The sequence below is a fragment of the Sus scrofa genome, chromosome 5 (genome assembly GCF_000003025.6).
Source record: "Sus scrofa isolate TJ Tabasco breed Duroc chromosome 5, Sscrofa11.1, whole genome shotgun sequence".
Classification (NCBI taxonomy): domain Eukaryota; kingdom Metazoa; phylum Chordata; class Mammalia; order Artiodactyla; family Suidae; genus Sus; species Sus scrofa.
In genome coordinates, this window is record NC_010447.5 from 99,689,184 (window position 1) to 100,842,616 (window position 1,153,433).

At 38.0% G+C, this 1,153,433-nt stretch overlaps 7 protein-coding genes and 1 long non-coding RNA gene across 49 annotated transcripts in view; 4 read left to right on the plus strand and 4 right to left on the minus strand.

Annotated features, from left to right (window-relative positions):
* Nucleotides 129,408-589,846, plus strand: PPFIA2 (PTPRF interacting protein alpha 2). Of its 25 annotated transcripts, XM_021093032.1 has the most exons (34): nt 129,408-130,362; nt 131,067-131,173; nt 135,343-135,593; nt 207,155-207,208; nt 396,221-396,322; nt 410,324-410,488; nt 417,211-417,285; nt 449,529-449,645; nt 474,785-475,006; nt 483,547-483,693; nt 484,676-484,810; nt 489,835-489,921; nt 490,349-490,432; nt 490,699-490,830; nt 492,489-492,551; nt 496,501-496,592; nt 501,900-502,035; nt 504,269-504,489; nt 511,546-511,783; nt 513,844-513,873; nt 518,040-518,170; nt 520,431-520,585; nt 530,324-530,417; nt 556,667-556,748; nt 560,806-561,006; nt 568,193-568,255; nt 569,509-569,538; nt 571,150-571,343; nt 575,334-575,431; nt 581,725-581,900; nt 582,742-582,810; nt 584,965-585,124; nt 586,321-586,412; nt 588,426-589,176. In XM_021093032.1, the coding sequence occupies exons 3-33, from the start codon at nt 135,345-135,347 to the stop codon at nt 586,377-586,379; spliced, it is 3,861 nt and encodes a 1,286-aa protein (XP_020948691.1). In that variant the 5' UTR covers nt 129,408-130,362; nt 131,067-131,173; nt 135,343-135,344; the 3' UTR covers nt 586,380-586,412; nt 588,426-589,176. The 25 variants fall into 25 exon arrangements, with proteins under 25 accessions (XP_020948691.1, XP_020948701.1, XP_020948698.1 ...); XM_013998107.2 differs by lacking the exon at nt 129,408-130,362 and having other exon boundaries at nt 130,472-131,173; nt 571,168-571,343; nt 588,426-589,845; XM_021093033.1 differs by lacking the exon at nt 129,408-130,362 and having other exon boundaries at nt 130,473-131,173; nt 588,426-589,846.
* On the minus strand, nt 583,072-740,046 carry ACSS3 (acyl-CoA synthetase short-chain family member 3). 3 transcript variants are annotated; one of them, XM_003481763.4, is made up of 16 exons: nt 739,485-740,046; nt 703,863-704,007; nt 684,423-684,611; nt 681,066-681,200; nt 677,582-677,722; nt 668,371-668,451; nt 668,194-668,289; nt 648,417-648,568; nt 636,643-636,746; nt 621,943-622,038; nt 618,861-618,924; nt 608,095-608,176; nt 605,235-605,357; nt 594,046-594,145; nt 593,785-593,960; nt 583,072-592,928 (listed from the first exon to the last, which is right to left on the minus strand). In XM_003481763.4, exons 1-16 carry the CDS (start codon nt 739,790-739,792, stop codon nt 592,860-592,862), a joined length of 2,061 nt encoding a protein of 686 aa, XP_003481811.2. In that variant the 5' UTR covers nt 739,793-740,046; the 3' UTR covers nt 583,072-592,859. The 3 variants fall into 3 exon arrangements, with proteins under 3 accessions (XP_003481811.2, XP_020948715.1, XP_020948716.1); XM_021093056.1 differs by having other exon boundaries at nt 590,530-592,928; nt 739,987-740,040; XM_021093057.1 differs by lacking the exons at nt 583,072-592,928; nt 593,785-593,960; nt 594,046-594,145 and adding an exon at nt 599,089-599,316 and having other exon boundaries at nt 739,485-740,009.
* Nucleotides 740,269-771,847, plus strand: LOC102165555. 6 transcript variants are annotated; one of them, XR_002344351.1, is made up of 10 exons: nt 740,269-740,401; nt 741,458-741,559; nt 742,180-742,303; nt 743,842-743,958; nt 751,636-751,872; nt 752,898-752,997; nt 755,277-755,425; nt 757,653-757,765; nt 762,981-763,188; nt 768,121-769,524. It is a non-coding gene; the product is annotated as an uncharacterized LOC102165555 (long non-coding RNA). The 6 variants fall into 6 exon arrangements; XR_001308922.2 differs by lacking the exons at nt 741,458-741,559; nt 742,180-742,303; nt 768,121-769,524 and adding an exon at nt 771,593-771,847; XR_002344349.1 differs by lacking the exons at nt 741,458-741,559; nt 742,180-742,303; nt 751,636-751,872 and adding an exon at nt 750,086-750,192.
* LIN7A (lin-7 homolog A, crumbs cell polarity complex component) lies at nt 844,447-997,526 on the plus strand. 6 transcript variants are annotated; one of them, XR_002344352.1, is made up of 7 exons: nt 849,015-849,128; nt 890,109-890,227; nt 936,109-936,180; nt 936,256-936,332; nt 938,524-938,733; nt 983,288-983,506; nt 992,107-997,526. XR_002344352.1 is itself a non-coding variant. In XM_021093058.1 (6 exons), the coding sequence occupies exons 1-5, from the start codon at nt 849,047-849,049 to the stop codon at nt 983,504-983,506; spliced, it is 702 nt and encodes a 233-aa protein (XP_020948717.1). In that variant the 5' UTR covers nt 844,447-849,046; the 3' UTR covers nt 992,107-997,526. The 6 variants fall into 6 exon arrangements, 5 of the variants coding, with proteins under 5 accessions (XP_020948717.1, XP_020948719.1, XP_020948722.1 ...); XM_021093058.1 differs by lacking the exon at nt 936,256-936,332 and having other exon boundaries at nt 844,447-849,128; XM_021093060.1 differs by lacking the exons at nt 936,256-936,332; nt 992,107-997,526 and adding an exon at nt 984,841-987,001 and having other exon boundaries at nt 844,447-849,128.
* On the plus strand, nt 1,003,630-1,143,220 carry LOC110260827. Of its 6 annotated transcripts, XM_021093070.1 has the most exons (5): nt 1,075,737-1,076,116; nt 1,076,926-1,077,018; nt 1,081,859-1,081,909; nt 1,137,367-1,137,411; nt 1,137,865-1,138,353. In XM_021093070.1, the coding sequence occupies exons 1-5, from the start codon at nt 1,075,938-1,075,940 to the stop codon at nt 1,137,929-1,137,931; spliced, it is 435 nt and encodes a 144-aa protein (XP_020948729.1). In that variant the 5' UTR covers nt 1,075,737-1,075,937; the 3' UTR covers nt 1,137,932-1,138,353. The 6 variants fall into 6 exon arrangements, 3 of the variants coding, with proteins under 3 accessions (XP_020948729.1, XP_020948730.1, XP_020948731.1); XM_021093071.1 differs by lacking the exon at nt 1,137,367-1,137,411; XM_021093072.1 differs by lacking the exon at nt 1,081,859-1,081,909.
* Nucleotides 1,064,257-1,066,375, minus strand: MYF5 (myogenic factor 5). Its single transcript, NM_001278775.1, is given in 5 exon segments — nt 1,064,257-1,064,508; nt 1,064,932-1,064,943; nt 1,064,946-1,065,006; nt 1,065,812-1,066,191; nt 1,066,194-1,066,375. Coding segments are annotated over 5 exon segments (762 nt in total). The 5' UTR covers nt 1,066,312-1,066,375; the 3' UTR covers nt 1,064,257-1,064,317.
* On the minus strand, nt 1,073,735-1,075,588 carry MYF6 (myogenic factor 6 (herculin)). The gene is given in 3 exon segments (NM_001244672.1): nt 1,073,735-1,074,369; nt 1,074,616-1,074,706; nt 1,074,984-1,075,588. Coding segments are annotated over 3 exon segments (729 nt in total). The 5' UTR covers nt 1,075,503-1,075,588; the 3' UTR covers nt 1,073,735-1,074,250.
* The window catches only part of PTPRQ (protein tyrosine phosphatase, receptor type Q), a 294,121-nt gene continuing 238,529 nt past the window's right edge, over nt 1,097,842-1,153,433 (minus strand). The window contains exons 33-45 of the mRNA XM_021093069.1: nt 1,152,220-1,152,293; nt 1,142,757-1,142,856; nt 1,140,285-1,140,413; nt 1,120,810-1,120,836; nt 1,120,075-1,120,156; nt 1,116,846-1,116,936; nt 1,113,216-1,113,292; nt 1,108,820-1,108,954; nt 1,108,463-1,108,588; nt 1,107,514-1,107,662; nt 1,104,135-1,104,270; nt 1,098,973-1,099,096; nt 1,097,842-1,098,739 (exon numbers count right to left, since the gene is read on the minus strand). Of these exons, the coding sequence (XP_020948728.1) occupies nt 1,098,702-1,098,739; nt 1,098,973-1,099,096; nt 1,104,135-1,104,270; nt 1,107,514-1,107,662; nt 1,108,463-1,108,588; nt 1,108,820-1,108,954; nt 1,113,216-1,113,292; nt 1,116,846-1,116,936; nt 1,120,075-1,120,156; nt 1,120,810-1,120,836; nt 1,140,285-1,140,413; nt 1,142,757-1,142,856; nt 1,152,220-1,152,293 (1,288 nt within the window). The 3' untranslated portion in view covers nt 1,097,842-1,098,701. The remainder of the gene's footprint in view (nt 1,098,740-1,098,972; nt 1,099,097-1,104,134; nt 1,104,271-1,107,513; nt 1,107,663-1,108,462; nt 1,108,589-1,108,819; nt 1,108,955-1,113,215; nt 1,113,293-1,116,845; nt 1,116,937-1,120,074; nt 1,120,157-1,120,809; nt 1,120,837-1,140,284; nt 1,140,414-1,142,756; nt 1,142,857-1,152,219; nt 1,152,294-1,153,433) is intronic.

Sequence of the window (1,153,433 nt, forward strand, 5' to 3'; positions counted from 1 at the left end):
AAACATGACTGATTTCAATCTGGCTCAGGAAATACACAAGAGGAGTCAGGCAGAAAGTAAGTTATCACAAATGAGGTGATGTCAAAATTTACAGGAAGCATCATTGACCCAAGATGGGACAGGGTGAATCTCGAAACAACAACATCAACAAAGACGGACTTTGTTTAAAACTCAGTGAGTATTAAATGTCAGGAGTTTATCACGGTATTTAAAAGAAAGGATAGAGAAACAAATTCACTCCACACCAAAAAACATAGGCAGCATGACAATTATTCTACCTTTCAAACACGAACTGTAATTCAATGTAACAAAAAGACGCTAGAAGGTAGAAAAAACTGTATTTTATAGAGGAAGATTCCACGTTATAAATGTAAGAAAATGACATGATTTGAAAAACCATTTTTGCTATCACTAATGAACTGATTTTAGCAATGGCCAATAGTGAATCCTAAAACCATTAGGTGAAACTTGATGGAGAATTATGTGAAAAGGAATCAGGCTGCAATGATTTGAAACTTTATATCAGTCAGTATCACTCCAGACTATGGATCCCCTGTAAGATAACCGATCTCATTTCCTCAAAGCAACTACAAGAAAAAAGAGTGGGAGGAAGGGAAACTTGTCTGTATTAAACAAATAGAGAGACAGAAAGAGAATGATTTAGGAAATATAATTCCAAATACAACGAATGGACCATTCAGACAGGGCCCTAGTTTTAAAAAAGAAAATGTAAAAGATATTTTTGAGACACTTTAGATGATAATAAGAAATTGCTAATTTTGTTAATTATTCACAGTGGGAGTTCCCGCCGTGGCTCAGTGGTTAACGAACCCGACTAGCATCCATGAGGACGTGGGTTCGATCCCTGGCCTCACTCAGTGGGTTAAGGATCCGGCGTTGCCATGAGCTGTGGTGTAGGTCACAGACACTGCTCAGATCTGGCGTTGCTGTGGCTCTGGCGTAGGCCAGTGGCTGCAGCTCCAAATGGACCCCTAGCTTGGGAACCTCCATATGACACGGGTGTGGCCCTAAAAGACAAAAATAAAAAAAAATTATTCACAGAAATAATAAAATTAAGAAGTTGTAAGAAAATTACTTTCTTTGCTTTGATGTATACTGAAGTAGGGTGAAATGATATGCTATCTGGGAAGAGTTTTAAAATACTTCAGCCCTATCCCCACCCTTATCACTTACCAATCTTCAAGATAGATTGAAACTAGTATAGCAAAATACACAGGATTTTTGAAACTGGGTGGTGGGAGTTAAAAGAGCTTACTTTACTATTGTGTATGTTTAGAAATTTTATTAATGCAAATTTACAAAGAGTTGATAAAGATACCTGTGAATTTATATTTTACTGCCTTTGAGGAGATAGGTTTAAAACAGCTCGTATTTTTAAATGTGATGTTCATTTCCTCCATTGTCCTAGACAGGAACTTGAACTCACTTCAAATATAGCATCAAAATGATACATACTATATCCAGCAGGAAACTAGTGGCACCCTCAAACAAGTTACCTGACAAAATTTATTGGCTGAATTACTCACAGAGATGAGTTCAGAGTGAAGGAAATCAAGGGATAGTGAAGCCTGAGGGATTTATGGCAGCCAGAATTACCCTGGGCCTGCAGAAGCAAGGGCAGTGAACGAAAGTCCGTTACTGGAATCTATGAGAGCTGGAGCCCTGGGAATGGGCCACTGGAGGAGCTAGAGCTGTGGAGACAAGGTATGTGCCAGAAAAGCCTCATCTTCTCATCCCCTCTGTGGCCTTCATTCTGGTAGTCCAACTGTAAGCAGAGGCGACCGTCCAGACAGGGCAGGCTGCAGGAGCACAGAGCAGCAGGGTGGAGGAGGGCAGAGAATGGCTGATGGGCGGGGAAGCAAGGAAAAGCAGAATGGAGAGCAGTATCAAGCTACGTGTTTATTCCACTAAACATCTCTTTCTGATTTGAAATGGGCTTGGGGAAAGTAAGGTGAAGTTTTATAAGGTTTTTCAGAGGTTGCATAGTATGAATGATATCTGTCAAACTTGTGGTTTAGTAATATCATAAGTTGCCCACTGCTTCCATATCTTGTCTCTTGTAAATAATGAGACAAATGGATGGAACTTAAGGGTATTTTGCTGAGTGAAATAAATCAGACAGAGAAAGACAAATACTGTATGGTACCACTTACATGTGGAGTTGAAATAAAAAATCAAACTCAGAAACAGAAGGTAGAAAAGCTGCTGTCAGGGACTAAAAGCTTGGAGAAATAGGGAGAGTTTGGTAAAAGGCACGAATATTAAGCTAAAAGACGAACAAGGTCTTTTGAGTTTTACTGAATAACATGGAGATTATAATTGATAACACAGTTCTGTATAATTTAAATTTCTAAGATAACAGAATTTAAATGTTCTCACCAAAAATAAAAGACAAATATGTTAGATGATACATATGTCAATTAGGTGAAAGGAATTATCTCACATGTATATGTATATCTAACCTACATGATGTACACTTTCAATACCTTACAATTTTGTCGATTATGTATCAATAAAGCTGAAAAAAATCATTCATTGTTTTAAGTGGAATTACTGACATGTTGCCTTTTAATAATATTTGATCACTATATTTTTATCTTAGAGTATACTACAATGTCTTTTTCCCAACAATTTTACTTCTTCTTTTATTTGCCAAGTTTTTATATAACATTTTTACTTCAGTTTTTGTCTCTCTCTCTTTTTTTTTTTTTTTGTCTTTTCAGGGCCACACCCGCGGCATGTGGAGGTTCCCAGGCTAGGGGTCTAATTGGAGCTGTTGCTACTGGCCTACACCACAGCTACAGCAATGCCAGATCCTTAACCCACTGACCTAGGCCAGGGATCGAACCCAGAACCTCATGGTTTCTAGTCAGATTTTTTTCCACTGCACCATGATGGAAAGTCCTACTTCAGTTTTTAATAGTTATGGTCACCTGAAAGACACACAACCTGAATTTAAAATTACTATTGCTCTTTAATTCAAATGATAATTTATGTAATTCTATAATGATGACATCCATACAAAATGGAATCTAGTAATTTTAAAAACTGTCATGGATGTGGCAAGCATTTAAAACACAATAATTTAAATAAAACACATGGGTTTAAAACTATATTTGGAAAAGCTCCATAGACCAAGATCATGTTATTTCTCTTGATTTCAAAACTATACTGAATTGGCAAGAGAAAGACAAATTTGGTCAACAGATTTTGAGCATCACAGTCTCATTCAATTTTTTAATATGCACTGTACACCTAAGTGAACAAAAGCTATTTTACAAGTCAGGATTGAATCTCTGTTCATTTGACCGACATACTCACACAGTTTTCGCTAAAAGAGTTAAACAGGCAATGAAGACTTCATTCAAGACTACCACAATAGAAAAGAGAGACTACCACAACAGGACAGAAATACTGAACTCAACTCCACTGAAGTGAGCAGCGGGAAAGTACTGATGGACATGGAGGGTGGGGGTGTGGATAGGGAGGTTCAATCAGTGTGATCAAGCCATCCTTGTCTGCCAGCTGGTGCTCGTAGAAGTTAGGTTCTTACCCTCCTACAGAAAATGGGAGACAGGGGTGATTTCTTTCTTGATGATTACATTTCAAAAATAAATGAATCCCAGGTCCTTGAGAAAGATATTACTGGGTGTTAGAAGATTTACATTTTCAAAGGTCAGAGGAATAATTTACTTGGCTGAAGTTTAAAAAGAGGGAACATTAAGGAAAGTCCATCTTAGCCACATCAAAATTCTAATTACTAGATTGAAATGAAAATTTCATAAAACAATGTATTTTGTATTCGATATTTTCAAGGCATTTAGGGGTCTATTACCATTTCAAGGTTAATCTTATGTTTAATCTTCAGAGAATTTGGTTAATTGTACATTTTGCTTTGCTTCAAAGAGTTATGCTCCCATAAAACTAAGGCTTCCATATAACAGGCAAAAGGTATGAGGACTTTTTATCCCAGGATGAATAAGCAGCCAATTTGCTGTCATAGATAAAGAGGGGCGAGCAGCAGCCCAACTGCTGATAAAAGTAATAAACCTGCTTATTAAGTAGAAAGGAACTCTATAAACCAAGGCTCCTTAGTGGGAGGGTTGGCGTAACCATAATTGTAAATCAAAGCATAAACAGCCCCTGCATGACCAAAAAAATTTTTTTCAGGCAATTCAGTGAAGAAAATCTACCAAAAAATTGTTCTCTTCTCTTTTCTGATTGATGTGCAATTTATGTTCCCAAAGGCTCTCGTCTCTTTTGGCTTAAAACTATACCTGTTGCTTCTCGAGCTGTCTTATTTTTTTAAGCTGGGTGAAAGTACACAGGGGGATATGTTGGCAGCATATTTAAGGCAGAATAATTCTATAAAATCCCTTGGAAAATATAAACAAAGAAAAATAAGTGGTATTTTTGAACAAAGAAAGGATAAATCTAAGGTTATCTTCTCTTAGATATGACCAAAATGGTGGAATTGAAGACATTTGGAATAAATACACTTTTATAAAATAAAAGAATGACTATTTAGGTACAGAAAGAATATATGAAAATGTTTGAAGATAACAAGAAAGAAAAAATCAAAGGATTATGATGAAAAATTGTATAAGTGGGGAAAAGAAACCATTTTCTGAAAATATTGAAGTTCAGCCTACATCTCAATGAGAAACTAAATATAAGTAGTTTAATAGCTACTTATGCTTAAGTTAACCATTAGAATTTAAATTATAGTTCATTTTAGTGTCACACATTATATAAATATACATACATATATGTGCCTGTGTTTTCTTTTCGAGCTCATTCCTCTATCTGCTACTAAGTTTGAAGCTATTCTGAGCAAAGCTCATCAAAACTCTCTCAAACAATTACATCCATGCTGTGTTTTTTTGTTGTTCATTTGTTTGTTTAATCATGAAAAAAGATGGCTAGATGAGTCAGGCCTGTTCTCTAAGCTCCAAAGCAAATACCAACAGTTTACCTGGCATCTTCCCCTGGGTACGTGAAAAACACCTCAACATATCTGAAGCTGAATTAAACCAACCACAATCCTTTGCCATTGAACTCTATGCTGTGAAATGCAGCACCCTGCTCACTTCTCTTTCCCTCATCACCTTGCATTTCCAGGGCCTACCCACAATCTGTGACTTTCATGTCTTCAGTATCTTTTGAACCTTTTTGCTTCTCTCCATCTGTACCGCCTCGACCTTCATCCAAACCAGCCTGCTTTGACATCTGCGTGACGGCCCCAGCCTGCACCATCTACACCTTTCTTCCTTCCTTTTCTCACCTCTTGCACCAACACATTCCTGTCACTTCTCACTATGGCCAGAGGGAGCTTTCTGGAATGTAAATCTAACAAGCATGTTGACCTCCTCTTTTGACTTTTTAATGGATTCCCGTTGATTTTAAAATAAAACAGAATTCTCTTATGACTTTTCCAGAGCCCTATCTTGCCAGCCTTATCCACTCCATGCTAGCTCTTGCTGTTTCTCAGCAACCACACTAGTTTTATTTCGCTCCTTCACCATTTCACCAACACATTAAATATAGCCATACCTTAGAGATATTGCAAGTTTTGATCCAAACGACTGCAGCGAATTGAATATTGAAATAAAGTGAGTCACATGGGTTTTTTGTTTCCCAATGCATATGAAAGTCATGTCTACACTATATTATAGTTGCAATAATATCATGTCTAAGCAAAAAAATGTACATAGTTTACTCAAGAAAACTCTATTGATGAAAAACGCTAACCATCACCATAGACTTCAATGAGTCATAATCTTTTGGCTGGTAGAGGCCTTGCCTCCAAGTTGATGACTGCTGAGTGATCGGGTTGGTGACTGCTGAAGTTGGGGGTGGCTGTGGCAATTTCTCAAGACAACAACGAAGTTTTCTGCATCAAGAGACTTTTCTTTTCATGAATGATTTCTCCGTAGCATACAATGCTGTTTGATAGCATTTTACCCACAGTAGAACTTGTTTCAAAATTGGAGTCAATTTCTAAAACCCTGCTTCTGCTGTATTAACCAAATTTACATCAGATTCTAAACCCTTTGGTGTTATTTCAACAATCTGCACAGCATCTTTGCCATGAGAAGTTTCCATCTCAAGAAAGCAATTCTCTGCTCATCCCTAAGAAGCAATTCTTTATCAATCCCACAGCTACAGCCACGTGGGATCCAAGCCATGTTTGCAACCTACACTACAGCTCAGAGCAATGCCAGATACCTGACTCACTGAGTGAGGCCAGGGATTGAACCTGTGTCCTCATGGATACTAGTTGGATTCATTTCTGCTGCACCACAATGAGAACTCCAGTTCAACTTTTATTAAGAAACTGCAGCAATTCAGTTACATCTTCAGGTTCCATTCTAATTCTAGTTTTCTTGCTATATTCTGCATATCTGCAGTGACTTCCTCCAGTGAAGTCTTGAACCCTTCAAAATCATTCATAAGCCTCAGTATAAACTTCTTCCAAACCTGATAACATTGACGTTTTTCCTTTTCCCATGAATCATTAAAGCTTTTAATAGTATCTAGAATAGTGAATCCTTTCCAGAGGTTTTCAATTTACTTCGCCCAAATCCATCAGAAGAATCAACATCTATGGCAGCTATAGCCTTAGGAAATGTATTTTTTAAATAAGACTTGAAAGTTGAAGTTACTCCCTGATCCATGGGCTACAGAATGGGTGCTGTGTTAACGGCATGAAAGCAACATTAATCTCACAGTACATCTACATCCGAGCTCTGGGGTGACCAGGCACATTGTCAGTAAACAATAATATTTTAAAAAGAATCTTTCTCTGAGAAATAGGTCTCAACAGTGGGCTGAAAGTATTTAGTAAACCATGTTGCAAACATATGCTGTCACACAGGATTCATCGTTCCATTTAGAGAGCATAGGCACTGTAGATACAGTATAATTTTTAGGGCCTTATTTGGGAATAGTAAATGAGCACAGGCTTCAACATAAAGTCATCAGCCACATTAGCTCCTAAGCAGAGAGTCATTTAGCCTGTCCCTTGAAGCTTTAAACTTCTCCTCTCTAGCTACAAAAGTGCTAGATGGCGTCTTCTTTCAACATGAGGCTGTTTAATCTACACTGAAAATCTGTTTAGTGTAGCTTCTACATCAGTATTTGCTGCTTCACCTTTTGCACTTTGATACACTGGATATGAATCCACCTCTGCCAGCTTCAAATGTTTCTTCCAAAACTTATCTCTCTTAGCCTTCAAAGAATTGAAGAGAATTTGGGCATTGCTCTAATTGGGCTTTGGCTTAAGGAAACGTTGTGTGTGGTTGGTTTTATCTTTCTTTCTTTCTTTTTTGTTTGTTTGTTTGTTTATTTGTTTGTTTTGCCTTTTAGGGCCATAACTGCAACATATGGAGGTTCCCAAGCAAGGAATTGAAATGGAATTGCAGCTGCTGGCCTATACCCAAGCCACAGCAACTTGGGATCTGAGCTGTGTCTGTGACCTACACCATAGCTCACAGCAACACCGGATCCTTAACCCACTGAGCTAGGCCAGGCATTGAACCTACATCCACTTGGATACTAGTCAGGTTCATTACCACTGAACCACAATGGGAGCAGCTGGTTTGATCTTCTATGCAGACCACTACAACTTTCTCAGTATCAGCAATATGGCTGTTTCAGTTTCTCATTTGTGTGTTCACTGGAGTAGAACTTTTAATTTCCTTCAAGAACTTTTCCTTTGCATCCGCAACCTGCCTAATTGTTCAGTGCAAGAGGCCTAGCTTTCAGCCTGTCTTAGCTTTTGACACGCCTTCCTCAATAAGCTTCATCGTTTCTAGCTTTTGATTTAAAGTGAGAGAATGTGATTCTTCCTTTCACTTAAACATTTAGGAGCCACTGTAGGGTTATTAATTGGCCTAGTTTCAAAGTAGTTCTGTCTCAGGGAATAGGGAGACTCAGGAGAGAGAGAAGTGAAAGAACTGCTAGCTGATCGATGGAGCAGTTAGAACACACACAGCATTTATCAATTAAGTTGGCCATCTTTTATAGGTATGGTTTATGTTTCTCCCAAACAGTTACAATAGTAATATCAAAGATCAATGATCACAGATCACCATAACAAATATAATATTAATGACAAATTTTGAAATATTACAAGAATTACTAAAATATGACACAAAGACACAAAGTGAGCACATGTTAGAAAAATGGTGCCAATAGATTTGCTCAATGCGAGATTGCCATAAAATTTCAACTTGTAAAAATGCAATATCTGTGACGTGCAGGAAAATGGAGTATGTCTATATCTTTTCTCACCTAGAGACTTACACTTGCTACTCCCTGTTCTGGAAACGTCTTCTCTTAAATGTCCCTAGAGCTTCTTCTTTAAGGTCTTTGCTCAAATATCACTTCTCAGTGAGACCTTCCCTGACCACCTTATTTAAAATCCAAAACCTTTATCCCAACTTTTGTACTGCTATTGCCTACTCTATTTTTCACTGCCTTATTTTTTTCTCCAGAGCCATAACTGTATATTTTAGCTACTTTGTTTATTTTATGTGCGGTCCCATTATAATGTTATTTCCCTGCCTGAAGACATTTTTCTCAGTGTGTACTGATAATACCAAATAGCCTAACAGAGAACCCCTGGCACAGTGCTGCAGAGTCCCCCTTGGCTGTACTAGACCTGCTCCAGGTTCTCTTCCTGAGTGTTTCTGTGCTGGGGGAAGCTGGCTTCCACAAATTGCCAGCCTGAACTTCCTTGTGCTCTAACTTTATACTTGTAGAAGTTTGCCAGTGGGAAACACTTTCAGAGACTCAGAGGAGAAAGGAAATTTAGGAAGGATATTTATTCCTCTTGAAGCACTCCAGTAGTGGCTGTGTTTGTCTATTTAAGGCCACAGCTGCCCCATAACACCTTTCCAAAAGTTGCATGATCCCCAAGTCTGAAAACTGCTAACTGTCCTTGCCCCTCAGAGGACAAGTCTTCTGTTTTAACTGTAGGCTTTTGTCCTCTTCCTTTGGTTCCTTCGAGCCTTCCTACTTCCTTGTAATTTATCTTTCATCGAATCTCAGTTACCCGCTTGAGTGTGCCACCTACTTACTGCAGGTATGCTGACGGAAAATGCAAGCATTCAACCAAAAGTTCCAAAAATGGTGCTAATAAAACTATGTCTAGGAAACATGGTGCATTTCTAAGCACACTGTAAATGCTCAAGTAGTGGTACTAATTGTTCTTATTCAGCCAAGATTTATTCTCCATATTGACATCCAATAGAACTCTGTATAACATTTTATATACAGTATAGTATAGTAGCATTTACTATAGCACATAATGCAGCATTTTACTAAATCCGTATGCCCTTTCCCAGGTAAAATATTTCATCATAACTAGAAAGCAATATAGTAATGACTTCATGAAGACATGGATTTTCGTGATTAATTTACTGTCATTTTATAAAAATTCAAGTGCATTCTTCAAAACTGCTGGAGTAGCAGAAATACATTTACTTTGTCTTATGTCAACAGAGTGACTCCTCTGTGTAAAATAATGTATTTCAAATACACCTCAAGCAAGAAGATAAATCACAAAACAAGGATTCTAAAAATAGTCAGTGATTACCTCTCAGCAATCTGAGTTTCAGACTGCTACAGCCAAGTGACTCACTTCTACTCAATTCAAACAACAGCCACAAAATCCAAATGACACATATAAAGCTGTAGGAATTCAACAATTAATTTAAAGGTAGGTTTCAAATCCTGTGTTCTTCTACTTAATATTTGTGCATAATTTTTTGAAGGCAAACCTACGTGATGCTATTTATGACTTTTAAAAATTCCACCTTGTGAAGAAACCAACATTTTAGCATTCTGTATGAAATTCCTCTTAAGCTCACACCTGAGGGAAAAGTAATCCCTAAAATACTGCATGGGATCCCAGGAGATCTTTAAGGAGCTGAGACAGAGCTACCAGGAAAAGAATTACTTTGATGTCTACAGGGAGTCCTGCAGGCTGTTTGTCTCCAAGAAGATAAAATTCAGGAGAGGGAGGACCAGAGCCTTTGGTGAAGATATAAACTTAAAAGGAAAATTACACAATTTTACTTCTATAGCCACATTATATAATTTATACTATACCTGTAGTTTTTAAACTACATAATTAATTTTAGTTTTATTTAGTCGTTTACTTTTATCAACAGTACAGAATACATGATTCCAAATCAATCTGATGTATAAGGTCAAATATCCTTTGAGACATTTCAGCTAAATCCATGTGGAATCTACGTTTCTGTCATTCATATCCACTGTAACTACAAAAGACAAAAAATCTTCCTCTTCTCCTACTTTCCATAAATTCCTTTAATTCCAATTCTTTTGTGTCAAATACCTATGATATTTGTCTTCCAGGTTTACAGGTAAGCAATTTGTCAGACATCTCCACTCCTGGCACAGAGAACCCAACCAGCTGTTTTCAATTTTTATCCCTTCCAAGCTATTTGGCTCAGTGACAATATCTCACCTCAAAAAACATCACTGATGTCTTGGAATGAGATGATGAATCAGAGACTTCTTTGGAAATTTCAATAATCTCTATATACAGAAATTGTTGAAAATCATATTTCAGTCATCTAATCTTCCAGATTGATTTGCATCTTCCCCAGCAACATATCCCACCCTGCTTAGAAAATTTGCTATCTTCTTATATCTCATAGCTACTAATGCCATTCTTTTTAATTGTCACTGATTCTCAGCTCTGGAATATATAGTGTCCTTGATCAATCTCCACCCAATGCCTCACTTCTGCCTATGGTGTTTGAGGATGTGGGCAGACCCCTAGTCACATTTCACAATTGAGGGCCTGCTTTGGGTTCCCCTGGAGTTGTGCAGTGTGGGAGGTAGGAGTTCCCTGTGGATAGGCAAGAGAAACAAGCTTATAATCCTACAAAAACATTTGCTAAATACACCTCTAATGTCATTAGAGAACTAATGTATCTGACTGCAACCACAAATATAGATACCCCTCATATCACACCGCACACACACACAAAATGTTTCTAAGAATGAAAGGCTATTCCAGTTCTCCGGTTCCATATGAATGGCCAAAAGTACTATCTGTTCAGAGATCACTTAAGATAAGGAAATGCCTCATCATGCACTTGAGAGTCCAATTCTGAACATTTTCCACTCTAGAGTAAAATAAAGACTGCTAACTGTTATGAGTGTTCATCTTAATTTGTCAAAGCGGGCTACATTTTTAAAGATCTAAAAAATCTAAGTTCAACGAAAATCTAGATTTTTAAATAAAGCTAATTTAAATTTGTTGATAATAAAATAGCTTAAAGTGTAGCCAGTAAGTAAATCAGTAACTTTGAAATTCAATAATGTCATTAATTCATTAACTTTGTTAATAGTTTATTAATCAGATCATATGACATTTAAGATTCCCTCCTTTGGCTACTCCCACGTGACTGATTTTAGGCTATTCAGAGATGCAGCAGCTGTGGCACATCCCTTTGCTGTGCTGTAACATCATCAAGCTTATGCCTCTTTGTGATAGTGAGGGAAATGGACATGGACTGGAAAGAAGAATGAGAAATATACAGATGACCTCTAAAGCGGCTTTGGCTCGAAGAATCTTGGGGCCTGAAGCTCCACATCTGCCTAGACAGTATTCTCTCTATATATATTCAGCAATTATAATAAAAATAAGTTTTTAGATAGTCGCTGCATCAGGCATGTTAAGACATTTCCTTCCAGGACTTTTTACTGAATTCATTGACTATTGAATTTTTCACTCCATGATGACACCTTTCTCCATTTCCGCCTTCATGTAAAAATATTTATCAAAGTAACTTGGACATACAATTTAAAAATCACACTCTCTACTGCTAATCTCCCACGGTAATCATCTCTCATTCATTCAGTTGTCTCGTGTGATATTTACCTACATATTTCTAGGTAATATGCTAACATTATTTCTTACTCTGTGTCTTCGTATAACATATGTTTACTTCCTTTTGTGGCAGATAAAGATTTCGTTTCCTTGTGTTCTTGCTCTTCCCTTTCTTCCACTCAATATGGAAATCATAATTCTTAGTTAAACCAGTAATCAATGCTTATATGATCATGGCCACATGAATGTTAAATGTTATTCATTGTTGAGCATATTGTGAGGTTTAGTTCCCTTCTTGAATAACTTTTCCTAAAATTAATAACTTTTTTCTTTTTTCATAAATTTGTGATTGTTGCTATTGAATTCTCTGGTGAAAGCCTGTAGTCACAAAGATGAAAAATATGAAAGGACAATAGTGAAGAAGACACACTAGTGGGATATTTAAAATGCTAAAAGTCCATAATATTAGTTAAAGTTTTGCAGAGAAACAGAACCAATATAATGTGTGGTATATATGTAAATATATATATTATCTATCTATCATCTGTATCTTTATATTGAGAGGTTATAAGGAGTTGGCTTATACACTTGTAGAGCATGGCAAGTTCAAATCTAGAGTGTAGACCAGCTAGCTCAAGAGCTGATGGTGCAATTCCAGTCTGAGGGCCAATAGGTGAAGACTCAGGAAGGCCAATGGTACAGATAAACTCCAAAAACTGCCTCCTAGAGAATTTGCTCCTGCCCAGGGAGGCCATTCTTTTTGTTCTACTTAGGCCTTCAACTGGTTAAATGAGGCTCACTCATACTAGGGAGGGTAATCTGATTATTAGAGTTTACAGATTTAAACGCTGGCCTCACCCAAACCATTCTTCAGGTTGATACATAAAACTAATCATCACATCTATGATTTTATAAAGTACAAGAACTATATTTAAGGAGTTCCTGTTGTGGCTCAGCAGTTAATGAACCCAGCTACTGTCCATGAGGATGCAGGTTCTATCCCTGGCCTCATGCAGTGGGTTAAGGATCTGGTGTTGCCGTGAGCTGTGGTATAGGTTGTAGATGTGGCTCAGATCCCGCATTACTGTGGCAGTGGTATACGCTGGCAGCTGTATCTCTGATTTGACCCCTAGTCTGGGAACTTCTATATTCTGTGGGTGTAGCCCTAAAAAGCCAAAAGGAAAAAACCAAAGAACAAAAAAACTATATTTAAATTACATCCCAACGTAACCAGGTTTTCCCTCAATATGCATATCTTAGGAGAACTTTGAGAAAATATATGGTCTCCTTTCTACATGATTATTTTTTTGAAATAGTAATAACTTTATTATATCTTCTGGGAATAAAAAAATGTCCAATAAAGAGAGTACACGAGCTTTCAGTGACTAGAATTGAAGCAGAGGGAAAGAAACAAACCGTAATTTTTTATACTTAGGCTATAACCTCTCTGTTCTTTTATTTTAATAGTCTACCTCATACTTCTCTAGACCTGTATCTCAATGTGGGAGCCACTAGCTACAGGGCTCTTTATGTTTAAATTAATTACAATTAAGTATAATTAAGAATTCACGTCCTTGGTCACACTTGATATACTTGGGGTGTCCAGCAGCCACGTGTGGTCACTCTACTGCACGGTGCAGACATAGGACATTCACACCATCATGAAATGGTCTATTAAACAACTCCGCCTTAACAATCACGAACAAATAGATGGTTCCCATCTCACGAGAAGACTGAAGCACAAGTTAGACTTACGAAGGCGGTTTGACTCTGTTTTTCACTAACAAAAGATGTTTGAAATCCCAAACTAATGTAACAGAAGAAATATTATTTTTAAAACCCTCTGCTAGGATTTCTTGGTTTTTATAACTCAGCCTATGATCCAATTAATAATAAAGGCCAAGCCATGAGAAAGAACATGACCTATTAGAGGGAAAACCATAGGCTTCATGTTTGGTAATAAGGCACAAGAAGGGAGTGTGCTAGCCTGCTCGAGACAGGTTAAGGGCTAGGTTCTGAATGTGTATGTTAAGACATGTTAAGAAGTTTAGCTTTAGTCCCAAGGACAGGAGAGAGGACATTCAAATTTTTAAAACATGGAGATAACATAAGCAGATTATTTCCTCTAGAAGCAACCCCAGTTTTATAAAGAAAGTGACTTAGAAAGAGGATAGGATTTAGAGTCAATCTTATTTAGATTCATATTACTTTTTCATCTGTCACGATCTAAATTGTGGTAAAAGCCCCTTAAGTTATGTCTATCCCAGTTTCTCATTTGCAAAATGGAGCTGGTAATACTTCACAAGTTATTAGGTAAACAAATGGAATAAGATAGGTAAAGTGCCTATGGAATACTTGACATGTAATAGGAGTTTTGTAATCTGCCAGTGCACAGTCCTTTTCTTATTTACACATATTTATATTGAAACTATAAAAAATATGAAACAAAATTATACAAGTTTATACGATATTTGTTCCCATAGTTCAAGATGATTTATATGTGGTTTAGTTGCTGGAAGTATAAGACGTTTGACATCAGGTAATAGCTTGCCAACCACCAACTCTTGAGTACAGCAATTGATGAGAAGAGAAATGAACACTAGTAATCAGGTGGAAGCAGACATCTTGCAGATATACTGACCACCTAACTCATCAGCTGCTTTGAGACCCATCAATATAACATTGGGCATGGTCACAACACACACAAAGGAGAATGGTTTTTATCATATCACTGTTTTCCAGTTAGTGTCGTGGTTCACTGGGTACCACAAACCCACAGAAGTGCTGTTGGTCTTCAAGAGATGAGCATAATTTTTATTTTCTACAACCAAGAATACATATTATGAATATACTTATTTGAGCAACTCAGATGGCTGCAAGACTTTCCTTCTCTAGCTTCACTCTTCCAAGGGCACTTCCCTGACTGTGCCGTCCAAAGTAGAAGTTCTTCACACTAATTTGAAAAGATACATGCACCCCAATGTTCACGGCAACACTATTTACAATGGGAAAGACATGGAAGCAACTTAAATGTCCATCAATAGATGAATGGATAAAGAATACATATATATACGATATTACTCAGCAATAAAAAAAGAATGAAATTTTTCCATTTGCTATATCTATATATATATGACATTACTCAGCAATAAAAAAGAATGAAATTTTTCCATTTGCAATATATATATATATGATATTACTCAGCAATAAAAAAAGAATGAAATTTTTCCATTTGCAATATTGTGAATCGACTTGAAGGACATTACACTTAATAAAATGTCATATAGAGAAAGGCAAATATTGTATCTTATCACTTACATGTGGAATCTGAAATATAACACAAATTAGTGACTTTTCATTAGAAAAAGAAATAGACACAGATATGGAGAACAAACCAGTGTTTACTTTTGGCAGGAGGAAGTGGGGAGGGGAAGTAGAAGGGTGGGTGATGAAGAGGTAGGTATAAAATAAAAAAGCTACAAGGGTGTATTGTACAACACAGGGAATACAGCCAAAATTTCATTATAACTACAATAAGGCATAACCTTTAAATATTGTGAATCCCTGTGTCGTACAGCTGGAAATGTATAAAATATTTTAATTCTGCTATACCCAAATAAACCTCAAACAAGTGTTTTAAAAAATTAAGTTCACAGAAATAATAATAAAAATAGAAACATTCAACTAGTGAATATATTAATAGTGATGATAAGATTTGGTCCTTTAATCTTACATTTATTTATCTTGGATTGTTTTGAAACTTAGTCACATGTGAACTCTCATTGAATGTCTCGAAAAATACTTCCAAAAAGATCACTTGAAGAAAAACAACTCCTCGTTATCTTTTCCTCACATCGACCTCTAGCACATGACAAGGAGTGGACGGAAATTATGTTTGTACCAAATATTTTCGTCTTTGTGTTGGGAACCTGGAAAGGTTGAGGCTAGTTATTTCAAATAGTCTGGATATAATGGTCAAGAAAGGAGAAATCAAATGCTGAAGTAGTCATCTTAAACATGAAGAAAAATTTATAGGACTTAGAAACCTACTCCACACTTTCCAGGAAGCCATTGTCTGTGATTGGCTGTTTTGTCTGGATTGTTTCATTATCTGTAAAGCAACGTTGGTTTATGCAATGATTTGAATAATTTATTTGAAACTATTTTATAAAAATGAGTGTAAAGCATAAAAATAAAGTGCTAAAATTTGTGATTATTCAAGTAAGGCAAAGATGGAAGTAATTACGTATGTTAAAAGCAGCAAGTATTTGGCTTCGATTAATTTTTTTTTTTTTTTTTTTTTTGCTTTTGCTTTTTAGGGCCGCACTCACAGCATATGGAGATTCCCAGGCTAGGGGTCTAATCCAAGCTACAGGTGCCGGCCTACACCACAGCCACAGCAACGCCAGATCCTAGCCACATCTGCAACCTACACCACAGCTCACAGCAACACCAGATCCTTAACCCACTGAGCGAGGCCAAGGATGGAACCCACAACCTCATGGTTCCAAGTTGGATTCCTATCTACTGCACCACATGGAGACCCCTGGTTTCAATTAATTCTTAAAATAATAGCAGTTTTGCAAAGTTTTAAGTTTTCCTAAACCTAATCTTTAGTAACTAATGCTATTAGCTGTTTTCTTGAAGTAACAGGCTTACTCCATTCATTTTCATTTAAATGTCTGCCAATTACCCAAGTGTGAATAAGCATCGTTTATCTTCCAGTTGTTCTTTCAAATAAAACTGTTGTTTCATAAAAACGGCACCTCATTTCAGCTTTTAATGTAAACAGTTTGTACGAGTTCCTTTCCTTGCGACTTCCATGGCAGTCAGCAAAAGTGCTTTATGCTTACTTCCCACTTCATCACACAGAATATTAAAAGGATGGGCAAGTTTTAATAAAATTAATAATTTTACTCTTTCACTAAAGACATTCTTAAGGGAAACTGTCATTCTACAAGTATATGACAGTGAAGAATGCATTGATTAGGAGTATATTTTCGAGGCACAGCCTTGGTTCATGCTAAGGTGCTGATAATTTTACCTACTATTACCTGTGCACTATCTAAACTGCCCATAACAATTAATTACCATACATAATAATGTTAAAATCAATAATTTTATTCATAATTTTTAAATAAATTATCCAGGATTTAAATATACTCAGAATATTTAATGAAGAATTTATTAAAGAGGTAAAACACAGATGCACAAAATTTGGAATCAGAATGAAATATAATCACATAAGGTAGTTTTAAATTATAAGAGATTACTATGTTCAATAGCATTTTCATGAATTTGAAATGAATTTGAATTCATTTTCATGAATTTGTCTGTAATGGACCATTTTCTAGAGAAATGTAAGTTACCACAGTGTGCCCACTAGAAGACATGTGAGGAATGCCTGAGGGAATCATTAGCTATGTAATTTTATATAATGATACTTAATTTCTTCTGAACAAATAAAAGGATAAGGAAATAAACCCTGCATCTGTGGTCAATTAATCTATGACAAAGGAGGTAAGAATATATAATGGAGGAAAGATAATCTGTTCAATAAATGATGCTGGGAAAAGTGGACAACTCCACCTAGAAGAATTCTTTAAACCATACACAAAAATAAACTCAAAATGATTTAAAGACCTAGACATAAGATTGGATGCTATAAAGCTCCTATCAGAAAACATAGGCAGAACACACTTTGACAACAATCACAGAGGTAGCTTTTTAGAACCACCTCATGGAGTAATGAAAATTAAAAACAAAAATAAACAAACGGGACCTAATTAAATTTAAAATCTTTACCACAGAAAAGGAAACCCTAAACAAAACAACAAAAGACAACCCACAGAATGGAAGAAAATCTTTGCCAAGGAAGGGACAGACAAGGTAATGATCTCCAAAACATACAAACATTTCACGGAGCTTCATGTAAAAGAAAAAAAAAATACAACCCAATTAAAATATAGTCAGATCTAAGACATTTCTCCAAAGAAGACAGACATATGGCCAAAAAAACACAGGAAAACATGCTCCACATCACTTATTATTAGAGAAATGCATATCGAAACTACTCTGGGGTACGAGCTCACACCAGTCAGAAGGGCCATCACCAAAAACTCTACAAACAGTAAATGCTGGAGAGGGTGTGGGGGAAAGGGACCCTCCTACACTGTTGGCAGGAACATAAATTGGTGCAACCACAGTGGAGAACAGTGTGGATGTTCCTTGAAAAAGAAAAAAAGCGGGGGTAAGATAAACAAATATAGGATGGTAGCAATAGCAGTGGTGCACTCCAGTTGTCATACTTCGCAATGCACATGAAGAGGAAGTTTAATAGAAGAGAATAGAAAGTGAAGAAATGGACACATCACTTTCATCACCATCGTCACCACGGCTAGGATTTATTGAATACTTACCATAGGACAAGTACTGGCTTACGCCCGTCACACGCCTTAACTCAGAATCCTTGTAATGCTTCCGTGAAAAGTTCGGCAGGTAAAGAATCCAGCCACGCAGTCACACAACTTGGATATAGTTTGATGACTGCTGAAGAGTACTTTTTTAGTAGAGTATTTTAAAACAGTAGGAAGTGGATAAATTCATCCATAATGTTGATGTGAAAAGTGGTTAAATGTTTAAAAAGCGTTTCAATTCCAGTTTAATGAAACAATGAAATTTAAAATTAAATAAAATTCTTAGAAAAAAAATAAATGAAAATTATGGTAACTGGCTAAAAGTTTGCAAAAATATAGAGTTATACCTTTAACAACTTCAAAAAAGTTAATTACAGTTAATCTCAGTTAATTACAGAGATATGAAGGATGTAACTGTAAAAACAAAGAAAATTATACAAATAATTATAGAAATACAGCCAAATATTTTTGTGTTTTGGGGAATGGATAAATCTTTTCTGATAATCCTGCAAAGACAAATAATATCTGTAATTAAAAGGAGCTTAGCAACTTAAATTACATGCACAAAGGGGATACTATGGTTAAAAACAGACCTCAGGAAAATACTTGCATCATATATGGTATGCATAAGATGAATACACATTTTAACCCAAGGAAAATGGCTGCATCATGTATGGTATGCACAAGATGAATAATCTAAATATATAAAGAACTTTTATAAATCAATATTTGATTTAATATTTGATGACTCAGGTCTAAGAAGAAAAGATTTAGAAAAGGAAAAAAATAACGACCAATAGATACCACAAGAAGTCTTGTAACAAAATCAGAGATGTAAGCAATAAAGTAACATTAAGATCCTATTTTTCACAAGTTGCAGAGACGATTAAAAGACGAATGCAAGCACAGGGAAATAGGCCCTCCTAATGCAGGTGCACTCTTGTTGGGAATTTAAATTCAGAGAATTTTCTGGAGAAAATTATATTTTCAGTTTGATGTCTAGTGTTAGGAATATGTAAAATTTCTAGTATTTTGTATCGTGTGATGTAGGTACTGATAGATGATTCATCTTGAAAGCAGAGAATGTAAAGTTACGGTATGGATACACAGACTGTAAATGTGTATCTGTGCCTTGTGACTTTCTCATAGCATTTTTTTTCTCTTACTTTAAGAATATAGCATAACTACACAAGATGTGTTCATTGACTGTTTATATTATCAACAAGGCTTCTGGTCAACAGTAATCTATTTGTAGTTCAGCTTTGGAGGAGTCAAGTTACATGCAAATTTTCAACTGCTTGGGGTGTTGGTGTCCTTAACCCCCTCATTATTCAAGGGTCAACTGTGTATCCATATCTATTGACCTAAAACAATGTCCATGGTTGTACGTGTATGCTGACAATCAACAAGGAAATTCCTATACTTAAAGTATGTATACACACTTTTAAACTTTATTAATTTTTTATTTCCATATTTTCTATAGCAAGGTTTTATTCACTATTATAACAGAAGAAAATTAAATCTAATGAAAGAGAAAGAGAATTTGTAGGATGATATTTATTAGCATTAAGAAATAATGCCACTTATGGAGTTCCCGTCGTGGCGCAGTGGTGAACGAATCCGACTAGGAACCATGAGGTTGCGGGTTCGGTCCCTGCCCTTGCTCAGTGGGTTAACGATCCGGCGTTGCCGTGAGCTGTGGTGTAGGTTGCAGACGCGGCTCGGATCCTCTGTTGCTGTGGCTCTGGCGTAGGCCGGTGGCTACAGCTCCGATTCAACCCCTAGCCTGGGAACCTCCATATGCCGCGGGAGCGGCCCAAGAAATAGCAACAACAACAACAAAAGACAAAAAAAAAAAAAAAAAAAAAAAAAAAAAAAAGAAATAATGCCACTTATGATTAAACTGGTATGAACTCAAGAATATTACACAACATTTATTAAGTTCCTTTTATTTCCAATTAAAATGGAGCCATATAATTTGGGAAAGATGAAAGTTATCTATTAACGATTTAAACTGGGGCTAGGAGAATTGAAAACATAGGTCACGCTAAATGTGCCTCACTGATTTTTTGGAAAGATATTTCTTAATTACTACTCGAAAATTCCATAGCAAAAGCCTATTTTTCTTAGGTTTTTCCACTTAAAACCAACTTTGAACATTTCTAAAAGATTTGAACTTCCTATTTATGGAGAGCTATAAATAATCTGATCTGGAGCTATAGTGGGTTCCTAACTTGGATGCTTCATTTGGAACTTTTCTGAATCCCAAAGGCACGTTAGTTTAGGAATTAGAGGCTCTAGTCCCAAAGGAAGAATATTTTTTGAACACAATTTATGTCACAGAGGTTGCAAACTGGATGCCCATTTGTCACATCCTGCCTAAAGTCATGTTCTCCTTGGCTCAAATGATGTTTCAAAAATATTGAATTATTTAACAATTTAAAAATCTTCATAGCAATCTGAAATTTGGGATTCTGCACTCCATTCTCATTATCCCGTGTGACAAAAATCTTCTGGAATGGAGCAGCTGTGGGGCTCCCTAGATGGAGTTTTCACACTCGAGTTTGCCCCACAATATCTGCATTGCTTATGTGTATTACTTGCCTGACCACTTTATAGAATTTGAACTTATGATCACTTCTTTAGGCTATGCCCAAGGTTTTGCATGACAGAAAATGATTTCCCAAAATGCTTGCTGTGTCATCAAATTCCCAAAAATAAAGACATTTTTGGCTTATGAAACTCTACAAAATTTCCAGGCAGAGAGCGGATGTGTATCATGGGAGAAATAAATAATTCTATTCTCATGTTAACAAAGATTGGAGTAGGGAGTAGAGTTCTGAGTGAAGGTGATATATTGGATATAGAAGTGTTCATGCACTTCGAAGCAATGGGTACCAAAGGTCTATCAAAGTTTGCATTATGAGGCTGTATAGAGGAGCGTTTAAAAAGAGAGTTCATGTTGCAACAGAAGAAAGGGTGGGGGAAAAATGTAATTGTAATGTATACATGTAAGGATAACCTGACCCCCTTGCTGTACAGTGGGGAAATAAAAAAAAATTATAAAAAAACCAAAAAAACAACTATTTGCATCATAATTTTAAAATGCAAAAATTAAATTAAAATGAAGAGCTGATGACATGTTTATAAAAAGAATAATGCACACATTATGCCACATATGGATAAAAGAACATCATGTTGCTACATTCAGCAACAAGCATTGTATTTTAAACCACAGAATCTAAAAGACCTGGAAAAATATTTTAGTAATCAAAGTGTAAATGAAAAAAAAAATAAATAAATAAATAAAAAGAGAGTTCACTGAAAGCAAGAGAGCTAATTTACTTTTGGAGTTAATGGGCAAAAATTCCCTGACCTGTGATGAATATAAAGAGTGGCAGGTTAAGAGCTGCTCACATTGGATTTTGAACAATTTTAAGTCAGTAGCAGACTTGTGAAATATGTGTTTAAACATACATCTTTTTTTTAAAGAATGAGACTGACATATAATATGCTTAATATTCTATGGTCCTTTGATCTCAGAAATGCTTGGTAATTTTTATAATTTTTTCTTGCTTTTCATGAAAAAAAAATTTGAAATCTGTTATTTTCTCTCCAAGATGCAAGCAATTAATTTTTTGACATTGCTCTAAGAGAAAATATGATTAAAATTATAATGAAACCATTAATACAGCCGTCAATAAAATGTGAATTAAATCCATATTTAAAATTCCCACATAGTTCTTTCTGTAAATCCATTCAACTTTTAAAATTTTATCTCATGAAATTTTGGAATTGAGATTTACCACAGTCAGCCACCTTCAGAAAGGCTTATTGCCATAAGGGGTGATTAAAAACTGGGACAAAGAATATACATCTAATTTGGGGAAGTAGAACATATGCTCTTTTTACTCTTTCAGAAACATTTGCCAAAATCTGATTATAGGTTACTTAACACCAGCTCTTGCTGAGGTGTATACACACACACACACACACACACACACACACACATATTCTCACACACACACACACACACACACACACACACACATTCACACACACACACATATATTTTTTTTCTTTCTTGATTCTTGTTTATAAGGCGCTAGCTACTTAGCCAGGCAGCTAATTAGTACAATGTAGTAACAGTTGTAATGGTCTGAGGCAATGACAGAGGGAGCACAAGGGGAGAATTGATTAATATTGCTATATATTGCTATGAGAATCAGAAAGGCCCTCTGACCAAAGCAATAACTGTGAATTGGACTTAGAAGGCTATGATATTATCACACAGCAAAAGGGTATAGAAAAAGCACATGGTAGGCTCAGGGAGCAACAAGTAAACATGGCTGGAAACTAGCCTTGATGAGAGAGAAGACTGTGAAAGGGGATTGAGACTAGATGACCGTGTGCCATACTGAGACTTCATCAAGGAAAACTGAGGACAACTGCAAAACGTATGCCAAAAACCTTGGAAGTTCTATATACTTGGAAAAATTTTGTGTCTAGGAGTTTATTCTAAGAAAATATCACTGAATAGCCAATGATATAGCAGCAAAGATGCTCTTTGCAGCACTATCTAGAATACAAAAAATTGGAAGCATCATATGTGAGAAAAAAGAGTGGCCTGAAATAGGAGGAGAGCCTTAGGATAGACCTTTACCAGGATCTAATTTTGACATTTAAGGATGAGATTTTATAAAGCAAACTGAGCTATACAGAGATCAACTTCCAGCATCTCTAATTCTTTCAAAATCTGTACTATTTTTTCACAACCCCATCTGCAATAATCCCACTGACTTTAATGATTTGTGAGGAAGTAAGGAGATTCCGAGGAGGCTTGGGGAGCTGGCTGGCAAGTGAGTATTCTGGTGAGAGAATTTCTAGCCATTTCCTTACCCTTATCCTTCAGTACATGTTGTTCACATGCATTATTGATACTTTCTAAGGACAAATTCATCATTTTTCCCTAAAATGTAATTCTTAGCATGTCCAATATACCCTGAGTAAAACAACGTCCTATCAGAAGCGTACGAAGCCACGCAGCTTGATCACAAATTTTGCCTCCACCATTTTTCACTTGGGTAAACTTTGACAATAAACTTAGCCCTTCTCTTCCTCAGTTTAATTACCTGTAAGAATTTGGAGTAAGTACATAAAATTCCCTGTTATGGCTTTAATTATGTCCCTCAAATATTTATATGTTGAAGTCATATCTCCTAATACTTCAGAATATCAACCTATTTGGAAGTAGGGCCACTGAACATGTAACTGCTTAAATGACGTCATATGGGAGGAGAGGGGGCGACAATCCAATGTGACTGGTGCCCTTAACAAAAGGGGAAATATGGACACAGACATGGACAAAGGAAGAATGCTACAGGAAGGTGGAGCAGAGAGCTACAAGACAAGGGATGCCCAATATTGCCAATAAACACCAGAATCCAGGAGAGAGGCATGGAACAGTTTCTCTCTCATAGCCATCAGAAGAAACCAAACCTGAGATATTCTGACTAGACTTCCGCTCTCCAGAACTGTGAAATGGTACATTTCTGTTTAAACCACCCAGTTTGTGGTGCCTTGTTAAGGCAGCCCTGCCAAGCTGATACACCACTTCATAGTACATTAGGGAAAATCAGATGTAAAGCTTACAGAATGATTCATCTCACACAATAAGCTTACACTTTTAGTCACCAGCTAAAAGGAATTATGGTCTGGGTACAATTGTTCTTTGTGGCACTCTTGAATTATGATAGATACCTAGATCTATTCTGCACCCTGTAAGTCAGGTAATTAAAATTTAACACTTATAGGACCAACTCATCATTAAACAAAATTCCAGTGTGAACCCTTCAGCTAGACTGTGCCCTGTCCAGGGAGTGCTGCCATCTTTTTTTCAACCCCTCCATTTGATGCAACAGCTTAAATTCATTGTTCGCTTTTCTATTTCCTTCATGATTAGTCACAAATCTTTTTTGTATGGATATGTTCAGATTTTCAGAACATAACATTTAGACTATCTTAATGGTTTCCATATTGCTTTTCCTGTATGTTGTAAACGCTGCTGCTTAGTGAATTATCCTGAAATGCTTTTTTGAGCATGGCATCTCCTTGTTAGCAAATGTACATTGTTTTCAGAAACTAATTTAAACCTTTCACCTGGCCTTCAAGACCCTTCATGATTAAACCCTTCGTAAGTTAATTTCCCAAACTCATATCCCACTTTAATGAAGTTGATTTCCAGTTATTTTCACCGCAGAGAACACAACAAAAAAACCTTCTGCTTTTGCATTTCATCTTCTGCCAAACAAACATTATGGATCAATTTTTAAAAAATAAAATGTCCTCTTTGTTCCCAGAATTCTTCATTGATATTATTTTTTTATTTTTAATAATTGTTAGACTTATGAAAAAGTTTTTAATACAATATGATGAATATTCATGCACTCATCACCCAGAATAAAATATAAAGCATTAAAACAATCCTCAGAGGTTCATTATATGTTTCTTCCCAATCTAACTTTCCTTCTTAAACTTCAGAGAAAATCAGCTTAATAAATGTCTTTATACGTACTATATTTCTACCTTTAAACAATATACAGTATCATTTTTACACTTAGTATTTTATATTTATGCTATATGTATCTTTCCACAACTTATTTTTTACTCAATATTGTGCACTGGGGACTCGTAGTAGAACATGTAGCTCTGGTTCATTTATTTTTCCTTTTGTGTGGATTTTTTTATGTGTGATGATACCAAAATGAATCCACTGTCCTGTTGGTGGACATTTATTTGGTATCTGACTTTACTTCATTCTTTTATCATTCATTAAAGTAATATTTATCAAGCATCAAACATACAAGAAGAAAATGAATTCCCCATCCTTCTGAAGCTTATGTTCTCTTTTACAAACAAGCATGAGTTTATCTAGAGTAAGTTTCCAGTGATGAGATTGCTGGGGCATTGGTTATACATATATTTAATATTAGTAGGTAGTGTCGAATTTTTCTCCACAGAGATTGTTTCAGAATACTAGAATTTATTTGCTCTACATCCTTATTAATACTTGCCATTGTCACAGGTATGGTCATAAAAAGAAAAAAAAAAGAATTACAGGGAATATATAGTATTGTCTCAGGGTTAGGGGACAAAGTATGTTCTTGAGTGGTCAGCAGTCTTGTTTTAGTTCCTGTGAGGACAAGGCTACAATTCTGATGCCATGAGAACTGAAAGTGGCCAAGAGAGTTTCACATCTAGATGGAAATGAGTAAAAGACCTTGCCATAATGTCTTTGGAAACATATAAAATACACATTGGTGACCTTCATAAATAATTACAGATTGGGGAAATGATGAAATGGGGGCTGTGGTGCTGAAGTTACTCTCTTAAAACTAGAAGGTGGCAAAATAGGGTAATAAAAATAACCTAGTATACATAAGTATCAATTACACAGATAAGAATGGTTGGTGTCTCATGATTCAATCTTTTTTTTAATTGTTATTTCCCCAATACAATTTTTTTCCTACTGTACAGCACAGTGACCCAGTTACACATACATGTATACATTCTTTTTTCTCCCATTATCATGCTCCATCATAACTGACTAGACATAGTTCCCAGTGCTATACATTGCTAATCCATTCTAAAAGAAATAGTTTGTATCTATTAACGCTAGCTCCTAATCCATCCCACTCCCTCCCCCTACCCCTTGGCAGCCATAAATCTATTCTCCAGGTCCATGAATTTCTTTGCTGTGGAAAGTTTCATTTGTGCCATATGCTAGATTCCAGATATGTGATATTGTATGGTATTTGTCCTTCTCTTTCTTACTTCACTCAGTATGAGAGTCTCTAATTCCATCCATGTTGCTGCAAATGGCATTATTTTGTTCTTTTTTATGGCTGAGTAGTATTCCATTGTGTATATATACCACATCATCCTAATCCAATAGTCTGTCGATGGACATTTGGGTTGTTTCCATGTCTTGGCTACCGTGAATAGAGCTGCAACGAACATGAGGGTGCATGTGTTTTTTTAAGGAAAGTTTTGTTCAGATATATGCCCAAGAGTGAGATTCCTGGGTCATATGGTAGTTCTATGTATGGTTTTCTAAGGTACCTCTATACTGTTCTCCACAGTGGTTGTAGCAACTCACATTCCCATCAACAGTGCAGGTTCCCTTTTCTCAACACCCCTTTCAGTATTTATTATTTGTAAAATTTTTATTATTACTCAATGAATTTATTACATTTATAGCTGTACAATTATCATCACAATCCAATTTAATAGGATTTTGTGGACTTACTAATGATGGCCATTCTGACTTGTGTGAGGTGGTATCTCATGGTAGTTTTGATTTACATTTCTCTAATAATCAGGGATGTTGAGCATTTTTTCATGTGCTTTTTGGCCATCTGTTTATCTTCCTTGGAGAAATGTCTATTCAGGTCCTTTGCCCATTTTTCCACTGGGTTGTTGGCTTTTTTGCTGTCGAATTGTGTAAGTTGCTTGTATATTCTAGAGATTAAGCCCTTGTCAGTTGCATCATTTGAAACTATTTTCTCCCATTCTGTAAGTTGTCTTTCTGTTTTCTTTTTGGTTTCCTTTGCTGTGCAGAAGCTTGTCAGTTTGATTAGGTTCCATTGGTTTATTTTTGCTTTTATTTCTGTTTTGGGAGACTGACCTAAGAAAACATTTGTAAGGTTGGTGTCAGAGAATGTTTTGCTTATATTCTCTTCCAGAAGTTTGATGGTGTTTGAAAAAGTTTAAGGAGGAACTTATACCCATCCTCCTTAAACTTTTTCAAAAGGTTGAAGAAGAAGGAATACTCCCAAAGCCATTCTATGATGCCACCATTACTCTAATTCCAAAACCAGACAAAGATACCACCAAAAAAGAAAACTGTAGGACAAAACCTTTGATGAATATAGACAAAAAAATTCTCAAGAAAATTTTAGCCAACTGAATCCAACAACATGTCAAAAAGATCATACACCATGACCAGGTAGGATTCATCCCAGGTGCACAAAGATGGTTCAACATACGCAAATCAATCAGCATCATACACCACATTAACAAAATAAAAGTGAAAACCACATGATCATCTCAATAGATGCAGAGAAAGCATTTGACAATGTCCAACATCCATTCATGATAAAAACTCTTACCAAAGTGGGTAGAGAGGGAACATACCATTTACGTCACACCCATAGCAAATATAATACTCAATGGAGAAAAGCTGAAAGCCTTTCCACTAAAATCTGGAACAAGACAAGGATGCCCACTCTCACCACTGTTATTCAACATAGTACTGGAAGTCCTAGACACAGCAATCAGACAAACAAGAGAAATAAAAGGCATCCAAATTGGAAGAGAAGAGGTAAAACTGTCACTACATGCAGATGACATGATACTATATATAGAAAACCCTAAGGACTCAACCCAAAAACTACTCAAACTGATTAACAAATTCAGCAAAGTAGCAGGATATAAGATTAACACTCAGAAATCAGTCACATTTCTGTATACTAACAATGAAATATTAGAAAAGGAATACAGAAATACCTTTTAAAATTGCACCCCCAAAAATTCAAATACCTGGGAATACACCTGACCAAGGAGGTAAAGGACTTTTACATCAAAAACTATAAAACATTAATCAAGGAAATTAAAGAAGATGTAAGGAAATGGAAAGATATTCCATTTCTCCTGGGTTGGAAAAATTAATATTGTTAAAATGGCCATACTACCCAAAGTAATCTACAGATTCAATGCAATCCCTATCAAATTACCTATGACATTTTCACAGAACTAGAATGATTTGATCTTAATAGCCAGTGATATAGAGGTAGACAGCATTTTTATGGATTGCATCAGGTTAAGGAATTATCTCATCTTTATATATTGAGTACTAAAACAAAAACAAAATTACACTTGTGGCACTTAGTCTCTTACTGTTTTAAATTTTGCTTTATGTGTAGTCATCTCAACTTTATATTTTTTAAGGTAGGATTGCTATATATATATTTTATGTTGAAAATGATTTTCTCTGTATACTTTGAAAATTTCATTTCTCTGCCTTATGCCTTGCATTTTTTTAATCTTGTCTAGAAAACTGTTTTGATTTGAATTGCTGTTCTTTGGTAAGTAATATCTCTTGCTTAGGATAAAATTGATCCCTGGATATGTATATTGTTATTTTGTGTCAGTTCGTAAAACTCTCAATCAATATCTTTTCAAATATTTTGATTATTATGTATTGGACATATCCTTTGGATTTTTCACTTCCACATTTTCAAATTCTATATTCTCCCAACTAGATCTCTCATTCTGCCTTTAATATTTTTAAAACATATTCATCACTTTATCTCTGTAATGCATTTTAGTCATTTCTTGGGACATGCATTCGAGTTTATTCATTCTCTTTCTGGTTCTTTTTAATCCAATCTTTAACCTAACCAATGGTTCTTTTTCAAATTACATTTGATTATTTCTAAAAGTTAATTTCTAATTGTTATGTTTGTTTGATATATGATGCAGACTATTTAGAAAATATTTCATACAGAGCTGTTCTAAAACCTGCAATTCAATATCTTCGTATTTGAACATCTAAATCTTTAGTTCACTGCTTCATCTGATTTTGATTTTTAGCAACCTAACTCCTTACATATTTGGTGACACTTTGATAGACTTTATAGCTTCGTCTTAAGCATTGAGAATCTATCACAACACAAATTGGGAAATCTTTTTTCCTAAGATGATTTATTTCTACACTTACTTATATCCAAACTGAGATATTTAAGCCTCCTGATGATCATGGTCAGGGGGAGATCACAGACTTTGCATCCCATTAAGATGAATAACCTCACAGCAGTGTTATTGTTGGAAAATGTCCTTGAAACCACCCATATTTTAGGGTCATGTACCGTTCCAGCACCAGACCATATATATATATATATATATATATATTTTTTTTTTTTTTTTTTTTTTTTTTTTGCTATGAAGAGAATAATTAAAGACCTCCTTATTTCTTGTGAAACTGACTATGCCTTATGGGAAGTGTTTTATTTAGGATATAGTTGGAGTGTTATGACATTAGTCTATCAATACAATTAGTCACTTGTAAACATAATGTGCGAAGCAGAAGTATCAACTATATTCAGACATTTATCATCACTATTTCCCGGAGTCTTTAATTGTGAGAATCTACAAGAAAATCTGAAATACGGGTATGCTACGCTTCCTCTTCTGACATTACTCTTTGCCCTTTGTAAAAATCTTGGAAGGGATTTCAAACATAGTAAGCTACTTTTTTTCTGGGATTTTTGTTGTTGCTAATTTCAAAGCTTAGAGTTTTCTCATTTTGAAAAAATATTATGCTTGAATAATTATTTGGAAAAATATATTTTAAAAAGGGGGAAAGTGACAATTGTTAATTCCTTAATGCAGGAAAATTCCATTATCATCTTGAATTACTCAATTCCAGTATATATATGCATTTTTACTAATATATTTTCATTTAATATGAATAATTGCTAACATTTTCGTTTAGGGTATAGGTTTTTAAAATAACTTAAAATCCAAATAACTTAAAAAATTGAAACTAAAATGCATAAAATTTTAACACCGTATGTAACCACTCTAATACTTTAATAAACCCTTTCAAGACTCTAAGCACACATACAGTTTCCATATATAGCATATTATATAATGTTATATACATGCTGTGCCATAGCTGCCTTTTTCTCTTAACAGCATGTACTAAGTATACTGGCAAACTTTTAAGAAAAATTATTTATAAAAAAAGAAAAATTGCAATGAGGAGACAGCTCCGGAGAATAGTTTAGTTGAGACACAGTGAAAGCTTAGATATATAACATTTATTCTCATCGTTTCATGACATCTTTCACATATGTGCCTTTATAAATCACTGCCATCTATGACTTGGTTCATTCTCATTCATTCTTGCATGTGTTCATTAGGCACTATTTCTACTAGTGAGAGTCCATTATTTTGAGTGCTAGAACTAGCACTGTGCCCTTGAGGCATGGCAACTCAGTGAAAAGGAAACAGAATTAAATGTATATAAAACATATTAGTGACCTATATTGAAAACACTATGAGTACTTAGAGTGGGCGATTGTTCCTAAGAGGGAAAATGCTTTAAAAACCTTAAAGAAAAATTTCTCAGTTGAGTTTTGAAGGTAAAAGATGTTTGTTTACCTTGTGGACTTCTAAGACAGGGTGAAGGAGAAGAAATATGAAATATGAAATAATATCTTGTATTTAAGTAACAACAAGTTCAAGAGATTCAATAATTTGCTAGTGTAAGACTGTTATATTATAGTTAGTAGTGGTAGAACTAAAAAAACCTAATTAATGAGAAAGTTGAGCAGGTAGAAAGACAGTTTTCCAAATTCAATTCATTTTCAGTGTATGTACTTCTTATATTATCAGACACAGCTATATTGTATGCCCTCCTGCTATGATGGTGAGATTAAATACTCATTTCAGTAAACACTGGAGGATGTTTTAATTAAAATGACTTCTGAGAAAATGGAATGTCACATTTTAAACAGAATTTCAGGTTGCTATAGTAACTAATAAAATTGCCGCTATTTATTCTAAATAATATAAAAAGCATCTTTAAAGATGGTAAATCATTTTCAAAATATCCTGATGGTTAGTTACTGATTTTAAATTGAACTGTATTATCAATTAGTTAAATTTTTCATGTGTGAGAAACTGCAGAATATATATAGGAAAAACAGGAAAAATAGATATATCTTTTAAAAGCCTACGTATTAGACTGAAATGGATGTTTAATTCACCATCCACAAAAGAGACCATTTCTTCTCACTGATAAGATCATCTGTTAAGTTCAAATCATCTAGTAAACTTATTTTTTGTTTTTATGCCCATGAAAGTGTGCAAGCCACTGAAGCATAAGAATAGCTAAGTGAGTGAAACTCTGAGTGACATGGGGGGGAATGCATCCTGGAAGTATGTGGCTCTTGTGAAATTCCTGCAGGGGTACTTGTCTCTTTGGGGGCGGGGGGCTTCTGACATTAGAAACTTTGGTCAGCTGTAAAATGGTTTAAATATTTTAAAAATGTTTTGCACAACATAATGAATGCAGTTTGAATCTGAGACTTCCTGATATATTTTGAAAGGTAGTATAGTCAAAATAATACATAATCATGTCTCTATTCATCTAATAACGGCAGAGACCCTAGAGTATTGAAAAAAATTAAGTCAGGAGGCTGAGGTCAAAAAACCAAGTTTAAAAGTTAATAAGGATGCTAGCCAGCCAAAGACTTCAGGACACATTCAAGGCTTGGAGCAATTCCAAAAAGTACACGAGTATGTGCTACTCATGGATACCCTGAGGCTTTTTCTTCATTTGGAGGAAGCGGCATAGTTACTATGAGTTGGTCTTTCCGTGGCCTTAGTCTCATCTGCAGAATGGGGAAAATAATGCCTAGTCCTAATGAAGAAACGACTTTAGGGATTTCTAGCGCAGGGCCAATAATCCTTTACTCTTTTGCCCACTCTCTCCACGTTTGATACGATTTCATAAATCCTACCCTGCCACAGAAATGTGAGGAAAAACACTTTTGTTAAAGGTATAATTTTGAAATTAAGGAAGAATTTAAAAGTCCTTTTCCTTTTTTTTAAATGAGAAGACCTCGCATGGCAAAGCAATGTAATTGGTTTCATCGATAAAAAGAGGCAAAGATTCTGAGATCATTTGTCTTATTAGTGCTGACATAATTCATTACTTACATTACAGAATTCACATGCAGTTGTTTTGCTTTTATCTCTGTTATTTTCTAGAATAGAAAAGGAAAAATGTGCAATCTTCTTACTTTATAATATTTTATGTTTAAAGTATTTTTATTTTATTTTTTTGTCTTTTGTCCTTTTAAGGCCGCACTAGCAGCATATGGAGGTTACCAGGCTGGGGTTTAATCCTAGCTGTTTCTGCTGGCCTACACCATAGACACAGCAACACCAGATCTGAGCTGCATCTGCGACCCACACCACAGCTCATGGCAATGCCAGACCCTTAACCCACTGAGTGAGGCCAGGGATCAAACCCGCAACCTCAGGGTTCCTAGTCAGATTCATTTCCGCTGCGCCAGGATGGGAACTCCTAAAGTATTTTTAAACTTTAGCTGAAATCTTCCTCACATTTTAATGTCTTTCAGGGTTAGTCATTTATCTGTGAAAGTATCAGTAATTTTTTAGGGAGTGATGGAACAGACATTAACATTTCTTATTAAATGCCTCCCTACATTTTTTATGATAATTTGGAATAAAAACTTTTTATTTTTATTTATTTTTATATAATGATTTTTATTTTTTTCCATTATAGCTGGTTAACAGTGTTCTTTTACTTTTCCACTGTACAGCATGGTGACCCAGTCACACATACATTCATACATTCTTTTTTCTCCCATTATCATGCTCCATCATAAGTGACTAGACATAGTTCCTAGTGCTACACAGCAGGATCCCATTGCTAATCCATTCCAAAGGCAATAGTTTGCATCTATTAATCCCAAATTCCCAATCCATCCCAATCCTTCCCCTTCCCTCTTGGCAATCACAAGTCTATTCTCCAAGTCCATGAGTTTCTTTTCTGTGGAAAGGTTCACTTGTGTCATATATTAGATTCCAGGTATAAGTGATATCATATGATATTTGCCTTTCTCCTTCTGACTTACTTCACTCAGTATGAGAGTCTCTAGTTCCATCCATATTGCTGCAAATGGCATTATTTTGTTCTTTTTAAGGGCTGAGTAGTATTCCAGTGTGTATATATACCATATCTTCCCAATCCAATCTTCTGTTGATGGACATTTGGGTTGTTTCCATGTCTTGGTTATTGTGAATAATGCTGCAGTGAACATGAGGGTGCATGTGTCTTTTTTAAGGACAGCTTTGTTCGGATATAGGCCCAGGAGTGGGATTGCTGAGTCACATGGTAGTTCAATGTATAGTTTCCTAAGGTACCTCCATACTGTTCACCATAGTGGTTGTAGCAGCTTACATTCCCAAGAACAGTGCAGGAGGTTCCCTTTCCTGCACACCCTCTCCAGCGTTTGTTATTTGTGGACTTATGAATGATGGCCCTTCTGACTGGTGAGAGGTGGTATCTCATGGTAGTTTTGATTTTCATTATATAATTTTATTGAATTAAGTATTTTCCTCATTTGTTTTAGCTATACTTGATGGATAGCATATGTTTTCTCTGAGAATATAGAGTTAGAAGGTATGATCAGAAGAAAAACTTAAATCTTGCCAGAGAAAAGAACTGCTATGCGTTCATATGAAAATAATATTTTTAAACCAGGGCTGGGTTTTATTATTATTTTTAAAACATTAAAATGAAGTAAGATGATGTCTATTAGCCAAAAATTATCCAAGAAACAGATGGCAAGGAAAAAAAAATGTTTTGTGTATCATCAATTAGTTCATTTAGTCCTAGCATTTTAAGGAAAGAAAAACTCTTCTTAAAATTTTTTTTGGCAACATTAAAGATAATTACCCTCATATTATGAGGTGGTGAAATCAAAGCATAAAAATTAGGTGCTAGAATGAGAACATTTTAAGTTTTCATCCGATATCCATAGTATATATATGGAGTATATATGGAGTATATTACTTAACTTCTGTAAACCCTAGTTTCCTCAACTGCAAAATGTAGAAAATAGTTAGCAAACATAGGTAAGATGTGATTATATATGTATTATCTTTAGCAATCGCTGCATGTTTCCGATGGTAAACAATCAATCAGTGTTATCACTACACTTATATTTATTTTTCTCGCTGCATCCAATGTTGTACTTGACATAATTCATATAAATTTTCTTCATGCGTCCACTGCCCTTGCAGGTTAACTCATTGTTGATCAAGGTAAGGCTAGTGGTGAAGCTCCAGGAAAAATAGTTTTCAACTCCATTTCCGTAGGTCCCTCACATTTTCATAAGTATCAGGAAAAGATAAAAATACGCATTCATACTTTTCCCTAGGGATACTATAATATATCCAAGAACTAGCTTTTTTGTCCCAGTAACCATTTAGGAAACTTCTGGAGAGACAGCGGAGGGAATGAAATGACCACCATTTTCCCGAGTCCCTCAGGGCTGAAAACATTTGCACATCTTGAATGCATGTATAGTTAAGGCGTAGTACTGTACTTCTATGCCCTAAAATGCCCCGAAGAACATAGTAACAGATATTTACAGCTTAAAATATCAAAGGCAATTTTACCACACTATAGCGTATTTCTGAATTCCACCTAATTTTCAATTAAATACTTGTACCAAGTAATATGAAAAATTACATGCTCCTTTAAATTTCTTCAATAACCATTTTCATATCGGATGACTTTAACATATCAGATGAAGTGTTTAGAAAATGCAGAGTGTTTTAATCCGTGTTTTATAAATTATTTGGAGAAAAGCTTGGCAAGAAATCAGAGAAAAAACAGTTTAGAAAGGGTTTACCACACATTGTGTTCGGCATGTTCCCTGCCTGCACACAACAATCACAGTAGTTTTCTGTGAATAGTATTTTATATTTAAAATTTGTAGACGTCTCAGAATGGGTTTCTGGATTATGTTGTCAAATTTGTGGATTTCTTTTCTCAAACCAGGATAGAACTCCTTATCACCTAATTTTGAATGAACATCAATCAGTACCTGGTACACACATGGTTGCTTGATTGGATTAAATTGAATTGCAAGGAAGACTTCTGGAGACTTAAATTCACATTCTAGCTCTACTATAAATAATCTGTGAGATATTGAACTTGTTGCAAATACTCTGAGTCTCTGATTCCTCAGCTGTGAAATACGTACCATTACATGCTCTGCATTGCTGACCTCAAGGGTCTGTTTAGTGCAATAATATGAATGAAAGCATGTTGGTTTACCACAAAGGCATTGCTGCCTTTCTAATCTCCCCTTTGGTCAGGAGAAATCCTTTATCAGTTGCTATTAAATTTTTTTTTTTTTTTTTTTTTGTCTTTTTGCCTTTTCCAGGGCCGCTCCTGCGGCATATGGAGGTTCCCAGGCTAGGGGTCGAATTGGAGCTGTAGCCACCGGCCTACGCCAGAGCCACACCAAGGCGGGATCCGAGCCGCGTCTGCAACCTACACCACAGCTCACGGCAACGCCGGATCCTTTAACTCACTGAGCAAGGCCAGGGACCGAACCCACAACCTCAAGGTTCCTAGTCGGATTCATTAACCACTGCACCACGACGGGAACTCCTGATATTAAATTACAGGGCAAAGATTTTACAAGGCCAATTTCAGGTGGCAAAATAAATAGTCCATTTCCCACTTTTTTCCCTTAAAAACAAAACAATGTCCCCAAATATTAATTGATACCATTTTCTATAGAACCAATTATCCAGTAAAATTATGGAGGAAAAAGTTTGCCAAGGACAAGAGTATGGCTATGTCTATTAAGGTTTTGAGCATAATTTATAGATGTGAACAATTCATTCATTCTATTATTTAACTTTGGCCATGCCCAAGGCAAATGGAAGTTCCTGGGCCAGGGATTGGACCCAAACTGATGCGGTGACAATGCCAGATCCTTAACCCACTGTGCTACAAAGTAACGTTCATCTTCAATTTGATTTGTGCTTCGTTGAATATGATTGTGTGCATTTGAACTGGATATTTATGCCTTGCTCTGAACTGGATTTGTGTCTTAATTGGGCAGATTTCTTTTAAACACAAGAAACTTTATAAACCATCTATGAACTTTTATCAGTGTTTTTATGATGCTATTTCTGGCAATTATTCCACGGAATTGTTTTCACTTTGATACCCAGCATGTATTTGACACTTTTATTAAACTCCCTGTAATTACCCTTATGAGTGTACTGTTTTTTGATGGACGCTAGCTGATACAGAATATAAAAGATAGTAACTAAAAAGAAAAGAGAGCTACTATATGTGAAGGATTTTCATTTTGCTAAAGGAGTAATGACAATCTCCTATAGTCGGGATCTTAAACAGACAGTGGCATTTTCAAATTTCCGTGACTGTCCCTGTAGTAATAACCCAAGGTCATGGCAACCCAATATATCAAGAGATTCTGAAATTTCAGTGCTGAGTACATTTAGATCCAGTGGTTTAATAAAAAACAAACAAAGAGCTTGCCTACTTCTTGCCTACTGTTTTTAACGTATAGTTAACCTCGATGCAACTAGATACTTCAGGAAGGCTTGTCATCATCTTCTCTCAAAAATACTTCACATTCTTCACACAAACATTCATGAGCCTCCATTCTTGGACCACATCATTTATCATTATCTTGTATTTGTTCTACTATCTCAAAATTAGTCATTGCCTTCCCCCTAACAACTTATCTTCAATTTGTATATTGTTCTCATTTCTAAGAAGTCTTAGAAATTTTACTATCCTATATAACATGTTATGCAATTTTTCTCATTCCCTTTGGTCGAAGTCAGAAACTTCCACAACTTATTGCTAGAAATGTTCTTGTTATTCCTTTCAAAGCTTTGGATAATTTTCCCCCAAATTTAAAGTTTCTCAACCTTAAGTAAATTGAATGGGGGGGAGTAAAGATCTCTATTTAAAATTGTGTGACTGTGGTATGTAGGTGGCTGAAGAATCTATAAAGTGTCAGATTTGTTTTAGAAAAAGCACAGTAATTGTGTGGAGGTTGGGTGAGGGTAGGAAAACCACAGGGGATGCTGTTTCAATAGCATAAATAATACAAGTCAAGTGAATAAGGATAGAATGTAGGGAAGGAATTTAAAGTCAGTCACCAAATAGAGAAGATGATATTAACAGAAAAGCTGCTGACTAAATGCAGAGGATAATATAAACAGAAAAGCTGAGGATAGTTATAACTTGAGTGAGGGCTGGAAAATGACATGGTTATTTCTATCATTCTGCACAGGATCTCATGTATTGTTGAAGAGGTTATAAACTGGCACTTCCTTTTTTCTCCCATTTTCTCTTGTATCATTTTAATTAGGCACTCACTTCCACTACCCCAGTGAAAGTGCTCTTGGGAAGAACAAGGATGACTTGTGTGTTGCTAAATCCGGAGGGTCAATTTTGTTCTCTCTTAGCAGCATTTGACAGTTGACCACTAGGTATTGCATTACACACTTTCATTGATTGGTTTTCTGGACACTACACTCTTGAGTTTTTTTCCTTTCCTCTCTAATCACTCAATTTTTTAACAATCCCTCTTCTTCTTGAACTTTAAATGTTTGAATGTTGCAAACATTGGTTCTATTTTTTTTTCCTCCTCCTCCAATCACTTCCTTGTAGTTTTATACAGGATGCTTTAACTTTTCCCAGATTTATATCTCCTGTTTGAGAACTCACTCTCAAACTTCAAACTCCTCTGTCTCAAACACAGTATAAAGTTGTATATTTGACACCTTTACTTGGATGCCAAATAGATATTTTAAACTTGTATAAACACAGCCCAAACTATGCTCCCGATCTTTTTTCTTTTAACAAACTGTTCTCTTGCTAGACTTGTCAAGTGATGGCAACTCAAACTTCTGGTTGCTGAGGCTAAAAGTTTTGGGTTATCTTGACTTCTATACATCTTTACACACCACATACATTGTCTTAGGAAATCCTTTTCTTACTCAACGTTTAAGTGCAGGTATCCTCCACTTTCTGAAGTCATATCTTAGGCCATTTTGCTTTTATGTACATTAGTACATATCCGCATTTTTTGTAAAAGCAAAATTCCTCTTCGGATTTCTTTTGGTTAGTGAAAATAAGTACTAAATTCTTGTTCTAATGAATTTTCAATGGAATTAAATTCCTCCCTGTCTCTGCTCAACAGTCCTTCCAATCAATACTCTTAAACATGTTATACTTCTCTCCTCATCACACGTATCACATTCTAGCATACTCTGTAATTTACTTGGTATAGGTATCATCTGTATTCTACACTTAAATGTAAACTTTATGAAGGCAAAATTCTTTTTTTTTATTCACTAATATATTTTATAGGTACAAAGTGATGCTTGTCACATTATTTTTTCAATAAATACTTGCAGAATAAACAAAACCATTTTAAAAACCATTTTTACATGGTATTATGATATGGGACATTCATATACTCTCCAGTAATTCCACTTCAAATTACATACACCCCAAAGAAACTTTAGCATATTTGCACTAGAAGATGTATACAATCCAAAATATGTAGGGACAACTCTATAGCAAAAAAAGTGAATACCTCAATTTTTAAAATGGGCAAAGGAATTGAAGAGCCATTTCCCCAAAGAATCATCCAAATGGCCAATAGGTCACTAATTGATCAGGAACATGCAAATAAAACCACAATGAGATATCACCTCATACCTTTTAAGATGGCTATTATATTAAAAAAAATTACAAGTGTTTGGTAGATTGTAGAGAAATTGGAACATTTGTGCCTTATTAGTGGGGTTATAAAATGGTACAGCCACCACAGAAAACAAAATGGAGCTTCTTCAAAAAGTTGCAAATAGAACTACCGTAAGATCCAGCAATATCATTTCTGAGTATGTATCCAAAAAACTTAAAAGCAGAATCTCAAAGACTTATCTGCCTTTCCATGTTAAATGCAGCACTATTTACAACAGCTGAGATATGGAAACTACTCAAATACTCATCAATAGATGAGTGAATAAAGAAAATATGGTATATACACACAATGGAATATTATTCAATCTTGAAAATAAGGAAACTTGCAACAACATGGGTGAAACTGGAGGACATAATATTACGTGAAATAAGCCAGTCACAGAAGAAAAAATATGGCATGATTCAACTTACATGATGTATCCAAAAAGTCAAGAAATAGAAACAGTAGGAAATAATGAAACATATGAAAATATGCGATAAATCCTAGTAACAATATTGAGTGAAAAAAATGCAGGTTCAAACAGACTACATATGGTGGTGATAAATGTAAAACTCAGAATAAAGATTAGACTAAGGAAGGAATGCACAGAAAATATAAATTAGGATTAAAATTAGAGTTTTTTCTTGGTGTTGGATTTATAGAATTATTTGTTCTATAAAGGAAGAAAATAAGACAGAAAGAAGACTATACATTGAAGAATGTTAACTGTGTATCATGAACTATATGATATTTTATAAGAGGCTGTTACCTAATTCTCTGTACATAAGTTCCGAACAGAAAAAAGGAATAGTATTATTTGGAAGTTTGGAATAAATTGTCTATATTTGCCTTGGTTTTGTTTCAACTATTTTTTTATTTTTCAATTATTTTTATTTTTTCTATTATACCTGGTTTACAGTCAACTGTTCTTTCTTTTTTTAATTTTAATTTATTTTTTATTGTTATTTCCCCCAACACACTTTTTCCCCCCACTGTACAGCATGGGGACCCAGTTTCACATACGTGTATACATAATTTTTTTTCCCTTTGTTGTCCTGCATTGTAGATATCTAGACATAGTTCTCAGTGCTACACATCAGGATCTCATTGATAATCCATTCCAAAGGCAATAGTTTGCATCTATTAATCCCAAATTCCCAATTCATCCCACTTCCTCCTCCTCCCCCTCCCTTTTGGAAACCACAAGTCTATTCTCCAAGTCCATGAGTTTCTTTTCTGTGGAAAGGTTCACTTGTGCCATATATTAGATTCCAGGTATAAGTGATATCATATGATATTTGCCTTTCTCCTTCTGACTTACTTCACTCAGTATGAGATTCTCTATACCATCCATATTGCTGCAAATGGCATTATTTTGTTCTTTTTTATGGCTGAGTAGTATTCCATTGTGTATATATACCACATCTTCCCAATCCAATCTTCTGTTGATGGACATTTGGGTTGTTTCCATGTCTTGGTTATTGTGAATAATGCTGCAGTGAACATGAGGGTGCATGTGTCTTTTTTAAGGACAGCTTTGTTCGGATATAGGCCCAGGAGTGGGATTGCTGAGTCACATGGTAGTTCAATGTATAGTTTCCTAAGGTACCTCCATACTGTTCTCCATAGTGGTTGTAGCAGCTTACATTCCCAAGAACAGTGCAGGAGGTTCCCTTTCCTGCACACCCTCTCCAGCGTTTGTTATTTGTGGACTTATGAATGATGGCCCTTCTGACTGGTGAGAGGTGGTATCTCATGGTAGTTTCGATTTGCATTTCTCTAATAATCAGGGATGTTGAGCATTTTTTCATGTGCTTGTTGGCCATCTGTATATCCTCCTTGGAGAAATGTCAGGTCCTTTGTCCATTTTTCCATTGGGTTGTTGGCTTTTTTGCTGTTGAGCTGTATAAGTTGCTTGTATATTCTAGAGATTAGGCCCTTGTCAGTTGCATCATTTGAAACTATTTTCTCCCATTATGTAAGTTGTCTTTCTGTTTTCTTTTTGGTTTCTTTTTCTGTGCAAAAGCTTGTCAGTTTGATTAGGTCCCATTGGTTTATCTTTGCTTTTATTCAGAAATCAGTCACATTTCTGTATACTAATAATGAAATATTAGAAAAGGAATACAGAAATACAATACCCTTTAAAATTGCACCATAAAAAATCAAATACCTGGGAATATACCTGACCAAGGAGGTAAAGGACTTATATGCTAAGAACTATAAAACATTAATCAAGGAAATTAAAGAAGATGTAAATAAATGGAAAGATATTCCATGCTCCTGGGTTGAAAAAATTAATACTGTAAAAATGGCCATACTACCCAAAGCAATCTACAGATTCAATGCAATCCCTATCAAATTACCCAGGACATTTTTCATGGAACTAGAACAAACAATCCCAAAATTTATATGGAACCACAAAATACCCAGAATTGCCAAAGCAATCCCGAGAAACAAAAACCAAGCAGGAGGCATAACTCTCCCAGACTCCAAGCAATATTACAAAGCCACATTCATCATGACAGTGTGGTACTGGTACCAAAGCAGACATACAGACTGATGGAGCAGAACAGAGAATGCAGAAATAAACCCTGACACCTATAGTCAATTAATCTTTGATAAAGGAGGCAAGAACAAAAAATGAGAAAAAGACAGTTTATTCAGCAAAAAATGCTGGGAAACCTGGAAAGCTGCATGCATATCAATGAAACTAGAACACACCCTCACACCATGCACAAAAATAAACTCAAAATGGCTGAAAGACTTAAACATAAGACAAGACACCATCAAACGCCTGGAAGGGAACACAGGCAAAACATTCTCTGACATCAACCTTACAAATGTTTTCTCAAGTCAGTCTCCCAAAGCAAGAGAAATAAAAGCAGTCAACTGTTCTTTCATTCTCTTCTAATTGGAAGGCTCAGAAATGTTCAGGGTAATTATCTTTTAGTTCCCTGTCCTGGATATCTCAGTTCTGATAAGAGAGTGTTCAATAAGTTATTTGAATAAACTTGAATCTGTGTATAGAATTAACAAATCTTCAAGTGTGATCCAGAATGTAAAAAATTCAAAATTCATGTAATTTCAAAAAGTAGAAATTTATTCTCAGCATGTAGATAACATAGTAGGAGAATTTGCTTTAGCAATGTAGTCTCTTTAAAAGTAGTTAAAAGCTAAACAAGTTCAATTTTAATGATACCAGATACTCTAGTTTTTGAATTAATTTAGAAAAAAATAGAAATATGAGTAATTAAATACAGGAGTGAATTAAAAAGAAAATAGCTAATAACACAATGTAATAATATTTTGAAAGCAATTTCTTTTGAAATACTGTCAAATTTAATTTGGGATATTTTGGCCACCAAAAACTCTCATTTGGCTTTCCAAATGGAAAAGTTCGTTTTATTGCTTTTAAAATATTCATGTGTATTTTAAAATTCAGAAGCATCTTGGTTTATGAATTGTACTGTGCCTTATAGACACAACACAGTAAATGTGCTAATGATAGTGAAGATAACACTGTTTAGCTATGACACTTTCTGAAAATAAAAGTTAAAAATGTTATAATGAGTGCATGCCTTAGAAACCAATGAAAATTAAAATCCAGATCAAATAATTGGCATAATTTAGAAAAGAGCCTAGAGTTTTGGTTTTTAATATTAGTCATATTGTTCTTACTGGAAGAGACTTATGAAATATACATCTAATATTCATAATAGTCCTGGGAGAATAGTAGAAGTTCTGCATTTCCAAACATGCTCAGCAATACCGAAAAATATTATGCTACGAACTGTATAAAAACAATTATAATTATTTTGTAATCAAAGGGTAGATGATAAATAGGAAAAGGCAAGTTTGTTGGTTAGGAAGTGTTTTATTCTTTCCATAATAGGATAGAAAGTTTCTATCGGAGTTCCCATCGTGGCGCAGTGGTTAACAAATACGACTAAGAACCATGAGGTTGCGGGTTCGGTCCCTGCCCTTGCTCAGTGGGTTGACGATCCAGCGTTGTTGTGAGCTGTGGTGTAGGTCGCAGATGCGGCTCGGATCCCGCGTTGCTGTGGCTCTGGCGTAGGCAGGCGGCTACAGCTCCGATTCAACCCCTAGCCTGGGAACCTCCATACGCCATGGGAGCGGCCCAAGACATGGCAAAAAAAAAAAAAAAAAAAAAAGAAAAAAAGAAAGTTTACTCTATCACTTTGCTGATACTTTACACTGTAACAGGAGTAGATAAAATGAACATGAAAATTTGTCTTTAGTGATAACAATATAAACGCCATCACTAAAACCTTAGTAAAAATCTCTGAATGAGGAAATGGTTATGATTTTATTAAATGTTATTGTTATGTAAAAATTGATTGATTTTAGGCCACTAGTTAAATTTAAGTGGGTTTATATTTTAAAATGTAAAAAAAAAAAAAAGTGTGACATTTCACATGGAGCCAATGCCCAAAAAATAAAAGTTTACTCATTTTTTCTTAGAGATGTCAGCCAAAATTAGCTTTGAACATTATTATGGTATAATTAATTCAGATAACAGTGGTAAGCAAAGCAGCATTAAAATCATTTATCATACTAAAAGTATATTTTCTCACATTTAAATTATATATATGATACTCAAGTTCTTGATATATACTAGGAGTTCTTATTTTATCAGCACAAAACTCTACCTTCCAAGTGCATAAACCATTTGATATTGATAAACAACCTGCTGATTATTTCTTGCATTAAATATAAATCCATTTTGGACAAATAAAGAACCTGTATTCCACTTGAAAAGAGAGAGGGAAAAAAATCAGAGTGGGTTAGCTGATTTACATGCTCTGAGATGTTACCAGCTGCTGCTCTTAATAATAAATGAAGTCATCACTTTCATCAATCTGGAAAATAAACGGAAATAATCATGTTTTCAAATTTGGTCTAACGGGAAAATAGTTAATAGGAAGGGAACAAACGTTCTCCCAAGTGAAAAAAAGCTGTAACTCACTGACAACCAGGTCAAGTGTGTATTTTTCACAATGGCCTAATTTATTGGTATGCATATCCACTGAAGCGAAGAAGATCTCAGAGGGCCTCATGCAGAGAACCGAGAACAAAATTCAAAAAACTCCATATTGACAGTTGCCAGATATCGCTTAAAGATACTAATTTGTTTCTGTCTTTTTTGGGCCACACCAACACACAGAATATGGAAGTCCCCAGGTGAGGCGTCAAATCAGAGGTACAGCTGCTGGCTTACACCACAGCCACAGCAACGCCAGATTCAAGCCACATCTGCTACCTAAACCACAGATGATGGCAATGCCGGATCCTTAAACTCATAGAGTGAGGCAAGGGATCAAACCTGTACCCTCATGGATATATTATCAATCATTTTACTTGCTTTTCTAGTATATTAAATATCACATTTAACCACCAAAATATATCTGAAAGAAGGTTGATGCTATCCTTTAACTGCAAGGAAACAGAAATTTATTCACTTGACCAAGATCACATAGTTAGTGAGCAACAGAATGAAGAATGTCTAGTCTTTCTGATTCAAAACCTGAGATTTTTCACTCCTGCGATACTGACTTCCTACGTGTTCATTACTAAGACACTATTTATGCTAAGGAATTAATATGTAGATCACATATTTGGTTTAAGAAATGTTTTCAAGAGCATCATACGGTTTTTATTCTTCAGTTTGTTAATGTGGTGTATCACACTGATTTGTGGATATTGAAGAATCGTTGCATCTCTGGGATAAATCCCACTTGATCATGAAGTGAAATCCTTTCAATGTATAAAAGCCTTTGACAAAATCCAACACCCATTTCTGACAAAAACCCTTCAGAAAGTGGGCATAGAGAGAACCTACCTCAGCATAATACAGGCCATATATGACAAACCCAGGCTAACATCATTCTTTCTCAGAGGTGAAAAGCTGAAAGAATTCCCGCTGAGATCAGGAACAAGACAAAAACATCTGCTCTTGCTACAAAAATAAACTCAAAATGGATTAAAAATCTAAATATAAGACCAGATACTATAAAACTCTTCAAAGAAAACATAGGCCAAACACTCTCTGACTTAAACCACAGCAACATCTTCTAAGATCCACCTCCTAGAGTAATAACAATAAAAACATAAATAAACAACTGGGACCTAATTAAACTTAAAAGTTTCTGCACAGCAAAGGAAACCCTAAACAAAACAAAAAGACAACCCACAGAATGGGAGAAAATATTTGTAAATGAAGCGACTGACAAGGGGTTAATCTCCAAAATTCATAAACACCTCCTACCTCTCAATGTCAAAAAAACAAACAACCCCATCAAAAAATGGGCAGAAGATCTAAGCAGACAATTCTCCAAAGAAGACATACAGATGGACAAAAAAACACATGAAAAAATGCTCAACATCACTAATCATTAGAGAAATGTAAATCAAAACCACTCCGAGGTACCACCTTACACTGGCCAGAATGGCCATCATTAAAAAGTCTACAACAACAATTGTTGGAGAGGATGTGGAGAAAAGGGACCCCTGGGGCACTGTTGGTGGGAATGTAAATTGGTGCAACCACTGTGGAATTATCATTTGATCCAGCAACCCCACTCCTGGGTATCTACCTAGAGAAAACCATGACTCGAAAAGATACATGCACCCCAGTGTTCACTGCAGCACTCTTGCAATAGCCAAGACATGGAAACAACCTAAATGTCCATCGACAGAGGAGTGGATCAAGAAGATGTGGTACATACACACAATGGAATCTTACTCAGCCATTAAAACAAAAGAAATAATGGCATTTGCAGCAACATGGGTGGACCTAGAAATTATCATGCTAAGTGAAGTCAGTCAGACAGTGAGACACCAACATCAAATGCTATCACTTACATGTGGAATCTAAAAAAAAGGACACAATGAACTTCTTTGCAGAACAGATGTTGACCCACAGACTTTGAAAAACTAATGGTTTCCAAATGAGACAAACTGGAGTGTGGGGGGATGCTTTGGGGATTTGTGATGGAAATGCTATAAAATTTGGTTGTGATGATTATTGTACACCTATAAATGTAATAAAATTTATTGAGCAATTTGAAAAAAAGAAATGTTTTCAAGAGTAACAAAACAACTCTTTATATCTTCATATAGCATAATAGACACAATTTAGTACCATGGATATTTAAAAACCCAATATTCTAGCAGACAGTACTAAAAGTGCTTTGTAGATAAGTTAAACATATTAATTTTATCTGATCTTTTTAGTTAGCTCTTGGATATCAAAATATAGTATCTCAGGATTACAGTGTTTGATTGTGGTGGTGTACACACTCAAGTCTGGTGGGCACTATTCCTGCTGCAGACTCTGCAGCTCAGATGATGCACTGTTAAGTTAGTATCCAGCTTCTCTACACATTCTTCCAAAACTTTTTAGATTTCAAAGCACGAACACTGGAACACATTCTTTTTCTATGTACTTCACTAAGCAGAAAATAACTAGGAATTAGAATTTACCCTCTACTAATCAAGGAACTGAAATACAAATTAAGAACAGGAGAGATAGGGTATGTTCAGAGTGGTCTGGCTGTGCGAAATACAAGTCAAAACTACAATAAGGTACCACCTCACACTAGTCAGAATGGCCATCATTAATAAGTCTACAAAAAGCAAATGCTGGAGAGGGTGTGGAGGAAAGGGAGCCCTACTACGGTGTTGGTGGGAATGTAAATTGGTACAACCACTATGGAAAACAGTATGCAGGTTCCTCAGAAAACTAAATATAGAACTATCATTATCATCCAGCAATTTTACTCCTGGGCATCTATCTGGACAAAACTATAATTCAAAAAGATAATGCACCTTTATGTTCATAGCAGCACTATTCACAATAGCCAGGACATGGAAGCAACCTAAATGTCCATCTGTTACATTTAGAATGGATAAGCAACGAAATACTACTGTATAGCACAGGGAACTCTATCCAGTCTCTTGGGATAGAACATGATGGAAGATAATATGAGAAAATGAACATGTGTGTATGAATGGGTATAACTGGGTCGCTTTGCTCTACATCAGAAATTGGCACATCGTAAATCAACCATACTTCAATAAAAATTAAAAGGAAACAAATTAAGAACAACATAACCTTACATAGAGCCTTAAATATGTTCAAAGACAGACCAAAAGTAATATGTCAATTATAGCAGGTTATATTTTTCTAGAGAAGTAGTAAGAGTTATGGAGTCTGTTTTAACCTGGATTTTGGTTTTCCTTACTACAAGTCACTTAACTATTTTATTCACATGCCTATTTATAAAAGGAGAGTAGTAATAGCACCTATGTCATAATTAGATTTGAGAATTTAATAACCTAATGTACGTAAACCCCTTGGCACAGTGTTTGTGACATAGATGTGTTAAATTGGTGTTCGATAAGTGTTAACTAGTTTTAAAACAAAATTGTAAATATGGCAGAAATAATTACTTGTTTTATAAATAATGACAAATTAATGGGAAAATAAAACAAATTATTACTAAAATAAGAGTAATCAAAAGAGGAAATATAATTAGTACCTAAATGTTTATTTTAAAAAAACTCAACCATAACCATTATCAAACTAATGCAAAATAAGGCAAAATGAAAAAGCATTTCTAATGTACCCATTAAACAAAATATAATAAATAATATTTACACTGGAGAATGTAATATAAAGCAGTTTTCGCATTCACTGATGGTTACATTGTAGTTATATAATTGCATTAGAAATATACTAGGCAATACATATTAAAAAGTCATCTTTATGTTAATAATCTTTGAGCCAGTAATACTTGCATTGTGGATCTTATGAAATAACCCTGATATAAAACCAAATATATAAATATATTCTAATAAGGGAATTTTAACACAAATAATAGTTTATTTACATAAAAACATTACATAATATGAAAAATAAACACTAGAAAGAATTTGTTGTAAAAAGGATAATCCTTAGACTTTTAAGTTAAAAGAGGGGTAGAAATTATAAGTATGTAAAAAAAGACCAAAAAAAATCATATGCTGAGGTGCAACAACACATTACAGTTGTTATATTAAATTGGTAACATTTTGAGTGACTTGTTTCTTGCCTTTTTAAGGTGTTTATAATACTTCTATAATTTAAGAATATGTTACAATAAAAATAATATAAAATAAATGTGTGAGTATTTTCATTGTCTACATTGGAAAGTTATATTGAGAAACCTTGGTGGCAGCCCAAAGAGGAAATATATCAAAACTGTCTGAGAACTAATTTTTAAAGCCTCAAAACAACCACAAATTAAAAGCACATTTTCTTTGCCTATACTTAGTAAAAACAATTTATAAATTAAAAGCATTAAGAAGAAATGCAGGGCCTCCACATGAGCTAAAAATAGAAAGACTAGATAAGAACAGCAGGTCATATATTAAGTATTTCATATATATGAACAGTAAACAGTGTAAAATAAGATTTTACTCTTTGGGAACTCTTTAAATTAAAAAAAAATACTACCGATATTCCTTTAGTGTCTATCACAAGTCAGGCATTACGCTCCACACAGGGGATAAAAATTTTAAAGATATAAAACAGAATGTCCTTTCAATAGGGTTGGGGGATACATAGAGTGGAGGAGTTTATTTCTTAGCCCTATTGAAAGATGAGGAAAGTCTGATAAACCAAAAATGCTAAGAGACAGAGAATATAACAGGAGCATAATATTGTAGAAAAATCATAGAAGAGCTAGTCTGGTGTTACTGTACTGTAAATTACTAGACATGATTAAAAGAGATGAAGACAGGGAGATGGCCAGGTGATGAGAAAGCATATATGAAATATTTAGGAAAATAAGCTCAGTTGTTCCTCTCTTGCTTTGGGTCATGGACCTCTGATTACCCAACAAAAGTAAATAACTGACTTCCATTCAAAATTATACGTACAAACACAAATGATTATTTTGCATACAGTTTTAGAGAGTACACCAAGCACCTGAAATCTATTAATTGACTCCTGAATCTTGTGACAAGAGAAAAACAAAAGGAAGTAGCAAAAACTGATCTCATTAAATAAGCAAAAAGTTATGGCAGGAAAAAAAGCTGTAATTTCTTTACTAGAAAGTCTATCAGTAAATCTTGCTTGTTTTAATTCTGCAATTCATTCTAAATTGGTCTTCCTTTTCCAACTTCCAAAGCCCACTCCCAGACCTAAACCACTCTGGGGGTACCTAGAGGACCTCTTAGTTGGTATCATAGTTTCCATTCAGCCTTTCCGTAATCTATTTTCTGCAGAAGGCATACCAATTCATGTGACTACTGATTAAAGCTTTAAAACTGTGTCCTTTGGAATGGATAAGCAATGAGATCCTGCTGTGTGGCACTGGGAGCTATAACTAGTCACTTACAATGGAGCATGATGGAGGATAATGTGAGAAAAAGAATGTATATGTGCATGTGTGACTGGGTCACTTTGCAGTGCAGTAGAAAATTGACAGAACACTGTAAACCAGCTATGATGGAAAAAATAAAAATATCATTAAAAAAAAGCATTTTATTGCACTTGGATTAAACCAACAGCAAATACCAGGGTCCCCAGGACTGGTGCCCTGGCCAGGGCTGACTTCCCTAACTTCACCTGAGACCCTGCTCTCCTGCTGTGCCTAAGATCTAGCCACTGGCTGCTTCATCCTCTCCACCTACTAAATTTGTTTTTATCTCAGGCCTTTGAATCTGCTCTTTCCTCTGCAGCATACTTCCCCTAACCTTCTCAAAACGGACTTTTTTTCCTAGCATAAAAATCTCAGCTCAGGGAGTTCCCGTCACGGCGCAGTGGTTAACGAATCCGACTAGGAACCATGAGGTTGCGGGTTCGATCCCTGCCCTTCCTTAGTGGGTTAAGGACCTGGCATTGCCTTGAGCTGTGTGTAGGTTGCAGACGTGGCTCGGATCCCGCGTTGCTGTGGCTCCGGCGTAGGCTGGTGGCTACAGCTCCGATTGGACACCTAGTCTGGGAACCTCTACATGCCGCAGGAGCAGCCCTAGAAAAGGTAAAAAAAAAAAAAAAATCTCAGCTCAAATGTTTACTTCTATGAAAGGATTTCCTTAATAACCCAATCAAAAGTACCCTGCTGTCCACCAGTCACTATTTCAATAATGTATCTTCATAACTATTATTAATATATTATATACTGTTATTTATGATTATTTAAATTATTAATCTTCTCACTCCCCTGACACACTCCTCTGAGTAGAAGTGGACTGTTTTCTTCTCACCATCCCTAGCTGCCTGGTACACAGTAGGTAGTCAATTAATGTAGATTAAATCAGTTTCTCTAAATAATTGAGACTATGTATGGTGCAGAATTTAGACAAAATCTAAAATATTAGCTTCCATGTGTGTCCTGAACAACTGTGTTAAAGGAATGGATGATATTTTGTACTACTGTTTCATGTTGACATTTCTGAGATGAACAATTAACCTTTGCAAATGGATTTAGTTTTACCTACAATACTCTAATTTTTTTCAATCATCCCTTTTAAAGATGTGGCTTAAGCAACTTTACTTAAAAGTTTGAAATTTCTAAATCTATAGGGACACAAAATTCCCTGTATTTTTTCTATGTAGCTCCTCTGCCAAGTTGTTTTCCAGCTTATCTGAAGTATAAAACAAACACTGCTGAAAACTGTTTCTCACCCTTGCTACTTAGTAGGTGCCATTTAATTAGTCCCAAGTATTTGGAACTAGTGAAATAAAAATTTAGAATTGTAGGTTTGTTAACTGCCAGAAAAAACAGTGATTAACATGTAGTATAACTTCTATTTTTAAAATTTATTATGAGATATGGGTGAGACGACCATGTGTTTTGGTTTGCCTGGGATACTCCTAATTTATATCTGCTACCTTATACTCGTTATTTATATTTCTATTCTTAAAATGTCCCCAAAATGACAGCAAATTATGTACTAACTATATCTATGGGCAATATTTAGTAGCATTATTTGTCAAATGGTAAGAAAAGACAGTCACAGGACCTACCTTTACAGGCTGCGGTATGGATTAAAGAATTCAGTGTATGTACTGTGGTTAGAAAAGTGCTTGGCATATGATGCCTTTGAAATAAATGTTAGCCATTGTTATCTAGTTTTGATGGAAAGAAACAGAAGCTGTGTAATGAGGTAAAATGACAGCATTTAGTAGATCCAGAAACACTGGCCCACCACAGATATCTCTTCCCATTTAGTTGTGTTCACCTGATTTTTCTAGCTAAATGGGAACCCATATAACCACTCAGACTACCTGCAGTCCTTTAAAATGACTGCTGCTCTTGTAGGTGGATTTTTCTACAGGTCATACTAAACAAAAGATTTTGAAAAGTTATAATGTACAGATATTGTTTGGTAAAGAATAAGGTAATACAATTTTTTCATATAAGGAAGGAATTGGATTTTGAATGTTATAAGAACTGGAAGACAGGCAATCTATTTGATTGGGGTATAGTGCTTTAACTAATACAGTTCTTCTAGGCCTCTTGTTTTTGAGAAGAGCATTCATTTATTTATCTTAGGTAAATCTGTATCAGGTGTAATTAACTCTCAACTGAAATAAAAGTGTACATATTATATTCCCAACTAATACCAAAGAGCTATACTATTCATGTGTTCAGGAGCTTTGTCTTGTGTTTTATAATAAAAAAGGATTTAGGAATTCCTTTTTGTAGTCATCAAGATGCTAAGCAAAATTTAAGAAATATAACTTGTGTTTTTCTTTAAGGAATATACAGTTTTATGTCTTTCATTTATGCATGGAGATTTCAATCATGTTAAATATGAAGCAGTTTACTTAAATTTCTCTGGAAACATCCATAGTAGTGGAAACATAATTGTTCAGGAGAGCTTCACTCTTGAATATGTCAGTATGAACATTCATTATTTATTTCAGAATGCTAAATTACCATGATAGTCTTCATTTACAAATTAATAACATCATTGATAAGTCCACAAATAACAAGTGCTGGAGAGGCTGTGGAGAAAAGGGAACCCTCCTGCACTGTTGGTGGGAATGTAAACTGGTACAGCCACTATGGAGAACAGTTTGGAGATACCTTAGAAATCTATACATAGAACTTCCATATAACCCCACAGTCCCACTCTTGGGCATATATCCGGACAAAACTCTACTTAAAAGAGACACATGCACCCACATGTTCATTGTAGCACTATTCGCAATAGCCAGGACATGGAAACAACCCAAATGTCCATCAACAGATGATTGGATTAGTAAGATGTGGTATATATAGACAATGGAATACTACTCAGCCATAAAAAAGAATGGCATAATGCCATTTGCAGAAACATGGATGGAACTAGAGAATCTCATACTGAGTGAAATGAGCCAGAAGGACAAAGACAAATACCATATGATATCACTTATAACTGGAATTTAATATCCAGCACAAATGAACATCTCCACAGAAAAGAAAATCATGGACTTGGAAAATAGACTTGTGGCTGCCTGATGGGAGAGGGAGGGAGTGGGAGGGATCGGGAGCTTGGGGTTATCAGACACAACTCAGAATAGATTTACAAGGAGATCCTGCTGAGCAGCATTGAGAACTATGTCTAGATACTCATGTTGCAACAGAACAAAAGGTGGGGAAAAAACAAAAGTATTCATGTAAGGATAACTTGATCCCCTTGCTGTACAGTGGGAGAATAAAATAAAATAAAATATAAATTAATAACAAAAGGAGTTTGGAAAAATTGCTGACTTGTATTTGTCTTTCCATATCCATTGTTCTTTACATTGCTATCCAGTTCTAAATATGTTCTTCTGTAAGATCTTTTGGGAAATTTATAGATGAAACCATTTTGATCTTTGACAGAGAATACAGATTCTTCCACTCCCAAATATTGTCCCAGGACAAAGAAATTTCAAGGCTTATTTTTAGCCCTCATTTCCTCAGACGATTGCCTTCTATGAGTGTATTTGTGGGCAATGTTTTAATTTAATTTTTTTAATAAAAATTATCTGTCAAATATGTTGTGCTTAAATTGTTCCTTGCCATGCAAAAATAGGTCCTTAATTTGAATGTACAGTCAGTGTCACTGGCTTGGATATATAATACTTCCTATAGCATAAAATAGAAAGTAAAGGTCATTTGCCAATTAATTGATTGTGAAACACTCTGAACCAGTAGAAAATATTTGGTTTGTAGACGAAGAAATCCTATATGATTGTAAGGAACTGGAGGATGATGGTGTGTCATAAAAGTGTGCTACTTGAAAAACAGGAAACTGACGACAGATATTCTGAAAGTGACTGAGGAAATGACAGCCAAGGCAAAGAGACCTCCTAAGAAATAGCATGTCTGATACAAGCTGTCAAATAGTAACTTCTGCATGAGACTGGATTTATTCATCTGACAAAACTGATAGATTGTTGATTATGAAATGAATTGCTGATGATTTGGTTAGACTCCATTGAAAGGGCAACCAGAAAAATGGAGCACTACCACTTTGTCAAATTAATCATTGGGTTATTTTAGATATTGACTCTCTTCCACATATATCAAGGATGGAAAACAATTTATGATCTCCTATCCAGTCATTTTTAGTGCATTATCTGAGGCTAATACAGTTGCTCCATGCTGGTTTGGGAAATGATTATCAGTTTGGATAATTCACTTGCTCATTTATCAAATAATTATAATAATAAGTGTAAAAGAAGCAGGCATTTATTGTGCAAATAAATGGAGATTCACTATAAACAGGATAACTTGTTTTCTTCTGATAATACAAAATATTTCTTGGATAACATGGCATGCTGATAACATGGCCTTAAAAAGTCAGGTGTGTTGTTTAAATTCTCTCAAGTTAGAGTTGACTAACATTTTTCCCAACTATCTTACAGAAAGAGCTGATCAATAAGGCAACTAAGCAAATATCAAGAAATATTTCACAAAAAAGCATTACTGATAACATTTACTTATCTTTTACTACAGGTGAGGCTGTATATTAAATCATTCCTCACAACGACCTGAAGTCAGATGCATTAGTTAGAATAGGATAAACTACTACAACACATGGCTCATCCCAAAGGCTCACGTAAGTGTCAAAGGGAGTAATTCCTGGTAGGTGGGCAGCAGTTCTCCATTCATCTGCCACTAGCTAGTGAAATGAGAAAGGCAGCATAAAGGAAAAACACTCTCCCCTTAATAATCTTGGTTTAGAAGAGACGAACACAACTTCTGATCAGATTCCGTCAGTAAGAAGTAGTAATATGACCACACCTGGCTACAGTGGGAGCTGATAAATGGAGGCTATAGATGAGCAGATCTTGACCAGAAAAAAATTCAGCTAACGTAAGCAGAGAGAGTTGAGAGTTAAGTGTTAACCTATCTGCCTAATATCTGTCCATGTCATCCACATTTTACTGAGGAGGAAACTGAGTTACAGGATTGTTAAGGAACTTGCTCAAGATTACACAGCTAATAAGTAGCATTTAAGGGAGGTTCACTGAGAATGATTTTCATTTCCTGTCTTTTAATTCTCAACTACTATTTTAATTAATTTATGAAATTACGAGTTGCTTTTTAAATTTCCTTAGTTTTCTCATTGTATTCTATATTCCTCTAACCAGCATTTACACTTAATATCAGACTCTGCTTTTTTTTCTTTTTTTGTAACACTAATATTTTTGCGGCTCTGAGATTACTGCAAATCGTAATTAATGCTCAATAAATCTTATCTAGATATTCCACCTCCTCTAGAAATACAGGGCGTGATGCAGGAATTGATGTAAGAAAGGAATGGAAATAATGTCTGAGTTCAGTCTCTTGGCAAATTTTCAGAAATAAATTACAATGTAGCAAGTTTAACTATTAGCACAAACCCCGATCTAACCAAGGAAACAATGCATGTGAGGTAAAACATAACCAAACATTTTTATATCATTTGTAAAGTTCCTTTCTATATAAACTGTTAATATTGTATGATAAATAGGGAAGGGTTGCGCAGAATGGTTAAGCTTATTTTTAAATGCACCGAGGTCTGAGGAAATGAATAAAGCTATACATTTATGTCAATCTTTAAAAAGACAATAGATATATTTTTCTAATCCAAAAGAACAAAATTTAATGTATAGGTAGTAATATAAACACACCATAGTTTAACAAATGATACAAATGAACTTATGTACAAAACAGAAATAGACACACAGACACAGAAAACAAACTCATGATTATCAAAGGGGAAAAGAGAGGAGGGAAAAATTAGGAGTTTGGGACTAATATATACACACTACTATATCTAAAATATATATAGCCAATAAGGACCAACTGTATGGCACAGGGAACCATACTTAATATTTTGGAATAACATATAAGGCAAAAGAATCTAAAAAAGAATGTGTGTCTGTGTACAAGTGAATCACTTTGCTGTACACCTGAAACACAATATTGTAAATCAACTATGTGTCAATAAAACCTTTTTTAAAATTAATAAATTTGTATACCTTCTCTCATATTTAAGAAAAAGCACTCTGCTGGCCAGATATAGTTGTTAACTTACTGAATATCCTCTAAAACATTTTATAAATATTCCCCCTCAAATTTCTGGAGAACGTTTAAAATCTAGACTTAAACAGTCAAATGTGTTGAATACGTTCTCTTGGAAGAAAGAGGTTGGATGCCAGACATGATCATTTCATAAATGTAGAATTCATGGGAAAAATTATATGAACCCCTCTAAAATTTTCCACATTGACTACATGTTGAAAAGATACAGAGATAAACCTTGGAATTAAATTAATATTGAATTTTATATAGGGCAGCAGGAAAAGTAATTTATTTGTAAAAGACAAATTTAAGCAGTCCTTATTTTGACACATCAAAGTACCTGGTAGTGGTTAGTAAAATTAGAATTTTTACAAATTTTTATTTATTTATTTATTTATTTTGCCACATCCACAGCATGCAGAAGTTCCCAGGCCAGGGATCAAACATGCACCTTAGCAGTGACCCAAGCCACAGCCATGACAATGCCAGATCCTTCATATGCTGTGCCACCAGAGAATTCCAGAATTTTCTTCATAGATTTATTTTTTTGAGGTATCTGAAGCAAGTTCTGTGCATTCATTTATTTCTCACTAAAGCAACAAGGATCTTGAATGTACTATTTCCCCCAATTTAGGTCCTTACATATGACCTTTGAAATTTTGACCATTTTGCAAACTGCATTAAGTATTATTTACTAAATATTGTATTTAAATAGGCTTTTCTTTTCTTCCCTTAAAGAGATTTATCTTAAAACTTTATATCATGCCTTAAATTAAAAAGCACCAATTTCTACAAAGTATAAAAGTTAATAAAAAATTAAACAAATTAAATAAAATTTATTAAATTTTAATTTAAAAATATTAATTTTTCCAGATAAGTATCATTTGGAAAATATATATATATTATAAAATATGGAAAGATATTCAATACAAATAGGCAATAAAGTGAGATTTTCCTTTTGAAATAATTAGTTTGAAGAGAACACCTATCTCACTATTTGATTTAATTTTTTAACGTTATATTCACATAAATAAAATCATCTTTTACCACCAGTTGAATGATCCACAAATTGGGATGTATCAGAAAAATGTACTGAAGGTTTTATAGGCATGCAAACATTAGTGTTTCTTAGGAGACTTGACTACATCGTGAGCTTTTGTGGTACTGCCACAGAGAACAAGAAAATTTACTTATTGACAGTAAAATAGGCTGTGAATTTTTGCAACAGCCATTCTCTCTGCCTTATCTTCACTCCCATATCTGCTTGTTAAACACTTTGGGTTTTAAATCCCAAATTTAGTGCCACCTCTGCTAAAGATTCTTTTATGATCATAGTCAGTAAAACATTTCTTCTTGATTTTTGCCTGTTCTGAGGTCCCTGGTTAGAGAGTATGGAGACCCTGAATGTTCTTGCTTTGATGGTTTGGCCATTTATTGTGTGATATAAATACACAGGGTTAAATATGCACTTATTTTATGTTTGTTAATATTTTGAAATTGTTTGCTTACATTTAACATCTGCCACGTGTCTCCTGACTATATCAATCAATGGCCCATGAAAGTAGAAAGTCATAAAATCTGCTTATGAGGCATCAGTATTTAGTTCAAATGTAAATTTTCATCTTAGGAAGATGGTGCCCCCGGAGATGAATGATTAACTCATGTAAGAATATGTGCTTATGGATTTCTCCCAGAACCATGACTTTTTACTTAGAGCAGAGAGCTATCGTATAAATTAATTTCACATTTTCCTTTAAATTTTCTTTTACATGTAAAAAGGTGGAAAAGTCACTCTTTACATCGTTGGTCCATTAGCGGAACTTTGGATATAGGCAAAGGATAATTGTTTCACACCAATGATGACTTTTTTCCTCAGTGTTATCTGGTGCTTCAGAGAGAAAATCAGTTGAGTTAATCTACTCTTTTCATTTTATGAAATCAAAGTAAAGCATTGAGAAGTTCACTTTGAACGCGATGAAATATCCCACATTGTTGTGAATACTACTATAAATTCAGTTTAAAAATGAGAGATTCTGTGGCGAAAATTCAAACACAATTTTTTATGGAGCTCCCTGTCACGGAAAACCTATCTTCTTATCAAATTCAGACCCCTCAGAGGAGTAACACAATTTCATTTTGATTGCAGTACACACAAAAATGTATAACTGCATACAAACAAGCTATGATATTCTGCCAATCAAAATAAAGTTGTTAATATTTACAAGCTTTTTTATGACACACTGTTACCTAATTAAACTATTTTACAGTGAAGCTGCTGTTAAAAAAAACACTTCAGCATAGCATTATGCGTTTTCTTTAGTGTCCATCACTATTCTGATTTTAAAAATATTGTGCCTTAGGTGAAATTACCTTGTAAACTAAGTGCTTTAGAAAAATATTGAGCTTATTTTATGAATTGGTGTTCTAAATTAGTTGCATTGTTCTAAATTAGTTGCATTGGTCAAACCTGGAAGCTTATAACTAATAAATGATGTAATAACAATCTACAGCTTTTGGAGCTTTTAGTAAGTAATAATTACTGAAAATGACACTTGAAAATAGCATTTCATTTGTTTCCTACCAAAGCGAGGGAGGAAGTAAACAAATTAGATGATGGGAATGCAAGTACAGGAGATGCAGTTTTGAAAGAGGGTAATTATTATTATATGTTGATTTGTCTTAAGACTCCTTGAAGGAATCAGTGTACTTAATTCTATGTCAGAACTGAATTAACTTGAGAAACCAAATGATTTTGCAGCATCCATCTAAATTTTGTGAAATTTAAAAAAGTATATACAGAGTTAATTTATTGTTTAGTTTGGTGTACACTGTAAGAAAAATTTCTCTGAGTGAAGGCAAAAAGATAAGTACATTTGAAAAGATGTGGGTTGAAATAATTACCTATTTCAATATGAAAAATTATAAGTAAGAATCTCCTCAATTTACCAGGATCTTCTCGGAGTTTCCTTTACCTCAGTGTCGACAGGGAGAAGATTACGGTCTCTAGCAGAGGTGCAATTAAACATGTCAACCACTTCAAATGCACTAACCATAAATGCAGTTTTGAAGAAAGTTGAAGACAATTTCATGAAAAAAAATACACCATTTTTTCTTCAGAAAAATAGGAGACTTGACATAGATAATGATACATTTATGGAATTGATTAAAGTTTATGCAAGCCTACCCAGAATAATTTTGCTTATGGAGTTTACTAGTGATTTTTAAAAAATATTCATTGAAGTATGTGTATACAAGTTCACAAATAATGTGTACATCTCCATAGAGTTTCACTAACTGAACTCAGTGATGCAACCAGGACACAGATCAAGAAACAGAACATTACCGAGAATACATAAGCTCTCTTTATGTCCCTTCTATGTGCTATCAAGCTATAGATTGTTTCGCTAGTTTTTGAATTTTATATAAATGGACTCATACACTTTGCAGCCCTTATCTGGCTTCCTATATTATGTTTTCAGAATTATTTACATTATAGTTGTGGTTATCATTGTCAGTGCTTTGTAGATTTCCATTATGTGGCTATACCAAATGTACTTACACATTCTAATTTTAACGGCCATTCTTGGTAATTTCCAGTTTGAACTATTGGAAGTAGTGTCTTATGAATTTTTTGATGTATGTTTTTGAAAACAACATGTATGCATTTTTTGTTGAGAATGTAAATAGAAGTCATAAGGTCATAGATATTAACTATATTTCTTTTATACATCTACCACAAACAATAAAACTATTTGTATGTCAATAAGCAAATATTTTAAATTATATGATTTGATTTTAGGTAGCCTTACTCTCTCAAAAAATGAACAATAAAATAAGTTATCACACTAATAATAACATATTCTACTTTATTTTATCAGTCTGCAAACAAGGAAGCTATTTCTTTGGGTGTGCTTTTTGTTTCCCAAATACCAGTATACAATTGTTTACTGTGAATAAAATGTAGATCTAATTTGAAATTTGCTCTGAATGTTATTCAAATTGAATGCAGTTCAAGATGAAGTATTAACAGAAAATAGTGCATTCTTGCCACTACTAAATTTTTTTCAAATGGTGACCAAATCCAACTTCAAGTAATTAGTACAAAAATAAAAATAATTTTAAAACAAAAATGATTTTTTAATCTATCTTATTTGATGTGCAAATGACAATATTGAAAAAAGAAATAATATCATAGTTCATTATTTCAAACTCTAAAATTTTCCATATTTGAAATGATATCTTAAAATATGATTGTGGCAAATATAATTTAACATTGTTATGCCTTTACATAGCTTTCAAAATGCTTTTCATAAAATTATTGTAGAATGAAAGAATCCTATTTGAGGCTTTTGCTAACTATTATTATAAACCTTTTAAATTAATTGTATATTTAAAAGCTTTCCCCCTCTTAATAAATAAATAAATGATCATTTGAGATAATCATTATCACTAAGTATATTGGAACTATCCAAGTTCCAAGCTTTGGGGAAGCGCTTTGGGGTTGTATATTGTAAATACGTATTCTAAATTTTGATTGTCAAGTGTTTCCAAAAATGGCAAATTCAGCATTCTCCAGTAAGTTCATAACTTTGAGTGTTGATTGGCTTCAAAGGAAATGGTGAACAGCTCAGTGGAGAGTGAATTATCCCATACAGGAACATCAGGTTCACACACAACCTGCTAGGGTTGCTACAGATTGATTTTTCTGCAGCAGGACACATCTTTTGATGCTATGCCTATTGGCTTGATGTTTTTCACTAAAATATTGGTACAATTTAACAAAATGAATTGATATTAAATGGCACATGGCCTTTAATCCTAATTTAGACTGCTTTTATGTATATGACTATTTTGTTTAAATTTCTACAAGCCATAAAGGCTTAATGAATTCACTCATTTATTTAACAAAGATTAATTGAGAACATACTCTGTGCCAACCCATGCCTAAGTATTGGGACTATAGCAATGAAAGAGGCAACAATTCTGGTGGGAGGAAGCAGATGGAAGGATACATCTGTTAGAGGAAATTCAAATGGTGATGTGAGAGAGGACAGACTATGTAGTTACTGTGCGGTGAAAGAAAGACTTACAGAAGAAACAATGTTTAAGAAGAGACCTTCCAAAATGCAGCAGGTGAAGCAAAAAAAAATGGCTTCAATTTCTCAAGTTACTTCAATGGGAAGAGAAAAAAACGTTATATGATCATTCTATTCAGACACTAAATAAACCATTAGTAGGAGAAACAATATTTATTTATTTTAGTTATGAACGTTAGAATTCAACAAGCAAATTATCTCTCAAGGTATGCTTCTCTTAGCTCTTTCAAAGTTTCATGAAGTAGTGCTCTCTTTATTTCAGTAGGCATTTGATTAAGTAATTTTGGGAATTGCATCATACTTTATTTTGCTATTACTGAATCTCAATGTTTATTAGACTATCAAAGTATCTAAGAAATCCTGCAGTAAAGTAACCTATTTAATTTTATTTAACCCAGAATTTTCCTAGTATAGTATTTAATATTTGATCTTTTTTTTCATAAACACCTATTAAAACCCAAAGAAAACTTTTGGTGTATGAAATATATTTTGAGACATGTTGGAAAATAGGTCTATATCACCAAACGCTAAAAATTGTGAAAATTTTAGTCACAAGAGAATAAAAGTACACTTTATATCTGGAAAGAAAAAACACAACTGATTGCTTAATCTTAAGTGAATTCTGAAGGATTTAAGTTATTGATACTTACTGATAGGTGACCTGAACAAATATCATTGAGACGTCATTTAGTTCTATGGTTAGCTCTTATGTCTTGAATACGTCTATGAACACCAGCAGAGAAAGGTGGTCACAGAGACAATTCTTTAAACATATATATAATAAATACCATATATTAAATATATGCATATAGTCATATGCATTTTCTTAACCTTTTATTCAAATAAATTATTCATTAAAAATGGAATATCTTATGACAATGTGATGGACTTATTTATTTAAATGTATTTTGTTTTAAAATAGTTTTAAAGAATTTTCTTTTTTGATTAGTATCCACTTATGAAAAGATTTCCATAGCTGTTAACACCCTTTCTATGCTAAATAAATTTTAATTACAGAAACTCAGCAATATTAGGCATAGTTAAAGCTTACATGAAAAGGAGAGGGTTGGTCAGGCTCGTATCCCACTTCAAAACACTTTATTTAGTATTGTTTGGATATGGAAGCATCTGGCAATTTATTCCAATTAGTTTGCCTCACTCAAGTAATTAGCAGAATCTACCTTTCTGAAAAAATTATACAGCCTTTGTAGAACCCTGGCTTTGTTGGCCATGGGCCCTTTGTAGAACCCTGGCTTTGTTGGCCATGGGCCCTTTGTAGAACCCTGGCTTTGTTGGCCATGGGCCCTTTGTAGAACCCTGGCTTTGTTGGCCATGGGCCCTTTGTAGAACCCTGGCTTTGTTGGCCATGGGCCCTTTGTAGAACCCTGGCTTTGTTGGCCATGGGCCCTTTGTAGAACCCTGGCTTTGTTGGCCATGGGCCTTTGTAGAACCCTGGCTTTGTTGGCCATGGGCCCTTTGTAGAACCCTGGCTTTGTTGGCCATGGGCCCTTTGTAGAACCCTGGCTTTGTTGGCCATGGGCCCTTTGTAGAACCCTGGCTTTGTTGGCCATGGGCCCTTTGTAGAACCCTGGCTTTGTTGGCCATGGCCCTTTGTAGAACCCTGGCTTTGTTGGCCATGGGCCACATGATGCAGGTTATGTTGAGGATTTTGAACTCAATTCTGGAATCAAAGGAAAGACACTGAAGACCTTTTAAATGACAATCATATTTTCACTTAAGAATTATTTGGGGGGAATAGATTGGGTTGAGGGAAAAATAGTGATCTGAAGGTCATTTTAAAGATTCAGCCTACTATTTTCCCCTCATTTTAATGATCAAACTCCTTCCTTAGCTGTTCTCTCATCTCAAGCAGAGACTCCTGAATCACTCCACTTCTTATCAAAGTGACACACATCAAGACTAAGGATAAAAGAACATCACAGGAGGAAGAATCAAGAAGCAAATTCTCAGTATAGGAAAACAGGAATGACTTATAGGCAGGGGCCATAAGCAAAGGAAGCAGGGCAAATAAATGCAATAGTGGTGGACAGTGAATGTTTCAGAGCTCAGAGCCTTAAAACTCACTGATCAAAAATTCCACTTAACTTCTACTGCTTGGCAAGATCTTTGGCTTAGTAACAGAAAAGTATGATAAATGTTAGGAACTAATACTGTACTAATATCATATTTTAAACTTCTGACTGAAAGAAAACAGTCTGAATAGGTAAGGCAACAAAAAGGACGAATAGTAAGAAAAATTATTTTAAAATGGTAATACTTAATCCTCAATGATATTTTTGATGTGTGAATTTTTGTGCTGGCTCACAAAGCTGAAGATAAATCATATTCTAGTTGACTATTTTTGCTAACCTCAAGCAGACTATATTTGGTATTCAAAAGGAATTTATCACTTTTGATGTAACTTACAAATTAAAACTTACTTTTTGACACATCACACACACTGTGACCAAATAGAAGTAATGTTTTAAGAGAAAAGAATAATTATCCTTTAAATTATATTTATAGTTTTAGTTATTTTCTTACAATTGTTTATTATACAAAGCCTTTTGCTTTGACTTTGTCAAAGACAAAAATTATTAAGCCATTCATTTTATAGAGATAGAAGAACATATAGCTCTTCATATATCTAATCAAGTCAACGTATTTCACCTGATAATTGAATTTGACTATTAATTATTCTAAAATTTTTCTTACACAGCTCAGAAAAATACATATAAGATTATTCAGGTTAATAAATTATCTTTTTTATTTCCACTTTTGTACATAGATTTGCTCGAATTTTAATATCAAGTATTATGTGAAATATGTTCAGGAGTTCCTGTCGTGGTATAGCCGAAACGAACCTGACTAGGAACCAATCTGACTAGGAACCACGAGGTTGCAGGTTTGATCCTTGGCCTCGCTCAATGGGTTGAGGATCTGGTGTTGCCATGAGCTGTGGTGTAGTTCACAGATGTGGCTAGGATCTGGCATTGCTGTGGCTGTGGTGTAGGCAGGCAGCTACAGCTCCAATTTGACCCCTGGCCTGGAACTTCCACATGGCGTGGGTGCAGCCCTAAGAAGACAAATGACAAAAAAAAAAAAAAAAGCGTTCGATTCATTCTTTTGTATCATTTTATTAGGAGACTATTAGTACCACAAAATTAAGTATGCAATAAAATAAAATAAGCTTTTTTTAAGAGATGTCAAAAATATGAAGAGACACTACATTTCTATTCGAAAACCACATCCAGATTAACAATGGACCTCATATTTTGAAGGAAAAAGGAAGTAAAAACTTAAGAAAATTAGTGTTGTAGGATAAAATTATTAATCATTGTAAAGAAAAACTCATTTTCCTAAAAAATTCTTCCATCTTCAAGAGTGATTTATCACGTCTGCGAAGTCTCTCAGAACATGGATAAAAATGAAGGGAGTCATTATGTATCAGCATAAAAACATTTAGACTAAGTGTTTTTCAGACTTGCTTATGCTCAGTGTTGGGTGTAAAGCACATGCTAGGATGGCTGGGCACCTCTTCGGCTGAAACTATCACAGGTGAAAGCAATGCCTTTACATTTTCAAAGCATTTGATCACGCCTATTCTCTTTCTTTGGAAAAAACCTTTATCTTTATTTTGAAAATAATATCAAATGAGGAGTGGGCAAGAAAACTGTAAATGACAAAGCAGGAGAGATGATCGAAGCTTAAAGGGATATATTGCTCAGATTTCCGTGCAAGTGATGACACCTACTCTTGTTTGAGTGTGTGTGCATGTGCGTATTTACTTAAAAATTAAATTCTACATCCACATAGTTAATGGCACTAATTTTAAGTGTATGGCTGGAGAAATTTTGACATGATTTTTCAACATGAATACACTCATCTAATCATTACTCAGATCAAGATACTGAACTTCAGAAGATTCCCTCATTCTGTGCTCTATCCTCAAGTCCTTTTTTGACAAAACCAGTATTTTGGTATCTACCACGTAGATTTTTTTCAGTTATCCCAGAAGCTAATAAAAATTGAGTTGCACATTATACCTGAGTCCTTTCAATCAACATTTTGTTTGTGAGGTCCATTTATGCATGGGAATCACTGATTAATTCTTTTTTAATGCTGTGTAGTAGTCCTCTATATGCAAAATACATAATCAAACCATTTTATTGTTTAGAACCATTTAAGTATTTTTTGAGTACTTGGGAATTGTAAATAAAGTTGCTATTATTAAATCATTTGCAACAAATATGCATTCAGGAATATCAGAGTAGAAATAATGGGTCTAAGGAAAATGTAGTTTTAATTTTCTTTTATACAACCTAAAATTTGCCAAAGTGGTTTTACAAATTTGCGTTACCACCAACAATGTATGAGGGTTTTCCTTATTCCCTCTCTAACACTTGAAATGTTCTCTCTTTAATTTTAGCCTCTGTGTTGGTATTCTGTGGTTTTAATTTGGATTTCTTTGCTTCATGATGTGAAACTTTTCGTATACTTATTAACTACTTGAATATCCTCTTTTGTTAAGTGTTTGGTCAGTATTTTGGCCAACTTTTTTGAAATAGAGATTTTTTTTTTTGAAATTGAGACTTTAAAAACATTTGCTTGGTAGGGTTCTTTATATTCTTGATATGAGTGTTTTGTCCAGTGTATTGATTGTGAATTTCTTCAAGTATATCTTACTTATTAAATCTCTTAATAATTTTGATGAACATATAATTTTAATTTATTGTGATAGAAATTTCTTAGTGAATTTTTTGTATGTCTTACTTGAGAAAGTTTTGCTTACTCTATGGTGAGGATAAAATTTTGTTCCCTTCTGTAAATATTATTGTTTTACCTTTCTCATTTGTATTGATAGTCAAAATTGAATTTCTTTATTTTAGTAAATATAAATAATAAGTACCATTTAATAAAAATATCACCAATTCTCCACTGACTGACTTTGGCATGTTTATAAATAAAATGACTCTTTAGGTATAAATACGCTTCTTGACTCTCTATTTTAGTCACTGGTTTATTTGAATAGTGTTATGCCAACATCATACTACTTTTGTTATAGCTTTATAGTAATCCTTGTAATCTGATGGTATAAGTCCTATAAAATTTCTTTTTTAAAAGTAATATTTGTATTTTCAATAAATTTTGTTTGAGAACTCTAATTAGGTTAAAGAAAGACCATTTCATATTTTAGTCAGTAAATCTATGTTATAGTAAGCAAGGCTTTATTATTTTATTATAATATTACTTTATTGCTGTTTCATTAGCAAAAATTCTACCATATTAAAACTGGAGGAAGTGCCAGTGAGATGTAATTTTTATTATGGGAAATTACAGATTTTTTAATGTGCTGCTGGAAATGTTCAAAATATCTAGACTCATCAAAGAATAGGACATTTACAATATATCTGACTTCATATTAAAACAAATGTCATTGACTTAAAATTCCAAAGAATTATCCAGGAAATTTATAGCTCAGAAGTTGAAACTTTTAGAAAAATAAGGTTGTGATTTTTTTTTCTTTTAAGGCAATGTTAAAAGATCCTTTATTTAGTTTTTAAGATTCAATTTTTTTTTTTAATTTTAAAACTTCTCCATGTCTTACTAGCAAAAGCAGGAAGGACAGAGTTTGTTAGCTGGAGAAGGTTATTTGATTTAGGAGCATTTTGTGCTTGTTGTTTGTTGGATTATAGACTTGATCATGTTTTAATGCAAATACTTGAGGGGAAAATTGAGCACAAATGAAAGAGAAATAATCACCAGTCGTGTGACTTGAGGGTCCGGGAGGGCAGGAAGGTGTAGGATAGAAAGCCTGGATGCAATGAGGGACACCACCACAGAAAGGGGAAGAACACAAAAGGGTTGGTATATGGTTTGCAATACTGGTGGAAGGAAGCTGAATGACTTATTCTTTCTTGTATGAACTAGCAAGGGAGATCATTTGCTGACAGAGAGGGGCCCAGAGGACAGAAGGGAGAAGTCTGCAAATAGTTTATAGAATAAGAAAGCAGTTTGACCAGAGAAACTTAGCAGGTCAGCTGTTGGGTGGGACTGAAGATTAATGTTAGTTTTGTTACCATAAATTTGCTTATTGTAGAACTCTTTCCAGAAGTAAGTATAAAATTGTGCTCTTGTGTCACCACAAACTTTGTATTTAAAAATTTTTTCAAAATATGTTATCTCACAGATGTTTAATACAAGTCTAGATATTCTGACTTCATAGGGAAACATCCTTCGATGTAGAATATTACTGTGCTTGGAAGTTTTCCGAGATGTCTTCAATTTCCCCAGATTACAAAATCTCTGCTACGTAAGGAGGAAAACAGCTGTTAACCATAACCTGTATGATTGATCATCAGCTACTTAGAAATAATTATAAAGTCAGTTCAGGCTTTGAATCACCAAATTAGAGTTGGAATCCACATATATCTGTTATATAGATATAGACAGATAGATCCCCCCCCCCACTTTTAGGTGAGCTTCTCTGCTATCATCTGTTCTTTATATTCCTTTTTTTTTAAATTTATTTTTATTTATTTATTTATTTATTTATTTTGTCTTTTTTTTTTTGCCATTTCTTGGGCCGCTCCTGTGGCATATGGAGGTTCCCAGGCTAGGGGTCGAATCAGAGCTGTAGCTGCCAGCCTACACCACAGCCACAGCAATGCAGGATCTGAGCCGTGTCTACAACCTACACCACAGCTCACGGCAATGCCGGATCCTTACCCAATGAGCAAGGGCAGGGATCGAACCCTCAACCTCATGGTTCCTAGTCGGATTCGTTAACCACTGCGCCATGACGGGAACTCCTATATTCCTTTTGTCAGGTTTAGAACTATTAATACTTTACATTTGCATAAAACTTCAAAGTTTACCCAATATTTTATCCTCCCTTGCCCAAGTTCATGCAGCCATTATGCTACATATCTAGCCAACAAACACAATTCTGATTAGAATTTTAGTAGTTTCTACTATACCAAAGGAGGAATACACTTTTATCGATATTGATTTAATTATACTGGAAGTCTTGATTTACACTTATTTCTATATGTGTTTTTATTTGAACATGGCTATACAGATACCTGATTGTCCCCTTTATGTTTTGTAAGTATCCTGTACAAATTCAATATTAATTTTTTAAATTTATTACTCTGAATTTTATGACATTTATAGTTGTACAATGATCATCACAACCAAATTTTATAGCATTTCCATCCCAAACTCTCAGTGCACCCCGCCACACCCAACCTCTCTCATTTGGCAACCATGAGTATTTCAAAGTCTGTGAGTCTGTATCTGTTCTGCACAGAAGTTCATGTGTACTTTTTTTTAGATTCCACATGTCAGTGATAGCATTTGATATTGGTGTCTCACCATCTGACTTACTTCACTTAACATGATAATTTCTGGGTCCACCCATGTTGCTAAAAATGCCATTATTTCTTTTGTTTTAATGGCTGAGTAAGATTCCATCATGTGTATGTACCACATCTTCTTTATCAACTCCTCTCTTGATGGAAATTTAGGTTGCTTCCATGTCTTCGCTACTATATAGTGTTAAATGAACATTGGGGTACATGTATCTTTTCAAGTCATGGTTTTCTCTGGGGACATGTCCAGGAGTGGGGTTGCTGGATCGAATGGTAGTTCTATTTTTAGTTTTCTGAGGAATCTCCAAACTATTTTCCACAATGGTTGCACCAATTTACATTCTCACCAACAGTGTCACAGGGGTCCCTTTTCTCTACAACCTCTCCAGCATTTTTTGTTTGTAAACTTTTTGATGATGGCAATTCTGGCTGGGGTAAGGTGATACCTCAGAGTGGTTTTGATTTGAATTTCTCTAATAATGAGTGATGTTCATCATCTCTTCATGTGTTTTTCAACCAACTGCCTGCCTTCTTTGGAGAAGTGTCTGTTTAGATCTTCTGCCCATTTTTTTGATGGGATTGTTTGTGTTTTTTTTTGGTATTGAGAGGTAGGAGGTGTTTATGAATTTTGGAGATTAATCCCTTGTCAGTCCCTTCGTTTTCAAATATTTTTTCCCATTCTGTAGGGTATCTTTTCATTTTGTTTAGTGTTTCCTTTGCTGTGCAGAAACTTTTAATTTTAATTAAGCCCCACTTGTTTATTTACATTTTAATTGTCATTACCCTAGGAGGTGGATCTAGAAGATGTTGTTGTGGTTTATGTTGGAGAGTGTTTGGCCTGTGGTTTCCTCTAAGATTTTTATAGGATCTGGTCTTATATTTAGATCTTTAATCCATTTTGAGTTTCTTTTTGTGTATGGTTAGGAAGTATTCTCATTTCATTCTTTTCCATGTGGCTGTCCAGGTTTCCCAGCACCACTTGTTAAAGCAGCTGTCTTTTCCCCATTGTTTTCTTGCCTCCTTTGTCATAGATTAGTTGACTGTGGGTGTGTAGGTTTAATTCTGGGCTTTCTGTGCTGTTCCACTGATCTATATTTCTGTCTCTGTGCCAGTACCATATGGTTTTGATGACTGTTGCTTTGTAGTATAGTCTGAAGCCAGGAAGCTGATTCCTCCAGCTTCATTTTTCCTTCTCAGGGTATCTTTGGCTATTCTGGGTCTTTTGTGCTTCCAAACAAACTTTAAAATATTTTGTTCCAGTTCTATGAAAAATGTCCTTGGTAATTTGATAGGGATTGCACTGAATCTGTAGATTGCTTGAGCAGTATAGTCATTTTGATAATATTGACTCTTCCAATCCAAGAGCACGGTATGCCTTTCCATCTGTTTGTGTCACCTTGGATTTCTTTCTCCAGCATCTCATACTTTTCAGAGGACAGGTCTTTTGTCTCTTTAGGTAGGTTTATTCCTAAGTATTTTATTCTTTTGGATGCAATGGAAAATGGGATTGTTTCCCTCATTTATCTTGCCAATCTTTAATTGTTATATATAGAAATGCAGTTGATTTCTGTGAATTAATTTTGGATTTTGGATCCTGTGACTTTGCCAAATTCATTGAAAAGCTCTAACCATTTTCTGGTAGCATCTTTAGGATTCTCTGGGTATAGTATCATGTCGTCTGCAAATGGTGATAGATTTGCTTCTTCCTTTCTGATTTGGATTGCTTTTATTTCTTTTACTTTTCTGATTGCCATGGCTAGGACTTCCAAAACTATGTTGAATAGTAATGTCAAGAGTGCACATCCTTGTCTTGTTCCTGATCTCAAAGGGAATTCTTTCAGTTTTCACCATTGAGAATGATGTTAGATCTGGGTTTGTCATATATGGCCTTATTTATGTTGAAGTAGGTTCTCTCTATGCCCACTTTCTGAAGGGTTTTTATCAAAAGTGGGTGTTGGATTTTTTCAAAGGCTTTTTCTGCTTATATGGAGAGGATCATAGGGTTTTTATTCTTCAGTTAGTTAATGTGATCCATCACATTGACTGATTTGCAGATATTAAGGAACCCTTGCATCCCTGGGATAAATCCCACTGGATCATGATGTAAAATCCTTTTAATGGATCATTGGATTCAGTTTGCTAGTATTTTGTTGAGGATTTTTGCATCTATGTTCATCAGTGAAATTTGCCTGTAATTTTCTTTTTTTGTGGCATCTTTGTCTGGTTTTGGTATCAGGGTGATGGTGGCCTCACAGAATGAGTTTGGGGGTGTTCCTTCCTCTGCAATTTTTTGGAATAGTTTCAGAAGCATAGGTATTAGCTCTTCTCTAAATGTTTGATAGAATTCACCTGTGAAGCCATCTGGTATTGGACTTTTGTTTGTTGGAAGTTTTTTTAATGACAATTTCAGTACTGATTGGGCCATTCATCTTTTATATTTTATCTTGGTTTAGTCTTGGAAATTTGTACTTTTGCATTTCTTCTAGTTGCATGTAGTAGTCTCTTATGATCCTCTGTATTTCAGAGATGTCTGTTGTAACTTCTCATTTTTGTTTCTAATTTTCTTGATTTAACTCCTTTTTTTTTTTCTAGATAAGTCTGGCTAAGGGTTTATCAATTTTGTGGATCTTTTCAAAGAAACAGCTTTTAGTCTCATTGATCTTTTCTATGGTTTTCTTCATTTCTATTTCATTAATTTTTGCTTTGATCTTCATGAATTCTCTCCTTCTGCTAACTTTAGGTCTTGACTGTTCTCTCTCTGGCTGCTTTAGATGTAAAGTTAGGTTGTTTATTTGAGCTTTTTCTTGTTTCCTGAGGTAGTCTTCTTAGAACTGCACTTGCTCCATCCCAAAGGTTTCTGAGTGTCTTATCTTCTTGTTATTTGCTTCTAGGTATTTTTTAAATTTCTTCTTTGATTTCTTCAGTGATCCATTGGTTGTTTAGTAACATGTTTAGTCTCCACGTGTTTGTGTTTTTTGCAGGTTTTTTTTAATTGTTTTTGATTTCCAGTCATATGGTGGTGTGGTCACAAAAGATGCTTGCTATGATTTCAGTTTTCTTAAAGATACTGAGGGTTGATGGTGGCCTAGAATGTGATCAATCCTAGAGAATGTTCTGTGTGCACTTGAGCAGAATGTGTATTCTGCTGCTTTTGGATGGAGTGTCCTATAAATATCCATCTGGCCTAATGCTGCATTTAGGGCCTATGTTTCCTTGTTGATTTTCCATCTCTATGATCTGTCCATTGCTGTAAGTGGGCTGTTAGTAAAGTCCCCTACTTTTATTGTGTTATTGTCAATTTCTCCTTTTAAGGGTGTTAGGAGTTGCCTTATATAGTGTGGTGATCCTATGTTGGGTGCATATATATTTATAATTGTTATATCTTTTTCTTGGATTGAGCCTTTGATCCTTATGTAATGTCCTTCCTTGTCTCTTAAAATATTCTTTATTTTAAGGTCTATTTTGTCTGATATGAGTATTGCTACTCCAGCTTTCTTTAGATTCCATTTGCATGGGATATTTTCTTTCATCATCTTACTTTGTTTGTATGTGTCCCTAGAAGTGAAATGGGTCTCTTGAATGCAGCATATGTATGGGACTTGTTTTTGTATCCATTCAGCCAGCCTCTGTCTTTTGGTTGGGGCATTTAGTCCATTTACATTTAAGGTAATTTTGGGTATGTCTGTTGTTATTGCCATTTTATTAACTGTTTTGGATTCTGTTGCTTTTTTTTTTTCCCTTCTTCTTGTGTTCTCTGGTCTTGGGGTTTGATGACTATCTTTAGCGTTGTATTTGAGTTAATTTTTCCTATTTGTTGTGTATAAACTGCAGATTTTTTGTTTGCAGTTGCCCTGAAGTTTTGATAAAGGAGTCTATATATATACCAGATTGTTTTAATTTCTTGGTCTCTTAATTTGTAAGTGAATCTCTCAGGTCCTTCATTTGTATTCTCCTCATGATTTCTGATTTTGGTAGCATAATTGTGCATGGATGACTTCCTACCTTTACTGTATATGTGCCTTTACTGGTCAGCCTTGTCATTTGCGGTATTTTTGTTTCTAGTTGTGGCCTTTGCTCTTCTGCCAAGAGAAGTTCCTTTAGTATTTGTTGTAAAGCTTGTTTAGTGTTGCTGAATTCTCTTAGTTTTTGCTTATCTGTAAAGCGTTTGATTTCTCCTTCAAATCTGAATGAGAGCCTTGTTGGGTAAAGTAATCTTGGTTGGAGGTTTTTTCCTTTCATATATTTAAGTATATAGTTTCACTCCCTTCTGTCCTGCAGAGTTTCTGCTGAAAAATCTGTGGATAACCTTAACAGGGTTCCATTGTATGTTATTTGTTTCTTTTTCCTAGATGCTTTCAATATTTTCTCTTTGTCTTTAATTTTGGTCGTTTGATTAATATGTGTCTGGGGTGTTCCTCCTTGGGTTTATTTTATATGGAGCTCTTTGTGCTTCCTGGATTTGAATGAGTGATTCCTTTCCCATGTTAGGGAAGTTTTTGTCTATTATTTCTTTGAATATTTTTTATGTCCCTCTCTCTCTGTCTTCTCCTTCTGGCACCCTTATAATACAGATGTTGGTGCATTTAACATTGTCCCAGAATTCCCTGAGACTGTCTTCATTTCTTTTCAATCTTTTTTCTCTTTTCTGTTCCACCTCAGTGATTTCCACTAGTCTGTTCTCCACCTCACTTTTTTGTTCTTCTGCATCCTGTATTCTACACTTGGTTGCTTCTAATGAATTTTTTTATTTCAGTTACTGTATTTTACATCTCTGCTTGCTTAAGTTTTAAATCTTGTATTTCTTTGCTCAGTGTTTGCTATAAATTATCCATCTTTGCCTCCAGTTTATTTCCAGTGTCTTGCATCATCTTTAGCATCATCAGTCTAAAGCCTTTTTCCTGGAGGCTGATAATCTCCAGATCACTTAGTTGTTTTTCTGGGTTTTTTTCTTGCTCCTTTATCTCAGTTATACTTCTCTGCCATTTCATTTTTGTAGGTTTTTGGTATGGTCTCCTTTTATCCAGACAATAGAGTTGGGGCCTATCTACTTCTTTTTTTTTTTTTTTTTTTTTTTTTCCTATCTACTTCTGATGTCTGCTCCCTTTGTGGCTGAAGTTGGTATGGGGGTTTGCTGTAGGCTTCCTGATGGGATGGACTGGTGTTTGCCCACTGGTAGCTGGGGTTGATTCCTCTCCCTCTGGTGGGTGAGACTTTGTCTCTTGGTTATATTAGAGATGGCTGTGTGCCTGGGGACATCTTTAGGCAGCCTATTTCCTGATGGGTGGGGCTGTGATCCCACCTGGACTATTGTTTGGCCTGGGGCTTCTCAGCCTGATGAGTTGGGCCATATTTTCCCAAAATGGCCACCTCAGGAGAAACTCGAACTGATGAATATTCCCAAAAGCCTTGCCTCCAATGTCTTTCCCCCACAATAAGCCACAATTACGCCCCTGTTTTCCCAGGAGATCCTCCATAAACTGCAGTCAGGTCTGACTTAGATTCCTGTGGAGCCTTTGCTTTGCCCTTGGACCCAGTGCAAATGAAAGCCTGTGTGCGCCTTTCAAGTTGAGGTCTCTGTTTCCCCCAGTCCCATGGAGCTCCTGCATACAAGCCCCAATGGCCTTCAATGCCAAATGTTCCCGGGGCTCTTTTTCCAAGTGCCAGATCCCCAGGTGTGATGACTTGACATGGGGCTGAGAACTCTCACTCCTGTAGATAAGTCTCTGTGGTAGTTACTTTCCAGTCTGTGGGGCTTCCCACCTGGGAGATATGGGTTGCCTATATCATGTAATCACCTCTCCTACCTCTTGATGTGGCCTCCTCTTTGACTTCTGGAGTAGGATATCTTTTTGAAAGTTTCTAGTCCATTTGGCTGAAGGTTGTTCCGCATTTGGTTGTAATTTTGTGTTTTTACGAGAGAAGTTGAGCTCCAATCCTTCCATTCTGCCATCTTAATCTTGTCTTGCCATGTTATAATTTTTAAATTTATCTCTGCAGCCAGGAAGGCTGGCATCTCACAGGGCAATGCCAGCAGGCAGCCATCTAATGCTGGGGCTTCGTGTGGTAGCCAAATTCACTATTAATTAGTCAGATGGTGATTAAATCCAGTGGATAAATGTCTTACAAGGATGTTGTAATCCTTTCTTTCTTACTTTCCTTGGCAATAGAAAAGAACATTTTATAAGGTGTATATAACTTCACCCTAAATTTATAAATGTACAGTTTTGTATTTTTGCTTGTTTGTTTATTTGTGTTTTTACAGCTGCACATGCTGCATATGGAAGTTTCCAGGCTAGGGGTCGAGTCAGAGCTGCATCTGCTAGCCTACACCACAGCAACAGCAACATGGGATCCAGGCTATATATGCAATGTACAGTGAGAGAGGCCAGGGATTGAATACACATCCTCATGGATACTAGTCAGGTTCGTAACCTGCTGAGCCATAAGGAGAACTCCCAATGTAGAGTATTTTATTCCAATTTTTTTTTTTTGGAGTGAGACATACTTGAAATTATAAGAAGAAACATTAAATAACATTCAATAACCACGAACTTGAATATCTACTTTTCAACTCTATATTTTAGGGGAAAAGTTGAAGCTTTGAAGGCATGGCTTAATGTCTTATATACATCAACACTGACTGAGATCCAAAAATAAATAACATGACTAATAAAGAAAAAAGTTTCCATTTACTTATTAGGCACATGATTTTTTGTTATTTGCTAAATATGTAACAGCACAAAAATGACATTGGAAATGTCCTTTTGAAAATCTTCTCAACTTGAAAAATTAAGACAATATCATTTTAAATTTAGATTTGTGTGAAGGATTTGAATAGATACTTCTTCACAGATGACAAACACATTAAAAGATGCTCAATTTTATTAGTCATTAGGGAATACAAATGAAAACCACTATGAAATATCATTTTACCACCACTATATTTGCTGTAATAAAATAGATAATAACAAGTGTTGACAAGGATAAGGTGAAATTTGAACATTCATACATTGGTGGTGGGAAGGAAAAATGGGGCAGTCCCTTTGGGAAACATTTTGGCAGTTTCTCTAAATATTATACAAGAACCCTGTCCAGAGAGTTACTGGCAGAGGGAACACAGAATGTTTTGTGGATGAAGGTAGTTATGATCATCCACCTAGATCTTCTGACAGGCTAACAAGTGGGGACTTAATAGCCGTATTTAACATTACTTCAGTCTTCGTTTTCTCCCTCCTTTCTTATGTGAACACCGGTTTTAGTTAATATTTTAGGTGTCAGATAGGAGCATGATTGAAGGAAGGTGCTGTGGTCTCTGTTTGTCTCCTGTATTTGGAACATTCTTAGGCCAAAGACAATTGTGTATTCTGAGCAACAAAAGGATATACAATGACATAGATTGTCTATTTGTCTTTTTAGATTCACTTCCTACTCTATTCTCCTTCCTGGAAAGTACACTTGTACTGACCATCTCACCAGGTTCTCTTGACCTCTTCCAGTTGGATGTGGCCAATAAAGAATGCCCAGCAGATGATCAGAGGGAGGGAAGACCGACACACTGGGAATTGAGTGCATTAGCTCTTTCCCTACAGAGTTCTTTAAACAGAGGTTGTCACACTACTAACTTTTTAAGCAATCTCTTTAATAAAACTGCCTCAGTTTATCCTAAATATGCTATCTTAATCCTGCAACCTCTTTAATAAAACTGCCTCAATTTATCCTAAATATGCTATCTTAATCCTGCTGAGGCTTTGACTTATACATTAACTATGATATATTTTTGTTTATATGAGCCTCATTCTAAGATTATATACTTATGTTAGTCATAGTACCTATAACATGATATTCAAAATGAAACTAACTAGAGGAATATTTTTGGCCAAGGAAAGTAATCTGAATCTTGAAAGTTTTATAATTAATTGCTAGCATGGGAAAAAAAAAAAAAAAAAAAAAAAACAGAGTACAATCTGACCTGGTAAGTTCGGCTTTAACAGAATGTAATGTCATTCCAGTGACAAACAAGTTTGTTTTCAGAAGACTGTATGGTAACTCATATGATATTCTACTTATGGACAAGAACCTGATTGAATTCTCCCCTATATTTGCATTTTTTTCTGCTCATATTCAGGTAAAAATCATGTATTCACTTAATATGTCTTAACTGTATTTAGCTTGGTATGTGATTATTTATAAAACTAACAATTCTATTTATAAATTTAGCAACTCAAATATAAAACTAGGTACCAATTGAAATATTTAAAAAATTTAAATATAATGATGTTCCCTTCTGATTAAATATATCATTGTTACTATTTTGTCCCCAGAGTACAGCACAGTGAATGACCTACTATTCATGAATTACAAAAAAAAGCTGTCTATATTTATTGAATGAATGAAACCTAGTTTTTAAAAAACTACCAAAAATATTCCATAAGGAATCCAAGAGTTCGTATTACAATCTTATGCAAAAATCCAAGCTGAATTCAAAGTAATGGGAAAATGAATTTAATTTGAAATGGTTGACAATTCTTGAATTTCTTTTATGTATTCTTTCACAGATACAAAACAGAAAAAAAGTTAGCATTGTTTTTAACAACAAAAATACTGACTATATTCTAGTCAACTGTATTAATTAAAATGATAAATGATCCAGATATTAAAATTAATAATCAAAATTTATCGACTGGAGAATGAATGAACTGCTTCTGTTTTGCTCCCCTTAGTCTAATAAGTTTTATGTCTTGGTATCATAAGGAAACAAAAGTCAAATCTCCACTCCCTGTGCTTCAAAAAGCTTCATTCAAATAAAGGAGATAATAACCATCCTTCCCAGTTTCCTCAGGACAGTCTGACTTTATACCTGTATTTTTTAATTAATAAAATCCCTCTTTCATTCTCAAAGGTGGCCTAAGTCAAAATAAATCATATGGTCACCTTAGGGACGATGGATATGAATCAATAACTAAAATATTAAGTGTAAATGATTAGTATTAAGAAATAAGATCAATGGAGTTCCCGTCATGGCGCAGTGGAAACAAATCCGACTAGGAACCATGAGGTTGCGGGTTTGATCCCTGGCCTTGCTCAGTGGGTTAATGATCTGGCGTTGCCATGAGCTGTGGTGTAGGTCACAGATGCATCTTGGATCCCACATTGCTGTGGCTGTGGCGTAGGCTGGCAGCTACTGCTCTGATTAGACCCCTAGCCTGGGAACCTCCATATGCCGCAGGAGAGGCCCTCAAAAGACAAAAAAAAAAAAAAAAAGACAAAAGAAATAAGACACATACAAAGCAGGCACCGTTAGAATTGAAAATTGGGTGAATTCAGTTCTCCCTAGTGACCAGGGAAGGCTTCAAAGCATAGGTGGCAGTTACAGCAGGTTTAAAGAAAGAGGAATATGTCAGAGAACTAAAATGCAGGGCAGGCATTTTATTCAAAATGTATATATATTTAATGTAAATATTGTTCACAATAAATTTTGAAGGTAGATTAAATTTTGAATTTAGCTTTTTTTTTTTCCCATAACAAATCTGTGTTTTTTACTGACCCTGCACCTACTGTCCAGTAGGAGAAATTTTACATTTTAGTTCCATTCATTTTTAACCCTTTCCCATTAAGATTATTTAATCAAGAGAAAATAAAACAAAATGCTTAGTCTCTCATCCAGAAGAGTATTTACTGTGAAGTATTTGCAATGTTTTAACATGGTTGATTTTCTACAGGTATTTTAAGAGTAGTGCTATATTTAATTCTAGTTAGTTAAAGACTGCTGTGTTTTCCTTTCCAACAATACTTCCATTATACTTTTCCTTATCTTGAGTGAAAGAGGAGTGACTGCTGGTCTTTGGGGGTTCCAGTGAAAGAAAGAGAATTTGATCCAGGACTATGCTGAGTTTGGGTTAAGTGTCATTTATCTTTGAAGGCCACCCTTCCTGCCAGATAGAGTTCTGTTGTTCTAGCTATATCTTGTAGCAGTGGTTTCCCAGAGCGACTCCTGCTGTAGTCTACTGTGCTAACTCTACTTCATGACATGAGGATGCAGGGCAAGAGGATTCAACATCATCTGAACATGCTTTATGGCATCACAGACCAAAGCATGTAGGTAGTGGTGGAGAAAAAAAGTCTAAAATATATGAAATGTACAGAGCCAGAAACTAATCTGTAAGAAATTCTTCCACTTATCAAATTGTACAATTCTCCAGGAAGTGTATGTTTCTCAGCCCGTCTCTCGCTCTAGCTCTCTGTTTCCGTTTCTGTCTTGTTCCCTGTTTTATTTCTCTCACTCCATCCTTGCACCCATCTCTCTGTGTCTGACTTTTTGTCTTTGTCTCTGTCTCTCTCTCAATATGAATGATGGGCATTGCTTGACAGATCCAGTTTTGTAGGACACAGACCTGTAGCAATATTACCAGAAGTTAGGTCTGAAATCTGGGGCAACATTCATAATCTATTTCCTTTCAGTTTGGTTAAAGCATGATGGTATTTCCATGACAGACAGTTTAATCTCAGCACACTCTGAGACTCCCTACATGGGTGGTTTACTTGCCTAAGTGACCTCGAAACCTCTCTTGGAAGCTTGGAAGCCAGTACCACGACTATCTTCTAAGTACCACCTCAATTTACGCAAGAACCTTGGGGAGTCAAATCCTACCATTACTGCCTAACTGTGTCATGTGACCACTTACTCTGGGGACCCCAAGATTGACTCAGGAGAAGATAGCACCTGACAGTTTTTATTCCATAATCCAAAAATGGACTGGGATATTCTCTCTCTCATTTCTTTCATCTTCCTTCTATGTCAAAGAACAGAAAAGAAAAAACAGCAGAGGAATTTCACTAATTTCATTTTCTTCTCTCTCCCTGCCTCCACAATCCCATGGGACAGAGAAGGACTGGTTTATCCCATCGTCTATATTCTAATTTGTTCTACTAAGAACAGAAAGCCTTAAAGCCTGGCTGTCACAGGAAGAAGGACATATTCTCTCTGATGTGACTGTCCTTTAATACTACGCCGCAACACATTAAATGGGAACTAAACCAGTTTGGTAATTTTTTTCTCCATAGAGCCTGTTCTTCATGTTTAATGTCTTGCTAAAGAGACCAGGGTCCTATCCTTTCCTTCTCAGGAGCTATTCAACTCCCTGGATGCTTCTGGAGCTAAGAGGTGGGTGACACAAACACGATTTACAAGGGAAATTAAAACGCTCTGGCTCATCATTTGCAAAATATTAATCATTGTGTGCAAGCGTGTGTCTTTCAGGAGCTGTTCTTTTTCCCTGATCTTGTTCATAACCCTTCTTTTCAGAATGGAATACTGAAAAATGATGAAAACTAACCATGAGTCTCCTTAAAAGTGTAGAAAATACATATTTTTAACTTAAAAAAGAAAAGTTCTGCCCTACCCATTATTGGTACCCTTGAAACTATGACTTTTATTTTCCTCAGACAAAAGAACTTTCAAGACCAAAGTTCAAAAAGCAATACCTACATAAGAGTACTGAAACTTTCATGCACATGAATAAAAATAACAGAAGGTCACATTTTTATCATCACTTTGTCCTAACTTACAGTCCAACTGTCAAATCACAGTTCTGTTTTATTTTAAATACATGTTTAACAAAAATAAAATAAATTTATTGGTTATATTGCCAAATGATAACACAGAGTCCAAATTTATTGCACAGAAAATTCTGTGCCTAAAAGAAATATAATGAAAACATGATTCAGTTTGTCATAGTTTCTGTGTTAGGAAGAAGGGGCAGAATTTCATCTTTTAAAGGTTTTCAGTGAATTGTGAGTCAACTGCCAGCACCTGCCACACTGACATAAGGCTACCTTTTGGTATGAGGCCAACTTAAATGAACTTTGAAAATTCCCTTCCCCATTTACATTCAAGATTATTAATTACATTTTTTAAATGTATGTATGTATGTATGTATTTTGCTTTTTAGGGCCACACCCATGGCACATGGAGGCTAGGGGTCAAATCAGAGCTACAACTGCTGGCCTACACCACAGCCACAGCAACGCAGGATCTGAGCTGCATGTGCAACCTACAACACAGCTCACAGCTACACAGGATCCTTAACCCACTGAACGAGTCCAGGGATCGAACCCGCAACCTCATGGTTCATAGTTGGATTCATTTCCGCTGCACCATGATGGGAACTCCTATAAATTACATTTCTATGATGACGCTTTATTTACTGTAAGTATTTATGACCTTGGGTAATAAGTACATTAACTAGTGACATGTTATGTAGCATCTAGTATAATTAAAAACTAATCATGATCTATCATGGCAAATATTTCTTCATGACTGGGACAACAACACTTAGTCAAAACCATAGTGAACTGACAGTATTTTCAGTTATAGTTATAATACAATTTCAAGGTGTTCAATATAATTTTTTTTCCCTAGGGGAAAGAAAAGCAATTGATTTTCAAGCCTCAATTCTACTTGAGGCTTGGTGAAAAAATCCTTTGGTCAGCACATCGAAAGGAATAAAAAATAAAAAGGAAAAGGCAAAACTCATGAATGAGGATGAACTTATTCAGGAGAACACAGTTAGCTATTTTATTTTCTTTAAGTCAAGTTCTTTATCATAGCTAGAGATTAATGTATAACATCTGATTACACACTGTAACTATAGCAGGATAAGTTTGAGGAGAAGGGCCAGCTGGCATCTTGCGTTCTTCTTAAATAATTTACTGTCCAATGATAGACACTTGGTATATATTTAATAAATGAGAAATGGAATTCATGTAAGTGGAGGAATATATGTTACTCATATAATTTCTATGGCAGAGAAAGCCTAAAACCAATTTCTGAAACCAATGTATTATAAGAAATATCCTAAAATGACTCATGATGGACAGTTTTGCGAACTTTTAGATAAATATGAAGACATTATCCATTCAGGAAGTAGTTATAGAGTACCAGTACTATGCTAAGGCACAGTTCTAGGTGGTTAGAATATGATAGCAAGTGAGAGATGTAAAGATGTTTGAACCATGCTTTAAACGGTTCTGCCTACAAAACAGGATATTACTATGCAAATTTAGTTTAAAGGCCAATAATTAGGGGCCTTCACCTGCTGTAATCAAGAATCATTGTCTTGGGTGGTCAGTCTCCATCGTTTTAGAGAATCAACTTGTTAGTGGTGGCTGCAATAATGGTTTCAGATATCAATATGTTGAAAAACTCGTGGCTTTACAGTTGGTGTTCTGGACTTCAGAAGTGGATTTATTTTAGTGAAAAGAGAGGCTCTTGGCTATTATGATGACTACTAAATTTGGGCATTGGTGGAGAACCTAAAAATATTCAATAAATATCCATTGGTTAAAATGTTTTAGAATCACTCCCTTCTTCGGCACAATAGAGCAAAAAATCTAGCAAATCGTGTATCTTGTACCCTACAGTCAGCCTCAAGTAGGGTGATGGTTTGCTTCCTGGAGATGACCATAAAAGTATGACAGAGCATTGTTTTATCTGCTCTTTGTGCAAAGTGTGGTTGGAATTCCTAAAAGACAGAGAGCTGGGAGAAGAAAATGAAGGTTGAGGAGGAGGACCAGGTTACCTCGGACCTCTTTGCCAACTTCTATAATATATAAATATCAAAATAAAAGAATAAAAACTTAACCATTGTCCATGATCACACCAACTGAGGTTGGAAGACAACAAAAATATTCTACCCTATGGAGCTTATATTCTGGTAAGAGAAATTAACAATACACAAATAAATATACCAAAACAGAGCAAGACCCAGTGAGACTTTCCCAGGGCAGACCTCCTTCCCCCAGTGTTCTCAGCCTACCTTTTGTCTGTAGAGAAACTTTACTCAAAAGGCAAATTTAATCGGAGAAGTGAGGAAATACAGAAACAAAAGGAATTCAGTCAAACAGGATAAAAGAATAATAGTCATTAAGCAAAATCAAGGACCTTTAGCTCATCATCAAGGGCTATGGATAATATTCTGATCTATATCCTTTGGGCTGTTTTGTTGATACTGAAACCTCCACCAAGTGGAAGAAGTTAACTATGTGGTGACCAAACTGTAGCCATGACATATGCTGCCACAATTCTGAGAACTGGCCTCAAAGAAATGGGAACAAACAGACTCCTGGAACTGAAGATTAACTGTACTTATAATCAAGATGCCACTAATCTGACCACCACATGAATAATTCAAGATGATTGTCATCCACTGTGCTATTCTGCAGGTAGCCTCTCCCTCTCTATACAGCTCTGAAACTCCTTTTAAAAGCTGTTGCCCCCTGACTGATAGAGGGCACTGGCCTTTGGACATGAGTCTGCCTTCTTCACAGGTTGCCAGCATCCTGAATAAAGCAACTTTTCCTTTCTTCCAACACTTGTCTCTTGAGTTTGGCTTTCGATCAGCAAACAGCCAGTCCCGAGTTTGCTAACAATAGTAAATATTAAGCTACTTTATTGATTATTCACATGCCTTTGAGTATATGATAGTTAAGCCAAGATCTGACTGCAATGGATTAAAACGAAGATTGAAAAAAAAATCACCTCAGACAGATTTTTTTCAGCTCTCATCAGGATTTGGAGCTCTTCTTCTTAACATGTACATAAAGAAGATGGTTGGAACTAAGTGTCTGCTAACCATATAGAATCAGTGGGCAGGAGAAAATAATTCTTGATTCTAAAGAATGGTTTGAATATCTAGATACATCACGTGGGGAGAGACAGTGCCTATTTTGTCCTTTATGATAAATAAACTGAGAATCAAATACAAAATAGCTCACATCTTTTTCAACTCTAAAATTTAAGTAATTTTAATTTTTTTTGACTTTATTTTTGGGGGTATTTATTTATTTATTACTCAATGAACATATCATATCTGTAGTTGTATAATGATGCATCACAATCCAATTTCACAGGATTTTCATCCCACAACCCAAGCACATTCCCCACCCCTCCAAACTGTCTCCTCCAGAGACCATACGTTTTTCAAAGTCTGTGAGTCAGCATCTGTTGTGCAAAGAAGTTCAGTCTGTCCTTTTTTCAGATTCCACATGTCAGTGAAAGCATTTGATGTTGGTGTCTCATTGTATGGCTGACTTCACTTAGCATGATAATTTCTAGGTCCATCCATGTAGGCTTTGATATAAATGAAATTTAAGGCATGTGTTTTTTAATAAGAGCTTCGTTGTGATATAATTCACATAACTTACAATTCATGCATTTATAGTTGTACAACTAAATCATTTTTAGTTCAATCATCACCACAATTTTTATCTATGGCCCAAAGAAACCTTGTACCTATTAATAGGCTCTTGCTACTTTCCCCCAGACTGTGCCCCTTCCAGTCTGAGGCAATGTTAATTAAGTTTTTATCTCTTTGGATTTGCATACTCTGAATATACGAGAGATGGAATCACACCTATGTGATGTTTGTGACTGGTTTCTTAGACTTAGCATAATGCTTTCAAGGTTCACTCAGGTTATAGCATTTTATAACCTGATTTTTTTCACTCATTGCCGTATAACGCTCACTGTGGAGATATACCACATTTATTTATCCATTCATCAGCTGATATACAGTTTACATGTTTTCATACTTGCCTGCTATAAATCAAATGCTGTCATGAGCATTTATGTTCATGTTTTTGTGTAGACTTATGTTTTATTTTTTTCCTGGGCATGTATCTAGGAGTGGAATTACTGGGTTGTATGCTAACTCTATGTTTATCCTTCTGAAGGACTACAGGCTATAAGTTGATGTAGCATTTTACATTCTATATGTTGTGTATGAGTAGTGTTTTCCACAGGGTAAACATTTAAGGGAAAGCTTTTCAAATTCCAAAGGTAATCTTAGGGATAGAATAGCAGTTCATAACTTGGCAAGTTTGTACTTGGTAACCTCAAACCCTCATGATATTGTGACACTCTGAATGGTTTTTATTGTGAAACTCTTATTTTATTGTGACACTCTGAGCAGTTTTATCACCTATTGTAACCACTAAGTAGCATGCTTTTATTTTGCCTCTCATTCTTTTAGGCTCTTATTTCATTATCTGCTACTTACTGGAAGTTGTGAGCATTTCTCAGGTGTAGCAGGCTGAACAATGAATCCAAAAGATAACTAAGTATTAATCCCTAGGAACTTTGTAATATTGTGGAGCAGAATGGACTTCGCAGATGTGATTAAATTACGATTTTGAGATGGAGAAATTATCCTAGGTTGTCCCAAGTGAGTTCTAAATGAAACCCCAAATTGGGAGGCAAAGGGAGATTTGAGACAGAAGAAAGCAACATCACATTTCTTTTGGTGTTGCCTGGACCCCATAAACCAGGGGCAAAAATCCCCTATTAGGTGGCCCCTTTACCCAACCCATTTAAGAAGCCTGGTGATAAAGAGGCTTTTGCAATTCTGAAAGCTTTCCTGGGAGCATCATCCTCAGGCCTGCCACTTGTGTGCAAATTTGTTTCTACTTTTGGGAAAGAAGCCTTGCCATGACAACTCCCAGGCAAATAAGTAATGGAGCTCAGTTTATGAAATCTAGGCTCCATAAACCAGGGGCAAAAATCCCCTATTAGGTGGCCCCTTTACCCAACCCATTTAAGAAGCCTGGTGATAAAGAGGCTTTTGCAATTCTGAAAGCTTTCCTGGGAGCATCATCCTCAGGCCTGCCACTTGTGTGCAAATTTGTTTCTACTTTTGGGAAAGAAGCCTTGCCATGACAACTCCCAGGCAAATAAGTAATGGAGCTCAGTTTATGAAATCTAGGCTCCAAATTCAGGTTAGGTACTGGGGAGAGGCGAAGCACCCTGCACGAGCATACCAGAATCAAAGCAGGGAAAGAACAGACGAAATCATATCCTGAATTTTATGGACGAATTTTCCTCAGAAATATGCAGACCAGTTCATATAATTTGATTCCCTCAAACACCATTTGGATAATTTTTCTTAAATACAACATTCTAGTGCCCCATCCTACAGGGGCTTTGATGCGCTGTCACATTTAATCTTGTCCAAAATACCCTGGGATAGATAGTTCTTACCTCCACTTTGCGTCTGAAGAAACCAAGGTTAAGATAAATTGGCCAACCCAGAAGAAGACACAGATAGAGGAGAGAATCAGTTTTTAAATCTGTGTCTACCTAATCTTCCAACAGCAGATGATGTGCCAATGTGTTTTTAATCATTTTCCAGATGTTAAATATGCAGGTTGCTTCTAATATCTTGCTATTAAAAGTCATGCTGCAATGAATATATATGTACATTACTCTTTGTCAAGATTTTTACTGCATCTAGGTGGAATAACAGGAAGGAACACACTAGGTCAAAGGGTATGTAATATTTTTTACAGATTATTTATTTATTTCTGACTGTACACATGGCATGTGGAAGTACCCAGGCCAGAGGCTGGAGCTACGCTATAGCAGAGACCCAAACCACTACAGCGACAATGCCAGAACCTGAACCCCCTGCGCAAAAGAGCATTCCTCGAGACTACTTTCTCAGAAAAGCTGTCCTGGGCCTTACTCTTAGCAGGTCAGAGTGCTTAATTTGTACACTTCCACCCACAGTATTGTTCTTCATTCTTTGTAAATGTGATAGGTAATATAAAATATGAGTAATTCATGACAAGGATGAAAATTTTTGTATGTTCATTAGCCATTCGTCGTTGGTCTGTGAATTCTCTACTTACATCTATTTTATATGTATATGCATATATATAGTTCCCTGTGATATACAGTAAGTCCTTGTTGCTTATCTCTTTTAAGTTAGTCGCTGTGTCAACACCGATACTCCTAATTTGCCCCCTCCTTCTCTTCCTTTGGTAAACATAAGTGTGCTTTCTATGTCGACTAGTCTATTTCTTTTTAAAATAAATTTTATACCATTTTGAAAAGCTGCACTCCATTCACCGTCATCACAGATCACTTGCTGTATCCCCCATGGTGAACACTGCATCCTTGAATCCTATTTTACACCCCAAATCTGTTTATTGATCGATTCACCTGGATTTTTCCTAGACTCCACATATAAATGACACCATAAAGTTTGTCTCTAACTTATTTCAGTAAACATTCTCTATGCCCCTCTGTATTGCTGCAAATAGGCATATCTTTTAAAAACCTGGCATATTACTGGTATTATAAAATACCATTTTATACTAGTGATTTGTGATAAACATCTTTCTGGCTCTTACATGTTATACCATTCCCCTTAACTGTTCCTTTTAATTTTGTTTATGGCAGTATTGTTGTTTTAATAGGTAATTATATCTACTAATAGCATATTAAAATTTTTCCTTTATGATTTATTTCATGATTTTGTACGTAGAAAACTTTTACTACATCTCTCCCCCAGATCACACACGCAGATGTTTCTGCTATATTTCCATCTTATTCCTTTGCAGTTGTATATATATTTCACATACAATTCTTCAAACTGCTTGGCATTATCATGTTACATGCTGTGAGATTAGAATATGAGTTTTTCTCGAATAGCTAAAAGTTTGCATCAATGCCATGTATTGATTTATTCTTGGTAGTTCTTATTAAAGTTTTTAATTAAGCCTGTACTAAAGACAATTTCCTGTACTTTTTGCATTTGTTGGTACTATCTTTGTAAATTTTTGCATCATGTTAGTTTTCCTTTCTTATTGACTAGGAGGCTTGTGATTCTATAAAGCTAAGTAAGAACTAAAATCACAGGGTTGATAAGTGATGTGGCCTAGCCTGGATTTTTTGTTTGTTGGTTTGTTTTACAGCTGCACTCACAGCATACGGAAGTTCCTGGGCCAGGAAGTGAATCTAATCTATGCACAGCTGTGGCATCACTGGATCCTTTAACCCATTGCGCCAGGCCAGGAATCAAACCCACCCACACCTCAGCCCCAGCTGGATTCTTAACCCTCTGTGCCATAGCGGGAACTCCCAAGCCTGGCTGTGAATGCACAATGTTAAGCTCAAATGCCATATAGCTATCATCACAGGGATAGCTGTCTCCCACTTCATTTTTCCTCCTTTTTTCCTTCTTATTTCAGACAGCATCTGTTTTTCTTATATTTGGTGATATCACATAATAAATGCAACCTAGCATTTTCTTACATTTCTTGTGGTACTACATTTCAAGAGTTGACTTTCTGCTACACTTTTAAGACAACTCCCTGTTATGCCTTTCGGGGGTCTTTTCATTAGCCTAAGGCCACTTTCTCAATGGGCCTCAACACTTTCTCTAGTTTCCTTTTTCTTGAATAATGAGCACAATATCTTAGTAGTTTGCTGTTCAGCACAGATAAGATGTGCATTTTTCCCTAGGAATCTCCAGGTCCACCTGGATGCTGCTAGAACATTCCTCTCAGATTTTCGGCTTGAGCACAGTTCAATGAACAAATTTCCCATCTGGCAGGCTTTAGCCAGTGTGGTTCTGCAAGATTAAGGAATTATCTTGTCCTTCTCACTTTGCCTATTCTTCTGACTCCGAAAGATGAGATTCCCCTCCCACCCCCCAGATATTTTGAAATAAAGGATAGTTTTTTTGCCAGTCTCAGAGTAACTCCCCCAACGTGCAGTGCTGTTCAAATCCCAGGACCGACATGCCAGTCTGAGGTTTGAAAATTTTCTTACTTGGCGAAGCTACATCATGGCTGCTTAGGCTCCAGTGCAAATGCTTACAGAGAGGGCTGGCAGTGACCTGAAACTGAAGAATGCAGGTTCAGAGTTTTGATGCAGAACTTGCAGTTCCAAGGGCACCATCCAGATCATTGTACCTGAATCTCAAACTCATGACGTCTCTGTGTGGTGGCCTTTGTTTCACTCACCAACATATAGCTCAGTTCTGAGTACTTGCAAAATCTGCCCCATCTGCTGTAGCAGAGGAAATACCTCCCAGAATGGGGCAAATTAGAATCACTATTCTCTCCTCTAGGGCCATGGAGACGTGGACATTAGTGATTTCATGGGTAATTTGGGGCAAAAGCAGAGGAGGTAGATGAGTCAACCACTGAGAAGTGTTGGTCGCCAACATAAGACAAAAAGCCATACTTGTGTGAATTCTAATATTACACAAAATACGGAGATTTACAAACTTGTGACACCTCCTTTCAACCCATATCCCTGAGAGCTGTTCTTGCAGTTCATGACTTCAGGAAGCTGTTTCTTCCCCATGCTTTGTACTTTCTCCTATTGCTTCCTCTTCGTGAAACCCTGTGCAGTGAAGTCATCGTGAAACACATAATAAGTGGTTGTGAGGTGACGCTGATGGGTTTCCTTCTTGCCACTTTGCTCCATGGTTTCCATCCACGCCTACTTAGTTGCTATGCTTTTCTTCACGAAAATCAAGCTACAAGTTACACTGGCTCTGGAAACATCTGGATCATTTTCCACTCCTTTTTCTGCTTCACTTGTCTCTAAGAGGTGCACAGAGGGAAGTCCTCTTCCTGTTCTCTTGGGTCAACAGTTTTTGGTTCTAGAGGATCTCTATTTGTTTCTTCCTCCTTACTCAGTTATCATTTTGTACTTACTTGAAACAATTTTTTTTTTTTAATTTATAAGGCAAATTGTTAGGGGTAGTTTCAGTGGCTCGCCCAAAGCTATATACCTGATAAATCGGTGGGAGAGCCTCGAGGGAATGTAAGGCTGTTAATCTTAAGGATTTACAGTTTAAAATTCTTTCTAATATACTCATTACCTCATCGGAGATTATTATTCATATTGTAGGTAATAATTACAAACTAATATGAAATACAGCTTTGATGAAATATTGTATAATACAAATCCTTCATAAGGCTAATAAAATATTGCCTTGACCATATTCAACTTTGTGATATTTGATTAAAGGGAGTAAATGAGCAGATAAATATTAAGTGGTTAGCAGAGGGTCTGGCACATCATGAGTACTCAATAAGTTGTTGCTATCATTATTTATTAAGTGGCTAATAGATGCCAAGTTTACTATTTGTTCTATCGCTAAGGAAGCCTTTAAAGCAAATTATTTAATTATCTGGATTTCTTTTTAGGTTATGGTATTTTCCTTGGGCTTATTATATCTGTCCACTATCATTTCCATATAATTTACATCTAAGTGTATCATTAAATGATTCAGAATTTAACTCAGAGAGAGGTATGCATTCTTCATGTCTTGAAGTTCCTAAAGGAACCAAAAGGTGTTATGTTGGAGGGAACCAGCCAGGTCCAGAATTGTGTTTGCTGGAATAAAACATACGCTCCTAAGTTTAGTTACGACTGTTTGTCATAGTTTCTGTTTGAAAAAAAAAGTTAAAAACCTTCAGAAAAATGTTATGCTCTAATATTTGTTATATAATGAATGTATAAAAGGAAACCCTGTAATCGAAAAGAAGCAATTCCAATGTAATAATAGGGTTTCCGTTAGCATCAGATACACAATAAGGCCCTAGATGGGTAAGGGTAGCATCTAAGTCCCCTAGTGCTTAAAATAAAAGAGTATAATGATTCATTCTATAAAAACACAAAGACATTTTTTTTTATTAAGGATGCCTAGCAATTTCTCTGTGGGAAACGGTATCGGGCTGTATTGCCATTAGCAACCTCCGGTGAAAATGACCATCACAGCCAATACTGTCTATTCACAGAAGTCATATTTGTGATTATGATGAGAATTCCAAGACGCGATCCTTCTCTTTCTGCAGTGTTCACAAGCAAGGTGTTTTTATCCACTGTTTCCTGCTTACAGGATGGCAGCAAAAGCTCACCCTTTCGACTGTCCGAAGTTAGCCTTCTGTTGTTCCCTTCTGCCGGTTGTGTCACACTGACCCCCATCCTTCCTCTGGTCTGTGTGGATGATTTAGAAACAAGGAGAAATGGAACATATGGGTATTGCTTGCCATCAGTCAGGGCTTTCTGCCTATTCATTATCCTCTTTTGCTCCAACAGAAAATAAACCCCACATCAGCCGAGGTACTGAATACGAAGTGAGATAAATCAGAGCAGCATAACATGTAGGATGTGACATCCCTTGAGGGGAAGCAGAGCCCCAGTTTTCTTTGAGACGGAGTGGCTGAACCTGCCAGGAACACACATCCTTTTGCACTGTTTGGTTGCCTGCACCGAGAAATGCAGATGAAGAAGCTTGATTACATTCGGGAAGAGGCGCATCTCCCCCGAGTACTGGAGCTTGCCTGTAGTCAGTCAGTCTCTTTTCAGTATTCCACCTTTCCACTTTCTGCTCTACCCTGTGTCCCACTATAAAGAAATTCTCAGTTATCTGTAGCTCATTACCACTAAGGTGTTGATCGGAGGGGTGATTTAAGAGAAGGGTTTTCAGACTAGATGTGTGTATGTGCCAAGAGGTAAAAGACACAGTTGGAAGCTCCAGAACATACTTTATTTAGTTGGGCATGCAGTCAGTTGCATGTTAAAGAAACTTGCCTAAATACTTAACTAAATAAAAAAATAGTCTAGCTGTGCTATCCAATAGAGGGGTTCCTAGCCACATGTGGCTCTTTAAATTTTAAAATTCATCACATTAAAAATTCATTCTTCAGCCTCCCTCGCTGCATTTCAGATGTTCTATAACTCCATGAGGATAGAGGCTACTGTACTGGGCAGAACACAGCACTCTAGAAATTTCCATTGGGCAGAGTTCCCATCATGGCACAGCAGAAACAAATCCGACTAGGAACCAGGAGGTTGCAGGTTCAATCCCTGGCCTTGCTCAGTGGGTTAAGGATCCAACATTACAGTGAGCTATAGGTTGCAGACGTGGCTCAGATCTGGCATTGCTGTGGCTCTGGCATAGGCCGGCGGCTACAGCTCTGATTAGATCCCTAGCCTGAGAACCTCCATATGCCGTGGGTATGGCTCTAAAAAGAGAAAAGACAAAAAAAGGAAAGAAAGAAATTTCCATTGGACAGCAATGGAAAAGTGGGCATTCCCAGTGCTAGTGACACTCTAGCTCCTCCTAGAGTCTTACTAGGTTATTTGTTGTGATTACCCATCCACTGAGACCACAGTTCAAAGACACTGTCCCCCCTCCAGGTCCCATGTCAATGATTCAGGCAGGAAAAAGGGAAAGAGTAAGAGTCAAGAAGCTGATTACAGCTGATTCTCTTCCTACTTTTTATTCCAAAAAAATAATAGCTTTTCAAGAATCCCCAACTACTAGATTCTTTATAGCACCTGAAACTGAAATAGGCCACATGACCTCTCCTGAATGGGAGAAAGTGGTGAATATTTCTAATGGACACATGGCTACTACAAACAGAATCAGAGTTTTCTGTAAGGCAGAAGGAAAGAATCAAAATTAGGCAGCATCAGAGTCTCATGGGATGCCACTTTTACGGCATCAACTATATTCAATTTTAAGCAATTTTAACATTTCCTTTATATTTTTGATAAGCAAAGTCTGGATATTAAAGTAAACAGTAAAAGAAGCACATGGATACAATGTATTGTACAGTAGAATATAAAAATATCATGACTGTTCAAATAGAGCATACAAAGAAATCTCTCACAACCACTTTAATATATACCTTCACATTCTTTGGGGGTCTTTCTTTATACGTCTGCTATTCTGCTATTAAGGGAATTTTAATTAATAATATATAATATACATGTAGTGCTTCCTTTACTAGTAGAATTTCCTTTTCATCAGAAGCTGTAAAAACTGATAAATCTTCAGTGTGTCAAGAAATAAGAAGCTCTTCACCATGGGGAAAGTTGGAAAGATTTTGGTTGTTTGAGATCGTGTGGGAACCAAAGCTTTCTGCAGTCTCTCAGATAAGCTTCAATGACAATTAAGCATGCTCGTGATATTAATCATCTCCCTTAAGAGGTCCTTTAAACTTTATATCTTAAAATTAGAAATTAGGTTTTGAATTTCCAAACGACATGATGATGGAGAGAAAGCATCAAGTTAATTCTTCTGCCATCAAATGATTACTCTCAGGATGTAAATATTCATTTATAAGCGAGTGAGTTTTGAAAGTCCTGTAGTATATATTTTCTAGGGCACCATTTGTGGGTGTGTGTTGGGGGAGTGACACTATATTCCTTTCTTTCAAAATAAGTGGTTTTATTTATTTTTTATTTTTTGGCCACCATGGTGGCATGTGGAAGTTCCTGGGCCAGGATTCAAAACCAAGCCACAGCAGTGACAACAGCGGATCCTTAACCCACAGAGCAACTGGAGAACTCCTAAAATAAGTGATTTTAGGAATGGCTTGTCTTTCTTTAGTCCAGTCAAATTAACTTTTAAAAAATGAAGTGCAATTTTATGAACATTGTAGGTCTTCCAGGATTTGAGCCCAATCTGCTTCCTTGAACTTGATCTTAGGGCACCTTGTGTTTTTGCTAAGCCTCTATTTTGAACAAACCTGAAAACTCACATGTCCTGAACTGTGTCTTTCCTCTCAGAGTCTTAATAATGCTGCTCTCTTCACCAGCACAGTCACAGGTTTAATGTAACACGTGGGTGGCCCCACCAAAGGCAGGTCTAACTAAAGGCAGGTCTTAAGTAAAGAAGCACTATGATTGATTTTGTAGAATAAGTGACCAGCAGGGGGTCAATTTTCCTGAACCCCCCCAGTCCACTTTCTAATATTTTCAATTAAAAATGAGATTTTTAAGCATCCTCATTTATTGATGCCTTCATTCTAAAGGTTGCATATTAGTCAAATATTAAGGACAGAAATAGTCTTTCAGTTTGTCTTGTGGGTGTATGTTTTCAAATTGAATGTAAAGATATAAAATATTTTCTATTTAATATCCATTAAGTTGCAGCATCTGTTTCCACTGTGGTGCAGTGGGTTAAGAACTGCAGCAGCTCGAGTGGCTGCAAAGGCCAAGATTCGATCCCCTGCCCAGTGCATAAGATTAAAGGATCTGGCGTTGCTGCAGCTGTGGCATAGTCTTTGCTGTGGTTCGGATTCGATTCCTGGCCTGGAACATCTATATGCCATGGGTGCAGTCATAAAATTTAAAAAATTATAATTAAAAAAAAATGTACAGCACCTTACTCTGTAACTTGGACAAACTTGTATATACTGTACCTGGCACTCTTCTAGGAAAGAAAAGAAGGAAACAATTAAAGGTGGCGGGGGGGGACTTTGCTCTCTCCCTTATAAGAACTTGCGATTTCAAATGGATACTAGAGGATAGATAACCACAGCCAAGGGTAACAAGTGAAAAAGCTGAAGCATGCATGTCTTGAACATAGGAACACCGAAGCCGGAGACACTTTACATTTGCTTTTGTTGGAATGACAAGACTGGAAAGAAATTCAAAAGGTCACTGAATACATTTTTTTAAGTTTTAAAACCACACTCTGTGGTACATACGTAAGAGTACACAAATCATAACTGTGTTGCTCAAATACTAAAATAAGTACCCCTATGTAAGGACCGCTTATATCGACACGGAAGAGAGACCCCGCACCCTGAAATGCCTCCCTCAGACCCTCCTCCAGTGCTGGCGCCACAGAAAACCACTCTCTCGACTTTGAAGTCAAACACCAAAGACTGTTTCAGCTGCTTTTTCGTTTCTTTGTTTGTTTGTTTTTGTTTTTGCGTTTTACAGGAGAGGAATCATACAGGTATGTTCCTGTTTGTCTGTATTTTTTCTTCAGTGTAATACGTCTGAGCTTTATCCATGTTGTGTACAGCAGTGATTCTTTTTCCCTTGCTGTACAACACCCCACTTTAAGAGTGTAGCACCACCCACTTCATCTCCTGCTGATGGTCATTGCTATTGTCTCCAGTTCGGGGTTATTATGAAGAGTGCTGCTATGAATAGGCAGCCTTCTGTCCTAGTAATACTACATATTCTTGTTCACATTTCTACTGTATATTGTATGTACCTGGGGGTGGAATGAAGAGATGACTACTGTTTGCTTTGTTAGAAACTAAAAGCAATTTTCCAAGGGGATTGTGCCAATTTATATCCCGTTGCAGTATATGAATTAAAACTCTTCCTCATCCGCATTGCCAGCTACTTTTTAAGGCCTTCTCTGGGTGTAGATTGGTTTTCACTTTAATTTTCCTTGATGATTGAGAAGATGATTTTCCCTTCATATACCTAAAGGCCATTTAGATTTCATCTTTTGTGAAGCGCTTGATCAAGTCATTTGTCTATCTTTTTTAATTTTTTTAATTTTTTTGTCTTTTTTGCCTTTTCTAGGGCTGCTCACGCGGCATATGGAGGTTCTCAGGCTAGGGGTCTAATCAGAGCTGTAGCTGCCAAGCCTATGCCAGAGCCACAGCAATTTGGGATCTGAGCCGCGTCTGCAACCTACACCACAGCTCACGGCAACGCCAGATCCTTAACCCACTGAGCAAGGCCAGGGATCGAACCTGCAGCCTCATGCTTCCTAGTCGCATTCGTTAACCACTGCGCCACAACGGGAACTGCTCTATCTTTTTTTTAAAAGGATCATCTATCTTTTTCTTATTGGATTGTTTTAATTTGAAATATTCTGAATGAGTTTTCTTTGGACCTAAGTATTACAAATATCATCTCTCTGAAGCTTGACGATACGTAGTCTTTTGAGAAACAAGTTTTAATAAAAATGTTATTGCACCGAAGAGACAGTTACCATACAGAACTTAATAAAAATTTTTATCAGACCTTTTCTGACTCATTCATCAGTATTTCTCCCCCCCCTTTTTTTGATGGTCTGTTTAACCAACTTCTGCCTATAAGTTCCTATAAATCCATGCTATAAATTCCTTTTACTCTTTTGTTCAATCCTTAAATATCTTTTATTTTTCAGATATCTATTTTACTTGCAAATAAAAACACATTAGTGACAGGCAAGTATTAAATATTTTAACCCCCCAAAGCTTTATAAGGAACATGGTTGCTTGCTGAGCTGGGTGATAAGAATGGGGAAATTTGCAAGACTCGGAAGCTGAGAGATAAGTGACTTTGGCTGAAGAAGGACTGTGAAGTAAGGAGACCCCGAGGAAAGATTCCAAAGGTTGAAAAGCTGGAGCCCTGGAGGATAGAAAGGCCAGGGAGGAAAGACAGAGCTAGCTAGAGGAGGACGGTGGAAAAAAGCTGCTTAGAAAGATGTTTTCTGAAATTCTGCTATGAGGTTGCAATAAATCATTTTCTGTAAAAATTTACATTGCAAGTTGTTGCATTCTAAAATTATATCTACTTTGGGGGAGGGGGTGCGAAAAGTTCTTACTCAGGATGGGCACAAATAAATGAGATGCTGATCATGGGAACCCCATCACACCTGGGTTACCTGCTGTTCAAACTTAATATCTGCACAGTGTAAATATGATATTTTTGGATGCACTTTCAATTAACAACAAGGAAATGATTTACAGAAATGTCTTTATTACAACAAATCAAATTATATCATATTTCCAATCCGCTATGGTTCTCTAAAATGCAGACACATGAGAATCATACTAAGGAAAGCCCAAGTATGTTTGATTTGGGCTTACTTCTGAAAAATCAGTCTCTTTTTTCTACGTCATATTCATAGCTTTAGCTAAATTACATCTGCAGTATAGATGGTCACTTGCCATTTTGTATTTACCAAGTAGGTATTGTCTTATTTGACATATTTTAGCCATGCCCTTGCTTTTTTCTCTAGTTACATAATTCAAGAGAAATTGTAGTTTTACTGTGAGCATCAAAAAGAATATTGAGAGGAATGAACATCAGTAATAATTGCCTATTTTTGACATTTATTTTTGGAAAAAATGAATGCTGCAGCTTTAGAGGGTACTATCAGTACTATGGTTAAAAACCACCTTTTACGATGGCGTACCACTAATCTTTTCCCTTTTACTTGATTCTCTAATGTTTTCTCTTCTACAGAATTAGAAATTGATAAAATTCACTAAACTACTCTCCTTGACTGATCACTCTTGCCCTCCTTCCCACAAAAGAAAGATTTTCACCTAAAATTCCTATCAAAAGAATTTCAAGACATCTACAATTTTGTGTGCACGTAAAATTCTTGTAACATGTACATTCACAGACACCTTCTGTACTGCTAAAATTATTCTTGCTGAAAACTGATCTAATGAGGATAGGCACCATTGCCCTGGCAGGTGAAAAAGGGAGATGATTTCTACAGAGAACCTGAGTGTCAAAACTGGAGTCTTGATGGAATGCTTTGTGTAGACTTTCAACAGATATTTTCAAAGTCATGGACTTTAAATGTTGCTAATTCCAACATTACATCTGTTATAAAATGACAGATAATTCATTTTGCGTGATATTTTCTACCAAGAAAAAAATTAATTTTTGTCTTTGTCTGGTTGTCAAGGGCTGATTAGGTAGCAGAGAAACTGAATAGTACAAGATTTCTTTTTTAAATTAAGAAATTCATGTCTACAAACTTCCAGGATGAGAAAGATTTCTACTCTGCTGCCAGTGGGATGAAGAGATTTTTTTTTTTCTAATGCAGTGCACATGAAATCAGGCAAAACGTTCAAAAGACACAAAGGAAGTATTTGTTGAAGTGCCTCCTTTGTAGAGCATAACCCTAGACTCAGGAAAAGCCCTGTATCTGTAGAAACTGCCTTTCACACGTCTATGAGCATGACCTTCAAAAATTCCTAGTGGAACCTCTTAGAAAAGTTGCTCTGCATGCGTTTCAGCACTCAAGGAAGGTGCCTTAAAGGTTCTTTTACTTCTTTCATTCGTCTGGAGAGACCATTAGTGGCAGGTGCCAATTATCTTGGTGGTTTTTTTCTCCTCAATTACCTTATGAACTTGTGTCTAAATAAGGCAGGCATATTACTAGTTCTGTACATTTTTCTGAATCAGGGAAATATGTCACACAAGAGCCATGTGCAGTGTCCCCAGGGCTGCATGTTTTCCCAGCCATCTGTTTCATGGTTCTTCAGTTTGTTTCTACTACCTGGTTCTAATAGTCAAGTAAACAGAGAAAGTACCAGCAATCTCAGTCATTTTTCTTTTATCCACAATGTATCACTGTGTTGATAATTTTGTTTTCGTGAGGCAAAATATCATTAAAAACAAACATAAATTACTAGGAGGTAGTATGTTGGGTGTGAAGATAGAGGGTTTTGGAGCCAAGAGTCTTCAGTTTGAATATGGCTTTGTCATTTACTCAGGAGCATGGACTTAATCAAGTCACACATTTTCTTTGACTTAGATTCCCTAATAGAAGATGGTGATAACAATAGCTAACAAGGGGTGAGGTTTCATTAGAGATATGAGATATGTAACATTTTTTCAAGATATCAGGCATGATTTAATTGATAGTTAGAAGTCAAAAGTAAAATTCAAAGTCTCTGTCCTTAAGCAGTTTGGAATACAGTTGGAGATACATCACACACAGACACACAGAGACACACACACACATGCACATGTGGCACAATCAGTACTACAATGCAGTATATAATTTTGCCAAATGATTGATCAGATTGAAAGTTACCAGGGAGTTTTAAAAGCCCAAGTAAAAGATTCTGTGACATTCATAAGCTAGTGACCTTTTCTGAGCTGAAACCACCACAGTGAGATTCATTGTCTTAGGCAGGTTCTCCGACAGCAGCTGCCCCAAGACACCAGAAGTGGCTATGGAAAGTTAGAAAGCTATGGCAAAAATTTAACAATGTGTTAAAGGCTGGAATTTTACAGACAGATAATTCTGTTTACATTAGAATTAAAAAGCATTTAAGCACTGAGGGGAGCAAGCAGCACAAGTAGGTAATTTGCTCACCAAATGCTAAACAGAGATAAGCCTAATTTTCTTCCATAGATAGATTGGTAGCATCATTGATTTGAAATGAATTAAATTACACTGAGCTACTTATTAATCCAGAGAAAACCAACTGGGGCTATGAATAAGTATCTTTCCAAAATTTTTCCCTAGCAACTTCACACCCTGGTGCTAGTGTTGAGTTTAATAAAACAGGGCCAAAGAAGATGTGGCAATTGAACCATGAAGCTTAGCTGCTGAGCTGAGGGAGGCCACACAGGGCTTTACTGAGACCGTTTCACAAGGATATGTAATATCCTCAGAGTGCACCTCAGGATTTGATCTCCTCAAAATCCTTAGTCCTCTCTTCACTCTTGACCGCCTACATACAAATGCAGAAAAGATACACATTCTAGTGCCGAACAGAGCAATAATAATAATTGCATTATTCTCCATTTGCTGGGTATTTTACAGTTATCAAAGTATAATCAAATATATTTTCAATATTTTTATTTTTTTAGGGCTGCACTTGCAGCATATGGAAGTTCCTAGGCTAGGGGTCGAATCAGAGCAGCAGCTGCCAGCCTGCACCACAGCAATGGCAGTACTGGATCTGAGCTGCGTCTGTGACCTTTCCCACAGCTCACAGTAATGCCGGGTCCTTACCCACTGAACAAGGCCAGGAATTAAACCTGCATCCTCATGGATACTAGTCATGTTCTTAACCCACTGAGCCACAGGAGGAACTCCCCCAGTCGTTTTTATTGGTAGTCTCTCCCAAATTTCTAAAGATGTTTTAAAGAATATATTTTATTTTTTCAAAAGTTGCATAATATCTACATATTATTGGAGGATTTTTGTGAATTAAAGTTTAAAAAATATTTAAAATATCCCTATTTTCAAATCACCTTAGAAATATTAGATGACTAGAAATACAATGTTTAGTCAAAATAATTATGTCTCTTGGTAGGAAAGGAAATTGAAGTGTGAAGAATCTAGATTTTTATTAAAGAAACCAAAATGAAGTGTTTGCCATAGGGCCATGAAGCTACTAGACAACAGAGAAAACAGTAACATTTTCCCCTGTATCTCTATCCAGCTTCTGGAATGCATCAGTGTAGCATTAAGTCTTCAGAGAAAGAGATTAGAGTTTCCAGGACTCTAAACTCAGACACTGAGAATAACAAGTATTTTCTGAGTACACAGTGTGCTCAAGGACAAATGCCCAAGTCAAGAAACATATCTTGCTCATCACCAACTCTAATAAAGACGATCTGTGCAAGTCTCAACGTATCTACTAGCATCCCTGAAAAGGAAATGAATATTTTTAAGAAGTATTTCCATAAGTGAATGATTCAGCTCTTCAACTACAGGAAATCAGTGAAAAAGCATAATAAGCCAAAACCAAGTCAAATAGAGAGCTTTTTACTCAGTGGTGTGTGTGTGTGTGTGTGTGTGTGTGTGTGTGTGTGTGTGTGTGTGTGTGTTGGTATAGATAAAAAGTTCAGGTCAAAAAAACATAGGAAATGATATTTTCAAATACTGAAAACCATTAGTGTATTTCAAAGCAATGATTCTGAGGTTTCAGTTAACACTATATTTTCTAAGAGTTTAAGTATCCTATTTGGGGAGGTTGCAGAAATATAGACTTAATCATGTCTCTTTGGTCTATTCAAATATGTTCTAAATATAAATTCAATTGACACTGTATATGAGACTATGTCCAGAGATACATTAATATGACAATATGATGATGATAATGTGTAAAGTATTATTAAAATGAGAAGTCTATGCATTGCCCATGTTTTTCACATGCTAGGCAAGATCAAAACAGAAGCTGGAGGTTTTCAAATATATCTTGACATACTTAATGGGAGCATTAAGAGTTATATTTATTAAAAAATGACAAATTTTTGGACCAAAAAAACTGGATATGACACCACCACAACAAGCATAATTCAGGTCTCTCTTGAGAAAACCAAGAAATATCAACATTTTGGTTAGACTGTTAATTGCCTATTTGGTTTAGCAGTGTGATGCCCAAAGTTGATCTTAGCCAGAGAATATTTGTGGAATGAGTAGGAGTTAATGAAATACGATTACAGATGAATGTATCAAGGAGACTGGGTATAAATGGGTAGAGAGCTAGAATAGTAATTGGTAGAGCAGATGGATTCTAGGAGGGATTTAAAAGATGGATGAGACTTGAGCAGGTTTGTATGTTTGCAATAATAAAGAGTCAAAAGAAACCAAGAGATTGATAACCAAGAGAGAGAGAGAGAGAGAGAGAGAGAGAGAGAGAGAGAGAAGATCAATAGAACAAGCATGGAGAGCACTCTAGAGCACAGGCATGTAACTGAAACCAATTTAATTAAATTTGAACATTTTATAATAAGTTCACTTGTACTGATCTGAGGCAAAACTAAAGTGAATGGAAAAAAAACAGAAATAATAGAAAATATTACTTTTAGTAAGAAGGGATAAAATGAAAAGTAATGAAGACAACACAAGACTTCAGTAGTTTGAAATGACTTTCCTTATAAAATACATTAAGTAAATGAGAAAATATTAAGGAGGTTGATCATGACAGTAATGAGTTTTAAGTTTTATGAAATGCTTTGATAATTAGGTCAGAATTTTCAAGTGGAAATTGAGTGATCATACATAGAGATGCAAAATGTTCCTGGAACTTATAACAAGGATGTTATTAAAGTGCTCAGATAAATATAATTCTGGATCAAAATAATAACTCTTCATTTATCATCCTGAATCTCAATAAAATTTGGTTCCAAATGTTTTTATTGAAACTAAAATATTATATAATACTTTTTACAGTTTCCAGGTAAGAACTTCTGAAACTCTTCTAGGATTGAAAAGAATTTTTAAAGAGTTGAAAACCAGTGCGATAGGATTAAGATGGCAGAACAGAAGGACTGGAGATCAATTTTCCCCATAAAAACAACAAAATTACAACCAATGCTGAACAACTTTCAACCAAATGGACTGGAAACTTTTAAAAAAGATATCCTACTCCAGAAGTCAAAGAGGAGGTCACATCAAGATGGTAGGAGGGGTGATTACACAATATAAGCAACCCCATACTTGCCAAGTGCACAGCCCACAGACATGAAAGTAAGTGTATCGCAGAGAATCACCTACAGGAGTGAGAGTTCTGATCCCCACACCAGGTCCCCACACCTGGGGATCTGGCATTGGGAAAAAGACTTCAGTAGTTTGGAGCCTGTGTGCAGGAACTCCACAGGACTGGGGGAAACAGAGACAACATTCTTGAAAGGCACACAAAGTCTTTCAATGTGAACTGGGTCCCACGGCAAAGCAGAGTCTCCACAGGAATCTCCTGGGAAAACTGGGTGATTTTGGCTTCTTGTGGAGGAAGGACATTGGAGGCAAAGGTCTCTGGAATATTCATCGGTGTGTGTTCCTCAAGAGGTGGCCATTTTGGGAAAATATGGCCCCTTGCATCAGAGCTGAGACCCCTGGGCAAAACAATTATCCAGGTGGGATCACAGTCCCACCCATCAGGAAACAGGCTGCCTAAAGATGTCCCCATGCACACAGCCATCTCTAATATAACCAAGAGACAAAGTCCCACCCACCAGAGGGAGAGGAAACAACCCCAGCTACCAGTGGGAAAACACCAGTCCATCCCATCAGGAAGCCTACAGTAACCCCCCCCCCACAACCAACATCAGCCACAAGGGGAGCAGACATCAGAAGTAGAAAGGCTCCAACTCTAACTGTCTGCAAAAAGGAGACCGTACCAAAAACCTACAAAAATGAAAAGGCAGAGAAGTATAACTCAGATAAAGGAGAAATAAAAAACAACTAAGTGATCTGGAGATTATCAGCCTCCAGGAAAAAGGCTTTAGACTGATAATGCTAAAGATGATGCAAGACACTGGAAATAAACTGGAGGCAAAGATTGATAATTTATAGCAAACACTGAGCAAAGAAATGCAAGATTTAAAACTTAAGCAAGGAAAGATGTAAAATACAACAACTGAAATAAAAAAATTCATTAGCAGTAACCAACAAGAGAATACAGGAGGCAGAAGAATGAAAAAGTGAGGTAGAGAACAGACTAGTGGAAATCACTGATGTGGAATAGAAAAGAGAAAAAAGATTGGAAAGAAATGAAGACAGTCCCAGAGAATTGTGGGACAACCTTAAAGGCACCAATATCCATATAATAGGGGTGCCAGAAGGAGAAGAGAGAGAAAGGGACAGAAAAAAATATTTGAAGAGATGATAGCCAAAACCTTCCCTAACATGGGAAAGGAACCACTCACTCAAATCCAGGAAGCACAAACAGTACTATATAAAATAAATGCAAGAAGGATCACCCCAAGACACACTTAATCAAACTGACAAAAATTAAATACAAAGAGAAAATATTGAAAGCATCTAGAGAAAAGAAACAAATAACATACAAAGGAACCCCAATAAGGTTATCTGCAGATTGTTAAGCAGAAACTCTGCAGGCCAGAAGGGAGTGGCATGATTTACTTAACGTGATGAAAGGAAAAAACCTCCAACCAAGATTACTTTACCTAGCAAAGGTCTCATTCAGATTTGAAGGAGAAATCAAAAGCTTTACAGATAAGGATAAGCTAAGAGAATTCAGCAACACTGAATTAAAACCAGCTTTATAATACTAAAGGAATTTCTCAAGGCAGAAAAGAAAAGGCCACAACTAGAAACAAAAAGACCACAAATGACAGGGCTCACCACCAAGGCGTATATACAGTAAAGGTAGGAAGTCATCCACGTACCAGTACACCACCAAAATCAGAAATCATGAGAAGACATTTGAGATGCACTTACAATTAAGAGACCAAGAAATTAAAACAATCTGGTATATATAATACACTCCTATATCAAAGCTACTACCTTTTCAGGGTAACTGCAAGCCACAAATATATAATAGATACATACATGAACAAGAAAAATCAACTCAAATACAACCCTAAAGATAGTCATCAAACCCCAAGACGAGAGAACATGAGAAGAAGGGAAGAAAAAGAGCAAGAGAAACAAATCCAAAACAGTTAATAAAATGGCAATAACAACAGACATACCCAAAATTACCTTAAATGTAAATGCCCCAACCAAATGACAGAGACTGGCTGAATGGATACAAAAATAAGACTCATACATATGCTGCGTTCAAGAGACCCACTTCACTTCTAGGGACACATACAAACTGAAAGTAAGAGGATGGAAGAAAATATCCCATGCAAATGGAATCTAAAGAAAGCTGGAGTAGCAATACTCATATCAGACAAAATAGACCTTAAAATAAAGAATATTTTAAGAGACAAGGAAGGACATTACATAAGGATCAAAGGCTCAATCCAAGAAGAAGATATAACAATTGTAAATATATATGCACCCAACATAGGATCACCACACTATATAAGGCAACTCCTAACACCCTTAAAAGGAGAAATTGACAATAACACAATAAAAGGAGGGGACTTTACTAACAGCCCACTTACAGCAATGGACAGATCATAGAGACAGAAAATCAACAAGAAAACATAGGCCCTAAATGCAGCATTAGGCCAGATGGATATTTATAGCACATTCCATCCAAAAGCAGCAGAATACACATTCTGCTCAAGTGCACACGGAACATTCTCTAGGATTGATCACATTCTAGGCCACCATCAACCCTCAGTATCTTTAAGAAAACTGAAATCATATCAAGCATCTTTTGTGACCACACCACCATATGACTAGAAATCAAAAAACAAGAAAAAAACTTCAAAAAACACAAATACGTGGAGACTAAACAACATGCTACTAAACAACCAATGGATCACTGAAGAAATCAAAGAGAAAATTTAAAAATACCTAGAAACAAATGACAACAAATAAACAACACTCTAAAACCTATGAGATGTAGCAAAAGCAGTTCTAAGAGGGAAGTTAAAAACTGAGTTTAAGCTCATCAATTAATTTGGTAAAGTCACAGGACAAAAATTAATGCAAAAAAATCAACTGCATTTCTATATACTAACAATGAAAATATTGGCAAGAGAAATGAGGGAAACAATCTCATTTTCCATCACATCAAAAATAATAAAATACTTAGGAATAAACCTACCTAAAGAGACAAAAGACCTGTCCTCTGAAAACTATAAGATGTTGGAGAAAGAAATCAAATGTGACACAAACAGATGGAAAGGCATACCATACTCTTGGATTGGAAGAGTCAATATTTTTGATAATTTTTGATGAATGACTATATTACCCAAGGCAATCTACAGATTCAATGCAATCCCTATCAAATTACCAAGGACATTTTTCACAGAATGAGAGAAAAATATCTTAAAGTTTGTTTGGAAGCAAAGAAGACCCAGAACAGCCAAAGACATCCTAAGAAAGAAAAATGGAACTAGAGGAATCAGGCTCCCTGACTTCAGACTATAGTACAAAATAACAGTCATCAAAACCATATGGTACTGGCACAAAGACAGAAATATAGATCAGTGGAACAGCACAGAAAGCCCAGAATTAAACCCACATACCTACAGTCAGCTAATCTATGACAAAGGAGGCAAGAAAATACAATGGAGAAAAGACAGCCCCTTCAACAAGTGGTGCTGGGAAACCTGGACAGCCACATGGAAAAGAATGAAATTAGAACACTTCCTAACCATACACAAAAATAAACTCAAAATGGATTAAAGACCTAGATATAAGACAAGACACTATAAAACTCTTAGAGTAAAACATAGGCCAAACACTCTCCAACATAAACCACAACATCTCAGATCTACCTCCTAGAACAATGATGATAAAAACAAAAATAAACAAATGGGACTTAATTAAACTTAAAAGTTTCTGCACAGCAAAGGAAACCCTAAACAAAATGAAAGACAACATACAGAATGGGAAAAAATATTTGCAAATGAAGGGACTGACAAGGGATTAATCTCCATAATTCATAAACACCTCATACCTCTCAATATCAAAAAAACAAACAACCCAATCAAAAAATGGGCAGAAGATCTAAGCAGACAATTCTCCAAAGAAGACATACAAATGGACAAAAAAACATGAAAAAATGTTCAACATCACTTATTAGAGAAATGTCAATCAAAACCACTATGAGGTACCACCTTACATTGGCCAGAATGGCCATCATTAAAAAGTCTACAAACAACAATTGCTGGAGAGGATGTGGAGAAAAGGGACCCCTGGGACATTGTTGGTGGGAATGTAAATTGGTGCAACTATCGTGGAAAACAGTATGGAGATTCCTCAGAAAACTAAAAATAGAATGATCATTTGATCCAGCAACCCCACTCCTGGGTATCTACCCAGAGAAAACCATGACTTGAAAAGATACATGTACCCCAGTGTTCATTGCAGTGCTATATAATAGCCAAGACATGGAAACAACCTAAATGTCCATCGACAGAGGAGTGGATAAAGAAAACGTGGTACATATACACAATGGAATATCACTAAGCCATTAAAACGAAAGAAATAATGTCATTTGCAGCAATATAGATGGACCTAGAAATTATCATGCTAAGTGAAATCAGTCAGATGGTGAGACACCAACATCAAATGCTATCACTTACATGTGGAACCTAAAAAAAAGGACACAATGAACTTCTTTGCAGAACAGATGTTGAACCACAGACTTTGAAAAACTAATGGTTTCCAAATGAGACAGGTTGGGGTGTGGGGGAATGCGCTGTGGGTTTGGGATGGAAATGCTATAAAGATGGGTTGGGATGATCATTGTATAACTGTAAATGTAATAAAATCCATGGAGTAATAAAAAAAAACTAGTGAAACAGCTGCTCTAAGATATAATTAAAGAATTCATCCGTTTAAAAACTTTGGTTCAATTCAGACATTATTTCACTGTTCACATAACAATGTAACTTGATAAAGGTTTAGGTTATTGCCCACTGTGGCTGTGTCATTCCATCCTTTCATTATTTATGCTCCTCCTGGAAAGAAATCAATATCTGTTGATGTGCTATAGCTGATAAAAATAACTTTACTTCATTATTAAGGTACCTGATAAAGTGACTCTAGTAAAAATCTAATAATAAGAAACCCTATATTGTATTACAAGAATGTGCCTTTCTCATTGGGTAACAATATAAACATCAGTTTTTTTTTTTTTCATATTTTACTGCTGCAAGTGAAAGTGAATGAGATAACAATTTTCTACAAAGACACAGCCATCCTATCCTCTGCAGCATTTTAACAATACTATAATAACTAATTATATGTTTTATTACCATTACCATTTATTTTATCCAATGGCTTCAAATTTTTTAATGAAATAGTTTTCACATACCATTAGAAGGCATCAGCGTAATTTAACTGATTTTTATTTCTATTTGTGAAAAACTTATAATGTGAGTTACAAACTAATATTTTTCTCATGCAGTGAAAGAATGTACTTGAAAGACACCATATTTGCATACACTTAAAAAAAGATGGATTTCAAAATTAAACATGTCTTTTAATAGAAGTTATAACAAATTTTTAATGTGTAACCAGTTTAATTAGCGAAACAATTCTGTGATAAGGCAGAATAATGTAAACTAAAGAAATGTAAGTTTTGTGACAGGATCATTTTTGTTATGATTATCCATATGTGAATGCTCTTTGTAAACTGTACAGCCATATACAAAAATCTTATTAGTATATTCCTATTCTGGTAACTAGATTGAGTCTTTTTTAATGAAAACTTATGCTATCAAGAGAGTAAACATTCAGGATGGGCTTTATGACTGTGTGAAATTTTATTTCCACTTGCCATAAAGCTTGATATTTATATACCCATGCACACTGGCCCCAAACCCTTTTGAAGTAGCATATTCTACATATTCATTATTTAATCAATAAATTATTAATTAACTAATTTGATATTTTAATATAGACTAGGTACTACATAAAGTATAAATTGTAGCTTATCATTTCTTACCTCAAATAAATTTTAATGTTTTGAAATCCTAATTAGAAGATGATTCTTGCAGTGACCTGGCATAAAATCAAATTTTTCTTGTATTACTGAAACAAGCATCATTTTGTCCTTCACTGTAGAGTTTAGCCACACTATGCAATGGTAAAGAGAAAAAAATAACTTGAAAGATAACTCAGTATGGCAGGTGGGTGAAGTAATTAGTGATTCCACCTACACCGTATTAAGGGAGATGTCCTCTTTCACGTGAATTTGGGAGTGAGTAATGTGGGGAAATTAATTTATGTCGAGGAGGGCATTTTTCCAAAAGTGAGGATGAGGAATGAAGGCTGGTTGTGAATAAGAAGTAACTGGGAATGATGATGATGTCCAAAGGACTTGTCAGCAGGAACTCCTAGCCCACTGCAATGCTTCAGGCCATGCAGGGTCATGTTCAGGTTCCCAGAGGTCATCTAGTTCCCTCGACCCCATGAAGAGAAATGGGTATTAGACAGCAGGAGCCACTCTCAGGAGGGTGGAAATTAGAAGTATCAGGCAGAGCTTCACCAGTTATGTGGACAGAGATTCAAGGGTGGACTCCAACTCTATGAAGGGAATTGGAGAGATGCAGGGAATCCTCAGACTGTGCAAATACGACAGGGGCAGGGGGAAGATGCAGCGCAGAGGGCCTCGAGGTGCTTGGGAGTGTCTTCTAAAGTGTAGCTCCAAAGCAGGTCTTGAGGTTGATTCCAGTATCACACTGCTGACTTCCGCATATTTCAATGGAATAAGTAAAATATAATGGAGGCATCAGTGACTGTAGCTGAACCATGAAAAATTCTCAATAACTTCAAAACACTAGAAGTTATATGAAGAACAGCCTCTGCCCAGACTCTGTGTATGTGTATTAAAAACATATCAGAAAACAAAATACATACACATATAATCATATAAAGTGAGTTATACAAAATAATCAACAGGGTAATTAGTTGAAATGTTGGTTCAGAATGGAAATTAAGTTCAAAATTTCTGAATCTCTAGTAAATAATAATAAAAGTCAAAAACCTATGGGTGGACTTCAGCTTTTGGCCACGATGAAGTGACAGAGTCTCTATTTACTCTACCGCCTAAAAACAGTAACCAAAAAAAAAAAAAAAAAAAACAACAAAAAAATAGACAAAAATCTAAATCAAAGGTGGCCAAAACACTGGATATAAAGCAAGGAAGGAGACTGATCCCTAAGAGACATGAAAAAATGAAGTGAGCCTTTCCCAAGCATTTTGCCTGGAGAGAGCTATAATGATGTGTGGCACAGGAAGAAGAGGTAGAGGCTGCCTGCCATACTCCCTGAACTAAGTAAGGAGTTGGAGCTGAAGTCTGGAAAAACCAATACAAAAGGAATTCTGCAAATCAAAACACCTGAAAAGAGAGAGATGCCCAGAGATCTATAGTGGATTCTCCTCTGGTGTGGAAAAGAATACTGATCAGTGCATGACTGAAAACTATCCAAGGCCTGGCAAAGAACTGCCCAAAGGATGGGGACGCTGCTTATAACCATCAAATAAAACATGGGAATGGTAAAGTAATAGATTAGTGAATTTTTTTACATAATAGCTGAGACTGCTCTATGTCAAAAAAGTCAAAAGACAAACAATAACAGATTTTAAAAATGTATGCAATATGTGGAACAGATAAAGACCGGTTTCCACAATATGCAAAACAACTCATAATTAGTTAACTCAAAGAATAATAGCACAATGGAAAATGAAAAACACTGCAAAGTTGCAGAGCATGTGTAAGGGTGATTATGGCGGGGTCATTTATAGTTAAAAATTTTTTCTTCTATATTCTATCCAGGAAAATGTGATTATGTATATTTTGGTACATTCTCAAAATGAAATATTAGAAAGAACAAGGGAATTCTCTATATCCTGATATGAACAAGAAAATAAAAAAATTGTTATGGAAATAAAACAAAATTACAGGATATTAATAAACAATCTTGTAATACAAAAATAAAATGGAAAAAACCTATGAAATGAAAACTCAATAATGATATAAGAAAATCACATACCAAAGATGGACAAATGTATGAATATGAATATATTAATAATAATACTATCAGATTTCTAAAAATGCCAACAGTTGATAAACAGCAGTGTTCCCATCTGCTGTGTAAAACAGAAATTATCAGTTGGCATTAACATAACTGGATTTAACATTTTTGTTAATGAATGTTGAAGTTATTTTTTTTAAAAAAACAGAAATTCCACTTGTAGATATTTATTGTATTTCTCTAAATGTGGAATACTATATGTATAAAGATAGTCATTGTTTACAATAGGCAAAATCTGAAAACAACTTAATAAGCATGTATCAATTGTATAAATAAAGACTTTAAAATACAAGTAATATTCTGAAAGATTTTAAAAGAATGTGGTATGATGTTCTGGATACTGTTACTTTGCCCTTCCAGGCCCTAAAAAGAAGTTCTAGCCTATCCATCTCTGTTTTGGGTAATATTTGAGGACTGGGAAGGTGAGGTGTCATCCTGTTCCTTACGAGTCCTTGCAATTACTGACTTCAGGATTCAGTACTATTTTGTGGTTTTCCTTCACCTTAACCATAACTTTATGAGGATTCCCTTTATTAATCTCTGCTAGAATTATTCTATGTAGCCGGCTAGAACCCTAGGCAATATATACCATTTGGTATAAAAAGAGTGAGCTGCCAAACGCTAAGCTGAGTATTGGAGGCAGTAAATCATGCAGTTGAACTTTCAGATAGCCTAGTCTAAGCATGAGTCCCAGCTATACTATTGACAAAAATGGCTATGAGGAAACTGCTTAATTTCTTTAAGCCTTAATTCCTCATCTCTAAATAAACAGATATTATTTGCTCCATTGGGCTAGCATGAGAATTAAATGAGAGGACGAATGTAATATTCCAACCAACCAAAAAGACTTGGGTTACTAGTAATAAAAAGAAACAAGTATTTTTTGCCCACCACAGTGTGACATTCTAGGAACTCTATATGAACTATTTTAGACTTTTCAATAGCTCTATCAAATGGAGACTATTATAAGTTGATATGGATATATTTATATTTCACGTAGTGTCCAAAACACGAAAAAATGTTATATAGATATTTGTATCATTGTCATTGTAATCCCAATTTCCTAAATTTAAAAATGAGTGAGCGGAGAGTTTAAATATTGAATGCTGGTTTATCTAGCAAGGAATTTACCTTGGATTTGAATTTAGAACAAATCCAAGCTTTAGAACACAACCTTTATTTAATATACACTTACTAGGTGAATCATATTGATGATTATTTATTCTGTCATGTAAGTGAATATTTGTATGTTCAAAGATTATGTCAACAATATGCATGGAGCCATCATTTAAGAGATGAGGAATTTCCATTGTGGTTCGGTGGTAAAGAACCCAGCTCGTATCCATGAGGACACAGATTGGTCCCTGGCCTTGTTCAGTGGGTCAGGGATCCTGCGTTGCCGTGAGCTGTGGTGTAGGTACAGACGCAGCTTGGATCTGGCATTGCTGTGGCTGTGGTGTAGGCTGACAGCTGCAGCTCTGATTCAGTCCCTCAACTGTGAACTTCCGTATGCCGCAAGGAAAAAAAAAATTTTTTTAAATACAGTTATATGAATTCAAAGTAAATTATATATCCATATTAATTATGTGTATATCTGTATTCTGTGTACCTCTATACGTATGAATATAAGTAACTATAAATGTGTACATATATATCACATTAAGATATAAAGAATATTAATTTATGTACAACAAAAATAAGCATGTGCATTGGATTATTTTTGAATGTGGTTCCTAATATAAGGGAAATAATTTTATCTTTTGGCTAATGAGCAATAGTCAAAAATTTAAAACTTGTTTCACTGAATAAAATCACTAAATAAACATTATGTGTTAATATATAGTTGTAATATTTTAAAGAAAATAGTGTTATTGGTATGAAAAAGAATATCTCTAGCTATGTGAGAGGTGTTTTTGCTTTTGTGCTATCACCAACCTTATATGATGATAATTTCTATTTCACATATTAAGTGAAAGCCTATACTTTGATCATTTCTGTTTTTATTTAGAAGCTTCTGATATTATTTAATATCAGTTGATCTTTTTAAACCCTATCTCTTATTGTATTTACCTAATGAATAGAGGCAGTTTTGAAATACTGAAATATGCCTCAAATGATGGACATAACACAAATTAATAGAATCTCTGACTAATACAGAACTTCTAATGTAACCATGGTTTCATCATTGAACATTTCTATTGTTAGCTCCCTATTCTAGTGAAGAAAGGCAAAACAGCAGGACTTTTTGATATCAGGATAATTTGAATGTAAAATGACAGAATAGAATACAAACGGAAGATAGCTGAGCTTTATGTGAGTATGGATTTAAATACATGTCAATTTCCAAAGGTAATATGGATTCCTATGTTAAAGCATAGGAATGCCTCTAATTTAAACTAAGATTTACTGTGAAGAATGAAGTGCATGATGAAACATTAGGGCAAACTGTCAGTGCTGATGCTTAAATGTTGTGATTACGGTTGCTGTTTGAAGGCAGAGATCATTTTGCTTGAATTCCTTGCTGGTAGATTTATTATCCTAACAATACAGTCTCTAAAACATGGTATAAAGCAGATATCTGCAGTCAGTAGATTTGTGATTTATATTTGTTATAGATAATGTAATTATTAACTTTCTTTGTATAAAGAAAATAAAGAGAGCAAACCAGTAGGGAGAATGTTGAAGATGCAAATTAACAGATTACACTATTAATTCACTCAGTGGTAGGGAAATTTCCAGACATACACCAGGTTGATATGTTAATTGGAAGAGAGCAAGTGTTACAAAAAAGGTGTAAAATAAGAAATATTTGGCTCATTTGGTAAATAATATTGAACAATACTATGTGATAGTGAAGTTAAATTACACATCATTTATATTGATAAATAGATCTGTGGCATAATTAACTTAATATTATAATGGGAAGTTTAAATTTAAAAGCTCTCAGAGCAAAATCTTCAAAGATAATAAATTAACTTTCCTTTGACCTGTCAACCAAGTACTGATGGACATACTGAAAAAGATACTCCTTTTTTGATAATTTTGCCCTTATCCTCATCAAATTATATTCAAATAAACAAAACCCTCCCATCTCATCCTTTTAAACACTATATCAGAGTTCCAATTAGGTTTTGGCAGATTTTTAAAAACACATGTACATTCTTTGAACTGAGATATTATAATGATCTAATGATCGAGTCAGTTAAACAACTTCTTGAAAAATATCTCAGCATGACATTCTAAAATTTCCATGACATTTTGAGTTACTACAGAATTTCCATATCCATTTTTTATTGTCTACTATTGGAAAACATCTCCTAACTAATCAGGGATGCAGATTATTCAAGAGCAAATATTATTTTTAGTTCTAGCTTTGATTTTAAAGCATTGCACAAGATGAAAAAAAAAAGTAAGAATACTTATGGCCTGATTACCTTATAGTACAGGTTTTATTACTAGTTGTTTTAGCATTACTATCAAATATTGGTCTTCTTTTTAGTTCACCATGGGATCATGAGATGTATCTTACGTCCTGATAGGTATAGAATTGGTCTTACAATGGAAACTATGTATTTTTCTTAAGTTTATTACATGTGAATAAACTATCTGTACAATGAAGGAGTCAGAAAATTACCAAAGTCGAGACCCACCCACTATATCTATCCTCGACCATTTTATATAATCATACTTGAAGTTCTTTGAATAAATGCAGTATAGTTTTATTGTATTCTATATATATGAAATATATATATGTGTGTATATGTACATATGTGAGCATATATACACATAAATATAGTACATATAAATATTACCTAGATAAACTTTTTCAATCTATGATACAAAGATAAGGAATTTATTGTATTCTGTGTCTTGTGCATTTTTAAAGTTTTAAGGTAACTTTACTCTTATTTTCCAGGATCTAAACGAAAGTGTAGTAGTAGCAGTAAAGGCGTCATATAATATGACTACATTTTAATGTGTTTTCCTTTTACAGTAATTAAATTGTGAATACATGGCCAGAATAGCTCCTGACGTGAAAAATCTGCACCACAAGTGATGTCATTTAAGAATTGATTTATCTTAGAAAACTGACAGTGTAATGAATATAACATCATTAACCTTGAAACTAAGACCTATAATTAGCCAGAGTTGAAAGGAACAAAGGTCGTTATCTGAAGGTTAGCCTCAATATCTTGATCTAATTTCTAAAGGACAAACTACTCCATCTAACACCCACTGTCTAAGTGACCACAAAATAATCATTGCAAATTAGTCTAAACTAAATCTCCTTGTCCATCTGTAGAGTTTCTTTGTCTGATAATAGGTAAAAGACCAAAGAAGAGGATATTGGGTTACTCTTATTGATGTCCGATGGTAACTGCCCCAGAAACATATATGCAGCCTACTAAACTAGTGGTGGTGCATTAATCTTAGCCAGATTGGCCAGTCAGGTTAGTCTTTTCTGAAATGTGTCCTTCCTTCATCAAGTACAGGTTTTTCTAAATTTTTTCAAGAAGATGACATCATTCCAACTCTGGAGTCTTGAATAGTTTTCCCACTTGAGTAAGTTAAACATATCTTGAGGTTACAAAGAAGCAATTAATCCAGACTTTTAGGCAGAAATGCAGCATTCGGTTTACACGGTATATGCATTATTTCAGTAAAAGACAAGAAACTTTTCCAGTATGTAATGTGAGTTTGCAGGATAATAGAAAGCAAGATTTAAATTTAAATGCCTAATATAAGTGTGCATATAGGAAGTAATATCTCATTAATGTAAATAATAGAGATACAGAAGGACAGAAACATATTGTGTTTAAACAGCAGCTGCCTCCATATTGAGACAGTGGGTATAAAACAATTCCTGGAAATATTAATTGATAAATGAAAGATACCATCCTTTAGTTGTAGGCTCATTTTACAATGATATGACAGTACCTATTTTATTAATCATAGCTCCAGTTATTTAGCCAAATTCAAATGTGCATAATGCCTTATGGACAGTTTGAATTTACATTTACAGTACATTCTTATGGAATATTATAATTTACTCATTAAAATTGGATCTTCTGAAGTAAGTATGTAATGCCTTTCCTAAAATGAACCAAAACACATTTAAATTCTTAAAATGTAATGTTTATGGCAATAAACATAATAGGAAATAAGATATTCTTAAACACTGACTGACAGAAATATTGAGCTTATTCCTGCAGTAAAATAGAGAAATTAAATTATATTTTCCCACATTAGAAAAACAAACTCCCAGCTTTAATCGCAATATAATTTTAATATTCAGTTTGTGACAACATGAATCCAAATATTTAAATTATCTTTGCGCACTTAAGAGATCGTTCCTATAATATGCCTTCTGTTTGGAAATTTCATAATATTTACCATAAAAAGTAGTATCTCTGAGGTATTTTTAGTAGCCCACATTTTATTTAAAATTTGAAAAATAGTTTCTTCTAAGGAAATTCAAAATCCCAATATTGGAGATGAAAATATTCTCTGTAATTGTTATCTTTGATGATATCAGAGATTAGTCCAAGACTATTACCATACTCCATCAAATAAATGACATCTTAAGTAGGATAAATATATACAGTTATGAAATGTTAGTCAAGTGAAAAATTTATTTTTGCATATTTCAGTTTAAAATTTTTAAATCATTTTTTTTCCTTTTCTTGAGTATGTTCAGTTTGTAAGCCACTTTATCCATTACTGTTACTATATAAGCACATACAATTTTTGCCTTTTTAAAGCAAAAACAAAACAAAACAAAACAAAAAACCTTAGAATAATTTAGGTATATATTGCTTGCTTTTTTAAAATTGAAGTATAGTTGATTTATGTTATGTTAATTCCAGATTTATAGTACAGTGATTCACTTTTATATATATGTGTGTGTGTGTGTATATGTATAATTTTCAGATTCTTTCCCATTATAGATTATTATTACAAGAATTGAATGTAGTTCCCTCTATATCAATAGGTCCTTATTTTTATCTATTTTTATATATAGTAGTGTGTATCTGTTATTCCAAACTCCTAATTTATCCTTCCCCTGCCCTTTCCCCTTGGTAACTATAAATTTGTTTTCTATGTAGTGAGTCTATTTCTGTTTTGAAAATGTTTCTTAGTATCATTTTCCTAGATTTCACATATAAGTGATATCATATATTAGCCTATTCTGACTTACTTGATTTAGGATGGTAATCTCTAGGTCCATCCATGTTGTACAAATGGCATTATTTCATTCTTTATGGCTGAATAATATTCCATTCTTTATATGTATGATATCTTCATCCATTCCTTGGTAAATGGACATTAGATTGCTTCCATATCTTGAGTATTGTAAACAGGGCCACTATTAACATTGGCACGTGTATCTTTTCAACTTAGATTTTTTTTTTTTTTTTGTCATTTCTGGATATACGCCATGAGTGAGATTGCTGGATCATAAGATAACTCTATTTCTAGTTTTTTAAGGAAACTCTATACTGTTCTCCATATTGACCACACCAATTTACATTTCCACTAACATGTAGAAGGGTCCTTTTCTCTACACCCTCTTTAGCATTAGTGTTTGTAGACTTTTTGATGATGGTCATTCTGGATGGTGTAAGGTGGTACCTCATAGTAATTTTGATTTAAATTTCTCTAATAATTAGTGATGTTGAGGATATTTTCATGTAACTGTTAGCCACATGTATGTTTTCTTTGTAGAAATATCTCTTTAGGTCTTCTGTCCATTTTTGATTTGGTTGTTTTCATTTTTAGGTATTGAGCTGTGTGAGCGGTTTGTGTATTTTGGAAATTAAGCCCTTGTCAATCTCATCATTTACAAATATTTTTTTCCCATTCTGTAGGTTGTCTTTTCATTTTGTTCATAGTTCTCTTTTAAGTTTAATTATGCTTCATTTGCTTATTTTTGCTTTTATTTCCTTTATTCTAGGAGATAGTTTTAAAATATTGCTGTGATTTACATCAAAAAGTATTCTGTCTGTTTTCCTCTAAGAGTTTTACAGTATCTAGTTTTACACTTAGGCCTTTAATCCATTTTGGCTTTATTTTTGTATATGTGGTTGGGGAATGTTTAATTTCATTCTTTTATAGGTAGCTGTCCATTTATCCTAGCACTACTTATTGGAGACTGTCTTTTCTCCATTGTATCTTCTCATCTGCTTTGTCATGGATTAATTGGTCAAAAGTATGTGGGTTTATTTCTGGGTTTTCTGTCCTGTTCCAGCTATCTGCTTATTGGTTTTATGCTAATACCATACTGTTTCGATTACTGTAGTTTCGAGGTATAGCCTTAAATCAAGGAGCATGATTCCTCTAGCTATATTCTTCTTTCTCAAGATTGTTTTGACCATTTGAGGCCTTTTGTATTTCCACATAAATTTTAAAATTATTTGTTCTAGTTCTGTAATAAATGCTGTTGGTAATTTGATAGGGCTTACATTGAATCTGTAGATTACCTTGGATACTATGGTAATTTTAATCACATTTATTCTTCAAATCCATAACACACAGTATATCTTTCCATCTGTATGTTTATTTTTCATCGTCAATTTCTTTCATCAGTGTCTTGTAGTTTTTGGAGTACATATCTTTTGCATTCTTAGGTAGGTTTATTCCTGGGTATTTTACTTTTTTGAGGTGATATTAAGCGGAATTGTTTCCTTAGTTTCTCTTTCTGGTATTTCATTATGAGTATATAGAAATGCCATAGATCTCTATATATTAATTTTGTATTCTGCAACTTTACCAAAATCATTGATGAGCTCTAACAGTCTTCTAGTGCCGTCTTTAGAATTTTCTATGTGCAGGATCATGTCATCTGCAGACAGTGACTATTTTACTTCCTTTTTTTCTAATTTGCATTCCACTTACTTCATTTTCTTCTGTGATTACTGTGGCTAGGATTTCCAAAACTATGTTGAGTATAAGTGGTGAGACTGGGCATCCTTGTCTTGTTCCTGATCTTAGCAGGAGTTCTTTCAGCTTTTCACTGTTGAGTATGACGTTTGCTGTGTGTTTGCCGTATATGACCTTTATTATGTTGATGGAGGTTCCCTCTATGCCCACTGTCTGGAGAGTTTTTATCATAAATGGCTATGGAACTTTATCAAATTTTTTTTATCTATCAAGATGATCACATGTTTTTTATTCAATTTGTTAACATGGTGTATCATATCGGTTGCTTTGCAGATATGAAAAATCCTTTCATCCCTGCGATAAATCCTATTTGATCATAAGATATGATGCTTTTAATGTATTGTTGGATTCAATTTTCTAGTGTTTTGTTGAGGATTTTTGCATCTATGTTCTTCAGTGATATCGGCCTATAATTTTCTATTTTGTGATATCTTTGGTTTTGGTATCAGGGTGATGGTGTCTTCATAGAATGAGCTCAGAAGTATTCCTTCTTCTACAATTTTTGAGAATAGTTTCAGAAGGGCAGATGTTAACTCTTCTCTAAATGTTTTATAGAAGTCACCTATGGAGCCAGCTATTGCTTGCTTTTGGTAAGTTGTTCATCTGAATTTAACAATTATTGTGGTAATTGTTCATATATCATATTCATTGTTGGATCTACTCTGGTACAATAATTATTTGTTGGCTTAATTAATAATCTGTTTTAAACATGGGTATATTAGCTATAGGTCTAAAACATATATAACCATAAAATAATTATATTAATATTTTACCATGTATATGTATGTATGTACATATATATTTATTTCTTCAACAAACATTTAGTTTCCATCTATCACTGTATAGTTGACCTCCTATATTCCTATCTCCTTACTTTTCCCCATTCTCCTTCCCCTTTGGTAGCCACTAATGTGTTATCCATACCTGTGTGGGGTTTTCTGGTTTTATTTTATTATTTTTTGTATTTTATATGTGAGTTAAATTACATTGCTTAGTCTTTCTCCATCTGACTTATTTCACTTAGCATAACACCCTCCAGGTCTATTCATGTCGGCACAAGGTTGCATTCCCTTTTTATACCTGAGTAGTATTCTATTGCACGTGTGTGTGTGCATGTGTGTGTGTGTGTGTAAAACACAGCTATTTTATCCATTCATCCATTTGTGGGTACTTAGGTTGTTTCCATATCTTAGCTATTGCTAAGAGATATGTCAGAGAATATTATCTGAGGAAAGTATTTCTAGTGCCACCTTATAGGTTATATTAGCTTCATACTATGGGGTTTACAAAAACTTTAAACCACAAATAGGGTAATTTCAATGCATTTCTCTCCAAAAGTGAACATTCAAAGGATTTTCATACTTATTTTAATAATCTAACCTAATCAAGTGCTCATATTCCAATAAAAAGGCAATGATGATAACTATATTAAAAAGCATTATATAAATTCATTAATAAACTAAATGGTATATTGATGGCTTAAATGTTAACATACATTCTATAAAATTTAGTTATGTATTTTCTAGGCATGTTTATCAAGACCATACCTGACTTTATCTGCTTATATGAATTTGCTCTACAATGTGTGACCTCTAATTTTTATGTCAGCTGTAAATATTAAGTTTTGCCTGATTTCTCAGGTCTAGAATTACTGATGCTAATAATAGCTGGCATTTATTTAGCCCTGTATATAAATGATCTCCTTTCTCCTGTGGCGTAGATAGCATTTTATCCCAATTTTATACATAATGAAATGGGAAATACAAAAAAAAATGTTTAAATAATCTGCCTAAGGACAGCTGGCATATACAAGGTTTGAAACAAGGCAGTCTGCTTTGATGATGCTTTTAGTAGTATATTTTATTTCCTTACTTAGTTCAGATGTCCTCCCGTGCTCTTTCAACCTCTCATGGTCTAAAATTCTGCTTCTATGTCTGAGTAAAGCCCACATACTGCTAGGCATTCTACTTGTCCCTCTCTGACTACTGGATTGTGATCTCTTATGTGTGGATGTGATGATTCAGTTGCTCTGCCTGCTGAAATATCTGTCTATAATTTATTATTACACCTCAGTGGTATATCTTCCTGCCTTTTTACTTTTGTCTCAAGATTCTCTTTATATCCTGACTTTCTCCTACACTTGCTGAACTCCTTCAAGATTATTATTATTATTATTATTATTATTTTGTTTTGTCTTTTTGCTATTTCTTGGGCCGCTCCTGCGGCATATGGAGGTTCCCAGGCCAGGAGTCAAATGGGAGCCGTGGCCACCGGCCTACGCCAGAGCCATAGCAACGCGGGATCCGAGCCGCGTCTGCAACCTACACCACAGCTCATGGCAACACCGGATCGTTAACCCACTGAGCAAGGGCAGGGATCGAACCTGCAACCTCACGGTTCCTAGTCGGATTCGTTAACCACTGCGCCACGACGGGAACTCCTCCTTCAAGATTATTAAAGCTCAGTAAAATGACTTCTATAGTAAATGTGACATGGGATGTTGAGTCACAAGGGTAAAAAGGAAAGAGAAAAACTGAGAAATGTTTTGTAGTTAAAACACAACAAATCTTAGTATCATGTTAGATACAGCATGACAATTTGGAATTAATTAAATGGAAATTCCAAGATTATGAACCTTAGTTACTGCAATGATGGATGTGTCACACAGAACACAGGGACACTGAAAGGAGTTAGGGCTAAAAAAGAAAAGAAAGAAATTTGGTTTTGGCTACATTAATTTTGAAGTAAAAGCAAAACATACGAAGACTAACTTGATATCACCATGCCCACGTGTTTATTTGATCACTTTACCTGATATCATGATTATTTTTTTTACTTTTAAAATATCTCATCATGAGATATAGTAGGATTTCAGTAAGTTGCATTTAGATGTACATAAAAGGTTTTCAGGAACTTAACTGTAACTTCAATTGTAATTATTAGACAAAGGCAGAGATTGATATCTAATTTTGCCAGTTTCAAGGCCAATACATTTCCAATTGAACGTGCTACATTCAATTGATAATAAATTTTAAAATATACCAAATGCTCTAAGGCAGAATCTGCTTTACAGATATATTCAATTAATCTTAAAAACTTTCAGTATTAAATTTCAAAATATTCCTAATTTTTATTTGTGACCTTAATAACATTAAAGTGAAATTAAAAAATCAGTCTAAAAGTTGCTGTCCAATTATGCCTACTTTAATTGCAAATAATTATTTTTGTCTTTTTGGGGGGGTCTGCACCTGCGGCATATGGAATTTCCCAGGCTGGCGGTCAAATTGGAGCTGCAGCTGCCAGCCTACGCCACAGCCACAGCAACAGAGGATCCAAGCTGCATCTGTAAACTACACCGCAGCTCACAGCAACGTCAGATCCTTAACCCACTGAGCGAGGCCTGGGATCGAACCTGTGTCCTCATGGATACTAATTGGGTTCATTTCTGCTGAGCCACAATGGGAAATCCTAATTGCAAATAATTTTAAGGAGTTTTAATAGTATCTTATTACATAATTCTATTTTATAAAAAAACAGAGGCTTGAAGTAAACGATTAGGAAATTGATTTCTGATAGTTTGCTCAGGCAAATTTAGAAAGTCATTACTTACGATATTTAAAATATGTAATGGGTTAATGCATTTATATTCAGAAGAATATTTTTCTCTTTATTTCCTTTCACTTCTTTTTTGTCTCTTTTTTTGAGTTATTTATTAGAACAATGAAACTCAATTCGACAGAAATTACTTTGAAGGAAAATAATATTCTTTGCTCTACCTTTAAAACCAATTGCCCTTAGGTTCTGAAGAGGTTTAAAAATCACTAATACAATGTTGTGCTTTTGTCAAATTTTCTAGTATCATTCCAAATTATTTTCTTGTCAGATGTATAAGGTGGACACATCTTAATAGTCATAAAAGCCACACACGATAATAAACACATGCAATGAGGAAATATAGAACAGTTCTATCGAGAGGTGCATTTTGTACGTAAGCTTCTCTACAACTTAGCAGGAACAAATAGAGAAGTGAAATGTATTTTTAACTGAAATGTGGTTTATTTGCACTATTATACTAGTTGCACTTGAGCAATATAGTGATTTAGTATGTAGTATACGCCACATGACGTGGTAAAATATTGGCCATACTCCTGTGCTTCACTCTGCCTCCTTGCCTTTTATTTCTCTTATACACGGTGGTATCTGCTAACCCCCACCCCTAACCTGCCCCTTCCCCACTTCGCCCTCTCCACGTGAACCACGGACTTGTGCTCGGTGTCTCTGAGTCTGTTTCTGTTTTGCTATTTTTGTTTATTTTTTGCATCCCACATGTAAATGAAAATATACAACATTTGGCTTTCTCTGTCTACATTATTTCACCAAGCATAATACCCTCCAGGCCCATCTGTGTTACTGCAAATGGCAAAATTTCATTCTTTTATTTTTGGTTGAGTAGTATTTCACTGTATGTATGTACACTGCTTCTTCTTTATCCTTTCATCTCTTGATGGACACTTTGGTTGCTCTGCTTCCATATCTTGGTTACTATAAATAATGCTGTCATGAGCACTGGGATTCATATGCCTTTTTGAATTAGCATTTTGGCTTTTTTCAGATACACACCCATGAGAAGAATTGCTGGATTATCTAGTAGTTCTATTTTTAATTTTTTGAGGAACATTTAGACTGTTTTCTAGTGGCTGCATCAATTTACAGTCCCACCAACAGTGCACTAGTGTTCCCTTTTCTCCACATTCTCACCAACACTTGCTATTTCTTGTATTTTGAATGACAGCCATTCAGACAGATGTCTCATTGTGGTTTTGCTATGCGTTTCCCTGGTGATTAGTGATGCTGACCATCTTTCCATGTGCCTATTGGCCATCTATGCAGCCTCTTTGGGAAAATGCCAATATAGATCTTTTGCATTTTAAAAGTAAGATAGGTGTGACATGAATTAAAACTTTTTCTTGGAGTTCCTGTGGTGGCGCAGTGGTTAACGAATCTGACTAGGAACCATGAGGTAGCGGGTTCGATCCCTGGCTTTGCTCAGTGGGTTAAGGATCCAGCATTGTCGTGAGCTGTGGTGTAGGTCGCAGATGCGGCTCGGATCCCACATTGCTGTGGCTGTGGTGTAGGCCGGCAGCTATAGCTCCAAATGGACCCCTAGCCTGGGAACCTCCATATGTCGCGGGTGCACCCCTAGAAAAGGCAAAAAAAAAAGACCAAAAAAAAAGTTTTTCTCTCTTTCTCTCTCTATACACACACACACACACATACACACTATGGGTCCGTGGTTTGAAAAACACCGTGTGATAACTGATATTTCTAACTAGTGTCCCATAATCCTGATGCAGTGTCTGATGAAAGGAAGATCTCTAATAAATATGTTGGAACGAACGAATGAATGAATGGATACTAGAGTGTAAACCCCATGAACACAGGTTTTGTTCTGTTTACTCACTGCTACATTCTATTTTCTGGCATATCATAGATGCTTAATAAAGTACATATAGGATGAAAGAAAATAAATTTATAAATAAAAATTAATAAAAGCAGGGAAAAATTATCTGAGCAAAACAAATACATTTGCAGCTTCTTGGATTAACACTGCCTTCCCGAGCCCTATGTTCTCAACTTCCAACCAGGCATCCCGTTGGGTTTCTAATTTAACTTCTGGTTCTTCCTCTCCATGTTGTTTATTTACATATAAAATTCACACAGTGCTGCTTTTGATATTTCTCCAAACGGCCTTCGCCCGGGTCATCACTGAAATTTTAGCCACCTACTCGAGCAGTCTAATAATGCCATGCTTGAGAGTGTGGATGCCTTCCGGAGGCAGGCTGTCTCTCCGTCAGATGATCCTGCTCATCATCCCGGTTAACCCTTTCTCTGCTTCTCGCATGCCCCAAATAAATTATGTACATTGGTTCAAGCCATCTCTTGTACTTTTTCCTCCTAATGTAATTCATAAAGAACATTTAAAGCCAAATTAATATTTATGTAATTTGAGATATTACTGGTTTGATCTGCACAAAATTTCACTGGCTTATAATTTTACGTATAATTTTTTATAAATTTTATAATTTGTTCACGCTGACATCCATTGTGATTTTTTCTTATTTCTCCCTTAGGGGCCCATGGAGTGAGGACTCAGTTTTCTTTTTGCATAATTTGTATTAAGTAATCTAATTAAGCAAGTACAAATATTAAGTAAGGATTAGGTAACATTATTCAATAACATTTGTTTTGTGAAAAATAAAATAAAATTCTTGATGCAATCCTTCCCTTTTATGGCTCAAATAGAAAGGAAAAGGGGAATACACTTGAAAATGGCAACAATAGCAAAGAATAGTGGGATGTGAAAATATCAGTTTTTTTTTTTTTTTTTTTTTTTTGTCTTTTGTCTTTTCAGGGCTGCACCACGGCACATGGAGGTTCCCAGGCTAGGGGTCTAATTGGAGCTACAGCTGCTGGCCTAATCCAGAGCCACAGCAATGCCAGATCCAAGCCACATCTGTGACCTACACCACAGCTCACGGCAATGCCGGATCCTTAACCCACTGAGCGAGGCCAAGGATCGAACCCGCAACCTCATGGTTCCTAGTCGGATTTGTTTTTGCTGTGCCACGACAGACACTCAAAAGTATGGTTTTTCAGATGTGTGGTTGTTTTTGGCCAAAACCATGACAGGCGGAAGTTCTTGGTCCAGTGATTGTACCTGTACCACAGCAGGGACAATGCCAACTCCTTAACCACTAGGCCACCAGGAAACTCTCTGAAGAGTATTTTTATATACTAGTCTGGCTGAAGGAATAGCAACTTTTCGCATCGGTGGCAGAGGGCAAAGAGTCATAACACATTGTGATGATTCTTCACATTTCTGTTAGGTCTTGGCATGGCGACTTCTGCTCACAGTCCGTGAACAGAGAAAAGTTAACATGACCCTGTCTGTGTCAATATGGCAGCTACCTATACTTCTTCCAGAAAGGGCAGTAAAACGAGCATTGCAACAAACAAATTCAGACCCATTCAACTGTAAAGATTATGCCAATAATGTATAAGACTAGTGAGTATTTAATATATACAGTACATAAAACTCTGATTACTAATAGTTTGATCTCTGATTGCCTTAAGTCTCTCATACTATAAATATTCATCTCAATGAAACACACTTATACAAATACATACAAGTCTTGTGTACAATTTTAGGGGGATTCTGGAACTTTCTAAGGCCCACCTAATGACCACCTAGAGCTCTACTGACTCCCAAGAGAAGAACTCTCATATCTTTTCAGCTTGCTTCCATCTCTTTTACACCATTAACTGCCACATTTCTTGAACAACCATTATTTCAACCGGTAATCTTAAGCCATTGGGATTTGTTTTCTGCCATTTTCACTTCAGCGAAAATTCCCTTGCAAAAGTCACCAGTCACCCCTTCCTGCAATGCTTGTTCTCTTTGCCTGGAATGCATAAGAAATACCTCCCAATTTCCTTGCCTTTTGTCTGCCTATTTCTTATTAGAATTATTTCCTAAATATGTGTTCCATTGAGGTTCTGTGACTCTACCTTCATCCTGACTAATTCCATGCTCTTTTCATTGTCAATATTGTTCACTTCCATCATTTCAAATGTCAGTAATGGTTTCCAAACATTTATCACTGGTCCAGATTTCTAATGTGATAGATTAGCATTTCCACTTCCTTTCAAACATCTCTAACCAGACAGCTCACGGTCAGATAACAAAATTCAATATTCTGTTTTAACTGCCTATTTAATATCTAATCGAAGGATGGTTCAATCTTCCCATCTTACCTACATTTTTTCCTTACCTCCCATTTTTTATCCTGTCCCTTCTTTAGAATATGTTCTTTTATTGATTTAAAACTTTCCTAATGATCATTATACAACTACAGATGTGATAAATTCATTTGAGTAATAAAAAAAAAGGAAAAGAAAAACTTCCTCGTTTTCCTATTCCCCGTAATACATCTTCAGCTCTTTAATAATATCTACATGTCCTCTCACATATGATGCCAGCTTAGATTTTCTTTCTCTTCCTTCGGTGTAAGTCTCTTTTATCTCTACATAGTAACCAAATCGGCACCTTCTCCTGTTTCTTATGCACAGTATAAAACATTTGCTTCAAGTTACTCCCTTTGCTGTTACATTTTCACAGCACTCATCCACAGGTGCATTTAGTAAAAACCTTCCCATCTTCAGTTCTGATCATCCGTAAGAGAATTAGATGATTCTTTTCTGTGCTCCCGTATCACCTGTAATGTATCTCTTGTCACATCGTGTAAGTCCTGATTACCTACACAGCTAGTTCCTAGATGATGCCTGTACATCTAAAATTATGAACAAAAACATTATTTACAAATATATAATAATGGCAAAAATAACTTTTAATACCCAAAAACTTATTTTATAACACCCAAACTCTAAAGTTAACTGGGAAAGTAAATGAAAATAAAGCACCAATGTATATATGTTGCAACAGATATTTACTAACCATGGTAAAATGATTACTAAAATAAAGTTAATTACATAATATGCCAATATGAATAATTTCAAGATGACTCAAAGTATCCTAATGAGACTTTGTCATCTGCTTGCTAGGAATCCAGGTTTTGCTTTCCTTATACAAATCCAAACCGGACCCAGTTATAGTTCAGCATTGTTTGATGATGGTTGTCTGCCACAACGAACATTTGTGTGAGATGATTTTGGATTCTGTGGCTCAATGGGATTTCAGAGAAGGTAGTAGGCTTGCATTCAGTTAATTTCGTGTTTTTTGTTGTTGTTGCAGGGTTTTGGTTTTTTTGTTTGTTTGTTTTTTTGGGGGGGTTATTTTTGTTATGATCACAATTCAAGGAGATATAACTGGAAAAACCTGGGGGTTATGAAGAACCCAGAATTTGCCTTCCCACTTCTCAAGATAAAGTGTTATGTGGGACATCACCTTGATGCAAAGGTAGTCTCCAAGTACATTACCAGCAAGGTTATTTCAGAGGTCATGGAATAGAAAAATTCACAAAACAAGTGAAAATATTCAAATCGCTCATGTTATCAAATCTATTAAAAACCCACAGAAGCAAGGGGAAAGATACAAGACAGACTAACCCACATAGGATAAAGCGCAGTGGGGAAGGATCACACTGCATCATCCTGGGATGAGCAATATTTAAATGTCCTGTTCCTCTCTTGCCGCATCAACCTTCCTCACTAGTGTTATGCTTACAAAGCCCAGAGCTGAAGCTCGAGCCGGGGGTAAAAAGGCGGAAGGTGCTCTGGGTAGATGATACACACTTGTTCTACTAGAGAGAGGCAGGGAAAAATACACCTGGCCAGTAGCTCTAGCTCTCCAATTAGCCTAATGAACAGCTATGGATTTTAATTGTGTTACTCGGGCAGAGGACACATAGGGTCACAACCAAAGCCACTAATGGGTGGCTAAATAAAGACTTCATAAATGACAAGTTTTCACATTATCTTGTGCATTCCTCAATACTTACAGGCTCATGTATATTTTTCTTATAAATATCTGCATATTATATGTTATAATGCCTTAATGTTTCATGAATATTAAGTATCTCTGATCTTTCCATCCCCTTCTGCCTATGTTTAACATACATAAACTCTGCTTTCTTACTTAGGCTCGGCAATTTCCATGAAATCTGCCCGTGTCTAACAAATATTTTATTTACCAGCCACTGATCCATTCCTAAAATATTTTAAATGTAAAACATTTGTCTATGCTTTGCAAATTGCAAATTGAACAGCATCAGAAATAATTGAATATTTTTAATAGCAACTGTGCATTTCACAAAGGTAGTTGGCATGATAGTCTTCTTACCATGTGACTTTTATGCTTTTCCCATTAAGAGGGGCAGGGGAGGGTCTATGTTTCTTGTCCACGAAACCAAGTGGGCTTGTGACTGTTACCCATAACAGAGTTATGTTGGATCTGACACTACATACATTCAATGCTAGGTCATAAAAAGTGAAGGAGCTTCTGCCTTGTTCACTATCTCTTTTGACTTTGGCTGTGATGCCTGATCACACTTAGGCTACCATGCTGTGAGGAAGCCCACACCATTCTATTTAGCAGTCTCACAAAGAGAAGCCACATAAGATGAGAGGGGGGGAGTGGTGGGGGGAATCCCCCATGTCAACCCAGTCACTTTAGCTGCCTCCACCTCCCCTCTCCCAGGTCTAGTCACTGTCCACTACAACCACATGAGGAATTCCCAGCCAGAACTACCTCGGTGAGCCCTTCCCAAATTCCTGATCAAGTGATATCACAATAAATAAGAAGATAATTGTCCTTTGAAGTTATTAAGTGTTGGGATGACTTTTCACTCAGTAGTAGATAATCAGAACACATGTCATTTCCCCACCTGGTCTTAAACTCTCTTCCAAATCTCACCCCTCCATATTCATGAGATATGAATTTGCGTCCACCCCATTTAACCCTGAGCAGAAGATGAGACTCAACTGCAGAAGACATGCTATATAATTGTCATCGACTTCAACTTTATAGGACTTATTATTAAATTGTTCTCATTTAGTATTGAAGACGCTGTCTTCTATTCAGTCTTTCTAAAATGTACATTTATAGTCTTCATTGCTGTGTATCTTTAAACTATAATCAAAAATAAAGATTACCCACATCAGATGTTTTCATGTTTAGTTTACTATCTGTGATGGCTTACATATGACTTTAGATGGTGAACACTGAGGAAAATTCATTTTCACGTTGACAATTATTTTTTTTTCCCAATGATTTCTCTTCCAAAGAACAGCAGTGATCACTGATCTCAACTTCATCCATTTTATTTGTGTTACCAATTGACTCAAAATAATGTTGGATTAGCACCAGTGATACCAATGATCAAAGTAACTAGATAATCCTAAATAAGTTTGAGTCAAGTTCTGGAAGATTTTATATTTAGAGGAGAAGTCAAAATATAGACATAAAAAATCAAGGAGTACCTGCCTAGTTTCCTCTGGTACTTGAGGCAGTATTTAAATTAAAATGTCTGTTAGAAGGACAAACATTTGCCTTGTTTTGCATCAAAATTATATTTGTGCTTAAAAGACAAGTGTAAATATACTTGCTGCCATTTACTAAATCTTGGGTATTGTCATGGCCCACACTTAATGACTCATATTCTTTGGTGCCTGATCATAGCATTTTTTATCTTGACATACAGAAAGATTCTGAATTTAAGGAGAAGTGCTTTTTTAGTATTGTGACTATCATTATACTACTAATATATCCTATAATATTCAGAATATCTAAAAAGGTGGAAGACTGGGCACCTCGGTGCAAACAAGAGTAGAGCTGTTTATGACATGCTCCTCTTAAAAGAGCCTATAGACAAAAAAGATCATATTTGAAATTAAATGTATAAAAGAAGGATTAGCGTGTGTGGCAGTGATACCCTATGCCTCTATGGATTAAATGTTTTCGCTGATGTGAAGCACTCAGACTAATCAGAGAGGTGGCTTCCACTCCGACTGAACCTAGCTGGCAATTGAGGAGATAAAGCATATTTCATCTTAATCATTGATCCTTGACTATCAAAAAAGCATTAGAAGATAACCTCAGCATAATTATTGGTTTCATATTCATTTGGGAGATGTTTTGTCTTGACTGCTAAATACTTGTTGTTCTTCCTGTTCTATATTTATACTGTTCTCAGATTTCTTCCAACTTATTTAATGTGTGTTCTCACGTGGGGCTCCTGACCTAAGAGTATTCTACTACCCGGGAATGTACCAGAAATGCAAATTCTCCGGCCATACCGCAGATCTACTGACTCTGAAACTCTGGGGATGGGGCCCAGAAATCTGTGGTGCAGCCCTCTAGAGAGTCTCTTGCGTGCTAAACTTGGGGTCCACTAAACTGTAAGAAGTGGTGTAGGGGGTGAATTGGTTGACCCAATGCCTTCTGCGAAATTCCTTCTTAAAAACGCCTCTCGGTTTTGATGGGAAGTATTACTCACGCTCTTGGCAGTGGTGTTAAGGGTGAGGACATGAGAACACAGGGTTCTAAGCTGAGGATGACCATGAAGTCGACTTCTTCTTGCTAAAATATTCTTTCCGTTGTGACCTCTGCTGCCATCCGCTATCAAAGTGTTCCTCTCTGCAATGTCACCTCTTCAGTAGCCTTTAATTCTGTTTCATCCACTGCACGTGGACAGTACATTTAGAATAAATACTTTTCTTTGCTGTGTGGATAAGAGTCAGGCAAAGCAAGACTTTTCTTAGAAATTCTAACAACATTTGAAGCTGTACTTGGCAAATTCATCAAGGTTTAGTAAGGAAAGGATTCCTGTGTAAAGAGATAATATTAACTGTTTTTTTAAAATATGAAGGTTTCTGAGGTACAAAGAATGTTGTATCTCTTCGGGGGAATTCCAGGGAGTGAACGTTATAAGCACAAATATCTGATTAGTATGATAAGGCTACTCCTAAATTACAACTGAAAATGGACTGAGCTCCCGCCGTGACTTAATGAGTTTTTCCGTGGTTAAGAGCATTTAAGCCAACATCAAATGGTAGGTTGATTGGGTGGTCTAGATCCTTGTGTTAAAAGCATGGTTTCATCTGGAGTTGTTACACGTGCAGAATCTCAGGGTCCACCCAGTCTTGGTGAATCAGAGTCTGCAAATGAACAAGATCCAAGAGTGATCTGTAGGCACACTATGTTTGAGAAATAAGGCTCCAGATGACACCTAAGGCATCTTTCTATCACCAATATTTAATTCTTACAGGATTAGGTCGTGATGCAGAATTTGAACAACAGTCTACAAGAGAAGGGGGAGGTAAATACAGGAGCTTGGCTTCACATTCTATTGTGAGGTCATCAACTGAATTAAATGCTCCCCCCCCAAAGGAAATAGCCTCTTTCTTCAGCACTGTATGTAATGTGAGGGAGCTCCTATCTGAATGCTATTTCTGTGGTTAGCTTTGGACTCCTTGCTTTACACAAAAGTAAAACACATCTTCTGGATTTATTGCACTACATTACCAGGGTATTTGCACCAACTTCCAAATTATACCCAAAGTTGAGCCCTTCTCCTAATTTCCTCCTGCATGCCCTCTCATTTTCTCTAAAACTAGGCTCTCTTAATTTCTCTCAGTGAAACCTTTCCTTTTTTGCTTAGAGTAAGAACTGGTTTTGTCTTCGGCCTTCTCCTATTCCTGATGGGTCTAAACGAATGGCCAGCAGAGGCAGAAGGAAGAATTTGTAAAGGGATGTGTAGGTATGGGGGAACTGGAGAAGATCAAGGGACCAGAGTTTGCTCAAAGCAGAAATTTACTCTGGCAGAGAGTATTTAACAAATAATTCCCATCGACAATGCAATGAATGGAAAAGAGCTGGAGAGGTAATGAGAAGTGACAGATGCCGCCACACCCTAGATGGACTCAGGTCTCTCTAATCACGACTACCATGTTCTGGTCCTGGGCAAAGGAAGTCGCTTTAAGAAATGACAAGCACAGAGGCCAGAGAGCCAGAAGATACCCAAGCCTGTTCCAACACACGCCTTTCTGTAGAGACCATTGTGCGTCGGAAGCTCAGGCAAGGAAGAGTTTACCCCCTTCCCACACCTGCCCATCTCCAGCCCTTGCCTTCACCGGGGGCACTGGGACCAGCTCGAGCCTCAGCAGCCCGGGAGCGGCTTTGGGGGAGTCGTGTGTATCAGCCAGCGCGTGTGCGTGAGGAGGAGAGCAAAGACGTGATTACTTCAGAATTTATTTAAGGGCCGGTGGAAACCACTGCAGCAGCTTCCAGGGGAAGCCCTTGTTTCAGAGGAAGAGGAGGTGGCGGCTGCCAAGGAGGAGGAGGGGGGAGAGACGGAGGAGGAGGAGCAGCAGCGGCAGCGGCGAGAGGCAAGTGAGGAGATAAGATGCTATAGCACAGGCACCAGCGCCGAGCAGGTTGGTTCTCCCAGCCAACTGATGCCAGCGAAGGGGCTTACAGAGAGGCTAAGAGGGGAAACCGGGTGTGGAGGGCTGACTGCTTGCCTTTTTGGAGATGAAGCACCTCTTTTAAGTAAAAGGAGACCCCCTATCCTGGAAGTAGTCAGGGAGCCAGAAGGGGACCTGTCCTGTGTCTGGCATCCCCGGGGACCGCTTCCCTTTAGCTCTCCAACTCCCGGCGGTAGCCGTCAACTCCAGAGGGGCTCCGGGTGGCGGTCTGGGTGGAGAAATTCCCTTCCAGATACTTCGCATATATTTTCCCAAAGCTTACATTTGAGGGGCCCCGCTCCGGGTGGCCTGGACGCAGAGGGAGAGCAGCGCCGATTGGTTAAGTTTCTACGAGTCAAACCCAGTTCCCACTTCCCGGCTCCCAGCATCGGGTCTCCAGCTGCACGCGGGTGCCGTTGCTGCTCCGGCAATCGGGCGCTGCTGCTTTAAGAGCCGCCTCCCCCCTCCTCCTTTTGACAATGGTCTGAACCGAGCTCTGCTTCCCAAAGCAAAATTTGTAATATGCCATTTTTCCGATGGACGCTTCTCCTTTTGGCTGCTGATGGAGCCGCGGGAAGATGCCGAGTTGCTGCCACGCCACCCAGCAGGGGCACGTTCCGGGAGGACGCCGGGGCACGCGGGTGTCTAAGCTGCCTTTCTCCTCCCGTTGCTAGGGAGATGGTCCAGGAGCGCTGGGGGTGAGCCTCCCCTCCCGTCAAGCCGGAGACTGCGGTTGTCATTGATCCATTGAAGAAGCAGACCCCGCAATTACAGACATTAGGTACAGAAACAGCGTTTGAGTTACACGGTTTCCGATGGGCTTTATTTTTAACCCCCCTCCCCCGCCCCGGCCCCACCCCGCCCCCAGGGAAGATGAGATGCAAATTCCCTCCCTGTCAATTACGGTTCCATGCCTTTTGCTTTCTACCCCCATCCGCTCCCCTCTCCTCTGTCTCTACCTTCTCTCTCCTTGGCTTTCTCCTGTTGGGCAGGATGAATTATTTTGGTGTGGAAATTATGAAGTCAACTTCTTGACGGTGGTGGTGGGGGTGTGGCTGAGAGAGAACTGTCCAGCCCTGTGGGGTGAGGTGGCTCTTCCGCCATAAATGCACTGGGGTGAAGAAAGTGCAAAATGCTTCCCTTAGAGATGATGATAATATGTCCCGAAGACCAGGGCCTTCGAAGAGTTAAATAGGAGGAGGAATATTCATGTAATGTAATCAGACAATGGCTAGGATTTCTCTCACCAAATTACTCCTTGTGGGTTAACTGAGGTGGAAATAGGTCAGTTCTTAAGACTAAATCTTTGTAGAAGAAACTAACTACAGAGAATACATCTTTTCTTTAGCAGGATCTAAATTCTACTGATCTGTTTGAATAAAGTGATTCATTGACAAAAAAAAAAAAAAAAAAAAAGCCTTATATAGCACTGTCATATCTGGGCAGGTTCTGTTTGAACAGCACGTATTGCTAAGAAACACACTGGATCTTGACAGCCTTAGGGTAATGACTCCAAGTGGGCATTCAAAACTTTTATTTTGAAATCTGAGAGATTTAGAAGACAGTCAAGGTTATGTGCTAAGAATAAGGGAGTTGGTTCTCCCTTATTCTTCCAACTGGGTTTATTTATTTTTTTTTTCTTTTCCCAATAAAATAAACAAGGTCTCTAACTAGACCTTAAAACCTTCAGTAATTTAATGAACAGGGCATCAAAATCTAGAGGAGTGTAACATAATTCGTATGTCAATTGACTTTGGGGAAGGGATGACAGAAGGCAAATTATCAAAGCAAACTGTTAGCATGTCCTTTCTGATTTTTCAGGAATTATTTGATGCAATGCAGTTTTTAATATCAAAAGTGATTCTAAAAGTTAAAAGTGGTATATGAGGATGAAGTAGACTAGAGGTTGAAGGACCATAGCCTTCTGTACTGTGTAAGTTCCTTTAGAGGTATGTCATCCATTCTCTAAGAGGGTGGTTAACTCTCACACTGCATACAGATACTTAGTTGATTTTAATACCCAAAATGTACATTTGAAATAAGTTATACATATTTTAAGGAATATACAACTATTTTGTAATTTGTATTAGAATCTCAGTTCTATTGCAAGAAACTAAGCTAGCTCATGAAAGTGGCCTTATTTTTTGTGGACAAATTTTCCCATTCTAATTACGGTGAGAAGACTTTAGAGTTACTCATTTGAGTTGACTATGAGGAAAAGAAGCATGTATTCATCTTATTTCCTAAGTAACTTTTGCATAGTTTGATTTCTTCTTTTCAATTGGATTTCAAAAGTTTAGAGCACCCACTGGATTAAGCCTTTAGGCATGGAAGCAGAATGAATTACAAAAGTAAAATATTCTTTCAGCAAATCTGAATGTTGGTTTTTCCTAATAAAGGTAAATAATGAATTTGTAATAGCCCTTTATAATTTTACTACATATTCTCAGCCAGGTATCCTATTAGATAGAGCCTTACAGTTAGCCTGTTTGAAGAAAAAAAAAAATGCTTGCATTATTGTTCCTACTTTACAGAAGAGAACACTGAAGTTTGGAGGCATGAAGTGACTTGTTCTGGTTCACATGCCTCAGGAGTAGAACTGAATCAAGTTCTTTTGAGTGTAGATTTAATAGACTTTGCAAATCCCATAGCTGCTTCTCATCACAGCATCTTTCAGCTCAGTCAAAGACTAGCTCTTATACTGACCTAAGAGCCTAAAGTCTGTGAATGTCTAACGTCCCACGGTGGCAATAAACATTTTTTAGAATAAGGGTAGTATATTTAGAAGAAAACTGTAGCTGAGGTAATCACTGAAGCTATGTTTTTCCTTGGCATTTATAGTTATTATAAGTAATTCAGAGCAGAAATGGGCTAATAGCTTTCTTTTCAGGAAGGATATGATTTCAAATACAGTTTTAAAATGTTTAACCTCAAATTCAAACCTTGCAAGTATTTTGGCTCAGATTGTTACTATGCTACCATTTCCTCTCCCAGTATTTTGTTTTAACCTTAAATGTCAAAATGAAACACACTGGCTCCTAATAATGATTTCTCAGAATGACATAGCTGTTCAGTGTGTGGATTTCATGCATGGCATGTGAACTAATTGCTTTAAATATTCAAATGTGTTGGAACTTTTTTGTTGTTGTTTTCCAATTTCTTTTTAATTAATGTAAAGAAAATTTGTACCAGTTAGAAGAGTCTCCTTTTTTTTTCTATCTGCGTTTGAATAAATTAAATAATTTTATCTGAGAAAAATACAAAAGTATATTTTTGTACATGAAGTGGTTAAAATTAGCAAATACAAGAGTGAGTGAGTGTGTGTGTGTGTGTGTGTGTGTGTGTGTGTGTGGTATGTGTAAATACAGCCTGTAAACATGGTATGCTATTTATTTTAGGGTGAATAAGACATTGAACAAGTCTTGCCTTTGGGTAGCCCAGTGTTGTGAATGATGAGCAATAACTCAAAGCATCATCTTGAATTGTCCTAAAATTTACCTCGTCTTAATTTTTTTGTAGAGCCCATCAGTAACAAAATAACTTTCCTTTATCTTTTTAAAAGTTTCTCCTAGTTTTCAGTGGGTCCTGCCAAATCATTCACAGATAATTGAATTTCTTCAATACCCCGATTTATATGAAGAATAACATAAAAAGTAATTAACTATTGAACTGTTAAGTCTTGACATTTTATTTGAAAATATCACCAGAAATAGTTTTCCCAAGGACAGGAACATGTAGGCAGAAAAATGAATTGACCTTGCCTTATAAAACCATAGAATGCTCCAGGATGAACAGCCAAACCAGCCTTTCTCCACATCAGACTTCTGACAAACCAAGCCCTCTAATTAATAGCTCCTGGCCTTAGTACAACTGAAACTGAGATGGATTTGATTTTTTTTTAATCATAAGATAAAAAAGAGAAAATGAGATAATTTCTGATTTTTAAAATGCCACACAATAGGTCAATGTTATATCTTAATGTCTGTTGTCTATTTTAAATAATAAACCATTAAAAATATTCTGAACAGTTCATTTATTTTATGACTGGCTGATTCTGATTAGCAGCTAGCATGTGAAGTTTCTACATTAGCTAATGTAATTTATGGCATCTGTTTTGTGGAATATTTGAAAGAGTGTTAGTCTGTATTGTTTGGATGGAAACCAGACAAAGCAGCTCACAGGAAACAAAGGAATATTAAGTGTAATTAGTAGTATAATAACCTAAATAAATTTATGCATCTCAGTCTATTTCATAAAGCATATGTCTAATTCAGTCAGATCATTTATCTACTCCATGTGGACTACTGCAGGAATTCAGGAAGAGACTATATACGAGGATTGAAAGTTGTAAAGTCAAGAGGCTTTAAATTAGTATGAAAAAATGTGTTGATAAAATAGAAAAGAGATGATTACTATATATAATGATACTCTATTATTTATGGATTTTCTAAATGAAAGAATGAACATTAATTCATTCAGTTATTTAAGTAATACAGCATCACTCACTTCCTACCTGTTAAATGCCAGACATTGTGCTTACTGCTAACCAAATAACAATGAATATGGTTAAGATGGCAGTATTAGCTATAAGAGATTTGCAAACTTGCAGGGAAAGAAAGGGGATCAATTAATAAGTGTGGAACATGTTACTGTATCAATTGAATTAGGTAGATCATGAAAAAAAGCTTTTGAAAAGTAGGTGGATTCAAGCTCTATTTTGTAGGTCAGTAGAAGTCTAGACTGTAATGAAAAAAGAAAGCATGTTAGTTGAAGGAAGTCAGCGAATCATATTTTATAGAGGTCAAAATTTTGAGTGTATTCGGAGTTGGGACAGTGGGTAGTGGAGAAAAAGATAACTGGGCTGATGAAGTGCAAGGGTCTGGTGAACTGAGGGTCATTACTGGAAAGCATTTCTTGACGGAGACTTCCCTCCCCTTGACTTTCTTTAAGCAATGATGTGTGAAGTGATGCCAACGATTAACGAGGACACCCCCATGAGCCAGAGGGGGTCCCAGAGCAGCGGCTCGGACTCGGACTCCCACTTTGAGCAGCTGATGGTGAATATGCTCGATGAACGGGATCGTCTTCTAGACACCCTTCGGGAGACGCAAGAAAGCCTCTCACTCGCCCAGCAGAGGCTGCAGGATGTCATCTACGACAGAGATTCACTCCAGAGACAGCTCAATTCCGCCTTGCCACAGGTATGCCTCCTGGGAGCTTCTGTCCTCCTTTTTGCAACTGAAAATGGGATGACTTAAATAAGCTTTGCTTTATTGTCCTTCTAATCATGGCTTTTTGCTCTGAGCATATATTATATACATATTTTGGTAAGAAAACTTCAAGAAGAGTTAATTAGTTCACTTGAAAACTGCCCTCCGACAAAATTGTGCTACTCTGCTGGTGGGGGATGTGAAGCAGGACTTCCTATCTTGTCTTTCTCTTGAAAATTTTATCTGCTTTTTGGCGGAGGTAGAAAATCACCTGTTGATCAGGTTTGAATCAGCAGAATCTGGGACTAGATAGTGTTCTCTTTCTTACTTTTTAAACACTATTATGACATGTGAAGATATGTATTTTACATTTGCAGTTTTGTGGTCATTGGAAATGACAGTACTTTGGAAGTTCGCTGTCCAATAGTTTTTGTCTTTCTTTAAAAATGCTTAACACTTGCTCAAATTCTCAAACTCTCAAACTTATAGATGTATCACCCTCTCTCCGGAAAAAAAAAAAGTTTCTACCAGTTTCTTTAAAAAAATATTTTGGAAGTCAGAAAAAAGGCAAAAGTTCAGCTTTATTCTCACAAATGTTAGATAAATTGTATATACCCAAACTTAAAAATTTTAAATTTTATATAGTATTTAATTTTTTTATTTTTATATGTACCGTGTAATAACGTTATATGCATTATGTATATATTATTTATATAGTAATGTTACTATAAAAATAACTGTTATTTTTAATCGTTTTTTAAAACATCTTACAGAAGAAAAAACACTTAAGGGTCTTTAGCTAATTTATATACAAGCTTAATAATGAGAGTGAATTATCTTATTTAAGAATATATTATTGTCTTTATTTTAGCCATATAAAAAAGCATGGACTGTGAATGAGATTTTTAATAATCACCCCCCCAGTAAACTGTATTTTTCTTTTAAATGCAAATTTGATTGGCCCTCTACTTAAAATTCAATACAGCAAATGTTGAAGATTTGACTCCTCCTCCTGAAGTTATGTCTTGTAGGATGTATCTTTTCATAAATATCAAAAATTATATCATCAAATTGATAGACTTCTAAACCCAGCCGTACGCTTAACTTGTAGTATAATGTGGAGATCTTTATGACTCTCAGAATGGGAAGGATTACCTGGAATGCCTTGTCACATTCCCATTAGGTAGTTCCAGACCGTATGTGGGTAACTCTTGTCGCTGTTCTTTTCACTTTCAGTCTGTTTTGTGTCAAGATGCAGTAATATTTCCAATGACCCTAACTCGGTGCCCTGATTCGTTTAATCACCCAAAATGTGTGGATTCATTTCAAAAGATAACTATCATATCAAGCTAGACATCGCGTTCTCTGCAATTGTTCTTTATTAGGTGATTTCTAGAATGATTAACGTCATGCTTACCGTCTTCTAGGATGACTTGAGTTGGTTCATGCTGTTTTTACAGTGCATTCTTAGAACCAATCACTCTATTGATTATCTTCTGTGATGAGCAGAGAATGGGGCAGGCATTTCTCTTTCCGGACAGAGTGTTACATTAAGAAACCGAGGATTGTATTACATTTGGCGGCAAGTTCAACATACTTTTATTATGCATTAGAAGCGCAGTCAACTGAAGTTTATAACTGATTTTCATAAATGCTGTGTTTTCCCAAATTTCTCCACACTCTTCTTGGAAGTTGACTCTTTGGTCTTAAGTGTAGGACTATACATGTATACTTCCTATAGTTATTTTCTTATATTTTACTCAAGGCTGATGCTATCAATTTGGGATTCTAACACTATCAAAGTGGTTCTAAGAATGATTTTAATTTTTTCTGTACCTGTAAAAAAAAATGGATGACTATTCTATAAGGACATTGTCAAAATAATACACTAGAACAAGATATTTGGTAGAAAAATGAGAAAACTGGAAATGTTTTCATATATAACTATAATGTGTAGATAACTCTCTTCTTACAAGTACAGGAAGAAAAATATTTTAAATCTAACATTAAGGAATTTTGAAAATCTAGATTATAATACCATCAAAATTTTAAAATTTTGAATTTTAATTGCACTGGTGCACAATCTCTTATCCAACCTCTTGTGTTTTAAAGTTCAGAGTTACCCCCAATTTTCTGTATGTACACAATGTATACTATGGAACACTCTTCTCGCCAGACTCTGGGCAGCACCCTGGAATTATATACTTTCATATATCTGAGAATAATTCTGTGAATATTCCTACTACATAGAAACTTATAAAGACTGTAAACAGTCTTATGTCAGTTCAGGTCTGAGTACAGATCTGATTTTTGTGCCAATCAAATTTGTAACAAACTTACAAATTCAAGTGTCAGTTTTCAAAGTGTTTGAGTTTTGGAATTAGAGATTAGACACTATGAGCCTCTACATTTAGATGGATGTAGTTCCAATCTCTTTTATAAACACTTTGACACATTTTTCAATATATATTTGTATTTCACTATTGGAAATATTTAATGACCCTGGCAATTGACATGTCCGTAAAGATAGTGATGGTTCAGCAGTAATGAACCTGACTAGTATACATGAAGATGCAGGTTCAATCCCTGGCCAGCTCAGTGGGTTAAGGATTTGGCATTGCAGTGAGCTGAGGGGTAGGTTCTATGGCGTATCTGTGAATATGCTGTTTCTGTGGTGTAGGCTGGCAGCTGCAGCTCTGCTTCAACCCCTAGCCTGGGGACTTCGTATGCCACCCGTGCAGCCCTAAAATGAAAAAGTAAATAAATAAATAAAATAAAAGCAAGAATATAATAACCTAATCTATAACTTCAGGTCTATAAATTTTATGCAAGTAATATAGGAATGAATATTCTTCTTTAATTGGCATCTTTGAATCATTTAGAATGTTTTGTGAGCAATGTACCTACACTATTTGGTGGAATTATGTTTGACATTTACCTGGAAGGAGAGAATGACTACCATAAATGTGAGTTTTGAGGCAGAAATAACACATGTAAAATTGAAACTGCTACAATAACACAAGAATGAAATTTGTTTTAGCAAACATGGGATAGGATTCAAAACCCAGTCAGACTTTCTGACATACCAGGTGATTAGTTGCCCATGTAAGATTTTTTTAGTTGTTGATGATTTAGTGCTTTGCTTCAGTGACTTTCTCAGCTATCATGTTTATGAACAAATATGGCAGGGATTTTAAGTTTTAACTGTGAAAAGTATTTTGTAGCCGTATTGTCTACTTTTCTATTACATGGTCAAGTGTCACTGTTAGTAATGAGTACCGATAATTGCACATCATCTCATATCTCTAGGCTGGATGTGTCTAAGCTGCACACTCAAGTGTTCTACGTTTCTAAAGTCTGAGTCCATGTTCCTGTTCCACAGAGCCTCAGCGTCCTAAACTCAGGCTTCCTCTGCTTCCTACTCCCGCCCAAAGCTCCCTAACTCCTTACCCAGAGACCCAGAGTCCTCATGGCTGTTGCTTCCTTCCTCGTCTCTCAATTCAGTCGCTTTGTGCCATACTGTTGTAATCTCAAATGATTTTCACATATCTCTATTATTTTCTGTCCTTTGGCACCTGGCTCTCAATTTCTTTTTTGCTCTATGTCCTAACATTTCCATTTTTATAAACGTATCACATTGTGTGCTTGAATAATAGTGCCCTGCTTGCAGTTGCCTGACAAAAACATGCATTATGTTGAGTAATTCCTGGGAAGTAAATTGACTTCTCCGAAACTCTATTTCCTTAATTGGAAGGAGGGCATGATAACTACCCTAGGAGTGACTGAAAGAAGGAAGGTGTATGTGCTTCAGAAATCCGGAACTTTGTAAAACGTCAGCTCATCTTTTTCATGAACAGAGAGTAACATAAGTCACTTTTATTCTAGAGGCATTCTACCTTGGTGTCTTTTTGGCTTGCTACTGGCTTAATAACCTTGGTCAAAGTAGTTAGTTCAAATAATGATAGAACCTGCCTCACAGGATCATTTTGAGAAATAAATGAGCTAGAACATGTCAAATGATCAATTCAGTGCCTCACGGATAGTACATGCTCAGTAAATGTTTAATGCAACTATTGATGATGTTATCATTACTATGGATATTATCATCATCATCCTTAGCCAACCTTAACTGCACAATTTTACTGGGCAATAATGAAAACTAACACAAATTGAAAGCACTAAAAATCCTTACTCTCTACAATCTTCATCAAATTTTGGAATTCCTTTGATTGATCTTTAGAAAAAAAAATTTTAACTACACTCTCTTAAAAGGTTTTCCCAAATTCTCCACTTCCTCAATGGCCAGTCTCACATGTCCTTTGATTATTAGAATAACATCCTTCCCGTTGTGCTGAGAAGGTAACATCTGGATTGAGCTTCTTCCTTTTCAGTGAAACCTAGTGCCACTACACCACACACACAACCAGGGTTTTATCCCTTGCTCTTGTCAAAGCAAAAGATGCTGCCTCTTTTGCTATCTCTTATTATAGCTATTCTTTTCTTAATGTGTTTTTCTTTCTTCCCATTATTTTCCCCCAGTCTAATGAAATGGTATTCACCTATAGCCTTTACTGCCTCTTATTTACATCCCTCTGTTCGTCTTTATATGTCTTTTCTTTTTTAACCTTAAAGTTGGGCTTCTATCATCACTGTTCTCCTGTGGATACATGTTTTGAAAATCTAGTGATTCTCTTTCATTCTTCACGCTCTTGGGCATCTCTGCGTCAAGATATGATATTAGTTATTTTATCTTGAAATTCCCATCTCCTTAATTCTCCATAACCAGTCCCTCCAATACTCATTCTCTCCCCAGACATCCCCATATACTTATTTAATATGTACTTATCTTTATTTACCCCTATTCTCCAATCCTAAGCATTGCATTTCTTATCTAAGACTAATACTTCCCTCCAGATCCTTGATCCCTCCCCCATCCTGTTCGTCTTCCTCCTTTGACTATTTGTTTTTCTGTCTCTTGTATCTTCAGTTACTCTCTCTTTCTCCCTCTCAACCGGCTTTTTGGTAACATATTCAAATTTATTCCTTAAAAGTGACGGCAATGATAGCATGTACTGTACCAACAAAAGAGTCGCTTAACATTGCGTTTCCACTTACCTACCAATTTTTTATCATTTCTTTTCCCTTATTTCCCAACTTGTCTGTTTGCACTGTCTCAATTTCTTCATCTTCTATTCAGTTTTTGAGCAACTGCAATTGGGCTCTTCCTTTAACACCTTGTTAAAAGTTACATCACAAGTAACCAACTGATGAATGCAGTAGGTCTGTTTTACTAAAACTGACTGTAAAATTTGACACTGATTAACTCCAGTCTCAAAGAAACCTTCCAAAACAAAAACAAGACATTTTACTCCTTAAATTTTATGACCACGCTGTCTTCATTTCTACATATTTTTGACTTTTTTCTCCCATTTTTTTCCTGTGAGTGATTCATCTAGCCACATTTTAAAAATAATAAATATGAAATGAATGATATTCATAGCTAATATTTATGAACGTTATGGTTTCTGGGAATAAGAATATAATGCCTATAATCCACTGAATATTATACTTATGTGTAAGTTGTTTGGAACTAGTATTTCTAATTATTTCTTTGCCTTTTATCCTCTACTGCGATGAACTATCCATTTTGCTGGAATAGGCCAGTCCCTCTTGTATTCTAGGTCTCAGCTCTTCGAAGACAAAACGCTTTCCCTCTTTTCCCAGATCAGCAATGTTTCCGTCTCTAATGTATCATAACCAGCAGCATTAAACGCTCTTATATTTCTCCCAATGAAAAAGGCACTAACAACCTTGCCCTACCAAGCTACCATCCCATTTCTCTCTCTGTTTGCAGCCAAAGTTTAAAAATGTTTTTCCTACACTTGTTCTAAAGTCTCTCCTCTCATTTCTCTTGAAGCCACAACTACTCAGGCATGCACCGCATCAGCTTCATTTAAGCTGCTCTTGCGAACATGATCAAAAGCCTCCGTGTTGCTAAAAGCCATGGTCCATTCTCAGTCTCCATTCCTGTTCATTGTTAGATACAGGCATCTTTCCTTTCCTGTACCTTTTTCACTTGTCTCTAGAACAGCTCACTTGCCAGGTTTGCCTCCTACCTCCTGACTTACTAATACTTGATTACTCCAGGGCTCCATACCTGTGTCTTTCCTCTTTCTATCACTACTGACTCCGCCACTAATGATCTCCATGAGCTGGCTTTAAGGACCATCTAAATGTTGATGACACTGGAATTTGCATTTCTAATCTAGACCTTTCATCTGACCTTCAGAATCATATTGTCAAATGCAGAAATTTAACATGTCAAAACTGAGCTCAAGGTCTTCATTTACCTTCCTGCATCTCAATTAATAGCAGTGTCAATCTTATGCTGGCTTAGGAGGAAAACCTCGGTGTCTTATTTCTTTCACATTCTGTGTGCAATTTAGCAGTTAAACCTCTCAGTACTATCTTCAAAGTTGATCTATAATCACCTCTGCAAGTGCATCTTAAGAATAAGAATTACCATCTTTTCCAACGAGATCAGGATTTTCCTAACTGGCTTCCTGGCTTGCGTTCTTGTACCTTATTAGTCTATTACAAAAAAACAGCAAGCGAGATGCTGATTATGAAAGAAACGGTAAGCCAGATTTTGTTTCACATTAGCTCAAATCTCTGAGATGGCTTCTCCACCTCAAAGGAAAAGCCCAGATCTTTAAACTGATTCAGAGGCCTAACGTCTGCCCCCTCCACTCTCTCTCTGATACCTCCTGATATCTTGATTTCCTGCTATTTTCCAGCTCACTCACTCTATTCCTACCACCCTGATGTCCTCCTGTTCAACATGGCAGACATTCAGCTGCCTTGGGGACGTTGCCTTAGCTATTCCCGAGGTCTGGGAACGCTGTCCCCCATAACACCACGTGGCTTGTGCTCTCATTTCGAGCATACTCAGATATCACCTTCCCAGGAAGGCCCTGCCTGAGCACCTTATTTAAAATGATAATAGGCCTCCTTAATACTCCCAGTCTTTCTTTTCCGCTTTTACTCCAGAGCCCTTATAACCAACCATCCAATACCCTGCATATTTTATTTCTTTGTCTTGTTTATTATCTCCTTCTCTCTCTGCTAGATTCCATTCTATGAAGCCAGGCAATTCTTTTTTAATGGTTCACAGCTGTGTTTTCTGCCTACAACAGTATCTGGCATTGAGTTCTTCAAAAATACTAAATAATAAAATAAAGTCAAAAATTATTCCTTTGCTTTCTTTCTTTTTTTTTTTTTTTTGTCTTTTTGCCTTTTCTAGATCTGCTCCCGCAGCATATTGAGGCTCCCAGGCTAGGGGTCAAGTCGGAGCTACAGCTGCCGGCCTACACCACAGCCAGAGCCACGTGGAATCTGAGCCGTGTCTGTGACCTTCACCACAGCTCAGGGCAATGCCAGATCCTTAACCCACTGAGCAAGGCCAGGGGATCGAACCCTCAACCTCATAGTTCCTAGTCAGATTCATGATGGGAACTCCCCCAAAATTATTTCTTTGTATTCTGAACACATTCTCTATATACTGTGCTTATTTGGCAGGTCATATATAGTCATAAACATATTAGACAGCAAATACTTTTTTGTTTTTTTCTGCACCCGCAGTATGTGGAAGTTCCTGGGCCAGGGATTGAAACTGAGCTGCTGCTGCAACAGGCTGTGGCAATGCCAGATTTTTAATCCCACTGTGCTGGGCCAGGGATTGAACCCATGCCTCAGCGGTGACCTGAACAGCTGCAGAGACAATGCCAGATCCTTAACCTGCTGTATCACAGTGGGAACTCTGACAACAAATACCTTGATAAGAGGACTAATACAATTTGTAAAGCGTTATGGCTAAAGTTTTTAATAATATTAAAATCATAGTATGTACATGTGGCTGGTATACCTTAAAGCCCCTTCCAGAATGAAGGGTTTAATATCCAGGAGTGGTGGCATTTTGAATATTTTAAAAATGAGAGCACTGAAGATCAGAATGTAAATGACTTGCTTTGAAAATATGAATAAGGGATATTAATCCAAGGTCTTTTGACTTCAGATTCCATTTATTTTCACATTTTTCATGTTCTTTTACTAAAGAGTTCATTTCCGAAATTAAGCCAGCTTTCATAAAAGAAATGGTATAAACACTTTCGTGATGTTATACTGTTACTATCACTATTTGCTGTCCATATCTGACTTTCATTTTATGGGAAATCAAAAGCAAAGTAGAAGCTTTTGGCTAATTTTTATTTTTGAAGCACTTTGTTTGTTTCTTTGTTTCTTTTTGCTCTCTCTCATTCTCTCAAAAAGGATATGAAGAAAGAAATAGTCCCAGAGTTCCCATTGTGGCTCAGTGGGTTACAAACCCAAATAGTATCCATGATGATGTGGGTTCAATCCCTGGTGCCACTTAGTGGGTTAAGGATCGCAGTGTTGCCATGAGCTATGGTGTAGGTTGCAGATGCGGCTCAGATCCCATGGGGCTGTGGCTGTGGTTTAGGCCAGCAGCTGCTGCTCCAATTGGACCCCTAGCCTGGGAATTTCCATATGGCACAGGTGTGACCCTAAAAAATTTTTTTTTTAATTTTAAAAAGCCCAATATTCTCAAGATCAATTTCTAACCTCAATTTTCTACTAAATTTATAGTCTACTTTGGTATAATTAATATTAGCATGAACAAGATTCATTTGTTTTTGTTAATTTCTGAAGAGGTCATCTAGAGTCAATAGATGCAGTAAAGAAAAGAAACAAAGAAATTCACTATTTACTTTTCCTGGATATTTCCTTTTAGAACCTTATGGCTCACAGCTAAGTAGCAACCATAAAAACATTCTAGTTTGAGAGAAGAGATAAGTTTAGAACTACAGATGTGGAATTCTTTTAAAACATTACTATCACACCTTTGCTAATTATATCATGCATCTTCGTATTGATCTCTGCAATTTAATTACTTTACAAAAATAGTAGCTCTGTATTAGCTTATGCTGCATGGCCCTTAGCAAGCTTTTAGTATTTCCTTGTCTGAGGATTTAACAGTCATAAAGATTACGTGATTTAATCTTAATGAAGATTAGCAGGCCAAAGGTACATAGGACTTGAATTTTAAATTATTCTTTGCATTGTAATCCAAGTTTTATTTGTGGTTCTAATGATTTTTTTACACAAAAGTCTACTAATTTCCCCCAAACATGACAGAAGTTATTGAGTGAGGTTCTGAATGATAGCTATTTCTTTCTTGGTCCTTGAATTAGGACACATTTCTCCCCTTGCCAAATTTTAAAATCTTTTTTTGCCTCTCATAAAGTGAGGTCTCTTACACTGGAACTTGGAAGGGGTGCTATGGAGACAAAGTAAATCTCTCTCTTGGTCTTTATCCCTCCTCCCATCAAAAGATCTCAGGTTGCTTTCAAAAGCAGGTACATGAATTGAAAGTTATTCATCGTGTATTTGGCAAAAAAGAACATCTGCTTTGAAGTGTGCCTTTGCTTGCAAGTCCCTGTTAATTGTGATGGTAGGGGAAATTGTTCAAAAATGGATAGTAGAAATTGACATGACATTGCTTTACAGTAAACTAATTTCTCTAGATTACATTTACCTAAGATTCTTTTTATGTCTACTTTTAGGGTAATCTGCTTTATTTAAGATATGTAATATTTTGGCTCAAAATTTTATCTATTCCTGTAAGAGTTTAGAAAGTACACATGTTCTGGTGACTTAGAGCAGATTTTTAATTGACTACATTAAAAAAAATACTGGTTATTAATTTGAAAGCTTTTCATTATGATCTTATCTAATGATCAATGAATTCTGAGTTAATAGCGAGGTTATTTTCTATGTTAATTTTGTATATGGGAAACATTATTTAATAATTCTTATTAAAAATGTCATTTAAAATGTTTTATCGTCTGATATACTGTCATCAGAATGTGGTCCTATGAAATATATTCAGTCTCTACAAAATACTCCATTTTTACACTGCAGTTTACATTGCTAGAGTTAAAAGAAACTTTTTCATTACTATGTTTTTAGTAGAAATGTTCTGACCCCTCAACTCACGTTCTTTAAGTAACATTGTTAAGTAAATTTAACTTTACTTCTAACAATGTAACTTCATTTTACAGTTCCAAGTCTACAGTTCTGTGTTAGTATAATCACAAGTTTTAATGAGTCCATTATGATTATAAATTTCTGATTTCTGTTTACAATTCTATTTTTTTTTGCATATGTTTTGAGTCTGTTATTAGTTTCATTCAGCTGTATCACTGTTATCTCTTCATAGCCAGTTCCACCTTATGTCAACACGAGGTGTCCTAGACAGGCATTTTCTCATAAATTCTACTGTCTCTGATCTTGGGAGTATGATACAGAAGATTTCTTTTTGTTAGTGTTTGCACTGTGTACCTTTTCCTATCCTTTTGCTTTCAGTGTGTCTATGTCTGTATATGTGCCACTCATGAATAGCAAATAGTTTCTAGATTTTATTTTTATGCAGTCTGTAAGTCTTTCTCTTAATTATTTGGTCTCTTTATATGTACTGTAACTTCTTGTGTATTTGTAGTTAATCTACTATCTTACTAAGGGACTTTTATTTTCTCTGTATGTTTTGCATTCCTGTTATTAATATTTCATATCTCTTTTTGCATTGATTGAATATGTTTTTAGTAAGTTCCCCCTCTATTAGTCTGGCAGTTTTATACTCTTTTGCTACCCTCTTATAGTTAATCTACAAAATTGCAATGTCCACCTTTGCATACTGAAGTGTAACGTTAACATGTACTTTTCCTGCCTTATATTTCCACATGTATGATGTGAAGATAATATTTTGTAGTTGTATACAAGCAATATTCCTTTGGATTTATTTGTACAATTACCATTTGTGTTACTTTTCTGGATCTCAGTCTCTCTTTTGAGGTCATTTCTATTCCACCTGATGAAGAGCCTTCAATATTTCCTTTAGTGTAGATCTAAAGATAAGTAATTTCTCAGCTTAGGACTTTCTGAAAATGAGTTTATTTCACCTCTATTCCTAAGGGATGTTTCCACTCGATATGGAATTTTAGGTTAGTGGTATTTTCTTTTGGCACGCTTAAACTATCCTTTCATTGTGAACTTCATTGTGGCTATTGCAAAGGTAGTCACCAATTTAATTGGTGTCTCATGGGGGGTCAATTTTACCTTTTCATTCTTCCTTTTTGGCTGCTTCGAAGAATTTTCTTGAGAAGTTTTACTGTGATGTGCTTCAAATGTATTTCTTTTTATTTTTCCTGTTTTGTGTTCATGGGATTTTGACATTATAACAATGCCTTTTATTACTTTGGGAAATTTTTATTCACTACAAAAATATTGCTACTGTCACATTCTGGTTTTCTTTTCATTCTGGAATTCTACTTCTCCTATGCTTATTCTCAACACTTTATATTATATGGCTCATATACCCTTTCTGCATTTTCAATGCCTTTATCTCTTTATGATTCATTAGAAATCTTATTTATGCCTCCTTTTGATTCACTGTTTTTCTCTGCGGTATCTAGTTTGTTGTTCAGCTCATTTACTTGGCTCGTTGTAGTATTTATTGTTCTTTCCAATTCTACAATTTCCCTTTGTTTTGTTTTTTAATTTCTGATTTCCTTTTAAAACTTACAGTCTTATTCATCACCTCAACACTGGAGGCAGAGTTAGCTTATATTTTGACAATGTCAGTATCTGCAACTTCTAGGTCTATTTCTGCTGTTTTCTATTTCTGTTATCGTTCATGCTTACTGTCCTATCATCTCAGGTACGTGGTTATTTTTGACTATATGTCCATCATTTTAGTTGTAAAATTGTCAGTGGAAGTTGTTTTAGTCCTAGGATTATATTATCTTGCTCTAAATGGTCACCTCCATGCAAATAATTTCAAGGAAGATCCATCATCCAGGGGTTATTCCTTCTGGAGTACAGTCCTTCAGAGTCTCAACTTGGGTTCACCAGGGCCATTCCACTTTGTCAGGAATTGACTCCAATCCCTGTCCCTCTAGTCCCATGAAGCTGCCAAATGTGCTGAGCCAGACCCTCGAAAATTAGGGAAAAAGCAAATCTAAAAGCCTAAGACCTGAATTTCCCCTGATCCCAAACTCAATTTTTATTTTTATTTTTTGCTTTTTGCTTTATTTTAGGGCTGCACCTGCAGCATATGGAGGTTCTCAGGCTAGGGGTTGAATTAGAGCTGCAGCTGCTTGCCTACACCACAGCCACAGCTACGCCATATCTTCAACCCACTGAGCAAGGCCAGGGATCAAACCTGCATCCTCATGGATACCAGCTGGGTTCATAACCCACTGAGCCACAATGAGAACTCCTCAATTCTTTACTGTCTTTCTTGTTGTATTAGGTCATAAGTGATACAATTTTTTTTTTTTAAATTATGGCACATTTGTAGTTTTTCTTATCATAAAAGCTGATCCAGTTTGCACTCTTCCATTACTGGAAGCAGAAGTCTATGAGATTTAATGAGCTCAATAAATGCAATTAATTGAAAAGATAGCTTATAGCAACTTTCTTAAAATAAACATTTCTAGTTATATGAAAAAATAAGCAATTATCTTTCTTGATTCATTTTCTGATGTACCCCTCACCTTGTTACATATTCCTACTAGGATTCTGGATGTCAGTAACTGTTCCAACAGTGTTGAAAAATAATCTTTTTTTCAGCATTTCCTCCTTCAAATATGTCCTTATCACAGCTGCAAAATCATCTATTTAAAATGCAAATATGACTATGCTATTCCCTTTTGAAATGCACACATGTCCACAAAAAAGAAAGAAAAAATGAACAAAATTCTAAAACTACTAGAATCAATAAACTAGTTTGACAAGGTCACTAAGAAAGATGTATATATAAACAGTGATTGTGTTTCTATATAGTATCAAAAAGTAGTAAAAAGTAAACAATTATATCCACAATACCATCAACAGTAATAAAATCATTGAGAATATGTTTACCAAAATACATGGATTTTTATCTGTTGAAACTGAAAAAGTATACTGAAAATTTATAAAATGTTGCTAAGAAAAATTAAAGAGGATCTAAACAGATGGAGAGACATTCCACGTTCATGTTTTGGAAGACTCAAAATTAAGATAACACATACACACAAATGGATTTTGTGCTAAAAGTGCTGTCATCTAGATCGCTTAAGGATAAACACATCCTCAAGATGAAGTGTAGACATAAGGACAGAACAATGGGAGACAAGTGATAGTACAAAAACAAACTCTTATACTTATGATCAGTTGACTTTTAACAAATATACCAAGACATTTTAATAGGGAAAATATATCTTTCCAACAAAAGAGGATGAGATAGTTGAATAGTCCCATAAAATAGTTATTTTGCATCCTGACCTCATGCCATACACAACAATTAACTCAAAATGGCCCAGAGACTTAAATGTAAGAACAAAATAGTACACATTTTAGAAGCTGAAAAATAGGAGAAAATCTTCGAGACCTTGAATTAGGCAAAGATACACAGTACTAAAAATATAATCCATAAAAATTGACAAATTGGACTTCATCAAAACATTCATATGTATACTTTATAAGGCACCATTAAGAAAATGAAAAGACAAATAGGAGAAAATATTCCCAAATAATTTTTCTGTGTTCAGAGCATAATAAGAACTCTAGTAGTTCAATAAGAATATCACTAAAATATTTCTACATGGAGAGTGCCCATTGTGGCTCAGCAGTTATGAACCTGACTAGTATCAATGAGGATGCAAGTTCGATCCCTGGCCTTGCTCAGTGGGTTAAGGATCCCATGTTTCCAAGATCTGTGCTGTAGGTCACAGATGTGGCTCGGATCCTGCATTGCTGTGGCTGTGGTGTGGGCTGGCAGATTCAGCTCCATTTCAACTCCTAGCCTGGGAACCTCTATATGTCACAGGTGCAGCCCTAAAAAGCTATATGCATATACATATACAGAAAGTGATATCAATGACATGGCCTAACAATAGTCCTTGACACCTAAAAACAACAATCTGGCATCCATTCATGGATTATAGTGCCTTTGTGGAAGCTGTGGGATGCAGCACCATACGCCAAGAGACCTGGGAGGAGTCTCACCCACTGAGCATGGGGAAAAAGACATATAGATCCTGGTTCCCACTGTGGACCCGGCAGTCGCCCATAAACTGTCTCCAGCCCCTCTTAGATGTGGTCCAGGTGCCCCTGGAGAACACTGTCTTAGACAATCACCAACAACTGAGACAGCCTCTGTGGAAGTCCAGTTTTTCAGTGGACAAGTTGCAGCATTAACAAAATTGGTACAGTCACTATGGAAAAGAGTATGACAGGTCCTCAAAAAAGTAAAAATAGAACTACCATATATATATAATCCAATAATCCACTTCTGGGTATATATCCAAAGGAGATAAAATAAGGATCTTAGATATCCTTACTCTCATGTTCATTGCAGCATTATTTACAATAGCCAAGACATAGAAATAACCTAAGTGTCTGTAAGCAGATGAATGGATAAAGAAGATGTGACAGGAATTCCCCGGTGGCTCAGCAGGTTAAGGATCTGGCATCGTTACTGCTGTGGTTTGGGTTGCTGTTGTGGTACAGATTCAATCTCTGGTCTGGGAACTTTGCATGCTGTGGGTGCAGCCAAAAAAAAAAAAAAAAAGTGTGATATGTAGATATAGATATCTATATCTCTCTCTTTCTATTTGTCTATCTATCTAAAAGAACATTATCAATTATGAAAAATAAGGAAATCCTGTCATTTGCAACAATGTGGATGGACCTTGAGGGCACTATGGTAAGTGAAATAAGATAGAGAAAGACAAGTAAGTGTGATATCACTTATACGTGGAATATAAAAAAGCTGAAATCATAGAAACAGATTGTAGAATGGTAGTTTCCAGGGACTAGGTGGGATGGGGAGGTAGGATGTATGTGGAGGGAGAATGGGGAGATGCTGGTCAAATGGTATGAACTCTAAGTTACAAGACAAATAATTTCCAGGGATCTAACGTACAAGATGGTGACTATCGTTTATAGTACTGTATGACATATCTGAAAATTGCTGAGAGAATAGAACGTCTGTAAACGTTCTCAGCACAAGGAAGAAATGGTAATTATTTTAGATGACGAGGTATTAACTAATCCTACCAAGGTAATCATTTTGAGATGTTTAAGTGTATCAAGTCATCATGCTGTATACCTTAAACCTATGCAATGTTATGTTCATTATATCTCGATAAATTTTGAAAAAATTAGGATGTTAGAACATGAAAAAAGTGAGCAATTGAATAGATGCTTTGCCAGTGTTGATAATTGGATATTAATAAGAACATGTAAATATACTCAATACCTTTAATCATTAAGAATTCCAAACTGAAACCAGAATGAGATTACACTTCACACCTGTGAGACTATTATAATAAAAAAGAGAGCCAATACTAAATGTCAGCGGTGTTGTAGAGAACCTAGAACTCCCATCAATTGCCAAAGGGCATCTTACATGGTACGACTGCTGTCTAAAACATTTTTGAAGCTTCCTAAAAAAGCTCAACATAAATTCCACTCTTAGAAAGTTACCCAAGAGAAATGAAAACATATGTTCACATACAGCCTGTTTACAAATGTTCACAACAGCAATATTCATAAGAGTCAAAGAAGGAAGTGGCAAAAGTGTCCCTCAACTGGCAAATATATGAACAAAATATTATATATCCATGTAATGAAATGCTATTCAGCAATACTAGTAACACGCTACTGATACTACAGCATACATGAAACTAAGAAGCATCACACTAAGGGAAACCAGCCAGTCACGAATGATCACCTAGAGTACGACTCCATGTACATCATCTAGAAAAGGCTACGTTATAGGTACTAATGGTTTCCTGGGATGGATGTGAAAGCATGACGTGACTGCAAGTGAGCTCTAGGGCATCTTACTGGGGTAACAGAAATATTCCAAAATTGCGTTGTGGTTGTGATCATGTAACTCCACCCGGTTTATTCAAATCATGGCACTGTACCCTTGAAGTGGATGAATTCCACGGTGTTTAAATTACTTCTCCATGAAGAGATCAGAAAAATGCCTTTCCGTGGCACTCGGTCGTGGAGGGGAGTTTTCACAAACTTGGTGGGAAAATAAGAATCACAGGGCTTGTTGACAACGCCATCACCGCCTCTAGATACTCCAATTTCATATTTTTAATAATCACCTCAGATAATCAGATAATTACATTCGGAAAACACTAACCTGGAAAATAAATGATTGATCTTACTGTATCTCAAAATCTACTCTCAAGACTGCCTCTCAGAGTATTTCACTGCCTGCCTCATAACTTAAAATACTGGTCTGAACTTATCCATGCTGTCTTGTTCAGTGTTATTTCTTGTGTGTTTTTTTTCCTTCCAAATGCAACATAATCTCTGAGAATATAGAGATTTTTACCTTATATCTCCGTATCTTCCCAAACTACTAGCACAGTGCTGAGCTTGGTTTTACCTGTGGTTAACAATTGTTAGCTGTTTGAAGAGGTTCACCTGGGCTTCAAGAGACTCTCAAACTGGGAGGGTCTACCATTTTCACCACAGATGTATCCTCAGATTTGAGTGCTGTATGCACCCTCAAACAAACAAACAAACAAAAAAACACTGGTAACATGAGATCATGATTTTTCTAGGGCAAGTCTTGCTCTTGATTTTACATACTATCAGAAGACACCAAATCCCTACTCAAAATGTTGTAATAAAATGTGTATGTTATAAAAAGGCAGGTGACTAGTATTAAGGAAACACAAAGGATGGAGGTTTATTTTACTTTACTTATTTCTTTGCTTTACTCTGCGGTGTGAATTATTTGTAAATTATTACAAATTATTTGTAATTAAACTAGTTGATCCTGTTTTTCTTTGAAAAAAAATCACCTATTTCTTTATTTAGCAAAATTAGGAGAGTAATTATATCATTTTTCTCACAGCCTATGAAAAGGAAGGATTGAACGTCTATTCTTGTTCTTTTCTCACACTCCAATTCCCCATTTATGTTAACATAAATTCATACTTATTATTTGAAACTTTTATGCAATACTTTACTCCAACACATATTGTCCATACTTGCATGCAGAGTTGTGCAATTTTGTGTTCAGCAGCTATTTAAATGCCACTAGGTTTAATATACTTGAATGTTTGTATCGTTTCTGTATATGTCATTGATCAATTTTATATTTTTAACCTTTTATTTCATCTTTTGGCCAGATAGAATGTAACCGTAAGTAAACTTTCCAGGAAAGGTATTTGAGTGGTGGACTATTTTCCAAATTCTTACATATACAGTAGTTTCTATTGACTGGTTATATGATCAAATTCCATGTTATTTTTACTTATATTCCTCATGTCAGGTTGTGACATAGTCTCTGTAATTAACTTTCACTTTTCACCATATTTTCTAAAATATTCTAGAATTTGCTCTTCATGCATTCCTGCACCCTAACTCCTCAGAGTAGTGACTAGAACAAGAAACAGAAATGATAGCTCCTGTTGGAGAGCTTGTGATTCCAACCCAGTTCTAAGGACTTTACATGTGTAACAATCAATGTGAACCACTCTTCTGTGGACTATAGGTACTATTATTATTCCTCTTCCCAAGTGAGGAAACTGACATGGAAGAGAATGAATAAAACTTCCTCAGGTTGCAAAGGTAGTTTATGGCAGAGTTCCAATTCTACCTAAGAAGGTCTCATTTCTGAACTCACACTGACCATCTGTCTACCTTGGTATACTCATATACTGATATACTACTTTTGGTAGTATTTCAAACTTATGTATCTTTTAGTTAACCGACCGACATGTCTTAAAAGGAAAGATAAAGGTTTTTTTTGTTTGTTTGTTTTTTTCTGTAAGATACTAGCAAAATAAAGCCTTTTTGTGAAGCTTCAAATAGCAGGCTCTACAGAGTCTAGACCTTGATATACAAAGGAAACACACTGCCTGTGAAATCTGAAGTTTAGATTTCAAGTTATACCAACATATCCAACCTCTCTGCGCTGCAGATTCTCCATTTGAAGAGTTAATGAGATTCACGTCCATAGCCAAGAAAAATCAGCAAAAAGGACTGAGCTTTCATGTTTAAGTATTTCACACTGTAACACAGAGAAACACAGACATACTGAAAAGTTCTAGTTCCAGTCTTAGTTCTCCCAGACAGACCAGAGATTGTGTTCTTTTAACTGCAGGGTTCAAATAACAGGAGAATGAAAGAGAAGACACCATGTTTTGGGCTGCCAGCCTTGGGCCATCAAGTATCCAGAGCAGGACTTCTGAAGGCAAAGACTGAATTTCAACTCAGTTTTGTATCAGTGGTGGCAGTGACGTTAGACAGTGGAAGTGGTAGCAGTTGCAGTCAGAGTTAGCAGTACCAGGATGTCAGATGCTACAGAGATTGTTGACTCTTTTAGGGTTGTTAAAGAGTACCGTATGAGTGTGTAACAATTTCACTTTTTTTTTCCCACATCCTCAGGATGCAGAAGTTTCTGTACTAGGGATTGACCCTAAGACACAGCTCTAACTAGAACCATAGCACTGACAATGCCAGATCCTTCATCCACTGAGCCACCAGGGAACTCTACTCTGCTTTTTTTTTTTTTTTTTTCTTTAATTTTTTAGTTGATGGTGTCTATTTTTTATCTTGATTGTTTATAAGTGTAATTAATGATTGTTTTACGTTGGAATCTTCTCAGAAGCAAAGCCTTATTTAATTCAACTTTGGGTATTCCCAACCATACATTCTCTATCATATTATAACCTTCCTACAGGTTTCTGATGAATCAGGGTGGGCAGAAGCCAGTTGTAGTGAATTTAAGAGAAAATGAATTGAGTAGAATTAGAGATTTCAAGTACAAATGTATGTTTCAAGAAATTTTGCTATAAATAGGAAGAGAGCAAGAGGTGGTAGCTGATGGGTAAAGGAGAATCAAGAGAAATGTTTTTTCTTCCAGATAGAAAAACAGGGTGCTTTTATATTGTTGGTACGGATGGGAATGACCTCTATAAATTTGTGATGTATGAAGGGTCGAGGTGGGGGGTTCCTGGAGTTCCATCTTTTGAGGAGGTTGAGAAGGAAGATAGAGACAAAGGGAGAATACATGATTTATTTCCTGTGATAGTAAATGAGATACTCAAGCATGCCAGCAGAGGCGCTAGTAGGCGGGCAGACATGGCCAGAGAGTCTGTGAAAGTTCTCTGCTGGTTGCTTCGATTTTCTCAGTGCAATAGGGAGCAAGAGCATCAGTTGAGACTAAATATGGGGGACATGTTTGGGATAGAAGAAAAGATGTGAAATAGTTTTCTAAGAATCTGAAGGAAAAATGAATTAGGATGTTGGGTATACTGCTAAAAAGATTAAGAATTCTCTTAAGGTTTGTTCTAGTACACATTATTTGTGCGTGATTGATTTTTTTTTTCACTTTGTGCATTTATGCATTCTCCTCTCCCTTTTTCGATTACTCAAATGATTATCTTTTTTGACCTTACTGTTACTTGGCTTATCAGCTCTATAGTATTTATGCTTTTTTGTCATCACTTTATTATTTTTTACCACTTTCTTATCTCTTCTGTAAGCTTATCAACTTGCCCTTTTTCTAACTTACTAAGTTAGTGTTTAATTCACTTATTCACAGTTTTTCTTCTTCAGTAATATGGATATTAAGGATTTTTTTTTTAGAATTTTACTTTCTTATCAATAGGTCTGATATGTAGTGCTTAAAATATTCTGTGGTTTTAAAAAATTAAATAATTGAATAGTTTTGAACTTTTCAGATGAAGAAGTATTTTTGGTTATGTTCTAATTTCATTATTTCAATTTTTAATACATTTTGATTAGAAAATGTGGTCTCTACCAGGGCCAACTTTCAAATTATTTTTTGATATTTTAATGGGCTAAAATTTGTGAACTTTTTAAGGCAATTCGAGAAAAACTTTATTATGTTTTGGGGTTTGTTTGTTTTTGTTTTTTGCTTTTTAGGGCCACACCTGTGGCGTACGGAAGTTCCCAGCCTAGAGGTCAAAACAGGGCTGCAGCTGCTGGCCATGGTCACAGCAACATCAGATCTGAGCTGCATCTGAGAACTACACCATAGCTCTTGGCAATGTCGGATCCTTAGCCCGCTGAGTGAGGTGGGGGACTGAACTTGCATCCTCATGGATACTAGTTGGGTTACCACTGAGATGCAATGGGAACTCTTGTTTTTAAGATAGAATTTAATGCATGTATCATAAGACTTTTCTTATGCAGTTTTTGTAAATTGGTATTTAATTTTGTTACAGTTTTCTCATATAAACTGAGAAAAAGATGACTTCAGTATATAGGAAAGTAAATAACATTTCATCATTTCTTATAACTATAGAGCTTTCAAGTTATCTGCTAGGTATAACACAATGTCATTTTGAAACACAGTAAGCACACTTAACCATTACTATTAATAATGTCAAACACAGTCTTTTAAAAGAAGATATTCTATAAATTTTAGTGTTTTTTTAAGATTATTCTAATTTAAACAGTTGTGGCCACATCAAAAGATAATAGAAGCTCTCTCATAAGAAACAATGATATCTTTGTTCCTAATTTATAGATAGCTCAATTATTTAAAATAAGCAAAGTAATATTAGTTTGAAATTCTCTCAAATGTGCTTCAATCTTAGACATTTTAGTTAATGATTTGGGTAAAATTAACCAAAAACAACATTTATAATTTATCTCATTGAGAAATGTCTCAATTTTTATCCTCTAATTTGTACTTTCAGATATAAAGCACGTTAAGTGGGGGGAATTATCCCATTGTAATATGCAGAATTTTCTCAACGAGCTTGCTTTACAGACAGAAATTTTAGATATTTTTATATTTCATGATTTGCATTACAATTGTTTTTTTGTAAGAACTTAATGCACTCAACTGGAAGCTTTGCAGTGTGTATAGGGAATTTTATTCTATTAAGTGATGACATGATTATTTTTATGAAGAAGAGTAATTATTTCCTTGGACACTTGGAGAATGTTTTAGAATTAAAATACCAGGGACATTATAGGTGACTGTATTAATAAATAAGCTTGAATTTTATTTCATCAATTCTCCTAAGCACCCCAATATAGATAGTTTTCTACTGAGTGATACCCTTTTTTCATTGTTTTCATGAAATTTTGAAAAAAAAATGACTAACTTTATTAGTATTATTTTAAGTTTATATATTTAAAAAAATTGCAGGTATGCTAAATATCACTTCAATTAATCATCACCATAAACTGAGACTGCTTGTGCTACCTTGGATTGTATTTTCGGTAGACTGACAATCCACGCCCTTCTTAAGTGTTGAGACTAGTCAGTATTTTGAGGTATTAATTACAGATTTTTAAGAGTTGCATGGAGTTAGTGGAGCAGTGAAACATGAGGCAGCAAAGGAGAGGCACAGCATATTCATAATCTTTATATTCCTGAACGTGTTTACCTGTATACTTTAAGTTGTACATATATGCAACTAAATTTTTAATTGAGGCTAGGTACCAATGATAGAAGGTTATATCCTCAGGTAAGATTCGTTGTTTGGTGTTATATAATGCCAATGGATGTGTAATTCATATATTTCAGAAACCTGACAAGTTAAAGAGGTAACTAGTATCATTTACACTTGGCATAAAGCACCTTGTGAACTATCAGAAGAGAAATTTGGAAATAAATTATGTCATGGCAAAGCAGCAAGACCAGTTTAGATAAGTATCCAGTGGGCAGGTTTTATTTTATTTTTTTTATAATTTTTTTTTATTTTCCCACTGTACAGCAAGGGGGTCAGGTTATCCTTACATGTATACATTGCAATTACATTTTTTCCCCCACCATTTCTTCTGTTGCAACATGAGTATCTAGACAAAGTTCTCAATGCTATTCAGCAGGATCTCCTTGTAAATCTATTCTAGGTTGTGTCTGATAAGCCCAAGCTCCCGATCCCTCCCACTCCCTCCCCCTCCCATCAGGCAGCCACAAGTCTCTTCTCCAAGTCCATGATTTTCTTTTCTGAGGAGATGTTCATTTGTGCTGGATATTAGATTCCAGTTATAAGTGATATCCTACGGTATTTGTCTTTGTCTTTCTGGCTCATTTCACTCAGTATGAGATTCTCTAGTTCCATCCATGTTGCTGCAAATGGCATTATGTCATTCTTTTTTATGGCTGAGTAGTATTCCATTGTGTATATATACCACCTCTTCCGAATCCAATCCTCTGTTGATGGACATTTGGGTTGTTTCCATGTCCTGGCTATTGTGAATAGTGCTGCAATGAACATGTGGGTGCACGTGTCTCTTTTAAGTAGAGTTTTGTCCAGATAGATGCCCAAGAGTGGGATTGTGGGGTCATATGGAAGTTCTATGTATAGATTTCTAAGGTATCTCCAAACTGTTCTCCACAGTGGCTGTACCAGTTTACATTCCCACCAGCAGTGCAGGAGGGTTCCCTTTTCTCCACAGCCCCTCCAGCACTTGTTATTTGTGGATTTATTAATGATGGCCATTCTGACTGGTGTGAGGTGGTATCTCATGGTAGTTTTGATTTGCATTTCTCTTATAATCAGCGATGTTGAGTGGGCAGGTTTTAAATCTTCCTTAGGCAAATTGGAATGAGGTGGTCTATAAAATCAATATCAAGACCTAAATTTTTAATAATAAAAACTTCCTCTGTAGAACCAGAGATTGCCTGAGGTGGAGTACTGATTTGTCTTTGGGAAGTCAGGGAGAAGAAAATAAAATAACTATGCCTCTAGGGATTTTGCTCTGGCAAGCTGACGTTTCATAAAGGGAGTGAAATAGGTGCTCTTTCTGTAATGTTAGACAGTCCTTTGTTGATAAATGACAAATTAAAAAAAAATTGAAGGAAACTGTACGGAAGCACTGTTACCTTATATCTTAAAATATATCAGAAAGTGTAATCACAGGTCTGGCAAGTTTAGATTTGGGAATTAGATATATGTTGTGCTCATTATGAGAATTCTCATAAATATATGACTTGATGGGCAGTGAATATTGTGTAGACAAAAATCTGTATCAGAAGTGGGCTGATATACATGAAATCAAGTTCTCGTTGATTTTTGTATAGTGTATTCTAATATAATTGCAAAGTTCATGATATCACTTGATTTTGGGGTCAGATTGAAATTTGCTGGAAAGTGAGAGAGAGGGAGAGAGGGGAGATGTGTCCTATCATAGAACTGTCTGGGTTATACATATTCTACATAGTGTATCATCCATCTGCATTAAAAACATCATTTTAGAGATAACTTTTTCTATAGGATTTTTCTCTTAAAAAAATGTTTTCCCTTCTTGACAGTAGGAACGATTATAAGTCGCAGGTCTTAACTAGTGACCTACATCTATTACTGCAGAAACATTTTTGTTTTACTACATAGTGTTTTATATACTAAAAAGAGCTACTATGTATTAAGTTCTTATAATGTATCAGACACTCTATTATCTCACTGAGATCCTTACAGAACCTCTATGAAGCTGCTCTTATTATTGTTTTTCTGGATGAGCTGTATAGAGAGGGACTGTCATGTCCATGGAAAAACAACAGTAAATTGTGAAACCAAGGCAGAAGCTCAAGCAGTCGAATCTTAGAGCTCTTTGTTTTTATCTACCAACTATGGATTAATTTCTAAGCTTCAAATTAGGGAGATTTCATATAAAATCTGAAATTCTAGTTTCTCCTAAAACTTGGGTAATCTGGTGACTAGCATTTGCTTTTCTTCATGGAACCAGCAAGTGTGAGATGAGCATCAATTGGCCCTTAGGACACTTTCAGCAGGGCTCTCACAACTGCTTACACTCACAGGAGCTGAGACCCCGAATGGTAAGAGTGGTCATATTCCCCTCTTTGTTTTGATCATCAGGATATTGAAAATGAGATTTGTGGCTAATAATTTTTTTCCTCTGGTATTGAGGTTTAACCTTCATAGTTCACTAATTTTGTGTATTAATTTTTAGGCATGTCACCGTCTTTGTGGGATGCTTTATTTGACTACTGTGCTAAAATCTCATCTGTAATTATGTAAAGACCTTGGATTTTAAAAGGTTTTGGTATAAAGAATAGATTGGCATTGAAAAGTATTAGATCTTCTATAGTTCTACTGTGCTGTCTTTCAGGATATGAAGTTTATGTAGCTAAAAAAAAAATTCATGTGGATGGTACAGTACCAGTGCCATATCATCAGAGTAGGAAGAAAGGGGTAGAATTGTTTTTAGACAACACCTGTAATAAAATAATATTTTCTAATGGTAAGATTGGGTAGAGTATGCTTTGTGAGACTCTCAATTCTTTTGAAATTATGTCTCAATAGCAGCTACCTAACTGTTGAGGGCAATCTTAGAGATCAAATTGCCACTAAATGTGTGTGTGTGCGTGTGTGCACACACTTATTAGGAATGAAGTCAACGTGTGGTAACAATGAAAATTCTACAGGATTCACTCTGTCAGGTATAGAAGACATAGTAATCACAAGTTCTGCAAAATTCCAGCTAAAAACTGCATTAAAGAATACAAAAAAGGCTTAGAACACATGCAAAACAAAATATATAGTTTTAGGGGCCAGCAAGATTGATCAGGGGAATTTTTCTAGGAATATCTCTAGGATCAATGTGAAAGAATATCCAAACTTGGCCTCATCTACACCTGCTTCCCCATTTCATGCTCTTCTTTATTGAAGAGCTAATATAATTTCTAGTAGCTGCAGCTAGGCAATAAAAACTGTCAATTTTTTTTTCTTGCTAGGGTATCACAGTTTATTTGTTATTCATCTGCCTGTCTGTCACACTTTCCAACTTAAGATTTATGGTACATTCTATGTGCCAATTCTAATTTATTTAGAATTACTTCCACACAAAAATATTTCATTTTTCTCGGAACATATAATATTTCACCATTTTCGTGAGCTTTCACTGGCCAAATATTTTTGCTCATGAGTAACAGAAGTTGATTCTGCCTAACTATAGCCAAACAAGAATTCATTAGAGGCATGCAAGGCAGAGTCTCAGGAGGGAAACCCAACAATTAGGTCTCAGAAAGAACAGGGACTAAGGAAACAGGAACAAAGAACAAAAGAACAGTCAATGAGGGGTCTGCATACGAGTTGTATCACCTTCAATTCTTTTTCACTGTATATGGCACTCTGTTCAAATTTCACATACCCTGGTAACAGAACTGAAGCAGCACAAGTTGAGTCACAAGCTCCTATCTTGGCTCCAAGGGGTCAAGTCTAAGTGATGGAGAGACATAGTATTCCAAAATAGGTTGAAATCTTATTAACAGAAAAAGGGAATAAATGCTGTGCTGGGAAGCCATAGATGACCCTTCTGCTGGACTCTTAAATTTTGTGCATTTTAGTTCCATTTATTTATAGGCAGCTCTTAGCCATGCAAGAATGAAGTCTGGATATGCATCTGACATGCAGATCCAAATGTCCTTAGTGTCAGTAATTTCATCTAATTTCCCCCCAAAAAGGCATTTTATAATCACTTAGAGCTTTTTCCAGAACCATTTCTTTTCCTAATTAAAGCCTCCTGTTGAGAGCAACTGTCTTCACAGAAGAGAGCAACAATTAGGGATTTGATTCTACTTGAAATTTAAGGCGTGGGCATATGTAGGCCAAGATTTCCCACCAATTATATCACAGGTTAGTTCACAGAATCAGACTTGACTTCTTAAAGAATGCCAGACTGTATTTAAATTCCAATAAATTTTTTGAAGCTTGCTAGCTTTAAATACATCTAGGATGGTTACAATTGGTTAGTAAAACAAAATCACTATTTAACTGTAAGGAAATAAAATAAATGCTCCTTCACACTCAACTATTTTATATATTTAAAATAAGAACATTTATTTTATTTTATTTTTTACTTTCTGCCTTTACTAGCCCCCTCCCCCCCCCCGGCATGTGGAGGTTCCCAGGCTAGGGGTCTAATCAGAGCTGTAGCTGCCGACCTATGCCACAGCCACAGAAATTTGGGATCCAAGCCATGTCTGCCACCTACAGCACAGCTCACGGCAATGCTGGATCCTTAACCCACTGAGCGAGGCCAGGGATTGAACCTGCAACCTCATGGTTCCTAGTTGGATTTGTTAACCTCTGAGCCATGACAGGAACTCCCTAAAACAAGAACATTTAAATAAGTTAAGCTAAGAATGTCATGATGTTATTTAACAGAATATTTTACAAGTCAGTAGAAATATACACTATTTTGAAATGACTTTGTCTCCCCAAGATATTAAAATATATATAAATGTAGGAAAGTATGAGTTTTTATTTAATGCTCCTTTTAAGATCTATGGCTGAATGGTGTTTTAAATGTTGATTTAATTACACTTAGATAAGATGCAAGTAAAAACTGTAACTCCTCCAAATGCATCAATTTGACTTAAATTTCTCTTTGCTATCTCAACATGTTTTATAAAAAGGAAGTAGGAGAGGTGTGACACAGAGATGAAAATTAGGCTTCTATTTCCAGCCCAGCTCCTCAGTAAGGGGTAATCACACACTGAGAAAGAAGTTGTTAATGGGTAGATAATCAGGAATCACTACTAGAATCAGAAATTTGTATATGGGAGAATCGACAGAGGAGAATCAGAAATTGTATATGGGAGAATCAACAGAGGAGTAAGATATGGGCTGTTCAAAGTAAAGCCAGAAACTTAAGAAAGAGTGTTTCAAGAAAACAAACAAGGTCGGCTTTGCTTTGGGGCATTTAAAGTATTTTGATTTAATAGAGGTATTGGATATAGTTACTCCACATTAAACTAAAACAACATCAGAAGTCTGAGCCACCAGTAAACATTTCTCTGAAGGACAATACTAATAGGGAACAGAATGTTTCTCTCAAACTAATAGAAGCAACAGGATATCATTAGTGTTGCAGGGGATACATGTGCAGTGTTATTTTCAAATTGCTTTATAACTACTTGCTGATTATCTTTCAAGGATGGTCTGCTGTTCTTCACTCATCAACTCGAACATTAAAAAAAATAATAATAAAACCTTTGCATTGGACCTGGTGGAACTGACAATTTATGGAACTAAAGTCATCCTAGCAGTAGCTAACGGTTGCATGTAAAGAAAACATGGCTTACTGCTTGGAACCATGCTCACTGATTCTCTTTCCCAAGTGATGAAATTATAGCTACAATAAATGCCAAGCTAATGTCAGACTGTGAGCATGCATCTCTGTACATCAGCCAGTTGCTCTCACCCTATCACAGTTTTGCCATTGATGGGATGACATTAAGATTCAGGACTTAAACAAATGGAACCTAATATATAAAAATTGTTCAAACATTTATAGTAGCATTTCTTTCAAATGCATTAAAGGGGAAGTTTTCATATATTTTAGAACTCTACCCTTGTCTTTTTAGCTTCTTTGAGATTTTTCCACTGTAGAAATTCTCTAAAATTTAAGAGTTAGACCAGATGGCTTCTGAGAGCCCTTCTGGCTCTAAAAGTAGGAAGCAGCTATCTTGTGGATCTTGGTGTGCAAGTTCTGTGCAAGAACACAACACCCTTCCATGATCTACAAGGCTCTATATGATCTGTCACCACTACTGTGATCTGCAAGGCTCTATATGATCTGTCACCACTTGTTCCTCTCCAGTCTCAGCCCCTATCTCTCTACCCTTCCTTAACCATTTCAGCCACGTCCACCTTCTCACTCTAAGACTAGCTCTATCTTATTTTAAAGTCTTTCTTCTCTCAGATGACGGCATGACCATGACTTTTTGCATCCTCGTATCTCCTCACATTTCACGTTGTCATCGAGGCCTTCCTTGACCATCCTATTTAAAAGCAGTCTTTTCACCCATGTCACTCTCTGTCCTCCTCCACCCACACAGCCATGCACGACTGGACATATTAGATGTTTGTGTGTTTCGTGTTTGTTTCCCCCCTGTAAAGCATAATGTTATTTCCCTGGTTACTGGATCCCGCTAGTAACCTCACCCAGCTGCTCCTGTCTTCCAGTCCTTGGAGCATGCCCTCAGGCTCAACAGGAGCTGTCCCTCCAGTGGGCCATACCCACTTAAGACAGGCATACCTTCCCTCGAGATATAGCCATTTGTGTGCATTCCTATTTCAAATTTTCTCCATGGAATCAATTTGAAACCAGTCTTCGGCCAGACTACATTCTTGCTTAATCTTTACCTTCCTACCAAATCTTTCTTCCTCCATCCCCCTCTTCTTTAGGCTCTCCTTCTAAAGAACTTGCCTCAAGACACCACTCTGGAATGTAAGCTCCCCCTGAGGTCACACAGTTTGTTTCCTTCATTCACTGCCACATTCTCAGCATCCAGCCTGACAATCAGTGTAAGTGCTTAAGAGATTCTGAATGATTTTCTTGGTCTTGAAGATCCTAATTATTTGACATAGAGCAACCCCTAGGTGACTTGAGTACTCACTCTGTGTGGAGTCAAGACAAGCAAACAAATAAATAACAAACAACAATGAAAATGTCCATGTAGCATCTTGCAAGCATCTTAAAATTTAATTAAAAAGTTTTATTAACGTAAATCTTTACCATTATTATAAATCAATATTAGATTTTCTGAAGTTCTATGATGATTCAGGCCCAACTATGACTTCTTAGTCAAATCCATCCCTGTTTTGTCCACAAAAGTATTTTTTACACTTTTAAGTGGTTCAAAAAAATCAAAGGAAGAATACTGTTTTGTGATACATGGAAACCCATATGTAATTCAAATTTCAGTGGCCATAAATAAAGTTGCACCAAAATACAATCAGGATCATTTATTTATTTATAGTCTATTTCTACTTTGTGATATAAAGCCAAAGTTTTTAGTAATTGCAACAGAGGCTACATGGCCTACAAAGCCTAAAATTTTACTATCTGGCTCACTGCAGGAAAAGTCTGCTGATCTTTTTCTTCTTCAGACCTAGACTCTCATAATGCCCCACTATTTTGGAGTCTTCTAAGCATCACTTCGGATCATGAAATGTCTTTAGTCCAAGAAGACGTGTGACATACTTTGTCATATCATCCTTATATGACTTTTTAATTTAAGATAAACATTCCTTCCTAGCAGGAACTTCATTCTTTTCCTGGTTACCAGCCGCTATTTGTTTAGCTAGTATTCTTTCCTAGTTATACAAAGCTTTCACGATTCTGAGTACATTTGCTGTCTTACCCAGGAAAACATCCCCAGCACAAAGTCTTCCTAGCAGAAACAAGAAAAAATAGAACATAAGAAACACACAGACTCCCACTTGTGGCAGTTTTCTTCTAAGAAGCCTTTATTATTTGTCAGGCACATGTCCCAGAGTCCTTCATTCCAAATAAAACTAATTTCATCTGCATCTCCTCTAGCTTGTATTGCTTAGATGAGAGGTCTTTTTTTTTTTCTTTCTTTCTTTCTATAAATAGTATAGAGAGAAGAGAAATTGTGTGTGTGTGTGTATGTGTGTGTGTGGGTGTTTGTGGGTGTTCAGGCTTTCTAACTAAGCTGTAGTTTATTATCTAACTGAAAAACTGTCAGAAATAGAATTGAGAAATAGAATCTCAAACACTAACAATGGATATACTTAATATTAAAAATAAATGTTTTGGCAGTTTTAGCAACTGCTTTATGATTTAACTATCTCAAGTAGTTAAACCATAGCTCTAATAAATTGAAAAGGATGAGCTAATTTTCTTTGGCCACAAAACCTGAATTCAGTGAAGTGCTTTGCTGGTCCATTTCTTTACCAGTATAGGGAATGTCTGTTGAAAAATAAAAGCACAATGTAAGAGCAGTGAGTTTCAGTGGTACAGGGACCTTACTGAGGGCTGTTACTTGGGCTAGTCTCTCAGGTAACCATGAGAAACTGCTCTGAGGAGGTGAGAGAGAAGCCAGTATATATATGATTTTTTAAGGGGGGGGTGCTGGGAAATACATGTAGTCAAGCTTAAAAATGATTACTGCTAATCATAAAGAACAGATATCTCAAGTTAATGATTTTAGTGCTTCTTCATGTATGGGAAGATGCAAGAATCTGGGGTCATTGAAATTCTCCCTTCCGTAAGCATCTTAACCATCTAGGAGGCTCTATACCCCAAAGCAAAGAGTGATTCTTGTCTTTCCATCCTGAATTCCCCTCAGAGCCCACGGTCTGTGTGTCACAACAGTGGGTTATGACTTAAACCTGTATAGTAGGGGATGATGAGGGATACTCTGTTGTTTATAAAAATCAGGTAGCAGAGTGGATGTAATTGGTAGAGCCGAATTATAAGCCTGTAATCATATTCGAGAAGAAATATTTTATACATTTAGATTAAATTGTAATATTTACAAAACTTTTTATTCTAGATGACATATAGATAAACTCAAAGGTACGAGTGAAAATCAGCCATTATTACTAATTATTAAGGCCATGATAAGCAACACTAAAACAGAATGTTTTTGGAAATACTATATCAATGTTAAATCAATGTTGACGCAATAAAGCTTCATTAAAGAAAATCTGTGAAAGATGTTTACTGTGATTCTACCTAAAGTTTTTAACTGAACTGTGAGGTGAGTTAAAATTTAAAACTTGTGATTCCATACAAATTTAAGATTTTTTTTTTCTATTTCTGTGGAAAACACCTTTGGAATTTTGATAGAGATTGCACTGAATCTGCAGATCACTTTAGCAAGTGTGAGCATTTTAACAGTACTAATTCTTCTGATGCACGGGCACAAGCTATTTTTCTATTTCTTTGTGTTTTCTTCTTTATTTCATCAATGTTTAACAGTTTTTAGTGTAGAGCTCTTTCCCCATCCTGGTTAAATTTGCCCTTAAGTATTGTATTGTTATCAATGCTACTCTAAGTAGGATTATTTATTTTCAGATCCTTGTTAGTATATAGAAATGCAGTGATTTCTGTATGTTGATTTTTGTGTACTGAGACTTACTGGATTTATTTAAAATGTTCAAATAGTTTTTACTGTCTTTAGGGTTTTCCATGTACAAACTTCCAGTTATAAGATGATGAGTAAGTTCTGGGGATCTAATGTACAGAACAGTGACTATAGTTACTAATGCTGTTTTGTAAACTTAAACTTGGCTAAGAGAGTAGATCTTAATGTTCTCACCAAACAGCAATAACAAAAAGCCACTATGGGAGGTGATATAATCTAACCTCATTGTGTTCATCGTTTCACAATATATATAATTATCAATTATCACATTGTACACCTTAGGCTTACACAATGCTATTTGTTAATTATATCTCAATAAAGCTGGAAAAATGTTTTTTTTTGTTGTTGTTGTTGTTGCTATTTCTTGGGCCGCTCCCGCGGCATATGGAGGTTCCCAGGCTAGGGGTTGAATCAGAGCTGTAGCCACCGGCCTACGCCAGAGCCACAGCAACGCGGGATCCGAGCGGCGTCTGCAACCTACACCACAGCTCACGGCAACGCCGGATCCTTAACCCACTGAGCAAGAGCAGGGACCGAACCCGCAACCTCATGGTTCCTAGTCGGATTCGTTAACCACTGCGCCACGACGGGAACTCTGGAAAAATGTTTTCTATATCAAAGTCAGTCATATGTATTGAGCTATAATTATGTCGGTGATAATATGCTCAATTTTGTCTTAAATTATTTTTATAAAGACATTATTGACATGTAACTTTGTGTTAATTCCAGCTCTACAACAAAATGATTCGGTATTTGCATATATTACATTGGGAAATGATCACCACAAAGTCCAGTTAACACCCATCACTACATATACTTATAATTTTTTTCTTTTGATGAGAACTTTAAGAGCCACTCTCTTAGCAACTTTCAAATGTAAAATACAGTATTTTTAACTAATTCCCCATGTTGAACATTATATGCCCATGACTTATTTATTTTATAACTGTAAGTCTGTACTCTTCAAATTATTTTTAAATGGTAAAATATACACGGGAAAATCAGATTGAGTGTATAAGCCATTAGCTTTTATTAAACTCATGTGAACTACATACTTTTGCCAGTAGTTGTTCATTTGTTTTATGTAATGTAGATTTCTTTGCCTAAATTTTGCAGTCGAGTTTGCAAAACATCATATTTAAATTACAAATGTGTTTTCATTATTCACCCTAGCATGGAAGTTTATGTTCAAAAAATCTGAGAGCAAATGATACATCCCTCTCATTAATGTTAGGGCCCTCACCTTAATGTTACTAAAAAAAAAAAGCTGAGAAAAAGAACACACTTGATCATTACCTAACCTGCCCATCACCAACAGTTTTTTTTTTCACCTGAGCATGTAATATGGAATCCTCTGAGAAAATGTGTACTTATTTATTTTCCCCTATTTTTTAAAAATTTAAGTGTTCTTTATTTAGAACTTAAGGCACAAACATGAATTTATCAGATTCAACACCATGTATCAGATTCAACTATTAGCATGTAGCTATTAACATGTAATAAATTCAGCTTTAATATAAATTCCGTTAATATTAGTAAAAGGGGAATAGAGGACTGAAGATAAATGAGCAGAGAAAGTATTCCCATGATTAGAGCTCTGTGTGCAACCACATTATTTCTATGGTCTGGTGTGTATTTTAGGAAAATATTCATTATAGGTACCAGGGTTCTGTGTCACTTGTAATACGAGGGCCAAGGGGCACTTCCATTTCTTCGACAACTTGACCTCCTCTTGCCTGCCAGATTAATAAGAAAAAGAATGACTCAGGGAAATTTGTAAACAGACTTTGGTTTTCATTAACATCCATTGTCCATTTTAAGATATTTATAATAAGTTCTTGAGCAGTACCTGTTGGGAATGATAAGTCTAAGCATGTGCTCCTGGCCCAGTTCCACCCAGGAATTAATAAATGTATTCTTGTTCATTGCCTTTATTTTCTTAAAATAATATCAACTTTATGTTCTTCCTAGTTCATTGGTAAAGCCAAAAGCTCTTCTCTTAGTCAAGTACCCTATTTCCATGAATTCTACTGTGTATCTTTTATGAAAGTGTAGTTGCAAAACTTAGTATTATCCTAGAATCTTGTCTGAAGACTATTTAGATGTTCTAGTCTTTCCAGATTTTATATTCTAATTCATTTTCTTGATTCAAACAATCTAATTTCTCTTTCATATCCCCCAGCCTCTAGTTGTCAGCAGAAAACAAAGTTGGTCCTGTTTTCTTTCACATGGACTCTTAGGGTGAGCTCATCCAGTCTCATGGCGTTAAGTACAATTCAGAATGTGCAAACTCCCAAATTTCATCTTCGGCTAATAACACTTCCTCAAGGAGGACTCACAACTGCAACTGGTTATTCAATAGCTTCAATTTGACACTGCACAGGAATCTCAAATTTAACATATCTATACTTTGACATCGAATTCCACCACGAACCACCCCAAAATTTGCTCACCCAATTGCCTTCAGCATCTTTGTAGTCGATTGCATTCCTTTAGTTGCTTAGGCCAAACCTCCAAATCGTAATTTTCTTTCTCTCATATACACATGAAACCCAGCACTAAAGAGATAGAAATGTGTGCATGTCCGTATATATGCATGTACACACACACACACACACACACACACTCTTTTCCACGTCATCTGTTCCTCCGCCTCTTTCGCCATACCTCTGTCCTTTCCTCCAACCACAGGATACTCTAGTCTTCAGAACTCTTCCTGGAGTGGTCTTCTCCCAGCAATGTACAGAGTGCTTCTTCTTGTTTTTTTTTTTTATTATTACTCAACACGGAGTACTTCTTTACTTCATTCCGGTCTTTAATTAAATGTCAGCTTATCGTTGAGGCCTATCCTCATCCTCTTATGTAAAATGACTCATCCCATATTTGAATTTTCCATTCACAGCACTTACTGCTAACAGAAAAATTATTTACCACAAATCACTGTTTAATCTGGAATACAGGCTTCATAAGAGCAAGGCTTTTGTTTTATTCTCTGCTATTTTCCCAGCAGCTAAAATAGTAACAAATATACATAGTAAGGTCCTAATCTCCAAAATATACAAATGGCTCCTACAACTCAACAGAAGTAACAAGCGACCCAATCGAAAAATGGGCAGTAGACTTAAATTTCTCCAAAGATGACATTCGGTTAGCCAGTAGGCCCATGAAAAAATGCTCATCATCACTATTTATTAGAGAGAAGGAAATCAAAACTACAATCCAGTACCACCTCACACCGGTCAGAATGGCCATCATTAAGTCAACAAATAACAGCGCTGGAGTAGTGTGGAGAAAAGGGAATCCTCCTACATTGCTGGTAGGAATATAAATTGGTACAACCACTATGGAAAAGAGTATGAAGATACCTCAGAAGACTAAATATAGAGCTACCATATGATCCAGCGATCCCACTCCTGGACATATATCCAGACAAAACATTCATGCAAAAAGATCCATCCACCCCTGTGTTCATCATGGCCCTGTTCACAATAGCCAAGACATGGAAACAACTTAAATGTCTATTGACAGATGAATGTATTAAGAAGATGTGGTCCATATATACAATGGAATACTACTCAGCCATAAAAAAGACAAAATAATGCCATTTGCAGCAACATGGATGCAAATAGAGATACTCATACTAAGTGAAGTAAGTCAGAAAGAGAAAGAAACATACCACATGATATAACATATACAGAATCTAAAATATGACACAGGAGTTCCTATTGTGTCAGCAGGTTGAGAAACCTACTAGTATCCATTAGGATGGGGGTTCAATCCCTGACCTCGTTCAGTGGGTTAAGGATCCGGCTTTGCTCCAAGTTGCAGCATAGGTCGCAGACACAGCTTGGATCTGATGTTGCTGTGGCTGTGGTGTAGGCTGGCACCTTCAGCTCTGTTTGGACCCCTTGCCTGGAAACTTACATATGCTGCTGGTGTGACCCTAAAATATGACACAAGTAATCCTATCTGTAAAACATACATAGTAAGTGTTCAATAAATTTTCATGACCAAATGAATTAGGCTGACCTGGGAGTTAAATTAGACAGCAGGAAACTTCATGGCAATGCCATGGGAAATATGTTATAGACGAATTACACTGGCAAGCCCATTATACACCCCTAACGCATTAGGATTTTCAGAACCTGTTAGCAGTAACTGAAATGGGGGGCGGGGGATGTAACTGTAGAAATTGGCCCTGCTGAATTAGGAAAATGTTGTCTATTTTATTTTAACCTTGTTATAACTTCAGATTATGGAAGCTGGAGCAAAGCTTAAGCTATATGATACAATAGAGAATATACTCTCTGAGAGGGGCTACACAGGCAGTTTGCTTGACTTTGTGCTTAGCTCTGCTACTCCTAGCCGTGTGACCTTAGGCAAATATCTTAATTTTCTGGTAGGTCAATTTTCTTGCCTGTCAAATAGGAATACAAATAGTACTACCTCATAAATTTGTTATGAAGATTAAATGAATATACTTAAATCTCTTAGTGTACAGTCCTCACAACAGCTTGGTTATTATTATTTATGATATTTTCTAGTAAATCTGCACTGAAATATTAAAAGGAACCATAGAAATGCTAATCGTGGCCATGTATCCCTTGTGTAGAAATGTGTCTTATTTTTAATTTCTATTTTGTACAAAAAGAGCAAGAAAATGAAAAAAGTTAATCAAGAGAATGAAAAATTTAGTATTTCAGGCTTCCAGAAATAGGCTTTAGCCCCTGCCTTGAGAAATAATGAGTTTATGATAAAAGCAAACTTTACTTACTCAGTGGGATGCTAGCCATACCATCACGTCTCTTGGAGATGTGGTTGAAAATAACAGAACATTTAAGGAAGTCTCAGGCGCGGGCAGGTGGGAGCCTCATTATCCCAGTTAAAGACAGCACAATTGGAAGTATAACCCCGTATTTTTGCGTGTGCGGCTGATGTCCTACTGAAAAAAAATCTCTCTATGTATTGTTAGAGCCAGAGAATAGGGCTGAGTCACCCAGTAAACCACTTGTTAAATCACGATGTTTCAAACTGTAGCTACCTTTAGCATATAGTAGGCTGTTCATTAGTCATAACTAAAAACATTGCATGGTACTGAAATGCAACCTAGAGACAGGTAATCTCTATAACTGATACTTATTACTAAACTCTTACGCTAAGTATCTAACTCTGTTTAGAAGTTTAGGCAGCACCTTTTAAGGCAAATCCTTAGAACCCAAATTAAAGTCAGTGGGGAAAGACACCCTTGTAATTACAGATTTTAACATACGGTGTTCCTATTCTGGCTCAGTGGCTCAGAACCTGACATAGTATCTAGAGAATGCAGGCTATGCAGGATCAATGCCTGGCCTTGCTCAGTGGGTTAAGGATCTGGCATTGCTGCAATATACAGAGTAGGTTGTAGATGTGGCTTGTTGCTGTGGCTATGGCGTAGGCCAGAACAGTGGACTCCCAGCCCAGGGAACTTCAAGCCTCAGGCATGGCCATAAAAAGAAAAAAAAAAGACAGATTTTAGCATTTTTAGCATTTTTGTCCTATTCAGGAACAGTATTATTTGTGGGGTTCTCATCAAGATCAATAGAAAATATTAAACACTTTGTATCAAACTTTTGTAATGGTTCCTTGTTATAAGCCTCAGTATCTCCAAACCTGCGAAGTGATTTCTCTGATGTTACTTGTAGATTTTTGTTGAATGTTATAGATGAAAGTGAGAGAAGTATATAGTATAAACATATTTGATATATTTTATAATGTATGTACACTGGGTGTATGTGTGTGTAATTTTCGTAGTCTTCAGATAAAGTGGGACCTTTTAAAATTTGATACTAAAAATTAAAATCCTGAAGGAACATCAGATTTGACTATAAAACAGCTAGAGGTAAACATACAAAAAAGATAAAATATATATAAAATTGGAAAAAATGAAACAGTTATTTGACTACATATATTAAAAACTCTTAACATGTGAATAGAACTCAGAAATTATTGAAAAAGACTTTCAAATGTTCCAAAGGCCATGAACAATTAAGTCAAAAAAATTGGATAGCCTTCCTATTAATTGGCAAGTATTGATAGTTTCCCTATTTCCAAGACTACAGAGAAATAGTCACTTTTACACAATGCCGATGTGAATAGAAGCTTGTAAAATAATTTTGGGAGGTAGTAATATGTATCAAACTTTAAATGTGTTTCTTTTTTTTTTTTTTTTTCCCCGCTTTTTAGGTCCACACCCATGGCATATGGAAATTCCCAGGCTAGGGGTCAAATGGGAGGTACAGCTACCAGGCTATGCCACAGCCACAGCAATGTGGGATCCGAGCCACATCTGCAACCTACACACAGCTCATGGCAACACCAGATCCTTAACCCACTGAGCGAGGCCAGGGATCGAACCCACATCCTCATGAATCCTACTCAGGTTTGTTAACCACTGAGCCATGAAGGGAACTCCAAATATATGTTTTACTTAGCAATTTAACTTAGAATTTATCTGGGGGAAATAATCAGGCAAGTGTTCAAATATCTATGAGGATGTGAATCAAAATATTGTTTATAATAGTGGAAAAAATAGTAGGACTTAAGTATCCAACAATAGGGGATTTGATAACAAAGTCTAGTATATTCAAATGCTGAAACACCCTATAATCATTAAAACATGTGCCACAGAGATACTGCTTATGGACTTTAAAAGCTGTTATAATAAGATTTTCACAGAAAAAAAAAAAACACTGGCTACCAAGTATCATGAGCAATATGACAATAAGTACATATTATATATTTATAAATATATATGAGTCTGTGGGGGGCGGGTATTATGAGTACATATGTGTACCGTCACTGTGTTAATCAGTTTGTTAGGGAGGTTTTATGAGCCAAACAGTGTTTCTGCTCTCATGTGGTGAATGCTGTACAGAGGAAAGTCCAACAGCCAAGTGTGCACAGCAATTTACTAGATTCAAATTCGATGGCTGTTCTCAAGGCAAGGAAGGAATAATTCAAAGAAAAGAAATGATAAGCACTTAAAACGGGAATTCTGGAAAGATGCCTTTGAAGCAGTAATGTTTGAACTGAGACCTCAATAAAAAGGAGCCGGTTAGGAGAGGACTGAGGAGCAGTGCTTCCTAGATAGCCTTCTAGGAAGAGGTAACAGCAAGGCCTGTTCTCAGATCAGGATAGGCTTGCAGGGCTGGAGCAGAAGGAAGGCCTGTGTGATGGGAGTACCTGCCTAGCAAGAAGCGTGAGAGACAAAGTCTGAGGTGCGGTAGTCGGAGGGCCCTGGTGGGTCATGAGTATTTAAAAGAAAAAGTATATTTTAATCTTGGTGCAATGTATAAGTTTTTGATAGTTACAAACATAATGCAAAATTTTATTTTTAAAATAAAATTACCTTGCCTTGGAAAATAAAAATTCACATAGAATCTTCAGCATTGCCTTCCTAAAACAACAGTGTTTCACCTTCCCTAACAGTTTAATTTAACAGGGATTCAAGTTCACTGAATCAGAGCTAATTGTAAAGCTTTCGAAATTAGCAGAAATCTCCCATTAAGGGCCAGAGATTATGTTTATTAGTATTTCTGGCCTGATTTGTTATTAGGTAAAAGATGCTATTACAGTGTAACCTCATGCATTTTAATGGTTGTGTTATTCCCCATCATTCGGAGAAGGCTGTACACTGAGTCTCTTACATTAGCAGAGATTCGCTAAACACAGTAGACAGTAACAATCCACTCTGTTTTAAGGCATTTCACAGAAATTAGTGCATCTGTGTAATTAGTTTAATGTTATTCAATGTCACTACCGCTTCATGTTAACTCAGCTAAATAAACATGAGTTTAATTTCTGTACAAGTAATAATTTTATCAAAATAACCTCAGAAAACTTTTATATGATGAGGTTTATTGACTTACAAGTAATTTCTAAATGGATTTTCCAGTCATTGGTAGATGGGTCTCTAAATCTCTAGTTTTGACCAATAAATATTAAACATTTTAGGCTATTTTTGTTTTGATTCTAATTTATGTTGACATCCTCTATACTTTTATAGGTCTCAAAATTAAAAACATTATCTCAATAAATATAATCACTATACATTTCTACCCAATTTTTACTTTTATTTGATCTTTAGCTTTAGCACATACAAAATGCTATTAAAAATCAAGATTAAAAGGAGTGTATTACATATGCATCAGAAAAGTATTTTTTAATTTTATTTTTATTAAAGTATAGCTGATTTACAGTTTCGTGTCAATTTCTGCTATATAGCTTAGTGACCCATCCATTCATATATATATACATCTTTTCCTCATACTATTCTTCCATCATGTTCTATCCCAAGAGACTGGATATGGTTTCCTGTGGTATACAGTAAGACCTCACTGCTTACCTATTCTAAATGTTTGTATCTACCGAATCCAGTCTCCCTGTCCATCCCACGTCTTCCTCCTGCCCCTTTGGCAACCATAAATACTTCTCAGACATAAAAAAGAAGAAAATGCCACTTGTTGCAACAATGGATGCAACTAGAGAGTCTCATACTAAGTGAAGACAGAAAGAGAACAAGAAATACCATATGTATCACTCATATGTGGAATCTGAAAGATGGCACCAAAGAACCTAGCTATAAAACAGAAACAAAAGTATTTTTATACATTAATTTTCTCAGGTTGTGGAATAACAAAAGGAACACAATAAATAGCCTCATTTAAAAAATAAAGTGGTTGTGCAATTCTCCACTGAAGCAGCAGAATACTGCAGAAGTGTTCAGGTTTAATTAAAATTATAAGATACAGCTTCTCTGTGAAGCCACATTTTAAAAAAATGCTCAGTGCTCCCCACATGTATAAGAGAATACTTCCCTGTCATAGAATGCTAAACTTTTATGGCTTTCATTTAAAGCACATAAATTTTAGAGAGGATTTTATGGGTTCACTGTTGAATAATTTGTAATCTTCTAAATTGGTGGTGTCCATTCCTAGAGGGTAGTTATTCACTTTTTTATAAACCTTTTAGAACAGCAATCTTTAATAGAAATAGCTGCACATGTAGTTTAAAATTTTCTAGAAGTCACTTTAAAACAGGAAAAATAAATACGGGCATACCTCATTTTACTGTGCTTTGCAGATACTGTTTTTTATAAATTGAAGGTTTGTGGTGACCCTGCCTGGAGCAAGTCTACTGATGCCATTTTTCCAGCGGCATTTACTCACTTTGTGACCTTGTGTCACATTTTGGTAATTTCACAGTATTTCAAACTTTTTCATTATAATTATGTTTGTTTGTAGTTCTGTGATCAGTGATCTTTGACATTACCATTGCAAAAAGGACTAAGACTGCCTGAGGTCTCCCATGATGGTTCGTGTTTTTTAGCAACAAAGTATTTTTAAATTAAGGTATGCACTTTTTTAGATACAATGCTATCCTATACCTAATAGACTACAGTTTAGTGTAAATGTAACTTTTACATGTGCTCAGAAACCAAAATACTTGCTTTATTGTGATATTTGCTTGATTGCAGTAGTCTGGAACCAAACCAGCAATATTTCCACAGTATGCCTGTAGGCAAAATAATATTGATAATGTGTTTCATTTAAAATATTATCTTTGCAACATGAGGTAAGAGCCATGTTTCTAGTGCTCTGAGGCCACCTGCGGCTTGAGGCTCCACATTGGGCTTTGAAGCTTTAGAATATGCATTGATCTATGTTTTAAAAGAATTCCTGTAGACTATGGTTTCTCCAAAAGGTAAACTAGATTTCATTTTTAAAAAAATGGTGAACACAGTGGAAAGAAGTTAAATGACTGATTAGATGGTTTTTAATCAGGGAAAAATACCCAGCTGTATCACCTTATTTGGTCTGGATTTTTGCATTATCTTTACGTAGGATGTTTTGGCACTGGGTAGACAAAGTCTTGTTTGCTGCAAGAATCTACTGTATTAATTCACTGAAACAGCTTTGCATTCCATATTCCACAGATACCCCATTTTCTCTCAGGCCTATGACTCTGAACAAATCATTCTGTCTATCTAGAATAAGCTTTGCTCATTTTATGGGTAGGCAAAACTCTACTTCTCCTCAAGCTCTGGCTCAAATGACACACCCTGTGTATATCCACCTTAGACTCCAACAAGCAAATTAGTTGACTCCTCAGTAGTGGGGCTTCCATAGCATCTTTGCATATATGTCTTTTCTACACCACCTGTTGAATTGTGTATTGATTTGCCATCTATATGATTATTTTACTTCCCTCTCCCTGCACTGGCCTAGGGACACACTGTGAGTAGGGACTTTACATTATTCTTTTTTGCCAGTCTGACATCAGCCAGAAGATAGTTACAAGGTAGATTACTAATAAATGTTTATATATTTTGCTACCCTGAAGTATTATACATTTTAATTGTTTTAGATAACTTATAAGAAATATTCAGAATTACAGTTATTCATGGATAGTAAAAATTCCCAAAGCACATGAACTGTGCATGTACACACACATATGTAATATGATTCTGAAACTTTAGTGAGACCTGCTATTGTTATTTATTTGATCTCATCTCATAGGCTCTCACTTTTTGGAGGGCTGTGGCTATTCAAAGAAACCCATTCTTCATCATTAATTTTCATTAAATATTTTACAGCTATTTTTCATTAAATCATGAAATCATTTTATATATCCATTTCATGTTGTTTATTTAAACATTAGCTGTTTTATATTATAAACCATTTTAACAGTAGCAATTATCTTTATTTTTATTCAACTTTCTCATAACACCATGCATAGTAGCATAACATAGGTACTGGGTTCAATAAAAATTTGTTGATGAACTCAAAATATTTCTGCATAACACTTGTGTGTGATATTTAATGGTTACTAAATAGCAATAAATATTTTATATTGTGTAGCTTATAATAAACCCTACCTATTTAAGTGCACCTCGAATGCCTATTTCATACTTGAATTCATTCATTCAGGATATTGACTGCTACAAGTCCAGCAAAGGTGCGGAATACTGAGCATGCATTAATGATATAAGGAATAAGATCCTGCCCTTTTGTTTTTACAGTGTAATGAGAAATACAGATAGAAAGTAAATAAGCAACCCATACATAGGAAATTTCTTAATTCAATGAGGCGCAAATGGATGAGAAAGAGAGAATAACAAGGAGAATCCACATAGATGAGGTGGGTAGAGCCTCCAGTAGGGATATTTAAACTGGGATTTGATGATTAATAAAGAATTGCTGCATGAAGATTGGGGAAAAAAGAGCCTTCCCGGAGAGTGAACAATGTAAATTAGAGCGTGGCGCATGCTGGGATTTAAGAGATGGCCACTGTAGCTAGAACCCAGTGGCGTGAAATGAAGGTGGCTGAGTAGTCAAAGCACAGGATGAGGCTGAGATTTGCAGGCCATAATAGGATTTGAGTTTACTTAAAATACTTGTGAATAATGAAGGACATCATTTAAATGTACAGGTGAATCTGCACCAGCATGTGGAGGAGGGCAAGGGGCAGGTGGAATAAGAATATGGGGCACATTGTAGCAGTTCCTTGGATAGGAGATGGTGTTTCGTGCCAGAGCTGTAGCAGTGGTGATGAAGAGAAGAGAAGACGACATATTTGGAGTGGCTTGGAGAAACGTTTTAGCATGGGAGGATTAAGGAAGGGTGCGAATCAAGAAAGACCAACAGTTTTCCTGTGTTGCAGTTTATGGGTGTTAATTTTTTTTTTTTTAATTTAGGATGGGCAGGACTAAAAGAGAAACACAATTCAAAAGAAGGCTCTAAAAACAATTTTTAAACTTAATTTTGAAGCGTCTGTTAGATGCCCAATAAAATATAGGATAAACATATTGTTATAAAAATCTGGAGCTTAGAGGAAAATGAGGGGGAGTACATATGTGAAATTCACTGACACATGTAGATAGTGTTTAAAAGTTATGGAACTGGATGAAGACTCCTGGAGAAAAAGTGTAAAGAAAGAGGGGGGTCTCCAAACTGAACCCTGTGTCTGAGCTCAGGCTGCCATAGTATATACAATAGACTGGGTGACTTATTTCTTATAGTTCTGGAGTCTGGGAAGCCCAAGATCAAGGTGCCAGTAGATTTGGTTCTTGTCAAGGGCCCTTTCCCTGGCTTGCAGGCATTCCCCCTTTTCTCTGTGTTCTCAAATCGAGGAGATAGAGCTCTGGTGTTCCTCCTTGTCTAAGGGCACTAATCCCATCATAAGAGCTTCACCCTCCTGCCCTCATCTAAATCTAATACCATCACTATAGGAATGAAGGTTCAACAAGTGAATTTTGAGGAGACACCAACTGTCTGATCATAACAACTGGCATCCTTTTGTTTGAAGAGGATACACCAGAGAAGTAGAATTAAAACTGAGAGAATGTGGCTCTTTTTTCCCCAATCTTCATGCAGTTATTGGAACCTTCCCTTCCCAAGAACTTTTCTGGGGTTTTCTAGGCACTTTTAATCAAAACACACAAATCCTCAGTGTGAGCTATAAATCTCAGTACTTTGAAAAAGCATGTAAACAGCTCTAGGAAATGCTCATGACAAACAGAAAAATGGACTTAAATCATTTGGTGACATCAACAAGACTGATTTCCCTGGAGGGGTGGTATTTGAAAGCGAGACTGGAATGGACTGAGCAATACTTACAGTGGAGGGAACTAGTGGAGACAGTGTTATAATTTTGGCTGTCTGGATCGAGAGAGAAACATAGCCAGGGGAAGAAAACGGACTGAGGAAAGACACCGTTCGGCAAGGACAGGACACAGCACGTTTGTGTATGGAAGGGGTGTGTATGCAGAACCACATCAGCTTGGCTCTCATGTGGCACCAGATACGACTAATCATGGTGCCATGTGCAGTGGGGGTGGGTCTCAGAAAGAGAAGCTATAGCCGAGGATGCTTGCCAGCTGCCCTATTTTTCTTGTTCCTACCCAGCAACCAGCTGCTAGGAGCAAGTGATAGGAAATCCCAGCTTAGAGCTCATGTTTTCTCTCACTTTCTCCAGTTACCAGTCTGCTGTTCTTTCTCTTTCCTTTCCTTACTTGCCCAGCTCTTGTAAATCTAAACTTTCAGCCACTTTCTTTTGGATTCTTTTTACCTTCCCATAATATATACGGCTTACTCTTAACGAGGTTAATTGATACCAGGAAAAGAGTTCAGTTCAGGGTTTATCAGAACAGGTAAGTGGTGACATGAGGCACAAGTAATGAGCCTCTATTTAGGTAACTTTAATGGACAACCCCTCCACTATTTTACAACACCCTGAATGAGAAATGGTAGATTAGGCAGTGATTGATGCTTATTTATTGAGTGCTGACTATATTTTATATGCTGTTGTAACTGCTTTATGTGAAGTGTGTCATTTAACTTTGACCGTAACCCATTTAGTCTTCTATTATTTTCATCCTCGTTTTATAGATAAAGAGGTTAAGTGACTTAATTAAGATCATGCATGGCAGAAGGCTTGGCGCCAGGACTTCACTCAGGCAGTCTGACACAAAGCCTAGGCTCTAGCCATTGAATTCTACTGCCTGAGGCACCAGAAAATGGTATGGATGGATGTTTGAGTAGCATTCTAGTATCAGGTGGTTCCTCAAGAGACTGTGCCCTCTGAATGCATGGATCAGTTTGAACCAAACCGCAAAAGGAGGGAACCATGTCTCTTTCTCACACTTAGAAGCAGTAGTAAGAGCAGCAGCTACTGCAGCCACACTTGGTAAGAGCTGACCTTTGCTGAAGAGTGACAAAGTGCCAGGCACTGTCCCAACCACCTCCCTTAGGGCATTTTCATTTAATCTTCCCAACAAAGCTGAGCAGGTGCCCCACGATGGTCTTCTCTCACAGATGAGGGGAATGAGATTCACAGGGGCTGAGCCATTTGCAGCTTAGCTGCTAAGTGCAGGATGAGATGATGATACTCCAAAAGTCTAAACTGTCAATCTCAACATCTTAGATACTTTTACTTGTTCAGATTCCTTCTTGAGGTTAGCCATTTCTCCACAGTCTGTCTGTTTTATCATCTAAACTATTTTATCTCAAGTTGGGAGCAATTTAAGTGATATTTTATCGACTTTTAAAGTATATAAAACATAGGAAGCCCATACTTTGGGCATTCTCAGTGACGTTTATTCCATTCGAAATGCTCCCTTTTAACTCAAGTTTTATATTCAACTTATCTAATTGGATTTTATGTTTGTTTGTTTCTTCCCTGTTGCCTTTATTGTTAATTGTCCTCTGAAATATTTCTATAAGTTTTAGTCACCTCTTTACTTTTTATATCATTTTTAATACTGTGTGCATTTGATATATAATGTCAAACATAATGAACAATGCCAAATGTGGAACGAGTAATCCTTTATACAGTATATAAAATTGTTTTGAAACACTTATTTTAGAACCATATGCTTTGTAATGTGGGAAAAAAAAACTTTGGACAGAGAAAAATTTCAGGTTTCTTATTTTATTCTTATAAAGAATACAAATCTTATTCAAGAATAAACTCATCATTTTTTTCACAACCTATGAAAAATTTTATATTTGGCAGAAGAAAACATCTTTTAAAAGCCTAAGAACATATTAGAGACATGCAAATCAAAACTACAATGATGTATCACCTCACACCAGTCAGAAGGGCCATCAAAAGTCTACAAACAACAAATGCTAGAGATGGCATGCAGAAAAGGGAACCCTCCCACACTGTTGGTGGGAATGTAAGCTGCTGCAACCACTATGGAGAACAATATGGAAGTTCCTTACAAAACTAAATATAGAACTACTGTATGATCCAGCAACCCCACTCCTCGGCATATATTCAAAGAAAACGATAATTCGAAAAGATGCATACACCCCAATGTTCATTGTGGTACTGTTTACAACTGCCAGTGCACAGAGGCAACCTAAACGTCCATTAACAGAGGAATGGATAAAGAAAATGTGGCGTATATGTACAATGAAATATTACTCAGCCATAAAAAAGAACAGAATAATGCCATTTGCAGCAACATGGATGGACCGAGAAATTATTATACTAAGTGAAGCCAGACAAATACAAATATCATGTGAGATCACTAATCTGTAGAATCTCATAAACAGGATACAAAAGAACTTACAGAACAAAAGCAGACTCAAATACTTCAAAACGAAACTTACAGTCACCAAAGGGGAAACATAGGGGTAGGGGTGGCATAAATTAGCAGGTTGGGATTAACATATACACACAACTATGTATAAAATAGGGAAGTAACAAGGACTTACTTAGAGCACAGGGGCGTCTACTCAGTACTGTGTGTACTACTCTATGTGGGAAAAGAATCTGAAAAGGAATGGGTATATCTGTGTGTGTGTGTGTGTAACTGACTTACTTGTCTGTACAACTGAACATAACACAACTTTGTAAATCAGCTATACTCCAATATAACTTAAAATATTAAATACAGAATCATAAAGAATTTTTTGAGATTAGCTTTTTACACTCGCATAATTCTCTTGAGATTCGTCATTTTCTTTCAATTGCTGAGTGGTATTCCTTGGTATGGCTGTACCCGGTTTATTTAATGGTCCACCCTTTGAGGGATATGTGAGAAGTTTTCCAATTTTTGACTGGTCCTAATAAAGCTCTATGAACATTCACGAAATAAAAAATAAAAAGCCTAAAACAGGGATGGTAACTTTTAAAAAAATTGAAAGTAGTAGACAGTAGAATTTGCCTTTGAACTGTAATTTTTGGAACCATTTTCACTTACATATCCTAGGATCTTTGTTGTTACAATTATATAGGCTTACCTTTGCTTTGTGTGTGTGTGTCTTTTTAGGCCACACCTGCAGCACATGGAGGTTCCTAGGCTAGGGGTGGAGTGGGAGCTGTAGCTGCTGGCCTATACCACAGCTCACAGCAACACCAGATCCTTAACCCACTGAGCAAGGCCAGAGATCGAACTTGCATTCTCATGGATGCCAGCCAGATTCATTTCCACTGAGCCATTATAGGAACTCCTATCTTTGCTTTTCACATGAGCTAACTGTGGTCCTCAGAAGCTGGCTTCAGAGTCATAAGATTTTACGTAGCAAGCCCAGAATTAGCTAGATGGCAAAGACAGAAAATCCATTTTTTTTTTTTTTTTGTCACTGTGGTCATTACTCAGGAACTTCACTGGCACCACTGAACAACCCACGGACACAGGGGGTGTCCCCAAAGAGAGTGCAAAGGATCCTACCCTCCCAAGACACAATGCCACTCCCACAGACAACCAAAAGAAAGACCCACCAGTTCAGACACTTCCTCCGAGAGCGCTGCCATCAGTGGGGCCCTAGCAGCAAATGGAGCGCCACCCACATTTCTGCCCAGTCGTATTTTTGCACCCCCCACCCCCTCCACCCTCACCTGACTGCTGCCAAGCCAAGATTATAGCACACAAACCGAGACCATCAAGAAGGAAAGAGCTGTCTCTGGGAAAGAATCAACAACAAATAGATATCCAAAAGCAAGTTTGATCAAAGCTCTAATCCTTACAAGTGGTTTTTTGCCCGCTCATCTGAGTTTGGGGAAAAGGGACAGCCTGAAATGGCACGTTCCTCTCTCCACCAGGCCCCCCAGGTAGAAATCGGAAAGCAGACTTTGATAAGAATTCTTACCTTTCGCCGTCTTCTGCCAGGTTTCCTCCGGGTTTGGCAGGCTCTGGAAGGAGGAGGGTGTCCCAGCAGGTCTCATCACGGTCACGAGAAACTCAGGAAGAGAAGGAAAAATCGTTTTCCTCTACTCTTGCGCGAATGCTTGGCCGAGAACTCCTTGCCTCGAGGGCGGGCGCCTCGCAAATGGAGAAGCTTGGCCGGGGTCGAACTTCTCAGCTGTGGCCACTGTCTTCTAGATTCTTTTGAGCGAGGTTAACCTGTTTTTCAGCCTCAACACAAAATTTTATTCACCTGATGCCTCACGCCAGCCACGCCTAGCTTCAGTCAGGAGCAGCCCCACTCGGAACCCGTCCTGTTTCTAACTCGCCCGTGCTCGGACCCCACACCCGGTCCCACTTCTACCAGAAGACCCAGTCTGACCCTCAACTCATCCTTGAGTCGGTCGTGTGTCAAAGTTGGACCCGGTCTGACTTTGGCAGGTTGCCAGCCTGCGTCTGGAAAAAGACACGTTCCCGTCTGTCTGCAAAAGCTCCCAAGGCCAAAGCCACGGAGAACCCCAGAGGGAAGACGCAGCATCTCTGGAGGCGGTGAGAGGCGGCGGCTCAGGCTCCGCAGGTACCATAGCTGCTGCTCTGTGCTCCTGGGGCTGTCGGGGTCCCCTTCCCTTCTCCCTTCCCGCACTGAGAGCTGTTAAAAGATAAACTGAGGCATATTATCAAATTTGAGTTTTTATGAGCACAAGTCAATTAGAATAGCAAATCGAGTCCAGTCTAGCAAATAGAAAGAGCTCCGAGGAGCTATTCAAGATGACTTTTATAGGCAGAAGGCACAAGGAAAATAAACTTGGAGAAAAAGCACGTTGGTTACAGCAAAGTGACTTTCCTTTAAGGGCTGGCAAGGTCTATTCCGCGGATGACTGAACTAAGCTGATCTGGCCACTCCTGACCAGGTTAAGGCCTCTTCTGGGAAAGCCACCACTGTAAGTTAACTTTCGGGCTTAGCATAAGCAACTCTCTTTTGGGCTTCTTGTCTTGTTTAAAACAGTGTGTTTTTTTCCTACGGAAGTATGAAATGAAATAATAAAACTTGAAAAAAATCAGAAAAGTACATCTTACTGACTTATGCAGCCAAGAAAAGACTACTTAGGGTGAAAACAAGACCTTTACCGCTATACACGCCCCAGCCTGACCCGACGTTCCAGGTGCTGTGCCTTAGCAAACGCTACAGGACTGGTTTCACAGCACGGGGCGCGACTCCCATGCCTCACATTATGATGTTCCTCTTTCCTCCCTGGCGACTCCTTATCCACAGCCTCATGCAGCCTATAAACATGCTCAGATCTTGCCCGTCCTAAAAACCAATCCTCCTGTGCTAGAAATGCAGATTTTCATGCCCAGGCCCTCTGAATCAGAAACTTTTGGGTAAGATGTGGGAATCTGACTTTTAATCAGCTTTGCATTTTATGTGTGCTGAAGTTTGAGACTCACCGATGAGGTAAAATAGCAGGCCTGTGTGATTGATGAGATGGGGTCAGAGAAAGGAGTCAGCCAGGGTTTCCTCAAAGTTCGATCTGGGTGATGACGCATGGTATTACTGATTGAAAGGTGAAGTACCATTGAGAATATGAAGACTTCAGTTCGGATACATTATATTGGAGATTTCTCAGTGACTGGGAGGGCCGGACAGGTGTTGATGTAGGAAGCATCAGTATCTATTATGGCTGGTGGTTATGGCTCTATGAATGAAGGAGAATTGTCCAGGGGAAAATCACAGAGAAGGAACACAGGTGGGTCAGGGGTTGGTTCTGGGGAATACCCGTGTTAGTGGAGCTCAGATGAAGAGGCATCTGTGAAGCCATCTGAGGAGCAGTGGTCATGAGGGGAGGCGTGGAACTAGAAGAAAGTCCAATATTTTTATGGAAGACACGTTTCATGGATTCATACTTTGAGGAGTGAAGTTTCACCCAGGTTATAGTAGTGTTGACATCTGACAAGAATTTTATTTAGCAATATACTGAGATTATTATACCATTGACAAAATAAGATTCAGTGGAATTGTGGAAGCAGAAAAGGTTTAGGATCCTAAGATATGGAGAAAGACAAATGTACACCAGGAGGTGGACTGAAAAAAGAGGGGACAGGGAGACAACTAGGGAATGACTCAGGGCTAAAAAGTGTATATTCAGAGACAATGGTTCATATTACTTAATGCCATAAGACTGAGAATCAGCATGGTGACGAAACAAAAGCAAACTTTTATGTTTATAAAACCATTTAGTATCCAAAAATTTGTTTTTCTCTTTCTTTTTCTGACTTCAGTCAGTATGAGAGTCTCTAGTTCCATCCATGTTGCTGCAAACGGCATTATTTTCTTTTTTATGGCTGAGTAGTATTCCATGGTGTATATATACCACATCTTCTTAATCCATTCATCTGTCAATGGAAAAATTAAAAATCATTTAAAAAAGGAAAATAATAAACTAAAAACCTCTATCTCAAAAAAATTGTCCTTTCATTTTGATTGTACTTAACTACATCTAACTCTTGATTATTAATCGAGGAAGAGAGTTTTAGGGTGTATTGCACAATTTTTAATTTACGTATTCTTGACCAAAGCTTATATTAATATGAATGAACTAATTTAACCACTATACAATTTTTGTTACATATAATATTCATGATAAATATTGAAAAACTTTAAATCAAAAATAAAATATCTATAAATGTCATGTTCACCCAATTTTAAAATCCTAAAAATTTTAAAATCATTTTATATACTATTTTTTTTTTTAGCTATTTCTTGGGCCACTCCCACGGCATATGGAGGTTCCCAGGCCAGGGGTCTAATCGGAGCTGTAGCCACCGGCCTACGCCAGAGCCACAGCAACGCGGGATCCGAGCGGCGTCTGCAACCTACACCACAGCTCACGGCAACGCCGGATCCTTAACCCACTGAGTGAGGGCAGGGACCGAACCAACAACCTCATGGTTCCTAGTCAGATTCGTTAACCACTGCGCCACGACGGGAACTCCCTACTATTATATTTATTTAAGAAAATAGATAACAGAGTAGGGTCTGCTCATCCCTTTCACAGTTTTAAACTGCTATTGAAACAAATCTGATTCACATCAGTAGTTAGTTCCATTTTATCTTTGAGGATAAATTTGACCATTAAAAAGTTTATATACTATATACCACCTTTAATGATAATAATATAATCTTATAATTTCTTGAAGCCTACAATGCTTTACTTCTGTGGTTTTGATTTTGCGTATTCTTTGATAGTAGAATATCTGATCCAAAGGCTTTTCCGAGTTAGAAGAAATAACGCAGCTTCTCAAAGCCACTCAAGGATAGCAAATACCTTAGGTCTACCAATATTTATAAGGAAGTCTTCTGTACTAAATGTAGCTTATTACAAGATATAGCGATTGTCATGAAGCATGCCAAAGATAACTTACATTCAGTCTACTCAAAGCCACTACTTTATTTTGTTGTCTTTTGTCTTTTAGGGCTGCACCACAGCATATGGAGGTTCCCAGACTAGGGGTCTAACCGGAGCTCCAGCTGCTGCCTCCACCACAGCCCCAGCAATGCCAGATCCTAGCTGTGTATGCAACCTACACTCCAGCTCATGGCAACTGTGGGTTCTTAACCCACTGAGTGAGGCCAGGGATCCAACCTGCAACCTCATGGTTCCTAGTCGGATTTGCCACCACGGGAACGCCCAAAGCCACTACCTTAAAGAAGAAAAGGCATGAATCTGTTTTTAGTAACAGGGTGTGTGTTAAGTGTGTGCACAGAGATAAATATGAAAGGACTAGGTAGATTTAGATTAATAACACCTCTAAACCACACATTCCACACACCACCCCTCCACAGGCACAGGAAATGGGAGAAGTTATTCAAATAATTTTCAGCAAAGGTTTTGCCTTAAATTATAAAGAAAATGTTTTTTTTCATCAGAGTCCCATATCTTCATATTCCTTCTTCTGACTTTTTATCCACAACAGTCCTACTTAAATCTGTTTTCTTAAAAACAAATATTTTCAACCCAGCCTGCTAAATAAGAATTCCTTAGAGTAGGACAAGGAATCTTTATTTTTGTCATCCTTATGTTTCTCTCCTAGAGTAGTGATATCCTTCCTAACATTCATGTAAATCTATTTTATGTGGCTTATTTTATTTATTTAAAGCCATTTTATTTAGTTATTTGTTTATTTAGTCTTTTCAGGGCTGCACCCTCAGCAATGGATGTTCCCAGGTTAGGGGTCAAATCAGAGCTGTAGCCGGCCTACACCACAGCCACAGCAAGACCGGATTCAAGCCGCATCTGTGATCAATAATACCACAGCTCACGGCAACGCCAGATCCTTAACTCACTGAGCGAGGTCAGGGATTGAACTTGCATCCTCATGGATACTAGTCAGATTCACTTCTGCTGAGCCATGACAGGAACTCCTTACATGGCTTATTTTAAAATATCCCTCATCAAATTTATCTGAATAGGATTATTCTTAGTCACATTGGCTATAGCATTCTGCATTGCAGAGTCCAATCACCTTATATAAATCTGTTAAAAAATTAATATCAGATACTTCCTTGATTGATTACTCTAGACTGATCTGAACTGAAATAGTATATTCATCCAGTCACTTAATCGTATTTATTGAGTGCCCATCATATGCAGTCATTGATCCAGGTGCTGGAATTCAGTGCTGAATAAAACAGAGTCTTGGCCTTGAGGAAACATGCCAGATAGTGAAGGGAGAGGCAACATGAGAACATTTGTAACATTTTGGAAATTTTTATTGATTAATTTTCATTTTATTAAAGACAACCCATGTTCTTTTGCAGTTTCTAGGTTAATCTTATTACTAAAAATGTAAATTGCCCTCTTCTGAATAACATAAACCCAATTCCAATAATGTGATGTAATTATGTATAGATTTTTCAGCTAAAGTGGCCTAGGAAAGTTCATAATTATAAACATAGCTTACTTAATTTCACTGTTTTTCCTTTCCCTTTCTTTCCCAAACTAATTGGATATATCTCCTTGAGTCTGAGCTGAGAGTTGTTGCAAAGGAAGAGAATTGTAACTAGAATAAATAATTATATTTCATAAATCAGTTTTAAATAATTTATCACATAGCATAGCAGTTAGTGAATCAGAATAGCCTTAAGGTCTTAAGAATTATTTACTGAGAAATAATAACTTGCCAGTAAGACTGCTCAATTGAGAGGGAGGGAAAAGACATCTTCCTTTTCATGTTTAATTAGTTACACAATTAAAATGTTCATTAAATAAAATTTAGAAATTCTGAGGAGAATCTGCATTTTCTGTGTAAGCCTGCTACTACTCTTATTAGTTGGTGTCTGCCTATGATTTATTTCCACAACAGAGAGTGATTCTCGGTCATAATAAACCCAGATTTAAGGTGACAGTCATAACTTTCACATCCAATAAAATCTTGCTTCCTGAGAGAAAAAAAAAAATCAAGGTCAAAAGATAGAGGAGTTCCCGTCGTGGCCCAGTGGTTAACGAATCCGACTAGAACATGAGGTGCGGTTCGTTCCTGCTCAGTGGGTTAACGATCGCGTGCGTGAGCTGTGGTAGGTGCAGACGCGGCTCGATCCGTGTTGCTGTGGCTCTGGTGTAGGCAGTGGTACAGCTCGATTTGACCCTAGCTGGAACTCCATATGCGAGGAGCGGCCAAAAATAGCAAAAAAGACAAAAAAAAAAAAAAAAAAAAAAAGATAGAACTCTGTTGCCTTTTAAGTGGGTGATGTTTAGGAATAAAAGAGCATGTTTTAATCTAGTGGAGAAAAATATAGCATGAGATCAATAGGTCAGCACTAACCCGTTTTAATAGGTTAACTTTTTTATTGGGTATTTAAAAAAAATACTTGTCTAAAAATCTTTAATTTCCTTTTCTGAGAGAAGAATTCATGGTAGGACCTGAGAATTCCTTGATCAATAGTGGATTCTGAAGAAATGAAAATACATAATGCATATTGTAAACAAAAAGTTTTGCTGAAGCCGTTATATACAAGACTTCAAGAGACTCTACTTAATTATAGGTCCCAGTTAAACCTGCAAAAATATTGAGATATTTTTTCACCTTGGTTTATGTCTCTGCTTAATAAGAGAAGACTCATTGCTTCATGGTTTTATAAGTCAAATATACAAGGTTTAAATGTGCAAATATGCATTTTGAAAGTCTTTCCTTCCTTTTCACTCAGTGACAATGTCTCCTGATGAAGTTATGCTGCCATATTCTTTGTGATTAGATGATGAGAGCATAGAGGCTAGAGGCCACATCCCTGGGGGAGAGTTGAAAAGGCAGCTTCTTCCCCTCCCCAACCAATAAATAATTTGAAATGAAATGAAACACATCAAAACAATACTGCAGTGACTGCTATTGTTGCTGCTATTGATGCTTATGGCTACTATCACCTAACTTTATTTGCACTCACTATGTGTAGTCATTTATTCTCCCACAATCGTGTGAGACAGGTACTATTACAGAATAAGTTTCATATGTGAGACCCTAAAATATAGAAATGTTAAGTAACTGACCTAAGTTTACATATCTAATCAGTGGCAAAGTCAAGATTCAAACCTAGGCATCCTCTAAATAAGCTATACGGCCCCATGTATGAATGCTAACATGAAACTACATGACAAAAACCCACAATATGTTGAAATTGTATTAGCGTCTTTGATGATTTTCTGCTTGCCAAATTCTGGATATTTTTTTCCTCATTTTGGGGGGATATACTTGTTCAGAAGATTATATAAAAACACTGGGAATTAGGAATGAGGTCAGGGAGATGCCTGAGGAAATTACAGTTGAGAAATATAAAATGTGAAACCATTTAGAAGCAGCAGAAATCAATTGATGTGTAATGGTGATCATCTGAGCAGAAAGATAGGTTTTCTAAGGAAACCTTATTTTTATTTTTTGGAGAGTGTGTGTGTGTGTGTGTGTGTGTGCATTTGTGTGGGCAGAGTGAGGCTGGAGCATTCGTAAATGCTCCTATAGGAGGGATTCTTTACATGGAGTTTTAAGAATATCATATACTTTCTATGCCTCCTCAAAAATATGCTTTCAAATTGCTCTATATATTACTAAAGCACTAGATAGAAATAAATCGAATGCGTATGTTCATAGTTTTATTGTGTGGTCAGACATTGAATAAGGAGTATTTTTAATCTATGTTGTAAAATATCTCAGGTTAAAAATAAAGTATGAGTCATCTTCTATGATGGTCTATTCAGCAGCTAAAAATCGCCATGCTTTTTAAACATTATTTTGTGTCAGTATGACCGAGTCATTCATACATAATTGAAAAGAAATTGCTTTTTTCTTTACAGGATTCCATATCAGAACTGATAGTTACATGGCTTGGAGGTATTAAAACTCAACCTAGTAGTCATCTTGAAAATAAAGTTTTTCTTAGAAATTTAAGAATTCTTAAATTTTCAGAAATGGCCAAGATAACAGAAAGGTGTGTAGCAGACATATTGTGAATTTTGTGTACTTTTTATGATTCATACTGATAATTGTTAACAATGCAGACAGTCAGTTGATCACTTAGTGTTTTTTCCCCAGCAGTCCTTTGCTTTAAAATATATAATTAGAATTGTGCAAATACCTAAAAACCAGAATAAGGAAAATGCTTAATTTCCTTTATGGATTCATTGGTCTAAATATTAAATTCTGTGCAGTATTTTTATTTTATAATGAACCCTTACATGGCATATATTACTGGAAGAGTATGAATGTTTAGTTGCTATATTCTCTCTTAGTGTCTAGTGGCTGTATTAATTATCTCTTCCTGTGTAAAAAATTTCACTTTTGTAAAACTCAAAACCAACTGACTTAGAACAATAGCGTTGATTATCTTACAGTCTCTGTGGGTAGGGACTTGTGGTGGTTTAACTGGGTCCTAAGATTTGAGGTCTCTCACAGGTTGCAGTCAGCATATCAGCCAGGGCTTTAGTCACCTCAATCTCAAGCAGGGGAGGAGTGACTTGTCAGTTCACTCTAATGAGCTCACAAGCTTTATTTCCTGGCTGATTGTCGGCATGAGACATTAGTTTCTTGGCACATGGACTTCCCCACAAGGGTACTTGTAATATGGCAGCTTCCCCAGAGTATTGGGGGGGGGTCACAATTTTTGTCAACAGTTCTCAGAAGTGACATCCCATTACTTTTACCACATTTTCACTAACTCCAGCTCAGACTTAAAGGGAGAATATGACACAAAGTCATGAAATTGAGGAGATGAGATCATAGCCATTTTAGAGTATTCCTACCAGTCTTAATATTGCAAAATCAGTAAAATGCATCTTTTCTTCTCTTTCCCATTTTGATTATTTTCTTCTTTATGGAATTCTCTCCCTGCGTGTTACAACTCTGGTCTGAAAGGATTCATCTTCTTCCCATGACTGATTAAAATTTGCTGTGAGCTATTATCAATAATAGGTACTGGTTGAAGTAATCTTATCTGATATGCAAGGCATTTGGCTCATGCATTGTGGACAATGAAAGAGTGAGTAAACTTATTATACTTCTTCCCATTGAGTTTGAAGATTGGGTAGAATCTGTGGAAGTGATTCACTTAGTGTCAGTGACTAATTCCAATAATGTGTTATCTTTTAATGATGCCTTAGGTTTCAATGCCTTAGAAGAGAAGAATAATGTATAATAGCACCTGAAATGGGTTAGTTTTTGGCAGAGGCTTTAGGGAGGCCTTGCTTCTGCCATATAGGCACCTGTCTACTCTGAGCCTCCTTCCATGGCTTTGGAGGTTTTTTACATCAATATATTTATTGCGAACACATGGAACAGAGAGGGGTAGCTATATCTCTGCTAGGGAAGTTAGAATTTATATGGAAAGAAAACAAATGGAATGATGATATAAGGTGATGTATTTCATATATATGAAAATATATATAATGAAAATACAGAGATGGAATTTTTTAAATTATGTTTGACATTTTTGTTTTAGAGCATAAAAACAAGCAAACAAGTTCCTGGCTTGACTGATCAAAAGAGAGTTGTTTGTTTTGAAATTGAGGTATCGTTATACATCCTGTGATGTAGGCCAAGCCTACTCCATCCTGCATTTTTGATATTCCTTGTGGTAGGTTGAATAATAGTCCTCTAAAAGTGTCCATGTCTTTATTCCTGGAACTTGCAAATATATCACCTAACATGGTAAATGGGGCTTTGTAGAGATGTCTGAAGAACTTGAGATGGGTGATTGTTCTGAGTTACTGGGGTGGGTCCAGTGTTTTGTAAGGATCCTTCTAGGAAGGAGGCAAGAGGGTTAGAGTCGGAAACAAAAAGGACATGTGAAAGTGGAACCAGAAATTAGAGTGAAGCTCTTTGAAGATGGAGTGGAACTGTGACTCAAGGAATGTAGGTGGCCTCTAGAAGCTGGAAAAGGTGAGAAAACAGATTCTCCACTGAAGTCTCTGGGCTCCAAAACTGTGAGATAATCTGTGTAGTGTTAGGTCACTAAGTTTGTAGTAATCTATTAAAGTAGCAATAGGAAATTAATACACTCCTTGTGTTAGGATTCCACTCATCCACCCCCAGTCTAGTGTGTTTAACCCTACCAGGTAGTCCTCTTGGATCAACTACATTTCAGGATGCATTCCTTCCTGTGTAGCCCACATCTGGTCCTCAGAAGTGTGTGTGTGTGTGTGTGCGCGTGTGTGTATGTTGGAGTTAGAAAGTGAGAAACAAGGACAGGCTTTGGTGCCCATGTCTGAAAATACTAAGCATCCTAAAAACAAAGATACTGTGCTATACACAAAAAGACAACAAATGTTGACTATGTAGAGAAATTGGAACCCTTGTGCACTGTTGGTGGGAATGCAAAATGGTGCAGCCAGTGTGAACAACAGTATAGAGAGTCTTCAAAAATTAAAAATAGAAGTACCATATGATCCAGAAATCCCACCTCTGAGTATTTATCTACAAGAATTTAAATCAGGATCTCAAAAAGATTTTTTTTTTCCTCTTTTGGCCACCCAATAGCATATGGAGTTTCCAGGCTGGGAATTAGTCCTGAGCTGCAGTTGCATCCAATGCCACATCAGTGGCAATGCTGAATCCTTAACCCACTCTGCCAGGCTGGGGATTGAATCTGCACCCCAGGGCCATGGAGACATTACCAATCCCCATGCACCACAGCAGGAACCACTCAAAGATTCTTCACTGCAACACTACTCACAGCAGCTCAGATGTGGGAAAGATCTAAATGGAGGATTGGATAAAAAATATGGTGTGTATATACATACATACATACACAGATGCATATACACACTATGATTCAGTTTTAGTAAAAAGGAAATCCTGCCAAAGGCAATGGCATGGATGAACCTTGAGTTTATTATGCTAAGAAAAATAATCCAGTCACAGGACACATTCTGTCTGATTCCACTTAGATGAAGTGTCTAAAAGAGTCAGAGTTATAGAAGCAGAGAGTTTCCAGGGGCTGCGGACAGAGGGAAATGAGTAGCTAACCAACAGGAATAAAGTGTCAGTTATGCAAAGTGAGTAAGTTCTAGAAACTTGCTGTACAATATTGCATCTACATTTAATAGTACTGGGTTGTGCACTTGAAATTTTAAGAGGCTTGATCCCACATTAAATGTGCTTATCTATCTATCTATCGATATGTGTATGTATATTTTCCTACACAACATGTCATCAATGCACCATTAAGAGAAGATGCTTTTCAATTCTGGCAGAACATTCCTTTACAGTATTTTAGCAAGACCTGGTACAGTTCCCTGCTTGAGGATGTGGGCATGCTTGTCGTCATGGCATTGTTCTTGGCCTTTGGGCAGAGCTAAAATTGAGTAGGATTCCAATGTTAATATTGGGTTTTATATATACCTATTGCATTATGTATTCAGGATTCACAGTCTAGTTTGGGGAATGCTGGAGGCAAAGGAATAAAGACTAATCTACCATGAAAAAGTAACTGCAGGCGGTTCTTACTTTGCATGCTACTGCGTTAACTGAAACCAGTGCATATCAGAACCAGGGGAGCTGTGCCCTTGCTTTACACAGCAACTGAATTTCCACAGAGTCAAGTAAGACCAGGTTATGGTTCTTATATCCACCAGATTTGGTTAAATTATGTCGTACAAAGTGAGGACTGTCTGCATTTTCTGTCTGGGTGGCTTCATTTTAGAGAAACTGTCAAATGTCTTGGCTCTAATCTCAAGAAACTTGTATTTCTCTGAACATAGCATTTCTGCCTGGATGTGTGGCTCAGTGGAACACTCTCATTTGCACCTGGGAGGAATAATAAATAAGGAAAATTATGTTCCAGAATCATTAAAGGAGAGATCTTAATATAAAATATTCCATTTTTATTATTATACACACACATATATATATATACACTTTGATTTACTGTATCATAAATCAAAGCATATTATTAAACTTTAACTTAATTTTGGTGGTTGTTTTTTCAGAACTTGTTCAAATGAGTTAGAAAAACAAGACTCTAGAACACATGCTGCCTATAGAACATTCTGTCATTGACTCTAAATATCTAGGTTGTAAGACTCTCACAGTTATGCTATAAACTCAGTTGGTTTAGTTGCATAATAGCAGTGCATTTTATGCTCTGATTTCAGTCAGTTTTATTTCCTTTACTTAATAGTATTTTGAGACTGTGATAGTGATATTGCAAACAGTGATTCTTATCAGAATCCTGGTAATATCTTTTGGAATGGAGCTGCCTGGAAGAAAAACAGGGAAATTATATGTCCTCTCGCTATTTCTACTTGCCATTACATTCATCATTCTTTCTTTCAAAAACAGAAATAGGAACAGATTTTAAAATTTTCTTGTTAAGACTAGAACTTGATAAAATTTTTCTTAAAAGAAAATAGCAATATTGTGGGAAGTTGTCTGCATATCCCCTAGATTCAAATTAGACTCTTGCTGAAAATTTGCCTGGTTTTAGATAACACTACTAATGGCTATTTTATCTAGCTCACATCTCTCTACCTGATTCCTGTTATTTCCAAAATTAAGGAGTTATCATGAAATATCTAATATTTAGCTGAAAATCTCATGCCAGACTTCTCTGAAGTGTGAACTTAATGAATTTGAAACATTCCATCTTGTTTTTTTGCCAATTTCTTATGATTACCTTGAAAATATATTAATTGGCCCAGTACATGAGAGATAAGTTAGGGATTTATTAGAAATATCTATTTTATATGCATGTGTATTTTAAAATAAACCACTTGCCTGCTTGTTTTCAGTTCACAAACAATTCTTCTCTGCAGTTATTTAGAAATCAAAGTGGTCCATGGCTTTAAGGTACTCTAGTCAGTGGATTTGCAGATAATAGTTGGAAAAGACCAATTTTTTGAAAATTATTTCCCTTAAAAAAACACCTCAGGATAATCTCCAATTTTTTTAACCCAGTAAAAGTTTTAGGCTATTATTTCTGAGTTAAAGATAAAACCGATTTTTGAAAAGGGTAGGGTATTGTATTTTTTCCGGGTTACTTACTTGTGTTTTGTGTCAGGGAAAGATCAAGCATCATAAGATTAGAGGTTAATTATAAATTAAGATCACAGTCATTGGGTCTCTGACTCTCAACAAATAAAGGCTGATAAATTCTACAGAGTATGTGTATCTAAGGTCATAACATTGATAGCCTCTTTTAAATGTTGGATCCTTCCCCTCAAGTGCTATAGTAGACTGCAGACATTCGTAAAGCCGCCCCTGCGGTACGTAAATACGTGATGCCAGATAACACAGCACTGAAAGAGGAATACATTGTGAATACATTCATGAATTTTATCCCCCGATAATTCTTACTCTGCAGCGACTTGCCCCAGTACATAAAATTTAGTAAGAGATATAGTTAGGAATTTATTAGAAATGTCTGTTGATTGATATTTAAAGATTGATCACACTTAAGTAGTGAGAATACAAATAATGTATTTAAAAAATGAAGTTGGTGAAAGTTTATGACAACCCAAGCCATGGAAATTCATGGATATTATAGGGATGATTGAGGAGGTAAAATATAAATCTCTTGCCTTTCAGGAAAAATACCTTCTTGAAATTTAATGGAGATTCATACCTAAAATTAATATATATCTGGGTCTTATCTACATGTATGCTAATGCTTATCTGTTTTAATGTATATCATTATATAATCTATGTCCATCGTCTATCTTTATTTTATACAGGCATATCTATTACTCTATGAATAATGATAGTTACTTTTAACTGATAATTTACCATAGGTTATCAATATAACTTTTAATGAACTATTATAATTAATAGTCCAATGTCCTTCTAACATAGGTAGTAAGCCATAAGTTGACTTATTTTACATGAGGCATATAAAGCAATTTGCCCAAGGTCATGCAGCTAATAAGCAGTGAGAAGCTAGGCTTGACCTGTTTTCTTGATCACTAAGATATTTCTCTTGTACATGTGTTATATTTTGTAGACTTAAGGTAAAATTAAAGGACTACTGGCTATTCCTCAGCTAGGGTCTCTTGGGTTGGTACCTCTGCTGTGTGGACAAAAATATCTGATCATCATTCTTGCCATCCAGAGATTGCAATTCTACAGTAAACTCAAAGATAATCAGCTTCCCAATGGCTGATATACACTAATATATATACACATATATGTCCAGAATGAAAGTTTTTCAGTATAGAATGAGGCATATTTCAAAGTGGTCCCCAAATACTACTGTCAGTCAATCAGCTTGTCCTCTCCTTACAAAAGTTCCTGGGAGGCTAAATTCAACATAAATATATCAAATCCTTTTCACATGTATTGGTCATGCTTTGTGATAACGACTGAAGATGCAGAGATAGCCACGTGCTTCAATGAGCTTGTTTAGCACTCACAGGAGTAAAATGACAATTATACAATGGTGTGGTAGAGTTGAGAGTTACGTGCAAGATGCTGCGGAAGTAACAGTAGAACCATTACTCCGAGAAGTCTCCTGAGAGGAGGTGATGCCTGGGCTGGGTCTCAAAGGGTAAGACTAATTCAGAGGAGGCAGAAGTGGCTTTCTAGGCAGAAGGATCTGTGGTGCAGGAGTGCAAAAACAGAACAAAAACTAAAAGCTTGACACAAAAGGGGAGTGCAGTGTTCATTATAATAGAAGTTGAAGGTTTTTTTTGAGGAAGGGGTGAAAATTGAAGTAAGGTAGTCCAGAACTATGTAATGGAAGATGTTTGATATGTTTTTCCTTCTAAGAAGAATGAGGCTTTCTTAAGAATTTTGAGTACAGGAGTAACATATGCATGTTTGCATTTGAACTCATTCTAAGGTAGTGGTTCTTAAGCGTCAGCCTGCATCAGACTCATACGGAAGGCTCGTTAAACACAGTGTTTCTGATTCATCAGGACTGGAATAAAGCCCAAGAAAATGCATTTCTAAGTTCTTGGATGACACTCATACTACTGGTCTCCAGGTTACATTTTGAGAGCCACTTCTCTGGATAAGAGATTGTATGAAGGTAACAGTAGGAAAAACCACTTACGAAAGACACTATTTTGGAGAAAGCCAGGAATAGGTGAAAATAAAATGAGACTTTGACCTAAGATGGTAAGTGCAGTAGATAGACATTGAAAGGAGGTAGGAGATGGAGCGAAGCCGGTTATTTAGAAGGAAAAATTGAATGGCTTGGTATTTGAATACCAGAGTGGGGGAAGACTGGGGCCTCCAGAAGTCTCGACTGGGTGATGGCCTGTTTATCAGAATTACCAACAGAGATAAATACTGGGGGAAGAAATTGGATGGAGGCCCTTGGCCAGAGTAATGGCAGAGGAGGAAAGGAGATGATGTGGGGATTTGGTCATACTGAGTTTAAGATGACAAGAAGCCGTCAATGTGCAAAAGCTGGCAAAGAGGAGCTGAGTCTGAGTCAGGCTTCAGCAAGAGCTTCCCTTTATCACCGCAGCCATATGGAAGGGAATAGACAAGAAAACAGCCCAAAAACCATCATAGAAGAGAGTGCTTCAAAGAGGGCACTCCACAGAAAAGGCAGAACTTTCCGTCTTCTTGCTACTTTCTTCAGAAAACCCTTTCTAAGCACCACGGACACAATTGTTTTTGATACGTATTAGATTTCCTTTCTAGGTTTGCGTTTGAGGAGGATACTTTGAAATCAGAAATATACAACAAAAATCTTTAGAATTTTATGTTTTTGCTAAATCTAGTGGCATTAATTTTTATTTATGTTGGTCAAAGAAGGATATCCTTTTTTCCATCAGAGCATATCCACTCACTTTAGAAAAACTCTGCTTGTAGTTGTATTCATTCCTTCTGCAGATATTGACTAAGTATGCTTTCTCCCAAGTCGCTACGTGGCGTGCCACTTTTCTCTTCCATATCTCCACTTGCTTAAGAAATCACAGTTGTTAAAAACCATTGCCTCTGAAGTTAGCCTGTCTAGATTTGAATACTTATTAGTTATGTAACTTTTGTCATGTCATTTGAACCCTTGAAGATTCAGTTTCATCATCTTAAAAATGGTAAAAATAATAACAGCTGAAAGACCTGGGATGATTTCTAAGACGACAATGGAGCCCTTAGCATGGCATCTGGTACAGTAAATGCTCAATAAATGCTCATTATTAGGTCTTAGGGCCTATTTATCCAGTATTCATTCAAAAACCAAATACAGTTCTTACAACGTGAAATACTCAGATTTATTGCCATCATATAAAATTTACTCCTACACCTCCTATATGTTGTAAATTTAGCACCTTATTTCTCTGAATTCTTTCTCATGCTCTTCTTTGAATTGGCCTACTTTTATACTGAAAGATCCTTGGCGACAGAGAGCATGTTATAGCCTCTGGATTCCTTACACCAGATTTACTGTGGTGCCCTGTGCTTATTTTGTGTGCAGTATACATTTGTGGACTAAATTGTCTTTGTCATTTAATGCCTTACTAAACTCTTGACTCTTTGAAAGCTGAGACATTGCCTTATTTCTCATCATGTTCTCTGTGCCCAGCACAGTGCCTCCATCATAACAGATGCTCAGTCATTTTCATTGGAAGGAATTAATTGTGTGGCTCAAGGAAAATTCAGAGTTGGCTCAAAGTGAAAGTGTAGATGTTTTTCTTTTTAAAAACAAATTTAAAGAATTTTTATATTGTGAGCCACACGGGAAGTCCATAAATTTAAATATTTTTTAACAGGCTTTTTTAGATTCCAAAAGAAAGACAATTTATAGAATTGGTTGTATGTTTCTTGCTTCATCTCTGCCTCCCAGGAAATTTACCCTGTACAGTTGCCAAGGAAACACTAACAGCTTAAGTCTGGTAAAGGAGAAAGATGCCTCATTAATAAACTCAGCTTCATTATTTTGATGCTTGCCTCAAGCAGCTGGTATTCAGTGATGAAGGATTGTTTCCATTAAGCGTTAAGTAAAAAAAAAACTGAATGATTTTTTTTAAAAGAAATTTTGCTTTCTGATTGTTAGTCCCAGTGCAAGGTACCTGCACGCTATGAGATGTTATGTAAAAATAAACATGATTGATTTTTAGTTTCATGTATTTGAACTGTTTATTAATGCTCAGAATATATGTTAGATATAAGTTTTCAAGCACTGATTTATTTTCTGCTCAATGATTCGGGTACGAAGTCTTTAATTTGAAGTATTGGCAGTATTCCATCAGAAGATAAATTTAATGTATTGTTTGTTGTCTATTAAATTATTGTATATATTTTCCTTCCTATGAACTAGAAATCCTGGGATATATATAAATGTGTTGCTTCAAGATAGGATAACATACAGTTGAGTGGATTTTTAAAGCAGGATATCTCATTAGTGATTTATAATGGAAAAAATGTACACGGTGCTTGGGGTTCTAACACCTGGGATTTCAAAGCTTCTTTCAAGCACTTACCAGCTGTGTGATCTTAGGCAAGTCATTCATTAATTGGTTCATTCAGGCATTCTAAGAAAATATAGTGTGCAAACACTCTTGCCTTGAGCCATGCTTTCAAAGTGATGTATCGGTACAACAATGAGCAGTACTTGAGTTATATACTATGAACCTTAGCATTTATATGAATACAATAATATTGCCTACTTTACTCATTCGTTCAGTCATCCATTCAAAAAGTACCCATTGTGCTCTCACCTTGTGGCAATCTGCTCTAGAGGCTGATGAGGGGTGTTCACCCCTTACTGGATCTTGACGACTCTGTTCTTTTACCTTCCTCCTTTGGGCTGGGGTGGTTGTGACGTCTCACTGCTGCTGGTGTCCATGCTTCATCATTCTCCTCAAGCCATTAAACCAACAATACCTCTGTAAAATAGCCTCCAATTCAGTGCTCTTTTATGTTGTTTTTGAGTTTAGCTTTTGTTTCCTGGATGGAACCTTCATTGATTTAAAGAGTTAGTTATATCTGGCTTGTTTTTGGAACAGTAATGGAATCAGAATGGCTGGATGACATTAGAGAAAAGGATAATGGCAAATGGCCAGAACAGTGAGATGGCCAAAGCCAGATCATCACGTGGCATTGCAAGCCCTGGTAACAAGTTTGCGTTTTATTCTAACATTAATGGTAAACCTTTGAGGGGTTTGGGTCAGTGGAGTAATCTGATCTAACCTGCATTATACACGGGTAGTTCTGCCTGCTGTGTGAGGAGTATATGGAAGAGGGGGGGACAAGGACAGATGCAGGGACAACCTAAAAGATAAGTCTTTAGTCCAAGGAAGAATATTGTTCGTGTGATCCAAGCATTTAGGAGGGTAGTAATGAAGGTGGTAAGAAAGAGTCCCATTCAAGCCATAGTGTAGAGATAGAGTTGGAAGGATTCGCTGATGAAGTGGATCTGAGTAACTGGGTAAATCGTGATGTCAAAATGGACCGTACTATGATAGACACCCAGTGTGGGGGAGGGTTGAGGTGAAAATCAAGCTTAACTTTGCATTATTAAGTTTGGGAGGCTATAAAACATCCGCGTGGAGATTAGAGTAGGCATTGTGAATCTCAGAGGATAAGAGGACTTCACTAGCATACCTGGTACTTAAAACCATGGTCCTAAGTAAAATCATAAAGAAGGTGAAACTCAACGTAATCTAAGAGAGAAAATATTTTAAAAGGATGGAGTGGCTAAATGTGTCAAACTGTGTCAAATGTGCCTTAGAGACCAAAAAAATGATGAGGGAACATTGGCAATTGATTCCGCCAATTGGATGTCATTGGCAACCTTAACAAGAGTGGGTAGCAATAATGGAGTGGGGACAAAAGTCTGCATCAAGAAAGAATTGAACCTGAGGGACATTTGGGAAGAACTTTTCTACAAAAGGGATGAGGGAAACTTAATTTTGATATTTGAAATGTTTGGATTTTTTCTATAAACATAAACAACCTCATCATATACTTTTAAAGACCTTGAAACATTTTAAATGTAATCATTCAATAAAAATGGTTGATTTTTGCTGTTTTATATTGATTTCACTAAACTTATATATTTTTGATAAATTGTTTACCACATGAAAATGCACCACATATTGAAATATAATCACTTTACTCCAAAGAATTTCTTTTTTTGTATTGAAGTATAGTTGATTTACACAACGCAGAATACTAACCACTATGCAATCATGGTGCACTGTCTGTGATTCTGTGTAGATACTAGCAGCCCTTATAAAGGAGGCTTTGTATTGCTGACATTAAGCATCAAGCCATCCCTGGGCAGCAGCATGGGGGCAGGGACCAGTTTGGCTTGCCACACTTGTATAGATTTGGTTAGGAAGGAGACAATAAGTCGAAATGGACTGAAAGAGTACATTATAAATACAACTTCAACAATGTCACCATGTTGTCAGCTTTCTACATGCCCAGAAAAGCCATGTCTAGGGTGAGACAAGTAGAGTGCTTAGGGCGATGGAGGTACCTTAGAAAACTAAATATAGAACTAAATATAGAACATATGACCCAGCAATCCCACTCTTGGGCTTATATCTAGCCAAAACTTTTCTAAAAAATACATGCACACGTATGTTCATTGCAGTACTATTCACAATAGCCAAGACATGGAAGCAACCTAAATGTCCAACGAAAGATGAATGGATAGAGAAGATGTGGTATATGTACACAATGGAATACTACTCAGCCATAAAAAGGAACAAAATAATGCCATTTGCAGCGACATGGATAGAACTAGAGACTCTCATACTAAATTAAGTCAGAAAGAGAAAGACAAATGCCATATGATAACACTTACATCTGAAATCTAATATATGGCACAAATAAATGTTTTCACAGAAAAGAAACTCATGGATTTGAAGAACAGACTTGTGGTTGCCGAGGGGGAGGAGGAGGGGAGGGAGGGGGATGGACTGGGAATCTGGGGTAAATAGATGCAAACTGTTGGATTTGGAGTGGATAAAGCAATGGATCCTGCTGTAGAGCACTGGGAACTGTATCTAATCACTTGTTATGGAGCATGACGGAGGATAATGTGAGAAGAAGAATGTATGTGTGACTGGGTCACTTTGCTATAGAGTAGAAAGTTGACAGAGCACTGTAAACCAACTATAATGGAAAAAATAAAAATAATTTAAAAAAAAAGAAAGAAAAAAAATGCTTAGGGCACACAAGGAGTCACTCACTTTTAGGATTATACAAGTGCCAGCCTTGTTTTTGTAGGTGTGTAAGAATGCGGTGCCTAGGGCATAAAATTTGAGGAGGCCCTGGCTCTTGGGATCCTGCAAAAGCAAGATGAGCACTTGTATGACCTTCAAAATGAATGCCTATTTAAATTTTGTACCTTAGTTACATCTCTTGTCTTAGTTTCATTCTGGCCCTGGTCCCTAGTCCCACAGGACAACACTGAATTGGATGAGCCAGATGATAGACAAGGTGGACCTTCCATACTGCACCTTAGCATTTTTATAGCCTGCAGATGGATCTGGGGGTAAGGGGAGAAATGAAGTAGAAATTTCACTGATGCCGGGGGGGAGAAAGAGGAAACAACTGTGCAGAAACTCTGCATAAGACTTGTTTACTTTGTCATGTTCCTGGGAGGCTCACAGGACATTGTGCCAAGACCTGGGCCAGCCCAAGGTTTAGCCTTGCTTGCATGGCCCATGTGGATATGTGCCAGGTCACCAGGATGCCGGGGTGAAGCTGTTCCCCTACAATTAGTATTAAAAACACAGGTTTGGAGTCATACAAATACATTTTTGAAGTCCACTTGCTAATTAATAGCTCCATGATATTAGGTAAGTTACATAAACCTTTTTACATGTCAAGTGAGAAAAGAAATAACTTATGAGGCACTTATGAGACTGTTTATACTATGTACAAAGCATTTAAAGAATGCCTGCATGTAGCAAATATTCAGTAAGTACTAATTATTTTATCAACTATTGTCCAAATACGTTGTACAGCATAGTTGAAAGAATTCCCTAACCTAGGTAAAAAATCAAAGTTCATTTTGAACAAATAATAATACAATAGTAAGTTTAAAAACTTCATAGAAAATCAATGTTCTTACTTTCTAGTGCCTTCCCTCTTTGGTTATCTACATAAAAAGGTATTTAAAGAACAAGAGAGACGTATTTGTCAAATATTTCAGTTATAATTTGTGGATAAAATATTCCAAAACCATAAAAAATTGACTCACTTTTAACTATTTTCAGTTTCTCAAGGGATTTGTTTCATCTATTAATTTTACCACATAAATACATTCGTGCCTACCTATGCTCATTCACACCTGAAAATTTTGCTTTTGCAAAAGTGATAGATAATCCATGTTTGACTTGGGTGTCTGCCCAAGTAGGACACTCTCAACTTACACTCAAAATAGAACATAAGCTCAGAAGTTGTTTTTTTTTTTTAAATTAAAAGCATAAACTGAATAAAATAACATATCTGTATTTCTTTAGAGCCGTGTGTTGATAATTTGCTTTAATTCAGCACGTTAAAGAGAATAAATAGCAATGTTGGAGTTCCCATCGTGGCGCAGCAGAAATGAATCCAACTAGGAACCATGAGGTTGCGGGTTTGATCCCTGGCCTCGCTCAGTGGGTTAAGGATCTGGTATTGCTGTGAGCTGTGGTGTGGTTTGCAAATGTGGCTCGGATCCCACGTTGCTGTGGCTGTGGTGTAGGCCAGCAGCTGTAGCTCTGATTAGACCCTAGCCTGGGAACCTCCATATGCTGCGAGTGTGGCCCTAAAAGGAAAATAAATAAATAACGAATAAATAAATAGCAATGTCTTTTCCATTCATCTTCCAAAGTCTACTGCTGCTGTGTTTTTCTCAAGAGTGTGACTCTCAGGAAAAGCTTAAAATTTTAGAAATTTAAGTATTGGGCCAACTTTTCTACCATGGCAAGAAATTGTCATGGTAGAACTTTCTACAAGGTGATAAAATGTGTCACCTAGATTGCTAAAATGTTTTCATCTAAATTAATTTCTCCATTATCTCTCTGAAAATGCCATCAAAAAGTCTATCGTTAATATAACATATATGCGTTTCTATGTATAATGGAAAGTACAACCCAAAATATAATTAACACATTTTTTTTTCATTTAAAACGTATTTGGAAGAAAGCTTTCATATGACTAGAACTTTGTTTTTTGTCAGATAATAACAGAAATATTATCAAATAGTGCAATGAGCAGTGTGTTTTATTTTCTGTTAATCTAATACTTTAGCCATTTCACTACAAAATCTTGTTAATTTATACTGTGACATTCTAAAATAATTTTTTAAACTAGGAAGTTCCTGTTGTGGCTCAGTGGGAATAGTCCCAATTTGTATCCATGAGGATGTGGGCTCTATCCTTGTCTTCACTCAGTGGTTTAAGGATCAGCATTGCAGTGAGCTGTGGTGTGGGTTGCAGATGTGGCTTGGATCTGGCATTGCTGTGGCTGTGGTGTAGGCCATCAGCTGCAGCTCCAATTCGACCCCTAGCCTGGGAACCTCCGCATGCCACAGATGCAGCCCTAAAAAGCAAAAAATAAGTAATTTAAAAAATATATTTTATCTTTGGATTGAAAAAGAATGTTAATTTTGTTTGCCAATTTATATAAATATTTCATGCTTAATTTTATTATATACAGACACAATTTATATAGATAACTTAGTAGAAATGTTAAAGAACATGTAAGATCAAATAATTTAGGTAATTTGATTTTTTATAGCATGCATGGTATTGAAATAAAGAATTTCAATGGGATGGAGAGGGAGTGCCTTTTAAAAATAGACTTAAAATGGCAGATGTATTAATTAGGACCTGTTCGTGTTTGAGAGCCAGAAACTTAAATTTGTAGGCAGGGAGAACATCTAATTTCAAACATTGCTCAAATGATAGTACCAAGAGCTTAAAATCTACCATTATATATTACAGAAGCTCTCTTGCCTTAGCTCTTTCGCAGGCTCCCACAACACTGAAGCAATTTTTATGAGCCTCTTTGGAACTAGAATGGGGGAGAGAAGAACCTCCTCAAAGAGTTGCTGGATAAGGAAAAATATTATTTATAACATGTGCATTACAGAGAAGAACACGTAGTAATTTCCTTGGCAAGCTTTCCTTGTGGCTACCTTATCATTTACGACCTTAATAAAAACGCATGTAGAAATTCATCACCATTGAGTTCCTGCCCAAAGTCACCTCCTTCAGATGGAAACTTTCACAACACCATCCCCTCTCTCTTCCTGGCCCTGCCTTTAATATTCCCTTCGCTTATTTCAGCTCCATATTTATTGTTAAGATATCCATTTTGAGACATCAGTGAGATAATGGTGTAATTAAATTTCAAGTGGATTTGTAGCATGTCTTCTTAATGCTATCCAGGTGTTGGCTGATGCTCTGATCATAGGTATTGAACTTTCTTTTCCTTCTGTCTTTCACCTTTCGTACTGTAATTGTATTTTCCCAGGTTCCTCAACCCCATCCTTTCAACTAGATGCAAACAGATAAGTGACCGGGGTCACAAGAAGGAAACTTTGTAGCAGAAAGTGTAACTTTTCAGTACAGCCCCAGACTCCTATTCAGCTCCCCATGACCTGACAGTTTTGGTTTTTCTTTTTTCATTTATGGGGAGTAGTAGGGGGATGGTTTAAAAATTAAAACAGCTGTAAGCATTAAAATCCTGAAAGATTTTACTTAAAAAATTTGAAATTCTAGCTACTTCTGACCAAGTCCTATGAATTAGTATCCTGGAAACAGAGTGCAATTCCTGGAACCTTATCAGTACAGCTGATAAGGCTGAGTGGCAGCAGTCCCTAAAACAGGGCACTTGCTCTCTAGTTTATCACAGTCTCACCTGTTTCTCCATTCATGATACCTTTGTCAGTTGTGGTCCTTACTCAGGCGTGGTCTACTGTGGTTACTTATTCAAGATTAGAAATCCGTTCTTGTACAAGCATAGCTCATCTAACCATATCTGTTTATTTGTTCATTTTCTGTGTATAATAACAGAGTGAACGATAGATAATTAGAATTTTTGTAGGTTAAGCATTTTCAGTGGGTTCAATATGCTTGCAAATAATATGCTAAATTGACGTTTCATCATTTTTTCTTTTTTTTCTGTTCTGCTCTTACTTTAGATCTTTAGAGAACAAAATATCTACTTTCCTACCTGAAGCCATTTTCTTTGCAGATTTCAAGAATAATTAGTCTGTTTGTTTGTTGTTTCTATTGAAAGATGGTACAGAGTTGGAGAAAATATCTAGACTGATACAGCTACGTAACATTACAGTGTGCAAGATTGTCTGAAATCCCAACCAAACCAAACCAATGTAGCTGAGTGCCCTAACTTTCTAGCTAAAGAAAATATTACTCTGTGGGACTGGGAAATGCTCCATGCTGTTGCGTAGCATTTTACAATCAACACCTCTCCCCTTTTCAGGATATCGAATCCCTAACAGGAGGGCTGGCTGGTTCTAAGGGGGCTGATCCACCGGTAAGTTAGATTCTTCATTAAATTTAACTATTGACAAATTGAATGATGCACATACCAGATCATCAGTTACTTGTATACAGTTTGTCCATACAGGTAGCTTTTTGGAATAGTTTCTTTCAAAACTTTATAGCTGTGTCAGTAACTAATACAAAAATGTGACCTTGCTTTGAGGTGTCATTTGGTATGTTAAAAAGTTTTCATAACTCAAAAACTTCATATCCATATATTACCTCTAAAAATAAGAAAGCCTTAATTAGAGTGTGTAAACACTTTATGTCCTACTAATGGACTGTACCAAAGGTTAAAACTTTTTGGAACGTGAGAGTTTACAGTTTTAAATGTGTGTGATTGTGATTGCAATGTACTTTCTAGTTATGGAGAAAAAATTATTTTATCAGCCCATTTTTTTCACAGTGTTCAGTCTTGATATTGCTGTGCCAGGAAGATTCTAGAAAATTAGAGAAAATACTCAAAAGGCTTAAAGGCTTGTCGTTCTTAGGCAGTAACAAGAGATTGATAGTGTAGTATTGGAACATCATAGTCCTGTGATGTGATTTCAGAAAACATGGAATAAAATAACATTCCCATAATTTCCCGCTTGAGGCACAAACATGAGTTCGTGGTGTATATATAAAGTAATAAGATTCAGTTTATTTCAATGAATAATCATTGCATACATTTTATCATTGTTTGCTTTTCACTCTGTGTAGTTTCAGCACACACAGAATCCTGTGTTATCAATTTTTGGCTATACTTTATTGAGGCATTTTGCCAAAGTAAATAATTATATTTTTGGTGTTTTTTTAACACTTCAGACAGCACTGATGTGTTAAAAAGATAACTTTCAATTGTAGCTCTTTTCTGTGTCCTTGATGTGTCTAATGATATCTACTTTTGATCAAATTGTGCCTAAAGCAGGCTAAACAACATATTTTAGTCTTTCCTTTTATTTTTATTGTCTGAATTTGTGCAAGAAAAAAAAAAGTATCATCTTCAGGTAACTGCTTATATTTATACCCTGAACCTGTTACACTGGAGCATAAAACAAGATGAAATGTAAGTCAGTCCAGCAAGTATATTGCGACGGGATTTATTGCAGCCCTATATATATAATTAGTGTAGATGACTGCTGATGTATTGTAATTTCACCCTTGCACCATGTTTGTGCACGGCATTCAACTTCCACTAAAGCAACAAATCCGTTTCCTTTAAAATACCCCTCACTCTTCACTATTCCCAGAAAAATTCTATGGTAAGAAATAAGTTTTAGGAGGACATGCCCCTCGTTCAAAACAAAACTAAATGCCTCTCTTCTGCATGTGGTGATAATACTCTCAACCTGCTATTTACATGTTAAAATAAATTAGTTTATCGTATCCTCTCAAGAAGGCAAGTTTCTAAACATGGAAGATGGAATCAGCCTAAAGCCTACTTATTGAAAGAAGCCAATTTAATAAGGAGAAAAGGGTTACAGAAAGGAAAGATGGTTTCCTGAAGGAAAACTTAATCAAATTCATTCCCAACAGTTAAAAATGAAGTATGTTTGTCTGTATTTTTATACTTTGCATATGTATTTTTTCTTCAGACACACTTTACAATTTTGTGAAACTAGAGATTCTCTTTTGGCCATCCCCTTCCATGATGATGGGTGTTTTATAGTGCTGCCTACATTTTCTGAAATTCAGTGATTGTGCTTATTTTTATAACTTCTTGTAGAGTAGAAAACATTGCACAAATGTCAGAGTACACAAGAGCTTAAACAATGTTAACAGTACATAAATTTAGTGTCTACCATTGTTAAGGAGTATCATGAGCATATTACCAGAAACTATGTAATAAAATCATTTTTAAATCCTCTATAAAGCTTACATAAAGTAGTCTAAGCATACAGATGAAATGGTAATAGTATCTAGAGTTGCTTCAGTCATTTAAGAATAAGACTTTAAACTATTGTTTTTGTTTCCGAATTAGAAAACTGAATTATATGTAACCTAAGACCATTTGAAGTTTTGTATTGCTCTTCCTTTCCTGAAAAAAAGGACTATATAATAGATTATCTTAATACTATTACTTGTTATCTATTTCTAAAGTTATGCCTTTTGTATAACTGTTTACAGTGTATTACTAAACCCATTTTATGATGAAATTTTCATTGGTGGGAAATTCAATGTCCTATAATTTTTGCTCATTGAACAGTATATAAAGTACTGAAAGAATGGTCTCTCAAGGAGTTCCTGTCGTGGCTCAGTGGGTAACAAATCTGCCTAGGAACCATGAAGTTGTAGGTTTGATCCCTGGCTTTGCTTAGTGAATTGAGGATCCAGTGTTGCTGTGAGCTGTGGTGTAGGTTGCAGACATGGCTGGGATCCCGTGTTGCTGTGGCTGTGGTGTAGGCTGGCGGCTACAGCTCCGATTAGACCCCTAGCCTGGGAACCTCCATATGCCTCAGGTGTGGCCCTAAAAAGACAAAAAAAAAAAAAAAAAAAAAAAAAAATCTCTCAAAAGGATGTGTAGCCGTGGGGTGGGGTAATTTCTTTACTATATCTTTAACTATAAATGAATTATTTAAATTTTGAAATTTTTTCTGTGGGTACACATAAACATTATTTCTGAAGCATTAGAAAAAAGTAAATTTTGCATTTTTCCAAACAGCCAGCATTTATAAAATGTTGTGTAGGATTTGCAAATGCTATTACAAATAAATTTATATATCTGGTAAGGGTAAATTTGAGTAACTCTGGGAATATAGTTTTCATTTTTTAACAATAAATATTAAGTAGGTTTTTTTTTTTGAAAATTCAAGTAGTTTCAGCTTTAATGCTAATAATGAAAGAGAGAGTCATTTTTTTTTTTTCAGGGGCAATTCAAGAAGCTTTAAGGTAGCTTTCCTCTGAAAAGAATTTCAAAAAGGATGTTTTTAAATCCATAAACGGGAAATCAGTTGCTGCTGCAAATAGAAGTTGTGGATTTTTCTAAAAAAGTAGTTGTCTTAGAAATAAACTCTCTATCATTGAGAAAATATTGCCTGTTATTTTAAAATTGTCTTTGAGGAGTTCCTGTCGTGGCGCAGTGGAAATGAATCTGACTAGGAATCTTGAGGTTATGGGTTCGATCTCTGGCCTCGATCAGCGGGTTAAGGATGATCCAGTGTTGGCTGTGAGCTGTGGTGTAGGTCATAGAGCGGCTCGGATCTGGCATTGCTATGGCTGTGGTGTAGACTAGCAGCCACAGCTCCGATTAGACTCCTAGCCTGGGAACCTCCATATGCCTCCAGTGTGGCCCCCCAAAAAAGTCAATAAATAAACACATAAATTAAATTGTCTTTGAAAAATTGAACCAAAGATATTCTACATTCTGCATATATATATATATATATATATTTTTTTTAATTTTCCCACTGTACAGCAAGGGGGTCAGGTTATCCTTACATGTATACATTGCAATTACAGTTTTTACCCCTGCATATATTTTTATCACAAAAATTGGATCACAGATTATCCTCTACTGCAAAAACATGGCACATATTTCCATATAAAAATACATAGGTAAAATCTAAAGAGCACAAAGTCCTTAAGTTGAATAGTCCTTTTTTAAATATACCATTTTGCTGTAGTATTTAAAAATTTAAATATATTAACATTATTAAAATATGAAAAACTCGTGAAGTGTAAGGTGTCAGGAGTGTCCCACATTATCAAATCGTTAGGCCCCCAGGCCAACCTTCAAGGAGAGCAGGGCATAAAGCCTTCCTAAGAAGGGTAAGGGCTGCATAACTCAGCTGCTGATAGCCAAGTAGATTTGAATCCTGAAAAGTAAGTACAAAGTATGAACAATTACACTGCTCTAGCAGCTGAAGCGGGTGTCTGGAGGGCTGGCATGTGTAGGCCCATGTGGAACCAGGAGTGTGACAGATCACTGGCCTGGCTTGTGCCTCTGAGCTTTGCTTCCCACGCTGCTTTGCACTTTAGTTGCTGTGTGTCCTCTTTTCAAATGCTAATGTTCTCTGAATTTCTGGAGTGTGGGGAGTACGTGAATATCCATCTAATCCATATCCTTGGGCCTCATGTGCACGATGTTCTGAACATTCTCCAGCTCTATTAATTTTTTCCCCACCGAGGAGCCAGAATTGTACATTCCACATTTTCGTACTTTCTGTTCTCATTTTAACGGTCTTGCTGATGGTTCTTAGCAATCTGAGTAAACACGCCACAGAATCTGAAACCAATTCAATTTCCTGAGGGTGCCGTTTAGACCAGATTATACATTTCTCAAATTGTAAATAGCATGAAAATTTTAAAGTCTCCAAAACTGACTTGAATTTGATTAATCGGAAAATGCCCACTCAGTCGCTCGTTTCAAAAGACAAGGGAACAAGAATGTGGTTCTAAATTGTGATCTAATTTAATCTTTCAACCTGAACCTTGTATCACTACAGTAGTTACTTTTATTCTCCTATTTGTTTAGTCAGAATTCATTGTGTATTTGAGTGTATGCTATGTGCTGTACTTTGATTAGGTGTTGTTAATAAAGTGACAAACAATTCACAGCTTCTTATTTAAGAATCTTACAATATAGTGGAGAAGGCAGGTTGGTAAAAACTAATTAAAATGCAATGTGAGCATTAGATGGGATGAAAGTAAGAGGATTTATAATCCATTCAATGGGAATGAAAGGGGGCTGGCGAATCAAGGAAGGGAAATTCAAGAAAATCATTTTTAGTTAGAGGATGGGTTGACATCTACCAACTTGGAAAGGTGGGGCATGGTATCTTGAATGAGGAAATACTATATGCTTAAGTTAAAAAAATTAGAAAATAACTTAGAGTGGCTAGAGTATGAGGTAAACTGGAGAATGGGAGGCAGTGGTGAGATAAAAGGTAAAAGTTGAGCCAGGGCAAAAAATGAGAAATTTCATGAGAAAAAATCGTCCTCTATACTGAAGACCCTAAGAACCTACTGAAGTCTTTAAACGGGAGAGTCACTTAATCAACTCTGTCCTTTAGAAATATTTCCCTGGCTCTGCTGGAGAGTGATTTTGAGAAAGGGCTAAACAGGCAAACCTGTGAAAAAGGCTCTTGCAGTCATCTAAAGGGAGAGATGATGAAAATGATAATGGCAGCTTTGTTTGTTTGTTTGTTTGTTTGCCCACTGCATTATAAAACTAATTGAGGCAATATCTCAGGAGAAAGCAAACATTTTATTTTGTTTAAAACACTAATTTTTAGTATGAGCCTATCAATTGACAGTGAGAATGTCAAGAAGAATGAACTGATTCATGAACTTTTAAAGACTTAGTAAATACATGAGACTAGGTGGTTGTTTAGAGAAAGGAGAATGAAACTTTATTAAAACGTCAGTACTGACTTTTGAACTTTCCTAATTTGGCACTTGAGTGTATAAGAGTACCATACATGGAGACAAGAATTCCATGAGTTAAGAGTGTTTCTGGAGGGGGAATAATGAGTTTGGTTTTGGAGACCTTAAATTGAGGTGACACATATGGGAATACATGAATGACTTTGGAATTTAAAGTCAGATATCATTTATAACCATTGATTTGAACATGTGGAATAGTTAATACACTGTGTTGGAGTTGATGATTTCCAAAAAAATGTATGCTGAATGAGAAGATAGATTTCAGAATAAAGCCCTGATGAAGAAAAGCATTTAAATAATGGTCCGAGGAGGAGTTCCCCTCGTGGCTCGGTGGTTAATGAATCCGACTAGGAACAATGACGTTGCAGGTTCGGTCCCTGCCCTTGTTCAGTGGGTTAAGAATCCGGCGTTGCCCCGTGGGCTGTGGTGTAGGTTGCAGGCGTGGCTCCGATCCCGCGTTGCTGTGGCTCTGGCGGACCCCTAGCCTGGGAACCTCCATATGCTGAGGGAGCAGCCCTAACAGTGGCAAAAAGACAAAAAAAAAAATAATAATAATAAAAAAATAAATAATGGTCAGAGGAAAAAAAAAAAAGGTAAGAGAAAGGGTACTCCTCAAAAAAGATAAAACCTAGATGGGTACAAGGAAAGAATACCAGGAAAGTGTGCCATCATGACGCCAAGGTCAAGAGAGGGTGGTGGGAATGGTTATTAGCAATTTCATGATGTCGTGAGTTCAAGAACAGGGCAGCCATTGAATTTTAGCTATAAAAAGATAAAAGGCTAAGTGAGAGTAACTTTATTTTATTTATTTATTTATTTTTTTATTTTTTTGTCTTTTTTTAGCTATTTCTTGGGCCGCTCCCGCGGCATATGGAGATTCCCAGGCTAGGGGTCGAATCGGAGCTGCAGCCACCGGCCTACACCAGAGCCACAGCAACGCGGGATCCAAGCCACACCTGCAACCTACACCACAGCTCACGGCAACGCCGGATCGTTAACCCACTGAGCAAGGGCAGGGACCGAACCCTCAACCTCATGGTTCCTAGTCGGATTTGTTAACCACTGCGCCACAACAGGAACTCCAAGAGTAACTTTAGTGGAGTAATTCCGATAGAATCAGGTTTCCAACAGACTAAAAAAAATAAATGGAAGAGAAGAACTGGATTCAATAGCTAAAGAAACAATTTGAGAGAGTTTAATTATGAAGGAAATGAAAAGAAATCATAGCCAATATAAGGGATACAATTGGGAGGCTGTTTTTTTTTTTTTTTTGCATTTTTCCTATTATAGTTGATTTACAATGTTGTACCAATCTGCTATACAAAGTGCCCTAGTATATATATATATATATATATATTTTTTTTTGTTCTTAAAATACTATTTTCCATCATGGTCTATCCCAGGAGGCTGAATATAGTTCCCTATGCTATATGTAGGACCTCATTGTCTATCCGTTCTATCCATTCTAAATGTAATAGTTTGCATCTTTTAACCCAAAACTCCCAGTCCATCTCTCTCCCTCCTCCCTCCTCCTTGGCAACCACAAGTCTGTGCTCCAATGGAGAGACAGTTATTTTAAGGAGAGAAAATCTGAGTGTGTTGAAACATGTGGAAAGCACGTAGAGAGGGAAAAGAATCTCCTGGAGAAAGAGGAGTTGATTAATAGGTCATGGGTGAAGCAGAAAAGGATGGACTCCAAGCCATGTCACATAGAAAGAACAACACCCTTCAGATGTGAAGTGAGGGTAGAAAATAAGAATGGAAACTGATGCAAACAGTTTTGTCAGTGGGGTCTTGTGAAGTTGAGGGAGTTTTCATTTAATGGCTTCTACTTTGCCCACAAAGTAAAAAAAAAAAAAAAAAAAAAAAAAAAAAAAAAAAAAAGCTGACTGGTGGGAGATTATGGGTTAAGATATTTCAGGAACATAGAGAAGATTTATCTAACTATTATGGATGTCAGAGAGCTGTGTACAATGTAGATGGATTAGAGGAAATGTTGGGGTCCATTTGTCATAGGCAATGATTTTTGATGGTTATAAATAACTCGAAAGTTTGTTTTATTTTCTTCCAATAGGGCTCTGTAGCTGAGGGTGTGTGTATGTGGCGGGGGGATGCTTACAGCCATTTTGATTTCAGATTGTTTTCAGACAATTCCAATGGAACGCCAATGGGGCAATAAATTTAGAATATTCGCAAGAATGTCAAAAGGTCTAAGCTGAGTAAGAATTGTGGTGAATATAGGAAGGAGTTGATAAAGCAGAGGATTCAGGAGTCTCAATACATTCGAAGAACAGGTGCAGTGGGTGTAGGAAGAGGGATTCAAAATTGTGGTGAGGGAGTAGGATTCTTGATTTAAGCATTTTAGGACCAAAACATTTCCAGGTGCTGATCAGATCCAGGTTGCGGTCATGGAGATGGGTTAAGGACAGAAGGAATGAAGCTCACTGGAACTGACAACATCAAGGAACTGAGAGGCCAGTTGGGTGGATGATTTATGTGGACCCTGCAACCTTTTCTACTATATTTACTCCTTCATACTCCTAACTTGTTTTACAGCTTAAGTGTCATCCAGACAGTGATAGCTGAATAATTTACATCTCTTGATTAAATCACTCCCCTGAACTTCAGACGGGTGTATCCAACTAAATATTTGACGTATCTACTTATATATCCAACAGGAATTTAAAGCATACCAAGTTAAACACTGAGCTTCTGGTCTTCTTTTTCACTCTCCACAAATCTGCAGTTTTCCCCCATTAGTTAATGGCAATTCATGCTACTGTTTCCAAAAGTCAAAACCTAAGAGTCCTCCTGTAGGTTCTGTCTCCATAATTTATTCATAATCTAATGCTTTTTCACCACTCATACAAAATTACTACCCTGGTCAGAGCCACCATCCCTTCCCATGTGCCCTTTCTCAGTTAACCGAGCAGGGTAAATTTCTTAAAATGTAAGTCAAATCCTGTCACATCAAGGCTTGGATCATTGCTGGTTTCCCATCAGAATAAAATCCCCAAAGCTCATGGAGTGATTTCTAAGACCCTTCATGACTTCTCTCTTATAGTGCCTCTCACTGTAACTCATCTCATGCTTTTCTTTCCATTGTTCAATCAATTTTCATTGTACTAGCAATTAGTTACCCCTCTCCCCAGGCAAGCTGTTGCTGTTGTTACTGCTGCTTACCATACTGTCTCCACAGATAACACAAAAGCTTTGCCTCACCTTCTTTAGATCTCTGTTCAAATGCTACTTTATTGGAGAGGAGCAGTATTCTTTCCCCTGCCCTTATGTGTTAATTGTTTGTTTTCTTCTAGAATATAAAGTCCGTATATTTAGAGGCTTTGTCTCTTTTGTTCATGATTATGTTCCAAAAGTCAAGAATGAGTTCCTCAATATATATTTGCTGAATGAATGAATAAGAGCAAATACTCTCAAGCACATGACTTATATAATCATATCCGTGTGCTTAATGTAACACTGCATGGAGAAAGAGATTGTGGCTGTTGTAGTAATTCTGGAATGAGATTACCTGGGTGTATTCCATTGTGTGTAATGGTAGAAAGAATTAAGAGGCAGAGAATAAAAACCTTACAAAGGCAGTATTAATAGAATCTTATGGTGGAAAAAGAAGTAAGACGAAAGGATAATTTCAAGTATTGGCCACTGAGAAAAATAACAGCAATGCAAAATCATAAGGATATATTTGGATATTGAGTATCTTATTTATTTATCTTGTTTGATATCACTTGGGTGTAATCCCTTTGAAAGCAGAAATTTCTGTCTGGTTTATAGCTATGCTCCAATGAACAAATGAATGAAGAAGAATTTAATAGGTCTTCAGATGGAATGAATGTGAACCAGATATTGAAAAATTTAGTAAATAAGGGAGTAAAATAGGTGAAGTGGAACTTACCTGTTGACTTAAAATTTTATGGATAGCCTCAAAACATAGTGCCATTATTGATAAGCATTTCCACATTCTAGGGAGACACGCTAGACATACCACCACAGATTTATTAATCAGTAATTACTGTAGTATCAGTACCACTGTGACTTAGCACCTTTAGCCTAAGAGAAGGTCCGAAAGGACTCATTAGCGGAATTTCAGCTGATAGGAAGTGGTACAGGGTTTTTACTCTCATGAAGGGTGAGAGTAAAGAAAAGAAAAGAAGGGTGTGCTTTCTCCTAAGCCAAATGAAGGTGGACGCAAAGCAGTGACTCCTAGAAGGCAGTGTTATTTCCATGTTTGGATATTTATTCAGCAGCTACATCTGTAGGCAGTTCTATGAAATATATGTAAGGCAAAGGGGGAAAAAAATTTGTGTATACCCCTTAGAGTTTGGAGATGTACATAACTGAATTAGGTGTTTACTTCCAATATGCCAGTGTGGATAGGCAATAGGGAAAAAGGCATAAATAACTTCATTTTCATTAATTATTAATATTTTAACTAGTCAGAATAGGTACTTAAAATGTTGGTGCCATGAATATGTAGCCGAAATAATGAAAAAGAGTGCATATGCAGGGATTTTATCATAAGATAAATGAAATGCATAGCATATATAATACCAAAAGATTTCCATATTAGGTCATTTTCTGTATTACTGATTAGAAATATTTAAGCATCTATATTTTAACATAAGTTACTTAGCACATTCAAATATGATTTCCCATATTCAAAAATTTAAATCATGGTAAATTTGAAAGTCAGCAAAAAGATATGAATTATGCACTAACAACTTAAAGTTAGGTTAGAATAACACTGAATGTGGAAGCATTTTTAAGATCTCTCAGCATATTATTTCACTGATGAGTGATGTGATAGGAAACATTTTAGAAATGATTTCTTTTTCCAGTATAGGTGAAGGTATTTGGGAAGCTAAGAGGAATAAAATAATTCCTTGTTAGAAAAAAGAATCTTGTTACTTACTGGTAATCTTTAAACAATCTATCAGAATAAAGGTACTTTAAAATTTGTTTTGGAAAAGTAATATGTTAATGAAAAAAGGACATAGTAAGTAAAATAAATTAGAAACTTGCATTATTGCAAAGATACATTGTTTTTGTTAAAAATAAAACATTGAATATATATATTATTATATACTCATTTGTCTGCTCATATAAAGTTTAATATGAATTATTTTAATTTACCTTTCTTTGCTTCTCAAATCCCTATTATAATTCTGTCCAAAATAGTAATATAATTTTAATTACATACATTATACATACTTGTATTTTGTTCTTTTCCATTTCTATGTATTTTTCTTATACATGAATTTATTTGTATATGTGTATACATTTATACATAGCATATATAAACACATTTAAGTATATGTAAAATATGTAATATATATACATACCTACTTTTATATATTTATTTTATATATTTTACGTATATTTCATCATACAAAAAACAACACAGATTTGTTTAGCTTCTTAACTAAAAAAGAGGCTCGTTTCTAATTAGACTGTTCTTATCCAACATAATAAATGGAACTATTTTTATTCTTGATCAAAGATGCTTAAAATTTAGGATGTTTATCTGAAAAGACAGATGGATGAATACAGCTTTATACATATAATTGCTCATTAAAATGTAAAAAATATGAAGTAAGAAAAGTTTATTTGGCAAACATTTATAAGGCCTATTGTGTATTCTGGGCACTTTAGAAAAAAAGAAAGATAGCATCTTGGTGCTGTAGTTTTTTCATTGGTTACAATTTTTCCTTTCAAAAACATGATGATTAATGTAAAAATGGTATGAGGATAAATAATTACTTTTGTGCTGTGTGGAAATAATCATGGTAAATGTGTTTGGTGGGATTTTATTTTTGTCTTTTTTGGAAGACTTGTTTTGAGTGGTGAATGTTGAACCAGATCTTGCAGATCTGACTTGCATTGAGTTAAAACCTTTATTTTGGATGGAAGGAATTAAGGGTCTGTCTTTGCCTTGTATCCAAAAGTAGTTCAATTCTGTAGACTTTAGCAACTCATCAAACTGGCTGCTGCAACTTATTTATAGTACACCAGTTTCAATGAAAGTTTCAATTTAATTGCCGAAGTTACTTAGAGTAAAAAATTAAACTTAGTCCTGGGGTATATATATTTTTTAAGGTATATATGGGTTGTCTTTTTCTAGGAAGCCCCAGATACCTCCGTGCACAGTTAAATAGCTTCCTACCTGTTCGGCCTCAATGAGATGAGGCCACATCTTACCCTTCAGGAAGGGGTCATCATCCCCTGGTTGACCCTGTAAGAAGGAGGGTCGATGGGCATTCCTGCAAAGCCTGAGGCATGGGACTTGCGCGAGAGATTCAAGGCTGCAGCTGATGCTGCTTTTCCAGGGATGCCGGTGGTGGTGATGCTCTACTTCCTTTGGCAGAATGAGAAAGGAGCTCATTTTCTGATGATTTGCTCCTGTTTAGCACTGGTTCTCCTCCCAGCTTGGCTGGTTAAGAAAGTGCTAACTTCCGTGGCTCTCCTTTTACCTCATTGGGCTTCCAGAGGAGGCAGCATTAAGACTTAATTGTCCTCTAGCCCTTACTAGGAACTTGTGTCTCTGTGTGAAGGAACACTTATCTGGAAGGAGAACACCTTACTCTAGCTTCCCCTCACTAGACTGGACTGTCTTTTCCAAATGCATACCCAGGGAGAGAGGAGCAAAATGTAAATGCTGGAATTATATGCATTTTTTTCACTTAATGTTAATTACAACCACTACAGGCATTTAAAAAAAAAAAAGAACCTGATCATATATTCATAATAAAGTTGAGATTATGTACAATTCTTACTTTCAATTAAAATCTATGTTCTTTAAAGAATATCATATAATAAAGATGTTATAATAGGCTATTATTTTTTAAACCATATTTGAAGCTATTCAGTATATTTATAAAATTGTAAGTATTAAAAGCAGAAGAATGATAATATTAAAAATTTAGTATTTGCCAAAAAATGTTCATCAGATTCCAGGAAATTAACTAAAATTTTACATTACAACCAATATCATATTCTAACTTAAATAAATGCATATAAGTAATTATATTAAATATAAGTGGAAAAAATAGTCAATTTGAACTAAGATTATCCGAATGAGCTTTTTAAAACTATATATAGTTTATGAAAGAAATATAAAATATGGAAATAAAAATTGAAACCAAAATGATAGAAAAGATATACCATATAATCCTAGGTAGAAAAAGAAACATATGTAGCTATATTCTATCAGAAAGTGTAGTCTTTCAGAAAAAATACCAAATATAAGAAGAGAAACACTTGAATATAAAAAGTGGTATGTCAGGAAGGTAGAAATTTTAAATTCTATGCACCTAATAATAGACACTTAAAATACAGAAAACAAAATTTAACGGAAATAAAAGGAGAATAAAAATGCCCTGGTTATGGTGGAACATTTTAATACTCCTTTAAATAGCTGACTGAACAAGAAGATAAAATCTGTAAAGATAATGAAATTTGAGCAATGTGATAAATAAACTTGTCCTAGTCTTGCATTTTATTTCCCCAAGTTGACCTAATGTGGGTCATAAGGAAGACTCAGCAAATTTCAAAAAATTGAAATTATATGGAAAACGTTCTCTTAGAACAGCAGAATTCAGCTAGAAATTAATACAAAAAATAAAATAAAAAATAATAAATAGAAAGTACTGGAGTTTTTGAACAATATGCCATATATCTCTAATAAATTCAAAGGTCAGATAATTCAAAATAAAAATAAGAAAAATGTTAGATTCAGTGATATTGGAATATTACATATTGAAACATATTGGTGGTAGTTAAAGCCCCAGTGAGAAATTTATAGTATTTATTAGAAAATATATATTGGAAAAATAGAGGCTAAAAATCAGTTATCTAAGCATTGTCTCACAAATCTAGGAAATAAAAGAGCAAATTAAAAAATAGAAAGAAGGCAAATACGAAGCTAGTAGCAAAAATTAATAAAGTAGAATTTAATGCAGATTATAAAGAAAGCTAAAAGTTGGTTTTAAAAATTTAACTGCTAATTCTCTGGTGGATTGGCAAAATAAAAAATAATGAGAATATTTTGAACACAATGTATGCTGATAAATTTAAAACGATAGATAGAATGAGAAAATTCCTAGGAAAACACATCTTAATCCTATTAACACAAGAAATAAAAAGTGCAAATAATACTTTACATGGCATAAGTGAATCTTCAATTAAAAATCTCACAAAGAAAAATCCTGGACCAGATGGCTTCACCAGTGAATTCTACAGTCATTTAAGGAAGGAATTATATCAACTAACACTTAGTTCTAAAAGACAATTAAAAAGAAACACTTCTCAGGTTGTTCGATGAGGTATATTCTGAGGTATATTCGTTTTCTATACTGTGTAGCAAATTACCACAATCCTTGGGGCTTAAAGCAATTCATTTATTATCTCAGTTTCTGTGGGTCAGGAGTCTGAGAATAGCTTACATGAGTCCTCTGGTCAGGATTTGACCCGGCTGTAATCAAGGTGTGGGCTAGGCAGCACTTTGAACTGGAGCTTGGGGGTCCCCTGCCAAGATCACGTGGTTATTGGCACACATGTCTATTTACACGTGTGTGTGTGTGTGTGTGTACACGTATACAAGTACATCCCTAGTGATGGTTGTGACCTCCACTACCTTTGCCATACTCTGTTTAGTTAGAAGCAAATCTCAGACCCTGCCTTTGCTCAAGGGGCGGGTTTCTAGAAGTGATGACCGTTGAGGCCACACTTGGGTCTGTCTGCCACATGAGGCAAAAAAATCTTGAGGCAAAGCCTGAAATATCAACCTAAAATCCTAGCTAATTAAATGAAGCAGTGCATAAGGATATGACATCAGGACCTAGGTGGGATCCAGAAATACAGGTGGTTTTATTTTTTATTTTTGGGGGGGTGAAGGAGGAAAAAAATAGCTTTATTGCCTTGCCAGGCAAAGGAGGGTCACAACAGGGTAATAATGCCTTAAAGACTGTGCCCCTCCAAGACCATTTTAACGTTCGCAATTCCGTGAATGTAATTTTCCATGTTAATTTAATAGAGAAAAAAATTCCTATCATCATCCACATAGATACAAACTAAATGTAGATTTAAAATTCAGCATTTTTATAATAATTATATATCATATAATGATGACATAATTTAATGTCATATAATGATTTAATATCATTATATGTTATTGATATAATGATTACCTACAATGGTAAAATTTCAAAATTCTAGGGATAGAAGTAAACTTTCTTATTAATTGTTTAGTCAATGTCATTATTTTATTCAAATTTTTATTGAGCAACTAATATTTGCCCAGAGCTCAACTGTTTTCCCTGTTCACACACACTCATGACAATGTCTTCCTTGAAAATACTGCCCAGAGAAGAATACATCACTGTGCAGAGATGGTACTTACCAAAGTACTTACACATCAAAAGTACACACAAAGTACTCTATATTCATCATAATGTATAGCTGGATTTACTTCTACTTAGTAATAAATATTTTCCCCAACCCTTCTATCTTTATTTTCTTCCTTTTTATTTAACCATAGTAGATCTTTCAGATTTTTCTATATTTAATAGCTGGAGATGTGTCTAACTTTCAAAATTCATTTAATGTAATTACTCCCTTTTAATGGCTAGAGCACACAGACTTACTTCTTGGCCAACAATACTAAATTAATGAAATAAAAGTCTTAAACGAAATGTGACTTTCACCTCAGTTTGATTTTTTTTAAAGTATAGAGAAGATAGATTATAAAATTAACTTGCATAACATATACTTCCTAGACAATTTGAAACATGGAAATTTTGTAAACGTAGATGTATTTATATGTAAAGTTGTTATGGAAAAATTATTAAAAAAATAGCATTACACTCATATAGAAAGATAACCAGCACCAAAATAAAGATTTTAAAAGTGATATTTTTTGTTTTACCACTCTGTGCAGCACTTTAATTCTACAAACAAATCACTGAAATACATACATTGTAAATGATAATTAACTAGAGGTTTGTATTAGTATTCTTTTAAAATATTGATAAATGTTTGGAATTATGTTTTCTTTATTTTATGTTTATTAATTTTGAGACTTAATGTCTCGCAGCCTAAAAAATTTCTGGTGTAAAATAGACTTTACCTGGTATTGTTTTTAGAGGATGTAGCTAGTATTAAGCTAAAGAGTACAGTTGATACCTTGGTTCATATGGTGAGTCTACCTGCCTTCCTGCCTTCTTTCTTTCCCTCTTTAAAATTTTTGCTTAAGGATCTATTTCTTCTGAAGCAATAATCAACTGTCTCCATTGGATTATATGGCAGTCAGTCTTGATTGGCTTATCTAAACCAAATGATATTGGATGGCATACCAAACGCAGGAAGAATACTGTGTCCTAGCCCTTAAGAAATGTGATTCAAGGAGTTCCCATTGCGGCTCAATGGTAATGAACCCAGCTAGTATCCATGAGGATCCAGGTTTGATCCCTGGCCTTTCTTAATGGGTTAAGGATCTGGCCTTACCATGAGTTGTGGCGTAGGTCACAGATGTGGCTCGGAGGCTGGCAGCTGCAACTCACATTCGAGCCCTAGCCTGGGAACTTCCATATGCTGCAGATGTGGCCCCATAAAGTAAAAAAAAAGAAAAAAGGAAAAGGAAAGAAAAGAAATGTAATTCTAAAGTCTTCACGGCATTAACTTAAGTTCACATCTCTAATACTATCCAAACAATTTTAAATATTTATTTGGACATAAAGGAATTCCATTTTCAAGATAATTATAGTAAGAAAGATTGCTATGGATACTCAAAATGAAGTTTCATTTACATTGATATTGAAGATGTGCCAAGAATTCAAACGTATTGCCAGAGTGTAACTATAAAATGCAGGTTTTGCTGAAGTGTATGAAGATTTTATTTAGAGATCGCGTCAGCCAGAGTTCCCATAGCTCCTCATCTAACTGTCTTACTCTTTGCTGTCAAGGTTGGATTTGGTAGGCATGACTGGGAAGGCCACTTTCTTTTAAGATACAGTTGCCTTTGGCGAGTTGGTTTTCATCAAAACCAAAAAAAAAAAAAAAAAGTTCTGTTTTGCTGATTCATCATCATTACATAATCCTTACCCTCCAATTAACAGACTGAAAGTTTTATACTTAGATTTTTTGAACTTTAGATTTTTTTTCTCAACAGCGCATATAATACAAAGTGTTGTTGCCGTATTTTTCCCTTTTCCTTTTCGTTGTTTTCTCATTTTGTCATTAACACCCATTTAGATTCACAGGTGTTTCTGTTCATTTTCTTCTTCACCTGTACTCTTCATTCATCTGGTAACTCTGTCATTCCTCTCCATTCCTTAAATACTCCAGTTGTTTCTTACTAGCTTCCTTTGGGTACATGCCATGATGAAGTTAAATTAAAAAATACTCCCCTCAGAAAAGAGAACTATTCCATGCTCTTAACTGAGCCAACAGAGCATGTGCACATACACACAGAGATGCATTTTACTATGTTTATGTTTTATTTTATGTTTAGTATACATTTATGTTTAGTATGTATATATGTATACATATATGTATTTTATATGCTACATTTAAATACACCACTGAAATTATACATGTTTGTCTGATGTTGTGAAAGAAACAACAGGGAGTTATTATTAAGAATGGAATAACAGGTCAAGGAAGTTCCCTCCTAGGAAGTGACTTTAAAAAGATGAATTACCTGGAGTAGTAATGGATGATTTGGGAAGGTGTAATAACATGAGGAGTGTAGGGGGTTAAAAAGTATTCCCCCAAATTCATGTTTACGCAGAACCTTGGAATGGGACCTTATCTGAAAGTGCAGTCTTTATAGACGTAATTAGTTTAGGGTCTTGAGATGAAATCATCCCAGATTGAGGGTAGGCTCTAAGTTCAATGCCTAGTGCCCTAATAAGGAGAGGACACAGAATGTCATGGAAAAATGGAGCCAGGTATTGGAATCATGCGCCTTTGTACCAAAGAGTGCCAAGGACTGCTCGCAAGCACCAGAAGTCAGGAGAAAGGCAGGGAGTACATCATCCCTCAGGGTTTCCAGAAAGAACAAAACCTGCCCAACAACTTGATTTCAGACTTCTGGCACCCAAAACTATGCGTGAATACGTTTGTGTTGTTTTAAGCTACCAAGTTTCTGGTAACTTATGATAGCACCGTAGAAAATGAAGGTAGGGATTAAAGGTGACCGAATTTGTTAAGCTAAAGGCAAAGCACATTTGCTTGGAGTATTTGATTGGAGTTAAGAGGCAATAGCCAGTTCATGTTGGCTCTTACAAGAGTTTGGATTTTATCTCAAGCACTATAGAAAATCATAGGGTTTATGTGAGAAAGTTACATAAGATGAATGTGTTGAAATAATATGCTGGATGCTCTTAACAAATGAGTGCAATAAGATAAGAATTGAAGCGAGAAGAACCTGGCAAGGGGGGGCTCCCACAGATGGCAAGAGGTGGGAAATGGTGGCGGTTTGGTGTAGAGTCACGGCAACAGAGAAGTAAAGCAGGTGGAGATGTCGTTTGAAATTAGAATGGATGATTTACTGATGGGTTGAAAGTAAGTACATATTGAAGAAAAATTTAAAATGTCTTCGTAAAGTTTGAGCTGAGCTGCTGGGTAGATGTGCATGAAGTTTATCAAAACAGAGAACACGGGAAGGGAAAAATTAGGAGGAGTTCCCATTGTGTCTCAGCAGGTTAAGAACCCAAATAGCATCCATGAAGATGCGGGTTCAATTCCTGGTCTGGCTCAGTGGACTGGGGATCACAGCACTGTGGCAGGGTGCAGTGTATGTCGCAGATAACGGCTCTGATGGGTGTTGCTGTAGCTGTGGGGTAGGCTGGCAGCTGCTGCTCAGATTCAACCCCTAGCCTGGGAACTTCCATTTGCCACAGATAAGGCCCTAAAAAGAAAAAAAAAAAAATGGGAGGAGTGAGTAAAGAGAATGTTATTTAGCTTGACATGTGCGTTTTTTACATGGACTGTGATTTAAATTTCAGGAATCTGGAATGTAAATATTATGTAAAGTCATGGGAATAGTTAAGATCCTCTAGTGAGAGAGTGTAGAAAGAGAAAAGTCCAAGCCAATTAGAGGAAAATATGCATCATATGACATTAAATAAGAAGCTTTCCATATTGTATGAATGTGATGTTTTAGAAAGAAACAGACGTAAGTGGGGGAACCAGGTTCTATTGCCCCATGGACATGGAAATAACAGATTTATTTGTGTACAAACAAGGGGTTCCCGAGGCAAATGAGTCAGAGTTCAAGATGTTTGTCTATCGTCTTGAGAAATTTTCCTCAGCGATGCATTCAGAGTAAGTCTGTGGCCTTTCTGAGTCTCGATTCCCTTATTTGTGAGGTAAATGTATGCAGCCATACAGTAAATAAGGTCAGTTCCAGTTCTACGGTTCTGTGGATGTGAAAATGGACTGGCTCGGAAAGATGAACTGACGAAATGATGATGAAAGCTGAAAGATGGTTGTATATGTTTACTTTACGAATAAGGGAATCAAGATGCAGAAAGGCAGATAACCTGCCCATGGTCATATTTTGTTGGTGGCAGAAGTGGAGTTAAGTTCACTTGTCCTCTGTTGGCTATTCAGAACTGCAACTGGAAACTTCTCTTTGGAATTAATCACAAGGAGATTCTACTTTCCAAAGGCAATAATAGACTCTAGTTTCATTGAGGGGATGAACAAAATGACAATATTTATTAACGATTGTGATTATAAGAGATGGAAAAGTCTTGATAAATGACCCTAGGTTTTAATACCAATTTTATCACTTTAATAAAGTGCTTTGATTTTACACAAGCTACATGTTCTCACAGACTATCAGTTTTCTCATCTGCAAAATTAAATGTGTATTTCACTGTTATGTGAGGATTTGTGATAATCCTCTAGTAACTATAATTAAGATGCTGAGCTTCTTATAGCCTTCAGACAAATACAATTGAAATAACACAATTTTGAATCATTGCCTTGGAATCTGGCCTTGAGAGGAAGGATCAAGTAGAGGGAAGTGAGAGAAACTAATAAGAAATGGCAGAAAAGATGTGAGCATTTTTAAGTTCCTGTCATGTACACACAATATTGATATATTGACCAACTATTTACTCAGGCATTTTTGAAAAAAAAAGTTTTAAATTTCCCCTGAGATATAAGAAATAAGTCATATTAGGAAGGAATAAATCTTTTCAACTTTCAATCTTAATAAACTACTTTTTTCCATCCCCCTTGTTTTCTACCTGTTTTGTTGTTCTCCTGTCTCTCTTAGCTCCTTTCACCTTTAATGGCAGAGACATTTAACCTTTGGATATATATATATTTTTTCCTACAACAAACTCTTCCTTTCCTTGGCTCCCTTTTTCTCTGCTTTCAAATACCACCTCCCTCCCCCATGCTTAAAACCTTTCATTTTTTCCCCTGTATCCTTGGCATGTGGAAGTTCCTGGGCCCAGAGGTTGCACCCGTGCCACAGTCATGACCCAAGCCAATACAATGACAGTGCTGGATATTTAAGCCACACAGAAACTTGTAAAACCCTTTTTAAAGGCTATAGTATCTTTTCTAGGTTGGTTCTATAGTGTTTCCATACAACCATAGAATCAAGTGCTTTATACCTCCTGCTACCATTTCTCAGCTCCAATTCTTTCCTTCATTCTTCATGAAATTATTTCTACTCCCCAAGTATAACAGAATATTTGGAAATTATATATGGAGTTGTGATAATTGAATCCAATGACATAATTTCACTCTCCATTTCCCTTGCTCTCTCTGTTGCATTTGATTCTGCTCTGTCCTTGCCTCAAAAGACTCCTTTCTCCCACTGTATCCAAGTGAGCATGCCCTAAAATTCAGTCCTTGGCCATATGTTTCTCTCTACATACATTTTTACAATGGTCAAGAACTACCATAGCTTCCACTGCATGTAACTAAATAAAAAACCTCTGGTTCCAGACCTCAAGTCACTTTTGATCTCCAACCTTCCACTTGAAGTTAAAGAAAAACACTTACTTAAGGAATATTGCAGACAGATCTTAGTGTATGCCTTGTACTTCCCCTTATCAGTCATTCCTGATTACAAAATCTAGTCGTTTTCTCTGTAGATGGTCATACTGTGTGAAAATAGACTTTATCTAGTTTTGTCTTCACAAAAAAATGTTGAAAGGAAATAGTAAGGCCAGCCATTCTTTTCTTGTTCCTGTTGTTAGGGGGAGTCAGATTCACAGTTCTACTAGTTCTGTTCCTCCAGCCTCGGTGTTAAGCTGGCTTTGGGCATCAAGCCTCGGGACTGAGTGCTCTTGCCACTTTCCTGCCCCTTCCCAAGTGGGTCTAGAGTTTTCCAAAAACCTTCACAGCACCTGACTTCTGTCGTGAATCACTGTTTCTGCAGGTTAGTTGCTTGCCCTTCCACCATGGCCACAGACCTCTTTTTTGCATCATTGCAAAGTCCCGGAATTGGGGAGGTTCCTTCCTCCTCTACAGGTGGCAGATTTTTTTTTTCTTCCTACTGGACATGATGCTTAGAGGAGGTGGATTTCTGTTCTACTCCCAGAGGCAGCTGACCTTGTCCCAGGAACAAGGAGCGAGAGGATTTTCCATACCCTCCCTACTGGCAGCCAACATTTGCCTGGGACTTAAGGCAAGATTTCTTTCCTCCTCTTGCAGACAGATGACTTTTCTTCACAAAGCAGGACAAGATGTTAGGTGCTAGAAGGGCTCTTGCGCTTTCCTCACTGGCAAACATCTTTTTCTCTGTTTATGCTCTCCAGAAGCAGCAGCTAAGCCCATAATATAAAAGGGCTGGTGGTGGAGCTGATGCAGACTACCCTTGGACATGGGGCTCCCAGGAATTCTGATCTCTCACGACAGGCCCCCTGAGGCCTTTAAAACCTGTCACAATATGAATTTATTTCTGCTCACCTACTTTTATGATTGCTTTCACTTACCTCCCATATTCTGCTGATAATTAAATAGTTTGAGTATCCTGTCTTTCCTCACAGGAGCTTGTCAACTTTGGGAATTGGTTCATCTGGGTGCCTTGCATCCTCCTCTTTCTGACTGTTGAAGAAAAAGAATATGATTTTTTGTTTTTTTTTTTTTTTTTTCATTGTTAGCATGGGAGCAATGTTCTCTTAACCCTTTCTATTATCCCAAGTGGAAGTAGAATTTCTCACCCAATTAGTTTTTATTCACTATTGCGATCTGTTGTTATTCTTTTGGTTGGTTACTAAATAAACCCTGGCTTGTACTGATGAGTGACGTGAACAAATAATATAAAAATTTGAACACTTCAACACTTAGGAAGGTTGGACGTAACACTCTGAGAGGTTGAGAGAACTTAGCAGATGAAGAAATAGCAGATACAGACTTTGTACCTCATACTCAGGAAATGAAATTTTTGAAAGAAATGGTAGATAAAATCACTATCATTATTAAACTTCTTCATTTTAGTTCTTCCCTCCTTTATTTTTCTACCTACTTCTTTCTTCCTGTCTGTTTGCTTTCCTCTCTCTTTCTCCAATAGCTAGATTCTAATTCATAAAATATGTGTTTAATATGTGGCTCTTTTGTACTTAGCTTAATAATAAAGATATTCTAGGTCGTGTTTCTGTGCATATTCTAGCTTCCCTCTGTTTCCAGAGAAGAACTTCAGCACCAGATAAACGTGCATTCTTACTATAGTTCCCTCCTTGATTTTGCTTATGAGTAGAATGCATTTTCCAATTCATAACTTAACTCTTAATTTTTGAAACCTCTAATTTTCAGTAGTTAAACTGCTGTAAGCACTTATTTGTGCACTTAACATTTTTAAAGTACAAATCTGACTTTAATCCAATAAATGATCAATAAAAACAAGTCTGATTACAAATACATTTTCACGGCTCATCTGAGCATTTACAACATGCTGAAGCTTGTGTCATGTCTTTGAGCACTCTGCAAATATAGAACAAAACTGCTTTCTGTTGCAATTTTAAAATAAAGAGCACCACCTTGTGGGAATATATGCTTATTTGAAGTGGAAGTCAGGAATATTGAAAGAATAATAAGTTTTTTTAAAATACAGTGCTTATAATTTGCACTACACTAAATCATTAGCATGGGAATAAAACATCATCCTTTTTCCTAAGGAAATTAAAAGATGGAAAGGTAAAATTAGAAAAATTTTATTATGCAATCCTACATCAATTTTTTGTATGTAATGAATCAATAAAAATCATCTGTACAATTATAATCGCTAATGATTCCTTTGATATGAACAACTTTTAGAACTAATTTTTAGCATAAGATAATAAATAGTATTGTAGAGAACTATTAAGTGACCTCACTCTCAGAAGTTACTTTAAAAATCAGGAGCTGAAATGGAGGGCGTGAGGTTAGTGTGTCCACAACTTCTGGATAACCAGTGGAAGGTGGGGTATAGTCATGAAAACATCCTTCCTGTTTGCCTGACTGGTCTTTGATTAATTCCCAGACTTTAGATACAACAATACTGCATTGACCTGTACTGGGTTATAAATTATTTAACAAAAGTGAATTTTGTTATCATAGTAAAGCAATGCGTAACATACAATGCACGATTGTCTACCTAAAATCATTTTTCCAGAATCATTCTATGGTACATTATCTTTACTTTTTTACAGCAGATAAATAATGCATTTAGTATTTTATGAAACTTAACTCTAAAACATTTGCATTGTTACGGATTACATTATTGCTGTTTCTTTAAAGTTCCACATTTGACATTTATTTCATTGCTACTTACTTCAGAGGTTGAAGTCAAAGTTTGGTGACATTCCCTCTTAGAATGGGGATTCCAGAGCTGGAAAGTAGCCCTCCTCCAAATATGAAAAGAACAGGTTTCATCATCTTGCAAAATCAAATACTACTCGTGCCTTGGGATTCTAAGTTACCTTACTACTTTTCGATATATTACTATATTACTGTCTCTGTTGAAATTGCAGAAGAATAAAATCCATTCTGGCTTTTTGAATGGTTTATTGTTTAAACACAGGATTTTATTAAGCTGGGTTTTCCCCACCCTGTCCTAACATATTTGAATTGGGCAGTTGTTTTTAATGAGTTTAAGCAAACTGGCTTTCATTCTTCCAGTTTGTTAGAATCTTTATGCATAATGATTCTGTTCTTTGCGCCTCTTTCTGTAAGTGATAAACATAATTTGTAAATGTACCTTTTTGTCTTCATATACAACAACAAATTACAAAGTATCAGTTACCACAACTTGAGTCTTCTGATAACCTGTATTCAAGTGAGTCCCAATGTAGTTATTCATTCTGATAAGGAGCCATCTCACCATCACATCCTCCAGCCTGAATGCCCTTATCTTTTTTCTAAGAGCCTCAACTCAGATAATCAGACCCACCAGATTACTGGGCGGTATATATATATATATATTTAGGGCCACACCCTCAGCATTTGGAACTTCGCAGACTAGGGGTTGAGTGGAGCTGCCGTTGCCAGCCTATGCCATGGTCACAACAAGGCAGGATCTGAGCTGCATCCGAGACCTTCACTACAGCTCACAGTAATGCCAGATCTTTTAACCCATTGAACAGGGCCAGGGATCAAACCCACATCCTCATGGATCCTATTCAGGTTCATTACCACTGAACCAGAATGGAAACTCCTGGCAATATTTATTCTCTATTCTTATATCCAATTGTAATTTAAATAAATATTTTACATGTAGCTACTTTCATTCATAATTATGTATAATAAAAATATGACTCCAAAGAACTAGTAATCACAGATTTATTGGACTTTGCTTCATTTCAGACATCATCATACAGAGTAATTCATAGTAGCTTTAGATTAGGAGTCTGTGAAGATACTTTAGTGGTTCAAAGTTCTTTGATGTTCTTCTTTCACCTTTTAGCCTGATGTCTTTTCTATGCTATATTTATTAGAAACCCATCCTTCAAAGAGATGACATGTGACAATAGATTATTTAAATACATTTCAAATCATAATTCCTTTATTTAGCTAATGTGAATAGCATGTTGAATGATAGTATATTGTATTTTTATAATGTCATTTTAAATAATTTGATAGGTACATTGTAATAATCAAATGAATAAGTGAATATAAAGCAGTATAGCCACATAAAAGGACCTAAACATGTTTGCATTTTTTGTTAGCATTTTCCTTATCAGATCCCTAGGAAAGTTTTGTAGCAAATGGAAGGATGAGAGGGTTATAGTATTGAACAGATGTAAAAACTAAGGCCAGAAAGATAAAATAATCTATATGAATTCTACATAATTCTACAGCTAATCTATTTTTCTACCTGCTTTTTGCTATATCTCTTTAACTCTTAGTTATATAAGCAATTTTCAAGTTAGTCTTATAATAAGATTTGCAATTATATGTATATGTGTATATATATATGCATATATATATTTATATAAATTATTTCCAATATTTGAAATAACAAGTATAGGCTAATTGCAATAATGTCCTATCAGAAGGTAAAATATATCAATGAATTTAATCAATAAGACATTATTACAAGAAAATGTTATGAAAATATGAAATACATTATGCAAGTATTAAAAGGGGAGGGTGGTAAGTAGGCCAGTTTGACTAGAACAGAGTTTTCATAAAGGAATAAGCTTACATTTAATGCATAACAAAACATCTGACATTTAATGGTTTAAAACATCAACTATTTAGCCCATGATTTTATGGGGTGGCAATTTGTGGTGAGCTGTATAGGGCAGTTCTGCTGATGTGGTCTCTGCTCAGGTGAGCTTGGATAGGTTATTCACATGACTGTGGTTTGGTGTCAGGTCAAGGGATCTGGCTGGTTTTAGATGGTGCACTTGGAATGGCATATCTTGCACGGTCTCATCATGCAACATGCTGGGCCATGTGTGTTCAGTAGGCAGACGTGACAGAGGTCTCATGATGGACAGCAAGCATGAGAAGCCTCGTGAGACTTTGATTCAGAACTCATGCAGCCTCATTTCTGGAGCATTCTGTGGTCCTCAGTAATTACATTCCAGCCCTGGACCAAATCCCAATGTGTGATTGTATATGTGTGTCCAGGGGTGGGGGTGGGGGCATTCTGTGAATTTAACTCAGTTATGACACTATCTACCCAGAGTACTATCAGATTCCACAAGTTGAGGGCTCAGTCCCATAAGATTTCCTCCATACCCGGAGTCCCTTTGTGACTCAGCATTAATGAACCTGACTAGAATCCATGAGGATGTGGGTTCAGTCCCTGGCCTTGCTCGGTGGGTTAAGGATCCAGCGTTGCCATGAGCTGTGGTGTAGGCTGCAGATAAGACTCAGATCTGGTGTTGCTGTGGCTGTGGTGTAGGCTGGCAGCTACAGCTCCAATTTGACCTGTAGACTGGGAACTTCCACATACTGCAGGTGTGGCCCTAAAAAGAGACCAAAAAAAAAAAAAAGACCTCCTCCACATGACATACCCCCCCCCACACACATATACACACATACACATTCAGACACTAGTCATTTGTAAGCCCAAGCCGTTGTTACCTGTGCTTCTGACCAATCGCTACATATTGGAGGTCCCAACAAGCCCCTCTTTGAGTTTGGTTAATTTGTGAGAGTGGCTCATTTACTCACTAGATTACCATTTATCATAAAGAGCTCTGACTCAGGGACAACCACACAGAAGAGATGCATAGAACGAGGCAAGGAAAGAAGGGTGCAGAGACTCCATGCCCTCTGCGGGTTCACCATTCTTCTTGAGTCTCCACGTGTTTACCAGCTGGGAAGCTCTCCAAACTGTGTCATCTGGGCTTTTCATAGAGGATTTACTACATAGTCCTGATTGATTAACTCATTGCTATTGGTGACCAGACTCTATCTCCAGCCTCTCACAAAATTCCTGATGTCAGTGATGGAATTGAAAGTTCAAAACCTCTAATTACCTGGTTGCATCCACTGGCAACTAGCCCTGTTTCTTAGGAGCTATCCAAAAGCCTTCTTGTTAACATAACAAAAGACACATTTATTGTTCTCCTACTTAGGGAATGACAAGGGTTTTGGGAGCTGTGATCTACGAGCACACAAAGACCAAATGTGTAGGAGAAAAATATTTTGGCCGTATGAATGACCAAATGCATAAATATATTTCACAGTATTGAACTACATACTGTGAGGCAATAATCAATGGGACCTGTAATCAGAGAAATAGTTGAAGAAGAGTGAAAAGTCAAGTTAAATCATTTGACCTAAGGGACTTAGTTAATGAAAAGCAGCCTAGTTTACATGGTTAATGATTTACAGTAAAGTTGACCTGGATTAAAAATCCATTCAATTTTATCACCAGTTCCCTTCCCTAAAAACTGACCTTAGGACTTCCTGTCCCAGCACAGTGGAAATGAATCCAAGTAGGAACCATGAGGTTGAGGGTTCAATCCTTGGCCTCACTCAGTGGGTTAAGGATCTGGTGTTGCCATGGGCTGCGGTGTAGGTCGCAGACCCAGCTCGTATCTTGCATTGCTGGGACTGCAGCGTAGGCTGGCAGCTGTAGCTCTCATTGGACCCCTAGCCTGGGAATCTCCATCTGCCAAGTGCAGCCCTAAAAAGCAAAAACGAAACAAAACAACAACAACAAAACTGACCTTAGACATGCTGTTTATTTTCTGTGAGTTCTCATTTGTTTATTTGCAAAATACTGGAAGTGATAATAGCTACCTCATTAGGTGATTGGTTGTATTAAATGAAATTATGGAAGTAAAATGCATAACTTGATACAGTTATATCAAGCTATGTGCTTGATACAGTAAAGGCTTGGAAATGTCATCAGTATGTTATTTGTAGAATTGATATTTTCTTAGTAGTATTATGAATAGTATCCTGATTACAGCAAAAATATATATAAAACATAAAATTCATTTGCAAGTAAGTCTGTTTTGGACAAAGTTTGATTGCACTGCCAGTGGAAATAGTTACTGGGGCACTGAAAACTTGAAACCAGAATTTTAGATAGAAATCATGATAGAAATGCCCAGATAGAGATGACAGTTGAAACCTGGGGAATGAAGGAAATTTGGAGCAAAAATCTGTACAAGAAAAAGAGCAGCAGCCAAAACTAAATATAGAGGAATTTAGAAGTTTAGATTATGATTACTTCAGCAAGTTTGAGCAAATACGTAGGATACGATGGTATTTCTTATTGTCGTTTGCTTTTCTGGCACTTGGCTCATCATGTTGCTTATCATTGGCATCGTCACCAACTGTTAGAAGTCTATTCCTCTGTAAAGACTTATTTCATACATCCCCAGCTTTCTATGCTTAATGATCTCAGCCTGAAGCATGGTGGAGGTGAATAATAATAACCCCCCAAATATTTTAATTTAATAAAAGAGATGACCCAAGTTTCATAATATAAGATTCCAAAATTTTATAATAATCTTTCATATTGCATAAACATTATATTGAAACATTCTAAGCTGCATATTTATACACATAATCATGTTCATATTTGAAGATTATCATAGCTAAGCTTCTCTTCAAATTAAAACTCAAATATTTAAAAAAAGATGAGGAGTTCCCTTGCGACCCAGTGGATTAAGGATCTGGTGTTGTCCCTGCACCAGTTGGGGTCACTGCCATGACACAGGTTCAATAGTTGGCCTGAGAACTTCTACATGCTCCAGCCACAGCCAAAAAACAATCAGACAAACAAGTATTATTCCTGGTAGCTGAGTGTGAAATTAGCACTACCAGGTACATATGGTAATAGCTAATTGCGGTTGGTCCTGGAGACCATGGAATCATCTGGTTCTTGCAAAAACAACCTCATATTCATTTCATTAATGGTTCAGCACAGGGCGGAGCCGTCGTCTAGATTATGAACATTTTACGTATACAATCTTAGTGTGACTTTTTATTGAAGTACAGTTGATTTACAACATTGTGTTACTTTCTGGTGTACACCAACGAGATGCAGATACAGATATATGTGTATGTTTGTTTCCGATTCTTTTCCATTATAGCTTATTACAAGTGTGAACTCTTTAGTGAAATACTGTGTCATTTTCAGTCCTATTGAATAGATGTTTACTGAGCATATATTCAGTGAAAGAGATTCTTGTTGATCAATTAAGAACACATTTATCACTTTGAAACATACTTCCTTTAACTTTCTTAGTCTAAATTCAAAAATACTTTCTAGCACTTGTAAAATCTGTTGTGACTGCATAATGTGTTTTATTGCTGACTTTGGGAAAACTAAGTTTTTTGACTGAATGCACATTCTTGGTAAGTGTGGTTCAGGGAAATTGTGTGTTTGAGTCATGCTTGACGTGGGAGGGGATGTAGGTGGTTGTATTTTCTTTTTCTAGGCTGTAGGCAGTATGTTGATACGTTGGGGATATTTCAAGACTCAGGAGTGAACATTTTATTGTAGTTTTTATTTTGTTTTGTCAGAGATGTGCTGAATGCTGTTTTTTGTGCAGGTGGTATTTAGAAATTTGATCCAGAGAAACATGTTTTAGGAGAAAAAAATGGGAAAAAATTGATACCAGTCAAACCTACTCCTACACGACTCATCTGGTAGTTGTTATTTCTTTTGTAGTTTTATTTTGTTTCCTCATGAGACAGATACTGAGTGATGAACAAGATTGTTGGCTTTCCTGTTTTATACACTAAGGGCTTTGACAATTCCCTTGCTAACATGTCCTTCCTTCAAAGGAGAAAAAAGCCACAGGAAACGGGAGAAGAAATATGGGAAGGAGGCTCCAAAATATATTGAAGTGGGCAAGAAAATGTAAGACAAAAAAAAGAAAAACTGGAATTGCGATTTTCACCTTACTGTATTAAGGATGGAGTTTTAAGAAATCCTTGCACAGAGACTCCAGATAAATAAAACGATTAGCATCCTGCCTAGACAATATCTGGATGAAATCAGTTAGACAAGCATTGCTCCAAGATCCATCCCCAGCTCGCTACTTAGCTCTCCCCATAAAATCATCCAAACTTTTGACTCTAAGTATAGCTATAAAAATTATCTATCACTATAAACATAAATTTATCTCTTCACATATGCTATGTATTACTAATTAAACTTATGTTTTTCCTGAGTTCAAGATCCGCTTTATAACTTGGATGTCACATAAAGAGCTTAAGTACAAATCCAGTATTTTCCTCATTTTTTTTTCTCCTGTATTTTGTATTTCAGTAAATGGTTCTACTACCAAGTTACATGCTCCAGTTCAACACTTGAATATCATTATTGAATCTTTCTCTTTCCTGAGCTACTCTTTCGTCGCCAGCTTCGGTAAATGTAATCTCCAATTTGCATCAATTAAATCTTCAAAATACATCTACAACCCAAGCATTCCCTTTTCTTTTCACTGTTAGACCACCCTGGTCCCAATCACTGCTGTCTCTCAACTGGTCCCCTGTAACAGCCTCCTCGTTAGATTGCTTAAACACAGCTCAGACCTCAAATTATTCCCTAACTTCTATGCTAAGTGGCCCTGTGACATGTGAGTGTGATCACAGTATAGCTGCAGTGGAATAGGAGAGGAATGGAGTTGGAGCACAGGAGATGATAGTCAGTTTCCTAAAGCTGGGCTTTAGAAGATCATGTGGTTACCAGATCAAGCATTGCCATGTGATCATGGGTTTTGGAGACAAACTCATGGAGGTGAGGAGACTGAAGCACCTAAAAAAGTAGGTTGTGGAATGAATTTCTTGCTATTTTTCAAGACATTAAGAATGGCGATAGGAATAGGAAGAGAACCTAGACTTACGCCACTACCTGGAAGTACTGAGGCAGCAACCACTTCACTCACTGGAGTAGTCAATGGAGGCTTGCTAAAACACAATTTAAATAGGATACAGGATTTGTAAAATAATACCCCGAATGTCCAGGTTTCAATAGGAAATTACTAGCATGTCAAGAACCAGAGAGCTCAAACCCAATGGAAAATGACAGTCAATAGACAGCAATCCTGAGATGGTACAACTGACAGAATTATCTGTAAAGATTTTAAAGCAACCATCATTAAATGGTTCATTTGGGAGTTCCTGTTGTGCCTCCTGTTAAGCATCCAAAGTTGTCTCTATGAGGATGCAGGTTTGATCCTGGCCTCTCTCACTGGGTTAAGGATTCAGCATTGCCACAAGCCGTGGTGTGGATTGCAGATGCAGTTTGGATTCAGTACTGCCATGGCTGTAGCAAAAGCCTGCAGCTGCAGCTCTGATTTGACCCCAAGCCCAGGAACTTACATATGCCACAGATGCAGGTGTATAAAGGAAAATATATATTTTTAAGTGTATTATATATAATACTTCAATGAACAACAGTAAACATGCTTGAAACAAAAAAGTCACAGAGTTCCTGTCATGGCTCAGTGGTTAACAAGCCCTACTCGTATCCATGAGGATGTGGTTCCATCCCTGGCCTCACTCAGTGGGTTAAGGATCTGGCGTTGCTGTGAGCTGTGATGTAAGTCGAAGACACAGCTCGGATCCTATGTTGCTGTGTCTGTGGCATAGGCCACCAGCCACAGCTCCGATTCGAACGCTAGCTTGGGAACCTCCATATGCCGTGGGTCCTAAAAAGACAAAAGACAGAAGACAAAATAATATCTCAGCAAAGAAATAGAAATATAAAGTGTCAGCAAAGTAATGGAAAATATAAATGGAACCAAATGGAAATTTTAGAGCTCAAATATACAGTAACAAAGATTTAAAAAATGGCTGGACTCAACAGCAGAATGGAGAAGGCAGAGCAAAGAATCACTGAATCTGGAGATTAAAAAAAAAAAGTAGATATCACCTAATCTGAAATTAAAAAAAGATTAAATAAACAAAAACAAAATAAATATTTTCCCACACCTATGGAACTGAAACCAAATCTCTATCATTCATGTCAAAGCAGTCCAAAAAAAGGAAGTAGAAAGAGGGTGGGTTGAAAAATCGAAGAAATTATAGCTGAAATTTCTCATTTCCATTCTATCCAATTTCCTGAAAACACAAAGAAAAAATGTCTTGAAAGCAATCAGAGAAATGACATATCTACAGGAGAAAACCAATTGAAATGACAGTGGAATTTCATTGAAACCCTTAGATGTTGGAAGAAAGTGGTGTAGGAAAGAAAAAAGAGCTGTCAATAGAAAATCTTATGTCCAGTGAAAATATCCCTTAAAAATGCAGAGGATAATCGAGACATTCTCAGATGAGAGCAAAGTAGGAGAATCTGACACCCTTAGACCTACTCTGAAAGAAAGTCTGAGCAGAAAGGAAGTGATAAAGAAGGAAACTCAGAACATTGGGAAGAAAGAAAAAAAACATGGAAAGGGCATAAATATAGACTTTCCTTCTCCTCTTGAGCTTTCATATTTGTGGTTGATGGTTGGTATACAGCTTATTACATTGTCTCATGTTCTCAAAACTAATTATGATGGCAGGTAATGTCTATGAAAATTGTGTTATGTTCCTTAAAGGAAAAAGATTCCACTTTTCTCCACAAGAGGGCAATGCGAGATCCTCTGGGGGAAGGAACTTGTTTCAGCCGTGGAGAATTAATGTGTAAGACCTGAAATTGACTCAATTTCAGAAAGTTATTAACAGCCTTCCTTGCTCTGGGGAACAGCAAAGTTACCACTGGACTGGACTGCTTCATCAAGTCACATGAGGAACAGCTATATGGCCTTTGCTCCAAGAATACAAAATGAAAAGCTTAAACATGTTTTCATTTCATGAAGTAAGCTTACAGAAATCATTCTGACTATGAAAAATTTGGATTAGATAGTTGCAGCAGGGACATTTGAAGGAAAGAATTATCCACAATTTTAAACTCTTAGCTGTAAAATTCATATGGCAAGCATCAAAAGGATGCCAGCCTTCAAACCAACAATTTATGTAGGGCAGCTCGTGAGAACAGAACTCACTGTTGAAAAGATTACAGACATTTCTAGAAAGGAAAGGAGCTCCAATTTTTATTTGCATTCATACTTGGTGTAGCAGGGCACAAAGACTGCTTTTCTGGGAGGGTGGGGCGGAGCAGGGAGGAAGTAACATGTTACTTATATTCCAAGCCATTTCAAAGCGAAGTCCAGCTAAGACAGAAAGGACTTATAAATAGACTTTTTACTTCCAAGCTTTGCCAAAGAGTTCAGCAGAGTTTTAAGTACCTGGTTCTCACACTTGGGGCATATATTTTCCTGCAATCGTAATAAAAATAGAAACAATCCCTCTGCTACCCTCCCCAGCACGCAATCCAGCGAAACAAAAATAAAATTATCTTAGCATCCTAATAAGGGATTATGGCTAAATTTATACTTTCCTATCTTGTTTAATAGTTTCCATTTACTTACATTATCTTTTTGTATTTATACAGTGTTCATATGTATAAATATATGATCTTTAGTTTATTAAGATTTCTCTCCTTTAATTATAAAAAACCTCCTGCCTGGAATCCTATATTTCTATGCCTATGTCATCCTTATCTCTGTTGGAGAGCTTCTTTTTAGCTTTTAAGAATCAATTTAAAACTTACCTCCTTGGGGAACTCTCTGTAGGTATTTTCTTGCTGTCCTGCAGATAAAAAAAAAGACAAAACAAAGAAAAAGGAAAAAAGGCCACCCTAACCTAACCAAAACTACAGCACTAGTTCTCTTAGCTGAATTCCTAGGTCGCTTTATATCACTTTCTATCAGAACTATTTGCATAGCTTCTTCTCCACAAGGTTGTCAGAAACGGAGAGGTGGCAGCGAGAAGAAATGTATCACCAGGTCTCCTTTACCTAATCCAGTCCCTAGCACATAACTCCAGTATCAGGTTTAGTAAATATTTTCTATATTGTCTGTTAATCCATACTTCCAAGAGTTGTATTTTGGTCAGAAGTCTGCTTTAGCACCATGTGAAAACACATGTAAAAAAGATGACTCTAAGAATGCTATTCATGTATGTGAATAAGGACAGTGTCGCATCAGTGACAATAATGTGCTTATCACACGGTGGAGCGTGGAGTAAGTTACATAATGACACCTGTGCTTTTTAGGGCCACGAGTGTGGCACTTGGAATGTCCCAGGCTAGGAGTCAAATTGGAGCAGCAGCTGCTGGCCTACACTGTAGACACAGCAATAAGGGACCTGAGCCGTGTCTGCAGCCCGCACCACAGCTCACAGCAGACCCTCAACCCACTGAGCAAGGACAAGGATTGAACCCACATCCTTGTGGGTACTAGTCAGGTTCATTCGTGCTGAGCCACAGTGGGAACTCCTAAAATATATTTCTAAGAGGAAAAATATATATGTATTTTAAACTAGCTACTGTTTGTACATTTTAATGGTTCACACATTGGAAACATATGGACTAAATGAACATAGTGTGTCCCTGATAATGGACAGAACTATTGTTCACTCCATATGTGTTTGACTCATCCTGAGTTATAGTCTCAGTATTTATAGTTGACTAACATGTATTCAGTGGTTATCCTGTACCTGTAATATGCCCAATCACTGAGTCACTGTGTCATGTCACTAAGTTGTGTAACTAATGATGATTCCTACCACTTTTCTTTACATGGGAAGAGGGTTGTTCAGAAATCAGAGCAGGTCAGAGCCAGAACTGGAGAGCAGGTCTGTCGGGGTGAAGTCTTTGCCGTGGAACACAATTTTACACTGAATGTTGAGGAACCATCGTGATGTAGTTTTGGGATGAAAGTGTTTACAGAAGCATCAACAGAAGAGTAGACATTGTGGTTATTATATTGTAACTTGGCTGAGATTACATCTTCCAAATTAAAATTCAACTATTCATGATGTAGATCTCCTATATTTATCACCAGAAAAAAAATGTTGACAAGGAATGAAAAACTTAATTTCGAATTTTGCCTTTTGCTTCTGTATTTTTATGTAACAATTTTATGATTTCGTATAAGACTGTCATTTGTTTTCCCATCATTTTACCATCAGACCTCTGGTCGGTGACATTAGCCAAAGTAACTACACTAGGAAAGAATCATTTTCACAAGGCCATTCATTCAGTAAAAATGGTATTGTAAATATAAGGTCTAGAATTATCCTGACCCTTAAGTCAGCATGTTTTTATTTTTCACGAGATGACACTGACAAATTCAATTATATAATCTAAATTTTATATTCAATGCAAAAACTAAAAATTTGTAAGTATTGCCAGTGGCATTGAAATCAACATCTAATCATATGAATCAGGTTTAAAATTTTTTACAGCCTTTACATAGCAATGTTTATATCAGAATGTCATAGAGCCTGGCAGCGTGATTTTTTCAAAAGCATGGTGCAATCATGTAGCCAATATTAATTTTTCCATGTCGTATGTCTGAAATCCTGTAGTTTTAGCTACAGTAGGAATTTGTTTTTTCTCTGATGGCTGAAATAGAAGGATTAGTTTTTGAAGTTTTATGATTTTGCTTTCAGCTAGTGAAGATGGTATCGTAGAAAAGAATAGAGATGATTGATCAGAAGGTTGTCAGGTCTAGAACACTGGGCTTCCAAAAGCAATTTGATGATGCCAGAGTCTAAATAATAATAGCAATATTTAAATATGATAATAGAATATTCTTGCCCTTTCTTTGGGCTTCCCTGTACCTGAGAATCTGCCATTGAACCCTTAGGTGGTTTCTATGTCTTGGCTGTTGTGAATACGCTCAGTGAACACTGGGGATGCAGATAATCTTTTTGAGATAGTGCCTTCATTTCTGTCAGATATATACCCAGAAGTAGAATTGCTGAATTGTACGTTCTTTTTTTTTTATTTTTAAGGCATTTCCGTGCTTTTCACCATAGTGATGCCCCAATTTCCATTCCCACCAGCAGTTCACAAGGCTTCCCTTTTCTCCACTTTCTCACCATAATTGTTTCTTGTCTTCTTAGTAACAGTCATACTAACAGGTGTGAGTTGATATCTTGTGATTTTGTCTTGCATTTCCCTGATGATTAGTGATGGGAGGTACCTTTTCACATACCTGTTGGCCATTTGAATATCTCCTTTGAAAACATGTCTATTCAAGTCATTTGTCCACTTTTTAAATTAGGTTGTTTGGATTTTTTGCTATTAAGTTGTAAGAGTTTCTTATATGTTTTGGATATTAACCTATTATCAGATAGGTCACTTGCAAATATGTTTCCCGTTCCATAGGTCTCCTCTTCATTTTGTTAGCTGTTTCACTTGCTGTATAGAAGCTTTCAGTTTGATGTTGTCCCACTTGCTTATTTTTGTTTTTGATGCTTGTCTCACTGTATGTCTCAGGGGAAAGTGAAGCCATGAGCCCTTAGAAGCCACAAAAATATTGGCCTTTTAGACTCTTGTGTGGTTGGACAGTAGCTGCGTTATCTGAACCTGACAAGTCTCATGTATCCAAGCAGGATTGGAATTGAGAGGTATAGATCAAAAAAGCATCTGCTTTGGGGAATTGCATTTGTTTCTTCCTACTGCTGCAATAATTCCTGCAAAGTTAATAGGTGAAAATAACACAAATTTATTGTCTTTTCTAGACGTCAGAAGTTGAAACTGATTTTACTGAGCTAAAATCAAGACATTAACCAGACCATTCTTTCTAGAGGCTCTGAGAACCTCTTCCTGATCGTTTCCAGTTTCTAGAATCCATGTACGTTCCTTGGCTCGTGGTCTCTTCCTTCATCTCCAAGCCAGCAATGTATCATGTTCAAACCACTTTCTCACCCTTGCACGCTGCCTCCCTCTTTGAAGGACTGTGATGACTACATGTGGGGCTACTGAGTGATCCAGGATGAGCCTTCCATCTAAAGATTCCTAGGTTAATTGCACTCGCAAAGTCATTTTGCCATGAAAAGCAACATAATCACAAATTTCAGAGATTAGGATGTGACATCATTGGGGAGCCATTATTCTGCTTCCCACAAGACTTCTTGGTGGCTGACCAGAAGCAGCAATATTTATTTCCTAGGAGTGGCGGTGAGCTAGATCCTAGTGGAGATAGCTGTAGCCCAGTAGAAGCTTTAATGTCAGTGGCAGTCAGTGTTTTGTGACGTCAGTGTTTTCATTTGATGGGAGTTGGGTTGGAAGTTTAATGTTTCATGTGGTTCCTGTTACTCTCAGCCTCTGGTCATTCTTTGGGTTTTCCCAGCCAGATGGTTTGTTTTTATTTGTTTGGTTTGTTGGTTTTTATGGTGGTTCTACAAGCTATCAAGTACCATTTCCATACATTTTTTTTTTTTCTGCTTAAGATAATTAGAACCCTGACTGTATGGGAGAAAAGACAGAATGAAGACCATACAGGGGGGATAGAAGAGGTTTTAAGATACAAGGTCCAAGCAAACCCTCCACCCCCAAAAAACAAACAAACAAAAAATAATTAGAAGAGTTTCCAGCTGTCAAAAAGGCTACTCATTGATTTATTGAACGAATGCATTATTTAGAGTTTTTAAATTGAAGTATGGTTGATTTACAATACTATATTAGTTTCAGATATAAATCGTAGTGATTCACTGTTTTTATAGATGATACTTCACTTAAAGCTATTACAAAATAATGGCTATATTTCTCTGCGGCATACAATATATCCTTGTTGCTTATTTATTTTATGCGTAAGAGTTTGTATTTCTTAATCCCCTACCCCTGTCTTGCCCCTTCTTCCCAACCTCTCCCCCCACTGATAACCACTAGTTTATTCTCTATATATGTGAATCTGTCTCTTTTTGGTTATATTCACTATTTTGTTGTATTTTTTAGATTCCACATATAAGTGATAGCATAGTGGCTATGCTATCACTAAGCATAATACTTATTTCACCAAGTATAATACTCTCTAGGTTTATCCAAGCTGTTGTAAAAGTCAGCTAAAATCCAATTAAAAAAAAAAAAAAAAAAGAGCCTCTATCAACCTGAGTCCCTGAGTGGACCCCTGAGAAGAACCCTCTGCTGACACATTCTTAGACATGTAACATTGCTAAGAAATAAACTCTGTATTAAACCTCTCAAGGCGGGGGGCAGAATTTCACTCTTTTAATTGCTGCATAATATTCTATTGTGTGCACACACACACACGCACACCTTCTTATCCATTTATCTGTTGATGGGTTAGGTTGCTTCTGTATCTGTTTTGATGTTTAACAGTGTGAGATATTTATATATTTTGGATATTAACCCATTATGGTCATATTATCTGCCAATCTTTTCTCCCATTCAGTAGATTATCTTTTTGTATTGTTGTGGTTTCCTTTGCTATGCAAAAGTTTTAAATTTATATTAGGTCCTATTTGTTTATTTTTGCTTTTATTTCTTTTGCTTTAAGAGACAGATCCAAAAAAACTATTGCAAAATTTACATCAAAGATTATTCTGCCTATGTTCTCTTCTAGGTTTTTTTAATGTACTAGAGATCAATCAGTTTTTTTACTTTTAAAGGGTTTTCCTCTAAAAAATTTTTTTAGTGATACATAGGTTTTTACGTTGCTGTCTAAATCATGCTGTCAAAGCTCATTCAATGAATACAAATTATATTGATGTAATTGATAAATTGTCAAATCACATATTTGTACTTATATATACCTCTCTTGAGATCTATGATGTGTAAACATTTACAAAGCTTATATGATCTGACTTATGTCCATTTCTTATTGTGATGTTACTCACTGAGGTTGTTTTACCATTTCTTCTTGGCATATATCCCTTCTGAAAGAGGTAGAAAGTTCAACTAATTGAGTTTACGCAGGGGAGCCTGCTTGGCCTCTCTCTGCCTGCGGTCCCTTCCCTCCATTCTGTTGGCCCTGGGCCATGCCTTGCTATTGTAGCCTCGAAAACAGCAGGAGACTGTAAACATTATATGTCTTTGAATCTCTTTGCTCTGAAAAGAACTATCTCTGAAGCCTGAAAATGTGATCAGGAGGCAACCACTTCAAAAAGCGAAAAATCAACATATATTTTGACTTGCATTCTAGAAATCAAGGGGAATGAGTGAAAAACAAGAACAGAGCTGTGGCTTGCTAGTTAGTTCTTGGTGATGGGATGTAGATGCTTCTAAAATAGATGCAAGTCAAGATCACAGGGTTCAGACTTCTCACTTGACAAATGAGGAAACAGGCTGAGAAAGCTTAAATCATTAGTTCAGGATCATAAACTTTTAACAGCTTGAGTGCCTGATTCTATTGGTATTATTTCTTAAGCCGTCTTTTGAGGAAAAAAGTGCTTTACTAAGGGTGTTAGATAAACAAGAATAAATTCATTGCTAATACCAATATTAGTATTTTTCTAATACTATCTTGGATATTAGTATTACATTCTAAAATTTCTTTTTCCTAAAAATTATATTAAAGATACCACTAAAACTTCATTTTATGAAGTTAAACCGTTATATTAGTTTTATGGGTCAATGAATGTTCATGTTTTAAAAGTAATAAATAACCACAACAAGGCTTCATTTACTCACTGATTATATCTCTTGAATAATTTAATTGAAACCAATACTGAATTTTTCAGAAATCAAGGTTTTGCTTATAATTCAAATTGAATAATATCAATGGGCATTTAATCATTAAATATTAGAAAGTGAATTTTCAGATATTACTAAAACTTCAAAACAAACATGCAATAGTGTCCTTTTGTTATTGGTAACATCAGATATGGCCACAAGAGGGCAATCTATGAAAATAATTGAAATTCAAGGAATGCCTACATAGCATTTATATGGATGTTGTCAGTTACCTTTGATCATGAATTTAGATCATTATCAGAATATATAAAAGGGGACCATTTTAACTACTATGGTATTTATTGTTTTTCAAACTTTGAAATGAAGACAAAATATATACCTTCCTTTAGGTTGTGGTGTTAGCAGCTATTCAATGGATACATCCCATGTGCGACGCCAGAGTAAGATCACATCCTTCTGGTCATGACGTATTGGAAAGAACAGTTGTGATGAACAGTCAGTCTGTCCTAGGAGGGTGACAATCTTTGAATGATCGAAATGACTTTGATATTTAAAGACCGTCATGGATTTCAGTGACCTTTGCCTAATCACTGATGATGTATATAGTTTCCTGCTTTCAAGCATGTCATGTAAGACATAAGGCAAAGTAAGATTTATAGATTAAGATCTGTTTTGATAGTTAAAATCAGATTGATGATTAATTTTGTCTGTAGCCCTGTGACTCAAGGTAAGGTAGCATAAAATGATTACTTTTTATAGGATCAAAGAAGAAAATGTGCTTAGAGGACAAAGAATGGGTTGGTATACTGAGTACTTCAAAAATCTCTGCCCATGCTCACCTCCCACTCTAACAAGCTGCCAAATAACATGCACCCTCCAAAATGTACGTTTGCTTTTTTTCTCAGGGAAATAATGCAATAGAGTTTTCCAATTGAATTTCTGGAAGCAGGTGTCCTGTGTGATAGCATCACCTTAATTCCTGCCAAGAACATAATGTTCAGCACACAGTTCTCATTTTATTAATTTCATTATTGCTTGCAGTACTCTGCCCATTCTGCCAGACATACTGCAGCGTGACTCAGACAGCTCAAGAGAGAATTTCTATTTATATCCAACATTTGTGTCTATTTGATTACATGCCTTAGGTTTTAAGATTATACAGTATTTGTATTTAATAAGGGTGTAATAATCATCTCAATTAAATGTTTTATGAAATTATATTTTTGATGATCTCTCATATCATGTAACATAGCCTTAAATTTGAGATTTTATAAGTTGAAATAGGTTACATTAGTAGAAAACATCCATCTGAGGTGCAATGGAAAAAGCGTGAAAATAGCTTCTTTTTCAATTTACAGAGAACTTTTCAAGATGCTTTAAAGTCCTTTTTGACCTAGGATAAATCCTCTCCACTGTCTTTAATGTTTCTGTAATTGGCAGAATGTATAAATTACATTTACAAACTTGCTGTAGATGATACCGGCATGAGTTGATAAACTTAGAAAAGGAATAACAAAAATTAGCTTAAGTATTCTGCTATGGGAACTGGATATTTCTGGCAATTAAGCTAGGCCCTATGTTTGGGTTTTTAAATGAAATCTGAGCATAATTGCTATTGAGAATTGGTCTTCCTACTTTCTGTGATATATGCATCATATTTCTGTCACAAATATCTAAGACAGAGCATAAAGGAATTTGGGGGAAGTAAAAATAGAAAAAATTCAGGAAATAGCAATAATGCTTAGAAAATGCTGGAAAACAATAGGAATAACATAAATGAAATCAACACATCTTTTGTTTTACTACCTATAATGCTAGTTATTTTCAAGTTAGATGTTCAAATGCAGTCTACTCAAAAACTCCGTCTTGTATGTGCTATTATAGCTTGTTTAAAGCCTTAGAATGATGACTTTAAGCCAGGAGTCATGCCCAGAGATACAAAATAGCCGCTATACAAAGTAGCAGAGCCAGGATTCAACGCATGCCATCTGAGTCCAAGCTAGGTGTTTGTGTGTGTGTTTTGTTTTTGTTGTTGTTCTTGTGAAAGCTTCTACTGACAACCACTAAATTATCAGAGTACTAGAAATTAGCAAGTCTCCCAGCCTAATATAAAGAAGAAAAGAGAGAGAGAGGGTGTTAAAGGAGGAAAAACAGAGTGAAAGCAAAGACGAGGAAGGTTCGCCCCATTGCAAATGGAGAAATGTGGGCTCTGTGTCTGAGAGGCATGAGAAGATTAACGGAGAGACAGAAGTCACTTCTCTACGCATGTGCTCTTACTCACCTGCATCCTATCCGAACCCTGATCTACACAAGTGCTGTTAGCTCTTGTGGTCTGCACACCCACTTGGCAAAGGTGATGAAGCTGCCTCTCAGGTAGTACGGTAATGTCCGTCAGCTTTGGCTGAATTTCAAAAGCTCTTTTGGGCTTTTTTTTCAGGCTCTTCTTCTTTCTTTTTTCTTTTCTTTTTTTCTTTAACTGAGAGATTTTTGCTAAGTCTGACCAAGGAACCAAAGAAGATCACGTCGTGACATTACTGAATTGATGACATGAGCCACACAGCTTTCAACTCTTTCCATCATACAGTATTCATGCTTCTTGGCATGCCATCTATAGACAGTTCAAATTTCAATAGTGAATCAGGGCTGTGTATCTGAGGGTATGCATGATTTTTCCTGCTAAATTTCTTGTTTCAGGACATAAATAAAGGCTTTGGTTTCCTCATTCGTAGCTCTTTCCGTGCTTAGGACAGGTCCATGCAAGTTGGACATATTACACACAACCTTGATGTATCACAGTTATAGAGATTGATAAGGTTCAGTTCCAACTATACCCTAGTTAAAATGTGTAACTACACGGCAGTGGCATGTCCCATGTGGTCATATATTTTTATTTAAATGGCCATGGTTTTAGCTGGGTTTCTCTATGGGACAGGTAACTCTTTGCAAGACAGTGGTGAGCATGGAGTAAATTCACGTGACCCTTAAGAGAGTAAAAATGATTAACTTATTCCAGCAACATCATAGCATCATTACCTCTATGCTTTAGCAAACTCAGTTAATGTCATTCTACATGAAATTTGCCTAGTTATTCACATTTTAACTAAGTGATACTGAAACATTTGTAATAACATCGTTCATTGCAGGATGACTTACCCTTCACTTTTGCAAGTTGATATCATATTTAACACATGAAAAGATTGTTAAATATCTATAACGTGTGTTACTTCTATCAAAGTAGATGCTACTAGTTACTAGTAGAAGTAGTAGTTACTTCTATGAAAATTTTGCAGAAGGCTAAAACCAGTAAAGGATATGTCATTGTCTTAATTCTTGTTGCTGCGTCTCTGGTAGCATTTGAGGTGCAAATCTTTTTTTTTTTTTTTCTCTGTATCCTCACCAGCACTTGCTATTTTCTCTCTTTTTTTTTTTGACTTTGATTTTTTTTTTTTAATTTTCCCACTGTACAGCAAGGGGGTCAATTAACATAGCTCATAATCATCCTTATCATGATTAGATATCGTATTAAAATTGCGACCTGGGACAATAACTAAGCAAATATACAGATTTTAGGATTGGCCTGCTTCTGAACTTAATAAATTAGTAATTAAGAAATGAGGTATAGGAGTTCCCTGATGGCTCACTGGGTTAAGGATCTGGCATCATCCTCACTGCTGTAGCTCTGGTTACGGCTGTGGCATGAGTCTGATCCCTGCCCTGGGAACTTCAGAATACCATAGGTATGCCCCCCCCCCCAAAAAAAAGGAATAGGGTATAAAGTAATGATCATATATCTAAACTATACTATTTGGATTTATAATTTGGCGTACGATTGTCAGAAGAATGTGTTTTGACCTTTAGTGCTTATAGACATGAAGATCCATTTTTCAACCTCCCTGTCTCTTCTGTTGCACCTGCTCCTTCCTGTTCACGGCTTCACACGGAATCTTTTCCCTTGATGAGAAGAAGATCTATTAACCACAATAATCATAGTACACAATAATATGACAGGTGACTCACTGTAAAATATTACTGACAATGTTCTGATTAAGAAAATAGTGAATGTTGTTTTTTGTTGTATGTCTGTATTTATTTATTTTGTTTGTTTGTTTTTATGCAGGTATATGAGTAGTGCCCAAAATTTAGATGATTTGTTTACAGGAACTAAAAGAGTACTAAGTAAAATTTGCCTTTTCTAACCCCGATATCACAGTCTTACTTTCATCACATCTTAGGTGGAAAATGATGTGGTTAACACTTCTCTATTCAAAATAGACTCCAGATTCAAAAACATGGTATCTTTAGCTAGCACGTAATTTCATTTCCACAAAAAATTTCTTAGTGTCCTTATTTATCTAACTTGAATTATACTTAAGTATTCTCGTTTAAGTTCTTTTAACTAACATGTAGCACAATATCACAGGCTATTTATTCTGATATTCATGGTTCTTCATAACAATATAAAAATTAGAAATCTTTATAATTAATCATTCAATAAATATTGTTTTTAACATCTAAGCATAGAAAATGCAGGGATGAATAAGGATCTTTACTCTCATGAGGCTTATAGTTTCAATTTAAAGATGAAGATAAAAAAATACAGATTTGAATGTCATATTTTATGATTCAACAATCCACATATTAGTACTAAAACTTGATAAGCCATTATGCATATTGTTTAAGCGAACTGACAGTGAATTAAGAGAGGTGAATATACAAGTAAGTCTAATGGAAGAAATACAGTTAGTATTTCTAGTAAAAAGTTTAAACAGAATTGTGTGGAAGTATATGAAAGCGACAAATATGCTGTTATGGCAGGAGGTTTGTATATAAGAATGAATAATTATTATATGAACACATATTTTATATCAAATGAATAAATATAATGTAGTAATTTCACAGGGCTGATTGCAGCTGTGATAAACTGATAAACTTCATTATACTGTGTGTGTATGTATGTATAAATATACACACACACAGACACACAGGTCCTACTCATTTCTCTTTTGTATCACTTGCAAGCTGAATTTTAGCTACATTGTAGTTCTTTTTGCTTGTATCCTCTTTGGCTTTGTTTGGCTTTAACTGTGGCCCACTTTTAATCTGAGTGGAAAAACCTTATGCCACCCAAGCATGAAGACTTTCCTCCTTCCCTCATCACCCCTGATGATGATTGGATAAGGTTAAAATTAGAAAAATCAGTTCTTTTACCCCTATGCTTTGTTTCGATGACCCAATATTTCCATGTTTACCAAAAACGTAGTGTATTATTTATAAATTGAGAATAACTGATTTTTTTTTTCCTAAAGAGTGAACGTATGTTTCAGGGCCTCCTCCCTTTGCACGTCTCCAGTTCTACCACACAAAGCAGTTTGTTTCAGGTGTACATCTGACGGACTGCCAGGGAATGGGGTTGTCCCTTTGGTTTGTGTCTGTTAACTTGTCTTCATTTATTCAATAACTCAATTCAACTCAATTTCATTGAGATGTTACATTATGTGAGGCACTGTCCTAAGCCTTAAGGTTATAGCAGTAGCACAACAAAATTTCCTCCCAGTTTATAATTCAGTAGGAGGAGAAAATGAGTTAATTTCATTCTTTGTCAGGTGTTTTTGGTATCAAATACATGTAAGGAAAAGTCCAGATACATAGCTCGATCATCAGGAGATTCATTCTTTTTTCAAATGTCTGGTTGTAGGAACTGTGCCCACACACCCACAGGGTACACGTGTGGATATACTACATATACAGTCTGAAAACAGGTTGTGGTGAGAGTCTTACACTGATATCTTATACAGTTATTCTGATATCTTTGGCAGATCATTTCACTGCTCACATTTGTAAACTAGTGATCTTTCAACCTTAGACAAAAAAAAAATGTCCCAGTTTTATATAGTAGATGGATGAAGTTAATGCTGTGTAGTTTTAGGTCATAAAGTTGCCTGAGTTCCTCACCATTCTAATGAGCATTTATAAATACCAGTTTGTATTTCTCATGACCCTCCTTTTTATCTACTCTTTTAAATGAGTTCATGCCTTTTTGAACATCTCAATTTTCAGGGTTTTGAATACCTCTTGAAAGTCTCACATCTCTAAATAACTGGGAAAATTCCTCTTGAGGGACTCCACGCGATTCCTTTCCTATTCACACTTCCACTTAGTGCTGGCAGGAAAGCTAATCTCCCATTCGATTAAAATAGGTTGATACTGGATGCAATTGCAGGTTCATTATCAAGCGTGCTCTTCATTGCAACCTCTGTCTTTCCCAAGCCAGTTGTGGAAGAACGAATTCAAGGTCTTGTTTTTCTTCTGTTTGTAAAAACTTTCACATGTATTTTTTTACCCCCTTATGGTGGAGCGAATATATTCCTGAAATGGATAAACCTCACTGTGTATGTGTATGCTTATTCACATCAGGTTAATTTTTGTCTGGTCCATAAATTTTCTCTCTTCAAATTATAACTTATTGAACATTACTGCTACAAGACTCTGGTTATCCCAATATATTTTCTGTAGTTCTGGAGGTTTTGCCACTGAGAGGTCATGATTCTGGGGTGGGAGGGGGGAAACAAAGCATTGACCGACCTGAGCTCAATCTATTCTATCTGACTCATGTTCCTCAGACTTTCCATGACTGCTTCACATGTAATTATTTTCATCTCTGACCTGCTCTCCTTTCATTTTTGAAGTTTCTGCTGGTATGTTTAAGCCATGCTTACCGTGGTTCTAGGACTATGGCAAGATACCTCAAGGGCATCTAACAAGGACGCTTAACAGGCAGGTCTCTGATTCTGTTACCTCTGCCTCAAAGAACTCCCATTTTTGTATATCTTATATTGTGGGCTTATGCATATAATTTTATTTAATATATACTCTTCTGCTTAACAAAAAGTTTAAATTACCAGTTACTGGATCATATCAATATTTTACTCAGTTTCTCTTGTACTCCTTAGCACTGATATTTAGCCCTCCAGAAGATCATTATTGATGTTGAGCCCTGTATCAAATTGCAAGCACATGTTGTTTACTCTTACATTTCCATCCTGACCTTCAATTAAAGTCAGACTAAGATGATAATCATGTGACACTTTGTCACTTCATTGGTCACCGAGGTGGATTCGGGTGACCTGGAGGGCCAGGAAAAGGCCACTTCCTTTTTGAATCCACCTGGATTGTTGTCCAATTTATCAGCTTGGACCAAAGGGCTGCCTGTTCTAGATAGGAGGCTCTTGCTTCAGGCAGGAGCCTAGGAGTGGGCTCCTCCAGGTGAGACATCAATTTTAGTGCAATGTTTGCTAGAACCTCTTTTTAGCTTCTTTTGCTGGTCTTTCCTCATTTCATGGGATTCTGCAATATTGAGAACTCTCCTCTTTTGTCCATGCATTTACTCCCTAAAGGCCGTACACTGAAGGCTTCCAAATATATAGTTCTTGCCAGAACTCTCCTTTGAAATCCAAGTTCAAATGTCCAAATTACTACTTGAAAACTCTGTGTAAATGTCTGCTAGGTAATCCAAAACTCAGGGTGTTGGAAACGTGACTCTCTATCTTCCTTCCAAAACTGATCCCACCAATAGTCTTCCCATTTCAGTTTATGCCAACTCCGTCCTTCCATTTGTATAGGTAAAGTTCTTTGAGTTTTGCTTGCCTCCTATTTCCTGCACATCCAAATCTACCTTCAAAATATTTTTAGAGTCCAACTAGGTCTCCCCAACTTACCCTCTACCACCTTGCTCTGAGCCACCATCAGCTTTCACCTGCTCAGGCTCCTAGCTCATTTCCTTGTTCCACTCTAACCCCACTCCCGATGCTTTGTACTCAACTCACCATTTCTGAAGGGTCACTTACCTCCAAAGAAGCAGTGTGGTGATGTTCACAAGCAAAGTTTGTGTTTTAATTTTTACAAGTGTGTATATAATATTTATAGAGAGAGTTCTTAATAAAGATGCCTTTTAAAATATAATTATATCCATCTTTTTATTTTTTTAATTAAAAAAATTTTATTGGAGTATAGTTGACTTAAAAAGTTGTGTTTGTTTCAGGTGCACAGCAAAGAAATCCATTACACATATACATATTTCCATTCCTTTTCAGATTCTTTTCCCATGTGGGTTCTTGCACAGTATTGAGTAGATGTCCCTGTGATACCCAGTAGGTCCTTGTTACTTATCTATTTTATCTGTAGTATAGTTAACCCCAACATTCTCATTTATGTCTTCCCCCCAACATTTCCCCATTGGTGACCTCAAGTTTGGTTTTGAAATCTTTGCATCTGTTTCTGTTTTGTAAATTCTATTGTGTCATTTCTATTAGATTCACCAAATTAGTGATTTCTTATGATATCCCTCATCTGAATTGTTGTATCGCTAGGCCTTAGGACAAAGGTTAGAATGTCATAAGCATCCAATGAACAATTGTTGAATTAATGAATGGGAGATCTCCTTTAGAGAAGTTTAGTGGGTGATTGTTACCATGGATGTAAAAAGCAGAATTTTTAAATATAAAATGTTTCCCCAATTATTGAGAAATAATGTACTGTTGATTAATTTTCAGTTTTTTTGGCTCTACTTTTTACATTTAATAAGCATTAGCAGAAACCAGTTATTACCTGAATTCATTTATTTAATAAATATTTATTGCAATGTTATGGTGAAACAAAAAATGCTTTAAGTCATAAAATGAATAAATATATAATGCAGTGAATAAAATAAAGCTGATTAAGGGAATAGAGAACAGCAGTGTGGGAACAGGAGCATTCTTTTTACACTCTCTTCAGATGAGAACTTCTGGAAGTGTTGACATTTGGGCAAATACTTAAATATCTGATGAAGGGAAGCATGTGAATATTGGGTCGGCTGTGGGAGAGCCAGGGAAATGGAATCGCAGTTGCAAATAGGGAAGAACATGATAAATATGGGATTTAAAATCCGAACCAACTAACCCCTTGTTCTGGTTCCTGTCCCCTCCCCCCTGCTCCTCTTCTTTCCAGTGTACTTATCCCCTATTGACATACGCTATCATTTATTTATTATGTTGGTGGTTTCTGAACTTCTTCCTACCAGAAGAGTGACAGGGAAGGGTATTTGTCTATTGTGTTCACAGTGTACCCTAAAGGCCTGGAATAGCATCTACTCAATGTATCTTCACTGGGTCAATTGATATTATATTCTGGAGCCTGCAAGGCGTCCGAGTGGCCAGTGGAGAGTGTGTAGAGGCGTAGTGGTGTGAAGTGTACAGAGAAGGCCAGGATCAAATACTCTATGGCTTAGTTGGTGTGGAAAGGACTTTGGATTTTCTCTGAAATGTGATAGCAAAGTGTTAAAGAGTTGAGAATAGAGGGTTGACGTGCCTGACCTACCTATTTAGAGATCTTTTAGGCTGCTTTATAAACACAGTTTGCATTTTCTAGGACTTCCCATTGGGGGGACAGGTACACCAATATGCTGATAGCTCACCTAGTGCAGACCTAAGTAAGGGCTACAAGTGACGAACAGACTAGTGGTGTGAAAGCAAAAAAAGATTGTAGGATGGTAAGACTTCATAGCAGATGGGGCATCAGAGATGGATCTTGAATTTGAGTAAAAAGAGAATGCTGAGCAACAGAAAATAATTAAAGAGATAAAGGAAACAATCTGTTGGTGAAAAAAAATTTAGAAAGTAGATTTTGATTCTCAGTGACTAACAGTGTAATGATAACGGTAAGTGCTTTACATATATTATCTTACTTAATTTTCACAACACCATCAAGGAGTTAAAACCTATTTTAGTCACCACTTCTCAGAAGGAGAAAACTAAGGCTCTGAGAAGCTAAGTCAGTATTTTATTGGTCAAAAAAGAAGCATGGGGATTTGCACTTGGGTCTGTTTGACAGAACCCATGTACTGAGTTGATTATTTAATGATAATTTAGTAATAATCCAAAGAAATATACAATATCTTGCCTCTAATCAATTCGGTAAAATTAACGTTTTCTGCATGATTGGGACTGCCACTGTATATAGTGCCATCCAAGGCGTTGCAGTCATGTCACCGATTATGTGCCCTTTTGATATTACAGCAAGACATTTATCATAAGAATCTCTGCTTCTGTTATGAAATGTTAATATTTATGTTCCTTTCATTTATTTATGTGTGCTGAATGCCAAGTACAAGGCAGATAAATTGAAGATATTAATGCATGCCCACAATTTATCATGATGTAATAAAATCTTAATTCTGTGTCCACGTGGCCTGCTAATCAACAAGGTGAAAAATTGTGACATGGTCATTGAGGTATCCATCTACATTTCCAATTAAGAGGTTGTAATTCAAGAAATTTTTAAATATTCACCATCCGAATGTTCAAAATGAAATTTTGCTGAGGTCATTCCCTAAGTGCTATTTAACTTTTCATTCCTTATTTAGCTGTTGGTCTAAAGAATGTACTGATTAACCCAAAACTGGTACTATGACCTGGATTTAAGAGAGGATCAAGACAAAAAGTGGAATTTAATTTGGACAAGATGAAAAGATAAAACTTCTCAGAGAGGAAATATTAGCCAGTAAATTTTGAGGATAATGGTACACTAGATCAGTGTTTCTCAGCCTTATTCATGTAATGGCCCAAGGAGAAATTCCTGGTATTTCTGCATCACACAAATGTGGGCAGAGGAGGATGCTCAAGCCTAGAATTGAGAACCTCAGGAGCTCTGGAAGTCTCAGGCTTTGAGGAGTTACCCTGAAGCTGAGAGACTAGGGTTGCAGCACACTAGTTGAGAAGCTTTGCTCTAGTTAGTTAGGAGTGATTCATGGTATGACGAAGAAAAGCAGGACATTTTTATCTCTTTTTTATTTAGCTTGACTATAAAATAAAAGAATTGCACAATGTCAGTCAGCCCTTAATCTTCTTTGCACATTGAAAACAACAGGAGGAGACCAAGAAAAATACTAATTTGGCATCCTTAAACTAACTAAACTAAGATCACTAGAATTGAAGCCTAAACATTGTTACTTTAAAATCACATTAGAGAAGTTTATTGTTGGAAGATTCTGCTGTGCTGGATGATTGCTAGGGTCTTTTGTGTCTCTAACCAGCTGAGATTTTAAACAGTGTTTGGAGATAGTCTGTAGCAACCTAAGTTTGGAGAGGGCAGTGAATATGTGCATGCTTCAAAGGGACAATCAAGGAAAATGCATAGAAGTGACAGTCCCAGGAAAGAGACTGCCAGCCGTTGCCAATGATACTTAAGAAGATGCCCTTGTAGACTTGAAATTTCCAGGAAGCTTCTCTTTTTCTTCGTGACAAAATCAAGTGAAAGTACCAGATTCCGACTTTGAGATGAGAGAAAAAGTTAAGCAATGGTGCAAATACATGTAAGAGTATAAAGAAAGGGATTTCACTCTAAAACTTCTGTTAATCTGTGGAGAGCGAGTGAGCGAGCCCTGGAAAGAAGACTTAAGCAGACTGGAGGAAAGTGGATGGTGCCTCTGTGAGAGGAGGAAGTGGGAGATGGTGAGGGCAGCAGGGAGCACTGTCCAGTCTGAGGCTGACAAGCCTGCAGGTGCATTGGTGTGGTGTGCTCCACCAGCACATGTGCCCTCAGGTGACAGCAGAGAAGATGGGCCGTGGGATTAAAACAATTCTTTACTAAGTGGATCAAATAAAATCATATTAGGAAAATAGGATGAAGACGTAAGCAAGAGAATGGAAGACATAATAAATGGTGGATTCTTGGTTAGATATGGAGAGAGTGGAATTAGGAATTGGCTGAGAAATTAGGAGAAGACTGGGTCAGATGGTGTGTATTTTCATTCATGTCCAAGAAAAAATATGGTAGAAATATAATACCAGGACAATGAGAGAATAAAGAGCGACTGTTCTGGAAAATACATTTCCCCCTACTCCATGTGGCAGGGACTCCATTAAAGTTCTCACCTAACTTGTACTCTTCCAAGAAGAAATGTTTTCCTGGGTAAGTCAGTCTAAGAGAATGAACTGGGATGCCTGGCTCATTTTTTTCATTCCTCCTTTTCTCGGTCTGTGGAACTGCCTGCCTCTAGAGAGCATGCATTGCAAACTGATTTTTGCAATGCTGTAGACTTTGTAGCTGCTCTCAACCCACTCAGCTGTAACCAAAGCCTTCATTTAAGGAGGTAAAATCAACTGATTTACTCACATATCTAAGCTGTGTTCTTTAATATGGATATGTTTTAATTTTCTCTCTCTCTCTCCTCCATGGTTAATTCATACCATTCTCTTACTTCTCCAACATTCAAAACACCCTTTCCCAACCTACCCTCAGCTGATGGCCTTGCTTCTTATGCTCCCAAAGACTTGCACAAACTCCTACTCTCAGAGTTACCAGCATAGCGATTCACATACTCTGCCCTCCACCTGTTATGAGTCCCCTTCCTCTCTAAAGCCACTCTCTTTTTGCATAGATTCTGTCCTCTCCTATCAACTCAAGGAAATTGCTCCATAAATTTGCTTCTTTCCTTTCTACATCATCAGTTTTTCACCTTGTACTAGAGCCTTTCCCTCAGCTCGTGTTCTTGTTTTTCTCTCCTTTCTTTGCCAGCCACTGTCCCATTCCTTTAATTCCCTTTGTAGCATATTCCTTCAGTTGTTGTGTAAGTAGTTCCCAATATTTCTCCTCTCATTTTATCTTAAAATTACTTTAATCAGCTTTTTTCCCCAACATTCCACTGAAGCCAAACTCCACATTGTTAAATCCAATCTCTTATTCCTGATGCAGTAATTCCAGTGCAGAGTATCTGAGAACATATATGGAACGTGGACAGTAAGTACAGAAGGCAGATTTTTCCAGAGTGGAAGCACTCTGTTTGGTCACAAATGGTTAAGAATTTTACCAATTTGTAAGGAAAAGTGAAAGTTAATGTGAAAACTGTACTGTATATAGTAGAGCATGTAGAGCATATCCAAGTTCAAGTTCAACATATAATACTGTGTACAGAGTTCTCATTCTGTAGGCTGGACCCACTACTTCTCAAGCAACTCATTTTACGTGTATAAAGTTAGAGCTCTGAAACCTTTCCACGTATTATAATAAAAACCTGGAGTTCCCGTCATGGCTCAGTGGTTAACGAATCCGACTAGGAACCATGAGGTTGCGGGTTCGATCCCTGGCCTCAATAATTGGGTTAAGAATCTAGCATTGCTGTGAGCTGTGGCATGGGTTGCAGATGTGGCTCGGATCCCGCATTGCTGTGGCTCTGGTGTAGGCCGGCAGCTACAGCACCAATATGACCCCTAGCCTGGGAACCTCCATATGCCGCGGGCGTGGCCCTAGAAAAGGCAAAAAGGCAAAAAACAAACAAAACAAACAAACAAAGAAAACGGAGTTTTGTGGAATCTGGTACCCGGAGGTGCAGATGAGGAAATAACATCCTGTCATAAAACTTGAATGAATGTGATTTCTGTAAAAGCAGACTGATGACATGTATTTCAGAACATAAAATAAATGTAACATAATACAAGGAAATTATTGACTTGGAGAATTAAGAGTTCTAATCAGCTAACATTTCGTTCTGCTAAAGGGCTAAACAGAACAAACCCAAACCCAATCCTGAATATGCTACAATTAATGTCTGTAATTTAAGCATTAAATAGTAATAATTCATCTGCTGTCATCATAATCCATGTATTTGTGAAAAAATGTAGTTCAAGCAAAGAGAAAACCAAAGTGAAAGAAAAAAAATGAAGAGAAAACGCCATTTAAAATTTTCTTTTTTGAACACATTATATATATAGGTATGTACATGTATGTATATACTTTTGTATTCATACACATATGTATATGAATATATGTCATATAATTCACATAATACATGCATATACATTCATATATATATAAAACTTTAAAGTAATGTAAAAAATACAGTCTGTTATTATTAAGATATAGGTTGTTGTTTTGTTATGAATGGAAGCTTGTACATTTCAGTTTCAACATGCTTGATTTTTCTCTTGGTCTACATGGTCACAAATCTTGAGAGATACCAAGGATTGTCTCGATTTATTTGGGACACCCTCAATGAACAGTTAATTAACTAAAAAGTATTTTGAACCTGGCAAAAAAGAATTTTTTTTTTTTAGATTGAAATATTTTCATGCAAGATCTCATTGGTAGATATGATGACACCTGTTGGATTGGACCTCTCCTTGGCTTGCTACAAAATTCAGGGTGCTTCACCTCAATTCACCCGTCCCTCATTTCCATTCTAACTTTAATGAGTGTCTGACACATCATCTCTTTTTACTAAAGATTGTTTGAATAAATGAGTGAGTGAATGAATGAATGAACAAACCTTACAAACTTGTGCGCAGCCACCTATGAGTGTCAGAACGTAGGGAACTCAGGAAAAGGCTGTGAAAGTAACGTTAGAGTTTTGACTGTCTGTACATGGTCATCTTGGCTGATCCTGAAGAACTCACGATGTAAAGATGAGGATACAGATATAGATAGAGGTGCATAAATGTGAATATGTATTTGGACAGATAGGTGATTGATAGGTGTAAGATGGATAGAGATAGGTTAGATAGCTGGCGATATATACTTATCTATTTTTCATGTGTCATCCATATGGATTCACTAGGATGCATTTCCCATCTGGACTGCAAATTTCACTCCATCTGGCACGACTTCTAACTGAATGCTTGGCTGGAAAACTCTTTATTATCTTATAATGCTATGATGTAAATTGTATAGACATCTCTTCCCTCCCCTTTCCTCCTCTTCATTCTTCCTCTCTCCTTTTCTTCATCCAGTATGGCATTCCCCCTAAGCATTTATTGGAAACTTAACAGTAAATGGACAGTCTTTTTCAGTATAGTCCTTTAATTTCCCAAATTCCTATTCTAGCAAAATTTCGAGCTTATTATCAATACCCGTAAATGAATGAAAGAAAAGCTATATTGAATTGCTTGTCTTGAAACAGATTTTCACCAGTTATTTGTTGAAATTACATTGAAGGAATATAAAAATGTTTGTGCTTAATCTTCCTAAGAGGATATGAAATAGTAGCTCTAAAGCATTTTTTAACTTTTTATAAAACCAAACTAATAATATACATTTTAGAAGGCTTACGAGTAATTATTTCCAGAGGCAGAATGGTGCATTATTTGACTTCTGGAATCTTCTCTGTAAGTCTACTAAAGACAAGCGTCTGGCTTCAGGACTTATTTTACCCATGTTTTTAAAAAAATGTAACTTAGTTATCCTTTTACGTTTTCAATTTTTTTCTGTAAAAATCAGGTGATTGAGATAGCTGGCATTAAACCTTCTAGAGTTATTATGGCTAATTTACTTCTTTTGGTAAAAGATACATCTTGAGAGATTTGGGGGCGTGGTCTGTGTGTAGCAGTTCAAGTCGACATATTATTTGCCTATCATGTGATAAACATTGCCTGGAAACCCATGATAGCTACCATCAGCATATTAAATTTGGCTTTACATAGTACTATTGAACTTTTTTTTCTTTTAGTACCTTAAATAGCCTTATTATAAATCAAAAACAATCAAAATAAGCCTCAGATTTCTTGACAAGCCATAATAATCCTTGGAAAGCTATTTGGAAAACTAACCAAGAGTATGAGACTATGACTCTACGTTTCATATATTTCTAAATGATTAGTATGTTCTAATTTTACTTAATTTCATAGGAATAGGGTGTTGACCAAATTAAGTCTACTAATTTCACTTGAGCAAATGTTTATACATTGAAAAAAATGCACCTCAGGCAGTTCTCTCTCAGGCTCTGAAATGTTTTCTGCCATATTTTCCTGACTGTTCTATTTCTTCACCTACTCCTCTCTTTGCTCCCATGGATCTTTCTCTTTGGAAAGTCTTTAACCTCCTGCTTTGGCAAGGGTCGCGCTGATATATCCCTTGAATTAGGTGTTTTTCAGATGAACTAACTTAGTCTCCTTTAGGTTAAATCAGTCATCAGTGTGTATTAAGCTACATTTCAGTCGTCTCGTTAGTTAACTACCCTTAACTAGTTGATGTTTCTCCCACCAAATTTAAAATTTCTTGAGGACAGATTGTGTCTTTTATAATTATGCCTCTAACACCTGAAAACAGTACCAGGCCTCTATAAGCTAAATGGACAAGGCAGCAATTTCCAGACCTTGGTACCACCTTCTGCATGCTACCAGGTAGAGAGAGAAAGCTGAGCTGTCTCCAAATAGACCCTCAAAACAATGAAATAGTGTCATTATCATAAATGGCCTGCATAGAAAAAAAGAGGTTGGGGAAGTATGTATACTTTGGCAATTTCAGCAAAGTTTAGGCTAAAAAAATTACTTAAAATGATTATGTATTAATACTGTTTCTACTTCCTCCTTCTTTCAACATTAATTCATATTTCTTTCCTCCCCTTTCCACAAAAGAAATATGAAAAAGAAAGAACATGTATTCTTACTGACTAAAAAGCTCCAGATTTCCCAGCTTATATAGTTTGCTGTGTGAGCCAAAATCAGTCAATATGTGAGATTATGCCAGGACTATGTGATTTTATATAAGAAATATTGGATTTATTGGCTCCTCTACAATAATAGTAAGAAATCTAGTGAGTCATTTAGTCTAAATAATATCAGAACCAGTTTACAAATAAGCATAAAATACATGGAAGTTATACCTGCACCATAATTAATTTATTTGGCAAATTTTTCCCTTTAAATCCTGTGTTCCCAAGAAGGTTCAGGTTTTTGGGGGACCTTTTTTTTCCAATCACAACTCCCAGGGAGCATGAGTTACATGGCCCTATCAACCACAAGAGGAAGTATTTATCTTCAAGGGGGAACAGCTAAAAATGTATATATGCATCAGTAATTACCATAGTTAGTATGTATATATAGTTATTTTATTTGAGAACCAATGGGATGAATCCCATGTGGGCTAAGACCTCAGAAAGGGTTTTATCAGATTAATTTGAAAAATGAAGTAATATGGCTACCTAATAATGGAAAGGGAGTGTATGATTTTTCAAGTAAACCTGCAGTGATAATTAGAGGTATAATTAAGGAGGATAATTATCTTACAAATGATACGTGCATCATACAAGTAAAAAACATTTTTAAAAAATAGCAATTTGTGCTCAAAAAAAGAGAGGATTGAATCACAGTAAAGAGAAACAGGATCCAACCTGAAGGATCTCCCAGTGGCCAATGCTTGGACAATGTAAGCATCAAATAAACGGAATCGTTTCATAACCCAAAGTATAAAATAAATATATCTGAGTCCATACCGATATAAATAATCGATTGAAAAAATACTCAGAGGAGAGATTTTTTTATAGAAGAATTCCATGTAATATATGTAGATACCCCCTCCAAGAGGTAAAGCTTAATCTCCCCCCCATCAGTTCTTTGAGAGTGCTAGACTTAGTAACTAACTTCCAAAAAATAGAGTATGGGAAGGGAAAAGATAGGAACTTCACAAGTGAAAGGCCCGACAAATACTACTTTAACCCTGAAGGTTAACCAAACTGGGAATATGTGGACATCATGTAGACCCAATATGATGTGATGAGGTCACTTTGCTAGTATGATGTGATGAGAAAGGCACTTCACCTCTGTGGTACTCCCCAGCACCCATCACTTTCATCTAATCTTGAGGCAAACATCAGACAAAATAATACAAATATAAAATTGAGAGATACCCCTGCAGGATATTTGACCAGAAGTTCTTGATTGTCTTCTAAAAACTAGAGACTCTCAAGATGATGAAAACCAAGGAAAAGCTGAGAAGCTGTCACAGACCAGAGACACCTAGGAAGACGTAGAAACTGACCACATGTGGTAGCCTGGATGGGTACCTAGAGCAAAAAGGAACATTACTGAAAAAACGGCTGAAATCCAAGCAAAGTCTAAATTTTAGGTAATAGTACTGTAACATATCCGTTTCTTAGATTTAACAAAGGTATCCTAATAATGCAAGATGTTAACAAGGAGAGAAATTGGCCGAGGGAACTATGGGAACTCTTTGTGCTCTTTTTACAACTTTTCTCTAAATCTAAAATTATCCCCCAATTAAATTTAACAGTGTATCTTCTATCTTATTTAGCTGGTTGCTAAGTATATAATTACCTACTTACATAATTTACTAGAGTATAGGAATCCCCTCTAAGGAATTGCAAATCTTTTTTTCTACTTCCTTCCCATTGATATTAGAAATCTAAATCATAAGTAGAAAGTCAAAAGTAAAAATGAACAATAATTTAGGTCGCCAGAGCTCATCACTATCATATTACTTGTATAGTATTCAGGCTCAAAGCAAGTGATTCCTGGTTCTTGATTGTGGATAACTATGTCATCTTAGACATATTCACAAAGACACCACTTTGGATTCATTCTAGTCTGAGCCCTTCTGCAGTCTCTGCCTTTTGAACTGTGTGTAAATGGAACACTTATTTTTACCTCTAAAAAGTGTAAAGTCATCTGAATATAATCTTTTATACAGACTAAATAATTTTTGTTAAAAGACATAGAAAAATGTACATGCTTTGCAACACAGCCTAAATATTTGTAATGAATATTTTTAGATACTGAGTCAAAAAGTTCCATGTATCTAAAATGTATTTTATTAATTTTTTTTTCTATACAGGAGATAAAGTTATAATTATTTAAGACAGATGTATGGTATGCTTTAAAGCACCGATCGTGAAACAATATTCTTGAGTTAAGGTGGGGGAAAGAAGAAAATAATGATTACATCCAATATATTCCATATATTACATACATTCTTTAAGAGTGCAGAAAAGTAAAAATTTTCGATGCATTTTATTTGATAATATGCCTAGTATATAGCATTACTGAATTATATGCCTTCCCCTGAATATCCTAGCCAGCCATAATATGATTTGAACAATGCATTAAAAAAGGAACTGTTTGCTTAACAAAAAAGGGCTTTGAAAAAATGTTCACTCTGAAAAGACAGGAAGTAACAAAGAGATTTAGCAACATGCAGAAATAACAGTGACGGAACAGTAAATTGTTACTAAATACAGCTTTAAACAGCAGAGGAAGCAGCTTCAGGTTAGACAGAAGAGGTCCTCTGAATTACACTGTGCATGCTTCCCTGAAATGAAACTGTATGTTATTGGTTAACCAGGATATTTAGCATAATCACTCTGCTAGACTCTGGTGGAGGGAGGTGATTATCACTGAGAACAGATGGGCAGGTCCACAGCACTGCCAGATTCTGCTCAAGCTCCATTTATTGTTGGTTCTTGCTTTTTCCCTTTGGTGTTTTAATTTTTTTAAAAAACATTGTACGTGTTAAAGAACTAGCTGCGGAAAAGGTCAACAGCTGATGACCTTTCCGCTTAGATTTCAAACGTAGGAGAAAGATTCAACATGCTATCACTGTGTATCTAAGAAGGATGGGGCAGATTTCATTTTACCCTCTAGACTTCCTCAGTGCATGCACGGATTTGTCTGTACGCTAAGCTCTCTGCTCTGCATCTGTAGCTCCTTGTGGATTATATTGTCTCTCTGATCAGAAATGATTTTTTCGGATATGAACACCGTTTCTGGCTCCCCTAAAGTGCATCCTCCTAATGGGACCCGGTTTTACACTTTTCAAGTAAGTGTGCTTTAAATGGCTTCACTACCTAGGAAGTTAATATATAGTCAAACTTTTAATAAAGAGGAAAATAAGGCAGGAAAAACTGCACAGTGTGAAAGTATTAAAGCGAATGTAAGATATAGACAATGTACATGTTAGTTTAATCTGTTTTTTTTTAATGTGAAAAATTAGGATTCTCTGTGAATTCAAGCAAAATAGTAGCAAACCCTTCATTTTCACAAGGATTTTTACAGTATCTTTTGAGGGTTTATGAGATGTCCTGACAGTGTTATTTATGTATATAATATAGTGAAAATTAGAGAGTTGCTTCCCTCATATATCATGGAAAGAGAAGAATTAAAAGACATTTTATGGAACTTTGCAAACTATGTTCCCTGAGCTTAAAAAAATGTTTTGTGTTTCATATACGTAGCTTAACATGAGCCTGTTATTTAATTTTCTTATATGTGCAATATACAAGCAATCAATAATATAGGCACTTAAGTACCATGCTTAGTATGCTTTTCAATTTGTGGTAAAGCAGAAACTCATTAAGATGGAAGATTTTCTGTGTTATCAAAAAGTCAAAATGATTTACAATATAAATGTAAACGTGAGTTACAAAGCTGTTAGCTACTAAATGTATTTCAATTGCCTGTGAATAAATCAGTCATCAATCTAGAGAATGGTTAAGTCTAAAGTAAATCATACTCTACCTCATTTTTATCCTCAAATTGCATTTTTCAGTACTAAGATTTACTTTGATTTACTTTGTAGTGCAGGCATCTCATCACTAGATTAAAAGTGAAAATGAACCTCTCTTTCCTTTGTGTATTTTACATTACGGGAATCTAAACAGGCTAGCGTTTAATTACTTTAACTGTATAGTTGTAATAGACTGAAAAGATAAATGTAAAGATCTAGATAGATTAATGGAGGAGAGACAGTATGAATTCTTTTAAAAGAGGGCTCTGAATAAATGCACATCTGACTTATTAAAGGCTCTTGCCTTTGCACACTATGGCGAGAGATATAATTACTCTCTCTCTCCTTCTTATACTTCTATTTTTAATCCTGTCGCCTCTTCTGCTTTACACTGATGTCTCCTGATAGTGCAAGTCTGTGCTGTTACCAAATATATTTGCTTTCCAGTGGCGATCTGCTTATTGTGGCAGTGATTCAAAATGCAACTGCCCTGGGGCTATTCTACAGAATTATTACTTTTTTTTCTTCTCAGTACACTGAGTTATAAACACTCTTTACAATATCCTGTAGCTGCCTCTTAGGGGCAGCTTTTGACATTGGGTATTCTGCTTCAGTCTCTTAAAGTGTAAGGGTCAGTAAATTCCATATGCTCAGTCATAGCACAGGCTTTTCACAATTCTTTCTGTGGATCTTGCTGACACATTTCTTGGCAGGTGATTTTCTTTGAAAAAACACTGGAATGATTTTCAACCACTCATTTTATTGTTGATGCTAGAACAATTGCTGTAAACATGCTAGGATTTTAGATAAAATAGAAATCTTGGCAAATATGAACCCTATTATCCTATGTTTTCAATCTCACAAAAATATTTGGTCCTGAAATTTATGATATAACAGGCAATGTGTGTTTAACTTTTTGTTGCTATTTTTGTATTTGCTTTTGGTGGAAGAAAAGAAATAAAGAAGGATGGCTTTGAAAGCATGAAAGTAAAGGTTTATAAAAGTCTACTCTTTGCTTTTATTTTCAAAGGACTGAATTAAACATGATTATTTTTGTTATGTTTTTGTATATATATATTTGTATATATATATACATATATATAAACATTAACTTATTTCAAGGCAGTGTACTTTCTTCGGTTAAAATACTGTCATGAGAACTGAGATGCTATAAATGTAACAGGCCATTTGTTTAAAAATGTATCTTGTGGAAATGATTAGTTAAATTTTCAAAAGTGGTTCTCATTATGGGATGGCATAAATGCATTTCTGAAATGATTCTGCATCAAGGAATTGAGATTTTAATGCTTACTCCCTTAAAATTATTCTGGCACAAGAGTTAACATATGCAAAAACATTTAAGATAGCTTAGCATGAGCTATACTGGGTTTCAGTTCCATTTTCTCATCAAATGTTCAAACTCTCTTGTCATTTTGGCTGAAATTGTACAATACCAAATTTTAAACATATTTGACCTGAAGAGTTCAAAGGTAAAAAGACAAATAAGAAGCTGAGGGATATTTTGATTACATGCCTTTCTTTTCATTGCATTTTAATTTAGCCAAATACATTTATAATTCTACACACACTTGCAAATACAATTTTGTATAGACTATCTAACACTTAGTGTAAATTAATTTCCTTAGGAGTGAGGTATCACGTCTATGTACTATGAATACACTTATATCTGCATTTTTCTATTCAAAGTTTCCTGGACCCTGCATGATGCCAATACCCAATTTACACTATATATTTAGTGACTAACTTATTATCAAGAATCATGTTCTAGAGTATAGTTGCTTGGAATGATTTTTGATTAAACTGAAATTAATTATAATATACATATGCATTAAAATTATCAATTTATAGGGCACAAATATGTACAAATGGGAAACTTACTTTAAAACAAAATGAAATTATATATTATATATGGGATATATATATATATATATATATATATATATACACATACACAAATATATATCCTGTATATGAATGCACCAAATTCTTTTTAATTTTATACCATAAATATGATGTCTGAACATTATTTCACATTTAGTTCTATTTTATAAATAAAACTACGTAATATGCTTTGCTAAATCTCTGGCTTAGCTAACCGTGGCTTGGTGTGTTCATCCACACACAAGTGTTGATGGCCAGCGTGTTACCCCCTCATTTCCTAGGGATTCAGTATCTTCACCTAGTGGTTTTCAAACTGTCTGCAGAATCCTAAGGTTTCATGGGAGCTTGTCTGTAATGTCTAGAGGCAGTAGGGAAGAGGAATACACTCTTTTAAGTTTCTTAATGTTTCCTTAGTCTGCATCTCTCTTTTTCAGTCTTTGGAGCTCTATGCAAGTTTTCATGAACAGCAATAACAAATAATGTGCTACTATCAAAAACAAAGCAAAAGTTGGTTGCAAACCACTTCCTCAAACCAAAGGAATCTATTGCTGGTGGGAGCAGTTTTGATCTGTTGAGCCCAAAGAGCAATTTCTGCTTAGAATACATCTCTTTGCCATTTAATCTTAGCATTAATAAAATTAACTGCCAAGAATATGTGTAAAAGTCTTTGACTCTGTGGCCTCCTGGGACCCACTGGTAACAAGAGAAGGATACTTTGCCATGAAGTAAGATACATATTAATCTGCTATTTCCATGTTTAAAATACTTTATGCATTCCTTGTCCTTAAAAGATAATTTTTTTTCCCTTAGCTTGTCATAAAAAAGCTCCTTCTGGTCTGGAGTTCATGCAACATACTGCTTTGCCTACTTTCCAGAAGTTTTTCTGTGTGCTTCTGTTGTCTTTGCCTTTTCACTGAACCTGCCCATTGGAAAATTATTTTTTACTTAACAACTTATCTCAAATGCCACCGCCCCCATGAAGCCTTCACTCATTCACTTGATTCATGCATGTTGTGTTAAGTCCATTTCCTTAGATCATTTGCCTGTTGATATCACTACTGAAGCACTTACTATCTTTGTTTTAATCGCAGAGAATATTTTATTAATCTGTGTTCCTAGAATATGGATACTGCCAGTATCTCTGTATAATAAACTGGGAGCATATGTTTTTATATGAAAATATGAAAATTCAACACAGCAAACTACAAGTTATTTTTGTTTTAGTATATAAGCAGTTGGTGAGAAGCATATATTATCAGAGAAATATCTAGAGATATATAAAGGTAAATGTGTTTAATACTAAGCCTTTGTATACCACAGTTGGATTCTTCAAAATAGTTAACAGTTACCTGAGTGATCTCAGAAAAGCTTTCATTTTATTATTTTTAAAATAGATTTCTGTTACAGCTAGACAAAATATTTTTGAGATATTTTTCTTTATACCTCTTTAATATTCCTTATTAATTGTTTTCACATTTTATCGAGAGAATGTTAAAATTGATTAATATATCAATTTTCATTTAGTGGATACTATTACTTGAAATATGTGGAAGACTAATAAGCAAGTTGGAAATCTCACTTACATGAAGAATTTAACTCATAAGACATTACTGATAATTAAGATGGGACACCATATCTTTGTGATCATAGGATGTTTCACGGAAAAAAAAAAGCAGGTTTTTATATTCTATTATTTTGGTATTACCTGGGAATCTATCATTATTTTTCTATTATTTGGAGCGTATTATAACTTCTTACTATTGATATATTTAAATGCACTAGAAATATTTATCACAGTGCTTGATGTATATTATATATTTAAGAAAGAAAGGAAGAAAGCAAAGTAGCCTGAAAGAGGTAAGACAGACAGACACCTTGGCTCCAGGGTTACATAGTAATAGAGGCAGACTCCCCAAGCTCAGTGAGAGAACTGAGGCTTTTCTCTGCAGCCCAATTGTATACAGTCCTGATCATGATTATGAGCAGGAGAGATACAAGAGGTGTTTCAAGCAGCGAACTGGTGTGTTTAAAGGTACTTACTGGTGTGTAAGAAAGGCAGTGTTTGATGCAATTGGAACATAAGCTGGAGTTGGGAAATGGCTAAAAGTCATTGTGCAGCATCCAGAAAACAAAGAGAGGTTTGAATGTCAAGTCCAGATCCTCAGGAACTTGAACTTTGGATTCAAGGATTTTGACAGAGGAGTGACAGGTGTTGATCAGCTGTTTAGTTCAAATACTGGGTTGTGTTTAGCTGGTTGATAGGAAAGTGAGAATTATTCCTTAGCTTTATAAAAAAAATCTAGTTGAATTTTCATGATTTCCCTGCTTTGCAGATGGAAGTAACTGGTTCTCAAAAAATATACTCAAATAGTTGCTGGTAATGCCTTGTGTACATTATGTCGTTTCTATCTTAATCCAGGACTGTGGAAACCCAAATTCCACACTCTTTCCCCTTAGATTCTCCTGCCTAAAATATTGATGGTTAAATACAGCAGCAAAAGTGTTCCAAACTATATAATTTCTAATCCTCTTGATCTATTAATCCAGAACTTTGTAGAAATAAAACATTGTACTACATTCTCAGTAGTTTTTTTTAACTTGAGGCTCTCATTTTGTTACATCTCCTCATTTTATCCAATAAGGACACAGTTTTTTAAAATTTTTTATTTTTTGTTATTTCCCCAATACATTATTTTTCTCCCACTGTACAGCCTGGTGACCCATGATACACGTATAGATTCTTTTTTCCCACAGTATCATCTCCATCATAGTTCCCAGTGCTACATAGCAGGATCTCATTGCCAATCCATTCCAAAGGCAATAGTCTGCTTGTGGTTGCCAAGGGGGAGGAGGATGGAGTGGGATGGACTGGGATCTTGGGTTCAACAGATGAGGACACAGTTTTATAGAAATCAAATTTCCAATCAATTTATATCCCAGAAATGCACTGAAAGACAAAAAGGGAAATTGAGGGGAAAACGAATCTTTCCTAAACATACTATTTCTTAATCACTTCAGTGAGATCAACCACAGAAATCAGTGAATAACCTGGGCTTCCCATAGGAAATCATAACTCTTCCATCTGCAGAGGTTTCCACTTTCTAAAAGTTGACTAGCCTCTAGATTCTGTGAGGATAGGCACTGTTTCCTTTTTTTTTCCGTGTTAGATCACTAGCCCCAAGCAGACTGTCCAGAACACAGCCTACATTAGTCAACAGGGGTTGAATTAAATTACAGACTGGAAAGGAGAGTGTATCCTGATCTAGAATGACCTCTGCATAGGAATACACACATGGTTGTAAGATTCTTAGGATGGAGTCCACAAATACATTTCGCTTTTACTTAGCTAAAATAGCTTTCTATTTCAGGTGTTGCCTGTAGGGGGAGGAAGTTGAGAAATTAATTAGGAGGCTCTTGCGATAAAGCATTTCATGCCCAGGGCACAGTGCCTGGTGGTTAGTAAGAGCTCAGTGGGCAGCAGTCCTAACAGCCCAGCAGGCAAAGGTGGGGTCTAGAACGTACTGGTGGTGGTAAGGATGCGAGCTAAGAGACGTTAAGGACAAGGGAAGGGTCATTAAGAGACAGATTTAAAAATTCATTACCTTACTGAATGGAGGAGATGAGAGAGGAAAAGGCAAGCTTACCTCCAAGGTTTCTAATGAGGAAGAAAGAAATATGGAGGAGGAGAAGAAGCTTTGAAAAACAATACATTGAGTTTAGTTTGGACAGATTGGATAGACAGTTGGAAAGAAGGGTTTGGCTCTCAAGAGAGAGCTCTGCTGAATAGTAGATATAAATGTGAGAAGCATCTGTAGGTAGGGAAAACTATGGAAGTAGATGAAATGACCTTGGCAAAAAATGAGGAGAATGGGGGAGGGGTGGGACTGGGCATGAAATGCTTGGACACATTGCCTTACCCAGAATTGTTACCATTTGGGCTGTGTGTGTGTGTGTGTGTGTGTGTGTGTGTGTGCACGCGCTTGGTTTATTTTACAAACACACTTTGGAAGCTTTTTCCTAATCCCCTTTCTGTGAATATCACCTCGGAACCTAGTTCCGTTTAGACGCTCCTGCCTCTTTGTGTGTGTCTTTGCTTTACTTTCCAAAGTGTAAGTGCACTCTGGAAACTAATTTTTTTCTTTTAACCCCTTCCTTGAATATAACCCCTGAACTTCGGTTCAAGTGAAATCCTCCTGTCTTTGCACGCTCACAAAGTAATTAACGTAAGTCTGTCATACTATTTATTAAACCATATTTAGATTTTTACCTGTCCCTCTTCACCACTAGTTTGTGAACTCCCAAAAAGCATTAAGATTTATTTTACTTAGCTATTCACATTTGTTTATGGACACCCAGCCTAATGCTTGTCATTTTGGTGGTGTCTGTGTTTTCTGAGTGAATTAATTCATGCATAAATTGAAGACGACCTAAAACTGATTCTCTTACACGAATTTGTGAAATCATTTGACACCTTGCTGAGTATCCCGACTATGCCAGACTTCAACACCAGATTTCTGTGCTCAGAAGTCCTAGAGTTGCCTCCTGAAAAATTATCCAAAAGTCGTAATAGCACATGCTTTGGTTTTCCGGAAATGCTTTGATGTAAATGTTCATATAGGTATTACTTTTACAATTTGTGTAATTCCAATGAAATCTAATTCCAAATATATTTTTAAATCAAGTTCAACATTAACTTTTCCACTATTGGATTTCTCGTTTCCATTTTCAAAATATTTTACAAATAATAAGAATTATTCTCAAAAAATAAAATTGCATTATAGTTTAGAGCATGCACTATTGAATTAAACACATGTTTCAAAACAGGTTTCCGCCATTTACTAGAGTCTGACTGTAAGTGTGTGAAATTATTTCTCTTTTCGCTGTCCTTGTTGGTTGGAAAACAGTAGAGCATATCACGAGGATACTATGAGTGCTAAATGGATTATTTATTGAATCATATATAAAGTATTTACTTCCAATAAAGATGGCACTCCAGGAGTTCCTGTTGTGGCTCAGTGGTAACAACCTGACCAGTATGCATGAGGATGTGGGTTTGATCCCTGGCCTCATTCAATGGGTAAAGGATCCCGCGTTGCCATGAGCTGTGGTGTAGGTCACAGGTGTGGCTCGGATCCCATGGTGCTGTGGCTGTGGCATAAGCCTCCAATGCAGCTCAGATTTGACCCCTAGCCTGTAAACTTTCATATGCCACACTGGCATCCCTTAAAAAAAAAAAAAGGGAAAAAGAAAAAAAAAAGATGTCACTTCATCAAGATTAGCAAGTGTTGTTTTAATGATTAATGTGCCTTTTGGAAATATTGTAATTTATTCCACAAATGATTTTTTTCTTATTTTAAATATAGAAAAAAATTAATGCTAAGAAAGCATATTCACCACTTTAAATGTTTTGTATATAAGTTAAGGGATCTTATTAAAATGTATTTAATTAACTTTTTAAGATTTTTTTATACAGAATATTTTTGTGATTATAGATGTTTTTGGAGCATGGATTTAAGTATGGTCTAGAAAATACTTGGATTCCTGTTATAAATACATTTTTAAATAATAATTTTTATTTTTTCCATTATAGATGGTTTACAGTGTTCTGTCAATTTTATACTGTATAGCAAGGTGACCCAGTCACACATACATGTATACATTCTATTTTCTCACATTATTTATCATGCTCCATCATAAGTGAGTGACTAAATATTTTAAAATTATATTTTGTAAATTCATTTTGAATATCTTTATAATGACTTTTATTATCATCTCAAGTTTTACACAGATACAGATGCAAATTTAAAATCACCAGTTTGAGAAACTGGCTAACTTAGTACATAATTAGAAATATTTACAAATTAAAAGAGAATGGTTCTCTTTATATGCTTGGTGCTTCATACAAAATGTAAAGATTTAGAGTAATTATTAAATTTATTTAGAGTCAGTAAGATTTCATTCCATTGTTGGCAACAGAACTGTCAAAAAAATTGCTGAGCATCTCAAAAATAATTAGGCATTTTAACAATGCTAAGGAGTATATAACATTTTTAAAAAATACTAAAAAGTTATATTTTGCTATATCACAAAGCAGAAGTTGGCAAAGTTCCATGGAAAACTGAGCAATATCACCAGGAAGAAATGAATATAATCTAGCTCTTACAGTTTAACTATTCTTATATTTGATTATGTTGGTGAAAAATTACAGAAGATACATAAAAACGGCATACTTATTAGTTGTTTCCTATTGAATAAAACCAGTGCAGAAGTGACAGTTGTGAACTACAATGTCATGCTACACTGTTATATAGCATATGGTTTCCTTCTTTTATTTTTTATTTTTTTGGCTTTTCTCCTTTTAGGGCCACACCCGCAGCATATGGAGGCTCCCAGGCTAGGGGTCCAATCAGAGCTGTGGCTGCTGGCCTATAAGATGCTAAAAAGGAAACATTCTTTGAAATACTAAAAGAAAGAAACTATTATGAATGACGTATTATAAATTATGTTTGAAAAATTGTACTTTATCATTGTTAAACTATATTATATGTTGTATCATTTTTTTAGATGTTAAAATATTTAATGCATAAAGAACCAAATGTTCTACAGTAGTATAAGGCAGTTCAAATATTTGCATACACATTTCTTTCATTTAGGGAACAGTATTAAATAAGATGTTTTTGATGTGGTCTATATTTTCAAGGAGCAATTGTTGCAATATATGGTAAGTCAAATAAATATTGGAATAGAGAATCATGCAAAATAAAGTGATATGCTAAAAGAATCAATTCCAAGTGTGTCACTGAGAAAGAGTTTTAAGAACATTACTCGAAAAGATAGGAATTTCAAAATGAATATAACACAGAAATGAAAGTGAAAAAGATTTTTTTCCACCAGTATATACCAGCCATATTCTATGACTGGCCACGGGGCCATGGTCTGTGGCACCATCCTAGACAGAGTTCTGCCACTGCAAACTTTGCTCAGAGAGTCAGTGTCCTGTATCTTCTTGTAATTCCAAAACATAATTCCAGGCCCCTCTTCAGTCGTGTTTTCCCTGTGCCCATGTTGTATCATGCAGGTGTAGACACACCCACTCAATGCACCCTCCTGATGCTGGTCACCTGAAGAGGAGGTACTTCTTCTAAGAGTCTTTCACGAACAGACTCGTTCCTGACCTGGCACGGTATTTTGAAAACAGCCCTGAGTGATTTGTTTTACTAAATCTTAAACATTCAATATTTACTCTTTTTAAAAGCAAAAGACCATTTTGCCTAACAAGAAGCCATGTGTTTCCTTTCGCCAGACATATTTCTTGCTAGAGGGCAGAGAAATCTAGAGAAATCAAGAAGGGCGAGGCTAAAGGAATAGCTGCAAAATTGACCTTGGAATGAGGAGTGCTTTATCTTCTAAGAAAAAAAAGATAGCATGAAGATGGATCAAGAGATGGAAAGATGGCTGAGTTGAGCAATAGATAATCAAGTAGGAATGGGACTTAAGGTAGAATTGGAAGCAGACTTTTAGATTAGACTTAATGAGTGAGTTTCTGTGTTAATCTCCCCAAATGGAAATTGGAATGAGAATAAATATTGGCAAATGTGGCAAAAAATCAAAAAAGCAAGCAATCAGGGTGCTATCACGATTAAGGTTGGACTGTCTGAACATGGGTTCATCTTCAGTGCTAACGAACATAGTAAGTTTTTTTTTTTCTTTTTGTGGCCACTCCTATGGCATATGGAAGTTCCTGGGCCAGGAGCTGAATCACAGTTGCACCTGCTGACCTACTCCACAACCACAGAAGCACTGAATCTGAGATGCATCTATGACCTATGCTTCAACTTGTGGCAATGCTGGATCCTTGGCCCACCAAGCAAGGCCAGGGATCTAACCTGCATCTTTAAGGATGCTATGTTGGGTTCTTAACCCACTGAGCCAAAACAGGAACTATAGGATGTGATATTTTTGACTGAAATTACATTTTGATTTTTTTAAAAGGGAAATAAAGAGAAACTGAAAAATTAAGCTTTGCTCAATGCTTCTATATGGTATTATAAACATAAATTCCAAAAAAGTGGATTTTATGCTTGACACATAGGAAGCTCTCAAAAACTATGTGTAGAATGAACAGATGTTCTTTAATAGTATAGATAAAATATTATTTTACCTCATGAAATATGATAACTGAAGTAAAGTTAATATCATTTGCACTGTTAGTTAATTATCAAGACTATTTTTGTATTTGCCTATATGTAATACTAAAAATTAAATGGCAAGGTAAAACATTTATTTAGGGGAATATAAGCAAATAGAACATTGTAAGTAATGATAAGGGTACAGTCATTACTTGTTATAAGCTAAACGAAATGTAGGAGAATTTGTGCCTTTGTCGGGAGAGGTCAACATACAATCATACATATAGAATGTTGCAGGATAGTTTATCTGGATAATTGTCCATACTTTTTTTTTAAAGTATGGCTGATGTATAATGCTTCTTCAATTTCTGTTGTATAGCAAAGTGACCCAGGCATACATAGTTCCCTGTGCTGTACAGCAGGACACCATTGCCTATCCATGCCAAATATAATAGTTTGCATCCACCAACCCCAAACTCCCCATCCATCCCACTCCCACCCCCCTACCTCTGACAACCACAAGTATACTCTCCATGGCCATGATCTGTCTCTGTTTTATAAATAGGATCACTTTTGCCATATTTTAGATTCCACATATAAATGACATCATGTGGTATTTGTGTTTCTCTTTCTGACTTACTTCACTTGTATGAGAATCTCTAGTTGCATCCATGTGCTGAAAATGGCATGATTTTGTCCTTTTTATGGCTGAGTAGTATTCCATTGTATATATGTACCACATCTTAATACATTCCTCTGTCAAAGGACATTTAAGTAGTTTCCATGTCTGGGCTATTGTGAATAGTGCTGTAATGAACAGAGGGGTGCATGTATCTTTTTGAATGAATGTTTTGTCCAGATATATGCTTAGGAGTGGGATAGCTGGGTTATATGGTAGTTACATAATTTTGTTTTCTGAGGTACCACTATTCTGTTTGCTATCGTGGTTATAGCAATTTATATTCCCACCAACAGCATAGGAGGGTTCCCTTTTCTCCACACCCTCTCTAGCATTTATTTGTTGACGTGTTAATGATGGCTATTATGACCAGTGTGAGCTGGTACCTGATTGTAGGTTTGATTGCATTATCTAATCATTAGTGATGGTTAGCATTTTTTCATGTGCCTGTTGGCCATCTCTCTGTCTTACTTTTCACATGACGTCAATATAATTTCATTTAATATAGCCTGTTAGGGTACCACATTTTTAAAAAAAATAGAGAGATAAATCTTTAATATAGATTGCTGCCAACATAATTTATTAAATGAAAAGTAGATCTTCTGAAGAAAAAAATGTGGAAAAACATCATGGACATTTGTAGCCCAGGAAAAAGAATGTGAAAGAAAGACAATCTCTCCCACTCAAAAGAAATGTTCTTTTGATTTGAATACACTTGAGTCTTTTTCAGTTGTATACAGAAAATGAGCCTCTGGGTATTGCTGTGATAAAACACTGAGGTGGGTAGTTGTTAAAGACATCTCAATGGAATCTTTATGCTGGGAAATTTCACGAGGAGGCAGAGTATACAGTGCAAGGTGCAGGTGAGATTTGAGTCTCATGTCTATAAATTGAAACGTGCATATGCAAAGATTACCAGACTTCATTCACTGAGGTTCTATTTCTTCATTTTTGAGTAATAAGAATAATAAATACATTTCTCAAGGTTGATATGAGAAAATACACTTGAAAGCATTTTATACATTTAAAAACACAATTCAGTTAAGGCTCTTTTATAAGCAACAGAAACTGATCACAGATATGTTAGTGAGAAGAAAAAATATATTTGATATGGGAAACACTGAAGGAAAACCAAAATAATCATGATTTTATAGACTCTAGCAGTCAACTCTACGCCTGGTTTTATGCTATGCTTTAGATAATTAATGAGCAAGTAAATCATAGAGTTAGTATTCTGATGAGACAAAACAGGTAATAAATGAAACAAATAGGATAATTATTTATTAGTAAGAAAGTAAAACATGAAGCTTGTATTCTCACTGAAACAGATAATAAAGTAAGTAGGACAATGTGTAGTATGTTAGGTGGCGGTAAGTGCTAAGGAGAGATACAGAGCATAGAAAGTGGACAGGGAGTATTGGAGTGTGCGGTTTGTAAATTGTGGGTGGTGAAGGCTTTATGAAGAGGCCTGGGAGGCCTCTGAACAGCTTTGGATCTCTGTACTAGAATGAATTGAAGGGTAGTCTCTTCATGGTGTTCTCACCAGGTAGGTTAACTCTGCCCATGTTTCTCTATTTAAGATTTAAATTCAAGAGAGAGAAAGTCTGGTTGGTCCAACCTGAACCTCATCTAATCATAAATGTGCCATCATCTACTTGCTTCTACCTGGATTGCTCAACCCTTGTCCCAACACTTTCCCACTTGCTATAATGAGGTATAGTACAGACAGACCATGGTGCTCAAACATATTTTAGCCTTCCTTTTAGACAAGAAAGTATTTATTACATCTCTGTAGTCTTTGCTGCCACTGGTATTTCCATTTCCCATAGTCTACTTGATTGCCACAAATTCTCATTCATTCTTCAGCCCCAGTGCAATATGTAACTTTCATGACGGTATCATAATTCCACCCTCCTTGTTGCGTTTCCATAAAACGTTGTGCTTACCTCTGTCATAATAACTAACACTGATGCCATTTAAGTAGGCATGTCTTTTCCCCATAATACTATGAGTTCCTTAAGGACAAATATATATTTGTGAGGTGAGTGAATTATGAGTGCTCGATAAATGTCTGAATATATAAAGGATACATGTAATTATCCCCGAAGTCACAAGGTGCCTTTTATACTGAGCTTTATGTTGAGACTGTGTCAACTAAACTTGACATTGTGACTGCAAAATATGAAGTATCCAACAGAAGATGGTTGATTAACCCAGTCATCTCGCCTGTGTGTGTGTGTGTGTGTGTGTGTGTGTGCACTCACAAGTGAGTTATTGTTTTGTTTACTTGGTGGAAAGAAGATACAATTAACAATTTTTGTATAAATGTTGAAAGAAAAAATTTAAAACATTCCTAAACTTTAAATAAATACATCCAATCTTATTTAAGGTCCACTAAGTGATACCAGGATATACGGATTTCACTCGAATTCCATATAAGACTGAGATGTTGTATTTCCATCTGTTTGATGTTCTGTATCCTGTGTACAAATCAGCATCAATTTCCTTTCAATATCTAATATTTTCCTAAAATCATCAGTATTGAATATTAAATTCTCATTAATCTATGGTGATATGATATAGCAGTTAGACAAACCTGAGTATTAATTATTCTCTGCCACCTACTGGACAGGTGACCTAAGGTAACTTCAGTTTTTCATCTGTAAATGGATAGATAGGAATATAGTCTTCGATGGATTGTCATTAAGGTCTAGAGAGGTGTTTACCATGGGGCTTAACAGCACAAATGCAAAACAGAAATACCTAAAGCATACATTTTACTTATGTTATTTTTAAAATATTTGAACAGAATACTTTGTTTTTCAAGATGATAATACTTTCAATTATAAAATAATTGAATTAACTATCAATGCAAATTCTCTCTGGGAATTGAAGTCGGGCTTTCAGATTTTATGTTATTTTATGTTTATTTTATGTTCATTTTATCCTTCCTCTCTTGTGCATCAGAATAAAAGAGCCTTAGAACTGTTACATGGGTGGTCAGACTTTTTACATAATTATCCGGAAATAATTCTGGATAATTATGTAAAGCTACCATATACCACCCCAGAGATGAAACAGAAAATCTGGTAAAGATAATCATGAAATCTTCATTTTAAAGTAGAATTCCAGGTGATGCCCATGCAGGAGTGTCACACATTGTGGGCAGGAGATGGAGTTTTTTTTGTTTTGTTTTGTTTTGTTTTAGCACAAAAAAAGGTGCTTTCTATTTGAAGGATAAATGGTGGCTAGAAGGTTAAATATCCAACAGGCCTTTTTCTGTTTATAAATAATTATTCTGTTTTAGAAAGACATGATTTTGATTTGTTCTTATTAAAGCATTTAGTTATTTCTTTCATAGGCCAATTTTTAACTCCACTTGATATATGAAATGCAAGGATTCCAAACCATTTGCTTGCATTAAAATAAGCTAATTAAATCAAGAACCAGCCCTCAGGAATGACGACCTTTCACGTGTCTCTCCTTTAGGGCGTGTTTGTCATGGAATTTCCAAATTCAGACTTAATGTATTGCTGTGTCAAGAATGATCCTCATCCATTGTTAATTAATGACTTATCTGTCACCCAGAAGCTGTGTAAAAGGAAATAAAACATGTGAATTATCTACTGTAGTGAATGCGACCAGTTCTCTTTTAAAAATTTTGATTTTTTAACTAGAGTTTGATTAAAGTAATAAGTGTTCGTTAGAAAAATGGCATTTTGTGGCTACTATTCCTGCACTGCACAAGTCTGGAACATCAAGAATAATCCCTCTTGTGTGTTTGATCATTAAATTTGTGCCTTCAGCTAAATTTCAATAATAAGGCCTATGGAGTGTCACTTAGTTTTCATAAGATACCTGCCCTTATGTTAAGCTATATTTACAAGTTCAAAATAATAAGTTCATAGGAAAACTATGATGTTAATACAGTCATGAAAAAAGCACTAGTTTTTGAAGTATTGTAAGTTCACAAATAGCTTGTCTCAAGATTTTTTAATTTAGTTTGAACGAGAAGATAGTCTTGTTCTGTATTTCAAAAGAAGCATCAGAATTATATTTTACTATTACAGAAAAAATGCTTTAGAAACTCCTGAATTGTTAGTGTGGATTAGTGTTTCTCTTTCCTGCACTTTGTGCTGTGGTTAGGGAGAGCCAACAGCCATTATGCAGACATTTTAACGTCCAGCAGGATCTTCCCAGAACAGACAGAATTTTGTGAGACATCATGGCAGAGGTGAAGGGGTGTATGTGATTGAAGGCCATGTCTCTTTGCCAAGACCGTGCACAAGAAAGGAGCTTTTCAGGCAGAGGGTGTCCAAGTCCAAAGGGAAAATGTGGAAGGAAAATGAGCAACCCCTTATAGGATTTTTTAAGTGGAGTATTTTGCTGTAATTTACAGTTTTCTTCTAAGCAGAGGAATGTTATTTTTAGTAATCTGGATAGTTGCAATAATTACTTTTATTTATTTATTTATTTATTTTTGTCTTTTAGGACCGTACCTGTGGCATATGGAGGTTCCCAGGCTAGGGGCCAAATCAGAGTTAAAGCTGCTAGCCTACACCACAGCCACAGCAACATCAGATCTGAGCTGCATCTGCGACCTACACCACAGCTCAAGGCAACAGTTAAGTCCAGATCCTTAACTCATGGAGCCAGGCCAGGGATTGAACCCACATTCTCATGGATGCTAGCTGGGTTTGTTAACTGCTGAGCTACAATGAGAACTCCTACAATAATTATTTTACAAAATATAAGATATACTGATGTTTATCTTCCATGAATCAAGTAAATGGGCAGGGATATTTTTAGCATATCAGAGGAAAGCATAAGCAATTAAGTTGATTCTGTAAAAATTATGTTCACAGAGAAATATTTCCTAAGATTTGAGATTTTATTATCTAAACATTTTCAAGATTTTTTGGTTTATCTCAAGTTGCTCTTATAAAATGTATATATATTCTAATGATATTTTTTCATTTTTAAAAATTTTATTGAAGTATAGCTGATTTACAATGTTGTGTTAATTTATGCTCTACAGCAAAATAATTCAGTTATACTTGTACACATACCCATTTTTGTATATCCTAGTGATATTTATGTGATATGTATGTAATCTTGATAGGAGAGATTTATTTACTTGTGTGTCTGTGATAAATCAGAAGCTTACATCAGCTCATAAGAGTACACCTGGTATCATTAACAAACAAAATAAAAATTCATCATGTTCCAGGCTCAATAATAATAGTAATATAAAGAAGCAAGACCTTATCTAAGGGGTTAGCATAGGCTGCTATGTTAGAAAAGATTAGTTAGTATTCAGTTGCATTGTATATATAAAGTTCTCAAAATAGCATTGACTGCGACAAGAGAGAAGTTCTTTTCTCTCCTACATAAAAGAATACTGCGCACAAGCAGTCCATGTCCAGCTGCACTGGAGGCTGGTGCAGTCATGTGGATTGTGCTTCTGCTTGGGATTCCCTTCAGTCTTCCCCTCATCCAACCATTTAGTTAACATTTATTCTTCCTTCAAACCTCAGATCTAAAGCCATTTTCTCAGGCAAGCAATGGTAGATACTTTTCATTGCTTCCAATTATCTGCTATTTTCTTCTTCTCTATTGAAATTATCTCAGTTGTTAATTAAGCACATTTGATAAGGCTACACCATCTTCCCTCACAACTAGGCATGGCTATATGACGAAGCTCTTATCCACTAAGTAACAGGACTGGTTGTGTAATACTTCTAGGAAGCTCTTTCAAAGAGATGGAAGACATCATACCTCATTTTACTCCTTTAAAGTTGGAATGCAAAACCGATGGTTGGCGCTTAAGCAGCCATCTTTGATAATGAGGTAGAAGTGCATGCTCAGTTTGACAGAAACAAAAGAGAAGGATTTTGGACATCTGCCAAATTGGAACTTCCATAAATAGCCTTGGACTACATACATCTAGCAGCCTTTTGGATGAGACGGCAGTGAATTTCTCTCTTGTTTCTGTCACTTTTATTTTGTGATTTTCATATGCAACTGAACCTCATCCTAGCTAATATAACAGCTATGGCTGACCCATTAGTTAAGTGCTTCAGTTTTATAGGTTTATAGCACCATACTCTTTTCTCTCATCCTAGTTATCTCAGTATATAATTATACATTTATCTATATTGTGGAGTTTTTTGTCCTGTTATGTTTTCTGTTTGCTTTTTTTTTAGTGGAAACTCCAGATAGTAGGGCATATGTATATTCTTGCTCACTTTTACTCACTTCTATGCAGTTTTATAGCACAGCCTATCCTGGTCCAGACCACAGAGTCAATATTTCATAAATATCTCTTCTGTAAGTAATGATTACAAGGTCATATGTATGAACTGAAATTTATAAGCTTAAACTTTGTTTCTTATAAAGTACTGAGGCCCGTATGTGTACTAGTTGTCCAGCAGTAGTAGTGGATTTGTAAGTGTCTGCTTTGTCATAATTCTGAGCTGGTGAAAGGAGTGGTGTAAGAAACACTCTCTGTTTTGGTGGGATGATGAAATTCACTGTCCTCATCACTCTGTGATGAAATTCAGAGTTTCCAGATTTCTTAATTACATTTATCTTTCAATAACTATTTCTAGTGTGGAAATGTAAATATAGAAAAGTAATCATTAAGTGTATGTTAACAAATCTACAGTAAAATAGAAATTTAAAAGCTCTTAAGGTGATTTTAAAACCCGTTCTCTAACAAATATTAGAGGATATACTTTTAAAGTAATTATTCTTCACCATCCTACATACTTTGAAAAAATTTAAATATATATATTTTTTGTTTCATTGCAGCATATTCTGCTAGTCTTCAGAATAAAAAAAAAAACCCAGATTTTTGTTTTGATTTATTTAGCATTCAAATTAGTTTTGATACAATGCCATGAAAATAGGAGAAAATATCAAAATAATTTGGGTTGCGTGTCATCTAACCTCAGGTAGCACAAAGCAAACAGTTAAACTGGTAAATGTAAGGGCAGTGTGAGGCACAAAAGGCTCAGTTAAATTAGGATTTTGTTTCCATAAATGGACAGTAATGCAAGTCTTCTTAGGAGAATGGAGGGTTTTTCCCAAGAAAAACAGAAAGTCTATAGGGGCACCGTGTTAACTAAGGCATGTAGTTTTAGTCTGAGATATAGTCTATTCTTCTTTTAAAACTTAGTTGCTATTAAATAGAACCTTATATTGTCTAGAATTCTCCATTAATTCCCTGATTAAAACAAAACTATATTAACAAGCAATACATCAACAGATGGGAAGGAGTGGCGTGCAACCTTCTGGCTGCACAGAAGTAGATGATAAAAGAGGAAATGTGAAAGTTATTTTTCCTGGGTGTCTACAGAAAATTGATATGCAGCCCATGATAACTATTTTCATATTACGATATTAGAAAATGTAACATTAAATGTGCAATTGAATACCATCTGTCTAGTTGCAAGCCAAAATCATTATCACAGACCAGACATATTAAGAAAAGCTCTAATGAGAGGGTGAAAGTCAGAGGTACACCTCCTACTGAGGCTGTTTCCAGCCCAGAACTGTGTACAGATTGGATTTATTTTTTCTTTCAGTTGAGATACTGGTGTGCTTTTAAGTTATAAAGAAATATTGATTGCTCTAGGACCTTGGAGTCAACTACAGCGCTTTTAATAGAAAAAGATATTTCAAAAATAATGTAATGTATTTGAGGGATATGGTTAATTGCTATTGCTAGAATAGCAGTTTTGAAGCTTCTAGCATCAGTGATTGAAACCATGCTGCTCTCTTTCTGTCTTTTGTAAGAGGTTTATAAATTCTTAGCTGAAAAAGTAAATAAAGATTTGTGAGTGTGGTTGCCCAACCCAACCAAGGATCAGAATCACCAGATGAGTGCTCTGAAATCATAGGCTGAGAATAGGATGTGAGGATTCAATTTATCAGAAAGAATCTGGAGACAGAGACAGTTTATCAAACCTAGGTATTGACTCTACTGTTTCCCCTTGGAGGATGCTAAAGCCAAGTGTGGGTCAAGAATCAGAAGAAAGGATGTGTAAACATCTTTAAATGGATACACGTGATAGTTGGCACCCCAGATTTATGATATAAGCTCTAAGTATAAAACTCTGCTATGTTGTTATCAGAAAGAAATTGACCATTTTCTCACTACTACAGAGACTGTGATAGCAGCTGTGCACATGCCCTTTAGGGTGTCATTAGACAAGAAAAAGAGAGGCCAAGATATGCTACCGCTTTGACTGGTACCCATTCTTTTCTTAAGGCCTGTGACCAAGAGCATTTTTTTAATTGGGAACTAGCACCTATTTCTCCCCACAAATGTGAAACACAACCTGATAATCTGAAGATTCTCATATCTGACATTTGGAACGTGACATTTAAACTTATTATTAATTAAAATTAACATATCAAACAAATCACACTTCTTATTACCTTCTTATGATATCAGCCAAGCTATACTAGTTCCTATTATATATTGTATAACCACTTTTGAATTTATGTTATGAATTTTTATTAATTTTCCTTAAGAATTTTCTTTACTGGATAGGTTAATAACTCACCCTTATAATTAAGCAACAAAGAAAAGACTTTTCTAGAAAATGAACTTTATCAAGCACTGACTTTTTTATGTGACTGTACTTAGAATTCTAAGAAAATCCTTACGTTATTGTTTTATGTATTAACAATAAAACTGACTTTTTTTACACAGTTCTGTGAATTTTAACACATACATAGATTTATGTAGCGGCTGCCACTGTTCAGACATGGACTGTTCCATCACCACAGAAAGTTCCCTCCTGCTGTGATTATGTCATCATGCTATTCCCTGTCTCTGTCCCCAGGCAATTTGGTCTATTCTCCATCATTATAGTTTTACCTTTGTCTTTCAGTGTTGTCATATAAGTGGAATCATACATGATTTAACCTGCTTTCACTCAACCTAATACCTTTAGAGACAATAATCCAAGTTGTTGTATTTATTAATAACTTGATGCTTTTAAAAGCTTCTTGTACACAGATTCCGGTGGTAATTTTTGTTCCAAAATTCATATATCTTTTCCTTGTAAATATGCCATGGACCAAGTTGTAATTTTAATATATCTGACTAGAAACAGCAAGCCTTAAAACACAAGGTCAAGAAAATTTTATCTGATCTCTATTCACAATAATTGGAAAAAGACAAGATTTTATTTTAAAACTTTGCTAGAGGCTTTATCATAAAGGAACTTTAAAATTACATATTTAAAAATATTCTGTTTTACATTTCAACCATTTTTTATCCCCAAGTATTAGAATAGACACAATACTTTGAGTGTATTTAATGGGAAGAGTTGTATTTTAGTAAGTGTAGGTTATATTAATGATGAATTATTTTTTTATTTTGAAATAGCTGACAGTGATCAATTTGGGGGAATGGCCAAAACAAAACAAAAACAAAATGAAAAAACAAACAAACAAAAACCCTGTAAAGCAGTGCTCCTCCATCGTAAGTTTGCTCCCCAAAGGGACCTATAATGTTTGTACACATTTTGGAGGGTTTTGGGGGGGCGGCAGGAAGGACAATACTCTTAGCACCTATTGGGTATAAACTGGAATATTATCAAAAATTCTACAATATGCAGGACCGTCCTTCACAATGAGTAATTATCCAAAGTGTCACCAGTGCCAAGGTTCAGAAACCTCAAAGGTGGTGTGGTAGTCAAAAAGTGTTAGCAGTTAATTTTCATCAACAGTTTCTGATTCATATACAAAGATTATAGTATTTATTATCATTATGCCAATTTCACAGCATCCAAGTTTTGCCACTTATATTTCAACTTTTTATTATGATAAATTTCAAAATGCAGTAAAATGAAAGAATTGAATGAAGGTTTGAATCACGATACTTCGATTCACAACTGTTAGTATTTGGCAATATTTGGTTATATTCTGGCTATTTTTTATTTTTTTGAACAGTATCAAGGAAAGTTTCATGTATACATCATTGCAATTCAGATGGACTCCCAAGAATGAAACATTCTCTTCTATACCTACAGTCACATCACATGTAAGAATGTTAACAGTAATATCCCAGTACCTATCATCTAATGCACAGTCCATGTTCAGATTTTCCCAGTCGCTGAAGATACATTTTATGGCTTTATTTTTCTTTTGAATAAGAATCAAATCCTAGATCACTCATGGCACTTGTTTTTCGTCTCCTCAGTCTCTTTATTCTAGAATAGTTACCCAACATGTTCAGCACCCAGGGATCCATGATCCTTGCCTATTATATTTTTCTTTGGGAGACGCAAAACAGAAGGTTTATCCCTCTACTCATTAGCTGGGATACTACTGTAAAGAAGAATTCTCTCTTAACAGCTGTGGATGTGCTACAATTAAATCTAAGGTAATAGAACTACCTAAATTACCAAGAGTGTAAAGAATTTATGCTATAGAAAGTTTCTTATTTTGTTTGTGTGATGCATAGAGATTTTATAGGAGAAATTTCTCACATGTAAAATAGCACAAGAGTGATTTCAGACACAGTACAATCAATACAATAGGTAGTTGCTCTATTGTAATTGATAACATTGAATTGTCTCACAAATCTGTGCCTACATGGTTTATCAATTGTGTCATCATTAGGGTTTGCACCTGAGCATGTTTCACAATCTAATATTATTTCTCTTACCCATTGGGTCTCTACCATACCTGGGATTTTTTCATGGCTGTTAACTAATGACATCTTTAAATTCATGGATCAGCTATCACCATTTCTGTTACTACAGTATTTCATCATCCTGTGTTCTTTATTCAGGCCTATGAAGATATCAAATGTGGAAATATATCTTTCATAATAATCCATAAGTTATAACGGTAAATACAGATTCCCCCCCTCCAAAAAATAAAGGGAAAGAAAAAAATGTTCCATTTTACCTCTCCTGACTGAAAATCATATAAATCCATTTCTTGATATCAAATATTTTCTAAGGTATATTTTCCTCCTTCTTTAAATGAATACTGATATCATTCAACACTTGCTAAAGTGGGTCAGGAGCATTTTATTATTAATTGTTGTTATTAATATGTTTCCGGTGAACCGCATTATAATTAGATATCTGGGTACACTGCGGAGTCATCACCACAAGTCTAGTTACCATCCATCACCGTGCGTTGACCCCCTTCGCTCATTTTGCCCATCCTCCAAGCTCCCTCTCCACTAATAACCATTAACCTGATCTCCTCATCTTTGTGCTTTTTTGTATTTTTTTTTTTTTTTGTGTGTGTGTGTGGCTATTCCATCCACATGTGAGTGAAATCGCATGGTATTTGTTTTTCACTTAGCATAACACTGTCAAGGTCCATTTATGTTGTCACAGATGGTGGCAGATTTCACTCTTTTTATGGTTGGGTAGTATTCCATTGTGTGTGTGAGTGTGTGTGTATCACATCTTCCTACCCTTTCATCCATCAACAAACACTTAGATTGGATCCATATCTTGGTTATTGTAAATGATGCTGCAATGAACATAAGAGTGCATATATCTTTTCAAAGTAGTGTTTTTGTCTTCTTTGGATAAATACCCATGGGTTAAATAGCTTGGTTATCATGATTATATCTTTAATTTTTTGAGAAATGACCATGCTCTTTACCATATTGGACACCTTAATTTATATTTCCACCAACAGTGTAGAAGTGTTCCTCCTTCTCCATATCTTCTCCAACATTTGTTATTTTCTGTCTTTTTGATAGGAGCCATTCTAATGTATGTGAAGTGATATCACTGTGGTTTTGTTTTGCATATCCCTAATAATTAGTGATGTTGAACATCTTTTCATGTGCAGATTGGCCATCAGTATGTCTTCTTTGGAAAGGTCCATTCAGATACTCTTCTCATTTTTTAATCAGATTGTTTTATTGTTGTTGAGTTGTATAGTTTTTTTATACATTTTAGATATTAATACCTATTGGATATATGATTTATAAATATATTTTCCATTCAGTAAGTTTCCATTTTGTTTTGATGATAGTTTTATTTTATGTGCAGAAGATTTTTAGTTTGTTGTCATCCCATGTATTTACTTTTGAATGTGTTTTCCTTGAGGGTCAGGTCCACTAAAACGTCAAGTCCAATGTCAATGAGGTCCTGTATGTTTTCTTGTAAGAAGCTTAAGTTTTAGGATTACAAGTTTATGGATTACATTCAGATCTTAAATACATATTTGTGTGTGTGTGTGTGTGTGTGTGGTCTAGTGTCATTCTTTTGCATGTAGCTGTCTAATTTTTCCAACACCATTTATTGAAAAGACTAGCCTTTCTTCATTGTAGCCATTGTATATTCTTTGCTTCTTTGTCATAGATTAACTGTCCATATACTATATGCATTTATTTTGGGGGCTTCAGTTCTGTTCCACTGACCTGTGAGGGTTTTTGTGCCAGTACCATATTGTTCCGCCTTCTATAGCTTTATAGCTCAGTTCGAAATCAGGGAGTGTGATACCTCCAACTTTGGTCTTCTTTTTCAGGATTGCTTTGGCTACTTGAGAGCTTCGTGTTCTCAGATTCAAATTTTAGAATTATTTTTTCTCATTCTGTGAGATATGACACTGGAATTTTTATAGGGATTGCATTGAATCTGTAGATTGCTTGGATTTTAACCCTATTCCTTCAATCCATGAGCAAGGAATATCTTTCCTTTACCTGTATCTTCTTCAGTTTCTTATATCAATGTCTTATAGATTCCAATGTTCAGGCCTTTCAGCTCCTTGGTTAAATGTATTCCTAGGTACTTTATTATTCTTTTTTATTTAATTACAAGTGGGATTTTTTTCTTAATTTTTCTTCATGGTAGTTTGTCATTAAACTACATAGATGCCACCAAAGGTCTTTAGAATCCAAGATACAAGCACCATTATATCTCATTAGTGATTTTTAATGCTTACCGGACACAATTCCAGGTTATTGTATGATGTATTTAGATTGTACTCAGGAAAACAAAGAGCCGAAGATGAATTCAAAATAAAAAAGTAACTACATTTATTTCTCTATTCATTTAATGTTTGAGCATATGCCATGTGGTGTCATTGTTCTGGAGCAAACAAATTGTATCCCCAACATAGTTACTGTCATTGACGGTACAAATAAAGCGACTGTTTTGGTGGAGCTTACACTGTATGGAAAGGAGATTGAAAATAATACATAAGCAAATACACATTTAGTATGTCATATAATGATGAGACATGGGGGAAACCAAACAGAACAAGTTCGGGGGCAGAGTAAAGGAGGCATAGTGAAGGTGTGGTGGCTCTTTTATAAGGGGATCCAAGAGGAGCTTGCTGAGATTGTGATTTTTGAGCAGAGAAGTGAAGGAGTTGAGTGTGTGAGCTGGGCAGGTCGTATGCTGTGGGGTGGGAGGAATGGCAGGGTTTGGAGGAAGGAGAGCGCTCTAAACAGAAGGAGCAGCAAATATAAATCTGAAGTGGAAGATAGCTTGAGGTGTCCTAGGAAAGCAAGGGAATCAATGTGGCTGGAGCCAGAATGATCCGCCATGATCAGACAGAGCTTTGTATCTGGCATCTTCTGAGGGATACCTAAAACGGCATCTCTCTTTAGTTTCCCCAGCTAGCAAGGTTCACAAGCCAGTATTGAATTTACCGATTCATCTCATGAACAGAATTAGGGAATATTTTACCTGGAACACCAGTACTACATCTGAAACCAGAATGAACACATTAGATTTCTCTTCTATTAAGTCCTTACTACTTAAAATGTGTCAAGACATATTGTTTCTTGTCATCTTGGACAGAAGTGGTCTATGCCTAGAAAAGGAAAGAGAAACATTCCAGTATTCTTTAAATATTTTTGGAATCAGTGAATTGAGATTATTAAATAGCTATAGTTATCATAACATTGTCAAGTACAGGGAACAGGTTATTTTATTTTACCAATATGTAGAGTATACACTACATGCTCTGTCCTAAGCATTTTACTCACATTTTAACTAGTTTAACTTTATAATAATTCAGCATAGTAGGTAGTGCTGTTATCCCATTTCCAGAAGAATGAACTTGTTCAAGTTCACGCAACTAGTAAGTGACAGAGCTGGGATCTCAACGCAAGCAGTCTGCTTCAGAGTCTTTGAACCAGTGTACTTGAGTTCCTCTAAATAATCTGTGCTTCCATGTTGCTATTAAAAGATAAAACAGGGAGAAGGAGAGATGGTAGCATATATGAATTTTTTTCTCCTAAAATTCTGCTTTTATGTCTCTACTAAGTTACTAGAACATTCTTCCCTTCATTTTCTCTACCCCCAATGGCCACTCCATTGCTCAGAATAAAGTTCAGAGATGTTAATAGCAGTGACTGATCATTACATGGAACTCTGGATCTGAGATGATATGGGAAAATACAGTTCTTTTCCCAAGGAATTTTCGACCCTAGCATCATCCTCGACATAGATTCTAACTAGGTTCTGCAGTTGCAGATATCGTGACTGGTTTGTGTAATCAGAGCATAGTAGCAAAGTGGCAAAAAAATCCTCAATGTGAAAATGTGTTAGTTCTCTGTGAAATACAAAACATATTTTAGAAGAATTTTTTTATTATAGGATGCAATTAAATTAGGCCATGTCAATTAAAAACAAATCTAAAAACACTATGAATCTAGATTTGTAGACCAGTCAAAAACAGCAGGACAAATTTATCTTCAGTGAGTTTCAAATTGGCTTTCTATGATGGAATATATTCTTACAGACATTGTGGAACTATTTTTATCATCTGTATTATAGTTTAATATATTGCAATTAACATAAAATTGCAACTTTAAGTTATAGCAATAGATACAGACTTTTTTAAATGAATGGGACAAAATTTCTTCCCCTTTTTACATATGAATGTTAATGAATGCATCAGTTTTTTAAAATAAAACAAGATGGCATAAAAGATACACAACAGATTATTTTAAGTGAGTCATGCATTCTGTATTTCCTGTCAAAAATAGCAGTGTCCCTTATTGCTCATAATTCAACTCCCATCACCCCGCCTAAACACATTTCACGATTTGACAACAGAGCAGTTGTCTTCCTCTAAATTTAAGTTGGCAAGAGTGAGGGGGAAAAAAATACCAAGCAACTTTAGTATGAACTTTGTAGAGAATCAGGGGGGCCTATGAGTTTTGAAAGTCTTATTTTAAAATTTTATCAACATTTAGAGAAAGTATACAAACTAATATTAAATGCAATTGTAACGTTAAAATAGAGCATCCCTTGTCCCACTTTTACTGGATTTAGTCACAATAGTCTCATTCTTTGATAGGTTATTTTTGACTCTTGATGTTAACCATGCAGTAAGTTACCATATATTTGAGAAACAAAAAGTAGTAGCTATGGGCATAGGTTAGGAACAAAGAGATGGGGAAAGAGAATGAATATTTGCTTTGCTAAATTTTGAGATAAGTGGGGATTAGCTGACTAACTTGTGATTTAGGGACTTGGAGAAAGAGCTGGTAGATATGGCTCATTCCCTCAGGATTATTTTGCAGTAGGGGATGCAATTTAAACTGCAACTTTAGGAGTTCCTGTCGTGGCTCAGTGGTAACAAACCCAACTAGTATCCATGAGGATACAAGGTTTGATCCCTGGTCTTGCTCAGTAGGTTAAGTATCTGGCGTTGCCGTGAGCTATCGTTTAGGTTGCAGTTATGACTTAAAAATCCCATGTTGCTATGGCTGTGGTATAGGCTGGCAGCAGCAGCTCAGGTTATACCCCTAGCCTGGGAACTTCCATAAGCCATGTGTGTGGGCCTAAAAAGACAAAAATAATAAATAATAAGTAAATAAACTATAACTTTATACTTGCAGTTGCAGATAGATTTGACTTCAGACACCTCCACAACTTATTTCCAACTCTGTAATCTTGAGTAGTTGACTTAACCACTTCTAAGCTATTTAAAAAAATCAATAAGAGGAACGCTAGTGTTCATTTTATAGGTTTTGCATATTAAATAGAATGTATAGTTTTTGTACAATTCGTTTTTTCATTAGGGAAGGTGGAAACTATTGATTGATGTTATTATTTAATTACTCCATGATTCCACAGTGACAATATTCTGAACTTTTTTAATAGTCTAATTTTATTTCATTCTTTTAGGTTAAATTAAAAATATAGGGCACAATGTTCCATGTACAGTGTGATCCTGTTGTTATTAGTGTTTTTGAGTGAATGTATGTTTAAAAAGCTGTGAATATATCTTGAAAGATATTACAACCAGTTTTTTCTTTCCAGAACAATACAATTTTCAGTGATTTTACGTATTTCAAAATATTAACGGGTTTTTTTTTTGTCAGAGTTGCAAGATTTTAAGTTATTTTTTGTTTTTGCTTATTTGTAGATTCAAATTGTTTTAGAATAAATGTACTTTATTGTTTTGCTGGGAGAGATAAAAGTTACACAATGCTTATCTTAAAATACCATTTTCATTTTTTCCCTTGTACAACAGAACTGATGTATAAGGTATAAAGTTCTTCCAAATAATGAAAAGCCTTCTAGGTATTTGTCATATCTTTTATTTGTTGAAGATAAAAGATTATAACAACTCTATTATCACACCAGTGCATACTTTTGGTCTAAACAGAATTACTCTGAGCTTCTCTATTATTTGTCTCTGACCTGGATAAAACTGAAGAACTGAAGCATACAAAGATGTCATGATTTATACAAATCATGATACCATATAGGTAAATTTTCAGCAATATTACTGAAAAAGTATGACTCAAGATAAATGCTTGCTGATGAGTAAATTCTATTGCTTTGTTTTCAGCAATTCTATTGGAAAATCGTTATGAAGAAAAGTAGAAAAATAGCTAATTTAGGTTTATTTTTAAAAAGTTTTTCTTTTTTTTTTTTTTTTTTTTTTTTGTCTCTTTTGCTATTTCTTTGGCCGCTCCTGTGGCATATGGAGGTTCCCAGGCTAGGGGTCGAATCGGAGCTGCAGCCACTGGCCTACACCAGAGCCACAGCAACGCGGGATCCGAGCCACAGCTACAACCTACACCACAGCTCACAGCAACGCCGGATCGTTAACCCACTGAGCAAGGGCAGGGACTGAACCCGCAACCTCATGGTTCCTAGTCGGATTTGTTAACCACTGCGCCATGATGGGAACTCCTCTTCACAGCACTCTTGAACACACACTTCACTAGGTTTGAACTCCCTAAAAAAGTTTTTCTGTTTTAACCACATATACATACTTTATTATTTTCAATAAATAATAATTCTGTATCCTTAACAAAGAGTAATGCTTGGAAAAAAGATAAACGGATTTAATTTCTCCATCACCCAGTTTCATTTGTAGCTTCTAACATCTGACTATGCATAACGATGTAGAGACTGGAGTAAACCCTGACCCTCTATATCAAGAAAGGAAATACAGGGTAGACAGGACAGGAGTTGAGTAAAGATGGAGTAAGCAAAAGAGAAGCATATAAGGCGAGGGATGATTTGACATAATGGACCTCTCGTTAGGTACGCTAAGCTGAGATTCCCTCAGCAAGGGGCAGAAAGGAACTTGGTTTCCTTGGCATGCCTATTTCCCCTGTAGGATGTATCTACCTATACATTCCCAGATCAGATCTCCTTGAAAGGACACACTGGAAGGAGCTGATTTGAGAATAGGTGGGCTTGCAACTGGGGTAGCCATGGGAAAAAGCAATTTAACCCAGCAGTAAAGGTGAGTGTGGGGTGGGGAGATGGACCACGCATCCAAGGAAGATCAATGGCTCTTGGGGCTTAGGTAAGGATAAAGTGGCTGGCAGTGGCGACGTGCTCCCAGACTACTGACTGACAAGGAACAGAGGAGGTACAGATGGCATGTGTTGAGTCCCCGTGACTGTTGTCCTTTTTTTGTGAGATTGTAGAAGCTTTACCAACTAGAACTGTCATCTCAAAGACTAGAAAAACAGTTCACTCTGGACCTGCAAACTAGTGCAAGTCATATACTGCCACAACAAAGATGGAGACAACCATTTACATGCTACGGAAGGTTCCGTGAAATGAGTACATACCCACGTGAATGCGATGCGAGAATCCTCGATCCTTTCTGAAGTAGCGCCTGTGCTTCTCGTGGTGTGAGCACCTTGTGATGCTGAATGCAACCCCTGTGTTTAAAGATACTTCTTATCCATTAAAACATACACATTGCATTTTTCATGCAACAGAGCCCTGCAGCAGGAGGGTCATCCAGCTGGTGCTCTTCCCCAGCGGGAGTGATGTGTCCTAACTTGGGAGGAAAACTGCCTGGAGTGGACTTGGTGCCATGTAGTGTGTTGATCTCCAGTGTGATGCCTCCTCAGGGATTGTCTAGAGTGGTTTTGAATAAACTAGTTTCTGCCTTTTGAGCTGACTTTAAAACCTAACCCTCTCCACAGAAAAGAGGCAGTTTCCCTGTAAACATGTACATGTGACAGGTTTGAGGATGCCCTATTCAGGTGAGCCTTTGGTAACCGCTATTTTCAAACGAAAATGAATAGTTGTATGTTTGCCCTAAAATAAAGTGATCAGATGACAGGTAAAGGAAATATTTGTTGCTTTATCTATTTTTTGAGGCGTAACTTGGAATTTTTTATATGAAAGACATTTTTAGGAATCCAGTTTTATCATTCTTATTTCTCAAGGCAACGCAGCCTCAGCTATGTTTAGTAACATCCATTTGAACATTCCTGGGAGTTTAATACTGTGTTTAGAATGTCTATCATTTGATAATTGGAGTAGATGAAGGGACAGGAAAACATACGTAATACTTCTTAAAATATTTTTCTTTAGATTGTTATAAATACTTTCAGAAAGAGGTATGTGTATTTCACTATGTAGACTTACTATTGGGTTCAGTTTTTCCTGTTTGCAGAAACATCATTTGGAACAGAGCATCCTGGGTCTAATTTAATTATGCCCCTATAAATCTCTGTGATTTGGAGCAAGCATCTTCCAGAGAGTCAGTTCTTTCTTTATAAAACAATAGGTTTGGACTAAGTGGTTGTTAAGACCCTTTCAGCTTTAAAAGACAATATTTTGTTAATTTTTTTTCAGTTGAAATACACTGCCTCTCTGGTACCATTTGAGTAATGATTAATTTCATAAGCATTCAATGGAGATGAATGTTTTCTGTTTACAACGTTAAACAAAACTGATATCATTCAAAATAATTGTTTTCCATACTTAAGTCTATTTTACAAAATGAATGAGTAATTTTTATGTCATTTACATGGAACTCTTTAGAAGCCATTTTTATTTCCTTTTAAAGAAAGATATTTCTAAAGAGTAATTTCTGTTGCTTTTATATACTTGAAAGTGATTTGTATTATTTTTTAAATGACCCCTCTTCTATGATACCATGTGAAATGTAAATATCTCTATTACATTTTATAATAGTTATTTGCAAGGACCACATCTTACTGAGGTTTATTCTTTAGCATCTACATTGACGTCTGCCAAATGATAATGGTTTGATATCTGTTAGTGAACAAATTAATGAATAGTGACTGAAGAATGTATCATTATAGAAGCCAAGAGTGGAGACAGTTTTAAAGAAAGGAGCAATAAATTGTGTCAAACAGATTATTAGAAGTGGACAAAAAGGATCATTCGATTCAGTTCATTAGAAAGGAAGCCAGATTGCAGTGAACAAATTAAACCAAATGGAAGCGTCAAGTTAGACCCCTTAAGAAGCATAGTTATGAAAAGGAGACATCTAAGAGAGTAGAGAAGAGGTTGTAAATATATTAAAGACATTGTTTTAACATCTTTAAATATATCAGTGGTATAAAACATTCGAAGGCTGAAGGATCCAGTAGAGATGCTGGGAGAGGAAGATCCCAGGGATAAGTGGTGGAATGACACAGGAGGTAAAAGAAGATCAAAGTAATGTCATAGGCAAATTGATATCTTTGGAAAGGAATGGTTGACTGCGTTCTTTGTAAAACATACTTCAAAAAGAGCATGAATACATGTAGAGAAAAGCAAGCAAGATAAAGGATTCACTCCTAAATAAGACAGACTCAAAATGGAAACCCTGGTTCCTCTGTGTAGACAATGTTCACTATCCGTTGTGATGAATAGTGACTTGGAAGAATATTCTTATTTGCCTGATACTCTGAAGGAATACTCATGTTACCATATTGGAGTTCTCCAGAGTTAGTGGTTATTGTACAGTCTACATAAACTCTCTTATAAAATGATCGCACACTTCGAAAGATTCCTCGGTGAACCTTTTTCAGGTATTACCTTAGTCCTAACTACACAAGAGTCTTCAATGTTTTTCCTAATGGTATTGTTCTGAAATTATCTGTAGAATGAAAACAACTTCTCAATGAGCAATAAAACAGTGCATTACATTCTCTGAATTATTTTCATTTTCTATGCTGGCTTAGTTATAATTTTAAGTCAGAGAATATCTGCAATTAACTGTCGGTTTAGATTAAGTTTATTTTCTTACTAACTTCCTACACTTAGGTTCATTCAGTTTTTGTTTCTTCTATTGGGCTTTCACAATTTTCTCCTCCTGTCTTCCACCTTATATTTATTTTTAAGCAACGCTTGGCAACAGATAACTGCTGTTAAACCAGGTCAGAAAAACATGTAGAACCATCCTCTCTATGAGATGAGAAAACTTTAGACTTAAAGACGTTCTGTCAGTATTAACTTACTAAATGATTTTTGTCTTTATCGATAATCTATTTCCTGTCACTAGAAAAATATGTGAACACAGAATAACTGTTAAGTTAAAAGGCAGTCTGGCCAGAATTCACTGGGCATAAAGGGCTGGCACTGGACACTGAATATCACTGTCTTCATTTTGTGGGAAGGAACTGGCTCTGGTCATGTTGCTGTCTGTCACATGTCTCAGGGTATAAACCTCAGATAGCAGAATCCAAAGGTTGAACTGGTGTTCTGCTCCTCAGGGGTCAGGGTAAGCACTTGGCCTTCGGCAGTGAAATGTGGGTCTTTCCTACCATCAAGACACACCCATTCATCTCTCTGCTATTCACTCCCCCAGGTTAGTTACAGCTGGGCCCTCCGTATCCCCAGGTTCTGCAAGTGCAGATCCAAATATTTTGGACAGGGAAGCTGCAGAGAGTGAAGGGTGACTGTGCCGGGTCATTTTATATAGGGAGCTTGAGCCTTACCAGATTTTTGTGTCCATTTGTGGTCCTGGAACTAATCTGTTGCAGGTACCAAAGGATTGTATTTAGTTCCAGTGATGACCACCTTATGTAAACGGTCAGTGAGATATTTCTAGGGAATTGTAAGAGAAATTAGAAAAAAAAGGAAGTTTTGTACTTATACACACAAAGTTTGGGAACAGTTTGAAGTCCCATCTCTTTTTCCTAGGGGACCTAAAGAGGGAAAGCAGAATTTCAAAACGTGGAAAAGAAAAGGAAAGGAAGTTTAAAGAGAGGAGTGCAGGTAAAAAGGGTGATTCTGTTGATATTCAAGTACTGTCTTTTCTTGATTCCTGACACTCAGTTCTGTTTCTATCCCTGAATTTTATGAGATACCCATTATCCTTATAATAATGCATCTTTCTTACTTTCATTTGAATTATTTATCTGTTAACTATGGTTGCTATAAATACATTCTTTATATGTAGGTCAATTAAAATGTGATAAAACATGGTGAGATTTGATGTGGATGAGACCGTCAAATACTTATGTTAGTTTGGTTTATAAATTTTAAAAATTATGAACTAAGTTCTATATAAATAATGCCATGTATGTTAAGTTTAATATAAAAATCCTATTTTAAAAAAGGACACGAGTTCCCGTCGTGGCTCAGTGGTTAACAAATCCGACTAGGAATCATGAGGTTGCAGGTTCGATCCCTGGCCTTGCTCAGTGGGTTAAGGATCCGGCGTTGCCGTGAGCTGTGCTGTAGGTTGCAGATGTGGCTTGGATCCCGTGTTGCTGTGGCTGTGGTGTAGGCTGGCAGCTACAGCTCTGATTGGACCCCTGGCCTGGGAACCTCCATATGCCGTGGGAGCAGCCCTAGAAATGGCAAAAAGAAAAAAAAAAAAAAAAAAAAAAAAGGACAGAAAACAAAGAAATTATACTGTTGCAAAAGCCTAATTTTTTTGCTTAGAGACTGAATTAGTAATTTGGATGTTTTAACTTACAAACAATAGGTTATTTCCATTTCACAAAATTACTAGCTTACATGAGTGCATTTCTTTTGAAAATACTTTTAGCTTAATGCATCTGTATTCACAGTACAGAGGATCCATAATTCTTCTAGGATTTAAGTAGTAAGGTTTTCTGAGTAACACATTAAAATTTCTAATTTACCTTGGCACTGTAACATTCACTGCATTTTAGGAGTATCTTCTTGAAAAGATTTTCAAGGCATTTGTCACAACTTGTAAGTATTTACTTAAGAAAAAGTTACTGATAACAGAGTTTTAAGTGGGATTTTTTTGATATTAAAATATGTCCATGTTTTTCATATCTTTTGGTTATACATATGTAACAACTAGTTTTTGAAAAAGATGCTGAATTATCTTCACAACTCCTAAATTATTATCACAACTTTTTTTATCAGTCATCATTTTTTAATGTATATATGTGATTGGAAGAAGAATATCTATTTTTTACATTTTTTTCTTTGTGCTATAATGTATGCCCAAATTTATTCACTTTTAATCATCAAAAAGTAGCCACCTGGAGCTTTATTTCTTTCACATCGGTGACTTCGCACTGAACAAAACGAATGCCTCTTCCCACCTCTACGGGTTACTTCTCTCTCCCCGTCTCTCAGGTCCCTCTTACATCCTCCCACCTCCCTGAACTCCACCTCTTCCTCTCGCCTCCCTCATGACTCATCCCTGATGCTCTGCCCACCCCTGCCCTCCTTTCCCTGAACTCCATGTGTAGTCTTCTCATATCTACCTCAAGAGAGTTGAAGCAAACATGAAATTAGATGGCATCTGAGCAAAGACTGATATGTGTCAGTTGCTCAATACATTCGAACTCTCTTTCAGATCAAGTATATGAGACAGAAGTACATATGTATCTAGAGACAGACATTTTGACCTGACATCAACCAAACGATGCACCAAAGGGGTGATGTTTCATAGTAAATACTTTTTTGGAAAAGACAGTAGAGAAGTTTGTAAAGGGATGGCTTTTCCCTAGAAAACAAAAGTTAATGGCTTGCATTTCATTAGAACTCTGTGTTGTGAATGGGACAAAGTGGTTTGTGAAACTTTCTCAATAAATGATCCAGAGAATATAGCAGTTATTCATCAGGAGAAGACAAACCTTTTATCCACATAGGTTTCAGAACTCCTGGAGTGCCTGTAGCAGTGTCTGTACACACTGCGGTTTTCTCCTGAACCACATTCCTGAAGCCACATCTTTCCTACAAATGTCCTCATACTATGGGAAAACCTCCTATCTGGGTTTTAATTAAGTAGGAGTTTAGTTGTACATTTGTAAAGCATAATTAGAAATCAGCAACTGGTTTTTCATTTTAACGTCAAATCTCATTTATTATAATTTGTGCAGCATGTCTTTTGCATGAAAGGTGGTTTGTTCATGTTTTTCCTTCCTGATCAGGACTCTCAATGGATTAAATTTATCAGCTGTTTTCAGATAGATATATTTTGTCACATTTTCTAAATTTAAACCTCTATAGTCTCCAAGAAATCATTCCTATAATGATAGAATCTGAGGTACCTGTACTAGAGCTAAAACTTAACTTCGTCTCTGTGATTGCAAACATGGCCTCTTTCTCCTGTCTTATGGTTTCTCTTGCTTACAGATATGTTTATATGATGTTGAACACTAGTAAGTGCAAATTGTTGGCACATTTAAGATAAAATATTTAGAACTATAAATTTAAGAGCTGAAAAAGTCTTCAATCAGAGTCTAGTTCTCTCTGACAACTAGACATTTTTGGATATTTATTAAATGTCAGTTTAGTTTTTATTTGAAACAAATAAGACACCCTGACAAATCTACTTCTTTTAATAATACATATGATTCTTCACTAATATTTTATAAAGAATCAAATTGTGAGGTCATGTCAATATTTATAACTGTTATGAATATATATTACTTTTTACATGTGATTTTATATCCAAAGCTAAAGGATTTTCTTTTTTTCTCTTTCTCTCTTTCATACATATTTGCATAGTTATTTTTTTAAAATAGATACCAGTATTTTTGACAATATTTTAAACACTTTACCCACTCTAACTCTATTTCTGTACTATTTCAACCATATTTTACATTTTCTTGCGTTTCAGCCTCTGGTGCCTGTATTCCTCAGGAGCACAGATATAGCCCAATAAATATCATTTAAAAAAGACAAAGACAAGAAAGAAGGCACACAGGTCTTCTGCCTCTCTTAGCATGAAGCATCATAAGGTATTATATTTGGTTGGAGGAGGCTACATAGGTCAGCCTGCAAATTAGCATTTGAAGTTTTTATTCAAGCTAAATGAGTCTACTGAGATAGGATGTTAATTAATTTGAGCAGATGTGTGTCAGCATCACTCTGGGGAAATAAATCAGCCAGAAGACTGCAGCAGAAAGTAACATCATGAGAGAAAAAAATAAAATGAAAAAACATTTAATAAACATTTTTCCTTTGTAATTTTAGAGAAGTTTATAATATCCCTCTTAAATAGGATACTATTTTCTTTTGCTATTTCTGTGAATTTTTTGATACTCATTTTTAAGTCTAGAATTACTAAACCCTAAGGAAAAGGGTCTCTTAATGGCATTTTGGTTATATTTCATATACTTGTAAAATTTCTTTAACTTCAAGTCATAACTTTGGTCATCCAACAGGAAAACACTAATTTAACTTTGGGATAAAAGTTGTTTTCCTTTCAAATGAATAAAACTGTGGATATCCATAACATATTACAGCATGAAATCACAATCTTGCATCATTTTTTCTTGCCTTTTAATTGTATTACTACCTAAAACACACACGCAAATGTACATACACATACTGCTGTCACCACATTCCTTGTATAAAAGGAAAAAAAAGGTTCTTTAACATTTTTTTGGAAATATGGCCAGCTGTTATTATGTGAGTTTTGTAACAGAGTATCCTAAAGCCATTCTCCACTCCTTCAGAGAAATGAAGGATGACATTTTTCTCCCTGTGATTTAAAATTGTTTCAATTGTTCCATGAAGTATAGCATTTTTTAAAAGGTTCAAAGTTTCTTAATTTTCAGGGCTATTAACTCTGGAATGAATTTAAGAAAAGGGATTAAGCTAGCCAAATAGCCCCAAATTGTAATTCAAAAATGTGGGGAAGCAAGGTCTGTGCTTTTCTAGTGCAGAAGGCCGAAATTGCAGCCTTTTCAATACCCAACACACTCATCTAGAAATGGCACTAATAACTCCATTGTGTGAAATAGAATGGAAGCACGCGTATGTTCATAGCAGGCGCTGCAGTGTCTGTTTCCCCAGGTAAATCCAGCCAGAGTGTAAGTTGGCCGGTAATAACCCCATATGTCACAAGCTGTGCAGCTGTGCCCTCATTGCCATGGCAGAATTCTAAATATTTAGCACAGAGCTAGCGACATCTTCAAGTATATTTTAAAAGGTCTCCAGAGATACCTGAGGAGTCCTCCTAAACAAATTCTTTGAGCTACTGCTCACTTAATTGGCTGACTCTCCCGGACTCTGATATGCATTGATCTACAGTTCTAAGTGGTCACACTCAGATGGGCTTGTCTCCATATGACCAATATGCCAGGGCCATCCGTGTTCCATAAGGGGCATGGGAATACTCCCTCTGGGTTGTTCCGGCATTGGCGATTTATATGTTTTTCTATTTATCTGGACTTCTTGATTATTCTTGGTGAGATTATCTCCAATTACAAGTGATTAGAAAATATATTTGGATTATGGTAAAAACATACAGATTGTGTTAACTATGTATCAGTCCTTCATTTGTTCTAAATACTGGTTTAAGTCCAACTCCACAAATTGAGATGTGTAGACAACATTTGGAAAACGACAGATAATGTCTCCATTTATTTCAATTTAGTTGTGAGAAGAATCGGGCCTGATACAATAGTATTTCTTACTTGTAAGGCTGAGTGAATCATCTGTATCTCCTTTGAGAAATTAGCCATACTTGATAAACCTGGTAAAACATCATCTTTTTAGGTGATTTTGTAGAAATGGTATATATTTAGAATAATGACTCAGAAACTTTAAAAATACTATTATTATTCCTACTATAATGACAGATTTCGGATAAGACTACCTAGTTCCAGGGAAAACCCTGTGATTGTGCTGTCCCAAGGCTCTGATTCAAGAAGTTCTTCAGCTTACCAAAATGTATGCAGTTCTCCTCAGTGAGAGTAAATTAGCTTCTACAACTTTTTTCCTCCATTCTACAGTATATGTCTATGACATATATATATACATATGAAGACTCACATATTATATTTCTACACTTACAACATTATGTTCTGTTTCCAGAATGCAATAAAAATGGATTTGTATTAAAATATTGTTTATTTGCACTCTGTATCAGATAGCATCAAAGTCTGGTCACTTGTGATGGAACATAATGTAAGAAAAAGAATGTATATCATGCGTGTGTATATCTATGTGTGTGTATATATATATATATATGACAGTCCCTTTGCTGTGCAGCAGAAATTGACAGAACAATGTAAATAAACTATAATAGAAAAACAAAAACCTAAAAAAATAAAACATGCAACATGATTTTATTGCAATACCAATATTTGCAAATCCAGATACATTTAGATGTCAGCTAATTAAATAACTATATTTTCTTGCTCCAGTAAAGATCATTTATTGTGTTGTTCAAAAATCAAAGTGTTGTGGTGTTATATGTCTACAATATCAACACATGAATTATAAACACACTAAAGTAACAAATTATTCAATTAAGGGTGAGCTAAGTTAATGGCTGTTATAAAATTTGACCTAAGTACAATTCCCTATTTCTATCTTTCAGATTTTAGAAATTAGAGTCAGAAAATTTCTATGGCTAATAAAATAGAAAAGCAAAATATACATGATATTTTGTTTTTATTAGTTATGTAAAATTCTAAGAGATATACATGAAACATTTGAATGTAATTTTAAACAGTATCATTAAGATATTTCATCTCTGATAAAGTAAAAAAAATACTATATTTCACACCTGATCATATTCTAGGACCAAATAAGTCAAATTAGGAAGCAGTTATGGTACCACTGTAAAATTATGATCCAGGGCCACTGATTCCTAGCACAGTTCTTATAACTGGAAACCCATTATTCTTTGAAGAGCTTGTTGATCTCTTTGTCCATAATAATTCCTCTGGCTCTTGAGAAACATAAGATGTTTATCAAATCTCAATATATGAGACTGGGTGCATTTAGAAATTATTCATATAAATGAGACCATGGCTTTTCTATAGACACCTTTCCTGAGCCTGTGATAAAATTTGAGACATAATTTATGGCCAGGAACTTTGTAAGTGCATTTTTAGCATAAGTATTCATTCTCTTAAACCATTCATATTTTAAGTAAATTATCCATTTAGTGAACTAAATGCTATTTAATTTGAGAAGGCTCAGTCATGATCTGAAATTATTTAACTCTGAGTAATGGCCTAGATTTTCTGTATTTTCAGGAATTAGCTTAAATAATAGAGAAAGGAAATTACTGTAGCTGTTCATCTATACAAAACTAACTTTAATGATAGCTGGTGGAAATTGCTGAAATGCTGCTGCTTCCCAGAATAATTGATGTCCTTTGTGATAAAGTCTCTGCATAAGAAAGCATTGACTATAGCAATTATATAAGTTTTTAAAGTTGATCAATTTTAAAGATCCTTCTCTACTCTAGTATGCTGAAAAGAAAATATGCAAAAATTCTAACTATAATGAGTTTGATACTGTATACCTTTAGCAGAAAAGATTTTAAATATGCTTTTAAAGTTTGGGGATTTGGGGATGTTTCTATAAATATTCTGTCATTTCTCAATTTTACTTTGTTGTGTGATATTTATTTATTTAGTTTGCCTTTTAGGGCCGCACCCACGCATATGGAGTTTCCCAGGCTAGGGGTCCAATTGCAGCTACAACTGCTGGCCTACAGCACAGCAACTGTCAGATCTGAGCCGCATCTGCAACCTACACCACAGCTCGCAGCAAAGCCGGATCCTTAACCCACTGAGCGAGGCCAGGGATCAAACCCACAACCTCAGGTTCCTAGTCGGTTTTGTTTCTGCTGTGCCACAATGGGAACTCCAGGGATTTGGGGATTTTGAAAGTCTATCCTGAGTGAAAAGAAAAAAAAATAAAAAGCGCTGATACAGGAATATCCTGAGGAATGAAAGCAGGCCTAGTAGCTCCACTCTTGGAGCTTTCTTTCAGTCCATTTGGCAGATAGTAATCACTGATAACTCACACATAGCTGTAGATCAAAGAATGTACAGTTCCATAAGAAAGACGTAAGAATGTCTCTCCCTTTGATTTGGAGAGGGAACCTAATTGTATGCCTTTTGACCTCAGATCTAGTATCTCATAATTTTCTGGCAGTCTCTGTCATCACAATTTAGCGGTAAATTGAGTTGATCTCCACAGTGACTCAAATCTAAATGTGACTAGACATGGGGACGTTATCAGTCAGAAGAACCCAGGTTGCAAGAACACTTGGCAGGATTTACACGGGAATGGTCAGATAATCTTAACTTCGTTTTGTGAAGAAGACTTAGGGGTGTGTGTGTGAGTTTCAGAATCAAAGAGACCTGATAAACCCCTTCTCATTTAATACCTTCTTTGTATTTGAAAAAGTAGGAACCATCAAGATAACTTAGGTCATTTATATAAATATAAAAATATTTCAGCAGTTTAAGAAATTGAGATCTGCTAGTTCAAAATTTATTGAATACAAAAATTAGATAAGCATTCTTGCTAATAAATAAAAAATCCAAATATGCAAGAATTGCAAGATGTACACCTAATGTACACCTTGCATTTTAGCTTCTCTTAGATCTGTCATGAATTCCAGTAATAAGGACCCCAACAGTGGGTGATTCCCAGGTTTCAGGCTGTAGGTGGAATTTCTCTTAAATGGATTGATTATCATTGATAAGGTTTTTGCTTGATGTCTTACCAGCTACAAAAGGTAGTATGGGGGTAAGTTGAATCAAAACAACCTAACAAACATTTGTTAAACACTGGCTCAAATTTCCCCACTTCTGTTTGATGACAAACCCCACTTCACCACCTACCTAATCTCACCTTAAGCAACAAGCTTTCACTCGAGAATAGCCTATTAAGTCCAGTCAGCACCTTTTGAATTTAATTGGTGAAAAACAGTTCAGAATTTTGCATCTTTAAAAACCCATGGAAAATTACAAGAAATATTCTGTAAATAATCACAAATCCAAAGTCAATTAAATTTGACAAGGAGCTGGATTAAAATGTTAGAATGTCAGTAAACCCATCCTGTTATTCATAATATGATGAGTTATTCATTTGATACCCCTAGATTCTTGTTGATTCATTGGAATGATTTTGGTAAAATAACTGTCACACATTTATCAATGAGTAATGATTGGACTATCTCACCACAAAGTTTGTGGTCTAATCATTGTTTTCATCGTGATGAATAAGCAGTGATAACTAGAGAGCATAAAAATGTAATGTGCATCGTTTGGCAATGTAGTTGGCATGTTACTGAGGAGCCCAGAGTCCAGTGATTCCCCATATCATGGCTCGTCATAGACCAGTGGTGCCAGAATCACCAGGGTTCTTTCTGAACATAAACATTTCTTAGTTCTATGCCAATAACTTCTTTTTCAGTTTATTTACGGTTAAACCCTGGGGGTCTCTGTTTCTAAAAACTCTTGAAGTATCCTGATGGGCAGCAAGGTTCAGGATCTGCTGGATTTGACTGGGTCCTCTTGTATTTTATTGAGAACAGCATGAAACATCCAGAAGAAGTGTGACTATAGTGTGTACAACTCGGAGCCTCAAGCTCAGACATGGACTGAGATTCTGGATATATTTTTTCTCATTTTACAATTAAAGTGATATTATTTATTTTGAAAAATAGCTCATTATCAAGTTACTGATTTGCTGATGTGTGCTCTTTGTTCTTGTCCTTTATGAAATTAATTGTAATGTTTTATATTTTGTTGAAGTCTCAGTGAAGAGATCAAATAACAGAAACCCATGACTGTAGAACTATTTTCTCCTAATGAAAGTCTGTTACTCTTTGAAAAATGTACCTGTTAAGATTTATAGATTATCAGCTCAAAGAATCTCAGATTAATGAGGTATAATCCCTTTGGAGAGAAACAGGAAAAGAATTAATGCTTGTGTTATTCCTTAGCTATAGTTTTGATATTTAATAAGATTTCATTAACTAATAACATGTCATTAATAATTTTATACACATTATTGTCATTATAAATACTGTATTATATACCATATACTTCAGATTGGAATTATAGTACCTTTAGTTTGAATTCATGGAAATAGATTTTAAATTAACATTACCTCATATGCATTTCTCAGAACAGGTACAGAATATTAGAAAGGGTATTAATATGTATGGGTGTGTATATCTACTGCTGCTGAACAAAAACTACAAACATACTGGCTTGAAACAACAATTTATCACTATTTTTCGTTATCTGGGAGGTGACTGGATGATTCTCCCTTGTAGTCTCTCATGGAGTTACAGTCGGAAAGCAGTTGGGGCTGGAGTCTGTGAAGTCTCACCTAGGCTGAAGATCAGAGATGCTTTTTCCTCCCCTGTCTAGCAGCTCAGTGCTGCTCTGCATCCTCCCTCTCAGCACTGCCAGAACGTCTTGCATGAAGTCTGAGTTCAGGGCCACAAGAAGCAGCAGGCCGAACTTGTCAGGTCCCTTAAGGGCTATGCTTGGGGCTGGCACACTCTCACTGCCACGGTGCTGTGGGTCAGAGAATTCACAGGCCCTTTCCAGATTCAAGGGGGCAGAGAAACGAAACCCCATTCACCTTTTGATGCTGGGAGGTGAGATGACATTGCAGAAGAGCATTCAGGAACAGGATACACCCTATAATATGTGAAGCGTTTACTTGATCAGAGGGTTATCGTCCCCACCCCCTTTCCCCAGTGTGGAGTTTCATGTGTGTACATATTAAACTGTCCACTCTTCCATCTATAATTTTTGAGATACTGACTAATCTTATTGAGCAACTTACTGTTTAATTATTTTAAAGTTCAATACTAATTTTAGTTACATAGTATTATTTATATTATTATAGTAATGATAAAAACAGGTGTTTGGGTTCTTTAAAATAAAATTGGCTCTACGGGAATTATTTCTTATAATTTTTGTCTTCAGCATGTTCATCCAGACCTCAGGGTGGTCATATAGAAAAGGGCATGCGGAATAAGAGGATTAAATTAAATCATCAGGTTATTTTTATTTTAAAAATAGTTTCAAGTCCATGATTCTCTTCTCTGTGGAAAGATTCATTTGTGCCACATGTTAGATTCCAGATGGAAAAAAGAATATACACAGGTATGTGTAACTGGGTCACCATGCCATACAGTAGAAAATTGACGGAACACTGCAAATCAGCTATAATGGAAAAAAATAAAAATCACTATATAATTTAAAAAAATGGTTTCAGAGTATGATCTTATTCTTCCTGAGGAAGGTTTTGGGGAGATAAAACTGAGACGAATTAAGGATGTGGCAAAAAATACATGAGTACACTTATTTGCAAAGTTATTTATGTATATGATTAAGAAAATTATTTGTAAACTAAGAATTTCATAAAGTAAAAATTTATGTTTAGAAGTAAATTTTTACAATACCAAAATAAGTAACTATAAAAACATAACCTTCCAAAAATCAATTACTTTTTTTTGACAGTATCTTCCTCTGAATATTATCATATTATAATGTAATGAAGTTTACTAAATTTAGCAATGCAGCGCCTGCTATTTATATTTTAGGAATTTAATTTTGGATATGGATAAATCCAGCATTTTGTTTGTCGTTCATCTCTTCATTCAGTTATCCCCACAAGCTTTTGTTGACCATCTGCTAAATGCTAAATCTTGTTGTTTTGGCCTTGATATGTTGACATCAAATTCTGAGTGTATATTTCTAGTTTGGTCATATTCTACTCACTGTAATCTGTGCTCACCCTAATCATGCAAACTAATTTCCTTCACCGTGTTCTTTGTCCTTCTTCTTGCCAAGTTCAGTGAAGATTTTTCACTGATTTCAATGCATCATTTATCTCTGTGGATAAGTCCTGCTTTCTTGAATTCTCTCATTGGTGTTCTGAGACATCTCAATTTTCTGGCGCTATCCATTTCCTTCTCAAACTTTTTCCTAGCTCAGGCTCTTCCTTTCTTTAGCCATTACGTGTTGATTTTATTCAGAGCTCACTTTTTGTCCACTGATCTTTTCATTTACATGTTCTTTCTTCATGTTTTTACCCACACATTTTCCTTCACTCCCTCTTATGTACTAGTGGCATAGCAAAGTCATCTGTATTTCTGACTTACAGTTGTACTAAAAAAAATCTGATGTGCATATCAAGATTAGCTCAACTCAAATGCCGAGTTAAAAACCACCGTTCAATAGTACTCTTCCTCTGCTCTGAGGAGCGACCTCACCCAGCATCCTCAGAGTCCGCTGACACCAGGTTCTGAACAGGAAGCTTGTTTCTGTCCAAATCCTCTTAAACGCCTTTACTTCTATCTGCTTTACTTAGATCCTCAGAGTATATCACTTTAATCCCCTACTTTCTGGTGGATTGTACCCCATCCCTTGGCACATACCCCATCAAAAATATCCCATTACTCCTTTTCCAAACGAACTACTTCCATGATTTTACAAATGATCTTCCCTGGGTCTGAAATGCCTTAACATCCAAAATGCCTAGCAAATTGTTATCCACCCCTGAAGAGTTAGCTCAGAGCAGGAGTTTCCTGTGTGTGAATCTTCCCTTAGGCCATGAGCTGTAATCTCTGGATTTCCCTGCGTCTTAACCACCCCATACATCTCTATTACAGCACTTTGTGCATTGTAGGTAAGCTATTTCACTTGTCTATCTTCCTGCATTTTGAAAGGGCAAAAAATTGTCACTTAGTCTTTATCTCCTGGGTCTAGTGCTAATTAATTGGCCTAGTTACTTGAGATGAAAGATTAGAAATGTTTTTTTATAAGTATTTGTTTTACCAAGAAGTTCACAAACTTGTCTCAGGAAGAAAACTGTCTTTGCTTCAGAATGTATCTTAATGGCTCAGATTTTTATTAAGATAAAATGGTCAGAGGCTGCTTTGGGATAGATAGAAACAAGTAAATTGCTTTTTATAATTAGTTATTTGAGATCTGTGGGTGTGGAGAACAGGAAAATGGTCGACTGGACAGCAACAAATTCACAGTGATGTGGGGGAGTAGTGACTAAATAACATTTCAGAATAAAACTGCCTATATTCGGGTTACTATTATTTATTCTGCTGTTACTATGCATTGCAGTTATTTATTCTGAGATTTCTCTTGTTTATTATCTATTAAACATGCAAATGCATAATGCAAATGATGTGTTGAGACTACTTAGGAAAAGGGCCATATTCAAGAATTCAATGAGACTACTAAAAGTTTGAAGTGAAGAGGTTATTGTGAGAAGGAACAATCCTGTGTTTTTAGAAACATCAAGGGGAACACGCTGAACTTCCCACAGAGCATGGTATGGTGAGAATCGTCAATATTATTGAAATCTCAGAACGAAAAAGACCTCCCTTGACATCTGGGTCATGTTTTTATAGAAGGTAACACGCCTGTCAATTTCTCTAGTGTGTAGTGTCTATCATTAAATATCTTAAAAGTAGATTTTTTTTCTTAGAAAACATAAATTCTTCACTTGTCAATTCAAATGCTACCTCCGATTATGAATGGTAGTGACTGGAATCTTTCCAATAAAGCTTACTCAGCACATCACTAAAGGACAGAAGGTTCTAGGAAGATGGAGGCAAAGCTAGAACTGGTAAATGAAAGCAGTAATAAATGTATGTGGCAATGTTCTTTCCAGAGAGGCATGTGTTTTGAAAGGATGCATTTGGGTTGGGACAGATGGAAGAGTATGATTCACTACTTAATGTGGAGGCAAGCTATGGTCCACAGACATTGATTTCTGCTCTTTATTTATCTTGTGGGAAACTAAGCTTCCTTATACTTTTGCTAATAAAAAGCTTACCAACTAAAGCTTAGGAATGACAAGTATTTTCTTTGCAAATGTAATATTATAGCTCTATAATAAACACATGCAAGTCTTTTTGTGTAAAAATCATAGTTATCTATTTTAACATTAGTTTAATGACTGCCCTTATAATTCCTAACTGAGGCTACAGGAGTCATTAATTAATACTGTCATTGTTTAAAGGAAAATAAATACTCTAATTCTCATTTTTTTAATTTTTTAGTCCTTAGCCAGAAAAACAGAATTGGCTGTTCTGTTTATTTCCTTGTTAGATTTTCCCTAGGTACTTGTTACTGTTCCTAAAATTAGAGATCTGTTATTATTCCTGTTTTCCTTATTAAAATATTAGTCACATAGAATTTTAATAGTTTGTAAAAGAACATTATAACAAGCCATGGTGGAATATAGCTCAAATGTGTAATTCTCTCTGATCTTTCCCTAATTTTGTTACCTCTTCAATTAAATATATAGCTGATCCATTTACAAGTTAATCAATAAGTTAACAGTTACCAAAAAGTGAAGAGTATAAAATTTTGCTTTAGGCTGAGGCTCAGAAATAGACTTTTGGCGCCTGGATTTGATACATTCAAAACATATGATCGATCAGTATATTTTTGGTAAAAAAACAAAATGCAATTGAAACTTATTCAATATGTTAGGTTTATAGTTAATTTAAAGTGAACATAATTCCATAAAGTGAGCACAATCCCCATAAAAGATAAATGCACTTTGTCATGGACAAATAATTTTATTGCCAACACCAAAATCTAGGTACTGGAAGATATTTTTTTCTTTTCCCTTCCAGCACACCCACCCCCAGCATCTGCCACACTTCTCACTGCCAGGCTTAGGGCATGATTAGGAACCAAGGAGTCACAACCTGCTAACTCTTTCCATCATGCAGAAGAAAACAATCACAGGAGCAGAATCTCCTGGACCAGTGTTGTTCAAACTTTCTAGACCCTACAACCCTGACGTGTATAAATCCAGTGCTTTCCAATGTGATGCTCTATTTTACTTTCTAAGGTGAAATTCCTACAAAATATAATTCATGTAAATATTTTTAATGTCAATATAAATTCTAACTGAAATATGGAAGAAATATAAAAGAAAGTAATGCATCATAAATGGCCTGTACTTAAATATGTAAATGTCTGAACATGTCTGGATATGACAACTGTGTTAGATGCCTTTCCTTATATACAGGATTTCTGTGAGTGTGACTAATGAGGTAAGTTATACTGAGTCATTGGTAGTTAGACTTTTCAATGTTTTCAAATAAAATAGGGTCTAGTCAGCATTCCCTTTGCTACTGGGTGTCATTCCTTCTAGGTCCTCTCAACTGAAAGAGCAATTACATATGTGCATATGAATCTATCTATCCACAAAGATATATATCAAGATACCTATTTAGACCAAAGATGATGGGTAGATGGGTAGATACATCTGTAGTAGTTTCCTATGGCTCCATAAAAAATTACCACAGACTGAAGGGCACTAAAAAACAGAAATGTATTCTCTCAAATTCTGGAAGCTAGAAGCCCGAAATGGAAACACAATCCAAAATTGAGGGAGAGCCTCACTTTGTTCCATGGTTCTAGATAATTCCCTTCTTGCCTCTTCAAGCTTTTGGTTGGTCTAGGCATTCATTGGTCACCCATTGGTTTGGGTCATATCACTCCAATCTCTGTTTCTGTATTTTCATTGCCTCCTCTTGTCTCAAACCTTCCTCTGCTGTCTCTTACATGTCTAATACGTGTGATTGTGGTTAGGGCCACAGGATGAGCTAGAATAAGCACCTCTCAAGCTCCTCTTAATCACTTCTTTTGCAAAATAAGGTAATATTCACAGGCTCTAGGAAATAGGACAGACACATCTTTTTAAAGCTCGTGAATTATCCCACTACAATATTGATCTATATCTCTCTTATGCTAAGCATGAATTCATACTGGTGTCTCCAACCCTGATGCAAATTATTCTGGTCTTATTTCTTGCTTCTCTATAGCCTCTCACTCCAAGAGAGAGACCTGGTTGTCACCATCAGCCATTCATTTACTTAATTGTTCAGTACCATTATATATGTATAGCAGTTTCAAAATTATAAGTTGTAGCCTGGAGCAAGTCAACTCAAGAAAAGGTGTCTTTATCCCAGAGGTCCAATCACATATATCCTGAATATTCAAGACAGTATTAGTCTTTTTTTTTTTTTACTGATCATTTTAAAGACATAGTCAATCTGATTAATACTGAAAATGGGAACTTTTTGTTCAGCAATAACAATTTTTTCAAAAGTCCTTTTTTTTTTTTTTAACTCCCTGTGAAAGAAAATCAAGCCTTTTTCAGATTGTCACAGATACTGTCAAGATCACATGGGGAGCCACAAAACCAAATTTATTGTGTTGTGTATTTCTTCTTGGAGTTTATGATTTTTCCTTTGGCACTGGAGTCCCTGCCACAAAAGACAACTCCTTTCAAGGGAAGTTCTTATAGAAATGTTAATTTTTACATAAAATTATGTTGCATTAGTGTGGACAGCTGTTGAGGAGGGGCTCAGGGACAGGACTGTCAGATTTGACGGTGCCATGGACAATTTCCTACAGCTGAATTCATTTGAATAGTACTCATTAAAAAAAATGCTTGCCAATGAACTGATTGTAATGCAAGAAGAAAAAAAAAGTGGAAATGACCTGATTTCTCTGTAACAGAATGTAGAAACTGTTTTGTTCTTATAATAGAAGACTACTTAACAATGAAAACAAATGAACTACAACTATATGTATCTAGACTGATACATTTCAAAAACTTAATGTTAGGTAAAAAAGTTACTTATGCACATTTTAAACCCAGAATGATACTATATGTTGTTTTTGAATCCCTACATATGTGTATGATGTGCAAGAATCCTTATGAGAATAACATACTCCAACGTCAGGATACTGTGTATCCTTGGAGAAGGAGATGAAGGAGGACTAGTGAGGAGGTACAGGCTTTAATTGTATCTGTGACATGTAAATTTTTATTTCCAAAAGGGAGATCTAAAATTGATATGGAAATATGAGACATCTCGAAAACCTTGATTGGTTCAGGCCATCTGTCCTATTATTTCTCTACTTTTCTGTGTGTTATTCTCATTGAAATGCACCAAAATATCTTAGAATTCTAAAATGCTATATTTTTTTAATACAAGTATTTGTTGGAGTATAAAATTTTTGTTTTGAATACTCTGTTTTGAACAATAATAACACAAAGGAATGCAGAGATATATGCATTATGACCTTAAAAATATTTTTAAAGCCCCAATTAAAGAGCTCTCCTTATTTAATAGTATGGTTGATAAAAATCCCCATTTCAAAGTTTCTTTCTTTAACAAGAAATAATTTCTTCCATCTGTTTTAATAGCAACTTAATCTTCACTTAGTTCTTATTTGACAAAGCATTGTTTCATACCCATCTCACCCTTCAAGGTGAGTTTGCAGGGAAGGTTTTCTAGTTGTATACATATTTATTGCTGAACGTGGAGAGGTCACTTTCCCCAAATTGGTTATTGAGCTAATATCAAACAGTTCTTTCCATTTCTAATTGCTAACTCTCATAATAAATCTCTCTTCCTTCTTTAAATATTAAAAAGAACGTCAAAGTATCTGTCAGGTGTTTGTGTTTTATTCTCATGCTGTTTGTCATATTGTTTCGTTATGTGTTTTGGGAAGGCAGGAGAAGTAGTTGATGAGGAATATAGAATCTGCTTAAGGCTGGGAATTTACGCAAACTTCTACTAGCTTGCCCTTCCTCTCTCTCCACTCTCCCCCTGACTGTGGGAACTCTTTTGGGTAAGCAAGCTTCTCTTTTCGAATGCTAATTATCCCTGGCTGAGTAAAACTCTGGTTAAGTTTTAGCGGCTTACAACAGATTTCATAAAAGACATTGAAGTTGGTGAAATCAACTTGGGAAAATAAAACTTGCTCCAAGCAATCAAACCGAAAAGAAATGGAACTTGAGAAAAAAGGAATATGAAAGCAAGTAAAAGCATTCATCTAAGAGCAGCATCTTGGAGCATTAGAGTGTAAGTAACTATTTAGTACTGTATTTGGTGAACTGTTGAGTTCTTCACAGAGGCTCAGTGATAGTTTTTCAGCCTATAAGGAGTCAATGTGGCTTCCTCCATTTTTATCCCAAATCTGGCTGTCCTTTATAGAGTTGTCTTAAACCTAAGCATGTGTGAGAATCATCTAAAAGAGTTATTAAAGTACACATTGCTAGGCAGCACCTGAAGTTACTGATTGCTTATGGTGTGAGTAGAGTCACAGAATTGCATTTCTAGCAAATTCTCTTGTGATGCCATCAATGTTCATTGAGGGAAAACCACACTAAGTTTTTCTCTTACTTCATTGATTCTTCCTTCTCAATTTCCTTTCCTGGCATGTCCCCTTCTCCACACCTCCTGATACTTAAATACTAAAGAGCCCAGTTCCAGGTCACATGATGATCTCATCAGGTGTGATCCTATCTCATGGCTCTAAATGCTGTTTGTAAGCCAAGTGTTCTCAAATATGTATTTCTCTCCTGCACTTCAGACACATATATCAAAAGGCATACCTAAGCTCTTCACTTCTATTTCTAATAGGCATCTCATGCTTGACATGGCCAAAAACAGAACTTGTGAACTTTGCCTCCAAACCGCGCCCCTGGAGACTTCCCCATCTTAGGTGATGATTATGCAATTCTAATATATTACTGTAGAAAACTTTAAATCATTCTTAATTTCTTTCTTTTACACAATGCAGTTCATCCAGAAATCTGATTTTCTATATCTTTCATTCCCTCCCGCTCCCTCTTTGAGAGAGCATCTCTCATCTGGATTATGCCAGTAAATCTTCTAACTATACACTCCACACCTGCCTCTGCTCTTGTCCTGCTACAATCTATTCTATTTTTAAAAATGATTTTTATATTTTTTTTCCATTATAGTTGGTTTACAGTGTTCTATTAAGTTTTTTGTTTTGTTTTGTTTTTTTGTCTTTTCAGGGCCGCACCCGCAGCATATGGAGGTTCCCAGGCTAGAGGTCCAATTGGAGCTGCAGCTGCCGGCCTACACCACAGCCACTGCCACACCAGATCCAAGTCACATCTGCCGACCTACACCACAGCTCACAGCAATGCCAGATCCTTAACCCACTGAGCAAGGCCAGGGATCGAACCCTCAGCCTCACAGTGTTGAGGATTTGTGTCCACTGCACCAGGACGGGAACTGCAGTGTTCCATTAATTTTCTTCTGTACAACAAAGTGATCCAGTCACACATACATATATACATTATTTTTCTCATGTTATCCTCCATCATGGTCCATCCCAAGTGACTAGATACAGTTCTCAGTGCTATACAGCAGGATCTCATTGCTTGTCATTCCAAAGGCAATAGTTTGCATCTATTAACCCCAGATTCCCTGTCTATCCCTCTCTCCCCCTCCCCCTTGGCAAACACAGCCTTTCTCCAAGTTCATGAGTTTCTTTGTGGTAAATAGTATTTACCACAAAGGTTTCAAACAAACCTTTGTGGTAAATACTATTCTTTTCTGTGGAAATGTTCATTTGTGCTGTTATATTCCAGATATAAGTGATATCATATGGTATTGGTCTTTCTCTTTCTGACTTATTTCACTCAGTATGAGAGTCTATAGTTCTATTCATGTTGCTGCAAATGGCATTATTTTGTTCTTTTTTATGGCTAAGCAGTATTCCATTGTGTATATATACCACATCTTCTTAATCCATTCTCCAAAGAAGATATGCAGATGGCTAATAAGCACATGAAGAAAAAAGCCCATTATCAATAATTATTAGAGAAATGCAAATCAAAATGTATATGAGGTACCACCTCACACCAGTCAGAATGACCATCATTAACAAGTCAACAAATAACAAATGCTGGAGAGCATGTGGAGAAAAGGGAACCCTCCTGCACTGTTGGTGGGAATGTAAATTGGTACAACCACTCTGGAGAACAGTATGGAGGTACCTCAGAAAACTAAATAATACAACAACCTTGTGGCCCAGCATTCCCACTCTTGGGCATATGTCTGGGCAAAACGTTCCTTGAAAAAGATACTCGCCAAATGGAAACAACCTAAATGCCCATCGACAGATGAATACAATCTATTCTTAACGTGGAAGTCAGAGGGATGTTAAAACTGTCAGTTGTCACAATTTTTGCATTCTAAACTTTACAAAACCTCCCTATCTCACTCCAGATAAAACTCAGAATCTTGAAAAACTTGTAAAACCCAACTTATCCTTTGACTTCACCTCAGACTATCTTCTGCTTCGCTTACTCCACTCTGGCAAAACGGGCCTCCATCCGCTTCACGAAAACGGCAGGACTTTATACCTTAGGACCTTTTCATGTGCTGTTTCCTATGCTTTGCATTTGCAGGTGCTGTTTCCTGTAATTTTCTAGAATGTTTTTTATGCCTGACATGCACATGCTCACCTCCTTCAAATCTTCATTCAAATTCCATCTTCGTAATGAGACCTCCTGGGATTTCCCAACTTAAAATTGAAACCCTTTCCCCTCCTCATCCTCAGCATTTCCAATCGCACTGTACTTCCTGTTATTTTTTCCCAAAGCACCTATCCGCTTTTCTCTTGTCATGTAAAATAAACATTTAATAAATTTTAAAACTTATCTCTCTCTCCACCATAACATAAACCCCATAATGTTTTGTACATGGATATAGCCAAACCTTTAGAATAATTCCTGGCACTGAATATATTTAATGAAGGAATTAAATAGTCATTAAAATCCACAGCTTCATCTTCTTTGTTTGCCTTGTTATTGTCCTGATAATAGCAACATTTCCTGCTTACTGTGACCATGCAATGTTTTGCTATATTTTTTCCTTATTTTTTCCTTAATATTCAAACAAACCTTTGTGGTAAATACTATTGTGCTTATTTTACAAATGAGGAAACAGGCTCCTTGGGCTAAAGGAAGTTTCCAACACTAGCAGCTAGTGGGCATGAAAACAATTGACTCAATAAAAACCTGATCCAAGGGTTCGAACCTTCGTCACACGCTGTGATGCCTGCTATACACTCCTTGGCACTTAGGCTTATCGTCACATTATGAGTATGGATGATGCAAGTCTAAGTTTCAGATGTGGGTCCACTCTCAGCATGCTGTCCAAAATCAGACTTTTAATCCTACAAGACGGTGGGGGAGGTGTTGATCTAGGGATGATTTAGTAAGGAAATGTCACATCTTGAGATCCTTCATAGCCAGTCAGCTAGCTCTCTTTCTCCTCAGAGCTCCAGTCATTTGTTCAGAGTGAGTATCTGCACAGGCCAAGCACTGTGTCGGAACCTGGAAATCACTGGTGAAACAAAGATCTCACTATCGAAGAAGAAGGGATTCTAAAATAGTTTGTGGTCTGTGCGCTAGAAGGTACGTTGATAGTAGAATAAATTGTCTATCAAGACCATCTGCATTTTCCAGGTGGTATAGGCACATATTTCAGACATTGAGGTTATAGGAGTAAATGATCTACAAAATGTTAGCAGGAGAGAGTCTAATTACTGGGTCCTGCTCGGGCAAAGCACAGGTTGAGAAAGAGCGAGTGTATTCTTGTGTGTCTTCAGTGGTAGGTGCACTTGGTACTTTTCTCTCTTCTCCCTTACCTCCTTTACTTCCTTTTCTCTCTCTTTTTTTCTTAAAAGTTAGGGAGTTAAAGATTTGGAGACAGTGTCTGGATGGGCAATGGGGAGGATTCGTGAAAAAAAATTGGATGTGTAAGTCAAATGTGTAGATGCTGAATTTCCTCTATTACATAATTGTCCCAGCAGAGATTTTTTTAAAAACCTTAATGCATATCAGATAATCATCTCTATTGCTGTTTTATCTGTGACCGTTTAAGATTAAACCCTTTGTTTCATCTATAAAATACATATGTGCTTATTTGAATGCTTTACTGGGAGCTACTTACTTTTAATTCTTTCTCCTACTTTCCACTTACGTTTTTTGGCTATATTGTACAAACAGTATGTTCTTGATAAATTAATATTTGCTGATCTAAAAACCATAAATTTGCCAGGCACTGGCGGGGAACCATTCATGGCTTTTTAAAAATGTTTCTGTGTTTTATTTAATCTAATAAAGTTATTGGGGGAAACATAAGAAGTCTTTAGCTGGTAGCTAAAAAAAAAAGGTTGCTAGTACTTTTTAGTATAGTACTCAAATAGTTTAGAATATACAATTAAATACTATTTATAGAGCATAATAAGAGTCTTAGATCAAAGTTATAAAGTGTATGGAATATTAAATGTCCGTGAGTATGTAAGTGTAAAATTTGGAAATTATACTAAGCCAGTTAGGATTGCTGTGTTGATAGTTCAGAACGGATAATACTTTTATCTTATTTCATGTTTACCTTCAGCTAAGCTGATATGGAATTAAATAATAGCTGTCAACTTTGTTGTGATTCTTGATGAATTTTAAGTGCTTCGATAATTAATTCCAATAGAGGATCCTACACACCCTGAGATGCTGACTATATTTCTAGTTCTCATATTTTCACTGAAGACTTAGCTTTGGTGATGTGTGCAAATGAATTTAAGGAGCAAATTTGAAAATCTGCCTTTGCTCATTTTTTTATGACTTGCCTAAGTTAGTGAAGTGACTAAAAGCGCTCTTTGCTGATGCTTTTTTCCTAGTTGTTACCTTGTATTTTATTTCTTTTCTACATAAACTATAGATTTATTCTGGGCTACAACAAAGGCCACATGAGTGAATTTTTCAAGTTGGAAGTCTTGTAATAGAACTTAATTTTTTGTACAATTCCTAAATATAAAAGTCCTATAAATGCCCTTATTTCCTAATAATGGATGTCTTTTGTTCTTGAGCCTTTCTTTCCTCATGTGTAGAAATGGGTGATAGTATCATAGAAAAAGAACAAAGTGAATAACTTGTACATAATTATTCAGTGCTAATGACTCTAGACCTGGCCTTTGCCTCTTGTCAAAAGGTCCCCAAATCTGGAATGCTCTTGTCTTTAGCCCAGGCCTCTTGACATCCACCAGCATTCCCAGAACTTCTAGATGTCCACTGATTTCCATTGCCTTGAAGATTTCAATTACACAGCCCCTACTTTAGGCTGGCGTGTGCCAGATGTGCTGTTCTTGCTGTCATGTTTATTCATGTAGGTGATTTCTCCTGTCATTACCTTGTTGTATCGTGGGACCATAGCACCTGGTAAAACTGAGGCTTCTCTGAGGGCCTTGTGGCTTGCCAAGACTGCGCAAGGAGAAGCAGGAAATTTCCCTAAGATGGTCAGTTTCTCTGGCCAACCTGAATTGATTCACGCCACTTAGATCTGTTGGTATTTATATGCTCTTTCTTCTAACGTCATGGTCTCTCATCTCAGCTCTGGTTTTTGACAGATGTAAACTCTCTTTGGTGGTTCCTAGAAAACGCTGTGCTCTCCCTTGTGAAAGTCTACTGTGAATTTCTTAGTTAAGTTTCAAACTCAAAGTTCACTTACGAATTTTTAGTCCTTGGGGTCCCCTCATGGATTTCTCTTAAATAATTCTAAAATAATGAAAAGTAACAAGGAAGCAATTTAATTTCCAAAAACGGAAATACATTGAAAATATTTCAAAAGTTTGGCCTCCTTAATTGTATTCCTTCTTTTATTTGATTAAAAAAGTCCAGCAAGTAAGTTATGATTGAAAGATAAATAGGATATGATTCAAGGTCACTAGGAAATAAGATAGGACAATTGGATAGGACAGTGACCTGAAAGAAGACATGAATTTCAGAACCATTATAACTGAGGAGGATTGTTGTTATAACATTGATAATTTATAATTTTTACTTCACACATAGTACACTTTTATAGGACTCTTCTAATTCAGTGCATTTTTTCATGTAATTTCATTGCCATTCAACCTTTACAAGTTTTGATAGTTCATAAGTAGTAGAAAATCACTATGGAAAGTCTACAACTGAATATAATATACATGCACTTACATGCTATAGATTTTGAAGTCTTCCTAGTTGCACTTTTGGGTTTGTTTGTTTTTTAATAACCTGAGCGTAAAGAATAGTATTGGCGATATACACCATTTAAGGAATATGTGTATAAATTTTATAGACCTAGAATCATAAATGATCTTTGGAGAAATATCCTTTTATATTAAACTGTTGCTGAGTTTTTTATAACAGTGCCATACTGAATATCTATAGGCATAAGAACTTTGAACATTTAACCAGTGTCCTTTTCATCATACTTATACACTGTACTTTATTCATCTCTTCTTTCGGCCAAGTAGTTGGTGACATTGAATATGAAACTGAGCCCTATTTTGTTCAGAAGGCTAAGTGCCCCTTCACAGAATTTCATATCAATGTTATGATACAAAGTTGGAATGTCAGCTAAATTTTGGCTAATAACCAGGTACATGAGAAGCATACTATTAATGGAAAACTCTTAAAGGATATTTGATAAATGGATACAGTGCCTTGGTTGAGATAAAGGGGCTTTTGCTTATATCAGGAAAAAGCTGCTTTGGTTAATATGTTGAGAGAGGGGAAGATGCATATAGAAAACTTAAAAGCATTCCAGGGTATGACACTAAAGAGTAGGTGGTTATGTAGGGATGGGGGGGAAACAAACAACAGGCATAATTCATGCTTTGATAATTTCATCATAATATCAGGAACATGCTAATATGCATAGCTAAAATTCTGAAAATGGAATAGACAGTATATGAAGGAGGTGTGCTTCAGTTAACCAGATATTCATGAAATTGGGATTTCTTTTGTATATAGAATAGAATAAAATTCTAACTTCATAGTATATTATGTGCTTGATTATTGATTTATTGCATTTCTCTCCGAGTGATTGCATGCACCTGATACATGTGAACTAAATCAAGAATAGGAGTGTGATTTGTAAAATTTAAAGGATATCATGAAATCCAAAGGTGGGTGTGAAAGGATTACCTGACTTTATGAGAACTGGCAGCTCATAAAGAGACCTGGGAGCTGAGCTGCATGAACAGTCTCTTAGGGATTGCATGATTGTTATCTCACTTTCTGTTTTTATGTCTGTTCTATCCTCCTTTTTCTTCAAATTGGCTTAGTCATCAGTTTGCACAGCCTGAAAATATCCAAGCCAGAAGCTCAGGGTACATAACCTTCCACCTGTAAAGTCTACAGCTCACTAGTAACAATCTCTAAATCTCTAATTTGATTGGATTAACTCACCTGTTAAAGCCAGACCACCAAAGTTATAAGTTTCTATCCAGCAAATGTCATGGCTGCTTTTACTTCAGAAGATTATTTTTACCCAACTGTGGCCAAAGGTTGTGGTTGGGAGCCAAGAGTGATTTAAAGATAATGCCGACCTTTTAGGAAACTGAGCAACATAGTTCCCAGGATATGTGTCCCTTACGTTTATTACCTTAATTATGCATATTTAATTAATTCTCAGTTAATTCCAGAAGTGATATAGTAAACCTAGGAGCTGATCTCTGAGTTTCTTTCTATTTTTCAGATTCTGTTTTTCTCTTTATTTCTTTTTTTAAATGATTTTTATTTTTTCCATTATAGTTGGTTTACAGTGTTCTGTCAGTTTTCTACTGTACAGCAAAGTAAACCAGTCACACACACACACACACACACACACACACACACACGCACTCACGCATATATATACACATTCTTTTTCTCACATTATCCTCCATCATGTTCCATCACAAGTGACTATAATTCCCTATGCTATACAGCAGGATCTCATTGTCTATCCACTCCAGATGCAATAGTTTGCATCTACTAAACCCAAATTCCCAATCCATCCCACTCCCCTCCTCCACCTTGGCAACCACAAGTCTATTCTCCATGTCTATGCATTTCTTTTCTGTGGAAAGGTTCATTTGTACCATATATTACATTCCAGATATAAGTGATATCATGTGATATTGGTCTTTCTCTTTCTGACTCACTTCAATTTGTGTGAGAGTCTCTAGTTCCATCCATGTTGCTGCAAATGGCATTATTTTATTCTTTTTTATGGCTGAGTAGTATTCCATTGTGTATATATACATCTTCTGTTCATCTGTCAATGGGCATTGAGATTGTTTCCATGTCTTGGCTATTGTGAATAGTGCTGCTCTGAACATGCAGGTACATGTATCTTTTTCAAGCAAAGTTTTGTTAGGATATATGCCCAAGAGTGGGATTGCTGGTCATATGATAGTTATAGATTTAATTTTCTGAGGTACCTCAATACTGTTTTCCATACTGATTGTACCAATTTATATTCACACCAACAATGTAGGAGGGTTCCCTTTTCTCCACACCCCCTTCAGCATTTGTTATTTGTGGACTTATGAATGATGGCCATTCTGACTGGTGTGAGATGGTACCTCATAGCAGTTTTGATTTGCAGTTTTCTAATAATTACTGATATTGAGCATTTTTTTCATGTGCTAATTGGTCATCTGTATGTATTCTTTGGAAAAATGTCTGTTCAGGTCTTCTGTCCATTTTTTGATTTTTTTTGTTTGTTTGTTTTTGCTGTTGAATTGTATAAGTTTTTTGTATAGACAGAGATTAAGCCCTCGTCATTTGCATCATTTGAAACTATTTTCTCCCATTCTGCAGGTTGACTTTTTGTTTGTTTTTTTTTTTAGGTTTCCTTTGCTGTGCAAAAGCTTGTCAGTTAGGTCCATTGGTTTATTTTTGCCTTTATTTCTGTTTTCTTGGAGGACTGATCTAAGAAAACATTTGTAAGGTTGATGTCAGAGAATGTTTTGCTTATTCCTCTACTCTTCTAGGAGTTCGATGGTGTCTTATTTTATTTTATTTTTTTTGCTTTTTAGGGCCACACCCACAACATATGGAGGTTCCTAGGCTAGGGGTCCAATCAGAGCTATAGCTGCCACCCCACATCAGAGCCACAGCAACATTAGATCCAAACCACATCTGCAAACTACACCACAGCTCACGGCCACAATGGATCCTTAACCCACTGAGCAACATCAGGATTGAACCTGAAACCTCATGGTTCCTAATCAGATTTATTTCTGCTGCACCATATAGGAACTCTTTAGTTCCCATATAGTCTTTAAGCTATTTTGAGTTTATTTTTCTGCGTAGTACAAGACTGTGTTCCAGTTTCATTGATTTACATGTGACTTTCAAGTTTTCCCAGTACCAACTGCTGAAAAGACTGTCTTTTTCCCATTTTATATTTTTGCCTCCTTTGTCAAAGATTAATTGACCATAGGTGTCTAGGTTTATTTCTTGGTTCTCTATTCTTTCCCATTGGTCTGTATGTCTGTTTTGGTACCAGTACCACAATGTGTTGTTGACTGTAGCTTTGTAACATTGCCTCAAGGCTGGGAGAGTTATGTCTCTTGCTTGGTTTTTCTTCCTCAGGATTGCATTGGCAATTCTGGGTCTTTTATGGTTCCATATAAATTTTTGGATTGGTTTTTCTAGTTCTGTGAAAAACGTCATGGGTAATTTGATAGGGATTGCATTAAATCTATAGATTACTTCAGGTAGTATGGCCATTTTTACAGTGTTAATTTTTCCAACTCAGGAGCATGGAATATCTTTCCATTTCTTTGAATCCGCTTTAATTTCCTTGATTAATGTTTTATAGTTATCAGCATAGATGTCTTTCACCTTCTTGGTCAGGTTTATTCCTAGGTATTTAATTTTTGTGGTGTGATTTTAAAAGCTATCTCAAATCGACAATTTAATCACCACCTAAATGAATTAGAAAAAGTAGAACAAATGAAACCTACAGCCAGCAGAAGGAAGGAAATCATAAAGATCAGAGAGGAAATCAAAAAAATAGAGATTTAAAAAACAGTAGGAAAAAAGTCAATAAACCAAGAGCTCATTCTTTGAAAAGGTAAACAAAATTGACAAACTTCTGGCCAGACTCACCAGGAAGAGGAGAGAAAAAACCCAAATAAACAAAATAGGATTTGTAAAAGGGGAAATCTCAATGGATACTGCAGAAATACAAAAAATAAAATAAGAAAATACTATGAACAATTATATGCCAACAAATTTGACAACCTAGAAAAAATGGACAACTTTCTAGAGACTTATAGCCTGTCAAAAATGAATCAAGAATAATAGATCAACTGAACAGACCAATCACTAAAAATGAAATTGAATATATAATAAAAACATTCCTACAATCAAAAGTCCAGGACCAGATGGCTTCACAGGCAAGTTCTACCAAACATACAAAGAGGAACTTACACCCATACACTCCCAAAGACATTCTATGAAGCCACCATCACCCTAATACCAAAACCAAAGATACTACCAAAAAAGAAAATTATAGGCCAGTATCTTTGATGAATATAGATGCAGAAATTCTCAATAAAATTCTAGCCAACCAAGTCCAACAACATATAAAAAAGATCGTCCACCATGACCAGGTGGGATTCATCCCACGTTCACAGGATGGGTCAATATATGCAGATCGGTCAGCGTCATACACCACGTTAACAAAAGTCAAACACTACATGATCACCTCAACAGACGCAGAAAAAGCATTTGCTAAAGTCCAACATCCATTCATGATGGAAACTCTTACCAAAGTGGGTATAGAGGGAACATACCTTAACATAATAAAAGCCGTTTATGCACACCCACAGCCGATATAATACTCAGTGGAGAAAAGCTGAAAGCCTTCCTGCTCAAATCTGCAACAAGACAAAGATACCCACTCTCACCACTTTTATTCAATATAGTATTGGAAGTCCTATCCACAGTAATGAGGCAAACAAAAGAAATAAAAGGTATACACATTGGAAGAGTTAAAACAGTCACTGTATGCAGATGATATGATACTATATAGGGAAAACCCTTAAGACTCTATACAAAAACTACATGAACTGATCAATGAATTCAGCAAAGTAGCAGGATATGAGATTAACATTCAGAAATCGGTTGCATCTCTGTTTTTCTCATTCTTCCCTTGCCAATTTTGTTATTATTGTAGACCTTAAATTCACCCCCTTGCCTCTAGTCTTCCTACGTGGTACTTTCTTGTGTCATTCTTCTTTAAAATAAATCTTCGAAACCTCCCCAGTACCCTCGGGAGAAAATCTTTCCTTCCGTGTCCTCCGAGTTCTGTGGGAATGACCTTTCTATCTCATATCTTGCCATATCCTCACATGCTAATATGCCAATATCTGATCACTTGCTGTTTGCCAATTATTGTTATCCTCTCCCTTATCATTTGTGCTTTTTTAAAAACATTTTTCTGCAGTTTGACCAAAACTAATCCATTTGTAGCCTAAGAATTCAATGTTCCATCCAAACCTTAACTCATCCTGAAAGTCTCTGCTCCTTTGATATTGCATTTTTTTCCCTTTTCTGTGATTTCATGTATACTCTATTTAAAAAATCATTGTATTTCTTCTCTAGTGGTGTTAACTATTTATCTCTTGTTTTACTAAGGTTTTTGAAGGTCAGAGGAATTATCTTTTAGCGCTTTGTTGAATCCCAGGCACATTGTAGCTAATTACTCAAAAGACATTAAAAAAATTTTTTTTTTAATTTTATTTGAACATAGTTGATTGATAAAGCCATGTTAATTTCAGGCATACAGCAGAGTAAGTCACCTATACATACCCGTATATCCCTTCCTTTTCAGATTCTTTTCCAATATAGATTATTACGCAGGATTGAGTAAACTTCCCTGTGCTATACAGTAGGTCTATTTCATATATGATACAGTGTATATATCAGTCCCAACCCCCCTAATTTATCCTCCCTCCCCCTGACATTTTCCCCTTGATAAACATAAATTTGGTTCTGAAATCTTTGAATCAGTTTCTGTTTTGTAAATTCTATTGTTATCACTTCTATTAGAATCTACATAGTAGTGATTTCATATGATATTTGTCTTTGGCTTACTTCACTTCAAGCATTTTTTAATGAATAAATACTATATACTCTTCATGCCAATTTCATTTGCTGGCCTGGCTTACATTTCCTAAATAAAAGAAAACTGAAAAATTTCCCTTGAGAAAGGTGAGTGATATGGTTGGAAAATAATTCAAGCTATTTCTTTGAAATTAAGTTTTTATTATATCTTTGATGAAAGTATTATAACTTTTTATGCCTTAGATTTTTCACCCATAAAATGAAGAACAAGGAATAAATTACCTCTAATGAGTCCTCAATTTATTAGAGTATTAGTATTATAGAAGAATATTGACTTTTTAGTGTTTAGTACTAATGTCAGTTTATTTTTATCACAAACATTGCTGTGGTAAATCAAAAACATGTAGTGATACTTAGACTCTAGGCGTGTTATGAAACTGATATAAATGAATTTGAAGATTCAGACAAAACAACCAGTTAGACAGTCACAAGTCGCAAATGTATTTCTGCCGCCCCGATTTCCACAGACTTGTATATCCAGCTGCGTACTTCACATCTCCACTGGAATGTCTAATAGCTGTCTCAGACATCCTCAAAAGGGTGTTTTCCACACTCGGAATTTATTTCTCTCTATCCTTCTTAATCTCAATAAGTAAATCACCATCTCCAGATTCCCTCAAAACTCTAGGTTTCATTCTTGATCTCTCCCTTTTCCTTATATCCCCCAATTCTCAATGGAAATCAGCAAATTCTCTCAATTTATATGTCATACATGCAAATATCCTGATTTCCTTCCAGTATAACACCCTGCCAACTCTTACTGAAATATAACAATAGCCTTTTCACTGGCCCCCATGCTTCCATTTTTGTCACCCCATCATAGCAGACAAAATGATCTTTTAAAATACATATCAGATCCATGTCTTCTATACTTAAACCCTCTAAGGGCTTCCAATGTACTTGGAAAAAAAGTTTTCCTTCAAATCTTCACTCTGGCCTTCATAACCTTACCCTACTATGCCCTCACTTGCCTGGAGTGCTGTAACACCAAATCTTTGACTCAAGTCTCAAGTATCAGCTCCTTAGGAATTAATGTTAAGTGGTTTAAAGTTATAAGTCCTAAACTTTCTCTCATTTATAAGCCTTAAATCATATTTCTACTCATAATTCTAGCGAATTTTAGCATTTACCTTTACAAGGTTTTGTTAAATTTGTATGCTGTCATTTATAAACTTAACTAATACCTTTTATATCTTGGTATCCATTCATACAGTTAAAAACTTGATTTCCCTTTAATGGTTTAAATTGATAAAGATTTTAAATTGCTTAAATTACACTTTAACAAATATTTATTCAAATTTAAATTTCCTTAATATTTTATGTTGCAAACTTAGTAAGATTGTTACTAAGATTGTAACTGACCCAGAGCAAGAAATAGCCTTGGTCACTATTGTACCTAAGACAATCTTGATACATGGATTTTTATTTTTATTTTATTTTTTTATTTTATTTTCCCACTGTACAGCAAGGGGATCAAGTTATCCTTACATGTATACATTTTTCCCCACCCTTTTTTCTGTTGCAATATGAGTATCTAGACATAGTTCTCAATGCTACTCAGCAGGATCTCCTTGTAAATCTATTCTAAGTTGTATCTGATAGCCCCAAGCTCCCAATCCCTCCCACTCCCTCCCTCTCCCATCGGGCAGCCATAAGTCTATTTTCCAAGTCCATGATTTTCTTTTCTGTGGAGATGTTCATTTGTGCTGGATATTAGATTCCAGTTATAAGTAATATCATATTGTGTTTGTCTTGATACATGGATTTTTAAAATTATTTTGATTTTTCACATTATAGTTGGTGTGCAGTGTTCTGTCAATTTTCTACTGTACAGCAAAGTAAACGAGTCACACGTACATGTGTACATTGTTTTTCTCACGTTATCCTCCATCATGCTCCATTGCAAGTGACTAGATACAGTTCCCAGTGCTATACAGCTGCATCTCATTGCTTATTCATTCCAAAGGCAGTAGTTTGCATCTATTAACCCCAGATTCCCTGTCTATCCCCTCCCCCTGTCCCATGGCAAGCACAAGTCTTTCTCCAAGTCCATGAGTTTCTTTTCTGTAGAAAAGTTCATTTGTGCTGTATATTAGATACCAGATGTAAGTGATAGCATATGGTATTGGTCTTTCTCTTTCTGACTTATTTTACTCAGTATGAGTCTCTAGTTCCATCCTTGTTGCTACAAATGGCATTATTTTGTTCTTTTTTATGGCTAAGTAGTATTCCATGGTGTATATATACCACATCTTCTTAATCCATTTATCTGTCAATGGACATTTAGATTGTTTCCATACCTTGGCTATTGTGAATAGCAGTCTCCTAATGCAACAGACATAAAAGCAAAAATAAACCAATGAGATGTAATCAAACTGCACAGCAAAGGAAACCATAAAAAACCCAAAAGACAACCTACAGAATGGAAGAAAATAGTTTCAAATGTTGCAACTGACAAGGGCTTAATCTCTAAAATATGCAAACAATTTATACAGTTCAACAGCAAAAACCCAACAATCCAATTGCAAAATGGGCAGAAGACCTGAATAGACATTTTTTCCAAAGACATACAGGTGGCCAACAATCACATGAAAAAATGCCCAATATCAATAATTATTAGAGAAATGCAACTCAAAACTGCTATGAGGTACCACCTCACACCAGTCAGAATGGCCATCATTGACAAGTCCACAAATAACAAATGCTGGAGAGCATGGGGAGAAAAGGAAACTCTCCTTTGGGAATGTAAATTGGTGGGGATGTAAGCTGGTAAAAGCACTATGGAAAACAGTATTGAGGTACCTCAGAAAACTAAATATGGAACTACCATATGACCCAACAATCCCACTCCTAGGCATATATCCTGACAGAACTTGCCTTGAAAATGATACATGCACCTGTATGTTCATTGATACATAGATTTTTAACTCTGTCTTCCTCTCTTATCTCCATTTATATATCTATAATTGAAATAAATATACAGCTTATATTCTCCCTGGAAGTTATTCCTTCATGGTGGACTATTGGATTCAGCTTTTGTTGTCTCATTTGACCTCCCATTTTTTTTTCTCTCCCTTTTCCTGCTATTTTGTTTTGTTTTGCTTTGTTTTTATGGCATCACTCATGATTTTACAATAGTGCAATATAAAATAAAATGTTAATATTAGTACATCGAAAATAGGAAAACAATTGTGAGAAAATTAAGATATTGCTTCACCATTTGTTGGACACGAAGATGAAATATTAGCGTTAGGTTCAGAAGTCTTCTTTGATTCACTAGAGAAATCTAAGATGACTTCCTTTTTACATTTTGTTCTTCAGTCTTCAATATAGAGAAATGTTTCTTTCTTGGTGAACTCCATTAATATAGAAGTAATTCTCATTTTGGCTGCCAGTTTTTATTCCTCTGACATATTGACTCTGTTAGTCAATGACTTCCTAGATTTTGGATGAGTTATTTTCTGTGTTGAGAAGAAAATAGTTTCACTAATGAGGTATAAATGAAGATGTTTAATTTCTTGCATTTTCTCTTCTAACAGTGGAACTCTTGCTGCAGTGTGTTAATTTTAGAAAAATAATCCAAATTAGAATATTATATATTTTACTGATTTTGAAAATTATCAAAATTCTTTCTTTTCATAGCTGTTATTATAAAATGCATTTTTGTATTCATTGGTTTATGTATAAGTATAGCATGCGCAATGACTGTTCCATGTGTAAAATATAATTTTCTATTCATGCTGCCGATTTTGTTGTGTGGGTGAGCACTTCAGTCATATGATTCTGAGAAAAATAAAACTTGGCTTTAGCACATCTTCTCTGCTGTTGACTCCAGAGAAAATTATTCTGACGTTGCTATGGAAATACTTTTAAAGATGCTTTTTATAGGCTCTATTGCTGGTGTAATATTTCTGCTTATTTACTTATTTACAAATGTATGAACTTAAATTATATTTTGTAGGCATAGACAGTTATAAGTCACTACTGCTGAGATCTGAATACCTAAGCACCGAGTAATTTGAATGGAATGTAGATCCCCTCTCCTTGTCAAGTACTCATTTTATTTCCCCTCATACCTGGAAGTTATATTTCTCTACTTCCACTTATATATCAGCTCTATTCAAAACAAGTTCTATCTCTAGAATATATGATGTATGGATTTTTTAGTAGAAAGATAATTCATTTGTAGTTCCATTTTGAAAAGTGAAGTCCTATGCCTTTTATCTACTCTTTTGTTGAATTTGAATTCCTGTTACCTGTGTATTTTCTGAGTTCTTGATCTTTTTCAATCCACCTGTATTCTTTAAGACTGTACTCTGAGATCCTCTATAGACTGATGGTGGCTGCCTTAATTTTTGCTAACTTAATGAACAGCCTTTTCTCATTCATTCAGCAAAAATTGCTAGTGGTCTGGCATAATTCTAAGAATCAGGATACTGAAGTGAAAAAAAAAAAAAGACTCTCCCTTGTAGAGCCTACATTCTAGTGCATTCTAGTGGGAGTAACTAGTGATGATGATGATAGATAAATGAAATATATAGTATATCAAATGATCCTGAAGCACTGAAGAGAAAAGTAAAGCAGGGGACACCGGAGTTATTAGCAAAGGCTAATCTGAGAGTGCTACATTGGACAAAAACTCTACGGAGGTGAGGAAGAAGTCGTGCAGAGATTTGAGGGAGTGAGTGTGTGTGTGGGGGGGAGGAATTACTGTGCACCTTGTCAAAGTAAGTTTTAGTCAGGAGGAGTCGAGAGAGAATAGGTCAATACCACTAACTTTTTAAAAGACAGCTTTTTAAAGGAATTTATTAAATGAAATCAGAAAATGGGATGATAGTAAATAGGAAATGGAGGAATTAATAATACTTTTTTTAGGGTAGTTGAAACTGCAGCATGTTTGTATGCTGATGGGAAGGTCTCATGAAAAGAGAAAAGTGATGATGTATCAGAGGTCAAATTTTGATTTCTTGGTCTGTTTTCATGTCTTGTTTATGAAGTACTGACAACTTTTAAATTAGATGCTTATTAGTCCACTTCCTACAGTCAAATAAAATGCTAGGTTCAAAAAATTAGATCAAGATACAAATATTTTGATTATTTAATTGGCATGGATTTTCCAAAATTAATCATTCTTGACATCACTGTTTTACAGAATTAACTGAATTTCCTATCAATTTTTCTATTATGTCACAACCTTGGTTCTGATTAAAGGCTAATTTAAATTCCTATGGGAGAAATTTTTATTTTAACTGTTAGGTCATACTCCCATCTAGACACCTTAGTTTGGTTCTGTTATGGGAGTTCCAAAGTGTGGATAACTATATCAATTAAAACATATGTAATATCATATGTAGACTAAAGCTACATAGAATCATTTGGATATGAGGAGCTAGAAATAAATATTACTAAAAAAATCAACCATGTTCAGTATTTTAAAATATCTAATATTTGTTACTTATAGCTTTGTAGCTTAACATTAAGCTAAAATGCATTATTTTCTGTTTATCAAATGGGGAATGTGTTTACAACATATCAAAATAATCAATTCAGTTATTTGATATTCCATAAATAGCTAGTTGAATGACTAATTGTTTACTTTATATCAAGTCCTAGTAATGCCTTAAGAACAGCTTTAGTAACTCTATCAGTTTTACACACTGTATTTATGTTAAAGGAAAAAAACTCTTAGTTTTAAAATCCAATTAGTTTTAAACCAAGAGGAGATTTGCTAATAATTCAGAATTGAAAAATAAATTAAGATTTGGCACTAGGTGATAGGCTTTCTGTTATGGCACAGCAAACATGAATCCAACTAGTATCTGTGACGATGTGGGTTCAATCCCTGGCCTTGTTCAGTAGGTCAGGGATTCTGAGCTGTTGGTGAGCTGTGGTGTAGGCCACAGACGTGGCTTGGATCTGGCATTGCTGTGGCTATACCAGCAGCTATAGCTCCGATTTGACCCCTAGCCTGGGAACTTACATATGCTGCAGGTGAGGCCCCAGAAGGAAAAAAAAAAAAAGATTCAGCACTAGGTGTTATAGCACTTCAACAGTGTCATCAAGAATGCAGTTTCTTCTGTTTCTCTGCTCTGCCCCCTGGAAATGATGTCTCAGTCTCCAAATAGGCAAAACTCACAGTCACGAATAGCTTCCATTAGCAACCAGAACACCACGCATCCTTATTCACGTCTAGTAGAAGACAGAACACTTTCTGTTTCCAGGATTGCAAATAAGAGATTCACAGAGGGTGCATTCCTAGCACAGTGTCTGATGGAATGGCAAATTAATAAAAATGTTGATTATTTCAAGTCAGAAAGAACTCTGAATTGAGGAGGTTAATTAGCTTTTCCAAGACTACCCGGGCTATGTGTAAGAAGGGTAAATAACAGTTCTAAAATCTGGATATTTAGAAAGGAGAAAATGAGTCAACAATGTCTATACTGAGATCTAGATTTTATTAGAATTTCTTAATTTTAAAAATTTACCACTTTTATTAATGACTATATTTACTAGTTTAGTGGAGAAATTTCTAGGTATTTTATTGTGTAAGTATATTATTCCTTTCATAAATAAAATATTTACTGATTTATTAAATTTTATAGATGAGATGTGCTTCCTGCCTTCAAGGAACTCAAAGTCTCAGCAGGAATAAAGATGTGAATGAGATGCAGTGATGCATTTTAATTGCTGTAACCAAGTTAGTACACAGCAGTAGGAAAATTTATCTGAAAAATCTGTATTAGTTTCCTAGTGCTGAATAATATATTACTATAGTCATAGCAACTTAAAACTGGATATGGATAGAGCACCACTAGGGCCATGGTTTAGCAGTATTGGTGGGTCATTGTGAGTTGAGCAAGGCAAGAGGTTTGGGTGGAAAAATTCAGACTAAGGTCTTGCTTAATCTGAATTTATGAGTCAGCATAGCTTATCAAGGCAAGAGTTTTCAACTCTTCCTAATGTTTGTGGGAGATTTTCATGTTTCAGTATCCTTCAGATTATAGAGGTAAACTCTAGCTTCTTGGACACCACCAAGTATAGACACCACCCCCAGACTTGAAGGAAAGGCCAAGTAAATGGAACTTAGCCAAGACAAATGGCATTTGCAGGAGGCACACAGATGAGAAAAAAGGATGAAATTTTACGAATTGCAATAGTTCAAATGTTCAAATGACAAGAATGTGTAAAGCAGTGAACACAAGTATCCATGAATATGGGTAATAAGATATGAACAGTAAAGAATATTTATTTATGTTGAAGTAAATTTGAAAACCAAAGAAAAACTGGAAGCTAGGTTTTGGAAAATGTCAACCACATGAAGACTAAAATTTCTCACATCATTGTGAATATAGAAGGTGGTCAGTTCTAAGAAGGTGTGATTTCCATATGGAATAAAGAGCTTGTTACTAGCTAGAAAAAACACCAACAACTTTGTGCTGGTTATATATGTAGTATGGGAAACTAGGAGAGACTGGTTAATGCAAAATGGGTTTCCTTTCCTCCAAGGCACTTGGCTACAGTGTGTGTCTCTTCTTCCCTTGCTCTTAAGAGCAGCCATCTGACAGATTTATGGCCAATGAATTCGTGGCCACGAAAGCAACAGCTAGTTTCTGGCCTATAGCTTTCCATTTACTCTTCTGACAAGTGGGTGTTGATCCCCCAAGCAAATTAGAAGCAAGATGTTCAGATTATCCCAGACTTCAGGCAATATTACAAAGCCATAGTCATCAAGACAGTGTGGTACTGGTACCAAAACAGACAGACCAATGGAACAGAATAGAGAACCCAGAAATAAACCGAGATACCTGCGGTCAATTAATCTTTGAAAAAGGAGGCAAGAATATAAAATGGGAAAAAGACAGTCTTTTCAGCAAGTATTGCTGCGAAAACTGGACAGCTGCATGAAAAATCAATGAAACTAGAACACACCCTCACACCATGCACAAAAATAAACTCAAAATGGCTTAAAAACTTAAATATAAGACAAGACACCATCAAATCCTGGAAGAGAACATAGGCAAAACATTCTCTGACATCCACCTTACAAATGTTTTCTCAGGTCAGTCTCCCAAAGCAACAGAAATAAAAGCAAAAATAGACCAATGGGACATAATCAAACTGACAAGATTTGCACAGCAAAAGAAACCGAAAAAAAAAAAAAAAAAAAAAAAAACAGCTTACAGAATGGGATAAAACAGTTTCAAATGATGCAACTGACAGGGGCCTAATCTCTAAAATATACAAACAACTTAAACAACTCAACAGCAAAAAAGCCAACAACCAACTGAAAAATGGGCAAAGGACCTGAAGAGACAAATCCCAAGGAAGATACACAGATGGCCAACAAACACTTGAACAATGCTCAGTATCCTTGATTATTAGAGAAATGCAAATTAAAACAACCACGAGATACCACCTCGTACCAGTCAGAATGGCCATCATTAAAAAGTCCACAAATAACAAGTGCTGGAGGGGTTGTGGAGAAAAGGGAACCCTCTTGCACTGTTGGTGGGAGTGTAAGCTAGTACAACCACTATGGAGAACAGTATGGAGGTATCTTAGAAATCTATACATAGAACTACTATATGACCAACAATCCCATTCTTGGGCATATATCCAGACAAAACTCTCCTTAAAAAAGACATATGCACCTGCACATTCATTGGAGAACTATTCGCAATAGCAAGACATGGAATCAGCCCAAATATCCACTGATAGATGATTGGACTGGGGAGATGTGGTATATATACACAATGGAATACTACTCAGCCATGAAAAAAACAAATAATGCCATTTGCAGCAACGTGGATGGAAGTAGAGATTCTCATAGTGAGATAGAAATACCATATGATATCACTTATATCTGTAATCTAATATATGGCACAAAAGAAAATCATGGACTTGGAAAATAGACTTGTGGTTGACAAGGGGAGGGGGAGGGAGTGGGAGGGACTGGGATGTATTAGCAATGGAATCCTACTGTGTAGCACTGGGAACTCTGTCTTGTCACTTACGATGGAACACTTAATGAGAGAAAAAAGAATGTATGCATGTATGTGTAACTGGAGCAAAGTTCCCAGCCCACTAATCAAAAAACCTTCTATTGAGATATAAAAGTTCCTCCATTATAGAAGCTAATTTTACTGTAATTAATACAGAATATTATCCCTATGAGTAAGGGCATAGGAGAGTGACACATCCTAAATAAATCTTCATTTCAGTCAAAGCAGGCAGATGGAAAGGCATTCTGTGAAGAATTAAGGTAAATGAGAGAGTTATTTATCATGGAGAAGGGCTTCTGAGGAAAAATTGAAAGGTGGGAAGCAAAGTAGAATGAAATGAAAAAGTGATATAAGTTTTGCAATAATACGTAGGATGGACTATAATACTGAACTAGTAGGAGCCTGGAAGCAGAAAGCTTGTGTGATTTCCTACAAGGAAAAATTTCTATTGTGTACGTAGAGAGATGTAGACTGATTGATTCAAATTTTTATACATGAAGTATTCTATATAAGAACTTTTAAAACATTTTCAGAAGCAAATTCAGATAGGAATAATAGTCTATTTTAATGTATCCTATCTTTTGAACATAAAGGCACATATTTACATCAAATTTTGCCTATATTTTATTGCAAGTGTAGAATCCACACTTGAGAGTCAATGCATATTCATAAAAAAGAAGGTATATGTTTGAGAATTACTTTTATTTTGTGCGGAGGTGTAGGATGTAAAAGCAAAGGAAAAATATAACCTGCAACAGATTATTTTGAAGAAATTAAATAGCTAATTTTTTGGAGTTCCTGTTGTGGCTCAGTTGTTAACGAATCAGATATCATCCATGAGGACGCAGGTTTGATCCCTGGCCTTGCTCAGGTGGTTAAGGATCTAGTATTGCCATGAGCTGTGGTGTAGGTTGCAGATGTTGCTCAGATCCTGCATTGCTGTGGCTGTGGTATAGGCCTGCAGCTACAGCTCTGATTTGACTCCTAGCCTGGAAACCTCCATGTGTCGCAAGTGAAGGCCTAAAAACCAAAAAAAGCAAAAAAAAAAAGCTAATTTCAAATGTCTTGAATAATGAGTGTTTGCAGACCAGTTCACATCTATTACATAGTCAAATTACAGAGTTAATGTTTTGAAAGTCATTATGGATCAAATATATGTATAGGAAGTATTGCAAAAGTCAGTTCTTGCTCTTACCATTACATAGCAACCTATGGTATAAATTTTACAATACAAAATCAGCCATCGTGGATGTAATTTAACCTCTTCATCAGATGAAAAAGATTGATTTGTACATAAAAATGTGCAATAGTTTTAACAAAAGTCTGTTAACATTTCAAAATACCTATATTTGAGTGCCCTATCTCTACTCAAAATTATATGTCAGTTAAGAAAATAGCCATATTGAGCTCTTACTGATATATAAACTGCTCTTGTTATTGTGGATAATATGTAGCAGAAGTTTGTAAAATATTGTCTCTTTTCCAAAGAATTCATGATTAGTAAAGAGTAGACTAAATCTTCATCCACTCAATAAGATGATTAATATGTCAAATTACCACTTGCCAGAGTTACCACATTAAGGAGTATTTACTAAGGACTGTTATCTAGGGTATGCAGCAGGCTCAAAACTCACTTTGATCTTTTGTTAGTGATCATCAGACCGTACTTTCTTTCTCATGACTCCTTAAGTTTGTGTCAAGAATATGTTGTTTTCTGTGAATGCTAACCATTTAATTGTACTCCAGGAATCCTTCCATGAATATTTAGTACCACTCTTTTAAATACGCACCATGGTTTTTGGATTTATGTTATGCTCTAACATTAGACATAAAATAAGACAGCATATAATAAATTTCTACTATATCTTTTATCTTTGTAATTTGACACTCCCCATCTTTCCTCCCTCCTAAAGGGCACTGTAATGTCTTCCCATTGTGCTTACAATAGAATGCAGACTCCCTCGCTGGGCTACCAATTGCTGCAAGATATGAACCCTGCACACCTACTCTCTCTCTTCCTTTCACACACTTACTATCCTGCATTCGCTTCCTGACACACTGGATCTTAGAATATACTATGCTTTTTCCACCAGAAAAGTTGTGTAGATGCTCTCAGGAAAGCATCCTTATCCCTCCTTCCCAGCTATTCTCTTGACTGTCTGCTTTTATCCTTCAGATCTCAACGCTGTACCTGTTTTTTTAATTTGTTATTTGGCAAACATGTCAAAGTACATAATAGATGACCTAAAAATATTTGTTGACAGAAGGAAAGAAAGGAGGCAAAAAGGAAAAAGGGAAAAAGTAGCAATTATCTTTTGCACTGTTTACTGTGTACTGTGAGAGATTATAAATACATAAATCTATATAATTCATTTTAAAAATACATCGTAAATAGTATTACGATAAGCTCTAACAGCATTTTGTGTGAGATGCTTCTACAGCTAAAGATTGTGCAGGTTTTAGGACATGTAATTACATAGGACTTGAAACATTTCTTTAAATAGACTATTTCATGCAATTTGACATACTGTAGATCTCTGGGTGGTTCATTATAGTAATGAAACAACGTCAGTGTAAGCAATCAAGTTACATGCAACTGTACAGATATAGGCTCTCCTACTGCATGCTTATGTAATGTGGGTCTCTCTATAATTAGCTAATCAGTTTAAATACTTTTTACTAATTTAATTTTCTTCTCCATTTCCTATTAATAGACTGTCATGGTTGACTTACCTGATGTAATTAATAGCTTGGGAACTACATTATGACTGTTGAAAGGCATCATTAAAATGAGCCTTTAAATATTTTCAAGCTATTTAATTTCCTTTCTTAAAGACAAATTGAAGAGAGTAGAATCAGCTTGAAGAGAATAAAAGTTTCAGTACAGCATTAATATAACCTTTAGTTATTTTAATTGACCAATTTAAGAATTTATTCAATTAGTTATCTCATAACTGTATCTTAGGCAATAAATCTTAGGCAATTATATTGCTTCCTTAATTGAAGTAATTTTATAAGGGAAATTAAAAAAGAAAAATTTCAAATATTTGTATTCAAATTTCATGATGTATAGTAAAAAGAACAGGATACTTTTGTATTTTTTGTGCATCATTAACTTCACAAAATGAACTTTTGCCGAATGGGGGTGTTTGAGGGAATAGTTAGATATACAGAAGATTATATATAGAAATGCATTTAGAATTAAGATGATGGTAGTTGGGGTATAGCTGTTGATACCAGCAGGATATTGCATGATCTTAAAAATGAGTGGCTAAGATATGACATCAAATCACTGAAAAAGAGAAGGTCAAGATTCTTTTGCATGAATAGGAATAATCAAGAATTCCGGCTGGAAAAACAAAGTGATTTTGAACCAGATGTTAAATATTTAACGTATGATGGAAAATGTACATTACATCTTCAAATTATCACAACAAAGAAAGGTACAGGCATTATAGCCTGATTTTGTGTTTCAAAAGTGAAAGTTTTCAGAAAGGCAATAGTCTGAAAGTAGCAATGAAGAGTAGGAACTATACTAGAAATTTCACCGGGCACCTAAGGTACTTACATAACAAACCAGCATTGCTAGTTTATCTGCTGGTGTGGTAGGTTGGAGCTCCACACCATCCCACCCCCCTTCTAGCAGGCTGATGGACGCAGAACATGGAAAGCTACACTATTCATTTTCAAGGTTCTCTGCAACCAGAGCTCCTGATGAATACTTGTATAATTCAGGTTCAGTAAATCCCATGACATCTCAGGAAACTCGCTTTCTGTGGTTTGTGCTCTACCTGCTGAAAACACAACAGAGGGGTATGTAGTGCTTCTGTGGCAGGGTTAGCAGAGGTCTCGGCATCTTGTTGGCTGCTTGGAGGAGGCTGAGAAGCAGGGCATGTGGCACAGATCTCACTGGTGCAGGCTATAGCAGGTGTGCTGGAGGTGCCATTGCTGTGGTTTTCCTGAATGTGGACTATTGGGTGGTGCCTCTAAGAGAATCCTCTGTAATAGAAAAATTTCTAATAATTAGAAAGAGCTACAAAGAATTCCATGTGGTAGTGGTCCAGAGAGGAATTAAGGAAAAATGAATGATTTTATTTAGCTTCTCTTCTGATCATGAAGCCTCCCCTTTGGCTCTGTAGAATATAAGAGTAACTATTTTAGCATGCTTTCCTCTGAGTTTGATAGAATTTCATATCTAGCATTATAAATATCTTTAGTCACCTGTGTACATTATAAGTGATTTGACCAGTGATCAACATATTTCAGATACATCAGATACATCTCTTTTCTTAACCTTCTAAACAGTTAAAACAAGAATGGACACATTTATATCAAACAGTATAATAGATGCATTGCTTAGCTGAGGCTTCTTTAGCAAAATATTACAAACTGGGTGGCTTAAACAAGAGAAACTTACTATCTTACAATTCTGGATATTCAAAGTCTGAAGTCAAGCTATTGGCACGTTTGATTCCTTCTGAGGGATGGAGGGGAGAATCTAGTCCAGGCTTCATCCACTGCCTCTGGGATTCTCTGGCTTTAGATGGTGTTCTTGGATCTCCACACTGTTAGCCCTTTGTAAGCGTCTGCTCTCTACCCAAATTTCCCCTTATTAAAAGGACACAATCCTTTTGGGTTAGGACCCACCAAGTGACCTTATCTTAGTGTAATCATCATCTGCAAAGATGTTACTTTCAAATAAAGTCACGTTCATGGGTACTGAGGGTTAGGACTTTAACATATTATGAGGGAACACCATTCAACTCAGGACAAAAACCAAATTAAAACATGTCTGGTAACTGAATGGTAAGCATAGAGGAGTTGATAAAGAGGCAAGAGATTTTTATATCATATCTAATTCACTAATTTAATCTCTGTAAGAACTCTTATTAGGATATGTCTTCATTTTGTTAATGACTAGGCTGTTTCTGGATATTTGTATTTGGCCAAGTTTAAACAAACATAAAAATAGTATTTGAACTCTGTAAGTTTCTAAAACTAATCTATTTGTAACAAATTCATTACACTCTTCTACTCTTCTACACTAATTTCCCCAAATGGAAAACTACATAAGAATTATAAATCTAGAAACCAACCTTTCCTTGATTTTCACAGCTTGCACGGGAAAATAGAATATCTTAAGAACTAGTTCCAATATGAGGAATAGAAAATTTTGTGTGCTGGACATTTAAGTTCCTTCCAGGTACATGATGCAGTGGGGGAAACTTTAGTAAGAGTTTGGTGGAAGGTGATGAAAACTGCAGGGAAGGAGAGAGGAATAAGATCCCAGAGATGTATTTGGAATAGAATTTATGAGTCTTGATGATTTATTGGATAGGTAGCAATGAGAAAAAAAGGCATTTAGAATGACTCCTAGATTTCAGATTTGAAAAAAAGGAGGTCAGCCCTAAAAGGGTCCACATGTATATAGAAATGTATTCAAAAAGAGAAGATATAGGGAAGGTCGGTTTTGAAAACATTGAGTGTGGGGTGACTTTGAAACATTCAGATGATTTTAACCAAATTCAAATATGAGAGTCTGAGCCAATGAGAGAAGCCAAGATAGTCTTTAGAGGCCTGGACAGAACACCAGGATAAATATTGAACAGCAGCCAATTCTAAATATGAGTCAGAAATTAGAGAAATAGATGATGAAGTGGGAATAATTATGGCCAATATTTAGAATTTTTGCTATTTACATTTTTAGTAATTTAATTGCATAAGCATATTACATCGATCAATATAATAATATGCACTTGGATTTGTATATATTATTTGCATTAATTAGAGTGTGTTTATATACATGGTAGTTAATCCTCAAGATTTCTGAGAAACAGCAGGTTTGGTCCCACAAGTCATGTTCCTTTTTCCCTGCCCTTTGCCAGTGGCCCAGTACCTCAGGCTGGTAGGAAGGAGGGGTGTAACCTTATTGGAGATTACATTACTGTTGAGTTAGCATTGTCTGCTGTTTTTCAAGTGCCCAATACTGCTCGTTACAAACAAAGTGTAACTTTAATTATCAGTCCATTTTGTATAGTCATTTAAAAATACTTAAAAAGCAAACAAGTATTATAAAATTCATGGAGATATCAGTAATAGAAAGGTGTTATACTTTCTCTCTCGTTAAATTCCTTTTAGTTTTCATGTATATGCTCTCACAGATTAAAGTTAATAGCAGGAAAGAACAATGAAGGAATGCCAAAAAATGCATAAGAAGAAAAACACTGGGGAGCCACAAGTGATTCTTTTTTATAATGAAAGCATAAGTGACAGTTTAAATGGTAAAATGCCATAGAATAACAAGTGAGTTAATTTATATCTACAATCTGTTTTCAAGGGAAGGACACTCGATTACAGAAAGGAAAAGGCTAAACCTTGCAGGATAGTTTAGTATATTTATTATAAGAAATAGAAATGAATTTATTATTATGTAAAGGTTATTATTTTGAATTTCCAACTTTGTCGATAATGTAGCATTTAGTTGTATCAGAATACCATGGCCCCTCCTTAAAGTTTTCTTTTTCCTGATTTCATTATCTTCATATGGTGTTTACTTATATGGAAGGAAATAAGTCGAGAGAATACATCCCTCCAAAAAGATTCTAACTTTGTGTGGATGCTCATTTAGAAAATTACACCAAAAACTGTTAAAATAAGGTATCCTCACTTACAATTAATTTGTTTCCTCAGATGATTGCAAAAGAGAAGTTAGAGGCATTTGTCATTAAGCCATTCAGTATGTGAATACTATCATAGAATGTAAAAGTCAACGCCTTTATTTTGCTTGTTGCATATTAAATTAGTCTGCTCCCAGGTTTAACGTACTATAAATGATAGCATCAGTAAGACGGTACATGTGGGCAGGGCTTACAGGAAAGAAGACATTTTCCGAGGAGGTCTGCTTATTGCATTGACTCTGTGTCCTGAGGATGTGTGGAAGGCTTCAGAGAAGGAGTCTGGGCTGGGGTGGAAAAGGGCAGGAGCAATTAATAAATAAAATTTTTCCTGAGAGTCTTCTAGGAGTTCTAGCAAAACACTTAAAAAGATTTTCCAACTTTCACTACAATTCCAGTTCAGTCGGCTCATGTAGTACTGACTCAGATGTCTTCAAGAAATAATCATATAAATAAATGAGAAAATGAAACACAAATCCTTGTGTATCACTTTTGTTTTAATTGTTTCACTCATTTGTTTTTTAGAGCAGTGGAGTTTATTGTGGCAGTGAGGGGAAAAATCATATGTAAGATAGGCTGCTAATTTATTGCTATTTAAATGTCACAGAAGTAAATCTAGATTCATTTGATAAACTGCTATTGGTGAACTGATCTTGAGAGGTCATCTACCTATCTGCTTGGTTATTCTACATTGTGTGCTATTTATCTATTTCAAATGACATAATTTTTAAAAAAATACATAGAATAATTTTTAAAATAAAAATAACTGTTAATTACTTAGTTTAATAATTACAAAGACTATGTAATAATGTCGATACTAAGAAAATCAGGATTAAGGGTATATGGGAACCATGTCTTTATTACTCTTTGAATAGAAAATAAAACTGTTTTTGTTCAGAGATGACATAATAGTCTCTAGAAAATCCAAAAGAATCATCCAAACAAACAAACCCAGAAAACTCTTAAAACTAATAAGTAAGGTGATAGGCTACAAAGCTGACAACGTGAAATTAAAAACACAATACCATTCACATTAGCACCCCCACCAATGAAGTGTTTAGGTGTTACTCACAATATATGTCTAATATACATATGAGGAAAAGTACAAAAGTGAATGAAATCAAATCAAGGGGGAAATACATCACTGATGGAAAGAAACCTTCTCTAAATCTAAGTATTTTATAATAAACAGCTATGAAAGTAAACATTTTTGAAAAAAGCTAAAATTACAAAAGAAAATTCAATAAAAACTAAAACATACACATAATCTATTTCTTTTCATGACTGTGTAGTACTCCATTTGTGTGGATGTATAGTAACGTGTGTAATCATTCATTAACTAAAGGGTGTAAGTTGTTTCTGGTTTTTTGCTGGCACAAAATGTGGTGCAGTGAACATACATTTATTTACCTTTTAAGTAACTTTAACGGTATACAGTAGGATAAATTCTTAGAAGCAGAATTAAGTCAGAGTACCTGCACCTTCAATTTTGATAAATATTACCAAGTTGCTTTTCAAAGAAATATGTGACTTTACATGTCCCTAATTGAATGTGAGCTTACTCTGCCTAAATCACCTTTTAAATAGCATCTGTGACATTTATGATCTTATGTATGACAACTGTGATACTATGAGGAAATACTGGTTTCTTTTCACAAGTAGAAAAATGTATTTCTAGTCACTTAGGATTTTTTTAATGTTTATTGCCCTATTGTATAACTTAGTAGACCTTTTTCTGCCTTTTACTTAGTTTTACAAAACAAATTTGCTTTAGTTTTTAAAAATACAGTGCATTCATTTTAAAAATTTACTTGCAAATTTTCATTGTTTTGAGTTAATCTTATGAAGACTTTATTTTTCATAGATAGACTCACTGTTTGCCAATAACTATAATATAGATCTGACGTAGCCATTTAAATGTTAACAGTATTCATATACCTCAACAAAAAATGAACCAGATTATTGACTTTTTGGGTTCTGTAATTTACCTTTTCTGAGTCTTCTCTTTGACGACGTTAAGGAGTTAAGTTGCATATACTCTCAGATATTATTTTCTGTTTTGTTAGAAAAATTAAGGCCTTCCCATTAGCTGTTAGATTATTTTAGGAAAAGAGTCTTAGTGATATTTGAAATGAGATAAACACCTTTATCACATAAAGTTATGTTTATGCTAGTGATGATAAAAAGATGATCAAAGCCTGTTTCAGTAAAGTACTGTATTTAAGCAATGAGATCCTGCTGTGTAGCACTGGGAACTATATGTAGTCACTTACGATGGAACACGATAATGTGAGAAAAAAGAATGTACACATGTATGTGAAACTGGGTCACTTTGCTATACAGTAGAAAATTGACAGAACACTGTATACCAGCTATCATGGAAAAAATAAAAATCATTATAAAAAGAAAAATAGGCATGCTCATGAGATGCCTTTGAACATAAAGTGGTTCGTTTCTAATTTGCATTGTACCTGAGTAAGCTAGGGCCACCTTACATGTGCTTTTATGTTTAATTGACCTCTTTAGTAAACCTGCCTTAAATAATAAAAATGTTCTCTGAAAAGTTAAGGCCTCAATAAAATGATTTCCTAAGCTCTGCCACTGTGTCCATAGGAAGCCAACTGAAAACACAGTGATAGGCAATTTACTCCTCCCGTAATTATGTATTGAGCCTCTGTCTTGGCCTAAGCTTTGTGCTGGGCCCTGGAAAAGATGAGTAGATGCAGTACTTGACCTTGATCATGTGCCAGTCTAGGGGGAAGTCAGTCAAGGAAAGCTGCTGTGGCATCAGAGTCCGCTGAGTCCCTTGTGGAAGACTTTTCCCAGGCCCAGCTGGAAGCTGGAGGTGACAATTGTGGTAAACTTTGAACGACAATTAGAAGTTAGATCAAAAGAAAGTTGTATTCCAAGCTGAGGTACAGCATTGCTAAATCCACAAAGTAGAGAATGCAGGGAGTTTAAGTAATGTGGTTTGGTTAAAGGCACATACTCCTGGGAGATGAGGCAGGAGAGGTGAGCTGTGCCAAACCATCTGCTGTCTCTTGTGTCAGCATGAGGAGTTAAGATTTTCTGGGGAAGCGTTGCAGGACTGTTAGTGAGGGAAGATAAGGCAGCATCTACCAAGTATTAGACACACTGTTAGCTAACATGCTGACATTGATGGGCACTACAGAAAGTAGAACTTAAAGCAGGAAGAAAACAAAATATCACATTGTGCATCTCAATAGGTCCTAAGGGATTCAATTTATAGTCAGCCCTTCATACTCCTAGGTTCTGCTTCTGAGGATTCAACTAAGGGCAGAACAAAAATCTTTGCAAAAAACACCCCAGAAAGTTCCAAAAAGCAAAACTTGAATTTGCCACAGGCTGGCAGTGAGTTACATAGCATTTACATCATGTTTATAAGGACTTACATAGTATTTACATTTTATTAGGTATTATAAATGATCTAGTATGCTGTACAATATACAGGAGAATGTGCCTAGGTTGTATGCAAATAATATTCCATTTCATATAAAAGACCTCAGATTTTGGTGTATATGGGGGTCGTGGAATCAATCCCTCTCAGATACCAAGGGAAAACTGTTCTACCATCATTGTAGCTTTTATTGCTTTAGTGTTACAAGTTTATATCTTAAATGCTTTCCATGCCCTTTGTCATTTAAGCTGCAAAAGAATCCTATGAATTATAACTAGGCTATTACCTTTCTTTATCCATGAACAAATAAAACAGTCCACTGCTTAATTTTGCAATGCTAAAAAAGAATGCAAGTGACCCTTCTTTTGAATAGAGACTGCTTGTGTTGAAGTGCTTGGTCTATCAAGATCATCAGCTCAGGCATCTTTAAAGGACTCCTCACCTGGTATCCAACTATAAATATTCATTTGTTAACTTTAATTTTTGCATTGAGCATTAATTTTGTTCCTGATATTAAATCAGGTGCTGGAAACATGAACATGAACGACAGAATGTTTTTGCTCATAGACCCTGCAGTCTAGAGAGAGCTTTATGCAACTTGCCGTGTATTTTCATGAATTTGAGATCACTTTTTTTACTGACACACACATACACATTCTTGTCCCGTGCTTTATAAAACAATATTATTTAGTAATGTTTTTCTTGCTATTTAAATTTGAATGATTATAAATTATATTTTAGTCTAGTTTTATAGATATCATTGTATATAAATTTTGATCTGCATTTCTGGTTATTTATTTCCTTATGATGATTTTCTAAAGGATGTGTTATTTGTTTCACAAATAACTTTGCAGAAGGTTATACCAGTTAGCACTCCCCCCAGCAAATCCTTCAATTGCAGAGGTTTGTTTTTTTTCTAAAATGCTTTTTCAAATGTAAATGTTATCTCTTGACATATTGCTTAGAAAGTGTTCAAAGATGGGTCACAAGGTTGAAGCAAAATTTTTCAGAATCCTCTTTGTATGTCAAGGCGTTTTCAGCTTTCACTGTTTTGCTTGAAAAAATTTCAGAAGTTTCTACTGCTAACAATGTCTACTTTCAGAAAATCTGTCGTTCAGCTTTTCGTTTACCCAGTAAATTGTTGTGGATTTAACAACTACACATCTATCTCACTTCCATTTGAAGATTATGGAAGAGGTGAAGATGGAAAACAAGGAAAAATAAAAGACAGCTAATAGGATATTTTAATAGGTATATGAACCTCCCTAGCTGATGCTGGGTTAGTTTTGTGCTGGGTGGATATGTGTGCAGACTCAGATTTCTTTTTATTCTTTCTAGTCATGAATATTTTGTTTGCAGTAGCAATTTGTTTGAAGGCTTTTCTTTTATGATGATGATACAAAATTAGTACATCATAAAAATGATTAAAAAAAACAGAAATAGTTATGAGTAAGGACTTTGGGTTATATCCTGTGTTTAAATCCTTGCGATGCCACAAATATTTGTGACTTTCTGTACCTCTTTCGTTTTTGCTAAAATTGGTATAATCATGAAATTTATTTTATGGTGGTGTTTTAAGAATTAAACACATTAAAATATGTAAAGAGCTTGGAAGAGTATCTTGAACTCAGTTGGTGATTAATGAATGTTAGATATAGGATTATATATTTTTTCTTTTAAAATTCTGTGTTTGGTAATCAACAATTTTACTGTTGCTATGCTAATACATGAAAGTTGCACAAGTATCAAATTCCAACTTGAAAACAAATGTGAATTCATATATTAAAATTGGAAAATATAACATGTGGATAAGTTCAAGCTTCAAATTACCTGGAGCTCAGTGCATATTTCTGAATGAAATTATTACATATATAATGCAAACACATACATACATATGCATCTACCTTACATATTTGTATATCTATTAAGGAAATATATATATATATAAATATAATAACTGCTTGAAAAAATACTCAATTCTTGAAGATTCATTTGAGGTTTGGAATGTGTGTGAAGATAATTTGGAATCTGCCAAGTGAAGAAGCCAAAATATAAGGCACTGGCAATTAGACGGTTGGATAGTCAGATTGCTCTTTATCTGTGGAATATATGCCTTTCTCTTTCCTCTTCTCATCTTTAACATCTAACAGATAGAATATAATGGCTCTGAGCTTTTAAAAATGTTCACATTACTTCTGATGAAGAAAGACAAGGTGAAGTTCTCACAGAAACGATCTTGAGTCCTTTGTTGTCAAGGAAAATGGAGACTATTTTCTTTAAAGGTGGTGTCTGGCTTCCTCTTTTGTTCAAGCTGTTTTCAGAACTCTGACCTGTCCTGGATCCACAGAAGCCACTTTTGATTATGGGAGTGAGTAGAGGTGACCTGGAGCTTTGAGCTTTGGGCAGAGAGAAACCAAAGACTGAATTTCACACATGAAGACTTTACACAGTTTCAAGTTTAAAGAGAACGTCAGGAATCAAGAGCTAAAATGGAAATGAAGGGTCCACAAATGGGGTTGGGCAGAGTGAGTAGGTTCAGAAAGTAAGGTCTGCAAGTCTTCCCCGAAGCAAGAAGACATGGGTCAGGGGCGCTATCAAGGACACAGAGATCCTTGGGGCAGGGATGACTGTAATTAAAACTTACTCATTTCAGCTTTATACCTGGGACTGATCCCTGATATATGCTCTTTAACCAAAGGTAGGAGAAGAGGTTGATGGAATAGGCACTCTTGGTAATATAATTGAAGATCTTCTCTCATCAACAGGAGGATAGTGTTGAAAACCTTCTTTCCCTTACCATTTTCCAATTCCTGTGTAATGTCTGAAGTCTATGGACCACTGTGCAGGGACATGCCCCAAATTTCTACCATCATCAAAACACTTCAATGAGAAATAATGGGCTGATAGATTTACTTTTGTTTGGACCCCAATGAAGTGGTCTTATTTCTATTCTTTAAAATGCCTTATTTATTTATTTATTTTGCATAATCATGGATGAAAAAGACTGGTTTAGATGAGAGCCCCACCTGTCCTGTTAAATATTTTTGTAGATAAATTTTTATTGGAACTCAGTTAACACCCATTCATTTACGACTCACCTATGCTACTTTTGTGTTGCAATGATAGAGTAGTGGGAAAGACATTATATGGTCTGCATATCCAAAAATATTTTCTATCCAGCCCTTTACTATCCAACTGATACTACAGACCAATGAAGGTAATATACAGTAGTTCTTCCTGATTATATAATATTTTAATAATATGTCACATCTTCCACAAAAGACATTGATCAACTTAGTTTCAAGATGAACAGCACAGTATAGGAATAGAAAACCTTATATATGTGTTTAATTGAATTCATTAAAATATAGTATCCTTAACGTATTTCGATAGTATTTGGTTTGGAGTAAAGGGTGAGTGTTAATCTGTGTGCTCAACAGACTGACATTCTAACAGAGAAAATATACGTAAACATAAAGCTATGTAGCAATGTTGAAGTAGTCATATACAAAGTGTTATCTGAACATAAACTATTTCTGCTGAGGGTGAATTGGGGAAAGTTCTGTCAGAATAGGTGTTTGACCTGGCCTTTAAAACAAAATTGAAAATTTGATAGACAGACCTGACAGAAAAAAGTATTCTAAGAGAGGGGCGTCCGTGAGCAAAGAATAAAAATTATAAAAACATATGTGATCTGTCAGGCTTTGGGGGCTGCTAAGAGCTGCAGATTGGGTGACTTATAAACACAAGACATTTATTTGTCATCGTTTTGGAGACCCAGAAATCCAAGACCAAGAACCAGCAGATTCAGGGTCTGATAATGAGAACCACAGTCTGCTTCCTGGTGTACAGAGGATTGTCTTCCCTCAGGGTCCTTACGTGATGGAAGGGGCGAGGTGGCACTTCTTTTATAAAAGTACTAATCCAACCCACAAGGACTTCACCCTCATGACCTGATCATCTCCCAAAGACCCCACCTCCAAACACCATCACATTAGAGGTGCTTTCAACTGAAGAATTTGGGGGGAACACAAACATGCAGTGCTTATCAGGGTCTCTGATAAAATGAAGTACAGGAAATATCTTATAAGCCCAGTTTAATGGACCATATAACCTCCAGTTTCCTCAATCTGGTTCCTTACACCTGCAGAGAATTCTCACGACATTAGCAACTGCTGAAAGACTGAGCGGTACTCCATCCTTACTCTTCATCATCAAAGTCAAGGGCCTTAGTGAGTTCTGTTCTGGTCCTCTTTTGATCTCATGTATCCTGCCAGAACAAATGAACTTCAAGCCAAGAGGATATACTCAACTGGATTCTCTATCACCACTTTTTAGTTCATCTCTCTGCACCAATAACCCTAAAATGTCTTAGCGCAATAACCCGAGCCAGCTCCCAAAGCCTGAATGGACCTCTCCCTTTGCCTACAGACCTCATCTCTGGCAGGTGCTCCTGCAGGACCATTGAACCAAAGGGAGCCTGCTTATTGTGGAAGAGCATGAATCCATGTGCACACATGTGTTTGAGTCCATTCATTGTGTTGGACAGAGCTGGTGTTGTTGGAAAAGAAAGGGATGGCACTGAGCCTCCATTTGCACTCTTGTCACAAGCCATGCAGATGTTATGGGCAAGCCTGTATCCAGATGCCAGAAAAAAAGTAGTTACTGCTGACCATCACTATAACTCTGGATACAGATCAGGCATGCCTGCCATCACTGCAGTTCTAGATACAGATCAGACCCATTAGCATAGCAAGCAAGAGCTCAACAAAAAAACCAAATAGACTATCATGGGGAAAACACCTGCCTGGAGGGAATAGAAAGCCAGATCCTGGTATTTTGATTAATTAATTAAGTCTTTACAAATTTGCCTCATAATAGCTACTCTCATTACTCTCACATATTCAGATGCACCTTCTTTAAAGCACTTTGTTTGTCTCTCCTCTTTCCTTTCCATAGTCAACCTGCTTCTGCTTATGAGAAAGATCCTATCTTTACTAAGACTTTTAAATACTTGGAAAATACCTAATTTACATGCAGTTAGTTTATAATTAAATGATTTATTATGAAACTTCAGACAAACCTCTCACAATAAATAATAGTCATTTGCCTCCAGAATATCACTATCTTTAATCATCTTACTTTAAATATAATATTATTTTGCTCAAATTGCCTTCTTTGTATCTTTTTCTTAAACTACAATCCAAAAGATTTCCGTTTTAGTGAGTTTTAAACCAAGCATTACTTAGCAGTCTGCCTCAGTTTTCGATACATTATAGATTCTGCTTAAAATAACTTTTTTTGTGTGTTTATACATAAGAATTTGCAGGACTATTTAGACTTTGAGGTCAGTTTGAAAAATGTAATAAATAGGGGGAAATGAACAGTCTATTCAACTTACCAGGGAAATCAAATTCTGTACAAAGATTATAGATTTCAGTTCATGTTTTACCAAAAAGTTATAAAAAACTGCATGAATAACAAAAAAAAAAACCCTGTATGCAACTTTTTTGTTTTATTTTTTCAATTAGTGAAGGTTATTATTTTTGCAAAACAGCAAGAGTGAATACACCTACATGTCTAGACTTGGCTAGCTAGTGTTGTACCAGAAAATTCAATGAGAGGCAAGTTATGGGAAATTGTATGGTTTGCTGAATCACGTGATCGTTGATCTTTATCATGTGGACAATGGGAATTTGTTGGGCTTCTTAAAAAAAAAAAAAAAGTATGATAAACACACTTGAGTTCCAGGTTTTTGGTTTTGGTTTTTGTATTTTAATTCTGAAGGGTTGTCTGGAATATAAAGATTCTAGAAAGGAAACCAGTTAGAAGGCTCTTACTGTAGACCTTGCCAGAAGAACGGGATCTGGACCAGACCAGGGCTGTGGCAGTGGGAGGGAAAGAATAAGAGAAAAGGAATCATTAGAAAGTGGTTATGGAAGATGTGAATGTTTAGTCTGGGGAACCAAAACCACATGGAGGGTTTCAAAATAATTGAAGAGTTCTTGTCTAGTCTCAAAGTGAAATTAAATGTTATCTCTCCTCCTTTGTCTCTCTGTCTCTGTCTCGCTCCCTTTATTTCCTCTTTTAAAATTTCTGTAGGCAGATGGCTTTTGATGGAGGCTGTACTTTCTCCTAGAGGAGATGTTCCAAGCAAAGGGAAAAGTATAAGCTGTATTAGGTAATGGACGGTGGCCTAGTTTTACTAGATCTTAGATGTTATATAGATAAATGATGAAAAATACATTTATATTAATTGGAATTCAGATTCTCTAAGGCTGAGGCTAAGAAAGAAAGATTGAAAGGTTTGCTTATAATGAGAGAAAGTCATTTGATCTGTTTTCTTAAAATGATAAATTAGGCCAAGGCATGGCTTCTGTGAAAATACGGTATTCTACTGGGAAAGCGAAATGCCCCAAAAATGCACATACGTTTTTCCAAGAGGAAAGGTTCCTTGTTATGTATCTTCCTCTTGATGCCAGGTCTCAGGTCTTCTCCTCTTCAAAGCCACACTAATGTCTCTAGCTCTGGGCATCCCTGGCTTTCTGTTTCTTATTCTTTGATCTGCCTTAGCAACGAATTAACAACGGGAGTGTGAGAAGCACTAAATATACCTAAGAGCCAATCTTCATCATATTACTTGGAAATAACATTTCCTTTAGCATATATTTTAAAAAAACTTCATTGAGAATAAAAATAGTAATGACTCGTGTGATGATTTAGAAAAAAAGAAGACCATATATTAGCTCCTATAAACTGGCTAGGATTATTTAGTAATAATAATCCATGCCTCACGCATTTGTAAAATCTGATAATGGCATGTCCATTTATTTTCTCTGTAATTTGATAAATATGTTTTGAGAATCTGTTCTGTGTCAAGTGTTTCTCTAGACTCCCTAATATCACAATGCTCAAGATAGAGAAAAGTGGAGTTCCTGTTGTGGGGCAATGGAAATGAATCCAACTAGGAACCATGAGGTTACGGGTTTGATCCCTGGCCTTGCTCAGTGGGTTAATGATCCGATGTGGCTGTGAGCTGTGGTGTAGATCACAGACACGGCTCAGATCTGGCATTGCTGTGGTTGTGGTGTAGGTCTCAGATGTAGCTCGGATCTGATGTTGCTGTGGCTGTGGTGGAGGCCGGCGGCTGTAGCTCCGATTCGAACCCTAGCCTGGGAACCTTCATGTGCCACAGGTGCAGCCCTAAAAAGACAAAAAAAAAAAAAAAAAAAGAAAGAAATGTGCCCGTATCTTGGAGCTTATGTATTGTTCGGGAGATTACACAACAGATAACAATTTAAGCAACTGTGTAGTGTATTAGATAGTAGTGAATATCCCGGCTGGAAAGAAAGCAAAGGAAGTTTGCAGGTTTATGTACAGTGGTAGAGGGTGCCTTGACGGCACGAGGGAGACCCTCTCTGGGAAAAGGCAAAAAGGGACTAGCAAGTGCAAAGTCCATGAAGTGAAAGTGCTGCTGACATGTTTGAGCAAAAAGCACAATTCTGCTGTAGGAGAATGGACCAGGGAAAGAACTAATCAGTGACAAAATTTGCAGAGAGGCATGCAGGTAGTGCAGGGCGCTGTGGGCAATAGCGGTGAGTCTGGCTGTTGCTGTGAGTGAGGGAAGAGGCCTGGAGGATTGCGAGCAGGGGGCGGTGGTGCTTCTCCGACTTTGGTGTGAAGAGGATCTCCCGGCTACTGTGTTGAAAATAGACTGAAGTAGGGCAGCTACTATTATTGGCAATGGTTTTGACCTCTTCGCTGAAGCAGCTTTATCAGAATTAAGCTGATTATGAGGAGCAGAAGTCAGGAGGACAGGAGTTAAGTCCACGGGCACATCGAAGTAGCAGTTGAGAAATCAGGCTCCAATTAACAGATAAAATTCAGAAAAGCCCGCAGTTCAAAGATATGGGTCATATAGCAGGTTGGGATTTGAACATCATTAGCACAAGTGAATGAATGACCATGTGACACCTTAAGTGCTTTTTTGTATAAATAGCATCTTAAATACTATTTCATATATTATCCAAATAAGACAAAAATGGGATTGTGTTCATTTAAGCTATATTTTAACAACAAATAATTTACTGTATTTTTTAAAAATAGAAATTGAACAGCTTCTATTCTGTATCAGTGGAGGCACGTTATTAGATTGAAAGCCGTTGGATGCTGTTTGCCAAAATAGTGTTGTGTGTGGATTGTGCTCAGTGATCTGGAAGCTTTCCAATCAGAAATGGCTAAACTTTTGTGTAAAATGTGTAAATGAATTCAAAACAAATAAATGCTTATGGAAGTTATTTAATTCAATGAAACTTATGGAATTCTCATTTGTTCCAGACACTTTACTACAAGCAGGTTTGGGGCAGGGGTGTTATTGGGGTGCATAGGATAGAGGGTGTATACTGCAGTGGTTATGAGGTCAGGCTTTGGGCTGAAGAGACTAGAATTCCAGCACTGGGACTTGGGAGTTTAGTGAAACTGAGTAAGAAGCAGTCTTTCTGAACCTCCGTTTCCGCAAGTGTAAGTGGTGGTGGCAATATCTGCTGTGTATTTTAGGGCTGATGGAAGATGAAATAATTATGTAAACTAGCAGTATCGAGCATATAAAAATGACTCAGTTAATGGTGCTGCTTGCTCTCTTGGTGCATGTTGTCTGAGTTTGAGTGTTTACAGGTTACAACAGCAAATGCAACATTTCACAATATTACGTGTTATTATAAAATAGATCACTGTAGGACGTAGAGGGCTTAATGTTATTGCAAGAAATAAAGTACCAAGGGTATCTGGGGGCATTGAGAAAATGTCATACAGGTAGGTGAGGGAGCCGTTAAGCAAAATTTTGAAGAATGCATTCACGTTTCCAGGTGGAGGCCATCATTCATTCATTCATTGTCAGTCATTAGTCTGCATTTATTGCGAGGGTGCTATACGCAGGAACTGTGCTAGAACTGCAAATGCAAACCTTTATAAGAATAACTTTTGCCATCCTTTTCCACTATGGTGAGAAAGAACAATATGTAAAAATCAATTGTTAAACTCTGTGACTCTGTGTTCCCTCAAGCTGCCTTTAAGTTTTACCCCCTCAGAGTGGAGTGGAAAGAAGGTAAAAGTTGATTCTGTTTGCTATAATGAGAAAAGGCAAATGAAAAGAAATCCTACCGGTCTCCATTGTAGGTGACTTACAGACTCACTTAACCCTTACAACCGCCCTCTGGATTACATATGTGTCCCTCACGTCGCAGATGAAACTGAGGTTCAAGGATGTTAACTGTCCTACCCGGGTCACTGAAGTAGCAAAAGGAAGACCTAGGGCATGAACGCGACCACAGCAAACTTCAGAGGGAGACGGGAAACGCCTGTTGCTGGAAGAAAAGAGGACCTGGAATAATTGTGAGCATCTCTAGTGAAAATCATAGGCGGCCCCTGCTTTGAGGGCGCTGGTCAGAGTTGTGTTGGTTGCAATAAGGCGGAGCAGGAGGATCAGGGCCGTACGTGGACAGGTTCCTGGTAAGGGCTGGAAGTAGCAACGCACGATGTTGGACGAGCAGTGTTCTGGAGAGATGATCAGTAGACACGGGGAAGCATCAGGGACCCAAACACAGAATCTCACAAGAAATGAAAAGTTTCCAGGAAGTGCTTGCACTGCCCATTAGGTCATTAGCTGGACTTCTCATTCTTGGTAGGGAGGCCAAAGGTCTTGGGCAAGAAGACATTTATTCTGTGAATTCAAGATCTTTACTAATGAATGATGTTAATGGAAGGAGGAAAGGTCAGAGTCTGTGTATTCAGTTTCTCATTTTGCAACATTCCTGCAAGGAGTTCTTAGGTAGAGTTGACTGTGACCCAGAGAGCCATCAGAAACAGAGACCACTATTAAAGTACATGTTTGTACTTCAGGTTCTATGATCTATCATGACGTGTTTGTATTAGAATAGAAGTAGCCATGTGAAAGGGGAGACACTAAACTCTTTACAGGAGATGAAGAACTTCCTAGGACCTCTGACAGGGTCCCATCTACATGTGACCAAGCAGAACTGAATAGGAACTTTGTGAAGCCCTTGCGAGCCATGGATGCATTTTTCACATCATCTCTGCCTCTCGAAAGACATTAGAGCCACAGACATAGCCGTTCCCGTGATCTCAGGGTGATTATCAGGGCACTCTCCGCCAGGAGAATGGCATCAGGATTGTATTTGATTCATGACATCATGAAGATATATCTCTTTTAACCAAGGCCTCAGAGAGCCTGCAAGACTGAATATCCCCAGGTGAGAAAGGGGAAGACCTTTGATTTTTACCTCTCACTGCCTTTGAAGAATTTTTTTTTTTTCTTTTTAGAGCTGCACTTGTGGCATACGGAAGTTCCCAGGCTAGAGGTCAAATCAGAGCTACAGCTGCCGTTCTGCACAGCCATAGCAATGCAGGATCCAAGCCTTTTCTGCAACCTACACTGCAGCTCACAGTCATGCTGGATGCCTGACCCACTGAGCGAGGCCAGGGATTGAACCTGCATCCTCTTGAACACTAGTCAGATTCATTTCCACTGAGCCACAATGGGAACTCAAGAATTTTTTAAAATCCCGCTGAACTCCACCGTCCTCATCTGTAAAATAGGGAAAATAATATTCACCTCATAGGTTTTTTCAGATTTAAATGGAATCTGATGGAGCAAGGTACACACACGATGATTCATTCCCCTTCTTCCCCTTTCCCTGTTCCTCAGCAATGTAATTTTTATTAGCTGAGCTACTGTCTCTAAAATGAGAGTTAATTCAGGGAAATGTGTGGACTTCTGTAGGGTATTGTTTTTGACTGTGCCTCTCTGGTCTGATGTAGATTAAAAGAGAGGAGAGAGAGAATGAAAGTTAATAGCCCTGTTTTTTGATCTATCAGCAATTTTTAGTTGGAACAACAGCAAAAAGTAACAGTCATGGACTCCCGTTCATTGTTACAGTTGTTGACAATAAAAGTTGGAGAGCAGATGTGAATGGCTTGCCCTTGGGAGAGGCATTGCAGAGGCATTGTACAGAGACAGGATATGTGTGCTGGGAGGGGAGAATATTCCACGAATTCACTGCAGGGCTGGGAGGGCTGCAAAGATGAGCATGGTAGAAGTACTGGAGTCCTTGCAGCACCCTCCCTGGTAACTTAGAGTGTTGGCTTATGGGCAGCAGGCCAACAATGCCAGCAGATAAAGAATATCATAGTATTTTTTTCTTCTATTGCTTGGTGCACGATGCTTTTCTTTTTCAAAGGGAAACATGCAATTTCCAAAAAAAGGTTTTATTGAAGTATAGTTAATCCACAATGTTGTGATAGTTTCTGCTATACAACAAAATTATTCAGTTTGCATATACACATATCCAGTCTTTTTCAAATTATTTTCTCATATAGATTGTCATAGGATATTGAGTAGAGTTCCTTGTGCTGTATATGCATCAGGTCCCAGCTGGCCGACCATTCCATATACCATAGTGTACATATGCCACATTGTCAACACATGCATGTTTAAATCCTATAACTGTATGCCCTGAGAGGATGGAACAATAAGGACACATCACCTGGTATTTTTTTTTAAAGCATAATCTCGTGGAATCATGAGAAAAATATCAGATAAACCCAAACCGAGGGTCATTCTACTAGTGTGTGGCCAGTCCTTTTCAAAAACATCAAGATCATTGAAGACTGGAATGAGAGACTGTCACATATTAGAGGAGGCTAAGAAAACCTAAGGACTAAATAAACATTGTATCTTGGATCTGATTCTGGGACAGAATATTAACTATAAAAAACTCGGAAATCTGAATTGTTTAGTTTTGTACCAATGTTAATTTCCGAGCTTTGTTAAATATTCCATAGTTATGTGAGATATTAACAGTAGGTGAAGTTGGGTGAAGGATATATGGGGACTCTGTACTATCTTTATAGCTCTTTTGTAAATTTAAATTTATTTCAAACTACATTTACAAAAAAAAAAAATCCTCTATGGTACATACTACAGTGTGCTTTCTTTAGCTAAGCCAGCTTTATGTAAATTTGTAAGGAAAGCTTCTTTGTTTATATTATCAGTATTTGGGACACTGTGCCTCCTTCTTGAAAGCAATTTTATTGAAGAGCCTAGGAAAGGAAAAATTATGGAAAAAGAAATTGAGCACTTCCCATGAAATGTGAAGGAAACTTGAGAACTAGAACATGAGGTCATGTGTAAGAGGTTCAGTGAAGTTGCTGCCTGTGAGTTACGGGGATTTATTTAGACCCAGACCATCATGACCCCCATGAAGGTACAGAGGAGACCCCTTTATAATCTATCCCTGTTGGGAATCTTCTCATATGCCAAAAAAACATAGGGACCCTTGTGTTCTAATAAAAAGAAAATTAATATAAAGAAGATTACTTTATAAGTAGTCTTGGAAAGAAAAGATGTTATCTGTCTCATCTAAGAATTCAAAGGCATTCATTTTTTTTAATCCTTAATTTTCAATATTGTTGATCCAAAAACAATCATGAAATGACCTAAAAATATGGCCTTGTACAATGGCTTTTGTTTTCATTTTTATTAACCACAGAGAACAATCTCTAAGGGGATTATTTCTGTGGTCACAACTGTCATTCGTGAATACAGCATTTGGTTGTCTCTAGGGAAGTGGGATTGCTGCCAAACAGCTCATATGCATGAGGAACCAAGCCTGGGTTAGTATATATATCTTGACCTTTATGATTTCGGACTGTTCATTATGACATATTTTTTTGTTACTGACTACTAAATTTTTAAAAACAAACATACTTTCCAGGAAGATGGTGCTTCAATACAGATAAAGCCATTTTAAAATCTATTAAGTCAGCTCTCTTTGCTCTGAAGCATGTTTTAGTCTAGAAGAGCAAGCTGTGGTACATTGCATAACATACCACCTTCTCAGGTTTATTTTTATGCCTCAAAGCTGTCTCCTCTTCTATTGTACTAAACCATCCTTCTAGTCTTACTCATTTAAACATAACATCATCAACATCCCACGACACACATATCCTCGGCATGCTCCTTCTGTTTCATTTCTGTATATTGAATTATCCCGTATGGGCAGGGTCGAATGTTAGAAACATCAAACTCTGATCATGCGTATTAAAGCGGACAAAGTGTGTACAGCAAAAGTTTATTGTGATCAGTTTTCCCATTCGCCTAAATTTATGATTATTTTTCACGTTTGTTTCATCTGTTTCTTTCTCTGACTTTCAGTTGAAAAACTAGAAAGTAGGTGACAGATAACATGGTGCCTCACCCTGGAAGACTTAGCACGTCTTTCTCCTATTATAACTGCAATGCTGTTATCACACCAAAGGAATTTCATGTGATTCAATGGTTATCAAACAAGTAATCCATATTCAGTTGTTTCCACTTTCCCCCAAATATTCTTCTTTTTAATTCAGCCCAGAATTGAATCGAGGACCACACATTGATCCGTGAACTCCCTTTCCATGGTTCTCCCTTTCCTAAAATTGATTTGCCTATTGGAGAATCAAGCCACTTCTCCTTTCTCACATACCGTTTCACAGATGTCTGTTTCCCTCTACATGTAAGACAGAAAGACGAAATGGAAGGAGTCAAAAAAGAAGGCAGGGCGGAAGGGAGGGAGGGAAGGAGAGGAGGAGGGAGGGGAAAGGTGAGAAAGGCAATGCATCACTTTATCCATCCCAAATTTTCCATGGTACTTTGCTCTATGTTCTAAAAACTCCTAGGACATTAAACAACAAGACAGAATATGCATTGGCATCTGTGAACTCTTCCTTAATTAAGCTATGATATTCCTTCCTTTTTTATTATGCTATGCATTGCAAATAAAATTTACTCCCTGAATTTTATACCTAAACATTGTATTATATGTACACTGCTTTTCTTTGAATAGTAATTTGAATAATAATAACTAGCAATTTCACTAAAAATAATCTAATAATTTTGACTAACAATTTATGAGAACTCAAATTTGGAGGAAGATTTAAAACTTGGAGCCTTTATGATGATACGTATTTTTAATGAATTTATTTAAATATATTTATTGCAGAAAATTATGTTCAGTGATCAATAGGTGACTTTAAGCTTAAAAATATATTCCATGTGGTGAAACATAATGGAAATACAATTTAGGAGAAAGAAAAATGCAGTACTTTTGTCTTAGGGAAGAATTGGTGCTTTGTGTTGTGTAATAATGGGGACATAAAATTGCAAAGGTGTTGTGATTCAGTTTGATACATTTAAAAGAATGATGTAACAATTTTATTTTAATAATCCAAACTTTGCACTATATCAAAAACTGCACACTTTGTTTCCAGTTTAACATAGAGTAACAGATTTTATATGTCACTCTAAAGATGTCTAAATGTCTTGTAGGGGATAATTGAACAAATACGCTTGAAGACTTGTGTCCTAAACGGCAATTTCTCACCTTTACTTTCTCTCAGATTTGCAACACCACCTTCCCAGTCTCATTCTCAGTTGTTGACTGCTTCTTACTCTGAGAAAACAGAAGTTCCCATCACCACATCTCCACACTGCTCACATCTCATGCCCTGCTGTTACTGTGGAAAAGCCTGCCCTGTTCTTGGCAAAGGCTCATCCCTTCCTCTGCTCCCTCTTGCTTACTTAGAGTTTCTACAATCCCCCTTTCTCTCCTCTCCTCTCCTCTCTGTTTTTCCTTCAATGTTCACAGTTCTGTTATTTGCAGTATTAACTACAATATTTTTACACGACTCTTTATTTCACTTGTGGTTTTAATCACAACCCTCCCCCCATTTCTCTCATTTCCTTTACAGCAAAATGACTCCAAAATTTGTGAATACTCATCATCTCCAGTTTTTTCTCATTCTCTCAGACTCTTGCCCTCATCTCTCCAGGGACACTGATAATATCAGGGACATCAGTGATCTCTGGGTGACCAAATCCAGAGATTAAATTTTAGACTTTAGGGGTTTTTGGTAGAATTGAGTATTCTGTCCTTGCAGTATCTCCAGCCTTCCAATAATAACATTTCTGGTTTTCTCTCCTCCCTCTCAGACTACTTTCTTAGTTTCTTTTACTAGCTTCCTTCTTATCTCCCCAACATCCAAACTTTGAGGAGTGCACCACTCTGTCTTTGAACCTCTTCACTTTTTCTTCATTCTATCTCATACCTTTGGTAATCCCTGTCTGAACTGTAGGTTTAAGAATCATTTTATAAGTAATAACATCCACATTAATGTCTCCGACTTGAACTCTGCTCAACCCCAGACTTAAAAAAAAAAAAATACATCTTAGGTTTCTAAATGGTGTCTCAATTTAACATGTCAAAAATTCCCGTTGTGGCTCAGTGATAACAAATCCAGCTAGTATCCATGAGGACTCAGGTTCAAGTACTCAGGTTTGATCCCTGGCCCCACTCACTGGGTTAAGGATCCGGCATTGCCATGAGCCATGGTGTAGATTATAGACACAGCTTGGATCTGGCGTTGCTGTGCCTGTGGCCTAAACCAGCAGCTGCAGCTCTGATTCAATCTCTAGCCTGGGAACTTCTATATGCTGAGGGTGTGGCCCTAAAACAAAAAGAAAAATGTAATTCTAACATCCTGCCCCTTGTACCAAGCTTGCTCTTCTTACAATTTTCAAGATCTCTATTTCGTTTTCCAGGTGCTTTGGCCAAAATTCTCTAAATCATCAGTAACCATCGTTCCTCTTTATCTCACACCAATATTTATGTTGATATAAATTTTCGACATGTCCCGTAGCTTTATCTTCAAAGTATATTCTTTAGACACTGGCTCCTTCAGTCTAGTCGAGGTCACCATTGCCTCTCTCCAGATTCTTGCAGTAGCCCTCTTGTCAGTCTCTCTGCTTCCTCTCTTGATGCTCTTCAGTCTGTCTCTCAATTAGCTACCCATCACCATCTAGTATTCTCTATATTTGCCTGTTCATCCTCTTTATTCTCTGTCTCCCAGCCCCCACCAAAGGATTGCATTAATACAGAAATTAGATCATGTTCTTCCCTGCTCAAAGTCTTCCGACTGCTTCCCCAAAGCCAAGTCCTCACAATGGCCAATAAAGTCCTACATACGTGCGTCCCAAGTTACATCTGGGACCTGGTCTCCTTCTCGTCTTTGTTCACTCTGCTCAGAATACTTTATACTTACCCTTCTGGCATACCAGAAACAGTACATCCACCCCTTAGATACTCACATGTCTTACTCCTCATGATCTCCGGCCTTGATCAATGTCAAACTCTCCCCGAAGGCCTTCTGCCCTCCTTATTTGTTTTGTTTTACTCCTTAGCACCCGTCACCATCTAGTATTCTCTGTATTTGCCTATTCATCCTCTTTATTATCTGTCTCCCAGCCCCAACCACCATCCCTACAAGGATATAAGCTCCCGAAAGGCAAGGATTTTTGTCTGCTTTGATAGAATACAGTTTGCTACTGTATTTCCATCTCTGACGAGTGCCGGATCCTCTAGTTGAAAGCATGCATGAATGGATGTGACAAATTTTTTTTAAATAATGATAAATTAGAGGTTTTTCTGGATTTTTATTTTGCAACTATCATAGCAACCATAAACATGATAGTAGTTACATGATACGTTTTTCCTAAAACAATTTGTAAAGTCATTTTAAATTGTCTTCATAGTCAGGTATGCAAAACTCTTTCTGCTTGGATCTGGGTAAGTATGAAGTAAAATAAATGATCATTCAAGTCTGAGACAGTTGGAGAAATGATCATTGAAGTGTTAGAACTTGGTCTGCACCTTAAAGAGCAAAGGATTTTGAAATGTAGAAGAGTGAATGAGAGAATGATACAAGCCAGAGAAATGATTTGAAACTGAACAGGCGGGAATGTATGCAAACATGATTTTTTTTCCTTGAGGCATAGCATTTCTTTCAAAGGAGTGGTAGGAATTATGGTAGAGGCCTGTAGGTAGAGGCTTCACATGGTAATCTTGAATAAAGTGCTAAGTATTTTTTTAAATTTATTTTTTATTGTTATTCCCCCCAACACACTTTTTTCCCCCACTGTACAGCATGGGAACCCAGTTACACATACATGTATACATAATTTTTTCTCCCATTGTCGCGCTGCGTTGTAAGTATCTAGACATAGTTCTCAGGGCTACACAGCAGGATCTCATTGCTAGTCCATTCTGAAAGCAATAGTTTGCATCTGCTCATCTTCTAGGCATGGGGTATTTATCAAATATTGATAGGAGAATGGGGGAATGAAATGGCCAAACAAGGTGTTGGGATGAGTGGCATTCTAGCTGTCAGACAAATTAAACATAAGAAAGATTGAAGGCGGAGAACCCAGATTGGTAACTATCTTAGTAGAGTGAGGATGAAGGAAAAAAAAAATGCTGAATTCAGAGAAACTAATCAAAAACAATTTTCCTGAAGCATAATAGAATATGGAACAATAGTAAGAAGGTGTTACAGAAACCTAACTCGGAGTGGTTACAAGGGAGCTGTCTCTCAGAAGATGACATTGAAGGGAGGAGAGTCTCCCAGGCCTAAAGAAAGGCAAAGGTAAAGTCCATTCTTCAGGCAAGAGTTTGATGTAACAGAGGAATGAGTAAAAGTAGCGTTATGCTCAAGTGGGCAATGGCCGAAGATAAGGCCAGAAACTGTCAAAGGCCCCGAAGAAGTGAGGTCTGACGGTGGCTTACAGTTGACAAGTTAGGCTCTGTCCTTTCCTGGAAAGGTTCTTAGTATGGGAGGGTGTTAAACGTGAGTAAAATCAGTGGACATGTTTAAGCAAATGTCTAAGGGCCAAAAGCAGCAGCATAAAATGAGACAAAGCAAGAAACAGCTGATGAGACGGAAGGAAAAGTCACAGCGGAAAAGTAGAGGGAGTTCTGTGACAAGGAACCTAAGGGTGTGGAAGTCTGTCTGAAGAAATTGTTGTTGCTTTTCCCTGCACAGAACTATTTAACGTTTACTTCCATCTGATGAATGTAAGTCTGACACTTGGAATTCCTATAGGATCTAAATACACAAACTGAGCAAATCTCCAGGTGCACTTAGTACTCTTAACTTTTGTATTTTCTTAAACATAAACATCTAATTTAGAAGAAATAGTACGTTGGTTATTTAGAAACACTAGAATGCTGAAACAGTGATAGAGCCATGGAAAAGAATGATACTGATCATCTGGATGCATTTCACTCTATAAAGCAATTATGAGCTACCACTGAGGCAGGTGTTTATGTCTATGCTGAGTTTCTAATGTTTGCATTTGCTGAGTTTTTGCATTTGCAGTTTTTAGTGGCTGCACTTCTGGAAATATCCTGCTAGCAATATGTCTTGGAAAGAATATTTCTTAACAAAAGAAACAAAAAAAAAATCAAAATTTTGTAAGAGGTGACCTTATAGCTCCTAAAATTCCCTGGATGGACCCATCTGTGAATCAGCATATGTTATAAATTTGAGTTGTATATTTCCAAAATAATCAATTAGTTTAATTCAATATGAAGTTATTAAGCATCTACCATGTATTCAACACTTGTAAGGTATTTGTTCATAATATCAAGATGAGTGTTAGGTCTTAAAATGAGGACAATCTTATACTGGGTGACCTGGACATGTATACAAAAGAAAGACTAATAACCAAGAAAGGCTAAAGAATAATAACCAAGAACAAGTGATGTAATAAGATAGATTAGATAGATAGATAAGAGAGAAAGATAAGGACCATTTATTTTTAACTAGGGGACTATCTGGCCTTTTCTATAGTAGAAGACAAATGGATCTTGAAAGATGGGTAGTGTATCAATAAGAAATTATGCATAAATCCATGTTTGATTAACGAAAAGGAGGCAAAGATGTACAGTCTTGAGAAAAGACAGTCTCTTCAGTAAGTGGTCGTAGGAAAACTGGACAGCTACAGGTAAAACAGTGATACTAGAATACTCCCTCACACCATAAACAAAAATCAAATAAAAATAGATTAAATACTTGAATATAAGACCTGAAACCATAAGAATACTAAGAGAACATAGGCAGAACACTCTATGACATAAGGAATGGCAGTATTGTTTTGGGTCTGTCTCCTAAGGAAAAAGAAGTTATAGCAAAAATAAACAAATGGGGAGTTCCTGTTGTGGCTCAGCAGGTTAAGAACCTAACATAGTGTCCATGAGAATTCGGATTCAATCCCTGGCCTCGCTCAATGGGTTAAAGATTCTGCTTCACTACAAGCTATGGTGTAGGTAGCAGATGCAGCTCAGACCCACTGTTGCTGAGGACTTCCATATGCCTTCGGTGCAGCCATACAAAAAAATAAATAACATAAGTAGAACTAATTAAACTTAAAAGCTTTTACACAGTAGAGAAAATTATGGATAAAACAAAAAGATAACCTGCTGAATGACAGAGAACATTTGCAAATCCCAATAAGGGATTAATATCCAAATTTTGTAAATAGTTTATAAAACTCATATTTAAAAAAACCCGATTTTTAAAAATAAACAAAAGACCTAAATAGATATTTTTCCAAAGAAAAAATATATATGGCCAATAGGCACATGAAAAAATACTCAGCATTGCTACTTATTAGAAAAATGCAAAAAACCATTATGAGGCATCACCTACCTCCTACCAAAATGACTATCATCAAAAAATCACAGATAACAAGTGTTGGTGAAAATGTGGAGAAAAGGGAATGATTGTACACTGTTGATGGAATTGCAATTTAGCACAGCCACTATTGGAAAACATTTTGGAGTTTATGCAAAAAACTAAAACTAGAACTACCATGTAATCCAGAAATCCACTGATGGGTATAAATATGAAGAAAACAAAAATAGTAATTTAAAAAAATGCACATATCCCACTGTTCATAGCAGCACTATTTACAGTTGCCAAGATAAGGAAGCAACCTCAGTGTGCATAAACAGATGAATGGATAAAGAAAATATGGTGTGTATCTATACAATGGAATGTTACTCAGCCGTAAAAAGGAATGAAACTTTTGCAACAACGTGGATGGACCTATAGAGTATTATGCTTAGTAAAATAAGTCAGAAAAGAGAGACAAATATACTGTGTGATCACTTATATGTGGAATACCACACAAAATACAACAAACTAGTGAATATAACAAAAAAGAAACAAATTTACAGATACAGAGAACAGAGTAATGGTTACTAGCAGGGAATGGGAAGGGGAGAGATAAGGGTATCAGATGAGGCGATGCAAACTACTATGTATAAAAATAGCCAACAAGGATATATTATACACCACAAAGAAAAATAACCATTATTTTGTAACAACGTTAAACAGAGTATAATCAATAGAAATATTGAGTTATTATCTTGGACACCTGAAACTAATATAATATTGTAAAACAACTATACCTCAATTAAAAATTTAACAAGTACAAGACAGTAGTAGTGGAGAAAGAGAGGATGGATAGATACATGAGATATAAAAAATGCATATTGGCAAAATGTAAAAATAAGTTGAATGTTATAACAAACAGAAATCTTTGTTATTTGTCTCTGTCTCTTTCGTGTGTATGTGTGTGTGTGTCTGCACGCACACTCATGGTAACTTCAGTCAAATCCCCAGTTGTGAAGGAGCAGGGGGCTGTAGCACATGATCTTTAAGAACCAGACCTGCAAAACGACACGTGCTCCCGTGTTCACTGCAGCGTTATGTACACCAGTCAAGATATGGGAACAACCTAAGTGTCCATTCATGAATGATGGATAAAGAAAATGTAGTTCACAAATACCTTGGGCTCTTATTCAGCCATGAGAGGGAAGAAAACCTTGCCATTTGTAACAATATAGATGAAACTTGAAAGGGATCTTCATCATGATGGAAGATAATATGAGAAAATGAATGTATGTGTATGAATGACTGACTCTGCTGTGCAGCAGAAATGGACACAACACTAAATCAACTACACTCTAATTAGAACAATTAAAAATAACAAAGAAAGAAAGTGCTCTTTACTATGCTAGGTAAAGTGAGTCAGACAAAGAAAGGCAAATGCTGTATGATCTCACTTATAAATGGAATCTTTAAAAAAAAAAAAAGAGCTGTCAGATATAGAGAACGATTGGTGGTTGCCAGAGAGCCAGGTGAAAGAGGTAAAGGGATAAAAAAGCACACACCTCTACTTTTATCAAAGAACTAAGTCATGGAGCTGTAATGTACAGCATGGTGATAATAGGTAACCATCCTGTATTGCGTTTTTGAAAGTTGCTGAGACAGTAGACGAGACTTACTGTGGTGATGATTTCACAGTATATACAAATATTACATCATTGTTTAGTACACCTAAAACTAATACATGTTAATTATACCTTAATTGAAAAACAAACCATCCCGAAATGTCAGAATGGCAGGTGATGAATTAATAGTGCTGGCAGGAGGAAACAGATGACAAAGTAGTACATTTTACTCATTTTGCTAGTAAAATTGGAGTTAGATTCTGGCTTCAACAGGGCCATACTCTCTGTATGTGACAAATGTTTAACATTTGTCTGATCTTTTTCTCCAAATGCAAATATTTTTAAAACATAGAAAAATAACAGGAAAAGACAATGAAAGATAAACCATTGAAGTGCTCTAATTTATTTTGTAAGGTATTGTTATACAAGACAGAACTTTTTTATTATTTTTAATAGTTATTTCCCCAATACAATATTTTCTACTGTACAGCATGGTGACCCAGTTACACATACATGTACACATTCTATTTTTGCACATTATCATGCTCCATCATAAGTGACTAGACATAGTTCCAGGTGCTACACAGCAGGATCTCATTGCTAATCCATTCCAAAAGCAATAGTTTGTATCTATTAACCCCAAGCTACCAATCCATCCCACTCCCTCCCCTCCCCTTTGGCAACCACAAGTCTATTCTCCAAGTCTATGATTTTCTTTTCTGTGGAAAGGTTCACTTGTGCCTTAGATTCCAGATATGTTATATTATACGGTATTTGTCTTTCTCTTTCTGACTTACTTCAATCAATATGAGGGTCTCTATTTCCATCCATGTTGCTGCAAATGGCATTATTTTGTTCTTTTTCATGGCCAAGTAGTATTCCATTGTGTATATATACCACATCTTCCTAATCCAATCATCTGTCAATGGACATTTGGGTTGATTCCATATCTTGGCTATTGTGAATAGAGCTGCAATAAACATGCAGGTGCATGTGTCTTTTTTAAGGAAAGTTTTGTCTGCATATATGCCCAACAGTGGGATTCTGGGTCATATGGTAGTTCTATGTATAGATTTCTAAGGTATTTCCATACTGATCTCCATAGTGGTTGTACCAGCTTACATTCTGACCAGCAGTGCGGGAAGGTTCCCTTTTCTCCACACCCTCCTCAGCATTTGTTATTTGTGGACTTATTAATGATGGCCATTCTGACTGGTGTGAGGTGGTATCTCATGGTTGTTTTGAGTTGCATTTCTCTAATAACCAGGGATGTTGAGCATTGTTTCAAGTGTTTGTTGGCCATCTGTACATCTTCCTTGGGAAATGTCTATTCAAGTCCTTTGCCCATTTTTCAGTTGGGTTGTTGGCTTTTTGCTGTTGAGTTGTATAAGTTGCTTGTATATTCTAGAGATTAAGCCCTTGTCATTTGCGTCATATGAAACTATTTTCTCCTATTCTGTAAGTCGTCTTTTTGTTTATGAAGGTTCCCAGGTAGGGGTCTAATCAGAGCTGTAGCCGCTGGCCTATGCCAGAGCCACAGCAAGGCCAGATCTGAGCCGCATCTGCGACCTACATACACCACAGCTCACGGCAACCAGGTACTTAACCCACTGAGCAAGGTCAGGGATTGAACCCGCAACCTTATGGTTCATAGTCGATTCATTAACCACTGCGCCATGATGGGAGCTCCAAAACAGAACTTTTAAGTGCTGGAATTCTCAGCAATGATGAGCAATGTGAAAATGAATAAAAATATATTTATTTACTTATTTATTTATTTTGCTTTTTAGGACTGCACCCACAGCATATTGAAGTTCCTAGGCTTGGGGTCAAATTGGAGCTACAGCCTATGCCACAGCCACAGCAGTAAGGGATCTGAGCAAAAATTTTAATTAAAATACAATGTTAAAGAATGATAGAGCTCATTCCTCTCACACATATTCCACATTTTTTGTATAATATATTTTTTATCTTTATCGTCTATGACCATTTATATTAATTGCTATTTCTGTTTAGTTACATCCAGATCCTTTGAATGTCAGTCTGGCTGTCAAACAGCTGTCGTTATTATGATATGAGGCCCAAATACCGCTGTTTTTTCTCTCTCTAACAAAAATAACTGGACTTGACTCTCATAGAATTGTAAGGGTAGACCTGAGAGCAAGGATGTGAAATATCAGCCATGGAAGCTGATAATTAATGTGACAATGCCAATCGCTCTTGATAAGTGGAGCCTGGGGTATACAGCTTATCCCTAGAATCACCTGTGACATGAGCTCCCTATTCTTAAAGATATAATCTATGAGTTTGTTCCAAACTACTAATGTTAATACTCAGTAGGTACTTATACTTGCTAAGCCCTTTGCATGAAAAACAGTAAAGTCTCACAGAAACCTAAATAGGCCATATGATTGGTTCTCTGATTTATCCTATTTTACAGATAAATAATGTGAGATACGAACAGGTAAGGTAAATTTCCCTAGGATACACAGCTGCTAAAGGATACAGTTGGGATTCTAATAGAAGCAGTTACCTCCAGAGCTGGACATTTTAACCACTTCCCTAATTTACCTTCTCCCTCATGTAAATAGACCAATGGCAGACTCACCCCCAGCAGACTTTCTAGATCAGCCCAGACACTGCCGGTAGAGCATTAAGATGCTTCAAGCTTAACACACTGTGCTGTGCATGTGCATATGTTTTTCATCCGAAGGGAATCTCCCTAAGGTCAGCAATCACATTATGTGTTACAGAATACCAATATCCACTGAGTAAAGGAATTGAAATACACAATTTTTAAAAGAAATATAGCCCCAGGGTTTTACATGATTCATTATTTGACCATAAGGACATGAAGTTGACTGGCATAAGTTTTCAAGTTTATTTAAAAAGAAAAATTAATATTTAGCTAAAAGATGACATATTTCTCTCATAGTTTCACTGGCATTTTCTCATCCAAAAGATCAGAATTGACAACTATGTAAAAATAATACATTTTGAAAGATTAAAAATGGCATCTACTATTGCGATGATGATTATTTGCCAAGAGTGAGTATGAGTGCACGTCTTCCAAAGATGTATGGTCTCCTGTTGTTATTCAAAAGAACTGTGTGAATTAAGCACAGCGTACTTATATTAGTTTTGATGTAAGTTGTTTGCTGATTTAAGGATTAAGCAACCAAGTTTGAAAATATTTGCGTGCATTTATTGAATATACTTATCATTAGGAATTTGCAATTTGAAATACTGCTCTGTGTTTATAATAGAATAGTTCTGAAGTAGTTTGTGCCTGAAAAATGCGTTGGCAGTATCATTTCTAGAAATACTGTGGTTGTATATCCTTTCTCTGAGCTTGTGTCCTGAAGTTCTCTGCGTCGTACTGTACAATAGATCGTGTTACACCATTCGTGTAGTCATGAATGAGAGTGGCAGTGCAGTACAGGGCTTAAAAATAGGACCTTGACACCAGGTGACTGGCTTCAAGTCCTGATCTTTTCATTCAAAACATTAAGACACATATGACGTGGGAGAACGACTTAGATTCTCTGGGCCTCCATACTCCCTCATGTAAAATGAGGTACTCATAGTAGCAACATCACATGGTTATGATGAATATTAAATAAGTCAACACATAGAAAGTGTCCAGAACAGTGCTTGAAACATAGGAACATTATCGCTGGGTGTTATTATTATTTATCCTGTGAATTGTACTGTGTGTAAAAACTAATTTCTGACCCTGAAAATGTATGATAATGTAACAGAGATTATGAACAATGCACTAACTGAAATGTGAGGTGTAAAGAAGAAATGTTCCTTCAGAATGTTCATTTTTATTCAGTATAATCTTTGTATTGAAAGGTAACTATTTTCCCCAGGAAACCATGATATTGAAAGATAACTAATTCATTTGTTTCAATTTGCATAGTTATAATGGATACAATTTGAATTAGTTTAATATATTTACTACTTTCTGAAAACAAAATGTGTGATCATATTGAAACCCTTTGGTGGATGTCACAGCTCTAATCTATTACAAGTTTTGCACAAGCAAACCCATACTCAAAAACATTTGTGACCCACTGAAAAGGTGATATTTTAAATAGAATTTTCAACTATTAGGTAGTTATTAAAACTTACTCCCTTAAAACAAATTTAGCACAAAAATTATCAATGCATTTTATATTTTAATAGAATATATTTAATAGAGAAAAATATTAAATCCTGCCTAAATGGAGATTTAAACCTGCAAAGATTAAATGTGGTCATATGCTTTTTTTATTACTCAATGAATTTTATTACATTTATAGATGTACAATGATCATCACAACCAAGTCTTAAAGCATTTCCATCCCAAATCCCCAGCGCACCCCCCCCACTCCCCACCCTGTCTCATTTAGAAACCATAAGTTTTTCAAAGTCTGAGAGTCAGTATTCTGCAAAGATGTTTATTGTGTCAATTTTTTAGATTCCACATGTCAGTGATAGCATTTGATGTTGGTGTCTCATTGTCTGACTGACTTCACTTGGCATGGTAATTTCTGTGTCCACCCATGTTGCTGCAAATGCCGTTATTTCTTTCCTTTTAATGGCTGAGTAATATGCCATTGTATATATGTACCACATCTTGATCCACTCCTCTGTCAATGACATTTAGGTTGTTTCCATGTCTTAGCTATTGTATATGGTGCTGCAATGAACATTGGAATACATGTGTCTTTTTGAGTCATGGTTTTCTCTGGATAGATGCCCAGGAGTGGGACTGCTGGATCAAATGCTAATTCTATTTTTAGTTTTTTGAAAAATCTCCATACTGTTTTCCACAGTGGTTGCACCAGTGTACATTCCTACCAATAGTGTACTAGGGTTCCTTTTTCTCCACATCCTCTCCAGCACTTATTGTTTGTAGACTTTTTGATGATGGCTGTTCTGGCTGGTGTAAGGTGGTACCTCCTAGTGGTTTTAATTTGCATTTCTCTAATGATGAGTGATGTTGAACATCTTTTCATGTGTTTTTTGGCCATCTGTATGTCTTTGGAGAATTGTATGTTTAGATCTTCTACCCATTTTTTGATGTGATTTTTTTTTTTGGTATTGAGTTGCAGAAGGTGTTTATAAATTTTGGAGATTAATCCCTTGTCAGTCGCATTATTTGCAAGTATTTTCTTCCATTCTGTGGGTTGCCTTTTCATTTTGTTTAGAGTTTCCTTTGCTGTGCAAAAACTTTGAAGTTTAATTAAGTCCCATTTGTTTATATTTGTTTTTATTGTCATTACTCTAGGAGGTGGATCTGAGAAGATGTTACTGTGGTTTATGTCAAAGAGTGTTTGGCCTATGTTGTCCTCTAAGAGTTTTATAGTATCTGGCCTTATATTTAGGTATTTAATCCATTTTGAGTTTATTTTTGCGTATGGTGTTAGGGAGTGTTCTAGTTTCATTCTTTTATATATGGCTGTTCAATTTTCCCAGCACCATTTCTTGAAAGAACTAAATATGGTCATATGCTTTTCCTGCTAAAATAAGGTCCTAGCCTACTATGAAACGTGTATTCCCAATTCTTACATTTTTTTCAATGTAACGTGTATTCCCAATTCTAACATTTTTTTCAATGTACCATAGAATATTGCTATTATTTTAATATATATTCCACAAAAATTAATACTTTTGAAAGCCTTCCTTGGCCCCCATACTCACCATCAACCCTACTCCTCTGGAGTGTTCCTTATAGGACTTTGCATATTTTTTATCATAAGGTCCTGTACCACTGTATGAAACTCTCTGCTTTGGTTTCCCCACCATATACCCAGCGACAATGTGGTTGAAACTATATCTCATGCACAGGTGTCTAGCAGAGAACTGGGCTTAAAACAGTGTGAACTGATTTTTTTTAATTTATGCAGTAAACCTACCTCAAGAGCTCTTGACTTTTACCCTGGTGGCATGGCATGTTAGCCCATGTATTTGGTCTTACGTAGGGTAGTGAAATGAAAGCAAAATTATGAGAATGTAATGGATTATTAATAAGGAAATGACCTTTGCCCAGGCAATCTGACATTTAAGTTTTTTTTCAGCATCCTTTAAGAATATCAAGGGAGGGGGAGGAAGGGGGATGGACTGGGAGTCTGGGGTTAATAGATGCAACCTATTGCATTTGGTGTGGATAAGCAATGAGATCCTTGTGTACAGCACAGGGAGCTATACTTAGTTATTTATGATAGAACATGATGGAGGATAATGGTGAGAAAAGAATGTATATATCTGTGTGACTGGGTTTCTTTGCTGTACAGTAGAAATCGATGGAACACTATAAATCAACTACAATGGAAAAAATAAAAATCACTAAAAAAAGAATATATTATGCAGATGATGCAGTAAGGCATTTTAAAATTCCTACCCCAAAGACCTTTCAAGTTTCTGCACAAAGACAAGAACTAATTTATTTTTATATGTTCACTAAACCTAAAAAGGAGGGGTGTGATTCTGTCAAGTACTTTAAAATTATTATATTTATAATATTACAAATTCCCAAGTGTGCAACAAGGTATTTAATTAAACTTGAAATCTATATCCTATAGGATTAAAAATATTAGATTTCAAGAATGTTTAAATATTGGATTTCAAAAATGACATCTATGAAAGTCATTTTCCATTTTGATTTTTAAATACTTTTTATAACTTTCCCTCATAGCATTGAATGAAGTATAGCTGATTTACAATGTTGCATTAATTTCTGCTGTATAGCAAAGTGATTCAGTGTGTGTGTGTGTACACACACACATACACTCTTTTTTATATTCTTTTCCATTGCAGTTTATCATAGGACATTGAATATAGTCTCTGTGCTGTACAGTAGGACCTTATTTTTTATTCCCCTTATAGTTTTCATAAAGGCTTTGTTAAGATACAATTTATAAACCATAAAATTCACTTTTAACATGTACACCTCAGTGATTTTTTAGCGTATTCACAGAGTCATGCAACCATCACCACATCTAATTTTAGAACATGTTTATCATACCTGCAAGAAAAAAAAAAAAATTCTTGTACCAGTTAGCAATCACTCTCCATTCCCCCTCTCCTCTAAGCTCCTGGCAGCTACCACACTGCTTTTCTTGGTCTATGGATTTGTGTATTCTGGGCATTCATAACTGGAATCACACAAACTGTGGTCTTTTGAAGCCGACTTCTTTCAATGCGCACATTTTCAAGATTCATCCATGTCACTGTATGTATTGGTATACTTCATTTCCTTTTATGCTGAACGATAATCCACTGTATGGCTCAGCCATCCAAAGGAAAAACTTTTATATCCTTTCCTTAACCGATGGGCATTTGGTTTCCATTTTTTGGCTATTAGGAACAACACTGCTGTGAGCACTCACATACAAGTTTTTGTGTAGAGGTGCATTTTCATTTCTCTTGGGCACATAACTGGAAATGGAATTTCTGGGTTATGTGGTGACTCTGCGTTTAACATTTTGAGGCAGTGACAAACTGTCTTCCGAAGTGACTGCACCATTTTGCAATCCCACTAGCAATGATGAATGTTCTACACAACTTTTTATGATGCACAGTTAGGTTGCAGAAATACTGTCTCCACTTTTTAGAATAAATTTCAATTTTTATCACAATATAATATATATCATAGTATATCTGGAACATATCTGTCACCTCCTTCAATTATAAGCATAACTTTTAGAGCTGAAACTTATTTCATCCATCCTTGTGATGCCAAACAATTCAGACGTGTGACAATCACTGTAAAATTGTTGAGTGAATAAATGGTGACGCGAATTTACAATTTAATAAAAAATGTTTTTCTGACTTCCTTTTAATCATTCTGCCTGTGAAATAATACTTCCAAGTGATGGTGTTTCAAATAACTGAAAGTTGCCTCTTCTTCTCTTAATTCTGAGATTTTGTTTTTCTTTTTCAGATCAAAATATTTTAACCGGAAGTATTTTCACTGATGAAATGCAAATGTTTTAGTTGACTGAGTTATTTAAAATATAGTTCATATTTTATGTGATATAAAACTAGATTCCTTGTGGTTTTTTTTATGAACTCATTAATTTTTTATGTCACATTCAATCATGTGTCTCACAAACTAGCTAAGTGGCAGAGAAAAGAAAAAATTCCCAAGGATAATTCCCTGATGGCTTGAATCATGTTACATGTTAATTCAATATAGAAAATCAACATATATAAATATTTTATATATGTTCAACTTCCATTCTCTTCCAGTGTGGCTAATATGAAAGTCTGAAATACCGTCACAGTACAGAAGCCTTAATGAAATGCAGCACATAGGCTGTTGAAAAATCAGTACAGTGTTTTCTGAAGACTTGAGCATCCTGATGACATTTGCTGACCTCAGGAACTAAAAACTTGGTGTTTAATGTCAATGGGGTAAGCTGGCCTTAAAAATACAGGGAGAAAGGAAATAACTAAAATCACTTAAAAATCCAGAACCACTGAAGAAGAGCTATCCCTTCAGAGAGGGCTCGCCTAGAAGAAATCTACCATCAGCAAAAAGAGATCAGAATATCCATGTAAACATGAGTTAACATTTAGGGGGAAAAGTGATTATCACACTGCTGCCCTGAAAAGGATGGGAGTTCAAATTTTTATTAATTACCAGACCATGCTTTATAGTGCCTAGCAGAAGGAAAAAAGAAGAATTCTCTCTGAAGGAAGTTCTTTCAGCCAGACCTCACAGAACTCCCACAGTTAAGATAGCCAAACATGAGTTTGCAATCATTGTTTTGTTTTTTTTAATTTTTACTATAGTTGACTTACAATGTTCTGTCAATTCCTGCTGTACAGCAAAGTGACCCAGTCATACATATACACACATTATCCTTCTCATATCAAGTGATCACTATATTAAATCATAAGAACTAAGTTGGGACTTGTGCTAGAAATAGAAGAAAGAATAAGTAGAAAATTCTGTTCTCAAGGATATCAAATATTAGATTTATATGTAAGCCATGTGGTTTAAAGTGTTTAAAAGAATAGCACTTTTAAAAGAAAGACTCTGGTGTGGCATGTTTTAAATTCATACTTCAACAGCTTTATTAGGAACAATGTTTTAGTTGTGCTTTTTTCTTAAAAATGCTAATCCGTTTGCATTAACCTTTTCTTTACTAAATGTGAACAGTTTAACATGGGTTTATTTAACAAATATAATCTCCGTGACAGGCCTAGAGTGAGGAGCTGGCAATGTAATAGAGGCAAGAAAGTCTTAGTTCTGGCCCTCACAGAATTTACCATCTAGATGTAGAGATACTTATATTGGATAAGAATGAAAGCTTCTAGTCTTCTGTCTTACTGGGATCTGAAGATTTACTACCCTTGATTAACAAAAATCAAAGGAAGAGTGACATGGGTAATTTAAAATTAGAGATAACTCACCTAAAATATCATTAATTTAAAGGAACATTTTATTTTAATGTTTTATGTATCCCTGTGTTCTAAACAATTAATTTCTCAACATCTGTCAAGATTCTTCAACTAACCAGGGTCCTCCTTTTGTCTGTACCAGTGACTTCAACATTCAAATGATTCTAAGACTGATTTTTTTTCAATGCAATACGGCAAAATTAGAAAATCCATTGCTAACTAGAAGACCAAACCTTTAATGCATGAAAAGCCGAGATTTAGAAAAGCTAATTTGATTTTTACTTGTGAAGTTTAGATACAGGGTTTTTAAAGAACACGATTAAACAAAAGTAATTTATTTCAGGAATTCCTGTTGTGGCTTAGTGGTAACAAACCCAACTAATATCCATGACAATGCAGGGTCATCCCTGGCCTTGCCTGGTGGTTAGGGATCTGGCATTGCCATGAGCTGTGATGTAGGTCGCAGACTCAACTCAGATCTGGCATTGCTGTGGCTGTGGCATAGGCTGGCAGCTGCAGCTCCAATTTGACCTCTAGCCTGGGAACTTCCATATACCATGGTGTGGCCCTAAGAAGGAAAAAAAAATCATTTCAGAGTAGTTTTTACACAGTGAGACTGGGTGCTAGTAGGTATTTAAAAGTGTAGGGCTGTTAAAAGAAAAAGGAAAAGCTTAGTATGAAAGAAGTGTTAAATATTTTATTCCCTGAACAATGACCTCTTTTCACTTTTTCCTGTATAAAATTATTGCTCAAAAAATATGTTCTTCCTCTTAATGTGTATTTTTCAACAGTTTCAATACTGAAAGATAAAATTGGGAAGAAAGAACGTTTGAATATATGCTTTGACTCTTAACTATTTTCCATTTTCCCAAACAACACTAGCTTCAGTAAGGAGTGCAGTGGACTCTCAGTCAAATAAAGTGGCTTTCCTGTGTTGGTTTCTCTGCATAATATGAACAAGAGTCAGTCATTATAATGCAATTTATGCATGTAACTAAAGATAATAACCTAAGTCATGGTTCTGAATTTCGAAAAACTTTCTACGGAAGTTTATAACTTGGACTCTTCGCCATGTCTTGTTTTTTGAAGAAGGCTGTGAAAGAAATGTACAGTTTCAGAACAGGATGCCAAATAGGGTTCATGTCAGGTGCCAGGTTGTGTTACTAAGCAGTTGCTGCTTAAAGTATAGCACTGAGGAATTAATGAGGCTGCTCCAAGAACAAAGTGATTACTTTATGTTGTCTCAAACAAGAGTGCCAAGACACATGTGACTTACATGATGAAGCTGTAGAAACACAATATAAGATAGTAAAAATCAAGGTATCATGTACCTGGTTATATACCTGGTTTACTCTCTGTATGTAATTTTTGCCCATGTATGTTAGTGGAGCAATTCAGTATTGAGAATAGTTGTTTTATAAATGAATAAATATCTATACTATAGAGGGAAATCAAGAGTTTTTCCTAACTTTGGCTAAGTCTTTTTTTTATGGACCGATTTTTATATTTTATTTTAAAATGCATGTCAGGTATAAATTATATCAAGAATATTAGGATAGCAATCTGCATTTGTTTTTTTTAATTATTGAATTTTATTACATTTATAGGTGTACAACAATCATCACAACCAAATTTTATAGCATTTCCTTCACAAACCCTCAGTGCATCCCCCCACCCCCCAGCCTGTCTCAATTGGAAACCATGTCTTTCAAAGTCTGTGAGTCCGTATCTGTCCGTATCTGTTCTGGAAGTTCATTGTGTCCTTTTTTAAGATTCCACATGTAAGTGATAGCATTTGATGTTGGTGTCTCATTGTCTCACTGACTTCACTTAGCATGATAATTTCTGGGTCCATCCATGTTGCTGCAAATGCTGTTAATTCTTTCCTTTTAATGGCTGAGTAATATTTCATTGTGTTTTCAGACATTTTATGAGCAGCTGAAAAGATTAAGAATATGTGTGAGGAGTGATTTTCCAGATATTCTCTTCCTTAAAAAATTATCTTAAAAAGTGCTTCCCAAAAAAGTCGTCTTCTGAGATTGTTCCTGATTCTACTGACCAGAAAGAGTCTCAGATGTTAGGGGAAGTTTCTTGGAAAGAGAAGGGAAAATGGAATATTACTTATATGAAGTGGTGTTTTAACATCTTTTGTTGCTAGAGAGGGGCTATCAAGACTGTCATAACGGTGGGAATGGAAAAATTTATAATGGCAACAATAAATGAATGCTATTGAAGTAAAAAAAAAAAAAAACTGGGTGTCGAGAAGAAGACTAATGGTCATAAAAGGAGTAGGTCAGGGTGTTATTACCCTGACAAATTTAATAAGGCCCAGAATCCTACCCTTACCTTGGCAAATCCAGAATTTCGGTGTTTTCAATGTCACTGGGTGGTTGCTAAACTCATAAGAAGGAAGATAAAAATCAAAGGTGTCATTCGCCTGCTTAAATCCTTTCCTTGGCTCCCACTGCCTTTTATCAAAGATCAAAATAATTAACAGTGCACACTCCACTGAATCCACACCGAACTGCCTTTTAAAAACAGCTTTATTGGAACATCACTCACAAACCATTTAATGCACCATTTAAAACACAGTTCATTGGCTTCTCAGTAGATGCACAGAACTATGCGTCCATCACTACAACCAACTTTAGAGCATTTTATCATCCCCAAAGAAATCCTGCGCTCCTTAGCCCCCACTTCCTCCAACCTCTCCACCTTCCCTAGCACTAGCAACTACTACTTTCTGTTTCTATATATTTGTCTCTTCTGGACAGTTGATATGAATGGAATTATACAAGCCATGGTCCTTTGGACTGGCTTCTTTAAATTACCATAACATCTTCAAGCTTTATCCATGGTATAGCAAATACCAGAACTTTGTTTCTTTTATTTTGTATAAAATTCCTTTCTATGTATATACTGGATTTTTTCATCCATTCTTCAATTGTTGGACATTTGTGTTATTTCCCTTTTTAGCTGTAAGAATAACACTGCTATGAACATTCATGTTCAAGTTTCTTTGTGGACATGTATTCCATATTCTTGGATATATTCCTAGTAGTGGAATTGCTGGGTCGTATGATAACTCTGTGTTACTGTTTGAGACACAGCCAGACTTTTTCAGGACAGTTGTGCCACTTCAGATTTCCATCAGTAGTGTGTGAAGTTGCTCCACATCCCACTAACACTTACAATGTATCTTTTGATTGTAGCCATCCTAGGGAATGTGAAGTGGTGTCTCCTGGTTTTGACTTGCATTTCTCTGATGTTGGACATCTTTTCTTTTACTTATTGACTAGGTGCACATCTTTGGAAAACGGTCTATTCAGAATCTTTGCTTATTTCATAATTGAGTTATTTGTCTTTTTATTATTGAGCTGTAATAATTCATATATTCTAGAACTAAGCACTTATAATAAGATACATGATTTTCGTAAATGTTTTCTCATTCTCTTGGTCGCCTTTTCACCTTCTGGATGATTTTATTTGAAGTGCAAAATTTATTAGTTCTCGTAGTGTATGAGTCAGCTTGGGATGCCATAACAAAATCCCATAGACTTGCTGGCTTAAACGTTTCTTTCCTCTGAGTTCTGGAAGTTGAAAATCTGAGTTCAGGGAGCCAGCACGTTCATGTCCTCTTCCTCCCTCACATTACTCCTTCTGGCTTTTCCTCAGAGCAGAGAGAGAGAAAGCTCTGCCGTCTCTCTTGTTTTCTTATAAAGGACAATAATGACAGTGCCATGCCCTCATCTAAATTTAATTATCTTCCCAAAGTCCCCATCTCCAAAATCCATCACAGTGGGGGTCAGGGCTGTAACAAAAATTTGGGTGGACACAGTTCTGGCCATAGCAGAGGGTGTCCAGTATATCTATTTTGTCTTGGTTCCTTGAGCTTTTCTTGTCATATCCAAGAACCCAATGCCTGATTCAAGATTATGGATTTATCCCCATGGCTTTTTCTACGAGCCTTCTAATTTTAAGGTATTTTGGCTTTTTTGGACTTTAGGAAGTTGTTCATGCTGTTCCTTTTCCCTGGAAATGTTTTAACTTAATGACTATTTTGCCTGGCTAACTCCTACTCATTTTTCACACGTTGTCTTAGATGCTCCCTGCGTATACACACCCTCTTCAAGGGTCCGAGGAGCTATGCCTGTACATGCTGAATACCTTGGTTACAGCTCCATTTCCCACATTGTATCGAAATGGCTTCAGTTACCCTTGTTTACTGTATCCTTTCCACCATTGCACACATTGTAATATCTGAAAAAAAATTACAGGATCTCTTACATACTAGACATTGGATAATGTTTTATGGAGTCAATAAGGGAATTACCAAAATGTCAGTTTATTAATTTAAAGTGAAAAACAGAATGGTCAAGTAGCCTGGCATTCGAACTAAGCTGACAACGGCAAATCTCTTCACTGCAGGAAACCACACAGAAAATTCAATTATTCTAAGAATGTCTGGGAGATAATTAAGAACATTATTGACCATTTAATGGTCCTGTGTCATGCCAGTGTATCCTGACAACTCCAGAACATACATATCTTTGCCCCCCCCTTCTCTGGATGACTCTAGTCCTCAAGCCTTGACTCCTTTTAGAGAGAGTACTTAGAAGAGCCCTGCCAGCTTTTTTTTTTTTTTTCCCTATGGCTTTTTTTCTCTGTTATTCAGTGCCACCATTGTTCCTTCTCACTGACAATTTCTGTTTTAATTATATATTAATACAACATAATAGGATGCAATGTGTTATTCTCTGAAGTCTGTTCCTCTTCTAAATACTGCACACAGAAAAACTCACCAAGCCTGGACAGTGTGTTTCAATACACTTTATAACTTCTATAGCATCCACTAAAGCATTTGAACTCAGAGAACAGCAAACAATGTCATAGCCTGAATATTTAGGGTTATATAATTAAAACTCTGTTGAATGCTAGAAAGACATGATTTAGCTTTGTTTTATTTAGAGTTAGAGCTTTGTTGGGCTATGTTGGGAGATTTAAATATTCAGCTTGAATGCTATTTTGTGTGCCTGGGAGTGTTTGCCACAGCAGGTGTTACCTAACCAGATGCTAAAGCCTTTTAAATTAATACGCGGCATCTTGTCAAACATGCCTCCTGCTTTACACTGTCAGAGCTGTTGAAAATTGGCTTTTCCTGCCAACAGGGTTTTCGGTTGGCAATGACTCAACCCTGACATGCTTTAGCTACAGTGCTTACTGGGCCAGGTGATTTTACTAATGTATTTAGACTGTTGAGTTTTAATAAATTTCCAAATTTTTCAAGCATCAAATAAGCCTGTATCTTTTGGACACGGGTAGAGATAAAAAGATTCTTTCTGTGTCAAGATCAAGGACACATCATTAATGGGTTATAGAACTAGAAGGCCTGATTCCCCTCGTAGGACTGACTCCCCTCTGGTGGCCTTCCTCTCTTTTTCCACATATCTGATACACTAAGACCAGGCCTAAGGGCTTTTGCTGTTTGGCTACAAGTGCACAGGGAGCTGGAGGAGATTAAATGGAAAGGATACTTAAGGTGGTAACTTCAGCCTTGGTTCTAGGCCATTTCGTTTGTCTTATTACCGTAACAGCAGGCGGAGGGCAGGGCCTGGGAATTGAGAAGCTACTCACACTTAGTCTCAGCATCCAGTGGGCAAGGGCCTTCCTTCCACATGGTCCATTCTAATCACCTGGGTGGAGAAATCAATAAAAGGCTTTCGACTGTAACCTGGGTTCCTGGCCAGACGTCTTAGAGGTGGCTGGGCTCCTCTCAAACGCATCTCATAGCCGCCAACACAAGGATTCCCTGAAAGCTCCTCAAAAATATTTTATCCTGTCATTGCATTTCAGATGCCAGACAACATCTTGAGAGCTGTGTGAGCCTGAGGGTAGCGGTAACAGGTGCAGTCAGAGGTGTGTGGAGGGAATGATAGGCGAGAAGGTCAGAGGGTGTGTCCTAGGGAACTTTAAACAGTTGTATCACGCCCAGAAAATGTCCTCATGGTTTCTGTCTTTATAGACATTACTGTGATGGCTTATTTTAATAAAGCAACACAGAGTGTTATTGGATGTGTTTTAGGTAAAAACAACCCAATTATTTGATCAGCAAGACTTTACTAAGTGCAGAGGCACAAAGAGGTGCCACAAGCCCTTTTCTCATAAACATGTGCTGCATTTACTCTATTACATTCCTTCCCATGATTCTTTATCGTTCCAGTCTGCTAGTGATATAGCGGGACGCTCTCCTTTATTGCTACTCAAGAGCCTTCCTGCTGTCCCTGATTTATTATTGGAAGTGATATTACGGGCTTCCCAAAAAGGAGGAGATGGATAATTAGCAATGAGCGTAGCAATGAACTATATGTAGCCCAAAAATTACTGAGTGAATATCATTTATGGACAAGTATTATAACTAGTACTTAGGCTAGTCACATTTTTACTAATGTCTGAATATTTTGATTTTTTTATTCTAAAACTTTGCTCTTTTAGAGCAGTTTTAAAACCACAGAGAAACTGAGAAGAGGTACACAGGTTTTCCATAGAGCCCCTGCAGTCCACACATGCATTATCCCCCCATTAAGAAGATAGCCCCCATCAGATGGTACAGTTGCTGCAGTTGGTGAGCCTACATGGACACGTTATCACTTAGAAGTCCAGAGAAGACTTGGAAGTTTACATTACAGTTTACTCTTGATAGTGTACATTCTATGGGAATGTTGGAGAATGTGTATAATGACATGTATCTGTCATTATACATCTTAACAGACCATTTTACTGCCCTAAAAATACTCTGTAATTTGTCTGTTCATTCCAGTGTCCCCTCCAACTAAACCCCTGGCGAGAACTGGCAGTAAAAACTACTGTCTCCATACTGTTTAACTTTTTCAGAACGTCATATAGCTGGAACCATACAGTATATAATCATGCAGTATATAACTTTTTCAGATGTCTTTTTACAGCTTGATAACTCACTTTTTTATCGCTGAGTAATATTCCATTGTATGGTTGTACCACAGTTTATCCTTTTATCTACTGAGGGATGTTATGGTTCTATCCAAGTCTTGGCAATTGTGAATGAAGCTGCTTTGAACATCTGTGTTCAGTGATTTCTGTGGATACAACTTTTCAGTTCCTTTGGGTGAATACCAAGGAACCTGATTATAATTAACCTGGATAATATGAAGTCATGATCTAATTTTTACCCACACTAATCCGAAAAGAAGGCATTGCCACCTACATTTCCCAGATAGACAACTGGGGCTTAAAAAGTTCACTGCCATTGGCCTAGATATTAAGGTATCTCTGTTTCTCTCTAAAATTGGTATTATTTGCTCCAAGCCATTAATGATTCCCATGTAAGCAGAGTATAGGGCCATCCTATCCATTAGGCATATTTGAAAGTACTGCTTAGACCTCACAATACTTTTACTCACACATGAAAATGTTTCAATTACTTTTATAATTAAAATAAAAATGAATAGGGGAATTCCCGTCGTGGCGCAGTGGTTAACGAATCCGACTAGGAACCATGAGGTTGCGGGTTCGATCCCTGCCTTTGCTCAGTGGGTTAACGGTCCGGCGTTGCCGTGAGCTGTGGTGTAGGTTGCAGACACGGCTCGGACCCTGCGTTGCTGTGGCTCTGGCGTAGGCTGGCGGCCACAGCTCCAATTAGACCCCTAGCCTGGGAACCTCCATATGCCGCAGGAGCGGCCCAAGAAATAGCAAAAAAAAAAAAAAAAAAAAAAAAAAAAAAAAAAAGACAAAAAAAATAAAAATAAAAATGAATATAATTCAGCCTGGATTAATCTTTCTATCAGCACAGCCATAAAATACATATTATTTTTAATGAACAAAGAGGCCCTCAAAGGCAAGATAACTTAGGGCCTGCAGAAGTCATATTGCAGTGATATCAGAGTAATCAGTTTGGGAGTTCTGACAAGTTAAGTGCCTCTAAATATGTTCCCTACCCGTCTATGATAATCTCACCTGCTCTCCAGAATTCAACAGTAAAGCTGAATCATGTCCAAGAGCTGCTGTTAAAGAGCACCTGATACCTGGGGCAGCTCTATACCCACATTGACAAATTGATGTAGGATAAGATATAAGACAGGCACATTTCAGTGGGAGTATAGAGGCAAGGCGTGATGGGAACACAACTTGATGGTCAGATAGCCTCAGGCTGCCTAACAGCACCTATGTTTGAGTCAACAAAGATCTACGTTTCAGATGATGTCAGTTACCTTGATTGGAAAATTTTTGAAAACAAAGTTACCCATTACCTCTGTTCACCTCTACTGTGAAATGTCACTTGTAGCACGTTTGGTTTTAAATAGACTTGCGTCTCTTAGGCCACCATTAATGCATTAATAAAATATTCTACTATACAATTTTAGCAAAAAGACAAAACCATTCTCATATGGGAATAAGGAAATATAAAAATTCAAGGGGACACAAAATATTGTTTGCATGGAGTTGGAATCTCATTTTCTTTTAAATTGGGCAGCCACATTCAACAATTTCTGTGGAGACTCTAAAAGTCCAGTTGTGCCTGTCGAATTGTATTAGTTATGCAGGCGACTCTACCTTCGAGCTGTCTAGCCCAGGGCTGACTATGAGACAGGGCTGTTTCACACAGTAATTTTAGATGACAGCTTTTCCTGAGCTCCTGCAAGTCTAGGAGGCAGTTATAAGACCAGAGGTCATTAACACTGCATTTGATTACATAATAAAATAAAATAGGAAAAAAAATATATGTAGGGAGGGAGTTATAGGGTATTGATTTCTATGAAACAAAAATTTTTTGTTTCCAAATTAAGTTTATAAAGACTGGTGAATTTACAACTAATATTCTGACATACGTACAGATATAAAATTTAAAGAATAGAATATATTAAGCCTTTTAGCTGCTTTGTTTATATCTGTCCAATGTAATACTTCTGTTAATTAATTCTAGAAAGTATGTCCTATGAGGTAGGGAAGGAGATGCATATCTTTATACATGTAAATTTATGACCAGTTACATCCAAATAAAGATAAATTTAAAATCCAAAGCTTTCTACCAAGTATGACAAATGCAAGAATTATTGCTAGAAGAATTTTTAATTTTCAATTTTCAAAAGAGGAGACACCAAAATATAGTAAATTAAGAGCACAGCCCAAGGAAGTCATTATAAAAACACGTTGAAGTAGTTAATTTTGTCTAATTTAAATGCTAGATGGTCAAGTCAGCATGCTTTCATGCCATATGCTTTCCTCAGAGCTATTTTGAATTGCACAAATGTTAGATGGTTGGAGAATAAACTTAAAAGATGCTTTTTCGTGGTTGGTGAGGGTGTTGGTGGTGCTTAGGAAAGCTGAGTTCCAGCTCTTCCTTTATTTTTTCCCTTCTCTTTTTGACTATTTGCACTCATGATTCCTCAGCCAGTGCTTACTCAGATACATGGTTGTGGAAATAAGGCCATTGTCAGCTCATTAATTAAGAGGCCCACAGAATGCAGGTTTAATTGAAAAATAAAGACTGTTAAAATTGTAATGATGATGAATGGATTGTCATAGATTACTCTGGAGACTGCTGCCTGGTGTCAATGACTTGAATTAAAAGGTTGACTTCCCCTCCTGTCATGCAGCATCTCCTGACCTGCTTTAATGAGGTGAGGATTCATCTATTAAGTCAAAGCCTTTCAAACATTGAGTCAATGGAGAAAATACATCATTTTTCTTCATGTTAACCTCCTCAAATAAGCATACCATTCTGAGATCAGGCAAGGAAGTGAGCCGTCTCTCCCAGTCCTTCTTTGTTTAGCATTAAATACCAAGAAATGCATTTTAAAGGTGAACATATGTAAAAATAGAACGTTCTGTGTCTGTGTGAAGATGGGCAGGCTGGTAGGCTGTGGTGATTTGCAAAGTGGAAAGAGGCATGAGGAGAAGACAAGAGGAAGGATGGCCTGAGGAAACGCTGCATCTATACCCTCCTCACCTGAGCAGGTTTTCTCGATAGACTGTCAGGAGGCACAGGAACTGAGTCAGTCTGAACTTTGCCCATGTATCTCTCACTTGGAAATACACCCAGAGACCAAAACAAGAGACGTTTCTTTGCACAAAACCAATTAAGAATAATCCAGTAACCTAAGGGCTATTATTTGAATATTAAAAGGTCACACACTTGAATTACTCAAGTTTGCCATTATCCCACCTGCAAGCATACATGAGTGAAGCACTGTTAAGATACAAAGGCGGGTTACCCATGTCTTGGGATCTGATAGGCCTGAGTGTTGTTGGTACCAGCACTCATCTGTTGTATACTAACTACCAAGGGCCTTGCTAGAGTCACGTAAGCTCTTTAATCGAAGTTTTCTTATTTGGTGGTATAAGGTTATCATAATGAATAAATTATATATCAAATGGAAAGGTCATAAACATGACACTAACCTATAAAAAGTACTCAAGAAATGACAGTTTAAGAAGAAGATAAGGTGAGCAGGAGAAGAGAGGTGACACCAAGAACTTAGTGTGAAAAACTGACAATAGAGAAACCTTAAATTTTATGCAATTTATGAGACTTGTAACTTGGGCACAAATTAAATGAATGGGTTGGTTTGTAAGAAATGATTCAATTTTTTGAAGACACTAATAGGAAGAAATTTATTTTGTTCTTTTTTTTTCTTCTTTTTTTGTCTTTTTGCTTTTCTTGGGCCGCTCCCAAGATATGGAGGTTCCCAGGCTAGGGGTCCAATCGGAGCTGTAGCCACCGGCCTACACCACAGCCACAGCAATGCAGGATCCAAGCTGCACCTGCAACCTACACCACAGCTTATGGCAACACTGGATCCCCAACCCACTAGGCAAGGCCAGGAACCTGCAACCTCATGGTTCCTAGTCGGATTCATTAACCACTGAGCCATGATGGGAACTCCTGCTCTCTTTAAAGGAACAAAAACATCCTATATCATGAGTTGAATTAGTTGAGGGGGATTTATTAGTTAGAAATGATTCAATCTATGTAAAAGTACTTTGAGCAGTTAATGCCTAAATGTATATAAACATGTTGAGGTTAGGACTTTAAGTTGCTTCTCTTTCACTGTCATCTCCCTGGGATGTAAAGAGTGCTCACATGAACAGGTGAGGGGTGTGTGTCTGTGTGTGTCTTGTGAGATGTACATGAGTATATGCTAAGAAAGAACAGGATAATCCCCTGTCTGAAGGTATTCTATGGCACTGTGTGTCCTGACCGCTGTTTAAAATTCCAAGAAAAAAATACAGAGTGGGAAAGTCATTTTGGTTCTTGTGGAAAGTAAGAATTTTGGCGACTGTGTTTGGGGAACAAAATGACTGGTCTGAAAAGTTGTCGAATACCATGTGTGATTGTCTGCTGATCTAGTAATTCTGTCTCGGTGATTCAAAGCAGACTCAGCTCTTACAGACTCCTTTGAATTCAGACATGGGGAAGCATGAATGAAGGTTTTCTCTAACATTAAATTTTCAGCTTCTGACAATATTCTGTGTTAAACATTATGTTCTGTTTCTCACATTTTTCATTAAAAAATACATTTTTGAAGTCTTTCCATACTGCGATTGAAGATCTAGCCAGTTTAGTCTTCCTTTTACACAATAGTCCATCACATGCATTTACTTTATTTAATTCATCCATTTTCCTGTAGAGGGAAATCTAAGTTGTTTCCAATTCTTGGCCATAAAACCAGCTTTCACCAGAGTTTCTTACATTCTGATGTCTGTAGTATATTTCCAAGAGCAAAATACATACCATGCATCATTTTACAAATCCATTTGGTTACAATTATTTTTTTCTGAGAGACTTGTAGAAATACTGTTCTACAGAATGTAGTTTGAAAAACTCTAGATTAGAGAAGTAACATATGGGTCAAATTTGCATTTTTACTTTGAGAATGAATAAGACCAAAGTAATATGTCCAATAAACCAATGGTAAAGCTGAATCCATGAATTATGAGAAATAATAGTATTACTTCAAATACATACAACAAAATATAGCAGGCAGTAGTGCCATTGATATGTAGAATACAATATAATGTAATTTAAGATATAGGCAAAAACAGCAGCCCCAAAGCAAAAAAATTCTAGACCTGTTACATATTGAGCAAATTATAGTAATTCACTGAGAAAAAGAAATAGCTCTAATTATACCTTTTAAAAATTGTTTTTGGTACTAAAAGTTTAGGGAGAATGAGCCATTTACTTAGAGTTACAACAAGGATTCATTGAGTATCTATAATTTGTTAGAAACTCTGCTGATTCCTGAGGACATCAAAATAAACAAGGTAACACTGTCTCAAAGGATCTTGCTGTTTATTTGGAGGAGCTGAGCACATGATTCAGTTATTAGGAGACAAACGAAATAAGTGCATTGACTTGAACACGGTATTATAGATCATTACCAAGGCAAGCTGGTCCTTTGAAAATAAGTAAGAGAGCTTAGGGAAGAGTACTCCTGGTATAGGAAATAGTGTGTTAAAGAAATAGAAAATAGGAGAGATGAGAAAATGGAAAGGCAGAGTTAGAAACAGGAAGAAGCAATCTATGGTTAGATGACAAGATAGCCTACTTACTAAGAGGTGTTAGAAAGTAAAAGTTACCTGTAAGTCAGCAGTGCCTCTAAGCAAATAAACTAGTATTACTTTGTGAGTAGCAGTTTGGTGATGAGTTTTGAGTGCTTATTAGTGATGAAGATCCCTGATGTAAATTCTGAAAAATCTACAAGGTCAAGTACAACAACATTTAAATTTGGAGTCTTTTTAAAAAGTAGGAAGCTCTGACGGTTTTGTGAGCTGGAGGAAAATATAACTTTTCAAAGATGGATAAAGGACAAATTAGAAGGGGGACAACTGTGGTCAGGAAAGGAAAAAAACTGTTATCGTCATCCAGTATGAAACGTTGTTTGGCTTCAAACCCCAGCTATACCACGGACCACTTGTCTAACTTGGGGCTATTTCTTAACTTCTCTAGGCTTCAGTGAGGGTTTCTTTTAAGATTTTGTATTCATAGAGCAGTTTTAAGTTCATAGCAAAATATCAGGGGGAGGTGCAGAGATTTCCCATATACCCTCTGCCCCCTCATGTGCATAATCTCCGCTATTATCTACATGCCCCTTCAGAGTGGTACGTCTGCTAAAACTGATGAACATACACTGATACAATGTTATCATGAAAAGGCCACAGTTTACATTATGGTTCACTCTGGGTGGTGTTGGACAAATGTTTAATTATGTGTATCTGTCACTATAATAGCATATACAGCATTTTCACTGCCCTAAAAATCCTGTTTTCTGTCTGTTCATCTTCTACCCTTCCAACACGCCTGGCAACCACCATTCATCTTATTGCTGTCCTGATAATTTTTATTTTTCAAGTGTGATCATCATTGTACAACTATAAATGTAATGAATTCATTGAGTTAAAAAAAAGAATATCTTATGGTTGGAATCATTCAATATGTACAGTTGATCATATTGGCTTCTTTCACTTAGTCATATGCATTTAAGTTCTCTCCATGATTTTTAAAAAATTATTTAGTGAATTTTACTACATTTATAGGTGTACAACAATCATCACAACCAAATTTTACAGCATTTCCATCCCAAACCCTTAGTGCATCCCCCCCCCAACCTGTCTCATTTGGAAACCATATGTTTTTCAAATTCTGTGAGTCAGTATCTGTTCTGCAAAGTTCATTGTGTCCTTTTTTTTAGATTCCACATGTAAGTAACAGCATTTGATGTTGGTGTCTCATTGTCTGACTGACTTCTCTTAGCATGGTAATTTCTAGGTCCGTCCATGTTGCTAAAAATGCTGTTATTCCTTTCCCTTTAATGGCTGAGTAATATTCCATTGTGTATATGTACCACATCTTCTTGATCCACTCCTCTATAGATAGACATTTGGGTGGTTTGCATGTCTTGGCTATTGTATAAAGTGCCACAATGAACATCGGAGTACATGTGTCTTTGTGAGTCATGGATTTCTCTGGAGAGATGCCCAGGAGTGGGACTACTGGATCAAATGGGAGTTCTAGTTTTAGTTTTCTAAGGAATCTCCATATTTTTTTCCACAGTGGTTGCACCAATTTACAATCTCACCAACAGTGTAATAGGGTTCCTTTTTCTCCACACCCTCTCCAGCACTTATTGCTTGTAGACTTTTTTATGATGGCTGTTCTGGCTGGTGTAGGGTGGTGTCTCATAGTGGTTTTGATTTGCATTTCTCAATGATGAGTGATGTTGAACTCTTTTCATGTGTTTTTTGGCCATCTGTATGTCTTCTTTGGAGAATCGTCTGTTTAGATCTTCTACCCATTTTTTGATGTGGTTGTTTGTTCTTTCGGTACTGAGGTGTTATAAATTTTGGAGATTAATCCCTTGTCAGTCGATTCATTTGCTGTTATTTTCTTCCATTCTGTGGGTTGTCTTTTCATTTTATCTAGGGTTTCCTTTGCTGTGCAAAAACTTTTAAGATTAATTAAGTCCCATTTGTTTATTTTTGTTTTTATTGTCATTACTCTAAGAGGTGGATCTGGGAAGATGTTGCTGTTGTTTATGTCAGAGAGTGTTTGGCCTATGTTTTCCTCTAAGAGTTTTATAGTATCTGGCCTTATATTTAGGTATTTAATCCATTTTGAGTTTATTTTTGCGTATGATGTTAGGGAGTGTTCTAGTTTCATTCTTTTCCATGTGGCTGTCCAGTTTTCCCAGTACTGCTTATTGAAGGGGCTGTCTTTTCTCCATTGTATATTCTTGCCTCCTTTGTCATAGATTAGTTGACTGTAGGTGCATGGATTTAATTCTGGGCTTTCTATCCGTTCCACTGGTCTATATTTCTGTCTTTGTGCCAGTACCATACAGTTTTGATGACTGAAGTCAGGGGTCCTGATTCCTCTAGCTCCATTCTTCCTTTTTAAGCTTTTCTTTGGCTATTCTGGGTCTTTTATGCTTCCAAACAAACTTTCAAATATTTTGTTCGAGTTGTGTGAAAAGTGTCCTTGGTAATTTGATAGGGATTGCACTGAATCTGTAGGTTGCCTTGGGTAGTATAGTCAAACACGTGGAGACTAAACAACATGCTGCCAAAGAACCAATGGATCTCTGAAGAAATCAAAGAGGAAATTAAAAAAATACCTAGAAACTAATGACAACAAAAATATGACACTCCAAACCCATGGGCTGTAGCAAAAGCAGTCCTAAGGGAAAAGTTAAAAGCCATACAAGCCTACATCAGGAAACAAGAAAAAGCTCAAATCAACAACCTAACTTTACATCCAAAGCAGCTAGAAAGAGAAGAACAGACAATACTAAGGTTAGCAGAAAGAAATAAATCATAAAGATCAGAGCAGAAATCCATGAAATAGAAACGAAGAAAACCATAGAAAAGATCAATGAAATGAAAAGCTGGTTCTTTGAAAAGATCAACAAAATTGATAAACCCTTAGCCAGACTTATCAAGAAAATAAGATAGAGGACTCAACAAAATTAGAAATGAAAAAGGAGAAGTAACAATGGACATCCCAGAAATACAAAGGATCATAAGAGACTGCTACATGCAACTATACGCCAATAAAACAGAAAACCTAGAAGAAATGGGAAAAGTCTTAGAAAAGTACAATCTTCCAAGACTAAACCAAGGTGAAATAGAAAAGACAAATGGACCAATCACAAGTATTGAAATTGAAACTGTAATTAAAAAACTTCCAACAAACAAAAGTCCAATACCAGATGGCTTCACAGGTGAATTCTATCAAACATTTAGAGAAGAGCTAACACCTATCCTTTCCTCTGCAATTTTCTGAAACTATTCCAGAAAATTGCAGAGGAAAGGACACTTCCAACCTCATTCTGAGGCCACCATCACCCTGATACCAAAACCAGACAAAGATACCACAAATAAAAGAAAATTACAGGCCAATTTCACTGATGAACATAGATGCAAAAATCCTCAACAAAATACTAGCAAAATGAATCCAACAATACATTAAAAGGACTGTATGTCATGATCCAGTGGGATTTATCCCAGGGATGCAAGGATTCTTCAATATCCACAAATCCATCCGTGTGATACACCACATTAACCAACTGAAGAATCAGAACCCTATGATCCTCTCAGTAGATGCAGAAAAAGCCTTTGACAAAATCCAACACCCATTTCTGATAAAAACCCTTCAGAAAGTGGGCATAGAGGGAACCTACTTCAACATATTAAAGACCATATATGACAAACTCAGAGCTAACATCATTCTCAATGGTGAAAAGCTGAAAGAATTCCCTCTGAGAACAGGAACAAGACAAGGATGCCTGCTCTCGCCACTACTATTCAACATAGTTTTGGAAGTCCTAGCCACAGCAATCAGAGAAGCAAAAAGCAGGAATCTAAATTGGAAAGGAAGAAGTAAAGTTATCACTATTTGCAGATGACATGATTCTATACCTAGAGAATCCTAAAGACTCTACAAGAAAATGGTTAGAGCTCATCCATGAATTTGGCAAAGTCACAGGATATAAAATTAATACAGAGAAATCAACAGCATTTCTATATACTAACAATGAAAGCTCCGAAAGAGAAATTTCCGTTTACCATTGCATCAAAAAGAATAAAACACTTATGAATAAACCTACCTAAAGAGACAAAAGAGTTGTGCTCTGAACACTGTAAGACAGGAGTTCCTGGCGTGGAGCAGTGGTTAACGAATCTGACTAGGAACCATGAGGTTGCGGGTTCGGTCCCTGCCCTTGCTCAGTGGGTTAAGGATCCAGCGTTGCTGTGAGCTGTGGTGTAGGTTGCAGACGTGGCTTGGATCCCGAGTTGCTGTGGCTCTGACATAGGCTGGTGGCTACAGCTCTGATTCAACCCCTAGCCTGGGAACCTCCATATGCTGCGGGAGCGGCCGAAAGAAATAGCAAAAAGACAAAAAAAGAAAGAAAACTATAAGACAATGGTGAAAGAAATCAAAGATGACACAAACAGATGGAAAGACATACCATGCTCTTGCACTGGAAGAGTCAATATTATCAAAATGACGGTACTACCCAAGGCCATCTACAGATTCTCCATGATTTATTCCTGGCATGATAGCTTGTTGCTTTTTAGCACTAGATGATATTCCCTTGTCTGCATATGCTGCAGCTTACTTATTCCTTACTTATTCCTCATAGATTTTTCTCAGTGCCCTCATAGATTTACATTTTTTATGTGCTAAGCATAAAAGGATATTTCGCTATCATAGAGAGGTTTGGTGATCCATATACAGCGGAAAGCCTAAAAACAAAATTCACTCATCATTTTACCACCTGAAGATACGTAATGTTAAAATTCTAAAATTTTTCTTTCTGATCTTTTTTCTGTCTATAGATAGCAAGCTGAATCTGTAGAAAGACAAATCAGAGATATGTTTTGTTTAAAAATGGTATGATGTGAAATATATATATTTGATTTTACTTTGTCTTACAATATTCCTGAGTATGGGATTACTTTAAATACCCATATGTCAATAATATACAATGCAGAATCTTTGTTACTTTCTTTTCTCCTTCAAAACTATATAGTTTATATGAAGAAAAATTTCATTTTTTTTACAGAAGTGTTTACTGTCTTCTAGTTGTTGCTTATTTCCACTCTCCATTTACATAACATACCCAGAGAATATCAACATTTAAACAGGCGGCGATCAGAGGAGAAAACATTCATCTCTAATGCCAGCCAAACATAACAACGAACTCTTTGATCTGTTTCTAAACTCCAAGTCTACTGTGAGGTCTTTGAAGTACCCACTTGGTTTGAAGCCACGCGGAGCAAGTTAGCAAAATAACTGGTTTGAAGCAAACAAAAATGTAAACCCTAAACCTTCCCAGCTTTGCATAATCATCACATTCATTTACTTCTTGCTAAATTTGCCTTTGTGAGGATTAGGTTAACCAAACCTGTCCTCCCATTTTTGTTTTTCTTTTTGATCTTCTGACAGTGCTTTCTCAGCCTGGTACCAAGTTTTCCTAAGTACTTACATATTTGACAAACAGTTTCATTCCTGAGACTCACTCTGAAGAAATTAATGATGCTACATGTCTGTTTACTATTTTTCAAAATAATTTTAAAATATATGTTTGTGGAGTTCCTTTCGTGGCACAGCGGAAACAAGTCTGACTAGCATCCATCAGGACTCACTCAGTGGGTTAAGGATCCAGTGTTGCCATGAACTGTGGTGTAAATTGCAGACACGGCTCAGATCTGATGTTGCTGTGCTGTGGTGTAGACCGGCAGCTACAGCTCCAATTCGATCCCTAGCCCAGGTACCTCCATATGCCGTGGGTGTGGCCCTAAAAAGCAAATATGTATAAACATACATGTATATATATATATATATATATAGAGAGAGAGAGAGAGAGTAAATTAGAATAACAGAATAGCTGAATTAAGTGTCTTGTCCATCTTTTTATGCAACTTTTACTGTGTCTAAACAGTGCCTATTGGTAAAAATACCTACATTACATAATCTCTGATCCCTTTGAAGGAAGAAGTTATTTAAGATTATTCCAAAGCACTCTTTGTCACATGGAAAAAGGACTACTTCAAAACACATTACCCATATTCATTTACTGAACAGAAATACTAATTTGAACACCCCCAATGTCTTAGACACCATGAGTATAGGAGTGAGGTCAGATAAAGTCCAGATCACATGGAATTTACATTTCAGAAGGAAAACCTGAGAAATGTATAAGTTAATAAGAGAATCTTAGATAATGCCAACAAATCCTAGATACAGTTATTGTTTTGCAAGATACAGGTGCATTCTTTCTTCATTCTATTAAACAAGTAAACTTCTTAATCTCTGAATAGCATATTTAAGGGTATTTTTTAGTTACTGTTGGTGGTGTTTTTTTCCTTAGAATCTGAATACTCAATCTAAACACTGCTATGTAAAAATGAAAGCGTAAGATCTTTGGAGTTGTTCACAAAATTAGCCAAATTTAAATTATTCTGTATTATCAATATGTTATCATACTGAGTTTGGTATAATATATAATGTATCTGATACATCTTGAAATATATTTTATACACCTATCTAGGCAGCATATTATAATAACCTGTATATATTAAGCATCATGGACTAGCATTTTCTGATCAATTGAATCAAGTTAATTTAATAAAAGCAATGTATATGTAAATAAAAACAGTGTATAGTCAACTAAGCCTTTTTCCGTTGTTTACACTCAAAGGTTGATAATTTGAATTTTTTCTTCCTGATGGAATACATTTTTTATGTCTGGAATATGTCTTGAAATATTTTTATTCCCTTTTCAGGAATTTGCTGCACTGACGAAAGAGTTAAATGCCTGCAGGGAACAACTTCTAGAAAAGGAAGAAGAAATTTCTGAACTTAAAGCTGAAAGAAACAATACAAGAGTAAGTATAAAACCGCCTCTGCTTGGAATTAATTCCATATATAGCTTGGTGCCTTATCTCCATTATACTCAAAAATATAATCCTTTAAAACCTCAGGAAGACTTTAAGCAGACACCAACTCATACTCTTATTACTTAAAGTAATGGAGAATATACTACAAAATTCAAAACAGGAAGACAGGAAACCTAAATTACAGTCTCAGCTACTAAATCACTGTGTTGCCTTACAAAAATGTTAGTCTTCCTTCTGGCTTTTGCTTTACTTGACTTTACAAAGATGAGCTAGATTTCAATACTGAGTTTCAAACTATTGCCATTGGAGTAGGTGGGCAATATTTTGGAGTCAGGGGGTATGAGAAGGGAGCGTGAGTTTTGACGATGGGGCTGTGAGTTCAGATCCTGACATTCATCCTCACCTCATCCTAGAAAAATAATTGTTTGTGTAAAGTGTTAAAAACTTAAAACCACTGGAATGGGGCTCTCCTAATTAAAGGGGGCATATCTTTTCTATTTTAGAAAATCACCAAGGAGACTTTCAATTTAATATTCTGATTTCATGAACCTGATGGAATTTACAATGTTTTGCTCTTGGAAACCCATGCATTTTTTTGTTCAGTCTCATGGCATGCCATACAACAATAAAGTTTAAAATTTTTCAAAGATGCTTTATTTTATAGCTCAGAGGAAGAGTCACTCCATTTCATAAGATATATAACTTGTCCTATGGCCTATAAATGAGAGAAGTTTCTCTATTGAAAGAATATAGAGGAACAACCACTTTGGTATGTCTGTAGTTCAACTTCAGTAGAAATTAGGTAAAATATTTTAAGTGTTAGAGTTCTGGCAGGTTAATGCTGAGAAAATAAGGTACAGTTAACGGTGTATTCATTTTATGCTTGATCTTACAGACTGATATAAAAATGACAGCTTCACAAACAGTGATTAAATAGCAGGAAGAGATTTGAAAGCTGAGGACCCCAAGCCCCAGAGCCTGTGCCCTTAGCCATGAGGCCAACAGCACAATTACTCAAGTTAGACCCATGAAGAAACTCAAAGTTTTATTACAGTTAAGGGAAGTTGCCTACCAGACCCTGTGGTTGCAGTGTGTTATTCCTTCTTGACTATGACTAATTTCAGAGACTGGGGCATTTGTTGACAGCCTCCACACAATTTTTATCATATTATATCCTATGAAGCCCGGAAGACCTGTGGCTATTGCATCTGCAAAGGAGTTTTGGGTAATAAAGCAAGCAAAGCATGTTGTACTTGTAATATACATTCAGGAGTCAAAGTGAGAAAAGTACAAACATTAAGCTCTTTTAGGTTAATAGGAATTGAAGCCATTGATTTGAATCATAATTACTTGAAAACATGAATAAAGCTGGGAAGCATTTTTCAATCTTTCTTAAAGCAATGATGTGGAGGATTTTTGTCATTGATTGCATCAAGGAAAATAGATTTATGAAACCTTCCTTGTGCAAAATATTGATTATACAACAACTGTATAAGTTACAAAACCTCCCCCACCCCACAAAAAATATCTAGGCTGGAAACCAGACAAACTTGTCTTTTCCCCCATAATACTCTCTTAGATGTTGCTAAAGAGAACAGCTTTTTTAAAAAAAAATAGATTTATGCAATAGTTTCTCCTTCTACACATTAGCATTTCTTATTGTTATTGCACCCACTTATTGGTCATGGAGAGAGAGCTAGACGTTCCTTCTCACACCAAAGAAAATTTGATTGGTGTTAGATTGTAGGAAAGTTTAATAGAATGAGTGTCTCAATTTACAAGGTTCTGACAAACTCATGACTCTTTACACATTGAATAATTAACATATGCTCATGAATTGAAATAAATAAGAAACAGAAACTATAGTCCACGAAGAGAACTCATGAGTGGGTAGTTACTTGTGTTAATTTTGCGTGTCATCAGAAACAATAGATCATAAAGGTATTTGAGTAAATATATCTACTGTCAAATAGAAAAGAGAATTTTCAGAGGGAGATAAGTGAAGTTGCTGTAGTGTGTCAAGCAATGATAATGACAATCATGTAGTAACTTACATTAATTAGATGTGACATGTCTTTCAAATGTTTTACATGTGTAACGCCAATTGTCCTTACCGCAGTCTCATTGTCCCCATTTAACTGATGGAAAACTAACATAGTAACTTCCCCTCAGCCACATGATTTATGGGTGACACACCCAAGGAATTTACTCCTAGGCGTAATCACAGGCTATGAGTTTTAACATATTCCTATGTCACTCACAAGTCGTATGTGGTATAAAGGATTGGGTAAGAGAGGAGTTTGTTTTCTCTTATTTAGATAAGAGGAGAGTTTGTTCAATTTCTTATAATTCAGTGCCAGTCTATTCAGTAATCTTACAGCAGTTATGTGGAAAATAATGATTATTCATTCTTATGTCCCAGGTAAAAGTTGTGGACATTTATCACTTTGTCACTACAGCTAAACCTGATCTTCACCCCCCCCCAAAAAAAAGTGAGGAAAAATCAACATAGTCCCCAGAGTTGCTCTTAAATCCAATTACCACTAGTAATTAAATTGAGGACATTCAAATAAAATCATGTTATTTTATTCATGATTATACAAAAAATAAAAATTTAAAAATTGTGGTAGGTATTTACAGAAATATTCAAACAAGCTTTATTGTTTAATGTTTCTGCACTAAGGCAAACATAGAAAAATTATGAAAGAAAATGTTATTCCTAAAACTTCTGACTATACCTAAGCAAGTTATATTTACAGAAAATAGCGTACTCGCCATTATTTCAACATACTCAAATTGATTACTGAAACATGTTTTGGCAGAATTATCTGAATTAATAAAAAGGTAAAAAAAAAACTAGAAATATTAGTATAGTTATTATTTCCTAATATCAGGGTGGAAAAGTTTTGTTGTTTTGTTGTATCGACTTTTTTTGTGCCTAAAGATCTCAAAGGATGGTTTGTGTCATTAGCAGTGTTTTAGAATGCAACTATTATATGGCTTTGAAAAAGAAGTTATGGTTTTAAGAGCTAGTCTTAAAGTCAGTTATGAATAATAACACCGTAATTTCATCTCACGGGTCATGAATTTTAAAAAGAGTTAATTATCTTCAGTTCAGAGACTAAATTTGAAACACTCCTTACTATATCCTTACTTCTGTCTTGAGCCAAAAGAATTATGCTAAATAAATGTTCAGACATAGACACCTGACATTGCTAAAGAAAACCTTCCCATTCTTGACAAACCTCCAATAACAATATCCCTCCAAACTTACTTCCTCAATGAGTAGAAAGTACAATGCAGTTGAGAAAAGGAAGACCTTAATAGCTGAAAGCAGGCCAAGATATTTGTGTGCACGTATGGGTTCATGTGTACATATATATGAAAGTGCTACACTAGGATATGATAGATTACAAAAGTGAATAAGGACATATGCCCTCTCAACAGCTATTTACATACAGCTCTCTAAGATGTACATGATACACACAGGGGATCGAAGCAATATTTGAGAGTGAAGACTGTTGAGTGGATTGATCGTGAAAGCAATCAGCTGGAAGGTTTTCATTTTAAGATGTTAGTATTATGTGACCACATTACAGCATCCAAATTAGTTTACAGGATAGAATGCAATTCTACTTGAATGCCTTGTGATTGAAAATAATTGCATACAAGGTTATGCTGAATTTATATCCAGTAGAAAGATGTGTATTTTAGAAACTTAGTTTAAAATTTCTAATTAGGCAATATATGTATATGCATATATGCTATGATATATGTGTGTGTATATATGCATGTATGTATGTGTAGACTGTGGTCATTTAAAGTGAATTCCAACATAGATTAAAGGTTATTCAGTCCTTGCAATCCTTTGAATATACCAAAGAGAGTACCTTCTGCAAGATTTATTAAACATTAGCCTAAAGTTTGGCTTCCAGCAAAGATGTACAAATTAGTTGATTATTAGTGGCATCTTAGATAAGTTCTTCTTCATTTTCATTTGAAGCTTGAAATTCATAGGTCCATGTTAGATTAGAACATTTTAGCATTCTCCGAGAAAGATAATGTACATTCACTATTACTTCAATTCAAAAAGTAAGTAGTAAGCATATATTGTATGGAATATTTTCCTAGGCATTGAGGAATATTCAGAGTAAGTTAAAATTTTAAGTCCTTAATGAGTCTGCTTTAAATAAATAAAAACAACTGATTGTGTTGTTATACGTTTGAGAGTTCTTAATTGCACAAAACAGTACAGTTTGCAGTTTTAATCAAGAAGGCATTAATTGGAGTTCCCGTCGTGGTGTAGTGGTTAATGAATCTGACTAGGAACCATGAGGTTGTGGGTTCGATCCCTGGCCTTGCTCAGTGGGTTAAGTATCCGGTGTTGTCGTGAGCTGTGGTGTGGGTTGCAGACACGGCTCGGATCCCTTGTTGCTGTGGCTCTGGTGTAGGCCAGTGGCTACAGCTCCGATTAGACCCCTAGCCTGGGAATCTCCATATGCCTCAGAAGTGGCCCTAGAAAAGGCAAAAAGAGAAAAAAAAAAAAAAAAAAAGAAGGCATTAATTAAGACATATGAGAAATCTCTAAACTGAATTTCCAGGCACAACTTCTAGCACTACATTTCCTAGTCCCAGGTCTGCTAAGACCTGTGCCATCAAAGTGGATGCCCCATACCTAGAACGTTTGCACATCAGGCTCCCCTCAGAATCTTTCCTGGACAGGGTGCTCTGGTTGGCTAACTCTTAAATCTCATGTCTGCCACCTAGTGGTAAACATGCATGAGAAATGTTTCTTGGATTCTGCATCCAGAAGGAGGCATTCAGGATGTGAGGACCTACCAGTCGTGGAAGGTGTACTCAAAAGATTTGGGGCGACCTGAAATGGCAGTCTGAACTACCGCCCAGATTCGATCATACCTTTTTTGTATTAAAACTCTAAACAGGAGCAATACCGCTATGTATCTACCCAACAATACAAATAGAGTTCTCATACAAAAGTAAAATCACATTTTCTCAAAAAAGAAGGTTCATAATCTCTAGTTACTGCATCCAGCTACATGTATAGAGTTCTTCAGTGTGGACGGTCTTGTTCTCATTAAATCTGAATTGTGTCTTCATATTCTGTAACGTCTGGGCTACTTCAAATGTTCATCAGAATCAACATACCCAAATAAAACATAGTAACAGGGTAAAACTATAACAAGAAAATGGGGAAATAATTTAATATGTACTGTGTATTGATAAAATAAAATAGAAAGATTCATTTACCTCCACCTTGTCACAAAATCCTACTGGCAATTGTAAATCCAATTATAAACCTTGATTCCTGGACCTCAGTATACAGACCCATTTATATTCTGAGAGAAACTGAACCATGCTTCCATTACTCACTCTGAGTGTATACTCATTCCAGGTGATAGTACCCAACATGGAAATGTGCAATCTCTCAACTTGAGTTAAAACAGATTCCTCTTTGGATTACTTTACAGTTCATAGGATCACCTGCTTCTGAATTATGTGATAACATGGTGAAATCATGGCTGGAAGTGTCACTCAATTGCATTACTCCTTTTACTTAAGATGAGTTTTTGGGCAGAAGCAATATTTTGTATGATAACAAGACTAAGCAAAAATCTAATAAGATGATATTGCTAGTAGAAGCATAACCATTAGTGAAGGCAAATCCATATCCTGTAAACGTGTTTATTACAGTAAAAAAAAAAAAAAAAAAAAAAAAAAAAGCACCTGCCTCCTCCTTGATGGAAGGAATTTCATGTACTATGCTTGCTTCAAGATGAATAGTTGGTTTCAGGTGTACTGTGTCGTGTCAGGGGTTCAAGGCTGATGGCTGCACTAACTTGGCCGTTTGGCCGTGGTGGTAATCATATCAGCCTTAATAATGAAAAGTCCATTTTGTTAGGTCAATAAATAATTCCTATCCTTGAAAGCATGGTCACTAATTTATGCCCACTGAGCAAATATTATGGTGGCCAAAGAAATACCCCAGTATCCAAAAAATGAATCATTTTTTCCACCAGATTATTGAAAGCCTTCACACCAGTGGGTACCAAAGATTTAGTCCTAGTTTAGAGTTAATATCCAAGAAATGTTGGTATTCTCTTTTACTTAGCTATTACTGTGGTCAATGGTTGCAGGTCCCTTTAGGGAAGATTTTCTGGTTATCTGTTGCTGCATAACAAACCACCATAAAATGTAAGGTCACAAACATTAGACAGTCCTATGGGTCAGGAACTCAAAAACTGCACAGTGGTGACAGCCTTTCTCTGCTGCATAAGGTTTGGGCTCTCAGCTGGGGTGACTTGATAGCTAGTGACGATTATGCCAGAAAGTGATTTCTTTTTACCAGAAAAAGCAAAAAGCACTGACATACAGTGTTTGCCAATTTCCGTGGTGTAAATATCCCCAGTGTAGTTGATTTCAAGCTACCAACATAATGTTACTGAATGTGGAATTAGGAAAAAGTGCACAGTGGTGAATCATTATTTAGTATTTCTGCCATTCATGTACATTTGAGGTAAGTGACCCCACAGGCATAGATAATAGTAAAATATAGTAAAATAATTAGGAAGTGATACATTTTGACTGTTTACTATATTTTTAAAATATTTCGTTGTTAGAAGTTTATATAATTTAAACTTTAACAATGACTTATTTTACCATCAGCTCATAAGATTTCTGAAAATTAATAATTCTTCCACAAGATGGTATGGCCAGCTTTAGCATATCATTTCCAGGTAGCGATTCAGATATCTAGAGTCCGAAAGGTCTATTTCTTTACTCTCATGTCTGGCACCTGGGCTGGAGTGGCAGAAGGACAGGTGGGTTCAGTTGGGTCTTTGTATCTGAGAACTTCCATATGACATCTATGGCACAGACGTCTCAGACGAGTGAGTTTTGATGTGGTGGCCCAGGGATCCGAGAGCAAGTGTTTCAGCCAACTAGACGGAGAGTGCATTGTCTTTTTGGACTGACTCAAAAGTCACAAATTGTTACTTCCAACCTACTATGCTGGTCAAAACACTCACAGGCCCACCCAGATTCAAGAAGAGGGAACAGAGACACCCCACCACCCCCCGCCACCCAAACACACACACACTCCTCAATAGAAGAACTACCAAAGAAACTGGACTTTAAAAAAAATCACCACGGTTGGAATATAATAAAGAGTTATGTTTGTGTGGTTTGCTTTTAAAGAATATTTAACCTCCCCTAAATTTAAAGAAAATTCTTACTGTAAAATGACTCTGGGTGTGAGATTTGGAGAAGGCCAAGACACTGTCAGGTGAGACAAGCCAGGATTCAGTCCTCCCGATACAGAACTAATAATTTACTATTATTATTATTATTATTTTATTACTACAACCTGGTCCTCACTGCCTGTCAGGGACTCTGTGATCAGTTGCCATCACCAAAGATCCCAGTGGATCCAACCATTCTGCCTGGTAGTAACCACACTCACATTATCCAAGGTGATTATGTATTTTACTTAGTCTCTGCCACTGAGTAAGTCTGTCATCTGCAGGGGAATCAAAGAGTCCGTTTTAGGACCAGCATTTCTAGTGTTTCATCCCATGTTTATAAAGATTTACTCTTGCAGAGATTTCATAGGTCCTGGGTTCTCTTCCTATTAATGTATTTCTCAGTGACTGGATGAAATTAGTGTCACTCTCATCTCAATGGAAATAGTTAAGTGGTAGGCAGAATTCTCCATTTTTAACTCTATAAAACTTCAGTTACTTTCTTCTACCTTATACCCAAGTAATTTTGGATTCTCATCTTCACTGATTCTAATGTGGCCACCTCTGAGTTTCTATTATAGTTATATTATAATAGAAATATAACGTCTATTCTATTATAGTTATATTAGTTATAGTTATAATAGTTTATGTATATATTTAAAAACTATAAATAAAAATAAGCTATATAATGATATATATTTATATACTTATGCTATATATAAATTACATATACATTTATATATTATTATAGTGTTATTAGAGTTACCCAATGGAGCAAACAGTTATAGCCACTCCTAGTTGGTCGATAACTAAGTTCTTCCAGATTCTCTAATAAAAATAGTTTTATTGAAGTATAGTTGACTCACAAGGTTGTGATAATTTCTGCCGTACAACTGACTTAATCATGCATATACACATATCTCTTCTCTTTCCGATTCTTTTCCAATGTGGATGATCACAGAATATTGGGTGCAGTTCTCTGTGCCACACAGCAGGTCCCTGTTGGCCAGTCATTCCATGTACCACAGTGTGCATGTGCCAATCCCAAACCCTCAGTCTGTCCCTCCCTGCCACCTGTCCCCTTCTGTAATGATAGGTTTTTCAAAGTCTGTGAGTCTGTTTCATTTCTGCAAATTAGTTCATTTGTATCCTTTTTTAGAGTCCACATATAAGTGATATTGTATCTACTATTTTAATGAAGTCAAAAATTTTGGTTTTCCCTTCTTGTTCCAGGAATATTATGGTAGCGCGTATTTCTATACATATTCCCAGATTTCAGAGATTACAGATTTGCAAAATTATATATATCTTTTGATTTGGAAGGCTTTTTTCCTCTTAGTTTAAACTTTGTAATTTATCCCTTCATATTCTAGGTAGAAATCTAGAGGCAAGAAGTGGTATTTGGATGGAATATGATGAGCAAAGTCTTTGGTTTGCAAGATAACTTTTAAATGCAATCATTCTATGGCCACCAAGCAAATAAGGTGAAGCTTATCAGTGAAGCAGGGAGACTCACTGGGATTTGGTGGATTAGGGTAAATCACACTCATCTGAATCATTCTAGATGTCCTTTTTCTAGTTCTTAGAGTACCTATTTATTTCCAGAATAGTGCCAAGATTTCCAAATATGACACCTGCTAAGGCTTTGTTTACCTTTACCATTTTCTGTTATGCCTTTGGGCCTCAATTATGAACAGTCACAGCAACTCTTGGTTCTCTGATCTTGACCTAAATTTTAAACCTTACGTTGTCATATTCTTTCTTTAAACTCTTCAATGCAGTTCAAAGCATCCATCTCACCTCCTTGTCCTTAGATTCTTGCTGCCCTTCAAGATGGTCTACTGTGCCTATGACTCAGTTCATCAAAGTCCTACTTTCAGAAGCACCCCATTTCAGGAGAGCTTAGGTGGTCATTTAAGTAACTCATCTTCATGAATCATGTAAGACAGTGCTCCTTCTTTTGATAGTAATCTAATTATTACTTTGTCAAATCTGTCTGGGTCAGATATACCAGATTCCCATTTGTCTGAGGAGTTGTTACTTAAAGACATAGTTGTTATAAACTGCTATTTTAATCGGGGTTCGTTTATTCATTCAACAAAAATTTATGAGAATCTACTATGCACCAATCTTCAAGGCACTGAAAAATACAGCGGTGGACAAAATAGGGGAAAAAAATAAAAACACACTTTTCCTTCTAGGAGTTACTGGGTGGATCAGCAGCTTAAGGATCCAGTGTCTTCACTGCTGTTGTGTGGCTTCTATCCCTGGCCCAGGAATTTCCACATAGTGTAGCCACAGCCAAAAAGATTAAAAAAAAAAAAATACAAAAGCAAGCAAACAAACAAAAGTACTTCTTTCCTCATGAGCCTTACATTCTTTGTGGGGGGGATTGTAAACAAGATAAAGATATTAAGAGTGAATTACCTATGGATAAATACAAGGAGGAAAAACAAACTGGAATGGAGATATTTAGTGCAGGAGGTGATGAGGGAAAGCCGTGTTGAAAGTTGAGATTTGAGGAAAGTCATGAAAGAGATGGTCATGCAAATATCTGAAAGAGAATGTTTAAGGCAGAAAAGTACAGAGCACAAAAATCCTGATGTGAGAGCATGGGTGTCTGATAATGTTTAAACAAACAAACAAACAAACAAACTGCAAGGAAACTAAATCAGCTAGACTTGGAGTAAGCAAGAGGAAGAGGCGATGAGTTTGGAGAATTTAGGTCTCTTTGGTACTTTTAAGGACTTTGGCTTTCTTTTATTTGAGCCAGAGGACAAGACCTTGATGATTTGAGCAGAGGTATGAATGGCCCAGCTTAGTGTTTTGAGAATTACCTGATGGAAAGCAGGGGAACCAATTAAGAAGCCATTGTAATGATTTGTGGGAAATAATGGGTGTTGGTCCCCGGTGGTAGCTGTAGATGTAGTGGCACGTGGTCAGATTCTGGAAGTTGTAGGAATGTGGAAAGGATTGATTTTAAAGACTAAAGATTTCAAGATACCTAGGAAGAATGTGAGGGCATGAGTATGATTAGAAGCAATAATAAATTCCTATGAGAAGGAAATTGAAGATGCAAGTATTTTTAGGGTTTGAGCATCTAAAGTAAATGATTCAAATTGTAATGATTTGAGTTATATGATAAAAGTTTAAATTATAGAAGGGTTGCATTTATTGATAACAGTAGAGCCTATAGTAAAACTGTAATCGTGAGTTATGAAAGTAAATTAGAAATTGTGACCATTGGAGTACACAAGTCTATATATTTAGACACCAGTATGCTGGAGAAATAATCTAAATGAGAGATAAAAATCACCAAGGATTATGCTTGGGGTATCACTGGAAAAAGTGATATCAGTCTGGTTGCTGATACATTCGGGGATGTCAGGACACGGCAGATGACTAGTACAAGGAAGCGAAGGGTAACAGTTGGCATCATCTGCTGCACTGAGTGTTACAGCATTCTTAGTTGCAGATAATGGAATTCAGTCTCTTGCTAGCTTAAGCAGAGTAATTTTTAAGAGATATTAAGAAATTCTTACCCAAAAACAGTCTATAGCCTAACCTTTCAGGACAAAATTTTAGAACTCCATTGCGGTAAGAAGATTGTTTCTCATCTTTTGTATAAAATCACAATTCCTTTGCTACTTTCCACTGAACAAAATAGATGCTTCACCAACCACTTTTGGTGGCTTAGAACTTATTTATACGGCTCATTTCTTGCATGTGTGTAATTAAGAGAAGCTCTGTGGCACCAAACACTGCGAATTGTAGTTTTTTTATAATCTATATTGAGAAGGTGGGATTGACATTGTGAGAAAATGCCAAATATAAAGAATGTGATGGAAAGATTTAGGGAATCTCTAATAACAGATGACCTTTATAGCTTTAATATAATTATCACATTATATCTCTTTCCTAGAGAGTGCAAATTATATCTTATAAGATTTTGTATGCTACCCAGTGCCATGCAAAATTAGATGCTCAAATAGTTATTAAATTACTTAGAGATCGGAGTTCCTGTTGTGGCGCAGTCATTAACGAATCGACTAGGAACCATGAGGTTGCGGGTTCCATCCCTGGCTCGCTCAGTGGGTTAAGGATCTGGCGTTGCTGTGAGCTGTGGTGTTGGTCACGGACACAGCTCAGATCCCATGTTGCTGTGGCTCTGGCGTAGGACAGTGGCTATAGCTCTGATTAGACCCCTAGCCTGGGAACCTCCCTATGCTGTGGGAAGGGGCCCTAGAAGAGGCAAAAAGCCAAAAAAAAAAATTACTTAGAGCTCAAGATACCTCTAATTTACAGTTAGGGAAACCAGTTTTCATTGTATTATAAGTCTTGTTTCTCTGTAAGTGTATCATCTACATAAAACATACATACATACATATATGAAGGATACATATATACAATATATACAATGTATACAATATAAAACCATGTTGATTAGTTTAAGCTTTTAGGAAATAATGCCAGTTAACCATGTCTGCAGATTTAGCTCTGATGTAGGCTAAAACGTACACTGGAAAATTTCCTTCATTTGTCATCTTTTCTATTCATTCAACAAATAGTTTTACATATGTAGAATCTACATATATTTACATATGTAGATGCCAGGAACTGCGCCAACACCCAAGATAGAGAGAAGATAAAGATAGATATGGTGCCTATCGTCACATTTCCTCATATTTCAGTGAGGAAATAGAATAACATTTAGTAAAAATATTTTTAAGAAATTGCACATCATAATATGAAAATGAACCAAGAGAATGAAATGGAGGATTATGAGGACTTGGACGAGAAGGACCTACTCTACATGGAGGAGTGAGCAAATGCTTTACTGAGAGGGAGATATTTACTGAGACCAAAGAACCAGAAAGACCGCCCAACGAAGCAGCCAAAGGACTGGTGTGGTTAAAGCAGAGTTTGCCTGAGAAACTGAACCTACGCTGGTGTAGTTAATAGCAGATAATGTTGGAGAAATAGTCAAACTCTGTAACCTATGTCAAATAGCTTAAATTTAACCAATGCGCACATAATATCTATAGAACTCAGGAGAGTAGAATGCTGTAAATATAATCAGAAATTAGTAAGTAAAAGAAAAGCTCTTTGAAAATATGAATTGTATGATCTTCATACTATAGATTAATATTATTTTGATCCTTAAATATGACGCCTACTGACTGATCTATATTCCTTTAGGAGCTCAGATATATGTGGAGTTGTTGTGTTTAAAAAGCACGGCAAAGACTTCTAACACTTTGAACCGTAATTATTGATGAAAGAATGTAGAAAAATTAACTTAGGCGCTAAGAAAGGCGATATTAATATGACACTGAAATTAACAGTAGCACTGTGAACACCAAATTTTTTCATTAGAGTACACGCTTTAGAAAAGATTTTGGAAGAAAGAAAACTTTTTTTTTTTTTTACTTTTCCTACTTCAGCATCTTACATCTGCTTTTTTCTGTTTTGTTTCAATAACTTCTGCTTATTTTGCCTAGGCATTATTTTTTAGCCTATGCTTTTCACTAACCTTCTGAAAATCTCTTATATAAAACGTACTAGCCATGTATTATTCTTAGTAAAATTTCAATAACTGATAAGTTTTTTAAATTTTCTTTTCATATATATTTTCTTTTAGTTGCAGAACTGCTTTATAAAATAAAACAAAGATCCAATTCACTTTTTAAAAACATTTGAAAGCAAAATTTATCTGGGAAAAATCAGAGCACAGAGTCTGGAACAGAATAAAACTGTTCACTAGACTTTCCCCTAATCTCTGTCATGGCACCAGAGGCAACTCTGGGTGAATGTAGGTTCCAGAGTAGACAGTTTAAAAATTATGTCGGAGGTCCCATGGTGGCGCAGCGGAAATGAATCCGACTAGGAACCATGAGGTTGCGGGTTTGATCCCTGGCCTCACTCAGTGGGTTGGGGATCCAGCGTTGCCGTGAACTGTGGTGTAGGTCACAGACACAGCTCAGATCTGGCATTGCTGTGGCTGTGGTGTAGGCTGGCAGCTACGACTCCAATTAGACCCCTAGCCTGGGAACCTCGATATGCCGTGGGTACGGCCCTAAAAAACAAAAGACAAAAAAATTATGTCGTTTAAGCCTCTTTTCCCAAAATGACTATTGCTAGTCACAGGTTCTCTGCTGCACTTGGTTGCCTATACTTTTATATCTTCTAAGAATTTAATTGGGAATAAAATTGCTAGTGTTACCAGTACTATAATTATTATTGAGGCATGTGATTATCACTGCAACCACATTTAAAGCCGCATAATGATTATGCTCATGTCCTTCCATTAAAAACAGTTAAATGATCAGATATAAATGAAATTAATTTTGACGTTCAATTCTATTCCCTTAACAAAATCATGCTTTATCTGAAGTTCTTCAATAATTATCCTCTTGGATCCTACATACTATGGTGTGTTCTAGTTCTCCTCAATTTAAAATGAAATTATTAAATCTAAAAGAATGCATATGATTTACATTATATTTTAAATTAAATAAATTGTTTTATCAGAGAAATGCAGTTTACTTCTAATATATTTTATATACCCTAGTTTGTGAACTCAGGTTTGTACTTCACTGATGCTACGTATATAATCTGAGGTTATCATTAGTTATTATGTAAACCTGTAATCAACAAAAAATAGAAGTCATCTGCATGTATTAGTCACTTGCATCCATAAAATAATTACATTTTCTGTTAAACCCAACAGCTGTTACTGGAGCATTTGGAGTGCCTTGTGTCACGCCATGAAAGGTCACTAAGAATGACGGTGGTGAAACGACAAGCCCAGTCCCCCTCGGGAGTGTCCAGCGAAGTTGAGGTTCTCAAGGCACTGAAATCTTTATTTGAGCACCACAAGGCCTTGGATGAAAAGGTATAGTATTGGGAAAGGCTTGTTACATCTTCATATGTTCATTGCTCTTCAATAAAGCAGAAAAAAAAAATCCGGAAAGGGACTAGTATTGACAAAAGACTTCAAGCTTAGCTGTGCTTTTGTCATCCGCAAGTTCTTTCTCTTCATCCATGACTCAACTGACTGCTGAAGTCAGTCCAGAGGAATATTTTAAGTTACCAGAAAAATCATTAAAAAATACAGCTGGATTGTTGCATTTTCATGTATGTTGGTAATATGCATAAACATCGTCTTTTGTTTTAATACCACTGAATCTAGGGCTTCTCGAGACTTCTGTTATGGCACATTATATATATGGCCCAAACCTAGGTGGCCATTTGAAATTTAATATTGTCGTTTAGCCTTTCTCTCTTTCTCCTCCTCTGTCTCATCCTCTCACTGTGCCACAGTTTTCCTCTTCCCTACCTCTCTGAAGCACATGGCTATAGATGCCACCATAATAGACTACTCACTGACAATAAAACGTATCTTTAAGTGTAAATAAGTGTGTTTAACCTTTAGAGATTTATATTAGAATCATAGAATTTTATTTTGGGGGTTTCTAATATCAGTTCTGAACACCCATGTTTAAGTCTATGCATGTAACAGTGTAAGGTTTAGTAGAAAAATCTGGTTTAGGTCTTTTTAAAAGAAACTGTAATTTTCTCTTAGCTGTTACTCAAATAAGTGCCATGGACATAAATAAACTAATATGATGATAATATTCCTTGGAGATTAGTAAGGCTTATGACATGATTTCAATTTTGTGAAATTTCAAAGAATGAGTTTTTTAAAATTAATAAGGCTTTAGGATTTTGTAGAGTGAGAATTGGGACACTTTATTGTAAAGTATCTGACAAGTTCTGAGCATTTATAACCAACTAAGGATTATTATTCAGTTATATATAGGTTTTGAGCATGAAGACACTTTTGCTCTCTTTAGTATTTATACATATATATATTTTATCACCAGTTGTTCAGATGTTCTTAGGGAATGGGATTATGTGGAGTGTGTGCATAAGAATAGCTGTAATTCTGTCTTCTAGATTATTAAGAAATTGTGTCATTTTTTATTTTAATATGAGAGGCAACAAGTTTATGAGCACTTTTCTTTTTCTAATGGCTGTACCCACAGCATGTAGAAGTTCCTGGGCCAGGGACTGAATCGAGCCACAGCTGTGACCTACACCACAGCCACAGCAATGCTGGAACTTTTAGCCCACAGCACCAGACCAGGGACTGAACCCTCTGCAGTGACCTGAGCACTGCAGTCAGATTCTTCTTCACAGCAGGAACTCCAGTTTATGAATAATTGTAAATAAAACAGAAATAGGTATTGAATAAAAATTCCCAGGGAGTTCCCGTCATGATTCAGCAGTTAACAAACCTGACTAGTATCAGTGAGGATGCAGGTTCAATCCCTGGCCTTGCTCAGTGGGTTAAGGATCCAGCATTGCTGTGAACTATGGTGTAGGTCACAGACAGCACTCGGGTCCTGTGTTCCTGTGGTTGTGGTGTAGGCTGGTGGCTACAGCTCCAGTTGGACCCCTAGCCTGGGAACCTCCATATGCCATGGATGTGGCCCTCAAAAGACAAAAAGACAATAACAACAACCAATAATTCCCAATGAATATATCAGTTAATATCAAATATCATATAACTTAATATATTTAATGTTTATTTTCCTATTATATTCCATTTCTTATCACCATAGTGCATTATTAAGAATTTACAAGACTACATGTATAGAATATATATTATGTGTCAGACTCCTCAGGAGATATTTGGCACATAAAGATAAATTAGACATCCTCCTTAACAAATGAAGAGTTTATAGTTAGTGTTGGAGTCCATAGGTCAATAGCAGGCAGTCTTAAGAAGAGACATATACAATGATGAGAGTTCCCGTCGTGGCACAGTGGTTAACAAATCCAACTAGGAACCTTGAGGTTGTGGGTTCAATCCCCGCCCTTGCTCAGTGGGTTAACGATCCGGTGTTGCCTTGAGCTGTGGTGTAGGTTGCAGATGTGGCTCAGATCCTACGTTGCTGTGGCTCTGGCATAGGCCGGTAGCTACAGCTCCGATTAGACTCCAAGCCTGGGAACCTCCATATGCTGCAGGAGCGGCCCAAAAAATGGCAAAAAGACAAAAAAAAAAAAAAAAAAAAAAAAAAAAAAGGCATATACAATGAGACATGGAATCACAGAAAAAGTTGTTTTTTTGCTTAAAGAAGTGATTTGAAAGTCAAGAATGTCTTCACAGAGTGGGTGATACTTCATCTGGGTATAAAAACGTGTAAGGATTTTTTTTAAGCAGAGAAATAAATATGTTGTAAGCAGGATAATGAATATTTGAACTAACCCAGAGCTATGAAAATAGTATGGCATGTTCAGAGACAATTGATTAGTTTTGAATAACTTGAATGAGGGACTTGAGAATGGGTGATTTGGGATGTTCTCCAGATGCATTCCCACATCGCTTAAGTGAGGGTTGCTTTTATTAAAAAAAAAAAAAAAAAAAAAAAAGAAGGCAATAAAGAACATTCAGGACAAGTAACCTGATGATGTGAGTATATTTAAGAAGAAAATGGTTGTAGTGCAATTTAGAATCTAAAAGTAATTTACTATTTAGATGTTCAGTGAGCTTAGCAATACTAAATGAAATATTTCATATTGTGACTCTAGGAACTGTAATAGGGCTTAGTAACACACCAGAAGTGCCCTGTGCATTGGTGAGTTCAGGGGCAACTGAACTGATTATCTACTGAGTAATACTGCAGGAAAACTATTATGAACTTGGGCTCTGGAATTAGACAGATCCAGACAAGTACCTTAATTTCTCTGTTTCCTCTTCTTTTGAATGAGGAGAATAGTAATACCTACCTTATAAAGTTGTCTGATGTGCAAAGCTCCTAGCCAGTCCTTACCATATGGCAAATGCTTAGTAAAAATTAATGAATGTTATTATTAGTATCAATAAATTTTAGCACTTGACAAAAATTTCAAAACTAAAGCTGTTGGTATCACTCGTGATCCACATGCTTATTTAAATTAGCATTTCATTCAGTTATTGAGGAGTTAATTTGTGTCTAAGAGCTTCATAAACAAGTCCCTTAACTAAGAATAGCTCACAGCTTCTTGTAGAGATCAGGAGAGTGAGGAGACAGACATATAAACAAGTAATTACAATATTCTACTTTAAGTACCATGAATATTATGTTAAAACGTATATGGAAAATCAGAAGAAGATGGAATTAATCATATTGAGAATAAGAAACTACCAACCTTACCCCAGAAGGTTTAGAACACATGAGGATCTAAATAAAATACAAAAGACCGAGCATAGCTGGGAACAATTACAATGACTAGCAGTCTTCATTATGGATGTCATTACTTACATAGCCACTGAATAAGGTGGAATTTACACAATTAGCTAAGACTAGCAATTATTTTTGACATGCTTCTCCTGTATGTTTATCAATTCTGTGAGCTGGAGGAGATTAGAAGTATACATGTGTTTTGCAATCATTTAGATATCACTGAGTATTTTTTTTAAAGATTTATTGTATATGCATGGGAAATGTAACCAAAAACTTTGTTACAGATATGTACACTTCACATATATTTCTGTGATCTAATGTCACCACACCAAAATTGGATTGGAATGTGTCATCTTAGATTGCTTCACGATATTTTCTGTCATAGGATTGATAAATGCAAAATAAAACCCCACAAATCATTAATTTTAATTTGAAATGTGTGCATCTTCCACCAAAATCCCTCTTTATCCTGCAACATATTTGGCATTCTTAGGGACTTCTTTTGATCCTTGTAACATTATTTGTTGGGGGAAAAAAACTTCTCTTTATTTTTTCATGCCACTATGAAGAGAATAAATGTAACATATGAAATTAGAAATCAAAAATTTTACATGTGCCTAAATATACTTGTGGAGTTATATCACTATAAATAAGCATCAGTATATCTTAGCTTAAAGACTATGTGGACAGCAGATTAATTGAATGTAATTAAATAGTAAAAATTTTGAAAAATAATGTCTAGAGCTAAAGCTATCAACTCTGTACTTATATTTAAGGGAAAATTAAAACTATAATTTTTATGGCATATTAATCATGTCTAGACAGCTTTAAAGAACACCAAATTCAACAATAACAAAAAAATGAGGGTGTTAGGGCATTCTGCTGGTGCTATGCTCAGAGTAGAGCAAAACTCTACAAGTCTGATCAGAAATATTACTTTTTTCCTACCAATGGAATTCCACCTATGTCGACAAGGTAGAATGTTAGGATATTTTAATAGCCTAGTAAGGTTACTCCTTTGGATCCTCTCTTTTTTCCTTATCAAGTTTAGCAGAGATTAATGCAAAGTGAAGCAAATATGTTTCGTTCATCTAAGTCCTAACCAAGAATTAAATACAAAGAGAATACTTCATTCTCATATAAATGTGAATAAAACATTGGTATCATAAATGAATTGATATTTGCAGCCTCAGTTTTTATATTTATAACATGAAATCAAAATATACTCCAGAATTGTTTTTATTTTCTTATGAAGAGTGTTTCAGGTTCATTACTTTGTGCGTAAAACAATTTCAAGTTGTAAATGCTATTATAAATTTATTGAGGGATAATTTTTCATATTTGAAAAGCATGCTAGGAAAAACTTGAAGGATTAATTTAACAAGAATATACACTCGTGTTAAATACATAACAATTTGAACAGTTTCTGTGATTTTCGGTTTGGCAAAGAAAGGAAGACATTCAGCCTACAATATAGCCTAGTTTTAACTATTCTGTACATTGCTCGAATGACTCTTTCAGAAACATTCCAGTATATCAGTATGTCTTTTAAATATACCTTGACCTCTTCACTGCAGTAGGAATGTGATCTGATTAGAGTTGTGTATACTGGGATTGATTTCTCTTTAGATTGTTTAATATTGCTTTTCTCATCAACTATCATTCTAAGATTTTTATCAGAAGACCCATATTTTATAGCTGGCATTATAGGAAGTGGGCATAAAACTTTACAATAATTCCTGTTAAATATTAAGCATATCTACTGAGATCTTTGTTGATACCTGCATTCCATATATCAGCAATCTTCCTCATTTTCGTGCCTTTGGGATGTTCGCTTTGTTTGCATCTGTCCAAGCACTCATAAAAAAGTATTCCCCAAGTCACACCAGCAAGGATTTCCTCCTAAGCAGTTCTTGTTCAGCTATTAATCAGCATTAATTTATGCATTTGTAATGAACAATTGGATTTTTGTCTAACAGCACTGGTACCTGGCAGCCTATCTGGGGTACTTAAATATCAAGAAGAATCGTGTGTGATTATCTTTGATATCAAATGTCATGTATGTAAATTATGAAAATTATGTCATTAATTTTCAGAGAATTTGAGCAGAACTAAATACAAGTAAATTAAAACTCTACTCTGGAGTTTATTTTTTCTTATTCAAGATGTATTTCAGGAGTCAAGTGCACCAGCTCACCTAAATATATTTTTTACCATTATGCTGTACTAAAGAAATTGAAATTTTTAAAAATTTTTAATTAAAGATTGATTCATAGGCACTACTTTGTTTGTCCTAGAAAATAATGTCATAACTTCAACTTTAAAATTATTATGGATCTAGGTTTTTAGCTATTTTGTGTAAACTCATATTCCCAGTTAAATTTTACTAAAAAACAAGAAGTCCATTAATTAAAATATACCATTAATGAATTAATACAAGGTTCACTCTAACAACTTATATGATTATATATTAAAATGCATATTATAAAAATATTCCCATGAAAATCCATATTAATTCATAAATAAAACACACCATGAATTCCATCTTAAATTGAAGCTATAAATTTTGTGATTTTTTGAGAAAAGTTCAACTGCTGTAGTCTATTATTTTAATTTACCCCAATTTTTTTCTCTGAGCTTTTCTACTTTTGACAAATTTAATATGGAGCATATCTATTGATCTGAACATATAACTAAGACAATTTTGGAGGTTCTAAGAAAGGAAGGATCAAAGTAACACTTCTCTCATTTTGGTTTGTACATGACACGTTTGGCAGTCATGAACTGAATGTGCAGTCTTTGGCTCTATAAAATATAGCGGTTTAACCTTTGGTATCTAAAAAGGACTTGGGAATTCGGGAGTGATTATATACTTTCCGATCCCTCAGTTACAGCGTAGACCTCTAGCTAACACACTGGTGCGCAAGGGACAACATTTTTCAGATTCTAAGAATCCTTTGCTTTGAGACAAATCATTTTTGAAATGAGGTATTAATGATCAAAGGAAAACTTATTATTTTAAAGAATTAGAACGTTTTTGCCTATCTTTTATGCTTAAGCAGTAAGTATTTTTCAGATGAATTCCTAAGACATTTTTGAACTTTGCCTCCACTTACTCTAAATCAGAATTCAGAACAAGAAGGATTGAGAATCAGCCCACTGGAACCTCTGCATTAAAAACCTAGAAGGATTTGCTTACGAGAAAATCCCCTGATACATTCATACTGTGAGGTGACAATGTAGTCATAGCATTCCTACCCACTTAAGTCTGCAAATACTTTCGTAATTTGCCAAATGCAACTGTCTCTGATAATGTTAATGGATTCAGCACAGTTTAATATGTATGGGATGTACATTACTGCACGTATTTTGGTTTTTCTTCTAGGTAAGGGAGCGACTGAGGGTTTCTTTAGAAAGAGTCTCTGCCCTGGAAGAAGAACTAGCTGCTGCTAATCAGGAGGTAACACACCAAACTTTCTCCTCTTTTGAGGTGCAATCTCGCTAACATATCCCTTGTGTTTCATGTCACTTTTATTAAAACTGTCACCAAAAATAACCTACATTCTGTCTATGCCATTGAACAAGGCCTATGAAAACCAATTGCCAGAGTCCTGTTTTCTGACTTCTGGTGATGCAGATCTGTCACTAAGAGATAAAAGGAAAATCATCAAGAGCTAGTGAGATGAGAGTAGTGAGATGGGGATTTAGAGACTGAAATCAGAATGCCAGTCCTTTTGAGGAGTAAAACACCACTCCAAAACTGGAAACTATATCAGATATCTGTTCAATTTAGAAAATGTCACAAATGAAGCGTCATGCCCATGTTTAGTGGCAGCATTGAATCCACTTTTTGCTCTTATTCATGACTCTCAGACAGCATTTTATAATCATCAAAAAAGATTTAAAGAATTGTTTCTTCTTTAGAAGCTTTGCTAAGGTTTTATTTATCTACAAATGAACTTGGTCATTAGACAAGATATAGATAATAGACAGATAGGTACTTACATACATACATACATCTCAAATAATGTGTGTAGGCCACTAAAATAGCCCCATCTCTCTCTGTCTCTCTCTCTCCCCCACTCTCTGACAATTATTTACAGAGTTACCTTTTTTTGCAGAAGTTTATTTCAGGAATGTAAATACAGATATTATTAGTGGAGGATGTACTGAAACTACTTGGCAAAATTTTCCTACTTTTAAATAATTAAGGATGTGGGAGGCTAATTTCAGTATTTATAGGTCTTAAGGAATTCTTAACAAAATCATATTCACATTTACATTTTACACAAACAAATAGACATTTTCAACCCTGCTGAAAGTCTTATTTTCAAAATAAGTTAGGCAATGGAATGAATTTATATAGGCTTTTGTTTGTTCCAGGTTTAACAACTTAAGCTTCAGAAACAATGGACTTTTAAATAGAGGAATGATGAGTTCCATATGAATTAAAGGCTAGCAGTGGTAAAAATATAAATGGTGGCATAACAGTTTTTAAAAAAAGGAGGAGAGGGAGTTCCTTTCGTGGCTCAGTGGTTAACGACCTGACTAGCATCCATGAGGACGCAGTTTGATCCTTGGCCTTGCTTAGTGGGTTAAGGATCTGGCATTGCTCTGAGCTGTGATGTAGGCTGCTGACCTGCCTCGGATCCTGCGTTATGTGGCTGTGGTGTAGGCCAGCGACTACAACTCCAACTTGACCCCTAGCTTGGGAACCTCCATATGCCGCAGGCACGACCCTCAAAGCAAAAAAAAAAAAAAAGAAAAAAGAAATAAAGCCCTTTGGTAGCCAGTAGCCAGGTCAGTTTAGCAAACTGGATGGTTTAAATTCAGAAAGAAAGAACTCAAAAAACAAATTAAAAAAGGAGATAAGGAATCAAGACATCTCAGTCATCGAGAAGAAAAGAACCTGTGAGATAACGGGTAATGACAAAAAGGACTCAGTCCTTTTTTGAAAGAGAATATTTAAATTACACAGTAGATGTACTTATTCCTGGAGTTTTCAGGAAGAAAACTTTCAACACTTATTCATTTTATGTTTTATGACAGTTAATTTTGATGTTCATGTATGTTTACATTTATTTTGGGGGCCTCCTTCAAAAACATTTCATTCGTAGGGTAAATAATCAAAAGGTTTGGTGACCACTGGTATGAAAACCTTGTTTAATACACAGTTTCTGTTGGTCAAGAACAAAGGTGTCGGTGAGACTCATTGGCTGAAGTGTTGAAATAAAAATATTCCATAAATTCTAGTGAGGCTCTGAACATTGGCTCCAGAAATGGCAACCAAATGCTTTAATTACACGTAAAATGGAAAAAAAAGCTTGAGAACAAAAGTGAAGATTTTTGACTTTAATATAGTTTAGCCTCAAATACTCTTGTAGTCTCTTGTAATCAGTATGACATGTTTGATTGCTTGTATAAATAGTAAATAAATTTTAAATCATTAACATGACTACAACTACTGCAGCCTTCCTGATGCTTTTATTTGACATCATTACATAAGAGAAAAGTGATTGCATATTAACTTTATTTTATTGCTGTTGATTATAATTAATTTCCGTGTGGCTTAATCTGAATTCCTATTGATAAAGTCAAAATACAGCAAAAAATTTAAGACAAAATTACCTTAGTTTTTAATCATAAATTATTTCTATATAATCAGTAATATTTTTAAAGAGAGTACAGAGGCAACTTTTACTTCATAATGAAATATATATTTCAAATGAATACTGAAAAAAGTTCAGAAGAGACTGCAATTTGAGTTCTTGAGTCTGTGTAATAATAGCAATTGTTACAAGAAATCTCTTTAAGCATCATGTATTGGTGATAACAATACATAATTTAGAAACCTGACAAAATAAGTTTAGAAAACTTCATAGTATTGGCAGCTTTAGAAAGGGGAACCAAAGTGTGGATATTAGAAGTAAATAAAGAAAATGTTTTAGATAACAAGTTTTTAGAGGAAAAAAATGAGAACTATTTAAGAGCATATTCTTAAGAGAACCCCCCCAAAAATATATAGAGAGAGACATAGACAAAACAATCAGGTCCAGAACAAAAGTCCTGCCTATAGGTACATGAAAATGGGGTTGGGGGAAATAACATTTCATGCTTCAGATTTTAAATTAAAATTAAAATATATTTATAAGTATCCCTTATAATTCAAATCTGTTTCCTGAAATCATATGGTGAGCTTGGAGAGTGAGAATACCGCATTATCAGAATCTGTTAAATTCTTGAATTTCCAGTGGTGATATGCAGTTAAAGAGAGCAAGAAATCTATTGAAACATTTTTCTGAATTATTTCAGTTCTGAAACTCAGAAAGGAATAATCAGAAAGCAGGGGTTCAGACTGCAAGTAATACCTTATGTATTCATATGTACATGCAGATTTACACACACACGCACGCATATATAGAGTGAAAAGATCCAGCAGAGTTAATTCTATCACCACTGTATTATTTGATAGCGTTCATTCTATCATCTGTGTCATGTTTTCTTTTTGTCTCCCTCTTTTTCTCTCTCTCCCTCTCCCCTCGTTCTAGTCTCAGAGAAAGTTTTAGAGTTTTCACTCTTTAACACTTTTCTTTTTAAAATCTTTCTCCTGGAGACTTGTCCATATCTCATCATCCAAAGGTTCAACCATGACTTCTGTGAAAAAGAAACTACAGCTGTAGCTCAAGGTTCATGCTCTTTTCTGAGCGTCACAAAAGATTTTAAACCTTGGTTCGGCACGTCCACAGGGCTTTGCCAATGACTATATAGACTGCTCTCTGCCACGGGTGTCCAGCAGGGGTTAATCGAGGACTAAATTTCAGCTTAGGGTTTGATAATGAAGATTGGGACCACCTATCGGGACGATTTTTCTAGTTTGCACAAAGGCACCGTATGTGTTGATGGGCTTGGATTGCTGCCGAGTTTTCCCGAGTGTCCACTTAGGTTCTCTACAGTACATTCGTGCCCTGAAATAAGCAGTCTTGTTAAAAAGAATATAAGATAACTCTCTCTTCTGTTCTGAAAATAGTCTAATATGTTGTACTGTACAAAAAGGAAGTTGCATAGAATGCTCCTAGTTTTGCACAAATATAATTAATAATACATTATTATGGGACTAGGAAAAAAATTTTAGATGTAAATAAAACTGTTTTTATTAGTTTTCTTTGGTATTACAAGTATATGTACTATATATTTCTATAGTGTTTGATTTTTAATGCATTTAATGCATCTTATAAAGAAATCAAAGATATTTTAGAATCAGATGACATTTTTCATATTAGATTATTCTATTGGTAAATTAATAATAACAATAGCTCATATTTACTGAGTGCTTTAAATCTCTAGGCTAAATACACATGTATAAGCAGAATAATGCTGGAAGTTAGTTAATACTGTTATTTCAGAAGTGAGCCCAGAGAGGTTATTTCTCCTAATGAATGTACGCTATTCTCTCCTACTTGAAACTATGGTTATCTTTTAACTCAGCTTAACCCTATGCATTCCTATGGTTCCAATCTATACATTTAGCTATGTCCATAGGCTACCCTACATCCGTTTACTCTCATCTTTTTCTACATACCGTAATACCACCATAGTTCTGATCTTTATTATTCTCAACTGGATATTGTGGTAGGCTTCAGCTGTATAATTCTTCAAGGTTACCTGCTAAGCAAAGCTCCAATCCTACAGATTATTTTCATGATATTTTCTGATATGTATATTATATACTATATTAATATACTACTAACATTATGATATAATTTATATATATTAATAATATAATGGTGTCTATTGTAATATACTATTGAGCGGTCCTAATCTAAAAATCACCTTTAACTCCCATTACCACTACTGCTCTGAGTAGTCGTTCTAAGGTCTTGTTAAATTATAGTATTCATTGTTTTTGAAAGCAGCCAGCATTTCTCCTGACTCTAAACCTTGCTTATGCTAATGTCTCTCTTGGAATGCCTCCACACCCATTAAACGTCATACTTCCCCATTTAAATTCAAGTTCATATATCACCTTTTTAATGAAATCGTTTATGGTTTCTTGCCAGTAGTCACTGCTTCTTAGTTTAAGTTGCTTAATCTCATTGCTTCAGCATTTATTTTGACTGCTCAACAAGTGTTAGAATTAATTATATACCTGTGTAAGCCTAGGTAGTAGATTCCTGAGAAAGTGGGCTATGTCTTGTTCAATTGTATTTATTTCACTCAGTACAGTGATAGGAAACTTGTGATCAATACATAGTTGTCAGGTTGCATCATGTAGCGTTCACTCTACCCAGTGTTTTCACATTGTTGGCTATTCCCTTAATAGATAGTTTGAAAAACAGGCATGCTCAATAAACAGCAATACATATGTATTAAATTAAGAGGTTTGATCTTTCAAAATATAGTTATTGAGCAGCTACTACGTGCAGAAAATTGTGTAAGTCTCTGACAGGAAGAAATAGGAAAAAATAAAAGATAAATGAAATATAATGCAAATGTTTATATAATTTGCCCTCCAGTGACAGAGACAAACATATAAACATGTAAGTCATATGTAATTTAATATAAAACTAAATAGAGACCTAAACAAAGTGTGAAAGAGCTGAGAGGAGAAGGGTTATCCATTCTGAACCAAAGGATCAGAGAAGGGTTTTAGCGTTGAAGAAAAACTACGATTTGGCTTCCAAACTGTGGAGAAACATTTCAGGCTGAGCAAACGGTATGGTTAGGAAAACCTGAAATTGCCTGTTTTGAGAATAATGAATGAGGTCGTGTTGGTAAAAATCAGGGTGTGAAAAGATGTGGAAGAGGAGGGTAGAGAGGTTGATAGGACTCAGAAGCCAAAGCACCCTGAATGTCATGCTCAGAATTTGGAATTTACACTTTCTGAAATGAGAACACACTGAAGGTACGGTTTTATGTTACTTTTGTTTTATAGTGTTTTGCTTTTTTGTTCTGGTAAAGTGAAAACCTCGGAAATGATGTTCTTTTTTTTGTTTTGTTTTGTTTTTTGTTTTTGTAAACTGTATGGTTAGGCTGAAATAGAGCTGGAAAGCTGACAATCTGATCTAGCTAACTGACATAACAACTGGATAGGTGATTTTGGTCATGATACATCAATTCAACCAAGAGTTATTGAGCATTTTCTCTTTGCCAGTCATTGTGTTAAGTACTAGATGTGAAAATACCGATTAACTCGGATATTAATAAAGCAACGATTCTTCTCACAAGTCTGTTATGGGAGATAGACGTAGCAAAAAGTAACTATAGGAGGAGTTATTATTTAATGGATCATGAGTTTCAGTTTAGGAAGGTGAAAACTTCCTGAAGCTCAGTGGTGGTGATGGTTGCATAACCACGTGAGGTACTCATTGCCACTTAACTGTACACTTTAAAATGGTGAGAATGGTAAATTTTATGTTATATCCATTTTACCACAATAAAAATGTAATTATAATACAAGAAGACAAAAGTGAAAATGAAAGTCCAAGCTTTAGTAGTGTCACAGCAGAGTAATCAGTCATGTGGATGTGACTGGGGAAAAGCAGGTGGTATGACACAAAGTTTCCTAGAGAAATCCTGCCCTAACAGCACGGATGACAATGGACCTTGAAGGCATCATGCCAAGTGATGCCTTCAAGGTCCATTAGACGGAGAAAGACAAATGCTGCCAGATCTCATTTACACACAGAATCTAAAAATGTCTGTACACGGCAACAGAGTAGATTTTGGTGGTATCCAGAGCCGGGGGATTGGAGAACATGGGAGATGACAGTCAAAGGATGTAACCTCTCCGCTATAAAATGATTAAGACTAGGGGTCCGATGTACAGTATGGAGACTATAGTCAAACTGCATGGTGTTCTTTTGTCTTTTTTTTTTTTGCCTTTTCTTGGGCCATTTCCCACAGCATATGGAGGTTCCCAGGCTAGGGGTGGAATCGGAGCTGTAGCCGCCAGCCTACACCACAGCCACAGCAACGCGGGATCCGAGCCGCGTCTGCAACCTACACCACAGCTCAGGGCAACGCCAGATCCTTAACCCACTGAGCAAGGGCAGGGATCGAACCCGCAACCTCATGGTTCCTAGTCGGATTCATTAACCACTGCACCACGAAGGGAACTCCAACACTATATGGTATTCTGGAAATTTACTGAGGGAGCAGGTCACAAATGTTCGCATCACACACACACACACACACACACACACACACGGTGACTATGGGAGGGAATAGATAATGTTAGCCAACCATATTGTGGTAATCATTTCATGATATATACATATATGTAATATTCACATTAGATACCTTAAACTTACACGTTATTTGTCAATTATATCTGATTAAATCTGGAAAAAGTTTTAAATCTTCCTGGAGAAAAAAATTACCGAGAATTTGAGGGGTGATTACAGAGAGCTTATCAGATGAATTTGGAGGAAGAAAAGGGAAGCAGGCAGTAGCAGAGATTAGAATAAGTCTGCAGAGAAAGAGCTGAGTTAGGGATGGCCAGGGCCTGGGCTTCGTCCTGTACACAATTGAGTCAGCAGAGCTTTGAAAAGGGAAAGATATAATCAGTGTTTTAATTTTGCAGACCAGTGTACAAAAGTTAAAGGTAAAAAAATATGTATCATAGTCAAGGTACTGTGTTTGCAGTTCAGACTTGTAAAAATAACTACTGTTTCTTGAAAGAAACAAGTGTTGAAAACTACAGAACTATGTAGAACTGAGGTATTACTCAGCCTGGCATTTCTTATATTCTTTTAGTGATGGAAAATATAGATATAAATGACAGACTCAAAACAATATTATAAATAAATATATATACATAATGCAAATTTGCTGTCATTTTATGCCTCTTTGAATAACACTGCAAGGACAGATTGTATTATTAACATTGAATACATTTTCCAGGCCATTTGTCCAGAAAAGTGAGTTCAGATTGTTTGGAGAGAGAAAATACAATCAAGTCTTTATTTCTTGCAGAGTATTTTTGTTACTGCTTAAAATTGGAAGGCTAAAAAAAAGTACAATAAAAGGAAGTGCAAAAAGAAATAGATTACATTTTAATAATGTGTTCTCCTTTAGCTGAAGCCCGTATACTTTTAAAATAATTTAATTAAACCAGAATGAATGGATTATTCAGTAACTACAGTAAAAATTCAATCCACAGACTAATTTTCAATGAATACACAGGTGTGCTTATTTTTAAATCTTTTCTACATGATTGTATTATATATAAAAGGAACTGGCACATTTAGTTATAGACAGAACTATATTTTTTATGTTGCTTTCATTCTACTTCTTTTTTTATTCCATCCACTGAATTTATCAGCTTTCAATTGGAATTTTCTTAAGGAAAATCTATAACTGGCCTTATCCTGAAGTCCAGTTTCCTAAGGAAAATGAAAGAACTTTATGGGCAAACTAGGTATCATTCACATTCAGAAGAATATTGGATCAGGATGATGAGTGGAGCTAGAGGCAGCGGATGCACATTTGCAAGGTTTATAGGGCATGGAACATGGCCATTGACTTAAATACATTATGCGTTTAAGTATCTTTATAATCCTTTGAGTTAAGTTAAGAACCAGCACCCTGTTGAATCCATGGAAATGACTGGAAAGTGGAAAGGTAAATAAATATAGGAACCCACACCTGAAAAATCAAATCAAGAGGCTGGGAAGGAGCAAGGAGAGATGCGATGTGAGACTCGAGTGAGTCAAAAACTGTGAGACAGTCAAATTCGTTTGGAAAGTTCAGCAGTGAAGGAGAGAGGAGGGTAATAGCTAAGTAAATAGGCGATGTTGAGAATCAGCTTACGGAAAATGCTTACAGGCAATGCAAAGAAAGAAGAAACAAAGGAGAAGCGGTTATTATTTTTTAGATAAATTTTATTGGAATATAATTGACTTAGAAAGTCATGTTAGTTTTAGGTGTACAGCAAAGTAAATCAATTATATATATACTATTATAATAAATATATATATTTTTTTCTTTTCGAGGTTCCTTTCCCATATAAGGTATTACACAGTATTGAGTAGTTTATCCTGTGCTATACAGTACTTCCTTGTTACCTGTCTTTTTTATATACAGTAGTATGTGTATTCCACACACTGATTTATCCCTCCCACCCCACGTTTCCCCTTTGGTAACCATAAATTTGGTTTCAAACTATTTGAGTTTGTTTCTGTTTTGTAAATTCTTTTGTATCATTTTTTGTTATATTCCACGTATTCTCATATATTTGTCTTCTCTGTCTGGCTTATTTCACTTAGTATGATAATTTCTAGCTCCATCCAAGTTGCTGCAAATGGTACTATTTTGTTATTTTTTATGGCTGACTAGAATTCCATTGTACATATGTAACACATCTTCTTTATCCAGTCCTCTGTTGATGTACAGTAAGGTTTCTTCCAGGTCTTGGCTATTGTAACTGGTGCTGTGATGTTCATTGGGGTGCATGTTTCTTTTTGAATCATGGTTTTCTCTGAATAGATGCCCGGGAGTGGAATTGCTGGATCTTATGGCAATTGTATATTTAGTGTTTTAATGTACCTGCATACGGTTTTCCGTAGTGGTTATACTAGCTTACATTCCCACCAACAGTGCAGGAGGGTTCCCTTGGAGAAAGAATCCTTTCTATTGATGGGCAACACAGAAGTGGATAAGCGTGGTTTGATGATCAACCAAACTTCAATAGTAAGAGAAGTTCTTCCTCTGAGAAATGCAGGGAGGAGAAGAGAATGTGTAGAGATGAATGCAGATTTTGATTTGGAGAGAAAAGAAGACATAGGAATTTTATCAGAGAGTCTTCCCAAGGAAACAAGGGTTATCTGAGAAGGGAGGTAGAAACTGAGTTGCTTTTTATGAGTTTAAGGAGACTGAGCATATGATAATGTAGAATATGCCAAAGAGCCAATAAGACTAGTAAGGACATTTTATTGTGGGATGGTAAACCCAGAGAAAGTTCTCATCAGTTTATCCTGGCAAAGTAAATAAAGCTAGTCTCCACAGTACTTATGAACTAAAACAACATGGATTCGCCGAGGTATTTCCTATCTAAATCTATGAAGTTGTGTTATTCATCATAATTTGAAAGGAAGAGATACGAATACGAAACTAAAGTTGTTTCAGATGACTTTGGTCCAGAGGTAAAATGTTTCCCTAAAACCTGACAGGAGTAAAAATCAGGAAGCTTTTGAAATCCATGAGCAACTTGGTTATATTTAAATAGTTAGAAAGAAATTTAATATTAAAAATGATCCAGAAAAAACATGTGGAAGGTGGAAAAGTTGTTGAGCCTACTTATTAGAAAAATTTGCCTTGGGGGAACTTATAACAATACTCATCTAAATTTATAGGATCACTTATTTGAAGAATTAATGAAATGACCAAGTAATTTTTCTCTTCAAATTAAAACTGCCATATCTGTGAGTGGAAAACTCCAGATGCAGAAAAAGACAACACAGAAAAAGTTCCTGAATTAAATTATTTCACAATCCTAAAACTGATAATTACTTGTCTTGGTAGACTCCTTGTCCGTAATTCAGTATTTGGTCCTTTTAACTCTGTCTCTTTCCTAGTTCTGAGATAAAAGCAGATGTAGTATGTCTCTCACTGCCTTTATAAAAATAATTAATCTTACAACGTCTTTCCAATTTCCTATGTTTATGTATAGCATATACCTAATTCAACTGATCAGTTTATTTGCAGAATTAGTAAATCCATGAAACTATTTTCGCTATTAGTACATTTTATGACTGACTTTGAATTACCATTCTAACATAAAGTCAAATATAAGCTTTGTGTTTTATTAGCATTTTAAGCAAGTCACTATGGCTAAATTTACCAGAAAATAGTATTGTTAGCATGACAAGTGTTTACATAAGATAATGCATCCTTGCACCTCCGAATCTGTATCCCCTGAAGACAATGAAAAATTCTGACATGATGTTTTTAGCTTGCTTGCAAACTGTTACAAGTTTCCAATAAAGCTGCATATTGGAAACCAGTTCTTCCTGTTGGAATTACACTGTTTTCAGCTAGAAAATTGTGGAGTTCTTAATTGATTTTATTTAATGGAAGAGTTTATTTGTAGTTGAAGAATGTGCTCTTTTGCTTTATATTGATAAACTCAACGTTTCAACATTGTCAAAGCCATAGTTGTTCACAAAGGCCTACGATTCCTTATTATGCCTCTCGATGTTCTTTTATGACACTGCATTATGAAGATAAGTGTAGAAAATGTAAATTACCCAAGTTATTATCATCAATAGGAAATGGCATCTTTGGTTCTGATAATTGTACTGTTCCAGTAAAAAAAGAATCATTCTCAAATAGAAAGAAATCAAGATGTCTACATTATGTTAAAATCCAACAATAAGAGAGCTAAAGAAATTGCTATTTGCTACCTCCGCTGTTTTTAGTATTTCCAAGACCTGCGTGAAACAACTGTATAAAATATAGTTTAAAATTTTCTCCTGTGGTGTATGAAACATTTGAAGTCTGCTTGCAAATTTTTTCAGACTCTCTTTCCTGTTTTGGTTACAATCTTTTCTTTGACAAAAGTATGAGATTTATTTTTTTTTGTTATAGCAAACTTGGTTGTTTTATCTTTGCACACGGCAACTATGAACTGTTTTATCTCTTCCTGTTCATAGCAAATCATGTTTGGTATTAATACTTTGATCATAAACATCATAAATTGACTCATAATTTATCCATGTGTTTACTAGAGTGTTCTTATTAATTTTAAAGCTAAAAATTTGAGAAAGATTGCTTATCTTTTAAAAAATGAAAGCGGAAAACTGAAATTTAGTGAGAGTTAAGTACAAAGTAAAAAATAAAAAATGGATGTTCAATTCAAGCCAAAGGATTTCAGTTGAGTTGATTTTATCAGTTACTGATTTGATAACCCCGGGCAATTTATTTAACCTCTTTACACCTCAGCTTTATCATCTGTGAAATGGAATATTAATAAATTTTGGACCAGCCTGTCTTTCAAAGTCATTATACTTAAAAAAATAATATATAAGCAAGCATTTGCAAACTGAAAGTACTGAAGTTGTAGTGCTATGATTATATTCAAAAGGCGAATATCAGCTACTTCTTTGTTAAGTGGATGAAGACTCTCTTTGTTGACAATTTGAACTTGGTGATAAAACAAAGTAACAGTAATTTATTTTACACTCAGAACAAAAATCTCCCTTTATCAGATAGACAAACACCTTGTTTATTCATGGGATGATTCTATAGCATGACATGCATCTTATTTTTTATTTATTTATTTATTTTTTTGCTTAATAAGGCCGCACCTGCAGCATATGGAGATTCCCAGGCTAGGGGTCCAATTGGAGTTGTAGCTGCCAGCCTATGCCACAGCAACGCAGGATCCGAGCCGCGTCTGCAACCAACAGCACAGCTCCTGCCAGATCCTTAACCCACTGAGCAAGGCCAGGAATTGAACCCGCAACCTCATGGTTCCTAGTTGGATTTGTTAACCACTGAGCCATGATGGGAACTCCATGACATGCATTTTATAACAGACTTTGCAATTCACTCATTTATGCAGTTTGTAAAAATAATAGCATCTATAATTTAGAGGGAGGTTATTGTGTGCCTGGCACTATGCTAAGCATTATGCATACAGCCCAACACACACACAACTTTTCAGTCAGTCATCACAATTAACCTGTGAGAATAGTGTAATTATTACTAGCATTTTGCAAATGAGGAAACTGAGGCCTTAAGAACTCAGTGAACTGTTTTGCATGTTCTTACTAGTTGGCAGAAATCCAAAGCCAAGATATCAGACTCCAATTTTGATTATTTAACAGTAGCCACAAGGCGGCCTGGCCTTTCTCTTAATAACAGAATTTCTTTATGTACAAAAACTGTTTCTAACTCAACAGTTTACCTTTTATCTGTCATATGAATTCATCATGACATCTTTATATTTGTTATATTTCTATGATTTACTGCAAGGATCACGACTTCATTGTATTGACAGAAATAAAACAGGCATTAATTACTGACATGCATCAAATCAATTTGTTAAATTAGCCTGTCTTTGAACTGCCAAATATTGGATTGAAATTGAATATTTAACTCTATAGAAAAGATACAGAAAAATATGTAGGTGCCATTTGCAGCTGTTTGGATAAAATTGATTATTGGATTTTAAATCGTGTATCTAAACGTTTTCCCTTGATGCAGATTTTGTATCCATGACTCTGCCTAAAGTCCCAAAGTCAATAGCATGCAAACATTGTATTGGTCCCTATGTTTTCAGTGTAGGAAATGGGAGACCTCAAGTTTTACTAAAAAAAGACCAGAGAATTTCTGCATCACTCCTCTATTTCTCATTTCATTTTGGCAGGGAAGAAAAATGGATCTCAAATGTTGAGGAATTTGGAAGTTCAAATAGGTGAACTTTGGGGATATTATAAGGAAGTGTATGGACCAAAAGGATGCACAAATCGCTTTAATGTTTTGTGTGTGTGTGTGTGTGTGTGTGTGTGTGTGATTACTAATTTGGCTGCTCATGAATTTACTTTTTAAAAATTTGGTAGCAGAAAAATCACAAAATTATCAGCTGTTATTTAGCATATACTATTTATTTGTCCTAGTCTTTTGGGGGGCTGCTATAACAAAATACTATAGATTGGGTGGCTCAAAAAACCAACATTTATCTCTCATAGTTCTGGAGGTTGGGTAGTCAGAGATCAAGGAACTGGCAAATTTAGTGTCTGATGAGAACTTTCTTCTTGGTTCATGGATGGTGTCTTCTCCTTGTATCTTCACATGGCAGAATGAGTGAGAGAGACCTTTGGCCTCTCTTTTATAAGGGCGCCAAATCCCACTAATGTGGACTCCACCCTCATGACCTAATCATCTCCCAAAGGCCTCACCTCCTACAACCATCACGTTGTGGGTTAGAATTCAAGAGAGGAATTCGGGGAGATGTGAATGCTCACTCCATAACACCACTGCCAGCGTTTAGTCAAACTGCAAAGTCCAGGGACACAGGCCTTCACAAGACTGGCATTGCTTCTGACACCAACTCCAAGTTTGCGGGGTTCCCAAATTCTCATTTTCTATTTTTTTTTCTCTCTCTCTGTTTTTTGTTGTTGTTTTTTGTTTGGTTTTGTTTTGCTTTTTAGGGCTGCACCTGAGGCAGATGGATCCAGGCTAGGGGTCGAATCAGAGCTGCAGCTGTCAGCTACATCACAGCCACAGCAATGCCCGATCTGAGCCGCATCTGTGACCTACACCACAGCTCGTGACAACACTGATCCTTAACCCACTGAGCAGGGCCAGGGATTGAACCCGCATCCTCATGGACACTAGTCAGGTTTGTAACCCACTGAGCCACAACAGGAATTCCCCATTCTCATTTCAATGATTCCCTAGAAAGACTCACAGAACTCACTGAAAGCTATTAAATTCAGCGTTACGGCTGATGACGGGGAAGCGATACAGATCAAAATTAGCCAAGGCCAGAACCACATAGGGCAGAGGCCTTGAGTTCCAAATGCTAAACTTCCATTGTCATCAGGATGTATTTCTTACCTTCCCAGAACTGATGTGTGATATTTCTCCTCTGGGAAGCTCACTCAAGCTTTGGGAATTCTTATACAATTTTATTACATAAGCGTAATTGACTGACTGATTGTGCATGTGGTTGATCTCTGCATCCAGGTTGAGACACATCCTGAATCAGATGGTTGGTCTTTCTGGCATAACCAGTCCCCAGTTTAAGACTGTTAGGCGTGACCAGCCCCCTCCCAAGATCCACTGTAGTCAGACCTCATCCTAAACAAACTTTCCCATCGGGTATGACACAGACTGCCTCCTAAAAGCCTAAGGCAAGTGGCTGACCTCTCTTCAGGCCAAGACAAATTCTTTCCTGAATAGCTACAGCTCCTCTTAACTATTCTAATTGAAGTTGTTTTTTTTTTTAATAAACCCTTACTGTTGATAATATCTCCTCATTTAATAACATGTTGATAATGTCAGTACATTATTTTCCACTCAGAAAATAATGTATTTGGAAGTTAAGAAAGAAAAAAACCCTTTAAGTGACATCAGGATATGTTTTGAGGAAGTTTCATAAAATCAGATAATAAGTGTGAGAGCAAGAGTGAGAGAGCGAGTGAGAATGAGAGAAAGAGAGAAGAGCATGAGTGGAAAAAAAGGGAGAAAACAGAGTTTTCTAAAAAAGAAAAGTTGCAATACAGTTAGATTATGGTGTCAGAAGTATTTGGGGGGGCACCTACTGTTTCGAGGCAGTGGGCTGGGCCAGGCACTGGGTAGAGACTGAGAGGGTTCCAAATGCTAAACTTCCATTGTTTTCAGGAGGCATTACCCTCCTAGAATGGACTGTGACAATTCTCCAGCCTGTGAACCTCATTCATTCTTTGAGAGTTTTTCCTGAGCTCTTCACACACTTGCAGGCAGCTTCAGTCCTTTACCACTCTTCGCCTTCAGGTTTATGAAACCCTGTAGTGTGAGATCCTTGCTCTTATTAACAGTGAGAATTCATTGAGATCCTGCTACTGCCCTTGTAAGGCAGGAAGTACAGTCACTATTTTAAAGATACAGAAAACATGGTTTTAAGCCTAACGTAACTTGCCTGAAATACACAGCTAGTAAATAATTGAGCAGCTGCTCTCTTGCTGAGTCTGTTCATGTGTACATATCCATCGTTCTAAAACCTCTTCTTAGGGTCTTGGTTGTTTCCCACCGGTTATACTCCCAGAGGCATATACTATTTTCTTCCCAAGGTTTTGAATGGATTTCTATCCTCACCGACATTTCTGCTATATCGAAAGCAAAAGGACTGAGAGAGGAAAATAAGTTAGCATTTCCATATTAGGAAGAGTCCACTGATGTCCTCTTTAAAGAATTATTCTTTCTGATACACAGAAGCCTCTCACAGAGAGGAGAAGTAGAGACGTGGTCCAGCACAGGGCACTGGTTCTCAGCCCTGGCTGTACATCAGCATCGCCTGTAGAGCATTTGAAATCTACAGACATATCTGGAAATTCTGATTCATGGTTAGCATGAGGCCTGGCTATTTACACTTTAAAAATTTATATATTTTGATTGATTTGAGCCAATAGTTGAGAACTAGAGTGTGGCTATAGTAGAGAAAAATCATGGGCTTTGAAGCAGACAGGCATAAGTTTGACTCTTTAATCTGCTATTTATAAACTACATGACTTTTACAGACACTCTTTTTTTATAGAAATGAAAACTAAGGTGCAAAGAAGGTAAATAACTTGTCTAAGTTCACCTTGTGGAAAGGGGTAGAGCCAGAATTCATCGTAATTTATGTTCTTAATTAGTACTCTCTTTAATCTACTGGACAGCCATGAAGCAATGTTTTGGGACTTGAGGACATACCTCTGACCAAAAGTAACTCCCTGACGTCAAAGAGTTCGTGTTAAATTTATGAATTTAAAAATAATTCTGGAAGTTTCCATTGTGGCTCAGTGGATGCTGGTTTGATCCCTGACCTTGTTCACTGTGTCAGGGATCTGGCATTGCTGTAAGCTATTATGTAGGTCGCAGACACAGCTTAGATCCTGCGTTGCTGCGGCTGTGGCTTAGGCTGACCGCTGCAGCTCCGATTCAACCTCTAGCCTGGGAACTTCCATATGCTGCAGGCAGTGCCCTAAAAAGCAAATACATAAATAACTATTAAAAATTAAAAAAAAAAATAAAAAATAATTTTAGGTGGTGAAAAAATTCTACAAAACATAAAAAATAATTTTAGGTGGTGAAAAAATTCTACAAAACATGGTACACAGAGGTATGGATGAAAAGCATTTCAAATAAAAGCCCCACATATTTTTAGGTTTTTTTTCTGTGTTCTCTTTTTCTTACTTTTGTAATATTAACCAGTGTCATCCAGTACATTCCTGCTTAGACATGAAGACAACAACAAAGAGTACGTAAATATCATATCCACTTCATCAAGTCATTGCATTTCAGGGGTAATTTATCCTACATTTCTGTTGGTGTAAATGAAATTAGGAGTAATATGTGAAAGTGAATAGAGAGCATGGATCCAAATATCATGGAGTTACAATTCTGACTCTGCATCCATTTGAAGAGTTTTTAAATAAAGAGACAGCATGAGTCGCTCCTCCAGGGCTTAGCAGACTTTTCTTTAAAGAGCCACAAGTAAATATTTTAGGCTTTATGGGCTAGAAATCCTTTATCACAACTGCTCTACCGTTATAGAGCAAAAGCAGTCAGACAATACAAACAAGCTTGGTCCTGTTCCAGTAGAAATGTGTTTATGGACTCTAGACATTGAATTTCTTATAATTTTTATGTACCACAAATATTATCCATCTTTTGAGGTTTTTTTCCAACCATTTAAGAATGTGAAAACCATTTTTGGTTCTCAGGCTAGACAAAAATAGGCATCATGAAGGCTATCATTGGTGACCCCTGGGCTGCATCATCACTTATAGGTCATGTCCTATAGGTTTACCCTGTCACAAGCCTTCAGCAGCTTTTTACTTGGCTGCTGCCTCTACCTGCAACAGAACAATAAAAAAGGAAAAGCAAAAAACAAAAAACTCTGTACTTGAAGATTTCACATGCATCCGTCCTCAAAGTAAAGCATATATAACAGTTACTTTGAAGACTATATGAAAATACAGATTCATTAAAATGAATCTGCATTTTTAAGAAGCATCGTGGATGAGGGATCATGAACCGCTGATAAAGACCTCGATCTAAATAGAAGAGAAATATAGGACCTAGACCCCATCAACTTCAGATTACCACACAATAGAAAGAAAGAGACAGAAAATATAAAATGTTCTATGAAAAGTGGGTCATAAGGGACCGTTAGAAGTGAGTCAAGAGGAAAGAATGTGGCAAGTACAAAACCCTTATCCTATGTAGACTATTCAGTTGGGTGCTGGGAATATATTCTTCCCTGGCTGATGGCGCAAGAAGGGTGAGAAAAAGAGTAAGACTCCAAATAGGAGCTGTTAGCTCCACCCCAGGGAATTTAGTTTCCCCCTAAGTGGTTCTGCCCTTTGCTAGTTCTGTGACTACAGGCAATTTCCCCCTGACCCCTTTGCTCAGTTACCTCCGCTCTAGTGGAACTTACCTTGTCGGTTTGTGGTGAGGTTTAAATGAGTTAATACCTGCAGAGTGCTTAAACCTGTGCTTGGCACAAAGAACCTTCCAGTAAACAGTATTGTCACTGATGCTGGCGTTGGTCTTTTAGCCATTTTACTGTTCGGCTCCTTTGGAAGATGACTGACCTGGGATCTGGAGAGATGCGGCTTGTGTCCCACAGGGGACTGATGAGGAAGCAATTTACTGAAGCTGGGAAGACGTTTATCATTCATTCTCTGTAACTTCATTTTCTTCACCTAAAAAAGAATGTGTCAAGACCACATAAGATCTGGTCCCTTCCCATTCTGGCATTTTATAAACATCACATATAAATAAAATTGGGATGTGTGCAAACGAATGTAACGCAAGATTATTGCCATTAGAACCCAAGCAAACTGATTACTTTAAAAGGAATTGTTCAGAATAATGGGTTCGTGTGCTTCTTTTGTGATTTCTAAGGAAGAAACTAAGTGGATAAATCCTTTTTATTGCCCACACTTGCTTTTTTATATGCAAGAATGACTAATAGACATTGCTTCTGCCTTCCATATTTTCTCAGGCACTTTGGAAATGCTTTTCTTTTCCTTAAGACTCTTTTCTGTAGCATAACAGAGCTAAAAGGAATTGTTCCAAATACAGCCTATAATTTTGTTACTTCTGTCTTGACAGGAGGCAAAAAAAAAAAAAAAAAAAAAAAAAACCCAAAACCTCAACTATGTACTTACAGTCCTGCTTGACTGAGGAAGTCACATCTCACGGTGCTGATGGATAGTTAATCCATCTCGAAAGAGATTAATTTTTTTCGTATGCTTGTTGGCCATTTTGATTTTTTTAAGGTATTATTGAGGTATAATTGATATGCAAAAAAAATGCACTTATTAAAAGTGTACATTTTGGTGAGTTTGGACATATGCGTATGCTCATATTATCACCGCAATCAAAGTAATAACCTACCTCCAAAAATGTCCTTGTATTCGTTTATTGGTTTGTTATTGTTTTTATTTTTGTTTTGTCTTAAGAACACTTAGATGAGATCTATTATCGCTGAGAAATTATTAAAGAGAACAACTTAGCTGATACAAGTCAACTTTTTAAACGCTTCATGAAGTGGGCAGTCTTTTCAGAGAACTGCAAAATGAGGTGGAAGGCAGGGAGGTTTCATAAGATAAAGAATGAAGAAAAGGAAAAGAAAAAGAGAAAATATCTAATTGGCTGGAGCCACATTGTTCACCGTGTTTGAAGTGACAAGGCTCAGAGTTGGCTTGGCGTTTGGAGTTGGCTGACTGGACGTACTGCTTTACTGGTCAAGCAGAGCATTTGTAGGGACACAGAAGTTCCTTAAGTTCTGGTTTGCTGATATGGCTCCATCTTGGGTCTAGAAAGTTATTTCTTTCCCGAAGGTTAGGTTCTTGTTGCAGAAGAAATTCAGAAACGAGATGGAAATTGAGAAAGAAAAGTGAGGATTTATTTAAGTGAAAAATATATACCCCTTAAAGACAGGTGGGCAGAGAGGCAAGCAGCTGCCCAGCGTTTCTCTGGAACCCCCATTTTAAGGGGCATCCAATTGCGTGGGTGTAATATCCACTGAAAGGTGGGATTTGAGGGTTGCCTTCCTTAATTTTCATTCCGTCTCTACCATCCCAAAGGGAGAAGGGATTTTTTTGGTCCTAATTTAACTTTGATTGAAAGGGTTATGACATCAGTGCATGATGGGTACTTCTTATCTGCATAGCTAATTTTATTATAATTTTATTATATGATGGCATAATGAGCAACATGTTACATTCTGACACTGGAGATTTGTGCCCTTTTCCTCCTTTCTTTATCAACACAAAATATGTGGCTTCCTGACAGTCTGGAGGTTCCTGCTTTTCTTTGTACCCTGCTGTTTGCATGATGCATGGTTTTCTGCCACCTGGCCCCATGCTCCCCTTCTCTGCTCACACCTAACTGTCTGCCTGCCGTAACAATTTCAACACCTCCTAACATATTTTAAAGTGCATAATACATATCGTTAACTGCAGGCACTATGTCGCATAGCAAATTTCTAAAATTTATTCATCTCACATAACAAGCTTTATATCCACCAAGCAACAATTCCCCAGTCTCCCCTTCCCCAACCCCCAGAATGTATTGATACCGTGTTTGATCGCAGAAACTAAGCAGGGTCCAAGACTGGTTAGTATGCAGATCACAAAGATGAATTTTAATGTGGTATTTTAAAAGATTCAAATATTTGTTGATCTAAATATAACATGTTTGGATTACTAAAACAGAATGTTCATTCTAAAACATCCCAAATTTCCTAAGAGCAGATGGGCAACACTTGAATAAACACACGACAGAGATGTGATTAATTTTATGTAGACTCACCTTTATTAATTTAATAATCAGTATTTGCTTGATGAATTTTAATGCTACTTAGTATATATAAAGTACCTAAAGAAGAAACATTTTTCATGTCTTAGCATAATTCATAAAAAATAAATATTGAGACTTTTGAAGATAGAGGCTCATAGTCACAGAGCTTACTTGCTACTCTGTAAACTGACCATGTATGGACCCATTGGACAGGTTGCTGTGACCCTCTTCTCAACATAATGTGGTCTCTTCATTTTGCTTTGCTTTTTAATTTATTTGGAGGAGGAGGGGTAAGTACTGCATTCAGTGGTCCCTCTGCCTTTAGCTGAAGCCAAGCCAAATTGACATATTTTGATGCTTCTGATTTTAGAGAATAAGTGGCAGTGATTGTGGGGACCGTGAAGAAGGAAGCCTTTCTTCTATGCAAGAAATACTTCATCATAATCAATACCTTTAGTGAGCCCCTTGGCTCCTCTCATGTGAGATAAGTGTTAAAAGATGAAATGAGGCATGTTAAAAATTTTGAGTTTATTTGAAAATAAAATCCACTCAAAATGAGCGATGCCAAGCCATAAGTGCTCAGGAGTATAGGAGCCAGGAGAAGGCCTTAGACACAGCACAGACATTAAGCAAAGAATTTATTTGATTGGCTATAGCGTAAAACCTGGTTGTCTGTCTGTGACTGGTTTTCCATGGCATTTTGGGTTCGTAACCTTGAGCCATCACAGGCTTAGGTTTTGGTTTGCCTCTGAGGTCGCCATGGCATTAGAGCCACCTTAATCTAATGGCCTTTTGTTTTAGTTAAACAGACACCTCGTTTGTTTTTTTTTTAAATAGGATTCTGCTGGCTTCTTCGGGAAGGGAGAAGTTATTAGGAATGGCATCTTCCTGGGTGATGGAGATTATAATGTATTTTTTCCATGCATTTAAAACCTTTAACTGATTTGCTGCCACCATCCTCAGCACTCAGCACTGAGTCATTACAGTTTTTTACACGTGGTGGTGTGGCACTGCTCAGTGTTATTTGTTTACCTCAATGAATATTTTCTATCTCTCATTTATTTACTTGCGTGTTTATATTTTCAACTGAGGCTTGCTTTCTTGCAGTGACAGATAAAATTTGTTCAGTATTTCCTATAACTGATACTTTTGGAAACCTCTTTAGGACTTTGTTTTTGCTTTTGCGCACTGGACTAATTCTACTTTATCACACTGACAGCGTCCTTAGCGATTTTTATTACTGTTCCTTCATCTTCTGCTATTCTTGGCTTCTAATCTATGACAATAGCAGTACTGTGCCATAACAATATCCGCTAATTCTGTCCCATTTAATGTGTTTTGTATTTTCTAAAGTCATTTATATGCTTCTAAGGAAAATGCCAGGTGTATTTGACTTTATTGTCATTTAAATATTAAAGAACTATTTGAATAGTGGAAATATATGAAAACAAGGAGTGACCAAGTAGCGAAAGAGGTAATGATTGAAATACCAATTAGATCAACAGAATAGAGATAGTTTGGTAACATTGTTACTTGTATTAGAATTACTTATCAATAACTGTATTAAAAATATAGCTGTTGTTGAAATTATTATTGTTGAATCCTGTAGTTAATGTCAGAACCATAACCATCCACTGTAAAAATCAGTCTGTTTAAGCAAACATTTGAAATTTTCTTACTCCTGCTACCATCATCTTACACCTAAAAATCGTATGAGTTCCCATTGTAGCAGAAACGAATCAGGCTAGTCTCCATGAGGATGCAGGTTCAATCCCTGTCCTTGCTCAGTGGGTTAACGATCTGGCGTTGCCATGAGCTGTGGTGTAGGTCGCACACACAACTCAGATCCCGTGTGGCTGTGGTGTAGGCTGGCAGCTGTAGCTCCAGTTCGACCCCTAGCCTGGGAAAGTCCATATGCCATGGGTGCGGCCCTGAAAAAAAAAAAAAGACCAACAAAAAAAACCCTTTAATATTATTTACAAATCATTTTTTATTCCACCAAGACATTTTTTTTTATACTGTACAGCATGGTAACCCAGGTACACATACATGTATACATTCTTTTTTCTCACATTATCATGTGCCATCATAAGTGACTAGACATAGTTCCCAGTGTTACACAGCAGCATCTCATTGCTCATCCATTCCAAAGACAATAGTCTGCATCTATTTTTTCACCATTAAAAACTAAATAAATTTAGAGTCCTTGTCAAATAAGATATTTTTATGTTTTTAGGTATAGGCAAAATCAGTTCAAATGTAAAATTTGGAAATAGCCAAAATTCATGTACTGTTCACATATAATTTTAACCAAGTGTCCCCAGAAACAACTGGTGATGTTCATTTAAATTGTATCACCCAATCAATTCATCTAATGGGAACTGGAAGGCTGGTCAGCCCAAGCACAGGAGGTTAAAAATAAAGGTATGGAGCATGTTCTCATTCGTTGAATAAACATTATTGACTGAATCGAGATAGCCAAGTTGTAAAAATTGTGAACAATCATCAAGTGAACCTGTACTTCTCACCCTCAAGCTATTTGTTCCTTCATTAGGATAAATAGATTCATTCATTAAACCATTAATTAAATAACTATTTTTTGAACTTGATAAGAGCTGAATCCTCAAAATGCAAACCTCTGATTCCCATCTCACGACATTTGATCATTCTTTGAATCAGCTCAACTTCACAAGTTTTCAAAATCTATCCATTCTCACTGAAAAAAAATGTTGAAAAAGGAATGTTACATGTGAGCTGATCAAACTGCATTACACCACATGAAGTTGCTTTACACTTGTTTTAATATGCTTCACTGATGCTTATAAATCTTACATCCAAAAGCCAGAGCTGAAAAGTGAAATTGCTGTTGGCCTAGTGTCCTTAGTTCTATTTAAATAAGTGTCTCAATCTTTTGGGTTCCTGAATTAATATATAATAACACAGATCCAAACTATTGTGTCTGGAGAGTTGCTTAAGTGTAAATTGTAAATCCCTACTAGTTGCTTGTCTTTGTTTCTTCGTGTTGCAACCTCAGTGTAATCTAAGTATGGAATTCAGCTAAATTAGAATAAGTATCCGTGTAGAAGCAAATTATGTGTTAGCGTAGTGAGACTTCTGTAAGTCGCACTCTTGGAATTGTTAATTGAGTTTGGGGTAAAAATAGATGAAAAGAATCTTTGTTAATTAGATGTGGGCACTGTCTGGAAGGGGTTGTTAAATAGGTAGAGGCAAATATGAATTTAAAAACATCAGAGTGAAGAACTCTGGAGAATTAGTATGAGGAGAGTACACATGATTTATTTTGAAAAGTAGCTGGGGAAATTTTCAAGGTAAATTGAAATGCCTAGGCCACAAAAGCGTTATAAATAAAAATGATAAATAATGTAAACACCATGGTTTTTATTCCTAAAAATAATTGAAGACATCTTCTGTGTTTAGATTGTTTGGCCAAATCAGGCCAGGTAAATTCCCCTGCCATCAGCCTACAGAAAGTCCTGACCTAGATAAACAGTTCGATTTTGCAGTGAATCATTTCATTAATTTTCAAAAGGCACTATAGCACAGTGCTTAAAAACCATGCATTTTGAAGGTATCAGACCTGGACTGGAAACCTGTTTCTGTCTTATCTTTTTCTGTATGACCTCAAGTATATTGATTATCCCCTATGCTAGTTTCCTCATTTGTAAAATAAAAATAATATACCCCACTTATAAGATTACTGGGAAGATTAAATGAGATAATGTGTGTAAATTTCTTCACATGTATGTGGCATATAATTGGTGTTCAGTGTATAGCAGCTAATACTATTGATAGCAGTTCTTAATGGGAAATTTAACTCCTAAACTCTTATTTCTTATTTGTCTTCCTTCTTTTGGTAACTTCATGGAATCATCCTGAACATTAACATTTCTGAAATGATGCAGGAGTTCCCGTCGTGGCGCAGTGGTTAACGAATCCGACTAGGAACCATGAGGTTGCAGGTTCAATCCCTGGCCTTTCTCAGTGGGTTGGGGATCTGGTGTTGCCTGAGCTGTGGTGTGGGTTGAAGACACGGCTCGGATCCCATGTTGCAGTGGCTGTGGTGTAGGCCTTCAGCTACAGCTCTGATTGGACCCTTGGCCTGGGAATCTCCATGTGCCATGGGTGCGGCCCTAGAAAAGACAAAAAGATGATGAAAAGCAAAGAAGGTGAAAATTAAATTAATATACATTGCTTTTATGTTTCCATCTTAAGAATTGTATCGGCAAAAATAAATTTCTAGATACCCTTGCGATTCCACTTTCCATCTGATGTCTACGTCTATAGCACATAAACACAGTGTACACTTTGGTTTACCAGAATCACGTCACCTAGACTGTGGCATACTTGTAATATCGTGCCACCTAGGCTGTAATACACTTTTAAGTATTTTTTAATATTTTAAGATGCAATGAGACTGCCAAATGTGTTATATTTACACAGTATCTCTTGGAGATTTTCACCCCCCTGCCCTCCCATGATCCTCCTCCTAGCCTTCTTCACCGTTGCCTGTGCCTCCTACTTCATCTGCCTCTCACACTGAGAGCTGCGAATATCCTACAAGCCTATGTCAGTACTTCTTGTTCTTTTTCTTTATTTCACCCGTGGGCTCTTCCATGCCCAAGGCTCCTTTTAGCCTGGAATCATGGAATATGAATGTTGGGGGGGACGTCCAGTTCATGTGGTCGCTCATGTGGATAACTCATTTTCTTCTCCGTGCATACTCAAGTACTTTTCCATCCATTTTTTTCAACACTCCCTATAGGTCTTTTCCATCATACAGTCTGCTGTCCTTCAGCACTCCGTAAACATTTCTGCTACTTGTCAGTGAGTGTACGAAGAACTGGGGATAAGTAATCATATGTAGTTTCTGGTTTCAAGACACTGTCAAAATGGTCAGTCAGAGCACTAACAGCCGGTTGTCCCAAAGAGTGATACTTTGCATGGCCTGCGTTATTGGCGAATGCTAAGGATTATGTAACTTGCATCACTGGGAGAAGAATGGTCCCAGATACATCCCAGAGTGAGTGGCATGTAAGTGAAAACCCAAAAGATGGCTGAGAAGCCGTCACGAAGGAGGAAGGGTGTGTAGGGAAAACTCTAGTCCATCTTCCGTGATTATCCTTTACTCTCACCCTATTATCACACTCAAAACACGTCCAACAAAAGACGTGTGGAGATTTTTCCCCTACCAAGCAGTCCACTGCAACACCAGCAGGGTGTCGTATGGTTTAATTCTGAATTCTGACACCATCCACCTGGCGAGAGCATCAGATCCTACACTTGAAGGGTTCAGTTCCACAGAACCAGTCCTACCCTACTGCAGATGCCCATTGCAAGTACAAGTTTTCGTCTGTGCTTCTGATTGAATGGGTATAAATCAGACACTCTTACTACCCCTTCCCTGCGTTTGATTCATTTCTTAGAGCAGCTCATAGAACTCAGGAAAACATGTACCCACATTTATCAGTTTATTAAAGGCTATGATAAAGGATACAGATGAACAACCAGATGAAAAGATGCCTAGAATAAAGTCTGGAAGGGTCTTGAGCTCAGGACCTTCTGTTTCTGTGGAGCTGGGATGTATTAACCTCCTGGTATGTGGATACATTCATTAACCTAGAAGCTCCCCAACCCCTGTACTTTTGAGAATTTTGTAAAGGCTTTATTACATAAGCATGATTAATCATTAACTTCATTTCTAGCCCCAGTCCTCCTTCTGGAGAATGGTGGATGGGGGGAGCAAAAATTCCAAGTTTGTTATCATGGCTTGCTCCTTCTAGTAAGGAGCTGCAGTCCAGGAGTCCACCCAGAGCCCTGCATTAGAACAAAAGATACTATGAGTGCTCTTATCACTTAGGAATTTACAATGATTTTAGGATCTTTCTTCCAGAAACTGGGGGCATAGAGAAATACATATTTTTTCAATTATCTCATAAAGAGCATCCCAAATGAATATAAAAACTCACAGCCAAGATGGCATTTTGGGTGCATGTGACTGCGACTCCTTCAGTAAGCTGGAACATGAAGTGTGAATAAGACAATAAGGCTGATCTTTGTTATTGTCATTACACAATAAATGTGTAATGTATTTCATGTTTGACTAAGTACTTTATAGTACAAACAAAAAAAAAATAGGTGTACTTATCCCTCATTTGATAAGAGAAGAACATGAACTTGAGGTTAAGAAACGTGGACAACATCATAAAACCAGTAACACTTAAATGGACCAGGACTCATACTTGCCTTTTGAGACTTTTTAAGAATGCTATGCTTCTGGGAATCACTTCCCAAATATACTATTGTCTACAGTTACTTGTCTCAGAGTCTGTTCTCAAGAAATCTTGAACTTGGGAAGAAATGGTAGTATAGATGAAAATATGATATAAAAAAAGCAAATTAATGTAATGTGCTAAGCACAGTTTTTGGCACATTGTAAGGCTCACTAAATGATTATTACCCTGTGTTGTGTTACTGCCTTTTTCTGTGTTTACTTCCTTTACTAAAATGTAAGCTCCTTGAAAGAAGGACTTTATTGCATTTTTCCAGTAGTGTCTCATACTTAGAACAGCTAACAATGAATATTTATTGAATAAATGGATTCATACACTTAAACACTTGAGAAAGCCCCAAATGTGGGAATATAGAGAGATGAAATAGATTCTATTATTTTTTCCTAAATTGCTTTTCTCTTAAGATCATGTTTCTGGCACTTCTCTGACATCTGGAGTCCCCAAAGCATCAACTTTCACTGATGTTTTAGCTGTCTTTTGAAGAAGACACCTTACATTATATGAATAACTCACTGAAAGATTCTTATTAATCTCAAATTTTGTTTTCAATAATGATGAATCCTCTGCCTGGAAAGTTTTTCTCCCAGAAACTGCTTTTTTCCCCTCTTATCTTCAGGTCTGTACTCAGAAATCACTTAATTCCTCATTAAATTGCACCTCATAGCATCTTTCCCTTGCTTTAATTATGCCTTTGCAATTATCACCATTAAAAATGTATTCCATTTATTTCTTCTGATAGTTTCTCTCCCCGACAAAATGAAAGTTGCATAGTTTCTCTTCCTCAACAAGAAGGAATTAAAGAATTTCTGCCTTTTCCCCCTGTTATATTTTCTAGTACCTAAAATATCCTCAGTGAAATAGGAATGAATATGTATAAACTGAATAAATCTCTCCAGACCTCCAAGGGAAACTCTTGCTCAAAGGAAAGATGATAGAAGACCGTCTCTTGGTAGACATGTTAGGATTCCTGAAATAGTCTGGTAGAAAAAAGGAATGGAGGCTGGGGAATTTTTCTAACTGGAAGACTGGCCACCAAGACCACCAGTCGCTGTGTGGGGTCAGAGCTTGTCAGAGATTGATAAGAACCGGAAACAACCTGAAAGAGGCAACGGTTCACATAACGAGCTTGGTAAACTGCCTTGGAAGTGTAATGGGTTTGGGAGTGCCTAGGAGCCCTGAGTCAGGCTGTTAGAAGTTTAGCGACCTCTCAGGAAACCCCAAGGGTCAAGGCAAAGCAGTAAACCAGGGGGCAGGGGTCACACAGATGCCAGGGTTTTAGCTGAAGTTCTTTAGCTGTTTAAATCACCTGGCATTCTTTCATCTTCTTCCGGATGCCTTTTGCCAATGAAATATTAAACGTGAAGAGCTCATGATCTTCTCTCTACCTGAAAAGATGTCTGGTCCCCCTCATGAATTCTGCATCATTTTCCAAATCCCCCCTTAGATATTTCCTGTATTGTGTTGCTTTCCAGGTTCCCTGAGATATTTGCAAAGCCACTTGGTGCCAAGTGACAGAAAACCAATCCAAACAAGTCGAGCACAAAAAGGAAATTTGGGGCTTATTTTAGCAAAATACCAAGGATAGAGTTGATTTACGGATGGCTAAAATCAGGAGCAGGAGTGATTCACTAGACTCCAGCTTTTCTACCTGCTTTTTCCATTCAAGGAACTGGTAGCACCAACACCCTGACCACATCCCACCAGCTTACCTTCCACAGTAGAAGAATCTTCCCCCATACCTCTGCTGGACACATCTCTCGAGGAATGCTCTGACTGACCTGGCTTGGATCAGTTGCCCGCCCCCCCCATTTGCCACCACTCCAGACACCTGACTGACGTCTCTAGGATGAGAGTAGGAAAGGAAAATTCTCCAGTGAAAATGTAAGATGTCATCAAAAGGAATATGAATAAACACAGGGCACTTAAAAAACAAAGGTCAAAAACACTTGACAAACCGTGGTTGATCAGTTAAAATGATTGTGGAAAATTTCCCTTGATCAGAGGTCCAGTGGACTGATGTGTGTGAGCATGCATGTAAAATTCTGCCTGCCAGTGAAGCTCTCTAGTGAAGAGACAAAGGAATTCAGAGCGAGAGGGTCGCAGTACTTGGGAAGGAAGTGCTTCCCACACCCCCGTACCCACCCACCATTGATTTCCCCTGACTTAATAGAGCCCAAGTGCAAAGTTGCCTGAGACAATGTCGCAGATAAAATGTATGAAGATAAGGACTTTTATTTGATGCCTTACTTCCATTAAATTCTCTTCACCTCAGTTTAATCATTTATAAAATGTGGGCCATAAGACCTAATTTGCAAATTACAATAGTTTAACACAGTGTTTGGCCTATAGTGGGTTTCCAGTACATTCCTGCAGTTATATAACAACTAGATAAGCAGCAGCGATTCCCAGAAGTGATTCCTCCTACCCGCCGGGGCATCCCTTTTGTAACAGGTCACATTGTCTAACAGTGAGAGATCTAGTCCTACTTTGATATTCTCAACAAGTCCCTTGAGCCCTGCTTTTGACAGCCTTCTCTGTCAGCCCAGAGGATACTTTAAGGCTATCAGCCACTTTTCATTCCACTTGCTGTTTGCAAGCTACTTCTCAAGCTACTTATTGCATTCACTTCTCAAGCTGGCTAGGAGAATTTCCTCAACAGGTCTGTGCTACCTTCACTCCAGATGTCTTTGCGACCTTCCTGTCCCTTTGAACACGCTGCAGGGAGGGCCCAACCCCCAAAGCTGCATTCCCAGGAGAGAACCTCTCACTTTCCCCTGTGCGAAAGGAAGAATCAAGCTTATTAACACCTACAATTAAATCAGATGTGGAAGCTTTGCTTTCATAACTACCCAGGCTAATTTGTTATTGGGCAAAAATAGAACAGAATAAAATCATATTAGGATGATAGGAAGTATACACATCAATTCTCCTGTTTTGATTTTTTTTTTTTCCTGAAAGAATGTAGTTTACATGTTAGTGGTTGAAAATGTGTCTTTCTGGGAATTAATTGTCATGCATATATATTGTGAAAAACTTAGAGTCTAGTTTTTTTAACATAGTGGCACAACCATATTTGCATAAGGTGTTTTCCATATGAATTTGGTGTTTTGACTTTTTTTATTAAGGTCATTAATTCATCCTTTCACTGAATCATTCATTAAACCTTTATAGATAGCCTGCTTTATTTTGGGCACTAGGGTGTTTTCAATATTTACATGAATTCCTAAACAAATGGTAGTTATTCTGTAAGCTGAGAGTTAAATTTGATGTTTAAATATTTTTTAAAATGGTCTGTCTGTACTTCTAAGGTAAATTAAATGATGGAAGAAAATGCAGAGAATTTTTAAATTTATTTTTACCTTTGTCTTAACATATTTGTTAAGTCATGGGTATTTTCTTAGTGGAATGTCAGCATATAAAACTTGAATTTTTAAAAATTCATAATAAAATTTTATAATGTATTGATAATAATATAGTAGTATTGCTTTATGCAAGAGACAAGATGTTAAGAATGTAATATAAAAATGATATATAAATATAAAAATGATATATCCAGGGATGATATGAGAGGGGTGTCTCTGAAGATTCTCTAAATCTTTATCTTTCGTTATTGTTGAATGAATTAGGTTTATATTATCTTTGTTTTTCCACATCCGTTTATTATTTAATGCAACATTTATGGTGAATCCTTGCCCATAATAATGTGAGGTGCTTCCCATGAAAATGATGTTTTCAATAAGGTAGTCCTTTGAAAATTATTTTCCCATGAGATATCATTAGGATTTCTGCTCACTAAAGAAACAAGGACAGTGAGTAAGTAAGTAAAGGAATCACATATTAGATTTGAATGCATAAGATACACACTAAAATAAAAACAGATACATTGTAAGAAGTGCAATGGCAGGGTACCTTCTCCCTGAGGACTGCATTTCTCACCTGAGTGTTGAAAGCTGAGGTGGTCCTATCTGTAGTCTGAGCTTCAGGCAGGAAGATAAGCAAGATCCTCAATTCTGGGTGAGAAACAGCCAGGTCTGCCTGTGGGACCCAAGGAGGCCATGTGGCAGAAGGGATCACGCAGGGTGTTATAGACCTTGTTAAGAAGTTTAAAATTCTGCTAAATAAGCTGAGAAAACAGACAGGTCCTTTAGAAAGGTAAGGAGCGACACGATATCACTTAAGCTTAAAAGATGAATCTGGATGTTGTGTGGGTGATAGATTGTAGCTGGGCGAGAATGGGAGTAACCAAAACAAGTATTTGGTGATTACGGTACTGCAAGGGAGAAGAGCGTTTACCGTTGTTCTTCATTACCTAATGATGTGCCCTTAAGAAATGATAAGTTATTAGCATATGCAAACGGTGGTATGTGGACTGCCTGCACAGCACAGGGAACTCTGCCCCCTAGTCTGTGATAATCTATGCGGGAAAAGCTCCTGAAAAAGAATGGATGTGTGTCCGTGCGCAACCGCATCACTTTGTTGTGGAGCAGAAATGACCACAACACTGTAAATCAGCTACACCTCAATAACGCTTTAAAAAATAAAAAAAGACGTGATAAGTTATAGAGTCAACTGCTGGAGGTCATATCAAAAGATCACCTTTTCTCATGAGTATGGCCTTGATAACTGGACAGCAGTGGCAGCCAGCAGGACAAATACCCAGTTCCTTGATGTCTTTTGTTTATTTGATAATTATTTGTCTATGTGACATATTGCTCTTATAATTTCAACATACAAATTTTATAATTCAATATTTCTTCTGTACTAAATACTATGGACATTGAACCTATATTGACACATTATCCGAGTTGATAATATAAGAAAGCTTGCCAAGAAACAAGAAACTTATGATATTAATATAAAGTATTTTTAAAATATTATTTATAAATAGCAAATATATTTATTTGTTCATTTTGCCTTTTTGTTTGTTTAGGGCTGCACCTGCGGCATATGGAGTTTCCAGGCCCTACGGGTCCAGTTGGAGCTGTTGCTGCTGGCCTATGCCAGAGCCACAACAAAGGCAGATCCAAGCCGCATCTACACCGCAGCTCATGGCAATGCTGGATCCTTAACCCACTGAGCAAGGCCAAGGATAGAACCCACAACCTTCTGGTTCCTAGTCGAATTTGTTTCCGCTGCGCCAAGACGAGGATGGCTTTTCTTCTTTTTTTTTGCAAATATATTTTAAAACACGATTTTAAAATGCCAGACTGGTGTTTTTGAGTCTGTATATTATTAGCTTATTTAACCTACAACTATCTGAGAATTTGTTGGTTCAAATTATCATGTCTATAAAATTGAGCTAAATATTTGCAAGAATTAATTGCCTTCTGAGAATTTTTCAACTATATTTGGACTAGAAATGCTAAGATTATGGCTGTTGAAATAATGACAGTGAGACCAGTTTAGTCCGAAGTGCTCATGATGGCACAAAATTCAGTCCAGTTTACACATTGGCTTGTTTAAAAATTGCAGAGGTGCTGTCTCTTAGGGAAAATTAATGCTCATGATTAGCCTTCAGTCTTCAATCTTTTCATTTATGTTTCTTTTATACTTTAAGAATTCAGACTAATGAAAATTTTATTACATTTCATAAATTGAAAAGTCATTCTGAATTAATAACACATGAATCATGCCATTGATTTAGATACATTTCAAACTAGATAGATACATTTTCTACCAAGAAGATATTTTTAAGTACATTTCACATTGCTCTAAATACTATTCAAAATGCTAACCTAAATTTTTAAATTATTTTTAAAATAATGAGTAAAATTTAATGTTTATTTGCTGATTATTTGTCGTATTTATTAGTTTGTAGCCACGTTCAAGTAAATTATTTTTATACTTCACGCACTATTTTAGATTTTAAAGACACAGTGCTTTTATTTTGCAGATTGTTGCCTTGCGTGAACAAAATGTTCATATACAAAGAAAAATGGCATCAAGTGAGGGATCCACAGAGTCGGAACATCTTGAAGGGATGGAGCCTGGCCAGAAAGTCCATGAAAAGGTAACGCCACATACAACTTGCCCTTACACAGAAATGTTTTATTCGCTCTATCATGTGACAGGAGTGTGAACTATGAAATTCATCGAATGAACTCCCTTCATTATGTTTTGATTTGTTGGTTGAAAGTACATTATAATTCCCCTTATCATTAATTGTTCCTAATTTGATTCTCTTGGAAATGATACATGTGGGTTTATGCACATGTATATGTGTGTGAATTTCTCATTGCTTGCTGTGAATGCGAGTCTCTTAAAATAATGTAAGTATATATCTGATTGAACTGATATGTAACTAATATATAACTGAATATCTATATTAGCATGTTAATAATGTATATCCAGAACTGTTTAAAGTACAACAAGAATAATTTTGATTTATAATCGATGTTATGTCCAACAGGTGACTAATCTGTAGCCAATCACTCCAAAAATATTTTGATAATCTCTTATTTGACGTAGTATTTTCCATGTGTTGGAGAAGACCCTCGCGGTATTCCTGTCCGTGAGAAATTTCATAAAATCGTGGGACTTTTACTGTCTTTTGGAAGGAACTGATTTTCCATTTGGGTAGGGTTAGACCCAGGTCAAGGGCATTACCAGTCTGTCTGGCACTTTTCTGTGCTGAACCCCTTGTTCCCAACACAAGAGAACGAAGGTCATTCGCTGGTAGATGTGGAATCAGATGAAGATTACAAAGGCATTTGCACATCACGTGCATGGGGTCTAGACAGTCACCTGGCTATTCGGTCTTTAGTATGTTATATCTTGGGATGATCGAGCTTCATAATGATCAAGACCTCATAAATCGGGGGGCTAAATTGTTGTCATTGTAAATATCAACAGCTTTTAAAACAGAGAGATTAAGAAGCAAGTGACAGGACCACAAATCAAATAGCACTAGACTTCTTACCAGAAAATAAATTGAGCCCCCCTCATTTATCCAGCTGAAACAAATGGAGGGGCTTCTTATGTTTCCTTCCTTGAATGTAGAAGCAAAAGAAGCCCAGCAAACCAGACTCATTTCCTGAGACGGTCCTCAGTTGTGGTGGCTGAGAAGCAGACAACTCTCGTTACAAGCTTTATTATTTTAGCCTTGACCCATGTATTTTATAGAAATCTTAAAGTAGGTATTAAAAATAAACTACGCAGCGTTCCCATTGTGGTGCAGCAGAAAGGAATCCAACTAGTGACCATGAGGTTGCAGATAACCTGGCCTCACGCAGTGGGTTACGGATCCAGCATTGCTATGAGCCAGGGGGTAGGCTGGCAGCTGTAGCTCCAATTCGACCCCTAGCCTGGGAATCTCCAAATGCCACGGGTGCAGGCCTAAAAAAGCAAAAACAAAACAAAATGTACAGTCTGACGGATTTCATGAGCTCTATTTAAAATTTGAATAAAATCTAATTCCCTTTTCTTCAGATAAGTAAGCTGACACTGGCTCAGTAAATAAACCACCAAGCTCTTTAGAATAAGCTCTCTGCACACAATACTCAGTTTAGGAAACCAACTTGTAATTTTTCTATTACTGTTTCATTTTAATTATGTCATCAGTAATACCTTTCCTCAAAGAATTACAGAATCACACTGGTTTGAGTATGGCTTTATGGTCATCTAGTCTTTTTCTTAGAAGTCTTCAAAATATAATGATATATTTTATTTATCACATTATTCTAACACAAACTGAAATTAAAGAGATATGCTTTTCAAAGGCCAAAAGAACTTAGCATCTTGCCTCTCCTCTAACAAGCTATTTGGTGCATCTAGTGCTCCTGGGGGTTGGGGAGTACTCATGTATTTTTTTCAAATATTTTTTCTTTAAGATATAAGCCGTAAATATTCAGGCATTGTAAAATACAAGACAATTGCTGTCAGATTAACTTTCAGAAACTGGTTACAGAATTAGAATGAAGACCTGTAATTGATGTTTATTTCTATTGGACTATGGAGGGTTCCAAGTAATTGAGACCTAAAATACTTGTCTTTAACTTTCTTTGCCTTTCAATTCTGCGTGAAGGCATTTTAGCTAATGTAGAAGAGAAATTCTGTGTCATTGCTAACGCACTCTCTTTTTTTTTTTTTTTTTTTTTTTTTTTTTTGTCTTTTTGCTACTTCTTCGGCCGCTCCTGTGGCATATGGAGGTTCCCAGGCTAGGGGTTGAATCGGAGCTGTAGCTGCGGGTCTATGCCAGAGCCACAGCAACGTGGGATCCGAGCCGCGTCTGCAACCTACACCACAGCTCACAGCAACGCCAGATCGTTAACCCACTGAGCAAGGGCAGGGATCGAACCTGCAACCTCATGGTTCCTAGTCGGATTCGTTAACCACTGCGCCACGACGGGAACTCCCCGCACTCTTTTTTATTTTTGTTTGGATGAAACTAAAGACTTTTACATGTAATTATCAATGCTATTAGTATTGCTTAAAATATCAGGCCCCTGTCCTGCCATGTAATCCTAAAATATATGTCATATATTTTTTTAATTTTACAAACAAGTAAATTGTGCTTTAATTCCTATTATTCCTGATATAATTCAAGAATGTACTTTAAAAGTTTTGTATCACATCTCTTTGCCTGACATTTCTTTTGTTTCCAGCTTCGCTGCGATATAATTGACATAAGATGATGTAAGTTTTAGGTATGCAGTGTGATGACTTGGTATACTGATCATGTAAGCTTAAGGTATGCAACGTGATGATATATATATAATACATATATGATATATATGTATATATTATAAAATGATTACTCTGATAAAAATAGTTAATGCATTCATCACAGTGTGTTGAGGGGTGGTAAAAATGTTTAAGATTTACTCTCTTAGCAACTTTCGAGTATGCAACATTAGCTATAGTCACAATGCTATACAGTAGATCCCCAGAACTTACTCATCTTCCGCCTGCTGACATTTTTGATAAAAGATGAATTAGTATCCTGATTGTTATTTTATCACACTTATGTATATACTACTAAATTATGCACATGAGCATTCTAAAGCATCTTTCCAAAATTACCCCCTCTATGATGATGATTTAACGCATATCAATACCATTGAATAACAAGTCTATAGGATTGTAATTTAAATCCCAACACTTAATTTTTTATTACAAACTATTTAAAAGATGCATTCAAACAAAGTAAAAGAGAATAGGATATGGGGAAGCGTCTGTGTAATGAAGGTTAGCAGGGTAAGAGAACAGTAGTATTCGTGTATAAATTGCAAAGTGGTTGTTGGGGAAAAAAACCCAAAACTATTGTTAAGCACGATGGAACCGTCAGAAAGTGACTTGTAAATCCCAGTCACAAGGATTACCCTTTTTTTAGGGCAGGAACGTTACTTAAATTACATAGTCAGGGTGGGTTATTAGCCAACAGGAGCTGTTTAACGTCAGCGGCATGAAAATTCTGTGGACAAATAGTCGATAAAAATAGTCTCACACAGCACACTCTGAAACGGGCCTATTACTCATAGAAAAGTTGTGTAATTATTACCAACATTTTAAAAACAAAAATGTGAAGAAAAAATACACTTAACCAAAACAGGTTTGATTCGGTGTGCCATAGAGTTCATTGGTAGCTCTAGAAGAACATAAAAATTCACAGGATGATAAAAATCTTCAGAACTCTACATTTTCCCTCATTGAAAATTCAGATCTAGGATCAGTAACTTCCTTCCCACAGCTTCCTAGAGGGGAGTTAACTTGCGAAAATAAATTTCATAAACGTTGCTGCTCTCGTGCAAGAGATGATAACACTTCTGACTCACATATGCTGGACTTCCAACTGGTTTTTCTAGCTGCACATCTTTGCTAAGTGATGTGAATAAGTAGAATGCGAAACAGTGGCTGAGGTTCAGAATCAGAAGACATAGTTCCTGCAACAAATGTGCCAAGAAACTGGAGTGAAAATAATCTGCCCAATTGAATATTGCAAAACATGCTGAATAAAGTGGTGTCAGAAATGATACTAGATTTTTTTTGTTTGTTTCTTTTGGGTGGTTTTTGTTTTTTGTTTTTTGTTTTTTTTTTTTTTTTTTTTTTTTTTTTTTTTGGCTTTTCTAGGGCTGTACTCGTGGCATATGGAGGTTCCCAGGTTAGGGACCTACACCACTGCTCACAGCAACACCAAATCCTTAGCCCACTGAACAAGACCCGCAACCTCAAGGTTCCTAGACGGATTTGTTAACCACTGTGCCACGACGGGAACTCCTGATACTAGAGTTTAAAGAAAAGTTTCCTTAATTGTGGTAGGAGCTGTCAGAGAGGCAGTATGGATTAGTGACTTGTTTGAAGTCAGTGGAGATGGATTCAAATCCCATCTCTACCAATTACTAGCTGTGTGTCCTTATGCTGTAAACTCCCCGAGCAACATTTATAGATAAATAGTCACGCCTAACTTAAGAGTTTCATTGAAAAGCATAAAAACACTGACTCTGAATGACAAAATTCTTGACACATGGATTGCAAGCAATAAATAATGTGGTTAAAATATTTACTAATACTGCGTTTTCACCACCATTCATTTTTTCAAAAAACGTTTGATGGTGACATTGTTGAAACTGGTACTCTTCTAGGTGGCTAGGATGCTAATGAGTAAGGCGAAGAGGACACAGGCACTGAGCACAGACATGTAAATGGCAGTGAACGTGATCCAGGGGCCAGTGAAAGGTGGGTGGGGGGAGCATTAAGTTGACAGCTTAGCGGGTTGGCGTCCAGCATTGTCACTGCTGTGGCTCTGGTTACTGCGGTGGCGCAGGTTTGATTCCTGGCCCAGAAACTTCCACATGCCATAGGGCATGGTCAAAAAAAAAAAAAAAGTGTGTATAATTAGACATAGCCCTGAAGGGCTATTCAGGAGGTGGGGTTTGAACTGGGACCTGAAAGAATACAAGGAGTCAGTGGAAAAGCTGAAGGAGTTTATGAAATGAAGGAGAGACTGCACAAGGGGTGGGAGAGAGCTTCGGGGCACGTTCTTGGTAACTGAGCCTCGTTGTCAAGAGAGAGAAGCAGGAGAGAATCGATGAGGGCAGTGAGCAGAGGCGACATTGTATAAGTTCTTGTTGGCTGTGGCAGGGAAACTTCCGCAAGCAATGGGAAAAACACAAGTGCTTTAAACATGGAAGCATCTTTTTTATTTAGGGCCACACCTGCTAGGAAGTTGCTGGGCTAGGGTTTGTTTTGGAGCTGCAGCTGCCAGCTCACGGCAGCTCAGGGCAATGCCAGATCCTTTAACCCACTGAGCAAGGCCAGGGATTGAACCCACGTTCTCACAGATTCTAGTCAGTTTCTTAACCTGATGAGCCACAACAGGAACTCCTAAACATAGAAGCATCTTGATTAGATACTTTTAAAGCAGCATTTGCAGTACGATTTTATGTCCATTTTTCACATTAGACTTCTGAAGCAGGTGGAGATACTGCCTTTTCTTAATGTTATGGTTAATGAAACCGAGGCTTAGTGAGAAGAAGTGTCCAGAGTGGGAACCGTGGGACCCTGGTCTTCTCACCTCCTTTCTGCTCTCACATTCCTTCAAGCCAGGATGTTTTTTCTGGGTGTTATTATCGATTTTTTAAAAAGTCATTCTAACCTATTCCTTTTTTTTTTTTTTTTTGGTCTTTCATAACTGTGCATGTTTGTTTTCTAGAGTAGATTATTTTATTTAAGATTGTGCTCTTTTTTTTTTTTTTGTCTTTTTGTCTTTTTGCCATTTCTGGGGCCGCTCCCAAGGCACATGGAGGTTCCCAGGCTAGAGGTGAAATCGGAGCTGTTGCCACCAGCCCACACCACAGCCACAGCAACGCAGATCCGAGTTGTGTCTGCGACCTACACCACAACTCACGGCAACGCCGGATCCTTAACCCACTGAGCAAGGCCAGGGATCAAACCCGCAACCTCATGGTTCTGAGTCGGATTCATTAACCACTGATCCCAAGATTATGCTCTTTAAAAGATTCTTTAATTTTTTCTCACAAAGTCTCCCAGTTTTTTTGTTTGTTTATTTGTTTGTTTAACTCTGAACAGATGGTCAAAGACAATGGCATTTTAAAAATTCGACTACCAAGCGTATGACTTTTAAATCGGGGTGAGAGGGGCCCACAGTTTCGCAGGTCTTCCTCTGGCCCTCTGTGCTTCTCCCTGCTGAATAAAGAGTCCGTGTGCCCAGGGGAACTTCACAGTGAGCCACACCACCCCTTCCTGACCACCTGCCAAGTTCCTGGAAGCCCAGACTTACTGACTGCACAGAGCTTAGCCTCCGGGGCCTTTATGAGCTTCTTTCTAGGAGCAACGTCTATGGCCTGCCCACACTCCAGTCCCCCATTTCTGGATCTAAGTGGAAGCCAAGGGACACCTGTTTTCTGGGTCACATGTAGTGTGAAAGTGCTGGCATAGGTGTCCACCTATATACAGGTCAAACAGACCAGTATTCAGGAAGGAACTGAGACTTGGAAGAGGAGGAGAACAGGTTACAGGCGAGAGCCACACCTAGGTAATAAGGTGTGATGCGGAACTTCAAGGGATCTGAGAATTATTCATTAGCATCTGGTCTAAAAGCCAGGGTGAGGGCGTCATTTCAAGGAAGATAACAGGATATATTTTTATTTGACCGTTTGTTAGCTGATTTATAACTGTTACTTATTTGGATTTAGGGTACTTAGGTCTCTTTGTCTTTTGCCTTGGGCTTCACAAACAGTAAGGACCCACCTGTATGCCACCCACTGTAAGAAATTACCGTTTAGGAGTTCCCGTCATGGCGCAGAGGCTAACGAATCCGACTAGGAACCATGAGGATGCGGGTACGATCCCTGGCCTCGCTCAGTGGGTTAAGGATCTGGCATTGCCGTGAGCTGTGGTGTAGGTCGCAGACGCGGCTTGGGTCCAGCATTGCTGTGGCTCTGGCACAGGCTGGCAGCTACAGCTCTGATTGGACCCCTAGCGTGGGAACCTCCATGTGCCTTGGGAGCAGCCCCAGAAATGGCAAAAAGACAAAAAAAAAGAAAGAAATTACCGTTTAGTTTCACATTTTTCTATGCATGTATATGTACATATATATGTATACATCTATGTGCCTGTTTGTGTGGAAAACCGAAACGGAAGTCTTACAAAACAATGGTTACACTTTACTGTATGCAGCACATTTTGATCTTTTTCACTCCTCAAGGATGGAGGAATTACTGTAGGTCTTCCCAGAGCTAAGGGTAAAGTGAGTGGCTGAGCTTTCCAAAGACCACATGAGAAATGCCTCCTTGGCACCTCATGGGAGGTCCTTTCCAAACCGGTCAGCCTCCTCTCCTGTTGCAAGCTTCTTTGCTTGTCACCCCACTTTGAACGTGGGTACTCTGAAAGAACCAACCGATGCTTCCCTTTTCCCAAGTGTTGCCCTTATTATTCTCTCCTCTTCGAATTAAACATCGATTTGTGACTGTTCTTTAAATTAAAATGCACCATAATAATCAGGCAACAGTAATATATAAATGTGCAAGCTGAATAAATACAACAGTGTCAATACATTTTTGTTTTTACTTTTTTGTTTCTTCAATTCCTGCTGGATAGGCAGAAAGCTTATGGCCAAAACACGTAACACAACATGAAGAATTGACGGCAAAAATAATTCTCAGATAAGAAGATCTAATTATTAAGTGTCCATTGGTTGCATTCTGTGCATGAAGGACATTGAGATGAAGTGTTATAAAAAATGAAATACGAGTTGTGCTTTTACCAAAATTAAGGCTTTGTGGATTTTTATCAATACAACAGTATGTTTTAGACTGAACTGCCAATGACAAAAATGGGCACTGAGGAAAAGTTACCATAGTTACGTGAGCAGTATGATTATCATGGATGAAAAAACATCTTGATTCCCTAATGCTGTTGTTCTGTATTAAGAAATGTGATAATATGCAGATTGTGCATAATCTCACATAAACCTGTTGGAGGTACGTTGACTTATTTGCCTTATGAATACATCGCACGTCTATTTAACATTATCTGTAAAACATCATTTATCACAAACAGCACTCTTTTACAGAACTCTACTATGTTCTAGCTGAAAGCCTCCGTCCACAGGGATGTCTCCAGTTATTAACTATATTTTGCCCATCTTTATATCCCCTCTTCACTCCATGGCACCTACACCCAGCAACTGTTCATCCAAAAATTCAGGCTTTATTCATTGTGGCTTATTTCATGCATTATCCATTAAGCCCCAATTTCTTCTCTGTATGAAATATAATTATCATTTGAATTTATTTACATCTCAGTAGTCCTACCAGAATATTTTCTGGGTCTTGACCTCATATAGAGCGATCTAACTCCTCATAATAACGGGATGATACAGTATATACTTCTCTTCTATTCATTGATTCAGTTTTAAAGCGATGAACCCAAACAGGAGGGTGAAGTTTATGAATTTGCCATCTTGGGTTGGCACATCTCGCAGGAAAGAGAAGATCCAAGTATAGCCCTCAATATATGAGGCTGGAGTGGCCCAAGGTCTGCTGTTGGCTAGAAGAGGGCCCAGAAGAGGCGAGGTTAGACCGTTTCATGACTCATTCACCCATAGGTACATGGAGTTAGCCTTTATCAGTTTTATAGGAGTTGAGCTGGAGATTATGACCAAAAGGCATCTTCTATATATATGTATAATAGCAAAAATAAGAAATAAAATTATTCTAATGTTACATGGGAACTTCTTAAGTTCAAAACAAGTCTCTCTCTGAATGTGGTGACTGGATAATTTTAATGGATGGACATGAAAGTGGAAATGACTCCTCTATCTTTAATAACAGATGTAGTATCACTTATATCATTAGCCCAGATCTGAGGGAAGCAGAATAAACACATCTTTGCTGACATAGGATAGTTTCATACTTTAAAAGGCTGACTGATTCACAAGAGTTTGACAGAAAGTTTGTTTGTTTATCTCTGACCTGTTGTCATACTTTGAGTGTCTGTTTTGTACTAAGGATTCTGCTTTCTTATAGGGATATAGAGAAGAACAAGTAATTTTTCTCCCCTATTGTTTTGTCTGATCTTTAAGCCAATCCAGGAGGATTTTTAAGTCTATCATTCAGATGTTCTGCAAATGAGCTAATTTCACTTTGGTAGAGTTTGTCCATCTTAGCATTTCTCATAAAGCACTAGTTCCTCAGAAATTTAGCGGGTGTTTGACAGAACCTACTGCCCCCCCAAAAGAGATTTTCCAGGAAAATAATATTATGCTTTACAATTTTGAACTGTCCCATTTACTGTATTATTTATTAAAATGTATTAAAATCCTCAAGGGTAAACATAGCATGCGGTTTCCAAAAATGATATGACCAGAAATCCCCTTTATCTGCAGGGAATTGCCTGTGCCAGGATGTGTATTCTGAAGAATATCCCTTAGTGCTGGCTCCAGCCTTTTAAAGATAGGCAGATTGTTCTTCAAAGCTGTCCATAAACCTCATCAGTCAAAGGGCTACACACCAAGAAGAATAAGATAAATAACTTATTTAAATCCCTTGACTGTTTCCCAAAGAACTCTTACCTAGTTGTTTTATTTAACCCCCATAATAACCCGGCGAGGTTTGTAGAGCGAAGGTCACTGGCTCAAAGTCATCTAGCTTGTGAGCAGGAGGAGCCAAGATAAATAGCGTAACACGTATACAAATATTAAAAATGAACAGGGGTGAAAAATAGCATGTGAACTACCTGATTTCATGGATTTCAAAATATAAGAGTATTTGCTGTCTAAAACCATGAAAGACCTAATTAGACTGAGCATCAGTCTTTTAACAATTCAAAAATAAACCTTGGACCAAGCAAGCCTTCTTACCCCTGCGTTGATGTCTCGGCAATCATCTAGTCAAATCCTTCTCCGGCAATTCTTGCAGTCCTTTCCTTTGTCATCAGTTTTATTTGTTCTTCTATCCCTTTCCTATAATATACAGAGTTCTTCTGATTTAAAGTAAATTCTCTTTTGGTCCTACTTTTCCTTCAGTTACTGCTCTATTTTCTACTCCCCTTTGCAGGAAAGCTCTTCAAAAAAGTCATCTCATGCCTCTCCCCAGTTGCTTTCTTTGTAAACCTATTCCAGTAAGGTCTTGGCTCCACCACTCCGCAGAAACCTCGGCTGTTACCAGCATCACTAAGTCTCCATTGTTTAATACAGCGGCCAGTTCTCAGCCTTTCTTGAGTTGAGGTCACGTTGTTTCCTCTTTCCTCCTTGATTCACCTTTTCGTTTTGCTCTCATTACAGGCAGTAGCACTCGGTTTGCTCTGGGCTGACCAGTGGCTCAGTCTTAGCCTCCTTTCTTGGATTATACTCTTCTGCCTAACGACTTTTTGAAAGCATCAAGATATTTATGTCCAATGAGATTGTTTTATCCTGAGATTACATTAAATTTGTTCCCATCCAGTGGAAATTCTAGTGTACTTTCTAAGATTTCTTTGAATTCTAGCAAGTTTACATTCTCATGGTTAGACCTTGCTCTATTATTTATTTATTTATATCTATTTACATATTTATTTATTCATTTATTATTTGTCATTTGTTCAAGTATAGTTGATTTACAACATTATATATTAGTTTTAGGTATACAACATAGTGATTCTGTATTGTCATAGAAGATACTCTCTTTAGAGTTATTATAAAATATTGGCTATATTCTGTTTTCATCCTGATGTCTTAATGTCACAGTGACCAAGGGCTCAGTCCTTCATTTTTTCTCTCAGTGATTTCAAACAAACTCATAACTTTAAATACTATCCATGAGCTAATGACGCACAAATTTTAACTTCTAGCTCAGAGGTTACAGCCAAGCTTGTATATCTACATGCCTACTGAACGTCTATCTCCATTTGTTTGTCTAAAAGACATTAAACCTGAAAATGTCAAAAACCTTACCTTCGGATGTCCCTCTCCAAAACTCTCTGCACTATTCTCCGTCTCAGCTGATGGAAATCTCATCTGTCCAGATGCTCAGTCTAAAGAATTTGGAGTTATCTGCAAGTTCTCCCCATGTCTCATACCTCACATCAAACTGTAAATAAATTCTATTTGCTCCACCTTCAAAATATATCCAGAATCTGACAGTCTCCCACCACCTCAGCTAAGCACTCTGGCCTAACCCACTACCACCTCCCACGGAGATCAGTGTAATCATTGTCTAACAGTCTCTCTTCTTCTCTCACGGGGCCCTCACTGTCTCTTTTTAACCTGACATGGATCGGAGTGATGTGTTAAAACATAAATCTGAACATGTCAATCATATGCTCAAAACTTTGCATCCATTTCCCATTTCCACAAGGCTGTACAGGATTTGGCTTTCCGTATCTCCTGACTCCATCTCCACCTGCATCCTAGCCACACTGGCCTCCCATTGACTTCTGACTTGCTCTTCCCTCTGCCTGGAATGCTCGTCTTCCAGATATCTGCATGGCTTCCTCACTCACTTCCAGCATGTCCTTGTTCAAATGGCATTAACATATTCTGACATAAAGTATCATTCATTTATTTATAATGTCTAATTTATTGTCTATCACCCTAGCTAAGAATAAACTCCGTGAGGGTTAGCATCTCTGTTTTATTCCTAATGAGGCTTAGGTGCCTAAAACAGCTCCAGGCATGTGGTAAGCTTTTAATATGTTAAATAAATAAACAAATAAATACCGCATTGTTTTAACTATTATAACTTTAAATCTTGGTTCTTAGAGCTGAATTATAATTTCAGCTTTTGAAATCCCACTTTAAAACCCTACTGATATTTTCATTGGAATTACTTAAGCAAATTAATTAATTTAGTGAGAATCGTCCCCTGTATGATACGGTGTCTTGCCATCTGCAATGTGGTTTGAGTCTCCACTTATTTGTGTACTGTTTTATGTCCTTCAATAAAATTGTGTAGTTTTTCACATAGAGGTCTTACAGACTGCTAGATTTATTTCTAGGCACTTACATTTTTGGTGCTATTAAGATTATTTCCTCTTCATCTTTTCTAGTACATTAATAATGGCACATAAAGGTATAACTGATTTTTAAGTACCAGTATGGCATCCAGCAAACTTGCTAACTTATGGGTAGTTCCAAGAGTTCCTGAACTTTTCTAAATATTTAAGCAAATAAGGAGTTTTATTCTCTTACCTTCTCCTCCTCCTCAATTTTAGTTTCTTTCTTTTATAGTCAATACAGTGCTAAAAAGCAAAGGTCAGAGTGGCATTTTTGAATTTATAGTCTTCACAGTATCACTTCTGAAAATAGGGGGCCCCTCAAAATCAAATGCCATCCATGCACCGTAATAATAACCCACCGACATGAAGCCTAAATGAAACCATTCCATGCCGATCACTGGCCTGGTGTTGAAGTTCCACCAACAGTAGTGTCATTCCCTAACAGAGTGGTTCTTCAGAGAGGTTTCTCCAAGTTATTCCAGATTATGGGTTAGTTTCACACTTAAATTCCCAAATGCATCAAGGTGATTGATCCAAAAATGTTTTTCCAGACTCCACACACCAGGCTAGAACTACTGCTGACACTGGCTAGCAGATTCAGGTTTCAGTTCACACCCTTACTTCCCTCTGGGTAAGTTCTCCTTATGAATTTTTTCTGAAACCATCAATCATCTTTGTCTGTAGGAGAATTTAGAATAATTTTGAACTTCACGATTAAATGGAGAGCAATTGAATGTCTCATACGTCCTCTCCCTCCTGAGGTTTCGTGGTTCTTATGCAACAACCCCCACCCACGACTTTACATCAAGACACAGTGGAAGAGATCATTTTCCAAGGCTCCGTTAAATATTCTTCCTCTGGGTCAGGGATAGATCCTTTTCTTTTATTTACATATCTAAAAGAATAGCTCAGTCTTCTTCCGGCTGGAAAGATCCTCTTCAGTGTTGATGCTTTATTCCATAGCTGAAGAAAGAGACGTTTGAAGACCTTCAACTGAAAACAAAAATAATAAACAAAAACAAACAAAACCCCTTATACAAACTTCATCTCCTTATATCTTCTAACTACGCAGATCATTTAAGAATTTTACAGATGAATGTTTTGCCACATTAATAATTCAGTATCTTTATTTCATGTCGTAATATGGGAAATGGCTACTTTTTACTGAGTCGTCTTAACATGTCAGTGGAAACACGGACTAGAAATTTCTCATGTTTCATTTAGATTTAAGACACCATAAAATGAAGTCTTTTTCTTTGAAGTCACATACATCAGATGTAGAGAATGAATTGTATTCTAGTTTAAACATTATGAGAACATTAGAACTTTAGAGTAACAGAGATTCCTCAGATGAAAAGATTCTTATTTTTTTAAATATACTTGATATAAAATGTGCCAGTTTCTGCTGTACAACAAAGTGACTCAGTCTTTCAATCTGAGTTTCTATTTTTATGTTATTTTCCATAATGATCTATCCCAGGAGATTGGATATAATTCCCTGCACTCTGCAGCAGGCCCTGTTGTTTATCCATGCTAAATGTAATAGTTGGTATCTTCTAACGGTAAATTTCCAATCCATCCCACTCCTTCCTCTCTCCCCCTTGGCAACCACAAGTCTGTTCTCTGTGGAAGTGAGTCTGTTTCTCTTTTATTTATAGGTTCATTGTGCCATATGTTAGATTCCACATGTAAGCTTTATCATAGGGTATTTGTCTTTCTATTTCTGACTTACTTCCCTTAGTATGAGAGTCTCTAGTTCCATCCATGTTGCTGCAAAATGGCATTATTTCATTCTCTTTATGGCTGAGTAGTATTCCATTGTATATATGTACCACGTTGTCTTAATCCATTCATCTGCCGATGGACATTTGCATCGTTTCCATGTCTCTCCTCTCATGAATAGTGCTGCATTGAACATAGGGGTGCATGTATCTTTTTGAATGAAAGTTTTGTCCAGATATATGCCCCGGACTGGGACTGCTGAATTATAGGGTAGTTCTATGTTTAGTTTTCTGAGGTACCTCCATTCTGTTTTCCATAGTGGTTGTACCAGTTGGCATTCCTACCAACAGCGTGGGAGGGTTCCCTTTTCTCCACACCCTCTCCAGTATCTGCAGACCTATTAATGTTGGCCATTCTGACTTGTACGAGGTGGTACCTGATGGTAGTTTTGATTTTTATTTCTCTAATAATTAGTGGTGCTGAGCATCTTTCCATGTGTCTGCTGACCATCCACATGTCTTCTTGAGAGAAATGTTTATTTAGGTCTTCTGCCTAGTTTTCAGTTGAGTTGGTTTTTGCTGTTGTTGTTGTTGATTTGTGTGAGTTATCTGTATGATTTGGAGACTAAGCCCTTGTCAGCTGCATCCTTTGCAAATATTTTCTCCCATTCTGAAAGCTGTCATTTTACTTTGTTTACAGCATCTTTTGCTGTGCAAAATTTCCAAGTTCAATTAGGTCCTATTTATTTGTTTTTGTTTTTATTTCTATTGCCTTGGGAGACTGATACAATGAAACATTTGTACAATTTATATCAGAGAATATTTTGCCTGTGTTCTTTTTAGGAGCTTTATGGTGTCATGTTTAAGTCTTTAATCCATTCTGAGTTTATTTTTGTACATGGTTTGGGAATGTGTTCTCATTTGTTTGATTTCCATGCAATTGTCCCATTTCTACATTTCTTCAGCATTTCATTTCTCTTTATCTCACAGAATGAAATACATTTTATGACTCCTCTTTTATAGATATTTCCCAGTACTTCGAAGAATTATTGGTGCTGGACACTTATGTTAATGGTTCCAAATCTTAGTATAACTTCTTTGACCAGATAGTAATTGATTCATCTCTAACTGCAATATTTCGTAGAACTATTTTCAAAAATGGAATGGAACTGCTCATTGTTTACTCCTTGTATGATGATTAATTTTAAATATATCTGTGCCTCTAATATCTGAATTTAACTAATAGTAAGGTGAATTCCTAATTTCTACTATTTGGCACCTTTTTGCATTTTCTCTAGAAAGATTACTAAACCATGAGAAGTAAAATGTATAAAAGGAAAAAGATCTTTCTGAAATGCTTTAGGAGAAAATCAAGGTCTTACAGTTTAGTCTTGAATAATGAGATCAGGGAGGTGTCAAAATATACAAGTCGAGTTTAGAAATATATTCACCATAAAGTTTAAATTATCAACTGCTAGTGACTATAATTAACAGTATTATATTGTGTATTTGAAAGTTGCTAAGAAAGGACATTTCAAATGTTCTCACTACAAAATGAAAATGATAGCCAGATGAGAGATGAGGTGATGGATTGTTAACTAGTCTTATTGTGGTAATCATTTCACCATATATATGAAATATATATACCATCATGTTATATACTTTGAACTTACACAATGTTATGTCAGTTATATCTCAGCAAATATAGGGAAAAATTATCAGCTGCCAAGTATGATAGCTCCTGGGGAAAAAGAAAAAGTACAACTAAATATTCATTCCACAAGAGCAGCATCCACCTACCTCTAAAAATTTTAATTAGCGTAGTTCCTAAATACTCTTGACTGGTATAAAGTGGTACCTCATTGTAGTTCTGATTTACATTTCTCTAATAATTAGTGAAGTTGAGCATTTTTTTCATGTGCCAACTGGCTGTCTGTATGTCTTCTTTGGAAAAATGTGTATTTAGTCCTTCTTCCCATTTTTTTATTGTGTTAGGTTTTTTTATATTGAGCTGTTGTACCACTGTTTTTTTAAACAATACAGTATTCTTTAATATATGCTAAACTAGAAGAAGAATAAAAATATTAATGGTTAGTTCATTTTGCCAAAGATTATCAAATATAAAGAGAGCTATGTTTCCATTTTTTTACCTGGTAAAATACGGAAGAGCACGTCTAAATTCCTGGCTTCATTTCATGAGAAGTCCCTGTGATTATGACATGGTGAGTCTTCTGGGACCTCATTCAGTCCATTTGTTCTTACATGCAGGCTATATATTATGACCATGTTATTCATTTTAGTGTGCACTTATAACAATGGTTTCTTAAGTTCACTTTAAATTTTTCTACTGTAAAGATAATTCATCTACATAGTGCTTTTCAAACAGGAGGAAAAAAAGACAATTTTCTTTCATATTTGCTTTTCTCAAAAATATTTTTTCATAGACTTTATGCAATGACAGCTAAATATATTGTCTCTATATTTTCTTTTTGAATCCTTACTACTTTTCCTAAAATCCATCTCATTTATTAACAGAAATATTTATTCACTCATCCACAAATATATCTTAGTGGAAGATGCTGTTCTAGTCACTACAGACATAAGAGTAATCAAAATATTTATTTAGTCACCAAAAGTCTATTGCACCACATGCCACACATCTTTCTAGGTACACCAAAGAGTAAATATGTAAAGGTTCTTTACCTCCTGAAGCTTACACCCTAACAAGTTGGGAGAGGTTAGCAGACAATCAACAAGAAATACAAATAAGTAAATTATCTAGTATGTTAGAAGATGATAAATTCTATTGAAGAAAAGAAAAACTGGAGAAACATGGAGGGGTTGGGAGTCCTGCGGAGATGTAGGGGTGGGGACAGTGTGCACTTTTAAATAGGTGGTCAGAATTGGCATCATTGAAACTGTTGAGGTTTTTAGTCATCTTCGAGGAGCAGTGAGTTTGCCAGTGTGGCTGAAGCAAGAGAGCAACTGGGAGAATAGAATGCGAGAGTTCAGAGAGGTGAGGACTTGGGGAGAAGGGGAGGGAGTAGGGAAGGGAAGAGTGTAGGGGTCAGTGGTATCATGCTTGTAATTTCACTTTTGTACTGAGTAGAATGAAAAAACCCTTGCAATGTTTTGAGCAGAGGAATGACTTGATCTGGCTACCATGTAATAAGATCACCATAGAGCACTCTGGATGTTTCAAGAGTGAAGATAAGAGGACAAAATTAGAAAGACAGAGACCAGTTAAAAAGTTGTTACAGTAATTCTAGTGAGCATAGATAAAACAGACACAGGCTGGTGTTGAGCAGGAAGTCCCCCAGCTACCAATCCCAGGTGAGGATTTGCCTGGAGGATTATAAAGAGCATAACAACTACTGTCAACCACCAGAAGTTGGAGCCCAGAGATCTTGGCCTACTGCATCTTCTGGGGGTTCAGAGTCAGCAAAGAGGACTGACAACACAAGGGATTCCTTGATATACAGGAGGCTGTATACATGGGTAAGATTCAGATATGTCAAAATCATAGGGCAACATGACGTTCTAATAGATTACCACTGCTCTGTTCGTAGAATATTCCTTTGATTCCTATCTTACCCAGAATAAAAGTCCAAGTTCAACAATAATCTCAAGAACCCACATCATCTGCCCATCTATTTCCACTCCCATCCTCTTGGTATAGTTCATTCCATTAGAACCACACTAGGTCCCCTTGAAAACCCTTAACCAACTGTGTCTCCCAATCTTTGATCTTTCTGACTAGAACAACACTTTACTCACAGAAAGGAGAAGAGAGGCAGCAGCATCAGCTTCTGCAGCATGTTCAAGTCTCTCATGGGCAGAAAATTGGTCCTTCCTGATAGCTGAGGCAGGATAATGAACTGCATGCACCCCTTTCATGCTGCAGGGGAAGCCCCATTCCCTTCCCGTGAGGGGAAGATATACTGATGTTGCTGGCCAAGTGACATATGGCACATGCAATACAAGGAAGTTCACTGCATACCTAAAACAGGAGAACATTTCTCCTAATAAGGAAGAAGAATTGGGGGCTAAGTTATACCTTGACACCTAGCTTCCAGGTAGGGAAATATTCCAGACTCTGGGCATTGGCTAGGCAATCCTGGAGAGGGTTGGTGATTTGCATGAAGACCACTGTCCAACAGGGGACAACCGTAGAGGGAGTGAAAATGGGTCATATTTAGACCTGCTACAAAGGTAAGGCAAACTCGTTTTTCTAATAGACTTAATAGGAAATGGGAGAAAACAGGAGGGCTTGATGATGACACCAAAGTTTTCAACCCACAGAAGCACATGGAATGATGGAGTTGTCAACCAACTGAGCTGGTGAAGGTTGAAGGTGAAACAGAGTTGGGGGAGGGACCCAGGAATTTTTTTTTGAACAATAATGAGTTTAGGTGGAATGTCTATTTGATGTTCAAGTTGCAAAACTGAATAGTAGTTGAATATACAAGAATATACAGGTTAGGACTTAAGCCTGGGATAGAGAGAAAGTTTTAGGAGTATATATTTTAGTGGGTGAGATAGACAACAAACATATATTACATAGTAGAAGTAAAAGACCGTTCTGCTGAAGTGACATTCGAAGGGATCCTTAAAGAGACATTCTTAGTCATGTTTGATGCTGCTCCCTCTCTGTCCATAGGTGATCTCTTCCCGGGTTATGATTTTTCACTGTAGACATCCATGCTTTGACTGCTACTGCCCGCAGACTCATGGAGCAGCCTGCAAGACATTTGACAAATTACCTCAAACTTTGATCCCAAAACCCAATTCTTGAGTTTACCCCCATCCTAATCTCAAATCTGTTTCTCCTGAAGATTCCTACATTTCAATAAATAGCAACACCATTCTTCAAATTAAAGTCCAAAATTCCTGAAGTCATCCTTGAATCCATGATTTTGGTCACATATCACATCTAATTCATTGAAAGAATATGACCAGTTCTCACAACCTTGACTGCTGACACTCTGGTCCAAGCCAGCATTATCATCCACTAGGTTATTAACAAGGCTCTACAGTTAGTTTCTTTGATTTCATTCTTTCACCCCTACAAGTCTGGTTTCTTACTGAAAATGTAAGGTCATGACACTTCTCTGCTTAGCACTTTCATAAGGCCCCCATGTCACTCAGAGTAAGAGCCGAAGTCCTACCAGGATCTTAAAACTCATAAGGTCCCCATGTCACTAAGAGTAAGAGCCGAAGTCCTACCAGGATCTTAAAACTCATAAGGTCCCCATGTCACTAAGAGTAAGAGCCGAAGTCCTACCAGGATCTTAAAACTCACATCATCTCAAGAACCATATCATGTTCCCATCTACACCTCCTCCCATCTTCTTGCTGTAGCCCATTCACGTCTAACTACATGGATCCCTTTAAAAATCCTATACTCAGTTGGGTCTCCCAGCCTTTAATTCTTCCGTTCCCTCTGTCAGATAAAAACATAATTTATGCTCTCATTCTGGGTGTTGGCTCAGTGTTTTCTTTGCATAATTAATTCCCTCAATGCTCGACCCAGATACTACATGTGACATATCATACTGAACAATTTTTCGTTGTCTATCTGAAATTTAAATTTAAGTGGGCATCCTCTATCCATCTGGCACCTCCGTGGGGAAATGGGAAGGAAAAAATGGATGTTGAGCTGGCAAGTAAAAATTGTCCACTGCAAGTAGTCAAAGACGTTACAAAGACCCCCAGGATCCTGAGAGGAACAATTTCCCACGGAATGCTTAGGTGACTTCCCTGTTCAGAAACCTTTGATGACGCTCTGCCATTCTGTTTAGTGCACAAAGTTCATGCTGTTTCACATGAAGTGCTAAGGATATTTTAATGTATGCCGGCCCTCCCTGTCATGTTTCATATCCTGCCATCTCCCCACTGCACATGTCTTTTGCTCTGAACACCGGGTGACTCGTAATTCCCCTGCAGAGACTGCCTCCCTGCCCTGGCTCATATTGTTTCCCCTTTCTGAATAACTATCCCCTCCCTTATTTCACTTGAAGTATAATTACTTTTCTCTAAAGACTCAACCCAAAGAGTATCACAAAAGATAGCTTCTCTCTGCTCACATAACGCAAATATATAGGCAGAACGTAATTCCGTGATGATGTTTCATTGCAGTGCTTAATAATTGCTTATTTCTGTGTCACTTCTCTGCTTGATAGAAATTTCCTTAATGTCAGGAATATATCATCATATTTTAAAAATCCTAAAAACTAATACCTACCATGTGGCACAGAGTAGTGCTCAATAAATAATTATTAACTGAATCAAAAGATATATTTAAAATGTTTAACATCTGACCCTTTATTACATTTGAAAGTGTATATTCTACAGTTTAAAAAAAATCAAATACTTTATATAATTGTGTTGAGAAATAATTCCTTGGTACAACACCAAAAGCACATGAAGGAAAAAATTGATAAATTGGACATCATTGAAGTTATTTTTTTATTTTATTTTTTTTTTGTCTTTGTCTTTTTTTAGGACCACACCCATGGCATATGGAGGTTCCCAGGCTAGGAGTCTAATTGGTGCCATAGCTGCCAGTCTACACCACAGCCACAGCAACGCCAGATCTGACCTACACCACAGCTTACAGCAGTGCAGGATCCTCAACCCACTGACCGAGGCCAGGGATTGAACTCGCAACCTCATGGTTCCTAGGCAGATTCGTTTCTACTGCACCACAATGGGAACTCCAGGACATCATTAAAGTTAAAACACTTGCATTTCAACAGCAACATCCAAAAGGTAAAAGGGAACATTGATAGACCGGAAAGAACTCTTTGCCAGTTATACATGTAATAAAGGAACTGTATCCTATGTATATAATGAATTCTTATAACTCAACAATAGACAACCCGGTAGTAAACAGGCATGTACTTTGAATGGACATTTCCCTAAAGGAAGTGCACAAAAGGCCAAGAAGCACATGAAAAACACTCCATATCAGTCGTCATTAAGAATCACAGATGAAATTCGCAAGGAGATATCATTCATACCCATAAGAATAACTCTAATGAAAGGACAGTAACAAGTTTTGGGAGGGTGGGGGACATTGGAACTCTGACGATGGCTGGTGAGTATGTAAAATGCCACAACCACTTTGGGAAATATTTCTTCAAAATTTTAAACACGGAATTATCATATGATCCAGCAGTTCTGCTTCTGGGAATCTACTCACAAGAATTGAAAACATATTGTCCAAACACTTGTACATAAACGTTCATAGACATATTATGTATACTAGTCAAAAGGTGAAAACAATTGAATTTCTATTACCTGATGAATATATAAATTACATATAAAATATTCACATGATAAAAGTACTATTCAGCAACAAAAGATATGAAATACGAATAACATGCTACAGCATAAATGACACTCAAAAACATTATGTGCAGTGAATAAAAGACTATTCTGTGATTCCATTTATATGACAGGTACGTACTAAGCAAATCTATATTGAAAGAAATATTCGTGGTTGCCTAGGGCTGGAGGTGGGCGTCTGCTGTTAGTGACCATCAATGAGTATGAGGTTTTTATTAGGATGATGAGAATTTTCTCAAATTAGATTATGTTCATAGTTGCACAACTCTTCAGTGTACTAAGTAAACACCATAGACAATTATACTTTAAATGGGTGAACTTTATCATATGTAAATTAGGCCTTGATAAAGCTATTTAAAATAAGCATTGAGTTTTCCTGTAATTTACTCATTTACCATTCAGGTTGAAGTGCCAAAATTTATTTTAAAGGTAGACCAAGGAAATAATTATTTGAAACAAAAGTTATATATTCTTTTTTAAAGATAAAAATCACAGGTCTAATATGACCTTTACACTTCAAAATTATGAAAACATACATTAAGCTCTTCACAAAATATATTTAAGATGATTTGAACAGATGTTGTACTGAACAAATATTTGTGGAATTTACATGTGTGTGTACAAGCATATTTGTGTCTACTGTTGCATGCGTACTTCAGAAAAATATTTTGAGAGAGTTCAGAAATTTTCCCTGACTAGCCCTATATTCAAAAATAAGCAGAAAGACTATCTATTACTTGAAAAGGTTAACCTCTTGAAAGTGTTTTATTTTAGTTGTTTGATTACTGTTGATATTTATTTAAATTTCTCTTACCTTGAGCCCATTAAAAATTATGCAATTTTTAGAGAAGATTTTAATGGACTTCAGGTGCACAAAATTGGAATAATCACTTTTCCAATTAGAAAATTAACATCATTCAGTTGTACTGAACAAACATTTGTAGAATTTATGTGTGTGTACAAGCATGTGTGTGTGTACTGTTGTATGTATATTCATATATCTACACACACACACACATACACACACACACTGCTTTCTTGGAACTTGGCAATATCGTCCAGCATATGCTATTTTATTCGGTTGATTTATACGTTTGGATTAAATGTAATATAGTAAAGGGTAGATGAACTGAACTGAAAATTCAAAGTTCTTCAGTTTATTTCAAATCTACCTTGTATAATTACCTATGTCTCAGTTTCTCCATTTCTTAAGCATTCAGTGTTTTTTATTGTTTGTTTGGTTTTCTTTGTAGAGCTACACCTATGGCATATAAAAGTGCCCAGGCAAGGGGTCTGATTGGAGCTGCCAGTGTATGCCTCAGACATAGCAGTGGGGCATCCAAGCTGTGTCTACGACCTACACCACAGCTCACGGCAACGCCAGATCCTTAACCCACTGAGTGAGGCCAGGGTTCAAACCCGCATCCTCATGGATACCAGACCAGTTTGTCTCTGCTGAGTCACAACAGGAACTCCCAGAACTCAAATCTTAAATGTAATTTTTTAACTACTTAAAATATTTTTCAAAGCAAAACTTTATTTTCTGATAGTTTTTGTAGTTTCTAAAAAATTGCCAGTTTTTCAGTTGACTAGAGGAAATTCTCAATGTGAGAACGTAAAAGTTCTATTAAAGCTTAAGCCGCCTCATTGCTCGTAAGTGGTGCACCGAGTTAAAGATGTTTGCTATTATTACAGACACCCTGTTAAATCATACCTCAGTTATCCCAAATCTGGGTGTAATTGACGGGCAGTTGGCTCTATAAACCATTTCTCCATAAACCATTTCTTAGCTGCTGCCTAGTGAGTATAAACTGGCTTTTTTCAGTTCCGTTTACAGAGACTTTGTCCCATATACAGATAACCATCAGTGTTTTCGAGTTTTGTGTCCGTAAAACTGTCTAAAATGCTGTTCTTTTTTATTAGCACCACAATAATAATCCTTTGCACGGTGTGTGGTATTGCACGCCCCAGGGGAAGGCCATCACTTTGGAAAAGCAGTTCTATTTCTCTAAGAGGCATGTTCTCAGCTCTGATCCCTCAGCAAGCAGCAGTCTCAGCAGACGGGAGAATCAAGACTCAAGGACAGTCTGGGAGACCAGTCTCTGGATCCTCGCCAGCATTCCTATGTGTTTGTCATATCTCTTCCCCGATTTACTAGATAATTAGAAGTTTTGGCACCTGCAATACGAAAGTTCAGTAGGATCCTAAAAGTATTTGGTCTGCAGAGCCAACTCATGTCTTAAGATACTATCTGAAGGCCAACTCAATCTTTCTCTGCCCTTTTAATTTTGACTTGCCTACCTGTTCCTTTCTGTATCAGGCAGCTAGACTTACCACCACTTCCTGCCATTTGTTTGCTTTCCCATTCTCTCTGTTTTATCTTCCTCACTGCTTTCATGATGCTTTCTCTTCTCCCCCTTTTCTCCTGTAGTCAGCTTTGTCCATATGACATTTGCATGTCTAAAAATTGTGAGTTATGCAAAACTGAAAATTACAGAACCCAGCGCTTATGGGGGAAAGGGATTTGCAGCTGAACCCTGAAAGCTTTATCGGTGATTTTAAGCAGAGATAGAAAACTTTTAATTACAATGGTAGCACAGTTTTACACATGCCCAATGTTTATGAATTGCATAAATGCTATGATAAATTTAACTCTTTACCTTGAAAATGACCTGAAGCTTGCCTATGCATGTGGGTGTCAGAAGGGTTAGAGCTATGAGTTGTGAAGTGGTGGAAGAAGGGATATCTGAAATCGGACAGAAGAGTGTAACACATGAATGGATGGGTTGACTCAAAGTACTCGAGGAAGGGTGAGGTTGGGGTTAGATGTTTGAGGAATGAGCATAGGTGCATTTTGTATATTCCTACACTGCTCTTTTCAGCGAGGTCTGGTTTTGGTGTTCAGCTAGTGATTCTCAGGAATAAAACTCTACATAAGAAAACACAAAAGTTATGTCTGGTTGAAGTTGTTTCTTAATGTATCTATCATGCTAGAACAAATTCACATTTTCTAAACAAGCATTCTAGCAGAATTGGCTGTATGGTTTTTTTTAACCTTTCCTTTATATTTTCCTATATCCACTTAATTGTGAACTTTTTCTCTTAACACTTATTTCTCACCAGTTCCTGCACTTTTGCTGCAAAAGTTCTTCAATGCATCTAAGCTATAGGACATCCTACTAAAACTTTGGTTTCTAGGCAACCCCATCAAAAAAAAAGGAAACATCATTCTCAAAGTATTTAAACTTTTGTAGCCTCCTTCCTGTGGATTCTGTGCAGTTGTGACTTTTATGTTGATAATAATATAGAAACCAAGACTTTTCTATGCTATCCCTTGTTCCAGCTAGGTCAGATCCACAGCAGGAATAACCTTTTTTAAAAGAAAAATGTTGTATAAGTTCTTTGACGGTCTTTGAAAATAAAACTCAAAGGATCTTGAATAAAAATTGAAAATGTTACATAATTTCTCTGTCCTCACTTATTATTTTACCTATGCTATGCTATATAAATATTATTTATTAACTTTATATATAATTTCTAAAATAGCTGCCACTTATTGAATATTTAAATACACAAATGTTTTATGCTAAGCTGTGTATAATGTATATGTAATATCTTCCAATCCAAATGTATCTATTAGCCTATTGAAAATTACTGATCTTGGGAGCTCCCGTCGTGGTGCACCGGAAATGAATCCAACTAGGAACCATGAGGTTGCAGGTTCAATCCCTGGCCTCGCTCGGTGGGTTAAGGATCCAGTGTTGTCCTGAGCTGTGGTGTAAGTTGTAGACGAGGTTCAGATCTGGCATTGCTATGGCTGTGGCGTAGGCCGGCAGCTACAGCTCCAATTAGACCCCTAGTCTAGGAACCTCCATATGCCACAAGTGCAGCCCTAAAAAAAAAAAAAAAAAAAAAAAAAAAAAGAGAGAGAGAGAGAAAAGACAAAGAGAAAATCACTGATATTCCTTTATATTTTGATGTCAATTAAGAGTTTTCTCAGAAACTTGGTTTTCCTCCCAAGCTAGCTCTCTTTCAGTCCATATCTCTCAATGTGTATCTTCCTCAATCTCGTTTCTTTAAGTTCGTACATTTTAAATTAAAGATGAAGAAAATTCTAAGTGCCATTGCTTTTTCTCTTCTGCAGCGTTTGTCCAATGGTTCTATAGACTCAACTGATGACACAAGTCAAATAGTTGAACTACAAGAACTGCTTGAAAAACAAAACTATGAAATGGCCCAAATGAAAGAACGTTTAGCAGCTCTTTCTTCCCGGGTGGGAGAGGTGGAACAGGAAGCAGAGACAGCAAGAAAGGATCTCATTAAAACAGAAGAAATGAACACCAAATATCAAAGGGACATTAGGGAGGTAAGTGATTCATAACACTTTCAGGCTTTGCTTCCTGAGTGCTACCTCTGAGATGCTTTTTCCGTAATTTCTCCTAATGGCATATTCTTTACATTATCTCAGAAGACTGTAATTTGGGAGGCATTATATTAGTTATGAAACTCTTTCACTAAGGCAAAAATAGTTTACTTCATCAGCTTTTACATATGTATGAAAAGAAAATCAACATTCCGTGTCTCAGATATAATAAAAACCACAGTTTTTAATGAATTTTTAAATGTTTTTAAGCTGTTAATTTTACATAACCCTAGATTCGGGTATGAATAATGAATTACTAAACTTAGCATATGGGAATACCCAAAGATCTTACTTTAAATTTTTCCCTCTTATTTTAGTTGTGTCTATGCATGTTAAAATGTATGCGTGGAAGTGGGGACCTTTCTTTCTCTATATATTCAGTTCTTGCTAAACTTAAAAATCACTTTATCTTTTTGAAAAAGAGAGTTCTTTAAACTACAAAAGTTACAAGATTTTTTTTTTAACCTTGCTGACTCATCTTATCAGCTAAGATGAACGGTTTGTAATCTTTTCACTTTATAAATCATTCTAGGTTAATTTAAAAGAAAATTATTTATGAAATTTTTCTTTTGTGAATTTTTTGTCTTTGCTATTTTATATCTTCTTTTAAATCATATTTTTTCATCTCTCGTATGTAATTAAACTATCTAGTCTTGGAATTAACCCTCTGCATCCATTTCTTTCCTTCCCATTCTCCTTTGAGTCCATGTTGTCGTGCTTCTGCCTCCACGGTTCCCTTCAGACTGTTCTCAACCAAATCATTATCGACCTCCATGTTGCTGAAGCCAGGAGTCACTTGGGTCCTTTGAAATATTTGATCTAATTCCCACTCCCTGGAATGCCTCTTCCCTGGGCCAGTAGCACAGTACACGCTGCCTGGCTTTCCTCCGTTTTTGCTTGCTACCCCCATGTCAGGCTTGTTTACTGGCTCTGCCTCTTTTCTCCAACCACGGAAGACCTTCCCTCCTCAATCTGCCTTACCTCCCCTGGTAAATTCATGCTTTTCCATGGCTCTAAAAACTACCTGTGACCTTATGATTTCCAATTTATATCTCCTGCTTATTCTTCTCTCCTTATTTCCAAATGCCTGTATCTAAATCTCAAAAATAACATCCTCAAGACTCTTTTCATCATAGTCCCCCAAGAAGCCAGACTCCCTCGCAGTCTTCCATACCTCAGGTGTCGACAACTCCTTTATCGGTGCTCAGACCAAAAACCTTGGAACTGTCCCTGGTACCGCTCTTTCACTCGTGCACTGCATTCGATTCAGCCACCAAACCCAACTTGAAAATGTATTTGTCATATGACATCTTCTCACAGCCCTCCCTGCTCTTCCTTATTCCACGCAACCGTCGTGTCCCATTGGGTTGTTATAACAGTCTGTACTCAACACAGCAGCCTGACTCAACTGTTACAATGTAAGTCAGCTCAAGCCACTTTCTCAAAGCTCTTGGATGGCTACCTACCCTGTTTGCAGTACAGCATGAGTACTTGCAGGGATCTACAAACATGTACAACCCCCACTACCACCCTCCGACCTCTTAAACTCATGTACTACGCTTTAATTTTAGCTCACACTATTCAGTTATTGTGGCCTCTTAAACAAGCCATGCTTATTCTCTTGCAGTTTCCTTTCCTTCTGCCTTTTGCTCAAACGTTATCTTCACAGTATTCCCTAATCATGGTATTTACACATATGCCTTGTCCTTCTTTTTCCAGTCTTTTTTTAATCTCACAGCAATGACTGCCATCTGACACAAGGTGTACTTTACTGATTGACTTTTTGGCATATACTTCCCTCTTCACTGTACGTATTCATTCGGGCCAGGATATTTTGTTTTGTCTTCTTTTGTTCATTGCTCTATTTAAATCACCTACGCAACTATTGAGCATAAAATAGGCACTCAAAAACTCTTTGTTGAAAGAACAGATATTTGTGGCATGGAGGAAATCAGAATACGTACCCACACAGTACACTCTATCTCCGAGGAAAATAGGTGATCCACAGAGAGTGTAGAAGTGGCCACTCTGCTACCACACGGATAATGAAAGTGCTGTCTACACCAATCTAAGCATTAATAGTTCACAGATACACCTCCTATTTCACTCCTCTCACACCCCAAACTCAGAGAATTTTTAAAGTAGATTGAGTTTAATCTCTCTTCTATATCACTATTAAGGTATGTGAGGATTCTTGGCTAGTAAACTATCAGGGCCATTTCTTGAGCTTTGACTGATTTTGTATTTCTTCATCCTCTTACTTCAGAGATTTCGCTGTGTCTCCAGCTCCCCTTTTCCTATTGCCGATTTAAAAATAACCCTTTGATTCTAATAGTCTTCAGATGTAGGTGACAAAAAGCTAAGTCAGATGGAAAATATCAATTATCTGATGCCAGTGGTTCTTTTGTTAGGAGTCCCTTCTATTAGGTAAGGTGTTCTGCTTTCCCAAGGAGTCCTTTTAAAACATAACTATTCTTATTAGTGCTACAATTTCTATGTAGTTATATTTTAGAAGTGTTTACTGAGAAAGGAATAATTTTCATCATTCACCTTTGAAGGGAGGTTGCACATAGAAATACTTTCAGAGCCAGGCAGGCAGTATAAATGTGTGAAATGCCAGGTGCACCAGTAGGAAGTGATAGGATTAATGAGACCTGGAGAAAGAGCCCATACTCTGCCTGCCTTCCTCGATACATTGTGTGTGTGCGTGTGTGTATGTGTGTGTGTGTGTGTGTGTGTGTGTGTGTTAAAGACACTGTGAAAGCCAAATAAAATATTTCCTAAAAGATTTAGGACAAAGGGCACAGGACATTGATTTGATGCTTGAACTGTCTTGAGGACCAATCATGGAAACTATTATAGGTTCATTACATTTAGTTTCCCTTATTTCTGCTGTTCTGTAGGAAAGGTACTTGTAATTATCCCATTTTTCTCAGGTAAAGTGATTTGTCTAAGGTCTATACACTACCATGCCTAACATACCACTTCCCCCGCCCCTGGCACCAGGAAGAATACAGGATCACCCCAGCTTCAAAATCTATGCTTCTTCCACCATGAGGAGCTTCCAAAATTAACAAGATGCAATAATGTATTCATTGGTAGCAACTATCATTTTTAAAAATGCAGCCATACTATAACTGCTTCCTAAAAAATCAATCTTGTGATCTTTCTTTCTAGTAACCAAGAAAATGTGAAAAATCACATACCTTAAAAAGGTATCACATAACACTCAAAACTGCAGACTGTACTTTTTCTGAATAATAATGTATTTTGGGCTCTGGTCACAAAAAGTCTACTAAATTACAGGTTTTTGAGTAGAAAAAATATATAGTGCTTCTTTTTGCTTCACCTATAGCATTGCTAGCATAGTATGATTTATATCTCATGTTAAGCAATAAATATTTGTTGAATTAATTAAGAAAAAATTAGAGTTTAGGAAAAACTGACTAAATAATTAAAAACAAGTGAATTTTGCTGTGCATGTGCATAGTCTAACATATCTAAAACAAATTATGTAAGTATGTTTCATTAATTGTTTCAAAATATATTTTGCTCTTATTATTTTTAAGAAATAAATTCTTCAAAATTTACTTTTGTTTGAAATTTTTTCATAAGTGCTTTTTAAATTGACTATGACCTGTTAGAGGGCTGGATTAAAGCTTCGCATAGTACCTATACTAAAAAATACAATCGATCTCATAACTGAGGCTTAGTCTAGCTCTTCATCCTTCAATTAAAAAGGCTGCTGATTGGGTACTAGATAATAATATCTCATTAAATGTATAGATGTGTAAAGGGTTAAAATTTTCCATGAACTATTTCAGTTATATTTTGTTTTGTGAGGAAAACTAGCTTGTCTTTCCAACTTCATTTTATGAGTTCTTTGAATTTTCACTAAGTAATTAAATGAATGAATACATATCAGTTTTGTTTTCTCTATTAACTGAAACATGGAATTATATTTTTCACTTTCCTAGCTGAAAGTTACCATATAATTATCTTTATTTCAAATGAATCCTACTAGGAACCATGAGGTTGAGGGTTCGATCCCTGGCCTCGTTCAGTGGGTTAAGGCTCTGGCATTGCCCTGAGCTGTGGTGTAGGTCCCAGATGCAGCTTGGATCATGCATTGCTGTGGCTGTGGCATAGGCCGGCAGCTGTAGCTCCGATTGGACCCCTACCCTGGGAACCTCTATATGCCATGGGCGTGGCCCTAAAAGAGCAAAAAATAAATAAGTAAATAAAATCTGGTTTTTACATAAACTTCATATCAAGAGAAAATTAAATCTTCATGCAGTTTTCTCCCTTTTTTAGGCATCTGTTTTCAGGAACTAGAAAAATGCTTGTTTTTTAGAATTTCTAAGTGATATACAAGGAAAAGATATTTTTCCAACTTGTAAATTCAAAATTTATTTTTGGCAACACAGCATGCAGTCAAAAATTGAATCTCCCATATGAATAATTGAATTAAAAATGCATTGCTAAATTCACATCCAGTGACTCCTACATTTAATGTATGCCATAGAGTCAGATCAGCTTATCATAGGCACAATAGTAAGTATAATGAAATAGAAGTTATTTATTTACTGTGCGTTATACATGAGACACCATGCGAAGCACTTAAAATATTAGGTATTAACACCCCAACCAAAAACCAGAAAAAAAAAAGGAAAAAAGTTTGTGTGGAAAAGTTAAAGTGTTTACCCATAACAGATTTAATAAGTATCAAAAACTAGGGTTAAAGCAGGGACGTTCTTCATGCTAATCTTCTGAAGAAGCATATATGTATGCCTTTAACTGAATCTATTGCTATTATAATTTTGCAAAAATTTTATGTACGTAGGCTACATTTAGAATTTTTCTGGGCTACAAAATTGACATAACGTCTCCACAGTTCTGTGTGAAAATGAAATTAATGTTATAATATTAACAGTTGTAAGCACGCTGAAGGAATTCTCTAAGATTAAAACTACTCTGCTTACTTACAATGGAGCATGATAATATGAGAAAAAAGAATGTATACATGTATGGGTAACTGGGTCACCATTCTATACAGTAGAAAATTTACAGAACACTGTAAACCAGCTATAATGGAAAAAAATAAAAATCATTATATATAAAAAAAAACTATCCTTGGACTGAAAAATATATAAAACAGAAAAAGTCAAAATTTAACATAAACTCTTTTTAAATAACAGCTTTTGTTATTGGCTAAAATCTATAGATGCGTATGTAATGTTGAGAAAAAAAATAGTCTGAGTAATTTTTGCCACATTGATGTATTATTGTATTTCATACATTTGAACATTAATATTATTAACCAAGCTTTAGTCTTTAATTCGGCATTAAAATTCAGCAGGATTAAGGTAATCAAAGCAGGCGACAAAATCTCCTTCCAGGTAGAGATGCCACAGAGTATCAGTTCCCTAGGGCTGCCGTATCAAATTACTGCAAACTGGGTGGCTTAAAACAAGAGTATTTTATTCTGTCATAGTTCTGGAGGCTCTAAATCAGAAATCAAGTTGTCAGCAGGGCCACGTTCCCTGTGAAGCCTCTGGTGAAGGATTCCACGTTGCCTCTTGCAGCTTCTGGTCGTTGCCAGCAATCCCTGGTGGTCTTGGCTTGTGGCAGAATAAGGCAATCTCTGTCTCTCTCTTCACATTGCATTTTTCTCTGCATCTCTCCCCACATCTTCTTCTGGTAAGAACACCAGTCACTGAAATTAAGGCCCATCCTATCCTGCATTATCTCATCTGTGAAACCGTATTTACAAGGAAAGCCTCATTCCTAAGTCCTAGGTGAACTGCAGGTTTTTCAGGGTCACACAATTCATCCCATCACATAAAGACAGGGAAGTGTCAGTCCATGAAGCTACTTGTTTTCAAGGCTTGGTAACTCAAATTTTATATTGAAGATGGAAGGAAACATGCACAAGTATTTAAGCCAAGAAGCAGGTTGGGAATAAGTAAGCAGGAAAAAAGACTATTAGCAAGGTGATAGATTAGGCCATTATGCGAGAATTAGGGTGAAGGCCTTTTCAAGGATCACCCTAAATTTCTTTGCAGAGTGGTGTCATTCCCTAGTCAAGTCACACAAGGCAAGGGCAGGCAGAGACTAAGGTCAACATGAAGAGTTTCAATGTAGAATATAACTTTAATTAATCTTAGTTTTTGTATACACATAATTTTTCAAAATCAAATGACATCAAGAGAGCACAAATCTAAACACATATGTGCACAACACACACACACATACCCAAAGCCATCACCCACCTCCCATCTCATTTCCCTGAGAGTCTCAATTTCAACCGTTTTAGCCATTGCTTCCTGTATTTTCTCTCTTATTTAAACTTAATCTATGTCTTACTATTACATTTTATGAGGACTTTATCTTTCTTATTTTTCTTGCACCTATCTTTCCAGTATAATTATTCCCAAATCACATTCAGTGTTATTGTTATTATTCTAGATAGTTTCCACAAATAATCCAAGTAGTGGCTCTCAGTGGTAGTATTTCCTTTTGTACAGCTTTCTGTTTTTCCGGGATTGTATTACTTACCTGATAAATTAATTTGCTTACTTATTTTTGAATCTATGGTAAATCTTCCCACCTACTCCAACAGTTGGATAAAATTTCTGAACTTCAGTTCAGGGTAATGGTCAGGCGCATGGATTATCATTCTCATTTTCATTTACTTTGAATCATCTATTCTTCCTCTACCCTCCACCTCTGACCTTAGCAAAACTTTCATTAGCCTGTTTCATTTTTCCAGCTGTTGTTAGGGAATTTACCACTACTAACACCTTGAAAATCTAGGAGGACAAGTGAACAAGACCCCTAAAGTAGAAAAAGCTTAAAATGGAGAATACACATGATGACTAAAATTTGAGAAAAGATAAAACACCTGTTCTAAACTGAAAGATAGAATTTAATAATTTGTGTGCATGCGGTGACATTTCCAGATGATTGTAAGGGAAGATCAGGAAACTGAAGGATTCTCCATTTAAAGGCTTCTATTTTATTTGGAAAAGTGGAAGAGAATTTATCTGCCCTGTGGGTGTGACAGGATTGGCTCAGAATGGAGAATAACAAAGAGACTCATTAGGAACAAGTGGTCAAAGAAACCTGGGTGGTAATAGATGGCAGCCACCACCATCTCCTCAGTTTCAGGCTTCGTATGCAAAGGAGCAGCCCACACTGTCAGGAAGCCACACCAGGCTCAAGATGTTCACCTCTGCATCTGAGTTTTCCCAACACCTTAAAAAAGTAGGTTCTCTGCCTGCTAATAATTTCCCATATATGCTATTAGGAAGTTAAAACTCATCTCCAAGTTGTCTATGAATTATATGGTTTAAAATTTTTGCTTAATATGTTATTAACGCCATTGTTTTACTCCATTTGCACCAGTAGTTGATTTTCCCTTAGAGATTTGTGTTCATTGAGCTTTCTCAGTTATTTTTAAATTGGAATAGAAAGAAAGATAGGCAGACAGCCAGATAGACAGACATATAGCTAGATATAAAACAAGGGAAAGGATTGCATTCCAAAGTAAATTGGTCAATTTATTTATGAGCAGGTTTCAGTTTTTTTTCATTTTTACTTTTTTTTTAATTTTTATATAAATTTTGTTGGCGTATAGGTGACTTACAATGTTAGTTTCAGGTATACAGCAAAGTGAGTCTGCCATACACATACATACATACATATCCATTCTTTTTCAAATTTCTTCCCCATATAGAGTATCACAGATTATTGAATAGATTTTCCCGAGCTATATCATAGATCCTTGTTACTGACCAGCTTTGTATATGATAGTGTGTATATATGCCTTTCTCTTTTAACCATTGAGTTGCTCCTACTTATCCATGAAGATAAGGATACTGATGATATGCGTTGTCCTTATTTGCAGATTGCTTCAAAATTTAGACCTACAGCCACCATTTTATCAATTTTATGGTTTACAACTCTACCCGTAATTGTATTTATCTATACTGTGTAAGGAGCTAATTTATCTGCCATTTATTTTCTAATACCAGTTCTACTCAAGCATTTTTAAAAGGCACTCCATTGTATTCTCAGAGAAAGAAAGCTTTTGCCTAATCCAAAATGTAGAAGAATTCTGACAGATAAGTTGAGAAAACTCACATGAAATCTTGCATCCCTTCCATGAAAAGAAAAGAATGGATATTTACCTCAAGAAAGCAATAGTTTTGTTTTGTTTCATTTTGTTTTGTTTGTCCAAACCTACCAGATGCAGGAGTTCAGGGCCAGGGATCAAGCTGTCTATCTGTCTATCTATCTGTCTGTCTTTCTTTCCATACCACATCAGTGACCAAGCCACAGCAGTGACAACTCCGGATCCTTAACCCGCTGAGCCACCAGGGAACTCCAGCAATAGCTTTTTATATCTTACTATTTCCTTTAAATAACAAGCCAATACATAAACTATCTGAGAATTTGATTTTTTTTTATTTTAATTGTAGGCCATGGCACAGAAGGAAGATATGGAAGAAAGAATTACGACCCTTGAGAAGCGTTACCTCAGTGCTCAGAGAGAATCTACCTCCATACATGACATGAATGACAAACTAGAAAATGAGTTGGCAAATAAAGAGGCCATCCTACGGCAGGTTCAGTATCTTCATCTTGGTTTTTTCTGGTCCACGTCTGTTCTCACCATTCTCACAGAACATTAAATAAACAAAATATGGTATTTTTTGGCAATCTACCATTCTCTAAAATTTAGAATTGATCTAACTAAACAGATGTGATTTCCAGCATGCAATCTAGAAATCTGTCTTGAGAACAATAAAAATAATGACTAATATTTACTTTGGATCTAGACATGAACCAGAAACTGTGCCCAACAGTTTACATATACCACTTAAATCCAACAACCGCCTGTGAAGTAAGTACAGTTATCTACTGAGGGAACGAAGGCCCAGAGACATGAACACTTTCCCAGTCACACATTAATAATATCCGGAGTCAGTAATGGAAGCCTTGGTCTGTTCAGCTCTAGAGAAGGAGTTGGGCAAAGTATGGCCTGTGTGCCAAAACTATGGCTCTGCTTTATAAATAAAGTTTTATTGAAACATAGCCATACCCATTCATTAAATCATTGTCTGTGACTTCCATTTGTGTTGCCACAGTAGAATTGCATAGTTGGTGCTTTGTGATACACAAAGCCTAACATATTTACTATCTGGCCCTTTGCAGAAAAAGTTTGCCAACTTCATCTCTAGAGCCTGCACTCTCAACCCTCACGCGACAGCCCTTCTCCCACTCCAGCCAATACTCTATTTTCAATATATTGCTATTATGATTCATCTGGTCTTAGTACTAAGTAGTATTCCATTTGTCCAAGTTAATGCTCAGTATTATCTTTTTGCAGCCTTCAGTAGAAGGTTTTCTTTTTTTAATGTGCTGAATTTTATTAAGGAATATGGATAACTCATATATTAAAATATGAGCACAGTCATCTGTTTGCACAGTAGGTGTGGTAGTAATAGTTGATTTTAAATCTAGAATAATGGCTAAAGCCCAAAGCTCCTACTCATTGTGTTTGCTATCCTGTAACAATTCCAGTGTCTCTTTCCATCCCTCTTTCAGATGGAAGAGAAGAACAGACAGTTACAAGAGCGTCTTGAGCTGGCTGAACAAAAGTTGCAGCAGACCATGAGAAAAGCTGAGACTTTACCTGAAGTAGAGGCTGAACTGGCTCAGAGAATTGCAGCCCTGACAAAGGTATTGCAATAAAACAATTGGTCAACCCAGATATACTTAAGAAATGACTAGAAATTAAAATGAATATATAAAGATTTCCTTAGCTTTATGAAAATTAAGTTTATTTTATCTCTATTATATTGGTCTGTTATTTAGATGATTTTTTATATTGCACATGTATGTTGAAATGAATGATTGATATATGAATCGATGGTCCCTTTGCCTATTTAAATATTAACAAAAACAAACAAAATTTCATTTCCTTTTAGTTAATTTTCCATGATGATATTTGCACATAAGAATAATCACCAAATATAAACACATAATGATGATATTTAATATATATGAGACATAATAATTTAGTAAGCTTAATATAAATTGTTCTGTATTAAAAATATAGGAAATATAAGCAGTTGAGTTAGTTATACTATAATCTGAAAAAATTGTTTATAAATTGGAAGTTAGATTTGTAGAAGTCTAAAGTCTAAAGCCATTAAATTGTCAGAAAGTGGTTTTAATAGTTGCATTTCTTCTTAACCAATTAAAAGCAATAATAATCTGAAGACTGTTTAAAATTATCTGCTATGTTATGGCCATTAGCTTCTGAAATTCTGTGCATGTTTTAGAACTTTGCAACCATTATGTTAAAAATGACTTTTCTTACCTTTTACCGTCAAACAGAAATGACATTGCTTCAAAATGTATATCATGTCACTAGAATAAAAGTCCAGATATTGTCACTAAAAGCATGTTTGACTTTCAATGTCAGTGCAAATATGTACAAACATTTTAGATATTCACAAGTCTTTACTATATGCTGCTTTCCATGCCACTGTAGGAAGATATTGGGTACTGCAAGTTATAAATTCTAGCACTAGAAATTATCCAGAATAATCGATGCAGCAAAAGAAAAGTAGGTACACATAAAGAGTTTTTTGAAAAAAGTAAATAAAAAGGAAAGGTAAGCCGATGCCTGTTGGTTAAAATAGGGTAATCAGGTAGTGAAAAAACGAACATTTGAGAAAGTAGAAAATATTAGAATTGGAGTTCCCACTGTGGCACAGTGGGTTAAGAATCCAACTGCAGTAGCTTGAGTTGTTGCAGAGGTATGGGTTAGACTTCAGCATAACTCAGCGGGTTAAAGGATCCAACGTTGCTGCAGCTGAGGGGTAGGTCACTGCTGTGGCTCAGATTCAACCCCTGGCCCAAGAACTTCCATGTGCTGCAGGTACAGCCATTAAAAAAAAGAAAGAAAGAAATAGAAAAAGAAAAGGTGATTAGATAATTGGTTGTCTGTAGAGTATTGGAGTAGCTAGTCTGATTAGGGTAATATTACATACGGGATCCTTCTATAGTCACAGATCATCCCATAAACCACTCTGGCAATTTCAGGAGTGTGTGACTTCTATCATAAAAATAAACTTACTTGATTTGAGAAATATTATTGGAATTATATTAAAAGTAGAAGTGTTTTGCTCACTAACACATTTGAAATTACTGTCATTTGGGGTAAGACATTTACCCTGAAGCTTTTCATCTGAGGAAAATAAAGAACTTTTACAAAGAGTAATCTCATTGAATTGAACTATTTTAGTGGGAGTGAAGTGGCTAAATAATAAAAGTAACTTTTTTTGCAATATTCTGGGGTAAAATAATTACCAGTATTGTCATGAGTAAAATACAAGAAAGTTTGAAACTCTCCCTCAAAAACACAAAATTTAGAAAAAAATTGCCCCAAATTAACTTCTGATGGATTGAGAATAAAAACATAATTTAAAATATAATACTTAACTCTGAGTCTTTAAAGTAAACATTCCTAAGACTCCTTAATTTAGAATGTAAAACAAACAAACAAAACTCAAAATAGGTATTTCATTTTTTTGCTCTCCGTTTTCTTCTTTTGTCATCTTATTTTGATGTATATATTCACTTATGCACCCAAAACAATTTCTTCAATATACTCCTAATTGCTAAAATTTCACTACATCTAAAGCCTTTTGATTTCCTCATTTTTCACTATTTTTTTCACTATTTTTTTTTTAAATGTTTAAAATGCTAGAATTCACTCTGTTGTCCTTTTGACTGCTTCCTCTCCTGACTGGCCATGTATGAGCAACATTATTTCAGATACACAGTTTTTAGAGTATTGCTGTCTTTAATTTGTTATACACACTCCCTGATCCTGAGATTTTGTTTTCAGTGTACTCCCTCTGCTTATAACATTTTTATAACACTTGGAGATCAGTCTTTGATTTGCGCTCCCAAATTTTATGGCTAAAACGATTTTTGACCATTTTTTTCTCTTTTTAAGACCTTTAGGGACTGTCTCTAGAACCTTCTTTAGTTATTTACTGTTTCAATTTCAACTTGTTTTCAATATCTCACTATTATTAATCATCATAGTCTTTTTTTATTTGTTAATATTTTTGACTAACTAGTTTATGATTTATGCTCAGTTTAAACCTAGATTCTATTCCCCTCTCCTGTATTTTGAATGGTATCGTTAACAACCCATCATCTATTTTATTTAAGCTGTATGTATTTTTCCTACTTTTATTACCTGCTATTTTTTGGCCCTCTTCTCTTTAATTTTAATTCCTTTTTCACGTTCAAATATATTTGCATCTTTTCAAAGACATTTCTGCCTGTAATTTCTTCTAAAACTTTAGCTCATTTGCAAATTGCCTTGTCACATTAAAGAGTGTTCAACCAAGATAAGCCCTATATTCCATCAAGGAGTTAAAAAAATAGCTGATTGTTCTTGTAAGTCTCCTGTATTTATAACAATTGCTTAAACTGCACACTTCATAAAGTTGAGATGAACATAAATCAATAGTGGCTGCAAATTGAACCCCATGTTTGTTTAGAGATGATGTCTGAATTTATTGTTAGGCTGCTAAGATTGGTCTATTTTTCTACCAGGAGTGAGTGAGTGAGTGAGTGGTGTGTGTGTGTGTGTGTGTGTGTGTGTGTGTGTGTGTGTAGACAGGTAGCTAAAACTCACCTGAGGCTTTTAGAAAGGCAGAAATATTAAATAATGACTAGGGATAAAACTAAAAGTTTGGCTTGATGATTGTATACACAATTAACTAAAAAAGTGTTGGGCTCCCAATGTTATGATTTATGATGTTTACTTCTTTAATTAAAATGCATATTCCATCAACAAGGACATAATTCATCTTGAATTCCATAAGGTATTTCATTCATTTTTAGTACCAATAAAAAGTATCAAACAAGTTAGTGATTTAAACATAAAAATTTTTGTTAAATCACTGAAGTGAATTTTCACAATGTTTAGTGTGTTGTCAATAGTTAAGATAGAAACAGCCAGAAGTTTTAAGGTCTTTTGAAAGATCTACTGACTTTACTTGAATGTTTGAAAAAAAGTTCTGGAAATGCCTTGACTCCCTGTCACCTGATTAGTTTTCATAACATTAACTCTTGTTAAAATGTACTTTTAATAAATTACAAATACATTTTATAAATTTAAAATATAAAATTTCAGCAATATTTTGACCCATTTCCTGAATTATTAATTGAATCCTAAGTTTTAAATAATAACATAAAATGATTGTGTGGCATTTTGGAGACTATGGTAGCATTCTGTGTTGCTTCTGCTTAGAAATTTGGGGAGAGAAATTGGTTATTTGTTATTTCTTCATTATTTTCCCAATTTATGAAATAAGTATTTCAGAAAGAAAATCTTACAAACTGTAAATGTTGAGTTATAATTTGCATAAGCATACCAATTAAGTGTTAAGTGTTTATGTTATAAATTAAATGGAAATTTGTTGCACAAAACAGTGCATATGCATATGAACCAATGCATGAATGGGTTACTATTTCTTTTCAGATACTGCATGACATATTTTTATATAGTCCTATATTTGCATAAAGTAAGTTTCGCTATTTTAGAATAAACTTATAAGATGTAATAGAATACTCTGGAGTTAAATGTAGTTATTCTGACATAGGGTACTTTGGCTGTTCTAATTGTTTAACTTGTAATTATAATTAAAAATGTTGATGTAACTTTACATGTGATCTGTGCATAACATACTAATACAATTCAGCTATCAGCAATGTCACATGTGTTGAACACTCTGCATCTGTGGTAACCTGACATTCACCTCCAAGACATGTAACTAACCTTGGCACTGGGCAAACATTAGCTCACAAAGGCACTGGGCTGCCTATTCACTTTAGGGCACTATTTTGTTTCCATAGCAACAAATTAATGCAGAAACCGTTTTGGAGTGGTCCCTAGTGTTCTTCAGGAGAATTCACAAATACATTGTTTTGTCCTCACAGATTACTTGTCACTTTGATAATCTGAGGACTGTTAAGCATTTTCATTTAAAGTTCCAAATTAAGGCTCTGTCTAAGAAGAGATGCTGAGGTTCTAAACTTATAGCCTGAGTGTCTGTTCAGAGACCAGAAGTCATTTTGTAAGTTTGCCACTGTTGCTGAGGAAACTCAGTCCTGCTTGAATTGGAGAACACTCATAGTAATTAACCCCATGGCTTAGTGTTTTCTCTGATTTCTACATGGTTGGGTTTATAATAAATTTTGTTCCAAATTTATTCACTTGAGTTGTTACCTTAGCCTAGTCCTCAACATGGAGGTACATTGTTTCCATTATTTTTAAGTAAGTTGTTAAACAAACAGAATCCAAAACTTTTAACTGTCTATCAGAGACATATTCTAGTGTTTGGTTTCCCATAATCCCAATTATTACATGACTCTCTCAGAGTTGCTTGAATTCATTCTGTAGTAGTCTTTCATTGCCAGCCATCACTAACCTTCCATACCTTAGGTTGGTAGCTTTTTATTTGAGCATATCATCGTTTTCACTTACAACCATCAACTGCATCATGTTCACCAGATATCAGTATAGTTCTCTCCATATAAAATTCTGTCTATTAAAGTATTAAATTTGCTGTCACACTTTTCTTTTAAGCATTCTGTGCTATGTTCTGTTCAGTGTCAGTGTCTTTAGTTCTGATTTTTCAATTTTGTCCCTCTCCTTTTCCTTGACTTGTTAGTCTGATCCAACCTCTTCTACCTCATCTGATGATTATCAATATGTTATGGAAGCTAAACTACAAGAAATGATCTCCATACGTAGGAAGGTAGTCCTACTGGACTTTACTTTCTATTGCTAAATAGAATTCATCTAAGTTTTTCTTTTTGTTTCTAAAAATTATGTTACTTTTATTTATTGATAATCGACCATCTGTGCAGTTCAGTGCTTCAGGAGCTTAAGATTGGACAATGGCAGGTTTGTGTTCAAACCATGCACAGTCTGCATGTTACATTTGGCTGATTTCATTGCTCATAAATAACTCCAATGTTTTGCTGATGCTTGGATGTAACAGGCCTTTGTAGCTGACACATTTCAAGCAATGCTGTTCAGCTGCCTGTTTAAAGAAAATTTATTTTTTGAAAAATACATTTGCAGTTGGTAGTAGCTTGCTTTACATTTTATTTCAGTTTATTTGGAGGAAAAGTGTTAACCACATATTACATGTCAGGTGCATTCTTCATATTTCTTAACAGGCTGAAGAAAGGCATGGAAACATTGAAGAGCGTATGAGACATCTAGAAGGTCAACTTGAAGAGAAAAATCAAGAACTTCAGAGAGTACGTATATGTACATGAACCGTCCCTCTCAAGCATCAACGTACAGAGTTATATTCTGCATATAAGGAATTCTTGTCTTTCTTGATGAGTGGTTATATTTTAAATCATATAGACATGCCATGTGCGTTTCAAAAAAAGTTTCTACCAATTTAATAAAAACAGAGATAAAATTAAGTCTAATTTTTAAAGCTATAAAAATATAAAACCAAAGCCAAATATTTTAGTCATATTTATGTTAAATTTATTTATTTATTTTTTAATGCAAGGCTAGGCAAAGAGAGAAAATGAATGAGGAGCACAACAAAAGATTATCTGATACTGTGGACAGACTTCTGACTGAGTCCAACGAACGCTTACAGCTACACCTGAAGGAACGAATGGCTGCTCTAGAAGAGAAGGTAAAATGACTAAAAAGCAGAAAAACACAATTAGCTGTGTTCTTAGGATCATGTTTGTTTTATACTCTGCTGCCCTCACAGTTTAGGTCAGGCGACTTTACTTTCCTTAATTAAAAAAAAACAGCCTGACATATTCTTAAAAGTGAACACATATTGTCTGTAAAATATGTAAAATCAATTTTTAAGTGAATAAAAAAGTTACATAGCATACAGATCTTGCTTATTAGCATGATTATAGAAGACAAATGTGTTGCATGCGATGCACTTTTATGATGAAAATATTTCATTTCTCTCTTCTATGCAAAAAGAAGAATAAGTAAAGAAAAAAAATAGTGTTTTGAGGTATGTGGGGAAGCTTTCTTTGAACCATTCAAATGTTTCAAGTAACTGAATTTACTTCTAGTCTAAAAGCCAAAATGTGCGTTTATATCACCAGAAGAATTAGTATCAATCCCGACAGAGAGTTTATAAATGCAGTAACTTTCAGATGCACTGATACCAAAACAGCGCTTCTGTATAATCTGAAGTTTCATTCACAGTTATATATGTCTCATTGATCACTGGCGGCTGCCAGACCAGCCAGAGTTATATGAGCTGGTTGCCAATTCCAGATTACAAAAAAAAAAAAAAAAAAAAAAAAAAAGTCAGAGAAAGAGAGAGGAACTAAAACCCAGGTGGCCAAATCTTTTTGGAAATTTAGATTGAGTGCTAATCACTACTTAAGCTAGATATTTCCCCCTGCTCCATATAATAAACCAAAATAGGAAAAATATTTCCATGAAATGTTAAAGTAGTTTGTTTAATTTACCCATTAAGAAGTCATAAGGCATTCCCTCTTCCAATTCAACTCCAAATGCATGCCAACTATCACACTCTGTTTAATTTTATTCTAAAAGTTTGAAAAGAATGAATTATTTAAAATCATACTTCGTAGTACCATGAGAAAAGTATAAAGCTTTTACAAAAGTAAAGATTTTAAAAAATATCTATGATGCAAATTATTTCCATATCATGACATGTAACATTAGTTTTTTTAAACAGCAAAAATTTTATTTTTATTTGTCTAATAATTTAACATTAGAAATTGTTAATTCTCTATTTGAAATGGAAGTCCAGAAATTAAACTTAAAAATATGATTTTATAATTTCATCTGATAGCTTTGAATAATATTTTGCTTTTTACTTGCTTTTTCCCATTTAAAAAGTAACCTAATTATTTCAAATTTTAAAAACATTGAAAAGAGGAGTTTCCTAACGTGATGCAGTGGGTTAAGGATCCACTGTTGCTGCACCTGTGCTGTAGGTTGCAGCTGTGCCTGAGATTAGATCCCTGACCCAGGAACTTCCATATGGTGCAAACACAGCCCAAATATAAATTTTTTTAAAAAATTTAAAAAGGGACTAAGAAGAGGCATACCATGTAGCTTAAAAGTTCATGTTTAGTTTATTTGTCAATCCAAGTGTTACATTTACATTATGTATTTCTCAAATGTTAAAGTATCTTGTTTAAAAATTCCATCGAAATTTGGTTTCCACGGAAAGCCAAAAAATAGGTGCACCAAGGAAGGAATCAAAAAAAATTTTTGAGTGATAAAAAATTAATCTACACATTTAATTATTTTCTATTTAATTTATTAATTATGTATTTTTTTCTTCAGAATGTTCTAATTCAAGAATCAGAAACATTCAGAAAGAATCTGGAAGAATCTTTACATGATAAGGTATATGGAGGTTTACATTTTGCCATGTTTCTATTTCACGCTGATGAATGTTTTGTTGTAAAATAAACGTAATATACAATTTTAGGATGCTATCTTTTAAAATATCTTTAATTTTCATATTATACATGCAGAAAAATGAACATATATAGGGAGAGCTTGATAAATTTTTACAAACCAAACACACAATATCAACACCCCGGAAGCCCCATTTTGTTAGCATATAATCACTGTTATCCTAAAGGATAACCACTCTCTTGATTTTTAACAAAAAAAAAAAATTGTTTTGACTTCTTTTGTGCTTTATATAAATGGGATAAAAATGTATTTGCTGATCTGTGTCTATTTAGAGATTTTATATTATTTTAGCCAAATGTATTAAATACCTATTGTGTATGATAATTGGGCTAAGTTGGGAGTTCCCTTATGATGCAGCAGGTTAAGAATCCAGTGTTGTCACTGCAGCAGCTCAAATCTCTGCTGTGGCACGGGTTTGATCCCTAGCCCAGGAGCTTCCACATGCCATGGGCATGGCAAAAAAAAAAAAAAAAAGTTCTAAGTTATATATTTGCAAACATGATCTTAGTTTTAAAGTATCTGAAAGTCTAGTTGAGGAAAGAAAACACAAAACAATGAGTTGTTGAGTAGCAGATGCCAAGTGTCACATGAATGAAACAGATGGTTAAGAACTACAGGTAGAAGAGCTCACCATACATCGCAGCTGTAAAGAGGCTTCAGAAGGATTTAAGGAAAGGTAGGTGGTGCTGCAAGCCTTTCAGATGCAGTGCATGTGCCCTGATTGCAGGTGCTTAGTGTGGAGATGGGGTGCATAGTAAGTTTGATATCTTAAATAATAATGGGCATAAAGATAAGTAGGAACAATAAATGGAATCATTTATTCTTATTGGAGGATTTGTGAAAGACTAGACAGATAAAGGCCAGATGATGAAATGTTAGAAACTGATTGCTAATGATGTTCCTCCTTCCTTAGCGTGTAAAATTCTTGTTAGCAGTTTTGTCTTATTTCCTTTGGTTCAGCGTAGCTCACTAACTTAAGAAGTGACTTAGAAATGTGTACTGAACGAAGATGGCAGGAATGGAAATAGAGGAGGAGGAAGGAAGGGAGGGAAGAAAAGAGGGAGGGAAGGGAGATCTAGCAACAGTATGGCAAATGGAAGGTATTGGAAAAGATGAGACAATAAAGTAGAAACAATTAGAGTTTTATCCTTATTGAATGCTACATATTATGATGTTAATTTAAAAAGCCTATTCAGTCCCACAGTCAGGAGGTACACACCCTTACCCCTAAAAGATAGATTAGAGCCATACGACATGGTGCCTAGAAGATAGCATCCAGTTCTTTCGGAAGTAGTCCATAAAGTCTACATAAAGATGACATTTCATCAGGCTCTTAAAGGCACATACAATCTTAACAAGTAGCAAAGAGTAGGGAAGAAGATGAAACCCATGCAGTAGCATAGAAAAAAAAAAAAAAAACTAACATGGTTGATTTGCTGAATCACCAGAAGTTTTCTCTGACTGGTATGTATTTAAAGAACTAGTATGTGACCAGATGGTGAATTTTGGACTTGATCCTGCTGTGGAATGTTATGTTATTCAAAGTTCTGTGTGCTTCTGGCAAGATCCCCAGAACCCACTCCCCAACCACCTACCTAAGCCTTGTAGCTCCAGCAATCTGCCTAAGCAACCAGCAGACCTAGTCATTCCATGCCTTGCATCAACGTTCATGTCAACCCCCAGAGAAAGCAAGTATCAGGTCATACCTCATTTCTGAATATCATTCCATACAGATGAGCACATTTCCTAACCTAATCACATAGAACTCCTATAACTCCTCAAATTTCCACATCATTATCTGTAACTCACAGTCCATTATTAGCAAGATCCTCAGTATAAGCAAGCTCTTCTTTCCATGCTTTTCTTCATTAGCTTGATCTCTAAAATTTAAAGTTCCTAGGATGATCCTGAGATTTCTTCCCTATGTTCAGTCCCCGGTAATCTCATGGATTTAAATACCATCTATAAATTGAGCACTTGCAAATTTAAATCCCCTACTGGGTCCTCTTCCCTAAGGGGGTTCATGTATTCAAGAGGCAACTCCATATCTGTGTGGACACATGATCACCTCAAATTTAACAAGTCAATCCTCCCAAACCCCTAAACACTACCAATACCTAACTTAATCCCTCCCACTAGCAGTCCTGCCAGTAAATCGTAACTTTCTCTTAGTTCCTCAGGTTAAAAACCTTGGAGTTATTCATGAACCCTTTGTTTATCTCATACCCCAGTCCCAGTGCCACAGCAACTGCCAGTCTCTTTCCAATGCCATTGTTATCAAAGCCATAATTCTCTTGCCTATATTTTTGGAAGAACATAATAATTGTATTTTTCCCCAATGCCTCCCAATCCTATTCATCAATCCATTCACAACCTTTAGGATGATCAGGTCTGACCACGTCTCTGATGAAAAATTCCCAAGTATTTCCTATCTCCCTCATAACAAAAGCCAAAAAATTTAAAATGGTCTACATGGATTTCAGGCATACAATGACCAAACCCTGTAAGCATGATTTTCTAAATCCAGTCCCTTTTGTCTTTCTCCTTAACCTTTCCAATCTAGCCACAACAGCCTCCTTGCCCTCTCCCTCTCCAAATATATTTTCACTAAGAGGCATTTGTCCCCACCCTTCTTTCTACTTGATATTCCTTTTCTTAAGGTACTTTTTAACTCCCTTTCTCTACCTCTTTGCTCAAATATCACCTTGTTGGAGAACTCTTCCATTACTCTGTTTGCTCCTTCTTAACAACACACGGTGGACCCAAATTTTTATTAGCTTTTCTACTAGATTGTGAATTATACGAGGGCAGGAAATTTGATAGTTCAATACCATACCTTGGGACCTAGCACACAAGAGGTGCTCAATGTACATTTGTGGAAATAATGAATAAATGAATTAATAAGCACAATAAGAAAATAGAAAATTTAAGCAAAGATTTTATTTGATCATGGATGGCTTTTGAAAATGATACATCTAGCAGAAGAATGTGTGGGGAGGAGACTGAGGGAGCAATGCCTTTGTAGAAGCTGGTAAAATAATTCAGGAAAAGGGTAAAATGTGTGTATTGTAGGATGGTGGTAAAACAATTTAAAAAGCAGATAAGAGAAACATTGCAAAGGTCACACTAACAAAAAGTTGTGGTGAGAAAAAAAATATGCATCCAGTAAAATGTCCAGTATTGGCCATTGGGAAAAATAACAGCAATAGAAAATCCAGAAAGATACTTTAAAACAGTTATCATATCATAAAATTTATGATCACAAAAAGAAAATTAAGTGCTTGAATGAGCATTTATTAAGGGCTATATAATCATCTTTATCTTCATAAATCTGCAGACTGAAACTGATAATGCCAATCTGAGAAAATTACTAGATGCATAAATTATTGTATCAATATCAAGCTAATAACTTTAATTCATATCAGGTGATGATTTTTCTTCATCCTTTTAATCCCCTCGTCCTTCTCTTTCACTCATGGTTCCTTCAACCCTTGTAGGTTGGTAGAAACCCTTCACTTATTGTGGAAATAGTGTCTTTTCTTTATTTTTCAAATTGCTTGACTTTCTCCTCTGATTTTGAAGTGATGTATCTGTGAACATTCATGGCTTCATTCTCATATGCTCAGAAGAGTTTAGGATTAGTGAGTGTTGGGAGAGGTAGATAAATTGTTACTGATTTCTCTTGTCACATTTTCATTACAAAGAGAAATCAGGCATTTTTTACTGGCATGTCTAACAATGTTTAATAAAATATACTATTAATCAGTTTTCCATTTTTAAAAATTCATTCAGCTTGGTGGTTTGTTTCATCATAATTGAGTGTGGTACTATTGGCATATGCATATCATCTGAGTAATTCTTCTTTGATTTTTAGGAAAGATTAGCAGATGAAATTGAAAAACTGAGATCTGAACTTGACCAGCTGAAAATGAGAACTGGCTCTTTAATCGAACCCACAATATCAAGGTAATATTACATTAAAAGCTGATCTGTAGTTCACCAAAAATCAGCGTGAATTTCCTTATGGTTTCATGCCTCTCAAAAATCATAAGAAGGCATTTCCTGCTGCTCAGCAGACTCTGCACTATTTTGACTCCTTGTTGATTTACAGCTTCTATGCACAAAATATCTAATTTGGTAATTCTTCAAATATGCAATAAAATATAAAGTAATACATACGTTTTGTAGTCTGCATTTAATACATAGCTAGAAATATATAAGAAGAGTCTTAAATGAAAAAAATGGAACTGTATATACAGAAATTACATCTCTTTCCAAGAAGAGGCATCATTTTCTTCACATGCAGAAATGTTTTCAAGGTTTAACGTCACTGAAGAAATATCATTGGTTATGATCACTTAGTATCTACTTTGTTAAAGTAATCACAGTGAACAGTAAAGGAGAAGTTACATGTTAAAAAAAATTCAGTAGGGGTTCCTATCGTGGCTCAGTGGTTAATGAGTCAGACTAGGAACCATGAGGTCGCCAGTTCCATCCCTGGCCTCGCTCTGTGGGTTAAGGATCAGGCATTGCTGGCAGCTGTGGTGTAGGTTGCAGATCCTGCTTGGATCCCGCATTGCTGTGGCTCTGGGGTAGGCCGGCGGCTAGAGTTCTGATGCGACCCTTAGCCTGGGAACCTCCATATGCCACCGGTGTGGCCCTAGAAAAGACAAAAAGACAAAAAAAAAAAAAAAAAGAAAAAATCAAGTAAATTTATTTGTACTCATCTGCTATTACTTAATACCCCATCTGAAGAGAAAAAAAGCAATTAGCTGCTCATTTACTCTCCCAATAGACAGATCAAACTCGGTAATTCACATATAATTTTCTTTATGCTTAGGGCCTTCTATTTAAGTTGATAAGTAACCACAGAAGGATCTCCTCATTATAGCATTTATTTATTAGACAACGCAATATCAGCTATTTGAAACAGACTGTTCCTATATAAAAAAGTTCATTTTTCTTGGTCTTATGCTTATCCTAAGGATGTTAGCTCCACAAGGGCTGGAATATTTACCTGTTTCCAGTAATGTAATCTCAGTACTTAAAAAAGAAATCTGCTGTACAATTTTTTTTCTACTGTACAGCATGATGACCCAGTTACACATACATGTACACATTCTGAAAAATAACAATAATAAACTGATTAGGTTATCTCTCAAAAAAAAGGAAATCTGAAATATAAAATACTCTCAATAGATATTCTTGAATAAATGCATATCTACTAAAGTGTTTATTTAGGTGAGCAATCCAAATTAAAAAAAAAAAATCCTAGAAGAGCTTATATTCTAGTCAATGTAAGTATTAATAAAAACAAAACAGTATTTTGAATTCAATTTAGTATAAGAAACACAATTCTGCAGGTATAAATACACCCAATGAACTTTTAAATATACAGGTCCTTAATTTTGAAAACAATGTTTATTTTCTAAACATTGTATTATGATTTATACGTCATAAATCTGAACTGAAACTGTTGATTCAGTGACATACACAGTGATGGCAATGATGGTGGGGTAAAGGAGAAAGGAAAAAGCGGTAAAAAACCAACAGATTATTTTATAAAACTGGCATTATCCACTTAATAAATTAAATATATTTTAATGGGACCAAATGGCCGCTTCATTGTCTTTTTGACCTTCATTTTGAGAAATACAGAGTTATAAAGATGTCGTCTAAAATTTCATCACTAGGGAGTTCCCGTTGTGGTGCAGTGGTTAACGAATCCCACTAGGAACCATGAGGTTGTGAGTTCGATCCCTGGCCTTGCTCAGTGGGTTAAGGATCCGGCCTTGCCCTGAGCTGTGGTGTAGGTTGCAGACGCGGCTCAGATCCCGTGTTGCTGTGGCTCTGGTGTAGGCCAGTTACTACAGCTCCGATTCGACCCTTAGCCTGGGAACCTCCATATGCCACGGAAGCGGTCCAAGAAAATGGCAAAAAGACAAAATAAAATTAAAATGAAATGAAATGAAATGAAATAAAATAAAATTTCATCACTGGAGTTCCCTGGTGGCTCAGCAGGTTAAGGATTTGGTGTTGTCACTGCTATGGCTTGGGTGGCTCCTGTGGCTCAGGGTTGATCCCTGGCCCTGGAGCTTTCACGTCCCTTGGGCATGGACAAACAAAAATAAAATCGTATCACTATAGTAAGTTATCATGGCCTAACAATATGACATTTCTCCCTAATGAAGGATTATCAGGGCAGCTTGTGATCTGCATGTAGAACGGTTATTCTTTGATACAACAGATTGTAGCCGAAACAACACTAGACTAAAAATAAGAGAACTAACGTTCCTAGGTCTTTTTTGGTAAGCAGGAAATCCCATCACACACATCAAGTATTATAGGAATTATTAAGATAGATAATTTACATAAGTTACAGGATAACTGAGTATTTATCAAATAGCAGTTATTTCTTGAACATTTATATTTCTCAATACGCACAAATGAAAAAGAAACAATAAAAAACGATGTGCATGAAAACTTCATCTTCTAGCGTTTGATCTTATAGGTGGCAAGGCAGGAAGCGATGAGATAAAGTGAGTGAATGCCAGTAACGAATATCCTCCACCAAGATCTCATCTGAGAGGAAAGTAAAATGAGGTGCATGGTGGCAGAAGGCCTGCTTGGCTCAGCTCTGGGGAAAGGCAGGATCTGGATACTTGGAAAGAACAGTGGAGGATATCCCAGAAAGCGAAAGAGTGAATAACAGGTTTTCTCTAAACTTATACTTGATTTATCTATGCAAGTTCCTTTGTGATATCATATGCAAGAGCGACAGAAAATTCAGGAGGAGAAACTACATGGTTCTTTGTTTAAAGGAACCATTGACTGTATTGTACCTTACGTCTGCAAGTACCTTTCAAAATAATGTACAGAGGAATAGTTTTTAAATCGAAATATATGGAAACAGTGCCTCTGACAGATCACAGAGCTGAATAAAAGGAGAGAGGTGAGGAGTAACTGCTTTAGAAGGAGCATGGGCGTTCCCATCGTGGCACAGCGGGAGCGAATCCAACTAGGAACCATGAGGTTGGAGGTTCAATCTCTGGCCTCGCTCAGTGGATTAGGAATCCAGAGTTGCCCTGAGCTGTGGTGTAGGTCACAGACGTCGCTCAGATCTGGCATTGTTGTGACTGTGGTGTAGGCCGGCAGCTGCAGCTCCAATTTGACCCCTAGCCTGGGATCCTCCATATGCCACAGGTGCGGCCCTGAAAAGACAAAAAAAAAAAATAAATTAAAAAGAAGGAGCATAAGCAATGAGCTCTTCCACAGTTGGTGCTGGTTCAGGTCTTTTGTTTTTTTCAAAACCAACTAGTACTTTCTACTTTGAGACCGTGACATTGGTACTACAGTGGTGATAGTAGGGAAGAATACGTGTTCCAGGTAGAAAATGCAGGAATACGAATTTGAGGACTTTTATAATTGAGAGAATACCAGGAGCTGGAACAGTATATGATGATGGGACTTTTGAGCTGAGACTTTAAGAATGTTAACCACACAAATGTATGAAGAGACTATTTCAGGCAGAAAGAAGAGCATGTTCAAAGGCTCAAAGCAGAAGAAATAGGAGTTTGAAGAAAATGAAAAACATTTAGCACAGCTAGACAACGACAGAAGGCAGAGAGTAACTAGAAGTGAAACTAGGAAGTAGGAGGGGCCCAGGTGGAGGGCTTTGTAAGGACACTGAAGAGTTTTGAGCACAGTGTTGGTGGGACCAGAGCTGTGTTTTGTTTTCATGTTTTTATAAGTGACCTGGAGTCGAGAGACACAACAGAAAACAGTACTCCTAGGATGATGAGTTATAATTTTAGAAATTCAACCCTGATGCCCACAGAGACATTACCCTAAGCAGCCATGACCTAAAGTAGAATGTTCTGGAATGTTCTGAAATAAACAGCTCAGACTGTATTATAAGCAAATGTATTCATTCATTGTCTTACCGGATATTTATCAAGTCCTTATTACTTGCTAGGAATACCTCCTTGAGCATACAGTGGGACTAAAATCTGACCTTTGTCTTCTCAAAGCTCATACTCTCCACTGTAAATAAAGACTGAGAGGTGTGCCATTTAATGAGTATGGCCCGGTTGGTTAGTTTTTAATATATGACTAATTCATAATAAAGCCATTTTACTTGATTAAGTCTCAGGTTCATTGCTATAAAAACAATAGCTTTCACCTGTTAGGGCGATAATTCCTTAGTTCGTTTGCTTTGATGATCAGTTTGGCAAAACACCAATTAGGTCGGTGTCCCCTACTTTTTCAAAACCCCACACTTCACCTAACCTTTTATGATCTTGCCAAATATTTGGGAATGTGTGTCTCTGTTCACAAAGATAACTACAGGTGAGAGCAGGAACCCCAAGTTCAAGAGAAAACACAGCTCTAAGCACATTTCCTACTGGTGATGGATCAATCCATAGGACAGGATGCTGCAGCTGATATTATCATCATTATTATAGCAGTAAACTGAATGTGCTATAAAGCTAGGTATAAATAATGTTCCTGGAGAAAGCTTTACTGCTCTTGGATTATAATGTACTTAATCATCACGTTTATTGAAAACCAGTATGATGTATTTTCCAGTTGGAATTTTCAACTGTTTTGTCTCAGAGTAGATTTCAGAATTAAACGTGCTTATCAAAAGGTTTTTTTTCTACCTTTTTGGAACAATGTCTTATCAAAAGCTGAAAAACTCTTCTGGTGATGCATCTTATTTAAAAAAATAAGATTATTAACCTTGGGTCAATCTAATTTTAAGCATTTTGTTGATTTCCTAAACTGAAAAATAGAGTGTTAGAAAATAGATAATTCTGGGACCCAAGAAGTCTACACTTCTTTATTTTGGGTTAATGAGGAATATTTAAAACAAATGCAGTGATAAATAGCATGGTTTGGGATCTCCACTAGATAGCTTAAACTAAATGGAGCTGTCAGAATGTAAGTCAATGGATTTTGGTTGCCAATCTTAACATGTTTCATTCGTTGGACTACTGCATTTGAAAATTATAAATAATAAACAGAAAGGCTTTTATGTTCTAAAAAGAGAAAATGAACTTGACCTTTGGAATGAAACCAGTACTGGAATTTCTGATAGAAGCCTCTGAAGAAACCTCTAAGAGTCCTGACTCTTCGTCAGTTTTCTTCCTTGAAGTTTTTTCTTTTGCTCTTGAGGGTTTGGGTTTTCTTCTTAGTTAAGCAGTGGATAGTGATTTGCCAGTGAATTTAATTTTTGAGATTGAGCATATTTCACACTTTCCTTTTTTCCAGAACTCATCTAGACACCTCCACTGAGCTTCGGTATTCTGTTGGGTCCCTAGTGGACAGCCAGTCTGATTACAGAACAACGAAAGTGATAAGAAGACCAAGGAGAGGCCGCATGGGAGTGAGGAGAGACGAGCCAAAGGTTACATTTTTTTTTTTCCCCAAAGGTTAAACTTTTGATTTCAGGTCTTTGATGGTTTTAAGTAACACACTCTTCCAATTTGTTTAGTATTTTAATACTGAGAGAATTTGTTTTTATTAGGTGTGATATATGACATTTTAAAAATTATAACTAACATAAAACCTCTGCTATGTGCCAAAAGTTTAACTACGCATGTCTCAAGTATTTACCTACCTAACCTTATAAATTGAATATTACTTTTTAAAAATTTATTTATTTGTTTATTTATTTATTACTTTTTAGGGCTGCACCTGTGGCATATGGAGGTTCCCAGCCTAGGGTCGAATTGGAGCTGTAGCTGCTGGCCTACACCACAGCCACAGCAGCACAGATCCAAGCCGTGTCTGTGACCTACACCACAGCTCACCGCAATGCCAGATCCTTTACCCACTGAGGGAGGCCGGGAATGCAACCTCATGGTTCCTAGTCCGATTTGTTTCCACTGCGCTGTGACGGCAACTCCTGAATATTACTTTTTGTACTAATTTCAGATATGAAAAGATTGAAGCTCAGAAATAATGTGTTCAACATTACCAACATTACACTACCAGCAAAGTTGTGGAGTCAAAACTTGAGCCTGTATTTGTGTGATTTCAAATTCCACGCTTTTATCAATTATACCATACCATATTGTTACATAAATGGACTTTTGGTTTGCCTGGATATATAAGCAATAGCATTCATATTGTTAATTGAAATTACTTACATATTTTAATAATAATTAGCACTTTAACAACACTTTGAGGGTATGTACATAGATTATTGAAAGTATTTATAGAGAACTGTTCATGATAAACTGTAGTGCATTCCCAGCCTCTCATCTAGCCAATAACTTAAAATCGTATGCTGCGTATGTTAAGAATACAGGTTTTTGTTTGTTGTTTTTATGGCTGCACCAGCAGCATATAGAAGTTCCCAGGCCAGGAACTGAATCTGAGCTGCAGCTTCAGCAGTGCCAGATCTTTTAACCCACCGCACTGACTGGGGATTGGACCTGTACCTTCACAAGCAACCCAAGCTGCTGCAGTCTGATTCTTAAACCACCGTGCCACAGCAGGAACTCCTACGGTTATATTTTATGGAGAAGCTATACAGTTCCTTTGTGCCCTAAGTACAGGTTGTTTTCCTCAAGCTCTCATTTATGTATCCAAAATATGACCTACTTGTCCTGATGAGCACATAGGCTCTTGACATCCTTTGATTTTTAGTTGGCACCTATGTGTCGTGTATGTTAACCCCTTGTCGTAGGCACTTGATATAACTTGAATGGATAAATAAACAAGTGAACAAATGAAGAGTAAATTAAGTCCATCTCAATCCTTTTCTCATTTTTATGGGACAAATAAATTAGTGCTCCTTGGAACCCAAACAATTTGTAACACAGTTACTTACTCAGTTCCTCAAATCTTAAGTCAATACTCAGGTCAATATCATGTGGTCCCCCCAAAAGTCATTTTACTTCATCACAAAAATGAAAATCAATTTTTTTAAAAGCAGAAAACTCTAGGACCTCTCTTTCGACTATCTCCTACCTTCAGGTCACAGCTTGAAAAGCACCAGTCTATTGGTTACTCAAGACTTTCATTCTTATGGAGGATTTATTATATCACTTTTAAAAAGCCATGTAAATTAGTATACCTTGGGCTTGAAAAAAAAAATCATTGAGGCATTTAAGGGACCAAATTAGTGGAGATGAAATGAAATCACTTTGCAATATTTTTATTAATACTTTGTTAAAATATTGGGGAGAAAATTCTAGTGTAATTTATTGCATGATAATATTTGTACTCTCAGCCTATAATAAACAATAGGTAAAACTAACTCATATAAGAGATGGAAATGCTTAAGTACAAGTGAACAGAGATTGTCATATTGGAAACAAGTAAAAATGTTGCAAGCAGAGATGCTTTAAACTCCTTGCTACCTTGAATTTGGGTTGAACTCAAAAATCATGCCAAAGTTTGTCATCTTTATTCCTATTAAAATATTGATAATTGTGCTGAAAATTAGTACCTGCCATTACTTAAGTATCAAGGAAGTATTTTATTGAAATGATAAATTAAGATTTTAATAACTGGTTCTATTCTGGCAAAGTAAGCTATAAAATCATATGTGCTTTTAGCTCTTATTTTCAGAATAGTGCTTTGAAAATGAGCAATATGATAAATACTGTAATTGTTCATTTACCGTCCAGGTGAAATCTCTTGGGGATCATGAGTGGAACAGAACTCAACAAATTGGAGTGCTAAGCAGCCATCCTTTTGAAAGTGACACAGAAATGTCTGACATTGATGATGACGACAGAGAAACGATTTTTAGCTCAATGGATCTTCTTTCTCCAAGTGGTCATTCTGATGCCCAGACTCTAGCCATGATGCTTCAGGAGCAGTTGGATGCCATCAACAAAGAAATCAGGTGAGTCAATTATTCTGCAACACTGTAAATCAACTATATTTTAATAAAAAATAAAAGATTTCTAAAAATTAATATAAAAGGAATATATATGCATGAGTAGCTCACTCTGAGAAACTGGTAAAAAACATGAATCAACTATACTGTCAAAAATTTTTTTAATTATTTATGACACTCTCAAGAGATTAGAAGACCTAGATTCTCAAAGGGTGATCATTAGATCAGAAGCATTGTCATCACCAATAAAGTCAGAATCTCAGACTTTACCTTGCACCTGCTAAATAAGAATGTGCATTTCCTCAGATTACCAGGATAAAATTAGGACACGTTTTGTAAGAAGCATACATGAAAAATATATAGATTAATGATACTGCAGCAATATAAAATAATGGGGTAAAGATAAAATCTCTGATGAACTTTAAAACACTTTTCAACAAAAATTTACTATTTAAAAGATATCTGTGGTAATAAAGTACATTTTTTTTGTCTTTTTAGGGTCATACCTACAGCATATGGAGGTTCCCAGGCTAGGGGTGGTATCGGAGCTATAGCTGCTGGCCTATACCACAGCCAGAGTAATGCAGGATCCGAGCCACGCCTGCAACCTACACCATACCTCTCGGCAATGCCAGATCCTTTAACCCACTGAGCGAGGCCAGGAATTGAACCTGTGTCCTCATGAATACTAGTCAGATTCGTTTCCACCACACCACGACAGGAACTCCCAGGTACAGTCTTAAGGTACATTTAACACTGCAATAAGATAATAAATATTATGCAGAGTAATGTGCAGCCAGCTCCTTAAAAGTATTTAGACCTCAGAGTGAAATTAACTCTGACTGAATTATTTCATTGTAGATATCAAAAAAATGTGCTATCATCACACAGTGAATAATAGATATTATCCAAGAGTAGGTGACGTTATGGAGTTGAAACTGTACAAGTTAACGTTTCACGCATTGAGCAATGTGTCTCTATGTCACTGATGGTTTCACTAGGAACGTAGTATATACCTTCCTGAATCCCAATGGAATTCATAGTCCTTTTCTATCATTAACTTCCATAATCCCAGTGAAAAACCCACTGTGGCAAGTAAGTTTACTTTCTTTCAAACTTCAAGAAACCATTTTCTTTTTAAAGGCTGCACTTAACAGCATATGGAGGTTCCCAGGCGAGGGGTTGCATCAGAGCTGTAGCTGCTGGCCTACACCACAGCCACAACATGGGATCCAAGCCATGTCTGCAACCTACACAACAATTCATGGCAATCCCAGATCCTTAACCCACTGAGCGAGGCCAGGGATTGAACCCGCGTCCTCATGGATACTAGTTAGGTTCGTAATATGCTGAACCACAACAGGAACTCCAAGAAACTATTCTTAACTGAGCTTTTAAAAAATGATAATTTTTTTTTAATTTTAACTATGCTTTTATTGTTTCTCTGGCTTTTGCTGAAACTGTTGGCCTCCAAATATGATTCAGATTACCTAGTTCCCTGCTATCACCATGTAGTTTCTCATTTGGATGACAGTCATAGTTTCTGTCTGGTTTCTTTGACATCTGTGGTTTCTCCATCTAATCCACACTACCACTGCAGTCAGTGAAGTGCAGACTTCTCAAATCCCAAGTGTGCTTGTGTAACTTCCCTTTTTCAAAGACTTCAATTGCCCTTAAGACAAAGAGCAAAATCCTTCCTACGGTCTACAGAGCCCCACCTGCCTCAACATTGTCGTCTCTCTCACACGACTTGAGTCCCATGATACTGGCTTCAAGTCCTTCAAATATTCCAGACTCTTTCCTTTCTTCTGGAACATTCTCCATAGCCCACACATTTTGCTCTAACACCCACTTTACTCTCACTCACCATGAACAGCTCCACCGTAACTTCTTTCGTCCTTAGTTCATTTTGCTGTTCTTTGGCCCTTCAGTTCTTTCGCTTCATGAGGTTGTGAGGGCACGAAATCTATCAGGTTTTGCTTACAGTTTTATTTCCAGATCCTAACACTTTGCTTGATAAATTGAAAGGGCTTTATACATATTTGACTGCTATAAATAGGAAAAATAGTATCAAACAATTTGAAACTAAGTAACTTTTTTTTTTTTTTGTCTTTTCAGGGCCACACCCATGGCATATGGAAGTTCCCAAGCTAGGGGTCAAATCGGAGCTGCAGCTGCCAGCCTGCGCCACAGCCACAGCAATGCCAGATCTGAGTGATGTCTGTGACCTACACCACAGCTCATGGCAACACCAGATCCTTAACCTACTGAACGAGGCCAGGGATTGAACCTACGTCTTCAAGGACACTGGTTGGATTCATTTCTGCTGAGCCATGGAGGGATCTCATAAATAACACTTTCTAACTGTGCAGCTAATGCTTAAACTCATTAAATACATTTTAAATCAAGTTTGTATTTCGTTTTCACCGAAAATACATACACACCCTCAATAACAACCTCACTCTCTCCAGGGGCTCTTGGTTTTATTATATTAGAGTGGTAATTCCTAGTCACAACCTTGGCCTAGACTAATTACCTAAATAATAGGTTCAAACTAATGCTCTTCAGTGTTTTTCCCTATCCCTTGTACAGTATTTGTATGATATTAAAAATACATGAAATTCAACTACATAGTAACACTCAAAACAAAACAAAACAAAAAAAATAGGCACCTTGTTAAAAGCTATGGTGATCTGCTAACACCAACTGGAATTTAAATCTGGCCAAGATTTTTTCCATGAATTAATTTGTCCATTAAAAAAATAATCTCTTCACTGTCTTCTTCAATGTTCACTCATCTTAAAGGAGAGATCAAATTACTTCAGACTCATTTGCCACTGCAGTGTTTATTTATGTGGTCATCCGTGGTTAGCTACCATTTACCCTGCCTTATGTCTGTAGTCTTATTTATCCTTTCATCCTTCTGTATGATTCCTAAGGAAATTTCTCCTCAACCCAGTGGAACATTCTGAAAGAAATGTATTTTGATGTTATTTACTTTGCTTTCCATACATAGGTCAAGATGCTAAAGATCAATGAATTAGTTATTTTTCCAAATACAATGAACATCTAGGGAGCACTGGATTTTTGTTCGATTAAACTTCAGTCTATTTCTTACCTAACTAGTTCCACTAGGTTTAACTCTCACTGTAGTTAAGAGAATACCTAGAGCTAATGACTACAGGGGGTTTTTGTTCAGCAGAACCGTATTTCCTCTCACCAGATGGTTCTTCTGAAGGAGTCCTTTACCACCAATCATTTTAAAGTACAAACTTCCTTTTCCATTGAGATGCGTTTAAAATATTAATGATGTTGTACTACATTCCTTGATTAAACCTCCCTTTGGGATTCTGATCTTTTAGGTGAAATTAAAATGGCCCCATGAAAATAAACTTCAAAGTAACAGAATTCGTATACTGCGTAGGTGTAAAAAATTATAAGTGAGGAGTTCCCGTCGTGGCGCAGTGGTTAACGAATCCAACTAGGAACCATGAGGTTGCGGGTTCGGTCCCTGCCCTTGCTCAGTGGGTTAACGATCCGGCGTTGCCGTGAGCGGTGGTGTAGGTGGCAGACGCGGCTCGGATCCCGCGTTGCTGGGGCTCTGGCGCAGGCCGGTGGCTACAGCTCCGATTGGACCCCTAGCCTGGGAACCTCCATATGCCAAGGGAGCGGCCCAAGAAATAGCAACAACAACAAAAAAAAAGAAAAAAAAATTATAAGTGAGACTAAATATACCTTCGTGCATTTTAATGACTATTTTTTATAGCAGTTTAAGATTGATAACAAAATTGAGGAAAAAGTACAGGATTTCCCATATACACCCTGGCCCTGAACATGCATAGCCTCCCCCATTATGAACATCCTTAACCGGAGTCGTGCATTTGTTACAATTGATGAACTTAAATTGACACTATGTATCACTCAAATCTATGGTTTACCTTAAGGTTCACTCTTGGTATTGAACATTCTATGTGTTAAGAAAATGTATGGTGATGTATAGCCGTCATTATGATATTATACAGAGTATTTTCACTGCTGTCAACATTCTCTGTGCTCTGCCTATTCATCCTTCTCCCCTTCCCAACCCCTGGCAATCACTGATCTTTTTACTGTCTCCGTAGTTGCCTTTTCCGGAGAGTCGTATAGTTGGAATCATGCAATATGTAGCCTCCTGTGGTTGACTTATTTCATTTGGTTATATGAATTTCTTATCCCTCCATGTCTTTTCATGGCTTGATAATTCACTTCTCTTTGGCATTGAATATTATTCCACTGTATAAATGCACGAGTGTATTTATCTTTTAAACTACTGAAGGATATCTTAGTTGTTTCCAAGTTTGGGCAATTATGGATAAAGTTGCTCTAAGTATCTGTGTGCAGGTTTTGTGTGGACATGGACTTTCAGGTCCTTTGGGTGAATACTAAGGAACACAATTACTGGATTATATGATTTGTTTTATATAGTATTTGTCGTTCTTCCTGGATTTGAATGAGTGATTCCTTTTCCATGTTAGGGAATTTTTTGGCTGTTATCTCTTCAACTATTTTCTCCAGCCCTTTCTCTCTCACTTCTCCTTCTGGCTCCCCCACAATGTGACTGTTGGTGTGTTTAAAGTTGTCCCAGAGTTCTCTTACACGGTCCTCATTTCCTTTCACTCTTTGTTCTTTATTCTGTTCTGCACCAGTCACGTCCACCAGTCTGTCTCCTGCCTCACTTATTCATTCATTCTAGTGAATTTTTTATTTCAGTTATTGTATTTTGCATCTCTCCTTATTTAATCTTTGTTTTCTATTTCTTCAATGTTTCTTGTAATTTATTGATCTCTGCCTCCAGTTTGTTTTTGTTTTGTTTTGTTTTTTCTTTTCTTTCCTTTTTTTTTTTGGTCTTTTTGCCATTTCTTGGGCCACTCCCATGGCATATGGAGGTTCCCAGGCTAGGGGTCTAATTGGAGCTGTAGCTGCCAGCCTATGCCAGAGCCACAGCAACATGGGATCTGAGCCGTGTCTGCGACCTACACCACAGCTCACAGCAACACCGGATCCTTAACCCACTGAGAAAGGGCAGGGATCGAACATGCAACCTCATGATTCCTAGTGGGATTCGTTAACCACTGTGCCACGATGGGAACTCCTTGTTTTGTTCTTTCTTTTCTGAGATCTTGGATTATCTTTACTATCATTACTCTAAAGTCTTTTTCATGCAGGTTGCTTATCTCCAGTTCACTTAGCTGTTTTTCTGGGGTTTTGTCTTGCTCCTTCATTGGGTTCATATTTCTCTGTCTTTTCATTTTGTATGGCTTTTTGTGTAGTCCTCTTTTTAAAGGCTATAGGATTATAACCTCTCCTGCTTCTGGTGTCTGCCCCCTTGTAACTAAAATGAATACAGGGGCTTGCGGCAGGTTTCCTGATGGGAGGGGCTGGTGGGACTGGTTCCTGCTCACTGGTAGGTGGAGCTGAGTCTTGTCCCTCTGGTGAATGGGGCTTTGTCTTTGGGTGTGAATAGAGACCCCCTGTGTGCCTGGGAGGAATTAAGGCAGCCTGTATACTGATGAGTGGGGCTGTGTCCCTTTGCTCTTCAGGAGACCTCCAAGACCCACAGGCAGACCTGACCCAGATTCTCCCAGAGTTCATGCATTGCCCTGGGACCCAGTGCACATGAAGCCCTATGTGTACCCTTCAAGAGTGGAGTCTCTGTTTCCCCAAGTCCTGTGGAGCTCCTGCACTGAAGCCCTACTGGCCTTCAATGCCAGATGTTTCAGGGCTCCTCCTCCCAATGCCAGACTCCCAGGCAGGGGAACCTGATGTAGTGTTTCTAATTCTCATTCCTGAGAGAGAATCTCTGTGATATAGTTATTTTCTAGTCACTGGGTCATCCACTGGTTGGGTATATTATTGCTTATATCACAGAAAGCACCCCTCCTGCCATCTCACTGTGGCTTCTTCTTTGTCTTTCAGTGTAGGATATCTTTTTGGTACCTCCCAGTCTATTTTGAAGATGGTTTTTCAGTAGCTAGTTGTAAGTTTGCTGTTCTCATGAGAGGAGCTGTGCTCGAGCCCTTCTCCCCCACAGTCTTGTCTCTTCCCCAGGCTGAAACACTTATAATTGTGTATGTTTAATTTGGTAAGAAACCAACAAGCTTTTCCAAAATAAATATGTTAAAAAAACTTTGCAGTGATCACAGCCTTAAAGTTAAGGGTTATGTCATAGGAAATCCCAATAAGCCACTGGTAGTTAAGAAAAGATATCTCAACAGAGGTGGTTTGTAACCCACACTTTTCAAACAAACTATGGTTACACAGTTTTATTATAGCAATATCCAAAATATTTATAGATTCAACTTAAATTCTTGAAGTAATCCAGTTAAAGCTCTTTATTCTTTGTGTTTTTATAATAAACAATTTATGCATACTCTTAAAATGTCTCCCTATTTAAGTAAAAATAGTGATAGTTCTTTGTCTTTTCAGAAGCATTTATAGCAATAATAATTAAACTAGTTTTAAACTATCTATAGATAGCTAGCCTGATGCTTATTTAAAGTTAATCTGGTTCAATTGGTATTAATGTTAAAAAATACTCAGGATTTTATTTGAATGAATGGTTGTTATGAATGGCCATTTATTGAGGATTCTATCCATTACACTTTTTCCTTGCGTAGAAGGTAAGATTCAATGGCTTTATTGAGATTTGAATTTCTAAAAGTCTCATTTATTGCTTCTTGAGTTAAAATTAAGATTAGGATTCATGACAGAAATTAATTAGACAGTCAAGCTTTTAAAAGAGCTTTAACAGGTCATAGTAGAAAAGGGGGTTACATTCAAAGTAGGGAGGAATTATGTGTACACACACACACACACACACACACACACACACACATCATTTGAAAAGAGAATCGTTTAACTTTTGGCTGGGAAGTCTCTGGAATTTACTGAAAGTTAATATTGCCTAGAGAAAAAAAATGAATATATTATATTTGATATAAAATGTACACAAAGTATTTATTTAATGAATTTCAAATAACATTATAACAGCATAAAATGCATCAAAATTAAACTATCTTTCAGGCTAATTCAGGAGGAAAAGGAATCTACAGAGTTACGTGCTGAAGAAATTGAGAACAGAGTGGCCAGCGTGAGTCTGGAAGGCCTGAATTTGGCGAGGGTCCACCCGGGTACCTCCATCACTGCTTCAGTTACAGCGTCTTCACTGGCCAGTTCATCTCCCCCCAGTGGACACTCAACGCCAAAGCTCACCCCTCGAAGTCCTGCCAGGGAAATGGATCGGATGGGAGTCATGACACTGGTATGATTTGTCCAGAGAACCTTTGCCCCCGTTAGGAATAATGATGCATTAGCTGAAATACTGGAGTTGAGTCTAAAGGCTTTCTGTGTGTCTTATTCTTTTTCTTTTTTTCCCAACGATGCTACGTGGTAGGTACAAAAATGAATCTTATTATGAAGTGAGGAAATGTAGCCTATGTAAGTGTAACTATCCCCAAATCACATAATAAGTAAATAAAAGAGCAGAAATCTAAATATCACATCAGAAATCTGAATGACTTAAACCATTAAATATATTTTTTATTGATATCATGATGAAGTCAATTGAGACCGGGTTTTTTTTTAATACAATAAATTATTAAAAATATTTATTATAATTGCTTCAGTATACCAATGTCAAATATTATAATTTTATAATAAACAAAATATGGTTTTTAAAGAAAAGTTATCAATAATAGTTCAGTAGAGAGCAGAGGTACCTGAAATGTTGAAATATGAGACAATTGTCCATGTTCAACACAGCAAGTAAAAAGGAGTTGAATTTTCTTCAAATTTGCCAACTCAGAAGCATGTACTATTCTTTTTTTTCTGTGGTTACCTGGGAATATGTTGAAATAACATCAATAATGAAGATTTAAATACTCTGAACTGTTTATGGAGGTAAAAATTCTATATTTTTGTAATGAATATTAAAAATATACTATTAAAACAAGAAAACTTCCAATTAAAAATAAAAGTTTGGGGATGGAGATTAATTAAAATGCAAATAGGTCAAATAATATTTTATATTTTGCCAAATCTAGCACAAATATAACAAATGGAGGAGAAATTAATGACTGCAGAATAATATCAAGTGTATGTAGGATTTCTGACACTTTACAGAAGTGTCACAACCTGCGTCTTCATGTGTGTGTAATATTTGAACAAAAAAGTTAAGCTCGTTTTCTAAATGGCATCTTTAAATAAATACATTGCAATAATGTGTATTTTGGCTAAAAAACTGTAAAATTTATTTTCATTAGAATTAATTTACGGAAGTTCCCATCGTGGCACAGTGGTTAACAAATCTGACTAGGAACCAAGAGGTTGCAGGTTCGATCCTTAGCCTTGCTCAGTGGGTTAAGGATCCAGCGTTGTCATGAGCTGTGGTGTAGGTCTCAGATGCAGCTCAGATCCTGCGTTGCTGTGGCTGTGGTGTAGGCCGGCAGCTACAGCTCTGATTAGACCCCTAGCTTGGGAATCTCCATATGCCACGGGAGTGGCCCTAGAAAAGGCACAAAGACCAAAAAAAAAAAAAAAAAAATATGTAAATGCACACATTTGTACATATAAATTTATAAGGAAGGTATTTTTCTGCTTGGGGTTAGTTTATCTCATATATACCTGTGTATGTGTGTATATATATGGGTGTATATATATAAAATTAAAAGATATATGTATATATCTTTTAATTTTATCTTTATAAACTTTCTGTTATGTATATCAGTATAGAAATGTTTTTCTTTATTTTGCAATTGAGAAGTGAAACAGAAAACTGTTTATATGGTATTATGCTCTACAGTTTTTGGTAGTTTGGGATGAGGCATCTGTTAGGATGCTGGGAAGCTTGAGATCACACAGAAACAGTATACATCTCCCCAAAGGAGGCCCAAGTGCCTGCATAGATGAGACGAAAGGGAGTGTTTCTGACTACAGACATGTGCATTGGATCTTCATTTATGCATAGTCTTCTTTACCCCCCTCTGTATTTCATGGGATGATGTAGCCCCATATTTATTTCTGACTAGCTCACTCCGCATGTGCTTTGTATTCCCTAAGGCCCACTGTCTCATATCTCACGCATGAACACATGACCCCATCATGAAGTCCTGCCCCCCCCACACCACCTAGGAAATTTCCTCTCTAAAATAACTCCCTGGATGGGTAGTTTTAAATGGTAAAAAGACATTTATCTGTAAAAGAACGGAATGAAAACAACAAAGAAAGAGTTAAATTACAGACACTGTTTAAACCTGTAACACAGACAAATGATGATCATTAATTAGTTCTCTTTTATGTTGTTTTTATTACTGCCACTCACAGCCGAGTGATCTAAGGAAACATCGGAGAAAGGTACTGTACGTTGCTTTTATGTGATTACTAGTTGAATATTGCTGTTTTTTCTATGAAAGCTTTAAAATTATATTTCTTCTAATTGAAACATTTTATTAACATAGAAATAATATTGAAAGTATTTAAGTGTCTTTGAATTGTTTAAATATGATCATAAGAGCAAATAACTCAAAATAAAATTTGGTTTCTAGGGTAATGATTGGACTATGGGGACTAAAATACCTGATTTTCCACAGAATTTTTAGACCTCTGATGGTAGAATTAAATAGTTTACTGTCAGTACTAGAACAGTGTTGCTTGTTTTCAAATGTAGGTTTTAGCATTTTTCAGATGTTGAGACCAACCAATCAAGAAACAGTCGCCAGTAAACAAAGCTTGTTACTCACACTTCCCCAGAGCAGGAGGCGTGCCATGCTCTGCCCAGCCAAGGGGAAACACTAGGTCAGGGCAGGAATTTTTATTGTGGTTTTCATTGGAAAGGAAAGACAGGGTAAGCAGGCCTAGGATTGGCTAGTTTGAATAATTTCACTGGGTCTAAGTTATCTCTTGTTGTCTGATACCTGGCCTGGGATGGTAAAGGCAGAGTGTAATAGCCAGAGGGAAAAGATGACTTGAGGTACAGTCTAGGCTGGTTGGTTTGCATACGGAGGACACACTCCAGGAAAGTAGTTTGTGTCTCTAGGAATTAGCTAGCCCTGTTAGGAGCATTCTCTCCTGGGTCTGCATGGCCCCAGATGTTAATGCATCAAAAATACAAAAACACAATTAATATACTTCTTTCCTGTTTGGAATGAAGTCAAGAGAATACATATTGGATATGAGAAACAAAATGGACTCTAGTTCTGATTGACAAAATGACATCTTTTTAGGTAATTGAGAATAATAGCAGAGCTCAGAGATATCAGTGGGAAAGGTTTCAAAGATTCAATCTATTATCCAGTGTATTAATATGTTTTTCAGCATCTTCAAGATGTGGTAGTCAGCCTATGGAAGCAGATACTTCTGGAACCACAGAATTTTTTTTTTTTTGTCTTTTTGCCATTTCTAGGGCTGCTCCCTTGGCATATGGAGGTTCCCAGGCTAGGGGTCGAATTGGAGCTGTAGCTGCCGGCGTATGCCACAGCCACAGCAACGCAGGATCCGAGTGGTGTCTGTAACCTACACCACAACTCCTGGCAATGCCAGATCCTTAACCCACTGAGCAAGGCCAGGGATCGAACCTTCAACCTCATGGTTCCTAGTCGGATTCGTTAACCACTGAGCCATGACGAGAACTCCGGGAGAACTTTTTTTTTAACTAAGGGAGTCCTTGTTATACTTATATGGCCTAGATTGATTGAATTTGCTTATTTTCTGTCATCTGTCTTCTTTTGCATCTTCTCCCTGGCACTGCGAGTTAGTTCTCACCTGTCATATTTACCATGTATAATGTTATTTTCTTTGACTTCCTCCATGACTTAAAAGGTTATGCTGGAAATATAGAAAGAAATCTGAGTAGGTAGTGTAAAAAAATTCAGTGAATAGAAGAAAAAAAAATTATAAAGGACGATCCTGTGCAGAAATACAGCCTCAGGAAAGTCAGGGAGTAAAGAGAGGTTTGGTGAGAAAGGTAGGTCATGGTAAGAAGATCACAAACTAAATGTATTGAGCTATATGCATGATTTAATTTGCACTTCAAAAGAGCATACTAAGTACTATCACTTGCATTTTATTGACAAGGACATTTAATCTTAGAGCAGGTAAGTAATTAGCACATATCATTCAACAAATAAGAGAAATCAGGAATGAAATCTGTCTCTGAATATGACCCCTTTCTTTTCCTCTTTGCTTACATCATGTGAGCTCTAAATATTACTCAGAGTGCGTGTTGTCTTTAAGAGCTGATATTTTGAAAACTGACCTAGTTTGACTGGCCATGTGGAGAGAGGAGGGCATTTCATTAGTGAGTGTCTCAGGGAAAAAAAAAAATCTGGACCCAGGAAGTAATCAGGCTCAGCAGAAGCAATTGTGGGAAACAGTCATGGTCATATCATGCAAATGTGAAAAAATAAGTGCAAATTAGGAGGAGTTTGAAAACCTGCTTTCTGAGTTCAGATGAGAAGTGAGTTTAAAAAGACCTTTCCGCAGTATGGACATCATGCTGAAAGCAGCTCTTGAAAGAGTCTTCTGGTGGCTCTGTGCTCGTTGAAATGGAAAGAGGAAATCCTATTAAGATGACTACCTAACTTGTTAAAAAGTAGTCTAAACTCAAATGACAAGATCCCAGACAAGCAAATTCATTAATTTCCTCCAATACATGCAGTCTTTATCATACATAAATGCTTTTTATGCATAATGGCTTAATGTAGAAATAAGCAAGACATTGTATAGACATAAGATAGAAACATAGCTTTAATTTTTTTTTTTTTTTTTTGCTATAGCCATGTTGAGAACTTATTTCATCGGATCTTCTAGAATCATATATCTTTTAGCTACACGTTCCACAGTCTCTCTCTCTCTCTTCTTCTTCCTCTCTCTCTCTCTCTCTCCCTCCTCTCCTCACTCTCTCTTCTTGATCTCAGAGAGACTGCAGTGAGTGATGGCTTGAAGTGACATTTTAATTCTCTGCTCAGGAATTGAACCTGGGTGGCCTGGATGAAAACCAGGAATCCTAGCCACTAGACTAGCTAGAGGCTAGGAGCAGAATTACCCTGATTCTGGCCCCCTGTTGAAAGCAAGAATGTTTCCAGGAGGCAAAGACTGTAAAGAGTTTATTGTTAGAGTCGCAGGACAGCATATGGGCGAGCACACGGAGAAGTGGTTTATTTATGTAAGTCAGAAACAAAGTAACACACACCCTAAAGAGGGGTGGGGTGCAGGTGTTGCCCTGAGTAAGGAGCGCACCAGAGTGGTGATTTAAATCTGTATAGGACAGTTCTTCTGGGTCTTTGTTTGCTTTTGGCCATTTAGTTTATTTCTCTCACATGACTGGACACAGGACCCTCCCCAATATTCATGCACATCTTTTGGTCAAGGAGGATTCCAGAGCGGAGGGTTTGGGGATGGTATCAGGACTTACTACTGTCTGGCACCCCCTCACTTTCTGACCCCTAGGCGTCTTACTGAACATGTGTCATTGGAGAAATCTCCTTGACCCCGGAGTGATTGAAGTGGCCGTCTTCTCTTTCTCTTCCAGCAGAGCTTAGCTCCTGCCATTAAATTTCTTCTTGAAGTGTCAGAGAGGAAGGAGGCCCAGGGTGTTCAGCCTAAAGGTCTCAGCTGTTAGGCTCATCTACCTCCTACCTCATTCTCTCTCTCTCTCACTGTCCATTGTTTTAATGGACAGTGGTGCTATGAGAAAATGCATTCTTGTTTTTAAAAATATCTTTATTGTACAATTAAGTTGATTGAGTAAAAGCCTTATTTTCATGCAGTCCTATATGTCCTTGTCTGACAAAATTTATGGTATCCTGGATTGTTCTGCACCCTGAACTAAACACTTTGAAGGAATTCCTCTCACCTTTTTGTATTCTGTATGCCTTTGTCAATTTTCCCATGAGAGGTCGTGAAATGAAATAATTTGAAAGACTTCTGTTCTTACCTTTTATTATTCCCACTCTAAACAGAAAGTTTTTTTCTTATAAACCGCAACTTTTTAAAACATCCTGGAACACGTTTAATTAGCCTGATTTAAAACACTATCTCATAAAGTTATATTTTGCCAACCTCTCACTTTAAAAATCTCCCACTTAGAAGATGCCTGTGTTATGATAACCTGACTATGCATATTTTAGTGAATTAGCTCAAATATAAGTTAAACAACTTTTTATAAAGTGCTTTTTTTTTGATGTGTTCAAATGGATCTCAAGATAGCTTTTCAGTAGTCCCTGAATATTGATCTATGGTGTTGACTCTTAAATGCTTTTTCTTCAGTGAGCCTGTGTGTGTTATATATGTGTTTGTGCTGTGCGTGTTTTAACAGGAGTGTCCTAACTTTTAAATAGTTATGAAATTCACACTCTTTAATAATGTGAACTTATGTATGTAGGAGCTATGTGCCCCAAGTTTCTTGTTTTGTTTTTATATTAAAATTACTCAACTAGCCTTGCTTTGATGATGCTCTGCTTTCATCAGTTTCAGTTGAAATTTAAAAAGAGTTCATCTGATGTTATTGTTTTTGCTTCTAGATTGCAGTGGTAGAAGAAGACGGTCGGGAGGATAAGGCAACAATTAAATGTGAAACTTCTCCTCCCCCTACCCCTAGAGCCATCAGGATGACTCACACCCTCCCTTCTTCGTACCACAATGATGCCCGGAGGTAGGACCTTGCACATTGTGCCGTCTCTTGCCACAAACACTCTTCTTCCTTTGGTGTTATCAAACTCCTGAACAAGGTCTATAAAACCTCTGATTTGAGCTATAGGTCTCCTGCTCCCTCTACACAGTGTCACTTGTGAAAAAGCCAAATTTTCATTCTGAGATCACATTTTTACTTTTAAAATTAACTGTATTTTAAGATCTTGTTACTGACCGATACTTATGAGAATAACTTCTATTTTTAGTGGATAGTTCCTGTTAAAATGGACTCAGGCTACAGGCTACAAGGACTTATCAGGAATAATTACAAATAATTAAAGGGATTCTAAGACAGGATTATAAAAATATCCTTCTCATGGAAGGATAATTAAGGCCTGAAAAGTCCATGACTGTGCCCCACTACCTTTCACAGACAGGCATGGAAATCTCCCTTTGGGAGCTGCTGCTGCCAGCTATAACAGCTCCTCCTGAGAAAAGAAAAAAAACACATTTGCTGAAATATTAGAAGAAAAGTTTACATGGGAAATTATCCCATTTGTCATAGTAACTCTTCATACCGTCCTTTCCATCCACTAAAAATTTAAAACAGATCTCTATAGTAATTTATGTCATAAATAAATCAAAGCATGCAATTTGTCTTTTTTTTTTTTTCCCTACGGCCGCACCAGCGGCAAATGGAGGTTCCCAGGCTAGGGGTCTAGTGGAAACTGTAGCTGCCTACCTAGGCTAGAGCCACAGCAACACAGGATCCGAGCCACTTCTACAACCTACACCACAGCTCATGGCAAAGCCGGATCCTTATCCCACTGAGCAAGGCAAGAGATGGAACCTACAACCTCATGGTTCCTAGTTGCATTTGTTAACCACTAAGCCACGACAGGAACTCCACAATTTAAGTCTTAAATATATGTTCTTTAACTGTCATCAATTACAGCATCTCTGAGGACATAACTTATGTAACTGAATGTAATAACTTAATGATTAATACTTTATTTAAGTAAGAAGTTTCCAAATAGAATGTTTTACTATAAACATTTTTGAAAACGAGCTTCCTGTGCCAGCAGACATTTTTTTCTTTCTGTTTTGTTTATTTTTGATTCTAATTAAATGTTAGAAAAAAACGTGAAAAAAAAGTTACTCCAGCTTTAAAATACATACTTCATTCTCAAAAAAAATAAAAGAGTGAATTATATTGTAACATATGAAAAGTAGTAGTTTTTGGAGTTTAGAGAATGTGAACTCAGATTCATTAGGATAACTAAATAAAGTTAAATAATTCATCATGATATAGTCAAATTTAAGAGCTGTAAAAATAATAAAAATTGAATGTACTCTATTAATACAATGTCAGATACATTGACCAGGAGCAGAACCAAGATCAACTGCTTGGGAATCCTTTCAGCTTATCATGAACCTAAAATAATACCTGAGAACTGTAAGAAAAAATATATAGTAATCTCTAGGGTATATGATTGTTACTTCAAAAACCTTACTGAGGTGATTTAAAATTCAGTGAATTAGACTCTAAAACTGAGAGAGAGAGAGAAATGACTAGAGGAAAATCCAGTAAAACCATGGGCTAGAATAAGAGCATAACTTTATTAGTTAAATTTAAATTTCTTGTCACAAGTCATTATGTTTAAAATTTAAAAAACAAACTCTGCAAGAAATGAATAGGTAAAGGGTGAAGGGCTAAATTATAGAAGGTCTTTTAGTATGCACTTAATAATCCAACCTAGGGAGTTCCCCCTGTGGCTCAGCAGTAACAAACCTGACTAGTATCCATGAGGATGCAGGATCCATCCTGGGCCCTGATCGGCGGGTTAAGGGTTTGGCATTTTCGTGGGCTGTGGTGTGGGGCACAGATGCAGCTCAGATCCTGAGTTGCTGTGGCTGTGGCATAGGCCGGCAGCTGCAGCTCCAATTCAACCCCTAGCCTGGGAACTTCCATATGCTTTGGGTGTAGCCCTAAAAAGACAAAAAAAAAATGATAATAATAATAATCCAATCTTTGTTCATTGATTAGGTTGATAGTGTCTGAAAAATAAGGAAAAAATTATTGGAAAAGAATAAAATTTTCTAGAGAAAATTTGGAGGCCCATGTCCCTAAGGCTGAGGAAAGAAACATGGGAAGAAAAAGAGAAAATAACATTCAAAGTCTACTCATTCCTCCTTTTGTACTTTCATCAAGAAATTAAGTATTGCGCGCCTTCTAAATGGTGCATTAAAGCAAGCAGTTTGCCCTCTTTTGTGTTTTGCAGCAGTTTATCTGCCTCCCTAGAGCCCGAAAGCCTTGGGCTTGGCAGTGCCAACAGCAGCCAAGATTCCCTTCACAAAGCCCCCAAGAAGAAAGGAATCAAGTCTTCAATAGGACGTTTGTTTGGTAAAAAAGAAAAAGCTCGACTCGGGCAGCTCCGTAAGTATGCATGTGTTTCCTGTTCCACTGCCATGTCTTTTCCTCACTTCTGAGTATCTGTCTATCTTTCATGTTATTTCTCATCGTTTTATTTCCCTGCCTGACAAACTTTCTATTCATCAGCTTTGTAAATCCACTTTGGCTGAAGAGTGTTTGAGCCCTTTTGATTTCTGCAAGAACAATAGCTGGAATTTATGTAATATGAACAAGGACCTCTTCCCCCCAACCCCCACCCTTTCTCCTACTTTTCAGTTTAGAGCTGGAGTTAAATTGCAGGGAAAAGGATGTAGCTCCTACCTCTAACGGTAAGTGATGAACAAAATGATGCACATTTCTTAGCACTACTTTTGGATTCTCAAATAAAGAATTCACAAGTAACACCCCCATCCCCAGACTTAGTTTACTGCCCTGACACCACAAGAATTTCTGAGAATAATATCCATATTTGTAGGTTTACAACTAGAAGTGTTATTCCAAAATATCCTTCCCAACCTCCACATTGTGAAGCCCACACAGAACATCAGAAGTCACAGGAAACCGATGTTTAGAACACGTGGGCAGCCCGTGTGTGGTCGAGTGTTAATCAGCGAGAGAATTAAATCCTCTTCGATTTCCCATTCCCAGGAGAGGAACCCCTTAGTGTTACTGCATAAGGACAGAAGAGAGAAGGTGATTATTTGGGTGATGTAAGATGTGCATGCCGAGATTTTTTTTAAATTTGATTTATTTGGAGTTCCCATTGTGGCTCCGTGGGTGAAGGACCCAGCGTTGTCTTTGTGAGGATGTAGGTTCCAGCCCTGGCCTCGCTCAGTGAGTGAGGTATCTGGGATTGCCACAAGCTGTGATGTAGGTCACAGATGCAGCTCAGATACTGCATTGCCACAGAGCTGCAGCTCTGATTCCACCCCAAGCCTGGGGACATCCATATGCTGCAGGTGCAGCCTTTAAAAGGAAAAAGAAAAGCTGTACATGCCAAGACATTGTTTTAAAATTTGTTTTATTTGATAGCTATTCATAGTCATCATCAGGGTATTCAGGATATACTTTAAAGTCTAGAAAAATATGGAGCCTTCTAGAAACATAGCCTTTTATCCATTCTCAGTGGCTGTGTGTCTCTATGTCAGAACAGACGAGAAGGAAATTGATTATTACATTCTTATCAATCCATCCAGGTCAGAAAATAGCAATAGTTATTCAAGACTGCGCTATGGAAGATTTATGAGCTTTGAGAACCTTTGTTTTATTCCAAGAACAGCAGAGGTAGAGTATAACCAGTGCCAGTGTTGGAAGCACAGCCAGGCCTCCAGTGCTAATGAGGAAGACAAGGACAAAAGCTATACCTCAGGTGCTATAAAGAAGCTATATTGAGGGTGAATCAAAGCCCCAGGAGACACCAAGAATAAAAGTATTTATTGGAAACAGTACTTGAGGAGTTCCCATGGTGGCTCAGCGGTGATGAAGCAAACTAGTATGCATGAGGATGCAGGTTCTATCCCTGGCCCTGCCCAGTGGGTTAGGGATCTGGCATTGTCTTGAGCTGTGGTGTAGGTCACAGATGTTGCTGTGTCTGTGGTGGAGGCCAGCAGCTGCAGCTCCGATTGGACTCCTATCCTGGGAACTTCCATACACCGTGGGTGCGGCCCTAAAAAAAAAAAAAAAAAAAGCAAAAAAAATTAAAAAAAGAAATAACACTTGAGAAAATAAGAAGAAGGTACAGGCACAAGTAGGCTTTTGCCCTGAAACATGTACATCAAGGTCGTGAAGGGAAGACCCTGAAAACTTATCAAACCCAGGGGCTTCCACGTCGGAGTCACTCATCAGAAGGAATGAGGGAAACATCTCGCGTGGTGATGACGTGAGTATCTTGATCTGGAGAATTAGACGTAGAAGCAATACCAACGTTCCTTCTTCTGTCGGTGAAAATAGAAGAGAAGACGGGAAACGATGGCGTAGAAAGTAACACAGTCGAAGGATGATACTGTCCAAGAACCAGGTGTGAAACTTGGGACCATGTCCTAAGGTTTAAAACTTATCGCTCATAAAAGCAGAGCAAAGATAATCTGCGAATAGCTATGCTAGATGCCTTCGAATGAAATGAGGTGTGAAGGAAGAAAACTTTCTAAATAAAACTATGAAAATGTTCACGCGAATCTATCAGGAATACAAACAGCCAGGGAGGAATTCTTAGTTATTCATAGGAAAGAATATTTCTAAACAGGGTATTATTTGCCTTATATAACGATCTGAAAGCTAGGTAATAAAGTGAACTTCAGATATGACGGATCAGTCAATGTGACTGCACAGATAACCCATAATCATGGAAAATCAAACTCAGTATACATAGAATCTATTTTTACAAATGTGTTACTAGCAGAGTCAGTATAAATGTGGAAACCCCAAAACTCAAAGGAAGCAACACAGTGAAAAGCATTTGAATAAAGCTAAAATACTTTAAAGGGAAAGTATTTTAAAAGATAAAATAAATGTGAGCCTCCTTGAAGGTCACAACTGATTAGGGAGAGTTTCCTGGCAGAGGAAATATTCCTTCTAGCAGATTTGGGGATCTGGTTTTAGTTTCTTTTTCTTTTTACTTTAAATTTTCTTTTACTTTCTTTCTATATTAGCCCCAATGTGAAAAGATGCCAAAACAAGTTTAATAATCTAGTTGGAGAGCAGGGAGATAGAGGGCCCATAAATACTCCCAGTTATTTCCTGGAGTATAGGACAGAGTCAGGATGTATTAAGGTCCCTTAAAGACTCAGCAGCCCAGGAGTTCCCGTCACAGTTCAGTGGTTAACGAACTCAACTAGCATCCATGAGGGCATGGATTCCATCCCTGGCCTCGCTCAGTGGGTTAAGGATCCAGTGTTGCCCTGAGCTGCGGTGTAGGTCGCAGACATGGCTTGGATCCCAAGTTGCTGTGGCTCTGGGGTAGATTGGCGGCTACAGCTCCGACTTGACCCCTAGCCTGGGAACCTCCATATGGCATGGGTGCGGCCCTAGAAAGACACCAAAAAAAAAAAAAAGACTTAGCAGCCCAGTGACCACAACTTTTCTTCCCTGATTTATGCATCAAGATGCATCTTTGATGTCTCCACTCATGTTTAAATGTGCTCATACCTAATCTCTATTTTTAAAGTCATTCCTTAATCCTGCCGTCTTCCCTAGATATTGACTTATCTTTTCCCTACCTTATAATCCAAGCTTAAGCAAGTCGTCCACAACTGCTATTTTTACTTCCTCATCTGTCAATGACTTTATAACCTTCTACATCCTGACTTGCACACATAAGATTCTAGAAGCAAGTTTAGTCTTAAGATGGAAGATTGGTTAAGACATCAAAGGCTGGATTATTATTAAAGCAATTTGAGGATGGTAACACACTCACAATTATATTTATGATGATTGTAAACTTAAGCAGTATATCTGAACTAAATGACCTATTCCTCAAAACAGGTCTTTTTTTTTTTTTTTGTCTTTTTGCCTTTTCTAGGGCCGTACCCACAGCATATGGAGGTTCCCAGGCTAGGGGTCTAATCGGAGCAGTAGCCACCGGCCTACGCCACAGGCACAGCAATGCAAGATCCTTAACCCACTATGCGAGGCCAGGGATCAAACCTGAAACCTCAGCATTCCTAGTCAGATTCATTAACCACTGAGCTATGACGGGAACTCCAAAAACAGATTTTTAAAATGTTGGTAGGTATACAATAAGATCTTACTGTACGGCACAGTAAGATCCAGTCTCCTGAGATGGACCATGTTGGAAAATAATGTTTTAAAAAAAATGTATAGGAGCTCCCATTGTGGCTCAGTGGAAACAAATCCAACTAGGATCCATAAGGATGCAAGTTCAATCTCTGGCCTTGCTCAGTGGGTTAGGGATCTCGGGTTGCCGTGATCTGTGGTGTAGATCGCACACTCAGCTCTGATCTGGTGTTGCTGTGGCTATGGCTGTGGCATAGGCCAGCAGCTGTAGCTCTAATTCAACTCCTAGCCCAAGAATCTCCATAAGCCGTGTTGCAGCCCTAAAAAGACAATCAATCAATCAATCAATAAAAAGAATGTATATATATGTATGACTGAGTCATTTGCTATACAGCAGAAACTGGCACAACATTGTAAATCAACTACTCTTTAATTTTTAAAATTAAAAAAAAGATTTTGGTACCAAAGCCGTGTCTGTAACAAATGTAGATATAAGTGAATGCATGGACAAGTAAGAACAATCAAAAAGCCACCAACCAAAATAAACTGATAATTGGAAAAACTGCCCAGACCCAAACAGGAATTAAAAGTTCTCATTTTTATTATTTTATTTAGTAATTTTAAAATTTTAAAAAAAGGAATAAAATGACGGTTTATCTTATGTGAACAAAATATGCAAATAAGTGGAACTCTTCCAAAACTTTCAATCTGACCCCATCTGCAAAACACTATCCAGACAAGAGGCATTAACAAGAGGACACTGAAGCTTCAGAGAGCTGATATTTTGAGGGACAGGGCAGGGAACTCTGATAATCCAGATCATTTCTTTGATCCTACTTTGAGTGAATAGCATGTGTTGAACCATGATGAAGTCCAGAGTACCAACTGTGGACTTTAGAAAAATGGTGTTGGCGTCCGAGAACATTCAGCTTTGTAAGATGGACCGTACATTAAACACAGACAACCTTTCACTTAAAACAAGAACTTCAGTATGTTTCTGGCCCATAAAAGTTTTACCTGATACATCGTCTGTTGTGTCACGACAACTAGGAACAGGGATTCTGAACCCCAAGATCCATACTTAGGCATCAGTAAGTGGAATTCTGACTGGTTTGACTTCTAATTTTATCTGAAGCATCAACCTGTTTTGAAATAAAGCAAATTGTGTTTAAAATAGCCATGTCCAATGAAGCTTGTTTGTTTCTTCTAGAAAGTTACTCAGAAACAGAACAGGAAAGGCATTTGGGCAAGCTGTGACCCTTGACAATCCTGAAGACAAGATGCCAAAATGAGGCCTGGGTGGTGAAAAAATTAGGTAGAATTTACAGCTGGTTGAATGATCCTCTTTTAATAACGATGATGAAGGGAGTGATGCTACCTCAGATCAAGGTTTTTGATGGCATGATTAGGACTCATTCTGTTCTTGATCAACTCATTGGCCAACCACTTGGACATGAACCAAGCACAATAGCACGATGATCTGATTTATGGATCATTGATAAGAATAAAAATCACAAACAAACAAAAAAAAACGACAGTCTTCTTCCTTAAAGACTACTTCAAAAGTCTGAGATATGGAAGATCCAAAATATCCCACTTGAAGATTATAACTCTTGGAAGCATTTTTTTTTACAAGAAAAATCTAGAAGTTTCACATAACTCTAAAATCAGTATATTAGTTAATGAATTTAGGCCACATTAATAGACAAACAATATTGAGATGAAAGAAGACATTTCCATTCTGTTCCACTACAGTAAAACAGCAGCCAACGGGTAGTATCCATTTCTGGTTACTGTGCTCTCAGAGACATGTTATAAACTTGGAGGGAGTTTGGAGGGGAGGATTAAGCTGATGGGGAGGCTTGAAATTACGTGAGGATTAGGTAAATACATGGGTGTGTCTATTCTCCTTATCGACCTGTCTAGGCAGCTGATTATGAATATTTGAAAGGCTGTTATGTGGCAGACGCATTGGCCTTTTCATTGTTGAGTGAGATACGAAACTTAAACCCAAGCATTAAAGTCGTAGAAGGATTAACTTCATCTTATTGTAAGAAAGAACACTAGGGAGTCAGAATTATACACACAAACTTTATTGTAAAGTAATGAGTTCTTATCACTGGAGACTGTCAAGCAGAAGCGAGGTAAATTCTAGGAAGAACTGCTGTGGAAGGGATCCAGGCATCGGAAGGGAAGCTGGACTGGCTGATCTGTAAGATCTCTTTCAGCCCTAATAATGCCGAATCTATGCAGCTCTAACATTTAAGCCTTATAGCCAGCAACACTTCTTTCTACAAAATATATATCTTGAGTTATTTACTATGGAAATGGGGTTTTATTTTTAAAATTATAGACTTTCAGAGTTGAAAATATCTAAAGATTACATAACGACCCACATTCTATACTATACAGAAATTGAGATGATTTTAATCATCGAGGCAAAGCAGCTGCCTGGTACAAGAGTTTGCAGTGGTTCCCAGCTCTCCCTTCCTGGTCTCCTGCTCCAGACACTGTCCTCCTCCTTGAGCTTCTAGTCCTGTGGAACATATTTGGGAATGTGATGAAATTAAAATCATTATTTATTTCAGAAGGTGTATAACTTCTTGGCATTCCCTCTGTGGCTCAGCAGGTTAAGAACCTAATTCGTATCCATGAGGATGCGTGTTAGATCCCTGGCCTTGCTCAGGATCTGGCATTGCCATGAACTTCAGTGCAGGTCACAGATGAGGGCTAGATCCAGTGGTGCTGCAGCCCTGATTCGACCACTAGTCTGGAAACTTCTATATGCTACAGGTGTGGCCCTAAAAAAAAAAAAAAAGAAGAAGAAGAAGGAGAAAGAAAAAGAAAAAAAAAATCTGTATATAAATTCTTGAGAATATTACACATAAATGCATAAAAAAGTAAAGAAGGCAATAGTAAAAAAGACATCACATAATGCATTACATATTGTCTTATAAAATATATAGACATGTTAGTAAAGAGTTTGGATAATGTTTTTCTCTCTGGATATGTTTGATTCTACTGGAACATCTAAGTGCAGTTTTCCTACAAAATTGGAAAGGTATAAAGCTTGAGTTCAAAATAGGACTTGTTTCTGAACAACGGGTACTGAAGCCACCGAAGAGAACAGACTCCAAGGGAAACATAATGGAAAAGGACCTGGGTCTTCTTTATAGTTAGTTGGGAAGTGGGTATAGACAGGGGTCAGGAGTGTGAAACCAAATTATCAGACAAAAGACATGATGAAGCTTGAGGGTCACGTTACCTAGCTGTGGAGAGATTGGAAATGCAGAGATTAGGAGGCAGCAGTTTGAAGCAGAAGAAACACACAAATGAAATGATCCAGGTTCCAGGGACAGGTATCCAAGCAGAAGTAAGAATGAGGAGTAAGAGCAATCAAGTATCATGTCTGGAGGCAGTTTACCTGTTCAGGAAAATGGTAATCGCATGTGAAGAGGTAGTGATGTTAAAACTTTCACTGCTTCTGAGGGAGTCATCTGCTCCATCGGACTTTTAACACATTTACTACCTGGGAAACACCAGCTCTCCCGTGTCTTCAGAAAGCCCTAATAATAATTACTGTAAAGGAAAAAGAATAGGACACACGTAACCACCCTAGCAGATGTTAACAGTGAATGGTAACGTAAAGAAAAGAGGCATTGCAAAGGGGAGACACCACAGCTCATGGCAACACCAGATCCTTAACCCACTGAGCGAGGCCAGGGATTGAACCCGCGTGCTCATGGATGCTAGTCAGATTCATTTCTGCTGAGCCACGACAGGAACTCCCACAATTCTTTATTAAATACTTTTCAAAGTGTATTAGATTCTTTTTATTTTTTTGTCTTTTTGCTATTTCTTTGGGCCGCTCCCATGGCGTATGGAGGTTCCCAGGCTAGGGGTCGAATCGGAGCTGTAGCCACCGGCCGACATCAGAGCCACAGCAACACAGGATCTGAGCCGCATCTGCAACCTACACTACAGCTCATGGCAACGCCGGATCGTTAACTCACTGAGCAAGGGCACGGACCAAACCCGCGACCTCATGGTTCCTAGTCGGATTCGTTAACCACTGCGTCACGACGGGAACTCCAAAGTGTATTAGATTCTGAAGTAATCAAGAGTATATCTAAGTTCCTGATTCTTTTATTTTATTTATGAGAAGAAAAGTCTAATATTATTTTTTCTGAGTCTACTGTTGACTCACAAAATTCTTCTAGAGCTTTCTTTGTTTCCTTTCCAGAGCTTTCACTTTTTTAAAATGTTCTCTAATTAAAATGTTGGGTTCCTGGGGAAAAAAATGAGTCATAATTTATACGTTCTTGGCTCTGAAGAGTAAAATGCCTGATTCATTCAACCACGTGGTGGTTGAAAATGTCTCATTGATTATGGAATGGATCTACTTAACCCATCTCCATGTCTCTATCTGGACTGATCAAGAATTTTGTAACTTTTAAGTGAATCATTTTCATTTTCATTTATATTTCAAGAGAAAAATTTTATTGTTAATTTCAGATTGTGAATAATAATTCATGGATGTACAGTAGGTCAAGTATACCAATGAGAGAAATAAAATGAAAATATATACTCACTGTGCGTAATTGAAAAATCCTACATTTAAAAATCTTCCCCAAGAGAACTTCAGTTCAGCCAGTGGATGACTTTCCTAATATCGACAGTGAAAATCATTCACAATAAAAAGTTCTTTAAGTATTAATTGCATATGTACATAATTGAATATAATAAATTTCAGTCCTCAAACTGTGAATCCCTGAATAAGATCTAGACAGCAGTCAATATATTTGCAAATAAGAGGCCTTTCCTATAATTATCCAGTTCAGTAACAGAGTTACTAGACTGTGAGATTAACTCATATATGTCAGTACTCCAGAATTAATAGTATTTAGTATTTAAATTATTTGCTAAAATAAATTATGAAAAACAATTACAACAAAATCATCTTTAAGAGTACTTATTTATTGACATATTGCTGAATGTTTTTGTGTTGTCTCTTTAAGAGCATTAACTTAAATCTTTCTATTTAATCTTGGGCTTAAATGGAATTTAAATCTCTTCCAGTAAAAATATACATATTTTTATATACCTCATATACCTTAACTCACTTAAAAATAGTGAGCAATTTTCATTTAGTTTGACTTCGTTTTTTTCACATTGCAAAGGGAAAATAGAGCCCAGAAAAAAAGTTCCCATTTTTCAATTACAACAGATAAGTTATGAAACAATGGTATATTAGAGATACTGAATGAAATAACTGCCTTTTAAAAATTATTTGACGCCCAGCATACTTTGATTCTTTCTCTTTTTATCCCAAGATTATATATATTGCATATATCTCAAGGTCAATAAAACTGAACATTAAATCAAATAATTTGTGACCTACTAGGTAAAAACAATTCTTTCCAGGGTCTTTTGAAGAAAGATTTAAATTTTTTTCCCGATATTATTATAGAAATTACAAAATAAAACAAAGTCTGCCAGAGCATAAGAAAGTCTAGAAGTCAGATTTGTAGTAAGGGACATAGGAGTCAGCCAGGTGAGCAGAAAGAGTTACAGATCAGGATACAAAAAGTTTTTGTAACTCAGCAGACGCTTCTCCATTCTCTCCACTTGGAATTGAAGACCTATATCCATGAAAAAATTCTGAATGCTTCAAGTGTTGAGAAAACTCACACTCGCCTTCATTTTTCATGAGAAAAGTAGAAAAATAGACTTCAAGGCTTGCAGACTACATATTCTGGCGTTTGTAATATAATGTGCTGGCCACGTGTAATATGTTGCTACGAGGTGCAGGTGAATGGTAACCAATAGGTAACTTTTTTCCCCCCATTTTCCCAGTGTATGTTTATATGTCCTTGTCATTCATTGTATGTACATTCTGTTGGAAATGCAAAGACAGTCCAAAAAAGAAAAAAAAAAGATACTAAACAGTTGCTCAAAAAACTTTTAAGAATTTAATTTCAAAACTGTCACCAGGTATCCAACCTAATTTGAATAGTTACTTCTTCACAGGAGGCTTTATGGAGACGGAAGCTGCAGCTCAGGAGTCCTTGGGGTTAGGCAAACTTGGAACTCAAGCTGAGAAGGATAGAAGACTGAAGAAAAAGTAGGTTTGGAGATTTTTTCCTTCTTTTTCTTTTACTTCTTTTTATCATTGCAGGGAATTAAAAAGAGAATGATTGGTGAGTTCCCTGGTGGCTCAGTAGATCAAGGATCCAGTGTTGCCATTGCTATGGCTCAGGTACTGCAGTGGCTTGGGTTCCATCCCTGACCCAGGATCTTCCACATGCTAGCAGTGTGGTCCAAAGAAAGAGAGAGAGAGAGAGAGAATAATTGGAAACAAAACAATAGACAGAAGCTAATATTGTCCTGGTGTTCCCTAAAACTTCAGTGTTTCAGTTTCATGGTTATAATTTTATTAAAATAAAAACTCTTGGTCTATAGTAGAAATAAACAGTTTTTTATAAGAGATCAAAGTGTGTCTTTCAAAACTCATGCGTATTTAGAATATTTAAATGCAGGCTTACAGCTAATGTAATATTCCATTTGATGTTAAATTCAGTATTAATTTGGTATAATGAAATGAGAGATCATACCATCCAACTTCATGTTTTCTCTCACAACAATTAAAGGACCTTCCCTTAAAATGGAGTATTTAAAAAGGAGAATGTTTCTCTGACTGGGGGAATATACACTTATTTTAGACGCACAGCAGATTGTTTTGCATCTGTCAGGAAACTGATAGTGTATTTTTTCATTCACATGTAATATGAAACATTTAAATGACTTGCAGAACTGGCAGTTTGGGAAAGCTGTAGAAAGCAAGTCCATAAATAACATATTTTTTTAAAGTCAGAGTAACATTTTCAGTGATGAAATAGCACCTTTAGGCTGTGTTCTTTAAAAGACAAAGAATTTCTCCTGATTCCAGAACCTATTGGTGGGTTACTCCTCATCCTCCCTCTCAGATCTTTCTTGCAGGGTTCATAGTTTTCATGTTTACCTTCCTTCCTATGCAACAGTGTTCATTGCTATAGTTATCATTACTGTGACAAACGTGCATGTGATTATATGAGTCAGGCTAATTAATTTACCTCATATTTTGCCTTCTCACGTGCTGTGCAGGTATTTACTAATAATGAAGAAATATGTACTTACAAGTTAAGCGTTCACTAGTCTAATTGTGTCATTAATGTTCTACTTACTAAAGTTAGATTTATATCCAAATTTAGTAGCGACATGCTGTGCAGAAAAAAGAAGTGACCTTGGGAGCATTATTTCTTGAATACAATTAAATGCTCACATTCCATATTAATAAATATTTTCTCTTTCATTACTGATCACTCAAAAATATATTTAAATATTATCACCATCTGTCTCAGAAGATGTTTATCAATGTTTTATATTTTACAGTTATTTATTAAGAAAAAAATCTTCTAAAGATATCCTTTGATATTAAAATTTGAAGTCTAAAGAACTTTCACTTTATTTGAAATTACTTGAAATCTAAAGGAATAAGATTAATCAAAACTCAGCCTGGCTAATGTACTTAGTTTATTTCCCTTAAAAGTTAATTTTCATTTTTTCCAAAATGAAATATTTACAAATAATGACAATCTGACCAGTTTTCATATTTCTTATAAGGTAATATTGAGACAATGCCTCACATAGTTCCTTTTAAACAACTACTAAATATCCTTTTTAACAGCTACTAAAGTTAAAAATTCCAATTATACAATGATTTAACGTAATCATATATTTAGAATTAATGTTTAGCAATTGTTACGTTTATACACTGTTGGCTTGATTTGATATTAATCTTATTAATTAAATATTAATTATATTTCTATATCCTAAGTATCCCCATAGTCAGAAAGTGATTTGAGTTCTGGACTCGGTTTGAAGATCTTACTATGCTTGACTTTATTGTTTTATTTTGCAATATGTTTTGGCAAAATATAATTTTTAAACATAGTAAATAGAATACTTGTTTTGAATATTAAGAACATATATCTATAAGATAACAAAGGCTAACATTTCTTAGCACAACTATTTCCTATAGAGTAATAGGATTTGGGTTAAAATGGATCCAACAAGGCAAGATATTGTTAATTAATGATGTAAAGGCCCAAGTGTATCTCATATTATTGACTGTCTTGCACCAAAGCTCTATGAGCATAAACATGCAACCTATATTTATAAGATATATATATAAATAAGTGCTAACACTTATTTAGGACTTCCATGGTACCATGGCTTGCTTTCTGGGTTATCAGAGAATGAAGTGTCCCCATGTAATTGATTTTATATGATAAGCAAGACAAATTATTTTTAAATGATATAGTTTCAAAATTTATTTCTATCAAAGTTATTACCTATGATTAAACATTGACCACATGTTCTCAAATTTTCTAAAGTATTTAAAATTCTGTTTAAGCGATTCCAATTTTCTTTTTTAAAAGGTAGTACCTCCTCTTTAGCATGCTTCAAGTAATCATACTCTTTTCTGTGTTTACACTTCGTGTTTACTGGTCTGCTTTTAAGATGGAGAAAAATTCAAGTAAATTCCATTGAAAAATATATAAAAATGGAACAAACTATTTCAAAATGTTGAACCCTATGGCTTTTTCATGCATAGTCTCAGTGATTTGGTTTCCTATTAATTGTTTTTCTCTATGCTATCCTTTGACCAAGCAGAATGACGTGACCAATGATGGCTGTCCCCAAAGTTCCTATCAGAGATTCATTCGTCTCTGTGGGAACAGCAGAACCGGAGAGAAATCTTGTTTTAAACTAGGACACTATTTTACTAGGATACCAGGTATCTACCATTGACAATCTGTGGATGTAAATTTAATTAGGAGAAATCTTCTTTAAATAAGTTACTTATGACACATTTTAAAAAGCCATATGGGGAAGACACTTTCAGAGAGCAGCATTCAAGACATTCCAAATTCTTGCAAAGTTCAAAAATTTGCAGCTTTGGCAGCACCAAACAAAGGTCTAATTTGAGGTACATTTACCACCCAGCTAATTAAACATGCACAGATTAGAACATCTTACTAGAACTGTGTTCCTACTTTGTTCTGCTTTTACTTTGCTGTCTGATGCAGACATTTGTTTTTCTTACATTTCTGGCTGCTGTCTTGTGATAAGAAGTAGAAAATCATCACTATCGCATCTGCTAAAGCAACCACTGTTCTAAAAATTCTTGAGTATTATCTGCCGGAGTTGTGCGTTATCATGCAGGTGCAATTCTTTCCTCAGAACGACACCTGATTTTAAGGCCTAAAGTCAATCTGCTGTTCTGCCTACCTCGTTTTTTCTACAACTTATCTTGGCTGTACTTTCCCTTAAACTTCAATTCTATAAATTTCTTCAGCAGGCTTATATAGAGTATGATGAATGCCTACAATAATTGTGTCAAACTGAAACATCTTGTAATTCTTTGAATACTTCGCATGAATTTGTCTGGCCTTCCCCTTTAAAATTTGACTAGTTTTTCTTAGCCTATGGCGTAGTTCTCCTAATCTCCTATCTCCTAAGGATAGAATCGCTTATTTGTCTCAATATATGTCTCTATATTAAAATTGTGATTCTCCAGGGTTTTCTCAATGTGTCTGAAATCTGAAATCTTTTCCGTCATACTTTGTTTGATTTCATTGGAAGGCAGATATCTTTTCTGTTTTAAACAAACTGAACATCTTTCCCATTTCTGAGACATGACCTGAGAACTTCGCCACTTCCTTTTTATACCTGTCATCCTGATCTTCAAGAACTATTTCCTTTCTTAGCTCTCCAAAAAATGTTTTAGGCTAAAACCTAAAGCTACTTGCTCAGGATGGCCAATTAAAGTCATCCACCCAACTCCAAAAACTAACTGCACAGCAGAATAGAAGCTACTGCAGTGTCAAAATCTTGTATCATCCAACCTACCAAAAACCTCAATTTCTGAATGTGCTTTAATTGCGCTACTTTCCAAAGTTCACTTAGAATCTAGAAGACCCAGTAAATAGAAATTCTGTTCTTTGCCAAAAGTTTAGAATTTATTTGATGATAGACCAAAGAGTTAGACAATAAGAGATGAAAATTTCAGCTTTATTACTGATAAAACTGTTAGGACATGGGAGTTCCCATTGTGGCACAGCAGAAATGAATCCGACTAGGAACCATGAGGTTGTGGGTTTGATCCGTGGTCTTGTTTAGTGGGTTAAGGATCCAGCGCTGCCCTGAGCTGTGGTGTAGTTTGCAGACGTGGCTTGGATCTGGTGTTGCTGTGACTGTGGTGTAGGCCAGACCCCTGGCCTGGGAAACTCCATATGTCGTGGATGTGGCCCTGAAAAAAAAAAAAAAGAAAAAAAAAACCTGTTAGCACGTGATTTAAGTATATGGAAAAAGGGGGGATCCTAAAACGGAACCCTCAAATTAAATAAAGTTACCTGACACAGAAGAGCTGAATAGTCACAGATTCCCAAGATATACAAGTATAAGCCCTGCCTCTCCTTAAAAATATCATCTACAATATTTTGATTCCATAAATATGTTACTCTAGCATGAAGAACTATGAACTCACAAGGAAGGAATGGAAATTTTATGTCATTAGAATCTTTGCCTAAAAGAGAACTTTACAAATATCAGAGTGTTTATAGTAATATCTCTCTAGATTTCATAACTTTTTTTCTCCTGGAATATATTTAGGAGCCAGTTTCCCATTTTACCATATCTAGAAATGTGTTGATAAAGTTTATGACTAACTTCCTAAATCCTCAGAAATCTGTAAATGTATTGTATACCTAAAATTAATTGAAAATTTTAAAACTGTTGTTTTAAGATAGTTTTCCCTCAAAACTTTAAGATACTGATCTCCTGGCTTCCAGTTACATCTGATGTCAATTGATTGTTGTTCTTTTGTGTATTACATGTAGGATTTCTTTTTCCTCTCTCTCTCTCTCTCTCTCTCTGTCTCCCTCCCTGAAAGTTTAAGAGTTTCTCTTTCTCTTGGAAATTCAGAAATGTCATAAGTACATTTATATTCAAATGACTTTTTTTTTTTTTTTTTTTTTTTGGTACCATACCCTGTGGCATATGGAAGATCTCAGCCCAGAGATCAAATCTGAGTCACAGCTGTGACCTACACCACAGCTGTGGCAGTGCAGGATCCTTAACCCACTGCACGAGGCTGGGGATCAAACTGTACCTCCATAGCGACCTGAGCCACTGCAGTCAGATACTTAACCTACTGCACCACAAGGAGAACTCCTATTAAGTCTTTAGATTGAAAGTATAAAGTAGAAGAATGAAACATAAAAAATCATTTGCGGAATTCCCATTGTGGCTCAGCAGGTTAAGAACCTTACATTGTCTCCGTGAAGATATGGATTCAATCCCTGGCCTCACTCAATAGGTTAAGGATCTGACATTGCCACAAGCTTCCGCATAGGTTGCAGATGAGGCTCGGATCCAGTGTTGCTGTAGCAGTGGCCTAGGTCTCAGCTGCAACTCTGATTCAATCCCAGGCCTGGGAATTCCATATGCCACAGGTACAGCCATAAAAAGGAAAAAAAAAAAAAAAAAAAAAAAGGTCATCTGGGAGTTCCTGCTGTGGCACAGTGGGTTAAGGATCCTGCATTTGCCACAGCTATGGCATAGGTCCCAGATGCAGCTGGGATTCGACCCTTGGCCTGGAAACATCCATATGCTATCAGGGCAGCCGGAAAGAAAGAAAGAGAGAAAGAGAGAGAAAGAGAGTGAGAGAGAGAAGGAAGGAAGGAAGGAAGGAAGGAAGGGAGGGAGGGAGGGAGGGGGAGAGAGAGAGAGAGAGAGAGAGAGAAAGAAAGAAAGAAAGAAAGAAAGAAAGAAAGAAAGAAAGAAAGAAAGAAAGAAAGAAAGAAAGAAAGAAAGAAAGAAAGAAAGAAAGAAAGAAAGAAAAAGAAAAGAAAGAGTGAGAGAGAAAAGAAAGGAAGGAAGGAAGGAAAAGAGAAAGAAAAGAAAGAAGAAAAGAGAGAAAAAGAAAAGAAAGAGAGTCAAACTTTATTGACCTAAAATATTTTTATCTCCAAACTTTTGATTCTAAGAAGCTTATTTTTACAGAGGCTTATGAGAATACTGTTGCCAATTTCAGTAGTAATACACCTCTCATGACAGTTCTTGATAGACAGTGAACATGTTCAAAGTTGACAGAATACCCATGAATGTTACTTAGCTCCAGAAATATTAATCCTGAAATATTTGCATCCATTTTTATTTGCTAATGTTTTCCTCCTATATTTAACACTGTGTAATTTTTTATTAAAATATATATGTGAGTTGAAATCTTCTGCATCTTGAGACTAAATTGAAAGATACCATATGAATATTAATATACTGACTAATTTATCATTTCCAATCTTTAGTTGTAATATAGGTAATATATTATTATATGTTGGATTTGCTGTGTTCTACTGAATGGATATCACTGCTAAATGAATATGGATTTCATATTTGAAATCAATTTTTCAACATCATTAAAATGAAATTAGCATTCCAACTCAGCTATCAGCAGCATCCTCCAGAGTAGCAGTTTTATCCTTGGAGCATAACAGTCACAGTTAATCACTACCAATGAATCTTTATGTTAGAACTTCAAAGACATAAAAGTGAAGCTCTATAGATTTAGTTAATTTATTTCCATTGCGATCCTAAGGGTCTCCTTCAGAGCATAAACTTTAATGTGTTTTGAGACTTGGCACTTTTAATCTTTGGCATTTGAAAGAGTTTGCATGTCTCTAAGCCAAATAAATGTCACTGAAAATATTCATAATTAAAAGTATTACAGAAATTTTACAACATTCTTTCATTTAGTAAATATTTATTGTCTCTGTGCCAAGTTAAGCTTATAACGAGTTGTATTCCAGAGGTTAATTTTATGACATGTATTAGAAGCGTTGGATACATTTTCCCATCTAAATAATGTCAGATGTATGGAAGGTAACTATCTTTACTTCCCCCACCAAAAAAAAAAAATATTTTTAAGCATGTTACAGGAAGTACATTTGACTGGACAAAGCAAGAAAGGGGGATTTACTGGTAGATAGAAAATCTCAGAAATAGCAGAGCCAGAGCAATTCTAAAATCTCCAACTAAAACAGATTATGTAATGTTTCTGTAGAGTGTTGTCAAGAACTTATATTTTCTATTTGACATTTTAAAATTCCAAGGTGAAAGAATCTGATTGGTCTAATGTGGAAGAGATATTTGTACTTGGATGAGTTCTAGTCAAGGGTTCCTTTAGCACAGACATGGTTAGAGAGGAACCCTCCTGGGCCACCAACTCCAAAAGATCTAATAAAGTAGACTATTTCAGACCCGAAACCCAGGGCTCTCAATATTTATCTGGTAAAATATGTTTCACTTTCCCACTTGGAACTCCAGAAGTTTGTCTTTTCTGCCTGTGCCAGGACTGTCATTGCCTTCCCATTTGACCATAGATAGGCCTGCCAAGACGCAGGCAGAGACAACTCTAAGAATGCCTCGAACCTAAAAATTAAGAAGATCCAAAGGCTAAAGGCCAAAATCCTTGAAATTTGTTGGGAAAAAATGAAATCTAATGAAAACCAAAGTACTCCATATATACAGGAATGGAAAGAGCATGGAGCCTGCGGTACAATGCTAATAGATTACAGAGTAGAACCAGAAGCCTTGTATGGTCTCAGTATTTTCTGCCCATGAAAAATGAAAAGAATAAAATAAGGATTAGTAATAGTAAATGAAAACTCAAAGTAGTTATATCTACTGGAAAAATGACCTCCTTTTCTAAATAAACCCATATTAGTCATTATAAGAAAATTAGTCATTATAATATTATAATATTATAATATTAGTCATTATAAGAAAATCCTGGATGAATGGAAGATGCAAGTGAAATTTTTCAGTCACTTACTCAGTGCCTTTTACGTCCCAAGAATTGTGTTAGAAACTGCTGCTCTTTGACCTATGCAGTTCCATTCTTCAAAGAGCCTGTAGAGAGACGGTAATAAAAACAAATTATTTCATTTAAGTGTTTCAGTGACCATGATCCTTCCTCTAAGTCTCTGGCCTTTGAGCACAATGAGAAAAGTGTCGTGAGCCTAAAGCCACCTAATATTCTTATTTAAAGGATATTCTTCAAACCAAAAATGGTCACCTTACCATTAGTCCCCCTTTTAATTGTAAAACATCTATTAGATTATTTTTGAACAATAAGAAAGGGGATTATTGATCACCAAGAGTAAATGGAGTTCCTTAAGAATAAGCTGTGTCCTTGAACTTATCAAACATTTTCTAGACAGGTAGATGAGGAAAAATGCTATAGAAATGCCATACATTGAGTTTAGAGAGGTATTTCAATTACTTTCTAAATGAAAGTGAGATTAGAATTACACTAACATGGAAATATAACTGATGGGGCTGTTGTAATCAAAGGAGCCGAGCAAGCAACTTGATGACTGGTGAAATGGAAGCACTTTTTGTATTTGATTTAAATAAGGATATCAGATTTGTAAAGGCATGAAGCTAGAAGACATAGTTAAGTTTTAGATAAATGATTTTAAGGAAGACCTTACAAAGAGAAGCAAATCTTACAAGATGAAATTTAATAGTTGTTTATATAAACCTGCATCCAACTTCATAATCGTACATATTGATTACTTGTGTATAAAGAGATGCGTAAAGTTTGACTGAAGCTCCTCAGAAAAAAAAGTTCCTGCAAAAAAAAGACAAGTTAGCAATGCCTGTTAAACATCATTGATTTTCAGTATCCAAAAAGCAACTGATAAGGCCAAAATTCTATTCACTGACCAGATCCTAGCTGGATATTGTGTTCTTTCTAAGAAATATGCTTGAAGCAGATGTACGCAAAGCAGCATATTTGCAGAGGAAGATACCAAACTGTACCTTTCTTTGGAAATAATTGGGAATGTGTGGAGTGTGGAAGACAAAGATTCAGAAAAAAAAAAAAAAAGGCAATAAGATGTCTTCTTTATGGCTACACAGTAAGATCTTGGGCCAAAAGGGAGAGGTTGTTACAGGTAAATTTGCCTGAGTCTAGGCGAGAACTGCTAACAGCCACATATCTGGGAAGAAAGAATTGACCCCTTGAGAGCGTTGCTCCTCAAGACTGTGTCCAACACAGACCTGCCGAACGTGTGTGTGTGCAAGATTATCATACGAGGGATTCAAATTCCAGTTGAGAGAGTGGATTACATACTCCTTAAATTATCCCTGCCCAGGAGTCTATGACTCTCTGCATAATTCAGGGAACCGAATTCAGAGAACTGGACTCAGAGAACCTCTGCTTTTTTAAACATTTGCAATGTCTGGCATAGTGAACATACACAAAACAAATGTTCTGAATAGTTGAAGGGAAACTGAGTGGACAGAGAACTCTCGTGTGCAGAAAAAGACCCGGGAGTATTGAAGAGGACCTAGGGCAGTGACTTCCCCCTGAAGACAAACCAGATACCCGGGCTTCATCTTCGCCCCTCTTCTGCCTTGCCCTTACTTTTCCACTCTGCACCTCTGTACACAATTATTGTCACCTAACCCTAACCCTAACCAGTCTGGACAAGAGCGTCTATAAATCTCTCAAGTGTGCTGATTTTCTTCTTTTATTTCTCAAGCCATTATTCTAAAATAATCTCTGTACTTTGTCTTGCCTTCTTTACTCCATTCTTCACAGGTCAGCTGAAGAGATCCATCTAAATCCTATCTCTAAACTTGCCAAAAATCTCCCAATCATTCCCTGCCATCCCTAGAATAAGGTCCAAATGCCTCTATATAGCCCCCAAATCCCTATATGATCTGGTCTCTCTTTATCTCACCAACTTAATCTCTCTCTACTTCCCATCTTGCACGTTATGTTCTTAACATACTTAATATCGGTTTCTGGTTTATGATTTCTTTTTTTTTTTTTTTTTTTTTTTTTTTTTTTTGTCTTTTTGCCATTTCTTGGGCCGCTCCCGCGGCATATGGAGGTTCCCAGGCTAGGGGTCGAATCGGAGCTGTAGCCACCAGCCTACGCCAGAGCCACAGCAACGAGGGATCCGAGCCGCGTCTGCAACCTACACCACAGCTCACGGCAACGCCGGATCCTTAACCCACTGAGCAAGGGCAGGGACCGAACCCGCAACCTCATGGTTCCTAGTCGGATTCATTAACCACTGCGCCATGATGGGAACTCCTGGTTTCTATCTCCTTTTGTGCATAAATTCTGATCCATTTTCCTCCTTATCGTTTGAGTGATAATGATAATAGCGACCTGCTTTGCATGTAATGTGTATTTAAAAATCACAATGAGACGTTGCAGTATGCTCTGCACTGTTCTACACATCTTACTTATATTTTCACTTTTAATTTTCGCAAAGCCTCTGAGGTAGAAACTATTTCCTTCTACTCATGAAGAAACTTAGCTTTCCAAGTAGTGTGCTATGCAGAAGTGCAAATCTCCTGAGCCCCATCTTCTCTGAATTATTTAGGATCTCAGGATAAGGCCACAATTTAGAGAGTATATAGTCCAGTGTTTTGGCTGGACCTTGAGAACCCTATCTCATTTTAAAGAGTCTACATAGGGAGTCCAAAAGAATCTTTCATTTTCCTTGTATCCTGAAAAAAAGTAGCATTTTTTTTTTGCACAGAGAATACTTACTTTCTTATCCAAACTCATCCCATCCTTCAAAATGAGCAAAAAATATATTCAAATTGAACACCTTTTTTTTTTTTTTAAAGAATGGGAAGGGGAGGTAATTTCAAAGCAGTGTAGCTGTTTTATAAAGTTGCTTTTTTCTGATATAATTAGCCACACATAATATCCCAAAGTTGATGTAAGAAAGAATAGTAACGATAACTAATCAATAAGCTGTGTAAGAAATTTAAGTGTGTGCTTGAATCAATCTAACATTATTTGTCCCAGGAAAACGTTCAAAGTTAGAATCTAACAGCAGGGATAATTAAGTTCCTTTATTAAAAGAAAGTCACTAATTAAGATACATTTATACGTAGTGATGACTGACCTCTTAATCTGGAAAGTATTCTCCACATTTATTTCCGCAAATATAGGATCTTATGTGAGCTCTGTGTGATATTTGTACAAGGTTTTTGAAGATGTGCTTTTTTCCCATAGTTATTTAAAATTAGCCTTTCAGGAAGCATGCTTCTCTACCTCCTTTTTACATTTCTAAGGGCAATGAATGTCTATATCCTATTGCCAGTGTTTGTAAAAAAAAATTTCCGTATCAGAAGACTTTTTAATTCAAGCCTATATGTGTATGTATGTTACATTTTATGTACATATATACAAACATACAATTAAATGTCTTTAAAGATTCTACATAATTGAAATTTTAATTGGGGTCTGAACTGTGATATATTTGCTAAGCAAATGAATAAGAGAATTCTTGGAAGAATAAGGATTTCTTAACCTCTTTTAAAGTCTTAAATACTTTAGCAATTTGAATTCAATATTAACTTTAAAGAAACATTACCTCTGAAAAAGTGTGATGATGAACCATACTTGAAACTTCTGAACCATTTTCTTTCATTTGTAAGAATCACTAGATGTGTGCTTGGCTATTTTTATCTGTAGTGCCTCATCTGCCTTTATATATAAAGCAGTTTCTACCATCACCCCTGAGTGCTTTTATATCCACATAGATCAACCATTCACAACTTAAACTCATGGCTTTATTCCTTCCAGTGTCCTTCTCCGTCCAAGTCGGACACCTGTCATATTGTATATATCTTGTCATCACCTTAAATCATTCCTATTAAAAAAGTCCTAATTTTAGCATATCTTTCCTTCCTATCGCCTCCTTTTGGCTGGCTTTATCAACTTCTACTGTCCTCTTTTTAAAACTTCTATCCTTTCCCAGGGCATCAGCCTCCTTCTGTCCTCTTCTTTCTTGGATTCTGTGTCCATAATTTCACCACACTCAAAAAATACCATCTCTTCTCTTTCATTTGGTCACATCCACATCATAACTCCAGCTACCAGTGACTTTTCTTTCTCCACGTCTACATTTGGGCCCCTCTGTGCTGCTGGAGAAAGTTAACATAGAGGAATTTGGACCAGCTTCATTTGGAAACTCAGCACTGCCAAGTAACCCCCAAATTTTTCTCTCACCAAACTTCTTTCTACTCTGCAGCTTTTGCCAGAGACCTCCACTGTCCTCAGACCTGCATCTTCTGCGGATGCGTTCACATTCTACTTTGGAGGGAGGAAAAAAAAGACTCTATGAGTCCTCTGAATTATTTGCTTCCAAATTCACACTAACATTTGCCCCCACCCTGCTTTGTTACAAAAAACTAGGTTAATCTCTTTTTACCCAAGACTGTCTCTGCCCATTTTCCCAGTCATGTTGTGTCAATTTCCCACGTGTACTTAGAGCTTCAAATTCTGCTCTCTTCTCTCTTGTGGCCAGCAGCATTTAAACATTCTCAAGTTTCACCTATTAAAAGAAATCCTTTCTTCTTCCACTTTTCTGCTTCAATTACTACCCACTCACTCCTCAAGCTGATGTTAATAATTGATTTTAAAAATTTCTGAGTCATCAACTTGAACCTTAAGAGGCAACTATATTCTACCTATGAAGTTTGCCTAGTAAAGTGTTTCTCATATGAAGTTTCACATTCAGAGTTGACTAGTTTATAAACAGGAGAAGGCCCATTCATTTAGTAGGAGATCTAGAAGGTTAGTGATTCTTAAGCATTTAAGAATCCTATTTTGGAATGTAAGACATATGTTAGTTGATAATGTCTTCATGTGTCTGGATGTATGCCGATGTTCCCAAGGAAAATATTGGGCCACTAATTGGATTGATCTTATTCATTAGAGGGCAACTTAAAACCAGTTTTTTTCTATGTTAATGAAAAATTGTTACTTGCCTATTATTTACAGTGAGCTTTAACTGAAGAACATTAACTCTTGACAAAATATCTCTTTATATTATCATAACCTTGACAATCTAGAGTAGAAAGAAAAGATGTTATGTATTCCTATAAATAACTGCATGCAGAAAAGAATATCAATTCTTATAAGAAGAAAAATCAGATGCTTTATCCAGACCAAAAAAATTCTCCAAATATAAATCACCTATGACGTGAACATATAATATATTATCACAAAATCTCTTAGAGTCACTTAGGACCATAGCTTTTGGTTCTTTGTAGAATATACTTTTTGAAAGTTATGTGCTAAAATACTTAATATTCTAAAGTTAAATAGCTGCCCAATATTCCTCTTAGATTAAGTGATATGAAGGAGAAGAAAGTTCACAAAAACTATGAAAAGTCAGATAATGTATACACATTGATAGATATATTAGAACTCTAAGAAATACCTTTTGAATAATACCTTTATATTTGTGTTTGCTGTTTATTTTCATAATTTCTCTTGTTTTAAGTTTCCTATTTTAAAAATGATAAATATGTGAGAAACATTAAATATTCCACTGTGTACAGATTTAATCCACTTGTTTTACTGGAGAGCAATTCCTAGGTAGCTGATAGGCTGAGGAAGATTATTTTGTCCAATAACTGGTCCCAAATTCTTCTGGAAATTTTCATGAAGAGCTCAGGAATTGCCCTTTTTCATAACTCATCAAAGAGTTCACAGGTATGTCGACAGGAAAGCCATTTTAACCACCTAGAATTTATCTCTTTTGGATTCTAATTGTCTTTCTGTTTCATGTATGATGTAAGAAATCTGCCTTAAATTTCTTAGGATACTGTGATGCCGACTTGTATGGACAATTATGTTTTTGTTTATTTGAAAATTTAAAGAGCTTGCCACAGCTGTTCTGTAGCTAAGGTCAAAGAACATGCATTTCTTCAAAATGCCCGTTTGATAAAAGAATACACAGTTTCTCTGAATGAATGCGTTTGGAGGAGGCACGTGCAGGGTGTTCCATTGCACGTCCAGCTTTTCTTTATAATGATTGTGCAATAAAAAAGGGAACTCTCTAACTTGCCTAATTTCTTTTTTGTTATACTGAATATAGTTTATGAGCTGTAGTGAGAATTTTATTTTTCTAAGAATTGGTCTATTATGCTTGTAAAGAATATTTTAAATAATATTCTCATGGATTTTTTTTGAATTATTTAAATTCCATATTTTCCCAGTGCCTCTACTCTATCCAGGGAACAAGTGGGCGCCTTCAAACACAACATTTAAATCAATGTTTCTGTGATGATTTTCAGTAACATTCGTGAACCAATCTAGTTCATTTTCTCCCTCAGAGCAACATTTGTAAACATCCGTCCAAATAAACAAATGTTTTTATTGAAAGACACCCTGTTGGTACAAGCTCAGCATTCATTTTGCCAATTCCGATAGAGGAGGGAGAATTAGTGTGTCAAGGGGAGAAGATAGAATTTATTACACCTCTCATGATCTGATTACCGGCATGGAATTATTATTGTTACAGCACTTGTTAGAATAATAAAATTATGGATGTGGAATGTGCAAACTTTGCCTGAAATTAAGTTCAGGAAATTGAACACCAAAACCGGCTAGTGATTTTTTTTTTTTCCCCTTTTTAGGGCCACGCAGTGGCATATGGAGCTTCCCAGGCTAGAGGTCAAATCAGAGCTACAGCTGCCAGCCTACACCACAGCCACAGCAATGCCAGATCCAAGCCACGTCTGTGACCTACACCACAGCTCATGCCAAGCCAGATTTTTAACCCACTGAGCGAGGCTGGGGATCAAACCCACAACCTCATGGTTCCTAGTCGGATTCATTTCTGCTGCGCCACAACGGGAACTCCCCTGCTAGTAATTTTGACCAAACCATATATGTGAATTAGAATCCAGATATTTTGACCCTCGAACCAGTGCTTTCTTCAAGTTGCTGCCTCTCCAGGAGTCAGCTATATTTTTCTTGAGCTGTAACAGTAAGCTTATAAATCCGTATGAGAATCTGAGCCCCGCTTAGTTGAGCTCCTGCTTCTATTTGTAAATTAACCCAAGTGGCCTGAGGTAAGGAATGTTTTTAACAAGCTGCCTGACTTCCTCCTGGGATATACTAGAGGCTGGGAAAACACAGTCATGCGTGTTTCAGAGTGGCTCATTTTCAAGAGACAGACTTACTGGTCAACTATTAGAACTGCCCTCAGACTTGATGCTTTTGGACGCAGTGAGTATGTGTGTCGTGGTGAAATTCAAAAAAAAAAAAAAAAGAAAAAAAAAGACGCCATGTCTTCCTCGTATCTGAGCTTCCACACATCTGAAATGACGCTCGTGTTTTGGTCCATGGCTTTCTCTGGATGGAAATGTATATCCATTAACGTTTGTGTGCTTTTTTTTTCCATCCATCCTTCTCCATCTCATGAAAAGCACATCGGGGTAAGTTGACTCACAGTGGCTGCTGAATGTGTTTATTTTCAGCACCATCCTCTTTTCTTTTATCTTTAGTATGTTTCTTTTCGGTTGTAACACAAGCTGCACTGCCTCTGACCTAAAATGAAAATGGTGAAGTGTATTCATTTCCTTACCATAAAAGGAATCATTGGTTCAGAGAACTGTTCATATTCAAATTAATCACGTTGGCTTTTCAGGCGTTTCCATGCTGTTCAAGTTCAACCCTTATCAAAAGGCCATCCAGATGTCATTCCCCTGAGTTCCCCAGGGACTCTCTGGGTGTGAGTGTGACATTCAGTGAGGCTTAAGTAATAGTTTGCAGGTCACTGAGTTACTTTTGACGGTGCCGCCTGGCTGCGACTGCCTGTGTATTTCCTAGTGCTCTGTGGTCTCCACCATCATTACACTTAAGAGACAAACTTCTTCGACAATTACTAGAACTGCACTTAGACGAAGAGGGCTAAAAGCTAGGTCTTTCCCAGTAGAATTGCTACTCTTAGGTACCCAAGTAATCCTTGATATTGCCTGAACCCTGTGGTTTTATGTGTTCTTGTCATTGTTTCCTGTATTACTAGTTAATTTTTAAGGCTTTAAAAAGATACATTACTCAGATTACTGTTTCAAATTTCAAATCCTGCTTTTCGAATGAAACTTAGAATATGTTATTTATTTCTAAATCCAGTGCGGCTTCAAAATACAATGAGGTATGCATAATATTATAAAATATTACCTTGATGTAAATGCTTCCATTGGTAACATGGTGAGTTATATAGCACTTTAGATGGGGAGAGGTACTGATTTTACATTTAAAGCAAAACATTTTGAGGGATAAATAAAGTGACTCCAATGAGATGCATGATTCAGGAAGCTATGGAGAGGGTCACCAATTGTCTATATGGATATTTTATATACTAACACAAGGTCATGTGCTTTGTTCATTAGTATGTTTCTTTTATATTTTATAATGTAACTTTAAGTTATAATTATTTAACTACTACTAATTATTTAACAATGCAATATTTACTTCAGTTGGGATAACTTATGATACTAAGGAAAGTTCTAGTAAGGGTTACTGAAAATGCAAGGCGAGCTGTGGCTGGAATACTGTGCAACTCTGCTGACCAAATACAAGTTGGAAGATCTTAACTTTTTAAAAATAACCAATATTGAGACATTGGATTTTTAAGGCATTATTTTCATGTCATCATGTCATATTGGCCTCCTGCTTTCTAACAATTTTTCAGTTTCATGAGGAAAATAATGCCAAGAAATAAAACTTCATGCCCCTATCCCTTTTGAATGAAATACTGAAAAGTAATCATTTCATAATACATCAGTACTTATGAACTTTAAGAAACTGATATAATTACCTTAATTCTAAAATTCACTTTCTTGTCTTGCACATGCACATGCTCCTGGAATTTAAACATCTTAAAACCTCAAAATCTTAATGGCAAAAAAAGGAAGCTTAGGAGGTTAAAATGTCAGGAGAATTAGTACAAACATAGTAAAGATATGCGAAGATTTGGTGGAAAGAATATTGGATTAGGAATCAGCAGACACAACATTTAAGCCCAACTTTCCTAGGAGTTTGCCACATATTGTTGCTTGACAGGCTTATATTCTCTGTACTTTGTCATCTTAATACTCACGAGAGTATGAGAAAATACAGCATGAGAGGCACAGAAACTGTAAACTTTCTCAAACCTGAGTTAAAGAGGACTTAATATTACATGAAGCCCTTAAAGCAATCTAGTCTAAATGACATCCAAATAAACCTGAAAAATTACCATTGTTCCTCCATTAAGTCCCCACTTTACTATCAGGTGGGGACAGTGTCTTGCAAGAGTGAAGTTGCTTATTGGAAAGTTATACAAGCCCCTCTAGTTTTCAGTAATAGCATGACTAATTGTATTGTGTTGCTCCATCACATTTGTGTGTGCATGTGTATGTTTACACCTTTTTAATGGCTTTGAAACTGATTAAATTCAAAATAAAGTGAGGAGTGAAATTACATAAATCCCAATTCAAATTCACAAATAAATTAAATTGCTTTCCTGAGTCTGTGCAGTCCATTTCAAGTAGCTTGTGGGGGGGAAAAAAAAAAAAAGTTTTCAACATGAACCACCTTTGGGTTTATGTAATCAAATAATTTCAATTCTAAGCAACCTAGTGTATGTTCTGATAATCTAAGTAAAACACTACTTAAATGCTCAGTGGACATTTATATGCACTGCATGTGAAAATGTGCCATAACAAGATACATAGACACACACAACCAAACACACACACTTGTAATTGCACACATGCAGACTCACAGTATGCTATGCTTTCAAAATCCAGTTGATTTTGTTAATGTCAGATTTGAAACTCTTAATTTTATGGAGCTAAAGGAGCTAAATATGTATATTAGGTAATCAATGTCTGAAGCAGTTGATTGGGACTTGTAATATATTTCTGTTTTGAATAATTATGTTAATTAAGACATACATTTTCAGCTTACAGATGTTTAAAAAAATTGATGTGGCACTATATTTTGTTCACATTTGCTGACCAGAAATTCAGTTGCTTGAATATGCAATTTTGATTTTCATAGAATTGGTCAACAGATAGGGACTTCCAAATGATGGCATTATAGCCCATTGTCTGGTTGAAATTTGAGGAAATCATGTACTTTTTACCCTCCTGACATTGACGTTTATTGGTACCAGATACACTTTATAATTAATAATAGCGTGAAATCTAGTAAATTTACCATTAGTATTATGTAGGGAATATTTATTCTTAGAGCTATATCGTTCAAAAGTAGATTCAGTTGTCAAATTATTTTGACATATTTCACTCTTGGTTCTTACACAGCCGTATATTTATTTCTTCTGGTTATGTCAGTAAGTACTTGTATGTCATGGTACATAAATTAGCCCTAAGTATAAATTTTTCCACCAGAGCATTTCTTTCTTTTCTTTTCTTTTTTTTTTTTTTTTTTTTTTTTTTTTTTTTTGTCTTTTTGCCATTCTTGGGCCACTCCCGCCACTCCCACTTTGGCATATGGAGGTTCCCAGACTAGGGGTCGAATCAGAGCTATAGCCATCGACCTACACCAGAGCCACAGCAACGCAGGATCCAAGGCACATCTACAACCTACACCACAGCTCACTTAACCCACTGAGCAAGGCCAGGGATCGAACCTGCCACCTCATGGTTTCTAATCGGATTCATTAACCACTGAGCCACAGTGGGAACTCCGAGAATCAATTGAACTGAAGCAAATTACAACCAATTCAGTTTTTCCATTCTGATTATATAAATGGGGCTAACCCCCTTCCTCTGTTCAAGATGCAGAACCTCTGTTAAGTAGGGAATAGCAAGACAAGAACACTCATACCTCCTTTTTTTCCTCTTAAAAACTCATAGCTCCTTTTTTTCAACAAGACCTCTTGTTGAGGTCTGAAATGTGTGATAGTGAGAGGGTAGAGACTCTATCAGCCAGGAAGTCAAGTACCTGTATGCCGTAATATAAATGACCAACAAGAAGAGAAATAAAGGTGAGAGACTATCGATGCATTTACTTCTCACAAAGATGTGATTACTACTCTTCTCCTTTTACAGTTAGGAAAAGTTCAAAGAGGTTAACTATAGGATCATTAAAGGGGAGTATGGGGCTTAAGAGAGCTGACTCTGTGACTAGGTTGTTGGAGCTCAAATTCTGGCTCTGCACTACTGACTCTGTGCTCCAAGTGGCCCCTTTGTTCCCCAGTGTCCTCATCTGCAAATATGTATCAAAATGTATCTTATGGGGTTTTTGTGAAGATTAAATGAATCATACATATAAAGCCTTAAGGATACTGTGTCACACATAGCAAGTGATGAATTCATGCCACCTATTATTATCTGGGATCCAGACCTTAATTTGCCTATAGAAACTTTGATCTTTCAAACCATGATATTATATCTCAGAAGAATATGAAGTAGCTCAGATGTATAAGACAGCACATTAGATAAAGTTCTACTATAATACTCACTGTATTCGAGTGTAATAATTGTTTAATTATATTTAAATACAATTTTAAATTTTAAATGGTAAATATAGTTAGTCCTATAACTAGAGTATGAAGTAGTTATATATTTGCATGAAGAGAAAATTAATTCTGCCTGTGAAACTTCTTGGCATCTTAACAGGAAGGTTAAAGCATGACCTGTGTCAGAAAGATAAGTGTGAGTTTACCACAATTACGATGCAAGAAGGATGATCCAGGCAGAAGAAAAAGGCATATACAAAGTAGTGGAAGGTAGAATAGAATGAGGTATTTGGAAAATGCCAAGTATTTCAGTCCTGATTGAGCAGAAGAAGCTTGGAGATAGCCAGGGGCCAGATCACTAGGGTCTTTTTAGTTATCAAAGTTGATGTTTGTTTTCAGGGCAAGGGGGAGATTTTTAAGCAGGCAGCTCTTACAAAAACATCACTTGTGATGGAACAAGATGGAAGATAATACAAGAAAAAATGTGTGTGTGTGTGTGTGTGTATAATATATATGATCTGTGCCACTTTGTTGTATCGCAGAAATTGACAGGACAGTGGAAATCAGCTATAATTGTGTGTGTGTGTGTTTAGAAAGATCTTTCTGTAAGTTGGAACAAGAATGGGAGGTGAAGAATACCAAAGGAGAGGCAGACTCTGGGAGAACATTGCCATAATTTACAAACGGAGGTTTGAGGAAAAGCTTTGGTAATAGTTGAACAATTTACAAAATATTTTGTTAAAGAGGGCACTTTTATCCCTTTCTGTAGCCAATCTGTGAAGCTGCTAAAAACAAAACTCTTGCTTCTTTTTAAGATGCAATAAGTATTTGGATCTTAACAAAAACATAGACTACTTAAAAGTTGCCCTTGGATCAAGGATCCTGGATGGTTGTCAACGCTGAGAGTTTCATGGGTTACAAGATAGCAGTCTTTCAAAAGATATTCTTGGCTAGATAATGCAAAGAAAAATGCATGGTGCAGTAGAAGAGCAAACTCTCATCTCCAGGACTTTGAAGTCTTGGGTGGAAGATGAGGCCCATTCATTTGGTGTTCATCAGCCGTTTTTATGAGTGATGCTGACCTTATGATTTTCCAGAATTTGAATAATAAGTCATTGTGGACTTATTATCCCAGATAATCCCAGATAATCACAAAATGAAAGGAAGTGTTATGATTTAAGCAAACAGAAAATTTTCGATAGGAAGAAGAGAAAGAACTTATCAACTCTGGAAAATGATCCTTTCAAAGATGAATTACTTAGGTTCACATTATTTGCCAAAGTTAGTTTTCAGTTCTAGTTAGAAGTAAGGGAAGATGATTAGAAAGGATAACCACCACTAAACTGAGTTTAGTCTTTGTAATCCAGGTTGAGAAGTATGCTTTAAGCATTCGAGGAAACACTGGAGTGTTTTCAGAGGACAGTGCAATGATAAATAGCTCACGTTTATTGGTTGTTTCCTTTGTGCAAGTCATTGTTATAGTCACATTTCTTACTCACCTCTTAAACCAATCCTCTGAGGTAGGTACCATTATCGACTTCGTATTACAGATGAGGAAACTAAGGCACAAAAAAATAAAGTGGCTTGTCTATGGATGCACAGCTAAGAAGGGAGGGCACCGGGAATCCAGCCCAAGCATTCCGACCTCAGAGCCCAGTGTATTACCTGCTCTGCAGGTTTTTTGGTTTTTTTTTTTTTTCTTGGAAGTGTATTAAAAGGGTAAGAAAGTTGGACAGTGGGTTCAATTAAAAGACTGAGGAAAAAGAATGGTGGCGGTGAACATAGAAAGTAAAAGAAGATAAAATAGAAAATGTGAGTGGGAAATTGACAGGCATTAAGAGGAAAGTGACTGAAATAACCATCCTGAGTGACAGAGGAAATGGTACCATATGGTATTTAAACAGTCAAATCACAAACGTGCAGTTCCAGAATAGCATCCTAGGCTAAGTGGTCTGAGAATAACGTCTCTTTTTATTGCCAGCAGTGAATCATCCACATTGGGAGAAATATGGAAAAGGAGACTTTATAACCCCAATTGTTTGTGAATTTTTGAGTTATGAATGAATTTCACCTCCCAGAGTTTTACATCTTATTGAATTTTTAACTCACAAGTTGTTGTCCCAAACTATAAAGGCACCAGCATAGGAACTTTGTATACCCTGAGACAAAGCAGTCATTAATTGGATTTTTTATAGACCACCTGTATGTCAGATTTTTGTCCTTATAATAAAAATAAAGCTGACCAAATCTCTGACTCAATAAAATGTTAAATGTATTCTAGCGAAAATTGCTTAGGACTAAGAGGCTTATAAAAATAAGTAGTAAATATTGCCCCTGGGGCCAGATTAGGATGGCTTCAGAGAAGACTTATTTTTGTTGTTTCTTGAAAATCAAGATAAAATGAATGGGATGACAAGACAGGAAGTCATGTGGATGTTGTTTAGTGTCTGTCCGTAGGTTAGAAGTGTGAACACACTCCATTGATGAGGTCAAACTGAAATAGTTGAAGAAAGACATAAAACCTGAAAATGAGGAGCCAGACCTATCCATCCAGATTGAATCTTTTAAGCAAAGTCAGACTTAATTAAATTAGTTTAGATTGGGACTTAGAAACTATAAGCCTGGCATATGCTCTTGATTTATTTATATTTTTTACGTACGCTCCATCTTTTATCTATAAGTCCTTGGGTCTGGACATTACTAGGGTTCCACAGTTTGTCCCTGTCTTCAGATCAGGCTCAGTAAATGCCAGCTGCCCTCCGCACATGTCTCTTTGAACTTAGAAATTACTCATATCTGAGTGTTCCTGTGTGTTGGGCTTTCTTAATGTGTCACGTTACATGGGGAGTAACCCAGTAACACCCCTATCAAGGGAGCCTAAAGCCTTGGGGGAAATCTAATGGCATTCCTTCCTGCAGACAGGAATGTGTTTGCTGAAAATATTCAATGACATGAACGATTTTTTTTTCTGATTCAATACGACCTTCCCTTGCCATTAGTATTTTTCTTTCTCCTTCTCTCTCTCTCTCTTTTTCTTTCTTTTTCTTTTTCTTTTTTTTTTTTTTTTTTTTTTGAGTTTCCACAGAGGTAATGATAATCCTGTAGCTGAAACTTCTTCAAGAAGGAAGTGCAACTGAGGCCCTCTAAAAGCTGGTCTAAACCTTGAAATCAAAACAGGTGCCCATAACTATAAAAATGTGTGAATGAGTTTAACCATAAGGATGGTGAAGGAAGGAAGGAAGGAAGGAAGGGAGGGAGGGAGGAAGGAAAGAAAGAGAAGAAAGAAAGAAACAGAAAAAGAAAAAAGAAAAAAAGTATTTCTTCAGGTCTGAATAGAAAAACAGTAATTTAAGACTAAAGTTTGTACTGGGGAGAGTGATCACAGGATTTCTCTGTCACTTAAGCTTTGAAAAGTTTGAATCTAGGGTACAGAGAGAATGCATAAATTTCCACATATGCACTGGACAAACAGATAACACCAGTATATCCAAAACACGTGTTTGTGCCAAATCAGTATTTTATTTAGTATTTCCTAAATAGTTCAGGTCACTGTATCTCTGACAGTGACTTCAAACTATCTGATGAGAACAAGTATGCTTCCGTACAATCAGTGCTATACTTACTGTTAATAGTCTGTTCGGAAGTCATCATGTATTAAACTTAGGGACTTCCAGCAACCATTGCATTACACCTATTGCTCTGTTTTACTAACACTGTCTCTCTCCCAAGCCACTATGTCAGATATATGTCTCATAAGTTGTGTGATGCAGCTTTTTTAGTAATTGAGAAGAATTAAGTGTAATATTGCTTTGAATATTTCAGGACATTTGATACCGCCCTGGGGTTAAGGAGAAGCGGGTCTGGCATTAACATCATATAGCACGCAGGTGTAGCGTAAAATCCAGCCATTACTCCTAATCTGGCCTGTTTTTTCACCATTTCAAGCCTGTCAACTCAAAGCCTGGCCAGCTGAGGACTGAAAGGGTAGAATCCACTGGTCTTGAGCTGTCTTGTCTTACTGTCTTTGCACACTCTCCCTCAAATGATTGTGCTCTGAATGTTTGTGATTTAAACATAACAAAGAAAGCAAAAACAAAACATTTCCAGGGGCCAAATTGTCCAGTGATTTCCCAAACCATTGCATGATAAATTTCTGTTCTGAAAAGGAATAGAACTATTTGAGCACACTAGATCACCTCTCAACCAGATTCTCAGCAGGAATCCCAAACCATATCAGACTCTTGGCATCATCTGGAATGGGGGCTCTTCTGACAAAGTGACTTTTTAAAAAAGACTAAAAAATACATTATAGGATGTATTCACTGAAATAGGAAGCAGTTAAAAAAGACTGAAAAATACATGATAGGATGTATTCACTGAAATAGGAAGCAGCTAAAAAACACTAAAAAATACATTATAGGATGTACTTCCTGAAATAAGCTGCAGCTAAATGTACATGTTCCACTTTCATGACTATTTACTGAGCTCCTCTTCCACGCCTGATCTTGTTCTAGATGCTCCAAGTGCACCTCTGAACAGAGCATGTATATAAAACAGTGGTCCTCCTCGGGCTTACTTCCCATTGTGAGATGACAGACTGAGGAATAAATGACACCATGTGTTAGAAGATAAGGGCCATTGAAGAAATAAGGCAAGGAGTGGGAATAAGGATTGTCTGCCTGGGGTTATAGGGAGAAGGGAAAGAGATCGTCAGAGAGAAGGTGGCATTTGAGTAAATATTTAAGATAGGTGACGGAGTAAGGCATGTGAAGACAGAGAGGACAAGCATTCAAATAGGAGGAACAGCAGATGCAAAGTTTTATGACAGAAAAGGCCTGGGCTGTTTCCGGGTAACAGCAAGGAAACTAGTGTTGCTGGTTGAGGTGGGAGTTGAGTCAGAGAGATGAGGAGGTCGGGTGGACCCCGACAGCTGCTTTAGTTTTTATTTTCAGGGGGACAGGGATTAGTTGGAAATTGATGAGCAGAAAAGTTATATTCCCTGACTTAAGTTTTAACAGGATCACTCCAGCTTATATGGCACATTTTTTTTTTTAAATTTGGAAACTAATCAGAATTTTCACAATTAAAATATTTCAACAACAGCTTCTGTACAACTCATGTAATTCACTTGTAAAAATTTTATGTGCTTCCTAGATGTTAATGCATCTTGACCTGCCTTTCTGCCAAATGTAGCAAAAACCCCTTATGACTGTGTATTTGTTTCTTCCCCTGTAATGCTGTTCACCTGTCACCTGCGGAACCCTCCTTTCCCTACCAGATATAAAGTTAGAACTCTGAATGATGCTGCTCCTTTGGCTCTGTGGGGGCCAGCTCTACACTTTCTTGCACATATTCTGTGTTCGGCCTGCTGCTACCCCTGCACCCTTAGTGTGTATCCTGCTTGGAATGTCATCCTTGTCTCCTTCCCACCAGCCGTTCAAGCCCCGTTGCTACAAAGGCTTCACTGATGTTTCCATTGCACTGCCCCTTTCAAAATCCTCACACTCAGAATCTGCATCATTGTGTTTTAGTATCTATTTGCGCATTGTACGATGTTTTTAGACAGTCTCATATGTTTGCTTTTCCTAACCAGAGATCTCCTAGAAAATTGGGTGCATGTCTATATTTTCACAGGTCTCGGCTCATAATAGGTGCTCAATAAGTGCCTGATACTTGGTTGTTTAACCCTTCAGTCCACGTCTGTCAAGATATCTGTCACAATGAGAGTAGGCTATTTGAATCTGGTTTTCAGTGAAAGAATGTCATTGGGAAGCCTGAGGGAATGGGTGAGAGTAGAGCAAGCCCAGATGAGGGAGCCTCCTCTAGTTTTCAATTCAGATTCCAGTGTCACTGTTCACTTTTCCAGGTGCTTAATAGCTTACATGTGGAATTTACAAATGCTTTCTTACTATCCCGTTAAATGAAACAGCAGTTGATTTTTGTGTCTCTTTAGCTGCTATAACTTTAAGTTTTATTTTGCCTCCCTGTTTCTTTTTCACACTGCATTTTTTGGTAGCCATTGCAAATACTGACTTTTGTGTTAAAAGACATTTTTATTATATGTTTTAATGTAATAATGCATCACAGTAAGAAATTAATAGTGGAAGATAAATGCTTCATTTTGAAGTTCATATATAATGTTAATTATGGATTCCTAAGCATTAATATAGATAGATAGATAGATAGATAGATAGATAGATAGATAGAATGTGTGTAAGATCAGTGCATCTGAGAAATAGAATATACTTTCCAGTATATTCCTAACCAGATATATATCAATTTGAGTTTCAAAGAAAACACATACTTGTTATTTCAATAATGAATGATCTGAAATGGGTTTTGTAAATGGATGTCAAAGGTCAAAGGACAATGACTAAAGATGGATTTGTCCAGGCTCTTTATTTACGTCTTCCTTTTATCAGAAACAACCATTTGTTGCCATTGAGATGTTCTGCTTTCATTAAAACCAGTCATGACTATAAATGGAAATGTGTACAGCACCTGAATGGGGCTAAAATGACCAGCTTGATCTTCTGCTTCTATATACAGGCATTTTATCTGCTATTGAAATAACAAGGGAAAGCAGGCAAGGCAGATGGAAGAAACCTCATTTAGATCCTATAATACGTGCTTGAATATGCATATGTGGGCTATTCTCTTGTTTAAGGGAGGCGACATTTGCTGATAATAAAATTCAGTTTCTTAGTCCATTAACATTTAATGTTTGAATTTTAGTGAGTAAGTGTTGGGGAAAATTATTTTTAGATGTCAATGTTTCATTTCTAATGAAAATCAATGAATGATTTGCATGTATTATTCAAAGGAAGAAGGAATTCTGTTATTTTGTGTTAACTCATAGAAAAGCTTATAAAGGATTATTGGGTTTTTAAAAAACATTGTTATTGAAAGTAATCACAGCCATCTTTTCCTGTATTACCTGACGAGTAATCTTTGCTATATACTTCAGGCATGAACTTCTAGAAGAAGCTCGGAGAAAGGGATTACCTTTCGCCCAGTGGGATGGGCCCACTGTGGTCGCATGGCTAGAGGTAAGAGAATGAAACCAGAAGGCTCTTAACACACTAACTGCTAATTTGATAGTATTTTTAGAGACAGGTAAAGACAGGTTCCTGACATTCTGGTTTTCCAATAGTCTGGAACAGCTCATGTAAGGATTATTTAGGGGCCCATGGGCGTGTTGTAATTTTACTCTGATGCTTTCATGCGATTGTGGTAGAAGGAAACAGGCAATAGGATAAAAGGAACTTTCAGTCAATTCCATCCTCTTCATGTCTAGAGTAAATCAGAAGAAACAATTTTTGAGTGACACTTCCACTGTTGCCAGAAAGTGTCTGTCCCAGTCCATCAGTCCAGGGACCTTCCTTATCAACAGGTTAACAGAGAAGAGCCATCTCCGTATGTTTAATATGTCTGTGTTATTTAAGATGCCACAGCCATCTAATTGTAAGAGAACAATTCCTCTTCTCGTAGGATAATTCCTGACCTTAAACCTCTAAAGACCAGGGGCCAGTTAGAGTTAGACATTTGGGGTAATGCAGGAGACTGAATCCCTTGCTCCTTTCTGTGTTTAGACAGAATGTTTTAATGACACAAGAACTATATTCAGCATTTCCCGTACAACACAAGGGTCTGGAAAAGTGAAATAGTCCCTGAGCAGCGCAGAGGGCAGCAGGAGCAGACCGGGAGAGTGACGGAAAGACAGAGCTGACCACAAAGGCTCCTTCACACCACTTATCAGTAGTTTTCACTGCCCCTTCCACTCACTTCTCTAATGTGGGCTGTTGGCAGCTGCTGCAATACGCTGACGTCAAGGCAAAGAACAGTGCAGTTGCGCTCCGTATCCATGAGCGCCCACTCGTGGATGCAGCCACATTCGGTCTGAGAAGAGACGGAATCTGAGGCTGAGGAGCTTACTGATACTGAGGCCAAGTGGAAGGGCCTTGCGCATCGGCAGCTTTGGGTATCAGGGCATTATGGAACCGATGCCCCAAAGATACCAAGGCACTGATTTATGGACTTTTCTAATTACCTGGCAGAGGCACTTAGACCCTACTGTTTTAAAAGGTTTAGGATTATAAAATAATCCATCTTCATTATCAATCATATCTCATCCAGAGCTGATGAATTAATGAAAGAGGAAAATCAAAACCCATTTAAGTTTAAAAAAAATAGTCTTCTACAGATAAATATATAAATATGGTTTGAATGTTTTCTTGGACTGAGTGAAAGAAACCCCTGTCTTGCTTTATGTATTTTCTCATATCAGTCAGGGAATTTTTAGCTTATTAGTGATCAGAGCTGCTGCTTCCAAATAGGTCTTTACAATTACTATATTTTAAAAATCAATTATAAGTCAAAATGCTTAAGAAAATCCACCTCAAAATAGAGAGCAATTCTTTGTCCAGTTTGACACTAATAAAATGAGCTGCAGCTTGACAGAAAAGTTCGCTACTCTTTCGGCAAGTGATGAACAAATCCCTAATATAAAAATACAGATTTACTGTCATTAAGGTGCTAGAAAATGACAGGCAGTGGACTTCATGCTGATTAAAACTATCCTGAGCACACAGAAATTGCTCATCATGTGCTCCCTAAAGTGACTCAAATTAGAAGATGGGATAAACCAGACGGATGAGCTGGGTGATCCAGTGACTGAGGGCTCCTCGCTCTCACCTCCTCGCATGCACCACCCACAAAGGCTGCTAGGTGGAAATGTCTGACGCTTCACATACCATCTATCAACCCCAAAGTCTTTTAAAAAGTCTTATCACAAGGTAATGGCGGCAAGAATTTGGGGACCATTAACCCATGGGGAAATCCAAATATCTTAGCAGAGAGGAAGGGAGAACAGGTGAAACTCATGAGGAGCCAGTGAAGGTATGTTGAGATGTTTCGTGTCTGTGAACAACTTGAGTTTATAACCTGTGAAGCCAAGTCCCACCTGCTGTCATATCGAGTCCTATCTGTCCGCAAGGCCACTTCCTCGTGCCTGACCTATGGAAGACACCATATGCAGTCATTCACTCTGCCTACCCTCTCTCCTTTCTCTTAGTCACAGACCAGGCCCCATCCATTAAAAGGTGTGACTTTTGGTTTGCTTCCTCTGCCTAGCCAAGCGGCTTTTAAATGTGGCAGAATTTTTTAAATTACAAAAAAAACTTGGGAGTTCCTGCTGTGGCATAGTGGCTTAAGAATATGACTGCAGGGGCTCAGGTTGCTGTGGGGGCACGTGTTTGATCCCTGGCCTGGCACAGTGTTCAAGACTCCGGCTCTGCTGCAGCTGCAGCTCCAATTGGATCCCTGGCCCAGGAACTTTCATACGCCATGAGTGTGGCTATTAAAAAAAAAAAAAAAAAAAAAATCGGTGTTAGCTATCTATTATCATGTGATAAAGTATCCCCAATCTTGATTTTCCTCATGGTTTCTGTGGGTCAGGAATCCAGACATGACTTAACTCCTCCCTCTGTCCAGAGTCTCCCATGAGACTTCAAACAAGGCATCAGCCAGGGAAGCAGTCAACCCCAGGCTTGACTTGGGGAAAATCCAATTTCAGGCTGACTCCGTTGCTTCCTAGATGTGGTCCAGAGACATCTGTTCCCTTCCACGTGGGCATCTCACAGGACGACTCCCAACATGCTGCTGGCTTTCCCCACAGCAAGAGCTCAGAGGAGACAGAGGGGAAGCAGACTAGCAGGAAGGGAGCCCCTGTCTTTTTGTAACCTACTCTGGGCAGTCATACCCCATCCCTTTGACCAAAGTCTTTCCATTAAAATAAGCCGCTGGGTCCAGCCCAAGCCCAGAGGAAGAGGCTGAACAAGGGCAGGAATATCAGGAAGTGAGGTCCTTGGGAGCCACCTTCCAGGCAGCCTAAAGCCGTAGAAATAGAGATGCTGAGTCCTTTTCCATTTTTACAAATGAGGAAGCGGAGGCTGAGGTTGACGTGCTTGTGTGACTCACCAGCGACTGCGAGGGAGTTAGAGCCCAGGCCTTGTGATCCTTGGTCCAAAGCTCTTGGCCCTGCGTGCTGCGGATTACAGTTCTTCTTTCTCTTACTCTCCCTTTTCATGCTCTCTTTCCTTTTGTTCAGTCTGCTCATATCAATACATGACATAACCAAAAGAAATAAAAATCGGTAGTTTGGACATTTCAAGACCAAGATTTAAACTGCTCACTTGCACGTGCCCTGCTTCTTACTCATAGCTAATGATAGGGCAGGTCGGGGGGAAAGGAAAGAATATTCCTCACTTTCGTGTTTGTGATTGAGGTGCTACAACCCGGTGCGTGTGAGTTGGCATTCACCCACTGCTCCAGATGTGTGGCGGGCTTTATCTTAGGCTCACTGCACTGCTAATTCAATGGTGTTTCCAGAGCCTCACAGCAAAGTTGAAAAATCAGAATCCCTAGTTGCTAATGCATTATTCACTTTGTTACTCTCTTTAGCTAACATTTTCCAGACATGTTAGTCTCTCCCATTAGCCCATCATTTCATTCTCCAAAAAGTATTTTCCTATTTGGTACCTCATTGAGCTCGTGCACCTCTCACATAGTACAGGTAGGTAGATCGGAAGTCGGGATTCACCACGCTACAGCCTCTGCTCAAAATCGCAAAATCTTTCTGCGCCAGAATTTCTCTCTGCCCTCAGAAGTCCAAAGGAGAGTTGCACATGGAAGTCCTTCACTAAGCAGATATTGATTGAGGCTTTACCAGGGTAAATCTCTTCTTCTTACCCTTAAATTCAAGAAAGGATTTGGTGTGGTACAGCTGTGATTTTAATCCCTAATCGTATAAACTAGTTGTTAAATTGCAGACCCTGAAGACTGAGTGTGCAATCTTTATTTCCACTACTGCCTAACGGATATTTGTAAATAAATGATTTAACGTCACTGTGCATCGGGCTCCTCTGGGGGAGAGAGTAATAGCATCTCTTGCGTGGGGTCGTGGTTAATAAATGAGTCCATGCAAGGAAGGTACTGGGAGTCACGGCTCGTAGGGAAGAGACACCGCATCATTTCATTCTCCTAAAAGTATTTTCCTGTTTGTTAACTCTTGGTGTCATCTGCCTGTGTCTTTCCCCCCTTCCTCAGCTCTGGCTGGGGATGCCTGCTTGGTACGTGGCAGCCTGCCGCGCCAACGTGAAGAGCGGTGCCATTATGTCTGCTTTGTCAGATACTGAGATCCAGAGAGAGATCGGCATCAGCAATCCGCTGCATCGCTTAAAGCTCCGGCTCGCCATCCAGGAGATGGTCTCCCTCACCAGCCCTTCCGCGCCTCCCACCTCCCGAACGGTGAGTCTGCGCTCCTTGCCTCTCCCAGTGCTGCGCGGGCCGCCCCGTCTCCGAGGCCGCAGAGCGGACCTGTGGCGGCGCACGCTTCAGTGTCAGCATCAGTTATTCTGAGATCTGGCTTGCTCGTCATTCACCTTGCTGCTCCCTTCAATAGATGTGCAGTTGAGGAGCTGTCCTATCAGCCTTGAAGGCAGCAACAAAGACAGACGTTCGAGCTCGCCTTTAGACTAAAGCTGAGTTCAAGCCACAGGACCATGAGTTTTCTTTTCAGGATATTTTTTTCTTTTTAACACAGTCCAGTATCTCAGCTGAGCTGCAGGCGTTAGTGTTTTCCGAAGATGTAATGCTAAACGCACCACTTCTTAAGCAGTTTTCCTAATTATGCAAGTTCCCCAATTTTTAATGTTTGCCAAATACCAAGTTGCAATATTTTCCTTCAAAACCTGTTTGCCTCATATGTACACCCCTATTCCTCTCATAATTTTGTCCCTATCTTAATATTAGGAAAGAAAAAATGTCTAAAAAAGGCAAGCTAGATGACAAATTTAGACACTGAGGAAAAACTCCCAAATAATATTCATTCTTTCTTCAGTCCTTTCCAAAATTATATCTTTTTATAATTATATATAATTATGTACATAATTATATTTTTATCTTTGCTGATAATGGTATGGTTTCTGATATTAACTGGACTTTTCTGGTCTCATGTCTTATACAAAATAATAAAATATGGAAGGAGGCAAATTTGAATAGGGGGTAGAAGATAGAAAAGTGAGTGATATTACTTTACTGTAGTTTTCAGGCACAAAACAAAGTTGAATTTTTAATATATAGTCTTAAACATAGACCATAAATTAGAAGATTTGCTTCATTTTTATCACATATATCCTTGTATTCTTTCACAATTTACCAGATTCTAATGCTAGATATGCAAGTTCAAATTTCTGTATATTTCCATTTTGACTTCTTTCTAAGTAACATGTAAGGGACAAAAATTTAACAAATTCTTATGTATAACTTGTTGTGTAACATTTTTAAATGAATATAAATGTTGTATATGATAGCCGAATAATTATCGAAGCTAAGAAATAATTCAGAATACATTTAAAATAAAAACTGAGCAGGTCATTAAAATAGTTACTAGATATTGAATTCAGATCTGATGATGAGTTTCAGGAACAGCTTCCAACTGAGAGAGAAGTATGATGGCTGGTTTATATCAACACTCTCCTCCCAAAACCAAACTCGAACAAAAATAATTAAAATTCCTAATCTTTGAAAAGTAAGAGGAACAGAAGTCCCAACTCAAGATGAAAAATTGAATACAATTTATTTCTATTTAGCATCCTAACCTATTTCTTAATGGAAAATAGAACAATTAAGCACTATTTTTTTGAAACTACCTAAAGAAACTAAAGGAACTTACATCCCAAACTATTAAGGGGAAAAGAGTGCACTCAGTTGTTGAACAGTCAGATGTGAAGAGAGCTTCCGAGACGCTGCCTGATCTCATCTCAGTTCACCTCTGAGGCTTTATTTCCTCCAGTCAGGATCCCAGCCGTTCAGAACTACTTTCAGTTTTCTAAACTTCTGTGATGTCGGCTGTATGAGCTTTTTCGATTACCTCTCCCTCTGCCGGGAACGTTCTTTCCACTCCAAGATGCCCATCGTCCTTCATCTAGTGATGCCTGAATGTCCTTCCTCTAAAAAGTTCACTAAAGCCCCACAGTCTGGGTTTGCTTCCTTTCCTGAGAGACCCCTCTGCATATTTTTAAAAGCTACTTTATAGTTTTCTGTTCTTGATTCATCCCGCACTCGGCCAAGCACGTATAGGATCAGGTCTTCCCTGTCCCTAGGCCTTAGCTGGGTGCGCAGCAAGTTGTAGATAACTAGTAAACACGCATCATTAAGTGATGGCTGTACAAATTGCTCTGTACCCACCATGACAGAGGGCATGAAGGATGTACAGCCCTGACCCCAGAGAGGGCAGCCACACTAAGAAAAGGAAGACAAGGTCACCAGTAGGCTGAGCAGAAGATGACATAGGTTAACTCCTCAGGGTGAGATAGGAGCAGAGGGCTGTGGAGTCCCAAAGAAGGAAGGAGAAACCACTCTGGCTGAATAAGGCTTCAAAGAGGAATTAGCATTTGAAAGACCGGTAATATATTGTTAATTAATTATTAAAATGATTAATATTTTCACTAGTAACTTTTGATAGCGACTTTTCCATTCTATCTTTTTTGTTATGTTATAAAGATGAATTCTTTTCACATATTATTTTATACTTTCCTTTTAAAATTTGGTAATATAGCATGAACGTTTTCCTCATTTATTAAATATGCAATTCTAGTATCATTTTTATCTCCTTAATAGAAATACCATAATGTATTTAATCAAGTCCTTAATATTGGAGAGTTTGCATATTTAACAATTTCATCATATTTACAACAGCATAGTGGATATACATGTAGTTATACTGTTGCATTAACTGAGATTATTTCCATAGAAATATCTATATAGAGGGCAATTGTAATTTATTACCTTTTTTTTTTTTTTTTAAATCTGGCCGTACCACGGCATATGGAGGTTCCCAGGCTAGGGGTTGAATTGGAGCTGTAGCTGCTGGCCTACACCACAGCCACAGCAACTCAGGATCCAAGCCGTGTCTGAGACCTACACCACAGCTCACGGCAACGCTGGATCCTTAACTCGCTGAGCGAGGGCAGGGATCCAACCCACATCCTCATAGATGCTGGTAGGGTTGGTTAACCACTGAGCCACGACAGGAACTCCTGTATTCTTATTATTTTAACCCTTAATTGCCAAATTGTATTGTATAGTCTTTTTTCCTCCCTTTGTCAATGTTAATGAAAATAATGCTTACATTTACATTTTTAAAATTACTGGTAAAAAGTTTTTCATGTGCTTATTTATTTTAGCATTTAAATGAAATACCTTTTCCATTTTTCTATAGGATTATAGGAATATGCAACTTCTTACTAATGTGTAAAAGCTCTTTATTCACAGAAGACATATGCCCTTTGCCAAATACTGATGCAAGTTACATAAGAGATAAGTTGTCTCTGTTTGCTTTAAAAATACTCTACTGAGTGCTTTTTGTTTCTTTTACTCCATGTACATGGAGGTATTTCCTTATTTCCAATATATTTAAAATATGATTTGCTTTGCAAAAAAATGCATATGAAACTTCTAGTAATTAATACACCGTGTAAGGTGAAGACTAAAACATTTTTAAGTCATCACCTAAAATTATATATTTGGATTCACACTTTTTTTTTAAACACGTGGCGCACCTATGGTGCATGGAAGTTTCCTGCTCAGGGATCAAACCAGAGCCACTGCAGAGACACCACCAAGTAGTTATGATGTGAGCCACAGGCAAGTCCAAGATTCACACTTTGAAAATACAAGTGGAGTTTTGTTTTTTAAGAAATGTTATTTTGTCTCCTAGAGCCCTGCAAATAGTTCTGATCATAGAAGATTTTCTCTATGTGTAGGTTTGGGTTTGTGTTTGGTGTCCTAGGCCAGGTGTGTCTGGTTCATTCATTCAAGTTTTAAAAAGAAAAAAGAAAAAAAAAAAAAAAACTTGAAACCTTTTTTGAAAAAAATAACTAAAACCTTAGCAGAACTCTGATTCTGCCCCCTTTTCATCCTGTCTAGATGAAATGGGTTGGACCAGGGAAAAAGCTGGAGTTTACCTTTATGTTTCTTTGGGCCTATAGCCCTAATCTTCCAGGCTACTGTTACTGCAGAAGGCCTCTTGCATAATAGCACAGAGATGGGAATTTCAGGTAATTGAAATATTGGGTTAAAGAGGCATGTCATAAACATAAATATATTCTTTAAATACTTAGAGGAAAATGTGTAAGTGTTTTAGATGAAATAACCACAACTTGGAGTTCCCACCGTGGCGCAGTGGTTAACGAATCCGACTAGGAACCATGAGGTTGCGGGTTCGATCCCTGGCCTCACTCAGTGGGTTAACTATCCGGCGTTGCCGTGAGCTGTGGTGTAGGTTGCAGACGCGGCTCGGATCCCGCGTTGCTGTGGCTGTGGTGTAGGCCGGCGGCTACAGCTCTGATTCGACCCCTAGCCTGGGAACCTCCATATGCCGTGGGAGCGGCCCAAGAAATGGCAAAAAGACAAAAAAAAAAAAAAAAAAAAAAAGAAAAAGAAATACTACATCATCATTTTCAATTATCAGTATGTGTTCTAGTAGGAGTATGGTGTTCTTGCCTATTTAACAGACATATAATCTGAAATTTCGAGAGGTTTAGGAAATGCCCTGAGGAGTTGCAAGAAGTGGCGCTACTGGAACTCAAGCCTCTGGGTTATAATTTGGTAGATTTCCAGATAATTGAAAGTTTAGACATCATCTGCTGGGCTCAGGTGATATTAGCCACAACACCCATGAGCACTGATGTGCACTCTCCAGCTCAAATACCGAGGGTTGCAGCATGCACCCCCAAAGGCAGTGAGTAAATGACCTTCAGTGACTGACTCCCAGAGAACCAAGCCAAATCATATGATACTTGTCCTTTATGCTTTTCCAGTCTACTTTTTGAACTCTGTATTCTTGGACCCAAGGCATCAGTGTCCTCTGTCCTTTTGTTGCTCAAAGTCTCCCACTGAGCTAGTCTCTGGGATGTGCTCTTTGCTGAAACACCCATGCTCTAAAGCACCCCTGTTGACTTACCCAGATGAAAGTTCCAGCCTTTAAACTGAAGGTGAAAGGCAAGAAATCTGAATATTGACTTATTACACATGGGCTTCTTTATGAAATAAACTTACTAAATCAAACCTCAACTCAGGCCTAATTGATTGGATGGTGTAGAAGTTATTTTATGGGCTACTTTACTAGGCTCTAGAGCCAGCATGCTCCTCATAAGTAAAACTGCAAAGCAAAAAGAACAATTTCCAACCTCAGAAAGTTTGCCAACTGTACTTTAGAAGATTGCCCTGAAAATATACTAATGTGGAATGTAAAGATACAGAGAAGAACACAGCTTCCAGCTTCCTGCCCACCCCCGAATATCATGATGGATGGGCAAACAGAGACTTTAAAACAACCTGTGTAAGAGGGATGCATGTGTGGTTCCCGTCTTGGATAATACCGGTCACGTTTCTCAGGGAAGTTCATTATTTGGATTCACAAACAAGATCGAATCCACAGAAATCATTGTAAAATAAGTGGCTTAAATGAATCTCCTCTCGGGTAGCTGTCACTGAAGCTCACTTTCAACAAACAGTACAGCGTCTCAGGCAAAACAGGGTTGTCACTGGGTGTAAAGGAACTGTGACAGATGAGCATGAAGTTCTTTTTAGCATAGTACCCGCCTCACCAAGTCAGTGAAGGCGATTGCTGCCAAATAATTTAATGATTCATATATTCATATGCAACCTTCTATTCATAATGAGCCCCATTTCCAGAATCTAGGAATAGAAGGCAGGAGAGTCTAATGACATGGTGGCTGCTGTATCCTAAATGTATTTTACAGGTGTGCACAGTTTTGTCTTATCTATATTCAAATTTCCAAAATGGCAGGAGCGGGTGAACCCGTACGTACATATGATGCTAACCTTTGAGGTTTTCATGCCTCTACGGTTTATTTATAATCATGACTGTTCCCTGCTCAATTCCCTTTTGTTTCTCCACTATATACCTAGGTAATTCTCTTATACATGAGATTTACCTTATATCAAATCATACTATTCAGTTTACATGTGGTTATCTGTCTATTAAATCACATCGTGTACGATAGAATAGAAGTCAGTGTGAACTATGCATTGGTCGCAAAGGCCGGATAGATTTATAGTGGTGACTTATGTTAGGGCATCCGCTTTGCTCCTTCCAAATCTCTTAAAACTAGACCCCTTATAAAATAAGTGTCAAGACATAAATAGGATATAAATTCCACCATAACTACACAATTGATGTACGTGGACCACATTGCCGTGTGTATCAAGACTTCCCAAGACACGGGGGGATTTGATGGGAAGTGGTTCCGAGTGGTCTCGGTGCTACTAAGTGGACCTTGGTTTAGAAATTGCATGTGACTCCATGTGTAAAGCAAATAGCTTGGGTCATTTTATTTAGAAAGCAAACAGTAACAGAATAGTGCCTGCTAGAGGGAAAATTTCCCTTTACCTTGTATTCTTCTCTGTAACGGTGTAGGTGCTGCTGAAAAATTAGGAAACCTAGATTTTGTGATTTCTGACAATATTGAGTGGAAAATATATTGTATTAAATCAAAAATAACATTTCCCTCCTTTTTTCTCTGTAAAAATAGAGGAGAACAACATACTTAGTGAACTGTCCAGGGAAGAGGTCATTTGGGAAAGGCTGATACTGGCCTCCAGACAGGGTATGAGAGCTTTTAGCTTCGTACTGAAGACCAGTTTTCTCTTTCTAAGGACATGGAAGCATCAAAACTTTGTAAATGAAATAGTGGCAATAACACAACAAGATCCATGTGCCTTTGTTTACTGAAGAAAAAATAAATACTCTTCTGTAGACCAAATTTATTCATTTCTCCATGATTACAAAAAGTTGGATCCAATAGCCACACACCTTTGAAATGAAAATTTTGATTAAGCCTTTTTCCTGATTAATATTACAAAGTATCATTTTAAATCTATCCCACATGAGCTTCACAGCATGCCTTTTTTTTTTTTTTTTTTTTTTTTTTGGTCTTATTGCCTTTTCTAGGGCCACACCTGCAGTATACAGAGGTTCCCAGGCTAGGGGTCCAATCGGAGCTGTAGCTGCGGGCCTACACCAGAGCCACAGCAATGCGGGATCTGAGTCCTGTCGAGACCTACACCACAGCTCACAGCAACGCTGGATCCTTAACCCACTGAGTGAGGGCGGGGATGGCTCACGGCTGGGGAGGGATCGAACCCACCACCTCGTGGTTCCTAGTTGGATTCGTTAACCACTGAGCCAGGACGGGAACGCCTTTTTTTGGCCTCTTTCAATTTAACCTCTTTACGTAGATAAAGAAAGGGAGCTCTGAGAAACCAGCAATGCTGTCTCTTGTGCGTGCTGTAGAGCAAAAGCTCTAGCCCGTTCCGTGGTACCATTCGCTTACCGTGCTGCTGCCTTTCTTCTTTACCTCTGCTTCCCTTCCGTGGACCCACGGCTTCCCCTCGGCCTCCTCACTAGCCTTCCGGCAACGTTTGGGTGACCCATGAAGAAATGGAGAATCTTGCAGCTCCAGCAAAAACGGTTAGTTTTGATGACTTTGTTGAACATGAAGAAAAGTTATTTTGCTGCTATTTGGACGGAAAAGCAATTTTGTTTGTGATAGAGCAGAGTAATGGAGTATGTTGACCCTGCGATTGGCAATGATAACTAACACTTTTCATCGTGGTTTTATTTCACTCCACTGAGACATTTTTAAATGAGGCAATACCAGGTTGTCATATGTGGTTAAGGTAAGAGTAATATGCAAACAATAGCCAAGAATTTAATAACATTTATTGATCCATTTTGCAACACTGGAAATTTTTGATAACACATATCACTTAACATTGAGGATATTCACAAATAATGCATGTTACCAAAGCCAACTGAACTTGTTTCTCATACTTGACAATCTCAGATACAGAGCTTCCTCCCCATACCCCAAGGCAAAGTGTTCTGTTTATATTTTATTCAAAGCCCAGGCTTAAAGAAATTCACGGTGACTCTGTAATTGTCAGCTTTTAAAAATGACATATTAAAAAATATAATATTACATTCATATTTATAGTCATTTCTCATTTAAAGTAGCAAATATAATATTACATTTATATTTAGAGTCATTTCTCATTTAAAGTAGCAAAGTTGGGCATGCCATGTATTTTATTCTTAGCAACTTCTCTTTAATTTAATATCCTTTCAATTTTGTCCCTGTTTGAAAGATTATCTAGTTTATGATGAATAAAAATGCCAGTGTCATGTACTGAGTACATTTCTAGTTAGTTTGTTGTGCTTTGTCTTTTCTTGTTTAGTTTTGTTGTTAGAAGGATGCAGTTACTTTGTCCACCTCATTAATTTATGTTATGTAAGGTTTCTCCACCATAGGTATATATACCCACTGGCATATTGTCTATGTGTATGAATATAATCAGAAATTTTTACTGTAACATTACATTTGGAAAATTTCACACTTTTAAGGCTTAAAAAAGGTTTAGAATGACCAGGTCAAGTGTATCATGAAAATTCCATGAGTCATATGTGTGTCTTCGATGACAATCAGTTAGAGACTGTGTGGGTGTCCTCCTAGTCATCCTTGAATTGCTAAAATGTAGACCTGAATTGTCCCTGAATTGCTCCAATGCAGATCTGAATAAGGATCCATATACTTATTTGCCTATGTCTTACTTAACGTTTTTAATAACAATTTTACTTCTACTAGAAAAGACTGACTGACCGTATTCATTTGAGATTAATTTATATTTATCTGCTTTATTAATCATTTCCTGCTGCTAACACAGAAAGAATCTGAGGAAGGAAGCTGGGCCCAGGTAGGAATTTCTTATGCTTTAAACCAATATCATGTTGTAGGCTATGGGGATATAAAGCAAGAAGATAGTATGTCATAATATTATAAATCTTCGCTTAGGTTAAGATTAGGCTAATTGTATGTTTGACTTTATTATGTTTAATACAATGTAGGTCTTTTAAAATCACCACGTTTTGCCAAGATAATTATCATTTCATACCTGGCCTCTTTTGAAAGGAAAATTTCCTTTCTCTTTTAGAAGGATGAACTGTAACTTAAATTTCTTGGAAATCACCCCTGAATATAGTTAATCAGGAGTCATTTATGTTGGATGTAAGTAGGGGTCAGGGGAGATTTTAAAAAAAGACTTATTTGAAATCACATATGTTCTAAAGTATAATGGAGAGTGTGTGAGAAATGAAGTTGGAGGGACATGAGATAGGCTGCAACTGCAGTTCCATAGCCACTCCCAGTTATTGAGATGGCATTATGAGCCGAGCATTTGTACCGTGAACACACATGTATGTTTGCAAGGAAGCTGCTCCTTTTTCAACATTTCTACATGTTGTATAACTAAAAGAATTAACGGGTTCAAGGTAATATGATTCAAACTTTATAGGAAAATTTTTGACAGTTATTACTAGGACTTACACCTAAACATTTAATAAATTAAATGAGGATTTCATTTTTTTGAGAACGTACAAAACATGAGGTTGCATGAGGTTTTTACATTGCATGAGGTTTTTACGTTGGTAAGGATTTCATTTTTTGAGAACGTACAAAACAAGGGAAACACCTAGGTTTTCATTAGAAATATATTAGTTATAATTGTGAAATTTTTTGCTAAGGAGCTAGATAGAAAACATTGTCAAATTAAGAGAGTGGTATTCCTTTTAAAAAATTGCTTTAGAGGTGATGATGGATTTGGGGTTTTCCATTTGGTTTGTATGAACCGTGTTTGGTAAGATCAGTTCATACTATTATATTAAAGAATTAGATTATGTCTTACCTTTTGATTATGCCCTGCTTCAAGTACAGAGCATATTCTGATTGATTCCTAAGAAAGAATGCTTACATCGACTTTTATGGCATACTGGCTGCATGTGTGCCTACAAAAATTGCCCACAGAAAGCTTCAGCATTCTGCCTCTCTAGCCTCGTGGCTCCTTTCTCTATTCGCTTACTGCGGTTTCTATGTTCATATCAAGATTTGCCATCACATCATAGCAACGGCACTAGGAGCACCAAAGAGAAGGAACTGATGAAGTACTGGCTGACAGATAAAAATAAAACAAATTAAATGAATCTCTCCATACAAAGGAAGGATCTTGAAGCTCAGTATTTGTATTTTACCATTCACTTTAACTTTATGATGAAAAGTGCATAGTTGAACACCATGCAGTTCCTTTTGAGAAAACAAAGTGAAAACAATTCTCTTTAGGCCAGTACCTTGACGCACGTGCAGAGCTCCATTTTGCACCAAAGTACACCACATAGGCAGAGGCGAGATAGTGTTTCCACTTTGTTTCAATATATGGTAGCAGTTAAATATGGGTTGCAATGGCAGACAGTATCCTCCAATTACCATCTCATTTTATTGGCTAAGAACCTTGACTGCTATAAAACAATTCTAGTGTCCTGTCTTTCTGCAGACCCTGGCGTATGGAGATATGAACCACGAGTGGATTGGAAACGAATGGCTTCCCAGCCTGGGGTTACCGCAGTACAGGAGTTACTTTATGGAATGCCTGGTAGATGCAAGAATGTTAGATCACCTCACAAAAAAAGATCTCCGCGTCCATTTAAAAATGGTGGATAGTTTCCATCGGTAGGTTTTTCCAAAGCGTGATTAAAGTGACGCGATAAATAACGTATGTATTACTAGAACATAAAGAGTTATTTAAGAAATACAGAATACGTGCTCTTTGAAACATCTGTGTACATCTACCTGGCAAAATATTTGTATGCAGCAAATTGCCAGAGTGGTCTTATGTAGAGCTGGATGCATGTTCTAGGCCCAAAGTTCATGGAACTCTTCAGGACAAATTTTTCATACAGCATAAATCATTTCCCCCCTACATCTTTAGGAAATTTCATGTTTATGATTTGTATTTCTGTGTTTTGTATTAGAAAATTATTTATTAAGCATAAAATTAATTTCAACTCTATAGGTAGATGTGATTATAAATTATATAATTTAGGGATATACTATAACAAATTTTGAAAAGGGATTCTTCTCTGAATAACATTCTTTTTTTGTATAAACCTTTTACTGATATTGCTTATTTGTATACTAGTTTTCAGGAAAAAAAAATACTGCATGGTCTATGAGACAGTAGGAAAAACAGATAATTAAAAAGCAAATAAAAATTCTTTTTTTCAAATTATTTACTTGGGGGTAAAAAAAGACTTGTTATAACACCATGTCTTAAATGTTATGTTGTAGCCTGATATCTTTGTAGCTTATATGCAGAATTGACAGTTGGAGTATAATTATTTCACATGTAGTTAGTTATAATAAAGTCATAAATATAAATATAGACAAATTTGGCTTAGCAAACTATTTGCACACATCCCGCCCAACATTTAATTAGGGACTGAAGTGAAAATAGTATAAAAATCATGACAAAGTTAAGATAAAGAGACAATAATTGAGAGTTTTCAGTCAAATTTATCAAAATGTTTTGAACCTTAATACAGTTGTTGGCTCTGCTGGATTAAATTTAGGAGAGATACATACAAAAAATCATGTTTAGAAACCATGAAAATGCTGAATAGAGAATCCATGCTTTAAAAGCAGTTCAAGTGAAAAATATGTGTGTTATAGTTGAAACAAACATCTCAGTTCTGGTTAATGGCTTGACAGGGCATATTTAGATTATGTTATGGGCAGGCACAATAAACATCCCACCATATAGTGAGATGACAGTAAGAAACTATTAAATTTATGGACATTAACTTATTATTGATGAAGTTATGAAAGTCTGGGGAAAGGAAGGAATTAAAGGTAGCGTGGATAAGGGAAGACGAGGTAAGTTTTCTTATGTTTTAATATCATGTGATAGAAGAAGAATATTTACTCTCTTGAACATGTACTTTTTCTATAGGTTTAGAGAAAAGGCTGAGGGTTTTATGTTCAGTACACAAAGCGACTTTGTATTGCTCTTAATTGCTCTGTGGCACACACATGGTGAGGCAGCGAATTCCCTGTCACTGACCATTTAGGCCCTCGAATTTGGTGTGGTTGCAGGAGATTTTTCAATGCTAAAATTAAAAAAGAAAATGTATTATAGTTCTTTTACAACGTTCTGTCAATTTCTGCTGTACCGCAAAGTGGCATTATCCTCTGTCAGGCTCCATCGTAAGTGACTAGATAGAGTTCCCAGGGCTACACAGCAGGATCTCATTGCTGGTCCACTCCAAAGGCAATAGTTGGCATCTACGAACTCCAAACTCCCCGTCCCTTCCCCTCCCTCCCCCTCGACAACTACAAGTCTGCTCTCCAAGTCCATGAGTTGCTTTCTTTTCTGTAGATGGGTTCATGTGTGCTGCATATTAGAGTCCGGATAAAAGTGATTTGAATACTAAAATTTTTGGTAACACTTGTGCCTATGTTTCTTCATCACTATAAGAAGCACAACCTTTCACTGCTTTTTCAGTATAGTACAGACGGTTAAGCCAGTGACCAAGTGTTCTTTTAAAAACAAAAAAGTTACTCACCTGGCAGAGTTCTTGTTTGTTCTGGGAAATACACAGCCTTCATCTTTATAGACTGCTTAGCTCGGACGTGAAGCAGGTAATACCTTACTGCATGCTATACATCCCATTGCCTTCACGGCCCAGTGTTCCCTCTGACCAGACATCGCTCAAACAAAATAGATCCTCTTTGTAGCACAATTTTACCTTACTTACAAAAACTCAACAGAAATTAAGCAAGAGCCAGTGTCTAAATGCAACCTGGCTCGTCTGTGATGGTGAGGCCATCAGAACTATCTGGTGTGCCACTGAATTAGTTTGCTCAGGCTAGCGTAAAAAATCTCACAGATGGCTTAAACCACAGAAACTTATTTTCTCACAGATTGGCAATCTAGAAAACAGAGGTTACAGGGCCATGTTTTTGGTTTCTGCTCCTTGGCTTGCAGACGGCTGCCTGCTCACCGTGTCCACACATTCTTTCCTGTGTGTGCCCTTCCCAGGTTTCTCTGCGCGTCCAAATTTCCTCTTCTTAGAAGGACACCGTCCTACTGGATGAAGGCCTACCCTGATGACCTTATTTTAACCTAATTACCTCTTTTAAGACCCAATCTCCAATTAAAGTCACATTCTGGAAGGCTGAGGGCGGAGGGCTGCGACATAAAAATAGTAGGGAACACAGTTCATCCAGTAACATCAATTAATGTAAATTTCACTGCCTTTTCCTTTGTCTCCGAAATGTCTGGGCTCTGCATTGTTCTTACTAAAATACAGAGCTGGAGTTCCCTGGCAGGCAGTCGGAGGTTAAGGATTTAGTGTTGTCACTGCTGTGGCACAGGTTCTATCCCTGGCCTGGGAACTTCTGTGTGCTGTGGGCATGGAAAAAAAATAAATTGATCAATGAAATAAAATGCAGGGCTTAGAAATGCATGCAGCACTTAAGAATAGCCGGAGCAGTGTGTATGTCTAAATTTGACTGTAATTCTAAACATTAATGATATCTATAAAAATCAATACTCTTTAATTCTTGAGGCTTAGAGATTATATATAAAAGATGTGGCATGCTAGGCCTAGTATTCCGCATCTTTTATATATTTATATCACTAAGTCTTCTTCTTTCTTCTCTCTGAACATCTCTGGTTGCTTTTCCCCCACACTTTCCATGTCCTTATTTTGACATTTATTTGAACAGGACTGCTTCCTTAACTCATTTCCTTGCCCCCAGAATTATCTCTTTTCCCCCACCTCCTGTTTTGCTACCCGATTACACCTTCTTAAACCAAAACCTCTTATTGCTATTTTTTTCTCCTGTGAAAACCAGCCCATCCGTAAATTTCTGTCACGTTGACGTGTTCCACATGTCCTCTGAAGGCAAAGGTTTCTGAAGGTGACCCCGTTTTCCTGGTGAAATCATCTTCCCCCTTACGTCCCAGCCTGGGTTTTCAACTCTGGACCGCGCATCGCACCATCACCACACACCTGACGTTGCCTCAACAATCCGAAGTTCATGGTGCTTCACACCCTTTAATAACCCTTCCTCTGTCTTATCCCTTACGGATCAGTCAATTTCCTGCCCTTCCACAATATCCTTTCAACACGGACTTTCAGTGTCTACTGACCTGCTGCTCCCTTCACGTCACTTGGAATCACATAGAGTTGGCGGCTCTTCATTTTGGTATTTGGTTCTATGTGTTATTACTTAACGGATTCATGTTTTTATATTATTTTTTCTCTTCAGCTTAAAAGGAGAGTATCTGTTTCTTATAAATTCCTTCTTGTCTCCATAACAGTGATTCTTTCAATTCTTTTCAAATGAGCAAAATGTTCATTTATTTTCAATAATGTTGAAATAGCCTGATGTGAAACAAAGGTATATGGATGGACCAGCATAATCCAAGATTGTTTTTAAGACTATGGTTTTCTTATTTAAAAAAAACCAAAAAGTTTTTACTCTTTAGAAACACTCTGTGCTTAAAATAATTTTATTTCCTTCCCATTCTAAAGTATCTAACTACAAATGGAATTTACTAACCTGTTGCCCAAAGAAGTAGTGCATGGTGTTGACTGTGCTTAATCATCTACCGAGTAAACTCAATGTGTTCTCTTCTTTTTTAAATAAAAACAGAACAAGTTTACAGTATGGAATTATGTGCTTAAAAAGGCTGAATTATGACAGAAAAGAACTAGAAAGAAGACGAGAAGCAAGCCAACATGAAATAAAAGGTAAATTTCTTCATATCTAATGCCTTTTTATTTCTGGGGTTTTAAGGTTTCACTTTTATGAACCTAAAATTCTGATGTGTCGCAGTTGTCATTAAGTAACATAAGTATTCAGCTAGAAGAGTGTTGTAATTATTTTTTTGTATAACTTTTCTGATTAAAATTCAGAAAAGGACAGTATCACTTTATGAGATGGATATCCCATTTGGGGAATATTCCTGGTTTTCTGAATTGAGATTTATTCCTCTGAACCTATTAATTATACATTCTGTTGCTTCTAAAGATGTCTCCATGTAGATATTTTTTGGTCAAACTTTAATAGAACATTCTCATTATGATTCAGAGAAATATGGTATATAATTTATTTATAGCAGTTCATTTTGATTTATTCCATTTGAATTTTATTCTGGTGCCTAGAAATTTTATTTTTATAATATAGTTATTGAAATTAAATAGGGATCTTTGTGCAGAAGTTACTCAGGGACTTTTTTTCCTATATAAGTGAGACTAGTCAATAAATTCAGCTAGGAATGATTTTAGAAACACTACTAACTGCTGCAACCATTGTCTGATTTGAATTACAGGAAAAGACATTCCCTCTTTTCTAATAACAGGTTTATTAGGAAGTACTTCACTTAACAATTAACCCTTTAAATGTTGAAGGGTACATGAGTATACAAGGGAAAGAACTGTTTGAAAATAACATGCTAGATCCTCTACTTTTTAGAGACCACTTTTTAGAGACCAAGTACTTTCTAGAGACAAACATTTTCATTCTGTTGTTGCTGAAGGAAATTTTAATGGTTCAGTATAAAATATAAGTATCTACAGGACTTTTTTGGTAAAAAAAAATCACAAGTCCTTTTATGTCCATTTATACTTTTTAAAGGAAAAAAGTCTCAAATTTTTTGAAAAAAATTCTGGGTACCAGAAAAAATTACTCCTTATAAGCTATATTTCTGTTTACCATTACCTAGGAGTTGATACATGGAAGCATTTTATCAAATTCAATTAGTATTTGTACATTAATTATTCAAAGTAAAGCATGGCTCTCTTTTCATTTTTACTGCCTTTAGGGCTTTCTTTAGATAAGAAGTATAGAACATATTACATTTTACTCTTCCTTCCCATATTAAAGTTGAACATTGTTTTATTCTTTAAATCATATGTTTTAGACTTCCGTAATTGTCCTTTGTGATAAACAATGTCAGAAATTTTACCTTTGGCAGTTCTTGGACAGCCCATTAGTTACAGGGGAATGGGTCTGAATGCCTGTGAAGGGATTGATTACAAATATTTTTCTGTATGCGGCTCATGGGGGAGGACACAGACAGACAATGGACTTCTGATAACACTTCATCTGAGTCATTACTTGGAGCAAGAACGTGTTTTTCCATTATCAAAACTGAGTTGTTAGATTTTGGAGAGTTGTTTACAGAACACTGCTGTCCAGCTGAAGTGAAATTTTCGAATGACTTTGCCAAAGAAAGGGCCCAAGAGGAAGTCTGTGCTTGAGCTAAGATAAGATGTTTCAGCACACAAATGGTTTTTATCTGTGGGTTACCCTTTATGGGTTTTCCTTTTGAGTCCGTTTTTCCAATTAGATTGTATTATGCTTGGTCTCACTACATGGAATGCTTCCTCTATAGACAGATGAGACAGAGAGGAACCACCCATTTGGCACCACATCAGGTATTACATCATTATGTCACAATTGCTAGTTAGAGCACAGCTCTGAGAAAAACGGCAGTGATTCACCACGGTGATACACAGACAAATCCAAGTGTTTCAGAGCTGTGAGTGAGCATCTCATAAACAGCCTGTTTCCTATAACTGATCTGATGCATTTACAGGAATAACTCTTAACTGTGACGAGGGGTCTCTGTTATTATCTGAAGTGTTAATTAACCTTGACCTTAATAAACAGCTTTCTGAAGTGAGGAGACCATGTGAGTATCAAGAATCTACAGGCATTTAATTTGCTGCTAGGAAACAGTCAACACTGATCTCCAGCCATTTGCTGTTTAGGTCAAGAGGAACCTTACAAAGCTTTAATGTCAGAGCATACATTTTGCTTGGAAATAGACTGAGAGAAAGGGATCTTGTTTATAAAGTGATCAAACACTACTGTTCTGAAGACTAAAATTTGGGATTAGTATCTTATTCACCTTCATCCTGTAAATAAATTATATTTGTTATTTCATAAATAACTACAGGTATGGCAATGGAATATGTGATAGAAATAGATTTACGAAATATGGTGACTACAGAATAATGTCATAGACTATACAAATATATACCCAGCTCTAGAAAAGAACTGCACCTCCTTTTACAAATTCATTTAGCTAAGAAAAATCAGCATTTTTGTTGAACTACCGTCCCATTAGTTCTTTTACAATGTTGCATTTAGTAAAAATTGAAAAACTGTTACTGTCAGCCATACATACCTGCCCCACTTTTGAAGTTCACGTGTGGTATATAACCAGTCCTTAGAACTAATCAGTTGCTATCAATAGCAGCTGCTTATCCTAACCAAGATGTGACACCAACCAACTTACATCCTGTTTTCTGAGGTCTAACACCCCAGTGGCACAAGCTAATGAAAACTCAGAGGGAAACATATTTTAGGACTGACCCAGGGAGACCCAGTGAATATATATGTAATTTAAAATTTCCGTAGATAGTAAAGATTATTACCAAAGTCATTGTTCTCTGCCTTCATCTTCTCACGGTGCTCTCCCTGTGCACATAACTTTCCAAATTTCCCTTTTAAGAAGAAAACCACTCATGCAGAATTAGGACTTGTCCTAATAACCTCATTTTAACTCGAGAGCTTCTGTAGAAACCGTAAGTCCAATTAAGGTTACTTTCTGAGGTACCAGGGATTAGGACTTCAACATATGAATTGGAGGGTTGGGGGGAGGGCAATTCAAGTCATAACAACATAAGATTACCATAATGGCTATAAACGAGCAAATAAAAACACCGAACAAATGAAAAATACGAAATTGTTGGTGAAAATGCAGATTTCCATGCATGCTACTGGGGGTTTTAAATGGTGAAAGTGGAATTTATTTAGCAATATCTACTAACATTAAATGTATTATACAACATGACTCACCAGTTCTATTCCTTGCTATTTACTCAACAGCAGACACACACATATGTAGCAAAATACACAAATAAGAATGTTCAAAGCAGCACTATTCTTAGTAACTCACAATGGAACTGACCCAAATTTCCAGCAGCAGAAGAATAGATAAATTGTGGCATCATCAGACAATGGAATACTAAATAGCACTGAAAATAAACAAGCTACTGCCATTTGCCATAGCATGGATAAGCCCTATAATGAGTGAAAGATATAAACACCAAAGTATATATTGTATGAATTCAAATGTAAAAAGCTTAAAAATCAAGCAGAACTGGAGTTTCCATCGTGGTACAGTGGAAACGAATCCAACTAGGAACCATGAGGTTGCGGGTTCGATCCCTGGCCTCGCTCAGTGGGTTAAGGATCCGGCGTTGGCGTGAGCTGTGGTGTACACTGCAGACGCGGCTCGGATCTGGCACTGCTGTAGCTGTGGGCAGGCTGGCAGCTGCAGCTCCAACTCGATGCTAGCCTGGAACCTCCATATGCCATGGGTGCAGACCTAAAAAGCAAAAAAAAAAAAAAAAAAACAGAACTAATCTGTGGTGGGACTGTTCAGAATACTGGTTACTGGTGGGGTTAGGAGAGTGACTGAAAAGGGATGTGAGGGGACTAGGTGGTGCTGAGATATCACTCTATTGCTTTACACACAAGAAAACCTACAGTGGTTACAAATTAATGCAGTAGGGCAAATTAGGAATGCTTTTGAAAATTATATGCATACTCTGCTCCCCCCCAAACGCACACACAATGAAATACTCAAGATTTTTGCATATAATTTAACTGGGGGAAATAAACAGTTAAAGTTGAAGACTATTTCCCACAGCATTTTTTATACTTTTTCTGGAAAAGGTATAAATGTCATTCTGAGAGAAAAATAACAAGAAAGCTTACTTTTCCTGTACTAGTGAATTATGAGTTTCACTTTCCTTTCTATAGAATTAGAAAAAAGTTTGTTTTTTTTTTTTTTCCCTCACTTCCCAAGTTCCTTAAAATTCTTTCTTTTCAATGGAACACTTTAGTCCTTCTGGCTATTTTGCTGGTGTTTATGTAGTAGTCTGTTGACTCATAATGGGAAGAAATGGGGAAAAAGATAAAATATATTTTTGTTTTGGTCTAAAAAAATGTGTTTACAGTATTTTTCTCTAAAGGTTTTAGTTTCAGAAAATAAAATTCCAAGTGCTTTTGTACCTCCATAAAATGCTGCTTTTCAACCTAATAGGGTAAAGCACCTTATAACTTGAGCATGGTTGATTTTTTTTTTTTTAATTTTTTTATTTTCCCACTGTACAGCAAGGGGGTCAGGTTATCCTTACATGTATACATTACATTTTTTCCCCCACCCTTTCTTCTGTTGCAACATGAGTATCTGGACAAAGTTCTCAATGCTATTCAGCAGGATCTCCTTGTAAATCTATTCTAGGTTGTGTCTGATAAGCCCAAGCTCCCGATCCCTCCCACTCCCTCCCCCTCCCATCAGGCAGCCACAAGTCTCTTCTCCAAGTCCATGATTTTCTTTTCTGAGGAGATGTTCACTTGTGCTGGATATTAGATTCCAGTTATAAGTGATATCATATGGTATTTGTCTTTGTCTTTCTGGCTCATTTCACTCAGGATGAGAGTCTCTAGTTCCATCCATGTTGCTGCAAATGGCATTATGTCATTCTTTTTTATGGCTGAGTAGTATTCCATTGTGTATATATACCACCTCTTCCGAATCCAATCATCTGTCGATGGACATTTGGGTTGTTTCCATGTCCTGGCTATTGTGAATAGTGCTGCAATGAACATGCGGGTGCATGTGTCTCTTTTAAGTAGAGTTTTGTCCGGATAGATGCCCAAGAGTGGGATTGCGGGGTCATATGGAAGTTCTATGTATAGATTTCTCAGGTATCTCCAAACTGTTCTCCATAGTGGCTGTACCAGTTTACATTCCCACCAGCAGTGCAGGAGGGTTCCCTTTTCTCCACAGCCCCTCCAGCACTTGTTATTTGTGGATTTATTAATGATGGCCATTCTGACTGGTGTGAGGTGATATCTCATGGTAGTTTTGATTTGCATTTCTCTTATAATCAGCGATGTTGAGCATTTTTTCAAGTGTTTGCTGGCCATCTGTGTATCTTCTTTGGAGAAATGTCTATTCAGGTCTTTTGCCCATTTTTCCATTGATTGGTTTTTTTGCTGTTGAGTTGTATAAGTTGCTTATATATTCTAGAGATTAAGCCCTTGTCAGTTGCATCATTTGAAACTATTTTCTCCCATTCTGTAAGTTGTCTTTTTGTTTTCTTTTGGGTTTCCTTTGCTGTGCAAAAGCTTTTCAGTTTGATGAGGTCCCATGGGTTTATTTTTGCTCTTATTTCTATTGCTTTGGGAGACTGACCTGAGAAAATATTCTTGATGTTGATGTCAGAGAGTGTTTTGCCTGTGTTTTCTTCTAGGAGTTTGATGGTGTCCTGTCGTATATTTAAGTCTTTCAGCCATTTGGAGTTTATTGTGTGCATGGTGTGAGGGTGTGTTCTAGTTTCATTGCTTTGCATGCAGCTGTCCAGGTTTCCCAGCAATGCTTGCTGAATAGACTTTCAAATTAGTATGTGATTGAGAAATAATGGCTTGAAAAGATATCAGGGTAGGTATCAAACTGTAGGGTGTCATCTGTCTTAATGTTCTGTTCTCTGACTTATTGCTTCAGATGAAAAAAGTTTCTTCGAGTCTGTAAGCAATATTTAGGTAGCAGTTTTAAAAACCATGTTCCTTGCTCACCTTGCTCTCTTAACTGAAGAACTGTGTATGGACACAAGAGGAAATGTCCCCACCTGGTGGTAAAAACACTGAACTTCAGGCAGACTCCTAGAGTTCCAGAATGAAAACAAGAAACGCTTTGACTCATCATGTTCCAGGTGATGGAAACGTTCTCTTTTCAGGGATAATAAACAATCTTAAAATGACAACATTTTCCTGGGTTAAAAGTAGAAAAGGTTAGTTATTAGAACAGTAATCACGCGTGACACAAGGGGGCCAGGTGCCTTAGGAAGTGGATAAAGAAGTCAGCATCTATCTGGTCAGACATCTATGGCTGCTTCCAGCCAGTAGTATTGTTTATTATGCCAAATAACCACAGCCTAGAATGACGTGACTCTTTTCCTAGATGTGCTGGTGTGGAGCAACGATCGAGTCATCCGCTGGACACAAGCAATTGGACTTCGAGAGTACGCAAACAACATTCTCGAAAGTGGTGTGCATGGTTCTCTCATAGCCCTGGATGAAAACTTCGACTACAGCAGCCTAGCTTTATTGCTACAGATTCCAACGCAGAATACCCAGGCAAGCCTCTTTGTGTCGTAGTTGTGTCATGTCCTAGTTTATGTAAGGACACAGTAAACTTTTAGGAAAAAAAAAAAGTTGGCTGTGTGTTCATGTTACCTAATGGGAGTTAGCTCAACCTTTGAAATATGTCACTGGGGCTTTAATTTTAAGCTACTGGATTTATAGCCAAAACAACATCATAAAGTTAAGTAGGAAGACATTTAGAAGTTAGGTGGTCCACCCTTCCACCTGAATGCCAGACACTGTCCCTGCCAGATGGCTTTTAGTCTCTGCCTCTCTCAGGGGCAGTCATTTCTATTTACATGTTTGAATTATACAGACACAGTTTGGGGAATGCCATTGATTCCCCAGGCTGGATAATTATCTGAATACTGAAGTTCCCTAAAATTTTGAAATAAAACCTGCAACCTACATCCCAGGACTAAGCAGGTAGATATTCAGTTAATAAGAAATAGGGCACAGGAATCCTAATTCTCTAATGTTTCCCCAAATGATAATCATTGGCCAAGTTTGAGAACTGCTTGCAGAGACTTGATATAAACGTGAGTCCAGCTTTACTTTTATACATTGTAAAGTTTATATAAACTATTTAATTAAAATGAGTTCTTGGCCTCAGATGTTTATGTAAGGCTATCTCTCTAGGGTACACAGACAAAAAGTTGCCCTGCTTTGTATCTATAGCTAAAATTTACAATGGCTTAGAGATGCGGGAAACTAAACATATAAGACCCCTCTAAACGAAACAAGGTATGGGAATGTGTTCTCAGGGAAATATAATCTCTGCGATTTTTTAAATGAGATGTGACGAGTGACGGTAACTGCAATTTGATGTCAACAGGCAAGGCAGATTCTTGAAAGGGAATACAATAACCTCCTGGCTCTGGGGACTGAACGGAGACTGGATGAAGTAAGTCCTTATCTGTCACCCACAGGGTCCCCGTCCTGGTAAAACGGCTTGCAAGGAATAGTGCACAAACATTACTCAGACGCTTGTTCTATGGATAAGATCTAGAATTTTCCCCAGCATTGTTCTTAAATATTTATTACTTCTTTGATTTGGGAAAGTTTATGAATTCATAAATATTACCATATCCGCGGTTATAAACACTAAGAAGTAATTTAAAATCAGACTTTTTCATGAGCTGTGACAGCAAAATGTTAAGCAACATTTTTTTTAATTATAGGCCATGATAACAGTAGTCCTGACAAAGTTAGCTCTTTAATAAGGAATGCGCTTATTTCTTACATATCAGTGTATCTTCACAGGAAATTGTAATATATTAAAATGAAGAGAAAACTAGCTTTCAGTAAATGTGAAGATTTTCATTACTTTAGATATCGATATGAGTTTTCCTTAAAAACATATTAATAACATTTTAGCAGCCATAGGATTTGAAAGCTATATTGAGTTAAGAATATCTAAACATAACAGATGCATGTTTAAATGATTCGGAAGATAGTAAACATGTAAGTAGCCTCCTGAGATGAAGCAATACAAGGGGCAGTGATACACAGCGTGGATTTGCATAGTCCTTCTGAGGTATTCGAGGGTCTTTCTGGAAGAAATGGGACAAAAACCTGAGTATGAAGTGAAAATACAGAGATGCATAGTTTTGTGTTGCAAAATGCAGGTGTTTCCTGGTTATAAAGAAAAGCTGATTAACATAGTTTTGTGAATGACTCTGGCAAATGGTAAAATGATTCGGTCCTAAAAATCCTAAAATAATTCCACATTCAAATGGGGAGGACAGGTGATCTTGGTTTTCTGAAAGCCAAGCTGTCCTTTGTGGAGAGGGTGGTAGACAGATAAGCTGTACAGTCTGGACCTCAGGTAACTGCCTATAAATTCAAACTCCTCTCCAATCAGGATAATGATTAACATTTTCAAATATATTGATAATAAGGATTCTAAAAGAACACTGGATAAATGCAATAACATAAATGATCTTATTTTTCCCAGGCTGACCTTGCATGTTACCTAATTAAATACCGTATTTGTAACAATGATAATTCAGGCTGAGTATCTATCTATATACTATATGCCCGAATGAAGTCACCTGAGCTAGTAGGGTCCGCCACACACACACACACACACACACACACGCACACACACTCACACACGCTGTAACTTCAGAGAGCACACAGTCCTTCCCTAGATGAGAAACTTAGTGATATAAGAAGATAGAACTTGGTAAAATTACTATCTTCCTTAGATTAGATAAAAAGAATAATGTCAGTGAAATGCTACATTACACAGTGTTGCTCACTGATTCAGAGGAAATAACTGTCTGTGTGCAGGTATTTTATGCACAGAGAGAAAAGAGCTTGTGTCATGAAGACAGGATCAGCAACCAGAACTACACTGTAAACCAGCAACTAGTTACATGATGCTTTTAGTGGCATCTAATGAGCACATGTATTTACTAAAAGGAAGATGTCCAGCTACACTGGTTTCTTCAACAAATTACATGTTAATTCTGTATCAGCTGAAATCTAACAAATGACAGATTTAGTTTCTCACATAGAAAATAAATTATAATATCTCAAATGAGCCAGGCTGTATCAAATATAGATTTCCCATAAGATGTATCTTTTGTATATATACATAAAGGCGAAAAGCATGAAACAGTTATTCAAGTGTGTGGATCAAACAGAATTTACCCAACACTAAGTCAACGAAGAGTCTCATCTCACTCATACCATAAAACCTTCGGCATAAAGTGCCACACAGTATGTCCAATGTTCTTTTTGGAAAAACTTGGTGGTTTTATTTTAGATTTTCAAAGATTTTACTTTGATTTTAGATTTTCAAAGATTTTACTTTTTATATATGTCTTAGATTGAAATCATATGAATTTTTAATAAAAGTATTACTATTTCACATCTCCTGCATTCTCCTTTTGGAATCAACAGAACTCTCAACATAAAGCATACTATTCCATATGTATACTTTACAGACAGTATAAATAATCAGAGTTACGTATTTCTAAGCACACAGTTTTAAGCACCTGGACTAGTTTACCTGCTTTCATTACATCAAATTATAACTCTGTACTGGCAGAGTGATGACAAGAATTTCAGGCGTGGGTCAACCTGGAGAAGGCAGTTTCCTCCGCGAGAAGTACACGGAATCAGCATGATGCCTGGGTCCTCAGAAACATTACCGGCTGGATTTAGGTTAACCACAACATCTGGGCAGTCGAGGAAAATGACAACGGATGGTACAGTAGTTTTGCATTTCTGCTTCTAAAGTCGAAAGCTTGTTTAGCCAATGCTATCATTCTCTGATCTTGCACAGCTTTCTGGAAGCGGTTCTTTCCTTGAGTTGGTTTGCTCTGCTTGAAGTTTACTTTGCTTTCATCAGACCATGCTCTTTTGTACAACGCTAATGCATGAACTCATGGCACTTTACTCACATTTTTAAAATAGTTGACAGTATCCTAAAAAGGCCAATTTTGGCTAATGTCCACATCTAGGAAGAAAACCAAACATCTGCATGATTTGTGTTTCTTTACTCTTCGATTTGTCAAGTACACGAATTTTTTAGAGGTTGGATTTGGACCAAAGGTCCTTAGTAAATGGAAAATAACTCCACTGTCACCTACATGTTTGACTATTACAAGTTTTATATTTCATCATAGAAACTCAGACTCATCAGATAAATGTTCACCTCTGACCAAGGCAGAAGGCCTTAAATAAACAAGCACAACTGTGAGAAGAGAGCTAAACAAACACAAAAAACAACAGTAATTTCCCCATTAGTATTTCCTTCTGTGGACATTAGACTTGTGTTGTACACTTCACAAAGAAAAACAGACACTGTGGAGGAGAGACAACTTTGGAATGGTAGTCACAAAGTTATGTCTGTCTGGTAGGCCTTCGACAAAAAGTCCCTCTGTCTCTCTTGAGACAATCATCTAGAATCTTTCTTTCTTTTCAAGATGGCAGTTGTCAGGCCCTTAAAATTAGTTCCAACATCAACCATAATCTTTGATCTACCTACATTTCCTCTAACTTGTGACTCTTATGGAACACATTCGCAAAATTCATGAGGAATTTAACATGATTCAAAGGAGTGTAGAAACTTTTCAATATTGGAGGGGAAAAAAAAATCCATCACACTGATGTTTCTAAGAGCAACCTTTGCTTCAAAAACAGGAGCACCCAGGGGAGCTGTTCTTGTTGCAGACTCATCTAAGGAGGAATACACAACTTGAAAGCTCCGTTGAATCACACTGGAATAAACTTTCATTAGTTACTTGACCTAGAGAAAAGGAATGTGAGTGGCTTCGATCGGAGAGAAAGAAGGTCTATTCGTAGGCTCAGACCCCTTTATGCAGGGGAAAGAAATCTTTCTCGTCTGGGATTTTGCATTCAATCATCACAATCCCTCTAAAGCCCTTTTCTCCATTTGCAGTTGCTTCATCAAGACTGCAGAGGTTAGACAGCTCCTCTGTTCGCACATACTCATGTTGACAAGCCACTCAAAGGAGGCAGCACTGACTTGCTGTGAGTAGTCTTCCTTGGCTGACAAAAATCAAACCGCCAAAAAAAAAAAAAAAAAAAAAATGGAACCTCCATAGGCTAGTAAAACTACATGATATGCTCTGGTACGGCCTGGCAGTACAGAAGTGAGATCACCCCTGTGACGTTCTAGAGGGTGGAAAGGAATCTTTACTTGTAACTCTCAACCCAGGATTTCCTATCACCGTCCGTCTGCTATGGTTTAAGGCCCATGTGTGGAGGCCTGTCACTAACAACATGTCAATGGGTGGTTACACACTGGCTTCCACTTTGCAGTAGCATTTTATATCCATGCACATAGCATTTTATTGAGGAGAGTTTGGTGCTTACAGAATAATATAGTTTTACGTGAGTATTTTATATAGAGGAAGCTGAAATAGGCAAATAATATTCGAGGAGGTACACAGAAGCAAATGGTGACAGAGACAGGAAAATGATTTGGATTAACTTCCCATTAAAAAGAAAAGTATAACTGAAACAAATCTGAACTTTTGGCATGTTGTTTTTCATCAATGGGATTTATAGTTGTTGAAAACAAATAGGAATTTAAAGTATCTGAGGCTTACAGCATAGGACAGAGTGAAATTACTTCTAAGACTGGCAGACAACACTAACAGAACACCTCGCTATATGATCATAAGATAGAAGGCATTTTTATGTAGAGAAATCCTAGTTGATGGAATCTATTTCCAGATGCATATGAAAATGGAGTTTTGCTGAAAAATAGTCTCAGTAAAACTATTTTCCTCTATTAGAAATGTCAAGAACTCATAATTTTTTTAACCTAAAACTCTCCCATTGGTAAATATTCTACCATTTATGATGAATTCGTATTTTGGAAAAACGTTTTTTAGGGCAGTATTTGGAGTCAAATCTGTGTGCAGGGGGAGAGGCACAGCTCATCTTGTGCTGTTTATTCATTGCCTTGAACTAAAAGCTCCACGCAATTTACTGATGGTCTTTGGGGCCTAATATAGGAGCTGATACGCTGCCTTATTTGGGTCACTATTTGAAGCTGCTACTGATAAAACAAAAAGCTTTCAGATAAGAGACTTAATTTCAGAATGTAAAACCCTAACATTAAAATTTTAATTACAGTATACAATTTGGCATCTCATTAGGCATGATCTAAAGTATGTAATAATTTGGCTAAATAAGAGGCTTTCCAAAATACTGTCTGTAATAGCTTCAACACATAACATGATAATTTCCCAGGAACTGAATACTTCACTAATTTACAAATGACTATTTAATATATTGAGTAATGCTTGCTTCTTAGCTCTTGACTGATGGGTAGAACTACACTTTAACTCTTTGCAATCTGTATTTTGTGCACGGCATTCTAGTTAATATTTCCTAGTTTTTAACCATTAAATGGGACAAAGGTATTTATTTCCAGTAAGTTAATCTGGGACAACCCATTTCTATTCTGAGGATTCACTGGCACTTTTGTTATTAAAATAACTCAGAACAGATTATTATTTCTCTGGTGTTAGGATAGTAACTGTGATCTTTTTCTAAGTATATTATGACCAGACAGAATCAGTGATGCTACATCCCTGACCAGATTCTTTACGTTAATGAGTATCATTTTGTTTTTGTCAAAATTGAACAAAAGTGCATCTTTTGAAGAGCTCTAAAAAAAATGAGTTAGAAGACAAACCTATTCCATGAGAGTAGATCAACTCAATTGATTAATGAGCATGCAGTACATTTTTCAAAAGGACTGCTCACATTTTCTGTGAATACCTTTGTTTGCATTGCTGCCACACTTTCCACAAAGGTGAGCCCGTCTTATTTCTGAAGCTTGCCTGCACAAAATGAGAGCGGAGCAACGCTCACATACAGCTGTCGGTTAGACTGGAAACACGATGCTACTCATTACCTGTTAGGAGAGAAATTAAGCAGGATGCATGAAGGTGCACCGAGAGCAGCAGAGGGAGATATTTCCAGTCTGGGACTTTTCAGTAAACTAATGCTCTGCATTAACTATTTTAGATGTCGTCTTTTCAGTCTACTCTACCTAAAGTGCACTACCATCCAAGAAGACAAGCAGCGAAAACCTTTGTCAAGACTCAAGTCTACAGAAATAACCACAACTAACGGTTTAGTAAGCCGACAATGTGATTTGGGGTGGGGGGGGAATGGATATTAAGTTTGATGAGTTTACTACAATTGTAAGAAAATGCTTCAGTCATTTGAATAATAAGCATCATCCACATCATAAATTCTGTACAACAGATGCTTTTATGAAATGGAGCCACTTGTTTTTTCATGTTTTACTGTAATATACTAGGCATTTATGTATTACTGTGTATGTATTTCTTTTTAAATGTGTAAGTCTTATGTAAATGGATATAAATATGATTTTTTAAAAAAATAAAATATATGGTTCATGGAGTCCTGAGTGCAAACACTTGACAATTCCAAGTACTGTTTGTATTTTACCATGCCACCATTTTTACAGTTTTTGAATTGTAACAGTCAAATGGATATGTTTCCTGGAAGCATGCTTCATGCTTCCATGTGTTTCTCCTTCAAGTCTGTCGATCCTTAAAGCTGAAAACCTGCCTCTGATCATGTAAAAAGGGATGATTTAACCTGGAACTGGAGCCAAAAACAGACCTGTAAAGGCAATCAGGGATGTCCTCTATCTTTAGAAATAGCACTGTGATGGCTCGATCTCCTTTTCAAGACAAAACAAAGCCAAACTGTTTACAAGAGTCAAAAGCAATTCTTTAAAAAAAAATTTATAAAGAAAAAAGCATTGTCTTCTCTTATTATTACCTATGGGCCAAGGGAAAAAAAAAAAAAGAAAAAAAAAAAAAAACTTCTTTACCGAGCACCCCATGTTCATCCGAATACCTTGAACCGCCCGCCAGCGCTGTTCAGTGCACGTCAACCACGGCAGAGTCTGAGGTCATTTCCACTGGAAAAAAAAACACAAAACCCCAGAAACCCTTCCCTTTGATCAACATAACAGGGCATTAGCCAGACTCATGTCTAATCTTGTATGCTTTTAGCCGAGTGGGCCTTGATGCGACTTCCCTGAAGTCAGTCTTATCAGAGGAAATAAATGAAAGACAGAAAGATAAACATACATAGTGTATAAAAGTATAGAAGAGTGATCTCTTCCCTGTGGCTTTACTTGGTGGTGTGACTGGTGTTTCTTTGTTTATATGGGAGATTTCAAAGTACAATCTGTTAACAATACCATTTATCGAACTGCTGATTTCCTGCTGCTTGATCTTATTAAGCGCAAGACCTGTCATGAGTAATTTACTTTTTGTATTTAATTTGCTATGTTTGCACGTACATTCCATTTGTTTTGATGTCCATTTTTGTTTAACAGATTCAGTCAACAGGTAATGGTTACAGAAACCCTCTCCATTGTCAATAAAAAAAAAAAATACTTCCAGGTCTCTGTTTAAGCGTTGTTTTCTAGTCACGTTGAGTTTAAACTTGTACTTCAACTCTAACGAAAATCATTCTTAGTGATGCTCAAGCTGTTACTCATTGTCAAAGGTGAGTCTGCCACAAGAGGGAGCACTAAACTTGCTTATGAGCGTGATTTTGTTTTCTAGAAAAAAACGTCGCCTGACTAGGAACATTGGGGAAGAGCTTTTTAAGTCCATCTGAATGTGGGGATCTTGCCTTACAAAAATAAAATATAGCACAGAGGTAACGGTATCATACTAATATAACCTAGATTTATATCTACCATTCATGATTTAAACAATTTTTCTCTTTAGAGATAACCTATTAAGAGATTTTAATCATTTATAGTAGACTCTAATCTATAGGGAATTAAAATATCCAGTTATTTGTCTCAAAAACCATAAAATATTCTTCAATGTATCAGTTCATTCCTGCCAGAGTCTAAAACCCATTTAATGGATTAAGCTTCGAACCTTGGTTTTCTTCCCTCTGACCATCTATTATGAATTTTCACATTTTTAATAAAGCCTCTACACATATCATTTTCTATAGATAAAACAGCTTTTAAATGTAAGTATCTCACCTGTACGTATTTAATACACTTTCACAAGCAAAATAACTCATTGGCAAACACTGCTACAGATTTTAAAAGAAGATATTTACATTTTAATTTTTCAAGAATTTATTTTAGTAAGTGACATTTTTAGTAACATTGTTATTTTTGAAGACATTTAATTCAAAATGTACTACTGAGTACTTTACTACTGAGTGAAAATACTTAATGGTTAAGTATTAATAGAAAATTTGTTTTTCCTTCAAAAATTTAAGCCATCTGGTAACTTGACTGTATCTCTACTGCCCCATATTTAGACAGTACTTTGTCTGACCGTGCAAAGGAGATTAACTTCCTCAACCAGATAAAAGAAAACGTCCCTTCCACAGTCTTACGCACTGTTTCCCAATCCCACTTAACAGGAAAATAACTCAAGCCGGCTTGCCAAAGTGTCCCTTCAGATTTGATTACCAGGAAAAATGTGCAAGAGACTCAAAGATGTCACCTTTTCACAATTCTTGGATCTGCCTGAGTTTATACTTAACAAACCATCATACACATTCAGCTAAAGAATTTGCCATTTCAAATTAACTGAATTTTATACAAAAAATAGGGTAACATATTTTAATGCTAAAACACAGAAAAGAGGTATGATTTGTTAAGATTGCAGTTGTGATAATGGATACAATGTACCTAAGAGAAGAGACAGTTTAAGGAACCCGAGAGCTTCAAATTATACGTTGAATGTCTAACGGGCTTAACTTGGGCTACTACAATAATTAACAGGAACCATGAAGGGGATATATTTTTCAGATCTAACAATCTAAAAGTCACCTTTAGCAAATAACCATTCACTTTGAGGAGCCATACATTTTACAGTCTAAAGTCCAACCAAAAAAACTAACGTTTTCAGAATGTCTTTATACAAGCTGTAAGCAATTTTAGGAAAAAACAGTAAGCTCTTTTATCTCTCGGATATATTTCATATTCAGATTAGTATGATAAGACAATTGCTTTTAAAAATGACATTCCCAATGGACTGAAAGATTGAAGGATAATTTGAGAATTATCAAAGACTCAAATGGATATGGTATATTTTGGGGTTTAAATGTAGTCTTTGATAATTGATCTCATGTGGAACCCTAAGCAAACCAATATTTAATAATCTATCTCTATCTACTCTCTGGTTAATTGACATATTATCCTAAGCTTAATAACAAAGACTCATCGTCAGTTATTTTTTTTAAACGCTCAACAGTTTACCTAAGTTTAAATAGAAAGATGTGCTTTGGACATGATATTTTTGGGTTTTTTTTTTTTTTTGGGTCTTAGGGCCGCACTCACAGCACATGGAGGTTCCCAGGCTAGGGGTGAATTAGAACTACAGTCACCAGCCTACACCACAGCCACAGCAATGCCAGATCCGAGCCGCGTCTGCAACCTACCCCACAGCTCCAGGCAACACCATATCCTCAACCGACTGAGCAAGGCCAGGGATGGAACCCGCATCCTCATGGGTACCAGTCGGGTTTGTTAACCACTGAGCCATGACGGGAACTCCTTTACTTTACTTTCTTTTTCTTTTTGGATGTGAGTTTTTTAGTGAGTTATTTAAAAATTAGAGACCTCACATAACATGGATTTTGCGTTTCCCTTAAAACTCCTCCTGGTCGTGAACATAATGTAAAAAATGTTTACATTTCTTCCTAAGAGCTTTCCCTGCCAGTTTACCCATTGCTACATCATTGCCTTTTCTCCAAAAGAAGCTGAATCACTCAGAAATACACAGACAGCTAAGAACCCGATAGGAGGAGGGGCTCCAAAGAGCCTTCATCTCCAGGACGAAGAAAGAGGATGAACCCGCCTCTGGGTCTATTTCCCTTGACTGAGCACCAGGCACGATACCCGCTACCCAGCCCTCCCCTCAGGAAGGGGACTGATAACCAGACAGATTCTCCTACCAAAAGCATGTCTAGATGACAACCTAAAACTTTGTATCACAGCTCTTTCATTTAAAATAACCAAGCATGTGGGCATCTCAAGAATATTAGAAAATACTCAGAATTTCTCCAAGAAAGGGGTAACTATTTTCTGACGTCAACTTGGGTTTTAGGTTTGGGTCAAAGCTGCAGAGCCCCCCTTTAAGGAAGTGGCTTGATATTAGTGTCACTTTCAGTCAAAGTGGTTTTGTTTTTTCTTTTTTAGTGGGTACCAGTTTGAAAAATCATGCCTTAGATATATTTTTCTTAAACTGAAGTGCTGGCAAACCCATAATGAGATACCCTAGCAGCAACGGGTAAGAGTGCTAATTGGGCTGATCAAACAGAAGGCACAGGTCTTTATGATTCACATTTCAGTCTGCATGTAAATTATCTCTGGGAAAGAATTCCAAAACTTGGCTCCAATTAGAAACGGGATTCAAAAAAAGGAGAAACAAAAGGTCACAATGCCTGTTTCAGCACTTCTTCTATGTGCCCAAAAATGCTGGGGTCTTCGATCGTAGGAGTCACCTGGAAAGAAAATTTGAGTTAGACCAAAGCTCTCCCTTGAAACGCTTCCACCCGACATACACTGAACAGTTATATGCCATCCGGTATTTCCCATTCTCTTGTATTCACATGGAAACATTCAAAAATAAGGAGCTTTGAACTTAATATTTTAAAATGTAGCCAATAGTAAAATAAACGATTCCATTAGGAAAACCATGGGTCCCCGCTGGTGCTTTCTCCTATGGGCCTTTCAATGAGTCTCTATAAAGAAAAAAAAAAAAAATTCTTTTTTTTCCTTCAGCCATACAACCACGCTACAGCTGCATCACTGTTTATTAGCTCTTGATGACTAAAAATATGAATACCTATGTATATTTAATGTGCACAAAAATTTAAAAATGCACATGCTTGAATCAGCCTCTATTTGCAAAAATAATTTTCACAAGAGGAAAAATGACAAGCGTATAAATCAATCATGACTTTTAAAATATCTATAGCCAGACTCAACTGTTTGCTTTCTCACTCACTCACAGTCAGGTGTAACTTCGGTGAAAGAAAGTTTTCCCTTAATTTAACAAGATGGAGTTTCCGTAAGTTTGTTTGAATTTCAACTTGCACATTCACTCACAGTAGAATACTTCTACACACAGGTTCTTATAATCAAAGCACATGGTCTTAATTAATTGGTGTCTCTGCAAAATCCTCATTCCTACAGAGAGAATGGCTATGCAAGTCTCCCTTATCATTACAAAAAGGGACTACTAGGTGTTTTTTAGGGATGTCTTCATGCCTGAGAACCCTTTAAAGAGCTCTGTGGAGGCCACAGAATGGAGGCAAATATTTGAGGACGGAGCCCTCAGCATCCTGGGTGATGTACCTTGTACGGCTTGCCGTTGACGAGGGCGGACAGGGCGGCGCGGGGAATTTTGCCAGATCGGGTTTTGGGCAACTGTTGAACAAACACAGCTTTCCGAAAAGCAGCCACGGGGCCAATGCTCTGTCTGACATGTTGCACAATTTCTTCTAAAACTTGTCCCTCTGTTATGTTTATGTCTGGGGAGAAAGTTCAGGTGGTGAGCTCGGAGGGCACCCCCATCACGCGTGGCCCCAACAGTCGGGGGGACAAAGATCGGCTCACCTTTTCTCAACACGCAGAGGGCTAGTGGCACATGGCCTTTCAAAGGATCCTCCTTGCCCACGACAGCACAGTCCGCCACGGTGCCATGGGAAAGGAGAGACTGCAATTTTAAAAGAGCATTCTTTGAGAATATCTATACACACACACACACACACACACGATATATGCATTTTCAACTGGGAACCAAGCACACGTCAGAAAACTCCGAAACCCACTGCTGCCTCTGTGCAGTTACTGCCAAGTCGTCGTGCACACCACTGGACCCGCGGGGAACGGTCAGAATCCCCGTGGTAGTCACTGGCTAAAGGCTGACAGTAATTAAGACAAATTGCTGCGCTTACCTGGAAAGTAAGGCAATTATTTCGTCATCTCAATGGTTTATTAATGAAGCCAGGGAAACTGCCGTGGAGACCACTTGGGAACAAACGGCAACAGGCCTCAGAAGCAGATGGCCTCAGGGTGGCTTGGCTTCAGTGCTGGCTGCCATAAGGACACCTTCCAGAGAACTCAAGGCAGCCCCATCCATAAACAGTGATTTTATTTCTGCCTCTGTCACCGAGCAATAAACAGCACACCTCTTTTTTTTTTGTTTGTTTTTTTGAGTGACCACCCATCACAGACGATTTTCCAAACTGGAGAAGCAGCTAGACGTAGAGTGAAGACCTGACATCAGACAATCACCACTGTTGAGAAACTATTTTCATACTGTTCACTCTAAGCTCTAAATGCCTCAAAGGAGAAACAGATATAGAATCACAAGAACCCACAGAATGGAGTGACCACATGAAATACGGAAGCTTAGGGTTAATTTTTTTTTTTTTTTTTTTTTTGTCCTGTGATGGGACTTTTAAAAATGGTGAGGGAGTTCCTGCTGTGGCTTAGCTGGCTAAGAACCTGACTAGTTTCCATGATGATGTGGGTTCAATCCCCAGCCTCTCTCAGTGGTCTCAGTGGGTAAGCATCCAGTGTTGCCGCAAGCTGCAGCTCACGTCAAAGATGCAGCTCGGATCTGGCGTGGCTGTGGCTGTGGCTGTGGCTGTGGTGTAGACCAGCAGCTGTAGTTCTGATTTGACTCCTAGCCTGGGAACTTCCACATGCCACAGGTGCAGCCTCTCCCCAGCCCCCCCAAAAAAAGGTCAAAGTCCTTTTCTGAGAGATTAATGTATATTTTGGTGGCTGGAGAAGAGAGTGAACGCATGTCACAATCAGCTCGTCTGCCAATCCTTCTTTCTCCTCCCATTCACTAATCCAGCAAACGTTTCCTAAATATCTCTGATTTTCCAACCTCCAGAGTTAATGCTAGGCTGCGTGGTGAGCAAAGACAGGCTGAGTCCTGTCTTGTGGTGCTTACAGCCGGGGAGGGGAGGGGGGTATTAATAAATAACCATGAATAATTATTCTAAATATCTCAATATAACAGTGGTAGAGGCTCTGGGGAAATAACTTGGGTTTTTAACACGAGAGCAAAAGCCATCAACTTGGCAGAAGAACGTGATTCTCAGGGCAGCCTTCCCGGACGAACTGACAACGCGCTCGGGTCTAAAGGGTCTGGAGACAGGGGTGAGGCACGGAGGAGGGCGCAGGCCCCTTGGCAAGACCGGGCCTGTAGTGTTCACATTTAAATGAGAGCAGCAGAGAGCCAGAGAGCCAAGGGGGCAAGAGGAAATGAAGCGGCAGAGGTGGAGAAGGACTATGCCAAGGTGGCACTGGGGAGCTCATAAAGCCCTTTCGAGAGGAAAGGAGGGGATGCGAGATTAGAACGGATGTTTTTAGAGTCGTTTTAGAGTCACAGAAAAACTGAGCAGCAAGGAAGGGGTTCCCATGTATCTCTCTCCCCCACTTACCCACAGCCTCCCCCAACGAGAACCCTCGCCTTAGAGGTACAGTCATGACAACGATGGCCACTGGGACACATCATTATCACCCATCATCCATAGGTGACATGAGACGTCCCTCTCGGTGTTGCATTCTCTCTGGGTCTCATGCCACGTGTCCATGAAGACAGAATTTCACAGAATAGTTGCCCTGCCCTAAAAATCCCCTGTGCTCTGCCTATTCACCCCTGACCTCCTGGGAACTTCTGGCAACCACTGAGTTTTTCTACTATCTCCAAAGTCCTCTGCTGTTACTCTAGCTGGAGTCACACAGTCTGTGGTCGTCACAGATGGCCTCTCTCACTTCAGAATGGACGCGAAACACACAGACGGACTTCGGTTTCACGGTGAAGAATAAACAGAGGGTCAGCGAGGGTGAGTGTCACGGTTTTTGCAGGGAAACCGCTGCCGAGGCTGCCCACAGGGCACTGAGGTTACGGTCGCGGGTATAAAAAGATCACAGTGTTTCTTTAGAGACACACTGAGGAAAACTGGTTAAGCTGGATATGAAGCAAGAAGTCAGAGGGGTTACATGTGACTCTGTGGTTTTTGGCTTGAGCAGCTGGTTGGATGGTGGTATCATTTTCTAAGCCAGAGACCGAGAGTGAGGGCGAGGCTTGCGAGAAACGAGCCTGTATTGAGTTGGAGATACTCCAGGGACGTCTCTCTCAGACATCCAGGTCGAGGCAACTGGATGTGAGAAGAGCCTTAATCTGGAGATCGGAATGCCATTAATGAGGAGAGTAATGGACCTATAGCACGGATGAAATTGTCTGAGGAGAAAGTTGTGAAAAGAAAAGATCAAAGTCAAAGACGACCACATGCAATGACGATATAAGAAAAGAAACGCTAACAGACTCAACTGAAAAGGCACAGTCCTCAGAGAGGGAGGAGAAAAACCAACACAATCAGGGACCTGCTATCAAAAAGCCCAAACTTTCCATCCCAGATGAAAAACTTATTATTATTTTTTTTTAGATGAAGCCAAGCTGAAAATGAGCTTTCTTTTCTCTGACCTCCTAGAAGACTCAGTGACCTGCCAGACATTGGGGTCAAACCCAGTGTCCTACCCCCCAATGCCCCTAACTCAGCATCGCCCCTAATCCTCTAGTCAGCATCAGCCGCAAAGCAATCATTCAGAGCTGCCCTCCGTGCAGCTTTTGGCTCCTACCGTGCTAGGGATAGTGCATGGCCAATAAATGGATACTCTGGTCCTGTATGTGCCACCGGCTTCATTGCCGAGGAGAGGTGTCCAGGCCCTCTTCGCTGAAATTGGGCCTGACTCAAAACCTACGAAACGCATCCTACGCAGACCATAAACCACCACCTTCTCTCCCTGCTTCGGGTCAGCTCTCGGAACGGCGTCCACAGCTCTCCCCTTTTTAAGGTCTTGTTTACGTCTCAGCCCATGTGTGCAGGATGGAGACACACTTTCTTGCCAGAGCTGGGCTTCTGGCAGGGAGGGCTGTCTGTCCATCACGAGCCCACGGCAGAGAACCTGGTCTGCGGCAGGGAGGTCCCAGACTCGGTCAGTCCAATCTTTTAATCCCAACTCAGTCTCCCCTTAGAGTAGGGTAAAAAGCACGTCTCGGTCAGTCCAATCTTTTAATCCCAACTCAGTCCCCTTAGAGTAGGGTAAAAAGCACGTCTCGGTCAGTCCAATCTTTTAATCCCAACTCAGTCTCCCCTTAGAGTAGGGTAAAAAGCACGTGTACACAGCTAACCAGAGGATTAACGGTCAAAGCCCACTCACTAAAGCGTTGTTCACTCGTGCTGTGAGCCGCTATACCTCAATTTTTAAACTGCCAAGGTAGGCGTTCAATATTTACATATCAGAATATTGTGTGACCTATCCAGTGTGACCATAATTTTAACTAACGAAACTGAACATCAGAACTTCTGGTGTGCCATTCTTTCACCTTGCTATTTCAATTTCACCATGTTTGCATCCTGAGCCTTAGTGTTTTTAGAATTTGGTGGGAAAATGCTGGCTGGTTTTCCCTAAGGGCAGAGAGGATTTTAAATCACAAGTAAAATACACAACACAATTCCTTATGATGTCAAAGTTTCAGGAGTTCCCATCGTGGCACAGCGGTTAACGAATCCAACTAGGAACCATGAGGTTGCGGGTTCGATCCCTGGCCTTGCTCAGTGGGTTAAGGATCCGGCGTTGCCGTGAGCTGTGGTGTAGGTCACAGATGCGGCTCAGATCCCGTGTTGCTGTGGCTCTGGTGTAGGCAGGGGCTGCAGCTCCAATTTGATCCCTAGCCTGGGAACCTCCATGTGCTACAGGTGCAGCTAGAAAAGACAAAAAAAAAAAATATCAAAGTTTCCCATTTTTTGCCAAGTGAAAATAAATTCTTAAAAAACTTTGAGACACATCAGTTTTCAGAATGTGCCATCTGTAAATTAGGTTCATTATTATAATGGATAAAACATCATATTAATCTATCAGTGTTAAAAAGATGCCATAAAGGAAGGGAGGCAGTTTTCCATGTTGGCTCCACAACCAATATTTGCATGCCAAGTAATGATTTCAACAACGGAATCGTCGAAAGGAAAGCATCAAAATATGTCTTGGCAACGTAAGAGGGGCAGAAGCCAAGTGAATGTCCTACGAGGGGGAAAAAAAATCAAAAGCCACATTCGTATGTCCCCTCCATATGCCATCCATGAAGCATCTGTGGCTAACTGCCATTCAAGCACCCCAAAAAGTGATACACATAAGACGTAACTGTGTCACCAGAAGTGAGCATATAAACTTTAGGGAAACAGGCCTGGCAAATATCTGTCATTCATTGTTGCTGCCATTTTTGTGTAAACTGTAGTGCATTTAAAAGGTTTCATGGTTTGTGTGGGCTAAATTACACAGGTTTCTTAGTTACATTTTAAGTATTTTAATTTTAGAAAAATTAGTACAGGGAGTTCCCATCGTGGCCCAATGGAAGCGAATCCAACTAGGAACCATGACACTGCAGGTTCAAGCCCTGGCCTTGCTCAGTGGGTGAAGGATCTGGCGTGGCTGTGGCTGTGGTGTAGGCTGACGGCTACAGCTCTGATGCGACCCCTAGCCTGGGACCCTCCATATGCTGTGGGTGCAGCCCTAAAAAGCAAAAAAAAAAAAGTATAAATCAAGCCCCTCATAAGACGCAAGGAGCTACACTCGCAATGGAAAGAGGAGGAATAGCGTTTTATTTCCTCTGACCTTGGCGTCATCTAGGCAACTGTCAGATCACACATCTTCATTACTATTCATATCAGGGCCCAGAAAAATATTGAGCAATTTTACAACCATTTAAATCCAGTAGTTGTTAATGCTGGGTAGAAATGAAATTGCATGGCGACTTTGTGGAATGTGCACTTTATGGAAAAATATCCCATCTTGAAGAAATCATTCCTAAAATAGAAAACAAAATAGCTAACTTGGAAAACAAACAGTGACGCTTTGGTCAAAAGAGGCTTCGAAAGGGCAAATTGTACATGAACACTGCCCTAGGCTTTAAACCCAGTATTTTAACACCAGATCTCCAAGTTCCCAAGGATACCAGGAGGATCATTGAACAAACTAAACCTTAAGCTACAAGGGAAAGAATGAAATCAGGAGCCCAATTTGTTCCCTGGAGACCTTTGTGAGAAAATATCTGCCAACCACAGTCAAAGAGAACTAAGCAAAGGCTCACATGGACGCCAAGGAATTTTGGCTCAAGACCAAAAGTAGCCGATGTGGGACACGATTTTCTTAAGAATATCTTGAACTTCCACCAAAGTTTTGCAAGTAGCCTAACCAGATGCTGGGCTTTCAAATATTAATCGACTGTTCAAAAAGGTTTGCTTGTTCCTTAGTCTTTACAGAACACCTCATGATGTATGTTGGAATCTGCAAGGATAAGGTTCTCTGAATTTATATAAGCGATTCTAGGATTCTGTTTTCTTAGGTCAAGAACAGAAAAGAACAGAGTTTCCTGAAATGTTTTTGATGTAGTAATTTTAATAGAATTTCTGCTTGATTTCGTCTTATGTGAGGTAATAAACTGTCAAATCTTACTCTGGGAAATTGCATATGCCCAGATATTTTCACCATTTATAAAAACAACAGTCTATTTCCATTTTCTACAAATAAAAACTCTCTATGGATCAAGGCCCTCAGGTCCTACTTCAGAAAGTCAGAGGGGAATCCAGCACTCATTATTAAGAATCCTGGGAATCTGAGGTTAACAGATGCAAACTATTGCCTTTGGAATGGATAAGCAGTGGCATCCTGCTGGACAGCACTGGGAACTAGGTCTAGTCACTTAGGATGGAAGTGATGGGGGATAATGAGAGAAAAAGAATGTATGTGTGTGTGTGTGACTGGGTCACTTTGCTGAACAGTAGAAAATTGACAGAACACTGTCAACCAGCTATAAAGGAAAAAATGAAAATCATTAAAAAAAAAAAAAATCCTGGAAAAGCATTTAACTACAAAATGAGGTCTGGTCACTTGAGTAAAGTTAGTCATATCGTCAATATAAACATTTCATGTACATATTAATTACCCATTTGTGAAGCCATTTGTTAGGAGTTAGGAAAGAGCCAGTAAAAACGTTGGCTCACAACCCTCTAGTATATTCCAAAATAGAAAACACAAACTTGATATGAATTAAGATATTCATTTTCTTATTAGACATAATCGTACAATCAAAAGTTAATTATTTAATTTATATAAAGGGAGACATTCGTTTCAAGAAGGCTTGAAGTCTGAGACAAAATTCCTATTAGATGCCAGGAATTCTGGCCCATTTTTTTCAGTGTTGACGTTTTAACTGCCTATCTCCTGCCTGCCTCAGTCTGCTGCTACACAGAGTGAGAGAGATGTCAGTGGGACCATAGCCAAGGACCATGTACCTCTGACCAGGCTGTCACGTTCACTTCTAAAAACAAAAGAGAGCCCTAAGAATTCTGACTGATAGTGAGAGCTGTGCATGTGTAACCTCTGCATTTTGATTAGCTGAGTCTGCCAGAAATGCAGCGGAATATTGGAGGTAATCTCCTACAAGCAAGAAATTAGAAGTTTATGCACTCGGAACCATCTTTTGTCAACACACCAAAACTCACGAAGCATCAATTTCAATTTCGGGTTCTCGCAAGATGCACAGTCAGTTAAAAACAATATTATAAAAGCATGTGAAAGTCACATGTTCCAAAACATTTTATTTATAAAATCCTTTCCTTTTACTCAAATAATAGCATCCTGACTGTCACTAAGAAAAAAAAAAAAAAAGCCTACATGACAAAAAATGTTAAGTCATGAAGTTAGGGCTGACGATAAGGACAACCTTTAGAGAAAGTGACCATTTTTAATTAGAAAAAAACGGAACTAAACCAAGATTCTGCATATTCCAATCCCACTGCATTGTCAATCATGCTACTTAAAGCATTTTCTTTCATTTAAACTGCAGTCTGCCTCATTCTGTTTGAAAACGATTTGGGGTTTGGTTCTGGAAAAGAGGGAATATATACATTCCACCTCATCACTTGCATTAATTGCAAAGAAAACTCCAGCTAAAATATATGCCCACCAGACACTGTCAGCACTTGAGAGGCAAGCTGATGGCAAGTCCCCTGGTTTTTGTTTGTTTGCTTGTTTGGAGGTTTTTGGCTTTGGTTGTTGTTATCGTTTGTTGTCGGTTTCTTTTGCCTCCTCTATATTCTGGCCTGGGTTTTAGAGCAGTCCACAATGTGGAAGCGGCAATAAAAGAAGACAGAAAAAGCCTCAAGAAATGCCTACTGCTTCTACTAAGGTCCAAGAAAAGGAGCAGGGGCGCTGATGAACACAATCATTTTGATGTAATCCTCCCTCCCTCCAGATGAGCCCCAACAACGAAGCTGCGCCCCCTTCTTTTCTGCTGAGCCGTAGTGACCTTCCCGACTGTCCACACCACACACCAGGTGAAGGCCAGCTGAAAAGCTGTGTCCTCTCCCTCTCCACCATCACCAGCAGCAGGGTCCTGGGGGTGGCGCCCTGGAGCTACCCGACATCTAGAGAACATGGAAAGATTCGCTGCCACTTGCCCTCCCCATCAGCAGCCATCCAGTCCCTATACTGACGACTTGCTCTGCCCTATACCAGGCAAACACTAGCAAAGCGACACTACGCAGGTAGACCTTGCAGGAATGGACCCCAGCAGGAGTAGGGAAGGCTAAAGCCCTATTTTATACCAAGAAGAGCAGTAAGGGGGAGCCCCGGGAATCAAAAAGTGAAGGGTAGATGGTGAGTAAGGAGCTGGAGAAAGCGATTTATTTATTTATTTATTTATTTATTTTACGGCCGCATCCATGGCATATGGAGGTTCCCAGGCTAGGGGTCTAATTGGAGCTGTAGCTGCCGGCCTACACCACAGCTCACGGCAACGCCAGATCCTTAACCCACTGAGCGAGCCAGGGATCGAACCCACAACCTCATGGTTCCTAGTCAGATTCGTTTCTGCTGCGCCACAATGGGAACTCCTGAAAGCAATACTTTAAATCTGAGTATGAAGTCCTGAGCCTACCCCGCAAGTTGTGCATCCATGAATCCAAACAGAATCAGCACAGCACAGATTTCGAGCACTTAACCTGAGTTTCAGATGGGCCTCTGGCAAAGAAACAAGTGAGATGCCCCAGAAAAGCACTGTAAAGGCTTTGAAAGTGAAACTGACGTTGGAACGTAGTCCACACAAAACTGGTAAGGATGGGCCATCATCCAAAAGTGTACAAACAATAAGTGCTGGAGAGGGTGTGGAGAAAAAGGAACCCTAGTACACTGTTGGGGGGATTGTAAATTGGTGCAACCCCTGTGGAAAGCAGTACGGAGATTCCTCAGAAAACTAAACAAAGAACTCCCATTTGATCCAGCAGTCCCACTCCTGGGCATTTACCCAGAGAAAACAACGACTCCCAAAGACACATGTACTCCAATGTTCACTGCAGCACTATTTACAATAGCCAAGACATGGAAACAACCTAAATGTACATCGACAGAGGAGTGGATCAAGAAGATGTGGTCCATATACACAATGGAATATTACTCAGCCATTAAAAAGAATGAAATACCGCCATTTTTTGCAACATGGATGGACTTAGAAACTATCATGCTAAGTGAAGTCAGCCATACAATGAGACACCAACATCAAATGCTTTCACTGACATGTGGAATCTGAAAAAAGGACAGACTGAACTTCTTTGCTGACTCACAGACAGTGAAAAACTTATGGTCTCCAGAGGAGACAGTTTGGGGGGTGGGGGGATGTGCTTGGGCTGTGGGATGGAAATCCTGTGAAATCAGATTGTTATGACCATTATACAACCACAGATGTGATAAATTCATTTGAGTAATAAAAAAAATTAAAAAAAAAAAACTGGTAAGGATTTGTGATCTGATCTTAACTGAGCTGACCACCTGCTAAAACAAACAATCATAAGAACATAACCCCAGATGATTTTAAAAGGATCCAGAAACTGCTAACGTAACAGTTAAAATATCCAGGAGAAAATGTAAGACTGCTGGACATAAAAACAATCAGGAAAACCTAAATACCTCTTAAGAAAAAGCTAATCAGCAGATGCCAAATCCAAGATGATCCAATATTACAACTATCAGACAAAGATTTTAATGTAGCTATTCTATCTGCAGGGGAATAAAACTTTTCTCATTGCTCCTGTACAAACCCTAGCCTCCTGACACTCTTCAAACACCGTGAGAACTTGATCTATAGCTATTTGTTTAGTTAATTGCTCTGATAGGAGACGATATAAAAAGGTCTAATTTCCCTGAGAGGTCAAATGAGTACAACCTAAACTAGACTCCTAGATTAAACTCTCCAGGTTTTGAGGAGACTGGCTCACTGTCTTCCTAAGTACTTACACGTCAGAAAAGACGAAGCCTTAGAACTTGGAAACATTTCTAGGTTGTCCAAGTTGAGACACACAGGGCTATCTGCCTCCTGGAGAGATGTTATGTACACATCAAAGAGCTGGAGTTTGGATTCAGGTCATTATGTTCCCAAGATAGCTGCCCCCTTCCTCCTTACAAGCAGAGAAAAATAATTTTCCCTCTCTCTCATCTATGGCATGTCTGTCGACTCATGTAGGAAAATTTCCAACATCATCAGTCACTACAGCTAGCAGACTATAAGCACAATGAGATACCATTACACATCTCTCAGAATGGTTTAAATAAAGAACTACTACACAGCCGAGTGCTGATGAGGGTGAGAATAGCAACCTTCAGACACTGCTGGTGGGAATGCAAAATGGCACAGCCACTCTAGAAAACAGTTTGGCAGTTTTTTATAAATGGAGATGTATATTTGCCATGGAACCAGGCAAACTCACTATACGTATTTATTCTAGAGAAATGAAAACTATTCTTTTGCACAAAACCTTGTACTTGAATGCATATAACAGCATTAGATGCAACTGCTTCAAACTAGAAGCAACCCAAATATCCTTGCATGGGTGAAAGAAACATACATGGCTTAGTACATTCGCACCATGAACTGCTGCACAGCAATATAAAATTATTGATACACATGACAACTTGAATGGACTGCAAATACATTTTCCTAAATGAAATAACTCAATCTCTAGAAGTTACATACTGTATTATTCCTTTTCTATGACATTCTAGAGGAGACAAAACCATAGAAACAGAAAAAAAATTAATGCTTCCCAGGGATGAGGGATGGGAGAGTCAGAATAAAAAGGGGACATTATGAAGAAATGTTTTGGCAATGCTGACATTTTTCTGTATCCTATCTGTTGGTGATGGTTACAAGAATCTACACTACAAGTAAAAATCTCATAGCATTATACAATAAAAATCGATTTTATTCTGTTTTAAGGTAAACAACCGAAAACATTTTAAACACTCTTCTGGGGACTTGGTGCAACTTCTATTGGTAGAAAAGTCTCAGGACTTAAGAATACAATGAAATGTTTCCATCTCACACCAAGTAAAGACTATATGCAAATAGGAGCAAATCAAGAAGCTGGGAGCAATTATGTAGCAAGGATCAAGAAGCAAATGTATGCAGACTCTCCCAAAAATTACAAGTAGATGGAAGTACTCGAAACACCACACCTCCATGCAGGCAGGAATGGGAGAATGTGAGGAACAGGGAACAGGACAACCCACACGAGGGAAAGTGAGGTGACAAAGACACCAGAGGAACCCACCAAGCCTAGGCTTCAGGAAGGATCCAGTCATTTTCCAGGTGGGATGACTTAACCACAATATCAACTTTAGCTCCGATCCATCCCTAAACACTAGAATAAAAGACCAGTATTCAGCCATACCTCTTCAATGGCACCTGCAGAAATCCTGTGACCTGCAACATTTATCACGTCGTCAACACGAGACATAACATACACATAGCCTTCTTCATCCATGTAACCAGCATCCATGGTGTCATAGTAGCCCTGAAAACCAGAATAAACAATGTCTGACTAGCATGCGGCATTAGGTGATGTAATCAGCTTTAAGTTTGGTAAAACAAAATGTGACACGAACAGATTTACTGTATGATTTTATTTTTTTTTCCCATAACCAGCCTATAGAATTAAACTACTTCTGATTTTGAAGGCTTTACTAGAATCTCTGCTCCCCTAACACCAAAATAAATTAAAGGGTTGATATATATGTTCAAGCTAAGTTGTGTTTGAACTTAGAGTTGTAAAGTTTATGAACCCAATTTCTTCCTTTTAATGCAGAAGTAAAAGTTCAATATTTCCAATATACTTTGATAGATTTCTTCTTTAATTGTGTTAATATTTAAAAGCTTTAAAACTCTGAGTAACACAAAATAGACCACTAGTTTGTTAATGTGGATTTGGATTGGACTTGAACTTCTGTGAAATATAAATAGTAAGTATAATATTTAATTTTTAATCATCTCAGAGTAGCAGCATATTGTCATTGACCCAGATGTCACAAGAGAATGAAGAATCAAGCATAACAGAAATACAGAGTTCCTGTTGTGGCTTGGCAGGTTAGAACCCAACTAGTATCCATGAGGACACAGGTTCAATCCCTGGCCTTACTCAGTGAGTTGAGGATCTGGCAATGCCAAAAGCTGTGGTCACAGATGTGGCTCAGATATGGTGTTGCTGTGTCTGTAGGGTAGGCTGGCAGCTGTGGCTCCAATTCATCCCCTAGCCCAGGAACTCCCATATGCTGCAGGTGCAGCCTTAAAAAGAGAGCGAGAAAAAAAAAGAAGTACTACCTCCCCTAATTCTTCTAAGTTACATTAATACCTATATCATGACCATGGGCTTCAGGACAAATTCAAGGGAGTCACTATTTGTATTTCTTCATCTCCCCCTAAGACTCCCTATGCTCATCTATTAAATGGGGTAATGCCTACATAAAAGGCAGTGAGAAGCTTCAACGAGATGGAGCATGTGAAAAAGGGCAGACCCTAGCACATCATAAGCCCTCAAGAACTGGCAGCTCTTACGGCAATTACTGTCAGAGAGACCACCTAAGGTTGAGAACAAGGGTCTGGAGCCCATCTCTAGGAGTCCACATGTCAGCTCTGTTATTTCTAAGCTCTGCGCAGGTTACTCAATCCTTCTGTGCTGCAATGAAGCCTTCGGATGAGAGGCCTGAGGTCAGGGTAACGAGACAGAGTAAAGAATCACGACATTCAGTTTCATCATAAACTGTGGCTTATGAGGCTTTGAAGGAGCCTGCAGGTCAGGGGTGGCCGTGCTGGACACCACACGCACATCCTGTTTGCGCCAGCAGGTTGTAATTCACCCTATCAGTGCTGTCTGGATTTGACGGTGGCCCATAGACAGATTCAGCTGATTGGAAGTTTCCTTGCCACAGTCCCTGGGGGCGTGTTTAATCTCGGTTACCAAGGCCATTGCACCCTGAGATCTCTTTCTACAAGAAGCTATTTTAATTCTCGTCATTTGTCCAGTTGGTTAGGTTAGCTGTCCTTCACTCACAAATAAGAAAGACAGAAGGCTAAACACTCAGGCTCCCTTTTTTCAACACAGTTCTAATCATCCATTCCTTTTTACCTAGTGCATAATGTGGACCAGGCCTCTCTCTCAGGGAAAGAAAGAGAGGTAGAAAGCCAGCAGAAAGATTAACATGCTGTTACAAACACAAACCACATGACCGTGGCTTGGAGGAACAGGTAAGTGACCAAACAGAGCACAGGAAGATGCCCTTTGTCACCCAGAGCCCTGGAGGCTGGACGCCGACCACACTGCCTCTCTCCTGTATAGGTAACTTAAAATGGGACTTTAAAATCAAGAGCTTGGGAGTTCCCGTCTTGGCTCAGCAGTAATGAGCCCGACTAGGATCCATGAGGACATGGGTTCAATCCCTGGCCTCGTTCAGTAGATTAAGGATCCGGCGTTGCCATGAGCTGAGGTGTAGGTCACAGACATGGCTGGGATCTGGCTTTGCTGTGGCAGTGGGGTAGGCCAGAGGCTACAGCTCCAACTGGACCCCTAGCCTGTGAAGCTCCATAATGCCGCAAGTGCAGCCCTAAAAAAAATTAAATTAAAAAAATTTAAAAAAAATAATAAATACAGAGAACACTTAGGAAAGAAAGATGAAAACAGATAAAGGGATTTTAAAAGTACAAAGACAAAAACAGATAAAGGGATTTAAAAAGTACAGCTTTGTCTAGATACTCATGTTGCAACAGAAGAAAGGGTGGGTGAAAAACTGTAATTGTAATGTATACATGTAAGGATAACCTGGCCCCCTTGCTGTACAGTGGGAAAATAAAAAAAAAAAAAAAAGGATAAAAAAAAAAAAACAACTATACCCTTACACTAAAAAAAATAAAAAAATAAAAAGTACAGCCGAGGAGGTGAAGCGGTTCCAACGACAGTGTCCAGCCCTCATCAGGGTCCTCCGTATGCGAAGGGGAAGCCAATGCAAGAAATCACATAAAAAGTCTCCCAAAGTTTTAACTTAACAAAACCTTTCCTGATGGGACAGGTTGTTCAACTTCTCTCAGCAAAGCTGAGAATGTGGGCCTTCTTATCCCTGCGATCTGGAAACTGCTCCAGGTAACCTTTAAAAGTTGCTTTGTGACGTATGATTCTAAGAGCAAGCTGTTCAGTTTCATAGGCAAGAACTGCAGAGGAGTGCAAGAGATGATTTTTCAAAAAAATACCACGAAGTGCTTACAGGAAATTTTTCAAAGTATAAATGCTTGAATGCTTCCTGATTCTTCCAGAGTCCTGAAAACGCTCCAGGTGGTAATGGCAACCTTATATAAAAACAGAACAGTGAGAACCGTGATGAAAGTATCAATAAAGACAGATTGATTAGAGCTAATAACTTTCCACCGCTATAGATAATTACAGTTCAAAGCACACATTGAGTTGTAACCCCTGAATCTGCTGGACAGCTCATGTCTAATGAAGCTGAGTGGCTGACCATGACACAGCCAATCACAGAGGGATGACTTAGTTTCTGGGTAGGGCACAAAAGACACCCAAATTTGGCATTCCAATTTGGCAGCAATTATTGTTTTGGTAAGAAGCAAGACATGTGCAAAAAGGAACCAAAAATGCATCCCTGAATTACTTTTTAAGGGAAATATCCTTTCATCGTCGGCAAATATATTCATTTTCATCGGAAGGATCAAGGGACCCACTGCCAGCTTTGCCAGTCTGTGTCATGTTCCAATTAACCATCGCATGCACAATCTAATTAACGAGGCTCCCATTCTGGCGAGTCCCTCGCTGTGCCTTCTGTTCTTCGTTTTCATAATCATCCAGACCATGTGACTTCTCCCCATGAACACGTGATGAGACACGAGCGTATTAAAGAGAAGGTAACATGTGTCTCTTTTAGCAATGCATTTCCTCTTGCATTTCCTCTTTCCTCTCTACTATGAAACAGGGGGTACATACATGACAAAGGCTTAGTCATTACCTACCTCTCTCTCCCCGCAGGAAGTGCCACATGACAAAAACAACCACTCAGTGTATGTTCTGGACACAGAAACTTTTTAGGTGCTTTATCGTTTGGAAATTTAGCTATTGTAGAACTTGAGAATTTTCAGGAGTTTCCACTGGGGCCCAGATGGTTAAGGACCCAGATTGTCTCTGTGAGGATGTGGATTCAATCCCTGGCTTTGCTCAGTGGGTTAAGGATACAGCATGGCCACAAGCTGTGGCGTAAGGTGCAGGTGCAGTTTGGATCCAGCGTTGCTGTGGCTGTGGGGTAGGCCTGCACCTGCAACTCCAATTCAACCCCGAGCCTGGGAACTTCCAGGTGCGGCCGTAAAAAGAAAAAAAAAAAAATTTTTTTTTCAAAACCTTACCTTCCCATACTCACAAAAAAAAAAAAAAAGCGAGATGAAGTAATGACTTCGCAGTGCTGCTGTGAGAAAATGGAAAATGAAGTAGACATGGTTACTGCCAACATGAGGCAGCATCACACACCTTCCATCCAAGGATTAGACTCTGAGGCACGGAAGAGTATTCTCACATTCTCTCCGCAGAAAATGCTGTTCCCAGTGGGATCAGACACCCAGCTGGGATTGCCTGTTTGCACAACATCTAGCCTGCCCATAGGTCCTCCTTCGCTGGACTTTCTTTTTGCAATATTTTAACATAGAAGAGTAAGGCTACATCACCATTTGTGGACCTTGTGTAATGACCTAAGTGCATGGAAAAGCATTCTATAAGCGGAAAGAAAGAAAAAAAAAGACCAGAGATGCTGCTACACTGTTGTTCCCGCTGTTGTTACTGTTACTATTCATCACTAAACCTAAGCAAGCTGAAGCAGATATTCCATCACACTGTTTTGGTTTTTTTATTTTTGTTTTTGTTTTATTTTGTCTTTTCTGTCCTTTTAGGGCTGCACCCACGGCATATGGAGGTTCCCAGGCTAGGGGTTGAATCAGAGCTGTGGCCGCCAGCCTACACCACAGCCACAGCAACGCCAGGTCTGAGCTGAGTCTGCGACCTACACCACAGCTCACGGCAACACGGATCCTTAACCCACTGAGGGAGGCCAGGCATCGAAGCCGCCTTTTATGTTACTTTAAACCAACTTTTCTGCGTTAAAGTTTTGAAATAATCATGAATATAATTTCACCTTATCTGTTTGTTTTGTTAATATTTTAAAAGCAGGTGTAAAAATCATTATTAAACATTGAAATCTGACAGGAATACGGCAACCACTAAAAATCATTTACTTAGCAGCATTTTCAGGATGCTGAGGATAAACCAGCAAAGAGAACTCTAAGAAGAAATGACACATCGAAAGCCTCCAAGGGCCAGAAGAGAAAATACTAATGAGTGAAACCAACTGGACTTAAAATCTACACTAGAACAATAAGCCCGACAGAGATGCATTGTGCGTGCATGTTATATAAGAAAGAAATTTCGGTTGTTCCCAAGAAATATATCAGATCATATAGCCTTTCTGTCCTTCACGACTACATGAACAGACACTTGGACATATAAAAATCTCTCTACAATAAGAAAAGAAAAAGGAAACTGGCAATTACCATTCAGGCTGTGTTGGGGACAACAGAGAGTAGAGGGGTCTGAGGTCAAGCTGAATGTACACATCAGGTCAAATGGGAGCCGCTGTTTATGTCTGCCCGATGTACAGGTACACAGAAATGCTGACCCAAAGCCTTAAACACACAGCACTGCCCATACAAGGCACTATGCATACAGACGGGCATATGGGTAGAGAAGGGTCTCTCCCATTTCAGCTACCTCAAATCTAAGACTCTAGGTCACCAGCAACCAGACACTGCTTCTTCCCAGCACATGGAGACGCCTGAGCATCTGTAACAATCATCCAAATGCATCAGTACTCGGTGTTTAAGAATGTGGGCTGAGTCTCCTGGTGGCCCACAAGGTACCCAACGTGTACAATTCAATGTGTGCACATGGGGTCCGGCGTTTAGCATTTTCTGGTAAGAGGGATACTGGAGAGAAATGAAAAATCTTACACTTCCCAGAAGTTCGTTAAATTTGCAATCTCTACTCTTAAAGGATAATCTGTGTTTTCTCTTACTTCCTGAAAAGCATATGGTACTAGCCATTAGTAATACATAGATTATATTCTCATAATTAAAGCCTAGAAGATTACAAGTATAAGTAGCTATCCTCCAGAAAGAAATAAGCTTTAAGGATACCAGTTTTCTCAGTGGTTGCATCAAACTTTATATACCTGCATACATTTTCTAAAGAACAGGAAGAGTGCAGATTTTTATATCATCTTTCATCCCTGTGAGAAAAGTCTACATAAGTTTGGATATACCTAGAGATCTCTAGAATTAAGAATAGCATAGCAAGAGTATGATCCAGGGAGAAATAAAGAATAGGAAAGAAAAATCCAAGGCCAAACACCAGTATTACAGAGGAGCCAAAGAAAAAATAGACCATGTACAAAAATAAGAAGACAATCAGAGCTTTAAGAGAACTAGGAGAAAGCAGAAGCCTCCATGGAAGAGTTGTAATGCTGACTGGGTATCCAGCAAGGTCGAGTGAAGTAAGGGCACGTTGTGTTTGAAACTGGATGCAACAGAGAGCATGGAACTTCGTGATTAAGATATTGTGAGAACCCCCAGCATCACCACTGCCGCAGCGCGGAGCCTCTAACTAACGGCAGTGATCAAGGAGTAAGCAGGAAAGGAGGGGGCGGCAGGAAGGTTAGACCATTCTTGTCAAAAGTCTGTGGGTGACTAGAAGGAGAGGTAGAAGCTGGGGTTTCATGCAGAGAGGCAGGCTGATTTAAGACGGGGAAGACTGGAGCAGAAGTAGCCAGTGGAGACAGAATCAAGATTTGACAGAGAAGAAAACACCAGAAGAATGATTTGCTTGTTTTATTTACTTATTCATGCATGCATGTATACATTAACTCATATATTTATCTTCCTCATTCAGTTGGTATTGGTTGGGCATGGTGTGCCTCAGTTACTGTAGTGAAAGACATAAACTACTGTGTGAAATGCATGGAGATTCTGGCATATGTGCACTACAAGAAATGCGGTATTTTTAGGAGCTCCCTTGGGGTGCAGCAGGTTAACAATCTGGGTTGTCACTGGAGTGGCTCAGGTGGCTGCTATAGTGCTGGCTAGATCCCTGGCCTGGGAAGGTCCACATGTGGCAGGCACAGCCGAAAAAATAAATAAATAAACTTGTTTATTTTTTTTCTTTTTAGGGCCGTACCCGTAGCACATGGAAGTTTCCAGGCTAGAAGCTGAATCGGAGCTACAGCTGCCGGCCTACACCACATCCACAGCAACACAGGATCTGAGCCACATCTGCAACCTACACTACAGCTCACGGCAACTGCGGATCCTAAACCCACTGAGCGAGGCCAGGGGTTGAACTCGCATCCTCATGGATACGAGTCGGGTTCATTAACCGCTGAGCCACAAAGGGAACTCCAAAACTTGCTATTTTAAAAAAATATAGATAAGGAGAAAGGCATAACAAACGGTGTCTATTTCATCAAATTAATGACATATTGTCAAAATGCAAATATCTAAGATGTTTGTCAGACAAGTTTTACGGCAGGTAGTTAAACCCTTTACTGCCGGGAATGCTTGGAAGAGATGTTTTTATCACCAGCCAAGGTATAATGGACCTGCTGCAAATGGCATCCTTGTCTGGTTCCACCTTTTTTGAGGTGCCTCCAGAAAACTACTTCATTATCCCCAAGTCTAACTGAGGAACAGGTTGGAACGCAAGATACAAAAGTGCAATTACAATTCGTAGGATAAAATAAGAGAATGCTATCTGTTCTTCACTAATAAAGTCTAGTATCTAAAATTCAGACGTCCTTTGAACACTGAAAAGGGATGCTCCATAAGAAACCTTGGAACATGCAATGCAATGGTCTGAAAGAAAAGCAGATGAGAAGACAGGGTTCCAGAACTGGAAGAAGCTGTGAATTCGTGAGTGTGTATAAAGTGTGTGAGAAGAGAAGCAATCATTTCCATCTCCAGCCAGAAGGTAGGTGTGCAGGAGCAAGAGCAGGACTTTTTTTTTTTTTTTTTTTTTGACAGTATTCCAAATGAACATTTTTCTTGTTGCGCTTCTAATGATTATTCTCTATTAAATGAAGGTGTTCGTTCTGGAACAGTAACTGCACTGGGCCTCTTTTTCTGAAGTTATAGAAGAAGAATACCTTTTTTTCAGTTGCAATAATATAAAAATTGATTGGACTGGCAGAAGGAAGGACATTTGCTAAAAATACTAAAAGATACGCTGGCTAACGTTTATCCTCATCCTTCATACACAAGATCAAATGTTACCACCCAAGGTTCCGTCCCCAAGTCTTCCCAAAGTGAGAAGGGGAGTTTTGTTACCATCCATCCACCTCTGAATGAGGAGTTCCTCAGAGAATAAGCTTCTCGAAGGAACATTCTTCGGGGGAAGAGGAATACCTGAGGCAGCAGGTGGGTGTGTGGTGGGGGGGGGGGCGTTGAGGGAGAAGCATCATAGCGCTGAGAAATCCTTAAACAACTCATGAAGGAAGAGAATGCCCAGCACTGTTGAGGGTAAACACTCCTGACCAGTCTGGAATAGTAAGACCCCTAGACACCTCCAGTCCCGGATATAGGACAGCCTGTATTCACTGCTCCATCAAGAATCCTCACAGGAAACACAAATATATTGAAGGCATAACTCCTGTTCCCCAGGGAATTCTGAGGTCAGATCCCAACTTTGCACTCGCAGTACTTCCTGTGAGGTCTTTAGGCTTTATTTGAGATTTTCACATGAAGCCGTGTTTAATCTCCCCAGAAGAAACTGATTAGGCCGTAATTTCTTTCTCTCTGGGCAGACAAAAGACTGGGTAAGAAATGTGAGTTCTAGCTGTGGCACTTCTAACAAGGTTAAGATTCCCATGTCGAAAGGTTCATTTGTGCCATATCTTAGATTCCAGATATAAGTGATATCATATGGTATTTGTCTTTCTCTTTCTGACTTACATCACTCAGTGTAAGAGTCTCTAATAGAGAAGTTCCCATCGCGGCGCAGTGGTTAACGAATACGACTGGGAACCATGGGGTTGCGGGTTCGATCCCTGGCCTTGCTCAGTGGGTTGAGTAGCCGGCGTTGCTGTGAGCTGTGGTGTAGGTGCAGACGTGGCTCGGATCCCGAGTGGCTGTGGCTCTGGCGTAGACCAGCGGATATGGCTCTGATTCAACCCCTAGCCTGGGAACCTCCATACACCGCGGGAGCGGCCCTAGAAAAAGGCAAAAAGGCAAAAAGCCAAAAAAAAAAAAAAAAAAAAAGAGAGAGAGAGAGTCTCTAATAGATACAAACTATTGCATGCCTTTGGAATGGATTAGCAATGAGATCCTGCGTGTAGCACTAAGAACTAGTCTAGTCACTTATGATGGAGCCTGATCATGTGTGAAAATAGAATGTGTGTATGTATGTGTAACTGGGTCACCATGCTGGACAGTGGGAAAAAAATGCATTGGGGAAATAAGTATTAAAAATAATAATAATAATATATAATAGTTGGAAGAAGAAAAAGGAAAAAAAAAAAGATTCCCGTGTCGAAAATGAGATCGTATCTGTCCCACTGCTTACGTCACAGTGCTGATGGGACATCAACAGAGAACATACTGAAATCTGTACGAGGGATTCAGAAAGGAATGGGATTGCAATTATACGACATCCTCGGCTTATTCAAAGAACACACTGGTGGAGGAAGGCGGTTCTGCTCCTCACCCAAGATGGCACAATGAGGGACTAAATCTCCCTGCAAAACTATGAAGATGGGAACAAACATGCTTAAGGACCAAGTGTTCAATTTCTGATTGAAGAGCCAGAGACCTATGGCTTTAATAGCAGGGAGTCCTGTGGTGTAGTTGCAGTTAAACTTTTTCTTATGCCTGGCACAGTGTTGCCTCAAAATTACTGACTCATCATTTTATTTCTCCAGGCTGCAGCTCGGATGACACAATTACCTTCCTAAATTCACAATCATTTTGTATTCAGAGTAATTCAAACACCATAACTTGCCTGCAACATTAACTGCCTGGAGTAAGTTTCAAAATCAAAAGAATTTTCTACTGCCATGCAGGCAGGTAGTTTCTCTTCTACCAGAAAGATACATCCTTTGAAAGCAAGAAATCTATGTGAACTGCAGGATTCATGTTTCTTACATCCTAGAGTCTATCGTAGCTGAAGAATCACCAAAATGTCTACTTTCTAGTTATGGGACCTCCAGAAGAGCAAAGCGGAGGTTTCTAGAAAAACTTACTAAAGGAGTGAAAAGAGCCAAAGTGACTCAAGATGTTCTTTTCAAAACCACCACACATCACTACTTCTGATCTGGGGCTGAGTCATCTTAATATTATACAATGAATCATTATACGCAGTATCTTGAAAAAATGATTATAGCTTCAGATTTTAAAGAAACTGTCAGAGAAAGAGAGTTTTCAATGTTATTTACACTATTCCTAAGAAATTTTATAGTGACAGAAGAAGCTATAGCTGTATTTACAAAAAGCAAACAAATTTGGGATTAAAACCATGAGACAAAATTTTTTATTGACTGACTTTAAAGTAGCCTGAGCCCTGTGCATTTCAATGGCACATGCAGATTTTCCCCTCCTCTTTCTAAGCGCTGCAAGTATAGTAAGTGCGAACATAAACAGAATCAGGGAATGTTGTTCTTTCAAGGAATATTCCACTTAATTATTGTATGCGTCATGAAGAAAGGCATGAGTATGAATAATCGAAGAGCATGGACATGTACCTCTTTGGCTGGTGGTCTCTCCCAGCAGTAACTTTTGATGTCAACTTAGTTTCTAGCCACTCGTGGGCCAAGTGAGTCTTGGTATTGGTGGCCTCATCTCATATCCTTGCAAAGACAATAAATGACTACAGCAATAGGGAGTTCCCATGGTGGCACAGCAGTAACGAACCCAACTAGCATCCATGAAGATTTGATCCCTGGCCTTGATGAGTGGGTTAAGGATACGGCTTGGATCTGGCACGGCTGTGGCTGCGGCACAGGCTGGCAGCGACAGCTCTGCTTCTACAGCTTCAGGTCATAGTCTTGGAACTTTTATATGCTGTGGGTACAGTCTTCAAATAAATAAATAAATAAATGAATAAAGATAAACTATAGCAATATACCACACAAACTAGAACTTTTTCCAAAAAAGAAAAGGTTGTAATATCCTTTTGAAATCATATAGCAAGGAGCCACACCTATAGTTTACCAGGGGTTCTTATTTCTCAGCAACCATTACACATATTTAGGCATCATGGGAATTAAGAAAATACAACCTAAAAATTGTTTGTAAATAAAGTGAAAAGTTTACGGAGATTAAATGGACAATGAAGTTATGATGATGTTAAATTTTACAAATATTCCATTAAATATACATATATTTTTATTATAAGTTTCTCAAAATTTGGGATCAATATGTTTCTTAAATTTTAGAATCTCAAATATTTATAAACCCTGGACACCCCATATAATCCCTAATCAACACCTTTTCCAGGCCACCAAGTAGTTCTAGGGGCCAGGGAGCTGGTCTCTGGAAAGAACCTTGTTTTTTCAGATCACAGACTCTCGTTAGAACACAGTCCACGGAAAAAAAAAAGATTTTTTTCCTCGAAATTGCACTCTTTTGTTAGGCCATGCTTTTACTGTAAAGAAAGTGTGCTTTTCCCTTTCCATTCATTCAATTAAATATATATTTATTATGTGCTCTTAAAAAGTATTCGTCAGCCATTTTCCATTCTGGATGAATGAGGTGTCCCCTCAAAGCACACCACAAGAGCTATAGACTAACACAAACAAGTCTTCTTGACAGATGCTGAATAAAAAAATATCCTGTGCATACTGCAAGCCGCTACTGGGAGGCATACAAAATTTTCACGTCAATAAGTTAGAGTGCAATGGCCACTGGACATGAGAGTTTCAAAAGAAAATCCTTGCTCTCACAGGTAAAAACAAGTTCTATTAAAAAAAAATTGAAAAATTAAAAAATAAAATGAGAGAGTCTTGCTGGTAATTTTTTTCATGATTATTTCCATTTTACCTTTTGAATATAATTTTATATATATATAATGTTTTCAAATACCTAGTCTTACTCTTGACTTAAGGGAAGAATTAAAGTCCACTGCACATCATAATATATTTTATCATCAAATAATTTATAATGAAATCTCATCATCCCAGATCTGCACAATAAAATTCTCTCTTTAGGAACAGAGAGGGAAGAGAATCATTCTGAACTGGTGAGAATCTAACCCACAGAATACTCTAAGGCAATAGTTGTGTTACTTTCAAGTACCTGAAGTAACACTAATAGCTGTAAAAAAAATTATAGTTTATGTGCTTTATTATTTTTGCATGGATGTAGGATGAAGCCACCAATAATCAGAGTGACAGGATGGATGAGGGGTTGAAAACTGTGCTGGCATCAAATGCCACCTCTGGGATCTTGCAAACCTTGCTTTATGAAAGAGATGACTCAGAGTTAGGGTTTACATAAAAAAGGACGCTGTTAGAGGGCTGCTCTCACAAACCATGTGCTTCCCTAGCTAAACATCCACCCACAATCTTGTTCAGATTAATTCTTCAGCAACCACTCCCTTGTCCCCAGCACTTCCCACCTCGCAAGTTAAGATTTTACTCTGCTCTATGATAATACAGATTCAGATTCAGAAAAATATGGATACAAATGGTATAGTCAACATGAATTTTTCCATTTGCCACCATGACGTCTTACAATTTGAATTTAAAAATAAAGTATGTTTGCTGATGACAATAAGAATCTGGGAAAAACTCTGTCATTAAGTGCATCTCCTCTATCAGATTGTTGTAAGGTACCTGTACCTGAAGAAAAGAACTTCTTAAAAAATTACTATTTCTCATTTCATTTTCACAGAACTTAACATCTTTCATTAACCAGAAAAAAATCTTATCTCAACCTGAGAATGACAAGTAATAAGAATTATTTAAATAAATGGGAAACTAAAACTTTTAATGACCACATGCAATGCTCTTTATTCATAACGGCTTTTTCTGGACAATTCTACCACTTAAAACATATCAGTAAAGATACAACATCAGGCTCATCAGCGGCACTAAAACTACCTAGGTCAATTACTAAAAGGTCACATACTGTGTATCTCCAACGTAACTTCCATTTCAGCTTCTACGAGCTTAATAATTTTAACGAATTAATTTAATCAAAGCAAATTTGAATATTTTACCTCAAATTTCAGCATCTGATAGTACTTTATCAAATGAACAATGATGAAAACTGTTAGCAAAGAACTGGGGTCGTTGGTAAGTCAGGGATTATATATTACACTGCTATTTGACCCAGTAATTATACTTTTAGAAATTTACTCAGTATCATTGTAATTATCAGAAAAGACAACACAAAAGGATGTTCAATACAGCATTATTTATAATTATAAATATTCAAAAAAGACTAAGAGGCTTAGAAAAGGAATAAACATTTTTTAAAAGGCAGAGTAAAATTTAAAATGTTCATGAGACAAGGTTAAGGAAAAACAGGAATACATGAAAATAAACCAAATTGTTTCAACAATCTAAAATGCTTGTCAAGACGTGGAAAGTCGTATATATTACAAAATTAACACTGTACTGCTGAAGGTGGGAGTACAGAAATTTTATTTCTTTATATTTTTTGTACTGAAGTTAATTTTATCGTCCATGCATTACTTGTATAATCAGAATTTTTTTTAAAAGATGCAAGATTTTTCTTTTTAAAAATCGTATCTAAATGGACTCCATTTTAAGGGGATGCCGCATTAAAATTACAAGAGCTCGTACTGAGTGTTCTCAATACACAAGCCTCTCCTGCAACCTCCTCACTAGTAATATCATTGCAGCCACTCTATGTTTTTTAATGTCATATACCAATGCTTGTTTTCTTAAGTAGTAGCATTGCAAATTTTGCTTACTTTACCACGATATTTCCTAAACACCGCGCCTTCAGTTTTTGCATGTTGTCATCCAAAATCATAACTGCAAAGTAAAATATACATAAATAAATAAATACATTTTAAATACATAACCTTAAGGCTTAAATGTTTCCCTATTTTCTATATTCAGCACCCCCCCAAAACTCCAGCTTAAAAGGGCATCCTTTAATTCCTGTGTCCATAAACATACCTTAATAAGCTAAAATGTCTCACAGAAAATAGATGACATTCTTTTGATTTCTGAAGAGATGTTGAATTTTCCGTCAGAACCTCCCTCACATAGGGGTTTCCATTATTGCTCAGCAGTAACGAACCCAACCAGTACACTGAGGATGTGGGTTCAAACCCTGACCCAGCTCAGTGGGTTGAGGATCTGGTGCTGTAATGAGCTCTGGTGTAGGTCGCAGAGGGGGTTCAGATGACTGCTGTAGCGATGGCACAGGCCAGCTGCTGCAGCTCAGATTCGACCCGTAGCCTGGGAACCTCTTATGCTGCAGGTGCAGCCCCCCGCCAAAAAAAAAAAAAGAGAACCTCCCTTAAATAAAGACACAATATTTCAAACATGCTGGTATTTTAAAATCTACGTTTATATCTATTCAAATATATCCTTCCATTCTGCGAAATATTTAAAAAATATATTCAGCTTTTCAAAAATGAAAGAAAACAAAATTTTAAAATATACCAAAAATACTGCAAGCAATAAAAAATGAAGTAAAATCTCCTTTTCTGATACAAGGCTTAATATCCACTTATTAGCCTTAAAGGTCAATATAACCTTCCCAAATGCTACCCCAATGTTTTCTGCGCTACAATGCTAGAATCCTGAAAGAATTTAGGAGACCAAAGTCTGTATTCACATGCAGTAGCCTGTAGAACAAACCAGAAATGAGGACACAGCATCAGGTTTTACGCTTTACTCTATTCTTTCTGGGGCTTCATCTATCCAGGTTATTCCACTGAAAGAAGCTTTGAGAAAAGAAGAGCAATAGCCCTAGAAAAAAAATTAATCACTCCCATCTTTGTGTTTCCAGAGCATTTTGTTTTAAAATTCTATTCTGACAATTATTAGCAGTGCAGATATCTGTCTCCCACTGGACTGTGAGTTCATTAAGGTTGGAGGCCATGATAATTCATCGTTTTTCCCCCAAATCCCAGGACAGTGGCTAACCTACCATGTGCCTCTGAACACGTTCTAGTCTTATTACCCCTTCAATTTCCCTATCGGAAAAGTGGAAATAATTCCCTTCTCATCGTGTTGTACAATAATTACTTGAAAAAAAAAAAAAGTACAGTGACAACCTTGCATGAGGTACTCAGTGAATAATGAGAAATTGTCACATTACGCCGAATGCTTTCCACACAAAAATGGTCTTCTTTCCTTTCCCTAAAGGATATGGCTTTTTTATTTTAATGTTAAATGTCACCTTATACTTCTGAATCTCTGAATAGCCACAAAACAAATAACAATCATGAGTCATAAAGTCACTATTTCCTTGGCTATAAATACTTTGGTTCCAGGGTTTAAGCTGTGCCGTCTGTAAGCCAATGGCTTTCCGACACTGAGAAACGTCTGTACTGAAATTCCACGAGGCTTCAAAGCTTTAACTCTTTCTTACAACTGGTATAAAAATGATCCTGAAATACTTAAAGGGAAATGCATTTAACATCTCCCACAGTCATCAGCCCCTAAAAATGGCTCCGCACAAAAGCAATTTTTCCGACAAAAGGAGTAGAGATGACAGAACAACGGTTCAAAGGGAGGATTTCACTAAAGCTGGGTTCACCCTTCCATACCTAGAGAAGTCACTGACTTCATAGAACGTCTATTTTTGCCCTTAAAAAAAGTGTCTTTTTCCAAATCTGTCTGGTAGGCTAAACTAAATGAGCCTTAACCAGCCACTGTCCTAGAAGGAATACAATATTCTCATGTTAGAGAAACAAAAGATAAATCTCTCATTTTTGATTTTCTGTTACATGCAAATGTGAACTATAGGCGGGAATCACATTCTCTCCTCCAATGCTGGCTTTTCAGCTAAACGGTGGGACCTTCCGCATATAACGTAACTTCTGTACCTCATTTTCCTCGTCTGTAAAATGAATGTGTGTGTCTAAATAATGCCAGTCCCTCTAGCTTCTCTGAACTATTTCTCATGCTACTAGCTAAGACTTAGTTCAGTCTTTCTACAAGCAGGCACTGAGTTAATGCCTCATTGTGTTCCATCACAACACAGCAACCCTGGGAAGCATACAGAATTCTTACTCCTATTTACAAATAAGGAACGAGAAAGTTTGACTTGTATAAAAACATAGAGCTTACTTACACTAGTCCCCTGCATAAGATTGAACAACTAGGGAGTGAAATCCAGGGGAAATTATTGAACTATTATAATTACTAGCAATCACGTGAAAACAAATACGGACAAGATATTGCATCTCATTGCTACATCCTGCCACCATGGGTGAAATTATTTTTCTCTTGAGAGTCCTTACTCTCTATATTCATTTTGTAGCCAACGAGATTCAAAAGCTTTATCATCACTCCTAAATCAAAAGATAGCATATATAATGGGGAGAAATAAAAAACCAGCTTCTGTAAAAGAAATGAACCATATAAAACACCATGGTGTTCACTGTCGTGCATCTGTGCTACCTCAGGAAAGTTATTTAGTCTTTCTGCACACCAACCAACGCATCTCTAGAAGGAGAAGGGTATCTCGAATTAAATAGACGTCAGCATGAATTGAAATAATGTGTGCAAACTACGTGTCATCAAGTCTGAATTCCATCCGTGTTAATCTCACATCCACATACGTAGCCTGTCTTCCACTGCGACAGTCATTTAGGCCACGTCCTTGGACGCCTACACTCTTCCATCTGAACAGACTGGCTTAGAGCAAACGTTATCACAAAAAAGGGGTACACTTGAATACAAGGTATTCACTCAATCGAATATTCATTCAACACCTAGCATGTTTCAAGCAAGGTGATTCACACGAAACACAGGAAAAAACACCAAATTTACTAACACGACACATTTCAAGTAATCGGGGTCATTTCTCACCGTTGTATCCTGGAACACTTTTTCCTGCTTGCCCTGGAGGAGGCGTTTTGGAGTTACCTAATCCAATGCAGGATGCTGTAATTGGGGATCCAGTCTCTGGAGAAATAAATACGATTCATCATTTCATGTTTCAACTCGAGATCACGACCGTTCTTCGGGGCCTGCACTGCCCCTTGCCCTCCGCAGAATTTCACCGCACAAGGAACAGATAAACAGTGCAAATGTACTATTCAAAAAGAAACAATTTCAGTAATTTAGATGATATTGCCATGTTTAAAACTTAAGGACACAAATTTAGAATAATACACGTAGTAATGGTTCTTTTAAAGAAAAGAAAGGCCTCTCTCGTGTTCTCAGTTGTAGATCAGCAGGCCTGAAGAGTGGAGAATCATGTGACTGAGAATTTTACAAGCCACGTTCAAGTTAAAAACTCTCTAGGAAAGATGTTTTCTTTTAACTCACCTCATGTTACTTGATCAGGGTAAAGAACAAAGACAGGCAAGCTATTTGTTATTTACGGCTTCCTCTCTGGAACAGGTAACACAAATTTTTTTAAAATATATGAACAGTATCATACTCTCATGTTTTAAGAACTACATTTGCCTAGAGACTTGGCTTCTACCATTGGATTTCTTAATACTTTATCAAATTGCTCTTAATCTGTTGCTCCTGGATTTCTGAAGGCCCAAAACCTAGAAGAAAGCTCCTTAGGCTATGCTGATTATTTCCTCAAGGCCAGAGACTTAACCACAATTAGCCTGCATCGATTAACAAAAACGTTAAATACGTCTTCTCCGTCTCAAGTCATAAAAGTCAGATAACCATAAATTATGAAAGTGATGCATTTTTTGGTAAAAAAAAATACATTTGTTATTACTGGCAAATACAAGTTTGGAGTTACCAGAATTTTTTTTTTTTTTTTTTTAGCTGCACCTGCAGCATATGGAAGTTCCCGTGCCAGGGACAGAATCAGAGCTGCAGCTAAGATCTACACCATAGCAACGCCAAATCCTTAACCCACTGAGCTGGGCTGGGGATCAAACCTGTGCCACCATGGACACAATGCAGGATCCTTAACCTACCTGCCACAGTGGGAACTCCAACAGAAGATTTTAAATATGAGATTTGTATCTGTGGAGCAGCAGGATAAGAAGGTACTGATAGAAAACTGTTTCAGAACCACTGGCTTAATATTACATACATAAAGGCACACCGCCACACTCAAGGAATTAATTGCCAGGCCAATCAGATCCAGAGTAATCCAAAATATTCAAAACATCTGTCTTTCTAAGGACTCAGAATATATTTCTTCCACTCTGGTCTCCACCATAACTTATCGCATATTTATATCACTTTAGAATGATGGGAAGGATTTATGACTGTTCTCTACATTCCAGAGCAGTTCCGCTTATTATTCACAGGTCATGGATGGTGGCTCAGCTGGCATCCATGACAGAAGAGGGACTCCTAGACATTAAAACAACAGTTTCTAAGTCCCAGTCCAGTGCTTAAGGTCCAAAGCAGATGGTCACCTCTGAGGAGCAGCAGCAAGTCATCCGAACAGATGATGCTCCTGTTTAACAAAGAACGATCAGATATTTTCCTATCACGACAGAAAAGGTAGAAGGTCATTCACGACAGGGCATTCTATCAGCCACGAGCTTTCTCCCTGCAGCGCCATCAAAGCCTGGAAGAAATCCACAGGTTTGGGAGTTTCACGGCATTTTTCCCTTTGCTTTTTGGAAAATGTCTAAGTCCTTCCTCATCTCAGCTGCCCTTCAAAACCGGAAGGAGAGACAAGAGCAGTGATGACGACAGGAAATAACCCTGGAGAGTGAGGTGCCTGAAAGAAGGTCTCAGACAGAATAAGGTGACAATAACGGAAGCTGCCAGGACACACCAGGGAGGGCGTTTTCCCCTTCAAGATGCTGCTGTCCTCCCTCCCTCCCTGGGGAGAAGCAGCTGCTGAAGTCAACCTGCTATTTTTAACCTCTATCTTGTCAAGATTCATTGACCAGAAGGGACACTCTCATCTGAAGTTCAAACCCTCCGCATTTCTTAACACAAAAGGCCTCTCAACAATGCGGCATCAGATGGTTCTAGAATCTACGAGTGTACTTTCCGGTGGCTCTAATACCTTTCAATGGTTCTCGTATCTGCTGCTTAAAAGAAAAACAGCGAAAAACCCACCACCACAAAACTCGAACTGCACCTTGCTTCATCTTGCCTTGGTACGGAGTCTTCTTTTTAATTTTTTTATTGAAATATAGTTGATTCACGATGTTCTGTTCGTTTCACATGTCCAGCAGAGTGATTCAGTTGTACTTATTTTTTATGTTCTCTTCCATTAGAGGTTATTACAAGATACCGAGCATAGTTTCCTATGCTATATAGTAGGTTCTTGTTGGTTGTCTATTTTACATAGAGTTGTGTATAGGGTTTAACCCCAGACCCATGGTTTGCCACACCCACCTTTGGTAACCATAAGTTTGTTTTCTGTGTCTGTGAGCTTACTCGTGTTTTGCTAAAAAAAAGTTCATTTGTATCATGTTTTTAGAATCCACACCTAAGTGCTATCATGTGATATGTGTCTTTCTCTGTCTGGCTTACTTCACTCAGCACGACAATCTCTAGGTTCATCCATGTCCTTGCACACGGCATTATCTCATTCTTTTTATGGCTGAGTAATATTCCGTTGTATACGGATGCTTATAAAAGATGTTGGCACCCCTGTTCTTATTATACGACTGGGAGGAGGGGAAGTTAGAATGGCACCCGGTCTCAAATGAAGACACAAGAAAGCGAAGCGCTGTCATTACACATTGCCTAAATGACCTGTACCTGCTTCCTGAGATTCTTAAGTACCTTTGCATAGTGATTACCTATTTATAATCTTCCAGCCTTCGGCTCTTTAGTTACAGTTTATAACTGTAAGACAGCTCTGGATAGCGTATTCGTCTATACGATTATCTTGACTGAATTTTAAGGGCCGTGAAAAGGCTGGTCCATTCAGTTACTCAGCGTCACGAATAAACGTTTATACTTTGACCATTAGTAATGTGAGCATCTCGTTGACTCGATTTTGATATTCATTTGGGGGATTAAAAAAGAACTGATGGTAGCAACATGCTAAGGACACAGTCAGAAAAAAATCATAATTCCTCGGACTCCATAGTAAGTAGCCGCAGTTAGGACAAAAGTGGAATGAGAGAGACTGTCACAGTTTCTCTCTTTATACCTCTGAACATCCTGAGACCCGAGAACAGATCCACCTGTGCTGAACGCACACAGATGCGTATTCAGATGTTTACACACACACACACACTGCACGGCCACCTTGGCTCTCCAGTGGGTCCATGTGCCCAACAGGCCTCTGGTTAGAGAAAGCCCCCAGGAATGCCGCAGTGCTTAATCAAACTCCAAAGGACTCCAGAGACCCATTTCAAAGATGTTCTAAAAATATTCACTTCACACTGCCCAGGCTATAATTAACTGGCTAGCAGTCATCTCAGCAGACAGGAAATCCAGATGTCACGTTCTGACTGGGAAATAACTGCAATGAATAAAGCAGAACGTTTTCTTTGAAGAAGAGAACTGGACGTCTCATTTGGAGAAATCGTGACAAAGACGTCCTACCTTAGAAAGACATTGCTCAGCACTTCACCAGAAAAATTTCCTTAGATAAGAGAGAACCAGGTAGAAGATGGAAAGAAATTGGAGGCTGTGAAGGATGTTACCTTGGTATGTTTATATTCCCACGTATTATAAGATAGTACAGACACTTAACTCTTTTTTTACTAACTTATTGCATTAGTGAGCAACGCATGAGCAACCTAATGAATTTTCCTTAAAATTTCTAACTTTAAAGGAAGAAAAGGAAAGCGATTATGCCTGGGTTTTTTTTTCAAATGTGAATTATGCCATGTACCATGTGCTAAATGCTTTTTGTTTATATAACTGCATTTAATCCAACAATAAGCCAATAGGGAAAAAAATAAATATTATTTTTGGGGGTGAAAAATACTGAGGCCTAACATAGAGAATTTAAACCATCAACCCTGGTGTGCATAATTCCTTCAGAGGAGAAGAATGGTGTAGACAAGGGTGCCACCCATGAGGTTATCATGTAGAATACAGCGGATCCGAAGGAAATAAAACACACCCAGACTGCATCCCTTGTGACCTGGGACAAGCCCAGTCTCTCATACTTGCAAGTGGAAGCAACAGTGATACATATCACTTATGAGCAAATATTTGTTGAGCAGCTATTATGTGCTAGATGCTGTCATGAGAGCTAGGGCTAAAGCAATAAATGAAAGGAATAATTCCTGCCCTCACAGATCTCACATTTTAACTGGGAAACAACATACAAAAGTACAACAGCATGCTCAAGAGTAACAACCACTCAGAAAATAAAGAAAAGAGAGAGGAAATGAGATGTAATGAGAAAGGGTTGCAATGCAAAGTTGTGTGGCCATAAAAATCCTCCCTGAGAAGAGCCCTTTGAGTAAATATCGGAAAGAAGGGAGGACGTGTGCCGCATACATATCCAGGAATGAAGAAGCTAGGAGAAAGTGACCGCACATGCAAAGGTCCTGAGGTAGGTTTATTCCTGGAGTATCTGAGGAACAGTGAGGCGGCCAATGTGACTGAAGCAGAACAAATGAGAAAAGTATTTGTAGGAGATGAGGTTGGAGAGGCAGTGAGGAGACGAACACGTCAGGCTACTTCAAAGCCCTCGGAAGACCTTCAGTTTTTAGCTCGAGGGATGTTGCAAACTAGTGAGGGCTTCTGAACAAAGAGATTAATGAATCACAATGCAAAGGGAATTTACTTAGATTTTTGAGCATCAGAGTTTCCACTGCGGCTCAGTGGTAATGAACACAACTAGTAACCCTGAGGACTCAGGTTTGATCCCTGGCCCAACTCCGTGGACTACGAATCTGGTTGCCATGAGCTGTGGTGTAGGCTGCAGGCATGGCTCAGATCCTGTATTGCTGAGGCTGTGGCGGAGGCCAGCGGCTACAGCTGTGATTGGACCCCAGCCTGGGAACTTCCATGTGCCATGGGCGTGGCCCCCAAAAAAAGACAAAAAAAAAAAAATGTGAGCACCATTCACGTTCCATGATCAGGTTTATTTTATTTGGGATTTTGAGAGACACGTGGGAGAAAATGACGGCCAGGCAGACCCTATTTTAGAATGGGTGCTTAACAATAGGGTCCTGTGGCTTCCTGGACATCAGGAGCCAATTCACCTGAGAATTCACCAGCCTGACAGACAGACTGGAGCCCAGTGTTGATTATATTACTGAATAAAAGTCTGCATGTGGTAGATGGGAGACAGACTGTCCATGCAAACAAAAGGCAGTCATTATGTCATGTAAGTGACAATGTGCCTATAAATCGATACAGTACTTCTGAAAGGCGATTCGGCAGTTCTTATAAAAAAGCCTTAAAGATGGCAATTCTTATGAAAACTCTTGAAGGTTGTGTATAGACTTTAATTGTTGTTGCAGTTGAAGGGATATATACAAGGAGATATCTGTAAAAGCTCACAAATATTATGCATCAAAGATGTTTATCACAGTATTATTTATATTACAGTTTAAAAGGATGTCCAAAAAACAGGAATGATTCCATATTAAGGAGTAAAGCAAAGCCATGCAAACACCACAGAAGGGAGTTCCCGCTGGGGCACAGTGGAAACATCCAGTGAGTATCCATGAGAATGCAGGTTCAATCCCTGGCCTCGCACAGTGGGTCAGGGGCTGGGTGTTGCCATGAACTGTGGTACAGGTTGCAGACGTGGCTCAGATATCACATTGCTGTGACTGTGGCGTGGGCCAGCAGCTACAGCTCCGATTCGACCCCTAGCCTGGGAGTTTCCATGTGCTGCCAGTGAGACCCTAAAAAGCAAAAAGAAACAAACTAATGAAAAAAAGCAAATCAACACCATAGAAAAATGTCCAGTGCTAGGAAATATTTCTCACAAAATATTGTTTAGATAAAAGTAAAACAAAATGCACAGTGGGATTTAATTTTTAGTTAATAATAAACATTGGGCAAAAATACATCTTGGGAAGATACGTATCAAAATATCAACAGAAGTTCTAGACACCATTTCTGAATGGTGAGCGAAGGGAATATTACAATGAAGAGTTCAAAGGCTACATCCACAACCTTGAAAGCCCTCCAAGGTGGTGGATTAAAGGTGGCACCAGCTGTTTGATACTCCTTCAACTAAGAGGTGGGTTCTATGTCCACTCTACTTGAATTTGGGTTGCCTTTTTATTATTACTCCATGAATTTATTACATGTATAGTTGTACAATGATCACCACAATCCAAGCTTATAGGATTTGCCTTTTGATGCCTGTGAGTTACAGAAAAGAGTGGAAGTGATGCTTTGTCAGTGTCCAGGCACAGGCCTTAAGAAACTCTGAACACTGTCTCAGGAACTGACGAATGTCCAGGTAAGATGGTCCACCCTCCGAGCCCTCCAAGCTAGAAACACCACCGGCAACGGCATCCAGACAAGAGTCCTGGCCGAGTCCCGCCTTGTAGCCAGACCCAGGCATGAGCCTGAAACCATCGTGGATCCTTCAGACCAACTGCTTCGCCGCACATCACTGCCTGAGTTGTCTCAGTCAACAGGACTTGGAGCCTAAGATCCCCAGCAAGTGATCTCTGTTCACGACTATAAAATCATGAGATGTGGTTGTTTGAAGCCACTGGGTTTTGGAATATTGTTCTTTACAGCCAGAGACAGATACTCAAAACACTTACCACGGGGCCAGACACAGTCCACTCCCTGCCATTTCTCTCAGGAAAGGTCCACTGAGGGGTACATATATCCTTACATAATTTTAGGCTCTGGTTCCCATTATTAAGGTCAGGGTTCTTAAAATGGAGGAAGCAAATGACACAATGCAATCCCAGAATGAACCAGGGAGCAAGAGAAACAGGGGACTCGAGGCAGGGGAAAACAACGTTACTGCTTTAATTCTGTTAACAATCTTTTCTTAATTCCAAGAAGGATATTCAAAGGTCAGCCTTTCCATAAATATTTACTGAATGCATGACTTTTGGGAAAAGGGGAAGTGTTAAGTATGAAAAGATACACTCAACAGAAAAGGCAGCATATGCAAAGTTGAGAAATTAGACCGCCAAGGGACTGAATGCTGTTTATTTAGCAGAGCAAAGCTTGGAAGTGGTGGCTGGCCTAAGAGCAGTAATAAGGACCAAAATGAGAGCGGTTAGCAGAGACCGATCATGAAGTGTTTTCCATGCCATATTAAGTAATCTGAATATGATGCTGGGAATGTCAGGGGACTCGGGCTTGTGGCAGAGGCAACTGTTCAGAACTGTGTTTTATAAAAACCTCTGGAGTTGCAAAATGGAGCCCTAAACTGAGGACCCCAACCCAGGGAAAGAAATCCGTTCAGTGCGGGGGACCTGACGCTGCACATGAGACCAAGTTGGAGTTATACTCCGAATCAAAAGGGTTTGCTAACTGTCTGGATGTGGGGACAGGGCAAGAGGGAGAAATCCAGGACAACCCCCAGGGTTTTGGCTCACAGATGAAAGACACACAGAAAGAAGAGGAGCTGTGAGTAAGGGTTACAAGGAAGAACAGGATGGCAGGTTCGGTTCCATAAATAAGAGCTCTTACTGTGTCGGGAAATCTGCCAGTGTGCTCCCACTGTGGTTCCAGAAACACGACATTTAAGCGATAGGGATTTAGACGTTGGTGGCCCATGCAGAGAGCTAAAGTCCTGGAAAGAAATCAATTCAGTGGCCCAGCCATATTAATCACAGCCTCATGATGGGCACAGAAGCAATTTGTAAAGAAACCATTCTCTACGTCCCTAAATCTATGCTGTGAGCTATAGATAACTTGAATGGTGGTAGCGGAAAGAAAGCAGAAACAGTGAGATGTACGCCAGTGAAAGAAAATCAATTTAATCTCAGTGTTCACGGGATGGTATGATTACAATTTAAAATACTTCATTCAAAGCAGCCGAACTTTTGGTACTAGAAGCAGAGGAGGAATTCGAGCTGTGGGACTGGTCTTATCCTATTCTCTTACCAGCACACTGCTTCTAACCTTAGAGAAATTCATCAATAACCTGCAGTGGAATTAGATAAGAAACGCTGAATTAATAAAGGCGCAACATGTATGAAGAAAAGGGCTCTGATCAACACAGAAGAGAGAGAGGACTGGTTCCAACCTTAACGAGCTAGTTGACTCCGAGAAATTGAATTCTCTTATGATTACTATTTCCAGTTACAAATTGAGCTCTCAGGTTCTAAGTTCTCTTGACTGTGGACTATCTACAGACCAGGATGCTAAAGATGATCTCTATATTCAAGAAGGGTTATTCGTGGAAAGGAATGGAACGGAAAGGAAAGGAAAAGCATTTATTGAGTGCTACTATAGGCCAGGAACTTGCTGTACTGTCCATGCACGTTTCACTTCCTTGCAAGCTTTCTACAAGCCTCTGAGAAATGCACGTGCACTAGATTAAGGATGTGCCAGTAGCCACAACATAGCTAAACCAGGATTTAACAGTCTTATTGGGTTTGGCGTCATTTTTTACTACTCGCATTGCTTTTTCAAGGAGAATAGTCAACCGTTGTTTTCCAGTCTGAACTGACAGCAAAAGAGGAATTGGGAACCACTATTTCATGGGGTCAATGGGCGGACAGTGCAGAGAATTACATACAACAGGGGAAAATCAAATTTCCAGACAATAAGGTTTGTCAAGGGAGGGTCTAGGAACTCTTTTTTTTTCTTCTTGTAATGATCTACAAAAACATGACATTTTCACCTTTCTAGAGTGACTTAAATATGATTCTTGTCAAGGGCAGGAGAATTAGAATGGATGATATTTCAAAGACCAAATCTACTTTATATTATTAATCAATTTCTTAGTATTTAGTCTCTTATCAAAATATTACCACTGATATAATAATGAGCACAAATATAGATTCTAAAAAGCAATTATACACATCTGAACTACTTCCCGTACAGTAATCATATTTGGAAAAAAAAAAAAAAAAAAACCACCTTGGTATTCTTCCCACATGCTAACGCTGCAAAGATGAAAATGTCTGATTCAATGCCAGCTGCTTGACTTGGGGTATTCACTTTCAGATGGGTTAACAATTTGTAAACAGTCATTCATTTCAAAAAGAGAAAGCCTTATCAAGCCCGGCTAACATTTGACAACAGATTATTCCTTCCACAAACCAAATTCATGAAATTTACCTTTAAGCTCCTGCTCCTCAAATTTTCAATAAAAACTACCCACTTTAAACTAATGAAGACTTGCTCTCAATGAGAAAGAAGTGCTTCTGTTGCCAGGCAACAAAGACGCCACCAAGACTTCCTTTCCTCTCTCACCGATGAATGCCATCCGCATCACAAGAGGAACCCTGCGGAGATGACACTGTGTCCAGGTAACTCTTTTCCCAATCACAACCTCTCTCGCCAAACTGTCTAACATTTCTTTCCCATGAATTATAAAAAGAGAAGAATTTACTTGACCTTTCTGTTGGGAAGAACAAAAAAGCCTCTGACAGCAGGGATTCATTCATATGACTAAAGACTCTGCATTCTACTATTTGAATTCAAGCAGCATCCTGAGAATCCAGTTCGTGGAGCAATGGCACTGCCACTGCCGCTTCAGTCCAACCCAGGCCTCTGAGTTCCACGGTGTATTCTGAAGTCAAGTTCAACCCCTGTCTTTGAAAATGCAGGCCTGTACTTTCACCAGATTCTACCAGCACAGCCCAAACGTGATCCAGGAACTTCCCCATGTTGTTGGGGTGGCCAAAACAAACAACAACCACAGAATTCTAGGCTAACAGATCTTCTCCAGATACACCGAAAGATAAGGACTGCATGTGGTCAGCCTAAGCAATTTTTGCGGCTAAAAACTCTTGTCCCAGTTGTCTATCCTCAGGAAGTACATCCTGCCAAACAGGGCAAAAATAAGGATTATCAGGTCAAGTAGCCTTGACACATTTTAATAATACGGTATTAGGGCTGTGTGCCTTCAGAATCAATGATTTTGATTTAAGAACCAGCATGATTGAAGTTTATTGGAGCCTGTGGGTCCACTTTAATAAATCCAGAATTATCAGATTCCTCCTCAAAGGAGGAGGATTTAGGCTATATATAGAATACTGCTACTTCAGAACTGAAAATTGCAATTAAAACTGCAGCAGTTCAATCAAGCAGGGAGAGGAATACTGTGCTTACTCCTAGATATAAGAACTCAGCAAAGATGGCTCAAGGCAGATAAAGTAAGATCAATAACTTCAAGTGCCACCAATGTCTCAAACCATCAGGAGGCTACCATTTTCTCATTGAAATTCCTCCTTTAGGGATTTGGAAAGTCTATGAAGAATTTCACTCCTCCGTTAAAGTTATGGAAACCAAACACACAACAAAATCACCCAAGGCTACTGAAGCCGGTGGTCCGTACCTCATTTCCATTACTTATCACTCCTGGGGCAACATCTGAAACATTTCAAGAGAAGCTCTGCATCTGCGGATAGGAACCACACAGATTTATTCTGCCAGGAGGTGGAAAGAATCATGCATCCTTTTGATCAAAAAGCTGTCCCTTATGAAAACTACTGTGGAGTCTGAGCCCCCTGACTTTGCTGTCATTATCTTTATTTAACTGACAGATAGCACGTAAAAGCGTAAGGTGTTTATACTTAGAATTAAATGACGTTAGGAAGCAGGATGCCAAGCTTTTCTGTTATAATCATTTCTAAACCAATACCACTGCTTATAGTAAACAGGAGAGCGAGAAAGAGGGAAGGGCAAAGAAAGGAGAGGAAGGGAAAAAGCAAAGTGGAAACTTCCAAAGGAAGAAGGTCTGCTATTCTACTGTGGGTTTCAGTACTTAGTTTCCCAATTTTATTTTTTTTTTTTTTGTACTAGGTAATTCACTCATAAGGAAAACATATAAATCAGAAAAGTAAAATGCTTACGAAGGACACCATGACAGTTCTTTCTTTGCGCTGTCTGCTTTCTGGAAAAGCTCATCTTCATGCGGAAAACGATCTCTAACAGCCCAGTGTTTCATCTGGTGACTGTACAACGGAGGACAATGAACTTCTGGCGTGTTTTGCGCGTGATCATGTCCTAAGGGGAAACTTATCATTCCCGTGATTTCCCCTTTTAAAATTATGACTATATTATAGCACCTCTGTTTCTCAGTCAATCATCCTATGGAGAAGTTACAGTGAAGATAAAGCATCTTGGTAAATGACAATTCATCTATTACCCAGAATTAGGCGTCAAAGAGATACAACGCTCCTAAACTAAACTTAGCCAGACCCATTTCCTTCATGAGTGATTCAATGTTTCTATTACTACAATCGAAAACGAGGGTTTCATGCTTCAGGGGTGCTGATGATTCTTTATCAAAACGCCCCTAACAAGGAGCTGATCTGTTCTTGCATTTTCCACAGATTAGTTCTTAAATTAGAGTATCAGGTACTACTGAAATCGCACATCGAAGAGTGTTAATATTAATGCATTAAAAGAGGAGGTCAGTCAGGAGAAATCTGCTGTTGCCAGTACACATTTCACTGGGGTAACAAAAGACCAAGGTAATATAAATGGATGACGGCGAGCATCTTCTCATAACCTAAGTCACAGGAACTAATCACTCTGCACATACATTTTAGTCACTTCGCGTCTCCCTTACTAATTCCAAATTATACATCACAGTTTCTTACCAGCTCATTTGTGCACCTACGCTTCCGTAATCAGGGAGCAAATTCATAAATCATGCACTGCGCAGAAGGCGGCTCATAAAAATGTGTGACTGTATAAAATGGTATCAATTTCTAAATCAATATGTAAGAGTGACTCTGCAGAAAACCTGAAATTCTAAATAAAGGAAATATTCATGTGGGCAAAGACGAACTTTCCCTCAAAAGTTTTCAGGTTTTTAGGGACAGAGCTCTCGGGAAGCACACCACCATCGATTTGATTCGTAAAATAGTAAGGAATACACAAACATGCTTGAACAGCAAATTTTTCTTACTTTTTCTGAAAGTTAATAATATCCATAAGGTACTTGCCTTTTTTCCCATTATAAAGGGGAACCGTTGGAAATATGAAATGTCATTGTAAATGTTTATATTTATAGACATATTATAAATAATCATTTTGTGATCATTTACCACAACATACCACTTTGAAAATAGTGAACTGATCTCCTCCTGCAAATGAATCAAGACTCTGACTAAATTTTCTGTTAGTAGTAGAGAGATTTATACCACCGAGGATGAATTTCTTTCATAAAGCACCAAACCACTAGCATATCTAGCTAGTGAGCTACCTACCTACCTACCCATACATATAACATAGATATCATATCTATACATACACACATAGACATACATGTGTGTGTGTGTATATGCATATACATATGTATACATACACACACACACATGTATTTTGTACTTTAGTTGGGCTCCATATCAAATGCTGTATAATTAAATGTGGGGGCGACCATCAGTCGCTATTAATAGAAATCCACTGTGTCTTCCACAGTAATGAGCATCCATACAAAGGCGACACTGACATCATGAGGCTGTTAATTCCCCCTGAACAACACATTACAGGACAACTGCAAATTCGCATGGAACTACGTACTCACCAGAGACCTCAAATGCTTGTTTCTCAGGCTTCGGTGAGCTTTTCTGTAAGCCTGGATGCATTAACTACATACATCTGCACAAGTTATTATGTGCAAAGATATCGATGAGAAGAAGTAAATGAATCATCATTTTATGTATTAATGTATTGCTTTCCTTCTACAAGCTTTCGCAGTCGCCCTTAGGGGAGTGGGGAGGGAACAAGACTTCCACGAGCATTTGTATAAGGCCACGGCTCTGTTAGAAACAACCTTCCATTTTGACCAGCAAAGGAAACCCAGCTTGGAAAACCATCTAGAAGGCGATGAAGCATTTTCCTCTTTATGCTCAAGAAAATAACTGTTAGAACTTTCCTGAAGAACGGGGGGGGGGGGGGGGGTGCATCAATTCTATAATTCGTGACTTGTTTTTATGTATTTTACATACGGCATTGCTCTTTCTCCAAATTCAGTCTTACCTTTTTAATTTATCAAATAGTCACAAACCTGAATGGAGCTAAGAACTTTCTCCCTTAGCAAATCAGAGAACACAAACTCTCTTACTGATTCTCATCTTGTTTTAGGCATATGTATTCTGTTCTGATGATTCATTTTTTATTTCATGTTAGAAAGAATACAGAAAACAAGTTTTTCGCAAAAGAGAAATATCCACAAACATAAGAAGTATAATTTATCAGAAAGAATCAAAGAGTTCTAAGTGAGGAAACACTGAACTTCAGTTTTAGTCACTCATTTGATCTCCTAGAGCTAATCATTTTTAAAATCAACCTAATTTTGGCTAGGAAACTTTATTAACTGTTTTCATCCAAATTGGACACCCTGCCTCAACTGAAATTCTGAAAACACTAATATACATGTATTAATTAGCTGAACTAAGTAGGATTATTGAACTGAAATATGTACATAGAAAGGCTACAAGACTATCCTAACTTCAGCTACCTTCAGCAGGCCAACGGGAAAAGCTGAGACGATCACCACGAGACTCGGGGACGAGGAAACTGCGTTCCAGATGGACTGCTCACCTTCACAAGTGAGCATCATCAGACACAGCAGCACAAAGGCTGTTTTAAATTTGTACCAAAGTGTTATTCTATGCACTGAACGTGACAAGTTGTTTCCTGAGGATCATTTAGTGGAAGAAAAAACAGAAGGATTAAGTAGAAAAATACATCATATATATAAGTATTTGGGGGGGAAAATACATTTCTCTGTGTTGCGTGTTAGTCAGAAGCATTTGATTTTTATTGAACATAGAAGGGAGCCAGAGAACTACAGGAAATCCTACCAGAGAAGCAGTCCTTGAAACACACACACACACACCCCCTCTTGGAGCAGTGTGCGGGGTGTACAGGAAGAGCGCGAGGGCGGAGGTAAGGGAGGACAGTGTCAATCAGGGCAGATACAATGTGGCGGCTGCAGCCCAAAGGCAAGGGAGAGCGAAAGGTGGGATGAGGCCAACAGACACTTCCAGGAAATCTGAGACTCAGTAACTCGCTGGATGAACAAAACAAAGAAGAGGGGCAGCAAAAGAAGTCTCCAGGGCTTGAGAGCCAGGGACAAGAGAATGGTAGCATCGATGTCATTTAAGAATTTTTTTTTTTTTTTTTGGTCTTTTTGTCTTTTCTAGGGCCATGCCCATGGCATGTGGAGGTTCCCGGCTAGGGGTCTAATCAGAGCTATAGCCACTGGCCTAAGCCACAGCCACAGCCACAGCCAGGCGGGATCCAAGCTGCATCTGTGACCTACACCACAGCTCACAGCAACACCGGATCCGTAACCCACTGAGCAAGGCCAGGGATCGAACCTGCAACCTCATGGTTCCTAGTCAGATTTATTAACTCCAAGAAGACTTTTTAACAGAAGGATATCAAAGAATTGGCTATTTCCACTGAAACCAGAACCACCTGCGTTCTGAGTTTGTGCCTGCTGGTCCTAATTCAGGATTTCCTCCAATCCCTGCAGTGTTTCTGAGCATTTCTGCATAGTTATGTGCATGTTCGTAAAATGCTCACCAGTTTGCCACCAGTGGTCTAGGACGGGGACTCGGAAGACCTTTTTGGACCACTCCAGGGTCTCCACGTCACATCGTTCTCCAGCCACAAATAATGTTTTGAACCTGAAGATTAGAGGGAGAGTGAATTCAAGTTATCCCTTGAAAATCCATTAAAATAATTTCATCTACCATCCTTCCAACAGTGTGCATCTAACCACATTAGCGCTGTCAGAGGAAACCAGTCATATTACCAGCATATCACAGGGCAGGATGGGAGGCATCATTTGTTTTGACCCAAACATAACTAAATGCATATCACAGCATTAGAGAGAAACGTGTCACAAGTATAATTCTCAGCTATAGCTTCTCAGTTTTGAGAAGAGCAAATGAGTTCATCTTTGTAATATACCTGTCATACTCATCTAATAATCAAACATTTAAAAATCTTTTTCCTCCTTGACATTATCTCTGCTAATTTTAGCTCCAGATTTGATTGCTGTATTCTGCTTAAGTCTATACACAAAGATACACTCTCAAGTATTAGCTAAGGCAATAAATATGCTTACAAGTATGATTCATTTACTCCTTCTCCTGAGTTACTCTGGTAAAGATTACTCCGATTTCAACAAGTATTTCCCCGATTCCAAGGCCATACAAAGGAAAGATGGGTGATTAAGAAAAGGAAAGGTCACTGTGGGCTTCCAGGTAAAAAAGGCTCCTATCAAAAGGAAGACACAAGGAGTTCCCATTGTGGCTCAGTGGGTTCAGAACCCAGTGCTGTCTCTGTAAGGATGCAGGTTCGGTCCCTGGCCTCGCTCTGTGGGTTAAGGATCTGGCGTGGCTGCAAGCTGTGGTGTAGGTCGCAGGTGTGGTCTCAGTGTGAGCCCTAACCCGAGAACTTCCATATGCCACAGGTGTGGCAGGGGTGAGGGGGTGGAGCAGGGAGAAGAAGGCATCAGGCACCCTTAACAAGAAATGAAGACTCTTTGGCAGGGAGCACCATCCCACAGAATAGCAAGGATGAAACAGACAAAAGAGAAGTGGGATGACACTCCTGGTGGTTCATCAAGAGAATGTCCAGTTTCCTTCCATTCTCAAGGCCCTTGTGGCCTCGCTGTCCAAACAAAGAATGTGTGTATGAAGAATCCATCATCATCACAACAAAACCAAGCGAGACCTGCCTACCCGTCCGAAACAAGGCAACAAACACAGCCACCGAAGATCTCTTACCATCATTCCCTGAACTGATTTCATGACGATGTCTCGAAGATTCAAATATTCTCACTCTAGCTTGCATCTCCTGTCTCTGCTATAAACATGCATGTCATTCTGCCACTGTCTGTGTCTCGCCCATTTCCCACAGTGGACTGTGTGCTCCTTAGAATCATTCATCTTTTAAACCTCAATACCAACCAAAATACCTGGGGTTCTTAGCTAAACATTAAACAGACTACACGTCTATCTGCAATTCAACATAAAATTTATGTTATCAAATGTGTATTCATCTATAACTTGCTTGAAATTAAAATCTGGATGATCAATTACCACCTCATTGAACAGAGATATCATAGCAGGATGAAATAAATATTAACAGATTAAGTTATTAAAAGTAGGTTAAAGTGTAACAAAGATTGGTGCAAACTTCTGAAGTTTAAAATGAGGTTGATACATCTAAAGTTTTAGATACTATGTAAAAACGAGACAAAATAAAAATATTAACTCCATATTGTTGATAATCCTATGACTAAAAAAATATGAACTTTTTTAATTGTAGTGAAGTAAAATTGATTTACAATGTGGTATTAATTTCTGCTACACAGCAAAGTGACTGAATTTTATATATACATATATATATATATATATTCTTTTCCAGAAGGGTCTGTCACAGGATATTGCATATAGTTCCCTGTGCTATTCAGTAGGTCCTTGTTGTTTATACATCTTATAATAATTGTTTGCATTTGCTAATCCCAACCTCCCAATCTTTCCCTCCCCCCACTCCCTCCCTGTCAACCACCATCTATAAAAATACGAATATATTTTAATTGGATCTTATTTAAACAATTAGCTTCTAGATATTTTTAAGCTTTCTTGATTAAGAATATCATGCATTTCTAGGGTAACTAATGATGCCATCTGGGGAGGCAGGCCTGGGCCTGCTCATGAGGGGCTCGTGGAGTTTTCTAAGGAATCTGGATTTCATCATGAAGGCAGTGAGAAGTGAAGAAAAGCCAATTCAAGATATTTTTAAGCAGGACAGCAGCACAGGGAGACTTCTGCTTCAGGGAAGAGGCCCTGGCAGAAGTGGGGAGGATGGAAGGAAGGGGGCAGAAGCCAGGGCGCCCGGCTTTATGCGGCTGTTGCCATCATGGAGAAGTAGTGAGACCCAAACCCACACAGCCCCAGGAAAAAACGTGGACGTGCAGATGGGGGGCTATCCAGGAGGTCTGAGCAACAGGACTTATGACCACCTGACAATTCCCATGTCCTTGAAAAGTCTTTTACAAATATGTTGTATGTCACTGGAAGAAGAAAGCCCAAACTCTCAAATATCTAATCATAAAGAAAAGTCAAAATCAAGAAAACATGCTTAGGAAGAAAACACTGGTACCTGTGACAAACTGCAGAGGCAGAAAAGGGAGTTCCCGTCATGGCGCAGTGGAAACGAATCCGACTAGGAACCATGAGGCTGCGGGTTCGACCCATGGCCTCGCTCAGCAGGTCAAGGATCTGACGTTGCCATGAGCTGTGGTGTAGGTGCAGACGTGGCTCAAATCTGGCATTGCTGTGGCTCCTGCACAGGCCGGCAGCTACAGCTCCAATTCAACCCCTCGTCTGCGAACCTCCATATGCTGCGGGTGTAGCCCTAAAAAGACAAAAAAAAAAAAAAAAAAAAAAAAAAAAAAAAAAAGCTGTAAAGACTAAATAAAAATGTTCATCACTCATTGTTTTTGCTCTGTCTCAAACGATACTTAACAACTTTTAATAGTCTGTAATTGATACATGGTTCACAATTTAAATTAACTTTAAAATATTGTATTGCTGTTATCTAAAATATCATATTGTCACAGGCACTTTGAAGAAAATAAACAATACAAATATGCATATGTACATTTTTGTTGTATTTTTGCCACGTGTGACTTCAAGGGGTCCCAAACATGGTTTTCTTACGGATCAACAGAGGAGCTGTTCTTTGCATTCACTGGAGGTGGAATCATTTTCTATAGCATATTGTAAATTTCTACCTCCTTTCACTATGACAGTACACATACGATAGAATTTATTGGTCCCCAATATTTTTAAGAGCAGAAGTAAATTTCCAGTAGCCTGCTGTCTAAAGAAAATATTGTGCACTCATGTCATTTGTATTAAAATGTATAAAATCATAGGTTTGGCTAATTCCAACAGTACAGGCAAAGAGCAACCAAAAGGAAGTGTTTTATAAATATCAGAGGCTACTTTCCCATCATCTGTCAAGCCAGAGATTACTTCAAAGAGCTTAGATGGTGCAAATAGTCTTTAGTTTATATATGAAACTGAAGATCTAGAATTTCAAAAGAATTAACATATGATGTAAAATATTGTTAATTAAAAAGTACACACAATAGAAAAAATTTTTTCTACAATCAAGGGACAACTAATAACTTGATACTACCAGCAATTCTAAAATTTTAATTAATTTTTTGTCTTTTTTCTTCCAGCTATGTAAACTTCAATCTATTTAATTAAATGATTACAACCATGCATTAGCACTGATGTCTTATTTAAGATATATTTCATCATATCTTTCAACTTTGTATTTATTATTATGGTTCCGAATTACAATCTACTGCCTTTTTTCTTACATTTTAATTACCAATCTTCATAATGGTACAAATAAGCAAAACAGAATGCCCAATAGCCAATAAATAGTAAAAGCAGTATCTGCTCTCTCTCCAAGTCAGAAAAATCTCTTCCTTTTCCATTAAAATCACTTTATAATTTACCAAAAGCAGAGAAAAATTTTGAGCTCATTGGTGATTTAGAAAAACATTCAGTAGTACAGATGATTCCTTTTCCTTAAATACACTAGAAGCTATCAATTTTTGTATTAAAATTCCTAAAACTTACCCCAAATTATTATTTTTATCAGTTAACAGACTTCAAAATATATGACATTAATGAATATAAACATATTATAAACAAAGATAAAATACAGGAATAAGACATGGCTAATGACACAATTTAAAATCTTTTAATAAATATTTAATCAAATATTATTTAACTCCTAATCCCTCATGAAAAATAAAACCATGCTATGTAATTTTGTTTTTATAACCAAATGATTACTACAAAAATCTTAGTATGAATCTATAAATGAAAGATAAATTATAAGATAATTTAAAAAGAAACTCATGCCTAAGGGCAAGACTTTGTATTCCTATGTTTAAAGGACATTTAGTCCTTAAGGCTTGCAAAAAAAGGAATAGAAACATTCTCAATAGTGAAATTTCTCCTTGACCTTGCCATTGTTTTATTAATAATACAAATAGAGAAATGCCCTCTATTAAAAATTCAAAAATAAATTTTTGTTTAAAAATACTTTCATTAAGGTGAAAATCAGCCATTTTTTCATAGTAATTTGGCTCTCTGGAGAATAAATTTACCCGTATTAATTACATATGTCTTGTATCGGCACTGTACAATATGGCGGCTACTAGCCATCTGTGGTTATTTAAAATTTAAATCAGTTAGAACTTTAAAAAGTTAAAAATGTCAATTTCTTCACATTATTAACTCTCTGTCAGGAGTTCAGTACTGCTAAGTGGCTACTGCCTACTACATTTTAGAGATCAATTTTATTGGATAGTGCTGCCCAAAATTATTATAGACTAATTCAGTACATGGGAGATATTCTGACGATGGTTAACACATGGAAAGATGAATCTACTTCCAAGTGTACAATGAAAGGGCAAACAAAATGAGAAGATGCAATATTCAGAGTAGAAAAGAAGGAGGGAGAGATTAATAGGAATGAGACCTACATATCCTTCCTCCATTTTTTATAAAATTGAGTAAAATTCAAGATTGAAATGAAGTTGAAGATAAAGCAAAAGGGGAAAGAGAAAAATGATTGTGTCATTAAGTGAACTGCATTCCAAAATACACAGGAAACTTTACAGTAATGGATAAAAAGCCAAAGATAAATTATGGTGAAGGGTCTTCAGGTAATAAAGTAGGGGCAGAAGAAAACTAAAATGAACATTTCCTTCAAGGCCCATATATCTACCAAACAAGACAAAATTACTCTTCAGTTGTGCCAACAGAAGCTAAATAAAAATAGATTATTTCAGTGATGCCTCATCAACTTCCAGTTCACATGACAGAACATTATTATTTTTTGCCATCAATGCTTCTGTAGTTATCTCTAAACTTCCTTTATTCTATTTTCTCTACTGCTCTCCACTATAAAATTCCAATTACGTTTTCTCTCTTTCTTTTTTTTTTGGTTGTACCTGTAACACTGTGAAAGTTCAGGGGATCGAACCCACACCACAGCAATGACTCAAGCCACAGCAGTGACAAAGCTGATCCTTAACCTGCTGCATCACAAGGGACCTCCCATCAAATTACCTTTGGAAAAAAATCTCCACTATTTTCCTACTTTTATTGCATTAATTTTGGCTGCGTTTAAACACAATCTCTGATGATCATTATTATAGTAACAAACTATACAAACTCAACAACATATTTCATCAATTTTTGCTACTGCTTTTTTCAGATCCCATACCATCCTTCTATGTGAACTTTTCCCGTTAAGAAAGTCTCTGGATTTTATGTTCCCTTTGCTTTGTCCATATGCAGGTTTTTCTGTCTGGCCCTCAGATTTCAATAAAAAACTTTCATTTGACAATGCACCCAAAGAACTCTGAAGACCTTTATTGCCGTCTAGTATATCTATTGGCATCACTACGGATTTCCCTCTTTGGTGCTCTGTTGATTCCTTCTGGTAGGCTTTTTTTTATTATTATTATTTCACTTAATCTATAGCCTCAATTCATGTTCTGCAATTTTCAAATGATGTGTCCAAAGAGAATTTATTGATATTTAACCTGCTTAGTACCTGGATGGCATTTACTATGGGATCCACATCTTTCTTCAATTTAGTAATGTATTATATCTATTGATTCTTATACTGTCATTTCTCTAGCAATTCTTCCATTTTCTTCTTCTGAAACTCTTACCAGATACACTTATAGTTTCCTATACTTTCCTCCAAGTCTCTTAATTGTTCTTTCATATTTTTTACTTTGTCTCTCTGTTTTCCATTCTGGGTAATTTCCTCAATAATATCCTATAATTTTTAAGAGTCTTTGATTGAGCCCATCTATTTGTTTTATTTACTGATTAAATTTACATTATCAATTGTACTTTATTTTTTCATACCCACCATATGTTTAATATTACATAAATGTTTTATGTAATTAAAATAATGTTGTTATCCTTAACATACTTATTTTCACGTTTGATTTGACCATATTACAAAAATAATCTCAACTGGAATGAATCCACGTTCTGTTGATTTTATTAGCATTAGAATTCTTCATGAGTTTGGAATTTTGTTTCTCCTGCTCTTTTCAAAACAGAAATTCCTTGTTTTTATTTTACCTCTCTCTCTCCCTCTCCTATGATCTTCTTCTCAGTCCAGTACGTTTGTGGGTGAAGTAACTAACCTCTAGAAGTCCCATGCCATAATAATGGTTCAGAATTATTAATCCACAGTGATACTCAGGATATCATAGATCTTATTCCAGGACGACAGATGGGCAGTTGGTTCAGTCTCTGGTTGCTCTGCTGTTCTTTGTCTCATTCGGATCCCCAACCAAAGCTTGCTATGAGTCATAGTCCCAGAAAACAAATGACAGCCAATATTATCAGTCTCCTTTCTGAGGAGGGAGTAACATCCCAGGCCCATCTTCAATAACTGAGTAAGCTCTGACTCCATGGTGTAAGCAGGGCAACACTGAGTCCCAATTACTCTGCCAGTGCCTGACTGTAGAACTAGTGAGCCTCTGGCTTCAGCCACATCACCACTTTGCAAATCTAATCCATTTCCAGTGCAGAGAAATATTTCTTTTTCAGCTCAGCTCTGACACTGTTTTTTCTTTGTTGTATTACTCTCATTGCTGTGAAACTAAAAAAGAAAGGCTAGCATCAAAAAAATTCCCCACTGGGGAGTTCCTGTTGGGGCTCAGCAGTAAGGAACCCAACTAGGGTCCACGATGATGCAGGTTTGATCCTCGGCTTTGCTCAGGGGGCTACGGATCCAGCATTGCCATGAGTTGTGGTGTAGGTGGCAGATACAGCTCAGATCCTGAGTTGCTATGGCTGTGGTGTAGGCTGGCAGCTGCAGCTCTGATTCGACCCTTATCCTAGGAACTTCCATATGCAGTGGGTGCAGCCCTAAAAAAAGAAGGAAAAAAAAAAAAAAAAGATGTGCAAAAGAATGACCTACAGTATAGGGCAGGGAAATCTACTCAATACTGTAGAATGACCTACATGGGTAAAGAATCTAAAAAGAAATTAATATGTGTGTGTGTATATATATATATAACTGATTCATGTTTCTGTACACATGAAACTAACACAACACTGTAAGTCAACTACACTCCAATAAAAATTTTTTTAAAAAAGAATGAGACACTTTGCTATCTTGAATGGAAATTCCAGAATGGATTTTTTTTTCTAATTTTATTAAAATTGAACTAGAAGATCATGGGAAATGAAAAAGAGCAGTGAATTAGAAAGAAGATGATAATAGCTAAGACTTAGTTTATGTTAAGAACAGTTCCAAGTGCTTTACATGGATTATGTAACTTTTACTTTCATTATATTTTTAGGGTGTTATTGTTCTTACAGTAGGAAGGAAAGAAAAGAAAAGAAAGAAAAGGAACAAAAAGAAAGAAAAAGAAAGAGGAGGAGGGGGGAGGAAAGGAAAAAGAAAAGAACAGAGAGATAGAGAACTTTCCCCAGGTCACACAGCCAGTACGTGGTAGATCTGAACCCAGGGAGGCTAACTCCAGAATCAGGATCTAAACTACGGTGTAACAACACTGCCTCATCTCAGTTTTGCCCCATCACAGCTTTGCAATCCTGCAAAGGCTATTTCACTTCTCAGTGGCAAAGTTTTGTCTACTGTAAAATGAAATGACTACACTACACGATTTCCAATCCATTTTTCCGAACGCTACTTACCTGATAAAATGAACTTATAGTTCTGGTTAGTTCCCTATTTCAGAGAAGCCTCATGAATTTTGGGGACATCTTAAACACATTTACTTTAAAACAATCTCTAAAGAGCTGTGTAACGCATTTCAAAATTAAAACTTCACCACTGAAAATATTCTATGAAAGGAGAGAGAAGCAAACTGCAAGTCAGCCATGAACAATTATTTTATCTGGTGAATGTTCCTCAGTAAGTTAGGGTGAAAAGAAGTATATTCACAGGGGAAGCCTTGGGTTCTGGTTTTTATTCTCTCTCTAATCCAAACTAGCTTTTTTTTTTTTTGGTCTTTTGTCCTTTTTAGGGCCTCACCCTCGACATATGGACATTCCAGGCCAGGGGTCTAATTGGAGCTGTAGCCACCGGCCGATGCCACAGCCACAGCAACGCCAGATCCAAGCCGAGTCTGCGACCTACACCACAGCTCACGGCAACGCCGGATCCTTAACCCACTGAGCGAGGCCAGGGATCAAACCTGCAACCTCATGGTTCCTAGTCAGATTCGCCTCTGCTGCGCCACCACAGGAACTCCCAAACCAGCTTTTTCTGAGCCTCAGTTTCCTAATGAGTTAGTCGGATTTTTGAGTTTCCTTCTGTTTCTAACATCTTTTTAGTCCACATGTAAGAATCTGTTAAAGCAGATCAGTTAAAGGTATTACCTGTATAGACTAAAAATAATGGAAAAGCAGAGTTCCCACCTTAGTGCAGCAGAAACAAAGCCGACTAGGAACCCTGAGGTTTCAGGTTCAATTTCTGGCCTCGCTCAGTGGGTTAAGCATCTGGTGTTGCCATGAGCTGTGGCGTAGGTCGCAGACGTGGCTTGGATCCTGCACTGCTGTGCTGTGGCGTAGGCTGGACCCTTGGCCTGGGAACCTCCATATGCCTGGGTGAGGCCCTAAAGCAGAAGTTGCTTTTACCCCATGGATGATTTTAAAAACCCCTGGGTCAGTTATTTTTCTAATTTACTTATCACAGGAAGAGTATGTCTGCGATATTAAGAGCATAGGCTCTAGTCAGACTGCCTGAGTTAATTTCTTCCTAAAGAGTTACTTAAACTCTCTGGCCTTAACTTTATTCATCTGTAAAAAGAGAATAATCACAATTCCTACTTACTGTAATGACTAAATGAGATAACAAAGTTTAACTGCTTATGCCTGGCATGGAGCTGGTGATCAGCAAGTATTTGCATTTATTAATAGTAGTCATTTGAATAACTGAGGTTGTTTTTGGAGCCTGCATTCCTAAATATCTATTTAAAACATAAGTTCACATCATCAAGAATAACTTACAATGTCTAAAGTCAGAGGGGCACAATCAGGGGAACTTACTGCAATTTCTCCTACCCTAAGATCTCATACTCCATGCCCATACCTATTCGTTTGAAACAGGGATAATTTAATAAGCATTCATCCACTATTGTTTCATCCTTCATACTTCAGGCTAATTAGAAACAGCTCTGCCTTTACAGCAAGGATAACATCTAAATCTCATGTACAAACAAGCAGGAAAAGACGATGTGCAAACAAGAGATCTTAGCTGGTCACACAACTCAGGCCCTGTCATCAGAATGTGCTCTCAGCAGAGAGACACTGCGAGGGAGAATCCTACCCACGGTGTCTTCAAAACCCCGGGAACTGTCTGAAGATACGGAGACCTCACGTAGCCTCAGATGTTTTACTCAAAGCCATGTTTCCATCCTTTCACCTGCGGTGGCTAAAACTCAACTGAAACGTAAGTAAAGGATCAAGGAGAGGGTGAAGAGAAATATAATAGGGACCCATTTTATCAACACGTTGTATGTTCATTTTATGAACATTTTATGGAAATCCAGATTTTTTTTTTTTTTCATAAAACAAACGGAGGAAAAAGAACAAACAAAACCAGCGACCATGTCCAAACTGAAAGCTTCTTGCTTGTATCTGCAATTGCTGTGTAGTATCTATTTTAACCCTTCTTTGGACCACAGCAGCATAAAATTCCTAAGTTCTGGCATTTAATTAAAAAAATTCAAACTGACTTAATTCAAATCCACTTGTGACTTGGAAAAACTATAAAATTCAGAGTTCCCGTCGTGGTGCAGTGGTTAACGAATCTGACTAGGAACCATGAGGTTGCAAGTACGATCCCTGGCCTTGCTCAGTGGGTTAAGGATCTAGTGTTGCCATGAGCTGTGGCGTAGGTTGCAGACATGGCTCGGATCCCACGTTGCTGTGGCTCTGGGTAGGCCGGTGGCTACAGCTCGATTAGACCCCTAGCCTGGGAACCTCCGTATGTCCGGGAGTGGCCCTAGAAAAGGCAAAAAGACAAAACAAAAAAAGACTATAAAATCCTTTTAGTTTATGATAACAGAGACCTACCTCAAAGAGATTCAATAAGAACTGATGCTGGAAACTGCCTTGAAGACATAAATTGCTATAATTATCTCTGAATATAGATCATCAGTAAACTAAAATGAATGGCAATAAACTAGCACAAAAGTATCTAAACTATTCAGTGCAAAAATTACAAAACAACAGAAAAATAATTTCCTTCACCCTTTCAACAAAGGTAGTTTGGATTCTCATTTCCATATTTTACCTTTACATATAAAAACAAATAATGTTTTCTCTCTGTTTAGACCGTTAGCCTATTTTCAAAGGACATGTTATTACATGTATGTATAATCCATGTAATTTACATATTCTTCTACAGACATGCACACATACCCATTTTAAGTCACAGTTAGCATTTTACTTTAAGAAAAATATAAGCAGAGTGGTTTTTTGTTTGTTTGGGAGTTTTTTTTAGGCCCACACCCATGGCAGGGTCCAATCAGAGCTGCAGCTGCCGGCCTACACCACAACCACAGCAATGTGGGATCCAAGCCACATCCATGACCTACACTGCAGCTTGCAGCAATGTCAGATCCTTAACCCACTGAGCAAGGCCAGGGATCGAACACACATCCTCATGGATACTAGTGGGTTCCTAACGCGCTGAGCCACGACGGGAATTCTGAGCAGGGTAGTTTAAAAAAGAACTGTTTGATAAAAATCTAAATGGAAATAAACAGGATATGGTATTTAAAAATATTCACAGTATAGTTAAATTTCCAACTATTTCAAAGATGCGTTTACAACATCTATTTTTTTTTTTTTTTTTTTTTTTGTCCTTGTCTTTTAAGGCCGTACCCACGGCATACAGAGGTTCCCAGGCTAGGGGTCTAATCAGAGCTACAGCTGCTGGGCTACACCACAGCCACAGCAACACCAGATCCAAGCTGCATCTGTGACCTACACCACAGCTCATGGCAACGCCGGATCCTTAACCCACCGAGCGAGACCAGGGATCGAACCTGCAACCTCATGGTTCCTAGTTGGATTTGTTTCCGCTATGCCACGAGGGGAACTCCTACCACACTAATTCTTAACATTTACAACTTTGGTTCTTTCCAAAGAGGTATAGCAGTGCCAAAAATACACACATAATGTGCAGTTATTCACTCTGATTGCAGGTTTTACTGTCATGTGCCCCGTGCATCCCGAGTTCACCTTGTCAAAGAGTACTGCTTCCCCAAGGCGGCCCCAGGGTCCTGTTGACGGATTGCTCTAATTGCAGTCGGCGCTGTAAACAAGGCAGCCACTCCATGCTCTGCGAGCACTCGGAAATAAGCACCAGCATCCGGCGTCCCCACAGGCTTCCCCTACGATGAGAGTCATTTAAAATGTCACTGGCTAAAAGGTCTCATATTTCATCGACAGGTCAATACTTACACATTTAACTCAGCAATATTAACAAAGTAAGGTTCCTGATGTATCTTAGTTTTAAAATGCTCCCATCATAATAAAACAAACTGAACGCCCAGGCATCAGAGAGGCCGTTTGCTCCAATACTGCATCCTCAAAGCTTTTCAAATTGCAGCTTTTCCTTTCCTACGATTTGAGAGATAAAGGACTGGAAATACACACACACACACACACACAAATTAATAACGTAAAAGAGTCTACTATTTCCCAGGAAATTAAATACAGCGTTTTATATGGCAGACTAAATGAGAAATGTGGTGACTATGGATTTCTAACATTAAACTTTTTTTTCATGGTCACTATTAAAAGTGACAAAGCAATTCACAAAATATACGAGAAGACAGAAAATCTGGAATCACAATGATTCTCAGCAATGACCTTTTCAATTAAAGTCTCACATCAAGAAAAGCGACTTCTAGGAGTTAAAAAAAAAAAAAGTAAGAAATCTCAAAATACAGGTTTTACACAGCCTTAAAATGACATTCAATGGACAATCCATTCATAAATCCTAACAATTTTTACAGACTATACAATTCAAAAGGATACAAAGCATTTTTAACTGCTGTTTCTGCAAAATGGAAAATGAGCACAGCATAAATAAATCACTAATTCTGCAAAAAATATGACATGTCCCATAAAATTTATGTTGGCCAGCATATCCCCGCATTCCTCTCATCACTGGTACTTCTTTCTTTGCTCTCAAGTTAGGTGCCTGAAATGTTCCTATATGTTACTATATATGAAAATACATATTTCATAGTCAAACCATTTTGGAAGGGATTGGGGTAACAGGTTTCTTATTTTAAGCCATTTCTTGAAGACTAGAAAGTATTAAGAGTATACCAGGAATTTCCAAGAGATTATGATGTACTTAATATTTCTTAAATTTCTCTGCCCACATTTCCATCTGAGTATCCTACAGACCTTATATTCCCATGGAAAACACACTTGGGGAAAACTGAGCTGTGGGAGAGAAGGGGAGAGAAGGGAAGGGAAGGGAGGGGAAAAGAGAAAGGAACAAAAGAGGGAGAGAGGCGGGAAGAAGAGGGAGGGAGGAAGGAAGGAAAGAATTTGCTGGTAGCAAACTTAAGAGCTCTGCCAAATGGAGATAATAAAGGAGTGGGTGACAATATGAGGAAGACCATAGTTTAATCATTTCAATTCAGTATCCACTTCTTTTTTTTATTGTTATTTCCCTAATACATTTTTTTATTATTTCCCCATACAATTTTTTTTCCTACTGTACAGCATAGTGACCCAGTTACACATACATGTATACATTCTTTTTTCTCTCCTTATCATGCTCCGTCGTAAGCATCTAGACATAGTTCTCAGTGCTTAACAGCAGGATTCACTGCTAGTCCATTCCAAAAGCAATAGTTTGCATCCATTAACCCCAAGCTCCCCATCCCTCCCACTCCCTTTTTTAAGGAAAGTTTTCATACATTCTATGATGCCACCATCACCCTAATTCCAAAACCAGACAAAGATACCACCATCAAAAAAGAAAACTATTGGCCAGTATCTTTGATGAATATAGAAGCAAAAATTCTCAACGAAATTTTAGCTGACCAAATCCAGCAACATGTAAAAAAAATCAAATACCACGACCAGGTGGGATTCATCCCAGGTTCACAAGGATGATTTGACATATGCAAATCAATCAACATCATACAACACATTAACGAAAGAAAAGTCAAAAGCCGCCTGATCATCTCAATAGATGCAGAGAAAACATTTGACAAAGTCCAACATCCATTCATGATCAAAACTCTTACCAAAGTGGGTATAGAGGGAACATATCATTTGCGACAAACCCACAGCAAATATAATATTCAATGGAGAAAAGCGGAAAGCCTTCCCACTAAAATCTGGAACAAGACAAGGATGTCCACTCTCACCACTGTTATTCAATATATACTGGAAGTCCTAGTCACGGCAATCAGACAAACAAAAGAAATGAAAGGCATCCAAATAGGAAGAGAAGAGGTAAAATTGTCACTACATGCAGATGACATGATACTATATATAGAAAACCCTAAGAACTCAACCCAAAAACTATCTGAACTGATCAACAAATTTAGCAAAGTAGCAGGATATAAGATTAACATTCAGTATAATTTCTGTATACTAACAATGAAATATTAGAAAAAGAATATAAAAGTACAATGCCCTTTAAAATTGCAACCCCAAAAAATCAAATACCTGGGTATATACCTGACCAAAGAGTTGAAAGACTTACATGCTGAGAACTATAAAACAATCAAACAGCAAATGACCAAGGAGGTGAAAGACTTATATGCTGAGAACTATAAAACAATCAAATAAAGAAGATGTAAAGAAATGGAAAGATATTCCATGCTCCTGATTTGAAAAAATTAATACTGTAAAAATGGCCATACTACTCAAAGCAATCTACAGATTCAATGCAATCCCTATCAAATTACCCATGACATTTTTCACAGAATTAGAACAAACAATCCAAAAATTTATATGAAACCACAAAAGACCCAGAATTGCCAAAGCAATTTTGAAGAACAAAAACCAAGCAGGAGACATAACTCTCCCAGACTTCAGGCAATATTACAAAGCTACAGTTATCAACACAGTGTGGTACTGGTACCAAAACAGACAGACAGACCAATGGAACAGAATAGAGAACCCAGAAATAAACCCAGATACCTGTGGTCAATTAATCTGTGACAAAGGAGGCAAGAACATAAAATGGGAAAAAGACAGTCTTTTCAGCAAGAATTGCTGGGAAACCTGGGCAGCTACATGCAAATCAATGAAACTAGAACACACCCTCACACCATGCATGAAAATACACTCAAAATGGCTTAACGACTTAAATATAAGACAAGACACCATCAAACACCTGGAAGAGAATATAGGCAAAACAGTCTCTGATATCCACCTTACAAATGTTTTCTCAGGTCAGTCTCCCAAAGCAACAGAAATAAAGGCAAAAATAAACCAATGGGATCTAATCAAACTGACAAGCTTTTACACAGCAAAGGAAACCAAAAAGAAAACAAAAAGGCAGCTTGCAGAATGGGAGAAAATAGTTTCCAATGATGCAACCAACAAGGGCTTAATCTCTAGAATATACAAGCAACTTACACAACTCAACGACAAAAAAGCCAACAACACAAAGGAAAAATGGGCAAAGGACCCGAATAGACATTTCCCCAAGGAAGATATACAGATGGCAAAGAGGACATGAAAAAATGCTCAACATCCCTGATTATCAGAGAAATGCAAATCAAAACTACCATAAGATAACCACCTCACACCAGTCAGATTGGCCATCATTAATAAGCCACAAATAACAAGTGCTGGAGGGGTTGTGGAGAAAAGGGAACCCTCCAGCACTGTTGGTGGGAATGCGAGCTGGTATGGAGAACAGTATGGAGGTACCTTAGAAAACCATACATAGAACTGCCATATGACCCAGCAACCCCACTCTTGGACATTTATACAGACAAAACTTTCCTTAGAAAAGAATGCATTTCTAATTGAATCTTTGCTGGGGCATTCGTTTTTACATTATGTTTTTATAGTGGCCCTTAACACTCATTAATTATTTTTTAACTACCTCCTTGTTATCTTCTGCTATTTCTTCTCTCACTCTTTTAAAACAAAAAACATATTTATGCTAACTAGAAATTCACTTTTAATATCACAGCTATCCCAACAGATTGGGATAGATTGCAGTTTATTTCACTACCATCTCATACAGGTCAACCCAGTGACCTAATACAAAGGCTGCAGATGCAGAGTCTGGCAGCTCATGCATATGAGCTGACTCACACATTTTGAAGCCTTGAGCACATTAGCACCAACTTTATTATTTCTAACCAAGAGAGGTAAACATTTGACTTTGATTTCTTCAATCTGTCTTAGGCACCTTGCAAACTAGACTGTGACTTTGGAAACTTGATCTCACTCCACAAAAATGATTTGTCACCGACCTTATGGAACTGACTTGCTCTGTCTATGCTGCCATTTTTTCACCAGCTAAATAAGAATAAATCACTTTTCCAATATCTCTTTAATAGGCTAAAAGCACTGAGATAATATTTTAAAGTGGCCTGACCTTCACGGAAGAAAGATGTCTTATAGCCAGTTGGAACTGAATTCCACTGCAATGCCAGTGTCGTGGGACAGTGGTAATACACTCACTAAAGAGTGACTTTAGCGTCATAATGAAAATGCCATCTCATCATGACCACCTACACAGAGGACACAATCTGATACATTTTACAGTGCCTTCAAATTAACTACAGTTAATGATAACAACAAAAGCTTATTAGAAATATTAGTTAAAAACCATACCATGCTTTTATAGAGAATATAAAAGTATAACTACCGTTGCAGTAGGAACAACACGAAATATATTTCCTCCAATATTACATTAAGCATAAAAAAATCAGATACCATGTGGTTAAATCAGGATACCCATGGAAGTGCTGCATAAAAACGCACAGTGTTTTCTGTAAGTTGGCTGAACTGAGAAAGGTTCCGTTACTGTGCATTTTATTGTTCAGTCCCCAGAAGATCATTTGAAGCAATGAATAGTACTTTCCAATGTTAGGATTACTTCAATATTAAGATATTTTACAAGTCTTTTTGTTTTTTATCATTTTTATTGAAGTATAGTTGATTTATAACGTCGTGGTAGTTTCAGGTGTAGAGAGCACTGACTCTGTTTTAGATTCTTTTCCTTGGAGTTCCTGTCGTGGCGCAGTGGTTAACGAATCCGACTAGGAACCATGAGGTTGCGGGTTGATCCCTGCCCTTGCTCGGTGGGTTAAGGATCCGGCGTTGCCGTGAGCTGTTGTGTAGGTCGCAGACGCAACTCGGATGCTGCGTGGCTGTGGCTGTGGCTGTGGTGTAGGCTGGCGACTACAGCTCCGATTTGACCCCTAGCCTGGGAACCTCCATATGCCACGGGAACGGCCCAAGAAATGGCAAAAAGACAAAAATAAATAAATAAATAGATTCTTTTCCTTTATAGGCTATTACAAAATATTGAGTATGGTTCCCTGTGCTATACAGTAGGTCATTTTTGGTCATCTGTTTTATACATAGGAGTTTATGTATGTATCTTCTACTTTTTATTTTCTTAAAACTTCTTTTGATCTTAAATCTTAATTAAAATGTTATTAGCAAAGAAATATCACCCCCCAAAACAGCCTAATAATAATTAATACGAACATTAGGTTCCGAATGATATAAATACTTCAGCAAATAATATAGCAGAGAGTAAGATCTTTAATCAGAAACCACTGTTAGCACAGAATCACAATCCATTAGATAGTGTTAATATATTCACTAATTTAATAAATATTTATTGGACATCTACTACAGGCTACACGCTGCTCTAGATTCTGACAACAGTTTTTTTGAACAAGCCATGCAATGTCCTGCTCTAAGGAAACTTAGAGTCGAGTAATTACGGAGGTGTGTACAGTAACATTACTAAAAATTACATAGCAGATGCAATAAGCTATTTTGTGTCTAATAAAGGGAAAGACTATAATAAGAAACATAGAACGCCTGTCCTCAGCACCTATCACCACCAGTGGCTTCAGAAAACTGGAGCGAAGCTGGTAAGCCTCTTTCATTAAGCAATGAAAATGACTCAATGGCTTATTGATTTGATTGAACATTCTTCTCTCCTGCCCTTCTGCATATCACTGGCTCATGGGCACACGGAGACCTGCAGGCACACACAGGCAATACACCTCCTTTAAAAATGCTGTTTAAAAGTAACCAGTAACACAGAGTGAGCTGAGCTGCTGGGCAAAAGATGACAATGATTCCAGGACTTGCACGTTTAGTAGGGGGCAGTAACTCCAAACCTATTCAATTTTAAAATAGGAAGATTCTAATATGATAGGGTTTTTAACAAACAACAGACACACCCAAAGCAGTAAAGCAGCTACAAGATAACAATAACTTGAAATCTCTTTAAAACTCAATCCATGTCTTTACCATTTGTTTTGATTCCCTTTCTCTAAACTAAAGAGATTTGGTTGGTTGCTGCCTAGAAAACAAAGGCAGAAAGCAATCTTTAAATAGCGAAGCAGAGGTTATGACCTTTCAGCTATTATAAATCATGAATTTTTAACATGAGAGATACACAAGCTATCGACAGCTAATATTTAGATTGCAGTCAGTGATGGTACAAAGCACAGAGAACATTACAGCTCTCTTTTGCTGTTTTTACCAAATACCGTAAAAACAACGTGCACTTCTAACTGGGTACCACTCAATGCTTCAATGCATTACTATTAATGGACTACAAATGTTAAATTCAGAGTTAGGACACCAGGTCATGTCTCAATTTCTCACATAATTTCCACTGAGATAAAGTCTTCACCACAGAAAGCAAGGAAACGCAGCAACTTAAAAAAGATACACTTAACTTTTAGAGTTAAATCATTGAGAAAAAAAGACTGGCTTTATTATGAACCCTATGATTTTAGTTTATTCAAGGCTTAGGGTCAAGGGCATCTGTCATTTTTCTAATTGTGACCTAAAATTTTGAGTCAACTGGAATTTTTGCTTCTTTTTGTGGCAGGATTCAGAATACATTTAGCCTCTTTTTGAACACTACTTCTGAGAGTGTCACCAAAGCGGGTTTCTACTGCAGTTCTAAGGTGAAGGCAGCAAAATCCCTTAGAGACTAGTCCTGAATCTCATTTCAGCAGACAGGTGCAGTGTCGGCTTATTTACTTTGGAAGAGTGATGACACTGGCATTAGAGCATGTGTTGAGCTCCCTCTAAATGCCAGGCGCCTGTATCAAGGGATGCAACATCTGAACTTGAGACTTGTTAAAATATAAGCAACTCTCCAGGGTGTATCATTTGGAGGAAAAAGCAAAATGTAGAAGAGTGTGCATACCCTTTGTACAATGCTGTTTGTATAGGAAAAAAGACACTGCTTATGCATGAATAAGTCATCGTACCCAAGAGACTGATTGCTTTCAAGTGAAAGAAATTGGACAGCTGGGAACAGGGGACAGTGAAATTTGCACTTTTTACCCTTTGGTGAGTTTTGAAATAGGCACTGAGTGCCTAAGCGCTTTTTACAAAGGGGCTTTTTCTTCCCTAACGTTCTTCTCTTGATAACTTACATTATCTGGTATCAATTTTGAAAACAGTACTGCGGGCTTAAAGTCAGGTGGAATAACTGCCCTATTAAGAACCTCAGCCCGGTCTTACGGGTCTCGCCATCATCCTGCTTTCTTTCCTTCATCTTGTCCCTGTCACCACCTCATTGTACTCTAAACCAGTGACTGTCAACCCTAAATGTTCACTAGGAGTCTGGAATGCTTTAGAAAGTACCAGTGCCAATGCCTGGCCTCCACTCCCCTGAGGGTCGGATCTAACCAGCCTCATGGCGGGGCTGGGCATTGCTATGCTTCATATGGCCCCAGAGTAACTCTGACCCATAGCCAATGTCTAGACCTTAGAGAGTAAGCAGTACTCAGAGTGAAGCTATTTTCTAATATCCACCTGCCTGGTTACCTTGGTGGAAAAGCCTAGAATTTAACACTAAACTCTGAGGCTTTTTTCTATATGTTATAAATAAATGCGGCACTCCAAGTTCTGGTAAAAAGAATATACTGATTACCGAAAGCTGATTACAGGAGCCCATTTACTGAGAAAACAACTAGGAAGAAATGCCTCATTGCTCCAGATTCTTTATGCCTTGATCTACACACTAGTCTCCAGACTGGAGATATCTATCTACCTATCTATCTATACATACATACCTTGATTTGTAAGAACTAGCACCTTGAGTACAACTGCCTTCTCTCCAAAGATGGAAGAATTAGCCCCAGCCCAGCAGCCCTTTCTCTGCAGACCAGAGGCCTCTGAAAATTAAGTTTTAGTTTGAATTTTTTTCTCTGGGAGTTCTGGCTGTGGCACAGTGGGTAACGAGTCTGACTGCAGTGGCTTGGGTCACTGCAGAGGCATGGGTTCAAGCCCCAGCTGGGCGCAGTTGGTTAAAAGGATCCAGCGTTGTCACAGCTGCATTTTGGACTCAATCCCTGGCCCAGAATTGCCATATGCCACAGGTGCAGCCATTAAAAAAAAAAAAAAAATGTTTAAGAAATTTTACTGTGATTGTATCCCTGCTTAAAAGGATTATATCTTTGTCTTTTACATTACCGGTTACTGACTGGACTTTCAGGGCAGGGCTTCATAAATATTCCAAATTTTTAAATGTGTGTATGTCTATTTTCCTAGGAAGGGAAGTCAATTGTTTTTATCAGATGCGGAAGTCCCTTTCATAACCAGAAGGTTTCTACATATATACCTAGGTTTCCAGGTAAAATCTCTTCAAAGAGTTCCTGTTTTCTCTGAGAAAGAACTTGAATGAAACGAGAGGGCAGGTGGACAGGTCACATCCTAACATCTCATTTTCTCCTCCGCGGGCTTAAGTCTCCCTAAAAGTGGCTGCCTTTTAATCCACTTCGACCCAAGGGCTACAAAGAGTTTCAAAAACCAAACTTGGTGGCCGGAGAGCCCCAACCAACCTGGCTTCTTCCCTCTTCTATTATAAGAATTTGCCCTTTTTCTAAGTCCAAACTAGTCACGCACCAGCAATCTCACAGGGCTCAAACTGAGGCTGTCTACACACTTGTCGTTTTGACAATCCCTTTGCTCCCTCCTGCGGTAGATGCCATAGAGCTGCGATTCCTCGGGCTTGAGTCCCTTCCTCTCTTCAGCTCAGAAAGACAGGCCCTAGCCTCCGGCCTGAAAAAGGAAGCCTTCTCCCAGGTTATAGTAAGGTGTGTCTGTTCGTCTCTAACTCCATCGAGACCTGTGCCTTCTGTGCAATGTTCAGCTACGTGATGAGTAAGTGCAACGTAGGCACTGCAGTTGGAAACACTGTACCACATCCTTGAAATGCGCTGAAGGAGTATGACTTAAACATTCCCACGGAAAAAAGGTTAACATGTGAGGTGACGCACGTGCTGATTAACATGGGAGGCACCCTTTCATAATGTACATACGTATCAAGTGAGGTTCACTTCAAACATCAATTTTTTTCATCAATTACACCTCAACAGAGTTGAAAAAAACTTCAAAACAGACCTATCACGTTTGGTTTGGTTCTTCCCCTGCCTCCTCCCAGCTCTGAGAGCCGACCCTATTGGGACCTGGGATGATCCGAGCCCAGTGAACAAACCATTGCTTCCAACGAGGTCATAGAAGTGCCAGAAAGATGCTTCCCTCCAAAGGTATTCCTGCCAAGTAGATGAAGCAGAGCACTGGAACTGCTAATTCTGCAGACCCAGGGCTGAGCCAATGAGGGGCTCTGACGTATTTACCGTATTTACCGTTCTCAGCAGCCAGAAAGAGCGTTTATCACTAGGAGAGCTGGAAGGACAAGGCCTCTAGCAGGACGCGTTCACCTCTGCATTCCCACACACCCTTGAGCAGTCACCTGTTATCCCGTCCTAGGGGGACATGTCCAGGTTTCCTTCCATCCCAGTGAGCAGTGAGACTGCGGCAAACAGAGACAGCAAAGGGCTTCTCGCTTTACTATTAGCAGACGTCTGCCCAGACAGTGCGGCCATTCCACAAGGTATATTACAGTTCAGCCTGAGGCTGTACAAAGTCTGCCTCCTCCATATCATCCAATAATTTAACAAATACAACCATCAAACATGCTCACACTGCCCCATGTTCAAAAACAAAATGCACATACAAACCTTCCTGTAAGCCCTCTCTCATAAGGGTGACTAACCCCACTCCCATCGCCAAAGCTCTCTGGAGCTTTTGTCCTTCCAGCCTTCTCGCTCGCACTCAGCTCTGCTGATCCCCCAACTTCTGGGAAACGAACCCCCTACTGGTCTTCAAGACGCTGCTTTTCTGCTCCTTCCACCGCCTCTCTCGTTTCTCACCCTGTTTATATTGCCTTCCTTTCTCAACCTTAACCGTTCTGCCTGTCTTGATCACTCTAGGGACAAATTAATTCTTCTACGTCTCTAGCTCTGAAAGTTTCTAAGCTTCAAACCTGACTTCCCGATATTATACCTTAAAACTCAACATTACCCAAACTAAAAGTACGGTTTCCTCCCCCACAATAGCTTTTGCACCTACTGTAGTAACTCGGTTGATAATTGCCATTATTTCAGTTGTCCTGGCTGAAGACATCAAATTTCCAACTTCCTTTTTTCACCTCCTCTGTCATACAAAATCCACCTGACACCTTACATCCTGCCTTCTCCTTAATGTTCAGATCACTGATACCCTGGTTCTAGCCATTTAGTTTGTGAGAACCTCAACAGTTTCTCAACTGTTTGTGTCAAAATTATGAGGAGAGAACACTGCCTTTGGAGCCAGAACACCTTGTTTCAAATCCTTGCTCCATCACTTGGGTGCCACTGGGAAAGTTATTCAATGACACTATGTTTCTACAGCTGTAAATAAGGATACAAAGTATTTACCCCACGGGTTTATGGAGAGAATTAATTACAACCTTACACATAAACAGCTTAAGAGAGTTCCTATCACTCAACACTCAATTCATGGTAGCTTTTATTATTACTTGTACTGTCTGATCCACAAAGCTTTTCCCGTCTACTCTGGTCCTAAACTTCCCTTAAGGGACTGGTAGACAGTTTTGAGCCAGAGTGGAATCCAAACTCTGTCATTTACAAGCTATGTGACCTAAGGCAACTTAATTCATTTCTTTGATCCTCATTTAGTTTCATTATCAGAAAACTGCATCAAAATAGGTGCAAGAATTTAATGCAGAGTATTCACGATTCAATGTAATTCTAGAACTTTTTTCATATTTTCTACACACTATAAGAAATGTCTTGGGTAGGGCCTTCCATTTGTTTGCCTCCTGTCCTTTACATCAATCTTAATTCTCTGACTATATTGTTACTGTTTTCAGTTCAAGGAGTGCATCTGATACTTTCTCGGTTTCCCCATCAACCCTAAGCAAGATGACGAGCTCACAAGAAGCACTGATAAATACTGGTGACGGAGCCATGGCAGTAGCTGCACTTGCTTGCTCTAAAGTAAAACACAGGCACACACAGAGAAAAGTAAACTCTAAAATTAAAATCTGTGGACAACTAGTCATGTGGTAAACCTAAAGGATGCTGGCATCAGCTTTACAATCTTTTCCAACTGAGAAGATAAAATTCTACAGCCTGAATCAGAATAATAACTGAGTCATCATTTTTCTCATTCCATACATACACAAAGGTACACTGCTGTTACGCTAGGTTTAGAAAAAGGAAATAACTTGCCATCTTATGAGGAAAAAGAGAACTAAGGCTCTGATCTGTGCCTACGGAGTGCATTGGTTAGCACCATTGCAGCTACTAGTCTTAAAAGAAGTCACATACTCTGCTTGAAAGAAGCAAAGCTCTGTCCCTGCAAAGGGGATAATCAATAAAGAAAACAGGCGAACATGGGTGAACATGCAAATTTCTTGCAAAGAGAAGAAAACTCTAGGTATGCAAGTGATAATTCCATTGTCAAAAAGAGGCCCAGGAGGGGTGAAGAACTCAGAACATCCGTGTGTGGAAAACACATTACAGGATGTCTTCAGGGAGACGACAGAGCCAGGGCTGCAAAGAGATGCCACGGGCACTGAGGAAGCCCTGGGGATGATTCGCCGGGAGTATTCAGTGCAAAACCAATGCAGAGCAGTTCAAGGAGGCTCAGCTTCTCAGTCTCAAACCTGAGACTTTCACACCGGAAAATGGCTTAACGTTTTGATGCATGTATATAGAGTGACAGGAATGTCTCATATTTGACACAGATCTATAATGCATAGCCCATCATTTTATACATGTTATACATACATAGATGTATAATATTTCTTTGAAGCCTTCACACTAATTTCACATACATTACCTTACTTGACTTTTACACAAATAAAGGAGAGCATGAGCTCATTTCCACACGAATCATGCTGCAGAGAAAGAAAAACAGGGGTATCTAAACCTTTCCTCTTAGGAATTCAGGAAAAGAGCATGCAGTAAGAGATGATCAAGCTGAAGACTCCGAAGTCTTCAAAGACACCCATGCATTTAAAAGCTAGTCATGCTAAAGCCCATCAAAACACAGACGCTGAAGGGTTGTAAGTGTTTGGAGGATGATGAGCCACCGAATGTGCTACATTATTTGCAGATGAAAGACTTTAAGGCCACCCTATTTGCACTCACAGGTTCTACTCTGAAAGGACATGTCCTTGGGGGGAGAGACCACTGGCTTATTTTCCACACGGGCTGCTCCTTCTTCAAAGGTGGGGGAGCAGCCTCCACACATCCCTGCGTGCTGCTGCCTTGGCCTGGTGCTTAGAAGAGAATTAATGGGCTCCAAAGGGAGCCACCTCTCGTGTTCTGATGACTGCTCAGAGTTGTGAGGACAAACCGATTTTGAAAGAAGACGTGCAGAGTATCTGGAACCTCAAGCATTACAATAACTGGATTGCATGAGAATGAATGGTTGGTGTTTATACTGTAAAATTTTATCCTAGGAAAGAATAAATTCATAGTTTTGAATGCTAACAGTAGCTTATAATATCCAGCATTTATTTTACTGTTACACCACGGCAACCATCCTAAGGGCTTTTAATGGATTAACCAATTTAATGCCATGTAAGCAAAGGACATCAAAAGTGATATTTATAGATGAGAAAACCGAAGCCGAGAACCGTTAAGCAACTTGTCTGACACCGAACAATACATGGAAGTTTCAGGAATCACACCATAGGAGTCTTAACTGCTACTCTTCCTCTCAAACACCAATTTTTTCACTATTTTAGAATAAACCCTTTCTTCAGTAAGTGCATTTGGAAGGTCAGGATTCCACTGCACTATGCAAATAAAATGTATACACAAGATACACATTTGTACATGAGCACTCAGGCCAAGGAAAGGAGAAAGGTCCAGGGAGGATTTGCTTGCCCTTCAGAAGAAAGGTTGGGTTGGGCTGTTTAAAAAATGGGGCAAACAGGAAACAGAAGAAAGAGACCAGAAAACATATGAGTACAACCACCAGTTATACACACACACACACACACACACACACACACCCCTCCCCCCCATCTGCCTGCGCACATGTGCCAGGCTGCTAAAATCATTTATACACTAAAGTTCCTATATTAAAGTCTTTGGCAAAACTACTTTATCAAATATATCCCTGTCCACAGCCTGTTGAGAATGGGTCTGTTTTAATCAGCACACCATTAAGAAAATAAATTTCTCAAAGGCACTATTTGCTTTCTTCCTCTCAAAAATAAGGACTAAATTATTCAAAACTGGTTTGCATATTTTAATGGGTCATCTGATTTGGTTTCCAGAATTGCATACATTAAATATGTCCTGGTCGATGAACAAAAATGCAGTGTATCCCTTAAGTTGTTCATGAAGTAATCTGGGAAGAAAGAAAATTAGAATTACTTTTTCCTCTCTTAGGGAAACTTTTTTTTACTTGTAAATAAACGGTTTTTCCTGGTATCTTCATTCAGGCATTATTTAACAAATATCTGTTGAGCACCAAGTCTGTGTCAAGAATGAGGCCATGAGCTGAGACTTGATGGTGAGCAAACACTAACATGATTCCTGCCCTCTCAGCGTTTAGAGCAGAGAGCGGCCAAGAAACCAAAGGAACCTGTAAACTAATGGAAAATGGCAATGGTGACACAAGCCACCTTGGGAAGGAAAAACCCAAGGTGCTTCAGAAAGACTTCAAAGAGTTGACCTTGACAGATCAAGCAGGACTTTCCTGAGCACTTGTCTGTGCTCTCAAGAAGAGGAATATAATTCAGACACCTCAGAGGCAAATTTCTGGAGCACACATGGGCAGAGACTACCTTTGGAACAACAGGAGCATGTTGTACCTAAGAAAGACAGGGATTAATGATTAAGACAGAGTGAACGGCAACACTTTCTCATGTTGAAAAGCCACGTACAACCAAGACTAACAATGTGCTTTCGGCATTTGAAAAAAGAGCCATCATCCAAAGCTGTTATTATGAAAAGATGATGACAGCAGCTGACTGGTGAGGGAGGAGAGCCGACTAAGTTCTAGGTTAGAAAACGGAGTGACCAGGTGCAGGCAAACCTTCAAAGATAGAGAGTGTAGCAACTGCCAAGGGATAAGGGAATCAAGAGCGTTTACGGGGTTTTGTTTTGTTTTGTTGGTTGTTGTTTATTTTAGTGAAAGAAACAAGAAAGTGTTAACAATTTGGTAATTATCAGGAAGTTACAACCAAAGCAGACAACCAGAATTTGCAGGTTTTTATCCTGCAGATAGAGGCTCTCTGTCCTCGAAGGAGGAAAATGAAACCTTATTTAAATACTCATTATAGGAGTTCCCACCGTGGCTCAGTGGAAAGGAATCCGACTAGTATCCACGAGGATGCAGGTTTGATCCCTGGCCTCGCTCAGTGGGTTAAGGCTCTGGGGTTGCCGTGAGCCGTGGTGTAGGTCGCAGACAAGGCCCAGATCCCACGTTGCTGTGGCTGTGGCTATAGGCCAGCAGCTACAGCTCTGATTCAGTCCCTAGCCTGGGAACTTCCATATGCCTCAGGTGCAGCCTTAAAAATTAAAAAATAAAATAAAAAAAAAAAAATATATATATATATATATATATGAAACATTATAAGCAGGTAACACTTACGTACCTCAAAGTTAAACTGAATATCCAGCTTAGTTATAACCATTTTCAAGGTCTTTTTTTTCCCCCCAACCGGTGTAATTAAGATGTGTCTTAAATCCCAGAATATAACTTTTTTATCTTTGCTGAGAAAAAAGGGATTCACTCATAAGATATCATGAACCATTTGCATTCAGTAAAAAGAGAAATGTCTAAGGAACTGGTGATTGTCCTCTAGACAATCTGCGTACATGATGCACTACAAACTCCTAATCCTTCAGAACATCGATTTTTGTTCAAATGTGTCATTAAGGAAAAATATCACCACAGACACCAATTCACTGTCTACTTCATAATACAGCTTTGAAATGTTATAATTCATTGGGAATGAAAATAAAACTGATCAACTAAACTGTATATGATTTTATTTCTCTTTAGAAAAGGTAATCCTATGAGAAGTATATGAACAATTTGCTAAATAATTCTGTTCACTATATAAAGAATGTACTTTTTAATTATTCAACGGGAGATTTTAGTTTCCTAAATAAAAAAATTCTAATAACACTAAAATAAAATAATACTGTATGGTAACTTGGTAAGTCAACTAAAATTGGGACACAAGAAGGACAATTATTTTGTGGAGGTTAATAAAGATTTTTTCACTTGCTGACCTCGTGGTCAGGACTCTTTCATATTTTAGTTTTGTTTTAATTAATCAATCAAACAAGCAAGTTTTTCCCCTGCATTGTGCATGTTCAGGTTGTCAACTAATCCTCTTAGAAATGGTTCATTTACATAAAAATCATTTACCCACTTTCTGGAAGGCACTGTGCTGGGTCCTGAGGGTACGGAAATAACAAACATGCCCTGGCTTCAGAGTTTACAGCATCACAGCCCTGACCTGACAACATCAAAGAGCTCTAGATGGTATAATGAAGTAAAAAGAGCTCCAATCAGCTGGGAAGGTGAAGAAAATACTAGGAGACAAAATTTAAGTTGGTCCCTTAAGAAAAAAAAAAAAAAAAAACCCACTTTGCTACCTGATCAGAACAACAATGGAATTTGAGCACAGGACATAACTGAAGCAGCAGCAGCTATCTTCATGTAAGTGCCCATCCGACTGGAGTGTTTGTTGGGTAGGAAGCTGAAGCAGAGGCCAGGAGTAAGAGACAAGACTTTAGAGGCAGAAAAAGGGCCGATGAGTCTGGGTCATTTGTATCGTGGAAATGAGTCTGAATTACGTTCTTTGAGAGAAGTTCTTTAAAGCCTTCTTGTGTTCCTTTTTAATTAAAATTTGGTACGACCTAACTGTAGATTCACAGGGAATTGTAAGAAATGAGACAGATTATCCAGGAATCATAAGCAGAATGAGAAAAGCAGGCTAAGAACAAGACGCTACTAATCCCCAGTGTTGAGAACCAAAAAGAAAGGGACCAAGAAAGGAAGAAGGAAGACAAGCTGCCAGGGAGGGAGGAGAACAGAAGCCGCCCATGGGCGCTGGGGAGGGCTGAGCGCGGCCCGTCCTGTGCTGAGGCTGGTTTTTGAGGCGCTCCCACTTCCCTGGGCACGATTTCAGGACCGTGGGCTCAGCTCCCTGCCAGACACACGCTCGGGAAGCAGTGGAGCCACAGAGAGGGGAACCGAGCACAGCCCGAGACGGTGAGGAACGTTCCCCACGATGCTTTCACCTCCCGTCTGCAAGGACAGGTGGCAGGAAGCAGACAAGGAAGGACAGAGGGGAAGGCATGCCAGGCAAGAGACACCGCTGAACAAGAGCCAAAGGACAGGGAAGGCCAGAGCAGCATTTTCTTCAAGGAACCCTCGGCAGGGCGGATGCCACTGAAAGAGACACGCAAAGACTCCACCTGAAGGAGGCCCTCTGACTCTGGCACTTACGACGTCCCTGCTGCCTCGATACAGCAGCTTTACGAAGCGATGTGGAGAGAAACTGGCCTTCGGTGGAACGAAGAGCAATGGGAAGAACATAGCGATCAGACAGTATGGGAAGGGCATTCTTCTTTTCAAGGAGTTTAGTGGATAAGAAAATACAGATGGCATAGCTAGGAATGTGCAAAAGTCTGGAAGGTTCCGTCTTGTGATTAGAGAGACTTGAGAATGCTTACAACCTGTACGAAAGAAACCAGAGTACAACAGTTAAAAGGCGAAAAACAAAAATCTTCTGTGCACTAAATGTGCATCAAGCATTCATGTTGTTCTTGAGCACATCATCCCCGGATAAAGGAGAACAACGGAGCCACTTTCGTGGTGTTAAAATCATCTTTGCTTTGTTGTCTTTTTTAGGGCGGCACCTGCGGCACATGCACGTTCCCAGGCCAGGGGTCAAATCAGAGCTGTAGCTGCCAGTCTACATCATGGCTATAGAGCAACTCGGGATCAGAGCCACGCCTGTGACCCACACAGAGCTCACAGCAACACTAGAGCCTCAACCCACTGAGCGAGGCCAGGCATCAAACCTGGGTCCTCATGGATGCTAGTCAGATTCATTTCCACTGAGCCACCATGGGAACAACTAAAATCATCTTTTAAATAAACTTAAGAAATAATAAAAGGCCAAAGGGATATACATAAAACTTATATACACTTCAGTTCTAAAGGCAGATTGATACTCATCAGTGTAATAGCACCTGGGGCTTTGTCACATTATGTCAGCAACATCACAACTCAGTATAAAAATTCAGCGCTGAGGCTTATTTTGTTTACCTCAAGGGGAATTTTTTTTTCCCTACAGCTGCACCCATGGCACATGGAAATTCTTGGACCAGGGACTGAATCTGAGCGGAAGCTGCAACCTACATCACAGCTGAGGCAACACCAGATCCTTCGACCTACTGTGCCAGGGCAGGGATCAAACCAGCATCTCTGTAGTGAGCTGAGTCACTGCAATCGGATTCTTAACCCACTGTACGACAGCAGGAACTCAGGGAATTATTATTTTAATAAAAACACTTATTCTATTGCAAAGACTTTGATATGAAACAAACCTGTCAAGATTATTTTATGTTCTAATTATTACAAACACCACAATGCATGTTAAGTCTACAAAGGACAAAGGCATAGTGTAAAAAAAAATGCGGAGTACTGCATGATGGTTTAATACTTGTTCCAAAAACTACCTTATCATCTCTGAGTATGCAGGGACAGAAAACCAGCCTGCTAAAAATGAAGGGACACTAATGTCTTTAAATGGTGACTGGAACTAGGAAACTTCCACAAAGATTCAAAAATAGTCCTGTTTTCAGAATCACTGAGTTGCAGATATTTAAGATGGTAAAGAATTGTGAAATTATATACTAGCCACACTCCACATATAAAATTCCTGTCTTCAGAATCCTTGCTTGATATCAAGAGACTTTAAGTGAAAGAGTCTTTTATTCGAGAAGCTGTCTATTCTTTTTTTTAACTTTATTTTTTATTATTTTTTATTGTTATTTCGCCAACACAATTTTTGTTTCCACTGTACAGCATGGGGACCCAGTTACACATGCATGTATACACTCTTTTTTCTCACATTATCAGGCTCCATCATGAGTAACTAGACACAGTTCCCAGTGCTACACAGCAGGATCTCATTGCTCATCCATTCCAAAAGCAATAGTTTGCATCCATTAACCCCAAGCTCCCCATCCACCCCACCTCTCGCCCTCCCCAGGGAAGCTGCCTATTCTACTAATGGACAGTTAAATTTTCCCTGATTATTCCAAAATGTAAGTCTCTGGATTCTGCATTATTACACTGCTCCCTTTATATGTGGCAACTCCTTAAATATCAAAAGATATTTATCAAAATATATTTCACACACTAAATATATTATTTAGACTAACCTTGCACAATTCCTTCATCTCTTTGTGTGACATTTTCATCCTCCTCCCTTTCATCCAGATTCTTTCTAATAAATTAATGTTTTTTGTCCTCCTTATTAAACAGAACACAAATTTCCAAATGTGAAAAAATAAAATGAGATCATACTATTTCATACGGTGAGTAATTTTTTAAGGTAATCCTACCAACCATTCATGTTTGAACTATGGACAATAATAATACACAGGGATTCAACCACATAAACTGCAACCACCTCAAGTGCCCTTTACTTCATTTCTGCAGTTATTTTTAACATAAATGTAAGACTGTAAAGATTTACATAGTTTCTCAACTTGCATTGTCTTGCCCCAAAAGTCCAAGATTATTTTGTGTGATTTAACAAACTACTGTCTTGTTGCCCCTCTCAAAGTCTGATATCCTATAAATCTGAAAGGTATGTGTTTTAAGCATTCTTCCAAGGCATTTGCTAAAATTAAATAGAATAGGCATAAGAGTAGAATTTTCTAATACATACACACAAAATATTATTGCTGGGCAACATTAATCCATGCAACAGAATCTTAAGGGAGTTATTTATTCAGCTATGAATCTCATCACTCTGATTCTCTCTTTTTATAGATATAACAATTATCAGAAACTACCAAAAATACCTAAAAATCAAGAAACCATATATTTGAAATCCATTAATCCTGTAAGAACACAAAAGGATGATTCTCTGTTGTTGGTCTTATCATGACTGTTTTCTAAGATTCTAAATCAGTTTCAGTCCAATAACATTTTCTGGAAAGGGACAGACATCAAGCTTATTAGTGGGTGCTTTTCAGAATATAATCTGATGGCTCTGTTCAATATAATTCAAATAGTTGTTTATTTTTTCTCTCTCTTCTCTTATGAAATCGTATTTTTAATCGGAAGAACATATTAAAATGTCCCCTGCCCTCATCCAAATTTTTCCGATCCTACTTAAGAAGGCTTTTCAAAAACTTTCGGTAAAACAAATATTATGTATATGTGGTATTAATTGTATTACCTCATATAAAACCGTTGTGTTCCCATGTATAAGAGGTCCATAACAGATATAGGAATGTCCGACAACCCAGCCTAAGTCAGAAGCTGCCCACCACACCTAGAGGATGAAAAAAAATAATAAAATGCATAATCCCAGTCAGAGAGCTGTCAGGTAATGTGAATTTAAGACCACGCTCACCTCTCCAGGTTTAAGCCCATAGATAGAAGACATTGTCCAGTTGAGCATCACAGCATAGCCCCCAGTGGGCCGCACCACACCCTAAAGGGGGGAAAGGCGAAGTTACTATCCATAAACAACGTGTTGGAAGATCCTCTGCTGAGAGTTCCCACTGTGGCTCAGTGGTTAACGAACCTGAGTAGGATCCATGAGGATGTGGGTTCGATCCCTAGGCTCAGTCAGTGGGTTGGGGATAGAGCGCTGCCGTGCGCTGTGGTGTAGGTCACAGACACACCTCGGGTCTGGCACCGCCATGGCTGTGGTGTAGGCCGGCAGCTGCAGCTCCAATTAGACCTCTAGCCTGGGAACCTCCATAGGCCATGAGTGCAGCCCTAAAAAGACCAAAAAAAAAAAAGACATTCTCTTGTTTTCATAGTATCCGCTTAAGAAAAGTTCCTATTTAGAGTATTTCATATTGCATAGGCTATAAATTACTTTGGCTTTCAGATAATTTTATCTGAAGCATTATTTCTTTGGATCCTCCAGTCATAAACACAGAATAATTTGTCCATATCACTCTATTTACAGGATCGACCTTCTAAAGAAAGACCTTCTAAAGAAAACTTGCTGGACCTTCTAAAGGAAACTTGATTTCAGAGACACACATGCAATAGACAATCCTTCCAGTGGTAACAAATTATCAACATCACATTTTGCCAGAACATCTATCAACGTTACATATATTTCTCGAACAAAATGAAAACTCTCAAAATTAAGTGCACAGAAAGATCAAAGGTAGCTGTGTGCCTAAGATACAGACTACCATAAGGATGCTTACTCCTTAATATTATTAAATAATAATAGGATTCTTAAGGAAACCAGTCATATTTTAACTGGATTCTAATCACGATACTCCCCTGGGGGGGGTCATGCTACCCCAGTATCAGAGCTGAGCAACTCCTGTCTACAGCCGTACCACCCTGACTGCACCCCATCTTGTCTCAGCACCTCTTTCGTGATGAACCCTGGAACTCTGAAGAACCAATCCTGAGGAGGTGGATTTAAGGCTGCCAGAGTTTCTTTACACTGCATTTGGGGCAAAAGCAGGGATTCTTATACCACTGCACACAGCTTCCGGGAATCAGTTTCTAGCAGCTACCCTTGCCAGGGAACACACGCAATGCTAACACAAGACTAGTATTTGAAACTGAGCATAAGAGTCATCGTAAAAAAGAACTGATGGTAAATTTAATAATTAATTTAATTCACTGCTTCACTATAAAAGTCAATCACCACTGGCTCAAAAAGACAATGATATAAATATTCAGAGGTAGACCGTGAATGCTTGTTAGGAAATATGTTACATTTCACTCAGGTATTTTCAAGCATCTCTTAGTAGAGCAACTATAATTGCTCTGCGAAGAAAATAATTATTTTACCTAAAAGGGCACACGTGGTCCTAATTAATGAATGTGCAACTAGTTGCACCCCTTGGGCACACGTCCGCGACTGTAACACACATATATGAACCAGGAGAATGGAAAAGACACTGACTTTCTCTTTGTCCCTAAAATTGCTGCTCCCCTCAGGTAACACTAATAAAACATAGACATCAAGCTGCGAAATACATTTTATCTACCAGCAGCAACACCTGGTCTCCTGGCAAACACCACACAGCTTTGTTGGCATTTGATAGCTAATTTCTAGGCTGTGTGACATGGTTGGCGTGCAGCTGGCTCTTTTGATCACCTTGGGAGTATTAACAATTCTAAGCCCCTGCCAGGAAATCTCACACAGGCATCCTCCCTTGTAAACGGAGCAGCTCTTTATCCGGTATACGCTGTACTGTCTCACGCGTATTTTGCTAATTCATTTGTCCTATTGAGAAGGTATTTTCCTGTAGTTCAATACCCTGATGAATTCGCTATTAATCAACTGGCTCTTTTCTAAAAAATTTTTACTTAATTGCTAGAGGATAAAATGTCAAGTTTTTTTTTTTTTTTTTTTTTAAATAGACAGTACACTCCATATACTACGGTAGACTGTGGTAATGCTATCCATGGTTTCACCTGATATTTTGGAATTTCTCTCCACTTGCCTGTCCCTGCATTTAGAGGTCATTATTATCAATAATTCTAAATATCATCAGGACTGGGTAAACTTTTAGATTAAATGGTACAGAGGGTAAAATTAATCAAGTGGAAGTGAAAAAAAATGAATAAAAGGCCAAGGAGGACACAACTGGGTAGAAATTCACTTGTGAAACGCAGAAGATAATTTAAAGGCCAGGGTATCAAATTCCTGTTTGCTTCTCACATGTTGCTTTGTCTGTAAAATGGAGAATGCTTAAATCCATCTGACTCCCCCCAAAAATTATTAGCCTTAAAAATGAGATCATGAATGAAAAGGGGTTTAAAATTATACAGGCTAGTTGCTGTGGCTCTGGCGTAGGCCGGTGGCTACAGCTCCGATTTAACCCATAGCCTGGGAACCTCCATATGCCGCGGGAGCGGCCCAAGAAATAGCAACAACAACGACAACAACAACAACAACAAAAAAAAAAAAAAAAAAAATTATACAGGCTAAAACTCAACATCTTATCAACAAAATTACATCCTTAATTCTAGCAATTATGTTTTATCTTCCTTGTGCTAATACCACACAAAAGACAAAAAGTCAAATTTATTACAGGTTCCTGTCAAATAGTCTCACTAAAAACAACCAAAATGGAACTAAAAGAAACACAAAAGCTATGTCTGTTTTTCACTGACCTTTGATATCTACTTACTTTTATGTTTTTAAGAATGAGTATAAAAATCTTTCTCAGCCATCATTTTTCTATTAATCTAGACTTGATATGAATTGGGTCTTGCCTCCAAAATATTCAGATGACAGTTTTCAGTGTTCTAGATATTTGGTTATGAAGTAGAAAAAACTGCTTAATTTCATAACCTCCATGCAGATCTTTTACAAGAAGTTCAAGAGTAAAAAAAATGGAAAGATTAGTTTTAAAAAGTTTCTTTATTATATTATTAATATATGGCTAAAATTATGATGATAAAGCATTTTTGAACTTAAGAAATGCAAAAGATAAATCCTATTCGGCCTCTGAAAACACATAAACCATGCTTGAAAAAAAAAGAAAAAAGAAAAGATCAATATATTCCAGGTCTAGAAAATTAATCAGAAAAAAATGGTTTTTTAAGGTATATGTGAAAGATTACGAGGTAAAAATACTTATTGAACATCAGTGCTTATCCCTAAAACGCAAGCATCTGCATTTTACTCTTGAACCTGTTATTTTATGTCCTTAAATCCTATATACCTTAAAGGTAGAGACATTAGATGACCTAATATATTTTCAGAGAAGTCCTCTAACCTGGCAGTATGCTCTTCTGGCTTTTTGTAGGAGCAGCCATAATACTTAAAAGTCTTCTAGAGAAACTGAAAGATATCCAGGTGGGAATAGTACTCAGTGCCCATGAAAGCAAACATTGTCTCGGAAATAAGAAAGAAAATGTGATGCACACGCTGTAAAGTGTGGCTGTGATGACTGCTGTACATCTATAAATGTAATAAAATTCATTAAGTAATAAAAAAACCACTTTTAATGTATATGGATATTTAAAACATTCAGTCCATACAAGTGAAACGAAAGGCTAATTATTCATCACCCAGGAATGGGAGGCTAGTTTTCGCAGATGGTTCTTTATGATTTCCAGTTTAATGAGCTGCCTTTGAAGACAAGGAAAGCCACGGAATATTATAAATGGGGCCATTCGGGTTAAACAGCAAACATGCCAGTATGAAGTCGATAGTTTGGCCGCCAAACTTTAAGAAAAACACAGTTGGAGGAGCACGAGGTATAGGAAAAGGGGAAGAAAGACTGAGGTGTGTGGTAAGATCAAATGTTTGGGAGTCTTATCTGAAATTTTGAAAATCGATCTATTAAAAGTCAGAATGGCAAATCTCAAAATACACAGGTGAGAAAGTCAAGATAGAGTCGCTGACAAAACATACTTCCTGAGTTGAGCCCCTCAATCACCCAACTCTGTAATGAAGACGCATGTAAACTTGCCTATTAACATACATAAAATCTATATTAACACATAACGTAAATATAAATGTGCACGTGTCTCTGTGTACATGTGGACACACACACCTGTGCTTTGTGTGTATCTGCGTTTCTACTTACTTTGAGTTTGACAAACTAAGAAAAAGCATAACAGGAAGAAAGGGGAAATAAAGTGTTTCTCTAAAGAGAAGAAACCCATCACCAAACGACAAGTGGGAGCCAGTGAGTTGAAGATATAAGGCATACGGGTCTTCTTAAATAAACGTCCAACACATCAGTAACGTTCTTGCTCTCAGAGGACGTCCCCTCTTCCCAGGATAAACCTCCACCCCTTTTCTGGACCTGGTTGACCTACTGTGTCACCAAGTGCTGAGCAACACTGTGGACGTGCCTCCTCTTCTGGACGCTGCCCAAGGCGTGTCTGTGCCTTGCCCCTCGCGCAGCCCCAGGCCCCGCAAACCTCCTCTGAGCACCAACAATGCCCACGGCTGCTGCATCTCCTCCACCACCCTGGGTGCCCTCAGCATGCCTTTGGGTCCTAGGCATGGAATAGGCATTTCATACATTTGTTGATTGATTAAATAAGTAAACATGTGAGTGAATAAGCCCGTGTATGAAAACAGTAAATTTTTAAAATATTCCTCTTGGAGTTCCTGTGGTGGCGCAGTGGTTAACGAATCTGACTGGGAAACATGAGGTTGCGGGTTCGATCCCTGGCCTTGCTCAGTGGGTTAGGGATTTGGCGTTGCCATGAGCTGTGGTGTAGGTCACAGACGCGGCTCGGATCCCACGTTGCTGTGGCTGTGGTTAGGCCAGTGGCTACAGCTCCCATTAGACCCCTAGCCTGGGAACCTCCATATGCCGCGGGAGCAGCCCTAGAAAAGGCAAAAAGACAAAAAATAAAATAAAATATTCCTCTTTGTTCAAGAGAAACCCTTGAAATGCAGAAGTGACTGTATCATATTAGTAGGAATGGAATGAGTCCATTTCGGGTATTTCATCAAACATAGAATCTCTTGCTGCAGGCTTTCCATTGACTCCGAAGCTGCCTCTGTGTAGGATACTTGAGCTGCAGTATAATTTTTTATTGATCTGAACAACTGTGGGATAAGGGGCAAAGGTGCAGCAAGGTCAGCATTTTAACAGCAAAAATTGTGCCAGAGATTTAAAAAAAAAGTCCTCAGGTTTTTGTTCTTGTTTTTTTTCACTTCTGTAATTTTTTCTAGGGTATGGAATATGAATACGTCACCTGACATGTAGGAATAAAAGTTCATGTAAGTTATATAAACTCGCATGAGGACAAAAGGCCTGTATCTACCACCTCTTGTCATGCCTTCCTTTCCAATTCTTTGCTTTGGGTTTTTTTTTTTTTTTTCCCGTGAATGATAGCAAATTGGAAGAAGATAAATACGACCAACACTCCATCTCCCACACCCAAAAGAGCACCCTATCCAGATGAGGGATTCTTCTGTTGTGTAGGTCACTGAAGTTCTTGAAAACAAGCACTCAAACCAAACAGGGTATGAGCCCACAAGACAGAAATATACGCAAAGCAGCTCAGACGTGGTGGCTGGAATATTTGCAGCAGTGAACAGATTAACCTGTCACATAGAAATCTGACAAATCCAGAGCTGGCAGATGCAGAGATGCAAATATGCCCTAAATATATCTCCAAATTCTAACCAGAGAACAGACTGCATTGTGTGTCTTATATGTACCTTTGGGAAATAAGCATTTTTAACCACAATATTTGCATAAGTTCACGATATTATTTTTCCTCCTGAAGATCAAAGATCAAGTAAACAAACTATACGATGACAAGAAATTTGTATTTAAATGCTTTGGAAATGCAGGTGTGCTCATCTGTCTTGTACTTCTACTCTGGGATTCCCAGAGTTAAAATTTGAACCATATTAATCCTGATTATACCGACCAAAAATGACATGAGAATATCATGAATAAAGAGGCCTCTGGGAGCTAATGGGAAAAGGAGGAGGTTATTTAACAAATATTCTGAGGCTCCACCATGACGCAATTGTAAGGTTAGTGCCAGCGTGGATTCAGAGACATATGAAATATATTCTAAGACCTCAGAGAACATGCAATGTAATGAAGAGAAGTAAATAAAAAATAACAAACATAAAGGTAGAACAAAATGAGGGACATAAAGATTTGCTGGCAATGTGTAATTTCAATGCAATTAAAGTTCTAAAGTCCACTGGAGGACGAAGGGAGATATTGCTGAAAGACCTTGAGAAATGACTACTTGTCATGCCATTTGGCACATCCGCCTTTGCAAAATGTACTTGCTCCCATGATTTAAACATGATATCTACACGTGATGACCTCCGTGCCCCAAGATCTACCTCAACACTCAGATGTACTCTTGAATCCAGATTTTCACTTCCACCTACTGGCCGGGCATCCCCATGTTAAGGCCCCAAAGGCACATCACACTCACTAGGTCCAAAAACGCCCCCTTTTCCCAGCTCCAAGCCATTCTCCTGTGTTTCTGGTTCAGTATCTATTCGTAACCACCCTCCTATGTTCTCAGGTTCAAAATCTGGACTTCTCCTCTGCCTTGCTCCCATCCTTGAACCAAATCTGAGTGCTCCCTAATAAGTCAGCTGTCCTAAGTCCTAAATGAAACGCAGCTTGAAAACTAATCTCCTTGCATCCACTGTGTGTAGCTGCCTACCTTCCCAATTTTGCAAGGGTTACTGTCCTTCATATGTTGCTCTCTTTCTTAAGAAGCATTCATGTTTTCCATGCCTTACATACCAAATATATCCTAAATTTCATGGCTCAATTTTAAGCAACTGGCCCTTGCCTATATATCTGGCCATTTCTTTCTTTGCAGCAAATGCACTAGCCATCCTGGAACCGTCCTTATACACTCCTGCTTTCCTGCAGTTGACCCAATCGGCCCAGAATGCCTTCTTTCCCAAAATGTCACTCTATGAAGTTCTAGTCATGCTTCACATGTCACCCTGTCAAGAGCTTTCCCCGCTATCACCCTGAGAAAACAGCCCTCGCGCTCTTTCCATCACCTTGACCTTGCTTCACTCTTCTTCCTCATACATCTCATATTACAGGGCTCTTTAGTGGTTCAGCGCCTGTGTCCAGCCATAGAATGTCAAACTTCTAAAAAGGAAGCCAAACACATATTTGGCTGCTCAGTAATATTTGTTGAATTACTGGAATTTCATCCTTCAGACATCATTCAATCTTATCTTTTCAGGAAAAGAGAAGTCGCATTGACCTTTAGGCAAGGATCCCAGTCTACCTTGCCCTGCCTGTGTTCATAGATATTTCAACTTTACTTCACTGAAGGGAGTGCAGTTGATTCATATTTTTAATCTCTTTGAACCCCTCATGAACACTTAGGAATACCTACTGAATTAAGCTCAATCGATTGTGAACAGAACTCTTGGAACAAGTAAAGCCTTCTCCAATCTACAGAAACAGCTCATCTTCAGGATGGTCTATTAGAAGGAAAATGAGGATGACTGAAATGTCGAGTGATCTTCGATTTGGGCATCTAGGAATCTTGAAAAGAACTTCTGGACCCAGAGAAACCTGGAATCGCCAAGACGCTTCCTTATTTGGAACCACCCCTTTTTATATTAAATGCTCTGGATATTACTTTTATTTTGTCTCTACCACACTGGCTGAATCAGTTTTGAGTTGATGATGCTTTCTTCCTCTGCCCTCTCAAATGCATCTCCGTCGAGGCCACAGTGAATTTGAGAGTGATTTAAAGTCACAAAGGTTTTTATAAAATCCTTTTGGGCTTTTAAGGATCTAAAGCGATTTCTTTTTTTTTTTTTTTTAGTTTGGTTAGGTTATACTATGTTTTCAGGGTCAGTGGTTTCCTCTCATGTTGATACTTTTATATTGGATTATAACTTGCTAAGTCCCCCTTTATTTTACCAAAACATTCCACTGGACTCTATGCGGCTGATGCATAATGCACAACTGCAAAAAATGGAAGGTAAGGATTGCATCCAGAAGGTCACCTGGACTGCTTAAACAAATATTAGAATCCTAAGTAGAAGAAATCTTATTTTTCAGATGACCAGAGTTGTTAAAAAAAAAAAATCATGGGGCTTTGATTCTACAATGACACAAATAACTTCATGTATAGGCATTTATTTATGCACGCAACAAAAATGTGAGTGCCAACTACATACAAGACACAATGGTAGACCAAAATGTAATAAAACATGGCCTATGGACTCAGAGTGAATATAATCCCCCACCAAATGTTTTCTTTTTCATAAGCAAGTGAATTTCATACGAAACATTTTAATTTTCCTTTGTAAAAATCTAAACTAACAGAATCACTACTATAAAAATAGTGGTTATGTTTCAGAATTCTGACGCTACAAAGATCTAATAATGATAGAGAGCAATGCTCTATAGGAGTCTAGTGACTGTGAAAGTCCCTTTGCTCACTAACCTTCCAACATTTAAAAAATATTGAACTCCTTAATAAAGATGGATAGGGAGATGATATCATAAGCCTTTATGAAGTTATATAGAGAAACACTAGTATTTGAACATAGCAGGCAAATGGTATTTTTCTGGTACCTGACCCATTCAGGAGCACTGACTTTTAACTCTGCTTTGTGAAAATACCTTTCATGGTAAGAAGACTTAAAAATCTTGAGCATCTTCAGTGCTTCAAATCAAATGGGTCAATACTCTGGATAAACTGCCTGTTGTTCGAACTGTCTAGGCCAATTCTCAAACTTGCATTGATAACAATGAACTGAATTCCCCTAAATCAGAAATCAGTTTCACACGGTATGAAAGTTATACCTCAATTCAAAAAATGAAAATATTTCATTTAAAATACATTTCATAAAACTCTATTAAACCAACTCCTATTCACTCAAATATATATGAATTTTAAAGGCTTACTAAAGTAATTGAATACTGCTGACATCTGTGAAGATTTTGAAAGAAACAGGAACAAAGTGTTTGACATTAAATATAATGATTTTTTCTACATTTAGACACAACATTTCTTAAGATACGAACGACCTAAATTGAAAACTCAAGGTAAGGTCTGCAAATACTTTCAGTCAGTAATCAAATATTCTTGGTGCAAAAATAATCTGCCAATATGACTATCCCTAAAAGAGTGCATACCTTTGGCAACCCTGTCGTTCCAGATGTGTACAGAATATACAGTGGATGTTCAGAAAGAACAGGAACACAATCTTGCGACTGTGCTTTTGCCATCTCTTCATCCCAATCGAGGTCACGCCCTGAAGCCAAGGGAACCGTCTCCTACAGAGCAAAAAAATAGGAATATGCAATGAGCATAAGCCAGAAAAACACTGGAGAGCAGCTAAATCTGTATTAGTTGGAGCATCTGACTGAAATCTAGGCCTATGTATCACTAAATATCAGACTTAGAACTCAGTATCTCAAAATCCTAAGTTAAAAGTTCATAAAAAAAAAAAAATCCAAAATTTGACACTGGCTTCAACTGAACTTACAAAAGAAAACATTTTATTCATGTCTAGGGTGAGCCTTAAGAGATTCAATGTGGAGTTCCCTGGTGGCTCAGCAGGTTAAGGACCTGGTGGTATCACTGCTGCAGCTCTGGTTACTACAGTGGCACTGGTTCAATCCCTGACCCAGGAACTTCCACATGCCGTGGGCATGGCCAAAAAAAAAAAAAAATTTTTAATTAAAAAAAAAAATTCAACGTGGTGCAGGCATGTTTTCACCGATAGTCAGTGCTTAACAGACGTTTTTGTTTCTGTAAATGTATGTTCACTATTAACCTGATAAACCACTATTTTTGATCATCCATGTTACTTTGGAACAACTGTCATCACAATGAAATCTCAACTAACTCATTAAAATTTCTCTTTATACAAGGGCCATTTAGGAGCCATACTGTGGCCATTTTTTCCAAATGAGAGACTATTAAATCAGTTTCAGGGGTGAAGCAGTAATGTACTTTTGCTTTTTTCAAGAACAAAATCAGTTTTGAAATTAATGAGCAAATGCGACATACATAAAAAGCTACTCGTTTTCCTCCACCTAAGTCATTGACTAATATGGGAGAAATGTTTGCTCTCTTCCTGTTCCTTAAAAGGCAGTCTTGGGGGGAGCACCAGGGGTGACTGATGGACCTGCCCCTGCTGGTGATGCAGTCACTGCTTGCCTGAGGCTTAGGCATGGCAGCCAGGTTTTTATCTGCTCTGGCAAAAATGCAATCTGCTTAATGAGATGCAACACTGAGCCTCATAATTTGTGTCTCTATAAACCCAAAGCAAAGCCAATCCACTGGGCTTAATTACTGCCTCAACAGCAGGTCAGATATGAAGGACAAGAGATAGCATTTAAGATAAAGATAAGTCAGGACAGAGGGAAGGGTTTCAAGCAAAACCAAGAGGGACAGAAGGGCAGCTAGACATGGGAGGGGAAAGCAGAGCATCGATCTCCTCCTATTAAGAAGAGAAAGAAGATTCTTTGCTTGGGAAGATCTGAATAGGAAACATTTGTATCCATACCCAGTGGGCGTATAAAGGAAAAGAAAATAACACACAGCTTGTTGGTGAAAAGCCTTAAACTGAGTTCAAATCTTGGCTCCCCCGCTCATTAGCTGTGTCTTTGGGCTGTGACCTGGCCAGGACTCAGTTTATCTGTAAGGCGGACCCGTAACAGCAACTTCATTGGTTCACAAGAATGTCTCAGTTAAATGAGGAGTATGTGAACGGACTTAACACTGGGCCCAGCATAAGTTCTTGATAAATTCTCTGTGCATTCTTCTGTGTGTGACCAGCACACACATGCTCGCATAAAAGCTTGTGTGTCTGTGTGTTCCCACCCTTCCTCTAATCATCCCTTACAGAAGCCTTCTTTATTGCTGACTTTGAAGTCCCTGATTGGACTGCAACAAACCTTTTTTAAAAATATGTTAGAGGTCATCTGAAAGAAACTTAAAATTCTTCTTCAAGACAGTAAAAACATTAAAATCATTGAGTGCTGCAGTTCATGACCCACAGACCACTGCAGCTCTACACAGGGATTTAATGGCAATTGCTGGGTGGTAAGCAAAATGACACAGCTGTAATGCTCTCTGCTCTTATACCTTGTCATTTAAACATCTTCAACAGCCAACCTCTCAAGAGCTCCACAAAATGATACACGATTCTTTGCACACTTGCAATTCTCCTTCTGCAAAAAACTCGTCTGCTAGAAACCCAAGTTGGTCCCACTATAAATAACTGCATGGATGTAAAAATCAAGTGAGCAATCGGGCACATTTACTAGAAAAGCATCATACAATAGAGTCAGTGATATAGAACACCGCTTGCTCTTCATTCATGGGTCACGGAATAATTTATCTGTTTAGACCATTCCTATTTTGTTTTCCTGAACATAGTATTTATTTCCAGCCCAAATACCTTTCCTAGAATTTTTAAAAGACATTTTACATGCAAATGAGCCACATCTTGCCATGAGGCTGGGCAGCTGAGAGATAAAGGATACAGTCAAGTGTAGGCATTCAGAACATGACCTGACACTAGCAAGACAGTTGCTTTATCTCTCTTTTTATTGGATTCCTCTTCCTTAAAATGGGAGTAATGCCTCACTCATAAAATCATTAGGAAGACTTTGAAAATCACCCATGAATAAGGTGTCTTAAAAATCACACCGACATGCTTTTTAGGACGGCTCACCCTTGAACAACAGGGGTTTGAAGAGCAAGAGTTCATTTATACACAGATTTTTTTCCAATAAATGTACTGGAAATATTTTTGGAGATTTGTGGCAATTTGAAAAACTCAAAAATGAACCACACTGCCTAGAAATATCAAAAAAATTAGAATAAGTTACGTTATGAATGCACACATGTAGATACCAGTGTATCTTTACACAGACATAAGGTGAATGATAATGAATATTAAATTAATAATGCGTTAGTTAATGGCTATGTTAGTAAAACACAGAACCTCTGCAGTGTTTGCATCATGTGAGGCAATGATGATGGAAGGACTGAAGGATGATTCATCTTGTAAACAGATGCCGTAGATTTACGATATGAATAAATACAGTTCAGTCCTGTAAACGTATTTTCTCCTCCTCATGATTTTAATAACATTTTCTTTTTTCTAGCTTACTTCACTGTAGGAATACAATCTATAATACACCGACCACACAAAACATGTGATAATCGGCTGGTTATGTTATGGATAAGGCTTCCAGTCAACAACAGGCTATCGGTTAAGTTTATGGGGGAGTAAAAATTTTAAGATTTCTGACTTCCCAGGTGGCAAGTGTCCCTAACCCCTGCATTTGGTCAACTGTATTATTATTATTATGTAAATTAATAAAGGACACAATAGATTTTACACTGAATCCAATGTATAATCCAACTCATTATACGTTGAATCCACTGAATCCAATTCATGAATATTACAGATAGTTCTGTTTCAATCTTTTGTTTCAAGTTATTTTTTGTAAAGACAGAAAATATTCCTTTTGCCAAAAATAGCGACATTCAGGAAGTATATTTAATAGTTGATAAATCAAGTGTTCCTTCCAAATAGTCAGCAAGAGTTGTCCTTACCACATCACCATAAGCAAGACCCAAACTCAGTATTCACATTACCATATTTGGACGATTATAAATGAGAACTTTGTCTGGCTTGTGTTGTCCTATTCTCATCGCTTCTTCTAGAATTGGCATGTATTCTACCTTCCTTCCAGGTTCAATGCCAAATGACGCTGTAACAACCACCTTGGGCTACAATGAAAAATAAATAAGTAAATAATTGAGAAATCTTAATCATCCTAATTAATCACACAACGTCAGGTGCAGGCCAACAATGTGACATATCTAAAGAAACGTTTGAGGGAGTTCCCATCATGGAGCAGTGGAAACAATCCGACTAGGAACCATGAGGTTGCAGGTTTGACCCCTGGCCTCACTCAGTGGGTTAAGGATCTGGTGTTGCCCTGAGCTGTGCTATAGGTCACAGACGTGGCTGGGATCTGGCATTGCTGTGGCTGTGGCATAGGCTGGCAGCTGTAGCTCTGATTGGACCCCTAGCCTGGAAACCTCCATATGCCACGGGTGTAGCCCTTAAAAAAAAAAAAGGTTTGAATGATCTGTTCTCTATTGAATAAATGTCCTAAAAACCAAAAAACTATTTTTGGGGGGTGCGGGTGGGGAGGGGCACACCTGTGGCACCTGAAAGTTCCCAGGCTAGGAGTCGAACTGGAGCCACAGATGGCAGCCACAGCCACAGCCACAGCCACGCAGGATCCCCGACCCACTGAGCAAGGCCAGGAATCAAACCCCCATCCCCATGAATGCTAGTCAGATTTGTTTCCACTACACCACAATGGGACCTCCGAAAAAACTAGTTTTAAATGTTATAGACCTCACAACTTCCTCACAAATCTCACTTACCTGTTTGGAATTACACAATGATATTTTTGGATAATAAATATGAGCTGTTTAAAAATTACTTTCCAAAGAATTTCATTAAGCCGGTAGATGTGCATTTGCCAGGAACCAGTGAAAAGGAAGCCTAGGGCCCCCTCACTTGCAGAGGCCTGAGTAACATCTAGTTGTTGCTGAAGCTGTAGCATCTTTTAGGGGGTAAGACCCAGCCTGGTTGCTATCAGGAAGGATTTCCAAGGCTTTCCATGTAAGCATCTCTGCTTAAAGGTCTAAAGACCTCAGAAGGAAGAGACCTGAATCTCTAATAACAACGTCTATGATTCTTCTCTTGTTCTAAATGCCTACTCATTTCCACCAAATGTGCATTTGCAATTTTGTCACATTTTTCTTAAACGGGCCTGCAGATCACTTAAATTTCAGGCCCCCGAGAGCCTGAACCTGCCCCTTTCATTAAGACACACCTGGCACTCTTCTTTACCTGACAACTTGCTAGTCATTCTTCAAGATATGCGCAGGTACTGTATTCAAAAGACTCCTTGGTAGATCCTGGGCAGGCCTCAGATGCCCAACTAGAGTCAACGTGTTCCGTCACCCCCTTCACTGCACAGAAAGCTCTCCAGGGCCAAATCTGGACCCCAGGACCTCCCTGTCTCCATTGGCTGGTACAGCGCTTGCCATACCATAAGCTCTCAATAAACATTTGTGGCACTGAAGTAGAACTCTCATTAATTTGCAAAACAAGCATGTCTTTACTCTTTTAAGCACACTGTTTCTTCATGGAGAAATCCAAAGCAAAGGAGACAGATAATAAATTATTCAGGAGACAGATAATCAATCCAAGATAGTACGTCTGTGCCTGAGCTTTGGTTTCTGGTTACAACATGTCTCATCGGGGAAGGCTTATATTATGCCAAATATATGCATATATAGCACTTTCTGCTTTTTAATATCATTTAACATTCATGGAGCTGAGGCTCAGTGCAGCTGCATAGCGTGCCCCAGGTTACGAGTGGAGGAAACAGAAGGAGGGCCAGTTCTGAATGATTTCAGACCCTGTCTCTTTCCACTGTATCAAGCTGCCTTCTAAAAGGAGAAAAAAAAAAAAAAAGGAAAGAATTGAAAAAGTAAGTCTTGGAATCTTTTTATTACATTTTTAAAGGTCATACATTTGAATATAATTCACATTTTAACACCTGTAATACTTACAACAATAACTCTAGATAACATTCCCCAAGATTAGAATTCCGCATAAATGAAAGTTACACATCAAATTAAAAACACATATTGAATATATCAAAAGTTGAATAATTTAATAAAGTCGAAACTAGACTCTTCCTCGAGAAAATAACCCCTTTCACATTTCTATTAACAACCTTCTATTGGAGGTTTTATTCCACCTCAACTGATTTGTTAGAACACATTTTTCCCAATTTCATCTGTTAAAATAAAACCTTTCCTTCACCTATTTAGTTGAAAATCATGACATCAAAATCATCCATTTTCACCTATTACTTCTGTCCAAATATCTCAACTATATACCTCAATCTCCATCTTCTCATCTTCAATTTGACCTACTCAATGGTTCTGCCCAGAAGGATGTACATCTATTGTCGAAATCCTTCGCAAGGCTTGGCATGTCTGTGTATCTGCAGACACATGTGCCTGTGCCTGTGCGTGTGATGAGTGAAAACTCCAGTGGTACAGCATTAGATTTATAAATTCTTCATATAAATGTATATATGTTTATAACTTTCTCCACACTGCAGAAAATATTTTTTAAACGAAACAATACATACCATACCTTGGCCCAAACAGAGTTGATGTCTGCAGCTAAAAAACTGACCTCTACAGCTTCCTCAGAGCAGTCCCCAACCACCCACTGATGTGCAGATCAGTGACTGCTATTTCCCCCTAGATTTCCCTTCATAAGCACCAACGCAACATGTTTTTCAAAAGAGAGAAAGAGAGAGAGAAAAAGAAAAAAGAAAAAAGAATCCAGCCAGTTAGTGCACAAAGCAGCTTCCTTGTTCTAATAACTGATCTATTACCAGGTGAAGTCAGATATGCAAAACCTCACTCTACACCTGGCACTCAGGGGACGCTCAGTGTCTATCAGCTCCCTTCCTTGTGAAGAATGTCTCATCCTGGGCTTGTACAGCTCTAAAGGTCAATCCTCTATATGCCAGGCCCTGTGTTAAGTGTCGTTTATTAACCAGTTCCAAGGACAATACCAGACATAGAGTGGAAGCTGAATAAATACACGTTGAATGAATACATGGTTATTCATGTATTGTTTTTCTTAAATGTCTTATACACACAAAGCTAACTTGAAAGGCATGCACCTTATATGTCATGTGCCTCACAGCATCTAGGAAGATGTCTTTCACATATAGGACAAACTCAAAAAGATAAGATTTTGGTTAACAGAGTATGCCAAACACAAAGTCAACTTTAACCCCCTTCAACAGCAGGATCTCCGGAGTACAGATCGCTCTTGGATACACATGGCTGTACTTGACGTAGCTGCTACTTACGCCTTCAGACAGAGCTCTTCCTTACCTTTGCGTGATCAATGCGGCTGCTTAGTTCTTTGGATGCGAATCCCCCAAATATGAGGCTGTGGATGGCGCCTATCCTGGCACAGGCCAGCATGGTGTACATTGCCTGAGGGATCATGGGCATGTAAATGACCACAGTGTCCCCCTTGCTGACGCCATGCTTGACCAGAACACCAGCCAGCCTGGAGACCTAGAAAGAGATCATAGATCCGCTCAGTGTCTCCTGTGTTAGTTCACTGAACTTCTACTCAGGGCCAGAAGATGGTCAGCCCCTTGGCAGTAAATTAAAGGAGTCTGAGTGATAGATATTTGACAATGATGCTAAGAGGTCAGATGGTGACAGTAACGACAGACACCCATCCTATAACAACTGCTTACAAACCAACTTGCTTTTATGCCGTGTGAACTTCACGGCTTACATGTGCTGAATTAATCACTCAGTGACACATGTACTGGGCAACCACCATGCGCCATTGTGTTTAGAGTTGGGAATACAACATCCAAACACAAAGATACAGCAGGTTCCCACTGTGGCTCAGTGGGAACAAACCCAACTAGTGTCCATGAGGCTGGGGGAGTTCAATCCCAGGCCTCGCTCAGTTGGTTAAGGATCTTGGTGTTGCCATGAGCTGTGATGTAGGCTGCAAATGTGGCTCAGATATGGCACAGCTGTGGCTGTGGCTGCGGCTGTGGCCAGCAGCTGCAACGCTGATTCAACCCCTAGCCTGGGAACTTCCAGATGCCGCAGGTATGGCCCTAAAAAAGCAAAACCTGTATACACACACACACACACACACACACACACACAACACAGGCTTTGATGCTAAAGGGAGAATCTATCAAGTGAGCAGAAAAATAAAACAATTGCAAATTTAGATATATATGCTGGGTTAACTGTTGGAGGGAAAAGTATGGATTAAGACGGAAAGCATATCATTATGCAATCCTAAGTTAATGAAGACAGATTCTATTACCATTTCTATTTTTAAGATAAGGTAATAAATAGCTAAACTGAGGTCACTGAGCTAGCAAATGGCGTAACCAGGATCCATCGCAGGCCTTTTGCCCCATAGTCTTTGCCATTCCACTGCTTTAAACCAATTACCTTTGCTTTATCATTGTTTTCAATACTAATTATCCATACAAAGTGACTGCCCACTATACGGAGAGCATGCACATCAACTTTTTACTTTTAACGTGTTCTGGGGACCAAACATACAAATGTCTCTTTCCTTTTCACGTGTATTTTTTTGCAATTTCTAGTAACCAAAAAATAGGTCATAAGCCTATACATGATGTAATCTGCTGCAAGAAACCTTTCTGTGGGCAATTACAGCAGCGTGGGAAATATGCCCAGACCTACAGAAGAAATTTAACATTTAGAGTGCCACTCCTGGCATTATCATTGCTAAGGCTTGGGCTGGCGCCCTGGTCTGGGAACTTTTGCATGCTGCAGACCTGGCCAAAAAAAAAAAAAGAGAGAGAGAGAGAGAGAGAAAGAAGTTCTATATTCTTTCATTTAAAAATATATAAAGGGTTTCTATACATCACACACAGTTTTCTGAGACATCAGTAAACAAAACAAGACAAAAATCTCTATTCTCCACGTACTTATATTTTAGCAGAGAATAGGTTACAAACATAATAGGCAAATTATGTATTACAGTGAAATGTATTCACTGCTATTTGATGAGGGGTAGAGTAAAATAGAGGGGATTGAGAGGGCAAGGGACATAATTCTCAATGAGACGAGCAAGCTGGACCTCACGAAGAAAGGGAGACTTCAGGAATGACAAGTGGGACGTCGAAACTAAGCGAGTACCTGCGAGTTACTATTTCAGGCAGAAAGAACACCAGCGCGGTGGCATAAGGGCGATCACGTGTGATGTGACTGAGGAACAGAACAGAGACCAGGGATGCAGAAACAGAAACAACAAGTGAGAAAGTGGCCATGGATCAGGTTGGACAGCTAAAGGGACTGGAGGAAGCCAGCGGGCAAATGGACGGGGCATGGCCGGCCTCTGAAAGGGATGATGAATGGAGGAGGCCTGAGAGAAGGAACGAGGCCACACCGCTATTTGTGGTTCCTTTCATTCCCCTCGGCCTCTCCCACTTTGTGAACAAGTTCAAAGGAGTCTGAATCCTGGTCCTTCTTCCTTTTTCTCTCTATTCACTTCCTCTGTGCAGATGCAGAAAGATGCGGTCAAGGTCAAGGGCTCTGGGGAAAGATAGAAAGTAACAAACAACCACCTCTGTGTTTTATCCTGCCCTAAATTGCCAGGCCTGATTTAGTGGTATCTTTTTAAGAACCCCAAGTTGCCCAGCAGAAAGCTACAAGAAAAATAAATCAACGTAACATAAATCATCAACTTAAATTCTATACAGAGCTCAAGAACCAAGACAAACACTGAAGGTCACATATCCAAACATCTCGGTGTGTATAATCCCTGCAGAAAGTGGCCACGCTCTGTGATCACATTACCAGGTGTCCCATTTAAGACACAGCACTGGGAGAGACCAGTGACAAGAGTCTGTCCTATTTACAGCTACAGCCTTGGCATCTTACATAGTGGGCAATGAAAAGAATCTTCCACCAAGACTCAATCTAGCAAGGATGCAGCCACTTGATAATGCAGAATGACTTCACAATGCTGCTAGAAGACATCCAAATTGTTTTGTCCTCTGAAAGAAACGAAATCAATAAATTCAAGATGTTTTTTGAAAGAAAGAGCTCACAAGGGCTCAAAGTGGCCCCAAGATGGGGCCACACCTGTGTCATATGGACGTTCCCAGGCCAGGGGTCGACTTGGAACTGCAGCTGCCGGCCTGCGCCATAGGCACAGCAACACCAGATCTGAACCGCAAATGCAACCTACACTGCAGCTTGAGGCCATGCTAGATCCTTAACCTTCACCCACTGAGCCAGGCCGGGAATCGAACCTGAATCCTCACAGAGAAGTTGGACCCTTAACCTACTGATCCACAAAGGGAACTCCCCCTAAGATGCATTTAAGTTGGGGTGCTACTGCTCCTTAATTTAAAAATGAGTCCACATACTAAAATTAGAAGGTTTCAGATTTCCAGGTTCTCTTGAAAAACTGGAAGGTCTGGGAACACTAGGGCTGTGTTCTTGAATGACAGCAATCAATTGAACCTGATGATAAGCTGCTGAGTTTGCCATGAATTGGCCATTCCTTAGGGCTATTACAGAGCTTGCATTTTTCCTTCCTTTCTGTGTTTAAAATACCTTCTTCTACATCCTGTTTATCAAGTGCTCATACCATTGTTCCATAATCACAGAGATGTGATATATGCCAATAATTGATTTTTTTTCCTCCCATGGACTTCCATTTGTATTATCTGCCCGGCTCCTATAGGCATCTGAGCTGTTACCCACTAAGACAATTTTCTTTTCAAATTAGGCTGCACTATGTCTATATCACCACTAGATGGTGCCCATTTGGCCTTGTTAATCGGTTGGTACAGTTACTCCTCAATGTTTCAACATGCTCATCACAACCAGAGCTGTTCTGAAGACAAAAGTTTCACCTAATCAACCGAGAAAATACTTGTCAGTACTTTAGAGGCTAAATGTTACCCCAGTAAAAATTTCCATGGTAACTTTAGAAGTAAAAATACATAATATGAGAAATATATATGAATGGGGAAATGGGAATATATGTTTCAGGTAAGACTCTTAATAAATATGCTTATGAAAAATACAACATTAGCTCATAGCAAAAAATGGACATTAATTTCATGTGAAAATATTTGAGAATGTTTCATTAAAAATATTCCTTGATAATATTAAATCTAGAGTTGGTTAATATGGAAACCCCAGATCAGAATACTCAAGTCTTACCTCAGATGCAAAAATAATCATTTTGAAAATAAGTGTAAGCAACAGTGAGCAATCAGAGGAAAGATCTAGAAATTCCACTCACCTAAGCGTTCATAATTACTCCAAGTTCTACGGATCCAATGAAAAGGACAATTTGATTATTGCTACATCAGGGTTCACCTTGTTTTCACTGGGTTTCAGATGGAAATTTATCAAAGGGAAGGAGGATGGATCCTATTTTACTCAATTGCATTCTTATCCTATCATCGCTGTGTGAGTGTAGATGTGTAATTTCTATTATCATCCAAAGGAAAAATATTTTAACATGGCATTTTGTAAAACCTAGTGTTTTTCAACTGAAGAAAAAGTTAAATCACCCAATCCATATTCACCTTTGCGCCTTTTTGAGATTATCTTAACTATAGTTTTTGTAACTGTGTTAACTTGTCAATGATGTAATGGTTTTCTGACTGGCACCCATCAGTAAAACTGGTTTTCGTTTTGATTTCAAGGGCAATATACACCCCATACAATTATGGTCAGTCGGTGCTACTCCAGCAACACGAGGATAACCGAGCCAGGAAGGAGGCCTGACGACACAAAACAAAGGCATATATTCATTTGCTTCTTCCAACCTGATACATGAATTAATCATTATTTTAGTACTGATTTCAAGTTAACTTTAATATCTAAGTATCCTCCATGGATTCAGTTTATACAGTATCTGCTATGTGTCCATTCTGCAGCTGCAAAAATGAGGACGATATAGTTTTCAAGGAGATTCAGGGTCCAAGAAATAATAACACACACAGGACATGATAAGAGAAGAAAATACAACAACAGATATATATAGATAGATGGATAGATAGATATATAAAATGTAAAATGGTATATACTATATTTGGTTTATATGTATATATACATATATATAAAACACACCTTATATAACTGCTATATAAACCAAATATAGCATATACAAGGAAAAACTTTGAATTTTAGAATTGTAAAATAAAAATGTACAAGCATAAATAATTTTAAAATTTTAAATAAAATATGTACTCATTTGGGAAAAATCTTCAAAAACAGTCTGGGGAGTTCCCGTCATGGCGCAGTGCTTAACGAATCCGACTAGGAACCATGAGGTTGCGGGTTCGGTCCCTGGCCTTGCTCAGTGGGTTAAGGATCTGGCATTGCTGTGAGTGGTGGTGTAGGTGGTGCAGCTCGAATCCCGCGTTGCTGTGGCTCTGGCGTAGGCCGATGGCTACAGCTCCGATTCAACCCCTAGCCTGGGAACCTCCATAGGCCGCGGGAGCGGCCCAAGAAATAGCAAAAAGACAAGGGAAAAAAAAAAAAAAAAAAAAGCAGTCTGTGAGTAGACTTTCACGACCAAAAGCCCGCAACACAAAATATACACATGCGTCAAAACGGATCAAACACTGTCTTCTGTGGAGTTCGTCAGCTCTTGCTTCCCAAATCGCCAGTATGTCCATCTCAAGACTATCACGTTGCGTGACAAAGTCAGTGCCAGTGCCCAAATCAGAGTAAAAAGGTAACATCAGAGGCAACCTCAGGGCCGTATGAAAGGAAACTGTATCAAAGAGAAGGTAAGAGAAAGCATGTTTTTAAGCTGCAATTATGTTACCCTGCAAACCCTGGTCAAAGCAATCACAGAAAACCTAATTTAAAAACCAACTGTATCTGAGGAAAGAGTTGACTAAAACTGCGGATGAATGACTAGTCTTTAGAATATACAGAATTCCCCATAGAATAAGATAATTACCTAAAATACCTGCACTCTATTTTCAAACAAGTTAATCACATGCTATCTATACACACACACATCACACACACAAATGGTTTGGGGTTTTCTGAACTTTTTTTTCACTTATATATACATAGAGAGTCACCAAATAATAAAAATTTATCTCTAAGAAACTGTTTATTCTTTTGGCCATGTGCCAACTATGCATCCAGGTAAATAAACACCTATGAAAAGAATCAGCTATACTGAAATTGCTTAAGATCTGAAATAATACTAAAACTATGTTTTTGAAAGGAAATCTTTCAGGAATGCAAATATTTCCATCTAATGCAAACAACTTCTAGAAATGTAACATTTTTGGCCAGATATGCTGCCTGTGGCATACAGACTGAACCCATGCCATAGCAGTAACCTGAGCCACAGCAGTGACGATTCCACATCCTTAAGTGCTAGGCCACCAGAGAGCGCTCTAGAAATGTAACTTTTTCTTTTTTTTTTTTTTTTTTAAAGGGCAGGCCACATGAAAGTTCCCAAGCTAGAAGCTGAATTGGAGCTGCAGCTGCTAGCCTCTGCCACAGCGATAGCAACACTGGATCCGAGCCACATCTGCAAACTACACCACAGCTTACAGCAACGCCAGATTCTTCACCCACTGGGCTATGCAAGGGATCAAATCCATATCAAATCCATAGTGTCCATGCTGGGTTCTTAACCCACTGAGCCACAGTGGGAACTCCAAAATATAACTTTGTTAAGACAGTGACTATTTATTGGATAACACATTGAGATAATTCTCATTTAAATATGATGCTGTAAGCCCATTCAATTGTGAGAGAAGTCTTCCAATAGCAGGGAGTGGGGGTGAAGCTATCAAAAGAAGAGAAATCTTTGCTCCAAAGACAAAAGTGTTCCATTCATATTCAAAAGTACAATGTAGGAGTTCCCGTCGTGGCGCAGTGGTTAACGAATCCGACTAGGAACCATGAGGTTGCGGGTTCGGTCCCTGCCCTTGCTCAGTGGGTTAACGATCCGGCGTTGCCGTGAGCTGTGGTGTAGGTTGCAGACTCGGCTCGGATCCCGTGTTGCTGTGGCTCTGGCGTAGGCCGGTGGCTACAGGTCCGATTCAACCCCTAGCCTGGGAACCTCCATATGCTGCGGGAGCGGCCCAAGAAATGGCAAAAAAGACAAAAAAAAAAAGCCAAAAAAAAAGTACAATGTGTTATTACTACCTAAAACAAAGAAGACTATACGTCCCATACTTTAAAACGGAATTCTGTCAAGAGTTATCTGACGGTGGGCTCGCACTAACTCATTCATTAACACATTTCTTCTCAATCATTTTCTCCAAATGAAGGAGTAAATGCCACTTCGAATAATCATTTTTCTCATTCCCATTCTCTTCACAAGTGGGTTTCAATCAATATTGGGTCATTTTAAGACTACGTATTTACAAGCGAAATGAAATGAGAATTGTTTAATCCATTTAGTTCAGGCTCAAAATAACCACAACTTCAATGATCCGCTGCTTTTGAGACTAATGTGATTTTCAGCCTATATTTCACAGAAAATCAGTTCCCACCTACATTGCTCTGTGCACATGTGCCCAGAGCCTTGATAAGGAATCTGTTCTTCCATTTCTTTAATATCCACATACGGTGATTTACAAGTAGATCATCAGAATTTACCACATCTTGAATGCCTTGTTCATTGTAAAATAGGGCTTCTATTTAACAGCCAGGCCTCTGCCTCCAGAAAACGATCCTTCACCAAGGAGAAGCGCAAGGCCTAAAAGAAGAGAAAACGGAACTGATGCCTACCTACCATTTTACCCACGAAGTGACTAGAGTGTGTGTAAGAAAAAGGAGAGAAAGTGTACAGAAAAGAATAATAAATGACTGCTTCCACTTTTCACCCTCTCTTAACGTCTTTCCACTGCAGCTGTTAATGAGCAAGCAATAATGACTTCCTCCTGCTTTTACTCATTTGGCAGTTTCTGCCAAAGGTCCTAAAACCTCATGGCATTTGTCTAAGAAAGCAGAGGCCTGAAGCAAGTTTATTACATTTTTAAAAATATAACCCACTAAGATAAAACAAAACAGAAATTTATCAGAGAAGTCCCTTTTCACAATTTTGCATTGATATATCTTGATACAGAATTTTTTAAATCCACATACTGTGGCTAATATACACATTTTCCCAAATTTATGTTTGAAAAGGTAGAGAATTTACCATGCTCTATGCTCTACTAATGAACACTCGATTCAATACAAATGTATGTCGATCATCCAGATCTGGCTGTTTTCTTTCAATGAACACAAAGGCCGTAACAGTAAGTACGGCCCCTCATATTTGTTTATGCAGTAATCAACATGCAAAATGTGAAACAAAGTTACCACTTTAAACCATTATTATGTGGATGCTATAAACACCACACTAAAGGACTCATGGAGAACATTTTTTTAAGCTTTAGGAATCACAGGGTCATGCTGCCAAACTCAAAGGACCCAGGGACAGAGCCCTCAAATAAATCATAAGCACTCTGCAGAAATTCAGTTTTAGCTCAACACCACTCAAAATATAAAATTAATATTGTCGATTTAAGCTCGATTGACTTTGTAGACTTGTTTTTATCCTGTAAAGAGAGAATATTAAAACCTAGCTTTACCTGCACAACAAAGATACTTTTAAGTCAATACAAAGAGTATGTAAGAATACTTTTTCTTTACGAAGTGTTTGTATGTCTCACAATTTTGAGAAGAATAAAAATGGTTTCTTTGGGTTTTTTCTCATAAAGAAAGACAAATATGAAAGAAGCAGAAGACATCAACACTTAGACCAATTCTGCACTGATTACTTAATCAAAGCTTAAATTAAACAAACACTCCCAGCGTTTTTACAGACAGTGCATAAACCATGACGACGACTCCGGGGACACCAACCACAGTTCGCAGAATTCGCCTGTGTTCCGTTAACCTTTATGGTTGTGTGGGTCCATACATCCTAAAAGTCAATCAATATATACCAATGGCTCACAGCAGAGTTGCTAAATACGCCAGGAGTGGCACAAGGACACGAGATCATTGTCACAGGTGGGTCTGTTCCCAACAGCATCAACATCCTCACAACAGAAGCCATACCTACCTTTAAAAAAATGAAAAAGTCACAAATATAACGCATACACTAGGAACTAAGAAACAGAGCAATGCAGGTCATCACATATGCCATGAAGACATCATAAATATCCATAAGCAGATCAAAGTTCTCATAAAAACCACACATGGTAAAGTTAACATATTCAGCTTTGTAATGGAAACAAAATCATCTTCAATCAAGTACAGCACGAAAAAAGGAACAATTTCCCCAAGATCTTCAATCTTCACAACAATTCTACTGAATGCAACATGCATTGATTTATTAAAGTTTACTTTATTTAACCAGTACAAATGGCACAAAAAGGGAGCATAAAACTCTCAAACACATTACACTAATGTTAACGGCATCACTTCCCTGGTCTAACTTACGGATTCCAAAAAGTGTTATATGAAAACTATCTCATTTCATAAATGTGAAATATGATTCTACCCTCATATCTTTATTTGCATCACTTAAGCCAATCAATACCTTCAATTTATGTTAATTAGCTTTTCCCCTACTTGCTATGAAAATTATGTCAGGTCAAATACTCTCAGAGTTTCACACATTTATTATTAAAGGTCAGAAACTGAAAGTTGATTATGTACTCAGCTGTCCTCAAGTTCCTGACTATACAGCAGGTGCAGCTGCTGGTCAACAGACAAAAGAATAATGGTTACCAATTCTTTTTCGACTCTGTCCCTCCTTGAACAACTGTTTGCCTACCTGCCTTATTCTTCAGCCATCTTTCGATTTGGTTTCCCATTTAATTCATCTTGGCCTAACTTAGGCATCAAAGCCCAGTCAGTTTTGTCTTCACAGTGCCTACCTTCATCGTTAACTGTGTCAGGTTCAGCTCTAAATCCTGCCACACTCCAGGGACACCTACAGGGAGGCCACCTGTGTTGTATGAGGCATATATTTCTTTCTTTCATGACCCAAATACTGCATTACTTCCACAGCAAAGTGATGCATTATTTGTCTTCCTGAGCAATAATTATTATTATTAATTATAATTGTGTAATAATCACTAACTGTAATATAATTACAGTACTTATAATTATATAATTCCTGAACTATTATTATTATTTGTCTCCTTGAAGAATTATTTTCTATCAAATAAAATGTCAATTATTTATTGACATTAATAGGTCACAATTACATACATAATAAAATCTGGTATCTATTTTGCCCCTGAAAAGAAAAAGTATTTGTGGTAGAAGCTCCTAATTGCCCATAAAAATCCATCCGGTTACACTACATTTTCCAGGCTTCCTTGAAACGGATCACCAAACAGGATCTACAGGAAAGTCAAGGATGACGTTCTCAGTTCAGGCTTAAATCCCAGCATGTCTGATCCTCTGCGTCCTCTTCTGCCATCCTAAGAGCTGGGACACACGCGCCTTTGCCTCAGCCTCAACAACACAGACGAAGGCACAATAAAACTTCATCGGGATCATGCCACACTGAACTTCCTCCTTTTTTTTTTTTTTAATGGTCCCACCTGCAGTGTAAGGAAGTTCTGGAGCCAGGAACTAAATCTAAGCAGCTGCAGGGAGCTCCGCTAAAGCAACATCGGACCCTTTAACCCACCCTGTCGGACTGGGACTAGAGCCACGCCTTAGCTGGCACCAGAGCCACGGCTGTGGGAGTCTTAACCCACGGCGCCACAGTGGGAACTCCTGAACCTTCTCATCTTTGGATAGTCAATGCATTTTTAAATTTTTAAGTCACTGTATCACTTGGTACATTTGTTTTAGCAGCTTAGCCTTCAACCTCAAATTTAAAAATTTTTGTTTAGTATTGTGTCAATTAGTAGGCAAAGTTTTAATGATGGTAATTATTTAAGTAGATTTTTACGGAACACACTTTAAGGAACACTAAAGCACCTCCTCTAACAAACAGTCTTGTTTTCCGACGATCCTGCTGGAAAATTATACAGAAGCCTTCCCTTGGTGCATTACACAAAAACACCTCAAGGCATAGATAGGTGGCTGTTCCATAATAGGCTGAATTAGACCTTTTTCAAACCCAGTAGGTGCAGCCACAGGGCCAAGATAACACACGCATGTGGAACGGCTTCCAGGATCCCAGGCCGAAAACCACATCCTATGTTTTAACTGCCCTCATTTACACACAGGCTGCTGTTTTTAAGGGGATTTAAGCTAAGTGGTGCCCTTCATTTCTCCCCAGGATCACTTGTCATCTCCTGGTTTCCTTCCAGTCTTGCCCACTATGTTCTCTTCTTCTTCAGAGATGCCCAAGTGACTCCTTTAATAATTCGGAGCTTCCCAGCATCCTTAGAACAGTCTCCACTGTGGCCTGCAAGGCCCTACATGACGGGACCCCCACTCTCCAAGCTCAGCTCCTACCACTCTCCTCTCATCACCAGCCTTCTGGCTCTCCAAGTCTATTCTCATTCCAAGCCTCTGCCTGATATAATTTTTTTTTTTTTTTTGTCTTTTTGCCTTTTCTAGGGCTGCACCTGCGCACAGCATATGGAAGTTCCCAGGCTAGGGGTTGAATCGGACCTGTAGCCACCGGCCTACACCACAGCCACAGCAACGTGGGATCCAAGCCACATCTGTAACCTACACCACAGCTCCCAGCAACGCCAGATCCTTAACCCACTGATCAAGGCCAGGGATCGAACCCGCAACCTCATAGTTCCTAGTCGGATTCGTTAACCACTGAGCCACGACGGGAACTCCTGTCTTATGTAATTTCCATCCTAATGTTCACATAAAGGGTTTCTCCCATTCTGAGCCTCTGTCACTGGGTCATCTCCTCGGGGATAAGTAATCATCCCTAATAAATCCATATAAAAGCGCAGCCCAAATCACACTCCAGCCTTATGGGATTCTTATCTTACATTGTGTTATCTTTTCACTTACATCGTATTATCTTTTTTTTGTTGGTAACATAGCTCTTCAATTAGAATGAAATTTTCCTGTGGACAAAGACTACTTCCTTCCCTGCTATAATCCATGGGGTCCACAGTAGTGCCAAATATATACTAGGTATTCTAAAGGGATGCATTGAAAAAATTTGGCTTTGTCATCATTCCAGCCCAAGAAAATAAATTCAAAGTAGTTCATCTATTGCTTTTATTGAGCTAACTCTCCAACAAATCAGAGTTTAACTACCCTGAAGCCAGAACGAATCACCTAATAAAAACCTATTTATGAAGGATAAAAACAAATTCATTAAGCAAATGTAAGAATAAAAACTACTACAGACCAGACTTCCAAAACAGCCAAGTAAGGAAATGTTTTAAGAGAGCTTTGGATGCAGAAAGCATAAACTTTCACCATCAGGTAATGTGTTGAAGAAGATATTCACCCTATTAAAAAATTTAAATTTCCCAAGGTAAAAGAAAATTGTGATGTGGAAAAGACAAGTGAAATATTTGCAAATAATTACCTCTCGGACAAGGATTAAATTTTTCTTCACTTTTTTTGTCTTTTTAGGGCATTGGCCCCGGCACTGCTGACCTATGCCACAGCCACAGCAATGCCAGATCTGAGCCACATCCATGACCCATGGCCACAGCTCACAGCAACACCGGCTCCTTAACCCACTGAACAAGGCCAAGGATTGAACGCACATCCTCATGGATACGAGTCGGGTTCTTAACCCATGAGTCACGACAGAAACTCTGAGTTTTTCTTTACATTTTCATGAAAGGGTTATCGAATGTCCGATTCATGAACTCATTCAGTGTGTAACATGGGCTTACGCTCTGAGGCCTGTACTGGGCACTGGATGGGTAAAATAAGTAAATACAGTATGACCTCCGTCGGCAAGAAGCTTTCACTCTAGTCAGGAGGCACATTAACAAGTAAGCAGGAACATCAAGAATGTAGGTACAACGCCAAGTGATGTAAAGAGCAAAAATGAACCAGCACTTGAAGAAAAGTACAAGCAACGTGGTCTGGACCTCAAAAGATGGTGAGATCACTTCTGCCGCAACAGGACGTGAGAAGAAGTGAGTTTATCCTTCAAGACCGTGATCTCGACCTCAGAAACACCACGACCTCTTTAGAACTTGGCTGAGAAAATTCAAAGGGGCTGCCCGTCTTGCTGCTATTTGGGGTTGACAGAAACATTACCTTTAGACATTTTTAGTTTTGAGGGCATGGCTCTAGACATGGGGAAAAAAAGCCAGGAAATACCAAAATGTTATTTTCTCCTATAATTTACTCCTTCCTATATTAGCTATTAAAGGAGTGTAATACTTATCTTCTTGATAGGGAGTGCGCATAGACTCTAACTTAAATTTCATTAAGTGGAAAAGTTACTCAAATAAAGTTCCATTTACAATTCTGATGAAAATTTAGGTCAGTCGTCACGACATAATCACCTTCAATTTCAAATGAAACACAAGTGCGTCTGTGAAACCACGTTACACAACCTTGCATCTGACAACGTACCTCACATAAATAACGAGGCTCGTGGGGGAATTCGATGAAGCCAGACCACAAAAAAATCAATGTACCTACAGCCTTTTAACATCCATAAAGATATTCACACGGCATCATCGTCAGTAAATCATTTACAGCCTTAACACTGGGACTCATACTTCCTGCTTTAAGACAGTCCACTGTAAGGCACTGGCTTCCAAATTTCCTCCCTTGGCCAGTCAAGACTAGCAGAGTGTAGACTCTGCCATTATTTTTAACACAGGGGACAACGTCCGCATCTTTAGATTCTCAACTACTTAGTCATAAACATTGCACTCAAGGACCTTCATCCTTTTTTTCTTAAAGTCTTCAGATATTGATAAGGTATTCCCTTCAAGTGCGAGAAACTTGCTAAAATGGTTAACAATCCTGCAGAAAAACAAATAAGCAAAAGATCTGCATGGGCATTTCAGAAAAGGTGAACGACAGTGGCCCGTAAGCACGGGAGAGGAGCGCCACTGCAGTAGCCCCTGGGGATAGAGAAATTAAAGCCACAATGACCATCGCTGCACATTCACCTGGAAACAATCAAATTAAAAAGACTTCATGTTGTCAGCGCCAAGTGTTGGCAACCGGCCTTCTCCTACACCACCAGAGGAAATATAAGTTGATGCAGCCTCTGGAAAACTGTTTGGCCCTTTCTACAAAAGCCAAGCATGTGCCTGTTCCCTCCATCACTCCCCTCATTCCAAAGTATGTCCCTAAAACAAATGTACACATAGTGTCATCACATTTTGTGTACAAACACATTCATAGCAGCGGTACGTGTAACAGCCCCAAAATAGTCATTATCCATGCGATCAAACGACAACCTCCTGCAATGAAAAGAATCTCATAAACAAAAAGTTAAATGAAAAAACCCAAACACAAATGAGTACATTGCATGATTCAGCTTATACAAAGTTCAAAAAAGCATGTACATTTCCTCATAGACGGTGTTTCTACGTCTATGTAATAATCGCACCGCGTGCTGAGAGAGAAATGACTCAAGGGAGACAAAGTAACTGCTTCTGGAGGCTGGGAATAGTCTGTCTCCTGCTCTGGTGACATGGGTGTGTTCTGCTAGTGAAAATCTAACCAGTTTATACTTACGACCCATGCACTAATCTGAATGTATGTTACATTTAAATCTAAGTTTAAAAACCTTTATGCTAGGAAAATATATGAACCATTGTAAATTCAGTTTCATACGAACCTCATTCACTGAGGTACCAAGCAAGGAAAAGGTAATTTACCTTACAGAGATATACTTCTCAGTGGCACAGACTGTAATACAACGGATGCCTTTACTGCTTATGTAGGAAGTTTAGGAAAAGAAAACTAATGATATGCACGTTGCGTATTTTCTCCTCAACAAAGCAACTTCTGACAGGGCTGAATTTCAGCATGTTCTGGCTTTGACGTTTTAGGCTTTTGCTTAAGGAAATATGGATGCTGTGCCCGACAAAGAAATAGCAGATTATCTTACCCTGACATATTGCTGAGAAGATGGAATTCCTATCTTGAAGAGAGTTCCCTAAAGGGCGGAGGTTGCAAGGAGGATGTCTCATGGAACACAGCCCTTGATTTCAGAGTAATTTTCTCCTCTAAATCATTCCACCTTCATAATTACAGCCAGGGCCTTAATAATATTTCAAAAACTACCTTTAGTCGAGATAACAACAGACACTTTCAATTTGAATTAAGTCAGGAGAATTCAGTACACACTGGGTTCCATCAATTTTCCATATATACATATATTCATGAATATTTTTCAAATGCCCTTTAGGGGTCACATTTGGTGAATAAATACATAACAATCCATAATTGTTTGAATATCAAAAAAAGGAAACTTACTACCCACAGAGGTAAATCTAAAATGAAATGAGATACAGAGCAAATAAACTCAAAGTAGAAATTTCTAAAAATGATAAATACTATATACGATACATACATACACATACACGCATTAACGCACACACTCCTTTATTTCACTGAGGTTTGCTCTAACTACTAATTTGAAAAGAGCTACGAGAAGGAAACAGGACGACTGCAGAGCTCAGCTGCTAGTGCAGGCAATTCCGAGAAACATTCACCTTCAACCACCAAGTCAAAGGTAAATACGCTGCATTTCTTTCATGGATACCACTGATGCGATTCAAAGATAAAAGGTTCCTGCCACAAAGGAAAGGAGCGTCCCTTCGAAATTCTCTTTCACCCGCCCCTTCCCTGTTCAACAAGTGTTTCCTCTGTGACAGACACTATTCTGCGAACAAAACAAAAATGCCTTCCCTCACGGAGCTGACGTTCTAGAAGAGTAAACACCACCAGAGAGACAGATCAACAAAACAGAAAGAACAGTACTGGAGTTCCTTTTGTGGCAAAGCAGCAACGAATCCCACTACTAACCCTGAGGATGCAGGTTTGATCCCTGGCCTCGCTCAGTGGGTTGGGGATCTGGCACTGCCGTGAGCTGCGGGGTAGCTCACACATGCAGCTCGGATCCTGCGTTGCTGTGGCCACCGTGGCGAAGACCAGCAGCTGTAGCTCCAATGCAACCCCTAGCCTGGGACCTCCATATGCCACAGGTGCAACCCTAAAAGCAACAAAACAAAACAAAAACCAACAAACCAACCAAAAAAACACCAGTACTGAGTAGTAGTAAGTGGCTAAATTTTAGGAAGAAAGCAGGAAGGAAAAGGAGGAAGTGGCATGCCTGGGAGCAGTGGTGTTTAACGTGGCCAAGGAAGATCTCACTGAGACAATACTATCCAGGTACCACGACCCATAAGATACCTGCAAGAAAAACTCCCAAGCAGAAAGGAGGCAAGTACGAAGGCTCGAAGATGGGAGCAGAGCAGGAAGGAGAGTTGACTGCAGGAGGCAGCGTGGGCTGGGGTGCAGGTCAAGGAGCCAGATCACAGAGAACCGCAGCTCGCAGGGGAGGACTGGCTTTTGTTCTTTTCCTTCTACTGATTAAGTACAAATCCACCGCCCTGCGGCACGGAGTCCTCCAAGTCGCCTGACCGGGACCTCATCTCCCTACCCCCTGAGGCTGCATTTTCTGCCAAAGCAACTGGAATGCTCTCTTCCCAGGACCTTTGCATGTGCCACTCCTTTCATCTCCAGGACCAGCCTTCTCCTACCCTTTCTCTTATCACTTTTGCTCGTTTGGGCTACCTTGAGATGCTGACTCTGCTCAAAGCCTTCCTGTGCCCTGTCAACCCCTGGCTGAGTTGGGTGCCTTCCCGTGTGTTTCCAGAAACACAACACTACCCCACATAACCTTTGTTATGTTTACATGGTTTTCTAGCTCCTTAAAAACAGGCAGCATGTCCATTTGCCTGTATGCCTTGCTCCTAACAGGGTTTGACACACAAAATGTGTTGAAACATGATGGATCTTGAACCAGGGCCGCATCTCTCTACAAAAAAAAAAGTTGTTTTCATTATCAGCTCTACATAAAAGATGACCGTTTGGGAAAAACTCCACTTCTGAATCATTCCGTAAAATCTTCAGATCCTCCATGCCACTGCCACACTCGAGCCTCACATTTGTTGGCTCACTAATTAAGAAATGCTAACGCACGTTTATACCTAGGCAGAAACTCCCCGTAGAAAGAAGACAGGGGAGATTAAAACAAGTCAAGTACAAAGACACTTCTTTTTGTTTGTTCTCAATGGCATTGCCCATTAAATCTTTCTTCTCTGTCTTCTCTACTTAATAAAGCAAAAGCCACAGGGAACCCGGAGCAGGTAATCAAAGTGAAGCCGAAAGCCTCTCTCTTTCCTAACACTCCTTCCTTAGTGCTTTAGAGAAGAAAGGTCTGGGGAATCCGAAGCTGTCAGCAGGTGAGAGAAACAGGCCTTTTAAGTACTTTGATGTCAGGCTAAACTGGAACCAATGAAGCAGTGCAAACCTCAAAAGGGTCTAAGAGTCTAGACTCAATATTAGAAAATCAAGATGAGTTAGCGGAATGGCTTCTCAGGAAAACGTGTGGTAGACTCGCCATACACACTTGCTGATGAAAAATACACAGAGAGAAGAGCAACCACCATTATTTAACTCTTCCTACTTTATGCTTCTCAAGTGTTTTCTGACTCTGATGTAATCCAATTCAATATGCTGATAACGATGTTTTAACACATACTAATCAGTATACCAATGAAGACTAAACAGGATCTTAATATTACCCTGTCTTAGTTACTTATTAAATGAAACTACGGGATACCTGCCTAAATCATACCATTAGGTTTTGAACATAGGCTAAACATTATCTAAAAGTTGAAAATGCAAACCTAAAATAAAACACACAGAGTGTAACATGTTTTCAGGAAATTTGTTATCTCTTATAATAAAAGATGGCCTCAGATGTGTACTGCGGTCATTTGGTCACAGAGGGCCTTTCTTCCTGAGCCCAGTGTGAGCTCTTTCTCGGTGTAACTCATTCTGAAGACACACAGCGCCCACTTGAGGACCAGTTCTAGGCACCCAACAATGGATGTGCGGCATTACCTTCTTTGGCTCTCTATGGGCTGCCGGGCATTTGAACTCCCTTCTAACTCGATTGGAATTCGTCTAGCATGAGTCCTAGAGAAACTGGGCCCCATGCCGACGATGAAATCAGAATACAGTAAGAAGACATTTCCACCCAATTGCCCACAGCTGAAGGCATGCAGCCTAAATGTGGTCAACCAGAGGTTCTGACTTGCTCAATCTAGAAGTCAGGTCGGCAAGTCTAGTTCTTAGACAGGTTGTGAGTTCGTAACTCTTCACGGCTGCCCCTTCTCCCTCGGAGTGTGCCACTTTTCTGGGCCTGGTTCTTAAGTCTTCCCTTTTACTAAATTCCTCTTATGTTCAAATCAGCGGAAGGCAGAATTTGTTGCTGCTGCCAGGCTAATCCCCAGCCTTTGCAAAATCACCTTGTTTTCTCTCTTGATTGCCTGCAGCAACTCAGGACTGGGGCCGTCACTGTTTTGTCTCCGTTGTCTTTCTTGTAATCTCTTAGAAGGCTAAACAGGAATACTGCTTATGCAAAAGGATGTCATTTTAGAGAGCCAGGGAGAGTTGACAGAATGCTCTAAAATTGAATGAAAACGCTAAAGGAGTTTTTTGAAAAGCAAAATACGAGAAAGTGATCTACAAAGTCTCCATTTAAAAAGCAAAGGCTTCCAAACCCCAGCATCCTAAGCTCTACTCAACCAGTGGTTTTCAACCAGCAGTGATTTTCAACTAGCAGTGAAATACCACATTTCAGCCATCATCACACCTTAGGCAGCGATGCCTCGAATGGTAAAGACTGAACGTTGCTGAATATCCTACAGTGTACACGACAGCACCTACAGCAAAAAACTGCCTGGCCTAGAATGTCCAACAGTGTCAAGGCTGAGAAACCCTGCCTCCCCTTAATCTCCCTTCAATTCATATAAATAAATGAATGTCCACCCTCAGAGCCATAGATTAACTCTCCCACAGTCCATAATAAACCAAATACTTTTATAATTACCTAGGAAATCTCATTTCCAGCCTAAGAGTAAAAGAAAAAATCTCATAACTCATCCATCAATATTATAATTCACCTGAGAACCACCCAGATGGGAAAGAACCTTAAAAAAGCAAATAAGGGAAAGGAAGCAGCCTGTGCCAAGAGCTTTAAAGGGTCCGGACTGCTTAAGGCAGTGACAGGATGCTCCAGGGTGAAAAGGAGTTGTGTTCGTGGCGAAGAACAAGGAAGGATTCTCTGATCTGATTCCGAAGGGTCTTATACATCCCAGGAATCCAGATGTGGCCCCCCGAATACCAGTTATTTTTAAAGAAAAGATTTTTTTTCAGTAGGGTAGAGATACATGCAGTTTCTTAGGAAGAAATCCCTAGTGTCACAACAGGTGATGACCTGACAGGAACAGAGCCTGGTCATGGGGGCGTTAGGAGATGGCTTCAGTGGTACCAGAGCCAAGGAACGTGACTGCACAGAGACGGTGGCAACATGGTCAGAAAACAAAGGCCAGAGAGAACATATGTGTGTTGTTGGAAAGCGCTAATGTCTCCCTTTACGATAAGTATGTTCCAGCAGCATCCAATGCACAGTTGAGGGATCCAAACACCTGAAATGCGTTCACACACCTCTGTGTATCTCTAGCGTACACCAAAAGCACAGGAACATGTCCAAGACGGAGAGAATTGAGATTAGGCAGTGAGGCTGCACGCTATTTAAATAATTCCTTCACCATCTCCAAGTCACGCACAGAAAGCGTAGGCCGTTACCTGCTCCAGGACTTCTTTATAGGTAATGGTGGCTTTCGTATCTGTGACGGGACTGTCGTAAATGATGGCGACCTTGTCCCCCTTCCCACTTTCGATATGACGATCGATGGCGTTGTAGCACATGTTCAGCATCCCTTCCACAAACCTGAAAAAGAACCGGAAAGGCGAAGTGAAGGACTCTTTCCCAAAGACACACTGTGACTTAGCTACGGTCTGCGATAGGAGTTGGCAGAGCTTCCCTGAAAAGCGTGATCCCGTCCATGTCATGTGGGGACACTTAGGAGGGTACGGGAGTGATATTTTATTTTAATGCGGGTGCATTTACTTTCATGTGTACTGGAAGAGAAGAGAACTCGCACTTCAGGTGACCATTTGGTGGATTTTTTGCTTAGGATGAAACCAGAGTATGTAACACCAAAATAATCTCCTTCGCAGGGATGAAATGAACTGCATACAAGTACAGCACAGAGGCATTAAGCTGAGATAGCAAATGGTAGATGCATGACTGAAGTTTGGGTACCAGCTGTAAAAAGACAGGCCTACCGGAAAAATCTCTTCTTCTTTGAAAGATGTGTGTGTGTGTGTGTGTTTCAATTAAATGTGACGCCTTCAATATTACGAACAAGTTGAAATACTTCATAATTTTAATAAAGAATCAACATGCACATAAAATACTTTAAACTTTTTTTAAACTTTTCAATTCAGTACACATCTCTTAATTGTAGAGTACATTCCTTTGACAACAAAGATATCAAGTAGACAGATGGAGATACCTTTTAAACAAATACAGCTTGTTTTCCTGAAAGAAAAGCTTTGAATTTTGCCACTCTTTAAAGAAGGAGGGCAAGATCCACCTTACCTCTTTATCTTAGACGGAATGAACGTTCGAACTCCCGATACAAACGTACCACCACCACCAGAGCAGGTGGACATGCTCGGGCCACCTCGTGCCAGCCAGACAAGAGGAGAAGTCTAGGTTCCCCACCCTCTGCTGACTGCTGAGGATGACACTGGGGGACACGGAGTTTTCTGTGGCATTTGACTTAATTAGAGTGGCTACTGTCCAAAGATGTCCCATCTCGGCAGGCTGCCCCTTCCCTCCACTTTTTCTTCTTTTTTTTTTTTTTTTTTTTTTGAGAGTAAGGGTGTCCAAAGAGAGGTTTTTGTTAGGATTCTTTTTTCTGCATGTATTGGTGTTTATCACTTGCCAGCTCCTTTGGCACTCAGTCTAGGATACAGAGGGCAAGAAAGAAAACTCAAGGGACTCAGTGCCATGTCATTTCTCATATTCCAAAGTTCCTAGCTGATTGCTTTCTTCTCTCTTCCTTTCTGATTCTTCTTACGTGTATTTTAAACATAATGTCTTAGGTTTGGGGCCGTACTTAGCAGGAAGAATAAGAAAAGAGCATTTTATCCATCTAGTCCTGAAACCAGAAGTTTCTAAGTAGTATTTCTTGCTCCCTTATTCTAGATCAATATTTCATGTGTATGACCTCGTCGAATCAACAACTCTGGGAACCCTTGTGCACTGTTGCTAAGAATATAAATCACCGCAGTCACTTTGGAAAATAGTATGCAAGTTCCTCAAAAAATTAAAAACAGAGCTACCACAAATCCAGCAGTTCCACTTCTAAGAGTTTAAAGAAAATAAAAACACTAAGTCGCAAAGATACATGCGGGGGAAGGAATCAAGAGGGCAGAGGAGTAAGATGTGATGCTCACCTTCTCCCACAAACACAATAAAAAACAAATCTCTATGCAGAACAGTTTGCACAGAACATCTACGGAACGCTGGCAGAAGACCTGAAACCTCCAAGAAGGGCAGAAAACCCTCCCCATGACCGAGTAGAACAAAAGGGGGAAGAAAAGAGAGAGAGAGGGAGAAAGAGAAGGAATCAGGATGGGACCAGAACTCCTGACAGGGAGCTGTGAAAGAAGAAAGGAACCCACACCCTGCGAAGCCAGCCAAGAAGATCAGCCGAGATGGAGGGACCTCAAAGTCTCGGAGAAAAGCTCAGCAGCTGGACTGAGGAGGGCAAAGCAGAGAGAGAGCCACACAGACCACTGGTACCACCACCCCTGACACCGCAGCCCGAGATGCGTGGGCGGGGGCTGGGAACTGAGATTCAGGCTCCAGGGGGTCAGTTCTGGGGAGAGGACTGGGGTTGGCTGGGTGGAGGGGTTAGGAAGTGGAACAGCAAAAGGATAAACATGAAGATGTTAAACAAGGACATCTAAATCATCAAAAGTGGGTAAGAAAAGCAAAAAATGTAGACCGTTTTTTCTAGAATGTGTTTGAGCCTATACGATCATCAGGCTAAAGCAAGCAAATATAGGAAGGGATTCACATACTTGAAAAACAGGGAAACCGCAAATCGAAACCAAACAATGCATTTACAAGCACTAAAAAGAGGACACCAGCATAAAAGAAAAGGATATCATCCACCTGAAAAGAACAAAGAAACAAAGGAGAAACAGAATCAGCTGGAAAACCAGGTTTAGGCAACAAATACGTATTTATCAATAATTACTTTAAATGTCAATGGACTGAATGCCAGAATCAAAAGAAATAGAGTGGCAGCCTGGATCAAAAAAAAAAACAAAACAAAACAAAACAAACAAACAAACAAAAAAAAACAAAAGCATACAATGTGCTGTCTAGAGAAGACTCGCCTTGGGGCAAAGGACACATATAAATTGAAAGTGAGGGGATGGAAAAAGATATTTCATGCCAGTGGACAAGACAGGAAAGCAGGTGTTGAGACACTCATACAGACAAAGCACACTTTAAAACAAAGGCTTATTCTCCACACCCCCTCCAGCATTTGTTATCTGTGGACTTATGAATGATGGCCATTCTGACTGGTGTGAGGTGGTATCTCATAGTAGTTTTGACTTGCATTTCTCTAATAATCAGGGATGTTGAGCATTTTTTCATGTGCTTGTTGGCCATCTGTATGCCTTCCTTGGAGAAATGTCTATTCAGCTTTTTGCCCATTTTTCAGTTGGATTGATGGCTTTTCGCTGTTGAGTTGTATAAACTGTTTGTACATTTTAGAGATTAAGCCCTTGTCAGTTGCATAGTTTGAAACTATTTTCTCCCATGATGTACGTTGTCTTTTTGTTTTGTTTTGTTTTGTTTTGTTTTGTTTTTATGGAGTGTTGGTGGGAATGTAAATTGGCACAAGCATATGGAAAACGATATGGAAGTACCTCAGAAAACTAAATATAGAACTACCTTATGACCGAGCAATCCCACATCTGGGCATATATCCAGACAAAACTTTCCTTGAAAAAGACACATTGCAGCACTATTCACAATAGCCAAGACAAAGAAACAACCTAAATGTCCATCAACAGATGAATGGATTAGGAAGATGTGGTATATGTACACACTGGAATACTACTCCGCCTTAAAAAAAAATGTCATTTGCAGCAACATGGATGGAACTAGAGACTCTCATACTAAGTGAAGTAAGTCAGAAAGAGAAAGACAGGGAGTTCCCGACAGGGAGTTCCCACCGTGGCGCAGTGGTTAACAAATCCGACTAGGAACCATGAGGTGGCGGGTTCAATCCCTGGCCTTGCTCAGTGGATTAACGATCTGGCATTGCTGTGAGCTGTGGTGTAGGTTGTAGACGCGGCTCAGATCCCGAATTGCTGTGGCTCTGGCGTAGGCCGGTGGCTACAGCTCTGATTTGACCCCTAGCCTGGGAACCTCTATATGCCGCGGGAGTGGCACAAGAAACGCCAAAAAGACAAAAAAAAAAAAAAAAGAAAGAAAGAAAGAGAAAGACAAATAGCATATATCACTTTTATCTGGACTCTAATACATGACACAAATAAACCTTTCCACATAAAAGAAACTCATGGACTTGGAGAATGGACTTACAGTTTCCAAGGGGGAGGTAGTAGGATCACTGGGAATCTGGAGTAAACAGATGCAAACTATTGCATTTGGAGTAGATAAGCAATGAGATCCTGCTGTACAGCACTGGCAGCTATATGTAGTCACTTGTGATGGAGCATGATGAAGGATAATGTGAGAAAAAGAATGTGTATGTATATATACATATATATATATATATATACACATATACTGACCACATATATGTGCGTGTGTATGTGTGTGTGAGAGAGAGAGAGACTTTGCTGTATAGTAGAAAATTGACAGAATACTATAAACCAACTACAATGGAAAAAATAATCATTAAAAAAAAATAAAAGGCCATAAATAAGGACAAAAGATACTACTTAATAATAAAACGATCAATTCAAGAAGGGATATTACACTCAGCAATATATATGCCTCTAATATAGGAGCACCCAAATACATACAACAAATACTAACAGACATAAAAGGAGAAATTGATGGGAACACAGTAATAGCAGGAGACTTAACACCCCACGCATCAATGGACAGATATTCTAGACAGAAAATCAATAAGCCAACAGAGATCCTAAACGAAACAATAGAAAAATTAGACTTAATTGATATTTTTGGGACATTAAATCCCAAAAAAAACAGAATATACATTTTTTTCAAGTGCACATGGAACATTCTCAAGGACTGACCACATCCTGGGGCATAAAACTAACCTCAACAAATTTAAGAGTATAGAAATCATTTCAAGTATCTTATCTGACCACAATGGCATGAAACTAGAAATTAACATCAGGAAAAGAAATGAGAAATATCCGACTACATGTATACTAAACAACATGCTATTAAAAAACCAATGGATCAATGAGGAAATCAAAAGGGAAACTTAAAAATACTTTGAGACATACGATAATGAAAACGCAACCATTCAAAAATTTATGGGATGCCAGCCACAAAAGCATTTCTTAGAGGGAAGTTCACTGAGATACAGGCCTTCTTCAGAAAAGAAGGAAAACCTCGAATCAAAAACTTAACCTACCACCTTAAAGAATTATAAAAAGAAGAACAAACAAAACCTAAGTTCAGCAGGAGGAAGGAAATCATAAAGATCAGAGAAGAAATCAATAAAAGTAGAGATTCAAAAAACAATAGAAAAACATCAATAAAATGAAGATCTAGTTCTTTGAAAGGGTAAACAAAACGGACAAATCTCTGGCCAGACTCACCACGAAGAAGAGAGAAAGAACTCAAATGAAATATGAAAGGAAAAAGGAGACATCTCAACAGATACTGCAGAAACACAAAGAGAATACTATGAACAATTATACGCCAACAAATTTGACAACCTAGAAGAAATGGACAACTTTCTAGAGACTTAAAGCCCATCAAAACTGAATCAAGAAGAAATAGATCAAATGAATGGACCAATCATTAGAAATGAAACTGAATATGTAATAAAAACATTTACTACATACAAACAAAAGCCTAGGACCAGATGGCTTCACAGGCAAATTCTACCAAACATACAAAGAAGAACTTATACCCATTCTTCCTAAACTTCTCCAAAAGGCTAAAGAATAAGGAATAATTCCAAAGATAATCTATGAAGCAATCATCACCCTAATACCAAAACCAGACAAAGATACTATGAAAAAGGAAAATTACAGGCCAATATCTCTGATGAATATAGATACAAAAACTCTCAACAAAATTTTAGCACATAAAACAGATCACACACCATGACCAAGTGGTGCATGATCATACACCATCCCAAGTTCACAAGATTGGTTCAACGTATGTAAATCAATCAACATCATACACCACATTAACAAAAGAAAAGTCTAAAACCACATGATCATCTCAATTAATGCAGAAAAAGCATTTGACAAAATCCAACATCCTCTCATGACAAAACTCTTACCAAAGCAGATATAGAGGGAACACACCATAACATCATAAAAGTCATTTTGACAAACCCACATCCAATATAATACTCAACAGAGAAAAGCTGAAAGCCTTCCTGCTAAAATGTGGAACAAGAAAGGGATGCACACTCTCACCACTTTTATTCAACATAGTATTGGAAGTCCTAGCCACAGCATTCAGACGAATAAAAGAAATAAAATGTAAAACTCACTCTATGCTGATGACATGACACTATATATAGAAAATCCTAAGGACGCCACACAAAAATGACTCGAACTGATCAATGAATTCAGCAAAGTAGCAGTATACAAGATTAACATTCAGAAATCAGTTGCATTTCTATATACTGACAATGAAATATTAGAAAAGGAATACAAAAATACAATATTAAAATCACCCCCCCCAAAAAAAATACCTAGGAATTAAGCTAAGGAGAAAAAAGACTTATATGCTGAGAACTATAAAACATTAATTGAGGAAATTAAAGATGATTCAAAGGAATGGAAAGATATTCCATGTTCCTGGACTGGAAGAATTAATATCATTAAAGTGGCCATACTACCTAAAGCAATCTACAGATTCAATGCAATCCCTAACAAATCACCCATGACATTTTTCACAGAATGAAAACACACCATCCAAAAATTGATAGTTGCCAAAGCAATCCTGAGGAAAAAAAAAAAAAAAAAAGCAGGAGGCATAACTCTCCCAGACTTCAGACAATATTACAAAGCTACAGTAATTAAGACAGTGTGGTGCTGGTACAAAAACAGGCATACAAACAAAAGGAACAGAATAGAGAACCTACAAATAAACTCAGACACCTACAGTCTGTTAATCTTCAACAATTTAGGCAAAAATATAAAATGGGAAAAAGAAAGTCTCTTTAGCAACTGGTGCTGGGAAAACTGGACAGCTGCATGTAAATCAATTAAACTAGAACACACCCTCACACCATGTAGAAAAATAAACTCAAAAGGGCTTAAAGATTTAAACATAAGGCAAGATACCATCTAACTCCTAGAAGAGACCACAGGCAAAACATTCTCTGACATCAATCATGCAAACGTTTTCTTAGGTCAATCTCCCAAGGCAATAGAAATAAAAACAAAAATTAACCAATGGGACCTAGTCAAACTTAAAAGCTTTTCCACAGCGAAGGAATCCATTAAAAAAAAAAAAGACAACTTAGAGAATGGGAGAAAACAGTTTCAAAGGACACAAATGACAGGGCCTAATCTCCAAAACATACAAACAACTTACATAACTCAACAGCAAGAAAGCCAATAACCCAATTGAAAAATGGGCAGAAGACCTGAATTAGACATTTCTCCAAAGAAGATACACAGATGGCCAACGGGCACATGAAAAAATTCTCCATATCACTAATTATTTGAGAAATGCAAATCAAAATTACAATGAATTACCACCTCACACCAGTCAGGATGGCCGTCATTAATAAGTCCACAAATAACAAATGCTGGAGAGGGTGTGCAGCAAAGGGAACCCTTCTTCACTGTTGTTGGGAATGTAAATTGGTACAACCATATGGAAAACAGTATGGAGATGCCTCCGAAAACTAAAAACAGAACTACCACGTGATTCAGCAATCCCACTCTTGGGCATATATCCAGACAAAATTTTCACTGAAAAAAATACATGAACCCCTGTGTTCACTGATGCACAATTCACAATAGCCAAGACATGGAAACAACCTAAATGTCCATCGAGAGATGAATGGATTAAGAAGATGTGGTATATAGACACAATGGACTACTACTGAGCCATGAAAAAAACCCAAAATAATGGCATTTGCAGCAACACAGATAGAACCAGAGACTCTCAAAGTGAAATAAGTCAGAGAGAGAAAGACAAATACCATGTGGTATCACTTATAACTGGAATCTCATACTTGGCACAAAGGAACCCATCTACAGAAAAGACACAAACTCATGGACTTGGAGAACAGCCTCATAACCGGTTGCCGAGGGGGAGGGAGTGGGATGGACTGGGAATTTGGGGTTAGTAGTTGCAAACTATTGCATTTGGAGCAGACAAGCAATGAGAGCCAGCTGTATAGCACAAGGAACTATACCTACTCACTTGTGATGGAACATGATGGAGGATATTGTGAGAAAAACAATGTATATGTATGTATAACTGGGTCACTTTGCTGTACAGCAGAAATTGACAGAACACTGTAAATCAACTATAATAGAAAAATTGTTTTTAAATGATACATGCACTCCGATGTTCACTGAAGCATTATTTACAACAGCCAGAATGTGGAAGCAACCTAAATGTCCATCAGTAGATGAGTGGATAAAGGAGATACACACACACACACACACACACACACACACACACACACACACGAATATTAGTCAACAATAAAAAAGAATGAGATGAAATTGTGCCATTTGGGACAATATGGATGGACCTACAGGGTATCATGCTAAGTAACATACGTCAGACAGAGTCAAACAAATACCATATATTCTTACTTCTATGTGGAATCTGGAAAAAAACAAACAAAGAAAACAAAACAGAAACAAGATATACAGACAGAGAGAACAAATTGGTAGGTTGCCAGAGGGCAGGGGACTGGGGGGTTAAGTGAAATTATGAAGGGGATAAAGAGATAAAATCTTCTAGTAATAAAATAAATGAGTCACGGAGATGTGGTTTACAGCATAAGGATGTAACACAGTCATTAATACTGTAGCAATTTTGTTCGGTGCCAATTACTAGACTTAGGATGATCCTTTCCTAAGGGATTTGACTGTGGGATCACTACGCTCTGTACCTAAAAATAACACAGTATTTCACATCAGTACTTCAATTCTAACAAAAGCCCTATGAAAGAGGAACGAGTGTAAATCCCATCTCACAGATGAAGATACTCATCTGATACGAACATGCTCCAGCCAGCCTCTCCAGGACCAATCCGTGAACACCTAAGAGCGCCCGCCGCCTCTACAGGCAATCAAAAGAACTTTAGATCTTTTCTCAACTGTGTGCAAATTTGCGGTGGTTTACTCTTTAAATGACTAGCACCTAGCATTTTCTTAAGATGCCCTTCAAGACATTTAAGAATTTTAAGGGTACTCTTTGGGACTGGCAGGAAGGAAATTCAGAAGCAAAGGCCCGCAAGCAATTTGAAGCAAGAACTGCAGTAGGAAGCAACACGCTGGCACGGCTCCAGAGATGGTTACAGGTAATGAATATACTGCCATAAATTGGCTAAACTTCAGGACTGTTTTACTGCGGATGCCTGGACCAAGTGACCTGCACAGGGCCTCCCAGCTCGAAGATTTGATTATTCTACTTTGACAAGATTCTTATTGCATTTTAATCAAATCATTTCAGTAAAGGTCAATTGAATGCCTTGCTATCTCTTCACTGCCCCGTCTAAATTTATGAACAGGTTTTAAATGGTTTGTCTCCCCAGATTATTAAAATAACTAATGATCACTGCAGAAAACTGAGAAATATGCCTTGTAGTATTTTTTCTATATGTAAATATTTTGCCTCTAAAGTTAAGAGTACATTATGAAGTGTACTTTCAGTCCAAGGACCTGAAAATTTTCAAAAAACACAATGATGACATAATATTACATTCAATGGCGATTCAATAATAGCTTGCGCAGAACTCTTTAAGCGTAAAGTTATCCTACATTGTTGCAAATTGTTTTTCACAATATTGTCATTATCTCAAATGACCCTGGGATGATGTCTCTTGTAGAACAAGATTCCTAAAATCAAACGCACGCACACACACACACCCCTCACATCGAATAATCAAATTGCTTTCTGGAAATATTGAATCAATTTACCATCAGCATTACGTGAAAGTCCATTTATCACATTCCTCTAAACATAGATGTTTTCATTCTTCTTCAATTTTGGAATTGAAAAATAGTTTTAATTTTGGCTTATTTGATTGCTAGTATTAAAAAAGATGTCTTACCAATTTTTATAAATTCTTTATATAGGACATTGACTTTAAGTCTGACAACATTACAAATTACTTTCTCAGTTTATTCACTAATTTTAATTCATGATGTTTCCTGATATAGAGATATTTTAAATTTGTACATGGTCAAAATAAACTTAACACTTTCCTTTGCAATTTTTTTCCTCTAAGATAATTCCTACTATTCTCTTCTGAATTTACTTTTATATTGATGCCTTAAATGTACCAATAATTTATTCACATATATGTCTATAATCCGTATGTAATACCTGTAATATATATTACAAACATGTATGATATGATATATATGTGTGTGTGTGTGTGTGTGTGTGTGTATGGTGATGTGGCAGTACAATCATATTTATTATCAGTAGTCAACATTCCAGGATTCCAAGTACCATTTTCTAACTCATCTTTACTTTCCTTATTTATCTGTGATGCTCTATTCTTCCCATATGTATTAGTATTGTGTGTGTGTGTGGATGTGTATATACGGATATAGACATTTATCAGCATCTTTGTCAGGGCTATATAGCTTCCAGATACAACTACAGGAATGTTCTGCCAGTAGCATCTTTGATCAGCTCTCTTTTTAAATTCAGTCTGCTTTTAGTTCTGTTAAGGAAAGAAAAAAAAAACATTTATATTCTTTATTCCACTGTATCAGTGCCCCCAATTCCTTCTGCAGAAAATTGCAAGCAACCTGAATGTACCCAATAGCATACCTGAATAACAGAACAAAATATAAAACAGAAATAACATTGAAAACAATATGGAACCATGAGAAAGGGTGCTACCACCAGATCAGAACAGTGTAAAAAATGTTTTACTATATCAAACAGACAGGAGCAGGGTATCTGCTAAATCCAGAAATCTTGAGAAACATGGTAGATCCAAGGGTACTGATACTGAAAGTTTCTGTGACATTTTATATACTGTTATGTTAAAAGAAAATAAAGATGTAGAAAAATTTATAGAACCACACCACAAAATACTGTACACTCATGAGGAACCTATAAACTCTAAGCAGAAAATACAAAGGTTCACTAAAAACCTCTCTCAGTAAAACTCCGACATTACCCCCAGATCAGAGCCAAGTATGAATAAAGAATAGGCCATGGGTGTTTAAATGCATAATTAAAACAAGCAAACACACACACACACACACACATACACACTCACAAAAACTTTTAGCTGCCTAGAGTCTAACTTTCTGAAAGAAGTAGAATTTCTGCATGAGTAATCATCCTAAAGATTTAAGAGCTGCGGAATAGGAACAAGGCTTTATAAAACGGCCGGGGGCCTAGAAACACTACAAACGATTGCCCCATGGAAAGCCCCTCTTCTCCTTTAAACAACTCCAGGAAGGAGTCAAAATCTGCACTCACTGACAAGAGAACAAGGATCCTTGCTTGGTTTCTGAAATGGACTCCGCCAGTCTAAGTCTGTGTGTGTATATATGCATGTGTGTGTTTTATATTAAATAGAAGACAAAATAAAGCTGAGGTGTGGAGAGGGTATATTCTCAACATAATAACATAAATAACAAGAGGAAAGTTGTATTTGCAACATCAAACACGTTTAAAGTGTTCCTACAACTCAATAAGAAAAAATTAAAAATCCACTACGCAAAGAATTTCAGCACACTATCCAGAGAAGAAAAGCTGAGAACGGCCAATGAGAAAAAAAAAATGTCAGCCTTAACTAACATCAGGAAAATGAACATTAAAACAACAATGAGATGCCATTTTTCCTACAATGGATTGGTATCAATATGTAGCACACGGTGTTGGTGAGCATAAAGAGAAACTGGCAGTCTCACACAACGCAGGAGAGCAAATCCATTAGTTCAGCAATTTAAAATGTACTCTTTTTAACTTAGCCAAAGCAAGCTGCTTATGTGTTTCTCTCTGTGATGTATAAAAGTACAAGAAGGAGTTCAGAAAACAGACAAGATGATATCGTAGTAGTAAACTCTGGGGAAGATAAATGTTCTGGGTTAAGAAAAACATTGAGACAGAATGGAAAAGGGAGTCTACATTTTCATATGGTGACTATTTCCATTTTTATATGGTAGACATTTCCATGAGCATGTATTTATACACTGATGGATGATTTAAGTTTTACCAGTCTAGATGGCTTGGCTCATGATCTGAATCAATCATCAACTCCATGATCAGTCTAACTACCACTAATGAAAAATAATAAAAGCATCTTTTTGGAGTTCCTGTTGTGGCTCAGTGGTTAACGAACCTGACTAGCATCCGTGAGGCTGCGGGTTCGATCCCTGGCCTCGCTCAGTGGGTCAAGGATCTGGCATTGCCATGAGCTGTGGTTACAGGTCGCAGAGGCAGCTCAGATCCCGTATTGCTGTGGCTCTGCCTTAGGCTGGCAGTTACAGCTCCTATTTTGACGCCTAAAGTAGGAACCTCCATATGCCTCTGGTGTAGCCCTAAAAGACAAAAAAAAAAAAAAAAGCTCCACGTCTTTTTGAATAGCCTTCTGGTAAAAAGAAGCACTTCTTACACTTACGCTAACACCTAAACTTTTTTTTTTTTTTAATTTTGTACGTTTTAGTGAAGTATAGTTAATTTACGAGGTTGTGCTCACTTCTGCTGTACAATACAGGGACCCAGCCAAACACACACAGTCCATCTCTCTCAGATTCTTTTCCCATGTAGATGATTACAGAATACTGAGTTAACGCAGTTATTTTTTAAGAAATAACTGAGTATTTAAGTTTTAAGAATCTAAAATCTGTGCCATAAAAATGTTGTTCTTTTTACTTCTCTAACAGGAAGCAACCTCAAGCAACTGAACCGTCAACAATAAATAGCTGTACTAGAACCTTCAAATCACATGGAGAGATGGGCTCTCACTTCGCACCACCAGCCCTGCTGTCCACGGTGGTTCTGGCTGTCCTCAGTCCAGGCACTTGTAAGACAGCACGTTCACAGTGTTGGAAACGAAGGTCACGCTGGCTCGGGTCGTCAGTGTCCGAAAGTGAGACACGTGGACAAGGAGAAATCTCGACAAGGCGCCTTTCCACAGAAGAGCGCAGGGTCTCCGAAAAGCGTGCACGTCCAACAAAGGACCCTCCCCTGTTTATCCCTCACGCAGGTGCTGGACTGATGGACCTGTCCCCTTCCCATGGGTCAGGTCAGGGCGCACACTCTTCCCGGTTGGCTCATGGAAACAAACTGCTGCTGGGAAAAGTGGGAAAGAGGAAGGGGGTCGCAGGGGCGTTTCAGCCGAAAGCAGAGCCACATGGAGTCACCAAGCTCTCCTTCCATAGAAGAGACATCATGTTACTTTCCACGGTACCCACCTGAAATGAGGCCGGGCCTGGTCTTTGCTGTGGCCCATGACAGGGCCACAGAAGTGATACAAGCTGCCTTCAAGAGCACATGCACCTCTTCAACTTCCTCTCCCTGCCACAAGGACACGGCAAATGGCACCTGCACTATCCGCCAATATCCTTGAGTGGGGATGGATGACATGGAACAAATCTGGGCAACCCAAGATAAATCTGCAGAATGAGTGAGATACACCTGCTATTTTAAAATTAAAACGGGGAGGGGGACTTCCCGCCATGGCTCAGCGGAAATGAATCTGACTAGTATCCATGAGGATGCAGGTTCGATCCCTAGCCTCACTCAGTGGGTTAAGGATCTTGCATTGCTGTGAGCAGTGTATAGGTCGCAGACATAGCTCAGATCTGACGTGGCTATGGCTGTGGCATAGGCCAGAGGCTACAGCTCCGATTCTACCCCTAGCCTAGGAACCTCCATAGGTCAGGAATGTGGCCCTAAAGAGATCAAAAAAAAAAAAAAAAAAAAAAAAAAACAGGGAGATTTGGGGGTTGTTTATTCCTGCAGTACAACTTAATCTATCCTCATACAAAAGACTTAAGATACATAAATTTTCACAAATTCAAACCAACAAAAACTATCGCATTTCGCAATTTAAGAGGCAAGTGGGTGCATTCCAGGGCAATGGAAATTGGAGCAATCTCAGCGAGGGTAATTCTACAGTCACTGCAGGAATGTCAGATGCCTTGAAAAAGAGTCAGATGAGCCAGCAGCAGTGTCTGAGCTCACAGAAGCCAGGGTAAGAGTCTTCAAAAGGGGCTCGGAAAAGAAGAAATTCTTGAAATTCCTTCTAGATTTCTTTTTTTTTCTTGTTTTCTTTTTGTCTTTTCTAGGGCCACACCTGCGTCATATTCCATATTCCCAGGCTAGGGGTCTAATAGCTGTAGCCAATGACCTTCGCCACAGCCGCAGTCACACCAGATCTGAGCTGCATCACGACCTACACCACAGCTCACAGCAATGCCGGGTCCTTAACCCACTGAGCAAGGCCAGGGACTGAACCTGAGTCCTCATGGATACTGGTCAGATTTGCTGCTGCTGAGCCAGGATGGGAACTCCTTTACTGGGTCTTATCGAAGCAAATCCTAGACATTACATCACTGCACCCATAAATACTTCAGTATATATCTCAGGAAAAAGAAACTCCTTAAAAACAGTATTATAGTACAATTATTATACCTAAAAATTCACAATCGTTATTGTGAATCTTTATAAAAGATCCCAGGCCTTCTGCTTGCTTTCTTTTTAGGGCTGCACCTGCAGCATATGGAGGTTCCCAGGCTAGGGGTCGAATCAGAACTACAGCTGCGTCGCCAAACCCTTAAGCCACTGAGCGAGGCAAGGGATCGAACCCGCAACCTCATGGTTCCTAGTCAGATTGGTTAACCACTGAGCCGCAACAGGAACTCCTCCTTCTAGATTTCTTAAACATAATTTTCTATTTTCCTTTGCCTTTTCCTCATCAACTCCTGCTAGCTTAGAGTTAGCATAACACCTTGGACTCGGCTGTTTAGGAAAAAAAACCTGCCTTGAGTTGTATTTTTTGTTCTTTATGTTAACTTGTCCTGGACAAGAGGAAAGACTCTTGTCCAGGACAAGGACAGAGGAAAGACTCCTCTGTCTTTCCTAACACCTGATTCTAGCCTGTCCTCTTTGGGCATTTGACTTTCTTCATCAAATCAGGCAAAATGAAGTATGTACTTGGCCCACATGTTGGGCTAAGTCAATGAATCTGGGTAGATGTATAAAAAGATTGTTTAAGGGAGTTCCCGTCGTGGCACAGTGGTTAACCAATCCGACTAGGAACCATGAGTTGTGGGTTCGATCCCTGCCTTGCTCAGTGGGTTAAGGATCCGGCGTTGCCATGAGCTGTGGTGTAGGTTGCAGACGCGGCTCGGATCCCGCGTTGCTGTGGCTCTGGCGTAGGCAGGTGGCTAGAGCTCCGATTCGACCCCTAGTCTGGGAACCTCCATATGCCCCAGGAGCAGCTCAAGAAAAGGCAAAAAGACAAAAAAAAAAAAAAAAATTGTTTGAGAAGTAGGGAGCCTGACAAGCCCCAGGGTCTTGACCTCTGGATGCCAGAAAAAAAAAAAGCAGTGGCCAATGTTACAGGATTCTTCTGTTCCCGCCACCACAGACTTCCCCTTGCTTGAGAGCTAAATCTTCTCTTTTAAGGAAGCATTTATTAAAGTCAATTAAAAAAAAAAAAAAGCCTTGTTTCAGAGGGGAAACTGATAGCATGTACTCTGTGAATTTGATTATGGAAAGTTAAATGGGTGAAGTGTAAAATGTTCCTCTCAATTCCACCACTGTCTCCTAGGCCAAGAATAAAATTTATTTAATATATTTCCAACAGTGTGGCCTATGAAACTTTCACCAACTGCCATATTTCAATGTACATGAAATAACCGTTGAAAGCTTCCTCCAGCACAACCACACTTAGTGGTCACGATGTTGAAAGCCTCTCTGTCTGCTCACTGAACTCTGAATGTCTGCAGTATTAATAACTGGGAAGTCTAACTTGCAATTTACCTTCTGATATGAATTTACTTCCTTGCATCAGCCAACTTCCTTTGCACTTTATTTATTATTTTTTTTAATTTTATGGCAGAACCTGTGGCATATGGAAGTTGCCAGGCCAGGGACTTAACCTGAACTACAGTTGAGACACCACCAGATTCTTTCGCCCACTGCCCCCGGCCGGAGATCAAACCCACCCCTCCGCAGCAACCCGAGCTGCTACAGTCAGGTATGTAACCCACTGCGCCACTGCGGCAACTCCGTAACTTCCTTCCTGATGACCTCCCATGTGGGTCTTTGATGCATCACAATTTCAGGAGGAAAAAAAAAAACCAAAACTCCAAGCTCTTTTTCAGAAGTTAAATAAACCGCAAGCCAACATACTAAAAATAATTTAAATATGATGACTACATCTGATTATTTGTATACTAACACACTAAATCCATAAACTAAAAGAGTGATGAACTTACAATGTTTATAAGAAATAATTCGTTATTTTATATGCAGAAGCTGGCAGATGACAACTCCCACTATTAAGTGCCATTAATACTTTTTAACACTTTTCCAGTCAACACACTTAACAAGGGATACTTTGTTGCTGATTGGACCTGAGACTAGAAGGGAAAGGAGGAAAGGGGAACTGGGTCCATGGTCTCACCGTGCAGAGCGCCGTGAATGGGGAGTAACTACAGTAAGATGCAAAATGTGCCCGATTTCCCAACAGAAGCACAAACTAAGGATGATGAAAGCACAGCAGAAAAGAGATTAGCTACGGATATGTGGCAAGGAGCCCGTGGACACTGAAGGGTATGTTGACAGGCCTGGGCTTTCAAGTCGAAAAACCAGAGTTCAAATCTCAGACGTGCTGCTGCTAGCCACATGACTGCAGACAAAGGAACACACACTAGACCATTCTCCCTCATCTATAAAACCAGGAAAATAAAATAAAAACCACCCATGGAACACGTACTCTGTACCAAGACAGCACTGCGAGCATTTAATACAAATTAATTCATGTAATTCTCATAACAACTCGACGTGTATGCTAATTCCACCCTCATTTTACAGAGCAGGCAGCTCAAGTACAGAGAGGTGAGGAGGCCTAGCTGCGGTCCCCACTGGGCCGTGCCAAGCTGGGACCGGATGTCCGGCAGCCGGGCTCTGAATCACGTGGACACTTCCCTGTAGATGCATGAATGGGAAAGAATCTACCCTGCAAGAGCACAGCTGTACAGACATTTCACTGACGCCTTCGATAAGCCCATCAGGCGACTGATGACTAGCACTCTATACATTTACAAAGAGGACCTGGCTTAGGTGAATTACAAAGGCACATGTTTGTGGCACCGGGGACAACAATCAAGAGCAGGACCCAAGGAGAGGGTAACTGATAGGGATCTTTTGCAAGAATAACATAGTGTGGTGACAAAGATGGAAAGAGGGAAGGACCTGAGAAATACACAAGAATGAAAAAGAAAAATTTTAGGGTAAAGACAGCAAGAGAATGAAAAAAGGGTCTAACAAAGAAACGAGGGTGCTAGAAGGATCCGCAAACCACTGGCACGAGCCACGGCGGGCATAAATCTGTGTAGATCAGGTGGCACTGAAAGGCAGCTACGCTCAATGAGTTATGCATTCTCTGTGGCTGCATTTGCTCGACAACAGCAGAATTGAGGGGTTGCAACAACACGTATCTGGCCTGCAAAGCCAAACACTGTTCCCAATTTGCCCCCCTGCAGAAAACCTCTGCCAAGCCTTGTTCAGAGAAGCCCCGTGCAGTAGACACGTCTAAGGACGGAAATGTTCTCTTATCCCCTGCTCAGCAGCGTCGCCTCGGGGCACAGGCGGCTGGCTAAACTTGAGCTCTACCTAAATTTCATAGAAAGCAAATAAAAATTGAGTTCCTCAATCGTACCAGCCACCTTTCAAATACTCAATGGCCATACTGGCTCATGTACATTAAATGTTGCTTCATTATAATTACATGAACTTTAAACAACCACACAGGGCTCCTGGCTACCATACTGGACAGCACTGTCATGGGGAATTTCAAAGAGGTAGCGGTGGCTCCCAGAGTCAAATATTAAAGAGAGAAGAAACACGGCAAGGGCCTCAGATCTATCCATACAATTAAGCAACAAACAGGCATGGATGATCTTTGGGAGAAGACGCTGAGCAGCGATGAGGCAAGAGGCCCTGTTTGGTAGGACACAGGAGGGTAAGGAAGAGGCGGACTTGGGGCATCAACAACATGGCCAAGAAGCCAGGATAGACAGTGAAGGGGAAGTTCTGGCTTCTCTTCAATTGTGTCAATCTTTCAACTGCATTTTATTAAAAATTTTATTAAAAGCCTTGAATGCCTGTTAAGGAAGCAGAGGCCGTTAAACAGGGGGATGCGTGGTTCAGAAAGGGATTTCAGGTCACACTTGAGAGCCCAAGGAGGAGACCAAATCAGTCAGGATTCACGGATGAGCCGAGAAGTCACAAGCAATCAAGAAACCGTGGAGGAGGCGCAGACACAAATCAAAGGAGACACAGGTAGGAGGAAGGGGGGCGTCAAAGAAAACGGATGTTTTGATCATCTCTGGGGGTCAAGTTTCTATTCTCTTTAAGGATGACCTGAAACAAGAAAGAAAAGTCAACACCTCTGAAGGAAGAAGGGGAGGAACCATCAGTCAATTACCACTAAGGAGCCAGGTTCGGAGGCTGGTAAATCGTTTAATCCACACCCTAGCCCTTAAGGAAGACAATATTCTTCCCCAGTTACTGATGAAAAAATGAGGCTTAGACAGGTCAAGTGTCTTCCCAGATCCATCAAACCAACATGTAACAGGCTGGAGCCCAGTGCTTTCCGCTGCCAAAGAAAATACAGTGAATTTCCCAATATCCGTGTCTGTGTGCCAGTGGGCAATTCTTGCACTCTCACTAGAAACCACTTCCTGTGGGCAGAGACCATGTGCTGCCTCATTAATGGCACAGAGCAAATGCTCAACGATTATTATTTTTTTTTAAATGCTGCAAGTGTGAATGAATGTGAATAGAAGTAGTATTCTTCCGACACATAACACAAATAAGTCAGAGTCTCATGATGTCAACGCTCAGCAAAAAACGACTGGCTCAAAAGACTACTGCTGCACACAAACAGAGGTCAGAAGCATTTTTAAGGGGACATCACACTGCTTTATTCACAATCTGCCCTTCTACCTCAATTACAGGTACGTGGCCTTGGGCAGTATCAACCTGTTCCAGGAAAGCCTCCGAATTGGGTAATTGCCTACTTGGGGCAGCAGAGTAACCTTATGTTAATTTAACCACAAGGGATATTGTTTTTGTAACAGTAGTTGCAAAGCACAGCTCCTAGAGGGCAATTTTTTAACAGAGACACCTAACACAAACAGAGAGAAGTTCTTTAACCCTCCTAGGAGTTTATGCATGAGCACATACGCCCAGCTTTCGGCACAGACTGTCCCACGGCAACAAGAAAGGACATAAAAGGATCATCTGCACCCCTGCCAGATCATCTCGGATTAAACCGAGTGAATTGCCAGGAGTGAGAAATGCAGCCAACAGGAAACAGAATAAAAAAGAGAGGCTTTCAGGAAATCCATACCTGTTACCTGAACTGGGTCCACTGTCAATGGAGAGAAAGGCATAGACAGCGAGAGCCCAAAGACCCTCAGGTGGTGAGTCAGGCCTGACAGCTAAATTCAAAGCAGAAGCTGAGGACACTGTGTCATCTTGCTTTGTTTTCTCTCTATTCTGGAGGAAATGCAGGGAAAAGAAAGAACTGAAACCAAAGGAAATAGGAGGCTGCTTCCTATCAAGCAGGAAGAGATCAAATTATACTTGATCAAAATTCAAGGTCAAATGTAAAAGAGGAGATCAAAACATTTAAATTTCAAAGCATGTACTTATTACAATTGAAGTACGCCCCAAGATCCTTGAAAAGTGTATTCTAAAGGCAAGTAAACTGCATCAGTCCACTCTCTTCCAGAGAGCTACTCAGGACATTCTCAGGAGCCAAAGAGCCGATCATAAGGAGCCAAACGGCCAATCTAGAGCAGGTTCTAGAAAACCAGACCTACAGACCAGGATGCCCATGGGACCCTAAGCAGCTAAGTCTGAAACCTTAGAACTATCCAAAGAATCAGGAAGGGGCAGAAGAGGTGGCATCCTCTCCGATGCCAACCAGTATTTGTTGGCGGGCAAAGAAGATGTCTCAGCATTTAATTCTGATGACAGCAGTGACGATGTCATGAAGAAGGAACAAAAGGGAACGGGGGAGAGAGAGAAGGAGAAGGAAGGGCAGCACCAGCACCAGGCAGGACAGGAGCAAGCCAATTTGTCAACATGGTGCTGCTTCGCTCTGGCTAAGGAGACACCGGAAGAAGAGGGGGGACAAAGAGGTAAGGGTTGGAACCAACGAGCTCTAAACCTGGGGACTTTGTGACTGCATGATTTTCTGCATTCACATTACAGTGTCATCGTAACGCCCCATTTCTTTAAGTCGATAACTCGGGCCTTCAGTGCAGACTGACACTGCGACGTCCTGAAGAAAGCATCCTCTGCAATGGAGGCGCCCGGAACGCAGGCTCCACGTTCATCACCTCATTCTGCGCAACACTCGGCTCGTGTCCACGGAGCGATGGGCTGAGCAAGCCCATCAGAGAGGAGGACTGCCATCAGTCGTTGCAGAATGTGTAGAAAGAACTCTGTCTTCCCACTGAGCCTTACAAATGGTTCTGAGATTGTTTCTACAAAGACTGTGTAACTGGGGGAGGGACACAGGGAGCATCAATTATCTCACTGTTTAAAATGATCTGAAGCCAATGTGACACAGCGTTAAGATTTTACACAGCCCAGTGTTCAGTGTCCACTAAATTATTACCTTGATTTAGTCTCTAAATATTTCCTAAGGAACAAAGCTGTGGGGCCTTATTCACAACATTTATTAATATTTTTGGAGAAAAAAAATGGACAATATACTAATTCCTCTTTGATCCAGAAAACTTCTAAGAATTCATCAGAGAGAAGGAGGAAAGAGAGAGAAAGAGGGAGGGAGAAAGGGAGAGAAAGAAGAGATGGACAATCAGACACAGAGAAAGAAATCTTTGTAATGCCATATCCAAAGAAGCAAGCCTTCTATAAATAAAACCACCTAAGTATCAACCTGAAGGGACCGTGAAACAAACCATTTTACATGCATCCAATAATCTGATATTCACCCAATGTGTTTAAATATTCTGCACACATCAAAAACCATGGAATAGGAGTTCCCGTCGTGGCCCAATGGTAATGAACCCAACTAGTATCCATGAGGATGCGAATTCGATCCTCAGTGGGTAAAGGATCCAGCAATGCCATCAGCTGTGGTGTAGTCCGCAGATGCGTCTCGGATCCCATGTTGCTGTGGCTGTGGCGTAGGCTGGCAGCTACAGCTCCAAGTCAACCCCTAGCCTGGGAATCTCCATATGCTGCGGATGCAGCCCTAAAAAGACACACACACACAAAAAAATTATCATGGAATAGAGAAACTTATTCTCAGTGGGAAAATGAGCTATCAAACAATATGGACTGTATAATTCCATTTTTCTATAAGAACAAGAGAGACCTAGAGAGTCAAACGGACTTACAGACACGGATAATAGATTTTTAAAAGGCAAAACACATATGAATGTGTTCAAGAACTAGTGAATCTGAATAAGGTTTATAGTCTACTTAACTGTATTATGACAATGTCAATTTTGGTTTTGATAATTTATCACAGTCATGTAGGAATTTACTCTATACCAAGATATATACTGAGAGTTATTTAGATATTGAACTATAATTGACATTTCACGTATTTTGGCTTTCCTAGTTTAATTATTAAAATACTACTGCTTCTTTGTGGGGAAAAGAGGCACAAACCTAAATTTCAATCACAATTACTTCTGAATAAGAAATATCAATGACAAGCAATCAAAACCTAGGTCTCAAACCTAAGTCTTGTGATCATAAAACCTCTGCTCTTTTTTTTTATTTATTATTATTTTTTTCTTTTTAGGGCCGTACCCGCAGCATTTGGAAGTTCTCAGTCTAGGGATCAAATTGAAGCTATAGCTGCCGGCCTACACCACAGCCACAGCAATGCAGGATCCAAGCCCTGCTTGTGACCTACACCACAGCTCACAACAATGCTGGATCCTTAACCCACTGAGCAAGACCAGGGATCGAACCCACATCCTCATGGATCCTAGTCAGGTTCATTAACCACTGAGCCAAGAAAGGAACTCCAACCTGTGCTCTTTTAATTAAAATACACTGTATCTCCTTCAATTTCCCACCTTCGTTCTCAACAAAAGAGCCTCACACACAGAGAGAAACTAAAGCCAACTAAACTAACCAGATACCACTGAGCATAAGTTAAAACATTAAAAAAAAGTAGACAAAATTTTTAGTCTTTTTTCCCCTAGTCTTATCCTAAAAATAATCTTAAGAACAATGTCAAAAAACTACAGCTTTGCTCTATCCTCGCCAATTCCCACACTCTCTCCATATCACATCCTAGGAAAAAACTTTCCATTGACGTTTCAGTAATTTGAAACTTGAATACAGTGAAGCCGACTCACTTGTCTAAGAGTTCACTGTCTAGCTGGTGCTAACCGAGCCCACTATTCCTCTTTAATCTCTTTTTTGTAACTTGCCTTTTCCTAACCTTCCCATGTGTAAGCACCTCAAGAAGAAAATGAGACACTACTCAAAGGGATAAAATTAAAATTGGTTGATTCTTTTATCTATTAAAGGATTCATTTGTTAGAAAATGAACACTGTTAACCAAAATGGGAGCCTGTAGGTTCTAGTTACAACTCAACAGTCAAAAGCAATGCAGAGGCGAGTTGACTATAAAATAAAGCCACTTTTTAATCCATATTTTCAGAAAACAGTACCTAGGCAGTCCGTATCACTCATGATTACTCTCCTTTTGTTACACAGGAAAAGGAAAGCTATCTTATGAGAAGCAACAACACTTTTTTCCTTGGATGTACGAAACCATACCTCAAAGTTACACTCTACCTGGACTCTCATTTAGCACCTGGAATAGAGCCTGGTATGCAGGAGGCATTCAATAAACATTTGATGAATGAACCAGAGAGAGAAGGAAAGAATAAATGAAGGAACAAATGAGGTAGGAATGAATAAATTCTAGAGCCCTCCCCCGCCAAAAAAAACCCGCTTTTATAAACAGAACAGGTCAATAAACACGTGTGTGTGTGTATATGTGTATGTACATATATGTGTCCCTGACTTTAACAGTGAAATAATGAGGTTAAACTAGGATTAACTGGAGAGGAAATGACACAATGAGAAGCTGATACACTCTGAGGTCTAACAGATCTGGTTTTTCATCCCAGATCGGCCACCTGCATGCTAAGTGAACATGAGCAGGTTACTTGACTCTCCCTAAAATCTTCTTTAAGAATGTATGCTCTTGAGAAGTGCAGAAAACTATGGAGGAGGATTACGGGTGCTATTCTTCCTGTAAAAATGTATTTTGAAATCTGTAACACTTTTAATACACACTCACTAACACACTCACCTATGTGCATGCACAAGACACTCACGCAAAAATAGGTCGAGTAAAATCGTCTTTTAGGATTTCAGAGATTTGGATTTGAGTAGTAGTATTTCTACCATGTACAATCTTTGGAATAATAAAAATTAATCTTTTTATAAATTAATTAAACTAAGGAAAGCAAAATTTTCATCAAATTGGATCTACCAAGCCTGTCACAACAGATTACATTTCAAACAGCTCTTGAAATATTGAGGTAAAATGAGATGTCTGAAGTAGACATATATAGAAGATCTTGAGCAGTCAGAGTCAACATTTTAAAATAATAATAAAATCAGGTTTGCATTTTTCTGAAATTCAAGCTTTTAACACATATAAGGCCAGCTTTTACTTCCAATCATGTAAATATTAACATTTTTATCATTTGTGCCAATACCATCAGTGTCCTAGAAAAATAATACTTTAGATTATCTCAGAGCTATTAATTTTCTTTTTAAAAATGTTTACATTTATGTGTACTTGATATGTAATATATTAATTTCAATGTACAACATAATGATTTGATATTTGAATACACTGAAAAATGATAGCCACGACAGGTCAAGCACCATTTGTCACCATACATAGTTGCAATTTTTTTTTATTTTCTTGTGTTAAGGACTTTTAAAATTTACTCTTAGCACTTTCAGCTATGTAATAGAGCATGAATAACTCTAGCCACCGTGCTGTACATGACTCCCCAAGGGCTTATTTTTCTCATAACTGGAAGTTTGTACCTTTTGATTCCCTAAACTTATTTCACCTCCTCCCAATCCCTCCCCCTCCGGAATCCACCAATCTGTTGTCTACATCTATAAGCTTGCATTTTGTTTTGTTTTGTTGTTTGTTTTGATTTTTAGTATTCACATATAAGTGAGATCATTGCCTTTCATTCCTTTTAACCAGTGAGTTTCCTTTGGTACATAAAATTCACTTACCCAGTTAACACATTTTCTAAAACAATGACTAAAAAATGATAATCTAATAACATGATATTGATATAACACTTAAATCTGAAATTCTTAGAACCTCACATATGCAGAGACAACTTTTCCAGTTCATAGGCCCATGACTGGGTCTGTCCCACAAGTATTTCCCTCCTTGCAGTATGAAGGCTTTGGCTTCAGGACCACCTAAGGCATTGGAAGGATTCAAAGAATACATACAATCTTAGCACAGGGTCTGATGCAGGTTAAGTGCTACCTAAGAGTGACTACTGCTGTATCACCACGGTTGTTATTCTGTACCACTATGAGAGGCAATGCATCAGTTTTAAAGAAAGTAATAGCTCAGTCATGAGCTAGAGAATAACCGCATTGGAGTTTCTTTCTCCATCTATTATAGACTCTCCAAATACTATGGTGGCTTACCCACTAAACACCAAAGGAACCATCTAACATTTTTAGATCATTTGCTCCCAAAAGTTTGGCAACACCCATGGAATAACGCAGGTAAATGAAATGAGAGCGCCCACAACTCAGGGTCCTTATACTGAATTTCAAAAGTAAATTATTTATATCAGAACTAAGCTAGATGCAATAGGATTCCTAAGAAACTCATCTCTGCACTTAACATATGCCATTTATCGAGGTCTATCCCCCTGCACAGGGATCAAGATGAAAAGCAATGAAAGCAAAACAGCAAAGAATACTATACATGAATACATTTTAAAAGTAGTCAAAATTGGGAGTTCCCGTCGTGGTGCAGTGGTTAACGAATCCGACTAGGAACCATGAGGTTGAGGGTTCGATCCCTGGCCTTGCTCAGTGGGTGAAGGATCCAGCGTTGCTGAGAGCTGTGGTGTAGGTTGTGGATGCAGCTCGAATCCCGAGTTGCTGTGGCTCTGGTGTAGGCCGGCGGCTACAGCTCCGATTAGACCCCTAGCCTGGGAACCTCCATATGCCACGGGAGCAGCTCAAGACAAGGCAAAATGATCAAAAAAAAAAAAAAAAAAAGAATGGTCAAAATTGGAGTTCCCATTTTGGCTCAGCAGTTTAAGAACCCGATTAGTATCCATGAGGATGCAAGTTCGATTCTTGGTCGGGCTCAGTGGGTTCAGGATTCAATGTTGCTGCAAGCTGCAGCATAGGTCGCGGATGTGGCTCAGAGCCTACATTGCTGTGGCTGTAGCACAGGCCAGCAGCTGCAGCTCTGATTTGATCCCTGGCCTGGGAATTTCCATATACCACAGGTGCAGCCCTAAAAAGAAAAATTAAAGCAATTAAAATAATCAAAATCTACAATGTCCATAATTATAAACACACAAGTCCTAGTATTTTCTTTTACTGAGAGGTTGGAGGAAATGAAAATTTTCAAATATTCCTAACTAGATGAATTAGGCTATTTATCACCATGTTCTCATAAAAATACTATTATAAGCAATGAATAACGTGGCCATTACAGATTTTCCTGAAGTCAGAAAACCAACAGAGCATTTTAAAGGAAGGGATTAATATTGCTTTCTACTGTCATGAAACATTTAAGTAGGTAACACTTAATATAAAGCCCCTCTTACCCTACATTTGGGACTGTTGTACACATTCTAAATATTTTATACATAAAAACAATATATTTTTTCAAAGAGCATCAGTCTACTACTCCGGATCTGATATGTACATTTTCCAAATGTTCTAAGATACAGATCCACATTTTAAAAATTACTTTTAGTGGATTTCAGTGGAAAAGGACTAAGAAGAGAAATCAAAATTAAGTAAGACAATTAATATAGAAACAACATAATGTAGTATACACCTAGCCTATTCAGACTGCCTGGGTTCAAACTAGAGGTATGCTACTCCCTAATTTTATATGTTTAGACAAGTTTTTCTTTTTTTTTTTTTTTTTTTTTTTTTTGTCTGTTTTGGACTGCACCCAGAGCATATGGAAGTTCCCAGGCTAGGGGTCAAATCGGAGCTGTAGATCCTGGCCTGCACCACAGCCACAGCAACATGGGATCCAAGGTGCATCTGCAACCTACACCACAGCTCATGGCAATGCTGCATCCTTAACCCCCAGAGCAAGGCCAGGGATTGAACCAGTGTCCTCAGGGATACGAGTCAGGTTCATTAACCACTGAGCCACTCTCTGAATCTCCATTTCCACACCCGCTAAATGAGAATACGAGTTGACCCTACCTCACAGGTTGTTACTATTAAATAAATACTAAATAAACTCAAGCACTTAGTTTCGTACCTGGTTCACAGCATGGATGCTACAGAACTTGGCTGTTTGCGCCACATGGTAGACACTGTTGACAGGCACCAGCACAGCCAACCACTCAACAGTCCTGTGAGTAGTTACTGCATTTTCCCATCAATAGAGACAGGTTGGATTACATTCACCAACAACGGCAAACTCTCAACACCGTGAAAAAAATAACCTTTCCCACTCATGCAACTTTACTGGGGCATCAGGGGGGCTCCCCAAAGGACTGCGCAGCAACCCAGGCCGCACGTGGTTCCCACATGGCTCCGACAGATGAGAGAGGAGTAAAGATTGAAGCGCCAGCAACAACAAATCGTTTCCTCTGGATGGTGAAACCAGATCCTCCTGTGTGCTCTGAGGCAGAGCTGTTGCATAATCATTCCCATCAGTCGCCCTTTGACAATTATGTGGAACACGGAACTGTTCAAAGAGTGCAATTTAAATGTTAACCCAAAAATCATTTTGTTTTCTCTCCTAATAATGATCCGCAACCCTTCTTCCCCTCCCCACCAAAAGAGAGTATCACACAAATTCCCGTTGGTAATAACAGCAAACTTCTTTAGGCCTTGATTAAGCAGGGAGAGTTGAGAGGAAGGCAGTGTCAGGGCATGTGTGGTTTAGAAAAGCACTTAACTCTCAACTGAGAATCAATGAAACTCTATGAAAATTTAAAAAATGAAAAAGTGTGGGGAGAAAGCAAAGTGGGATTCGTGCAAAAGCAGACTTTTCTAAACTCCATGCTGTTGCTTACGGTTATTTTAGCAAAGAGTCAATAATAATGATTTTATGTCCCTCTGGCTACTACATTTTTTTGCAGTTTATTGTACTAATTCTTTTTGCACAAGCATCTCTATTGATCATGTCTACATCAGATACTGAGCATTCTTTTTTCTTGGTCTTCTCCAATTTCTTTTCCTTAACTGATATATCTACTTAGGAGAGACATCTTAAAAAATATATATATACTTGGGAAATGTTATTCCAACATCAAAACCTAAGGAGAAGGTATTCCTATTGTCCAGAGTTATCTCAAGTCAAAGACCTAGAATTTATTTTTTTTCCATTTTTTAAAGCTTTATTGAAATACAGTTTTATAATATTGTGCCATTTTTTGCTGTACAGCAAAGTGACCAAGTCATACATATATATACATATGTTACCTTTCTTATCTTTTTTTTTTTTTTTTTTTTGCTTTTTGCTTTTTAGGGCTGCACCTGCAGCATATGGAAGTTCACACCCTAGGGGCTGAATCAGAGCTACAGCTGCCGGCCTACACCACAGCCACAGGAACACGCGACCTGAGCCACGTCTGCGACCTACACCACAGCTCACAGCAACATCGGACCCTCGACCCACGGAGCCAGGACAGGGATCGAACCCGAATTCTCATGGATGCTAGTCGGATTCGTTTCTGCTGCGCCACAGCAGGAACCCCTCCTGTATTATCTTCTATCATGGAAAAAGACGAGACTTCGGATACCTTCCTCCCACTTCAGGGCAGCTCATCTTTTAGATCAGTAAAATGTACTACTTACCTAAAAGCCATAAATCAAAATCTACCCTTCTCTGACATAGCATTTTAAAAAGCTTCTTTTTCACCTTTTCTAAAATTTCAACTGGACTCATCAAACTCGAAATTCTTAAAACTTCAATTGTCCTAGACATCCAAAGAACACTACCCCTCCTTCCTATGCCCTGTTCCTTACCTCACTTGGTCGGAATTACAGCAAAAGCAAATACCATTAATACCTTTTATAACAGGTTCTCTAACCCCATGGTTAAAGATTAAATAAAGATTTGAGTGCTATATGTACATGTGCGTCCTAAAACTATAATTTAAAGAGGTTATGACATTTATATGTTAGATCACAAACATCCATTAGCCTCCCTCTTGCAAATGTCCTTTCACGATGGAAAGCAATGACCTCCCTTGTGGAGGTGCTGCTTGAAAGTGGGAATTCTTGAAAAAAGAAGAAAATGCAAAAGCAGCAAATAACTGCAACCACTAGATTCTTTCTCTCAACTAATAGTGTAGGGACTGGACAATGGCAAAGCAAGCTGCCTTCCCGGAGGTGCTAAGAATTTGGACTTTCCCCCCCACTCCCTAGTTGAGTGGTCACAGCTGATTGAATTTCCATCGTTCATTGACTGGGCCCTTTGTCAGGCAATCCATCCTCGCTTGTGTAATCACAGCATTCCCGGAGTTCAACTCTCTTCTGTCCTGATGGTTCAGCAGCACGACAGACTGAGAAAATGAGATACAGCACAGCACCAAGCCACTGACCTTGAGAATATCCAATAAGGACCATCTTTTAAAACGGGTCTCTCTTGACGAGGTTATCGAGAGAAGAGATTGCTAACAGGCCATTTTGCATGCTGACCATGTACCTTCTTAAAACACGTTTTGCATTTATAAAAAAAAAATGACAATTTAAATGTGAAATATACAGCACTACGTAAAATACGAGGAATAAATTCATTTCATTGAGAGTTTGCCAAAACAGGACAAATGTTTCACCTTTAGATAACACGGTCACCTTCCAACCAGATTAAATATGATATTAATATCTGATAATTCTGAAGGAAATTTCACAGAATCCAGACAGAAAGAAGCGGGAAAAGAAAAAGAAAGGACTGAATTTGCCCAACAGTTTAATGTAGCTGATCCATCCATTGCCAGTGAATCAACATTCAGTGGAGGCATGAAATTACTTTTTGGTTACGTAAAATCCACATTAGTTCCCTTATCTGTTTTCCTCTAAAAGAACGTCAACCTCACAGAAAAGCTGCACATACAAGGACTTGTCTTCCCTTCCAAACCCCTGACATGATGTCTGCAACCTCAGAATAAGGTACCACATGAACAAGTACTAGTTATCTTTTTTCCAGCTATCTGGTCTCCCTGCCAAACTCACAATCACATGCTTTGCAGTACACAAGGCAACAGAACAGATCTACGGAGCAGCTTTGCATTCCAGCTTCTACCCGTTCCTTCCATTAACTTCTGGTATCTAAAGAAAAGAAAAGATAAGCAACCACACAAAGTTCAGCTTGTTAAAAAAGAAGCGGAATCAGAAGGAGGAGGAGGCCTGTTGATGGGAAACAGGTTTCGCCATCAGCAAAAGTCCCTTCATTTCCATTCCACAGGTTTTTTTCACTTTGGCCTCTGGAGGAGGGGTTTCCCTAAAGGAGAAGGCGGGGAAAGGCAAGAGAGTGAGGAAACTCTTTTTCAGGGAACTGGGACACCTCCACAAGCCTTCCTCCTGACCCTGTCAAATACCTCCCTGGGCTGTTGGGCTCACCATCCGTTCACCCTGTCACGTAGGATTCCGGCTTTGGCCTTCCTCCCTCGGTGACAGCACACTATGAAAAGACACGGAGGACGCGTGAGTCAGAACTGCTCCCTTTCAAATCCCCAATAACCTCGAAACACCTCGAGAGCCCTTGATTGCTCCTGGCTCTCCTCTGGTCACTGCGATCTCCGCTCTCCCTGTTATTCCATGGCGCAAAATATCCCTGCTCTTCCTTCTGTTTATTTTTTATTGTTTTATTTTATTTTTGTCTTTTTGCTATTTCTTGGGCCGCTCCCGCGGCATATGGAGTTCCCAGGTTAGGGGTCGAATCGGAGCTGTAGGCATCGCCTACGCCGGAGCCACAGCAACGCGTGATCCAAGCCGCGTCTGCAACCTACACCACAGCTCACGGCAACGCCGGATCGTTAACCCACTGAGCAAGGGCAGGGACCGAACCCGCAACCTCATGGTTCCTAGTCGGATTCATTAACCACTGCGCCACGACAGGAACTCCCTTTCTGTTTATTTTAACACTCATTTTTTCCCTTCCATTTGTCTCCAAAGTTCAGTCCTTGGTATTAGATTCCCCCCTGCCCCCTCCCTCTATCTTCGCCCTTCCCCCCTCAATATTTCTCTCTCCACTCAACCTTCCCCCAGCTCTAGCTTTCACCTCGTTACAAATTTCAGTCAAATCTGTATGTCTCCATCAAGTCCTTGCTTGCCCAGTTTTCAACCCCTTTGATTTAAGCTCATAATTCCTCCCCTTGGACATCTGAGTCAAACTCTCATGGTCACCCTAACTTCTTTCCTTCCCTGGACCCCACTGTCAGGCTGTCACTGTGACTGTTTAGTCCAGACTGCAGCTACTGGGTTCCAGCCAAGTGCTGTCCTGTGAAAATGCAGACCTACTGCTGACAGAGAGTCTCCCTTTTTTAAGAGAAGCCCCCAAAACCGTATTGTTAAAGAAAATTTGTTTAGATGAAATCTTCCAATGTTGAAAACACTGACAACTACTTTAAAGAAATAAACACACAAACAAAAAAACCCAGCAAAACCTCTCTGCAGACCTAAGAGTCAGGTTATGTCTTGTAGCCTAAAAGTGATGACATACGCCTTAGCTTGCCATGCTCAGCCATCTAAAATCATCCTGAAACTACCTTCTGATTTCAAGGAGCACTAACTCCAAAAAACCACCCAAGCCCACGGGTCTCCCATTCTCTCCTACAAGCTCACTTGGTTCCTCTCATCTCTCTGCCTCTGTCATGCTTGTTCTCCACACGAACGTGTTTTGCTTCCTCTCTCAATCTTACTTTAAGATTGAGTTCAAATGCTGCCACTTCTCCGAAAACTTCCTGGACCGTATGAGCTTATGGGAATACGTCGTCCCTATTTCAGAGACATTAATACCTAGTACTGCGGGTCAGGCACCGTCCTAGACACCGCGCATGCTCCGGAGCCCTCCCACTATAATCCTAAGAAATTGATACCGACGTTATCCCCAAGTTACCAGTGAGGGTACTGAAACCTGTCCAAGGTAAGAGGCAGAGGCTGTTTCTTGTTTCAGTGCAGAGGAGAAAATTCAAGTTCTCATCATCCATTGTGTGAGATGTGTTTTGTGCCAGGAAAATGTAATTTAAATCCTCCATGACTCACCAAACCCTTCACGATGCGGCCCTCTCTATTCCCTGACCAAGCAGCCCAGCCACACTAGCCTCTTTCTTTCTAGAATTTACTGAGCTGCTTCATACATGGCCTTTGCACGTGCTGTTTTCTTTGTTTGGAGTGTTCCTCCCTACTTCTGACTTCTAATTCCCACTCATTGTGATCTCAATTAAACCATTATTTTCTTTTTTTTTTTTTTTTTTTTTTTTTTTTTTGGGCTTTTTGCCTTTTCTAGGGCCGCTCCCATGGCATATGGAGGTTCCCAGGCTAGGGGTCTAATCGGAGCTGTAGCCGCGCCTACATCACAGCCACAGCAACACGGGACTGGAGCCATGTGTGCAACATTCACCACAGCTCACGGCAACACTGGATCCTTAACCCACTGAGCCACGATGGGAACTGCAAACCATTATTTTCTTAAGACTCCTACACGATCCTTCCAAAAACAATTATGTTAAATCCCCCATTAACCACTGTATTTCACAGCATCCACTGCAACTCAAAATAAACAGTTTTAGAGGAATTTATTTAATGTATACCTCTGCTACTGCTGTGTAGTGAGTTTCTTTACTATATCTTTCATCATTTTCTGTGTACTGCATCCTCAGTGAGTGAGTGATTTGTCTCTAGCACTTATGAGGCATTTTAAGACTTGGAGAGATGAAGCCACCTTTATCTGCACCTCAAAGCTAGTAAGAAACTGAGATCTTGCATGTTAAAAAACCTACACAACTTTTATTACAGAAATGTTAACCCAACCGAAATCATTTTCTAGTATTCTCATTAGTCCGAGACTTTCTTTTTTAGCTTATAGTCACTACTAATACACACTAAATTCTAAATCATATAGTATATGAGAATCTGATGACTGAATGCTGTTTAAATAAAAAGAAACTAAAATAGGATTACAATAGTTCCAGAGAAAAACTGATGACCCAGTGAACTGCCTAATCCTTGAGAGTGGCAGCTGGATTTCAATTTCAGGATAGGCAGCAGAATGTCTAATTCCCTGCGAGAAAATAAGCAAAACATCCATTCCGTTGGTCTAGGATTAGAGGAATGTCTAGGAGTTCCAACTGCTTCACCTTAGATTGCAGTTTTCCACTGAAGTCTCCATAACAAACTTTATTTCCTCCAAAGCTAGGTGTCAGGAAGGGGAATTAACCAACAGACTATGAGGCATGGTAGTTCTTCACATTCCTAAAGCACCTACATGTCATTTGGTTTTTAAAGGTCGCGGTGAAAGGCACTTTACAGCCCTATTCGGTGCAATGGAAAGTCTCTTCAGTATGTCACCCTTAAAGATTTCTATTCCATGCTCATGTTACTGCACCTGTAAACTGCTGTTGGGGAGTTTATGCCATTATGCAAGCTAAGAAGCATTACTATTTAAGTACTGGGCTTTTGATAGCCCTGTGGACCCAGAGGGGCGTTTAATGAAAAATAAAGAGATAAGCTTAGAACGGGGAAGGAGAACTCCTCTTGCCTCTGAGGAGCCAAAGAACATCAGAGACCTCGGCACGTGTTTGTCACCTCCATTTAGGAGGAAACAATCAGCTGTCGAACCAGACGGCAGCTTCAAAAGTAAGCCAAGCACGTTCAGGTGAAACTGTGCCTGTAAACACTTAGGACCGCCCAAAGTCATACATAATTAAAAACCATCAAATCCATTTATCCTGTTATCTATCACGTTTTAAACTCATAGGTCTGTTCTGCCCTAGAATCTAGGGCTATAAAGATAAAAAAAAAAAAAAAGAAAAGAAAGGCCTCCCCCATGAGTTCACCTTTGTAGAAGAAAAAAATGTTCACCAAGGAGGAGTATCTGCAAAGCGGATGTCAGGCCTCCCACCTCTACTTGCCTCTCCAACTCTGCCAACTCAACTTCTTCGGAAGATTGAATCACACTGCCAAAATAAACAGAAACTCAAGGACTTATCTCTTATTCACATTGATCTTTTTGGCCGCAATAAAACAGGTATGGCCACGGGATTCCCAGAGTACAAAGAAGAAGAATTCAGAGTCGGCATTGTCAGATGTCAGTGATCTACCATGTATTAAATTTTTAAAATACATACAAGGGTCCTTTGGCAAAAATCCTCATGGAAAACAACGTTTTTTGACACAATTTTAGAACATTTAGGCAAGCAACTAAAAATTAAGAAAGAATGAGTTAGAAAATCTCCAGGTCTTAATTGTCCGTTTTGATGGACGCCTCGACTTCCACATTCTCTGCAATTCCTTGAGCCCTTACCGATTTCAACTAATCTTCTAGAAACCTGTCCTTTCCTTTTCATTGCCACTGCCACTGCCTTAGGTCTGACCCTCCCTGGTTTTTACTTGGAACATCCCAGTGACTTTTTTTTTGCTTTTTAGGGCTGCATCGCAGCATATGGAGGTTCCCAGGCTAAGGGTCCAATCAGAGCTGCGGCCAGCTGACGCAGAGCCACAGCAACATCAGATCTGAGCGGTGTCTGCAACCTACACCTCAGCTCACAGCAACCTGGGATCCTTCCCCTACTGAGCCAGGCCAGGGATGGAACCCGCAACCTCATGGTTCCTAGTGGGATTCATTTCCACTGCACCACCATGGCAACTCCCCCAGTGACTTCTTGAGTTCTCTGCACACAGTTTTATGGGAAGGATAGTACCATACTTTACGACAGATACGTGGGCACATACTTTGGAGAACACATTCGTAGACAAGACAATAATGTGTTTTTTGATCTGAGAAACACTAGGCAGATTTCCTCCATGAAACTGGAAAAGAGCTATTCTTGCTCTAACCTGTGCAGGGTCTATATCATTTGAGACAGTGGTCTTAATCCTTCACCAAGTTAACTGTCTTACTAGTTCCACATTTATATATGAGAAAACTGAAGTACAGAGAGGTTAAGTAACCTGCCTATGAACACACAGCTAGTACCTCCAAGAGTCAAACCTCGAACCCAGAATTCTGGCACCAGAGATCATTCTCTGAACCATTAGGCGTCTCCCCAAGTAGGAACTATGTAGTATTCTCTGGTGCATATCCAGTGTCTGGGTCCCCGCCACACAGGTAAGAAAGGATCAGTTAAACAGTACTGAAAAAACTGAACAGGATGGGGAAATGTGCTTGGGTTCTGAAGGTAAAACCATGTAAACAGCTCCAACCACTCAGGAGAAGATAAGACACGGTGGTGACACAGGACAGGCTCTGGTGGTGACGCTCTTCTCCAAGTTCCCTGTTCCCAACAAGGAGACACTTGTTGAATGCAAGCCTGACCCTGTCATTCCCCCAGCTGGGAACTTGGAAAGGGTTCTGGGAAAGCCCATGTGCTCTTCTGAAAACTTGTACAGGAAACACTGTTCCCTAATGGCTGGCATTTGAGAGTTACCACACTCTTAGGGGCTAGGCACGCCGCCCAAAGGGCAGCCACAACTCCTGAGTTCTAGCCTGAGTGACCCAACCTTAACATACTGGCAAATATGGCATGTATTCTACAATGTATCTCCGTTTGCGCTAATACAGAAAGAATGTTTTTAACTACTTATGACTGCAATTCTAGAATTAAAAAAAAAAAAGTTATTCTGACCACCTGCCTCCAGGTGCATTCCTTCTGGGTGCCCCACACTGCAGCTTCATATATGGGACAGGGCTATGGATCTAACCTGTCCCACAGTGATTCACAAACCACATCGACAGTCAAATTTCAACCTGAGTTCCACCTCCTGGACTTCAATAATTCGGACCTTGTGGACTTTGAGAAAACATATGCATCCTTCCAAACCCAACTTAGGGGCGAGCTTAGTGAAGTCTCTGCTCAACTCTCTTCCTTCCCGCAGTGTGCAGGGACTTCCTAACATGCCCCTAAAGTATCAGTCTGCTTTCGGTTGTTTACGTGGCCGCCCCCTCCCCCCCCGCGAGACTGTGCTGTCCCGGTAACGGGCTCCGGCTTTAGGCCACTTCACGGCGCAGAGCCCAGCCGGGCAGGTAGATCGCGGGTCTACAGGAAGCTGGGCTCCCAACACGTAACCGCGTCTCTCAAGACAAGGCAAGAAAGCTGACTATGGAATTGAAATGAAACCCAAATTAAAAGTTCTCAACACATCTCCGGCCTTACTCTCGTTCCCCAAAGAACTCCAGGTTCACGCGCAGGGGACGCCGAGCCTGGGCGCCCAAGAGAAACGGCGGCGGAGGCGGAGGAGCCACTCACCAACTGGTGGAAGACGAATGTCTGTTCTCCAGCGTTTTGGTCCACGGCTTGTACCAGCTAATCTGCTCCGCGGCTTTGCCCCAGAACCTCTCGGGGTCGGCCACCGAGGCCGCGAAGTGGCGCTTGTACTCGCCGCAGCTCGAGGACAGCACCCGGCAGCCCCGGCCCGCGAGAGCTCCCCGCGGGCCGGGGGCCACGAACGCTCTGCGGGCCAGGCCGGCTCCCCGAGCGGGAGAGGACGCGGGCAGGGCCCCCCCGAGTCCCCCGGCGCCGGTGACTTTGCGACACTGCAACCACGACGGCTTCATCGTCGCTGCCGCCGGCGTCCCCCTGCTTGCAGGCTGCGCTGCCCGCGGTCCCGAGCGCCCTCCTGGGGCGACCCCTGGGGCGCTCGCGACGCTCCGGGGCCCGAGGGGAGCGAGCGGGAAGCGGGGGCAAATTCCGAGGTGTCCCGGAGCCCGGGAGTTTGAAAGTCCCCCTAGAGTCGCCGGGAAAAACCGACCTGGAGCGACGGGGGAAGAAGCCACAGGCTGCCGCGGGCGGGGCGGGGCGGGCGGGGGTCCCGACGTCCCGGGGGCGGGGCCGGGGGCGGGGCGGGCGGGGTCCCGACGCCCCGGGGCGGGGCCGGGGCGGGGCGGGCGGGGTCCCGACGCCCCGGGGGCGGGGCCGGGGCGGGGCGGGCGGGGGTCCCGGCGCCCCGGGGGCGGGGCCGGGGGCGGGGCGGGCGAGGGTCCCGACGCCCCGGGGGCGGGGCCGGGCCGGGGCGGGCGGGGGTCCCGGCGCCCCGGGGGCGGGCCGGGGGCGGGGCGCCGAGCACGGCGCCGCGGGAAACCCAGCCTCCGGCGGCGCCCACGCCGCCCCTCCGCCGGGAACAAACGCCTTCCAATCGAAAGACCGTCTCCCGGGTACCCCTAAAGGTGAGGCCGGCGGACCCACCTCACTCTCAGGTTTACAACAAACCAGTTTCGCGCAGCGCCTCCGGCGGGATCTTTGGAGCGCGAGCGGGTGCCCGCGGCCCGGCCTCTGGCCTGCCGCCGGGAACCACCGAGCTGGGCGCCGCGGCCCGGGCCCCTGCAGTGTCACCTTTTATTTATTATTTTTTACACAATGCTCCATTTAAAAAAACGAGTGGTTCCAGGGCAGGGACTGCTCCAGGATTTCCTGATAGCTGAGAGAGGAGGAGTGAAGGGAGGTTGCCCAACTTATAGTGAAGAGCCGGATGGGAGTGATTGAGAAGCCGTAGGGGAGAGGGAACCCAGTGGGGATGCGAATGCACCTGCGGACTAGACCCCCCACAGGCTCCAGGCAGAAAGCTGAAGACTTGTTGCTTTTCCCTCCCTTCCCATTTGCCTCTTTGGAGTTTTTTTGGCTGTTTTTTGATTGGGGGGGGGGAATGAAGCCAAAAGCAAGAGCAAAGTCAAGATGAAATGAATCCCGAGAGAAAAAGAGGAACCTGAGGAAAATTAAAAGAGATACTCGGTTTAATTACTGTCGCGGTTTAATCTTCTTCAAACTCCTTCACTGGTTTTTTTTACCCCCGTGAGGTTCCGATAGGATCTCGTTTGCTTTCTGTTACACCAAACACACTCTTTTTTTGTGTGATAGTATTTGCACCTGTAAATAAATATGTGCGTTCCGAACTCCGAAGTGAGAAATAATGAACGAGCAGATCCTAGGAAGAGTGTAAACCTGAGAAGCTGTAAACAGATTGTTTTCTGCAGGAAAGAATAATGTGGAGATAAAGGTTAAACAGAACAGAGATAACTCTATTGCAAAACAGAGACTATTTCTTCAAATAATCACTCCAACTAAGAAACAAGGCCCTAGAGGCTTCCGTAACACCTGCAGCCTACTCTCTTCCAAAGGCCTCCTGGCAAGTGATTTTCATTAGCAAAAGGCCCTTGTCCCTATTTAAATGCAGAGAAAATTACCAAGGGCTGTAATGGCGTAGCCCGCTCCTTTCCTCTGCCCAGGTGTGTACTGCTACTGCCAGGAGGCCTAGATCTTCTGACCGCCCAAACCATCCGCTACTGTGTTACAGTGAAGTCCATTGGAGTCATCCGCTTAGCAAATAGGTGAGCCCCTGCGTTGTGTAAAGGGTGATTTGTGGTGGGGGCAGTGGCTGGGGGAACGCGAAAGAAGCTGGCAGATCCCTACGGGCTCCTACTGGGTCTCTCTACACGGTGCTGGCACTTTGAAATACGTTAGGTCCGGTGTTTCGCCAGAGGAGTACTAAGAAGGAGCTGCGATCCCCTGTTCTCCACGTTGAGGCAGTGGGATGGTGTTCCTGGCACACCTGTAAGCCACCGGGCACAGGCTTCTCCCCCTGGAAAGTTCTGCCACTTCGCCAGAGCAGACTGTTGAAGTATGATCCTTTTATCTCTGTGTCCCACAGTAAGTAAGGTGGGGAATCTAAGTCCATGGTTTTCAGACTAGGCTGATCATCTCCCTATTTAAAAGAAGAAAGATTTTAGACTTCAGATAAAATATGACAAAGCGAAGTACCCACACCCACTCCTCTTCTTCTATAAACCTCAGTGAAAAAGTTCAGTGGTGCTGGTGGTGCCGGTAAAACCCTAGGAAACAAAGACAATAGGAGACGACAAGAAACCAAGTGAGGGAATGCAAAGAAGATGAATTCGTGGTATATGACTTAAGGGGTAGAGGGGGAAGCTGAATGTAACTACTGTTGCAGGAGGAATGGATTTCGTCTTGGGGAAGCTGAAGGATTTGAAGGCCCCGTGTTGTGCTGAAGGTTCAGGATGAAGATGAAGGCCTTAAAAACAAAAGGACGAATTAAATGATTGTGCGAAATGAAGGTCGACCACCCCCCCTCCCCAGCACCCATGGCTGAAACCATTTTCTCTGGATCAACAAAACACTGTCTTATTTTCAGGAATTTTACAAAACAGACTGTGAACATAGGTTCTTCCTTTTCAAGCCAAGGGAAGAGAATGAGTGAAGGCCAGTCCAGAGGGGAGTGTGCAGGTAGAACAGGCGTGGGCTGTAAGACTAGAAACTTCTGTTGGAACCAGAGCAGGAGCTGCAAAATAGTGTCCCATGCAGGCCTGGACCTGAGGGTGGACCTCAAAGCCTGTTGACTAGTTCCTACACCTATGAAAAGCTTGAAAGCATTAGTCTCAGTTTGAATCCTAGTATTGTCCCTGTATTAGGTGGGAAAACTAGGAAAATGTACTCATCTCCTTGCATTTTAATTTCGGTATCTTTATTTTGAGGCTGATCATCCTCACCTCACAGGATCGTTCAGAGATTTAAATATGTGTAAATTGCACAGCAAACCAAGGTGATTTAAAGCCTATGAGCAAACAGCCAGTCCAAAAAATCAACCCCCCGAACCTCCAGCTTCATCCACATCCTTAAAATGTTATAGTCAGAAATTTTTGAAATTATTTTAATTGAAGCATGCATGTACATTCTGTACTGCTTTAAAAAATAAAATTATGTTTTTAACTGATGTGGGGATGGGATACTCAATTTTTTCAGTATTCAAACCCTCCAAAATTCCTGCTTTTATAATACATGCAGTATTTATTCCATAATATGTCTACAAATGATATATTTAATATGCTATTCAAGATGACTCTTTAAACACCTTAAGCAATGATTAATTGATCGAATTGTCCCACAGAACCTTTCTAGAAAATAGAAAAAGCATAATGATAAAGAAAGATGCAGGAAAAGAATATAGAGAATGCAAAAGTGGGGAAGACTGCTCAGAAAAGAATGAGTGGAAGGGAGAATATTGGTACCATAACACTTAATGCCTAAGAAAAAAATGCTGAAAATTAGGAGGAAAACAAAGAGAAAAAAGATACAGGAATCATACAACTTGATTTTTTTCCCACTTTACAATTTTTGCCTAAGATCAGTCATTCTTAGTACAGGCTGAACTTTTTAGCGGAGAGAATAAAAATGATTAAAGAGTATATGATTTAAAAATAAGGGTAGACCACCCCGGCAGTATATTCTGCCGGCCACATAATTCATATTTTCACATACATTTGTTAAGAGTCAAATGTCTAACTTTGTGTATTTTTACTTATGACAAAAGCAAAAATGTTCTCATGTATCGAATTTCCTGGATATTAGAAAAACTGCAAATATATGTGGAAGTAGTTGCAAAAATTATTTTATCTCTGCAGCAGGTAGATGCTGAGCTGAAATTGGAGCCTACAGAAATGTGCAGAGTTACTCTGATTTAGCAAAGAGTTTCTGGAAAATATGCTGATTTTCATGGCTTAGTAAATATTTTTTTAGAACTTCTAAAGTGATATAGCTCATAGTAATGTAATTATGAACTCCTGTTTTGAAAACGTTCTTCTTTTTGCTCACATAGTAATTGCAATAAAAGCATGGAGAAAAAGCCAGATGGAAGAATTGTTTTAAAACAAGTAACCCACCAGTGGATGAGAAGACACTACAACTTCAGTTAATTCTAGCAACCAAATATAAGGTATGGGATTCATCTACCAACGTTATTTTTATTTCTTAAAAAAAAAATCCTAAAATTTCAGTCAGTAAGAGTTAATTTAAAATGTTATTGCTTTTATTTGAGAAAAACCTAGGCAAATATTTCCAATGATTTTTTTTTCAAGTTTTGGGTGTTTTGGTTTTGTGGCTCTTGTTCCTTTTCCTCAGTATAATAATATACATTTGGGGAGTTCCCTTCGTGGCTCAGCGTGGCTCAGTGGTTAATTAACCTGACTAGGATCCATAAGGATGCCCTTGCTCAGTGGGTTAAGGATCGGGCGTTGCCCTGAGCTGCAGTTTAGGCTGCCCACTTGGCTTGGATCCTGCGTCACTGCCAGCACCTGTAGCTCCTATTTGACCCCTATCCTGGGAGCTACCATATGCCACAGGTGCTGCCCTAAAATAGCAAATATATATAAATATATATATATTTGAGGGGGAAAATCCAATAAAAATGGATATTTTAATCAGATCACCAAAATCCTTGAGCGAGCATTTTAATTCTTCTTCACAGATAATTTCTAAGATAGTACTGTTTCTCTTCTATATTCCTAAGCCAAAAGTACTGTTGGTTATTCAACTTTTTCTAATAATAGTTTAAATATATAAGAAATGATCCCATCAGGAAATGAATATGAAAAAGAAAAGAAATATCCTTTATCATTAAAATTTTCACAAGTGTAGTTTTTAGAGGTAGATGGAAAAGCAATAGTGGAGGACCAAAACGTGGAATGGAAAAACTCTAGATTTAAGGCAAGAATAATCATTGTAGAATGCAAATCAGTTGTACCACTCTCTTGCCTAAATTCTGTCAATGGCTTCCCACAAGCTACAGTGAAAAGGCCAAAGCTCTTAGCATAGTCCTGTCATTTTCACTGGGGAGCTATTCTGCTGCCCTAGAAGGCATTCGGGAATTAGTAATGTATCAGCGTTTACTGCTATCTAATACATTATTTATTCCCTAACTCAGCAGCTTAAAACAACATGTTTATTACCTCACAAGAGCCTTTGTGGATCAGGAATCAGGATGTTCTGGGTAGTTCTGGCTCTGAGGAAGTGGTCGCCAGTTGGACTCTTGGTCAGAACTCTGATCATCTCACGGCAGGGCAGTCTGGTTCACGTGCAGTCACAGGAGGCTTCATTTCCTGGGGCTGTTTAGAGGATATGGCAGCTGGCTTTTCCCTGAGCAAGATGAGTGGGTGAGTGACGTGCGTGTGTGTGTGTATGTGTGTGTGTGTGTGTGTGTGTGTGAAGCCAAGATAATACTCCATAATCTTTTATAACCTAATCTCCTCTTGCAAGGACAACTTATCACTTGCACCTCATGCTCCTGAGCATAGACAGTGGTGAGCGTAGGAAGAATTTGAATGATGGAGACCCTCCTGGAGACTGGCTAGCTGCCGAAAGTAAAAACACTTGTGGTTTGTCATAATGACTAGAGATTCCCATTAACACAGACAAAAACCAAGGGTATTAAAATCTTGTTCAAGAAGGAATCCATCAGGAAGCTGCCAGCAGTGCTGCCGAATAGCTCTCCTGCGCTACGGTCTCTGTAGACACACTCCTGGCTCCATTACACGTGGCTTCTTAAAGTTCCCTGTAAAATCCTCTGCCTTCGACGTCCACAAATCTTCCTTCTGACTTCAGTGCCTCTTCACCTTAGCAACCTTTCCAACTCCCTTTTTGGGAGTTAGTACAAATTCCTTCATCTGCTGGATGCGTTCCCTGTTACGTTAAGCCAATGAGCCCTTGCTTTTCTCAGCCCTATTTTCATTCTTGTGATGGCACACTCATGACACTGCTGTTATTACCTCTAACAGCCCTTCTCCCCCAGGAGACTGTGAGCCCCTGCAGGAATACGTTTTATAATCTAAATCTCAGGGTCCCCAAACCTTACACAGCTCCCGCACATAGGAACACTTCTTAATACAAGTTAGTTGAATGACTGAGCAAATGCATGGTGTGTTGTCTGTGTTTGCGTACATGTGTGCGCAAGGATGGTGCCAGTTAAGAGAGAACTGCAGAATGCAAAAGCTTGAGAACCACTGATCTGCTCTGTTCCCACCCAGACTCTGTGCCACCTGTTTCCTACTAAAGTGTAAATTCGCCTTCACATCGCACAAACTGCTTTTTAAATTAACATTTTATATCTTCCCCAAAAGGATAGTTGAAAGTTATATTTGTAGAGAGCATGTCTATAAGTTGTAGAGGGCACTACCTGATTATTACTTGTATTTTTCAGAAAATACCCATGTTAAAGTGTTTTAAGATCCTATATCTAAATCAAGAAAGAATAATCCTGCTTCAGTGCCTTGAATGATGTTCAACTGTTGAGCTCAAAGAGTTAACACAAATTCCAAAAGTGCTGTGTTACAGCCAATGGCATTTGTAAGTTGAATCTGTAGTAATAGGATAAAAATTACTATCTAAAAGAGTTATTACAGGCACCAAATGGGCTAAATTATGGAGAGGAGTAATCTGAGCAATGAAGATGAAGCTTAATCTGTAAGAGCTGATGCAATTTCCAAAGGCATTAACCTAAGGAGCAGTTTATTAATTGAGCACCTAGGCTATTTAGGAATAATGTAGTGGCCTCCTAGGGATTGGAGTTTTGCTGCTGCTGTTAAATTCCAAAATTGTCCATTTTTTTCAGTTTCTATTTATGAAAGATTCAGCCTGCCCGTCATGACTGTGCCCTGCCTAACTGAAAGCTGAACCTTTCAGTTGTTGAGTGACTTCCTGGATCTGCACCTGCTCCAGAACTCCTCTGATACTGCCTAGGGATAGGAGTAGTTCAATATACACTCATTTATTCAAGTAGCCTGTTTAGCAAAAAGCTATTGAATATCAGCTATATGCCAGGCATATATGGATACGGAGGCCAAGAAGATAGACATTTTTTGCTAGATTGTGTGGTGTTTACATTCTGGTGGGCAGGTGTGAAAAATAATAACCAACACACCATAATGCAACAAATATTATTTGAGATAAGGATGTGGGATATGATAAAAATATATATATATACAAAGTAGAGGGCCAGGGAGGAATTGCCTTAGGAGTGTTATTTAAATGAAGACCTGACCTACAGGAGGGAATTGCCAGTGTAAATATTTAGGGAAGACAACTTTAGATGGAGGGACAGAAGGAATGTCCCTGCAAGGTCTCTGTGACTAGAACAAGCTTGGCATACGTGGGAGTGAGAAAGTTAGCATATGATGTGGGAACCTGTTAAAAGGTTGAGAGATGCTGTATAAAAGATCAAAGGACCTTGTAGGCCATAGAAAGGAATTTAGATGTGGACTCTCAATGCAGTTGAGAGCTATTGCATGGATTTCAAAATTCGAAAGTGTCTCTGATGTTTTGGGGTTTTGAGCCTCCTCTTCTGGTCCTTACCATAACCATTAGCCCCTGAATCTGACATTGACAATAAAAGGCCTTCACAGAGGTGGCTTAGAATTTGCTAATGGCAGATGGGCTTTTATCTATGATGTTTGTATTTTACTGAACTTGAGTATTGACTCTCACCTTGACTCACGTTCAGGAAGCCCTCTCTCCTAGACTCTATATTCCAATTTTACCTCTTGCATCAACAGACACTTAATTCTTCAGTCATTCCCATCCTTGGCTAATTCCCTTGTCAGATCTATATCAGAGAGCTATGAAGAAATTTCACCCCTCTCCCCTCCCCAAAAAAAAAAAAACCCAAATTTCCACATCTCAAACCCCATTCCGGACTTCATATGACACAAGAAAAGTTGAGTGAATTAGTAATTAGTACACCCCCCTAAAAGAATATATAATTTTAACATTGCCGAATAATCCCAAATACCTGTATCAATTCACTGTCATAACTGATAACCATTTCCCAAACTGCAGTATGCTCAATGCCTATTCTAGACCCAAGATATCCAGTCTGTTTAGCAAAAGTCTTATCCTATGAACGTTAGAAAAATGATCAATCATTTTAGATGCATCCCTTACTCTTTTCCTCACAAAACATCCTCCTCACGCTATCAAGACCGTGTTTTTTCCGTGTAAGTTCTCTGTGACGGGAAAACATTAGAAACAAGTAAGAGTCCCCTTGTACAAACAAGTGCAGAAGAGGCAGAAGCTCAATTAAGTAGATGCCTCCTTTATAATTTATCATTTGTTTTCCTGGGATCAGATGCTTTAGGAAGTAAACTAAGTCTTTGCTTTTGTCTTTGAGCAGCCCTGTTTTGACTGACACTTAGACTACAATCAATCTTTGAATTAAAATTTTAGCTTAAAAAACATGCAGCCTTAAATTTACAGAACATTGCAAATCAACTATAATTTTAAAAAATTAAAAATAAATAAATAAAAAACACACAGCCTTAGACGTGAGCATTCATTTTCAGGGTTAGATAACCAATAATAGGAAAGTGGCAGACCTCTGTCCAGATACTTCTTTGTTCCTTGCCACCTGTGCAAGGAACACCCATCGATTGTGACAAAACCGCATGTAGGAGTACTTAGGAGACTCTCTACAGAGTTCCCACTGTGGCTCAGTGGGTCAAGGATGCAATGTATTCTCCATGAGGATGCGGTTCGATCCCTAGCCTCCCTCAGTGGGTTAAGAATCCCACATTGCATCAGTCTCAGATGCAGCTCAGATCTGGTGTTGCCATGGCTGTGGCATAGGCCAGCAGCTGCAGGTCTGATTCAACCCTTAGCCCAAGAACATCCATGTGCCACAGGTGCGGCCGTGAAAAGGAAAAAAAAAGAAAACAAATTTGAGCTTAACAGTGTAAATGCATGTGTGGTAATTAAAAAGACCAAACTATTAGAATTAAGATGTAATTAAGATATGTAACAAAATTCTATATATATATATTATTTTTTGGTCTTTTTGCCATTTCTTGGGCTGCTTCCAAGGCATGTGGAGCTTCCCAGGCTGGGGGTTGAATCGGAGCTGTAGCCACCAGCCTACACCACAGCCACAGCAACACGGGATCTGAGCCGCATCTGCAACCTACACTACAGCTCACGGCAACGCCAGATCCTTAACCCACTGAGCAAGGGCAGGGATCGAACCAGCAACCTCGTGGTTCCTAGTCGGATTCATTAACCATTGCGCCACGATAGGAACTCCTGTAACAAAATTCTTAAAGTACTATGAAAGCCGAAAAAAGTATGTAGAGAAAAGCAAAGATTTTTATTGTAAAAACTGAATTAAATATCTCTTAGGGACTTAGTTATGTTGTAGCTAACTGAATGGTAGTCAGATTTTTTGCTGTGATTGTTATGATAACCCCAAGGTTGACTTGTTTCTCCACAGATGTTATTAGAAAAGAACCTTTAAGTGAGTTATTTTAATATACATTTAAAAATAAAGAATCCTGTGAATATTTAACTGAAAGGCTGCCATTTTGGTTTTGGTAATTTGATCAAGATTTTGTGCAAGACCTACATCTAAGAGGCTTGGAATTTGTAAGCAATATTCTTCTTATCTCAAAAATAACATTTAATCAGCTTAAGTTAGAAAGATCACAACCCTAAGCTTGCAAAGCAAAGAACATAACCCACTTCACATTTCTCTTTGGAACTGGAACATAGGTTGAAAAACACTTAAAAAATAACAGCAATACCATTGTCATGCAGTCAGAACAGATTTATTAAGAACGAAAGAGACTGACTGTTTTAAATCTACGTTAAACGTATCAGTAGCCTCCGCTCTTAATAAGAAAAAGAATCACGTGGCCTTTTAACCGCTAACGTTGAAGAGGGAAATGAACCAAATTTGAGGACGCATTTTGAAAATACGTCACATCAAAACACTTGCGGAAACACTGGTAATGAACACCGGTAGCTAAGATTTATTCAAAAAGAGAGGGAAGTGGAGGACTTACGAACATTTAAAACTGTATGATTTTTGTTCCACTCGCTAGAACAACCTTTGAGACAGGCCAAACAAGTTGTATATCCCAGTTCAACAGAAACGAAGGAGTACATATAACCAGCAAGACCCAGGGATGAATTGTTAGAACAGAGGTTAGGAGTTCAGGCTCCAAAAGCAGGTAGTCCTTGATTTTCGTCCTTGCTCTGCCTCTTACTAATTGTGTGATTTGAGGCAATTCTCTTATTCTCAGACTCAGTTTCCTGATGTTCGAAATGGGAGTGATGTGGGGGCGCTTAAGTGAGATGATGCATGTGAAGCACTTGGTGCGGAGCTTAGTTCACAGTTGGTACGAAAACGGTGGGTTATTTCCTTTCATTCATCCACATTGTGTTATTACATGCCGGGCATTTCGTTGGCTAGTTTGGAATCTAACAGGAGCAAGATTCTTGTTGCCATGAAGTTTATAGTTTTGCAGGGAGAGAAAATTAAATAATCAAAAGAAAGTGTCGTGGGAATATGGGCACATGATCATTCTGGAAGAAAGTGGGGGAAAGAGGTAAACCGGAGAAATCTACTCAAAGGAGATGCTTTTCTCTCTCTCTCTCTCTCTCTCTCTCTCTCTCTCTCTCTCTTTTTTAAGACTTGCACCTGCAGCATATGAAAGTTCCTGGGCTAGGGGTTGAATCTGAGCTGCAGCTGCCCACCTACACCACAGCCACATCCATGCACCTGCGGCTGAAACCACAGCTTGTGGCAAATACTGGATCCTTAACTCAGTGAGGCCAGGGATGGAGCCCGCATCCTCATGGATACTTGCTGGGTTCTTAATGCACTGAGACACAATGGGAATTCTAGGAGATGACTTTTTAAGGGTAGAAATGCAGGGATAGGCAGGGGGTGAGGAAGAAGTCCCAAAATGTTCTAGACCGAAGACAAAGCTCATGAAAATGGCCATAATTCTTTTTTCAGAGATTCAGATAGACATGCTTTTCTCACCTTCCTCTCTGGCCGTTTTCTTGTGCCGTGACCTCTGTCTGGAACAGTCTCGAGCCTCCTTGCTCTCTCCCGGCCCCGTCCCAGCTCAGCCACACACAGTGGTTACTAATGGTCACGTGAAGACATGCGGGGACTTGTAAGGTCTTCTTAGTGCCTTTTCAGCCACATAAAATCATAGGGAATTTATCTTCATGGTTACAGGAATTTGGAGGTGTTTAAATGCCTGTCCATGAGCATAAGTGTGTGTGTGTGTGTGTGTGTGTGTGAGACACAGAGGGAGGGAGGGACAGTGTTGTTTCCCGGAGGGTTACAGACCCCTTGACACTTTTCTAGAACAGCATTAACTTGCCTTAAGCATCTTCGTGGATCTTACTGGTGCTGAGAAGACAGACCCATACATGGAATGGCCCAGAAGCTTCAAGGATTCAGTTTCAAACTGCCCCCATGGTCAGTGTGAAAATAGTATCTTCTGTGGTCCTGGATTATCTGATAGGCAGTTTACAAAGGAAACCTGTCTCCGGCAGAGGGTAGATGTTACACTGTGCAGAATATACCGTCCACAATGTGTAGTGATGGCAGTGATGGCAAAAGCAGCATGACTGCACCCTGAGAAAACTCAGAGGCCTTTATGCCAACTTGTGCCTCAAGAAATGGACCATTTGGCTCACAGACAGAAGAGTAATTTGGGAAATCATTTGATTTGCCTATCGCAGTCCAAATACACTCCGGGTTCTTCAGCCGAACTTACAAAACGCTCCCTGACCTCCCCTCTCTCTGCCTCCTCTTCCTCGTCTCTTTCCACAGCTCCACGTTGCTCCCTGGACTTTGGGTTTCCTTGCGACTGGTTCTCGCCCTCCTCCGTTAATAGAGCATTGCATTTTGCTAGACCAGGCTTTCTTTATTTCTGGGATGATTCTTCCTCAGCCTTAAGGAATTACCTCTTCCAGGAAGCCTTTTCTAAGTATAGCAGGTGCCTTTGCTTCCGCGTCATAGTTCTTATCACACTCCGCTCTCTGCCACCGTCAATTCTACTTCAGGAAGGTAAGGAGCTGGCTTACCTTGGCAGCCATGTGATCTAGCACGGGACTGTTACATCGTAGGCCTTTGAGAAATGTTTTGGAAGCCGTATTTGATTTGCCAGTTCGCTTACTAAGTGAGTGGATAAGGCAAAACACATACACACGAAGAAAAAAGTCAAAATGACAAAAACACCCCAAGAGGAGCTCCTGTTGTGCCTCAGGGGAGTGAGAACCCAACTAGTGCTCACGAGGACGCGGGTTCCATCCCTGACCTCCCTCAGTGGGTTAAGGGTCCAGCGAGCTGCGGCACAGGTTGCAGATGCAACTCGAACCTGGCGTTGCTGAGTCTGTTGCAGAGGCCAGCAGCTGCAGCTCTGACCTAGCCTGGGAACTTCCATATGCTGCAGGTGCGGCCCTAAAAAGAGAATAAAGTAGGATAGGATAGGATAAGATAGGATAGGATAGGAAAAGACAGGATAATAAAATGCAATACTTAACACCTCAGGAGCATGGATAAAATGAAGAAGGAATAGTGGGTCACTGCTTCAGTGTTTAAGCCATAGATTTACAGAATTTACCCCTCATTATTATTATTACCTTATTTAAATCTTACAAAACCTTGCTAAATTGACAGAATTATTCCTGTTTTATAGGCAAGGAGTTCAAACTTCAGGAAAATTCATGTCTTGCTAAAGACTAAACTAGTACTATGTAGAAGAGTTGGGATTAGATTCAAATAAGCGATTGTAAGATTTGAGTTGGAGAGTAAAGTGTAAATACAAAAATAGTTTTAAAGAGTTGTAGAAAAAGATAGATTACTGGGTAGATGCACTTGTATTATATTTACAGTGAAACAAATACGTTCACTTTTGATGTCCGTATAAAACGTGAGGTTCCACAGTTTTATGGGCATAATGTAATAATTGCATTTGTTTCAAGCTTGAAAATACGTGGGGAAAAGTGTTGTAGCCGAACTAGGATTTGAATCTTGGGTAAAGCAGACGCTTTTCTGCTTGAGTCATGTGATCTTGATTTTTTTCATTTTAGGAAAGCGGAGTGTGGGCACATCAGCTCCAGACATCCTAGGCCTTCTGATAAACAAATATCAGCATTTTTGACGAGCAGCATTTGCCCAGTTTTTCTCCAAGTAAGCATATTATAAGGAGTGGAAATTTTTAGAAATCTAAATCTCAACTATCTTTAATCAGTTAAAGTAAATTACAGGTGACAGCTTTCAAGCTGAGTAACTAGAATATGGAGAGAATAATAAACTCGAAGTTCTTGATAGGAGTATTTTGAATATACAAAGCAATGAGCCAGGCTTTAGCATCTAGTAAATAGTAAAATCAAAGGCCGAAGACTGTTTACAAGTCAAACACCTCTAAAGACCATGGTCAAAGTTTGGGCGATGTTCCTTTCTTGTTAGATTTTGTCATTCATCATAAGATTTATACCTTCTCCTTAAAACTGGTAATTTATTTGCAATATATCCTATGAGATTTTAGTTTTATGATTGTTAATTTTCTTTATTGACCTTGAGATTTTGATTCTTGTTTACTTGGGTGTTACGGAAAATTGTACTTAATCTTTGTGGAGTTTCCTTAGGAAATTAAATTTTAAATCATTCATATTTAATCTGCTGGCAATTACTTAATTGATCTCATTATAACTGTTGCAACTTCTTTACAATAGAATTAAATCAGTATCTATACAGGACTGTTCAGAATCTCACAGAGTTAGAAATCAATGACTTAATATCAATTATGATATAATAATAAATAAACAATATAATAATATATAATAAATATAATACAATGATAATTATGGTATAATAATAAAAGTAGCATATGAATGTAACAGAAACATCTGTAAAAAATGATGTCATTACCATATCAGCAAGAATCTGTAAATTTACCCCAAATCTTCTCAATTTCTGTAGAAGGTTGGCAGAGCCCAGCCAGTTGGGACCAATACTTATGTTCTCTGTCTTCTTTTTTTGTCTTTTTTTTTTTTTTAGGGCAGCACTTGTGGCACATGGAGGTTCCCAGGCTAGAGGTCTAATCTGAGCTGTAGCCACCGGTCTACGCCAGAGCCATAGCAACGCGGGATCCGAGCCGTGTCTGCGACCTATACCACAGCTCACGGCAACACCGGATCCTTAACCCACTGAGCAAGGCCAGGGATCGAACCCACATCCTCATGGATACTGGTCGGGTTCTTTCACCATTGAGCCACGTCAGGAACTCCTTTTTTTTGTTTTGTTTTGTTTTTGTTTTGTTTTTTGTTTGTTTTTTGAATGTTGTACACTCTCTGAGCTGGGCCTCAACCCTTGGATGAGATATTCCAGATACTTTTTCCTACCTTCTGCTGTCTGGCTGTGAAAAATTCCATGGAAGACTCCCAGACCTTAGAGAATGGTAGAGCTACCATACAGGAGTCTATGTATCTGATAATTTGCAAAGAACAGAGTCTACCACTTCCTCGAGTAGATGTGATGTGAGCAGCAATAAACTCTATTGCGTTAAGTCGTTGAGGTTTAGGGATAGTCCGTTACAGGAGACAGTCTAGCCTGAATGGTACAAAGGGTGTGAGGAAAACCCCCAGACTTGTCTCGGCTTTCCTCCAATGTCATCAAGCTTGCTCTATAGTAAATATCATTAAAAAAAAAAAGTTTGGGGAGCTCCCGTCGTGGCTCAGTGGTTAATGAGTCTGACTAGGAACCATGAGGTTGCGGGTTCGATCCTGGCCTTGCTCAGTGGGTTAGGGACCCAGCATTGCCATGAGCTGTGGTGTAGGTCACAGACGCAGCTGGATCTCACATTGCTGTGCCTGTGGTATAGGCCGGCAGCTTCAGCTCTGATTGAACCCCTAGCCTGGGAGCCTCCATATGCTGTGGGTGCGGCCCTAAGAGGTCAAAAAGACAAAAAAAAAATTATCATTAATTGTGTACCAATGGGTATAAACACAAATTTACCTAGAACATACAATGCAGCTGCATGATGATTAAAATCCATCAGATGGTCTAATACATGTATATACATGCATACAAATCTGCCCATCTGTTTGGTTGTTGAAGAGTCTGGACTTGGTTCGGTACAAATAGAGTTTTCATTTTCTCTGAATCACTGCCTTTGCAATACTCTTTGGAGCAGTTTTTGAACCCAGGTACGCAAACCACTATAAGATGGAGCAAGGATGTGTTCTTTCCTGAAACTGATCCAGCTGGTGAATCTGCAGAAAAGACTTCAGAGCAGGCTCCTCCCTTCCACCTTCTTCCCCCTGTGTCTTTTCTACTGCACACATCTCAAAAATCTCCCCAGACATCAAAGAAAGTGACTTCCAAATATTGGGGTGAGAAATCAGCGTCCGTGGGTAACCAAGGAAATATAAACCACCTCAGGACGTGCGTCTTTCTCTGTTTTATAGATACTCCTCTTAAGAGTGGAAAATGGCACGGAAATGGGTTGGCATTGATAACTGTTGTTGGCAGACATCACCTCTCACAGCTTTTCGCCTTGTCAAAGGATGCCTCGTTCCCGAGGGAGTTCTGTAAGAGCAAAGCAAACGACCTGTAGGTAAGAAAGATTGACTATGGAAAATAGCTTTTATTCATGTGTTGAAATATGAGCACTTCTTTTCAGCTGTTCTCAAGACTCATCCTTGGGACACCTCATTAGCTAAAAAGAAAAGCTTTGAATAGTTGAAGCAGGATAGGGTATGAAGTCGATCTTTTTAATGTAATTGGAATAGTCTATGAGGTTACCCAAGTTTTCAAGATACACTGGATAAAACTCATGGGTAAAATTTTTATGCTTTCTTTCAGATTTGGTGTGTATTATTCAACAAAGTAGTTAAGACCTATTCTATCAAGTCCTATTTTGAAATGTTTAATTATTTAATCATCTACTTATTTTATGAACTGACTGTATTTTCTACCTTTTATGAACAAAAAAATAAAAGCATACGCTAGCCAGACTGCTTGGTTTTGGCAACAGATAAGTTTTTCTTTACTTAGATGTAAGAAAAATTTGATCATTGGAGCTAGTAAAATTATTAGAGTGCTCTTTGATTTTATACATTATTTAATGTAATTATTCCCAGTGACCAAGCATCAGAGTTTGATACATGTATGTACACACATTTAATAAGGAAATACTTCTGGATAAATAAATGATTTATGATTTGAACTGTATGTTACATTATATTATTAAAAATAAGTAATGAGAAATAGCACATGGATTTATCATTTTGTTTTATAAATTATAAAATATATGAATTAATCTTTTTGGGGGGCACACGTGTGGCATATGGAGGTTCCCAGGCTAGGGGGTGAATCTGAGCTGCAGCTGCCGGCCTTCACCACAGCCACAGCAACGCAGGATCCACGCTGTGTCTGCAACCTACACCACAGCTCACAGCAACAGCAGATCCTTAACCCACTGAGTGAGGCTATGGATTGAACCTATATCCTCATGGATACTAGTTGGATTCATTACAGCCGAGCCACAGTGGAAACTCCTAATCTTGTCTTAAGAGGATGCTGTTTTACATATTCTGTTTTTCTCACTGTTTTTTAATAATACTTTTCAAAATGAGTATTAACATGCTTGAGTAGAAAAATGAAGTTAGACCATTCTTGTCAGAAAATATTTTTTATGATGACTTTTCAGTTTAACCATGAGAACTGACTTTACTAATTAAATTGTGTGGTGATTAAATTTAGCTAAATCTGCCCCTCCAAAGTTTTTATAAAGTCTGCAGGCACATGGCAAGATAAAAAACTTATTATCAAAAATATGATATTGGTAACCAAGTCTTGAAATTGAGAATATTTTTATTTCCCAAACCTTTCGGAGTATATTGAGAAGTTTTAAATTTAGTAGGTAAGAGAACAGACTAGAGCAAGATGACCTGAATTCACATCCTGATAACGGCACTTTTTATCCGAGAGCTATTAGGCAGCAACTTGCCCTCTCTGTGCTTCAAGCGTTCATCTTGAAAATGGGGTGTCAATAGCAGGCCTAGTCAAAAGGCTGGGATGAAGATTGGAAGGTTAACAGTTGGGCTAAACTGTATGAAATTTCTGTGTTCAACCACGTTGACCTATAAAGGTAGCAATTTCCTATGGTTCCTGATATAGTTAGGAATATAATTAGTATTCCTAACATGCTTCCCAGAAATGAAGAAATTAAAGGATTTTGACCACAAAGTAGCAAACCCTTTTGCAAGTCAGTGACTTTCAAATTCTTTGCTTTTGACATGATTGAAAGAGGATCTAATTAATCGATGAACAAATATGTTATTAATCATTTTTGATACTAGATTTCTGTTATTTTTTACTTATAAAAAGAATTCAAATAATTGAGTGCTACTTTTATTAAATACTACTTTCATTCCTATCAAAAATTTATGAAAGCATAGTTTTGACCCATACAAATACAAAAATTAAAACTAGCAATAGAATTGATTTGGAACTCATTGCTTTCTAATGAAAAGAAATGTAAGAAATAGTCTAACACTAAGAAATATTAAGATATATTCATCTCTGTATACAGTAACATTTTAAAGTAATTTCATGTCATTAAAAACTCATTTCTAATAAATTATTGTATACTTGTAATAAAATTTTACTTGTAGTTATTGTGTTTTGATGAATTGCAGATCATATTAAAACAACTGGGTCCAGAAAAAATTTATGTTAAATCTATGTTATCGGAAATTCATAATAAAAAATAGGATATTTTTAATAAATTGCATTGAAGTTATGTCCATAATCTAGTTTTCTTACCTCTGAACACACAGGCATAAGTCAGCGAGTTTGCTGCACGAGAGGACATTCATCTGGAAAGTCAGACACCCCTGTCAACTTCCAATTTCTGGAGGTGGCATTTCTTGAGGCCCTCCCTCTTGGATTGGTAAGAGCCACTTCTTCACTCTTAAGGGAGGGAAGTGAAAACCCAGGGTTTCCTCCCTGTGTCAATAATCCAAACTTGAACATGTGCCGATGTTTCTGATTTCCTGGGATTCTGCTGAAATGGCCTTGGGTTAGGATACTCTAGGACAGGGAGCTCACAGCCTCAGTTATTTTCAGCATTCTTTATAGTGCAGAGAATCAGTGCTCCTTTTCTCCCAGCCTTGGGTTTTCATTGCTGAACTTAAGACATCGTAAGAAAATGGCTGCTCAGCACACATACACAGACTGAAGCACACACTTTAAAAACTATCGTGAAATGATTATAAAACCACAAAAGACATCCTCAGGTCCAGGGGGCTGCTGACTCCCAACTCAGGCTCTGTAATCAGCAGCTTTCCAACTTTTAGACAGGTGCCATCTAAATCCAAGATCGCCTGTGAACTGGAGATTACATCAGTCTGCGCAGAATAAGCCTGTAACACTGTTCATGAAACAAATTTCACTGAGATGAAATTGGAAATTTTTGAATTTAAAAAAATCGAAACAGATAGGGCCATATAAGTTATCTGCCATTTATTTAGGAATTTTAGGGCAAATCATGATGAAAATTAAGTTTATTTCAATCAGCTTTGTAGGTTACAATTCAGAACAACTTTAAGTACTTTAATATCAATCAATTCTTTGACATTTTATTACAGAATAAATTTGCCAAAACTGAAAGGGAAGAAAAAGAATATATATAGAAATATAATTGTCCCAATTAAGTTATATTCTTATAGGGAATTCAACAATATGGATGGAAAGACTATTGCCTCAGTATCCAGATATTTTCCAAAAATAATTATCTAACAACATTGCTTTTTTTTTTCTCTTTCTGCTTGTTTTTGGTCACATTCTCCAATTTATCACTACCTAATTAACATCACTACAGGTCTGATAATAGGCTTCAGGTATATGAAAACAAATGAGTTTTAGCAATACATTGAAGTCCTCCATAATGTAGACATAACAGAGTATCAATGTATTCAGCCCAGGAGGGATTCTTAAGAATAAAAACCTAGAGAACAGTTTAGGAATACATAAAGAAACCTAGAGAACTCCCAAGGGAATGCTCACTAATCTTGCAGTTTTCAGTTTATACCACATTAACCTCTCCGGTTATGATGTAGAACTGATTCTGGTCTTACACATGGAAAGACAGGAAATTCTGAAGTTGATGTGTGACTTTTCCTCCATATCTAGACCAATAACTAAATATAAAAACCATCCAAGGCAAGGCATCTATTTCTTAATTAGTTCTACATGTCATGTTCTCAATGATAATATCATCTGATTTATTCAGCGGTCAATCTTTAGGTAAATTCACATCTGCTAACAAATCTGAGAACCTGGTAGTAAACAGAGAAATGTCTGCTCCAATTACATACCCGGTAGCCTAAGATCTTTACATCTTGTCTACTGGCTGGACCCTTGAGTCAACATTAGATATAACGATGCACATCTTTAACACTTGGGTATCTCACTTCTCCAAAGCAAATTAGAAAGAGAACTGAAAGCTTCATCTGAGAACTTGTGCATTCATTCCACAATTTTTTTAAAACTTCCCATGTACTCAGCACTACACTGATAAGTTAAATTGTTTTATGATAACTGAATAACAGTAAGAGAAGAAGTAGAAAAGCAACCATAATAAAGCCACACATGAAACTGACAGTCATAAAATGATGCTGAAGTGTTCAAAGAAGGTTGAATAATGCTTGATACTTCATGTTTAGGAAAGCAAGCAGGTAAGTGTGTTTATTTTAGTAAAAGGTTTTTCATTTTAATAGGATTGTAACTTGAAATACATGCTATTATTATTAAAGGTTATTCTTGATACTTAAATATTGTTATCTGAAATTCATTTATGGACTATAATTCATAACAGCAGCAGGTGTATGACAATAATAACAGGCAGTGCCTTACTGTCTCTTTAGAAACTTTAGAATGTATTCTTATAAAATTAGTCATCTCCAAAGGCCAGTGTAGCAATTCAATAGAGTCGAGATTAATTATGATTACATTATGTCTCCGAAAATGGACACTGTGAAATAAGGCACAGCTAGGTTCCCTGGAGAGACCACAGTGGTTATTTTCAATTGGCGATTTCTATTAGATACAGAAATAGCACAGAGAAGCTTTGAAAATTTAATAGTCTCTGTCCTCCCTAGAGGACTGAAAGGGTAGATTGAAATGAACTGTTATGACGGATTTCAAAATAGAATATCGTGACTTATGTACACAAATGAGTATTAGTGGTCATTCAGAAAAACAATCAAGCATTGCTCATGTTAAACCTACTGTTTAGAATGGCATGGGTTCATAAGTTCAAGCGCTTCATAAAACACTGCTGTGGATGAGGAAACATCTGAATCAAAATTGAAAATACATACCTCAGGTCTACAGCGTTGTATATTTTTCAATCTGAGTTGCATATGCATTCGTATATTTTGTGATCATATGAAATTACAGGTTCCCAAAATAAACACACATGCTCACCTCCCATCAAATTATTAATAGCCCAGTGAAATTCACTTTGGCTAAAAACCAAATTGGCCATCTCCTGGCTGATCTTTTTGTTCTTTCTTCACTGTATAATAATATATCCATCGTTGTAACCTAACCACACACGACAGTATGAATCATTAACAAAAGCAGCTATGCGTGAGCATCCATGTATTTTGAAATGTAACGCTGACAATTGCTTGTGAGCAAATGTGTCATATTGTACTGGCCCCTTACTGATTTCCAGGCTTTTCCCAGAAATGGCAGTTTTGAATTAATAATCCTACATTGTCACTGTTGTGTTTCTATAAAAGCATTCTCTTAACTGTTCTTAGCACTCTATTATATGTAATTCAAGTTATAAGCACAAATGAAACAAAAATAGAAATTATACTGGATGTTTGATTCATCCATTTGTAAAGCAATTGAATAAAATCAAACCTGCCATCTGTTCTATATATTCAAAACCCATGTGTTTGTAACATGGCCCTTTGTGGCCTTTTGATAGCTGTGATTTCCAGAGGAAATATATTAAGATAAAATTTTTAACTTTACTTCTCAAAATATTTTGGATCCTCAGCAATTGTATGAATTTACATTTCTTGATCTGTGTCAGTTTTTCTTTCACTCCGTATTTTGTCTTATGAATCATAGAGGTGTAAGGAAAATAGCTTTTAGCTTACTTTCTTGAATGCTGAAAAGAAGTTAAAGAAAAATCTGTTTTTCTGGGCACTATCACCAAAATCTAAAAAGAATGAGTTTTTAGATCTATTACAATTAGGGAAAATAGAGCTTTTTTTAGCAGTAACGTTGTGTAAAATCACCAGATGGCATCTCCTAGTCCCTGTGGAAGATTTCTGTTCTCTTGGTAGACAAAACATTTAAAAGAACAAAAAAATTTTTTTTCCGTACCAAAAAGGAAGTGTTTCCAAGTACTCACTGCTTATTTTTGTACTGTACTTCTTTCACTTAGTCTCTTGCTTCCCTTCTTTGCTGATTTAAAAAAATATTTATCGCCTGTGTAAACTGTAAGGCTTACGGGCAAGAAAATCTCTCGAATCAACCACTGACATTCTTTTCTTGGTGTCTTTCTCCGAGGACATCGAGTCCAGGGTGAATGTCAAGTGTCTTACTAAAGCTCATAATATGCTACGGTATTTCTGATACAAAGCTGAGCTTGGCTACAAGAGGCAGGGCCCAAAAAGCCAAATGAACTGGGCAGTGTCTAAACCGAGCTCTCTGATCATTCTCCTTTCCCTCTGAGAACCTCAAGCTGTGGTTTACACACAGTTTTTTGTGGGATGTGCTGTGACATAGCAAGTGGAATTTAACGTATCGCTTGCCTTGGGGCTTTGTTGACTCTCCTAAATGGAGGAGCAGCAGGACATAAAGAAAGAATTTTGGAAAAGCAAGCCATCTAGGACTGTTTCCCAAGCCCTCTTCTGAAGAAAAATACTGTTATGGTCAAATATATTGTAGCACTAACTGATTAAACCAAGATAATCGGTTCTGTTTCTCTTCTTATTCGAGAGGGCTCAGGACGCCTCTTCTTCTAATGTGTGGTCAATATTCAAAAGGAAATATGGGTAAAAGCAGTATAAACAATTATTTCCCCCCCCACACGTGTATTTTATTGATTTCTTATCAAGATTTCTCGTCTAACAAATATACTTTGGGAAAAGCCGGCCAGGAGGAAGGTAATATTAATGTGATAAGGGAGCAAAGTCAATGTAAAATTTCAGCAGGGCTATTAATGATGCCATTTTTGTGTGAAGTTTGGTGTTAATGAATGAACAAATTTGGAATATTTTTCTCTTCCACTTCTGTTGGAGTAAAGATTTCCCCTGCACCCTGAAAGTAGTGTGTTCCTTTGAACACTTTGGTAAGCAGAAATGGAGCAGAGAAGCCATTATTGTAGGGCACACAAAATAAATTGAGAAAAAGCACAGATGCCAAGTCAAAGCTACGGCGACTTGATGCTAAGATGCTGAGTGTAGTTGCCCAGGAAGGAGCTTGGAGGGGCCCTCTCGCTGCTGAGGGGTGCGCGCTGCCTCTGTAAATGGCTCCCTGCAAAACAAATGCCAAATACTGTTATTGCTTTCTGCCTTTTCCTCCTAAAAGGAAACATCCTCTTAAGATTTCTTTCAGTTAACAAAATAGGTACAAATATAAGGCCTTTTGTAAAAGCAAAGTGGTATAAAGAACTTTAAAAAACCCAGGGAGGGGCTCCCCATGTGGCTCAGCATTAACAAACTGGACTAGTATCCATGGGGTTGCGGGTTCGATCCCTGGCCTCACTCACTGGGTCAAGGATCTGGCCTTGCGCTGAGCTGTGGTGTCGGTTACAGAGGCAGCTCGGATCCTGTGTTGCTGTGGCTGTTGTGTAGGCGGGCGGCTACAGCTCCAGTTAGACCCCTAGCCTGGGAACCTCCATATGCAGTGGGTACGACCCTAAAAAAGAAAAAAAGACATCAGTGGGACTATATTAACAATTTACCTACCTCACTTAAAAGGAAATTCTAGCTCAGGAAGGTAAAATAATACATTCAAATTTGAGCACTTTTTTTTTTTTTTTTTTTTTTAGAAAAGCAAAAAATTAAGAGAAAATCATAGTAAACAAATAGAATACTTATGGCATAAATGAGACTCGTTTATTTCTCTCTCCTATCCAGGAGGTTTCCAGCCCAGGCGCCTGTCTCTTTACTAGGCTATAAAGGACTTCCCTTCCCAAGGCCTCCTCAAGGTCCCTGCTGGCTGCGGCAGTCTCGGCATTTAGGTGTTTCTCTTAACCAGCAACAAGAGAGGGATTTAGAGGACCTTCTTGACTTAAAAGCATTTTCTGGAAGTTGCACGTCCTATTCTCCTTACAGTCCTCAGCGGGTATGTAGCCATGTGACCAGACCTAAAGCCAGGGAGGCTCTGTGCTCAGCTAGAAATGGAGAATAATGATTAGGAGATAATTAGAAGCCTCTGAACTCAGGTAGCTGGTGGAGGCAGAACTTGCGAGTTATTTCAGCTCCTCTCAATTCCTGTCCTTTCTTCCTCACACTTCCACTAATTATGTGAATGTGCCCAACGTTCGTTATCATTACGCTCTTCGGGCCCGACTAGAAGTCTTTCTTTACTACCTCACAAACCTTTTCCGAACAACCCCATGCTCTAGCTCTCCGAATTTCAGTGTTCCGTCTACACCACACAGTCTGGGCTGTACTGTGTTGTAGATGCTTCTATTTCTGCAGAGCCAGTCCTAACTGCATTGCAAGTTTCAAGAAGCCAGCGAGTATAACTTTACGACAGGGCTGTGGCTGATCTTAGTTTTTGATTTTCTGGATCCAGTGGTCTTTGAGTCCTCATCTAATGACATCTAAAGAGTTAGATCTGGGACACAGGGCACCGCAGTCTACAGAAAGAGTGATCTCGAACTCTGACCCCTCTCGGTGTTCATTTGTGGGACATTTTAGTACTGTCAACGTTTGCAGACTCTTGCCTACAGACTGGATCTCGTTTGTACACATATTTTGTTTGGCTTCTATAAGGTCATTAAAAGAATGATTTAGTTCTTTAAAGCTTTAAAAATCAGGAGATGTCCACCGTAAAAAAAGAAGATTGGATTTCTAGCTTCTCTGAAAATATTCAAAGGTCTGGGATCATTGGGCCAGTACTGCCAATATGCTGAATAGTTATCATCCGTTGTGGAAGAGATAATACTTCCACTAAATCTCATTTATTTTTCCCTGCATGCATAACTAAATTATATTTCCCAATAAATTACAAATAGCTCTTTGATTCAGCTCAATCAATCAAATGTAGATTTGTAACATCAAGAATAGATGCTGAAAAAATGACCCATTCTATGCTCACTTCCTCACCCTATATGTTGGACCGATGCATTTTTAACTTTGATATTTCCTAATAGCAGAAACAGATACATGAGCTTTTATGTTTCTTTGTATAAACCCTCTCAACATAGGACCAGTAACTATTCAATTCATAGCCATTTTAAATTTCATGTGATTTTTTTTACAGAATTCCATTTAATATTAATGTCATCAAAATGTAAAATATATTTGAGACTATACTAAAATAATTCCTTCACCTTAAAATATCGAGTATTTCCACATTTCTGTCCTTCTCTGAACTTTTTCAATCTGTAACCTAATTTGAAATAAAAATGTGGGAGTTTCGGCCGGGGCTCAGGGGAAACGAATCTGACTAGTATCCATGAGGACGCAGGTTTGATCCTCAGTGGGTTAAGAATCCGGCATTGCTGTGAGCTGTGGTGTAGACATTGCCATGAGCTGTGGTGTAGGTTGCAGACGTGGCTCAGATCTGGCATTGCTGTGGCTGTAGCGTAGGCCAGTGGCTACAGCTCTGATTCGCCCCCTAGCCTGGGAACCTCCGTATGCCCTGGGTGGGGTGGCCTTAAAAAGACCAAAAAGAAAGAAAGAAAAAAAGATATTGAAACAAAAAAGTGAAAAATACAGTTGAAATCACCTGGCTTCCTCCTCCCCAATCTTAATCAGATCTATCTCTTTCCAGAAATAACTGTTAGCCTAAATTTGGAATTTATTATTACCATGCATATTTTAAAGTTATTATTACATAAGAAAGTATCAATAAATTATGTATTATTTATTTTCCTCCTGCAAAAACTTATACATATATTGCATGGGATGCAACTTTTTTTTTTAAGTTTATGTTTTGGTTTTTAAAAAAGGGAAGTGCATTTCTGTTAAATGTTTTACTTATTTTTTTTCTTTAAGCATTTAAAGAGTTAATTGATTTCTGGAACAGCTAATTCATTCACATGGCTCCAAAGTCAATAATCATAAAAACCTATAGAGTTGAAAATCTCCCTCCCACCTCTGTACCTATAGCTACTCAGTTTCCACCTACCTCAGTCCCCTAAAATAGGTACCCATGGTTACTAGTTTTTATGTATCTTTTGAGAAGTGTTTTATAGGCATAAATACATGTTATCATGCTATGCATTATTTTGTACATTGCTTCTTAATAATATATTGATTATCTTTTCATATCAGTGCATAAAGAGCACCCTTATCCTTTCTGAGTGTAGCATCATGTTTTAGTTTATAAAGGAACCTCCAGTTATTTAACTACTGTTCTATTGATGTATTTAGATTGTCTCTATTTTTAGCAATTACAAATAATGCAGCAAAAAAATATGCAGCAATACATAATACAGAGTACATTGCACATATGAATTATATCAGTTATTTATTTCAACATGATAAATTAGCAGAAATACTTATTATCAAGAAATACTTATTATCTCACATTTTCTGTGCATCCAGAATACAGACAGAGCTTATGTAGATTCTCCTGCCTCAGTGAGTCTCACAAGACTGTAATCAGAGATTGGCCAGGTCTGTGTCCTCATCTGAATGCTTGACTGGGGAAAGATCTGCTTTCAAAGTTACTTACCTGGCTTTTGTCCAGATTCAGCTCCTTAGAGACTTTTGGCTGGAGGCCTTCCTTTACTTGCCAGCAGGGCCTCTCCATAGGGCAGCAAACAGCAGGGCAGTTTGCTTCTTCCAGAGCAAGGGCTCTAGGAGAGAGCGAATGCAGTCTAAGTAAAGAGCTGCAAAGAAAAGTAAAATAATGGATGAACGTGTATGTGTGTGCATGTGTGTGTGTGCGTGTGTGCTCATGGAGGAAGAGGCTGCCAGGGGAGGAGGAAGTAGAAGAAAGCAGTTGAGCCACAGATGTGTGAAAGAGGCGAACACTCAAACGGCCAATACATGTCTTCTAGAAAACATTGCGAGACAATAACAACCAGAACTGACCCTGGGAAGAATTTTGGCATCCCCAAATATAGGTAAATGCAAGGGCTTACAGGAAGGAAGTATGGAAAAGTGGGGACCGTCTAGCCCTAATAAGGCTTGAAATTGACCTGCCCAAGCCAACCTCCAAGTCAAGGCCCCAACCACTAACTCTTGGGAGTGGACTTCAATCCAGGTTTAGGTAACAGAGAGGAAGGAAAGGAGGTGTCCAGGTTAAAGTTACTAGAGCAAACAACAGAAGAGAGGTCTCTATGGAATTAGAGAACCAACCTAAATCAAAGCTTATTCAAAAGTTCAGGAAAACTGGGAGTTCCTGCTGTGGCACAGTGGGTTAAGGAACAGTATTGCTGCAGCTGCGGCATAGGTCACAGGTGCAGATCAGATTCTGCCCCTGACCCAGGAACCTCCATATGCCACGGATGCAGCTATAAAGGAAGAGAAAATTCAGAAAACTAATTTCACACAAAAATGAGATGGAGAACTAATAAATTTGAATCCCATACGTAAAAAGAAAATAAGGAACATAAAAACATACATACAATCCAAAGACCCCAGCAAAGACATGATAGATAGGTACGTAGATCAATTGATAGACAAGAGATAAATATCAAAACCGTATCTATTTCAAAATAAGCTAAATGTATCAAGAAAAATCATAAAAATAAACTAATAAAAATACAGCATAAAATCACAGTTATGGTGCAGTGAGATGTGGTGCAATGAGACCCACGGCATCTCTGGAGCCTTGGGATGCAGGTTCGATTCCTGGCTTGAAAAGTGGGTTAGGGATCTGGCTATGCAGCAACAATATGATCGAACAAAAACAAAACACAAAAAACCCCAAAAAACCACCCGAATGAGTTTGTAAATGCTCTTATAACTATTTTGCTCCTTTAGCTGCTAGATTTTCATTGAGGCATATGCCTAGATGTGGAGGCTCCACGAAGGTGTGTGCACATCCTCAAATTTGCTAATATTGACAAGTTGCTGTCTCACATTGTTGTGCTAGTTGACATTCACACCAATGTCTTAGGAGAATCAACGACTCCGTTTATATTACATTTCTATTGTCAGCCTATTTCAGTTTTTCTAATCGATTGGGTGTGGAATTGCATCGAAACATTATTTAAAATTTTATCTCCATGATTACTAATGAGGTTTAGCATTTTTAATGTAATTTTTATCAAATTTTCTCTGAATCACCTGCTCACATCCTCTAGTATCTTCTGGGTTAGTTTTGTTTTTTATTTTTATTGATGCCTAACAATTCTTCTATCTATTCTGAAAAACAGTACTCTATTATATTCATTTAAAGAACCTTTTTTTTAAATTTAAGATGTCTTTCTAGTTCTCAGTGTCTCTTTTGTAATTTTCGTATAGTATATATTTCAATAAGTTTTCATACATGGTTTCTGGTATAATGTTTTTGTCCCTTTTTTCTCTCCTACTCCCAGTGGGGGGAAAAAATCCTATATATTCTTTTTTTTATAATTTTTTTTATTTTATTTTCCCACTGTACAGCAAGGGGGTCAGGTTATCCTTACATGTATACATTTCAATTACATTTTTTCCAATCCTATATATTCTTTAGCATTTTATAAAGTTTAGCTTTTCCGTTAGAGCCTTTTATCCACATGGAACAGATTTTAGGGGTGATGTAAGATATAGTTCTAATAATTTATGTCTGTCTTATCAATAACCACACTGAATCCAGTTTTCGCCAATACAAACAGAGTTGCAGCTGGCCCTCCTGTGCACATGAGCACAGACTTCTCAGTGATAGCAGCTAGAAGTGCAGGGACTGGGGTACAGACGATGCATGTTTTCGTATCCACTGACTGGTGCAAAATTATTCTCCTAATGGGATTTTCAAATGGACACTATCGCTAATAAAGTATGAACTCTACTTCCCTGTGGGCGGCATCAGACATTAATTTGGGCCATTCTGATGAATGTTCGTTGTTCTATCAGTAGTCATGTGACAAGGATTTATTTTTGTTCGCTTCAGTTTGTTTACCTGAAATATATTCTACAATTATGTGCTCAAAATGGATGGTCTGTTTTCCGAGTTTGCCTGATTTGTGAATCCCCACTTATTTTTTCAGAGTGGTAAGTAAATATTCCCAAACAATGTAAGAAACAGTGATGGCTTCCCCACATTGTTGCCTTGCACGTCAGACACTATTTTAAAGATGGTCAAGGAAAATGAATATACAATTATTTGTTTGAATGTTCTTATCCCTATGCTTTCAATATTCGTACTGCTACTATCAGCTTATATCTACATGAGCACTTGACAATTTTAAAGAATTCTAACATGCGTTTCAGCAAGAATTTAAAACTCAGGTTAGAATGTATCAGCCTTAATGTTAGCATGAATAAAAGGGGTAACGTGTTCTTTGTGTGCCAATGAGTCACTTCCAGTTTTTTAGCTACCTATTATGTTTCATCGGAAATGTTTGCATATTTATATCAACTTTCTGTTTACCCCTTAGATTATTCATGCCTGAGTGGAGTGTCAGCTGCAGAAATAGGAGGTTTAATGAGTTTCAAGGGGATACCTCATTCCAAGAACAAAAACTGGGAAAGGAATAGAACACAAGTGCCTGCATACTAATATGGCCCCTTGTTAGAACCAGTCTCAGAGCACAGGATGATAGACAGTCCCTGCACAGTATACATCTCTTTTCGGGAGGCTTTTACTTCCAGTTCGACTTTGTATAAATTAATCTCCTACAGACACCACACTAATTCTAAATATATAAGCGACACATACCCAGAGGTCAAGGTTACTGTGACTCGACCCCGAAGACTGTATTTCTCTGCATCTGCACAGGTTTTATTTTACAGACTACTGCTTTGTTTTGCTGCCTTTTTTTCCTTTTTTTTTTTTTTAATGAACCATTGTTTATAATGGAAATGATTGCCATAAAAATAAACATTTAACTTATTAGCATTCTACATGTTCTTTTTCTTTGAAAGAGAGCCTTAATTTACGTTGGCAAAGATAATGCATCATAAAGCACCTTTTTTTTAACATATTTAACATATGCTATGCAGTGCTAGTCTATTGGGACAGCAAGCCAAGTTAATTTAAAAGAGTAAAAGTTAAGGTTGATCTATGAAGCACATAAAATGGAGAACTAAGACAATTGTCCGTACTCTTCAGGTTAAAAATCCCAACATACATAAGTAAAAAGAGAAAAATTTTGGCTCTATGTAATTTAGATGCATTATTTTATGTGTATTTTATATTCTCTGTGTCTGTGCATGCACATATACATGAAATTATAATCTTGGTATTCTAATGTTCATGAAAAATTTGATCTTAAATTGTACAGTGAAAATTAAACAAAAAACTTCCAGGGAGTTCCCTGGAACCCAACTAGTATCCATGAGAATACAGATTCGATCCCTGGCTTCCCTCAGTGGGTTAAGGATCTGGCATTGCTATGAGCTGTGGTGTAGGTCACAGACACAGCTTGGATCTGGCATTGCAGTGGCTGAGGTGTAGACCTGCAGCTACAGCTCTGATTGGACCTCTAGCCTGGGAACCTCCATGTGCCTCAGGTGCAGCCCTAAAAAAAAATTAAAAAGACTTCCAAAGATTCCTAATTTCTTAAGCCAGGTGAAAAATTTGACGCAATATTATCCAGTGGTACTTAGAAGGAATTATTAACCTATCTGAAACATAGAGGGAAATATTATTTGATTTAGTTTGATTGCTTTGAACTGTTTTCAGCACTTTAAGTTAGATATCTCTAAATTTCCCAGTTTCCTATGATTTCAGAGAGAATAAATTTCACTCATTAAAGCAGGAAGGTACTGATTCCTGCACACATTAAAAAAAAAAAAAATATTCCGAATTGTTGCTTAGGTGAAAATAAGGAAGAAGATCGGTAACAAGAAGAAAAGAAATGAACATTAGTGACTAACTTGTGTAAAGCGCTTTAAACTTGTATCGGTGTTTCATGACCATCGATGCTGTCGCTTGTAATTCACTCATTTATTTCATTAAAAAGGAAAAAAAACCCTATTCTCCCTTTTAGGCAAATGACCTGAGGAAAGTTAGTGATTACTGAGTTTGCATGGTTGGTGTCCAGGTCAGGATAAAAATTGGATTGGAACTTTATAGTCTGTATGACTATAAAGTCAATATCCGATCCAGCACACCCTGCAACAAGGAGAAGTAAGCAGGGAGTATTTCCTAAGGGTGGCAAGATGTGCAAATATGTCCAGTAAGAGGACGTGTGCTCTTAATGCTCTTCTGTGTTGTGGAGAAGGGATGAATATGGGCCAGTACTATTTGCCTAAGGAACACAATTGCTTGGAGAATGCAAAAGCGTTAGGTACTCTACTAATGATCCCTATCGTGAAATAGAATTTACAAAGATATGTTATATTTCAAATGATTTAGATACCATTTATTGAGGACTAATTTCTGCCAGTCATAGTTCTGTCATCACATTTCATCTCTTCAACAACCAGTGAAGGGAATATTATTAACCAATCTTTTTTTAAAATAAGTCGTATCGGCAAATAGCTGACTTAGAAAGTTGTATTGGTTTCAGGTGTACAGCAAAGTAGATCAGTTATCCATATACATATATCCATTCCTTTACGGATTATTTTCCTGTATAGATTATTACACAGTGTCGAGTAGATTTCCCTGTGCCATACCGTAGGTCCTTGTTACCTGTCTATTTTATATGTACTAGTGTGTATGTGTCAATTCCAACCCTCTAATTTATCCCTCCGCCTCCATATTTCCTCCTTGGTAACCCTAAGTTTGGCTTCAGAATCTTTGAGTCCATTTCTGTTTTGTACATTCTTTTGTATCATTTTTATTAGAGTCCACATATTAGGGTTCTCATGATATTTTTCTTTCTCTGACTTACTTTGCTAAGTATGAGAATTTCTAGGTCCATTCATATTGCTACCAATGATATCAGTTCATTCTTTTTTATGAATAAGCAATATTCCATTGTTCCTCTGTTGCTGGACATTTATGTTGCTTCCATGTCTTGGCTGTTGTAAATAGTGCTGTAATGAAATTGGTGTGCATGTGTCACTTCAAAATATGGTTTTCTCTAGATATAAGCTCAGGAATGAGATTGCTAGATCCCATGGTAGTTCTATATACAGTTTTTTAAGGAAGCTCCATACTGTTCTCCGTAGTTAGTTGCACCAGCTTACATTCCCAGCAACAACGGATCAGGAGAAGATCAGGAACAAGGGTGTCCACTCTTACCACTTTTATTCCACATAGTTTCGGAAGTCCTAGCCGTAGTAATCAGAAGGAAAGGAAATCATATTGGAAAGAAAGAAGTATAGCTGTCATTGTTTGCAGATAGCATGATACTATACGTACAAACTCCTAAAGATACTACCAGAAAACTACTAGAGCTCATCAATACATTCGGTAAAGTTGCAGGATACAAAACTAATACACAGAAATCTCTTGCATTCCTACACTCTAGCAATGAAAGATCAGAAAGAGAAATTAAGGAACAATCCCATCACATCAAAGAGGACAAGATACCTAGGAATAAAGCCACCTAAAGAGGCCAAAGACCTGTACTCTGAGAACTGTAAGACACTGATGAAGGAAATTGATGACACAAACCGATGGGAAGATATACCGTGCTCTTGGATTGGAAGAATCAATTTTGTAAAAATGGCTATACAGCCCAAGGCAATCTCAACACAATCCCTATCAAACCACCAATGGCATTTTTCACAGAAGTAGAACACAAATTTTTAAAATTTATATGGAAACACGAAAGACCTCAGATAGCTGAAGCAATCTTGAGAAAGAAAAACAGAGCTGGAGGAATCAGGCTCCCTGGCTTCAGGATATACTACAAAGCTGCAGTCATCAAGAACAGAAATGGAACAAAAACAGAAAAACGGATCAGTGAAACAGGATAGAAAGTCCACATACCTACTGTCAACTAATCTAAAAAGAAGGCAAGAATATGCAATGGAGAAAAGACAACCCCTTCAATAAGTGGTGCTGGGAAAACTAGACAGTTCCATGTAAAAGAATGAAATTAGAACACTCTTTCACACCATACTCAAAAATAAAATGGATTGAAGACCTAAATGTAAGATCAGAAACCCTAAAACTCTTTGAGGAAAACAGAGGCAAACATTCTTTGACATAAATCACGGTATCTTTTTGGATCCACCCCAGAGGACTGAAAATAAAACAAATATAAACAAATGAGACCAAATTATTAATCTTCATACAAGAAGATACTGAGCTTAAAGACTGATCAATATCATAGAGCCCTTCAGGGATTTATCAGAATTGAATCTAAGGTCTCCAAACTTCTATTCATCTAAACTCATACTCTTTCCACTACTCCAAACCACCTGCTCAGTGCACCAAATAGAGCCCGACAGTGATTCCAAGTTAGAGAAACAGGACAACCGTTGTGGTTGTTCATACTTTCAAAATTCCCTTTTTATGCAGAGTAACCCAACTACTTGGATTCCCAAGCATCCCCAACATTATCTCCATCCTTTTTTCACTTTGCTCAAAGAAATAAGTAAAAAACAAAACAAAACAAACCATCTCACCATCAAAATGTTTCCACTTAGATGAGGAAGCAATGAAGAACACTTAAACTTCCTCAAATGTGAGGGCAGTAAGTGCGGCAGTGCTTGCCGTCATCACTTAGGAAGGTCGTCTGTCCTTATGGTTGAACACTGTTGCTCCAGAGTTCTAAACTCCAGAAGGTCAGTTCTAGTCCTAGAAATTATTTTCTTCAGTGACGGCATCAGAAATCTGATTTTCCATGAATCATTTAGGATGACTGATTATGCTTCAAAAAAAGTGCCCAAAACAAATTTAGATAACCAAAATGCATTAGTTCGTGTAAATTAAGAGTTTGATCACAGTTCTGGCTCCATTTTTCCAAGGTTCTGTGCCAATGTTGGCTTGCTTTGGGTTAGCCAACTTTCTGCAGCCACTGTGAGCCTCCCATCTCACACTGTCCCCTCCGCAGTAAGAGAGCCCTACTCTTTCCACAAATGTCAAATACAAGCCCCTCAAGCTTTTAGATTTGGTCACCTAGAGGTTCATGCCTACCATTTAAAATGGTTTTTATACCAGGAAAAATGGTAAAAAGTGCTCTTACTGATTTAGTCCAATTTGATGATCTGGGACTGGGTTCAGTCTTCAACAGTCTGCATGGCAGCTTCACAGTGAGAAAAGAGAATGAATTGACAGCTGGGGATGACAAAATCAGTGTCTCCTGCAGCCTGCCTTATAGGGTGGCTGAAGAGTGACAAATTTATATGTAATGCACCCAGCAAAGCTTCGGATACATAGTAAAAGATATGTAAATGCTAGATCATATTATTCTTCTAATGCTTTTACTTAATTTCTATTTGTGGCAATCAAAAATATGGAAAGCAAAATTATATGTAGTACCTTAGAGATAATCGCTCTAGGATATAGTTCTATATAGCTGAATTAGACTGTTATCTTTTGTGTTAAATTTGACCTTAAAAGAGGACCAAATCATATGTTTTGATTTAAACAATGCTTTGCTCTCATCCTCCCTCATTTGTTTTCATGAAAAATATTTATAAATTAAATTAGTCATCAAGTGACAGCTGATTTGGCAATAAAAACCACAGTTGAGTAATTTCATTAACTAGTCTGTTGGTTCTCATGCTGCATGTGTTCGTGATACACTTTAAAATGCAGCAATTTTGGCTGAATACTTAAAGGGATTAAAAGAAAATGGGTGATTTTTTAAAAGTGCACTTTCGAAAATTGAAGGGAAGAAAACCCCTCGTTTCAGTTATTCAGCCATCCTCTTCAGAGCCGAGCCACCGTGCAGTTTTATTTTCTACTCTGACCACACTCTCGTGAACTTGCAAGACAAAGTTTTCAATGTTCTAATAAAAAATGTCATTTCCCTTTTCTTCTCCTTCCCTTTCCTTTCACCTCTTTTTTTTTTTTTTTCTGTAAGGTTCACCAAACCCAGCATTTCATGACGATAATAATAGCTCAAAATTATTGAGTGCCCACTATTTCCCAGAGACTAAGTTTTTTATGTGTGTTAATCTTTTAATCCTTAAAATGGCGACGTTTCTCAGAAGAGGTGTTATGGTCCTTTATGCAGTAGCACATATTATTCTTGCAAACCATTGAGTATGTCTTTTATAGCAATACATGTTTTAAGGAGTTATCTTCATAGTTTGAATAAATCCCTATAAGAAAGAATGCTTATCTAGTCATCCCCAATACACACACACAGGTACACGAATCCCTGCTATGTGCTCAGTCTAGAGCTCTTTACACTAGCATGAGTCTCCAGGAACAGGGGCCCCACAGTTCCTGAGTTCACAGCTTTGGATTCATGTACACACAAAGACTGCCTACTTGTCTTTGAATCACAGTTTCAAGTTCCTGGAAGAATCAAGTGTCCATTAATGATTCACTCAGCTATATCCAGAGGAAGCATCTTATAGGGTGAAAGGAGAAGGAGGAGGAGGGGGAGGAGGGAATGGAGGTGGAGGGTAAATGAGGAGGAAGAAGAAAGGGAGAAGAATAAAATAATCATAAGACTCGTCAGTTTTTGCTCTTAGTAAGAATGTCCCTGATAAAAGGAAGCAATTTTCTATCAGTGTTGAGTGGGATTTGAAGAAATTAGGACATACAGAGAACAGCAGAGGCCAGACGAAGGACAAGGAAAGACAGCTTATAGAGAATTCCTTCATTTTTCTTGTCTAAGGGTCTGAGCAAGTGCCTTAGTAATGAACATGGGAAATGTATGAGTTATTTATACTTATTTGTTTAACTGCACAGCACCCTTGGTTTTCTCTGTAGTGTGAGTTGAATCATTCTCACTCAATTTCTCATAATTTGAGTCATAGAAATCTTCCTAATATCATTATAAAGTTATATTGGAATAGAGACTTCCATCAGAAATTTTAATTAAGACGCTTATACGTAGGGCAGATCACGTAAGTAGCAAAATTTATAGAATGCTGCAATAATAAGACTTTGCTGTCTGCACGTATTCTGCCATTACAATTATTATTTCTAACATGTTATTTCTAGAAGAAAAGAAATGAAGGAGACTATAAAGACAAAACAAAAATAGAAGTGCAGTACTCAGTGCCTGAATATGTCTTTAGAAGTCTCTTCACATGATTTCATAGAGTAATTTGTGCTATAACTAAATTTTAGTTGTAAGCTTTTTATGAGCCCTTCTCTTCCAGACATATTCCATCTTTCTCCCCACTTTATTGAAGAACACCATGGTTTTTTTCTTTGTTAACATGAAGAATCATAGATTTCTTCCAGGAAGCTTGCTAATTAATATCTGTACCATCCCCTATGGATGTTAACACACAGAGTGAAAGAAAGAATAAGACCCTGAATTATCCATTTAAAGTTAATCTCATGTCAGTAATTGAGTTTTACCTCATATCCAAGTTTTTTTTTTTTTAAGAATACAACATTTGGTATTATCAGTCTTTTAATTTTAGCAATTCCAGTTTCTAGCAGTGATACTTCATTATAGTTTTAATTTGCATTTCCCTGATGAAAAATGATGCTAATATTTTCACATTTTTTGGCCACTTGAATCTATCTTTTGCATGTCTTTACCTTTCTCCATTTATGAAACTGAGATTTATATTTTTCTTATTGATTGATTTTCTTAATCTTACTGATTTCCATTGAACAAACATATACATATTCTGAAGACAAGCTCTCTAATGGATGCATGTGAGGCAGTTATCTTGTCCCAGGCAGTGGCTTATCTTTCGCCTCTCCTAATAGTGTCCTTTGTGGAGTAGGTATTTTTAATTTCATAAAAACCAGCTTATCATTATTTCTTTCATCATTTGCTTTTTGCAAACTGTTTCAGGGGTCTCTGCACACCTCAAGTCTTGAAGACTTCCTCCTATATTTTATTCGGGAAGCTTTATTATTTTACCTTTTATATTTATATCTATGACCCATCTCAAATTAAACTTTTTGGTCAAGTTTTATCCATATTATTTATGACTCTTCAACTGACCCAACACCACTTATTGAAAAAACTATTTTTGTACAACAAACACAGTGATATTCTTCTCACAAAACTGATGAACACACGTGTGTGGGTCTGTCTCTGACCTCTCTCTTGTGTTTCCTTAATCTGTATGTCCATCCTTGCACCAATGTCAAATATTCACAATTACTGTTACTTTATATCTTGATATTTAGAAATATAAACAATTCGGCTTTATTCTTCTATAAGATTTCTTTGACTCATAAAATTATTTACATTTTCTTATAAACTTTTAGAATTAGGTTGCTAATTTTAATTTTTAAAAAAGCTACTAAAGTTTTTTATTGGAATTTGGTTGAATTTACAGATTAATTAGGGTAAGATTTTAAATCTTTTGTGTTTTGGTTTTCTATGGCTGCATAGCAAATCACCACAAATTTAGGGAATTAAAACACTCATTAATTGTCTCATTTCCCATAGTCCAAAGTTTATGCAAGGTTTGTTTGGGTTCTCTACCCAGGGCCAGGGCTCACATTCAGACTATTGACTGGGTCTGGTATCTGGTCTTAAACTCAGGGTCCTCTTTCAAGACTGTCTTTCTGTCTGTCTGTCTGTCTGTCTGTCTTTTTTATTACTCAAATGAATTTATCACATCTGTAGTTGTATAATGATCATAATCTGATTTCACAGGATTTCCATCCCACAGCCCAAGCACATCCCCCCACCTCCCAAACTGTCTCCTTCAGAGACCATAAGTTTTTCAATGTCTGTGAGTCAGCATCTGTTCTGCAAAGATGCTGACTTTTCTTCCTTCCTTCCTTTCTCTCTCTCTCTCTCTCTTTCTTTCTTTCTTTCTTTCTTTCTCTTCTCTTTCTTTCTTTCTTTCTTTCTTTCTTTCTTTCTTTCTTTCTTTTTTCTTTCTTTCTTTCTTTCTTTCCTGCATAGATCACTTTATTTGACTGTTGTCACAATTACAGTAGCATTACAGTGTGACTAAATCCTGCGCAGATGTAAAATAAATTGGAAGGTAGGGGATACAATAGGAAGCGGAAAAGGAGAGACAAAGAGACAGCTAAATAATCCAAGAAGAGAGGAGGACAAAAGAAGAAAGGAATTTACAGCAAGAAGGAATAGATAAGCCCTAGACAAAGTAGCCCAGCAAGAGCACACCCTAAATTAAGCACTTCGGCAGGTAAAACCTGGTTGAGATTTTTCACATCTACATTTGGTACATCAGGCCTGGAGGTGGAGGAGTTAAACACCCAACATAAAACAGAGAAGCCAGATATCTTCTAAGAGGGGGGGTACCAGAAAGCCACTCAGTCCAGGGATGGCGAAGTTTGGGATGGAAAGTTGGGTGGAGGGAGCACCAGATTCCAGCTCAATCTCCCTCATTCACCTGGCCTTGCTCCTAGGTGAGTTTAGTGGTGAGCACGTGGGCAATACATTACACTATGGTTTTGACCAAAACTTTCATCAACATTGGCTTTCCCCTTTGGGTTAGTCTGGCCCATGGTCAGATCTGACTGGCTCTTCAACCTCTCAGCTTATGCAGGTGAGAATTCAGCCGCGGGGCTATGTCAGTATTCTGGATCAACTCAAAGATAAATTTCACCTGGGTCTCATAGGTTTGGTTAAGATTTTACATTCATTTCTTGTATGCTTCTGAATCCCTGAGGCTGGAAGTGAACTGGGTTGAAGGACTAGATGCTGATGGGGAGGTTCGTATAATGTCAGCTGTTCCTGTTACCAGTGCACATGCTTGGGGGCCAGTATGGACTTCCAGGAAGATGGACCGCATGATCAGGTGCAGCAGCTGATAGCCCACAGCTTAATCATCAACAGGGCTGATGGGCAGGGGTCGAAGGCACTTAGCATGTGGTACTGGGCACAGTCATCGGCCGCAGTGCTATTAATGCACTCTAGGCTCTCCTGCACTGTGTAGGCAGGGTGAATCTGGGAGCTGATTGTAGCCTGAATCATTGGGAGGGTAGCATTTACTTGGTCCCTGCAATAAGCATGGCTAATGCCATGAAGAACCTTACCAACTCATGCATTCTGAGATTTCTCTCCATCAACCTGAGGCCTGGGTCTCTGCTTTAGATCTGCCCAGGGGCCCTCAGAGGTCAGGAGTCATAATCTGTTCCCCAGCCACCCTGAACTCATGGCGGTTTCTTCAAGACCAGGAGAAAGAGTCTGAATCCTTCCTTTTTAGATGGCTCATGCGATTTGTCAGGCCCACCCAGGATAACTGCCCCTTTCCTTAACTTTGACTATTTAGGGACCTTAATTATACCTATAAAATCTCTTCACTTTGGCCGTATTCTTTGGGTTAGAGGCAAGGTAAATGTCCTGCCCACAGTCAAGAGGAAGAGACTATGTAATAGTGTGAATGGCCAGGACCTTTTTAAGAGTCTGTCTGGCAGGAAGCAGTGAGTCTTCCAATGCAGGACCATGGCATTCTTCCTATTTTATTTACTGGTGTTATTTTAAACTTGTATCAGCCATATTTTGTAGTGTTAGTCTAGTGGAAGATGTCTTTCTAGGAGCTAGATTTTAGATTTTTTTGTGTTGTTATAAATGATATTGTTATTTTCTGATTCCTGTCTTCAACATACGGAAATAAAAGTTACTTTTGTATATTAGCTTTGAATCTTGCTAAATGTTTATTGTAATTTCTACTAGTTTACCAGTAAGTATTACTAGATTTTATATATGTATACAGTGAAGTCATCTGTTTCCCTCTCCCCTCCCCACCCACCCCTACAATCTATGTACTTTTTTTTACACTTTTTGCACTGGACAGAACCTGTAATACAACATTTAACAGAAGTGGTAACAATGGCTTTCTTGCCTTCTTCCTAACCTAAGGAAAAACTGTTAAATATTTCATCATTGAGTATAATGTTACTGTGGGTTTTTATAAATATCCTTTACCCAAAAGAGGAAGCTTACTTCCACTGTAATTGGTGGAAGTTTTTTTTTTTTTTATCATTAGTGAGTGTTGAATATTGTCAAAAGATTTTCTGCATCTATTAATATGAATTATTTTAATTTTTATTCTCTTAATGTGATTGCATATGTTGATGACTTCTCTAATATTAAACTAAACCAGCTTTCCTAAAGCAAATTACTCTTCATCATGATAAACATATGTATTTTGTATATTACTTTATTTCACTTCCTAATGTTTATTTAAGAGTTTTGCTTACATGTCATGAGAGATACTGACCTGTAATTTTTCTTTCTTATATTGTCCTTGTCATGTTTTAGTATCAGATTTATTCTGACCTCATAAAATAATTGGAGAATAGTTCCTCTCTTCGTATGCCAAGGAAGTTTTTGTTTTGCTTTGATTACTATTATGTATTTTTTATATGTTTAGAAAAACTGAAAAGTAATGGCTGGCATTTTTTTTTTGAAGATTTTAAGTTATACATTGATTTTCCTCCACAGATGTAAAACTATTCATACACTTTTTTTTATTACGTAACTTTTGGTAAATTGTCTTTCTTCCGGAATTTATCCTGTCTTCCTTCTGTGGAAGTCTCTGTCCAAGCTTCAGAATCTCCACCCTCACCAAACTACCAAAGGATAGTGAGTTAATTAGTAACGTAAATTCCTTTGAAGTTGTTAGGTAAGTTTACCAACTATTACTGATTGATATATTTGACAGTTTTCCATATCTTTCTCACAGCCAATCAACTATAACCAGCAATCCAGTAAAGAAATTTAAAAAAAGCAAAATTGCTTGTATTTTGTGTCTTTTAAATATATTTTTTTCTAAAAGTTTTGTTTTCCATAAGTTTTGGTGGTGAAATCTCATGGCTGAAGTGAGAGGGCTGGTAAAATGTTTGAAAGGACTGCCAGCTCTTTTTTGCGTATTACCCCCTCCACTGCAGTGTGTCACCAACTGGTCATCTATACATTCCTCGATAAATCACAGGAGTGGCATAGTATGGATGTGCTTTGTAAAAAAATGAGGTTTTTCATGTCTTCATAATGTTACAACATCATAATATAATGTGAAAAATGAATATGACCACCTGAATATTGATAGCTTGCACCTAAGATACATGATTTTTGGCTCTTTCATCCTTTATGGATGTATATTCTTAAGTATTCTGGAAAAACTTCAATACATGGGTACTAAGGTATTAGCAAATATATCTGAATTTGGGGAGATATGGAGTTTGTTACACTGTAATGCTTATATAAAGGTACTATTTAAATATTTTTAAAAGATAATAGGGATGGAGTTCCCGTCGTGGCGCAGTGGTTAACAAATCCGACTAGGAACCATGAGGTTGCAGGTTCGATCCCTGGCCTTGCTCAGTGGGTTAAGGATCTAGCGTTGCCGGGAGCTGTGGTGTAGGTCACAGACGCTGCTCGAATCCTGCATTGCTGTGACTGTGGCGTAGGCCGGCGGCTACAGCTCCAATTCGACCCCTAGCCTGGGAAACTCCATATGTGGTGGGAGCTGCCCTAGAAAAGGCAAAAAGACAAAAAAAAAAAAAAAAAAAAAAAGATAATAGGGAAAATTCATGAATGTATGAAATGACAGTACGAGACTAAACATTTGAGAATTTGACTTCTTTCTCTTTATTATGTCTTAGCTTTTACCTATTACCAACACTTATAATGGACCAAAATTTTACTTACTTGAAATTAACCTTAGCACACTAGGTCATCATCTTCTTGACTAACCAAAGAGATGTTTATTTTTATCAAATATAAAGAAATAAGGGGAGTTCCCGTCTGGCACAGCGGAAATGAATCCAACTAGGAACCGTGAGGTTGAGGGTTCGACCCCTGGCCTCGCTCAGTAGGTTAACGGTCTGGCATTGCAGTGGACTGTGGTGTAGATTGAAGATGCGGCTCAGATCTGGTGGTGTTGTGGCTGTGGTGTAGGCCGGCAGCTACAGCCCCGATTAGACCCCTAGCCTGGGAACCTCCATATGCCGCGGGTATAGCTATAAAAGGACAAAAAGACAAAAAAAGAAATAAAGTTTTCAATTTATACCATTCTATAAAGTCAAGAAAAAGTCAAACAAATAAAAACTGCCTGACTTTTTTTTCATTGATTGATTGGTGTTTTCACTCCCTTGCTTTGTTTTAGCTACTCTTGGGAGGGTGTAGCAAGTTACTGCAGGGTTTGGTGAATGGTCAAATGGAGGGCGTGCTTGCTCAGACAAGGACCCTGTTCCACAAGTATGAGCTGAGTATTCTGAGCAGTGTGCTAAGCATCATTAGTGTTTCACATACCAAATATACAGTATTTGCTCTGACGCCCAACAGACGTCTGCCCTCTTGTGTGTTTTGATGCTGAAATGACATTTTCAGTATTCAAGGCATACAAATGAATATGAAATCTAGCCAAAATTCTCCCTTGCTAGGTGGAGTTATCATAAACAACACAAAAGTCATTTGAAATTTCCATTTTAAAAAGCATAAACCCAAGCCTTCAAGTGAGAAATATTAACAGTCTATTTTTAATTAGAGTTCAGATTACTTGCACTTTAAAGCACAAAACTTTCCTGAAAATCTTCTTTTAAATTCACTCAGTGTTTTTAATTGTATGCAGTACTTTAAGTATTGAGTATCCTGCAGCTCTGTTGAAGGTCTATTCATTAAATGAATTATTCTGAACAAAGAGCTGACTCCTTCAAATGTATGTTGTTGCATTTCACGAATTTTGAATGTCTAAGTAAATTTAAATTCTGACTTAACAGAGAATCTTTTAGTGGTACACAATAGAGAACTGAAAACAAGTTTAGTCACTTAGAATTTTAGAAGTTATATTAAGAATTGCTGGGGTGAAATATTATCATAAAGTACATAGACATAGATGTTTAAAATTAATAGATTTATAAAATTACTAGATCTATACAATGTTACTAATTATGAGAATGTTTACTTCATTAGTTAGATTCTCTCTTGAGCAATTTTTCTCTCCTCCTTCCAACTTTAGAAAGTGGAGTACTGTGGGAATAATTAACAAAATACCTGACCACTGCTCTTTCAGTGCTTTAGTTGTATTTGGGATGACTTCCTATGTTCATTTAAAATCATGGAATTGCATTTTAAGAATCATTGCTTAGAATCTCTTGACCCTTATCTGCTTTTTCTTCAACTCTATTCCAAACACCTCTTTTTCTAAAGCTTTATTTGGTCATCCAGGTTGAAAGTTTTCCCTTCTTCTGATTAGCATATTATTCTGACACTTGAAATGTATTTTTATTATCTGCTGTTATTTTGCATCATGTAATATTGCCATCTGAATAGTCAAACGATTAAATTGTTGCAATTTCATGTAATTCAAATTAATATATACCAAGCAGTTCATGCATGCTTTCAATTGATTCATTTCTTTCCCTCACATATTCATTGTATACATTTTATTTTATTATAAGTAATTAAATGCATACCAATTTCCCATCTAGCTTATGAACTCCCAAAGAAAAGAAGAGTCACGTTTTTCATCTTTAATGAAGAAGAGCACAAAAAAATTCTGTTGAATGCACAAGAGGAAGTAGCAGTAGGGAAAAAACAAATACAGTTACTGCGTTAAGAAATCCACTTTTAACATTTCTTAGCCAGAGCTTCTTGCATAACTTCTTGGTTAAAAAAAAAAAAGATAAGAACTATAAAATTTCTTCAATATGTATTTTTTTAATTTAGAAGCATAGATATTCAGTCATTCATTCAACAATATGTTGCCTGCACCTGCTATATTTTGGCCATTGTGCTATAGGCATGAGAGACAAAAATTATATAAAATATTTCTTGAATTCTTGTATGCCAGGAACCATTCTAATGTCTTACATAATTTAACATATTTTATGCTCACAAGAAACTCATGAAATACTATCTTCAGTTAACAAATGGTGAAAATGAGACTGAGAGAAGTAACTTGCTCAAGGGTATATGGCTCATAAGTATTAGAGGTGGGCTTCACACAGTACAGTGTGTTTCCAAAGTCTGGTCCCTTATCCACTGTCTAGCACTGCTTCTCAAAACAAAATATGAATACAACACCCACTACACTCTGAGGTAAAAAGTATTTGTATTGTTTGCATCATTGCATCCTGAGCACCTGAACCAATGCCTTGTAGATCTTACATACAGTGTAGCTGTTGTTGAATAAATGAATAAATGTTTAAGAAGAATTCCTCTGGAGATCTGAGATGGTGAGATAAAGTTTGTTGTGGAGACATGAAAAAGAAAAGTATCGCAGAAGGTCTTAGGATGTACAATCTAACCTTGTTGGATACAAATAGGATAGGTTTTATGAGTAGCGTGTGAGCAGTATTGAAATTAGGCATAAGACTATCCTTGATGTAGATAACAGCATTTACAAAAGTTTTGAGTCTTGGACTGAGTTAGGTTCTACTGCTGGATGATAGCAGAAGACAGCAGAGATGAGAAAAGGGGACAGTTGCTCTGGGATGAGAATATGAAGGGTGATTATCTGAATCTCAGGAGTTTAAATTTATCTTATGGGCAATGGGAAGGCAGCAGCCCTGTTTTCTTTCTCTTCTCACTTTTTGTTTGAATACCTTTTAAAAATGATTCAATTCATTGGTGTTTTGGTTGTTAACATTTCTCTCAACTATACCTCAGCTAGATTTAGTGAATTATCAATCATTAAAGTGGTAAGTTTCAGATTTTAGAACAAAGTAGAGGGAGTCCTGTTGTGGCTTAGTGGGTTAAGAACTCGACATAGTGTCTGTGAGGAGGACGCAGGTTCAGTCCCTGGCCTCGCTCAGTGGGTTAAGGACTCTGTGTTACCACAAGCTGCAGTGTAGGTTGCAGATGTGGCTTAGATCCATGTTGCTATGGCTGTGGCAGAGCCAGCAGCTGCAGCTCCAATACGACCCCTAGCCCAGGACCTTCCCTGTGCCACAGGTGTGGCTGTAAAAAAAAAAAAGTATTAAAAGAAATTAAGCCTTCACAAGGTCAAGGAGAATGATGAAATTAAGCCTTCACAAGGTCAAGGAGTAATTTAACTCTATTAGAACAAAAATAAACACACTCAAAGGAAGATAACAGAATTCACAGTTTTTACAACTGTCTACCACAATGTCTAACATGTAATAAAAATTACTAGACTGCTAAGAAACATGAAAAGACAATTCATTGTCAAGAAATTTTTCTAAAGTATTAATTAGGAAAAACTCTGAGATGGCCGAGATATTGGAAATTGGAGACAAAGGCTTTAAGGGAGTTATTTAAATATGTTCAGTGGGTTTAAGAGTAGATTGGATACAACAGAAGAAAATGTCAATGAAATTGAACAAAGGTCTGCTGAAATTCTCCAATCTAAAAATGGAAGAAATGATTGTAAAACAAACAAACAAAAAAATAGAGTCTCCCTGGATTGTGGTAAATACTCATTGGTCCCAATAGATGTAAATGAAGTTCTAGAAAGAGAAGAGGAGGAGGAGAGGGCAAGAAATATTTGGAGAAATTTTTCACACATTTGCTGACTAACAAGAAGCTCAGCTAACTCCACACAGGATAAATACAAAGAATACTCAGAGGGACACCATACTCAAATGACAAACGAATACCAAAGAAAAAGAAAGTATCTTCAGTAGCAAGAGGGGGAAAAGATACTACATTCAAGGGAATAGCCATATGAATTAAGTGGACAGATGGCTCATTAGGAAAAAAATGAAGAAAATGGAATGCGCCTTATATGCTGAAAGAATCAGAATTTGATGTTCAGAAAAAAAAATTCTTTTAACAGTAAGAATAAAAGAGGTATTTTCAGATAAGTCAAAACTGAGATAAGTCATTTTAGAAATCTGTACTACTGGAAATGCCAAAGACATTAAACTAGAAAATGTGACTGGGCAGACTCTTCCTGCTCCTTTATGTGTTCTTCCTATTGCATGTCACAGTACCTTACACAAGACAGGTGGTCAGTAAAAATTTTTTTCTCAGAATGCATATTTGTAATTAATTAACAAGTAAAAAGTAATTTTGAACAAGTTATCCGAAGAATCAGTACTTCATTTTCCAACTTGTGCAGTTTTTGTTTCCCTGGCATTTGAAGATTTTGATTTACCTGTACTCTTTAAAAATCTTTACTAAAATTAAAGCGGAAATAAGATTTGTGGTATCCAAACAAATTCTGAACAATCGACAATTTTCCTTGGAAGACTCATGACTTCACTTTATTCATTTATTATGCCTGAAGCATCCAAGTAATTTCCTTTAGTTTATAAATTTACATTTTATCATAATATAATATATTTAAGTCTCTACCTTTATTTTCTAAACTCAATATGATTTAAAAAGTATTAGTATAGTTCACTGGCATAGACTTTAAACTACGGCCTGCAAGAAATAATTATGGGAAATATTCTACAGCTGTGTGTTTTTTGTTTAGGGGGTGGGTTGCCTGGACAACATTTATTTAGGCCTAACCCTTCTATTGTGTATTTTAAATATCTTACTTTCTAAGTCTAGAATATAAATTCCTCATGAATAAAACTTGGAATCCTTTTGTACAGTGTTGTCTACTAGGAGCTGCTCAGCTATTGGTGAATGAAGGAAAGAATGAATGCATTTTATAGATCGTGGAATATCTAGTTAAGTATCCGATCTTCTAAATTCTAGTTATTCCAAAGTTGATAGGAAAGAAGTTGGATTGTTTGCCATACAATCCAATTATTTATATGTCGTTGACCTCTTAGCCAAACACCATGGACTTATCTGTATTTCCTCTCTGTATTCTTACCCTATCCTCCCTTCTGCTCCCTGCCTTACACTGAAACTCCGCTTACCAAGGTCATAATAATTTCCATCTTACTCAGTGCAATGGCTTTCTATCTTCCTCATTTTCCAACTCTTAGAACCAACACTCAACTTTGTATTGAAACTTTTTCTCTGGATAATACAGTTTTATCCTCATTTTCCTCTTGGTTCATCACCTTCTAGAATGTAGTTCTACTCTATGCAGTTTTGGTCATTTATTGAAACAGTTGTCTTTTTTCTGTAATATACCAATGGTTAATATCAATATATTTCCTAATATTCATAGATTCTTAACTTCCTGTAAATCTGTATGGTTGTAAGAGGTTATTAGTGTGTCATGATTTTTTAAAAAATTAAAGTGCTGTTGATTTACAGGATTGTATTAGTTTCTGGTACACAGCAAAGCAATTCATTTGTGCATATATGTATATATTCTTTTTCCTATTCTTTTCCATTATGCTTTATTACAGGATATTGAATATGATTCTCTGTGCTATACAGGACCTTATTGTTTATCCATTCTGTATATAAGAGTTTGCATCTGCTAATCCCGAACTCCCCATCCAACCTCCTTAGCACCCGCTCTTGGCAACCACAAGTCTCTTCTCTATGTCTGTCTGTTTCCGTTTCTGTTGTGATTTTTAATCAAACCCAAAGTTTTTGGTTTTTTTTAATTCTACATGTGCATAGAAGGTTAGCCTAAAGTGAGGGAGAGAGAACTTTACTATGTTTTGACTCAGAAGTATGTTCACTTCAAAACTGACAGAAAAAAACTTTTCATTTTTCTACCCTGTGGTCGTTTGTCTAGAATCAGTTGCATGTATAATTAGGCCATTAATGGAATAATTTTTAATAAATTTGATAAGGTAGTTAATAAATTTAATAATGTATTTTTATTTCTCCATGGTTATTATTCAGTTTTGTCTTTTGTTTTTTCACTTTTAAGTCAGTATTGGTAATTTTTCAGAAAATTATCTATTTTGTTTTTTTCTGTTTTGCTTTTTTTAGGGCCACACCTGTGGCATATCGAGGTTCCCACACTAGGGGTCAAACTGGATGCACCACAACCACAGCAACACAGAATCTAGCCACATCTGTGACATACACCATAGCTCATGGCAATGCCAGATCCTTAACCCACTGAGTGGGGCCAGGGATCGAACCCGCATCCTCATGAATACTGGTTAGGTTCGTTATCACTGAGCCACAACAGAAATTCTTATTTCTTTCTCTTTTTTTTTTTTTTTCTGTCTTTTTGCCTTTTCTAGGGCCACTTCCCGTGGCATATGGAGGTTCTCAGGCTAGGGGTCTAAACGGAGCTGTAGCCGCGGCCTACACCACAACCACAGCAACTCGGGATCCGAGCCGCGTCTGTGACCTACACCACAGCTCATGGCAACACCAGATCCCTAACCCACTGAGCAAGGCCAGGGATTGAACCTGCAACCTCATGGTTCCTAGTCAGATTCGATAACCACTGCACCATGATAGGAACTCCGGAACTCTTTATTTCAGTGTTTTCAAGTTTATTAGTGAGTCTATGAAAGGTAGTCTCTCTCTTTTATTTTTGGCTGCCCCACGTGGCATATGGAGTTCCCAGGCCAGGGATCAGATCTGAGCTGCAGTTGCAACCTACACCACAGTTCCAGCACCTCCTTTAATCACTGTGTCAGGCCAGGAATTGGCACTGCAGAGACGACCATACCCGGACCCTGATTCTCCCCATTTTGGTACCGGCCATAGGTGGGGAATACTCCCTGGAAAGGGGTCGGGTCTCCTACACCCTCAAACCTCATGAACGATCATTCTATCATTGTTAACCATGCACACAATCTCATTTAACTTGATTTATGTCTAAAATTATTTTTTCTTTTATCACATTTGTTAGAGTTTATGCTCTATTTTATCACACACTCTCTTCATCCCTACTCTGCGTGTGCACACACACACACACACGCAAAAACGAAAATAAGTACAACAGAAATCACAAATTTTGGATTTATTTATGAATTCTCTCCTAATTTGAAAAAGATTATCATTTTTTGCCTTTGATCCCATTTATTTTCATTCTCATATTTCTGTAAACTATTTTTACTCCTTCTGTATTCTTTACTTGATAATTTATTAATATCTTCTTTTTAAACATTGTACCCTCTTTGAAGCATGTTACTTTATCTCTGAGTATACATCTGTCTATATCCTCCAAAATCTAATTTTTCTTTTCTTTTTATCTTAGAAATTTATTAATGCAGGTTTTATTTTCTATTTGAACAAATAATTACTTTGGGGATTGTTTTGTTTTGTTTTGTTTTGTTTTTTTTAGGGCTGCACCCGCAGCATGTGGAGGTTCCCAGGCCAGGGGTCAAATCAGAGCTGTAGCCACTGATATACACCAAGCAATCTCAGATCCAAGCCCTGTCTGTGACCTACACCACAGCTCACAGCAATGCCGGATCCTTAACCCACTGAGCAAGGCCAGGGATTGAACCCGCAACCTCATGGTTCCTAGCCGGATTCATTAACCACTGCGCCACGATGGGAACTCCTGGTAATGTTTTAATTAAAGTTTTAAAATTCTTACTCTGTGTAGGGCTCTCTCCTGGAAGAGATTATTTCCTATTAATGTCTGATACTTACCAACTCCCTTTTCTTCCTGAATCCCTGTGCCCAGCAGTTTCTTCTGCAGAAGCCACAGGTGTCATATGCTTTTGTTATATGTATGTATAGTTTCCAGAATTTGCATGCTTCCTAGTTTTGCAGAAAATACAGTTTGTGAATTCCTCCTTTTCCCTCTCCATTCTCCATGGTGCTGTATGTGGTTTCTGGGAGAGCAGTGGGAAGATACGTAACTAAGCCATTGCTGCTTTTTTTGGAGACAGAATTTGTAAAATATTTATAGTGACTTAATAAATCTGCTGTGACAGAAAGGATCTTTTCTCTCCACTAAAGTCGCTGCTCATTGAATATATGAATATACTTTTTATAGCATCTCATTACTACTAAAGTTAATGCTAAACTTTTTCATCAATGAATCTAACCTTAAGTTAATTAATGTTGAGGCACCCTGTGTTTATTCAAAGCATGTGTGATTAACATTTTAAAAGCTAAGTTGAGTTTATACCTAGGGAATAATACCAACAGTGGTAGCCGGATTACAAGGTATTTTGTAGGATAATGATAAAAGTAAAATGAATCCAAGGAAAAACCATGAGCTGCCTGTTTGAATGTCTTCAATACTTAGAAAACTAAGTAAGTGGCTAAACAAATCTGTTTTCATTATGGGCTTATTAGTTATATGACTTAGTGAACTCGTTTGTGACTTTTTTATTTTTTTTTTTTTTTTTTTTTTGCTTCTTAGGGCGCACCCATGGCACATGGAGGTTCCCAGACTAGGGGTCTAATCAGAACTGTAGCCACCAGCCTACCAGAGCCACAGCAACACCAGATCCGAGCCACGTCTGCAACCTACACTACAGCTCACGGCAACACGGATCCTTAATCCACTGAGTGAGGCCGGGGATCAAACCCGCAACCTCATGGTTCCTAGTCAGGTTCGTTCACCACTGAGCCATGACGGGAACTCCCAAGTTTGATTTGATTAATTTGTATGTATGATATGACCAAGTCAATTTGTGTCTTGGACTCTTAGCTTTTAAATATAAAATGAAAGGCCATCCAGATTATTTTTAATTGAGGAAGGAAACTAATATTTATTAATATATTTTTAAAATCTCCTTATGAAAAAGTAATATCAAGATCTTAATTTTCTTTGTTTTCCTTCGGTAAGACTCTAAATGGTGATCTAGGCACACAGTCCCCTCTTACCCAAGCTACATGTAAGCCTTCTATATGTCGGTTTATTATTCACAGTTACAGTCTCTCCTCTAGCTAACAAAATTGTCTCTGAAAATTCTAGTGGCATATTTATATTAATGAAAACTAACTTGTCTCATATATTAAACTGCATGCACTTTTCAAACAATCGTATATCATTACCTTTCAAAGTTACTGCCTTCTCCTTGGTTAATTTCCAACACTGTATTTTGGTTACAATTTTGAACACAACGTATTGTAATTTTTTTTCACTCATTTTACAATTTTAATTCAATTTTTCTCTTGTTTCTTGATTAATAGTTTACAGGTGCTCTATGGAATCTGCTCCTAAGAGTAAACTGGATCCTTCTGCCAAAAGTATTGCAACAGCTATGCAGTTATTTTTATCAATAATTTCTGTGAAACTTACATTAATGCATCTTTACGTAGCTCACCCCCCTTGTGCTTGTGTTTGTGTAGTTCAGCTATTAATGACACAATTGTGATAGCTACAAAGTTGGATCCTTCTTTCTTTCACATCTTAAATGTTGTCTTCTTGGCCCCGACCTTCTCTAGCCATTTCATTGGAAAACATACCTCCAATATCTCCTCCTCTGTCTGAGTCATTTGTTCCATAGTGTTTATCATCCACTGATAATTTATATCTTACGTATCTGTTTATGGTCAGCCTCTCCTCTTTAGAATTTAAGCTTTCTGATGTCGGGAATGTTATGTGCCCTGTTCATGCTCCCATCGCTGCTACCAGAACAGTTCCTGGAAGGTAGTAGGTTCTCAACATTTGGTGAATGAACAAAAAACAAAACTCAGAAGAATATGGACATTAGAAGAGAGGAGACAGTAAGAGTCAGAGGGGTTAACGAAAATAATGTTTGCATAAACTTGAGGTAGACAGTAGGAGTGATGCCTCAGTACCCTGGATCGTGTGTAATGAAGATGCTACATTAGCGATGAAATGATGAGCTGAGCTTGTACTATGAGGGGCGGGAATATAGTAGAAGCTAGAAAGCTGAATCAGGCATAGTCCTGCTGGGTTCCTTCTCCCTTTCCCTTCAGACAGTGGGTGTGCAGTCCTCTTCATTATGACTTGGCTCTACCATAAAGAAGACCCTGCTTTGAAAATATAAGACAGCTTTGTCTCTACTCATTTTTTTTTCCTGTCTTCTGGCATGCATGGTACTCTGGGAAGTTAAGACCCCCCAATGGAGTTGGTTCCTCTACTATTTAAGGCACTTCTCAGTGTCTAATGAAAAAAATGTTCTCTCACGGAGTAGGTAGGAGCATCAGTACCAAAGCAGCTGGAATCACAGCTCATTTTGGCACTAGTGCCTGATGCAGGTTGAAGAAAGTAGCAGTGTGCCAGGTGGAGATAAGTACTTAGCTGGCTGATTACATCAAATTATTCCCAAAATAATTAGCCGGGACATATTTTCCAAATTGGCATTTTAAATCATCGTAAGAAAGTTGAATTCATTTCCCAGTTATATGGTTTAATATTATGCGTTCCGTTAAGTGCTTATAGCAGGCACTTAATAAAAGTGTTAACCATTATATACAGAGGGGAAAAATAGAACAAATAAAATCATAGCTGATTTCTTGGTAGTGCTGGACTTATCTTTACATTATGACTCTGGAATATTGTCATAATGTAACTGGACATTATGTCTGTAACTAATCATAAACTGTTATCAACGAATGTTTTTCGATGACTCTAAAATTTGTGCTGAGGCATCAGCTGAGAAAATTAGGAAAAACAGACCTAAAACCTATGAACACTCAACACCTGAATTTCCTTGTGTCATTTGTCTTTTAGAGGCCATCAAAATTAGATCAGCGCTCATTTTTCAACTTTCCCTGGTTCTTTGTTGCTCTCTGTGTCTGCCAGCCCCTGAATCACAGTTCGGCTCTGCTGGGTCCTGCATACCTTCCTCTTGATTAAGAGGCTTTATGGGTTGGTTGCAATGAGGTTTTACGCGGTCCCTTGATCCCACAGAGCTTGCGGTCCTGCCGATTTCACATTTCACTACATAGAGAAAATGGAACACGGGAAAGATCGGGCCGTAGTATGCCTCGTTTCTCTACCCTTTGAAACGGATGACATGACAAATGGCAACACAAAGTAATTTTAAGTCCTGGTAGAGTGACGTTGTAACTGGTCTGAGTGGTGAGTTTGGAGGCTGTCTTCCTCGGAGGAAATACATATAAAATAAATTTTGAAAACCACAACCTTCATACCACAACACATTTTTTAATGCTCTTTAGAGCTATTTTCAGAACTAAATTACTTTTCCCTTAAGGACTCTAAAATTCTAACATAAAAATTGTAATCATGAAGAGTTGATGAAGGCTTTTCTTTATCACGTCAAAATAATTCAGTCAGAGAGCCTCTAAAATTTTACTCCTGGCACAGAAAAAAAGCCCACATAACTTCCCGGTTACCTCAGGGAGGATTACCACTTTTCCAAAAGTTTGACTTGTGAAAATCAGAAATATTATTTTTAATTAAAAATATTTCATCACATACATTGATCACAAAAAATAATGTACTTTCATTTCAAAAAAGTGAATACGCCCTTAATTTTTATTGAGGGCATTTATGACAGTCCATAAATTCACTTGCCATAAACAAGAAAATGTACTTACTTCCACTGTATTTATTTCGCTGGTGTTTTTGTAGGGACAGTTGACTTCTGTATCCTACTGCCCATCCTAAAACTCTGGTGAAGAAATGGGTGTTCGAGCATAGATGGTAGACAGCAGATGCTTAGAGAAAGGAGAATTTGGGGGTAGGATATGGCCTAACTAGTGCCGAAGGGGAATGCGGGTCAGCTGTGCTTAGAGACAGATGAAACTTAACAACAAAGGTGTGCAGGGTGTGAAGGACTCAAGACTATTTGAGGGGGTAAGTGCTGGAAAATTTAAAGAGAAGACAATAAACCCTGTGCTGTCTTATGACTAAATAAACCGTGGGTACTTGCAGACTTACTGCTTAAGGACTACAGAATGTAAAATATCTCATTATTAATTTGTATACTACCTCTATGTTGACATGATAATATTTTAGGTATATTGGTTTAAGTGATAAAAATATCATATGTTTAGTTTTACTTTTTGAAATGTGGCTTGCTAGAAAATTTACAGTGACCTACGTCTCATATTTCTGACTCACAAGTTATGTCACTGGTTGAGAAAGAGTGGAGACACAATAGGGATGATTATCTGGGTGAGATTCTTAGGGCTTGAAAACATACCCTCATTATCTACTCCCACTCACTAGATAAAGAAACTCCTTTCCCTTTGCTTAAAACACTGTAACTCCCTTCCACAGGAGTATCATGGACACAATGAAGCCACTTTCTTTCACAGCCAATGGTTCATCCTTCCTAGTCTCCAGGCTTCCAACTTAAGCCATTATCAGCACGTTTCCCACAGGCTCCGAGTTTTCTCAGAACTGTGATGTTTGCGTAAGTTTGTGGGAACCTGAGCAAAAATAGATTCTAAGGGTGCAGCGCAAGAGGGAGAGATACACTTCGAAAGTGGGTGGAAGGTATCTCACCATGAGCACACCTTTCAGAGAGTCCTGATTCCATGTGTTACCTCAGTCAGCTGACATGGGTCTAATTATCTGCCGCCCTAAAATGACTTGTGACTAGTCATCCATAGAACTTGCTCAAACATTTCAGGGACTTGGGACCCTGAGCCAAGTTACGTTCCAGGAGCCCCCACTGCCCTTACCCTCTGCCACCAGGAAGAAGAGTTTACTGCAGTCAGCTGTTTGGTGGAGTTCTGACCAAAGTCTGACTCTTGGCTGACCCGACTGAAGCCAAATTCATAGTGATTTTATTTCCCAATGCCTGACGTTATTCTGTAAGTTTCATTTCTGCTGAAGTTACGTGGAATTTCATTTCTATTGCTTGCAACAGAGTGTAGTCCCTGACTGACAAGGATGCATGGAACTTAATAATGTCTTCCATTGATTGGATTGGGTACCGATGTTGCTAGGAACACACCTTTTTTTTTTTTTTTTTTTTTCTTTTTGTCTTTTTGCCATTTCTTGGGCTGCTCCCGAGGGCTTATGGAGGTTCCCAGGCTAGGGGTCGAATTGGAGCTGTAGCCACCGGCCTATGCCAGAGCCACAGCAACGCGGGGATCCAAGCTGCATCTCACGGCAACACCAGATCCTTAACCCACTGAGCAAGGCCAGGGATTGAACCCGCAACCTCATGGTTCTAGTAGGATTCATTAACCACTGCGCCACGACGGGAACTCCGGAACACACCTATTTTTAATTTCAGTTTTGAACTACGTCTGGGACTCTGAGCACCTACCTTCTTCACTTGTAAATTTAGAATATTTTGACTATCATTTGGTGTGCTTCCAAGCCTAAAATCCTGGGTTCTTTACACCATAACCGAATCTACATGTAATAAGTGTCTGAAAAGTGTATTTATTTTTAACCTAGTGGTTGGACAGCTTCCACCCCAGATAGTCGTGGAATAGAATTAGAATTATTGACAAAGCCTGCTCCAAATCCAAGGTTTTTTCTTTTCCTGCTCAGTGACATATTCACCAAAGTTCTAAAACATAAAACTGTGTTTCTAGGTTATCTTCTGGAAAAGTGTTCCACCCTATTTATTTTTAATCATGTGGCTACAGGCTTTGGTTGTTAATTTACAACAGGTACAACTGAATTAATGTCCTTAGTCTGCAGCAGAACATAATCTCTAGGCCAAAGAGGAAGACGAATAAAAAAAGAATAATTTTACAAATATATGACAAGAAGTGTGAGAAGTGCCACCAAGTTTAATAGGAAGCCATGAGGTCACATATGAGGCCCCTGGCAGATGACTGCCTCTGAAAGAAGGCATGTAGTTTTCAGAGGTAAGCTGCAGATGAAATCTGGATCACTTGAAGGCTGGCAGCTGAGGGTACGGGATCCTCCAGCTGCTTTGTTTAATGCAGATCAAACTGAAGCACAGGACAGGGTGTGGTGTGGCAGTCTGCTAACATTGAAATGCTTGATTAATCCTGCTTCTTCTTGTAGTTCTGGAGCCTGAAACCTCACAGAGCTTAGATCCACGTCGCTTCCCTCACCAGCCCCAAACAGGTGTTCCCATCACTTGAGAAAGAGAGTAGTGAAAAGGCAAACAAATGCTTTCTGCTTGCTTCAAACATCAAGATACCTGCAAAATTCTGCCTTATGTGTATGCAGCCTCTTCTTCAGGTTAGTTCCACCATTTTTTTTTTTTTTTTTTTAGGGCTGAACTTGTGGCATATGGAGGTTCCCAGGCTAGGGGTCTAATCAGAGCTGTTGCTGGCAGGCTATGCCAGAGCCACAGCTACACCAGATCCAAGCCGCGTCTCCGACCTACACCACAGCTCACGACAACACCAGATCCTTAACCCACGGAGCGAGGCCAGGGATCGAACCCGCAACCTCATGGTTCCTAGTCAGATTCGTTTCCACTGCGCCCTGACAGGAACTTCTAGTTCCACTTTCTTTTAAACTAAGAGAATGTGTAGTTCCTGTTGTGGCTCAGAGGAAAAGAATCTGACTAGTATCCATGAGGACGAAGGTTCGATCCGTGGCCTCTTTCCGAGGGTTAAGGATCCAGCGTTGCTATGAACTGTGGTGTAGGTCAGCGTCTACAGCCCCAATTCAACCCCTAGCCTGGGAACCTCCAGATGCTGCAGATGTGGCCCTAAAAAGACAAAAAAAAAAAAAAAACCTAAGAGAATGAAGCTTCCCAATATAGGGAATAAATGCAGAATTGTCCTTAAGAAGCAGAGTCTCATAAAAATCCACTATCCACAAAGCAGAAAATAGATTTTCTTTTAGGATAGTGTCCTCGTTTTCTTTGCCACTTTAGTTTAATTTGGGTTTTGAGCACGAGTTTATTTTCACAGAGGTATTTATAGAGAGAGGAAGAAAAGAGAGAGACCTTTAAATCTGAATTTTTCCAATGCCTTCAAGATCAAGGGGCTTTTCTAAGGGACGTAAATGTATTTCTTTCATTGAGACCGCTTCTTGAATATGATAGCCTGGTTAAGTGCCAGCCTCTGGAAAGAGTAGGCTAGGATATTACTGATACTGTCATCAACATTCAAAAAATCACTCCATCACTTAGGGCTCAACTTTCCAGTCTGTGAAATGTGAGCCATAATAAGACTGGATAAAACATACTTCTGAAGTGTTTGACATGGTGCCTGGCCAACATCTGCTCTATAAACTTTAGCTATTAACACAGCTATCATCATTGTTTTCAACAACAAATAGCCAACACCAGAATAGTGGTGGAAGTAGGGGAAGGAGGCACAGAAAGATAGAGAAGGAGCAGAGTCCTGTTGCATAAGTAGTCTCTGAAAGCATTTTGATTTATAGAAAATCTATGCTCAGCTACAGTTTAAAGTTTAACCACTTCTATTGACTATGGATCTTTGGATTGACCTTTATTTATTGCATTACAAAGCAGCACATTGCAATGTTTAGAAGTAAGGTCTCTAGAGTCACAAAACCTGGATACAAATGTTGTCTCTACCCTTGCAAGCTCTGCAAGCTCAAGCAAATTACCTCTCTGAGCTTCTGTTACTGTATCCTTAAAATAGAGGTAGAAATAGTGCCTACCTCATAGGATAGGTATGAGGAATGAACAGACACTATATGTAAAGTTCTCAGAATATAGCCTAATACAAGGTAAGCATTCAAGAAATGTTAACTCAATATAATTATGTTATAGAATATCATAGATTTTGATGTTCTTCCCCAAGAATCAGTATTCTCTTATTTCTTATCCTGTAAAGACTGTTTAAGATTTTGCGGGAGTTCCCATTGTGGCTCAGCGGAAATGAATCCGACGATATCCATGAGAATGCGGGTTCAATCCCTGGCCTTGCTCAGTGGGTTGGGGATCCGGTGTTGCCATGAGCTGTGGTGTAGGTCACAGACAGGGTTCGGAACCCGTGTTGCTGTGGCTGTGGCGTAGGCTGGCAGCTGTGGCTGCAGTTCGACCCTAGCCTGGGAACTCCCATATGCCCTGGGTGCGGCCCTAAAAAGCAAATAAATAAATAAATAAATTTAAAAAGATTTTGCTCAATAGCTGATCTATTGAATTTCCATTGAAAAGTTTAGGTTAAAACAAGCAGGGTTGCCAAATCTCAAAATTTTAGGATTGATTTAAGCCACGTCATGTTTGTTCAAGATTCAATCATAAAAATAAAGAAACCACTCTGGCATTTCAAGCAGGAAGAAATTTAATACCGTGAACTAGTGATTTGAAAATACACAGGGATGGTTGAAGAGGCAGTGACTGTGGAAAGCATTCATTATTACTCACTATCACCCAGTTTTTTCACCAGCCATGAGAGAAGTAGGGAGTTCCAGGAATCGCATGAAACATCCACCAGTTATCTCAGGTCACCACTACACCGGATGAGCAGCTACTGGGGAAACCAAAGGAGCTGCAGAGCATCTTAACTGTGGAAGCCCATGAGGTCTCCTTACTGAACAATGGTTCTGCTTCTCTGGACATTTCTAACTTTGTGGCTTCTGTTTGGTTGACTCTAAACCAGAAGCTTGGTGGCGAGAGATTGTGGGAAATGTATTCCCTAGATTTCCAATCACTGTGTTAAGCAGTCAGCAAGGAAAAGAAATGAGGGTGAAGGCTCACTGGTTTAAAAAAAAAAAAAAGACAACAGTCATTTCTTTAGCCACTGAGCATTCATATAGAACTTTCTACCTATATTCAAACTTCAAAGTAACATTCTAGAATCTAACATCTTGTAATAATTTCCAATAAATATGTACTTACTCTCCCAAATTCCATCAGTTATTTTATCCAGATCAGGGTGATAAACTTATCCTTCTAGATTGGTGGCAATCCTTTTTGAGTAAATTTTAAACTAAACAGTAAATTATTAACTCCCACCAAAAGACCTTATATAAAATAGGAGAAAGAGCAAAAAAAAAAAAAAAAAAAAATAAGGCTTAAGTACATAAATATATTCATAGCAAATTAAGTAAGAAAGTAAGCCTGGGCATTGTAGTGATTTGAATCAGTGGTTATTATTAATTACTTCCTTTTTCTGATAATTGTTCTATGTCCCTTTGTCCTCCGCTGCTTGTGGTTCTTTACCTGGTGGAGTGCCCTAAATTTCAGTGGTTCCACCTGCATTTCGTGACTAGAGGGCTCCATTAACTTCTCCCATTACAGAGGGAAGCAGTAAGAGTTTCAGAGAATCCCTCCTATTTCACAGCCCACCTCACTGTGGAGCAGAGATTTTATTTTTCCTTAATAATCAGGACTGTTCACCCCCCAAACTCTTCACATTTTACTGCTTCTTTGCCTGTTGGTTCATTGGCAATCTCAACTTCTATTTTTATAGAAATTTTGTTTTGTCCTGTGATAGAAGTATTCTTCCTTAGGCATCAGAGAGCCTGAAGTTGTTAGGACAGGAGTTGAGACCATAGGCATGAGATGAGCCACTGCCACTTAGTCCCTTAGCTCCTTACCTGCATGTTCTTCTCATTGTTCTTTTGCTTGAATGGGTAGCTGCTGAGGCCAGTGAATCCCTTAGATATTTGTTTATTGCCCGCACTGCAAGGTAAATGAGTTTTTTGATGAGAAACAATGTTTGGGATCCTGTGACAGTGAGTAAGGTATTCAGGAGTCCAAGGTTGCTGCTGCTGGGAAAAGACTATGGGACTGGGGAAGAATATTCCCTATACACAATATCTGTTCCACGGAGCACAAATTGCTACCCTTAATAAGATATAAAAATTCTGTTTATAGTTTGCACCAGGTAACTGGCTGGTCCTAGGGACTCGGCTTTCATGTCAAGTCTTGGCAGACCAGGTATTAAGCAACAGTGTTCACTGGCCAGAACAGCCTTGGAGAAAGCACATCCATATGGCTTAACTTTTGCACAAGTTCCATCGGAATGGCCTTGAACACTTATTCTTGAATTCATTGAGCAAACACTTGAGGCTGTTGAAAGAGACAGATTAATGTCCATAGGTCAGGTCATCTTATTTGCCGAATTTGAGAGTGTCTGTAGTGTATGCCCTTTGGTGAGGCAGTGTGTCTGTAGGTACAGATATCCTTACACTTAGTAGTTACCTGAAAAGTTCTCTTCGTCGATCTCCCATTTGCCTCTTCTCTGAAGTTACTTATGATCCAGTTATGTTCCTTCCATGTTCATCACTACTCAGTAAATCCAATGAGACCATCTATTAATCGATACATACGGACTTAAGATAGTTCAACTTATGATTTTTCAGCTTCATGATGGTGCAAAAGCAATACGCATTCAGTAAAAACTGTACTTCAATTTTTGAATTTTGGTCTTTTCCTGAGGTATGATACTCTCTTATGATACCGGGCAGTGGAAACGAGCCTTAGCACCTAGTCAGCCAAGCAAGGGTCAATAGTTGGTATATTTACAATTATTCTGTACCCTTGCAGTCATTCTGTTTCTCACTTTCACTACAATATTCAATAAATCACATGAGATAGTCAATTTTCTCTTGTAATTACATTCTATTATGCTTTATTACACTCTGCTATAAAATTGGCTTTGTGTTAGATGATTTTTCCCAACGGTAGGATAATGTAAGTGTTCCGAGCACATTTAAGATAGGCTGGCCAAAATATTCCATAGGTTAGGTGTATTAAAAGCATTTTGGACTTGCAATATTTTCAACTTCTAATAGGTTTATCAGGACATAGCCTCATTGAGTTGAGGAAGATCTGTCTCCATATATCTTGTCACCTCCATTCCCAGCAAAGCGAAACACTAAATCTGCTGCTTAAGCTTCTGCCCGCTGGGAGGGTTTCCCATTGTCTTCCAGGACCTTCACTGAGTGGATTTGTTGTGTATTATTGTGTAGTTCTGACTGGTTGCAAGTCTGTTTTCATGTATAAACCACCTCTGGAACCACCCTTGAAAGTCTCCTTTCTTATACAATTGGCTGTAAGAAATTCCCACTGGAGTTGCAGTGCATGATGGGAGGTGGCAACATATGTTTACTGCAAAATTTAAAGCAGCCTTGTTCTCAGTAGTAGTGGGGGGGTACAAGCTGTATCAATTTATCTTCTTCTCTGGAGGAAATATGTCACCTTGACATAGGCCACTGGCGTCTTAGAAACTTTGCCAACATAGCAAGCCCAAGAATAATCCAGAGATTACTTTCCAGCTTCAGGCACTTTTGTATCATGCCAAAGTATCTAAGATATTTCTTAATTCTTGTGAAACAAATCGAAAAATGATGGCATCAGTGTAGTAAACCCCAAACCCTATGGTTTGAAACAATGATTAATTCTTACAAAGAATTCCTGGGTGAAGTAGAAAATTAAAATAATCCTGGTAAGTGAAAGAAAATTTCTACTAATATTGTTTACGGGTATACCTTCAAAAACAGATGATGGGTGTTTCATTTCTGTGAACTACTCCTTTTAGAAAGATTCAAAGTTAGGTGAAAATAAAAATATTTTCATACTGGATAGGAAGATTTATAAAATGAAGTTGATGAATAAAAGCGATATTTAAGAATAGGATAGGAGTATTATGTAAAAAGAATAAGTAATCATGACAAATGGCAAGAGGTAGCAAATCAGAGCCTAGGCTAGAATTTAGAGACTTAAAATGAATTTTAGAGAGAGACTAAATATGAGGAAAAAGTACAGATAAGCAAAGAAAAAAAAGTGATCATTATAAAGAATGCTAGAATAACCTACCCATGAGTTATTCTGGCTACAATTATTTTTCTTTTTAAAGTAACAACTATGGAAGGGAAAATATCACCAGTGGTGAAGCATGTATGGCTAGTTTAGAAGAAAAATAATATTTTGCTGCAGAAAGATCACAGATTGTATTTGGAAATTTAAATGGGCCCAGTGTTCATCTTTATGTAGATATCTGAAACTCAAATATGCCGATTCACTATTTTCATTTTCTTAGTTGCCATTGTTCTGAAAAAATTTAAATATTTCTCTTGAATAATTCAATGTCATTCTCCCCTCGTAAAGTTAGTCACCTCCATGCTACTGTTATAAATTAGAAAGATCTTGCTGATTCTAAAAATAACTTTCCTTGCTTCAGCTGAAACATAATAAATACAAAACACATATTTTCCCCAAGTTTCTTCCAAGAATTCTTAGTATTTTAACTTTCACATTTTATTTTCTGTATTTTACAGTGATGCATACATATAACAATTATTTTTTTTCTTTTTAGGGCTGCACCCCCGGCATATGGAAGTTCCCCAGCTAGGGGTCAAATCAGAGCTAGAACTGCCAGCTTAAGCCACAGCCACAGCAACATGGTGTCCAAGCTGCATCTGCGACCTACATCACAGCTTGCAACAATGCCCGATCCATAACCCACAGAGCAAGGCCAGGGGATTGAACCTGCATTCTCATGGATGCTAGTTGGGTTTGTTAACTGCTGAGCCATGAAGGGAACTCTGATAATTTTTTAAAAACTGAAATATATGTCTAGAGTATTTAACTTACTAAGTCTAAAAGGGTCAGTATTCCACACTCTTAATATTGCGGTGCTAAAAGTGATTGAGAGAAGCATCATTTAAAATTTGTATTAGACATCCTTGCTGGGGCTGTGGTGTTGGCGAGCAGCTATAGCTCTGATTTGACCCCTGGCCTGGGAACTTCCACATGCCCTGGGGTTTGGCCCTAAAAAGCAAAAAAAAGAAAAAAAAGTTTGTATTAGGCGTCCACGTGGTAGGATTGACACCGTGTTAGCTACAGGAAGAAGTGGTCGTTGTTATCTGGTGGCCTATGATCTAAGTTATAAACCGCTCCAAATCCCTCCTCATTTTAGACACCTGTGAATCAAACATTTTAATCTTATTTCATTGTTTTATAATTTGTTTTATATTTTATAACTTACAATTCTAAGTTTTTGTCAATCTAGGAGGTTAAATGGTTTACCTTCTGTTCTTTATTTTCAGATTTAAGCTCTGCTATTTTTTCCATTACGGTTTTGTTGAGACATAATTTGCATGCCATAAAAATCAACTATTTAAAATGTACAATTCCGTCGTTTTTAGTACATTCGCCACCATCTAATTTAGAACTTTTGGTCACTCCCAAAAGAAATCCCACAGCCATCATTGCTCCTTCCTCTGTAACCTCAGTCCCTCGAAATCACTATCTGCCTTTTGTCCCTATGGATTTGCCTCGTCTATTGAGTTCATAGAAATGCAATCACATATGTGGCCTTTTTAATTTAGTTTCACTCACTCACAATGATATTTCCAATATTCATCAGGTTGTAGCGTCTCTCAGAACTTTATTTTTTCATGGACAAATAGGAATATATGAGTCCACGTTTTGTTTATGCATTCCTCAGTTGATTGACATTGAGGTTGTTTCTACAGTTTGATTACAATGACTAATGCTGCAATGGATATTCACATGCAAGTTTTTGTGTGGACTTGTGTGTTTCAATTGATGTGTGTGTGTGTATACACATATATACGTGTGTGTGTGTGTGTGTATACACGCCTAGGTAGAAGTAGAAATGAGGCATCACATAGTTAACTCGATGTTTAACATTTTGAGAAAATGTGAAACTGTTTTCCAAAGTGCTTGTCGCATTTTACAATTTCATCAGCAGTGTATGAGGGTTCCTATTTCTCTGTACCCTAATCAGCACTAGGTGTCGTCTGTCTGCTTTGTTTTAGCCATCTCAGTGTGTGTGCAGTGGTCCTTCATTGCAGTTTTAATTTGCATTTTCCTGATAATTGATAATGCTGTACCTCTTCATATGTATTTTGTTTCCCATTGGTTTATTGTCTTTGGAGACAGGTCTGTTAAAATCTTTTGCCTATTTTATTTTATTTTATTATTTTTTGCTTTTGGGGGGCTGCACCTGTGACATATGGAAGTTCCCAGGCTAGGGTTTGAATCAGAGCTACAGCTGCCAGCCTGCACCACAGCCACACACAGCAATGCAGAATCCAGGCCGCGTCTGTGACCTACACCACAGCTCATGGCAATGCTGGATTCCCAACATACTGAGCAGGGCTAGAGACTGAACCCGCATCCTCACGGACTAGTCAGATTTGTTTCTGCTGTGCCACAATGGGAACTTTGACTTGATGATGCATTTATCTGTTTTTTCCTTTGTTGCTTGTGCTGTTGATATCATATTTAAGAAACCATTTCCCAATCCAAGATCACAAAGACTTACTCTTATGTTTTCATCTAAAAGATCTATAGTTTTAGCTATTACATTTAGGTCTCTGATCCATTTTGAGTTAATTTTTGTATATGGTTTGAGGTACGGGTTCAACTTCATTCCTTTGCATGTGGATATCCAGTTTTCCCAGTATTCTTTATCAAACGGTTACCCTAGTTGCCGATGTCTACAACTAGCATTTCTATTGGCTTGTTACTCATCTATGAACCTGATGTAGTCTCCGTGAGGATGTGGGTTCAATCGCTGGCCTTGCTCAGTGGGTTAAGGATCCGGTGTTGCTGTGAGCTGTAGTGTAGGTCTCAGACACATCTCGGATCCCGTGTTGCTGTGGCTGTGTTGTAGGCCAGCAGCTGTAGCTCTGATTTGACCGCTAGCCTGGGAACTTCCATATGCTGTGGGTGTGGCCCTGAAAAAGCAAAGTAAAAAATAAATAGCTAATATTTTTAGCGCATGCAATGTTCAAGGCACAATGCTAAGGAATTTATAATCATTTTTTATTTATTTCTATGAGGCAGTTACTATTATCATTTCCATTTTACTGATTAAAAATAAGATTTTTTTTTTTTTACAGCCGCATCTGCAGCATATGAAAGTTACCAGGCTGGGTGTCGACACTGCAGCCACAGCCACAGCAACAATAGATGTGAGCCACATCTTCAGTCTACGCTGCAGCTCACAGCAATGCCAGATCTTCAAACCACTGAGCGAGGGCAGGGTTTGAACCCAAATTCTCCCAGAGACAATGTCGACTGTTTTACCTGCTAAGCCACAACAGGAACTTTAAAGAATTTATTTTTCTTTTTATAGCTGCACCCATGGCATGTGGAAGTTCTAGGGTGGAGTCAAATCGGAGCTTCAGCTGAAGCCTAGCCACAGTCACGGCAACACCAGATCCAAGCCACATCTGTGACCTCTGCTGCAGTTTGGGGCAATGCCAGATCCTTAACCCACTGAGTGGGGCCAAGGATTAAACCCACATCCTCACGGGAGACGACATTGGGTCCTTAACCCTCTGAACCACAATGGAAACTCCAGGTTTTTTAAGAAGGTCAAATAATATCTCCACAAGTACAGAGTTCCACTGTGTAGTAGAACTAGATTTCAAATCCAGGTCTCCGTGGCCCTGAAGCCCGTATTTGTGCATGCATTAAAGAAGTTTATACTTCCTTCTGGATGATTCCAATCCACCCTCCATTACCACGGCATGCTTGTTTTTTCATAAGCAACTAATACAGTCACTTCTTATTCATCAGTTTTCAGTGATTCCCTATCTCCTATGCTCTTTAGTATGACTCAAAAGCCACTTGATGGTTTGACACCTTTCGTCTAATGAATCTCCCTTTACTCCCTCCAAACTGTATCTTATTCTAACATCTTTTCCCTCTGTCTGGATGCTCAATGATTGGGAAATTCCTAATCATTCTTCAGGTCCTGCCTCCAAATATCACCTTCCCTGTGAAGGGTCTATTGATTTGATTTCTTCAGGAAAACGTGAATGGAATTTCACTCTCATTGCTTCTTGCATATTTTGGGAGCAAAGTATGCCTCTGTCATAGGTTTGATGTGAAGATTAAATAAGATTATCCATGTAAAAGACTCAACAGAGTGCCTAGCACACAGGAAATGCTCAACAAAATGCATCATCCAGGTAGTTCCCTTGTAGTGCAGTAGGTTGAGCATCTGGCACTGCCACAGCTGTGACACAGGCCGCGATTGCAGCACAGGTTCAGTCCCTGGCCCAGGAACTTACACAGCTGTGGCCAAAATAATTGCCTTATCCACAAATATAAAATTAGTACATTGAAATTTTATTTAGTTTTTATTAGCGTTTTCCATGTTTTATTGGTCTACCATTTATACTGTAAATTCTTTTACATAGTGTTTGTGTTTCTGACCAGAGAAAATCCTGGGACCATTCTATGCATGGCTGAATGTTCTGTGCATGGCTCCTTGACTAATAGTTACCTGCCTGTCTCTCACTGGTTGCCGAGCTGAAGTTGAAAAAGGTTTTAGGTCTCTAAGTGAAAAGTAGTTAGGATAATGTACCTGTTGGTTTGTATTTAAATAGTGTGACAGACTGGGAAGAATTGAGGTGAACCAGCTGAGCCTCTCTGATGGTGGCAGACAACAAGCATGGTTTCAATTGCTTCGCTCTTTGAAAGGAGGTGGTGCTGAGCCTGCCTGCAAGGACAGCTCGATGGAGCCACACAAGCTTTTTGCCTGCTCTGTTGCCAGCCACCAGGACGTGCTGATAGAGGTATCATCCCTTGACTGAGAGGAAGAAGAGGATATGCTATAAAGGGGACTCACAGACTGTAAAGATCTGCCTACTCCTATTAGGGGAGCTCTTGCAGTGCATCCTCAGAGAGAGCTGTCAGAACAGCGGCCTCACATTCCTAAATTGAAAGGAAGTAGGTATCTGTGAACGTATCGTGTCACTGTCATCCTAAAGCATAAAGGAACTTGACACAGACATGGAGTCAGGTCTGTGATCTGAGTAAAATCCTCAAGCATTTCCTACTAACGCATTATCTTTTAAGTCTCTATAGCCACAATTCTTAGCTATATTTTTGTCCCACATTAAGACATTGGGTGAAAGATTAAAGGAAAGCAGGGAGACAAAGAGAGAAAGGAAGAAGGAAGGAAGGGAAGGAGGAAAGAAAGGGAAGGAGGGCGTTTTCTTGCAGTTAAGGATCCTGGGTTGTCACTGCAGTGGCTTGGGTCGCTGCTGTGACACAGGTTTGATCCCTGGCGCAGGAACTTCCACATGCAGCAAGTTCAGGAAAGAAAAAAGAAAAACAAAGAGAAACAGAAAGAAAGGGAAGCAAGAAGGAAAAGGAAGAGGGAAAGGAAGCAAAAGGAAGAGATGGTTGGAGGTGACATTTTTCCCTTTTACTGTCTGCACTATACCCTTCCTTGTTCATTTGCCTGTTGCCTGTACTTCTGGACAGTTTTCTGCTTTAAAGTTTCATTTTTTTTTTAACACAGAATTTGACTTTGATTAATATTTCCTATTAGCCCTTGATTTGAAAGCTTTCTCTAAGGTTCTAGTAGACAGTAACTTATATATTCTCTTTATTTGTTACTTTCCAACACTCCAGCTTTATTCTAATTTATTGTATCATTTACTACACATTCGAAACTAAGCAGGACCCTGTGGGGCTCTTGGGCACCAAACCTTTCTGCCTGTGTCTTGTCCTTCTTGTTTGTAGGAAATAGGTTTCAGTCAAACTCCATGACCTTCCCTGAATTCCAAAGGGCAGGTTCAAACAGTTGCTAATCAGGGGTCAGGGAAGGGAGGGGATGCAGAGACCAGGGAGGAGAAGTCAAGAAATAAGAGTGCAGCCTTGGTCAGGGTCCTGGTTCCTGCTCAAGGGAGACACATAAGAGCATCTTTGAGCTCTTCTGCAGAACTAAGGCCCTCAACAGGTGGAAGGTGTTAACTACTTGATGAAGGCTTCTTCTTTCCAGAGAGAAGGTCACCCATCACGATCAAGTTCGCCCATCACCCCCGTGGTGCCAGTCGAACTCTAGATTGTAGGCAGGCAGGCCCTGCACACACCCTCATCCTCATCAGCAGTCCATCCTTGATAAGACTTCTCATAACCCCTCCCCAGGGGTGAGAACACACAGGTTTGAGGGATTACTTTGGGAGGGAGAAGAATCACATCTGGGACATGGCAGCACCTCAGCCAGCATCTTGGTAAGTCCTCTGGCAAGCACTACGAGGCTCCTTTGACTTGTCTGTCTGGGGAACTCTTGGCTCCTATCTGGGGAACATCTGTTTGGGGAATCCCATCTGAAAGGCTGGGATTCAGCTGAAATCACAGGCCTAGTGGAACTGGGAAGCCATTCTGAGCTTTGTGCCATCTCCCCTTTTTCTGGTTTGAGGCTTCTCTTTGCTGGCTAGGAATCTGGTTTGCTTTTGGTTTGTGCAAGAGCATTTTTTGGTCAAATATGGGGAGCACTTCTTCATGGGTTACATCTGATAGCCCCCTGGAGAAAACTCTGGCAGACTGGTAGACCTATAGCCAGGCATTGGTTTGCTGTTTGGCCAAAAATGATAAAGTATGGGTGCCCAGAGCTCTATTCCGGCTTGCAGTCCTCCAAGTGGATTTTTACAAAACTGGAAGATCTTCAGCTCTGCTCCCTTGAAAGGAACTGGTTACCTTGGATGTAAATGTTTACCTGGGCCCTCAGGACCGTTTTTCTCATCTAGGCCTCTCTAGGTCTGACATGGAAGGAAAAGGCAAGGGGAGAAGAGGGCTTTTTTAAATTCAAGGGGAAAAACTGTGAGATATGATTGTTACAGAAACCTGGCCTCTTTGCAGCTGCATTGAATCTTGGAGACAAGAGTTTTGGGTGAAGGGAGAAAAGAATAGCTGTATTGCTTTGCCAGGCAAAGGAGGACACATCTGGCTCATGCTTTCAAAAATGGTGTGTCTCCCAAGTTTTTTTTTTTGTCCACCTCTGTTTGCATTATGCTACTCTGCTGTAGCCAGTTTCTATTGTACTCCTTTTGTACTCAGAGCTGTTATGCCAGACATAACTAGGGCTTCCCTGGATAGACAAGAAGAAAACATATCCTCTTAAAGTGAGGAATGCTCACGTGACTTGCTAGTGCCATTAAATGTGAGCAGCAGTAATGAGAGTCTCTTTGTCTTCTTTTTGATAGAAGCATTTCAGAGTGGAGAGCAAACACTTGGGCTCTCCTTCCCTGCCAAGGCAAATGTGGAGGCATCGTGTTGAAAGAGCAACTTTAGTTGTAAACCAGCAGATCCTTGTGTCCCCATGATAAGCACAGCTTTCTGGCTAAGCCGAGTTCATATAACACAAATAAACAGTAGGCGTTATTTTGATTCTGGTGGTATTCACTCCTGCAACGTAACTTTGATGCTGTTCACTGCTGAATAATACAAATACCCATTGTCACTATGCACATGGATCTGAAACAGACATCATTCTTCTCAGTCCAATAAAAGGTTCCATTATATCATTTGTCCACAGCTAAAGGGAACTTTCTAGACATCTATTTCTTTCCCATAAGGTTGATCACTTGGGCTGTACAAGTCTTTAGCTACACCGAAGTTCAGCCTGACCTCACAGTATTATTGGTCAGTATCTCCGTATCTTGGCAGAAATTCTTTATCAACCTCTACACTTGTGAGTGAAAAGGAAGGTTGCATGCCCCATTTAAAGCAATAACAGAGAAAAATTTCTGGCTTACAATGGGTGACTCTCACAAGTAGAATAACCACTATTTCTATCTATTTTAACTTTTATTCTGATAAAAAGCAGATCCTAATGACTAAAAGAATTCTTTCCTAGCCCAGCACCTTTCTTGCAGATAAGTTCTACCTCCTTGAAAAAATTTCTATTAATCAAATTTTTTTTGGTTAATTGTATTCCTCATTATACTCAGTTCCAACTTAAGATCTGATATAGTCCAGTCTTCCTTTGGTTTTTATTTCATGTATTGAACGTTAGCTGGAATTACTCACAGATTTTTAAGAAATGTAGGTGGCTGGGTCATTATGGGTTTCCTTTTTCTCGTTTCGGGAAAATCAAGCGTGTGATAAGAGCAGAATTGTTCTGTTGTTTCCTAGGCTTGTGTCTACAGTTCTCAACTAAATTAAACACATCAGCCTGACAACAATAATTACTTCCTGGAGAGGAAACTCTTAAAAATCTTAGCATTCTTCATGTTTGTTCATTGAACAAATATTTACTTTATAATGACAGTAGTTCAGGCAGCTTTCCACATACTGGGACCCTGCCCTCATGGGGACACCAGATGATATACAGGAAACCAAATGAACTAGAAAGGGTTGGATAGTGATAAGGGCTACACATAAAATTAATTAGGTATTGGAGTAGGTAGTGCCTGGGGTGGGTCCCTTTAGGTTGGGTGGGCAGGAAAGACTCCTGACTTTCTTAGTGTGATTTAGCACCTGTTAGTGGGCTCTTCCAGGTGAGTGCCCACCTGGAAGCAAAACAAAACCAAAAAATAGGAGAAGAGAGAAAACTGCCTTCCAGGATATTAGTGAATTAGGGAAGAACAATGAGCCGATTAACTCCGGGGAACCTGTTCAGCTCGCTTTCTATTTATTACTCACACCATTGTCCCTTCCAACAGCCAGGCCTGACCCAAATCCCGTCAAACAATTTCCATCAGAACAAAATGGGGGGGGGGGCGGTTTATGAATGTGAATCACGCTGCAGTCTGACTCCGCATTTGGCTCTGAGCGATGCTCCAGGCACGGAGACATGTAAAGCCAATTCATTTCATATCTGAAAATATCATCAGTAATATATTCACTAAACATTCTCATTTTTATCACAATGCTTTTATTGACAGATAGGAAAAGGCAAATTATTCTCATCAAAATGAAATTTTTAAAAGAGTCAATGAATAAAGGGTCAAGCACCTCAGAATACCAAAGACCCTTTGTTCTGGGTTGATAACCAATGAAAGTCATTTAGAAAAACTAACAGTGTGTGGATTAAGTGGTCAGCAAGACAATGCATAGTGGATTTGAGTTTTTCATTGGCCTCCAGGAGGGCAATTATTGAGCCTCAGTGCCTGGAAAGCTACAGATTCTCCCCTGAGCTTTTCACTCAAGCTAATGCAGAGACCGACTCTCCATAAGCTGGACGGCCCATCATTCCTGAAGGAAAGAAGGACAGGCCACCCATGTTTTATGTAGTGCTGTTGGTAACTACTCCTCCCCAGTACCGTCCATGTCTGCTTGTCATGTTTCACCAGGGCATCAACCTTGGCCCCTGCGTGCAGTCTTCAGTGATTCATGCCACATCTTTCTGCAGCGTTTGCTGGGTTGTAGACGTGGAGCCTCCACGGCTGCAGTTGCAGTTTTTCAGGACAGAAGAGTCGTGTGTCTATCCCCCTAAGACACGTAGACACGAACTCATGAAATGTTAAAGGTGCCAATGCACAGGCTCTGACCCCTTCTGCCGATTATATTTAGGAGATGGAGCCTTGGGTGCCGCAAGCACATTCAGATTATACGTGCACAACCTCCTGGATAAGAAAAAAAAAAAAAAAAGGAATACAAAAGAAAGAAAACAAAGAATTCTATCATTTTGCCTCTGATTTTTTTTAAAAGAGCATTTTAGGTGGTTAGACCAGCAGAGAAAAGATAATGCCAATACTGGGAGGAGTGAAGGGAAGAACCAAACGCTGGAGTGCAGGTTGAGAGCCTCTGCGGCACTCCCCCTTAGGCGAGGACATAAATTAATCCATTCCCTATGGGTTGCCTCACAAGAACAGACTGTCTATGAAGGCGAGGCTGAGAGACTGTCTTATTTATTGTCTGGGGTTTTGTTGTCTGTTTTTGTAACTAAAGCATAATGGACTCCCCCCCCCCGCCCCGTATTTTCATTTGAACCAAGGTTATATGAGTAATCTGAATTGTTTATGAACTATTTTAATATACAATATGAAATCTCTCAACATGACACATTTGAAAGTGAATGATTATGTGAGGTATGTTTAGAAAGGTACCAGGAAATGTGGATTGCATTTTGACATTTATCTGAAAATTAACTATTCAAGTATTCATGCATTAGGAGAAATTGTTGAATTTTCTTCCATATGTTAATTATTGACCAAGATCTTATTAATATTTAGATACACATCATTCAGGTATTATCTTCTTAGGTGGAGTGTATCTCCAGAAATAAAATATGAGCCTCTAGGGTAATTGAAATGCCACTACATTACAATTATCAGAAGAAGCCTAAGGTGATAAATATTGCCTTTAAAACACCCAGGAAACTATGATTTCTAAAAATAAATTATGAACTAAGTGTGATTTTATTTTGCAGAGTTTTGAAGCTATGAATCAGTTCATGCTTGCCACTCTTCATTTAGCCTAGCATTCCCTCACTGCTCTATTTCCAAGGAGGGGATCATAATTACCCCTCTGTAGCTCATAGGAGCTATTACAAAGATAAATGGGATAATACATGTGAGCATGCTTTGGAATAGTTGAAAGAGTATATACATATATATGTATTTGAAAGCATATATATAAATTAAAATGTGGGTAATGTTGAGGAAATATATAATGTTTAAAAGATTTTTCTACTTTAATTCAAATCACATTTCACAAATATATTCAACATATTTCAATAAGGGAATCCATGATTTACCACATCCTCTGATTTAGGTTATTCAGAATAAATGCTATTGATTTCCTATTGACTTTGTAATTTCTTACCACTCTAGAAAGTCCTCATGGGCCAGCCACTCACCAGCACATTTTCTGGTCTGTTGAGCCTAGGTTCAGAAACACACCCATACTCTCCGACCTTGTATTATTTACCGCTATCAACAGTTAAGTCAATGGCTATCAAGAATTAGCAAATTATATTCTTCTATTCTTCCCATAAATTTCTAAGAGCCATTATGTTGCTCTCTCCAATCTTAATTGTGCTATTTTTAATGTACCATTTTAATCATAAATAGAGAGGAGTAATGATGTAACTTATCAGAAACTACAGATAATCCATTGATCCTTCCCGCGGAGTAAGTAGTTATGTGCCATGGAGACAGTTGTGGGGATTATAACGTAGCTGTAACTGGGTTGAATTTATTCTCCATATGGCTTTAGTATATTATGGGAGGGGAGTCCCAGCTGGGCTCCCCAAGCCCTCCACTTAAATTGTGGCTATTCATGGTTTCAAGGTCATAAACAGAAAATGAATACAGATTAATATAGGGAATTGAATTTAATTCTCATTACTCTGGAGAAATAGCAGTGGGAATGGATGCTATGCCTGCTTGCCTAATGGATCCTTCTGCTGTGTTCCCAAGGCACCTTACCTACAGAAACATTTTCACTTGGACAAATGAATAAGCCAGACCATGGCATATATCCTTTAAAAGACTGAAAGCATGGATCACGTGCTTTAACCCCAGCAACTTGAATAGTGGCTGGGATGGAATGAATGTAATATAAAACATGAATATGAATGAATGTCTTAAAAAATACTCATTAACCATTTTTATCTCAGTTTGGAAAAAAAAGAGTTACTCTTTTATTTGACATCAGATAAAATTAGAAAAAGAGGCTTGGCAAGGAACTTGGGGCACAGTGATGGAATTCAAATAGTCCTTTAAAAGGGATTGCTTTGTTCAGGAAGGGAAAACACCTTACTAGGCTATTCAGTTCTATGTAAACAAAGCAAGTACTTTGCTTCTTGTTCTTTGTCCCCAGAGAAAACTGAGGAAATTATTTGGATCTTTTAAAATCCGAGCTCTGCTAGTTGTTTCTTCTATCCAAAGTATCTCTCTCTGTGTTTTGTTTCGTTTTGTTTTGAATATGTTTATAGCAGGATGCCCTGCAATGGCAAAGTGTTTGCCTTCCTAAAGATTGTGTATTTTTCAGAGTTCCCGTCGTGGCTCAGTGGTTAACGAATCCGACCAGGAACCATGAGGTTGTGGGTTCAATCCCTGGCCTTGCTCAGTGGGTTAAGGGTCCGGCCAGTGTTGCCATGAGCTGTGGTATAGGTTGCAGATGTGGCCGTGAGCTGTGGCGTAGGTTGCAGATCCGGCTAGGATCTCACGTTGCTGTGGCTGCCGGCACCAATTGGACCCCTGGCCTGGGAACTTCCATATGCTGCAGGAGCAACACTAGAAAAGGCAAAAAGACAAAAGACAAAAAAAAAAAAAAAAAAAAAAAAAAGATTGTGTGTTTTTCTTTGGGAAGTTACTCATGAAGTAAAATAGAGCTGAGTCTGGGTCGCTTAAGGTGCTGACTGCCTGAACTCTAACCGGGAACTGAATGAAGAGCCATTCGTAGGATCTGTATTTTAGGAACACCGGTCAGGCCCTAGGAAGAATCTCCTCCACATCTCTTGCCCTGTGTCCTCAAAACAAAGGCACCTGCTGTTAGTCAATGCGGAGGTTTATGTGTTACGTTGCTGCCGAAGTTTGAAGCAGACTATTTTTCCAAGAATAGGGATGAATTGAGTGGTTAAGAGTGGCAAAAGCTAGAAGACAACCGACCTGTCAGATTCATTCTCTTAGGTGTGCAAGAGTTCTGTTTCCCAGGTGTACCAAGTTCCATTGTCTTGCTTCCTGTTCCAGTTCATAGTTTCAGAGGTACTTTAAAAGTGAAGTAATTGTGATAGTCTCTAATGGAGGCTAAAAAAATTTTACAATATAAAATAATTCAGGACTTCCCGTCGTGGCGCAGTGGTTAACGAATCCGACTAGGAACCATGAGGTTGTGGGTTCGGTCCCTGCCCTTGCTCAGTGGGTTAACGATCAGGCATTGCCGTGAGCTGTGGTGTGGGTTGCAGACGCGGCTCGGATCCCGCGTTGCTGTGGCTCTGGCGTAGGCTGGCAGCTACAGCTCCGATTAACCCCTAACCTGGGAACCTCCATATGCCGTGGGAGCGGCCCAAGAAATAGCAAAAACAGACAAAAATAAATAAATAAATAAATAAATAAATAATTCATATTTCTCTCCAATTTGAATATAGGCTGGTCTATACCTACACCGTCCAATATGGCAGCCACTAGCCAAAGTAGCCATTGAACATGACATGAGGCTGTTCCCGAGTGCTATAGGTATAAACATTAGATTTCAAAGATTGGACAAAAGAAAGTAACAGATCTTAATCTTTTATATTGATTATTTGTTGAAATAAACATTGCTTTGGGATATGTTGTGTAAAACAAAATATATTATTAAAATTAAAATCACTTTTTATTTTTACCTTTTAAATTGTGACAAGTAAAAAATTTGTGATGACGTGTAACTTCCATTATATTTCTGTTGGACAGAGCTGGTCTAGACCTACTATGTGTGAAGTGTAATACTAAACCCTCACAGAGGCATATGTAGAAGGACACTAAACACTAGAAAGCAGAATAGTAGTATTTACTACAAGTGGTAGTATAAAAATACTAAGATTTAATGGAAATTTCAAAAGGTGGTTAAATTTTTCTATTTAAATTAGAAGACTGGAGAAGGTCTATATTCGTTAGAAGACTAATATAATGTAACACATTATTGAAATTCATTGAAGGGCAAGCTCATGAAATAGCCCTAAATATATTTTGCTAAAGAAGAAATATGTACATTCAACAATTATGGCCAAACACCCAGAATAATTAGTTAGGCAATGTGTAATTCTGATTTCAACTGCTGCACAAACAAACAAACAAATGAACAAACCCATGACTTCAACTATGCCAACAGTGGAAAAATTTTCAAAGTATTTAGTGAAATAAATACCAAATCAACCTTATAACCATTTTCAGACTCAATATGGAAACGACTACTACATGATCCACTGCAAGATACACCAGCGGAGTTAAGGAAACAACAAAGTTTTCAAATAAAACTTGAATGATGAAACCATACCCTAAACTCAAGGAATGCTGAGTAAAGGCAAATGAAGCTCTTGCTCTGTTTGGGAAAGATTTGTGGAATTTCTGTATTTCATGTTATCCAAATATTACCGCAGATTGTCACTTGTCACATAATTGATTAGTCCATGCATTGTCCCAGAAAGCCCAAATTCTTAAGAATTTGTCTTAATCCCAGAATTCTTCTATCTTCTTTGACCAGTTCCATAATGAGAATCTCGCAGGATGTGTATGAGTATAGAATTGTATCTTGGAAATTTATAAAATCTTCATACTGTTATGATGGAAATTTGAGATTTCAAAGTTTAGTAATTTTTTTTTTGTCTTTTTGTCTTTTTTTTTCTTTTTAGGGACACACCCACGGCATATGGATGTTCCCAGGCTAGGGCTCTAATCAGAGCTATAGCTGCCGGCCTATACCACAGCCACAGCAACACCAGATCCGAACCACATCTGTGACCTATACCACAGGTCACGGCAATGCCGGATTCTTAACCCACTGAGTGAGGCCAGGAATTGAACCTGCAGCATCATGGTTCCTAGTCGGATTCGTTTCTGCTGCACCACGGTGGGAACGCCTAATGATATTTTTAGAATCTGCCTATAGTTTCATACAAGTGATGCTCAAAATTTGTTGTATATATTACACAAAATTAATTGCAAAAAATATTCATCATATATTAAAATTTTCCAATGGGCTTGGTACAAATGATTGGATAACATATCAAAAATATTAAAGTAGGTTACCTTGCAGTGCAGCAGGTTAAAGAACCAGTGTTGCCATACCTGTGGTGCAGGCTGCAACTGCACAGATTCCTGACCCCAGAATTTCTGCATGCCATAGGTGTGGCCAAAAACCAAAAAAACAATAAAAATTAAAAAAAAAAGTAAATCAAAAAAGAAGTTGCAAAATGTTTATTAAAAATATTAAATTAATCAGAATTCCCATTGTGGCTCAGCAGTTAATGAACCTGACTAACATCCATGAGGACTCGGGTTCAATCCCTGGCCTTGCTCAGTGGGTTAAGGATCTGGTGTTGCTGTGAGCTGTGGTGTAGGTCACAGATGCGGCTCAGATCCCACATTGCTGTGACTCTGGTGTAGGCCGGCAGCTGCAGCTCTGGTTAGACCCCTAGCCTGGGAACCTCCATGTGGTCCTAAAAAGACAAAAAAAAAAAAAAAAAAATTGAAATAATCTTTAAATGTCAACAGTAAAAGAGCAAAATGTGGTCTCTGACAACAAATTAAATCAGTTTCGAATTTGTGCCGTCTACCATTGTTTGGCTTAAATTTTTGCTTGACATTGACAGTGTTAATGAACACTTAAAACAGGGACCAAACCAATGTGGATACTTTAATTTTAGACAGTTTAAAGTAACACTATCTCAAAATGCAGAGAAAATTATTTTTCTAATTTAAGAAAGCTGCATGTAAAATATGCAACAAAATTGAATTTCTAATAAAATGTAAAAAAACAAAATTGAAATATTTGCAAAACAATAAAGGAGAAGATTCACATACAAATCATACCGAAACTAATTTCTACGCATACTGTTGTCTGGCTATTATAAATTCAAAGTATAGTCTTGATGGACTAGAGTGAATGAAACAAGGCATTTATTACGCCTTTAAAATGTCTTTATAATATCCTAGCAATGAAACCAGTCAAAGAAACATGTATTGTTCTAGCTGTTACATTATGAAATGGTAAAAATTTGATATAAATAATAAAAATATATATAATTAAATTAAATATTTTGAAATAGTTTCTGTGAATTGTTAGTTTTTCAAGTGTTATCTTCATTATAATGTTCATCCATAAAAATTTAGAAAATAATTCCAAGTATTGCATTATAACTTTATTAACAATTCCAGACAAACTTTTCCAAATTGAAGTTGTTAAAGGAAGTAAACATATTTAAGCACTGTGATAGATTAGCCAAGATTTAATTTAGCATTACTATCAAGTAGAATACAAATTATATGAAAACTTTGATTATAACAATGTAATGAGTAATTTTGCTGACATGAGGATTCAAATATTAAATTCCATGAAGTAAATATATAATTTATAATTTATTTGGCTTTATTACTCATCCAAATACCTTTCTCAAGACTAAGTATGTTTCCTAATTTTTTTTTTTTCTTTTTAGGGCCTCACCTGCAGCAGGCAGAAGTTCCCAGGCTAGGGATCAAATCGGATCTGTAGACACTGGCCTACACCACAGCTACAGCAACACCAGATCTGAGCCACATCTGCGACCTGCATGACAGCTCATGGGGCAACACCGGATCCTTAACCCACCAAGTGAGGCCAGGGATCAAACTTGCGTCCTCATGGAACCTACAGATTCGTTTTCTGCTGAGTCATGACGGGAACTCCCTATATCATAATATTTACATCTATTCATTTTTGCTATTTTTCTCACCTTTGGTAATAAAATTACCAAAGCTTAATGTGTAATTTTCCAAGTGTTCTTACTAAAGAATACTTGTCAAGGTAGAGGGAAGAATGTATTTCATTCAACAGCCTATAACCATAATTTATAACTTTTTTTACATATTTAGTCTTGCTGTGTATGGCTTATATTTGTTATGTGTTCCAAGTCCCACAAATATTAGGTGCAAACCTGGGGTGAGCCTTTGCTTTGAAGGAAGAAGTCCTTTCTATCTTCACAAATCTTATAAAGAAGCCAACTGGGGCATCAGAGTATAATTTCCTAAAAGTTGAAAATATAACTTGCAGAAACATAAAGTAAGCTCAAATCAGGAACATTAGGAAGGGATGAACCAAAGATTAAACTGGTTCAATGGAGTATAAGAAAGACAAAAATATCCATTAAAGTCAGAGAAAGAAGAAAAAAATGCTGACATGACATTACTAAATTAAATACAAAGCTGTTTGCGAGCCTCCAGGACTACAAAATGTAACCTTTGGGTTATCTTTTCTATCAGACAGAAATCATTTGTATCTCAAGTGGACAAAAATCATTTACAATTTAACACTTTTCTAAAGGTTAACATCTGACTGCATAGAGTCTGGAACTTTGTTCATCTAAAATCGTCTGTCACCAAAAAGGAGTCCTCTTGGAGAATTAGATAAGCCTTGAGCAGCTCTGTGCATCATCAGTAATTTATGTCCAGGTAAGGATGTAGAGTCCTCCTTTTGCATGCCCAGTTTTGGATACTTTTTCTTAGTAAGGGAAAAGAAGCAAAAGCCGGGAAATTCAGTCTTGACAGGGACTTCTTTAACTCAAGTGTGGGCCGCGGGCCAGGACTCTGATGAATAGAGATAGACTCAGAAACATGTCATGTGGTAAGGGGAAGTTGTCCTCGGCCAGGTGAGACAGGTCTGAAACCAGACCAGGAGGCGCTCTGTGACTGGAAGGCTTCAGGGTTGGGCCTGGACCCACACACTCCAAAAGCAACCTTGTTGTGTTGTAATTATAATTGATTCTGTGAGTTCAATCCCTTCTTTATCTCCAGCCTTCAGTAACATCCAGCCAAGTGGCAGCCTCATATTTAACCTTGTCGTGGAAACTTAAAGAGGGGTCTCTTTTCTGTTTGGGGGAGTCATTCGCGTTAGGCATGGAGAAGAGGGGAGGGGCAGCGTTTTTCCTCATCTAAAGCCAGAAGAGTGACGGCATCAGTGGCTCCAGGGAAGGTAACCAGAAAGAGAGATTACCTATCAGTGAAATGGTTGGTTATTAAAAAAAACAAGGAGGAAGCATGTCAATCAAACGTGGTCAGTACCCGGAGGCAAAGATCGGATCATATGAAATACCTGGGCAGGTGTGTATCTGAAATACTTGGAAAGGAATCCTGGAAAAGACTAGCCTTTTCCTTCGACAAATGAAGCAGAGTCCAGATCACCTGTGCTTGTTGAATTGTAGTACAATAGTTGCAGGTATGAACTCTAGAGTTATAATGCCTGGGTTCAAGTCCTAATCCTACCTTTTAATAGCTATATGAATTTGATATTACCTAGCTTCTTTTTGTCTCAGTTTCCTTATCAGTGAAGTAGGTATAAAGCATACCAATTACACAGGTTTGCTATGAACACTAAATAAATATATATATATATATATATATCTGAAAACAGGTAAAATGGTGCCCATTATATTGTATGTTTTTAGAAATTTTTCTCTTGTCATAAGCTTTGTTCTTGCCTTCATTCATTCACTTTTGAATTGTAGAAGTGGTAGCCTGTGAACTACATTTGCCTTTCTTGTTGGGTTCAGAATTTTGGAAATAAAGAACAAGAGAGACGCCATCTTTCCTTCCTACGGAGATGCCTTCAGTAGAAGCGGTAGCGGCTCCTTCGGTGGGAGTGTGGCTCCTGGGTATCCACTCAGCTGCAGTAATAGCAGGGACATAGCCTTCATCAGAGTAGTGGCCAGACAAAGCTTCAGCCCAGGAATAGTGCCGGCTTTGGATCAAAGGACAAAGCACTGTACCCTTGGGTTCACCAGCTTTTCTAATAATTTTTAAACTAATTCCATGCATCAAATTTCTTTACACTTGAAATATCTAGAGTGGTTTCTCTGTTTTTTTTTTCTGACTGATGGGCACAGTTATTAATATTTTATTTATTATTTCCATTATTAATATCAATATAGTATCAACATTATTATTAAGTCATTTGAAACATTATCTACAAACCAAAAGTCTGGCAGCACAGCTTTTTAACCAACTTTTCCGAACGACTACTGTAGCCCCTTTTTCTACAGACTTCATTCTTGACCCCGAAGCAGATGTAATGAATAATCAATAGTTACAGGAACTGGTATATACGTTCAATACACCACTGTAGGTTTATACTTATCACTGATCAACAGCCTAGTGGATGGAGAGATGTATGTCCTTTGGCACCAGTCTAAGAAAGATCATATTACCTTGGAGAAACAGATTTTGAATAATTAGAAAAATCTGTAATCAATAATAGAGCTCTTATGTCCGGTATCAAACATATCCAGAAATATTGTGTGATTAACCTTTAATACAGCTGGAAGGAGAGAACATGTACCACACAGGTAACTTTCTTTCATAGCTGAAGAAAATGAAGTTTATTTCCAATAGCTGAACTGCCTTGGTAAGGGAAACTTTGATCAATGGATTATAGAATCATAGAAGGAATTGTGAATATGAGGGCTTAAAACTGGGAAATAACTGGAAAAAAGTAGTCCAGAAAACAAAATTGGTATAGAGGGAAATGGACTTAAAATATTCTAAGAAACCAGCCTGGCTCACCCTTTTCCTTGGTTCTACTGCTTCCCTTACTTTAAGGGTTTAATTCTGTCTTGAAATTGTCATACTGCGCTTTCCTCATTATATTCCTCTGTTAGTCTCTGGGGAAGACCGTTGCTGAATTTGTCATCTCTGTACTCTGGTGTTTGCTGGCAAACAAGAGACTCATTACACAGTTGCGCAACATAGCTGGCCATGAACCCTGTTAGCTGGGAAAATGTCTTTACTTTGAATGACTCTTTCCAACAGCATATTTCAACCTTGGCTAGGTTGATTCTTTATTAATAACCTAATTTATACTATATAACAAGTGACTAAAAGTAAGTAAGATTGATATCCAGGACAGGATATAAACCAGCAACATTGTTACAGTGACACCACTTGAGACGTAGGATTAGTCTAGACGTGAGACTTTCTGGAAGCTGAAAAAAACAAAAACAAAAATCAGAGAACAGCTGGAGTAGAATTTGAAAAAGTATTGACCAGAGCCAGCAGGGCAAAAGGAAAATAACATTGTCTTTGTAACCAGACCACTTGAGCTCAGTCCCAGACTCTTCACTCTAGGGATGAATTCATATCCTATTTATCAGCCTCTCCTTTTCCCGCTCCCTCTGCTTGTCATAAACAGACAGCACACAAGCCACACCTACAGTTTATATTGGAAGTCAGCCCATGATGACCTGCAGGCCAAATTCAGCTGTCAGATAAAGTTTTATTGGAAAGCAGGCACATCCATTTGTTTACGTATTTTCTATGGCTGCTTTTTCATGTGAAAGGCAGTTTAGTAGTTGTGAGAGGTGATATGGCTGCAAATCCTAAAATACATACTTTTTGGCCCACAGCACAAAATGTGTGCTAATTTCTGGCCTTAGATAATAGTAGAAGCTCAAGAATTTTAGTCCCATTTGTTTAGCTAGAAAAAATATGACAGAACATCTAGTGCCTAGATCTTGGTTTCTAATAAAAGGAACCAGGGCTCCTTGGAGAAATGTCTGATACTAGGGCTGAGGCAAGAAATATACAGGATGAGCCTGGAACATCTTATGTAGCCACAAAGTAAAGAAATGCAAAAAATAAAAAAACTAAACAAAAATAGGAGGATATCGACAGGACACAGGAGACAAATGAAGTGCTCTCAATGCCCAAAGGTGGAAATTCTGAGTAAATACATGCATACTTGCATACCTATATATTCTATTGGATTATAGCTCAAAATCTAGAATAAATCTCCATGAATCCATACTAAAACCAAAGGTACCTTGTAAAAGAGAATTACAGGCCAGTATCACTGATGAACAGAGACACAAAAATTCTCAACAAAATACTAGCAAACCAAATCCAAAATATTTTCTAGGCAAAGCCAGAGTGATTCTAAATGTTCTTTTCTATTATATCAGAGGAAACAATCAAAGTCACTGATTTGTGGTTAACTATATCCCTAACAATAATAATAATAATATGTCTTGTGAAGGGACTATCATAGGTCTTCTAATGATTGCATAGCTTCCTTATCTTCAAACAGATTGAAAAAGATATTTCCCAAGGATTAAATCAGGATCTGTCATTTTGCTTGTAGCATCAGAGGCCCAAGGTATCAGTGGTACTTTATTCCAACATGACTTGACATAGCCCTTGTGAAATATCAGTTTCTCTTTCAGTAAGATTTCCAGTATGGCTTAATTTGGCTTAACCATCATTTTATAAGTAAGCATGTTGTCACAGATTTAAAATGCTTCAGATGACGACTTTGGATTTCTTGGCTTAAATTTTTAAAGCATTCAAAGTTTAGCAGTCTCTGCAATGAACTGTGTCAATTTTAGATGTATTCTTGACATAAACTTGTCCTTGCATTTCAGGCTTCACATTATAAGCTGCAGGTTTTCAACCTGGGAAATAGGTATTTATTTGGTAAACATGTTTACAGTGTAGACTATTTTTTTTTCCTTTAAATGTAGGAAAAACTTGTTTTCTTTCTTATTTTGCTGATTCCTTTCCTCCAAATGTACAAATGAACTGCCAATCTATTGTATTGCTCACTCTGATTCCTCAAACATTGTACCAACTCTTTACTGCTTTGGGGTAGTTTCCAAAATACAATACTTGAGTGAAATATGTCCCCAGTAGATTTTACCTTTAACTGTGTCCTCTATTTTTTTTTGTACTGCTATTATATAGAAACTCTGAATGACTTTATTATATTTCAGAGCATGACTGTTATTTCCTGCTATTTTTGTTTTTTCTACTTGAAATAGAGCTTATTTTTCTAGCATTTTTAGAATTGAAACCCATTAGTTACATATGCAAAAGCTGCATAAATTTTCAAGTAAAATATTTTAGCATAGTATATTACCGTGAGAGAGAAAAAAAAAACATATTTGGAACTCTTTCTTCATTTTATTCTGCTTTGTTGGATCTGTGTGGTGAAATAATTCCTGTATCTAAATATATAAGATATGGTTATCCAAATACAATAACTGTTCAAGTGTTTTCTGCCAAATATTTAAATAGACATTTTGTTTTAGAATATGTTTAGATTTATAGGACAATTACAAAAGAGAACAGAGTTCAAGTATATCCCCGACTGAGTTTCCACTATTGTTTATAGTTTATTTTAGTATGATACATTTGTTACAGTTAATGCGGCAATAAAATTAAAACATTATCACTAACTTAAGTCTATCGTTTAGGAGTTCCTTAGTTTTTACCTAATGTCCTTTTTCTGTTCTAGAATTCCATCCAGGATACCACAATGCATTTAGTAATTATGTCTTCATAACCTACTCTTGGCTGTGACAGTTTCTCAGATTTTCCTTATTTTTGATGACGTTGGCAGTTTTGAGGCCTCCTGGTCAGATATTTTGTAAAATGTCCCTCAGTTGTCTGGTGTTTTTCTCATGATTAAACCTGGGTGTATATTTGTAGAGAAATACCACGAAGGCAAAATATCATTCTTATGGCATCATATCAAGGGTACATACCATCAACCTGACTTGTCACTGTTGTTGACCTTGATAATCGGGCTAAGGGGGTGTTTCCTGTGTTTCTCCACTGTAAAGTTACTCTCTTTTTCCTCTTTCTGTATTAGACTCTTTGAAGGCAGTCACCATGCACAGACCAATTCAAGGAGTAAATGATTTAAGTTTCACCTTCTTGAGTGCAGGATATCTACATACCGTATTTAGAAGTCTTCTGTACTAAAGCTTTTTCCATTCTGCCATTATTTATTTATTTAGTCAGTTAGATAAGTATGGATTCATGGAGATTTATTTTAGACTTTAAGCTACAATCCAATAAAAATCTGCTTGTTTGTTTACTGTCCCAGCTTTGGGCATCCAGAGCGGCTTCATTTATCTCCTGTATCCTGTTACTCATATTTTTGTTTGTTTTGGCCTCATGTTCATAGCTTGAACTTTTTTTGTTTGTTTTTTTAGGGCCGCACCCATGGCACATGGAGGTTCCCGGGCCAGGGGTCACATAGGAGCTACAGCTGCTGGCCCACGCCACAGCCACAGCAACACAGGATCCAAGCCACATCTGTGACCTACACCACAGCTCACGGCAACACCAGATCCTTAACCCACAGAGCAAGGCCAGGGATCGAACGTGCGTCCTCATGGATGCCAGTCAGATTCGTTTCCACTGAGCCATGACAGGAACTTAAATAGTTTGAACATTTTTTTAAAGCAACTAATATTTCTTTCAATGAAGAGTAAAATAGTAAAGGCAAAACAGGCAGACTGATTCCTTTGATTGCTTGATAGTTGTTGTTTAACTTCTTGGCTAAGGGGTAAGGAATTAATTTTGCTTATTCTCTTACGGCCTTAGTGCAGATGATTTAGTAAGATTAATTGATCACAAAATGAAAAAAACGAAGTTGGCATTAGGCATTGTTCTAAAACTCAGCAGATAGAGCTGTAAACAAAATCAGAGTCTCTGTCCTCATGGAGCTAATCGTCTAACAAAGAAGGCAGATGTTAATTAAATGTGAAATTGTTCTTATAATAATTGCTATGAAGGACAAGTGCATGGTGCTACATGATTTTGTCAGCCTTGGACAAAAGCTCTTCTGTGAGTCACACTTGGGCTCAGATATAAAAGTGAGTTAAAGTCCACCAGACCAAGAGAAGAAGGAAAATTTCCCAGGTAGAGGGTAGAAAGTATGTAAAATGTATGGCTACTGCCTTATGTTGGAAGGTAGTTTGGACCATGAATGAGCTTTGAAGATCATAGGAGGAATGTTTGCCTTTATTTTAAGAGCGTAGGGGAGCAGTTAAAAATTTAACGGCAAGCGACATAACTATTTTTGTATTTAAAAATATCATGCAGTCTATTTTGTGGGTAAATGGTGAGATGAGGCTGGCCCGGATGCTGGTGGATTAGTCAAAGGGTTATTACAGCACTCAGGAGTCAGTTTTTTGAGAAGCTGAGCTATGATGCTTTTCCTGGAAATGCTAAAAAGTGGAGACATTTGAGAGACATTTCGGAAATAATATATACTGGACTTGATGATGGGTTGAATGTGGGGGTAGAAGATAAAATATATTTCTGGCTAGTGCAGCCTAATGGTCATTGGAGCTTGGCACTAAGACAGAGTGTAAAAGAAGATTAATAGAATGTGGGGAACTATGTGTAATTGATGATTGCAGTTTGGGATGTTGACTTTAAGATACTACCAAGATATACAAGAAGGGATGACTCCAGTAGCACTTCCAGAATGACAGAGTAAGGATCTTCAGGTATCTGCTCCCCATAAAAACAATGAGAGCACCAGCAATAATTGTCAAAATCAACTCTTTAAAATTCTAAAAACCAAAGGCTTGCAAAATTACAGAAGCCTTTATGCGGTAGAAAAACGGCTGGATCTTAATAAGAAGCATGAGCATCGTGGCATTTTAACTTTCCTTACTCCCATCGCCCTCTGTCCAGGTCCATAGTAGCATTGAAAACCCATGCTCACAACTAGACAGCTGTAGCTACCAGCAATCTAGCAACCACTGCAGGGACAGAGTGGGTTTGGATTTTCCTAAAGTCTCAACTCCAGAGGAACATTATTATTTGACCTTTCTTAGATTTCCTAGGTGAAGCTTCCTTCTTAGAACTTCCTTTATTTGACCTAACTCAGAATTGCCTGTGTAAGTTTTATCTACAGGGTGTTTGTGGAAAATTGTTAGTGATAATTGTTTAATATTGCAGCTGTCTGAGGCGGTAATACCATTTGTAACTAACAAGAGATTGAGCAAAAATCTCAAAAAGTGAAATGGGGGAATGAGAAGTCCATTCGGGAATTGGAAGAGGTCCAACATGTTCCTGAAAATCTGGAAGGTGATGCTCATATGCAGGGCTGTGCATATTCCCGGGAATGACCTGGGAATGCCCTCATCTCTCTCTTACCTTTGGCTGATGTTAATGATTTGTTAGGTAGGAAGTAAAGACTAAGGCAGAACTTCAACTGTGTGCTTGAGCATTAAAGGCATCCCCTAACATACAAACAGATGGTCTCAGCAAGAATAGGAGACTTACTGGTCCAGCGCCTTTATGGAAATATCTTTCTAACCATTAGCTGATTACGGATGTGAAGTCTGAGAAGAGACTTCATTGGCTGCACATGAAGAACGCAGATGGATTTAGTCCAAAAAAGTCACTCAACAAACAACTTTGCTGGTGGGGTTGTCAATTGTTGCAGCTACTTTGGAAAACTGGTTGATATTGCCTAAAATTGATAAACATAGGTTTACCATAAGATCCAGAAATTCTAGGTATATGCCCACTAGAAATGAAAACCTATGTCCACACAAAAATTCATACATGAATGTTCATAGCTGTATTGTTTATAATAGCAGAAAAGTGGGAGAAGACCAAATATCCATCAAATGAAGAGTGAATAAAGAGTATGGTGTATACACACATGGGAATACAGTTTTGTCAGTAAAAAGGAATTGAGTACTTATGCTAAGACATCGGTGAACCTCAAAATATCATGCTAAAGGAACGAAATCAGATGCAGGAGGCATATATTGTATGATTCCATCTATATTAAATGTTCAGAATAGGGTATCTAGAGAGGTAAAAGATTAGTGGTTACGAGGGGTTGGGGGAAGTAGGAATGGGACATGACTGCTACTGGGTATGGGGTTTCCTTTTGGGGTGATTAAAATAGTCTAAAGTTATATAGCAGTGATGACTGTACAATTTTGTGAATATACATAACTGAATACTTTAAATGGGTAAATTTTGTGGCGTGTGAATGATATCTCAATAAAACTGTTACCAAAAAAAAAAAAGGATGAAATTATAAACTTGAATGTTTGGTGTTTATAGGAAAGATAATAACTTTGGATGCAAGTTAGATGGTTTTCTGTTAACTGTTTTTGATATGTTGATAAATATAAAGTTTCATAATTGTCTTCGTTCCTTCAGGCTGCTGCACCAGAATCGACTGGGTGACGTATAAACAACAAATATTTATTTCCCACAGTTCTGGAGTCTGAGCAGGCCAAGATCAAAGTGCTCCAGATGCTCTGCGTGGTGAGGGCCCATTTCTTGGTTCTCAGATGGCCAGCTTCTCTCTGTGTCCCTGCATGGTGGAAGGGAAGAGGGAGATTTGCAGGGTCTCTTTTATAAGGGGCACTAGTCTCATTCATGAGGGCTCCCGTCTCAGGACCTCATCACTCCCTAAAGGTCCCACACCGAAACGCCGTGAGAGGGTTAGGATTTCAATGCATGAATTTGGGGGGGGCTCATTCAGTGCATTCATAACATGAAGTTATAGGGAGTTCCCTTGTGGCGCAGTGGGTTAAGGAGTCAGGGTTGTCACTGCTGTGACACAGATTCGATCCCTGGCTTGGGAATTTCTGAATGCCATGCGCCTGGCTGAAACAATAACATAATGAAGTTACAGAGTACAATTTTAAACAATAATATAAAAAATAAAGTAGGAGAGACAGGAACTCAGCGATATCGATGTGGAAATGATTTCAGAGAAAATCTTGTAGATATTTCATACATGTCCCTGCTTTATACTAAAGCTGTCCTTTATGTTTAGAGCTATCATGTTAGAGAACATAAACATGACAAAAGTTACTTTGAAACGAGGCAAGAAATATTAAGATAAAAGGAGCCAGCTAAGAAGATTAAAGCATCTGGTCCTTTGCTGTTTTACAAACTTTTAAACTTTTTGAAGGCATTTGGATAACAGAATAAAGCATAAAGAGAGAGCAAAAAGTAAAGGGAGTCATTCACAGTAATTGAAATAGCCAAATGTAAAATGCAAATAGTGTTTTTTATAATAATTTGTATTTTTTCCATTATAGCTCATTTACAGTGTTCTGCCAATTTTCTGCTGCACAGCAAGGTGACCCAGTCACACATACATGTATACATTCTTTTTTCTTACATCATCGTGCTCTATCATAAATGACGAGGCATAGTTCCCAGTGCTATACAGCAGGATCCTTTTGCTTATCCATTCCAAAGGCAATAGTTTGCATCTATTAACCCCAAGCATCCCATCTATCCCACTCCGTCCCCTCTCCTTGGCACCACAAGTCTGTTCTCCATGTCCATGATTTTCTTTTCTGTGGAAAGGTTCATTTGTGCTATATCTTAGATTCCAGATATAAGTGATATCATGTAGTGTTTGTCTTTTTCTGACTTACTTCACTCAGAATGAGAGTCTCTAGTTCCATCCATGTTGCTGCAAATGGCATCATTTTGTTCTTTTTTATGGCTGAGTAGTATTCCACTGTGTATTTATACCACAACCTCCTAATCCAATCATCTGCCAATGGACATTTAGGTTGTTTCCATGTCTTGGCTGTTGTGAATAGTGCTGCAGTGAACATGCAGGTGCATGTGTCTTTTTCAAGGAAAGTTTTGTCCAGATGTATGCCCAAGAGTGGGATTGCCCGGTCATGTGGTAGTTCTGTGTATAGTTTTCTGAAGGTACCTCCACACTGTTTTCCAATTTACATTCCCACCAACAGTGCATGAGGGTTCCCTTTTCTCCACACCCCCTCCAGCATTTGCTATTTGTGAACTTATGAATGATGGCCCTTCTGACTGCTGTGAGGTGGTACTTATGGTAGTTTTGATTGGCATTTCTCTAATAATCAGTGATGTTAAGCATTGCAAATAGTTTTTAAGGCATTGGTTCTGTGCTTTGAAAATGCTTAAAGATTTTTCAAGAGAAGTTAGAGATGGACACAGTTTAAATGATAAAGAAAAGGGATCTAGATGTAAAAGAAAGGGCATTTTCCTCTGTCTATGTGGTACGTTCAAACCACCACACAATTCGTAGGGCCAGTTATGTACATCTGTAAGAAAAGCTAAAGGAAATATTTTGAGTGTATTAGTTTTTTACAAGAAATACACTGTAGCATCAAATAAATCAATCTCCTAACTGAGCCTCATGGCTTTAATCAATGATTGTGTCTCTCTCTGCGTTGTTCACACTAGAGCTTGTTCAGAAAAGTGTTCGTATCAGTTCAGATTCTCTTGACCAAGCAACCTGCTAGCGTCTAAGTAATTGCCAATCTTGAATATCAAAACTGTCAACAAGAAACAGACTGGAAGGATGATAGGTGAATTCGTTTTTGAACAGTGTATGAAAAGTTGATGTCGTCCATTGTCGGTCTTTAACTGCAGATTTTTGAGAAGTGGAGATAGGACAGAGTGAAAAAAGGTGTACTTCAAAATTAGACTCATGGGGGAGAGTGGTTATATTCCTTAGTTTCTTTGTGTGTTGATTTTCTTATCTGCGAATAAAGAATAATTTCTTCCCCAAGATTCAGGAAAGATTAAATTAAAAATGTTAATTAATACTCTCTGTGTCCCTGCCGCATAATGAGCCTTAATCACTGTAGCTATCATTATAGCTGTTATTATGAAATCTTACTTTACATTATAACTGAAAAAATCAGAAAAAAGCTACTGTTGTAACATTGTGAAAGGTCTGGATATTTATAAAGCATTGGGATCAGCTTTGGCCAATCATTTCGTAGCTTAGGAACTTGACTCCTATTTGCAGGAGGAAGAGTGATGAAAAATAATAATCTCTGCTTAAATATGAGACAGAGGTGTCGGGTCTAAGAAACAGCATTTTCCTCATTTTCCAAGTTAAAACCAAAAGGAAATATTTACCTCAAATTACATCATGTAACAGCTGGTAGAATCAGAAAAATGTTGAACTTTTTGGACATTCTTTGCTTCACAGATGAAGACTAGAACAGGGAAAATGATTCTCTTTCAAATGACCATGCCAGTCATTCACATGTGAGTCGTGCACACGTCAGAATGCTTACAAGTATTTCATGCTGCGTAGGATGTATTCCGACCTTGCTATTCTATGAAAGAAACCTACAGCTTTGCTTTGGTGGCGTATATATCACAGCAAGTGTTCATTAATGTCACTTTCAGTCTTCCTTCCCCGCTCAGAGGCGCCACGAGATCAGCCTATCTTCTCCACCCACTAGTGTCTCAAGTATACCATACAGTCACTGGCATTCTACAAAACTGAATACTGCTTGAATGAAATATTCCGACTAGGTGCATAAGGAAAACATCTGCCACCGTGTTTCAGCAGGAAAGGATAGGTGTTGCTCTTATAAATGCAGAGGCAAAGACGCCCCTGAATCTGATGGCTCTACCAGGCGAAAGCTCAATGGAGGTTGATGGTGACAAAGGGGTAGAAATCTAAGGAACTACAGTTACAGAAAGTTTGTGTGTGTGTGTGTGTGTGTTAAGCAAGGAGGTGCAGAGTAGATAATGGAACCAGAGGTTTTAAAGGCAGAGCACCCAGAGAAAACATTACTTTGGAAGCCTAGCTGGAGTTGGGTATGTGATTGAACCTTGGCCAGGTATAATGGTAGGGGAGGATTTTTGGCCAAAAAGTCAAAAAAAATTTTTTTTGATGCAGGAGAAGTGAATTGGTAGGTCTTAGTGCAGTGGAGTTACATTATAGGCACACAACTTTTGAGTGGGATTTGGAACCTAACCTGATTTAATTTGCATTTAATGGCTAAGAGCATGAGACTGCTTCCTGTTTATTGGGGTCTCAGTAGGTACTGACAGTCTGGAAAGATAGATGTAAGCAGTCAAGGTCATCTCCATATCTTTTCTAAGAATAGTATGTATATCCATCTGCTCACATAAGATTTAGATTAAAATCCAGTAAGCGTTGCCTACTGTGTGCCAGTGAAACTTATCTTGTTACCTCCTCCTAGGAAACGATTTATTTATTTTCATTAAGTTTACAGAGGCTGATTTATTAAAACAAAATGGAGTAAATCCTTCAGGCAAACAAACATTTTATAATTCTCATCCATCATTTGTTCTCCATTAGGAATTTTATAGCTGTCGTAAACTCGGGAAGAATAGCAAACACGCTTACTGCATGCCAGACGTTGTTTCAAACAAACAGTATACACAGATTATTTCATTTGACCTTCATAACAAAAATTCCGTGGGTAGTATTATAATCCAGTTTTACAGATGTGGAACAGAGCAAGAGATATGGTCATTTGGCCAAGGTCACATACTTCAAGTCATCAGATGCAGGATTCACAGTCAGCAGGCTGGATTTCGAAGCAGAGACTCTTAACCTCGAGCCACACTCCCATTGAGCGCTGGGTCACTCACTCCTGAGGGTTTCAATTTTGTTTTGTCTTAAGTTTAGCGCAGTAAACCTAAATTTTTTATGCATGTAAAAATCACCGTATATGGATATAGACCCCCAAATCAAACTTTATGGATGATAGAAGGGATTTTTCAAGGGCAATTTTTGCCTTACTGGTTGACTTTTAGAACTTCACCCCAGGAAAAAGCAATCTCACTGTAATTTGCAAAAATCACAGCCAGCCTGTGAAGTAAATGTCATGTAAGTAGAAGTTAGCCCTTCCTAAGAGGGTGCTGGGTTATGTCAATTACAGATAACTTATCTATTCATTAGGGCTCAAAAACTTTTAGGTAACACTAGTCTGCTTGCTGTATTGCAATGAACATATGAAATTTAATATGTAAAACAAATACTTAGAAATATATTTTTATTACTGGTGTTGCCTTTAATCACTCTCCATTCATTTATTCATTCATTTGTCGTTTTCCTCTTTCCCTTCATTCTTTCCATCTATTCATTATTTATTCACCACTATATTTTAGGTGTATGGGCAAAACAAAATAAAATGAAATTCAAACATGGTCTTGTCCATTCAGCTTATGCCTTTAAAAGTATAAGGAGCTTCCACATTTTTTGGTATTGGTTTAAGTCTTAGAAATATGCCCATCACTGATCAATGGACCTGGATCTTTTGCCTAAAGTCCCAGAAATTTTTAAATGCATGGAATTTTTTTCATATTTATATGTTAAAACTCCAATGGATAAAATTCTGGTACAAGACTCTCATTTGAATTTGCTCAATGCATTTGTTTGTCATCACAATATTTTCTTTTACTGCTGGATAGTAGAATAATATGTTTAGCTCTAAAAATGCCCATCTGTTATCAAGCTAGGGGATTAATTGCAGTTGTCTATATTCTATTTTTATGTTTCTACATTAAAATTTTTCTTAATGAAAATTCCTGGATTGTAACGCTAAAAACATTCCAGTGATACAGGTGGAATTGGACATGTTTGTTGCCCAAGTGCTATTATGCCCAAATAAAACCTTCTGTCATGAGTGATACCAGGATATTATTACGTGAATCTTCCTGGAAGGTGAAATTCCAGGCCAACGTTATGAGGAAGTTCAACCTACCTCTCATGCTAGAGGAAACATAGTTACAATCCCTCAGCGCAGTGCAGTAAATGCTCAGCTGAGAGCATCTCAGAGGATGGAGGCGCTGCCAAGTTTTAAAAGATATCTTAATATATTTAATTTCTTCAAATTTTATAGCGAGCTTGTACTTCATATATCCAGGAAAATGAATGTATGACATATGATTTCTATATAGTGAAGAGAAAAATAAAAGTCACTAATATGCCTGTGAAACAAATATAATTATATAAGCTCTTCTTCCATAGAATGCACTCAGGTTGGTAAAAATTAAAAGACAATTTTAAGTGATTTTTTTAAAATCAAGATAGGCCTTTAATGTCAAAAAACTTAAGTTGTGGTGTAAGCACAGTAACAATAATTTTGTATGTAGGTATATGATAACCCTAGCTTACCAATTTAGTTTGAGTAGTTGTTTCACTAACTTGTGGAAAAAATTTGTAACCTGATAGGAAGTTGTTTTCCAGAGCTCTCTTTGAAAGGTGAAAACTCAAAAGAAAAGTAAGTTTTGTTTATTCCTCTTTTAAAAGGATTTTTACATTTATAAGCCTAACAACTTACAGTCCACCAAAGGTTGTTTTCTATTTCTGCTAACTTCAGTTCCCTCAGGACTTGTTTCAATGCTTTCCAAATCTAGCAATGGAATGTCTCAAAAACCAAAAATTTTGTAAGGCAATATTAATATTGGCAAAAAGCATGAGCATAAAAGGAAACACAGAGGTGAAAATTTAGAGAGAGATGAGGAATAAAAGAATATTTAAGAAGACAAGAAGCAAAATACAAACATTGTTTATATTAATATTAACTTTTTAAATCAACAAAGTAGTTAAAAAAACATGGATAGTAATTTAAAGTCTCAGATTTAAAGAGACTTTCTACCTGGAATTGGTGATAGTTAACGGTTGTAGTAGCCTCGACACATTATTATACTATAACCCAGACCTAAATCCCATTGTAAACATAGGACTCACAGAATATGAAAGCCAAATTATTGAAGCTGCCTGTTTGAAATAAGAGGTTCTTTCCTTATGTGAAAGAAACTAATAGTCATTGAGTAGGTGGATCCCAAAGGACTAGAAAACTACTAAAAAAGAAAAATGACCTGTCAGATGATAATTAAAATTACCTGCAGGCTTGGCATTGGTGGGGTACCACAAGCCCTAGCATGCCGGGGAGACAGAGAGTAAAATACCTCTTTCCTCACAAGATCTATCTTTCGATGCGATTACTTGGTAATATTTTCCAAGGAACTATATTTCCAACTTGATATTGAAAACGAATGGATGAAAGTCATTTTCTTTATTTTTAAAATGCCTTGAAAGTCAACTTTATGGACTCTATGTCTTTAATAACCCAAGGAGTCAAAGGAGGAAAAAATCAGACAAGGGATATAAATAACAGCAAGTGAAGAAAATACAACAAGTATCGAGATGAAGGAAAATTGGAGGGCAAAACATACATGCTGCAATTTTATCTCCACTTTTTCTCCTGAATGATGCTGAATGCAACAATTAACCTGGCTCTAACCTCCACCCACACCTCCCGTCGACTCAGTGGGAGCTCTTCACAGAGCTACAATTATGAGCTGCACATAACACAAAATTGTTAACTTGCTCATTTACAATCTCTCCTATTCCCTAAATATTTTACCTCATCTCCTAATATGAAAGTTCCACCAACATCAAATGCAGATATTTTATATCTGAAGAGCTCTAACACTTATATACACTTCGTGTGAAAATGAAAGAGAAAAATGTCATGGTCATGCTTAGAATATATCTTATACACATAGGAATCTTTGTCTTCTATGACTATTAGTTTGAATAAAAAATGTCAACCCTTATGTCCTAACACATTATGGTGCTGAAAATCTAGGGTGAGAATGTGGTCCTCGTAAAGACTTGGGGTAAGGGAGGAAGAGATCTCTCACTGGATTACATGATTTCTACAGGTTCCATTCTTCTTCAGGCTCTGCGTCTAATTTAAAAACTGGTGTTAACAGTAACGACACCTGACATAAATGACCCAGAATAGGCACCACCATTTAAATCTCTGTAGCCACCATATGTCCTCATCTAGTTTATTTGCTTCAAAACATTTCAACTGAGTGAACATAGTATCATTATTTCAAAATTTACTTGGGATGAAGGGTTCCCTCACAAATCCCCTTAACCTTCCCATCTTAACTGTTGACGTAATAGCAGTGTTTTTGTGGTATCCTATCCACAACATAATTTCTCATCTTTTTTTCCCTATTATTTCACTGTTGTTCTTTTTGAGTTCACAAAAGAGCAGAGAGTTCTACGGGGGTGTACACAGCAGTGTGTTGGGAAAGATGTGAGGTGTTGAGGAATTTTGAGTCCTCAGCATTTCAGACTTGGGCCACTGCTTACTTTTCTTTGGTATACTAGCAATACTTCTAGAGCCAGAGTCAAAAGCCCCCCAAAACGTAATATGCTTTTTCATAGATGCCGTGATGGACGATGAAGAAAATGGCATTAGAGACCATCCACCCAATCACCCAAGCTGTAGATTGGTGGAAGGTCTGTCTGTGTGACCTCAGAACGGTTTTATGTGGCTAGACCTCATCAGTTGATACGGATTAATTTTGATTTTCTGCTACTCTATTTAGAACTTTAATATTTTTTTCTAGAATAAATTTAGTATACTATTCAAGAAGAACCTCATATCACCTGTCTGCTCAAAAAGCTTTAATGGTCTTCTGAATAAATTTTAAATTCCTTAGCTTGACAGTGTCTTCCAAACCCCCTACAATACCTGTCATTTCCCTTCCCTACCAGCTTCTTTCCGATCTTACTATTTTGTTACCTCCTCATGTCTTCCATGTTCCAGTCAGGCAGAGTGTTTCAATAATAACATGCATGCAATTCTTCCTGACTTCATACAATTACACGTTCTGCTTGGTTCAACTGAAATGTCTGTTCAGTTCTACCTCCACCTAAAAAATCTGTTTTTAAAGACCCAGCAGAAATAACCATCTCTTCATGATGCCTTCCACGTTCCATGTAATTCTTTGTTCATATATTTTATTTTTTTTTTCATTTTTCCCTCAAGTTTATTTTATTTTTGTTGTTGTTGTTGTTGTATAATGATCATAACCACCTGATTTCACAGGATTTCCATCCCACAGCCCAAGCACATCCCCCCACCCCCCAAACTGTCTCCTCCGGAGACCATAAGTTTTTCAATGTCTGTGAGTCAGCATCTGTTCTGCAAAGAAGTTCTGTCTGTCCTTTTTTCAGATTCCACATGTCAGTGAAAGCATTTGATGTTGGTGTCTCATTGTATGGCTGACTTCACTTAGCATGATAGTTTCTAGGTCCATCCATGTTGCTAAAAATGCTGGTATTTTTTCTTTTTGATGGCTGAGTAATATTCCATTGTGTATATGTACCACATCTTCTGGATCCACTCCTCTGTCAATGGACATTTGGGTTGTTTCCATGTCTTGGCTATTGTAAATAGTGTTGCAATGAACATTGGAGTACATGTGTCTTTGTGATCGTGGTTTTCTCTGGATAGATGCCCAGGAGTGGGATTGCTGGATCAAATGGAGTTCTATGTTTAGTTTTCTGAGGAATCTCCATACTGCTTTCCACAGTGGTTGCACCAATTTACAATCCCACCCTCAGTGTACTAGGGTTCCTTTTTATCCACAACTCTCCACACTGATTGTTTGTTGACTTTTTGATGATGGCCATTCTGACTGGGGTAAGGTGGTACCTCACGTGGTTTTGATTTGCATTTCTCTAATAATGAGTGATGTTGAACATCTTTTCATGTGTTTCTCGTCCATCTGTATGTCTTTTTTGGAGAACTGTCTGTTTAGATCTTCTGCCCATTTTTTGATGGGGTTGTTTGTTTTTTTGGTATGGAGCTGTAAGTGTTTATAAATTTGGAGAGTAATCCCTTGTCAGTCATTCACTTGCAAAATTTTCTCCCATTCTGTGGGTTGTCTTTTTGTTTGTTTAGGGTTTCCTTTGCTGTGCAGAAACTTTGAAGTTTGATTAGGTCCCATTTGTTTATTTTTGTTTTTGTTGACATTACTCTAAGAGGTGGATCTGAGAAGATGTTGCTGTCATTTATGTCAGAGAGTGTTTGGCCTATGTTTTCCTCTAAGAGTTTTATAGAGTCTGGTCTTATATCTAGGTCTTTAATCCATTTGAAGTTTATTTTTGTGTATGGTGTTAGGGAGTGTTCTAATTTCATTCTTTTCCATATGGCTGTCCAGTTTTCCCAGCACCACTTATTGAACAAGCTGTCCTTTCTCCATTGTATAATCTTGCTTCCTTTGTCATAGATGAGTTGGCTGTAAGTGCATGGGTTTAATTCTGGGCTTTCTATCCTGTTCCACTGATCTATATGTCTGTCTTTGTGCCAGTATCATGCAGTTTTGATGACTATTGCTTTGTAGTATAGTCTGAAGTCTGGGAGCCTGATTCCTCCAGCTCTATTTTTCTTTTTCAGGATGTCTTTGGCTACTCTGGGTCTTTTGTACTTCCAAACAAACTTTAAAATATTTTGTTTAAGTTCTGTGAAAAATGTCCTTGGTAATTTGATAGGGTTTGCATTGAATCTGTAGATTGCCTTGGGTAGTATAGTCATTTTGATAATATTAACTCTTCCAATCCACGAGCATGGTATATCTTTCCATCTATTGGTGTCATCTTTGATTTCTTTCATCAGTGTCTTATAGTTTTCAGAATACAGGTCTTTTGTTTCTTTAGGTAGGTTTACTCCTAGGTATTTTATTCTTTTGGATGCGATGGTAAACGGGATTGCTTCCCTAATTTCTTTTTCTGCTTTTTCATTGTTAGTATATAGAAATGCTATCGATTTCTGTGTATTGATTTTGTATCCTGTAACTTTGCCAAATTCGTGGATAAGCTCTAGCAGTTTTCTGGTAGAGTCTTTAGGATTCTCTAGGTATAGTATCATGTCATCTGCAAATAGTGATAGTTTTACTTCTTCCTTTCCAATTTGGAATCCTTTTATTTCTTTTACTTCTCTGATTGCTGTCGCTAGGACTTCCAGAACTATTTTGAAGAGTAGTGGTGAGAGCGGACATCCTTGAAGTGGGATTTATCCCAGGGATGCAAGTGTTCTTCAGTATCCACAAATCTATCAGTGTCATACACCACATTAACAAACTGAAGAATAAAAACCATATGATCCTCTCAATAGACGTGGAAAAAGCCTTTGACAAAATCCAACACTCATTTCTGATAAAAACCCTTCAGAAAGTGGGCATAACGGGAACCTACCTCAACATGATAAAGGCCATATATGACAAACCCACAGCGAACATCATTCTCAATGGTGAAAAGCTGAAAGAATTCCTGCTGAGATCAGGAACAAGACAAGTATGTTCATATATTTTAATGTTGTGGCATTTACCAAGTCCTACCTTATTCTGGAGATAATTATGACAGCTCTATGGGTTGGTAGGGCAGGGGCCATATTTTATTTATCCTTTTCTTATAAATCCCCATAGAACATAGTAGAGCAAATATCTTGTACAAATTAAGCAATCAATAAATATACTTGAACAAATATTTCACATTAAAATGCATTTGAAATGAAGTTTATCTTCTAGGAAAAAGGATTCTTTTATTCACTAATGCTTACTGAGCATTGGTTTTATGCCAAGCAATGAATATACAGTAGTAAACCAACATTGCATCTCTGCTCATGAAATTTACAATCTAGTGTTATAACTTAGTGTAATATAAAAAGCACTGAACTGATTGTCACTTGGGTTTGAGTCTGAGCTCTGTTCCTCATTAGCTAGGAAAAGTTGGGCAGCGGATATAATCTCTCTGGATCTCATTTTCCACTGTTGCTTGGATTTGATGGTCTTTAACATCCTTTATGGTGCAAAGATATCTTTATATTTTGACTCTGGGGGAACACATTTGGATGGATGCAACTTTTTCAATAATATTTATGTCAATATCAATGCTATCTTTTTTTAAGTGACTTTCTCTTTATTCAGACAAAATATAGAAATAGCACATGTATAAGTAACATCAAAAAGTCGTAAAAGTAGAAATCTGCCTCAAATGAATATTTTAGTGAGCCTAATATATTTTACTAAAAATTAATAATAAATATAGGATTCGAATGTACTGCTTTAGACAAATGATGACCATATTGAGAAACCTTAGCCAGGAAGTTCCTCAGAGTAATGAGGCTTCCGTCCTCATTACGTTCACTCAGAGAGTTATGGTGAAAAAGATAACTTTCCCAGGTCAGTTCTGTGCTCTAAAGAGGAACTGAGGCCACTAAACAATGGCTAAATTATAGAGGGTTAGGGTCTAATTTAAGGAACATTAAAGAGAGTCATTCACAGCACCCACATTTAGGCATTTAGAGGATTTGAGAGCAGAAGCATTTATGTGACTTGAGGCATTGTCGATCAACTCGGTAGAAACCCTGTCAAAGACTGACCTTGATACACTTTTATCAAGTCTATGCAGGAGTTCTCATCTTCTGGTTTCAGGAAAAGAAGTATCCTCCTCTCACCAAGGCCTGGGCTGCCACCTGTTCTGAGGGTTGCTTTTGTTTCCCCTTCCCTTCTTGTAACCAGGTGCCATCTGTCGTTGCTTCTCCTGTGTCTCCAGTCCTCCATCTCTGCTAACATTGAAATATGCTCCAGCGTCTCCTTAAGCATACCATTACTGCTCATTTTTGGAGAAGTCATTTCTAAATCCCCCAGATTGATTTAGGCTATTGAACCAAGAACTTTTTTTTTAAATATATACAGTTTTATTTTTTTCCACTATAGCTGGTTTATAGTGTTCTGTCAATTTTCCATTGTACAGCAAGGTGACCCAGTTACACATACATGTATGCATTCTTTTTTCTCACATTATCATGCTCCATCATAAGTGACCAGACATAGTTCCCAGTGCTACACAGCAGGATCTCATTGCTAATCCATTCCAAAGGCAATAGTTTGCATCTATTAACCCCAAGCATCCCATCTATCCCACTCCGTCCCCCTCTCCTTTGGCAACCACAAGTCTGTTCTCCATGTCCATGATTTTCTTTTCTGTGGAAAGGTTCATTTGTGGTATATCTTAGATTCCAGATATAAGTGATATCATGTGGTGTTTGTCTTTCTCTTTCTGACTTACTTCACTCAGAATGAGAGTCTCTAGTTCCATCCATGTTGCTGCAAATGGCATCATTTTGTTCTTTTTTATGGCTGAGTAGTATTCCATTGTGTATATATACCACATCCTCCTAATCCAATCATCTGCCAATGGACATTTAGGTTGTTTCCATGTCTTGGCTATTGTGAATAGAGCTGCAGTGAACATGCAGGTGCATGTTATTTTTTTCAAGGAAAGTTTTGTCCAGATGTGTGCCCAAGAGTGGGATTGCCCAGTCATATGGTAGTTCTGTGTATAGTTTTCTGAAGGTACCTCCACACTGTTTTCCATAGTGGTTGTACCAATTTACATTCCCGCCAACAGTGCATGAGGGTTCCCTTTTCTCCACACCCCCTCCAGCATTTGTTATTTGTGAACTTATTAAGGATGGCTATTCTAACGGTGTGAGGTGGTACTTATGGTAGTTTTGATTGGCATTTCTCTAATAATCAGTGATGTTGAGCATTTTTTCATGTGTTTGTTGGCTATCTCTATATCTTCCTTGGAGAAATGTCTATTCAGGCCTTTTGCCCATTTTTCAATTGGGTTGTTGGCTTTTTTGCTGTTGAGTTGTATAAGTTGTTTGTATATTTTAGGATGATTTTTAAAATTTTAATATTATTGAAATATAGTTTATTTACAAATGTTGTATTAGTTTCAGGTATACAGCTAAGTAAATCCGTCATACATATAAATACATCATTCTTTTTTTCTGCATAGGTTATTACAAACTATTGAGTAGATTTTCTGTGCCACACAGTAGATTCTTTTAATCATCTATTTTATATAATAGTGTGTATATGTTATTCCAACCTTCCCAATTCTTCCTCCCCCCATGATGTTGCCATAAGGCTGGTTTTGAAATCTGAGTTCATTTCTGTTTTTTTTTTCTTTTTGCTTTTTTAGGGGCACATCTGCGGCATATAGAGGTACCAGGCTGGGGGTCCAGCTGGAGCTATAGCTGCCAGCCAACCCACAGCCACAGCAATGCTAGATCCAAGCCGCATCTGCATCCTACACCACAGCTCATGGCTACGCCAGATCCTTAACCCATGAGTGAGGCCAGGGATCGAACCCGAAATCTCATGGTTCCTAGTTGGATTCGTTTCCACTGTGCCACGACAGGAACTCCTCTTTCTGTTTTTTTAAATGAGTTCTTTATATCATTTTATTAGATTCCACATATAAATGATATGATATGGTATTTTTCTTTCTCTGTCTGACTTTTCTTAATAGTATTTATAACTATTTTAATTGAGAAATAATCCCACAGATAACAACAACTCCAGCAGGATACTGGTGGTCTTGAATACTGCTTTACTTCCAGTGCTTGGCACAGTGCTTGGTAGTCACTTGACATGAAGTATAGAATAAATGAACGAATGAATATAGTCTCTTTCTCGGCCTCCTTCTCTCTCTCTCTCTCTCTCTCTCTCTCTCTTCTCTCTCTCTCACACACACACACACACACACACTTCTGAAGCAAATGGCTTTCATAACTAGTGGTAATAAAATTTTCTCCTAAGCTTTAAAAAAAAGTACGCTATGGGAGTTCTCATAGTGGCTCTGCAGTAACAAACCCAACTAGTATCCGCGAGGACACAGGTTTGATCCCTGGCCTTGTTCAGTGGGTTAAGGATCCAACGTTACCGTCAGCTGTGGTGTAGGTTGCAGATGCTGCTCGGACCCCTCATTGCTGCGGCTGTGGTGTAGGCTGCAGCTGCAGCTCCAATTCAACCTGGGAGCTTCCGCTTGCCCTGGCTGTCGCCCTAAAAAGACAAAAATAAAAATAAAAAAAGAAAGCACCGCTAAGTTGATTTTTTAGATATGTGAGGACTGGTACAGGAAGGAATAGTGGAGAGAGCTCATGGTGGCGGTCACTGTCCCTAGGAATTGCTGAATCCACACAGCCACTCATTCTTGTGCTGCGAGGCCCTCACTTGTCTTCTCCAGGGACTGGGAAAAGCAAGCACCTTAGATGCTGCCACTGCCTATTAACTGTACTGAAAAACATGCCTTGCATTAAAATTATGTATCCGTGTACTATACCTGTGCTACTTGTGATCGTGAATGCCAACAATTCATTTGCAGAGTTCAAAACCGAGTTCACTGTGAAACATCCGAGGTGAATATTTGTGTATTTGTACAAGCAAATGTGCATGTGCACTCACCCCTCGCCCCGCCAAAGTAGAAACCACATAGAAACTAGAATAAAAATACTAGTAGTCTTTTAGGATAGAGATGATTTTCGTGCCCTATGTAAATACAACTTCGACAGTGAGTGTAAGGTGCAATAAAGATAAGACCAGCAGAGAGCAGTACACGCATTAACATTTAAATATTCTTTTGAATACTAACTAGTAACAACATTTAATGAAAGAGTGGTATTTCTCATTTTAAATGTTTCTTACAGTTTTCTCCAGTTAGGGAATCAATGTGTTACTTTATTTGAAAACTAAGGCACTTAAGTATCTCCTTGTGTTTCCAGTGTGTTCCTATCTCATTTTGTTTGTTGGAAATAAAATCTTCAATCAAACAAATATTCAAAGTGGATTTGTTAGGCTCAATTTTTTATTTGCTTTGGACACATGTGCTGTTCACTTCTTCGGTGACAGTTGTGGTGATGGTGCACCGTACCACATGTTTTCAAGACAAATATAGTCATCAGTCTGCGGCAAACATTTTTTTTTAATCACTTTGACACTTAGGTTTTAGGAGTTTGATTAAATATGAGATTTCTATAGATAAGAGGTATCAATTGGCATGGAACAGAATGCATACAATGAAACAGGAATAAAACGGCTGCAGTTACTATAATTTGAGAGCATAGCATTGAAAAGGGCCCATTAGCCCTGGAATTTGCCAAAGTACACAGCTATAACTGAGTGGACTTCATGCTCATAAATATGATACAAAGAAGAAAGAATTTCATTCTTTACACTGTTTGAGGCAACAAAAACCTAGAAACAACCTGAAAGTTCAGCTATAATGGAAGATTTCAATGAATTTTTTTGTAGTTAAGAGGATATATATATATATATATATAAAATATATATTATATATATAATGTATTGATATGAAAATATCATTAGATAAAATAATCAAGGTATAAAATACGACACATCGTATAATCCATTTGAGTTTTTTAAAAGATATTTGAACACATATGTATGTGTGTGTGTGTGTATATATATATATATATATATAAAATTTCTGAAAGAAAACACTAAAAAAAATCAGTTAACATTGGTTTTTTGGAGTGAAGAAGCCTTAGTCATACCCATTGAGAATTATTTTCCATGTGCATTGTCTGACCATTAAAATTTTAAAACAAAATTCCTCATTTAAAAGAAAATATGTAGACTATATAAAAGACTTCATCGAATAGTTTACTTGCTTGTCCTAGATTTAAAGTGGCAAAAATTTGCTTTACTTTCTCCATTTATTTGAGGTTGCTTTGCTTTGGGATCTAGACAAAAATATTAGTTTAGCTTGCTTTGCCACACTGATCTATGGAAAATTCCAGGTGACAGGAATCTGAAGATACTTAGAGTTAAAACCTTTTTCATTTGCCTTGCTTTAAAAATTTGTTTTATTCTAGTTAAATCATCAAGAAACCAAAATAAAGTCATAAGTGTATTTATTATATAAGTAAATGCTTTGTGCAACAGGTCAAATTAAGGAGTTCCCAAGTGGCACAGTGGAAATGAATCCGACTAGTGGCCATGAGGATGCGGGTTTGATCCCTGGCCTCACTCAGTGGATCAGGGATCAGGGGATCAGGCACTGCTGTGAGCTGTGCTGTAGGTCACAGACGTGTCTCAGATCCTGAATTGCTGTGACTGTGGCATAGGCAGGCAGCTGTAGCTCTGTTTCGACCCCTAGCCTAGGAACTTCCATATGCTGCAGGTGCGCCCTAAAAACCAAAAAAAAAAAAAAAAAAAAAAAAAAAAAAAAAAAAAAAGTAAAATTAGAGGAAATTTCTCAGAGACACTGTATTTCAGAAAGCAGATGCACTTTATACAGATGCCAACTCAGAGAATGGCGCAAGAAAATTGTAAGCATCAGAAATATCCACCTACGTGGGCAAGGGGATAAGGGTTCATTGAAGACCAGAGAAGCAGAGTGAGGCACTTAGTTTAGAAACACGTAAAATTTGATCCCGCTAAGAAGTTTTAGGAAAGAAATACTTTTTTTTGAGTATTGAGCTCAGAAAGATAATATTTAAATGCAAACCAATTAAAATTGCAGAAGTTTTTTTTTTTTGCTTTAAATTAGAGCATTGGAGGATTAAAAACAAGAGTTTATAACTCTCTCCTGAACATGCTGCCCCTGATAATGTTGCACTTTACTCTCAGACTCGCTAATTACTGGCCATATGGCCCTTAGCACACCTACAGTTAATTCTGTTACTGCCTCAATTATTGTACCGTGTCACAATTTGGGAAGAAGTTGAAAATGCCCTTTATTCTCCCTAATATTCTTAATTAATTCCATCGTACCAGAATTCGAGAGAAATAAGTAAGTTGGGCAAGGTTAAGTAAAACATGAAAGTCAGGAATTGAGGGGCTTTTCAAGAAAAACCCATTTAAGCCATATTTTAAATGAAGCTAAAGCTAAAACAAGTAAATCCTGACTATCATTAGTGTTCTTTTTAAGGATCAAGGCCACAGCGTTCTTTCAGCACCATAAGATTCTCTACCAACACAGGCACCCAGTTATACTGATCTTGTCCATCCTTTTCTGTAGTTCTCAGGAAGTCTCCACCCACTTGGTTAGCAATCATTTGATTCAAAATTGCAAGGAGCAGCTTTCTGCTCAAAGGGGTGAAACTTTATTATCCACATGCAGGAAAGAAAATATCTCCAAGATTCCTCTAAAAGTACATGTAAGCTGCCTCCACGCAGTATTCAAAGAATCCAGACTTCCTTTTATGTTACATGCCCTTATCACATAGAGATTTATACTATCACATATTCTCATTGCTACATCATGGTGTAATTAATTCTATGCCTTTCGATTGATGCTTTTGTTTCCTTTCCAAACATTTTGTAATCTCCTCAAAAATAGCATGAATGTCTCCTACTTCTTCTAACTCCATCCGCAGCATCCTAGGCAGTGGTCCATCAAATATGAAGTCAACTTGTTATTTTACAAAAGTTTCTGTCAAATGCATGACTTATTTTCCAACCATTTTAATGAATGTTGCTAGCTCCCTGCTGTATATTTTGTCACCACTTTGTATTTTATTTTCTTTGTGGACTTTATGGTATGCTGGTACATGTTTAGCAATTAGCTTTCCAGAGGGGGGAAAAAAAAAGAAAATTTCCATACGTAGTATTTGCCAATACCCTTGGTGTAAATACTGCTATCCTGGCCAATCTAAACCTACCAGGGTGATGCCACTAAAAGTGACGTTGGGGCAAGAGGCACATAACTGGGTCGAGCCTAACAGTGTAAACAGCTTCAGCATGTCTGTGGTTCTTACCACTACCTAAGGTTCTCCGATTTATCGTTGTGTTTTATCTGTCTCCCTTCATAAAAAACTAAGCTCCATATGTAAAGGTGCCCTCTCCATGTTTTCCACTGAACCTAGAGCAGTGTCTAGCATATAGCAGGTTCACCATGAACATTTGTTGGATAAAAGTATAATTATAGACTCAAAGATGGATATATTAAAAATGTTCTGAGATGCAATAGTAATTAAAAGGTTTTTAAAAACCAGTAAAGTTTGTGGGGTCTAAAATTTTGGAAATACTTCCTGAGTAGATATGAGAAAGAGATGAATCCGGTAACACTTTTAAAAATCATTTTATCTTGCCTCCCTTGTGTCTATGAGGCTTTCCCAATGGTGTAAGTATGAGGGGATGTGTAAGGAAAAAGAAGAAAATTGTAAGGTTTGAATTTAAATTTTATTACAAAAGATCAATCATAACAGAAAAATGTTTATTTCAAAATGAAACCAAAACATCCTTTTATATTATATGAGTTAAATGGGCATAAATAAAGCATACTAGTGCACTTATATGTGCCATGGCCTATGGCAGAACCAGAGCAAACGTTAATTATTATGCTTATTTTTTGAAGATAATTGGTAATGTAAAATAATGCAAAAAGACCCTACAAGCGAAGATTAATTATTCATATATCAGATTATCTGTCTCAAAGTTTGACAAAATTTCTTTTGAAAGAAATGAAAAATAATTGAAATCGACATTTTATATTTGTATTTCATCTTCAGTTCTCTCACATCCAACTCTGAATCAGTAAGTCATTTCTTTCTGATATTGGTAATTTTTAATGTAGATTCCACAACACAGTTTTTTTTTCTTAGCCTGGATTGTCTTTGGCATATTCCATTGTATGATGAGCACAAAACAGTTCTTGAAGGATTCATTACATTTCTGTTAATTACATTATCTTTCATAACCTGACTCTCAATGGCCCTCTTTAGTCTTCCTTTTCTTATGCTCCCAATTGAACTGCCTGCTTTGCCCTTAAGACACACGTGTCTGTTCTCCCACCCCCGCTTTACTCTCCTGCTTCTCAGAATGCCCTTTTCCCTTGTCTCTGTCTTTTGTAAACCAGATATTATTCTAGACTCACTTCAGTCCTCAATTTTCCATTCTTTGCACAGCACTTAGTCACTAATTGATATTTTTCTTGTTTGCTTCTTATGGATTTCTCTCCCGTGAGAATACACACCAAGTGAGAGCAGGGGCATTTCTTGGTCACTGCAATATCCCAGTGCCTAGAACAGCATCTGGGATAGAGTTACGTACAGTATTTGTTGAATGAACAGACAAATGTTATCAAGACAAATGTTATCAAGTCTAAGATTCAGACATTTTACCATGAACAAAATTGCCACTCAGTTTTTTAAAAATCTAAGGATAAAATAAATATAGTAAGGTGCTCTGTGATGATTCAAAAAACCCGCAAACATTTAGATTCCACAATATAGGTTGGCACTTCATTTTAATCCAGTGCTGTTTTGACAAAACTGTGAGAATTAAGGGAGAGAATATGGTATCTTAAATTAGTCAAAAATAATTTCTAACACCCAAGGCTGAAAGAATTCCAGTTTGAAGGTGCTCTTTTCCTCATATGAAACTGTGCTTATTATACTCCATTTATAATCTAACTAAACACATTTTCTTGGTATGCTAATGCTTTATGCAAACCTTCTCTTGATTTTGTCATATAATTCACAAGGATTCAATTAAGTGAAACAGACCTTAACGTAACTTTGAATGAATTTTTTAACAAGAAAAGATTTTATATTCAAAGTATGTAGTCATTTTAATATTAACCTGTATTTATATAGAATGGAACCAGCATCATAGTTCTTTTTTCTTTGACCTAAATTTCCTCCATGCATTTTTCTCTTTGAGTTTATCTCAAGCGTAAAAGGATAGCTAACTAGCTAGCTAGATAACTAGCTAGCTCGCTAGATATAGATATAGTATACATATATGGAACTCTGAAAGATTAGTATGTTTCTCAGTGCAAAATACAGGAGCTTTCGAATACAGGTGCTACTCTTTTTAAGCAAGTCATTGAACCTCTAAGACTCAGTTTACTGAATCTCTAAAATGGAGTGACAATACCTACTTTTCTGGGCTGAGAAGGAAAGAAAAATCAACCTGGCACATGTTAAGTGCTCAATAAGTATTTATTGAATGAATTTGATTGACTCATTCATGAATTTGATAAAGACTCATTGAAGTAAATTACTATATATCATTTAATGAAAAATTGCATTGATTGTATAACCAGGGTGTTTTAACAATTCCCTGATTAATACACAATCAGCAAAACAACATACATATGAATAGATCAAGTATATTGATCTTGATGAAACACTGTGCTTGGTACCAGAGTGGTCCAGGCGCTTATTCAAGAGATCTAAGTATGGTAACATCTACTAAAGCAACGGAAGTGATTAAGGACCTTTTGTTGTGTTTCTACACGTCTCAAAAATTCACAAACATTTTAGAGAGATAGTAGTTATGCATACTTTATTAAAAAACAAAATCTAACAGATAATAAATTATTATTCATTTTCTACACCTGTGCAGACATAAGCTAAAGGCACTGAACTTACCACTACTAGAAATAATAACTGATGAATATATGGTGATTTGTGCTTTCTCTTACATTTTCTTTCAAACCTTCCAAAAACCCTACAGAGTCAACACAGAGAGAGAATGGTAGAATAAATTTTCAATTAGGGAGCTCAAACCATAAGTCCAGAAACAGGCTATGAAATGTTTGGTGCTGGGGATACATCAAGAAACAAAAAGACGAAAAGGCTACCTTCGTGGACTTCACAATCTAGGATTTATGTTAAAAATATGGCTTTTAGATTTATGAATCAAGCCACTCAAATACATATTCATAATAGAATATGTTAAGAACTACGTTAATGGCCAAGGGATTTGTATGTTCTTTTCATCCTCTGTTATTGCATGAGGTTTGATATTTTGTGCAAAACCTTGGAATATATTCTATTGTTATTGTGCACAATTACACTTCTTTTTGTGGTTTGGTTTTGGGGATGTGAATAATGATAATCAACCCAAACTGTTGCTTCTTCCTTTCTCCCACAGGACTTAACTTTCAGCGGTGCTTAGAGGACTTACTGCTCCCATTCTTGCTCAGAGCTTGCTCATATTCTCACAGCTTGCTCATTATTTGTCTCCCAACTTGTACTGAGCATTATCTAGAAAAAGGGTCATGTCTCATTAATCTTTGCATGGCCAGCACCTTGCAGCGTGCTTGCCATAGAGTTCGGGTGGAATGTATGTTTGCTGTACGAATCCATTTGTACACACTCTCCTGTTTTCGAAGCACATACATGTGCATGATCTCGTCAGACCCTCACACAACTCAGTGAGACTGCAGGGAAGAATTACTTTCCTCGCATTAAAAAATCTCAATGAGATTGAAGATTACGAATGCCCTTGTTTATCAGATGAAGAAACTGGGGATCAGTGAGAGATTATGTAATTTCTGCAGAGCACATGAGGAAGACTTGAATTTCAAGATCAAGGTTCTTTCCAAACATTAAATGAAAATCTAGGTACGCTGAAGTACTATTTTAGGTGTGTCTTTAAGGTCTGCTAGGTGTTGGGCAATCACCTTGGACTTTCTCAAATCACTGGTGAAATACTGTGTTTCCCAAGCGTAAACCATGAGATGGGAAAGATCTTCAGAAACTATCCATATTTGAATCAGAAGATGATGACATAGATTATAGAGAAGTATTTTGCTGTAAAACAGTGTCTGTCTTGAGTAGTGTATTGCTAGCCAAAACAATTCTGCTCTGTCATAGGGAAGGTGATGGGGGTTGCTTGGTCGTTTCCAGTCCTGAACCCATAGTCATCACTATTGTGCTTATACAAGATTTGCATATGCCTCTTAATTTCTTGATCAAAAAATGAGAGTCCTTGCAGTGGGAAATGCCACAGTGCGCAGTGGCAAGACAGTGAAAGCAGTCTGTTCGAATGAAGGGGTCACAGCCAACGTTTGAAGGATCTAGTAATTGAATCTTGCTCAACTGACTCTAAAGTCACCCTCTTAATAACATCACCTCCCACTAGATTACAGGCTACTGGAAGGCAGGACTGTATGGAAACCAGTAAGTCAGGCCATGACCAAGTGCAACTCCTGAAACATACGTCAATTAATCAGTTAGCGGCAACTCTGAGTAACCACTGGCTATATAGATCAACCTGGAAAATTGCTAGGGATATGTTTTTCAAACTTAGTGATGGAAATCTCTGGTTTTTTTATTTCCTGTTTTCTCTTTGTGATTTTTCATTTAAAACCATTTTCAAGAAGTTGGCTTCTAAGGTAAATTATTTTCTAGGCAGGACACTCAGGTCCTTGATGGAGACCTAGGGATGGAACCTTGGCCTTAAGTCAGTTATCTTGTATGCTGTTATAAGTCAACATTCCAAAATAAACTTTAACGGAAATTAACAGCAACTGCAATGAAATCCCCCACATTTCTGAACTAGAAACCTTTTCTCTCTAGGGGATGGGGAGGACTCCATGGACAAATTCTCTTGATCCGAAGAAAAAAAATCATCTCTCTACCTCCCACCCCTTCCCTGCAGCCCCCTTCCTTCTTCTCCCTCCCCCAGACGCACAGACACGCTGACCATTTTATTTGAGCGGAAAGTTGAACGAAAGCGACACCCCAACTGCACCCATCCAGCGCTCCTTGGGGCGCAAGAGCAAAGTTCTGGGGCAGAGGCTGCCTTCCCGGAGCCGGCGATGCGTTCCCTCTCCGATACCTGCCCCGCTTCACGCGGCGTCTGAAGGTCTGCCCGCCGCGGCACCGTTGCGTCTCCATCTGGCTGCCAACCCACCCGAGCTTTCTTTTCCTTCGCCGTCACCACCTTCCCCCCTCCCTCCGCCTCCCCCTCCGCGCCGTCTTCCCTCTCCGCCCCCGCCCCCAGTCTCCTCCTCTTTTTCTCACTACCAGCGGCTGCTGATGCTGAAGCCGAGCGTCCCTCCGGCTCCCACGGCAGACATGGCGACATTGACAGTGGTCCAGCCGCTCACTCTGGACAGAGGTAAGGGAGCAGCCCGCCCGCCAGGCCCCTGCGTCCGCCCTGCCAGCCCCTCCGTCCCCGCCGCCTCCACCCAGACCGCCCGCCGCGCTCAGGCCGGGGGAGCCGGGCGGTGAGGACGAGCAGAGGAGGCTTTCGCGCCGAGAGCAGGACACTTTCTTCCCCTTTCTCTGCCCGCCACGTCCCCGCTGCCCCTTGGCGCTGCCCTCGCCCGGCCCAGGGGTGCCTTCCCCGGGCTCCGGCGCCCCGCCGCCACTCCCGGCCCCTCGCCGGGTCTCCGCCCGGCCGCCGGCTTTGTTGGAGCGGAGGCGCGGGGACCGCGAGGCGCCCGCTCGGGGCTCGGGGTTGGTGAGGGCAGGGAGGAACCTCGCCACGCCGGGCGAGGGCGCCGGCCGCCGGAGACCAAGGCAGCCTGGCGAGGGAGCTGCCTGCCAGCCGGCGCGGCCGGGGGGCCCCGGAGGAAGGAAGTTTGTCCCCGCTCGGGGGGACGAGGGTCCGGCGGCTGATGCCCGGACAGCCGCTCCGTGGCGGACAAGGCGTCCCCCGGGGGGGCCTGTGCCCGGGCGCACGGCTGCTGGGCTGCCGCGGCGGGGAGCTGCCCACAGCCGAAAAGGCAACGCGGAGCGCGGGGCAGTAGTGCCCGGGCCGGGGCGCAGCGTCGCTGCAGCGGTGCCCGGCTCTCCTTGGGAGTCGCGCTCCGGAGGCGGCGGGCGTCGCGTCTGTCCCCGCTGTCAGGAGCTCTCTGTCAGTGGCAACTCACAGTGTCTCCTGCCCCGGCCAGCCTTGGTCTTTTCTCAGCCCGGTGCCACCCTCGGTGCCGCCCTGGTGCCCGGGCCGCCCAAGCCGCCGGGACGTGGCGCAGGCTGGGTTGAAATTCACCTTCTGACCTGCGAGCCTGTGGGTCCCGCTCTCTGACTTCTTAGGGAAGCAGTGTTTGCTTCCTCCCGGGACCTCCCCAAGCGTACGGGTGGAAGCCTCCGCTGTGACCGCGGCCTCTCTGGTGCACGGGTTCGCGGGTTTCGCTGTCCTTGCGTGGAGTTTCCTTTCTGGCTCTCGAGGTCCGGGCATGGATGCGCCGGCGTCCCAGGACTCTGCAGCGGAGGACACCTGCCTGTCCTGGTCTGCGGCGGCCGGATTTAGGACCCTGGGCGGCCATGTGGAAATGGTGTGCTCAGATGAAAATGATTTAGTCCGATGTGCCTCTAAAAATATTCTTTCTAGCGGATTAAAGGGGACTGTGGGCAAGGCAAAAGAACATCCTGCTGCGAGTACAGTGAAAAAGCCAGTGAAAACTCAGTGAGATTTTGCATTTGGAGAGGTTGTGTGTGACTTTCACGCAGTCTGTGGGTGCCAGAGCAGATGTTGTGTGGTGCCCATAGCAACCTTACTTGGGGTAAGAGTTGAAAAAAAAAAAAATTGATTGTATGTTGGGAAATGTTGGTTTGCAAGCTAGTAAATTCCTAACAGTAGTTGAAGAGGTCAGAAATCCGTTGCATAATCCATGATTTCACCCCAATATCATCGTCTGCACTAAGCAGGATAAATCCATTGCCTCTAGGAACCGAACAGATGGCAAGCTATTAGAAATTATGGATTTTCCAGGTATTTCTGTTTTACTGTAATGAACTCTGTTGTCTTCTTTCTAAATAATGGTTTTTAAACATCCCAAGTGAAACCACTGCATAAGGAGAGAAACAAACCAACCAACCCCAAGAAAATTGCCTTCCTGACCAATTTTACGGACTACCTCTACTGCCAACATTTTACTTAGGAGGGGTTTACTTTAAATGCTTGGCTCAGGTGTGGAGAGGAAATGCAGTCAGACTAAGATCTAGTCTTAAAGCTGGTTCTTATTCACAGCCAGACTGTATGTACCCTTCCTTTCCTGGGGTGATTAGGTTCCTGGAATGAGTAGCTCAAGAAACAAGTTGAGTGATACAGTGAATGTATCTGAATAAATTCACCAGCAGCTGACTTCTAGGTCTGTACTTTACAGTCGGTGGGTTATTGGCATCATCACTGTCCATGAAGCCAATACCTAAGTAATTTTCTCTCTGCCTTATTATGTTCAATTGATTAATCACAAGTTGATGAAATAATCCTTTGAAAGATTTCCTACAAAAAATAATCCTTCTTATCTTATAAACATATAAATTGTATATTTTATAAAAAAAAAATACTTACCTGATGCCTACTTCTAACTCTGATTCTCATTTTAGGTGAGTTGGTTAGTCTCTTTGGGCATCTGTTTTCCTCCATGCCACATAAGAAGTTTGTATTAAATGATTTTGATACGGTGCAGCTTTAATGGTCTAGAATTCAGTGAATTAAAATGAGGACTCAGTTTCTGGTCACCTCTTTTCCAGATCACCTCCTCTCCTGCCTCTTGCAGGGGTCCTTTACTGTGCTCTGATATCACCCCCTGCTTTGGCCCCATCAAAGCATTCCTTGAACTCTGTTGTGTTATCTCCTCATTGCCCGGAGCTTCTTGGGGGAGGAGATCTTTTCTAAATTCATCTTTGTATTCTCCGTGCTTGCCATAGTCCCTAATCACCGTAGAAGGTCAAACATTAATGTAAATGAATGTAAGTGAACTAAAGACTGAACTGACTCCAGCACTGTTAAAATATAGGAGTTTCATAGTGCACTGAGGTATGGCTCATAGACTCACAACATTTTGACTCTGGGAAGAATGGCAGGGCCAGCATAGGCCAATGGGTCTTAACCTCTTTTCCCCCCATGCACTTGAAGGATTCCCATGGGCAACCATAGCTCACTAAGCTGTGATTAGTAACCAGGGGGGAGTGTGGCAGGTGGGCAAAGGAGAAAGGAAAGAAGATGCTGAATAAAGCCTCTTGAGGGCATCTCATCAAGCAAACCTGAATACATAATCCATCTGCATTCCGCTGGTTCTTTTCTAGCATCTGCATTTTTCAAATGAAAAACACGAAAGAAGCAATGGTAAGAGTTGTTTTCAGAGTTACTCTACTAGTTAGTGGGGAATGTTATGCTAAAATCGAATATTTCTTGTTTGAGGCCCTTTGGCATTATAAAATTTTTCATCTGGAATCTTCAGGGCAGAGGTTTTAAGCAAATTCATGAAAGATATAGGTTGAAATTAAGATTGACCCCTCCCAGAACTCAAAAGATATTACCTGAAAATATTAAGCTCAGAAGTCTGTGCTGCCTTCTTGGGTCTCGTCTGAGTGCCAGAACCGGGCCAGACCCCGAAAGGGAGGACAGGTTGACTTCAGCGTTCACTGCTCTGGGAATGTCTTAAGCTCTTTTCCATCTGCCAGCAAGACCTCACATTAACTCTGTGGGGCCTCTGCGTGGCTGTGGTAGGGTGAGGTTCCTGTTCACTCTGGTCCTAATCCTTGGGATTCCTCATTTACTTCCTGAGCGCTGACACTGACTGCAAGTCAGACCCTGCCCTGGGATCGGTACATACTCACGAGCTGAACAGACTACCACGTAGTCTTCATGGTAATTAGAGCCTACGAGAGAAATGAGACACAGGTGCACGCACACACGCACACACACACACACACACACACTCATGCAAACCATTCATTCAGTCAATAAGTATTCATTTCTCATCTACTATATACAAGATGCTAAGAGTCTAGTGGGGCAAAATAATAAGAAATTGATTCATTCGACAAATGAGTATTGAGTGTCCGCCTTATAACAAGCACTGTTTTAAGCCATGGGACAGTCCTAATGAGCCAAGTAGATAAAGTCTCGTGGGGTTTACATGCTAATGAGGGAATCACACACGGAACATATACATATATAACTGTAAATGCTGGTCAGTAAAACTAAGCTGGATCAGGGGAGGATGGCTGCTGATGGAAACGTGGTAGTCAAGGAAGGCCCCTTACTCTGCGTTGGTGACAAGGAGAAAAGACCTGATGACAGCGAGGAAGCAAACTTTGCAGATACCTGGAAGCAGGTGCTCTGGAGAAGGACCACATGTGTGCATCTTGGGAGCATCTAGAAAGTCAGTGTGAAAAATGGGAGCACAGGGAAGAGTGATGGAAAACAAGATTTGTGAATTGGTGGCCAGGGGCCCGATGATAGAATTTATAATTAGGATTGTGGATTAGTTGAAAATACGAAATACTCTGAACACAATAAATATGACCTGAGGGTCGAGAATAACAGGGAAGGACCTGTTTAGATGGTGTTGATCAAGGAAGGCTTGCTATGAAAGTAAAATTTAACTGAGTTCTGATGTGTTAATATGATCCTTTGGAAAAGCATTTCGGAGAGAGGGATGACTACTCAAGAGCAGCTCCACATGTACAGCCTGGCTGCCATCCTGTTAATGCCTCCATAACCAAGCAAAAGACTGAAACGAAGTCACTCTAAGGATGCATCTGAGGTAGAAACTTGGTTATAAGAAAATCTGTATATCAGCTTTTTGCATCTTACTGCTTTACTAAAACACCATATATTATTAGATTTTCAAAGATATACTGATCATTATCATTATAACTGACATATCACTATGCATCGATCTACTTATTGAACCCAAACGGTCATAATATGAGATATATTCATTTTCAGTCTCATACAGAATGTTAGACTGTGATGTAGGAAGTAGTACTTGTAATTTACCGGTAATTTACCCTTGTGGTAAAGAGAAGATGCTGCTAAGGAGATTAGTGTGGAATCATCTCTTCCACAATTTATAATGTCCAGAGCAATTCTTCCCGACACCTTTGCCCAGATTTAATCTCTAAAACCAGGAATGACCTTCAACTAAAATCAAGGAACAAAATAGGTGCAAGCCATGATACATAACACCGTCACAACAAAGAACATAGGGATACTTCACTGAATTGAATGCTGTGTGGATTCAGCTGTTGTCCTTTCGTCCAATAGCTCCAGCCCTCCTTCACTTTCCATCTCAAGGCCAGAAAGATAATACAGTAGAATTATTTAAAAATGTACTTCTGCTTACCTTTCCCCCCGAGTTTTAAGCAGAATGGCTTTTTAAAAATCATGACTTATAGCGACGTCTTCGTATGACTTACAGAGAAGATTTACAAAATCAACGTTGAGAGAAAAGTGAATAATTAAAACAATTTCTAGGAGTAATTGAGTTGTATAACTTCAGATACTTAGAATTTGCTTATTACATGATCAATAGCTAACAATCTGCATTTAGGCCCCTATATAAAATAAAATGCTGGTGCACCATCTCTGAAATTTCCTGCGAGTTAAATTCAGCTTGGATATATTGCAGAAATGTAAATTTAAATATTTATTTCTTGGATTCTGAAATAATTTGTAACCTAAAATATTGATTAAACAAGTCTTGATGTGCTTTCTCTTTTAAAAATGAAAACCTTGGTCCTTTAACAATTCTAATTGGAGTTAGTAGATGCAACATATTGCATTTGGAGTGGATAAGCAGTGAAATCCTGCTGTCGAGCACAGGGAACTACGTCCAACCACTTGTGATAGAACGTGGTGGAGGATAGTGTAAGAAAAGAATATGCATATACACACACACACACACACACAAACATATATACACATACCCAAAATGTGTGTGTGTGTGTGTGTGTGTGTGTGTGTGTGTGTGTGTGTGTGTGTAAAACTGGGTCACTTTGCTGTACAGCAAGACGTTGTAAATTAACTATAATAAGATTTTTTTTTTTTTTTGTCTTTTTGCTATTTCTTTGGGCCGCTCCCGCGGCATATGGAGGTTCCCAGGCTAGGGGTCCAATCGGAGCTGTAGCCGCCGGCCTACGCCAGAGCCACAGCACCTCGGGATCCGAGCCGCGTCTGCAACCTACACCACAGCTCATGGCAACGCCGGATCATTAACCCACTGAGCAAAGGCAGGGACCAAACCCGCAATCTCATGGTTCCTAGTAGGATTCGTTAACCACTGCACCATGATGGGAACTCCAGATTTTTTAAAAAAATTAAAAATAAAAATTCTAATATAAAACCAAGAGCCTTTATTTTGTGGATTTCAATGTTTTGAAAAAAAAAAAAACAAACAAAACAAAACATGAGAGTAGAGGCTGAATGGTGCCACAATTTTCATAGAATTTGTGATACATTGCATTTTTTCTCACTTCGCTTTTCAAAGCAAGCAGAGCTTATTACTTCATGTATTTCCCAATTCAAGCCTTGGGCAGCCTATAGCTTTTCTAATCAGCTATATTCACCAGTTTTTATAAAATCTGTATTTGCCTGAAAATTGCTCTTTTTCATAGTGCAAAGGGGTTTTCCTCTTCTGTCTCTCTCTTTGCTATTATTTATTTATTTATTTATTAGCATGAGGAGAAATTAAGGAGGAAGAAAAGTAAAAATTAGTTTTATGTTGTTTTAAAATTTTATTCCTTGGAGTTCCCGTTGTGGTGCAGTGGAAACGAATCTGACTAGTAACCATGAGGTTGCAGGGTGAATCCCTGGCCTCACTCAGTGGGTTAAGGATCCAGTGTTGCTGTGAGCTGTGGTGTAGGTCGCAGATGTGGCTCGGATCCTGCGTGGCTGTGGCTGTGGCATAGGCCAGTAGCTGTAGTTCCAATTAGACTCCTAGCCTGGGAACCGCCACATGCCTCGGGTATGGCTTTAAAAAGCAAAAATAAAATAAAATAAAATAAAATAAAATTGTATACCTTTATGATTGGGGGGTAGAGGAAAGAGAGAGGGGCTGACTGTATTTTATGGCTCTTGTCCTAAAGCCTTTTCACATCAGCAGCCAGATATGATTTTGTCTGCAAACATTATTTGCTTACTTTCTCATATTTTTTGTAAGCTTCACTGAACATTTTTAAAATACATTTTATTAAATCTTTTTCTTTTCTTTCTTTATTCTTTTTCTTTTTTTTTTTGCTAATCGGCCTTTGAGTTTCTTTTCTGCACCATATAGTTACAGAATATTTCCCACGAGTCATGTCACATTAACCTTTTCTTTTTCTTTGATAATGAAAAGTTGCAAAGAAAAGGAATCAAATTTCTGGAGTCTTAATAATTGAAAAATATATTTTCCAGGAGTTCCCATGGTGACTCAGCAGTTTATGAACCCGACTAGGATCCATGAGGACGTGGGTTCAATACCTGGCCTTGCTCAGTGGGTTAAGGATCCAGCATTGCCTTGAGCTGTGGTGACAGACCGGGCTTGGACCCCACATTGCTGTGGCTGTGGTGTAGACTGGCAGCTGCAGCTCCGATTAGATACCTAGCCTGGGAACTTCCATATGCAGCAGGTGCAGCCCTAAAGAGCCAAAAATAATTTTTTCCCACTTAATGAGAGTTTTATACACAGTTTTACAATTAAAATTAAGAATTTAATAATCTAGCTTTCTGAAGAGAAACAGAAATCTGGTGAATACCATCTAGTTTGGTGTATCAGCTGTTCTATCTCTGAGATTTATTTCGTGTCCTGTGGTCACTTATGAAACTAATGCTTTTGCTTTTGAGGGGCTTTTTCAGGATCACAGCTAGGGCATAGTTTAATAGGGAAAAGAAAACATTCAGAGAATCATATCAAATGGGAAGATATGTATACTTATATTGGGTATTTGGGATGCTATTAAGGGCACAAAGCCATTACCTCTTGGAAAGAGTTCTTTTCTTAGTCCTGACGTCTGTCTGTTAGGATACAGTCTTCATCAAGTCAGAGTCGATGCTGGATTTGTTTATATAGAGCCCAGCATACTGTCTGGCACATAGTTGGCACACTTTTTAGTATCAGTTGATTTATTAGATAAACAAACGAATGAAACTGACTTAGCTGGACTAGCTATAATGAAGTCATTCTTAAGGATTAAAAAAAAAAGCATCTTCTAGCCTACGGTAATGTAAGAATGGTGGCTACCTTACTTTACCTCTTTGCTTTGTGTGTGTGTGTGTAGCAGACCTAAAAGTGGAATGATCTCCAGGGCCAAGAGAGGATGTGAGGTGCTGGTATTAATATTTGTAGCCTACTTCCATTGCTTGCGTCCACCTCCTATCTTAACTTGTTAATTGAACCAGGCAAGTGAATGCCAGAATACAACTACAAAGTTAAAAAAGAAATTTAAAAAAAAAGGAATCCTCCACACAGGTAAACTAAATTTCCTTACTTTAAAAAAAAAAAAACAAAAACCATAGATGGAGAATGATAGAGCTGTGTCCTGATAAACAAATTTAAATGAATTTAATTTGAGGGATTCTGTGTTAGAAAATATAAATGCAACGTTAGTCACACCGGTGCTTTACTTTGGTATAGTTGATAAGTTTTTTTTTCCCGTGACTTGAGTTTCACTAAGTAATGTGCTCGCTGAATTTGAAGACTTGCTTAATACGAGTAAATATGCCCAAAGACTATTTGATAAAATTTATGTTTTTTCCCCATTTTTGAAAGTTTTATTGAAGTATAGTTGATTTACAACGTTGTGATAACTTCTGCTGTTCAACAATTTGACCCAGTTATGTATGTACACACGTCAGATTCTTTTCCCACATAGATTATCATGGAATACCGGGTAGAGCTCTCTGTGCTGTACAGCAGGTCCCTGTTGGCCAGTCATTCCACATACCTCAGTAAGCGTATGCCGGTCCCCAAACCCAAGTCACACCCCCTCTCCACCCCCCGCCAAATGTCCCTTTTGGTGACGATAAGTTTGTTTTGAAAGTCTATGAGTTTGTTTCGGTCATGAAAATTGGTCCATTTGTATTATTTATTGGATTCCCACATAAGTGATATCATATGTTTGTCTTTCACCGTCTGACCAACTTTACTTAGCATGATTATCTCTAGACCCATCCATGCTTCTGCAAATGGCATTATTTTGTTCTTCTTTATGGTTGAGTCATATCCCATTGTATATATATCTCACATCTTCTTTATCCATTTCCTCTATCAATGGACATTTAGGTTGCTTGCATGTCTTGGCTATTGTGAATAGTGCTGCAATGAACTTTGGGGTGCATGTCTTTTTGAAATATGCTTTTCTCCAGATAGATGCCCCAGGAGTTGGATTGCTGGATCATATGGTAGTTCTGTTTTAGTTTCGTGAGGAACTTCCCTACCGGTTTTACCCATTTACATTTTTCCGTGGTGATTTTACCAATTAACATTGCCACCAACAGTGTAAGAGGGTTCCCTTTTCTCTGCACCCTCTCCAGCATGTACTGTTGGTAAACTTTTGATGATGGCCATCGCTAATTGCTAAAGAAATGCAAATCACAACTACCATGAAGTACCACCTTACACCAGCCAGAAAAATTTATGTTGAATTAAAACTTATACTGAAGTTATACTCAAATCATATCTGTCTTAGAAAAAGAGAGCTTCTAATTTAGACTAGGAGTAATTTGCCCTAGAAACACCGTAGCTATTCCAAGTCTAACGAGTTCTGATATTTTTATTTACTTGCCTAGAGCAGTGATGGTTATGGTATTTCAGCATCATCTTTCATCCAAAAAGGAAAAAAGGATAGGATAATGGGAATCACAGAATGGCAATAAAATTTAGACCCCCAAGTTAGATGGGGAGAAAACTCCATCAAAACGCGGCTGAGTTTGGGAGTATGGCTGAGAGAGGCTCAAAGTGCGTTTTGAGGAAAGTCGTCAAAGAGCAATGATTGCTGATGGACACATGTCCTGGCTTCCAGGAAGGTGCTGACGATGGTTTGGGAAACCATAGACCAATCTACTTGTTGCCGCCTGGAAGAACAATCGCATGTACTAATAAGAAGGATGTGATACTGGCACTTGAGAAAGAACGTGGTGATCCGGCAGAGCCTACGTGGCATCTTTCAGGATAGGTCTTTGCAAATTTCAGGGGTGTGCTGTAGCAGTCCTGTGTACTCATGACATCACACCTTTCGTAGAAGCCTTGTGCAAAGGGTAAGGGATGTGACGTGCTTGATTGCACTCTGGGACTTCTGCTGGTTAGAACCCAATTCCAAGGCAGCTCGGTTCTCTCTCCTGTTTAACATGGTTCCCAATATTTTGGATGCGTGCAAAATAATGCCTAGAGGATTTTTTTACTGGCGACATAGAGCTAGGAAGAATAGCAACAAATTTGGCCAACCAAATCAGTTTCTAAAACTATACCTAGCTTAGAGGTTGGGATTAACAGACACAAACTACTGTATATAAGACAGATAAACAACCTGGTCCTACTGCATCGCACAGGGAACTGTATTCCATGTCCTGTAATAAACTATAATGGAAAAGAATCTGGAAAGGAGTATATATAAACTAACACGACATTGTAAATTAACTATGTCTCAATTAAATATAAATAACAAATTTATAGAGAAAATTTAAAGACCATATCCGTTATTCACTGGTCTTAAGTCAATTTCTTATACCAAATAGAGAAAAAAACCATGATATGATAGCAACACCTCAAAGTTAAACACATATAATGTTTAAGTTTAATAGCCAGTTAAGCTCACAAGTTTAGGTATTTTTTAATGTATAATAAGAGTGTAATGCTGTTTTTCAATAAAAGACATTTGCCAAAGTCTCTTAAAGATAATTATTTTTAAAAAATTATACCTAGGAGTTGCCGTTATGGCGCAGCGGAAACGAATCTGACTAGGAACCGTGAGGTTTCGGGTTTGATCCCTGGCCTCGCTCAGTGGGTTAAGGATCTGGCATTGCTGTGGCTGTGGTGTAGGCCGACAGCTGTAGCTCCAATTAGACCCCTAGTCTTGGAACCTCCATATGCTGTGGGTACGGCCGTAAAAAAAAAAAAAAAAAAAAAACAAAACAAACAAAAAAACAGCTTATACCTAGCTTGGATAGGTTACAATACAGGAGATAAATTTTAGTGAAAATGAATGCAGTCTTCCCTCATTGATTCATGCATTCATCAGGAAAAGGGAGCCACACTGCCCCCCTGAACCCCACTCAGCCACCTTGAAAGCCTCAAACAGGCCCTCTGCCTCAGTCAGGTTGTGGTGATTCCGCGCTGGGCTGAGGCGGGGATGATTTGGTATGGCAGGTAACACATGCACGCGAGAGAGCCAGCCTGCCTGGGTTGGAAGCTGAGCTTGTCCAATTCCTAGCTCTGTAATTTCCAGTGTTCCCAGACTATTGACTCTGTTTTCTTGTCTGCGAAAGGGCAAATGATAAAAATAGCAATGCCCTCATAGAACAGTTGACTTTAAAGGCGTTAATATGGATAAAATACTTGGAACAGGCCTGACCCATATAGCCATTCAACATGAATTATTTCTCCCCTGAATCCTTACAGTCCTGCAGTCTTCCTTCCAACATCCATGGGGAGTTAGTTCCGGGATCCCCGCGGTTACCAAAACCTGAGGATGCTCAAGTCCCTTATATAAAACGTGTGGCACTATTAGCCATTATATCCTTGGGTTCTGCGTCTGCAGAGTCAAAAGCAACCATCTATTTGCAGTTGGTTAAATCCACACATGTAGGACCTAAGGATATGGAGAGCCAACTGTATTCTCATCCTGTTGCCAGGGGGCAGGGACAGATACCAGGTCTTCGAGCTCTACAAGGCAGAGATTGTATTTATTTTGGTGTTCTCTAGCAGCAGGAAGCCTTTGGAGATGCCTGGAGGTCAAAGCAAAAAGTTCTTGTATAAACACCACATTCATCAGCTCCCTCTTTCCCTCAAATCACTTTTTTCTTGGTGCTCCTATAATATTGTTTTTCCTAATTATACTAGAGCACTTACTTTCCGCATGATACAAACTTTTTTTCTGTTGTCGCCCTAACAGTATTAAGTTATTTATTTTCATGCTTGTATACTCTTGCCTATCATAGGGTCTGGAGGCGAGTGTGCAAATGTATGCTGAATAAATTAGTGGGTCTTTTCTTCAAATACTGCATAGCTTCAGGGGGTGAACTAGGTAAGTTCGCCAAGGATGTAAGATGACAGATTTTTTATTCAAGAAAACCTTCCCTACATTTATTCTGTTCAAAATTAGAATGGATGCCTTCCGGGAATTTGTGAACATCCTATTACCATATTACTGGAAAAAGTACGGGTGAAACTTGAATGACAAATTGGAAAAGTTGTTTCTCATGGACTTTTAGATTCAGTCATTTTTAAGGACAGGGACTAGGGTTTTCGTCGACGTTCCGGGTTTTATTTTCTCTTTATCTGCAGATATCCAACGCGTACTAGACAATTGACTGCGGAAAATATAACCAGAGGGACTTCTGACTCCTGTTTGGGCTGTTTAATTGTGAAGCGTCACACGAGGCTGACAGAGGCACACACTTGCCAGGCGTGGGCGTGGGTGCTGGAGCCAGATGTCTGGGTTCAGTCTTACCTATGCCTGCCTCTTGCTTAGCTCTGTGACCTTGGCCTGTTAGTATCTTCTCTCTGCACTTTGCTTCTCATCTATGACATGGAAAATAAGCAGAGTCTCTCCCTCTTAAGATTACTATAAAAATCACCTGAGAAAACGTATGCAAGGGCTTAGAACACTGCCAGGTCCACAGTAAGCGCTCAGTTCTTACTGATTTTTCTCACGTCTTCTCCCCAGGGCCTGTGTTTTTCCCAGCGCAATGAATGAAGAGAGTACCAGCTTCAGATCTAGACAGATAGGGATTTGAATGGCAATGCTGCCGCTTACTCTCTATGGAAGCTTCGAATACTGCTTCCTCTTTCCATAGTCTATTTCTTTCCTTCTCAGTGGAGGAGTAATGACGCCTTCTATGTATGGTGCTGCCTGCCTTGGGCCCTTCCCTCGCTTAGCCTTGCCAGGAAAAGTGAATGAGACTCGGCCATGGGCGGATGCCAAATCAAAGACTAGGGGTAGAGGCTTCATCTCAGGGAAGACAGATAGGGAACAGAGAAGTTATGATAATAAGTTTGAGTATTATAATAACAGCTCAAATATACTGAGCTGTTATTATACTACTACATGCCAGGCGCCGTGCTTAGAGCTTTCCACGTTTGCCTTCCATTGTGCTGGCAAATCTTTGCAGCAAATGCTATTCATATTTTGAAGATGTGGGAACGAGGCAGAAAGATGCTAAATAAAGGGACTGGGGCTCCGGCTGGTTGATACTCGAGGCCTTGAGCTTAATCATTTTGTTACACTGTGGAGACCCAGTGCGTAGGCCTGTAACAGGGTCTATAACAAGGCTTGAGGAGCTTGAACTTGTAAGGGAGGGCAGACACAGAGGTGCTTGCAGAGGCTTCAAAGAACAGACAGACCCGGAGAGCACGGTGCCCAGAAGAAAGGGAAAGAACTTTATGCCGCGCTCACAAAAGGGTGTATACTCCTGTTGGTAGAGACGAATTGAAGTGATGTATTTAAAAGTCTAGCAGCGTCATTTGAAAATAGCAGGTGTTTCATAAATGGTCGTGCTTATTAATCATGGTTATTACCTGCTTAGTACAAAAGATCAAAATACCCATGTACGGACTCATAAGGAAGCGCGAGCGTTATTCGGTTCCTTCTCCTGCGAACCGAGAGATAATGACTGTGACATTCACATTACCTTTCAGTGCTCTGTCGGGAGCACATAAAACTTCTTTATAGACCTGAAATTTTGACAGGCTCACAGAAAGGAGTGGAAAAAGTGATCAGGCGTCCTGGGCGCCTTTCCCTCCAATCTTTGCCTTTAAGCGGACAAGTACAGCAGAACCTGAGTTTCAGGCACGCAGAGAAATTGTGGCTTCTCTTTTTCCTCCAGGGTTGACTCCAGCTGTCCCGAAGGGCACAAACACACACTGTGTGCCATGATCATTAAAATAAATGCCTTGAGGTTTTCATACATGTTTCAGGAGTTCCTGTCGTGGCTTAGTGGTTAACCGCTCCAACTAGGAACCACGAGGTGGCGGGTTCCATCCCTGGCCTCGCTCAGTGGGTTGAGGATCCAGCGCTGCCGTGAGCTGTGGTGTAGGTCACAGACTGGGCTTGGATCCCGCGTGGCTGTGGCTCTGGCGTAGGCCAGTGGCTACAGCTCTGATTAGACTCCTAGCCTGGGAACCTCCATATGCTGTGGTTGCGGCCTTAGAAAAGAGAAAAAAGACAAAAAAAAATATGTTTCAGTGGCCCCAGCAATGCCGTATTTGCCTAGCATTAACTGGGAGAGGTGATCCACCTGCATAAACCTTACGGATAACTGAAAATTACTCCTGTAGGCCCAAATGATTCACTTTTAACCATTTTAACCTGAACACGCAGGATCCACTTATTTCCTTCTTTGGTACAGCGTATGTTCCCTAGAAGATGGGGGTTTTGTAAAGGAATAGCGAAGGACAAACAAGAAAGGCAATAAAACAATGCATAATCCTAAAAGGATGATGTGTATTGACTGGGATGGCTCAAAGGGAAATTCTGCATCCCTCCAGCTTTTCGGACCTGGTTTAGTGAATTGAGGTCGACAGATACACGCCTCCAGATACATAGGTATCCGGATCAGGTAGACACTCACTTCTGATGTCACACATTTTCCGAGTATGGACAGTTTGGCATCCAAAGGACAACTTCGAGTAGCAAAGTATTAAGACCTTGTTTGCTGGGGACTGAAGCGTCTCTCCCTTCCCCGTTCCTGTGTTAATCCCAAGCCCCCAGTGAGACAGGATGGGAGGTGGGCCCTCGGGACGTAGAGGGTTTAGATGAGGTCCTAGTGCTCTTTCTTGGCCAAGTGGGCGCACCTCCGAAAGGTGGACGGCCCCAAGCCAGGCAGGGACTCTCCTCAGAAGCTGGCGCCTGCTCGCCCCTTGAGCTTGAACTTCCCACCCTCTTGAACTGTGAGAAATGAAAGTCTGTTTTTGTAAGCCGTCTAGGCTATGTGTGTGATGGCAGTTTGGGCTGAGACAGTGTAGCAGTCATCGCGTGATCTTGGCCTCAGCAATCCCCTATCCTAAGTAGTGGCACAAATTAGCCATAGGCAAGGTGAGCTGAACACAGATGCACATTCGGGATACCTAACATCCTGGTCCTGTTTCTTTCATTTTCCCCCCTTTGTTTTATGTGTACTAACAAGATTTCAAAGCTGCTTCTCTTGATGGTTCTCCATTATTTTCAAATACATGGAATTATTTAAATATATTTAAATTTTTTTTTCTTAGAAGTTTTCTCCTGGATTTTTTTTTTTTTTTTTTTTTTTGACCCTCACATAGGCATATGGAGGTTCCCAGGCTAGGGGTTGAATCAGAGCTGTAGCAACGCCAACACCAGATCGGAGACACGTCTACAACCTGCACCACAGTTCACGGCAACGCTGGATCCTCAGCCCACTGATCGAGGCCAGGGATTGAACCCGCAACCTCATGGTTGCCGGTCGGGTTTGTTATGACCGAGCCATGACGGGAAGTCCTGGATGATTTTTAAAATGGGATTTTCTTTTTTTAATTTGTAAATTGCACATCTTCCAAATGTAAAGGAGCTATGGCGAGTCAGGTTTCTTCTATTCAAATAGTGTTTTCCTGATCTAATACTGATGTAGCCCTTTGCGTAGTTTGCTGTCTTTCTTTTATTGTTTGTAGCGGGAGGCCTGGGGTTGACAGTGTGTGTCTTTAATAATTTATCACTGCCTTCCTTCAAGCAGCATCCTTCCAATTGCTCCCGCATGTCATTTGTGCGATTTTATATCTGTGCTGCGAATCCATAATTTATTGCTGCTAATTATGAGTTCCATCAGGGCTCACACGTTAGAGCCCCCATACCACATCTAGCCTGTGAGCTAAAAATGGTTTTTCCTTATTTGCAATGGTTGGAAAACTCAAAGAAAAATATTTTGTGACACACGAACATTGTATTAGATTCGATGTTCCATGTTTATTATAAGTAAAGTTTTATTGGGACACAGTCACGCTCATGCACTGACACAGTGGCTCTGGCTGCTTTCAGGCTGCAGTGGCAGAGGAGTTGTGACGGGGATCCCGCGGTCTGCAAAGCTGCGACTATTTACTCTCAGACTCTTTACAGAAAATGCCTGCCAACCTCTGCTTTTGGGCACTAAAACGTAGAAAAGAGAGACTGGCCTTTATATTCACATTCAAGGAAACCATTTAAGTTGCTTCCCCTTTTAAGCAGCTTCCAGCCTTCCTTGTACCCTGGTGGCCCGAGTGGGCTCCCTCCTTGATCTCTACATGCCCTGAGGGGTAGGTGGCTGTTTGGTTCTTGGGTGACTCTGGGGTGAGAACGCTGAACCCCAACCACTTGATGTAAGTCCCCAGAACTTGTCCCTTTGGAGACAGAAATCTGCAAAGAGACTGAGAGCAGGGAGGCAAATAAAGTGTTTATTGGGAGAGAAGAGAGAAGGTGGTGTGGTAAGCACAGGCAGGCTTTGGGTGGGGGTGGGAGGTAGGGGGAGACACAGAGACAGACCCGCAAGAGCAAGAGAGGAAGAGAGCTCTCCACGCTTTGGCCAGGCCTCCTCTGGCCAGTCATCTTGCCCCGTCTCACCCTGAGCCCACGTTTGGTCTGACTCGGGGCCCTTCCCCCGTGCGTGCACATCTTTTAGCCAGTTCCACTGTCAGGGTTTCTGGGAAGTTGGCAGGACGTACGATGGTGTGGTGCCCTCCTGCTTCTGACTCCTGAGGACCTTCCTGCAGGCATGTAGCTCTGGAGGTCTCCTTGACCAGAGAGGGAGAAAGAGGTGGCCTCTTTTATCCAAGCAGCAAGGATGCAGCTCCTCCTTGCTCCTACCATAATCATTATCTTGCAGGTTTCTGCCCACAGGGAACAGAGGAAGGTTGCTGGGCCTGGGACCCATCTACCTCCTTGTTTCAGCTTCTTGTACTCATGAGCCTGGTGGTGGGGTCAGAGGAGCTTCTCTGCTGTGCTGGCCCAGCCTTGGTCTCTGGAAGACACTGTGCCTGAGTCTCAAGGATGGGGCTTTCATAGTGATCCTGCCTCTCCCACATCTTCCAGACTAAACTCCGCCTTTGTCCTTGGAGGCTCTTGTCCTGGGAGAGCTCCCTGCCCCTTCCCCAGTGGTAGGGACCTCTAGGAGCATGGGTGTAGGATGCTGGAACTGGCATTGTCTCTGCCTCCCTCTCCTTCCTCCTGGGATAGAGGGCTTTTTCTTTTATCCATCTCCAAGTCGTAGTGGGTCTTCCTCTACTCTCAACTGTGATCTGGTCTTTCTCACGAGCTCCCTGTAAAAGTTTGTGGGAAAAAAAAATGTCTGAGTATTTGCCACTCCCTAAGTTTTATATTGTCATGGGCGCTCACATTGGGACTTTCACCTCTCTGTTAAACATTTTAGCTGAATTCTCCTTCCCCACTTATATGGCACCCAGTGTCTCTTCTGCCACAGATGAACGAGCCTGTGCTGGGTGTGAGCCTGGCTCACCACTGTCTGCTGGAATGGGTTTCTATTCCTGTTAGTTATTCTATTAGTTATTCGCTTACTGTTTTGCAAAGTTAACTCATGCTTTGTGGGTTATAATTTATACTAACCTACATAAATGAGTAAGAAATTGTGTTAGTTGGGAAGACAGACGTGGAAAGCATTTCTGCAGCCAGGTTAATTTTTGGTATTTATTTGCACATCTGAACAACTGTTTGGTTAGGTGGACTGTCTTTATGTTGTTGCACACATTTCACACTGAATTCCAATTTAAAGACTAATTAGAGTGAATCTGTAATATGGCAGACAGAGCCTAACACAGAACCTTTCCTATTATAAACACCAAGATGTTCTAGATAAAATCTAACAATTAAAAAACTACCTGTAGGAGTTCCCACTGCACCACAGGTTAAGGATCCAGAGTTGTTTCTGAGGCAGCAGAAGTACAAGTTCCAGCCCTGTCCTGATGCAGTGGGTTCAAGATCCAGCATTACCGTAGCTGTGGTGTAGGTTTCAGCTCAGCTCAGATTTGATCCCTAGTCCGGGAACTTTCCTGGGCCCTGGGTGCAGCCAAAAGACCCAACCCAACCCAACCCAACCCAGTCTATACCTTAGACTGCAAGTTGAGAAAGCATAACCTCCACGGGCAGGAATGAAAGAGGAGATGCAGGCTGGAAGGCCACAGGTGTCAAGCTGACATATCGGTAGACGCGGCTGGGGTGAGATGAAAGGGATGCCAAGTGCTCTCAGCCCCATGGCTGATGGCACAGCAGGACCTGGGTGACATGTCAGGTCTTCGCTGTATGTATGCCCTCAACTGCATCACTCAGCTTGGAGTCTGCATGTAACACACAGTTGGTTCAGGAAACTTTCTCTCAAGAAACTTACATAAAATAAGTCCTAGCCCAGGACAGACCAGAGGAAGTAAAGTGAAAGCACTCTGAAGAAACATCCAGCTGCGTTGGTTTCTCAGAGAACAAGTAATCCCTGCCAAAGTGAGCTCACAATTCAACATTAGAAGTGAGCGAGAAGGAGAAAGAACCCCGGAATGAGTCCATGCTGCCAACAAACCAGCAGGTGAGTGAGCCCTTGTTTTGGGCAGAAAGGACAGAAATTCGTAGAGCAGAATCGGGAAACTGTAAAATAAGTATATTTACAGTGATTTAAAAATCTCCTTTAAGGAATTCCCCCTGTGGCTCAGTGGGAGTCCTAGCATGCAGATTCGATCCCTGGCCTGGCACAGTGGGTTAAATAAGGATCTGGTGTTGCCGCAGCTGGGGCTTAGGTTGCAAATTTGACTTGGATCTGATCCTTGGCCTGGGAGCTCCATTTGCTGCAGGGCAGCCAAAACATAAAATAAAATTTTTAAAATGCAGTTTCAAAATAGAAACTATAAGGACGGAGTTCCTATTGTGGCTCTGCAGTAATGAACTGGACTAGTAACCATAAGGATGCAGGTTCTGTCCCTGGCCTGGCTCAGTGGTTTAAGTATCTGGCACTGTTGTGAGCTGTGGTGTAGGTTGCAGATGCGGCTCGGATCCCACATTGCTGTGGCTGTGGCGCAGGCTGGCAGCTCTAGTTGCCATTCGACCCCTAGCTTGGGAACTTCCATATGCCACACATGCAGCGTAAAATAAATAAATGAATAAATAAAGTCAATAAATATATACATAAATAAAATAAAAAATAGAAACCATGAAGAAAGAATATGACACTGAAATAATAGGAGAATTTGAAAAAGTTTGAAAAATATGAAAAAATGCAAAAGAGATTTTTAAAAATAAAATGACATGAAATTATATTAAAATTTTGAAAAACGTGAAAACCAATTTATAAGACCATTTTTGTGTATTCACATACAGGAAAAAAATTAGTACCATTTTTGCTTTATCTGATGCTGCAGGCTTGTCTTAGAAATGACTGGGGAACCGGAAGGGGAGCTGCTGTTGGTTGTATTCAAACAGCAACGAACTGGGGCGTTAGGATTATGCTTGGTTTTGATTTTCTGAGCTTTTTGTCTGATCATGTCCTTCCTTGCATTGAACGCTTCAGTGTTTCTTGTTTTCCAGTAGTCTTAGTGTATCTTACCATGTTCTTAATTTTATTAACGGATCATATGCTACGCATATTTACACAGAGCCGTTCCCCTTGGCTCCTTATGTCCCAAATGCCTAGAACACAGCCTGGTACCTTGCAGATATGTCATGAAAACTTGTTGAACGAATAGATCAACGCAGGGTCTTGGCAGTGTCGTTCTTTTTGTGGGAAACCTCTTCCCATCCTCATTCTCCCTTTTCCTGGCACACTCCAATGGTCTTTTTATTTTATTTTATTTTTTTGTCTTTTTGCCTTTTTTTAGGGCTGCTCCTGAGGCATTTGGAGGTTCCCAGGCTAGGGGTCGAAACGGAGCTGTAGCCGCCGGCCTACACCACAGCCACAGCAATGCAGGATCCGAGCAGCATCTGTGACCTACACCAAAGCTCATGGCAACACTGGATCCTTAACCCACTGATTGAGGCCAGGGATCGAACCTGCCACCTCATGGTTCCTAGTTGGATTCGTTAACCATTGAGCCACGACGGGAACTCCTCCAATGGTAGTTTTAGCATTTGGGTTTCAAGGTCTTCCTTTTTTGTTTCCTCAGCTTAGTTTGGATCCTCTTTTTATGCTCCTATAGCATTATAATGAAATGCCCTTTTGTAAATTCACTCCATTATTCATTCAACAAATATTTTTTGAGTGCCTATGTCCCAACTCCTGCCCTAGGCCCTAGGGATGCAGTAGTGAATAAAACAGACACACTCTTAAGTCTTACGAGGCTGTGTTCTTGTGAGATGGGGGTGGGTGGCAGACAAGACCTGAACAGGTGAGCAGGTAGTGCTTCCTCGGAGGAACCGTGAAGAAACATAAAGGACTCGAGGCAATAATGTTCTGAAAGCACTGCAGACACAGCAATGAGTCCCGTGTGGCTGAGGCGGAGTGAGCCAGGGAAAGGGTAGAAAGAGAGATGAAGAGAGACGGGTGGGGGGCCCCAGTGAGGTCTTTTTAGTCGTTACCCCTCCCTCTGGGATGGCCAGGGCCCAGGTGGGAGGTGCCCCGGCGGGTCCCTGGAGGACCCCGTCTGGAAGGTGCAGCCCCGAAAGCAGCCGCCAGGTGGCGCCAGGCCGCCCCGGGGATTCCTGGGGACGCCAGGCCTTGCCTTCCGCACCCTTCCTCCAACCTCGGAGGCGTTTCGGTCCAGGGATCCCAGCCCCGGGGTGCGGGCCCTGGCCTCGTGGTGAGCATCCGTGCGAGGGGCAGTTCGGTTGTCACAGCCTGGGGGCTGGGTCCAGTGCAGCCACCGTGGGCGGTCGGGGAAGCCAAGGCCTGGAGCAGCAGGAGCCGCAGGTCGTCATGCAAAACTCTGGGGAATCCAGGCCGGACACCGTGGCTGCGGCTGCCAAGGGCGGCCCCGCTGCCTCCGGGAAGACCGCGACGTGAACGTTTGGGGGAGCCGAACCCGGCCCTCGAGGTAGGTGGGTCCTGCGCCCCTGGACTGGCTAAGGCAGCGAGGCGCGCTGTTTGCAGGACTTTGACTTTAGCTGCAAGACGCTGAAGCCACAGGTGGGCTGCTTAGTTTGAAGGGGCTTCCTCTGCTTTATTGACGGGGAGGTTAGTTAGAAAGTGATTGAAAGAACCCAGGTCAGGTTCTTGGGGTCTGGGTAGTAACAGGAAAGGTCGTGCTCGATAGTCAAATTCTGGACACGCTTGGAAGACTTCGCAGCAAGATTTGATGAAGGGTTGAGAATAAGGTGTGGGAGAAACGAAGCAGCGGATAATGCCTCAGGTGTTTGCCCTGAGAATCTGAAAAGATGAAGTTTCACCTGAGAGTGGAAAGACCTCGGAAGAGCCTCGTGGGGAGGGGTTTTTGTCCAGGAGAAGTACGGTTTGGGACATGCTGAGATATCTAGGAGACACTGGAATGAAGAGTTGGAGCTGGCAGCTGTCTGTAAAAGCCTGGAGCTCAAGGGACAGGTCCAGGATGGAGACATAAATCTGTGGATTGTCAACACAGGGATGGTATTTAAAGCCGTCTGGAGGACGGAACCATTGATGTTTGATGACTCAGCTCTGGGCAATTACAACACTTCGAAGGGGAGAAGGGGAGGAGAACCAAAGGACAGTGGTGATCAAGCCAATGAAAGGAAGCCGGGGGAGAGGACTGGGGCTCACAGGGTGAGCATCCGGCGTTGGTGCTCTTGTGGCCCTGTGGCCTGCTGTGATAAGCAGTGCGAAGGCCATTGCTGGCCCTGACCCTCATTTTGAAATAGCAGATAAAGGTTTTCTTGTGTGGGCTCAAGAGAGGATGAGAACCGATATTTTAAGGACAGTAAGACAGCGTGAACACCTTTTTGGAAGACGTTTGCTTTCCAAGGGAGCAGAGAATTAGTACAGTAGCTGGAGGGAGTTCTCATACTCAGCACCGTTTGGAACTCCTGTGTCTGTAAGAATGGTAAGAACTAGACTGTGGCAGCAGCTGTGCCAATCCTGACTGCCTTTTGCCTGGTACCACTGCTTGACCCAAAGCAGATGCACAACGAAATATTTCTTGACCAATAAGTACCATTTCAATTAAATTATACCCTGCAATTTTTTAATGTTTAGGAATATTTTCAAAAGATGTTACTTTTTTTTTTAATTGAGCAAGAATATGTATTTTGACGCTGGTGAAAGAAGATGACAGATAAGATCATTCCACAGTGACTCACCAGATTCCCATCAGGTTCAGTTATGCTCAGTGCCACTTGATGCTAATACCTTTATTTCAGGAGAATCACGCAGTAATGACAAATGAATTTGCTAAAAATATTCAGTGCAGGTAGCTTTAATTGTCTACAGCAGTTTTTCACATTGTGGAGAGAGAGGAAAGTAAATATGTTTTTCTTCAGCAAAGTAGATTTTGCTTTAGGGTTGGAGAGCATCAGGAAACCGTCGTCTTTAAAGAGATGTTCGTAGTACCAGGATGGTGTGCACAAGGCAGATTCATTGCTAAATGATGGTATGCATATATTTGATGAAACAGATTTATTTGGTCTGAGAATGAGCAGTTGCAGTACACTAGACCTAGGCTGGACATCTGGTGAACTGCAGAGATGAACGGAGTCATGAAAGTAAGATTAAACATACAGATTGTAGACAGATAGAGGCGCTTCACTTTGATGGGTAATGGAGAGGATTTATAAATTTTAAGCAGGGAAGAAAAATCATCTGACTGTATGCTTATTAGCTGCCATGAAAATTGGCTGTAGGATTGAGGGTATGGGGAAGACGAGAGGCTCTGGGAGACACTTATTTTTTCAAGGGTCCACCTTGAAAAAGCTGCCATGGTCAATGGATTAGACATCCTTGGGTTCCCCAAATTTCGGGTTAAACAAACTTGAAGATATTTCTTCACCCTTTGTGAATCCCAAGCGTGTGGAATATGCAGGTCATGGAACTCATTATTTCAGGAACCCTCCTAGTCTCTGGGAGAGTTTGACACTTGGGGACTGTGTTCTTGGTGTAATCTGGACGACCCGGCCTGAATCTGAGGAGGAGTTACGGGAATGGAAAGGAAGGAGGAGATAATAGTGGACGTGCCTTATTGACAAACAGACGGCGAGAACGGGGAGAGGAAAAAGTCAAAGTGGGAACATGTGGGTTCACAAACTTGATGAGCTGAGCTTAACATTTAAAGAACTTTAAGATGCTGAGGGGCAGAGGGGAGGAGTTCCCATCATGGCTCAGTGGTTAATGAACCCGACTAAGATCCATGAGGATGAGGGTTTGATCCCTGGCCTCACTCAGTGGGTTAAGGACCCAGCGTTGCCCTGAGCTGTGGTGTAGGTGCAGATGCGGCTCAGATCCTGCGTTGCTGTGGCTGTGGTGTAGGCCAGCATCTATAGCTCTGATTAGACCCCTAGCCTGGGAACTTCCGTATGCCCAAGTTCGGCCCTAAAGAGACAAAAAAAAAGAAAAAAAAAAAAAAGACTGGGGAACAACGAAGTGTAAATTAGGCTTTCACCTGGAAAGCATTCAAGGCTGGACACAAATTTCAGAAGCATAGACATTATAGGTAGTGTAGGAGAATAATCTCGAAATGATTAGAGCCTGAATTACAGATTTTGAGGTAGCAATAGCTGCAAATTCCACCCCTCCAAAAAAAAAAAAGAAAGAAAGTGGAACAGAGCCAAAGACTAGTTTTAGAAAAGGTAGGGCGACAAGTATTTGCAAGAAGTACTTGAAAGGAAGTACTTGCAAATGAGCATCATTTTTAGAATTCAGACTGAGATGGATAGGTATATATATCCCCACTGGAAAAGCTGTTTTTATGCTCAGTGTGTTAATTCCCCAGGTCAGTAAGGTGCATCCCAACGTCCTCGGCATACTTGGGCAATCAGTGTGTGGTGACAAGCCAGGAATTGCTCACGGTTTTAGCCTTGTCATCCTTCCTGTAACGGTCCATTTTGTCCACATCGGGATTCCTAGGTTTCCAAGTCTCTTCCTTGACATTCTCAGAGGTCTGCCTTTGGGGCCTTCTTGAACGGCTCTCAAAGCAGCACTTGTTTCTCAGAGCTGTCCTTGTCATGTGCAGGTGTATCATGGAAAGTGTAGGAATTTATAGAATGGCTGAGAAAGCATCACCATGAGAAATAAAACCTTTAAAAAGTAGAAAACTGAGATGAAATAAAAGACAACACAGTATGTCCTCTGTTGTCTTAATATCCTTTGCATAATGAAATCTGCCTGCATTTAGGTTTAGGAGGAAATGCATGTATCAAAAAATGTAGCTGCATTTTCAAGGTCAGAATGTAGAGTTTGGAAGAAAATGATGGAGCAGACGGTGAGCTCCTAGGAAAATTAAGTCAGCCAGCTCTCCCCAGATGGTCACCTTTCTATTGTTTTTTGTAGTTTGGGAATTAGGCACCTGTGTTTTCTTCAACTCAGAGCCTGTCATGTGAATTCTTTGATATTTTAATTGCAAATAAAACTAATTAGTTCTGATTTTTTTCACCACAAACCCCTCATTTTTAATTCGTATTTTTTCTTGGAATGAAATAATACTTATATGTTGGAGTTCTTAAAATGCTTATTTGAATTTTCCGACTTATTGCCTGGTATAATAGTGGTTCAACTCATACAAAGGGTTTCTTTTTGCCCTTCTCAGGAAACTGGCTTGAGTAACTTTTAAGAACTAGTCAATAACACACATACACATATCTAATACATACATATATATTCCTATAGCATGCATTTTTAAAGAAGATCTCAGAGTCATGGTAAAAATAACCATGTTGATTTCATATTGAATTTAGTTTAAAATGTTCCTGGAATGTGACAGCCATCTACCCCCTGTACAAAAGAAGGATGTAATTTCGTTCAATACACAGTGATTTTCAGGTAAACAGTGTGCTTTTCTCAGTCACTGCTTTCAAACTTCGATGGCCTTTGAACTGCCATTCTGTCATTGAAACGTCAGGTAAAAATAGGCTCCATCTATCAGTGCTTATAAACCAGCGCAATTTCCTCTGTTGCATTGTTTATATGCATCAATTAAGGGTTGACATTGAGATGCGTATAGAAGACAAGGGATCCCTAAGAGAGACACTGGTCATCCTTTTCCTCACCTGTCAGAGAAACCCTTGATAAATGTAGCAAAAATAAATGTGTTAAAAGCATTATCATAATGTGATGAAGTTCTTGCACCTGAGTTAGGATATTCAGTGTAGGTGTCACTAAAATAAGATAAAACTACTCAGTAAATTATGACAGGAGCAGCTTATGTTAATACCACTTGAAAAATAATGCCTTTCAAATTAAACTTGTTTATGTATGAGTAATTTGTTTTGCATTTTAAAGTGTGAATCATACTCAGATTTAAGGATTGGGATATTATCTTATTCAAAAGATAAAACAAAGCTAAGCTTATTTTATTTAATCTTCTCTCAAATGGAACAAAACCCTGCTTTTTACCATACATTTAAGACTCTGTTGAACAAGTCGTGTCAGGTTTATTGCATTTGCCTGTTTAGTTTGAATCATTTAGATCCTAATGAGTCACGAACAAGAAAAGGGACAAGTATAATTTTAAGGACATCTAGAGGTCTATGGGATTAAATCTTTTCATCTGACAGGAAAATATTGTTATTTTAATTTAATATGAAGTTGTAGCATCTGTTTTTACCCAAGTAAATGATTTGTTGGTGAATTTTAAAATGAACTCCTCATCTGTAGTCTATAACCCAGCCTGCAGACTTCATCTCCCAGAACTTCTAAATCCTAAAGTTAAATATTAAGTAAAAACAAACAAACAAAAATCACTCTTTGAGAATGACCGTTTTTATAAAAGTACCTGTCTCAAAAAAAATGACTTCAGAGAAAGAATTCAGAGAATAAACAGAATACATGCTTTAACAAATAAATATCAGAGAAAATCAAGAAAATACTAAACTGATATGAAAGAGAGACAATCAAAAAGAGAAAGTTTGAAAAAAGAGGTGGGAGATGCAAAACCAGGGGAAAGTTGGAATGAAAATGTTAAATCGTATTAAAAATAACCATTAAAGTGGAATTCAAGCCAAAATAAACGTGACGAAGCATGATATTCATAGAGTAACATTCCTAAGAATCTCGTAGGATCCTAAACCTTTCCATGCCTAGGAAGAGTTCAGCAGTACATGTTCATGGGGCAGAAACTGTTAGCGGGAGCAATTAGCAATTAATCCAACTTCCTCAGAAATTGACTGCTGATAAATAGACAGTGAGAAGTAAGACTATTTGAACTTTCAGTAAATCGCTTAAGCTGGAGCCACACATTTTACATATGTCAGTATCTGTATTTATTATTTACAACATCTGTGGAATATTTGCCATGTATGGCTCCAAAAATGTTGAAATCCAAAATGAGAATTTACACAAGCAATTTTCTCTGATCAATATATGACAGGATCAGAAAGTAAAGTATAATCCTCTTAAAAACTTTCTCTTGGAAAACATTTTGCTCTAAGCAGTAATTACTTTCACAAATCAAAATTCATTGGTCGACTACAAAGAAATGATCAAAAGAAGCAAAATGTTGCTGCAGTGGTAGTCTGAGAAAAAAGTAGGGTCATTAAAACACACACACACATAAATCTAAGTAACTGATAAAGAAGGAAATAGTATGGGTAAAAGCAGGTATTACTAAATAAATGACAATGAAACAAAATATGTTTAATTAAATCAAATGCTATGTCTTTGAAAAGACCAATAAAATGAATATATTTTCAAAGTTGGTCAATGGAAGAGCAGCGATATTTATGTTGAAATGAGAACTAGAACATAGCTATGGATACTGAAATTTTTAAAAGATGAAGTACTATACAAATTTTAAGCAAAAAAATGAAAATTAAGATGAAATGTACATTGTAGGACCACAGACATGCTTAAAATTGACCATGAGGTGGTGGAAAATCAGAAAAGCCCAATAACAAGAAATCGAAAAGCTAAAACTTTTATCTTTGATAAGAAAGATCCAGGTTTTGGTGAATGTACAAAGATGTGTTCTTCAAATAACAGATACTCCTAAAATATTTTAACTATGCCAGAGCATGTTAAAATTAATGGAAAAATACTTGGTAAGTCAGTAAGTAAAATACGAGATAGAATTCAGTTAATCATAATGTAAAGGCTGATCATAAAATTAAAATTTTAGGAGTTCCCATCGTGGCACAGTGGTTAACAAATCGACTAGGAATCAGGAGGTTGCGGGTTTGATCCCTGGCCTCGCTCAGTGGGTTAAGGATCTGGCGTTGCCATAAGCTGTAGTCAGGTCACAGAAGCAGCTCAGATCTGGCGTTGCTGTGGCTCTGGCACAGGCCGGCGGTACAGCTCCGATTGGACCCCTAGCCTGGAAACCTCCATATGCCTCGGGTGTGGCCCTAGAAAAGGCAAGACAAAGAAACAAACAAACAAACGATAAAACTAAGATTTAAAGAAATGAAATCGCCATTATACTCCTGGTTAAAATCTTAGTAAAAGAATGATTTTAGGATTTAGAGAAAATGAAATAGCTCCTGAATCTTATGCTAAAGTTAGATTATTTTGAATCATCTTTGAAAGTTTTTAATTTTAGAAGGCGTGATTAGTGATAGTCTTGATTACATAAATAAAATGTTTTTTCAACAAAGAAAATATCTAAAGCATAGGCCTGAATTTAGTATTTACTCTATAAACCTCTCTAAGGAGTGAATTTATTTTATAATTAGGTGAAAAAAGTATTCAGGTTTGTTTTTTGTAATCTTAAATTTATCAATACATCGTATAGCTGTACTTACGGCCAAGTAACGCCTCTGTTAGTTACTATTAGTTTGCTATACAAATGAAATAATTTACTAGACAATTCTTTTTCCTTCTCTATTCCAAAAATTTGGTTTATGAAAGGAACATCAATGGAAAGCAGCCCCAGGAAATCTAATGTAATGAGCAGAAACTCATTATTTCATGATTTTCACTGGGAATTTTAAATCATCTTTTGTACAGCTGGATAGTAGTCATGTTTTCAACAACCGCTCACCACAGGTTTCTGCAAACACAGAGCTTCGCTTTGTCCTCTAATCATCTTTTAAAGACGTAGATAGCACTGCACTAACCTCACCTTACAATTCTCAGAGTAACTAAGAAACCAAATGACAGGATGATACAGTAGTGATGAGGTAACAGAGGAAACATATTATTAAGTAGCTTGATAGCAGAATAATATATCAAAGTGTCAGTTTAGATAAAAACATTCATCCGTTCTCTAGTATAGGAGATATTTGAAACACGAAATGTTCAATTTGTAAGGTTTCTTTATAATGAGCTCTTTGAAAACATCCAACTTGATTGGGTGTCTCTTCAGCAATTTCTTGATAAAATCTTCTCCTTCCAATTTCCTGAGCACCATGAAAAAGGGAATTAGGATGTGTTAGTAATAATTACCAGGGGGAAAAAAACTCCAATTTGACGTTAGGCACAGGTGGAATCACGAACCAATGTACAATAAAAGTTTGGTTATTTTTAATGCACTGTCAGGGAAATACCCTTACAATCCGTATCATTTTGTGTCTAGTATTTTAAAATACCAGACAGCAATTATTTAACTAACTTTTATTGAGAAAACATTGGACAGATAAGGAGTTATGGAAGGAAAGGCAAAATGCATAGATTTCAGTTTAACGTTAAATTAAAGCTCTGTGAAAGGTGTGTTTGTTCTTTCAGCCAACGGCGTCTAAAATCAGCTGAGGCCGTAGGTGAAGTGCCTGGAAGGGGGAGTGTGAACGGACAGGCCGTGGCTGGTGATGCACTTTGGAGGTATTGCATTTTGAATCTGTATGGCAGTAGTATTCCTGCAGCTATCCCAGTACTTAATTGGCTAATGAAGAAGCGCCCATTAATTTTCTAAGAAATCTCAGAAACAATTTGCACCTCCCAGAGAATGTAAAATAATCGTTTTCCTGAATGCTAAAATAAACCCTGATCCACTTTCCAAGTCATACCCATGGTTCTTCGTCCACTCACTTGTAGAAGACTAAATTTGATCATTACAAAAATATGGAGTCCAATCCCTTAAATCCTCATTTTCTCAGAGTTCACATTTTATAAGAAATTTAAATCTTCTCAAATCAGACTTAATATAATATTGTAACTAGTGAAGACAAATACTTAATATAACATTTAATTTCATATAGTCAGTTTTATTCAACAGTTAGTTTTTAAGTACCTACAATTGTCATGATTCTGTTTTGATACAGTGGAGTATACAAAATTAATAGGACACAGATGTTTTAGTATTTAGCATAAAAGAGGGCAAGTAGATTGTTCAGTTTCTTTCAGACATGCAAAACAGATCACATTTCGGCCGGGTCTGATTCCTCGTAGATTCCCCAAACATGATCAAGTCAGGTGTTTATTTGCATGGATGCCAAGAAGGCTGGAAATAAAAAAATGAGATGAGCTAATGTCGTTCTCATTAGGAATAAGGTTACAGTTGGCTGTCATTATGTGAAGACATGGGTGCAAGATTAAAAAGAAAAGTGAAGTGAAAATATAGAAGGGAAAGACATCAAATATAATAGCTAGAACAGAAAGATGAAGCAAAAAGGAAGTTGTAACTTGATTTTCTGAGGTCTCAGGTGATGGTAAGCAAATCAAGCTTCAGTTATAGCTGCTTGGGAAAATTAGATGAGTTTAAAAAAAAAAGGAAGGAAAGAAGAAAAGAAAAAGAAGAAAATGCTGAATATAGTTCCTAGAAAAACTGGGGACACATTATTCATTCCAGCCACATAACAGGGATTGTTTAACAGAGTAAGCCATGGCCTAAGCTTTGTATACCTCAAGATTTGTTTATTGTGTAAGTAATCAGATGAAACAGGCACCTACCACTGCAGAGAATCTCTTAGCAACTACACCTTTTCATTTTGTAGCTTAAAGTGTTCTGGGAGTTCCCATCGTCGTGCAGTGGTTAAGGAATCTGACTAGGAACCATGAGGTTGCGGGTTCGATCCCTGGCCTTGCTCCGTGGGTTAAGGATCTGGCATTGCCGTGAGCTGTGGTGTAGGCTGGTGGCTACAGCTCTGATTTGACCCCTAGCCTGGGAACCTCCATATGCCACAGGATCGGCCCTAAAAAAGGCAAAAAGACACATACACGCACATACACACACACACAAAAGTGTTCTGATTGCAGTAGGTTTTGACAAACCCTTGGAGCAGAGTCTGGGCTAAGATTTTTTGTTCTATAAATTCACTATTTAAAAATTCTAATATTGTCAAACTTCATTTTTGTGGTATACTTCAATGTCATCCCAAATCCCAGGAAGAAAAGTCAGTCAACTTTTGAAAATAAGCATAAAGTGGAATTGTATTTAACAGCATCGGAAGTAAAGCTTTTAATTGAGCATGTTTACATTGAGGTGCTTTTTCCTAGGTTTTACTTATCAGTCCGCATTTAAGAAACGGGGCAGGTTGTGGGTGGGTCCAGGTAGAGATGAGTATCAGCTGAGAAGGACTCGTGGCTTATCATGTCTCGGCAGGAACTTGTAAACTGACAGTTTCTTCTCCTTTTTAGGGCTGCACCTGCGGCACATGGACGTTCCCAGGCTGGGGGCTGAATCTAGCTGCAGCTGCTGGCCTACACCACAGCCACAGCAATGCTGGGGATCGGACTCACAATTGTCATGGATGCTAGTCGGGTTCACTACTGCTGAACCACAGTGGGAACTCTGACAGTTTCCTTTCGTTTCACAGCAATGCAGTGGAAAGCACTACTGGCCATTTATTTTTGTTTGTTGGTGCACATGCTGTGTTGTACAGCATTAGATTTTTAAACCGAGCATTCTTTGGTCCAATTTTTAGACATATTGTGAGGCGAAAGTAAGTCAATATTTCACATACACTATTTAAAATGTAGTCTTGGAGTTCCCGTCGTGGCGCAGTGGTTAACGAATCCGACTAGGAACCATGAGGTTGCGGGTTCGGTCCCTGGCCTTGCTCAGTGGGTTAAGGATCCGGCGTTGCCGTGAGCTGTGGTGTAGGTTGCAGACGCGGCTCGGATCCCGCGTTGCTGTGGCTCTGGCGTAGGCTGGTGGCTACAGCTCCGATTCGACCCCTAGCCTGGGAACCTCCATATGCCGCGGGAGCGACCCAAAGAAATAGCAAAAAGACAAAATAAATAAATAAATAAATAAAATGTCTTCTTCCAACACTGTGTGTGAAATCCTGACTTGTGGCTAGGTTTAGCTGTCCAGAGCAATTTTACTTACACTTTGTTGCTCAGGTATTAGTATGTCTAAAAAGAGGGCATCCGGTCACCGTATCAAATTTGAGTAGCGTAATTCCATTTCTCTGATTTCACATTTCCTCTTCAAACGTTGTTACTAATAGAACAGGAAGTCAGGACTCACAGAAGGAACGGGTTAGAAGAAAAGATGGAGTAGATGGCACATGGGGCACGTGTGCCTGGCACGCCTTATGAAGATCTCATCGTAATTATATTCGCATTGAGATCCCTGGTAACTGTATAAAATCAGTATTTCCACATTGTTGCAGTTCCCAGGTCTCTGACCTTGAGGTTTTTGTCCATATTCTCTAGCCGCTCAGTGTGGTGGTAAAACGCTTTATGGAACCGCTTGCGGACCCAGAATGGACAGATGCTGTATGGACAGGAAGAGAGTAACAGGAGAAAGGGTCTCTTCCTCTTTCCTTTTAAAACAGTTTTGTCTTCAGGGTGAGACTTTGCCTCTTATTCTTTTTTTGTCTTTTTAGGGTTGCACCCATGGCCTGTGAACGTTCCCAGGCTAGGGCTTGAATGGGAGCCTATGCCACAGCCTCAGCAACACCCGATCTGAGCTGCATCTGCGACCCACACGGCAGCTCACGGCAACGCTGAATCCTTAACCCACTGAGCGAGGCCAGAGCTCGAACCTGCGTCCTCATGGATACCTGTCAGGGTCGTTACCACTGATCCACGACGGGAACTCTTGTCCTACCTTTATTCTTATTACTTATTAAATTTGTTGACACCATTTGGTTGTATGAGTAAAAGTAGCAGCCACAATTATTGATGACACAGGCTGAGGCAGATGACTGTATTCACAAACCCTTCCTTTTCTGCTGGAGCGATGTTCTGTAGAGACCTTGTCATACAGCTGTACCCCCCGCCCGCCAGGGTACTGACTCTTCTCCCCACCTGTGCTGCCCACGTTGTGCCAGCCCCACTGCTGCTGTTTAGTCTAAACTTCCACCATTTCCTACCAAGGCCACTGGAACAGCCTTCTTCTTAATTGGTTTCCTGTGTGTACCTGTGGTTCACAACCATATTTCACAGAGCAGTCATAGTGCTGTTTATTAAATGTGAAACAAAGCATAGCATTCTTCTGCTGAAACCTCTCCAATGGCTTTTTTCTGCGGTAAGTACCCTGCAGTATAATATGACCTTCCTGTGAAAGAAAATCTTTGCCCAAGTCTTGTCCCCCTTCTCAAACTTTGTTTCCTCCGCAGGGTGGATTGGAGTTAGTCCTTTCTGCCTTGGCAGATCGGACTGCCTGTAGTTGAGAATTTTGCAAGTCAGCGGCGTCCCCTTGGTAGCTTGAAACTGGCCATGGTGGGAGTATTTACGCTGTGGAAATTAGAAAATGTGACAAAGACAGGCTTTTTCTGTTTTGTCCCTGCGTTTTGGAGGCCTGACTGTTAATCGTTTACCAGCCACACCATTGTTGCTCTTTGTCTCTGCCTCACACTCTGGGTTCCACTGACCCAGGTTTTGCCTGTTTTCCTCTCCGTAGGCCTGCTGCCCTCAGCCCAGGGCCTCTGCCCTTGCTTTTCTTTGTGTCTGGATGTTTCTCCTTTGGATTTACATAGAGCTCCTTGTCAGTACTCAGGTCTTAGTCCATTGTGGCCTTCTCAGGGAGGCTTTCCGTGACTGTCTTAATCAAAGGACTGTAGTTTCTCAATCACGTCAACTAACTCCTTATCCCTGCAACCCAGTATAATGCCTTTAAAGTCATGTCCTCTTATGTCAGTTTGTTTGTACTAAGCAGTAAGTCATAGAGAACCAAGTAGTAGAGCATAGGTTTGCCACGTAGACAAGAATCGTGGGGTTGCACAGTTGAAGGTCAGGGCACAGCTCAGTGATGACATCAAGGGCAAGGCCCCATCCTTCTTCTCACCCCACCTGCTTTAGCCCATGACAAAATGGCTGACTCACCTCCAGGCACACGTAAGGCTGGCGGGAGAACGAGGAAAGGGAGGGGCACAAGGATCAAAATGCTGATGCAGAGGCCAGCAGTTTGGTCACTTAAAAAGCCTTCCTGGAATCCGTACCCAGTGACTTTACCCTTAAACAACTTGGCCAAATGACACAAGAGTCTGGAAATAGAAGTATATTCGCTTCTCAGCTTCTGTAGTAGAAGAATGCAAGGAACATGAGGCTTTTAGATGACGTTGGGGCAGTAACTCATATTGTTTGCCCCAGTACTCAATAAATTTTTGTGGAATTAGTGCCTTAAATGACCCAGCTCCATCCTCATCCACGTTCCAGATGCAGATGAGTCATGGGTCAAATTCGGCAGTCTAAATGTTAACCGAGTTAATAAGAAATCATCAGTACGGAAAGAGAAGCTGTTAATTGATCACTGGGAGCTCATCCTACTTACGTTCCAGTATTTGGTTGTTTTGGTTGTGACATTCAGTTTATTTTAAAGGAAATCTTTCCAAAGAGTGTAATTTCATGATCATGAGGCAATTGGTGATGATTTGATCATTCCAGTGAAGAAGATGTTATCAATATGAACGCATTTGTTAAAATTACCTGGAAGGAGCGATACCTGGTCACGAAGGAGGTCTTCCCAGGGCAAGGCTCATCCTCTGCTGTCGGATGTGCTCACCCCTGTGGTTTCCCAGAATGTGAGAAACTCAACTGATCATGTGGTATTGTATCGTCCGGGACTGTGGTCAGTGTTGTATCTGTTTGCCTCAGCTTGCAGTGGTCCATGATGCTCTATTTAAGTAATAAGATTTCCATTCCTTTATTATTTTATTTCTAATCCCTTTTCCATGGCAAGATAGAGAAATAAATAAGAGCATGGGCACTGGCATCAGACACAACTGGTTTGGAATCCTTGTCCTACCATTTACTAGTTGTATAGCCTTAAGCCAGATAATTCATCTATCTATCTAGGGTTTTTTTTTTTCTTTTAACTGTATAATGGAAACAGTAATCTTTTTATATATTTGTGAGGATTTTATAAGATGATCTAAGTAAGGCAAGTAAACACGGAATAAATGATGGCCATTAACTCACTTTGTTCTGGCTCACATATTAAACTATCAGTAACCTGTAAAGTGCATTTGTGAACCGCTTCCTCCATCAGCACCATCCGAGATGACTACTAAAAGAGTAGATTTCAAAGCTTCACCCTCAGCTTCTTTTTTTTTAATCTCAATTTTTAATAAATGGTCCAAGGTTAAATTTTTTTGTTGACCAAAATTTAAGAACCACTGCTTTCAGCAAGCATTTGTTGATCAGATTAGCTTAATCTCTGTTCCCAGCCTTGGAGAGGAAGTGCTGATGGATCCCATGTGTCAAATGTCATCTAGACTCTAGAGTCATGTTGCCAGGATTCAAATCCTAACTCTGCATCTTACTAGCTTTTTCCCTGGAGAAGTAATTTTACCTTGATGGGTTTCAGTTTCCTTTTCTGTAAAATGCTAAGTGCGTTGTGCTAAGAGAGGTAAAATGTGTAGAAATCGTGCCATACTAAACACCATCTGGGACAGCAATTAGTGTTACAGATAACATTGTTATTAGAATCCCCGCGGGTGCACCTCGAGAGGCCGTATCAGGGATGCTCAACATGGCCACACATTGTATCACTGAGGAGCTCTGAAGATCTTGATGCCCAGCCACATCCTAGAACATTTATATCAGAAATATATGCTGGTAGGATGACGGTATCTGGTTAGGGTTTTTGTTTTTTGTTCTTTTCAGTTCACCTCTGTGATTCCAGTGGGTGACCAAGGCTGAGAAACACTCTTCCCCATCATTTAAATATCGTATCATGTATTATCTACTGATAAATGATGATCACCAACTAGTACCTGAGAGAGGTATACTGGTAAATGGAATACAGGTTAATCTACTGAGAAAGGGAAGATTAAGAGCTCAGCCTCTGACCAAGAAAGCCTGCAGAGCACAGGGCTATTATAAAAGCACTGAATGTTGAGGGAGAAAGCCACTAAAAGGAAAACTTTTGTTGGAAGAAAAATAAAAGGTGCAGGGTTTAGGATCACTTAGATCCAGACTCCAAACCCAGATCTCCTGCTTGTTAATGCGATACTTGTGTCCGGGTAAGCCTCAGTGTTTTCACCGTAAAATGTGGAGATTGAGCAACACATGAGGTTGTTATAGGATAAAATGGGTTCAGAGGTGTAGAGCTCCTGGCACACGGTGACACCTGCTTCATAGATATTAAAGACATTTATTGTGAGGGTGGCCTTTAGAAGGGAAGATGCACAGGATGCAGAGGGTGTGAGGGCCAAGGGAATTCCCAGGTGTTTTGCTTAGATAATGGGATAGGTGGTAGAGGCATGAACTTGAGAGCTGGCAGGCAAGCGGAAGAGGCCACTTCAGGAAAACATTGTAGATCTTCTTCCTTTCATTGCATTTGTCCAGCAGCCGCCTCCGTCCTTCTCTAAGATGCCTTCTAACCTGAGCTTTCCTGGTAAATCCAGACTTCTGTATTAGTCACCAAATTTTATAGCATGGTTTCATAAAATAAGTGTGAGGAGGTTCTCAGTAAAAACCTCAAGGGGATTCATAAATAAGCTACTCACACTCTATTGCAGTCCTTTTTTCTTTTCTTTTTAGGGCTGCACCCTTGGTATATGGAAGTTCCCAGGCTAGGGGTCAAATTGGAGTTAAAGCTGCCGGCTTATGCCGCAGCCACAGCCGTGCAGGATCTGAGCCACATCTGCGACCTGCACCACAGCCCATGGCAACACTGGATCCCTAAGACACTGAGTGAGTCCAGGGATTGAACCCATAGCCTCATGGATGCCAGGCGGGTTTGTTACTGCTGAGTCACAACGGGAACTCCTGTTGCAGTCATTTTAAGAACAAGTAGCTCCCACACTCAGAGGCTTCTTTGGCTTCCTTCCAGATCTCGGCCTTGCAGATTTCTGGTACTTTTATAGAGCTGAAGGGAATCACAATTTCATTTTAAACCCCAATCTGACATCCAAGTTATCACTTATCACATCTTCGTTGCACCAACCAGGCCTGGGATGGCGGGAGCTGATCTCTTCCAGTCTTGGTTCTTAGACTTCTTTTGGCTCCTGCCAGCTGCCATACAGCTGATGACCTTATGCTGCTAGATCCCTGCAGGTAGGTACCAGCAGAGTGGTTCATGCTCTAGTGCCACTGCTCTTCAGTCCTCTCTCTCTGATCAGATGGGCGCAGAGGGCGGACAGGTCACCATGTCCACTGCCTCTGTGACCGGGAGAGGGATTCTGGTCTGCCTCTGCAGATAGCCTCCCAGTGGCTCCAGTTGGTTCTATTGGAACACTTCTCACCCAGTTCATGGAAGACGAGCACAAGACCTAGTGTTCTGTCCAAAGTTAATGACCTGAGAGTTCCCCGTGAATTTTCTTTCCTCTCACAATCACCTCTTAATAAGGACTGGAAAATGCCTGTGGTATGATGTAACAGGGCTGACCCAGCCTTTCGTGTCTTAATAGGGTGGAGCGTGTCTAGTTTCTTAGCTCTTTTTTTAAAAATTATTTCTCAACTTTGGATGGTCATAGGAATCATCTGGAGGCTTAAAAACAAACTGAAAGCCTGGTGACAGGTTCTTGTGTTTAGAATTTATTATTATTATTAATAGTTATTCCCCCAATACATTTTTTTTTCCTACTATACAGCAAGGTGACCCAGTTACACACACATGTACACATTCTATTTTCTCCCATTCTCATGCTCCATCATAAGTGACTGGACATAGTTCCCAGTGCTACACAGCAGGATATCATGGCTAATCCATTCCAAAGGCAATAGTTTGTATCTATTAACCCCGAGCTCCCAGTCCACCCCACTCCCTCCCCTTCCCCCTTGGCAGCCACAAATCTGCTTTGATTTAATTGGTCTGAGGAAGCAGGGTGGTTTTAAAAATCCACAGGAGGTTCAGGTGAGCAGCCTTTGCTAGGGGTAGTGATTGAGGATGGGCTGGTACTTAGCACTGATGACTTTCAGTCATGGACTTTGAGCAGTAATTTCTGAGACTCTGAGGAGAACCCCATTCCGTATCCTGTTACACAAGGCATCGGAGAAGGGTGGAAGACAGGCAGACGTTTCTGGAATGCTGGGGCCGAAAGAAATCTGCACTGTCATTTTGTTTACCATGGGAACTGTGAAACAGCTGGAATCACTTGATTCAAATCATTCAGTTGTTTAAAGGGCAAATGCCTGGACCTTACTCTCAGACCTCCTGAACCCATGTCCCTCACATGGGGGTAGAGGGGGTCAGGAGCCTACATTTTAATGCATTTCCCCCGGTGGTTCTGAGATACACGCATGCTTTAGAACCATTCATTTCTAGCAGCGGCTCTCAACCCTCCATGCACCTGTGAGTCACACAGGGCTCTAAAACCCTGTCACATAGGCCACTGCTCCTCAGCCATGGCTGTACTCCAGGGTCACCTCGAGGCCGTCCAGAAGCCCCATGCTCAGGCCCCAGCTTACACCAGTCACACTGGCGTCTCTGGGGTGAGACCCAGACATCCACGGTTGTTAAAGCTCCCTAGGTAATTGCAGTTTGCAGCTGAGGTTAAGAACCACAGTTCCATATATTCAATCGATTTGGGTGAATCTCAGGCGTGAATAACTTATCCTAACAATCATTTTGCCATATGCATGTATCATTGTGTTATACACCTTAAATCAATATAGCGTTACATGTCAATTATATCTCAATAAAATGTGGAGGATGAATAAATAAATAAATTTTAAACGTACCCCAGGTAATTTTAAAGTGCACGCCAGAATGGGAACTCCTGAATAGTCATTTTCAGCTTTTCTGAACTTCTTTCAGTACAGTCACGTGATACCCTTTAGCCTACAGATTCAGGCTTGCATCCTTCCCCCAACACCAAACCCAAGCCAGTCTTGACCAAGGCTGATGGTGATCTGGAGTTTAGTCTCATGAGAGGTTATTTTTCCACCTAGACATAGACCTGCCTTTCTATCAGGTCTCATTAATTAATCCATCATTAATTCAACAAATACGAACACCTAATATTTTCCAAATACTCTTCATTGAACTGCGGATACAGTGACAGGTAAGATACTGTTCCTGACATCTCAGGAAGCTTATTGATTTGCAGAGAAGGAGGGAGACATGTATCTGCAAAAAGAAGTATAACGGAGAGTAGTGATTAGCAAAGGATGAGTAAGCAAAGGACTGTGGGAACAAGGATATGTTAGCAACCAGATCTGCCTCGGAGAGTCAGGGAAGACATGGAGATGCTATTTCAGCCAAGTCTTCCCGACACCACCTAACATACCCCCCAAGAGGGGATCTTGCCTCTCCTGCTACTCTTGCCCTGGTTTCAACTTCAACAATACTGAACTGTCACACACGCTCTTGACTTCAGTAAGCATTTCCTTGCCTGGAACATTTTTCTGCTTTTCCTCATCTGACCTTCTCCCTAGGGCTCCACTTAGCTGTCACTTTCACAAAGATATCCTCCCTGACCTCCTGGATAATGTAAATGTCTTAGATATTCATGTACTAGTCTGTATTGCTGCGTATATAGCTTTTGCTTACTTTCCTGGATATCTGTGACCCTTCAGACCTGGAATTGCTGTGGGAGCAAGAGCAATGGGCTGTCTCCCATGCCTGGTCTACTGGATCAATGAATGAGTTGCATTCTAGGAACAGCAGATCATGTGTACAAAGTCACACAGACACGGTACTCTCGGTATTCTGTGGCAGGTTCTAGAACAGCAAAAACTTTGGATGGCCGACACATAGGATAGGCAGAAGGAGGTTTCCGAGTCAAAAGAGTTCGGTTGTTAAGGGCCTTGTATGTACCCCTAAGGGGTCTGAACTTCACCCTGTAGGCAGTAGAAAGCCAGAGAAGGTGTTATGCAGAGAAATGTATATAATAATGAAGTTTGTCACTCTGGGAGCAGTGTGAGGGGTGGACCAAAAAAGAAAACTCTTTAAAGAACAGATAGGAGATATTCCAGTACTCCAGGTAAGAAATAATAAAGGTTTCCCTGAGGTAACTAAGCAAAAGGGCTTCCATTCAAAAGGCATTTTGAGATAGAATCTTGCTAATTTCCATGTGGAAGTGAATGTGAAAGATGCCATGGTCTAGCTTGGAAGACAGGCTAGGTGGCCATGCTGTTAGTGGAAATACAGCTATAGAAATAGAAGAACCGGAGGACCTGTCATGGATCAGCAGAAACAAATCTGACTAGGAACCATGAGGTTGCAGGTTCAATCCCCGGCCTTGCTCAGTGGGTTAAGGATCCGGCGTTGCCATGAGCTGTGGTGTAGGTCGCAGACATAGCTCAGATCTGGCATTGCTGTGGCTGTGGTGTAGGCCAGCAGCTGTAGCTCCAATTTGACCCCTAGCCTGGGAACCTCTATATGCTGTGGGTGTGGCCCTAAAAAGCAAAAAAAAGCGACTAGAAGAACTAGTTTTAAGATAAAATATAATGTACAGTTTTAAACATGTTAAGACTTACAAGTTACCTGTGGGCATCCAGATAGTCTTTTAAGCAGTTAAAAATGCACAGTGTCCCCATTGTGGCTCAGTGCTAACAAACCCACCTAGTATCCACGAGGCCATGGTTTGGATCCCTGGCCTTTCTTGGTGAGTTGGGGATCAGGCATTGCCGTGAGCTGCGGTGTTAAGTTGCAGACGTGGCTCGGATCTGGCATTGTTCTGGCTGTGCTGTAGGCCAGCAGCTGCAGTTCTGATTTGACCCCTGGCCTGGGAAGTTCCTTAATCTGTGGGTATGGCCCTAAAAAGACTAAATAAATAAATAAAATGACCTTCAACACATTTTCTCCAAGCAATACAGAACTATTCCTGAGAATTTAAAAGCTCTGGTTAAAAAAGACTATGTTTCTTGATACATTAACCTTTGATGTTGTCAAATGAAAGAGAGGCATTTAAATTAATTGTTAATGAAACTTTTGTTTTGGCACTATCCTAGAAACTGGTAGGTGGGTACATGATGAAATTCTTTTTTTTTTTTTTTTTTTTTGCTTTTTAAGGGCCACACTCATGGCATATGGAGATCCCCAGGGTTTGAATTGGAAGTGTAGCCTCTAACCTACACCATGGCCACAGCAACGCTGGATCTGAGCCGCATCTGCGACCTACACCACAGCTCACGGCAATGCTGGATCCTTAACCCACTGAGTGAGGTCAGGGATTGAACCCGCAACCTCATGGTTCCTAGTCAGATTCATTAACCACTGAGCCACGACAGGAACTCCGTGAAATTCTTATTTTAGGAAGATACCTTTATTGGTCATATGAAGAGGCCGAAGGAGAAGAAGTGATTCTGGTTGGACAGAGGAGGGATGATGATGAGAGTCGGAAATAATGGTACGGCAGAGAAGTGGAGAGAGCCCGCTCATGCTTTCATTCATCCGTCAAGTACTTATTCCCTGTACTCCACCAAACTCTGCGGTTGCACTGTTGTTACCCCCAAGGAGTTTATGGGCAAGTGGAGGAGGTGTACATTAATCAAATCATCATACTAATTAATGTAAAGATGCAGATGTGATTTTAAAAATGGAATGAAAGAAGTCAAACTGAAAAAAACATCCAAGAGGTAAAATTGATCGGTCTCATTTGCTTATGGGGGTGTCAATATACAGAAGATATGTTTCCTACTCTTCTTTCCTGAAATAACATGCAAACTAATTTGTGTGACAGAAATAAAGATGAGAAATGCCATGAAAGAAGATGTGTTTAGTGACAAATTACGTGGAACAGATCTAAATGACCTTTTACCAAAAGATGAGATCAATAAGCTATGAATTATAAATTCTGATTTTGCAATTTAAGTTCACTTATCACTGTCACTGTTCAATTGGAGTAATGGTACTTTGGTGATAAGATACAGTTTATTCTATGTCTTTCCATTTTTTTTTTGTTTGTTTTTATTCAGATGTTGCCAGAGCAATTGAATTACTGGAAAAACTACAGGAATCTGGAGAAGTACCAGTGCACAAGCTACAATCCCTCAAAAAAGTGCTTCAGAGTGAGTTTTGTACTGCTATTCGAGAGGTATGACACTAAGATTTTAATAACTATATCCTGCCATATGTCCTGAGTAGAAAATGTCTCTTCCACACAAACAGTTGAAATTGTTGCGATTGTAATTACATCTTATCTTTCTGTTTTTAACTGCTTGGATGGATAATAAAATATAGTTTAGTCTGCTAAATTCAAAAATTAGAACCAGTTAGGATTTATGGATTCATATAAAATCAAATGTTGATCTTATGGTCCCAATGAGTGAAGTGACTGCCTCAGCAGGTGACTTTAACCTGTAGTCTAAACTGTTCAGTGTCACATGAAGTCATCTGGAAATTCAGGTAGAAATAATCATAAGTAACAGGGACTGAGCTTTTCTTAAAAGACCTAAGTCTTCCACAGGTAATCTGGAAGAGTAACCTCCTACCAACTGAAGTTATGGTTATCCAAACATTTCTGTCCAGGGCAATAAGGGCAAATCCTTTCCTGGTTAATGGTTTCCAGAAGCCTGACGTGAAACAAGTGTCTTTAAAATGACTATTTGAAAATTTTTATTGACTGCTGGTGGAACTGACTATGCAATTAAATGAATTTTACTGTTTATAAGATAGTTCACTTGAAACATATATATTGTTTTATTTAATAATCCCATCCCCTCTTCCCTATCAGGTACTAAATAATAATTCATTAATTAGAACCTCAAGTCCATATATCCGGCCTACTAGAAGTCCCCAGTAATGAATTACCTACCAGCATCCTCTCTAAAGCCAGCTGAACATAATGGCTTCTGGGAGTTTGTCCTAACAGAGGGCATATACCTCTCAAGGAAAGTTTATATCAACCTCCCTTCCTCTTTGAAACTCTGCTGTGGTTAATACATAGTCTAATGCCTCAGCAGTGCTAGTTTGTGAATTATCACTAAGCGAAAAAAACTCAGGGAACTAAAGTAGAGACACGCAAAGCCTCTCTCACTACATGCTTAAACCGTAGCTTCCCCTGGCGGTTAATATTTGGATTTTGCTGGTACTTGACTTAGACTTAGACTCTGCTTAAGCTAAATCTTTATCAGATGAAGTTGTTTGCTGCTTAGTTTTTGTTACTAATGAATATGCAGCTTAGGGACATAACCGTAATTCTGTCTCTAAGTTTTAATCTGTGAATTTGGCCAAAGACTGAAAGGAAATTTCTCAAAGTGTGTAAGTTCTCAGCCATCACCTGCTCAGGGGGCAGGTATAAGATGTGTGGAAATGCCAGGGGCCTCCTGTCGTCACTCACAGACTGAGGCTGATCCTCTCTACATTCTGTTCTTCCTTCACTGAGTGCTGCTCCCCTGAGATTTGGTGGCTGGCTTTTTTATCTTAGGTATATCACCTTTCTACTTTGACAGAACTGACTAAAGAATGGAAGCATCAAATACATCTCTCTGCTCCCTGGGAATCTGGCTTGTGATCCGTGCCGAGCCTCTTTTTTATGGAACTTACATTCCATTGAGAAAAAAATGATGATAAGTAAATATATTACACACTGTCAGAAAGTGACAAGACTAGGAGGAGAACAGAGCAGGACTAGGGAGTCCAGGTGAGGCTCTGTTCAGTTAGGGTGGTCAGAAAATAACCTGATTGAAATCATGGAGCAAGTCACATGGATTTATCAGGAGGGTATAGTGTTCCAGGCAGAGGAAACCACAAGCGAAAAAGCCCAGAGGCAAGAGTGACCTTAATTCATGCAAGAAACAGCACCAAAGCCAGTTATGCCTGCGCTGAATAAGGAAGGTGGGCTTCTTAGAGGCGGCTGGAGAGCAAAGCACACAGGGCCTCACTGGCTGTGCTAAGAACACGAGACTCTATCCTAAGGATGATAGGAAGCCCTTGGAGAATTTTGACCAGACATGATTAGCTTTTCAAAGATGTTTCCCTGACTGCTGGGAGAGTGCAAGCATCTGTGCAAGAGGAGAGCTAAGAGAGACCAGTAATGAGGTAATGAGGTGGGACCTGTAAGACAGGAGATGATGACAGCCTGGACCAAAGTGGCAGCAGAGCAGGTAGTGGGAAGTTGTCAGACTCAGTGTATATGTTTTTGAGAGTTAAGACAATAGGAATTGCAATATCAGCTATATGGATGAGAGAGAAGAGTCTCCCAGGCTTCTGCAGGCTGGGCTTTGGAACAGTCAGCTGAGTGGTGATATGATGAGATGGGATCTTTGAGGGTAGACCAGATTTGGAGAGGACTGTCCTAGGAACTTCTCGGTGCCTTTCAGCATCCAAGTAGAGAGGTCTGGTAGGCATCTAAGTCTGAAGCTTAGGAGAGAAGCTGGTGCCAGATTTGTAAATGTGGTGTACGTATCTGTTCAAATAAATACACACGCCCTTTGATTTAAAGAGTTGGCTAAGGAAAATGAGAATGAGAGTTTTTTAAAAAAGAAAAAATAGGGAGACATTATACAGGTATTATAAGTATATCTTACAAATCTCTTCGTTGGTCAAGCGTGCTCTGTGATTCATTAGTGGCTCACGGAAACCTGTGATTTATAAGCATTCAGAAATTTCAGAGGGAAAAAAAGATGATATAATCTATCTACCTTATATTTTATACATTTGGAATAAGATCAGTTCTTATGTTCACAGTAATGTCTTAGTAATAATTTTGTTCTTAATAAGGCAATACAGAGAGTTCTCATTGTGGTGCAGTGAGTTAAGAACCCGGCTAGTATCTGTGAGGATGCGGGTTCAATCCCTGGCCTCGCTCAGTGGGTTGGGGATTGGCCTTGCTGTGAGCTGTGGTGGCTCAGATCCTGAGTTGCTGTGGCTGTGGTGCAGGCTGGTGGCTGTAGCTCCGATTCTACCCCTGTAGCTCGGAACGTCCCATATGCTGCGAGTTTGGCTCTAAAAAGGAAAAAGAAAAGACAAGACAAGACAAGAGGCAATACATGTTACACAGAAATTGATTTGATCCCTTCCTCTGGGCTAATGTTTTATACTATTGCCTGGTATTGTTTATATTTGTTAAGTTTGAGATTTTTATTATTCTTACAATGTTTTGTATTAACCATGGGAAGTATTGATAAAGGTATCCAACATGTATAACAGTTCTAAATCGTAGAATAATATTGTGAATCCATCTAAGTGAAAAGTTCTGCAGTAAAAATATAAAATAGGAACACGTATTGACAGGTAAACCCACAAGCCCGGAGAGAAAAGTACAACCAGGAAGTATGATGATGTAAGAAGGTGAATACTTGACAATTAAATTTTATTTTACTCCTGTTCTCTTGGGTACTGACTGTTGGCTGGCTTGAAACCTTTGAAGTTTTGGTTTTTTATCTAGATAATGTTCAGAATCTTCTGGTTAATTTATTTGGATTTTTCAGTAACACTTGCTAGTTAATAAATACTTTCTAGTATGAAAGCTATAAATGTTGTTATGACAGTTGGATGAAAGAAGAAGAACTAGAGAGGTAGCACTCTTTGTTGCATTCAGAACAAACACAGGTCCAGGTCACACCACTGCCAACAAGACTGGAAAGCCCAAGTCATGCTTATGAAGAAAGCAGAACAAGCTATTGCCACGTTTGGTTGTTGTCATGTACACATGTAACAGTAGTTACTGTTTCCGGCTGAGGGAGTCCCGTATTTTGCTTTACAGTTGGGTGAAACCACTGAATTAGCTCTGAGCGATATGTGTAGCAATTATATGGGGAGAATAGTTTAATGAAATTGTGTTTTTTAGTGATAATATATGACTAAAAGAGATAAAGTGTTAACTATTTTTTTGTAATTTGTAACAAAGGCTGACAAAGGTTTTGTTGAGATCAGTACAGAAATAAGACCCAACTGATACAACTAAGAAAGGCATTGATTTATGAATAAGTTGCACATGAATGACAATCCACACACAGTCTTATTCACAGAATACAGATAGTAGTTGGAAATACCTGTCTCTCTCTCTTTTTTTTTTTTTTTTTTTTTTTTGGCTGCACTTGTGGCATGTGGAGGTTCCCAGGCCAGGGATTGAACCTGCACCACAGCAGCAACCCCAGCTGCTGCAGTGACAACACTGGATCCTTAACCCACTGCACCATAAGAGAACTCTGGCAGTACTTACTTGATTGTATTATTTTTGCTCACTGATCTTACAGGGGCCTGATTAATAATTAAATTCCACCTATCTGTGCAAGTAATTTTGAAATAAATGGCAGAGAAATGGGATAATGTGTGATGCTCTTTTCCACAATGAGAGGTACTGGCTGACAAAAGAATGTTCGCATAAATTCTTGAATGAGGGACGAAATTTAACAATTTATGGTACTGCTACTCGCAGTAAAAATCATTTCTGCCATTTTAAGTGGCTTCCTCAAATTTTAGTTCGTCACTATATTAATTAGCTTGAATGCCCAAACTTATAAAGTAAAATATAAGGAAAAATAAGGGTTGAAAGAAAAGGATATTAATTTTTATTTTATAAACGTTGACTTTAGAATAAGGGTTTTTCCTAAGAGGTTGAATTACAGTTCAAATCGCTCAAGTTCAAATTGCCAAGAGATGGACTTTTCCCAGCCCTTTCTGTTCTTCGTGCCTCAGTGAAAGAAATCAATAGTACATGAATGGCCATATTTTAAAGAGGACATCTAATTTCCACAACAGAGTATCAAAACATTCTTTCTGAAACTAAAATAATAAAAAACCACAACATTAGCCATCTCTTTACTGTGATTATCTTCCAAGTTTAAAGCATTCGAGCTTCCTGCTTTCCAGAGCGAGGTGCTCCCTGGTCTGGGTGTGCTCTGTGGCTGAGAGAGGACTGTGGGGAAGACTCACTCCGCATCTATTTATGCCTGCGATTTGCGTGTTTGAACCAAATATGCAGAATGACATAGTTACTAAAAACTGCCTTCCGTGGCCGATCACCAGATAGTATGTGTTGGTGTTTTCTAATATAGAACTACAGAATTAGAAAATAAAACCAACTCTGTATAGAAGCTCTCATTCTGTGATAACGGATGTTGAAAATACCCCAGTTCGTCTCTCCTTCTAGCACGTGTTACAGTTGGGTGTCCCCATCCTCCTTCCAGCTACGTGTGGTTGTGACAACTGCCTTGGCTAAGGAAGTGTGCGTAGAAGCCATGGGTGCCACTTCCTTGTGGAAGCCTTTGAGTCAGTGCATTATTTGCCATGTTCCCTTCCATTTTTGTCTGACGAGTGATGTTTTGTAAGATAAATGATCCATCGGCCTGGATTGCAGAGTGAGAAAATGAGAAATGTAGGTTTTAGCCAATTCTTAATGAACATGTAGGCTCAGCAGGAAATCTTTGGTACTCTAAGCCCCCAAGATGTTGGGCTTCTTGAACCGCAGCAAAACCCAAGCTATCCTGACTGATGCTGAAACAGTCACGAAACCAGACTTACCTTGGAAAGATGTTATAAGCAGTATCAAACCCTTTTACTGCTGTAAAACAAAAATTTTTTTGAAAAAAAAAACTGTGTATTTATGGTAGGCTGTGATAATTTTATTTTATTTTTTTTTTTGGCTGCAGCATGCTTAATGTGCAATCTCAGTTCCCAGACCAGGAATTGATTCTGGGGCTCAGCTGTGAAAGTGCTGAGTCCTAAACCACTAGGCCACTAGGGAACTCTCTCTGCTCCCTTTTTTCTTTTTAAATCTTTTTAAAACTTTGTAAAATTAGTAACCAGTGTAAGTACCAGCGCTTGTTAGGTGGTTCACCAATTTTTAAATTCCGAGACTCTTCGCTTGTAGATTTTGTATGCTTCTAGGTTATCTCCCATTTGCTCCTGCTCTTTTTTTTTTTCCCCTTCCTGAAGATAGAGCTCATTCACTTTACAGCATCACCCCCCCCATCTAAGTCTCATACTATTTTTCATAAAGGGGTTTCTTTGTCTTATAGACTTAAAAGTATAATCAACAAAGAAGAAATAGTTGGAATGTGTTAGTCTGCTATCAAGAGCTCTCAGTCTCCAATGAGATTCTTTATTTTTTCCCCCTGGAGGCATGTAAAGGTTGGGAATTATCACCCCAATGCCTCCCACCAGTTACACGTGTGAAGTGTCATCGTGAGACGTTTTTTCGGATCAGAGGGAGCAGCAAAGTCATGAGAGCAGTACTGTAGTCAAGTCCACCATTGCTCAAATCCCCACATAGTTACTTGTTTTTGACCTTTCTCGAATGTCATTTGTCAGTTTTTAATAGTGGGAGTACCATCAGTGTTGAATCTGGTAGCCAATCATTACAAAATCAATGGATGCTATTATTATTAAGAGTAGTGGAGTCCAAAATATCACTAAAGATGGTATTTTGGTAAATCAGGAAATGGATAGCAGATGGGAAGAGAAGGTAGTTTTCTTTTGACCAGATCTAGGAAGCCCCCTAAGACTGAAGGGCATAGTCATCGCCACAGCGCCATTCACTGCTCCTCCTTCCTCAGTCACGTGGGTCATAGCGTTACGGCCCAAGTGCTTGTGCACTTCATCTTAATTTATCATGTGGTGAACATCATCTTAATTTACCATGTGGGTGAAAACACAGCAAATGTAATCGGCTTTATGGGAAAGCTAATGGTTTGGTTGTATGATAGCATATAGATTTGTAATTACCTTAAGAAAACATACGCTTGGATGAGTAGTGTCAAGGTGAGATGAACAAGGTTACAGAGAAGGAAAAAGAAGAGTTGGAGGAGGGAGAGTGAGAGGGAATGAAGGTAAAATGGAGAGAGGGAAGGAAGAACGGAAAAGGGAAAGGAAAGAAGAGGAAGACAGCGAGGCACAGGAAGGAAAGAAGAAGGAAAGAAGGAAGGCTGGTCGATGTTGACTTACAGTGTAATGTCCTGCAGTGGAAATAGACGGAACATTACATGGCGTCAGAAAGAGAACTGACAGTGGAGTCAGACAACCTGGGTTCAAATCCGCGCTTGGCCACTTGATTATGTGATCTTTTGCAGGTACTTAATCTCTGTCATCTTGGTTATATTTAACTTTTATTTTTTTTTAAACATAACTTCCTGGTACTGGGGGAAGATTAGATCAAATGAGATATAAAACATAAAGTACCTTGACGGACGGAGTACCTAGCTAAGAGAGTCAGTAGTTAAGAAATGGTACCTATTTGGTGACTTTAGTGACAACACAAAATTTTAGTATGTTCTAATAGAAATATCAGTTATGGAGTTCCCATTGTGGCACAGTGGAACGAATCTGACTAGTATCCATGAGGATGTGGGTTCTTTCTCTGGCCTCTCAGTGGCTCAGGGATCTGGTGTTGCTGCGAGCTGTGGCGTAGGTCTCAAACATGGCTTGGATCTCGCACTGCTGTGGTTGTGGCGTAAGCCGGCAGCTGTAGTTCCAATTCTACCCCTAGCCTGGGAATTCCCATATGTTGTGGGTGCAGCCCTAAAATGCAAAAAAAAAAAAAAAAAAAAAAAAAGGAAGAGGAAAAAGAAAGAAATATTAGTTACAAATGTGGAAAAAATAGTAGTTCTATAGTTATCAATCATCCAGGCAAATGTAGGAATTTTTTTTTTTTGATAGGAAGACCTACATTTTAAGAAAGATGTAGATAATCTGGATTGGTTTTAGAAGAATTCAACACAGTAAGGAATCTGGAAACCTGTCATATGAGACATTAATAACAACAGAGGCTATTTGGTCATATTTTAGATTACTTTAGAACAAGAGTTTTTAACCTAAGGTCATATGTAGGCTTCATGTTGTAGGCGAAGTAAGAGCAACTACATATATGATTTTTTTTGTTTCCTTTATATGAAATTTTTTTCATGGCAAAATATGATTTTAATGTTTTACTTTAAAAATGGATTGAGTGGCATGAATTCATTGTGTACAATTTTTTGTTTCCTTTATATGAAATTTTTTTCATGGCAAAATATGATTTTAATGTTTTACTTTAAAAATGGATTGAGTGGCATGGATTCATTGTGTAAAATTATCATCCTTATCATATAATGGCATCTAGAGTGGCATTACATACACCAGAATGAACAAAAATGTATCTGGCCTTATGCTTATGCATATCTTTCTCTGTTCATATTCAGCTTAGCTTAGGTTAGCAGATGACAAAGAAAAGAAAGCTTGGTGGCTCTTACATTTCCTTGATTTAATTTGCATTGCTAAATGGGACGGGGCACAAAAGCCAGACTGTTTCTTCTGTGATAAGTTTCCTGCCAACAAGGGCATGAAGTCAAGAAAGCTTATTTCTGAGCATCTTGACAATACGTCACACAATACAGAATTTTTGTTTTCTACAGAAAAAGCTCTTTTTTTTAAAAAAAGTGAAAATTTACTAAAACTTATATTTGCCCCAGTATGTCTTGACACATTTGCAAGCAAAAGGAACCATAAAGATTGGCGAAAGCAAGAGCACATCCTGTACTCTAGAAATGTTTAAACTAGTGGGTTGCTCAGAGCAACAACAGCAACGAAACGAAGAGTGCCTCTTTCACTTGCTCTAACCTTCTTCTGAACTTTGACATTTTGCTAGTATTTTGGAGCCAGTTATGGTGAAAATAATAGTTGTGCCGTTCCCACTGGCTTACAACTAGGTGAAGACTGAGATTGTTTCAGTAAAGCTCTGATTTTTATCTATCACATGAATGCCGATATCCATGCGTGTGTACATGCGTGTGCGAGAGCAAGGGAGAGGGAGAGAGGGCAAGAGAGAGAGGGAGGGAGAGAGAGAGGGGGAGGGAGGGAGGGAGAAAAAGGAAGATACCCCTTGGACATTTTAAAGACCAGGTTGTTCCAACAGTGGAACGTTTCTTTGTCAAGCAAAATTCTTACTGGAAGAAAAGCCTTGATACTGTGTGTGCATGTGGAGTATATATGGAGTTTCTGGATCCAGCATCCTGCGTGATTGCTCTGGTGAAGAAGACAGATGTTCTAATTTTCAAAGAGACTTATTTTCAACATCAGAGTGCGTTAGTGTCAAAGACTCACAGTTATCTTTAAATGATGCCTTACCTGCTCTGTAAAAAGTGGGCCAATAATTCCACAGTGATAGCCTGGAACCCATATTTTCAAGTTTTTATTTAGAAAGGGAGCAAAATGTGTTCTTTTATTGAAAAATTTTTCTTGGCTTTCCAGAGGGTGTTAATGTGCTTAGTTGAACTTGGGTCAGAAATTTCACTATGTTTATTTAAGTAAAAAATGGATGTATCTTAGAAAAAATTGACCAAAGAGGTTCGTTCATAGCTAGATTTTCTTGTAGCAATGTTAGGCCATAAGAAGGAGGCTAGTCCTTAGAGTTCAGATTTGCTGATCTTGTAAGGTTGCTGTTGGAAACACCTGCCATTTTGGAGGGAGAGGTGGAAATTTCTGACATTTCCAATGCTGAAAGAAGGCTATCTGTGAGGGAGAGGGAGCTGAAAAGGAGAAAGCCTTGTCACTTTATCCGGGGAAAAGATCTCCAACAACTGGAAAGCCTGCACAACTCTCTTAAAGGTTACTTCTGCTTAGATGACTTAAATGGAAAAAGGATTCAAACGTCATTCCCTGCTGACAGAGGCTGCATTGTTGATGCCAACCTTTCCAGAAATAACTTCATTTGACTTGAGGATAAAGGGTTTGGTAGAACCTGAATTCAACTTGAAGAGTGTTAGAAAAAGCTCAGGGGTCAGCATAAGTCTACTCTGCTCTGATAAAGAATTTGACTGCTATTAAACGTGAGGTGGGCTGCATCTTTGAGCACTTACTGCTGTTAAAATAATAGATGCAGGTTGATTGGTTACCAAAAATGACATAAAAATTTCCATGTAAAACTTCACTCCAAATTTTTAGTTTTTCCAAACCAAATAAAACAGCCTCTTTTTTTTTCTTTTTATAGCCACAGCTGTAGCATATGGAAGTTGAAGAGAAGCTGCAGCTTCTGGCCTATGCCACAGCCACAGCCATGCAGAATCCGAGCCATGTCTGCAGCATACACCACAGCTCACAGCAATGCTGAATCTTTAACCCACTGAGTGAGAACAGGGATTGAACCCAAGCCCTCATGGATACTAGTTGGGTTTGTTACCACTGAGCCACAGCAGCAACTCCAAAACAGCCTTCTTACTGAAATACATTTTAAGCAGACACAAAGTTTATAATTATTATGTTTTTCCAGAAACAGCCATTAATTTTTACCAAAAACATGAGTCACATAATCTTTTGCAATATGTGAAATAAATCAGCGTCAAAGGCAAAAAAAAATGGCATGAACATTTATACACGAGTTTATTTTTCTTGGGATAACACCATAACTTCATTAGAGTCTCAAGATTCTAAGATAATGCCTCTTGCTCCTACCCCTCAAAAAATGAAGGAAACTTCTTAATAAAGGATGATGGTATCATTGAGAAAAACTCCATGATTAGTGCATCTCTACCTCTAAGGTGCTTTCAGTTCTATGCATCTGTACAGAGTAATGAACATTTTTCTTTACATAGATTACATGGAATTATGTAAGGCTGAGCTTGTGTGCATAGTGGAAATATGTGACTCTGAGTGGGGTGGGGAAGATAGATACTATAGGGATTTTTCAACTGATAAAAATAATAACACAAGAAAGTATATTCATTTTTACTGAGGGGTTTTGAGAAAATATAATTTTATCACAGGAAATTACGAAAACAGAATGGCCACATACCTCATTGGAAATAGAATTTGTCAACTATATAGTTCTGTTCCCGCAGTTTTTTCAGAAAGAAGTCACACTTTTTAACAGTGTGAGGAGCGTTTGTAACGCTGACATGTCACTCTGTGGTCGCAAGCACAGGTTTGTGTGGCAGGAACTGTCCTAGCCTGAAATTGCTCTAATGGGTCATTGATCATAAAGATACCTAAGCAGATAGTTACAAATAGTCTATAATCACTCTGAAGGCTGTTCACATGACTGTTGGGTAAATACTCAGCTCCAGCCTTTCTGTTGGCTACTGCAAATGATGAAATGAACAGTACATATTTCCAGAAGCTTGTAATTACACATAGTTCACCATAATAGAGACCGCAGAGAAGGTGTATTTTATATCAGTCTGATCAAGTGAACATTCTGTCTTCTGTTGAGATCATAGGACTGGAAATCAGAACTTCTATTTTTGGCCCCATGGATGACGTTTTCCCGTTGGTGAACAAGTCATTTAACCTTTTCTTGCTTCGGTATTGCCAACACATGTGGAGACAAGTCCATTTGTACAAGCCAGTATAAAATGAATGTTAAGTTAACACATCGGCAATGTTAACCAACTTGCTGTTATCCCCGAGTGTGATTTGCACATAGAAAAGGAAGTGAAATTAGTATCTCCTAAAATAAAAATATATGCAAGGCAATATTTTAATTTCCTCCTGCCTTCATTTCCCCCCCCTTCTTTTCTTCTTTTTCTTTCATATAAGATTTAGGGCTGAAAACAGACCACTACATCTTATATTCATCATTTCCTTGATTTTTATGTAGTCTGAGTGCTTGTTATTTTCCTCAAGCATTTATTTTAATTGTGTGTTTAAAGTGTTATAAAAAGGTATACTGATGAAATCTTTGGGGATCTTCTTTTTCTCTTAATATCATCGTGCTATGATTCCATCATATTTTGCATGTGTGTGTGTTACCGTGGTTCACTTGTTTTGACTGTTGTGGTGTTCCATTGTGGCAATATACCACAGTGTATTAATTACTCTCCTATTGTGAGCATTTGATGAGTTGCTTCCAGATTTTCACTGTAATCATTGCTGCTAACATACATGCATTTTTATTAGATGACTTAAGATGTCCCTTGCATGTGTATGTAAATGTGTGAGTTCGGAATCATAAGGTAAAAATGTTCAACTCTTACCGAACTGACTGCTCACCACTCAGAAGTCCGGACTTGAGAGGCAGGTGTTGGTAGAAAGGGAAGGTTGCTTTATTCAGGGTGCCAGAACCTGGAGAGAAGGCAGACTCAGGTCCCAGACCAACTCCAAAAGTTCTGATCAGCCATGACATTTTTTTTTAATTTTATTGAAGTATAGCGACTTAAATGTTGTGTTAATATTCAGGTCTACAGCAAAGTCAATCAAGTTATGCATATATCCATTCCTTTTCAGATTCTTTTTCCGCATAAGTCACCACAGAGTACTGGATGATTTTCCTGGGCTGAAGAGTTACTCATCCATTCCACCTTTAGTAGGGTGTGTATGTCAGCACTAACCTCCTGATTAATCCTTCCCCACAACCTTTCCCCTTTAATGACCTGAAGTTTGCTTTTTAAATCTTTGAGTCTGTTTCTATTTTGTGAAGTTCTTTTATATCATTTTTATTAGATTCCACGTATTAGTTAGATCCCATATATTGGTGATCTCGTATGATACTTGCCTTTCTCTGACTTACTTTACTTAGTATGATAATCTATAGGTCTATTCATGTTGGTGCAAATGGCATTCTTTCATTCTTTTTTATGGATGAGTAGTATTCCATTGCATATATGTACCACATCTTTCTTATCCATTCCTTTGTTGATAGACATATAGGTCACTTCATGCCTTAGCTGTTGTAAATAGTGCTGCAGTTAACACTGGGGTTGGGGGAGATACATGCATCTTTTTGAATTATGGTTTTCTCCAGATAGATGCTCAAGAGTGGGATTGCTGGATCGTATGGTAGTCTATATTTGGTTTTAAAGGAATCTCTATAGTAGCTGTACCAATTTACATTCCCACCAACAGTGTAGGAGGGTTCCCTTTTCTCCATGCCTCCCCAGCATTTATTGTTAATAGACTTTTTGGTGATGACCATTCTGAATAGTGTGAGGTGATACCTCCTTTTAGTTTTGATTTGCATTTCTTTAATAATTACTGAGGTTGAGCATTTCTCTAATAATTACTGAGGTTGAGCATCTTTTCATGTGTTTTTTGGGGCCGTCTGTCTGTCTTCTTTGGAGAAATGCCACGACAGTTTTTAAAGGAAGAAAGGGGAAGGAAACTCAGTGAATCACTGAGGTAGGAGGTTGGATTCTGCATCACGCTCCATTACATACACACTGGTTGACTCCTCATTATCTTTATTTAGATTATCATTATCTTATTTGCCCGCTTTGTCTGCCTAAGGATTGGTAAGAGGGCTACTTAATTTTCATTCTTCTTTAAATCTAGGAAAAGAAGTAACATGTAAGGCAAGACATGGTGTGTATTCAGGAGAGCGTACGTCAGGAGTTAGGTTAAATTGCCTACTGATATCATTTCTATGGTTTGATTTAAGAGGAACAGGAATGGGCAAGCAAAAAAGGGGCAGAAAAGCTGCTTACATAACTTTAAGAGATAATGCCAGTTTTTAAACTTGTTTGCTCTAATTTATACCCTAAAAGGGGGAGGGGGAGGGAGTGGGATGGATTGGGAGCTTGGGTTTAATAGATGCAAACTATTGCCTTTGGAATGGATTAGCAATGAGATCCTGCTGTGTAGCACTGGGAACTATGTCTGGTCACTTATGATAAAGCATCATAATGTGAGAAAAAGGAATGTATACCTGTGCTTATAAATGGGTCACCATGCTGTACAGCAGAAAAAAAAATAATGTGTTGGGGAAATGAACAAAAAAAAAAGAAAAAGAAATAGTGCATCTGCATTACTTCCAACACGTGGCATGAGACATTTAAACTTCTACCAATTGAATATACTAAAATTGTATCTGGTTTCAGTCATTATTTGCAATTAATTGATCATTAAATTCTTGAATATCCCTGCTTGTGATTTTCAGCCATATATGATTCTTTTTCTGTGATACACCCATTCATGTATTTTTCTATTAGTTTTTGTTTACATATATGTGTGTATATGATCTTATTATCCATTCTTTATTATTTTATATATAGTGAATATAGTTTGTACTTTATAGTTTGTCTTTAAGATGTCTTATAATTGTTAATTTTTAAATATTCACATGGATCTTCTTTAAAAATAAGCAATGCTTTTTTGGTATCTCACTTCAGAAATAGTTTCCTTCCCCAATCTCTAAAAGATAGTTACCTATATTTTCTACTAAAAGTACAAATTTTGTTTTTCAAATTTATGTCCTTCATCTGTCTAGAGTTGATTTTGTATGTAATGTGAGGTAGGGATCCAATTTTTGTTTTTTATACACACACACATACTCATATACATATTTCCAGCTCTATTTATTAAATAATCCATAGTTTCCTCCTTGATCTGTCACATTAATGCACACCACAGACTATGCACATGGATCTGTTTCTGGGTTTTCAGATTAATTGGAAAATTTATCTATCCTTTCCCATTAATTCCTTACTTATCTCCTTTGGGAAATCCAAGGCAATGAATATTGGAAGAGGAGGAGCAGGGCATAGTTTTAATTCTAGCTAGTTGTGATCCTAGCTTTTATTTCGTTAGGAGGTTTGTGTTTAGTGTGTTTGTAAAAGTAAATTAATAAGAGCAAGACATTCATGGATCAGTGGACAGTGATGTGTATGTGCCATAAATGAAAGATTATGATAATTCCTTTTCTGTTCTTTGCACCTGAGGTCTAAGGAGGGAAGAAAAAAAATAGCCCAATGTTCTTAAACAGAGAATAGTTCACATTCACTGTCTGTAGGTCTCTTTCTATTTCTTTCATCAAGGTTAATTAAGGTTTTAAGTAAAGTCATCTATCTTTCTAGGCCGAAAGCAGAGAATGTCTGTTTCAGTCATCACAGTAAAATTAGCACCTAGCATTGTGTTTGCCAAATAATGAGCATTTAATAAATATTTGTTGGATGCGTGAAGAAATTCATTAAATGACTCATTTGCATTAGTAGACAAACATATTTGATTTTCATAAGTCTTGAATTTCAACTGGAACTCTGAATTCATACAGATCCTAGACAAAACGATAACACCTCTAGTTCAGATTAAGATCTTACAGTAAAATGGCTTTCAACTTCAAAGGTGATTGTAATTAGAGCCAAAATCTTATTTACATTTAAAAATTGCTTCCAGCTTTGATAACTGACCTGTAATTAGAATCAAATTTGCAAGGCTCTTTATCTGCATAAATAATATATGTTGGTATGAATGTGCAGATGTGTAACCCATGGGTTCTCATTTAGTAGATATATTTGATCCAAAATTAAATCATATGTATAGGGTGTAAAAGGAACCTTGGGAAGTGCCTAGTCCTGTGCTTCTTCCCTTTGGAGAGTTATAAACTTCTGTGGGATTCTGGTGATTGTGAATCTGGTGAAATTATGGCGCATTTTTCACAAACTATGTATATATGCAAATATTTATTTTAAAATTCAGCGGCTGGTAAATCCTTTGAAATGGATCTATTTGGCATCTTTATATAAGTATCACCTCTTAATTTTACAGATGAGAAAATAAGATCTGAAACATTTTTACATGGTCTTTCAAGCTACTTAGTGCCTGAATTAATACAGAATCAAAATCTCCTGAATCCTAGTCTAGTTCTGGTTCCACTTGTTAAGGACAGTGGCGAAAACAGAACATTCTAAAATGTGGAGACAGGGAAACATTATTTCACTATTTATTGGTAATGAGTTAAGGTAATTGGAAAATTGCATCTTTGTTCTATTTCCATAATTCCTATTCATATCAGTGTTCCATGTATACCAAGATCATTATTTAAAATTTTTGCTTCTAGTTCTTTCTTAGCCTCATTTAACACAAGACAGTGTATTGTGTTTTCATATTATATTGTATCATATATTTGTTTTCAAGATTTCCAGAAGGCAGTATAAAAAATTTAGTTACTAATTATTGTATCATTGGCATTATATCACCAAAACAATTATGACATTTACAGACAATTTCAACCCCTTCTACAATAGTTTAGGGTCTTGGGTTGATGTACAATATTGTATTAGTTTCAGGTGCACAACACAGCAATTTAATACTTTTTCTACTCCATACAAGGTTATAAAATATTGGCTCTCCTCCCTGCCTTACTCATTACATTCTTGTAACTTACGTCTTTTACGGCCAGTGCTTTCCACCTCCACCCCTCTCTACCTGCGTTGTCCTTCACCCCACCGCTCCTCCCTCTGGTCACCACTGCTTGGTTTTCTAGATCTGTGAGTCTGTTTCAGTTTTAATGTGGAATTTTAAGACCAAGCTTTATTTAGCAAATGTGTTTCAGAATCTACCACAAATGTGCATGTCTCTTCACACGTGTCCATAGTTCTTTTCTTAGTAAGTTAGCTCTGGAGCCAGGGGAAGCATTTCAAGCAATAGCTTCAACTTGAGGGAAAAGGCCTGCTCTCCTAGATTAAAAAGAAATCTGTTACAGGCAGTCATCTTCCAAAACTACTTTGTCTTTCTCCTGTCTACCTGTTGGCCATATTATGAGAGACTGCACTTTTTTTTTTTTTTTCATTTTAGGGCCACACCTTTGGCATATGGAAGCTCCCAGGCTAGGGGTCAAATCAGAGCCTCCCCACCGGCCTACACCACAGCTGCAGAAACACCAGATCCCAGCCACATCCACGACCTATGCCTCAGCTTGCAGCAATGCCGGACCCTTAACTCACTAAGCGAGACCAGGGATCAAACCGCATCCTCATGGATGCTAGTGGTTCCGCATACTCAGTGGTTCTTAACTTGCTGAGCCACAGTAGGAACTCCCTGAGACAGCAAGTATTTATTAAGCCTCACAGTTGGAAACTTGTGGACTGCTTTTCCTCCAGGCTGCTCTTTCTCACACTGTACTACTTTCAGCAGTAGTGCATCCCAGACTCGGCCTATTGGTTAAAGTCCAGCTAAAAATTACTGTGCTTTCCATTCCCGAATCGCTAGCAGCTGGAGGTGCAGTCATCGAATCCAGCCCTACCAGTTCATAGGCAAGAGACAGCAGTCATTTTTTAAAGGTATCTTTCTAAGTTTCTCAGGGGTTACTCAAAGACGTAAGTAAATATAAAAATCAATAAACAAAGAATCAATCAAGCAGCAACAAAAACAGCACAGCAAACCACTTACCTTAGAGTCACTGAGGGAGGGATTAGGGCCCGGCAGACACACCTACTATTCTTCCCCTCAGTCTTGCTTCTGGAAGGATGAGGCCAATTGCCAAGGATATCAGTGACAGAGAAATCACGGAGGTTTGGGGAGCCCACAAAGTGTCACCTGGATGACGATGGATGATGTGTATGTTTCTGTGTTAAATGAAATGATGTCTCTCTCTCTCTTTTTTTTTTTTTTTTTTTTTTTATTGGTGTTTTTTCTTTGGGCCACACTCAGGGCATACAGAAGTTCCCAGGCTGAGAGTGCATCCGAGCTGCAGCTGCTGGTCAGTGTCAGATCTGAGCCGCGTCTGCAACCTACACTGTGCAGCCCATGGCAACGCAGGGTCCTTAACCCACTGAGCAAGGCCAGGGATTGAACCTGTGTCCTCGTGGTTACTAGTTTGGTTCTTTACCACTGAGCCACAATGGGAACTCCGATGTTCCGCTTTCTTTAAGGTCAAGAAAGGAAAAGGAAATTAGCCTGTCTGGGATACCCAATAGAATAAATTCTCTCTCACTGATTTCCTTGAGAGCATTTTCTTCACACACCTTGGTCTATCCACTTGGAAATATCCACAGGCATGCAATCATACAAAGATGACAGCGTTATGACACATCCTTCTAAAGAATACTCAGCGACTACTCAGTTCCCTATCCTGAGAACTGTAAACCCATGTGGAGTCAATATGGGATTGCGTACTGGCTGTGCAGAGAAATTGAATGCTACCTCCTGGAGTTTCTGATTAGAAGAATATTCGTTGAATTTTCTCTCTGACCACCTGCTTAATTGCCAGATACTTTTTGACTCCAGAAAGTAAATTATAGTTGAATTCCATTAAAATTTCTTTGAGAATCATTCAATTTCCTCACAGATGGACAGCAATTACTTCTCTGTCCAGGTAGAGATTAACCAACTAACATGGCACATTGAAAGAACTGAGATTTCCAGACATTAGCTAAGTAAATTAGACTTTCCGAAACAGGCTATGAAACGGGTCCTTCCTCCAGAAATGACAAAGATGTGTATCACTTATATTTTACTAAATAATATAGCCAAATAATAAGATTGGAGAAAATTCAAGGACTTAGAAAATTATAAAGGCACTATAACAGTACACCACAACCTCTTGATAATGAAATAATAAATACTTAAATGTTTGAAGATAGTCCCGTGAGAGGACAGTAATTTATTAATTACTGTGGGTGAAGTGTTTGTCATTATGAGTTATTCAAATCACATTGTTGATATTTCATGCAAAATACTTTATCAAGCATAGGCAGTAGCTCAAACAATAGTTAAGAAGAAGAAATTCATTTAGGATGTTCATTTGCCTTATTAATTGTGTCAGATGATTACAGCTGATGAAGGAATTTTAAGATCTCTATGACTTAAGGACTGAAAGTTACAGAATCACTGAATCATACTTGATACTCAGATTTTCATCTTAAATTTGGGTAATAAAGAGTCTGTTTAAAATATGATTTAGTCATCATTGTATAAAAATAAAAACAAAAGATTTACTGTTATTGTAATAATGGCTTTATACACTTCCAAATGCAAAGATAGATTGAAAAGTCCACATATTTGAACATGTGACCACACATATGAATTTTCCCCAGTTTGATTTCTAAGCGATGATAATTGGACCCTATTAGGCTATAGCTTAAAAAAAAAAATCTCAGACATTTATTCTATTGTTATTTAGCTGGTTTAATGACCTAGTAGTGAAAAAATAAATATTGACTAATGTGATTATACTTCATAAAATATTTGTATCTACAGAAGATAAAATAATGTTTTCCTCTTATTGAATTCCCACTGATACAAAGGTTTACATTTGTTCCTTTATTAAAGGATTCCAGAACATTTTTGACCACCAACTTGGAGGGATGTTTTACAAGGGATGCTTAATTAAATATGCGTTTCCAAGAAGATTATCATAAGTTAATTATCTGCTTATTTTATTTAATACCAAATGTTCAGATGTTTATAAATATCGATTTCCTTTGAGTAAAACAGCATTTAAAATTGTTAAAGACAAGCATATACTTATTAAAGCACATTTCAGTGTCTTCGGTATGGATATACATACTAGCAACTAAAAAACGTGTAACAGGAGAGTTTTCCTCAATGCAGTGGCTAATTTGAATATATAAAACAATTTAACTGGACCTAAAAGCTGTTGCATTGGAGGTGAGCTTGCTGACGTGCTTTTTACTAGTAGAGAAATAACCTTTTAGAGATGTCATTTCAGACACTGCGATTCAATATACCTAATTTTATTTTAATGTAGCCAGTTACATAGAAAATAAGCAGGCTCTCGGGGACATTTCCTGTTTCCTGTGCTCCGTCACCTTTCCTTTCCTCTGGCCTCTAAAGATCAAGTAACCACTGATATATAAATATATATATATATATATATATATATACATTTTTTACATTCTCCTCTCTCATTGCCTCTAACTTTTAGTGTGCGGAAGAGGAAAAGAAGCTGAATAGATGGATGTATTCTCACCTTACACACATACACAGTTTTCAGCCTAAGGATTCTTAATTCCGTATGTGACATGGCTCTTTTTTTTCTTTTTCTTTGATGTAGTGGTTATTAGTTTTACCACCTCGAGGCAGCTTAGCTCGTTCGATGGGAATGCTTTTGTCATTTAGAGTAGAATTTTCCATTGACGTTTCCTAAGGTATACAGATAATTTCTTAGAATCTCTTTTTTTGCTGCTAAAAATGGTACAAACACATCTCATCTACGGTTTTTGTGGATAACGGTAAATTAGGCCAAAATTAGTGAATCTGAATGTACCTATGATAATGCAACAACCATGTTTTCCCCTATGCAAAGAAGTACCAGTTTCAATAGGCCGCTAGTACCTGGAGCTCTTGGTGAAGTCCTGGCTCAGCTACGCACAGTCGGCCATCGCTTTGGTTCAGCTGAAAGTTGGAGCGTTTCCTCCCTTCGTGATGTCTAGTCACAAAAGACGTTGTCTTTTTGGGGGCCTCCCAGTGAGCCGCAGGTGCTGGGGCCAGTGTTTGTGATGACAGTGATCATTTATTACTTCAGTCCTCTTTCTGTGCGCCCCACTTCTTTTTCTTTCACAGCAGCTGCTTGTTCTCCATCCTCTGTGCAGGACTTGTGCAGTTTTTTCATCAGGGGAATGGCAGCATTGATTCATCTTTCTTTCGTTTGAAGAGGAAAATCTATTTACATTGCTAATTCCTCTCAACTCCTCAGCTGTACCAAGTAAGACTGTGCGCTGAACCTTTTAGAAACACTATTCAGGGAGTTCCCACCATAGCACAGTGGGTAAGAATCTACCCATAGCAGCTGGGAGTTGCTGCGAGGGTGTGAGTTCAGTCCCTGGCCAGAGGCACTGGGTTAAAGGATCCGGCATTGCAGCATCTTCGGCTCCAATTCCATCCCCGCCCTGTCCTGGAGACTTCCATATGCAACAGGTACGGCCATAAAAAACAAACAAAAACCCCACCATTTTTGTGGTCATCCTGAATTGGAATATTTATTATTACAGTTTCCTGGCAGACGGCTCTGTCTTGAGGAAGGACCAGCTTTTTCTAGTAGGCACAGAAGCACCAATTGTGCTGAGTATAGGACTGGCTTTCTCTTAACATATTCTTTATCATGTTGTGTATTTATCGCAGAAGGGCAATGCATGGACCTTGACATGCTAAGAGAGACGTCAGACCTATTAGAATTTAGTGCTTCTTGGAGCCTTACAACCAGCAAACTGCCTCTCCCTGATTTAAATATCCTCATATCTTTTAACTTTCCTTATACAGCATGGCGTCCCTTCCTTTCAGTCATCTGGTTACCTTCCTCTCCATGAAAGAACTCCAGATTTGTGAGACATGCTTACTGGAAGTAGTTAAGTCTCTTAATTTTATATTTCATATGATTGGTTTATATGCAACACTGTCATATAACTCATGTCCACTTACTCTTGGGACCCTATGGGCCAGATACAAGAGCACTAAAGGGTAACCTTCTCTTAGACCGAAAAGAAGAAAAATTGCAAAAAAAAAAAAAAGTATTACTTGAGGGATAATTTAGCTGAGTTATGCTCTTAGTAGCTATATCGTCATTTAAATTTCTAACAAAACACATGCTATTGTATGGCCATCTACTTCTTGGAATTTCCGAAACATGTTTATTCAGTGAAATGATTTCCAACAGTTTTCAAGTTAAGGATACGTCTATTCTAAGGACACCTGAGAGATGAATTTTAAAAAAATTCGGAAGGTGCCAGCAGACATGGTTTTCAGCCCACACGTCTGGGAGTATTTACCAGGCTCATCCCGTGGTGCTTTGGTGGAGTGCTGTGCCCTCTGCCTGAAGATGACTCCACCCACAGCCAGGTGAACAGTCTGGCCACACAGTCTGAGTTGAGGAGAAGGGCTGACACATCCAGGTATCCACAGAGCTGCCTCCCCCACCGAGGCGTCCTCTCGTTCAGATTGAACGCTCTCTTTATTTAGGTGTGACCAGAAAACATACACATCTTAAATACCAAAGTGAGTTCCCATGACGCCTTCACTTCAGCTTTGTAGGCTTCTGCTCATGTGTCTTGTGAGCTAGAGACGTTTTTTTTTGGGGGGGGGGTCATGATTAAAATACCTTGGTTTAAATTGCAGAATGCTGTTTTCCTTTCTCTTCCTAAGCAAAAACTTAGGCCACCTTGAGTTCACTTTGTACTCTGCCTTGCAGCCTCTTGCTGGCAATTGTGTCATTGTTTAGATGGGTGTCACATACTTACCTGTCTTCGATATGTGTCAGGTGTAGAGCAGTTGAGATGCCGTGGACACTGGAGGACACTCTCTGCTCTCGGATTGCCTCAAGGGTGAGCCTGTTCTGCTACCTGATAGTGATCATGGGTGATAGGAGCTCCTTGTGAAACCAGCCCAGAGGCAGGTACTCGTCTCCAGTAATCTTACCCAATAGGGTGTATGTGCCCACTTAGCTCGTTAAAGCGGAGCAGTAGGTATGCTGAGCAGTGTGGCAGGTTGGCATTTGCTGTTGGAGGACAGTTAAATGAGATACTAGCCACTTCTTGATTTCTGAATTCATTAGTTCCTGGGAACGTTGACCCAAATGATACCAAAAGACAAATAATACACTGCTGCGAAGAAAGGCATAACTCCTTTCAGCTTCTTTCCTCTCTTAGCAGCAGGGCTCGTGTCTCTTTATCCTTGAGTAGACAAACACTGACGTGTTGGAAGAACTTTGTGAATGCTTACCTTGCTCCTAAGGCAGATGGCTCCCATAATTACTGGGACCCTCTCGTGGGAGGCAGCTTCAGTTTTATCGGAGAGAAGAAAGGCTACCAAGGTGCCGTCAAGTTGCTAACCATCTATTATTTCACCACAGGGACTTCAAATAGCTGTTTCCATCCTTCCCTTGCTCTGCTGTCAGTGTAGTAGCACTTCGGAGATAAGTATTTTCCTGTGGACTGTAAATCTGAAATATACTTAAACGAAAATTGAAATGCTGCTAATATGTTAAATTGGCAACAGAGAACACACAGCGAAAATTATCTTACACATTTCTGGGTGTGAAGGGAAGAGGTTACAAATACTAGAAAAGTGGAAATGGAAAAGAACTAAAATTTACTAAGTAATACCTTACCTCCAAGGAAGCAGGCTCTGAGAATGGGGGTTTTTTTTCCAGTCGCTATTTCTCTGCGCCCTGCCATCTTCATGCTTTCTCATTTTTATGGAGCATGATGTTCACATAAAAGAGGAAGGTATAAAAGAATGCACGGAAGTTTTTCCTAGAGGAATCCTACCCAGTTATCCAAATAGGCTGTGGAGTAGCATATGGACAAAAGGAACAGAGAAGATACTCCATCTTTCTGACCAAACAGCTTCCCTTACTTGGAACCAGCAGAAATATGATTTCATCCAGATGCTTTGTCCCCCACCATGATTCAGGGAAAGTGCCTCTAGGCTCAGCTGGAAGGGTAAACCTGATGGAGGGACTATAAGGCAGGTGCCACGGTGTCATCCCCTTGTGAGTGTTTTAGTTTAGCAGGGTTGGGAGGTGACCCTAATCTAGTCAAGGTGGCATGAGTTAAAGTCTAACAACAGGCTTCTGAGAAAGATTTGATGCTATTCAAAAGAGACACCAAGGAGTTCCCATTGTGACTCAGTGTGACAAACCCGACTAGTATCCTGAGAACATGGATTCCATCACTGGCCTCTCTCAGAGGGTTAAGGATCTGGCATTGTCGTGAGCTGTGGTGTAGGTCTCAGACGCAGCTTGGATCTTGTTGCTGTGGCTATCAGTGTAGGCCGGCAGCTGCAGCACTGATTATTTGACCCCTAGCCTGGAACTTCCATATGTTGCAGGTGTGGCCCTACAAAAGCAAATATATATATATATACAGATAATTCTGTCTTTTCTATTGGATGTTGTCCTGTCTGGATATAATTTTTGGAGCTCTAGCAGCCATTTGAGGACTACAAAAGGAACAAGCCTCCAAAGACAAAGCTGACATTCTGAGCACCCCAGAGTGAAAAGCTGAGTCCTTAACAGCACGATGCAGTCTCTGAACTGTCTAGATTTGCCTTACCTTGAAATTTTTACTAGCTTTTCTCAGTGCTTGGCCCATGGTTCCCAAGCTTTGCTGCACATGAGAATTATCTGGAGCACTTTTAAAAATCCTAATGCCCAGCTCTCCCCCCACAGCAGTTTGATCAGAATGTTGGGCTAGGAAGCCAGGCATCGGTATATTTTAAGGATCTCCAGGTGATTCCATTCTGCAGCACCATTTGGAACCATCTGGGCTGAGCCATTTGAATTATGTCTTTTGTTATTTCCATCTGAGTGCTCCCTAACTGAAACAGCAGAATTTAAATTTAAAAAAAAATGAAGCTGAAAACCTTATGTATATGGGTAACTACACTGTAAAAGAATAATAGTAGGAAAAGCATAATAAAAAGTCAGAAAAATACTTTAATAGTTTTCAAAAGGAACTTTAAGTCAGTTACTGAGTAATCTAATTGAACCATATTCAAATGTAATCAAGTACCTACTACTCTTGATAGAGTCGACTTACTGATTATTTCCGTTGATAAAGCTTTGCATTTAATAGCCTGAAGTTTAATTTATGTAAAATAATTAAAGTGAGAGAACCCTTTCATCTTTGTTAAATTTAATCTTTGAAGAATATGTCTACATCATAGAAACAAATATTGGCTTTTATTATATATAATTTCAAGAAAGGAAGATGCATTATTTTTGTTTGCTATTACAGTTCCTCTCAACCACACACACATACACACGCACACGTTTTAAAAAATCCCTGGCAAACTAGATTAAGGCCTTCTGATACCTTAACTCCTTCTTGGTCCGTGATTATAATGATAGTGGATTTGGGATACCGTCTAAGAAATGGCCGTAGTGACTTATACTCCACATGGGCAGGCATAGGCAACAATCCTAACAGCTTATGGCGAATTGTGACTCAACCACTTTACGGAAGAAGCATTTTCTACTCTCTAGAAGGCTGCATGTCCTTTTGAGAAGGGGAACTTCTTGGCATCTGCCTTTTCAGGGTAGACATCACAGAGCAACAACTCTTCAGTTTATCTCCTTATCTAAGACAGAGGGTAGTGGCCTATTTCTCTTCTCACATTTTCATAGAACATGCAGTAGACTGCAAATTTTTTTTTCTTTTTAGGGCCACATCCATCGTATATGGAAGTTCCCAGGCTAGGGGTCGAATTGGAGCTGCAGCTGTTGGCCTACACCACCGCCACAGCAACACGGATCGAGCTGCACCTGCAACCTACACCACAGCTCATGGCATCGCCAGATTCTTAGCCCACCTAACAAGGCCAGGGTTTGAACCTACATCGTCACGGACGCTTATGTTGGTTTCTTAACCCACTGAGCCACAGTGGGACCTCTTGGACTCCACATCTTGCTGAGAATCTCAGGGTCACCTTGCTGCGCAAGAGTAGGTATTTTTGGCCTCTCCATCCTGCCACGTACGTAATCACAGACATCGTGATCTAATATGACAGCTGCCAGAGAAAACTTCCAGTTTCTTTGGAGATGTTCTTATGTTGCCCAGCTGTTACTGATCCCATCCCTCCTCTCTGCTGCTCAGTCACTGGACTAGGGTTTTTGTTTCTTTCTTTGTCTTCAAGTAAGATCATAAAAGCTGGGCAGATATTATATAATAGATAGGCATGCCTAGCCTCATTAGACAGCAGGATAGGCTACTCAGTTTAAAAAAAAAAAAAAAAAAAAAGACAAGGCTGGTAAATTGACAGGTAAATGTGCTTTTCATGTCACTGGTCCTATCAAATTAGAATTTCTTTAATTTTATAGTGCAAAGGGATAACTTGCTTAACAAATGAGAAAAGTAACTACCCAATCTTATTCTTTAGATAAAGACTTTTAAAAATATGCATTTACATAGATAGTAAGAAAATAAAGAGGGTGCTATAGATTTTGAAACAAGCATGGAATCAAAGGTTGTTGTCCTTTAATGGTGAGTTATGCTGACAATTATCTCTGATAGAAATGAACGGGCAATGTCGTAGGAATAATCAGTGGCGAGAGAGAAAGATTCTTTGCATCAGCCTGAATTGATAGCAGTTACCTGATTGAGGGTAGGTAGTAATGAAGTATTTCAACCTAATTAAAACTTTCTAAGCCTTTTTCCCCCTTTTAAAACTTAGATTTTTATAGGAGTTAATTTGAAGGATGCGGGAATGCAAAGGCAGATTTTTGTCATGCCTAAGGACAGGTTAATAATGCATTCAGATTCAAATCATCTTCCACATTGACAAAACTGACCTACTTTTTCAAAGAGAAAATGTCTTATGAAATATTTTCATGTAAAAATGTGGCATTTAGGTGTCTTTCTTACATTCTGTAATTAAACCTGGCATATCACTCCCAAAAGTTAAATGAAGTTTAGTTCATTTTCAGGTCTGGGCTTCTTAATGAGTTAGCATCTCTGCTGCCTGAGACAAGTGGCATTCACTGCTTTGCGTGCCAGTGAATTTTTCTGACAGTAGTGATAATGATGCAGATGTTTTTCTTTGTGGGAATCTTCCAACAATATCTCTAATGAAAACACATGCCCACTTCCTGGCAAATTAAAAAAAAAAATCATTTTTAAAGACAGAACGTTTTAAATGCCTTCATCCTAAGATGGCAAATGTCAACAGTCCCTAATTTTCTCCATATCATTTTGGCTGTGCTCTGTTGTCATGATAAAGTAATTTTTTTTAAACTTTTCTTTCTGGTCTTGATACGGAACCAGGTCTTACGAAATCTTATGTAGATTCCAAATGGAATGGGGATATTTAGAGCAGTAAGCCTAAAATTAGGGCACAGGGGTTAAGCCTTTTGAATTGGCTCTTGAAATTGATTTGCCATGCCATATTGAACCTTATGTCTAGGTAAGCTCATTTGATTTCAACAAAGAAATAAATACAGTCACTCTTAGTAGTAAGCCCTTAAACTTGCAAATGTAACTTTATCTTTAGAGATTTACAGAGATGAAAATAATGAAATATCTGTGTAAATAATCTTACATCATTTGTTTTAAAAATTAAGGTAAAATTGACATAATTTAACAATTTTTTTTGTTTGTTTCAACAATGTGAAATTTTGCAAAAATGCAGCTGAGATCTTTCTAAACTAAACTCTGGATGTATTTTTGGGTTTTAAGTGAATGTTTGCTGCTGCCCTTTCCTCAAAGGAACATTTTAATGTGTTCCAAAAAAAGAGCCTTTCATCAGTTAGCTTTTTAAAAAGAATTTCCAGTTCAATGCGTAAGAGATGTCTTTACCCTGTTCTTTTAATTTTTTTTATTTTGTTGTATTAAGAAAACTTAAGTGAGATATATCCCCCTAACAGAATTTTACATGTGCAATACAGTGTCATTGGCACAGTGTTGTACTGCAGAACTCTAGAATTTATTCGCCTTTTGCTTAATTGAAATTTTCTGCCTGTTGTTTAGTAATTTCCCAATTTCCCATCCCCGGGCACCCTTGGCAATTACCTTTCTGCTCACTGATTCTTCTCATTTGATTATTTTAGATATCTCGTGTAAATGAAATCATACAGTATTTGCCTTTCTCTGACTGGCTGATTTCACTTAGCATAAGCAAGAGACAGCAAATATTGGTTAGGATATGGAGAAATTGGAATCCTTACACACTCTTGGTGGGTTGTTGGGAATGCAAGATGGTGCACTTGCTTCGGAAAGCAGTATGGCGGTTCCTCAAAAAATCGCAACTGGAATTCCCATATGATCCAGCAGCCCCATTTCCGGGTATTTATCGAAAAGAATTGAAATGAGGAATCAGTTTTACCACTTACCCTATTCTTAGGCATCATGCCTGCTCTGAAAGTCATGACAGGCTTACACCTGAGCCTAACCACAAGCCTGACCCACTCCTCCAGATGGGTTATAGGATGGGAGAAGGGCCAGAGAGGTCTGTTGTACCCATCGCTTGGTCATGAAAAAATGGTGTTTTAAATGTACTTGTCTGTGTTAGGAGGACTGTGTCAAAATGCCACACCAGAGGGACCACATCAGAATTTTCTCATTGTTAAGGTTTATTTACCATGGGGGTAAGGGGAGAGTATTATGAGCCGCCTTTCTCTCCTTTGGGTGACTGAGCCATCACAGTCATGAGGGCATGTAAGTAAGCAACTTATCAATCTGGATAATGCAGGGCAAATGAAATCTGTCGTTAGTAGCAGCTTGGTTAAGTTTGTGTGCACCTATGGGTAGGTGCTGTCGCTGTTCCAGAGGGCAAGAAGGCTGTGATGTACTTTTCAGAAGAATGCTTTTGCTAGATTAACTTTGCTCAGGCATAGGTTATAGTGAGGCTGGCCTTAGGTTCAGTGTTAATGATCAACGGTATGTGTGAAATCAGATGTCTTTAAAGAACACTTACAGGACAAGCTAATAAATGGATGAGTTGATGGAAATGTAACTAGAGACTTACAGGAAATCAATTCTGAATTCCATAAAAGCAGTGGTTCAGTATTTGCTAATTCAGTGTTTTCAGAGACTTTATGGACCATAACTACTGCAACTAAAAAGAATCAATAGTAGTACTCATTTTCAATATAGTCAATTCAGAAAGAGAGATCAGGGAGTTCCCCTTGCGGTTCAGCGGGTTAAGAATCCCAATAGTATCCAAGAAGACGCAGGTTTGATCCCTGGCCTCACTCAATCGCTGCAGTGTAAGTCGCAGACGTGGCGGGGATCTTGCATTGCCATGGCTGTAGCACAGGCCAGCAGCTGTAGCTCCGATTTGACCCCTAGCTTCAGAACTTTCATATGATGCAGGTGCAGCACCCCCCCCAAAAAAAAAATAAAAGACAGAAAGAAAAAGAGAAATCAGGCCTAGGAATGCAGTTGTGTAATACAAAGAATCATAATTCATAATTTTCCAGGATACCTAGACATTGTGGAACACGATGAAACTACTTTTCTAAGTTTCACAAAGCTTTTTACCAAAATGTGCCTTACAGTAGGATTAGTGGAAACTGTAGGATTTGGTCACAGGTGAGGCAGTTATAACTTCTGCCGTCTGATAAAATTTTGGAAAAAGACCAAGCCTTCTCCTTCTCTCTTTTGAAGATCTACTTTGAAGGTTGCCCAACTACTATCTAAAAAGATCTTTAAGTGGTAAGTTAGTTAGCATATGTTTTAAAAACACTTTCTAAGTAGTAGGAGGACCTGTGGAACTTTTAGAAGATTGAAGTGGCGATGCAACCATTTGGTATTAAAACCCAAACCACAAGTCCGGATTCTTTTTTACACATTTTCAGCATGTGTCTGCAACCTCTTCCATTCTGAAGCTTCATTTATTAAACAGTCGTTCTTGGTAATAACCTAATTTCAGAAATACCTGTTTTAGAAATTTTCACTATTTAATTATTAACGGAAAGATCTATGAACAGCAAGAATTGCTTCCTGTAGTAAGTCTAAAAGAATTTTATTTCTGTGTATCACACAAATTGGCAGAAGACCAGATAGGGAATTATCGGAACTATAATTTGTTAATATCTTCTCTTCTTAGTCAACTGTCCATAACTCAATTTTATCTTCATTTAACTTTCAAGTAATCAAAATACAAAGAAAACAAAGCAAAGCAAAACAAAAACAATTAGTAGATTATAAAATGTCACAAAATCTGATTCTACTTTTTAAGCATTTATTCTGCATTAGAAATGGAGTTCTGTGGTTTAAAAATCCTGTCTTTCTCCAGTACAATTTTTTCAGATTCACATTTTAGGAAAATCAGGATCCAGTACTTGCCACCATGGCTGTGCTGCTAGGATCCTGATGAGTAAGTGCTTATATATACAAACCTTTTTTGTGCGTTTGTTATTTGGCTCTGATCTCATTGGGAACATATTGGGTTAAATTGTGTATACTTTTATATTCAGGAGTTAAATAAAATCAGGCCAAGTCTAATGTGCATTTGGCACTGACTATCCTGAAGTCAATTAGGTCATAATTATGAATAGTCTATTTCTTTTTTCTGTCCACCCCATCCTGCTTCTTTCATGTTTTAACAGACTCTTAGTTAACCAGTAAATGAGCCTGTGTTCTCTTGAGTCTATCTGAAGTGTGAAGAGGTGGGAATAACCAAGTATAAAGTATATAAGCTACAGTAAAAAGGGTAACTGATGAACTCTTTCACACGGACAAATAATAAAATCTACACATACAGCACCTTTCATTTGTGAATCATCTTTTCATAAATACATTTGGCACATGTACAGAATTAAATATTACGGCACCATTAAAACAGCATACAAGAGTATTTGATAGTACATGGGGAAAATATTCCCAGTATGGTAAGTGAAAAATCAGATTATAAACAGTAAGTGATAACTGATTGATAATTGATTTCTTAAACAAATAAATAAAACAGACTAGAAATAAATACCCCAAAGTGTTAATGGTGGTTTTATCCTGGTATAAGGTCATAAATGCCTTTAATTTCTTGCTTGTACACATTTTCTCTAGCATGTGTCAATTTTCCTGTCAAGTCACTTTTAAAATTTTCTTTGCACTCCCTCTCTACTGAACGTATTTCGTTTGAAAAGGAGTATATGTGCACTCTTTAAGGTCAGAAGAGATGCTTTGACTCTCTGGGTTAGGCAGAGGCTCGGCTATAAGTTGTATCAATCTTATATAAGTAGATGTTGGAACCTCTCAAGACCCTACCACATCTCACTCTCCGTTTTTCCCAGAGGATGACATATACACAGAGGACTTCCACTTGCCAACTGATACTTTGTAAATTACGTCTTTCAGCCCGTATACTTTCCTCTGATCTTCAGACCTACATATCTAGCTGTCTGCTGAACATGCCTTGGAGATCACACCATGACCTCAACTCACCATCCTGCATGCATCCCTGCCCACACCACCAAACGAGACCTCTTTCCATCGTTTCTCACCCAGAGACGACCAGCACCAAATTCTGTCCAGTTTAATCCTCAATCGTATTCACCATTCTGATCTGAATTACATCCAACATCTCTTGCCTGCCAAACTATAATAGTCTCCTTTTCAACCATAACCCACCTATGAACTCTTAAATATTGCCCAAGACATACTCAAACTAAAAATTTATTCATTGTTTATCTGAAATTCCACTTTATTTGGGCATCCTGTATTTTTACTGTTACCTCTGGCAGCTTTATTATTAGCTATAATAATTTTAATTCAGTCAACTGAATAATCAGGTTGGTTCATGCCGAGTTAAATTTTTTCTTTACTGTTCATTTGATGAGCTGCTATGATTCATATGACAGTAACAATGTGCATTTAATTGATCCCAAATGATTAGTTCATTTTCCTGATAAATACCAATTTTAGGAAGTAGAAATTGATTTTACAACTCTTGCAAACATTTAAGCACACTGGACGATTTCAGCCCTACTGAGCCAGTATCCTAGAACTTGGGCTCCTTCGTGAAATTTCACAGAGTCTTAATTCAGTCATAAAAAGAAACAGATTTTAAGCCCCAAACCTTGTTTGAATTTTCAAAATAAGTGAATAGAGATAATCTAGCCCGTTTGAATGGTGCTGTACTAATTGCAAATGACATCTTCCCAAAAATTTTGCTCAGGCAGTTCCTGTTACAGGGGACTCTGGCTGTGTAAAAATGACAGGATGGGGACAGCTGCCTTCAGGGAATTCTTTTTTTGACAACCATAGGGAAAGAGATTTCTCCCTGGTGGCTTGGCCACCTGCCATGTGGATCCTGTGGCAATGCGCCACTATTTGTGATCTCATTTTTTCCTTGCAGTTATTAAGTAACCTGTAAATAGTACCTAATTTGTACTACCTTACAAAAGTTATACGTGTTACGAACCCACTAGGAAATGTAAACCAACTATAAAAATAAGGAGAGAAATTAATGGTTAATGGCACAGTTTCAAAAATTATAGTCATTCTTTAGTTTGTAGTTTCACAACTGATAGTTCTGCTTTTTATTACAGAATAATTATAAGTGGTTGTGAAACTAGAAAACTGAACAGAGTGTTTCCTCTTCCCTTTGGAAAATTTAAGGACGTGGCAGAATGACTTTAACTCACTTGAAAAGTGAGATAACCAACTTCCAGACATGGTTACATTGCTGGAGTTTCTGAAGACTGTGGTGGGTAACATGCCCGTCGTTCTGATGCCTCCCGATTGCGTTTCTGCAGAAGTGGGGAAAAAAAAAGACAGAGAAAGGAAAAGAAAGGATGTGCCATCTACCATCAGACATGAGGGGCATTTAATCCTCTTTGGGGAGTGGTCCCAGATTAACCTCCTGAGGGTCCTCTCATCCCTGCCACATCGTTTGGGGGGTGGAGTGCTGGGGAGCTTTTCCTAATGGGCCTTCTCATTAGAATTAACCCATGGACAGCATTTTAGAAAAAGTTCTCCTTCCTTGTTCCTTTGTTACTAGGCTAGGTAGGTGGATGTATATTTCAAGACATCAATTTGTTCAAAATATTCTTTACCTCAGCATTGGTAATCACTTGCCACTTGAGACTCTACCTTCCTTCAGTCTAGTAATGCCCTTTTGATAAATTCACCTCAAGACACAAGTTAGGTCACAAATTATGGACCATTTCAACTCAGCTTTTCTCTTCTTTTTTTTTTTTTTTTTTTTTTTTTGTCTTTTTAGGGCCACACCCACAGCCTATGGCAATTCCCAGGCTAGGGGTTGAAGTAGAGCTACCATTTCCAGCCGGCATCACAGCCACAGCAATGTAGGATCTGAGCCGTATCTGCGACCTACACCGCAGCTCACGGCAATGCAGGATCCCCAACCCACTAAGCAAGGCCAGGGATCAAACCTGTATTCTCACAGATACTAGCTGGATTTGTTTCCACTGTGCCACAATGGGAACTCTCTCAACTCAGCTTTTCTACTGCTGTAGTCTACTTAAGGTCCTTTAAGGTACAAGTGGCTTGTGTCACATCGCAGCAAAAAATCTGAGTTATGGAGTTGAGCTTGGAAATGCATGTGTGGCTGTGAGAGTGATTAAGATGGCATCACAGCCCGTGGTCCAGGAGCACCCCTCAGATCCCCTCCATCCTTCGTCTCGGGAGGTTTACCAAGGTGAATGGCTGATATCTCAATAGGAAGCCAACGACCACTATTAGCATGGAAAGCACCCAGCTGCTCTCTAATGCAGTTTTGTTCTGGTCAAATACAGATTGGAGAGTGAAGTTTGGGCTCAGATAGCTAAGTGAACGCCCCTTTTCCTCACGTCTGAATCTGAGATGTCAGTCTTGATTTAAGAAGGTAGAATAGAGAACCAGAAGACCAGCTACATCTCCAGACAGGTAACCACTGCCTGAGTTTCTGTGACATGTGCTGAAAGAGTAGATGTGTCTCATTGCCCCTAACCTTTCAGAGACAGTCAGTAACCCTGGTAAAAGCATGGCCTAATGCACTTCCTGGGTGCTGACCAAGCCATGAGCAGATGGGTCTTTCTTCCCTGGGGGTACTGAGGCAATAAGTAGAGCCGGTGAGCAGAGGCTAACATGTGCGAGGGTGGGCCAGAGTGTTTAATCCCCTCAAATGTCACATTTGTTTTCAATCTTCAAATTCAGTGGGGTTTTTTTTATCACTTTAATTTTTAACATAGTTTAGTTTGTTGCAAGCTTTCATAATTTAAATTTCAGTGGTGGGTATATATAATAATTAGCTCACAAAATTTCTGCAAGCTTAACAATTGGTTCTTGTGAGCCAGGGTGAGCTGGCTTCAGCACATCACTGCCAAAGCAATTTAAAAAAAAAAAATTATTGGCATATAGTTGACTTATGAAGTTGTGTTAGTTTTGGGTGTACAGCAAAGTAAATCAGCTATACATATACACATATCCATTCCTTTTCAGATTCTTTTTCCATATAGGTTATTACACAGTATTGAGTAGATTATCCTGTGCTATAATGCAGGTCCTTGTTAGCTCTCTGTTCTATATATAGTTGTGTGTATATGTCAATCCCAACCCCGTAATTTATTCCTCTTGTTTCACATTGCCCCTTTGGTAACCATGAATTTGGTTTCAAAATCTTTGAGTTCGTTTCTGTTTTGTGAGTTCTTTTGTATCATTTTTTGTTGGACGCCATAAATTCAGTTTTGCTTTTGTTTTTAATTGTACGTAATGATGACTTGTTTGTCAGATGCATCTTCTTAGGATACAATTGAAGTAGAAGGTTCTGCATTAAGGTTCACTTTGTTTCTTGAAGACAATGGTAATATTGTCGCAATTGTCACTGAAACCACGGAGGAATGCTTCCTATTCAACTCCATGGCCCATTTCTGGCAAGAATGTCAGTCCACATATAGAATTTACCAGCAGTACTGTCCAGCATCTGCTTTAATGATGCAACCCTCTTTTGTAAATCATTTCAACCTAGTAGAGATGTATTGTCCTTTGCTTCTCTATACCTGTCACTATTTTTCTTGTCCAGTGGGTGGCATGTTTTCATCAAAGTTGATGACCATAGAGAAATGCAGGAAAGAACATTACTCAAGAAATGTTATTCTTGGTTTTTCACAGGATTGATTTGACTCTTGATGATCTTACTGTAGTATGATCAGTAACCAGTATGTGCCATTTTTTTCTTTTTTTTTTAAATAAATGGTTAGTTGTAGACCTTACATTTCATACCCTAAAATTTTGTAGTTTATAGGAATTCTACACTGATTTTAAATGGGATATTTCCACAGTCAGGAAAGCACATGGGAACTCTATAGCTGCAGATTTAAATGTGTAAAATTTATTTATGGCTGCCATTTTTCCAAAATGGGAGGAAAAATTCAAGTCAAAAATAAGATATTTTTTGAATGTCTCTTCTTTAATAGATGAACCCCTTTTCAGTTGTTCTGGAATTATTTCTCCAAACCCTCCTAAAATGAGTAGACCATGTATCTGGTGATGTAAGCTCTACTTCTGTTCTTACAGACAGATCAAGTACAGTATGATCAATAGGGCGCTATATTTTTGCGTGCATGGACTCCACTAAGTGCAGTCCGGTTTAGAGCCACACATTGTAGTTACCTCCCTTGGCCTAAAATCTCCTTTCAAAAAACTGCCAAGTTTTTCTTATATTATGAGAAAAAACACGGTGGCTTCGTGTTATGAATGTTGTCCACCTACCCAGGTGGCCTATAATTATGAAGGATTATGAGGGGGCTCAACCTTCACTTTTCATGCTATGAAAATATTTAAATATTTTAAAGTCAGCATCCACCTCAAATAACTTTTCTTTATTCAACTCTTACCTGAGTTTTCAAATTTGAAAAATCGAATCCATTTAAAAGTTACAGGTATAAATATCAGTCTTAATACGTATAGGTATAAATAGCAGCTATAGGTATAAATATCAGTCGTAACACCTATATTGCCTTCTTATTAAAGAAATGTTGCAACAGAAGAAGGGGTGGGGGAAAAACTGTAGTTGTAATGTATACATGTAAGGATAACCTGACCCCCTTGCTGTACAGTAGGAAAAAAAAAAAAAAAAAAAAAGAATGGCATTTTCAACTCTTGGACACAATATGGAGAAAGGCATGCTCAAAGACCATAGCATCAAGACATGTGGAAAGAGGAGTTCCCGTTGTGGCTCAGCGCAATGCGAACCTGACTAGTATCCATGAGGATACAGGTTCCATCCCTGGCCTTGCTCAGTGAATTACGGACCCAGTGTTACTGTTATCCGTGGTATAGGTTGCAGATAGGGCTCGACTAGGATCCCGTGTTGCTTTGGCTGTGGTGTAGGCTGGTAGCTGCATCTCCGATTCAACCCCTAGTTTGGGAACTTCCATATGCTGCAGGTGCAACCCTAAAAGCAAAACAAAACAAAACAAAAGCAAAAACAAACAAACAAACAAAAAAGCAAGTACCTTCTTGCTTTGTAATAAAAGCCTACATTTAAAAAACTTTAATGAACATTATGATGTGGTAGGATTTGGACCATGTAATTTTCCCATTTAGGCTTTGTTTCTCATTCACTTGTCTCTAATAATTTTGACCTTGTGTCGCTCGGCCTTTTTCCCTCTTGGGGAACTTGGTTTAATGTCCTTTTCATTCTCCACAATGTTGCTGAAAGGTTTATTTCTTTTTTGCCAGTCACTGTTACAGAGGGGTTTATTTAATCTAAATTATAATTCCACTGACATTTTAGTAGCTAGCCTGTCCATACTAAGGCACCAGAGCATCCTATGTTTAAAAGAGATGTTACCACCCATTAAAGTATATATATTGCCTCCCACATTTATAAACTTTGAGGAACGAGGGCTAGCGTCATCTTTTTTATTATATTAAATACCTTCTTAAATATATATAGGTTTTTGTGTTTCAAAGTCTTTGTGTTTAGTGTCCAAAATAACAATGAAGTTTCCAAATATATTCATCTCTTTAAAATATGTTTCTGCTTTTTTAAAACTCAAATGTATTGAAATATGATTACCATAGAGTAATATTTGCTCTTTTTAGTGTACAGTTTTTAGAGTTTTAATAATTCCATACAGTTATGTTAACCATAACCATTATGATACTAGAACAGTTCCAACAAACCACCCCCCAATTTTCTTATGCCTGGTAGTCAATTCATCCTCACCCCCAGCTTCTGACAACCTTTGATCTGTTTTCTGTCCTTATCATTTTGCCTTTTCCCAAGTGTCATATAAATTAAATCATTATAGAGTCTGGATTCATTCACTTAGCAATGTGCAGTTGAGATTTATCCACATTTTTGCATGTACGAATAGTTGGTTCCTTTTTATTGCCTCCCAGTATTCCATTGTATGGACGTGCTTCCGTTTCATTCTTCATCTTCAGTTGAAGGCTATTGAGTTGTTCCCAGTTTGCAGCAATTTTGAGTAATACGTGCTTGCATCTCATTTTTGTACAAAGATACGTTTTTATTTATCTTGAATAAATAGGTAAATGTAGAGAAGTGAATCTTACAAGTTTAGCTTTATATCTGTGGAAAACTTACTTGTTTTCACAAGTGGATGTGCCATTTCCATTCCCATTAGCAATGTACAAGAGTTCTAAGTACTCAACATTTTTTGCCCATATTAGGTATTGTCAAGATTTTTAAAAATCTAGACATTCTAATAGGTGTGTATATTATCTAATTGTGGTTTTAATTTGAATTTCCTAGTGACTGATGATGTTGATATCTTTTCATGTTTTCCACCCATATATCTTCCTTGATGATATGCTTGTTCATATATTTTACCCAATTTTTAATTGAGTTATTTTCTTGTTATTTACTTTTGAGAGCTCTTTATACCTTCTGGATATTGAGGCCATTATAATCTATGTGTTTTGCAAATATTTTTTCTCAGCTTGTCTTTTCCTTTTCATAACAGTATTTTGCAAATATTTTTTAAACCCAAATTTTAGTCTATTCTGTCTTAGTTTCTAAACCCTCATATTAACAAATTTTCTCTTCTAATGAAAAAAATATAACTTTTGGAATTGGAAGAGGCTAGAATAAAACAGATAATACAGCATAGTTTTCTGAAACATTTACTTGAATAATAGAGCAATGAGGAATTCTCTTGACTGAAGGTAGCAGAAAATCCAACTTCAGTAGTTTAAACAAATTCATTACAATAAGTTGAGAGTAAGCAGCTGTTCACAGGGACTCAGGAGCTCCGTGTGATCAGAGCTGATGTCTATAGTTTCTCTGTCCTTTCTCTTGCAATTAAAGTTACTACTCTACAGTCAGGATAAGAAATAGAGGTGGGAAAAAGGACAGTCCATGTGCCAAAATAGCAACACTTTCCCAAAAGCCTCTCATCTACTTCCAGCTGAATTCTCACTGGACAGAACTGGTTATGTGACCAGGCAATGCTGGGAGGAGAGCGTCAAAAATAGGAATTGGGTAAAGTGAACCTGTCTAGTGTCTGCCTCATAGCAATTTAAAAATGGCATCAAAATACAGTCAATAAACTCTCTGCAAGGGCAGAAGGCGGAACAGTCAGAATGTAGTTTTGAACTCCCAAAGTTTTTCCCGTACTTGATGGCCAAGCAGCTAAATTTTAAAGGCATCATTCCAGCTAAATCTTAGGTATGCATGTATTAGTAATAATAGAAATATAGCAGCTGTTACAATCAAACTATAAGAATACCAGTTATGGTTCATGAAGCCACATACTTTTTCTTCTTGGGTGGACTCTTGAATATAGGGTTTTACATAGTAGAAGATTCAGATGCATAAATAATGCTCCCCTTAAATCACATAGAAAATGGACCACGTACAAGAAACACATGGTGTAGATTGGTCATCCCTTTCCTGCCTCTCTGTACCCATCAGGGTTTTCAAGATCCAGGAGAATGATTCAATGTAAATATTGTGGTGTGCTGTTGTCTACATAATCTATGGTAAATGAAAGCTCAGAAGCAAAAACCCTCTTGCACTTGAATTTTAGCTGTTTAACTCGATCTAAATGGGAATTCTGATGTAAACTTGGTAAGAAAGAGAAGCTTTTACTATATTTGTACTTGATATTCTCTCAGTGACAAAACTTCCATCCCGAAAAAGTAGGCTATCTGCTTTTTAGTTTTAAGAAAATTGAAATTTAAAATAGTTTAAAACATCGCTTCTCTAGTGAACGTTAATATTCAGAGTTTTAGAAATAGCCATTTTTTTCCGTATTTTTGCCCCAATGCCTAATGTACTGATTAGAATAGCTTTTAAGTGAATATTAGCTGAATCTATGTGTAAGTATTTTTGAACCAACTCTCTACAGTTCCACTGCCTTTATTGAATTAATCTATATTTGTAAATTTTCAATAGCTTGGAATAGGTTCTAAATATACAAAATACTGTTGAATTTGTGAGATTTAGTCAAGGTTAGGAAATTACTAAAATGTAAACTAAAACTCTATACAAGCGTTTTTATAAATTATTTGACTTTTACTAGGAATTAAACCCATCATATCCATTAGAACGTGCTTGGTAATGCTGTAGCTTGGGAGTTCCCATTGTGGCTCAGTGGTAACGAACCTGACTAGTATCCATGAGGACACGGGTTTGATCCCTGGCCTCACTCAGTGGGTTAAGGATCCAGCGTTGCCATGAGCTGTGGTATAGGCCGCAGAGGCAGCTGGGATCTGGCATTGCTATGGCTGTGACATAGGTCTCAGATGCAGCTCTGATTTTACCCCTAGCCTGAAAACTTCCATATGCCCTGGGTAAAACAAAACAAAACAAAACAACAAAAAAAGAAGTGCTGTAGCTGAAGTCTGCAAGACATGTGGGGACCCAAAAGATTCAGAAGAGTGTAAATCCCCTGAAGAAGTGTAAGTTCTCTTCAGAAACTTTCTCAGAGCATGTGGTAAAAATATTTTAGCTTTCTATAACAACTTTCTTCAAAATTTTACACTTTTACAGTTGTCCTTGAAAAGTAAGATAGGCAGGGGTAGGTTTTGCCCCTTAAGAAATAAAAAGCAGAGTTCCCGTCGTGGCGCAGTGGTTAACGAATCTGACTAGGAACCATGAGGTTGCGGATTCGGTCCCTGCCCTTGCCCAGTGGGTTAAGGATCCGGCATTGCCGTGAGCTGTGGTGTAGGTCGCAGACGCGGCTCGGATCCCACGTTGCTGTGGCTCTGGTGTAGGCCAGTGGCTACAGCTCCGACTGGACCCCTAGCCTGGGAATCTCCATATGCCGCGGGAGCAGCCCAAGAAATGGCAAAAAGACAAAAAAAAAAAAAAGAAAGAAATAAAAAGCAAAGCAATATTCATATGATGACACCGTTAATGGAAATTGAATTAATATCACCAAGCTTTGACTTGTTTCTGTAACTAGACCATGACCTTTTTTGCTCACTTTGGAAAACCAACTAATCAGAAACTATTGCATTTAATAGGAAAAAAGACTGTCAATAAGACTGGATTTATTTCACTTAATCTTAGTGTATTATAATCATAAAAGAAGATCAAAATGGTATTTTACTTTTATTTGGAGTGATGCGTTTGTTGGTTTCAGAATCTTATTGTGTGTTTGCAGCCACCACTTGTATAATGTAGGTAGCATATAAACCCAGAAACTTTTATTTAAAATATACATACTTGTGACATCTGCATATCAACACATCTGTTTGAACACATGCTGCCAAAAGAGCAGCCTGATGTTGTCTCAATATAAGAAAACCTGATGTGGTTAAAAAAGGAAAGATTTTGGAGGCAGTTAGATATGAATCTCAGTACCAGATCGGCCACTAACTGCTATGTGATTGTCGACGTGTTATCATCCCCCGGCTGTTTCCTTGTGTGTAGAATGCCTGAATCCTAAGTTATGAGATGTTAATAAACTCATAAATATACAATGCTTAGCACTACTCTTGGCTACAGTAAGGCCTCATTAAGTACACGCTAGAACCATGATAATTGACTCCAAAAATTATTTATTGATCATTTATAGGACACTTTACTTAGTGCTACGCAAGTGTTGTTTTATAGCTCACTAATTACTGCATATAAGAAGAAAGTATAGAGTCTGATTCCTGAGTTCAGGGATTTACAATCTCAGTACCACTGACATTTTGGCAGATAATTCATTATCATGGGGGGCTGCTATGAGCATCATAGGATGCTAAGCAGCATCCCGGGCCTCTACATGCCAGATGCCAGGACCGTCCCTCTCCCCATTTGTGAGACGCCAAAATGCCTCCAGACATTGCCCAGGGTCTCCCGGAGGTGGGGGTGGGGAGAGCTTGCCCCTCGGTGAGAACTGCAGTCTTAGGTCCCTTCTTCCTGGAAGTGTTCGGGCTGCTGGTCTAGGAGATTCTTCCCCAAAGAACCCTTAAGAAATAATAATAGTAATAGTAATAATAACTAATTTTTTGTTTACACTTACTATATCCTATGAAGTATTCTTATGCCAGTGAGTCTTTGTAACAGACCTAGAAATTAGTTGCTGGGGTTTAGGCACATTTTTCAGATGCAGAAATTGAGCTCCAGAGAAATCAAATAACTGAACAGGGTCATACAATTAATAAGTGGCCTAAGGTTTGTTTGCAAGCCATCTCCAGATGAGCAATTATCTACACATAGTTCTACTTCTTTTTATTTATTTATTTTTGAGTTTTATTCAAGTATAGTTAATTTACAAGGCTGTCATAATTTCTGCTGTACAATAAAGTGACCCGCCATACATACACACACAGAGTACTACTTGTTGCATGACTCATTTTTAAATTCACAGTTCACATTGGGGTGTTAAGGAAAATTATTCCTAATTTGTATTTACTTTATCTCACCCTCTTAGAAAATTAGTTTTTGGTTTTGTGCTTCAGTTTTCTTCATTTTTCAATGGAAGTGTAATTGACATGTATCAGTTTCAGATGTACAGCACCGTAATTTAGTGTTTGTATGCATTGTGAAATAGTCACCACAGTAAGCCTAGTTGACATCCATGGCTGTGAATAGTGACAAATTTTTCTTCTTTCCTTGTGATGATGAATTTTATGATCTACTCCCCTCACAGTATTATCCACTAGTCACCATGCTGTCCATTATATTCCCATGAATTATTTTCTAACTGAATTGCATATCTTTTTTGACCACTGCCAACTTCCTCTCTGGCAGCCACCAGTATGTTCTCTGTATCTGTCGCTTGGTTTTATTTGTTTGGATCATGTGGTGTTTGTCTTTATCTGAGTTACGTCACTTAGCATGATGCCTTCAAGGTCCATCTGTGTTGTTGCAAAGGGCAAGATGTAATTCTTTTTTGTCTGACTAGTATTCCATTGTATGTATATGCCACATCCTCTTTATCTGTTTATCCACTGATGCACACTAGCTTGTTGCCATATCTTGGCTACCATAAATAATGCTGCAGTGAACACGGGTTGCATATATCTTTTCAAATTAGTGTCATTTTCTTTGGATGAATACCCAGAAATGGAATTACTTGATCACATGGTAGTTCTATGTTTAAGTTTTTGAGGAACCTCCATAACGTTTTTCATAGTGGTTGCACTAATTTACAACCCCACCAATGGTGCACAAGGGTTTCCTTTTCTCCACATCCTCTCTAACACATGTTATTCCTTGTCTTTTTGGCCATATACATATTTTAACAGGTGCGAGATGATGTCTTATTACGGCTTTTGATTTGTATTCCCCTGATGATTAGGGATGCCGAGCATCTTTTCACGTGCCTGATGGCCACCTGTGTGTCTTCTCTGGGAAAATGTCTGTGCATATCTCTGCCCGTTTTTAAATTACATTGTTCTGTTTTTGCTGTTGAGTTGTATGAGTTCTTTGTATATTTTGAATATTACACCCCTTGTGAGATATGCGATTTGTAGATATTTTTTGCCATTCAGTAGGTTGTTTTTCATTTTGATGATTTCCTTTGCTGTGCTTTTTTTCGTTTGATGTACTCCCATTTGTTTATTTTTGCCTTTGTTGCCTTTGCTTTTAGAGTCTAGATCCAAGAAATCATTCTAAGATTAATATCAAGGAGCTTACCCATGTTTTCTTCTAGGAGTTTTATGGTTCCAGGTCTAACATTCAAGTGCTTAATCCATTTTGAATTAATTTTTGTGTATGGTCTAAGATAATAGTTTAGTCTCAGTCTTTTGTATGTAGCTGTCCAGTTTTCTCAATAAATACCATTTATTGAAGAAACTGTCCTTTGACTATTGTCTATTCTTGTGTCCTTTGTCATAAATTAATTATCTGTATTTATATGGGTTTATTTCTGGGCCCTCTTTTCTGATCTTTGTGTCTCTTCTTATACCAGTACCATATGGGTTTGATTACTACAGCTTTGTAGCATCGTTTGAAAACAGGGAGTGTAATGACTCTAGTTTTGTTCTCCTTTTTCAGAACTGCTTGGTCTCTTTAGGATCTTTTGTGGTTGCATATACATTTTAGGATTGTGTCCTATTTCTGTGAAAAATGCCATTGGGACTTTGATAAGAAATGCATTAAATCTGTAGATTGTTCTAGGTGGTGTGGTCATTTTAACAATATTATTTTTTAAAAGTTTTTTCAATTTTAGTTGATTTACAATGCTATGACAATTTCTGTGTACTGCAAAGTGATTCAGTTACACATGTACACACATTCATTCTCTTAGATTCTTTTCTCACATAGACTATCACCAGCATAGTGGGTAAAGTTTTCTGTGCTATACAGCAGGTCCCCATTGGCCAATCATTCCATATACCTCAGTGTACATATGCCAAATCCAAACCCATGGTCCATCCCTCCCCTATCCTGCAACTCTCCCCATCGGTAACCATAGGTTTTTCAAAGTCTGATTTTTGCTAATCCAGGAGCATGCAATATCTTTTCACTTATTTCTGTGAATTTCTTTATCAGTGTCTTATTATTCTTCAGCGTACAAGTCTTTCACCTCCTTGGTTTTAAAAAAAGTAGTTTTTGTTTTGATAAATTGATGATAACCTCCCCCACCCAATTATTTGCAACATGATTGTCCTCATAAACATCCTTGGATGCAGATGGACATGTCACTTCTACTGGAAAAGATGACCATAATGACCCTAGACAAACTCAGCTGGCCAGGAACCAAAAAGGGAGAGATTTACTCTGCTTGGGGAAGGCGGAGAAGGTTTAACAGAGAAGATAGTATTTGATTTAAGCCTTCAATGGTTGTGTTAAATTTAGGTAACTAAGAGTCTTCCCAGTAGAAGGGCATTCCAAACAGAACATAGGGCATGTGCAAGGGCCTGGGTGTGATATATTCGGGGAATGGTCAGGGAGGAGGAAAGGAAGTAGAAAAATAAGATTAATAGAAGGGTGGGATCTGCATACTTTTCATTAGCTTGACTTCTGTAAGCATTTGACTTTGTAACCCTTACTCTAAGGGCAACAGGCAGCCAAGAGCACAACAGCACTGTGGTCTGGTAGGTACTTGACGATGATAAGTCTGTGGTATTTGGTGGTGGAGATACCCAATTAAGGTGCTGAGGCAGTGCTCTGAGCAACAGCTAATGAGTTAGGATGAAGCAAAGGGTCAGATTTGAGAGGGTTTATTAACAAGAGAAATAGGCTAGAGAAAATCCGCCTCTTAAAGGGGCTGTAAGAACAAATAAATAGCAAATGAGTTAGGATGAAGCAAAGGGTCAGATTTGAGAGGGTTTATTAACAAGAGAAATAGGCTAGAGAAAATCCGCCTCTTAAAGGGGCTGTAAGAACAAATAAATAGCACTCATTTGTGGAATAGCTATTTCTATGAAAAGAGATGATGCACTTTCAAGGAAATAACAGCGAAACATATTTAGCAATTATTTTTGTGACCTGATGAATTTGCATTAACAGACCCCCCCCCACCAGTTCCACAAAATGCTCTTTTGCAATCTTGTTCTCTTTCCCATTCAGATTTCTCATAGAAATCAAATACTGCTGCCGTTTGTTGGAAGTATAAGGATAAAAGGTAGCTTCTGTGCAGCTCCTGCTTTTCTAGTCCAGACCGCTTTGTCTCTCTCCTTCCAAATATGCTATCTGGTAAAGATTAATCAGCATTAGTGGAGATTCAACCAATTGTATTTGAGAAATGAGCCAAGAAAAGACTTTGGGAAATTAGTCCCAGACACAATGAATGGTTGCTGAATGGATGAATTAATCAAATTTTGAGTTCACTTTAATAACTTTTGACTTACACATGTAAAGTAACATTAATAGAAAGGAAAAAAATCTCCAATTAACATTTTCCTATTTCATCCTTTTACAAGAATAGCTAATAGGTCACTCCTGAAATATACTCCAGTATAAGACTTTTAACCCTGTGCAGCATGCAGTAGATATTTAACACTTTATTATTTAAATCTTCAAATGAACTTATAATCAAGCATGTTTTATCTTGTTTTTTCAAAATATCTTCTTCAAACTATCCTTTAAAAGTCATTTTCTACACTTATTTTATTTTCAATTAAGCTATTTATTTTACCACTGATTTCCTAATTCCATCCCTGGTAGTTTAGTGAAAAAACGGGTTTTTTTTTAATTGTTGAAACAATTTCTCTAGTTGTGTCTAAAATCATAATTAGTAATAATATCTGCTGTCTAAGCAGTGCCTGTTAGGGGTTGGTGTTTTGAAAGTATTATTTCAAATTAAAACTGGAAATTCCCATTGTGGTTCAGTGGGTTAATAATTAGACTAGTATCCAGGAGAATTTGGGTCTTATCCCTGGGCCTGCCTCAGTGGATTAAGGATCCGGCATTGCTGCAAGCTGTGACATAGGTTGCAGATGTGACTCAGATCTGGCATTAGACCCCTAGCCTGGGGAAATTCCCTATGCTGCAGGTGCAGTCCTGAGAAAAAGGAAAAGCAAAAAAAAAAAAAAAAAAAACCAAAAAAACCCCACAGTACTAAATAAATATTTTCTACCCATTTTTCAGATGAGCAAAGAAGGGTCAAAGTGGGGAAGTGGTTCAACCAAGACCTCATAGTTACTTGATTATATTATAGGGCTCAGATGTAGATCCATTAGTCAGCAAAATCTGGATGCTTTTTATATCATTCCTTTTTTGTTTTGTTTTGTTTTGTTTTTAGGGCCATGCCCGTGGCATATGGAAATTCCCAGGCTAGGGGTCGAGTCAGAGCTATAGCTGTGGGCCTACACCACAGCCACAGCAATGCGGGATCCAAGCCTCATCTGCAACCTACACTACAGCTCATGGCAACACCGGATCCTTAGCCCATTGAGCGAGGCCAGGGATCGAACACGCATCCTCGAGAATACTAGTCGGGTTCATTTCCACTGAACCACAGTGGGGACTCCCTATAATATCATTCTGGCTCCAGATTTTACCCCCCATTCTTCGTATTTCATCTAAATGTTAACATGAACCCACAGTTGATATGTTATTCCGTATCCCTCATTTAAGAATCTCTTACTTTTACTTGTGTTTATTCCTGAATCTCTCTAGTTATGAATTATCAATGTGTATCAGTAACACATTCTAACATGTAGACTTTCCAACATGCAAGGGAAAGATACTGTTATCCCAGCTTTATGGAGTATAATGTTATTTAGATTCAGGAAATAACTGTATACATCATTTTACCATGTATTTGTGAGAACTATAAATACGAGTAAATTTTTTGCCAATGGTGTTTTTTATAAAAACAAATATAAAATGGTTTTAATACTTGATAACCATGGATAGCCAAATTAAAAAATTCTGAATAGAGTGACTGCCTTCTCTTCTCCCCTAACTTCTTTCCCCACCTCCAGAACAATCGGAGGGATTGTGGTCCATACCATCAGGATAACTGATTCAGACCTATCTTACTTTGTGATATAGGGAACTTCTGTCTTACACTGAAAATGTATTGTCCTGTCTGCAAGGAAAGGATTCATATTCTTAATGTTCTTACATCCTCTTTTTTTTATGTGAACATTTTAGGTGTATCAATATATGCATGAAACGATAACTGTTAATGGCTGTCCCGAATTCCGTGCCAGGGCCACAGCAAAGGTAAGACTTGAGCAACTTTAAAAAGACACATAACCCCAGTGATCTAGTAATTGATTGTGCGCGTGTGTGTTTCAGGTATTCTCGTGTGTACACTGTAAGAGAATTTAGACATCAGTGGCAGCCCAGAGTCTAGAACCAGTACTACTTCCCAGGTAAAAATCCTAATGGAAAATTGAACGTTTCTGCTGCTTCTGTAGCTTAAGAAAGGAGAATGATCTCATTCAACGCACTAAATGTTCATTTGGCACAAGCAAATCTACTGGTTCACTCACTGTACGAAATACCTCTTGGTTTTCTGACATAGTCCTCTGGTCCAAAAGAACCTGTTCCCTCTTCAGTGCAGGGAGATTTATTTGCACCAGTCTAAAGGTTTGACTTAAGCTAGACATGACGAGAACTTACCTGACACCCACTGATGTAGAATGCTTCCACGTGTTCAGCAGAGCAGTGGTTGCTGCCTGAACGAGTATGATGTTGACCTGAAGGAAAGGCCCGTCACCAACCCCTTTTGCTCTTGAAAAATTCAAATCCAGAGATTGAAGAGACCCCCCCGAATGAACATGTTACAGCAGTAGGATCATGACATTATCTGCAAAATAGAACATTAGGAAATAACCGTTTTAAATTAAAATTACGGATGCAGTTCTTATTTTACGAGTACAGAAATGTTATACGAGATGCACATTGCTTTTAAAAAGCTTTTCTCTTTATAATAATGCATAAGAAATAAGAACTGTTGAAAATAATCAGAATTTTCCATTTAATTATTTTGTGTTACATCACCTCTTGTTTGGTTTCTCTCCTGGGTTTTTTAGTTTTCATTCTGTAACTGAACACTGTAGATTTGTGAGTTTTTGTTTTGTTTGGTTTTAACTCAGCAAGGGGGGGGTATTTTTATCATTACATCATGCTTTGCTTGTACTGAAGTGGAACACCCACAGAACAATGATCCCTACGTGGTTTAATTAAGGGGAAAGTGAATTATGTAGTGTTTTACCATTCTCATTTCTTATTCATGTAGAACAGCAGGATAGCAGCATAATGTTGCAGTAGCACAATATTTTCTGGTTGTTTCTGGGCTGTCTGCATTGCATCCATGTCAGCCATTAAAATCTATGCATGACAACAAGGTTTGCATGAGCAAATGCATGTAGCTAAAAACAAGCCATTATTTCCATATCATTCACTACCTTTCACTAAATGCAGACAGTAGCATAATGCTAAATTGATGCGATAATGCTGTGTGTGGAAAAGAATGTGCGGTCGTTGGGAATCAATATTTTCACTGTGTGGAGTAAACACTATGTCATGTTGTAGCAGACATCTAGTCAACTGTGGTCGAGGCAGGTTCCTGGAGGTGGAACATTAAAAGCAAGCAGAGAATCTTTTCTCGATAGAAACTATCTAAATGCTTTTCTTTTATTTCCATGGTGGGGAAGTTGGGCGGGGGGGGAGATGAAAACGAATGGTAAGTTGTTTCCTTCAACTTATTTTTAAAAATTAGTACATATAAATTTTAAAGTTGTGTCCATATTAAATGATATTTTGTACATCTAGATGTAAAATAAAGGACTGCTCGTTGTGCCTACATTGCTAGAGTAGGTGAGATATTAATGTGAAATGTAGGAGGAAGAAACCTATGCCAGATAAGAGGCCCCTCATAATAATATGGACTATTGATGTGAAATCATTATAGTCTGTTCGAATCTGTTGTTTTATTACAGCTTTTTTCTTTTAGGCATTTTCAATTTAAAAAAGAACAAAATTTGCTACGCCAGTGGTTGGGCAATAGCAAAATTATAAATGTATTCGCCAGTATATATAAATATACCGTATATATAAATATAAATATACTGAGGTCCTCAGTGCATTGAATAACTATTTGTGGACATTTATGTGCAAGCCTTGAGTTAGGCTGTGTGTCACTCAAAGAAGTGGAAGCCACAGTCTCGGCCCTTCAGAGGTACATGGGCAACAAAGACACAAGATCTACAATAATTACAGTGTATGCGCCATGTATAGGTATCATATGTACCAAAGCTGTTTGGGGTCCACGAATGGGAGGAACTGCATCTAACCAAGGTCAGTGGGAAAGACTGTCACGGAGAAGGGAAGTTTTTCTCATAATGGTTGAGGTCTAGAAAGGTGAACGTAGGTGGGTGAGTTTTACCAAAGAGAGGAATTTTCAAGGACGTCTCAATGATGAAAGCCCCCTCCCCTCTGTGTTCTTCCTTTCGCAGGCGAATGCTATCACTTAGGAGGAGCTGCGTGATCTACCCACTGCATAATCGCATGTGGCCTTTTTCCCTCGTCTTATCACCAAATGACCATCTTTTCTTTCAGGCAACAGTTGCAGCTTTTGCAGCTAGTGAAGGCCACTCCCACCCTCGGGTGGTCGAACTGCCCAAGACGGATGAAGGCCTTGGTTTTAACGTGATGGGAGGAAAGGAGCAAAATTCCCCCATTTATATCTCTCGCATCATTCCCGGAGGGGTGGCTGAAAGACACGGAGGCCTCAAGCGAGGAGACCAGCTGCTGTCAGTGAACGGAGTGGTATGTTCATCACACAACCAGAGGCTTTTCTCCCTGAGCACACCCTCACCCCCACCCCTGCCGTTACTAAAGTCGGTATCTTTTGAAATCGGGTAGCGAGTCTTAACTTTGGTATCCGAATAGCTTCCTAAGCACTGATGGATATGAAACCCACCAAAGTAGTAGCACCTTTATAGTTTTGATGTCTTATTTGGTCTTATTCTAGGAACCGGTGGGAAAATCATCCCAAGGTGATATCCCAACTAGAATTTCCCCCATGTAAGACTCTAGTTGAATGAATGCATGAAAGAGCATAATTTCAAGGCACTTTTACCCAAAGTTAATATAAGCAAAGATGCATATTTTTAAAATAAAGCCAAATCTTCTCACTCTATATATTTTTCATTTTAATTAAAGAGGAAAGGTAATTTACTGTGTCAGATAGCACACATGGAAAAGGCTAATCCACAGATAATCCTTTAAGCCAGGTATATAGCTATAGCATAAAAAAAAAGACATATTAACCTCTGTCCTGAAAAAAGTTTATCTGCTCATCGTATATTTATTTTAGTTTTCTCATGCAGTTCAAGTTTGAACGTACATTTTTTTCATAACCTCACATTCTTTGGATGCCATTCCTGACACATGTAACAAGTTGTTAATGAAATGGCTTCCTGTGAAATGAATAATTTTTCTCATAACTTCTATTAAATCAAAAATAACCTAAGGAAATAAATTTCACAAGAATAAATAGGAATGCATCACTGCTTTCTTTTCTCTTCCTCTAGGATCTTTCTTCTAAGTAAGTACTTTAGACTTTAAACAAATAAACTAGATTTGGGTTATCTGTGTCCACATTGATTTCTGCTAAGGACACAATATCCAAGAATTTACTGTGGATTTACATTCTTGCACATTTATAGCTTGCATTTCGTTTATTTCTTTCTTATTTTTAGCCTGACTAGTAGTTTTATAGAATGCAAAACTGTTCTTTCAACTCTGCTGATCTCTGATACACATGAAAATCATCAATCCATGAATATTTTATATCCCTTCAGCATTCCAGTTCTAAAATTACCACTTCATTTACTTTTTCTATGCAACAGTGCTTTGAGGTGAGCTTTTTATTGACCTTTAAATAGCTATGACTTTTTCAAAGCATATCTCAACTGATAATTTCATTGTCAAGCTTTCTAGGAGAGGGCTGTACAGCTGGGTCATGCAATTATGTTACAAAGTAATCTGTACTTCAGTGTATAAATTTGTGATTTATCGGAATATATTGGGGAGGTCAGAAGACAGTATAAATTTTAAAACATGAAAAATACAAAAAGAACCCAAAATTATATTAATAGTAATTGTAATTATATAAAACAACAGTAAATATATATGAAATCAGTTTCATATGTAGTTGACTTTAAGCTATCTGTCAAGAAGGCTAAAGAACCTTTTCACCCATACCATACATCTGCAGGGCACAAGGCTGTTGGTGTTTCGTAATCACTCATCCATTCCTTTCAGTGGCCATATGACTCTGGGAGGCTGCAGGAGGAATGGGAACGGACACATGAGCCTCTTCCACTCAATATCCATATGATTGTGCATTCCTATCCCCTAACCTGAGTCTCCTAATCTGAATAAAGGGAGTAATGACTAATTTAAAAGGTTCCAATGAAAATTAAAGTGGGGCAAAAAGTCTGTTGAGAACTTTGGTCATACATACCTTTGATAGGTAAGTGTGGTTACTGAAGAAGGTTGAAGAGGGTTAGCATTCCCCTGTGATACTGCTCATGCTAGTTATGTTAAAAGTAAGTTTTAAAGCAAATCTGCTGAACATATAGCTATATTTTAGCAAACGTTTATTAGCATAAAGGCATTAAAAAAACTCATACATCCTTTTCTGTAAATTTGATGACATCTTAGTTCTCTGTCCATTCAGGTAGTCCGGTCATTACCTTGGAAAAAAACGTGTACCTGAGCCAGATTAAATAACATTCCAGAGCCAGGATTTTGTTATCTTTATATTCAGGATTAGACAGCTAGAGTGGCAGCTGGAAACAAGAAGCTTTAGTGGTCCAACTTGGGCCTTTAATCCTGTGGTGTAGGCTGTGGGCCTCCGTAATATTGTTGTAACCGGGTCATGGTGGGAAGTGCCTCCAAAGTCTTTTGTGTCCCGCATATATTTAAAAATCTTTAATTCTGTCCATTAAGTTCCATTTATCATGCTAGGTAAGTCACTAACTGTGCGAGTGAGGATGCATTTCTTCCATACTGTTGCTGATAAACGGCATCATGGAGCATGACAAATGGGCATGACAAATGCTTTTGTTGTGACCACGCTCTAGAAGGTTGCCTTTCTGATGCAATGTTTGCTGACCACCTCGACCAAAGTTGGAGTTTAAAATAGTATACATCTGTATAATCAAACTATACTTTGTAAACTACCAATTTTACTTAAAGGTAAGTCATATACATTTTAACAGTGTCTAAAATTTATCAGGTATTCATCAAGAAGTAGTTCTCCTTCTGTAAATGAGAAATATCATGACCCAGTGGCTTTCAAGTCGTCACACAAAGTAGTTAATCCAAGGCAAGAACCCGGGGTTTCTACGACCAAATCCATAAGTCTTTTTGGTGTGAATAATTCCAGGAAGATAGCAGTATCGAATAAAAAAAAATTACTTTGTAATGGAAGGGCCTAAAAACAATAAATGTTAGCAAATGATCAAGTTTATATTAAAGTACCATTTTGGGAAATTAGTATGGAAGATTTTCAGAACACGCCATTCTAAACTGAGAACAAATTTTGGAAGGAAGTGTTTTGAAGGTCTGAAGCAAACCTTACTACCTGAATACAAGTACTCTGGAGAAAATGTCCTAATGTCCTACTTAAAAAGTAAAGGCATTGTTACATGGACCTTTAAACATCTGAAAATACACCTGAAAAGACGTCTTAATTATGCATTTTTTAACGCCATGCCTGCTTTTTAGAGAGGATATGTCATGATGTCTGATAAAAAGTAAAATATGTTAATACAGAATTATTACCATGACATGTTAAGTAATGAATTGAGATAGAAAGGGAGAAAATCAATAAATAGAAATAAAAGATACAGCAGTTGAGCAAGTGGGTTTTTTTTGTCTTAGCATCTTAGAAATCAAAACAGAAGGAAACTCATACCAGCTCAATTATCATTGAGAGGGATTTTTTTTTTCTATCTTTGAGCTCCAGGAGAAATTTCCCAAGGGATTTTTATAAATGAGATATTGAATCACATAATACAATTTTATAGAAAATGCAGAGGCCTTTTGCACATGGCTACTTCTTATCTCAACCCTCAGTAAAGACTTAGAGCTGAATGCTCAATTAAAGTTAATGTTAACAGGAGGTCAGAAGGTCCATGGTTAGAATTTATAGCTTTCTAATGATCTCCTTTTCACCCTTTTATGCCCAAGGGTTTTATCAGCAATTTTGAGAAAGAACTAAAGGACTGTTTATAAGGGATGCAGCCAATGTGGAGCCAGCAGGGACAGTAAACACATTTAGTGATAGAGTCTGGATATTAGAAAAACCTCAATAGAATGATAAAATGAGCCTAATTTAATAAGTATCTACATGAAGTCCTGCTTGTTTGCCCAGAAAACTAGCTACGTATGTGTAGAATGGCTAAAGGAAAGGATGGCTAAATATTAAAACCAGAAGAAAAAAAAAAGCCTGAACAAAAAAGAAAAACACACAAATATGTAAATGTGATTATAAGGGCCATTAATAAAAATATCATGTACAGACAAGGGAGGAAGAGGAGACTGATCCAACTCTTGAATATGCTGTTCAGCTCACACCCCACTGTGCTCTAATCCTGGTTCCGTCCTTGCAAAGAACAACAAGCTCACCTAGCATCAAGCAGTCCTGTATAGGAAGAAGCACTTGTGTTGTTCAGGACAGGGAAGTGACTCAGGAATGCTGGTTGCCTTCAGTTGTCCTCCACTGTATGAGACACCAGATGGCAGAACCAAGACCAGTGGGTAAAAGCCACAGGGAGGGCAGATTATAGTTTATTGTGAGCCTTCAAACACATAGGGAAAGACTGAGTCATAAGTCAGTATGTGTCCATCATTTGAAGTTTTAATCAAAGATTAGAAGACCAACTGCCAAGAGTATTTCAAAATTCATGTAGAGGGCTGGAACAGTTGACCCCATGTTCCCTTCTAACTCCGTGACTCTATGTTTCCAGATGGGATTTTGCTGAGACTCCTCAGTATCCATGCACACACACACACACACATACCCCTTTCTTATACAGGTAAGTAGGTTCTCCCTCCTGTGTTCCCTACTAATGAGACATTTTTTTCTTGAACAGAAGGATTAGACAACTGCTACAATGGAATGCTTTTTTTTAGTACTTTGCGGTTTATGAGCAATATTTATGTGAGATTCTCCCATTTCTTCCTCAGGAACGTCTCAATGTGTAGGGCCAGAATTTGCCCCCCCCCCCGCCCATATGCACACCCAAATACCCACAAATGAAGTGAATTTTAGCCTTTACTGTGCTCATAAATGATGCTTACCAAATGTGATCATTGGGTATTTCAAGAGTCAGTGCCAGGGAAATCTGAATAAGCTGCAGGAACTGTGTCTTTGTCATTTGCCCTGGTTTTAATGTTATGCAGTATATGATACAGGAGTTTGAAGAAGTCTTAAAATCGAGGGAAGCTGGGTGAAAGGTGCCTGGGGGAGGTCCCATCATGGCTCAGTGGTAGCGAACCTGCCTAGGATCCATGAGGATGCGGATTCGATCCCTGGCCTCACTCAGTGGGGTAAGGATCCAGCGTTGCCGTGAGCTGTGGTGTAAACTGGTAGCTATAGCTCCGATTCAGCCCCATGGAGAAGGCCCTAAAAAGATGAAAAAAAAAAGGTGCCTAGGACCTCCCTGTACATTTCTTTTCAACTTCATGTGACTCAGTAAATACTTCCTAATAATGTTTTAAAGAGATAAAGTCCAAAAGAATCAACCTGAAATATATCATCCCAGTACTAATGGGAAGAGGGCAGAGAGATAAAATGACACAAGAACTTAAAAAATATATCATAGTGAAAAGAGGCCTTTATTACCTCCTGAAATCCAGGCGTTGTTTCAGAACATCATTGGTGGGAAAATTGCAGTTAAATTTGCCCAGTTCTGTAGTTAATCCTAAATAAAGCTGTCGATACAGTGTATGCACAGTGCTAATTGATTTTTAAGCATAACAGATGAATGAGCAAAAGTTTAGGGATGGAATAAATTGCTTTCCTGGAATCTGGCTTTTCTCCCATTTCATAAATACCATGCCAAGTTAAGGGTGAGTCCTCACAGCCCAAATTATTTATTCAGAAAGGCTGTCAGATGCAGAATGAGGGTGAAACAAAAAATTAGAACTCTCCAGATTTGATCTCTGTGAAGCTATAGCATCCCAGATGGGAAATCTGTATTAAATCTTATTTGCCTATTATCGGAACAAAGAGAAAACATAAATAAGATTTTAACGCTTACTATGATATACAACTAAGATGAAATTTTAAGCCCTTCATTAAGATGTGTGCCCCACTGATGGCATTAATTTTTGTTCCCTGCCTTCTCTTCAGTCTTAGAACAGTTCCATGTCCACAGTCAGAGCTCCGCATGTATTTGTTTAACTCCAGGGACCACTGTCAGCATTTGACATGATGAATTTACTGTTTCCTCGTAATGGTCTTTTGGGGTGGGCGCTCTCATTATCACTCTCATTTTGCAAATGAGGAAGCGGAGGAAGAGAAAGATCAATAACTTGCCCAAGGTCACACAATTACTGAATGACGGAGGGGGGAGGGTCTAACCTGGGCAGTCTGGCCCTATTCATCTTAATTTAAGGTTAAATAAGTATCTTAGTCCTTAAAAGATGAGTATTTTCCTGTAGGGTGTATAAAGGTCAGTGTTTCTTAACCTTTATGGGCTTGGGTAAGCATTTTTGGTTGGGAAAGTGTCTTGTTTTTCTTCCTTTCGTAAAGTGTTTTGACTTTTAAAAGTTAAGAACCGGAGTTCCCGTCATGGTGCAGTGGTTGACGAATCCGACTGGGAACCATGAGGTTGCGGGTTCGGTCCCTGCCCTTGCTCAGTGGGTTAAGGATCTGGCGTTGCCGTGAGCTGTGGTGTAGGTCGCAGACTCGGCTCGGATCCCGCATTGCTGTGGCTCTGGTGTAGGCTGGCGACTACAGCTCCGATTCGACCCCCAGCCTGGGAACTGCCATATGCCGCAGAAGCGGCCCAAAGAAGTAGCAAAAAGACAAAAAAAAAAAAGTTAAGAACCATTCCTAAAAATTGTAATATTTTGAAAAGGGGGCATTTTCTTGAATTCAAATGGCTCAGAATGCTGAGGGGTTGCACGGAGTTGGGTTTGAGTGTGTTTGATGACTCCATGCGTGGCTAACCCATCACTCCACTTTGTGTCAGACACGGAAACAGGGCCAGAGTGTGGCCTTCACAACCCATTATAGCCCTGACCCACCCTCACTCTTGGGGTCCACGCGGGAGTGAAAGGAGAGCCATGCAGGCATAGAGAGGGGGGAAACGAGGCAGAGCCTCAGCCTTCGGTTCCCCCACAGGCCTGTCGTAAGCGTCCCCAACTCAGTTCTAGGCTAAGAGGCCTCAAGTAAAGCTATCGTCAAATTCTCTCTTTGCCTAGGAGTTGTTGGCAGATTCTTTACCTTTCTGGGCAGCTCAGTGGGAGATTGGGTTATCATTAAAAAGGAGTGCAGGCTGAAAACCTTTCTCTGAATGGCCTCCTGTGACACTCCACTCACAAGTGTGAAGGCACCAGGAGAAGTACAGTTATGTTGCTTTATGCCAGCCACCTTAGGAATGGCACAGACAAGGCAGCAAACACAGCGTATTTTGCAACATTAAACAGACAGTGTTCTAGTCCCCTCCATTTGGAATTGGCTCATGATAGATGTTCCCACTTTAAAAGCAGAGAAAAGGACTGTTGGGTATTCCAGCTGAACAGGTAACAATAGCTGACAGGCTACAACTGCTACATCCCCCCCCACCCCGGCAATTTCCGCCACAGAAATGAGCACCAGGTCCATTAGCTCTCAGGCATTAACAGACCCGCTTGAGCTTTGAACAGACCCTGAGACGCTACGGATAAAACTGACCGAAAGGGCATCCGTCCCGGAACAGACTCACAGGTGCTGAAGTACAAGTCTCCAGATGCCGGAGAGCATTCCCACACATGGGGTCGGACTGACCTGAGTCTCTTTTTAGACAGCCACTAAAGGGTGTCTGACTATTCAGTTATTTTCTGGTACGGCCTTTTTCACAGTTATTTTTACCGTTTGTGTCTTTCTCATTTGGTGCTATTATTTGAGCACTGGTTTTCACTCATTCCACAATTATTTGTAAAGCACTTATGTGCCAGCTGCTGAGCTGAGACCTAGGTATACAGATGGTGAACAAAACAGAAAGGGTTATAACCTTCGTCGAACTTCTTGCCTGGTAAAGGATAAGAAAGTAAGAATGGTGATGATAATAAAAATATAGGAATACTTTGTTTTATTGTGCTTTTTGGATATTGAGGTTTTTTTTTTTTTTTTTTTTTTTTTTTTTTACAAAGTGAAGGTTTGTAGCAACCCTGCCTTGGCAGATGGTGGTTAACATTTTTAGGAAGAAGATATTTTAAGATTTTTATTTTTTCTGTTATAGTTGATTTACAATGTTCTGTCAATTACTGCTGTACAGCAAAGTGACCCAGTCATATATATATATATATATATATAATTAATATATGTATACACACACACACATATATATTCTTTTCCTCACATTGTCCTCCATCATGTTCCATCACAAGTGACTAGAAATTGTTCCCTGTGCTGTACAGCAGGATCTCAAGCAATAAGATATTTTAAAATTAAGGTATGTACATTGTTTTTTATGATAGAATTCTGTTGCATACTTCATAGATTTACAGTGTAGTGTAAACATAACTTTTATATGCACTAGGATATCAAAAAATATGTGCGACTCACTTTCCTTCGGTATCTGCTTCATTGTGGTGGCCTGGAACCAAACCCTCACGTCTCTCCCAGGTGTGCGAACGTATATATAACTGGTCATAGAGCCATCTCTTCTCCCAGCATAAAGGAAACCCCTCCAGAGATTGGGTTCAGTTCCACACTGGCCAGAGTGTGTGAGTTTCATGTGGCTACTGTAAAACATTAGCACATGCTTGACAGGTAAAACAGTAGAAAGATTATGGTTCCAAAGGCTGGGAGTCAGAAATCAGTTTGAAGGACCTCCAGCCAGGTGTCAGCAGGGCTGTGCTCCCTCCAGAGGCTCTCGGGGATTGGGGTGGGGGGGATTCTCCCGCAGCTCCTGGCGGCTGCCAGCACCCCTTGACTTGGGGCCTCACTCAGATCTCTGCCCCTCCATTGCGCCTTTTCCTCTTCTGCGTCAGGTCTCCCTCTGCTTCTCTCTTACAAGGACACTTCAAATTGCATTTAGGGTTTGTTTTGTTTTGTTTTGTTTTGTCTTTTTAGGTCTGCACCTGCGGCCTACGGAAGTTCCCAAGCTAGGGTTGGAATCAGAGCTCCAGCTGCGGGCCTACACCACGGCCACAGCAGCACGGTATCTGAGCCCCATCTGCGACCTATGCCACAGCTCATGGCAACACCGGCTCCTTAACCCACCAAGCGAGGCAAGGGATCGAACCCCAGTCCTCATGGATATTAGTCGTGTTCATTACCGCCAAGCCACAAGGGACCTCCGCATTTAGAGTATTTAGATGATGCAGGACAGTGTCCTCATCTCAATATTTTTAAGTTGATCACTTCTGCAAAGACCTTTTTTTCCATGTAAGGCAATATCTACAGGTTACACTGAATAAGGCCTGCTATCTTTGAAAACCATTGTTCTCAATTTGGAGGGCTCACAAACTTCCAGGACTATGGAATGGGATCAGTTGTCCAAAGGCCTTGAGCACACTCGTTTTCCACCCTTGGGGCAGAATGTGCTGAGTATCTTCCACCCTATTTTGGTTCTGATGGTTCAAGGTCCTTTTTCCCCTTCCCCTTCAGGTACTTGTCTCCTTTTACTTCTGCCTGCGTCGCCAGTCACGTGTCTCAGCCATCTCTTCCTCCTTCCCCACCCCCATCTTCATCTCTGGTCGTGCCACGCTCTCTTTCTGCCTTAGAGTCAAAGGCTTTCACCATTTCTGCTCCCTAGGTGTGGGCTGAAGGAAGCAGAGGGGGAGGGAACTAAAAAAAGACAGATTTATACTTCAGAATATGACACCGCCTCATAATCAGTTACTGTTATGAGCATTAAAGGGAAAACGGAGAAGAAAACAAGGTACCATAGAAAACAATAAGAGGAGCCACTTTTAACAGGGCTGGAGGTGGCTTCTCTGAGGGTGACATTTAAGCTGAGACTAAGGGCAAGGAAGAGTCAGTCATCATCACAAGGCAACTTGTAGGAAGGTATCCAGGCAAGAAAGTCTGCGACTTGTCCCGCAGGACTGTGGCTGAAAGAAGAGCAGAGGGACTAGGTCATGGAGACTCAGACAAGATGAGCCGAAGTGTTGATTGGGAACCAGATGGAGCAGATTCTTGTTGGTACTCCCAAAAGGTTTTTTTTTTTTAATTTTTTTCTATTTTTTTTTGGGCCGCTCCTGCAGCATATGGAGGTTCCCAGGCGAGGGGTCGAATCAGAGCTATAGCCACTGGCCTACACCAGAGCCACAGCAACTCGGGATCCAAGCCGCGTCTGCAACCTACAGCACACGGCAACGCCGGATCGTTAACCCACTGAGCAAGGGCAGGGACCGAACCCGCAACCTCATGGTTCCTAGTCGGATTCGTTAACCACTACGCCACGACGGGAACTCCAAAAGGTTTTATTTTAAGCGTAGTAGGAATCTTGATGTTGGCCACCAATTCTGATATGCTAAGAATTTCTGATACCTACTGTGGCTAGTCACTAAAAAATTAACAGTATTATATTTTTTCTGTTTTAGTATAGTACTGTTTTTTCTATATTGAGTTTTTCTTTCTATCCCCTTAAACCACTTGACTAAGATCTGGCACCTGATAACAACCTTAGAAATCATTTTCTGTCTTTCTGTTGCTATTTTCAATGGAAATTAGAGAGCTTTTTTCTGTTGTCAATTGATAGTTTCAGTATTTCACATAAGTCACTACATGTCAAGTTCTTATAGTTTCTGAGGAGTTTAAGGATAGTCTAATATCCATAATATGACCATTTACAACTGGGACTATTTCATCATCTGTAAAACAAATAATAACACGTTTATCACATAGCCTATCTGAAATTTAAAAAAGAGAAAGTATGTGAAAGTATCTGCCACTATGGCAGATGGCTTTTAAGAACCAAATAATGGCTAATTATTATTAACTATTAATTGTTAACTATTAATGCAGGTAATTGCATCCTTCCTGTCTTACACTTTTGCCTGCATGTAGATTTAAACTTTAAGCTCACACTAAGATGTTTCCTCTGCTCTCTATTTATTTTCAAGAGACAATAATAAAATTCACCCATTAAATATTCTAATTTCAGAGGCAGGTGGCTCCCAGTCATGCACTGTTTGATTATTGGCAAGTCATTGGATTTTTGGATGTCCTTACATCTGCAAAATTTATGTAATGACACCTGTCCTATCTACCTTTCCTAATGAAGGTAAAAGAGAATATTGATGAATATAGCACTGGCAAAAGATATGTCTTTATCTTTTCACAAAAATACAGCATTATTGCTATTTATTACTATTATTAAACTGCCTCTTCATCAAACCCCAGATGGGTGTCTTCATACTCTTATCATAGCAAAGTCTTCATGTACAAATCAGAAAATGTCAACAGAGTAAGGCTCCTTCTTCTCTTGGCTGAGAAATAAGTGGTTTGTCTTGAAGGAATGCAGGGCTTGTCTTCAAATCCTGGGCTAGGTCGCATTCTGTCATCATTTATGCTTTGTGGAACTCACCAAACCCAATTACAAGTTACTGTTTTAACCATTAGTGGAGCAGACAGTATATTGCCTAAAGCCTCTGCTTCATGATTCTATTTAAGCCTGACATGCTTGAGAAGGACCATTCTTCTAATTTACTAAGTGTTGGCCTGGAGACTACCAGTACCAGCCTAAAGCAAAGTTGAAATGTGGTTAATATACCACAGCTCCATTGGTATAGCTAATGAAATGCAAACCAAGAATGGACTTTGATCTTGTCTTGTTCTTAATTATATACTCAAAGAAAGAAGACACTGATACAGATGGGAATCAGATAATACTTCACGAGCTACATGTGATCACTGGGAGGGTCGTGTGAGTTGTCTAAACTTTAACTCAAATATTAGTTGCTGAGCCGTGGGTCTGGGAAATTCAGGGAGAGAGTCTTGGCAGTTGGGGTACCAGAACCAAACCTTTCTAGTTCAGTCATGGACTGTGGACAGTTTTAATGGTGTTGCAGGGTGTGTCATACTGACCCATAAACTCTCTCTTCTTGGTCTGATTTCTCTTCTCTCATGGATGCAGAACCATTAGTTGGTAATTTTATCACTGCTCATTTTACTCTGAAATGTAAATTACACTGTAGCCCTTGAGTGGCACTTTAACACTTCTCGGGAGAAGTCATGTTTCAGTTCATAGGTGTGGCTATTATCACCAACAACTATGCAAAAATAGCGTGGTCTAAAACTAAAGAATGTAACTTTGAATATAAGCAAAGCATCAGACTTTACATCCTGGAGTGATATTGCAATTATGTTTTTGATGGAACATGAATGTAAATCTTTGCAGGGCTGATAGGTACAAGATTTGATCTAGCTTCAGGTGGCCTGAGCCTAGCTTATCACCTAGCACCTGCATCTCAACTCAGCTTTTTCATTCTGAAGTCATCACCACATATGCAGGAGTCAGTACGTATTCAGAAATCTAACAAAATGCAACACTAGAAAACGTGGGGACTTTAGACCTTCTCGAGGTTCTACCTCTGCAACCCAAAGCAGCATGATGCTGTCGTAAGTTTGGTTTTGTAAAGGGCTCACCTTGAATTAGTGATAAATTTGACCACCATGGGGCCTGAGAGGAGAGTATATAAATGAATGGAGGTGACCAAGGGGGAATTGTGGCAGTCTAGAGGGGACATGCCCCATCACAGGTGCAACCAGTTATTACCAATGGGCAATGTGGACTGTGTTCGCAGATCTGAATTTTTAAAAACAAAAGCAAAACAAAAAACCACCTTCTGGCTTTGTAGAGGTGTTGCTATGTAACATCTTGAAAGAATAAATAGTTATCTATAGAAATGTCAGAGTGAATAGGTTGATGGTGGGTTACTCCAGGCAGGGGGACAGCATATGAACAAACACATAAGAAACAGGATGATGCTTGTAGCTAAAGAATAAGGCAAAATGTGATGGGGTTGGGGTTGGAGGGATGGGCCAGGGCCACGTCATACTGTGCCCCATACACCAGTATAGGGGTACCGGACTTATCTGAAGATGGTAGGAAATGGCCAGCATAACCTGTGTTTATTTGCACTTAGATAACTCGTTCTGACAACTACCAGCATGTTGAGTGGGAGAATGTAAAAGAGCAGAGAAAAAAAAACTGGATGTGAGGAGACCAACTGGGAAACTGAGGAGTTTGGGACAGAGACACGATGAAGGTCTTGCCTGCTAGAAAAGAATTAGGATGAAGAGAGAGGAAGAGATTTGAAGACTCTTTTGGAGGTAATGGTACAATAAGCAAGACCTGGCTGTTGATTGCATGTGAGAGAGAAAGGAGAGGGAATGACCAAGCAAGTCCCAGTAACTCTCTCCTGTTGACAGAGGAGAAAAGATATTTGGGACTGAGCTCTCAGAGGACTCAGCAGCCTGGGTCAGAGTGGGGAGCCCACAGGCATTATGGACAAATGTAAGGAAAACTGTATTTTGGGGCATAAGACTGCAGTTCTATGGTGATGGTCCAGACTCTGTCCTGGTGACTCAGCAATTAAAAAAAAATGTTTCAGGCAAGAAAATGAGGTGCCCAGTACTCCGTAGATTGTGGTATCTTCAGGTCATCCTTGTAATGGTGTACAAAATAGAACAATTGCATCTGATTTTGAAGCAGGACACAGGTGTAGTCTGTGGGTAATTTTAAGTGAATTAACAGAGTTCTAGTGAACTGGGACATTTTAAAGTAGAAAACTCTATTCTGCTACTGCGTTTCTCACTAGATTTTTCACTAGATTAATTTATTTCGACCAAAGTTTCTTAACCTTTGAACAGTTGCTGTCTTACACTGGATAAGTCTGTGCTGGAGAGGCTCTTCTGTGCATTGCAGGGTGTTTGGCAGCTTCCCTGGCCCAGCGCACTTGCCACGCCCTTGGTGACCGTCAAAAATGTCTCCAGACATTGCCAGCTGTCCTCTGAAGGGTGAAAGCATGCCTGGTTGAGACCCATTTTCTTCAACCACACCAGTCCGATTTCACGGAGGCTGATACAAACCAAATATTAGCTGCACCATTAAAATCTAAATTGCATCATTATGCACTGTCCAGTGTATGTGAATAGAATGCACTTCCACCCCATCGTAGCATGCAGGGAGTCCCGCATGTGAGGCCACTTCTTGAAAAGAGGCTTCAGTCCAGGGCTTGTCTTTGGATTGGGGACCTGTGAGGGGAGCCCTGCAGCTAACCCTGATCACCGTGGGTGACAAAGACACGGAGGTTGCCCGCTCACTGTCACTGAACCTGTCTAGACAGGCAAACAGCATTTTCAGAATATCACTTTAAAGGCTTCAATCAGACTGCCAAAAGAAGAATCATTAACCATGTGCCTGGCCCTGGGAGAGGGGCAGTTTAAACAAATCATAGATTATACCCTAAAGGAGCTGACTTTGATTTAATTCTCCCAGAAACATCGAGTTGAAGTTTTCATAAACAGAGATGACTACGTCACTCATTATTGGCCTGAGCTGTAGCTTTGGGTGATCTGTAGAAACTCTGTGTTAATATGTCACGAACAGAAATATGCTAAGGCCTCACCACGTGTCTCTTCTGCCTGTGTCTAGACGGCACAGTATCTATTGAGAAGCCGCTCATAAAGTCTGAAAGTGAAGTCTACGGGGACCCTGAGAGCTGTCTGAGTTTTTCAGTGGATCTGAAATAAGGCTAATCCTGAAATTCTCTTTATTTTTGTGCCCATGATCTGTTTAAGTTTTTTAAAAGTTTATATTAAATGATCGTTCTTCTGTTGCTGCTCACTCTAACACAGTGTGAGAAGCAACTTAAAATACTGCTGACCAGGCGGTTGCGATCTCCAGCCAATGACCAGGGGAACCCACTGCACACACCATTTCACGTGGGCCCTGTTTTGTCGGATGAAATTGGCAGGAGGGAGAATGCAAAGCTGTCTGATGCTAGTTATGAGATCATACATCATTTGTGGTGTCCACATCTGCAGGTGTTAAAATATGATTTCCTCCAGGTGTATTCAGTATCATTCTGCACGTTTTGAGTGTTCCACAAAGAAGCCGTTCACTTTAATCCACTTGGCTTCTAATAAATGTATTTAATTTTTAAGGAAACCATCGAAAGGTAATTATGTGCAGTTTTTAGTAAGCATGTCTGTGACATTATTCTGTGAAGGAAAAAAGTCAAATATAGTCATTAAAATGCCCTCTGTTGCACTTTCAGTTGTGTGTAGGAGTGTGGGACCTGAGCAAACTTTTAGCGTTAACTCTCTTGGTTGTGTTACTCCACCCAGATAGAGTAACATCTGATCATCTGCTCAGCTCTTCACCAAACCTTCAGTTTGAGAAATATTAAATAGGGCAATACATTGACAAAATATACCTAAATGCCCTGTTATCTGGAGCACATATGTAGCCAAACAAGATTATACAATATGGCCTGGACATAGTCTTAATACTCATTCTTTCTTTCCTTCGAAAAGTATTTATTAATCATTTACAGTGTGCCAGGTATTATTTGGGGAAGTCTGGATTCTTTTGTGAAAAACAAAAATAGAGAAAAATCCTTTTCTTCATGGAGGTTATATTTCAGTAGGGCAGATAAGCAATGAACAAATAAGTGAATATATATAATGTTAGATGGCAAATATGAAGGAGAAAAAGAGAAATCAGTTCAGTGTAAGGAGGCTATGGAGCGTCAGGTTAGAGGGAGGGTGTGCTGCTGGGTAGAGCAGCCTCAGGGAGGTGATACCTTAGAAGAGGCATCCAGGAGGCGAGGGAGTGAGCCGCATGAATGAGCGTCCAGGGAAGAACAGTCCATGCAGAGGAGAGAAGCAGTGCAAAGACCCTAAGACGGACGAGCACTGGCGTGTTGGAGAAGCAACAAGGATGCTAGAGAGGAATTTGGTGGTTGTAGCTTATATTAAAAAAAAATTTTTTAAGTTTTTGCTACTTAAACAAATGCAACTTTTCAAATGGTAATTTGAAAATCCCCAAACGCTAGGTTTAGAAATGAAGCAGGCAGCTCCCCCAAGTGTAGTAAAAAAAAAAAAAAAAAAAATTGATAACAAAAGTAGCAGAAAAGACTTCCTTTGAGAGCTTACAGGCCAGGCATTTCCTAAGCGCTCTAAATGCCCTGGATCATTTAATTGTCATAAAACCAACGCAGTGTAATGTATGGAGTTTGAGCAGCAATCTGGTAACTTATCTGAACCTTAGTTTCCTCATTGCTAAGAGAGGATAATAACAGAGGCTACCTCTTTTTTTATGGTTTGATGTTTAAGTGGCATAATGTAGTTCCTGACACACAGTAGGTACCACAGAAGTTAGCTATGCCAGTTATTACTAGTTCATAAATAAGGCAGCAGCCTTTGGTTTAAATAAGAAATCAGTATGTTTTCTCAGAGAAGTGGCAACATAGCTATGTTACAAGTTTATTGATGAACATTAACCAATCTATAACTTAGATTTTTTTTTTGTCTTTTTAGGGCTGCACCATGGCATATGGAAATTCCCAGGCTAGGGGTAGAATTGGAGCTGTAGCCTCTGGCCTATGCCACAGCCGCATCAGATCTGAGCTGTGTCTGCAACCTACACCACAGCTCACGGCCATGCCAGATCCTTCACCCACTGAGTGAGGGCAGGGATTGAACCTCCGTCCTCATGGATGCTAGTCAAATTTGTTTCCACTGAACCATGATGGGAACTCCCCAAAACTTAGATATTTATTCATTCATTCACTTGGTATTGTCTCAGCCATTCGTGAAATAAAAATAAATAAATACCCCTGATCTCATGCTTACAGGTATGGGGAGGAAATAGGTAGAGAAGAAGTCTTTGCAACATAAGTTATTTTATAAATAAGGATGAGGATGGGGTTCCATGGGAGATCATAAAAAGGGCCTCTAACCCAGGCATGGGAGGGCCCAGAGGTGATCTCTTCTGCAAAGAAAACTCATAGGCAAGAAGGTGTTGGGTAGGTGAATGGAGGCAGCAAAGAAGGCGAAAGAGCCACCTTGGAGTCAACAATACCAGAGTCTAGACACTAGAGAAACTTCCTGGTTCTTCTGTTTGGACCCTGAAGGGCTGGAAATGAGAATGAAAGTATAAGCTGGGGCCAGATCATAAGCAGGTACGCTGGACTGCAAGTTCAGGGCTGTGTCTGGGGGTTCAGAAGGATTTTAAGCATGAGAGTGCCATGATCAGGCTTGCATTTCAGAAGGATGACTGTGATTGCAATATGAAGAGGGGTCTAGAAGGGCCTGAGATTTGAGGCAGGGCAGCCAGGGGTAGACATAATTTACTGTTTAAGGAGAGAAGCAGCAGATCTCATTATGAATCATTTATGCATGGAATGGCTGTGTTTGTTGGTTACAGCACATTCTTACTTGGGGGAAATGGGAAGAGAGAATCAGTAATAACCATGCCAAAGAAAAAAGACACAACCAGCTCATTTCATTTTCAGAAGAATTTCTAGGTCGACTGATTGGTAACTCTCCCTGGGACCTCATATCCATCAAACTCGGAATCACCGCAGTTTTTCATCTCAGAAGCCATTAGTGAAAAACAAAAATTTGAACATGACGTATTTCTAATTCTTCCTCACCGTTTCTCAGTCAAACATCGTCCTGGATTTATAGCATCCACACTTAAACACGAGTGATCTAGCAGGCCGTATAACTGAAATGGTCAAATAAACAACTAAGAGGAAATGGAGGGAAGGAAAATCCCAGTTTCAGCAAATTAACGAGGCCCAGAGAAAAGTGTTCAGTCACGACTGTTCAAATGAAATCTTGGGGCATTCCCTTTAGAACTGGGTTCTGAAGCTGCCACAATCCACACTTCTACATCCATAATTTCTGAGGTAATGTAGCTAAAACCCCTTCATTTCATCTAAATTACACAGGCCATTGCAGTTATAATTTATTTTCGGCTCAAATTACTTCAAAGCTGTGACTCAAAGCATTTTTTAAACAAAATTGTCCTTTGTCCCACCTTCTTCAATTTGTTCTAGAATGCCTTTCCCTCTCACCTTCCTCGGGATGCTTCTGGTCTACTGTCTTAGGACAAATTACACAAGAAATATGTGAATGCATTCTGACAAAATTTCCAAAGAAGGTAATGTCAAAAGCCTGAAATCAGATTTTTTTAAAAGCTGTTTAATCATTTTCATTTTTCCCATTCCGTTCCTGTTCCCTTCTCTCCCCACCCCCTGAGGGATCGCTGTGGTGGCCCATATTTATCTGGATGTTTTCCTTTGACTCAAGTACACACACACACACACACACACACACACACACACACACACACACATCGATTCAGTTAGTTGTTTATTTTCAAATATAATATATATGAGACAATACAGAGCCGGGATTAAGAGGACAGGCTTAGAGACAAATTTGTTACCCATTGATGGTGCTCCCATGGGAACTTACTCTGCTTCAGTGTCCTCATACATAACACTGGGATGAGATGATAACATGACATAACTCATCAGATTGTTTGGAAGAGTAACTATTTTAATAAATTTAAAGTACTAGAACAGTACCCATAGTAAACACTCAATGAATATTAGTTCTTATTCAGTTTTTAAAATATGCTAATATTTTCATATATACTTCTTTTTTTCATGAGTTTTTTTTATTACTCAATGAATTTATTACATTTATAGTTGTACAATGATATCACAATCCAATTTTACAGGATTTTCATCCCACAACCCCAGCACATCCCCCACCCCTCAATCTGTCTCCTTTGGAAAACCATAAGTTTTTCAAAGACTGTGAGTCAGTATCTGTTCTACAAAGAAGTCAGTATCTGTCCTTTTTTCAGATTCCACATATCACTGAAAGCATTTGATGTTGGAGTCTCATTGTATAACTGACTTTACTTAGCACGATAATTTCTAGGTCCATCCATGCTGCTAAAAATGCCAGTATTTCCTTCTTTTTAATGGCTGAGTAATATTCCATTGTGTATATGGACCGCATCTTCTTGATCATCTCCTCTGTCGATGGTCATTTAGATTGTTTCCATGTCTTGGCTCTTGAAAATAGTGCTGCAATGAACATTGGAGTACATGTGTTTTTGCGAGTCATGGTTTTCTCTGGATAGATGCCCAGGAGTTGGGTTGCTGGATCAAATGGGGGTTCTATTTTTAGTTTTCTGAGGAATCTAAACACTGTTTTCCACAGTGGTTGCACCAGTGTACATTCCCACCAACAGATTAATAGGGTTCCTTTTTCTCCACACCCTCTCCAGCACTTAGTGTTTGTTGACGTTTTGATGATGGCCATTCTGACTGGGGTAAGGTGGTACCTCACAGTGGTTTTAATTTGCATTTCTCTAATAATGAGTGATGTTGAACATCTTTTCATGTGTTTTTTGGCCATCTGCATATCTTCTTTGGAGAATTGCCTGTTTAGATCTTATGCCCATTTTTTGATGGGGTTGTTTTTTCTTTTGGTATTGAGCTGCAGAAGGTTTGTTTATAAATTTTGGAGATTAATCCCTTGTCAGTCGATTCATTTCCAAAGATTTTCTCCCATTCTGTGGGTTGTCTTTTCATTTTGTTTAGGGTTTCCTTTGCTGTGCAGCAGCTTTTAAGTTTAATTAGGTCCCATTTGTTTATTTTTGTTTTTACTGTCATTACTCTAAGAGGTGGATCTGAGAAGATGTTGCTGTCGTTTATGTCAGAGAGTGTTTGGCCTATGTCTTCCTCTAAGAGTTTTATAGTGTCTGGTCTTATATGTAGGTCTTTAATCCATTTTGAGTTTATTTTTGTGTATGGTGTTAGGGAGTGTTCTAATTTCATTTTGTTTCATGTGGTTGTCCAGTGTTCCCAGCACCACTTATTGAAGAGCCTGTATTTTCTCCATTGTATATCCTTGCCTCCTTTGTCATAGATTAGTTGGCTGTAGGTGTGTGGGTTTAATTCTGGGCTTTCTATCCTGTTCCACTGATCTATATTTCTGCCTTTGTGCCGGTACCATACGGTTTTGATGATTGTTGCTTTGTAGTATAGTCTTAAGTCAGGAAGCCTGATCCCTCCAGCTCCATCTTTCTTTTTCAGGACATCTTTGGCTATTCTGGGTCTTTTGTGCTTCCAAAAACACTTTAAAATATTTTCTTCGAGTTCTGTGAAAAATGTCCTTGGTAATTTGATAGTGATTGCATTGAATCTGTAGATTGCCTTCGGTAGTATAGTCATTTTAATAACATTGACTCTTCCAATCCAAGAGCATGGTATGTCTTTCCATCTGTTTGTGTCATCTTTGATTTCTTTCATCAGTGTCTTATAGTTTTCAGAATACAGGTCTTTTGTCTCTTTAGGTAGGTTTACTCCTAGGTATTTTATTCTTCTGGATACGATGGTAAACGGGATTGCTTCTCTAATTTCTCTTTCTGATCTTTCATTGTTGATGTATAGAAATGCCATCAATTTCTGTGTATAAGTTTTGTATCCTGCAACTTTGCCAAATTCATGGATGAGCTCTAACAGTTTTCTGGTAGAGTCTTTAGGATTCTCTAGGTATAGTATCATGTCATCTGCAAATAGTGAGAGTTCTACTTCTTCCTTTCCAATTTGGATTCCTTTTATCTCTTTTACCTCTTTGATTGCTGTGGCTAGGACTTCCAAAACTATGTTGAAGAGTAGTGGCAAGAGCGGGCATCCTTGTCTTGTTCCTGTTCTCAGTGGGAATTCTTTCAGCTTTTCACCATTGAGAATGATGTTGGCTGTGGATTTGTCATCCATGGCCTTTATGATGTTGAGGTAGGTTCCCTCTATGCCCACTTTTTGAAGGGTTTTTATCAGAAATGGGTGTTGGATTTTGTCAGAGGCTTTTTCCGCATCTATTGAGAGGACCATGTGATTTTTCTTCTTTGGTTTGTTAATGTGGTGTATCACACTGATGGATTTGTGGATATTGAAGAACTCTTGCATCCCTGGGATAAATCCCACTGGATCATGATGTACAATCCTTTTAATGTATTGTTGGATGTGGTTTTCTAGTATTTTGTTGAGGATTTTTGTATTGATGTTCATCAGTGAAATTAGCCTATAGTTTTCTCTTTTTTGTGTGTGGCATCTTTGTCTAGTTTTGGTATCAGGGTGATGGTCGCCTCATAGAATGACTTTGGGAATATCCCTTCCTCTGCAATTTTTTGGAATAGTTTCAGAAGGATAGGTTTTAGCTCTTCTCAAATGTTTGGTAGAATTTGCCTGTGAAGCCATCTGGTCCTGGACTTTTGTGTGTTGGAATTTTTTTAATCATAGTTTCAATTTCAGTTCTTGTGATTGGTCTGTTCATCTTTTATATTTCCTCTTGGTTTAGTCTTAAAAGATTGTACCTTTCTAAGAATTTGTCCATTTCTTCTAGGTTTTTTGTTTTATTGGCGTATAGTTGCATATGGTAGTCTCTTATGATCCTTTGTATTTCTGTGATGTCTGTTGTTACTTCTCCTTTTTCATATCTAACTTTATTGACTTGAGTCTTCTATTTTTTTTGCTGGATAAGTCTGGCTAAGGGTTTATCAATTTTGTTGATTTTTTCAAAGAACCAGCTATTCGTTTTGTTGATTTTTTCTGTGGTTTTCTTCATTTCTATTTCATTGATTTCTTTCCTTCTACTAACTTTAGGTCTTGTCTGTTCTTCTCTCTTGAGCTGCTTTAGATGTAAAGTTAGCTTGTTTATTTGAAGTGGGCTTGTTTCCTGAGGTGGGCTTGTATTGCTATAAACTTTCCTCTTAGAACAGTTTTCACTGCATCCCATAGGTTTTGGAGTGTTGTATCTTTGTTGTCATTTGCTTCTAGGTATTTTTTAATTTCCCCTTTGATTTCTTCAGTGATCCATTGGTTGTTTAGTAGCATGTTGTTTAGTCTCCACGTGTTTGTGGTTTTTTGCAGTTTTTTTCTTGGTATTGATTTCCAGTCATATAGCATTGTGGTCAGAAAAGATGCTTGCTATGATTTCAATTTTCTTACTGAGGTTTGATTTGTAGCCCAGGATGTGATCAATCTTAGAGAATGTTCCATGTGCCCTTGAGAAGAATGTGCATTCTGTTGGCTTTGGATGGAATGTCCTGTAAATATCTATTAAGTCCATCTGGTCTAATGCTTCTTTCAGGGCCTGTGTTTCCTTATTCATTTTCTGTCTGGATGATCTGTCCATTGCTGTAAGTGGGGTGTTAACGTCCCCCACTATAATTGTGTTATTGTCAATTTCTCCTTTTAAGGTTGTTAGCAGTTGCCTTATGTATTGTGATGAACCAATGTTGGGTGCATAGATATTTAAAATTGTCATATCTTCTTCTTGGATTGATCCTTTGGTTACTACATAGTGACCTTCCTTGTCACTTAAAATATTCTTCATTTTAAGGTTTATTTTGTCTCTTATGAGTATTGCTGCTTCAGTTTTCTTTTGATTCTCATTTGCATGGAATATTTTCTTCCACCCTCTCACTTTCAATTTGTATGTGTCCCTAGAAGTGAAGTGGGTCTCTTGAAGATAGCATATATATGGGTCTTGTTTTTGTATCCATTCAACCAGTCTGTGTCTTTTGGTTGGGGTGTTTAGTCCATTAACATTTAAGGTAATTACTGATATGTATGTTCTTATTGCCATTTTATTAATTGCTTTGGATTTGCTTTTGTTGCTCTTTTTTCTTTCCTTCTTCTCTTGTTCTCTCCTCTTCTGGTTTGGTGACTATCTTTAGTGTTGTATTTGCATTGATATTTCTTACTTGTTCGTGTATCAGTTGTAGATCTTCAGCTTACAGTTATTCTGAAGTTTTGATATAAGAATCTATATAGATATGAGAATATTTTAAGTTGTTGGTCTCTTAATTGCAAGTGCATCTCCAGTGTCCTGCATTTGTACCCTCCTCTTCTCATGATTGCTGATTTGGGTGGCATAATTGTGTGTGGATGATTTCTTACCTTTGCTGTATATATACTTTTACTAGTGAGTCCTGTCATTTGTAGTATTTTTGTTTTCTGTTGTGGCCTTTTCTTTTCTGCCTAAAGAAGTTCTTTTAGCATTTGTTGTAAGGATGGTTTAGTGCTGCTGAATTCCCTTAGCTTTTGCTTATCTGTGAAGCTTTTTGTTTCTCCTTCAAATCTGAATGAGAGCCTTGCTGAGTAAAGTAATCTTTTTTTTTTCCCACTGTACAGCAAGGGGATCAAGTTATCCTTATATGTATACATTACAACTACTTTTTTTCCCCACCCTTTGTTCTGTTGCTACATGAGTATCTAGACAAAGTTCTCAATGCTATTTAGCAAGATCTCCTTGTAAATCTATTCTAAGTTGTGTCTTATAAGTCCAAGCTCCCAATCCCTCCCACTCCCTCCCCCTCCCATCAGGCAGCCATAAGTCTTTTCTCCAAGTCCATGATTTTCTTTTCTGAGGAGATGTTCATTTGTGCTGGATATTAGATTCCAGTTATAAGTGATATCATATGGTATTTGTCTTTGTCTTTCTGGCTCATTTCACTCAGTATGAGAGTCTCTAGTTCCATCCATGTTGCTGCAAATGGCATGATGTCATCCTTTTTTATGGCTGAGTAGTATTCCATTGTGTATATATACCACCTCTTCCGAATCCAATCCTCTGTTGATGGACATTTGGGTTGTTTCCATGTCCTGGCTATTGTGAATAGTGCTGCAATGAACATGCGGATGCATGTGTCTCTTTTAAGTAGAGTTTTGTCCGGATAGATGCCCAAGAGTGGGATTGCGGGGTCATATGGAAGTTCTATGTATAGATTTCTCAGGTATCTCCAAACTGTTCTCCATAGTGGCTGTACCAGTTGACATTCCCACCAACAGTGCAGGAGGGTTCCCTTTTCTCCATACTCCCTCCAACACTTGTTATTTGCCGATTTATTAACGATGGCCATTCTGACTGGTGTGAGGTGGTATCTCATGGTAGTTTTGATTTGCATTTCTCTTATAATCAGCGATGTTGAGCATTTTTTCATGTGTTTGCTGGCCATCTGTATATCTTCCTTGGAGAAATGTCTCTTCAGGTCTTTTGCCCATTTTTCCAGTGATTGATTGGCTTTTTTGCTGTTGGGTTGTATAAGTTGTTTATATATTCTAGAGATTAAGCCCTTGTTGGTTGCATCATCTGAAACTATTTTCTCCCATTCTGGAAGTTGTCTTTTTGTTTTCTTTTTGGTTTCCTTTGCTGTGCAAAAGCTTTTCAGTTTGATGAGGTCCCATGGGTTTATTTTTGCTCTAATTTCTATTGCTTTGGGAGACTGACCTGAGAAAATATTCATGATGTTGATGTCAGAGAGTGTTTTGCCTATGTTTTCTTCTAGGAGTTTGATGGTGTCCTGTCTTCTATTTAAGTCTTTCAGCCATTTGGAGTTTATTTTTGTGCATGGTGTGAGGGTGTGTTCTAGTCTCATTGCTTTGCATGCAGCTGTCCAGGTTTCCTAACAATGCTTGCTGAATAGACTTTCTTTTTCCCATTTTATGTTCTTGCCTCCCTTGTCAAAGATTAATTGACCATAGGTGTCAGGGTTAATTTCCGGATTCTCTATTCTGTTTCATTGGTCTGTCTGTCTGTTTTGATACCAGTACCACACTGTTTTGATGACTGTGGCTTTGTAGTATTTCTTGAAGTCTGGGAGAGTTATGCCTCCTGCTTGGTTTTTGTTTCTCAGGATTGCTTTGGCGATTCTGGGTCTTTTGTGGTTCCATATAAATGTTTGGATTGTTTGTTCTAGTTCTGTGAAAAATGTCATGGGTAATTGGATAGGGATTGCATTGAATCTGTAGATTGATTTGGGTAGTATGGCTGTTTTTACAATATTGATTTTTCCGATCCAGGAACATGGAATATCTTTCCATTTCTTTACATCTTCTTTGATTTCTTTGATTATAGTTTTATAGTTCTCGGCATATAGGTCCATATACACCTCCTTGGTCAGGTGTATTCCGAGGTATTTGATTTTGTGAGGTACAATTTTAAAAGGTATCGTATTTTTGTATTCCTTTTCTAATATTTCATTGCTGGTATACAGAAATGCAACTGACTTCTGAATGTTAATCTTATATCCTGCTACTTTGCTGAATTTATTAATCAGTTCAAGGAGTTTTGGGGTTGAGTCCTTAGGGTTTTCTATGTATAGTATCATGTCATCTGCGTACAGTGACAGTTTTATCTCTTCTCCTCCTATATGGATGCCTTTTATTTCTTTTGTTTGTCTAATTGCTGTGGCTAGGACTTCCAAAACTATGTTGAAGAGCAGTGGTGAGAGTGGGCACCCTGTCTTGTTCCAGATTTGAGTGAGAAGGCGTTCAGTTTTTCCCCATTGAGTATTATATTTGCTGTGGGTTTATCATAAATGGCTTTGATTGTGTTCAGGAATGTTCCCTCTATACCCACTTGGTGAGGGTTTTGATCATGAATGGATGTTGGACTTTGTCAAATGCTTTTTCTGTGTCTATTGAGATGATCATATGATTATTTACTTTTTTTTGTTAATGTGGTGTATGATGCTGATTGATTTGCCTATGTTGAACCATCCTTGTGAACCTGGGATGAACCCAACCTTGTCATGGTGTATAATTTTTTTGATATGTTGTTGGATTCGGTTGGCTAAGATTTTGTTGAGAATTTTTGCATCTATATTCATCAAAGATATTGGCCGATAGATTTCTTTTTTGGTGGTATCTCTGTCTGGTTTTGGAATGAGGGTGATGGTGGCATCATAGAATGTCTTTGGGAGTATTCCTTCTTCTTCAACCTTTTGAAAGAGTTTAAGGGGAATGGGCACCAGTTCCTCTTTATATGTTTGATAGAATTCGCCTGTGAAGCCATCTTGGTCCTGGACTTTTATTTGTAAGGAGTGATTTTATGACCTCTTCAATTTCATTTCTAGTGATCGGTCTGTTCATTTGGTCTGTTTCTGCTTGATTCAGTTTTGGCAGGCTGTAAGATTCTAGAAAATTGTCCATTTCTTCCAGATTGTCAAACTTGTTGCCATACAGTTGTTCATAGTATTCTCTTATGGTTTTTTTGTATTTCTGCTGTATCCATTGTGATTTCTCCTTTTTCGTTTATAATTTTGGTTATTTGGGTTCTTTCTCTCCTCTTTTTAGTGAGTCTGTCTGGCCAGGGGTTTGTCAATTTTGTTCACCTTTTCAAAGAACCAGCTCTTGGTTTTATTAATTTTCTCTATTGTTTTTTGAGTCTCTATTTTATTGATTTCTTCTTTGATCTTTATAATTTCCTTCCTTCTGCTGACTTTATTTAGGACTTTTTTGTTCTTCTTTTTCTAATTCATTTAGGTGGAGGATTAAGTTGTCCATTTGGGATCTTTCTTCTTTTTTGAGAAAGGCCTGTATTGCTATAAATTTCCCTCTGAGCACTGCTTTCGCAGCATCCCATAGATTTTGAGAGGTTGTGTCTTCATTATCATTTGTTTCAAGGTAGTTTTTAATTTCCTTCTTGATTTCCTCATTGACCCATTGGTTTTTTTAGTAGCATGTTGTTTAGTCTCCATGTAGTAGGTTTTTTCTCTTTCTTTTTCCCATGGTTGATTTCTAATTTCATGGCATTGTGGTCAGAGAAATACTTGAGATAATTTCTATGCTCCTCAATTTATTGAGGTTAGCTTTGTGTCCCAATATGTGGTCGATTCTTGAGAATGTTCCATGAGCATTTGAGAAGAATGTGTATTCTGCTTTTTTTGGATGTAGTGTCCTGAAGATATCAATTAAGTCTAACTTTTCTATTGTTTCCTTTAGGATCTCTGTTGCTTTATTGGTTTTCTGTCTAGAGGATCTGTCCATTGATGTGAGGGGGGTATTTAGGTCTCCTACTATGATTGTATTCTCATCAATATCTCCCTTTATGTCTGTTAATATCTGATGTATGTATCTGGGTGGTCCTATATTTGGGGCATATATGTTGACGATAGTAACATCCTCTCCTTGGATGGATCCCTTAATCATTAAGTAGTGTCCTTTGTCTTTCTTTATGTCTTTTGTTTTAAAGTCTATTTTGTCTGATATGAGCGTTGCGACTCCTGCTTTTCTGTCATGTCTATTGGCGTGAAATATTTTTCCCCACCCTTTCACTTTCAGTCTATATGTATCCTTTGTCCTAAAGTGAGTTTCTTGTAGGCAGCATATTGAAGGTTTTTGCCTTGTTATCCACTCAGCCACCCTGTGTCTTTTGATTGGGGCATTCAGTCCATTGACATTTAAGGTGATAATTGATAGAAGATTATTTATTGCCATTTGAACCTCGTGTTCCAGTTGATTCTATGGTTCTCCATTCTTCCTTTCTTTTTTTTTTTTTTTTTTTTTTTTTTTTGGTTGGATGGTCTCCTGTTATTATCTGCTTGAGTGTATTTTTTTTTCATTTTTTGCAAATGCAGTGTTTGGTTTTGTCTTGTGGTTGCCCTGTTTTTTAAGTATGCTAACCCCTTCCCATATTTATGTGTTTTAGCCTGATGGTCCTGTAAGTTCAAACACTTCATTACTGTATTAAAATTAAGAAGAGAAACATACAAACAAACAAAAAGGGTTATTTATTTCCTAACTTCCCTTGCCCACATTTTATGGTTTTGATGACTCTTTTTTATTTTTTCTTTTTAATTTTATTTTGTTTGAAGCATGTTCATGATTAAATCTGTATGCTGGCTTATTTGAGTGACTGCTCTCTGATTGCAGTTTCCTCAGTCCTAGTTCTTCCTCTTCTTCTTCTTTTTTTTTCTTTTCTTTTTTCTTCCCTTTCCTTCCTTTCTTTTTGGTTTAGAGAAGCCCTTTCAATATTTCCTTTAACCTGGGTTTTGTGTTGCTGTATTCTTTGAGTTTTTGTTTGTTGGAAAAAATTTTTATTTCCCCTTCTATTTTAAATGATATTCTTTCTGGATAGAGTATTCTAGGTTGCATATTTTTTCCCTTTAGCACTTTAAATATCTCTTGCCATTCCCTCCTGGCCTGTAGTGTTTCTGTAGAGAAATCAGCTGATATTCTTATGGGGGTTCCCTTGTAGGTAACATTCTGCTTTTCTCTTGCTGCCTTGAGGATCCTCTCTTTATCACTAACTATTGCCATTTTTATTATGATGCGTCTTGGTGTGGGTCTATTTGGGTTCAGTTTGTTTGGGGTACTCTGTGCTTATTGTATCTTGAATCCAGTATCCTTTAGATTTGGGAAGTTTCCATCGATAATTTCTTCAAATATATTTTCCATTCCCTTATCTTTTTCTGCTCCTTCTGGAATTCCTATTATGTGTAGATTGGCCCACTTTATGTTATCCCATAGGTCTCTTATATTGCTTTCCTGTTTTTTGATTCGGTTTTCTGTCTGCTGACCTGATTGGGTGATTTCCATTATTCTATCTTCCATATCACTGATTCGTTCTTCTGCATTATTCATTCTGGTTTTTACTGCCCTTAGGTCAGTTTGCATCTCTGCAAATGAATGTTCTAGTTTTTCTTGGCTCTTCCTTATATTTTCCAGTTCCTTTCTGAGGGTATCTGCATTACTGTTCATATCTTCTCTTAATTCCTTCAGTATTTTCACTATTTCTCTTTTGAACTCCAGGTCTGTCTGACTGCAGAGATCTGTTTCATTGTTGACTGTTTTAGGTGAGTTCTCCTGTTGGTTTGACTGGGGGTGGTTTCTCAGCTTCTTCATCTTGCTTGCTGTTTTCTTTCTCCTGAGGGAGTTGTACTCTCCGTGATCGGGCAGTGTTTGCCTTGTCACTGCTGTGGAATATGTCCTGAGGGCTGGCATTGTTGGTCAATCTTTTTTGAGGCAGTGTGGCTTTTCTGGAGTGTTGATGGGGCTAACAGGGTTTCTTTGAAGCAAAGGAGGACTTCCTGAGGGCAGACAGGACTGGGAGGTCCACACCACGATGGTAGCAGATTTCACTTGGTCAGGCAGAGCTTGCTCTGGTGTCTTTAGGCTGTGGGGTTCTTGCAGGGGGTTGGCAGTGTTGGGCAGCTGTTCCTCAGGAGTGCATCAACCCCTGGGGGCTGGAGCAGCTATCTGGGTCACTGAGAACCTAAGAGGCTCTTCCCTAGGGCAGCCCAACTCAGAAGGACGGCCTGAGAATGTAGGCAGATCTTTTCACAGTCTGGCCAAGATTGTTGCAGCTTTTCTGGTCTGCAGGGGGTCCTCCAGGTGGCTGGTGGTGCTGAGAAGCTATTCTGCGGGAGTGGAGCACCCCCTGAAGGCTTTGGTGGCTAGCAGGGCCACTGAAAACCCAAGAGGCTCCTCCCCAGGGCAGCCCGACTCAAAAAAACCGTCCAAGAATTAGGCAGATCTATTCATGGCCTGGCTAGGCTTGTTCTAGCTTTTCTGGGCTGCAGGCCTTTTCTCGGGGGCTGGTGGTGTTTGGTGCTGCTCTGCAGAAGTGTAGCCCCTCCAAAGGGCAAGCAGGCCTGTGCAGGGACAGCCCCTGCGGTGGTAGGCTTCAGGCAATTGTTGAGGCCAGCCCTCCTGGATGGCAGGCAGCCCCAGGCCAGCGAGAGCGTAGTGGGTGGCGGGGGTGGGGGGAGGGGATGCACTGGGAAGCACAGCTTTCTGCTAGGTAGCGGGCCTGTAAGCTTGCTGTGGCATGGGGAGTATTCTATGGGGCCCCACCCCTTCTTCTCTCCCCTCCCCAGCATGGGCGCAGACCAGGCTCTTCTCCCAGGTTCCCTCTGATGCAGCTTTCCACTTCCCCCCCCTAGAGTATTGCTCCCTTCGTCTGTGACAGCTTTGTTTTCTAGTCTCCCAGGCAGTCTCTGCCCCGTCAAACTTGACAGACCGGTTTCTAGACCTCCCAAGCAGTCTCTGCTCCACCCCGCCCCCCAGCCCTTTCTTGGGACTAACCTCCAGAGCCGAGGACTTGGTGCCCAGCCCCCACCCAGGCGTCTCAATTTTTGGTGACTGTGCCCGTAGTTCAGATGGTCCGTTCATTTCTTGATCGCTTTTCAGTACTCCAACTTACTGCTACACTCTTCTCTGCATCTGGAGATTCCTCAGTTCGTTTGATCTTTACCCCAGTAGGTGACTTTCCAGGGTGTGGGATCCCTTTCTCCTCCTCAGTTCCCTTTCGGGAGCGCCCGTCCTGCTCAGATTCACCTTCTTTCACTCTCCTCTTTTCTCCCATTCTGCCAGTAATGTCACTAACTTCTTGCCGTTATTGGAGTTTAGGTTCCTCTGCCAGCGATTGGTTGCTGTTCTGTGAGAGTCATTTATTCTGTAGATGTGCTTTTTTTGTTGTGTTTGTGGAGAGGGCGAGCATGTCCCCCTACCTCTCCACCATTTTGTCTCTCCTCTCTCTGAGTAAAGTAATCTTGGTTGGAGATTTTTCCTTTCATCACATTAAGTATATCATGCCACTCCCTTCTGGCCTGCAGAGTTTCTGCTGAAAAATCTGCCGATAACCTTATCGGGGTTCCCTTGTATGTTATTTGTTTCTTTTCCCTAGCTGCTTTCAGTATTTTCTCTTTGTCTTTAATTTTGGTCAATTTGATTAATATGTGTCTCAGAGTGTTCCTCTTTGGTTTATTTTATATGGTACTCGTTGCACTTCCTGGATTGGAGTGAGTGGTTCCTTTCCCATGTTAGGGAAGTTTTCAGCTACTATCTCTTGGAATATTTTTTATGTCCCCTTCTCTCTCTCTTCTCCTTCTGGCACCCCTATAATATGGATGTTGGTGCTTTTAACATTGTCCCAGAGTTCTCTGAGACTCTCTTCATTTGTTTTCAATCTTTTTTTTCTTTTCTGTTCTGCATCTGTAATTTCCACTAATCTGTACTCCACCTCGCTTATTCATTCTTCTGCCTCCTGTATTCTGCTGTTAACTGCTTCTAATGAATTTTTTATTTCAATTATTGTATTTTACATCTCTTCTTGTTTAAGCTTTATATCTTGTATCTCTTTGCTCAGTGTTTCCTGTAAGTTATCCATCTTTGCCTCCAGTTTATTTCCAATGTCTTGCATCATCTTCAGCATCATCAGTCTAAAGCATTTTTCCTGGAGGCTGATAATCTCCTGATCACTTAGCTGATTTTCTGGGGTTTTTCCTTTCTCCCTCATCTGAGTTATAGTTCTCTGTCTTTTCATGTTTATAGGTTTTTGGTGTAGTGACCTTTTTACAGATAATAGAGTTGTAGCCTCTCTTACTTCTGGTGTATGCCACCCTTGTGGCTGAAGTTGATACAGGGGGCTTGCTGTAGGCTTCCTGATGGGAGGGACTGATGCCTGCCCACTGGTAGGTGGAGCTGATTCCTATCCCTCTGGTGGGTGAGGCTTTGTCTCTGGATGGGATTAGAGGTGCCATGTGCCTGGGTGACTTTAGGCAGCCTGTTTACTGATGGGTGGGGCTGCGATCCCACCTGGTTTGTTGTTTGGCTTGGGGCTTCTCAGTGCTGATAGGTTGGGCCAGATTTACCCCAAATGGCCACCTCCAGAGAAAGGTATGCTGATGAAGGTTCCCAAAAGCTTTGCTTCCAATGTCCTTACCCCACAACAAGCCACATTCACCCCTGTTTTCCCAAGAGGTCTTCCAAGAACGTGGTCAGGTTTGATGCAGATTCCTATGGAGACTTTGCTTTGCCCTGGGACCCATTGCACGTGAAAGTCTGTGTGCGCCTTTTAAGAATGGGGTCTCCATTTCCCCCAGTCCCGTGGAGCTCCTGTGCACAAGCCCCACTGGCCTTCAATGCCAGATGCTCCAGGGACTCTTTCTCCTAGTGCCAGATCCCACATGTGGGAGTTTGATGTGAGGCTCAGAACTCTCACTTCTGTAGGTAAGTCTCTGTGAACCAGTTACTTTCCAGTCTGTGGGGCTTCCCACCTGGGAGGTATGGGGTTGCTTATATCATGTAATCACCTCTCCTATCTCTTGATGTGGCCTCCTCTTTGTCTTTCGGAGTAAGATACCTTTTTGAAGGTTTCTGGTCCATTTGGTTGAAGATTGCTCAGCATGTAGTTGTAAATTTTGTTGTTTTTAGGAGAGAAGTTGAGCTCCAGACCTTCTATTCCACCATCTTAATCCCAACTCCTCTTATATACTTCTTTATCTATGGCTTGCTCTCTCAATCGGAACTATGTCTTGAATATCTTGCTTTATCAGTACATACTTAATGGTTTTAATCTGCTATATAGTGCTCCATGGTATGTGAATGCCATAGTTAATTCAACCATGCCCCATTGATGGGCATTTAGCTTGTTACCCTGTTGTTTTTGTTGTTGTTGTTTTGTCTCATTTTATTACTGTGAACACTGCTTCAATGAAAATCTTTATGAATGTGAGTGGCTATTTTTCTATGGTGGATACTGATATGGGCAAACCAGGTTAGGTGGACATGGGAACACTTCCATAGATACTGCCAAATTGACCTCCAATTTATGTTTCCAATTGTATAAGAATAAAAATTTCACCAAATCATTGGCAATGCATTATCAGTTTTCCAAAATAAGTGAAGAGGTTTTTTTTTGTTTGTTTGTTTGTTTGTTGTTTTGCCATTTCTTGGGCTGCTCCCATGGCATATGGAGGTTCCCAGGCCAGGGGTCTAATTGGAGCTGTAGCTGCCGGCCTATGCCAGAGCCACAGCGATGTGGGATCCGAGCCGCATCTGCAACCTACACCACAGCTCATGGCAATGCCAGATCCGTAACCCACTGAGCGAGGCCAGGGATCGAACCCACAACCTCATGGTTCCCAGTTGGATTCGTTAACCGCTGAGCCACGACGGGAACTCCATGAACAGTTTTTATTCTATTCTGGATTTAATCTGCATCTCCCTAATTAATAGTAAAGTTGAACATCTTTTACCTAAGAACTTCACGAGAGGGAGCTAGTCATACAGAATCTTGGTAGGCATGAAGCAGGCATGTACAATACAAAAAAGAACTCCACTGTAATTCTGGGTTGAAATGAGGGAAGGAGTCTTTGAAGGTGGAGCTGGAGAGGCAGCTGGAAGTGGAAAGTGAAAGTCCTTGCAGGCCAGCGCAAGGTGCTGACACTCATTTTGAGCAAGCAAATACTAGCGAATAAGTGCTGTTTGGAATGGACTTTGAATGAAGGGTGGAGGTTTACTAAGACGGGAGAAGAAGAAAAGACAACCTAGGCTGAGGGAATAGAACAGATCCTGGAAGCACGAAAATATGTGGTAAAACCAAAGGCACAGTGCTGCTCATATATCGAGGCTGAATACAGGGAAATAGAGTTGGACCTGCCCATGTGGCAGAAGTGCTCTGCATGCCACAGGATGTTGGTTTTAATTTCTACAAAGTGCAGAGGCATTCATGGGGCAAGGGGGCCTGCATGTATTGGGTGCATTCCGTGGGCCCGTTTAGCACCTGGCACTTTCCATGGGTAGTTCATGAAATCTTAAATGACGTCCTGAAAGGAAACGTTATTCACATTGTTTGGCGTGTTGGGAGCTGGGGCTCAGGAAATGAAATAACAGGCCCTAAGTTACACAAGTGGTGATCCTTGACCCTCAGCTGCAAAGCCCGTTCTCCCCTGTTAAGTAACGTTGCGTGGATACTATACACTATGCTGGGTCCTGGGGAGAAACAATCGATGTAGCAAGTCCCTGGTTCAAGGACAGTGTCCACCAGAGCTGTGTTCTTTCTGCCCTTCACTGGATTGTCAGCAAGGGCATGAAAAGAACACATGACTCAAGCGAGAATCTAGAGAATAATTTAGACAAGAAGCTAGAGGATACTTTAAAATTATAAGAAATAAAAAGGAGAAGATGGGATAAAATGGTAAGTGGGGAGTGACTATCAACCAGCATCCATGGTTAACTGGATGTGGGTTGAGGGGAGAGTTGACATCCCCAGGATGCCTAGTTTGGCTGGCTTCTTGGCTAGTGATAGCAGGAACCAGAGGGAAGGGGTGAAAAGAATTTTTGGAGGTTAGAACCAGTTAGGGCATTTAAAATAAGCCAAGCTGTATTTTGTGGAATGATTTGAAAAATCTGAGTGTAAGTCACTGGTGACAAATCCAAAGAATTTTCTGTGGGTGTGCTTTTAATTGGAAAAGACATTTATAAGAAGAGCCAGAGCGATTGGACATAAACCTGAAATAGTCCTTATATTTTCACTCCTTCTCCTATAAGAAGGCATCTGTAATGTTGTCTCTGTAATTAAATTAAGCATTAGTGCTATTATTAATGTTTATTATTCATGGTACACAGCAACATAAAAGTCCCTGCTGCTTTCTTCTTCATAATAAACACATTTGACAGCTCTGGACTCAGACAACTTTTGCCTAGATTTATTGTGTTTCTCCTTTATGCTTTATATTAATTGGTAGGGCTCCTAGAGTCTAAAACAGGTTAAATAATAAAAGTGTACCCTTTGAAAGATTTAGTTGAATAATTATAGGGACGTATTGTTGTGTCCATGACCTCCCCTAGAAAACAGTGGTCTCTGTGAGATCACTAGAGTAAGATACTGAAGGAAAAAGAAAACCATTCTGGTTCACAGAATCCTGATGTTCTCACAGCATAATACAAGCTGGCATCTAGGGAGAGGAGATAGGACGATGCAAGCCATGCTTTGTGAAAGAAGAGTTCTCCCAAACTTCCAATAGGCTAAGCCTTTTTCTAGGTTGCAGTCTTTCAGAGAACTTTCCAGCGTTAGTCCTGTCCCCATCACATCAGAACCTGCCTGCCATAAAAATCACTGGAGACTCTTTGAAGGATGGGCTTTGTATTTGTCTCCGGGGATCTCAGCCAGTGTCCAGGTATGCATCCCTGATTCATCAACATTTAAGCCACACTTTAATCTGGGAACTCCTTCTAACCTAGCTTTGCCCTTTAGGCCAGGCTCCATCATTCTTGGGATTCTGCAGTACCAGGAGGAAATAATGCTCCATGGTACCTAAGTCTGTCTCCAGGGTGTCGGCAGAATTTCCAGAGTGAGCAAAAATGACTCACGTGCCCTTGAACCTGCTCTTCCAGACCTCACTCTTAACCCCAATCTCTCCTTCCCTCCCGCTTCCTCATGCTGCCCTTCGGTGTTCAACAGACCCTTCCTTCTTTGATAAAATTGCTCCCCCTCATGTCCACTGAAAATTCAGATTCCACAAGGGCTACGACTGCAAAAACAAACATTTATTGAAGGAACATCACGTATCAGGCATAACATTTTCCTGAGTCTTCATCGGTGACCCACTGTGTAGGTTTGCCCAAGACTGAGGCATTTTCTGGGACTTCGAGTGCTAAAACCAGGAGCGTATCCATCTGGGAACTGAGACACAGAGGAGAGGTCATTCTCTAAAGGTCACAGTCTTCACAGCAATTTGTTACGACTCAACCCCGGATCCTCCTCATCCCAATCCCTAGCTTTTCTGCCCTGTCACCATCTCTGTACTGAGTTGGTTGGATGACTTGATTAAGGAAGCACACTAGATTTTAGTGACTTGGGGTATTTGCATGTTTAAATGGAGCTGCGAGTGAGTTTAAATGAGGCAGTGAGTATGGGGGTGTGTTCATCACCCCCTCCACAACCCACTCCTCCCTTGTACCAAACCAGACCTGGAAGCAATACCAAGAACCAGCAATGTCGACATTCCTCCTTCTGAACATTTGCAAGAGGCTCTGTTCCTGGGGGTTCAGTGTCACCAAGTGGCATGGCTTGGGAGGGTGTGGGCGAGCAGAACATGCATTTTAGAAGCACAAATCAGTGTGAATCATGATTGGAAAGAGTTCCCTGTAATCTCAACTTCCTGGGTAAAGCCTACCACTCACAATTTAACAGACCAATTTAAAGATCTCATTTTCTGGGAGTATTTTTCCACACAGCTTTGTTCTGGCTTCAGATCTTTGCTGTTCACATTTATACTTTCAAAGATAGCTGTATGTATATGTGCAAGTGTGTGTGCACATATGTGTATATGTGTGTGTGTATGTGTATGTTTATTGAATGTATACATATGGGCATGTATGTATGTGTTGGGTGTGTGTTAATCTTTATCCCAGCAACCACCAGGAATTTTTCGTCTCTCCTTTTTGTGCCAGAATGTCAAAGATTGAGCAGAGGAACTATAAAGCATTACAACTGAGATGTAGTAGCTACATTTGATTCCAGTTTTAGTCTCTGGATCTGAAAGGTGGGCTCAGATCAACCAAATGATAGATCTGTGATTTCTAGCACTGATTTTTTTTTTTTCCTAAAGCTCTTGCTGACTTTAATTTTTCTGCCCCCTGGGCTGACTGCTAGTGCTCTTCATTCTCTACTTTCATGGGTCAAAAAATGTTATGTGTATAACTACTCTCACAGGATAAAAATGTGTGTAATTATATATGCCCCCCCCCCCCACTAACGTCTTTGCTCTCTTGTAGTGTTTGGTTATTTGATGACTTTCCCGTCTCAAGTTTGCTCACATTATGCACGCTCCTATCAAGTGAATCTCCTGCACACTCTTCCTTCCTGTAACAATGCATGAGACTGTGGAGGGACTGAGAGCAGTTTTTCATGAATAAATAATGATCATTTGTAATTAGCATATCAATTGTATGTATGGAAATGATGCTTCTAAATTACTTGACTGTGATTAGAAGCAGTTGATTTACCTAAGTAGTTTTAAACCTTCTTCCAACAAACACCATACACTTTTAATTTATTTAGAAAATAATTTTCTTCCACTTCCTAGATAACACAGAAGAAACTTCTACCTGTTCCAAAAGCAAATCATATTTTGTTGCTCTGTTATCCTGAAGCACCTGAAGCCCTACAGTAACGTGATCATACAGGAAACAATTCAACAAAGAGCTAACATTTGTTGGACCCTTTTATTTAAGTATTTTTATTTCATAATGCTTTTTATTTTTTCCATTACAGCTGGTTTACAGTGTGTTCTGTCCATTTTCTGCAGTATGGCATGGTGACCCAGTTACACATACATGTATAGTTTCTTTTTTCTCTCATTATCATGCTCCATCATAAGTGACTAGATATAGTTCCCAGTGCTTTACAGCAGGATCTCATTACTTACCCATTCCAAAGTCTATAGTTTGCATCTATTAATCCCAAATTCCCAACCCATCCCCCTCCCTTCCCCTCCCGCTTGGAAACCACGAGTCTGTTCTCCATGTGTTGGACCCTTTGAAAGTGTCAGGTGCTCTTCCAAGTGCTTTGCATGTGTTAAGTGTAATGACAATGCCCATAATGATTCTATAAAGTAGCTACTCTATGATACCCTTTGTAGAAATAAGAAAATATGAGGCTTGGGGATGCTAAGCAGCTTGTCTGAGCTCACAGAGCTGCTAAGTTCAAGTTCAAACTCGGCAATACTGGTTCCTTATCCTAATAGAAAATGTGTGTGTGTGTGTGTGTGTGTGTGTCTTATTTGCTAAGTATTTATTGAGCACACAATAGACTCTGGGCACAGAGAGAAAAAAGATGTATCCTGCCCTTGGACAGGCTAGTGACAGAAGAATGATTTCAAACTGATAAATTACAGTGCAGTGAAATAGATATTAGCATTTAGGCAGGAACAAAGTGCTATGGAGAACATTAGCATATTTCTTCTAAAGGAGAAGTGTAATACTTTTTATACTTGCCACTTTTCTTCAGCAAAAGGGAATACACTTAGAACAGGAAATTAACATATTTGAGAAAAGGAAAGGATCAAATAGTCAAACTTTTTTTCTGAACTTGTGCAGAAATATTCCATTCTTTTTTTTTTTTTTTTTTTTTTTTTTTTTTTTTTTTTTTTGTCTTTTTAGGGCCACACTCACGGCATACAGAGGTTCCCCGGCTAGGGGTCGAATCGGAGCCCTAGCCACAGGCCTACACCAGAGCCACAGCAATACCAGATCCGAGCCACATATGCAACCCAGACCACAGCTCTCAGCAACGCTGGATCCTTAACCCACTAAGTGAGGCCAGGGACTGAACCCACATCCTCGTGGATACTAGTCGGGTTCTTAACCTGCTGAGAACGCTGAGGTATTCCATTCTTAAAGACTCAGTCAATATAGTTGTTTTTAATGACCAGAAATGCTGACTACAGAGCTATACCACGCCAAGATTTTAAGATTTCCTTCCCCTATGCAACCTTCTTTCCTGGAGTAACATAGGAAAAAAAACTCTTAAGATAGCATTTTCAACTGGGGGTGGTTTTAGTCTATCGAGCACTATATCAAAGCACTAATCTGCACTTCGCTGATTGGCTGACTGTATCAGAGTGTTATAATGTCACATATGCCTTGCTCATATTGCTGTGGATCTTGATGTGGCAATCTGGAACAAAGCCTAGGTCTCTATATTTTAAAAGTGCTTAGGTTGATTTCAGTGTACATCCAGAACGGGTCTAAAAACACCCATAAACAGGAGAGCCACTTATATTTACTTAGTTATTTTGTTTAAGGCTACGATTGGTAGGTAAGAGCCTAGTCTCTGGAAACAGATTTCAGTTAAGTTCTATCTGTTCCACCGACAAGCTAGGGACCTGGGACAAATTTCCTAAGCTCTCAACAAGCTTTCTTACAGAGTTGTTGTGATGATGAGATGTAATATGCACAAAGCAGCTAGCAGTGTCTGACGCTGAGTAAGTGCTCAATAAATGCTAGAGTATACATACACACACATAAATACCCACATTTATTATGTACAGACACACGCACTTAAAACAGTACCAAACCCCGTATTGGAGTAAAAGCAAAACTATCATAAAACCAAAATGATAAATCACAGTTACCCTTGTGGGAATGGAGGAGGCCTGTCTTTGGCTACATTGGGCTTTTCCAAGTCGAGAATGATAAGCCACTGAGAGTAAGCATGTAGTCTCAGGCTGCTTCTTCCGTGGCCAACTCGTATGCTTTGGAGCTAGGAGCTCCTACATCTACCCTTGTCAATAACTCCGATCCTTTCACATCATGTAAAACCTGACCCTCCGTGGTCTCAATTAGTTAAGCTGGAAAGGCAGAATGAGGTTGCTGAAGGAGCAGTCGTCAAAAACAAGGAGTTCTAATCCAGCCTGCAACTCACACATCCAGCCACTCTTGGTCTTTATTTCCTATGTATGTAGTAAGATACAAAGGGATAAACAAGGTTGTTTCTTGAGAGGCTTTACAGGTATAATGCTCTGAGTTTCTGAGCTACTTAACTGTGCAAAAGATGTCACAACCCACTACCCTTGGTATCACTTATTTCCTGGTAACGCAATTTTGTCCTTAATCCAGAAGAATGAATGATGTCACTTAGGAGCCTATGCTCTAAAGCTGGCTCTGTATAGTCCTACTATAACAAGAGGTATAGCCAACTCTGGGTCATCCAACAAAGCGTTGAAGCAACTTAGCAGCAAGCCAGGTCCATGTAACCCTCAGAAAGAAAGAGCTACAATTTTACCTGGGCACAGGCCAGGTGACAATTGACTGTGCACAGAAAACAGGAGCCCTTTCCAGAGCAGGCACTGCTTCCATCTCAAGCCTAGCCAAGGTCAAATTTAATGGCTGGCTTCTCTATCGCAGGAGTAGCACATATCCTGCGCAAATCCACGTACGCAGTGCCATCCAAAACTCTCTTATTAGAGAGGATTCTTAATGAACCAGGATATTGAGTGTACCAAGAAATAGCAGCCATTTGTGAGATGACTTCACAATGTATGGAAGTTAAGAAAAAAAAAAAAAAAGCTATTGAAAAATCAGAAAGCAACCAAGTTTTAAAGTTGCTTCACTTACCAGCCACTGATTGGCTAAACTTCCATCAAATTAACTAACTTTAAAGCTTCCTGGAGCTTACTACTAACTGCATGAGATTGCTAATGAAACAAGTATGTATCTGGTCATTTACTGATAATTTTTCCCAGCTTCCTGAATGAAACTATATTACTTTATATATTAACATTGTAGAAGATCCAGTTCTTAGGTTGTTTCCTCAGTTTAGCATTTTATTAGTTGGTATTTATGCGTTTGGAAATAGTAATAAGACCATTTGAACTGTCTCATGTTGATTTCCATACGTATTTTTTTAATTAAGCAGAGGAAAGAAATATTTTCAGGATGTGAATGTCCATTGTTCCTTGTGCATTTTAGTTCATTTCAGTGAAGGCTTACGGCCAGATGAGGCACACCTGTGGGATAGGCAGTGTTTCTTTTGAGGGGCTTTGCTCTTTTCGGACCACTTCTCTTTGGTCTAAATATTTCCTGGATACCTAGTTTACCCCCTGCCTTCCTTACCTCTCCTCACCTTCTTAATGACATCCAACTTTACAAGATGTCTGTGGGAAAGCCTCTTTAAATTAATCCATGCTCACGACTTCGTCAAATTGCAATTGGTACAACAAAACTCTTAAAGATGAAATCTAGACATATAGAATTTCTTTCAGAAAGTATAGAAAGCTCTTATGGAAAGTATACAAGTTCAGTTTTGTTTTTTTTTTTTTTTTGAAATGGAAGAGAGGATTTCACTTTAAAATTGGAAGTCTTTGGGAGCTCCTGTTGTGGCTCAGCAGTAACGAACCTGACTAGTGTCATGAGGATGAGGGTTCGATCCCTGGCCTTGCTCAGTGGGTTAAGGATCTGGTGTGGCCGTGAGCTGTGGTGCAGGTTGCAGACATGCCTTGGATCCCACATTGCTGTGGCTGTGGCATAGGCCAGCAGCTACAACTCTGATTCGACCCCTAGCCTGGGAACTTCCATATGCCGCAGGTGCAGCCCTAAAAAAGACAAAAAAAATTAGAAGTCTTCCTAGGTCTCCTCACATCATGTAAGGGCCACATTTTCATCCTGGTGCTACAAGTTTTTGTAGCTTAACTGTTTAAATAAGCTATTGTATTTCAAAACATGCTTTAAATATTCAGCTTGAAATAAAGCATATTTTCATTAAGAGTGAGCAACAGACTAAGTCAAAAGAATTCCTATTGACGGGTGTTTGCACATCACCATATATACCCTAACTGAGCAGATATCTTGACCTTTTTTTAGTGCTTGGAACAAGAACTGCATAGAACAGCTGTCTTCTTTTTGTTCTTACCTCAAAATGGAAAGAAAGAGAAAACTGCCTTATTTTTATTAAAAAGTTATACTGAAGGACTAAAAGCACTTCAGAGATAAACGATAGTTTAAGAAGAGAAACATATGCCCTCAAAAGTATTAATAAAGTAGGCAAAGCCAGTGGAGAAAGAAATCCACCCAGAACAATCCTGGAGATGAGAAGATATTTTTCTGAAAATAATTAAAAATCAAAGAATGTTTGAAATGATATATTCTATAAACATGCTTATGTTTATTCAAATCTCTGAGTTCTCTCAGTTTCTATTATTCTGCTTAATCATGTAACTTGTATTATTTTCACATAGCACTTTTTGTTGTTGTTGTTTTGGTCTTTTTGTCTTTTCTAGGGCCATACCCATGGCATATGAAGGTTTCCAGGCTAGGGGTCCAGTCGGAGCTGTTGCCACTGGCCTGCGCCACAGCCACAGCTACAGCCACAGCAATACCAGATCTGAGCTGTGTCTGCGACCTACACCACAGCTCACGGCAACACCGGATCCTTAACCCACTGAGCGAGGCCAGGGACCGAACTCACAACCTCATGGTTCCTAGTCAGATTCATTAACCACTGCGCCACGACGGGAACTCCTCACACAGTGTTTTTAGTAGTAAAAATGAAAACATGACACTCTGCCAGGTCCCATGTGGGTTCTATGCCCTGATGGGGAAGACACAGTGAAAGGCTGAGTCAGACCAGGGCACCTGTTAACTCTGCAGAGCCCAAAAGAATGTGAGTCACTGTCTAAGCCAAAGATAGAGCATTGAGCCAAAAAATTCTGGATTTAGAGACTGAGGAGTCTGTTTTTTATAAGTTGCTAACGCTATCAGGGAGAGAAGAGCTGGAGGTGGGAGAGGTAACCGTGCCAGTTCTGCAGGGCTGACTCTGGCACATCAGCCATTTATCTCTCAGCCTTGCACTGTGGTGAGAGCCTGATGGTCCCCTGTATCAGTACCCCAGTCCCCCTGTGGTGACCCTAGTTTGTAGGCAGAGGGCCTAAACTGGGATAATGGGCCTCTAAAGGTCTGACCCAGAATTTCTAACACTATTAAATGAAAGCAAATAGAACAAAAGCCAAAAAGAAGCCAGTCTAATCATCTAGCCTAGAAAAAGGGTGAACTACTGTTATTAAAACATATAAACATCTAAGTTTTAATATTGAAAAGGAAACCAGAGAAGGTATGAACAAGCAAGTTGCCCAGTTTTCCTTTGAAAGAAGAATTCCATACATTAACTGTTCACCTTGGGGCAAATTACAAAGAAATTACAAGCACACTGTAAACACACTTTAAATTGTACAAAGTTGTCAAAGCCGTCCCCTGTCCACGCTCTTCCAAACAACGGAATAGAATAATGCATGCTTAAGTGACCACTCTGTTGAGTGACCAAGTCAGCGATTGAGTGAATCAAGGAATAAATTAATCAATGAATACGCCTATTTTCCTGGGCTTAAAAATTCACAGATAAAAATTCACTCTGCTCAACAGCTATTTATAAACCTTTGCCTCTCTATTTAGACCAGACGTGGCGAAGGAGTGGTTATATAAGTTGCCTCCAGGGCTCTCCACAGTCATTTCTTAAACCCTGACTGTCTGCCTGGTTCTCGGACAGATGACTCAAGGCCACCGATGACTGGCTCCTTGCTAAATTCAAAGCTTTCTGTTTTCTCAGGCCACATCCACCTTGCGAAGCACACGGCAGAACAGAATACAATTTCTTAAGTCTCCAAACCTCTGTAACAGTCATAATTATGAATCTCAAGATACAATTTAAGTGTGCTTAAAATGCAAGGTATTTTTTTGTCACTCAATGTAATACTCATTTTAGTTCCCCTTCTGCTGGGGTGGTGAGAATGTAATCTGAGCCCGTGTCAGGTGGCCTTCTCTGCCACTCCAGTGCCCCTCTTCGGTGTCCTGGCAGTGTTTAAGCCCATATCAGTCCCTGTCTGCCACATCACACAGCGGTTTCTCTTCTGAGCTTTCCCAGGAAGCACTTGAGGTTATGTCTTCCGCCCTGGGCATCAGCTGAGAGGGAAGGACTGTCTCTTCTCTGGGTCCTAGAATGCCTGATTACAGCTTTCTTCTGTTTTTCTTCTTCCTAATTCCAACCCAGAGAAACTTTAGAAGGTTTAAGAGAAGCCCCTTGTTTCTTTTTTCTCTTCTGGCCGCCCCAAGGTACATGGAGTTCCCAGGTCAGGGATCAGACCCAAGCCATAGCTGCAGCAACGCCAGATCCTTAACCAACAGTCCCAGGCTGGGGATCAAACCTGCACCCGAGTGCTCCCAAGATGCCCCTAATCCTGCTGCACCACTCTTTGAGTTTACTTATAGTAAACATTGTTTGCCCAACTACTGCCTATGCCATGATGGTCAAAAGAGTATTTTGAAACTCAAAAGCCAAGAACTGATTTTTTTTTTTCTTTCTGTAACATGTCTTATAGGTACATATGTATATCTAAATACTTCCATAGTGAATTTCCCTGAGTCTTCCTTTTTAAAGGGGTTATCCAATGAGTAACAATAGTGCCCTCCAGGAAAACTGTACTAGGTTTTGTTATCTTTTTCACAGTAAGAGAGAATACCTTTTTTCTCTATCCTTCTCGGTACACCATATTCAAAAATATATCTTTACCATTTTAAAATCAAACTTATGGCTACTAAAGGGCAAACTGTGGGGTGGGAGAAGGAATCAATTGGGAGGATGGGATTAACACATACAAACGACTCTACATAAAACAGACAGCGAACCAGGACCCACCGTATAGCACAAGGAGGTCTACTCTGTAATAACCTATGTGGGAAAAAAGAATGGATATATTTATATGTATAACTGATTCACTTTGCTGTAACTTGAAACTATTACAATATTGTAAATAAACTATACTCCAAAACATTTTAAAAATAGGAAAAAAATTAAGTCTACACTTAAGTGTTAAAAATTTTTTTTTTCATCTATATTTCTTTATCAGGGAGCTTGGACTTTCTTCATAGGTTTATTGACCTTTTTTTTTTTTCCATTTTTCGCTCACACACTCGGCACATGGAAGTTCCCAGGCCAGGGATTGAATCCCAGCCACAGCTGCTACCTATGCTACAGCTGCAGCAATGCTGGGTCCTTTAATGTACCTCGCCAAGCCAGGAATCGAACCTGCACGCTGCAGGGACCCAAAGGCACTACGATTGGATTCCTAACCCACTGTGACACAGCAGCAACTCTGGCCATTTTTTGAAATGGTTATTAACTTGCCCATTTTGCTTAATCTTTATTGACTTGTAAGAGCACTTCGTTTGAAGAGTATTCGTAACAAATTGACTCCTGTGTTGAAAATATTTTTTTCCGTTTGCTACTTGACTTTTTTAATGGTGTGTGAGACTGAAAGGTACCGTTGTTAAATATGACTTTGTGGGGAGTTTCTTGCCGTTTTTACTTGAGAATTCCTTGTGCATCACCAGATGATAACATTGACCTGTGCTTCAGTTGTTTCATGGTTTTATTTTGACATGTGAATGTTTAATCATTCTGTTATCTTTCGCATAGACTGTGAGATTGGAGTCCACACTATTTTTTATCATTTAATTATTATCTGTCCCAGCATCAAGATTTAACAGTCCTTTTCCCGTTTGGTCTAAATCCTACATTTATCATAGGATAAAATTGTATGTGATGGATCTACTTCTAGACTCCATTTCCTTCTACTGTCTCTTACTACACCAATGAGACATTGCTTTCAGCATTGTAGATTCTTAATAAATGTTAAAATCAGACAGGCAAAGTCCCCCTTCCTTACTCTTTTCAAATTTTTTCCACGTTTCCGGAATAATTCATTTCCTTCCCCGGAAATTTAGAAAGCGCATTCTCAGTGTTAGTGTTATCTCTGAGGTCTTCATTGCCTCTCACCCTCCTAGCTTGAACCTCTGTCCTGCACCCCGGTGCAGCCTGATGGTTGGTTCAGCTACAAATGTAATAACTAATAATGATGGTAGCGAATCCCCTTTGCCATCTGGAAATTTCAAACCAGGACTATACTTTTGATACGAATTTTAAATTTGGCTCTAGAGCAAAGAATGTGGCAACTCTCCCCTTTAAGAAATGTCACTGTCTTTCCAGAGTGTGGAAGGGGAACACCATGAGAAAGCCGTGGAACTCCTCAAGGCTGCTAAGGACAGTGTCAAGCTGGTGGTCCGATACACCCCAAAAGTCTTGGAAGAAATGGAGGCTCGATTTGAAAAGCTCCGGACAGCGCGGCGTCGGCAGCAGCAGCAATTGCTAATTCAGCAGCAGCAACAGCAGCAGCAGCAACAAACACAGCAAAACCATATGTCATAGGTGAGAGGTGCCTTTTTCCATACAAGGAAAGTCCCTTACACATACAACTTCGGGTTTGTTTTTTTTTTAACATAATTTCTTAGACAGCTGGAACATAATCATTAGATTTAATACTAATATAAAAAATCAAACAAAAAACAATGACCTCAGAAAGTGTAAACCCCACAGTTGCTTCCTTTATGTGTGATTCAGCCACATTCTCAGCAAATTTAAGATATTTGAAAAATGACATACTTTGGGAGGGCTAGGTATAGACTGTACAGTGCCTATATGCAGAGTACAGAAATGCGGCCTCTATGCAAACCCATCCCCAGGCACGTGGCTGGACGACGGTGTGTGGGCTAGATTCCAGCCCCCCTCACCACCGTAGCTAGTTGCTTTTGCACATTGTACAAACTTAACAACCATGTAGAGCAGAGCCTAGGAAGCTCTCCTTTAGACTACTGAAGCACGGTTTACTAGCAAACTGCTGCACTGGAAAGGATGAAGTAGAGACCTGCTAGTGCTTATGCTGTGAGATACGTGTGTGTATATATTTTTTTAAAGGCCGCACTCATGGCATATGAGGTTCCCAGACTAGCAGTTGAATTGGAGCTACAGCTGCTGGCCTACACCACAGTCATAGCAATTCAGGATCCAGGCCTTGTCTGCGACCTACCCCATAGCTCATGGCAACGTCAGATCCTCAACCTGTTGAGCAGAGGCCAGGGATCAAACCCCCAGCCTCAGGGTTCCTAGTCGGATTCATTTCCATGGCGCCACAACGGGAACTCCCTGCTGTGAGATATTTTGAAATTCTCTTTGGGTGCTCACTTAAAATGTGTCTGAGATGTACCTGCCCTTCTCTAAATTCTACTTTGAGACAAAGGACACCAAATTAGGTTTTGCTGCATGGGTTTAAGAAAAAAAATTTTTTTTAAAAAAAGGAAAATGCAGGAAGAAATGTTAAGAGTAAGAATCACCATTTTCGAGTGCCTTTTCTGTGCTAGACCCTTCCACATGTTATACCTAATCCTCAAAATACTCTTCACAGTATCATTAAAACACCATTTTCCAGATGGATGATATGAAGCTGCAGTAGCTTCAGTGGATTCTCTACCACCACACTTAGAAGTAGCATTGAATTATTTTTCCTTCTCCTACCAAGTATTTCATCTGCCAACATGAGAAATTCTGGAGTTCCATAAATTTTTCTTGCTGTCCTTTGGAAGAGACAGTGCGTATCATTAGATACGGCTACACTGTAACATCTACAAATGTGTATTTTAAATGAGGTTCACATGTTCTCGGGAAGATGACAATGAGTAATGGCAGTTTTAACGCATTCAATACAGATTAGTATTCGCACAACCAGAAACACTGAATATGAGAAGATATTTGCAATTATTTGTGATGCTCATGAAAAGGAGAATCTACATGGGGAAGGAAAAAGATGAGTCCTCAGAGTCCTGGAAATTCAGCTCTCTGTCTTCTTTTCATAGCTTCCTAGTTTTACTCTATATACCACAGTTTGGTGTCTTTATCTAAAATTACATTTCATTCTGAAAACTACTTTTTTTTCAACAGTAAATATGTATTGTTCCTATGCTGTTCCAGGCACAGTTCAATGGGCTGTAGAAACATCGTGAGCAAAGCAAAGTCCTTTGCTCTCCTGATGTTTACACTCTGGTTGGCGGAGAGAGCCAATTAACAAGTAGATTAAAAACATCTGACTGAGACTAGTACTTTGTCTCGTTAGAATAGTGTGCTTCGGAGTTCTCCTATGATGCAGTGGGTTAAGGATCCGGCATTGTCACTGTAGCAGCTTGGGTCACTGCCGTGGCTCGGGGGGATCCCTGGCCCAGGAACTTCCACGTGCTGTGGGCACGGCCAAAAAAAAAAAAAAAAAAAAAAACCTTAAAATAGTGTGCTTATATAGAGACTGGCGAGGTGATGGCTTTTTGTGAAGATGAGAGAAGACCTCTCTAAGGAGGTGACATTTCAACTGAGGTTGAGTGACAAGGAGAAGCCAAGAGATGAGCGCAAAGAGGAGGAGGAGGGAGAAGCCGGGGCAGGAAGCCCTGAGGCTGATGGGAGCCTACTTGATGTGTGAGGAACAGGAAGACAAGCTGAGGCAGTTTGGGCTTGAGGAGTGAGACGGAGAGTGCGATAGACGGGGCAGGACACAGGGAGCCTTTGAAGATACTGAGGGAAGTTAGATTTTATTGCACTGGAAACCTCGGAAGGGTTTTAAGCAAAGGAGTGACATGATATGATTTATATGTTAAAAAAAAAAAGAACACTCTGGCTGCTGTGGGGAAAAGAGCTTATTGCAGGGTAGGAGTGAAAACAGACACGACTTAGGAGGCTGTCACATAGCAGTCCAGCCAAGAAATACAGCGATTTGGACGGACGATGGAATGATTTGGATACACCTTTTATCTCTTATCCATTTCAAACATAAAGGTACTTTACCTTTGTACTTGGAGAATCCTTTCAAGGGTCTTTTGTTGATAGTAGCAATCCGTTATTCTTTAGTCAGACATCAATACTTTTCACAAACTCATTTTTTCCCTTCCATTCTTGATAAAACAGACTTGTACCAATTCTCCTGACTGCTTTACCACAGTAACCCCTAGTAAAACGTTTTTCACTCTTTTGAAAGAAGTACGTTGCCACTCAGATTTCTGAGGTCTTACTAAAAGCTTCCAGTACTCCGTTCACGCAGTCCACTTTGGAAGTCTGTGCCTTGGCTGTAAATATTTCCTGGGCCACGTACTCCATTCCATTTCTCTGTTCTATCAGTCTTCATTAAATCTCTTGAGAGTTTCCTACTGTCTCATTACCAAAGACAATTTTTTTGCTTTTTAGGGCCTCACTTGCTGCCTAGAGAAGTTCCCAGGCTAGGGGGTGCATTGGAGCTGTCGCTGCCAGCCTACACCACAGCCACAGCAACATCAGATCTGAGCCACATCTGCAACCTTCACCACAGCTCACAGCAAGGCTGATTCCTTAACCACTGAGCGAGGCCAGGGATTGAACACGCATCCTTATGCCTATTAATTGGGTTCGTTACCGCAGAGCCACAAGGGGAACTCCCCAAAGATGAATATTTTTTTATATTAAAACTATGTTTTTTCTTGTGTAGGATATAGCAAAGCTCTGTTTAAGTGACTATGAAATTTGTATTTATGCCTGCCAAGACGGTACTTTCAATACACAGAATCATGGCCCCTTGAGATGAAACTGTAGTGACCATTTCAAGAACAAGCGAAGTACAACCAACTCATGTCCTCCATGGATTTTATGGTGGATTCAGTCAGAGACCTCCATTAGCTCTTGTTCAGCGTTTAATTAATTAGATTTTTAAGGATTAAATGGGATTTGTTACACTTGGTTACTCACTATTGTTGCTTTTGAGGAGAGATTTGACGCTATGTACTTTGAGCAAATCTCTGATTTTTTTTTAACTTTATCATAGTTGACTTACACTGTTGTATTAGTTTCAGGTGTATAGTTAGGTAAATCACTTATACATACGCATGTGTCCATTCTTTCTTCCTGTATAGAATATCACAGAACACTGAGCATATGTCCCCCTGCCACACAGCGGGTCCCACCCCCCATATACAGTAGTGTGTGTGTTTAATCACCCACCCCCATATACAGTAGTGTGTGTGTTTAATTACCCACCCCCCATACACAGTAGTGTGTATGTTTAATTACCCACCCCCCATATACAGTAGTGTGTATGTTTAATCACCCACCCCCCATACACAGTAGTGTGTATGTTTAATTACCCACCCCCATATACAGTAGTGTGTGTGTTTCATTACCCACCCCCATACACAGTAGTGTGTATGTTTAATTACCCACCCCCCATATACAGTAGTGTGTATGTTTAATTACCCACCCCCATATACAGTAGTGTGTGTGTTTAATTACCCATTCCCCCATATACAGTAGTGTGTGTGTTTAATTACCCACCCCCCATATACAGTAGTGTGTGTGTTTCATCACCCACCCCCCATACACAGTAGTGTGTATGTTTAATCACCCACCCCCATATACAGTAGTGTGTATGTTTAATTACCCACCCCCCATATACAGTAGTGTGTGTGTTTCATCACCCACCCCCCATACACAGTAGTGTGTATGTTTAATTACCCACCCCCCATATACAATAGTGTGTATGTTTAATTACCCACCCCCCATATACAGTAGTGTGTGTGTTTCATCACCCACCCCCCATACACAGTAGTGTGTATGTTTAATTACCCACCCCCCATACACAGTAGTGTGTATGTTTAATTACCCATTCCCCATATACAATAGTGTGTATGTTTAATTACCCACCCCCCATATACAGTAGTGTGTGTGTTTCATCACCCACCCCCATATACAGTAGTGTGTATGTTTAATTACCCACCCCCCATATACAGTAGTGTGTATGAGTCATTTCCATCCTCCAATTTTACCCCCTCCCTCTGGTAACCGTAAGGTTGATCTCGAAATCTATGTTATATTCTGTAAAGGAGTTCCCTTGTATCCCCTTTTATTAGATTCCACATATAAGCGACACCCTATGATGTTTGTCTTTCTCTGACTGACTGTACTTAGGATGTTATTTAAGTCGGACAAGCCAAGAAAAGACCAGGTAAAGCAAAACTACTTCCAGATATGTTCTTATTGTTTATTCTATGGAGTGGAATTACTCTTCTCTAAATTAGAAATAATAACTTTTAAATCTCCGGGGAGAAGTTATGAAGCCACTCGTGTAGTGGCCAGTGGCGCATGCAGACGGAAAATAGTTTGAATGCAAGTCGTGAGTGGAAAATGCGTCTCACGTCTGCTTTTCATTTTAAACTCTCCTGGAGTAAATCTCAGCTGTCTTTTCCCCTCATTTCCACGTTTGTGCATCAGGAAGAACAGATTGCATTTTCTAAAATGTAGTAAACATGATCACTATGTAATTATATTACAGAAACATAACGGAATATGAATATAGGCTTTTTTTTAATACTGTACTCACTTTTTTTGAGGAGCAGTGTTGCATTTATTCAGCTTCAAGCATTTCTCTTTTTTCCTTTTTTTAAACTGAAGTGTAGTGACTTTATTAGTTTAAAGCCTGTATTAGTTTAAAGCATAGCTGTCATTTAACATTTGTGTACATTACAAATTGATCATCCCCATAAATCTAGTTACCAGACCCATCATCATATAAAGTTATTACAGTACTATTGACTGTATTCCCTATGCTGCAAATTGCATCCTCATGATTTATTTATTTTATAACTGAAAGTTTGTACCTTCTGATTCTCTTCACCTTTTCTTAAAATTTTTGAACATTTTTTTAAAGTGGGACTTTATATAGATCCATATTTCATCCAGATTCCCAAGGAATAAAAGAGGAAGAACACTTTCTGAGATGTCAGCATTCTGAGGAAGCCAAGACCTAAAGGTTATTTCATTTCACTGATCTCCTATTGGCAGATCCAGGGTGAAGAATTCATTTGCATTCAAAGACAGCCAGGATTGGGAGTTCCTGTCATGGCTCAGTGGTTAACGAATCTGACTAGGAACCATGAGGTTGCGGGTTCGATCCCTGGTCTTGCTCAGTGGGTCAAGGATCCGGTGTTGCCATGAGCTGTGGTGTAGGTTGCAGACACGGCCCAGATCCCGCGTTGCGGTGGCTCTGGCGTAGGCTGGCAGCTACAGCTCTGATTAGACCCCTAGCCTGGAAACCTCCATATGCCTCGGGAGCGGCCCAAGAAATGGCCAAAGGACAGGCAGGATCTTAGCCGATTTACAAAGCAGCTGGCCTTTGCCATTAGCTTCACCGACTTTCTTCTTCCTGCTCTTCAAGCCCCTACTTCATTTTGTCCACTACTTACTGTTCTGTATCTTCCACTAATGTCACCACAGCCACAGGCCTGATGATCTGACCCAGGGAACTACTGCCAGAACTGCCAGCCCAGTTACTGAGAGGTCCCAAAGGGTGACTCTGAAAAACCGAAGTGAAACCCCAGAGTTATCAAGCAGAAAACTGAACCAGAAATACTGATCATAAGGTGGATACAATTTATTAAGGAATTAGGGCGTGCCCCGGACTCTTAATAACTCAGTCCTCACGGTAATCCTGTGAGTATCAGTACTATTTTCAAACTCACTTTAAAGAAGGGAATTGAGTCGTGTAAGATTTTCTAAAGTCTGCTTATTTCACAGCCAGGGAGTCATAGGGCCCTCATGCAAACTCAGAGATAGCGGCTTCAGAGCCCCTTCTCTTACGCACTGAGCTGCTCTACCTGTGTCTTCGGTTCCACCTGCTCTTGTATTTCCCATCCCTCCTCACGTACGCACTTACATGAGCTTTCCTGGCATTCAGTCTCACTCTGCTTCAAGCTGGCAACTAACCCTTCCCACTGACACCCGAAACAGTGTCCCATGCTTCAAGGGACTTCATCACCACAGCTCTGTGGTTTTCCTATTGCTGCCTTAAAAAGGACCGCAAATTCAGTGGCTTTTATTAAAAGAATACAAATTAACTTTCCTGTAATATTGTAGGACAGAAGCCCGGATAGCTTCACTGGGCCTTCAGAGGCTGTCGAGGAAGATCCATTTCCTTGCCTTCTCTCGCTTCCGGGGCTCCTGCCTCCCTTGCCTCCTGGTGCCATTCCCCGGCTCAGAACCAGCAAGGACGGTCTGGTCCTCTCTGCAGCACTCTGACCTCTGCTTCCACTGCCACCTCACCTTCCCAGCCTCTTTCTCCTCGCACTTTCTTCCACTTCTAATTACATTGCACCCACCTGGACAACTCAGGTGAGGCGTCCTATCTTCACATCAGCTGTTTAGCCATCTTAGTTCGATCTACAATGTGAATTTCCCTTGACCTTGGAATCTAACATATTCACAGGTTTTTGGAGTTGGAATGGGAGCATATTTTGGAGGCCATTATTCTGCCTTCCACAGTGGCTCCCTCGAAAATTAACAAAGCAATCTAATCAACACAATTTAAAGTAATGTTGAAAAGAGGCTTTTATTTAAAAAAAAAAGAATCATTAATCTGTTGAATCATAACTCATGGGAATGAGGGAAATACTGAGAACGCTTGGTGCAGGTGATGCTTGCCAGTAGGTATTTCAGTGGTGCACACTGTGGATGCCCAGTGCCCTCCCAGCTGGTGGCACACCCCTCAGGCCACTCTCTCTCTGGGTAGATGAAGAGGCCCAAGGCTCTTACTAAAATTCACCTGGTCTGAGTCCCATTTCCTTGAGACATGTAACTGTATGATAAGTTAATTAAAAATTCAATCACTTGGTAGCTCTGTCACCTGGTAGCTAAGGGACTTGAAAGTTATTCAATATAAGACTCAGGAAAGGGAGTTCCCGTCGTTACGCATAGGCTAACGAATCCGACTAGGAACCATGAGGTTGCGGGTTCGATCCCTGGCCTTGCTCAGTGGGTTAAGGATCTGGCGTTGTCGTGAGCTGTGGTGTAGGTCACAGACGTGGCTCAGATCTCGCGTTGCTGTGGCTCTGGTGCAGGCCAGTGGCTACAGCTCCGATTGGACCCCTAGCCTGGGAAGCTCCATATGCCATGGGAAGTGGCCCTAGAAAATGCAAAAAGACCAAAAAAAAAAAAAAAAAAAAAAGACTCAGGAAAATGGTCTGTTGTTCAGATTAAATAAGAAAAATATGTAAAACTCTTAAAATATGTGGCAGTTCGTGAGCCCTCAATAGTAACAGTAGTGGTGGAAGTACAGCAGTTAGAATGTTAGTGGCGGATGATGTTTGTAGGCAGTATCCTGTTAGGTGACTCCCAGAGAAGTGCAAGGGCTCAGGCATGACGTTCAGGTCCACTCTGAGGCTCGAGGAGCTTCTAGGCGTATCTCTAGAAGGCTTGGCGACCAGTGAGTGTGGATGCAGAGGGGGCCAACCGCAAACCTTCCCCTCCCATGCACACGCTTTCACGTCAACCAGAATAATTTAAAACATTTTTTTGTATATGGTGCTCTGCATTCATTGAAATTAAAATATCTGCAGCTTTAAAAGCAAAGATTGAAAACCACTGTTCCTTCTGAAAGAGATGACTCCACCATGGTGGAAAAGGGACAGGTCTGAGGGAGTGTCTGGGGAGGCTGCTCCCCTAAATCTGACTATGCAGGGCAGCTGCCTCGTCTGTTCTACTCTGCGTCAGGCTGACCTGATGGGAGAAAAAGCAGGACTCTGTGTGCCTCACAGAAGGGCTGCAGGTGCCCCCAGCCTGTTAAAGAGAGGCTCTGCTTGTCTGTAACTCAGTGGGAGCCCCACTCCTGCCCTCAGATGCAGTATATAAAGGTTATCTCTTGCTTGCCTTCGTGGAGAGTAGATTCATCTGGAGAAATGCTTTACATTTGATGTTTCCAAACTGCTGTTTTTTTATTGAATTCTAAGGAATATGCATCCTCATTTGATAATTACTTTGTGAACATCAAACATGTAGAGGTCTGTGCATGATCGACAGCACCCAGAGTAATCCTCACTGTTCTCACAGGGCACATGCTCCTTTGATATCTTCAGCTTATTGTCATTGGCAAATGAATACTAATCACTGACGTCTCTTCACTCTTTTCCCCCTTTCAGGTCCTTGAAGCAAAGCTCTTTGATGCAACACCCTATAGTCACCACTTTGCAACCGTGCTTCAGAATCCCAGCACATAGTCAAGGAGACAACACTGATAATTATACCCGTCAGCAAACTGTGAACACGTGGTGTGTAAATTCTTTACCAAGGCAACTCGACACCTTCTCTCTCTGGGGCTCAACCCCCGCTGCTCATGTGCTCTTTACACACACAGACCTTCCATTCACTGCAGTGGGACTTCTCAGTGTGTAAAGGGAGTGGTTTTCCAGTCTGCAGACTGAAACAGTATACGAATAAAGTCCATGACTTTCCGATAAATCACCAGGGCCAGGGTTAAGGGCATCTTGGGTCTTACAGCTTTTCCAGAGGTGAACACATCCCTCTTTAGACTCGTTCAAACTGCATCAGTTCAAGGTCGTCGCCACTTAATGGAAACCTACACACTGCTCCCCATCCTGACCTGCTCCACATCTGTATTGCTGGGTAGTCTAAATGAGAATTCCAGTTACGTGCAAATTCAGCCTCTGTTCTCCTCTTAAAAATGGCAAGTTATTATACCATATTCATACTCTCTTCAGGTTCTAGAAGCAACCGGCTTTTTATTTCCTGTTTCCATGCATTTTATTATGCATTAATGGAGTGGGGCAATTTCAGCACAACTTTTAGTTGGTTAGAAGCAAGGATAGCGAACTCTAGTACCGTATTTTTTCTTTAAGTCTTGCTGTGTCTAATTCTAACAGAATACAATACCTGTTTATTCCACACAATATATATTATCAAAGTGCATTTGTTACAACCTTAGGTCTTTTCTTACCAAGTATTATGAATCTGGGAAGAGATTACTAGCAAAGGACCTGGCTTCATGAACTGGTCCTCATATGATATTTATATGTAACCCTGCTCTCAGTACTTTTTGTTAAGTTTTATATTTTTGATTGATAAACTCCGGAGAAATCTAAATGCTTTTTACCTACAGTAATGTGCTATCATAGAAGTCTATTTGACACTTTAAAGCTTAGGGCTTACAAAACTAAATTATATATATGTGTGTATATATATAGATCACACAAAAATATACGTGATAAAATTTAGATCAGTTTCCCCCAATATAAACTGGATATTTTTGGCAATCAAAGATCCAAAATTAGGCATATGGAAACCAGTGATATTAATATTGTGAATGAAAAGATGCTGCTGCTCCTAGGGTAAAAGTGTACATACTTCATCATACACATTCATGAAGGTAAACGGACAATGATATAGCATCTTTCAGCAAGTATCATTCACTGGGATACGATTGGTTAGTCACCTATACTGATCATAACTTTTGACATGGTGAATCTAGGCATATAAATCTGATTTTACATTATGGAATTAACAGGAAGCAGTAATTATTTGGGCACATAAACACCTTAGCCACACAAATGCACTGAAAAAAAGAATATCCAGTTGAAACATTCTAGATAGATCATTAAAACTGAGGCAAATATTTCCATATTCTCTTTGATTCTCCAAGAGACAATAAGTTTCACATTTTAGAAAGTCCCTCAAATTAGAAATTCACAAAGCTCAGTTTAGGAACTGCTTTCTTGAATACAACCAACTGGAACATTCTGCCCTGTCAGGTGGTATTATTGTCAATGCCAGGCTCTGCCTACTCTTCCTAGTCTATCACTCCGCAGAGGACAAACAGCCAGGAAAGCAGGAGGTGTACCATTTTCAGCAGTGCCCTGCTGTGGTAACAGATTCCCATCCTTGAATACATATCATTTTTTACTAGAGAGAACCGGGGGGGAGGGCAAGGGTAAGGACCCTGAATGTTATGTAAAATAGGTTTACAAAAAAAAAAAAAAAGATAAGCATGACTAAAGGGAATGAGTGGAGAATACATGAGTATTATTCAGTTTGAAAGAGTCCTCATTTTTATAAGAAAAATTTAAGAAAACATATATTTTAGTTATCATTTAACAGAAACTACTAAAGCTATTCAGGCTATGCCACAGATTCTCATAAAGGGAAATCACTGCAGCCTCTAATGAGAAAATGGTCATTTCAACACATCCCAGTACATTGTATAAATTTGGAGCTTAAGATATGTTTCCATTAATACTAAATTATCATGTTCTCACGTCAATATAAATTCTGTCATGGCATTACAGAAGCAATTATCAAGTGAGCAGATAATTTATATTTGTGTTTTCTAGAAGTCTTTGTATTTAATGCTTCATTTACATCACTTTCAAGTGCCAATAAATGTATGCCAAGTCCTTCGTCCAAGTGAAGGGGCACTCCATCACACCTAAGGCATCTCAGGACACTTTACACGTCACACTTGTCCTACATACAAATGACCAGCCAAATGGCCAATTTTCTTCAGTAACTAGTTGTTGAAACGTAAGCCTGCCCTTAAAGTTTTAATCGAAAGTAGTCATCCCCAAGTTTTAGGCACCTTGTGTTCTCTAAAGGTTCACTGAAGCCAGAGGGAAGGAAAAGAAAAAAGCAATGACCGCAACTTATATTGATGCTCTTTATTATTAATGATCAGATCAGAACCCCTGACAGGTCCTAAATCATACTAAAATGAGGACATATCAGGTTGCTCTTGCATGGATCTCAATCTTTAATGTCAGAAACAAATGAGATAGTGAAAGAGGAAAAATCTGTTGTGACTCTTCATCAGTGATCCTGGTGAATTTTAGGTCTTCCCCTTGGTCAGGTTGGTGGCCAGACTTTTCTAAGCTCTTTCCTACTGTGATTTTAAAGGCAAGTACACAGAGCAAAATTCAGTAGAAAAATACCCGAACCTTTTCATTGAGGCATTTACATTTCGATTCTGTTGCCATTTGAAATAGAACATCCACAGGGAGATAATGAGCTTAAATTACAATTGACTTTGGAAAGAATAACAGATTTTGTGCTTCCTCAATCATGTAATCAATAGGGAATTCTCTAGTTATGTGAACTACCACTATCTCTTAAGACAATGCTAAGATCTAAATGCAAAATCTATCATTCAGGAGGGTTTTAAAGAATTCAGGGCTATCTCTGAAGAACTTGGCTCCAGATGGATTACCCCAATTTACAACTGCGGGTTTCAGCCGTGACGAACTGATCTGATCTCAGTTCATTTGACTCGGCTGTGCCCATAGGACTCTGAGACATTGGAGTACTTTGTCTGCATTATTTTTTAACATCAGTAGATATTTGTGGATGTGCGAATAATGCCTGAACGTCTCATCTTTTTGCTAGTTTATGTTTATCACCACACACAGCCTATTAGTAAGACCAGCTTTAGCAGCAGCATGAAGTAGAGATCAAAGGTCTGACGATTCAGGGAGGCCAATGTAAAGCAAAATCTCCCAAAATATGGGGTAGTCCTACCCATCTCATTCCTTTCTAGATCATAAAATCCATCAGAAAGCGCTACAACTGCCTTGTGGACTGAAGTGTCCCTGGCAACTGGGATAATACCAGCACGATGGAAGCACTCAGTCAGTATTTGTTGAATGAATGAACAATTGAATAGGTGGATAGACAGATAACTGAATTCTGCCTTTTGATAACTGGAAAAAATTCAGCAATTGATGTTATACTAATTGGCACTACAGTTTCTACACAGAACCAGAATTGACTCTTCATAAATATTTTTTAGAGAAGTGAATCAATGACTTTGAAGTCTTTAAGGGTTTGGGAAAATTTAGACAGGAGTAAAGTTTGAGGATTCAGACAATGAATAAACAAATGAATGAATGAATAAAACTCAACCTTTCTAGTTATCTCTGAATTATGTGACAAGGATGGACTAAACATGCAATTCCACTTTTAAATTTAGTAAAATATAATGTTTTCATTTAAAAGAAAATTCACATCATCAAGCATATTATTCGTGCCCTTTTCAACATTAACAACTTTTCTTTAAGGCTTTCATTATCATTGGAAACACCATCTCTAAATCTTTTCCTGCCTTCAAAAGATCACTTCTACTTTTTTTTTTTTTTTTGCCTTTTCTAGGCCGCACCCATGGCATATGGATGTTCCCAGGCTAGGGGTCTCATCGGAGCTGTAGCCACCTCCTACGCTAGAACCACAGCAACGCAGGATCCAAGCCTTGTCTGCGACCTACACCACAGCTCACAGCAACGCTGGATCCTTAACCCACTGAGCAAGGCCAAGGATCGAACCCACCACCTCATGGTTCCTAGTCGGATTTGTTAGCCACTGAGCCACGACAGGAACTCCCACTTCTCCTTTCTTATTTGATTCCTAGAATGTACCTGAGCTAATAATTAATCATGTTGCAATTAAGAATTTTCCATGTGTTCATTCATCAAACAAATATTTAATGCATACCTAGCACATACTAGGTTATGGAAATACAATGGCAAAAAAAGACATACGGTGCCCCCATGGGGATTGCTATGAGGAACTCCTCAAAGCTGATTCTAGCAATAACTACAGTTTACTGTCTATTGGGTCCCTTTTCAGAGCTGACAGAAGAAATGAAATCCCTTACCCCATGGAAATCATGAAAGGCTCTCTGCACATATTTATGTGAGCTTGCTTTTCTAAATACACCACTCAAAAATGCTGCTCAGTTTATCCATACACAATAGTTATACACCAGTGAGGTAAGTACTAATTTATTCCTAACCAACACTTATTTAGCTATTACTAGGTTCTACTGTGCTCAGCACATTCATAGACTATCTCACTGAATCCTTTCAACAACTCTAGTAGGTTCTATTTTATAGACAAGAAAACTGAAGCACAGATATGTGACTTGCCCATGGTCACACAGCAGACGGAACTGGGATTTGAACCCATGCAGTATAACAGGAGTTCGTGTGTCTTATCATTATCTGTGGCTTGGGGGGACACCATTACATTAAAATAAATGTCATTAAAATGGGTCACTGTATATAAAAGTACTTTGAAATTGTAAAGTAGTATACAATAAGATATTAGTAAAATATTACAATCAACAGAACACATCAGTGGAAGAAAGAGAGTGAAAACTCAATTTTATGTTACAGCTAACTCTGATGAGGATGTTTCAAGCCAGAGAAATGGATAAAGGACAGATCCAGAAAGTTTATGGCATGTGATAAATATTGCAATGACTTTTCAGAAGTATCAATTGTTAGACACTGTGTCTATTTGGTGCTACAAAAAAAAATGAACAAAACAAAATCCCTTGCTATAAGGGCTTATAATAAACACACAGTGTGGAGATGAATCAAGGATATTTCACATTTGGGGGAAGGACTGGGTGGTAGTACTATTTTCTCACCATTGCATGTGATCTTGTCTTTCTAATTGTTTTTCATTATTTTTCTGAAAGAGCTGCAAAATTGTGCAGTGGTTCAACCTGACCAAAGTGGTATTATGCTGCTGGGAAGTAAAAGTACTAGATACCAGACTGGAAGTATTGTCTTCATTATCAAATTATGTTTAAGTTCTTTTAAAGTATGAGTATAGAGGGACTTCTGGTACTGGAAACACCTGAATATTTGGCTTTTTAAGTTCCTTGTGTTTTTCCATTCAAGCCCACATGGTGAGGCCATGTTATTGATGGGTTAGGTTCTAAAACCAATATGAAAGGCAAAAACTGAGATTGGCCTAACACTGCTATCACAGTCAGGGAAGACCGGCGTCCACACTTCTAGACGCCAGCAAGAACTGACGCCTGTGGGGACCGTAAACTCATGCCTCCATCTCCTTCACTAACAGAGGAATCACACTGCTTATTTAGAAATTGTCTCTCTGCCTCAGCCCAGCTCGATGGGTGTGTGATGCAACTTACATGCTGGTTCACACTTGTGGAAACAAGGAGTCTTCTTAAGAAAACTCTTTACTGCCTCATCATACTTTCCTACTAAGAGGATATGAACCCTTCAGAGAATTAACATATTTTGGAAAGGTTAGCTTTATCTGTAATACAACAGTAAGGAAACTCATAAGCCTTTTGTTCAAAGTCATACTTAACTTCAGCTTCCCTTTTGACACCTTTATTTTTACCGATAATAGTACCTTTCTCTGCACAAATACACTGATCTTTCTAATTTGTCATTCACATCAATTCGTAGCCACTTTAGGTTTTCCTTTGACAAAGTCTCTTGGAAACCATCTTCTCTTATGCATTGTTGTTAATCCTACCTGTGAATAGAACCTTAGTACTTCTGCTAGGACTTTCGTGAGCTTTTAAAAACTGTTTTCCCAATTAGTATGTCTCCCCACATGTATCTCCCTATATACTGATGCTTGATAACTCCCCCAAAGCTATTACTTTGATCAAAATCCTCCGTGGGGTTCCCCATCAAAACAATTTTTAAATTTCGAGTTGAGACCCTGAACCAAAACACTAAAATGATTTTGGAGAAGAACATTATCTGGCCCTCCCATCAACAAGAGCAAAACAGGTAACATGAAACATGATGGTATTGAAATTTGGTACATGGACTGTGAAACAGGAGTCATGGGGTTCCATGACATTGAAAAATGTTGCCAGTTTTTCTTCAAGATGAGACTGCAGTGTTCTTTGGTGAAGATATTGGACTGTATCAGATAATGACCCATCAATTCCAAAATATTTTGCTTGGGGTGGGGGGGTGTGTGTTTGTGTGTGTGTGAGAGAGAAAGAGAGAGAGTGTTCAGGGCTAGGCTAACAAGCTTACATTAGGCACAAGTATGATTTGAGATATGTATTTCTGGACTATATAGCACTACTTTTTTAGCCTTGCTCTATCTTGCCATCCAAGTTGACTACTATCTATTCCTGAAAACTCCCAAACTTTTCTTCCCCTGAGCTTTTGGTTATTTCTGAAATGGCTCTTTCCTTCCCCTAAAAACAACAACAACACAACAACAAAAACCGAAAACACAAAACCCTCAACTTTTAAGCCCCATTTCAGACAGTCCTTCCTCCAAGAAGTTTTTCTCTAATTTTTACAGGCCTGATGTTATCTACTCCATCGTCAGATCCCATTGTGGTATTGGTACCTCCTTAGCTCTTTTTTAGCTTGTAACAGTGTACCCATTTGAGCCTTTATCGTATTAATTTCCCCTGTGGTTAGTAATTACATATGGAGTGGGTGCTTAATATTTCTTAACACTTCTGACCTTTCATTTGTCAACTTCACAGAATAGTTTCTGGATTATTTTGAGATCTATCTCAATTCTCAGTGCTCACCCACGGAATTGAAAACTCAACCACCAGATACTTTTAAAGGGAAAAATTCCTTAATTTCACAGTATTTTGATTTTAAAAAAGAACATAAAGATGAAAGTGGTAATCTTTATCACTGATTCCTGGGTTTTTATGACCTGAATTTTCTACTCGGGATGAATGCGGGGGTTGATGGAAACCTTTTAGACGACCGCCACAACCACCACCCCCACGCGCATCTGACAATGACTTACTGCTGGTTTGTCCCCACATGTTTGGTTGCCTATTCCTAGGAGAAATGGTGAAGGTTCAAACTGGACTTCAAGTCAGCAGCCAGTCAAGCAAGATGGACACCGTAACACTACATTCAGATGGACTCCAGTCCTGTATTAGTGGCCTGGCTATGACTGCTCTCCAACAGAACACAGAAAGCCTACTCTTCATAAGTCCTCCTCCACCCTCAGCCTCCAAACCACTGCATCAGGCATCAGAAGACTAATTACAACTCTCCCAAGTACTTTATTTTTTTTCTTTTTAGGGCCACACCCACGGTATGTGGAGGTTCCCAGGCTAGGGGTCTAACCGGAACTACAGCTGCCTGCCTACACCACAGCCATAGCAACATCAGATCCAAGCCGCATATGCAACCTACACCATAGCTCAGGGCAACGCCAGATCCTTAACCCACTGAGTGAGGCCAGGGATTGAACCCACAGCCTCATGGTTCCTAGTCGGATTCGTTTCCGCTGTGCCAAATACTTTAGCTTATACAGAAAAATAAAAGTTAATTGAAATCAAAACATTTCACTAGCTTTAGTCACATATTGTATTCCTTCTGTTGCCAACATGAAGTTGTATCTGAATATGACATTTATATAGCAAACATGTTGCACATTTAATTTAAACATAATATTAATTTTGTTCTTCCTACCCCAGCCTAGAGATAAAAAACACAACATCCTAAAGGCAAAGTCCCGCATATAGACTAAGAACTGCACCTTCTTTTTTCATTCTTTAAGTCAGAATGATTACAAACAGAATTTCAAGAAATATCCCCCATGAATACAACAGAGTTTCAAAGAGTTTAATTGCGACCTATCCAATAAATCTTGCTTCCTGTGGGCTCCTGTTCATTAACTGCATGGTTCTGTCTAAAGGAGCTGTAAGAGTGAGAATCTGGCTGGCTGCCACCGGAGACCCACACAGCCTCTATACCTGAATTTTTGTAACACAATTATCCAGCATCTGGTCTTCGCCTTTGCAGATCCAGGCTCATTTGCTTTTTTTTTCTAGGAACCCAGGAACAGTCATAGCGAGCACCTGTTTTCTCAGAATAATTACTAACAGCATGCTCTTTAACTCAGAAGCGGCCCAATTTAGAATTATGTTGTTAGCTTACCTAGAAATGATAAAGCGCCAGAATGATGGTTCTTATTATCCTTCAATTCACAGGATGATTGGGGGGGTTCCATTCTGCTGCAAGGAACCAAAACAAGACCCAGCAGAGCTTGAGTAAAAAAGAGAATTCACTGCTACCAAAGCAGGCCAGATCCAGGGTCTCTGTGTTGACAGACCCCTCGCCTCTTCTTACATCTTGGTCATCCTCAGCTCAGCTCTACTTGTGTCTTCCCTTTGTGTTTGGGGGCTTTGTTCTCCCTGCCAGTCAGTTTCTCTCCCTTGTCTGTTCCTCTTCTAGTCCTTGCAGTACTAGGAATATATCCTTATAGCCTTTTAATCTCAAAAGAAAACTAGATTCTTATAGTCTATAGCATGCAGGCAGACTCTGAATGGCCCTGTTTGGCTCTGGTGCTCACCTCCTGATGCAAATCACTATGGGAAAAGATGGCATAGCTGGCTGGCCTGGGTCATACCCTCATGCCTACTGAGTGCCATTTGTTGGCTCCAGGGAATCCAGGAAGAGTCGTCACTGACCGTTCTACTACAAGGCAAGCTAGGAAAAGAACCACAAAATGGGCACAGATATCAAAAGGAGGTTCAATTTCAGGTGAGATAACACAGTACACAAAGAAATTAGAAAAATCTTCTTCAAAGAGACACCAGTTCAAATGGATGGAATAATGTGAGTGGGATTCGATAGGTCTGGAAGGAGCCTGGAATAGCTTTGAGACAGACATTGACTGCAGGAGCACTACCCCGAATCTTGGCTTAAGACAAAAATCATGTGTTAGTCCTTAAGTCTGGAGCCCACCAATTTAGGCTGGGTTCAGACAGGCAATTCTTGTGGGTTTGGCTGGCTGGGCTTCCCTGTGTCTTCATGATCCCTTGCAGAGCCACTCAGCAGCATAGCTTCTAGGTTGGCTGACTCCCGGCTGAAGTGTCATGGTGTCTTTTCCTCCAGCAGGATAGTCTGGGCTTGTTCTCATGCAAAGGGAAGGAATTCAAGAGAGAGCGAAAGTCCACATAGCCTTTTGAGAGTTAGATTCGAAATGACACAGCGTCACCTCCACCACGTTCTATTGACTAAAGCAAGTCACAAGGCCAGCCCAAGTTCAAGGATTGGGAGTAAAGTTTCTATCTTTTGAAAGGACAAGTTCATTGCACAGGGCATGTATACACAGAGGGAAAGAAAAATGACGCATTTTTGCAGTCAATCCACAAAAGTTCTTTTACTGAAATAAGGTGATTGGGAAAGCATCTTAGGTGAGCACTCCCCATGTTCCAAGCATTGTTCTAAGAGTGCCACACGTGTTCCCACATTTTAATCCCTGCAACAGCTTTCATTTCAGAGAAATATACTGCCTGCATATGGAAGTCTAGAGGTGGGTGATTATTAGAAAAGGAAAGATCTGAGTCCAAAGTCAGGCATTCCCTGAAATCTGGGTTGCTGTCCCTCATCAGAAGCCAGACTACTCTGCGTAGTTGCTGCTTGGCTTCCCAGGGGCCTGTGTAGAATGTGACAGCTAATAGGATGATGTACTAGCTACAGAGTTCTCCAGAGAAACAGAATCAACCGTATATATAGAGATATAAGTAAGAGGAGCTTTATTATAGGAATTGCCTCCTGTGACTATGGTGTCTGAGAAGTCCCGTGATCGCCATCTGCAAGCTGGAGAACCAGGAGTGCCTACGTCAGACGGGCAGGAGATGGATGTCCCAACTCAAGCAGTGAGAAACTCACCCTTCCTCTGCCTCCGTGTTCTACTACGGTCCTTAAAGCATTGAAGGAATGCCCACTTGCACAGGTGAGGGTGATTTTTACTCAGTCTTCTGATTCAAATGCTAATCCCTTCCAGAAACACGCTCACAGACACACAGGTCTCTGGGCATTTCTTAGCACAGGCGAGTTGACACATAAAATTAGCCATCACAGGGGTTTCAATCTTTTCCTCTCAACAGGATGCCATCTACTGAGGCAGTTATAACAGGATGGTGAGAGAATTTGTTTTTCTATTGGCTGGAATTATGGCTAAGGCCCAAAGCTGAAACCAGAATTTACCATATATTCCCATAATCTAAAGAAAGCCTTGGCCTTTCTAAGAGGTAGAATAATTAGCCCACTTACTTCAAGCCCTGTGCTGCCACCAAACATCACGATAGAAGAGGAGCGGGTAGTGCGGGGGATGCAGTTTTTGGAGAAAAAGCTTTTCATCTCCACGTCCACTCGCACCCAGGCCAAGCCATGTGAGCGAGGGGAGCTTCAAGACAATCTCTCATAAAGGTGTAGAGGTGACGTTAAGAAAAAAAAAATCACTAGAAACTCACTCCCCAGCTGAAAGATTTCTGCAGAAATCTTGTTTTCCCCCATGTTGCCATTGCTTCTGGAGCTGAGTGCCGTGAGAGGGTTCTCAGGAGAACTTTGAGTGTGTCCCTTGAGCTGCGGGAACAGACATGAACAGAGAGACTGAAAAAAGGAGGCCCCCCAGCAAGGTTTGTGCCATTGGGGCTTGAAGGGAACAAGAGAACATGACGCTTGGGACAAAGACGGGCGATCTCCACCTCATTCCAGTTCCCTGTGGCCCTCAGGGTTCCCAGATGAGGGCCTCGCAAGGGCACCGTGTCCACGTGATGACACAGAGAACTTCGAGGAAGGGGCTTGGATGGCTTGAATGTTACATCAATGTCCAGTTACCTTACAAGCTTCTAAATGCTTCTTCTCACTGAGTTTGCCTCTGACCCATAGCAAACGTCATGGGCCAGAAAGCATCTACCACACTTACGGCAACACAGCTTATGTACATACACTCTGGAGAAGAACTGGATCAAACAAAAAGATGGATGTTTTCAATAGAATCAGATTGAATTTCAATAAAACGAGCTACCACAAAGTTGTGGAATCTGTCCATGATGTTGCCACAAAGGATTGCAAGAGGGGTGGGTATTCAGCCTAACGCGGCTGGGGCGGGGGTGGGGAAGATTCCAAACAAAAACCCCCTCAAGGTGTAGAGATGTTCAATAAACCAATTAACCTACCATAGTCCCGTTCCATCCTAATTTTAAACATTTCTTTTGTGAGTGCTTCCATTTGAATCAAGTCCAAGCCTGACAAAAGACTGGTTTGAAAGCTGAATCAATCAGGGAACAATGTGACCGAACAAGGGGCTCCCTGCGCAGAAGCTCACAGACCCCAATACTATGGCATTGCTGCTTGACGAGGTCAACCTGTCAGAAGGCAACAGGTGCGGCTCTAACCTGTCTTCAGGCTCAGGGATGCGGCCGAGCGTGTTGTGCGTGAGCAGAGGAAGCGCTGGAGGCACGTTTCAATTGGCGGACTTGAGAACGGGGCGTGGTCTTCCGAGGGTTCCTGCCTTCAAGTTCAGGCCACCGCCTGGCTTCGAGCTCCCGCAAGCGTCGGTTCGGGTCCGGTGTGAAGTCCGTGTGTTTTCCTCCGCTCAACCTCGGGCCGCGTGACTGGCAGGTTTGTTCCGTTCTTGCTGAAACACCTGTCCGTACCGTGTCAGAAACAGGGCAGGGCCCGTCTGGTGCTGGTTCTGCAGTTACACCTGCCAGCTGTGATGCAATTTCTTTTGCGCCGAGAGTTCTGCTCCCGTGGGTGAAATGCATCGGATTTAAGCGAACTAGGTCAAAATGGAGTCACAGCGGCCGAAGCCAACTGAGTTATTTTGAAACGTCCAATACAGGTTTCGTGAGCTAAAGAATTGCAAAGGGCCATGGAAAGACGTCTCTGAACGGAAGGAAATCCAGTGGAGACAAGGCCCGCTGGGGCATCCCTGTTACCCCCGCCCGAAGACTCCTTCGAAGGAGACTTGGAGTGACTGGGCCAGACTCTAAGCCGTCGAGAGTGTGTCCAGAGGGATGCTGCCGAAGGCTCTGCCAGGATAAGAGGAGCCTAAGACCCGTTGCTGGACTGCAGACCACGTCTCATGCTAAGACGCCTCCTTCCAGAGCTCTCATCAAAGGGTACGTTACCTCCTTTTCTCCTCCTCCTTTGCGTGACGGACCTATCCTGTGGGGTGTGCCCTAAAGGGAGGGATTCGTGAATTGAATATTCGCTGCTCTTTGTGTATCTCCAATCTCGTGATTCTTACCTAGGCTTACTGCTGGGTCCAGTGATACAGCCCTGGATCATATCGTTGTTTATAACAAAAAATACAGGCAGCTCTCCGTATCCTCTGGTTCGGCATCCAGGTAGTCAAGCACCTTTCGATAGAAAATATTGAGGGGGGGGGAATTTCATAAAGTTCCAAAAGGCAAAACATAAGTTTGCCGCATGCCTGCAACTATTTACATAATATTTAAATTGTAATGGGTATTAAAAGTAGTCTATAGATGATTTAAAGTATTTAGAAGGACGTGCTGCATAGATTATATGCAAATACTACACCACTGTATATGATACTTGAGCATCCTTGGGTTTTGGTATCCCTGGGCGTCCTGGCATAAAGGAAAGACTGTCTTTGGTTTCTCACCCCTTTCCTGGCACAAAGATCCTAAAACTCTTGGAATTTCTATGATGAGAACAATAAAAGTGCCCTTAGTTTTGTTAATGAAATGACTTTTGGGAAGTCTCCAGGTCTTTTTTTAACTTTTTGTTTAATTGAGGTATATAGTTGATTTCCCATATTTCTTTTCCATAGGTTATTACGAGATATTGTCCTTGTTGTTTATTTTATATATAGTGGAGTGTATTAATACCAGATTCCCGGTTTCCCCTTTGGTTTCTATGTTCATGGTCTGTTTCTGTTTTGTAAACGAGTTTATTTGTGTCTTTTTTAGATTCCAGATATAAGTGATATCACATGATATTTGTCTTTTCTGACTTACTTCACTTGGTGTGATAGTCTCTAGGCCCATTCATGTTGCTTCAAATGGCATTCTTTCATCCTTTTTCATGGCTGGGTAATATTCCATCACCCCCCCCACACACACACATCTTCTTCATCCACTCACCTGTCGATGGATATTCAGGTTGCTTCCATGTCTTAGCTGTTGTAAATGGTATGCTGTGAACAGTGTGGTGCATGTATCTTTTTTAATTAGAGTTTTCATCTTTTCTGGATATATTCCCAAGAGTGGGATTGCTGGATCAGACGGTAACTCTACTTTTTAGGTTTCTGAAGAACCCCATATTATTATCCATAGTGGCTGCACAAATTTCCATTTCCACTGACAGTGTAGGAGGGTTCCCTTTTCTCCACACCCTCCCCAGCATTTATTGTTTGTAGACTTTTTGATGATGGCCATTCTGGATGATAGAAGGTGGTACCTCATTGTGGTTTGGATTTGCATTTTTCTCATAATTGGTGATGGAAGCCCCCAGGTCTTTATGCTTAAAGGAAATTGAATCATAGTTGACTGTGTGTGTGTGTGTGAGCGTGTGTGTGTGTGAGAGAGAGAAGCCTTGCTTTATGAGAATTGAGAAAGGATCCACAATTAGTAACAGTTACAGTGAAGTTGTATATAGGGGTAAATTCTGCTTTTGAGGAGCTTGAAGCTTGTACTGAAGGGAGATGCAAAATGAAGCTTTAAAAAAATACAAAGAAAAATAGGTTAAAAACTGAATATTTATTTAGAATAAGTATAAAAATCACAAGAAATTATAAATTTTCACAACTTGACAAATACTATAAAATCCAGATGTTATGTAAATTTATTAATGCCCTGAAAATGTCCTATTATTTATAACTTTCTCTGTCCTTTTTCTTCTCTCTCTTTTTTCTTTTTGCACTCGAGTCTTTGAATGGCCTCTTGATGCAACATTGATTTTAAAATATTTTCCATGAGAAGAACAGAACGATAACTCAGCAGTTTCCTCCAAACTGGTTGATTGATTAAACTTTTCTTTTAATTCTTAGTCATTTAGGAGAGTTTCTTACAACTTCATAACTTGATATTTGGAACACCAAATTAATTTTTTAGGAGCATGGTTACATTTAGAAAACCTTCCATCATTAATAAGTCATAAATTGTTAGAATGTTTTTTTCTCAGTGAATCTTAATATTCCATTTGAAATGACAGTAGTCTTTTAAAAAATTAATAGAAAGATACCTCAGTTAAATAGTCTGGAGACCAGCACTGAGAGGTCTCATGCTTCCCGAGGAGGTAGCAGAGTACAAAGGGAGAGATGACACACCCCTCTTTGTTCCTGGCAAGAATGCAGCCAATGGAGTGAGTGTCCGCCAGGGACTCTCTTGACCACAGTCCCCCAGCTTTCTTTCCCCCCAGGAGTATTTTCCTTCCCTGGCCGTGGAGGGACTTGCACATGGCTTTCCATGGCCCTGGACCTCGAATTGCCGTTCTCGGCGAATCTCAAATAAACCTGTCCTTGAGAGAGACCTACCTATCTGGCAGTCTGTTTCCTTTAACTCAACACTGTCCTACCACTTTGTTCCTGACGCTTTGGTAGTGATGTCGTCACGGTGTGGAAGCACCTGATGAGTTTTTAACGTTTTCTTCTTCTGTCAGTCTTTCTTATCAAATCGGCCAGAAATTTATATCTTTTCCCACTCTGTTCACCTGGAATCCTTCTTTTTGACTGGATTATCTTTTAAGCCAAGAGCCTGCTCTTTACTTCCATTCAGGCTTATCTTTTCCTTTGAATGAATTATTCCTTTGGATAGGATCTGATTTTTGTTGTTATAATTTACTCTTCAATATCAGATTTGTTTTATTGAGCATATCACTCATTTTTGTGACCTTTTCATGTTTCACATTCATAAGAATTTGAATGTTCTCTCAGTTCATTATTAAATGCATTTGTCAATGGCAAAATAATATCCGTATATATCCATATCAAGAGTTTAATTTCTCACTTGTTTCCTTGAAACACTGCAAACGTCTCTACAAATTACAATCCAAATGGAGTATCTGCAACTTAGTGTGCCCCGCCCTAAAGCCAAATTGCCCCAGGCCACGCAGAGGAAATAGAAGGAGGGGCCAGTCATAGTGAAAAATGATGTTGAAAGATTAATTAAAATGCTTTATCTTTTGAAAATCGTATAGAGACATATGATGATGTGAAAACATTCCCTAGGGCTTCTCACAGGGCTGGCTGCCGCTGGTAAGGAGCCCAAAGCTTAAGCCTCGTTAGTTTCACAGTCATCCTGCTCTGCTCACGGTTTTCGGAGGTCCTTGCAGAAGCGTAGGATAAACCTACCTCCTGTTGGGCTTGCCTGGGTTTCAGGGGATTTGGAGACTTAACTTATAGGAGAGAAAACCTAGAGAGCAGAAGCTGAAGCAGTTGTCTTCTAGGAATACTGGCTTAGACTGAACAGTTGCCACACTGCTTTGGGCCTGGATATCAAACTGGAAAATTACAGAAAGTGAGTAATCACTGCCAAGAAAAGCCCATCCTCTTCGCGTGTGTATGTGTTGTTAAGACAACCAGAGGAATGCCTAGGTCTTCACCTATCATTCCAACAGTTGGGAAGCATCTTGTGCGATACCAGTCTCCCTCTCGGCTCCAGCAATGACTTTTAGTCTTGCTTTTTCCTTTCCGCCCGCCCCCCCCCCAATAACTGATGTCTCAGACTATAGCTCTGTATACTCAAAATTAAGCAAATAAAAATGTCTCTGTTTGTGTTAGGATATTGTAAATATAAAAGGGATAGTTGAAGCCCCAGTGAAATTAAGAAAACAGTAGTTTAACTTAATGCAGGACTCACCTGCTGATAAAATGAGAGACAATAGGCTTGTGAATGCCAATGTGAAACATTATTATCCTTTAATATGGTTCAGAAATACACATATGGTTTGTCAGTGCTTAAAAGTGCAGTTTTCTAGCTGACCACCAGGTAGCAGACAAATGCCTTGTAAGAAAGGCTCTTCAATCACTTGAACATGAAAACGTCAAAATGTAACCACGAAAGGAAGGTAAATAAAGCCAAAGAAATAAAGTGATTGATAAATACAATGGTTCTTCCATTTAAAAATAGAGGATGTCAGAAGGCATAAGCTAAAACGAAAAATCTCAGCCATTTTCCATTGCAATACACTGAAAGGGTTTATCAACTGTCAGTTACTTAGTGGGTTTGGATCCAAGAGGCAGGGTCTTATCTCCCTGGAGGTGAGCAAGTACTAATACTGGGAAAGTTGTCCACGTGTACCCTGCTTGCTTCCTGGAATTATCTGACACACGTAAAGAAGAGGAACATAGTTAATCTACTGGCAGGGACTTCCCTGGAAGTTCTCTTTAGTCCTAGCAAAGCTAGCTGCAAAAAGAGAAAAATCAAGATGTCACCCTAGCGTGTAAAGAGTTTAGTCTAGTCATTGGCACGTTTTAAATTAAACTCCAATATCAACTATAAAATCAATAAAATCGCAGTACAAAATGCTTGTCTGTGGGCAACTTTTTTTTGGGGGGGGTCTTTTTAGGGCCACACCCGCACCACATGGAGGTTCCCAGACTAGGGGTCTAATCGGAGCTACAGCTGCTGGCCTATGCCAGAGCCACAGCAATGCCAGATCCGAGCCGCGTCTGCAACCTACGCCACAGCGCACGGCAACGCTGGCTCCTTAACCCGCTGAGTGGGGTCAGGGATTAAACCCATATCCTCATGAATGCTAGTTGGGTTCTCTAACTGTTGAACCACGGCGGGAACTCCTGTAGGCGACTTTAAACAAACTGTTGTTCAGTGTACAAGAGCCTCATGATGTGCCCGTCTTTTCATTTAAAGTACAGGAATACCTCCTTTGATTGCGTTTGTTTTATTGTGCTTTGCAGATACTGCTTTCTTTACAAATCGAAAGTTTGAGACAACCTGGAGAGGAGCAAGTCTCTTGGCATGATTGTTCCAACAACATTTGCTCACTTTGTGTCTCTGTGTCGCATTTTGGTAGTTCTCACAATTTCAAGCTTTTCCATTATTATTTTACTTGTGATGATCTGTGATCAGTGATCTTTGAGTTACTATTGCAAAAAGCTTATGACTCGCTAAAGGCGGAGATGATGGTTAGTAGTTTTTAGCAATGAAGTGTTTTTGGATTAAGGTATGTACATTTTTTAGACAACGCTATTGCACACTCAGGGGATTTTGTATGGTGTAAACATAACTTTTATGTGCACTGGAAAATCAAGAAAATGCTGATGCGCTTTATTGCAACGGTCTGGAACTGAACCTGCAGTATCTCCAAAGTATGCCTACAATCATGTTAGAAAACCCTGCGCTGCGTTTTATTTAAACATGGCTTCTCCAAAGGCTATTTAGGCTTAGTAGAATTAAGCTGGAAAACTTTCTTTGAAATCTGGGGGTGCTAATCTTACCCCAACTGAGTCTTTAACTCTTAGACGTTCTGTCCCCTCTCCTCCAAATTCCCCGAGTGCCCGTTACCCATGAGGTTGCTCCTCCCTCCCTCTCTCAGTGCCTGTTGTCACAACCTCATTCGCCATAAAAGACGTGGTGACCAGCTTTGAAAGCTACCCTTTGTAGCACTGACTATGTCTTTATAGAGCTTGAATACTTCAGCCGAAGGGAGAAGGAAGAGGGTACAGGACTTTAGGCTCAGAAGGCAGAATCCTGGGTTTAAATCTCAGCTCTGCCCCCTTGCTAATTGCAAATTGCTTCACCTCTGCGTGATTTCTTTTCCTTTTATGTAAGGTGGGGCAAACCGTTAGAGCACCTGGCTCATGGGGCTGCTCTGAGCCTTACGTGAGACCCTGGCACAGTGTGTCTGGCATGGTGCAGACGTTTAATGAGTGGTGGTTGTATGTCTTCACGACAAGGGAGGTTCTTTATAAGCCCCTTCTCGGGTGACTGGAATCATTACCCTGACAGGTTTCCCTTTAAATAGGCCAGAGGGTTCTGAGCATGGCTGTGATTTAATGCCTAGATTACAATGGGAAAGAGCAACTGTTCATGACAGTTGTCAGGCTGCATAGCACTGTGCACACCATCCTGTCCCTTCCACAGAGGAGCCTCTTAATTCATACAGACATGTTATTGATTAGACACACAAAGGTTGTATTTACTGTAGGCTCAAAGCTCTTTTTCAATTAAGAAGTTCAAAGATCACATCTCCGATGACTAGTAGGCACCTCAAATCCAGTACCTCCCAAACTCACCTTCTGACCACCTGACACCCTCCCCGCCCCATTCAGCACCTTCCCCTCTTAACTTACGGTATCTCCAATCTGCCTAGTTTTTAAGCCATATATGCATTGGAGTGACCTCCAATTCCACTATTTCTCCCACATCCTACATCCAGTTTGTCAGATAATTCTGTCAACCTTCAGAATAGATCCATAAGCTCAACACTTTTTGCTAATTCCACTGCCATCATCCTGGTCCCAGCCATCATCTCGCACTTGAATTATTGTCATAACTTCATAACTGGTCTCCTGCTTCCACATCTCCACCCCTACATCAGCCCGATCCCTTAAAAATACAAGTGAGATTGTGTCCCGCCTCTGCTTAGAATTCTGTAATGGCTCTTTATTTAGAGTAGAAGCCAAGGTTCTTACAGTGTTCTTCAAGGCTTCCTGTTACCCAGCTGTCACTTCTCTGCCTCAAGTCCTACCATTAGCTTACTCCCCTCCGGGCACATTGGCCTCATTGCCGTTCCTCAGAAATACCAGGCTGTCCACCTCAGGCCTTTGAGCTACCTGTTCTCTCTGCCCAGAAGACTGTCCTCTACACAGCTGTTTTGACTGCTTCCTGCAGATTATTACGCACTAAGCAATGTGTGAGTGGCGTGTAGGGTACAAAAGAAATGAGGCCTTGTCTTTTTCCAGTAAGAGGTTATAATTGGGTAGGAGTCACAAGACGTGTAACACCAATAATTATAATAAACTGCGGAGTGTGATAAGTGCTATCACAAAGGTACAGAGCACAATAGAAAGATAGGAATAGGAATGAGTAATTCCAGCACTTAGAGATAGTCACTTTTAAATTTGAGTTTAAATTTGTATGTGTGTTTATCTCTCACGAGATGCTTCAACTAAATTGACCTCAGCCAACTGCAAATAATTGCTCTGGGTTTTGTTTTATCAGACTCTATGCTCTTCATTTGTCACTACCTCAATTTGACTAATGCTTTGCAAAGTGCAAAGCCCTGAGTCCTGGAGCTTTAAGTATTATTTTTAAAATCTACTAACTTCCCATAATCTAAAGTGCTTACTGGACTCAATTCATCATTTTATCTGAAGTTGAAATGAATCACAAAGTATGAAGTACAGGAATTCCCATCGTGTCTCAGCAGAAACGAATCTGGCTAGCATCTATGAGGACGAATGTTCGATCCCTGGCCTCACTCAGTGGGTTAAGGATCCAGCATTGCCATGAGCAATGGTGTAGGTCACAGACAAGGCTTGCATCTGGCATTGTTGTGGCGCAGGCTGGCGGCTACAGCTCTGATTCAACCCCTAGCCTCGGAATCTCTATGTGCCTCAGGTATGGCCCTAAAAAAAAAAAAAAAAAAAAGACAAAAGAAAGTATCAAGTATGAATTCCATAAAACGTTAACGAAAATCAAGAAAACGGTGACACTGTGGTGTTGACTTCATGAACACTACTATCTGAACATATTTTCTGTAGATGATCAAAATAATAAATATATAACCAAATCAAAAATGATGTGGGCATTCCTATGCTAGTATTTGGGGGTTTTCGGTGAATGATAATTTCAGAATCAGAAACCTAAGGATTATCTTTGAAATCTCTCTATCTTTCCTCATCCAGCGGCCAATCCATCATCAGATCCTAAAGATAGTTACATCTCCAGCATCTTTTAAAGGAACCCACATCCGTCCAGCTCCACCGGTACCCTAGACCACTCTACCGACCACCATATCTTTCACTTGGACAGTCTCAGTGGACTCAGATCTGTATATTTCACACCAGCTCTTGCCCCCTACTCTTTCCGCCTCCCTTCTATGGTAAGAGTGACTCATGTTTGTATGGTTGGCTATTTATGACCCCAGGTGTGGAGAGTTGAGTGACTCATATTTTTCAGCTCGTGGTGCACTGTCAGTCCATGCAGTGTTCTTCTATTATTTTTATTGTATCATTTTCCCCCATACTTCCCACTACCATTCTTTTCTCCTGCCATTCTGCTTTTTCATGTAGGTAGATATACTTGTTAATAAATGTGATATTATTTCAGCATATGGGTTTGAAAACTATAAATGTCCCTATGCAGAAGATTCAACTCTCAGTCTTATTTTTTTCTTCATTCCACACTATGCTCTTAAGATTCTTCCATGATATGATTTGTGTATCTAATTAAATACCTTTGCCTGCTTCCTAGTACTTGATTGGATGCATTCACTACAATTTTACTCATCATACTATGAGCCTGAATTCTTTTGTTCCATGTGGATTTACTGAGCGGCAATTAAGAGTCAGACAATTTGCTAGGCCATTGGAGAGAATAAGAGGAAATACAATGGACGGAAAAACAAAAACAAAAACAAACAAACAAAAAACAAAACATGTCCTCAGGAGCTTGTATTCCAGTGGTGGAAACAGATAGTACATAAGTATAGACTGTGTTGGATGGTAATAACTAAAGGAGAACGATGAAAGCAGGAAAGGAGATGTAAGGCCTGTGCGAGGATTGGAGATGTCAGGGAACCCTTGTGTGTTTGGAGAAGGTGCCGTTTGAGTGAAGACCAAAAGGAAGGGAGGGTGTGAGCCACGTGGGTGTTGGAGGAAGCGCATTCCAGGTACAGAGAGAGTAAGTTCAAGTCTGACATTAGCAGCAAATGACTGTGTGCAATCAACAGCAAGGATGGGAAGGAAAAGTCCAGGTGAGGTTAGAGAAGAAAGAGGTGGAAACACCTCTATAAGGACTTTGTAGCTCACTTTAAGGCACTTAGCTTTTGTGCTGAATTATATGAGAAACCACTGAAGAATTTGAGCACAGGAATAACCTGATTAGATGTATGTTTCATCAGGAACTTTCTGATTACCATGTTGAGAATAGACTGAAAAGGGCAAGGCAGGAGCAGAGAGTGAATCATGAAATAATCTTATGTGAGAAAATGGTAATTTAAACCAATAGAATAGCAATAGAGGTAGTAAGAAGTTCTTTGGTTTTTGGTATATTTAGAATGTGGAGCCAACAGAATATTTTGATACATAATTATAGTGCATTAAATAAAGAGAGATATAATACCAAGAGTTTTTTGTTTGTTTTGCCTGAGTAACGGAAATAATGAATTGTCATTTATTGCATGGAGAAGATTAAAAGATTCAGTTTTGTCATGAATAGTTTGAGATGCCCTCTAAACATCTGAGTGGGTGGTTGATCAGTTAGATTTATGACTTTATAGTTCAGAGGGGAAAAGCTAGACTAGAAATATAAATTTCGGAGTCTTCACCGTTTAATAATATGTAAAGCCATGAGATTGAATGATTTCACTAAGGAAACACGTGTAGCAAGATAAGACACTGATGCCTAAGTCACATTAACATTTTTATTTACTTATTTATTTCAATTTTTTATTTACTTTTATTTATTTTTTCCCACTGTACAGCAAGGGGATCAAGTTATTCTTACATGTATACATTTTTCCCCCACCCTTTCTTCTGTTGCGACATGAGTATCTAGACATAGTTCTCAATGCTACTCAGCAGAATCTCCTTGTAAATCTATTCTAAGTTGTGTCTGATGAGCCCAAGCTCCTGATCCCTCCCACTCCCTCCCTCTCTTATCAGGCAGCCACAAGTCTGTTTTCCAAGTCCATGATTTTCTTTTCTGTGGAGATGTTCATTTGTGCTGGATATTAAATTCCAGTTATAAGTGATATCATATGGTATTTGTCTTTGTCTTTCTGGCTCATTTCACTCAGTATGAGATTCTCTAGTTCCATCCATGTTGCTGCAAATGGCATTATGTCATTCTTTTTTATGGCTGAGTAGTATTCCATTGTGTATATATACCACCTCTTCCTAATCCAATCATCTGTCGATGGACATTTGGGTTGTTTCCATGTCCTGGCTATTGTGAATAGTGCTGCAATGAACATGCGGGTGCACGTGTCTCTTTTAAGTAGAGTTTTGTATAGATTTCTAAGGTATCTCCAAACTGTTCTCCATAGTGGCTGTACCAGTTTACATTCCCACCAGCAGTGCAGGAGGGTTCCCTTTTCTCCACACTCCCTCCAACACTTGTCATTTGTGGACTTATTAATGACGGCCATTCTGACTGGTGTGAGGTGGTATCTCATGGTAGTTTTGATTTGCATTTCTCTTATAATCAGCGATGTTGAGCATTTTTTCATGTGTTTGCTGGCCATCTGTATATCTTCCTTGGAGAAATGTCTCTTCAGGTCTTTTGCCCATTTTTCCATTGATTGATTGGCTTTTTTGCTGTTGAGTTGTATAAGTTGCTTGTATATTCTAGAGATTAAGCCCTTGTCGGTTGCATCATCTGAAACTATTTTCTCCCATTCTGGAAGTTGTCTTTTTGTTTTCTTTTGGGTTTCCTTTGCTGTGCAAAAGCTTTTCAGTTTGATGAGGTCCCATGGGTTTATTTTTGCTCTAATTTCTATTGCTTTGGGAGACTGACCTGAGAAAATATTCATGATGTTGATGTCAGAGAGTGTTTTGCCTATGTTTTCTTCTAGGAGTTTGATGGTGTCCTGTCTTCTATTTAAGTCTTTCAGCCATTTGGAGTTTATTTTTGTGCATGGTGTGAGGGTGTGTTCTAGTCTCATTGCTTTGCATGCAGCTGTCCAGGTTTCCCAGCAATGCTTGCTGAATAGACTTTCCTTTTCCCATTTTATGTTCTTGCCTCCCTTGTCAAAGATTAATTGACCATAGGTATCAGGGTTGATTTCCGGGTTCTCTATCCTGTTCCATTGGTCTGTCTGTGTGTTTTGGTACCAGTACCACACTGTTTTGATGACTGTGGCTTTGTAGTATTTCTTGAAGTCTGGGAGAGTTATGCCTCCTGCTTGGTTTTTGTTTCTCAGGATTGCTTTGGCGATTCTGGGTCTTTTGTGGTTCCATATAAATGTTTGGATTGTTTGTTCTAGTTCTGTGAAAAATGTCATGGGTAATTGGATAGGGATTGCATTGAATCTGTAGATTGATTTGGGTAGTATGGCTGTTTTTACAATATTGATTTTTCCAATCCAGGAACATGGAATATCTTTCCATTTCTTTACATCTTCTTTGATTTCTTTGATTAAAGTTTTATAGTTCTCAGTATATAAGTCCTTTACCTCTTTGGTCAGGTGTATTCCGAGGTATTTGATTTTTGTGAGGTGCAATTTTAAAAGGTATCATATTTTTGTATTCCTTTTCTAATATTTCATTGCTGGAATACAGAAATGCAACTGACTTCTGAGTGTTAATCTTATATCCTGCTACTTTGCTGAATTTATTAATCAGTTCAAGTAGTTTTGGGTTGAGTCCTTAGGGTTTTCTATATATAGTATCATGTCATCTGCATACAGTGACAGTTTTATCTCTTCTCCTCCTGTATGGATGCCTTTGATTTCTTTTGTTTGTCTAATTGCTGTGGCTAGGACTTCCAAAACTATGTCAAAGAGCAGTGGTGAGAGTGGGCATCCCTGTCTTGTTCCAGATTTGAGTGAGAAGGCTTTCAGTTTTTCCCCATTGAGGATTATATTTGCTGTGGGTTTATCATAAATGGCTTTGATTATATTCAGGAATGTTCCCTCTATACCCACTTTGGCGAGGGTCTTGATCATGAATGGATGTTGAACTTTGTCAAATGCTTTTTCTGCGTCTATTGAGATGATCACATGATTATTTACTTTTCTTTTGTTAATGTGGTATATGACATTGATTGATTTGCGTATGTTGAACCATCCTTGTGAACCTGGGATGAACCCTACCTGGTCATGGTGTATGATTTTTTTGATATGTTGTTGGATTCAGTTGACTAAGATTTTGTTGAGAATTTTTGCATCTATATTCATCAATGATATTGGGCGATAGTTTTCTTTTTTGGTGGTATCTCTGTCTGGTTTTGGAATGAGGGTGATGGTGGCATCATAGAATGTCTTTGGGAGTATTCCTTCTTCAGCCTTTTGAAAGAGTTTAAGGGGAATGGGCACCAGTTCCTCTTTATATGTTTGATAGAATTCACCTGTGAAGCCATCTGGTCCTGGACTTTTATTTGTAGGGAGTGATTTTATGACCTCTTCAATTTCATTTCTAGTGATCGGTCTGTTCATTTGGTCTGTTTCTTCTTGATTCAGTTTTGGCAGGGTGTAAGATTCTAGAAAATTGTCCATTTCTTCCAGATTGTCAAATTCGTTGGCATTTAGTTGTTCATAGTACATTAACATTTTTAGATCAGGGAGATGGGGAGCAGAAACAAATCTGACTAGGGACCATGAGGTTGCAGTTTTAATCTCTGGCCTCACTCACCAGGTTAAGGATCTGGCGTTGCTGTGAACTATGGTGTAGGTCGCAGACATGGCTCGGATCTGGCTTTGCTGTGGCTGTGGTGTAGGCCAGCAACTGTAGCTCCGATTTGACCCCTAGCCTGGAGACTTCCATGTGCCTCGGGTGGGGCCCTAAAAGGCAAAAACAACAAAACTAGATCAGGGAGATGATGAAAAACTAGCAAAAAAAAAAAAAAAAGCAAATGATGTCCAGGGAGGCAGTTCCTCTGGTCTAAAACAGATTTCTAGGAGCATGCCCTTTTCAACCTGTGGTCACACCTCAGGTCAAAACAAGGACCTAGCTTTCAGGACTTGATGAGTGGACAAAACCAGGAGAAACTGCAGATCAACAGCACTTAGCTCAGAAAGCTTTCACTCTCTTTTTGTTTTGTAAAGAAGCTTAGAGACATCTGCAAGCAAGCAGAATGGAACGGGGATAGAGGGCACACACTTCATGTCCCATGATTGGCAGTCTTTTTCATTAGCTCAGCCATTGCTCACTACCAACAGGTGTGTCTCTTGGTCTCCCTTGCAAGGCTCACCAGTGGTCCTCGTGTGGCAGTTGGCAGGCAGCTGTGCACACTCTCGAGGACTCTCGGGAGTCAGTGTGCCTCATAGTTGGGCCAGGAGTCCTATATGCTAATTGAGGAATCTGGGCACTCTGGAAGGGCCTCACATTTTATGTGTTTGCAGTAGTATCCAACCTCATTTTGATTGGTTAGACCCAAAGTTACATAAGCCATCACATCATTGATTATATGACATTTTGCAATATATTCCAGAACTTTTTTTACTTTTCAAAATGTGTTTACGTCTTTGCGGCACAGCAGGTATTTAAATCCTTTGACTGAGGTGCTCTGTCCTTATCCAGAATGGAGCAAACATTTTTATAGCATTAAAGACTAGTGAGAAAAACATGTTTACAAGCAAAAAGAATGCTTTTGGTGGGAAAGTTCAAGCACCACAAAACAGGTTTTTATTCATTCTGCTAAAATGTAGAATGAGGCTTATTTAACAGAAAATTATCTCAGACATGACCCATCACTGACCATATTATCAGTATTCTTCAGATTCTTCAAGAGCTGCCTGTTTTTCTTAAGACAAAGACCAAAACACCTCAAGTGGGAGGTCCCTTGCTGGCTCAGCAGTTAACGAATCTGACTCGTATCCATGAGGATGCAGGTTTGATACCTGGCATCACTCAGTGGGTTAAGGATCTGGCGTTGCCATGAGCTGTGGCATAGGTTGCAGATGAAGCTCGGATCTGGTGTTGCTGTGGCTGTGGTTTAGGCTGGCGGCTACAGCTCTGATTTGACCCCTAACCTGGGAACTTCCATATATCTGGTGGGTGCAGCCCTAAAAAGCAAAAAAAATAAAAAAATAAAAAAATAAACCAATAACAACAACAACAAACCACATAAAGTGTCTACCAGGATCCTACAAGGTCTGGCTTCAACGTAACTTCTCTAGTTTCGTCTTAAAATGGTCCTTTTCATCTACCCTGGCCCTTTTCACGGAACCCCTGTTTGGCGCAGAGACTTTGTGTGCAGTTCCTTCTGCTTGGAACTCTCTTCCCTAACTCCACTCCCTAGCTCCCTCTCATTCACCCAGTTAACTCCCTTAAGTCTCGCATTATTTCTTTCTTTCTCAGGGAAGCTTTCCCTGACTCTCCAAACTATGTCGGGGTTCCTGTCACTTGCTCTTAAGGCACCATATGTCTTACCTTTGTGACTGCCATATCCTGTGCACTTTAACTTTTATCTGAGTAACTGTTTGGTTAGTATTTTCCTAATTAGCAAGCATGTTCCATTGCATTCCAGCAATTAGCACAACACCAGGTTACATGGTATGTTTTTATGATTATCTGTCCAGTGGGTAAGTAGGTAGACAGTACTTGTCATTGTGAGCGGAATAGCACAGCTTTCATCTCCTCTCCCTCTTGCATTTTTTCTTTTCTTCCTTTTTCATTGAGGTATAAGTGATATGTAACATTATATTAGTTTCAGGGGTGCAACATAATGATTCAGTGTTTGTGTACATTGCAAAATCATCACCACAGTAAGTCTAACATCTGTCTCCAGACATGGTTACACTTTCTTTTCTAGTAGTGAGAACTCTTCAGATCTAATCTCTTAGCACAGCCTTTTTAAAGTGCTTATTTTTTCACTTAAAATCCAAGTTGGAAGCAGCACGTTATATTGAAAAATTCTGTGTGGAATATGGGCATCTTAAATTTACCATGAAACTGAATTTTTTGCCTTAGTGGTGCAGAAGCTAGAATAATAGATATTATAATTCATGCTCAGTGATGTTTCAGACAACAAATATGACCTGTTGTTGGTCTGAGAATCTAAAATCTATGTATTACTTTTTGGAAGAGCACAGCTTACCGAGAAATCAATGTGAGTGGGATTTGACTCATCCATAGTTCTTACCATGAATCTGGGGATTTTTATAGAACATAGTCACAATGCCTGTGGGTATGAATCATAAAATGTCTCAAATATGTTCACATTCAATCAAAGAGGGAATTTTGACAACTCTGTTGACACTTCAGTGCTTCTACTAGATATTTTTAAATTATAATAAGTATTTTGGGTTGACCGGCATCCAAATTCCTTGATTATTGTTAAATAGGTTTTCAGAAGAATTTTGGATTCCACCCATCTCATGTCATCCAAAGATTTATTATAAATCAGCAAGGAAATCAACAGTGTCTTTTTTCCCATGTAAGAGGAAGATGCTTTGTGCTAGTGCCTGCTGACTACTTACCCCCACCACCCATTTTTTTTAACTTTAAGCCCAAATATAATGCATTTCTTCCTTCATTTCCATGCCTTCTCCTTGGATCATTTGGTTAGGGAGACAAAAAGGGTTATAGCTTATATGCTAAGAGCTTTGGAGTTTGATTTTAGGCTTAAAAGGTAGGAGGAAGGGACTTGGTAAGTGTGGAGAAGAAAAGGGCAGAAAGTTTGAAGTAGGGAGAGGAAAGAGCAGCAAAGAAGTCTTGGGTTGAAGATCTTACCCAGCGAGAAGATCTTACCCTTCCAGAAGACAGCTTTGACACCTCGAGTAAGCTGCAAGCTTGAAAGTTGCCCAGAATCTGTAACAAAATTATCAGGAGTTTTGATTAAACTAAACTCTGGAAAAGCTGTACTCATTTTTGCCCTTATTCATGTCCTTTCACATAATTCTGTTTTATTTTCATCATAGCATTTATCATTACCTAAATCGTTCTTGTTTACTTACTTATTTATCTTTTTTATTAGTTTGTTGTGTATAGTGTCTTTAGCCCTACTCTGTAGCTCTGACAGTGGGGACCTTGATGATTTTGTGGGCTGTATTCCCAGTACCTAGAAAAGCATATATCACTGAGTAGACTCTCAATAAAACTTTGCTAAATGAATTAAAGAATGCTTAAAGTCACAACAAATATTTCTATCTTCTCTGTATAGTCTTTCCTGACTCTTTTAGATGAAGTCATTCCTTCTGATATTTTGGAGTATATCCATCCATCCATCCATTCATACGTTTGTTCATTTCTCCATTCACTCATTTGTTCATTCATGCAGCAATCATTCACTGAGTGTGGGGGGTAAACTAAGCACTCTGGGAAATATTAAGGCTATGCTGTTGACTAAAACTGCCTGTACTTACAGTCTAGAGAGGAGACAGGAAGTCCAGGGCTGAAATAGAGATGTGTATAGGCTTTTATGAGAGTTCATGGGAAAGAGCTGTCAATCCAGCCTTGCAGGGGGAGGAAAGACTATTGAGAGAAAGGATCCTTTAAGCTGAGAGTGAGTAGAAGGGAATCACATTTCAGAGAGAAGAAACAGCATCTCCAAGGCTGAGAGGCTAAAATAGAGCATGGCATATGTTGAGAACTACCTAGTCGATCTGACACACCCCAGCAAAGAGACAATACCCTGTGTGTAGTAGGTACTCAATGAATATTTACCCCGGAGATTATATGTTTTCTTCATTGAAAACAGAATAACTGCTGAAACTAAAAAATCATCTATAACAAGTTTCTCTGTGCTTTCCTCACATTGATTTAAGATCAGCATAATTTCTTTCTTCCACTACATCAGCTCATGGCTGAAATGGCATTCATTTCTACACATATTCTGTTATGAATGTCTTTTGCCGCACCTGCAGCAAATGGAGGTTCCCAGGCTAGGGGTCTAATCAGAGCTATAGTTGCTGCTACGGCACAGCCACACCAGATCCAAGCCGCATCTGCGACCTACACCACAGTTCACAGCAACGCCAGATCGTGAACCCACTGAGCGAGGACAGCGGTTGAACCCGCAACCTCATGGTTCCTAGTCAGATTCATTTCCGCTGCGCCACGATGGGAACTCCTATTTTAAGGGTCTTAAAGGGCAGAATCTGTGTCCTCCGTGTGGTGCCATTGCTGCACCACACTTCATGTTTAGTGGAACAGCACCTCCTCGTGTGGGTGCTAAGAAAGACCCATCTTGTACCCTAACTACTCCATGTCTAAAAGGAAATCACCATCCACCTTGGTCTTAGGAGAAAGGGAGCAGGTGCTTAAAGTCTACCCAAAAGCTTTCACGACTCTTCAGCAAAAACAAAAAACTCGGTTATTTTTTCAGTATTCCGGGTCTTCGGTATATTCCATGCTAGTTAATGCAGAATAACTTTGGAGGATTTCTCTCTGGTTTCTCTCTGTTCCTTATGATTTCTAGCCAACTCCCATCTGTTTTGTAGTCTCAGTAGGAACTTGTCACAAAAGAGATTCATTGCCCACCTCAGGTTCGAAGGAGTAGCATGAAAGCTGCAGAGATGTTTCCCATCTCAATGTGTATAAAAAATGCAAATGCTAGCACCTAAGGTACCGAGGAAGCCTGTTAGAGTCAAATGTGCCAGGTATTACTGAGATGATAAACAGACCTGTAAAATGGATAGTTCAATAATTACGTCACTCTAAAACAAAATCACGAAAGTCGTGTGGCATATAACAGGATCCTAAGGAGAAGGATTGCTGGGCCAGGTCAGCTGTAAACCTTAGCATCTAGCATCCTACCTAATGGCCATCTCAACCCCACAGCTGTTCATCACCTCCAGTTGATCCCTTTTCTCTCTTTTCCTCATCATCCCTCCCTCCCTCACACTGTGCAGACATCATCAGAGACTTTAACACAATGTTGTTTCGTCGACACCTTCTAAAAATATGACTTTTATACAAAAATTGAGATTCTTAGTTTCTCTTGAGAAAGAATAAAGTGTTCCTGCATTCCTTTTTGGTGATAATTAGAGCTGACGATGTAAACTCCTTCCCTTCTCTGTTTGACCCAGTCTTCACTAGACCCTCTGATGACACACAGATTCTTTCACACAGGTACCTTATCTGTCTGGTTTCTATAGGAGTTTGAGTTTCATTTCCTTGATCTCCTCTTTTGGTGCCTGTATCTCTCGTAGGGCACATAGCACTGAGTGTCTGCTCTTGTACCCGTTCTTACTCAGCGGTTGGCTCTGTAAGAGGTCTCCACTTCATTTTTGGATTTACAAAGGGCCTGTAACAGTGTTTGATGACTCGCTGATGAAAAGATCATTCGGTAGGTGAGGCAGCGTCCCAGGGTAGGGAAGGACGGGTTAGGACACTTGGCTTTTCCGTTCAGGTGCTCTGTGATCATCAGCAAAACACACCTCCATCCGGAGGTCTCAGCTTCTGTATGTTTAAAAATAAACCAGTCCGTTTGGATGACGGTAACTTTCCCTTCCCTTTAGAATTTTATGATTCTGGAGTCCTTTGATGTGGACGTTCCTCAGTTTCTATAAATTGGCCAGCTGGGTCATGAAATCTCCACCCCTTTCCCCATTGAATATGAGTGGGAAATTATTCTGATTATAGTTTTGCAAAGGCAGGCAAAAGAGCATGTCAAGGAAAATAATGCATGGCACATTGTGAATGAGATTTTAAACCAAATATTTTTAGACTGCATTTATTCTTTGATGTGCCGTTATCCAAATCATCCTTGCAGCGCGCTTGTTTCAGATGGGATTTAGAGTTAATGATATGGTAGGAATCACGCAACTCTGTGTTCCCAGTTGTGCCACACAAAAGGGGGAAATATAGTCACCAGAGGAGGCATGAGGAAGAGTTTGCCGAGTCATGTGTTCCTTTGTATTACGCAGAGCAGAGAGAATTCTGTTGCCACTTGAAAGATAAATAATAATAATCATAATAAGTTCTTCTTTAGTCCCAGCAGGACTATAAGAATCTGAAGAGTACTTTTTTGCAATCTTGCAACGGGGGATGCAGGCTCCCTGGTGTCGTTGCGAGGCTCAGAATCATATCTGGATTTATTCTATTTCCCCTGACTTGGCCTCAGCCTGGATGTCTCAAGTAGAGGAAATGACTTCCTTCTTAAAATGTACCAGTATAGAAATGTCAATGAACCATTGTAAAAGAATTTTAATATAGGTAAGAGTTTATAGGTTTGTAAATTTAGAAAAGTTAGCATTAAAATCACCAAAAGTATTGCCATGTAGACACGTTTAATAACTCCAAGTACAAACATGCACACATAATTTTGAAAAGGATATTTGTCGTTTTATCCTCTACTGACTTTCCGCTTCTTACCAGCCGTCTGCTATCTGTGGAGTATCAAGTCTACCTCCCTTGTGTATAGTGTTAGATTCGATGTTAGAAATATTATTTCCCAACTGTTCTATTTCTGTAAGGAGCAGTCTTTCTCAGCCTCAGCACCACTGACATTCTTTGTTGTAGGAGCCGTCCTGAGCTTTGTAGGAACCTTAGTAGCAGCCATGGCCTTTGCCCACTAGATGCCAGTAACACCCCTCCAATTTGTACAACCAAAGGTTTCTCCAGATATTGCTGCGGGGGCAAAATTGCCCTCAGTTGAGAGCTGAAGATACCGTGTCACTGTCCTACAGTAAATTCCAGGCCTTTATGAGGGAGGAGTGACTGCTGTTTGCAGACTTTGAGAGAAGAAACTAGGCGTGCATGGTCTGGCACGTTCTGATTCCCTTTGGGATCTGTTTGCCTCCCGAGAACATATCATGGTCTGCGCCGAGGTGTCTGGGAATACGGCTGGGGGCTTAAGTCATGGTAGTGGTCTGCTTAATCAAGTGTTCATTTGTTTTTAAAAAAACAACCTAGCTAATCATCGGATTTGTGCTCTTGTGGCTTGCTTTAAAAGTTGCATAATTGACTTTAAACTGGCATGATTTAGGTGAGTGGCTTTAAGACTTGGGATTTTGTGAGTGCAAGCTAGTTATTTTGACCTTGACAGGTCATCACTGCTTCAAGTAGCTTTATCCTCAGGCAATTGACTGTGTCTCAGCAAAAATGGGCCACAATGGCCTTGGCAGATGTTGGCTGCTTGGGCTCTAGAATGCAAACTGCTGTAGCTTGACTCTAAACTGTATTCTGTCGTGGCACTGCAAAAGGGACAAAAAAGTGGATTTATTATTTTGCACATTGATAGGGAGAAAAATGCTTGCTGCTTATGCTCTGTTTTTTTCAGGCAGGTCTTCAGATTGGGACTTTTTTTTTTTTTTTTTTGCTTTTTAGGACTGCACGCATGGCATATGGAAATTCCCAGGGGTTGAATTGGAGTGGCAGCTGCCAGCTTACGCCACGACCACAGCAACTTGGGATCTGAGCCATGTCTGTGACCTACACCAAGGGCAGGGATCGAACCCACGTCCTCATGGATCCTCGTCGGATTCACTTCCCCTGCACCACAACGGGAACTCCCACATTGGGACTTGGAACAGCGGAAGCTGTTGAGTTCCAAGTGAACTACACTAGTGAATTTCAAACTTTAATGTATTTATGCCCGGCCTGAACAGACAGTGCTAGATCAGCTGCCTGAAATGCCATCCTTTTTCTGTTGCTTCTAAAGCCGCATTCGTGGCAAAGTAAGAACTAGTATCTTTGATGAGCGCTCCTTACCCACATGATCTCGCAGGTGCACCTTCCACTGTTGTCACCACAGGGTCTTAACGTGGCTGTGGCTTTGTTCATTACAGACGTTCTAGCCTTAGTTGTTTTTTTGTTTTTTGTTTTTTGTTTTTTTTTTTACGGCAGGAAATAGATTTGTCAAGACAGGATGCTTATGAGAGATGCAGGTGGGCAGGCAAGGAGGCTCTGCCTAACCTTAGTTTTAAATTCCAGAGGCCCAGACTCGGATTTTATTTGTATTAGTTTGGTCAGTTTTGGTAATTATGAAAAATTAAAATCATGTATTTCCTTACCGTAAAGGGAATAGTCCTTCTTCTTGGTCGGAACTAGAAAACAACCCAAAGAGACTGCAAGACTAAAGGTTATGACAGTAGCTGAGGAGGCCTGTACCTGGAACAACATATTTCTTGGAATCCCATTTCCAGAGAAATCAAGAAGTGGTTTGGGAAAATAGGTTGCAGCCATACACTCCAAAAGGAACGAGAGAAGAATAAAAATGAAGGAAAGCACTTAAGTACACGTGATGAAGGTAAAGCATTGTTTCAGATTGTAGGTGATATTCTAGGCAGATGTGAAGAAGAAAAAAGCATTATATCATCAAGGCTACAATAAAGAGATTTTCTTAATAAAGAAAATGCTCTAGATTTCGTTTCTTTTAAAGAGAACATGTAAAATAGAGAAATTATTTCTGTTATTCACAGCGACAAACTAGGATCCAGTAATTTCGTAGAGAAGTTATAGAGGAACTAAAAGAGGAAGAGAAGCAAGATCTTAGAGAGCAGGTTGAAGTGCTGCACAGAGTGGGATTCAGGGAGTTCCCATGTGGCACAGTGGAAACAAATTTGACTAGTGTCCATGAGGATGCGGGTTCGATCCTTGATCATCTGGCTGTTGCCATGAGCTGTGGTGTAGGTAGCAGAAGTTGCTCAGATCCCACATTGCTGTGGCTGTGGTATAGACCAGCAGCTGCAACTCCAATTCGACCCCTAGCCTGGGAACTTCCACATGCTGTGGGTGAGGCCCTAAAAAGCCAAAAAAAAAAAAAAAAAAAAAAAAAAAGAGAGAGAGAGAGAGAGAGTAAGATTCAGGAAATTACTGACCTTGAACCACAGAGTTAGTTCAAGTAAAGCTACACAGAGTGAGCACACCTGGAAACCCTCTTGAATAGCTGTATCAAGCAGTTTTAATATAGAGGATTTGGGCCTATGGAGAAAAGAACCTGGGGACATTGATGTAGAAGCTCAAGAATTGATTGGTACACTTTCAAGGAAGGCGACAGGTGTCATCAACAGGAGGGTATATCTTATCTATGCCTTGAAGGGCTGTGCTCCAGAAAGTTCTGACATATCGTGAATCCAAGAGAAGGTACAGACGAGACGAGAGGTGCTAAAGGAGACTGGGGAGAACGACAGCAGAGTTTAAGCCTCATTGGAATGTTTGTCCGAAGACTATCTCCCAGGTGAAATTACTTGACCTGGAGAAAATAAAGGTAGAAACAATTTGTTTAAATTACAGAAGCTTTTAGCAGCCCCCTAAACTTCATATTTCTGTCTATGGCAGATACCAATGAGACAAAATCTAGAGGAATACATAAGACAAACAAAGACTGAGTCAGAAAACGAAAGGAAAAAAGAACAAGATATTAAAATTTGGCCAACAGTGCTGGTTCTACCTATCTAAACTGGGAAAGGAAGCGATTTAAGAATCAGGTAAACTGTAAAAGCTGGACTGAACTCTCCTAAGAGGACTAGGAGAATATTAAGGGGAAATAAGATATAACAGCTCTGTAAAAATACAAAAAAAAAAAAAAAAAAAAAAAAACAATAAAAACAAAAAGCAAAACCCACAAACAAACGAGAAAGATGTGGAACATTCAAAAGCTTCAGGAAGACAATATCTTAGGGAGCATATGGCAGAGGTATTGGTCTTTATTGGACCCTGGAACACAACCTTCAAAATTTCAACAGCAGCATCAATTTGGGAGTCAGCTGAACAAATGTGGAGATCATGTGAAAACCTTCCCAAGCATGCTGGCTTCGAAAGCCTGCAAAATAATAAATGAAGTGGGAACAGCTACTATGCTTACGCCCAGGAGAAAGTGAAGGCTTCGTCGTTTTCTGTAGAATCACAACATAGAGGCACAGATTCTAGTGGGAGATGAAAATAAATAAGTTTTAAATATGTTGAGTGAAAACAAATTAGACCTGGCCACTAGGGATCCCACATTGCAAATTTTTAAACTTTGCAAGAAATATTAGTATTACCATGTGTCTAGGTAAGCATTTACCAGGCTGATTAGGAAGAAAGATAATTCCAGAGAGAGAGAATGGTGTCTTAAAGTTGAAGAGGCATTCGATGAGATTTAGTGTCAAGATTAGAGATTTGCAACTGTGTCAAATGATGGGATGAGGTAATGGCCAGAAATGAAGTCAGAGGCTATATCTCACATTAAAAGAGAAAAAGAAGGAGGAGGAGGAGAAAGAGAAGGAGAAGAAAAGGAGCCTGATCCACAGTGGGCACTGAGTGTTTGTTAGAAACTAAACAATAAACAATTTTTTAAACCAAGTGTATAGATGGAAATATTTCCATCATTAGGAGTTATCTTAGGAAAAGCAGCAGCTAGCAATATTCCTGGTAAGGTTGATAAAACTGAGCTGAAGAGGGAAGAGGGACTACTGGAAGTAGCAAGAAAATACAGTATACTATACCTTTTGTCTATTGCTTCAGAGCAATGTGTCCAAAATTTAGTAACTTAAAACCACAAAAGTTTATTACTTCCATGATTCTGTGAGTTGGTTGAGTATCTCTTCTGCTTGTCTCACTTAGGCTTCCTTGTGGGACTATGTTCAGTTGGTATGTTGCTTGAGGATTCCACTCAGCTGGGCAGCTGGAATGACAGGGTCTTTCTCTCTATAGACTTTTATTTTCCTTTCTTTTTATTCAGTGGTCACACCTGCAGAATATGGAAGTTCCTGAGCCAGGATCCAATCCTTGCTACAGTTGCAAACTGCACCACAGCTGCAGTAACGTTGGATCCTTAACCCACTGCACAGGGCTGGGAATTGAACCCATGCTGCCATAGCAACCTGGAGCCACTGCAGTCAGATTCTTAATCCACCATGCCACAGCAGGAACTCCTCTGTGCACTCTTTTATCTCAAGAAGGCTTGACTGATTTTCTTTACAGAGTCTCAGAGTTCCAAGAGTGGGAAGGCGACAGCTACAAGGCTTCATGCATCCTAGGTTCAAGAACCTGTACCATATCACTTACACAGTATTGTATCTGCCACAGCAAGCCACAAGATCAGCTCATGGTTGATAGGCAGCAAAATATTGTGGCCATATTTTTTTCAGCCCACCCAGTCAACTACAAGGCCTTTGGCATCTTGTGGTCAAAATCAATTGAGAACTGACCTCTCAAGTATTTGAATTCAAATCCACCTGCCAGCCTATGACATCATGCTCATTCCAGATCACTCCTAAATGCTGTGCACAGAGGGGCCATGTATTTTATGGGTTATTCTTCCCCTCATGCACAACTTTTTCTTTTTCCAAGGAATTCACTTTTGCTTTCTTTTGTTGTTGTGTGAGTTTTTAGTACCTTTATATTAAGTGTACTCCTTCTCTCCCATGTTATCACTTCCTGATACATGTAAAAACAGAAAGTATTCTTCAGTTTTCTTCCCGAAGATATTCTGGTGAATTCTGTCTTGCTCCAGTATGATTGGCTGGGTGAACAGCTGTCCCCTTGAAATCTCTCATTAAGCCATTCCTGTGTTTACTTTCCTGCTTCATGGATTTTCTGTCTCCTTTGTTCTTTGTAAATTCTCTCCTGTTAATGAAGTACATCCTTTAGAACCTTTCTGAAAGAAAGTAAAATTTTTGAAACCATGCATGTCCACTGAAAATGCCCTTCTTGTACATTCATACTTAACTGAAAAAAAAATGTAGAGCAAAACTATTTTTTGTGCAGAGTTGTAAAGGTATTGTTCTGCTGTCTCCTGTCTGTCAGTATTGCTCCTGAGAGATTTGTTGCCTTTCGAATCTTGATCATGTGTATCAGTCTCTGTTCTCTTGGAAGATTTTAGAATCTTTGTCCTTGATTTTCTGAAATTGCATACTGATACTGTTTGATTGGGGCCAATATTCACTCATTTGTGCACCAGTGGACTCACTGAACCTGACAGACCCTGTTCTTTATTTCTGGAGAATTTTTTTTTTCATTATTCCATTCCACTGCAGTCTTCATTCTTTTTTTTTAATTATAATTCTTCCTCTTTGCATGTTAAACTGCTTGGCATCATCCAATAAGAAGTCTAATCACTTCTCTCTTTGCTTTCTCTTTTCTAATTTCTGGGAGGTCCTATAACTTTATTGTTCAGTCCTTCTCTTGAATATTTCATTGTTATGTTTTATGTTTCCACGGTTTCTTCTGCCCTCCAAATATTTCCATTTTGTAAGATTCTTCTTTATGCTATGATAATTTTTAAGCATCAAAATTGTTGAGCCTTTCGTCTGTTCGACTTACTATTGAATCCCTAGAGCCTGGCACACAGTAGGCCTTTAAATGTTTCTTTAATGATTCTCTGTGGGGGGTATTTTTATAGGCTTGGGGAGGTTTCATTTTCCTCTCTGCGTAGCATCTGTTTCCTCCAAAATTTTATTTTCTATTTATTTTGGCTTCTTTCATTGTACAGCTGCTTATTCATAGATGTCTGCTGACAAAAGCTCAGCTCTGAAAAGCTCATCAGAAGCTCTGTATACACAAGAAGAACTTGTTGACAGTGGATTTCCTTATAAGATTAGTCAGATAGAACTTAAAATATTTAGTCCCAGATTTTAGCACACATTTACTTGGATTTAACTACAGAATGCTCTGAATCACGATGGATATATTTAAATTTCTAGTTTTAACGTGTTATATCATTTTTCTCCTCTTCCCGAATTCCTTTTAATCCTTAGAATAACAGTCTACACAGAGTAGGTCACATCGAATGCTTTCTCTCTTAATATTACCATCCAAATATACTCCTATAAGTAACCAAAGATACGTATGCAAGGATACATTGCAGTGTTGTTTGTCAACAAGCCAGAAGCGCCTCGGTTCGGAAAGGATGGAGGTCATATAATGGAATCCTTTACCCATTTTGGAGAGTATGCGGGAGACCTATGTGTGCTTGTGTGGAAAAATGTTTGAAGTTTGTTGGATGCAAGGTGTAAAACATAAAAAAAAAAAAAATTAGGTGGTGTCCCACTTGCAAAAAAAAAAAAAAAAAAAAGAACAGGCACAGAATTTATTATCGCATTCCTATTAAGAAAGCCTTGGTTGCTGCAGGGGGAGAGGGGACACAGTCTCTGCCTCCTTTGGTAACTTATTCTAGGGATTAATAAAAATACGTAACAATGAAACAGTCTCCATTGTTTTACTTATGTAACCTCAAGGCAAATTTGTTATTTATTTATATGTTACCATATTTCGGGTGCCTTTTATGTACACACTTCAGATACTTTACATGCATAGGCTTTAGTTGTCATAACTAAATATAAAGTAAACACTGTAATTTTCCCATTTTTAGATAAGGCTGATGAAGCACAAATTAGGTGATTTGCTTTATGAATCTATAACATTCATCTCTAGAATGTATTCTTTGGCCACTATATTGTCCTCCTTATTAAACCACGTTAAGTCGAGTCTTTTGTTACATTCAGCCCAAAGCATATCTAGCTGATAAATGATTGGAAGGGCCTAAAATTATTGTGGATTATTCCAAAGAAAATGAGTTTTTAAATGTTTCACCAAACTGCTGTTTGCTCTAATATGGGCCATTATTACCATCTTCCTCTTTTTTGGATTATAACTCCCATTGGTATTTTATTGTTATATCTGCATCCATTTAAAAATATCAATTCCACCGGCATGTCTCTTGCCTGGTGCTAAAAGCAGCCAAGAGATACTGTGACCTTGAAATCTAAGAGGCAGATTTTCACCACAGAAAAATGAAAATGGTAACTGTGTGAGGTGATGAAATAACACACATGGCACTTGATTATGTGATCACTTCTCGATGTATACATGTATCAAAACATCAAGCAGTGTGCTCTAAAAACAACCAATTTCTGTTGTCAATTTTACCTCAGTAAACCCCCCAAAATCCCGCACGTTTACCTGTATACCTTCCCTAGACGTCTTCTTTTCTTGTAGCTGGAAATGCAGTCAGTGAACTGGCAGACGCAACATAGCATATGAGCTCAGGCTGGATTCATAAAATATATTCTCCCCCATAACCTCCTCTTGTGCTCTGAATTATGCCCGTTGGTTCTTTCGTAAAGCTTATAAAGTGCATTGTAATTAAATCATATTTACAATCATGATTGGGATGCCAAGGTTATTTCATTCCTACAACATTAAAGAAAATATAGAGAATAGAATAATATATCCATAAACACTCTAGCCCAAGTACAGTTCTTATAGCTTTAAAAATTATTCTCTCGGGAGGACAGGCAAGGGGTTGATTCTGTTTTCAAATGTCCTGGGAGTCCCTAGAACCTTCTTTCTATGGCCCACTTTGTCCTTCTGATAGACCCTAGCTGGCCCTTTCTCTGGCATTGTCTCCTGCAGAGAGAAAACCATTTCAAAGGGTAGTGGACACAATTACCATTGCTCTGACCAGGCTCCTTTTCACCCCTTTGGTCCAGTCTGTGTATCCATCTCCAGGTTCTGTGTGCCTTCCTTCTACACAAAGTGCCGACTGAGGCTACAGACACTTGGCCTGCAAGTGCAGAGAGTGGGAAGTTCCTAGGAGGTCAGCAGAGGGACCCTTATATGGCGACTGATGTGATACTCAAATATGCAAGCCCAGATCCTTTGCCTATAGTGAGGACAAATTCTGACCTAGAATTTACATTCCAGAGATCTTGATGGGATCAGGCTAGTGCTGCAGCTTTGTGTCAAATCACATCCTCTCTTGGCTTCTTCCCTTTCCCTGTTCTGATTCACTTCCTCGCTTACCAGATTTTTCTGGAATACTTCTTTAGTAAACTGCTTGCACCTGAATCCCCATTTTGAGGTCAACTCCTAGGGATGCCAGCTTCCTAACCTAAGACATGAAGAAATAGGTCTTTATCGGTTTGTTGATAGTGTAAGTCTCCTCAGACTCAGCTCACACCCATGTGTCTCTATTTTGTGTGGGCTAGATCTGTTTGCTTCAGTAAGTTTTTTTTCTCCCCACCAACCTAATTCATACTACCACAGTATTTTATGTTTGTTTCTTTTTCTTGAAATTTCTCTCTCAGGTTCAGGGTTCTTTTGGCTACTGTATATGGCCTGATTACAATACAGCTTCTGCAAACTATATTCTTTGCTATGAATTCTTTCTCAAGAGTTCAGGTCTGATTCCCTATTATGTGTTTAGAGATCTTAAATAATTTTATGTGTACATACACATACAAATGCATAAACATTGAAATATCTGTTTGGCAAGACAAAAATCTTAAGCCTTTTCTCTTTCACCCTTACTGCTCCTAAGTTATTATTTCTGATTATGTGGATTGCTACCTCACGATGACCTGGATCAGAGAAATTTTTGCTGTTATGCTCATGAAAATTATTTTTACATCAATTCATTATGCACGTAGATAGTTGCACATTCCTACACACAAGTATATATGCACCTATATAACTGAAATAACATCTTTAAGAAATAGTACTCTTATTATGTGATCTGATAGTTGGCATTCTACTTTATATTTTGATTCCACTTAAGATACATTAACATTAAAATATATCCCTTTTTCTCAAACTCGGGCTTCTATTCATGCCAATCATAATACATGTCATCTTAATGCATTATCATTTTTATGACTCAGTGTCTTTTATTGATCTCACTATTAAAATTTCCTGCAACAAAGGTGCATATGCAATTTAAATTTTAAAAATATTGGAATTCCCACTGCGGCTCAGTGGTAACAAAACTGACTAGTAACCACGAGAATGCCGGTTTGATCCCTGGCCTCCCTCAGTGGGTTAAGTGAGGATCCAGTGTTGTTGCAAGCTGCAATGTAGTTTGCAGGCTCAGATCTTGCATTGCTATGGCTGTGGCGTAGGCTGGCAGCTGAGCCTCTGATTCAACCCCTAGCCTAGGAACTTCCATATTCTGCAAGTGTGGCGCTAAAAAAATAAATGAAATAAATAGGAGTTCCTGTCGTGGCGCAGTGGTTAACGAATCCGACTAGGAACCATGAGGTTGCGGGTTCAATCCCAGGCCTCTCTCAGTGGGTTAAGGATCCGGCATTGCCGTGAGCTGTGGTGCAGGTCACAGACTCGGCTTGGATTCCGTGTTGCTGCGGCTGTGGTGTGGGCCGGCGGCTACAGCTCCGACTCGACCCCTAGCCTGGGAACCTCCATATGCCGTGGGAGCGGCCCTAGAAAAGGCAAAAAGACTAAATAAATAAATAAATAAATAATGCTAAAGGGAGTTCCTGTTGTGGTTCAGTGGATTAAGGACCCAGCATTGTCTCCGTGAGGATATGAGTTTAATCTCTGGCCTGGCTCAGTGGGTTAAGGATCTGATGTTGCCAAGCTGTGGCATAGGCTGCAGATGCAGCTCAGATTTATTCCCTAGCCTGGGAACTTGCCTGTGCTGCAAGTACGGCCTTAAAAAAACATCTGTCTATAACTTACTGCTAAAGTAAAACAGGTTCAGATACATTTTTTACATAAAAACAAGCACTAAGAAATCTTATTCACATAAGTAAGTATGAATGGAAAAAAGATAATAACTCGTGTCATATAGTTCATTGAATTGCTTTGGAGTTACATGTTAAAATCGCACAATGATTAGAGTAAAACATTATTTTTAATGACCTATTAGTCAGTGCCTTGATTGGGTCCTCCGTTAAGTAAGTGCAAAGGGATGATTAGAAACCACCCATCATGAGGCTGATAGTCACTCATTATGGTTATTTACTTTCTTAATACATAAACCAATATTTTTATTTGTTTCACTTCTTGGCATCCTGGTGACTTTTACTCCTGGGGTTAATGTACCTAGTAAGGTTCTTTGGCTCGTAAAATGGAAGAAAGATTATCGTGAGAGGGGAGATGGAGAAGAACACATAAGAAATTTGCCAGGGTGTGGTCTCATGCACACTAGTTTTAAGCAAGTATGGAACTGCGCATCTGAAAATCTATTCCTTTGAAGTTATCTTGGGAAGTCTTTGTACCCTTTGAAATATATGAGTGATATCATATGGTATTATCACTCATATCTGGTGTCTAACGTACAGCACAAACGAACCTTTCCACAGAAAAGAAAATCATGGACTTGGAGAAGAGACTCGTGGTTGCCCAGGGGGAGGGGGAGAGAGTGGGAGGGATGGGGAGCTTGGGGTTAACGGATGCAAACTATTGCTTTTGGAATGGATTAGCAATGAGATCCTGCTGGGCGGCACTGAGAACTATGTCTAGATACTTACAACGGAGCACGACAATGGGAGAGAAAAGTATGTATACCTGCATGTGTAACTGGGTCCCCATGCTGTACAGTGGGAAAAAAAGTGTTAGGGGAAATAACAATAAAAAATAAATAAAAAATAAAAAAAGAAATATATGAGTGATGCAGTCTGAAGTCTTCTGCCCTAGGGTTTATATATTTAGGAATGAAATTGTTTTGTCATAGCTCTGTGCATAATCAAAAGTATTAGTTAAGGGACAAGTGATTCTCAAATAGTTGTTCTAACTTACACTCCCACCGGCAGTGTGTAAGATCGTCCATTAATCCCCATCTTTAACAAAACCTGGGATTGTCAGAGTTTTTGGCATTTGCCAATCCAGTATGCCCAAAATGAGAGCCAGGTATAGCTTCATCTTGTATTCCCTCGATTACCAGTTAAATTTGCAACCTTCTATGTTTCTTAGCCATTCAGGTTTCCAATTTCCGTTTTTATGATTTTCTGGGTTATATATTTTGCAACGTTTTCAATGGTATTTTTCATTATTTACTTGAAACATCTTAATATACATATGTACACACACATATATACTAGATACAATATTTTGTTGCTTGATGCGTTATAAAACCTTTCTCTTTCACTTTTTTTACTTTTTTGATGAACATCACTTAAAATTTTAATGTAGAAGAATTTATCGCTATTTGTACTTTGCGCTATATGTCTTATGTAAGAAATCCATCACGATCTAAACATCACAAAGAGGAGCTCCCGTCGTGGCCCAGTGGTTAACGAATCCAACTAGGAACCATGAGGTTGCGGGTTCGATCCCTGGCCTTGCTCAGTGGGTTAAGGATCTGGTGTTGCCGTGACCTGTGGTGTAGGTCGCAGACGCGGCTCGGATCCCGTGTTGCTGTGGCTGTGGTGTGGCCAGTGGCTACAGCTCCAATAAGACCCCTAGCCTGGGAACCTCCAGAGCAGCCCTAGAAAAGACAAAAAGACAAATAATAAATAAACAAACATCACAAAGATATTCTACATCTTCTTCTGAAAGTTTGTCTTTCCACATTTACATACTACCTACAAGTCTTCCTCTTTCCTTTCTCCATCCTTTTCTCCCTCCCTCTCTCCCTTCCTTCTTCCCTCTCCCTTTTGTCTTAGAATAATAAAATGTTCTGGTGCAATTTGTTAAGAGCCGTAATTTTACCAGTGAATTTCCAATACCACCGCTGTCAGACATAACTGTCTGCTTCCTGTAGCTTTCATAGTAAATATTGATATCAGGTGGATCAAGGAACCCTACCTTTGGCTTCTTCAGTTGTATCCTGGTTATTCAATTTAAATACTAGTGTTAGCTCATCGTATTCCCAATGAAATTGTACTGAATTTAGAGATTAAATTTGATAAAATTGATGTCATTAAAATAGCACATCCCTCAATTTATAGATATGGTATAACTTTATTTTTATTCAGATACTCTGGAATGTCTTTCAGTAAGGTTTTGTAAGTCTCTCCCAAGAAGTAAAAAATTTTCAGGTATTGATCAGCCACCTGCTTGTACTCTAGTAATTTGTGTAATATTTAAGTTTTATATATAGCCACTATATGCAAACAAGACAGCTGGATGACTTCTGGGTTTTTTCATGTCAGGGTTTAAACCAGAAGTCCAACTCTTTTTCTTAGAACTTCTATGCTGCTCACTCCCCTGCTAATCATCTTATAATAGGAATCAGTTCCTGAATACTATCTATCTAGAGGCATTATGGAGCACATGGTTTGGCAATAAATAACCCCAAATTCACTCCCCCATCAAATCAAGATCAACTGATACTGTTACTTGCCACAAAACCCAACAATGAATAGAAACCTCATGCATCGTAATTGGACCCTTGGCTTCTAAACAGAACTTTCCTAATTTTCTCAGACTCCTCTTTCCTCCTCCTGTACCAATTTTTCTTTCTTTTCCCGATTATTGAATATTGGCAGTCTTCAAATATCCTTCTTCTGTGTTTGTTTTGTTTATGCTTTTTTAAATTAATTCATTCATTTTTTGTCTTTTGTTTTTTTAGGGCCGCACCCTCGACATATGTAGGTTCCCAGGCTAGGGGTCTAATTGGAACTACAGCTGCTGGCCTACACCACAGCCACAGCAACACAGGATCTGCAACCTCATGGCTCTGAGTCGGGTTCGTTAACCACTGAGCCACTACGGGAACTCCTGTTTTGTTTATGTTTTTAATTTAAGTTTTATGTTGATGTACAGATGATTTACAAGGTTGTGATAGTTTGAGGTGTAACAGAAAAATGGTTCACTTATACATATACACATATCCATTACTTTTCAGATTATTTTCCCATGTAAGTTCTTACAGAATATTGCGTAGAGTTAAACAGTAAGTTCTTGTTTATTATTTTATTTACTTATTTATTATTATTATTGTTTGTCTTTTTAGGGCCACACCCACCACATGTGGAGGTTCCCAAGCTAGGGGTCTAAAGGGAGCTACAGCTGTTGGCCTACACCACAGCCACAGTAATGCCAGATCCAAGCCGAGTCTGTGACCTATATCACAGCTTAGGGCAACGCCAAATCCTTAACCCACTGACCAAGGCCAGGGATCAAACCCAAAACCTCATAGTTCCTAGTTGGATTCATTTCCACTGCTCCAAAATGGGAACTCCGATTATTTTATATAGAGTAGTGTGTAGATGTTAACAGCAAACTCCTAATTTAGCCCTCTCCCTCCCACCTTTCCCATGTGGTAACCATAAGTTCTGTTTTTGAAGTCTGTGAGTCTGTTTCTCTTTTGTAAATAAGTTCATTTATATCATTTTTTAAGATTCTACATGTAAGTGATATCATATGATATTTTTCTTTCACTGTCTAACAAACTCCACTTAGTATGATAATCTCAGGTCCATTCATGTTGCTGCAAATGACATTATTTCATTCTTTTATATGTCTGAATAATATTCTGTTATACATATGCATAGCATTTTCTTTATCCATTCCTTTGTTGATGGCCATTCATGTTGCTTTCATGTCTTGGCTATTGTAAATAGGGCTACAATGAAAATTGAAGGTGTGTGTATCTTTTTGAAATATGGCTTTCTCCAAATATATGCCCAGGAGTGGGATTGTAGGATCATATGGCAGTTCTATTTTTTTAAAGTTTTTATTGGAATATAGTTGATCTGTAAAGTCGTATTAGTTTCACGTATACAGCAGAGTAAATCAGTTGTACATGTCCATATATCTATTCCTTTTCAGATTATTTTCCCATGAAATTTATTACACAGTATTGAGTAGATTTCCCTGCACTATTCAGTTACCTGTCTATTCTGCATATAGTAGTGTGCATGTGTCAATCCCAATCTCCTAAGTTATCTCTCACCCCTTCCACATTTCCCCTTTGGTAGCCACAAGTTCGTTTTCAAAATCTTTGAGTCTGTTTCTCCTCTGTAAGTTCTTCTGTATCATTTTTATTAGATTCCACATATTAGTGACCTCAGATGATATTTGTATTTCTCTAACTTTACTTTGAATGATAATTTCTAGGTTCAACCATGTTGCTGCAAATGGCTGTATTTCATGCTTTTTAAGGCTAGTATTCCACTGTGTATATTTACCACATCTTCTTTCTCCAATCCTCTGTTGATGTGTGTTTAGGTTGCTTCCATGTCTTGGCTATTTTAAATAAAGCCACATTGGGGTGCATGTATCTTTATCCAATCCTCTGTTGATGTGTGTTTAGGTTGCTGCCATGTCTTGGCTATTTTAAATAAAGCCACATTGGGGTGCATGTATCTTTTTTTAATCATTATTTCCCCAATACGATTTTTTTTCTATTGTACAATTATGACTTATCTGGATAGATGCCCAGGAGCGGGATTGCTAGTCACATGGTAGTTCGATATTTAGTTCTTTAAGGAACTTCCATACTGTTTTCCGTAGTGGTTGCTTCAGTGTTTATTCCCAGCAGCAGTTTAGCAGAGTTTCCTTTACTCTCAAGCCTCTCTAGCGTTTATTGTTTGTAGATTTTTTTTTTTTGGTCACACCTGCTGCATGTGGAGTTCCCAAGGGAGGGATCAAATATGAGCTGCATTTGCAACTTATGCCACCACTGCAGCAACTGCTAGATCCTTAACCCACTGCACTGGGCCAGGGATGAAACCAGCAACACCACAGAGACAAGCCAGGTCATTAACCCACTGTGCCACAGCAGGAACCCCTTTCGTAGACTTTTCCATGATGGCCTTTCTGACTGGTATGAGGTGATGCCTCATTGTAGTTTTGATTTGCCTTTCTCTAGTAATTCATGATGTTGAGCATCTTTTCAGTAAGTGTTGCTGGGCACACTGGACAGCTCCATGTAAAAGAATGAAATTTGAACCCTTTCTAACACCATGTACAAAAATAAACTCAAAATAAATTAAAGACCTGAAAATAAGGCTAGATACTGTAAAACTCTTCGTGGAAAACAGGCAGAACACTCTGACATAAACTGCAGCCTATCTTTTTGAATCTACCTCCCAGACTAATGAAAATGAAAACAAAAATAAACAAATGGGACCTAATTATACTTAAAAGCTTTTGCACAGCAAAGGAAACCATAAAGAGAAACAAAAAGACAACGCACAGAATGGGAGAAAGTCTTTGCAACAGAGTGATGGACAAGGGATTGATCTCCAAATTATAAAAACATCTTAAAAGCTTTATATCACAGAAACAACCCAGTTAAGAAGTGGTCAGAAGATCTAAACAGATGTCTCCAACAAAGACACACAGGGTCCTGAAAGGGTGCTTCTTAATCATCTTTCTTCTGCACTTCGTTCTAGATGCTCATCACTTCAGTGACTATTTAGCTAATTGAAAAGCTCAAAATTTTGCTTCCATCCTAGTCCTTTTTTTAAAAAAGTTTCAAGCATAGATTTCCAATTGCCTTTCATCATGTACATTTGAGTTTTTAAAAAACATCTCAGAACATTTCTTTTGATGGGCGGAATGATCAAAGGATCTTATGTGCCTCCTTCTTCTACAGTGTTATTAGTCAGTGAGCTCAGTAACTAGGGCTTGAAGATCATTGTCAGAATCAGGTTGAAACGCCAAGGCAAAAAAATATCTGTTTGTTCCCTCCACATGTGAGTGTAAACCTCTTGAAAATAGGTACCACAATTTGTTCATTCTGGAAGGCATCATGAAATATGTTTTTAACATGTGAATAGTGTTAATCTGTTAGACAAAAAAGTGCCTGGAAGAGCTAATTTTTCCTTTGCATTTATTTTACATGGTTTTTTTTTTTGATGATGTGCACAACTTGAGTAGTGCTGACATAGCATTTATGTTGACATATAATTAAGAATTGGTGAGATGGAATGGAAATAATGAAGAGAAACCCAGAAGTCAAAAGAGTAAGAAGGAAAAAAAGGCCAAAATATAGATTCTTTAGTTAAGACATAATCAGATTGTTATGATCATTATACAACTACAGATGTGATAAATTCGAGTAATTAAAAATAAAAAAATAAATTTACATAAGTTAAAAAAAGACATAATTAGGTTTCTCTCATTTCTTTTATTTCTTTTATTTTTTTTAAAATGCAGATTAAAGTTCATTTATCCTGGAGTTTCTGTTGTGGCACAGTGGTTAATGAATCTGACTAGGAACCATGAGGTTGCGGGTTCGATCCCTGGCCTCACTCAGTGAGTTAAGGATCCAGCATTGCCGTGAGCTGTGGTGTAGGTCGCAGACGTGGCTTGGATCCAGCATTGCTGTGACTGTGGCGTAGGCCAGTGGCTACAGCTCCGATTCGACCCCTAGCCTGGGAACCTTCATATGCTACAGGAAGCAGCCCTAGAAAAGGCAAAAAGACAACAACAACAAAAAAGATTCATTTATCCTGAGTTCCCAAAAGATGCAAACAGTGCTGCTCTGTAAGCCGTGTGTCGAATTAGCAAAGCATTCCAGAAGCAAGGAAACCAGCAGCACAGTGTCTGCTGTCTAGCAGGTCCTCAGCAAATGTCTGTTGCTCAGTCAGAATCTAGCTAGGTGCATTGACATAAAACGTCTCCTTTTCTTCTTCATTTTGCCTTGTCTTAACTCAGCCCTCTGCATGAAACTGTTTTATTTTATCATGGTAAATTGAGCACTTATGCTTGTTCTGATGGAGTTACGCCCTTTCTCTTAGGTATCCTTCTAGTGGTCTGATTCATACTTTTGACAGTATTGACTGGAATTTTATTTTATGATTTTTATTTCTTCCATTATAGTTGATTTACCATATTCTGTCAATTTCTACTGTACAGCAAGGTGACCCAGTCATACGTACATGTATATATACATACATGTGTGTATATATATGTGTATGTGTGTATATATATATATATTCTTTTCTTTACATTATCCTCCATCATGTTCCTTCACAGTGACTAGATATAATTCCCTGTGCTATACAGGAGGATCTCATTGCTTATCCATTCCAAAGGCAAAAGTTTGCATCTATTAACCCCAGATTCCCAGTCCATTCCACTCCCTCCCCCTCCCCCTTAGCAACCACAAGTCTATTCTCCAAGTCCATGGTTTTCCTTTCTGTGGAAAGGTTAATTTGTGCTATATATTAGATTCCAGATGTAAATGATATCACATGGTATTTGTCTTTTTCTCTTTCTGACTTACTTCACTTAGTATGAGAACCTCAAGTTAGTTCTATCCATGTTGCTGCAAATGGCATTATTTTGTTCTTTTTTATGACTGAGTAGTATTCCATTGTGTGTGTGTGTGTGTTTTCTTTTTTTTTAGGGCTGCACCCACAGCATATGGAGGTTCCTAGGCTAGGGGTCGAGTCGGAGCTATAGCTGCCAGCCTATACCACAGCCACAGCAATTCAGGATATGAGCTGTGTCTGTGATCTATACCACAGCTCACAGCAATGCCGGATCCTCAGTCCACTGAACAAGGCCAGGGACTGAACTTTTGTCCTCATGGATGCTAGTCAGGTTCGTTAACTGCTGAGCCACGATGGAAACTTCCATTGTGTATATGTTCTTAATCCAGTCATCTGTCGGTGGACATTTAGGTTGTTTCCATGTCTTGGCTATTGTGAATAGTGCTGAAATGAACATATGGGTGCATGTGTCTTTTTCAAGGAAAGTTTTGTCTGGATATATGTCCAAGAGTTGGATTTCTTGGTCATATGGTAGTTTATATTTAGTTTTCTGAGGTATCTCCATGTTGTTTTCCATAGTGGCTGTAACAGTTTACATTCCCACCAACAGTGTAGGAGGGTACCGTTTTTTCCACACTCTCTCTAGCATTTGTTATTTGTGGACTTCTTAATGATGGCCATTCTGACTGGTGTGAGGTGATACCTCATAGTAGTTTTGATTTGCATTTCTCTAATAATTAGTGATGTTGAGCATTTTTTCACGTGCTTGTTGGCCATCTCTAAATCTTCTTTGGAGAAATTTCTATTCAGGCCTCTTGCTCATTTTTCAGTTGGGTTTTGGGGGTTTTTTAGTGTTGAATTGTGTAAGTTCTTTGTATATTTTAGAGATTAAGCCCTTGTTAGTTGCATCTTTTGAAACTATTTTCTCCCATTGGAATATAAGTTGTCTTTTTGGGTTTTTTTTGTTTGTTTGTTTGTTTTTATGGTTTCCTTTGTTGTGTGAAAGCTTGTCAGTTTGATTAGGTCCCATTGGTTTATTTTTCTTTTATTTCTGTTACTTTGGGAGACTGACCTAAGAAAATATTTGCACTGTTGATGTCAGAAAATGTTTTGCCTATGTTCTCTTCTACGAGTTTTATGGTGTCTTACCTTACGTTTAAGCCTTTAAGCCATTTTGAGTTTATTTTTCTGCGTGGTATAAGCATGTTTCCAGTTTCATTGATTTACATGCTGCTGTCCATTTTCCCAGCACCATTTGCTAAAAAGACTGTCTTTTTCTTATTTTATATTCTTGCCTCCTTTCTCGAAGATTAATTGACTGTAGGCATCCGGGTTTATTTCTGGGTTCTCTATTCTGTTCCTTGGTCTGTAGGTCTGTTTTGGTTTACCACACTGTCTTGATTACAGTGGCTTTGTAATATTGCCTTAAGTCTGGGAGAGTTATGCCTCCTGCTTGGTTTTTGTTTCTCAGGATTGCTTTGGCAATTCTGGGTCTTTTGTGGCTCCACATAAATTTTTGGATTGTTTGTTCTAGTTCTGTGAAAACTGTCATGGGTAATTTGATAGCGATTGTATTGAATCTGTAGACTGTTCTGGGCAGTATGGCCATTTTTATGATATTAATTCTTCCAACCCAGGAGCATGGAATATATTTCCATTTCTTTGAATCCTCTTTAATTTCTTTGATTATGTTTTATAGTTTTCAGCCTGTATGTCTTTTTGGCTCCTTGGTCAGGTTTATTCCTAGGTATGTAATTTTGGGGGGTGCAATTTTGACAGGTATTGTATTTTTATATTCCTTTTCTCACATTTCATTTTTAGTATAAAGAAGTGCAGCCTATTGATGAACCTCAGTCTTGAATCCTGCTACATTGCTGAATTCGTTGATCACTTTGAGTAGTTTTTGTGTGGAGTCCTTAGGGTTTTTTATATATAGTATCATGTCATCTGCATAGAGTGTCACTTTTACCTCTTTTCCTATTTGGATATGTTTTGTTTCTTTCGTTTCTCTGATTGCTGAGGCTAGGACTTCCAATACTATGTTGAATAAAAGTGGTGAGAGTGAGCATGCTTGTCTTGTTCCAGATTTTAGCAGGAAGGCTTTCACCTTTTCTCCATTGAGTATTTGTCATAAATGGCTTTTATTATGGGTTTGTCATAAATGGCTTTTATTATGCTAAGGTATGTTCCCTCTATACCCACTTTGGTAAGAGTTTTTATCATGAGTGGATGCTGGACTTTGTCAGATGATTTTTCTGCATCTATTTAGATGATCATGTGGTTTTTGACTTTTGTTAACATGTTATGCGATGTTGATTGATTTGTGTATGTTGACTCATCCTTGTGAACCTGGGATGAATCCTACTTGGTCGTGGTGTATGATCTTTTTTATATGTTGTTGGATTCAGTTAGCTAAAATTTTGTTGAGAATTTCTGCATGTATATTCATTAAAGGTAGTGGCCTACAATTTTCTTTTTTGGTAGTATCTTTTTCTGGTTTTGGTATTAGGGTGATGGTGGCTTCATAGAATGTCTTTGGGAGTGTTCCTTCTTCAACATTTTGGAAAAATTTAAAAAGGATTGGGTATATGTTCCTCTTTGTATTGTTTGGTAGAATTCACCTGTGAAGCCATCTGGTCCTGGACTTTTGTTTGTAGGGAGTGTTTTTATTACACATTCAGTTTCATTTCTAGTGATCAGTCTGTTCAGTTGATCTCTTTCTTCTTGATTCAGTTTAGGCAGGCTGTAAGTCTCCAGAAAGTTCTCCATTTCTTCTAGATTGTAAAATTTGTTGGCATATAATTGTTCATAGTATTTGCTTATGTTTTCTTTGTATTTCTGCAGTATCTGTTGAGATTTCTCCTTTTTTATTTCACATTTTGTTTATTTGAGTTCTTTCTCTCTTCTTCGTGGTGAGTCTGGCCAGAGCTTTGTCAATTTTGTTTACCTTTTCAAAGAACTGGCTCTTGGTTTTGTTGATTTTTTTCTATTGTTTTTTATATCTCGATTTTATTGATTTCCTCTCTGATCTTCATGATTTCCTTCCTTCTGCTGATGTTAGGTTTTGTTTGTTCTTTTTCTCATTGGTTTAGGTGTTGGGTTAAGTTATCGATTTGAGATTTTTCTACTTTTTTGAGGAAAGCCTGTATTGCTATGAACTTCCTTCTAAGCACTGCTTTTGCAGCATCCCATAGATTTTGACAGTTGTGTCTTTATTATCATTTGTCTCATGGTATCTTTTAATTTCCTTTTTGATTTACTCATTGACCAGTTTGTTTTTCAGTAGCATGTTGTTTAGACTCCATGTAGTCATTTTTTTCTCATTTCTTTTCCTGTGGTTGATTTCTAGTTTCATGCTATTGTGGTCAGAGAATATACTTGAAATAATCTCTATACTCGTAAATTTTTTGAGGTTAGTTTTGTGCCCCAGTATGTGATCAATCCTTGACAATGCTCCATGTGCTCTTGAAAAGAATGTGTATTCTGATTCTTTTGGATGTTATGTCCTAAAAATGTCAATTAAGTAACTTTTCTTTTGTATCATTTAGGATCTCTGTTGCCTTATTGATTTTCTGTCTAGAAGATCTGTCCAATGATGTGAGTGGGGTTTTAAGTCTCCTGGTATTATTGTATTCCCATCAATTTCTCCTTTTATGTCTGCTAGTATTTGTTATATGTATCTGGGTTCTCCTATATTAGGGGCATGTATATTGAAGAGTATAATATCCTCTTCTTGAATGGATCCTTTTATCATTAAATAGTGTCCTTCTTTGTCTTTCTTTATGGCCTTCATTTTAAAGTTTGTTTTGTCCGATATTAGTATTGCAACTCCTGTTTTACTGTCTTGTCCATTGGCATGAAATATCTTTTCCCATCCCCTCACTTTCAATCTATATGTGTCTTTTGCCCTAAGGTGAGTCTCTTGTAGACAGCAGATCATAGATCCTTTTTATCCAGTCTGCCACTCTGTGTCTTTCAATTGGAGCATTCAGTCCACTGACATTTAAGATAATTACTGATAAATATGTATTTATTGCCATTTTAAATCTTGGTTTCCAGTTGATTCTGTTTCTCCTTCGTTCCTTTCTTTCTTTGGTTTGATGATTTCCTTTTATTTTATGCCTCTTTGCTTTTCTTTTTAGTTTTTGTGAATGTAATGTTTGGCTCTTATTTGTGGTTGCCCTGTTTTTCAAGTATGTTAACCCATTCCTATATCTGGTTTCTTTAGCCTGATAGTCATAGGCTCAAACACATGATTTAAAAAAGAGTCTAGATGTCTTTATTCTCCTTCCTCACTTTCTATGATTTTGTAGCCTTTTTTTAACATCTTCATGTTTGTACTTTTGCTGTTCCTTGTGTTTACTGTCACTTTACACTAGTTTTTTTTTCTCCTTTTTAGATCTGTATACTGGCTTATTTAAGTGATTGCTTTCCAATTGTGATTTCCTCCATCCTATTTCTTTTTACTTCTTTTTTATTTAGAGAAGCCCTTTCTGTATTTCTCTAGAATGGTGTTAGTATTGCTGTACTCTTTTAGTTTTTGTTTGTTGGAGAAATTCTTTATTTCTCTTTCTATTTTAAATGATATTCTTGCAGGGTGGAGTATCCTAGGCTGCAAACTTTTCCCTTTTAGAATTTGAATATATCTTGCCACTCTCTTCTGGCCTGTAGTGTTTCTTTAGAGAAATCAGATGATAGCCTTATGGGGGTTCCCTTATAATTAATGCTTTGCTTTTCTCTTGTTACCTTTTGAATCTTCTCTTTAACTTTTACTATTTTTATTATACCTTGTCTTGCTGTGGGCCTTTTTGGGTTCAACTTATTTGGAGCTCTCTGTGACTCCTGTATTTTGGTAACTGTTTCCTTTAGATTTGAGAAGTTTTCAGGCATAATTTCTTCACATATATTTTCAACCCCCTTTTCTTTTTCTTCTCCTTCTGGAATCCCTATTATGTGTAGATTGGCCTGCTTTATGGTATCCCATAAATCTCTCATATTGCTTTCATGTTTTTTCATTTGGTTTTCTCTCTGCTGTCCTGATTGGGTGATTTCCATTAATCTCTCTTCCAAGTCATTAATTTGTTCCTCTGCATTATCCATTCTGTTCTTTAGTGCCTTTAACTCAGTTTGTGTCTCTGCAAGTAAATTTTCTAATTTTTCTTTGTTCCTCCTCCTTATATTTTCTAGTACTTTTCTAAAATAAACCATATTACTGTCTCTATTCATACTTAATTCCTTCATATCCACCATTAATTCCTTCAGTATTTTCACTATCTCCCTTTTGAACTCAGGGTCTATTAGACTGAAGAGGTCTGTTTTATTGTTTGCTGCTTCAGGTGAATTCTTCTATTCTTTTAACTGGGAATTGTTCCTGAGCTTCTTCATTTTGTTTATATTTCTTTTCCCGTGAATTTAGAGAAACCAACTACTGTATTCTTGGAGGGCTCTTTCTATGCAACAGCACCTCTTTATATTTTGTGCAGGAGTTGTTACTATTTATTTTTGGTGTGGGAGTTTGGATATTTGCTGTCTCCTTCTTCGGTGTGAGCTCTTATCCCCAGGGTGCTGAATGTGTTTCCTGGGAGGAGGAGGCAATGGGTAGGGCTAGTAGTGACCGGTTGTTGAACTCTTGATAGTAGCAAGGACCTGCCAGAAGGTCACGCAGGCTGCTCCTAGTTGCAGAGTCCTGGGAAGTGGTCATGAGCATCAGGCAGATTTAGGCGATGCCTAGACTATTTGGGAGTGTCATTGGCAGGGTATGTGAGTTCCCAGGGGAGTGAGAGCAACAACGGGTGGTGTTGGGTGGCTGTGCCCTCCTGTGTGGTATCCTCTGAGTTGATTGGAGCCCCAAGTGGTGCCTGTTCAAGGATCCCTAGTGGTGGTGGGCCACGCCCCATCTGGTTTCTGAGATGACTGCTGTGGTTTGTTCCTACCACCTGCAGATCACCCAAGAGGCACTGTGTCGCACTTAGCCCCCCACTTCCCTTATCCCGCACAAGAGGCACCGGTCTCCCATAGCCCAAGCAAGTTGCCTCTAGCCACCCACCACCCGTAGCCTGCACCAGAGGTGCCCCCTCCTCTCAGAGCCTGCGCATGTGCAGGGAAGGAGATTCCTATGGCAGTCCGCCCCTCCTCCCCTCGCCCTCCCCAGCAGTGGTGACTCGCTTCTCCTGTGGGCCCAGATCTCCTCCCAGGTTCCCTTGGCTGTTGTGTTCTGCTCCCCATCCCATGGCACACCACTCCCTAGCCCCTCAGGCTGTCTCCACACAGCCACCCCTAGTCCTCTGCCCAGAACTGACCTCCAGACCCTGAATCTCAGTGCCAGCGCTCACCTCTGCATGTCAGGCTGTGTGGTGGAGATGATCTCTGTGACTCTCGCTCTGCTTTGCCCTCCTCAGTCCAGCTGCTGCGCTTTTCTTGGTGACCTCGAGGTCCCTCGTCTCGGCTGACCTCGTCAGTTAGGTGGCTTCCCAGGGTGTGGGTTCCTTTTCTCTTTCACAGCTCCCTCTCAGGAATGCTAGTCCCGTCCTGATATCTTTCCTCTCTCTCTCCTCCTTTTTTTACTTTTGTTCTACCAAGAAGAAGGGCTTCTTGCCCTTTTGGAGGTTTGCGTTTTTCTGCCAGCGTTCAGTAGATGTTCTGTGTGAATTGTTCTCCATGTAGATGTGCTTTTTGAGGTGTTTGTGGGACAAGGTGAGTGTGACGTCCTACTCCTCCACCGTCTTGACGCTCCTTCTGCTTTCTTTTAAATGTGAACACTCTAGCTATAGGAAAAAAGGAACTGATTCTGTCTTGGGCTTGAATGCTAGTCTTACATTTGAATTAATTTCTTAATATAACCTCTCATGGTTTCATAATCTATAAAACTATGTAAATGAATGATTGCAGTGACTATCCTTAGGTAAATTCTCAATAAATACTTGTTATTAAAACAAGGCAGTATATTAAAGTCCCTTTGGATGTAGGCATTGAGGGACTCCAATCAGCCTCTCATTATTTAAACTAATTGGACATGAATTTAGAATTATTCCATCATACTTTCACCTTCAGGTAAATGGCTTTTAACATTTCCATACCAACTTCTTTAGTGCTTACCCGGCGTACAAAATCCGAAGATAGATTAAAGAGATAATACTTTTCTTTGACAGCACCTAAGTTTTGTCATCAGATTTTACATCCTGAGCTTCAGATTTATGTACACTCCACTGAATTAATCTGAACAGTTGGGAAAGAAAGGACATCTTCCAAAGACAAACAAGAAAACTACCTTTAAAATTCTCTCTCCTCTGCATATCAATTGTGGAATCAATTTAATATTCCAAGTGATGTGCTATTCAACAAGATGTCTTCCCAACATTTAAACCTTAATTTACTCTGGTTTCCCTGAGAACATTTTTTCACTGCAAAATGTATAATGAGGGCCTGAGGTGGCTAATGCCTGAAATTAGCTTCACATGTTATCTGTTGCCTGATTCATCATGGTAGGGTTGCTTCTCATTCTACAGAAACCTAAACTCCTCAAGGGGAGCCCTGTACTGCCTGATTCTTTTAGGCCTCCACATAAATTCTCTGCATACTGATGACTCAATAAGGGCCTGACAACTGGTTATTAAGTCCATATATTCCAAACAGATGTAAAAGAGGATAAATTCTGACTGGACCTTATAGTCTTCTAAAGAAGGAATGTTTGGGAAATATATTTTTGTTAAGAAGCACTGAAATGTACCTCCTCCTAAAAGGGCAAAAGAAAAACCCAGAAGCCAGTTGCATATCTGAAATGGCATGCATTAATCTCTTTGCCAAGCAGCATAAAGTAAAGAGGCCTTTGAAAGCATGGATGGAGTCATGGTTTAATGTATTTGGTTTGGAGCATCTTACTTTTAGAAGCTAGCACCTGCAGCAGACTGACAGAGTCACTGCTTCTGGGAGCAGGTTGGGTAATGATGCTGATGACATTTAAGGTCCAACATCTCAGGAATTAATTTACAATGGAAATAGTTCTTAGTGCAGTGAATACATCATGGCAGTGAAAGATTGACTCCCAGTTTATCAGCAGCCCAGCTTAAGTCCTTTAGAAGGCAAGCCTTACAGACGTTACTCACAGCTGTTTGGGGGTCATAACTCACTGAGAGAATATTTGAGTTATGAAGGTATATGCCGCTGTAGAAAATCAAGAGCAAAAACCTAGAAAGGGATTTGGAGGGGACGAGATGAACAGTGAAGAAATGTGTGCCAGGTGCATCTGGCTCTGCTCTCCTCTGGTCAGGTTATCTGTGGAAGCCATGCGATTTCATCCCTGAAATTCTCCTTCAGCGCATTCCCATGGAAGCATTTTTCTTCTGTCAGCTTCTCTTCTTTATCACCAACTTAGAGCCTATCATTTTTATTAGAAAATTTCCTGTAAATCTATTAGGAAAAGTAACATAAAATGTGTATTTTTGTGTCATTTTGTGGATTTTATTAAAGAATTACAAGTCCCTTGTAAAAATCAATAAAAATCATGCACAAGAATTATCCTAAACAATGCTGCTACAGTAAGCTAAAACTAATAATTGCACTTAAAGGCTAATTAGTAAGAAGCAGATATACGGGAGCTGCATTTATTAGCACCAGTTCTTGCCCTTGATCTAGAGTTGGGATGAGCTCTTGGATTGAAATCTATTTTTCTGCATGTTTAAATTATTAGGGTCTTTCTCAAAGATGTCTTGTCTATAAGTAATACGTGGGGAGATACAGTTCTGTACAGGGTGGTCTGAACGATGGCTGAGGAAGTAGGAAAAGATGTACATTTCACAAAACCTTTCTCAGGGTTGGGTGTGAGCTTAATGGGTGTACTGGTAAGTACCTTTCATGTATACCTTCCTTCTCTCCCAACCATCCTTCCTTCTTATGGTCAAATGTATCTTCTTATGGTAGTGGATGTAGCCATATGCAGACAGCACAATGAAACATTAGGTCTGCTTTCCAAAGTCGAGTCCCTTTCTAAAAAGGAAATTACAAACTGGGTAATATTGATTTAAGAAGAGTTTATGTAAGTTGTTGCACACTGTTTTGTTTCCCTGTTTTGTTTCCTTTATTAGCGCCTCCATTTAGAAAACCTGGAAAAAACTGAAAAGGAAAAAATAATGAAGAAATTAAATTTATATTTCCCTCATCCAAGCACACTGTCATTCTTTGCACATTAATACATGGGAATATGTCGCACAAATACTGTGTGGAAAAGTTTGTAACATTTTATTAAATGTCATTACTTTTGATGGAACATTTACTACGAGCTAGTATGTAAAGTTACTGTTGGCGCGCCCCTTGTGGCTCAGCGGTGAAGAACCTGACTAGTATCCATGAGAATGTGGGGTGGATCCCTGGCTTTGCTCAGTGGATTGGGGATCCGGCATTGCCATGGATTGTGGTGGAGGTCGCAGACACGGCTTGGATTCCATGTTACTGTGGCTGTGGCATAGGCTGGCAGCTATAGCTCCAATTCTGCCCCTAGCCTGGAAACTTTAGCAACAGGTGCAGCCCTAAAAAGCAAAAAAAAAAAAAAATTATTGAAAAAAATACCACCCATAAATATAGAAGCCTTTTATATTATTTACCAGCAAGTGATATGGCTCAGTGAGTAAAGCTCAAATGGACATCCCAGAGACACTCAATGCTTTTCGGTGCTCCCAAGTGCCCCAGTAAATATAACACATGAAACTCAATAGCCGTGGTTTCAAGAATTAACCTCCGGAGAGGATTGGACTAATAATTAGAATCCTGTCTATTTTAATTTTAGTGAGCTATACGTCTTGCTGCCTGTTTTGTTACACGTTGATTTTAAAGGGGATGATTTTGCCCGCCACACTCAAGTAAGAATGAAACATGGTCTTCTCACATAGGCTGAAATAGCCCTGCTGACCTAGACAGGCTGAAGAGCACAGTGATTATAATCGTAGGTCACTCATGCCCATAACTGGTATATGAGTTCAGTGTATAAACTCAGACACTTTTCTTTAAAGATTATGAGGAAATAGTTTTTGTAGCAATTTTGTATTTCATGCTCACATACAATTTGTTCATATTTCAGAATTTAATTTATATTGTGACAACATTTTAAAGTTGTATCTTCAGTTATTCATTCAAAGAATGAAGACAGAAGTTTTCGTTTGTTTGTTGGTTTGTTTGTTTTGTCTTTCAGGGCCGCACGAGCAGCACATGGAGGTTTGCAGGCTAGGAGTCCAGTCTGGGCTGTAGCCGCCAGCCTACACCACAGCCACAGCAACACTAGATCCGAGCCACGTCTGTGACCTGCGCCACAGCTCACAACAAAGCCGGATCCTTAACCCATTGAGTGAGGCCAGGAATTGAACCCACGTTCCTAGTTGGATTTGTTCTCGCTGAGCCACGATGGGAACTCCTACTTTTTTTTTTTTTTTTTTTTTTTTGTCTTAAAGACAAAAGTTTTGAAAGAAGTTGGAATTGAGAAGGCATATCCTCTGGAGTTGAAAGTAAGATTTTATTAGCACTTGTAAATTAACCGAAATAAAAGGGACAGTGATTTTAGGTAATTTATTTAAATAACTTTAATATTATAGCATTATATAACTTTATATTCAAACATTCATATCTGCTTGAAAATTCTAGAGTTTTTCAAACTAACCATGAACCAATTCATCTTGGAATTTCGATTATTTATTACTAGGTAGAAACATAAAAGGAAAAAAAATAGTATGGCTATCTATGTTTTCTCTAGTTCCACATAAATGTAACTTCTGGCTATAATATTTAATCTATTGCTGTAATGTCTTAAGTTAAACCAAACTACCTCTTAGGTCAAAAACTTGTTAGATCCCTAGGTTAAGAATAATTTAGTATATTAGGAAATTATCCTCTCTATGGCATTTTGTATGAATTTTGCTGACCATTAATAGGTAAATAATTTTCTCCGTGTATGGTATGTGTTCTGTGTACTAGGAATTGATTTCAGAGCCTCACACACACACAGACACCTAAAAATAGCTTGTGGAGGTGTGTGCTGAGAACTCTGCTATGACTTAAGGAAATAAAGCACAGAAAGGGAAAGTAGTTTGATCCATTTATAAGCTGGGAACTTGTGACCTGACCAAGGTTACTCTTACTTCACAAGTCATTCCTTTAACTACCATGTATACATGGGCATCTACATTCTTTTTTTTTTTTTTTGCTTTTTAATGTTGCACGTGTGGCATATGAAAGTTCCCAGCCTAGGATCCAATTGGAGCTGCATCTTCCAGCCTGTTGCACAGCCATAGCCACGCAGGATCCAAGCCCTATCTGCAACCTACACCACAGCTCATGGCAACACCAATTCCTTACCCCACTGAGTGAGGCCAGGGATTAAACACGCATCCTCATGGATACTAGTCGGGTTTGTTACCACTGAGCTGCAAGAGGGGCTCCTGATTTCTGCATTCTTTATGTTTGATCAGAAAAATCACAAAGTCCACCAAGTGATAGTACCGAAGAACTCTTGAGCTGTCGAATCCCATCTTGAACTCAGTTGATTACACGAACATGGGATTTTCGAGGTCCTCAGGGATACCAGGGCCTTTGTGCCAGTGCAGAGCCTTTATCCTTTTTGTCCTGGCCAGAAGTCTCATTTGAGCAGTTTTACTTTGATGCTCTATTTTTGATTGGTTAAGCCATCCATCCTGTTTGACATTGTTGTGTGGTGTTGCTATGCGTGCTTTAGCCAGCTGTCACATTCCAGCCCAGAGGTGGGTGAAAGGATTCGTGTTTATGTGTAATTCTGAAAGGGCTTTTAGATGCTTTGAGTTGGCAGAATGTCAGCATGGCAAGTCCAAAAGACTTCCAAAGTTCTTCATGTAATTTTACAAAAATTTCTTTCTTCCATTCACATGTTGGCGGACTGTCCTTATGCAGTTATTTCTAGCTGTTATTAAGCCTGTGATTGTAAAGAGATGTTTTTGTAGCGGATACTCATTTCTTCATGTTGAATTGATTCTAAATTTGTATGCGACTATTCATATCACGTATCCTGTCTTTCTGAAAGAGATTATAGCACTCAAAGCTGGATGGATGTTCTGATCTACAATTAGATATGGAAAAAAGTTTGAATTCCTCTGATAGAGGTTCTGCGCAAGTATACAGAGAGATGTGCGAATATAGAATTTTAATGAGCAGTCAGACCCTTGATCTGCCTGAAGCAAGTCCAGGTGCTAGAGATACACAGACTAGTTCTACTTGGAGGGAACTCATGATCTAGCAGCAAAACCCCCACAGAACCCATATACTTTTAGTATTCTTTAACCACAAACTCACATTCCTTCCAAAAAGTACTGACAGCTTAAATCAGTGGAGTTGTGGGTTTAGTTATTCAGGAAATTCTCATTTCTTATTGTCACTTTCCTGTGTAGAAAGCTTATATTCTATGATAGTATTATCTTTATTCACAAAATGTAAAGCCGACCAGGTGATCCGGGGGGGAAAAAAAAAAACCAAACTTTAAAAATCAGTAATTTCTTTAAGAAAGAAAACAGGGTCAACCTCATAACAGTCAGTCTCTTTGTCGTCATTCACACAAAACCCCCGGTTAACCAGTTGTTTCGCTCAAACCTTCCCTTATCAACAGTCAGACTAGCATTTGGACATAGAATAAATATGATTAGGAGGCATTATCTTCAGTGATAAATTAATACCCTGACTTTCAAGTTATATTTACTTTGGAGACAGTTTTTTCCAAGAACAAAAGTATGTTTGTATTACCATCATCACTTAATTGGAGCAGTATTATTTTATCAAAATTGCATTTTAAAAATGCATTATTCATATAGATATAGTTATTTAGGAGGATCAAATTTACTTTTAGTGAACTGAATATGGTATTACAGTGCTTTATGTTTATATTACATTTTAACTGTGCGCAGAAGGAAAGTGTTAACATTTAATTGTCTGTGAAATATTTTCAAGGAGTTAGCTTTGATGTCAAAAAAATAATAGTTACTCAGAGGTCTGTAATGCTGTAAGGTTGAGACACTCAACCCAATGAAAATTCTCCGAATAAAAAGAGGGAAGCCACAACAGACAGTGTTTAAAAAGGCATCTCTGGTAATTTAAAGCTTTCACTTTCTTACTTATTTACTAGTTGTCATTTATTTCAGTGTTTACCCATCTGCTCTACCCCTGTTCCTAGTTTAGTGGTTCATCAGCATTGGCAACCTGATTAATCATTCCATCTAAAAAGCGGGAAATAACGATTGGAAAATACTCAAGCTGAGTTAACTCAGTGCTGTTCTGTCCGGGTGAAAAGTGAAAAAGGCAGAGGATCAGTTGAAAGTTGTAAATGCTTGGTGGTGTGTCATGGAACCACCTGGGTTTAGTCTTTACATCCACATGTCTGGCATCATGTAGACACAACCTCAGTGGTTCAGTCAGTCAGCCACTTTCATTGGGAAGCCCTCCTGTGCTGGCCACTTCAGCAAGGGCTGAAGGAAGGGTCACCTCATGCGTGAGCCATTATAATATCCTCTTAATTAGGTCTCTCAACTGTACCCTCTCTCCGTTCCAAATAACCGGAATACGAGGACACCCTTTTCAAGATCTCAGTTACTTGCTCAGGAACCTTGCCTTGCCTTGGGTTTTCGCTAAACTTTCTCATTGCTTCACAGGTCTGTAATAGAAGAGTCTACAAAAACTCCACGTATAATTTGATCAGGTTATTTCCCTCTCTGGAAGCTCTTTCTCGTCTGTAACGTAGAGTAGGTAATACTTAACTCCTTGATCTATTTTTGTGCTTAGCTGTATTTTGCACATATCAGACTTTGAACTCTTTCAGGAACATAGTAGCCATTCCATGAATGGAGGTCGTTGCTTTTATCTCTTCATGAAGGTCATCAGTAATACATATAAACTCAGTTTCCAGAGTAAAAGAAGTGATTAAGAAGTTCATCTAGGGTCAACCTTTTCTTTACCCTAAAATCTCGAAAACGATTCTGAACACTTTGGCACGCTTGCTTATGCATCTAGTGCCACAAAATGAAATAGACTATATAGCAGTAAAGGGTAAGTTAGGCTGTGCCCATGTTGAGATTGCCATCAAGGTGGAAGGAGTCCGTGGGTCACTGAATATATGAATGGCCTTCTGAAGAAAAATCTGCAAATTCATATTTGGAGAATGTTTTTTGTATAATGATTTTTATTTATTTTTTCCATTATAGCTGGTTTACAGTGTTCTGTCAGTTTTTTAATGTACAGCATGGTGACCCAGTTACACACACATGTACACATTCTATTTTCTCACATTCTCATGTGCCATCATAAGTGACCAGACATAGTTCCCAGTGCTGCACAGCAGGGTCTCATTGCTCATCCATTCCAAAGGCAATAGTCTGCATCTATGAACCCCAAGCTCCCAGTCCACCCCTCCCCCTCTCCCTCCCCCTGGGCAACCACAAGTCTCCTCTCCAAGTCCATGCTTGTCTTTTCTGTGGAAAGGAGAATGTTTTAATGGGATTCTTTTAGTCACATATTCCCTCAGGCTAGCACATACATAGGACTTATGAAAAGTAATAAGAGAATCACTTGAGCCAGTGGTCACTAAAGCAGGAAGATATTTCTGGAACAAAAATAATTCCAAAGAGTCCCGCATCAAGCATTTAAAAGTCATCCTGAGACTCAAACATGGTGATTTCTTTTATTATGGTATTTTGAGTATTTGTTTCGTACCAGGCACTGAGCTAAGCATTTTATATGCCTTTTGTCATGCAGTTCTCATAAAAGTCTTGTGATTTATTCTATTAGTATCCAAATTTATAAGTGAGAAAGTAGCTCTTGAGAATCTAAGTAACTTATCCAGGTACGCTTAGCTACTTAGTGGTAATTTGGTGGGGCCTAACTTCAACTCTTGTCCAAACCCCATGCTTACTATGCACAGAGCAGGGACACAGTGAGTGGTGTGCTCCTTTCTGTCTCTGAATCCACTCTGTCCCACTACCAAGTGGCTCATTTGGCTTACTCATGTCCTCCCATGATTTCAGCCTGTGGATGGCTTATCACAAACTCTCTAGTCCCATCAACCCCCTGACCTTTCAATTTAGTTCTTCTGTTTCTTCATCTGAACTCATGATAATAAGAATCAGTGTATCTCAATACGATATTGAAATCAAACTATGGAATTCATAAATTTTGGTCAGTTGATTGGTTGCCCTCACATCAGACACTCATCCCTAACTGATTTACAGTTACTAAAAAAGGCCAACCAGGCCAATCAGAGGGTACTTGTAGGGTAGCTTACCTTGGGAGAGCTATGACTCAAACAATGGGAGAAAAGTCTCTACCATAGGACATGGGCAGAAGTGGAAGCTGTGGAGGTAGGAAAGGTCCACAGTAGATACATAACAGAATCCTAAAAAATAGACATGTAAAAATTGTCCAGAATAAGAGAGATCGGTACAAGAAATTAACAGAAAACAGAAAATTAAGAGAGCAGTAGAAAAGCAGAAAATAATGTCAAGGAATTCTATGAATAAGAGTTTGAAAATTTAGGGTACATTCCACAGCAACCAAAGTTTCAGCAGTATCAATTCCCATGCAGCCCAGGGTTTGAGCAAGAGCATGTCCTTGCTCTCAAGGTAGAGGAAACAAATATTAATAATCACGCAGACTGAGCAACAATAGACTTCCTCCCCCAAAAAAATCTTTCAGGAGGAAAAAAAAAAAAAGGCTTCTTGTCAGGATGGCAGCTGATCAATTCATTTGCAAAGATTTTTTCTCATTCTGTGGGGTTTTTCATTTTTAAAAAATGGTTTCCTTTGCTATGCAAAAGCTTTTAGGTTTAATTAGGTCACATTTGTTTATTTTTGTTTTTATTTTCATTACTCTGGGTGGTGGATGAAAAAAGATGCTGCTGATATTTATTTCAAAGGGTGTTCTGCCTGTGTTTTCCTCTAGGAGTTTTATAGTATCAGGCCTTATATTTAGGTCTTTAATCCATTTTGAGTTTATTTTTGTGTATGGTGTTCGAGAATGTCCTAATTTCATTTTTTACATGTAGTTATCCAGTTTTCCCAGCAACGCTTATTGAAGAGACTTTTTTCATTGTATATTCTTGCTTCCATTGTCATAGATTAGTTGACCATAGGTGCATAGGTTTATCTGTTTATCTGGGCTCTGTATCTTGGGCCACTGATCGATAGCCAAGACATGGAAACAACCTAATGTCCATTGACAGATGATTGGATAAAGATGTGGTATATATATATACAACGGAATATTTACTCAGCCATAAAAAGAATGAAATAATGCCATTAGCAGCAGCATGGATACTAGAGATGATCAATTAAGTGAAGTAAGCCAGGCAAAGAAAGACAAATATATGATATTACTTGCATATAGAATCTGATACAAAATGATAAAAAATAACCTGTTTGTAGGACAGAAATAGATTCAAAGATGTCAAGGTCAAATTTAGGATTACCAAGGGGGAAGCTGTCAGGGGGAGGGATAAGCTTGGAGGATGGGGTTGGCAGATGCACACACTATATTTAGAGTAGGTAACTAACAGGGACCTACTATGGAGCACAAGGAAGTCTACTCAATGTTTCATAATAACCTGTATGGGAAAAAAGCATAGATAGATGTATATATATAAATGATTCACTTTTCTGTAAACCTAAAGCTAATGCAACATTGTAGATACAGTATACTCCAATACAATTTAAAGAGTATGTATATGTATAAATTAATTTTTTTAAAAAGATGGCAGCTGAGTACAAGAATGACCAGATTCATCATTTGGGTTTGGTGATTGTTTTGATGTTCTGTAGAAGGAGAAATGATTACTCCGTGATGGTATTAAGCAGTCCTACAGGAGGTAGCGTGAGCCTGCCCACCACGCCTCACAACCTCCCCCAACCCAGCATAAAATGGGCATATCCCAGGGAGAAGACAGATAATGAATTCTTTATGTTGTGTTAGGGTTTTTAATTCTAGAAATATTGGTCATTTTTATCTGCTGCTGTTTTACTTCTCCATATAAAATGCAAGGAAATTGTTTTATAATTTAGACCCTTGACTAAGACTTTATAAACTGATTTATGGTCAAAATGATCACAGAAATTAATGTGCCGTTGCAGTTAAGACGTTAAGTGGTATTTTGAGATCTTAGAGTGAGAGGGCTTGATACCGTGAAAGAGTTCGAGAAAATCTTGTCTTAGAACGGATGCCTGAGCAGAGACCTAAAAGGAGTGGGAATGGCCTAGAAATGGAGGAGGGAAGAGCGTGCAGATGGAGAGAGTGTGTAAAGCTCCTTTGCCAAGAAGGAATGTGGTGACTGATAAGTTCCCTCACGTGGCAGGAGTGGGGTGAGCAAGGACTTGACCAGAAAGCGGTGATGCGAGAGTGGTAGGTAGGAGATGAAGCAGCAGCAGCCAGGGGGTCTTTAATGAGCTTGTTCTGTGGATACCCTGCATGCAGTGAGCTGGGAGGGAACTGGGGTGATTGACATGATCAGATGACTGTTCCGCGATGATGGTTCTGACTGCATTGTGTAGAAAAGATCAAAGAACGGAGCTGTGCGAGATTCTTCCTGTTTCATTTAGCGACGTTCCCACTCATACTGGTTTAAGAAGAAAAGATCTTTATTGGCACCAAACGTTTATGACATGGCCAAGAACAGATACCCAGGCGTTTGGGGATCCAGACATTTAGTGATCTTCAAAGGACTACATCACGCTGTGTCATGGATCTGATTTCTACTGTATTGGCTGTATTTTTAGGCAGGATCTCTTCTCTTGGAATGACATGGCAGCTGGCAGCCTAGAGTTAAAAAAACCTCTTTTATTATTGCCCCAGAAGAAAGAGAATTTCTTGTTTCCTATAGTTCCAAATACCTCAGGACTGATACCCGTTGAACAGCGTGTCACATGTACATCCGGGACCCAATCACATGGCCAAGGAAGGGACACACTGGCTCATTTCTGGAGGTACAGGCAGTCCCAACTGAACCCTGCGACCTGAGAAAAGAAGAGGGACAGTCCCCAAAGAAAAACTTGGATGCTGTCTCCAGAAATGGGAGACACCAAGAAGTTATTGGTGGTGGGGCAGGGGTGAGTTAAGAAGGTTTTAGGGTGTTCTTGGATAGAGATAACCATGGTTTGGGCAGAGATATGAGAGGAATTTAAGGTGGATACATTTTTAGAGTTTTGAAATGCATTAGACAAGAGGTAAGGGAGACCGAAGTGTCAGGAGTATGTCCTAAATGTCATGGTTACATAACTGGCGAAAGCCTTCACCGAGCGAGTCAAGATCGAGGCGGTGCCAGGGCCGGGGGAGGCAGAACATTATGAGCTTACTTTGGAACATGTTTGCTTGGAGGTACTGTTGAGACCTTCAAGAGATGTTAAGAACCTAGGGGTCCTTGGGGTGTATAGTGTGATATACAGGTCTAAGGATCGGGACAGATATCCGGGTAGAGGTCTCAGCTTGCCCAGGGCTGGAACAGTCCTGTGCTGAAGCTTGTAGTGACCATGGATAGTGATAGAGGCAGGGCCAGGGTACAGTTACAGTTAGCGAAAGGGGTGAAAGGTAAAGAAATGGAGACTACAAGTATGTACTAGTCATTATGGCAGATCAAATGATTAAATATGGCTTCAAATTCTTTACCGTTTTTACCACTGAAAAGTGGAATTTCACTTAATTCTCTCATTCCAGGCTGACTTATGTAACTTGCTTGACTAGAAGACGCCATAGACATAATGTTTTGGGGCTTTTCATGCTAAGTCTTAGGGAACCTTGTGATCTCATCCTGAGCTTCCTGGCGGCTGTGCTGTGAAGAGACCCAAAGAGCTAGTCCACATAGCGTACTCTTGGGAAAAGTATTAACCTCCTTAATTCTCTGTTTCCTTATTTGCACAATAATGCACACTCAATAATCTGTAGTTGTTCGTTTAACATTAGTGTTCACTTAATCTGTGATGACGTGAATGAAGCAACATAAAAGGAGATAAGATTTGGTTAGTTTTTCCCTTTACAAAGGATTATTTTCTTAAAATTTTAGCATAATTTTAGTGGTAACTATCATTTTGTTATAAGCTGTCATGTATCCCATTTTGTAGTGAGGCAAGTAAAATTGAAAAGAGAGCAATACATTAATAAATTAGACCCCATTTAGACTTTGGATTAAATTCTAGATTCTTTGCTTAGCAAGTGTACCATGTTAAACATCATAAGTCAACTAAAATCACTTCAGAATTCTTAAATAAATTTGATGTTCTGTGTTTTTGTGTGGCAATGTGGGAACATTCAGTGGTGACACTTTCAGGGGTACTTTGCCATATAAATAGGGGCTATTTTTTTTTCTTTTCTTTCTTTCCTTTTTTTTAAAGTTTTTGTCACTTTGAAGATCCAAAGTTTGATCCAGGGATCAAACCCCTGACTCAGCAGCAACCTGAGCCACTGCAGTGACAACACCAGATACTTAACCCAATGAGGCATTTGGGAAGTCCCAGTGGGGACTTTCTGAACTTACAAATATCTGTACTGTAATATCAGCCCCAGAAATACCACCTCTCAAAGTCAGAGAATTAAATTACTTCTTTAATCAAATAACTGTTGTAACCTCAAAGAGAGAATTTCAGGAAATGCTACGCTCAGATTAAGCATTTGTAGGAATGCCATCTTAAAGAAGAATTTAGGGCTATAATATAGCCAATAGTTTTATTTGAGTTGCATTTTTCAAATGAGAGAGAAAAATAGGGGCAATCAAGAGACTGTGATTTATATAGCAGCTTGCTTCCAAACACTCCTTCCCAATTCCCATAACCTCACTGGATGCAGTTTTCCTATGTAATCCAGTGATCTTGCATTTTTCAAGCAAAGAGGAGAAAGGAGTCTCTTTCGACTCATTTCCTGAGAACCTCCTCCCCACTAGGTTGCAGGTGGGAAAGGGAATATTTTCCTTGTTTTTCCTGTTAATTTGACTGTTGATGGCATATTTTTCACCAGCTAAAGTGAATGTGATATAAGCTTAGTGTCAGCCCAGTTGTTCACTCCAGGGGATTTATAGATGGCAGAATCCTGTCCTTATTTGAATATTTCTTTTTTTTAACATTTTTAATGATTTTTATTTTTTCCATTATGGTTGGTTTACAGTGTTCTGTCAATTTCTACTGTCCAGCAAAATGACCCAGTCACACGTATATGTACAATTTTTCTCACATATATGTACATTTTTTTCTCTTTTTAGTCACTCATCATAAGTGACTAGATATAGTTCCTTGTGCTATACAGCAGCTTTCTTGAGTATTTTGCCAGTATCATGCCTCTCTTCCTCCTCTCCCCTGCTTTCCTGGAGATTTTTTTGGATCTGAACAATTGTAAACAATTCCTACAGGCCCTTATCAAAAAAGTATATATGACTGCATGTGAGGTGTTGTGCTGAGCTGTTTACTGAGTAGAGACACCAGGCATTATGTATTTATTTATTTACTTTTGTCTTTTGTCTTTTTAGGGCCACACCCACAGCACATGGAGGTTCCCAGGCTAGGGGTCCAATCAGAGATGTAGCCGCAGCAACACGGAATGCAGTGCAACCCGCATCTGCAACCTGCACCACAGAGCTCACGGCAACACCGGATCCTCAATCCACTGAGCAAGGCCAGGAATTGAACCCTCAACCTCATGGTTCCTAGTTGTTTCCATTTCTGCTACTCCGCAATGGGAACTCCTGAGACACCAGGCTTGAATGCTAGTCTGTGGGAAATGGGATGAATGGAGCAAGCGGTCATGGAGAATATTGTCTTTAATCATACCTTGATCACCATCTGTACTGAATCCAGAGCACTGAAAAACTCGAATGTTTTGAGGCATTAGAATATTAACTGGGAATTTAAAACACATTTGCAGGTATAGAATTTATTTTCATTCTCTCGACTTAAAAATTACATTACATTCTCTGCTTACTTTTGTTAAATGGAACAAAGTATTGTTCAGTTTTAAAACTGAACTTTAAAAAACAGTCTTTGCATAGGTCCTTTTATTCTAATTCTACTGAGAACTACAACACATTTCGAACTTCTTCGTAGACGTAGAAGGAGGAGACATTGTCCAACAAATGTGAACCACTCAAACTGAAGTCGAAATTAAATATGAATCTTTATAATGCCCTCTTTTTTTTTTTTTTTTTTTTGGTGTTTTGCCTTTTCTAGGGTCGCTTCTGCAGCATATGGAGGTTCCCAGGCTAGGTGTCTAACTGGAGCTGTAGCCACTGGCCTACGCCAGAGCCACAGCAACACGGAATCAGAGCCACGTCTGTGACCTACGCCACAACTCACGGCAACGCCGGATCCTTCACCCACTGAGCGAGGGCAGGGATCGAACCCGCAACCTCATGGTTCCTAGTTGGGTTCGTTAACCACTGCGCCACGACGGGAACTCCTATAATGCCCTCTTAAATTTTTTTTTTCATTTCAAATCCTCACAGTGTCAAATCCTGGATAAAGAAAGACTCATCTGTGTGCTGCAAGTCAGCATCCCATTTCAGGGAATGGTGCTAACAGGGTGATAGTGGCTAGGATATTTTTGGAATACTGCCCCTCTTCTCCCTTTCCTTTATGGAATAATTTCTATTCTTTAAGCCTGATGATTGGACATGCAAAAGAAAAATCACATCAAAAAGAAGGGCAGACTTTCCTGAGAACAGCAGATTGCCAAGCTCTAGTTAAGAGTCCATATGCTTCGCTAAATATACGTGATTGTATATTAGAAATTTAGAAATTTCGAGCTAATGTACAAATTGTAGGATAAGACAATTATCTTTATTTGCTCTCTATGAAGAGCTAATTTAGGTGCTTCAAGGATATTTCCTTTTTATCTCTTTCAGTGGCATCCCTGTGAGAATTACCCCAAGGATGGACTACCTAATTTTCCACCTCATTGTTCTGTTTTCATCTCAAGTCACTTTAAAGGAGATTTAAATGATGAATGAGAAAAGATACACATGTTTGTCATACAGTACACACACATTAAAATATGATTAATAAAATCAAAAAGACTGTGAAAAGGAGGCAGGCAATTGCAGTCCGCTTCACTTTACTAGTTTGTGTAAATTTCCTTATGCCAGCACTTTAGTAACACAAAAAAATCAGCTCAATACCTTGAAGTATTTGATTGACAATGGTCATGATTTAATATATCATGATGTTTTCAGGCACGTAGATAAATATGACCTAACTCATGATTTCTAATGAACTGTAGGTATTAAGGTGATGTAATGTACATTCTTTTTGTTTAAAAATATTTTATTGTCCTGAATAATTATCTTTCCTTTACATACGCACACAACTTGACTTTATATGATACAACATTAAGCTAAAGGAAAAACTCTTAGTTAGCAAGCACCCTTGAAATATGCTTAACATAGAAATGTGGTGTATTTATCTGTGGTACCAACGAGAGCTAATCTGAGTCTATAAGATGATAAATATTCAGTTTTATCTACCAAACCAACTCTTTCAGTATTGTTAGCCCCAGCTCAAAGATAACGTATCAATCACTGCCAATGCTATTAGAGGTTCTTTTAACAAAATCATAAATCAAAATGATTCTTCATTTAAACAATTTTATTTATGGTGGAATTTCCAAAATCTCTTACATCTTGAAATCATCCACAAAGTACTATTTTGTGCTTACATTAAAAAGATGCATTTCTTATAAGATCAAAATATATACCATTAGGCAGTATGTTATATTTTTACTTAACACAATATAACCAAAGGATTAAAGAGAAGCAAAAAAGTTAAATATATTTAAAACTCCCTATAACTGATTTCCAGTTCTAGTATTTGTTCTAATATTTTTAAAGGGGAAAAAAATAAAGCTCTAAACAGAGGTAATATTTTGATAAGCAATATTTATAAAAAGTATAAGTTAAGCATTGCAACGAGCTACCTTGGATGAATTGCCCCTATAAGAAATAATATCATTGGAACTATATATTTAATGCCAAGACAAAGGAAAAGAAGAAGAAATAAAGAATTAATTGCAATAGTGACTTTTTAGTTAAATACACTTTCTTATAAAGTGGCAAGATAGTATTTACAAATTTACAACTGAAAAAAAATGTTTATATACAGGTTGTCTTGCTTTTGGGCCTTTTGGGCCTCCTTCCTCCTGTGTAATAGGCACTCCTGGCAGAAATGGTCTAGACTAGATTTTTAGTTCATAGCACATGGTAGATGAGCCTGGAACTAGAGGCCCCTGGAGTTGCAGGCTGAGAATCGGTGCTGGCAACTGGAGAGAGAGAGGCTGGGTCCTGGAGAGGCAGTCCAGGTTGCTCGGAGTTGCTGATCCGATCCACTATGCTGGATAAGCAATCCAGGCTGGATAAGGAGCTTTTATCCGTGGCATATACTAAAGATACAAGGGGAAAAAAAAAACGTTAAAAAAAAAAAAAAAAAACCCAATAGGTAGACTTGCTTACGTTGCCCTTTGAACTGCAGGTCAGCTCCTTTGAAACCCAGAGGTCAGGTGGTCACAGAGACCCCAGTGTAGAAATTTGCAACATATATATCTAGCAATTCATGGGGGTGCAGGTGGGGAGTGGAGAAGCACCCTCGGTAATGTTTTAAGCAAAAGCTCATGTGCCTGTGTGTGTGCATGGGAGTATCTCTGAGGGGAATTTTGAGCAGATGTTTATTTTGCTCCGCCAAAAAGTCCCTGTAAAAACCATTCTCTTTTCCTCCAGATAACTGCCTGGAAGGACAGACTGATTTGATGGGCTGAACTGTGAAGTTGAACTGGTCTTTAACCTCCTCTAAAGGCGTTCGTTCTTACCATTTGGTACATCGGACAGTAGATACTGTCAAAACTGCTGCTCTTTCTGGACCAGACAGGGCTGTTGCATTCAGGCTATAATAAAAGACACAAAAGAAGGCATTTGTTTTCAGGTCTTGGCGAAAGGTGCTCTGATGGAGGGTGAGGCAGTGCTTGCCCTCCAGCTTCGAAAGTTGACCACTCTCAGTCACCTTCACTGCCTTGATTTAGGAAGGGCTCGCCTCCCCAAATGGCAAGGGCGCTGAGGTCAGTCACTGTACTGGGAGAAAAGGAGAGGGGCGGGGTGGAATTCGGCAGCAACGTGCACTGGGTTAACCATGCAAAATGGATTGGGGTGGAAGGAAGCCACACTAATTCGGAGAGAGAACACTTTCCCAGGGCAAAAACACATTAAAACCTGGCAGCGTTAGAGCAGACACCCTCTGAAAAGAATGCATCAACATCTTCCAGCCAGGCCTCAGCAGAGCAGCAACCGGGGCCATGCGGGTGTTTCATCCCATTTCTGCCTAGAGTTAGAAACCATGCGCTATGGGGAGCCTCCGTCAGTTGCCTTTAAACGTTAGTGTACGGTGGGGTCCACGGGGGGTATATATCGGAAGTAAAGTGAGTAATGGAGAAAACCTCTGATCATTCACAGCCACCCGTCTCACATGAGAACCTCCCCCGGCAACGTTCACCTAGAACTTGGGAGGCAAAGTATTATGCTCTTCAGCAGCGGTTTCCTGGCGTCTGTCTAAATGGGGCATCTCTCTTAGGGCAACTGCCTCCTCACCCCCACAGCCAACTATCAGAATATTCGGTTGCTACACCTGGCTTAAACGAGAGGTAAAGTTTTTTGGAAAGATTAGAAGGGCCTAGGAGGTCCCGAGCTTTCTCTTACCATGCCGTCGGAGCAGCTGGAGGTGGGGCTGGTGGGCTCAGAGCAGCTCTGCCTGGGCAGGCTGTAGTAGTTTTCCACCTGCTCCCTCAGCAGCTCCTGCAGGCTCTCAATGTAGCGGATGGCATTCCTGAGGATCTCCACCTTGGGCAGCCTCTGGTTGGGGTTAGTCGTGGTGCACCTCTTGAGCGTCTCAAACGCCTGGTTGACCTTCTTCAGGCGTCTCCGCTCGCGCATGGTGGCCGCCTTCCGCCGATCCATGGTGGTGGATTTCCTCTTGCACGCTTTGCAGGCCCACATGAGGCAGTGGCCGGCCTGGTGGTGGCCCGTAGGTGCTCGCACGTGCTCTTCCTCGTCTGAGCCGGGCAGGTCTGCTTTGTGCGCCCGAAAGCAGCCACTCGTGGCTCAAACTCGTCCCCGAACTCGCCCTCGGGGGATGGGATGCAGGAGCCATCGTAGAAGTACTCAGAAGGCGAGAACTGGCAGCCGTCCATCAGGTCCATCTTCTGCGGACAGGCGGGCGGTGCACCTGGGCAGCTGCGAGATAGATCAGATCGGGGAGAAGCCCGGGGCCTGGCGCCTCCGCGGGCGGGCACGTCGCGGGCGGAACTCCCTGCTCGGTTGCTCTGCTAATTAACAGGGGCAGACGCCTGGCGGCCTGGGTCGGCCGCGCTGGGGTTGGGGCCCTTTATATGTTCTGGGGGAGGGAGGCCGGCCCCAGTGGCCCGGCACTATTAGCATATCCCACCGCAACCCCCGCCGGGGCTGTCTGGGCAAACCTCCGCCTTTCCTCTAGAGACAGTGGGCTGTTTACCGGCCCTTCGACGCTAATGGTTTTACTGCCTTTCTGCTGGGGCGGGGTGACGGCTCCCCCACCCCGCTTACTTGCGCTGTCTAGAGCAAATCAAGGGACGCTTAAAGGGTGTCACAGGCCAAAGGAACGAAGGAAATCCAACGTTTTGCCATTGCTCCCACATTAAAAAAAAAAAAAAAAAAAAGTAGTAAATAGAACTCCCTACTTTCAGCTGACACAAGCTGACCTGCCTTCTCAATCCGGACAGGAGAGATGGCTTTACTTTTAGATGTTTATCTTTTTCATGCACTTCAGTTGTGGGAAGAATTTGTTTTTTCACCCAGTGGGCCTAATAACGGCCCACTAAAATTGTGAAATGGCACTTTCAGTAATGGAGTGGATCTAGATTTTTTTTTTTTTAAGTCTCTTCTGTTCTCATCAGCCTGCCGTTTTGTAGGCTCTGTGTTATTGGGGGGAGCGGAGAGGCTCTTTCCCCCAAGGCCGGGCTCGCTCCGAAGCTCCGACTTCTCCCTCTGCTCCTCCGAGGGGCCTGGGCACAGGCGGGCCGGGCGACCGCGAACACGCCGGCCCCTCGCGTTCCCGCTCTGCACGTGCGCCAGGCCTTGGATGGCCCCGGATCGGGCGGACGAGCCCCACTGACTGCACCTCTAAGCTGTGTGTTCTAAGAAACCCCGTTTTGGAAGGCGAGCTCCCTTTTCGGGGGCGCGTCTCCTTTCTCCCTCTCTGCTCCGCCCTGTCATTTCCACAGACTAAACAGCCGAGCTGGGCTTTGGGGTCGCTAATTTTCTGCTTTCAGGCAAACTAACACCGTTACAGATGCGTCCCAGCTGCCGGCGCAGCAATCCTTCTTGACTCGTGTAAAATTTCCTACTTGTCCAAACCGCGTAACTTCACACACTTTGGCGACAAAAGCCTTCACAGCAGGGTCTTTGAAACTTTGCTGGTTGGAAGGCGAGCGGGGAGGGCTGCATTTAAGTGACAATGAACCTATTAATCCGCTTTTGTCAGTCTTCCTCCAGCCTTACTTAACTCACTACCGAATCTCGGAGTGGGGAGGTGCTCTTTATTTGTGGAAAAAAACACTATTACTTCACATCTGCACAAATAGACCTAAGTATTCCGAGGTTTTGAACCGGGGCTCGCGTCCTCATTAAAAGAGGAGGGGGGTTCTCACCTTGATCTTTGGTCATCAGAGTCCAGTATCTGTTGTGACTCTGAACCTACTGGAGGCTGGGGGAGATGGCTTTTTTATTACTTTTTCCTAAACTTATTCTCTGAAAACAACCCTGGCAGGCAGATTTCCAGTCTACAGAGACCAGGGAAGTATTCACATTATCAGGGTGAAATCGGTCCAAAGTGAAGGCCCCAGAAACCAGAGGTGGGAGGGTGTGTCACAGAGGTTTGCTGCAAACAAGCGCACTGTCCCTTCTCCCAAGTTCTGTCACCCCTGAGACAAAGACACTACCACCACCACCACCCACCACCCACCTGTCACAAATCTGTTTCTCTTTCAAATCAATGGGCTACGTAATTGGCCAGTGGGAAATTCATCTGCAGCTTTTTAACAAAGACTATTACCAAGTGGATGCATGTACCCAGGGCTACGCCAGATAAAAGCGTTAAGTTCCTGTCGGACCCATCCAGACAGGTGGCAGCATTCCAAAGCCTGCTCACTGCTCCCTCTGAAACACAGTAGAGGGTAGGTGTTCACATCCAGGAACTCTCAGCCCAAGTCCCACAGGTTCTGGTCAGCAGCCATAGTAGTCTTTCCTTTAGCTTGGAGTCCAGACGTTTCACACGCTGGCTGAAGCTAAAACAGAGTCCTGTGCAGATTTAAGACTCGGGCCCAAATAACCGTGCTTTTTCACGTTGCAGTGGAAGATGCAAGTCTTGCTTCTGCTTGCCTTTCAGCTAATTCTTTCCACCAGGCACCTAATGTGCTTTGTCCCCAGACTGCTCCGCATGGGATATTTCTGGCAAACAATCGGGAGTTTTCTATTTGCCAAGCCCTGTGCTCAGCCCTTTCCATATATTCCCTCGTGCATGACTTCCACCAATTCTATGGCAACTGGACCCATCATCAAAAGAAGGTAACCAAGGCCAAGGAGTAAGTCTTTGCCCCACGCCACACAGAATTGGAAACTAGGCATCCCCCTCTGGAGAGCTTGTGCTCCTGGAGGTGAATTTCCTTTGTTTTCTTCTTCAGTCAGTTTGGGCTCAGTGCACGGTCCTCCGCTCCGGAGCAGCAGCTCCGGTTCCCTGACAGCGACAGCGGTCCCTCTGCTCCGCTCCCAGGGAAGACGCTGTCACTCAGGAGGCTCCGTCCAGAACGGTGGTTCTCAGAGGGTAGGGCTGTCTTTGGTAAGGTGATCTCCAAACAAATTTACTCAAGTGCCGAGGAGGAGTGGAACTAACGAAGCCGAGAAAACACCAGCACCCGGCGGCTTAATGGGACTTGCCAGGGGGCCACAGGGTCCCGCGTGGAGGACCCTGGGGACCCCAGTGCTGCAAATGGGATCTCAGAGCCCCAAAGTTTAAAAACAAGACAAAACTTTTAAGCCTCTGTCAGAGGCGAGAGGAGAAAGACATAAAAACACTGGGAGGTGGAACACAAAGAAGGAAGCCCGCGGCTCAGGGCTGGGCTGCCCTAATTCAGCAGAGTCCCTGCTCTTTTCTCAGGTGAGAGGGGGGAAGGAAAAAGGGGAAACTGAATGAGTGAGATAGAGAAAAAACTTTTTTTTTCCCCCGAGCGAGAAGCATGAACAGAGAAATGTGAAAAAAAGTGAAAAATCACTTTTTCAGAAAAGGTCTTTTACAATCAAGGCCTCTTTTACTCAGAATCAGACTAGAATGGCTTTTAGCCCTCATGGAAAAGGATGCAAATACAGTGTTTTCCACTATTTCTCTGGAGAAGTTGATTTCTTCCATGCAGAGAAAACTCACACCTGTTTAATATGTAAACACGTTGTTAGAAATGCTGCCCCAACATTGACTACCAGGGAAGTGTGGCAGCAGGCTGATGAGAAGAAGACTCAGCCCAGCTGGGTGTTATAAGTGCCTGCACCCCAAGGTTCTGGTGAAGTAGATAGCATTCTAAAGGAAATTTCTTTGGGGCAGTTTACATTCTGAGGAAAACTAAACACATGCTTAATATTCTTACAATTTAGATTTATAAGCAGGTTGTAATTGCAAAGATCTTTTAAGCTCTTCTAAGCAATCATCAACCTTTTTTTTTTTTTTAAGTAGAATGTATTTTAGTTTAAGCATTTGGCAACTATCCTAGTGTTGATTGGAGACCACACCCGCAAAATGATGCTCAGAGCTTCCTTTTCTAGTAAAGTTTGCCCACCCTAGGAACTCTGCACTACTGAAAATTCTTCATGCCTCTCTTAGCAAGAGAAACCAAATATACCTAGGAAGATAAATTCATTTCAGTTCACTTCTTCCTCTACCTGAGGCTCATATTAACTCCTGGACGAAGGGAGTGTTCTTAAACCTTTAGCTTATTATATTTGACTTAATAAGGTGCCACACAATTTCAAACTGCTGTGAGCTCTGGAAACCAGGCACACCTAAGTAAACACATCAGTACCTGCCAAAGCTGCTGGAAGAATGTGTGGAGAAGACAGCTGAGGAAGACATTGGCCTCTGCCTGAATTCGAAGACTCCCGGGAGAGATCAAAGGCCAAGTTAGGATGTTTAGCAGCCTTGAGAGTAGAGAAAGTAGCCAGTCCTTGCAGCATTATCTTTGTTCCAGCACATGGTGTAGGCATTCCATCTCACAGGCTGACTCTGAACTAGGCCTGTGAAAAAATTGCTGTGTCCACATGACCCCTCTAGGAAGGAGGGTGGTCTTTTGTAACACTTCTTTTGGCTTCAAGGGGTGAGGAGAGGAGTCTTTTGGAGCAATGTCTTGTGGCTGGGCCCTTTGAGGAAATCCCATGTTATTGCTGATGTAGAAATGCATTAGATTAGGAAACGAGAGCTTCAAGTTTAAACTAATTTTTTTTAAAAAAAAGTATTCTTCCAGATATAGTATTGTAAGTTTTGAGATGAATAAAAGGGATAAAATATTACTAAAAAAAAGCATAGATGGGTAAATTCGAACTTGGAATTTTAAAAGTGTCTTAACAGGGACAGAGGCCACTTTGGCAAAAGCCAAGACTTGTTTCTCTTCTTCTTTCCCAAGCGTAGCTGGGAACACTGCCTTTAGCACCACACTTCCGCCCCCATCCCAACCAAACATAAGAAAGAGTCTGACATGAGTGGATTTCTACTACATACAGGTTTGAAACTCCATGATCCAGGTGTGCTGATTAGAGAAAGCTGCCTTTGACATTCTACAAATTAGTTCTATAATAACATAAAAGAGAAAATCACTCAGTATTTTCTGCATTATGCCTGTCTCTGGAAAGAGGCCATTTAAATCTCAAAAAAAAAAAAAAAAAAACCCAAAAATTGCTTATTTTTACCGAGTCATTAGCATCTTGATTTTCTGTTTCCACAGCCCTGTTTGTTTTGGCTTTGGCCTTAGACAAGATTATCATCGTTAATATCAAATAAAAACATTTTAATTGCAAACACACCAAGGATTTCATTGGAAAGCCGGACATGTCAGCTCCAGCAGTGGAGGTCACATGAAGTCTTTGGGAAATATTTGCTCTATTTAGTGAAGAGACGTCTATAGGCAAACTTATTCCAAACAATTTCTCAAGTTACTCAGCTAAGAGAGATAGGGAGGATTTGGATTGCAAAGACTGAATAAAATCTATCAGCAAGTAAAGTCCATGAATTGATAAAAGCATTCTGCTGCTGAGCAATTTATAACACAAATCTTATTATAAGTATACACGAGTTATAAAGTAAATGAGGTCACTTTGTCAGTTATGCTGTCTGATTTCAGTTGTGGCATGAATGTGATTTTTTAAGGTAGGGTGTGTGTGTGTGTGTGTCTGTACATTTTAGGGAAAATCATTCTTGTTTTTAAGGAAAAAATATAGATATGTAATAAGCATGATGAGTAGGTATACACATCACTGAGAGCTCTTTATTCACACGTGTTGTGATTGGATAATTTGAAATGCTTGACCACATATCTCTTATTACTTAAATGACTGCTCTAATTTGGAGTTTACTGGCTAATCACGCTTGAAAAAGATCTTTTAGAAAACAGTTGTCGGAGAGAGTCAAATTATTCTACAGACTTTCTCTTTCCCAAGGCTTCTCTTTCAGGAGGCGTAAGCCATTCAGAGAGCAAGCTTGAAGGCATTGATGCTGACTGGCTTCCAATCCTGGGTGTATACTTAGAAATGCAAGAACCTCTCTGTTCCAAAATATACTTTTCTCCCAAGAACCGTACTTCTCTCACAGGTCTTTGTAGGATTACAGGAATTAATAGGTAAAGCGTTAAGAATGGCTTGTCTGTATTGCTGCTTATCGCACTGTTATTAACACTTTCCCAGCCAGAGCCCACAGAAAAAAGCTAAAAAACTACATCTGAAGGATCTGTGGCTTTTGGTGGAAGGAAAAAATCTCCTGATGGTCAGTTTAAATTTACTAATGAAAAATAAAACAGCTAACATGTAATGTTTATTTCGTGTCCCGTCTTGGGTAAGCACTTCATCTCCGTGAATCTTCTTCACCTCAGGAATTAGGCACCATCTTTGTCATCCCATTATTTTATAAGTTAGGACACGGGACACAGAGGGGAAGGTGGTAGCCCCAGGTTTAGGCGGGAGCAGCCAAGATTCAGTCCAGCCAGAGGCACAGAACTTCGGCAGGTTGGCTTCCAGGAACACTCCCCCCACTGATGCTCCCCGGCTGCTTCTCTCACACTCTTGAGAGGCAATGTATGCCAATATCTGTTTCCTCTCTGACGCCTTCTGCTTGTTCAAGTAATTTTAGGAGACCCTGTCGTTATCCACACGCCCTACTGTCCCCTGGAAGAGGCCTCCTGAAAGGCTCCAGGGGCAACGCCCTGCACCACGCCTGCAGGGGGCGCCGTCTGCGGCCGCATCTGGAATTTCTGTGGTGGCAACAAGGCCCAGACCTGAGCGTTTGGAAGCAAAGTTGGGCCAGGAGATGCTGAGTAGGTTTGATGTTCACGTTTCTGAACTGAGGACTCGCTGTGGGGAGAAAGAGTGAAGTAAGCAGTTAAGGGCAGGGCAGTGCCAGTGCCAGAATGTCAGAGAGAAGCAGCAGTTGTGAAGAAATGATGTGTCCCTCTCCTCTCCTTCCCTTCCCACTGTGACTCTTGGTGGTCGTTTCTTTCTGACGCGACAGGATAAACAAACCTGGCACACGTTGTAAAATCCTCACCGCAAGGCGCTCCTGAGGCGTCAAGGCCCTCTGGGGCCTCGCTCTTTGGTCCAGCTAAGAGGTTTCATGTGTGGTGTTGTCTTTTGCCCTCAGCCATTTAACCCTCACCTCTCCCTTCCTCCAGCGTCCCCACCCCACCTCCCCAGACCAACCGTGGCTTTCTTTTATCTTGCTATTTGGAAAACAAGCCCGAACCACAAGGGGCCTTGACACTATTCGTCTTCCAGCCACCAGTCTCCTTCAAGAAAACCAGGGGAGGACCGCAGACGAGGCTCAGAGGCCCCTGTGGCCCCTGGTGCTCCATGTGACAGCTTCTTCAGGAAGGGCTGGGCCTGTAAGGTCAGAGAGGGACAGTGATTCGGGCTAAATTAGTTGACGCTTTTCAAGGCAAGTACACAGAATTTTGGGTGGTGATCTGGCGCAGCAGTGAGATTTTCCTGGATTGCGCATTCCGGTGTTGACTTTGGGAATGTAAACCTTGCCCAGATGGCCAGGTACAGGACAGTTAGAACAGAAGGGAAAGGGATGCTGATGAAAGGAAAATGGACAGTTTCCTTCTGGAGAGTCCTCCCTTCTAACCACAAGTCTGAGGTCTACGTGAGACAGAAAATGAACAGTGTAATTCAGACACAGAAGAACCGTTTTTCCTCCCTTTAAATTAGCCCCTAAGTAAACACCCAGACTAAGTGGGCTTGGTCGGTGTCTAAATTAACGTGTGGCTACCTTTGTTTATGCCCTCAAACACGTTTTTTTTTTTTTTTTCAGCCGAATTAAATTAGGACCACCTTTGTTCATATAGAAACTTATCTTTTTAATATAACAATACCAGGATCCTTGCACGCTATGTATACAATACGTCACTCCACGTTTAAAATATATTTCTTAGGTTGACATAAAAAAATGAAAGTACTAAGATTATTTACAAAAATACATTCAATCCCACTAACAGTTGCGACGTTCCCACTTTGCTTTAGACAGGAATGAACTTCTTTTGCACAGGGCACAAAAGGATCACCATAGGAAACGTAAATATGTTACAGAGCCCACCCAGCAAAAACCAAGGCTGCTGTAGATCTAAGCCACTCGCAGTTCGCCGAAGAAAAGCCCAAGGCTGCGAGGCTTCTCCTCCGAGCGTGCGCAACAGCTTCCGAGAAGTTTCTTTGCGAAGATGTCCCCTTCCCTTTCGTGAGCTCCTGAGTCAGGGTTCCTAAATATTCACGTAACGTGACCTCATCTACAGGATTAGGCGGAGGAGGAGGAGGAGGAGGGTGGGCTTTTGCTGCTGCGTGGAGACCGTCTCCGGCCGCGAGTTATTTCTCCCCCACTTCCTCGACGCAGGGGAGCGTGTGTTCCTCCGAGGAAATGCTGTCCACGATGGAAGAAAGGCACCGAAGGCTGCTCGAGGCTGACGAATCAATGTTTGTCCCTCCTGGGCGCAGAAAACACACACACACACGCACACAAACGTAACCCCACGGAAGGGAGCCGCCCGCGGTGCCGCTGGGCGCGGGCGCCGGTGCGCGCGGCGGGAGCGCCCGGCTCGAGGGCGCCTCCGCTCTCGGCTCGCGCGGGGCGGGACCGGCTCCCGCAGGCGCCCGGGGCGTTCTGCCCCCAGCGAGCACCCAGCCCCCTCCCGGGATGGTCTCCCGCGGGGCCCAGTGCCCTTTTGCTTTACCTTCCTTGGCAGTCATCACGAGCCCCCTGGAATGATCCGAAACACTTGGCCACTGGGAGCTGCAGGTGCGCAGGAAATCCGCACCCTCAAGCTGGAGGAAGAGAGAGGCAGCAGATTAGGCAAAAGCAACGTTCCGGGGGCTGGGGGGTGTCTCCCCTGGTTCCTCAGGCCAAGTACAGATTTCCTGCCTGTTGCAGGCACCCCGTGTTCACGGGTCAGTGGGGGTTCATTAGAGGGGGAGCGGGGTGGGAGAGGGTGGGGTCGAGGAAGGGGGACGGGAACCAAGAGGAGCAGCTGGAAGTAAAGGCCCCAAGGAAGGCTTCTAATCAGCTTTTGCATTCCCCTGCCCCGGCGGCGTCTGGGCTTACATTCTCTTGCTTGGGTCTGTAGCTGAAGGGGTCCACGCCTAGCTCCTGCATTTTGTCCTGCTGATCCAGCCGGTGCAGCAGGTCCTGCAACCTCTCGATGTAGTTGATGGCGCTCCGCAGGATCTCCACCTTGGGCAGCCTTTGGTTGGGGTTGGCCACAGTCCGCCGCTTCAGTGCCTCGAAGGCCTCGTTGATTTTCTTCAGCCTCCTCCTCTCGCGCAGAGTGGCGGCCTTCCTGCGGTCGGTTGGGGCAGATTTTCTCTTGCAGGTCTTGCAAGCCCAGATCAGACATTGGCCGGGGCAGTGGGGAGGCTGCAGGCCTGGGGGCGCCAGGACATGTTCCTCTCCACTGCTGTCGCTCCCAGCTTCCGGGGGCATTTGGTCCTGGCAGGGGGACAGGGTACCATCACTCCCTGGATACAAAGGAGAGCCTTCTGCCACTTCTAGGGGCTGCAGGGTAACATTTTCCCCGTCCAAATAGAAGAAATAGGAGCCAGTTTCAAAAAGGTCCATCATCATGTTCTCCTCCTTGGCCTCTGACTCGGTCTGAACTGGGTGATGGGCTCAAAAACCCAGAGGAGCCACCCAGATGGCATTTAATTAGTGCGGTGACATAAGTCGCCCCAGCTTTATATATAGTAGCTCCTGAAACTCAATCCAACTTTTAGCTGTCATGGACCATCAGTCTCTCAGTGTGATTACAGCCAGTGCTCTCTAGAACATCTAGTTTGAAAGGAAACTGAGAAGTGTCACCCCCAGAATGATGTGACAGCCCCGTGCAGAACAGGTTAAAACAAAATACGCAGAATCCTATGATTTCCACACAGCATCGAATGCTTCGGTTTGGGACCGTTTAGATGCTAACCTGCTTACATGGACAACTTCAAAACAACCGGGGATTAACACTGCCCCCTTCCCCTCCCCAAGGCTCATCTGAATTCTAAGTATAGACCCATGATGAAAGATTTCAAAGGCAGTAGCCATTGCTCCAAAATAGCTTGGTTCGTATTTGCAGAGTGGCTCAGCTCTTTTCTCTCTCCTGCCTGTCACAAAGATGCTATTCCTGTGATTAAAACCATTACAGTCCTTCAAAGGTTATACATGACTTTCAGGCTCAGCCTCAATAGCAGCAGGTAAATCTGTTTCCTCTCTTTAACTAAGGCTGTGTGGTGCTTTCAGAGCTGAGCTGGAAGGGGTGGCTGGAGGGTGCTCAGATTCCTTCCTTGGCTATCTTTTTTGGGAGGGTGGCAACGAAGATCTGAGTTGTGTACCCACTTGGTGGAGCCATAGTGCCCAGAAGGTAAGGGGTGGGACTGAAAATGGGGATGTAAGACGGGTAATAGCGCCTCTTTAAACATAGTTTTAGTGGAAACAAGACTCACACTGTAGCTATTTGATGATCCAAGATTCAGTGCGTCACGCCACGGTGCCTCTGCACGCTGTGGGCTCAGGGATTTTTCACCTGCGTTCTCACTATCCACGGACTCTAAATAAGGGGCTGCATAGGATTCAGCTGGGAAAAGCGGCAACCAAGGCATAGACTATTTAGCTGCAAGCTTGCCCGTTACACACAAGTCTGATGGCTGGGGGACAGTCCAGATGAGGATGAGGCGCGGGACCCCCGAATTCCAAAGATGGCCCTTGGAGTTCCAGCTGAGTTAATGTCTGTCTCTGTGCGCATGGGCATTTTAGGTCTGGAATTCTTCAAGCTAACAGTGGTTGCCTTATAGAATTGTGGCGAGAATTTGATCACATGGCACCATCCATCTGAAGCATATAACCTTAGAGTAGCTGCTTGATGAACATTAGTCATCGTTTCATTCATGAAGTTACGTCAAGGCTAAGACCATTTCTTATGAAGGAAATAAAGCACAGCTGTGGCAGATTTATTTTTCTCTTTAAAAAATTGTATTATTTTATTTCCCTTCCCTTCCTCTCCCAGCGCTCTAGAAGGAGTCCTTCCAAACTATAACTGCCTTTGGGGATCAGTCAACTTTGACTTTGGCCTTCACAGTCAGTGCCTGAAACACTCTACGTAAGATAGTCTTCTTCTACCCTAAGCAGTGATAATTATCGGCTGTATGTAATATGATTTAATTTTTTAAATGAATAGACTGAAGACAACATCCTTGACTCACTAGTTAGACAATGTAGGAACTAGTTACATTTTAAAGTCACATATTCCAGAAGCGAAGGCATCATAATCTCTTTCTGTTAAACCACCACCTCGGATGTTAAGTTTTGACATTTTATGCCGTTTTTATGTTTTTGTTATTGTGCAGCTGAATAATTTCTTATCACATGTGAGAACTGTTTTGAGGTTTTTGGAAAAGTAGGAGGCACAGGGAATCATAGGAAGCCAATGCTTTTGTGACATTTTTCTCCTATTGCTGCCAGTCCCTTTGTTGCTAATATCAGCAGTTAAGATTGCAGGTTGGAGGCTCCAAGAATGTAGGGAATAGTCTAATGTCTGTTATGGAAAATTGCCCTGTGCTCTTAATCTCACTCTCTCTTATGATGTGAACGCAATTAGAAACGTCATTTTTAACAAGTAAAATTATACAGCACTGTCGCTAAGATTAAGATAACAGTTCCTGAAATTCATTTATTCAGTATTTTTGGGTACCTACTAAGAGCCAGACAGTGTCCAGGGTGCTAAGAATAAAGTGGTAAAAAATGATCTCTTTTCTTACGGAGTGTGAGCCTAGAAGGGTGAGCAGAATTAACTAAACAGTGAAAAGTGGGAGAAGGAGCCCTGGGATCGGGGTGTGGAAGGCCTAGATCACAACCACCTGGGGTCTGTGGGCATTTCGCCAACCTTCATAGCTCAGATTTCCACCCGTAAAGTATGTAGTAGCAAAGACATCACGTTCTCAAAGGTCATGATAATTTTTTTTAATGTGAAATCACTTCAAAAAGATCACATACTCCATAAAAGTATTTTTATTACTGCAATTAGGTATAGGAAAAAATGAAATCCCAAAAACAGCACTTCTCAGGAATGTTGCTTCTTGGGTGAGAAATGTAATCGTTAAGGTGATACCATTCTTAGACTCCCCAGTGATTTTAAGAGGCATCGGTAAGATATGAGAATCTGCACATCACGAACCTGCTGAGGAATATCAAAGTGTGCTCTTTCTCCTTTATTTTTCCCTTATTTAAGTGTTGCCAGTTGAAAATGTAGAGAGGGAAGATTCTAGAAAGAGGTAGAATGAGCTTTGGGGTGCCGATCAAGAGCAGCCTCTCAGACAGGGGTGGTGTTTCTTGTGTGAATTCGGCATCACTAGTGAATGGTCACTTCTTATTAAATTACAAAGCCCCTTACACAACATTCTTTAGAACTCAGCCCAATAAAATTAGTGTTGTCATGACTCTTGTTCGAATAGAGTTTTTCCCCTCTTTTGTTGTTTTGGGGGTTGGGAAAGGGATGGGAAGAAAGAAAAAAGGAAATGCCAGCTTGGGAAATAACCATTTTTTAAATTAGATTAGGTAATGGGAAAATACACAATGATTCCAAACAACTAACTAGTGAACTCTTGGAACTCAGAACTGTTTACAAAATATGAGATGCCTGTAATTGCAATTACATTATTTCTCAGTACAACTTGGGAGACACAGATCTTGACAAGTGCTCAAAATAGGTTTATCTTCCAAGCTTTAAACAGTTCAAAATACATTTTTTAAGTATGGAAAAAGTAAATCATAATAAGAGAAGAGTAATATTAAGTAGCAATAATCACTTCAGGGGCCTGGAGTTCATTCATAACAACATGTGAAAATAAGTTATTGGTAGAATTGCTAGTTTTCAAATAGTTCACCACTCATTATTCGTAGTTCCTGCTCAGTTACTTGTAAACACATTTTCTGCCTATCCTCTCCGCAAAAGCTTGAACATGTCCAGCTCTTCTTCTCTGTGAGAAGGAGTGGGAGGAAAAGGATTATAGCCAGCTCAGCCAATGGTGGATTTTATCTCTGAGCCTTTGGGAACGTGCTGAAGGTGGTAGAAAAACAGTTTTGGATTAAGCTACAATCTAAGTTCTAGCCATTCTTAATTATACATTCAAGCCTCACTTTTCTAAGATATCAAATGGCATAATCATACATATATCACAGGTTTTTTTGTTAGTCCAAAAGAGAAAAATGTATGTTGAATCCATGGTTATGGCATATGCACTCAACAAATTTTAATTTCCTTCCTTCCCCTACTGAATTCATAAGGCCTCTAAATTGAAGAGAATTAATTGAAATACCCAGATTTGTTAATACGGATGTTTAGGACAAGTTTAGGGATGTGTATTTGTTAACGGTGTAATGGAAGTAGAAGCATTAAAACCAGTGACTCCATAACAGTGTTTCATGTATTTATGTACTCAACAAATTTCCACTTTATTAGGGCAGACACTAGTTTAAAAATCACACAAACGACCCCCTGAACTAGGAACTTGGGAGGAAAAGAATGGGGTTCTTCATGAATGTATAACAGTGAGCCATCTCTCATGACCAGGGAGCTTGAACAAGGATGGTCTGGGGACAGAAGTTCCTGAGATAGTGGGTTGGTGTTTCCAAGGAGCAGATGTGAAGCTTTTAAGCAAACCTGTGGATGGGGTGGTGTTGACAGTGGGAGGAAGCTCAGGGAAGAAGCAGACACAGGGTTAGTCAGAAACTGGGGAAGAGATTTTTGAGGATTGTGTCTAAGGAATTTGGCTATATTGTTGGATAGTGGGGTTATGACTGAGAAAGGAGAACTGAGGGCCAGACCTGAAATAATTATACTTGGTTGGCAGTGAAAAGAAAAGAGGAGAAGAGGGGGTAAAAGAAAGAGGGGGTGGAGGAGGAGGGGAGGGAGAGAAAGAAACAGCAGCAGGGAAGTCCAGCCTTCAGGGGAAGGATCAGCCAGCAAGGCCCGTCAGTGGCCCTGCCTAACAGAAGGGGAAGGGGGGTCCGCTGACCGAAAGGGAAGATGCAGAAGAGGCAGCTTAATGCTTTAAACTCGCGCCCGCTCAGCGAGTAACATGAATCCCTGCACCTGTAATTTACCTAATCTGCAGACAGTTTGTGCCCAGAGATTCCCGAACACTGGGGTAAAAATAGTTTGCACTTAAACGGACAGAACATTCGAGTTCCTTCAGAGGACAGGGGGAGGGGCACACACCAAGCCGAGGAGGAGGAGAGATTTTAAAGGCGGATCCTCTGCACCTTCCAGAGGTGGCCATGAGAAGTTGTGCAGAGACATGGGGCTGGATCTGGACCCCCGAGGCTGCTGTGCAGCTGCCTTTTTTCATACAGCTTTGAAGAACTGTGTCTGAGCCAAGCAAAGGAGGAACCAGAGAGGCCGCTCTTCCGATTTTTCAAGAAATATATTTTTTCACTCTTTGCTTTTGCCCTTCGGTCTCTCCCATTTGGGAAGAGAACACAACTTCCACGAAAACCTGGGTTCAGTTCACATACTAGATACAAAATGCTTCTGAAAGAAGCTGCTGCTCATTTATTTTTAGGCACAGTTTCCAGGGAAAGAGACACCAAAAGCTACCTGAGAAACCCGCTTTCCTTGGTGCTTAAAAAATTTCTCCTTGTAATTCTGCACTTTCCCTATTTTCATTCTGATTTATCAGTTTGAGAGCAAAATTAGTGAACTATTGGAACGTTTCCAGGTTACGTATTCCTTCCCTGTGGGTCACCAACTGGCAAAGGTTTGCTTATGACAAATACTCAGGAGGTTCCAGTTTTCAGAACTAAAACTGGGAAATTCCCAGGCAAATCAGATCAGTTTGGTCACCCTCCTTCCCAGAAAAATAGGGTAGATGCTTAGTCTCTATTCACAGATAAGAACAATGAACAGACTGCAGGGTATGTCAAGTAGCCTTTTTTCTTTAAAGATAATTATAGTTGTTACAAACACGGGGTTTACTGTTAGATCTCAGCTCTGCCACTTGCTAATATTTGACCTTGGGCAAGTTACTTCTCTAAGTCTTAGCCAGTCCATAAAATGGAATTAGTATTAGCTTATAAGGTGGTTTTAATGATGAAAACAATGTTAATGCCCACTTAATATACAGTGTCTAGCACATAATAAACCCGCAATACAAGTTGGCATTGTATTACTTAACTTTTGATTGAAGAAAAGAAAAAAATCATCCATCTACATGCCGTCTGAATAAATCATACTTTGCTATTTTGTTTTTTATATGGCTAAAATTTTTATATAATATCACCTAATATAAATTTCATATTATATTTTAAGAGCATAAATATAAAGCAATATGTATCTATTGCCTTTTTCGTTTAAAATATTACATAAACATTTTTCCGTGATAGTACATGAAACTAATTTTAAAACGTCTAAGATACGTAGAATGATGTTTCAGTGTTGTTTACATCTTTCAGAAACCAAGTGGATTGTGATATTCAGATGATCCAAATTACAGTAGGATCTGGTGTTACTAGCTTGCTAAGCTAAACAGATGTCTCTAGTATAGAATGGTTAGCCAAGTATTTTGTTACTGCTCTCCAACTGGCTGGTTATGACATATTGTCCAAAATAGTTGGTGCCTTAATGCCTATGTCAGAGCCTCCTGTGACAAATAGCCACCACTGTACAAACACATTTATTCCATAAAGTGTTTCTACCGGTTTAGGAAAAAAGTTGTTTAATCAGATGTACACATACATTTCACACTTTTTCAGCAGCTGAGACATTCTGTCTTAAGATAATATATGTTAGCTTTTAGGATAGTCAGGATAAAAACACACCAAAAGTTATAAAAAGTTCAAATTGTATTCACCTGGTGCTTTTTAAGCACAAGAATTATGATTTCGGGGTATTGTTAGTCACATAAAAATCAATCATGTTAAGTTTTATCTTCCTTCATTTTGAGGTCCGAGCTAGATATTGTGATCGGAAAAGCCATGCTATGTAATTTCACCGCGTAAGTATAATCTTTTTATTAAGTCGTTTAAGTTATTTTTTTATTTTCTTGTGTTTAACTATAAACTCTCATGAGACTTAAAGCTATTTGACGCTATAATATTCTAGAATTGAATAAAATTCTAGAATATAGAATAAAAAGTTGTTATATGTATTTTGTAACGTAGCCACTATTCAATTCTGGGGGGGGGGGGTGGCAGGCACTGTGCCGAAGCACTTTAAATAAACGATTGCATGACATCTTCACGTGTCTTAACCAAGTACGATGTGTCACCATTTTAAAGAGGGAATAAAGCAAAAGCAAGGAGAAATTAATCTACTTGCCCAAGATCACATGCTTATCAACTGAATTCTGGCTATTAGTGCCATGATTTATATCATCAAAAAGTTCTTATTCTGAACCTTCTTGCAGTGACCAATGGAAGTGAATTTTCAGTGGGAAAAAAAGTCTAGGGGCAAACTAGCTCAGAGGACCTTTGAGTATTCATTTGGCAACCTGTAGGGTAAGGTCCATTTTTCTAGCAGAGCCACCAAAAGAGGCACTGGTGATAATAGCTGTTCACAGAGATTTGGACATGTGCTGTCCCCTGGGGAACGAATGATGCAATGGTATTTTCCGTGTGCAGTGCCATGTACAGGCAGCCTGTCCCAGAGGTCACGCAATTGATGATCAGGTTCAAATGCTTGAAACCCATGCTCTCTTTGATTGTTTCAGACTATGCAGTAGGAAGGAAAGAGCAAAACGGAGCAGTTTAGCACACTTAAGATAAGGTTGAAGTGGGATGCGGAGACCATGCTATCCAAGTCTTTAGTTAAGCAGCGCGTGGGAAGTCCTATCTTTCTCCCTCCCGCCTTCAATCTGCCCAACTTCCAGTAGTTACAAGGACTAGAATTGAGGGTGAGCAAGGATTCCAGCACATGTAAGGTGGCTGGACCAATATACAGATGCTCTATACACCTAGTCAGGACTAGGTGTAGCTCACCTACAGTCTGCTGGGGATGGCTTTAATGTAGGTGGAGCAAACTGGATTTCACCAGTGAGTGGTCAGTTGAAAACTTCTTGTGTATTGGATATCTCAGGCGTATTTGGTTATTTGATGCTTAATTGGCCTTCTGTCCTTTTCAATGTTGACAAGCATAGGCTGTACTTTATCTATTTCTAAACTGTTTTTCCAGCCATTTGCTTTTATATTTAGCTTCATCCACTCGTCTTGTTCTCTTCTCTTGTACTCTGTGGTAGAATTGAATACTCTTATATAACAGTAAAAGGTGTATCATATCTGCTTTCAGAGTAGCTCTTTGCATGTTTTCAAAAAGAACTACTATTGTGTGATATTTTTCTAGTTTTTCATCTACTGTGTTTGATTATTTAACATCAATCTATCCTTATAAAAGTTTAAAAATATCTAATTTCTGTTTGCTACTGCCTATCCTTTGTTCTTAAAGTTGCAAAAAAAAAAAAAAAGATAGTTTGGGCTTAAAAGCATCTTTTCTGTCTCAAAGTGTTGAATACATTTCATTCCACGAATTACCACATTAGCTGAGTATAGAATTTCTTTCTAAATTTGTTTCCAAGAAAACAGTCATATATTTTTGGAGATCACCAAACTAAGATGCTTACAGAGTCCATAATAAAGCATTCTTTTCTACTAAACACAGACTAATGCGGGTTGTGACAAGCATGACTCCTGTGATGGATATTTGGTGAAGTATGATTTTCTTTTCATACAAACCCAGGCTCTACTAACATGGTTTCCTCAGGTCCACTTTCACTTCCAAATCCTCTAGGAATTGACACCAACTGTCCATTTTGACACTTGTTCATTAATTTCCTTTCAGTAGAACTGTTCTCTTCTCTCAGCTGTTGTAGCAATTTAAGGTTTTACAAACCTCTGGTAGGCTCTTCGTTGAACAGTCTTTCTGGTTCAGAAGGCTGTGTGACTCCAGACCCTGAAGGTATGTCACACATTCGTTAGTGCAGTTGGCCGCTCGTTCCGTTACCCACTCCCCCAGAGCGGGGCTTTAGCTTGACCCCTTGCCAAGGGAAAAGAGCAAAATCAATTAGTTCTCCCCAGCAAGACGCAATGGTCTTGATAGCAGTGGACCCGGGCCAGTGCTTCCTTTCCTAGCCTGCGTTGCTCCACACACCTGACCTGACGGGATCCAGTCGACCTCTGGTTATAAACGTCTTACAGAAAAAAAAAAAAAAATTTTTCTGATTGGGGGGTGTGTGTACACAAGCAGTGTGAGGAGGGTCATTCCACAGCCATGTCTGGAAGCACTGACAGATCCCAGGAAACAGAGAAGGATTGTTTTATCTCTTTGGGAAATAGGAACAACCTTGCTGATTTTTATTCGATGGGGAAACCCCAGCATTTTGAGGATGAAGGAGCATACATGTGTATAATAAAAGGAATGACTGTAGAAGAGTATAGTGTTTGTTTTGTAATAAAGTGAAATGGGAATGTATGACTTTTCCGTGGCACAAGTTTTTTCTTGTGTGTCACGCTTTGTGTTGGGGCAGTGAGAAACATCCTATCGTGAAGGAAGAAGGCAAGAATCAAGGGTTGCTTCGCTTTACACTGTACCAGTCTGTTATGCTCTTCCTGGAAATTTTTGTATTTGAAGTTTGCCAAAAGGTAGCACATTTTTTTTTTTTTTGTGAGTGGTTGCTATGCTTAAAAATAATATGTGTGATAAGCGATATTAGATTGTTTTATATTATTGTATCATTTTATTCAAATCAGTGAACACGATTTAGCCTTTTAGATTTTGTTTCATCTTATGATGTAATAGCACTGAGAACATATGCTGCTTTTTTGAGTAATTTCAAGTTACCCTTTCATGTTCCTGATCTGATTCGAAGACAGCTAGACTTCTTATGTTTCAAACTTTATTTTTACTTCCTTGAGTGTTTGGTATTTTATATAGCTTTCTAAAACTCCCATAGTAGAATTTTTTTTCTTTAATCTTACCCATTTCAATTTACCAAAAAGCTTATTTTTTTCTGACTTTGAAGAAAATCCCAGTCTTCTCTATGGAATAAGTTATCTTTTGAAGATTAAAGTGATGATTAAAATCAGCTTTTGGACATATGATAATACTATAATACTATTTTTGGCAGTGGTGTGTTACTTAAATAGTTTTATAAATACATTATCTTAGCAATAACTTCAGCCACAGGAAAAAATGAAGCATGATCTTATAAGATTTCATAAGATTAGTGTGAGATTTCCTGAGGGTGCAGTAATTTAGCTCTACCTTCAGAAGTGGGCAGAAAGACTTTTCTGGGGGCTCTGGGGCTTTTAATAGCCTATCTAGAATAAAGGCAAATAATGGAGACAGAGGAGGAAGGAGAGGGGGAGAGGCAGGGAGGAAAAGAGATAAAGGAGAGAGGGACAAGAAAAACTAGGGCTGTGACCTCATTGGGAGATCAGAAATGACCACTAGACTTCTAGCAAAATCCACTCTTTTAAAACATCACAAATATTTTGAAAATCAAAGCATAATTTGGAATTACTCAAAATGCTTAGCATTACTGGATTGACACAAAGGCCGTGGGATAAAGCACATTTTTTTAATAGTATGCTGCTTTGGTTATTTGGTGAGGAAGCACAGAGTCACAGGAAGCTTGGAAGCACTTAATAGTGTCTTGTGTGTTCCTGTCTCAAAGGTTAAGACTGGAAGAGAATACTCACAGGAGACTGTGGCGTGTGGGTAATCAGACGATTCCTATTTTTCACAACTGTCTCTTTTCACATGTCCCCTATTGATTATAATACTTGCTTCTGTGATTATTCATACCTGAGTGCTTATCCCATTGCCCTCTCATGCTTATTGGGCCACATCATCCACTCTCTAGGGCAGGAACTATGTAATCGTCCGTGCTTAAAAACTACCTAATGGAAAACAGGTGCCAGGTGATCTTTACTGAGTGATAATTGTCAAAACCCTCATTCATTGTCTCAGAGATAAGGCAGCATTTTATTTCTATTATTTCTATTTCTATTTGGATTTGTTTAAATTTTTTAGTGCTTTCCCCAAAACATTGTATATCCAAATCAGTGCAAGATATAATGCTCATTTTATTTTTGTAGAAGTTTCTGGAAAGTTTATGGGACAAGAGGCTCTCTACTCAAAAAAAAAAAAAAAAAACATTTTATAGCAAGATTTATCTTTGAAGCTGTGCTTGCTAAGCCTTAGATATTAAGTCTAAGTAATGAATTGCTAAGTCTGGCTGTCCCAACCAAATTAGAGTACATCCATTTGAGTTCAGGCCCTCATGCTCATCTATTAAAAGAGAGTCTGATAGTTTATTGGCTGCTCATTTTGAAAGTATTGGTGAGTAACTTGTTCCTGGTCAGGTGGCCCCTGAATACCTGGTCATCCTTGTTGCCCCTGGCCTCCCGGTCAGTGAGAGCATTTCACAGAGCTGGGCCTCAGAATGAAAGCCTTGGGACATATTATCTTACCCTTCGTCACTCTTCTGGACACTCTCCAGAAGCTGCTCTGTGTTGCTACTTTTTCGCTTCCTGAATCCTGCTGGTTTAGGGTTTCTTGGGAACCTGAAGGTAGCCGGATTAGTTTGGATCCCAGCACTGGAACTGGGTCATCCTAGACTCCCCTCTTGGTATCCTTCAGCTCTCTTCTGCATAAAGTCTTGGCTTTATAGTGACAGATATTTTGATTTACCTTAAGATAAGTTAATTTTTACCCATTTTTAGTCCAGTGAAGACTCATTTTAACAAGTGGGATCTTAAATGTACGGAGTGTGTAAGAGGACTTGGAAATGTCATGGTCGTCTCTAAGCCGTTTTGAGTTTTGAGTGTTTTGTTCTTGTTTCTTCATGGTGTGAGGAGTGTTGAACTTGACTGCTTTACACGCGGCGGCCCAGCTGCCCCAACACCACTTGCTGAGTAGACTCTCTTCTCCATGGTAGATTCCTGCCTCCTTTGTTGTAAATTAATTGACCGTAGGGGCATGTGTGTTTATTTCTGGGCTCTGTATTTTATTCCATTGATCCATATATCTGTTTTTGTGCCAATACCATTCTTTTGGTTACTATAGCTTTGTAGTATTGTCTGAAATCTGAGAGGGTTATGCTTTCAGCTTTGTTTTTTTTCAGGATTGCTTTGGCAATGATGGGTCTTTTGTGGTCTCACATAGAGTTTAGGATTATTTCTAGTTCTGTGAAAAAATGTCATGGGTCATTTGAGAGAGCTCACATTAGGATCTGTGGATTGCTTTTGGTAGTGTGGCCGTCTTAACATTATAAATTCTTTCAGCTGGGGACTTCCCGTCGTGGCTCAGTGGTTAACGGATCCGACCAGGAACCTTGAGGTGGCGGGTTCGATCCCTGGCCTGCTCATTGGGTTAAGGATCCGGTGTTGCCGTGAGCTGTGGTGTAGGTCACAGACGTGGCTCGGACCCTGTATTGCTGTGGCTACGGTGTAGGCCGGAGGCTTCAGCTCCAATTAGACCCTAGGCTGGAAACTTCCATATGCCGCGGGTGCAGCCCTAGAAAAGACAAAAAGCCAAATAAATAAATAAATAAATAAAATAAATTCTTTTAGCTCAAGCTTGTAGCATATCTTTCCCTGTCTTTGAATAATCTTCAATTTCCTTTATCTAATGTTTTATAATTCTCGGCTTGTAAATCTTTTACCTCCTTGGTCAGATTTATTCCTAAGTATTTTTTTTTTTTTTTTTGTCTTTTGTCTTTTGTTGTTGTTGTTGTTGTTGCTATTTCTTGGGCCGCTCCCGCAGCATATGGAGGTTCCCAAGCTAGGGGTTGAACGGAGCTGTAGCCACCGGCCTACGCCACAGCCACAGCAACGCGGGATCCGAGCCGCATCTGCAACCTACACCACAGCTCACGGCAACGCCGGATCGTTAACCCACTGAGCAAGGGCAGGGACCGAACCCGCAACCTCATGGTTCCTAGTCGGATTTGTTAACCACTGCGCCACGACGGGAACTCCTAAGTATTTTTTGATGCAATTTTAAAAGGGATTTTTTTTTTACTTCCTTTTCTGATATTTTATTGTTAGTGTAAATAAAACTGATTTCTGTATATTAATCTTTTATCTTGCCACTTTGCTGAATTCATTTATTCTAGTAGTTTTGGTGTGGAGAAACTTCAGGGTTTTCTATATATAGTATCATGTAAACTGCGTATAGTGACAATTTGGCCTCTTCCCTTCCAATTTGGATGCATTTTATTTCTTTAAATCTCAGGTTTTGTTTCTGGGACATAACTTTGAATTCTTATAATAAATTTGGAGAAAATGTAAATGTCTCACATTGGGGTGCTGTGATCCATGGGGCTTTAGAAGTTGTGTGAGTGATTTTCCTGAGAAGGTAAAATTATTTATGATCTTTAAAGGGAAATAAGACCATGGAACATACTAAAATTTATTCGCTCCAAAATTAATGATGGTTTCTAGTAGGGGGTTAAATTTAACATGATTTCATTTTTTTCCCTTGCAGCCAATTTCTCTACATTATTTACTGAAAAACAGCATATTACTTTGTCCTTGGGTGGTGGTGTTTCCTTACTGAGGTACTAAATCCTCCACTGTGGCTTATGCTTGAAAACTTGTTGGCTTCATTGGGTTTTGCTTCTTCTCATGTCAGTTATACACTGACTTTATTTAGATGACAATGTACTTTAATATGTGGAAGGGAAGTTTCTCTCTTCATCACTCTTACTACCGGAACAAGTTTAGCCTATTTCTCAGTTATTTATTCTTCCAGATGAACTTATGATGTTTTCATAAATATGAAATCTAATTCTATTTAAGACTTTATATTGGCGTATTAAACTTATGAAGTAATTGAGAACAACTATGCTCTTTACAACGGGTTTCCCTTACCTAAAATTTAATCATATTTTAGATTTCCCTATTTTAAAGATTGCTTCAGAAATGACCTATACGTTTAGCCTCTTGGCGTCTTATATTTGGACATTGTCAGTGCACTAGTTTTTACCATGTCTTCTTACTCGTTGATTTGTTGTTTATCATTTTTGAATATTTATTTTATGGTCATTTACATTAGAGAATATGTGATTACATATAAAGTTTTTCCATCTGCTTACTCGTATCTTCTAGGTATGCAATATTTTGTTACTGAATAATGGCAATTTTGACTTCTGTTACTTTTGTTTTCCTTAATATGGCCTTGGTTAGATTAGTAGTAAATGTTTTTGGTACCTACTTTTGATGAAACCTTTAGCTCTAAAAATCTCTCTACCACCATAGTTACTTAAAGCATGTATTTACATATGCATGTGTTTAGTTTTAATGCAGTTACCATTTATATATCAGGAAATGAGGGGTCATTTAACTTTGCCTGAGTTTTCCTACTTGGTGTCTGTCCCTGAGGAAGTGAGATGCCTCTGAATCCAGCCAGCCAGTAGGACCCTGCTCCCTGATGGCCCACTTCCTCCCTCTGGCTTTTCTTGGATCTGCCCAGCGCCAGTGGCTGGATTCTGTTTAGCCTTGCTCCACCTGCCTGTTATGATATGCTGCCTCTTACTAGTCCACCCTGGTGTGTCCTGCTAGCCTGGTTTGCCACCTGTTGCTCGTTACTGTCCTCTCTGGCCCTGGTGTCTGCCTCTGTGAGTGTACACATTGGCAGCTAAATCTAGACCTGCCTCTGCATCTCTAGCAACTGTCTCACCTCGTGGAATGTGTTCCAAGTTTCTTCTGAAACGGACGCTCCCTGCTTTTTCAGTCAATTAGGTTTTTGAAAAGTATTAAACTCATCCCTGTCTCTTAAAGGGGTAAAGATGATGTAATTTTAAAAGATAGCATTAGAAAACTATGTTTTCTTAAAGAGGACGTTAGTTATAATATTCCAGAGGCTATTGTTGGATTTCTATAACTGGTTTTAAAACTTTGTTTTGCAGCCTTTGTACCATAAGCAGAGGTGTGTGTGTGTTTTCATGTACACTTGTACACACAATGTACACACAATATAAGGATATAAGCCATTAGTTTTGCTGTTTACAATCTGCTGTGAACTGGAAAATCACATTTGTTGGTGTGTCTATAACGTAAGACAAAGAAGACTGTCAATGTGCCATTTTTTAGTAAAAGTTGGCCCATTGTATGAATTCTTCTTTGTCACTTGCACTTGTAAGTTTTTTCACATATACTCAAGATCTTGGTTTCATTCTGAATAACTCATCCTGAACAAATGACAAATATCAGTATGCCCCCTGATCCCCCACTTCTTTCATCTTGATCCAATGTTTGTTTGCTCCTTGATTGAAAAAATATCTTAGCAAGTGTGGATTGGTGGGGAAATATACTGTCATATAGGCAATCTTATTTTGTGAGTTCAAGTTTATCTCTGTAGAAGATGTTTCGCTGAATGGATCCAGGTTAAAATCAGGAGAAAATTTTAGTTCTGATTCACAAGCAGCTGACGATTTAGGAAGTGGGGAACTCCAGCAAAGGATAAGAACTATTACGGAGAATGTAGGAGCCAAAGCGTGGTGTTGGGAGTGGATGGGGTTGGTTTCAATAGGCTGCAACAGCAAGTGCTCCAGTTTGGCCTGGGTCTTGAAAATTAGAATAAGGCTATGTGAAGGCTTTGTCCTGCGTTTGATTTGATAGTCAATGAAGGGCTAACAGACAGATCAGTAAAGTGATCAAAGCTGAGAGCTCGGGAGATAAATCTGGTAACAAGTTCTAAAAGAATTGGAAAAACAAGTAATACAGTTTGGTTTGGATCAAATATGTATTGGAGGAAGCAGCAAATTACGGATAAAATATCCAACCAGGTACTTGAATTCAAAGGCTAGCTTTACCACTGGCTATGCAACATGAATAATTTGCATAAAAGGGCCTATTTTAGATGAAGTCAGGAAACTTGTTTTTGAGAATGGGAGTAATAAGAATTCACGGGTTTGTTCCATTCCAAGCAGGCGAGATCAAAAACCTTATATATCTAATGGTCTGTAGGTAATACAGAGGTGTGTGGTAGCTAATACTGCGGATCCTCAAATCACCTTTCCGGCTTCAGTAATAGGCTCTTTTACCTACTTGATGAGTAACCTTGGGCAGGTTATTGAACTGTTTTTGTTTCCTCCTCTATAACAGGCAGATCGTAGCACCTAATTCCAAGAATTGTCGCGAGATTAGTATTTGTAAAATCCTCAGAAGAGGGCATGTCACATAGAAATAATTCATTAAAGAAAGCATTGTCAATTACAATAAATAAAATTATGAGTGTCCTTCATGAAAGTTATTCATATCACAACTGTAAGTGTGTTCTTTAAAACACAAATGAGCGAAAACTCCGATGTAGCAGCCCAGGGAGTAGATGTTGATGTGTTGGTCCTGTTGGCATGCATCAACCGTATGAATGTGGTGCCTTCAGATTGATGAAGCTCTCTTTTCCACTGTACGAGTCCAGCATGTGAATTCGTCATATCTTCCATGGCAGTTCAGCTGGTTATAAATACTGAATGAATAACAGCTTAGTGAATTCTGTGGAAAGCACTTGATGCATGTCAAGTTTTATTTTTAATGTTTAAGATACTGATTGTAATAAATTATTAAAGATAAATTATAGTCATGCTTTTAAAATTATGAAAATTTCAAACACAAAGACAACTTTGAGGAATAATATAATGAATATTTTTACACATCCTTTATTTTAACAAATCTGTGTTGCCATATATGCTTAAAAATTTAAAACAAATTTTACAAATGCATTTGAAACTCTTGTGGATTCCCCTGATTTCATGGCAATCCATCTTCTTCCCTGCATTCCTCGCATGTCAGAGGAAACCATGATTTTGATGGCAAGGCTGACATTCCCATTCATGATATTGAATGTTTACTATAATGAATGAATCTGTAAAAATATGTACCACTTGCTTTATTTTAAAAACATTAGATGAATAGCATATCGTACATATTGTAACTATTTTTCATTATTTTAAATCAACTTTATTGAATTAAAACGAAATTTTCACTTAAAGTGTATGTATGCAGTTGAAAGCATTTTGACAAGTGAATACACCTGTGTAAGTACCGCTCCACTCAAGATGCAGAACGCTTTCCTCACCCAGCGGAAGTGCCCTTGAGTCAGTTTGCACATGCGCCACACTCCAGGCAGTACTGACCTGGTCTTCATCACTGCATTCTAGAGTGGCCTGTCCCAGAACTACCTGAAATGTATTCTATTTCTAGTTCTGTTTTATTGCCAAGTTGTATTTTATAGTCAAAGAATACAGCTTCTTTAGTCATTTCTGTTGACGGATATTGGGACTCTTTCCATTTCTTTGGCCATTATGAATAAAACTGCTAAAAGCACACAAGTCCTTTTCTGAAATTTTATTTTATTCATTTTATTTTGGTCTTTTTGCCTTTTCTTGGGCCGCTCCCGTGGCATATGGAGGTTCCCAGGCTAGGGGTCTAATCGGAGCTGTAGCCGCTGGCCTACGCCAGAGCCACAGCAACGCAGGATCTGAGCCACGTCTGCGACCTACACCACAGCTCATGGCAACACCGGATCCTTAACCCACTGAGCGAGGCCAGGAATAGAACCCACAACCTCATGGTTCCTAGTCGGATTCATTAACCACTGTGCCACGACGGGAACTCCTGAACATTTATTTTAATTTCTCTTGGATGAATGATGAGGAGTGGTAATGCTGGGTAATATTGCAATAGGATATTATCTTTTTTTAAACTTTTTATATAATGATTTTTTCTGTAATAGCTAGTGTACAGTGTTCTGTCATTTTTCTACTGTACAGCATGGTGACCCAGTCACACATACACGTATACATTCTTTGTTCTCTGATTATTATGCTCCATCATAACTGACTAGACAGAGTTCCCAGTGCTACATAGCAGGATCTCATTGCTTATCCATTCCAAAGGCAATAGTCTGCATCTATTAACCCCAAGCTCCCAGTCCATCCCACTTCCTCCTCTTGGCAACCACATCTATCTCCAAGTCTATGATATTATTAACTTTATAAGAATCTACCAAATTGTTAAGAGATTGTACCATATACCATAGCAGTTCCAGCTGCTCTAAATCCGAGCTGGGAGGACTTGATATTATTGAGATTACCAGTCACTTTGACTTTATTCATCTAGTAGTATGGTTATTCCGTCCTGCTTTTCACTTGCATTTCCTTGATGACTAGTGGAACTTTTCAAGTATCGGCCGTGTGTGTGTGTGTGAGATTCTGTAAATATACATGAAAGCTGGATACCAGTCCCAGAAACACTTATCGTGAATACTTTCTCCATTCTCCCATCCTGTGGTTTGGCTTTTCATTTTTTTCCTCATCGTCTCTTTTGAAGAGCAGAATGTTATCATTTTGATGAAGCACAATATATCCATTTTTTCTTTTATGTTTCATTTCTTTTACTCTAAGGAATCTCTTCCTATTCAAAGTAAAGATAGTTTTTTTTCTGCAAGCTCTATAGCTTTAGCTTTTACATTTAGATCTGTGTTGCATTTCAGATTAATTTTTATTTGTGTTAGATGGACTAGAAATGAGGTTCCAGTTTTTCAAGCTGGACATTCAGTTGTTCTAAAACCATTCATTGGAAAGACTCTCTTTTTCCTGTTGAATTACCTTGTCACCTTTGTTAAAATTGAATTGACCAGCTTTGTGAGAATTTGTGTTTTGACTTTATATTTTTTCTTCCAATGAGAATTACTCTAGATGTGTGGTATATAAATCATTAAACTCTGTTCTATTTAAAAACTGTTTTGCCTAATGATCTTTGGCATCATTTCTATATAATCTGTAAAACCAGTTTATTGAGGTGTAGAAAAAAAAGCTTTATAGGGTTAAGGTAGATATTCCAATTATTCCATAGATAAATATGAGGAAATTGGCTTCTCAATATTACTGTATTTTCGAGTTCATGGACATGCATTTAAAAAATTTTTCCACCTTTAAATCTTATTTATTGTTTTTAGTGTATAGATATTGAAGATATTTTGTTAAAATTCGAGCATGTCATGTTTGTGGATGCTCTTGTTAATGGTATTTTTAATTCCAATTTTCCGATGATTAGTATGCAGAGATAAAGTTGATTTTTGTATCTCGATCTTATAGCCTATAACCTTTTTAAAGCTACTTATTATATCTAGCAGCTCTTTTTCTCTTTTGTGTAGATTTCTCAGGAATTTCCTCATACACAATTATGTTTCTTCTTTTACAAACCTTTTTCTTTTTCTTGCCTTATTGTAATGGCTAGAAATACCAGTGCAATTTTGAATTGACATTGCAAAAGTGATATTGTTGCCTTTTTTCTTGATCTTAGGGTGAAGGTCTTTAATATTTCACCATGACAGTAGCTATACCTTTTGTTGTATTTGCCCTAAATCAAGTTTAGGAGGTACTTTGAGCACTTTGAATGTGTCATGACACTGTCAGTTGGCTTGCATTGTGTCTGAATAGAAACCAGCATATTTTCTTACCTTCGAACCCCTCAATAGATCTCTATTTTCTCTATTGCTTTTAAAAATTATTTTTATCATTGACTTTCAGTAACTTGATTATAATATGCAGCTTCCATATTTACTACATGTGGTCTTGGGCATATCTGTTGAGCTTTCATTGTATTTTTTTCTAATACGGCACACTGCAGGTCTTAGAGGGTTTTGTAAGATGATGTATAAAAGTATTCTAAAAGGTATGTAATTTACTTAAGTTACTTCTCAATCTAATATTTTCAGTAAAAATTAAAATAACATGTGATTCTAAAAGTAGAATCTTAACAAGGGAGAATAATGCTCTTCATTAGCTTATATTAAATTATAGTTTTATTTTTCAAATGACTATATTGCAGACACTGATTTAGTATGGTGCTTTGAAACACCTGACAGGGAAATTTTCTTGATTTGTTTTCCAAATCACATTTTTTTATTTGTGTACATATTTATCTATTCATTTTAGTCCAAACTTTCCTTGAGAATGCTCCTAATCATTCATGAAGAAAAAAGTATCAGTGGTCTTATTTAGCAGAAGTCAGTATATGCGCCATAATTTTCTCTTCAATGTGTGAAACTGACATACAGACACGACACTAATGTCACAAAGTACAATACAGTCTTTTTTTTTTTTTTTTTTTTTGTCTTTTTGCTATTTCTTGGGCCGCTCCAGCGGCACATGGAGGTTCCCAGGCTAGGGGTCGAATCGGAGCTGTAGCCACCGGCCTACGCCACAGCCACAGCAACGCAGGATCCGAGCCGCATCTGCAACCTACACCACAGCTCATGGCAACGCCGGATCGTTAATCCACTGAGCAAGGGCAGGGACCGAACCCGCAACCTCATGGTTCCTAGTCGGATTCGTTAACCATTGCGCCACGATGGGAACTCCACAATACAGTCTTAAAATAGGATGTATTATCTTCCTGATCAATGCTTATACACTGTTCATCACGGATAAAAAATTAACTTTGTAGAGTTCATTGAAGTTTAGATCACATGTGGGAAAGTGTTTCAAAATCTATTTCTCTGAACATCTTCATGAACTGATGGGCACATAAGTCCCGATTCCAAATGGAAACTCTATGCATATTTATAATGTCATTTGCCATGAAATATCACTTGTCCTAAGAAGGCAAGCTGTTTTGCCAAGATTATGCTTTATAAACTTTTTACCCACATTTTTCATTTTTGAATATCATTCAATTGAGAATTTTATTTTGTATTATAGGCAAAAAAAAAAAAATTCACTGATTTTTTTTTTTTTTCTAAAAGTTGGCCTATAGAAATGGACCTATAGCAATAATGTCAGGGACATATAGAGTATTTTGCTGAATTGAAATTTCATTTTTAAATCTTGTGTTTGGTACCAGAAGTGAAGAGTGAAAAGTTTAATTTTAAGAAGAGGGCAAAGTTTAATTAGCTTTTTCAAAAGACTTATTATACATTTCACCTATAAAGTAAAAGAAGAAAATTACACGTTTTAAAGCAGGATGAAAGTAGAGGGGATACGCACAGCTGCTCTGGTCTCTGGCAAACCATTCTGAGAGGCTCCAGTTTCATTTGGTTCAGATGAAACACATGTTGCTCATTTATTGTACATGTGCTTCCATGTATTTTGACAAATCTGATCTAAAAAAGTTACAGATGTTCCTGACTACTTTAATTTGCACGTAGTAGCTACCTATAAAACTTGGCTGTAAACTAGCCTTTTCACAATATAATTAAGAGAAAATGTAGCTATCATTAATACGTGTTTCAATTCCGTTTCAGTTATAATGTTGGGATATATGCTAGTGAGCTGTACACATTTAACAGGTGCTCAGTTACAATTTTTTTCTGATAATGAAGACCAATCTCTTTTAATGTGTTTCAAATAATTGCAAGTGGAAATAAAATTATTCTGATCCTCTCTTTTAGAGATTTGCTATTGAATGTATGGCCTGCGATAAGGCAGCAGTATTACAACTTGAGTGCTTTTTAGAAACGAAGAACCTGACTTGACAGAATCTGCATTTTAATACAGTTTCCAGGTGATCTGTATACACATTAAAGTTTGAAAAGCACTCTTTTAGGGGAGGCCTTATATTAAACCTTTGTTTTATATGCACACACGTGCATATTAGTGATTACAGTCAACTCTATGCTGTACTGTTTTATATCGATATTTTAGAAAATAGACTGGCCTGTGGAGAGAACTATTTATTTTCTTATTTAATACACTTAACACTCCCAATACTTTCCATAGGTTGTTAGCTGTCTTTCATGAATATAAAAACCAACATTCAGGAGTTCCCGTCGTGGTGCAGTGGTTAACGAATCCAACTAGGAACCATGAGGTTGCGGGTTTGACCCTGGCCTTGCTCAGTGGGTTAAGGATCCGGTGTTGCTGTGGCTGTGGTGTAGGCTGGCGGCTACAGCTCTGATTCGACCCCTGGCCTGGGAACCTCCATATGCCGCAGGAGCAGCCCTAGAAAAGGCAAAAGGCAAAAGGCAAAAACAAAAACAAAAACAAACGAAAAACCCCAACATTTATAAGTCCTAGCTTAGCAAACATTTTAATGACTGATACATAAAACAAACTGAAGAACCTCTAACTCCAACTTGAATCTTTTAGGGTTCTCATCATTTCTTACTGTTTCTGTAACTTTCTGTAGAGTAAGCTCTTGGGATGGAACATTAATGAATTGTATTTATTTGCACACCCTCGCCATAAAAATTATTAAGCAAGATTGCTTATAAGATGAAAGGATTTAATTTCTTGGATAATACATTTGATTTTAAAATTATTTATGGGTGCCTTGGGAAATTATTACATTTTAATTATTTGTACTATATTGTATTATGATTTATAAATATATTCATTAAGTTATATTAAGAAAATTATCAATTATACAAAATCAAGTTTATGGAAGTTCTCTTGTGACTGAGGTGGTAAAGGATACAGCATTGTCACTGCAGTGGCTTTGGTTGCTGCTGTTGTTTGGGTTCGATCCCTGACCCAGGAACCTCCACAGGCCATGGGTTAGGTCAAAAAAGAAAAAAAATCAAGTTTATAAGGACCTCTGAAATCATGCTGCAAAGTAACTCAATTCCTTAAAATTCAATTTTATTGGCCATCATATTTTTTATATATTCCAGCAAAAATAAGCAGAAGCTAAAATTCAGCATAAAAGAAATAGATTAATACTATCTTATAACCTTTAATTGAAATCTATGCCAAAATAATTTCATTGCAGTTCAAAACTTAGTACATTCTTAGTATCTAACAAAAAGGAGAGTGAATTTATTTTCTTTTAAAAAAATCACTAAGTTGCTACAATCTGGTTAATTTCTTTGTTCTCAGTTCCACCAAATACACCCCTTAAAAATCAATCTTGGGAAATGACATAAAGACTATTTTATGTAATCTATTCAGAAGTCTCTGTTGGCACCACAGGAGCACATCAGTAGTTTACAAACTTGCAACACAACATTTTTATTAATGTTTTCATACATTTCTGCTGAAGAAAATCTTCAGACTGTTAGTAGGCTGAATATATATCAAATGGACAAATACTGATACATTTAACTGTGTATTTAAATATACAAGGTAGTGGGTACAGCTTGTTCCTGAAAATGTACAAATGAGGACAGGCTAGAAAAGTGCAACTTCATATAAGCAACTGCACTGTTTAACTTTTCCTTTTGTTTTTTTCCAAACTAGAGATTACAATGCAATCTAAATAGCCCTAAGTATTCCCAAAGAGCTACTGTGTGTTGTATCAAGGCTAAGTAATCCCTGCAGTGTCAGGGGGTTACTGTTCAGCTGTTGGAGATCATGAGATGCTATCTCAGCACTCATAAAACTGAGGATTCAAAACACAGGCGCATACGTGGAAGTGCGGATCATTATGACAGTCTTGGAAGTGATCCGAAAGGAATATCCACACCCTGGAGCCCAAAATGACACGACTGAGCCAACATTGACAACTTTTGGTCAAGACTGGACCCGAAGTGTAGGGACAACGCACATGGAAACATTCATGTAAATATAACCCTAACTTCATATTTGGCTCATTCCCAAAATACACAAGCTCCAAAAGTCTCTGGGGTGTCTTCTCTTAAACATTTTAAATGTGTTCTGTATAAGGGGATAACATCCTGAATGAGCTATTTCCTAGAACTCTTCATAACATGTCAACCCATTTAGTAAGGCACAGTGAGGGAAGCACAGCGATTTATTTTAGGTTGCACAATTCCATTCAGAAGCGCGAAGGGTGATTGGGCCCTGGGACTCAAAGGTGCCTCCAGCGGCAGCTCTGGCCGAATGCTTACATGGTGGTTTCTTCCCATTCGAGCTCAACGTCACCTGTAACATAAAGTCACATGTCACAGGAGGGAACTGAAGTCAACAGCTCAAAAGCTTTAAATATCTCCCGGCAAAAATATAAGTGTACATTGATTTGGATTAGAGAGAAATGAAAGACTTTATATGTGTGCCAACCAAGCTTCTGAAGCATTTTCAGCAGGCAGTTATTAGTGAAGCAGTGCTCCTGCTCTAGGTGGTCAGCTAGTGGCCTGACGGACTCGGCCTCTGTTTACCTTCCATGGCGTCCAGAGAGTCCATCTTCTGAAGTGCTGCGTAGTTCACAAAGCAGACGGGCGGATTCCCTCCTTTACTTGATAAGAGATCCAGAACACACTGATGTAAAAAGATGTACTGGGCCTGGACACCAGAGAAAGCGTGGTTAGAAATGGTGGGGGTGGAGCCTTTTCTTGGGGGAGCTCTACAGCTACACTGCAAAGTGGTACTGAATTCAGCAAGTATTTAATAGCTAAACAGAGGCACAGAATTGACCAGGTGCATAAGTGAGTTTCTGTCATATCAAATACAAGGTTTGCTAAATCCTGTGGCTTTCTGTAGCTTCCAGGTTTTTTTTTTTTTTTTAAATACTCGTCATTAAACTCCAAGTGTGCATATGTTCTTTCTTGCTGTGATTATAAAAAGTGGCAAATCACAGTATTTAAATTTTTTATGAGTTTCCTTTTTCTTGTTAGGCATAATTGATAATTTTTCCTATAAATACTTTTCTCGCTAGAATGGCTATTGGAATGCAGAGGATACATTTCCTTTCAAAAGCTGTAAGTGAGCATGTCTACACACATCAGCATGTTTGAAATATGTTCAATGGTTCTGTTAATCACCCAATATTTGGCCTACTGAATATCAAAGATCTGGTTTCTATTCGTAATACATGGCAGTGACCACTGACATAGCCAAGGACCCCTAACATTTCATCTGAGGTTTGGATTAAATTTTTTGCCGTCTGGGTTCTTGACGTTTATTCATATCATTCAGTCACCTGTTCGCATTTCTGGGTTTGGACTTTCCCAGAGGCAGTTAAGTTTACAGCAAAGAAGAGCACCCTCATGTTTACATAGAGAAAGTATCTGAAGTTAAAGGACTACAACCAAGTTTTTAAGATAGACACACACGCACACACACACAGATTGATGACTGCTTTAAATAGAATGTCCTAAGACCATCCTAAGAGATTCCATTCATATCTATTGCTCCTGTACCTCAAAACGTTTCTGAAACTTCTCTATTGAAACTGTCCTCAGAAATTGTTGGTCATTATCGGGAATACCTATTTCTTCATGGGTTACAAACTGTTTCCACAAGCATCTCCTCACCGGAATGTCACTTCTATGAGGACAGAGCCCTGTCTCATTCACGGCTATATTCCCATTGCCTGTAACAGTGCCTGGAATGTCGTAGTTGCATAATAAATGTTTGTTGACTTAGCCTCATGTAATTCTCACAGTTAGCTGATCTTTACTATTTAAGGACAGGCTTGCCCTGGACAACGTCCAGAAGTCATTAGGGATCAAGCTGCATGAGTCAGTTTGGTAAGAAACTAAGGGTTGTTATAAGTAATAGCAATTCTGTTGAAGCTGCTAGTGAATTTCTTCTCAAGCGAATTCCAGAAGAGTATTTTAAAATACCCATCACACAGTGAACATTACTGGCAGAAATATATGGACAAAATATGATTTATTTGAAAACCACAATCATGTAAACTTGAGTTCTGGTATTAAAACTCTCTCACACACACACTCACACACACACACATGCACGCAGGCAGGCACTTGAATCTGAAGTCACATTTGATATGTGAAACCTCTGACTGTCCCAATCTCATCTTCTCCACTGGAAAGAATGATGGGTGTAAACGCCGCCAGCAGGGCAGGCTGAGCTCCACGGGGCAGCACTGCATTTTCCAAGGTCCCTCTGCCATGGTGTGTTATTGCCAAAAAGGCAGCAAAGAGTTCAATTCCAGCTTCTACCCTAGATAGTCAGGTTACCTTAAGAATTAAACATTTCTGATGTTCAGTTTCTTCACGCGGGGGATCAGAAAAGCTATGCTGTGAGATTTAAAGCCCATCATATACACATGGCTGGTAAAAGAACTAGGCACCAAAAATATATTATTCTTTTTGCTTCTACCTTGAGTTTCTATCAGTCAATTTTCAGGAACCAGAGCAGGAAAGCGATTCATCCAGGTTAGCCTTTGTTTGAGGCAGCCGTCGTATCTCAGGGTATCATCTCACTGCAGAGTATTCTTTCAGAGTTCTCTCAGCTCTCTGGGGGATGCTATGAATGTGTTTGTGTAGGTAGGAAAAAAGCTCTGAGTTCTCTCTAGGGTCTGGGCCATGCCCCTTGGTGTCTCTGAGTGGTGATATATCGCTGAGGTTCCTACTCCCTGCCCCTGCCCCTGGCCGCTGGCGTCTGTGCTGAGACAGCATCCTTCACAGAAACTGGAATCGGTCTCGAATGCAATAGAAGAAAATAAGAAACCACTCTTGTGCAAGGCAATTCTGATTTGCAAGGCCTGGAGCCAAGGTGTGGTCATTTTCCTTTTTTTCCATCACGGTGAAAAGGCAGTGAAGAGCATAGCTGCTGGTTATGAAGCCAGGTGAAAGACAGCTCGGGAGAAGCAGGTTTTAAGCAAGGATGGAATCCAGCCCGCTCTTGTCAGACGTTTAGTGCATGCTAGACAGTTACTGCAGACTTGAAACTTTAGATATTTTCTCTGATTTAAAACTGACGATAAGCTTGTGAAATGTATAACACAGCTATTTTCCAAAAGAGAAACAGCTCTTTTAAAGAGGTTAATTAACAAAGTTACGAAGCCAGCAGTTAGCAGGGCTGGAATCTGAACTCACTTTTCTGACTCCAAAATTCACGTGCTTTCCATTCCTCTAGCCAACCTACAGCATTTTCCTCTGGCTGGTTGATCAGGTATAATGTATGAAGTTTAGAGCATATGCTGAGTGCTAAATCATGTGAAGTTATTCACAGCACTTTTTTTTTTTTTTTGGTCTTTTCTAGGGCTGCACCTGCGGCATGTGGAGGTTCCCAAGCTTGGGGCCTAATCGGAGCTGTAGCCTACACCACATCACAGCCACAGCAACGCGGGATCCGAGCCATGTCTGCAACCTACACCACAGCTCCCGGCAACACCGGATCCTTAACCCACTGAGTGAGGACAGGGATTGAACCCGCAACCTCATGGATCCTAGTCAAATTCGTTAACCACTGCGCCACGACGGGAACTCCTCTTCACAGCACTCTTGAACACACTCTTCACTAGGTTTGATTCCATAAAGATGTAGAGCATGACAAAATGTTTTCAACTTTTTTCAACTGTTATTATTTGAAAAGATTCTAGAAAGAAATAATATCCCAACCATATCCACCCTTTAACCTATCCAAGAGCACCAACCAGTTTTGATCAATGCCAAGAGCATTGATCACTAGTGCATGTATGTACACCCAGTGACAGGGGAGGAAATCGTTAGCTATTTATCCTTATTCTCAACAAAAAAGAAAAGAATTTGACTCAATAATCGCTAATGGTTGTACCGACATCGCCTTTATAAGACTCCTGGGTAAGAACCACCTACAAAATTTCCAGGCCCACTACACAGTGAGTTCCTGTCCTCAAAAGTTATTAAAGATTTTCAAAATAGGGACAGCAAACAAGTGCAGGGCCCTTTTGAGCATGGGATTTGTGAGGCTGTATAGGCTGCCCAGCCATGAAGCCAAACCTGGCTACAAGTCATAGTCCATTTCTGAAGTTTCCTAAGGGAAGAGTGATGCTTCACTCATGCATCCCCTTTCAGCATATAAGGGATGCATATGGTCCTGTTTTACCTAACCATAAGTGAAGTGGTTTAAAAAGATCCTACAAAGAGACTGTGGAAGGAAGATACGTATCATGCAAGCACAAATGAATGACAAGAAAAGTACAGGGCTGACATTTTTCATACTCCTAGAATAATCATCTCACAGCCATACTGTGAGGTGAAATCAACCATGTAATCAGGCCTGACAATAAGACCAGTTTTTTACAACTTATAAATAATTTATGTATTAAAGACACTGTTGAAACAGAATTATCTTCTGTTAAGTATATATTTTATTTTTTGAAAATACCTGATGATAATGTGAGGCCATCACTATTAGTAAGGTTATCAAAATTGCTCATTTGACCTTTATATCATTTTTTAATTTCTTATTTTATGAATGTCTTATGATTTACAAAATCGTACAATCTACATTTAAAAAAATATATATATATGTATTGGACTTGAATGCTGGAACATTTTTCGTGAAAGGGATGTGCATTCTGAAAAGCTTAGATGTCTCTGGTCTAGAGCAGCATCTTGCTAAGGACGTTCCTGTGCCATGATACAGCAGTGTAGGTTCTGGGGTCAAAAAAAGTTCAAGGATTTCACAGTCATGTAAGCTTGGGTAAAACTGTCTAAGAGCCCTGCATTTTTAATTGTCTGCACATTTTAGCAAGGAACCTGTTTCCTCACAGCTTTAACCACTGTAAGCCACTTGTCCTTTCTAGTAGGCACCCTAGAAAATATAATTACAGCAGATCTTTACTTACTGTGAGAAAAATGTATCATGTAGTATAAAAATATCAGTTCAAAACTATTATAGGATCGTCTTGCGTATTATAGTTAGACCTGGGTTTGAAATCTGGCTCTGATGCTTATTAATAGTATAATCTTTGAATATCACTTAGATTCTTAGAACATCTGCTTCCCTGCCTCACAAATAAAGAATTAAATAAGATACTACATGTAAAGGATGTAGGAGAGTACTTGAAACCTGCTAGACACTCAACAGAAGGTGGTTTTTAGTTTTAATGCCATTATACTATGCAGTTTTTTAATGACAAAAAAATCTATATATTTTATAAATATTTTTACTTTCACACCCAGACAACACAACAGAAACCTCCCAGTTGGTTGATGATATACACTATAACAAACACTATTATGACTAATACGCAAAGCGGATAAATAGGGACAAGTGAAATACATAGAGCTTCGTAGCAGTTAATACTGTAAACTTTCCCCACTCCCACCTTGGAGCGCGTTTACAGAGTAAATGGAGTTGATTCATTTCCTAAGCTTTCAAAACGTCCCAAAGGCTAAAGACAAGTCTACCTTGTGAATTATCTTCTGTGTGCCTCTCAGTCTCGTGCTGAAGGGTGCCTGGGGCGTGTGGGCTCAGCGCCCTCCCCGAGGCCCCGCCCGCGCCCCTGGATGATAATGTGGGAAAGGAGAGCGTCTGCTTTGCAGACCGAGTGCACACCCACGCCTACCCAGATCACCGCCACGAAGACCCTCCTCTGACGAAACTCCGGAGCCGACACTGCTTGCACTGTTAGGTAGCTTACCAGGTTTTGCACCATGCACATTCTTTCACTTCTCAGTTCGGCTACTAATCCATATATATCCACAAAATCGTGATCATTTATATGTTGTGTTAAGTGGTCCAGAGCAATAAACACTCCAGTTCTTCCAACTCCAGCACTGCAGGAAAATGCAAGCACATGTAAATTATTCAACAAAAGGCGGTCCATGTTGATGGTTATAAAGAGAATAAACTATGATAGCAGTAATTTCTAAATAGTTTCTTTTCTTATTTGGAGGTAGATTTTCGTTGGAGTTTCTTTGGATTTATGTTGTTCCCAAGACTGTTTAGACAGAGCAAGATGAGTATCATTAATACTCTATCAAATAGTTGAGTTTTTTTAACCAGTTGAACTTTTCCTCTCCTGTCGTATTATTTTGAGGTGTAATTGGAGAAGTATAGAGATTTTTAAAAATCATTGAAAATTCTTAACACCAGAAACTTTGTATTGAATACATTTTTGGTTACCAGTAGGAATGCTAAACATGAATAATGCCAGCTCTTTAGCTCATATAGCATATCCTCCATGTCATATTGATAATGACTCTTCTGTGTTCTTCTCACTTTCCCTAGAATTTTTTTTTTTTTGCATTTGCTTCCTATAGACAATAAAATTGGGAGCTAATTTTTTTTAAGAAATTAGTTTTATACTAAAGGACAGGTATGTACTATGTAGAAACCATTATTTGATAAATGTGACACAATTTATTCAGAAATTTCAGTTAAAAAAACCAAGACTCCTAGGTACTTAAATGTTTAATATAGGAAGTAAACCTGAAAAAAAGAGACACTTGAAAGGCCACCTAGTCTTATGAATGTCACTGTGAACAACACAAAACTGCCATTTGTAGGTTAAAAAATTGTCAGCTATCTCCAATTCCTATGACTCAACCTAAGAGATAGCATTGCACCATAAATCCAATTATGATAACACATAAACCCCAATAGAGTAATCAGTCATTACATTATTCAATACATTTTAGGTGTCAGACACTGTCCTAGGCATCTGGGGTAAAACAATACGACGTCCCTAAACTTATGGAGCTTATATTCTAGAGGAGGGAGAATGGCAGTACACACAAAAAGTAAAGGCACAGAATATGCCCAGTGGCAGTAAGGTGCCATGAGGAAAGGTAAATTAAGGAGACGAAAGGTTGCTAGGGTAGGATGATAGGGTCATCAGAGAAAGCTGCTCTGACAATGTGATGTTTGAAAAGAAACTTGAACAGGGTTAGGGAGAGCCCCTTGTGGATATCTGGGAGAGGAGTCCTGCTGCCAGAGGAGGCCAGAAGAGGACAGATCAGAGCGGCAGGGTGTTCAGAGAAAAGCAAGGAGACCAGGGTGGGGAGAGTGCGTGGAGCGATGATGGGGGGGGCAGGGGGCAGAGTATTTGCTGTTCCATTGGATGTGAAAGGTGAGAGGAAGCAGAGAGTCAGTTTCTGGACCTAGAGAGTGGACTTGCTGTCTACCAGGATGGCGATGAGAAGAAAGGAATGAGTTTGGAGATGGACTCAGGTGTTCCGTTGTGGACACATAAGATTTTCAGAATTTTGTGACCATTTAGGTTGTCATGTAGAATTGGAATTAGATGTATAAGTCTAAAGTCAAGGTAAGAAGTTGGAATCGGAGGTAATCATTTAGTAGACAGTTTTAAAATGAGTGTTAACATAAGCATACTTTTTTTCGGATCTCTTATCTGTTTAAGTCAATCACAAAGAAGGAGACTACTCTTTTTGAAGCTACATGAGAGAAGCTACTTTTCTTTTTTAATGGATTTTAAAATCCACTGTTTTAATCCTGTGGCAGTGTGTATGCAAAATGTGGAGAAGCTGAAGGCAATGTCCATTAAAGTTTTCAATCATCAGTGATGCCAGCTCAAAAATCAATCCCTGACTTGAGAAGCAAACTGCTACTCTATACTAGGTACTAGTATGTTAAAATTCTTATGTGTATAGAGGGAAAGTGGAGCTGGGAAGAGAAGAATGAGCCTTTTACTTTGTATTCTATACGCTTTTTAAATGTAAAAAGATATCTCATAATGAGAAAGCATTTATGTATTACTCTTACATTTTAAACATATAAAATAAATATTCCTGGAAAATGTAGCCTCATTTAAATTACATGTTGAGTTTTTTTCCTCTAAATAAAATTTTAAATGTGGATGGATAAATATTTTCTTACATATTTAACCACATTAATTATAGTATACTCCTGTAGGGAAAATTATCCATCAGCTGTTGGAATTATAATAGTTATTGTTACTGTGGTTAAAGTATATTGTTACTTAAATTTGTTATTGTAGCAAAAGACATAACACAAAATTTAGCAATTTAACCTTATTTAGGTGCACAATTCGGTAGCATTAAGCTCATTCACAGTCCTGTGTAACCATCACCACTTCTGTTTCCAGAACATTTTCATGATCCCAAATAGAAACTCTGTAGTCCTTAAATAGTAACTGTCAGTTTCTCTTTCTCCCAAGCCCAGGCAACCGCAATTCTACTTTCTGCCTCTATGAATTTACCTCTTTTAGGTACCTTACATAGGTGGTATCATAAAACAGTATGTCCTCACCCACTTTTTCTCTAATTTACAAACTACAGCAGTTGAAGAGACTCAAGTTGAGTATGATTTAGATATATTATGTTACAAATTATAAATTATATCAGCATGCCCAGAAGTCTGCATTCTGAATAAGTAACTGTGAGTTTTATTTCTTTGAGGAAGGGGGCATGTATCAATATTTCAGTGGAATAAAATACCAGTGAAAATAAAGAAAAGTCTTAATGTATAGTCATAATTCTATTTATTATGTTCAAAGAGCTAGGTGAAAGAAAAACATTAAGTTTGCAAAAATTTGGAATCATGCTTGGGTCAGTTAATTTCATAACTTTAAAGTTTATTTTATTTTGTTTATTATTTGCAACTCAAATCTAGAAATTTGCTTTTACCAAAAAAGTTTAAATTAGTATAGCAAACAAATAACAGGTGAAATAATGAAGGATCAGGTGTTTATTCATAAAATTATATACACCCACACTCATTCACATCAATAATGATTTGCAGGTTTTTGTTGTTGTTGTTGTTGTTTGTAATTTTAAGGCCTTCAAGAGGTATAATCCAGTCAAGAGTTCAGGAAAATTTCAGACCCAGTCATTCATTTTATCTTTGCCACCTAACTTTTATGTAGCTACATCTTGATCTGTAATAACCCGTAAAATATCTGCAAACTAAACGCTAGACTGAATCTATATTAACATTCTGTCAGATAATAATCAATGGTATCATGATAATAAAAAGGTCACGTTGAGTTTAAATACCATTTCCAGTGTTTCATAAAAAGTTCTAAAAAGGTCTCTTACCTGCAGTGAACAACCATAGGGGTGGTGTCATGCGCTCTGCTCGCTCGAACCAGCTTCACGAAGTGAACTAGAGCAGCACTGCTTTCAGGAACCCCATGTTCAGGCCAAGCTGTAAAATTACACTGTCGAATGGCCATGCAGTCCCCATGCTGGACAAATGAGAGATGATCTAAGTATCGAAATGAAGTTTGAGGATAGCTGACTTCCCAGCGTTTCGAGGTGGTCTTTTAAAATGCCTCTTGGGGAACAGAAGAAACTGTGTTTTCACGATTTCCTATGAGGGAGGGCATCTACTACTACCGTTAAAACGTTGCCCTCAGTGTGAATGCACCCGTGAGAAGGCTTGCCGACAGATGCTAACGCAGGGATGTACATTCAGATGTAACGTAACGCCAGTGCCAGAAGACTAGATTTTGAACAATTTTGACCTAACCGCTTAAACAGATGCACTAATTATTCAAAACACAGGCACTGAGTATCTGATAATATCAGAAAGTATAAAGATCCTTGTATCATTTTCTGCGTGTACAGGCATTTTTATTATATAAGCGGGAGCCTATCCTACTTCTTATGTACCCGTTCTGGATTAAATAGAAAAGACAGTTAGGCTGTAGATAGAGACATGAGATTTGGGAAATTCCTGTTTTAAGTCAAACATTACAGTTTCTTCAAAAAATAAGATAAACAGTGATCTAGTTGTTTCCTTTGCCCTCTAAGAATTTAGTTCTTAGTTAATAAATGGTTAATAAAAACTTTATCTAATTTGGAATTAAACACAGTGACAGACATTGAAGACAGATGCCGATTCAAAACTTCTATTTAGAAGATAATAGAAAAGCAGTACTAAATATGGAGTACTCAAGGAATACCTCTAGAAATTAGTTTCAGTTTAGACATTTAGAACATTCATATTTTCTGTCATGTTTGATTTCTCCTATTTTTTTTTTACCCGTTCAATTTTCAGATCTCTGATGGTCCAGTCTATCTGAACATCCTCCATTAGCTTTGTAATCACTATATCGCCAAAGACAGTAACTGGTTTATTGTCCTCTGGCCAATACTGATGGCATCTGATCTGTATTCAGAGAAAATCACCAGTCATAAGCAATGTTATACTGAGATATATAATAGATACACAGATGTAGATAGATATAATAAATATATATCTCACTGTGGCCACTACTAAGTTTAAACTGCCCTATAGATGTCCAAGTCATTGGTGACTCAAGTATTAGCTGGAATTGCCACACATATATTAACACAATTATAAAATAACATTCTGTGAAAAGATTTTCAAATAACTTACCCGTCCTTTTTCAAAACACTGTGTTAGCATAACTAATGTTTTTGCTCTAGTTTCCCACACCATTCTCCAAAAATCCCCAACTGTTCCTGGTAATGGACCTTGAGTAGCAATAAATTCATTTGGACATAAGTAGCCCTGGAATGATATGATTATAGCATCACATCAGTATTTACACACATACACATACATATAGTATTTTTTTAGTTTTTGAGCAACACACAGAAGATATACTAGTGGTAAGATGACCGCTTCTTTTAAAATATTGTGTATTTTTGAATACTAAATAGTATTAGATACTTAAATTTTCCAACATTAATTTTAACAGTGTGATATACTGTACAACTAAGTTTCTAAAATTTATTTCTGATTTTGGAAAAAACAATAAAGACTAGATAATAATAAAACCACTTTACGGCAGACAAATATGCGAAGCCTCTTATAGTTAATATTTCATTTAATTAGTTTCTTATAAAAACTTTGTGAACTAATACCATTATTATCCTTATAATACAAATGAAGATACTGAAGCTGAAAAATATGAAGAAATTTGCTGAGGGTCTCATAGTTGGAAAGATAGTCTGAGTCCAGAGCCAGCTCTTACCCACTCCACTAAGTTACTGTCACCTGTCTATGGATTGTTCAGATGTTTCCTGCTCTTCCTCTAAGAAATTAGTTATCTATGTAAACTATGGCATTAGTATGTATTCTCCAGACCTCCAAACCAAGAGTAATCTGGAGATAGTAAGAAGGTTCATTTAACTAACATAGGGCCTGAGATTGTCTCAACCCTACTATGACAGGTTTTTTGGTTGTTGTTTTGTTTTTTGTTTGTTTGCTTTTTAGGGCCACAATCGCGGCATATGGAGATTCCCAGGCTAGGGGTTGAATCAGAGCTGTAGCCACTGGCCTACGCCACAGCCACAGCCATGCCGGAACCGAGCTGCGACTGTGACCTATACCACAGCTCCAGCAACACTGGATCCTTAACCCACTGGGCAAAGGTCAGGAATTGAACCCACAACCTCATGGATACTAGTTGGATTCATCTCCACTGCGCCACAACGGGAACTCCTGACAGTTCTACATATTTTATCAAATTGTCCTAAAACTTGTCCATTCACCTAGAATGTAAGCATGCCACTTGAGTGGATTTTTCTTAAAGTTACTGTAAAAATAAAAAAAAATAGTTATAGAATTAAAATTATTCTAAGCATCAAAATATTTTAGGGAATGGGGATTAAAGGTGAATTTTATTTTTAATTTGGAATTGTCTCAGTAGCCAGAGAATATAGTGTTACACAAAAATAATACACATTTGAAAGTTCAACGGGCTCTAAAACCAAATCCAACCAGTTTGTTTTACTTTAAAGAATACTGAGCCACTTTAGGGATTTTGCCAAATCACAGTGCTAGCCAGTGACAGTTTCTGGGATAAAATCTAATTTCTTAGACTATATGCCAAAGCATTTCTTTGTTTCCAGTCTTAGTTGAAATACTTGAGGATGTAATTATTTTACATTTGTTAAGGTTTTTTTTTAGGTTAAAAAGTAATATATAGTCAATGTAGATTATTTGAAAAATTCAGAAAACTATATAAGAGAATGTGGAATTAGTCTGTAATGTCATTTCCAGAATGAAGCACTATTGAGTACCAGGCACTGTTCTACCATCTGAGGATTCATCACTGACCAAAAAAACCACTAAAATTCCTATACTCATTTATCTTATATTCTAATTAGGGGAAATATATGTTGTCTATTAGTAAGTCTGTTAAATAAACAATTTACATAGAGTTTTATAAGTAAAAAGTGCTATGAGAGGGAGTTTTCAGAAAATAGAGTATTCAGAAAAGACACTGGTGAAATCTCAGGAAAGACTTAAAGAAGGGAGTAAGCCCTTCAAGTTTGGATGAAAAGTGTTCCAGGTAGAAAGAAGTCAAGTGTAACAGCCTTAAAGGAGAGGTGTGTCTGGAATGTTCTAAGAACAGCAAGTGTCTGGGGTGGGGTGAGAGAGTAATAAAAGATGGCATCGGAAGGAACAAGGGACAGAGGACAATGGTGCTTGAGATCCCAGAATAGGTAGTTATAGGAATTTGGGTTTCGTTCTGAATGATATGGAAAGCCCTTATAGAGAGTGTAGGATTTAAGAGTTTCACCCTGGTTTCTGTCAAACCAGCCTCTAGGGGTTTAAAGGAGAAAAGAGAGTCTGAAGGAGTTAGGTTATTGCAATAATCAGCTAAGGTGTTACTTTGGGTGATAGCGATGGGGAGTGTGAGCAGTGCTAAGATCTGGATTTATTCTGAGGGCGGAGCCAAGAGAATTTGCTGATGGATTGGATGACAAATAGAAGAGTCAGTAATGATTCCTGATGAACATGAGGAAGACTTCAGGATGAGCCCATTTAGAAGGAAATCAAAACTTCGTAGTGGATATTTTGAACTTGAAATCCCTATTGGATATTCAGATGGGAATATCATGAAGGCAGCTGGGTGTATGAGTTTGGACTTTGGAAATAAGTCCAAACTACAGACATAATTTGAAAGTAGTCAGCAGTTAGAACTTATGTAAAATCACAAGTATGGTTGAGATGATCAGGGAAACGAATTTGGAAAGAAACAGTAAATTCAAGGATTGGGCTCTAGATAATTTCAGTGCTCCTGGTGGCCAAGGAGATAAGAGAAACCCATTGACACTGAGATAAAATAGTCAAAGTTGTAAACAGAAAATTGAGAGAATGGTGTCCTGGAAGCCAAACGAAGGGACTATTTCAAAGGTGGGACAGATAATTGTAACTGATCAATTTATAGAGCATTGATTAAACTTAAATATCTAAATGTCTATTTGCATCATTCTACAAATCAAAGTAAAACTTCTACATGCTATAGAGTTTAGGCTATAATGGAAGTTGGTAACATAAGCTTTCACTAAAATGTTTAGAAGTACATTTTCAGGGAAATTGTTATTTGATGAATAATAAAATGTGTTATCACGATAGTAAATTTATGTGGTTTTCTTCACTACAGATATAAAGTTTCAACACAAAAATAGGGTGAAATTCAAAGGCTGTCCTAACTCCTACAAACCCCTTGTAAGTCCCCCCTCCCAATTAAGAAATCTTAAATTCTCTCCTTATTCATTCCTTTCATAGTAAGACTCAAAATATCATTGTAATTTTGGAGTAATTTTCAACCAATATAAAATTTAGAATGAATTCTTCCTTCTCCCTTAACAGAGGCTTAGGGAGAATGGGACACAGGACAGGTTGTGTTTGCTTTTGAGGAAAGGATGGAGCATCACATAAACAGAGCTCCAATGGGACCAAATGAAATAGAAGGCCTGAGAAGGGTGAGAAGACTGATGAATAAGAAAAATACAAAACCTATAGGAGTGTAGGCAGAAAAGGAGAGCTTCAAGAATTTGTAGGGGTCACTATCATAAGCATGGTTAACCTTGCTGTATGTCAGAATTGAAGTCAGTGGGTGAAAATACAAAGGAACATACTTGTTTTTAAAAAGTAACTGTATATTGTTCAGAGATAGAATCATCTGCCTTAGGAGGAAATGGGTGAATCAGTGCCGCAAGAGGCTACTATCTAATTATCAGTCATTTTAAATAAAGAATTCCTAGGTGGATGGTTGGGTTAAATAACCACAATAGCAATTTCTATCCTGAGATTTCATGATTGTGTCAACCCAAGCAGAGGTCTGTGTACTTAACAATAGTGGTGAGCACTCAGAGAACAAAAGAGCCATAGAGACGGAGAGGGAGAAGAGAGATCCTTGAAACACTTGGGTTTTATTCAGTTTTCAGTCCAATGCATCAAGCATTTATTATCTGTGATGTGCAACATAGTATACTAGGACTGTCACAGTTCACCCCATGTTGGTTCATTAAAGGTATGTTTATTGAGTAGCTACAATGGAGTGCATATTCTATTAAGCAGCTGAGAATAGAAAGAATACAGCATCATAGCCACCTCAAAGGGCTGAAAATCTAGAAGGGAAGAAGGGCATAATAGGGTTTTTTTTTTTAATTATATTCACATGATTGTTGGTTCGACTAATTTTTTTTTTTTTTTTGAAAGAGAGCTTGGCCAACCTCATTGGGGACAGAGAATATACAGACAAAGAGGAAACAGTGGAAAGACCAGGGGACGTGTAGCTTGAAGTTGCACATCTGCCACGTAATAGTGCAATGATTGTTGAGTAAATTGCAGTCTCTGTTAGAAGCCTCCATTTCCCCATCTATAAAATGGGGTACACATTGTTGTAAGGAATTAGCCCATTAAATCCATAAAGGTTGTAATGAATTTCTTGTTTGAAATAGTTGGAAGAGTAATATAATTGCAGCCTTGATGTTTTATAGAAATATGAAATGTATAAAAAATAGAAACTTACAGAAACATAGCTGGCATTAATATAATCTGATCCTGGAATACTAGCATCAGCTATCAGCTTCACTCTGTTATTATTGTCTAGAAGAAAATACAAGAAATTAGTGCTAATCAACTTTTTAAGTTGCTACTACTTTCTTACCTTAAAAGTAATTCAGGGAGTTCCTGTCGTGGCTCAGTGAAAACGAATCTGACTAGTACCCATGAAGATGTGGGTTCGATCCCTGGCCCCGCTCAGTGGGTTAAGGATCCAGCATTGCCGTGAGCTGTGGTGTAGATCACCAGTGTGGCTCAGATCCCGCATTGCTGTGGCTGTGGTGTAGGCTGGCAGCTGTAGCTCTGATTGGATCCCTAGTGTTGGAACTTCCATATGCTGCAGGTGTAGCCTTAAAAAGCAAAAAAAAAAAAAAAAAAGGAATGTAAAGATATTCATGATATAATCTCAAAAATTACAGATGGTTATAAAATTTAAAGTAGAAATTTCCTCTTATTCCATATGTCCACTACCCCGAGACAATGACTATTAATATGTTCTTGAATTTATTTCCAGAATTTTCTACATGTATTCATATAAAATTAACTGCTAATGGGGTGATATATACTCTATACTGCAAATTTTTCGATTTACCTATGTCTTTGCATATTCACATAAACAATGGTAGCTATCTCATTACTTTAAAAAGCCATATAGTATTTCATTGTTTGAATATAACATACTTACTTGGCTCTTTGGGAAGATTTAAACTCATCTCATTTAAGTTTAATATGCCCGATTATAACTGTCTTAAGTCAACAGCAAACTAAAGTTTTCTTCATGGTGTTAGAACACTTCTGAAGATCATTGTGACCTGTCAGAGATTTAGAAATCTCTTCTGCATGCATCTGCTGTGAATTCTAGAATCTGAAAGCTCTGTAAGCTAATATCTTCTAAAAAGCCCTGTGATATCTGAAATCCTACTTTCTACATTACTCAGAGGACACAGTGAATTTCACAGAGCTGGCTCAAGCTAAAATTTAGACTCCATTAAAATGAATTCATTCTCTATGGAAGAAAAAACCATTTCTTCAGCTTTGTAGCTTCTCTGTAAGCACAATGGGAGAATATATTTGGTGTAAACATTTCATTTGCTTATTCTGTGTGTGGGGGGGATGGGGGGTGCGAGGAGAAGGGTCTATTTGCCCAGAGAGGTGGATGTGAGTTTACAGCTAGTCTTTGAACTGAGGTTAAGGAAGTGGGCTTGTCATCTCCAGATCACAGACTCTAAGTGCCGGTTACTAAATTTTATTCACCCAGAAAATTAGAAGCTTTTAAAAATAAGCAGTCAATTAATAACAACCCTAAGAGCTAATATTTATTGAGAGCTTCCCATGCTGGTACTGGGCAAAGTGATTTACATGATTGTTTCATCTAACCCTTAACCTGATGGGGCAGACGGCATTAAATAATAATCACCAGTCGCTAAGGTAGTTAGTAGGGAAACAGAATTGCAGCCCGGGAAGTTTGGATAGAGCCCGCGCGTTCTGCGTCATTTTACTATATTGCCGGCAGTATGTATGAGTTGAATCAAGAAGTTCTTGAAAAACAAAATTCTTCCTAACAAAATTATTTATTATAAGACCTCCGACTCTTTAAGAGGACTGTTAAGAAAAAGCTTTCCCTAAAAATCCACTAAAAGATATTGGGTGTGGATGTAGCATGTTATTTGAAAAATTACTCTGAAGTTTTCTGTGCTAAAATGAAGAAGAGGGGCAGAAAACAATGGGATGTTATCTATTTGACTCTGAGAAAGGTGAAAAAATGCACCCAGTGCTTACAATATTCCAAAACATCCTTGATTTATGATGTAATTCCATCACTCATTTTTTGTCTAAGCCTCAGAAATCAGGGTAATCTTACCCCCTCAGTTTTCCTAGTTGTTTTAAGGATGTTTATTTAATTCTCTTGACCATTCTTACTCTGTTCTTATGCTATAAGTGCTAGGAAGCTTCTAGCATTGTGTGACTTTTCTTAGGGCTGTTATGTGAACCCAGATAATAATGCAGAGATCTCAATGATAAAAGATCGAAATGTCACATTTAAAAAATGTCTAACATACTAAAGTTTTATATATTTTAAGTCAGATGCTTTTTGTTCTTTGGAAATGAGTTAGATAGATTTGATTTAATATCCAGTGTATAATATACATTACTTTAGCCAAATGTACAGCTGTAAATAAATATTAACTTTTCCATAGTTAGACTATAATATTTGTTTTCATAGAATGTGAAGTAAAGTAAGCATGAAGCAGACAGTCTGAAGGGAATGTAGGTATAGATTAATATAACAACATGAGAATTTCCTTATCTCTTACACTTGGTTACAATCATCTGACCCAGGTTAACCCACTGAAAGGGAAAACAAAATGACTTAAGAAAGGTCATGCCGCAGAGACGTGGCGATGCAATAGCAACATTCCTTATTTCCTACACTTCCAAGTCTTATTTGTCAACTTTTAAAGTCATTTCCCTATGATTTGTCCCAGAAAGGAGTTTAGGTGATTAAAACTATTTGAATTTTCATGCTTTTCTAATTCTTGGGAATTAACAGATTCTATTAGATTACTACCTCCTAGATCATGTTTCCCTAAATTTGTTCACTTCATGCCTCAGTTATCCTATAGTTCTAGAATAACAGAATAAGGTCCATTTCTTCCTATCCATAGCCTTACAGTTTTTACATCCTGCAATTTTATCCTTCTCTAAGTCCATATCTTTCTAGCCAGAAGGGTTCAATTTTTATGTATATAGAATACCCCCCAAGTATAGTTTCATTGTGAAAAGGCACACACATACACACACACACACACACACATATACATATACACACACATATATATACATACTCTGAAATTAGTGTTTAAAACTAGATTTTGAAACAATATTGACAATATTCTGGAGCGTAACAAATATGACTTTAATTTCATAATATAAAAACATTGAATCAGACTACAGTGTATTATTAGCAGAGGAACGTTAGATTTTTTTCACCACACTGCGAATTCTTACAGCACTAATATGTTTTCCTTTTTTCACATCAGTGTTTTTAATAACATGCAAGAATGTAATAACCTTGTAGCATGTAATAAGGTTTCTTATTGAAGTCGTGTTTACTGTAGCATGAGCCAGCCCTGCCTCTTTTGTAACACCAATCCTGGTAACCACGCATTTCCTGTGATCATCAATGAATATTCTGCCATGCGTTTTTTATATTCTGTAAGAAAGCACTGCCATGCTCTTCAGGGAAACCATTGCACAAAGTTACATGTGAACCTTTTCATTTGAGAACTAGGTCTAGGGGAAGATGTTAGAGAGGTTCATGACTTGGGTTAAATTACAAAGCTAGGAAACTATTAGGTCTACAGTTTCCTACACCTGCAGGAATGAAATGTTTGTGGAGAAGCTGAAAACCATGCACATTCGCTTTAGTAAATATTAAAGCAAAATAGATATAATTTCAAAGTTGCTGCCAATAAAATGCATTATCAAAATTCAATTAATATGTAAAATTTATATTTAAGAAAAGAAGGCTAAAATGCATTTTGCACTCATTTGAAACTGTTTCACAGCTAAAACCAGAAACAGTAAATGCACATACATGGTTTTATGTTGGGAAAGCGATTTTTTGCTCTGTTCCAAGGCAGATCGGCATCAGTTGAAGAAAGATCCTGAAGGAATTTCGGTAATTCCTGTGGGTTGAAATCATAGCAAAGTTTAAATTTATTTCAAAGGTAAACAAGAAGTTTCACTTAGTAAAAGAAATTTATTCTTTATTCTAAATCTTTTTTACTTTTAAAATGAAAATATTTCTCGTAACTGTGGAGTAAGTTCAAATGAACAGTGATGAACTTACATGAACTTTCACAGAAACTATCTTGAATAGAACTGGTCCACTGGGCTCCTGCCTTCTCTGGGATAATTTCTTTGTCCTTTGGCAAGCCCGAGGGGTGACAACCATCCTTTTCATACTTTTCTAATGGTTTCATCAAACCCACTGTCATTATTTCATATTTTAATGTCTACCTAGTACAGGAAGGAGTCGGTGATTTATTTTTTGTTTTTTCTCCTCGGGTAGTATGATTTCATGCCTATTAATTGGTATAACATTGGTCAGTTTGAGAAGATGCCAAAGGTCAGTTCCCATTCTCAGTGGGCATTGTTACATCCATAGTGGAATGCAGAGGTGTGATTAAGAATTATCAGACACAGATGAAAGGTCAAGGAGCTCTGTTATTGGCATTTTGGTGAAAAATCGTATTATCCATTCATCATTAAGAAAGCCAGTGCAAGAAAATATTTTCATTATTTTGTTGAACTGAACGGTTTACACTTAGGAAATTTATCATATTGGAAAAGTCTCAGTTTACCAAATTCCTTAAAAAGGGTTAAAATTGTGGGGTTTTTTACAATTTTCAACATTATTATAAATTATTTCTTTTAATTAGATAATTTCCCCTTCTCCATAAATTTCTTCAAAGAGAAAATCTGGACAGTCTTTGGCATGTATGTGGATGTGTTGGAAGGACAGTGTAAGCATTTGAGTTCTGCTGGGTTGGCACAAAGCCTTAAAATTTTTTTAACCAAATGAGGAATTCTGGAACAGCTTCCTTGAGTCAAGTTTTGAAAGTATTATGTCAGTGTATTGGTAAGAGACAAATAGAGGGGAAAAGAAAGGTGGAATGGAAATCAACTGAAAAGTGGTACTTGTAGTCTGTAGTTATTTCCCAGGAAATGGTAGTTTCCATTTATAGATTTAAATGACTCTGGCCTTGATAATCAATAATACCCAATTACTAGGTTGATTGTTTGGACAGTAATGTTACACTCCGTGGCCTGAGTGTGCTCAGTTACCAGAGCCCACAGGGCCTCAACCGCCCTTCCTAGTTAGCTCTTTCTCCGACTGATTCCTCTTTTCAGTGGGATTACAGATGAGTGAGACTGTTCTGCATCCTTTTGCTTTTGTCGTCATTCTTTGCAGACTGCTTTTTCCCCTTTCTCTACTCGTTAGACTTCTGCTCTGTCCTAAAGTTCATCTGGCAGGTCACCTTTTTGCAAAGTCTTTTCTGATTGTTAGACAGGGTCGATCCTCCCTTCCTCTGCCTGTCTCTACTACGATGGAGTGTATTCATGACTTTTTATACAGATCTGGAGTTCCTGTCACCATATGAACTTCTTTATGGTAGAAATCATCATTCTAATAGCAAATACTTATGCAAGCCACTATTCTTAGTGTTATACACATTCAATCAGTTCAGTATTCTCAGCTCCATAAGACACATAAAGCATTTTACAAATGAGGACATTGACGGACAGAGTTTAAGGGATTCGCCCAATGTCACTTAGCTATTAAGTGTTGCATTGATAGAGGTCAATGCCCGTCACATAGTAGGAGCTAATTGATGTTTAAGGTATAAGTGAATATGACCTGAGTTACCAGGTTTATCAAATAGATGCATTAAGCATGCATTTGTTTATTAAAAGTTTTGCTTTAAAAATTAATACAGCACTAGGATTAAGAGCAATTAAAAATGTTCCCTATATACGTATATACATTTACATAATATATACATTTACATAATACTATACACAAAACCTATATTTAAAAACCCAAGTACTTAAAATTGTAATTGTCAAAGACGTTAAACTAGAAACTTTCTCAACATAATGTATGTGGAAATGCTTTTGCTAATAAAACCTTTCATCTACTCAGTCATGTGTAACTGTATTTGCTCCTATTCTAGGGAAACTCCCCTTTTGTTCCTGAAAAATTGAGAGTTCTTAGCATGCTGTATAAATGCTAAGAAGAGTTTTATGGTACCATTGATTTTAAGTCCAGACCAATATTACTTAAGAGGCATAACCAAAAAGCTATAGGAAATACCATTAATCTCACATTTTTGTTATTATTCTCTGAGAGACTGAAATATTACAATCCTGAATTATTCCAGCCACTTGTTTTATTCTTTGTTCACACACTAAAAAGTGTGTGTCCAAAGAAAAGAGAAATAAAGCTTTTGGTAACATTTAGAAATCTGTTTTGTTTTTATAATACAAAGTAATCTAAGTTAGGAATGAGACTTACAAGTCTTAAAATAACTTGGAGATGTAATGCATGCCTTATGTTTTAATGTAGTTTCAATTTTATATATATATATAAAAGGCTAAAGGCAATAAAATTAATCTTAACTTTTAAACAGTGTTAAAATAACACGTTCTTAACTTTATCAATTCTCCATAATGGGATATAGCATATATTCTATGATCACTTAAAACTAAGACTATCAAACACAGGTATGACTTACCTGTTTTTTTATTTGGGGACAGTTCCAGAAATAATTTAATAACTAATTTACTAGTTTCTGGAGACATCAAGTTCTATTCTCAGGTTCGTCTGTACCACTAACGTAAACTCAGCAGACAAACAGAAAATGGAATCATTTAGTTTCTAAATCTAAAATACTTATTTGACTAGGAAAGCACATTTATAGTATCCCCTACATCTGGCACACACACAGAAACTGGTGAGTCCAGCATCTAGACACATCTGTGTCTGGGCGAGAACACGGAAAGGGATGGGGCCTGGCTGCCGTTGCTGGGAGGTCTGAGGAGAAGCACCTTTTCCTGACACAGCAGGTGAAAAATTCTGTTCAGGTTGCACCAGAGGCAGCCCAGTGTAACGTTACTGTCCAAACAGTCGGCCTGGTAATTGGGTATTGATTATCAAGGCCAGCGTCCTTCACGGCCTTGCGAGCTTAAAATGGACATGAAATGTGACACAGGAGATGACTGGAGGTCTGGCAGTGTTGTGACAACTGCTAGTAACATACCGAAAATTCTTCTTGAAACTTTAGGTTGTTATTTGTGCAAAGCTCTTCAACGTGTTGCAGGAAGGATTTCTTGCTTATTGGCCTCCAAGCAAAGAAAGGTATGAAATGGAGTCAAGTTAGGTTGAGTTCTCTCCCTTTAACCTGGGCACTGCCTTTCCACCCGATGAATTACCAAACAAGGGACTTTTCAAAAACCCCACGGCCCTTTAAAGCCACTCTGTCCAATTTCAAAATTAGGTTTTCCCCTTTAAGTTCACTTTCTTTGTATTTCATGGTACAGAAAGCCTTCAAGTTTTAAGTACTTTCAATGAATGATTTAACATTTGAATGAAGCAAAGTTTTCAAGCAAATGTAAGGGCATAAAGTTATCATTGAATCCTAAAGCACATAATACCTCTTTGTCATACAGAGAACATTTTATACATTACAAGGTTTTAGAAGATATAAAATATTGCAGTGACCTCATTCTCATAACGACATGGTTTTTAGACCCTAAGGAGTTTAAATATCCCCGTATTACTTCCCAAGCGAAAATACAGACATGCAGGCTTCACCCCAGAGAGAGAAAAAGCATTTCTCCAGTTACCATGCAATTAGTCATGCTTTTATGATTTATATCCCGCTCGGAGGTTTTTCTAACAAACATACAAAAAAGGAATCACACATTAAGATTCATTGAATCAGTGAATCTAGAGTTGATATTCAAAAAGAAGAAAGGATATTTAACAAACTTACTTGATGGATTTTCTATAACTAAGTAACCTGCAACAGAGATTGTGTTAAATGCACTGTGAGTTGAGGGTACAGCTTTTTCTGAAAGAGTTCTAAATTAAAATCAGAAAAACATGATAAATCAGTAAGGTATGACATGCCTTTAATGAATATGTGATCATTATTTTAAATCTGAAATTATATTATTTGGACCCAGATATGGCCAATTAATAATTTAGCATCTCTCTCAAGCTAAGAAGGTGCTTTTATACTGTTAGGCATTTGGGCATTACATTAAAAACAGGTTACTTTTTAATACAGTACATAGTACTTATTGGTATAAAAGAGTTAATGCAGATTAAAATTGTTTTGTCCATAAAGAATGCTGAATCAGGAGGGGAGTCTGAAAAAATGACATCATATTGCCTAAGTCTGGTTTCATGAATTTTCATGTATATATAAAACCATAAGAAATCACAATAATTTCAGTTACTTTAGATATAGAACCTTTTGTGACATTGCCAAGGTACTTATACTCTGAAAAAAAAAAACTGAAATCATTTTTAACAGCTAAACAAGACGATGCAACACACAAATTCAGAGATGAGCACATCTTTAATAACACATTGTCATGCACAACAAATTAACACCGCAAAAAAACACAAAAGGCACAAAGTATAATGAAATAAAATGAGGAGCATATGCCTTTATTAAAGTTTTAAATTTTAAACATTATGAGGGATGATGTCACTATATTAAGCGAAGAATATTTATAAGAGGATGTGACTTTTGAGATAAAGGACAAATAAAAAATAGATTGAAAATGCGGCATAATAAATACTACGAAAATGGTTACAAATAGGTATGTTCAATGAAGAAAATATGAGTCAGAAGAGTGTATTTTGTTACAATACAGGAATTGGTGAAGAATATAGAGGTGCTAGAACAAGTATTATCAGGAAGAATGACAGAATTTGGTTGATGCTATTAGGTGCTCCCCAAGCAGAAGGAAGTATCTCTCAGCTTCTCAGGGTATAACCTAGCAGAAGAGCCCATCATCAGACCTGGCATCACAGGGTTAAACAGCACTGTTAGAGCAAAGTCGTGGTGGATGAACTTGTGGTCTTCCATCCACACCCCTGAGTGCATCTAAGCAGGCAAAAGAGAGATCCTGACTCTAATTAGGTGGATATAGAGATGGCTGAATTGGGTATTGACTCAGAAGAACCCTGGGGACAGGAAGACAGAGTTGTATGAATTGGAGACCCTGCAGAGACTTCTGACATAGCAATGCATGCAGTGGCTACTGAGGCAACAGTCAATCCCTGTTGGAAATAATTACCCCTCAGCAAAGACCAGCAAGAAGAGAAGACAGCCATGAGCTAGACCCAATACCCAAGCCCCTTCAAAGGCCTGGTGTCCCAGTGTTCCTATGCAATTATATTCCTCAGAAGTAGGTTAGGTTGGGCAAATCTTAATTAGCTGCGCTTAAGATAGAAATGAATGAGATACTTGAATTAGCAAGATCAAATTCCCTACCACCACACAGAAAGGGAAATGTCTTGAGTTGGGTGATCACTTTTGTAATATGGAATATTGTTCAGTTTGTGACTGGTGAAATTCAGATATTACATCCACTTTCATTGACAGGCTCATGGTCCACCTAATTTAACGACGGCAGACAGCCACCCTATAGTGGGGAGAGTTTTGTCTCTTTACCCAGACGATCCAAGATAATTTGAGGCAGTACTGGCAAAAATATTTTTACTGGGCTATCTGAAACCTGAAATAGAGCTAGTTTCTAGGCAGCCATCAAGAGTATTGGAAGAATTATGACATTTATGAAATCCTCAAGAAACATTAAACATGAATAATCATTAAAATATAAATGAGCAAGAAATAGCTAAAAGCATCAGATTACTATTCGCATCCTTATTCTATTTTTATTAATGATCTTTCTTCTCATTTAGAAATTACAATTAACTTAATATTTTTCTTTTTTGGCAATTTCTTTTGAGTGAAGAACTCTATAGGAGGTTGCTTTTATTATTTTTATTTTACATCTGAGACATTTCTCTGGAAATGCTAACTTTAAAACTCTAACTGGCTCCCTATTGGACGTGGATGAATATTTTTGAATCATTTTCTTATTATAAAATGCAGTGCCCTTATTGGCCTAAAACACTTTCTCCAGCAATGCAGCTCTCTTATCTTGAACAAGTTACTTAATCTTTTTCAGTTCCCAATTTAGAGACTATATGTAAATCAAGCTCATATATGTGAAATGCTAAAAAATGCCCACCCTCGCTTTGGAACAGTACAGAAATGTTAGTTACTATCATCAGTATTATAACTTCTATTTCCAGTTCATTTTGTAAAACTCAAGCTCCTCCTACCAATCTCATCCACAGTTGATACTTATATAAAGAAGGATTTTTGTTTGTTTGTTTCTAAACGAATATTTTACTCAAAACTGGGAAGAATAGATTGTGCTAAATTTAGCAGCAAGATTTCCTATTTTGTTCTCCCTAATCAGAGTCCCAGAATAAAGAGTGATTATAAATGCTTCAAAGCAAATTTTGTTTTTTAGTTCCCAATTCCAATCCTAAATAAATCCCTAATAATAGAAAGGCTATAATAATTATTTTTTCATATTATCATGTGAAGGCGTTTCTAATCATACCTGCATTTTCTGTACATTAGTCCTTATAACTACCCTTCACATGACCCTGTTTGCACTCCAGCTATTTTCTTACTATCAGTTTCTACCATTCCAGGTGTTTTCCCACAAACAGATTCTACTAATTCCTTAATAGCTAATTCAAATATTAATCCTTCCATGAACCTTACTCTGTTCTATTACAGAGAAACTAACTTCTTCCTATGAAACTAAATTTCTATGGACAAAGCACCCTCCACCTTGTATTATAGCATGCTTTCTCTCTCTCTCTCTCTCTCTCTCTCTATATATATATATATATATATATATACACACACACATGCATTGAGGTTCCTGTTGACTTGAAAGCAGGGACAGGATTGACACTTGGTTTGCTCCAAGTCCCTCATAAACTTATTCACAGCAGACAGTGAATAAATCATTATGAAATACACAAATGTGGACAAATCCAGACTAAGATACATAGTAAGCTAAATGTAAGTACTCTGATAATTATGAGAGAATCTCTGAACTGAATGAATTTTCCACAAAAATATTAAGTCATTGGGAATTCTCAGGAGATCCTCCTCAAAGGTTTAAATAAGTATGATCAATAGATTTATCAGTAAACAGTACACAAGACTAAAAAGCCATATCAGATCCTTTCATAGAAGAAGTTAACAGGTGCTAGATACTCAAGAAATTAGATGTATAAACAATAAAGTCACTCTTATCTACACAAGAAAGAAGAGAGGTTTAAAAAATCTGTTTTGGCTTTATTAATTTTTTGGTATCGATCTTTATCTAAACCTAATCACTATATATAGTCTGTTCTTCACATTTGCGTTTATATAATGTGAGAAACAAGGCTTCTAATAGTCTATTTTTATGTAATTTCCTCTTCTGTGTCTATCTCACAATTATGTGTGAACTGAAATCAAAACACCTATCTGGATACCTTAAATTGAGGTATTTTGGCATAAATTATCTGTTTCAAATAAAAATTTTTTCTTGTTGTCTTGAGTCATCACATCATTGCCTTGATTCTTAGCCTCAGGGTGTATGAGTGTATCTTTATCTTAAGCATTAGCTGTATTCTAAGTTATATTTTTCTTTGAAGTTGTAAAGTTTTATTTGCAAATAGAAAAAAATAAAAATTTGGACAGTTTATGCATGGAATTATAAAAGAAGGTGGGATATAGTATGAGAAAATTCCTTGACTTTTACTGATGAAATTAAATTCATTTTAAAAATGAAGAAATTAAATTCATTTAAGAAAAATAGGTAAGCATTAAAAAACTTAAAGAAATTAATGGACACAAAAATCAATGATGTTATTTCAGAAGGAGTGCTGTTTTCAAATCAAATGATCTGTGGAGACACTCAAAGAGACTCAAATAGAAAACTTATTAACATTAAAAAAACTTAATTGTTACATGGAAATCATTTAGACTGGTATGGTACTATTCAGTTACAATAGTGAAGGATAGTGTCAGATCCTATTTAGTTCATTAGTATATAAATCAATTTAGAAATTGTCCAGATTTCAGTAAGATAACTTACCACTTTCTAATTTAAAGGCTAAACACTTTTTATTACATGAATCTTAGCTTAAATCCTATGCCCTTTTGTTGAAAAGAGTATTATTTCATGTCTGGGCTCGTTTTTAAAAAGTCTATCAAAAACTTAAATTCCACTCAGATTACTCTTGATATATCTGGCGAAGAACCATTTATTTATGTTGGCAGTGGTGACTGAAGACCATATTGTCACAGAGACTCAGCTTTCCCTCAAGGTCAAGTAGTTGAAGTCTGTAGGGAATTAAAATATAGTCCCAAAGGGGAGCCATAGATGATAGCCTATAGATGAGCAGCTTAAATCAGCATTACCAGTGGCATAGGATAAACTGAGAAACTGCTTTCTACTTAACCAGTCAAGTTAGGTCAAAAAGAATGTCAAATTTTATTGCTTTAATATAAATATAGGTAGCATATTTTCTGGTGCATATTAATCTTTCCATTTTTGTAAAATACTGAGTGTGTGTTTTTTAGCTTATATATTTCAAGTTATTAATTATTCCAACATTTACATCTGTTTCTACAATGATACTCTATTACTTACCCATAGCATTTACTGTGATATTTTCAAAGGGGTTTTAATTTTTGTTCTTTTCCTGTCATTTTTGTCATAGGCTTTAAAATAGTATCCTTTCAGATCCTTCTTTATCAAATCACCAATAACTTTTCTGGGGTCCTCAATACAAATGAAAAAATATTATCCTAACCAATGGCTAGTACTACATAGCTGACCCTAAAACTTCATTTATAAAGTAAACATGCCACCTGAATAAGTGAGCAATGTAGTATTTTTCTTATTTAATTAGAAAAATAATCAGTTAGTAAGTGACACCTAAGTACTTTCTCCACATGTCTCCTTGTATCCGTAAGGACGAACAGGTTTAAAGTAGCTTAGTTCTTTGAAGGGCAGCTCTTTAAAGGCAATGTCCCTTCCTTTTTTCATCATGGTTATTTCCAGCATCTAGAACAGTACCTGGTACTTGTGGGTGCCCGACTGATAATTCTTTTACTCAAATAAGGCGAAACTGACTTTTAGATACATACAGGAAAGCAACATTCTTGCTGAGCTGGAAGAGCTGAGCTAAGATTCCCAGGGTGGCAGGAGTTGAATTTTCCTTATTACTAAGCCTCTTCACATTAGCACACTTGAAAACAAATTCTTGACAGATTATTTTGTCAAAAGAAGTCCTTACAGCCTGAGCTATTAGCTTGCAAGGCAGGATAACTGCAGAAGCTCCTCTATCAGAGGTTAGAAGGCAACCTGAGAAAACTAAATTTGAAAAAAGACGGCATCTGTTTTAACATGATATTTATGCAGAAGTGTTCTATAAAGATTCTGATTAACCCAAACTATTAGGTTGGGCTCTATCAGAGTAAGAGCTCTGACTGAGCAGGACAGTGTTCACTGATTCTAGCAGAAGAAAATGTGCTGACTGAAGAGAGACAGTAAGGGTTTGATTAAAACTTTTCTTTGAGGTCCTCCTGGAGTACAGGGAAAAAAAGGAAAAGGATTTTGTTTAACAATGATGAGGAAAGACATTGGGCAGAGCTGCTCAGCCAGAGCACTTGTGAGTCTGGAATGCTGAGAGGTCAGCTTTGAGTACTGGTTGGAAATGGGCATATTCTGTGTGATGCCATCACCGAAATCTTTGGCTCAGTAGTATCTTTTGTCTGAATCTGATCAAGCAGGTCCTTCGAGGAAAACACATCTTCCTGAAACTAGTTTAATTCTGTCAGTGGGGACTTGGCAATTAGTTAATAACAAAGTCGTCTATGAGTCTGAAATGCTGCATGTGATTAATGATGCTGAGTACTATGCACTGTCAGTGAGAATGTCAGGAGTCTTGGTCCTCTCCAGCCTTGTGGCTCATGTGGACTGACTCCTCTGTAGTAGATTTGGGACTTTGAAATCAAGTACATTATCATTCTCTGCCTCCATTCGTGTCCTTTACATGAAGAAATTGATTATCTCTTGGGTGCTCAATCAATTCCTGGTTTCCTGCTCATGCTACATTTGGCTATGCTACCTTCAATGTACCCAGCAATTTTTATGCTAGATGGCATTTCTGGCCATTAGGGCAGGTGCCTGAAGGCATGAACTGTTGGCTATCCACTGGTCCGGGCAGAAGGAAAGATCCTACGGAATGTCCCCCTCCATGTATGCCCCAGAGTCAGCAAATAGGAAATATCACTGTTTCGTTCTTTACAGGTTACCATCTATAGCAGTTGAAGTGAATTTGTGTGAAGTGCCAACCCAGACTGCACCCATCAGACAGAGAACGCAGCTCCTCTGTCATCATAATAATAGGACAAGAAGCACCTGAAGAAATCTAGGAAAAAACTTATTTTACTATCAAAGTTAACATAATAACACAGCAAATTCTTAAGACATGCACATTGTGAGTCAATGTGCATTTTGATACGGTTAATTTTACTGTATCAATAGCATGCAACATTACAGAGCCACTTAGTAAGTAGAGTTTAGAGTATTTGGGGTTTTTTTTGGCTTTGGAAAAAAAGCATATTAAACAGCAAAACACTTCTTATCATGTATTTTAAACTATAGAGCACACCACCTGAAAAGATTAAAATAGTCACAGCAGAGCTCTGCATCACCACAGCAACTTACTGGATGACAAAAATCTCCTTTCGTCTAAAGAAAAATGAAGAATATCTGGAAGTAAAGAGTCATTATTTATTTAGTATAAAAACATACTGTATTATTTTCGATTTGCTGCTATAAGAACACAAGTATTTAAATAAGTTTCATTCGACGGTAGGATATTTCTTGTCCTCAATTCACATTTTGGTAGGACATTTCTTGTCTGGATTCACATATTTTTACCATTGATTGCAAAATGAGGCAGAAGTAAAATTAATGACCAGAATTTGTCAAAGAACTGATGGCAATTAAAATGCTAACAATTTTACAAAGAAATCTCATATATCAGTCCAGTATTATTTATTCTCACCGAACTCACAAGGATTGCACTACTAAAGATTTTCCGGTTTCTGTAAGATTGAACCTACACAAAATGCCCTCATTCCTTTGCCCCACATCATGGGAGATAATTCAAAAGCAGCAGTTCTCCCCTTAGAATCACTTACTGTGTAGAACATGCTACTTGAAGAAGGATAATCATGGGCCCTTGCCTTTTTAAGAGGGTTTCTATTGATCTCATCTAGTATGCTTCCGAGTTAAACACACACACAATTACATGTGGATCTTGATACTTAAGAATCAGAGCAACTTAGGCTGTCATCTTGGTTGCCCTATTTACCAGATGTATGACCTTGGACAGTTAGCTAAATTCCCTAAGCATCTTTTGTTTTTCATCTGTAACATGGGGAGAAGAGTACCTACCAAAAAAGATTGACTGCATTGAGTGAGATCATTACATGCAAAACTTAACAAATAGTACTTGCCCATAAACAGTAGCAATTACTACGTTATCAAACCTTATATATAAAAGCATATTAGGGTCATTTAAAATTTTACAAATATTATAAATAATAACACCAAGTGTATTCTGATTTAGCTTACAAACACATTCATAGCATTCTTTTAAATAGTAAGCTTCCTAAAGACATATATATTTAATATGAATTCAACTTACAAACTTCTAAAGTTGAAGAAAGACACTCTTAAAATAGCCATTCAATTGTTTGCTTTATTTTGTTGTGAATTTTAATTTTTTTCCCTTATCAGTAATTTTTACCTTTCCTTTTTTCTTTTTTAAAGTTTTATTAAGTATAGTTTATAATGTTGTGATAATTTCTGCTGTACAATAGAGTGATTCAGTTATACACACATCCCTTCTTCAGGTTCTTTTCCCACTTAGATTATAGCAGAATATTGGGTAGAATTCCCTGTGCTATACAGCAGGTCCTCGCTGGCTAGTCATTCCATATACCACAGTGAGAATTTTAATTTTATTCGTGATTACTGGATTGGGTCTTGAGTCTCGAAATAATGGGTCATTACGTGCATTCAGCGAAAATAAGCAAGATAACTAATGTGGAATAATGCTATAATTTGAGGGAAAAATAAAGGCCTGGAAAAAACCGAATGTCAAGTAAGAATATTAGTAACATTGATTAATATTATCCTACTATTTATCTATTTAGTCACCAAAATAAACAAAACTTCTAAATTAACTGTAGAAAAGAGACACTGACAAACATTTTTCAGCCAATAGAATCTTTATTTTGTGTAAATTCTGTAAGGTCATTTAATTTTAACTGCTATAACTCTCTTAGGAAGGCAATCTGTGTTAGTTAAATTAGTTAACAGCCATTCACATAACCAGTCAATTAGTTCAGCATTTTTTTGCCCTTTAAAATTATATTTTTTTCTTTTAAACTTCCCTAAGAGTTTAATCTTAGACCTAACGTAAGATCTTTTTTTAGAAATATAGACAGCCTATACAATTTAAATATTGTATTTTTTTCAGCTCATTGGAGATTTTCTTCATTGAAGTGTAGTTGACTTAGCATGTTGTATTAGTTTTATATGTACAGCAGTGACTCTGAACACTTTTTCTCACACACACACACTTTTTCAGAGTCTTTTCCCTTATAGGTTATTACAAAATATTGAGTATCATTCCCTGTGCTATGTCATAGGTCCTTACTGGTTATCTATTTTATATATAGTAGTGTGTATATGTTAATCCCAAACTCCTAATTTATCCTTTCCCCTTCCCTTTCAGCTTTGGTAACAGTAAGTTTGTTTTCCTTGTCTGTGTGTCTATTTGTGCTTCATAAATAAGATGATTTGTATCTTTACTTTTTAGATTCATAAATAAGTGATAGCGTATTAAATTTGTCTTTGATAATTCAGACACTTACTTCACTTAGTTTGATAATCTCTGGGTCCATCCATGTTGCTAAAAATGGCATTATTTTATTCTTTCTTACAGCTGAATAATATTCCATTCATCTTTATCCCTTCATCTGCTGATGGACACTTAGGTTGCTTCCATGTTTTGGCTACTGTAAATCGTGCTGCAGTGAGCATTGGGGTATGTGTAACTTTTCAAATTACAGTTTTCTCAGGATGTATGCCTCTGAGTAGGATTGCTGGATCACATGGTAACTCAATTTTTAATTTTTTAAGGAGCTTCCATGCTGTTCGCCATAGTAGACGTACCAATTTACATTCCCACCAATAGTGTAGGAAGGTTCCTTTTATTCCACACTCTCTCCAGCTTTTATTATTTGATAATAAATGGTTAGATAGCCATTCTGACCAGTTTGAGATGTTTCTTCGTTGTAGTTTTGACTTCTATTACTCTACTAACTAGCAATGTTGAGTATCTTTTCATGTATCTGTTGGCCATCTGTATGTCTTTGGAGAGGTGTCTGTTTAGGTCTTCTGCCCATTTTTCAGTTGGATTGTTTTGCTTTTTTGATATTGAACTGTATGAGTTTGTATATTTAGTAAATTAACCTGTTGGTCACATTATTTGCAAATATTTCCTCTCATTCTATAGGCTGTCTTTTTGTTTATGGTTTCCTTTGCTGTGCAAAGCTTTTAATTAGTCCCCATTTGTTTATTTTTGTTTGTGTTTCCATTACTCTAGGGAATGAATCCAAAAAGATATTACTGCAGTTTTTGTCAAAGAGTATTCTACCTATGTTTTCCTCTAAGGGTTTTATGGTATCTGGTCTTACATTTAGACAGATCTTTAATCCATTTTGAGTTTATTTTTTACGTGGTGTTAGAGAACATTCGAATTTCATTCTTCCATGTAACTTTCCTTGTTTTCCCAATACCAGTTACTGAAGAGACTATCATTTATTAATTGTATATTCTTGCCTCCTTTATTGTAAATTAATTGACCATAGGTATGTGGATTTATTTCTGGGTTATCTTGTTCCATTGATCTGTATGTCTCTGTGTGCCAGTACCATACTCTTTTGGTTACTGTCGCTTTGTAGTATAGTCTGAAGTTAGGGAGCCGGATTCCTCCAGCTTCGTCTTTCTTTCGCAAGATTACTTTGGCTATTTGGGTGTCTTTTGTATTTCCATACCTATTTAAAAATTTTTTGTTCTAGTTCTGTGAGAAATGCCTTTGGTAATTTGATAGCGACTGCATTGAACCTGTAGATTGCCTTGGATAGTATAATCATTTTGACAATATTGACTCTTTCAATCCAAAATTATAGAACACCTTTACATCTGTCTGTGTCATCTTTGATTTTTCATCCATGTCTTATAGTTTTCAGAGTACAGGTCTTTTGCCTCCTTAGGTAGGTTTACTGCTAGTACTTCTTTTCTTTTTGATGCCGTTGTAAAAGAGATTGTTTCATTAATTTCTCTTTCTGATCTTTCATTGTTAGTATATAGAAGTGCAACAGATTTCTGTGTATTAATTTTGTATCCTGCAACTTTCCCACATTCATTGATGAGCTCTAGTAGTTTTCTGGTAGCATCTTTAGGAATTTCCATGTATAGTATCATGTCATCTGCAAACAGTGATAGTTTTACGTCTTTTCCAATTTTGATTCCTTTTATTTATTTTTCTTCTATGAATGCTGTAGCTAGGACTTCCAAAACTATGTTAAATAAAAGTGGCGAGAGTGGACTTCCTTGTCTTATTCCTGATCTTAGTGGGAATGCTTTCAGCTTTTTACCACAGAGGATGATGTGGCTCTGAGTTTGTTATATATGGCCTTTATTATGTTGAGGTAGGTCCCCTCTATACCCACTTTTTGGAGAGTTTTTTAATCATAAATGGATGTTGAATTTTGCCAAAAGCTTTTTCAGCAGCTATAGAGATGACCATATGGTTTTTGTTCTTCAGTTTGTTGATGTGGTGTATAACATTGACTGGTTTGCATATATTGCAAAATCCCTGCATCCCTCAGATAAATCCTACTTAGTCATGGTATATGATCCTTTTACGTACTGTTGGATTCAGTTTGATAATATCTTGCTGAGGATTTTTGTTTCTGTGTTCATCAGTGATATTGACCTATAATCTTTGTGGTGTCTTTGGTTTGGATATCAGGGAGATGGGTGATCTCATAGAATGTGTTTGAGTATGTTCCTTCCTATGCAATTTTTTTGGAAAAGTTTCAGAAGGATAGGTGTTAACTCTTGTCTAAATGTTTGTTAGAATACACCAGTGAGGCCATCAGGTCCTGGATTTTTGTTTTTGGAAGTTTTTAAATCACATTTTCAATTTCGATACTTACGATTGGCTACTTTTTATTTTGTCTCTTCCTGATTCAGTCTTGGAAGGTTGTACCTTTCTAAGAATTTGTCCATTTCTTCTAGCTTGAGCCTTTGTATTTCTGTGGTATCAGTTGTAATCTCTCCTTTTTCATTTCTAATTTTATTGATTTGAGCCCTCTCTCTTTTTTTCCTTCTTAAGTCTGGCTAAAGGTTTATCAATCCTATTGATCTTTGCAAAGAACCAGCTTCTAGTTTCATTGATCTTTTCTCTTGTTTCTCTTATCGCTGTCTCATTTATTTCTGCTCAGATCTTTATGATTTCTTTCCTTCTAATAACTTTTGGTTTTGTTTGTACTTCTTTCTTTAGTTGCTTGAAGTATGAAGTTATTTATTTGGGATTTTCTTATTTCCTGAGGTGAGACTGTATTGCTCTAATCTTCTCTCTGAGAATAGCTTTTGCTGTGTCCCATTGGCTTTGGATCATTGTATCTTCATCATTTTTATTTCCTCTTTGATTTCTTCATGGTCCACTGGTTGTTTAGTTGCATATTGTTTAGCCTCCACATGTTTCTGGTTTTTGCAGTTTTTTTCTTGTGATTGGCTTCTAGTATTGTGGTCAGAAAAAAATGGTTGATATGATTCCTGTTTTCTTAAATTTACTGAGGGGTTGATTTGTGTGATCTATCCTGGAGAATGTTCCATATGTAGTTGAGAAGAATGTATATTCTGCTGCTTAACTAATCTATTTGGTCCAATGTGTCACTTAAGCCCTGTGTTTCTTAATGATTTTTCTGTTTGAATGATCTGTCTATAGATGTAAGTGGGGTGTTGAAGTCCCCAACTATTATTGTATTATTGTTGATTTCCTCTTTTATGGCATTTATCAGTATCCTTATATAATGTGATGCTCTTATATTCGGTACATATATATTTGTAATTGTTGTATCTTCTTGAAATGATCCATTGATCATTAGGTATGGTCCTTCTTTGTCTCTTAGAACGTTCTTTATTTTGTCGGATGTGAATATTGCTATTCCAGCTTTCTTTTTATGACTCTTTTGCATGGAATATCTTCTTACATCCTCTCATCTTCAGTGTATGTATCTCTAGATCTGAAGTGGGTTTCTTGTAGACAGCATATATATGGGCCTTGTACCAGCCTATGTCTTTTGGTTGGACCATTTAATCCATTTACATTCCAAGTAACTATTGATATGTATGTACTTATTGTCACTTCCTGGATTGGTTTGAATTTGTTGATGTTGAACTTTTTTCTTTCCTTCCTCTTTTATCCTCTTCTCTTGTGATTTGATGTGTATCTTTGGTCTTTTATTTGGATTTCTTTTTCTTTTCTCTTATTTTTTTTAAATGTGTGTGTCCTTTTTCTGGTTAGTGTTTCTCACAAGGTTTTGATATAGCATTCTGTATATATGCAAAATTGTTTTAAGATGCTTGTCTCTTAATTTCAAATGCCCTTCCAAAATTAGTTTGTAAAACTAATTTGGTGGTGCTGAATTATTTTATCTTTTGCTTGTGTGCAAACCTTTTGAGTTCTCCAGCATATACGGATGAGAGCCTTGCTGGGTAGAATATTCTTAGTTCTAGGTTTCTCCCCTTCATCACATTAAATATATCTTGCTGCTTCTATCTTTCAGAGTTACTGTTGAAAAATCAGCTCTTAGACTTATGGAGGTTCCCTTGCATTTTATCTGTTGCTTTTCCCTTGTTGCTTTAATATTTTTTTCTTTGTATTTAATTTTTGTCAGTTTGATTAGTATGTGTCGCTCTGTGTTTATTCTTGGGTTTATCCTGTATGGGATTCTCTGTGCTTCCACAACTTGAATGAGTGTTTCCCTTTCCAGATTATGAAAGTTTGGGGCTATAATCTCTTCACATATTTCCTCTGGCCCTTTCTCTCTCTCTCTCCTCCTTTTGGTACTCCTGTGATGTGAATGTTGGTGTGGTTAACGTTGTCCCAGAGGTCTCTTAGACAGTCCTCAATTCTTTTCAGTATTGTTTCTTTATTCTCTTATGTGGCAGTGATCTCCACCACTCTGTATTACACTCACTTATTCATTCTTCTGCCTGTTATCATGCTTTTGATTCCTTCTAGTTTATTTTTTTCCTTTTAGATATTCTGGTATTAATCTTAGTTTGCTTGGTCTTTAAATCTTCTAGCTCTTGATTAAACATTTCTTGTAACTTCTTGTTCTGTGTCTCCATCCTTTTTCTGAGATCTTGGATTATCTTTACTGTCATCACTCTGAATTCTTTTTCAGGCAGATTGCCTGTCTCTTCATTTGGTTGTTTTTGTGGGCTTTTATCTTGCTCCTTTTTCTGAAACATATTTCTTTGTCATCTCATATTGTCTAACTTTCTATGTTTGTGGTCCTTTTGATAGTAGGTCTGTAGATAAGGTGGCTGGTACCCAGTTCTGGAGTTCTTGGGGGTTGTGGCGGCTTACCTGTACCCAGAGCATGTGATCGGAGCAGCACTGTCACACTGCCTCTCCTGGAGCCAGGTAGCTGCGAGAGAGGTGGTCCAGAGTTCATAGGACTGCTCCTGGAGTGGGGTGGGGTGGTGGCAGTGGCTTCTGAAACTCCTGTTATCAGGTGGCTCTCAGGACCACTCCCGGTAGCTGGTGATGTCAGCAGCTGCTCCTGTGGTCTCTCCCTTTGCCAGGTCTCTCGCAGGACCACTCTTTGTAGCCATTAGGATGGGTACCATCTGCACAGAAGTTCCCTTTGCCAGGTGGTTCACTGGGGCCACTCTCTGCAGCTGCAATGGAGGTGGCAGCTACTCCTCCCCTTGCCAGGCAGCAGCTGCTAACACTATGGCTCCTGGAGCTGGAGCAGCTGGTATCCTGCTGGGGAACAAGACGGTAGTGGTAGATCCTGCCAGTTCCCTCCAGCACCCCCAAACAGTGGTGCCAGTTCTCCAGGCTCATCCAGGCTTCCTCAGCGTAGGCCCTCAAATGGGATCGTCCTAGACTCTAGTCGCTCCATCCTGTTTTCACATGGCCAACCCGTTTTTTCCCACATAGCAGGCCCCAGATCTCTCCCTGAATCTGATCCCCAAAGCCCAAGCTTTAGTTCCCAACCCCTGTCTGCAGCAGCAGTCATCTCTGGCTGGGAAGTGCAGGGCAGTAGCACTAACTGCTTGTGCAGGATGTTTCCATTTTAATTGCTTGAAACAGATTGCCGTGCTCTCCTCTGAGACTCTAAAGCTCCTCCTCCACCCCAGCTGCTCTCCCCACTGGTGGGGGTACTTCCCAGGGAGCAGGAACTTTTATTCTTTCCCAGCTCCATCCTAGGGACACAGATCTGATCCTGCTTCCTTTTTCATCTTCTCTCTTTACGTTTTTTCTTCTTTCTTTTATCCTACCCAGTTACATGAAAATTTTCTTGCTCTGTCAGAATCCTGAGGTCTTTTGCCAGCATTCAGCAAATTTTCTGTGTGAATCATTCCACATGTAGATATATTTTTGATGTATTTGTGGGAGTAGGTGAGCTTCATGTTCTATTCCTCCGCCATCTTCTCCCTCTTCTCTGTAGAAGTTTTAAATCACAGTTTTGATTTGAGTACTTGTGATTGGTCTGTTCATATGTCCTCTTTTTTTCCTGGTTCAGTATTGGGAGATGGCAGTTTTCTAAGAATTTGCCTGTTTCTTCTACTTCCATTTTATTGACATATAGTTGCTTATAGTAGTCTTTTACGGTGCTTTATATTTCAGTGGTGTCAGTTGTAACTAATTTTTCATTTCTAATATTAATTTGAGCCCTCTTCCTTTTTTTCTTGAGGGGTCTGGCTAAAGTCTTATCAGTTTTGCTGATCTTTTCAGTGAACCAGCTTTTAATTTCACTGCTCTTTGCTATTGTTTTCTTCATCTCTATCTATCTCATTTGTTCCTGCTCTGATCTTTATGATTTCTTTCTTTGTACCAACTTTGGTTTTTTTCTCTTCTTCTTTCTCTAGTTGATTCAGGTATATGGTTAGGTTGTTTATTTGAAATTTTTCTTTTTTCCTGATGTAAACTTAGATTGCTATAATCTTCCTTCTTAGAGCTGCTTGTGCTATATCCCATAGCTTTTGAGTCATTGTGTTTTCATTTTCATTTGTCTTTAGGTATTTTTTTTTTTTATTTCTTATTTTTCAATGATGTAGGCTCAGCAATTTTAAAGAGACAAGTCTACATTTTATCTGCCTGTTTATGCTCATCTTGTTAATATTTCCTCCCAGAAACCTTTCTCACTTCTGTATGTTAATGGCTGTGTTTTGAAGGAGCCATCACAAAATGTTGCTTTATTCATTTGTTTATCAAATAAAAAAAAAGCCAAGGCTTCTTTTCCTTTTCTTTTTCTTTCTTTCTTTCTTTCTTTTTTTTTTTTTTTTTTTTTTTTTGGTCTTTCTGTCTTTTCTAGGGCCACACCACAGCACACAGCATATGGAGATTCCCAGGGTAGGGGTCTAATCGGAGTTGTAGCTGCCAGCCTACGCCAGAGCTACAGCAATGCTGGATCCGAGCCACATCTGTGACCTACACCACAGCTCATGGCAACACCAGATTCTTAACCCACTGAGGCCAGGGATCGAACCCACAGCCTTGTGGTTCCTAGTCAGATTTGTTAACCACTGAGCCATGACGGGAACTCTGAAGGCTTATTTTCTAATCTGGCGAATATGGAATAAATGAGCCCAAATATTAAATAATCTTCCTAAGAAATATAGCTTGTGTTGTATAAACTTACATAGAAAATGTGCATAATAAAATAATGTAGGCGTTCCCGTCGTGGCGCAGTGGTTAACGAATCCGACTAGGAACCATGAGGTTGCGGGATCGATCCCTGGCCTTGCTCAGTGGGTTAAGGATCCGGCATTGCCGTGAGCTGTGGTGTAGGTTGCAGATGTGGCTCAGATCCCACGTTACTGTGGGTCTGGCGTAGGCCAGCTGCTATGGCTCTGATTAGACCCCCTAGCCTGGAAACCTCCATATGCGTGGGAAGCTGCCCTAGAAAAGGCAAAAAGACAAAAAAATAAAATAAAATAAAATAAAATAAAAATGTCATTATCACTCCAAATAAGGATTTAAAACATATCCTGGCATATCCCTGAATGTTCTCATGGAATTATAGAGTACTAAATTTTTGGATTTTCTTCTTCAGGAGGAAAAAGTACAAGAGAATTCTTCAGCTCCTTTGTGAAACAAGGTAGAATATAATCAAATGATGAGAATTTATGTGTGTAAAATTCTGAGGGAAATCTTAAAATGTGAATAAATATACAGGAAGATGTAAATAATTTCTTAATTATAAAACCCTAATCTTAAAGAGGATTTAGTACCAAGCATTGTAATGACCACTTTGGGTCAAATAGATAACTCCCTAAAATTAGTATTTTAACTATTTATTATTTTATCATTTCTGTTATGGACACATGACACCCTATAACAGTGAGAAAAATTGCAAGTCCAATTATCTTAAAGAAAGTGGGGAGATTGGAAGGGAAAATGACATGTCTAAGCCTTAAGTAGAAAGACATATGTTAACTGGGTAGATTTAAAGGCATTATATAAGTTCCTTCTTGTAAATAACAAAGATATATGGAATAAGTGACTCAACAATTTGAAAGCTAACTCAAACTTCTTGATTCTTCATTCACAGAATCTACCGTCAGTCTCTATGGCTCTACCCTCACCACACTTGCATGGCTTTGAATAGATGTTCCTGAACCTGAAATGCAGATGAAGAGCTTTAGAGCTGCACCGAAGAATGACCCCATGCATATGTGTACATGGCTACTTATGAATCTGTTACTATTTTCTCTAGTCTTACTGCCTAATGTATACTGACTTTATTAACATGAAAAACCATCAGCAAATAATAAGCTGGAGATAAAGCTCTATAATGAAAAAAATATATATCCAAATCACTTGTTATTTTTAATACATTCCTGTAATAAATCAAGAAAAGCATATTACCTTGTGCCACTGGAATTACAAATAAAATTTTTACAGCCATGATCACTGGACTCATAACACACAAATGATAAAGCAAAAAGCATTGAAAATAAATTTCTAACTTTTTATGACTGGGGTTATTATGTACTAATTTTCTATTTATAAAAATAAAATTATTTGAAGTGTACTTGAAGGACATGTCTATAGCCTCTACAAATAAAGTGGCATATGTAAATAAAAATGGAAGCAGGAAAATAAATAATGAGCAGTCAAGATTAAATAGGGCTGTCCCTGAATTATAAATACCCAACAATAAGCTAGGCAGTCTTCACCTACCTTTTCCATTAGCTGTCGTGATAGTCATTGTTTTAAAAAAATGCATATCTTACTCCTTTTTGAGAATGGCTGTGTTCAGAAGTGGAGTCGGGGGCAAGCTGTGGAAAACACACAGAACTTTGGGGATCTGCCCTCATCATAGCTTCTCTAGAAGAGTAACCTCCTTGATAAAGAATACTTTCTCCAACACTGTGGAAATTATCACAACATTGTAAATCAGCTGTACTTCAATAAACCTTTAAAAAACTGAAAAAAAGAACACTTTCTCCAACACTGATGGGCTTTTTTCGCTTTATGTCACATCTACTAAAGGTCTACTTACTAAAGATTATCTTGTGTACTGACACGTGTAGAAGACAGAGACAGAGATCCAAGCCTGTGGAAGCATCACAAAGACCTGAGAAAGGAGTGTGGAGAGGGAGCCGAGAGAATGCTACTGAAATTCAGTGCGCCCACAGCGGTAAAGGAGAAGAAACTTTTACTATGCAGGATGACCCTTTTAGGACGGAGGCACAGCCTAATACTAGTAATGCTCCATTATTGCTATGATATGATTTAACTTTGGCAGGTTATCCTACAAATCTTATTGATCTTTTATGTAGAAAACTATGTCCACATAAAACTGGTTAACATAAAGCCATCTTACACATAATTCTTGAAGCACTGTCCATTTTGGATAGGAACAATCTGAACAAGAAACTACTGTAAATATCTAAATAGAAAGAGGTAAGTTTTCCTCTGCAACAACCCAGATTTCTTTGTAATATACCGATAACACTGAATAACTTTCATTTTGTAGCATTTGGAAGGACCCATGCTTATCAGATGACACTTCCCTGTACAGAACATATTAGCTATTTTTAGACATGCTGGAAATATTTTTTCAAAGCCAATGCGTTAGGTAAAGGCCAACTTAGGCAAATGACAACTATAAATGATTAATTACTTTTTAGGTTTAAGACCTTTGATGCCATATTTTCAGAGTTAGTAATAACTGCTAAAAGTTCAACACAGCTGTGCAAGTACTTTGTCAAAATTGTCATATGCCTGTAAGCATCACAAAATATTGGATCTTCTAAGAATCTAAACTCGTTACCAGAACCTGATAGTTTTTATTAAGAGTTTGACGAATTATCTTAATAGAGGTTTTTCAAATATGCCAATATTTTGAATAATTTGTAATGATTTTAAAAGAATTTAAAATGATTTTTTCTTTATAATGAAACCCTCTGCTATTTCCAGGACATATGATGACACATATGTTGTACATGCTTTTACCCTTCCTTTCAATTTTTCCTTTGCATTTAATTCTTAAGCAATTTAAAAAATGAAGTGTAAATAACACAATTTAGACTTCGAATGTGATTTTATACTAAAATAAGCTGCAAGAAAGGCTTTTACAAAAAAGACATAAACAATATCAAGCAGTTACAACTTAAATTTCTGGTTTAAACTGTGGACACCTCCAGAAAATCCAATGTTAAAAAAAACCTCTCACCTGAAGTAAATTATTAAACATCATTTTAAAGGTTTAATGTGTACAAATATTTGTCTCAAAAAGAACAAGCTTTGTCCAAGGTTCATCTTGAACTCAAAGTATTAGGAAGATTGAGTGATTCTCTGAACACCAGTGAGAAGGGCGTGGAAGATGGAGGTCACCCTTTGAAAGAGGATCTCTGTGACCTGGGTAAACAGGAGGCCCACAAACACTTCCAACAAGCACAGGTCAGGATAGGGTCATGGCGCCAGGCCCTCTGGACCACTGTCTGCCCAGAGCAGGGTGCTCACCGCGTTAGCCTCTCGTCCTTCAGTTCCAGGTCTGCCACCGTGATGAGCTGATCCAGCTTGAATTTAGTGTCAATAATTTCTGCATCGCGAGGAGAGTATGTCCCACCTTCTTTCTGCTTCTGTCGTATTCTAAAGTAAGTGGAATAAAGTCCATGAAGGGAATAGCTTAGAAAGCATATGAAATTAGGTTTAGTTTCCTTTTTAAGCAAAGACATTAGTCAGTTTCTTTATTGAGAACACGTCTCTGAATATTGCAAATTTAAAGCTATCCAACTACTTTTCCCTGTTTTAATTCCATAGAACATACTCTACTATGATGTTTTTAACATGCTGTTATGTTGACGTTTCAAATTGCAATGAGAATTAGCTCATCAAGGCCTGAGCCACTGGCACATTTAAAATATAGAGCAAATGAGACTCACGCTGTGAGCTTGTTTCTCCTCTCTTAAGCTGTCCCATAGAATTGTCATAAAAAGGTAATATGCCAATGTGGAAATAGCTCATTGCCATCAGCACCAGAGATAAAAGGCAGGACTCCACTGTTTTTACATACGTGAAACACAGTTACACCCAGGAAAATACATAATAATGTGTTTTGAACTATCTCACTGCCTTTTAACAAAAATATTGTCAAGTATATAATATCTAAGTATAATTATATATTCTTTATGTAACCTATATAATTATACATTCTATTTATAATCTAAGAAAGTCAAAAATTCAAATTCAGAAATGAATGAATCACATGAATCTGAGAATCAAAGTCTCTTCATTTTGAGCCCTTTACATGCTTATGTTTATGTGACATAATACAGTATATTACAAAGTATATTTAGCTATTTATTTTTTGCACTTTAAACACAATATTTATTATGAGTTATTTTTCTGGAGATGATACAGAAATTATAAAGTGCGGCCCTTATCCTCAAGGTTACTTGAATGGAACCTCTCAAGGCTTTAGTTGAGAACATTTACTTGAATTTATATTAAATGTTTTCCATTCACGGAACCTCTCTGGCTTTAGTTGGAAAACCAGATCTAAAGTAGAAAAGCATAAAAAAGGGGAATAAGATTCAAATTACAAGTCATAACAGTAGTTGATTAGTTATAAAATGTTATTTAAGTGACTGTAACTGTTAGTATTTAGAGAAAGTAAAAAGTAGGATTTGACTTGAGTATCCCAGGATGAGGAGGCAATCGGAGGAAGCACATTTCCAGTTGACTAAACAAAAGCAGAGCTGTGTGATCATCTAAGGAATATTCAGGTGAGAAAAGACGCTATTGGCTAAAGACACATATGTAAGAAAGTTGTAGGAATAAGAAAAGCCATTTCCTGCCCACAGAGGAGTTACTTCCTTCGAGAAGTGATTCCGAGAGGAAGAACATGAATACGGTGAATGCGCGTCCTCAGGGAGGAGGACCGTATCTTACACACTGTATCTCTAAGAGTGCCTGAAACAGCAGTCTTCTGGCTTAATCTGAGAATACTCTCTGGCATAAGGAAAATGTCTTTCAAAAATCCTTCAAATTATCCATCAAACGATAATTTAAGATTCAAGATGAAACAGAGGACGCTTGGCATACAAAATACAAGAGAGCATTATTCCGATAAAAATAGCGCCTATTAGACTACTTGGGAAACTAGTAGAATGGTTATTTTCACGAATGTAAGGTTCCTTTAACTCAGAAGTCCATCTTATGAAACGAGATTTCAGGATCATGACTAAGATTTCCCCAAGGTCCTGTCACAACAGGGGCATTAAGAGGCCCTGATACTGAGAATTTGAAAGGGCACGTGGAAAATGTGGTAGAGACGTTTTGGTAAAGGAAATGTGAGAATGGGGCCCATCAAATAAACAAGTTGGACTTTTTTTAAAATAGCCTATCAACAGTGATCCTGCAAGGCAAGAGGACAGGGAGATACTTCCTTTGACTGTGCTGCGTAATTATTACTTATCATGGAAGCCCAACAGTCCACGTGGATGAGCTCATGCTCTGTCCATTCCGTCAGTGAATGATTCCAGCTGGCACCAGCCCACCCACACAATCAGGCAAGGGTGGGCTGTTTCCACTGCCTGGTTCCAGCCTGCCTGCCCTCCGATAATGATTGGGAGCTTCTACAGGTCAGTTTCAGCCCCTTCCTCTGTCATGTTTCTTTGCCTGCGCCCGTGGGGGCCACTCCGTGTCAGACTTGGGAGTCTGAGTTCTTCCAGTTCTTTGTTCCTTTATGGTCCCTCTCACAAAGCCTAAGGAAAGCAGCCGTTTTGTTGCACTTGCTGCTTCTGAATGCCTTAGTGTTTCCCCCAGCACCCCCCCCACCCACCTTAGTTGTTAACTGTTTGTGCCAGTTTCTACTTCTTTATATTAAATGTCTTCCATTCAAGTAACCACCATGGCTTCTGTCTCCTGATTAACCATTACTGAATGATGTCCGTAAACCATCTTAGGAATCTAAGTAGAAACAAATCTTACCTTGCAAACGCAAAAATAGCTGTTCCAAGAAGAATGATGGAAAGGATGCACAGCGTGACTGAAAGTATAATCTCTACAGTTCTTTCTGAAAGCCCTTCACCTGAAGAGGAAAAAATATAACATTATCATTAATTATTATTACATGCAACACTACGTTGGGTCTCAAAACACAGAAGTTATTTTCTTGGTATATTTCTCAAGAATGCTAATAAAATGTACAAAGGTTTCTCTTCTTTTCCTACATCTTCTAACTTTGGGGCTCAGTCCTTGGTCCCCTTTTTTTTTCTATCTAAATCACATCCTTGGTAAGCCCATGCAGGCTCATGGTTTTAATTTTCATTTATATGATGATTAATACTTAACTGTAATCTTTGGAATTCCTGACTTGTATATTCGATTGCCTGTTATACGTCATTATTTAGAAGTCTACTGAGAATTTTTAAATAAAAATGTGCAAAGCTGAACGTCTAGTCTTCCCTCCTTTCAACTGCATCTTTCTACCTTTTAGTTGATGGCAACTTCGCTGTTCTAGTTGCTCGGACCAAAACCTGTGAAGTCGTATTTGACGTTCCCTTCCTTTCATAGAACACATCCAAAATCTCTGAAGAAATTCTGTTGGCTCTCTCTTAAAAGCAGGTATAATTTTCACTAAAAGAAACTAGGGAAACGTGAAAAGATAGTAATTCTACAGTATGACTAACGAACAAAAGGAAATTGGGACATCTAATGGAGCAAGAAGGCTAAGAAACCATCAAAGGCTAATAGTACGGAAAGAACAAAAGATCACGTGGAAGAGGTTCCTACTGGTCAAAGAGAGAACCATTTAAGCTTTATACGGAACGAAAACTGAAATTGGCTGAAATCAGTTCAGTATGTAAAAGTCTATGAGTTCTAATATTATTCAATGAAAGAAATGAGAGTTAAAAAACACTAGTTTGTAAACTCCAGTTTTAGACAAACTAGTTTTTTTCACTCTAAAAATCTGTAATTAAAGGGAGAATATTAAGCATTTTCCCCTGGCTTTCTCATATGAATTATTTTTTATGAATTAAAAGAATTTCCCTAGTTAAGGAGATGGAGCTCCTTGTTAGAGGAGAACTCTTTAATAAATGTAGAATAATAAATTTAGAAATTAATTTTTCATTCCTAATAAAATAACAGATTGGGGTAACAATCACAAATACATCTTTAAATGACTAGGAAGAAGGTTGATAGGGACTTGAATATTTCGGGAATGTCAAACTTACACCCCACAGGTTATTTGCTGGTTATAACAATGGAAAAAGTTTTCCAGTGAAGGATCATGTAGTCACTACCACTAAGCTTACTGATGAATTTTTAAATCACTGAGATTGTAACAACCAGATATTATCCACCTCCTGGTGGGAGGCATTTTGATCTAGGGAGCAACACTTGTAAAGTATCCCTGCCAAAAGTGTTGATTATAAATACTTACACTCTTAGATCTCATCTATTTACAAGAAAGTAGAGGAATTTATAAGGCAGTCAAGGATGGAGTAAAAAAACGACGTCAATAAAAAGCAATCAGACAAATTCAGAATATGGGACCCCCTGCAGAAGAGCTCATCTGGCTGCCTCAGTAAGTCTGCGTCATGGGGGTGGGGGAAAGGAAGAAGTCTCTTTAGATTAGAAAGATTAAGAGACACAGCAATCAAAAATAATGTGTGAACATCCTGTTTGATCCTGTTTCAAACAAACTATTAAAAAATCAGTATGATTTTAAAAAATACATAGTTTTACATAATATTAAGGATCTGGCATTAATTTTGTTTAACAATATAATAAACTTGCAGTTACTACATAAATATGGTAAAGTATTTCAGTATAGAATATTCAGTGCTTTTTATGATTTGCTTTAAAATACTTCATAAATAAAAGAAATGAATAAACAAAATAGATTTGGCAAACTTAAAAATTATTATATTTAACAGGTTAATTTGAGGGTTCATTACACTATTCAAAACTTTAGTTTCTGCTCGATTCGCTTTTCACCATCTCTGCTGCAAGCATCCTGGTCAAGGCCACCATCCTGTTTTGCATGAGTCATTGTATGGACACCCAACAAGTTGTCCTGTATCTACCTTTATCCTTGTTTCATCTATTTTCAAGATGGCAGCAAGAGTAATGCTTCTATTTTTTATTTTATTTTTGTCTTTTTGTCTTTTAGGGCTACACCTATGGCATATGGAGGTTCCCAGGCTAAGGGTCAAACTGGAGCTGTAGCTGCTGGCCTACACCACAGCCACAGTAACTTGGGATCTGAGCCGCGTCTGTGACCTACACCACAGTTCATGGCGATGCCAGACCCTTAACTCACTGAGCGAGGCCAGGGTTGGAACCTGCATCCTCGTGGATGTTAGTCGGGCTCATTAACCACTGAGCCACAAGAGTAATGCTTTTAAAACATTACCTCACTACTTAAAATTCTTCTCATCTCTGATAGAGAAAACCAAAGTCCTTCCAATGGTCTATGGCCATTGTAATGGTCTCTGGTTCCTCCTTTGTTCTCTGGTTCCCTGCTATCTCTTTGACTTTCCTTTTAATCTCCACCTTGCTCTGAAGCCAGACTGGTCTCTTTGTTATTCTTGAGACACATCAGAGTCACGCTTGACATAGGGCGTATGGCCAGCTTCTTCCTGTGCCTGGAAAGGCATTTCTCTTGTAGATCTGCCTGGGTAGCTATTTCATTACCTTCAAGAATTTGCTCAAACATCACGTACTCAGTTGAAGCCTACACGGACTACCTCTTACAGACTGAATGTGTGTGTCCCTCCCAAATTCGTATGTTGAAGCCCTAACACAAATACAACATGACAGTATCTGGAGCAAGGAAGAAATTAATGTTACATGAGGTCATAAGGATTGGGCCAAATCTGATAGAACTAGGGTCCTTTTAGGAAGAGACGCCAGAAAGCTAGTTCTCTCCTTGCATGTGCACATACTGAGGAAAGGCCATGAGAAGGTACAGTGAGAAGGAGGCCTTCACAAGCCAGGAAGAGAGCCCTCAGCATATCTAGAGTTGACTGGAACCTGATCTTGGACTTCTCACCTCCAGAATTGTGAGAAAATAAATTGTTTAAGCTACTCAGTCTGTGGTATTTTGTTATGGCAGCCCAGGCAGACTGAGATCCTGTTTAAGATTGAAAGCTATGGCTCTCTTGTTTCTCCTCTTCCCCCTGCGACATCCTCTGTTCTCTGTTCTACTTTTTCTTTCCATTGCCCTTATCATCTTTTAACATAGCCTATAATTCATTTATTTATTGTATTATTTTTTATTACCTATTCAGAATGTAAGCTTCCTGAAAACAGGAGTCTTTGTTTTATTCAAAACTGTATTCCAAGTCCTCAGACTAGTATCAGGCATATAGTAAATGCTCAATAAATATCTTCTAAATTTACTAATAAATACACATATTGATTTTGAAATAGATGTTAAAAAATTTTCAGGTTGAAGATCAGGCATTAAATCAAATATGAATATGCAAGTAACTAATCATTTATTTTTGATATGATAATTGTAACCAGTTTTAAGTTGTATGATATATAATTTATAATTTTTACTGTAGAGACTATTAAAGTCAAGTGACAAAATAGGTTAACTGTTAAACTATGCAGAGATTAATGTGTCATCTTTTTCCCCTGGATTGATGTTTATGAAAGGTTAACAATATGAAAGAGTTCCTATGGCTATTCTGCATGGTATATTTGAATGAGTGCTGAATCTTAACAGTTATCAAAGTTTAATGGTCATCTAGAATCTTCAGCTAAATTTAGAAAACTCTAGAGAATGTAGTTCATGAAGTATTGTAAATATGCCTTTTTCATCCATTAAAACATTAATGGTTTCTTTTATGAATTTTCACAAGCTGCCGCCTAACTGGAACCATGAGGATGAATAAAAAATCATCTTTATCAGGTAGGATTGAGTCACTGGACCTTGGACCCAGTGGGGGAAAAAAATGATTTCATAAACCACAAAAGAATCTTCAGATTAGATCACCATTTCAAAGCACTAGCTAAGTGAAATGAGGAAATGACATATAATATATTAATAAACAACGGGTAATCCTTTGGGCACATGAGTTACAAAGGCACTATGAGGAAAAGACAAAATGTACCATGATCGTCAAGTGCAAATTCTGAGTCCCTGCTGCGCATGTACCCACGGAGCGTTACCGGCACAGAATGAAGTCACTCTCTAAATCCTTTCACGGAAAATGGAACTTTTTCTCTTGAAAATATGAACATGGTTATTTTTGTAATAAGTAGAAGTCATTTCCTGACTAGACTTAAAATCCTATGAAAGGCCCAATTAAATTACTTTATTTGCATAATAGAATGTACTAGTGTAGTTAAGCAAGTCACAATTAAAAAACACTAATTTTTCATAGGTATTATCTTTTGATTAAAATTATCATTATTTAAATTCAGTTTAAGGATGTATTTTTTATGCCAGTCATATCTCTAAGAAGAGTGAATTAAATGAGTTATAAACTACGTCTAGCTCTTGATATAAGCACATATTACATGAAAGATATTCTTAATATTCTTATTAATCTTAAAACAAGTTCTCATAACAGAACCTAAGTATAATAAGTTCTTCATTTAGCCTAGTACTAGCCATCTGGCATATTCAAACACTCCAAAAGAACTTACTAAAAGTGATGCAATTTCATAATTCAAGAAATAAAAATTAAATTACCCTAAATAAGTGCTATTTTCATACATCAAAGTGGCAAAATGTTAGAAGTAGATAATAAGCAGTGGTTTCCAGGGTGTAGAGAGAAGTTATACGCCTTCATTGTTTTTTTAAAAAAGAATTATTGCATCTTCATCTATAAAAACAAAGCATACTTATGTGTAAATGTTAACCTCGAAAAGCTGAGAAGGTGAAAAGAGACCATCTAGAGATAATTTTAAATGTTGAAAAGAGCAAATGGTACAGCAATGATAGAAGGTATGTGGGAACAGACAAATCAGCGAAAGTAATGGAATTGAAAGCTATTTCGGCCTTTACTGATTTCCAGCAACAAAGGACGGGGTTACAAGCACAGCACTGCCTAGCATCAGGTTGCCTGCAGCTGAAAGCTCTTGCTGCCACTTCCTTGCTCTGTAACCTTTGGCAAGTCGCTTAAAGACCCAGCTTCAGATTTCTTACCAATAAATTGGGGATACTCGGGAAATCAAGTTTTCGGGTTGTGGTGAAAAATACATGGGGTTATGTGAAAAATATCCATAAAAGGCTTGGCACATAAATAATGCTTCATGTCTTAGTAACATTTTATATTCATCAGTCCATCCATTCATCTGACTTAACCTCCCAGTTAGCTTATGAAGTAGGTATTATTATTCTCATTTTGGAAAGAAGATTGCAGAAGTTAATGTGTTAAATAACTAACCCAAGGTCACATAAATTCCATATATGCCCAAACTGCCTGAACTATGCTTGTCTGGCCGCAAAGTTTATGAGTTCACCGTCACATTCCCACTGCCTCCTTAACATCCTAAAGCTCTCCACTGATCCTCTGGGTCTTGGGGACGAGTGATCCTTTTGCTGCAAAAAATACATAGTGACTCCCTGTTTCTGTTCCCAAGTGAACATATTGAAACTTTTCATTGTTAGCACAGTAATTAAATGAGAAGTGTTATGACAAAAGAAAACAATCACAGAGCGCCTTTGCCTTGGGGTTTAAGGTTTCGTCTTGTTCAGCTTTAATGAAGCCCTGTGAGGTGCAGAAAGAAGTGTCTGGTTTTCAAATCACAGGAATCCTCTATAATTAAACCTTGTAATGAAAACACTGCCTACAAGAAGTTTCTATAAACTGATGTGCCTACGGAGGATTCAACAAAAAAGAGAATTTAAGAAGGATTCTTGTGAATTTTGTTGATAAAAACCCTAATGCTCAATCCTGAGTTAAAATAAAATCACGTTAGGTGTAAGTATTTCTTTAGGATTAAAGTGATGGCAGATGTCATTTCTCCTTATTCCTTCAGGCCATAATGACATCTCTAAGTGCAAACACCTCTCCCACCTTATCAGTCCCTATTCAGGAGAGTCCTGTCTGGCCCCTTCTCACATGTAGTACTTTAGCCTTTTCACCAAACTTTAACCTTTTAGTTCCTCAGTCTATGGTGATGATTTTGGCCCCAATTTTAATGTCTGAATAATAATTTCTCTGACAGGCACACCACCTATCAAAATGGTCTGTCTTATAAGTGCATGCCTTGTACTAACTTAGAAACAAAGCCTTGCAAAGGGGCTCCAGTCCAGAAGCTTGTTTTGATAGGTAACTCAGCTTGAAACTCACTGCCTGTGGTGTAACTCAGGGTACATCCAGTGGTGGTTGGATGACTGGCTGGGACCTAGACGTCTTCCGCTGAAGTCGGAGATACACACCTACAGGTTAGGCGGGCTTGTTAGGAATGCTCGAAGCCACCAGCCTGCTGCAAACACTATCATATACCTCAATATATGACATATTTGAGAGAAAAAAGGACTCAAACATCCTTTACAATCTTATAATGACACCAGCAATATTAAATCAATGCATTCTACTGTTTGCTTGCCCCCCTTCTCATAGCCTTGAAACCATTCTGGCCACTGGCCATTGTAGAAATGGTCAGCCTTATTTCCTCTTTGAGTCCTCTTATATCCTCCCCAGCAATATTCTTTTGCTAAAAATTCGTATGACTCCATGGCCTTTTATTAATGTCAGTCATAGACCAGCGCCTTTTTCTAGGGGCTGCTCTTTGGTGCCTGACTCATCAGAGTGAATCTGATGTCTGCAGAACCACAATATCCAACCTCCAGATAAAAAACCTGATATGAGGAGAGAAACTGATGGTGTGATATCCATTAACCAAAACAATGACTGGGCTATTTTGCTGGTCATTGAGAAATTCTGCTCCACAGGCCATTCTCCCAATCTGAACACCTCACTTCACCACAACTGCGGGTTGCACTCCACTGCTGCTTGGTACTGTCTAGATAGCAGAATTCCGTAGGGTCAATCCAGAGTAAGCATTACAGAGCAAAAGCCTATTAAAAGCTGCTGTCAGGGGAGAGCCCACGGAAGACCCCTGTAAGGAGGAGGCTAAAACGCTATCCTTATGGCCACTGGTATACGGATAACATATAAACTGTGAAAACCTGATCGTAGATACAGGCGACCCTTCCTTGTCACGACCCCCTTATCAACCTGGCGGCATCCTACCTACTGTGTCCAGTCTGTTTCTCCAGTCCCTCATGCTCGGCCCTCGGCAGGATCCAGTGCTTTTCCCTTCATTCCACACCTGGCTTCCCCTTTAGACGCCTGCTTTACCAGGGCACGCAAACACTGGCACCTGGATGACTGGGCGGTGGCAGTGATTCCAAAAGAGGAACCACCTCTTCCACCTTCTAGAATTGCTCATTGTACCCGCAGCCTTGGCTGTGGGGAAGGAAGGAAGAGACCACGACTGAGGAAGACCTTGGGACTCCCTGCGGCCAAGAGCTAGGTGAGGGCTGTCCTTGGCCAAAGGACAGCCCTTGGGCAAAACCAGAGGAATCATGGTTCCTGGTGCGTGGCTGTCCCTCTTCTGTCGTTCCTGCTAACCTAGACGTCTCAACTTGGCATTTCAGATAACTGATTGACTAGGTGGTCCTCGTATCAACGATGATATAAAAGCAGGCAAGCTGTGAAATGAATACACACAACGACCAACCAGGTACCTCTTTTCAGCGTTGCATTTTCAAAATGTCATCTCCCTAAGACCTCTGAGCTATCCATCTGTACTACGTCTCTTACCTACCATCAACAGACACGTCGGCACTACCATTTAACTGCGGTAATACATAGGTTCTCAACACGGTAACCTACAGGAAATCACGCTGATGCCGTCAAAACATGTGCTTTGCTGTGGTGGTGTCTGGGTGTGATAAACTCACCTATCAATGAAGAAATGTGTGACACAATTTCAGAGCCACAAGTCTGGTCAGCCAATTTAAACACGATGGAATTAGTGGGTAAAAATTCATCAAACCAGTCATTTTATGGAATTAAGCAGACGGCATAGCCGAAGAAATTTGTTTGTTATTGCTCTAGAAACAGCAATGTAGCAGGCCATGCACCCCTTCATTTCTTCACGATCCAAAATTTCCTTCACTAAGTGGAGGCTGAAGAATCCGGCTTTTATACAATTAGTGTTCCACAACCAGATGAGACTTTCTGACTAAAAATGGTGGAAGAATTTATCTTCTTCCAGCCCTAACTCTCGCTGAAATCTACTGCATTCATGATATACTACGGATCTGAACCACACGCAAACGTCCACACACTCAGAATTGATTCAGAGGTAGTAGAAAGTTGTGATTTCCTCAGAGAAATCATAGGGAAATAATCTCTCCTAAGGTAGTATATTTTAAAAATCTTTGATTATAAGCCATCCAAAAGGAAGCTATGTGGAGTTCTCATCATGGCTCAGTGGAAACGAATCTGACTGGTAACCATGAGGACGCAGGTTCAATCCCTGGCCTTACTCAGTGGGCTAAGGCTCTGGTGTTGCCATGAGCTGTGGTGTAGGTCACAGACGCAGCTTGGATCTGGCATTGCTGTGGCTGTGGTGCAGGCTGGTGGCTACGGCTCCGATTCGAACCCTAGCCTGGGAACCTCCATATGCCATAGATGTGGCCCTTAAAAAAATAAACTTACGAAACATTTGAAATTTTATTAACTATACTTTATTCCTTTCCTATATTGGTTTACTTAAGTCTTTGAAGGCAGATACCATCATCATTTTTCAAATAAGGAAAATCAGGTTTATAGAAATTAAATTATTTTCTCAAGTAGTAGAGCCAAGATTTGAATCCAGGTCTAAATCCTGTATTTGTGATGTAATGGTTATAAAATCTGTGCTGGCAGAGCCACTTAACTTACTTAATCTGTGCCTTGGTTTCCTTATCTATAAAATGGAATTAATATTAGCATCTAAGAGGGCTTCTGAACTGCAGTAATATTGATTATGGGCCAGATAAGTCTTACTAGAGGGACTAGCCTATGCGCTGTAGGACATTCAGCAGCATCCCTGTCCTATCTGCTCGCTAGATGCCACTAGCTCAGCCCCCTCAATTGTGACAACCCCAAATGGCTCTTATATGTAATGTTTTACATACAAGATTACGTATTAAACAGCCAAATAAATATTCACTTAGTATAATGTTTGTTCACATTATCCTAGAAAAAATACTGTATTGAAATCTATGTCCGGACTTTAAGAGATGGAAGATCCATTACTTAAAAGAATATTACAAACACTGTTTTTCTTCAGTTAGGATAATTAACCTTGAAATGGATTTATACTTGAGAACATTAGCCATGGATTAATAATTTTACTAATGAATGTTACAGCTGTTGATTTGCGTGTTGAGATTATAAATGAAATTAAACTACAAAATACGTCTTACCTAAAGTCTTAACGGGATCAGAATAATCAGAGTCAGTAAATTGTCCCATGATGTTTGTGGCTCTGAATTTAAATCTACGAAATAAAAAAACACAATAATTTACATACCATATGACTGTTTTTCTAGGAATAATTTAATAAGTAGCTATGAAAAAGATTTTTGTTCAAAAGAAAATGAATTTTCAAAGTGTAAACTTGGAAATCAGTCTACTCTCGGGACAAATAGATGACATCTTTACGTAAGATGAATAATTATCTTGGGCACGGGCCTCTAGAGCTTCACGAGAGAGTGACTAAGAGGGTGCCCTGACTCAGGAGCAGTCGTCAGGTTAACGAGATGAAGCTGGCCACCTCCTCACGGATTCGTGTGGAGGAAACCACTCAGGGTCTGCACAAGCGCCCTTCGCAGACCATAATAACTGTTACACCTCAGCCACCTTTGAAAATGCCGGTAAGCCAGATTTAGAACAATCATATGAAACTTATCTTGTTCACAGGGAAACAGACGAAGAACAATGCTTCTTAATTCTGTGTGTGCACAGCTATATTTTCACTGGTTAGGTTTCATGACACATGAAATCGAAAATGGATGCAGAGGAAAATCGATCTTAAAAATCACTGGATGATTCCACCACCACAGAAACAACCAAAGTTGACCTTATTTAAAAACCACAGACATACAGGAATTTTGAAATATAAAACCAATCTGCATTAATAAATTACAGTACATAATTTAATCCTTACTATTCTAAAACTTTTATGATTCCGCAGATTATATGAAGAGTATTTTGGAGAAAAATATGCAAAATAAATATTCTTGAAAAAATATGAAACTTGGTGGCATGTAATTTTTATAACTGTCATTGTGCAATGATTAATTTAAGGCCATAACTTAGTAACCAAAGCAACAGTACTTAAGAACATATGCTAGAGCATTCTTTTTTCAAATGCCTAACCAATTTTGCAAACCATTTAATAAAGCTAAAACATCAGCATGTGTTTTTATATTAGATTATTATAATTACAAAATACCAAGTATTAAAGTGAAGTGTAAAAATTTCAACTGTTCCAGATGTTTATGATAGAGAGAGTCAAAAAGGATTGCTATAACTGAGGTAAACTGAAGCCGTCAGTTTCTAAAAAGCTATAATTAGCATTCATGGCAGAATAAAACACGACATATTACACATTGGTCATATCATCCTTTATAGAAAC

What these genes read in the sequence shown, in the direction of transcription:
- ACSS3 (XM_003481763.4), bottom strand. Translation starts at nt 739,792, where the DNA reads ATGAAGCCGTCGTGGTTGCAGTGTCGCAAAGTCACCGGCGCCGGGGGA. An exon ending in GAACGACAGGGTTGCCAAAG is followed by an intron (nt 668,452 to 677,581) that starts GTATGCACTCTT and finishes TCCCCCCTTTAG; the next exon opens with GGTGTGGTGCGGCCCACTGG. An exon ending in CCTCTGCGTGTTGAGAAAAG is followed by an intron (nt 593,961 to 594,045) that starts GTGAGCCGATCT and finishes CTTTCTCCCCAG; the next exon opens with ACATAAACATAACAGAGGGA.
- LIN7A (XM_021093058.1), top strand. Translation starts at nt 849,047, where the DNA reads ATGCTGAAGCCGAGCGTCCCTCCGGCTCCCACGGCAGACATGGCGACA. An exon ending in TTTGTACTGCTATTCGAGAG is followed by an intron (nt 890,228 to 936,108) that starts GTATGACACTAA and finishes TGAACATTTTAG; the next exon opens with GTGTATCAATATATGCATGA. An exon ending in GTGCCAGGGCCACAGCAAAG is followed by an intron (nt 936,181 to 938,523) that starts GTAAGACTTGAG and finishes CTTTTCTTTCAG; the next exon opens with GCAACAGTTGCAGCTTTTGC.
- PPFIA2 (XM_021093032.1), top strand. Translation starts at nt 135,345, where the DNA reads ATGATGTGTGAAGTGATGCCAACGATTAACGAGGACACCCCCATGAGC. An exon ending in GCCAGAAAGTCCATGAAAAG is followed by an intron (nt 449,646 to 474,784) that starts GTAACGCCACAT and finishes TCTCTTCTGCAG; the next exon opens with CGTTTGTCCAATGGTTCTAT. An exon ending in AAGAGGCCATCCTACGGCAG is followed by an intron (nt 483,694 to 484,675) that starts GTTCAGTATCTT and finishes TCCCTCTTTCAG; the next exon opens with ATGGAAGAGAAGAACAGACA.
- LOC110260827 (XM_021093070.1), top strand. Translation starts at nt 1,075,938, where the DNA reads ATGATGAAAGATTTCAAAGGCAGTAGCCATTGCTCCAAAATAGCTTGG. An exon ending in CTCAGCCTCAATAGCAGCAG is followed by an intron (nt 1,076,117 to 1,076,925) that starts GTAAATCTGTTT and finishes TTCCTCTCCCAG; the next exon opens with CGCTCTAGAAGGAGTCCTTC. An exon ending in CAGCTCCTTTGTGAAACAAG is followed by an intron (nt 1,137,412 to 1,137,864) that starts GTAGAATATAAT and finishes CTTCATTCACAG; the next exon opens with AATCTACCGTCAGTCTCTAT.